Here is a 1,153,433-nt window from a genome sequence, read left to right on the forward strand (position 1 = left end):
CAAAATCAGTCATCCCAAGCGTTGGACACGGCAGGGGGTGAAGGGAGTTAGGCAAGCATGTCAGGTCATCTTCTTTAGTATTCAAAGGGCACAAGAGGAGTCAAGGATGCTTGCCGCAGACCATCACTCTCGGACATTTGGGAGCTACCCTTTTGGAAGTTGGCAACTTTCGTGTCTTGGTTATTTATCATTTTTATTGAGGTGTGATTCACCTACCATAAAACTCACCCACTGTGCAAGTACGATTCAGTGAGTTTAAGTAAACACATAGGTTGGTACCACCGTCACTGCTGGCCGTGTTAGGACACTGGTTGTGTTTATTACCCTGTTTCTCTGAGAGGTTAGCTTGGATGGTTATTGGAGTGGCGTGGGGTGCAGCCAGTCTTAGGAGGAGAGGAATGGAGATGGTGGAATGGCCTGGACAGGAAGCTTCCTTTGGGAAGAAATGATGACAAGAACCAACAGTTCTTACTGTGTGTGTCCAATGAGCCAGGGGCTGTGCTGACCTTATCTCCTAAAAGACCGCATTTGCTTTCAACAGTAAACCCAATGACATTGCCAGTCTTTTTATTCCCATTTTACAGATGGACAAACTGATGCTTGCAGGGGTGAGCCGGGTTGTTTATAAAAGGTTTCACTGCCAGGAAGTGGCCGAGCTGGGATGTGAACCCCTACCTCTCTGCCTGCAGCGTTTGGAGGCTCACACCATTCTCTTAGGGGGCATTTGAAGACTTTGTTTAGATTATAGACTTATTGTAAGATGACTTAAAATGCAGCAGATCCTAAGGGCACACTCAGTGCTTTTAATTTTGTGATGCTTAACCAATTTGAGTTTATTAAAATGGAAACCTAGTCTCTACTCCTGATGGACTCTTAATTCTCACTCCCCCCTGGGCGACTGTCACGTTGGCTTTGGCACCACCTGGAAAAATCAACAAGCCGCTGGGCTGGTTTGCTTCCAGAGGACCCTGCTCTGACCCCACACACAGGAGAAGGCACCCAACGGGCCCGGTGCCTCCTTCTGTACATAGAAATAAAAGAACCCGAAAATCCACTGCCATTTCACAAACAGGCTGCCTGCCACAAGAGCAGTAGTGTTTAATGATGCCACTGTCTTTCTTTTTTCCTTTCAAATCCAATCTTTAGATTTGCGGGCCTGAAATCTAGGTTGCCACTGTCTTCTGATGGGATACCAGGGGTTGCAAACGGATTGCTCCCCACAGCCTAACACGTGCAATATGATTTATCTGCCCGGGCACATATGAAAAGAAAGAAAGAAAAACCCAACAACAGCCCTTCTGTTGAGTTTTGAAATGTAAATGTTTTGCCAAGACGGCTTCACTTGGGCTGAGAGCTATGTGTAAAGAAACATTAAAATGCATCATTTGCTCAGGGCGAAGAGTCATCAGCTTGTGATATTAATGCCCTTTAAAAAATAATTTGCTGGCGTGAAATCAGAGCATGTCTTGTGCAAAGGATTGGCTCTTGTCAATTTCCTCATGGCTCTGCTGAGTTATAATTGCATGTAGATCTTGCCAAAAATGAAAGAGTTCTTTTTATCTCTCACTTTTTTTTTTCTTGGTGGAAAAGAAGTAAGGGGGTTAGCTTTGATTTCATCAAGTGTGAAGGGCCCCTGCCCTGCAGCCTGGGATGCTGGAGTCTGCTGTTCAGCTAGAAGGTCACAGGTTGCTATTTCTGGCTGCTCTCCATCCTCTGGAGGAGATGGGGCATCAATCATAAGACGGTAGGAGGATCTTGAGACCAAAAGTCTGACACCTGCTGTTGTGCACACATAGTGTGCATCCACAGAGGCAATGGAGGTTATTTTAATACAGACAGGGTGAGGAGAGTCTGGGTCCGGCTCTTTTCCTAGGTCTGTGGAGGGGAAGGAACTTAAGAGAATAGTGCAGCCATTAAAAGCTGTTTCTGGCCCAGCCAGTGTGGTTCAGTAGTTGAGCATCAATCTATGAACCTGGAGGTCATGGTTGGATTTCCGATCCCCATTATTAATGTGTTTTGTTTTTTTCTCCCTCCCGTTTCCTCTCTAAAATCTAAGATCAATAAATATATATGTTTCTGGAAGCAGTCGGCTAGGGTCCCAATCTGGATTTGCGCTCTGCTTCCCCAGAGACAGCTGTTTCTGGAAGGAGCCAGGTGGCCACGTCAGGAGGCATGAGAGAAGCAGAAGGGAGCCGGACAGGGAAAGCAGTGCTGGCTGGACCAGGGCTCGCCCACTTCACAAAGCGGATGTGTCCCATGCACCATCTCTGCAATGCTCTCTAGGGCTGGTCTTTCCTGACTCAGAGCCAAGGGCAGGCCCAGTAAGGGGTGGGAAGAAGTTAAACATGGCTTGAGGTGAAATGAGGACTCTCTCCCTTTGCTGCTACCTGCCAGCATTCCCAGGGGCACTGCCGAATTCTTTCTGGTGATGGGTGAGTCTAGGTTAACCTCCTGGTTAGAACTGATAACCTCTCTCGCTGGAGGTAGGGGGGATGTGCTGGGCCCAAGCATCAGAGACCCATCCCCATTATCCTGGGAGGAAAAGATAAGTAGAAGCCGGAGACGGAAGTCATGGAGATGGAAGTCATGTGACCCTGGGGCAGACAGCTCTTTTAAAAAATATATTTCTTATTGATTTCAGAGAGGAAGGGAGGAGGAGAGAGAGGTAGAAACATCAATGATGAGAGAGAGTCATTGATAGGCTGCCTCCTGCATGCCCCGTACTAGGGATCAAGCCCACCACCTGACATGTGCCCTGACCGGGCATCAAACAGTGACCTCCTGATTCACAGGTCAATGCTCAACCACTGAGCAACACCGGCCAGGCAGGACAAACTGCTCTTGACAAGAGTGGGTTAGGCTGTGAGCTCCTAGAGTGCCATATATGACTTTCTCTGGGTGTTGGCTGAGTGCCTTGCAGGATGGGTGGATGGATGGACAGACAAATGATTAGTTACAGTTTACAGGGAGCCCAGTCAGTTGTCCAGTTCCTGTTTCTACTTTCAGCACCCTCTTCCCCACCCTGTGTACTCATGCTAACACCTGGCCCTCCAATCTGCAGAAAATTGCCTATAAATTAAATTAAATCCCATGGAGATGTCATGCTGAAGGCATTTCCTCTCTCAAGGGTGTTTGAGTTAAAAAAAAAAAAAAAAAAAAAAAGATGTAAAAAGGGCAATGCTTTCTCCAGATTGGTAATTCCCTAATGCAATTTTCTCTGTTTCTTCAAGATTTTAACTGGTGTTCTATAAAACTTTCAGTGAAATCTCTGTCAAGTGAATTTGAGAAACCTTGGAATTATAGTCCTTTTTGAAGATTTAAAATGCACACCAGCACATGAAAGTCTCTGAAAAGTCTTGTGATTTAAAGTCAAAGTGTCTGATTTAAAAACAAACAAACATGTCGGGACCGGTTTGGCTCAATGGATAGAGAGTCGGCTTGGGGACTGAAGAGTCCCGGGTTCGATTCCGGTCAAGGACATGTACCTTGGTTGCGGGCATATCCCCAGTAGGAGGTGTGCAAGAGGCAGCTGATCGATGACTCTCTCTCATCGATGTTTCTAACTCTCTATCTCTCTCCCTTCCTCTCTGTACAAAATCAATAAAAATATATTTAAAAATAAATAAATAAAAAAATAAAAACAAACAAACAAACACTTTTTGGTCTTATTGAAGTATGGTTCACATATACTATACCTCCCTCATTTTAAGAGGGCAGGTCAACAAATTTTGTTAAACGTAGATGCTTAGGCAACTGATAGCACAACCAAGATGCAGGATATTTCCATCAGCCCCCAAATTTGCTCTTGACCCTTTGTGGTTGGTGTTCTCCAATTCTGAACCCTTGGCAACCACTGACTACCTTCTAAAACAAGAGCGTTGCCTTTTCTAGAATTTCGCATAAATGGAATCCTACAGTAACTAGCCCTGGTTTCTTTCCTGAGCAAAATGTTATTTTTAGATTCACTCACGTGTGTGTTGACAGTTTGTTCCTTTTAATTGCCAAGGGATGGTCCACTGTATCGATGGGCCACTGTTGGTTAGTCGACCCACCAGTTGATGGACATTTGGGTTATTTCCAGTTTTCGGTGATTAAGAATTACACTGCTGTGGATATTCATGTACAGGTGCTTGTGTAGACATATATCTTCATTTCTCTTGAAGTGGATCGTCCACCTGGGAGTGGATCGTCTCACTGTATTTGATCCAGGGACACTTACATTGAACATGTATTCGTGAATGTTCTGAAGCACAATTTGGGAAACACAGCTCCAATGCTGGGCCCGTCAACACCATCTAGGAGACCATCCTGTGTCTATGGGCAAAGTGAGATGACTCGGGCCAGGGCTGTTGCTAGGCAGACATTCAAAAGGGTGAATGGGGTAACCTTAGGTTTGCCAAGGAGAGCTCAGCATGACTCCTGAGCTGGGGATGGTGAATCAGGCTCAGAGATATGGCATCTCTTCTCATCTAACAGGAAACTCAGACCCTCACTGACCCTCTGGTCACCACATAGGGGAAGCAGTTCTTGCTGGTTCTGAATGAAGTAGTTGCTATCACAAATACCATCGTTCTCATCAGCAGATGGTGGAGGAGAGAGGCTAATTGAAAACTTGTGCAGCATATTAAAGAAAAACCAGCCAAAGGAACCCGCAAGGTAAATGATGTCATTATCAGACAAGTAAAGGAAACAGCAGCTGTCCCTGGTGTGGCAGGAACCAGAGCTGGGCTGGCTCTTGGGGCCTGTGGGGAGCGGTCCCCCCAGGAGCGGGGGAACTGACAGCTCAGCTCATGCTCCTATTGACCTCATGGAGGAGAGGAACCGTTGGGGAGGGCTGGGCTCCATCTAGATGATACATCTTCAATGAGCACCCTGACTTCCTTTTATTTGTTGTTGGACTATCTTTTTTTATTTTTTATTTAAAAATATATTTTATTGATATTTCACAGAGAGGAAGAGAGAGGGATAGAGAGTTAGAAACATGGATAAGAGAGAATCATCGATTAGCTGCCTCCTGCACACCCCCTACTGGGAATGTGCTCGCAACCAATGTTCCTTGACCAGAATCGGTCCGCAGGCCAACGCTCTGTATCCACTGAGCCAAACGGGTTTTGGCTGTTGTTGGACTATCTTAACAGACACTCATGATTTTCCAAGTTTATTGATCAATTAAATTGGAAAAGGCATGTTGTTTAACCCGTCTCATGTCTGTGTGTCTGTGGGTGGGGGGCACAATGTGGAAATCGTCTGGGATTTGCTACCTGGGCCACCAGCTTCATAGATGTGGGGGCTGAGCCTGTGGGAGGCACATGGCATTTGCAGTCAGACCAAGGATTTTGTAAAAATTCCTTACCCCCTTTAGCTCCATAGGCCTCTCAGGCCACACTGACATCTGGAGGACAGGAAAGAGAAAGATGTTGCCTGCAGCCACGTTCCATGGGTATTCTGTGATTTTGTGGAAAGAACACGAGCTTCTGGAATCAGACCTGGGTTCCAACACTGATTCTCTCACTGACCAGCTAAGGCCAGGCCCTTCTCCTGTGACTAAGTCTCCTCATCTGTAAAATGGGGGAACATGCCTATTTTAGTGGTGTGGAGAGGAGTGTGTAAGACACGATGTCTTCTGTGGATAAACAAGTTCTTGGTGCATATCCGGTGTATAATAAATAGGGGTTCACAAACCCAACTCCTGGACCCATCCCTATGTGAGCTGAGCAAGAGCAGGGAACAGAGAGAACTGCCAGTGCAAAGGATTCTAGGAGGGAATTAACAGGAACAAAAGAAAGGCAGTGTGGGAGGAGCAAGGTGAGAGATGGGAGAGATGGGAAGGTGCCACCGGATATTTCTGGTGAAGTAATCTAACAGGAAACTCAAACCCTCACTGACCCTCTGGTCACCACAGGGTTTTGGAAACGAGGATAAGGATTTTGTGCTTTATTCTTAATGAAATAGGGAATCATTGATTGGCTGCCTCCTGAATGCCCTCCAATGGGGATCAAGTCCACAACCTGAGTATATGCTCTGGCCAGGAATTGGACCGTGACCTCCTGGTTCATAATTTGATACTCAACCACTGAGCTACGCCAGTCAGGCTGTGCTTTATTCTTAGTGGAATAGGGAGCCATCAAATGGCTTTAGCAGAGGAACATCATCTGACTTATGTTTCTGAGAGAGCTCTCTGGCTAGAGAATGAAGAATGACTGTGAGGAGGCCAGTAGGGAGACAGGCTGGCTGGTGGTTGAGGTGATGCAGAGGTTCAGATGATTGATGCTAATGGCGTGTGCAGATGGAGGGGTGACTGGCCAGCACACACAGTTCTTTTAACACCCAGGATGAAGAGGTGGGATAGAGAGACCCAGGGGGCAGGGGAAGGTCTCAGTATTGAAGGCAATGTTTCTCAAACATCTTTTTCCCAACCTCCTCGTAATACTGAGATTAAGGTTGGGGATGAGCTGAAGGTGCTGGAGCTACAGCTATTGCCTTTGCGGATTGGTGGGTGGTTAAATGCTTTGAATATTACCCTGAGGAACAGCTAAAGAATCTTTCTCAGTACAATGCTCCAGGCAGTCATTACCAATTGAGCAAAATTAGTATATAGTTTAGATAAAGTCTATTTACCATTCATGGATTAAGGCCTTGCCTCCCCCAAAGGTCTATACTTGGTTTTGAACCGTGTGCTCTGTAAGTGGAAGTGAAACGGGACAACCATTGGGTCCAGGCTGCCTATCACTAGAGCCAATTCAGCAGAGACAGGGTTGAATGATATATGAATGTTCATTCCAAAAATGGGTGCAGTATGGGAGAGCAGCAGGTCACCCACAAAAATCTGCTCTGCACCCCACCATGAGCCAGTTGCTTATATTGGATTGAAAGAGAAAGATTATGTGGGGAAGTAGGCAAAAAGGATAAGAATGGGTATGCAGCCAAAACCGGTTTGGCTCAGTGAATAAAGTGTCAGTCTGCAGACTGAAGGGTCCCAGGTTCGATTCCAGTCAAGGGCTTGTACCTTGGTTGCAGGCACATCCCCACTGGGGGGTGTGCAGGAGGCAGTTGGTCGATGCTTCTCTCTCATTGATGTTTCTAACTCTCTATCCCTCTCCCTTCCTCTCTGTGAAAAATCAATAAAATATATTAAAAAAAAAGAATGGGTAGTTTACAAGCAATGTGGGCTGGGGGTTTGCGTAGGTTTGGGGATATGCATAAGACAGGTGCCTCTGGTTTCTGTGGTAATTGGCTCTGGGGTGTGGAAGATGGCTGCATTTCCAGGTGAGCTCCCAGGTCCTTCATGCAGCTCACAGCCAGGTTAGATTGTGCTTTCTTTTTTTTCTTTCCTTTTTATTTTTTATTATTTTTTTAAGAGTGTGCTTTATTTAATCAGAACAAAACAATCATAGTTAACAGCATGATTAATATTTCCTATAATTATAGCTGGTCCCCAGTATTCTAGTCCTGCCCCTAACAGGAGAACCAGACAGGATTGGGCCTCCAATGCTGTAAATTCCAGAACAACATGGAATTGGGCACTGGAGGCTTCAGATCTTGCTCAGATCTGGGCTGGCTCTGACCCTTGAACCTGAGTTAGGGCAATAAAATGTACCCAAACCCTTAGCACGGCCAGGGCTTCCAGCGAGCAGAGGCAGCTCCTTCAGGCCTGCATGTGGCCTTGCAACCTCCAACACAGAAGCAGGAATCACCAGTGGTTTCTCTGCCACACACTTTCAAGTTTTTTTTTTTTTTTTTTTTTGTTGGTTTTTTTTTGGTATAAATTAAGATACCTATGTTGTCCATAGATGGTAAAGTGGCTTAGCATCTAAAAAAGCATGACTTGTGTCCTTAAAAATACCAAGTAAAACTAATTCTGCCATATTAATATTCCCCCCACACTTTTTTTTGTGAGTAATAAAGTACTCCCTAATCTAAAACAAATATGGTCATGCTACCACCAGTGACATCCTGGGCAGGGGTGCAGCTTCTGTGAAGAAGGGCTTTTAGAGGACGGAGGAGAGAGGAAGCCGCAGGAGAGCATCTTTGCAATGAACATCTACTTGTGACCCAGATGGTCCAGAAGGAAGAATTTGGTTGCCTCCACTAGTGTTCCTGGGAGTAACGTTTCTCTCCAGAATCCCTTTGCTCCCAATGAAGGGCTTTTTGAGTTGCCACATCCCTCATTTCACCAGTGAGAGCACAGAGGTCCTGCGTAGAGCAAGAGCACAGTGTACATTTTGGACAATAAGTACAGTATGGAGTCACCGTCAGCCATGAAAAGTATTTCAAGTGCCATGTCAAGACTGAGGTAATGAGGGGCCCAGAATGCCCAAAAGCACAAGTCTGGATACTTGGATCTGGACTCCATGTGGACACTGATATGAGTGAGGCCTGACCACCCAGCACTTGAGCTTGGCCTTCTGCTCCACCAGACACGTGCTGCTGCTATAGCCACCTGGCTTGAGATGGACCCCTACCTCTCCACCTGCGGACACTGCCAGTGACCAGGACTTCACTAGCTCTCTTCTGTCCTGGGAGCTCCCTCTCTGTGTGTAACCTGCATGTGACTCGGCTTATTGGAAAGGTCTCCCCTAGTAAACCTGGCATCATGGAAAAACAGAAGGTGTGTGAGTGATCCTTCCCGGGATGCTCTTACTCAAGACAGGCCCAGAGGAGTTAGGTGACTTTCCCAAGATCACACAGCTAGTTCAAGTCAGATTTCATCTGTAGACCTGAGCACACATTTTATTCACCTTAAACAAGATGCCAGTGTAATTTATCCACTTATGGATAACCCAGGTTTCCATATAACCTTGTAATGCAGGTCTGGCTGAGGTTGGCTCCTACACTCAAATTTAATACCTTATTTAATACTATTTTGGGGTTTGCTCTTGATACTTCTTGGATCTGTCTTCATCATTATCAATCTTTTATTATATCTATTCTAATAAATCTTCTAAAACCTATTTCCCTACACCCAGTAGGCTGTGAAAGTACATTAGTAATTTAATTTTACATAACAATGCTCTCCACGTGGCTGGTGGTACTCTCACCAGCTGCCTTATCCACTCGCTCTTTTTCCACGTCCTTCTCCCCACCCTCTGCACCTCTCTCAGCCAATGCTCCATTCTAGGAGGAAACTGTGTAGCATCACAGAAACCACAGGGTCCAAATCCTGCAACGACCAGTGTGTCTGTGGACAAGTTCTGGAGCATCTCTGAGCCAGGGTTACCCCCACTTCTTTCATGGGGAATTCTTCCCTTGGATTGGAGGCATCTTCTACCTCTTGACCTAAGTTATGGTTGATTACAAGACATGTCTGTGGTCTTTGGTAGGACTCAGAGTCCTTGAGGTGACAGTTTCCTAATCCTGGGCTCTTCCGTGCCAAGTACAAACTCGAAGGCTCTCCACTGATGCTTGTGGAGAATATTGTAAATCCCTAAGATCCCATGTAAGGGAGCTGCTAAATATCTGTGTTCTCTCCTGCAGTGCCTGGGGCATAGGACTCTGAGGCCTTTCCCCCTTCTCTGTATCGCAGGACCTCTGAGCTCCACAAAGGTGGGGCATCTCTACAAGTTATGATCTCTCTTTGGAGAGTGGCCCCAGGGCAGAGAGAGCTTCTCCAAAGAGAGTGTCAGATTCCGGAGAGAGAGCAGCTTCAAAGCTGATGCAGAATGAGAGCCCACTGCTCCTTCCCTTTGTCAAGGCTGATGGACAGGGAGTTCCCATGGAGACACCTTCCTCTCTCTGAAGCTGTCACGATTTTGAGCAGCTGTGAGAGTTTCTTTGCCTTTGGGCACTGTCTTTATGCCTCTGCAGCAGGTTAAATTGCCAAACCCTTGCCCACTCTATACCTTGTGTGGATACAGAGAAGGGGTAGTAGAGAGAGAAGGATGACATGAGAGAAGCCTCAGGAATTGCGATGCGTGATGGGGACCAGGGATGGGCCCCGAAAGGAGACATGCCCATGGCTATACGCCCTGCACCTGCTTCCTCAAGGTGCTGATCACCCCGCCAACAAACCTCTCTCTTTCTAGAGGCAGCTCCAGTGAGCCTGCTGCCTCTCACCAAATGGATCGCAACTCAATTCTTCCTTAAATAATCCAGAGGGGCCACATGGTAAGCTCCTTGGGGGCAGGGGCCACATTTTCCTTCTTATCTTCCCCTTGATGCACAAGTGAGAGATGCTGGAGGCATCACAGTTGCTGGTTTAATGAGCGATGAGCCTGGGCAGCACCCAGCTGGGCCCAGGGAGTGGGTTTGTCCTACCAAGGTCAACAATTGCTAGAACATTTCAGGCAGGAAGGTACCACCTTGTGTGCACGTGTGTGCGGGGAGGTGCATGTGCATGTATGTGTGTGTGTTCAGGAGTCTGGGCTTCTAAACATGTCCTACCTAAATCCCATTTATAGCATGTTCTGCAGTGGTTTTGTAAGCCCAGGGAAATCCATTTGAGTCCAATATATTCAGATTTCCCTGTACAGTTAGTAATTAGAATATATTACCGTTGCAGATTGCTCGAGCCTCATACTTTCTTGGTTTTTAGCCCTCTCTGAATCTTCTCTGGTCTCTGCCATGGAGGTATTTGGGTCAGATTGTAAATGCTTTTGCTGTACCTCTCTCCCTAAGCATTTGCAGCAGGTTTTATGGGGCTTGTGAATATGAACTGATTTTCTTTGACACATGTGAGTCGGCCTTATTTTGGTCTAAAGTGGACTTTATGAACCATGGATTAGAATAAACACTGAATCCAGTAATCACTTATCATGTCTATATTTAGTTCATACATTGCTAGGTTTTGCATGTGTGTGTGTGGCTAGACTATTAAGAAAAAATTAAGTGTGAGCGCTGCTGTTATGAGTAAAATTGCTTGATCTGAGAGGGCACCTAGGAGAATTCTTAGACAGATGGGGCCTGAGCCATCAGCTGAGAGACCTTGTTCTGGTCTGAAAGTAACTGTTTTTTTTTTACCTGTAAAATGGGAGAACAATACCTATTCCCCCAAGGGTTGTGCAGATCAAAGGATGAGGGAAAGCAAAAGGTCCTAGCACTTCTGAAATCTCAGCCAAGACACTGTCTCCTGCTGTGTACCTGATGGTGCATAGGAAACCCTGGGCCAACTAAATAATAGCATAATACAGATGTATAACCCTGGGTGCAAGTGTCTGCCTGGGTCCTTATCTTATCCGAGTCCTGCCAGAGAAAAGTTCTACCCAAAAAACGCTGTCTTGGGTCATCATAAGACTAGAACAGTGAGGTGGAGGACAGGGCTCTCAAGCTCCACTGCTTGGGTTGTGCCTCAGCTCAGGCATTTTTAAGATCTCTGTGACCTCGTACATATCACTTAGCTTCTCTGAGCCTCAGTCTCTTCAGATGTAAGATGGGCATAATAAGACGAATGCTCTGGCAATAATAAATGTATGTTATTAATACTAGAGGCTTGGTGCATGAGATTTGTGCACTGGAGGAGAGGGGTGTCCCTCAGCATGGGATCAGGCCTAAGCTGGCAGTTAGACATCCCTCTCTCAGTCCTGGGCTCCCTTCCTCCTTATCACTGCAGACGGGAGAAGCTCCTGCCATTGTCGCTGCACATGCCAGCTGTGAGCTCGGCATTGAGCCCTGGTGGTCAGTGCTCATCATAGCGACCGATAGTTTCACCGTTCGGTCAATTTGCATATTATGCTTTTATTATATAGGATATGTAAAGTACTTAGTGTGCCTAGCACACAGGGTTCGTTATTATCATCTCTATTATTGCTATTAGTGGTGAAGTGTGGACTTTAGTGGCAGAGTGATTTTTATTTGAGTCTTGGCTCCATCACTCACCTGCTCTTTGACCTTGGATAATCACTTAACCTTTCTAAGCCATTAGTTTCTCATCTGTTACGTGGAGATGTCTTCTGTTTCCTGGGGTTTTGAGAGCACCCAATGAGACAAAGGGTGTAAAGCACTTAGCCTTGTGCCTGTCATAGCGGAAACACTTAATCAATGTCATTTTATTATCTTGAGAACTACTCTAAGTGCACACTGTTCATGCAACTATTAGTTAAGCCTGTGCTAAGTGTGGACTGGGGCCTGGAATGAAGTTCCTCCCTTCCCTCTGAGGAAGCATGCATATCTCTTCTGTTTCGGAGGGCTATTACTTCCTCTGCCTCAGCCAGGACACTAATATTGTACCCAGAATTCTGGAGAAGAGCCTAAGGTAGGTCAGCTTGAATCTCCCAAAGGGATTTGGCTCTAGGAATTAGAGCTCTGGTGAGGAAACCCCAGCTACAGAGCAGTCACACACCTGGGTCTAATGGGGTATGCAGACATGGGTACATGTCTGGTGGCCACCCATCTTGCTCTTTGCATGTATGTCTTCCTGACATTATTGTTCACTGTGCCCTCTGTCACCTTAAAACTGTCTGGGCTATGATCTCACTCATATCTATAATAATAATAAAAGCGTAATAGGCTAATTAGACTGGATAGCCTAACAACCTTCTGGATGTCATTCCGGACAAAGCTGCGGCAGCAGGGGCTGAGGCAGAGGCAGTTAGGGGCAATCAGGCAGGCAGGAGAGCAGTTAAGGGTGATCAGGCAGGCAGGCAGAGTGGATAGGGGTGATGAGGCTGGCAGGCAGAGTGGTTAGGGGTGATCAGGCAGGCAGGCAGGTGAGTGGTTAGGAGCCAGCGGTCCCAGATTGCAATAGGGATGTCTGACTGTGGGTTTAGGACATCCCCTGAAGGGTCCAGATTGTAAGAAGGTGCAGGCTGGGCTAAGGAACACTCCTCCCCCCCCCCCCCCCCCCCCCGCCCATGCACGAAATTTGTGCACCTGGTCTCTAGTATGGGATATAATGATCAACATAATTTGATGAACAAGAATAGATCCAGAGACAAGTGGCAGGGGAAGGGGCAGTTAGAGAGCAACCAAAGAACTTGTATGCATGCATATTAGCATAACCAATGAACACAAACACTAGAGCAGTGGGGGCTTGCCCAGGGTAGGAATAGCTGGGGGTGGTGGTGTGTCAAGCAGGGAAAAAGAGACATATATAAAACTATAGACAATAAATAAACAAAAACTGTCTGGGCTAGATGTTGCATTCTATGTTTCCCACCCTGGCTGATGTTGCTCAGTGGTTAGAGCACCATCCCACACACCAAAGGGTCACAGGTTCAATTCCCAGTCACAGGCACATACTTGGGTTGTAGGTTCGATCCCCAGCCTGGTTGGAGCACCTGGGAGGCAACCAACTGATTTGTCTCTCATATTGTTTTTCTCTCTTTCACCCTCATCCCTCCACCCCCTCCTCCCTTCCGCTTTCTCTCTCTCTCTCTCTCTCTCTCTCTCTCTCTCTCTCTCTCTCTCTCAAAAGAAAAAAAATCAATGGAAAAATATTCTCAGGTGAAGATTAATAAAATTTATATAGTTCCACATACTTGATCTACTCAAGAAAAACATTCCTTAGCTCAAAAGAGTATGGTTGGAGGTACTATTTGGCCACATCTGGCATTTGGGAAGGGTGCCTGGCACCAGAGAGAGGGGCCTTCTCTGGTGGTGTCAGGGAGTCCCCAGGAAGGAAGAATCATCTTCAGGAAAATCACCCCCTTTTTCAAGTCAGCACGCATTATGGGAATTTTGTCATTTTCTGACAGTGAGTGGCTGCTTGCCAGAGGGGGGGGCAATGCAGAGTTCCCATGACGTGTGCCGGGATCTTGAAACCGGACAGAGAGAAAGAGGGCAGCCTTTCTCTGGAACCGGGGCTCAGAGAAGCCTGTGCTAATACAACAGCATCATCAACCACCACAGCAGCGAGTGTTAGCCAAAGACATCCTCTCCTTCCTCTCACAGAACTTTCCCTTCTTTGAGCTGCTTCCAAACACTTCCCTAGGTTATTGAATCTTTTCAGATACCTCTGCCAGGGGGTCCTCATTTGCATCACCATATGGAAATCTCTGTCTTGGGCCAGAGGCTCCTCAGAGCTGAAAGTGCTTACAGAAATGCACTTACCTGGATCTGAAAGTGGTACAAAGACTGACAGCTTCTCCCCTCCCAATTTTAAACCCCTCCCCCCTTTTTTCCACAAATCCTGGCATCTGCTAAAGGCCTAGTTGTTTTCCAGGGAGGCAAATATGCCCGTCTTTCTCTCTTCAAGCTGAGTTAGTGTACATTCCTTTCATCTGCTCAGAGTCTGATTTAAATATGAATCCATAGAACACAAACACTCAGCGCTCAGAAGAATTAGAACTTTGTTATATTTTGCCCAATCACAGCAGTTGTCTTATCATTCTTCTCTGCTTGGCGATGACCTGTCAAAAGACTAAATGACAATGTTTGAAAAGATAGCAACATCAATCACGTGAAAACGACGTCCTTTTAATCTGCTACACTGAGTTATTTGGGAATATGTATCAAGCCCAAACTTTGAAAATTTGATAATTGGTTCCTTGCAATTCCATTATTTCCCCCTTTCCTCTGAGTCAGATGTGTGTGAAAAGTGTCCCAAATATGTATTCAGCAAACAAATCCTTGACTCAAAGATAGGTACGGTAAAAAGAAAACAAAGCCTCTGTTATTCATTCATTTAATGAGTATTTATTGAATGTCTTCACTGTGTCAGGTACTGTATGAGGTGCTGGGGACACAGTGATGAACAAGGGCAGAGTCTCTCTGCCCTCACAAGCTTATTGGCTAGTGGAGCAGAAGTCAATGAGAGAGCAACTGAAGAACATGTAAATACATTCTGATAAATGCTGGGAGTGAAACAAGTGGGGTTATTGTGAAAGAAAATCATGGAAGGGAAAGCTCAGGGAGCTTGACTACCCAACCCAAACATCTCAATTTGCAGATGAGAAAAGTCAGGGATGGGCAATTTCCCCCACATCCTGCACGAGTAGTTCCCGGCAGACACACAGCTAAGGCCAGTGCTGCCCATGGGTGATAAGCTGTTAGATGTAGTGGGGATACTGCATCCTCCTGTGGTGAGTTTTCTGGGAGGATTTGTCTCAAGGATATGTGAACCTATCTATTAATGCATTTCTGAGAAAATGCTGAAAAGCATTCTGGTGCTCCCTTTTGGATTGCCAAGGCCACCTGCTGGGGAAGTATAGATTCTTCTCTCTCCTCCCAGATACGTGCTCAGGATTTTTATGGTGAAACTCACTCCTATGCATTGAGTAGAGGAAGGCCCTAAGCTCTAGACCCACAGTCTATTAGACCCATTATCCAGTGTCTCATGCCAAGAGTGAACTGGAGAGAAAACGGGGCCTAAGAGAAAAGGGGGACAAAAGGTGGAGAATAGAGAAACAAGGGTGGGACCAAGAGAAGAAGGAGGAAAACCAGGGTAGCAAGGGGGACATAAAAAGTGTTCCAGTTTTCTATTGCTTTGTGACAAACTGTCCCCAAACTCAGTGAGTTAAAAGAACAACTTCTTCTTATTCCTCACAGGTCTGAGATTGATGGGTTCAGCCAGGTGGTTCTTGCTTGGCCTCCGTCTTCTGGTGGCAGTCAGAGGGGTCTTCTGAAAGCTTCTTCACTCACATGCCTGGTGCCTGAGCTGGCCAGGCTGGTCTCTCCACAGAGTTAGCTTGGGCTTCCTCACAGCATGGTGGTCCTCATGGAGGCATGCTTCTTAGAAGGCCACTGGCTTCCCCAGAAGACAGGTGGGTAGGTCTCTTAAGGCCTGGGTCTGGAAACTGACATAGTATCACTTCCTCCATAGTCTGTCAATCAAAGTAGTCATGAGACCATCCATATTCAAAGGGAGGGGATATAGACTCCCCTCTCTCCATGGAATGAGTGTCAAAGGATTTGTGCCCATCATTAATCTGTCATAAACCCACTGCCCCTTCCATATGAGACCCCTTAATTTACGTTATATAAAGAAAGTAAATAAGTCTCCATTCAGTTTTTTTCTTTACAGTTTCTTTAACCTTCAGATCACTCACATCCCTCCCAAACCCCATATGCGTCCAAATGATCAGACTGCCCCTTAAGACATGGCACCCAGGACTTGATTCATTGTCCCAGATATTGCAGCTGATCATTGTCTCTTTTCTGAAAAATATAACAATGTATGCAGCCTAAACTTCATTCTTGTTGTTTTTATCAATCATGTTACACTTTTGATCCATACTAAGCTAAGATGATCTTTTTTTGTTTGTTTTTGTGTTAATCCTCACCTGAGGATATTTCTCCATTGATTTCTAGAGAGAGTAGAAGGGAGAAGGAGAGACACACACAGAGAGAGAAACATCGATGTGGGAGAGACACATTGATTGGTTGCCTTCCTCATGTGTCTTGACTGGGCCCAGGGATTGACCCTGCAACTGAGGTATATGCCCTTGACCAGAATTGAACCTGCGACCCTTTAGTCTATAGGTCAACACTCTATCCACTGAGCCAAACCTGCTAGGGCTAAAATGATAATTTCTAATATAAAAAGTAATTGCAGCAAATATGTAAAATATGAAACAACACAAAGAGGAAAATAAGATCACCTATATTCTCACCACTGAGAGTTAACCACTGCTACCTTTTGAGTCTTTTTCCCCCCTATTAACATCTGTGTATGTGTGATAATTCTGTAAATTGTTTTTTATCCCTTAAGAAAATGTTGTAGGCATTTTCTCCATGTCAGGAAATATCCTTCTACATGATCATACATAGTGATGGCCTCATATTATCATTTGTGAAACACTTCATCTTTTCTGGATGAAATGCATTTAATCAGGTCTTCTCCATCCTGTGCTTGTGTAACTGGTTTTGCCTTTTCATTAAAAATCATCTTGTTGCTTTTTAGATAAATTATGGTAGTCTCTTATAATCTTTTAAGTCCCAATTTTATCAACAAATCTCTTCTGGGTTTATATGATTTTAAAATCAATAAATATCTAAATCACTGATAAATCATTTTAAATAGGATAGAGCTGGTAGCATTCCCTTGGAGGCCATCCTCCAGGTTTCAGCACTCCATTTGTCAAACAGTCTTTGGCTCTGATCAATTAATCATCTTAGTAGCACTATCATGTGGCTTGTTTCTCCATTTGAAAATAAAATTTTTGAAACCGGGCATGGGGGGTGGGGTGGTGGTGGAATACTGCCGATCACATTATCATTTGGATACATTATGTTTGTCACATTCCCTTTTACGCTTCTCTTATCATGTAATCGACAGAAGGAGATTGGAGTGGTTTGGTAGAACTTGTGCTTTTTCAACCCATACTGTTGTTCTGGAGAAAAAGATTGGTCGAATACTAAAATCCAATTTAAGTCCCTTACTATTCATGAATGTACAGGTTGGAACCCTAATCCTATATATTAAAAGGCTAATATGCAAATCCCCGGAAAGGTAGAATCAACAGTTGCTGTGACATGCACTGGTCACTAGGGGGCAGATGCTCAATGCAGGAGCTGCCCCTGGTGGTCAGTATGCTCCCACAGGAGGAGTGCTGCTCAGCCAGAAGCCGGCTCACTGCTGGCAAACTCAGGGGTGGTGGCAGGAGCCTCTCCCACTTCTGTGGTAGCGCTAAGGATGTCCAACTACTGGCTTAGGCCTGCCCCCCCCAGGGCCTAAGCTGGCAGTCAGATGTCCCATGAGGGGTCCTGGACTGCAAGAGGGCACAGGTCAGGCTGAGGGTCCCCCCCAACAGTGCACGAATGTCATGCAGCAGGCCTCTAGCCTAAGATATCCCTCAAATTTGAAATGAAAAATAATTCTCTTTTTCAGACTACATTTTTTGTTATTGTTGTTCCCCTCCTCCCTATATATAATTGGTGGTGAATAAATGGTATTAATTAATTCCTTCAAAAGATATTAAATTGAAAGATGCACATTTTTCTAATGTCTTTAAAACTGTTTATTTTTCCAAGGATTGAATACAACTCATTGGACAGTAAATTGTAAAATCAATTTTTTAAAAACCACATTATTTTCTGATTCCCTCACAGTCCTTCAAAGAGTATCCCCAGTGGCTTGGCATTCGTAAGTGTTAAGACCTGTAAGTGCACTTGAACGTGGCTCAGTCAGGAGAAGTGATTTGGACTCATTCAAGGCAAGGATCAGTTTTCTTCTACTCCTCATTTATCTCAGCCTTCTGAACCCTGAAAAGACATTTGTTCTCTCTGTGTGAAGATAAATTTTCCTGAGATGATGGAGACAAAATAGACGTTGAGTAGTTGTGCTTTCTATCTCCTCTTCCCATTATATCACCTGCTTCACGTCATGGATCCAGTTCTTTCTCTAAACTACCTGAGAGCATGGTCATCTTGAGACCCTCCACACTGCCTATAGAACAAACACATTTGTTGTAGGTATAGCAATCTGAGTTTTAGATCTGATTGTTGTTACATTTTTAAAAAAAATAGAGATTGTACATGCAAACCCAGATTTCATGCTCTCCCCAGAAAATCTGGTGCTTGGGCACCATTGGCTCCACATTTGCAGTGCTGTTCCCTGTGGAAGGCAGGGGTTTCTGGTTAGCCACAATCCCTACCCCTCCTTCTTGTATTCCTGACCCAGACTTGAGAGTCAATTGTCATGTTAGCATCTTTCAACTAGCAGGTACCACTCATTTGCACCACCTGCTGGGCCTCTTAGGTATTTAAGTTTCTGAATCTCGGGCTCCCTTTTCTCTGAGGTCTTAGTGAGCCAGAGCAGCCCAGCCTAGGCTCATTTCCCCACTTAGCTCTTCGCTTGTTATCCTAGTCCCTTCCTTGTTTCACTGTCGCCAGCTTTAATAAACATCCTCTAAAAAAAATCAGGGCTTTTGAAGGGGGAGGCAGAGGCAGCTGGATAGGAAATAGAGCTGAGATTCTTCAAGCTTCAGGGAGGACTGGTTCTATGGGTCTTGGGAGGGGAAGAGAAAAACCACCCACTTGAGACTGCTGTGAGGTAGCTTGTGGGTGCCTGGGAGACCAGATACTGTGCTATTTATTGTTCATGGTGTTAAAGATCTCCGATCTTCCCCCTCAAATGACCAGACTGGTTTAGATCAGGATTACCTTGTAATCGTGCATACTGAATACCAGGACATCTTTCCTCTGAAAATCAAGGACGTACAAGAACCCTGGGTCTTTTAAGGAATACTAAAAGGAAGTGCCACAGGATTACAGAGCTGAATACTCCTCAGAGATGTTGGAGAGAGTTCAGAGCAGAGTATTGATTAAGAGACAAGACATCAGCCATTGTATCTTAGCTCTGCGGGAGTCTGGCTGTACCCTCACGTCTCCCTGTATTGACAGCTGAGCTGAATCCCATTCTCTTATCTGCACGGTTAGGTTTATGGGTTCACTTATGTGCTATCACCGAGGAGCGCTTTCTCTTTGTTTTGTCATTGTGTGAAGTTGCATGCCTGAAATGATCTCCTGACGGTTTTTCAAAGAGCCTCTAGCGCAGAGCTCAGTATTTTTTTTTTTTTTTTGTAACAGCAGATGTTCCAATAGTCTGACTCCTGTTGCACAAAGTATAAAGGAGATGATGGAACCACCTCGTACTCTGAGTAACTGCTGCCATTCCTGTGTGACGTGTAGCAGCTTCCTAAGTGGCCTCCCATATTGCACTTTTCCAGTGCTTTCCATCTACTAGCCTGCAGAGTTCTTCTCCAGCTCTGCAGACTGCTCTGGCCACCCCACTCTTTTACAGTTCGTCTCTGTGCCCCTACACCTTCATTTAATGCCTGGTCTCTTGGATGTGGCTTTCTAGATGCTTCCAACATTGTTAGTTTCATCCCCTCACTCACGTGCTCTGTCCAATGTCCTGAGGGCTCCCTTCCTTGCTTCTCTATACGCCTCTGCTCAGCATGCTCCTTGGGCCTCAGATGCTCTCCTCCATCCTGTCTTAAAGGCCATTTTGGATGCTATCTCTCTCTTAAGTCATTTCTGGTATTTCCAGAGGCATTACAACATTTTGAATCTCTATCCTAGCACTCTGCCCCACCCCCTTGCAAAACTCCTTGAGGGAGAGAGACCGGTACTCTGTAATACTCTGTAATACTCTGTAAGAGAATGGGGGGGGGGGCGGGGAGGGTGAGTCTTCTGAGAGTTCAAGTACAATCCAACTTAATGGGCCAGAAAAGTCATATATAAAGACAGTTTAAGTAGTCAAAATGACTCCTGGTTCAGATTGAGGCTACCTTTAAAACCACATTTAATAAACTGCCATCTGGGGGGGGGGGGGGGCGGGGTGTGAGAGCTCTGTGCATATGGGGGAATTCATTGTCTTATATCTGCCTCTGGTTGGTTTGCATTATACATTCACATCTGCAAGTTTTTGAGGAGTTCTGTAGTAACGAAAGCTTTTTCACCCTGCCAAGTCTAGTATTTCTTGGATTTACATGACTCTCTTATTTTTCACAGAACACTATTAATATCCACTGAACCAAACTACTGTAACCACCAGAAATTACCTACATTGAAGCTGGAAAAAAGAAACTCAGATGAACAAATGCTATCAGGGTCTATCAAAGGGTCCCTGGAAGGAGTAAGTGACCTGGCCTGAGGTCTGGGCTGTCGGGTCCTGGCAGCTGGTGGATCCTTTCCAGGGAGATGAACACAAAGGCCCTCTTGACCCGGTGCCATTGAATTATTTGAGTCAGGCAACTAATTTCCCTTTTCGCTCTATGCTTGCTAGACAACCCATTATAGTTTATTTTCCAAAGTAAATTTATTACACGAAGGGAATAATCCGGTCTGAGGATGGGATGTTTAACCCCCTTGCAAGTCTATTACGATAATAAATTGGCATTCTGGGCTGTACATCAGTCCTCTTTGACCTTGATTAGTGAGAGTCAATCCCTGCGATACTGATTCATTCTCAGTGGGATAAAACAAAATCACATTTCAGAACCTGCAAGGCTCTGAATGATAGCCTAGTTCTGTGGTGAATAACAATGTCAATCCTGGCTTTTATGAAGCACCGTTTCAATTATCTGTTGCTGTGTAACAAATCACCACTTAGTGGCTTACATCAAAAACAATCATTTTATTATTTCCCAGTATTTCTGTGGATCAGGAATTTGGGAAGACTTAGTGGAACAGCTCTGGCTTGGATTGTGCTTGGACAATGACCAGAGCAGCTGGGGGTTGCCTGGCAACTCTGTCTCCATGCAGACTCAGGACCTCTCCTCCAGTTGTTATCTCCATGGGAGGTGCTTAGAGCTTCCTCTCAATATGGCATCCCAGGCTCCAAAAGCAAGACTCTCCATGCATCAGGTGGAAGCTCTATCAGCTTTTCTGATCTTGCCTCAACTATCCCATCCCTTCCAATTCCCTTTATTTGTTACGAGTGAGTCACAAGGCTCACCCAGATTCAAGGAGAGGGGGGATAGAGGAAATTTTGTTGAGAAAATGCCCAGGTTCTAAAGAGGGTTGTGGCTTTCTTTGGAAAATGCAACCCATGGCAAACCCTTACAATAGTCGATGACTTTGATAAATTGCACACACCTTCTTTATTCCTCCCAACAAATCCATGAGATAGTGCTTATCATGCTTCATTTTTACAGATGATTAAACTGAGGCTCATAAAGGTTAAATAATTTTTCCAGGGTCTTAGAGTTGGTTAATTGTACGGTTGGGTTTTAAAACCCGCTCGCCCCCCTCCTGATACACTAAAGAAAACGCCAGGGGGAGTGTCTGGCAGTCTGTTGGCCAGCCTTCCCAGTGACTCCCACCTCAATGTGAACACTGAGTGTGGTGGAGATTGTTTCCAAGTGTAGATTAGAATGCAGTCCTCCTTAACCCACCACATTGCTTTACTTGTGGCCTGAGGGTTTTTCTCTCATGGAAACCCTGCCTGCTTCCCTTCACCTCTGGTACAAATAACTAGATAGGAGTCACCCCTTTATGAAACCTGAAAACGAAGGCTACAGATATTTGTTTGTTCAGTTCCCAAGCTGCTTGCTGACTAGATAAAAATGTCTGAGTATGACAATGTTGGTGCTTTGCTCTGAGTGCTCAGGTCCCTTTTTATCATGTATGCTCTCCTTTAGTGTCCTGGAGCTTCTAACAATCAGCCTCCTTTTCAAAGACCTGCCTTTGGGCACCTGGAGCTCACTCTCCCCAATCATATGAGAAGACAGAAGGGCTTGGGAACTGATGTCCCCAATTGGTCCTTAGCTAATGCTTGAAGGTTGGGAGTATGAGGGCTGAACTCCCTATCCTCTGTTTGGGACAATTCCTGAGGGTATCTGAAGTAAGAGTAACAAGAGCATTCATGCATCCAGGATCAGGGTGAAGCTACCCTCCATGCAACTATTCATAAAATTGCACCTTTTCTTGGCTTCTTCCCCTTCCTTCTCCTATTCCTCACCCCCTCCTTTAACAACCACTCAAGGTCTGCTTCTGGGGAACATGAGCGAAGATACTGAGGATGGAAAAGGAGAAAGGGGAGAAGCGGGAGGAGCTTCTATAATAAAAGCCCTTTCCCTTGCCAAATCAGAGAGCTCTAGGGAAGCTGGGCCTTTCTCATTGTCTTTCAGAGAGTAGAGCCTCCCCATAGCCCAGTGACAGCAGCTGGCTGGTTCTCTGTCACTGTTCTGCACCCCTGTCCTCTGGCCCTCCACCTAACCTGCATTGTCCCACCCCACTCAATGAGATACTCCCTGTGGTAGGCTTAAAGTAGGGGGGTGATCTAGGGGAAATTTCCCTTAGCACCCTCTCTCTCATACCAAACCAAGGCGGTATTCAATGGAAGTCATTCTAAACCTGCCGCTGAGCTGGGGCAGGGTTGGAACCCACGCTAAACTAAAAATTATTAGAATTATTGAGCTCTAGTCCTGGCTCAGCCGCAGCTAGCTCTGTGACCTGTTTTCTCATCTGCAGTATGGTCTCTGAGATCCCTCCAGCTTTAAATACCTGTGTTTTCGATATGTCACGTTCAGTGCTTCCTAGGAGCTTATCCTTTGGTTAGGGAGAGATGACACAATTAGAGGGCTATCTATGACAGACTCTTGTACAAAGCTGAAATCAGTCCAATTAAGAGGGAAAATGCCTAGAGCAGGAAACAAGCCCTGTAGCTGATTAGAGTGGGAGGATTTCTGTGGGACAGAGTCTTCAGGAACTGGCGGAAGGAAGACTATGAGAAGGGCCTTGGGGGCTGACTACTGGTAGGAAGGGGAAGGGGGAAAGGCACCATAGTCTTAGGCATGCAATTGCTACCTGGGTGTGAAATAAGGGCAGAGGCAGGGAGGGCAGAAAATGGAATCCTGGTTAGCATTTAATTGCCATTCTCACTCTATTATAACACACTCACAACTCCAGTGATAATATGCTAGTTATTTACAGGGCTGTATTTTTATTCTCGCAGGCTTAACACACATCATTAGAAATGTGGCATTCGGAATTGGCTTTTCCGACCCCCTAAATTTTAATTAAAGTAATTATGTTGCTGGCAGAAACTGTAATTTATCTTCTCCTCGAGTTTACAGAGAGGAAAAAGCGACTTTAAGCACATTTTCCCTGCATCCTCTTACTCGTTTGTTTCTTTTGGTGACGGAGGTAGGGGATGTCTTTGGTCTTGGAGGTGGTCTAGGGAACTGTACCTTGCTGACTCCTCTCTGTAGTTCAGGGGCCCTGTTCTGGGTGTTTGGAATAACTGTGCTAGGAAGAGTCTCAAAATGATTTGAGCTGTCATTCAGAAGCAGCATCTCAGCTAAAGGGCAAGTTCATCTTCTGTCAAAAACCTTTGGCACAAGACTCTGTGTGCGTGTGTGTGTGTGTGTGTGTGTGTGTGTGTGTGTGTGTATTTCAGTCATTGGTGGGAATAGATAAAATCTTTCCATGCAATTAACTTCCTCCAGACTAAAGCAGGTGCTGCAGGGAACCACTGGGCCAGTCTGCTTAGTAAATACCCATCCTCGGATATAGAGCGATTCAATGGGAATAATTATACTGGGTCAATTAAGCAGAACTCAGACCTCCTCCTGCTAGCCTGCTTGAATGGCAGCCTCAGAAGGGTGGAAGAGTAGTGTAAGAAAAGGCTGTGGTAAGAAACCAAGATTTTTTGTCTGTTCTAGGTGGTAATGAGGCTCCCCCGTCCTTACTTATGAAAGCAGATAATGGTTAAAAACTTCTCAAATTTGGCAAACCACATACGTACATATTCACAAATCTGAGCAAACCACAAACAGAATCTCAAAAAAAAAATCTGCAGCAAGACACATCAGAATCAAACTTCTGAAGATCGAAAACAAAGAAAAATCTTGAAAGTATCAAGGAGGAAATGACTACTTAGAGCAGTGTTTCCCTAAGTGTGGTACGCGTACCCCCAGGGGTACGGGAAGAGTTTGGTGGGGGTACTCGTTGCACCGGAGTTTGGTGGGGATATGCACTGCACCGTGCTTAGCTGTGCCTAATTCTACATCCTTTTTTTTTTTTTTTTGACGGGGGGTACTCAGCATTACAAAAATTATAGACAGGGTACACATATGTCAAAAATTTGGGAAACACTGACCTAGAGGGACAAAACAATTGAAATGACAATGGACTTCTTATCAGAAACTATGGAAGTCAAATAGAAATGACAACATAATTTCCAAGTGCTGAAAGTAAGGAAAGGTTAACTGAGAATCCCTTTGCCAGTGAAAATATCCTTTATGAATGAAGGGAAAATAAAGACATTCTTAGATGGAGAAAAATTAACAGGATTTGTTATCAGCAGACCAATCCTAAGACTATAGTAAGTACTCTAAAATGAAAGGAAATGATAAAAGAAGAAACTTTGGAATATCTGGAAGGAAGAACATGGGAAACCATGGGAAACTAAAATGGACTTTTCTTCTATTGAGTTTTCTAATTTTTCACTGATTGTTGAAGCACAAATTATAACACTGTCAGATATAGTTCTAAATGTACCTATAGGAAATATGGAAGATAATTGTAAGTAGGGAAGGGTAAAAGGACATAAAGGCAAATAAGATTTCTATATTTTACTCTAACTGATAAAATAAAAAACAAGTGAGATATGATGAGTTATATCAATACCTAAAAGAACCATTAAAAACTATACAGAGATACACTAAAAGTGTTATAGATAAATAATAATGGAATTTTTAAGATGTTCAAGTAACCCACAGGAAAATAAGTAAAATCAAACAGAGAAATGAAATACACCAAAAACAAAAAGAAAACAAAAAATAAAATGACAGACTTAACATTTAATATAGCACTATTATATTAACTGTAAACTGTCTCAATATATAAAATAAAATTCAAAGGTTGGCAGAGTAGATTAATAAACATGACCCAACTATTTGCTTTACATATAGCTATAAAAGGAATGAAAGAATATACCATGAAAATATTAATCAAAAGAAAGCAGGACTAGCTATATTAATAGCAGGGAAACTAGACTTCAGAGCATAGAAAATTACCAGAGACAGACATATCATATAATGACAAAGAGGTCTGTCTATCAAGAAGACATGACAGTCTTAAAGTGCAAGCATCAAACAATAGAGTGTGAAATATGTGAAGCAAATCCTGATAGATCTAAAAGAAGAAATAGACAAATCCACATTTATAGTCAGAGACTTCAGCACCCCTTTCTGTACAATCGACAGGACAACTAGATAGAATATCACCAACAACATAGAATAATTCAACACCACCATCAACCAACAGTATATTTATAAAACACTCCACAGCTGAATATAATTAAAAATATATATATTTTATTGATTTCTTACAGAGAGGAAGGGAGAGAGATAGAGAGCTAGAAACATCGATGAGGAATCGAACCTGGGACCTTTCAGTCCTCAGACCGACGCTCTACCACTGAGCCAAACCGGTTTTGGCTGAATATAATTGTTTTTAAGAACCCACAGAACATAGGTAAGAGATCATATCCTGGGCTATAAAACAAATCTCAACATATTAAAAAATAAAGTGAAATCATAGAGAATTTCTCTTACCACAATTGAATCACATTGGAAGTCAATAACAGGTAATAGAAAAATCTCCAAATATTTGAAAACAAAAGAACAAACTCCTAAGTAATCTATGGGTCAAAGAGAAAGTCTCAAGAAAAAGAAAAATTGAACTGAATGAAAATAAAACACAACATATAAAAATTTATGGTATACAGTTAAGGTAATGCTGAGAGGACAATTTTTAGCACTAAATGCAAATATTAGAGAAGAGGAAAAACTTCAAGACAATAATTTAAGCTTCCAATTTAAGAATCTAAAAAAAAAAAAGGATAGAATAAAGGAAACAGAACTATAAATCAATGAAGCTGAAAACAGAAATAGAGAAACATCACTGAATCAGAGCTGTTTCTTTGAAAAGAACAATAAAATTGACAAACTTCCAAAAAACCAGCAAAATAAAATAGAAGATGTTAGCAATATCAGGACTTAGGATATCACTACCAATTCTGCAGACATAAAAAGACAATAAAGGAGAACTACTAACAATTCTACATGCACAATTTTGACAACTTAGACAAAATGGGTTAATGTTTTTGAAAAATACCAACTACCACAACTTGCCCAATATAAAATGGATAATTTGAATAGTTCTTAATAAGTATTAAGTAAATTGAATTCATAATTTTAAAAATACTCCCCCAGATAAATTTCTTGGCTAAATAGCTTCACTGAAGAATTCTATAAAGTTTAAAGAAGAATTAAGACCAATTCTACATAATTTATTTTTCTCAGAATACCTTTCAATTCATTTTATAAGGTTAATGTTATCCGGGCACCATAAACCAGACTGGCTGTACAAAAAAAGAAAAAACACCCAGATAAATATCATTCATTAATATGGATAAAAAATCTTTAACAAAATATTAGCAAATGAAATTCAGTGATATACTAAATGAATTATATGCCATGAGCAAGTGGAGCTTATTGCAGGGATGCAAGACTAGTCTAATATAAGAAAATCATATTGATAGGCTAAAAAGGAAAAAATCAATTGATCATATCAATTGATGCAGAAAAAACACTTGATAAATTTAACATTTATGATAAAAATAAAAATAATAGGAATAGATAGGAACTTTCTCTATTTGATAAAGGGCACCTACAAAACATCCTATAGGTAACATTATACTTAACGGTGAAAAACTAAATGCTTTTTCTTTAAGATCAGTAATAAGGCAAGGATATCCAATCTTACCACTTTTATTCAACACAGTGATGAACTGTTAGCCAGAGCAAAAGGCAAGAAGAGAAAATAAAAGGCATACAGATTGGAAAAAAATGAAACTGTCCCTATTTGGGTATGACATGACTATTTACATAAAAAATCCCAAGGCATCTATGAAAAGAATCCTAGAATAAGTGAGTTCAGCAAGGTCACAAGATACAAGATAAAAATACAAAAATAATTGTATTTCTACATGCTATCAGTGAACTCATGGGTACCAAAGCTTAAAAATATGATACCATTTATAATCACCTCCCAAAGAAGTACTTAGGTATAAGTCTCACAAAATGGGGATGGGGATTATATGTTAACAACTACAAAATTCTGATAAAAGAATCAAAGGACATAGAAACAATTGAAAAGACATACTGTGTTTATGGATTGGAAGACTCAACATTGTAAAGAAGTCAGTTCTCTTCAAATGGATGTACAGATTCAATAGAATTCTTACTACAACCCCAGCAAGTTTTAAAAAAATATAGACAAGATTATTTTAAAAGTTATAGCAAAAGGCACACATTTATATCAAAGTATTAAAATAGCCAAAACAATTTGAAAAAGAGGAGGAAATCAGTCTACCCAATTTCAAGATTTAGAATAACAAAGTCTATGTGGTATCTGCAGGACAGGCATATTGATCAATGAAACAGAATAGAGAATCCAGACACAGATCCACACAAATATGCCCAACTTATTTTTGATGAAGTTACAAAAACAATTCAGTGGAGGAAAGATAGCTTTTCAGCTGAAACCGGTTTGGCTCAGTGGATAGAGTATTGGCTGTGGACTGAAAGGTCCCAGGTTCAATTCCGGTCAAGGGCATGTACCTTGGTTTGTGGGCACATCCCCAGTGGGGAGTGTAGTGTGCAGGAGGCAGCTGATTGATTTCTCTCTATCATCGATGTTTCTTTTTCTTTTCTTTTCTTTCTTTCTTTCTTTTTTTTTTTTCCAGAAACAGTTTATAGTTTTTAATGAACTTGTAAACAAAAAAGCTCCCATTTCAAAATAAAAACAAAATCCCAGATCATATATCGATAGATGTTTACAGTGATTATATTAATCTAAGCAACATACATACATATTCAGTTTCAAGATGTTAACTAAATTTCTGTGACAAATATGCTTTTTTTAAATACCTCTCATCGATGTTTCTAACTCTCTACCCCTCTATCTTCCTCTCTGTAAAAAATAAATAAAAAATATATATTTAAAAAATAGCTTTTCAACCAATGGTGCTAGAGCAATTGGACATTTATAGCCATGAAAGTGGACTTCAACTTGTCTCACACCTTATACAAAAATTAAGTCAAAATGGGTCATGCACTTAAATGTAAATTTTAAATTACAAAACTTTTAAACAATCATAGGAGAAAATCTTCATGGCCCAGGGCTAAGCAAAATGTATGAATGCCATCAAAAGCATGATCCATAAACAACAAATTTATAAATTGGACTTCATCAGAATAAAAGTTCTGCTCTGTGAAAGATCCGGTTAAGAGGATAGAAAGACAAGTGATAGACTGGAAGAAAATATTTTCAAACCACATATCCTGCAAAGACTACTACCTAGAACATATAAAGGACTCTCCAAAACTTAACAGAAAGCCAAACATATATAATTCGAAAATGGTTCAAAGACATGTAGAGAGATTTCACCTAAGAGGATATATGGACGGCAAATAGGACATAAAAGATTTGTAACAACGTTAGCCAGGAGGGAAATGCAAATCAAAGCTACACTGAGATTTCATTACACCCCTGCTATCATAGTTAAAATAAAAAATATTGATAGCACTAAATGCTGGAGAGAATTCTTGCTTGTGGGAATGTAAAACTGTACAGCCATTCTGGAAAAGTTGGGCAGTTTGTTAAAAAACTATATATGCAACTACCGTTGGATCGAGCCATTGTACTCCTGGGCATTTATCCCAGAGAAATGAAAATTTATATCCACAGAAAATCCTGTACATGAATGTTTATGGCAGCTTTATTCATTATAGCCCCAAAGTGGAAACAACTCAGATGTCCTTCAACAGGTTAAATAAACTCTAACACATCAATTCCATGGACTACAACCCAGCAATAAGAAAGAATAAATTTTTGATACACAGAACAACCTGAATGAGCCCCAGAGAATAATGCTGGTTGAGAAAAGACATTCCCCATAGGTTGTGTTCCCCGTGATTCCATTTCTATAACATTCTTGAAATGACGCAGTGATAGGATGGATAACAGATTAGTGGTTGCGAGGGGTTAAGGAGAGGTCAGAGATAGGGTGAAGTGGGCGTGGCTATAAAATGGCAACATGGAAATCCTCACTGCAAAGGAAAGGTTCTGTAGCTTGATTGTTTCAATGTCAGCATCATGGTGATGTAGTATTGTAATTCTGTAAGATGTTATCATTGGGGGTGGGGAACTGGGTAAAGTTGTTATTTATTTATTTTTAAACATATTTTATTGATTTTTCACAGAGAGGAAGGAAGAGGGATAGAGAGCTAGAAACAACGATGAGAGAGAAACATCCACAAGCTGCCTCTTGCACACCACCTACTGGGGATGTGCCCGCAACCAATGTACGTACATGCCCTTGACCAGAATCAAACCTGGGACCTTTCAGTCTGCAGACCAACGCTCTATCCACTGAGCCAAACCGGTTTCAGCTAAAGTTGTTATTTCTTACAACTACATGTGAATCTCCAATTATTCCAAAATTAAAAGTTTAATTAAAAATAGGTATGATCCCTTTTCTTATGAGGTTTATAGTATTTTGGAGGAGAGAGGCATTATTTAAATCTCTATTCAAACTTATGAAAATTAAACATAGTAATGCTTTAAAGAAGAGGTGGAGCACTGCTGGCATGACTCAGTGGTTGAGGGTTGACCTATAAACCAGGAGGTCAAGGTTTGATTCCCGGTTAGGCCACATTCCTGGGTTGTGGGCTTGATCCCCAGTGTGGGGAGTGCAGGAGGCAGCGGATCAATGATTCTCTCATCATTGATGTTTCTAGCTCTCTCTCCCTTTCCCTTCCTCTCTGAAATCAATAAAAATATTTAAAGTATATTTTAAAAAAAGAATAGATGGATAATTGTAGAACATATAATAGGGTGCATGAGCCCATAATTTACTGCTCAAACTGAAACAAATTTGAGTGAAAAGGGGTGTTATTAGTAATTAGGCTGGAAAGTAGAACTAAACTAGGACACGTGGTCACCCTAACAATAGGGGAGGGGTGTGCTGAAGTCAGGTGAGGTTCTCTGAAGAAGATGATGCTAGACCCAAGTTGTGAAGGAAGATTGAGAGTGAATTAGGCAAACAGGGAGGGAGGAGCAACATGGGCAAAGACCTCACCATCATAGGAGGGAGCCTGGACCTGTGGGAGCAAGGACAGGAGCAGGGGCAGGAGCAGGGGCAGGGAAGCAGCTCCTGGGAGCACCCAGGAACCCTTGCTTGGTTTTCTGCAAAAGAAGCCTCATTCGGGCTCCCAGTGACCTTCTGTGACCCCTCTCCCTTCCTCCTTTCTACATGTTGGTTTTGAGGCTCTATTTAGTTGCCTGCTTTGCTCTCTGCCACACTTGAACAGTTGCCCAAGAACTGCCAGCTCTCCAGATTCTGACTGTGGATGGGAGGAAGGGTCACAGGCCCTGAGTGTGGGAAGGCCGGGCCACACTCACATCCACAAAACTCCCCACCTCTGGGAGTGGCTGACATGGCCTGGGGCTGTTCGTAAGGGCTTTCCAGTCTGACCTTTTTCCTCTTTCTTGCTTCTTTTGTATGCAAATTGCTCTTAGGAAATCCGGAACCCTCCCTATTATTAGCATTGAAGGGTGGGTTTAACTTCTCTGAGCAAGGGGTCTTGATTTGTAAATAGAGATTCTTGGAAGATATGATACAGTACAATATGATATGATATGATATATGATATGATATATGATATGATATGATATTATATGTTTGTGTACAATTGTTCACAGTCGTAGTGCTCTATGGATTCCCTTCTGCCTCTCAAGCTGCCCCTTCTCAGGCTCCTCTGCTTGTCCTTCTGGCCCATGGTCTTACATCAAGGGTCTCAGTTGGATGCTTCCACTTCTCACGCTGTTTTGCAGAGACCACCTTTCCTCTAAGAATGTAGCATTGCTTTTAGAGATAGTAGGGATAAGAGTAAAACAAAAGCCACTGGCTTCTGAGCCAGGTAGACGTGAATGTAAAGTTTTCTAGGGCTTGTTGTGCATGATCTAGGACAGGAAGATGGAATAAACTACTGTGTAAAAGCTTAGGTCTAGTATCAAATCTGAATTCAAGGCCCCTAGTTCTGTCACAGCTGTACAATTCAACCTCCTTGAATCAGTTTCTTCATCTGTAAAATGGAGCAAGGTGCTGGTCTCCACCAAATATTAAGGGTAACAACCTTCTTTCTTTCTTTTTTTTTAAAATTATTTTTTTTAATTCAATCCCAATTTTATTTTATTTTTTATTAAGGTATTATATGTGTACATATCTTTCCATTGCCCGCCCCCCACACCCATAGATGCTGCGCCCCCCCCCCCCCCCGAGTTTTTCGTCCATTGGTTTTGTTTATATGCATACATACAAGTCCTTCGGTTGATCTCTAAGGGTAACAACCTTTATAACCAAATTTATCTAGCTTTTATCTGTGGTATACTTTGTTCAACTGCCTTATATCTATTAATTCATTTAATCTTCACTGTGATCCTATTTGGTAAGTATTTTCATTATTCCTGCTTCCAGATGAGGAATGGAAACAAAGAGAGGTTAAGTAATTTGTCCAAGGTCACACAGCTGGTGGTTGGTCTTAATCATTCTTCTAGAGTGCTGATGGGTCCTTACCACATAGCTGGTCCAGAGTTAGTACTCAGTACATGTTAATGCTTCTTAGTATCACCAACATGATCACACCTGTCATCACTGTTTAACCTGTATATGTTTCGGTTTCTCAATCTATTGATTGGACCAAGAAAACCTATTTTGTCATAATTAAATGAAGCCATGAGCATAGAAGACATAGAGCCTAGAGTAGTGGTTGGCAAACTGCAACTCACGATCCACATGCAGCTCTTTGGCCCATTGAGTGTGGGTCTTCCACAAAATACCATGTGCAGGTGTGCATGTACAGTGTGATTAAAACTTTATGGCCCATGCACAGAAGTCAGTATTTTGCTCTCAAAAGAAATTTCAATCATTGTACTATTGATATTTGGCTCTGTTGACTAATGAGTTTGCCGACCACTGGCCTAGCGTAAACAAAGCCCCTATTAATTGTCAGCTTTTAGGGTTATTATTATTATTTTTTTTTTTGCTCATCCTTTTTCTTTCTCTTTCTCTTCTATTTTTCCTCTTAAAGTCTTCAATACCTTTGTGAGCAAGATTATTTCTTTATTTTTTATTAATTTCAGAGAGAAAGGGAGAGATAAAAATATCAGTGATGAGAGAGAATGCCTCCCTGCAAGCCCCACACTGGGGATCAAGCCTGCAACCTGGGCATGTGCTCTGACCGGGAATGGAACCTTGACCTCCTGGTTCATAGGTTGATGCTCAGCCACTGAGCCATGCCAGGCAGGCACGAGCAACATTCTTTTTTTTTTTTTTTTTTTTTAAATATATTTTATTGATTTTTCACAGAGAGGAAGAGGGATAGAGAGCTAGAAACATTGATGAGAGAGAACCATCGATCAGCTGCCTCCTGCACACCCCCTACTGGGGATGTGCCCGCAACCAAGGTACATGCCCTTGCCCGGAATCGAACTCGGGACCTTTCAGTCCGAAGGCCGACGCTCTATCCACTGAGCCAAACTGGTCCCGGCTATGAGCAACATTCTAAATGTTACTCCTTGTACCCATGACAACGTGGCAGATGGTTACCTGTGGCAATAGCATCAATTGAAGTGTACATATGCTAAAAAGACGAGTTGCCTCAGGAGATTACTTATATTTTTTTGTTTCATCTTTTGTTGCACATTGATTGGCAGTCAGTGCTGTGCCAGGGGTTGGGCCAGGTGCTGAGGATATAAATAGTTTTGAGCAAATAGACACTGCTTGCCTTCATGGCACACAGTGGTAGAAAGACCTCATTTCAGTGGTCTTGTGACGGCTTTTATCTGCATTTCAGGTCTTATTTTCTAATCAGTTGCCTGTGTAGAAATTCAGAGTCGCAATGTGCACTGTTGTTTTGATGTTAATCAATTAATTAATTTCCTATTCAGTTCTGAAAAGCATGTGAAGTGGTTTATCAACAAGGCACAGATATAGCAAGACGAAAGAGTATAGAACAATACAACACAACATTTAGTAAAAGGGGAGCAGAGGATAAAGATCTTGTTCTGGAGACGGTTTAGAGCAAGTGAACCTAGTGCTCAGCTTGGCGTTCAAGAGAACAGGAAGACAAAATGAAAAATTAAGGTACTTTCAGAAAGCCTTTAAGAAAGGGTAAGCCCAGTTTTTCCTGGATCTAGGTTTTATGTGGAATTTGTCTTTAGGTTCCCATCATAAGGAGTGCTGAACATGTTCTAAAATATGAGAAACAGGCATGATGGAAATTTTTATATGTGCCAGCTCTGGATGTTGATGGCAAGATATCTACTAGGTTATTAAGGGGTTGGAAGAGTGAGGGCGTGCGTGTATTTAATGTTAGAAGAACAGTTTCCCAAGGTGTCATTTCCTTGTAATGGTTAAAAAAAAAAGCCACCCATGTATGGTGTCCTATTGGTGTAATCTCATGGGTAACTTGTAGCCTACGTCTTGCTTTCTCCAGTTGTTTGCGACAGGGAGGAAACCTGGAGGGAAAATACATTCTCAGCGAGGCCTTCTTTGCTCTTCCGGTTGGGACTGGTGAGGGCTAAGGCTAGCTATCAACCTGCCTTTCCCCGATGAAGAAGACATTATGCCAACTAGGCAAAGGGAAGCCCACTCCTTCCCTCTCCCTCCCTTTTAAATTCCAAATAGTAACTGTAGAGCTCCCATCTTATAGCAGGAAGGATGACAAAGAAACTGATGATGATGGTGGTGGTGGTGGTGATAATGCATATGGTTGTCAGGTACTGTGGGATAGTGGGGACAGGTTACATGGAAGAGCTGGCATTTAAAACACACCGTGTTGGAAATTGTGGCAGCAGGTCGACTGCATGCTTAAGGAATACGGTAAGGAAGTCCATGGAGGGGAAGCAGTGCATGGAGGCTCGGCGACTGTTCTAAGAAATATGGGCGTTGTTGGTCATGAAGAATTTGGAGGAGGGCAATTCATGACATAACCTTCTTTACATTTGAAGAGGCCATTCCTGCCAATAGTATGCAGCTGTGTTGCCTGAAACAATAGCCAATAGTCATGGTACCATGTAGACCAAGGGAGATCTTTCCAGATGGGACATGCTTACAAGTGCAGGAAGCGGAGGCTGGTGGGGGCTGTCTCTGGAAGCCTTTGGGTGTATTTGTTGGGGGCAGAGCTTTGATGAGTCACCCGAAGGCAAATGTCAGATTGTAGAAAGTCCAGGAGAGAGAGGCTGACGAGGAAGGGGAGACTGCGGGTATAGGGGAGAACTCTCAGAGGGGAGAAGAGGTTTGGGACTGGAGGCTGGGGAGCGAGGGCCCAGCACAGGGCTGAGGGAAGGCAGTGTTAGGCAATGGGTGAAGGAGGGAGAGAGGAGATGATAATTGATGGAGCACAGCCTAGAGGATAAATTGGTGCAGGGGACATGTGAAAATGTACCCCCAAGAGTCTTTTACCCATTTTTTCCATGCCAATACTTAATAGCCACATCTCAGCAAGCCCAGGATCTGACCTTAGGCTCTGTCCCGGTTGGGGTTCCTTTTGATGGGAGAGAGTGAGGGGAAGAGACCTCAGCCTCGCTCTTGAGAACCACTGCCTCCTTGGGGGGACTTCAGAGAGCTTTGGGGTTTGGTCCTTCTCTGAGGGCCTGGGGTTTGGAATGATGCACCCTCCTGGGTGTATGAACCTCAGGTACTGGAGGTCTGCTGGGCAGCCCAGACTCCTTATACTGTGCCACCCACCGCCTCTGCCCAGAGAAGCCTCGCACAGCTCCGCAGTCCTCAAGCCCTTGCTGGCTGCAGTGCATAGCCTGCCCGGCAGGGGCGCTGGGGATCCGCGGATGGCCGCTTCCCTCCGGAGTCGGATCCTACTCCCACCGCAGCCTGCGGAGCAGAACTTTTCTTGGTGCGGCCCATCGCCCCAGGTCTTTGGAAACCCACCGACGCCAGGACCCCGCCTCATTCTAGGCTGGACTTTGCCACCAGCTCGGTTTTCCCGCCCCGCCTCCTCAGCTCCCATTTTCCATTTTAGCTCCAGGTGGAAAGCGAATTCCATAGAGTGGGGACTCCCCGCACCATGGGCTGCCCCCTCCTGGGTTCCTCCCGGCCTCCCCTGGCACACGTTAGGGGCTCTCCTTCTCTCTCACCTGCCCCTTTGTAGCCGTTATCTGGCCCTCCGGCCTCCACTTCATCAACTTCCCTCCCCTTCTTTTACCTTCACTCCATCTTTCTCCTCCCCGCGTTCCCTTCCCTCTAGCTCCGTTTCAACCGCCACCCAAAAAGGAACGCTACATGGAATCCCCAAGAGGGAGGGGAAGAGCCTGCAGGCCATGAAGTTCTCCAAGCCCCCTCCCTAATTCCTGCTCCTTTCTCAGAATACCCCCCCCCCCCCTCCAGCTCCGTGCATCCCGGCCCTTTTAACCCCTAAAAATCGGGGAGCTTCTTGGAGGCATCAGCTGAACTGCAAGTCCCGGGTCTTCTTCCTACAGAGCTTAAAGGGTCCGCCGCGCTTCTGCAGGGGGCACAGGAGGGCTGAACCCCGTAACTGGCAGCGGACACTGAGAACACGGAGCTCGCTCAGAAACGAATCTGAGGGTGGGGTTGGTGGGTGGGGGCAGTGGTGGAAAGCCTGGATCTTCTCTGAGCTTCAAAGGGTCTGGACGAGGGTTTCTTTCCAGCTACCACTGGGGGTGGAGGTAGGGGGTCCCCCAGAAGGAGAGCTTAGGAATAGGCTGGCAGCCCCTGATACCACCGCTGGAGCTCCCAGTTCTCTCCCCTCGCCTCTATAGGCTTAAGGAACCACTGGTTTACATTCCCGGGTGGCGGGGGACCAAGTGGAGGAGGGCTCTCCTGACCGGCCAGCCTTGCTCTCTCTCAGTCTCGCCTTTCTGACGGCTCACGGGCTCCTAAAAACGCAAACGCAGCCCGTGCGTGATCCGTGATCCCAGCCTGCCCACAGCCCCAGCACACTCCCCCGGCCCCGCACCCCATCGCGCACACTCCCACGCACACACACGCGTGCAAATGCACACACACGCGTGCAAATGCACACGCACGGAGCCGAGGACCTGCGGCATACCCAGACAGCAGCTCAGCTAAGTGCCCCCACCCCGGGGCGCCCGCCCCCAGCGCACCCCTCGCCCCACCGCCACCGCGCACGCAGGCGCACAGGCGCGCTCTCCGCCCCGCGCCCGGGCGGGAGGTGCGGGCTGCGAGCGGCGGGGGCCGGGGAGCCGGAGTGGAGTCCCCGGTCCATCCCTCCTCAGCTTCCTAGTGCAGTCTCCCCACGCGCCAGCGCTGGCTGGGCTCCCCCTTGGCTCCCTATCGGAACAGTTGGCGCTGCAAACACTTTCCTCCTCCTCCCCTGAGACCCGTTCTGTCCCCCGGGCGTGCCATCCTCCGCCCCCCCCCCCCCCCCCCGCCCAACCCACCCCAACGGGCCGGAAGAGTAATCCCCTAAAAGCGGCAAGAAGCATCTTCTTCCAACTCTTCGCCGGGAGCAGGTTGGAGGCTGCATTTCGGAGAGACTGGATTGGGGTTCCCTGTCACCAGCCCGCTCTGGATCTGGCTTGATTTTCCTATTTTTCAAAAGAGGATTTTTCTCGTGATCGTTGAACACTCCTTTTTACAACATTTCTGGCGGAGCTCGGTGGGGAAGATGTTGGGGATCTTATCTTAGAAAAAAAAAGAAAGCACCGAAAGGGCATTTGTTCATTTCCCCGGGTTTGGAATCACCCTCCGGACAAGAGAGCCAGCGATCAGAGAAGAGCGAGGAGAGAAGCGTGGAGAGGACCCCGGAGGCGCGCCCGCCCGAGCAGCCTCCCTCCGGGCCGCCCCCTCCCCTCTCCCAGGCACACACACACCCTCGCCGGCTGGCTCGCCGGCAGACGCGCACCCCGCGCCCGGACCCGGACCCGCACCTCGGCAGGCGCCACTCACTCCGCGGCCCGAGCCCCGGCTGCTGCCGCAGCGGGGATGGAGTTGGCGCGCACGGAGCGCCCCGCAGGTTGGCCCGGGGCGCCCCTGGCTCGGACCGGGCTCCTGCTCCTGTCGACGTGGGTCCTGGCCGGCGCCGAGATCACTTGGGGAGCCACAGGCGGTCCCGGGCGCCCCGCGGCCCCGGCTCTGCCGCCTCTCCTGCCGCGGGCGGTGGCGAGCCGGTGGCCGGAGCAGCTGGCGACATCACCGAGGGGCGCCGCGCTCGGGCCCCGGCCCGGACCACAGCCGATGCCCCAGGCGGCCGGCGGCAGCGGAGGAAATGAGCAGGAAGATGAAGATGCCCGGGGGCTGTCGCCAGCAGGTGCACGGCGGGGACAGGGCATCCCGGCTCCTAGCAAACCCGGCGGCGGCTCCAGGAGGAGTCGCCGAGCGCAGCCCCCCAGCGCCCTGGAGCGCGGGGACTCCAGGGCCACCGCGCTGTCCGATGGCTCCCAGGGAAGCCGGCCCCTGGCCACGGGGCTCCGGGAGGAGGCGAAGGCTTCGCCAGAGCTCAGGCTGCCCAGCACCTCCTTCGCTCTGACCGGGGATTCGGCCCACAACCAAGCCATGGTGCACTGGTCAGGGCACAACAGCAGCGTGAGTACCCGCCGCGGGCCGGGGTCCCATGCCTCCCCGCAGCAAGGGAGCATGGGGGGTGGGGGCAGGAGCGAGGAACAGATAGTTTACTCCAGGGTCGAGGTGGGTAGCACCTTGACTTTTGGAGAGAACAGCTCCCCCCACGCCCCCAACAGGTTAGTGGAGTTTGTTGGCAGATGGTGTGTGTGTGTTGTTTATGGGTGACCCTAGGATTGGGGCAGCCGGGAGGGGAGGATGAAGGAACTTAAAGATGAGCAGAGGAGGGATCTGTAGTCCATGATCTGTAGTTCTGGTGTCCTCGGCTTGGAGTTTTCCTATTGGGCGATTGAATTCGTAGTGAGGAAGCTGATGATTTGGGGTTGGGGCCTCTGGACAGACGGATAGATTCCAGCGACAGCCAGGGCTTCCTTCCCCTTTCCCATCTCCAGTCACTCGGGAGGGAACCCGGGAAATGGAGGCCACTCAGACCCCTTACTCCTGCCCTAGGGTCTCCGCTCTCTGCTCCCGGCCACTTTCTCCCAGCTCTGGCGGAAGGCAGGGCCAAGCCAACCCCAGCCTGGCCTCCAGGTGACACTGATTCTTCCCGCCCCCCCCCCCCCCCAATCTCCCCCCTCTTCAAACCGGGGCAGCTGCCCTGGAATGCTCCAGGAGAGGCAGCAAAAAAGTTTAAAGCGTGAAGTGAAATTCAGCACCCATCCCCTCACACAGGCACAAGCACACCCAAGTCGCTGAGCAAAAAACAAAAACACAAAAACTCGCCTGGGCAGAGTGGTCCTGCACTACATACAGTCTCTCCTCACAGTGGAGATGGTCCTCTGTGGGGCCAGCACGCCTTTCCACCCCTGTCTGCGGCCAGGGTCCCCGGGAAGCGGCGGTATCCAGGGGTGGCGCCCTCGAGTCCACTCCTGTGGCTCCAAGCTCCGCATCCAGCGCCTGCTCGGCCCTTCTGCCCAGCAGCCTGCAGCCCGCAGCAGCGCGGCCCAGAGGGGTCCCTCCGCACCCAACTCGCCTGCACCCAGCGCGGGGCAGCCAAGCCCAGGAGCAGCTGGGAACGGGCTTTCCCGGCGGAGAGGAACGGCCTTCCATGATTTACCCCACGCCCCTCACTGCCGTTGGCCCCCACTTCAGCCAGTCTCACACAAACCCTTTTCTCTGACTCTCCCGGTGGGATGGGACCCTGGCGTTGGGCAGGATGATGATGGATGTCTGCTCAGGCAGCTTGGGGGAACTCACTGTATGGGAAAGCGCCCCCTCCTCCCTTTGTATGTCTCTTCATGACTGGCATTAAAGATTTCCCTGCGAAATTTTCATCTTATTTTAATGGGCCTGGCTGGGGTGGCATGGGGGTGGGGGGGAAAGGGGAGGAAGAGAAGCGAATAACAGGAAAGCTAGGAGTCTGCAGAGCGCAGCATGTCTGCAATCCTGAGTGCAGATTCCCTGGTTCTTAAGGACACACAGTGCTGGGTGGGAAGGACTTGGGCAGTCAGATCCTTTGCAGCCAGCACAGCGCGGCTGCTTCATCTGCCCCTAGCCAATCCCCCATAGCTTTGGGGTGGGCAGCTGTGGACGTGGGGAGTGGGCAACATGTGCCTTTGCAGGGACGGGTGATTGAAGACGTACAAGCTCCCGGAGGAGTGAGCGTGTGTGTGTGTGTGTGTGTGTGTGTGTGTGTGTGTGTTCCTTCCTAGGATGGACAGGAATAAATGTCCATAATAAATGTGTTCTCAGAGGAAGAGGCTATGTTCTCATGTACCTGTGACTTTATCATGAATTACAGAAACATTAAACTCTTCCTGAAGAGTTTTCTTATACCTCTGCTTTTATTTTAAGGGTGTGTGTGTGTGTGTGTGGACACAGCCCTTGAAGATGGGACTTAAGAGTAGTACTTGCTTTCTATAAATAGTAGTTAAATGGGCATAGCCTTCTCTGCCCAACTTATGTGCCTGTGCACAGCAGAGGAAGTGAGGGGGCATGTTTTGCCCAATGTTCCCCAGGGAAATGGCTCTTCAGTTAAAAGAGGGCCAGTGGAGCCTGGGGAGTGGACACGTTGGCCTTGGAGTCTTTAGTGACAGTGATGAAGTTTGAACAATCCACACACAGTCCCCAGGGGTTATTGGTTGTGCTGGTGGCAAGTCTTACCGTTCAAGCAAAAGACAAGGTAGCATAGCTGGTGCAGGGACCTCATGGTGCTCTCTTTCTCTGGTCCAGAGAAGGTCGGTCGGTCTCTCTCTCTCTCTCTCTCTCTCTCTCTCTCTCTCTCTCTCTTTTTTTTTTTTTTTTTTTTTTTTTTTTTTTACATATTTTATTGATTTTTTACAGAGAGGAAGAGAGAGGGATAGAGAGCTAGAAACATCGATGAGAGAGAATCATCGATAAGCTGCCTCCTGCACACCCCCTACTGGGGATGTGCCTGCAACCAAGGTACATGCCCTTGACCGGAATCGAACCTGGGACCTTTCAGTCTGCAGGCTGATGCTCTATTCACTGAGCCAAACCGGTTTCAGCAAGAAGGACTGTCTCTTGAGCTCCTTGGCTGCACCTGCCTCTTTTGACCATGCTTTGCAGGCAATGCCAGTGAGAAAGGCTTTGCTGACTATTGGGCCCTGATGCTCTGAGGGAATATGGGCAAATATTAACATGACTATCTTTTAGAGACTTAAAGAAAATAACCCCTTGGGAGAGTAATTGGGAATCCAGTTTCTACTACCTTACCCAGGTGGTTTCTCTCTCCCCTCTCCCTGTCCCGAGGGAGTGAAAGAAGGTGCTTAGATAAAATCCAGGTGAAGAATGATGTGTTTGATGGACCTTCTGAAACGTCAAAGTGGAGAGAGATGGCCCCAACACAGACAACTTGGTCCTACCTAAGGCTCTTTTGACATGAAAAGAAAATTCCATCTTCTCTTCTGGCTTCCAAAGTGTTAAACACGTAAAACTAACATGTTCTCCTTCCAGGTGCCTTTGGTGGACCTTGTTACTTGACATGAGGGTTTTTTTAAGGGACTTTTCAGTCACCTCAGATAACTGGAAATTGAACTCTACACTGTCAGTTTGCAGTCAGGCATGCAGAGTGGACATACAAGACAAGTATATCCTTTTCCCGGGCTTGGAACACGTATTCACTTTGGTTCCAAGAGTGGTGAGGAATGACATGGAGGCCAAGGAGGAGGTGCCCAGCAGGCTTGAGCCATATGCATTAGAAAGGAATGGAGTCTCGTTATCTCTCCTGCCCCGCCTGGTTCTCTACTGAATGCTTTTGCCCTGCCAGGTGTTCTGGGGGAGAGATAAGTGGACTTGAACTTGGAACCTGAGTGATTTGCCATTCATTCTCTCTGGTTATCTCCAGCTGGGGTCCTAGTGATTAATGGGTTAGAGACTATTCCACAAACACTCAGGGAGAGCCCAGTCCCCATGGTTTCCAGGGGAACAGAAAACCATCATTCTGCCCTTCTCTCACAAAGGAAGGAAGACACCCCCCTGCTTGGTCAGTGAGTTGGCAAAAGGCCATGGAGAGTTGTGAAGGCAACAGCCCACGTTCCATGCCCCCTCCTCCCGGGAGTAGTCCTTGGTGGGGATTTCCATTCCTGATATGGAGGTGGCAGTGCTGCCCCTCTTTAGGTGGATCCCCATTCCTTTCCAGCAGCTCGCTCCCAGAGCGTGGATTTGCAGGCTGCTGCCCCTGCAGTATATCTGGCCGGAACGACTTGCCAGAGAGTTTTCAGTCAATGTGCCCAACACTGCAGCTTGGTGAAGAGAAATGAGAGGTGCTGGCAATTCCAGGGTCCTGTCAGACCACCCTTCCCTGAGCCATGCTAGCAGGTGGAGACACACGGATTCTCCCAGTTAGGATTTCATACCCTTAACTAATTCAGCTGAACTGTGCTCTAAAATATTTACTCCTAATGTGCAAAAGAGTGACAGATTTGATCTGATTAACTGCATTCCACTCCCTGGAGCATCTAATTGTGGCCCCCAAACAGATTTTTTTTTTTTTTAGATAGCTTTTGGCTGGATTGCCTAGCCTTCATTGTCTGTGCTCATAGTCCCCATGTCATCATTTCTTAATGCATTTTGCCTTCTCAGAGGCTTAATAAAGAAACCTGCCACAGAAGCCGTTCTTCGAGGGTCTGCCAAAAAGAATCTGTTTTTTAATTAATATTACAGGGGAGCCATCTCCGTGGAGATGTAGCTGGGAAGGTAGAAAGCACTAATTGCTCCTGGTCACTGTTGGCCTGGGGGAGGGGTTGAGAGGAGAAGGTTGACACAGGCTATTTGTCTGCTCTGTGCTTCCTCTGATGTCCGCGTTATAGAGTGTTATTTGCTTCTCCGATCCTGCAGTGATTTCCAAGGTGAGCAGAAGTTGCAAACTCCTTAATTGGATCGAATGAGTGCAGAAATGTAGTGGTTGGAGCGTGCTTTGGAGTTGACAAGAAAGGAATGCCGGGAAATGGCTTCTTCAATGGGATTGAAAGGAAGTGGGGTTGTGGCTCCAGTGGCAAGAAGGCTTAGGGAGCAGAAGGGAGAACTGTTTTTCCTGCAGGCTGGGTAAATCTACATTGCAACGGAAGGAATTTAGGGACCGGAAGGAGCTGAGAGGTATGGCACAGGCAGACAGGTTGCTATAGGAAGATGTGTCCGAAGGCCAGGGCTTTCTCCAAGGCTAGGTGTACCTTTGACTCACCTGTTGATCTTGGCTTCCTTTGGCTCTTGGTTGGCTTGAGACACTTCCTGCATAGGGAAAAATGCCAAAGGATGATTTTTTGAGCAAGTTTGAGAGAAAAGAGACCTTGTGGAGGAGGAAGAGGTGGAAAATAGAATGTAGTGCCTGGTGGGTCACTTTGAGTCATCAGATCTGGCACTATGGGGTGGATGGAATTTGGCTGACCATCTTTATCCCCCTTTGAACTGGTGGGGGACTGACTTGGTTGGCAGTGAGGAGAGATAAGAGAGCTCTGCCTTACATGGGGTAGGTACTCAGTCATGTTGGACCATGTGGGTAAAGGAAGATAGTCCCACATCTCATTTAACAGAGGCTTCAAAGGAATTGGAAATTCTTATCCTTGGGGATATCAATGATTTCTTTCTCAGTCGCTTCTAACTTGACAGCTGTTATCACCAGGAGTATTTCAAACAGTATGTCCACATTCGAGCTTGAGTACCTTTAGCCCTGAGATTCCAATCCAAAGTCCCTTAGCTTGGCATCCAGGGCCCCTCACTGTGTATATTCTTGATCTCTTTCTCCAACTTTTATATTTGACTCCTTCACTCTAGCCAACCCTTCATTGTGCCAAGCCTCCTCTGGACTCCAAGCCTTAGCTCTTGAGTTTCTCTCTATTGTTATAGCATTGTTAGAGATTCAAATACAGCACCTCTATGGAACCTTTCTTAGAGGCATTTATTTCCCCTTTTCCTAAGTTGTATAGAATTTATAGACTGCCTTAGCCGTGGGGGTGGGGAGAGGTGGGTGGGCAGCCTAACACCATCTCTTTTTAAAAAAAATTAATTATTGTTTAAAGTATTATATATGTCTTCTTCCTCCCCACCCCCCTTTGACCTCTCCCTGGCCACTCCCACCCCCCAGCGCATGCTCTTACGCCCCTTGTGTCTGTGTCCATTGGCTATGCTTATATGCATGCATTCAAGTCCTTTGGTTGATCTCTTAACCACCCCCACTCCCACCTTCCCTCTGAAGTTTAATGGTCTGTTCAAGGTTTCTCTGTCTCTGGATCTATTTTTGTTCATCAGCGTATGTTGTTTATTATATTCCACAAATGAGTGAGATCATGTGATATTTATCTTTCTCTGACTGGCTTATTTTGCTTAGCATAATGCTCTCCATGTCCATTCAAGCTGTTATGAATTGTAAGAGTTCTTTCTTTTTTATTGCAGCATAGTATTCCATTGTGTAGATGTACCATAGTTTTTTAATGCACTCATCTACTGATGGGCACTAACACTGTCTCTTAATAGCATTGAGTTTATACTTATCATTCAAGTATGAATTTTAACACAAGATTTAGAGGCATCTCTATCTCATTTAGTAAGATAGAAATAGGGACTGGCCAGAAGCCTTGGCTCTTTCTTATCCTGAAGATTAGCTAGACTCATATAAGATATTCAACCCTTTGCTAAGTATTTCCTCTGTATGTGCCAGTGGTCTGGGCACAGGGGCTGGTAGAAGTGTGATGGAGGGAGAAGACAAAGACAAGGCAATGTTTGCCTCAAGGTACTTTCAATATGCTTTGGATATGAGGCTGCTTTTGTATAAAGTAATACATGACAAGAAGACAGATGCCACGGGGTTTTATATGGTCAATTGTCAAGTGACCATTTTAAGCTATGAGTTCAGAGGAGAGAGGATCACTATGCGAGATACGACAGGGCATCCATTAGACTCACAGAATATCAAGGCTGGACATGCACTTAGAAATTGTTATCATCAAGTCACTCTGCACAGAGATGAGGGATATGAGGCTTAGATAGGAACATGGCATGGACTCCCTACTGGTCTTCCTCTTTGTGTTGCTGTCTTCTACTCACTCCCAGTTTTCTCCTTTCTACTTGGGTTTATAGACCATTTTCCTGACAAGAGTAGTTATGCAATTATTTTTCACTCAGGTGAGATATGATGCCCATTTTATAGGTAGGATAGACTGAGGCCTAAGATGAGTATACATGAAGTTAGCCAGAGAGGCTTAGGAATAGATCCTCCCTCCTGTTCCCGGGCTGTGTGCTAGGACCCCCCTAGTCACCCCCTGGACCCCCCCTACCACTGTGGCTGCAGACAATACATACCAAGCTTATTAATGTTGGACAATCTGTATCTTCATAATGGTTGTTAATGGGGGACTCTTGTGAGTCACCTCATTATTTGCGTTAGTGAGTAAATCAAACCTGGTTGCATCATCAGGAACATTTTGCTCATTTATTTTGATCAGTGTAGTTTGGGTTTAATTATTTATAGAAATGCTGTCTTTTTATAGTACATTAATGTGCAATAGTAAATTCGAAAAAAAAAAAACTAATGATGTCTAAGAGCTTAAGGATTGCATGAATAGCTCTCTACTATTAACTCATTGATGGTGAGCAGAGGAAACCATCCCTTCTGGGCTGAGATGAGAGGGACCCAGTGCATGGCAGGACCAGCCATGCAGGGCTGTTGGTCAGTATAACTATGCCCAGTTACTTGGCACACACTGGTAGAGAACCTAGTTTAGGGGAAAAGCTGGAAATAGAGTTAAATAGAATAATCAAGGATCCTATTAAGTTGTGGATTTGGGATTCTTAAGCCTCGGTATGATGGATGACTTCTGGTAAATTCATACTTGTGGAGGGTTCTCAGCATGCATGCGGTCCTCTTCAGGATTGATTAGGAACAGACATTTACTAGGAATGTGAAACAAGACCATCTGGTAAACAGGAACATGGGTCCTGGAGCCAGAGGCCTGAGTTCAAATGCTGCCTCTGTCTTTTTTTTTTTTTTTTTAATGTTTTTATTGACTTTAGAGAGAGGAAGGGAGAGGGATAGAGAGACAGAAACATTGATGAGAGAGAAACATCATTGATCAGCTGCCTTCTGCCTGCCTCCTACTTGGGATTGAGCCTACAACCCAGGTATGTCCCCTGACAGGGAATTGAACTGTGACTTACTGATTCATGGGTCAATATTCAATCACTGAGCAACAACAGTTGGGCTGCCTCTATTTCTTAATAGCTGTGTGACATCAGGCAAGTTGTCACCCTTTTTAGCTATTTTTTATATACAAAAACAGGGTGAAGATTATAGTATCTCTCACATTGGGCTTGTGTAAGGATCAAATAAGGTACCCATAGCGAAGTGCTTAAAAGAAGTGATTGACCTGAAGTAAGCCCTTCAGATACTTTCAGTTGGTTTAGTTTTTATTTTTATATTGGAAGGTGCTTTCCCTTCATTTTCAGATGGAAACACTGAAGCACAGGAAGGAGGGACTTGCCTAAAGTTTCTCTGTGAGATGCTCATTTCAACCCCCTCCCATAGTCCATGGCCTCAGTCAGATGTGTCGTTGAGATATCTGTCTTCTGTGTGGTCCTGAGATACACAGTGAATTGAGGAGTGAATGGCTGGGGGCCTGGCTTCTTGAAACTCATACTCAGAATTTGTAATAGAAATGGTTATAATCAAATGGTTATAATCAGATGATTATACTAATTCACAACTAATAAGTTTAGGATGTTCCAGGATTTCATTGAGTGAAGGCTTGAGAAAGGTATCCAGAAAGATGAATTTTAACATAACATAGCTTACCTTGGCTTGGGCATCTATGATTGTCCTTTATAGTGAATCATAGAAGACTTCTTGAAGATGTGAAATGTGTAGCTTTAAGAAAATAGGAGAACCTGGCTGCTGGGTTGGTTGATAAGCAGAGCCTATAGCGCCCAAGACTCATCAACGTCAAGGTCATGGGATGGACCTGATGGTCCAGGTTTGCTTCTCCTCTTAATCTCCTAACTTTACTTTGTGCCTGATGCAAAATGGGGATATCCATTGCTGGAACTATCTGCAGACTACTTGCTGTCTCTTTTCCAGAATTACCATATTGGCCCAAACCATCAATATCTTATAGTGATTGATACCCATCAAGCTACAGACATGAATTTCCTTTTTGTCTGTATCCTATGCACCAAAAATGGGGCCTGAGGTTTGTACGCAGACACTGGAGGGACTGTTGTCCTGGGAAATAAAGGAAAATAAATAAGACAAAATAATAGAAGAATGCTGCATAATAAATTGTCTCAAAGGAGAGAAGAGCAGCAGCAGCCTACAGTTACATCATGTGAGGGGTCCTTTGGTGACCCACAGATGAATAATTGATTGAAAAAAAAGCAGTTGAGTCTTGAGTGTTGATCATTCAGCCTCTTCCTGCAAAAACAAGAAGATGGATGCCTTGTACAAATATCCTGCAGTCCATTCAACTCATGGATGACTCAACTAAGACTCTAGAAATAAATTCAGCCAGAAGTGATGCTCAGGCTTGCTTCTCCCATCTCTTCTGCATTTTATGCCTTAGTGCTTCTCACTTTTTTTGTGCTTGGTGGTCAGTCAATAGAAGCTTATTGATTTGAATGACATAAACACTTTCTTAAATACTTCAGTCTGCCTAAGTGAAGAATGAATGTTTTGGGGTTGAGGAAGTTTTCGGCCTCCTCTGGCTGCCTTCAGGCCTAGGGTCTGCACCTCTGGGACATCACAGTTGTCTGTCACCGGATCTCAGGTCCCACATGCCTGACTCAGTACTCTCAAGGTCTTTTTGGCATCTATAGTGAGGTACGCACTTTCTTTTCACTGCCAGATGGCTGGAATCAGGTTAAAGATTATGCTGATGTATAAGAAACGGGCTTTTTCTTTTTAAAATCTGTTCTCAGTGGGAGATTGAGAACAGTTACTGAGGTGAACATTTTTTTTTCATGGCTTGATAAGTGGCTCAAGCTGCTATAACCAAACGTGGTTAAACATAATGGGAGAGCTTATCTACAAGAGTTTTGAGCCCATAAAAGACTTGTTTTCCAGGGTGTGAAGGAAGGGTATCTTTAGAGGTGAGAGACTTGATCATATCACTGGGTTTCTTTCAATGTCATTCATGCTTGAAAGCAAACTTTTGAGTGAAAGGTTTCTGAAACTCTGAAATATCTTTTCTGTTATGAGATGGCTCCCAGGCAACAGTGACTTTGAGCAGGTCTCTGAGCCTTAGTTTCATTGTCTGTAAAATGGGGAAAATTACTGAGCTTGTAGGGTTGTTTAGAATCTTAGAAATTATCAATACACATAAAAGGTCTAGCGTAGTAGGCTATTCTATTGGTTAAGAATGTTAGTTCTCATTATCTGCCTATATAGGAAATGGGGCAGGTTGAATGTCTAGACATCTGTAGCGGATAAAATGGTAGCCTGCCATATTCCCTTAGCCCTTGCCATTTCTCTGCATGTTGGTCTGACTTCTAACCACTAGCACCAGGGCCTGTTTGCCCACTGAAGCTTGATTTGATCACCCATGGCACAGACTGGAAGTGTCAGAAATTAATTCCCATAAAGGAGTAGGGAGAAGCCACCTATCAATGACTAGTGGAAGTTGGATAAATACCCAAGTTCCCTTATTTCTGAAGCTGATTTTCTACACTGTCTTCCAGAGTCTCCAGTGGGATTACACCCCAGTTGCCTATTGTGGTAATTTGCTTGCTTTATTGGCAGCCCTTCCCATTTACCCCCTTATCAGTATTTCTTGGGGTTGCCTCCCAAATAAACTACTTGACTTGAAATCTTTCTTTTCAGGCTATATTCTAGTATATATCATATCCCCCATAGTAGATGTCTTTATACATGTGTGTCTTTATACATATGTATCTGTATATGTAAAGAGATTCCTTACTGTAAGGAATTGGCTGACATTGTTATGGAGGCTGAGAAGTCCATAATCTGTAGTTGGCAAGCTGGAAACTCAATATTGCTGATGGTGTAGTTCTAATTTGAATCTGAGTCTGAGGCAGGAAAAAACCAATGCCCCAGCTTGAAGACAGTGATGCAGAAAGGAAGAATTATTTCTTACTCAGCCTTGGTGTTCTAGTTGTGCTTCAATTGATTGGATGAGGTCCATCCACATTGGGTAATATTCTCTACTCAATCTACTGATTCAAATACAAACCTCATCCAGAAATAACCTCATAGACAGACACACCTGGAATAATGCTGGACCAAATATCTGAGCACCTATGGCCAGAGACAGACTTTCCCTCATATTTAAAAAAAAAAAAAAAAAAAAAAAAATCCTACTTCGGGCCATACCATGGCCTGTATTAGGAATGGAGAAGGAGATGACATCACTGACCCGGGTTCCGAGAGGGTCCTCCTGTTTATCTTAGACTTCGTTTTATCAGGGAGCAGCTGAGCTTACAGTTCATCAGTGAAGGTCGTCATGACAGGCTGGGAAGAATATGAGCCTGAGAGTTGGGATCTCTAGACTTGGGTACATTACAATCTTCATCAAGTCACCCTTTCTTAGGTGTAGGTGAATAAGACCCTCCCAGGTGTAGCAGCTTCTATATATATGAATTAGAGACTTTTTAAAAAAATGGGTGCATTGATAAGGAGAGGGTCTTGAATGATGATAAAAAATGTAAAATGGCAGAAACCAGTTTGGCTCAGTGGTAGAGCATCGGTCTGCGGACTGAAATGTCCCAGGTTCAATTCCGGTCAAGGGCATGTACGTTGGTTGCGGGCACATCCCTGGTAGAGGGTATGCAAGAGGCAGCTGGTGGATGTTTCTCTCTCATCGACGTTTCTAGCTCTCTATCCTTCTCCATTCCTCTCTGTAAAAATCAATAAAATATTTTTAAAAAATGTAAGATGCTTCTTTCAAGAATTCATACATTTGTCCTATCCCAAGTATATGTGCATGCATGCATTCATTCTTCTTCCTTTTTTGCTTAGTATGAGGCTAACTTATTTGAATTTGCTGGGATTCAGTTTCTTTATCTACAAAATGAAAGATTTGCATAATTTGATTGCAGGCCCACCTCACCATAAATTAGATGCGATATGAGGTCAATCATTTCTTTATGTGTGAAATGGGGACATTCCTATTTGCTTCCTTTATGTCGCAGTTAAATAATGAGATGCTGCACTTGGAAACAATTTGAAAAGGATGCTTTTCAAAGTGGTATAAACTGGGGGTGCTATGAACTCATGGTGTTAATTCATCTTACCTCTCCTTTGTTCCTTCAGCAGCTGGAGGTCCTTCCACAACAGATTTGAGACCACGTTATGGCACCCACTTCCTTTTGCCTGCACCCACTTTCCTTAGCACACATCCAAGAATGATGTACAATTTATTTCAAGTCACATCTGATATAATAAAAGTCTCAGATGGCAGTGTAGGATGGATGTTTAAGAAAAACATTTGTTCCAGGACTTGACCTATATCGATTGCTCTGCTTTCTTCCTTTGAGATAATATGAAGTATTGGGGTGCATCTACTATATGGCTAGTGATGCAGGATGGAAACAAAGCATATGATAGACACTGGATACCCATAAAGCTTAAAGTCTTGTGTGTGGGAAAGATATATTAGATAAACATTGCTGAGAACAATGTGAGATAATATAAAATTTGAGCATACTTAGGAAATTCATTAAATGCAATCAAGATCACTGTGAATGAAGACTAATAGAATATTTAACTGTTATTTTGTGTTTATTATTTACAAACCCAGCAGCATGGTAGGAAATAGGTCTAATCCTCATGACTAAGCCTGTGTTGCTTGGTGAGGAGTGTTCTGAGCTTGGAGATCAAATCCATTATCTCATGTCCTGATAGTTGGTACGAATTCTGCCATCTATTTTGGGCTCATTTTCTTGTACAGTTCCCCTCCCCCCCCACAGTATTGAGATATTCCAACTTCTTAATTGTATTATTATTGAATATTCGAATTCATACAGATTCCTTTGTAGGCCGGCTTCCCTGTTGTCATCTCGATATATCTACTCATTCTACTCCTGGGGTAATACCTCTGTTTTTTGGATTCTTTTTCTCTTATTGGGGGCTGATTTTCATTTTTCTGTGGCACATCCTCAAGTATTCTTTTTCAGAAAGTGCATGGGAATGCTTATTTTAATGTCCTGTTATATGCATTGATAGATTCCTTTTAACTCTCAAAAAACCCTAGCTTGGATGATAGATAATATAGTCACCCATCGCTTCCGCAATCATTTATTTTTTCATTCTGGGTATGTGTAAAATTTATTTTTGCTCTCACATGGGCTAGAAGGTTCATATGTACATAGTATTCTAGGGTCAAAAAATGTTCCCTTAGACCTTCAAAGTACTTAGATTATTTGCTGAATTGCATCCTCTCTGTTTTGGGGTCATATGTGCCTCCCCTCCCACTCAGGGGCTGATGGAGGTGAGGAAAAGGAGCTGCCCGCTGTGGCTTTGTTCGTATTAGTGATGTAGACTCCCTTTAAGGAGTCCTGATGTGAGGGGCACTAACCCCTCTACAGAGCAATTTGCTGAAAACACTTATTATCCAAATACCTTTAATATAAGACTCTAAAAAAAAAGAGGCAGTTTTAGCTACCTTTTACTTTAAAAATTAAAAATATCTTTTAAAAACGTCACAAGTATTCAACAGGTATTTGTGGTGTGCCCTCTGTGTGTCATAAGTACATAATGGTGAGCAGTTCTCTGAAGGAGAAGTTGGAGATACTGTCCAATACTACCCCCGGAACGTTTAAAGGGGAGAGGGCAGAGAGGCAGAAGCAGATGAGCTGAGCTCTCAGAAGGGCTCGGGTCAATGAGGTGAAGAGGAGAGGGCAGAGTGTTCTGGGCACACAGCTTCTGGGGCATGAGGGAGCGAGATATCTAAAAGGGACAGAAAGGACAGGGTGGCTGGAGCAGATGACTCGAGGGCTTAGGGGCTGGTGAGAGATGAAGCTAGACAAGCAGGGATGGGTAAGGCCAAGCAGGACCTTATGAGCCAGGGGAAGTAGTTTCTTCTTTATCCTAAGAGCCAAGGGGTAAGCCACTGAAGGGTTTAACATAGGAAAGGGATACCATCCAATTTACATTAAAAAACAAGTCTGACCGCGCTGTGGTTTGGAGGAGGAATAGGATGGATGCTTGGAGACCACCCTGTTGCTATAGCTAAAAATGATGGTGGCTTAGGAGGTGGTGGTAGGATTGGGTGGGAAGGAGCCAGGTGAAGAAATGCTTAGCAGATGTAGTTGATTGTGTTGGCTCCTTTGTATAATTCTTCACACCTCCCCATAACTCCCTTGGCTTTCCTAGTGCCTTTGGGTTTGGCCTGGTGACTTGCTTTGGCCAACAGGAGAAGTGCCAGTTCTAAGCTTACTTAGCAAGAGGCACTGTGTATCTGTGTTGAGCCTTTGCAGTGGCCATGAGAAAAACACCCAGACTAGCAGACTGCTCCTGTGAGGGAAATGAGTGACAAGTCCCATGTAGCGACTCTGAGCCTAGATCAGCCGAGCCGAGCTAGCCACGAGCAGCAGAACTGCCCACCTGAGCCTATCTGTATCACCCAACCTTCAGCTGCGCTGCACATTTATGAGAATAAATGATTGTTGTGAAAATAAGGGGTTGAGATTTGAGTGGTTTGTTCTGCAGCAAAAGCTAACTGATAGAGTAGGTAAAGCCAACGGAACTTGATAGATTGGATGTAGAAGGTTAGTGGGGTCATAACTATGATGTAAAGCGAGGCTCACCTATATTTCAAGGTCATTTGCTTCATCCGTGCTCAGGGCTATCCTTAGGTGTGTCTTTTTGGTGGTTTCTTGCCACTTATCTCGCTTTACAATCCATGGCTTCCTTTTCTGGAGCTGAACGAGGTAGGTTGGCTACATGGTCCAAAATAATTTATCTTCAGCTTTTTATTTCTCACCCTCTTTTCAGCAGCCTAATGGGATTCTAGCAGAGTGTTTGAGCAGAGTGGTCCCCAGGTCCCTCTGTGGGGGGTCTTCAAGCCTAAGCTCAGTGTATTCCAGTCAGACTCAGTTTCTGTTCTAGCTGTGAAGAGGGGATTTCACTTATTGGGGCGAGGGGAGCAATGTGGGGGCCAGGGATTTTCTTGGTCTTGCCTGATTACTTAAAATACATTAATGCTGATAAAATATTTAGCTCTTAAATAACAAGTTTAATGTAGGGAACCGTGGTTTATTTATTAATGCCAATGGCAGGGAGATTGGTAGGAGTCGTGCTACAGTGCACTGTTGTGATTTTGCAAAGTATAGTAATTACTGTAATATTTTGTTGAATTATTAATATCTACTATGTCTGCAGGAACATAAGCTTCTGCAGTTGAATTCATTTCAAGATTGCCTCCCCCCTTTCTGGTTTTGTTTTGTGTTTTCTTTCTTTCTTTCTTGTGCACGCATACATTTTTAAAGACCTGGAGCAGGGGGCCAGAGCTGATTATCTTGTGGGAAACACCATTGTTACACCCTGCAACCGAATATAGGCAGACACAATGAAAAACTGTTGTTTCCAAGGATCTCCTGCCTCAGCCAACCCTGCTCTTAGCACCAGACTGAGGGATGCTAAAGGAATCATGCCTAGGAGAAAAGGTCTTTTTGGGATCTGGGATGAGGAGAGAGAATAGCATATTTATACATGTGAGGATAATAGGCCTTTAAGCAGAGCCGATCTTACCTGCAGATGGAGTTGGCAGGTGTTGGGATATATGAACTGAAACAGTACCAGCCTCTTTATTAATATTTTTAACAACTGTGACTTAGTGTCTATTATGTACTCAAATGAGTTCAATGTGGATGATGATGATGATGATGATGGCTTAGATGTTATATGAATGGGCTCATTCTACAATAGGACTCTAGATCCAAGCACAAGTACATGTGGGATCATTCCTTTTGGTTGTGGTTAAATGGAAATGGGATAAAGCCTTCATATATCCATGTACCGACTTTATGAAATGGCCCTAAGTTGGTCAACATCGGAGACTCAAGTTTCCTCATCTGTGCAATAGTCGTAAGAATCGAAATGAAGTTATGTGTTTGAAAGGGCATTATAAACTTTAAAGTTACAGACATGTGTCAGGGAATGTTATTGTTATTAAATTATAGTAGGACTTGCTCAGGCTTGTGGTGTGATTCTGTGGGGCATCTGAGAGGATTCTCTGCTCAATTACTTTTTGGCCAGAAACCTCACAATTTGGGAGTTGAGATTCTCTTAAACTAGAAGTAATTTTAGAGCTGGAAGGAACATGTAATGATCTAACTACCTCCTCTTCCAGATGTGGATGTGTGGCCAGGAGAACTGTGGAGTGCCCAAATTCACTGAGATAGTGAAGGCACCCATCCTGTTGTCCATCTCCCTGACTCCTAGTCCAGTGCTCTTCCTGCCACACCCTGATGCTCTTCAGTTTTCCATTAAGTTCTACGCAGCTAGGGCATTTCTCCAAGTAGGGGTCCTTGAGCAGAATGAAGACATTAGATGACTTATGGGATGTCATAGGGGATGGGATGACTAAAAGTTTGGAGGTGAGAAGCAACAGGGTGTTTTGGGGAACCCAGAGAGACAGGGATGAAGTGAGACTGGCTTAGGGAGGCATTGTAGGACCTGCCCCCAGACTTACTTATTTATTTCTGTTCACAATGGGCAACCCTTAGTAATTCTGAGTGAGGGAGAGACGAAATTAGCAATGGCATCAATTGTTCTCAAAACATCATACAACCCACTTTCCCTTCTTGGAGGGAGGGACAACCCAGGCTCAGAGAGGTGCAGAGGCTTGCCCGGAGGCTCCCAGCCAGTTGTTACTGGCAGCAAACCCAGATGCCCACACCATGGCTGTCTCCCCTTCCAGGAGAGCAGGCTCTGCTCCCTGCTGGCTGCCCTCCTGCCTGCTCCCGCCTCTCACTGTGCACTCTGTGAGGCAGCGCCCTCTCCATCATTAGCGCAACCAGTGGGGTTCTGCTGTAATTAAAGAAAACGAAGGGGAGGCAGCAAAGCAGAGAAAGGGGAAAAGGCAGCCACCAACAAAACATCAGATTTCCCACACAAACGCCCTAACAACGGCCATCTATCGGCTTTCCTGGGAACCTGCTTGTTTTACATACAGCAAAGGGAAACCCCGTGTGCTGGTGTGGGAAAGCAGGCTATTAAGTTCCCTTCGGGCTACCAGAGTGAGGACTCACTCCTTTTCTTGTCCTTTCTACCCTGCAGGGCAAAATTGGTCAAACCTAGGAGTTGAAAGACCTTGAATATCTTTAGCTTAATGTCTCTGCCAAGGCAAGGCCCACTCTGTCACCCACGCCTCTCAAGGTAGCATCTCTGACACATTGTTACCTGGCCCCCCTCCCCCCTCCCCCCAGCTCCCTAAACTTGCTGGATCAAAGCTCAAGTAGGAGAGGAAGGCACTTTAGCCAGTGTCAAGTAACCGGCCACCCAGGCCTGTTGTCATGTATGGCGCCTACTCCGGAGATGTCTAATTCATTCACTTATTCAGTTAGCCCCTTGCTCTCCGAAATGCCTCCTTTTTGGTTGCTGAGCAACTTGGATAGACTTTTGACACCTGTGTGCAGCGGGTGAATGAGCCAGTAGTATTTTCTTTTACCCTGGCACCCCCCCTGCTCCCCATTCCTCTTACTCCGATGCACCGGTAATGAAGATCATCTCCACCAATCTCCCGCCTTCTCACCTTCCCCAGGCCTCTGGATGTGCTCGCCACCGCCTTCACACATTTCTGCAGGTAATTTTTATACCGGGCATTTGTCATGGACAAGGAGAGTGACAGAACGTACAGGCACACCGAGACGTGCTTGCAAAGTAATGGGATTAGCCCCGCTCAGGCAAGACATGAGAGAAGTGCTCTGGAGCTTTGCCGGCCGGGGGCCTGGCCAAGGAAGGTTCGGCTCCCAGGTGTTTGGGAAGGGGGGGGGGGCAGGCTCTCTCCGGGTGACACGGGATTAACAAGGGCAGCTCCACCAGACAGTTCCATTTGTCTTTACAGTCTGCCCTTCGCTGGGAGTTGTCATCCATCCCCAGCATGGAGTGCCCTGAAATAAACAGGAAGGGGGGTTTTACAGAGACTGGGAGGGACAATATCGACCCAGGAGGGCAGCCAAGTGCCTTGAGGCATCATCCTTGAAGTATAGCACGCTCCTGTTTCAGGAGGTGAAGATGCCGTGCACTGCTCCTGTGGGTTAGAAGCTAGGACTGGACTGGAGCCCAAACCTCCACCCTCCTTAGGTTTCATAGATGAGACTGTTGGAGCTCCAGGGGGGGGGGGGGGGGGGAGAGGAGAGATACAGCTTGCTCAGTGTCTCACAGCCAGAGTCTGTCAGGCCGCCTTATTTGACTCCACTGCTCCTCCTCCTTGATCTTATTTAAGAACCCTGGTCCATGAAATTAGTGCCTCAAGCCACCAAAATGTACTTGTGGAAATCACCTTTTATTTTGGAAGAGTTGAGGCTGGCAGTGGGGATCTGCAGACAAAGAGGATTTTGGCTTGTCTCCCACCATTCACCTTGGCACACATGTACTGCAGATGCTAGGGACATGTGCTCCAGCCGAGTAGCTATTTAAAAAAAATATTTTTATTGAATTCAGAAAGGAAGGGAGAGGAGGAGAGAGATAGAAACATCAATGGTGAGAAAGAATCATTGATAGGCTGCCTCCTGCACACCCCTCACTGGGAATTGAGCTTGCAATCCTGGCCTGTACCCTGACCAAGAATCAAACTTTGACTTCCTGGTTCATAGGTTGATCAGCTCAACCACGGAGCCACACCAGCTGGTTGAATATTCAGTATGAACAAGGAATGGTCTCTGTCCTAAGAGAGCCACACTGTAGTGGAGGAGCTGGATAGTAAAGGAAGAGGGCCTCTTTCTAGACACATTCACAGGGGGAGGATCTGGGCCATCTGACGTGGGGGTTGTGAGGATAGGATGGGGGGTGGTGGCGGCACATTCTTGACCAAAGGGCAGCATGGGCCGAGGCCAGGAGGCATGAGAGACTGACCTGTTTGGGGTCTGGTGAGTGACCCAGAAATGGAGCCTGCAGGCCATTTTGCTTTCTTCTGACACATGGTGGATGGCTCGGTGCCGCCCATACTGACATCCAGAAAACATTGCCTCCTGCTCTCTGGAATAGTAAGTGCCCTTTATCTTATCCCCATGCACGTGTGGGTATGGAAAAGCGTATTTCAGGTCTCCTGGATGGAAATGACTTCCCTTTGAAGTTAGTTCGTGAATAATGATGAAGGTCATGGAAGTATATGCACACCGCACACATACTCAGCTATTACTGTGGACCAAAGTTGCCAGGCACAGAGCATTCAGGAAAACCAGCTGCCCAGAGAAAGAAAGAGGGAAGCACTGGTTCTCAGAGTCTCCTGTGGGACGAAGGGAAATGCTTTATTGAGAAGGACCCATTCCGTGGCACTCACAATGGTGGCAAACCCCCAATCTGCAACTACAAGGGATAGTCAGACAGTGGTTACCCTGACCAGGTCTTTCCCATCCACCCGTGCGTCTCTGCTTCCAAGCATTGCCCACAGGCCTTCCTTCCTCTAGCTTGCAGCCAAACTTCTCTGGTGTCAGGCACTCCTCTTCCAAGGCCAGGGTTTTTGAGAGAACTCAGAGATGGCAGACAGCATTATGGGATTTCTTTAGTATAGCGTCTCTTCTGGGAATGTTCTTAACAAGGTGGTTTGCGTTCCCCTAGGATTCCAGCTGGGGGGGGGGCCGCTATGTCTCTGGTAGGACTTGTTACTGTCAAATGCATGCTGGGCTGAAAATCACAATGGTCTTTGGAGCAATCAGGTGCACATGGCAGTCTAAGGCTCTGGTAAGGGAGAGCCAGTGGCTTTTTATTCTAGAACTATGGGCTGTGGGGGGGTGAAGCCACTGTTGGCTTGGGTCTTCCTAAACCAGAAGGTAGAGTCTCCTGTGGTCCCTGCCTCTTGTTGGTCTTTTAGATTTCCTTTGCCGATAAATGATCTTTGTCTTGGGGAGGTCTGTGAAATCCGGTCTTTTCCAAATGGGGCTGCTAGTGCATGGAAGAGATTGTAACTTTCTCTCCCTCCAGTCGTCCCTTGCCATCCCTTTGGTGATTCGGTTTCCCATTTTCTGGGATGTGCCCACAGGATTTGTCTTCCACCCCCGCCCCCTTTTATAAGGGGGCAGGGTGCATCTGGTGCCAGATATCATTCAACCCTATAACAATCCACCCTTTGTGACATCACTGCTCATCACCATGGAAACATTTCCAGAGTCACAGAGACTGGATTGTGGCATCATAGCATCAGGCAGGAGGAGGGGGAGAGGAGAGGAGAGGATTGAAACTGCCCGGAGGCATGAAATTCCAATAAACCAGCATGAAGTGGCAAGGATGTAGGATTTTTCTGTTTGGATCCCTGAATGGAGAGTCTTAATTGTGGGCATCCAGAATAAACCTCATTTGGGAAAAGGAGGAAGAGCTGTTAATGGAATGTGGACCCTGGACTTTAGTTCTTGCTCAGTATTAGTGGAAATGGAAGAATTCTACTGAGAGCTATTCTGTATTTTATATGCATTTCTCATTTGATGTTCACAAAATCTCCATGAACTACTAGATCAGAGAGGTTCAATAACCTGCCTAAGGTTACACAGCTCATAAGGCAGAGCTGAGAACTGGGATCAGAAGATGTGTATGCTCTCATGTGGCTTGCAGCTGTGGATGTGTCTGTAACAATTATCTAGGAAATAAAATATAAGAAGTTAAAATTGTGGTAGATATGAAGAGAATAAACATGGTGGCATTGGAAAGTGAGTGGGAACTTACATGTTCATATATTGTTATATTTGGGACGTGGCTCGGCAGTTAGTAGCTGTGCACTTAAATATGAAAAGCACTGTACCTGCTGGAACTAGACTGCTGAACCCAATGACTGTTACCTTCTTCCCCAGTTACTTTTCTCTGCCCCTGTCCCCACCTTCCTACACCCCACTTCTCCATTTGTCTGCTCCCTTTTCCTGTAACCTCTCTTTCAGCCTTCCTCCCTTGACCCCATTTATTCCTACCAATCCCCCACCTTCTCTTTCTCTAGACCATAAACTCCTTAAGAGAGAGAAGACACTCTTCTCTGTTATAAAACATCCTTGGTTTGCCTAAAGATTAGGCTAGAGAATCTGCTGCAAAAATAAATGAGCAGTGGCCCTTTTAATAGGAAAAAAAAAAGGTTAGATTTACATGATTAAAAAATATTCTCTTACATACTAAGCAAACTGTGGCTGATAAATGAACACGTAACAAATGAACATTCAAAGGGATGCCCCCCGCCAATGAAATGGCCAATCATGTTTAGTTCAACAGCTTGTTTGCTTTGCTGTTTGCATGTTCATGTTCATTGTGACTTCATGTGATCTAGCCACATTTTCTCTTAGGAAAATCAGTCCTGGCCTATAAGATGGCATCAGTTAGATTAGCACTTTGCAGGGTTCCAAGAACTGTGGGTGCTTTGCCATGGGTCACCTCTGGGTGCTACTGTCCTGGTGTCCCATCTGGGCAATAGATGGTTCTAAGGGAACCCATTTGTGACACCTCGCTGAGCTTTCAGGAGTATTTGCTGCTTGAGTTCAGGCCTTCATTGCACCCCTAGTACTTAGATTGGACAGGTCTCTGGCTTCCAAAGTCCAGGCTGCTCATCTCACCCAGGCACCTTGCTGGTTGAGCTACTATACTTCCCTGTGAGAAATGTGTGTGTGTGTGTGTGTGTGTGTGTGTGTGTGTAATTATTATTAAACCATATTAGATACATTTATAACCCAAGCTTGTTCTTTTTAGAGTATCTCAATCTTGACTTGTTATAAGTGGGCCCTTCTGGACCTGCTTTATTGATTCTATCAGAACCATTATGACTGGCACATACAGAACTGCTACGTGGCATTTAAAAAAGTGATCCATGAGGAGTCATATGATGAATTAATATCACAGGCTTCGGAGTGAGATAGACATGGTTGGGACTCTTAGCTAAGTGATCTTGGGCAAGTGTGTTTTCTATGTGTAAATGTTTTCATTTAAAAATGGGGCACGAATCTTAGGACCTACTTCATGGTGCTGATGCTCAAATTCAGTGCGATGTGCCTGTAGAGTCTTATCACGATGTCTTCCTGAACAGAGTTTATTGTTTTAACATTCACCTTCAGGCCTATAATCCATCTGGAATTTCTTTTTTTTATGTGCTAAGTGTCTAATATGAGGAAGGGAGTCAAGTTCATTTTCTTTTTTCATGTAAAACTCCAAATGACCCAGTATCATTTTTAAAAAAAGAGTATCAATATTACATTTTAGATGTCTTTACTTGTGTATGTCAGCTTCTGAATTCTCTATTTTGTTCCATTGTCCCTTTTTCTATATATCCTAACATCAATGCTGCATTGTCTTAATACTATAGTTTATAATCCATATTATTATTTGATAATTTGTCAACTTGTGCTTGATTCATGATTGTTTTGGCTAATGGCTCTTTGCATTCCCATGTACATTTTTAGAATCAACTTGCCAATTTACACACACACACACACACACACACACACACACACAAGCCTGCTAGGATTTTTGGCTGAGACTAAATTTATCAATTGATCAATTTGAGGAAAATTGACATTATTTAGTTTCCCTTAATTTCAGCAACATTCCATGGTTTTGAGTAGAAAGGTCTTGGAAATTTTTCAGTAGATTTATTTCCAGAAATGTGATATTTTTAATGCTATTTTAAGTGGGAATTAGAAAAGTGTATTTTCTAATTGTTTGTCTGATATTATATTTGGTATTATATTTATATTCTTTTGGATTTTCTTTACATATAAAATCATATCATCTATGATTAATGAAAGGGTGCTTTGTGTCTTTTCTTTATACCTTTTATTTCATTTTATTGCTTTTTTGTACAGGTTATGACTTCCTCACAGTATTGAATAGAAATGGTGATAGTAGACATCTTTCTCTTATTCTTGAGTTCAGAGGGAGTGCATTCAATATTTCACAGTGAATCATCATGTTTGTTGTAGGTGGCTATAGATAACTTTTATCAGATTAGGGATAAAAGTCTCTTTCAAGTCTAACATTTGATGATTATCTCTGAGTAGAAAAAAGTAAAAGCTAATATATAAAAGGTAATAATGATGCTAACACGAGTAAGAATAAGAGAGGCAAGAAAGAAGATAAAGAAGTCTGCTAAAATGGAGAGTTAAAAAAAATTTATTGGATGCCCCTTATGATTCAGGCCCTGGGAGAACCCCGTGATAGTGGGAGATCTGGGGAGAACCCAGGTCAGCCTGGAACCTGGGTCTTATTTCTTTCAATTGCACACCTAGGGAGAATTGAAGGAAGCGAGCAACTGTTGCAACCCCCCCCCCCCCCCCTCCCTCAGGCCTAGGGCAACCTGTCTTATGTGTGTGTCTTCATATCTTTCTTTCTTTCTTTCTTTCTTTCTTTCTTTCTTTCTTTCTTTCTTTCTTTCTTTCTTTCTTAACTTTCTTTCTTAACTTTCTTTCTCATTCTCTCTGTCAGCCTTGATTGTTGTCTTGAACTCCATGCATTCTCATTCTCTTTCTAGTGGGGAATGGTGGTGTGTGCCTTCTCTCCTTTTCCATCTAGATCTCACAAGGCTCCTCTGCTCTGTTTCCTGCTATTTTATTCAGTGTTTGAGATGCCCATTATATAATGCCCATTGTCCTGGAGACACTCATCAGATCGCAGTGGCTGGGACATGAGTTCAAAGACATGGCTATCACCTCCTTGGTATCTCAGTGTCAGTTCTCTGCGAACAATAGCCACCCAGCAGTCCACTGTGCACGCGGAGTAACAGGGCTGAGCACAGGAAGGCATCAACCTCTCTCCTGACCCCAGACAACACAGCCTTTCCTGGAGACAAGCTGAGCTGATTGTGGCTGAGACCCGGGTCTTAGCAGCGCCAGCCTTAAGAGTGTCTGCAAGCCGTGCTGCTGCTGTGCAGCCTGAGCTCCCTGCAGAGGGCCCAGCTCTCCTGTAGGTTTTGCTTTTCCTCTTGCAAAGACTAGCCTCGGGCTATTGTTTGGTTTTCTAGTCCTGACTGAATGAGGATGGTTCCATTCAAAGTGAAAACAATATGAAACAACCACCAAAAAGCACTGAAGAAGAACCGGAATAAGGAGTTTATAAAAACTCTGAAAGATGAATGCAAATGGGCTTTGCAGTGTTTTAATATATTCGCGATTTCCCCCGCTAACACTAGCCAGTCTTTCAGCATTTGTTCCATGGCAGAAAAGTTTGTTGAGGAAGAGGCTGAGGTTTGGGCTGAGATGCTGCTGACTGACGGCTCCTGAGCCATCATCTTCATGATTAAAACAAGATCTGCTAGTCCCCAGGGGTGGCCATCTGAGGGGTTGATGTTGGGGGTGAGGTGTGCTGGGAATGAGGCCATTGTCTGCCATTGTCCCACCCCAGGACTGTAGCCAGTGACCTCACAGTGGCCATTTGTCTCTGAGTAGAACCTTCTGGAGAAAATGTGGATGACTCAGACCCATCCATTCCCCATACACAAAGTATGTGTATGTATGTGCTTAGCAAGGAGGATCACTAGAAGAGTTTCCATATCTGAGGTTTTCTAATTATTTCTCTCTTATTCAATATTGTAAAGCAAGATGGATAGTGGATCACCAGACATTTGTTTAAAGCAGTAGGCGCTCTAAGAACATTCTAGTAGAGATAGAATTGATATCAGTGGCAGATACACATGTGCATGGTCTTAAAACAGAAAAGTGTGAGGCTGGGAAAATTAAATTTCTTCACTGGCATAGACCCCTTGATAGCACTTGAATACCAACAAGGAAGCACCTGGGCATTTCACTCTGCCCTCAGGTAGTTCAGTTTAGGACAGTGCTGTGTGACAATGGCCTGAGACTTTAAGAATAGCAAACTCTGACAGTGAAGTGAATCCCATTGCTTGTGGTTGGCTGGTTGGGTGGACCAGACCTAGTCCACGCAAGTGACATCCAGAGGCGCAGAGTTCGGCGCTGCAAAGGCAGCTTTTAAATGAGTCATCCGTGTAAAGCACTTGGCTGTTCCTGGTGCGAGGGAAGTACTCCATCAGTACACACAGATCATTATTGCTGCAAAAGAGGTGAAGGTAAACACCATCAAGCCTGGTAACCAAGGCCCTAGCATCAGGTATTGGGATAGGAACATCATTTAGGATGAAAGAGAGTGTTCAGTGCTGGAGAGTGAAGGGGACTCATGTGACATCTTGTTTTGAAGTGTTTTAGCTCTGCTTTGATATCTCTGCTGAGGTTAACCTAGTGGGGATGGGCTTAGGAATTGCTGCTTTCAGGGTTAGCTTCCTGCAGGCAGGGATCACATCTATCCCAGCAGTCCCTGGCTGGTAGCATGGGCTCAAATATGTTATTGAAAGAATGAATGATGTGCTAAAAAATGACCAGCAGTGAGCTGTGCTGCCCCAAAGTTAATAGTGTCCTGTCCACCAGCAAGGCCCTGCTCTGCCTTTCCCCATTTCCTCCCCCCCACCCACCGGGGGCCACATCTGCTTTCAAGTCGGAGGCCCCAGACAGACCAGAGCATCATTCCACAAGAGCAATGGGGCAGGGAGGATCTTGGAACCCTTTTGTAAAATAAACTGTTAAAAATATTAGGCTCATTCAGCTTGCAGAAGAGAAGAGGTGGAGGACAGAAGCTCTAAATCTTTGAAGGGAGTCTGTGGGGAAGGTTACGAATTGTTCTCATAGCCCCAGGGCTGACAGGCTGGAGATGAGATTGCCAGGAGGCTGATCTTCTGGCTCCCTGAGGAGGAATGCTGCCTGGGGGAGAGGCGGTTCACTCAGTCTTAGGGATCTTTGCAGTGGTTGTCAAGTCCTGTGTGGAGGATTCTGGGATCTAATGACATGAGAACTGAGTTTTCTTGCTTGTGCAGAGGGAAGTAAATGTTGTTGGGTTGGTCCTTTTGGACCAATTAGGTTTGTGAGAACCTTGTCAATCTTGAAGGAGAAATGACATATAATAAATGTCCATTTATTGAACACTTATTATATGTCAGGGGCAGATGCTTTCTTTACATGAGTTATTGGGACACCTTTGGGTGAGTAAGTTGAGAAGGAGACAGAGGCAGACAGGGAGAGTAATATGCCCAGGGTCACATTTTCCCTTTCCAATCATCTTCTGGAACCCTGTCAACTGAGTTCTTTTTTTTTTTTTTTTTTTTTTTTTAATATATTTCATTAATTTTTTTACAGAGAGGAAGGGAGAGGGATAGAGAGCTAGAAGCATCGATGAGAGAGAAACATTGACCAGCTGCCTCCTACACACCCACTACCGGGGATGTGCCTGCAACCAAGATACATGCCCTTGACCTGGGACCTTTCAGTCCGCAGGCCGATGCTCTATCCACTGAGCCAAACCGGTTTTGGCGAGATCCTTTTTTTTTTTTTTTTTTTTTTTTTTTAATACTCAAACCCACTATTCATCTGAATAAAGGCTTCCCCCCCGCCCCCTCCAACCAGGTAGAAGAGGCCTGCTTGCTTCAAACACTTTTAGAAGTTTCTTCATATCTTGGCTGGCCTTCCAAGCATGTTGTTTTGTTTGTTTGTTTTGTTTTTGTTTTTGTTTTGTTTTTTGGCCTTGTCAGCCAAACCTTCCCTTTCCAGCAAAGGCTTTGCCCAGGGCTCTTGATCACAGTGTCCCATTTCTCTCCCTTCCCTTTGGTGGAAGTCTTCTGTTGACCTTCTTTTAATTGCTAATATTCCATTTTATATAGCCCAGGGTGATAAATATTAATGAACAGCACAATGCATCAGGGTCCAACACTTGAAGCTATTGTGCTTTTTAAAATTACACTGAAACATGGAATTAAATGCAATAAAAGGAAAAAGAGGGAACATATGTATCTATTTCAGTTCAGCTGTGAGACTGCTTGGGAGGCAAATAGGAAATGTTGACCTGATGTTGTGATGTTCCATCTCAAAGTTTCTAAAGGAGACACCTAAAACATCTGGACCTACTCATTCATTCACTCATACCTTCATTCATTCATTGATTCACTTAGAACACATTTACCAATTGCTACCCTGAGCCCTCACAGTGCCTCTCAGTGGGATACAAATACACTGGAACAGGGACGTCCAGGAGCTCACAGTCTGGTTCTGGAAGATCCAGGTGCATGAGTTAACCATGCTAAGACTTGTGTGGTATGTGTAGGTGACACATGAAATACAGCATTCCCAGAGGAGCAGAGAGTAATTGTCCGGGGTGGTAGATGACATGTCATGGAGGTGGTGGCTTGACATCTTCAGAGTTTACTGGTCTTGCCTTCAGTGCTTCCTTTCTCAGCCCAGCGAGTCTCATCTCTGGGCATGTCCCAGAAGGGGATGGGCACCAGCCTTCCCCCAGAGGGGCTGTCTGGGGCTCGAGTCAGTCTGCTTGGGTTCAGATCCCAGCTCTGGCACTTATCATGGGTGACTATGACCTTGGTGAGTCATTTAACCTCCTTCAGCCTCAGCTTCCTTCTCTGTACAATGGGGCTCCTCACAGAGCCAGCTAGGGTAAGGGCTACATTAGTCAATCTGACGCACGGGAAGCTCCCAGAACAGTGGCTGGCACACATGATGTGCTGAACTGGGGGCATGCCAGCTGCTATTGCTGTTTGCTGTGAGGCATCGGCCGTGCACCCCATTAATTCCCAGGGCTGCTTTACTGCTGCCCACTCCTGGGTTCTCTGAAGGGCTCCCGTGACGATTTTCTCCCTGAGGAGGCAGGCAAACCTCAGGGGAGCATTGTCAGGTTCCTACCAATGAGAGGCAAAGGCAGGGCCTCACAAAACACTTTCCAGAACACCTGGGAGCTCAGCTAGAGCACGAGTCCCAGGTGGGGGGAACCTTGGGGAACAGAGAGTGGGAGGGGCAGCACGAGGGGAACATCACAAACTTCACTGTGAAATCTTCACCCGGGCAGACCCTGTCTCGAGGGAGGAACATGGGCTTGGTGTAACACGGGCTGCACATCGTGGGTCGTATTTCCCTACTTTTGGACGGGAAAGGGGAGTTATTTGTGCCCACAAGGGGACTTTCTCCAGGCAAACAAACCCCCTTTCTGGAGAGGTGGTTTCTTTTTACAGACGAGAGAGGCAGGAGCCCCAGGAAGCTCACCCTCACCAGAGGGTTCACAGCACTTTGGCGCCCCCCCCCCCCCCCCGCCCCTCCAGTTCCAGAGGCCCATCTCCACCTTCCTTTCCAGCCCTGATTGCAGTGTGGGACTGGGATAGAGTCCTGGATCCCAGCCCTACCACTGCAGACCTCCGAGTGGGCCTTTTCGCATCATTCCGTTCAGTAGCCATTTTAAGTCAGAAGTAAAGGGGATGTGAGGTTGAAGAGGCTGTGGGCAGGAATAAAGGGGCTGGGGTCTCCACTGAGGGGGGTAGTGCATCAGGTTGGTTTTGTTTCCTGAGCCTTGGATTAAACTCGAGCTCTGTATGGCTTTTAATGAATCACCAGCTCTCCCCCAGCCTGGTTTCTTCATCCATCACAAGGGGATTGATCACAAAGTCAGAGCCAGAGTCCTCACTGTGACCCTTGAGGCCTCTGGATTGGTCTTTGTCACTCCTGCTTGCTCCCCTGGCTCACTGGATCCTGCTATACTGGCCTCCCTGTTCCCCAACAAATGGGCAAACCTCCTGCCTCAGGACCTTTGCACGGACTCTGCCCTCTCTCTGGAATGCTCTGCCCCCAGCTCACTGCATAGTTCATCCTCTTGCCCTCTTCTGGTTTGCACTGAAAATTACTTTCTCAGGGAGGCCTGCCCTTACCACCCACTCTAAAATTGTTCACCTCCCCTCAAATTCACCTTCTTTCCCCACTCAGGTTTTCCTCTTGGTAAACTGTGCCACCTGGTATACATTTCACTAATTCATCTTGGTTATGATCTGTCCCCCCACGAGAAGGCAAGCTTCGTGAACACAGAGATTCGTCTGTTTTGTTTCCAGCCCCCACACAGTACGGCCAGGGGAGTATAAGGCAGGGGGAGAAACGGGAGGTAGAAACACTGTGATTGCCAGTGGCCAGGCTCTCCTTTATCTCCCGCGCTGTGAAAGAAATGGCCTTTCCAGAAAGCAGTTTGTTTACTTGGAAAAAAAAAAAAAAAAATCCCGGTGCTGTTTCTGTTTGCCGGCTAATAGGTGTTTGCTGAATGAAGGAATACCAGGCCAGGCCTGGGGCTGCGCGCGGCTTGGACTCCTCCACTTACCAGCGCTGGGAGGTCAGGCAGTTCCTCAGCCACACTGACCTCATTTCCTTTCCCATGAAGAGGAGAGAGTGCCGCGTGGAACTACCTTGTAGTGTTGCTGTTAGCGGGGAGGGAGAATGGGGTACGTTCAAGTCTGAAGAATGCTGGCAACTTATAAGTGCTCAGCAGGTTAGCTATTATTTCAAAAAGCACTTCCAGCACTAACATTCTAGTTCCAGGCAGGGGATGCTCCCTTCATGGAACTTGGGTCAAGTCCTCAAGAAATGAGTCCTGTAGGCACTGATTTGGTTAATGTATCCTGCCTCCCTTGGTGCCTCAAGGAGGGCAGGGCTGCCAGACAGACTGCACAGGTGAAATGTCACTCAATGTTCCTTAAGGTTGCTAACCTCTTTGGAGAATGGACATCCAGTAATGCCGGTGTATGTTTCTCGGAATCTAGAAGGGCTCAGGGGTCTGGAGAAGGTGCGTAAATTAATCAGGTGTGTAAATTAATCAAGAGTACAGAGAGGAAACATAACTTTGGAAGGCATTTTTGGGGAGCCAGAGAAAAATTAGCTAAAGGAACCAAGTTCCCTGCCTCTCTGGACCCTTTGCTTTTTATTAACACAAATTGTCCTAAAGCAAGGTAAATATACACATCAAAGGCCAGGGTTTGGTAAACCGAATCCATTGTCAGATTGGGGGAAACTGCCTTTGGCTGTACAGGTATTTTGCCAATAGGAGGCAATAACATGTAGATTGAAATGCCCTCAGCTGTCTGGCAGCAAGCAATCATTTATGCATCCTTTTCAGGTTTGGGGTAATGCCCTTAGCTATTTCCAGATGACATGTTGGAATTAGCTTCCAGCAATCCAGGCAGAAGGGAAGTATTCCAAAATGGTGCTTGGGTTAGAAAACTTGGATGCCCTGGTTTAGGTACCTGGGTTAGGTACTCTGGGGGAGGCTGGGTGGAAGGATCTGGCTCTGGGCTCTGTAGCAAAGCCTGGAGCTAGACTTGGGACAGGTGCATAGTAATTCAGACTCTCCCGGACATCAGCCAAAATGGGGGTCACTAGCTTTCAGCTTGGCTGGGGACTCTGCCTGCCTAGGGCATCTAAGCAGGTTTTGATCAGGTCTTTACAGAGCTCAGAGGAAAGCCCAGAATATCCAAATACTAGCAACAGAGAGACTCTCATCCCGCTGCATCCCCTGCAATGGGCCATTCACATCAAGGTGACATTGGTGCCAGATTGTGATGAGTCCAGAAAGTCTGAGAAGACTTGGCAAAGAAAGGCTTTTTCTTCAGACGCAGTGCTCAGTAGGAAGTTTGTGAGCCTGTGTTTGCCCCTTGGTCATAGAGACAGGATGTGCTTCGCAGGGCCAGAATGTCCGGGACTCTCAGTGCCTCTGATTCGGAAAAAGCAGATGCTTGGAAATGAGTCCCAGCTGCCGGAGCACTGCTGGTCTGCACGCGTGCTCATTTATGGAGAGATGGGAAAGACACGACCGGCCAAGACTGATGTGGTGAGTCAGTGAAGCTTCCAGCATGGTGTGAGTGTGTGTGTGTGTGTGTGTGTGTGTGTGTGTGTGTGTGTGTTTGCCCTTAGCATGAAATCCTGAATGTGGGAGGAATAGAAATGGGAGAGAAAGGGGATTTTACTCTTTTGCTTTGATGCTGCTGTAGGGATGGCTCATTGTACATATGTTGGGGGTAATTTTTAGTGCTGGCTGGTGTTTATCACCTGGACCTCATGTCAGCCAGAGTTCAAGTTGGAGAGGAATGGGAAAGTCAGTTGGGTAGGAGTGGTGATGCTGGGGAGACTGGTAATAGGGTGTAGAAGTGAGAGCTGAGTGACACCGATGGCTGGCAAGACTGGGATTGTGCCCAGGCTGCCATCACAAATACCACACACCAGTGGCTTAAACAGCAGGAAATTATTTCACACAGTTATGGAGATCAGAAGTCCAAGTTCAAGGTGCCAGCAGGGTTGGAGTCTGGTGAGAGCTCTCTCCTGGGGTTGCCTCTGTTTTGCTGTGGCCTTTCCTCTGAGCATGTGAGTGGAGAGACAAGAGAGGAAGCAAGCTTTTTGGTGTCTCTTCTTATAAGGACACCAATCTCATCATGAGCCCCCACCCCTGCATCTCCATCTCCATCCCAATACCTTCCAAAGGCCTCATGTCCAAATATAGACGCCCTCCTGCTCCCATCATGCTCACTGGGAGGTTAGGACTTCAACATTTGAATTGGGGGCCACCATTCAGTTCCACAGCAAGGCAGAGAGAGAGGGCACTGCACTGTGTCCAAGGATGAGCTCCCTGGTCACCCCGACACCTGGGGTGAGGTCATGGGTGTGGGCCTCCAGCCTGCTCTTCCTCTCCAGCCAAGAGGGAGAGGCAGCAGCTGCCAGGGTCACTGGCAGGGAGCACCCTGGCTCTTCCAGATCCCAGTCACATCCAGCAGTGCTCCCCCAGTTTACTGAATTTCCTCTGCCTTCTGAGTTCAGCTCTGCTCACTTTCCCCACCTTTGAGTCCTTACAGACCCCTGTAGGAAATAATTTATTTTATTTTATTATATTTTATTTTATTTTATTTTATTTTATTTTATTTTATTACTCACGACTCTACATAATATTTTCCAGCAGGGGGCACATTAGCTTTTGGGGCAGGGAAGGCATTCTTTCTGGTGCCCAATGGTCATGTGCTTTGCAGGACTTTGCATCCCAGTCAATGTCACTAGTTTTCTCCCTCCCCCTTTCACATGTTTTTAGGGGTTGGCACTGCCCCAGTGAGACCCATTGGAGTGGAGGTGGTTTCTGCTTTCCCCATGGTGGGTTTCTTTGATGACTTTCCTTCCTCCTTGGGCCTGGCTGACCCCCTCCTGCCTGACCCTCCTGTCTGCCCTTTATGGCTGGGGGCAGTGAGGTCCCACAGCCCTGGGTGGGAGGGAGGAAGTGACTGCACAGGATGTCTCTTGAGGGGCATGGTCTCTGGTTTGTCTTGCAGACCCCGCTTGTTAGCCACCCTGTGGTGAGAGGAGGTCGGGGAGTGGGGAGCCACCTTCCCTCCAGAAGTGAGGCTCGGAGCAGGGGTCTGGCTTTCCCAGAGGCAAATAGAAGCTCTTTAGGAGGGCTTTCCAAGGCTCAGTGCTTTTTGGGGGTGGCATTTGGGGGGGGGAGGGTGCAGCAGGAGCAGTGGTGACTAGCGTGGGGCTGCGGGTGGGAGCGCAGCACATGGTGAAAGGAGCTGCCAACTGCTGCGGACTCAGACGTCATTCTTACTCACCCCTGCACCAGCCCCCTGGATAAATAAAGTGACAAGTGGCTGATTGTCGTGAGCTCTGGAACACCCACACTCAGTAACTGCAGAGATGAATAGCTGGGGTCCCACAGGCCATGTCTATTCTGGTCTAACAAGCCCAGGAAGTCCAGGGACCTCAGAAGGAGCCAAATGAATTCAAAATGCCACACAGCTCTCTTCCTTCTTCATTATGTTTTCCTGCCTTGCTTCCCCTCTCCTCACCCTTTCCCGGGGATCCTGTTCCCACATCTTCCTCCCTTCTCCTTGTCTCTAAAGTCTGTTTCTGGAAATGATGGAAAAGACTCAGACTCCTGGGAAGAGCCCTACGTAGGTCTCTCTCATAACTACAAAACCACCCCTCTCAGGCTCTCTACCTACCCACCTACCTACCTACCTACCTACCCATCCACCTGTTCATTCATTCATCCATCCATCTACCCACCCCATCTATTCATCCATCAATTCATCCACCCACCTGCCTGTTCACCCACCCATCCTTCCCTCCCTCCCTACCTCCTTTCCCTACCTCTCTTCCCTCCTCCCCTCTCTCCCTCCTCCATCCATCAGCCCAATGCTAATCGTTACTTCCCAGCTGGATAGTAACCTCCCTCAGTCAGAGCACATGACTCAGACTTTTCCAAAATCACCCAACCAGTCTGGCCTGGGGAACAAGATACAACATGAGACGCTTGGGAGCTCTATGGGTCCCTTAGCTGTGTCAGCTGCCTCAAGGTAGGGAGTGGCTGGATGAATGGGAAACCCCTTTCCTGATACCAGATGCTCACCAGTATCTGAGTTTTCTTTAATGGTAACAACATCTTTATTCTCTGAGATACTCCCCCCCCCTCCCCCCCAAGTTCAAATGTCTGGGAGAAGTCACTCCAACCATAAATGCACACAAAAGTGTAAATGGCTGATGTAAATGTCTCCCCTGAAGGTGGCTATCAGTGGAGCAGAGGCCAGGGGAGAGCCCTGGCGGGTGGGTACCACACGGGAGTAAGGCATGGCAGGGAAGCCCTTCATCATTCTGGGCCAGTGGTTTTCAACTGAAAGGCAGTTGTTTGAACATAAGGACTCATTGGCTCACACTAGCATCTATGGATCTACAAGGTATCTCAAGAGGGTGGTGGGGGGCTCAGGGCTAGAGGGTTCCAACCTCAGCTCCCACTTCCTTGGTGTGGGCCGTCCAACAGGCTCTACGGCTCAGCTTCTTCAACTGAACGTGGGGGTGGAGATCACATAGGGTTGTTGTGAGGTTGGATGAAGTAAGGCATGCGCTGCTCTCTGCAAGCCACTGCCACTTACCAGTTCAATACGTTACTTATCATATATCCTTGTCAGTATCATCCCATCACCTGTAGCTTCCCTGGAGCTACAGGTGATGGGATGCAAAGGGAGAGAGATTTGTGTCTGAATCATCAATCATGGCATTGCCGGAGTTAGCAATGAAAATACAGCACAAAGGCATTTGTTATTTCTCTGAAATTCAAGTTTAACAGTTATTTTATCTGGGAACTCTAATCAATGGAGCCTCTCAGAAACTGAGTCCACATCTCCTCCCCCATCGTGGTCCCAACGAGGACAGTCACTGAAGTGGTCAGGGAGGATGTGGGGCCCAGCAGCCTGTGGAGGCTGGGGCAGGAGGGTGATGGGGTGAGGGGAGCTGTCAGTGCAGAGGCTGTGCGTGTGGGGACAGGGGGTGGAGGGAAGGAAGACTCAGCCCATGCACACAGATGCTGCGTGCTTGGTGGATGCAGAGGGCGTGTGAATCAGAACGCGTAGACTCCTGTGCCTGCCAGCAGGCAGTGGGCAGAGAGAGTAGCAGCGTGTGTGGAGACACACACCCCTCAGTTCTCAGCGGCAGAGCACAGCAGTGGGGACCACTTCTGTTTTCTTCTTGAAAGAAACAGCCAGTGGAGCTCAGGGCTTCCCCACCCCATTGGAAAATTTTCTCCTGTTCTGTGCTTTGGGTTTGGGCACAGGCAGGGGCTGCAGTGCCCTCTTTCTTCCCCTCCCCTCCCATCTCCTTTTCTCTCTTCTCTTTTTCTTTCTCTCTCTTGAATCCCCTCCTCCCCAGCCTTTATGAGAGAGTCAGTGTGGGTGGGATTCTGACGCATCCTTGGTTACCTGCTGTTGCACACCCTCAGGCTCTGCCTCCCCCCCTGCTGACTCCGGGAACCTCCCCAGTTCTTGACAGCATGGCCCACATCCCTGCAACGGGGTACTGCCCATAGCAGGCTCTGTGTGACCTGGGGAAGATGAGCCCCATCCCTCCAGGGGGGCACCCATGTCTGGGAAGTCAGGAGGTGTCATGCAGAGGTGAGGGAAGTGGTGAGCACAGCTGGGAGCGGCCTGCTATTCAGTTAACATTCTGTGGTTCCACCTCTTAAGAGGACTTGCTGATTCTTGTTTCCCCTTCCATCACTCCTCTCCCCTCACCTGAAGCGCCAGGTGAATGAGGTGCTTGTAGTCCTAAGGAAGTCTTTGCTAACCATGCCTCCAGGCCTGTGTGCATTCGGTGTGTCTTCTGCCTGGGCAGGATCCACTTATTCTCTGAGATTCAGCTCAGGTACCTCCTCCTCCAGGAAGTCCTCCTGACCAGCCCCTGGCCACTTGCCCTTCAGGTCTCTTTCTCCCATGGTCTGCGCACTTTGTCCATGTTACTAACGTGAAGCTTCTGTTATCTTCTGAAATTGTGTTTGTTTCCAAAACAGCCTCTCCATCCAGATTGGAAGCTTCCCAGCTTATGTCTTTTAACCATTCCCGCCTCAGGGCCTTTGCACATGCTGTTGGCTCTTTATAAACTCACTCATTCTCTCACAGTTTGTGAGACTGACCCCACATCATGCTTTACATCTCAGGTTAAATGTCACTTCATCTCCTCATCCCAAGATAATTATTTTATTTATTACAACACCCCGTTTTCTCTTACAGTGATTTATTACAACTTGAAATTTATTTATCTTTTGTCTGTTTTCACTACTGGATAATAACCACCTATCCCCTGGGGCAATGCCCCCATTGGCTGGGTCATCGTTCTATCCTCACCACATAGACCAAGTGTCCTTTGCTGAGGGCTGCAGAGCAAGGTAAGGGGAGCAGAAACCATGAAGGCCTGGAGAAAAGAAATTTCAGAGCAGGACTCCTTAGATGTGGTTACTGACAAGAAGGAATCTGGGGACTGATTTCTTGGTAAACTGTAGTGCCCCATCTCATCTGTGTCTACATTAGTTAGATCTGGAGCAGATCCCTCCATTGTGTGGCATCATCCATTTCTCCCCTTTTACATGTCTCAGTGTTCATGCATGTTCCTTTGGAATTCCTCACTTTGGTTGCTATCTAGCCAAGAGGAGGTTTTTTTTTTTTTTTTCTTCCTGAACACGTGGAGGACTTCGATGAAGAACCCCTGAAGTGCCTGGGTCAGCTCTGGGTTTGGGCACACGCAGGGGCTGCAGTGCCTTCATCCTTGAGAGAGTCCCTTACAAACATATGTGGCTTGGAATGGCAGCACCCACCAAGGCCTGTCCTTGCTGGAGGAGCCCTTCCCTGGATCCCAAGTCTCTTTGGGGCAGGGGAACGGGGTGTGGGTTTGAGAATTCAGTCCTCGGTACCCTGCTGTCTGCCACTAAGAGGGACTCAGTCATGAAGCATTCCAGGGAAAAGCCTGGATTGGGATTCTATCATCAGGGAGATGATAGGTTCAAATCACAGGGTTGGGGTAAGATAGGAGCCCAGGATTCATGTCACCTCATTTGGGGGCTTTACCCTCATCAAGCTGATCCCTCACGTAATGCAGGGCGTTGATTCAGAGTTGTGGGCTTCTGTGTAGCATGACTTTTATATTTATTTTCACTGTATGAAGATAAGCCTTTCTTCTTTAACGTTCTCTCCCTCCTCCTGTTCATCATCCTGAGAACACCGATTTGAGGACGGCAAGGGATTGGGGTCCAGGGTCTTGGGTGACCGTGACCCAAATAGGTCCTGCTGACCCCGGCTGCACCTCTGAGGACCAGGCAAGACTGTGCTGAGGGCTCCCTCTGTTAGCAATGCCCCGATCGGTGGTTTCTTCGTGAAACAGAGCGCCCATGTGTGCCCAGGGCACTTGGTTTTTGAGATACAGATTTAAAAAGGCTGTTTCTATGTCTTTAACCTCTTGACGGGTCGGCTAGAAAAGTCCTCCTCAAACTGCTTTGGTTCAGGAGTGTAACTGCGGCTGGCCCTGACCACTGTGTCCTTTAGGACAGTGTCCAGGGTGCCGGGCTTGGCCAGCATCCCTAGGGCAGCTTGACCCTCAGCGCTGCTGCCCTCCTGGCATGCTGTCAGGGAGAGAGAAGGAAGGGAGGCAAGGCTTCCATGGTAACAAGGCTGGAGAGAACTCGTGCCATGGTGCCATAGAAACCAAAGGGAAGAATTCCATCCACATAATGACAGGGGACCCTGGGAATTATCAGCAACCAGCCTGTGGCCTCCTGGGATGGAGGTGGTGGCGAGAGGAGAGTGAAAACCACTAGTGGGAGGCTTAGACGAAGTTGTTTTATGTGGGTTGGGAAACTAAAAAAAAAAAAAAATCTTAAAAGATGGAGGAACAGAGAAGGCTCTGCCAGATAAGTACCAATAAAAGAGATTAAAACCAGGCCTGGTTTTCCATCCCATCTTCTAGGAAGCGCTCCCTGCATTGCGCCCCTCCCCACTTGTGCCATTTCCTTTTCCTATTCTTTGTCTGGTCTGAAGCATTGGGCCCTGGCTTTGGGGACAGTCTCTTCCTGTTTTTCCTCCTCTAGCTTGTAACACCGTTTTCCTCTGGTCCTTTTGCATGCTTGAGGCTTAACGTAGATGCCCCAATAGCAATCATGGCTTCTCCATCCTCCATCGTGTATGTCCTCATTGGAGGCTTATGAAGTTGCCTTTTGGCCGATGGTGCCCATTTGGCTGATTCAGCGGACTGTGCTGTGGGTTGGATTGCTCTTTTATACCCGAACCTACCCACCCACTCCAGGGAAGGGCCTGGTTTCTTACCCTGTGGTGTGAGTTGATCAGGACTTGATTTGGAGTCGGGTGACTGGGAACAATCTTTTAGCAACCTGGCGGTCTCTGACTTGGGACTGTCTCAACATGGATCTGAGAAAGGATTTGGGCCTTTATTCTTGTTCCTCATCAGCTGGGGAAGGGCAGGGCCCATGGGGGATATGGAGGCCTTGGGGACAAAGAGCAGAGGGAAGAGTTGATGGCAGCAGGCGGCTTTGTGGCTACAGCAACCGAGAGAAAAAGGCTGGACATTGGCCTTCTAGCCATAGGTCTGGATTATAGGAGCCTCAGTGGTCAAGGGCAGCTTTAGGTGCAAAGGCTCTTTGAAAGCTTTGGGCACAAGAAGAGTTGAGCTTTCTGTGTGTACACAGTGAATTCCTGTGAAGTTGGACCATAGCTTTTCTCTGCCCCATGGTGCCTGCCCAAGCATGGGCATCTCTATTTGTTGAATAACCCATCATCCTTGCCCTTGTCAAGCTTGAAAAATGCCTGAGAAAATGCAACAAACCCCAGGGCCATTGATAGACTACACATTCTCAAGTGTCCAATAGGGGTTTGCTGACCACTGTGTGAGTATTTGGGACATAGGAAGATGGGAGTTGAAGACAGGGGAAGTTCTATAAAAGATTATGATAAGGAAGGTTGGTGATCTAGGCTGTGACAAAAAGCATGTCTGCGTCTCAGGGGACCTCACACTTCGGTTGAATCATAATCATCTGGAAATCATCTTTAAGTATGTAGCTTCTGAGGCTCCACCCCACAGTTCTGATTCAGTGGTCCTAGAAATCTGCTGCTCTTTTCTATGTTTAAGAAGCCATAGGGAAGCATTAGGGAAGGAGTTTTGGAAGTTGGTGTTCAATTCCTGCTTCTCCTCTTGCCTGGGGCTAGTTACTTAATGTCTCTCAGTTGCTGATTTTGATGGAGGTCAGCTAGGGACCACAGACTTAGAAACATGGGCCTACCCCACGGGCCTTCCTCATCCAGTGAAACCTCTTTGAGCTACATATGCCTCAAGGCTTACTATTCTTAGGGTATCACACCAGGAAGACAGCCTCCCAGGGCAGGCAGACCTAGGGACCTTGCATTCCTTCTTTAGCCTTAACTTGGGAAGCCAGGAGGCAAAGGCAAGTTGGCTGAGCTCCAGAGCCTAGAGTGGGAAGCAATGATGCCCTCACTGGATGTGCGAGGTTCGCACACGGGAGGGGTGGGGGAGCTGCTGTCATTCCAGCCGTCCACCACCAGAGCTGTGAAATGCAAGAGAGGATAGAGAATTTCGGGGGAGGACTTGTCACTCTGGGGAGGTGTCTCTAAAGATAGGAAAGCAAAGCCACACTTTGCAGAAAGTTCAGAAAAACTCCCCCCGTATGTCGCACTTTCTTTCATTCTGACGTCTCCTGCTGCAGTTGGTAATTGGGAGGCTGTTGAGGATTATAATAGCCCTGACAGTAATAACCGAGAACTCATATTTATTAAGCGCTCACTCTGTACATGCACAGTGCTAAGCACTTAATGTTCATTATCTCATTTAATCTCCACAATAGGCCCATGAGGTCTAATGCATCATCGCTCTCCATTGAACAATGGAGGAAACTGAGGTTTCAAGAAGTACTTGCCCAGTGATTTACAGCTAGGAATGGATGGGTATGAGAATTGGTGCCGGTCCCCATATTTTCAAGGAGGAGATTCTTTTAGTCCCCTTCCTTCTTTCCTTACTCTCCTAGGTGCCAAAATGTGCTTCCCACCCTCATCCAGTTTACTTTCTGTAACTTCTATTTTGATAGTTTAGTACAGGACATGGCAAGTGGGAATGGAATTGAAGAAATGGATTTTTTAAAGCACCCTTTCGAGACCAAACCTCCTTCAGTATAAGTAGGGTGAGCAATAGGGTTGTGATTATCCTTGTGGTTGTTAGCAAAGCCCCTCCCCTGTGTTTGTGATAGATGTCTTCTGCTTGATAGATCCCTTTTAACATCTGATTGAAAAGGTCTTTTCTCCCCTTCCTCTTGGTGGACACATGGATGTTCTTATCAGCATAAAAGTCCACATTTTAGGAGGGAAGATGCAGAACCGGAGTCTACCCTTCTCTAAAACAGGCATCTCCAGTGGGTACTGGTTTGGGGAGGCAGCATGGCATTAGGGAAGGAGTTTTGGAAGTTGGTGGATCAATTCCTGCCTCTCCTCTTGCCTGGGGCTAGTTACTTAATGTCTCTCAGTTGCTGCTCCTCATTTCTGGAGCATGTGTGGTAGCATAGTGAAGGCGGTGGGTGCTGTCTTCCATCCCCAGACCCCCTTCCTCTCCCGGATGAGTCTTCATCCCCTCAGCTGCTGGGAGTGAAATTGCCGTCAGCATAAGAGAGCTGCCTGGCCCAATGTCATGCCCACTTCTTGGGGGCAAGCCGTGTCAATGTCAAAAGTGATAGCCTGGCCATGTTGAATTAAGGCAGGATAACTCCAGAGCTTCTCTGGATGGACTGAGGCTTCTGTTGTGTCTGCATCACCTGTCTGCCTTCATCTGTCTCTGCCCAGTCCTGTAGCCTGTACTTCCCCACAGGCGTTTATATTGAACATCTTCTCCCCACAAAAGAAATCCTTGCATGTAAATCTCTGTGTCAGAGTCCCAGACAACCACCCAAGACACTTCATTTCAGTATTTTCTGGTATTTAAATGAGATCATTGATGTGAGTGTTAGCGTAGAGTTTGAAAAACAGGCTCTTCATCAATGTAGCTTTTGTTTTATTAGTTTTAAAAGTTCATTAGATTCATAGTTATAAAATTTCAAGCCTCTTTTCTACATCTTGGGAAAATATTGAATGTGCAGTCGTGATCAGGGCCCAAGAAATTTCAGCAAAAGTATGAATTCTTTGGAGCTTGGAAGGAAGCCCTCCTATTGATTCCTGTCAAACTTCATTATAAGAAGCGGTTTTGGGACACTCAGATTAGCTTAGTGTGATGAAATTTTTGTCATGGTGATTAAAAAAATATTTTTAACGAGAAATCACATGCTCTCTGAAGCATATCCCCAAAGACATTCTCACTTTTAGGAAGTGCTTGAACAAACTCAATCTTTTAGTGAGGATTTAATGAGAAAAAGAAGCATACATTCAGTAGGGGGAAGAGGGAAGGTGTTATCATTCATACCTGCTCTTTTAATTTTCCAAATGTGTGTCCCTAAGAGAGTATTTGTGGTTTCTTATTACCGGAGCATTAGGATCTTAGTTGATGGTTACCTTCATGGTTAGAATACTCGAGGCACCAATTAGGGAAGAGGAACTAGTATAGCATTTAAAAAAATTGAGATATAATTGACTTACAACATCATATTAGTCTCAGATGTGCAACATAACGATTCAACCTTTGTATATAAGGTGAAAGGACTACCACACCAAGTCTAGCTAATATCTATCACTGTACATAGTTAGAAAGTTTTGATGCCATTTAAAAGTAATGTTGTTTGTAGGTGGTTATAACGGAAATAGAAAAGGAATGGAAGAAATTCCCACATTACTGAGACGTATGACATAGAATAGATCTTCTCTGCCTCAACACAAATTCCATCCGTCAGAGGTCACCACTATCACGACTTCAATACATGTCTTCCTCAGCTTTTCTTCACATGTATGATCATATGCATACTGGTTAATAATGATGTATATGTGTATATATGTGTGTTTATATATATGCGTATGTGTATATATTTAAAATAAATGAGATCCTATCATATATGCTCCTGTATAACTTGTTTCCCCCAAACCCCTGCCACTTACTCTAATTGGACATCTTTCCAGATTTGTATATATAAATGTACTTCATTCTTTTCAAAGAAGTTTTTTTGTTCTTTTAGAGAGAGGAATTGGGAAAGGGGGAGAGAGAGAAAGAGAGAGAGAGGAATTGAACCTGCCACCTTTGGTGCATGGAGTGATGCTCTAACCAACTGAGCCACACTGGCCAGTGCCTTACTTCATTCTTTTAGATATTTGCACATAAACTCCATCGAATGGCTGCATGAAAATCTATTTGAGACGACTATCATTAGTGGCTATCCAGGTTATTACCAGATTTTCAATGTAGTAAACAAAGCTTCAGTGAATATCCTTGCTCATATATTCATTATGCCACTTAAACATATCTAACAGGTAGGTTATGGTTCGATTCCTGGTTGAAAGGGGGCGGGGTTATGCCTGTTTTGCAGACTCGATCCCTGGTGGGGGTGCATGTAAGGGGCAGCCAATCAATGATTCCATCTCATCATTAATGCTTCTATATCTTTCTCCCTTTCCCTTCCTCTCTGAAATCAATAAAAATGTTTTTTAAAAATAGGTGCTGAATCAATAATGATTGCCTTGAAGGCTAGGTGCAGCTTGGTGAAAAATTAAAGGGCATAGCTCTCTTTAGCACACAGCCAGGCACTAATTTTTTCAGGAGAGGCTGGCTAATCTCTATATATCTCTCTATATCTCTATCTATCTATCTATCTATCTATCTATCTATCTATCTATCTTTCTATCTATCTATCTATCTATTATCTATCTATCTATCTATCTATCTATCTATCTATCATCTATGGCTAAGTTACCTATCATATGTCCATCTGATCATCCGACCGACCAACTGGCTAGTACATATATCACACACTGGCAATTTAAAAATAAACATTGACTCATGCATATATGCACAATACATATAAAGCTCTCGCTGGTGTCAGTCACACATGTGTTTTGATCTGTCATTGTCGATTGTGAATTTGATTGTTTTTGTTGACTTTCTGAAGCTGAAAGAAAGTGGCATTGTCAACAGAATATGTCTGAAGACCAACTATTGGCACAACATACCACTGAAGCTGGAAGAAGCTGCCATCCCCGTCTGACACTGGCCTCCCATTTAAATTAATTTGAAGATAGTTTCCTGTGATGACAGCATTTGCGATGACTATTAATAAATCACAAGGACAAACTCTAGACAGACTAGGAATATTCCTACCTGAACCTGTTTTCACACATGGTCAGTTATATGTTGCTTTCTCTCAAGTTGGAAGAGCATGTGATGTTAAAGTTGTAAATATTTCATCACAAGGGAAATTAGTCAAGCACTCTAAAGGTGTTTTTACTCTTAATGTGGTATACAGGGAGATATTAGAATAAGCTTAATCAATTTATTAGTCATTATTTTTATCAATGTTTTTATATCATGTCTTTGTTGTTATTATATCATGTTGTCATTACTAGAGGCCTGATGCACAAAATTTGTGCAAGAGTAGGCCTTCCTTCCCCAGCTGGCAGCACTGGCTTCCCTCTGGCACCCCAGACCCGGGCTTCCCTCACAGAAGGATGCCCTGCCCACCTGCCACAGCCCGCTGGTTGGTGGCCTGGGCCTCCCTCTGTGGAGTGATCATGGGGCAATGGCTGGGCCCCCAAACAATTGCATCGTACCCACCTTGGCTGGCCTGCCACCAGTGGGTTTCATAGCATGGTCCCAGATGGTTGTCTGGATGGTCATTCCACTGTTTGGCCATTCTGTCGATTTGCGTATTACTCTTTTATTGTATAGGATTTTTATATACATTTTACTAATTTTCTTTCATCTCTGATAACTATATTATAGAGAAAGGCTGAATAGCAATATTGAAATATTCCTTCTAATTGATTTACTTTCAATGTGCACAATTTCATGCACTGCCATATGTCCATCCAACTATCTGACTGACCAACCATCCAGTACATATGATGTGCACTGGCAATTTAAAAATAAATGTTGAGTTGCACATGCATGGTGCATATAAAGTTCTTGCTGGTGCCAATACACTTGTGTGTTTCGATCTGTCATTGTTGATCGTGAATTTTTTTTTTTTTTTTTTACATTTCTATTATAGAGAAAGGGCAAATAGTGATATTAAAATATTTCTTCTAATTGATTTCCTTTCAATGTGCATGAATCTGTGTACCAAGCTACTAGTTAATGTATATATTTGGATAAGAAAAGAGTCTGGTGCACTGGAGTCCTTGATGAAAGTTTATTTTGGCCCAATGATCTAGGTCTTGGTCCTGCTGGCCACTCTTTTTGTATGTCATGAGAACATTTCCTGAGAGTGGGCTTTGCCTGTATGCTGATGCTAGAATAAGTCATATCTTCTTCCTTTGTATGTTTAGGGTATGAGCTTTGATCTGTGAATTTGAGGGTGATCATAGGGTGGTCACCAAAGCCAATTAAAATGTTCACAGGTGTCTCAGGTCTTACACGACAGGGGAGGGGCTATTAAAAGAGAACAGATGTCACCCAATGTCGAGCCTCTAACATGTAAATAAGCATCTGAAATGATCCCCTATGAACCTTTAAGTTTAAAATGTATCCAGAACACACTCTGTGACACAGTAGTTGATCTATAGCCTCAATAATGCATCTAAGTGAAGGGTGTAGTGTGATGGTACACATTAATGGTCCTGCCTGTGGTTTAATTCCATCACACAGGAAGGAGTCCAAGCAGGTCCAGTCCACCAGATGTTGCCTGATCCCATCATGCATTATTGAAGGGTGACATTTATGTTTTTTTGAACTGCATTACCTCAAGTTTACAGGATGAGTTTCTTCATGAGGAACATTAATTTGAGCAGTTCTTTCCAGGAAACCACAGACCAAACATATAATTGCAGCACTCGCATTTGCCTTCAGTTCCTTTACATAATACTGTCATGGAGTGGGGCAGACATGAGTAGACTCATTTTATAGATGTAGACTCTGAAGGTCAGAGTTTAGGGATTGATGCATGTTTTCACTGAACCAATGACAGAACCAGGACCTAAGCCCCAGGTTTCCTGTTTTATAGCCATTGGCCTCTCCTTCTGCAAGTAACAACCCATTTCACACAAGTTGAGGGCACACAGACTATGTGCACCTACATACACCACATTGAGCACAAGACAAATTCAATGTGTGCAAATTCCTAGGTGAGGGATTTAAGAGTTTTGTTTTGCTTTTGCTATTTAGCATCTCTTTTGCTACCACATTCATACTTCAGTCTATTACTGACCATTCTCTTTAGCACAGGCACACATGCAGACATGTGGATCAGGTCCCACAAATTAAACATAAAACCATTTAGGAAGGAAACAGCAGTGATTTCATTATAAGGATACCTAATTAGATCTTCATAGAAAAAAAATGACTATTGAATGCTCACCCTGTGTAACGCTAGGCTGGACATGAGGGCAGAGAACAAGCTGTACAAAGAATTGTACTTACCCCAACGAGCTTGCAATATAGTCAAGGAGATGAGAAGACAGCACAGGGAAGCATGTAATCAGTTGCCCATCATGAGCCATGGAAACCTTCCCTTCCCCAAGCTTTTGAAGAAAGTAGGTCACTATGGGCTGAAGGCATCAGGAAAGCCCAAAGGTTCCTGTATTTTTACAACAGAGGGTCTTAGAGGCTAAGTACCACTTCTATAAGGGAATGGGAATAGAAAGAATATTCTAGAACCCTGTAAGCTCCAGGAGTTGGAGTTTCAATAAGGGAATTCCAGATAGTCACAAGCAGAGTGATCCATCATGTTGCTTCTGATCACATCTTTTAGCTTCCAGGGGAATTTATAGAGTGCCTGAATCATTGATTCCTAGGACATCTTTGCACAGAAAAGGAACCAGTATGTAGGCATAAAAGGGTAAAAGCCTAGACCACCAAAAGGTCTTGCAAACTGAATTGTTTAGCTTTAACCTTAGTGTCCTTGATTCATCACCCTTATGTTATCACCATCATCATGATAATCATTGGACATGTATGCAGAGCCCTTGAGGGACAACATTTTCTTAGGGAGCCTTTTCAAAATTATAGAACCAATCCTGAATTAAGATCTCTATTCTACCAAGTGCAGTATATGCCAAATAATACACAGGTACACACTCGGAGAGGAGAGAGTTAACTTTGTGCTAGGATGTCTAGTATCATTTCAAAGATGAAATGGGACCTGATTGGCCCTGTAAGATGAGCTAAGACTGGGTTTTCTGGAAGAGTGAGTGAAATGAATGAGAAGACAATCCTGGGTCAAGAGAACTACCTGAGCAATTGTGAGGGAAATTGTGGACCAATTTTTAGGAGGGCAGGGTACCTGTGGAACATTAGGTGTGAGGAGGAGAAAGGGCTCTGATATGAGAGTCTTCAATATCAGTTTAAAGATTTTTAAGGGTTTGGGGACAGAGTATTAAAATTTTATACAGTACTAGTAATTAGAATAATTAAAAATATCAGGAAATCCTTGATTGTCAGAGAATAATAGGAGTTAATAGATTTTTAAAATATACATGATTTTAAAAGATGGATGATTTACTGTTACTCATTAGGTTAATTGCATCTGGATGCTATGTAAGCTTTATTCTAGATGAAATATATTTCAAGGTACTTACAAATTATTTTCTCACTCAGCTCTAAACAAAAATGCAATAAATACCTATCGGGGAGGCAGTGGATAAATGGCAAGCTTAACACACCCTGGCACAGAATGGAGTCTCGTCGCACTGCCCCAGGCTGCACTTCAGATGCATGAGCATTTGGGCAGATGTCGAGCTGCGATTTTCAGGGTGAGATGCTTTGCCCTGGGCCACCCACCTTCTGTCTCTTGATCGCTTCGTGAGGGTAGATGAACTGGCTTGAGATGTGTGTGCACGGCATTGGTTAGGAAGCTTTGGGTGACAGGGAAGTGACAGAAATTGAACTCAAATGGGTTTAAGTTGAAACATTTAACCAAAGTGAAAAAGTTAACCAAAACTTTACTAAGAAGTCCGAAATGGATGTGGCTTCAGTGGTGGCTGGATCTAGGGGCTCAGTGCAGCCAAGAGTCCTTCTTTTCCTTTCTCCGGGTCCAACTCTGCTTTCCTGCTTGTCAGCTTCATTTTCCAGCCGGCGCTCTCCATGTGTGGGAATGATGGAAACTTAGACCTTGCATTGACCAAAAAGAGTCTGTCTCTCTTCTCACCCTCTTCCTCTTTTATATATTTTTAAAATTTATCTTTATTGTTGAAAGTATTATAGATATCCTCTTTGCCCCCCCCCCCCCCACTCCAACCCCCTCCTTTCTGTCCCTGCCCCTCCTAGGCCTTCACCACAATATTTTTGTCTATGTCCATGGGCTATGCATATAGGCATGCAAATTCCTCCATTAATCTCCCCTCTCCCCACCTGCCCCTGCCTTCCCTCTGAAGTTCTGTCCCTGAAAAAGTTATACCTAATTGGCTTATGTGGCCACCACACCTTTGGACCACACCTCCCCCGAGAGGGCCAGCTCCCCAACATTCTGTATCCATCATACCCTGTTATGCTCTTCTTCATAGGATTTTGATGAGACATTCATTCATTCATTCATTCATTCATTCATTCATCTGCCTCCTCCCCAAAGGAATAGCCTGTTTAGTTCACTACTGAGCCTAGAACAGTGTCTGACATATACATAGCAGGCACTCTAGAAAGATTGGATAAATGAATGGATGAAGCAAAGTTCTTCCTCCAGGAGAGCTGACTGCCAGAGTGGACTTTTCTCAGGCCAAAAACTCTGGTGATAAACATTTAAAATAAAGTGGATAGCCAAAATGACTTTTCTTAAGCCCAGGAGGGTGGGCTGGGCTGCACTGAGCTGCAGGGCAAAGGGAAACTGCAAATCCAGATCTCAGCTCCATGCTTCCTGAGGGAAGGTAAGACTTTGCCTTTTATTTGGAAAATGAACTCAGTGATAGTCTATCATTCAATTAGAAGGTTAGAGTTGCAACAAAATTAATTTGCTTATCACCAGGGAAATTAAAATGTTTGCAAATAAATTCTACCCCTGCAGCCCCGTTTCAGGTGGTTGAAACATCTGATGTGTTGGCAGCAGTGAGAACCAAGAGAGGAGGATTGGGAAAACCAGTTTCTAGCTGAAGGGAAAATTCAGCAAGGTAAAAAAGAAGTAAATAAGAAAGAAACCCTGCTTGTGTCTGTGGTTTTGTTATGTATTTCCCAAAGTAGACAAATGATTTAAGAACCTAAAATGCAGGCTATACAGTTAACATTTCTCTTTCCAGCAGAGAATAACTTAGATGTTAATTATATCCCCAAACGACTTGAGTCCTACCATGGAGCACAGTGTTTGAGAGTATGGCTTTGTTTGCAATTAGACAAGCCTGGGGTTTGATTCCATCTCTACCACTAATTGTGTGACCTTGGGCTATTTACTGACTTCTCTGAACCTTGAGTTCCTCCTTGTAAAATAAGGATAATAAAATTAATCTGGAAATAACATACAATTGTACATAAAGCAGAGTAGGTGAGCAACATGTGAGGTTTGCTTTTATCATTAACTAGAGGCCCAATGCACGAAATTCATGCAAGAGTATAGGCCTTCCTTCCCCCGGCTGCCAGCATTGGCTTCCCTCTGGCACCCGGGACCTGGGCTTCCCTCGCAGCCTCGGCTTCATCCAGAAGGTCATCCAGAAGTACATCTGGTCTAATTAGCATATTATGCTTTTATTATTATAGATGTCAAGTATGATAAACTTAAAAAATAACAATGCCAATAATAAACATAAAAGATAATCTATCCCACGTTTGTAAAGGGAGGCGGCGGTGGTACATGTCAACGCACAGAGTGGGACTAGCTAGGAAGCTCTCCAGGCTGCTACTTAGGGAGCTTTCCACACCAGCCTTCTGTTCAACATCCATGTGGCATTTCTGTTCTAAGCAAGGATGCAGTGAGGTGGCCTGGAGTGCTTCCCAGGAGATGAATGAGTTCCATGTGACTCATTCACAGATCCAGAAAGCCAGCTACCAAAGCTCCCAGCTACCCTGCTGGTTCCAACACCCACTCCATCCACCTCCCTCCAAACACACAGAAGATGTACGCAATTTTTTGAAAGTAAAGAAAATGAGTGAGGAAAGCATCCAGGAGCCCTCCCCTGGGGAAGGAGAGGGAGAAACTGGAGGCCCAGACAGCACTGCTCTCAAACCCAAAGAAAGGAGACAGGCAAAGCCAGAGGAGGCGGGGGAGGACCTGCATTGCATGCTAATGAGCCTCCATCATGATATGATGGGATGGGCAAAGCAACTTTCCCTTTTGTAATATTACTGTTTCCCTGCAGTCACTAGCAATTAAAAAAAACAAAACACACTTTGATGCCTCAAAAAGATTATGTGATTGCCTAAGCCAGTGGTCTGCGAACTCATTAGTCAACAGAGCTAATAATCAACAGTACAATGATTGAAATTTCTTTTGAGAGCCAAATTTTTTAAACTTAAACTTCTTCTAACGCCACTTCTTCAAAATAGACTCACCCAGGCCATGGTATTTTGTGGAAGAGCCACACTCAAGGGGCCAAAGAGCTGCGTGTGGCTCACGAGCCACAGTTTGCTGACCACAGGAAGGGACAGGAATAAAGAATGAGCCGAAAAAGGCATCCTTTTCAGCCTGGGAGAAATATAACCCCAAGGACAGAGACAGTCAAATGTGGGTGCTACAAGGAAACCCAAGTCAATGTCAGAGGCCAAAAACACTGATGATAAAGGTTAGAAAAAAAAGTGTACAGCCCAAAGCCAGCAAGTATGGGGGGGAGGGGGGTTTATAGAAAAACAGAATGTAAGACCAACTCCCGTTCTCCCCAGTCCAGAATCCAAGCATGAAATTTTGCTGTAGCACCAGACAAGTTATCAAAAGCGCTTTAGCAGTCAGTTAAGCATTGATGAATGGACTTTCTCTCCCTTTCTCACCAAAGTCTCTGGCCTAACAGCGTTCATTGGACTCGCAGGGATGACAGGGAACCTCTCTTCCTTTGCTACTGTGGGTCTGTTGGGAGGAAGGTGAGCCAGGACATGAGCTGGCAAATGCCTGTGTTTCATTACCAGGCTGTGGTGGCTTGCAGTGTCATTAGGAAGGCTGTGCCAGGTGACAGTGGCACGGTCCATATTCATTCACAGCTGTGGATGGGTTTATCCAGGGCACCAATTATCTAATTGCTGCTAATGTTCTGTCTAGTTACTCAGCTGCAAATTTGCAAGATGGGGCCTGACTCACAAGAAGGGGATAATAATGGGAGATATATTTCCATTTGAAAATTCATGAATAAGCGGCAAGAGCCCAGTTTATTAAAATTCAGATGCAGATAAACAATGAGTATAGTTCCAGGAATAATTGCAGGGCTTTCACAGTTACAGAAAACCGGCCCCTTTGTCAACTCTCCATTGTTCTATTTATACCTTTGGAGATATTGCATTGAGTGTCTATAAATGCGGTGAAAACCCATTCATCTCAACTCCTCTCACCTGTAAAGTCCCCACCTTCTCAATAATAAAAGAACTGCATCCCAGCCCATCAGACATTAGGTCTCAGGACTGTCCTAGGCAAATCCTTCCCAATATAAGGGATAAATCAAAGCAGGCTTGGGTTGGCTCGGGGAGGGGAAAGGAAAGCCACAGGCAGTCTATTCTGGTTTCTGAAATAGATGAAGCAGCTACATCTTTGCCAAGTCTCAGCCCCTGAATGTTAAGAATCTCAGTGCTTAAAAGCCGAGGAAATAAACTGCCCAAGATATCTTGACACCTACATGGGATAAGAGCTCCTCAGTGACACTCATTTATACATTTCCTCTGAATGTGACTCTGACCTCCTCTGTGGATATTAGGCCCCTCTCCTATTATAGTGCAAACGTGTATCATGCCCCCCAGCTGTGTGGCTCTGAGGTTGAGTGTTGGCCTATGAACCAGGAGATCACGGTTTGATTCCCAGTCAGGACACATGCCCGGGGGATGGGCTTGATCCCCAGTGGACGGTGTACAGGAGGCAACTGATCAATGATTCTCTCTTATCATTGATGTTTCTCTCTCTCTCTTCCTCTCCCTTATTCTCTGAATTCAATAAAATTGTGTATTTTTTAAATGTATAATTTGCCAATCTTGAAATCTACTTCTTGAATCCCCCAGCTCCAAGGACCTAGCACGGCACTTGAACCACACTGTGCTAACCAGAATCTGATTCAATGACAGTCTCCTGACCTCAAGCAGCCCAATAGAGTATCTGCATAGCAGGACATCATTGTGCTGTCCCAGACACAAGTGATCAGAATACCATATTTTTAAGTGTTTGACAATGTAGCAGGCACTGGATGAGTTCCATTCCATATAAAAAAATCTAACCAGCTCTGTGAAAGATGGTCCTATTACTTTCCTATTTTATAGACTAAAAATACAAAGTGATGAGTAAGTTACCTAGACACATAGCTGATAAGCAGCTGAGTCTGGACCTGAACCAAGAACTCTCTGAAACTAGAATATATGCTCTTAGCCAATGCATTATCACGTTGTTTTTTTCCTTCCTGGATCCAAACTCACATGTTTCATTTCATTGAAAAGCCCAAGAGCCCTGATTCTAAGCCATGGCTCACAGAGATCTTGCTTCTATCAACTCATTGCAACTCATTCATTTTAACCACTCCTCTTCACACACATGAAAAGCTTTAGCATCACCCTGCCAGTATGGCTCAGTGGTTGATCATGACCCATGAACCAGGAAGTCACAGTTCCATTCCCACACAGAGTACATGCCCAGGTTGTGGGCTCAATCCCCAGTAGGGGACATTCAGCGGGCAGCCAATAGATGATTCTCTCTCATCATTGATGTTTCTATTTCTCTCTCCCTCTGAAATCTCTGGAGTAGCTCAATCAAGTCTATTATCCCTAAAATGAACTTTGCTTACTAATGTGCTAGATTAACTGATGTTCTGCATTGTTTCTGATTCCCATTTCATGCAACTAAAAAAAAAAAAGCTTTAATCTCTAGTTTGCAATGTCTGAGCCTACATCCATAGCAATCTTCATGTGCACACAGAGATCTATTCCATGTTTGGGGGGGAATTCATTTTATAGAAATGCTCTAAAGCATATACACATAAATATATATGTGTATAAAGGCACATGGTACATTTGTGGATCCCTGAGAGACTTGGCATGGCTGAAATACTAAACTCCAGCAAATTTGATTCTTTCCACAATGACTTGCACACTTGTGCTTGCCAGGCACCTTACTACCATGTTTCCCCGAAAATAAGACATCCTCCGAAAATAAGACCTACTTACAGGTTTCCTTCTGAGTGAAATATAAGGCATCCCCCCAAAATAAGGCCCCCTTAGGCTAAACATGAGAGATTTGGTCTACCGATTCTGAAAGAAATGGAGTCACAAGAAATTCACCAGGAAATTCAGGAATTGGATTGTTATGATGATGTTCCAGAAGATGGTGACATGATTGTCATTGAATAAATGAGTAAATTCTTGATACTGTAGGATTCGCAGTTTGTCTGGTTTGTGTTGACAACTACCGTACTACCATACCGTATACAAGTAATAAATTTCCTTTATTTTCATTTGACAATAAATCTGTACCGTATTCTTCTTCATGGAAAAATAAGACATCCCCTGAAAATAAGACCTAGCGCATCTTTGGGAGCAAAAATTAATATAAGACACTGTCTTATTTTCAGGGAAACAGGGTAGAAGCTGCATTCTTGGGACACACATTCCTGTTGCTCTAGAGTCTAGAGAGAAGCTGATCCATCACACTTTACAATTCATTTTCCCACACACTCTCCAGAAAGCCAGTCCACCAAAGGCTAGAGCCAGGTCTTTCTCTGCTTGGGCATATGCCCCTTTCCTATCCACCTACCGTTTCCAACCCAATGCAAAGCACAGAGTTATTTCTCAGTAAATATCACAGTAGTGAAATAGAGTTAGGCTATCATATCTGATAGTCAACAAACTCACCCTAGACCCGTGGTTGGCAAACTGCGGCTTTCAAGCCACATGTGGCTCTTTGGTTCCTTAAGTATGGCTCTTCCATAAAATACCACATCCTGGGAGAGTCTATTTTGAAGAAGTGGCATTAGAAGAAATTTAGGTTTAAAAAATCTGGCTCTCAAAAAGAAATTTCAATCGTTGTGCTGTTTATATTTGGCTCTGTTGACTAATGAGTTTGCCGATCACTTACCTAGACCAAAGGAACCAAAGTTAAAAAAATAACCGTTATTTCCCACCTTCTTCTTGCTGTTTTCTTCTAAGCTGAAGTGATTATCCAACCACTCAAATGCCAATAGATGAGAGATTAGATTGCATGATATACCTCTACACCATCCAAGAAATTTCCTAGTAATCACAGTAGCTGCTATTTTTTCCAGCTGGTTGCTGACAACATTTCAAAATGAATCCTCCTACACTCTTATTTTTACCCTTGACTAGTTAATGGTAATCTCCTAAGGTTTGGAGCCCAGATGGAGTTGAAAAAATCTCTGATTTCTTTCAAAAAACAGTTGGTAGAAAACAGCTTCATCTGCCACTCTAAAACATTTTGTTTTTATTATTTTCCTGCCCTAATCCCTAACCCTTATCATTTTATCTAAACCACCATCCCATTGGCTTTCTTGAGAGTGAAGCTTCTAAATAAAGAGACCAAAAGATCCCTTGGCCTTTGATATAATCTTTGTTTTAAAGGGTCAGGAAAATCTAAATCCTTATAAAATCAATTTGAAGTTCTCTTTTCCTTAATATCAATTATTTTGAAGGTTAGCTTGGTAATCATTTTGTTCACCAGTATGTCCCCAATGCCTAGCAAAAGCTATGGAAGGGGATAAGTAAAGAGAAACTGAATGAATGGATACTCCTTACAACAGTGCTGTTGGGTAAGCAAAGGGGATATTCTTACAGTAGAGCAAGCATGTCAAACTCACAGCTAGCGGGCCACATGCCTCATTTATTTGGCCTATGTTCACCTTTGAGTTTGACATGCTTGCAGTAGAGGATAGACTCTGAAAGGTTAAGGCGTTTGCTCAGGATCCCTAAGTCCAGGACTCTACCAACATTAGTCTAGAGCCATTTTACTAGATCATATACCTGAACTCCAGCACTGGAAGAGGAAAACCTTTCTGGTCCTTGCTTCTGCAGAGCTAAAATCAGGCCCCCAAACCCCATCCAAGGTCCACAGATCTTAAGATGGAATTGAAGATATTGGAAATGGGGCTTTTAGAAACACCACGGAATCCTGTAACAGAGTTCTGCATGGAAAAGGGAAAAGAGCAGAATGGAGGCTGCAGACACATGGTGATGACACAGTGCATTTCAGCTGTACACAAGCAGAGGAGCCCATGGAAACTCCAGGAGACTGCACTCCAAGGGTCCATAGGCCAATCCTGGCCCACCATCTGGTTTTTGTAAATAAAGATTTATGGGCACATGGGCTCATCCATTCATGTACCTATGGTGTATGGCAGCTTTCTCACTACAACAGAAGAGTCAAGTAGTATACCCTATGGTTCAAAAAATGAAAAGTATTTGCTATCTGGCCCTTTTCAGAAAAAAATTACCAATTCCTGGTGTAGACTCTCTAAATAGCAGCATGAGCATCATCAATAGTAGCAGCAGAAATAAAACAAAGTACTACTAGTGTTCAAAGTTTTGGAAGGATAGGTTTCTATACAATACCAAAAATATCAAAAAACCAACTACCTCCATTCTTGAGACCCGCTTAGAAGCCTTTTGTCAATAATATCTACTGTTACCTGAACCCTTGAAACAGATATCTACTCCCTCCATTACCACTGCATTTGGGATTAGCAATCAGTGGAAGGGCTATAAAAAAAAAAACAAACTTAAAAAAAAACACCTCTATTTAAAAAGGAAAAATCAGAGAAGTGCACATTGAATGCAGTGCAACAATAAATGGAAACTCAGCATGCCTTGTAAAATGGTCCAGATCTCATTAAATGATTTCTGGGCTATTATCCTGTGAGCTCACCAGTGGATTTGAATGGATGTTCCAAAGTGAATGTTTAAAGTGCTACTCTTTAGAAAAGAAATAGTACATTCGAATCAAGAAAGACGAAGACCAATTGTTAGGAAAGCTGATTTCAAATTAAGAGTGTCATTTCTGTTTTTAAGCTTTGCCACTGATATTTCCCTGCAAATATCTTAACCTTCTCCCCATGTCTTACTTTCCTATATCTACCAAAGAGAGAAGATTATATCCACTGCCTACCTCCTATCCCTCTCCTCCAAACCAGTGATTTGGAAAGGATGTACAAGATAGCGTGTGTTTTTTTGTGAGCTTTTCAAGAAACCCTGACATGTCAATGATAAACGTCATTTTATATATATATATATATATATATATATATATATATATATATATATATATACATGTTCTCCAAGCCCAGACTACTCTCCATGGAGGTGGAACTCAGTATATGTGAACGTGGCACAGTAGAACAAAAGTCAGGGATCCAAAGGCAAATGCCTTATTAAATCATCTCCTACAAGAACCTTATTTATGGCAATGCAAGATGGAAAACAGTGAATTAAATTCTGGTAATTATAAAAGAAGAGCTTCAACATTTTCATCTTCTGAAGGCTAAGCAATTATTATTGCTTTCTGTCAGTAGAAACAACTTCTCTAGGTCAAGTCACTTGTTCCAGCCTTAGACAGCTTTGGTTTGTTGCCTTCAATATCCAATAGATCCCTATCTCTGATATCCACATCTATTGTTGCTGTTCAGGCTGAGGTGAAGTCTCTGCTTTTATTCTAGGTATGGGGCTGGCTATACCGAGCAGAGAGCACCTAAGGCCCCATAGAACCATAGAGCCCTAGAGGACAGACAACATCAATTGGTATCACCTTGATCTGAGCCTCTCTTCTCTCTCTTGTCTTCCTTCTCCCCCCCTCTCTCTCTGTCTTTCTCTCTCTCTCAGCCACATCATGACATTTGGAGGAAAGCCTGAGTGACCTGAGGAAGGCATTGCAACCAGAGGGAATAGTAGATCCTAAGGTTTATGCTCATCTTCAGACCCAATAACCAGCCCCCACCCTTTTCAGAGCAATAAATTGACCTCAACTGAGGTCAAACTGACTAGGGCTCTGTGGGATATTTCTCTACTTTTCCTTAGCTCATATGAGCTGTAGGGTTTTGGGGTTGATATTCTTTATCAAATTGAGGAAATTCTCCTCTATTTCTAGTTGGTTGAGAGTTTTTGTCATGAATGGAGTTTGTCAAATCCTTTTCCACATTGATTGACATGATCATGTAATTTTTCCTTTCCAATGTGGTGGTTTACATTGATTGGTTTTTGAATAGTGAACCAGTCTTGTACAACTGGAATAAATACCATGATTTCTTTATAAAATCTGGACTTCTCTTTGTTGTTATGCGTGGCTAAAGTTTACTGTGTTAGACAGTGTAGGTCTGGAGGATTCACTATCCATCTCCAAAATCCCTAATCTCTTATTTCTTTATAGGTCAACATTCCTGTTTTTTCTTGCCCTTTGTACTTGAGTGTCTAGTGCACATGTGCTCAGGTGTGGATTGGGCTAATTCAGATTTTTGGCTTTTGTCCATGTAATTGAACGTAATCTGAGGGTGGGACTATATCCCTTTACATCTGTATTCCTTGATTCAGACCCTGGGAGAACTTAACTTAGGGGGAGGCTGTGGAGAATAGATGGTGGATGCAACACAGAGAAAGACATTATTAGGTATCACTGTCCGATCTGAGGCTAAATTGCTTCACTTCTCCATTTCTTTGTTTCCTTCCCCTTTAAATAGGGACAGTTGGGTCATTTATACCCGCCTCCAGGATTTCTGTGAGGATAAAGAACACTGGATAGTAGGATGTTTAAAAAGGTATAATATTACACACATGTAAGGCAGGGTTTTTATTATTTAAAAATGATTGAAATTAGCTGGGACCTCTCCTGTCTTGTAGGCAGCAAGAAACCATGGGATTTATACTCATATTTTAACTGGAGTTTGTGTTCATCTATGTATTGGGGTGAAAGAACAAATGGAATTGGGTTTTAAGTTTTTAGAGCTGGAGGAACCATGGCTGAAAAAAGATCTCTCCCTCCATGTGCATATGAGCATGTCAGAGAGCTAATCCACCAACTGAGCTTTCTGCTCAGAGGTCTATAAACAAGCCTGGCATTTAAAGCCATCAGAGGCACATGTACCTTACTCAGTGTTCAGTGGCTCTGAATTCCAGGAACTCCCTACATTGTGTCACCATCCTGTACTTAGGAGAGCGCCTCCCCCTGGAAAGACTGAGAAACATCTGGTCTTGCCCTCTCTGGAGTGCTCACACTGGGTGTTTCATTACTAAAAAGCAGAGGTCCACCCAGCCTGCAGGCTTTCTAAGGCCTGTGGGCCATATAAAGGCCGTGAAATCATTTGGTCTGGCCCTGCCAAAGCATTAGGGGTGAGTTAATTAAGTGAAAAAACATAGAGGGCATAATGGACACATCAACGTGGAAGGAACATTGGGAACCCAGTCCTAGAATAGTGGTCGGCAAACTCATTAGTCATCAGAGCCAAATATCAGCAGTACGATGATTGAAATTTCCTTTGAGAGCCAAATTTTTTAAATTTAAACTTCTAATGCCACTTCTTCAAAATAGACTAAAAAAAAAAAAAAAAAAAATGAAGGGATGAACAATAGTTGTCGTGTGGGGCCCTTCAGTATTCCCTAGTTTTCTCATTTGGCGATTTAGAGGTGCTGAGTCTAAGGTATGGGCATAGAACTCAGAGATCTGGATTAAAATATCAGCCCTTCCACTAGCTAGGGCACATTAAATACTCTAAACTTAAGTTTCTTCAACACTGGGGGTATCTCATAGGGCTATTGGGAGGAGTCTTCAATGAGATTATGGACATAATACTCTTACTAGTCACATGTGTTCAAGGAATCCTGGCTAGCTCTAGTATCTGTGTCAGGAGGGCAGGACACCACTTCTATTCCCACTGCTGATTTGCTGTTTAACTGGCTGTCAGTAAATCCATCCTGAGTGCTTATTGGGTAAGAACCCCAGCATACCTATACAAAGAAGGCAAGAAGGAACCGAGCAAGGGGCCTGACACATTTATAATAAAACATGATACTGTTTTTTTTTTTTTTTAAATATGTTTTTATTGATTTCAGAAAGATAAGGGAGAGGGAGAGATAGAAACATCAATGATGAGAGAGAATCATTGATTGGTTGCCTTCTGCATGCCTCCTTCTGGGGACCTGGCCGCCATTTTGGGCCTGCGCCCTGACCAGGAACTGACCAGTTACCTCTTGGTTCCTGGGTTGTTGCTGAATGGCTGAGCCACACCGACCAGGCTGATATTGTTTTGCTTTACAGAATTGCGTTAGCTCAGAGGCATAATAGCAGAACTTGTGAGTACAAAGAGAGAAAGAGAGAAACATGAGGTCAGGGCCATTGTTACATCAGTGTTCTCGGATGTCTCCGGACACGATGTTCCTAAACTGTGGCACTTGTATTTGAAAGGCGAGTCTCTCCAGGACTGCACTGCATTTAACAATCATGATAGATGCTAGCTAGAGAGGAACACGCAGAACGAGGCTCTGCTGGGGGAAGTTAAAAATGCCAAATGCCAAGTGCCTTTGCTGTCTCCCAGAGCAGGGGGAGGGTATCACATTGCTAGAAAGGTGAACTCCAATCTTAACTTGGACCAGCCTCTGCTTTTGCACACCTGCTGCTGCCGCTGGTGTTGAGCAGCCTTTATCTTGGGCTAAAATGTGCAACCTGTGGAGCAGAGGCATCTCAACCACTTCCCTGGAAGGAAACAGCCATGCTAACAAGCAGAACTGGCCAGGGGGCAGGGCCTCCGAGGTGCTTGGCCATCCAGAGGGGCTGTTGAGCTGGGGAGATTTGTTAGGTATGGAGTACTTAGGCAGGTATAGAGGTAGGGGTGATCAGATGCCCTACAGGCTGAGGCTGCAGGAGAGAAGAGCCTCCTACAGGCTCCATTTCTGGTTCTGGTTTCTGATGGTTGACGATTGATGGGCTGAGCAGCAAACAGTGGAGGAGGGAGCCCCATCACTGGAGTGGGCAAGTCAGGCCAGAACTAGCCTGCAGCAAACAGGTTTTATGTATAATTTCATACACACGCACATAAAATCATAGCAGTGGGAGCACTGCCTCCTCTCCCTCCTCTTTCTAATATACATAATCAGGAATGGATTCAATTTCCCCACAAGAACTGCCGTGGATTGTCATGGACATCTGCACAAGAATAATAACAACCCTTGAACTTGCAGAATGCTTTGTGCTCTGAAAATGCTCAGGAGGCCGTGAGCTCCTCTAATGCTCCCAGGAGTGCTGAGAGGTGGGAAGAAGGGCAGGCACCGCTCTCCCCTCAGCTGAGAAGCAGAGGGCTGAGGGACTTGTACAAGGCCACCAAACAGACACAAAAGAATTGGGCTTGATGCCCATCCTGAGTTCTATAATTTTCTCATTCATTCATTCACCAAATATTTGGGCACACACTTTTGTGTCTGGAAATGAGTTGGCTTTAGGAAATATAATTCTAATAGCTCATGTGTTGAAATAAAGCAGCTCTGTGATTGTTTCCCCCTCCATTTCCCCTGGGATGGACCAGGATTGGTGCTTTGCTGTAATGTTCAAAAATTTTATTTTGTATTTCCTCAATCCCTGTTTTGTGGTAGGGGAGGAAGAGGGGAGCTCCCTATTGAACAAGGTTATTAAGTGAACCCCATTTACACTGGACTGGGCTTATGGTGTTCCCCTAATGAAGTCTTTAGATGCATGCCTAACCTCAGACAGATTATCAGGTTCTTAAGGCTCCTTATCTTAGCAACCTGAATTCATGGTCCCCAATGCAAGAGTAGGCACTCAGCACAAGAGTAGGCACTCAGCATATGATAACTCCAACTCCAATTGAGTTGGAGTGGAGATACTACTATTTGTTAGTTGTTTATGTCTCTGCACATGCATGTGCATATATGCAGCTGTATGTGAGTATGTCTGTATTGGTTTAATCTCACATATGAAAAAACGTCTACTTTTGTGGTTTGTTTTCAGGGATGCTAGAAAGATCTCTTCCTGAAAATATATTCCATTTCCTAGTCAGATGTGCAATGACTATTCTTATCCTTAGAAATGTACTTCTTTTTTATTGTAAGGACGAATGTCTGTAATCCTGTAAACTGTAGTATGAATTAGTCAGTGGTCTTTCCTTTTAGCTCTAGGAGAAATGACCATAGTGAGAGGTAGCCTGGATCCCCTCAAGGTGAAAAGGGGACAGAGGAGGGGAAAGGACAGAGAATGTGGAAAAAGCTCCCTCATCAAAGACAAACTTCTTTTGTAACTCAGCTGGCAGCTGAGGGTTTTCTCATCTTCCCCAGTAGATTGAAAAAGCTCCACAGCAGACTGTGTGCACAGGAGCCATGTGGATAGGACCTCAGGAAGGGCGGTTGCCCAGTTTTTGGGTCTCAACTGTGGGCTCTAGGGTAGGGGGACATTAGTCATTGCGTCTGGCCCTGCTGTCAGCCATGGCCGGGCTTCTTCTTCTGAGTTAAAAGAACTGAGGCCTAGATGTCATCTCTAGTTTGACCCCAGGAGACGTCTATTCCTAAGCTTATTTGATGCTGATCAGAAATTCCTTGTCCTGAGGGCTTAGTGATTAAGGAGGTGGTCCTGCAAGCGAGATAGAGGCAGGTGAGTCAGGATGCTGGATGAGGCCAGTTTGACTAGAAAGAAAAGAAAGGAGAAAAGGTTATACTAAAATAATATTTCCAGGCAATTACGCTAACCACACGTAGGTTTGATCTCAACCTGGCACTTTCTAGCTTCATGACCTTGACCAAGTGATTTAATCTCTCTGACCATCAGAGATTAAAGACAAAACAAAACAAAACCCAACAAACACTGACCTCCAATATGTGACAGGAGTATTAAATGAGATGACATGTACACAAGGCCTCTTACTAACATGTTATTACTATGTCTGGCAAGTTAGGTTTGTCTTCCTTTCAAATTATTCTTTTTGTAGTTAACAAAAGGATCTACCCCTCAAGGTCCTGGGTTTAGAAATTCTTTCCCTATGACGAGAGGAGTTCAAGAGTCTGGGAAGCATTTCAGGAAAGAGAAGGGCTCCCAGAGGGGGCTGTTCTGGGCAGTGGGCTCTCACATGTCTCTCCTGTCTGGTGAAGGCCAGTAAGTCAGCAGACAGGGGCGGGGCTGCTCCATGAAGGCTATGCCCCTGCGTTGTTCTTGGCACTTACACCAAGCCATTGAGGGTGCTCAAGATACCAGCTTAGGAAATAGTTTCATAGTTATTATCTGGGACTCAGGAACCTCCAGGTGGTTTTTGAGAGCTGCCCCCAAGTGCAGCCAGAGGTGTGTCCCCATCTGCTCACTTTCTGGACTCTCATGGTTATTTCTGGCTGGAGCCAAAGCTGAGGTGTTCACAGCGCTCCTGGTCTGGTTTCTCACCAACCCCTTTGTTTCTCTGGGAGAGAAAGAAGCTTGCTCCTCAGTCTCCTCTGCCCCACCCTCTGGGTTCAAGGAAGCTGGCCCTTGTGATTGTAAATTACCCACAGAAGAGACCAAGCCCCTGGTTCCTGTCCTGTCTGAAGCGTCCAGATGAACAGTGATAGCGGAAATGAATGGAAGCCGCTGCTGAGCTGCTGGCCTGTTGGTGGCCGCTGAGATGAAAAGGCAGCTTTGGGGATGAGCATTCCGATAAGGATTTCTGTTTGGGGTAAAGTTATTACACACATCAGGGGCTCCGGCTGGACCTCAGGTTTCTTGGAACTCGTTCTGATTGCCTCATTAATAATTGATTCTTTTTTTCTCAAAATGTAACTCTTTCCCCTAATATGACCATGCCTCCCCTCCAGAAAAAAAAAAAAAAATACAGCCCTCCAGACGCAATACAATAAGTAGCTCAAAGTGAAGCCAAATGCAGCTCTCTCTTTTCTTCTTCCTAATAGCAGAATGAGGCTTGGTTGAACTCATTTACCCTTTCATCTCGGCTCAATACCCTTAGGCTGGCATTGAACAGCTGTCATACTTGGGCTGCCCAGGAATCCACTTACGGAACAAACCAGCCAGCATTCTGAATAGCCCTTACAATTCTCAGATGCTTGAATTCCAGAGCCTGAGGCCTGTGCGTGTGATAGCTGAGTATGGCCAGTCACGTGGCCCCAGCCAGACCCTCTTGTCAATGGATTGGATGGAGCTCACAAGGTGTGATGGCTGGTCTCTGACTTCAAACATGCAAGGAGGGGAAGGAGTGAGGCCACAGGAGTGGTGGTGAGCTTGTTACCAAAAAAGCCATCTCTTGTTCCTGTGCAAGGGACATTTTCTTCTTAATGTTCCAATGTCTTCTCGAGAGAAATAAACACTAAGTGGAAAGGACACACTCTGGGGAGGTGGGAGAAGGATTTGGACATGTGTGTATCCAATCAGGGTATGTCATGGCTTGTCACACGTGTGTTTTGTTGCACGTGAAGGCTATGTTTTCATAGGTCTGAGAATTTTAGAGAGCTCAGTGATACTTTGCGATTCCATCAAGATTTGGGAATGTATTTTAAATTGACACTGATGAATTTAACATTTATGGTTTGGGATGTTATTGTCGGCATCCCCAAGCTATAGCATTTTTGTAATTTCTATGACTTTGTTAATTTTGCAGTTTATTCCATTAAATAGTTATTCTCTGTTTAAGGAATGTGTCCTGAAGATGGTTTCCCTGTACTCTTTACAAATGAACTTTTTCATTTCCTTTCAATGTGTTTTTATATCTGATTCCTCCACTGACTTTTTCAATTAGAAACCTAATTCAGTTATCTGTCATCTTCCTTGCTTGGTGTTTGGACTTTTAATGTGATGACTTGTGTTTTGTTCTACACATCATGACATTGTACACTGTCCCAAGCCAGGCACTTCAGAAACAGGCACTGGATTAATCCCCAAGCAGTAGTTCAGGGACGCAGCCTCTGATAAACATCTGGTAATCTCAGAACCTGGGAATATATTGGCCAGTAGTTTTCTCCCACTTGTTCTTGCTCTATGGATAGACTTTGCATGTCTTCTTGAGGGGACTGTGGCCAAACTGGAATATTTGTAGCTTCCTTGTGGTAGCTCTTCATGGGTTCCATGCTCTTACTGTCTATTGGGCTCCAGTTAGAAGGTTGAGCAAAGGCTTGGAGGCAGACACATTTGTGTGTACTTAGATGAAAACCATCAAAGTCATTGATAAAAGAAGTGGCTTTTAGGTCACAGTCCAGGAAAATCTTCACTTTTTGAAAATTTGCATTCACATGGAGAAAAGTCCACAGTTCAGAAATTGACAACAACCTCACATCTTCCCCTGAGACTCAAGTCCCAGAACCTAAGGGCTGGAGACACAGAGGGAGGTCCTTGACAGTATACAGATTCCCTGCAAACACCTCCAGCTTATTCAGCAGACTGTCCCACATCTCCCTTCTGAGAGCGGCAGCTAGAGTGAAGTGAAGAGAACCCAAGACACACGCTGTAGAGATGAATGTCTCGGCTGTCTGTGGACCCTGCTGACCATTCACACATCTGACATTTTACAAGTTATTAGAAAATATAAACTAAGAGCAAGCCATTGGCCATGGCTGGATGCAGACTCTCACATGCTTAGAACTTCAGCAGCCAGCCTCGCTTGCACATTCCGAGCATAATGTCAGCTTTCATCTCAGCCACCAGCCACCGCAGGGCCATGTTGATCTGGGCCCTCTGTGTCTCAGAGCTGTGAAAATACTGGGGACAAATAAAAAGACCCTCTTGCTTCCCTCTCCCCAAAGCCCTGAGATGAGTGAAGCAGAAGGTGTGTTTGCAGAATAGTCAACAGGGGTCTTCAACAGAGTTCAGGCAATTGGGTTTAATATTTTCTGAGGTTTTTCTGCCACGATCACATAGAAGTTCACTATCCCAGGGTGAATTCTCAGGTCTCTGTTTATGTCTGGCTTCAATTCTCTAATAGGTTGGCCAAATTGCCCAGTGCCAGGTTTCCCTGAATTTGCTTCTTCTGGGAGAACTGAGAGCACTCTGGGAAGATGGAAAACCTTTTATCTGTTTCCGTCATCAAAAGGGCAGAGCGTCTTGTCCTACCACAGGGCAGGTCAGTGCTTTCTGGAGTTCAGCCATAGATGCTCTTCAACTGAGGCATTCTCCTCAGGCATCTGGCCCTGAAGGCTCCCAGTGCACCTGGAAGGATCTCTAATTACTGCTGCCCTTTTGTTGGGACAGGTAAGATCACCACTTCCTCCCAATCCTGCCATACCCATTTCTCCTGTGGATGTATTTCCATTAAAATGCCCATCAAAAGAAATCAGGGCATTGGTCTACCTATGTAGTGTAGGGATGTGGGAAGCCTCAAGCCAGGGAGATGGAGTTGCCTGTCACCAATCAGGACTTTCCTGGGTTGGCCACCTTTTCTTCTGCCTTCTGTCCCTGATGGGGAACAAGTGGATCCCTAGTCATATTACAGGAAGTCTCTTTATGCAGACAAGGTCAGCCTCTGAGATACCAGAGTAAGGGTAGAGTAAAAGAAGAAGGGATGCTCCGCATGAAGAAAGAGATGAGGGCAGCCTATGACTCTGGGTGATCAACACACAGGGCCAGGATCTTCTTGGATATAAGGACAGAAAACAAAAGTGGCTGAACATGCTCATCATTTAACATCATTCCTGAAGTCCAAGTGGGTGGGGCAAGAGCATTGTCGGAGGACTTCTTTAAAGGTGAGTCTGTTTGATATGAGAAAAAATGGCACATTTTGTAAGAATAGAGGGAACAGAAGGGACACCTGCATTGAGAGTCATCCCAGTATCCACCCATTTCATCATGCATTTCTGTTTTGCAGGCTATGCAACATCAATACAGTCTCCTTTCTCTTGTACCTTATTCTGGTGGTTAATTTTCCAAGGCTCCTTGTTTGATCACTTCCTTTCTATTTCAAGAGCTACTTTTGGCCATTCTTTTAGAATAGATCTGCTCACTAGAAACTTTCTTAGCATTCTTTCATTAGAGAATGTTTTGATTTGCTCTGTCATCCATGAAGGATATTTTTTTCTGGATATAGAATTCTGAGTTAACTGTTCTATTTTTCCAGCACTTGAAGCATGTTGTGCCACTTCCTTTGTGTATTCCTCATGTCTGATGAGAAATTTGCTGTTATTCAAATTGTTTTTTTCTCTATAGGTAATGTGTTGTTTCTCTTTTGCAACTTTTTAGATTTATTTTTCTTTGTCTTTAGTTTTCAGAAGTTTGATTGTGATGTGTCTTGGCATGGGTTTCTTCTGTTTGGGATTTGCTAAACTTTCTGAATCTCTGAATCTTTAAGTTTGTGCCTTTTAGAAAAATTGTTATTTTTTTGTGATTAAAATTATTTTTAATAAAAATGTCAATGATTATAAAGAACATATTAATCCTCCCTGCCCCACATGCATACACACTGCTATACAATAGTAGTACTTGGGTATATTTTTTCTCACCCTGCAATTTTTTGAGGTGCAATGGTATGCAAAACTGCACATAATTAATGCATACTATTTGGTGAGTTTGGACATACACTCATGGTACACCACTACAATTCAGGTAAATATAGCTATCACCTCCAATAGTTCCCTGTGCCCCATTTTTTTTTTTGTGTGTGTGTGTGATAAGAACACTTAACATGATATTTATCCTCTCTACAAACTTTTTTAAGTCCACAACATCTTATTATTAATAGGCTCTGTGTTGTACAGCATACCTCTGAAATTTAGTCCTCTTATATAACTATAACTTTATACACATTGAACAACTCTCCATATGCCTTTTCCCCATTCCCTGGTAACCACCATTTTATTGCCTTCTTTTATATGTCTGACTATTTTAGATGCCTCATGTAAGAGGAATCGTGCAGTGTCAGTCCTATAATTGACTGACTTTACTTAGCACAATGTCTTCCAAGCCCATTCATGTTGCTACAAATGGTGAGATCTCCTTCTTTTAAAAAAAAAAAATATATATTTTATTGATTTCAGAGAGGAAAGGAGAGGGCAAGAGAGATAGAAACATCAATGATGAGAGAGAATCATTGATTGGGCTGCCACCTGCATGCCCCATACTGGGGATCAAGCCTGCAATCCAGGCATGTGCCCTTGACCGGAATCCAACCCGGGACCCTTTAGTCCACAGGCCTACACTCTATCCACTGAGCCAAACCAGCTAGGGTGATTTCCTTCTTTTTCCTTTCTGGCTGTTGTGAATGATGCTGTGATATGGGAGAACAGATTTCTCTTTGAGATTCTGATTTCAATTCTCTTGGATATATACCCAGAAATAGAATTATTAGATTATATGATAGTTCTACTTGATTTTTTAAGGAACCTCCACACTGTTTTTCTATTTAGTGGCTGTACCATTTTACATTCCCACCAGTAGTGTACAAGGGTTCCGATATCTTCACAATCTTACCAACACTTATCTTCGATTTTTATTTAGTTATTTGTATTAAAAATCCACCATATGCTAATAACTCTTGGGAACGGAAAAGTCTTCTTGATTCACATGATCTCTCCACTCAAGGGGTCTCTCCTGGTCTGATGTGGGGAGGTTAAGCTTAATGCTTCAATGGTACAGTTGAAGGCAAGATGGGAGAAGTGCTGTGAGCTGCACTCACTTTGTGTTAGGGTAGGGGGTTCAGGGGCTGAGTGCCCTATAACAGTGCCAAAGAAGTTCTCTATAAGTTGGCATTATTGAGAGTGGGCTCTCAGGACAGCTTGTATACTGAGTTCTGTTTCCCGGGCAGGGGATGAGTTTGTTTTGAGCCATCCACACACTCTCCTAAGCTCCTTTGTGTACAGGAGCTTGCTTCCTGAGGGGCTGGGGCTGGAGCATGGGAAATCTTCCCAGTCTGCTCAGTCTGGGACACAGAGGCTTGGGAGAGAGGCTAGGGACAGGAAAATGAAAAGCACCCTTTTATTCAGGCATAATTTTAAAGGCTAGGATTCAATAAAAAGAGTTTAGAATGGGCTTCCCTAAACTTTCATTCATTAGCAATGATCCTGATTGTGATAATTATGCTAATGATAACAGTAGAATGAACTCTAATTGTGATGCCGACTCTTAGAAGCTGGATGGGCCTGCACATGGTGTCTGGCAGGGGGCTGATGGAGCCGCTGTCTCATTCCAGGGCTCTCCCCTTGCCTCGTCATCACTTTGTGCTGTAAACCCCGTCCTCTAAGGCAGCGTTTTTCAACCGCTATTCCGCGGCACACTAGTGTGCAGCGAGATGTTGCCTGGTGTGCCGTAGGTGCAGACAAGACAAGAATTTTAAAATTTTTCACTATTTTGTTTACTTAATATTTCATAATAAAGTAATTATAAAATACTTTCTTTGTGTTTATTTGATTCCTATTCAAGAGAATTACTTTATATATAGTCAATATAGGCACAGAGTTAAATTTTTTAACATTTTCTAATGGTGGTGTGCCTCGTGATTTTTTTCATGAAACAAGTGTGCCTTTGCCCAAAAAAGGTTGAAAAACACTGCTCTAAGGCAATCTCTTAAAAAACAAACAAAGCCCAAGCCACAAAGCCAAACACAAATAGATTGTCAGAGATAGCTTTGCTCTGCCTTCCCTCCCCTCCCTACTCTCGGACCCCTTAACAAGCTGGGCCTGCTTGGGTGATATTTACACCAGTACTCCTATTGAATGAAAGTCCTAGTTTTTAATAGTAAGCTCTCTATTAATAATGGATTCTTATTAATGATCATCATGCTGTATTTTATTAAAATGTAAACCACCTGCTGAGAATAATGAGGAGTTTGCTTTTGCTTATATGACTCTCCCAACAGTCTTATGAGAAACGTATTATTATCTCCACTCTTACAAATGAAGGACCTGAAGGGAGAGACATTGTGGGACTTGCCTAATAAGGGGCAAAGCCGGATTCGAAGCCAGGTCTGTCTGATTCCAAAGCCCAGGATTTAACCCCTAAATCTCATTTTCTCCCACGTGAATGGGTTTGCAGAAGAATCTAGGCTCTGCCATCACCCACAACATGCACCATGAACTGAGAAGTGGAGGACAAACAGAATCTTCCTGCAATTTCCCTTTGCCTCTTGCCTCTCTTCAGGCTGTTGGTTGGGCATTCCATGCCTGGGACCAATTTTAAGCCTGTGCTGCCCAATATGTGAGTGGTGTATTCAAACTGAAGACTTGTTGTTCACTTCACAGGCGCTAATCAATGGCAAATTAGAACAGAATTGATATATGCCTATGACATGCACATTAATTCCAAATGTGTTTATCGTAATTAGTGCCATTACAATGAATACCCAAGGAATCAGGGAGTGATTAGATACACTTAGTATTTGTTATGGTTTGTTTAAAAAAGTTAAACATGAAATTAGTTGAGGTCTGAGGAGTGATGTTTCATTTATATGGTGAACATGGCTGTGAGCCTTGGTTTTTGAGAGTTGGGAGGTTTCAAGGGGATTTCCCAGGCAAGATGTGACAGAGAGCTTAGTTAATGAGACTATCCTCGATTAACAATGTGCTTTTTCCTTTTTAATCATTTGTATCTCACAGCTGCTCCCTATTTCAGACTTATATTAAAAAGCCTTCCAACTCAGGAAGGTGAAAATGAAGGCAATAGAAAAGTAGATTCTAATATAACTAAAAGGATTGGATATACTTTTAAAAGATACATGCTGCATTAGCCAAGGGGTGGGCTATTCCTGTTTATTGACATCTACTATATTCCGACTCTTTGATTGTGTGATCCTCATTGAATCCTCAGAATGACTGTGAGGCAAGTTTTAGGATGAAAATACTGAGGCTCAGAGAAGTTTACTTGCTCGGAGTTACACATGTGCTGGGTGGAGATGCACGAATTTGACCTTGGGTCTATGTGAGTTCAAATCCATGCTTGCTCCATTGAGTGGTGTAGTTTCTCCTCAAATGGCAGACTTCCCTGGTCTGCACTCCTTATCCATCTGGCCACCTCCAAGTTGGGTAGAGTTGGTCATAAAAAAAACAGGAGGAAAGAGAATGGTTGGTTCAGGACAGACCCAACTGTGCCATTGGAACAGGTATTCAGAGTGTTTGTATTACCATGACTTTTTTCCTTCCAAAGGTTGGGTTTTTGAAGAAGAAATAAGTCATACTGGGGAGCCTATTCAACAAATACTTATTGAGCACCTACAATCTTCCCAGCCCTAGTAAGACAGATGGACAGCCCAATCACAAGCACAAATAGGTTATATTCTAGGGGTGTAAACAGACACCCAGATATTTCCAAAGTGCTTTGAAAAGCCTATGATGGATATTTGAGGTTCCTGGATAATCAAGTGCGGGGGGTGGGGGTGGGGTATATGTGTGCAACCCTTATCTGTGGTTTGTTAGGGAGGCAAGGCATGCTTCCCATACGTGGTGTGTAGGTTAACTCTTGACGATTATCGATTGCCTGTTCATTACAAGATGCTGTGTTCCACTCTGTGCACACATCCTGCAACTCCAGGAATTCATGTTCTACAAGAGGGGCACCACTGGGACTGTTCTCAGTGCCCAGCACTGGGACTGGTGTGTTAGAGGCTCCAGTAAATGTCTGTTAAATGAATGAACAAGTACACATGGAAAATACAAGACAACTCTCACAAGAGATTTTCTTTTTTCTGCCTTTCCACTTCTGCTCTGAATATGCCAGCATCTGCAGGAACGCAATGAGCTTTACAGGATGCCAAACTCTATGTAGTCTGAAGCCTGGCTCTGCTGCTTGCTAAGCCATGGGACCTTGGGGATATACTTCACCTCTCAGTCCCTGGGACTATTAGTAGCTTTGTGTCACATGGTTGTAATGAGGCTTGAGTTAATGCATGTAAAAGTACTAAGAGCTATAGCTAGCATATACTAAGCACTCAGTCTGTGCTGGCTCTGAAGTTTTCCATGAAGCCTTGATTAACCTCAGAAAAATATTTCTGTTGGCAAATCCTGACTTTTCTCTGAATCCGCAGGGTCTGATTCAAATTATAATCTATTATGGATCTTGATATTTTTGATGACATGATTTCATAACCTCATTCCTAAAGGACTTTACTGAGTTCCATTCAGTCTTTTCTAACAAATAATAAACTATTCAATTTTGTTTTGGTTTTTGTATTGGTCAGAGCATGTGAACCCATGGGTAGGGTTAGGGTGATGAAACCAATATTCTTTCTGTTAATTTTTCTCAGTGTTCAGTTTTTTTTTTTTAATTAAAGACAACAGAAACCAGTTGGATTTTACTTAAGCAAGAAAAGATACTTTACTAGAATAGGCATTTCAGGTAACATACTTGCCTCAAGCAAGGGTGGGGACCAGGGAAAATCCACGGCCTCAGGGGCAGGAATTTATGGACCATTCTTCCAGATCTTCACCAACAGTGTAACTAGATTATTCCCAGATTCCCTGAAGAGGCAATCCAGTTTTCCCAGCTGTGCCAAGATGTGCACCATTAAACCAATCTGCTGTGGCCAAGGCTCAGGAGAGGCTCATAAAGCAAAAAAAAAAAAAACACATGACTGAGGAGGCCACCACTTTGTGTGAAACAAGCAATTCCCAGGGACAGGAGACCTGGGTATGCAACATATCTACTGTACTTAATTTTTGTGTAGCCTGGGGAATTATGAATTTACTTCTTGTTTACCAATTCTGAGAATATCACTGTTCAGTCAAGCATGGTTATTGAGAACTTACCAAGTATCTCACTCTGAACAGGTATAGTGTATGTGTGTGTGTGTGTGTGTGTGTGTGTGTGTGTGTGTGTGTGTGAAGCATATTTCAGGGACTGTGTCCTTTAGGAAGCCATAGTGCAAGGCCAGAGCCAGAATAGGGATGGTTTTATAAATTTGAAATGATTATGAATTCTGCATTAGCTGTTTTTCTAGTGATTTTTTCCCTAAGCTATGTATAGCTATCTCATATTTCATGCTACTTAAGAATTGGGGCATCTTTGGCCCAAGTGTTCAATATTAAAGGTGGGTTTTAAATTGGAACATAGAAAATACTGTAGAGGTCAGTGAGTGCTTATTATATGTCAATAACTGTACAAATTCATTATTTCTTCTTTCTCATGGAATTCTTTCAGGCTGTAAGCAGTAGGCACTAGGGTTACCCATGTCTTACAAATGAGGGAGATGAGGTCTTAGAAGGAGGAGGAAAGTATCTCAGGATTACACATTTAGCGTGTGTGAACAAAAACATTTGAATTCAACTTTGCTAAACACAAAGCCAACACTCTTCACTACTGTAATATCCTAGCTTTTACTTTTTAAAGGATTTAGTAAATTATTTTGCTTATTTTTCACATTTTTAATATTTTCTATTTTTTTCTTTGATTTGCACATGGAAAGATTTTCATTCCTAAAATCATAATATTATTGGTAATTCCTGAACCCTCCTTGTTTCATTATATATCCCTTGCAAAACAATGGAATTGAATGTTGCTTTTTGAAAATCAACAAATGATAAAAGTTAAATTATTAAATTCCTCTATAGCTTGATTAACATCAGACACAATTTTTAAGCAATATGTTTGAAAATACGTTCAAAAGCAAAGGTGTGTGTAATATAAATTAGTGGGTAGCATTGACCTAAAAATAGTTTGGAAAAAAGTTTTTAGAATGTTTTATAGTTTTTAAAAGAATCCCAAGGTCAAGAATGAGGTATTTGTAAATATTGGAACAAGGATACCAAGGAAGGTCCTTTAAAGTGACAGATAACAGAGAGAAAGCAGAACACTCAGTTTCCACTTTGATTTTAATTTTGTCTTCTATGTCAAGAAAAATTATTATTGGACCCAACAGTGTAGAATGAACATGCGTAAATGGACATAGATAAATGAGGAAAACCAGAAGGTATATAAAGAGACTTCTAGAAAATCATATCGATTTATATAATTTCAAGTCTTCTATCATGGAAGACTTTACACCAGGGCTCTGAAAGACATTTCCTTGTAGATCACTGTTCAAGACTCTGAGGAACCTCAAGAATGAGATAGAGAGATGATGGCTGTCACAACCCAGATTGGTAAGCTTAACAATGACCCAGGGAATGATTTTAGAAGGGGATATTGGATTAATCAGAAGGAGGTAGTGATCACTTGGATGTTGAGGGTTTGATGCAAGCAATTCATGATAACATAATTCTTCCTTCTTATGCAAGACTCACTAATCCGGTAGGTGAGAAAACACACACACACACACACACACACACACACGCACACAAGCAGAAAAGATCTCAGCAACATATCTGAGCAACTTGCTTGTGATATATTTGTGATCAGAATGGATATGTATTTGTATGAAAGGGAAGCTGAATAGATTAATAACTGATCAAACAAACATTCTCAAAGGATACTGACCCATGGTTGAAAGTTAATGTGGTGGTAGCTTCCCCATAGCTAGCTATAAGGTGCTGTCCTTGGTCCTCCTCTCCAGTTTGCCTGAGATGCAGGCATCATTGTTCTCAGGTTGAGCAAGATATTAATGCAAATTCATCCAATGTGCACATAACACAAAGACAAGAGGAAAAGTGAATACTAAGACAAAAACAGGATATAAAATGATATTTATAGACTAGAGATCTGGGCCAAGTCTAACAGAACAAAATGTAGTAAGGATAAATGTAAAGTTCTACAAATCCCAAAATTAAATGACACAAAATTGGATGAAGGAGATGTTTCAGTGAATAAGTAGAATGAGTAAAATATTATATTGCTTGGGAAAACAGTAAGCTTAAGTTTTGCTGTAAGTCAACACTGAAATAATAAGCCCAAAACACCAAGGGAACCTTAATCTATGTTAATAGATGTATAGTCTGGTTTAAGAATGGGGATGATTTCTTTATACTCTGCACTTTCTTTAGTTTGAAAATTATTTTTTTCTGTTTTAGTAGATGCATAGCTTGGTTTGGACAAATGTGAAGACATGGAGGAGAGGGAGAACCTGATGATAAACCATGTCATATTGCAATGTTTGAAGAAACAGGGGTTAGTCATATGAAAAGGTAAAGAGAAGGTAAAAAAAAAAAAAAAGACATGATAGCAGTAATTAGATACAGAGGATTATCTATGCAAGAGAAATGAAGTACAAGAGATATTAGGTTTCAAATTATAAAACTGGTACTGATCTGTAACAGCCACAGGGAGACAGATTTGGGTTCAAAATAATGAATACATTCCTAAAGGAACTCTTAGTTATGAAATGAATTTTCTTGGGAGTTATTGAAATTTCTATTATGGGAAGTTAGTTGTAGGCTGGAAGATGATGTAGGGTGACTCTCAGGGGATGTTCCTATAGATTACTGGTGTATCTTGCAAAGAAGAGACTCTAAACATTTGAGTGGGCTGCAGAAAGTTATTGTGCACATCAAAATAAGTTTATATATAGGGTGTCCCCCAAAATGTATACAAACTTGAACAGCTGATAGCTCAATTTTGAAAATGAACTGTATTTTCATAAACACCGCCTTTATAATTATTCAAAGTGTTTGTATACATTTTTTGGGAACATCCTATATTTTTCATATATCTTGAATGCCTATTAGCCAGCTGTTTGCCTTTGGCTATTTAACTGCCTTAGAAAGAGTTTGCTGGCGAAATTCAGTGATGGCTTTAAGGAAGAAAAAAACTTCATGAAAACAGGGACTTTGGTTCCAAAAAATAATTTATTAAATGATTCCTAGTTATTAACCACTCAAGTAGGAGTGTGTCTACTCTGTTGACTGACATTATTTTAATTAAATATTGTTCCAGGCTAGGTATCTTTTAAGAATCTAGCATTGACTTTAGATAACCATGAAGAATCTATCCAAATAAGATTTGCTTGGGTCTCCCTCACAGAAAAAAGTTTAGCGCATCTTCTAATATTTTAAATTAAGAGTGAGGAATCTATTTGATGGATGGAACCAGGGCTACCTTCTCTGCTTGAGAAAGGTTAAATGATATTTCCCAGCAAATTGTATTGCCAAGAAACAGAACAAGAACAGTGATCCAAAGTACATTCATTTAGAGTGATTGGGCCAGATTATATCAAGAGGAGAACATATACTGAGATCCCGCATGAGTTTCCATTATGGTTGGCTTCTAAAAGAGGCAGTGAATACTAAAATGTGTGTAAAAAGCAAGAACAAAGCTGCCTACCTGGCTTGGATAGTGTATAGAGCATGGGCCAAAGGACTGAAGGGTTTCGGATTTGATTCTGGTCAAGGGCATCTACCTTAAATGTAGGCTTGATCCCCAGGGCCACGTGCAAGAGGCAACCAATGTGTCTCTCTCACATAGATGTTTCTCTCTCTGTGTCTCTCTCCCTCCCTTTCACTATCTCTAAAAATCAATGGAAAAATATCCTTGTGTGAGGATTAACTATAACTACAACAGAAAGCAAGAACAGAAAGAATGCAAGTATTTGTTAATAGCAACACTTAGCTTTAATCAAGAGTCCCTTTCCTAATATTATATGAGTAATTAACTAATAATGGGAGTGTAAGAAGGACCCTAATATGTGACTTTGTTGATGGTTTTTCCTTCTGTTTTCTCTAAATGTGGTTTTAAAATACACTTTCATTACTCTATAGAAGACTTTTCAAAGGCCTTCCTTATCCATGACCTTATTTTTTTGGTATGACATTGTCCTTGGGGTTTATGTTGAGGCACCATGTCACGAGTGAGGCAACATTATCATGACATTCTTCAGAAATCTATGACCAAAAAGTCCAAGGCTGGCATGTAGCTATGGAATTTTGTACTATCATTCTGGTGATTATATTTTCAGAAACCCCAAATACACTTTTGTTAATTGAGAATTTATGTATACAAAATAAATAAATCATACTTACATCATGAAATAGAGCCTAATGTGATTTGGTGAAATTTGGACTGTGCCAGAGAGTTTGGGAGGTGAGCGCTCAGGGGCTCTAGAGGGGACAGTTTCTATTTCCTAAAATCCTATCATGTGACAGGCCCTGTGCTACTAGTTTTGCAAGTGTTATGTGCCTAATTCAGATCCCTACAACAGCTTTCTGAGGAAGCTATTCTTATCAGAGATTAACTGACTTGCCCCAGTTTACAGTCAATAGAGCTGAGATTTCCACCTACACTTGTCTGATCAATAAAACATGCTGTTTATATGACACGGTGTTTCCATTTGTTTACCAATCTCCCATATGGGCTGGCTATATATGAATCATCTGGGTCCTGGTTAAAAATCAAATCCTCAGACTCCATTCAAGACCACTTTAGTAAGACTCTCTAGCTATTGTTAGCCAGCTCTCCAGATGATTTGCATGTGTGTCCAGGTTTGGGTCATGAGCATTATTGTCTGTGCATTGTTGACTGCCTCAGACAATAGCCCTGCAATGGCTATATAAGCAAATGTTAGTGATAAAGTCCAAAAGAGTGGGGTTCAAAGATGGAGGGCTCAGAGACTTCATCTCCTGATGCTTCTAGTTTTTAAAAAAAAATATATATTTTATTGATTTTTTTACAGAGAGGAAGGGAAAGGGATAGAGAGCTAGAAACATTGATGAGAGAGAAACATTGATCAGCTGCCTCCTGCACACCCCCACAGAGGATATGCCCGCAACCAAGGTACATGCCCTTGACTGGAATCAAACTGGGACCCATGAGTCTGCAGGCTGATGCTCTATCCACTGAGTCAAACCGGTTAGGGCTGCTTCTGGTTTTAAGTACTGTCAAGGGAGAAGTCAAGAAAGACATTGAAAAATAGCTAGTCTTCCCTGGGCATGGTGGCCGAGAGCGATGCTTGGGCTTATAGCCTTTCTTTTTAAGCTAGGAAATAGAAATGTACCTAGACAAGGATTTCCACTTGGCCTGCTTGTGGTTCGGAATAGTTATAGAGGAATGAAAACTGGTCACAGAGATCAGTCCCTGCTGGGGCCCTACCAGCGTGAGCCCTGACCTCGTGCCCATGTATCAGCATCTTGTTTATTGGCATTGAGAAAGATTTGCTCCACTCAGTAGAGGATGGCAATTTGAACTACAAAATTTTACCTTATTCCTGCCAGCTTATTTACTCCTTTTCTCATTTCCCTAAAGCACTAAAAAATCCAGGAGGAGTCAGGCTGGGTTAGAGGGGGGTGCCAAAGAAAAAAAATTAAATTATGAAAGATGCTTTGAAATCATCTGGCTAATCTTAGCAGAAATATGTGGCTAATACATTTCTAGTAAACTCATTCTGGTTGACTAAAAAATAGTATCATGTATCTGTGTGTGTAATAGGGAAGAGAAAATCCAGCTAGAGGACAGATTTATCTGGAATTATTGACCAACAATTGATTGAAACTTGACTGATCATATGGCCCATTCATTCATGCATTCATACATTTATGCTACAAGGAGATATATTGACCACTTGCTATCTATATGAGAATTGTCCATATGTAAATTTTCTAGAGAAGAGAACTTGGGACCCTCCATTTAAGGAATTTAAAATTTAGATCAATGATATGATTGCATGAGAGTTAAGTAAGGACCTAAAAATTGAACAAGAAATATCATAGGAGACAAACTAAGTGGCTATTTCCACTAACTATGTAGCCACTTCCACTACAGGAAAGCCTGGATGAAAAGAAACCTCCTAAAGAAATTGAGATTCAACTTGTAACTTGAGTTTCAAAGTTGAATTATATTTACATGGAAGTGAGGTCATTTTGGTTGGGGATAATGGTGTGAGCAAAAATCTAGAAGAAGAGGTATGATGGGGGCTTTTGCCAGTTGTCAAGCCAGCCACACTATGTTCATGGAGAACATGTGAGTGAGTAGAGAGATATGAGGAGAAATGCCCTTGGCCACATTACTTTAAAGTGACAGCCAGGACGTTATGGGTCTTTTAAGTTGATAAGATGATTTAGCTGTGACTCTGGGGTATTGTGGCTCTGTTATAAGAGAGATTGGAGCTCCCATCCCTTTTCTAGTCCTTCTGCCAGGCTGCTTCTTAAACACAGGGAGACTTAGTTTCTGTTCTCCTCATTTAATGGCCTGAATCTGCCTCCACAGTGCTCCCGATTGACCCCAGAATGGTACTGCTTTGCCTTTTCTCTGTCATCACTCCTGTCACATAGAGTCATAATGATCTGTGTTCTTGCCTGTCTTTACTTACACAAAGCTGGCAAATAATATGCACCCAGTTAGTGTATGAGGCCTGAATGGTGATATGTCATTGTTGCCTGTTACATGTAGGATACCAGCTAAAATGGTTATCTGTGCTATAAAATTGTTAGGTTATTATACGGTTCCTCATCAGTGTGGTTAGAGGAAGTCAATTTCATTCTGAGACTCACAGTACTATTATTGGAGTTAGGTAATCAAATGGACAACAGAGAAAAGGTTCAATGCTGAACAGATATTTATTAAGGATCAACTTCTGTGCAAAATCTTACGGGGATATATAAAAGACTAACATATTGACAAATATAGGAGCTCTGTCTTTCAGAAACACAGAGCGTATTGGACAGATGAGATTCCCATACATGAAACAGAAATTAACAAAACAATGTCTGGATAAGCCATGTAACCAGCCTGGGACTTGTTTATCATTATCTATAAATTTGGTTGGATTATGTCTAAGTACTCTTTGAGCCTGAAATTGATGGAGGGTTCAAAGACTTCAGCAGGAGTAAATAAGCGTGAAGGTGATTCAGTGACAGGGTTTCTTGGCAGGGTAAGGTGGAGCTTGGAAGTATGAAGCAGGGTCTGAATGGGAGAGGAGAAAGCACTCTGAGCATGCAGAATGGAGCTTGCCCATGGAGTTGGATTGGAACTCACATGGCATTATCCTCTGAGAGTGATCAGGCTGATGCTTCCAGGACAAATCCCTTATGGGCTTAAACACCTCCTTGCACAAACTTCTGGCAGTGCACTGGCTGGGATCCTGGATGGTCATGCTCCATTCTGGTGCACAGGGAAGTCTTCTTGACTTTCAGATGAGTGATTTGTGGGACTGAATGCTAAGAACTTGACCTCCTAACAGTTCCACCTGCTTTCAGGACCCCCCGAGACAGTCCCTTGGCTTTTCCTGAAGCTGCAAGGTCTGTATCCATGTTTAAGTTCAACTATTATCCTCAGACCTGTAACCCACTCTGACACTGAAGAGCTGCCGCTGTCCAAGTTAAGGTATTTTAGCCCAATTACAGCTCATGAAAGTTTGTGCCTGCTCTGCCCAGGAGGTTCTGCCAGAGGCCCACCCCTGACTCAAAGGCACCACAGCCCAATTACAAGCGACCAGGGCAGTAGCCCACTTAATTTTATGCAGTGAACACCTAACCCTTGTTTTTTTTTCAAAGCGAAGGCATTGGCCTTTTGGCCTCTGCTGATCTGGTCGGCACTTACCCAGTTACTAAATGAAATAATTGCCATTGGCTCCTGTCCTCAGTGCATCCCGATTCTCACTGTAGGCTGATCTCCGTCTCATTTGCAAAGCTCTCCTGTGCAGGCCTGGGGATGCTTGGTGTTCAGACAGCAGGCAGGTGCAATGGCAGAGCTGGCCCTGTGGACCACTTCCTCAGGCTGCTTCGCTCTCAGAGTCGGTGACATGAGTTTGGCCCTCTTGCTTGCACATCAGCCCCAGATCTTGTGCCCGTGTTATCTGTGTTCCAGTTTGTTGGGAGGGCTGGGGCTTTATTGTAAAAGGAATAGCTTTTCCTCTTGCTTTTTCTGAGCTGGACAATGCTTTGTAGTGGAGGTTTGAAAAGCAATTTTGGGGTGTAAACTTTCTCTCCCCGTTTCTTTCTCTTTCCCTTTCTCTCTTTTGAGTTCTCATTTCTGAAGCCATTCTTCTCCTTAAACTCTGACTTACACACTTAAAGGAGGAGGCATTTTTATTTTCTCTGCAGATCTCACTGCACAGATGCTTGATTCCTCCACCTGCAGTATCTTCCCACACCCCTCCTGTGCTCCCATGCCCCACTGCCTTGGTGCTGATAGCGGTTGTCTGAAGCACAAAGGGAAAGTTAAGATTGCAGGTTGTCCTTTTTTATTGTATTCTTGGCTGAAGCTTCTCAACCCTTTGCAGGAATGATCTCACATGGAAACAGGAGAATTCTCAAACCCAGAAATAATTGCTTCTCAGAGTAGATTCTTTGGCACCTCAGTGCTGATGAATGGATTTAAACTAAGCCCCCGAGACTGATACAGGTCCTGGTTGGGGAGAAAAGGTCTGCGATCTATGTTTTGAGGCAAAGAACATTCTGGCAGGAACAGTGCACATATGTATTTAGAAGTCTAATTAGGCCCTTGGTGTATTTACACTGCTTGGTTGCAGTGGCTATGGTATCATTGAATTTTAACTTCTTCCAGAGAACAATGGTCTTTAACCCAAATTCATGCCTAGTCTATTTTGTTGTTATTGTGTGTGTGTGTGTGTGTGTGTTTGTGTGTGTGTTTTTTAGGGGGTTTTTAACTACAGTGAGGGTTACCAAATCTTATCCTTATGGATATGGATTCATCCATTTATTCTCTTCTTCATTCATCTATTTAATGAATGTTATCAAGTGCCTATCACATGTGAAGTGTACTCCTCTGTAAAGAATCAGAGACCACGAAAGCAAAAAGGGTCCATAGCTGTCATTGTCCGGCCTCTCATTTTGCTGATAAAGACACTCTGTCTTCATCTCCTCATCTGTCCTAGTCTCTCTCAGGGTCCCAGCTCTGGGACCTCTCATTGCCTATATGCTCTGGGCCACGCCACTTTAAAGTTACAGCCAGGACCTTATGGTCCTTTGAGCTGATAAGATGATTTAGCTGGGACTCTGGAGTTTTGTGGCTCCGCTGTAAGTGGGAATGGAGCTCTCATTCTCTTCTAGACCTTCTCCCAGGCTGCTTCCCAAACCCAGGGGGCCCGTTGTTCCTGTTCTCCCCACATAGTGGCCTGTCAAAGCTAATCCGCCTCCACAGTGCTCCAGGCCGAGCCCAGACATGCCTTTGCCCTGCAGAAGCAGAGCAAGCTAGGCAAACTGCTTCCATTCTGATGCTCTCTTATGGGTTGAATCGTGTTCCCACAAGATTCCCATGTTCAAAACCTGGCCCCAGGACCTCAGAATGTGACCTTACTTGCAAATAGGGTCATTGCAGATATGTGAATAGTTAACATGAGATCATACTGGAATATGGAATAAGGTGGGCCCCTAATCCAATATGACTGGTGTTCTTATGAAAGAAAAATTTGGACACAGACTGATACAGAGAGAGGATGCCATGTGGAGGTAAATACACAGATCAGAGTGATGCATCTACAACACATGTGTCAAACACAAGGCCCGCGGGCCAAATCCAGCCCGCCAGGCCTTGCAATGTGGCCCGCACCACGCTGTCATCACTGCACTCCGCTGTCAGTTTATGACATTGTCAGTTTATGACTGTTCAGTAAACCATTCGGCCCGCGATTTAGGCTGGATTTTAGATTTTGGCCCCTTCTCTGATTGAGTTCGACACCCCTAATCTACAAGGCAAGGTGCACCAAAGATTGCCAGCAAACCACCGGAACTAGGGGAAGGGCATGGGGTGGAGTCTCTCCCACAGACTGCAGAAGGAACCAACCTTGTCCACACCTTGGTCTTGGACTTGTAGCTCCCAGAACTATGATATAAAAAAATGTCTGTTGTTTAGCCCACCCACTGAGTTGTACTTCATTACAGCAGCCCTAGCAAACTAACACAGGCTCCAGACACAAAGTGTTTGAGAGTGCTCTCTGGGAACTGCAAGGGGGAGGGGGCGGAAACAGTCTTCCAGGGCAGGGAGGGAGATGATGGTGGGCAGCTCTGCCTCTCTCACTGCCATTCCAACCCTGCAGGGGATTGTTGGAAAATATTTAAGTCATTAGGCTGAGATTTTTCTGTAGGAGTTATATTTTCCTTTCTCTTTAGTTTATGTAGGGGATATTTTAATACATTTTTGGGTATATTTATTATATGTGTTCTTTTATCTGGAATACCTGATTTTTTTCTTGCCAACACGCTAACATCATTGTTTGAGCACCAGCTCAGATGGCACCTCCTTGAGATTTCTGTTGCTATGCGCAGTCTTGGGTAGGTGATTTTTGCTATTCTTTCCAATAACGTGGTGATACTTTGTCAATTCAGCAGGTGTAGCCTGGAAAGCCTGGCACTGCCTGACACTGTCCTGGATGGTGCTGGGCTGCCAGCTGACTCAGAGGAGATCCTTGTGCTCTGGGGACATATTCAGAAGTGGGGCATGAGGATGATAAGCATGTGAGTGGACAGAATAATGTTAGATCCTGAGGGTTCTATGAAGAAAACAAAAGAAGAGGCAAGGGGCAGCTGGAGATAGGCAGGCAGGCCAGGAAGGCTTCTCCAAAAGGGTTTAGTTAGCTGATACCTGAAGGAATGGAAACAGTCATGCAAAAATCTCCAGGAAGAGAGTCCCAGGAGAGGGGAGAGCAAAGTGCAAAGGCCAGAGTGGTTGAGGAATGGTGACTGAGCAGGAGAGTGGGGGTAGGGCTGGCAAGGTGAGCAGGACTGGGGCTATGTAAGCTTTGTCTCCTGGCCAGGCTGAGCTCACCCAAAATGGGATTCCATAGCCTGTCAGCACAGCACCTAACACAGTCAGTGCTTTATGCACATACATATGCTGAACAGATAACCATAAACGCCGTGTGCGCCCATGTTAATGAAAAGTCAGTAAGCAATAACACATTTATCTAAGGACCACTTTTTGGGCAAACGCTGCTAACTGGGATGCAGCAAGAGGCAATAAATAAACACAGTTCAGAGATGCCAAGGAAAGGTGGCTCAAGGTTATTGAATTTACTAAGCAAAAACTGCCCATGGCCCTTGTGTAAAGCCTATTCACTCTCTTTTTACATATTATTATCATGAGGTTGGTTGTTAAATTTCCCACTATCTATTGAACTTAGAGCAACGCATTATAATTGGGGAGATAGTGGGGATGGAGAACCAACACTAGAGGCAGACACCTGATGTGAGTGTGTTGTGATGGTAGACACATCAGCAACAAGAAGGAAGATAGGTGAGAAGCAAAAGCAGAACTAAGAATCCAGACAGCTCATCAATGTGAGGGTATTAACTCAAGGACAAACAGCCTAAGCGTCACTAGAAGCCGAGGCATTGTGTATTAGAGTGTGGTAAAAATAAGGCTATTGACAATGAGGATTCTGAAATAATACAGAAAAAGGTTACATTTTGCTCCATGTATTTTGTCTAAGGAAACAGAAAAGTAGGTACCAATCTAGAATAATTTCCATTTGAAATTGTTAAAATTCAAAAACAAATCCGGTGCTTAAGGCTAAGCTTCATTTATCTTGAGGATGTACGTCTGTGAAATTCTACTTCCTTGAATAATGCCAAATAAATGAGAATGTGATTGTTTAGCCCTTTGATCATCCAAAGCCTCAGTACAAGTGGTAGATGATTTCCTGTGACCTCCCAATCAGAGCAAGGAATCATTATTTCCGTGCTGTTCCCCCCCCCCCCCCCCCCTCTAAGAGCCAGGTACAGAGTGATGAACAAACAATGACATTATTACAGTGGCACTTTAATGGGTGTGCAGGGAACTCAAAAGTCAGCAGAGGCTCTGCATGAAATATTCATGGGTAATTTTATTTTTCTCTCCTCTTTTCTCTCTAGGCACAGGAGCAAAAAAGCATCCAAGCCACACATTGAGTCTAGGATGCATGTAGAAATGGCGGCTGTTGGCCAATCTTTAACCTTCTGGGGGAGGGATGGATAGAACCCAGAATAGATATTGACAATTCCATCTCCCCTAAGGAATTAAAGGTTATTGAAGATGCGGATTTTCCCCAAAGGTTTCTGAGAAAAGGTGGATGGGATCAAACCGATTGGTGTCATTGGAAGGAGAAAATGGGGCCTAATGGGTTAGTCCAGAGTGAAGCTCAGAGATTGCCTGTGAGCTGCCGACTTGGTGTAATGCCAGGAGGTCTCTGGGAAGTACTGGTAGGGTTGAGGTGGTTTTGCTATGGCCTGCTTTTGTCTTACTGATCCGTACAGAAAGTTTGGCTGATATATAGGCCTACACTACATATATGTACTTTTCTCTGGAAATCCATGGTATGAAATTGTAAACTTCTAAACCAAAATTTCATAGAAACGCTCTTCTACACCAAGAATCCTTCTCTGGAGCATGTTTAGTCCTCTCACTGTGCCCAGAGTTCTCTTTCCCTGTCCAACCTCCAGACATGTTCTTCCATTTTCTCCCAGACAGATGACCTTCTTTCTGTACAGATCCTATGCCCATCTCTGTCTCCACCACCTCCATGAAGTCCTCCCTGTCCACTCCAGCCCCGTGGGTTTCTGCTGCTTCTCACCGTCCCCGGTTCTTGCTGCTTGACTGTTCATTTGGTGCTTGTCACATCTGCCCTCTACTCAGTGGTGTGCTGGTAAATATTTAATAATGGGTTCTCTAGGGAGGGGAGGAGCCCTGACTTGTAGCGCTTGACAGTTTCTGTAGCTTAAACACTCATACAATGGCTTATTTCAAGCTGATGAAGTGATGTCACTGAATGCAGAAGTGATGTGCATATTGGTATTCTCCAGCTGATACCATTGGGTACCCACACACCACTGCTTGTGCCACCCAGGACTCTTGGATATTTATCTCACCTCCTCAATGAAATTGGAAGATTCAGAGTTGCTCAACTCTGACTTTATATTAGAAACATCTGGGAAACCTATGGAAAATACCAGGGCCCAGGCTCTGCCCCCAGAAATTCTGATTCAGTTGGTGATGGGAAGGAACCAGGCCTTAGTATTTTTTAAAAGCTTCCCAGTTATTCAAATATAGAAATGTGCAGCCTGAGTGAGAACAACTGCCCCGGATGCAGGGAGGGTATTTAATGTCAGTTCTTCTCAAAGTATGAGCCCTGGACCAGCAGTGTTAATATCACTAAGACTTGTTAGAAATGCTAAGTTTTGAACCCCAGAACTACTGGATGAGAAACTCAGTTGTGGGGATTAGACCAGCAGCCTGTGGTTTAGTAATCCTTCCAGGTGATTCTGAGGCATGCTCAGTTTGAGAACCACTGTCTTAAGTCTTCTGCATCCTTATCAGAACTAAAGACAGTCATAGGCTCACAGCTGTGCCCAATCAACACTTGTTGATTAAAATCTATCAAGGAGTATGTTTTCATGAGCTAAGCTATTTTTCCTCTTTGTGACAGGACTTAGTTCAGAATACCTTAAAATAGAGATTTCTTCTTGTACTCTGAATCATGTGTTTCACAAGTATTCAAAGATCTAGCATCTAGTATGCACCCAGCTCTGCAGAAACATGCATAGAAAACAAAGGGCAGTGGAATGCATTCATTTGTTCATTTGACAAATACGTATTGATGGCGGGGAACCTCTTGCAAAGTATAATGAGATTTATTTTTATTCATTTGTTAATCAAATATGTATTGATTGGCCAGGAACCTCAGACTAGGCATGAATAATTTTTTATTATTATAAATTGTTGTCATAATTTGTTATTATTATGTTTACTAGGTTTATTATTGTTATGATGATGGCCAATCAGCATCAGCGTGGTGCCAGCATGAGCTTCTGTGCTTGTTACATTACTTAGAAGCTGGGTGATCTTTTGGCAGAAACTTAACTCCTTTATTCTTTTTTTTAAAAAATATATTTTATTGATTTTATACAGAGAGGAAGGGAGAGAGATAGAGAGTTAGAAACATCGATGAGAGAGAGTCATCGATCAGCTGCCTCTTGCACACCCCCTACTGGGGATGTGCCCGCAACAAGGTACATGCCCTTGACCGGAATCGAACCCGGGACCCTTCAGTCCCCAAGCCGAAGCTCTATCCATTGAGCCAAACCGGTCCCGGCTATTCTTTACATTTTAAAATACTTATTAATATTTACAGAGTTTTTGGCTTTAACCAACACAAGATATCTATCAAAAACATATAAGCATCATTAATGATGAAAATAGAGATACAGTCTCATTATAATCAGAGCAAATGTAAGAATACCTTTTACTATTTCTATTTTCTATTTACTATTTCTATCAACAGGTAGTTAGAGTTTCTCATTTTTTAATGTGCCTCTGAGTCACCTTGGGAATCCTATTACCGTGCAAATTCTGAGAGGTCTGAGGTGGGCCTGCCACCGCATTTTTGCCAGTTTCTTAGGGGATGGTGCTGATTTAAAGATCACATGCTGAGGAGCATGGCTCTGAGGTGCTGGCTGATGCAATAAAGTAGGAAAAGGAAAGGAAGGACATGAGAATGGCAAAGAAAATTACTTGCAAAGATTATTGCCTTCTTAGAAAATGTACATGCTAGTAAACCTAACAAGAATCTTATGTATGATGTATTACAAGGTGCCTAGCTGCCTGGTGAGAGAGTTGTGAGGGTCAAGTGATAGTAATTTGTAAATCGTAAGGTATTCTAGGAGTTTAAGCCAAAAAACAATGAATTACTAGTTTCTCAAAGCACAGTTAATTGCACTGCATTCCCAGCCTATTGTAATTCCATGATTCTCCATTGCCCCGTTCTTCTTCCCCCCCAAACCTTAACCAACATTCACCAAGCAGAACCTAGGAATATATTTTTCACTCATTTCCTATGTCCTAATCTGTTCTCTAAGTAAATGACTCAATACTTAAAGAAGCAGGGGACTTCTTACCTACACTTGTCAGCATCATGAGAGAAGGGTTGGCAAATAGATTTTATCTAGTATTAAGTTCTGATTAATTGGCAGGACTTCCTGGAATCTAAATGCTGAACATGATACCGGGCCTGAAGGCAGGAGTTCAGTGATCGATTATTGATGTCTGCCTTGGACAGAGGATAGTAAAAATGGTGAGCTAATTTCTAGAGCCAGACTGACTTAGGTTTGAATTTCCACCAAGCATCAGAGACTCAGCCAGAAATTCTTTTCATGAAGCTCTGGGACCTCTTTGTAGGACTGTGGCAGTTGCTCAACCTCACCTTTTTTTTTCTTCTGGTACTATGGAGCCTAGTCTTTTCTCCCTCTCTCAGCCACACATCCTTTGTCCTCTGTGATTTCTCTCTCCATAGATCTGAACAAAAAGGAGAGCAGTCTTTCCAGCTCCACTCTTCCTCATCAAACCCATTGCCTGAAGGGCTCAACTCCTAATTATTCTGTGGAAAGAGATGAATACCAAATTGAAGAAGTTAAGAGGACTACATGTACCCTTACAAAGTTATATAGAGATAAAATTGGTCTCTAGTTACTAGAGGTCAGAGAATTTTAAAACCTCTATCTTCTTATCTATAAAATTGGGGATACTGATTTTCATATCTCAGGTTGCCAAGAGATTAAATGATATATAATTTACATGAGAATATCCAACCTAGTGACTGGTGCACAACAGACATTCAGTAATTGTTGGTGTTTTTTCTTTCAGCTGACCCCCTGCACACCATGCACACATTTCCAATGACATTGGCGCAGTGTGGGGTGGTGACCTGACTTGGCATAGAGTCTAGCTGACCTTCATGTGTGCTGTTAGATGGGAAGCAAGACAGATATTATTTTATTTAACAAAACATTCCAAGGCTCTTCTTTGTGCATTAGAGGCATTAACGCATTCCATTTTCATAATAACATTGGGAATTAGATATCTTTTCACAGATGAGGAAACAGTGACTGAGAAATTAAATACATTGCCCAAGATCACCCAGAGAGCCTGGCTGCAGTCTCTGCTTTCAGCCATTGCACCATACTGCCTCAGCTAGACTTGGGGTGGGGGACATCCTGATATCCACAGCCACTAAGCTGACTTTTTAGGCCAGAGATGTTAGAGATTGATTTATTTCCTGGAGAATTTCTGATCTGGAATTTTCAGAAACAGTGCTCCTCTTTGACTCTGGTGTTATTCTGCTGGTTTCAGGAGAAACAACCCAGGGGACAGTCAGGATGGGAGTGAGACTAAGTCTGGGCAGACTCAATGAATCTGTAAAATCAGAGCACAGGGTAAGGCTGTGGTCTAACCACTGTGGTGTCCATGAGAGGACAGAGTGAGCCAGCAGAGTGCTGGAAGACTGGATGCATTTATCAGATCTCCTCCTGGGCCAGTGCTGGAGCGTCTCCCGGAACTCATGTGTTGAGAGGTGAGAAGAGGATTGTGGGAGGTGAATTACATGGTATCTCTCCATACCTCTGTCCAAGTACATGACACTCACAGTGCTTGTTTATTTATCTGTGGGAGGAGTAGGGGCTGTGTCTTCTTGTCCATTCTTGTATTTCAAGCACTGGCACAGTACTGGGCATACAATTGGTTAAGTGAGCTGTGAATGAATGACTTATTATAGGAAGGGTCCTTTGTACCACTGTCTGTTGGGGGAGGCTCTCTTCCTTCATAGTGGCATGTTGGGCATTCACCTTGGTTTTCTCTTGCTACTGCCTTGTCTTTTGGGGACCAGAGATGCTAGATTATAAAGGAGACAGGATTTGGGGAAATAGTAGGTGAAAGGAAGAGCAGATGCCATTTACTGGATGCAAAAATGTGTGGGGTTTTAGTACACAAAGAATATAACTCTCCATTGCAATTTCAGTTGTTTGCCTGAAAATGGCTACTTATTTTCTGTACCCTCCCCAAAAAGTGCATATTGACTTTCTGTGACATGTTCTCCCATTATTTTCTTGACCATAAGTGCCTACTGGGAACGATTTAACATAAATATTACTCTTACTCCAGTATTATGGGTAAGACCCATTATTTCCTAGGTAATGATTGTTAGGTTTATAGTTTTCCTTGAGTTAGAGGAAGGATGCAAAAGGTGCCTATCTCTGAGATTCAGATTCCTTCAATATTTTTGGTGATTAATGTCCCCAAGTCATCCTTGTCCCTGATTAAATGTGGTTGTTATTCTCAATATCTTATTTTCCCAGCTTAATTGTAAGCTTTTTGAGAGCTGGTTCTGGGACTTGTTCAGCTGATGATTTACATAAGTGAAAATGCTTGCTGAGCTGGTGGGCAGTGTTTGTATACTTAATCGGTGCTGGAGAAGCTGAGAAAATGACCTTTCCAAGAGGGTAGCAAGGTCTGCTTTCTGAACCACTGAGTTAATGAAAACCTCTAGGGAACCCTGGGATCTCTAGCCTGCATGCTTGATGAAACTCCACCTGAAGGAACAGATAAAATCCTCCCTTTCAGGCCTGTAGAAATGACACCTTTTTAAAAAATCTCATCTCCAGGGGAGTTGATGGGAGCAAGCTTTTAAGTTCTGCTCTGAAAGCTGTGTCTCTGCTTCTTTTAAGAATTGTGCCCCTCTCCTCCTCTTTTTTTTATTTTTTATTTCATGTTATTTACAAGTTTATTAGAGCTTGGCTGTAGTCTGAGATATGGACAATAGGTGTCACTATTGGAATCATTTTACTACAGGTTAATGTCGGACGTTGGGCCCATTTAATGCCTGGGATCTTGATCCGGCATCTAGAAGGGTTCAGCAATGTGGAGAAGTGGCTGCGAATAAATTAAGAATCCAGAGATGAAACATAATTTTGAAAGACATTTGAGGGGGTGGGGATCAGAGGAGCTTGACTAAAGAAACCAAGTTCTCCTTGTCTCAGGACCCCTTGCTTTTTATTAACACAATTTGTCCTAAGGCAAGGTGGAGATATACACATCAAAGGGTAGGGTTTCATTTACAGAGTTCCTTGTCAGATTGGAAGAATTACCTTCAACTGTTTATGTGTTGGGCCAGGAGGAGGCAATAACATGTAGATTAAGATGCCCTAAGCTGTCTGGCAGCAAGCAATCTATCCTTTTCAGGTTTGGGGAAATGCCTTTAGCCATATCCAGCAGGCGATAACATATGTGACTCAGCCCTTGTTGAGTCCCCAAGTTCCATCAACCTTTTGATGAAACTCTTGCAATTATGACATGCTGGAACTGGCTACTGGTAAAGGTGAAGCTCTACATTCCGGGACAGGACAAATTCAGGGATCAAAATCAAGGGTTTTCCTAGACCAGTGGTTCTCAACTTTTTAAATGCTATGACCCTTTAATACAGCTCCTCATATTGTGGTGACCCCCAACCATAAAATTATTTTCATTGCTACTTCATAACTGTAATTTTGCTACTGTTAATGAATTGTAATGCAAATATCTGCGATCCACAGGTTGAAAACTGCTGCTGTAGAGCCTAAGACCATTGGAAAAAAAGATATTTACATTACAATTAATTAACAGTAGCACAAGTACAGTTATGAAGTAGCAACAAAAATAATTTTATGGTTGGGGGTCACCACAACATGAGGAATTGTATTAAAGGGTCGCAGCATTAAAAAGGTTGAGAACCACTGAAAAGCAGAATTAACTCGTGGGCCAAATGTTTCCTGAAAAACACACACAAAAAAACCCTCTACATAAATTCTCCTTGACCTGGGTTAGAACTATTTGAGTATAGTTTCTCAAGGTGTGGTTCAGAAGGGACTGCCTCAGCACTACCTGCCTTCCTTGTCATAATTTGGTTTCCTGAGCTCCAAAGTAGATGGACAGAATCAGAGTGTATAGGATAGAGGTGCCATGAATCTGCTGTTTTACATGTTTCCTGGGTGATTCTATGTGCACTAAAGTGGGAGGGTTATTTAGCATTGACACCCTCTTTAGGGGGGAGATAAGTAGGCACATTGGATTGGAGTTCAGTATCCAGGAAGAGGAGAATAGGGAGTTTTGGGGAAATCCAAGAGTTTGTTATATTAAAAAAATAAAATGAGTGCTCTACTTTTTCTAACTGTATATTGTATTTTATAACACAAATATTTATTTTATTTTAAAAGTTATTTATTAATGAGAGAAAAAGAAAGAAAACCACCAAATCGATTTGTTATTCCACTTATTTGTGCATTCATCAGTTGATTCTTCTATGTGTCCCGATCAAGATAGAACCACAGCCTTGGCTTATTGGGATAATGCTCTTACAAACTGTGCTCCCTGGTTAGGGCTTCCACCAATATTGAAAAAGAAGTTCTGCTTGAGATGGGACCAGGGAAAGAAGGAAGAGCAAAAACTCTTGATACATAGAAAAGAAAGTAAAAACTACATTATGCTAGTCTAATTTTTTGTTCTCCTTGACCGCAAGGCATCCATGACCACCAGACAGAGTACCTGTAATGAGCCACCAAGATGCTTGCAGGCGATGGTGAGGTTGTGTTATCTGTGGTGCTTTTTAGTCATTCAGTGCTTGTGTAGTTCCTGCTGATGGAGAATTTACTATTCAGAAGCTTCACAAGTCAGGGGTCACCCCTTGCTCCCTCCAACTCAATTTTCTATGCAGGAAGCATCTGCTCCTCTGCCTAATTAGAGGTGCTCCTCCTCCCCAATGACACTGGGGTGACCTGATGTGGAGGCACAATGCAAGCAACTGCACAGAGCATGTGGACAAGTGTGTAAAGACCTGGGCATGGGGGGAGGTCAGGGGTGAGGGCAGCTTGTGGAGTCTACTGACTAAGCAGATAAAATCCCAATGGCTTGGGAGGTTGGTTCAGCCAGGAGCATCCTCTGCAGAGGAGTGACATGGGGCTTCACCTTGTTATTCCTTGCTGCTGCATCTCCTTCCCATCCCACTGTCTTCCCAACCTCCCACCGCTCCCGTTTTTATGAGTGAATGAAGAGAGGCTCAAAGAACTGCCAGTTCTCTTGCCCTTAAGGAAGTAGATCCATCCTGTGGTGTTAGGACAGTGGTTCTCAACCTTTCTAATGCTGCAACCCCTTAATACAGTTCCTCATGTTGTGGTGACCCCCAACCATAAAATTATTTTTATTGCTACTTCATAACTGTAATTTTGCTACTGCTATGAACCATAGTGTAAATATCTGTGTTTTCTGATGGTCTTGGGCGACCCTGTGTATTTACATTACGATTCATAACAGTACCAAAATTACAGTTATGAAGTAGCAATGAAAATATTTTTTATGGTTGGAGGTCACCACAACATGAGGAACTGTATTAAAGGGTCAAGGCATTAGAAAGGTTGAGAACCACTGTATTAGAAGAATGCAGCTTCACCAGAAATGAGGGCTGTGGGCTTTTTACCATGCCACAGGGAAGAACACAGATGTGGGAGGAATAACACATCCCAGGGGCTGTAGTAGGAGGCAGATTGGGGGGGGCGGGGGGAGTCCTTGTCAGCTGATACCAGAGGGAGAGCCAAGATGAGGTCACTTCACAGACTGGCTCAGGAGGCTGCTCTGGGCACTGTGCCCACAAGGGTGCTGCCAGCCGTTTCTATTTCTGGAAGCAGTTTTAGAACGTAAGTATCTGGTGAGAGATTTGGAGTGCCGCAGTGGGCATTCCTACCCATTGGAGCAAGGCCAGCCCCCCTCCTTGCTCTGGGGAGTGTGTCCAGGTGTGCTGAGATGCCTGCTAAGGAGCTGGGGCCTCAGAGCAAAACTCAGTGGCAGACGGAGGAGGTTGGCAGGCTTTGTTGGGGCTCCGTGCTGGTAGATGTCTTCAATATAACTTGTTACAGTCAAGGAAAGTCTGCCAAGTATTGGGGGGCAGCCTCCAGGAGGTCAGAGTCAGAGGGGCATTTAGCTGCCCAGGTCTCATTTGGGGGTGAGCACAAACTTAGAGGCAGACGTCCACCCCCCTCCTCGTGCATGACCTAGGTGTCTCAGCTCCTTATCTGTAAAATAGAGTTTGGGCTTGGTGAGCCTTAAGTTTTGGCCTGCACTTATGAGTTACAGTTGCAAGCCTTAATCAGGCGACTCTCCTTTTGGGGGGCCATTTGGGATAATGATTATGATAATAATAATGTCGCCAATCAGGATAATGTTGTTACGACAGAATTAGCTGCCCAACGGTGAAGCAGGCTACCTTACGAGGTGATGAGCTCCTTGTCACTGGAGGTTTTCATGCAGCAAAGAATATTTTTCAGTGACTTCACTATAATCTCAGCAGAATCACCTGATTATTTAAAAAGTATGTTCTCAGACCCTCTCCTCCAGAAACTCTAATTTGATGGTTTTAGGATGAGGAGATTTGCCTGAGCAATGGGTCTAGACACTTGGTGCTATAGAGGGGACAGATGCTCTGGGGAAACCCTGTACCTTGTACCCTGGGTTAGAAGATCACCAAGTGCAGGAGCCAGATAGAGGTTCTGAGAAATCCGATAGAGAAGGAATCCATTTGATTTTGATTAGCTCAGTGTTTTCAGAGATGAGTGTGGCATTTGGCACTTTATTGGATAAGAGGAGAGGGCATGGGGACTTTTACTATGAAGTAAAAGCTGTTCCGTGGAACTGTGTGGGATGCTGCTTCTGTGGATATACTGTATTTCACAGGGGTTGGGGGTAGGGGTGGGGCCTGTGATAACACTGTCCAGTGGGATGGGAGCCTCGTGTGGAATTTAAAATGTCCTCATAACCACATTTAAAAACAATAAGAGAAAATAGGTGAACTTATTTTTAATAATTTATTTTAGCCCTAGCTATTTTGGCTCAGTGGATAGTCAGCCTAGAGAATTATGGGTCTTGGGTTTGATTCCAGTCCAGGGCACATACCTGGAGCCCCATGGTTAGTATGTTTCTCTTTCATCGATGTTCCTCTCTCTGTCTCTCCTCCTTTCCTTCCACTCTCTCTAAAAATTAATGGAAAAATATCGGGTGAGGATTAACAAAAAAAGTCTATTTTAGTTAACCTAGTATATCCAAAATATTGTTATTTCAACATGTAAACCAATATCAAATTATGAATGTGATATTTTACATTCTTGTTTTCTCATCTGCACCTTGGAAACCTGGTGCGGATTTTATGCTTGTATCTTCCCTCAGTAGGGACTGGCCACAATCAAGTGCTCAGTAGCCACAGGCTGCTGGTGGGCATCATATTGGACAGTGTAGATCTATGAGATCCCTTTTACTCACCCCATGGTCCAAAGATCAGCAGCATCAGCATCACCTGGGAGCTCCAGAGAAATGCAGAATCCCAGGCCCCACACCTGATCTACTGATTGGAGTTCAATTTAGCACTCTCTCAGGGAATCCGTGCACCTTAAACTTGAGAAGCTATGTTAGACGACCTCTCTTCCAATTTCAAGATTTCCTGTTTCTCAAATTCTCTGTGGGTGCAGTTCGCTAATAAGTACTGTTGACGTGAGAAATAGGGGGAGAGTGGATGCACTTGGCTTAATGCAATAGTCACCTGACCTCTGACCCTATAAAGGGGCCTTGGGATCCCTGAGTGGAGGACAGACACACCACACTTCAATGAACTGTTGTGGTTGGAATCTTGGTGCTGTGGGAGTGTCTTATAGGGAGGCCTAACCTCAGGCAAAGCTTCCCTAAAGAAGCAAGGTTTAGGATGAAAATTGATGGGGTAGATGTCTAAACACTGGAACAGCATAAGTGTGAGACCTGAGGCTTCCATGAGACTGGAGAGGTGGTGGAGTCAACTCCTGCAGGGCGCAGAGGCATGGCCCCATTCAACATGTCATTCTCTCTTTGTGTTCTTTTGTTAATCCTTACCTTAGGGTATTTTTTCTATTGATTTTTCTTTTTAGAAAGAGTAGAAGGGAGGGGGAGAGACACAGAGAGAAACATCGATGTGAGGGAGTCACATTTATTGGTTGCCTTCCGCATGTACCCTGATCAGGGGCTGGGTATCGAGCCTGCAACTGAGGTGCATACCCTTGACCAGAATTGAACCCATGACCCTTCAGTCTGAGGTCTGACACTCTAACCACTGAGCAAAACTGGCTGGGGCCCAACATATCATTCTCTTGCATTGCATCATGGGCATCACTCTGTCCTGGTCTTCCTAATTAGGCTGTGGTCTCCTTGAAGGCTGAGGCTGCACCCAGAGACCTTTGATTCCTCCCCAGCTGCAGTGGTGTACTGGGGCCTAGTGCCTTTGAGATCTGACTGATGCATTTTCAGGAATTTTGTGAGCTGGTTAATGCACTCGGATTGCTTAAAATTGGCCATGATAATATTTACGCTATGGAAATTGGTGAATGCTGTAAATCTGCGGTTCTGTATTTTTCTCCTCAGTGAGCAGGTATTTACTCACTTACCAGCACACCCCTGCCGACTGACACAGTGCTGGGCAAGCGGCAGGATGCAGCAATGGGGAGAAGGGACTTAGAGTTGGGAACAGATATGAGCTGTGTGTGGCTGGTCAAATTATTTAGCTTCACTGAACTCCAGTTTGCTGGTTTATCAAATGGGGATATTGAGTCAGATTTGGGAGGATGGATATGAGAAATAAGTGATAAGAACTGTTGAAGCTGGAGCTGCCAGCTCAGATCTGACAAACCAGACCAGCCTGGTTTTCTCTACCTCTCAGTTTGGTGAATGTACTCAAGAACTGGAAAGGTCTACCATCTGTTCCCTTTGAACTGTTTGTGTTTATAGCTTTATATTTTATCTTATGCAGTATAGCATTCTATTGTATTTAATTTCCCAAGCCATATCCCATCTTAGAAGAAGGTGGACTATATGCCCGTATGTAAAGCACAAAGGCCACATATGATGGTTGCTCATTTACAATCACCCAGCCCCTCCACTAGCCCCTTTCCCACCCCTTATCTCACAGCTCTCAGTGGGAGAGAAGCCTTTACTTTTTTCAAATTGTTGACATCATTACAGATGTCCCCTTTCCCCCTCTTTCCCACCTCCACCCAGCCCCTCACCCCGCCTTCACCACACTGTTGTCTGTGTCCATGGGCTACGCATATATCTTCTTTGGCTAAATCTTCACCTTCTTACCTTCTTTCCTTCGTCCTCCCACTTGCCTCCCCCCTGACATGTCAGCCTATTCCATGTAACAGAGGGTCCCAGCCCTTCTCCGTGACAGTGGGAGCAGAGCTGTTAACCCTGGGGCCTCAGAGGGTGAGGTGGGGGCGGGGCCTTGCTGGTATCCCCGGAAAATGGAAGAAGGTGCTGCCCCTCCCAGGGTGTGTGCTGATTATTTGAAGGTAATATTCCTGACAGTGGAGAAAACGGGGCGGGAAATTGCTTTTGCTGGTGATTCAATGCTGAGATGAAGTGGCAGCTTCTGACTGTGGCCATGAGTCCCAATTACCTGGCAAGGAAGAGAGATTGGCCCAGGAGTCAGGTCCGTGAGCCTTGTTCCCGAGGGCAGAGGGCAGCAAGGAATGACACCCAGGACATGTAGGACTGGAAGCCAAGAACACGGAGGAGACAAGGAGGGTCCATCATGGATTCTGGTCCTGACATTGCTGCAACTTGATGTGCGACCTTGAGCAAGTCATTTCCCATATGTGCCTTCGGGTACCTCTCTGCAGAAGAACGGGCTAGAACTAAATGCTCTCCAGGGTCCCTCTCAGCACTGAGATTCTATGATTTTATGAACTTCACCAACAAGTGGGGATCTTCTTATTTAGGCTTGTTTTATGTTCTAATTCCCAAGGACATATTTCTAATGGATCGTACTCCAGAGACTCTAATTATTTCTTGTTAGTCGAGAATAATTTTAACAAGCAGCAGTAAGCTATGAGGAGTCTGCTATGTGTGTGTGTTCAATTTAAGAGTGTTCTGGGAATTCAGTTTAACTCAACAGGCGTTTACCGAGTGTCTGCTCTTGAGAGGAAGTATGGCGCACTGGAAGCAACATAGGATTTTGAGTTGAGAACCTGGGTTTCAGTCTGTGATTTGCTATTTGTTAGCTGTGGCTTTGGGATTTTAAGTAACTTCAGAGTTACTTAAACTCTCAGAGTATCAATTTTTCCATCTATAAAATAGTGTCCCTTCCCTGGCCGGTTTGGCTCAGTGGACAAAGCATCAGCCTGCGGACTGAAGGGTCCTGTGTTCAATTCCCTGTCTGGGGCACATGCTCCGGTTGCGGGCTCAGTCCCTAGTGGGGGGTGTGCAGGAGACAGCAGATTGGTGATTCTCTCTCATCATTGATGTTTCCAGCTCTCTCCCCATCCCTTCCTCTCTGAAATCAATAAAAATATATTTAAAAATAATAGAGTTCCTCTTCACTGAGGAATACAGAAGAGAATGTGTCTTGAGCACCTAGCACACAGCTTGAGGCATGGACATGCTTGATAAATGTCCTTCCTTTCCCTGTTGGGCTGCAAGCCTTGATTAGGTGTCAGGAATATAAGGACACATGTAAGTCAGGGGGTTCCTGCCTGTAAGACAGCCATGAGTGTCAGGCAGGCAGACACCCACTCTGTCTGTGATGAGGTATCCACCAGCTCTTGAGACAAGGATGCAATGTCTGGGCATGGAGATGTTCAGCTCCTAAAGTCATGAACCAGCAAACCAGTGGCCATTGTGTGCCCTGTGACCATTGGGAAATGAAAACGGTGCAGCTGGGCCAGTTCTGTAAAGACAGAATGAGGGACATCATTGCTGCTCTGGGCTTGAGCATGGCATGGCACTTAGACTTTCTCCCTTTTGGCAGCAGCAAGCTTGGAGTCTTCCAGACAGAATGGCATTGCCACTTACACATCCATGTGGAGGGTATGGTGCGGATTCTCCAGATTAGGAGAAACAGGCCCCTGAGGGCAATAACGCTGATTTAGCTGGGAGACAAGATCTGTTCATTGACCAGCAAGAAGCTAGAGCAGTGGTTCTCAACCTTTCTAATGCCGCGACCCTTTAATACAGTTCCTCATGTTGTGGTGACACCCAACCATAAAATTACTTTCATTGCTACTTCATAACTGCTTTTGCTACCGTTACAAATCATAATGTAAATAACTGTGTTTTTTGATGGTCTTAGGTGACCCCTGTGAAAGGGTCATTCGACCCAAAGGGGTCGGGACCCACAGTTGAGAACTGCTGAGCTAGAGGCTGATAAGTAGTTGCTTCTGACGGGATAAGTGCATAATAATGTCCCATTTTCCCTCCCACCCTTCTCCCCTTCCCTTCCTTTCATTAAACAAGCAGCTACTGAAGACTGGTGGCTGTCCAAGTGCTAAGGATCTTGAAGTGAATGAACTTGATACTCGCTTCTGGAAGATCCCAGTCTGATTGGGGAGACAGACACAGCAACAAGTGTGCTTAGCAAAGTGGGATGGGCATGGGGACAGAATGCGGGGGCCAGGCAGGGTACAAGGTAAGAATCTAGCTGGATGGGAGGGGCATGTGATTGCATCAAGACATAGAAAGAAGGGGTTCATGTTCCTAGTGGGCGGGGCAGTTTCTGGAGGAAGGGATCTCAGCACTATTTACCAAACCATCCTTCCGGCCATGGCACTCTGACATGCCTTGGAGTTGTCTAGCACTCCCCAGGGATGGGGCATTCTTAGGTCTATTTTGAGTTCTTCCTGCCAGGCCAGCTCCATGTTGCCAGACATTGCAAGGGTAGCTGGAGTTTGGCATGGAGCCCTCGTCTGAAAGTCAATTGCATTTGCCTTTTGAAAATGGGACAATACATTTATGCTTAATAGTTGGGTATTTTTGTTGTTGACTTTTTTGAAACATTTTTTTTTCCAGGTCACACTCTCCTAGAGAAATAAGATTAATTTGAAATGGAATTAACTGTCTGCTCTGTGCAGAACAAGCTTGCCAAATAATTACACTGCATATAGTTTGCAAGGAAGGTTGTCTTTTTTATCTTTTTTTTAAAGGGCAGGCCGGAATACAAACATGCCCCATGCCTGCCTCTGAGACCCAGCCTGTCCTCGAGTCTTCACCCGGGATTGCTGCGTCAGCTCAGCCTTCTCTGAGAGCCCGGGTCAGGCAAAATTATAATAATCTTCCACCGCGGAGCTCAGAGAGAACCTTTCTGTACCATCTTTGCTGAAGGTATCAGCTTTAATAAAAATAAAAGTACCTGGGCTTATTCAGCAGCAGGAAATAAAAAATTGAAAAGCCTCCCAAAGCCTTGCATAGTTCCTTCTTGTTATATGGCAACAGAGAGAGAGAAGTACAAGGGGGAGAGATGCCGGTAGAGTGAGTGGTGCCAATTGGAGAGTAGCGACTTTTTGGCATGTTGCCCATGCCCAGTCACAGTGGAGCTGTGGTTTTGCAGATGTCTGTGTCTATGCCCTCTTCTGGAAGCCCAGGGACAGGCTGATCCTCTGGCCCTGCTTCTTAGGGCGGGCAAGGGTGACTCACCTCTGAGGAACTTAAAACTCAAGACAACCCTAGTGACATTCTTGCTCAACATGTCCATTTCATGAATGAGGAAGCTGAGACCCAGACAAGGGGAATCCAGCAGCTGCTCTCTGCATTCTGACCAGTGTGTGGGAGGCATGGGAGTTTCTGGCTGAGTTTAAGGAGCAGCTCCCCAGTTACACGCTGAGCCAATGGGCGAGCAAGTGGGGTGCTACAGTGAGCAAAGACTGGACCCTTCTGCAGGCAGCAACTTTGCTTTCATAACCTGTTCTTTCTGATTTCCCCATATCAGTGGTTTTCAACCAGGGGCAGTTGCCTTCCAGGAGGCATTCAGAAATGTCTGGAGACATCTGTCACAACCTGGGACAGAGTGCTACTGGCATCTAGTGGGTAGAGGCCAAGGATGTTGCTATCTGTCCTATCATGTACAGCCAAAGATTGCTCAGCCCCATCCCTCAATAGTGCTGCTGTTGAGAAACTCTACCTGATTTTGTGTGAGTGAGTGTGTGGGTGGGTGGGGGTGGGGTGCTGTATTGAAAAGAGAGGAGAGTTTAATGTGACTGTAGGAAGGTATGTTGGGGTGAATCAGGCTCCTATTTTATAACCTTGCCCAAAGCATCCAAATTATACATCTAGCTTGTGAAGGAAGATATATTCCCATATCCCACGTTATATGCTGCATCAGAATCTCCGGGGGTGAGTCCAGGAATGTGCATTGTGACTGTGCTCCCAAACAGAGGTTGCCAACAGTTGGTCCACGGATCACTGGTTGTCCATGAGGTCTGAAAGGTTGGCGACCGCTGCTCCAAAGGGAAGTCTGCCATGGAGCCCGTTTTGGTAAATAATGGATTAACTAACGGTGCTGGTGGAACATTTGTCATTTGTTCATTCAGATAAATCTGGACATTGGCCTCAGCTCTGCCATTTGTCAACTAGGTGACCTTGGACAAGTCGCATATTCCCAGAGCCTGTGTTATCTCATCTTCAAAAGAAGGGCAGCCACATCCATCTCCTGGTTTGCAGGGTGCATACAATGCGGCCGCCTGCATCAAAGCTCCCATCAGATGTTCCTGCTGTGTCTGATAATGCCTGAAACACTCACATTCCAGGAACAATGTGAAATGTTCTGATAGTATTCTTTCTACTTAGCTTTGCAACAGCCTTGTGCTATAGCTGGAGCAAATTCTGGTCAGTATGGCTGTGGTAAGCTGAATAATGCCCCCCCCCCCCCACACACACACATACACATGGTTCATATCCTAATCTCATGTCATCCTACATGGCACAAGCAACTTGGGAGATATGATTAAGTTAAGGCTCTTGCGATGGGGAGAGGATCCTGGGTTATCTCTGCGTGATGATATGATCCCAGGGGTCCTTATGATGATGGGAAGGCAAGGGATGAGAGGAAGTAGGAGATGTGACAGTGGAAGCCAGAGGTTGGAGTGATTCGAGGAAGAGGCCGTGGGCCAAGGAATGCTGCCGGCTTCCGGAAGCTACAATAGGCAGGAAAGTGCATTCTCCCCGAGAGCCTCCAGTCGGAGCCAACCCTGATGATACCTGTGAGACCCACTTGGACTCCTGACTTTCAGAACTGTAAGTGCATACATTCATGTTGCTTTTAAGTCACCAAGTCGTGGTCACTTGGTAGAGCAGCCGCAGGGAACAAACACACTTACCATATGCAGCCTCATATCCAGAAAGTCTGAGTGGTAAAAGGGAGGTTAGACCTCCATTGTCTGAGTAGTTAGTGGACACACACACACACACACACACACACACACACACACACCCCTTCAGAGGCTGGGAGAATTCATGGCACGGAACAAATGGGAACTGTGTGAGGAAAAGTTGAGCGTGAGGATTCTTCCAATTGCTCCTGTTAATCCCCGGAACTACTCGGAGGGAGGGGAAGGCTGCTGTTCTCCAGCCAGTATCTTCAGTTGGTTATTCAGGATGGTTGTCCCAGAATTTCGGTGTAATTGCAGTCTGGTCCTGGAATGAGGAGAGTGTAGCATTCATCTACTCAGCCAACATCTCAGATCTCTTCCAGCCAATGCCTGGTATCTAGAAAATGCTTTGCTCTTGCCCAGTGACCCCTTGGATTTTAGCCTTCGGTCTGGTCTCCTGCCCTCTGTCTCCATTCCCAGCTGGCACCATGGCTCCTGCTGTGGCTTACACGTTCTGGACACCATCTCATGCCTGATTACAGAGGATGGTAGGCGAGGCCCCTCTTCATTTCCTGTCTTTGCCACTTTGCAAGTCTCCATTCTCCCAGCTGCACCCTGCACTACCTCGCATCAGTTGATGAGGGCGGTGGAAGTGCTGACGATCATGGTTATTAGAAGTGTGAATTATTTAAGGAGGCGTGCACATCTTTCACCTGTCAGTCATCAGAGGGAGGCTTGATGGGCATCTAAACCTTAAGCACATTGCTGTATTGTTGGTGGGAAGAAGGAAGAGGGAGGGGGTGGGGCATGGGAGTGGAGGTGGGAGTGGGGGTGGTACAGAGAATTGAATTGTCTGTATGGCAATGGGGGATTGGGAAGAGGTGCCCTGAGGAAAGAGACAGATTAAAAAAAAAAAAAAAAGCTGAGTGTAATTTGATAGAGTATTTTTGGCTCCAAGACACTGAATTGGAAATGAAGAAGAGCTCACATGTCACACATTCAGAGGCATCTGTGAGCATATGGACCAATATGATCACAATAATTATAATAATAAATGTTCTCTAGTGGTGACTTGTGGAGGTCACCCTGAGATGAGAACGTGAGGGGAAGATAAGAGGAAAGGGAAGTTATTAATAACCCTCAGAGTTTGTGCCCCCTTTCCCACATGGAACCCTCTGTACTCAGCTCCCTTGCTCAGACTCTGATGACAGAGGAGCCCGCTTGGCCTAGCGTCATGAGCCTTGGGTGGCTCTCTTGTTTCCAGGGGGACTGTTTTCTTGAAGGCGAGGGCCAGTTCTGGTTCTGGTCCTTCTTGAACCCGGAGTGGCTTCTATTCTGAAAGCAAATTTTTTTTCCATGGGGGTAAGATGTTTGAAACTGCATCTCTGAGTGAGATGGGAGATACCTTTTCTAGGATATGCTGAACCAATCCTTACAGGGAGGCTAGGTAATTACAGTGGCCAGCTGAGATGGGCACCAATCAAGAGTCACCTGCATCCGTTGTGAACCATCAAACATTTGAGGAGTGTCTGCTGAAGGATCCTCATGTTATAAGGACACCGAACTGTCAGATAGGATCTCTCCTCCAGAGCTCACTGTTTTCTTAGGGAGAGAATGAAACACACAGGTACTACCTATAGAATATTATCATTACTATTACCAAAACTGCTAGAAAAATATATTTTCTAATATCAGAGAGCAATATAATGATGAGATCCATCATAGATGTATCAGTGGTACATACTACTCTCAGTAGCAATGAATGAAGCACTGTTGTACCAATATAGGTGTTTTTGGATAGAAAATGAGTATCACTGGAGATTAGAGATGGTAGAAAACTGTAAGCAGTTATATATCTAATCTACAGAATGTTTTATAGCTAATTTCCACCTTTATATCTCATTGGATCTTCACAATAGTCAACTGTAATGGAGGCGATTTTGCTCTCCAGAGAAGTTAAGTAGCTTGCTTATAGCACACAGCTGTAGTGTAAGAGCTGTGTTCTTGTGACACCTTAGTCAGGACTTGTTCATCAATCAGCTGCCTCCTGCATGCCCCCTACTGGCTTGCAACCCCTTGACTGGAAATCTAACCAGTGACCTCTCGTTCATGCGTTGACATTCAAACACTGAGGCACACTGGCAGGGCTCAGTACTTTTGTTTCAAAGTCCTTTCCCATCAGTCATCTGCTTGGGTCCTCACAGAGAGGGAGTATTTGAGGTAGGGCTGGATTTGTTCTGGGCATTTTAGAGGTCGTGGCTTGTTGGAGAATATGGCTATGAGCCACACATTAGCTTATGTGTTAAGAGTGCAGGATGACTCCTGGAGAGAAAACACAAAGTCCATACATATATATACACACACATACACACCAAGAAGAAAAGCACACAGAGCAAACAGAAAACAATAATAGAAAGTTGCAGCCGATAAGAACACTTGTTTGTGTCACTATTTCTCCCTAAGCGCAGTATACATTCCAAAGAGACCAAGGCAGGTGATAGGTGGGGTTCATCTGGTGCCCCGTTTTCTCCTGCTGATCACCGGGCCCAGATGGGCATATATACTTGGGCTGGTTTTTGGTGTCAGGGTGGATCTTCTTGTTCCTTTCCCTGGATCCTTAAGGTCCACCCCATGCCTCTTCCTTCAACCACATTCTGGAGTCTCCTTCAGATTAAGGAACTGAAGTGGAACTAAAATGGATCTAAGGAGCTTCACTGACAGGGCTGCTTTTGTTTTGACGTGTAGCGTGGGGTGCATGTGTCCCCACAGACACGCTCACCAGCACACCTGGGCTGAGCTTTCCCTCCACATCAATAATCTGGTGCACAGATCTGCCACCCTGTGCCTGGATCATTTGGATTACCAGTTCCGAGGCAGTTTTATTATTTTAAACCCTGCTTAAGATATTTCCTGTGACTGGCAGGCACTGTCATATTTATGCTTGATACACAGGGAGCCTGGAGCTGTTCACTTGGCTTAGGCATGTGGCACCTGGTTGCTGTTTCCCTTCACTCACTCACTCACACTGAGCCCATTGTTCATTCCAGCTGGCCGGCTTCTGCCAAGGGAAGGTAGGAGCTGGGAGCCAGACAGCCCCCTTTGTCTGGGGCTGTGTTGCTTCTCTGGAGCCCACTGCCCTGAGCATCCTGCCACTGAAAAGAGGGAGGGGCCCTGTGGTGCTAGTGAGACTTTCAGAAGACACTGGGAAGGTGTCCAGTTCATCTTTCTCTTCAGTGTAGTACCCACAACTACAAATGATCAGTGGCAGAAGTGAGGCGCTAACTCCATTCCAAGGCGACTCATTCTATGTAGGGTTACCACACGCCTCCTTATGTTTATGGAGAGATGGGAAGAGCACTGGGCAGAGAATTAGACACAAGGCAGGGTTCTTCTGACTCTATTGCCAGGCTAGTCAGAGAATCTGTCTAGGTTTCAGTTTTCTCTGCTCATGAAATATGGGGGGAGGGGGAGAATGGGATTTCAAATGGTGGTCTGAGAAGCTTGGGCTTTCTGGAAAGTTCCTTCCAGGGGCTGCAAAAGAGGCTGGGGTAGAGGCTAAAGGTTGGGTGGGACTCCATCCATAAAATGATAATAGTTAGGATTTTGTGTTTTAGATATTGGGCTTTGAATATGTGACTTTTATAAATAAACAAGTTTCAAAAACAATAGGATTCGTCAAGGTCCTTTTCATTCTAATTTCTTATGATCTTTGAAATCTGTAGAAGTTACAGTGCAGTAAGTATAATTGAATGATACTATCTTAAATTCATTTTACACAGAATAACTCTAACCTTTCTCACAAGACAGACTTTCTGCCCTGCCAGCAAGGCTTGGTGGTTGAGTGTTGACCTATCAACCAGGAGGTCACAGGGCACATGCCTGGGTTAGGGACTCAATCCCCAGTAGGCAGCTAATCAATGATGTTTCTCTCTCTCTTCCTCTCCCTTCCTCTCTGAATTCAATAAAAGTATATATATATATATATATATATATATATATATATATATATATATATATCTCCAGTCTTCCTGCTAAATCTGACTTATCTAAAGTCTGTAGACACGGGTTGTGAATGTCATATTGCAGCCAGTCCTGGCCAGAGACTGGTTTTGGTGTTCTTTCCTTACTTTCTGCCTGAGTTACTCTTTCCTGCTCCAAGTGTCCCTGTGCTTTCCCGCTCCCCAGAGACCCCCTGATGTGCCAGCCCTCACCCCGAGGAAGTTCTCTGATAACTTTACCCTGGATGAAGTGATAGCTGATGGTGATCTGGATTTTATTATCTTCCAGAATAATTAGGTCTTTTGAAGCCTGAAAGTCTAAACCTGGTTGCAGAACAATCTCCGGTGATGCAGTTGGAGGTCCTCTGATAACCTCTGTGGCAGGAAGTTGTGTGTCCATGGCTGCATCCCTCGGCTTCTCTATCTCTTCCTCCCAGTGTTTGCTTTAGAGATATATTTCCAATTTGCTTTATAGAAGTGTTTCCAAAAGTAAATCCCTTGGAATACTGTTCCTAAATGCTCGGAGATAAAGGGATTGTGCAGCCAAATGCCTGTGGGAGAATGCTTGGTATTATGTTTCTCCTCTTAGAGATTCACTGTGCACCCTGATCCATTTCAGACTCGGAGAAATCCATCAGGGGAGAGACCTGTTTATCACTGTTTAATCTAGTGTCTCCCAAATGATTTGACCATAGCATTCTATCTCCCTCTAAGAAACAACATTTCACATCCCTCAGCGTGGGTGTTTCCTGGGACACGAGTGGGAGATGCTAGAGCAGTGGTCCTTATCAGAGGTGATTTTGCTCTCCAGGGGACATTGGACAAAGTCTGGAGACAGTTTTGGTTCTCACCACTTGAGGGCAGGGGGAGTGATTCTGGCATCAGGGGATGCTGCTACACATCCCAAGTGCACGGTGCAGTTTACACAACATAATTATCTGGACCCAGATGTCAGCAGTGCTGAGGTTGAGAAACCCTGTTCAAGAGATGGGCAAGGATGGAGGTCTGTTTAAATGCAGTGCAAGGCCCTGCAAAGTCAGCTCGTCAAGCCAGGCCTTTTATGAGGAATGCTTTCCGGACAGTGCTGAGAGGCACCCAGGTGATGTTTCCCTGAACGCCACCATAGCAGATCCAAAGCTGAGCACTCCTTGGTGGTCAGAGGCGGTGCCCAGTTCCCCTGGATCAACCCCCATGAGGGCAGGAAAGACAGACCCCTTCTCGCTGCATGGTGTCTGGGATCAGGGCTGACATGGCGTCTCAATTCCTTCTTGTCCTCCTTCCCCAAATCAAGCCGTTTAGCCCCACTACAGGAAGAGACTGTTTCCCAGCTTGTACATGGTGCTTTATTCTTTTAATCTTGTTCCAAGCCCCATTTTTTCTTTTTCTTGGGCTGACAGGGCTTGGCTGCTCCTTCCGGAAATGTGGACGTGGTGGGGTACAAGAGGCTTGCTGTCAAGCACAGGAGCGTTCCTGGGACTGGGACTCTTGAACTCCTGGTGATTTATCTGTTTCCATAAAGCAGAGAAATGGTGCTTGTTGGTCAGCAGAGCTCACAACTGCAATCTCCCCCTGTCATCCCCTGCTCAGCCTGCTCCATTTCTTGGAGTCAGAGGAGATGGTTCCAGTCCAGGTTTCCTGATTCTCCAAGTCACTGAACACAAAGCTGTTGGGGACCCTGGCTCTCTTTGAGAATATAATGGAAATAATGGAACTTCCTGCAGATAAAACCATACATACAGCTTTGCATGTGATTCGAGGTGGTGCATGGACCTGTGTGTTCATGAACTCAGAATTTCTCTTACCTCAATGATGGGACCCTCCATGGAGACTGTGGATGGTTTTGTGGCTGTGTATTGAGCAGCATCCTTGGGGCATACAAGGAAAGGAGCTACCTCAGTTCCTGGCCTCAGAGAACTGCTATTCTTGGAGAATGATAATTTTACACAGGAGTTAGTGACTGCTTGTGGTTTAGCTCATTCATGCATGCATGCATCCATTCAGCACACACTTATTGAGTTTCTTTATGTCAAATGCAGTATTAACCACTCAGGAGACAGTCTTCCTTCTCAATAATAAAGGATATAGGAATTAAAGCCAAAAAGAAAAAAGAAATTTGAGACCTGAAATAAGGCTGAAGGAAGTAGCTTCAAGTTCAGGTGCAGAGCATGGACTGAGTGAGAGGAATTATAGACATTTGGGATTGGGGTATCTCTTCTATGGCCAATGGTTTCCCAGGTATAGAATCTGCCTGTGGGGATTGAGGAATTGTGAAGCATCAGGCAGGGTCTGCCTTGGTGCCTGCCATCTTGCCCTGGACTCAAGCTTGGTCTGAGAAGCACTTTAAGAAAAGTTCCAGAACCTTCGAGTGTCCCAAGGCAGCACTGCCAATTTCCCCTTTTCACTGTCCTCTGCAGAGCTGGGGCCACTTGGTGGGTTGTTATAGGAAAGGAACAGAGGACACAGAGAGATCCACCTGGGAGTTTTGGGACTTGGAATCCACAGCTCCCTCACATTTTGCTGAAGGAGGAGGAATGAGGCAGGGTGGGGTGGGGAGCAGAGTGAAATCACGTCCTTGGTTCATTGCTGAGCCTGGTAGGGGATAAGGCTGACTTTTCTGATCACATATCCTGATTGAGGGGCTCGCTGATGAAGTCTCTGTAGAGGGAGAACTTGGCAGAACAACGAACACCTTTGCAATGCATCATGTCGATGCCACGCTTAGCTCTGTTTGGCCTGCCTCGTTTGGGCTCCATAATGAATCATAACGAATCCAATAAAACAACCAGACTGCTTCTGGCTAGGCTACAAGCTTTTGTCAGCCTGGGAGGAGGTCAAGCTGGGCTGTGTGAGCTGGTGAGTGCTTTGAGCCCAGCTACAATCCAGCCTCACCACTGGATGCTCTTGCATGGGATGGGTCCGTAGCATTTGTGTCTGTATGAGGTTGTGAAGTTTTCACCTGAAGAGGGATGAGGGAGTTCATAGTAGCTGGATTCAAAAGAGAAAATCACTTTTCCACAATTGGTACCTCTTCATTCATTCTTCTTCTTCTTTTATTTTTTTAATGCCCACCGCTACTACTCCAGCTCTGAATCCCTAGCGAACTGCATTGTAGGAAAAAAAACCCACACAGACGTTGCAATTGTAAGCAGGTACTGAGAACCAGATACAAGCAGGCAGCTCTCTGCCTTGAGAACAGGGGTTACAATTACAGATTTATGTGGCTCCATTTTCTGCTTTCAATATAGCCTGTCGACATCTCAAGCTGAGAGCCCATCGCTGTGGTCTGGGCAACCTCCTTCCCGCTCCGGTGTCAGGAGAGATTTATTATTCTTATAGACTCTGTTCATATCAAGTCCCTCAAGATGGGCCTACGGAGGGCGGATTTGATTTTATTTCATTTTGCTCAGAACCTCGGCTAGCGGAGACGTTTATTCTGTCTCTCAGGGTAGGCTCCTGAATCTAGGTGAAGAAGGTGGAGAAATTGAATCAGGCAGAGGCTGCGTTGAAAGAAAACGAAAATGGAGCCAAAAGTCCATTTATTGCCACATGGTGGAAACAGCAGATTGGAACAATAACCGAAATGCCTGTCAGTTGGGAACTGGTTGACTCAATTATGGTCCATCCATAAAACAGAATATTACGCAGCTGTTAAAAGGAGTGAGGGAGATTTATTTCCACTGATAAAGATTGAGCTCCAGCCTGAAGTGAAATGAGAAAAAATAAGGGCGATGCAAGATGTATAGCATGCTTCCGTTTGTATAAATGTCCTACTGATCTATATATAACTGCAGACCTTGCATCTACAAGGGTGATCTTGATGCTAGTATTTGTAATAATATTTGCCACTAGGGGCAGACTTGATTGAGGGATGGAGAGGTGGGAAAGCTTTATGTAAAAAACCCTCTGTGCTCCTGGATTATTATTTTATTTTTTACTCTGCTTGCATTCCTTTCTCAAAAATCACTTACACCTGAAAAACGAATTTCCAAATCTCATAATGCCTAGCAGAAGGATGAGCAAATTGTGGTTTGAATGTGACTACCCAGAAATGAAAAGTTGTCTCCCGGAACTCCCATTCCAGTGCGGGATTTATCATTGCTAATGAGAAGTCAGAACTAGAACCTGTCAGGTGAGGTACGATTTTACCTTCATTTATGGGGATGAATTGAGGGCATTATGGTCCACATAAATTGCATTTATACCACACTGATTTATCATGCGCCATCTGTTAAAGATTGGACATCCCTCCTTATGACATCATTGTTTCTACCACCTGGGCTCCCTGCCTCGCCTATGATGTCTTGTTATTCTTCAGCATGATTGGAGTGGTCAGTTTGTTTCTCTGGCGGGTTCTTAGAATTACTTTTCTGTGAATCAGGGGCCGAGGGGGAGCAGAAGTGTTTAGAGTGGCCATGTGGAAAGCAGTGAAAGTGGTGAGGCTTTTGGCAACCAGAGTGGCATGCCCCTCTTGGAACCAATCAAATTCTGCATGAAAAAAACCCCTGCAGGTTATATGTTGTTCAAGATCCAGAATCCCACAACCCCTTTCCTGAACCTTTCTCTGATGTCCTATTTCACTCCTCCAGTAATGCTCGGCCCTGCACGTTTAGTAGAAGCTTTGATAGTCAGAGAGCATCCTCCTGGGTTATGGGGGAAAGTTGACCAGATACCAGGAGGTAGCCCGACTCTGTATCTCTGCACATTCGGCCCCAGGTTATTGAAAAGGCATCTCATCTGTTCTTCTGGACATCAGATTCCTGGAGGGTGAGAACTTGTTCACTTCCTTACTCAGGGCAGAGATTAGCATATCTTTCCCTGGGCTGAACTTCAAAAATCCAGGTCATGCAGGATGTTACTAGATTATAGCATTGTATCTGGGAAGCTCTTTCCAGAGTGTATTTCTGCGGCAGGAAAGCTAAAAGCTGGAACAGAATTCCTAAGGAAGTTAAACAAATAAGTGGAATCATTCTTACTACAATGTGTATGCAGAATAAGGACTTGAGAAGCATCAGAGAAACTTGGTTGCCCTTTAAAGTTTAGCTGTAAGTAGAGGCAAGTACTTTAGTTTATTCTGAGCCCCCTGCCACCACCATATAAATAGGATCTGTATCTATGACTTTAGGGGTGATGTTTCCTATGTCTGGCTTGCTCTGGCTAGTAGGGATCTTGGCTGTCCCAATGCCCAACTTCATCAGATAATTCAGGACTTTCTCCCTCCTCCTGACCCTTCTTAATGGTTTGGCATGATTTAGGGGATCCAGTGCCAGGGCTGCCATATCTCTCCTCGGTAACTCAGCCATACAGGAATATCTTTCCCAGAACAGAGAGCGTGAGCCCATCCAGGCTCCATATAACAATGCTTCTCTCCCCTGCGCAGGCACCAGTGTGCAGGCTGCACCCGGGTGCTCACCACAGTGCTAAATAACACAATGCAGCAGACAGCAGTCCCCATAAATTACTGAAAACTGGCCTGAAAAGACAATGTAGGGTGCATAAATCCAACTGTTTAGCCAGAAGCCCATTAACTTAAGGCAGACACAAACCACTTCCTGGTAGGAGTTTGCAGTGGATGGGGAAGTAGGAAAAGGGGGAACAAAAATAGCTATAATGGAAAGAAGGTCAGAGAAAAAGAAAAGAAATGAGATATTTTTCAAGATGGCAGGAGAGAAATCTTATGGTCCTGAGTTGAAATCCCCAGGTAGACTGATTGTCATTGGAAGGTTCCTTAGTCCCATTGTTGGATTAGCCCTTTCCTATCTCAGCAGTTCAATAATTTACTCATCTAAGTGGCTCATATGCCACCTCCTCCCTGAAGCCTTTCCTGATGTTTTAGATGAAAACAACTCTTAGGATTTAATTTCATTATTTTTGTTCATGCTCTCTTAGTGCTGTGCTGACTTTCTATCTTTTACGATGGTTATTTGTATCCTTGATTTCCCATGCGCACTCCTCCTTCCGCGCCCCCCCCCCCACCATCCCACCCAATGTATAAAGTCTACAAAGACAGAGATTATGACTTGGTAATTGGCAATTTAGGAACTATTTTAGTAAATGCTTATTATAAAACATTCCCAGTGTTAGTGGGAATACTTAGATGAGCAAAATATGGCCTTTGGACTAATGATATTTACCTTTGGCAAAATCATATATGGTTCTTTGCATAATATATGTGCTATCTCTATTGAATGAACCAAATTCAACCTTCTCTTTTCTGCTCAAGAATGAGGAAATTGAGGTCCATGGGGCTACTACTTGACCTTCATAAGGTGACACTCCTAGTTTGCATAAAGGCAGAAATCCAGGCAATTTCTTTCTTGCTCTATTCATAATCTGCAAACAGTGCCATTCATTCTCTTGGCCAGTTGTCTCATGGATGAATAAGTAGGGGTGGGAGATCCTGGAAACAACTCTGGCCAACAGCTGGGACTACAACTTCCAGAGTGCACTGAGAGCTAAAGAAAGAACACACAGGAGCTCTCCAAAGCAAGGCCAGTGGAGTGGTGGGTATATCTGAGAAAGGCTTTCATGGACTCAAGAGAAGGCCTATGATGAAGAGAGAGGGCTGGGCCTGGGGCAGGCAGATCCCAGGCTCTGATGACTTGTGAAGTCAATAATACTTATCACTTCTTCTTTAACTGGTCAACTTGCAGGTGTTTGTAGACTCGTAGAAGCAATATAGACTCAGAGCCCTGCAGAAAAAATACATCTTTCCCAACTTAGCTTAAATCAGTCCCTTGTCAAACTTGAAAAATAGCCTTTCCTTTTTTTGGTTGCTATGCAGGCTAAGTTAGGGCAGGAAGATAACACACGAAGCCATCTGATCCAGCCCTCTGCCTTTATGCCAGTAAAATATTGTCACTATTTAATAGAAGACCTAAACATTTAGGGCAGTGAAAGGGTCTAAAATCACACAGGAGGGATCTCTAGCTGATGGATGCCCAGTTGTGATCACTGGTGTGTAGAGTGATTGTTTTGTGAACTTTTTTTTTTCTGACTAGGATTTTGGTAGAAGGAAGCATTTAGTTCAGCTGTAAGCCAGACTCTTCAGGGACTGACTCTAAGGCCATCTCTTCCACTCTTAGTTTGGAACACAGGAGTGCTGGTGGCTTTGCACTCTGGTGGCTGTGCTTGGATGACACAGAAGGACTTAAGCAAGGGGGTTCCCATGCTGCCTTGAGATGGTCTGAAGCTGGAGCAACCAAAGGCACCCAAGGCCAGACTATCTCCTTAGTCCTTCTCTCTCTGTTCATAGCAGATGTGTTTTTCTGCTGATACCTAATGGATCATCCCAGAGTTCTCTGCAACTCTGGGAAAATTGGAGCTCTTTCCAAATTGGGATTCTGTAGGGGGCTATGGTCAGAGCAGATATTTATATTTTCCATACCTCTTTTTGTAACCAAATCAGTGATTAAAATCTATTTCGTAGACCAGAATTGTTATATTTCTGTTTTGAAATCAAATCAGAAAGAAGGGAGGGGAATAGATTGGTAGCATCGCTATAGAGGGAAGCTTGGACCAGTGTCTACATTCTCTGAAAAGAGAAGCCCATGTTTTGGGGGTGATTCTGGTTTGAATTAAAAACTTAGGCTAGTGAAGACCAGGGGCTGGGAGGATGTGAGTAAATAAGGGGGAATAGGATATATCTATAATACTATCAACAATAAAAATATTTTAAATATATATTTTTATTATTTCAGAGAGGAACGGAGAGAGAAATACAAATATCAATGATGAGAGAGAATAATTGATTGCCTGCCTCCTGCACAGTCCATACTAGGGATCAAGCCTACAACCCACCCATGTACCCTGACTGGGAATCAAATTATGACCTCCTGGACCTGGTTCATAGGTCAGTCAACCATTGAGCCACGCTGGCCAGGCAAAAAACATATTAAAAACCCCCAACAAACCAAAAGACTCAGAGGCCAAGGAAAGTCAGAGTTATCCTAAAACATGACCTATCCTGTTAGAGGTACCGTATTAGGCAACAGGGCTTGGTGGGAAGAAAAGGGAGAGAGTGAGACTGGACTTCCACACAAAGGCAGCTTTGCTGCTATTAGGCCCCTCCTCCCATGCCATGTGCTTGGCTCCTCTTTTTGAATGCTTCCCACTCTGCTTTGCTTCACTAGGTAAGCATGTTAACGACTTTAGAAGACCATTTGGTCCTTGAAGGCAATGAGTATTTTATTCCCCTTGGATTACAGTGTTTGTGCTGTTCTGGTTGTTAGAAGAAATGCAATAAACGTTTATCCTTGTGGTCTTTGCAACATTTCCTGCTTGGAAAGTGAACTTTTAGGTATTCTTAGTATCACGGTGGCTACAGTTCTTCTTCATAATGATTATTTCCTTCCAAAGATTATTCAAAAAATAGCCTTCTTCATGGAACTTGAATGATTCTGATTCATGTTGCCCTACCATCTAAATCCCTACATTTTTATAGATTTTGCATTATCCTTTCTCATCCCTTCCTCCAGCCTCGGGTGGACTGTGAGTTCCTTGGGTTTTCCACAATGGTTATGTCTCTACTTGGGGACTGAGCAGTTTTTGGGTTATTGATTTTCCAATTTTATCCTTTTAAGGGATAAGTTTCAATGCATCAATATCATGGTTGTTGGAACTTTTGTGTGTGTGTAAAAGATACATTCTGACACACACATATATATATATATATATATATATATACACACACACACACACACACACATACATATGTATATATATATATATTCCAGCTCATTACTTGTGTATATTATATATATAATAATTACTTATGTAAAATTATATATGAATTATATATGAATATTACACACATATTTTATCATGCTAATCCTCACAACAAACCTGGGATATGCATTATTATTTTTAATTTTGAGAGAAAAAAGAGAGATTCTTATCACTTTAAAAGTGAGTTATTTTGAATGTCAGATAACATAATCTCATCTCATGGATTATTTATTTTTAACCCGGAGTGGCTGAGTCGGAAGTTGAACTATGTACAGCAAACACAGACTCTACAATTAGGGTAATTACAATAACGAGTCTGCACTCTTGCTCTCGCCCAACGTCACACAGCCTGTAATCTGGGAACCTGTAATTCAGTATCAGGCCTGCTTGATTCACATGCTTCCCATTCTTCCTGGTGAAAAGGACACAGTGATGGGAGGCTGTGTTTAGGAATTTGGATTCTGCACCAACAGTGACCATTGAAAACTTGATTGGGAGCTCAGTGCGAGATGACATTATGGGTTAACAGGGTAATGTTGCTAGGAGGTTGGGACAAGGGTGGGAAGCTATGAGAAGGAAGAGGGATCAGTTAAAGCACATGGTATTATAGTATTCCAGGTAAAATGTGGTACAAATCTGGACTGGAATTGTGGCAACACAGAGGATGTGATAACCAGTTATTACTGCAAAGGTAGAGTTGTTAGGACTTGGTAGTGACTAAGTGAGTTTGGAGAACAATCAGGTCAGTAACATAGCTGTCAGGTGTCTCTTATGAGTATCAGGAAAGGCAGTGATGCCATTAACCAAGACAAATACACACAGGAATGAGGGTTTTATGTAGCAGATGAGAGGAAGGAAAATGGGTATGATATATGATTGAAGTACCAGTCATTTGAAAGGTTTGAGTTTTCTAGGAGCTAGTTGGGTTTATAGGACCCAAAGATCAGGGAGGAGCCCTGGATGGGAGAGAGAACCTTTTGGTCCATTGGCACTTAGGTGGTAAGAAAGCTGTTAGAGTGGGTTCAATCTCCCAGGAGTTTAATGTGGATAAAGACGGAGGGCTGAAGGTGGAACCTGGCAACAGCCACAATTGAAGGGGCAGAGCGAGGTATATCAGCAATGACAAAGCCAAGGGAGATGCCGGCAGAGTGCAAGGTCTGCTCCCTTTTCTCGCCTCAGTTTCCAGGCCAGAGAAAAGTCATACACAGCTGCTTTATGCTTGGAAGCACCCACTGAAGAGTTCCAAGATCCCCTTATCTGGATCATTCATCCTTGAATTTCTAGAACAGTCATGTCTCAAAATACTTTGTTCTGTTGTCAGGCTTCATGCCCATATTTTTGTCAGATTTCGCATCCAGGTTTTTGGTTTGGAAAATGTCATACACTTAGTGTTCATCAGCTCTCCAGAGTGAAGCATGAGGTATTTCCCAGTACGCCTGTTTTCCTTCAAGGGTCGATGGCTGAGGCATTTTTTATCATGAAGCCAAAGTGATAAAGAGCCAAGTGGCTGCTGTAGATGGGAAAGACAAATAAATAGTGGCAAAGGGAATTCTGGGGCTCAGAACAGATGCCTGGGGTATAGGGTGGAGAGTCCTTCAGGAACCCAGAGGAGAAGTAGCTGCAGGAATCCAAGGAAAATGGATCAAAAGAGCCTTTATTAAAAGGATTTAAACAAAAGATCAAGATAACAAGTTAGATTGTGTGTGTGTGTGTGTGTGTGTGTGTGTGTTTGCGCGCAATTGATTAGTTATTATCCAGCATAGTTGAAGAGGAAGAGATTTAGAAAGTAACTTCAGTAGATAATGCATACCTCTCTACCTTCTTCCAGGACAAGAAGACTGGTGGTGTAACAAGTAGATTCAGGAGGGACCACTTTGGATTTGCACTCTTGGCTAAACACATTGTCCCTCTGAATGTCATAGTCTAACACTCACATAGGGCTTGCTGAGGATGAGGAGCCTCCTTCTCTCTACCCTAAAGAGGACCCTACTTGTCTTGGTGAGGGGGGTGAAGGTGATTAAGACAAACCACATGGGATAATCTCTGAGGACATTATTCTCAGGCATATCAGACTCTGTCCCCCTTTTTGTAACAAATGTTTTGAAACACTCACTTTATAGTACTGAAATGAAATTCAGAGAAAATGTAGCTTGCCTACACACATAATTAAAATCACCAGAATGCCATAACTGATACAAAGGATATATAAATAAAGATTAACATAAAAATGTTTGTATTTTAATAAATGGTCAGGTATGACTACACTAGAAGGTATAATGACGCTGTCAGATGCTTGCTGCTATACATAGCATCATCATGAGTAGAACACCTACAGAAGTAGCCTGAGGCAGGTGTGTGGCATTGGCAATGCCAACACTATAAATGGTGTTGCCATTTAGTATGTGATTTAAAAAAATGGTAAATACTTTTTGTGTGTGAAAAAGTTCCTTAAAAAAAAACAAATGGAACTCTTTCCTTATCCTACATGGTTCTTGTATATCTAGAAAGTTTTGTCTATTAATATGAGACAAAAGTATTTTTTTTAATATATTTTATTGATTTTGTACAGAGAGGAAGGGAGAGAGATACCGAGCCAGAAACATCGATGAGAGAGAGTCATCGATCAGCTGCCTCTCGCACACCCCCCACTGGGGTTATGCCCGCAACCAAGGTACATGCCCTTGACCGGAATCAAACCCGGGACCCTTCAGTCCCCAAACCGACACTCTATCCATTGAGCCAAACCGGTCTCGGCAAGACAAAAGTATTTTCTGCTTATATGTAAAACAAATTTAGGTTCTAGGCTTGGTCGACAAATGGGCTCTTCCTTACAAGAATGTCTGGTGCCTCTTTCAAGCTGTATGTGATGGGAGGTGATTTTTCTCTGTCCACTAAATCTAGTATTGTCTCATCTCACTAAATTTTCAAAATGCCCTCTAAAGGCCAATAGCCTTCCTGTTCATAACCCATACAAAGTGTCCAATAAAATCTGCATATTAAAAAAAAAGACTTGGTGGAGGCCAGAAAAGACTAGTTTTACTGGCAACCTAAGAGCTCCGGTTATCCACTGGAACACTTCATGGTACCTTCAAGGAGCTGTCCCTGGTGCTGATTAGACTTCTGTATTAGCTAATTTGATTCCCATAGATTATACACATTTCAAGTCCTACCTGCCACCATGACCTCTCTTTGATCCTAGCTCCTTGAGCCAAGCAAAGCTCTAGTCACCAACTTTAGCTTTCTCCATGATGTGAGTTATGTGCCCAAGAGCCAGACCAGCAGCCAGGCCTCCTTGCTCTGCTTTGGATTGAGAACCACCCCGAGCAGTGGTGTGGCTTTGGCTGAACCTTCTTGGTTGGATCCAAAGGAGGAAAGGACCACAATTGCCTAGATGTTTTATAGAAAAGTCCTCGAGGAGGGGTTCCAGGAGCTCTCTCTCTTTTAACTGGGGGAACCATAGTTGTTGGCTGTATTTCGTAGGTTCTGAGGTTTCCATAGTTTTTGTGTTTGTGAAAAGCTGGTCAATACTATACCTTTTGTAGCCAAAGCTCTAAACAGTATTTTCCAATGTGTGAGACCTATAGGAATGCCTCTAGTACATGGATGTGATGGTAAGTAACACTGGTTTATTTGGTGAGAGAATGGATCCTTTTTCAGTTTGCTTTCAATCCCTTTAGGGCATCAAGGGGGAAATCTGGGTTTGGGGCTAGTGTGTGTTTAACACCTTCCTAACACTTGTTAATCCTCTGGTTTAATAAAGTAAAAAACAGCTTCAGGCTCAGAGCCCACAGCATGGGATGGTACTGGACTTTAATGACCTTATTATTTTTTTTCTGCTTTAAAATTATTATCACAATCACTCTGCATTCAAGGCAGGTAATACTACTGATTTTGATTTTTACCAATTTTTCTTTCTAAATAAATTAATTTTAGTAAAAGGAAGAACCAATTTAAAGAAACACATCAAATTTAGTGTAGGTGTTACACAGATATAGTTGCTAGAAGGTAGTGCAGAAAATGAAAGATTAGGGAACACTGCCATTTTGCATCAGTCAAGGGGTAGGTGCGGGGGTATACTGGTAAAACAAGCTCTGGGGCAGAGGCAGGCCACATTTGCAGGGCATTGGATCGTTGTCAGTTCATTAAATTATTGGTTTCTTGCACAGACTCACTCCAGATTATTTACTATTCCTGTTGCCGTCTTTGTCCCTGGATGGAAAGCAGCATGTTAATGCCTCATATAATCGGTGATGGATGGCCCCAGCCTGTCAGGCTCTGACACTCGGAGTGTTTAGTAATTTCATTATCTGCCCATTTCTCCACTCTTTGCAGCCTAGCACTTATGACAAGGTGGCACTCATCCCTAATGACATGGGATGGGATGGGATTCCCAAGAATCATTCTGCATTTATGAGGAGTGAAATTCTTTGAAAGAAGGCACTTTTTTTTATTCCCCTCCCTCCCCAGTTTAGAACAAAGCAAGAAGCCAGATCAAGAATATTTGCTGCTGTAAACATAGAAAGAAAACAATAAATAGCCTAAGTAAGATGTCTGTAAAATGAAACCTTTGGTGACTAGGGATAGTTGCTTTTAGGTCGATGCTTTCTAACTCAAAAGGAAGTTAATAGAAGTTTTTTTTTCCCCTCCAAGTATGATTTTTAAGAAAACGTTGATGTATGTAGATTGGATGCCCACCAATTAACTAAGATAATAGGAGTGACATTTGCATAGGGTTGCTAAGGCAACCTAGGCCAATCTTGCTGCTTGAAAAGGAGAGCACAATCTTTAGTAAGAATCAAGATAATCTTTCAAAAGTTGAGAGACAACCCATAAGTGTGCTGAGTACTTATTTATTTGCTGTAATTATTTGACCAACTTACATGTGTTACACACTTTTGTTTCACCTACTCTTTAATTTTTTTTTTTTTAATTTCAGAGAGAGGAAGGGAGAGGGAGAGAAGGATAGAAACATCAGTGATGAGAAAGAATCATCAATTGGATGTCTCTGGCAAAGCTTCCCACGCCCTACTGGGGATCAAGCCTGCAATCTGGGCAAATGGCCTGATAGGGACTTGCACCCTGACCTTCTGGTTCATGGGTTGATGCCCAACCACTGAGCCACACCAGCCAGGCTGTTTCACCTACTCTTAACAGAAAATTGTAGTTCAAAGAAGTTAAGTCATTTTCCCAAAGCCATACAGCAGGCAAGGTAGGGCTGGAATTTGAATTTTATATCTCTAGCTAATGTCATTCACATCAAATCCATGCTTTTGGGACTTAGCTACCTTTTTCTTCAGAAAGTCTTTCTACCTGGGTGGAAATATCCCCCCCCCCCCCTTTTTAATTGCAAAACTCTCTCAGAGATTGAAAAAAAAATCATCTTGGATATTTGACAAAAAGAAAAAGAAAAAAAAAATACACATATGTAGGTTCCTGGGCTCCAACCCAGATGTCCTGACTCTACTTTTCTGAGGGTGAGGCCTGATCAGCTGTCTAGCAAGCCCAGCATTTCCCAATGACTGGTGTGTTCAGTCAGTGGGAAATATTGGGAAACATGGCATAAATCTCAGGGGCGATATTCAAAATATGTAATGAAGTCAGTCCCTGGGTTCTGTCCAATCAGAAAGGACCTGGCTGTCACTGGAGCAGGATTCCAGAGGTTCTCCCAGTGCCAAGCCTTAGCTCTTTGGCACAGGCCACGAGAAAGGCAGGGAGGCCTAGACAGCAGGTCTGGCAGTACTTGAAAGGTGTTTGGACACATGGGGAGCTTGCATAATAATGTTATACTAAAAGGCCTACAAGTATGTCAATATTTTAGCTGCTGTGGCTATATCAGTGAATATCAGGTGAGTATCAGCCATTGTAACCCTCATGTGAGAAATTGCAAGCTAGTGGTAAAGACCTCTTTTTTTTTTTTTTTTTTTTTTTTTTTTTTTATAAGTGCCATATTTTCCCCAACCTTGAATTATCTGCATGAGAACCACAGGGAAGCTCTTTAGAAAAATGCAACTTTGATACCATTACACGCCTCTTAGAATGGCAATAATCTAAAACGCGGACAACAACACATGCTGGCGAGGGTGTGGAAAAACAGAAACTCTATTGCTGCTGGGAATGCAAAATGGTACACTTGGAAGTTAACTTGGCAGTTTCCTTAAAAACCAAAATAAACATAATCTCAGCATATCTCCATCAATCACCCTCCTTGGTGTTTTACCAAATGTGTTAAAAACATATGCCACACAAAATTCCTGTGCCCGGATGTTTATAGCAGCTTTATTTGTAATTAGTAAAACTCGGAAGGAAGCAACCAAGATGTCCTGTAGTAGGTGAATGAATAAACAACCCATGGCATAGCCAGACAATGGAATAGTATTTCACTTTCAAAGGAAGTGAGCTACCAACCTGTGAAAAGACATGGAAGAACCTCACATGCATATTTCTAAGTGAAATAAACCAATCTGAAAAGGCTACATTGCATGTATGACATTTTGGGAAAGGCAAAAGCATGGAGACAGTGAAAAGCTCAGTGGTTGCCATGGGTTGAGGGAATGTAATAGGTAAAGTACAGAGGATGTTTAGGGCAATGAGAGGATTCTGTAAGATACTATCATGGTGGATACGTGTCATTATACTTTGTCGAAGCCTACTGAATGTATGACACCAAAACAAAATCAAATATGCACTTTTGGGTTAGACTAAGTCAGGCCTAGGATGCAGCTGAGCTTATATCTCCTGGTTCCCCTGGTGGTTGGGAGAGTCCTCCCCTTATGCCACTAGTTTCAAAAAGCACTTCAGTTGCCCAGCCAATGTGGCTCAGTGGTTTAGTGCCAACCTATGAACCAGGAGGTCACAGTTTGATTCCTGGTCAAGGCACATGTCCTTGCCGTGCAGTGCAAATGGAATCTTTGAGGGTAAGATACAAATCTGTTGCAAACATAATTTTTACATCTTAGGACTTTCATCTGGGCATGTACGTTCTGAAGCAGAGCCTGAAAGGAGGAACTCAAACATCTAGGAATGAATTTATTTCTAACACCAACATTATTCGTGAATGTACAGATATGTAAAGGTGTACAGTGTCATTGTAGTGTGCAGCAAGGGCAAGCTTCAGATCTCGTTAAAAAATTCCAAAGTTTTACCACTTCTGAAAGTCTTAAGTTTAAACACTGACAAGAATAGAACTTACAATGATTTTGAAAGATCCTGGCTTCTTTGATGCTAAAATGGGAATTGTATTCTCTGAGATCTATTTCCCATTGCCAGCTCACTAAGCAATTGCTCACATTATCTCTTTTCTTTTTATTATATTTTAAGACATTTAAAATATTTTGGTGAGTCATTCTTCATGGTAATTAGCTGTAGTGATTAGAATAGCTTTTATATTCTGAGGCATTAAATTTCTCTTAAACACCTCAACATCATCATTCTTAGTAATGACCTAGTATTTAACAAAGGTTTCACAGAGAATCCGGAGCCCTAAAGCCAAGAACTAGTGAGCCTGTCAGATGATGGGCATGGAGGACCTAAAATCTCCTTATTCTGGATATTCTGGACAATGGAATGATCCAACATGAGAAAATAGAAGAGCCCACACACTGAAAAATTAGCCACAATAGAGATCTACTGTGTAGAGTTTATACACAGTTGTTTTGAAACTTCTTGAAATAGTTCTTGGAATTGAGATAGCACTTTTCAGGCTGAGCTGATCAATCTGTCTGGGATTTAAAGAACAAGGTACTAGGTTGTGGGTTCCCCCAGGAAACAATAGGCTTATTCTGGGAATAGCCTGGAAGTAGCAGTGCTGGGAGTATGGAGAATATGTAGGACCCTGAAATCCTCCTTCTAGCTCTGAGGCCCAAATGGAGCAAAAGCAAAGAGGGGAAGGAACTCCATGTTGTCATGGTCTGGTTCCTGGATCTACTTGGGACCTACTGAGCACCTACAGAATCCCTTTTCTTCAAAAACAGATTCTGTTACCTTCCAAAGCTAAGAAAAATGTTGAAGGTCAAAGTGGTTACTATTCTGGTGTTGTAGCCAAAAGGTATGTACTTAGAAAAGATCTTGGGAGGGAGACACCAAATTGAGTTTTTCCACTCTTTCTCTTTCCCTCCTCTACACCTGATTGGTTAGGATGCAGAGTGTCTGTTACCATGACAGCCAGAGCACCAAGGCTCCAACAAGATGGAAATTTCTTCCCCTCCCAAGTCCAGGTGCAGGTGTGTGGCCCAGGGAGGGGAAGTGGCTTTGCTCCACAATGTCATCCAGAGACCCAGGCTTCTTCCATCTTGTTGCTCCACTAGCCTCTAATTTTGTCCTTTCCACGTGGATGAAGCTAGCCATTGTCACCTCCATGCTGCTTTTTATGGCAGTGACCCCACATTTGCATATATCACGTCCACTTATGTTCCAATGGCAAAAATCTTAGTCTTTTGATCACTTATACTTGCAAAGGAAATGAATATGTTTAGCTGGATAGAGACTGAAATGAGGTGAGAGTGTTTCCAGTTCTAAAGGGAAGAAGGGGTGTGTGTATAATAGCGTTGGTAGTCTTTGTCACAGAACCCACCCCTTATTAAGTCAGTGCCCCCCTCATTCTGCTGTCAGTTCCCTTAGGGTTCCTCAGATTCTGTCTGTAGGGAATGGAGATTCTATTCTGAATATTTAGGCTCCAAACCTTAACTCATGAAGCTCACCTAAATTTTACTTGTCATTTTATTTGTCTTATGCATTGGGTTTCCTTTAAAGAAAGACTTCCTGGGCTAAAATATTTTTGAAAACTACCAAAGTAAGCACTTTCTATAATCCCCTGTATTTCTATTACTGGCACTTTTTTTTCTTCTACCTTATCACCTCCATTTCTGGGGGTCTGTGGGTTGCTGTTTATAAGGAAAGCACTTAATGTTCCAGTGTGAGTCCCAGGCTCATTCACTCACTCCAGCTCTGACTGCAGGTGAGTGATCCCACATTTGCTTCTGGATTCTCATGAAAGATGGTGCTATTTTCCTGATTCTTTTCTCCTCCGGCTCTTCCTTGGAGGGCCCTTTGCCTCCTCCAGGGTTCAAGATCTTTCTCCTTGACTAAATTTACTGCTGCCTCAAAGATCTTCCCCATGGAGCCCTGTTTCACAATCCAGGGAAAGAACAGTTGAGTCATTGGGATGCCATTCAACCCTGAGGAATTCATTTGAAATGTCAGTCTCTGTGTACCTCCATCCAGTTCTTTGTCTTATTGGAATGAAGGGTGATGTTAGTATAGAGATGGTAGATTGAAACTGCTTAATGCTTTTCAGTTCCCACAGCCTTTTCCATGGAGCATCTCCTTTGATTCTAACAAGTGCACTGATTACTCTCACTCTCTAACCTCCTCATGGTTTTCCTCTTCGGTTTGTGGTCCAGGGCTCCTGTCTTCACACCCCCACTCTTTACCCTCCCACTAAGCTTTCCCTTCCTTCTGTTCCTTCTGCCATTTATCATCCCCCACTCTTGTTCATGAGTAAATCTCAGTTCTTTATTTTTAAATCATGATATCAGTTCCCCTGCTATCTTTGCACAAATTACCCCAGTCTGCATTTTAAGGCTCATAGAAAGAAGTGGGAAAAAGTTATGAACTTTTTCAGATTAATATTTGGTCACTTTGTAACTTTCTGTAAGTTAAGTTAGCTATGCTTAGCTTCCAGATGAAGAAACTGAGGCTCAGAGAAGCCAAGTGTCTTTCCTAAGATCACACAGCTAGTAATTATTAGAGAGGCAGGATTCGAAACAGGATATTCATGAATAGCTGTCCATACAAGATCATTCTGCCAGCTGAACTTTTTGTCTCCTCTGAGTTAATTTCTTGTGTGTCCAGAGGGTAAGTCTAGGCATGGAGAGGTTGGGAGTCTAGTTACAGGTGATATTCTAGGATTATGGAGAGTGGCATCAAGAATAACAGCATCCAATCTGAATGTGACTAGTGATGCTTTAAGCTCTAAAACCCTCTGCCGTTGGGGCAGAACTGGAATTATCAGGCTGGTATTGCAGTAAATCACAGCATCTGCTGTGAAAAGCCATCTGAAGATTGTACCCAAAGCTGCTTTACTGGACTAAGTATTACTACACCTTGGACTTTTAAAATATATATTTATATATATTTAAACATTATTAGAGGCCAAGTGCATGAAATTCGTGCACTTGGGAAGGTTCTTCAGCCTGGCTTGTGCCCTCTCACAGTCCAAGAGCCCTCAGGGGATGTCCAGGAGTGAGCCTAAGCCATCAGTCGAACATCCTTAGCACTGCTGCACAGTCGGGAGAGGCTCTGGCCACCACCACTGCTGCACTCACCAGCCTTGAGCCCGGCTTCTGGCTGAGCAGCACTCCCCCTGTGGGAATGCACTGAACGTCTGCCCCCTGGGGGTCAGTGCATGTCATAGCAAGAGGCTGAGCAGCCTTAACATATCATTAGCATATCACATTTGATGGGTTGAACTGACAACTGGATGACTGGACACTTAGCATATTAGACTTTTATTATATAGGATATATATTGATTTCATAGAGGAAGGGAGAGGGAGAGAGAAAGAAGAGGAAGAGAGAGAGAAACATCAATGATGATAGAGAATCATTGATTGACTGCCTCCTGCATGTCCCTCACTGAGGATTGAGCCCACAACTCGGGCATGTGCCCTTGAATGAAATCAAACTGGGGACCTTTTAGTCTGCAGACCAATGCTCTATCCATTGAGCCAAACCAGCTAGGGCACCACACCTTGGAATTTATCCTAAGCACTTGTGCAAAATAAAAGATGGTACCTGCATGAAAAAAAACAAAAACAAAAACAAACAAACAAAAAAACAACAACACACAAACCAGCACATTTAAAAAAAAGAAAACATAATAAGATATGTTTTCTGATCACAATAATAATCATTATGAAGACCTTATGGAAAAATAGAAATACACTCATGATAAATTGGGTGTAAATAACTAAGATATATGTATGTACTTGATCACATCTATGCAAAGGTCTACATTTTATCCAACAAGAAAGGAATCGTAAAGATAGAAACAGTGTAAGTGGTGAGGTGATTATAGATGACCTATTTTTTGTCTTCCCCAAATTGTCTTTGGTGTTCTATGGTTTTCAGAATGAAAAAATTTGGAAGAGAACTGAAGGGTGTTCACTAAAGCAGGATTTGCTCTAAGCTATTGAGACTAGTTTAGGTTTCTCCACTTTGGGTAATGAAAAATGCTGGAAAACTCCCAGGAGCTTTGGGGCAAGAGCTACCTTCCATAGAGCTCACAGCTCCAAACAACTTTGTCATCTTGCATTCTGAAGGCCTCTGGCAAAATCTCTTAGGATATTTACCCCATGTGGCACTTTTAACATGTCTGGACTGGTGCTCTTAAGAAACTCTCTCTTCCTAATAATCTGTTCATTAAATTCCCTGTACAGTGTGTGTGTGTGTGTGTGTATTTCAGTCTCAGCTGAGAGATAATGCAGGAAAAATTATTTTCTTGGTGCCTTGGTTCATGAAGAGGATTTAGGGAATTTATGAGCATCCTGATGTTGAGTGGGAAAGTTTATGTTAAATGTATGTTTCTGCGTGGAGAGCATCTCACCCAATCATTTTCTCTAAGAGTTCTCAGAGCCTCTAAATTTAAAAGACCTGAGCTAAAGCCTTCAGGGCCAGAAAAAAAAGAGATAACAAAACTAGAGAAGAGGCACATGTTTGGAAAATCTCAGGTTGTTGGCTGTGGGGAAGCAGTGAAGCAGTGTCTGCCTTCCAAGTGTTTCTTCATCCTTTTCTTTTTCTTTTTTCCTTGAACTTGAGGTTGATTTTTATAGTTGAACTTTCTGAGTATGAGGGTGACAGCTCCGAAGTTAAAATCGTTCCCTGGCTTCCAACACTCGCTGCTCTCCCAGCTGGTAACAGATGGATTTATAGCTATTATTCAATAGAATATGATGCATGAGGAGGTCGTCCTCACACCAGAGAAACAGGCCTCATCATTTACCTTCACATCTGGGTTTGAGTGAGTGCCGGGAGGCTGTCTCTGGCATGGTGTGAAATGGATTCTCAGGAAGGGGTATAGCTCAGTTGTCTGACCTTTACAGCATATTTAAATACATATTATGGTGTTCATGGTGGTAAATACTAGTAATATAGCTAAGGTTATGCACCGAAGAGAGCCGAGTGAAACATTTGCAGTAAAGCTGTGGGCTGCCTCGGCGGGGGACAGACACTTGGCTTTGAACTAGAATTAGGAATCTGGGTAGGGGAGTGACAGCAAATATTTTCCACATGGGTGCCAGTTACTTTAGTGCTGAAAGAGCTAAGGCTCCCGAAGAAGATGTTGGTTCTGTTGATTCAGGGCACGTTCTGCTTTTGTGAGGAGGGGGAGAATGCAATAGTACATCTTCATTTATTTATCCATTCACAGAGCATTTACTTAGCACATACTTGTACTGAGCACTATTTTATGTGCTGGGGTGTATAGACATGGCCTGTGTCTTCAACTAGCTTAACAGTAAAGTAGGATGGATATAAATGAATGTTATAATAAGGTGCAATTCAGTAGGAGTATGTATAGAGCACAGAGATAGCATAAAAGAGGGACCTATGAGAGAGAGTGTGTGTGTAAACTCTTTATAGAAGGCTCAAGAAAAGGTGAAAATATGGAGGTAAAAATATGACTTGGGCTTTGAAGGATGGATAGGAGTTCACCTATAATGGGTAGGTGAAATAAAATAGCATATTTCAGATAAAATAAAAAGCATGTGCCAGGGCCTAGAGGCAAGAGAGAGAATGAAGCATTGGGTGAAGGCAGTTTACTATTGCCTCCATGTCAATGAGATGCTGGAACTGTTAGTAGATAATATTGGGGCCAACCATAAATGGGTACTATGTGCCATTTTATTACAGAAAATAAACAAACAAGGACTGAGTGCTTAATCTGTTCCAGGTCTTCTATTGAGCACTTTAGGTGTGTTATCTTATTTAATGCACTCAATGACTCTGTAAAGTAGGTACCAGAATTATCTCCATTTTACAGTCCAGGTACCAGATTCTCAGCAAGTAAAGTAACTTGTCAAAGGTCACACAGCAAAAGTGGATTGCTGGTAACCTAGAAAAGTATTAGTGATAAATCAGAGGAATAAATGGATATGAGAACTACTTAGGTGGTAATTCGACAGAACTTGATGCATTAAATAGAGGAAAATGTAGGGAAGGACAAGGGAGAATTTGAGGAACATTCCTAGATTTCTGTCATATGCAATGAGAAGGATAATCATGCCATTCACAAAACACTAGAGGTCTTGAGAGGGAGAACATGAGTTTACTTTTAAGTCTGCTGAGTTTTAGATACCTTTGCGATATACAGATTTAAAAGCTGAAATAAAAGCTCATTTGCCATTTACTTCTCCAAATGTAGTGGCTTAAAAAAACACATATTTGGTTTTTAGGGTTCTGAGAGTCAGAAATTTGGTCTGAGCTCTCAGCTGGTTGGCTGTTGTGGTCTTAGCTGGGCTTCCTCCTGCATCTGCTGTCACACACAAATCAGCAGGGTGCCTGCCACATGTCCCATTTCACAGCATAGCCTAGGATTGCTTTGCCGGTGGTTAGGTGGGGTTCTAAAACAAGAGGTAGGAAATGTTGGGTAGGTGGTGTCTGGAATTTCAGGTGGGTAGATGGTGTCTGGAGGCCTGGATCCAGTCTCACATTACATGGGGCAAAGCAAGACAAGAGCCAATACAGACTCCAAGGCTGGGGTATGTGACTCTTGTGGGAAGAAGCTGCAAGTCACACCTGGAAAGATATGTAGGCATAGAGGTGTGTGGCATTTGGGGGCCATTGCTTCAGGCAATTGACCCCATGTGTTCTCCAAGAAAGCAGGATGACATGGTTTCAGAGCACATCTTTACTCCTTCATCTCCCAGCTTCTACTCATGTCTCGCCCATCTTCCTTGAACAAGCATTACTTGGTGGTTGGGTGGGCTAGCCACTCTGCCAGTTGCTGCGGCTACAGACACGAGTAGAGTGTGGTCCCAGCACTGAGGTTAAGAAAAATCATGTAGCTGTTAGTGGTGAAGGTGAACCTAGCCTGCATGTCCCAGACTGTACCCAGTGTCCTTTGCCTGACCTTCTGATGTAACTGTCACTGAGCTTCAGCCCCTGGGACACAGCTGCTTCCTGTAGGTGTGCAGGAAATGTGTCACCCACAGTGGGTTGGGCTATTTCTGAACATGCTTCAGACAGAAAGCACGTTCTCTCTAAGCAGAGACATATGCCAGCTTGAATGTTAAAATTTAACCACCACTGAATCATCTGGAGATGAAATGAAGGTTATGAGATTTTTAAAGCAGAAATAAAGGCCTTTCAACTGTATTTTTATAACTTTTTTTTTCTGATTATAAGATATATAGGAATATCTATTGTCAGAAATTAGAAAATCTGAAAATATATAAGGAGGGAAATATAAACCACCTATCATTCACTGATAAATCATGTCAACACACTTGGACATTTATTTTATTGAAAGGTTATTATTTTGTATAAACTTTTTTGTTTAACATTGTCATTATACAGAATATACACACATATATTTTTTCAAATACTTGTTAGTATTTTTTACTGTTTTATAGATTGCATTTGACACAACATAATTTTACCTTTAATTCATTAAATGGAAGTACCACAATTTAATTTACCATTTCTCTGTTGTTGGGTATTTATGCTGTCTTGGTAGTTTGCTATTATAAGTAACTAGAGGTCCAGTGCACAAATTCATGCACCAGTAGGGTCCCTCAGCCTGGCCTGCGAGATCAGGCTGAAACTGGCTCTCCGACATCCCCCACAGGGTCCCAGATTGTGAGAGGGCACAGGCCAGGCTGAGGGGCCCTGGGAGGGCTCCAAGGCATGCCAGATCAGGTCATCTCACATTTATCAGCTGCCCTGCCCTCCAGCTTCGCTGACTTACTTTTAGCTTCTTAAATGAGCCAAGATCTTTTCAGCTGTAGGGCCTTTACCACTACTGTTCCCTGTGAGCGCAATGCTTTTCCTTCTGCTCTTCTCACCATCTGCTCACCACTTAGAAAGGGCATTTCTGACCTCCAGATGTGAATGATATCCCCTTTACCATTCTCTAATTCAGAGACCTCCATTGCAATCTATCTATATCTATATCTATATCTATATCTATATCTATATCTATATCTATATCTATATCTATATCTATATCTATCTATATCTCTCTATTAATTTCTTGGTCTAGGTTACAAGTCTCATCCCTACTCTTAGATTTCATGCTCTATAAGGACAGGGACCACATATTTTGTGTATTAATATTTATTTATTTATTTATTTATTTTTAAATATATATTTTATTGATTTTTTACAGAGAGGAAGGGAGAGAGTTAGAGAGCTAGAAACGTCGATGAGAGAGAAACATCGACCAGCTGCCTCTTGCACACCCGCTACAGGAATACACCCGCTACCGGGGATGTGCCCGTAACCAACGTACATGCCCCTGACCGGAATCTAATCCGGGACCTTTCAGTCCTCAGACCAATGCTCTACCAACTGAGCCAAACCGGTTTGGGCAATATTTATTAATATACACACTCTGCTCAGTGGCTGGAACATAGAAGGGGCTTCATATGAGCACATTTCACATCCCTGGAGCAGGGAGGCTTTCCTCTCTTTGAGGTTGGTGACATTGGTCTTTCCTGTACCCCTGGGGCTGTCTTCCTGGCCGGAACTGATGGTCCCAGTGAGAAGATGCCACTGAAGATGCTCTGGGCTGACAAGAATGACATGAAAGAAAAAGAATCCATTTCTGCCATGAAACACAGCTAGTAACCAGGACAACAATGTTTTCACGGGTTTGTTAAGAAAAATATATGATCATTTTCATTTTGCATTGTGAATATTCTGGAAATTCTAAACGCTGTTTTGTTAGGCAGGAAAAAAAATTCTCTCCCTGACAAATTCTGTTTGGGAGAGTCTTTTCTTCTTTCTTTGGTTTCTATGAGTAATTTAGGAAAAGTCAAGCCCTCCCCCCAATTCTATTTTAGAATAACTTTGCAACTTAGCAAGTAGAAATTGGTATGTGATCTTTCTCTTAATCACCTAACACTCCACAAGAATATCTCATCTGAATAGCTTCCAAGTCACTAGTCACTCACTGCTGTGGGAGTGCTGGGGCTTTGAGTCTCCAGGCATGTGGGGCGGGGGGGGGGGGGGGGGGAGTGAAATCCACTCTCCTGTGACGTTGGAGATAGTGTTCAGATAGCTGCCTCGCTGCCTCCCTCTCTCCCTGCCAGCGGTGACGTGCCTTGGTCTTTTCTGTGCTCCTTCTCTCCTATCTTCCTGCCCCCCTTCCATTCCAAGGACACACTCCACCCTGAGTAACTGAGCACCTCTCCTTAAGCCAGGCTTTCAGCAACTCCCTGCCCCTTACTCAAGCCCTGTGTTTGAGATCTACTTGCTTCTGATGTGAGAGAGCAACATTGATGTGAGAGAGCAACATTGATGGGTTGCCTCTTGTATGTACTCTGACCAGGGATTGGACCTATAATCTGGGTATGTGCCTTGACCAGGAATCAATCCCACAACCCTTTGGTGCATGGGACAATGCTCCATCCAAATGAACCACCCTGGCCAGTGCTGGAAAGCTCTTATTCATACTTTAGGATTCAACTAAGGTATCACTCTTCTTCCTAGAAGCCCACCCTGGTAACCTTTGTTCCCTGATAGTGCCTCAGGTTAACCTCCATCAAGGACTTTGTACCTTATTATTGAGTGTTCATGTATCTAACTCACTAAAGGTGAGATATACTGGGGAAGGGGCAGGGCCAGGTTTAATTTATCTTTCTCACTAGGACTTACTGCACACTACTTAATAATGGATATGGAGGGCCTTTAATTTGCTTTAAGGCATTTGCCAAAGTAAAACACAAGTTAATTATTTGCCACAGCTCCCATTTTTAAGCCTCCCAGCATTATTATATCTTGTAAATATAGTTGATAATGATTCTTTTCTAATTCTCTTCATCATTAAATCCTAATTGAACCCCACACTGTATGAATAAGAACTTCATAGATACTCTCTGCAGATGGACTTGGATGTAGAAGGAAAACACAATTCTTACTCTCCAAAAGCTTGCATTCTGCAGGGGGAGGCAGGAAAGACAAAGGTCTTACCAGAAGAGGGATATGTCAGCTCAACCCCAAGAGCTGACACATAACAGCAAAGCCTGGTAGAGAGGAGCAGCTCAGAAGTCAGTCACTGGGGATGTGGGAACACAACATTCTTAGACACATTGAAATATACATAAACAAAAATTTGAAGTTGAGATACAAAGTAGATTCATCATATCCTAAATATTTGTTTGCAAATATGTTCTTGGTGGTCATTTATGGCCACAGATAAAAGGGAATATATTTGTAATCCCACAGTTCCATATTAAATACTATAGACACCAATTTTTTTTAAGGTAGGGCTCAATACATAAAACAGAAGCAAATTTTCATTATGCATATAACTTTATAGGATATGACCTCATTAATATGAAACACTGGTTTATCAATGAGTATACATATTTACAAGTAGCTATGTTAAGCATGAGCGTACATTTTGCTCTAATTTGTAACTTCAGTATGTGTCTATATTTCCCCCTGAATTCCTACAGACTCTGCCCTTTCAGTTTTCAGTTTGTAGCAACAATACGGAATCCGTCATAGAATAAGCTATTAATTGCTTGAATATGTTCATACTATTGGGTATTTAGATGGTTTGTTTGCTTTTTTCTCCCTCTGAGGGATGGCAGTGTTATGAACATTTCCATACGAATAGCCTTTTTCTTTTTTACTTTTGAATGATTTCCTTGGAATCTAAGTATATTACCCAAAGTGGAATTAGCAGGTTAATGGGCATAAATAGCTTTGTCATTCTGCCAGCACGCTCCAGCAAACAGTGTTCCCAGGAGGGAAAGAGGATACCCGTGTCTTTAGAATATCTGTACACTTCATCAAGCCCGAATTAATTTCCGCTAATTCAAATGGCACCCTAGCATTTCAGAAATGAAGGCATTTGCTTTGCGTTTCTTCATGTATAAACTACCTGTTCTTTCAGGCATCTCTGCCTGTAAAGCCTGGAGAAAGAAACAAGGTGGAGTGTGACTCCAAATGTGGGGGTGGAAGCATAGTGTCAGGAGAATGGAGAGGCATGGGGGACTACATATAGAAGTGTCCTGGTCCTCAGTCCCAAAGAGCTGAAGTTGTACACACAACCTCAAGTTCACACTACAAGTCTGAAACTAGACTTGTAGTTTTGTGTATCTTCCTTAACCTCTTCCTTAGAATGAAGAGTTGGCTTGAGGTTGAGTCTTGATTCTGTCTTGAGGATTTGTTGAGTTTACTTTGCACTTAGCCTGAGGAAGTTCCAGGGGAGGTTCTAGTGTGTACCAGGATGCCATGGGAACTTCAGAGATGCTGGAATTGCTGAGTTAATTGACACCTTAATTAGGAAGGAGGCAGACTATAAAGCATTGGGAGGGAACAGCCAGAGTTTTTTTAGAGGAAGAATATCTAGATGCTGCCATTTATATATTATGTATTGTGGGACTTTACTCAATTACTTAATCTCTCCAAGACTCCAACTCATCGCTGAAAGAAATGGGAATAATGATAGTCACATTTCATGGGATTATTGTGAAATTAAAATGAGATAATGGGTTTAAATGTGAACTTTTATTCCTAATACCATTATTATTTATTGAAATTTACCAACCGGCTACTATTTATTATATACATGTTTAATTATATAAGGTTATGTATGTTTATTTGTAACATAAATGAAGAGGCTCAAAACTTGCTCTCACATCTCATAGTATAGTAAGAAGGTAAAATATGAATATCACAATGCAATGAGAATTGTTATATATACTTTTAGGATGAGTCAAGAGTCATGTAGAAAAAGTGATAGAAACTGTCTGGAGGATTAGGGTAGGCTTTGTGGAGGAGGTAACTTTGATCTGAGCCTTAAAGAACAAGAGGAGTACTTCAAGTGTAACAGTTAAGAGCATGAATAAGCTGGAACAAAAAGGAGGATTTATTGGCTAATTTTACATGAAACACTAGAGGTTAATAGCTTCAGGTCAGGTTGATCCAACAACTCAAGTGATATCACCAAAGACTTAGTTTCCTTTAGTCTTTCTACTCTGCCTTGTGCCGTGTTGGCTTCATTTTCAAGTTCCACATTGTGATCCTTTCGCCACATTAGGCTCTCCCTTTAGGATAGGCATTATGGGACTCACATCTTTGTTTCATTTTGAGGAGAAGTGGGTCTTCTGTGTTCCTTGAGGAACAAAGAGGATGCTTTTCTTTCCCAGAGGCCCCAGCAAGTCTCATCTAGGGTCTCATTGGGTCTAGTTGAGCAACATGTTTTTTTCCTGAACCAGTCACAGTGTCATGGGGGTGGATGATTGACTTAGGCCAATAGAGGCTGCCCTCAAGCTGAAGGTAGATGTCATTGTCAATGCCACATGGCTCATCACGGGGAGAAGTGGTTCCTCAAAGGGTCACTGTGCACAGAATAAGAAGGCATTGGTCCTGGGCAGCACAAAGAACCTAGCTCTCCACTACAGCAGCAATGGAGATGTAGGATCTGCATTTTAGGTGAGAAAATAGCTGGGGGCTGATGTGATGGTTGAGTACGTGCAATGTGGCTGAGAAACTGAATTATTAATTTTTCTTATTTAAATAACCATGCGTAGCTATTGACAATGGCATTGGAGAATACAGCTCTAGACTCTAGAAAGGGCTTTATAAGAATATTGAGTGAGTGGGCAAGAGGAGAGAGAAATAGAGATTGATTAAGAATATCTTGGTTTTGGTGAGAATTGAAAGAATTCATTTAAATTGTTTCCCTGTTCTGTGATTTGGATGAGTAGGCCAGAAAGTAGAACCCCAGATTGAAAAGCTTCTGACAGGACATGAGAATGGAGACCAAGGTAAGGGCCAGGCTGAAAAGGACTTTATACCTTGCCTTTCACTTTTGATTTTACTCTATAGGCCATAGGGGGTCATTGAGGATTTTGAGGAATGATGTGAGCATATTTGGATATGAGGAAGACAACCTGGCACCTTGCAGAACAGAGCTTGTGTGACTAGATGCAGGAAGACCAATTAGGTGACAGATGCAATACGGCCCATGGAAGAGGATGAGAATTTAAACTTGAGAAGGAGGGGTGAGGATGCACAGAAGGGTGAGGTAAAATCAGGGGCAGAATAACAGGATGGGTTTGCATATGGTATGAGGAGGATTCCTGGATATTTAGCTTGGCCACTGCATGGATAGTTGGGTCCTCTTTGAGATGCAGCATTCCAAAAAGGGAGGTTGGAGGTGTGAGGGGTGATGAACACTCTTTTGGGAATGTAGGATATAGCATACCTGTGGGAAGATGTCTACTAGGTTCTTAAATTGTATCCTCCATTTTATATTCTATCTATGGAGATCAGGTCTACATAATTTATTAGAAAAAAATTCCACATGCATAATGACTGTAAACATTAAATGTTGCATGTGTTTGATGTGTATTTTTAGCATAAAAAACCACCCCAAAACTAGTGGTACAAAAGAAAAGCACTCTATTATGTTCATGGATTCTGTAGGCCAAGGATTTTGACTGGGTGCCATTATACAATGTGTGGGTGGAGTCAGGGATGTTAGACCTGATATTGAGTGTGTTTAGTGGACACCTACAAGGAAGCCATTTGTCTTGACATTGCTGTGTCCCATGATGTTCCCCTGAGATGTGGCAGCAGCAGGAATTGATCGGGCTTGTCAAAATGCAAAGCCATTTCTCTCTATTTTCCCCCTGGCTTTCTGTTCTATTCTGGAGTGAAAGGAGCCACCACACTATGGAATCATAAGGGTCAAACATCCTTCAGTGAGTGCCGTAAGTACCCTTGTTAGCACAGAAATCACATTAAGTAAGACATTTGCCTACTTACCTGTTTTCCTCCTGTTAGATTGAAAGTCTCTGGAGAGAAGATCTATGTTTAACTCACTCTGGCTTCTGGAGCAGAGTCAAGTACACAGTAGATGCTCAGTACAAGATTATTTGACTACAGTAACCTTAAAGTAAGGTTAAATGGAAGCAGTGCTATTAACCTAGGCATTTTTATGCCACCTTAGTCTAGAGTGAGGTACAAACTTGTTTCTGCTCATTTAAAAAAATTTCTTCTCTTTGTCTCAGAACTTGAACAGCTCCTCTGTACCTCTCATTCCTCCAGGACAGGAATCTGACCCCTACCCAGTTTCTGTTTCTGCCTGATAGTCCCTGTCTCAGAATGGAGGCTTTAATTACGATGCACACCTTGGCGACTTCACGTTGTGGAGGGAGATGGTTTAGTCCACGGTCGACACATAGGCAGGACTGCCAGATCCCTGTCCCCCTTTCCTTGGCAAGTCTCCCTAGCATGGTCTCCTTGGCTTATAGCCAAGATATCTGAGAGACTGATTTTTTTTTTTTTTTTTTTTTTTTTTTTTTTTTTTTTTTACAGAGGCATTTTGCAAAAGATCCATTTTTCAGGACTCTGGCCATGGATTCTTAGCAAAAGGAAGGACAAGGAGATATGATCAAATGTGTGCTGGCGAATCAATACAAATAAATTATGTGTTCTTTGTTATTATGTCTTAGGTTACACAGGAGAGGGCTCTTAAATCATCCACCATCAGCCCCGGGAGTTTCTGTTCCTTTCCAAGGAGTTATATGGAGACAAAAGCCAGGCTTGTGTTATTTTAGGCAATCCAGATAACTTGCTGCTGGAAATATTGGTGTGGCTGCGAGAGGAATGCTGCCCATTGCAAAAGACAGGAGGGGAGCAATTCTTCTCCGGGTCTGGCACAGCCCTGATTACACCCTAAATATTTTCCATCTCTAATGTCTGGGATTTACGAGCACGCTTTGGCTTGAATGGATGGCCCTTTGCCTGTGATAGATGGTACAGGCCTCTGGAGTTCTGATCAAGAGCTTGAACAGATTAAAATCTATAGTCCCTCCCCACTTCCCACCACAGAAATGGGGCAGCACTTCATCTGTCATGTCTTGGGATGTGGCTGTCATGGCCTGATTCTCTGCCATTCTGGCCAAGACCTAGAACAAAGCCAGTTCATGAAAAAAAAAAAAAAAAAAATGGAAATCTGGGTAATTCACAAGTGAGCTCCAGGCAAGCAGCTTGTGAAAGGAGCCCAAGAGGTGGCCAGACCTGTGAGTGAGGACAAGAAATGTTCATCTAAGGAAGGAGACTGCCAGTTCATCTGAGGCAGTTGGGCTGGTAGTGAAAAACATGTCCATTAGTCCTCTAGGCAGATGGGCAAGAGAAAGGTGGGGCAGAGGGACAGTTTTCCCAGGAGCACATTTCCATGAAAGGGAGGATGCACAGATTCAGGGAAATAAGTTGGAAATTCATCCAACCAACCAGGGACATGCAATGAGGGTGAGGACATGGGAACATAAGATGGTTTTCCCTTAAGTGTTAGAGCTAATTTCAAGCCCAGGCCTGGGAAATACAATGAAGCACACTAACTTCCTGAAAATCTTGGAGATACTTTTGACCCCGTTCTTTTCTATGATGCCCAATTGTGGCTTTTAATACCAACTTTCATAATTTTTCCCTTCTTTCCTTTTCCACTGCCATAGCCTCAATTCAGACCTTTTATTTCTTATGTTTGCAATATCCTTCTCCCAAGTCTCCCTGCTCTTTATCTTCACTGATTCACCTTTCATGTTCCAGATCAGCAGCCATCAACTGTTGGTCCCACAGACCATTGGTGGCCCGTGAGGTCCGAAAGGTTGGTGACCACTGCTCCACATAGTTTTGTTTCCAAAATGCTGGTGCCAATGGATCATTCAGCTGCTGAAGCACTCTAGACACCTCCCTGCTATTTACTGAGTATAGTTGGAACTCTAACCTGCTGTGGTAGGCAGAGTAGTGGCTCCCAAAGATGCCGATGCCCTAATTCCTAGAACCTGTGAATAGGTTACATGGCAAAGGGAAATTAAGATAGCAGATGGCTGAGTTTAAGATAAAGTGATTATCAGGGTGGACCCAATATAATCAGAAGGATTCTTAAATGGGGAAGAAGGATGCAGAAGTCTGAGTCAGAGTAATGTGATGTGAAGTAGATTCAACTAGCCACTGGCTTTGAAGATGGAAGGTGGCCCCAGGCCACAGAATGTGTACAGGCTCCAGAAGCTGAAAGAGGCAAGGAGACAGATTCTCCCCAAGAGCTTCCATAAGGGAAGTAGGGATATAGCCCTGTGACACCTTGATTTTAGCCAACGACAGTCATTTGAGCTTGTAGTCTCCAAGACTGTGAGATAATACATTTGTGTCACTTTAAGCCACTACATGTGTAGTAATCTATTACAGCAACAATAGAAAGTTTGCACAGCTCTTATTTAAAACCATCATCATCTGACCTCAGTCTATGTCTCCATCTCCTTCTCCATGCACCTGAAGCTCTAGACTCAACAAACCGGGCCCTGGTCCTGGCACATGATAGACAATTTCAGCCTAGTTGTGTTTTCTCATATTGCTTCCTTAGCCTGAAAAGCCCTTTGCCTTCTTCACCTACTAAAATTAGCCAGATCAAATATTGTCTCTTGCAAAAAATTTTATGGAGGATAATCTAGTTCTTTACCCCAGTTTAGAAATCACTCATTTGCATTAGCTGTCAAACTTGTAGGGTTACTGTGCAACTCATATGAGACAATAGTTGGAATGTCTCCAGCCAATCTGGTGTCAGAACAATCCTTACTTCCACTGAATGTAGTTGTACAGACATATAACTTTCTTCTTGCACTGCAAATGCCTTAGGTCAGGAACTTTGTGTCTCTCATTCCTCCATCTTCCACAGTATTTAGCATGGAGTGTTGCCCATGAGAGACTTATGTACTAATTTGTAGGGTTGAATAGGAGAAGGATTGAGATAAATGCCATGGATTGGCTGATAGGTTATTTGTTTCATACTTGTGTACAAGAATCTGGGATATGCTGGGCACTGTCCCAGGTATGAAGATATCATAACAAATAAGACAGATGTGGTTTATCATGAGACATCTTACAATGTAGTCATGTCTCTGCTCTTGATTTCACTTGAAACACTCCCGCTGGTAGCTATTATACTTCCAATCTGGGGAATTGCTGATGCCCAGAAAATCCACTGGGGTCAGAGGCTAAAATGGCTTAGCTGGGAGCACTTAAAGCTCTTGAGACAGAAGTGGGAATGATGCCCCTGACAGGAGTGGCAGAAGGAAGGGGAGTGTGAATGCCTGCAGGCAGGACCAACAGAGACAGATCCTGAAATGGAAAAAGACAAGTGGGTTGGCTCATACCAGGAAAAATGGATTTGATGGACCTGTGATTTTTCCATTGCCAAGGCTGTCAATGCATGTCCACAGAAAGCAAACGCCAGGGATTGCTTGGGGCTTTTATCTCCCTATCAGTGAGAGGTTGCTCTTTATTTTATGAACTTCAAGTTGTCAACACTAAAGAAGTGACATGGTTCCTCTTGGAGACATGGCATTTTACTACTTGGGGGCAAATAACCTGGTTTGTTCAGAGACTGGGGATAGAAAGGACCTAATATATATTGAGGGCTTACTACTGGCCTGACAGAAGATAATCTCACAACAGTTCAATGAGGGAAGGATATTGGCTTAATTTTCCAGATGAGGATACTGCGGCTCCATAGGGTAAGTCCCTTGCTCAAGGTCACAACGAGAATAAGTTGGAGAGCCTGGATTCCACACAAAGTTGGTCTGGCTTAGAGCTTCTGCTCTTTTCCCAAGGAGACAGACTGCTTATGTTTCCTCTGGGCTGATGATTACTTCTGGAAGCTTATACCTTTGGAGCCACCATTTCATCTTTCATCTGCTCACATCTGTTTCTGCCCTTCCTTGGATTCCTCCTCAGGGTGGTGGTTGGATGGAAGGAGATATGGACATGTAGGATGGTACAAGCTCAGACTCCTTTTGGAGCTAATTAACCTTAGTTCTGTTTAGCTGTCATCAAGGGCTACCGATGTCATCATGTCAACATGGCAGGGAATTCTGTGGTCATTTGGCCCCACCCCTGTTACTGGGCTGCATGTTACCTAAGTCATTTCCATGAGAAGGCTGTCTCTCTAATTTTCAAAGTCCTGTAGGGAATGAGAGTGAATGGATTTTTAATTCATTTTTAATGGCTTGTTACACAAAACTTAGAACAAACCCCCCACTAGTCAACAGACATTTTTCACAAGCTCCTTGTTTCAACCACACTATATTTTCATTGCCTTGATCTGTCACTTGTCTTATTCAGCTCCCAAATTCTGCAAAGTACTTCCTTAACATTGGCCCCATTTTAAATAATGATGACTATACTTATTAATTTCTCTATCTCTTATTCCTTCCTTGGATCATGCCAGGGTGGATGAACCTGTGGTTGGTGATGATTCCTACATCTCTCTAGCTACATGACCTGGAAAGTTTTCTCATCTTGACAATATGGAAAATACTATCTTTCTTTCACCATGGTCATACCCTTTATGTATGTAACTAGGGGCCCAGTGCATGAATTCGTGCACCTTGAAAAAATCTGTGGGGTGTGAGACTGTGGTGGGCACAGGGGTGGGTTTTGGCCCATCCTCTGTGCCCCCTCCAGGCCCCTCCTGTCACGGCCCCCTGCTCCCCTGTCTGCTGGCAGCCCTGTTCTAGCTGCTGCTCCCTTGCACTGATGGCACCAACCCAGCTCACACCTGCTGATGGCGTGGAGTGATTAGGATCTGCACCAGCAGTAGGTGTGAGCAGTGGCTGCTGACCCCATTACCTCTCAGGAGCAGGGGGAGGTGGAGAAGCCCTGAGGGGCAATCAGGTCTGGTAGCTGCCCATCACACCTGTTGATGGCACTGAGTGATCGGGGCTGGAGCTGGGCATTGGCAGCAGATGCAAGCAGTGGCTCCAGCAGTGGGGCCTGTGTGGGCAGCAGGTGTGAGTGCCAGGCAGAACTGCAGCACACAGGAGCAAAGAATTTTCAGTAACCACCAGAGGCTAACCCCTTGGTCTGGCACTTCCGCTCACCTGCTCTACCATCCCGCTGTGGCTGAGCCTTGCCATGTTCCATGTGCACCCCCTGGTGACTGGTTGTTTGGTTGTTCCGTTGTTTCGTTGTTCATCTATTTGCATATTAAAGTTTTATATATAGATGACTACAGAGCATGGTGCTAGGCACTGATAGGTGCTCAACATATGTTAATATCCCCACCTCTGTTCTTTATGTATTTGTTCTGTTGTTGTCTAAGCTACTCTGCTCTATTGAGTCATGTTTTTTAAAAGGATGTTTTTATTGATTTCAGAGAGAAAGGGAGAGGGAGAGAGAGATAGAAACTTCAATGATGAGAGAGAACATTGATTGGCTGCCTCCTATTCTTCTACTGGGTATTTAGCCCAGGCATGACCCCTTGACCTAGAACCCTTCAGTCCACAGGCCAATGCTTTATTCACTAAGCCAAACTAGCTAGGGTTGGAGTCATGCTTTTGTATCTATGTTTAATGTTTTATTTATCTACATTCCATCAGGTATAAGTATATACATCTGTCTTCTCTAAAAGTCCTTAGATAATTAAAAAAAAAAACCAGTTTAAAACTTAATACAGTCACATTTTAGAAGGTTGCTTTCACCAGCTTCCCTCCTTACCCTCTCGTGTTTTCCATTGTGTGTCCTTTCACCCTCTTGTGAACATTCTTGAGGTTCTTTTATAAGCCACTTTGAATTCTCCCTTCTGGAGAGAATTGGCAGTCTAGCTTAGCTAAGAAAAAGACAACCTTGAAGAAGTTTGCAAAATACTCCAGAAAGAAGAGGGTTGGGAATTTCCACTTTCTCCTTATCTCTTATTGTCATCCTCTATGAAGATGTCTTGGTCAACCCAGCTCAGACTCATCTTCTCTTTTGAATGCCTATGATGATACTTTCAATTCAATGAATGTGTTGTATATCTTTTGGTTAATAGGCACTATGCCAGGGAAGCGCATAATAATACTCTCATAGTATAATAATGAGAAAAACAAGGGCCCTGTCCTGAAGGAGCTCATAGCCTAATAGTGGAGATATATATACAAATAGAAAATTATAATTTGACCTGTTTGGTAGCCTACTTGGAAGAATGTGCAACAAATTACGATAATATGGTTTAAAGGGGAATAAATTCTGTCTTGGAGGACAGGTGAGACAACAGTGTTGATGATTTTATGATGGGCCTTGAAGAATGGGGAGGAGGTGCTCAGGTAGAGGGAGAGTAGGAGACGAGCTTCCAGAAGATAGCGCTTGTGCAAAAGTGTGGGAATATAGAACAGGGAGAAAAATGGGTATTGCAGTGTGGCTGCAATTTAGATGTCATTTTGGGAAAAACAGCTGTAGAAGAGGATTAAAATGCCATTTGGGGCCAGGTTGAAGAAGACCTTTTATAGTGTAATGAAGTTGATCTTAAAAGCAGCATGAAGCCACTAGAGATTATTTGTCAGTAGGTCACAGGATTTAGCTTCTGTTTTAGAAAGGTCATTGTGGTGTAAAGATGGAAGAGAGGTGAAGAGAAGAATTTCAGTAAAACAGGTTATTCTGAAAGCCCTTACAGTCATTAGCAGCTGAATTCAGTAGTCCATTCTTAATCTTTCTTGTACATGAATTGACAGCATTTCATTCAGCTGAGTACCTCTTCCTCCTCGAAACACTTTCTTTACGTGGCTTTCAGACACACACTCTCCTGGGTCTCTTCTAATTTCGTAGGCCATTTTGTATCACTGAAGTTCTCTGATTTAAGTTATCTCAAAGAGAAGACACTAAAAGAAGGAATTGATGACAAGAGTGCTGGAAAGGCTGGAGGAGTAATAAAGACTAAGGCAAAGTAGAAACTGTTACATCTTGCACTGGTCGAGAAGAAAAACAGTTCAAGAGTCCAAGGGTCACCAAGATGGTGTTGCTCAGTGGTTGAGCCTCAGGTCATGATTGGATCCTGGTCAGGGCACATGCCAGGGTTGTAGGCTCAATCCCAGTAGGGGGTTTGCAGGAGGCAGCGGATCAATGATTGCCTCTCATCATTGATGTTTCTCTCTCCCTTCCTCTCTCTGAAATCAATAAAAAAGGTCAAGGATCTCTGCCACCCGGATTCCCACTGTGTGTTATGAGCTCAGTAAGCAGACATTCAAGAGCCTGCACTTCCTGTCATTGAGACCTCGAACAACTGCTGCTGCTGCCACTAACTCTGTTGCTGCCATTCAGTTGTCATCAGAAAATAGAAGTTGTAGACAGTAGCCTTTCCTCTTTCCACTATTCCCCACAACTATTGTCTCCCCCCCCCGCCCCCCCAGCCCTCATTGGCAGAATCAAATTAAAAACCTTATGACAGGAGAGTCTTAGAAATAGGATCCTGGCTACCTACAATACATAGATAGGAAAGTGGGCCAGGAGTAAATGCACATAACAATCACCCCTTTAGCTCTTTGAGCATCCATTTCTATCCCCTATTCATAAGTAGCCCCCTCTTTTGCTGTTGGTTCAGTGGTAGCATGAAAAGCTCAAAATAGCTGGGTATTAGTTTCAGCTTCCAGTTCAATGGAAAGGTGTTTTGTCTCCTGGTGACAATTTTCTCCTTAGGAACCAAGATTTCTCTTTCAACAGAGCCAAAGGATGCTTCATGTCCATGAAGAAAATATCCTGTAATGGCTTATTGGGTGTAATAAGGAGAGGACCACTCCTACTTTTGCTCCTTTCCTCTCAGACCTTTATATTTTGACCAAATATAGGATGGGCAAGAGTGAGTAGGTTTACAGTCATATGTGAAACACAATTTATTCTGATATTATTATTTATTTATTATCGTATTATTTTTCATGTGAACAACTGTAAACCTACTTTTGCACCACCCTGTATTGGTTGCATCCACACCCTAGAGGACAACACCACAACCTCAGAGTGTTGGCTTTTAGGCAGCCCTGCCATTGAGTCTTGGAAAGTCCATTCAACCATTGGCTCAGGCTAGATGATTTTGGGTGATGAGGTCTGTGCTTAGGCCAGTGAATTCCATGGACATGTCTGTGACTGCACTTCATCTGCTGTGAAATGAGTTCCTTTATTAGAAGTAATGCTGTGTGGGATACCATGACAGTGAGTAAAGCCTTCTGAAATGGGAAGGTTTTGAGCCTAGCATAATCACCGCAGGCAGCAAAGCAATCCCAATGGGAAGAAATTGCTCCCCCTATGTGATGGGAGAGGCGCAATGTAATCAACCTGCAACCCGATGCCCTAATGGGGTCTCAGTGCTGGTTTCTGATGTTGGCAGATTGGGAACTCAGCAATGATAATACCCGCACTAGCCTTGTGAGAGGAAGTCCATGCCAAGTCAAGGCAAAGCCTTCATCTCTGCCACAGTGGCTACTTCAGATCAATTACAGCGGCATCCGGGGAAAGAGGCTTATCGGCCTCCACATAAGGCCATCTTGTTCTTTCTGATCATTGAAAGTCTCTTCTGTAGTAAATACCCTTCAGTGAGCACCCCCTGCACCAATGTTGAGAGGTCTAAACACACATTGGTTTCCCTTCCTGGATTCTCTGATCTCTGAATGCTGGCATGCCCCAGCTTTCTGTCCTTACATCCCTATCCACACTCCTCCTCCTGGTGATCTGTCCTCGTCTCATGTCTTTAAATACCACCTAATCACTGACAACTCCCCAGTTGATATTTCTAGCCTAGACTTTCTTCCCTGAATTCTAGACTCATTTATCAAGCTGACTATTCAACTTCTCCCTTTGACTTCTCATAGAGTTCTCAAACTTAAAGTCCAAAGCATTTACTGCTTCCTCTGCTTATCACATATATTACCCAGACACACATGATTTAATCTCTCACCTCACTCAGGATTTTGTGAGGACTTCCTTCAGTTCCTTATTTACTGCTGTAGCTTGCATATCCCTGACCGCCCCTGTACATTAGTGCTTATTCTTCTCCTTCTGTTTATACTCCCACAATAGCACTTACCATCATCTGAATACTGAGCTATTTACCTACTTATCTCCCCTCCAGAATGTATGTTTTATGAGGGCCAAGAGGCTGGAAGCTTTCCATACATTTCTGATTAGTGAGTAAATGAAAAAAATCACAAGGACCTGAAATTGAATGATACAGTGGACAGCTCCACATTTCACAAGACTCAGGGCTGATCTTGTTGTGGGTGAAATAAGGGAGGGATCCAGGGATATGCTGAGGTTTTATCTTGACCCAGAGTTCATGATATGCCATTTAAAAAACCTGGGAAGGGACAACAGATTTGCAAAAATCTGTGCATGATATATGACAAAGCAGGTATCTCTTACACTATTTCCTTGTCCTCTCAACTAGATTGTAAGCTCATGGTGAGCAGGGAGCACCGTTGATGCTATTCTGAATTTGGCACACACCCAGCAAAGTTCTGGATACTGGGGATCATTTGGGTTGTGCGCTATAAGCAATGGATTTCTGTCCCTGAGGGAATGCTCTGGAGCTGGGAGAAGGGCCCCGTCATTCAGATTCTACTGAGACTGAAAAATGCACTCTTGTAGGCAATCCCTGAGGAGTATGTCTTAGCATCTTAACATCCTTATGTTAGCATTGACAACTATTTCTGGTAAAGAAAGCCACTGTCCTTACTCCAATTGGCTGGACACAAAGAACTGTCAGGTAGGGGTAGGAATAAGGTGGTAGGAGGTGAGGAGGAACTGAAGGGGGGTATGCAAAGAATGCCATGGGTTCAAAGGCACCAAGATTTCATGGAGGTTTCATGAACTAAAGTAGTTTTTCTTCAGAGTAAAATTTTATTGGCATTAAAGGCCCTCACTTCACTAAATGGACTCTTGTGTGAGGTGTCCTAGTGATTTATGGGTTTGCAGGTTATGCATTATCCTGTCAGAGGATGAAATCCTCCAGGCCTCCTGCTTTCCCTCTGAAGCTGTGTGCAGGAGCTAGTGAACACCCCTCTCTGATCTGCAGCCTCCTGTGTTGCTATGGGGGTCTACTTTTTATTCATTTGTTTGTTTGTTTGTGTATTTATTTATTTAAACAGTAGGGGCCCAGTGCACAAATTCGTGTACCTTGAAAGGAAATGTGGGCCATGAGATTGTGGTGGGCACAGGGGTGGGTATCGGCTCATCCTCTGTGCCCTGGACAGGCCCCTTCTGCCATGGCACCTGACCTCCTCTCTGCTGGCAGCCCAGCTCCCACCACCTCTGCTCCCACGCACTGATAGTGCTGGCCCTGCTCGCCCCTGCTGAGGGTACAGAGCAATTGGGGCCAGCACCAGCAGTGAGTGTGAGCAGGGCTGGCACTGTCAGTGGGTGCTAGCAGCAACTGCTGCCCTGATGGCCCCTCAGGAGCATAGGGAGGTGGAGAAGCCCTCAAGGGTGATCAGGGCCAGCAGCTGCAGCTCATACTGCTGAGCAATCAGAGCTGGCACCAGGCACTGGCAGCAGGTGCAAGCAGTGGCCTGGGTGTCTGCAGTGGGTGTAAGTGGGGCCAGCACTGACAGTAGATACAAGCACCTGGCAGGACCGCTGGTGAAAGAATTTTCAGTAACTATAAGAGGCTTGCCCCATGACAGTGACTGGCACCCTGCCTTGGTCTGGCATTCTGCTCAATTGCTCTACCATCCCACTGTGGCTGAAGCCTGCCATGTTCTGTGCACATCCCCTGGTGGTCAGTGCACATCATAACAACTGGTTGTTCAGTTGTTCTACTGTTCAGTCTATTTGCATATTAGAGTTTTATATATGTAGATTTTTAAATTTTTTATTTATTTTTTATTTTTTTTGCTCTCAGAGAAAAAGGGAGATGGGGAGAGAGATAGAAACATCATTGATGAGAATAATTGATGGGCTTACTCCTCCACACCCCCTTTTGGGGATTGAGCCTGCAACCCAGGCTTATGCTCTCACTGGGAATTGAATTGTGACCTCCTGGTTCATAGGTCAATGCTCAATCCCTGAACCACACTGGATGGGCATGATGGGTACTCTTTAGACAGAGTTTCACTAGAAGCCTCTTTCCCTCTTACCAAAAGAGGATTACAGGGAACCCTTGTCTCCTGAAGAATAATTATCATACTAATAACTCATATTTGCACAGTACAGCTCACAAAGCAGGTCAGCTTTCTTTATTTGATTTGAATCAACAGCTCTGTGAGCTTGGCAGGGGGAGGTGTATCATTATCCAGAATAGGAAATTGGAGCAGATTCTGACAATGTAAGCTTCTCAGGCTCGCACAGTAGATGTGGTAAGACTGAGTTTAGAGTGCAGCCCTCTCACAGCAAGTGCTCTCTTTTCCCCCAGGCTGCCACATGGGTCCCATCCAGAAGGCTCACAGATGGACCTGATGGGATAAATAATTAGAGACCCAGGGAGAATTAGGAGCATTCTCAGGTGGAATAGGGACTGAACCGTCTTTGCAGTTCTGAGTGTGGTACCTCCTCTCACTTAGGAAAGAATGTAACAAACTCCTTTACCCCCAAGTATCACTCACCCTAACCTTGCTGGGCATTTGGACCCCTTAGTTCAAATGCCGGGGATTCTAGAAGGTAGCAGGTTCAGGAACACTACACATGCCATGAGGACAGAGCCATTTCTCTTTTGCTCCTTTATCACCAGAATCTTATGCTGTGTGGGAATAAGGCAGAAATAGATAAATGAAAGAGAGGGGCAGAAATGAGATATAAAGACATTAGCTTCTGGCATCATGTGGTAGTAAGAAGACTGGTCACACACAATGGTGTGATGAGAGAGCACGACAGAGAGAAAGAAGAGTAGTAAGAATGAATTTAGCATATTTGCAGCCCCTTGAAAACTTGGATTGCTAAGATAGGGGACAGTGTCTTGAGAATTGTGGAAAAGTGGTTGGAGGAATGTCTGTGGGCCAGTACGTGAGTTTCATCATTTTTTTTTTTTTTGTGGGGGGGGGAAGGGGACCCAGTAAAGATTCCTAATCAAGAGACATAATTGAAACTACAATATCTCCCATGAAAGCAGAAATAATCTTCATAGAGGTTGGGAAGGGTGTGTTTGGATCCTCTAAGAACAGACACCAGGATGAGGTTAGATACATAGAAGCATATTAGGGCCAGAGGAGATGGAGGGAAAGAAGGAAAGGGAGAGTCTCTTGCTCCCAATATTCCCTGGATTTACTTTATCATTGTACTTACCACGTGGTGCCATAAAGATCTGTTTATGCATTGGGCCCAAGCCTTGGGTAAGGAGGCTGAGAGAATGAGAACTGCTCTGGGTCTGAACAAGGGTTTTGCTGACCCAGTCATGGAGCTTTAGTAATAAAGTGGAACTCTTACTACCAACATCTCTTTCTTGTCTCTGCTGTGACTTGGCACTTTTTGGAGATTATTCCATGTCCCTGCAGGCCTGATGTTGGGAAAAAAATGTTCTGATTTTCACCTGCAGGGCGCTAGAGCAGTGTTCCAACCTATTCCTAGCAGAGCACAGTTTTGAGTTTGTTTGTCCAGAATTTCAGATAGCTTGCATATAGCCACCCATGCTTAAAAAACAAAACATATATTAATTTCAGATAGGAGAGGGAGAGATGAAAATACCAATGATGAGAGAGAATAATAGATTGGTTACCGCTTGGTCATCCCACACTGGTGATTGAGCTCACCACCTGGGCATGTGCCCTGATTAGGAATTGAACAATGATCTTCTGGTTCATAGGTCAATGTTCAACCACTGAGCCATGCAGGCTGGGCCTACCTGTGCTTTTACATACTAACTGAGTATGACTTTGTAGAAAAAATAAAAGAGATAAATCTATTTGTGTTTGTGTATGTGTGTGTGTGTATGTGTATTCTATAAAACAGGACTTATCTGGCACATTGTTAATCATTTGTTTGGAGGGTGTGGATAAGTCCCTTCTTTCAGTAGCCACTGATTTTAACAAATGAGGAAACTCTGCCCTAGCCGACTTGGCTCAGTGAATAGAGCGTCAGCCTGCAGACTGAAGGATCCCAGGTTCGATTCTGGCCAAGGGCACATGCCTGGGTTGTGGGCTCGATCCCCGTAGGAGGTGTGCAGGAGGCAGCTGATCAATGATTCCGATTCTCTCTCAGCGTTGATGTTTCTATCTCCTTCTCCTCCCTTCCTCTCTGAAATTAAAAAAGAAATATATTTTAAAAAAATGAGGAAACTCATTGTGAGTGGGAGTGCCCAGGACCACAGAGAGACTGTGGAGAGCAACTCTGTGCATGGGATTCATACTCCTTGCTATTGCACTCTGCTAATAGGACAAGTGGATTAGCAGAATCTATTGTTCTATAAAGAGCCATGCCAATGATATCTTTCTTGGCTTGGCTGTTTCTTGCCAATCCACCACTTCCCAGCACAGGAATCGGTCAGAGAGGAGACTTATGAGCCCTCTAGTAATGGCCCCACAGAAAAGTTGAATGTCCTAAAACAACTTTACCATGGACTCTCTGTGACCTGTAATGGGCCACATCCTTGCCTCTAATTTTTTTCTTAGTTTACATAAAAGAAATGGAAATGAAGCTGACCGGCCCCATGGGGTGCTGGATGAGAGTAAATATCGAAGTGAGTGTTTTGTCATCAGTTCAATGCCATAAACATGTTCAATATAATGGCTGATTATTTTTCTTTAATCGTAAATGGCTACCTAGAATGGGAAGGCCCCATCTTGGTAGCAGAAATTCATTATCTTAGAAAGTGCTTAATGGCTGCTGTGCAAATGAACTGGAGGAAGTTAAATTGTGGAATGGGATGGAGCTGAGAAAAGTGAAATGAGTTGTGCATTAAATTTAGATAAACACAATTATGTGTAACTGGATTATGACGCGTGCAGGCAGACGCCGTATATTAGGCACCTGCGTTTTGATTAAAATCGATTCAGGTGCAAGCGCTTAGCATTTTTGTAGGTATGGAGTTGTGCCTAAGCCACTGTCCAGGTTCATGAGGGGAAGGCAGGGAGATGAGATGTCTTATATCCAAGTCTCCAGCTGGAGAAGTGTAAAGGGCATAGGACCAGACCCACCAGACAAGACCATTTCAACACGGGATTTGTGATTTCAACTGGAATCAGGAAAGTGTCCTTGGAGTCCAGTGGAGTCCAATGACCTGCATAGTCCATGGTGGGGACAGATGCTGCTTGGTAGCTGGCAGGTGGCATCAGGGAATATTGGGGACCGGACCTGTCTGCCATAGAAATATTTATGGTGCTAGTGATGGAAACAAAAATCTCTTTGAACTCTTGTGGGCAGGATGGGGCACAGCTCCTTCTACCTTTTTAGCCTATGTCTGCAAGTCAGTGTCATGTCCAGATCAAAAACAGCCATCCTCTGATCCCCGGAGTGGCAAAGCCAGTGAGCAGAGCCAGCCAGCTATACCTGACCTTGAAGGAGGTCAGCTGTGGAGAATCAACTGTCAATTCCCAGGGAATTCCTGTTGGCATGTTTTTATTTCAAGTGCAAAACATCTTCAGGATTAAAATAAATGCTACCCGTTCTGGGGATGCATTAAATGAACATGTTTCCCCCCTTATTTGATCCTATAATAACCCGTCAACTAAACGGATAGCTACTAAGCCGTCCCCTGGGTGATTTGAGATGCAGTGCATATTGTTATACACACTAACATAAGCTTCCTTTTTCTCTCCCTTTTGTTCCTCTCCTTACCCGCCTTGCAGGTCATACTTATCCTGACGAAGCTTTATGACTTCAACCTGGGGAGCGTGACTGAGAGTTCACTTTGGAGGTAAGAGGCTTAGAGATTCTTAAGGAGCCACTTGGCTGGGAAAAATGCCAGCTGAGGGGCTGGGAAGCCTGTTTGGAAGGAGAAGGGAGGGGGTCCGAAGCCCTTTAATGTCCCAATGGCCTGCACCTGTGGATTGCCTCAGCACTCTGCTTATTTATTTTGGGGCCGGTCACATGTTCCCTTGGCAGGGTTGTTGCTTCTCATGTTCTGCAGTGTCTCATGTATGTTCTGCAGTGTCTCATGCTTTCAGGTGAAAGAGGTGCTGTCGGAGGGGTGGGGAGCGTGCCTGACAAGGAGTGACCATAAGGAAGGGATCTGTTGTAGGAGGGATACTTGTCCTGGTGCGACTGGTTTCAGTCCTTTGCGTCTGGGAGGTGCTGTTGTTTTTGAGAAGCCTGCACTTAGAATAGACCCACGTGGGAATCAGGTCTGTGCAGGGACTTTCATGGTCCCGAGCTTTTGTGGGCTCCTTCCTCTAAACAATAATATTAAAAGATTAGAGGCCTGGTGCACAGATTCGTGCACTGGGGGTGGGGGTTGTCCCTCAGCTTGGCCTGTGCCTTCTCACAGTCTGGGACTTCTCACAGTCAGGGACCCTTTGCTCCTTACTCCCAGCCTGCAGCACAAGTGGGAGAAATCTCACCACCACCACTGCACTCGCCAGCTGTGAGCCTTGAGCCTGGCTTCTGGCTGAGCAGTGCTCCCCCTGTGGGAGTGCACTGACCACCAGGGGGAAACTTCTGCATTTAGTGTCTGCCCCCAGTGGTCAGTGCTCATCATAGTGACTGGTTGTTCGGCCATTCGGTCAATTTGAATATTAGGGTTTTATTATATAGGATATATCTTATGAGTGCATTGGTATGACAAATGTGTTAAAAAAATTTTTTTTTAGCCTAAAATTGCATTTTTTTTTTTGACTTGAAAAGGACAAAAGCATTTGTGCCCTAGGCTCAGTGCCCATAGTGGATGATGGATAATCCAGTCCTGATGGGATGCTGGGGCACCAGGACAGGAAGAAGATGGCTGTGGGTGGGGTAGCACAGACAGGGCTTACATGCAGCATGAACCCAGGAGTTTCTCTGGACCGGGGATGCCTGCACACTTAGCCTTCCACAGACCTCCTTCCATGCACACTCTGCTCACAGCCACACTGCCTGCCACACAGGACGACAGTGAGTCCACATTTCACGCTCCATACTTATTCTATCTATGGGGCTCAAGGCCGTGTATGTGTCCTGGGTACTTTGTCCTTTGTAGATACTGGGGAGGATGCTGTCCCAAACGGCCCTTCACCTGCCTGTGTCTTCATCCCAGAGCCCTGTCCTGAGGGATTCCTGGGGTCCGCAGCAGAGGCGTCTGGGCTGTGAGTGTCTGCACACCTTGCTGCTGATTCAGGTGACTTGTTTGTCTGCAGAGGACTAGCCGGGTCTCTCTCCCAGGGAAGGGGAGCAGCCACAGCATCTATTAAATGTTTAGGGGTTAATTGCTCCTATTGATCGAGGCCTGCCTCCATTTGCACAGAATGTCCAAAACCTAATTTTGCTGCTCATTGAAAATTGGCAGAGGTATAAGTAACCAGGGGCTTTTAATATATGAAAGCGTGCCTATTTCCACTCAGGCGGGACTCCCAGAGGGTTAGAGCCTCAGACACCTTCCTAGCAGGTCCAGTCGCATTGATACTGTACTGACCCCTGAAGCCTGGCTCCTGTTCTGTCTGCTTGGTGCAAATAACAAAGCAAGTCACACTTGGTGGGGCCTGTTAGGGATTCGAAAAGCTGGTGGATATTGTGGGTTTTCCCTTTGGATAAATGCTATATAAGAATATACTTAAAATGTTTTTTTAATTGATTTTTTAGAGAGAGAGGAAGGGAAATGAAACATTGATGAAAAAGAAACATCATGGATCAGCTGCCTCCCACAACCCTCCCCGCACTGCCTGGGGATCAAGCCCTGGCATGTGCCCTGACCAGGAATTGAAACAGTGGCCTGGTTCACAGGTTGATGCTCAACCACTGAGCAACACTGACTGGGCTAAGAATATACTCTTAAAAAATTGATTTTGGAGAGAGAGAGAAAGGGAGAGAGAGAAACATCTACTTGTTGTTCCACTTATTTGTGCATTCATTGGTTGATTCTTGTATGTTCCCTGACCAGGATTGAACCTGCAACCTTGGTGTATCAGGACAATGCTCTAAACAACTGTGCACCTGGCCCAGGCTAGGAACGTATTTTTGTATTGTGTTTCAGAAGGTTCACGGGTCTGACAAAGCCCAGCTTAGGAAACTGGACAGAGTATGACTGAGGGAAGAAACTGCTCTCAACTTTGTGGGATTTTTACAAATTGCTGGGGCCTCTAACTACATATTGTTAGTTAGAAATTTATATATATTTCAGAGAGGAAGGGAGAGGGAGAGATAGATAGAAACATCAGCTATGAGAGAAAATCATCCAGCGGCTGTTCCCTGCATGCCCTATACTAGGAATTGAGCCTACAACCTGGCCATGTGCCTCGACTTGGAATCAAACCGTCTGGTTCATAGGTCTATGCTCACCACTGAGCAACACTGACTAGGCCTCTTTTACTTTTTACTGTCTTTCCTGCTCAGCTCCTAAAGAGAGTGTCTCCCACTCCCTTTTTTATACTGAAGAAGATGCATTTTAGTTAGAGCCCAGAGCAGTATGATCTTAGTAACACAGTGTGCAGAGAAAAGAAACGAAATAAAACATGCACCCATTCGGATGCATGATTTGGCCCAGCGTGCTTAACCAAGTTGGAATTGAATTTGGTGATTCTTCAATCTTCTGTGTAACAGAGAAGCCTGGAGCAGTAGCTGTCATGACAAGATGACACTCCTTGGCAGGTTACAGTGTGATACAATTATTTGCCTCATTGGATTAATAATTCAGAGATCATCTACCTCTAAACAGACAAGACTGTTTAAAAGCATTCAGCAATGTGGCAGTATCGTGTGCCCTGTGACCCTCTTTTTGGAATTCCTTGGTGCTATTATATTATATGAGAGGTGATTCAAATTTTTTCTCCACTAACAGAAGAATGGCTGCCTAGATTGGCCATTAGCACAACTGTCTGTTGGCATCTCTTAGTCAAATAACATTTTACATATAGGATTTCAAGCTTAGAGAATTTGTGAGGTTAGGGACTGCCTTTTTTAAAAAGAACAAGTGTTTCGTTTTCAGCCCATAGTGTTTCAAGCTTGGGGGCTGCCCAGCAGTCAAGGGTGATATTGGGCCCCAACTCTATTGGCTTTGAAGTAAGCCTGACTTGAGAAGCAGTGGTGAGTCATGATCAGGAGACTCAGCGTCCATCTGTTTCCTTCTCAGCAAAGTATTTAAGTGAAGGCTCTGGGACTGATGGCCTGGGTTCAAGTTCACGCTTTTCCACTTAGCCACAGAGTGATCTTGAGTAAGTTTCTTCCCCTCTCTATGCCTCCATTTTCTTATCTGTAACAATGAGGATCATACAAGCATCGGCCTCATAAGGTGGTTATAATATTTCAGTGACACGGACTGTGTGAATTTCCTAGGAAAGTGCTTGGCATACAGTGCTATGCATGGGGCGTACTCCGGAGAATTAGTCATCATCATGTAATCCACCTGTAATTGATCAGTGTCTCCATGCTAGTTCCTTCTATTTTGTTTCTATATAACAAAGTTGACGCTATCTTGTTCTGTCCTGTACAATAAAACATAGGAGTTGGTTTATCACTGGCCCCATTTTACAGATGAAAATATTGTGCACTTCAGAGATTAAATGACCTGCCTCATGTCACACAGCTAATAAGTGGGTCAGGGGAATGGGGAGGACAAGGCTAAGGTCATAAGAGTAGGGGCTCCCTGATCTTGGACTCTTTACATAGTATCACATGTCCTCTTAAATAGAAATTCTGGAGCTGGATCTAGATAAACCTTTACTTCTCGTCTTCCCCATTCCCACTGAATTACCTGATGTGCAGGCATCATGGACTCAAAGGCCTGGCACATTCGCCCTCATTTCTGTGAAAACAGCATGTGGCATATGCTTTGGTGCCATTTTCATGCTCCTCTGCATACACAGGTGTATACCTCTGCCTCATTTGTTGACATTCACGGTCCTCAATTAGGGAGCAAGAATGACATTTATCTCTGGAAGTAGGAACTATGATAAGGCCAATTATTCTGCTGCCTGAGGTTGTTGTGTCTTTAGTTTTGAACATAAATCACAGTCGGGATTTATGTTTCTGACTGGCAAATCGCTTCTGGGACTCTGTCCTATATGTCTTAACCACTGACACTTGGACTGATAAGCACATTACTCTTCCTCCAAATAATTTGTTTAAAGAACTAATTCCTGGAGAGAGATGAGCTAGCAAGCAATTGTCCAGATCCCATCTGTCCATCCCAAGTGCTACTCTCTAGCAAAGGTCCCAGGGTAGTCAGTGTATGATCGGGAATTTTCCTGTAGATTTCCTGTTGGATTAGGGATCCTCCTGGGGCTGGATGCATTTGCAGTTGTGGAGGCATAAGAACAGGAATCTTTTTGCAATGAATGGTCTCCCTCTATTCCTATTTCACCTCCATTATTATCTGTCTTCCTCCTTTCCATTTCTTTCACTCCCAGCCTAGCAACATGGAAGACATTATTCTCTTGATGAGCAACCAGGATTTTGTATGCCTGGCCTCAGGGCCATTTTTCTGTATGCCGGGCCTCAGGGCCTGCAGAGCAAGGGGCTCCTGGTCAAAGTATATATGGAGTCTACCACTTCCCAGGCACATCCTCCTAGACTCTTTCCCTGACCCTCCTCTGCTCACCGCTAATGTCACATCCCTACAGTGTGCAGTGATTTGTTCCTAGCCTGGGAACTTCTCAAGAGCAGGGGACACGTGTCTTTCTGATTTTCAGATCTACAAAACCTATCCCTTGGGAGACACTAAATAAAGGCTTGGACAACTGAGCTGACATTCCAATAGCCCCAAACCAATCCCGGCCCAGGCCCGCCTTGCCCTGTCGCTTTCTCTGTATTGAGTTGTCTCATCCTCCTGCCACTGGGGAGTCCCATGACTTTTCATCTGCTTTGCAAGCTGTTGTCTGGATCATTTATTTCCTCCCCTAATTGTTCTGTCAGTGACCTTTCTGAGGATGCTGGTTTGTTTTTTTCTAAATAGGAATCGGAGACCTTTTGGATTTATTAATTTTTTGTTTGCCAAGAAAACCCTGATAATAATTGCGAAGACTTCCCAGAAGTTATTAGTTTACAAATTTTAATGACACTCATGATTTATTTATGTGCTTCCCTCCCTCTCCAGCTGCTCTCTCCAATTCCTTGGTGGAATTCCTGCTGAATCTGAGTGAATTAATGGAAACAAAACAGCAGATTGGAATGACATTTTTTTTTTTTTTTTGGCTAGGCTGTTAATTAAAAGCTTTCCATCCTATTCGTTAGTCTCTTCATATGTGAGGTTCTGAAGGCTGGGCAGGTACAGGCTGTGAAATCCTCCCTCTGGAATGGGGGCTTCTATTTGCTTTCAGTGCTAATAAATCTGGCGTAGATTCCTGAATGGGTCAGTGAGCATCCAATTGAACAGATATTAATCGAGCATCCATATGTAAGCAGCCCTGCGCTCTCTGCTGGGGATGCAGAATAAGCATGTCCTGATTACTATCCTCAAGGTAGGTTTCGTTTGGCTGACAGATAAGATTAATGTACATAGGAAACCACATCAGACATATGCAAGAATACATATGCAGTGCATTCTGTGAGGAGTGGTCCTTCTGTGGAAATGCTAATATATATAATCACCACACCGCATTCCACAAAGGATGCAAAGTAATTTTAGTAATGAACAGAGGACTGATCAATGTGCACACATTATTTTGCTGTTTAATATAAAACATCTTCTTTTTCCATTAGGATGGAAACTCCTAAAAGGAAACATGGTCTCACATATTAGTAGTTTCCGTAGGTCTCACAAACACCTGGCAACAGATGGGACAGAGTATGTGGAGTGGTTAAAGCAGTGGGTTTTGGATTAAATAGTCTGGGTTGGAATCTCAGGTTTATTGCTTGCTAGCTGTCCCACCTTGAACAAGGTTTTCGTTTGTCCAAGCCCCATGTACTTATCCATATAATGAGATGACAATGAGACCTATCTCACGGAAGCTTCTGGAGGATTCAGTGAGATTATGCATGGAATGCAAAATGCCTGCAATCTAGTCATCACTTAATAATTAGTACGGTATTTATCGTAGGCCCATACCCTCCTAGCCCAGCAGCTTCCACCAGACTCTGGGTCATAACAGTGCCGATACCTTTAGAGGGTGGGTGCAGAACACATCTAGAATCTGAAGCACATAATGCCTGGGAATGTACATTTCTATGGAGGGCACACTAGAGGCTTCTTCTTGAGACACTGTCTGTGCTTGGCAAAAGGGAAACATTAATATATCTCTTGGTTTTCCCACACCAAATGAAGATAATGATGATTTTGGCTACAGATGCAAAACATATCCGATTTAAGTTCTCCTAACGTAGTGCTGAGTTAACTCCTTCATTACTGGTGATTTTATTTTTAATGCAACTATTAGGGGATCTAAGACCATTGAAGAGTTTTGTTACCTCTCAAGTAATTAACATGGAAGGCAGGGTGGGGTCATGCATGGTTCTGCAACTTGGCATATCCTATGAATTGCTTGTGGAATGCATTAAAAAACCTAGATTTTTACGGTTGGGGGTTAGGTTGTATAATCTTAAAAGCTCCTGGGTGGATTCTTATCTTCAGGTAGGATTGGGAACCACAGAGTTCAGAGGAAGCTTGGATTCTAAGCCCATCTCAATTACTAATGAATAGGCTTACTCCTGCCATTCTTCTGTTTCCTCATAAAAAAAAATAAAATAAAAGAAATGTTCTCTCAAGTCTCTTTCGACTCCAAATTCACAGACTCTACCAACTTGGGAAGTCCAACAGGAAGCATGTGAATTAGAATTTAGGGTACCCAATGGATAAGAGCCCCAATCCTGACCACAGTCAACCTTCCTAAAAATCAGTGTCAACAACATGGACACATCTGGCAAGGTGCTGTTCACTGATAGATGGTGGTTGGTAGCAGGTGTTAGCCAGAATACCTGTCCAAACTGCTTAATTTAAAGTTATTAAAGATAGGGAACATCACTCAATCTATGAAAGTCTTTGTTCTCAAAAGTAGAACAAGAAAGGAATTTGCCCCAGACATCTTCCTTTGCTGGAGAAGAGAGAAACGAGGATGTCGGAGAAGCACATCTGGATGACAGATCTGATGCTTTCCTATTTATTATGGGAGAGGGAGTTCTCTTTATGACTTAGTCCTTTTCTTCCACTAGGGAGGCCCCAGACATGTATCAATTTTGATTTTTGCCCAGTGGATGAGAGAATATAACACTCTTGTGGGGATCATTTCTGTTGATTACTTTATGTTGTCTTTCCTCCAAATGCAGCGCCATTTTATCACAATCATAAATTATCCCATCATGTGGAGAAGGGGTTTGAAATCCTGCCTATCCCTTTCCACAGCCTGAGCTCCCTCTCATTTGCACAGCAGTAGATTCATTAGCCTCCTAATGAAGTTAATATGTCAATAGGGTCAGACAGTCCTTCTAAAATAACACTTATAAATGGATGCGGTTTCCCACCCTCTAAGGTAAGCCTTAATTTATTTTCCTGCCAGATGTCCATGTGTGTAAAACTATGCTAGGTGAGCTGTTGAAGTGTGATTTGAAGCCAAGGGAAAAAAAAGGAAAATTTTTATTTCACCCAGAGCCTATCTATTTTCAAGTTTATAGGAGAGTAGAGTTTTACACACTCCATCCCTGCTTATATATATAATGACTATAAAGATTAGGTAGTTGAGCTTTCATAGTTACTTTCTCATCATTTGGTGGCCAATTACCTTATTGGACATCCTAGTAGACTGTAAATGCCTTTAGGAGAATTCTGGCAGCTTCCCTGCAAAGACCACTGCCCTAGACATTATTGGAGGAGCAATAAACTGGTAAAAGGCCTCTTCTCTCTGTCATATGTCTGGGAGGCCCTTTGTAGGAGTCACTGAACTAAAAAAAGGACGCATTTTACATCTTGCTGTTGCTTCTAACTGTTTTCTACCCAAGTAAAAGCTAAAATCAAGTCTTGCCCTAGCTGGTTTGGCTCAGTGGGTAGAGTGTCGGCCTGTGGACTGAAGGGTCCCTGGTTTGATTCTGGTCAAGGATATATGCTTTAGTTGCGGGCTCCAGCCCTGTTTGGGATGTGTGTGGGAGGCAACCAATTGATGTATCTCTATCAAATAGATGTGTCTCTGCCCTCCCTTCCACTCTCTCTAAAATATAATGGAAAAATAGTCTCAGATGAGGATTAACAACAACAAAAAGCTAAAGTCAACTCTTAAAAAGCAATCCATAGTTTATCTTTTACAAGCTTCCCCTTGCATTGATACTAATGTCTTAAATGGGTATCATACTTATTGTCCTCATGAACACATACCCATCTCATATTTCTGGGAGGAGTGTAAGTCTTGTATAATCGAATATTCCATTTTACAGGTGGATAAACTAAGGTTTTGAGTGGGTTGATAGTCAGTGATTTCAGATCTGGACGTAGATCTAGGTTTCCTGATTCTCAGCAACCCTATGCTCGTGCTGTTACATTACTAATCCCTCTTTCCTGGCCTTTCTAGCTTGGCAACTATTTATAGTTCATGACATCTCTCTCTAAGAGGCTCCTTTGGAGACTAGGAAACAGTGTCCTTGGTATCTGTCCATGTGATTTAAAAAATATGTATTTTTATTAATTTCAGGGAGAAGGAGAGAGAGATAGAACCATCAATGATGAGAGAGAATTATTGATTGGCTGCCTCCTGAACACCCCACTCTGGGGATCAATCCTACAACCTGAGCAATGTGCCCTTGACCGAAATTGAACGTGGCATCCTTCAGTCCAAAGGCTGACGCTCTATCCTCTGAGCCAAACCAGCTAGGGCAGCCGGTGTGATTTTTAATTCTGGTAGACCATGAGAATCTGCTAGGAAATATAAGAAAAGCCAGTTTCCTGGACCTTTTCCAAATCTACTGAATCAATTTCTGGGGTCAAGATCTAAGAACTTAGAGATTTAAAGAACTCCTCACTTGATTCCGATGTAAGCACTAATCTAAGAGATTTCATGGCTATCTCTGTTTCTGAAAGGTCCATGAAAACTTCTTTTGGGGAATCCTGCCCTCAGCAAAGCACCCTTTCCTTTTACCTCATTTGCTACTTTCTGGCTGGCTCAGAATGACACAAATTCATTCATGCAAAAATCCATAGTTGCGCCCTTATCTTTATGAATGACAACCATAAAGGCTAATAATTGGAATGAACTCTGCAACTTACTAATTAGTTCACATTCTGTCAGCATCACCCTTCCTTAATTGGGCAATTAACATTGATTTTAGAGACTGGTGACACAAGAGAGTGGTTATAGGTGCTATTCTCCATGGAGCTGTGCTTGAGACAAACCCTATGAAGGTGCATGGCTGCTGGGAATCTAGGCTCCTGGGCAATCAGAAAACATAACCAATGCAGAATGGTTTCCAGGTGACATTGGGAGGCTTTAGAGTCATAATTTTTGGTTACAACCAGCAAAAATCACACTAACATAGGCAAGATATATGATTTGTTGGAAGGATTCTGCAATGGCTTAACATTTGGAGAAAAAGATCATGATTAAACTCTAGGACTGACAAAATCTTAGGCCTCTCCAGAAACCATGGAGTGGGATGTCATGGCTTGAATGCCATTATATGTGACTACCTTCTCTATGATTTAAGTTCCTGAGAGAGAACTGAAGGGACTATTTGAGTTAAGTAGTCACAGTTTTAATTGTGTTCAGGGATGAGAATTTCCTGGTCTAGGCTGGCTGGCTTGTTTGTTCATTCCTCTGCAGAGGGAGACTGGGTCTACCAGAGACACCTAGGAATGGGCTCTGGGAATTCCAGACCAGTAGCCTTCACAGATATCACAAGTCTTCTGAAGTATTCTTATGTAAAGGTGACTTACACTTAAAATATGCAAATTTTTAATGAACATCCATTTACTTGCACTGTTGATTTAAAAGATTGTCATTTATTACCTGTCGGGATGTGCTAGAAGGTTTACTCATAAACATATCACTTACAACAACCTTGAAAGGATTTTATCCTCCCTGTGGTGCTGACAGCCAGCAGATAATGGGGATTAAGTTTGATCTTCGGTCTGTAAACTTCCAAGTCCATGCTTGTTGCACTTGGCCATGCTCCCTCCCCAGATAGTTTAAATCCAGGGTTGGGTAGTGAGCACTTTCTCAATCCATAGAAGGTTCTGATGACTATTTGATTATTTTCTCTTTATCTTTTCATACCTATTATAGGTATTCCATTGTGGTTACCATGAGGTTTGCATAGAAAATATTTATAAAGCCTATTTTAAGCTGATAACAACTTAACTTCAATTTAAAATCTCTATACTTTTACTCTTTGCCCCTATACTTTATGTCATTGATGTAAGAACTACTTCCAAATATATATTATTTATGTATTAACAACTTCTATGCTTATAATTATTTAAATACTTTTGTCTTTTAACTATAATATTATACTCGGCTTAAAAATGATGTATATATCACCATTACAGCATTGCATTATTCTGTATTTGTCTATAGATTTACCCTTACCAGTGACATTTATACTTTCATACTTATGACATATTTATATTGAGGCTTTCAGTACATGAACATTGTACACATCTTCATTTGTTTAAGTCTTTGATTTTTTTTTTTTCATCAGCATTTTGTAATTTTTACCATATAAAAGCAGTATATGTTTTGCTAACTGTGTACTTAGGTATTTCATTTCCTTTGGAATGATTATATAAGGTATTGTGTTCTAAATTACAGTTTCCACAAGATCATTGTTAATGAATAGAAACAGAAATGTGCTTGACCTTGGTCAACTCATTTGGTGTTTGCTTTTGAATACTTACTCTGGACTCAGTGCTGTGTTATGTGCCTTCTATGTATCATGGAACAGAGTGAAGTTTCCCAATGAGGCCAATTTATTTAATGAAACTGGCTACATGTGATATCAGTGGTAAGCACTGTGGACCATGCAAGGATATAGATGAGATTTTCCATTTTTAGGAACTTGGGGAAGAAGGGAGGCTTTACATAAAGACACTGGAGGGAAAGAAAGAGGGGAAAAGGGAAGGGAAAGAGAAAGATACATAGAATACAAACCTTGCACATTATGTTATGGCATAAAATAAATATCATAGAAAGGCTTTGACTGGTAATGTAAGGGAATGGCATGCTAGATAAATTGTTAGATTACAGTCCAGGAGGAGAGAATGACCAGGAGAAGTTTGGAGAATTATTGAGAGTTGAAATGTGAATGCAGTAGAGGGAAGGTGGCCATGGAGGAGGCTGGACAGGAAGTGAAAATCACTTTGGGGCAGACATTGATGCCCAATTGAGAAGTTAAAAACTTTTCTGTGGGGTAGAGTGGAAAGAGAAAAGGTTTGTGAACAGCAATTCTAAGATAATAACTATGTTTTAGAAATATATGTTTAGAAAGACTGATTTAGTGTGGGGTACAATTGTATGGGGGAGGGAGGTCAGTTATGAGACTACTATGACATTCTTATTGTTTTTCCTATCTATATCTATCTATCTATCTATCTATCTATCTATCTATCTATCTATCTATTATCTATCATCTATCTATCTATCTATCTATCTATCTATCTATCTATCATCTACCTATTATCTATCTATCTATCTATCTACCCTGTTTCCCTGAAAATAAGACAGTGTCTTATATTAATTTTTTCTCCCAAAGTTGCGCTAGGTCTTATTTTCAGGGGCTGTCTTATCTTTCCATGTGCTAGGTCTTATTTTCGGGGAAACACGGTATCCATGTGTTTGTGTGCTTATCTATCTTCCTGCCCTTTTAGAATGTACAAGATGTACAAGTATCTGAAGTTTAATGGGCCAGGAGTGAGGAGGACAGGAAGCCTAAGGTCAAGGCCCCCTTGTTTGAGGGAAACCATAAACTTCCTTCTAAATCTCTAGGCTTTCAGGTGTTTAAACATGAATTTTATATGATTGGAGTTAAGGTGATGACTGGGTCATGGAGTCAGATGGTGATGGGTTATTAGGGACCATGCTTCACTGGCTTACTATATTCAGACTGTAGCATTCTGAAAGCTTGGGTGAGAGGATAAAGGAAGTGGCTTGCCTTATTAGCTTATTTTCTCTTCATTCTTTAACATGTGCTCAGTGTCAATATATGGGAGACAGGGCAGTAATAATGGAGGCTGAGGAATTTGGAATTGGATCTAATTCAGATTTGCTTTGAAACTTTGGTATCTTATATTGGCATTCTTTAAATGCATTTGGCTGGATTCCTTCAGACTTGAAAATTGAGATAGTGTACAAGATTTTGTTTGCCCAAAAGGAAGAAACAATGAGTTTTTAAGCTTTTTAAGTTTTTAAAAATCTTTTTTTATATTTAAATTTTTATGGAGTAATTTTACTAATAAAAGTAATTTTTCCAAGCTTGAAAATGAAGAGTACTATAAAAATAATAGCCACCATCTTTAATTGGATTTAAATTATTTTTAAATTTCAGCATGTGTGCACCTATACATTTTAACTTATATATTTTACATAATTGAAATCCTCTTCTATAACTCATATTGTTTATTTTCATATAGCCTTTGACTAAGAATTTTTTAATGTTATTCAAAATGTTTCGCAAACATAATTTTAAGGTTCACATAATAGCCTTGTATTGCTGGTCTGTAATTTACTTAACTATCTTTGTTCCTTTATTTTTGAAGATTTAGATTGTTTTACAGTTTTTCACCATTTAAAAATGTATTGAATATCTAGACATATAAGTTTTATTTGGTCTGCATTTTAGATTATTTCCTTAGGACAGACTCTAGAAAAGAAATTTGAAGACGTTTACTATACATTTTCAAGTTGGTAATGAGAAAGGTGCGTTTCTGAAACTCCTTACTGGGATAAAAACTTCTGATTTTAAAAGATTTAGAAAGTTGACGCAGTTTGTGGTATATGTATATGTGTGTGTAGTTTATGCATATTACAGATATCTATTTACATGCTTTAGGGTCATTAGTATGCCTACAATTGTATTGAATTATTGGTTAAGACTTGGGCAATGAGGCCCTTGAAAATGATGTGTCCCCAGACTCCATGGAGAACATGCATGTCTCCAGCTAACTGAGACTATCCAGGCCCATCTGAATGGATAATATAAAAATAATAGCAGTCCCATCAGTGATAACAGTTGATCAGATTGTGTTCCAGGTACTGATGAAAGTGTTTTACATCTGCTTAATCCAGCCTGATAGTAAGCCAGTTAGGGAATACTGCTGTCACCTGCATTTTGTAGCTGAGGAATCTGAGGACAGTTGTTTTAAATAGTTTGTGCTTTACTTTGGGCACACGGGAGACAATTTAAAGGCTTTAAGCAGGGGCATGGAATTTTGAAAGACTTACTAGTATTTCCCTTTAATTTTTTATCACTCATTTTGTATTTTTGTGAATAGGACATTTCCCTGCCCCGTTTGTCTGCTTGCAATTCCTAATGTGCGTTTTCTTTTAATGCATTTTGTATGTTTATCTATGGGTGACCTGCTTTCCTGATCATTTTGTTCATGTTTTTAAAATAGAACATGCAAACTGAAAGCATTGTTGAATCTGATGCCAGTATCTCCCTCATTCTGTTTTATCCTGTTATCATAGTTCATTTTCATAAAGGAGTTTTACATTTTGTAACTAATCAAATCTGTTCATCTTTATTTAGAAAAACCACATTCCTTCTTAGTTTTATTTGTTAAGATTGAAAAACTCTCACCTTTTTAATTCGTTTTTATGCAGCAGTAAATCCATCTCTTAGATGGGAAATGCGTGATAAAAATTGTTGAATAAGCAGTGGCATTCATTTGTGAGAACATCTGCTTGTTTTTGCAATCAATTATCAAACCCTCCTGCAAATCATACAAAGTAGGTACTGTTATACTTTTCTTTTTGCAAATGGGGAAACTGAGATTTTAATGAAATGAATAATTTGATGAAGTGTACACAGGTGGACTTTGCCTCTTCACCCGACTAGGAAGACTGATGACTAATTCATAACAAAGGAATTACTCAACTGGAAGCTCTGTGTGGTGTCTTGGGTGGCCTCCATCCACCACTCCAGAGCTGGAAAGTTTGCAGATGGAAAATAGGAAGTTCCCAGCAGAGAGATAGCTTCCACAGGGCTGCTAGCCAGGCTTCTGCCTCACTTCCCAACAGCCCTGTCTGTATTTATGTTCCTTCTCATCCTGGACTTCCCTCTTATCTCCTTCTTCTTACTTTTAGAACCTATGTTCTACTTGCTTCCAGAGTCTTCCTTGAGCGTCCTAGTCCAACACCCCCTCTCTTTTCTCTTTTGAGTCCCCGAGAATCTGTTTTTCTACCCCCTCATCTTTTCCTTGGTCTTGACATGGGTGGCTTCTTGAAATCACACACAACATTTCACGTCATGTGTCAGGCGATGTATGTGCTCAATAAATGGCTTTTTGGTAGACAGAGGAGCAGGACCTATCTGAGTTTCCTTCACCTTGACATTGGGAGTCCGTGGAAGTCTGGCTGGGTCCAGCAGCCTCAGGTCCTGCGGAAACTCCAAGTGCCAGGCAGCTACCTACGGACACTTGGTGGATGTTTTGATGTCTTTGGTGCCCCTTGTGCCCCTGTGACCAGCTTTACAGTGGCCACTTTTTCTGCTCTATAGAGTGTCCTATGTCACAGTTAGGTGGTATAGGGTGGGATGAATGGGTATTTTGTAAGGATGGCATATGTTGGAAGCCAGCCAGTCAATAACTGAGAATTGGCACACAGAGGATGCCAGTTGTCAAAATTCAGTGTCTGTTTTGAGGCAGTTGCCAGCTTGTTTATCAGGGTGGACAAAAGGAACATTTCCAAGAGATTGGGGATAAGTTGGGGCAATGTGTACTTGGGGGCAGTTACCATAACATTAGCATATATATTGAATGGCACTGTGCACTAGGAATAGGTACTTTTCAGTATTATCTGTAATCTAAATACCCTGATAGCAAGATGTTTAGAGAGGTCCTGGGTATAGTAGGATCTGAGCAGGATGCTACATGGGTGGGGGAATGGTGCATGGCTTTCAGGCTTTTCTCTCTTGTCCAGAGATGTCATCAATTGTTACATATTTATGAAAACCTTAAGATTGAAAATAAAAGCCACTTTAAGTATTTTCTTTTGCTAGGAATCCATAGGTGTGTGTGTGTATGTCTATTCCTTTAGTCAATTCTCCTACATTGTTGATATTTCTTGCTAGGAGAAATGTATAATGACAAGCCTTCCCTCCAGGTTGCAGAGAGGAGGAAAGTGAGGCTCAGAGAAGGTAATGATGTGACCAGGGCAAGAGTTTGAACCCAAACTGAATCAGCACACTTTCAGCTACCCTGTTTTCCCAAAAATAAGACAGATTCTTATATTAATTTTTGCTCCCAAAGATGCGCTAGGTCTTATTTTCAGGGGATGTCTTATTTTTCCATGAAGAAGAATACAGTACACATTTATTGTTAAATGAAAATAAAGGAAATTTATTACCTGTATACAGTATGGTATTACGGTAGTTGTCAACACAAACCAGACAAACTGCAAACCCTACAGTATCAAGAATTTACTCATTTATTCAATGACAATCATGCTATCATCTTCTGGAACATCATCATAACAATCCAATTCCTGAATTTCCTGATGAATTTCTTGTGACTCCATTTCTTTCAGAATCAGTGGACCAAATCTCTCATGTTTAGCCTAGGGGGGCCTTATTTTCGGGGAGATGCCTTATATTTCACTCAGAAGGAAACCTGTAAGTAGGTCTTATTTTCGGAGGATGTCTTATTTTCGGGGAAACTCGGTAGAGATGCAAGCATCCCTAGAAGGCCCTGGGAGTTCAGTCTTTAGGGCTTTGTGACTGAACCCTTTGCTTTTTAGAGGAACAATGGGAGAAGTGGGCCACTTAAGACATGAAGGCCAGCAAATGTTGTGCTTTCACCCAGAGAAAGCTGCGAGCCTGTAAAAACCTTTCTCCCAGAGGGACCTCAGAGGAACATAGTGCTTTTCTTTCCCCTGAAGTGGAGCTACAAGCCGAGCACAACGCTCCTGACAATGACAGTCAGGCTCTGCCTCTGAACAGACTCAGGGTGGAAAAGGTTCATCGTTCGCCTTCTTTGTGGGGCAGTGCACCCACAGAGGCTGACTGACTGCTGTGCTTCTGTCCCTGGTCACAGGTCTGTGTGGGAGGGCCACGTGTGGGGATCAGACAGTAATTCTCTGTTCACTTCCCACATTCATCAGCTTGTGGTTGGTGCCTCATATGTATTATCCTTGAAGTTTGAAAAGAAAATACACCGAAAACACAGCTAACACAGTGCACAGTGTGTTAGGAAAAAGGTCTAATAAGGAAAAGGGACACGATTGTTCTGGTGCTCTTTGAAAAAATGAGCTGAAGTCTGACTTAATGCTTAGAGTCGCGTACTTGAGGCGCAGCAGTCTGCACAAGAAGAAATAGGCACAGAGTCAGGCGAGGGAGGTAGGAGTTTATGTAGCAGAAGTTCATGACTAGCATGGTGGAAAATTAGCATGATGCATATGTAAAATATGGAAAAATGCATGTATTTCTGAAAAACAAATTGTCTAATTATGTTGACTTCTTTAAGGATAGACTTATTGGACTTATTGATCTAGGAATTATTCAAGCTAGCCAGAGTTGGGAACATTTAGTCAGGGCCATCAGTAATTATTATGTTTATACCTTGAGTCCTTGAAGTTAAATCGATCTGGGTGCTTTGGTAGGCCCTGGGAAAGAGTCATTTTGGTGCTTACAGAAACCTGAGTTTGAACATTGATGCCTCCGTTACTCACTGTGAAATCATGGAGAGATTATGTAACCTCTTTAATCCTTGCATTCGTATTCATATCTGGAAAATGGGAACACAATTTACTTCAGAAGGTTAATGTGGGCATTAATAAACATAATCTTGAAGTGCATGTTGTATGTTGGTGTTCACTTCTGCTTTATCTCTCAGTGATCTGGGAAAGGTGGCCCCAAACACTTGAGGAGCTCATATTTTCTGGGTCAACATTTCCCAACTTCTTTGCCCCCCTAAATCTCTTTTGGAGTTTTTCAATTTTGAACATGTGTCCATAACACTGTTTTACGTTTGTTCTGTGTAGTTTAATATGAGTAGGAAGAATTAGGGTGTAAGAGGGTTTGTTGGGTTGTCTAGAGTCACTGGACAGCATTATCATAAGATCTTTTGCATCCTTGTTTTATGCCCATTCAACACCTGATTTCCTGGAAACCTACTATGTGCCAGACACCTAGTGAGGCAATAGGAAAATAGGGATGAAGGGGGAGGGTTAGGGGAGGGCAAGGAAGATCCAACACATTCCTCTGCCCATGAAGTAGACAGAATAATTAAGACAATAGGTAATAGAAAGGCACACAATGAAATAGGTGATAATTCAATATGGTGAGTGCCACAGAGAGGTGTGATAGGCACCAGGTGTGCATGAGAAAGGCGAAGTGAGGGGTCAAGGGATGATCTTACCTAGGGGATAGGGCTAGGACTAGGGTGAGGCAAGTAAGGCAGGTGAGGTGCCGAGGGTATAATACTTAAGGAGGCACTTAGTATTAGGGTCCTACAAGGGCCTCCTTAAATTTTGGGTCCTAAAAACCATGCTTGCATATTTGTGCTTGTCCCAGCCCAGCCTTGGAGGTGACATTTGAGATGGGACCTAAAAGATGATGAGGAGCTAGAATTTAAAAGAGCTGCCTGTTCATCAATTGTGTTTGCTGTGGTTCATTTCAGTGTGGTGCCAAGATGTCCATGTAAATCTTCTAATTGCCAAAATTTACCCATCAGTGTTAAATACTTTTTTTTTTTACTGGGTCATTTTCCTCCTTTTACACAGCTATCAAAGACAGCCCTAATGAGGGGTGGAATTCATCTAGTTTTACAACCCTGAGCTTCTCTGTACTCATTAGAATGCCAGGATCTGGCTCTGGATGGTTCTTAGCAACAGGTGTCCCATCCTTGCTTTGTATGTCCATAAACAGTTTTTGTTTTTGTTTTTAATTGCTGATGATCCTTGTGGTTCAGCCCTGATGGTTCCATCCTTTTTCTTCTTTGCTCTGACTTCACAATGCGATAGGGGTTTGTTTTCTGGCTGAGGGGGACTATCTTGGCTGTCTTCTTGGGCAAACATTCATAAATAACACCTGAAACTGTGACCATTAATTAAAAGCACACCAGTGGCATTAGTACATCATTGAGAAATGCTACATCATGGAGTTCCAAAATTACAAGCAAAGGTCTAACTCCTGAGTGATGTATTATGTATTGCTTTTTCTAATGTGGTCCAGAGGGACACTTTCTCAAATCTCTCATAATTGCGAAACTGTATTCTTGTGGGACTGACCACCTCTCACACTCATGCAGTTTGCAAGGGATGCTCATGTGAGTCTTTCACTTTAGATAAAGGCCTCCATGGTCTAGCTGGTCCACAGCCATGCCATCCAGGCCAGGCTTTGCCCAACTATCCAGGGATATTTCTCCCTGCTCTGCTTTCCTATTGACATCTCTCAGATGGACACCTCTAGGTACTGCCACCACCCACCTCTTCTCAAACCCAAAGCAGAACACACCATGCACCATGTTTACATTTTCTGGATTAAATGTTGGGACAGTGTTGGATTAACAGAAAGTATGATCGCTGCCCATATTGTGTAGTGCTGACGGTCTGGGTTCTCTTGTTGGCCCCATCATTATTGGCTGTGAATAATTTACTGTTACTATATCTCGATATCCTTGTCTACAGAATGGGCATATGAGGCTGTTATGTGGAACAAATGCGTTGATACATAGAAAGGTCTTAGAACATTGCCTGACATATAAGAGCCCTAGTAATATCCTTGATTGTTGTCATTATTGTTACTATTATTATAATTTCTATTATTATACAATATTACAAAGTTGATGCATATTCTTTTATTTTATTTTATTTTATTTCTAACGCCATTTATCCCCTCTATATCCTCTTCCACCTCCACTTATACCCTTTTCCCTTCCAGCACCATACTATCGTCTATGTCTATGTCCATATCAATGATGATGAATATTCCACTGTCAATAGTTATTAAAGAATGATTCAATTTAACTCTATTTCTACCTTGCTGATGAAACATAAACAAAAGCACACAATTAGTTTTTCCCCATCATTGTGCCTATGCACTGGAACTGTTCTTCTTGGCCAATCTAAATCCTTGAGAGAGAGAAACAGTGAGTCACCTTAGTCAGTGGCAATGAATGGAAGTCATTCATTCATTCATTCATTCATTCATTCATCCACAAGCACTTCCCTGTGCCAGGCCCCATGCCAAACTCTTGATGAAACTGATAATTGCTAGATTCCATTGAATTTTTGTTCTTGTTAAAAACTATTAAGCTACTTCAAAAAAAGGTAACACCTAAAAGTGCCACTAGCTGCTGATACCTCAGTGTGCAGGGATGTTTTGAGAAAGACATTTGACAGGGATTCTGGGAAAAGGGTCAGGCCTGAAGATAGCACAGCAGTAAGAGCAGAAATCACAGTGAGTGAACCAGCCCTACGTGTTCATGCGTGACCTGTGGGATTGAGGATATGAATAGTCATAGAAGAAATGAGCCAGTGGTGGCCAGAGGAGTGAGAGGATAAAGGGATAGTCCTGTCTGTTGAGCAACTACTCAGTGCCATGCTCTGAAAATTCACAAAGATTAGCTTTTCAAATTCTCACAACAATCCAAGCAGGGGAGTACTCCAGTGATCCCCATTTTGCAGATGGAAAAATGGAAGCACAGAGAAGGTTACCCAGTGAGCTCCATTATGAATTAGATTTTGAAGGATGGCTAGGATTTTATTACGCAAGGGGATAGGAGGGAACCTTCCAATAAGGGAGGTGGAATGGCACGAAGGAGTCCTGCTCCTCACTGCTGAGTGTCCTCATTAGAGTTCTGCTACTTTAGAAACGGGATGCTCTGCTCTCAGCCCTACTATGCGCAGCAGCTCTGGGCCTTTGACACTGCAGGTAGACCCTCAAATGCAAATTGCCAGAAAGATAAATGAGAATTGGCAGCTGTATTTAATTATGCAGCCTTCTGCAATGTGTCTACAACAGACACTTTTCTTACGGAGAGTAATTATTCTTGGCGCGCCTCTCTGAGTGAGATTATGCTTCGGTAATTGGTTTTGAATCCTCGATTCATTTTTATTTGAGCCGCCTTGCTGGAATCCTTTCTATCAATGTTTGTGAGCTGAGGCCGAGGTGCTTTTCCCCCACAGACTCGGCTTACAGGACTTCTTGCTTCTGCTCTTCCTGGGCAGCGAGTTCCTGGGGCCGTGGGCAGACGCTGGGTTGTGCGACATGCTTGCTTAGCATTCACAGCCCTACTGAGAGGTCTTTATTTTACCCCTCTGCCTCACATCCCTGATTCTAGTCTGAACTGCTTGGACCACAGTTGTACTTGAAGCAAGAATGGGACTGCTGTTCTGTCCCCCACTCTCAGATGGCTCTGTTCACTCTGATGGCTTGATTCAAAAATTCAGCTGTCAAAACCAGTTTGGGCTCAGTGGATAGTGCGTCAGTCTGCGGACTGAAAGGTCCCAGGTTCGCTTCTGGTCAAGGGCACGTACCTTGGTTGCGGGCACATCCCCAGGGGGTGTGTGCAGGAGGCAGCTGATCAAAGTTTTTCTCTCATTGATGTTTCTAGCTCTCTACCTCTCTCCCTTCTTCTCTGTAAAAAAATCAATAAAAATATTTTTTAAAAATGCAGCCAAACACTTGCTTTCGTGGATGAATAAAACACACAAAATTTACACTTCCCCCCTAGTCACGCCAATCCTACTGCAAGTCTCTCATCAGTAATACCAATATAGTAATAACTGCCACCAGAAACTGGCAAGGTGCTGGGAGGAAAGCATGCAATAATAGGCAAAGTGCTTTGGAATTACACCTTAAATTATAAAAGACAGGCATTATCACCAGCCTGGCCTGGACTTCAGCAGTGATTCCCACTGACCTGTGGCACGCTGGTTTCCTTTCTGAACTTCAGCTTTATTGTCAGGAAAACGAGAGATTGTGTCTGATGATATTCCCAATTAAGTATTTTTGATACTCTATCTGCATGCTGGGGTCTTTGGCCTGGACACAAAATTAGAGGACTCATTCATAAATGGAACATGCATCTTCTTTACCTGGTCATGTCAGGCTATGGTTCTGCTAAAATGAGGCTTCTGGTTACAGCCTCCAGGGAGCCTGGTCCAGTAAGTGAGGGACTGAGCCTAGGGACCCTCATATTTTTGCAAATATCCCAAGGAATTCTGATGCAGTTAGACCACAAGCCCTGCACTGGGTGGGTGGGGGGAATAAATAACAAAGGAGAGTGAAGGAGACAGCTAATGGCATTGACACCTTTTTTGGGAGTGTCTCCTTTGTGACGAGTGTCCTTTCTTCAGCTCCACCTCCTCCTGTGTGCCTCGTGCACTTGTCTAAATGTGCACCCGCACCTCCTTCCTCCCATGCACCATTACAAACAATATGGCTTGAAAAGTTTGTTTTCTGGAAAGCACAATATGCTGCAGTCTTGGCAAAGGAAAATTGTGTTATGCGCTGAGAGCATCGCCATTTGCCATGAGTGAAAGCTTATGGTTAGAAGGACTGATACTCCATTTGCAGAATATGATTTATTATCACGTGGGCTCACACAGACACGCAGATGCCCAGACACTTGCCTCTTGCCTGTGCTCCCACTCAGCAGATGTGTTCAGAAAAGAGCAAAGGAAGATCTGACAAATGCTTGCCCTCTCGGTGGCAGAGAGCAGGGGTGCCAATGTGTCAGTTATTTTCAGGAGCAGAGCTTTTGCATCCTGCTTTCGAAATTAGCAGAAGATAGAAACACAGCAAGGGCTCTGAGGCAGAACTTCAGTAAGGGATATGGAATGTGGATCTCCTTGTCCCGGACCCACTCTCCTCGGTCAGGTAGGACCTCTGACTTTTGTTTTTTGCTCTTCCTTAGTTGCTGGTCAGACTTTTCTCTTCGGGGAACCCATTCATTCTTAAGTGGGGTTGACAACTCACTTCAGAGTGCTTGCTCCCTGCAATGTGTAGGTTCTTGAGCACCAGGGCCCAGTTCTGAGCACAGGCAGAGGCTGCCCGTGACTTTATCGGAAGAAAGTACTGTTCTAGCTCTTTCTTCCGGAGGAAAGCATGCATGACAGACAATTCCCTCCTCCTCTTTTACGGTGGAAACAATTGCCTTTCAGGGGGTGGAGCCCCAGCACTTTCTTTTGGATGCAGTCATATGATCACCGTTTGCAGATGTGCAATCTCTCATCTTTATTATAACTGTGGCATAGCTTTAATTTGCATGGCATAATGCACTTAATCCATAATTATAAAATATGCAACTAGCCTTTGGCCCCATTCCGCTCTGCCACCACAGAGGCAGCTTGGTGTTTTCATTAATTTAACTTTGTACAAGCTAACAGATTGCCATAAAGGAAAACAGAATTTCTCAACCCGTTCAGCTAATAGCTGTGATTCGGCCCTGTGGTATGTGCTGAGCAATAACTACCTCTCTCCAGCTCTACTTACGGTTTTTAATTGAATCTATCCCGTGGATATCATGTTGGAACTATTCATCTGCTCCACTAAATCTTCCAATATGAAACAAGTTCTTCCAGGTTATTACTGTAATACAAATACTGTTAGACAGTTGATTTGCATTAAAAATTTACTGCCATGGAGAGGCTTCCAGAGTGAAGGGAGCTTATCCTAAACAAGGCCAAGCCAGGAGATCATAGTAATAGGTGTGAGGATGTAGAGTGCTTATCTTGTCTGCTCCCTTTACATCCCCCTTTTTTGTTTGAGTGAGAGGATTTGCTCATGCTGGCAGATTTTGAGAAATGACAAAATGCCAGGCATCGTCAGATAGTTCTTGGTTTGGATTTCCATATCTGTCATTCAGATCTGCCACCAAGAGGCACATATATTCAGCTGGGTTTCTCTTTTACCTCCATTTCCCCTTACACTGCTGTTCTGGTTGACATTAAGAATATGTGCCACTGGGAGCTCTGCTAACAGTCATAAGAAACATTTCATATGCTGGTCTCTCTCTAATGTTTGTCACCAATCCTTCCTGGCTTTTGCAGACTTACTAGTTCACCGAAGGTTCGGGACATCAAAACTACGGGGTTTCTGAAAACTCCTAAGAGGTAGTGTTCTTAACAAATGGAAGCCAACTTTATGTGGAATTGGGATAAGTGAGATTAAAAATGACTACTGTGTTTTGCAACTTCGTGAAGGTGTCATATGGATGGCAACTATTATCCAATCCTGTTGTTCCTTTAGGTTATAATACCCAGCCTCAAGTATGCCTCACCATATTCCTTAACCAGGTCCCTGGTTTATAACTCTCTTCATTATTGTATCCTTTAGTATTCTCCAGGATGACTTTGCTATCCATACTAGAAGATGCTTTTAATACCCTGATCTCATAGACTTCAGCTCTCTTCTTCAACCAACTATCAGCAGCACCAAATCTTGGTCCTTACCATTATTTGGCACTTTCTTACTTGACTATAATAACCTGGATTCTAAAATTCCCCTTTCTGGTCACATTCTCTTATTTTTCCAAATTCCTCACTCTTTCATGCCTGCTGAATTTCTGTCTTTGAGTGTGCAATGTCTTCCATTTTTTCAACTTCTCCCTAGCTTCAAGTCCCCAAGTCACATGTCTTATCTTCCTGAGAAAAACTGTATCTTCTTCAAAGACAGGAATTGAGCTTTCTTTATACACAGTGCTTTGCTTGGAATAAATGCTCAATAAATGTTTGCCAATTGATAGATCTTTTTCAAGTCAAGAGTATGTGATCAATCTAGAAGAAAATTATACCTTGACTTCTATTTTGGGACATGCATTGAATGAAGGATGCCACCTTGGTCCATATACTTATTTGTATTTTGGTTTCACAATAGTGGTTTATGTGAATAGTTGGTCTTGAGTTCAAGTCCTGTCTCTGCCATTAAGTGTGTGACTTTGGGCAAGTTACGTACTTCACTTCAATTTTCTCATCTGAAAAATGGGGCATAATAATAGGGTCTACCTTATCAAGTAACTGCTGATTGCATTAATTAATGTTTATAAAGTGGTTAACGTAGTTCCTGGAACTCAGTAAACTCTTAAAAATGATAATTATTATTACTACAACTTATTGACCTGCTTGAATTTTCAAAATGTTTGCTTAAGATGAACCTCTGAAATTTCAGCTTCATTTCTGAAGCATCAAAGACGTTTGAGTCTATAAATTATGGCCGAGACCCACCTGTGCTCATGAAATTCCTATTAGTTATTGCTGCTGGTCTTCCCACATGCATGAAATATTTGATGGCCTCATGGGCTCAATGGTGAATGTTAGAAATGTTTCTAAATTGTAAAACCTGCATGCCTGTCTGAGTGAATAAGTGCTGGGCTGATGGTCAATACAAAGCTTCACAATAGACACAATTATGAGTGTTTTGGAATCTCTAGGCACCATGACACTGGCAGAAAAGCCTTAGAATGGCTAAATCAGCTCACACGGTCAAAGAAAGTGGCTGTTTTTCACATAACACTGCCAAACATAAGCTCATAGGCAGCTAGCGTTTATTGGGAGTTTTGAACCGTGTCTTTTCTGTTTAGTTAATATTAACTCTATATATGTCAAGGGCAAATGCCAATAAGAAGCTAATCATATTTCTCACCTTAGAATGATGATTAGACCTGACATTTCTTGAGAAAAACAGCAAAGCCTGCTGACAAAGGAGGGCTGTGACTTCAACTGTTGTAAATCACTGAGTGTAGTAAACATTCCTGAAATGGACTCTGTTCTAAGGATGGTAATCATCCCCTATTGTAGCCAGTTTGTCTTGGGTAACCATAACATCAGATGTTAATGACTTGCTTTGATTTTTTTGGCTGTTGGAGGATGGTGCTTATGTTCATTCTGTTATCCTTTATTTTTGGGTCTCTGCCTTTTCTTTTAGTTATTAACAAAACAAGTCATATTCCAAAATGTTTCATAGTTATGCATACTTCAAGGTGATCTGTAGAAGCATATGTTTTCAGGGACACCATATCAAAGACCCTGACAGAATTTCTGGTCATTTGAGAAAACAGCAATTCCTCAATTTAATATGAAAGAAAGAGCCTGAGTTGGAGGTCAGGGATCTTGCATAGAGTTTCTCATGGCTCTGACCCTTGTGGACTATAGAATGGAAGAGTTACCTCATCTACATGCCACACAACTCTGCTCAGTGGTCCAATGCTGGCATGTGCTCACCTTGGCCTGGTCCAGGTCTACCTGTTTTAATCATAACATCTACTGGATCCCAGCAACTATAACCCCTGCTTCAGCTATTCCACCCATCGCTACCCAGCATGCTCTGCCATTTCCCCTACTGTTTTTCCTTATATGTCTCTCTCCTGTTTCTTTCTTTGCCTATCATACTTTCTTCATATTTCAATGCCTGAGTTCTTTCTAACCCACAGTGACCTATGTGACCTTGGGCAATTTTATTTACCCTTTAGGATCTGTTGCTTCATAAAATGGAGGAAATTATATCCTCCTCTTAATGAAGATTCAGTAAGTCAGTAATCAGTGTGAAGGTATTTGACCCAGAAAGATGTTTGATAAATATAATTTCCCACTATTCAATTTAGCCTATCATCACTTATTCCTTCAGGCCTTATAGTATGTGTAGGGACCTGAACTGGGCACGGGATAAACCAGTTAGTCACTGGCTGCACTCACAAGGGTCTCAGAATTAAAGAAAGATGCACACACATAATTTCAAGGCCAGGTCTTATACAGAGATACCATGTGAAGGACAGACAATAGGCTACGAGAATAGAGGAAGGCTAATTATGCAGGGTGATAAGAAGAATGTTTCTTGAGAAAGAATCAGATACCACATAGGGTGCCTTTGCTGTATTGTCTACAATTTCCCCAAAGTTTCAAAACGTATAGAGATTGTGTCTTTAGCATTTTGACTTTGAAAGTCTCTATAGTCTCTATATTATAAATTTTGTTTTCTTAAGTGATCATTTTGGTAATACATATAATATAATTTATAACTTATTTGTACATCCATACATTACCAATTTCCAGAAAGGGTTTCGGGTGGCCTGATGGTATATTGACTGTCATTTCAGTGCATATGTTGAATCCAGCTTTTGGAAACATACACAGATTCTTCAATTGCATATTCATGAAATTCTTTTGTCTTTTTTTATTGAGCTCAGGAACAAGGGTAAATCTGGGTGATGCCTAGAGGCAGGAGAAATTCAACAGGTCAAATCCTCCTCTCCAGGGCATGAGCCGTGCTGTAGTCACATCCTTGTCGGCTCATCTATACTTTTAATTAATTATATATTGCCTCCCCAGCGGGCTGTGTGTTTCTGAAAGGGCAGTATTTCCTTCTCCTTCCATTCCTTATAGCTCAAGCTCATTATTGGATACTTAATGACATGTACAGGCTAAATGAACTTATGACGGAAATAAAATGTGACGGGGGTTGCAAAAGACCTTTGAGACCGACCGACACAAGCCTTCCTCTTATTCCTATTACAGCACAGAGAGAAGGTATCAGACAGCCACGCTTCTATCTTCCTTCCCTGAACCCTCCTTTCCTCCACGGGCCCTCCCGCTCTCCCTGCTGCTGCCTCCTCTGCCTTTCCTGTCCTCTGTCACAATCTGCCAGCCACTGGGGACTCTCAAGTGTGATTGAATTTTTCATGTGGTTCGCTTTTAACTGATACATGCCTTTGATGCCTAATTACAGGATAAATGATTTTACTTGGAGTGAAAATAATTGTCAGAACAGATGGGAGAAGCATTTTTGAGTCAGGGTGTTTTGTGTTTTTTTTAGTACCTGAACACCCTGTCACCTGGGCTGCTATCTCCTCCACCAATGCCTCTGGCAACACCTCCCCTTCCTCCACGGTGGTAGGGGGCATTCTTGCAAACCATTTTAGCACATTCTCCAACCTTCTGGTAGAAATCCTGCTTTCCCCCAGCCTGGCTCCCTGCTTTGCTCTCTAATACTATAATTCAGATTAGCAGGGAAGTGACTCATATTGATGGGGTCGTTTCTGAGCAGATCCCCCATCCTGGGCTCTTAATTTTCAGTGAGCCACATTTGGATCTCACAACCACATGTTTGTCACTCTGCAGACAGGAGAGAAAGAGCTTCATATTTCACAGTTCCTGAGATCATTCTATGACTCTGACTTGCTAAAATATACAATCCCTGTTGTCTGAGAGATAATGCCTTGAAGTTGGAACCGTGATTATTTATTTGCTCCAACGTCAGCATCATTTATACAGCCAAGTATGAAAAGAGAGTTACACTCCTCGATAACATCACTGAGCCTATATTTAATACAGATTTAAAAGGACAGATGCTAGTTTATTGGTCCCGCTGATCATTACAAACACACAGAGTTTTAGCAGCTGTATGATAGTTATGTGCAGAGCACAAAAGAGATATGAACATGGGTGAGTGCATGCAGATGGTAGTTTAATTTCCTGAAATATTTCTACGAATCAATTACTGTAACGCTGCGGTGTGCCATTGTCCCCTTTAAACCCAAAATGACCAGCCTATTTGTGAACTCCAGCTTCAGGCTTTCCATTCGGGAAGAAGTGGGGCAGAAACATGTTAGCAATGCATAGAGCAATGCTTTGTAATCAGAATATTAACATTTTGATTGAATTGATGGAGCATTTAAATGGAAATATTCAATTGCAAAGGGCAAGCTTGGGAGGGAACCTACAGCATGCAGAGCATCAGAGCCTTCTTTTCCTGATTAAAGAGAATTCTTTTAATAGTAAGAAAAAAGTAACAGAGTGAAGAGCTTCGTATTAAGAATGGAAGGGCGGGCAGTGTTCCTTCTGCAATTGTTTCTATTTAAATGTAGATAAGTACACACATTGGCACTTACAAAGGCAGCAACTGCGATCTGCTGATTGAAGAAATGTGTAATAGTTTCATTAAAAATCAAGCAGAGTGGCAGAGCAGAGACACCATGGAATGTCATCAGACTTGGGTGTTAGTGCCACCTCCCTTCCTAACTAGCCATGGAGCCGTGGTCAAGCCACCTGCTTCTCTGGGCTGTTTCTCTTACTTATGAAATGGGAGCAACTTTTTACCTTAAGGAATTCCTTACCTTAAAGAATTCCCATGATTCACGTGGACCACCTGGGATAAAAGCTCTTTGCACCTTTCGCAGCAGGCAGGCATCTTATTTCCCCTGGGAAAAACGTGAATCCCCAAACGGGATCTAAAGTCAGAAGTAAGGAGCTGCTTAGCGGATGCAGGAAGTAATTCAACAGGTCCACTCTGCTTTGCAAATTGTGGATAATGCTGTGGAGGGTTTTAATAGAGCATGGGCATTGATCGATAGCCCTGTTTTGAGAGTAGAAGATCTGAATTTCTTTCGCAAGAAATTGTGGGTGAGATCCGCCTGGTTTACACTGTACCTCTGCTTTGTTCTCAGTCTTACTGCTTAGGCAGTGCCTTCCTGGGGCAGGGGAACGAGGGGGTGACAGAAGCAGGTTTATAATTGAGGACACAATACACGGAGTTTATTCTTGTGTTATTGTTTACTTATTGTGTTATTTTCCATACAAACAGTTATAGAAGTATGGTTGCCCCACCCTGTATTTATTTTAAAAGTGGTTTCCACCTCCCCTTTGTTGTTTTGGTCTGGCTTTGATGTATATTCAGAAGTGTGACTATCTCCAGGGTCAAAAGAAACCTCCCAGCTCAGACACTGACAGCAGAACTTAGGGTTTGCAATAAGACAGGAAAAATGACAATCCAAGCATCAGCTGTGAAGCAAGGATCCTGACAATGCTTAAGGTTGAGAAGGGAAATTTTGATAAATATGGTCTCATTGTTTGTGATGGGAAAGGAGCATGCCCCCGAGAACAGTGGAATTCTACAGAATCAGTTTACAAACGAAGAAACCAAGGCCCCCTGAGGATTAGTCCAATGGGAAACATGTTCACAGACGTGACCCAACAATCCTATTTAGGGAAGAAGCATCCAGGTGGCCACTCTGCTCCCTGGTTCTTCTGTTTCCTTGGACAACCTTCCCATTTAGTGCTGCCCAGCCCTGTCTCCTCACTGCCTGTAACAGCTGCCTATTTCAACCTTCCCATCCACTGCTCCCTTCCAGCCCCAGCGTGGGATGAGAGAACCTTTGTAGATATCACAAAGGCTAGTGAACATTTGGTCTAGAAAAAAAAAGAATGCTAATTCACCATTTCGTTGTCATACAACGCTTCCCCTCTCGACCCCTCTCTTCCACTTCCAAGAGGATGCTGCCGCCTGCTTTCCAGTGAAGTAGAGAAGAAAGCATCCTGGTCCTCAGACGACCAACATCACAGAATCCCAGGGAGGAAGGGCACACGTTTCCAGGTTACAGGTGGCTGTTCCATGTGTTTGGTTAGTTCTCAGCAGGCAGGGTAGGAGCTTCATTTTTCCCCATCAGAGCAGAGCAGTCGGGGTGTGGAAGCATCCTGGATCTCATCCAAGCTGGTTGCCACAAGGTCTGGGGAGCCCAGGGGCTCTACCTTGGGGTGACTGGGTTTGACAGCAGAGGCAGGGAGGGAGTCTACGGGAAAGAGCTACCTAATTAATCACATGCTATCAAGAGCCCGTCGTCAGGAAGAGTCTTAACAACACCCTCAGTAATGTTAAAAACCAGCTCGCTATGACTTCATTTTCTTAGAGACACATGATTGATCTGGCTATTGGTGGATGGAGACACTGCGGCTTCTTCCCATAGACAGTGTCATTAGATGAGAAGATTAAGTGCCTTGTGCAAAGACTCCGCGAAGACTGTGAGTGATTCACCAGCAATGAAGGGAAACTAAGAAAATTCTGAAATATGTATTTTTAAAGGCAAAATCTCAGACTTACCTCATTTATTAGCATCATAAAAAGCTTGTTGGAGAGTCTGAGCTAAGAAAAATGGCTCCTTTGGGTCAAGTCTTCCACGGGGTGCCACACAAGAGCAGTCAGTGTGGCTGGTAGCTATGGGAACATCTACTTTCTTATTGGTGATCATATTCTGTGCTTCTTTAAGCATTTCTAGATTCGGAAAGGAGCTGGGGGGTTACTTGGAGCCTCTTACATGTTAGGAAGCCAGATGAGGGCAACTCAAGTTCTTTTCCTCCAAGCAGGCTGGAGGTGATTCGTTAGGGTGGTCTCTGAGGCTGATACTCCCCTCCAAGCTTTCTGGGACTTCTTAAAGAAGGCATGGCACCTGTCTTGAAGGAACCTGTAACGCCTTCAATTATTTCTGTGTGAAAGAGGCAGGGGGACCAGCCTCTCTACTTTTAAGTTCCTGCTGTCCAGTTGTGCATAATGCCTAACACCACGACCAAACGACCTGAACGACTGGTCAATCAGTCACTATGATGTGCATTGATTGGCACTAGGGGGCAGATGCTCAATGTAGGAGCTGCCCCCTGCTGGTCAGTGCACTCCCACAGACAATCTCTCGTGGCCCCTCACCCAATTGGCCAGACAACGTTCGCAGTCCTTCCACCCTGCTGGCCAGTTTCCCCTATAGGCCCTGACTGGGGGGTCGGTTGGCCAATTTCCCAAGATCCCTCCCTGCATTGGCTAGCCCCCTGATAGGCCTCAATAGCTGGCCAGGCTGAGGGACCCAACCCATGCATGAATTTGTGCACCAGGCCTCTAGTTGAATTATGAAAGGCATACGTACTGTAGAAGTAGGCCCTTACTATTTGGTATTGGATTGTGAAAAATGAGATAGCACATATAAAGTACCTAAAACAAGTTTTGGCTCAAGTAAACACTCAATGAAGTGTAGTTATTATTATGATTCAAATATGTATAAACTTAAAGTCAAGGATTACAGTATTTGGTATACAGAGGAGAACAAGTGAGTGAAGCAAGGATGATAATAAGGAGTGGGAATACTATGGTTAATAGGAGCATTTATATCTCCTCTCAAGTCATTCAAGTTCGAATTTTTACATTTTTCTTTGCAGGCCAAATCAAACATATCCAGGAGGAATTAGCCCATAGTTTCCAGTTTACAACCGTATATCTGATGGAGACATTAGAGAAGAGAAGCATGCTTTGATCCATGCATTTATTCCTCAAACATGGAGGGGCTACCACCTGCTGGGTTACCATGGAAGACAAGATCTAACCAGTTACATTAAAAAATACAGCATATAGGATCTATGATATAAAAATCAATATGCTCTAGAGCAGGGGTCTTCAAACTTTTTAGAGTGGAGGCCAGATCATGATCCCTCAGAGAGCTGGAGGGCCGGACTATATGAACTACTAATTCCTACTGTAACACCTTGGCTGCGCTCACTGCCCCAAAAACCTGGCGGGCAGGATCAGACTCCCCTGGGGGCTGCATGTGGCCCATGGGCCGTAGTTTGAAGACCCCTGCTCTAGAGAGACCATTATATATGATATGTAAAGTTCAAAGAGAAGATAGGATAGTGTTCTTTGGATGCTAGGTTCAAGAAGTAGTCAGGAGGCTTTGGGGAGCTGTTGAAAGTTTTGAGGGGGTGTTTGAGGATTAAAAATAGAAGTTTGGAATAATAATCAGATTATACTGTAGGAAGTGGACCAGGATATAAACAAAGGCAACCATTTTGGGAGGTAATATGGAAATATTGGGTGTAAGGAAAAGAAGACTTTTCAAAATGAAACATTGATCCAATAGGCAGCAATTTGGGTGAAAAAGAAAGCTCCCATCTCCATAATCTGGTTTTAGGTACCTTTCTAGATTTCCCTCGTTCCACTTGCCTCCTTGACATGCTTTGCTACCAATCACAGTAGATCTAGACTAGTTACTCTGTCCAGAGCATCCCTTGCATTTATTGCTACTAGATTGTTTTTCTCATATTACTTCTTCTGCTTCATTGACTGTAGGTAGTCAGCAAATTGTGGGTGGACTAATAGTAAATTTCCAAGTAATTATTTTAATAGAGTTCCCAAAAATCCACCACGTGGCAGGCCTCATGCCAGGGGCTAGGGGTATAGGGAAGAGGCTGATCTTGGTCCTAAAGCCAGGCTGATCAAAGGGAGACTGCACTGCTACTCTTATGGATGCTCATTGACACAGTTAAGTGGACCACTGACTACTATGTCTATCTATAGTGTCTCTTTACTGAACATCCCTGAGTCACAAGTCTTGCCTTTATCAGGGTCATGTCAACAAGGCCTTCAAGGACAGCAGATTTCCTCTTTTGCTGTCAGGGAGACTTAGGTTTCTGAAGGCATACACACTTATGTTTCGAGTGCATTGAAAGCAATTTAAAGATGTTTAAAACATTCCCTTTTTTTCCAGAGACCTTGCTGTGCAGGTGGTCCTTGTGGTAATATGGTCTTAAGCACTCAGCAGGACTTTTAAAGAATATCTTTATGTACTTTAATTTTGTTAGGATTAGAAAAATGTTTGTGGTTATCATCTTTTAAAATGCCTATGGGGTATTAAGGATTAGGAGAAAAAAAAGGCTCTCTCTCAAATACAAAATGCATAACCCAAAATTTACATATTTTTTGTTCTGTTCTACTTTTCTCCCATTCTCAGTGGCATCTTACTTATATGAGGTGTATGACATGAAGCAGATGGCTACATCAAACTAGCCAGAATATGTCCGGGATGAATAACCCATTATCCTGGGAGAGGTTTGGATGTATCTTGGTATTAATCAAACTTTTTAGGAATTCTACTTTTTTTTCTCTTGTTAGTTCCAAGAGTTTCTCTTAGCTCACGTGATCTGAAGCTGAGTGGAAAATGCAAAAATGTCAAGCAGAATCAAAAGAGAAAGAAGAGAGAACATTGTTATATTTATTCTCTGTGACAGGTGATTAGGTGATGCTCCAAGTAAAGCAAGAACCTTGGAGGCAGAGAGACATTTTAGCCATTCCTCCCATTTAACAGTTTGGGATACTGAGGGGCCAGAACCATCAGGCAGTGGTCTCAAAGATATCTGGCTAGACAGTAGCTGTGCAATGACTACAATTTATATCTCTTGACTCCATGTTCAAAATCTTTAAACATGTCTAACCTTCCTTTTCTAGTAAGAGTAGCTTAATTCCTAGTTTCCTACAATGGAATGGGAATGGAAGCTTTTATTTGGGGGATTTTGTTGCATAATGATTGATCCTCCCTTAATGGAAGCAGCAGAATCTATTTGGATCTTGTTATTTTTATCATTGGTTTCAAAATCCTTATTCAAGTGCTGCTTCTTTCTTTTTGGTGTTCCTGGAAATTGAATCTGAATAGCACTGTCACAAGGATAATTGGTGAATTCATTCCATTTAGTTTATGGACTTAATTTTTTTTATAGATTTACAATTGTTCAGAATTTACAATTTACATATATAGATACACAAAACATGTCCTAATACCACATATGTAATAAATTGCACATATTTATATATAATTTGCATACAATACACAAATATTACATTCAGAGTGGGTTAAAAGTAGGTTTATAGTTGTGAGTACATGGATCACAGAGTTTAGTCTTATTTGTGAGTTATTGTATTATTTTCTATATGAACAGCTGTAAACTTTGCCCAACCCTGTACGTGGAGGCCTGTGTGCATATATTTTTTCCATAAACACAGGTTTGAAATTAGGATCTTTCTTCAGGTGAGAGTCCAAGACAGTCACTAGATATCAATAGGAAATGGCATATAGATAGAACCTATTTGTCATTATGCATTTTATTTAAATTAATAGTACAATTTGTGGGATAGTGGAAAAAATATTTATCCCTAGACTTTCTGAATAAAATGTTTATGCTTTTACCCTAGCTGGTTTGCCTCAGTAGATAGAGTATCAGCCTGCAGACTGAAGGGCCTTGTGTCTGATTCTGGTCAAGGGCACATGCCCGGATTGTTGTCCCAATTCCCAGTAGGGTGCATGCAGGAGGCAGTTAATGATTCTCTCTCATCATTGATGTTTCTATATTTCTCTCTCCCTCTCCCTTCCTCTCTGAAATCAATAAAATATCTTAAAAAATAACAAAACGCTTATGCTTTTATCTATGGTGACAGCTTCAGGCTGGCTTAGAGGTTTATTTTTTTTCTTTCACAGTTTACTCATCATCTTCTTGGTCCAACCTGTTAAGTCATGTGATTAGAACACATGCAGATTATTCACTTTTCTGCCTAAGGGCTCAGCTGCAGGACAGGTTGACGAGAACATTTTCCAAAAGGAATATTTCAGTGGGAGTTTCTGAGTAATTCCAGTGATACAATTTTTTTTTTTCATTCAAATCATTTAGTGAATACCTCAGAGAACATATATCTAATTAGCATGTACACTTTTTTTCTCCTGCTTCTTGAACATATGGAATAAACTTATAATGTTTCGCTTTACTAATTCTATCACTTGTGTCATTGCTGAGATGATTTTGAATATGATTTCTCAACAGTGGTAATATTGACATCTCAGATTGGCCAATGTTTTGTTGTGGAGGGATTTCCTGTGCATTGCAAGATATGTAGCAGATTCCCATCTTCCACCAATCAGATTCCATAGCATCTTTAGTCACAACAAGTATAAATTTCTCCATACATTGGTTATTGCTTCTAGGTGGAAGGAGGTGAAAAAAATCACACTAGTTGAAAACTAGTAGTTTAGATTGATTTATTTCACTTTCCATTATGGGTGTTCTTTTAAAAAAATGTTTTTATTGGCTTTAGAGAGAGAGGAAGGGAGAGGGAGAGAGAGATAGAAACACCAATGATGAGAGAGAAACATTGATTGGCTGTCCCTCACCAGGGATTGAGCCCACAACCTGGGCTTGTGCTGTGACCTGGAATCAAACCAGGGACTTCTTGGTTCATAGGTCAATGCTCAACCACTGAGCTTTATTGGTTTGGCTGGATTTGTTTTTTATTACTTTTGTCTTGCCAAATAATTTTTTTTTTCCTGCCAGATATTATGATTTTTATCTTCGTGGGTACTTTTTAATTCTTACAAATATTGTTGAGCTGTGTTCTGGGACACAATTAAGTAACTCAGAAATGGTTGAATTATTTTAGGTTTTGATTTTAAGCTTTATAAATGGGGATCACAACATCATTTTGTTTAGGACTAGTCTTGACCCACTCCTGAAGCAGAATCTTTCTGAAGTATTCCACCTTATATTTTAAGACGTATGAGAGTTGGCACTCTGGGTGATGGGAATTCTATTATTGACCCCATGGGAGCTTCTGGAATTATTTCCTGTAATATTTTCAGGTGGTTCTTTCTCCAACCTTGGGTAGTTACTTTACGTGCACGAACTGGTACATACTTAGCTGAAAATCTGAGGGAATCCTCTGCATATATCTAGACTTCTCTCTATTTATGTAGCTGTCTTTACTCCAGTATTATTTATGCAATCTCTAGCCAACTTTGGCTGCCCAGACTACCCCTCCTCTCTAACCCCCTCTAAGTGTTCAATTCAGGGAGATCACTGGCTTCACTAAATTTCTTTTCTCTGTATGTGATCTGGAAACTGTGCATGGTCTGGGGCAATTGTAAGGCCTACCTCATTTGCTTTCTATCTCTCAGAGATCACTGTTCATCATGGTCTGATGTTCCATTATATAAAAATCACTATTCTATATATTTTATTTATTTACTAGAGGCCCAGTGCATGAAATCATGCACGGGTAGGGTCCCTAGGCCTAGCCTGTGATCAGGGCCATCTTCCCCCCGCTTGCCAGTCCCCAGTCCCATCCCACCACCGATACCCAGCCCAGTTCGCAGTGGTTCCCTATTCACCATCCTGTGATCAAAGCCTGTGGACAGGGGTATGGGGGAGGAGGGACCAAGGAGTCTGTCTTTCATCTGCTCACCATTCCCCAGTCCCACCCTGCTGCTACCCATCCTGGTTCCCCGTGGTTCCTCATTGGCCATCCAGCTATCAGAGTCTGCAGGCTTGGGGGAGGGACTGAGAGGTGGTCAATGCACCTCAGAGCAACTGCTTGATTGGTCATTCTGGTCATTATGCCATTATGGTCACTGGCCTTTTATTATATATAATTTTATTTGTTTCATAGAAGGGAAGGTAGATTCAGTCCCTGTTAGTCTTTCACATCCTAAATCAGAAATATTTACATCTTATTTTATACCTGTTAAAACTGAGATCAAAGAGGTGAATACTTGCCTAATATTTACTTAATTAGTTTAGTAGTCAAAGAGTTAAATGCTTGCCTAAGGTTAACTTAACTAGTTTAGTGGCAGAGCTGGTTTTGGACCCCAGATATTTTCCTCTCATATCTGTGCTCTCTCAGTCGCACCATACCCTGAAACTGCCACCTCCAAAGATAATGATTTGCATCTTCAAAGAAAATAGTTAAATCACAGAGTGAAACTCATGGAATTCCTGCACTTCTCTGATGCTTAGTTGTTAAACACACTTTTCTAAATAATAACGTACAAATAAACTCTGTTTCGTGTACTCACAACTGTAAGCCTGCTTTTGCCCCAACTTTTAATTGATTAGCTCAGTGCTGTGTTTAGGGAGATGCATCGGACCTAGCTGGCATTAGGTGTTATTTTGACTGAGGTTGTAAAATGAAATTCTTACCCAACCAAGACCAATAAAAATGTCTCCAGCATGACTGACTATTCTGTTTCATGCATATTAGTTCTGACTATAAGTTTCTGCAGGCAAAGACAGTGGCCATGGTTGGAAAATATCTCTGTCATTGCTTGAGACATAGAAGGGAATCAAGTTCCTTCCTCCCACTCTGTGTCCTCTCAGTGTGAAACATGATGCAGTCTGCATAGTGTCTTCTGATTGCATGCCTCTGTCTCCTTGCTCCAGCCTGACTGTTTTTCTGGACAACTTCTCCCCTGCCTCGGAACATATTCACTGAAGTGCTCTTTAGTTCATGCTCTGTATGCCTCTTTCCTCCCTGTCCAGCCTAAACGGCATCCCCTCTTTGAAGACCATTGCCCTCTACCAGACTCTGTCATAGTCCCTCTTTATTTCACTTGCTATGCCTCATAATTTTAGTTTTTAATTTACTTAGATCCCAGGGACAATAGGAAGGTACACTTGTTAGAATTTATTTATAAAATAATATCATAAATGAAAGGCTAATAGGGATACTCAGTAGGCATTTGTGGGGCCGAGTCTCTAAGGGCAATGAGCCAGTCTCCTGGGTATCAGCATAACCTCATTCTGGGTAAAGAGCGACTAATAACAATGGTCTCTTCCCCAAACCCCACAATATCTGCCTGATGCTTTGAAGATCAGAACAAGGTAGGACACAGTTCACTCGAGTTTGACTCCATTTGAGGTGTGATTTCCTGGTTTGGGAACTCTATCAATGATAGTGCTGGTATTTTGAATGCCTCTGGCATGTGACAAACATTTTATCCTCTTGTCCCCTTTTCTGCCTTGTCTGACTTTGGTCCCCTAATCCTCTGGTGTGATACCTTTGGCTGGTGATTCTGTAGACTCTGTTTCTATGAATTAGAGCTCATTTCCTCTTAGGTTCCTGAGACTCCTTGCCATACCTGCTGTGCATGTTGAAAGGAAGCCAATGGTGTCACTGACAGGATGAGCAGCTTCTTGCTTTTCCAATTATTTTCTTCTTAGGCAAGTCCTGTCCCACTTGCCCAGCCTTCTGCTTTATTCATTCTGAGAGGGCCCCAGTTTTCTCCTGTGGCAGATTTAGGCTTGTCTGTCCCCCCCACCCCCCGACCCCTTTCTGCAACACTCCTAACTGACAAATACATTTTATTGTTTAGCTACGTTTACCCTTGTGGGTAAATTACTTCTCAGCGCTCAACCAGGTCCTTCTGTTTTACTCAGACCTTTTTGCAGGACCTTGTTCTTCATGATCCCAGATGCTCAGTGACTGGACTTCCTCCCTGTTATTTGTCACAAACTTTGGTGTAATCTCTTTTTCTCTCTCCACCCTTAGCTTTCTTATCGTTGCTTTACACACTTGTAACTGTCAAATCAGTTCAGTTTTATAAGCCCATGGGGCCTCTCAGCTTCAGCATTTCTGCCAAATAGCCATAGAGGGGGAAAAAATCCCCATTTTTTAAGTGTTCTTAAGCCACTAACCATTTCACCATCAAGCAATTACTGAGATTCAAGTGTGTGCAGCCCCCTGGGTTGGGGTGAGCATGGTAATGGTGAGCACAGACTGGGTATTGAATACCAGCATTATATTTTAAAGTAAACATGGAACCATGAAAGTTCTGGAACTGGAAAATGACTTTATGCTCATAGCTCTGTTTTAGCAAGGCAGATTTGATAGCACTGTGCACCCTAGCCCAAGGAAGAAGATGGCCAGAGGCAGGGAGGCAGGGCCACAGTGAGGGAGTATTACAGCTGCCCAGGCAGCCAGTCAGATAGGCCTTTACCCTAAACTTGGAGGGAGGGAGGGCAGAAGGGAGAAAGGAAGAGAGAGAGAGAGAGAGAGAGAGAGAGAGAGAGAGAGAGAGAGAGAGAAAGAGAGAGAGAAAGAGAGAGAAAGAGAGAGGCCAGCGTGAGCAATTTTTCTGCGGTACAGCTTACAGTACTTGGCAGCGATTCAAGGTGAGGGAGAGGAGAATAGTCATGAGGATTGTAATGTTTCAGAGCTGGGAGAGTTGGAGGGTGTGTGGATGGAAGAGGAGAAAGAGGGTGGAAGGAGGGGAGGAGAACTAGGTACAGAAGTGCTATGGTTGGGGAAGTGGTGAGCTCAGTTTTAGCATCCAGGGTTGCAATTGTAATGGTTCATTGCACAGCATTTGGAAATGTGGGACTAGAACTCATGGGAGAAGATGGAGTGAGATAGGTTTTGGGGGTCATCTAAATTACAGTGGGAGATGGCCCAGCAGAGTGGTTGCATGCCTAGGAAAAGGCTGCTAACACTGCAGGCAGCTGGTATGGGACCCAGTGTGCTATGGACAGGCCCTGTGGGCTGTGAATGCTTAGGTAGATGGAGCACCATGGACAGCAGTTCTCAGGAAGGACTTGCTCAGAGGTCCTCTGCCCCTACTCCACCCCTCCTGTCATTTTCATTTATTTATTTTTCATTGCTTTCTATCTCTTTCCATAACTGGGCACTATTTTCACTGTTATTAATATTCTTCAACTTCAGTAGTTTCCTTTCTTTTCATTTGTCATTAGGCTGAAGGGGAGGGTACTGTGCAGAGGAATAAAAACACTCGGTGAAACCTGAGTCTTGCTCCTTAAAGGAATGAGTGCCAGCCTCTCTGGACAGCAGAGATAAAATCAGAAATCACTACTCATTTTCCACTAACACCAAGAAGGAGATAATTAAATCAAAGTGTTGTAGAGACCTGTGTGCACCTTGCCTTCTTAAAAACCCTCTTGTACTGCGTGTTCTCTTGTCCAGAAAACCAGTTGCTCCAGCACGTCTCTGCCCTCATGCTCCTTTCTTGCCTCTTTCTCTGGGTCTGTATCTCACTTGGGTGCTTAACTAGAGAATTGGGTTGGACTTCCTCAGCTGGTCTCAACAGCTCTTCTCAATTCTCAGGACCCTGATTTGCAGCTTCACTGACAAGGCAAGGGCTCCCTCTGCTCTCTGCATGCATGTCTCCATGCCTGTACATGCTGACACACATGTTGGAGGAAGAGTTTGGGATGCTCGCTCCACCTGCTAGCTTTGCCAGGGCCATTGAATTAAGCAGGCAATTTCCTCTCACTTTGTCTCTCTGTAAATTTACCAAGCATATGGTATGAGGAGAGTTCTTGGATTATAAATAAACAACACTGCTCATAAATCTCAGTGTTTTTGTTTTTCCCTCCAATGGGAATAAATAGAAGCCATAGATTTGTAACTTCAGAAAATGTGTTGGAGAAGAAGATACTGTCTCTCTATGTATATAAATATTTTTTTCCCGTTTCTCATCAGACAGAGTCTTTTGGTACTGATAGCCATCTATCTGGCTGCGTTCCATTCATTTTTTATTGCTGCCATTTTCCAACTTGGAAGGAAACTGTTGCTTTAGGCAACATGAGGCTAGCTACACAGGCCTAGCCATATTGCGCTCGCCAGATGGGTTTGATGCATCTTTCCCTGCTGGAGATGTCAGCTCCTCTCTTTACAGGACACATGCCTCCTCACTGGTCTTGTGGCTAAGGCAGTGAAAGGGTGGATGCTTCCCGCTCTTTTCTGGAACAAGCCCAGCTTGGGTATTATGCATGTCGGTCCATAGGGTAAGCTGCAGCTTGTTTACTCTTAAACTGCGGGTCTTTCCTCTTAAGGCATGAAGATTCATGACATTTGGCTGTCCTCTTGTTTGCTTTCTTACAACTAAAGCTGCAGTGAATCAGATGGGCATGCCAACTGCCAAGGACAAGTGCCAGGATAGTGTTCTGGGACTGGGGTAGTTCAGGCAGGGGTCAGCTCAAAGAAGGCAAGCTTGAAGCATGAGCTGGATGTTTGTGCTGCTAGATCAGCAAGAGGTAATGGACATTTATAGTGGGGAGGGATCAAGTAGATAGTGTCAGAGGGCAAAGGTCAGCAGAGGATGACCCATAGGCCAAATCCAGACTCCCGATGTTTTTATTTAGCCTGTGAGCTAAGAACAGCTTTTAGATTTTTAAAAGATGGCACCTTAAAAATAAGAATATTCAAATTTTAGTGTCTAAAAATTAATATTATTGGTACTTGACCAGGGTCATTTGTTCATGTATGGTCTATGACTGCTTTTGCTCTGCAATGGCAGATAACTCTTCAAGCCTATGTTTTCACAGGGACTGTTGGATCATAGGGGAGTTATATTTTCAGTTTTAAAGGAAACTTAATACTACTTTTTATAGTGATGCATCAGTTTATTTTCCCACTAACAGTGTATAAGGGTTCCCTTTTTATCCCCACATCCTCACCAGAATTTATGTCTTTGATAATAGACTTCTTAAGAGATATGAAGTGATAATTGTAGTTTTGCTTTGTGTTTCCCTGATAAGTAGTGATTTTAAAGAGCTTTTTAATATACCTGTTGGCCATTTGTATGTCTTCTTGGGCAAAATATCTACTTAGGCCCTTTGCCAATCTTTTTACTTGGGTTGTTTTTTTGCTATTGATTTATATGTGTCCTTTATATACTTTGGCTATAAACCCCATAACAGATATGTGATTTACAAACATTTTCTCCCAATACATAGGTTGCTTTTTGTATTTTGTTGGTGGTTTTCTTTGATGTATAGATGCTTTATAGTTTGATGTAGTCCTACTTATTTATTTATTTATTTTGTCTTTGCTTTTGGTGTAAAATCTAAACTATCATTGTTTAAAACATTGTCAAAGAATTTGCTTCTCTATTTTCCACTAGGAATTTATGTTTTCAAGTTTTAATCCATTTGTGTTGATTTTTATGTTTGCAGGGATCCAGTTTTACTCTTTTGCGTGTGGTTATCCAATTTTTCTAGTGCCACTAATTAAGGAGACTATTTTTTCCTCTATTATGTATTATTGACTTCTTTGAAAAGAATTAATTGACCATCTATACATAGGCTTATTTCTGTACTCTCTATTTTGTCCTATTAATACATGTATATGTTTTCATGCCAATACCAGACTGTTTTGATTACTATAGTTTTTTTGGTATAATTTAAGATAATAAAGTGTAATGAGTTTAGCTTTATTTTTCTTTCTCAAGATTTCCTTGACTATTTGGGGTCTTTTGTAGTTCTGTAAGAATTTTAGGATTTTTAAAATATTTTTTTATGTAAAATGCTATTGGAATTTTGGTAGTGATTGCATTGAATCTATGGATCATATTGGGAAGTATGGACATTTCAACAATATTAATTCTTCTAATCCAGGAAACCATAATATTTATTTGTGTCTTCTTCAATGTCTTTTATTACTGTCTTATATTTTTTAGTTTACAGGACTTTCACCTCTTAGGTTATATTTATTCCTAAGTATTTTATTCTTTTTGATACGCTATTAAATGGGATTATTTCTTTATTTCTGTTTCTGATAGTTATTGTTGGTGTATAGAAGCACAACTGATTTTTTATATAACTTTTCATCCTACATTTTACTTAATTTATTAGTTCTAATAGTTTTGTTTTTGGTGGAATCTTTCTATATATAATATCATATAATCTGAAAACAAATAATTTTACTTTTCCCTCCAATTTAGATGCCTTTTATTTCTCTATCTTGTCTCATACTCTGGCTGGTACTTGCAGTATTATATTGAATGAGTAGTGAGAGTAGGAAACCCTTGTCTTGTTCCTGGTTTTAGAGGCAAATTTTTCAATTTTTCAACATTGAGAAATCATCAGCAAGATTATTAGCTGTGAGCTTGACATCTATGAACTTCATTATGTTGAATTATATTCCTTCTACAATTTGTTGAGAGTTTTTAAAAATTAAATTTATTGGAGTGACATTGGTTAATAAAATTTTATAGGTTCCAAGTGTACAATTTTATGATACATCATCTGTATATTGCATTGTGTGCCCACCATCCAAAGTCAAATCTCCTGGACAGGATATTATTGAAAGAACCTATATTTTTCTGGTTTGAAATCTTGGGGCTGAGGGAAGAAGGAAAAAATAATATGTATCTTAATATAAAGTTCTCAACACATGGTTTTTTTGTTTTCCTTTATTGTAGTATTTTGACCATCTAAAATAGTGTTAGGCAAGTCATAGGCTTGGCAAATGAAGAGGTAATCAACAAGTTTTATTTTTGTTCTTTTTGTTAGGTAGGATGTGTTTCTGCATATCTCAAGTGAGCTCAGAATTTCCTTGGGAGCAAGAAATCATTAGCTGGTCAGTCTTTTATGTATGAGACAAAAATACTAATTTCAATATTCTGAAGCCTCAGAAGTAAGTTGCTATGGCAAAGACTGACTTGATAGTCACTAAATCTGTTTTGTCTTGATCCAGGACAAACAACTGAACTGCATTCTGTCATGGAGATAAAGCTATCTGACTGAATTCTGTTCCCTGTGTCAGGATGGAAGTGGTGGATGCCACATCTATACCTGGTCAAAACACTTTTTGGATCATTGGCCATACTCACTCATTTACCCATCATCAATTGTATTGAGAATTCCTAAGATCTAGAGAAGGAATGGGGAATGTCCAGCTCATGAGCCATATTAGGCCGATAAAATCATTTGATCTGTCCCTGCCCAAGGCATCAGGGGTGTGTTAATTAAATATTTAACCAAATATAGCAGGCTAATTTTTAATTTTGTATAGTCTGCAAATGATGTTATAAATATCCAACTGGCCCTTGGCAGAGAAAAGATTCTCATTCCCTGATCTAGAGGCTAGCAGAGCTCTCTAAAAGATCTGGGCCCTGATTGGTTTGGCTCAGTGGATAGAGCATTGGCCTGTGGACTGAAAGGTCCCAGGTTCAACTCCAGTCAAGGGCATGTACATTGGTTCCGGGCACATCCCAGTAGGAGGTGTGCAGGAGGCAGCTGATCGATGTTTCTCTTTCATCAATGTTTCTCACTTACTATTTCTCTCCCTTCCTCTCTGTAAAAAATCAATAAAATATATTTAAAATAAAATAAAATAATATAAGACCTGGGCCTTCAAATCACTACATAGATCAGAGCCCTTTGCTGGCCCTCACCTTTTTGCTGGTTCACATTGGACTATGATGTGAGTGACAGTGTTATGTCACTGAAAGGTTGGTGGCATTTGTTATTTCTCTTAGCTACCTCAATGCACACAATCTCTAAATGCATATACAGTTGTTCTACTCCTACATATACTTTTTTCTCTGACCAGAATGTGTATTTACTATTTCCAAGATCTGCTGTGGTTTTCCCAGCATCTAGCCCAGTGCCCTTCACATAATAGCACTCAACAAACATCTGTTGATTGATTTCTGTGTCCAAGAAAGAAACAGCAACTTCCTATAAAATGAAAGTGTGTTTTATATTAGAGTGATATTTCAGAGCAAATGTGCATTTGGGTGTGACCTTCTACCATAGGATTCAGTATACAGCTTTTAAACAGTGTTCAGATTACCTGGAACATTAAAACTAACATTAAATTTATATAAACCCTTTCTGGGATATTCCTGTCATGTAAAAGGAAAATACAGCTCTATAGAGTTCTAAACATGTTAGAATAGCAGGTAGGCTCCATCCAGGAGAGAGGGTTCCAGGACAGGATATATGCACTGGCAGTGAATGTCACAGGCCTAAAGAATTAAATGGAGCCTGCATGCCAGGATCTTCCCATCCATATTTAAGTGCTTAAAATAGAAAGGGCTTATCTTCACCACAATTTCAGGAAGCCTCACCTAACTTTTCTTTCAGGCTCTTGCACCTCTGATGAATTGTATGGCCGATTCTGAAAACCCAGGAAATGACAACTACTTAGCTTTCTGCTGTTTACACAAAGAGGGTCAGGAAATAGAGGGAAGGTGAATTACCCTCCTGGACTGAGGTTGTGCAGGGATAGAGAACTGTGCTTGCCCATGTTTTTTTTTTTTTTTTTTTTTTTTTTTTTTTTTTTTTTTCTTTCAACCTGGACATCCTGCCATCTTCTTAATGCTAACATTCTATATAATAAAAGCCCAATATACAAATTGACCAATTGGTGGAATGACTGGTCACTGTGACACGCACTGACCACCAGGGGGCAGATGCTCAATGCAGGAGTTATCCCCCTCCCCCGCTCCAGCCTGCAGGCCCCAGACCAGCCAAGGTAGGTGACAGCAGGGACCCTCTGATCACTCTGCTGGTCGCCCCACAGATCGGCCCTGACCACCAGCCAGGACTAGGATCCTATCCATGCATAAATTTTGTGCACTGGTCCTCTAGTTAATAATAAGAATAAAAGAAAGTGTTTGTTGAGTGTTATGTGCCAAGCCTGAGACCAACATTCCCTAACCCATTGCTGCTACCAGAGAAGTGGTGACCTTTTGTCGAGGTCATCACTTTCCCACATCTGACCAATAACTGGCTGGTATGGGGCACAAAACATGTAGAATGTGTCAAGTCAATGGTAAGAGTTATGCACACAACTCCTCTGTGGATCAGGTTTTACCTGGAACCACCTCCTTGCTTTTCTGCTGGTCCTTTTCTATTTTGCTTCCTTCTCTTCTGTAAGACTTTGCCTAAGAACATTTCCCTCAATAATTTTTGAGCTATCAAATAACAGACTCAGGCTCTGATTGTAGAAAACACAGCCTGGGATGTTTTTCTTTGATCACAAACTCAATTTATAGTCTGCTCCAGATATGTTGGTTCCACTTTTGTTTCTGTCAATGGTAACACTATTCTCTTAGTCACTCAGGCTTGGAATCCTTAAATATCTTTTCCTGATTCTTCTTCTCTGTCTCTGCCTGATGTACAATAAACAGATTATGCTGCCTCTCTGTGTCCCTCTTTCATTTTTTAATAACCCACTGTCTCATCAGGTTAGTGAGATGGATTCCTAAGAAATCTTTCTACCTTCAGGAGAATATGCTTCACAAATCTATCATACAACATAGCCAACAGATTAATCTTTCCAAATAGGCTTCTATCATGTCTCTAACCTGTTCAAGAACCTTTGGGGTTTCATGGCTTGTAAGATAAAGTCCAAGCTCTTTAGCAAGAGTCAACATATCTAAACTTATCCCCTCTAATGACTGTGTAAGAACATTTCTTTCAGGCCTGGCCCATCTAAAAATCTTCTGAAAATATTTTTATGTTTGAGGTTCCATACTCTTCATCTTCCTTTTGCCTCCTAATACTCTATCGTTTCTTTAAAGCTCACCTCTTCTATGGAGTCTTATTTCCTTTTTATCTGGCATTGTCATCATCATTATCATCATCATCATCATCATATTAATTATGGTTGTCATTTATTAAGGTATGTAATATGCCTGACATTGTGATAAATGCTATATGTACATTTCCTCATTGAGTTGTCATTGAATTTTTCATTGGGTTTTCAAACCTGTGAGATACGTACATAGTTTATATAACTTAAATTATATTATAGATGAGAAAATGAAAGTTCAAAGTGATTAATTGACCTACCTAAGATCATATAGTTAGTGAAGGGTGTGGAGCCAAGCTTTGAAATTAACATGTCTCCAACTCCAAAACTTAGGCACCTAACCCCTCTGCTATCCTATTGTATTTGGTCCAGTTGCTTCTTACTCATTTACCGTATTTTCCGGCGTATAAGACGACCCACTAATTTTACAGTTAAAGCATAGGTTTAGGCCTATATTCACTGTACAAGACTACCCCCCACTTCCTAGGCAACACCAGTTCTTTTTTTAATAGACCGCCTCTCTAACTCAGCCAATCCAAGCAAGCTTTTTATGCATGCAAATTATACATGCTCTGTACCAGAAACTACACTGTGTTCTAGTAAAAAGCCTGCTCAGATTGGCCAAGTCAGAGAGCCGGTCTATTAAAAAAAGAACTGGTGTTGCCTCGGAAGTGGGGGGTAGTCTTATACAGCGAATATAGGCCTAAACCTATGTTTTAACTGTAAAATTAGGGGGTCGTCTTATACGCTGGAAAAATACGGTATTCTTTATTCATTTATTTATTAAAAATCATGATTGAGTGCCAGGAAAAGGACACTAGGGACTCAGTAGGGCCTTGTCTTCACATATTTTTTATCTAATCGTGTTCTTGAGCCATTTACTAATCCCCACTCCCCTCCTCAAGCTTCTCCCTCTTCTCTACTCTCTCTCTAGGAAAGGACTATATCACTTGTGTGCTATGTCATTTTGCCCATCATTTCCTGGTGGTCCAGTTGTTAGGTTTAAAATGACATGTTTCATCCTTTGGCCTTCAGGCTCAGTCATGCCCTTCTTTCTAGTTATTTAATGAAAGAGAGTATTGTTCCCAATGATTCTTTCTGACAGTATACCCATAGGTGTCTAGATTAAGTGATCTGTAGGCTGGTAGACTTTTGATAAGCTGAACATTTATTCCTGGGACATGCCAATTTGCAGAACCTCAGTGGCCCTTAGTAATGGCATATTTGCTTCCTTAGATCTACAGTTTGGAAGCGACTGGAAGACATTTGGAGCTTGCTCAGATGCACAGAAGGTTGGCAATGGCAGGGATTTTGGAGATCATTAATTTTAACCTTATTTTACAGAGGAAGAGAGTAATCAAACCAGGAAACATTGTTTTGGTTGTAAACAAGGAATGTCTATAACAAGGTTTTGGAAACCCAATAGACCAGAATTTACAGGCTTGCTGAATGCTTAACTTTGAGCCACTGGAGACAATCAATAGCACCACGTTGCTGCCAGTGTTTGGTAATGGGCTGAGACACTCTGTTCCCAACCAGGCAACTGACTCTTCTCAGCACTCAACTTGCTTAATTGAGCACTACCTTTCCTCCAGGGGACATGGGTCTGAGGAATGTCTGTCTATGTTGTGGGAGGACTTGTTTTTAGAGCTACAGCCCTGAGAGGCTCTCAACATAGATGGAAAATGAATGTCTTTTGATTAAAAACAACTATTCTCTTTTTCCAGTGTTATTTTTGGTCTGGGCTTCTAGGTAGCCTTTGTGTTCCCCAAACCCTAGACCTAGGTGTGTGGGATAAAACAACTTTCTGTTCAAGGGATTGTTCAGACTATAGGAAGTATCTCTCTTCATTTCATAAAGTCATTTTTATTTTCCAGAGGAGAAGTAGAGAATGGTGGTAAGATGGGCTTAGGAAGGAATGTGAATATATCAAAGAACAAAGCTGCTTCTTCCAATGCTTTATACAGATTTTCTCATTGGGTTCTCCCAACAACCTTGCCTGGTGGCAATTACTAGATCTACATCAGAAATGAGGAAACATGTTGCTGGTTAGTGGGAAAGGAAGGGTTCTAGCTTGATTTTGAATCTAAACACATTCCTTTTTAATATCTACCACACCTCCTAGTGGGAAGTGACTTTGGAGATCCCCTGAAAGGATGAGCCAATGAAACCCTTTCCTTGTAATATGCTGTGAAGCAGATGCACAGTTACCACTGCTTAAGGAAACAGCCAATCATTGATGTTGAGCCGATGGGATTTGGGATCAGCTGACCTGGGCTCCAGCTCCAGCAGTGTTACTTAATGTCTCTGAGTCTCTCTTTCCTCATTTTTATGACAAAGAGAAGATACCTATATCAAAGGGTCATTGTGAGAATTAAATGAAATATGATATTTCAAGAGGAAGTAATTTGTAGAGAGTGATAAGCCCCTGTCATTTACCTAAATGCCACACTGATACAGGATGACACTCTTCTGAAAAAATCAAGTACTGAGTCCAAATATATATATATATATTTTATAAGAAAGCTCCTACCAAGAGTAGCTTTTTTTTTAAAAAAAAAAATATATATTTTATTGATTTTTCACAGAGAGGAGGAGAGAGGGATAGAGAGCAGAAACGTCGATGAGAGAGAAACATCTACCAGCTGCCTCCTGCACACCCCCTACTGGGGATGTGCCTGCAACCAATATACATGCCCTTGACCGGAATCGAACCCGGGACCCTTCAGTCCGCAGACCGACGCTCTACCACTAAGCCAAACTGGTTTTGGCCTGTGCCAAATATTTGCCAAAGGTTTGATCCCTGACCTCAAGAAGCTTATAGCTCCTGTGGGGACAAGAGACTATGAAAATCAGAAGTATAGGCAAATTGTGCTGCATTGTAAAGGGAATAGAGAATCAGAGAAAGGAAGGGTTACCCAGAGGGCAGGGCAGATGAAAAAGCTTCACACAGGAGGCTAGAGTTGAACTTTTCAGGGTTCGAAGAAGAAGAATAAGGGGATATCTGTGAGACACCCATACATTTTAATTAACACACACACACAAAATTCTTTTTGTAAGTTTGTGATTCTGTAGTTGGCTTATAACAGCAGTTCTCAATGTGAGGTCCTGGGACCCTTAGGGCATGTTCATGGCCCTTTCAGGGGGTTAGTGAAGTAAAAACTATTTTCTAATAATAAAATGTTATTTTCCCTTTCTAATTATCATTTTCTCAAGAGTGCACGGTAGAGTTTTCTAGAAGCTAAATGACTCATGGTGTCATAACAGATTAAATGTAGAAATAGGTGAGAATCCAACAGTCTTTATTAAAGAATTAATTTTAAAAAGTAAAACAATGCCACTCTTCCTCACTAAACTTTTTGTTTTGGAAACGATAGCTTTTTTTTTTTTTTTTTTTTTTTTTTTGCATAGAGTTATGTTATTTATGTGTTATTGTTTGAAAATGAATTAATAGGTGTTATAAAATTTTATTCAGTGTAATTTCTAATACATTATATATTGACAGATACAGCATAGGGATTAAGTCTCTTAGGGTTCTCAATGATTTTTAAAAATAGGAAGGAGTCCTCCATTACATAGTTTGGGAACTTCAGTTAAAGATGTGGTATTCTGCTGTGAAGATATAGTTAAGGTCTCACATATTTTTATAACATTTTCGTGCAAGGTCTATGGCCTCTGAGCATCTTAGAACATCCGTGTGTGTCTGCAAACTTCAGAATGATAAAGCCCAATGTTGGCAAGTCTTCATGGGACCTGGGACTTTCCTATAATGTTAGCAGAAGTAACCAGAAGGTTTATGTAAGACAGTTTATAACAAGAGCCTTCATGACAATTCTTTTACCCTGTGAACTAATAATTGCACTTCCATGAATTTATTATAAGGAAACAAATAAATACACATATAAAAACTTATGTATAAGAATGCACATCAATGATATTTAATGTAAAAATTTAGCCAGGAAAAGAGTTAAATTAAATTATGATATATTGGAACATCGGAATGCTGTAAGGCTTCTTAAATGATTTTTAAAAGAATATTTACCAACATGGGGAAGTGCTTAAAATGTGATGTTAAGTGAAAAAGCAAAACACCAACCTTCACACAAAGAATGACTCCAAATTTTGTAAATACACGCATGCACCCAGATTAGAGAAACATCGAAATATTATCTGAGTTTCTAGTTGATGTCTATGTTACACATTATCTTTTTCCACATTTTATAATATTTCTACCATAAATAAACATTCAACACGTTTATCTTTTCAAAGACCCTAGAGTGTGGCGTTCAGGTTACCTAAGATTCTGGGGTTCAAGTGGGGTGTTGCTTCATATCTCAGTGGGGTGTTTCTCCTATGGCCACAGTGATGGTTTCAAGAATTCACTGTGACTTAAGAATAAACCCATTGAATATCTGATTTTTTCCCCCCTCCTTAGCCTTTCAAAAGAAAGCTTTAGAGAAGTGGGGTTGGTTTTTATGCCCTGCAGCTCTAGGCTCTTGTCAAGAGCTTTGGAGTGGATAACATGGGGTCCAACAGGGCAGTTTTCTAAATGGTGTGCAACTGGCCCTGTGCAGGGAGCATGGCAGTCAGCAGGTTTCTTTTAAAGAGAGATAAATGGGAATTTGGGCTTCTGGGCTCATCAGGAGATGGGGTGACTATGGTATAAGAGCCTCAAGTAGGAGAACTGCAGTTCACTCCTTTGTATCTGGGGGTTTCTTCTTTTTCTCTGGGTTGAGAGATGTCAGGTATTGGAAGAGTTTTGTCTTCTTCTGCCCAGAATGACCAGTAGGGTCCCCGATAGAACCAGCACCGTGGGAAAGAACATCGACTTTGTTGTTAGTCTCTCACAGACAAACATTTTCACCATCAGAAGAGAATCTGTCTGAATGTGTCTATTTCAGTCTCTGGGACACATTTGCTCGGTTTGAGTACATCCCCTCCCTGGCATTATCTAGCATGCTGTAAGCGTTAAAAGAGGCATCCACGGGAGTCCCATGACCTCAGAGGACTTAATCTGTCTGGACAAAGAAGCCTCGTGCACATATAGCTAAATAATGACATAAAGCAACAGCAGAAGAGAATTGATGTATATCCACAGAGAGCAGGCACAAAGCTCCTGAGAGTGACACAGATGCTGAGTGCTAGGACAGAGGAGACAGGGAGATGAGAGCCTCATGGAGGGGGAGAGCTACAAAAGAAGATGCCCTCTTTTCTCCAGGGGGGATGCCCTCCCACTAATTGACAAAATAATTAAGGAATGCATTGAGTGCCTATCTCTTGCAAGGTATTGGGCTTATCCCCCAGAAGAAGATTGACAAATGAATGGGTGCATCTGATTTAGCTTCTCTATGTTAGAGAGGTGGTCCAAAGGTGCTCCAACAGTTCACATTTCTTTATTAGGCAACTAACCACTTTATCCTTGGGTTTCCGGATGTGCACAGACAGACATAATTGCATGCATGTCAGAGGGACCCAACCGGCTGCATGCAATTTTAAAGGGAAATGGTGAACACCCACTCCCCAGGCAAAGATGCCTTGCTAAAACTGTCCAGAACCTTCTAATTTGTGCCTCATTATTATTTTTTTCCTGGGGAAAACTCAGGGGGAAAAAAGTTGAGTTTGTTTTCCCCAGACTTTAATTTGCAAGTGTTGGCCACCTGCTGGAGGCTCTCTCTGATTATGTGGAGCAACCCCTCCATCTTTCTGTGTGTTTTTTGGTGGTTTACTGCTGATATGGTGGAAATGAGATGGCATTCCCTCGTTAACGATAGCTCAGCTGCTATTTGCCCAGTAACGTATAGGGGCCATTCCTCCTCCAGTGATTACTTTATTGTTCTACTATGGGGTCTCCCAACAACTGACAGTGAACTCCATGATATTGGGGCTCTGTAAGCTTCACAGTAATCCCATGAAGGCAATATTTATATCCCCCTGAGCAGATATGAAACTCGAGACTTAATGTAATTAGCCTGAGGTTCCACAGACTGGATTTGAAGCAAAATCTGCTGAACTCTGAAATGAATCCTCTTATGATTATGTTGGGCTGCTTTTTGAATGCAAGTACTTATCTATAATAGAGTTCCTCTACTGACGTGTTAATTTACTGATCTGCATTGTAACTGCTCAGTGACAATTCACTTTATTGCTATTAGCTTTAACTACAGGAGTGATACATGGATACATTTTTCTTTCAAAACAGTGCAAGACTACAAATAAACTCAGGTCCCTAGAGCCACCCCCCCCTCCCCCCCCCACACACATCTGTCTCCTACCCAGAGGTGACTTCTATTACCAGTTATTTATGTATTTACTCTAGAAAATTTTTAAAAATGCATTTGTATACTCACATATAAACATAAAGGGAAGATATTGTTTTGTTTTGTCTGGGTTTGTATATTTAATATATTATTCTCCAGTAGCCCTTTTTTATTTAGTAATATATTTTAAAGATGTTTCCAAGTCAATAACCTTGACATCTGTATTTTTTAAGGCTGCTATAGTGTGTGTGTGTGTGTGTGTGTGTGTAGAATACACTATATTTTATTCAGCCTTTTCCCTGATGATTGCCATCCCATTGTTCATATGAGCAAAGGTGCCATGAATGGTGGGCTGTCATATCTTCTTGGGGGGTCTGCTCTTGCTTTCTTTCTCTCTGGAGAGCTTCTTTCCCCCCCCTCACCCATATGACAAAGACAGGTCTCTTGGCTGATAAGATTGAGATCTTTCTTTAAAAAAATATATTTTATTGTTATTTTTATAGAGAGGAAGGGAGAGGGATAGAAAGTTAGAAACATCGATGAGAGAGAAACATTGATCAGCTGCCTCCTGCACACCCCCTACTGGGGATGTGTCTGCAAACAAAGTACATGCCCTTGACTGGAATTGAACCTGGAACCCTTCAGTCCACGGGCTGATGCACTACCCACTGAGCCAAACTTGGCATCTTAAATCCTCAGAATAACAACCCTGCAACCCTATTGTTTGAACTGTGATTCTTCAGGTAGAACAGAAGTGCTGTAACAGCGAGAAAGACCCAGGAGTTGAACTTTTGGCCAACCCTACCCATCTCAACCTTCCCTCCTAGATCTGTTTTGGGAATTCTGCTGCTGTTGGGTCTATATTGCATCTGCTATGAACCACACATTTTGCATGAGCTGGTTTTCAGAGTCAGCTAACCTCTAATTCTCTGCATTGGGAACCCAGTGAAGGCTTTTATTCAAAGAGCTGGGGCAGAAGGGCACAGAGATGAACCAATCATCCTATATATTGTGCTTCTCATCATGAGACTACCACTGGTAGGCAAACTGCGGCTCGAGAGCCACATGCCGCTCTTTGGCCCCTTGAGTGTGGCTCTTCCACAAAATACCATGGCCTGGGCGAGTCTATTTTGAAGAAGTGGCATTACAAGAAGTTTAAGTAATCTAAATATTTGATGTAATCTAAAATATTTAATATTCCCTTTTCCTTTTCTTTATGTCTCAAAAGAAATTTCAATAGTACTGTTGAAATTTGGCTCTGTTGTAATTGATGTAATCTAAAATATTCAATATTCCCTTTTTCTTTTCTTTATGTCTCAAAAGAAATTTCAATAGTTGTACTTTGAAATTTGGCTCTGTTGACTAATGAGTTTGTTGACCACTGGATTAGGCCATGCAGCTTAGGAGTCCAATAACATGAAGAGGTCACTGAGATCTTCATGAGCCTCTGCCTTGGAATCAGCCTGCCTATTTTTTTTTTTTTTAAGCAGAAAGTGGGACCATAACCCACTGGAGAATGGAGCTATTTAAATTGCTTGCTTTTGGCTTGAGGTCTGAAATTAGTTATCTGGCTTGTTATTTGTGGTCAGGCTGGGCTTCTGCCATTGCAAAAATACACATTAATGTTGCTTTGGGCATTGGCCCGAAGATGAGGAGTAGAACAGGCCAGAGGGGAGCATGCATGAATGGTTTTCCCAGTTCAATCATAAAGACTCTCTGGGCAGCCATGAGTCTGGAGCTGTGCTCATGACCTTGACCTTGGAATCGATTGTGGTTCACCACACACTGGAGCCCCTAATTGCCTATGGGCTTTGATTGTTGACTATCAGTGGAACGCACTCAGGGGGAATGGCTAATGGATGTTTCCCAAGTCTGGCACTGGGAAGCATCGTTCTGTCTTTTGATTGCCAGGCAGTTGGGCCATATTGTACTTCCATGGGGGCAATTGGAAGCAGTAGCCAAAGATTCTTTAATGATTTATTTGCTATCAATGTGCATCACTCCCTGTTAAGGTTAAGAAGTCTAATTCAAGGAACAAAAAACAAGGTGATTGCCCTACAGTCTGTGCTGTTCATAAATATGATAGCCATGAGCATTTTGTCAGATACTTGGCCAGGCATCTTACTACTCTTCACTTAATACTTCACTATTGTCTGGGCTGAGGGTCGGAGAAGTGGCGCTCACCTCTACTTCTCATTGTCTTTGCACTGCTCCAGTCTTCCCTGTTTTCTCTACTGAGAGCTGTGCTCTGCAACTTCAGAGATTCAAAATATTTCATTTGTTATTTTACTAAAAAAATATATTTTATTGATTTTAGAGAGGAAGGAAGAGGAAGAGAGATAGAAACATCAATGATGAGAGAGAATCATTGATCAGCTGCCTTCTGCACATCCCCTGCTAGAGATCGAGTCCTCATTCTGGGCACGTGCCTTGACCAGGAATTAAACTGTGACCTCTTGCTTCATAGGTCAATGCTCAACTACTAAGCCACCCTGGTTGAGCTGTTACTTTATTTTTAAGAAACTTTTAGCAATTGCTGAAAAGAGGAAAAAGCACATATGCATATTCAGAGCATAAACGGGGAACTCCAAGGTGCTGTTGGTGTAAAGTAGCAGAGGTTGTGGGCTGAAGTTTTAGGAAACATCTCCACAATGGAGTTAGTACTCAAACTGGGAGATAAGCAGGAGGAAGTCCTGACAGTTATGTTGGAGACTTTAAATGTCAGGCCTCCAGCAGGCATTTTGACCTGATACTGCAGCCAGTCAGGGAGGTATGAGTTAGGGCATCAGTGATCCTGGCGGGAATTATCAGTAAATTGTCATAGAGAGGGAAGCTGAGTGGGATGCCTGGGAGGTGGTGGAGATAGTAGTGACTGATGTTGCAGTCACATAGGGCAGTGGCCATAAAGTTATGCACCTGCTGTTTGAGTAAGTACTGTTTGTATCAGAGCCACACCCATCATTTACATATTGCTTTTGGCTTTTTATATTTTTATATTTTTGAGTTATAGGAGCAGAGTAGTTGTGTCATAGATTGATATAATCTAAAATATTTAATATTCCTTTTTTCTTTTCTTTAATCATTATCTGAGGATACTTTCCCATGGGATTTTTAGAGAGAGTGGAGAGAGTGGAAGAGAAGTGGAGAGGCAGGGAGAGAGAAACATTGATGTTCGAAAGACACATTGATTATTTGCCTTCCACAGAGCTGGTGACTGAGCCTGCAATTGAGGTTCGTGCCCTTGACGGGAATGGAACTTGGGACCCTTAAGCCTATGAGCTGATGCATATCCACTGATAAAAGCAGCTAGGGCATATCTGTTCCTGTTAAAGAAAAAAGTTTGCTAATCTGAGAGTTACTCATAATTATCCAGAAAGGTACAGCAAAGCTTGATGCCTGACACAGGGAAGATGTCTTAATAGATAACAGGTAAATATTAAGAAATGAGCAAAACAAAAATTGCTAATAGGAAAAGAACTGCCATGACTGTGGTTATTAGCCAGCTTTAGATCATATCACCTGGAAGGGTGTCCATTGAGATGAGAGACTGATGAGAATGAATAAAATACTTGTAATTTCTTAGTTTTTTTCCTCAGGGCAAGAGCTGGAGGAGGGGCTGAGGCGCCAGGTGGTAAAGGAGGACAAGGCGCTGAATGGATGAGGAGAGTGGTGTGCCCTCCCCAACTCTGAACATCTGGTGGCCCACTGAGAGCTGGCAGAGGGTTCTGGAGTCCTCTCACCTCTGGCAGAAATGGGCATTGGGAACGGGGCGTGGAGCCTCAGCTCAGCTCTACTGGGAAGCTGACTTGGCTGTGTTGGCTGGAAGGTTTTCTGTTTTGTTCTTTTACTTTAAAAATAGCAGCACATATGCTTGTTGCCACAACCTCTTCCCCAGAAGCTCACGGGAGGAGTGGGAGCTTGCTGGGTGGATAAAAGTATAATGTATTCATAACTCAACTCTGGAAGTTGCATTGAGACAGTGGCTGTGGGGACCAACCAGGGTTATGACTGATTAGGCTGGAGTGGTTCTCCCAGAATGCACTGCCTACACGCTGAAGCTCATCTAAATCCTGTCAGGATGGGACAGAAGCTCCTGAATGGTTGAAGGGCTCAGACCAGCAGTCAAGGTCCTGGCATAGACACTCTGGGAGGTTGCCAGTCATCATCAGGTAGCTGGAGAGTAGTGTGATCTGGGAGGGCCAACTAGCAGGTTGTTGGGCAGGCAGAGGAGCCACAGGGCAGATGACTTGCAGAGATGCAAATAGGAAAACCAGGGACACTGCTAAAGAGGCCAATATTTAGGGCCAAGGCTGCTGTCTAGGTTCAGATACTCTGGGTAGAATTCAGGACTCTGGAAAGAGGGATCCTAGGTCAAGATCACCTAAGAGTGATGGATTTAGGCCCTGGGAATAAAAGCCCCCAGTTTGGAAACTAAGGGAATATCCCTCTGAAGGTTCAGCCTCCTTGGAGAGAATGTAGTCAATAACCAGCAAAGTAGAAGTTATACAGAGAGTATGAAGCAGTAATATCTCCTCAAAAAAACATTTCTTCACAAATGCACAGGAAACCATGTACAAGATGAATAGATAGTGGTTTATTCATAAGCTGTGCTGCTCTACAGCAGTTTAAATGAATGAATTATGGCTGTGTCAACGTGGATATATTCCCAAACTGAAATTTGGGCAAAACAAGCTAGCCTCAGAACATATACTGTGTAAGATAAGATTTATATAAATGTAGAAATTCACAAAGGTTGTTTATGAAGACAAATAGTTGTTAAATCTAATAGTGGGTATATGATAGACATCTCATTATGCTTTTTGGTGTGCTGGAAATACATTATAAAAACAAACAAACAGAAAGACCTGGCTGGCATGGCTCAGTGGTTGGGCATTGACCTATGAACAAGGAGGTCATAGTTCAATTCTTGGTTAGGGCTTGAGCCCTAACTAAGCCCTAACCAAGTCCTGGTTTCTGACTTGATCCTGAGTGTGGAGCATGCAGAAGGCACCCAATCAGTGATTCTCTCTCATCATTGATGTTTCTATCTCTCTCTCCCTTTCTCTTTGAAATCAATAAAAATATATTTAAAAATAAAAAATAAATTAAAAAAGACAGAAAGAGCTAGGGGCGCGCGCACACACACACACACACACACACACACACACACATACCTGCGCGCGCGTGCGCACACAAACACACCAATGGCGTGAACTGCTGGAATCAGAGTAACCTGAGCCAGGACTCAGAGGCTGGAAGCCCAGTGGCCATGCACATCTTATCTGCTGTCCCCCAGGTTAGCTGTGTGCCCTGAGCAATTCACAATGGTAACTGGCACAGTCCCAGGCCCATGGTGAGTGCTCAATGCATGCGTGTGAAGGTTCCAGTTTTCTGAAAATTTCTGAACATTTTAGCCAGATGTACAAATTTCAGAGGCTAGCTTTAAATTTGGGAAGGTGAGGCTGTTTCCTGTACCAGTAAAGTGACCCCACTGGCAGATATTTGGAGTCACAAGGTGGAGGATGGTCTGCTTTCTTATAAAAGTAAGTTCTGCAGGCACAGCTCTCTGGCAACGGGGCTGAGGCCTCTCTGCCCCTTCCCCAAGGCAAAAGGGCTTACAGAGCTCTATGGTCAGTGCGGTGTGCAAGAGTTCATGCCTGAAAGGACAGAGTGCAGGTCACCTTTGCTTCCATGGATTCACTGGCTCCTTGAGATGTCTTCAGTGAGTGTGACTTGTTTCTGTCAGCCTGAAAGAGCAGAAACTGCTCGGGGTTATGGAAAAAACTGAAATGAGGAGTATCCTTTGTTAGGAAGTCTCTACGCAGCCATTTTTGGAAAACAGTGAAGTCAGATTGAATCTGTTGTGCATCTTGTTGAAAGAGAAACTATGCAAGGTATTTTCTGGCATATAAGACGACCCCGTAATTTTACAGTTAAAACATAGGTTTAGGCCTATATTCGCTGTATAAGACTACACACCCCCCCCCCCCCCCCACTTCAAAGAAAAGACTTACTTTGCCATCAAGATCTGCAGGTAATTTTTGTGCAATTTTGGTTTTTTGCCCCTGATTTTCGGTTGACTTTTTTTAGTTTCAAAAGTCGTCTTATACGCTGGAAAATACAGTACTTCCTTTGATGAGGGTTTTTTTTTTTTTTTATTCTGGAAGGAAATGTGTTGTGACATAGTCATGCGGGGAACCCTGAGAATTTGGCTCTTATAAATAAGATGCTATATACAGTATGAGGAAAAGTCAGTTGCTGGAAAACAGCTTAGTACTGTGTTCATGGGATAATAAGATCTAAGGTCCCAGAAGGAACTTTCTGGTTATCTGAGTTAAACCTCTGTGTTGATGATGGAATTGGGGCTTGACAAAGATCCTCTTCTTGACCAAACTCTAGTCAAGATCCTCTGAGCTCTTTTCAAACAGACCCTGTCCTTGAGTATATCCCCAAGAGCCAAATTTTAGCAAGATTCTTGCTAAGTCAATTTAGCCAGAATCCCCTGAGATATGGGAACCCTCCATATTTCATCATGTTCAATATCAGACCGAATTTCTCAATCTCCACTATGCCTCAGGTGATGTCCAATCACCCCTGGCTTTTCTCCAGCAAAGATCCTGTCAGATCAGTTTAGCAAACTATTACCCCACCCTCTTAGACCCTAAGAGGTTGTAAGTTTCTGATTTTCTTGTTGTATTTGGAATTGGACCCAATATCTCTTTCCTACTGCAATCCCCATTGCAGTAGTCCTGATACCTACTGCGATAGTCCTGAATGAAGTGTGTCTTATCATTTTAACAAGTGTCAAAATAATTATTTTCTTTCATAGGCTAAGAGAATTGCTTTGTCCAGGATACCACCTTGAGTACATTTCAGAATCACTTCTAGATTCTAGATTTCCAGACTTGGGTTCAATGTTTTTCCCCCCATGATGATGTCTTTAAGTCTTCAGAAGTATAAAATTGAGAAGCAATTCATGTTTTATTTGGATTAATAAAGTATGCTTCTTTACTGAAAGCCTTTGTAGATTGTAGGTCTGTCTCCTCCACTACCTGGGTAGGATGGGAGCTCAGGGTGATTGGTTATTTAACCTTAAAGTTGGTCTGAGTGAACTATATAGACCCTTCCCTGGCACCAGGATCCACTAGACATCATAGTCTATGCCAGTTGTGCAGCACCCAAAGGGCCAGGTGTGTTTTCTAGGTGTGGCTATGTGTTGAGTGGTTCCTAGACATTAGCATTTGGTCAGTGAGATTTGGACAAGCTTCATTCATTCATTCATTCATTCATTTATATTTGCAAATAAAGACAGAGAAAAACAACACAAAATTAGTATACTCATCATTTTCTTTATACTGGGCATGGTGTAAGACATTTGGGCTCTTAGAAGAAACTGCTATTGTCCTTAGGGAGTTTGAGTCAAAAAAGAGATCCCGGAATAAAATTGGTAACCCAAATAGTAGGATAAAGGCTAAAATTGAAATATGTACAAATTGATCTGTAAACACAAAAGAAATTGTGATTAACTTGTTGGAAAGAGGATAATATTGGAGTTGAGTGTTGAAGGTTGGAGAGAAATTTACCACGTAGAAGAAGAATGGCATGGGTAGTTTTGCAAAGGGAATGATGTATGCAAAAATGGAGAAAAATAAAACTGCAAGACATCCAGGAAAGTTTAATAAGGATGGAGAGAAAGGGGCAGAGAAGGAAGTGGCTGGAAATAAGTCTAGTGAGGGGAGTTGCAGCCAGATTTTACAAGACTAAGCTTGGAAGATACAACCTCATAGTAGGCAGGCAGTAAGTAATTACTGGCGGGGAGTGAGGTGAACAGATCTGGGTGGTTGCCAATAGTTCATCATCCCATGACACCATGGAGGATGGTGGGAGGGGGAGAAGTTTGTAAGAAGAGCATCCACGTGGCGGGCTGGCAAGCCATGGCATACTCAGCCCCGTGGCATCTTAGGTGCCGCACCAGCTCAGCCAGGTTCAGTGACCCTGAGTAGGGTGGCTGAAAATCTTAGAAAATAAAAGGCAAGAGAATAAAAGCTGGATCTCAGTGGGATGCTGCTCCTCTGATGAAGAGACAGCACAACAAACTACAAGCTGTGTCTATTTTATAGCCAGATGCCATGAGGCAAAGTAAGGGTGTGGTCAAGATGTTTACAGCATTCTTGTGGGTTTCAATCCTACTCAATTACATGCACCTGATCAAGCTTTGTTTACTTGCAGCCTAAATCACTCAGGCACATGGAGCCATGTGTTTGGACCATAGCTTCAAGCTTACAACTACAGCTGTTGGCTATAATTGTGCTGGTAGGGCTCTGCCCTCCAAGCTGGGACTTGCATGTGGCCATGAGGGGACTGTGCCCTCTCATCAGTCCAAGGCTTGAATCTGTCCAAACACTGTAGCTGCACCCCACACATCCAGTTGGAAGACTGTGGCAAAATGACGATGCCTGAGCCACAGCATTGGCATGAGGATGAAAAGACCAGGGGTCCAGGTTATTTAGGAGATAGAATCATTAAGACTTGGAGACTGAGCTGGGTTCAAGAGATAAAGGCAAAGAGAAAGATTGAGAGTTCTTCCCAGTGCCTAAGGCAGCCCAGAGACAGAAGATAAGAAGTGAGTTTGTGGGTTTTTGTTTTGTTTGTTTATTTTTTGCAGGGGGTGGGGGTGGGGACTGATTATTTAAGTTAGAAGAACCAATGACCACATGGAGCCAGTATCCCAGGGAAAGATTTGAGATATTGGTGTTTATATATTCAGTAAACAAAGTGAGTGTGCCTGATGTATAAGGCCTGGTCTTGGAAAGGAGAAGTGAATGTCCTTTAAAAAACTTTTTCATTTTTTAACATTTTATTATGCTTATATCCTTTATGAAGTTTCCCAGAGAGAGCACTGCAGATCTGGGAATGAAACAGTTTGCTATGCCCAAAGTTCACCTTCTTTCTCTTGCCATAGTGTTCTCTGAAGTTCCTTGTCCCTGAGGAGCTTACATTGTGCTCAGGGAAGCAGAACATAAAGAAACTACTAGTGACAATATTGAAGAGTGGAAAAGAGGCATGCAGGGTGCCATGGGGGCCTACTGGATGGGGCATTAGCTCTGGAGCAAAGGAGAGATGAGTGGCCATTGGGAAGAGGGCTAATGAAGCCTTCATTGAGGCAAGGGTGGGTATGTAAGCTGGGTCTGAGACAAGGAATTGGGCAGGTTGGAGAAGGGTGGGGGTAATTCTTAAAGATCATCACCATTTGGCTACTAAGTTTATAAAGCTAATCTGTGGTCCAGCACAGGTAGTAACTAGGGGGATCAGAACCCAGCCAGAGTCAGAAACAGATTGGAGGCAGAATGAAAGCTCCATGAGGTTCGTTGACCAGAGAGACAACAAATTGGCCTCCATGACTCAAGTGGAGGAAGTTTTGTGGGTCTGGTCCAGGAAGATGATGGCAGAAGAGGGAGTGAGAACCTGATAATACTGGTGCTTTGAAAAGGAGGAGGCATATGTGGAGTGGGGGTGGGAAGAAGGTGAAAGGTGGCAAGTAGGTTGGCTACTTGAATCTGTTCGGCATCTGCTGTCTGTCCTCCACCTTGGAAAGGTGAGATGGATGGGAGGGAGCCTAGGAGTTGGCCTGCCTTTGTTCTGTGCTTTGATATAAAGTCAGAGTAGCCAGCAGGATAACTGCGATGATGAGCTATTGGCAAGCAGATCAGCGCTGCTGGCATTTCACCCTGCCGCACCATTGCTCCTACATGAAGCATCAAAGTCTCTGCCTGGTGTGGCCTAGTCTGGCTATGGGCCCACTAGCTCTTGGGTAAGACACATCCTGCCTCTTCGGGGTCCCCTTGCTTCAAGCTCAGTGGGGGTGTGTGTGTGTGTGTGTGTGTGAAGTTGGTTGCACCCATGACCTCAGGTGATAGTCTAGCCTCCCTCCTGGTACAGTCCCTGCTATTGAGAACCAAGCTCCAGCTCCGTGCAGAGAAACGGAGGCACCTGAGGGCTGAGCTCTGGGGACAGGCCCTCTCCCGCAGTGACTCTCACCACACATCTGCTCAGAGGGCAGAAAAGGAGGTCCTGAGGAGGGCCAGGAGCAAAGGCGAGCCAGCTTAGGGAGTAAGCAGACACATTAGACTAATTGCTCTTCTAAAATTAATGGGGACTTTTATCTCAGAAAAGCACTCTGATGCACTCATGTGATTTGTGTTGTCCCAGGAGAGTCTGGCTCCCGTTAAACACAACCTCCCATCTTTCTCTTACCTGCAGGTCCACGAATTATGGCACCACCTATGAAAAACTGAATGACAAAGTGGGCTTGAAGACGGTCCTCAGTTACCTCTATGTCAATCCCACAAACAAAAGGAAGGTAAGAGGAGGGGTTGGTGGGTCCTGGGCACTCCCTGGGGGGCAGCAAGGCTGCCTAGGGCTGTGAGTAATGAAAAAACACTAGGCATGGAATTGCTTAGACAGGGACTGTTTTATATGCTAACAACATTGAAGACTTTGTAATTCTAACAATAGTCTTGCTTGTAGCAGCAATAATAACAACAACAACAACAGTAAAACCATATGACCAGGGTACGGGGTTCCTCTATGCCGAGTATGGTGCTCAGTGTCTTACACCCCTTATCTCATGTATCTTCACAATGAATCCATAGGGTAGGAAGTAACTTTTTAGCTTGAAGTCAGACAATGTTAAGTAACAGATCTAGGATTTCAGAATGGGTCTGCCCGTCTCCAGAGCTGAGTCCTTGTTTAGCTAAGGTGACCAGACATCCTGCTTTTGGCAGGACAGTTTAATTTTTAACAATTTGTCCCATGTCCCGTGGCATTTTTTCCAAAAATCGGGATTGTCCTGCCAAAAGCGTGATGTCTGGTCACCTTATCTTTAGCCCCACTCTTGCAGGAATATTTTCAGAAAATGTTTTTGCTGAGGGAAGGGTAGGCAACTCCTGGATGTGTCATCTTGATCTGGAGCTGCTTCTGAGGCCTGGAGTGAACTCACAGAAGGTCGAACTTGAGTCATTCAGACTTATTGGGAAGAGGGGGCCTGGATTCTATGGAACTAGGGGCAGTTTTAGAACTTGAATGCGGTACAGTAATTAGCTTTGGGGAGAAGTGATCTATCGTCAGCTAGGAAGGCACTGCTGTTTAGAAGCTTAGGCAGGCCTGGCCACCATAAACACACCAGGGATATACTATAAAAGGCTATGTCAGTGTTTCTTAAAGGCCAGAAATGACACTCCCAAGCTCTCCTCCTGCACACTGGTTTGCAGTCCCCAGTGGTTTGCAAACCCTCTCTTTAGAGAGGAAAACTCAGGGGTGAATGCCAGCCTATTATGCAGATGTCCCTGATCTGTGATTCGAACTCCTGGAATCCAGGCGATGACTTAGAACGATGCTTGTTTATGCTGCTTACGTAGCACACAGCAGTTTTGACTGAAATCCTTAGCGTCACACCTCTCAGCCTCACCCCTTCTCCTCACCACCACCTGGACATCTGCAGATCCCCAAAGGGAGGAAGCAGAATTGATGGCTCCTGGGCCAGTGTTGGGGATGGATGCCCAAAGGTCCAGCTTGCTCCAGGGGTCCCCAGATCTGAGACTGTGCCCACCATCCAGTTCCCAAATCCTGATAATTGGGATGGTTGTTTAGGCACTTGCTACCGATTATAGCTGAGTGGTTTCTCTTTTCTCTGTACCAAAGCATTGTCATTTCTATTTTTTTCAGTATTGTTTGAATTATTACATGCCAGAATTGTATGGGATCATAAATTTCACCTCTACCAACAGATCTCAATCAGTTTTGAATTTCAACTCTTGTGAAATTGTTTAATACTCTAGACTTCCTTTCTAGAAATAGGCCTCTGCACACAAAATTTGAAACCCCCTTTTAGGGGTTTGTGGACAGCTATGATCCCACCATGAACCAAAAATGTTCATGAAATCTTAGTTGAGACTCTATCTACACCAACAGCCTCATCTAAGAGATGAAAAATATGGAAGCCAAAATAGCCCAGAGAGCCAGCTAAGAAAAGGAGCCAGGTTAGTCTCGGTCCCCAGTCCAGATTTCAGGCCACACTCTGTATCTTTTCTTCCTCTACAATCACAGCTTAGGGTTTCAAAATTGATGATGCAGTTCTGACATGGAAGCTTGAGGCAATTGCTTCATGACCTTGATTTAAAACTTGGTGCCCTGTCCATGGTGAACACAAGATAAGACTAGACTGAATGGAGTCAGTGATGATCTATTTTAATTCTTTCTCTTCCCTCTCCCTCCATGGAGAAGGAAGCAGGCCCACAGAGGACAAATGTCCCACCCAGGGCACTCAGCCAGTTATGGGTTGAGTTGGCCGTTGGTCTCATGACTCCCTGTGACTTGGGGTTGGATGGAATCACAGAGAGTGTATGTACTTTGGGAGAAGCAAGAAGTGGGTGTTTGACACATGGCAGATTCCTTTCAGTGCTTATCTCTGATCTGTTTCTGGATCACAGCAGATTTTCTCATATTTCCATGTAGATGACAGATCATCTGTCTTCATGTGGATTTCCTCATGTGGTATATGAAAGGGTAACATCTGCTTTCATCCTTTTGATAGTCATCTGTCTATCTGCTACCAGGTGTTTCCTCGTAAACTCCTTCAATGTCTCTTGATCTTTGCTGTTTTCCTCTACTCCTGACTGCTTTAGCTCCCCTTAGCACAGCCCAGAGATGCTTAGAAGTGCCAGGGGCAGGTTAAGGCAGATGTTGAGGGTAGGGAGGAAGGTAGCTGAGGTTTAGAGACCACGGGTGCAGAAATGCCACCTCCATTCTTCTTCGCAGAGCTGACATCCAGACCACGCACACTCTGGACAGTTTCTTCCAGGAACTATTGCCCAGTTAAAAGTCGGGCCTATTTTGTCGGTCTTCTCTGAGAAGCACCAGTTAACTGCAACCTAAGAGGCATTACCACCGAGAAAGTTATAGCAGAGACATTTTCTTCACTCAGCTCGAAGAAAGACAAATGACAGGCTAATGCATTATTATTTTAAAATGACAATAGAAATTAATTTCCTAAGCAGACTGTGATCCTGAAGTGCTTTCTGAAGTACCCAAGGAAAGAGGCAATTAGATGCTATTTCATTTTATTGTTCACTGTTTTTTATTGTATTCTGAGCCTGTAGTTACTGACGATGCACAAATATCCTACATGGAGACTTTCTCTTAACCAGAATATTCAGTGTGCTAGAACTTCCCTTCTCTAGCTACTTGGGCAGAATGCCAGTTAGGCATAAATGAAAATACTCTTATTTGTTTCTTTATTGGTCTAGTGCTGTGATTCACTATGGCCTTGTAATGCAACTTTAAAAAAGCGTCTTCTTAGTTATGTCTTGATGTTTAAACCTGTGGTTATTTGGGCTCTCAGCTCAGCTTGAGTTATGCAGCAGTCTTTTGATTTTCTCAGCGCCGAGATTATCTGTGACCTTCCATGTTCGTCAGCCAGCTAACAGTGGTTACTCTCCAGCAGATTTTTTCAGTAAATCTTGTGGAAACACTTGCTTTTCACCTAATGAGTTATTTATTTAACAGATGGCTATTCCTTCCCTTGGAGGCTATGAGTATTGCAGAGATCTGTTGCTCCTGGCAAAACAGTAAATTGTGCTTGTATCTATATATTTGTTTCTGGAGCTCATTGTTGATTTCCCAACAACACAAAATCTCTGACTGCAGATAGCTGATAAGCCCTTAGGTTAAAAGGAGAGATGCTAACATGTGTAAGTCTCTTTCTATCAGTAATAATCTTAACATTAATTGAGCACCTCCTATAGGGAACTATCTTTTAGGAGCTTACTTTATACAGTCTCCAATCCTCCCAGCCACTTTAGAAAGCCCACAAAATGAAGAAATAGACTCTAATCACGCTGTGTAACTGGTGGGTCTTCAGCAGCCCCCCCCCATTGGTTTTATTTAGGGGGTAAATTTGTCAAGATACATCCAATGATGCTGGATTCCCTTAAAGACATTGAGATGTGGATTAGTAATATCTACTAGGCTTTCCCTAAGTGACAGTAAATTGCTATAAAGTGCTCGGATCTGCTCTCGCTGACGTTGTTCTAAACCATCCTACGATAGTTTTAGTAATTTTGACCTGCCCAGGCTGTGTTTGATGTGAATTTCTCTATCCCTCACTGTTTGCTTTTCTCCAACCACTGGCCAGTTAGCTGACCACCTGGATGATGTCTGAACTTGGCAGGTTGTAGACAAGGAGCAGTTGTGCTCCTTCTAGTATTAGGTGTGTGTGAGGCTGGCCTCTGGGAGAAGGGGCTCTGTTATGGTGGGGTCTGAGCTCCTTCCCCTTGCAGGAGAGAAATGTCTAGACCTGGGCCTCTAGACCTCATTTAGTGTTAATGGACTCTTGTCCTCAGGCCCATGCAGAATGGCACATGCACGGTCAAGCCTGCACTTAACAGAGCTGAACTTTGTGTCAACAGGCTGAAGGCTTTGTCCCCAAAGAGAGGGCTGTGGCTCCCATGGGTGTCTATTTGAAAACAAACCTTTGCATGGATAGGAAAATACAGGTCTGTTATGGCTTAATTGCTCTGGCTCAGAAGCAGCTGCCACCTGCAGATATGGAGACAGCGTTTGGGAAATGGTAGAGAGCATAGAAAGTTCGGACTTGCAGGGCATGTGACCACATGACTGCAGGGTAGAGGTGTGTGTACCTCTCTGCATGTGGGTGGGAAGAGGACTTCGAGGTCTGACATTAGAATAGGATAATGACTTCTTTTTCTTGAGCTCCTAATAAGTTCCAGACACTGGGCTAAGGTCATTTCTCTAGTTTATTCTGGTTTCACTACTAATCCTCTGAGCTTGGTAGTTTTATCCCCATTTGATGGACAAGAAAACCGAGGTTAAGGCAGGTGAGCCTCTTGCTTTTTGTGAAGTAGCTGGAAAGAGAGGATCCAGGATGCCCATTCACCTTTGTCAGATCACAAGGGTCATGCCCTCTACTCTGATCCCAGACAGGTGGGCTGTCCCTGCCTCTGGTTTAAAGACCAGGTTGAATGCTGTCATCACTTTGTTTTTAGTCGTAACTTTGTTGCCTGAGGTTTTCTGCCCATTAGTGTGAGAGGATTACAATTTCTTGGAGAGGGAGGGGAGTGTTAGATCCTCCTTTCCTAATTGATTTACCAGCGAGAAGGATAATTACTTCCAGGCTACCCTGCAGAAATACAGTGGGGATTACTAGGCAGATTGCTCTGATGCGCAAACCGCCTCTGCCAAGCTGTTAAAGAGGCATCGTATGTGTGTGGTTGGATGTTGGTTGTTCCTGTCATTCTCCTAATACAGCAGCATAACCCTGAGGTCCCTTTGACATCTACATAAAACACAATGCAGAATTTTAAACTGTTGGCCTCCTGCTTTCCTTGGCCATGTCTTTGGAGATTATTTAGGGGGTCAGGGGGAGTAAGGTCTAGGGTAGTACACGTCAGTTCACAGGTATTAAAATATTTTATACTAAAGCAAAGCAAAGTCAAAAAATGCAGAAAGATAATTTTAGGCTGTTAAGGAATCTATTCAATGTCTAATGTCTAACTGAGAAAAGCGTCTTAGAAGCACGTTCCTGCTTTCAGAAATGTGTAATATACCTGGGTGATAATATCAGTTTCTGTTTTCAAGTGTAATAAGTGTGTATAATATTAATGATGACGATGATAAGGAAGTATTTTTGAGCACTTATAATACACCAAATTATGCTAAGTGTTTTATATGAAATAACTCATTTAAGATGTCATCAGTAATCATTGGTACTGTTATTATTCTATTTACAAATGATGAGCTTGGCACCTGCAGGTCAGTGATCTGCTTACATTTGGCTGCTGATGGCCACTAACCTTGGTCTCATGTGCTCATCCAACTCACTGTTGCTTCTATTTAATTCTTAAATTCACTGCACATTGGAGATAAAAGGGCCTTAGAGACTGCACAGGCTCTCATTGAATAGAAGAGGCCACTTGGGGATTGGTCCCAGGTCACAGAGCAGTTTGCAGCTGGAGCTAGAAGTAGTCTGTGGGACTCCTCATCTAATATTCTTTGCCAAGCCCCTGGGCTGCTGACAGCTGGAACATTCAGATCTGATGGGAACCCTGACTGGGCATACTGTAGTGGTGAATGCGAGTAGGGAGCAGTTGGGAATATGTACTCCCCACCCTTCTCACTGAATGTGTGTTGTAGAGTTTATGTCAACATCCATAGCTTCTTGGTTCTCTGATCTCAAAGCCCCAAGGACACTGTATTTGGAATTCCAATTCAAGTGAATCTGGATGAGAAACAGAGCACTTGGAATCCTAACTGTGCGTGTCGGAAGCAGAGAGGGGCAGAGTAGCATGCCCATGGCCAAATAGCCCCCAGAGAAGCCAAAGGCTGGGTTCCCTGGAGAAGAGATGCCCAGGAAGGATTTGGGATTTTTAGTTTAGAGCTTTCTTTTGATTAGTTGCAGGACACTGGGGAAGTTATTTCCATTCCCTGGGCCTCTGTTTCTCGATCTGTAAAATGGAGATACAAGATCATTTACCTATCTGGGTCTTTTGGAAGCAATGTTAGAATAGAGTGAAAAATATAATTGCTTTGGAGGAAACAAACTACAGAAAGCGGCGGTGTGTGTGTGTGTGTGTGTGTGTGTGTGTGTGTGTGTGTGTTGGGGGAAGGGGGAGATTGTGATTAATTTGATGGAGCTAGCATCATGGTGACAGACCGGAAGCCAGGCTCCCTGGCTGTGCCCTCATGCTCACCGCACAGGCTGTCTGCTTCTTAGCTTCCTTGAGGAGGATGCGGCTCCCAGAGCCCAGGGTTTTTAAGAGCCTCACATTCTGTCCTCTCCAGGAGGCACTGTCACATTTTTTTTTCCAGCCTCTTAAAACCAAATCTGCTGTTTTTCTGGGAGAGATTGATTATTTTGCTGATGGAGAAAAATGGTCTCATCCCTCTTAATTCACCACCACCTTGTTTTCCTGCCTCATAAATTTAACAGTTACCAGGAGGCTAGAGCAGTGTCTTGGGGGATGCACGGAGAAGGAGATGTGTGAGAGGAAGGGATCGGAAAAGGAAAAGAACAGAATTCGGGTCAAAACCTTCTCATTTATTGATTCCGCGTCCAAACTTTTCTCTTCTTGGTATGTCCAGAAAGAGAACCTGAAATCAGAGTGATGGAGCACTAAGAAGGCAGGGGAGAGGTGGATCAATGAGGGGAAAGACAGTGGTTTGCAAATCTCCACCTGCCTTTGCCAGTGGGACCCGGCAATGGAGTGGACATGAAGTGTGGCTCAATTCAAACTAATCACTTAAAGGAAAAGGCTTCTAGAGTGGTTCTTGGAAATTCAGTCTTTAGTCACAAAGTCCCTTCCTCAGCAAATATATGTATGTGGTTCCCCATATAAATTACTGCAGTGTGCCCTAGCCAAGAATTTATTTAAAGGCTCATTAAAATGATTACTAGTTTTTTCTTTTTTCTTTTTGTCTTTTGCATTTTAGTTGGAAACAGGAAGAATATAAACCTATCGCTTGGCTTCTGTCCAAAGTGCCCTTTGGGGTTTGCATTGAGTATATCATATTTAAAAAAAAATAAAAGCATGATTTGCAGTAAAGATTATTCAGGCTTTTAAAAGGAACAATAAAAATTAGCCACTTACTGCACTTCTTAGTGGCTTATGGCCTAACTTATTTTTTTAATTTGATTTTTATTGGTTTCTTGGTTTTATGTGCATGTGTGTGTCCATGTGCATCTGTGTATATAGAAGATGTTCAACAAAAAGCATTATGAAACCCCGGAGTTAGGAAATAATAAGAAAAACCCTGTTCTTCTTCTAGGATGACTCTGGTGTGCAATGTCCAAGGAAACCTGTATTTCTGGCTGGTCCCATGAGATACCGGCTCTGCTTTGCTGCCTGGCTTACCCCAGGAACCCTGGTTGAACACCATAGCTGCTCAGTAAGCCTCTGAGGAGGACTCTCACTCAGGGGATTGGCAGCCAAAGATACAGGCTGAGGCAGAGCCAGTAACAGGAGCAGAGAGACAAGAACACAACCCAAAGGAGAGGGTTTTGAACGGCAACCTGAGAGAGCCAGGCTGGGCAAGGGAAAATGACATCCTGATGAACACTGATGGGGCTTTTAAACTGGCCCTCAATGATCAGGGAGATGGTGGGAGATTGATACTTTGACGACCTTCACAAAGGAGGACAGTGCGCCCCAGTCTGAAGGAGTTCATACAGCACCACGCCTGAAGAAAGATGGCATCCTGTGGCATAATCAGAGCCGGGGAGAGGTAGAGGCAGGGTAACGCTGACTTTGGAAGAAAGCTTGGGATTTGGAGGAGGGAAGTAGGCCGATCCGATGTGGGAGTGTGGGTGGGGTTTTTTTAATTTATGCCTCACTAAGTGAGGTAGGCGCACATGAGGGTTAGCAGGTGTAAATCGGGAGGGAGATGGGACACTAGTTAGTGTAGACTCCCAGAAGCTCAGCGATGGAGTTAGCACTCAGCATGGAAGGCCTCTGAGCAAGGTCGGTGGCATGCGAGTTGCATATAAGACAGGCTGACAGGAGCCTCTTGTAGCGGTGAGGTGCCTGTGTTAAGCATCCCTTCCCTGCCCGGCCCTCACTAGGCCCTCTGGGAGTCTTTCCTGAGCATCACAGGCAGAGTGATTTTAGCAACTCTGTTGGGGGGGAGGCAGGGCAATGTATTCTTGCTAATGTTCCTCGGCATAGTTATATAGAAATGGACCTCACTGCCTCAGAGGTGACAAAACCCACCATCAGTGAAATAAAGACTTCATTCATTCATTCATTCATTCATTCATTCATTCATTCATCCTGGGTGAGCTCAACCAAGCAGAGATTGCTATTGGCATGAATGCCTTAGTCCTGCCCATCCCCCCACGTCCTGCCCAAGGTCAGAATGACAGGCACCAGTGCTCCCCACACACACTGCTGGTGAACTTGTTGGGTAATGAGGGGTGAGCATCCTGGCATTCCCGGCCCTGCCAAATGGCTTGGGGCGGATTTAGAGCATGTAAGTCCCAGAATCTGCTCATCGGGGTCTGAGCCAGTGGTGCAGAGGGAGACGCTGGCTTTTGACAAATGGAGGCCTGGGCTGGTGCTGGCAGCCCCGGGCACAGGGCCTCCGGGAGCCCGTGGGGACAGCCAGCCCAGTCTTTCCTCAGCAGGAGTCTGAGTCAGAGAGGCAGCTCCCACTGTTTCATGATGACTCAACAGGGGAAGGAGGTGAGGGGGAAAGGAGGGCGATAGAGGTGTGAGAAAACACAGGGGGATCTCTCTCCAGGAGAGTAAAGCTCTTCCTAGAGCCTTCCTTGGGGCCCCAGCCCAGTGACCTCCTGTGGAGGGAGGAGCCTCACAGCACAGCCTGTGCCTCACTATTGGTGTGATCTGGACTGTGCTATTGAACTTCTCTAAGTCTTAGTGTCCTCATTGGTAGATGGGGCTCCAGTAGTATTTTAATAATTAATTTAAGGATTCAACAACAATGTATATGGACTGCACAGAGTAGATGCTCAACAATGTGACTGTTTCCTCTCCCCCATTTAAATGAGCCTCTCCTGGCTTCCCCTCTGCTCAGGGATGCCACCCAGAACTCCGAATGCCACGTAGCTGACTTTCTATCCCGGGAAATGAGATCTGTCTCTCTCAAACTAGTATTAGGCAAAGAACTTCCAACTTCCAAAACAAAGAAATGCACCCTCAGCATGACTGGTGGGAAACCTGGGAAGGGCATGTGGCCATGGATAATGTCCCCAAGGCCAAGTTGGACTCAGAGCAGCCAAAGGCAGCACTGTCTTCTAATTGTAGAGGAGAGTCTGAGTTTTAAGACTGAACAAGGAGAGGAAAGGTCTACATTGAGCTGGCATCCAAAGAGAAAGGGCTCCAAACAGAAAGACTAGCCAGCAGGGAAGGCAGCAGACAGTCAGGCCATGGACTAAAAGGCAGAGCTGGGCGTGGGTTTTCAGACCGAGTCTGAGGTTATTGGCAGCACGTTTTGGTTGGGTACCTTTCGCTTGCTGGGGGGATGGTAACAGGAGAGGCACTTGAGTGATTAAAGCAGTCAGCAGGCCAGGCGAGGACAGTCACTTAAGAAGAGCAGCAGAGATGGGATGCAATTATCCAAAGTGGTCTTTGGCCTGAACCTCCAATCTTCAGTCATCCTGAGGAAGGCAGTGACAGCATATATATGCGGCGGAGATTTCCTGACTCCACTCTGGACCTCCCAGAGGAGTGAGCTGAGGTCAGAGCAGAAGCTTAGCATGCAGGCTAGCTTCGGAAAGGGGGCTTGGGATGCTAAACTGCTGGCTTCCTGGTCTCAATCACCCCAACTTGACCCCAAGTCACAGAGCACCAGCGTTGGATAGCTCAGAGGGGCCCAGCCTGGCATTTCTCAGAGAAGATTCCTTCAGCCTTAGTAGCTCCTTGACGTGGCTATCTGGAGACCATGTTTTGCCTCAGCTGGCCTTTAAGCCACTTGTAAATAGTTTTAAGTATTCTGGGCCCATCTCTTTCTTCACCAGCTATGAAGATTATTTCTCTTGGTCATCTAGATGCTTGCATATGAACTCATGCTGGCTGAGTTTACCCTGAAGTCTTAGGACCTGTTTTCCTTGGAAGTGAGGGAGAAGGAAATGGTAAGGAAATAGATCAATGCCCCAGCCATCCTCTCAAAAATGATACAGCAGCTCCCCTTATCTGCAGCAGATACATACCAAGACCCCCACTGGATGCCTGAAACCGCAGATAGTACCAAACTCTATGTATGCGGTGTTTTTGCTTATTTTACATTCTTATGATAGATTTTAATTTACAAAATAGGCACAATAAGAGATTAATAACAATAACTAATAATCAAGTAGCATTATAACAATATACTGTAATGAAAAGTATGTGAATGTACTGTCCTCTTTCTCCCTAACATTGTTCTGTGCTCACCTTTCTTGTGATGATATGAGATGATACAGTGCCTGCATGATGAGATGAAGTGATGTGAATGAGACATTATTAAGTAAAATAAAGGTGATTGGACACAAGCTCTGAGATACCACAGTAGTTGATTTGATAACCAGGACAGCTACATAGTGGCTAACAGGCAGGTAGCATATGGATACACTGGATTTATGTCCCAGGTGGGACCGAGCAAGTGGGACAGTGTGAGATTTCATCACATTACCTAGAAGAGTTTGTGATTTAAAACTTATGAGTTATTTATTTCTGGAATTTTCCATTTAATATTTTTGGATCTCGGTAGACCATGGGTAACTACGACCTCAAAAAGCAAAATCATAGATAAGGTGGGGAATTACAGTATAGTCAGAATTTTTCATTTGTTTTCAGGAATCACAACTTGGATCATGCCAATCCTACTCAGGAACTTTCAAAAGCTCCCCAGTCTAGGGGAGAGTATATATGTTTGGTACAGCAAGTGGTTCTGAGCTTAACTGTCCAGACTTCTTTATGTCCTGCTCAATAGCATCAATGCTATGGTCTTGGGCACGTTTTACATATTCCGAATCTCAGGCAATTCTATAAATGGAAATTATAATATCTGCCTATATCTTCTGGGATGCTTTGGCTCTATAATGTGCAGGTGCAGAAAACTCTGCCTTAACCGGCTGAAGTCTAAAGGTAGAGTATTCTGCCCTAACCGGTTTTGCTCAGTGGGTAGAGCATTGGCCTGTGGACCAAAGAGATCTGGGTTCAATTTTGGTCAAGGGCTCCTTCCTGGCCCAGGCACTGGTTGGGGCTCATGCAGGGGCAAGCAATTGATGTGTTTCTCTGACATCGATATTTCTGTCTGTCTTTCCTTCTTTCTTTCACTCTCATTAAGAATCAATGGGAAAATATCCTCAGGTGAGGATAAGAAAAGGAAGAGAGAGAGAGAGAGAGAGAGAGAGAGAGAGAGAGAGAGAGAGAGAGAGAGAGAGAGAGAGAGAGAGAGGAAGGAAGGAAGGAAGGAAGGAAGGAAGGAAGGAAGGAAGGAAGGAAGGAAGGAAGGAAAGAAAGAAGGCAAGGTAGTTTCCCATTGTTAAAAATTGATTGGTTCCATGACATCATCATATTATTGAGGAGCAGTTTCTTTCTGTGTTTTTTTTGTGTGTTTTTTTTGCCATATAGAGTTGTTCTTTGTCCTTAGGGTGTTTTCTCATGATGGATAACAACAGGTTGCAGAGTTTCTAATATCACATCCAGTCATGAAAACGTTGAAAGAAGATTAGGACACAACAGGCTTTCAGAATGAGGGTACTGTTTCTAGAATTGCACAGCTCCCAGCATTGTATTCCAAGTGCTCATCCTTTCTGGGGCTGGGCAGACCAGGGGAGCTGAGTGGGGCTCTGCCTCCTCCAAGTTCATGCCCGAACAGAGGAAGGTACCTCAACAAAATATGGGTTCTGTTCAAAAGGAAGATGGAAAGTCATGAAGAGATGTTGTCTAGGCAACCAACAATATCTGCCACATTGCCTCAGGGAGCTCTTTCTGAAGATGGTGATGTATAGGCTGAATTGGCAAAGGTTGGTAATAAGCTATGTAAATCACATAAATATAAACATTTTTCCTGTTGACCATCATTCCTGTCTTTATGTTTTGGCTCTCACTGATATGTGTCCACTTCACCTACCAAAGTCTAATTTCTCTCTTGAAGGTCAGCTTAAATCTTCCTTCCTCCATGAAGTTTTCCCTTCCACCCCAGTATTTCACCCCTTTTTTACCCTCCTCATAGCACTTCTTCCTCCAATCCCTGAAACACTATAGCTGGACTATGGGCTTAACTGCACCAGGTAACCTGAGGAAACTTGGAGAATATTGATTTGCAGATTCCACTTATACCTGGAGATTCTGATTCAATAGGTCTGTAGAAGATTTGGGATGATATTAGACAAAAAAATAAAAATAACAATAAAAATAAATGCTCACAGGCATTCCTGATGGATAGCCAGGTTTACAAGTGATTTCTAGAACTTAACATCTGGGCTTCATCACCCACTGCAAAGATAGTGGATAACTTTTCAAGTTCTTTTCCTGGTTGGATAGCAAGGACCATATGTCACATATTTTGTGTCCCTGAGTGTTGCTTAACACACAGTCCAGGCACATGTATGCTATCAAGTCTTAAAGTGGTTGTATTTTCATTGAGTCTTTGGAGTGTAAGGATTTAGAAACTTTCCCCCAGACATTTTCTAGAGGTGTGGATAAATGTGCTCATTTGCCCTAATATTCTAAGGCTTACAACCAAAAGAGGTTTGCTGGTTTGTTCCCCGGCTGGTTTCTGCCAAAGAGATAGACGATCTGCCTCCTCGTGCTCTGCTCCAGGCTTGCTGCCCAGTGTTTCTATCCTCCCTTTAAAATTATAACCAATTTAGAAGATCCGACTGTGGTTTCCTTTAAGATTGCAGAGGCGGAAGGAGTCAAAATTGACTTAACATTATCTCTGAAAACAGCCAAGGGGTGCTTTTTGCACAGCTTCCTTTTACCAGTAATGATCGGAGTGGCAAGCTACTGCAGTTTTTGTTGGAGGCACAGGGAGCTGATGGGAACACTGAGCAGCAGAGTAGTCATCTGGTCCATGGACATGCCCCAAATGACGGTGGTGCCTGTTGGCTTGTTTTGGGCTCTGAGTGGGATTGTGGAGGAATAGTAAGTAATAGCCCTTAACTTGCTTAATGTGCGCTGGGCTCAGGGCTGAGTCTTAAATCCTCAAAATAGCCCTGTGGCCCTGTGAGTTACATCCTCACTACCCCCATTTTGCAGCTGTGAAGACTCAGGCCAAGAGAGGTGAGAAATTTGTATCACTAAGAAGCTTATGACTTAAGTTTTAAACTCGAGTTTGATTGACTCCATACTCTCACCCATTCCCTCTAGTGGAGTTCTAGAATACATGCACCAGTGCCTTCAAAGTCAATTTTATTGATTCTCAATTCTGGTTGCCTTTCAGGATTCCTCAAGGAGCTATAAAACCTACCCATGCCCAGGCCTCACCTAAGGGAGTGTTTTAATGATCTAGGGTGGGGCTCTGGATTATTAACTTGTGAAGCTTTCTAGATGACCCCAACGTGCTTCTGGCATCAAGAACCACTGGTCTAGTTGGTGTGAAGAAAAACTCATTCATCCATTGACTATTTTAGAGTGTGTCTCTGCTTTCATGGAGGCATACCCAGGAGGGTGGTATGTGCTATGGGTCACAGAGGAAGGAAGTGCTTATTCTACCTGTGAAGGCCAGGAGGCTAGGAATGAATTAATATTTAAGCTGAGTCAACACATTGTTGGTAGATTTTACTGGGGACTAATAGTGGTGGTGGGTGAGGGAGTGTTTTCCGGGCAGAGGAAATAACATGTGTGATGACAAAGACATATAAAAGAGTAAGGTGCGTATGTTTAGGAAACCCCAAGGGACAGTGGGGTGAAAGCACAAGTGAGGAGGTGGCAGAGGAGCAAAGAAGTGATAAAGGGACATGTGAGGAAAAGTCTCCTGTTCTGGACTAGGAAGGTGTTTTTTTGTTTTGTTGTTGTTTTCTTAAGAGAATAAGGAGTCATTGGATCAGACTGTGTCTTAGAAAGATCACTTGGGGAACAGGGTAGAAGATAGTGAGGTTGACTTGAGAGTCCAGCATGACATTGCCACATGAAAGCAGAAAAGGTCAGAAGTCATCTGAATGCCCAACCATGAGAAATGCATTAGTAAATTAAAATACATTAGTTCTATGGAGTATTATGTAGTTATTTAGTCTTATATTTGTTGATATGAAAAGCAATTCATTATATGTAAGTAAAAAACAAAACAAAAAAACAACAAAAAACAGTGGCTGGCATAATGCTCTAGGCAGGTGATTTGAGGGCGTGGTGGAAGGATGGTGAAGAGGGGCTAGTTTTGAGAAGTGCTCTAGAGAGTAGAGAGTGGAACTTAACTTAGTGCTTAACTATGAAGGAATACTATAGAAGATTTTAGGATAGTTCTCAGGATTTCAGTTGTATGGCTGGGTAAATGAGTGGGGGTTAGGGATATTAATAAGATATTAATGATGATTCATTTAGCATGTAAAGTTTGACAATATGGAATATCAAAGGTTTTTAGGCAGTTGGATTTATGGGTCTCTATCCTTAGGAGACAGGCTTATGCTTAAGAGCACACCTAAGTCTTAGCAAACAGATAAATTCAACAATAAATCTGTTTTCAATTCTTGTTATTGAACATAGGATCAAGTGTAAATCAACCCAGCCCACCATTAGTTCAGCAAACATCTATTGGAAACATTTATTACTCTGTGTTCAGAAGGATGCCAGGCACTGGGATCACCAAGCCTAATAAGACTTGATGTCTGTTCAAGGAAACATAAAGTAATAGAGATATGTATGGAGTGCTTTGGTGACTCAGAAGAGGAGAGAGATTAATTCTACCAGGAGTGGTTCACATTTGACTAGGCCTTAAAAGATGAGTTAGAGTTTGCCAAGTGGATCAATGTGTTTTATGTATTGCAGTTGCAGCTGAATTTTGCTTTAGGAATTAAGCGTATTCCAAAAAAGTGGGTATTAATTTGAATGTCAGGGAACTGAATATTAAATCCATTTGAAGAGTCTACTCTAAAATTCAAGAATTTCCTTGCTGAGACAATAACTAACGCCGAATATGTTTCATAAGCCAGCTTAAAGTCTCAAGTTGGCTGAAAGCTCTTATCACTTTGATTTGCCACGAGGCAAAGCAACGTGGATTATCAAAGTCAAGGTGGATGGTGCCTGCAATAGCTTTTCCTTCAGGCTGTACTAGCCGAGCCAAGCTAGGGTCTTGGAAGGATAACCCTTCCCCAAGTCCAGTCAGATGCCCCATTACCAAAGCTGCTTAAAGGGGATGGACTATATCAGTGCTCACTCACCTCCAGGCGGCTATTGAAGGTCACTCAGCAAAGCGGTGGCTGGATCCCACTGCTGTCTGCACCTCACCATGTAATTGGGCACTTCCAAATGCTGTGTCCCCTGTGTTTGGCTGTTCTTCTTTGGCAGTGCTTGTGTGTACTTTTACCTTTAATTACAAGGCACAGCAGCGCGTATTGGTTGGCATTCGAGCGCCAGTGGGATGGAAGCCGGCCAAGTGGTAGACACTTGACCTGTGGGAAGATGACTGATGGGCAGAGTTTGGACTCCAGCCTTCCCCTTTGATTTTGAGGCAGTTTTATGTGCTTTCTGCACTTCTGGGGCTCACTGTGCATGGGAGCCCATTCAACCTCAGCTTCCCTCTTTCTCTGTTGTGGTCAGCTCCTTACATTTTGGACTGGGAAATAAATATAGTGTGGAGACTCAACCTTCTCAAATGGATAGGGCTCTCAGCAGTTGGCAGGTGCAGTTATAACCTGAGACTGGGTTGTGCGTTGATATCTTCCAACTGAATGGCCTTTATTGGTCAGGAAGGAGTGTTTTTTTTGGGAGAAGTGTTATGTGAGATCATTTGCTTTTAGGCAGTTGCCTACCCTGCTCAGAATCTGCCAGTGACTGCCCGTTGCCTTCTGGATTCAGGCCAAACTCCAAAGCAGGCGTTTAAATCTACTCCATAAGCTGCAGCAGGCATTTGTCTCACTTGTATTCTCCTACCTTAGAGGGCTCAAACACTGTGCTTCCCTTTGGCTCCCATTGCCGCTCTTCTGCTTATGAGCTCATCAGGGTTCCTTCCCATTCTTCACTTGTTTAAATTCTAACCATCTTAGGGTCCTCAGCAGAAGTCATCATCTACAAAATACCTTTCCTGATTAGCTTGTCTATGGTTTGCTCCCACAATGACTGGCATTCCACTCTGTGTGTTATCTTTTAATGTTCCTCTCTCTAGAAATATGAGCAGCTCTTTTTGGGCAGGCACTGAGTTTTCCCCATTATTGTGCCCATTGTACAACCTTCTTGTTTCTGCCTTCGACTGAGCCAGGATGCAGGTGTTGAAGGTGGTTCCAGGGAAGCTGGATCCCAGCCACCTGTTGATGGTTCTCAGCGTTTCCCTGGGTAAAGCCTGTGGATGGTTAACTACTGAAGAGGGCTTTTGCTTCAGCTTCTATCCCAGCTTCCCAGGTCTGCTTTTCTGGCCCAGATAGTACCTGAACTTGGCTGTTCCTCCTGGACTCACCTTCTGTATTCAGCATTCTGCTGGCCTCTGCTGTCATTGCAACAGGACTAATGGCTTCCAGCTGTCATAGCTTATAGTCTTCCTCCAGTATCGTCTGCCAGAGCCTCATACCTTCTTTGGAAGGAGAGAGTAAGGGGGACATTTGTGGTGGAATTGATTGCTTCCTCCTTGGTATTTTCACAGCATTCTGTTTATCTCCTGTCCTGGCATGCATCTCCCTGCAGCTCAGCTATTTATGTCTTTGTCTCCCCTCTAACCATTGAATGCCCTGTGGCTAGAACCAAGCATTCTCTGGCTGGGCTTATGGGTACCTAACACAGTGCTTGTCACTGGGTTGTCATTCATTTCAACTAAGCTGAAATCAATAAGCAATTGCGAAGTGAGACTGTCCGAGAAGGTGTCCAATCAAAGTAGGTGAGCCGTATGTACTACATATTATGTTTCTGCAGCTACTTTGCCCCACATTCTTTTTATTTTTATTTTTATTTTATTGATTTTTTTACAGAGAGGAAGAGAGAGGGATAGTTAGAAATATCGATGAGAGAGAATCATCGATCAGCTGCCTCTTGCACAACCCCTACTGGGGATGTGCCCACAACCAAGGTACATGCCCTTAACCGGAATCGAACCTGGGACCCTTCAGTCCGCAAGCCAATGCTCTATCCACTGAGCCAAACCGGTTTCAGCTGCCCCACATTCTTAAGAGTGTCCCCATGGGGCTTGGCACTCAGGAACACTGGAAGTTTAGGGGACATTTTGGGTCTTCTGGGTGGAAGTACTTCCATTGGGGAAGAAGGAGGCCAAGGCAGGCCCAACTGGGTGGGTTCTGAGGCTCTGTAAAGTGACTGTTCTCACCCAAAACCTACTCAACAAGACGATTTCCTGGTATATTTTCTCACTGAATCTATTCCAAAAAGACAAAAGAGATTTGGGTATGGATGTCTCTTGTTCCACAACACTCATTGGGTAAAGAATAAGCCAAACTTTAAAATATTATTATTTTTTTATGATTGAAACATGAAAAAATAAATTGAGAGATTGAGTCCTTAATCACTAGACTTCTATTTCATATCAGTTATTCTTTCTGGTTCTCTCCACCTTGTGTCACGTAAAAATGTTGGATTTTACACAATCTGGGGAGAATGGGAACACCTGTGACCTCGTTTGGTGATTGTCTTCACTACACTTGGCCCTGGACAAGTATCTGTCTGGCTCATTTGGAGATGGCTGACTCTGAAGTGGTCTTGACTTCCTCTGTGATGAACTGGGCTATGCACACCTTCTGTAGGTTCTCAAGGTCACTGATTCTACTCACAGTCACACCCATTTAAATTTCGGCCTTCCAATGTACAACCCTTCCTCTGCTATGAAATACAATTTTAAGGATTGGGTCTGTTCTTTTCAACCAGAGCACCAAACATTGATGATCTGGCTAACTTCCCTGAGCTCGTCTAGACCTGGGAGAAGAAAGCAAAGATGATTTTAACAGTGGCTTCCAAATACAAGCATCTCTCTCTTCTTGCTCTGGCTCTGAAACAAAGCAACAAAAAATCTGTGAAGTCCCCATTGGGCCAAAAGAGAGTCCAGTCCTTGGAAGCATAGACCTGGCTGTCTGCTTGGAAGGTTTTATATGGGGAATTGGGACTTAGCTTTTGTTTCAGCCTGATGAGTCTGGAGCATTGAAAAAGAAGACACAATTTTATGTCTTAATAGGTTATCTTGCTCAGTTAAATTCTCAATAAATCACCCTGCTACAAGGGCAGGGACTGTCCTGTTTTTTTTCCTAATGATAAAAACATCTTGTATTCATCAAGGAGATAATGCAGAGATAGGGTGAGGGTCAAGGAGATCTGACTAAATGATCAGGACTGTAGAAGGAGAATTATGGATGGAATTTGACCAATGGAATTTGTTGCTGCATTTTCCAAAAACTTCCAGAAGTCAAATACTATAGTTAACTAGCAAAACTGTTAAGATATTTTGGAATACAGGTGATTGTCTATTTTTAACTAATTGATTGATTGATTGATTGACTGATTTTAGAGAGGAAAGGAGAGGGAGGGAAATGGACACATAAATGAAAGAGAATCATTGATTGGCTGCCTCTTACACTGCTCCTACTGGGGATTGACACTGCAACCAGGGCATGTGCCTTGACAGAGAATTGAACTTGTGACTTCCTGGTTCATAGGTCAGTGATCAACCACTGAGACACTCTGGCTGGGCTGGAATACAGGAAATTTTAAAAGCGCAACAATATCTATTGGAGAAAATGGATCTGTGATTCAAACGTTTCCTACCAAGAAGTCACCAAACCCAGATGGCCTCGTCAGTAAATTCTTCCAATGGTAGGGAATATATAACATGTATATTAGAGAAGTTCTTCAGAGAATAGAAATAGGGGGAAGTATTTCCAACTTATTATGATGGTAGCATAACTGTGGTACCAAAATCTGAGAATGACATTAAAAGAAATAAAAAATTATAGATTGATTCCATTCCTTAACATACATGCAAAAATTCTTCACAAAACGCCCTGGCTGGTGTTGCTCAGTTGAGTGTTGTCCCATGCACTGAGAGGTTGCAGGTTTGATTCTGGGTTGTGGCACATGCCCAGGTTTTGGGCTTGATACCCAATAGGGAGCACGCAGGAGGCAACTGATCCATGTTATGCTCTCACACAGATGTTTCTCTCTCACTCCCTCTTTTTTCCTCTCTCTCTAAAAGTAAAAATAAAAAATCTTTTAAAAAAGAACCTTAATAAAACAACAGCTAATTCCAGCCTTCAAAATGTAAAAAGGGTAACATATCACAACCAAGTTGGGTTTATTTTAGGAGTGCAAGATCACCACAAATTACAAATGTATTCATCACAATTACATAATAAAGGAGAATATTATATGATAATCTCAACTGATGCAAAACAAAATATTTGCTAGCATTCAATACCCATTCCTGATAATAACTCATAGTCATCTAGATAAAAATTAAACTTCCTTAATCTGTATAATATATACAGTATTTAAAAACTACAGCAAACATCACACTTAATGTTAAATTTTTTTTAATATATTTTATTGATTTTGTACAGAGAGGAAGGGAGAGAGATAGAGAGTTAGAGACATCGATGAGAGAGAGTCATCAATCAGCTGCCTCTTGCACACCCCCTACTGGGGATGTGCCCGCAACCAAGGTACATGCCCTTGACCGGAATCGAACCGGACCCTTCAGTCCCCAAGCTGACGCTCTATCCATTGAGCCAAACCGGTCTCGGCTAATGTTAAATTTTTGAATGTCCTCTCCTAAGATTGAAAATTGGATAAGGATGCTCACTCTTCACCTCTTTTATTTAGCATTATAAAGAAAGTTCTGGCCAGTGTAAAAGGCAGGAAAGAAAGAAAATGTATAAAGATTGGAGACAAATAAATGATAAGATTATTATCAATGTGGAAAATTCAAGAGCCTCTATACACAAACCACTGGAGTTTTTTAGTGAAAATGGCAAGGTTACTGGTTATAATGTCAATATATACAAAAATATTTCTGTATGATGGCAACAGGCAAAGAGAAAATAAAACACAAAAATGTTCTATTTATAACAGCATCAAGTAATATGTGTTAAATATGTAGATACAATAATGTGATCAATATAGTAATAAACTATGAGCAAGGCCTCAGTACAAAAGACACAAAACATTGCTGAGAGAAGTTAAAGAAGCCTAACTAAATGGAGAGAAAACCTTATGAAGGCTAAAATAACGTAATGATGTAAATGTGTTAATTCTCTCTCAAACTTATCTAGTAATTCCTAACAGTTCCAATAAAAATCCCAGTGGAGATTTCTGTGGAATTTGACAAGCTAATTCTAAAATTTATAGAAAAAATGTTAAGTACCAAAAATATATAAGACAATCTTGAGAAAGTAAATTGGATAAATTATACTATTGCATTAACACTTTGTTAAAGCTACAGTAATTAAAACAAAATAGTATTAGCACAAAGATGAAAAAGTAAATGAGAATAGAACCCAGAATAAAACATTTATGTGACATTGAAATGCAGTAATAAAAATGTAGCTTGGTTTATTGATTATCTAATTTAAAAAAGATTCTTGGCTCCTGTCTCATTCTTTACACAAAAACCATGCCTGATAGATTACAGATATAAATGTAGAAGTTAAAACCATAAACCTTCCCAATAAAAACATGAGAAATTACCTTTATGGTTTCTGGGTAGGCAAATATTTCTTACACAGGCAACAGAAACTTTCGACCAGACAGGAAATACGGATAAATTGAAATTAATGAAATGAATAGTTCTTATATGCTTTTATACTAAATAAAGCTTCTGTTAAACAAAAGCATTATAAGAGGGTGAAAAGGAAAGCCACTTAATAAGTGAGGTGTTTGTAAAACATACATCTGAAAAAGGACTCATATTCAGAATATATAAAGAACTCCTACAAATCATTAAGAGAAAACAATGACTCAATGGAAAAATGTACAAAATACTGAACTGACATTTCACCAAAGCAGACATCTAAATGTCCCATAAAACTTGCTCATCGGTCATCAGGAAATGTAAAATAAAGTCATCCTGAAATCCTTTTATAGAAACAACTTATAGCTAAAATACAAAAGATCCACAACAAAGTATTGGCAGGTTGCAAATCACCTGGAACTTTCATACTCTGTTGAAAGGGATGTAAATAGTTACAGTCACTTTGATAAATGCAGCATCTACTAAGGGTGACCGTACACATAACCTATGACCCATCAATTCTACCTTGAGGTGTATATTGGACAGAAATGCATGCAGACATGCACCACACGACATGTAGAAGAATGTTCATAGCAATAAAAGCCACAATGTGAAACTAATCTAAATGTCCACTAACAGTCAAATGGACCGATAAATTATGGATTATTTATACAATGGGATACCACATGATAAAGAAGAGAAAGAACGAGTCACTGCTACAAGCAAGCAACAAGATGGATCCATCTTCTAGAATGTGGTGCCACACATGTGAGATAAGGAAGAATGCACAGTGTATAATTCTGTTGATATAACATCTACAAAGTGTGAAAACTAATGAATGTTAATAAAAGAAAGGATAGGGGTTCCTTTTTGGAGAGAAAGGACACAGGTGGGTTTCTGAGGTGCTGCTAATGTTCTTCATGTCAGAAGTGAATATACGGGTACACTCATGAAAATTCATCAAGCAGTTCTATCCTTGTGCATGTTGACTCCAATACATGAAATTACTTTGTCATTACGGAGGCACCTTGATTTGAAAGGGGAGTCATGGCTATTCTGTTCAGCAGCACACTCGTTTTTCACAAAATTAATCACGCACACACACACACACCAGTGTTTGTGTATGTGTTTGCCTCATGTTGTGCATTGTCTTTAGACAGGTAAGTGTATCCTCAGTCACACTGGGGAGCTTGGGGTGGCATAATCAACCCTCCAGGGTGCTGCGAGAATGGGCTTTGACTCAAGTGGTTGTTGTTTTGAGACCATTTGGAGGGGTTTTTCAGAGCCCCCTCGTTGGCTTCAGGCAGACTTGAATTCTAGGCTCTTCAACCTGTAAATGGTGTTATTTTGAGTGAATGATCGAGTTTGGAAAACTTCAGTGTCTTTACTTGTAAAATGAGAATAAGATTAATACTTACCCAGGGTGGGGGTGAGGGGATGGGTTAGAAGAGGTCAAGGGGGAATAAAGGGGACATATGTAATACTTTCAACAATAAAAATTAAAAAAATAGTTCTAAAAAAGATTACTTATCCTCTGAGGCTGAGTTGGGGAACCTTTTTTCTGCCAAGGGCCATTTGGATATTTATAACATCATTCACAGGCCATACAAAATTATCAACTTAAAAATTAACCTGCTGTACTTGGTCAAACATGTAATTAACTCACCCCTCATGCCTTGGCAGAGCCAAACCAAATGATTTTGTGGGCATTATACGGCCTGAGGGCTGGACCTTCTCCACCTCTGCTCTAGGGTGTTGTTGAGTATCAAATGAGATAATCCACTGTAACTGCTCCTTTAATGACAGGTTTGGTTGTGGTGACAGCCAGAGGGCTAAGGAGGAAGCATGGGGTTATTTAAAGATGCCTGTAGGGGGCCCAGAATACAGTCTGGAATATAGGACTTCTAGTCTTGCTCCTTCTTCTCTCTGCTCTATTTGGGCCCCCTCCTCCTCTCCTGTCCTCACTGTGCCTCAGGGGGTTCCAGCCCCATTACTCCCATCCTGGCTCACGTGATCTCTATCCACATGGTGTGTGTGCTAATAAAGAAGCTAACCTGTTTTCTCTTTAGCAGCAGAGACCAAAATTGTCCGACAAGTGCTTTGTGTGCTCAGACCATCGCAGGGGCTTTGATGTGGAGACAGGGCACTCATCACGCTTTGTAAAGGCTGGAACCCAGCTCCAGCTTTGCCATGGAGTCGCCTGCAATTGGTGGCCTTGCAGTTGGAATACAAGACTAGCAGTCCTGTATTCCATGGTTTCAAAAGAAGCCAGAAGTTCCGTTTCCACTGGCAGAGAAAGTTCGCATATCCTAGGGTCACAGCTCTGCACTTCTGCTCACCTCCCACTCTCCACCCCGTGGGTACAGCCTTAAATGAGACATTCTCCTCTCTCCTCTTCTTCTGCAGGAGAACCAATTGCATGTGGCTCGAGGGAGCAAAGGCATCAGAGCATGCTTCTCTTTATGTGGAGCTAATGGTGCTGTTTCCTTGGTAGGATTTCCGAGTCTTGGGAAATCAGAGCTCTCGCTCCTTTTGAGCTCAGACTGTTCCTTTGGTGGGAGGCTCTGGGAAGGCACATGTGGCAGGGATGGGGACAGCAGAGAACAGCAAGAAGCCCAACCTACCTCTGGGAGTGACATGTCTTTTGCTCACATATGAGGAGCCGCTCTGATTCCCCTTCTAGGAGGGAAAAATGTGGATGAGCCAGGAAGGACTCTGCTGGAGAGGTGCCCTTTGACAAAAGTACGTTCTGTGGCAGGGGTTGGTGAGGAGACCCATGCCTGCTGTATTTTATGCAGATTAGAGAAGCATTTCGCCTTCTCTGTGGGTACCATTAAACATCATGCACTCCAGTTGGGACAGAGGGAGGCTCAGGAAGTGCCAGGATTTAGAAGAGCCTCATTCTATTTTCTCTCAGGACCCCTGAGAAGTGGGTCAGTGAATCCAGAGCACCAGGCTTTCCCACCACAGGGATGCTGTCTTCGTGGACAGAGAGGTCCACCCGTGCTGCAGAAATACCTCAGCCTCACCAGCTCAGAGACAGGCAGTGCTTACCAGGGCCCACTTCCTGCCCAACACCAGATTTGATGGTTTTTAAAGACTTTGGAAATAAGCATTCTGAAAACAACACTATTTGTCTGGATGCTCCTTTTTTTTTATCATTATAAACATGAGTGAGAGTATTGGAAAGACTTTATACAGAAGAGGATCCCATTAGGAATACGAATAGGCTTGACAATGAGGAATGAATAACACCCTTCATGCTCTTCCCAACTGTATGTTGCCACCACCTCTCTGATGGATGCATCATATGGATTCCTCCCTGGCCCTGCCTTGAATCCCCAGGGGTCCTGCTTACCTTAGAGGAGGTGGTAGCTGTGCTCCATGTCAGCTGTTTAAGTCCATCTACAGGGTTTTGTGTCTGATAGAGGTTGCAAAAATAATATGCAAGGCACAGAAATGAGGGATTTACCAAGTTAGTAATTACCCATACATTCTGATGGGGGTGCATCATGCAAGATGAAAAAATCAGTAACAAGGAGCTGGAAAGACAGCTTCAGGTATGAAAACTGTCAAGGTGGGTAGTATACTAGTAGAGGTGATTATAAGAAACTAGAGGCCTGGTACACAAAATTCGTGCAAGAGAAGGCCTTCCTTCCTTTGGCTGCTGGCACTGCCTTCTCTCTGGCAACCTGGACCCAGGCTTCCCTCCGGCCGCCAGCAGGCCCAACAGGCATTCAGACCCAGGCTTCTCTTACAGCCCCAGCTTTGTCAGAAAGGATGTTCGGTCTAATTAGCATATTAACGCTTTTATTATTATAGATGGGCAAGACTGGCAATATGGAGGTGAGTGGAATGGGATAAAGAACCTATGAGCATGAGAGAAGTGTTCCCCTGGGAAATAAGTTGGCATGTGAATTAATTTATCTGGCATCTTCATGGGACCAGATCTGGGGACACAGGAGCTGTACAAGCCCACCTGCTTCATGTCGTTGACTTTCCAGGTTGATGTACTAGTATAAGTGCCTTTCTCTTTTTTTGTTGACCTTGCTATGTATCCAGAGGAAGAGTCCTAAATGAAAGGAACCAGAAAGTGAATCAGTGATCAGATTTCCCGCTTCTTAGGGGTTATCCAATGGGGCCTTCAACTCCAAACCCTGGCTCTGGTTAGTCACAGCGAAATCTCTACAGGAAGTATTTAATTATGTGCCAAGGTTCTCCTCGCTGCATTTGCTACCACCCTCATTCCTCCCAGCCATCCACTAAATATTACTTACTTTGCCAACGAATGTGAATTCATGCTAATAATACCACCAGCTAATTTAAGCTCATTTGTTGCTAAAAAGACCAATACCCAGGATATAAAGGGGGAAAAGTGCTTTGATTAGTGACCGCTTGGGGTTACACACCCCTCCAGGTCTCTGTGGTGTAAATAACCCAGGTATTGACGAAGAAAGCCCAGTTTATTTTTGCATTCCATGTTTCAAAAACATCAATAGGTCCCTTCAGTGCATCATCCCCGCCCCCTTCCAGAGGCAGAGAATTGAGAGCTGGCTGTATTTAAAATTGCTATGTTCCCTCCATCTTTCAATCGCTGTGTTTTCCACAGATTCTATGTTTGTGTTTGGGCATCAGTGGGGGAGAGACACGGTGGTGGAAAGAGCCTTTTCTGCTTGTTTGCCATCGGGGAAGCTGAATGGTTTTGGAAGTAGCTCAAGTCAGGTTTTAGTTTGAATTGGCAGTTCAAGAGAATGATAGATGAGCTGAATTATTTTTCTCAGAGAGTGAAGCACTAACACAGAGGACATTCTCCGAGGGGTTCAAAGCATGCCGTGTTAAGAGAAGAAGTTAAATATGACTTCTATTCTTTGGGAAATGTGACGCTGCCTCTTGGAACCCCTTGCGGCATTTCATATAATATATTCTGTTTTCCTTACACAGAGACATATAATAAAGAGAATCTTAGAGCAACAATCCAGCTTAGTCTAGGTGTTGGAAGTTTTTTTTTTCAGTGTGGCTTTTTGAATAAAAGCAAGTGCACGTTCAAATTCACATTCCCTGTAAGAAAACCCACTATAGATACATTTTGAATGATAAAATATGCAGGCTTTGAGTTTCTTTGTATGAGGAGGAGGAAAAGGGGTAGGGAAAATAGTGGATTTATTGGTCAGTTCCTTGGCGTATTTCACTGTTCATTTGCAGATCATTAGCTACTTGGCGGAGAACTGAGGGGAGAGAAACTTTAAATTGCACATTGAATATCAATTGGAAGTGAAACGGTAATGAGTCGGTGGAGGGATGTGATTCGATTTACCCAAGTTCAATTTGTGTGCAGGATTTGTTTGAGCTGCACCAGCCCACCTGTACAGGTGTCAGTGAGTGTCAGAAAGTGCCCATCTAAGATGCAGAGGTAGGAGACACGACAATAAGAGGTAGGTGGAGGCTGAGCCACAATAATGCGTAGCAGCAGAGAAAGCAAGACTCCTCTGAGTTTTTCTACCTTCACACCTCTGTCCCCCTCATGGCAACAGCCTTCTGCCTTATTCCTATTAATCTTCAAAACATTACTCTCCAAAATAAAGCCATGTATGATTACTGCCCAAACCAATGAGATACTGTATTTCTTTTATTGTCTAAAGTTTTATATATGTCTCCTTTTTCCCAATTGAACCCCTACCCATCACCCCCAGCCATTCCCACCCCAGGCAAGTCTCCACTGCCCCAGTGTCTATGTCCATTGATTATACTAATATGCATGCATACAAGTCCTTTGGTTGCTCTCTAACCCTCCACCCCTACCATCTTGCCTTTTTTGACCAAGTAAAAGCTAATTTTAGGACAGTAGGCAATAGCATGTTTTGGGGCTTAGAAACACTGGATTTTAGTTCCTGCAACATTACCTACTAGTGGTATGATTTTGGGTTATGTTTGAAAACTGGTTAATAGCATCTCCTGACTCCTACTGTCTTTGTGAGGGTTAAATGAAGAACTGTGTATAAAAAAAAATCTTAGCGTACAGCTTGGCACATAGCAAGAGCAAGGAATATTAGCTATTATAATTGCAATTATGATTTTAAGGCTATTTTTATAGATCTGGTTTAGTTACAAAAATGTTTTATAAATTGATTTTGGAGAAAACTTGATGGAAATTTCCATTTGAATAGCAGGGCCAGTCCAAGGGGCTTGGGGGAAGGCACCGCTTTCATCTGCTTTAGATGGGGAAAATTCTGTCTTGGGTAAAAAAATGGGGGGGAGGGTCATGTGTTCACCCCAGAAAACAGAATCAGCATTTATAGATCCTGTAGCATGGGTTTTGAATGTTCTACCAAGACTTCCAGGATTCTTTATTTCTTTAAACTGGAAACTCACAAACATATATGTGAATGCTGCTCTCCCAGTGATCTCATAACTTAAAGGCTGGGTGATTAACAGCAACGATTTCAACAAAGCAGGGTTATAACTGCATCTGTGTTGAATGCTTTTTTGGAGAAAGTCAACTTTTTTATTTTTAATTTTTTTAAATTTTTTATTTTTACCACACCACACCTACTGAGTCAGGATCTGAATTTTAATAAGATCTTTGGTGATTCATGAGCATCTTCAAGTTTAAAATGTACTAAACTATACCTTTTCTCCTCTTAGTCTTATTTTTTTAAAGCTATTTTTATGGATTTCAGAGAGGAAGGGAGATAGAAACATCAATGATGAGAGAGAAGCATTGATTGGCTGCCTCCTGCATGTCCCACACTGGGGATGGAGCCCACAACCTGGGTATGTGCTCTGACTGGTAATCGAACTATGATGTCTTGTTTCATGGGTTGATGCTCCACCACTGAGCCACCCCAACTGGGCTCCCCTTAGCCTTAAATTGGGCCTGCCTAGTCTACATGGCCAAGGCCCTTTGAGTCTGCATTCCCCCATGGTGCAGGAACAAATGCTGAGGGTCCTTCTGTTGTCCATCTTGTGATTAAGTTGAGAGCTGTGCTCACTCTTTTCCAATCAGATTCAGGTTTCTCTCCCAGGTTCTAGCCTCTGCAGCCTAATTACATGCACACACTGACACCACACGCTTGCATTTGCTTCCCCTTGAGGTCATTGTGAGCTGGACACCACCGCCGAAGAGTACGTAGTTAGAGTTGTGTGAACATGTGAATTAGTAGGGATGGCGACTCTTGCCTATTAGTGTGGAAAGAGAATGGCTAATTCCAGCTCATTTCTATTCTAGAAACTAAATGCAGACTCTGAAAGCAGCAGCTCATTGCTGCACAGATGATGCCAATTGCTTTCCAACCACGTTATGCATAAATAGGTGGTTTTTAGAAATCCTAAAATGTAGGTTTCTTAGGAGGTAAGCCACCCACCTCTTGGGGCTTGGTATGGAGTTAGTGTAGGTGCCCAGGGGTATTTGGGGACCCCACTTTTGATGGAGTAGTGGGGAATTGAGGTTATTCAGAGAAGGATACTTAGTAACACATGGTGTCCTGATTCTCTTGTAATTAGTTTTGTCCCCAGAGTCCCTTCATTCTCTCCCACAGTCCCTCATTTCCCATTGAGTCCAAGAAGGCTGAACCCCGTGAAGAAGGCTGAGTCTGCTTTTCACACTCCATTTTCCTTAGCATGTGTCCTCCAGATCCTTTGTGGCCATCCCTGATGAGGGGTTGACAGACCATAGCAGTTCAATTCCGTTCTGCAGGGGACTGGAGAATGGTTCTCTTGTGGCAACACTCTAATGAGGTGGAGGTCACACTGTGTACAGTAGAATCATCTTGGTGATGGGTGATAGGCACATCCAGGACTCTGTTCCCTGAGTCAGAAATTCCAATCTAGTCTGTCTAAGGTAGGACTCAGGGAGATGGCACATGTAAGAAGCATTTCAGATGAATCTGATGGGTTTTTTTTCAAGGTGCCACGATTGGCTAATTATTATATCATCAATAACTGTGGAATTTTAAGAAGATGGCTGAGTCTCTGACATGCCCTCAACTGTATATGAAGATAATTGCGATGGATAGTCTTGCTCTATAATCATTTTCTCAGAGTTAGTTAATTATTACTTCACTCAGACATGTCTATCAACACCTTCAATGTCCCAGATATTAATAAAGATAAGAAAGATAAATCAGACATAGTCACTGTTCTCAGAGATGTCGCAGTCTGCCAAGGACACAAACATACAGAGCAATGAATGGTGCTAGGCATACTAATGGGTACAATAGCAACAGGACACTGGACCCCCAAGGATCCAGAATTGGGAAGAAGACAGGGATGAAGTTCCCATTGTGTTCTGATAGCTCTCTCTATAGCACATGTGTCAAACACAAGGCCCGCGGGCCAAATCCAGCCCGCCAGGCCTTGCAATGTGGCCTGCACCGCGCTGTCATCACTGCACTCCGCTGTCAGTTTATGACATTGTCAGTTTATGACTGTTCAGTAAACCATTCGGCCCGCGATTTAGGCTGGATTTTAGATTTTGGCCCCTTCTCTGATTGAGTTCGACACCCCTACTCTATAGGTTCTGTAGGGATGGCTACAGCAAGGGGAGACCGAGAAACTTGGGCAACTCTTGGTCTTATGGGAAGGCAAAGACTGTCCTAAAATGGCCAGTCTGATGGAGAAGACAGATCCAAATATTTAAGTAACTGGTTTTCCTCTGACTTTGATGGGATTTGGTCTCGATAAAGAAAAAAAAATCCTGTTAAGAAAACTCATGCTGCCAAGGGGAATCTCAAAAGGGATACTGGGTATTTGTGTGATTTCTAGGAAATGTAGTAGTCCTATTCTTTTTTTTTTAATGCTTTTATTGATTTTAGAGAGAAAGGGAGAAGGATAGAGAGAGAGCAACATCGACATCAATCAGCTGCCTCCTGCACACCCTCTGCTGGGGATCCAGCCTGCAACCTGGGCACGTGCCGTGACAGGGATTGAACTGGGGGGACCTCTTGGTTCATGGGTTGATGCTCAACCACTGAGCCACACAGGCTGGGCATGGTAATCCTGTTCTTAAAGGTTTAGAAGAGATATGATTCACTCCATTGCTTGGAGTTTTGAAGGCTATCTGTCCACTGTTCATTATCCGATAATAAATATCATCATGAAAGTCACCTTTAACACTTAAATATTGCTGGGACTTTATGCGATCGAACTGAATGGACTGCCATAGTATTAAAAAGTCATATAGGTGAGCTTTTATAACCCATGCTCCATAAAGCTGCATAAAGCCAGCACCTGCACACTACCCTTTAAAGTGAGAGCATTCAAGCATGACATTTAGACATGAAGGGGCCTTTGCTTGTTAATTAAACCTGTTGGCAATGTTAATTTTTAAGAAATAGAAGAGGAGGCTTGAGGCAATTAGAAGAGGATTTGTTCCTGGGGAGATGGGACACATAGAACTGTCACTTACATAAACAGGACACGTGGATTCTTCAGAGGCTGTTGCCCAAGCAGGCCCTGGGATCCCAGGAGGAAAGCAGACCTGTAACAAGGTTCACTCACCAGTAGTTGGCTGTGAGGTGAGTGTAGCTTTCTGACTATCCTTACAGTGGGGTTTGTGGTAAGTGTTTAGATCCACTGTATTCTTTTTAAAAAAATATATTTTATTGATTTTTTTTACAGAGAGGAAGGGAGAGGGATAGAAAGTTAGAAATATCGATGAGAGAGAAACATCGATCAGCTGCCTCCTGCACACCCCCTACTGGGGATGTGCCCACAACCAAGGTACATGTCCTTGACTGGAATCGAACCTGGGCCCCTTCAGTCTGTAGGATGATGCTCTATCCATTGAGCCAAACTGGCTTTGGTATCCACTGTATTCTTATTATTTTCCATTTAGCAGAGGGTTTGTTTGGAGACTAGTCACTTTACAAGCTAGGTGGGAATTAGTTTTGTGCTTACTAGTATTTTTAGCTTAATATCTTCATCTTCATTTTGCTTGGCAAATAAGAGAGAGGCTGGAGCCAATGAGTGTTGGCCACAACTCTCTTATTTTTTTTTAAAATTGAGATATAATCCACATAACATAAAATTAACCACTTTAAAGTGAACAATTCAGTGGCATTAAATATATTCACAGTATCATACAACCACCACCTCTACCCAGTTCAAAACATTTTCATCACTCCTCCAAAACGTATAATCATTAAGAAGTCACTTTCCATCCCCCCCAACCCCTACTCTCTGGAAACCACCAATTTGCATTCTGTCTCTATGGATTTACCCATTCTGGATATTTCATATAAATGGAGTTGTAGAACACGTGACCTCTTGCGACCAGCTTCTTTCATTGAGCTTGTTTTTGAAGTTCACCCATTTTGTAGCATATATACATGCTCCATTACTTTCTATGGCTGAATACTATTCCATTTGCACAAAATATGTGTTGCTTCCCCCCTTGTCACTGGGGTTCTCCCCAAGTCCTGGGAGCATTTCAGATAATTCTGATAATTCTTGACCACATGACTTGCTTTGTCCCATGAATGCAGTGAGAACAGGTGACTGCCCCCGTGAACAGAACCCCAATGAGCCATCTCGAGGCTCTGCCATGACTCTTTTCCCTCATCCAGGAGTTCTGCAGGGATGGCAGGGGCCACTCCTTCAGGATGGGCTCATGAATGCAGGCTGCATGGGCAGGGCAGAGGGTCTTAGGAGCTTCCTCTGGAAGATACTAAATTGAATTCTAGGAGAGAGGGTGATGAAGAAAGTGGAGAAAAATCTCCCTGGCACTAGGGACTTATAGTTGTGCTGTAATTTAACCAGTAAATTAAAGTAGCTGTGAGCTCTACAAAGCACTGCAGAGTGGAGAGGGTGGAATCCATGGAGCTTTCTCAAAGGACTCTGGGTCTGGCTTAAAGGACAGCTAGGGTTCAGGTGTGCTGAGTATGAAGAAGAGCATCTAGGAAGAGGAGAAGCCTCAGCAGAAGATTGGAGGTGGGGAAGTAGGATGTTTGGGAACAGTGAGTGGAGTGATTATTTTCAAGAGCGAAGGCACTTGGGGAGCACCGGGTTGGAAAGCTCAACAGGAACCAGTGAGCTCAGCTGGGGAGTTGGTCTCTGTAATCTGACATTATATCCCAGGCAGGGCACAGCAATGGATGGCTGCCCACCGCTCTTTCTTATGCTTTGAGGATGGGACCCATACTGTTTTTTTGTTTTTTGTTTCTTTTGAAACAGTGGTTACCAATCTTGCCATTTTTATCTGTACTTTCTGCATCTCAGTCTGGGTGACCCCTTTCCTTCCACAAACTGACTCTCTGCATTTGCCCTCATCTCAGTTGAGAATAGCTGTTCTCAGGTGCCATGGGGAGCAGAAGGGGGAGAAAGTCCCTGATATTTGCTGAAAACCAAGAGGTTTCCAAACATTTACTTGTCTTTCTCCTCTAAACCCTCTGTGGTGGTGTGGGAGTGCAGTTCCTCTCCTGATTTTACAGTTGAGAAAAATGGAAGCTTTGAAGGCAAGGAGCTAAGAGATGAGCTAATAAATGCAGGTGGGGTTTGAAGCTTGTCTTGCTATCTTTATACCCTCGCACCATCCTAGAATCCGGCACACGAAGCCTCGGTGAATGAAGGTGAGCGATTGACCACATGGCTGCGTACAAAAGCAAGGCCTGCTGCTGCCCAATCGAAAGGTGATGAGATTTTGGAAGATGAGGGTTTACTCCAGGCCTCTCGTTACCACCACAGACACTAAAACACCCTGGAGCTGTGGCGAGTGTGGACAGGGACTAAGGTGCCACCGCTCTGTTGAAGTGAGGGATGTGGACTCTGTGAGGGAGTTGGCTCAGCTAAGGGATTCTTGCCATTTGCCTCTCGCCCTGCTTCTCTGCTCAGACTGCCTGGTGCAGGGAAGTCTGTAGGTTGATCCTCCTCAAGTACATTGTCAAGGACGTGTTCTGGCCCTTGGCTGTGGGATTAGAGTTTTTTGAAAACCCTAACTTTTCTAAGGGGGAAAGTGAAGAAAGCAAGGTGAAATGTAATTTCCTTTTTAATATAGATGGTCATTTAATCTAATATTATAGGAAATGATTAGATCTTAAAAACCTATACATTACATTTGACAACTCCAGTGCACTCTGCTTTCCCTGCGGGCAGTTTCACAGGGCATGCTCTGCCTGGGAGAGGCGCGCTGGGAATGCACTTTGTTTATTGGCTCTTAATGAGAAGCCATTCATCTAGATCACCGCGGGGGTGGAGCCTTTGCAGAGCTGGGGGATCGGAAGTGACAGTTGTACCTTTTGACAAATGTGCTGCTCCATCCTACCAACAACAAAAAGTTTGCGAGGGTGTGTGGGGTGTCGTTTTCTTCCTTACACACTCAGAGCAGACCCCGGGGCAACATGGAAAACTGCCACCTTTGAGTACCTCCATCCCTCACCCCTGTGTCTTTCCTCTCCTGCCTCTTCCCACTCCCCACCCCCAGAACTGAGGCAGCTGGGGCTCCCCATTATGCTGTTACTAGAAAGCCTCTTCTCCGTTTATTACTGTTATTGTGACGCTCTCATTCCTGCCTGAGTGGGGACCGCCTGGCACAAGATGATGGGTCATTACAGAGGGAACCTGCTTGGCAGAATTGCCACCTCTCCTCCTCCTCCCCTCCCCGCTGCTCCACATTGAGAAAGCAACACCATGCAACCACATTACCATAAAAATCCAACAGGAAAAAAATCACACACATATGTCCTTTTTTGGGGGGGATAATGGGGTTACTTTAATATATATATATATAATTGATTTTTTACAGAGAAGAAGGGAGAGGAATAGAGAGTTAGAAACATCGATGAGAGAGAAACATCGATCAGCTGCCTTATGTACACCCCCTACTGGAGATGTGCCTGCAACCAAGGTATGTGCCCTTGACCAATCGAACCTGGGACCCTTCAGTTTGCAGGCCAACACTCTATCCACTGAGGCAAACGGTTAGGGCAGGGGTTACTTTTACAGCTGAAGGAATGAAGCCAAATGGGGAGATTGGTAACTGGGACAGGACAAGAGACACCTGCACAAAGGCCTGCCTTGGTTCGTACTCACCCGTCATTCTCTTGCTGTGTCCTCTCTCTCCTTTGCTATGTCACCAGCACAGAGCATAGCAGGAAGAATAAAGCACTCAATTGTTTCTGACACTGAGCCCAGTTTTAACAGTTGGTAATCAGCTGTGACCTCCCCTAAGTCACTCAGTTCTGGCTCTGGCTTTGTCTGTGGAAGGGGACCTGGTAGGCAGAATAACGGCCTCCCAGAGGTGTTCTAATCCCAAGAAGCTGTAAATATGTTAATTTACATGGAAAGGGGCTATTAGAGTTCTAGATGGGATGAAGGTTGTTCATCGGCTAACATAATCCAGGGAACCATTTTCATTCCCAGAGTCCTTGGACTGATAGGAAAGGGGGGAAGCAGAGTCAGAAGGATGTGATCTGAGAAAGACTGGACAGGCCATTGTTGATTTTGAAGAGGCAAAGGGGCCAGGAGCCAAGGAATGGGGCAGCCTCTAAAAGTAGAAAAAGAACCAGAAACAAGATTCTTCCTTAGAGCCTTCAGGAAAATAATGCAGCCCTGTGGACACCTTGATTTCAGCCCATTGAGATGCATTTGGGGCTTCTGACATCCAGAGCTGTAAGATAATAAAATTATGTCTATGTTGTTTCAAGCCATTGAACTTGTGTTAATTTGTTTTCACCGACATGAAACAAAGACTGTAATCATACCTGCTCTACTTTCCCTAAGGAGCAGAGTGAGGATATAGGACTTGGCAAACTATGCAATACAGTTCAATTCACCTGGAGGTGAAGGTATGAAGAGCAGGTGTAGAAAGCTAGGGGTAGAAAGCACAGACCAAGGGCCTTCACAGAATGCCAGGAGCTGCCCCACTCTTTGCATCCTTCCTTTTCATTGTTACTCTCTCTAGGAGCTAAGTGTCAATCCCCTGGGGGAAAGGAATCAGTGCATCAGTGCTCTCATTTCCTCTCCCTGGAGTAGTAGTTCCTGTGCTGGTGAAATGATGTTGGTACAACCAGTTATTACAGCTTGGCTTTTCTGTGGTCCACTGGACCAAAGGGCTGTCCCTCAGGAAATTGCCATGCTCCTTGTTTGTTGTTGTGTTTTTGTTAATCTTTACCCAAGGTTATTTTTTCCCCATTGCTTTTTAGAGAGAGTGGAAGGAAGGGAGGGAGGGAGAGAGAAACATCAATATGAGAGAGGTACATCGATTGGTTGCCTCCCACACACACCCTGACCAGGGCTGGGGATGGTACCTGCAACTCAGTACATGCCTTTGACTAGGAGTGGAACCCCCAATCTACTGGTGCATGGGCTGGAATATAGGCTGGCACTCTAACCACTGAGCCACAACGACCAGGGCGCCATGCTCCTTGTTGATCATGTCTAGCATTTAGCAATATGGGAGCCCATCCCTGACCCTCAGAAGTGGGAGCTGTAACTGGGGTCAAGGAGTTAAGTTTAACACATATTCACATGACCATCATTCTTACGGGACAAGTGGATGTTCCCAGAACATAGTGACCTTGCTACTAATGCCCGTGAAGCTCCGGCATAGCCTCTTCCTGTGAGACCAGGACAAGCATATTTCCAAGCTTGTTTACTCCCTTGTTTGTTTCCCTCATGATGACCTCAAGCTTGTTTTGCCTCTCCTAACTCAGAAATCCTTCCCAAATGTTGAAGTTTAGGTCCCTGAAAATCAGCTAGGTTGACACATAAAATCAGATGGTGTAACACAGAACAGTATTCTTGAAACCTATATAATCTTATTAACCATGGCCACCCCGTTACATTTAATTAACAAATAAAATAAAATAAAGGAAATTGCCTAGGTTGAAGGCTTCTCATATGAAGAATTTAAGGTTCAAAGGGAAAAAATGATTAGCAGATACACTTCTGAAAGCCTTGTCCTCTTTTCTTAATGTTCACTAAATTAAATACTAATGCTGGCACACCAAATAAATACCGTATCAGTGACCATCTACAATTCCTAAATTAGTCACAATGGGGACAGTGCAATTAATTTCCGTTGACCATCTCTTGAGCACCAGGATCTTTTCAGGACCTTCCTTCCTCGCAGCATCAGCAAGATGTTTATCAATCAGGTTTGTTGTGCAATAGATAATCTGTGTGCTGGCAAGCAGTTTTCCTTTATCTCCTCATGTGGTCACTGCCTTTCTGGTTTTAGGATTTGAAGGCTGTGCCTCTTAACGCTGAGGTTTCACTGGGGTCCCCGATGTGCACAGTAGCAACTTGGGTGCCTGAAAGAGCAAACATCTTGGATGCTCTTGAGTCAGCTGATTTGATATTTCTCAAAACCTTTCCCAACACACCTGGTTAGTAGCAGAGCCCATGACAACATTGTACCAAAGCCCACGCCTTCCACTTACCTGACCTGTGTCTCAGCACCGCACCCCCCCCCCACCACCACCATCTGTGTCCTGAGTACATGTCTGGGTTCACGTTGTTCTTTAGTGCTCCTGTGGAGAAAGACAAAGCAAACAGACTGAAGTCCTGAGCTCCAAACCACCACAATATGTTAGCAATAATTCAACAAAAGAAATGAAAATTACTTCCAACCCAATTCTGTAGACTTCATTTATTTTCTTTTAAATACAGCAGTTTTCCCCCCTTCTCTCCTAGGGTTAGACTTGCTTTGTAAAAATATTGGAAATAAACATCTTGCTAAAAATAATATGGCCCTCAATTTATTAAGTTTGCCTGGATTAGACTTTCACAAAAGAGAACTGGAGGAGGCAGAGGGGCCACTGCCCTGGGTGACAATGACCACCCATGGGCAGGTGACGTCTGAGCTACCAATGGGCTGTGCTTCACATAAGGGTTCTGCTAACTGCTCTTCCTGAGATGAAATGAGTTTCTCTGGCCAGGGCAGGGGTAAGCCACAAATCCATCTCACTGATCATTTGGACAAGCAAACCTGCACACCCTTGCGTGACCTTCACTCAGCCAAGCAGCCGATGTTTATAAAGCAGGTGCTTCAAAGAAGATCAGAGAATGTGATGTCACTGAAATGCTCTTCCTTTAAGGAACTTGATATCCCGGTGGCCAAGTGAGATGAAGACAAGTGAAACAGAATATAACTAATATTGACCCATTTTCAAAGATGTTAATCATTTCAGAATCATATTCTATTTGTGATAACAAATGTGCTGATGAGAGGCCGAGATTGTTCTGCTGGAGCATCGAGGAGACTTCCTGGAAGGGAGAGCATGTCCATGGCCTTGAAGGAGGGTGTAGCTGGGGAGATGCTGGATCTTTCTCGGTGGGCCAGGAGCTTTGTCACAGATCACAATGTTAGGCATAGTGATTTGAAAAAACTGTTAGGGGGTGCTTGGCAAGAGCATATGGTTGTATTTTAGAGGTCAAGCTTGAGAGCAACATGGGTCCCCCAACTGAAGGGCCAGGCTTGGTTTCTGTGCCAGGGAGAGGGCACTAGAGTTTCTTGTGGAGGGGAAATACCATGATCAGAGCTGGGATGGGGGAGATCCAGCCCACGTAGTGTATGAGGACAGGGATCACACAAAGTTTAGAGCATGGGGGGCAGGATGCCAGATATTTCTACTCCACTTTCTGAGTTTGGAGATGCTCTTACTGTTGTCTACACTAAGGTCCCCTCACCACTCTTTCTTTATGCGACACCTGTCCTACTTTCAGAGTAGCGCTCACAATGCAGTTTTTATTCAACTTCTCAGTTTTTTTTTCAAAGCAGGCAACAGATTAGCATAACATTTCTGGGTTCTCAAAAGAGTTAATGGATAAGTGTGTCTGGAGAGAGAGAGAAAATAGATATTGTTATAAAGGTAATATCTGCTCATTGCACATTTGTAGAATATGTGGGAAATAATAAGAAAATGTAAAGATGATGACAAAATTTCTCATGATCTTGCCATACAGTAACCGCTTCTGTTAGCATGAAGCAAGTTTATTTATGTAAATACAGACAAAAATATAAACAATTTTAACAAAATTGATACCCTGCTGCTTGTGTTTTAGCCTGCTTTTTATGCACAGTTTAAACATATGATTATTTCTCATGTGTCATACCACTATTTGAATTCAGACTTAATGGATGCATAATATTCCATTGAATGGAGGCAGCCTGCTTTTATTTAATCATCTTATCAGATGTTTGTTTGTTTTCCCAATTTTTTATTATTATAAATAACACTGAGATGAGCATATTGGTGGATAAACCTTTTATCGGGTCCCTGATGGTTTCGTTGGACAAATTCCTAGAAGAGAAACTGCAGGGTCAAAAGCATAAATATTTATCAGATTCTTGTTCCACATTGCCATCTTGCTTTCCAGAACAGTCATGCCAATGCCTCCTTGCAGCAGGACTGTCTGCACACGTCTTTGCATTGCTCACCACCATACTCCGCGTTGCTAAACTCAACAGCCAACTCTCAGTATTTACCCGACTTGTCAGTTGCATTTGACATAATAGACACTCTCATCTTGATATGCTTTTTTCCCTTGATTTTAAGGTTTCGAGGGCACTGCAGTGTCTGGGTTGTCCTCCTCACACACTTTCCAGGGTCCCTCCTCATCTCTTTGAAACTTACACATTGCGCTCAGTTCTTCAGACTCTTTTCTGGCTATGGCTGCTGTCTTGGTGATCTGAAGATTCACATCTTTAAATGCTCTTTTGCACTGATGTGTTCTGGGTTCCTGTCTGCAGGCGAGCCAGCTCTCCTGAAAATAGGCTTAGTACGTCTATAGTCTGTCTACTTAACATTCCCCTGTGGATGTCTAATAGGCATCTGGCCTTTTAAAAAACCAAATTCCATATTTTTAAAGCACCAGCCTTCTCCTGCCAAGGGCTTTCCTATCTCCTAAATGTGAATTCTGTTTTCCCAATTGTTCAGGCAAAAAACAAAAACACAAAACTGATAGACAATTTGAGGTATTTCCAATTTTTAATTATGGTAAGTGACACTGAGATGAATGTATGGGTAAAACATTGTTAATGGATCTCCTCAGTTTCTTCGACCCCCACATCTCATCTGTAAGTGGACCCTTTTGACTGTTGCTTTAAATACAACCAGAAATAGACCCATTTCAGTATCTGGGCACTTCACCTTAACTCAGGCCATCAGTCACTCCCATCTGGATCCTAGCAGTAATCTCCAGCTAATCTCTCTGATTGTGTCCCTCTATTCCCCACCTCCCACATGCTCTGTTCAACAAGAGTGGCAGCCAGAGTGAAAGGATCAACATGTAAGCCATAGCCTATCAGTACTTCACTCAAAGCCCAAAGCTTTTCACATCACCTGGGATAAAGGGTGGGTGCTTACCTCACCTGTCATCCCCTGACCCCATTCACAACCTCTACCTCCTTTACTCTGTTCTAGCTCACCTGACTCCCACATCTCTTCCAAAGGCTGACTTCTCACCAGGCCTTTCCTGAACTCTGGGACTCTTTTCTTGCAAAACTAAAAGTCTATACTCATTAATGGACAGCTTCTCATCCCCTTCCCCCTAGTCCCTGGCAACCATCATTCTACTTTCGATCCCTACGAATTTTACTCTAGCTAGCACATACTAGTGTAAGTGGAAATTATATAGTATTTTGTTTTGCGACTGGCTTATTTCATTTAACCAGATGTCCTTATTTCACCCACGTTGTAGCATGTGACAGAATCTCCTAACTTTTAAAAACGGGATAATTTCCCTTGTATACATAGACCACCTTTGTTTATCTAGTCCTTCATCAATGGGCAATTGGGTTGCTTCCATCTTTTGGTTATTCACTATTATGAATGTGTGTGGGTGTACTGATATCTCGTTAAGGCCCTGTTTTCAATTTTTTTTGGTATATATCCAGAAAAAATACTGGAGCATATGCCATTTTTAATTTTTTTGAGGAACCACGTATTGTTTTCCTTACTGGCTGCACTATTTTACATTCCTACCAGCAGTGCACTAGGGTTCCAATTTCTCAAAATCCTTGCCAGCACTTACTGTATTCTTTGCTTTTACATCTCAGTTGGTATGAGGTGGTATCTCATTTGTGGTTTTGATTTGTATTTCCCTTATGATTAATGATATTAAACATATTTTATGTGCTTTTTAGTCATTTACATATTTTTTAGAAAAATATACATTCAAGTCATTTGCCCATTCAAAAAATATTTTTGTTGTTTAGTTGTTGTTTTTGTGTCACTTAATGTTTTTTGATTGGCCTCAATGATTGTTCCTTTATTGGTGTTGCTTATGTTAAATTATGAAAGACAAGTAGATACGATGGGTTGGGGTGGAAAGGTGAGTAGTCTAAACCTGGCAAAGAGAGTAGCATGTATTAATGGCCGTAGGTGAAAGAAGCAGGCATATGAGCATAAATATGTATCAATGTCCTATTTGTACATATAATGCATATGTAATTTACATATTTTCCCCATAGTAGTATGTCTATGTATATATATGGTGACAAGGCTCTCAACAGCAGCACTATTGACATTTTGTGTTGGGTAATTCTTTGTCCTATGCACTGTAATGTGTTTAGCAGCATCTCTGGCATCTACCCAGCAGATGCCAATAACTCCTCCTCTTCCCCAATTAAAATGGAACAATTTAAATGTCTCCATACATTGCTAAATGTCCTCTGGAGGCAATTCCTCTCCTCACCCCAATGGAGAATCATTGCTAGAGAACATGTTAGATAAATAGATAGATGGCGTGTGTGTGGGGAGGGGGTACTAGTATATTCTGATATTGTGATTTTAAAGTTTTTTTATATAACAAGCTCAACTTGTGTTAGAGTTGAATAAGTCAATATTCAACAATGTGTCAATTATGCCAATAGGCTTAAGGGTCAGCATAAAGAATATCTCCCTTATATTCTTTGTGAGCTTGTATTGATATTATTGCTATTTCTTGTTGAGTACAACAGTGCTAAGAGTCTCTCATTAAGGCTCAATTACACAGTAAACTATAGTATTTCTCTTTCTTTGTTCAGAAGAAGTCTACTAACTACTATTCTGAGACTGTTTTCAAAGCATTGGTCTAGAGTTTGTTTCCTTGGTATTGCTAGGATCTCTGGCAGAGTGAGGGATTGAGAAACCTTTAGTCACCCTCGTTTTTATAAATCACATACAGGAAAAAGAAATAGGGTGAGTATTGAATAAAATAACACATTCATCAATGATATTGTATGACTCGCCAGCAGCAAGAGAGGGTGTATTCTAGAAAGATTTCTGGGAAGGATTTTGACATTTCCAATAGTAATTTTCAGTGGTTTAGATACAAATAAGCTTACAGGCTTTTGAAGTTGTAAGCTGACTGAGCACATCCCCTGCCTGATTCCTGACCTCCATATGTGTCCTTTGTAATTTGCAACACACCATTAAAATTAGGGCCACTATTGCCCAATCTCAGTGTGTCTCACTGCTTGAGTGTCAACTATGAACCAGGAGGTCTCAGTTCAATTTCTGGTCAGGACACATACCCGGGTTGTGGGCACCATCCCCTGTGGGGGGGGAGAGGGATGCAAGAGACAGCCAATCAATGATTCTTTTTCATAATTAATGTTTCTACCTCTCTCTCCCTCTCCCTTCCTCTCTGAAATCAACAAAAATACTTAAAATAAAGAAAGTGGGGAGAAATCCTTAAAACTTTCTAAGATTGCTTTTAAAAAAAATTAGGGCCACTGTTATGCAACTTTTTCAAGAATTTCCTGCAAAAGCATTGCAAGTGAATAAAAACATGGTATTGTACCATCCTTACATTGGCAAACTCTAAAACTTGTCCATCTCCAATGTGCATTATGGCAGTTAATGTATAATGAATGGCCAAATACAGAGAATGCTTGTATGAGGTCCTCACTCCTAAGACGTGATGTGTTTAGTTGCTTCCTAGGTTGGACCTTCTCTTTGAAGAGATGAGAGTGGTCATTTCAAAGTGGCAATTGTATTTAGCAAGTTGAAACAATTACTTACGGACTGGTGTTCATTTTGGCTGCGTTGATATTTGCTAGTAAAGTGCCTTTTCCTTAAATTATTATCAGGAATGTAAAATATATGCAAAATAAATATAGTCTTTTTCTCCCTCATTCTTCCATTTATTTTTAATTGTGGTTAAAAAAGTCACATAATATGCAATCTGCCCCCTTGTCAAGCTCTTCCAATTGTACAGTCCAGTGTTGTTAACAATAAGGACAATACTGCACAGCCAATCTCTCGAACTTCAGCATTTTGCATGATTGAAGCTTCTTATTGCTACATAACACAAATTCAACTGAGTAAATTGTGAAGGTGCAATTGGCTTTATTAAATGACTCATGAATTGGGCAGCATCCTATCTGGCAAGTTGAAAGTTTTTCAAAGACAGAGAGGGAATAGACAAAGGAAATTATGAGCAATGAATGTAGTTGTAATGTTATCTTTGGTGGTTAAAACAAAGTTTACTGTTTGTTTAGGAGTTGTGGGCCTGGGCTTAGCTCTTTTAATCAGTATTTCATTTAATTATCTCAACAGCATTGTGAGTTAGATACAATTATTAACTGGCTTTTTAAATAGATGAAATAACAGATTGGGAACATTGAGTAATATCCTTATGTTTACATATTATATAAAATAGCTGACTGAGATTTCACCTCAAGGCACCTGCCCCCAGAGTCTGTACAACTGATAATTCTGCTAACCTATATTAGAAATACTCCTCTCCCAATACATGCACACACTGACTGCAGTTCTTATGTCAGGAATAGCTGGATAAAGGACCAAAGCAAAATGAAGCAAAAGAGAAAAAAATGAAAAACTTCTCGGACTTGTGTCCTTTGGGAAAGATGTGGTTTTGAGGTCCAGTGAAGTGTTAGTGTGCATGCAAGGAGGTGGTAGTGTGTGCGTTGATCAGAGGAGGTCGAAGTCAAGTTGCTTTTCTCCCCTGAGCCTCACTTTCCAATAGGCGAGTGATGGTATTTCACATGATTCACACTCAGTTTTGATAAAAGATCCAGTAAAGTGCCCAACATTTTGGAAAGCCAGCATATGTAGATTGTCATTCCCCTTCCTTTGAATCTTCTCAGAAATGAGGGTTTTATACAGACACTGCCAGTGATATCAAAGAATATAAAAAGATTTCTGATGAGAATGTCAGGGAAAGGTTGCAATAAAAAGGTACTCTTGCCAATAACAGCTCCCTAGCCCCCTCCCCCCAATGTCTATATGCCTTGTATATAAACTCACTTCTGTGTGCACACTTGCATATCTATGCTGCATCTGTGTCTGTGTAAGGCTCTGTGCAGACATGGATGCACTATTTGTGTGCAGATTGCTGTGTTTTGTATGCAAGTGTGCATGCAGGAAGAAACGGGGCTGGAGGAAGAGGATACATTGCAGTAGCAACTTGCTGGTAACTCTTATTCAGTGTGTTGTAACTCATGGCAAATAAAATAAAGTTTGTTTATGACGTTGGTCTTATCTCCTAATTAAAATCATAAGCTCGCAGCTTTTTTATACCTGCATAAAAGAAGCAGTGCAATTTCTCTGCACCAGGGGGAAAATTATTTTATTGCCTGTTAGGGAACTCGTCAGTACACAGTGTGAGGCAAGCAAGGGCCCTTACGCAAGCCTCATTCTCAACGAGTAGATTTGTCCTCTCACACTCTGCAAGGAGCATGAATCCATCCTCTGAGGTTTTCTCAAGGGCAGCAGGAGTGAAGTTCCCAGTTGTCCTACCCCATCACAGTGCCAAAGGAGGAGAAAGTTAGTCTGTCTCTGAAAAACTGATCTGGGAACTTTCCCCCTCCATCAGCGGTTTTCAATCAGTGTGCCGCAGCACACTGGTGTGTCGCAGAATTTTTAAAAATGCAAGACTTGACTATTTAGTCAGGGCCACTGGCCTCTTTTCCCTGAGATTGTCAAATGAAAAATAAAAATGACAGCCGCCAACATAACAATAGCTGTTCAGTATGAATAAATCAAAATTATACCTATTTTTTTAGATCAGCAAAAAAATAATATTTTAGTAATTACTTTTTGTGTGCCACAAGATGAAAAAGGTTAGAAATCCCTGCCCTAGATTATTCACACACAACTGGAAACAAGTTACATAATGCATCCATTTCTTTAAAATTTGCTGATAGCTAGTAATAACTTATTTCAATAAAGCCAAAGCAAATATTTGAGAGAAAGAAAGTAAGCTGGTCTTGGAAACTGTAAAGAAATAAAAGAAAAACAAAAATGAATCTTAGCAGTTAAAGGGACTGAGTTTGTTCTAAAGCTTACTTTATTATATGAATATATGCTCTGCTAACATTTGAACAATCATGCTATTCAATAGTTTTATTTCATAAGGTGCAGAATTGTTTTTGGCTTTATCTTGTAATTTGGGCCCCATGATTCAGACCATTTATAGAAATATTTCCAACAACTGGTGATAGGTTAGCCAAAGACAGGAAAAATAGCATTTTTTCTATATACTTTTAATGAATTGCAATGTAAATATCTGTATTGTATGTAATCATAATGTAAATATCTACAGCAGCAGTTCTCAACCTGTGGGTCACGAAGACCATGGGAAAACACATAGTCGCCTAAGACCATCGGAAAACATGATTCATAACAGTAGCAAAATTACAGTTATGAAGTAGTAGCAAAAATAATTTTATGTTTGGGGGTCACCACAACATGAGGAAGTGTGTATTAAAGGGGTGTGGCATTAGAAAGATTGAGAACCACTGCTCTAGAGTTTCACTTTCCAAGGTGACACGATATGAAGAGAGGATGTTGAGATTTGAGTATGTCTTCTCTGATGTCAAAGCCTATACATCTGTTCATTTGTCATGGGGACGACAGACCTCTTGAGCAGCAGGTTTCGCCTCAAGGTCCTTTGGGGATATGTGCTTTGGAAAATATTGAGAACAAAGGGATCATGAAATTACTTAAATCATTTGAATCACTAAAATAATTCAGACAGAAGAAAACAAGCAGTGAGATTATAGAGAATCCTCTCCATGAGTAAAAAGCCATAAAAGCAATAGTTTGATGAGGAGTGACATGGAAAAGTGAGCAGGGAAGAGGTGGGAAGGAGGTGGGTGGCCCCAATGTCAGGGACAAAGGACCACAAGAATATGTTCCCAGTATTTAAAAAATAGAGACATCAAAAAATAAAGCCTCATTTGCATGTAAGCCTAACCTTGCACAATATTTCAGCTCAAATCAGCAATGAAGGACTAAGTCAGGGAGAAAAACACCAATATTTCATATTTTATATAGATCCCAGATGGCCCTTTCTGTGAGGTGTTATACAAGAACAGATGACTTTATATTTATGCTTTAATTTCTTGTATTTATTCTTCCCCCCTAACTCTATATTTTCTCCTCTCCTCTTTGTTTAGATCATGCTTCTCAGTGATCCTGAAATGGAGAGCAGCATATTGATCAGCTCAGATGAAGGGGCAACCTATCAGAAATACCGGCTCACCTTCTACATCCAGAGTCTGCTCTTCCATCCCAAGCAGGAGGACTGGGTGCTGGCCTACAGTCTGGACCAAAAGGTGAACAAATACTGTTTTCATTCACGTCTTGTCACCCAAGCACCACTTGTTGAAAAGCACTTGTTTCTTCCATTCAAATTTTGAAAGGCACTCTGGCATTTCATTATTCCAAGCAAGTTGATTTTGTCTTCAGCAACTAACTTTCCTATCTACTCTTAGGTATCAAAATATGTGGAAGTTATCTTTTATTTATTGGCAATGCTCTTTATTATTTCACAGGTCCAAGATAGTTTTCTATATTAGTTTGACCTTTAAAACAACCGTGTGAAATAACTAGGAAATGTGTATTCATAATAATTGTATATTGACTGTGGTATACACAGGTCTTCAGAAGCACCCAGCTAGTAACTAGAGAAGCCAGGATTTGAAAGCATATTTACTCACCTTTATACACCAGACTTTAGCACAGGGCCTGGTACTTAATAAGTGCTCAGTGAGTATTTGATAATAATATCAAGTGGCTGAATTAGTGGATGGATGTATAAATGCTATGGGAACAAACCCCCTATAGTTGATCAATCTATACTTAAGAAAATGGACTTTAGATGATTCCTCTTCATATATCCTGCCATCTCTAGAACCTTAGTACAGTAATTGATGTCAATATATTGGGTAATGATGTAGAATCAATTAATGAAAGGCAATAGAAAATTTCAAGCACTGTCTTGCATAGAGAGATCCACAGAATAATCTTGGTTGAAATAGCTTCTTCTCTTTGTTCTATCTTAAATCCTGAAATAGTTGCTGATCAGTATATATTAGAATATGTGGTTGTAAATGTGAATGTGTGGTGAGTGTGTGTGTGTGTGTGTGTATACATGTGTGATGTCAGAACCTTTAAACAATAATTTCAACATAACCTTTATCTCTCTCATTCATGGAGCTTCAAGGTGGGTGTCAGGTGCTTCATGCAATCCCTTAAGGACACCCACATGACATTTGCAGAGCAAAAGCCATTGCAAATACATTTCTTTCATGGCATCAAGTGGATATTGTATGAAAGACTTAGCCAAATGTCAGATACTCTGTGAGTTTAGATGTTTAATATATTCAGAAATTTTGAAGCTATGTTGAAATAAAAAGAAATTACTTAGATGTTGTTAAATGGCTAGATGGTAATTTAGAAGAAGCTCAGAACTCCTAAACTATGTTTTTTATTTATATGCAGACAAGCTAGATTAGAGGCAACAGACATCTCATGCCCAGAGGCCGATGAACCAAGTGCAATGTGTCTTGTGTGTATCTAGATGGAGTATCCTTTTTCTCCATCACTGCAGCATGGAGAACATTCTGGACATTGCTCAGGAAGTATCTACCCTTGTGGATAATGCATTCAAAACACTTTCAGCCTTGGTGGCTGCTTCTTCACTTGGTAAAAATGCTTGGAAATGTGGCTATGTTGTTGATGGATGTTTCTAGCCACACTGCACGTTTCTGGATGGGTTGTCCCTTAGGTACTCTTTCTTGTTGGCATCTTTTGTGTGAAGTGGCTGACTATTCTTCAGGCCCATAAAGTTTCTAAGCGGTGCCCTGCCATTCTTTTAAATAAATGGAGTGAAGAGGCAGATGATGCCTCTGGAAATATTTGCAGAGATGACATAAAACACCCAGATCCAGTCATCCAAGTTTCAGGAGAGTTTTTCTTTATTTTGGGGTAATTTATTGGTTTAGAGTCAAGGAGAGTGATGCTGTACAGAAGCAAATGAAGATGTAAGCGTGGTTAAGATTGATGTACAATTGTCATGTTTCAGACGGGAGCCTTCTCTGATGTGCATGCACTGAGGCAGCTGGTTGCTTCTAGAGAAAATGAAAAGCGCTAGAGGGAAGGAAAGAGCAGCATCAGAGGGAGGTGTTTGTGTTTCCATTATTGTGCCTTTGATGCAATGCATCAGCAATTTCTTTAGAATCCTTAAGGCTGTCTCATTGTGTTGTATGTATTACAAAAGACCTAATTGAATGATATTTTAAACAGGCCATATCCAATTGCTTCATCTTCCAAATTGCTATCCCGAACCTGCAGGAGACTTGGCAGGAGTTCTCACTTGGTAAAAACACTGCTAGAGAACTAAGGAAATACCTTCTGGATAGAACAGAATTGTATCTAGAAGTTGGGAGATGCACATAGTGTTGTGTTAGGTAAGACGCCTGATAGCAACTTTGGAGTCAACTGATAAAGATGGCTACCTTACCCTGGTCAAGGACAAGGTGTGGGTTAAGGTCCCAGTCTTTCAGATTTCACAGCTGCAAAGGGGTGGACAGGTAGGGTGCAAATGCATCTTGCACTTGACTCTGTAGGAAGGCCTCGCCTCTTCGGTTCAGATGTGTCCCAATATAGCAAATTCCTTTCTGTTTCCTGCTCAGATTGATTTGGGCTTTTGACCAAGTCCTTCCATTCTGGCCATCCTACCAGAGTCCCAATTGCTGCTATTTTCTGTGCCAAATCTTGCATTTTCATAAAAGGACCCAGTACTTAGTAAAGACAAAAGATTGTTTCTTGGGTATTAGGTTCTTTGGAGCCAGGCTGGCATGGCTTAGTGGTTGAGCATTGATATATGAACCAGGAAGTCACAGTTTAATTCCAGGTCAGGGCACATGCCCTGATTATAGACTTGGTCCTCAGTGTTGGGGGAGGAGGGTGGAGGGGTAATGCAAGAGGCAGCCAATTAGTGAGTCTCTCTCATCATTAATGTTTTTCTCTCCCTCCTCCCCTCTCTCTTTCTCTCTCTTTCTCTTCCTCTCTGAAATTATATATATATATATATATATATACTGATCTCTGAATGCATAATAATCTGGCCACTCAGTGTATACTCTATATAATAAAAGGCTAATATGCAAATTGTCTCCTCGACCAGGAGTTCGACCAGCAGGCAGGTCAGCCAACTATCCATGTCACCTTCCCATGGCCAGGCTGGCCAGACCCCACCCATGCATGAATTCATGCATCAGGCCTCTAATATACAGTATACACACTGAGTGGCCAGATTATTATGATCTCTGAACTCATAATAATCTGGCCACTCAGTGTGTATATACTATTTTAAAGGAATCTTTGGAGATGCTTTATAAGAATTTCTGTGATTAAAAATAAACAGCAAAAGTAATAGGTTATGGTTGAACAAATTGGAAATAAAAGAAATAAAAATGCTCCTGCCTTCCCCACTTCTCCCCTTCCCTCTCTTCTCTCTTCCCTCCTGTCCTCTCACCACAGTTCTAGAATATCTTTTGAGGGATGACAGTTTACCAGTTATTAAAAAAAGTGTATATATATATGATTGATTTTTTACAGGGAGGAAGAGAGAGGGATAGAAAGCTAGATCAGCTGCCACTAGGAATGTGCCCGCAACCAAGGTACATGCTCTTGACCAGAATTGAACCCGGGACCTTTCAGTCCGCAAGCTGATGCCCTATCCACTGAGCCAAACAGGTTTTGGCAAGAGGCAGGATTCTTTTTTTTTTTTTTTTTTAATCAGGCTATTTCCTCTCTGATGACTGATACCACTCACCTTGTACTGTTTTATATTAGCTGGAGGGCTCAATAATCTTACTAAAACTGAGAATTTTTGAAAGAATTTTATATAGATTTTGAGAATATTGAAATCCTCTAAATAGATAGGTGCTGCATAGACAGCCAATGTTTAAACACTCCTCATTTTGACAAAAGACAATGTATTTTTTAATACACACATGCTGATGTATTCACAGATGCATACACCCTGGCACAGGGGACTTCTACCACAGATGGGGGACTGAACATAACTATATTTCTGCATAAGAAGTGGGATTGCAAAGCTCTTTATTATTATTTATCTTTTTGGCAAAATGCAACTTTAACCAATACAGCTGGCTTTGGAGATCAGAGATGGGATTTCAGATTCTATTTTTCAGATTCTTCTGGGAAAGACTGAAGTGGCATTGCCAATAATTTCAATGTAAAATACACTTTCTAAAAACACTAGTGCATTAATAATAGGTTACTGCTACAGTAATTGGAGAGGTGGGTGTGCAGCAATGGTCTTTTTTTGTGTTTGTTGTTTGTTTTTTATCACCAGCCACCAGCCAAGTTCCAAACCAGCTGAGGGATTGACTACCTGGTTAAGCTGATGCAGTGTTAGACATGGTCACTGGAAAGACAGGGTCAACTGTGGAGGAGATGACAGTGGCTCCATTCGGGCTTTGCTGCTTGGGTCCCACCTGGGGCTACCACATCACACAAGTGCAGAGCGTGGGGGAATTAGAGTGTCTGGAGTGCGGAGGGCTTGAAAATTCTAAAGGAAGTTTAAACCTGTACTTCTAGAATGCTGAATGAAAATGAAGCTGTTCCTTTAATTTAAATTCTCACATAAGCCCTCCGATTAGAAATGTAATTGTATTCAGAGCCTCCAGGATTAGCAGGTGATGATAACTTCCCTAGGTAGCCATTGGCAGGAGCAGGCGTCATGCCTCCCTACCTGGTGGGGATAAAAGCTGTTGGGGATTAACTAGGGATGACAGTGGTTTTTAAGCTTATCCTGCATGGAATACGTGTAGGACTGAAGGGCACTTTTTATTTAAAGAAAAAACATTGCATTTTCATTAGATCCTCTCCCATGCCTGTAAAAACCATTTGCGTATCATTTAAGAGAAAAACAATCCACAGCTTCCCTCACCTGTGACAAGCTGACATTGCTCTTACACATTTCATCAGTACAGGTGGATGTGCTATCTCCATCACCATAAAAACACCAGTTTCCATGAGGCCACTTCCCTGTAGGTGAAAACAAAATCAATGGTCCAAGAATGGCTCTGTTCTTTATTAAGAAGGTAGAAACCTCTGTGTTATTCAAATACTCCTATTAATATATTTGAGTTGAGTTCTGAATAAAATAACTGGTTTAATGTATGCTATTTTAAAAAATATATTTTATTGATATTTTACAGAGAGGAAGAGAGAGGGATAGAGAGTTAGGAACATTGATGAAAGAGAATCAATGATCAGCTGCCTCTTGCATACCTCCTACTGGGGATGTGCCCGCAACCAAGGTACATGCCCTTGACCGGAATTGAACCCGGGACCTTTCAGTCCACAAGCTGACGCTCAATCCACTGAGCCAAACCAGTTTTGGCAATGTATGCTATTTTTAAATATTATTTTATTGATTTTAGAGAGGAAAGGAGAGGGAGAGAGATAATCATTGATTGGCTGCCTTCTGCATGACCCCCACTGGGGATTGAGCTCACAACCCAGGCATGTTCCCTGACAAGGAATTGAACCATGACTTCCTGGTTCATAGGTCAAACCTTAGCCATGGAGCCATGCTGGCTGGGCTAATGTATACTATTTACTTGCATATGATGAGGATGATGCGGAAAGGATCTCCACCCATGTCAACACTGCTCATGAGAACATTTGTTCAAGGCAATAACCTTCAGGAAAATTGTGCATCTGGTGGCCTTTGTCTTTGTAAGCCTGCTCTTTCTATGTAGCATCTCAGACTTTCTGTTCTCTTCTATCTTCTAGGTGTCCATTTTGGTAACATGGCACATTTCTTTTAGGGGACAGAACAATTGCTAAAAGAATGGAAGATCTAGCATATATGTATACACGTATATATGTATGCGTGTATTAAGAAGGGTATTCAGGTACTTTGATCCAACAACATCTTTCTTAAAGCAGCTAAGTTCTAATACATTCAGCCATGGCAGTGATTTGGTGACAGAGTTGACTGCAACTACTGCTTCCTGTCTTCTCCCACCTGCTTCCTGTACAGAGTGACCTTGTTTTCATGCATGCCCCATCCTTTGTGCTCACACTGCTGACCCTCTGACTGATCCCGAGAGAGAGAGAGAGAGAGAGAGAGAGAGAGAGAGAGAGAGAGAGAGAGAGAGAGAGAGAGGTGAGAGAAACACATTGATTGGTTGCTCCCATCAAGTGCCCCGACCAAATTAACACTGGCCTGTTAAAGCTAGGGTTGGTTTTTAAATCTTTTCCATTAGAGTGTAATATACATGTAGGAAAGTGCACGTTTCATGAACTCAATGAATTTTTGTAAACTGAGAGTATCTATGAAACCAGCACCTATCCAGAAGTACACATGACAGGCATCCCAGAACACTCTTTATGCATATCACTAGTAATTATCTTCCACACCCAGTGGGGCCACATTTGTCAGGTAATTACTAATGCCAGTGATTGATGACTAGCTAAACTGGTGAAGGAATTGAGACAAGATGAATCCCTTGGAAGATAGCAAGTGAGGTAAGTGACAGGGAAGAATTTTTAAAAATCTAAACATTAGAAGGTTAGACTAAAGAAAAAGTACACAGTGAATGTTGAATAAGCAAAATGAACTCAGAATTCATAAGGAAACTTTCAAAATATGCTCATGTCAAACGAATTACACAGGTTTCAATTTTAAAAATTGTTCTACTTTCTGTGAAATAAGGAAAATACCCAATGCTGGGAAAGCTGTGGTGAAATTCATATTCTGAAATAGCACTGATGGTTGTGCAAATAGGTTTTCCTTCCTGGAAAACATCTAGGCAATGTGTATCAGAAGACATACTTGTCTTCATAACTTTGATTCATTGGTTCAGTTATTCCACTTCTGGGACAGAACCAATGGGAGAATACCACAATGCTTTTGGCACAATGATGTTTATCCAAGTCTTTCATCATAGGAAAAACTGGGGAGAAACTCCGTGAATTCCCAACAGAAGGGCCTTTAAATCATTGTACATACATTTGTGAAAATATTCTGCAGCCATTGAAATGGAAGTCATGGTGTAGCAACATGGATGCATATTAATACCTGTTTAATACATAAGCATGGGCAAAATCGGCATATAGTTGTGAGGTCATGAAACCCAGAGTTTATTCTTTTATTATTTACTAATTATTGAACTATTTTCTGTATACAAACAACTGTAAACCTACTTTTGCTCCAACCTATATATATCTCATATTACATACCTAATATATATAAATTCATATGTAATACATCCTAATAAATAAAGAGCCAGGGTCTTTCATGACTTAAATGTCTGGATGGATGACCAAACACCAGGCTAGAATCTCGGCCAGTGCAGCAAAAGTCAGTCCTGGGTCCTGGCAACAAGGTTGAAGTCAGTCCTGGGTCCCGGCCACCCGGGAGGGAGGGAGCTGTGGGAACAGAGCCATGCTGACATCAGACTGGCCTCTGGATCCCTCCCGCTGCCCACAGGCTCTGGGGAACCAGAGCCATGCTATGATGGAGCTGGACCATACATGAGGGATTCCTGATTGTGAGAGTGTACAGGCTGGGCTGAGAGACTCCCTCCCCCCACAATTGAATGAATTTTCATGCACCAGGCACAATGATGTATTAAATAAAGCAGTACTCTTTGAATATAGATATATAAAATATAAGATAAAGGTAGAAAGGAAGCAAGGAGGAAAGAGAACATTTTAAAAAAGAAACAAAAAAAATTCCCAAATATTATCTGGGTTCTCTGATAAAATGATGGTATTCAGTTTATGGATTTTTTCCCATACCATTTGTTTTTTAAAATTTTGATTCTTTCATTAGGTTACTTTATAATTAAAACAATTCTGAAAAGTAATCTACCTTGAATGGCTTATGTTCTGTCCTAATTATAAGGCAATTCTCTTAAAAAGGTTTTAGGTGTTTGTAGCATCAGTTTAAGTAAAATCATTTCAAATTATTATTTAAATACCTTTTCAAGAGGCAATGTGGCATAGAGGAAAATTTCTCTGAAATGAGGATATGTTGAGCCTGAGGTTTCTCTTTTCTTCAACTTTGCTTTCCACTACAATCCCCGCTGAACTGTGAAACTCTAGGATTTATTTTTTTCTCCCAACAAAAAGCATACTCTGGTTGGATTTAACTTCAATCTATATTATTTACAACTCAGCTATCAATATGGATTTTATTATTTAGAATAACCCACTATAGATACATGTTAAGGAAGTGATTTATTATGGTAGATTTAAGATGAATTTTGCAGCTATATCCCAAAATTGAATTAGTATTCAGTTATTTGATTTGACAATGATATTGAAGATGGATACTCTGGAGCCAAGGGGTATAGACATATGCAGGGAATCAAGGTTTGTGCCAAGTAACTCTTCCATCGTGTAGTTACACATTGTTGGACATACAAGTGATTTTTAGAAATGAAGGTATATGTCCTTAAGTATACCTGGGAATGGGCACTCACAGGTGCTTTTATGTACATTATTACATTGGGTTTCACAGGAATCTGCAAGGTGGATATTATCTTTCCAAGTTATAGATGAGCATAGGATACTTGAAGATGATGCTAACTTGCTCAAGGTCACATAGCCAGTGAGGGGTCCAGTCTGCTATCTCTACTAAGCCTGGCTGAGGTCCCCCCTTTCCCTGAGGACCACTGTACCTCACTCTCCCTAGGTGATCAGCAGACTTTCCAGCACCTCCTGGCAGAATACCTCATATTGAACCTCAATCCCAGAGAGCACTCTAATATTCCCAAATATTATCTGGGTTCTATGGTAAAATGATGGTATTTTTAGCATAGTCAGCCATGAAAAGACCAGACTTTCAGATGAAAGCCCAGGACATTCTTCTGTCACATCCCTCAACTGTTGGCACTTTCCAGGTGGACTTTGAGGAGGGAAGTCATCAAACATCTTGGATGATAGGCCATAGGACATTTTAAAAAAGAAACAACAACAAAAAAATTCTTGCTTCAGACAGAAAATAAACAATAAGGCAGTTGTATTATTATTTTTTTTAACAGGTCTTGTCTTCTTTTGCTCATCTTTCCCATTGCTTTGTTCCAATATTCGGTTGATATACAGAGTAAACCAAAGTGTTTGCCATTTAAATAGGTAATACTGTGATCTGAAGTTTTTTTTTAAGGGAGCTTAAGGAGACAACATCTTTAATATGGTAATGAAGACAGAAGTTGAAATCACTTAACTTCATTTACAAATCATGAATATGTATTATGCTTTAAATGTAAAGAAGGGCTAAAACAGATATAGTGTTTGATCAATTTGCTAAAGAGAAGACAATTTGTCAAGATTCCCTCCCCCCCCCAAAAAAAACTCAAGCAATATGCAAATGTAGGAAAATCAGACCCCCATGTAAATTCCATGGCATGATGAATATTTTTATAATTCTAATTAGTACCAGTCATTTAGTCTAGCAATTTTCCCCAATCTAGCCAATTTGAAATTAAAATAGATGCCTTGATTACAAAACTCATTAGCAAAGAAGCACCCTTTTCACTAACCAGTTCACTTAAAATGCACAAACTGAATGAAGTGTGGAACACTCATATCGTCAATTGGCATAAGTGAAGTGAGTCTTAATTGGAAGCATTGTGAAGTATTTGTTTTGCTGCATGTTTCATTGCAGTATAATATATGATTCATTAAATGGAACAAAAGCAACTTTTAAATGGTTTAATTGAGCAGAGTTGGTGCACTTGGTAATTTTTATGAAGTCAAATGTCACAATTGTTTGCATTTGAAGTACTGATGGGTATTAATGTCAAAAAGATGAAGTCTGACTCTGCATTTATCACTCTGGTTATGAGGAGAGTGGCAGGTTTAATGTGAGAGGAGGAAATTAAATTATAGAATATTGACTTCTTTCTTAAAAGTACCCAGATGCGTATTGTCCTCCTGCATTTGGACATGGAAATTCCAAAACTGCCTGATTTATGACTGGGAAGACAGGGAAAAGCCTAAGGATTAAGCCTGAAATATAAGGAGAAAAACAGTTGGGATTTTTCTCTTTGTAATTTATTTTTAATTTTTCCTTTTAATCAAGGGAGGAAGAAGTGGGTGGAAAGAAGCTCTATCCAATATATTTTCATCTACTCAAAAGAGCAATAGAGATGGTAGCAGCACAGAGCGAAGTTCTGTCTAAGCCAAATGTGGTGGGAGTGGGAGAGGAAGGAAAAATTGGCTCTAGACCTGGGAATGCTGGAAATGAGATTCCCAGGAAGTCCTGAATCAGAGCCAGATAGCAAGGAGTTCAAGGCTGGGTTTGCTGTAGAAGAGTCTGCAGAAATGAGTTGCCATAATGGCTGTTCTATAGGCATCAGGCACTGTTTCATCCATGTTTATTTTCAGTGTAACCCAGATGTCTGCTCTTACCTCAGAGTCATGGACTATTTCAACCCTACATCAATGACAATGCAAAACTCAGCCATGTTGCTGATTTCCCGAGGAATCTAATTATAACATACACTGTTGATGTCCTGCCCATATCCATTCAGTGTTTCACTGTAGTATGCTCCCACTCATTTCTGGTTGCTAGGATTTGCATTTCTTTGCCGAAGGCTTTCTCTAAACTCTATAGAGGTTACTTCACTCCTCTGCACAGCACACTGAAGAAGGGCCATGAAATTAACATGTGGGATCAGCCCTTAGCCAATGACCAACAGGATTTGGTGGATAGATAACCTGGTTCCCTTGCTTCTTTCTCATGTGGGACAAGTCTGCGAATTTCCCAGTGGGATTAAGCTCTAGTTACCCACCTAGTTAGCTGGCTTTGTAATATTCCATATACTGACTGCCTTCCATTGCCTGGGTCCTTTCTCTTCTATTATACCATCTCTCAACTAAACTACTTAATTTGTGTCTCAGTGTCTGCTCCTGGAGGAACTCTAACCAACTATGCCAAGCATTTTGTGATTTAGGTGGTGGTAGCTGAAAATGTATGGGGTCAAGGACAGGGATCACAACACGAGTTTCCACCCAGAAAGTGCCCATTGATGTTACTGTGTTCCTATCTGTCCTGGGCCATGCTACCCTCTGATTTTCCTCACCCTTGTAAGTTGACTAAAACTCTGCCTGAAAAATGTGCACTTCCAAATCCCTAGAGCCTGTGAAGATGTTTCCTCACAGGGAAGAGGGACATGGCAGATGTGATTCAGTTAAGGGTCTTGAGGTGGGAAGAGTATCCTTGATGTGGGATACCCAGGCATACATAATGTAATCACAAGGTTACAGAAAGAGAGGGAGGCAGAACAGGAAAAGTCAAAACAAGGAGAAGTGCCAGTGGAAACAGAGGTTGGATTGATGGTCTTTGGATATGGGGGCAGGAGGTTTGGAAGCAGCTCTGTTGATACCTTGATTTTTAACCCCATGCAAATGATTTTGAACCTCTGACATATATAACTGTAAAGCAATAAGTTTGTGTAAGCCACTAATTTGTGGTAAATTGTTATAACAGTAATGGGAAACTAAGACACTCACTGACCCTCTCCCCAGCTTCAATGGATCTACTGCTCCACAACAGCCAAAATCCTTCACTTGTCTGCACCTGCTTCTTACATGCCCAGGCATCCACAGACCTGGACCCAGGCCATCAGGGTTGGACTTTTAACTTCTCTTTGTGCTGATCTATGCAGTTCTGACATAAGACGAGTCCCTCCTGAGAGGAATTCTGGTGGGGAAAAATGTTCATCATATTGCATTAGTTTGATAAGTCTGCTGTAACAAAGTACTATAGGATGGTTGGCTTAAACTACACAAATGTAAGGTTTCAGAGTTCTGAAAGATAGGAGTCTGAGATTAAGGTGTCGGCAGGGTTGATTTCTACTGAGGCCTCTCTCTTTGGCTTCTAGATGGCTATCTTTTCCCTGAATCTTTACATGGTTTTCCCTCTGTGCATCTGTGTCCTAATTTCCTCCACTTGTAAGGGTACCAGTCCTTAAGAATACTGCATTAGGGCCAGCCCTGATAACTTCATCTTAACTTAATGATCTCTTCAAATACTGTTTCTCCAAACTCAGTCACATTCTGAGGTACTGGGGATTAGAACTTCAACATAAAGATTTGGAGGGGACATAATTCAGCCCTTAATATATATGCATGTCAAAGGTGCTGAGCGATGAAAATCCTGTTTTTTGTGTCTCTTCTGCCCTGTGTGAGGAGGGAGTAGGAGTCTCTTCCTCCTGTATAGCCTGAGGTGCTCCTGAGGCACATGGTGCAGAACCAACTACTAGACAGGACTTACAATGGGGGTGGGAGGTAAGAAAGTGAGGGTGGAAACCATATCCCTAAGATGGAATCCATATCCCATGAGAGGCCCTGAGACTGGTCAGTAAGGTTTAGAACTGGTCTTTGGCCTTGACCCTGAGTAAGGTTAGGAAATCATGGCAGACGCAAGAGAAAAAAGAGTGCCAAAGCCATGGAGATGACTGGGAAGAACTCTCAGGGAAGAGTCTGAAAGAAATCTCAGGTGGAAACTTATTTTGAAGAATTAAAGCTATTTGCTTGTGGAAGCGAGATTGGTTTGGTTTGGTGCTATATATTTGTTCTGTCTTTGCATTTAAAAGTGTCAGTAGATCTCAGATGTGCCAGAAGGAACAGAAAGAGGTTTAGATGAGCTGAATATGTGAAAACTCTTAAAATTTGTCATTGGTCTCCCCATAGCTTGGAGGATAAATTTTGCTCAGCACATAGCTTGTCTAACTTTCTACCCCTGTTCTCAAGCACTCGCTTCAGTCATGTAACAGGGAATGCACCCTCCTCCTTACTACCAAATGCCTCCTTAGCGCATACTCTTCCCTTTGGGAGTCCTTTTCTCCTTCTCCATCTAGTTAGCCCTGTTTATCTTTCAAACTTCAATGCAAATATAACTTTCTAGAAAAAGCTTTCCCTACACAATCTTATCTATGGAAACAGAACTAAACTTAACCAATATTTTGAAGAAAAATCTAGAAAGAAGCGATTTTGCATGTTCTTTTACTGAAAAGCTTTTTATTTTGTTGTGTTATATTTTATATATACACTAGTGGCCCAGTGCACGAAATTTGTGCATGGGAGGAGGTTTCCCTCAGCTGAGCTGCACCCTTTCCAATCTGGGACCCCTCAGGGGACATCCCTCTCACAATATGAGACCACTGGCTCCTAACCACTCAACTGCCTGCCTGCCTGATTGCCCCTAACCACTCTGCATGCTGTTCTACTCACTCCCAATTGCCCCCTGCCAGCCTTTTCGCACCTAACTGCTTGCCCCCCCACAACCCCTCCATCCTGCTTGATCCCAACTGCCCTAACCTCCTGGCCTGATCACCCCTATCCACCTCTGCCTTGGCCCTGCCACCAAGATTTTGTCCAGAAGGATGTTTGGAAGGTCTCCCAGCCTAATTAGCATATTACCCTTTTATTAATATAGATTAGGGTGGAGGGATCAAAAATTTTCTCATTGTCTAGGACATCCAAAGATATTAAATTGCCCATGGACAAGAGATAAAGAGGACCTAAATTAAGGTAATAGTTGCAGGGTTGAAAAGAAAGGGGAGACATTATAGAGTGTAGAAGCTGACTTGGTGATTACGTAGAAGTCACAGGAAGGAAGGCTGCCTGATAGCTGCAACCATGACAAGAGCCCAGAGCACACCACCCATCTATCTACTAACCTGACTGCTTGCAAAGATATATAAGCCAAGGACTGGCCCACAGTGTGTTTCTCTGCTGACAAAGGAGATGCTTGTTTCTTAAGAGTACTGAGTGGGATAGGGGATCTCTGGTAGGCGCTGCCACCAAGCTGTCCATAGAAGGTATAGTGACTTTCCTTTGTGGTTGCTTTTTCTTTTAGTTGCTTTTCTGACATTTTGGCCCTGCTTCCTTTGGCTGCTCTGAGCACTGCTCTAATTACTGATTGTTATTGAAATTGATTTTAAAAATGGAGACTTTTTAATTTGAAGCACTTGGTAAAGATACCAGAAGTGATCATCTAGAGGAGACACTTTATAATAAGCAGCTAGGGAATGAGTGAGAGAAAAAAAAAGATGTATAATTCTCCTTTTTTCAAATACTACTGTCGTACTAATATTGGGTTTGCATTTATTATAATTAAGATGTTGAAAGTTGGCTGAGGAATCAATCTGCTCTCTCCTGCATCCGTCAGTCATGGATGGATTCTGGAATGTTCTAACAGAAGCTCCAGCCCCCGAAGGGAGATTTCAGGTTTCACTAGTAGATCGTGACTCATGATATAATCTGTCTCCCTTAGGCTTATATAATTTCTTTTCCTTTTTTGATGCTCAAAATGCCAGTTTAATAACAAGGTACAAAGCTGATATTATTCATTTAATCTTTATTACAGGTATCACAGCTTAATCATTAAAAATAACTGAAAACTTTGCCATAACATAATTTTTTCCCTCCCATGTAACTTACTAACAGATATTAGAGTCTAACATATTCTAATAAAGATTCATATTATAAAATATTGAATTATTTTCTCAAATGAATATTGATACAGTGAATGGGGAAAAATGAAGAAAAGAATTGCAGAGAGCAAAGCCCACTTCTTACCTTTTAGTATATGTCATGAGAAGTATCAACGTTCTACTTTTTATTACCCAGATACCATGTCAAAAATATTATATTCCACAAATATTACCAATCATTTATAATGTACCAGCTCTTAGAGGTGCAATAATTGAGGGTATTGATGCTATCTCTGCTGTCTGAGGAAGAGAAACATTGGTCAAATACACGATTGATGCCTTTTGTGAGAAGTGCTACAACATACAATTATAGATGTTTATGACAGTATATATTAGGGAGAAGGTCTGGTCTAGCTTAAAAACTGGTTGATTTAATTACTATGTTAGAGAGTTGAGATATTCTCATGGGGTTAAACATTATTAAGTGCTCACAAATATTATTTAAAATAAAATTAAGGTCAGTCTAATGAGTTGTCTTTAGATTTTTATAAACAATGTTATTGAAGTATAATTTATATTCAATAACCATATGAATTAAGGTACAAACTTGGTAAGTTTTGCCATGTATCTACCAATCCAGTCATAACTATAGTAAAGGGAATGGACATATCTGTCAACACCTCCCCACAAGTTTCCTTGTGCTCCTTTGTAATTCATTCCTCTCACCCTTCTTCATCTACCCCCTCCCATCTGCCCCCTGGTGGTCAGTGCACATCAAAGCAACCACTTGACTGGTCACTTAGACTTTTGTATATATAGATAGCCAAGATCTGGAAACAGCCCAAGTGACCATCAGTAGATGAGTGGATAAAAAAGATGTGATTCATTTTCACAATGCAATACTACATGGCTATAAAAAATAAGGAACTCTTACCCTTGGTGACAGAATGGATAGACCTAGAGAGTATCATGCAAAGCCAAATAAACCAGTCAGAGAAAGACAAATACCATATGATCTCACTTGTATGTGGACTCTAATGAATAAAATAAACTGATTAACAAAATAGGACCAGAGGCATGGATGCATGGAACAGACAGACAGATCTCAGAGGGGAGGGGCATGGGGGTATTGGAAGAGAGATATGCGCATATGCATAGCTCATGGACACAGACAATAGTGTGGTGAAGGCCCGGGAGGGCAGAGGAGGGCAGGGGCTGGGTGGAGTGTGGCAAAGAGAAATAAAATAAAGGGACATTTGTGATAGTGTCAACAAGGAAAAAAAATCCATTCTAAGTGAGGCAATTACTTGACTCTAACACCTATCTGTTATAATCTTAGGGAATAGCCCTTTATGGATGCTTCCTATTCTTGGGAGAAGGAGACAGTATATCAGGGACTGGCATGAGGGAGATGTATATGTGTGCTTTGTTTTCTGGAGACTGTTTCTTGAGGATTATCTCTATAGCAGTTAAAATCTGGGCACACAGTTTAACATTTAATGATCTCTTCCAATGTCTGTTTCATGTGTACATCTTGGCTGTGTAAGCAAGACCTCAATTTCCTCATGCTAGAGCCTACTTTTCCATTCTTCAAACCTTTACTGAGAATGTGAAAGATTTAAATAATTATATACAGCACTTGTGTGGCTATATGATCAATCAGATTGAGACCTTCCCTGAAGTAGTTCAATCATGTGGAGGAAAAAGTAAGACACCCTTACTCACATATGGTGTCTTTGGCACCTTAGGAACCAGCTACTTTCTGAGACCACCAGCAGGGAAGGGTCTTTGATGAATATTGGGGGAGAAGTGAGCTGAACCTTAGAGGATGAGGGGTATTCACCAAAGAAAGGAAACTACTTACTAGGTGCCTAATACATACTTAGCAACAGGTCAGTTACTAAAAAAATGCTCAATTAAGGAGAATATACAGTATATTTTAGAGAGGATCTCTCATATTTAATACCAGCTGAAAATGGACCTTCTTGAGGAACATAGTAGTAAGTTCTAGAAAGAGAATTGGACTTGGACTCAAAAGGCATAGATTTAACCCCATGCTTCTCTTGTTCCCAGATATGTTACCTGAAGTAGATGGCTCCATTTTCTGTAGAATGAGGATATTGCGTTTTCTGAAGAATCGGAATCATGGCATTTTGTGATAATCCTATGGGAGAAGATATAGAAATATGCTAAATTTCTTTTCATTGTTAAATCTCTGCTTGGAATAAACCTGTTAGCCAGCTCCACTGCCAAGTAGATAACACCAATTTTCATGAGATTTGGTTTTTGAACTGGGTGAGCCAATGAAATTCCCTTCGCTTTCAGGGCAGTTATTTATTTATTTTAAAACCTCTTATTCTTTTGCTACTTTGAATTGTAACTCTTCTAAGACTTCAGGGGGTATTTCCTCTTGGGTGAAGTTATCTGCCAAGATGCTTTGAACCTTCAGTCTCCTCAATACCCAGATGTCCAGACCCAGAACTAGAAAGGCCAGAGGTCTGAGGCAAAGGAGGCTGGCAAGGTAACAGTGGGCTGACAGGACCATATGCCATTGAGGACAATTTCCCAGCAGTAACTCATGAGCAGTTGATTAAAATGGAGCATGAAGTCCTGAGACTGGGCTGTCTTTACTCATTAAATCACAACTTGGGGTTCTGATTGTATTTGCAATTCATCGGGCCCATGTTCTCTAATTACTGAGTTGAAAACAGCAATGCTCAGATTATTCAGAATTTTCTCTTTATCATGGAAATATACACAGAGGAGAGAGGTTATGACAGTGTGTGAACTATGACATTGTTAGCATTTCAATTATGCCAGCATCAGTTGGTGGTGTTCTTTGGATTGTTTGTGTGTATGCATGCATGCATACTCTGTTATAAAACTGGAAAAGGGGAGAGAGAGAGAAAAAAAAATATGCTATTATTTATTTAATCAAACTTATCTTTGTTTTTATTAATAAGTCTATGTGTGGAATCCTTATTATATAATTTTATTGGTAAATATTTTTATAGTTGCCTTTGCTGATGCTTTTAACTTTATCTCTACTTTTTATTTCCTTAATTCTTCAGAATCTTGGACCTGGACACATCTTTAGTTCCACTTCGAAACCCTTTGTATATTAGCTCTTACCAGCCACCACACAGCTTCTGTGTATACATGTCCAGTTTTAGGGAGCTCAATCCTTCAAAGCAACCAATTCTGATTTTGTAGGATTATGATTACTGGCTAAGGCCTTACACATAAAAATAAAATCTTTCTGTTTTAGTTTGTCCACTGTGCCCCATTCAAAACAGTATGTTCTCTGAAATCCACAAGTGTCCCCATCTCCTTATGAACACCCTTCAAGTAAGTGGCATGGCTTTAGTATTTGTATCACTCATGACCATTCCAAGATGAACATCTCTTGCTCCACAAATTCTGAAAACTTGAACTATAGCCCTGCTGTGTAGAGGGGAAACTGGAGGGTTCATGCCCCCGTGCTCTGACCATTGATTTTGTAAGCACACAGAAAGTTTGGGAGAATGTTTTATGCTCCTAAACTTTGAGGTGAAGTCATGAACTTAGCCTATTCTGTCCATAAGTGGAACTGGAGATGACTTAGTGGCTCCTTGCTTTTCCCCATTAGCTCCTTCTCTCATACTTCATTTTATCACGTGGCCACCTCTTGTGGTACCGGATGAATTACCTTTTCTTGGACTGTCTGCCTCTTGCTTGGTCTCAGTTTGTCAATTATTGCCTCTGATTTTTTGAAATCTTTTCATCCCTATTGGTGAATGATTCAGTATGGTGGTCACATAAAGTACAGCTTTCTTAAAGCTCAGCTCTTGAAATGCACTCTCCTGCTGGCTGGCTGACTGACTGGCTGGTTGAATGAAATACAACAAAACCAAAAGTAAAAGTCCTAAATCAATAGAGACAAAGGACAGACTCTTGAAATGAATAACTAGGGTATAGAAGACAAGAGATTAGGAACTACCAAATATTTTATATATACTACATATTGTGCTAAGATTTTTTCTTATGTAAACATTACTATTTTAGTCTCTTTCTGTCTTATTCATTAATTTCATGCCTCATACTGTGTGTGTGTGTGTGTGTAGTTATGTGTGTGTTTAAAGAGTTAACTCATCTTTACCTGGACTTGTTTTGTTTGCTTTATTACAGAGTGCCCTGGATTGGGATTCTTTTGTTTCCACATGAGCCCTAGGAATATCAATAAAAATGGACAGATTTATATATTTTTACCTATTGTGGATTTCTGCATCATGCAGGTTGTATGAATTCAAACTCCATATCCATAGCCGGAGTACTATTATCTCTTCGGTGATTATTCCATCTCACCCCCATCTCAGGCTCTGATCTGAAGACAGTTTGTCGCTATTTGCCCAGATAGTGGCTAACGTATTTTAAGGCTCCCTGTATCTGATAACACTTCAAACATTATAGATGGGCTATTTCCCGCTATTTACCTTGTAGGACACAGGACAAACATGTTTTCCTTGTGTAGATGTTAGAACCTACCCCTTGCTTTCCAGAGCCTATATTTGCTTCACAAACATCATGGAACCCAATTGAATCAGCTCCTGCTTATCACTTTGGTTGTAAGTTCTTAGTTTCATTTTAACATGCAGGGATTTACTGTTGAGCTCTGAAATTATTTAAGATTTTAATTTGTATTTATTTATCATGTCAAAGTGTTTGTTGGGAGATATGTCCTTTCTATCTCTCCTATATAATCTTCAAACTAACCCTATGAGGTAGGTTTTATTACCTTGATCTTCTGGATGATATCAAGCTTCAGGAAAGTAATATATGTTTTTAGAGGTCACACAGACAGTAAGTGGCAGAACAGAGATGAACAGCAGCTGGCAAAGGAGCCAAAAGAAAATATTGCTAAAAGCCAGGGGGAAAAAAAAAACAAACTAGGAATGAGAAATGCCATGGAATTTAGGAAAGGAAAGTGATTCAAAGTTCAGACAAGAATCAAATGCTAGTAGAGGGGTAAGGACTGAGACTGTCATTGGGTTTAGCACTTTACTAAAGAGAATCATCTTGTTTACCTTGTGAGTGGAAAATAGCAAAATAAAGGAGTGTGTGGGGAGAAGGAGCCCTTAGCTCTTGTTCTCCCTACCTTGGACATTGTCCTTCTCTGCTTTAGTTTCCTCATCTGTAACAGGTGGGAGTTGAAAGAGAATGTCCCAGGACTCTGTTTTCTTTTTCAAATTCTCTGATTCCATGATAAATGGGGACTCATTTGCATTGCACGATTTGAAGTCATGTATAAATATTAGCTTATGCAACCAGTTAATCACTCAATGTCAGCTAAATGTGCAGAGCAAGGTGTTTAATATGTTTACATAAACTGTACAAACCACTTTGTCATTAATTGTGCTTACCCAGCGTCCTAGCATGAGTGTGTCCAGGCAGGGCAAGTGGTGAGAATGCCTGGCTCCCAACTTTCCATTCTGACCAGGCTCTGATTTCTGCTGCAGGCTCCCTCTGTGCACTTGGGAACTGGGGTTTGGAAAGTGTTTATGCAAACAGCGCAGCCCTCAGAAGTGGAGGCGCATGAGGCATTATCACCATCTTCTGACAGGTTGAGCGCCTCATGGGCACCTCATTTTTCATCCAGTCATGGGAAAGATGGGAATTACCACTAGTTCACATCTGGATGTCAAACCATTTCTTAAATTTTTCATTGTCTCTTTAAAGTCTTACCCCAGGAGATCGTGGACAATTTCAGGTAGTTATGGGAAATTTCTCAGGTGTGATAGATTCTCTGGGTTTTTGTTCCATTGATTTTTATGGAATTGGATGGCTATAAAATCCAAGCAGGAATAGCACAGCATTCTGCCTGAGACCCTGGACTGCACAGGAAGCCAAGAGAGGTTGGGGCCAGAGCAGGACAGTGCCCAGAAGGGTTGCACTGTGACCTTGAAATCAGAGGCCAGACTCGGAGGAAAGGGTTGACTCAAGCTAGAATTCCAATGAGAACTGAGTGAAAGGACTCTTTTTAGAGGGATGTGCAGGGTTATGGGAACCAACACTTCATGGCCATATATCCAGAAATTAGCAGCAGTAAAAAACTGTTAGAACTTGGGGAGACCTGAAGAGCAGTCAACAGCCCCTATTAGATAAATGGGCCCAGGTGGACAGGAAGGAAATGGGGGAAATGGAAAGAGGAAACCTAACCTCTCTTTTCACCTTCCTCACTCTTGCAAGTGCCTTTTTACCTTATCTGAATCTGCCCAGAAGGGAAAGGCAAGCAAGCAAGGCGGGCCAATGCAGTCCACATGCGTAAGCCCTATAGGGGCAGAGAACAGGCCAGAGAGGGAAAAAATATAGTTTTTGAGTGAGGACAGATGGAGACTATTCAGAATGGACAGATGTGGACAGCTGCATGGCATGAGTGATGTAAGGGGTGGGGAGGGGATAGAGGTAGGGAGTACATTGGCAATGTGAGGTTTGAAGCATTCAAGTCTCCTCTCTTCTACTATTTTTAATCAGTCACTTTCTAAGCAGGCCAGTACCAGATGCTTTCTAGACTATTACTATATAGAGGCAAAACTGAGTATGAAAATTATATCTGCTTTAAATCAGATAGACTTGGGTTTTCTTTTCTATCCTGGTATAGCTGCTTGTTAGCAAGGTGGCTAACTTTCTCATTCTCAATTTTTTTAAAATCTATACAGTGGGGTTCATTCAACAAGCATCAGTGTTGCTATTAAGTAGAAATTAGACAATGATATGGTCAACCCAGCCCAGGGTGGTTATTCTTGTATTGATTCAACAAATGCACCTGGGATGAAAGGAATTAGAGTTCTTGTGTTCAGGTAGCCAATAGTCTAGTTAAAGGTGGGTATTTATTGTGCATACATGTAAAAACATGGAATGATCCAAATTGCCATGCATAATTATCTTCATACAGAGATAGACCTAGATTCATGATCAAAGTATCGAGAAGGTAAAGACCAATATGATATGACAAGCGAGGTTCTGCTGTTTCTTTAAAGAACAATGTGATATGACAGTTTATTTGGGGAGCATGGAGGTCCTCTCTGAGCAAAGCCAGAGAACAGTGTTCAGCAGGGGGAGGGAAGGTCCTATTTGGAGTAGTATTATGTGGAAGACGGAACACTGTGCTCCTTTTTCTCTGCTCCCTCGGTAGGTGCTCCTTCTTAGAAACCATGCACAGTTCTGTCTCATCTTTGTGATCTCTCCAAATATTCAAGAGCCCTTGGACCTCTTCCAATCTCTGCCCCCACTCCTTCCTTTTATAATCTCATCAGGCCACTTTTTAAAATACCATTTATATGTCCTATTTATTAGCCCTGATCTCTCTTCTATACCCCAGACTTCTTCATCTCCAACTGCCTACTTGACATCTCAACTGCCTACTTGACATCTCATAAATATGCCAGCTATTTCATTCTAAAATTAAACATCTGGTTTCTATTCATCCCCCTTCGTACATTTGCTCTTCTCATAGTTTCATTCTTCCAATTTTTCAGGACATATACTTTGGAGTTTTGACTCTTCTCTTTGTTTCACACTCTACCATCATCCCTTAAGCAAATGTCCTGGTTCTATTTTAAATACATCCAGAATCCCAGATATTCATATTCCATCTCCCCTGCTCCCATCTGGTCAATGCGGCCATCATACCTACCTCACATGGATTATTGTAACAACTTCTTTCTCCCTTGTCCACTTAACCATTGATTCAAATGATCTACTAAAATGTAAGTACTAAGTTATCTTTGTGCAAAGATCTCCAATAGATCCTGTATTTTGGGGCCATTTTGTAGACCATGTTTTCCAAACCAAAACCAATCAGAGCACAAGATAAGCTCATGAAATGCCAGGTGTTGGATACTTGATCAGTGCTTGTGTATTTACAGGAGTGCTTACAGGGTACCAGGCATGGTGCTTTGTGTTGGACATAAAGGGATGGACAACCCCAGGCATGGATCTTGTCCTCAAAGAGCTCAGAAGGTAGAAGGACATAGATTGAAATTAGGATAGCAGCTGGACATTCACAGTATGGTGATCTCCTTTCAGGGAGAAAGTCCCTCTGGGCTGAGTTGATTGGCTATGTCACAGACAAGGAGGGATTTAAGATTAGCCTCCAAGATAGCAGCTGGACAGGATAGAGGAAGAAAAAACAAGAATCACTGGCAAAACATGCTTCTGGTTACACAGTTTAGCAAATTTTCACTCAGCTTCAGTATCTCTGGGAAGCTTTTTTGATCTCTACCAAACTGTCTTAGACCCTTCCAATGGTTGCACAGACACATGTCCGTCTTAGTATCTGCCACTTTATATTATAACCACTCCTTTCTGTCTAGACTGTAAGGAATAGTAGAGAAGTCACTTGCTTTCTTCTGTGAATCCCTAGTGCCCAGAGTATAATAAATACCGAGCAATCAGTTCATGGACCAAGGTCTGCATTCCACTGATGTCTAGGAAAAATTCCTCATGAAGGGATTTCCTTCTTCTGGTCAACAGTCCCTGATAACGGAAATGTATTAAGACCTGGCTGGACTTGAAGGCTGTAAGATCATTTTGGAAGCACCTAGCCCTCTGATATGGCTGAAAGCTCTTACTTGGTGTCTTAGCAATGATTCTTGTTGCATTTGGGTGATCAGAAGAGGCTGGAGGTGAGATACTTCAGGGCCAGGGTGTATGGAGCATGCTGTCCATCCCATTGAATGTTGCTGGTGGAACAATGGAGAGTAGTTTTGAGAAAATAGGATTAAGTCAAGTTTTGAATATGAAGTGTTTTCTTCTCTTTTTTCCTTTAACTCTAGGGGGGAGCTATGAACATAGTCACATGCTTTATATTCTCCAATCTAACACATATCCATTGAGGACGACTGTATACCAGATATGTACTAAGTGCTTCTGTGTGCTTTTTACCCCATAATAACCTATTGAGTTGGTTCTGCAGTTTCTTTAAGCTTGGAAACTGAAGAGTTAAAAACAGGGCATAGAGAAGTATGTGATTAACTCTGTACTGAGAAGTAATACATGCCAAATTAATTTTATTAGGAAAGTCTGAAAAAGGAAGCAGAGCTTTACTTGTGTACGGAGAAATTCAAGAAGCAGAGGAACATAGGATACATGTGAACTGGGGCTTTCTATGCTCCTAGCAGTGAACAATCAATGCTGAGGCACATCCCAGAGATGTATCTGCCCTTGAGAAGCTCACAGTCCAGGTGGGGAAAAACATTTCCAGGAGGTATCATTTCAGCCCAAGAGAAGAACAAAAGGATGGGTCTTCCTTATGAAAAGGCAGTGAGATGAAACATCAGCGCAGAATGTAGAGATGTATGCTGTTGGCAAGGCCAGGCAGAGATCAGGGGGGAATTAAAACAGTTGATGTATTGGAGTTATTGATTAATGATTAATTTTTTTAAGTCTGGTGTTTTTATGATGGCATTTATTTTGCTCAGTTAGTTTGAGGAAAAGTGACAGGAAAGAGGCTAGCTGTGCTTCATGATCTAACAGGGCACTGGCTGGGAAGGAAACTAACTAGCTTTTCAGGTGGTTCTTAAATGAAACCCCTTCTCCTCTGCTGTTGTGGTGAGAGCCTGGGACTTGGAGACAGGGCTGTGGGCTCAGTGCCTCTCCTCTGTTTTTTGTTAAACGTGGGTCCATCATTCATCTTCTGAGTCTTAGTTCCTAAGCCAGTATGGAGGTAATAATATTTCATAAGCCTCTTAAAAGGAATCTACATAGACACATAAACACGCTTTGTAAACCGTAATCACATATCAATGGCAGAGACTTAATAATTATTTCCTAGGCCACCTTTTAAAAAATATAGATTTCTTATTGATTTCAGAGAGGAAGGGAGATGGAGAGAGAGATAGAAACATCAATGATGAGAGAGAATAATTAATTGGCTGCCTCCTGCATATCCCACTGGTGAAGGAACCCCAGCATGTGCCCTGAACAGACATTAAACCATGACGTTCTGTTTTATAGGTCAACAATCACTGAGCCACCGCAGCCAGGCTCCTATGCCATCTTTTGAAGATGGTGGGAACTTTCTAGCATTTACCATCCCCCTGCCTGATTCTGTGTTTCTTCTAGAGGTGAAAGATGCAATCTGTGCTAGATAACAAGACAAAGCCAAACAAGGTATTATAAATAAAAATGTTTCCTTTTTTCACCTTAGTCCTATTCAAATTAATAGAGGACATCTCATAACACTCAGCCACTAATCAGATTCACCCTGAAGATTATCTACCTCTTAGAAACTCAAAAGATCAGGGAATTGCAGCTTTAAGTTGCACTCTAGCTAATATGTGAGTTTCCACTGCATTGCCCCAGCTACTCTTGCATTCAATAAACATGAGGAATTGCACTGTAATAGCAACCAATGCACCCAGACACACACTTTAATTAAAGGAATACATCACGCAATAAAATGCATTTAAATGAAAAATCTTTCTATTGGAAACATGCTTTCTATTTTTTTCTTTCTTTCTATGGTACTTTTCTAATGTTTAAACACTTTTAAGAGTACAGGAAGAGTAGGCTATAGTCAAGGTGAGATTCTCCAGGGAGATGTTGGGAGTTATGGCTGACAGCCCAGAGAGTGTTTTAAGTAAACCTCATATAGTGACAGCTGGTACAAAGAGCATGTAGTGTGACCACACAGTCTGTGGAATAGGTGCATGGAACTGGTGCATGCATGAGATGCTCTTAGAGGACTTCTCAGGCTCAGATAAGGGGTATTAAGTAAAATTGAGGGTTAGAAAATGGGTAATGGCAGGAGAAAGGGGAAGGTCAAGCTAGAGAAAATGAACACATTTCAGAGTTGACATTGTATTTTGTGAGTCTAGTTTAACTTTTGTACACAAGGTTGACTAATGTGGTCCTCTGTATAGGAAACTGAGCTAAAGAGACATTTGCCTCTCCCTGTCCATATTATGTGTTTTTTTCCCCCTTATTAGCCTTATTGAAAAACTATTTATGTATAATAAATTGCATTCACACATAGTATATAGTTCAATGAGTTTTGGCATTTGTAAGCTTCTGTAAAACCTTCACCAAGATATAGAACATTTCTGTTCTGCCATAGATTTGCCATGCCCCTTGGCAGCCCATCCCTCCCTCCACCTCTGGCCCAGGCCAACACTGCTCTGATTTTTACCACTATAGGTTGGAATCATCCTATACTAATGGAATCCTCCAATACATACTTGTTTTGTATGCCTGGATTCTTTCCTCTAGGTTGTTGAGCATATCAATAGATTTTTCCTTTCTATTGATTATGGTGTTTTAATATGAACACAATTCTTATCTTTATTACATAGCTATTACTACTGGTTCTGATTTATGGAGAACTCTCTATGTGTATCTGAACCAAGGTCATTTGTCAACACATTTTAGGGGTTTGGGGTCTGCTCTAGTGATCAGCAATGATGATCAGCATTTCAAAGTCCAGGTTGCACAGTGAGAGATTGAGGAAGGCTTATCCCTCTCCCCCCCTTTTCTTCAAATTTTCCTTCCTCTTTCCATCAGTATGTATTGTACATTGACTGTGCTTTAGGTGCTGTCCCAGGTGTCTGGGTACAATAAGAATTAAAAAAAGTAATTAAAAATCTGGACACAAATTCCTCCCATTCTGAAACTTGTCATGTCTAACAACTTAAAAAAATCATAATATTATTGTTAGAACACTTATTGTTGGTCTTACATAATTGGACAGCTATTGTTATACTTGATTTAACAGCAATACATATTGTTAGTTGTCCATACGTGCTGTAAGGAAAATAACACAAGGAAGGGAACAGGGACAGTCAGGATGGGAGAGCCGGACTCAGCATGGCCAGGGAAGGGGTCATCCAGGCAGTGGTATGTGAGAGAACCAGGTCAAGCAGAGGCTCTAAGCAGTACTGTGGGTCTCCAGTGTCACATTCATATCTGGAACATGATCTCTTGAAGGTGGGCAGGCTTTTAATGGCACAGAAGGAAGAAGCACCATGACACCCATTCTCCACTTTCCCAAGACTGTTGCCTCCCTAGAGCTCAGTATTCTTAAACACTTGATTTGGATTCTCTATGGTGTCTGACTGTGGTCTGAACTTAGAAAAGGATGTGGAGAAACTGGAGGAGCTTAAAAGATACATGTATGTTCAAAGTGAAGGAAAATTGTGCTAAGGAAGAAATCCAAATTGACTTTTGAACATTGGAGGGTTTGGTGAGAGCTTGCCATTTTTTTCCCCCTAATGAATTCTTTTAATGTATAGTATTGAATGACTTAATGGTGATGGTTCTAAAGGGGTATGAAATTAAGTGGAGGTGGGGATGGGTGAATAGATTTGATAGATTGGAAAGGAGATAAACAGGTGCATTCCCATTAAATAGTAACCCGATAAAGTTCTAGTCCTTCCCCTTAATAGGCCTAGAAAGACATTTTGGTTTTTCTTTATATCTTTTTCCTCTTGTCTTCAAGCATTTTAATGTCAGTAATTCTCTCCCTCTTTTCCTCTCTCAATATACACACACGCATCTATAAGGTTGACTTTCAAGGTTCACCAGTCAAGTATACAATTAAACTAACCTATTGGGATCCTACTGTCCCCCCAAAAAACAACAATAAAACAAAAACTGGATTAGAGGCCAGGTGAATATTATGAGGATGTTGCATGTTGAGGCATTCTCATGAGTTGTTCATTTCAAAGTATCCAGAGAGCTGTGACAGTTGATTGCAATCTTGAAATTTGGAGTCAGACAGGCCCAGGGTAAAGTTCTGACTTTATCCATAGTCATATTCCTATTAAGTGATATTCTGTAAAAATATTAGAATGCACCCACTTCATAATGTGAAGATTTAATGAGATAAACTGAACTCAGCAGTGCTTGCAAAAGGGAATATATTATGATTGAGTTTGGTTTATTTCTAGAATGCAACATCATTTACTATTAGAAAAATCTAAAATTGAACTTCATTATGTTAAAGGTTTTAGGAGAAAAACTATATTAACATCTCAGTTGACTCATACAAATTCTTGAATGGAATTTAACACTCATAAGTGATTTACATAAACAACAACAACAACAACAACAACAACAAAAAACACACACACAAGAAAACAAAAATTTTCAGCACACTAGGGGGAGATGAGTGCTTCTTTAACCTGATAAAGATTTTCAACCAAAATATATAGCAAGTGTTATTTTAATTGTAAAATATTAGAAACATTTGTTTTAAAATTAGGAGTAAGACAAGGATACCCACAAATATAGCTTTGCATCAGCATTGCACTGGGAGTCTTAACCATCATAATAAGGTAAGAAAAGGAAAGGAAAAAGTCATTCTCTCTAGATAATATGGCTTTAAAGAAACTATAGACAAATTATTAAACTTAATAAAGCTTAGCAAAATCAAATGGATTTTTATCCCCCAGTAATAATGAGTTAGAAACATAATTAAAAATATAATTTGCATGGGGTAACTTGTTCTTCTAGCCTACAAGAATAAAATTGTGCAAGAAACTTTATGGAGAAAACTTTATTAAAAGTAATTAAAGGAAACCAAACTAAATGCATACATATACCAGGCATACTTACTAAAAGCCTCAATAGCCTAAAAGCATCAGTTCTCTTCCAGTTGCAGTTTTAATACTATTCAATCAAAATAGACATACAAGTCCCTGAAAGAGCTTATCCAGCTGATTTTCTAATGTATAAAAGACATTAAAAGGCCCATAAACAAACCAAACTCACCTAAAGAGGAATGATGTGTGTGCTGTTGGACTGGGGGAGAAAACATATCAGATATCAAAAGTTATAGGTTTGCTAGAGGCCCAGTGCATGAATTCGTGGACCCTGGCCTGGCCTCTGGGATCAGGTCAAAACCGGTTCTCCAACATTCCCCAAGGGGTCCAGGATTTCGAGAGGATGCAAGCCAGGCCAAGGGATGCCACTGGTGCATGATCGGGGCTGGGGATGGATGTGGGAGGTTGGCTAGCCAGAGAGGGACCACAGGAGGGCTTTAGGGCAAGTCAGGTTCATCTCACTCAGTCCCAATCAGCCAGAACCCAGCAGCAAGCTAACCTACTGGTTGGAGTATCTGCCCTAGCGTCTGCCCCTGGTAGTCAGAGCACATTATAGCAACTGGTCCACTGATCAACTGTCTGCCCCATGGTGTTCAGTGCACATCATAGCAGGCAGTTGAGCAGCCTTACCATGTCATTAGCATATTATGCTTTGATTGGTTGAATGGCTGACCAGTCAACTAGACACAGCATATTAGGCTTTTATTATATAGGATTCTGCACCCCTGTTCAGTTTATATACACACACATGGCATGGGAAAACTGAAAAGTGGTACAGAATGGAGTGCCCAGAACAGATCCATGTGAAGCATGTATGGCAGATTGATATAGCAGAGTTGGCATAGTGGAGAAGTGGGCAGAGGATGGACTACTTAATTAATATGCTGGGACAATTGTTTACATGCATAGGGAAGAGATGCACTTGGGGCTAAACTTCTTAACATACACATCTATCCCAAATGGATTTAGGACTTAAATGTGAAATAAAAATATTAACCTTTATGAAGAAAACTTTGGAGGCTATTTTACACCTTTTGATAGGAAGGCATTTCTTTATTGAGAAACAAAAATTGCTAATCATAAAATAAATAAATTCAAGTTATAGTCAGAGTTCATAATGATGAAGCATAGTTGTTCATTAAAAGGAACCAAAAATGATATGTGAAAATGTAAGCCACAAATTTGAGAAGAAATTTGCAAATGCACATCTCTCTCTCACAGAAGAAGGATCTTTTTTCTATAAGGAAATATTACAAATATATAAGCAAAACGTGGACAAGTTAAAATATTTGTTAAGATAAATGAAAAGGCATTAATACTTAAAGAGGAAGTACTAATTGGAAATAAACAGAAAAAATGCCTCATTAGTAATCAGCATGATGCAAATTAAAACAATAATGATATACTGTTTAATACCCACCACACTGGCAAAATTAAAATATGTTGTAGTTTTAAGCATGAGCAAGTTGATGTTCAGTAGAAATGGAATCCTAGTACATCCTGGGTGACAGTTTAAATTTGAACAATCAGATTGGAAAACAAGCTCTTGGTATCTTCAACATCAATTAAATTCAAAATTTTCCATGGAATAATATATTCTTAGGTTCAAGGAGGCTTCCCCCCCCCCCCCCAGGAGACCAATGGGGACATGTTTATACATAATTTCATGTTATAGAAAAAAGCTGTAAGTCACCCAGTATCCATTGACTGGATGAATAAATTGTGTTACATCAACATAGTCGAATATTATTCAGCCATGAAAATCACCCAACTAAAATTGAATTGAACAATGTGGATGGATTTTGGAAAAACAATCCTGGATGGATAAAATCCTATCCAAGTCAGCTTTATACAGTGTGGTGTCATTTTTATAAATTTCATAAATAAGCAGTGCCTAGCAATATTGTGTCTAGAATTATTTTTAAAAGTAAGATGACAATAAAACTTCAGTTCTAGCAAGTACTCGCCTTATGGGTTCAAAGGGAACACACAATTCACTTTAATGGTAATAGTGAGGTTCCACTTCCTATCTTTTGTTGGTAAGATCAGAGGGGCTTCTTGTTACCTTGTGCTTTCTCTCTTTACCTTTGGGTTGCACATGGCATATTACAAATATCACATGCACATTAAAAAAAATATTACAGGATTTTGAAAATTGTACAGCTAAATGGACAGCATCATGTCCGTGGTCTAATTCCTGAATAACATATAAATGGCTGTCAATTGCAACTGTAACTCTTGTTTCTAGGGGTGGTCACATTTTTGTGTTCCCTTTTATGATAAACTAGAGCCCAGTGCACACATTCATGCATGGGTGGGGTCTGGGCTGATCTGGTCATCTGGCTGGAGGGGAGGGGATGTGGGAGGTTGGCTGGCCAGCCCTGCCCCTGATCAGGGATAGGGGGGCAATTGGAAAGTGGGGCCGGCTGGGGTGAGGGGCCCGGAGTGGTTGGTGGGCCACCCACCCCCTGGTTGAACTCCAGTCAAACTCCCGGTCAAGGACAATTTTCACATTACCATTTTATTATATAGGATTGTTATCATAAAAGACGAAGGCTGCCAAGGGCTCTGAAGGTGGACCCTGGCTGCAGTCAGAGCTGCTCCTCTCTGCCTTTGCAATTTCTTGGCTTCCCTGAAAAAGTTGCTTATCTCCCCATTCAGTGTGTCTGTGGGGAATGGATGGCTGGCCCGCTCACAAAATAAATGTTATTTTGAGTTGCAGGGGAAAATAGAAGTTTCCTAAAACAACACATACAATATTATTAATCTTAAAAACTGCCTCAGGGGGAAGGATGTGTTTAAACTGATTTGGCTCTTGGAATCAGGAGAGCAGGGTTCTTATTTGGAGGACAGGGCTTTTAACTACTTTGATGCAGTGCAAGGAACTCCATATGTCTCATTTAAAGATTAAGCTTCCCTTGTTCTCTCTTGCTAGTAATATTTTTCCCTGCTACTCTGGGTAATTATCAAGGCAATTTGTGGCTGTAACGAAGGGGGGTTTTTTGAGGCAGCCATTTGCTGCTTCTGCAGGTCTCTGCAGGAAATGGTTGCACTATTAGGGTGTGTGTATCCTAATTAGGGCAGGTGCTGGTAGTGGAGTCGCCCAGGAAGGTAGTTGTCATGGCCATGATAGAAAGTCCCTACTGCCCTCACCAGTTTGGCTCAGTGGATAGAGCTTCAGCCCGGGGGCTAAAGGGTCCCTGGTTTGATTTTGGTAAAGGGCACGTGCCTCGGGTGCAGCCTCTCAGGTGGGAGGCAACCAATTGATGTGAGAGATGTGTCTCTTCACATTGATGTTTCTCTCTGTCTCTTCCCCTCCCTTCCACTCTTTAAAAAATCAATGGGGAAAGTATCCTCATGTGAGGATTAACAACAACCAAAGAAAGGCCCGAACTTTGCTGAGGAGTCCTGTTTAACTGATTCACAGGACTTCGAAAACCAGTTAAGAACTAGGAAGGCCATTTCCCACTTCCATCCGGAATCAGGAAAGTGCAGGGTCCTCTTTGTAGATTCAGGGATAAAAAAGAGGATCAATTCACCAGAAAGTCTGGTAGCATCAGCCAGACAACAGGCGGTTGCAAGGTGTTTTGATACAGAGGTTAAAGCATGGACTTTTAGCTTACACAGTCCAGTCTCAAAACAGAAAAGGGAAAGCCATGAGGGGCTTTATGGATTTTATTATTACGATTGCTTTGGAGAGCAGAACAAAGGGATAGAAAACGTGGGCAGTTCTAGCACATAGAATGTTTCTCAGTAAATACAATACTGGAACAACCACAGTCCTGGATTTCATTTGCTGGACTAGGAAGGATCCTTCTCCATTAGGCCCCACTCTAAGCCTCCTTAAATGTGTTCACTCTTTTATTGAGCCTCATCATACAACTGTTTCCTACATGAAATCATGAGGTTCCTGATTAGCAGGAGCTGCACTGAGACCATTTTGTAATAGTCCTTGAAATGCCCAATAAAAACTTCATTAGCCAAAGCATGATGAACCAATCCCCAAGAACTGGCCTCTTGCATGAAGTGTTCATAGTCTGATGCAGTCCACAGAACCCAGGCCTCCCACTGGACTTGGTTTCTATGTGATGCAGTGTTACATGTGCTTAAGTACTGTGCAGAATAAAGAATATTTTGGTTGAAAGTGACAAAAATCTTATCTCAAATTGGCATACACAAAGGGGATTTATGGATTAAGGTAGTTGTGAATTCCAAGGAAGATATAGCTTTGGGCATGGTTGACTGAACAAGTTGACACCCTGCCAAGCAGTGCTCTCCTTTCCTGCATCTTCCAGCTCCTTTTCTCCTGACATTGTCCTTGACCTCAGAAAACTTTCCCTCAGAGTGGCAAGGTGACTACTAGACAACTCCAGGCTCCTTTACCAGGAAATCTTGAAATTGGCCCCATGACGTCTGATTGTGCCACTTTCTGAGCCCTAAACCAAGCACCGAGGCCTCTACACTTGGCTGAGGCCTGGACAACATGCTGACCTGCATATCAGGATGAGAGCAGGGGACAGTGAATCTCCTGAACTACTGAATGGGGAGTAGTGGTCTCAGCAAAGTTCAGTGTTCCTAGAAGATTTAGAAATGAACACAGAACAGGAAAGCAACCAACATCAGAAAAAGATGTTTTATGTTGTGTTAAATTAAGACATGTTTTCACATTTTTCTCAGCTAAATTTTAGGATTACTGCAAGGGTGGCTGTGTTTTCATTTTTATTTTTCCTCCTAACTTTTGAAACAGAATGTACACTAATGATTCAATAGATTCAACACGATTGCATTAAATTGCTCCCCCAGTGGAGTCGAAGAAGCCATAATCGCTCATTCATAGTTGTCTTTCCTAGTTCTATCAGTGACCCAACCATACTTCTTGTCACTTAACCTGGGACGCCCCTCTCTTACTTGTCACTCAGGCTGAATCATGTCTTAATGTCTCATCACTCTCTCCACCTCTTTTCCTGTCCCATTGTTGCCTCCTCCGTGTTTGTCTTTATTTTACACTTGGGCCTTCTAAGCCTCCTAAGCACTGATACCGAGTTAAAAAGTTTATATAGAATGGCATAGGTGATCATTTTTCAGAGTCATCTCTATTCTTTTATCATTTGCAAAGATGATAAAAATGAAGAGAGGTAGAGATAACTGCTTAACATCATGAGGTTCGTTAGTGGAATTCTATGCGATGTAGAATGCATTCCCACCCAGAGAAACCACCTGTTCTCCTTTACTCATACTTCAAGTTAGCATTTGAAGCTTCCAGTCTAGACCCCACCTACCATTTCCACTTCTCATCTTTGTGTGCTTCATGTTCGAGAGGCATTTGGGTTGTTTTCTGTCCTGGAAACATTTGTTGTTTTGCCCCTTTCCTTCCCTTATTTTCCCTCTTCCATCCACATGCTAATGGACTTCCATGACCAGATGCCACTTATCTATGAAGCTTCCTTCAGTTGTCCAACGAATAATGATCACACTTTCTCTGAGGCTTGGAATTACTTTATTTCATCTTATTTTAAGAGTGCTGTTTATCATAGATATGCTATGCATCATATTTTATGTTAAACACTTACTCTACCTTGCTTGATAATGCTTCCTCTCTGTACATAAAAACAATATTGGGAAAGATCTGTCTTATCATTTTGCTACTCTTCTAGCACCCAAAATAATACACAGAAGACTATTAATGGGCATTTGCTGATTATGTTAATCGATGAAGAAAAAAGGAATGCAGTTATTGCTGAATTAAAGATGTACTTGATTAAGGGACCTATTTTTTTTTTATCAGACTGACATGGCAGATGATGTTTCTGTTCCATTATAAGAAGAGTACTGGTTATCATACAGACGTATCCCCTTTCTTCCCTCTCTTCTCTGAATTTTGCAGGAGCACTAACTACTTACATTTGATTTTTTAAGGCTTCAGACAGCGTTTGTTTTATGACTTCACTTATTCAAGTGACTTGCCAGAGCCCAGATTTGCCCTCTCTGGGAAATCCAGTGTCTTTTCTCCAAGCCCTTGTTGCCATGGTTTCCTTGCTGCATCAGGAAGCTTCCACTTGGTTATTGGCATCCAAGGTGCTGCCCATACTTACTTATCACTGGATATCCAGGACATGGGATTTGTTCTTTATGAAGAGAGAGTCATTTAAAGCAAGGAATTCATAAATATTGGCCATTTAAGATAGTTTCTTTCAAATAACGTTGTGAAATTTTCAATGGCTTCCCCTTGCTGTCAAGATAAACTTCAAGCTTGTGAGCATAGAATTGAGCCTTTCCACTGTTTGTGTCATAGATACATTGCTGTCTGATTCTCTGGGAAAACCCTAAGCCACAAGTTTATCTCAGATACACATTAGAAACTGGGAAAATGAATAAGAAATGTTTTGGACTGCAACAAATTGCCATGCACATGCCCTGTCTAAAGATGTTCAAACTCAAATTTAAAAATACATAAACTTAAAAAAAATGGATAAACCAAAGCAACTCCCCTTTAAAAACACAGAGACAAATAACAAAAGCTAGATTAAGATCACAAGGTTGAGACCCCTGTATATTCATGAATAAAGGCATCTGATTGACTTGACCTTCACCATGGCCCTCATCCTCCTAGGCAGTCTTGTCACTGTATCATTATTTATAGATGTCAGTTTTCCCTTCCTAAATGGCTACCAGCTCACAAATTCCCCAGTTAGAAAGGATATTTTTTCCTTGGTTGAGTTTTCATGACACTAATCATCTGTACCTCCCCTGCCCTGTCACAGTGTATAACAATGTAGTAATTATTGCACCATCACCACCCACCCCTGAGAGGTCATACATTGCTAATATGCAGAGACATCCACCTGCCCAGATTGCACTGGACAAAGCCTTGTTGTTGCTAGATTCTCAGATACCATTCTTTGGTGCTTGATCTATGAGCATTTATGTGTACTAAAGTGGAATTAACCAATCAATTGAATAAACCTCTATTCTGTGCTGTTTTACAGAGTTCAAGCACTGTTTTTCCCTCCTGAACTTTGACATATTCCCATTTTAACAATGAATAATTCTAATAACTAGCAATTATAATAATGTACCCTGACACAGGATAATTTTGGTTGATTCACTTGACATATCTATAAACACTGGATAATATAAAATGCATCTTTGTGTTTTTGCCCTTACAAGTATTCGTAAGTATTCGGAAGCATCAAGCTTTTGTTTGACTATTTTTTGTGTGTGTGTGTGTGTGTGTGTGTGTGTGTGTGGCCCCCCCTCCCCCATCCCCGGTGTTCCTGGTCTGCTTTAGAGATTATAGAGGAGAAAGTTAGGAAAGTTAGGACAGGCATTTTATAGTTTTGTAAGATATTCATTTTAGCCTTATTATTCCAAGCTACTAGATTCAGCAAGCAAGCTAACACACACACACACACACACACACACACACACACACACACACAATTTGTTCACAAAAAGACCTATGAAAAACTTAAAATGTATATTGTTAAGTGAATAAAATGAATCTGAAAAGACTACATATAATGTACCAGAGACCCAGTGCATGAAATTTGTGCACTTGTAGGGTCCCTAGCAGCTGCCAGCTGCTGGCTGCAGGCTGCAGGCTGGGCCAGGGCCTTCCTCCCTTCCTTTGATTGGCTCCACCTTTAGTGGAACTCCCACTCCCAGACAACTCCCAGTTGAGGGGAAAATTTGTATACTACACTTTTATTGTATAGGATGATCCAACTATCTAACTATATGCCATTCTGGAAAAGGTAAAGCTCCAGACAATAAAGTCAGTGGTTGCCAGGGGATGGGAGGAGCAAAGAGGATTTTTAGGACAGTGAAAATGTTCTGTATCATATCACAATAGTGGATGCATGTCATTATACATTTGTTAAAATCCATAGAGTATACACAAAGAGTAAACCCTAATGTAAACTATGGACTTTAGTTAAGAATGTATCAATATTGGCTCATCGAGTAGAACAGATGTACCACAGTAATGCAAGATGCTAATGATGGTGGGGAGGTGAGAGATACGTGGGAACTCTCCACCTGTACTTCCCACTTATTTTTCTGTAAACCTAAAACTGCTAAAAAAATTAAAAAGTCTATTAATTTTTAAAATCTTAATTTAAATAGTTAAGATAGTAAAATATAGCTCAATGTCAAGAGATGACCTCTAAGAATTTTTTTAAAATACATTTTTATTGATTTTGGAGAGAAAGGGAGAGGGAGCTAGAAACATCACTGATGAGAATCACTGAGAGGCTGTCTCCTGCATGCTCCACACAAGGGATAGAGCCTGTAACCTGGTATATGCCCTTCCCAGGAATCCAACCATGATCTCCTGGTTCATAGTTTGACATTTAACCATTTGGACATAGTGGGATGTTGGAGAAAGAGCATTACAAGTTTTCCTATGGTGAAGTGGGTTGAAGTATACTTGGGATGCCAGAAATGACAGTTACTTCCTCTGAACACCTTTTTCAAACATTGTGCTCTTAAAACAATGCTATCCGAGGTGCCACATGATAATTAAGTCTGCTATAAAAAGACTTTAAAGAGACAGGATAAAAAAAGTTTGGAATGTCTGTTGGGAGGTAGTCCAAGACTGACCTGGTTTTTCATATGCTTCCTCTTCTACCAGCCAGTGGCACAGATCAAGGTGCCCTCTGCCTTCACCTCCAGGCTATTCCCACACACTCTCCTGTCTGATGAAGCACTATTTTGGATTTCTCACCAGTCTCAACTCAATCAAAGTGAAATCAAAGCTGATAGATAAATGGGTGTATTTGTTTTTATTTCAGTTACTGATTTCATGTGTTTTATTACTACAAGGATACCAGGGCTAGAAATAGAAATGCACATGCAGATTTATTGTTGAATCTCTCCATTCCCTGTCTGCTGGCTGCTGTGTGGGAGATTGCTTGGCCCATGACCGTGGCTGCCTCTAAGCTCCCAGCCAGAAGAAAGCAAGCAGAGTTCCCCATGTTGGTTGGAGAGAAGGGAGTGCTGGTGGTGGGGCCACCTTTCTGAGTTAAGCAAACAGCTTCTGGTTTTCTGCTTTTTGGCACTGATGGATTGAGTAATTGTTTTTGGCACTGTAGCCTTTTTGTGTGTGTGTGTGCCTGGGGCTGTGGGCAGAAGGCTATTTGAGTCAGAGGCTGTGTACCGTGCCATCTTGGCAATTCTGTATTTTCAGCATTTTGTCAATGCAAGGAGCAAGAGAAACTGTAATTGAGGCTGCCTTCCTATAAATCATGCCACAGAGAGAGAGCACATCCAAATGATATGCCCAATAGGAGCTTTTGTCCTTTGCCTGGGGATAGTGTGTGTGGGGGTGGAGGGAGAGGGTTGGAAAATCAGTCTGAGGCATCTCTAGTTGTAGCACACTGCAGTGAAGAAGCAATGAAAAATACATTTTAAGTTTCTGCAAAATTATGGACTCTGGACAAGAACAGAATCAGGGAAGACAAATAGCAGGAGTTTATTAAACTAAAATGTCCAGTTGGAATTGGGAGGCCAACTCACAGGCAGAGTAGTTCCAACATGCTTTCCCCCAGCAGGCACTGAGCTGGTGAGGCCCGATTGCAAGGAGGATCAGCCTGCCTTTTCCAGTCTAGTTATTTCATCTTTGTAGTCAGACTCTGTCGTGGAAAAACTTTTGGAGTCTAGCGTTCTTTGTGCAGGAACGGGCAAGTCAAAATGGAAAACAAAATGGCAGAGGGGGATATCTGTATATAAGTATGGTTCACACTAGGTAGGTGATAGGCAGTAACACGACACTAAACTCTGGTGTGAGGACATTGGATAGCCCTATGTAATTTTATGGGTGATATATCTGGGTTTTCTTCAAAGGGTTGTGCATTCTTTTCTTGTGTCCAGTGATGGAACTGAGAGGGCATTTAACTGCTGCTTTCATTGTGCTTTGCATGTGAAATGCCAACATGGGAGGGTTATGGGCCCACTTTACAGTCAAACAAAGATGGAAGCCCATCGCATGGTTATTGGCTTCAGAGGGGACCCCAGCAGTGATTGCATGGGACCCTCCCAGCCCTGACATGCAAAGTTTGCATGAACAAGGATGGAATAGGGGCAGGAGCAGTGGAGGAGAGGAGATTAGGTCTTTGCCTGACCGTCTCCTTTGCTGTTCTTTGCCTGAAGGAATACAACTTCTGCATTGTCTGTGCAGGGGAGCTTCAGTGCCCCCAGTTCCCACTCATTTTTCTTCAAAACAGCCACCGGAATGGAGTTTCTACTCCAGGCATTTATCTAGAGGTCATCAAGGCGTGTGCAGGAGCTGCCTACTTAAGAATTAAAGGGCGGCTTTTTCTGAACGTGAATTTTCAGACAGAATGTGTAAGGAAACTAGGCATTTGTGCCTGGTAAGGACCATTCTTTGCTATTGTAGGGTCGAGGACCTCTGCTTTGGGAGTGCAATGATTTTATAGTTTTTATATTGTCTCTGTTTATGTCCCTCTTGGTCTTCTGAAGTAAATTCTTTGAAAATGCTGACCTATAACTGCTGTACTGAGGGGGCTAAGGGAAGGAATTGTGTTTTATGTTTCAGTTTCATCTCTGCCAGCGCTGGGGCCAGAGAGGAAGGTAAAAATAAACTCAGAGGGAAAGTATCCTGCCCTCAACAGGGATTTTGCTCAAGAGAGCTATCTGCCCTCCCTTCTCCCCGCCTTGGCCTTGCTCAAACCTTGGAGGACTGTGTGTTTTGTTTGTTTGAGGAGGCGATTCCCTTGGCTGAGGGCTTTTCGTTTTGTTGGCATTGCTCCTTAAGAGATGCTCTTGGTTACACTTGAAAAGCAACAAGCACATGTACCGACAGATTCAGCAGGGAATGAATGAGTGTGGGATGCCATCTGATCTGATCCCTGTGCGCTGTCCTCCGAGCAAGAAGACATTTATGTGGCACTTAGCGTTATGGTGGCTATTGGCCTGCCCAGGTAGATTTCTCATAAGCCTTTTCCCAAGGAGATTCTAGCAGCAATTGAATCATCAGCTGAGCTGCCGGAGTTGAAACTCCTGAAAGCCTGCTTCAGAGACCAGGAAAATCATCCTTCCTCGGGTAATTCTTTGAAGAAATTGGAGTTTCTACAGATTAGGATTTTTGGATCTCACACCAGTGTTCTTTCTGTGCAGACGTGGGCCCTGCTCGACACTCTTTGACTGCAGAACCTGTTTGAAAATTTAAAAATAATCACTTGTTTACTTGTTAGTTTCCCCTGTTAGATTTCAAGCTCCTCTGGAGAGTTATGTTTTTGCCTTAGCTTTACACTTAGCAGAAGACACAATGGGTAATATATAAATATGAGTTTTTATGACTTCATTATAATTTTCTTTCTTCTGTCTTCCTGTCTGTCTGTGAGACACTCTCTCACACATATAAACACACATATAAAGCATATAAAGAAGAGTAAGCTAATTCATGCCACCAACTCATGAAATCTTCACACACTCATTCCTTCCCAGATTTGAATTGCAGATTATACCTCCAAATCTTAGGGGGGTCTTTATCTCAAAACCAGTTCCAATTCCAACACAATAGTAAATCTTGTCACTTATACCTTCAAAATATATCCTGAATATAATCAATTCTCTCATCTTCTTCCTCTACTCAGTGGACTGAGTCCAAATCTGAGTTCTGTGTAAGCCCTCATGCACTCTCAGACTTGACAGCCATTCCAGTATCAAATCTTACTGGTATTGCCTACAAAATGTTTTGCAAATCCCTCCACCATCCCAACTCCACTACTTGTCTGCCAGGTCAAGCCACTACCCCTTCCCTGGACCACCTCAGTGATCTCTTCTCTATTCTCTCAGGTTCTCCCTTTGGGTGACCCATGTCCTGCTCTCTATAGAGCAGATTTAAGACTTAAATTGGCCTGTGACCAGCTTCTCAAACCCCTCTGTATATGTCCATGTGTAGAGAAGGAAGCCCAAGGTCCTATCATGCCTATTACATGATGTCATCATTGATGTCTCATCTCCAGATGCTCCTCCCTCCTGCTCACTACTCCAGCAACTTTGGTCTGGAGTGGCATGCTCCTCTAATGCACCACTCACTTCTGCTCTCCCATCACAGGTCACTTTCCTTTGGGTGTTCCTCTCACCTTTGATTTCATTCATGTTTCTGCTCAAATGTTAACTATTCAAAGAGGTCTTCTTTGGCTGCCTTCATAAAACAGTACCACTAGTCATGTTCTATCCTCTTATCCTGCTTTGATCTCTTTTAAATTATCTCTGTATGATATCATACAGTCATCCTCATCATCGGCAGGTTTCATATTTGAGAATTTACCTACTTGCTAAGATATACTTGCCAGCAACTCAAAATATGTGTGTAGTCATCCATGGACAAGAAAGAGTGGCAAAACATTTGAGTTGGCCAAATTTCTCAACATGTTCTCAGCTGAGGCTTAACAAAGTGACTGCCTGCTTTATTGTTTTAGTTCTCATACTGTGAGAAATTGTCCTTTTCATGATCTATTTTATGTCGTATTTTTTATAGTTTTGGCTATTTTTTTGGGGGGGGGGTGTATTCACTGTTAAAAATGGCCCCCAAGTACAGTGTCAGGGGGCTGTCCAGAGTCCTAAGGGCCAGAGGCCGTGACATGCCTGAGGTTGTAAATGCAAGCATTAGCTAAGCTGTCTTCAGATATGAGTTATAGTGCTACTAGCCAGGAGGCCAATGTCAATGAATTAACAACACATATTAAATAATGTGTTTTTTAAAAGAACCACACCTAAAACAAGGTTGTGTATTGATTTTTTGATGAAAATCCAGGTGTTCGCAAAAATAGATTTACACTTGTGAGTACTCAAAACAGTTTATTCTTGTATTGTTCACTTATTAATTATTGTATTATCTCCCACTAGAGGCCCAGTGCACGATATTCATGCATGGGGGTAGGGGGCTATTTCAGCCTGACCAGTGCCCTGTCACAGTCATGTCCTCCTAGGGGTTCTTAATGCTGCTGTGGAGATGGGAGAGGCTCCTGCCACCGCTGCTGTGCTGGCCAGCTGTGAGCCAGGCTTCTGGCTGAGCAGCACTCCCCCTGTCGGAGCATAGTGACCACCAGGCGGCAGCTCCTGCATCAAGCATCTCCTCCCTGATGGTCAGTGTGTGTCATAGTGACCAGTCGTTCTGCTGTTCAGTTGATTTGCATATTGGCCTTTTAATACTATATAGAATATGAGTAACTGTAAACTATTTTGCCTACCCTGTATTATGACCCCAGACCCACAGGAACCTAACCTTGCATTTCCACTAGGAGCAAGGTTTTGTATTTGCTACATCATGTTTGCTCTGACTCTGAAGACCATTACTACTATGAATAATGAGGATCCACTGTAAATAAAAGCACACACACATTTGTTTTTTATGTATGAATATATAAATACCTAATTGTTTATTGCTCAATTTCCCCACTACCATGAAAACTCCATGAAGCCAGGAATCTGAAAATGGGGTTTTCTGGCATCTTGTTCTCAGCTGTATCCTTAGCACCTAGAACCATGCCTGGGTAATGGAAGGTGCTCACTAAATTACCGATTGAGCACAAGGATGAAACAATTAATAAAATATAGTTAAGAATGACTCAAGAGTCGAAACTGGTTTGGCTCAGTGGATAGAGCATCAGCCTGTGGAGTGAAAGGTCTCAGGTTTGATTTCGGTCAAGGGCATGTACCTTGGTTGCGTGCACATCCCCAGTAGGGGGTGTGCAGGAGGCAGCTGATCAATGTTTCTCTCTCATTGATGTTTCTGACTCTCTGTCCCTCTCCCTTCCTCTCTGTAAAATGTCAATAAAATATATTTTTAAAAATACTATTTAAAAAAGAGAGTGACTCAAGAAAAGAAATCTTACAAAATAATTATTTCACTCTGCTAAATATTTTAATTTTATTAGACATTATGCTATTCCTAATCTCACCATAGCTCTTAAGGGAGGTTCATAGAAACCCACCCCCCATCCCCAACCCTTGCAGTGGCCTGCCCAAGTTCACACTACAGCCTGGCTCAGAAGTTCCATGTTTCCATGTTGTGAATCTTGGCTGTGTGGTTATTGAGTACATGGGCATGGAATCAGACAGCCTCATTGGCATCTGACCTATATAATGACTTGGTGTTTTTGGTCAAGTGACTTAGTCCTTTCCAGATCTTGTTTTCTACTCCATAGAGGGCAGATAATGGAATGGTAATGGATTTCTCTACAGGGTAGTTGTAGGGACTAAATGAGAGAATGCAAACTATTTAACTTAGTTCCTGACACTTAGTACTTGTTAGACATCTTTTTCTCCTTACGTATTTTGAGCTTCTGTTGTTGGATAAAGGGTTGCAAAATGAAGCCAGAAGGCACTCAGGATAAAACTCCTGTCAGGCCCTCTTAACTGGTATTAGAGATCAGTGCATAAGTGTGGGGTGGACACTTTTTGTGAAGGACTGGGCAGTAAATATGTGAGGTTTTGCCAGCCATATGTTCTCTGTTGCAACAACTCAGCTCTGAATGAGTATGGCTATATTCCAGTCAACGTTTCCTTGCAAAAATCAGTGGATAAAAAAAAATCATAAATTTCAACTTCCACTTTAGACCAATTAGTATTCAATCCTATCTATGCATTAGAATCACCTGGGGAGCTTTAAAAATACCTATGCCCAAGTAGTCTGTTCTGAAAGTTTCTGATTTAATATTTCTGAGATGGGGCCCAGGCATCAGTATCATTGAAAACTCCCAGTTTTTTTTTAAATTTCTTTATTGATTGAGGTATCACATAATTGTCCTTGTTCCCCCATTCCCATCCAAAACCCTCCCCACATATGCCCCAACCCACATGTTGTCCGTGGCCACTGGTTAGATTATATGCATGCATACAAATCCTTTGGTTGATCTCTCTACCTTTCCCCCACCCTCCCCTACCTTCCTTCTGAGGTTTGACAGTCTGATCGATTCTTTCCTGTCTCTGGGTCTGTTTTTGTTCATCAGTTTATGTTGTTCATTATTTCCCCTAGATGAGTGAGATCATGTGATACTAGAAATACACTTATAAGAACCGAAAATGAGACAAGCCATAATGGTGATGCTGAGAGTGAAGAGATTAGAGCCACTGATTTATATTGGTAGAAGCCATGAACAGAAGACCCTCAAAGCAGTTGCTGCCTTCTAACCTCCACCCCATTTTAGAACCCAAGGATCAGCCCCATTTGAGAGCTGTAGGCAGGGATATCCAGACTTCAGTGAGTCTCTTTTGCTTAATGCACAGACCATAACACTTTGTATCTAGAGGGAAGTCTAATTATCTGTGTAATAAATGCATTGTACTTTCAGGGAACACAGTCCAGCTGTTACTGTGCTTTTTAGCTGAAGCTATGCTTTTTGCTATTTAATTGAGCTCCAGCCCTGGCAGTTGGTCAGAATGTTTTGAATGGAAACAGTCTGTCCATCCCCTTTGTCAAGGCCATGGCTGGATGAAGCTAGGAGTGGGTTCACATGAGTCAAAAGGTGTTAGACATAGGTCAAATCACTTTTCCCTAATGGGCCCTAGAACAAGCTTGTGGTTCTCCTGTCTCTAATGAACTCCAAACATGCAGCTGGACATTGTCTATCTGTGATGGAAGAGAGGTTTACTTGTAAAGACAGGGGAGTGAGCTTAGTCATAAATGTCTAGCTTCCCTAAAAATTATCTAGAACAGAGTTTCTTAATATGTGGCCCTTAGCATTTATATCTACATTAGAATAATCTAACTTGTTAAAATGCAGATTTCTGGGGTCAGCTGATGACCCCTGAATCAGAGTTTTGGAGGAGTCCTTGGAATGTACATTTTAAACAGGTATCATGATAACTTTGAAATTTGAGAGCCATTCTTTAGGAGAAAGCCATTCATCATATTTATATAAAAATACTCAGATTAAACTCTTACTCAAAACAGCCCAGTTAGGTCACTGATAGAGCTAAGACTCTAGTCCTTGTATCAGCTAGCTAATGCTGTGTAACAAACTCTTCCTAAACTTAGAGGCTTAAAATAGTAAATTTCATTATTGATTATCTCTGTGGGTTAGTTGGGTGGTATTTCTGGTCTCACCTAGATTTATTTATGGATCTGTGGTCAGTTGTAGTTGATTGGGCAGCTGTGCTGATCTTAGCTGGGCTTTCTCTTATGTTTAGAACTCAGCTGGCTGTATCCTAGTCAGAGATGGCCTCCATTGGGATACCTGGATTCTTTTCTATGTGCTTTCTCACCCTCCATCAGGTTGTTTACCTGGGGGTGACAGCATTTCAAAGGATTGGAAATGCCTGTTTCTTAGGAGCTACGCTCAGAGCTGAAACATTTATTTCCACTGTGTTCTGATGCCAAAACAAGGAAGGCAGACAACCTCAATTCAAGATGTGAGCAAATAAATTCTTGCTTTTGAAGGGAGGAGCTGGAAATCCCTTTACAAAGGCAGTAGATATAGGGAAGCTAAATGAATCCACCAACCAAAACCGGTTTGTCTCAGTGGATAGATCTTCAGCCTGCGGACTGAAGGGTCCTGGGTTCGATTCCTGTCAAGTGAATGTACCTTGGTTGCAGGCAGGTCCCCAGTAGGGGGTGTGCAAGAGGTAGCTGATCGATGACTCTCTCTCATTGATGTTTCTAACTCTCTATCTCTCTCCCTTCCTCTCTGTAAAAAATCAATAAAATATATTTTTTAAAAAAATAAATGAATCCACCAAAGTCTACCACACAGTCATGGGCCTTTCTCAGAACATTTCAGAGCCTTTAAAAAAAGGTTTATTTGCCAGCTTTTTCCATGTTAGGGAACATCGATGGTGACTATTCCCTTGATTCTATTCCTAGAATTATTTAATTTATTTATTTTTTACATATTTTCTTGATTTTTTTTTTATTGCCCCCCTCCCTCCCTCCCACACATCCCCTCCCTCCCCATAGTTTTATGTCCATTGGTTGTACTTATATGCATTTATACAAGTCCTTCGGTTGATCTATTATCTCCCCCTGATATCCCTACCCTCCCCACTGTAATTTGACAGTCTGCCTGTTGCTTTACTTTCTCTATATCTGTCTCTTGGTTCATCAGTTTATAAAGATCTTTATCATCCACCGATGTGTGAGGTCATGTGGTGTTTCTCTTTCGTTGATTGGCTTATTTCACTCAGCATGATGTTCTCCAATTCCATCCAGGTTGCTGCAAATGATGAGAATTCCTTCTTCTTTATGGCAGCATAGTATTCCATTGTGTAGATGTACCAAAGTTTTTGGATCCAATCATCTGCTGACGGGCACCTAGGCTGTTTCCAAATTCTGGCTATTGTAGATTGTGCTGCTATGAACATAGGGGTGCATATATCCTTTCTGATTGGTGTTTCTAGTTTCTTGGGATATATTCCTAGAAGTGGGATTACTGGGTCAAATGGGAGTTCCATTTTCAGTTTTTTGAGGAAACTCCACACTGTTCTCCACAGTGGTTGCACCAGTCTGCATTCCCACCAGCAGTGCACGAGGGTTCCTTTTTCTCCGCAACCTCGCCAACACTTGTCGTTTGTTGATTTGCTGATGTTGGCCATTCTGACAGGTGTGAGATGGTACCGCATTGTTGTTTTGATTTGCACCTCTCGGATAATTAGTGACTTTGAGCATGTTTTCATGTGCCTTTTGGCCTTCCTTCTGTCTTCTTTTGAAAATATTCTGTTTAGGTCCATTGCCCATTTTTTAATTGGATCATTCATCTTCCTTTTATTTAGTTGTATAAGCTGTCTGTAAATGTTGGAGATTAAACCTTTATCAGTGGTAATATTTGCAAATATGATCTCCCACACCGTGGGCTTTCTTGTTGTTTTATTGATGGTTTCTTTTGCTGTAAAAAAGCTTTTTATTTTGAAGTAGTCCCATTTGTTTATTTTCTCTTTAGCTTCCATTGCCCTAGGGGCAGTATCAGTGAAGAAGTTATTTTGGCATACGTCTGAGATTTTGCTACCTGTGGATGCTTCTAGTATTTTTATGGTTTCCCGTCTGATGTTTAAGTCCTGTATCCATTTTGAGTTTATCCTTGTGAATGGTGTAAGTTGGTGATCTAGTTTCATTCTTTTGCATGTGTCTGTCCAATTTTCCCAACACCATTTATTGAAGAGACTGTCTTGACTCCATTGTATATTCGTGCCTCCTTTGTCAAATATTAATTGAGCATAGTGATTTGGGTTGATATCTGGGTTCTCAATTCTATTCCATTGATCTATTTGTCTGTTCTTGTGCCAGTACCAGGCTGTTTTGAGAACAGTGGCTTTGTAGTATAGTTTGAAGTCTGGTATTGAGATCCCTCCTACTTTACTCTTCTTTCTCAGAATTGCTGTGGCTATTCGGGGTCTTTTATTGTTCCAAATGAACTTTTGGAGAGTTCTTTCTAGGTCAGTGAAATATGTCGTTGGTATTTTAATGGGGAGTGCATTGAACCTATAGATTGCTTTAGGAAGTATGGACATTTTGATGATGTTGATTCTACCAATCCATGAACATGGTATGTTCTTCCATCTCCTTACATCTTCCTCTATCTCTTTTTTCAGTGTCGTGTAGTTTTCCGCAAATAGGTCCTTTATTTCTTTAGTTAAATTTATTCCTAGGTATCTTAATTTTTTTGGTGCGATGGTGAATGGAATTGCTTTTTTAGCCTCTGTTTCTGTAGTTTCACTGTTGGTGTATAGAAATGCCATGGATTTCTTGGCATTAATTTTATATCCTGCTACGTTGCCAAATTCATTTATTAAGTCAATTAGTTTTTTAATGGAGTCTTTTGGGTTTTTTATGTACAATATCATGTCATCTGCAAATAAGGATAACTTTACTTCTTCTTTTCCAATTTGGATGCCTTTTATTTCCTCCTCTTGTCTAATTGCAATGGCTAGTACTTCCAGAACTATGTCAAACAGGAGTGGCGAGAGTGGGCATCCCTGTCTTGTTCCTGTTCTTAGAGGGAATGGTTTTAGTTTTTGCCCATTGAGTATAATGTTGGCTGTGGGTTTATCATATATAGCTTTTATTATGTTGAGGTATGATCCTTGTACTCCCACCTTTTTAAGAGTTTTTAACAGGAAAGGGTGTTGGATTTTGTCAAATGCTTTTTCTGCGTCAATTGATATGACTATATGATTTTTATCTTTCAATTTGTTTATGTGATGTATCACGTTTATTGATTTGCGGATATTGTACCATCCTTGCATTCCTGGAATAAATCCTACTTGGTCATGGTGTATGATCTTTGTGATGTTCTTCTGGAGTCGATTTGCTAGAATTTTGTTGAGGATTTTGGCATCTATGTTCATGAGGGATATTGGCCTGTAATTCTCTTTCATTGAGTTGTCTTTATCTGGTTTTGGTATTAGGGTGATGTTGGCTTCATAGAAGGAGTTCGGAAGTGTTCCTTCCTCTTGGATTTTTTGGAATAGTCTGAGGAGGATAGGTTTTAGTTCTTCCTTGAATGTTTGGTAAAACTCTCCTGTGAAGCCATCTGGCCCTGGGCTTTTGTTTGCTGGAAGCTTTTTGATGACGGTTTCAATTTCTTCCCACGTCACTGGTCTATTGAGATTTTTAGATTCTTCCTGATTGAGTTTTGGCAGTTTGTATTTTTCTAGGAATATGTCCATTTCCTCCAGGTTGTTTAGTTTGTTGGAATAGAGTTGTTCGTAGTATTTTGTAACAATCTGTTGTATTTCGGTGGGGTCTGTTGTTATTTCACCTCTTTCATTTCTGATTTTGTTTATTTGGGTCCTCTCTCTTTGTTTCTTGGTTAGCCTGGCTAGAGGTCCATCAATCTTGTTTATCCTTTCGAAGAACCAGCTCTTGGTTTTGTTGATCTTATGTATTGTTTCTTTGGTCTCTATGTCATTTATCTGTGCTCTGATTTTTGTTATTTCCTTCCTTCTGCTTACACTGGGCTTTTCTTGTTGCTCTTTTTCTAACTCTTTGAGTTGTAGAGTTAGTTCATCTGTTACCATTTTTTCTAGTTTTTTGCAATAGGCTTGTAAGGATATGAACTTCCCTCTCAAAACTGCTTTTGCTGTGTCCCATAGATTTTGGATTGTTGTGTTTTCATTGTCATTTGTTGCCAGGATGTTTTTAATTTCTTCCTTGATTTCTCTGGTAACCCAGTCCTTGTTTAATAGCATGTTGTTTAGTCTCCATGTATTTGATTTCTTTGGATTATTTTTATTGTAATTAATTTCCAGTTTTATGCCACTATGGTCTGAGAAGATGCTTGATATGATTTCTATCTTCTTGAATTTGAAGAGACTTTGCCTATGTCCCAAAATGTGGTCTATCTTTGAGAATGTCCCATGTGCACTTGAGAAGAATGTATATTCTGTGGCTTTGGGGTGGAATGTTCTAAAGATGTCAATTAATTCCATCTGGTCTAGTGAGTCGTTTAGGATTGATATTTCTTTGCTGATTTTTTGTTTAGATGATTTGTCGAAGGGTGACAGTGGGGTATTAAAATCTCCTACTATGATTGTATTGCTATTAATCTCTCCCTTAATGTCCTCCAGCAGTTTTTTTATGTATTTGGGTGCTCCTGTATTGGGTGCATAAATATTTACCAGGGTTATTTCTTCTTGTTGGATTGTACCCTTTAGTATTATGAAGTGGCCTTCATTATCTCTTGTTATGTCCTTCACTCTGAGATCTAATTTGTCAGATATAAGTATTGCTACCCCAGCTTTTCTTTCCTTTCCATTTGCCTGGAAAACTTTTTTCCATCCCTTCACCCTCAGTCTGTGTGCATCTTTTTTTCTGAGGTGGGTTTCTTGTAGGCAACAGATGTAAGGGTCTTGTTTTCTTATCCAATCTGACACCCTATGTCTTTTGATTGGAGCATTTAATCCATTTACATTTAAGGTTATTATTGATAGGTACTCATTTGATGGCATTTTTATTCTATACCCATGTTCCTTCTTCAATTCCTATTTCTTTATTTTTACAGTAGACCCTTTAGCATTTCTTGCATTGCTGGTTTGGTGGAGATAAATTCCTTCAGTCTTTTTTTGTCTGTGAAGCTCCTGATTTCCCCTTCAATTTTGATTGATAGTCTTGCTGGGTACAGTATTCTTGGATTCAAACCCTTCCTTTGCATGACTTTGTATATTTCATCCCATTCCCTTCTGGCCTGATATGTTTCTGTTGAGAAATCAGTTGCTAGTCTGATGGGGGTTCCTTTGTAAGTAACTTTCTGTCTCTCTCTGGCTGCTTTTAAGATTCTTACTTTGTCGTTGTTGTTTGCCACTTTAATTATAATGTGCCTTGGCGTCTGTCTTCTGGGATTCATTTTGCTTGGGACTCTGCGAGCATCTTGGATTTGTGTGGGTTTTTTCTTCTCTATCTCAGGAAAGTTTTCTGTCATTATTTCTTGAAATACTTTTTCCACGTCTACCTCAGTTTCCTTTCCTTCTGGAACCCCTATTATTCGAATATTATTTTGTTTTGTAATGTCCCAAAGCTCCCGTAGGCTCTCCTCCTGCTTTTTAATCTTTTTTTCTAGAAGCTGCTCTAATTGGGTATTTTTTTCCATCTTGTCTTCTAGCTCACTGATGCGGTCTTCCGCTTCATCTAGTCTACTCTTGATGCTTTCTATTGAGTTCTTCATGGTAGCGATGTCATTTTTCATTTCTTCTTGGTTCTTCCTCAATTCCTGATGGTTCTTCCTCATTTCTTCTTGGTTATTGTCAAATTTCTCTTCCATTCTTTTTAGCCAACCAATAATCATTATTCTGAACTCTTGCTCTGGTAGGCTGCTTGCCTCTGGCTCGTTTACTTCCTTTTCTGGTGATGCCTGCTTTTCTTTCATTTGTGGGGTGTTTCTTTGTCTTCCCATGGTATCTCTTTTCAGGATGTCTGGTTATGTGGTGTTCTTTCTCTTGCGTTAATTTATAGGTGCAAAATACAACACTTTCTGTGGGTGGTTGAAGAGCTTCCTTGAATCCACGCGCTTGCTCCGATCGGGGCGCCACAGGTGCTCGATGGACTCCTCGGCTGTGGGTTTTCCAGGCCTCAGAGAAGCTGCTCCCTTCCTGGTAGGGTGGCGCCGCCTTTGCGCCGAGCCCGGAGCTCCGGGAGAAGTCGGGAGTGCTGGCCGCTTGGTCAGGAAAAATTGTCCAGCGGACACTTCCTTACCTTCCTAGAGTGATCTGCTAATCAACATTCCCTGAGCGACTCAGATGTTGCTTCTATCTGTTTTGGGACCGGGGTCAGAACAAGTCCATCTGTTCGGTCGCCATCTTCAAGCTCCCAACCAGCCTTTCTTATGCTAAGAGCGCTTTCGCAGCTTTTAGACTACTGGCTAGAGTCCTCTCCTTCTATTCCTAGAATTATTGCTCTTGGATGAAGAATCCAAAATCGGAAGGGGCCTAGGAACTCATTGGTTTAAATCCTGTCTGACAATTCAGTTTCCTGACAGGATCACCTTGATCAAATGCTCTCCCATGTAACTCCCTGGAGAACTTGCTGCCATGTAAGGCAGCTTCTTCCCGCCTCAGGGGGTTCTTTTCATTAGAATGGTATTTCATCTATCAAGCCGACATTTACTCCATCTATATTTGATCTTTTGGACCTGTGTCTGCCTTTTGATGTATTCCAGAGGAAAGCCTCATTGTCCTTCCACAATGTTTTTCCATATTTTAAAACAGTTATAAACCTCTTTGTTCATTGGTCAGTTTCTTATGAGCCAAAACCCCCAAGTTTCTACAGCTTTTCATATAGCTTAGGCTCTTTAATAATTCAGGCCATTGTCTTGAAAACCTTTATTTTCAATGGCAGCTAGGTGTGTTAGAATGAGCACTGATTTTGGAATCAGATGTTCTGGAATTAGCCTTGGGATCTTGAGCAAGCTCATAAAGCCAATGGGACCTCTGCGTTTTCCTCCAGGAAGTGTGGACAGAAATAACCATCAAACAGTGTTAATTGAACCAGACAGCATATACACAAATTAATGTCCAGGAAAATCCTTCATAATTAGTTTTCCCCATTTTTTTTCTTATTTCACTGAAAGAATAGCCTTTAAAGTACACACTATTTTTTCTTTAATATCTTGAGTTTGAATGATCTCTTATATTTCCTGGCCATATGTTAGTACTACAAAGATAAGTACATTTCAAATTTCACCTGGAGATACATTTCAAATGGTGTTTCATATGCTGGGGAGAGTAAAGTCTTCATTTCTTTGAAATTTAAACCAGGTGTAATTATTTTTTTGATATTTAGAAATAGTAACTTAAATAAATGACTTAAAAGTGAGAGATTTAAGGTCTCTCCTGTTTTACTAGTAGATCCAGGCCTTTGGAAAAGAAAAACAGATCTGAACTTGAAAAAGAGTTAAAAACAAATTAGACATAGTGAAAAGTCCAGGATAGTACTATGCAATAAAGTGGATGTTAATAAAATGTTGTGATGTTAAACCAAAACATTAAGGTGAGAGAAAATGCAGGTGAAGGGGGGGGGGGTGGTGGTGGATCAGAATAAATAAAGTCAGCTCACAAAGGAATACCAACATTTATGTTGAAAGGGTATTGCTTAATATGAGATGTTTCTGAATAGTAATGTATAAAACTGAATAGAATCTGATTGCTATGGAAAATGGTCAAGAGAATAGGACTATGAAGACAGAAGAATGGATTTTGGTAAATACTATGTAAATTGTAAGATTATTTTATGTGACTGTTAGCTCAGAAAAATGCTCTTCAATATAAAAGAGGATAAAATGAATTGTGAAAATGATTTCTTAATACAAGTGCTAGTTACATTCAGGGTGCAGTGTTATTCATGTATATCATACCCAAATGAGCCATTATTCCTGTGAGGATATATTAACTTGTTTTTCTTTTAAAATCAAGCAGTTAACAAAAAAAGCTCCATGCAGCAAAAACAAAAGAGCATTGAGGTGGAAATCTGGACCCTGGGTTTGAATTCCTGCTCCACTACTAACTGGCTGTGTGACATTAGGCAAGTCATTTGGGTTCTCTGAGCCTTAGATTCCCCATGTATGGAAGAATGGTTCTGATGATCTCTAAGGCCACTGCCAGTTATAAAAGTGCATTATTCTATTTCTATTTTGTCAGCCCAATGGCAGTGTCTGTGAGGGGTCACCAATATTTCAGATGGGATTCCTCTTATCTAGGGGCCTCTAATCTATTTAAAGAGATTACCTGAAATTTTTTGTTTGTTTGTTTCTTTGATGATATATATATATATATATATATATATATATATATATATATATATATATATATATTGATTTCAGTGAGGAAAGGAGAGGGAAAAAGATATAGAAACACAAATGATGAGAGACAATTATCGTTTGGCTGCCTCCTGCACACCTCCAACTGGGGATTGAGCCTAAAACCAGAGCATGTGCCCTGATCATAATTGAACTGTGACCTCTTGGTTCATAGGTAGATATTCACCTGCTGAACCATGCTGGCTGGGCACCTTTTCTTCCTCTTGAATCATTTGGATCCTTCTCCATCTCTGCTCATTCTCCTTTCAGATGTGGTAATTAGACCAATGTTCACTGAGCCAGGGCCAAGTAAACTGTACTTTTGTAGGAGAATGAGATAATGTTTCTGTTTTATTTCCAACATCTTCCCTAATGACCAGAATTTTTCACTTTTGTTAGCTGCAGTGTGTTGGGGGAACTTATCCGTCAGGCCAGTTTCTACTCATTCATTATGACTCAGCTCATGGCTCAGCACCCAACCCAGCAGAACTGACCACTCCTTCAGTATATTTAAATTTTTTAACCAAAATTTTAAAATATGTAGACTTCCCATACAAAATTGGAAATTTCAGAGTCCTTTGGAAAAGTATAGATCCTGATCATACTGGCTCTCATGTTCATAAGAGCTCTTTGGGTTGCCTGTTTCTCCCCAGCATTGTGGTGAAACATCTTCTGCAGAGAATTAACTGACTTACATGTGTTTTTCTTAGATCTGAAAGAAAAGTGAAACATTTTTTGAACTCTAAGAAAAGCAGGAAAACAAAGATAGCCAAGTGTTTCAATATAGACGGGGAAAATCTTCCTGGGTAATCAAATACATTTCCTTAATGTTTTAAGTGCCAGCAAAATGGACTGGTTACAAATATGGTAGTATTTTTCTTACAAGTTTTTTATATATACACACTATGGATTTGAGGTCAATCATTTAAGTTTTTGATCTCCATTCGAATGTAAGGCTCCAGAGACTTTTTGTCTGTTTGGTTCCCTGATGTACCCTAAACCCATAGAACAATTCTTCTTAATAGACATTTGATCAATATTTGTTGAGTGAAGACATGAATGATATAAGCCATCTGGGAGAGATCAAACCTCTATGGCGAGAAATCTTCCAAAAGGGAAAAACAATGGTCACAAAAGAATGGCGTAACTAGGTGAATGTATATATTTTTAAATAATGTTTTTATGATTTAGATGTCTTATCTTCTTGGGGCAAAGGAAAATGGTTGCTGGGGACAGAAGTTCTTATGTACCCAGAGCTTAGAGGGACATTGGGTGTGGTTATCCCCACCAGCTATCCAGAGATGGATTTCTTGGAGAATGTCTGAGGAAGGAACTAGAGGCACATGTTTAATGAAGTCTTTGTTACTGTGTGACCTTCGTTTCTCTCCAACTACCCCAGCCCAAGGAATTCTCCCTGAAGCCCTACAGCACCCAGCTAAGCTCTCCCACTTGCTCTGTGGCCCTATAGAGTCCAGGCAAGCCCTCCCACCTGCCCTGTGGCTACCAAGGAAAGATGTGTAGAGTTCTTTATATTTTGAGCAGAAATTAGCCTAATTTTATTTGAGAGACAAAATTCTCAGGACCACAATTCAGCATAATGCTACCTAAACTCCGTGGGTTTTGAGGGGGAAAAATTAGGACAGTTATGCATTAAGTTTGAATTTGCCTAGAGGGGAAAGCTTTTATGTAAAAGAGTTTCTAACCATCCTTCCCTCCACATGGGAGATCTGCTGGCTCTAGGGAATCTGGCTGGAGCACCAAAAACTGCCATAAAAATGTATATTTTGTGGCCTTTCCTGAATATGTCTGGTTGCCACCATATGGTTATTTATTCTTTAATATATATATATATATATATATATATATATATATATATATCCTTAGGGATTGCAGTGAAAATGCATAAGATAGGGAAATACTGGCAAACGAGAGTGGACTTTAACCACAGATTCAACAACCTGCCCTAAACCAGACTTCTGGGCTGACCACTAAATGATAAGTGCGGAGATTACACACACACACACACACACACACACACACACACACAAAACACACAAAAAAAACCCAACAGAAATGTGGCAAGATTTGCCACAATTACTCCCAGTGGTTGGTGTGAGATGCCAGTACCAGTTTCCTATGGCTGCTGTAACAATATGCCACCAACTGGTGACTTTGCACAATAGAAGTTTATTGTCCCACAGTTCAGGAGGCTGGAAGTCCAAAATCAATGTGTTGGGTAAGATCATCCTCCCTCTAAAGCCTATAGGGAAGTTCTTTTCTTGTTCCTTTTGGTGACTTTTCATCAGTGTTTGACATCCCGTGGCTTTTAAACACATCACTGCAATCCTCTATCTTTGCATGGCCTTCTCTCCGCATGCATTCACACTGCCTTCCCTCTGTGCCTGTCTGTCTCCATGACTAAAAATTTTTTTCCTTATGAGGGTATCAGTTGTTTTGGATTAGGGCTCACTGTGACCTTATTGTAATCTGATTTTCAAATAAGGTTGAATTCTGAGATACTGGCGTCAGGGATTCAACATATATTTTTCAAGGAGACACAATTCAACCTACAACCTCCCAATGCAATCATATTATTTTTCTCACTTAAGCTTTTCAGATACAATTTGTTCTTCCTGTGGAATATTATTACATTGATTAAATTGCCTCTTTAGTTCTTCAGCTATCAGATGCTTTTCCCTGGCAGGCTGATGTAATTAGGGAACTAATAACTGAATCAATAAGGAAAAGAGCATGTTCTTTCATATTTTCCAGCTGTTCTGATGATTCATTTAGAGCTCTGTGCATGTTGCTACTGAAGATGTGCTTGTTAAAGGATATGAGACCGTGGCATATAGGGGAAGGAGAGGATCTGGATAGCTCTGTGGTAAAGGTCAAGACTGATGTCCGTGCAGGAGGGCCTTCATGATGTGGGATATGAAGGACAACTTGGTCTTGTATATGTAACTTTACATAAGCAAGAACTGCTTTTAAAAATATTTATTGTTGGGAAATACTCTTTGATTTAAAGTTACATGCAGCACATTGGTTTGAGGCCATGCAGGATTATATAAACATGTGAGCCAATACTCTGCCTGTCCAAGGACAGATTCACCACTATTCCTGATAATACCTGCGAAATACCATTTTATTAAAAATCCCATTTTGCCTTGTTTAATTCTAATCCTTTTAAGAAAATTAGAATTTTACTTCTTGGGTCTTTAAAAGGTGGTTTTAGAGATAAATATAATTTTTATATTAAGAAATTATTATTATAAATGTATAAGTTTAAAAACTTGGGTTTTGTAATATATATATATATATATATATATATATATATATATATATATAAATTATTTAAATATATTTTATTGATTTTTTTACAGAGAGGAAGAGAGAGGGATAGAGAATTAGAAACATCTATGAGAGAGAAACATTGATCAATTGCCTCCTGCACACCTCCTACTAAGGATGTGCCCGCAACCAAGGTACATGCCCTTGACCGGAATCAAACCTGGGACCCTTCAGTCTGCAGGCCGATGCTCTATCCACTGAGCCAAACTGGTTTCAGCTATATTTTATTTTTTTATAAAATTTAACAATAAATTATAAAATTACACAATTATAGAATTTATCCTAAAAAAATTACATATTATGAACATTTTCATATCATTAAATATTCTTCTATTACTTATTATTGAATGGCTGCCTATGTGCTTTATCTCTATTTGAGTGGTAGAGCTTTAATTTTTCAATTATTAAAGTAATACATATTCACAATAATTTAAAAAAATTAGTTAACCAAAATCAGAAAGTACCAATTTCCTACAAGCTCACCATTACAGAGATAACTGGTATTAATATTATGGTGTATATTGCATGGCAGTGTAGTTGTCTGAATTCATGTCTTTCACTCTTCTTGGCATTTTAAACCTTTGTAAGCCCAGTTTGGTGTTTTAAGCATAACAGGTAATTGATATACTTTTACTGAATGAATGAATGAATGAATGAATGAAGAAATGGATGAACACATGCACAAATGGAAAGTCTTCAAAGATCCAGCTCCTGATAGAATAAAATTTGTTTCAGACTCAGCAACTTACTAGATTGAGAGACAAAGCAGCTAACCCAAGGCCTTTAATGAATAGGAGCCTGCTCTTTCTGCTCATCTGAATCCGCCTCTAGGCAGAGAATTCAATTTAATTTTTCTCCCATCAGTCAAACTGAAGAGCTGAAAAAGCAAAACCAGAGACAGGGAAGGCAGGAGGTGGAACAGGCTTGGATGAGAAGATCAGCAGCTGATCTCTTGTTCTTTCTCTGTCAGAAAGAGCCCAAGATGAGAGGAGCACTAGCAGGATCTGGGATAGGGGGCATCCTGCCACTACCAGAATCCTCTCAATGAAAGGACTGACCATTTCCCTGGAAAATTGAGACTCCCACATGGTCAGTGTGATTCTCCTGGTTTACCCATGACCTGTATATATACTTCTCAGTGGGATGCTCTGGTCCAAACCAACCTGTCCTTCCTCCTAAACCATCCCAATGTAAATATACATACAGATAGATACAGAAACACCCACAAATATAGATACAGAAACACCCACAAATAGATGAATAGACAATTGGATAGAAAGAGACAGATTAATGGACTGGCAGACAGACAACCTCTACCTCCTTTTTGCCAGTAACACTCATATTTAACTTCCTTCCTCTGAAAACCTTCCCCACAAGCCAAGCTCAATACCTTACTAGGGGTGTCGAACTCAATCAGAGAAGGGGCCAAAATCTAAAATCCAGCCTAAATCGCGGGCCGAATGGTTTACTGAACAGTCATAAACTGACAATGTCATAAACTGACAGCGGAGTGCAGTGATGACAGCGTGGTGCGGGCCACATTGCAAGGCCTGGCGGGCTGGATTTGGCCCGCGGGCCTTGTGTTTGACACATGTGCAAACCCTTGGTAGGCAAACTGCAGTTCACAAACCACATGTGGCTCTTTGGCCCCTTGAGTGTGACTCTTCCACAAAATACCACAGCCTGGGTGAGTCTATTTTGAAGAAGTGGCCTTAGAAGAGGTTTAAGTTTAAAAAATTTGGCTCTCAAAAAAAATGTCAATTGTTATACTGTTGATAACTCTTTTGAGTAATGAGTTTGCTGAACACTGCCTTAGGCATAGTGACCTTTCTTCTCATCGTCTCCTTTACCTAGTTCAATCTCTATTCACCTTTTCTCCTTTCTACACTACTTGTCTCCAAGGGCCTAGCACAGGAAGTATTTCTTTTGGAAGCCTCATTGTTGTATTCCTGCCTCTCTTAATCTTGCCCATTTCTCAGCCTCTATATCTTTAGCCTTAGCCCCATTTCCCTCCTTTATGTGATGTATCTGTCTATATGTTTTGATTGTCAGCAGTTACCGTTTTTGCTGCTTAAAGAATTGGATGTGTGCTCTGTAATATAATGGTATAGAGCTAGTATTGTTGTATTCATTGAGCTGGTAAATAAAGAAAGGGACTCAGAGTGATGAGGATGAGAACTACTGACATTTCCCATCTGCTGAGTCAGGTACCTATAGTAGTTAGGACTTACTCATGGAGTGAAGGCCCAGTTTGATAAATATGGTAAGAGTTGAGAGTTGGTGTGGTATAGTATAAACTTTGCATCAGCTAAATCAGTATAGATGTCCTAGTTTTTCATACAGTTGCTGCAGTCACTTTGTAGACCAAGTTTACAAATTAGTCTATAAATGGGAATGCAAATATTCCTTAACTAACTTTTTGGCTAATTTAAGTATCAAAAGATAATATGGCCTGACCAGTGTAGCTCAGTGGTTGAACATCAATCTATGAACTGGGAGGTAACGGTTTGATTCCTGGTCAGGGCACATGCCCAGGTTGCAGGATTGATCTCCAGGGGGGAAGTTCAGGAGCTGCCAGTCATTGATTCTCTCCCATTATAGTTGTTTATATCTCTCTTTCGCTCTTCATTCCTTTCTGAAATCAATAAAAATATATTTTTTAAAATACAGTATGCATAACAATTTCACTCTCTCAGACATACACCTGTCATTTACTGGACAAAAAGAGACTTTGTATGTACCTCATAATGCCATTATTCAATAAATATTTGCTGAATTAAATTGAAATAGGTCCAAAATTTTCCAAGCCCCTAAAAGCATTTTTTAAACTACCAGAAATTCATGCAAAAAATGATTTCGATAGGGGCTGTATGATTATGGCCTCAGAACTTAACAGACAGCCCAGTTACCTGGGTGTGTTGTGCTGGGAAGCACATCCTTGTGGGTGTGCAGCTTCTGGGGATATGGTTAAAAGAATATCATTCACCTAACCCCATTTCTCTAAGCTTGAGGGCCACTTACTTTGGCCTTTTTTCAATTTCCCTACCTATAAAAGTTTGGGGGGGAAGCATAAACATGGTGAAATTTTCATTATAATCTATATACCATGATTCCATGGAAGGAGACATGCTCTAGGCATCAGAAAACTTAAATCCTAGTTCTTTGGCCAAAACTTAACTTCTCCAAGATTGACTTTGCTTAATTTGTGAAAGACATTTGTGAGTTCACCTGTTAAGTGTCAAGCATTGTACAAGGTGAATAAGGCATGGTCCCTGCACCTCTTTGACTCACAGTCTAGTAAAAGAAGAGGCTCGCCAACCATAAATGGCTTAGTGTGAACAGCTTCCTAGAGGCAGATAGCAAAATAGTAGTGACTGTGGAGTGAGTGGTTAACTCTGCCTGGGTTGATAAAAAATTGCTTGAGAATAGGAATTTAAGTTAGTAAACTTAACTTACAGCTCCATGGACTTTGGCAGACTGTCCTTCCTTTCTTTCTGTGTCTTTTTAAGGCTCAATTATGTGTGACAGAACAATGTTGTTGAACTATTATTATTATTACCATTGATTATTATTATTATTATTTTTAGAATTTTATTGATTTTTTACAGAGAGGAAGGGAGAGAGATAGAGAGCTAGAAACATCGATGAGAAATATCAACCAGCTGCCTTCTGTACACCCCCACTGGGGATGTGCCCACAACCAAGGTACATGCCCTTGACCGGAATCAAACCTGGGACCTTTCAGTCCACAGGTCGACGCTCTATCCACTGAGCCAAACTGGTTTTGGCTATTATTATTATTATGAATAATATTATTATCAGATTCAGATATTGTACTGTCAGACATTCAATTGAAAATAAATCCCACTCTATAAGTCTCTTATAAGGATGTTGGTCTTTCCCTTATGTATTACAAAGGGGTCAAATTCTACATCCATAAAATAAATGATGGTGAAATCTGACTGTATTAGCCATATAGAGAGTGCTTGTTTATTCAGAGTTCTGGGCTCTTCTGAAATTTTTTCTTATTCTCCGAGTTGCTTTCCATCCTTACCTGCTTGTTTTAATTATTGATTTATGCAACAGAATATAAATACAACTAAATATAGACAAATCAGAAAGATGAAACCATGTATATTAGCCTGTGATAGCGCTCAGTGGAAACATGAGATGAATATAGTAAACTGAGAAGGAAGAAAGATGAGTGAGCCGCAGTGGTCAGAACAGGAAGTCACACTTGTGCTGGCCCTGCATGGATGGGTAATCTTCCATTAGTCACAAGAAAGGCCGTATCTTTGCCATCTTGCAAAGACATGGGAGTATAAATAAGCCTGGTATCATTAGTGGCATTGGGGAGTCCAGTTCATTTAGATTACCTATAGAAGCAATAAGAGAGGAAACTGAGAGCCCACTATTTTGCATATAATATTAGCTCAGATATCATCTGATGAGCATTTTCACCTTGGTGTCCCATTTTCTCTCTAAGCACAGAGCCTACCTCTTTTTTATCTTGATATCCCCCAGAGAGCCTTACACACAGGAGTTGTCTTATACATACTTTTGAAATAAGTGTGGCTGAATTATTTTAGACAAAGCTGAAGACTTCCACGGACTCTGAGGAAAAGAGAAGATATAATTTTACTAAAGATTTTACTCCCTAAAAGAGAGAATGATGGATGGCATCAGACATGGATTTATACTCAGCTCACAAGCATCAGTCAATTGGATATATATTAAGCACCACTTGTGCTGATAGGCATGATGATAAGCATAGCACAGTCATATATTTTTATCTGGATAAATCAGATGCCTGCTTGGGTGTGTTAGACACTCCGGTGTGCTGGAATGTTCTTCTCCAGGGGGAAGACCTAGATATTCATGTGGAAAGTGTGTCTTGATGCTCATGCTCTCCTCACTTCATTGTTTTGCAGCTCTACAGCTCCATGGACTTCGGGAGACGCTGGCAACTCATGCATGAACGCATCACCCCCAACAGGTTTTACTGGTAAGCCCCATCCCGCAGACTCACCCTCTTGGGTAAGGGATTGTCAGACAGCATAACACTCTGAACAATCCCTGGACACACTCATCACTTGAAAGCACATGTCTTCTAGCCCTTTGCTATTCAAAGTGTGTTTCATGGACCAGCAACTCAGCATCACCTCGGAAGTTGTTAGACTTGCAGAATCTCAGGCAAGACTCACTGATCAGGAGCGAATAACATCTTCCCTGGTGATTTAATGTGCACTTTAAGTTGGAGAAGCACTGGCTAGAGAGTTCCATGAGAAGGTCATGGCCAGATGTACTTAGCTATGTATCAATCTCCCTTCTTTTTGAAAAAAAAAAGAAAAGAAAAGAAATATTTTATGTACCCATTCTAAAAGGTAGTATTTCTTGAAATGTATTCTGAAAAACACTAGTTACACAAAATCCTTTTCTTTTCACCAGTCTTTCTATGTTAGAATAACTTTGATTATTGATAATCCAACTCTACCCTCCTAAAGATTCAGGATTTGGGTGTTGAACTCTGGGGAAGCCCCCAGTGAAAAAGCCTGCCAAACTTGAAGTTGCTTATTTCTATGCTTATTTCACTACAGAACTTTTATCTCATGTCACACAGATAAATTGTTAGAATAACTTCTGGGGAGCACATTTTGCAAAAAGCTTTTGTAGGCATGAATGTATGTTCAATATGGAGCATGAGCCCTGCCCCTAATCAGAAAGTGTTTCTATTTATCAGTGTTGCTTATGCATCCATACTATTTTTGCCTTGGTTGTCACAAGTGAAGTTGGTTTGGTATAATTTTGCATCTTCCCCATCCTTGCTCTAAAGTGAAATGCTTTTTACTTGTATCTTGCTTTTATTTCAGTAGAGGTGAAAGTGAAAGAAACAGAGATTAAGAAACATGTACTAAAACATATGGTATGCTTAATTATATACATAATATAAAAATTCACACGGTTTGAAAGTGGTACCTATTCCATGTCTCTTTTGAATACCTTAGTTTAATTCCCTTAAAAAGTCAGGATATGGCCACTTATGGCCTGCCCAAGAGAGGGGTGGGTGTGGTGTCTGTGTGGCAGGGAGGTGGTGGTGCTGAGTACCTTGTACATATACACACCTATACTGGTGTCTTTGGAAAGAATGGCTTCATGTGATACTGTCTATAACCACAAAACTATGCTCTGAACTAAAAAATAATTTCCGAAGCATCCTGTGAATACCAACTGTGTTTTATACACACAGTTCAGAGTTCTGGGAGAGAAGAGGAAACTGGATTATAGCTCTTGATTCAATGCCATGACTATCCTTAGTTATTTTGTCCTTTCAGAACAACTACTATTTGGTCTGTAACTATTGTTACAATCATTATTTGGTCTGTACCAAAACTATTAAGATTTCTCAATAGACAAAGGCAGAAACAGGGAATGCTTGCTCTTTTGATATTCCAGCTGTAAAGCCAGAGCCTTCTGCTCAATCTGGACAGTGTCTCTGTGTCAGTGTGCTGTCATTCACATCCCCATGAACAAACGTTTTGTTTGTTTGTTTTGTTTTGTTAATCCTCACCCAAGGATATTTTTCCATGGATTTTTGGAAAGAGTAGAAGGGAGAGGGAGAGACCAAGAGAAGCATTGATGTGAGAGACACATCTATTGGTTGCCTCCTGCATGCACCCCAACCAGGGCCTGGATGGAACCTGCAATCGAGGTATGTGCCCTTGACCAGAATGGAACCCCAGACCCTTCAGTCCAAGGGCTGAGACTCTATTCGCTGAGCCAAACCAACTAGGGCATGAATGAACTCTTGACATGTAAAGGCAGTGAGCTAACTAGGAAGTCACGTTGCTGGAGAAGGAAAGTACAATAATCTGGATAAACCTTGTCATTGTTTCTGAAGGAAATTAAAATAAGTAGAGGAGGGGCTATGCTTTCCTATCTTTGCAAAGAGCAAGAAAAGACTCTTCCAGCTGCTGCCACCCTCCTGTTCCTTTGTGCAACAGAAGGAATAAATCCCTAGGTCCTGATAATTGTGTTTCATCTCTCCTCCATTCTGAGCCACTTTCATATATGTCTCATGGGGAAATATAAAAGTTAGTGCCCGTGCTGGCTAGCCAAGTGGTAGCTGAAGATTCAGTTTCTGTAATTATCGCTTCTTTGTTTCTGATGTGTAATTGCTGTGATTATTCTTTCAGATGTCTAGAAGGGACTTGCAAAGAAGCATTCCCTCACACAACACAGCAAGTCTTCCTGAAACTCCTTGCTCTGTATCTGTTTCTCTAAAATCCTGATCATCATGTTAGTTATTTCTCATTTTTTCCTTCTCTTTCCATGGCCTCTTGGTCACAGAGGTTTATTGTCCACTGATCATCCCTTCCAGAGCCCCTCTATACTATAGTCTCTTCCCTCTTTACCTCCCCACCTATGACTTTCAGCAAATCAATGTATTACCCCTTAGGTGAATATCCCTTAAAACATCGAGGAGTGACAATTGGTTATAGGGTTTAATACTTTTGGTGTAATCACCACTATAAGGGGAATAATTACATTAAAATATATACATTTTGAGTGTTTTAGTGCCTATCATTAAATATATTAACAAAGCTGTAAATATCGGTCTAATTATAGTGATATTTACTTCCTCCTTGTGGTAGGTAGTCTCTAACATGGCCCCTAATGATCTCTGGCTTCTGGAAGCCATACCATTGTGTCATTCTCTCTCTTAAGGTTTCGGCTGAATTTAATGACTTGCTTCTAGTGAATAGCATGGGGTATAGGTGATGAGATGTTACTTCAGACAGTGCATCCCTTTTTTGCTTGTTTGGTCAAAGCAAACTGTCATGTTTTGAGTTGCCCTATGGAGAGACCCATGTGGCAAGAAACTGAGGGAGGTCTCCAGCCAATAGTAAGTGGGGCACTGAGGATCTCAGGACTCAACTGAGTCCTGCTGACAATCATATGAGCAAGCTTGGCAGTAGATCCTTCTGCAGTCAAGCCTTCAGAAGAGATAGTAGCCCTGGCAAACACATTGACGCAAGTCTTGTGAGAGACCTTGAGGCAGAGACACCCAATTGGGTCAGGCCCAGATTCCTGACACATACAAAGAGTGAGATAATAAATATTTGTTGTTTTGAGCTGCTAAGTTTGATGGTAATTTATCACACAGGAATAGATAACCAATACACCTCTCCCTGATCATTATTTTTGCTTGCTTATTTTTGAACATAAGGTAACTGCTTCTGTCATGGATCACTTCCTCCATTTTCCCTTTACTGGTATCAAACCCCAGATGTTGACCTTTGCTAATTGTTTGGGTCTACCTTTTCAACAGGGAAATATTATGATGTCCGGAGTTTCTTGACATTTTGATGTTCAGGTTCTATGGGCTTTAATGGTTGAGTAACAGATCTCTGAGCTGTATCTTCTGTCTTAATGAAGCTAATTTAATATACTGACATTGTCTGATCTTATTCTATTCTGTTCTGTTCTGTTCTATTTGTATTCTACATTTTGATGGCAGGATGACATTTTCTGAGAATACTGTTGATTCTGAATGTGTGTGTGTGTGTCAATCTATATATATGTGTGTGTTTTCTGAGAATACTGTTAATTCTAAAGGTGTGTGTGTGTGTGTGTGTGTGTGTTTGTGTATATATATATATATATATATATATATATATATATATATATGTGTGTGTGTGTGTGTGTGTGTGTGTGTGTGTGTGTGTGTGTGTGTACATAACCATATAGAGAAGTACTAATTTCCCTTAAAACACAAACATCCCTTGTGTCTGGGTCCTAGAGTTAGCCATCTCGGCCTGGTAGCAGCTGTGGGTGTAGAGGACATAGGGCAGAGCTGTAGAGCTGCACATGGGGAATGATTATTTTGAGATAAAGTAGTTGGAGTGAACCCTCTTGTACCTTTACCTCAATTTAAACTCTATAGATCTCACCTGCTCTTAAATACATTGTATGTTTTGCTGAAAAAGTGGGCTCCATCTATTCAGCCAGAACTCACTTAGACCTTAGACTAAGGCTTCTGAAGAGCCATGTGCCAAGTCATCCTTAGGCTATTAATGCATTATCCACGACAGAGACAGAGTTAAGGAATAGGCAGAATGGCTGGAGATTGCTTCCTGGAAAATCAAGGCCTTTTCAAACAAAGTTAACATTATGGGCTGAAATTTTGAAGCTGCATCTAAATGTGCATCTACAATTTTGCAAACACAGTCATTTGCAATCTCGAGTAATAGGATTTAGGCATCGACCTGATATAAGGGATCCGATTTAGAGGTCCTTTGCAAACCCGGGTATGCCACAAATAATATTTAATTCAGCTCTCCCTTGCATTTTTAAAATGGGAAGCAATTTAAAAATACATTACATTCAAAATAATACATGCAAGGTCAAGAGGGGAGATGTGAAAGCTCAGCTAGCAAGCAGAAATCAGTTTCTGCTTTGCTGGTGGGGGCTGCTCATGCCATACATCTGGTGGCATTTTGGTCCTGGAAGAGCTGTCTTAGTACTAAGAGTAAAATGAAATGCTCAGAATTTACATACGGTAAGTCTTCTGGTGCACTGAGGAAGGCAGAATGCTCACCTTCTCCTTAGATGCCATCGAGATGTGCTGGACTCATGTGATAATTACGTTTAACACATGTCAGGTCTATGAGAGAGGAGAAATCAGGAGATATGTGTGAGCTATGTACCTAATTACTTCTTTACTATGAAAAGAAGGGGCCATATTTGACTCTGCCTTGGAAATCTGACAAGATTGGTGTGTATTAAACAAGGATTCAAAGATCCACTCACCTAATCCATGCAACAGAAATTCCTAGATGAAAATGGGAACACCATTCTATTCTTCCTTTCCCCTTACTTTTTGTGAGTGTCCCCAGAATTAGAGATACATGCTTTTTAAATGCTTTTTCTATGTGTATGGTTGTGTGAAGAACACGAGATTGATCCATGCAGCTCAGAGACAGTTGACTCATTGATGATAAACTTTCTGAAGAAAGCAAATGTAATTGTTCTCACAGTGGATGAGATTTATAAACTTGTTTTAAACATTTAAGAAAATGCATACAAATAAAAATAGAATAATGATCTATAATTTCGCTGCTCAGAAAACACCACTTAAAAATTTTAGTACCTTTTTCTATACTTATCTCCCATCACAATATAGTATATTTGTAAACAGTAAATTTTTTTTTATCACAGCCCCGATCATGCTGTTAATAAAATTTTGTAGTCTAAAAAATAATATTAAAGATATTTTATTGATTTTAGAGAGGAATGGAGAGGGATAGAGAGATATAAACATCAGTGATGAGAGAATTATTGATCAGCTGCCTCCTGCACACCCCACACAGAGAATTAAGCCTAAAACCCAGGCATAAGGCCTCACTGAGAATTGAATCATGATCTCCTGGTTCATAGTTGATGCTCAACTCCTGAGCCATGCCAGCGGGGCTAAACTTGAACATATTTTATGTCATTCTCTATACTCTCTAAACATAATTTAAAACTTGCAGTTACTTGCATTGTATTCTAATTGGTGGATATACAATAATTGAATAACTGTCATCATTTAGAATTGATATTGCTTGTAAAATTTTACTATTAAAGTATTGGAATGTTGTTATGAAAACCTTAAGTAATTGTTTGGTCAAGGTCTGATTATTATAACTTTTGAGGGTAGACTATCAAAACAATATGTCTATAAGTACTGTATTGTCATGCTAAATTGTTCTCCAGAAAGTTTATACCTTTCTATTCAACTATTAAAATACCATTTCACTATGTCTCATATCAATTCAATTTAAAAAGTAATCTAATTTCATATGCAAAATGGATTTCCCTTGTTTTAATTTGCATTTCTTATCAGATCAGTGAGTTTAGACATGTTTTCATATATTTATTAGCCATTGTAATTCTTTTATGTGACCATCTGTTTTTGCTCCTTTTTTAGTATGCATTCTTCATATGGTCTCTAATTTTTTTTTTCAATATTGTCTCCAGTTTGTTCTTTGGATTTTAATTACCTTATGATTTTAACATACTTATTAGTTTAAAAAATTGATGAAATCTTTTCACTTTTGTCATTACAACTTTTCTGTTACTTGATGTTCAGATAGTAACCTCAACCTATAATCATGCATATATTATTGGAAATTTTCTGGTTTATAATGCTGCTTTATTAACTATACAGCTATACTATGCCATATATATATATATATATATATTCCAATCATATCAGGCATAAAAACACTATGCTTTCTCCTACATTATGCTTCAGAAAATCTCACACCATTATTTCCTTGTGATTATATAATCATTTAATTAGTTTAATAATTTTAATAATACTGATGGATATTTTTAGAATTTATGGGATTTCTATTTACTATTTCTAGTAAAATGAAATCCAGTGAATATGTCCCCACTTAATTCTGTGCCTGTATTTTTTATTGTTTCATTTGATGGTTTCCTGTAGGGGAAACTGGTCATGAGTTGGGTACTCTTGAGGTAGGTGGCCTTTTTCAGCTTCTATTCTAATGGATTGGCAGGTCCTCTGTGCTGGGCTGGACTGCACTGTGTTTAATTATTGTTTATAACACAACATAGTGGCCAGCTGGGCAAAACTCCTTCCTGTAAACCATAACAAAATCAAACAAAAATAAATAACCAGTTTCCGTGTCAAAATATTCTTGGCTTTCCATACTCATCCATTCATCCAAATGAATTTGGAATCATTTTGTCATGTTCCCAAATCTCCCAATTCCCCACCCAATAAAGCAACTATTGATCAGAATTGCAGCAAAGCTATACATTCATTTGAAGAGAATGGAATCTTTTTCATTACCCAGTTTTATTTTTGACTATATGGTTTGTCTTTTCTTTCCTTCCACTCCTGTGTGTTCCTTGGTGAAGTTGTATAGTTTTCTTCATATCATCCCTATACAGTTTCAACTAATATTATCTCTAGAAATGTCCACTTTTCATGCTACTTTAAATAAATAAAAATATTTTGCACACAGCGTTCTTCTTCAGCCTGGTATGACTGAACTGGGTAGCCATTAAGTGTAGCTATCATGTGCCTGTATGAGCATATAGTTAGCACCTAAGATTCTTTACCTTATAAAGAAAACATATTTTATAAACTTCAAGTGATTAAAGAGTGTGATGTGACTAGTGGGGTTTGGAAACCCAAATCGGAGAGTTCTCACCTTTATATCTATGTGACCTTGGGCAATTGTTTTAATCTCTGTCTCTGTTCCCCACACCAATCAGAAAGGACAACAACTGGTATTCCATACCATTGCCTTCTGGCTGAATGTCAGTCTTCTTAGCCTGGCACATAGTAAGCACTTAATAAATATTAGATATAAAATTAATAATGAAACTACTTATAAATGAGGGGATCATTGGGCAAGATGAGCATCCTCCTGAATTTGGTGTCAAATAGCTCTTTGCATCTCACTGAAGCAAGGTTTGGTAGATCTGAATATTTTTCCCCTCCACAATCAAATCCCACCACCAAAAAGTCAGTGTTTATATTTCTGGTGTGTTTTTATAGCTATCAGCACATGTTCTAGTATTATAGTTATTAAAACTATTTTAGAGAGAATTATTTCTGGCTTGATGTTAATAAAATTAAATACAATTCATAAGACAATACACTAAATACTGTGTTGCATCAGATCACGTGTGCTTTAACATATGTGATGCAAATGTTGAGACAGATCCATGAGAATTGCTGAGAGACCACAGCCAGGACTGAAAAACACCAAAAGAGTACTAGGGGATGTTTTATGATTTCTCAGGGGATGGAGGGTTCAAGTTAGCCTGGTAAGCTCATCACAGCCTTCCTAGAGGAGAACTGGAGAATCTTTAAAAGTGGATTGAATTGACAAGGAAGAAAGGAAGACAGATAATCCCAGGAAGGGGGAACAATTGGAAAAAAGCCCAGGTCATGGTATGTTTGGAGAGAAATGAACAGATCTGCTAGAATGGGATTCCATCTTCAGTATTTTTTACATTATTTTGGCTGGATCATTATCCAGTGCATGGTATGAGCTTTAGCTGGATCCCTGGTCTCTGCTCCATACATGCCTACAGCACCCACTACGTTGTGCAAATGTCTCTAGATATTGCCAAATGTTCTGTGAAGGGCCGAATAGCCTGCCATCCCCTGTCATTGAGAACTATTGTGCTAGAAAAATAGGATTTGCATTGAGACAGGGGGAAGAAAAGTAGGGACACACACTAGATTAGGTGGCAAAGGGGGGGGGCTTTTATAAAAGTGGTTTTGTAAAAGTGATTTAGACTTGTCTCTCTGGGTAATGGAGGGCATTCATCTTTTGTGCAAGGAAATGACATGATGGTCACGTTTCATGTTTATTGACATTTGGCACTTTCCTTGAGATGTTCAAATGCATTTATGTGCAACTTTTTGTCAATAGATAAGATACTGACTTTTTTCATCACAGATGCACATCTTTTTTTCCCCATTGAATTTGCTTTAGAGAAAGTAGAGGAAGGGAGAGAGAGGGAGACACATTGGTGTGAAATACACACATCAATTGGTTGCCTCCCACACTTGCCCTGACCAGGCTGGAATGGAATCTGCAGCTTAGGTACATGCCCCTGATTGGGAGTCAAACCTAAGGCCCCTTAGTGAGAGGGCCCATGCTCTAACCATGAAATAACACCGGCCAGGGCACAGATATGAATCTTTGAAAGCATCCTCATCCCAAGTTCCATTATCCAATGAAAAATTTTAGATTTTTAAACAAGTACATACCTAATATATGTTTTTAAAAATGATACATTTTTATTTATACTTTAATTGCACAACATTAAAGGATTTTATTAAACTAAGGACTTAATCATTTTAACACATCCTTTATTCTTTCTTGCTTTTTTTTCTAATTTTTGTAGACATAAAAGTCATTTCTCACTAAGTTATCATTATATTATGTCCCCATTTTATGCCTTTTTTTGTTTTACTTATACCTACCCTACATCATATTCTTTATGTGTCATAAAGTAAAGATAATTTTGAAGGTGGCAGGATATTCCACTCTCATTTATACTAAAGAATTATGAAAAAGTTAGAGTGGGAAGAACCCTGAAAGTTGATGATCTGGTCTAGAGGTTTCTCCAGTAGTGCTCTTGGAAGCTCTTGGGGCAGAGTGGGATTGGGGTTCCAATAAATTGCCCCAGAGACCACGTGATATAAGGAGAAGCCTGTGGGTGCTTAGTGATCAGGTCCTTGGACCTCCCATTTTTGCTTCAGCCAGAACTACTAAGCTTCTTAGTTAGTTTTATATATTAGGCTTCTGTAGAACATCACTTTTGAAGATAGAAGGCCATTTATGAAAGAAAAAAAAATTAACAAAATAATTGATCTACCAGTGTTTCCCAAACTTTTGACATATGTATACCCCTTCTAGTAATATAATTCTCAGAATGCTGAGTACCCCTTGTACTCATGAGAACGTAGAATTAGGCGCAGCTAAGCACGGTGCAGTGCACACCCCCACCAAACTCTTCCCATACCCCTGGGGGTACGCATACCACACTTTGGGAAACACTGAATTAGTTGGCAAACTCATTAGTCAACAGAGCCAAATATCAACAGTGCAATGATTGAAATTTCTCTTGAGAACCAACTTTTTTTAAAAATATATTTTATTGATTTTTCTTACAGAGAGGAAAGGAGAGAGCTAGAGAGCTAGAAACGTCGATGAGAGAGAAACATTGACCAGCTGCCTCTTGCACACCCCCTACCGGGGATGTGCCCGCAACCAATGTACATGCCCTTGACCGGAATTGAACCTGGGACCTTTCAGTCCGCAGACCGAAGCTCTACCGCTGAGCCAAACCGGTTTCAGCGAGAACCAAATTTTTTAAACTTAAACTTCTTCTAATGCCACTTCTTCAAAATAGACTAGCCCAGGCCGTGGTATTTTGTGGAAGAGCCACACTCAAGGGGCCAAAGAGCCGTATGTGGCTCGCAAGCAGCAGTTTGCCGACCACTGATCTAGACTATTGTTTTTTTCCTCAATTTATACTGCTATTACAATTTTCAGTTTATCTTTTCTCAATTATTATTCCTCAGTGATTATACTCTGAAATGTCCAGCACCAGTGGTTCATTCAAGTCTTTACCAAACTTCCTAAGCCTATTGTATTAGAGGTACCTTCTTCTCTATCCACAGGGTTTACCTTGCTTTGCCAAAATCATGTCATATTCACATGGACATGATTTTGGCAATTTAAGTGCTAATTAAAAGAACCGGGTATAAGAGATGATGTAAGGCTATGGTGATTGGATTGAAAGAAATGGACCCTTTTATTTGTTTGGTGGTAAATGGTACCGAGGATCAGTTAGTCACTCTCTGGTGTTTTTATTGTTGTTTGTTTGTTTGTTTTTTTTATCAATGGTTGCCTGCAACAGGAAATTCTTTTAGGAAGCTAGGTTTTTCAGCTGTTACATATTGCTTTTCAAAGATAACAGTTTTCCTCTTGCATAGATGTTTTGTGTATTTTTGAATCTAGCAACTGGCATTTGCTACCATCAATTATGGGACACTATTCTGATTCAAGAATGCATGGTTATTCTCTGTAAAGCCCTCCAAATCAGGACACATTCCTCCCCTTTAGTCACCTTACTCATCTGCTCTTTGGAAAGGCAGCCTGGATGATGGATTAGTAGCATGCCCCGCCTCTTCACATCTCCCTACTGGCCAGCCCTGTCATAGTCAGACACTCTTCAACCTTTTTCTGAACTGTGTGGAGGAGAAGCTATCAAGTAATTTGGGTAGAACTGTGCACAATGCAGGCTGAGAGAGAGTGCCCCTGGGTGATTTCTGCTCTGCCCATTCAGCATTTTGAATGAATTTGTGGAGACTAAAGCTTTGAAAAGGTCAAACCTTGGAACCAGGCTGATTTGTAAAAGGTACCAAAGTAAGCAATAATTGCCAAGGAGCCAGGACAAAAGCACTGGGGGGTTTAAGTTGGGATAGCTCTGCACTTGTCTCGCTGAAGCTGGGAATGAGAGGTCTAAGGTCCTGATTCATACATTTTTTTTTTTTTAGCATCATTGTATTCCTGTTTAACAAGTGTCATTAGAAGAAGTGACAGTGAAGTAGAACAAAAGGGAGTTGGGTTTTATGACTCTACTTCTGTGGGAAATGAATTACCTAATTGGCAAACTATACCTTCTTTCTCTTTTCTTTTTCTTTTCTTTTTTCTTTTCTCCTTTTTTTTCTTTTCTCCTCTTGCCTTGCCTTGCCTTGCCTTGCATTGCTTTTCCCTTCCCTTATCTTTCCTTTCCTTTCCTTTCCATTTTTTCATTCTAATTATTTTTTTTAAAAAATGTGAGATTTGATAGGATTTTCCAAGAGCTGATATAAATTCAGTAAATTAAGTGGAGAAAATCTGTGACCCATCTGGAACTAATATAACATAATATTAAATGTCAACTGAAAAACCAACCAACCAACCATGTACCACTGAATGTAAAAAGAAACAATGCAAAAACAATGACAAAAAAGCATTGGTTATTCATTTTTTCCCAATCCAATGGTGAAATATAGTGGTTCCTTTTGCTTAGAAAAAAAAAATCTGTGATCTTGAGAGATTGGGGAAGAGGCAGGGCTTCTGGCTGCTAGTTCTACTTCTGCCACTGGAATACCGGCCAGGCATTGGTGTGTCTCTGGCTTTCTATGTATTTATTTGCAGAATTGAAGGACTTGCTAGCAGGTCTTGCAAGTTTGATCCAATGCTTTCATCCCAAGAGTCCACAATCCTCTTGTAGCCTGGGTGTTGATCTCCAGCATTGGGTGGTGGCGAGAGAGGAAATCCTATTCTCTTTTGTGATGGGGGAGAATTTTGTTTCTCAGATGATAGTCAAGGGAGAACCTGCAGTGGGTTGAGCTGGGCTTGTTAAAAATGCAAATTCTTTATCTGAATTTTTAGATTGGGCATCAAGACTTTCCATTCTAACATTCTCTCAGCAATTCCTTTGCCCATTAAGTTTCAGAAACCAGAGGAGGTGGTTAGGCAGGTAAGAAAACCACAGAGGGAAATCAGTAGGGTACCAAGTATTGTGCTTTGAGTGCCATAGACTGGAACCCCTTACCAAAACCTTCTCCTTTCTCTGCAGTATCTGAAATCCATAGTTAAAATCAGTGATGACATTGCAATGGAAGAAGATGTTGCCACCTCCAGGAATCTTTTGAAAATGCATACTATCCAGGCAAAATGAGATAATATATATTTAAGTGTGCTTGAAAGCTGTAAGACACTATTAAAATATTTTGAAAAGTTGTATAGATGTTAGTCATTATGGAAACAATACCTCTAGTTTTTATGAACACTAACATGAGCAAGGTTATTGATTTTTATCAATGCTTATTTAGATGTGCTTACTGAGGAATTCCACTCCAGAGATGGCATTGAGTCTCTTCTCTGTGAACAATCTATACATACAAAGACAAGAGGTGTGGGTTGTTGTTCCAATTCTTAACTCTTTCTTAAGTAACTTAGACTTGTTGTCATATAACTCTGGGTGCTTTTTGACTATATACGCAGCTGTTACTTCCTCAACCCCTTGACTGTCAGACCATGCATGTGACTTACTTTCTTTAAGTTTAGCAGATGTGACCCATGCAGAAACTTTTAAGGTGCCTGTCCAATTGGGTGTGCTTCTGTCACCTTTGGCATCCCATGGTAGTTGTGGCACTTCACCCCAGACTCCATAATGAACACATGGCACATGCCTAAGCCCACACCTCAGTGAGGAGCCAAGCTCCACCCAGTCATAGCTTGGAGCAGACTGTCCATAAAACCCAACTTAGACAAGCCAATGCCCAGCTGGTTCTAGATGTTTGAGCAAATTAAATAACTGTTGTTGAGAGCCACTGAATTTTGGGATGGTCCATTGTGCAGCAAAAGCTAACAGATACAGTCAGACAAAGAAGAGTCAAGACAAATGTACGCATGTCTGATACAAAGGATGGTGAAGTACCACGAGAGAGGTACAACCTGAGATAAGAGTGATCAGGGGAGGCAGCTTCCATAAGACCTTCAAGGAGGAGGTAGCATCTGAGAGGAAATTTAAAAGATGAATTTGATTGCAACAGGCAGAGCTTCTGGTGTACTTGTGGGTCTTCTCGTGTGACATCATGGTGAGCATTTCAGGCAGAAGAAGGAGCAGTGGGAGAGCCTCAAAAGTGTGGAACCTGGGCTGTGTTAGAAAATTGTTAATAGTTCAAGCTGTCATGAAGTTCAAGTTCTGTGCTTATGGGAGAAGAGACACTGGTAAGGCTGGAAGTAAGGTAAAAGTGGTAACTTAGAGGTTTCAAATGCCAGGTTGAAGATTTTGCAGATAATACGGTACACCCTTGAAGGGTTCTTCCCAGGGCTGGGCATGCTCAGGACTGGCCCTTAGGAAGGTCATTCTTGCAGTGGGATGAAGGGCAAATGATAGCAGGAAGAGCTGCGACCAGGTGGCATATAAAGAGGCTATTCCTTGGGGCAATGAGTACTGGAAAGAGGAGATGGAGCTCCAGGAAATTCTAGAAAATGTGCTTTGCAATTAAAAATGAAAATGAACATCTTGAAGAACAGGAAACAAATCCAAGTCCTTCTGCCACCCTACAGTGTTGTTTTCTATTTCTTTAATATCGAAAACCTCAAATTCTGCTTGGGAATCAATCAACAGGTTCTAGTGATCACAGATTCATAGATTTTACAAATAAATGCTTAATGAGTGCTTAAATTCAGTGTACAGTGGTGTCTCACATAAAGAACGCCTCGCACAGCGAACGCTGCACACAACAAATTTCATTTCATGATTCATACAACGAACTTCGTTTCACACAACGAAGTCGCCCGAGCTTCCACGACCACTTTGCCCGAGCTTCCACGACTGCTTCGCCCGAGCTTCCACGATCGCTGCCGATGTATTGCATCCTTCCACGCAGGCACTGCAGGCAGTCGTTAGTCACTGCGCTTAACTTAAGCACGTATCGCGGCAATCGTTCTTCATTACGAATTAAATCACACACGTATCATGGCAGTCGTCCTTTTAAGTTAAACTCAATATTTTTTTTATATCATGGCTTCTAAAAAAATTATGTTTTTAGATGTATCTAAATAAAAATAATAACAAAAAATTTATCTTTTTTTTATGTCCTCTTAGCATATTTTATGCTACAGAACGAATTATTTTTTTTAACATGTATTGTTATGGGAAAATGCGTTTCACATAACGAACTTTTCGCATAACAAACTTGCTCCTGGAACGAATTAAGTTCGTTGTGTGAGGCACCACTGTATTACTAACACACTACCTGGAAAGCCATGTTCTGGTCTTAGGTATAATTTCCCCTAGGGTAACAAGGATCTCAGCAAATGTTCTCTGAGTAGCTTTGCAGTTGTTTGTTTGTTTTGGGGGTGGACATTGTAGGCAGTGTCCTCTTGGGAAGTAGACTGAGTGCAGGAGGTTTATTGGGAGCTCCCAGGAATAGCATCTGCTTTGAGAGGCAAATGTAGCACGGGCAGGGCAGAGGATTGGTGCAATGTGGTTGTGACAGCTGATCCTATGGGAGTTGTGTGTCTGGGATGAGCCTTCAAAGATGTCCCACCTTGAACTGAAGGATTAGGCCTTCATCCTGCACATGGACCAGCTATAAGATGTGGGCTACCCTGGGGAAAGGGGGGAAGGGGACTTGGTGAGGTGGTTGCCACCAGCTGTGTTTGAGCATGCTCAGTGAGAGACTTACTGAGAGTCATCAGGTGTCCATACTTTCAAGCCTGGGAGTGAACGTCTGGTGCAGAGTGGGTCAGGCAGCACACCTCTGTAGTAGCCACTGGATTCCCCATTTGTCTCCTTGTGCCTAAGAGGAAGATGGATTTTGGTAATAATAGCAATAAAGAACAGTGCAATGATGAGTAAATAACAGTGATAATATTAAGTTATTGAGGGCTTATGCTATGTCAAGCAATGTACTAGATCCCTGGCATCCATTATTGAAATTACCTTTCAGACCAGTGTGCATTGAGAACAATGTAGTGTCCAGTGTGTAGGGTTGGCTGCAGACTGCCTGGGCTTGAATAATGTTGGTACTCCTCATTAAGCTGTGTAACCGGAGCACCCAGGGCCTCAGTTTCTTCCTGTAATTAACAACAGTAGTTATTTCCATAGGGTTGTGACAAGTGTTATGTGAACTAGGAAATAATGGAGCTGGTTTTCCTGAGTTCAAAGGCCATACTGTCACGTTTAATTTTTGGTGTTTGTGGGAAGGTGGGCCAGAGAAGGCTGCCATGATAGGGACCCTTTTCAGCTAGAGGCTGTTAGGTGTTTGGGGTGAGAGTAGGGCTAACAGCACAGTAAAAGCGAGAATCGTGCTAAGCAGAAGCGTGCAGAGGACTGGGAAGGTCAGAGCCAACCAAGGACTGACCTGGTCATACAAAGAATGAAACCTGAGGAGTCTACACTCATTTTATTGTACTGAACACCACCCTTAGAGGTTTGACTGAGAAAGGTCCTTGCATGTTAACTTTCCTCAGTGCCATAGATGATGTCTGTCAAGGTGCTTCCACTCAGCCCCAGAACAGCGCCAGGCTCCTTCAGACCCTTTTTGGTGGAAAAGGTTTCTTTTAGGCTCAGAAACCTGCCCTGGTTATAAATGGAGGCTCCTCACCCCAGGTGTGATTGCTGGACTGGAAAGGGGATGGGTCTAGGGAGAAGCAGCAGCGGGGGGAGGAGAAACTCATTGTTGTATGTCATTAATCACTAATTGCTGAATGATTTTATTATATGGCAGCTATAAAATATCACTTGAGGTTTTACAGCCAGTTCTGGCTTTAAGAAAACAATTCCTTATGTCAAAGTGACTATTAAATTAAGTGATTCCGTATTAAACATCCGATGGGCTCCAGATGATTTATGGGGCCGTGCGATGAATCAGAACCCTTTCCTTCCGGCTGCTCTGAGGATACCAGCAGCCATTTCTGAAATGGCTGTGGACTTTGGGAACTCAAGAGAGACACGCTGGTTCCTAAGAGACCCCTAGTTGCTTAGAGCTAGACGGGAGTCTTGAGAAAAATAGACCAGGCGCCCTCATTTTACAAATAAGGAAACTGAGGCTCAGAGAGGTAACATCCCCAACTCTAATCACCTTGTAGACAGTTTTGCAGTGACTAGTAACTATGTATGTATCCATTGTTCCAAGCTGTTTTTTTAAATTTTAATTTCTTTATGATTAAGGTATCACATATTTGTCCTCATCCCCCCATTTCCATCCCAAACCCCTCCCCACGCATGCCCCACCTTCCTGTTGTCCCTGACTACTGGTTCCCAGCTGTCTTTATTGTCCCCATTTTGTAAATGACAAGGATAATCTTAGCAAACTCTTTTTTGTAGGTTAGCTCAAACACAACCACTTCTAAGCTAAGGCTCAATGCCTTTTAATGACTCCTATTTGCATGTGTTGTCCTGAATTTACTTTTATGTGTTCTTGGTGGTGCAGACCCAGAAAATGACCTGGAACTAAATTGTTTTGCCCTCACAGGGCATTTCCACTGAAGGACTCATTCAGTTTCACACTTGGAGCCCTGTGAAACCACTCATTATATACCAGCCACAGTCCTTTCCTTCAGAGAGCTTATCATGCAGCCTGGGGACCTGATCATATGGTGTCTGATGCCCGAGTGTTCATCTGTGTGATCAGATAATCTGTGCCATAGAAAACAGGAGGTTAGTGTAGGCATCAGAGGTGGTGAGACCCAGCAAAACTGGATGAGGGAGGGTAGGCTATGTCAGTTGGAGCACAGCAGGAATACACGTGATGCTTGGAGATGCTGAGCAGTAGGGCTTTCTGGAGCACACTGGAGAAGCCTTGGCCAGGCAGGATGTGATCTGATTATAAAAGGCTTAAAACTCAGGCAGAGAAGTTGAAAATCCTGAGCTTGTGTTGTCTTAATGTTTATTGTTGCTGACTTTTCTCATTAACAGATCATGTGTACGCATCTCTCCCTAACTAGATTACGAACTCTTTCTAAAAGAGTAAAAATCCCGCTAGATTATCTCTAAATACATCACCTCACACAGTATTAGATACATGAATAATTACAAGAAGGAAGGAAGGAAGGAAAGAAGGAAGGAAGGAAGGAAGGAAGGAAGGAAAGAAGAAAAAGGAGCTAGGAGAGGAAGGAAGAAGGGGGGACTGTCCAGCCTGCTGTGTTGACAAAGGGCCACATCAAAGAAGTCTGGAGAAGATGCAAGGCTTGAGGAGCTGAGCTTCCCTGGAGAAAATTTAGGAAGTAGCTAGTAGCCCGTGGCTCAGCTCTATGGCCGTCCTAGTGGCCTCACAGTGGCAGCCCTGGATTTGCTGCTGGCTCCCACAGTTCCTGCAGGTGGCCCCAGAGTGCCACCCTAGCATTGTCTATTCACTCAATTAACTCTTCCAACATCATCTGTTGAACATCTATTAGGAGCCTGGCACTGCAGGAGGCACCAGGATAGAATGGAAGGCAAAACAGATAGGGTCTCTTTCTCCTTAGCACTTATACAGTCCAGCAGGGAAAACAGATGATGATCAAACAATTAAAGATGTAATTGCTAACTGTGATAAAAGCAATAAAGGACAATTAAAGGTTGTCATGTAAGTGTAAAACAGAGGGACTCAGCATAAACAGAGGGAGTTTTAAAGGCCTGCCTTAATAGTGTTTGTATAACAAGGAACATAACCCAGTCAGATACAGGCATATACTTAGCAAAACTAAAATATGTAGGGTCCAAGAAATGAGAAGTCTTCCTGTGGGAGTTCATCTGTCTTAACCTATACATGAGTGCGTCTGAGGAGGTTCAGTATGTTGTGGGTGACAGCAGAAGTTCTGGTTCTAACCTAACTCTTCTTCTACAAAATCATGTGTTTGCAGTTAATTGCCTCCTCCCATGCATCTCAGCTTCCTTAACTGAAGAATGAGAGTCTTTGTTAGCATCGTTGCTCAAAGTATAACCCATGGTCCAGTGGTGGTCCATAAACTGCTACTGGTCTGTGAAGAAGTAAGTATAGATAAGTATATCCACTGAGAGTCTTTCAAAAGTTGTAAAGCAATTTATCATTCTTGCATTGACAAAAACATGAGCCTACAATAGTTAGAGAATATATATTCCTCCCAAGTCTGAGAACCCTTCCAGTCCTCAGAGCTTTTGACGCTATTGAAATGGGATAGAAACTTCCATATCAGTGCTTTAAAATGCCCAAGATGAGGGCTATAGTCTGGAGTTGATTAATTGTGAGTGAAAAGCTCTCCTTCAGCATGGGTCTCTGAAATGTTAGGCAGGCCAACTCTAATGTGTGAATAGAACATAAGCATCATGATGTCATTAGAGCCAGAAGATGGTATCTAAGAAGACAGTCTCAGCATGGCCTCAGCTGGCAATGTACCTGACCTGCAGGCCAAAGTTGAACACATCAGATCTATCTCAGAGCATCTTCATAAAAGGTTAGAAGACAAAAAGAAGAAATACCCAATAAACTCGAGTGACCCAATATATATATATTTGATGTTCATTCTTTCTTAGTCCATTTCACTCCCAGAAAATTGCTCGAAAGCTACTTTGATTTATAAATGGAATTTAGGAAGTGAGTAGTGTGAAATATAAGCAATTTGAACTTTGAAAAGCAGCTCCCACGAAGCAGAGTAAAGGCACTTAAAGGATTTCTATTTCCCAAGTTCCTAGAAACAATGACTTATGGTGTCTCTGTTTCACTGCCTGTATGGATGGTCCTCTGGGAAAACACTGTGCTTTACAAGAAGCTAATACTCAGGGATTTTAAAAATTAATATTCATTCACAGCCTCATCTGGTAGGACAATCCACACTGATATTTGATGACCGTGTTGCACAAAAGACCTGCATTCATATTAAGCAGCAACCCCTCTCTCAGTACCATCTCCACTAAAATCTTTCCCTGTGAACTTCAGTTCCTTGGCTATCTCCTATTCAGTGTTCACAGTAGGAGTGTCTATTCTAGACGTGCGGTCTTGCTAGGAAACTGCACTTGAGAAGGTGGAGATGCACAGGAGGAGAAAGATTGAGGTTTAGAGGTTAAAGGAGCTGCAGAGAAATTACTGACAGGCTGGGGCTGGGTCCAGATCTTGCTTTTTCCTTGCCAGGAGTAGTGCTGGTGTGGGGTGGTGAATTTGCCACATCATAATGGATAATTACATCCAGAGATCTAATTGGATTTATCATTGTCTCCAATAATTTGGTAAGCACCCACTGTGAAAGCACTCTGAAGAAAGAAAATCATCATTATTTGATTAGCCACAGAGCCCTTGCTTTTGTGCATCATGTTTCCCCCCCAAATGAACTCCCCTTCTGTTCCTTATGTGGGCTCAATCGGATCTTCCCCACTTCTTAGCTCCCTCCCCGCTTCCCTGCCCCTTACAACCTACAACATGGAAATGGACTAGTTTTCCTGGTTCCTTTCTACCCCAAATTTAGTTCCCCTTTATTTCTCTGCTGTGTTGGAAGACTAGCTGTACCTTCTAGTGAACTTAGATTTCCATTTTAAAATTTTGTCTCTCCCACCTTTCAGGAGCTTCAAACTCTTATTTCATTCCATTAGAAATTAAACAAAGTAAACAACAACCCTGCCCAGTATGGCTTAGTTGGTTGGGACTTTGTTCCATGCACTGGGTGGTCCATGGACTAGATTCTCCATCAGGGCACATATCTAGGTTGCAGGTTTTATCTCCATTTGGGGCCCCTATGGGAGGAAACCTATTGATGTGTCTCATATTTCTCTCTCACATTGATATTTCTCTCTCCTTCAAGGCTATTTCCAGAGACAGCACCTCTCTCTTCTTTCTTTTTATCTCTATAAACAAAACAAAACAAAACAAAACAAAAAAACAACAATTGAAAAAGTCATAAACCCTCTTCCATTCTGAAAAGGATAAAAATAAAACAAACCTGTCTATCTTTCTCCTGAAGTGACTTGCCTACTTGCCTCCTTTTCTTCATTGTGAAATGTTATGAAGTTATTTATAATGAACATACTTCCTCACCTTCAAACCACCTTTAAACCCTCTCAATCTGCTCTCTCCAACACTACTCCCTGGATAGTGGTCACCAGGGATCTCCTTATGCCAAACCTTGTGCTCTCTCTTCATTCTTCATTCTCCCGGACTTCAGCAGATGTTCTCACTGCTGCCTACTTCTTTCTAGAGTCTTGTCTCCCTGGACCAAAGTGATTTTCCTGTTTTCCTTTCTATATTCCTGACCATGCCTGTGTTGCATCCCTCATTAACTATCTTTTATTCGGGACTCCTTATTTATATATCAGTTTTTTCCAGAATGTTCTCATTGTCTTGTTTGCTTTTAAAAATATCTTTTTTTTTTTTTTTTTTTTTTAGAAAAGCATACCCGTTAATATCACTACTGTTACTCCTATAAAGAACACCAAATCATTTTCTTACTCTACTCTCTTTGGAACTATAGATACACACTTCCCATGTCCCAAGAGGCATCTTTCCCCCAATATTGCATAGATACTGCTGGATAGCTCTACTGTGATAATTCTCAGTTACCCCAAAGCCATATTATCCAAAACAGGGCTCATTGCCATTCCCTCGACTCACAAAAACTACATCTCCTATTTCCCCCAACTTGCTTAAATTATCCCTCCTCTCTTGGGTTATCCCATCATCCATTTACTAGTCTGATCTAGAAATATCAAATCACTCTGAACCCCTCCATTCTTTCAGTCATCCCTACCTACTTGATCACCATGTCGAGTTCATGACACCTGCAAGACCTCTTTCCCCACTGCATCTTTTTGTTCCTACTGGCACTTCCTTTATCCAGGTCCGCATCATCTGTTGCCTGGACCAGCTTCCTCTCTGCCTTGTCTGCATTCGGTTTTGCCACAGTTTGAGTCAATCCTTTATATCATCTTAGAGTTTTCCTAAAAAGCAGGTAGTGATGTGATCCTTCAGTTAAAAGCTGGTGTTGAATTCAAGTGAGAGCTATAAGAGAAGTTTAAATAAAAGTTTAATGACACACCGGTGAGTCATGATGACTTATGAAGTGTGTCACACACATTTTGTGACCAATAATAAAGAAATGAGGCTGATGAGTTATCTCTCCTCCACTTTTTTTTGTATCTTTAAGTTAGAGGCAATTCAAGGTTGTCAGTAAAATTATGTCATTCTTTCATACTTGCATTCCTAAATGAACAAAAATCAATGGAATGACAGCCAACGTGTCCCTAGCCTTTTCTGTCTCCCTTACAGACCAAAGTAAGCTGCCTTTTTGGAAAACCATAAGAGATGTAGTGGATGCAAATAATTGCTGTGCAGGATTTTACTGAAGATTATTTGAGATTTTCTCAAAATCCTATTTAATTGTGTCTTATACGAATATATCTACCATACTTTAATCAGGGAAGATTGAAAAAAAACTTGACTACAGGTTAAAATCCAAACCCTTTAGAAAGGAAGGCATAGAGTGCCTTCTCACACCAGCTACTTTAAACATTTTTCTAAATCTCCATCTACTGATTCTCATCTCCTGCCCATACCCGAACAAGCATTCAAATTCACAGCCCGCGGGCTGCATGCCTTGTTTATTGGGCCCGTGTTAGCCTTTGAGTTTGACATGTTTTCCATCACTCTTCTGCACACATGCCATGAGATTGTTACTTGCAAGTTTTCAATCCCTTTGCCAGGACGATGGAGGCGGGGCATGTAATTTCAGGCAATCAATTTACTACTTACTATCTTCTAATCTCTGATGAAAAGTTACCTTCCTATTTTTTCTTTTTAATCCTTACGCAAGGATATTTTTCCATTGGTTTTTTAGAGAGAGTGGGAGAGGGAAAAATAGAGAGAAATATGGATGTGAGAGAAACACATTGAGGGGTTGCCTCCTGCATGCACCCCAACCAGGGCCCAGGCCTGCAACTGATGTACATGCCCTTGCCTGAACCAAACTTGGGACCCTTCAGTCCACGGGCCTATGCTCTATTGATTGAGCCAAACCAGCTAGGGCTAAGTTACATTACTTTTGCAACCACCTGACACCTCTCTCATGCATTTTCAGAGTTAAGAGAATGTCTCCTAAAACAGGCATATTGGTTCCTCCATGAGAAGCTCTAATATTTCCACATTTTTTAGGCTTCCGTGCTGATTATAATGATGTCTACCTCATGGAGTTACTGTGGAGTGTCTGTCAGGTAATTAACCAGGCCTGGGGGTTCTTCAGACCTCCCCAGCATTTAGATCGGTTAATATATGCAACCCTATCAGGCAGTACACGGTAAGGCCACACTCAGCGGGGGTCAACCTCACTTCACATCTCTCCAAAACATCTACACTGCGGAGGAAATTAATTTTCTGTGAGTTAGATGTTGTCCCAAGGTAATTCTCAGTGATACTTTCCAGCAGGGAGGCTTTGAAATGCCATTGCTCTCCTAATTAATACGTTGTTCTGTGCTGCACCCATCGGCAGATGGATTTATCCTCGTGCGGGACTTGACAGAGGTCAGACATCATCCCTCTCCATGTGTCCTTGCGCGCTGCCGGCAAGCTGGCCTCTTTCCTCTGCTTCTTTCCCAGCCTGCCTCCTGGTGCTGCCAGCCCCTTAGCTCACTGGCTGAAAGGAATTATGATATCAGGCTGGAGTTCTGAGGCTTGGAAAGACTCCGCTCTCTGTTTAAATCTCATTTCTGACCGGAATCATTAAGCCTTCCCATCATCAAACATGCCAAGTTTATTTCTTCCAAACAATAGAGGACGGAGGAATTGGACTCCTCCCAGCCTTCCCTCTGGCCCTTTGACTCGCTCATGTTTTCAGTTCCATTTTAAAATTTCCTGAAAGGTTATTAGGATTAGCAGGATGTCCATTTATCACTATCATCAGCATCTTTGTCTTTTCTGTCATCCTTAGGCCTATTGCACAGGTGAGGGAACTGAGGTTGGGGGTGGTATGTAAGCAGTCCAAGCTCACACAATTTAACTCAGAGCCAGGATGCAACATGGGCTTATTTCAAGGCCATTTTATCCACAATTTTATGCCACTTCTATGTGACAGGTGGCTGTCTCCTTCAAGGCTATTTTCAGAGTCAGCACCAAGGAAATTTCTGGATCGCATAGACCTGAATCATAAATACCAGATACCTTCAGAGGCAGATGAAATCCAAAGTCTTTTGTCAAAGAGCCACCTCCTGGGCAGGGTAGTAATGAAGGTTCTTCATATCACCTCTTTCCATGGACTCACGACCCCCAGCCCTTTGAGAACCCTGTACTGGACAGAAACAGCTCCTAGCTTCTTCTTAAACCACAGGACCCTCCTGTGACTGATAAATAGGATGATCTCAGTAAAGCTGACAAGATGTTTCCATGTTTGTTAAACAAGAACCATTTGTTTTCCTCGGGAGCATCTGTTGAATAAACAAGATATCGGATGTGCCATTTGCTCATTGGAAATTAACAAACCCTTTAAAAATGGCAATTTGTCAGGAGTGATATGAGGCAGAATTCATTCCCAGCAACCGAACAAATTGAAACCTCCTCCCCAGATTCCCTAGAATTCCCCCAGAGCGGTTGTGCAGAAAAAGTGGTTAAAACTTGCCATCATTAAGGGAAACGTGCAGAAAATGGTGAGGGAGAGCACCAGGGTCCTGCTAGGGAAACGGAAGGATCCTGTCCAGGACAATGGGTGTGAGCCATTCCCCTTCTGGGTGGTGTTTCCAGGTGAAGGGTGCAGGTCTCCCAGATGGGAGGCAACTTTTTCTTCTTCAGTGCTGTCTCCAGGCAGCATTTGGGAAAGCTGTCTTCAGATATCATTGTTCCTGCACGTGGCTTCCCGTGGGAAGGGTTTAACTTACTATAGGAATACAGGAGAGAAGGAAACTAATAAAAGAAATGAAAAGGCTGTCGCTTCTCTCAGGGGATGCGGCAGTTACGAGGGCACTGGCTAAAGGGAAGTTTGGGGATCATTTCCCCCATGAAACACAAGAGCTTCAGAGTATTGGTCCATTTGGACTCATCCTTGAATGAGTGTGGTGTGCGGGCACCAGGTGGCCTGAGCATAATGGGCAGCGAGTGAAAGCTGGCATTTACTATGTGCAGGCACCTTGCTAAGCAGAGTAGAGCACTAGTGCTGTTTAGGTATACTTTTATTATAATATACATTTCTATTGTTATTCCCATCTACTGAGGAGGAAACCAAGGCTTAGCAAAAGGTAGCAATGGGATTTAAACCCATACAGTTTGAGAGCATGTTGGCTTCTATTACTTCAGATAATCTTTGAAGAGGCGCTGTCCCTGGGACCCTAGGTCTGAAGACTGAGAGGCAGGCTCTGAACCTGTGAGTCCTTCAGTGCTCAGAAGCATAAATATAATATATCAAGCAAGATGTTTCTTTTAAAATATATATATATATATATATATATATATATATATATATATATATATATATATATTTTATTGATATTTTACAGAGAGGAAGAGAGAGGGATAAAGAGTTAGAAACATCGATGAGAGAGAAACATTGATCAGCTGCCTCCTGCACACCCCCTATTGGAGGTGTCTCCACAACCAAGGTACATGGTCTTGACTGGAATCAAACCTGGGACCTTTCAGTCTGCAGGCCGACGCTCTATCCACTGAGCCAAACCGGTTTCGGAAAGATGTTTCTTCAATTCCTGGGGAATACTGGCTGGCTTGAGGTTGATAATGCTCTTCTATCTCGGTCATAATTCAAATTCTTTATTTAGAGGGAGTTTGCAGAAGGGAGGGGTGATGAGCGGGGTGAATCCTCAGGCTTCATACAGTGGGTCCCTGTGGGCCCTAGTTAGAAGCTAAGGAATGAGCTGACTCCGGGCTGAGAGCAACTTGCTGCCTCATCTCCTCTGCATTAGCCCTCACAGCAATTGATCTTGTAAACTTTCTGAATCAGAGAAATTAAAGATGAAAAAGGGCCTATTAAGTGATGTTGCCCCAGCCCTGGACTAGGCGGAATGATTCCCAGGAGGGGATTCCGGAGTGTCTGGTTCAGTTTAACTTTAATTGTCCCAGAGGGTCTGGCTCCTTGCTCTTTTCCTGGGCAGTCCTTCTCTGGGCTGAGGGCTGCAGGTGTGAGTAACACCGCAGAGGAGGCTGCTGCTGTGAATGTGCGTATTTATCTTGGACTCAGTTTTCTAGACCTTGGGATTTTTCTCATGTTGCCTCTGCAATTTGCTGGGGCTAGGATGAATTTTTTTTTTTGGGGGGGGGGCGGTAGATTACACATCTCTTACCTGGAATAGGATCTGGCAATTATTTTATCTGTTTCTCCTTTTAGCCAGAAGATGTGCCTACAGTTGTATCTATGCAGATAAAATGAAGGAATGGGGGCTTATGACAGTAGTAGCGGTCAAATACTGATCCATTGAGGAGACCAGAAACATGAATGGCTAACATGTGTTGAAGATACAGAAACCTATGCTAGGAGTGCATGCCATTTAAAAAAAATTTCTTTATTGATTAAGGTATTACATATGTATCCTTATCCTCCCATTGCCCCTACACCCCCCACTCATGCCCTCACCCTTCTGGTGTCTGTGTCCATTTGTTAGGCTTATATGCATGCATACAAGTCCTTTGGTTGATCTCCCCCCACCCCTTACCTTTGCTTATTAGAAAAGGGGGTCTTTTCACTGACTCGATTACCTCCCTTTGGCTGCTGTTGGCTAAGGGCCTGGGCATACCTATGGGCTGCTGGTGGTTGATCTTACATCCCAGAATATTATCCAGGAGGGGCAGACCTAAGTGGAGGACTATCTTGGGTCCTGGGGCAGGAGGGTGAGAAGCACGAGGCCACTGAATGTAGAAGTCAGAGAGAAAATACTGAAAGGGGTGCTGGCATCAGGGATGGGGGCGGTCAACAGAAAAGAGTTATCTGTATTAAGATTTGTCCCCAAGCTGTCCCTAAGGAATTACTTGAAGGAACAGGAAACCATACACTTTTATTTCTTTCCCTCAATGCCCTGTGTTTTCAGGACATAAATTGATCTATGTGCTTTTACTCTCTGTAGATGTGAAGGGAAGCTCTGTGGATGTTATGGAAACATTTGAATTCTCCCTATTTTTCGTTGCTGCCTTGGGAATCTTGAGCAAGTCACTTACATTCTCAGGACCTCCATCACTGAATTTTCAATTTCTGGGCGATACATGAATTGTAGGTTTCTTCTTAGGATAATATGCTATGAAGAAATAAGGTGACTGGCACTGAGCAGCTGGTTGACACGTGTTGGTCATTTTCTCACCTTCCTCCTTCTTTCTCCATGGTGCCTCACAGGATGTGAGCCAGGCTGAGTCCATCTGACCTGGGTTCGAATACAAAAGCTGTCACTTTTGTGATGATGACTTCCCCAAGCCACTTAGCTCCTTGTTTGTGAAACAGGCAAAAACTGTACCTCCTGTCTAGGAGTTTCGATCATTTGTTCAACAGCATAATTGAGTGCCAGCTTTGTGTTGGGAAGTGGAGTTACTGTTATGGGTGAGGCAAGAAAGGGCCCCTCCCTTCAAGAAAGTTATAATCTACAGGGGAGGCAGGTATGATTCTAATAATACATGAATTATTTGAGTATTGAATAAGGTCACACACATGCCCTCGCTGGTTTGCTCAGTGAATAAACCCGAATGGTCATGGGTTCAGTTCTGGTCAAGAGCACATACCTTGGTTACTAGTTCCCAGCCCTGGCCAGGGCTCATGCAAGAGGCAACGAATTGATGTGTTTCTCTCACATTTATATTTCTCTCTGTCTTTCCCTCTCGTCCACTCTCTTAAAAAATTAATGGAAAAATATCCTTGGGTAAGGATTAAAATAATAATAAAAAATGTCACACACAGAAAGCATTATGTCACAGGGTGCAGCCCACCATAAGAAAGTGCACATATATTAGATATACACTATCCTTGGGGACCATCTTCTCCATGGGGTCTCCATGGGATTATCACCTAGCCCTGTGGTCAGCAAACTGTGGCTCGCGAGCCACATGCAGCTCTTTGACCCCTTGAGTGTGGCTCTTCCACAAAACACTACGGCCGGGGTGAGTCTATTTTGAGGAAGTGGTGTTAGAAGAAGTTTAAGTTTAAAAAATTTTGGCTCTCAAATGAAATTTCAATCGTTGCACTGTTGATATGTGACTCTATTGACTAATGAGTTTGCTGACCACTGACCTAGTGCCTCACACATTTGCCTATTGCCTGCCCTACCCACTTAAGCACATGGACTCATAAAGCAGATGCCCTTTTTCTATCTATTCCCTTAAACCCCAGATAGGGCTGGACAGCTGTGATGAGGCTTTGCTGTGACATGGGCTGTCTGCATAGACCCTGGGCAGTATGTCCACACGATATAAAACACCAGAATGTCTGCTCCTCACAGTTCCAAAGAAAAGACTGGGAAACTCTGATTTTATTCTCTTTAGCGCTAAGATACAATTAAAAATCTTACCACAGTAATTGGCAACATCTTTTAACTTGATGAGAATTGCCGGAGGAGGCACATTTCCTCCCCCCCAACCCCTTCTGCACATTATTAGTCTATAAATACACCTGGTCTCTTGCACTTCCCTTTCTAGAACTTCCACAAAACATCCTCCCAAGCTGTCTTCTTAATGCCCTCTGCCTTTTTTTAATTAACTCTCTGAATTCCTCCAGCACTTCAGTCGGAACCACATGATCTTGCATCTAATTACATGTGGCCTTGTGGCTTATCTGAGAGGCAGCCGTGGAAATCTGAGCCCTGAGAGCTCGGAGCTCAGAGTCAGCGGAGCCCGGCAGAAGCCCCGGCTCTGTTGGATGATCCTTAGTGAACTTCTGTTACCAGAGTCTGATCATCTGTGGAAAGGGAACAATGATACCTGCCTCGCAAAAGTCACACAATAAAGTTAGACCATGATAGGAAAGTCCTCAATAAACTGTCAAGTGCAGGGACCACATAGCCCATAGTTTGAAAGACATTGATCTACTTAGTCAATGGTCCTTTAACTTTGCCTGGAGAACCTGGATGTTGAAGGGACAGGAGCTGACCCAGGAGTCATGAGAAGGCCCTGGGCATGGCTTAGCAACTTTTGGGGGAGGGTATTGGTAATGACTCTCTGGTTGCAAGAAACAGTAAATAACTTGAGCTGCATAATTAGATGGGGGAAGAGAATAATTACGATTCAAGAGAAGAAATGCATTTAGATCTCAGAAAGGACCCTGTCTCTGAATCTCAACGGTATTGACTTTCTGTCTCTTATCGTTGCTTCTCTCTTGTTTCTGGCAGAAGAGTTGAAGGTGCTCCAAGTCTCATGCTACAGTTTCTCAAATCAGTCCTAAAGTCTGGGGAACCAATAGTGTTCATCCAGCTTGACCTGGGATCCTAGCCCTGGTGTAGTGTGCTACAGACAAGGGACGGGACCATGTAGTACTGACATGGACTGGGGGGCTGTACCTATGGGTTTGTGGATCTAGGGGAGCCAAGCAGTTGATAGAGGCAGGGGATTGTGATTTGGGCAGAAAGCTCCCAAAATGCCCGCAAGAGGAGTCATGTGCTCGAACTGGGTGAGATCCCTGCATTTTTGCTGCCTTAGCACTTTCGCAGGACGATCACATTTGTCAAGCAAATCACAGCTGACTGTGTGCTTGACAGATCCAATATTGCTTGGAGGATAAATGGAGAAAACAGAGGCATAATAACGTAAAATGAAGACTTTGTTCACTTAATTGCCTGGAGATTAATTAAATGAATGAAATCTGTTTCACCATAATATAGAGCTGTTTTCAACATTTATCTTAAACATACTGCTGAGGTTATTAGTATTTTCACTTGTGTATTTATTCATCTACTCAACAGATATTTAATAAATGCAGAGCAAGGCACAATGCTAGGCACTAGTGTAAAACATAATTCAATCAGATCCAGAGCCTGTCTTTAAGACTAGTCTATTCAAGAATGAGAAATATTTCAGGTGAATGGGTAAGAAAAACGATATTTGAATACAGGCTCTAGCTCTTCCTTACTCTGGTTATGCAATTTGTTACCTCAAAATTTCCATTTTCTCATTAAAAAAAACACACACACAAAACACAAGATACTGCCTATCTCAAAAGTTGTTTTAAGGATTAAATGAAATAACATTAAATTGATAGCAAAGATTTTGGTACATCAGGTACTCAATAAATATAGTTGTACTTTAGATAATGTGAGCACTTAATATAGTAAGCATGATAAAGTGCCAAGTGTTAATACATGGCTCTCTGTCTTCAAAATGTTTTACATGCATTTATATAGTTCATTTAGTTTTCATAAGAACAATAAGTAGGGTGCTTTTATTATCTCCTTATTGTGCCGATAAGAAGATTGAGGCTTTAGAGAGGTTCAATGAATCCCACAGTTAGTGAGTGATGGGTCGGAGATGTTAACTCAGAGAGTCTGATTCCAGAATTCGTACTCTGAACTACAATGCAAGTATATAAAAAGGAAAGGCTATTTTAGTTTGAGATTATGGAGCTTGTGTTTCAGGCTCTAATGAGCGATTCTCAACTCTGACCACACATTTTTATCACCCAGGAACATCTAAAAGCTATTGATTGCTGGACTAGACTCTGAGCTAGAGGTCCTCAGAATGTGATCCCTGACTATCTTGATTATTATCATCTGTGTATTTGCTAAGATTACAAATTCCTTGGCCCTTTAAACCCCCTCTTCTCCCAATTAGAAACTTTGAGAGTGGAGTTCAGCATCTATGTTTTAACAAGGAGTTTCGGATGCTACTCAAATGTGAGAGGATTATTGCTCCGGATGGATTAAATCAGGATTTCTGAGAGTAGGACCTGTGCATTGATTTTCAGTGGTTTTAGAAAGTTTCCCAAAGGAGTATAATAGTCAGCTGGGGTCAGGAGCTTTCATGGAAAGTAGGTATTGAGCTGAGCCATAACCAGGGAATATGCAGGGTAGATCGGAAGAAATATTGCAGGTGGGGAGACAACCCAAGCAAAGACATTAAGGGCGGGGAGGTATTGTGTGGGAAGTGGATAAATATGTTGAGACTATTTTGTAATGTAAGTGGCTAGCTAATCAGTTCATAAAGTATTTGTACATTGACCTTATCTATGTTTTACCCTCGGTACTGCCTCATGCTTATGCCAAGGTCCAGTTTTCTTATTTCTGGGAAAGGTTTCCTTATGGGATTCACATCCACAAGGAGAGGAAGCATAGTGTAGCCCCGCCTTTTCTTCATGGCAGTAAGTATGTCCTAAAGAGCCTGAGCTGAGGTTCAAATTGGATTCTAGGGCCACGCAGCACAAACTAGGTGTGTGTCTTTGGATGATTGTGTGATGCTCAATTTTCTGATCTATGAAATGAAGAGGTTGGCGAGATCAGGATGTTTCAAAGGTCTCTGCATCCAGCTCCTCAGGCACTGCTGTGTGTGGCTGAGCCGTTGAGGGTTCCTGATAAGTTCCCTGTGACTTAATCTATCATAGGACTTGGAGACTGTGTTTGAACAGAGCACTCCGTTGCTAAAAATAAACTTGAAAGTCACTTGACCTTTTCCAGGTACTTCCATCAGTAACATCTTCACTTTCCACAGCAACATCTGGGAGTGAAGGGTTCTAGGAGCTGGTTTCAGTGTCTCCCTGGAGGTGGCTCTGGCTCCTTCTTTCTTGTTGTTTCCCGTGTCCTTGGACCTGGCTTAGAAGGCAGAAGGCAAAATTATTTTCTAATCTTGGAGAATAATCACCACCCTCCATCTCAGTTTCACATGATTCTTACGCACTGATGTTAGGCTTATTAACTGTTATAAATACCTCCCCTCTGCTCCCCACTCTTTGCAGCACCAGTTGAGCGATTGTACATGATAAACACTGCCTGGTGCACAGGTAGAAAATGAGATTTGAGCATAAGGAAGGTTTGTCTTTGAGACCCACGGGTGAGCTCAAGGCTTATGAAGTTTGTCTGAGTAGATGAGAGTGTTATAATTATTCATTCTACAAATATTTGTTGATAATCTACCATATGCTAAGCACTGTGATGGCAATGTTGACATAAAGGCTTCAGCAAAAGCCTGTGAGGTCAAAGATTATATCTCACAGGTTAAAAAAAAAAAAGGCAATTGTAATCCAGTATACTGATTATGATGCTGGTGAGGAGAGCAGAGAGTTATATGAACCCTTATCAAGAGTTGGTTCTGGCCAAAACCGGTTTGGCTCAGTGGATAGAGCATTGGCCTGTGGACTGAAGAGTCCCGGGTTCTATTCCAGTCAAAGACATGTACCTTGGTTGCAGGCACATCCCCAGTGTGGTGTGTGCAGGAGGCTGCTGATTGATGTTTCTCTCTCATCCATGTTTCTGGCTTTATATCCCTCTCCCTTCCTCTCTGTAAAGAAATCAATAAAATATATTAAAAAAAGGAGTTGGTTCTGGATTTGTGATGTGTAATCAACATGGAGAGGAGGGGATGTGCCTAAATTGAGCTTCACAGTAGCTGGAACTTTCTGTGTCCAGTGCCTAGAAGAATGCTATAATTATTAAGATTCAACAAATGCAGAACTGAGGTCTAAGGGAGGGGAGAAGGTCAGGCGGGAAAGAAGATGAGTCTATCTGTTCTTCTAATGAATAGCCAGGCACTGTTCTAAGAGTATACTACTTAGTTCATTTAATCCTCATAACATTATGAAGTAGGTATTATGATATTCCTATTTACAGATCTAGTGTAAACTAAAAAATTATTAATATTTATGTTCAAAATGTGAAAGGAGTTTGCACAAAGGGGGGTTATCCTGCTTCCCTTCTTGAGAAAGAATGGAAAGATCCACTGGAAAAGACTGTTTTTTCCTAATTACATTGGGTTTTAAAAAAAACTTTATGACAAGAGAATTCACCATTAAGGAATTTTTAAATATTCACGGTAGCTTTCATAGATTCATACCCATTCATAATATATTGTACTTTAATTCTATTTTTGTTCAATTATTCTGATTTATAGTTAATTAAAACCAAGAATGCAACATATCCAAACAAAGGCACTGCTTTTCATTTTGCATTAGAAATAATGCATACAGTTACAATTTTTTAATTTAGTGCTTTCTAGAAACTTTCTTGAAGTTTCCTTTCATCTAACTTCAACGGGATACTTGCAAATTTAGCTTTACTTTGTTGCAGACATTAAGCACAGGGAGCTTGATCCATCTCATGGCTGATTCTGTTGCTGGCCCTGCCATCCAACTTGGCACCACTTAGTTCTTGGAAATGAAAAGGGACTTGGATGCTTCCTATGGAAGGGGTATCAGTGGCAAATATTAACCTACCTGGCCTATCTGAGCAGGCAGGCCTCCCATCTCCTACCTGTACTCCTGGGAGTCTCCTGGTTCCTCTTACACTTCTCAGCTCTCATAGACCTAAAGAAGAGTTCAACCCTTGCCATAACCAGTTTGGCTCAGTGGATAGAGCATTGGCCTGCTGACTTAAGGGTCCCAGGTTTGATTCTGGTCAAGGACGTGTACTTTGGTTGCGGGCACATACCTACGAGGAAGTGAACAGGAGACAGCTGTTAGATGTTTCTAACTCTCTATCCTTCTCCCTTCTTCTCTGTAAAAAAATCAATAAAAATATTACAAAAAAGAGTTAAACCAAAACCCCAAATTTCCTTTTCTCAACTATGTTTATTTTTTTGAGGCTTCTGCAAAAATCTCCATTCTTTATTGCTTTCATATTGGCCCAACCTTATTTTTCTATTCCCAACATTTTTCCTTTCTATCTGATTATCACCAATATGAGTCATTCGTTCTCAGTTTATTTATTTTAGAACCAAAATTTTGAGAGATATTGAACAAGTATACAGAATGGATTTATATTTCCTTAAAGGACTTACATAGTGGGTGGGGGGAGGGAAAGCAGTGGTACATGATGGTTATGATCCTTGACTCTGGGAGGAATGGCTGGGTTCAAACCCCATTACTCTTCTCACCAGCTGGGAGAGGCAGCTTACAGGGAGATTAAACTCTGGCTCAAAGCCACCTGCCTTGTTTGAGCCCTAATTTTGCTGCTTTTTAGCTGTATGACTTTCAACAATTGCTTAAGCTTTCAATGCTTAATTGCACCCTTTTAAAATATGGAAAAAGAATGATTCTTACTTATAATATTGATGTGAGTGTTGAATTAGATTAGCATTTACATTTAAAACTAACTGACATAACACACTTTGTATCTATGAATTATTATTATCACGTAAGTTTAATTTCTCTTATTATCTCCCATTTTATTGAGGATGAAAATTACATGAATGTTACCTTCCTTAAAGTCTCATTTGGAGGGTTAATTAAGAAAGTACTTATAAAACATCAAACACACTGACTGACACGTGAATGGTCTCAACACCCATTAGCATTTATTGTTATTACCATATCCACTTTTCCAAACATTTCTACAAACTTATCTCTTACCACTTATATTTCATTGCTTTCTATATCTGTGTGCACCTTTTCTTACTTTAGATTTTTAGAATGGGAACTTGTGGGGGATTTAACGTTAGGGACATGACTGATTCTACTTGATGCGTATCAGACAGTGTCCTGGTGAGATGTGTGGTCCAGAATAGCAGTAGTCAGCAGTGTTAGGAGTGGGTGAGGAAGGGAGAAATCACTGCATGCTTATCTGCCCTGCCTTGCTAGTATAGAAGGTGCAGAGTCCAGGCATCTAATAAATGTGTCCAGCTAAGACAGTGGTTCTCAGCTGGGGACAATTTTGCCCCTAGAGGATGGTTAGCAATGTCTGGAGACAGTCTGGTTATCAGAACCACAGGGATACTCTTACCCCTATTATCTAATCTGTCAGTGTGCCTAATATTGAGCTGTGTGTGGTAATATTGAAAAAAGATAATGAGTCTCTGATGAGTAGTATATTAATAAGAATGATTCTATTCTATTTAAACAGGTAAATATACAAACACCCTCATAAACAAAGGTAAGCTATAGTCTTAGGTGATAAAGAGTGTGAAAATTGGAACTACAAAAGACCCCAACTAGCTAAACAATATTGAGAAAGAAGAACAACATTGGCAGTACTATGTTCCCTGATTTTAAAGTGTGCTGCAAACTATAGGAATCAAAGCAGTTTGGTACTGGCACAAAAACAGACACATAGATCAATGGAACAGGATAGAGAGCCTAGAAATAAACCCATGCTTATACAGTCAATTAATCTATGACCAAAAGGTCAATAATACACAATGGGTAAAAGACAGTCTCTTTAATAAGTGGTGTTACAAATACTAGAGAGACACATAAAAATAAGGGACATTAGACTACTTTCTTATATCACATACAGAAATAATCTCAAGTGGACTAAAGACTTGAATGTAAGACCTGAAACCATGAAACTCTTATATTTAAACATAGGGCAGTGAATTCTGATGTCAGTGTTGGCAGTATTATTTTGGATATGACTCTCTGGGCAAATGCAACAAAGGCAAAAAACAAAACAAAAGGGACTACATCAAACTAAAAAGCTTTTGAATAGCAAAGAAAACCATCAGCAAGATGAATAGGCAACCTACTGAATGGAAGAAGATATTTGCAAATGATATACTTAATAAAGGATTAATATCCAAACATATAAATAACTCCTACAATTCAACCTCGAAACACAATCTAATAAAAATAAATGGGCAGAGCATCTGAATAGACATTTGAAGAAGACATACAAATGGCGAACAGACAAATAAGAGATGCTCAACATCACTAATTATCAGAGAAATACAAATCAAAACCACAATGTGATATCACCTCACACACATCAGAATGGCTACTGTCAAAAAGGCAACAAACAAGTGCTAGTAAGGATGCGGAGGAAAGGGGACCCTCATGTACTGTTGGTGAAATTGTGAACTAGTGCAACATTATGGAAAATAATGGAAGGTCCTCAAAAAATTTAAAATAGAACTACTGTAGGACCCAACAATTCCACTTCTGAGTATTTATTTAAATATTAAAAACAATCATTTGAAAATACATATGCACCCCTATGACCATTGCAGCACTGTTTACAATAGCCAAGATATATAATAGAAGCAACCTAGGTGTCTAACAATACATAGGTAGCTGGAAGGAAGTGAGCAATCCTGGAGAAGCGAACAGTTTTAGTGCTTAGTTTATTGGTGGTGTTTATCTTGTTTGAAGCAGCTAAGAGGCAAGGACTTTTCTTCTTTTGTTATAGAGCATAGTACTTGATCATCACAGCAAGGCTTTGCCATTATGATTTCAATTGGTACATGCTACCCTGCCATTGACCTTGGGAGAGAATAGAAAAATAACACCCAAGACACCTCTAATCCTGATAATACCAACTTATTTATAAAGAAACAGGGAGGCTGTGGGACAGAAAAGATGCCCATATAGTCTCTTATGGTGCCTACCCTCTGCCCTCTGTGTGTCTGGTCTCAATTGAGTGTCACACTGAAATTTTTGATCGGGCTGTTTATTAATTCATTAGCACCTAAGATATACTACTGGTAGTTACATAGGGGCCAAGGATTTGAAGTTGAAATGACAGAATTCTACTTCTATAAAGTTTACATCCATGTAGGGAAGACAATGAAGTGCAATTATGTGAGTGATGTCATTGAGCCATGCACAACATTGGTTCTCAAACTGGGCCGTGCATGGAAATCACCTGGAAGATTTAAAAAACAGTGATGCTTTCATCTTATCTGCAAGTATTTTGACTTCATGGGTCTGGGGAGAGGCCCAGGCATCCTGTTAATTCAGAGATTCCTCATTGGCTGTCATGAGCAGCCAGGTTTGGGGACCACCAAGGTGAGGAGGATAAAACAGTGAGGTGAGAGATGGAAGGGCTGCTGGAGGGGTGATGCCGCATGATCCTGAAGGAAGGGTGAGAGGTAGCTGGAGGAGAAAGGGGGCAAGGGATGGTTAGAGAGAAAGGACATTGCAAGCAAAAGAGAGAAGAGGTGAGAAGGACAGGAGCAGCTCTTGACTGAGAAGTCAGTAAGTCTCTCTAATTCTGGCCCAGTCCCTGTGTCATCTTAGATAAACATCAATTTCTCTGTGTTTCAGTTCCCATTCCTTCACATATAACTAATGATACCTGCTGTCTTTACCTTATGTGGTTACCCTTGGGATCAAAGGAGGTGAGGTGAAATGAAGTTTATTGATGATCATCGGGAAAAAAATAATGCATTAGAGTAAGACCCCATTTATTTAACTTTTTTTTGAAAAAGAGATATTTTATAGGACTGAATTTGTTAAGTAACTGAAGTTTAACCATTCAAAACCTAATTATTTTATTTTGCAAAAATTATTTCATTTTACCTAACATACATCATTCGTAACCCTACTCTCCTAAACAGAGTACACTGGTACCATTATCCCCTGGCTTTCTGTTTTATATGCTTTCAGTCCTTGAACATAGAATTTAGATACTGATGCTATAGTATAGTAATGACTTTAGGGCCAGTAGGGCCAGTAGGGCCAGTAAGCAGTGTAGAGATTTATGGTGTGGAAGACTGTGTTTTGAAATCTTAAGTCTGTTTTTCATAGGTTTCTATTTCTCTTTCTAGGTATCAGCTATTGATTTTCGCCATTTACTAGTCAAATAATGTTGTATTGATTTTTAGAGAGAGAGGGAGAAGGATAGAGGGATAAGAAACACCTACGAAAGAGAAACATCATCAATTGGCTGCTTCCTGCTTGCCACCTACTGGGGATCAAGCTTGGCAACCCAGGCAAATTCTGACTGGGAGTTGAACTGTGACCTCTTGGTTCCTGTGTGGATGCTCAATCACTGAGCCACACAGGCCTGGCTGATTCTCACCATTTAAATTTCATGTTTTCAATAAGAGTACATAGACTCTGAGTAAGAGCTTGGCAGAGAGAGTGGATTATGTGATTTCCTTAGTCATGAGTACTTTAATGTCTGTGTTGCCTTTTTAAAGCTGGTTTTCTGAGTCTTGCACTCTGGCCAGGATATGTCATGTGAGAGACCCTGACTGGGCTTTACCCGTGGAAGGGAGGCCTGGGAGGAAGAGTCTGTAAGGACTCTCATCCTTCCTTCTCCTGGCTATTGGCAATAGACCAGTAATGTTTCCCTTTCTGATCATCAGGAGAATTTTGTCCCTGACAGGCCAGATTTTGAATGTTTGTCACCAAACACTTACTGTTTGTGCAGCAGGAGGGAGACAGATCGGATCTCTCAGGAGGGCAAGAGTGCCTTGAAGCAAACATCAGGGCTGAGGCTAATCCACCTTCCGCAGGGGACAACGGGAAGGGAATAGCACATCTCCGTGGGAGGGCACAGGAGGAGGATGTGGTGGAAGCCATCAGGTCTGGAAAGATGGGGAACATGGAAGAAAGTGGGGGAGAAACAACCTCTTAGATGGTGCGAGGTGGTGGAAAGGGGCAGAAAAGAGATTTAGACCAGCATTACTTTGGACTCTGTACTTTGATGTTTTTTAGAGTTGCCAAGTCTCTCCAGAACAACACTCTAGGGCTCATGTGTTGTGACCATTACATGTGGCAGCTACCAGAGGCAGTGGCTGGGGCCCACCAGTGGCTGTGTTCTCTGGGTCCTGATGGTGCAAGACAGGGCCTCTTGAGAAAAATGTCATTCCCAGGAATTGCCCTGAGTGCTTCCCATGTGTCCTCTGCCATCCTGTGGTCACTGAGCTTCTGTCTCCTTCCTTCCCCAGGTCGGTGGCTGGATTGGATAAGGAGGCGGACCTGGTGCACATGGAGGTGCGGACCACGGATGGATGTGAGTGCTGCCTCCACCAGGCTAGGACCAGGCAGATCTGCCTGCAGCTCTCTCTCCTGCCCCAATTTGCATTTTAATGGCCTGGGAAGACAAAAAGCCCTGAGCTCCTTTGCTGCCATATCCATCCTTATTTCCCTGAGTGGGAGAGTCCTCTGGTCCCAGGGAAGATGCTCCATTGAAATAAACCCTCAGGAATAATGAATCTTTTGGGGGCCGTGAGTTCACGTGATGAATTCTGAGGCTCCTGTTAGTCATGTTTGGCATCCCCAGTGCAGTGCTAACAGGGATGTCCGTAGCTCATCATGGTGTTTTTTCATTCACTGGGGGAATTGCAGGGGTTGTCAGCTTTAAAAAACAAATCCTTTCTATACTCGGCTTCCCCACAGAAGTCACTGGGCAATTACTCACAAAACTTTTTTTATTGATTCATTCCACAAATATTTAGGGATAGCCTACTAGGTGCCAGGCATTGTTCTTGGCCCCGGGGGATAGAGGGGAGCAAAAGACATACATATTTCCCTGAAAACAGCAGAGTGACCCCAAGGTTTTGAACACGTGACCCCCTTTGCACAGTTTCCATGTATGTAAATCTTACACAGTTGGGACTGATGAAGTATCATTTTGCAGCATTTAAGCATTTTATCCTTCCCAAAATTGATCATATTTATAGGGCTCTTCCCTATTCAAGAAAAATATAAGCTCAACTTAAACAAAAATATGTAACATAAAAAAATAGATAATGTATGAAATATTTAAACTGCATGAAATAGAATTAGTATATCCTATGTCAAAATAGAGCCAAATAATACATGAAAATGGTGGTGACCTAAGGATGCTGCCTGCTGGTGAATTGGGGTCCTGGGTTCTGCCACCCATTAGCACTGAGACCAGGGGACCCCTTTTCCCCTTAAACTCTCTGTTTTCTGACTTCTTCTGTTATTTGAGATTACTCACCCCTGCCCTGCCCGCTGCATAGGGCTAGCGGCTGACCAAATGGAGCAAATGTTAAGAAATTATAAAATGTTGAATGAGTCTGTTTGAACGTGGCTGCAAATGCTGGAATATTCAGAATACATAAAGAAAAAAATGCATGTGTTGTGTGCAAACATCTGTTTTTTGAGACCAAGCACAGATGCATGCCAGAAACATGCATTTTGGGTAATACATTTTATTTGCTTTGTTTTTAAAGAGTTACAATAAGCACTACTCTATGTCTGGCACTGTGTCAAGCACTTTATTTTTCTTTCTCTGAAGCAGGCAGGGATGAGAGATCATCCACACTCTTGTAACATTTTTTAATAAAAGAACTGTTTAAGGTTTAGGGTGATAATGCCATGTAGTCAAATTCACTGATCATGAGGGTGGCTAAACATATTATCTGTTACTGTTGAGAAAAAAAACACTAGCTAAAACAGGTTTGGCTCAGTGGATAGAGCGTCGGCCTGCTGACTGAAAGGTTCCAGGTTCGATTCTGGTCAAGGGAATGTACCTTGGTTGTGGGCACATCCCCAGTGGGGGGTGTGCAGGAGGCAGCTGATGGATGATTCTCTCTCATCGATGTTTCTAACTCTCTATCCCTCTCTCTTCTTCTCTGTAAAAAATCAATAAAATATATTTTTTTTAAAAAGAGAGGAAAAAAAATACTGGAAGAAGAGTGCAAGGGAAGGGTCTGAAGGAACATAGTGGGGCAGCATGAGGAAAGCAGACATTAAATCTCAGAAGATGACCCACAGGTCAGTTTTCCAAACAACAAACAACACTGCCTTGGCCTTGCTTCCCATGTCAATCCCTTTAAGACGCATAGGTGACTATGGTTGTTGTAGGTGTCAGGGCTGGAAGAGACTGTAGGGCTGCCTGAACTCCTACTTGGTGTAGTAATACCTTCTCTCCAAGCCTCTGCTGAGTGTCCCAGGAGCTCAAGCTTAAAACACACCCATGGCTACTGCTGGACAGCTCCTATGGTTTCTTTGTTTTGTGTTGTTTCTTTGTATTTTTTTAATAAGGTATTTTCTTACATTAAGCTTATACTTATTTTTTGAAAGTTTAAGAATTATGGTCCAAATTGGGTAAAACGTATGGTGCAGGAGTGCTGTGAAATTTTATGAGATTAAAATGCAAAGCACTAGAAAAGTTTCTGGCTTATTATCAAGAATTAAAAAAAAAAAAGTAGACAGAAATATACCAGGGATAAATGCCATGCGCCACACCTAGGTTAAAGTATAGTATATATTAATTCTGTGCCATGTTCTGTTTTTTTTTTTTTTTTAAATCAGTTTTTTTAATAGTTAAAATAATATTCTTGAGTCACTTGGTTCTAACCCTCCTTTACTTAGAAAATGCACATTATATCACTACATTAGCCTAATGACGTATATGACACTTTTTGTTTTGCTTTCTTACAATCACGCATCCCCACACATTTTTATCTTTTGATCATCACAAACAGGCACAAAGTGTATTTTATTTCCCCTTTTTTTTGTTTCTTTTCTCAATCCTCACCCAAGGATATGTTTGATTTTAGAGATAGAGGAAGGGAGAAAGAGGGAAACATTGATGTGAGAGAGAAACATTGATCTGTTGCCTCTAATACTCAGCCTGACGGGGGATCAAACCCACCACGTCAATGTGTGCCCTGAGCGGGAATAGAACCTGCAACCTTTTGGTGCACAGGAAGAAGCGCTAACAAACTAAGATGCCCATCCACGTTGCTGTGATTTCTAAATGCCTATAATCCTGCTAGCTGCATCACACCAAGTACCACTTAGAAGACACAGACACTAGAATTCTCCTGCATAATAGGAAGGAATGGAAGCTACCTTCTTGTTTGTTTGTTGATTTTGTTTTTAGTATTAAATGCTCTGGTAGGCATTTGCAGTAATGTCAATGTCCATTTTTTGCACTATGCCTACAAACAGGTTAGTTGCCCTTCCTGGTCAAGGAAAAGCAGGTTTATGGAAGCTAAATAAGTTTTCAGAGCTTCTTGGAGTCTGTTTTTTTCTGATTTGCATTCGAGAGTTTACATTCCTGTTTAAAGCAAATAGCTCCTGGGTATTTTAAAGGAATACCTAAAGAACTGAATTTGCTTTTGTTCACAATTTTATTCCTCTTTTTCAATTTTTGACAATACGTATATTACCCAAAGAGGTTGACATAGAAGGAATCAGGGGAAAATTTGTCTATGAGGTGTCAAGAGATAAGACATTGAGAATACTTTGAATATTTAGTAATCTCCAAAGCAAAACACAATCATTAGTCACAATATAATTCAACATAAACATTTCTAGGCTTTTAATGCAATTCAGTTCTGTTTTACCAACATTCACAGAGGCTTTGTCAAGTCAGCCTGAGGATAGAAACAAAGATTACTAAGACTTTCTGGCCATTTCTAAGGAGATGACGCTTTAGGGAAGGCTTGGCCGAGTGAGAAATGCTGGACTTTATGGTGAAACTTGTTGATGTGGATAGATGAAAAGCTAGCCCTGCTGAATGGAGAAAGTTAGAAGCTGCCTCCCCAGGCTCTGCAAAACTAGCAGAAATGCAAACCCCTAGGAGATTAAGAAGGCTAAGGATGATGGGTTGTCTCCTTCATTCTCTCTCTCCACATCCTTCAGGTCATACTCTAACACAGACCCCAGTACATGTTCACTTGTGAATATCCCATTTCCAGCATTGGTTTGCATTTCTTCTGAGGACAGCGACCTGTCTTATGTTCTCTGCTTTCTAGAACCTTGGTGAGGGGGTGTGTGGGGGTGAAACTTCTGTATTTATCTTGAGCCAATACAAAAAGAATGAATCTTTCAGTCCAAGGCCATCCTAGGAGACCCTTGGTCCATCTGCAAGGTGAGAGGGCATGGAGGCTGGACTCACTAGGGAGATGGTACCACCTTCCCTACAGATCATCTATGGTAGTGGGGCCAGATATTTTTAAAGTCATCGAACAGATCTCTCTGTTCACAGTGCAGGGAGCAAAGCCTTGGCCTTCCAGTTTTTGTAAGTGGAGCAGTGGTCGCACTAGGCCTTAGAAATACATTAGAAAGACATTTGACATTTAGAAATTCATTAATCTTGAAGGTGATGTGACTTTCAGACATTTGGGAAGTCACTCTCTGGTTTTCCCACAGGGGTATGCAAATGAGATCTTCATCCAATCTTGTCTTTCTAGCTTTTCATTTGAAGATTTTTTTTTTCAAAGGAGAGGAGAGAAAATGGAAGTTCAGAAATAACATTAATCAAAGTCCACATGTAATTATATAGCGCCTTCCAGGAGCTTTGCCTGCCTCACACTCAGTGCGCAGTTTCCACTCCCTTTTTCAGGAATTCCTTCTCACATAGCATACTTCTCCATCAGGCTAAACACAGAACTGCCTTCTTTCAGGGGCTCCTTGATTATTCTAGTTCAGACACCCTTTCGTTCTTGTCTGCACACCCATCACCCTTAAAGAAAGTAAACAGTGACATATGTTTGGAATATGATTTCACTGATAAGATCTGTAATATCATATTCTTTTAATTTTCTACAATAAAATAAAACATCACTTATGTCCTGGAATGTGCTTCTCAGTGGTTACAGCAATGGCCCACACATTCAAGGGTCAATTTCTGGTCAATGGCATGTACCTGGGTTGCAGGTTCCAGCCCCGACCCCTATCTCAGACCATGCGGAAGGGAAGCAATCAATCAATGAGTCATCTCACCTCTCTCTCTCTCCCTCTCTTTCTCTCTCTCTCTCTCTCTCTCTCTCTCTCTCTCTCTCTCTCTCTCTCTCTCTCTCTCTCTCTCTCTTTTCTCTCTCTCTCTCTCTCTCTCTCTCTCTCTCTCTCTCTCTCTCTCTCTCTCCCCCCCCCCCCATCTTCCACTCTCTCTAAAATTCAGTGGAAAAAATATCTTTGGGTAAGGATTAACAAAAAAAAAATTGAATATAAGAAAGATTCTGAATGTTAAATCCCCCTCCTTTCTTCATAGTAAAAACAGTTAACATGTGTTGATCTTTTAAAATTTATCCAACGATATACTGAGCATTTTTCATACATAATCATGTAACCTACTGGTAATCCTCCAAGGCAAATACTAATTTGTGTGCTCCTCCCAGATGAAAAGCAGTGCTGCTACTTAGCCAAGGGCAATGAGCAAGTAGCAAGTCCAGGATTCAAACTCAGAGCATCTGGCTCCAGAGGTGTTGCTCTCATATCCTCCAGAGAACAGGGCCAATTCCATCTCATCAGGCATTTGTTGTTATTAAAAAAACCAATAAAAAGGCCATAGTTGTTGGAAGCCTATTTTGGGATTTCAGGTTATATGATAGATATCTTTCATTTTCATCATGGAATCTTATATGACTACATCCATGCTCATTTGGAGGTAATCTCCAAAGCCTAAATTTGACACCTTTTGCAAACTCAGGTTTGAGCTCACCTTTGACACCCAAAGTCCCTTGATTCTCAGTCACTTCCATCTGGGGGCCAGGTCAGCCTGATAATTTATTCTTTCCGAGCTCCTACTTTGGGTTCTCACCATGCAGCGGGTACCATAGCACTTTTTTTTTTTTTTTTTTTTACATGTCTCTGTGTTTTGAAAAATAAAAGTATTGAGATTTCTAATGTGTGAGCCAGCTAAAGACTATAAGGTCCCTGAGTTTTTTGTGGATTTTAGGAACTCATATTAGGGCTACTTCTTTCCTGTTAAATTGGAGTTTTTGCACCCTGCTGGGCAATGGCAAGCAGGGGGAGAGTCCATAATGGGATGAGTTTGGGCCACTTACCATGAGCCAAGGTTTAAGTAGGTGTTGACTTTGCTTGGGGTGGCCTTGAATACACTTGATTCTTTTTTCAAAGTGTCCAAATGTGAGAGTGAATCATAAATAGACAGGGGGAAATGAGCCTGTGGGAAGAGGAGTAAGCTGATGACCTCCTGAGTGCACCTTTGAATACCAGTGGAGGGAGCATTCTGAGATACTGGCTGTTAAGAAAGAAGCAGGTTGTCATGTCAATCCTCATGGGTTTTGTTACATGGATTTACTGCAGCTTTTCACTAAGTTTTTGGTGCTTTATCCTAAGAGCAAATTAGAATTGCTGGTGTAAGATGTACATTTAAAATTCTGATAGATATTTCACATTTGTTCTTCCCAAAAGCTAGACCATTTTACTCTTTTGCCAGAAAAATATAAGACTCTCTACTCCCTTGCCTGAACTATCTTTTACAATTAAAAAAATATTACAAATGTTATAGATAAGGAAATGACATCTCAGTGTTGTTTTAAATGGCATCACTGACTTCCCATGAGGTCCAGCTCCATGGGCTGAGGAGAGCCTTTGCTTGCCATTCCCCCATGTCTAAATGTCATTCTGCCCTCCTATTTCAGATGCTCACTACCTCACCTGCAGGATCCAGGAATGTGCCGAGACCACCCGCAGTGGGCCTTTTGCTCGCTCCATTGACATCAGCTCCCTGGTCGTCCAGGATGAATACATCTTCATTCAGGTGAGTCCAGAAAGCCCTATCAATGGTAGGAGAGGATGTGTAGGTGAAGTCAGCTGCTTCCTATGAAAATAAGGATGGGTTTCTTGAGGGGTGCTGCCCCTCCTTTGCTTTGATGACCTGCCCCTCTTGGGAGATCCAGACTTCTGGTGGATGATGAAGGCATTGTAGGCCAGTATCATCTACAGGGAACTTTAGTGGCCTATTCAATCCCTTAGTTGGGTTGCTGTTTAATGATACAGAAAGGGGTCTTGAAAGATCTCTAATGAGAGTTGACTTTAGTTCATCAAAGCCATATTCGATTTCTGTTCAAAGTGACTTGTCTAACTTGGGAATGAGAATTTCCAAGAAATTAAATATCTCTATGGTTTTTATTCTGGAAAAATCTAGAACACCCTAAGTCATCCCTTCTCTTTTCAGTTCTGACTACCCCTTCTAATGCTGAGTTCAACATCTGTCACTCCAAGAACTCTGACTCAGAGGTAACCTAGCTGGGATTCTAGGCAGGCAAGGGAAGTCTTGATTTAGGTTTTGAGTTTCAGGAAGAAGGTACAAAATAGATAAAAAATGAGAAGAAAAAAAAAGATGATGCTCCACTGAGTGAATATCTCTCTCTCTCTCTCTCTCTCTCTCTCTCTCTCTCTCTCTCTCTCTCTCTCTCTCTCTCTCTCTGTCTTCCTTTTCTTATCCTCACCTGACAAAGACTTGGCACAGACTGTTTCCTTTAGGAACCTTGAACTTCGGAATCTCCCTGAGTTAGGGGTTGCTAATTAAATCTTAGCAGATTTATTTCCTTCTTTCCAAATTGCATTTTATACCCTCTGAGAATAAGGACCATATTTTATACACACAACGAACTCCTCATCTTTGGCCCTAGCAAGATGCCTTTGCAAATTAGGGGTACTGGATGACTATCAGTTGAATTGATGGCTTATGTATGTAGAAGTTACTTATTTTTGCAAATTAGATGCATGGATTTTTAAGGTCTAGTAAAATGCAGGAAATGTAGCCAGCCCTACTCCAAAACGAGGTTGAAAGAGGTAGTAAAAGAGAGGTCTTTGTGGCTTACAAAATCACTGTTTCCCAGCTTAATTAAAAGGCAGATTCTCAGGCAGTATTTCCTAAATTTTGGGAGGTCATTGGCACTATCATTTCTTTATTCACAAGTATTTATTTAACATATATAATGTACAATAGACAGTTCTACACACGGCTCTTGATACCCTCAAGTGTTCTGCCCTTGGCCAGCTTCTCCTTGCATCCAGTACTCATGGTTTTGAATACCATCTCCATGTCCTGATGACTCTCAAGTCAATGAGACTCTACCAGGTATTGCAGATCTATATTTGTAATAGCCATCTCAACATCTCAACCTGGATATTCCACAGATAAGATGAAAGCAAGATGGCCCCCCTAATCTGACACATTTGTGATACTACCTTCAACCAGGCTATTCAAGATAGAAACCTGGAAGTCAGTGTATGTCACCAAATTAAATGAAGTCACAGCCTCTGCTAATATCACCCATTTTATTTCTTAAGTGCTTCCTTTTACTCCATTCCCAATGTTATGGTCTTGGTTTAAGACTGTTATCACCTTCTCTCTCATTTTATTTTTAACATAGAAGCACAGGAATGATTTATTAAGTTACCAACCTGATTGGACTTTTCTTAATGCTAATTCTGCATATAATGATGAACGTGGCAGAATTGTTTCTGGGAAACATCACTTCGAATTTAAAATGTTCAGATTTCTTTGTTTCATTTTTCCTTGGATTGCATAAAATTTTCTGCAATTCTGCAGGCAGATATCGAGATTTCTTTTTCTATTTTGAAACACTTTTTTTATTATACTGGAAACCAATAGCATTTTTTCTTTAATCAGCATCAAATTTTATTTTGTTTGAAAGAGATATAAGTTTTCATTTTCAAAAAAGTTTTATTGCTTGCCTACAATATTCCCAAACCCTTGTTCCAGATTTTTGGATTAAAATAATAAACATAATAAAATCCCTGCATTAGTGGCATAAACATTCTAGTGGAAGACAGGGAAAATATGTATATAATATATACATCCATATATGTACATGTATATATAGGGTGTCTAAACTTTACAGCTTATAGTTTAACATGTTTCTTTCTTTTCAGATTTAACCCACTGGAATTAATAGCCATTCACAGTGGGTGTACATTTTTGGGGACACCCTATATATGCAACTATATGTGGGATAGTGGTTAAGAACTTGTAGCTGGAGACTGACATTTATTCCAACCTTGGCTTGCCACACTTAGCTGCAAGACCTTGAGCTGTGCCTCATTTGACTCACCTACATAAAGAGGATAATTACAGCTCTCACTTCATGGGTCGATGGGAGGATTAGATGTGTTAATTATACCTGTAAAGCACCAAAACAGTGTTATGTAAGTGCTGCTCTTGATCTTTTTATCTAACCTGAATGATCATCTGTTTATTTGTCTATAAAATATATGAGGAGATGAAAATGCTGTGGATAAAAATAAAGGAGGGACTATGAATGTTGAGCATCTATGGGTATTATAATTTTATATGAGACTAGAGGCCCGGTGCAAAAATTCATGCACAGGTGGGGTCCCTTGGTGTGGCCTACAGAGATTGGGCTTTAGTTTGTGCCCACAGCTTTGCAGCCCCGCAACCCTGCCTGGCACACTACCTTGGACTGGTGCCACCACCTCACCTTCTCCATCCTGCCTGCAGGGTGATTAGGGAGCTGGTCAGTGGCCTACCCCCCACCAATACTGCTGGTAACTGTCTGTGGCCCCCAATCACACCTGCCTCGGCCTGGCATCGCCCGTTCACTTGCTCCACCATCCCGCCACTGTCCCGCTCTCATTGTGGTCCATCGGTGCTTGCAGCATCTCCACTCCCATCGCTACCAGCACTGCCTTGCTGATGTCCGTTATGTTCCACACAATCCCCTGGTGGTCAGTGCACATCATAGTGAGTGGTCCAACTCCTGGTCTCCTGGTCGAACTCCTAGTCAAATGACTGCCTGAGGGGACAATTTGCATATTAGGTTTTTATTATATAGGATGACCTGGAAAGGTTTGATGGGGTGGTGAACCAGGGATAAGGTGGCAGCAGTCAGCAGTCAGGGGGGAATATGGAGCCAGGTGTGTTCAGTCCTGAGCTCCTTTATGCCCCCCTTTGAGATGTGGTGTGAGTAGGTAGAGATTTGAGATTGAATTTAGAAGTAGTGGTGGGAAGTCAGGGCTAAGGATATCAGTTGAAAGGGTATCAGCAAATTGATGATGTATTTGAACCACAAAATTGAAATAACCAAAGGAGCAAATATCTAGAGAGAAATAGCAATGTCTCAAATAATGCAAAAGGCCAATAATCCTGAGAAAACATTGAATTATATTGATCATCAAATAAACACAGATTGCATGCTACATTTTACAACTATCAATAGGCTAAGGCTGAACAAAATAATGTTAGTAGATGGCAGATAAAAACTACGCACACATTCATATCAATGTAAGCCAGTTGGTCGTCATTATTTAATTAAAAAGTCTTTTCCTTCTCTTATGTGAGTTTGGCTATTTGCATTGATTGATCTGAGAGAGCTGTCTTAGTTTTGAGTGTATATGAGTAGGTTTTAGTTACAATTTAAAAAAATACTCCCTATGTGGTATGTATTTTTCTTTCTTTCCCACCTATGGGATTCTTTGATAATTTGAATATCTGTTCTATCTACTTAACTGTATGAATATAACATCCTAAATCTTCTATTATTGGATGTCTATTGATTTCCTCTAGTGAGCAATGATAAAATTAATGTATTTCCATGAGTTTTTTTCCTCCCCTCTTGCTTTAATTCTCCCACTCCTAAATTTTGCTTGATTATATTATCTTCTAATATTTGCTTTTCTACTTTGTTATATAATTCTGTTATACTTAAATATTTTATGAGGCACCGAACAAAGGGGAGGAAATAACATGTGTTTCTGACCCACTCTCTATGCTCTATCCAACTCCAGTTCTTTAATTAAATTATTTAGAACATTTATATTCCACTTTGAACCATCATTGCTGTATCTACTTTGATTTTAGTTTTATAGGTAAATGTGTATAATGGTGATTATAAGTGCTTTCATATACTATCACTGTGTATTGTGAGTTAGATATTCTATATCAATTCTCTCCCCTGAATTGTCTCATTCAATTGGTTATATTTCCCCTATTATAGTGTACATTCAATGTTATTTTATATTAGTTTCAGGTGTACAGTATAGTGGTTAGACAATCATACACTTTATGAATTAATCATTCTCCCTCCTCCCCCATATTTCCAGTTCCTACCTACAGCCATATTTACTTATTACAATATTATTGACTATATTCCCTGTACTATACTTTACATCCCTATGACTATTTGGTAATTACCAATTAGTTCAAATTAATCCCTTCACTTTTTCACCCAGCCTGCCAATTCCTCACTCCTTGCCAGCCATCAGTCTTGTAACCATGAGACTCTTACTGCATTGCTTGTTCATTTATTTTGCTCTTTAGAGAAATCATAAGTCAAATATTAAGGTATTTATCTTTCTCTGTCTGATTTATTTCACTTGGCATAATTTTCTCTATCTATGCTGTTGCAAATGGTAAGCTTTCATTCTTTTTTATGGCCAAGTAATAGTCCACTGTATAGATGTACCACACTTCTGTTTTTTTTATCTACTTGTCTATTGATGGTCACTTGGATTGCTTCCATATCTTCCTTACTTTTTAATTTCTCAAAAGTTTCTGTGATTTATATTTTGAAATGTAGACTTTATTTCAATTTCATTGTTTTGACTGCCTCCCTTCAGGACACTAAGAGTGTGTACAGTAGACAGGGAAGATAAAGGAGGGCCATAATTTTTTCCTCCTACTGTGTTTTAATTCCCTGAACAAAATTGGATTTAAAAAAACTACAGTCTTACCCAGGTTATCCTTGAATGAGTTGCAATATCCAGGCTCCTCTTTGCTCATTTTCCTGCTATTGTTTAACTTCTTGCCTGAGTTTCGCCATCTTTTGTTTTATCACTTTTTGTTGTCTAAACATATCTCTCCCAAGCTCTTGCATTTCTGCTTTGAACTCTTCTCTTGTAGAGGTGAGCTCATCAAATGAGATATTGTCAGTCATAGCTCTATGGTCACAATTTTCATTTGTTCCATGGAAACATTTTTTGGCCTATATCTGCTATTTGTTCCTCCTGTCCCCTTTCTTCCATCATTTGTCTACATTATCTTATAATTCTTGTGCTGTTTTCTTTTATTGCCATGTTATTATTAACCATATCATTTTTTAATGTCATGAGCCCTTCCTGGATGGACTGTCTGAGGGGATTCTTTTTGGTGATGGATCAGAGCTCTGTTTCAGCTTAACAAGAATCCTCCTTCGTTCTCAGTGAGGTTCCAAATAACCCCACAGGTTTGTCTCTGAGTAGGTTCTTCCCATAAGATAGAACTGCCTGAAAGGTCCTTCATTCAGCCTTGTCTCTCTAACTTCTCCTTGTTCCCAGTCAGTCCCCGCGATACTTCCACTGCCAATTCCTGGCCACATCATTGCCTTGGTTCCAAATAACACATTGCTAGTATTGCTCCTTTCCTTGGGAAATATCATCTTTGGAGAACTCTGTTTTTCTATCTTTACATAAGATTTGTGGCTGTAGGCATTATTATTATTATTTTTTATTTTTTTTATTTTTTGCCCTGGTGCTTGTTTATATACCCTGTTTGTCCTTCACTGCGTTTGGCTTCCTTTCCATATATATTGTTTCAGGGTTGCATTTTCATTACGTATAGACTTTGCATTTTTCTTTCTTGTTTTTCGAGTTGCTCCAGGGTGATTTATTTAAAAGAAGGGGGAAAGCATCATTATTACTTGGCTATTTAAAACCATTTATAAAACCTCATCATGCATCTTCTGAAATGTTGCAACAGCTTGCTAACTGATTTCCCTGCTCCCAGATAGCACCCCCCCTCCAAATCCATTAACAACACTGGTTCCGAGGTAATTTATTTAAAATGAAAATCAATGTTCCTGACTTTGTTGGCTGCTCATCACCTATAGGTTAAAATCCAATTTCCTTAACATTGCCTACAAGCCCCTCTGTGATCTGAATCCTACGTACTCCATCAGCCTCATGTGGATTCCTTCCCTGCCACTGTTCCCCATATACTTTCTTTTTATATTTTACACTTCAATAAAAAGAAACTTTTAAAATTTCTATGTATGCACTATGGTTTGTTTGTTTGTTTGTTTTTTGCCTAATATTCATTTCCTGCATTTTTTTTCCTCTGCTCAGAATGTCCCTTTATCAGACAAACTCGTTCTTTAAGATTAGCTTAGGCAATGCCTCCTCTAGGAAATCGTGGCTGGGATTGGACCTTTGCTGACCACTTATCCATTAGCATTATGTCTCCCCAGCCAGGTCTGTAGACTTGAAGAGGAATAAGACTAGGTCTTATTCATCATTGTTTCCCTGCACTTAGCATACTGACTGGTACTCAATGAATGTGTGCTGAACTGAACTGAGAAGATAAGATGCCTCTTTATAATCTCGCTGTCCTTTTAAAGCAAGGGAATCTTTTTTTTCTCCAACTAATAATATAAGACAGCATAGGGTAATTGGTAATTGCTCACTGGCTAGGAAAGGGCCATATGTGGAATGTCTCTGCATGTTGATAAAACTGATGTCCAGGAATGATCCATTATGTTATTTAGTGTCTTCTTTATATTCATTCATTTAAATATATTAAAATGCACTCAGCCCCCATGGTGGGAAACACGGACAACTAAAGGGTTCTAATGCGCTGTGAAGGGCACCTCAGCAGGAAGCACAGGTTGCTCTTGCAGCAGGAGGAAGAGCTCTGCACCTGCGCTGGGAGGAGGGTCAGCACAGGCTTCCTGCCGGACCACTGTGAGCACCAGTCTCATAGGTAAAGGAGAAAGGGCATCTTAGGTGGCCGGAAAGGAATGGTGATGCTAAGGAAGCAAGAGAACCTAATGCACTAAGACCTTTCTGTCTAAGGACAATTGCAGTTGTGTGTGTGGGAGGGGGGGAGGGGAAGATGGAGTGACAGGAAAATAAATTAGAAAATTGTCCTGGAGAGGTGAACCTTTTCTACCTGCTTGAATTAAATCTCGGCCACTTTGTGTTTCTCTCTCTACAGTTGCTAGAAAACTCAGGACTAATTTTTTGTCTCAATTGTAGCAGCTTCCTTGCTGTAGCTTTTAAGGCTTATTATTCTTCCTTTCCTCTCCACCACTGGCCATTTTTTTTAATGTTTTGGTTGATTTCTTTTAACATATTTTGTTTGCTAGTTGTTGTTTTTTAAAGTATTGGAGCCATCTCAAGTACATTCTGAAATTAGTATGAGTGTTAATCTTTTTTGGTGGGTATGAGTTTTGAAAATTGATATGAGTTTCAGGAAAGACTTTCTGGAGAAGGTAAGAGTTGCTCTGCCATGATTACTATCTACCCCTGAAGCAAGGCAAGGACTAGAATTCCTCATTCTGTTCATTGAAATAAAGCTGTCTCTAAAGGTTTTTGTCAGAGCAGAAAACCCTCACACCAACAGTAGTTTCTCCTCTGGGGTTTAAGCCACTGATTTGTATCTGAACACAGTATCAGGGCATCAGGGCAGGTCATATTCTACAAACTGTGCAAGAAATGTGCGAAAGAATGACCTTGGGGGAAAAAAATGGTAGTGCTGCCAGGCTTGTGTCCAGCCCAGCCTTCCGGGTGGTGCCTCCAGGGAGTACCCTTAAGACAGAGCTGACGCTGAGGGTTAGGCATTCCACTGAAAGCCGCATGCTGCCCTTCATGGATTGCATTCAAAGGGGAGCCTTGGAGAGGCAGATTATCTTCTGCAGCTACAATCTAAGCAGCTAAAGAACAGTGGGGTGGGCATAAGGGGCTTTGGAGTATTTGGTTTGTCACAATGTTGAGGGACTTACTATGCACTTACATTTTCTAACTTTTTAAAGTCTGGATGTATTTTGTTTGAGTGCCACCAGAGATGTACACTTCTGAGGAGGGGGGGGGACAAACAAAAAAAAAACCTCACAGAAAATGAGACAAGTCAGACTGTCCCCTTACTCTTTACTACCCTGTGTGACAAATGTGTCTTTTGGCCATTTAAAAAAATTAAATTTATGTGGTGACATTGGTTAATAAAATTATATAGGTTTCAAGTGTACAAATCCATGATTCATCATCTGTATACTACATTGTGTGTTTATCACCCAAAGTCAAATCTTCTGTCACCGTGTCATTGATCCCCTTTACCCTTTACTACTTCCCTCCAACTCTGCTTCCCTCTAGTAGTCACCATACTATTGTCTGTGTCTATGAGTTTTTGTTGGTTAATTTATTCAGTTGTTGCTTTCAGTTTTATATTCCACATATGAATGAAGTCATATGGTTCTTGACTTTTTTTTCTGTCTGACTCATTTCACTTAGCCTGATATTCTCAAGATCCATCCATGTTGTTGCAAATGGAAGTATTTCATCTCTTCTTATGGCTGAGTAGTATTTCTTTGAAAATATGAACCACATCTTTATCCAGTCATCTATGGAGGGACACGTTGGTTGTTTATATGTTTTGGCCACCATGAATAATGCTGCAGTGAACATAGGAGTGCATATATCTTTGAAAATAAATGTTTTTGGGTTGATACTGAGAAGCTAAATTGCTGGATTATATAGTAAATCTATTCTTATTCTTTTGAGGAACCACATTGAATCTTAGGGGACTTGTCTCAGGAGCAACCAAAGTATGGAAGAGGGTTTCTCACAGGGTGGGACTCTAAGACTCTTGGCCTCTCCTAAAATAGAGTCTCTCTGCTTTTGTTTGCCCTGTAGATCAGTGTTCTTAATACTTTTTCATATTTTATTACTGCTGCTAAGTAATGATTGCAAACCACTGGTGTTTTGTAACACTGCTGGCTCCATGGGTCAAGGGTTAGTCTTCTTATGTGTGTAAACAACTGAACCACTAGCAATTCAGGTAACATCTAGACCCATATCCTTCCTTGAATATTAATGAATGTGATGTGTGTATTTAAGACATACTTATTTACCCATGAGGGAATCATTATATACAAATTATATGCATTGGAGAGTGCAGATTAAATAGCCAAAAGCCTAGGTAACCTCTTCATAATGAACTTCCCATGATATTAAATTTCTATTAAGAAAAACCACCCTCTCTCATTTGCTCTCTAAAGGAAAGCTCCCATGTCCAGTCATAATTTCTTCTTTCTACACATGATGTGATTATTTCTGAGCCTGTATCTTGTAGTAGTACATGGGAGGTCCATATATTACTCACACAGCTCCTATAATAGGGGTTCTGCCTCACCTTTTATTTTTCTATTGACAAACAGGTAAAGGTAGTCATCCTGATGGATTTGCTTGAGGGCACTCAGTGTTTGATGTCCTACTGTGGGGGAAGTTGAGCTGAAGATGGACAGGAAGCTGTGACATTTGTTCATCTGTCAATGACTTTTCTGTGCAAGGGGCCCAGGGCCTGGGATTTCCTGGTGGAATCAAAAGGAGCTTATCCTTCCCAGAAGAGCCCTTGTTTTAATGGGAAAGTGTCTGCCTGAAATGTCTCCGTTCCACATGGATAAACGAGAAATTGGCTTTCCTCTCTGGGGCAGGGGGAGAGAGAGATAAGTTTGTTTCTGTGTTCTCAGCTAAACTGGTTGGACATCTTGTCTTTTCTCCCATGAAATAGCTTTTCTAGTGATTATTCTGGACAATATAACTCAGCAGTCATAGCGTTAAATCCCCTCAGTGATACCATTCATACCCTGCCCAATAGGGAATGTGATGATGATACAAGAACAGAGCCTTAGTAAGTGGCAGCAAGAGATTAGTGTGTCTGGACTGAAGCCTGGGCCCACCCTCTTTTCATGCCATATGAGGAGATGTGGCCTTCAATAGGATCAGGATTCATTCACTCAGTATAAGTTCCATTGTATGTGCAATTGTATGTATGGCACTGATTTATCTTCAGATATATAAAATACAAAAGGGAAAACTAATTGATAATAAAGAACAAATAAAGTACTCCAGAGGTGTGGAGAGAGCAAAACATTTTAATGGGGGAAGGCCTCCAGCTCTGTCAAATCCTTCTCCACATCCACAACTAGACCAGGAACACTGTGTAGACCCATCGATTACCACTTTCGACTCCAACTTCTAGTCTTGTTGTGTGGCTATACTCAGAAGCAAAGCCCCTTATTAAGAAGGCATTCTGAGTGGGGCATTCTGAGTGGCATGCATGAGAGTGGTTCTAGAATAATTCTAGTATAATAGTAAAGCCAGACTGAACTTTGTATATACATTATTCTTGGTTTTTAAGAGTTTTGGATATAAACATAGAAAAATAACAGTGCTCTAAAGGGTCATTTGATGTTATAGGGGTAATAACAATTAATAAGTACTAGTAACCAATTTACAGATATTTGCCAGGTGCCATGGAGCATAGCAGAGGTGGAAGGCATGTCCCTGCCCTCAAGCAGTTTAGGATTCAAGTAGATAGTGGTCCATTGTGGGCAACACAACCTTGTAATCAGGGATCTGCCATGTGCCAGTAAAGAAACACTGGGCCAGTCACTGGGACTCTCAGAGCACTAATTTCCTCATCTCTGTACAATGGACTCATGCTACTTGCCCTGTCTAAACTGGAAAGTTGTTGTGAAGATCAAGGAAGATAATAAGTGCTTTGGAAACTACACAGCACTATAAAATTCAAGAATCAAAAGACTAATCCACATACAAAAATCAACCACACGATTCTGTATATGTGTGTTCTCTTTTAAAAATATATATATATATATTTTTAATATTTTTACTGATTTCTGAGAGTAAGGGAGAGGGAGAGAGAGATAAAAACATCAATGATGAGAGAGAATCATTGGTTGGCTACCTCCTGAATGCCCCCCACTGGGGATCGAGTCTACAACCCAGGCATGTCCCCTTGACCAGAATCAAACCTGGGACCTTTCAGTCTGGAGACTGACACTCTATCCACTGAGCTAAGTTGGCTAGGGCTGCATTTTCTCTTTTAAGGGTTTTTATAAGCCTAAATATTTTTCCCAATTTAATTTTTAATAATTTATAGATTCCACTATGCATTCACATGTGTGCATGATAAAATCCTCCCACATACGTTTGCTAGTGCTGGTTATCAAAGAACTCAACTGATAATGATTTGTATGTAACTGTAGATACTCCCAGGTTTAATTATCTTTCAAGACTCTTGAGAACCTTCTTGTAGCATGTTGGCCTCTAACTCACCTGGGTTTTGATACTTCATTTAAGATCCTGCTTTATTGCAGCAATGTGGGAGGTAGGGAAGCCTCTATGGCATGGCCATTGTATCCCTAATAAATTGTTATCTTTCTAAACAAAAAAAAAGCCCCGAGGCAGAAATTAATAGAGTGTAATTATTCAAAGAAAACCTATTTGGCAGTATTTTAAATGACGCTAATTTGGTCTTAATGGGAGAGATTTTGAATGTTAAATAAATAGCAATTTCATCATTAGGGACACATTTACAACACAGGAGTTTAAAGGAAAATGAAAGTGTTTCAGAGACAATCTTCAAAAGAAATCCAATAAAGACATCTTCAGGTTTCTTGAGCACTCTCAGAATCTTAAAATTGTTTACAAAAGCCAGCACTAATGGACATTCTGAAATAGCATGTAGCTGGGATGGGTATCCTCTACATGTGGTGATTTTATTAGCTTGTTGTAAAAGTTGCTGTGAGTATATGAAATATTTGCATGAATAAATGCAAATTAGTGGTGTTTAGTTGACCTTTGTGTTCAGCATGGCATATGTCCCATCACATATCCTTCTGGATCAGAAACCAGCTGTGCGCAGAGGTGGCCTGCTATTACCTTGCCTCAGCTGCACTATGTGCCTCTTGCTTTTTTGTTCTGGAGCTGATTTCTCCCCAAGTAGGATGCTCAGGAAAGACCCCTTAGCCATTCTTGTGCAGCTTGACCAAGGTTGTGCAAACCTTCAAGTGGAAAGTGTCAAGGCCTTTTTGGACAACTTGACCAATAGGAGCCAGGAGCCCGTGGTAAGTGTCCCTCTCTTCCTGAATTTGAGCTTCATTATCTATGAATCTTCATAGGGTCCCCAGTGGGACTGAGCCCCAGTGGCTTTTCCTCCCTCTTTGAATTCTGCTTCCTAGTTCTGCCACTCCTGTGCCCTGTGGTCATTTCTCAAAAACAATGAACAAAGACTAGCCCCCCTCCAAAACAAACAAACAAACAAACAAACAAACAAAAAACAACCACCCTATAGTTTTGGGGAACCCAACTCAAGGCAAACTTGAAAGATTCTCAACTTTATTGAGTTCCTACTGCATTCCCATTTTATAGTTAGAGTGAACTATGCAAGGAAAATAGAATCAGCTTCATCCCCATATAAAACTTCTCACTCCAAACACCCAACCCCATCCTCTCTAATCTCTCCGATTTATTGATTACCCTACTTTCCCCTATATCTTTATCTTATTTCCTCCTATTTGAGGCTTTATTTTAGTTTTAAGTGATTTTAAATACCTCCTACCCTTAAATTAAAACTTTCTCAGAACCCCATTGTCTTCTCTATAAACACCCTCTCTTTCTTTCACAGCCTAATTCTTGAAAGCTGTCTCTATTCATTAGTTTTCGCATTTCTTCTCTCTGACCCCCTTGAGACTGACTTCTGCCTCTGCCACTCAACTGAAATTACCTTTACCAGATTCATCAAAAGGAACTTAAAGTTATATCCCAAATACACTTCTCAATAATTAACTTAGTTGACCTGGCTGTAACATTTGAATCTCTTGATTGCAGCTTCTTTCCTGAAGTACTCTCTCCCCCTGGCTTCTTCGATAATGTGCAGTCCGGTCTCCCTCTTGCCACTCAGAATTGTCTTTTCCCACACAGGTGCCTCTTCCTCCACCCACCTTTTAAACATGGGTTGGTCTCAGAGCCTTTCCTAGATTCCTTTTGTCTGCATGTACTACCCTCTCTCTCTGAGTAATCCAATCTCAGCCATTCTCACAGCAGAGCATCAACTACTACCCTGATGGCTATGATTCCCCAGTGTCTCCTGCTGAGACAGAGCCTCTAGGGAAGGGCTTCTTCCTTATAGGATCGCCATCCTTTAGTTGTGGCATTCTCTTAATTCCATTCAGAATTTTGCTGTGCAAGTCTCTCATTCATGATTAAAACTTATTTCTTTCCAAGAGATCTGCTGAGGCTCCGTGGGAGTTACAATACTTGTTTCTTACCAGGCAAAAGAGCCAGGTTGTTATCCCTTAATCTCAGAGACTTGTTCTGTAGTTTGCTCCGCATTATAATGTAAATGTTTGCCTTTCTGGTGGGGCATGGATGACATATGACTGGTTTGGGGGTGTCAAATTGTTTTCATTTTGTGTATGGCCTCTGAGGGATTGGTACTGCATTACCAAAGGCAGTACTATGGTGGTTCAGTAGGAGAGACCTGTGTTGTTAATTAGTCGTGTCTCCATTGGCACGAGATGGCATGGAGGCTGTGCAGTGCCTTTTACAGCGTGGGTGGCACTCATTGTGTTTAATTATTCACAAGCCTCATATGGTTAGAAGGTGGGTTGTTGTCTGAGGGGCCGTAAGCGTTTCTATATTCAGCACAAAGGAGTGAGGTCAGCTACACAACTCTATCTTTTCCACTGTCTGGAAAACTGTAATTTCCTGTTTTCAAGGCGATGATTCTTCAGAATGTTCCTTCCACCTAGCCACACCATCAGTTTTTAACCACCCATCAGCAAACTGGCAGAATAGCTGGGAACAGACCTGACATTTATTCAGTGTCAAATTTATGTCTGGCATATGTGCATTTAATTTAATTTAATTCTACTTTAAGTGTCACAGGATCTTGGTATGATAGATGTTATTATTTTTCCATGGGGGAACCGAATTTCGGAGATGTTTAGAGAGTCACCCTTTGTCATCTAGCTCAGTAAATCAAGATATGACCTCAGGCCTGCCTGGATTCATAAAGGATGACAAAAGAGGCAGTGATAAATTTCTCATTTTATTTTCCCAGTCTGAAGATCTTCACATTAGCACAGCATAGCTGGTGTTCCCAGAAACTTTTCCAGAGGACTGTAGAGAGAAACAGGCAGAGATTGGACCCATCTTTGGAGATATAAGGGTAGGAAAGCTTCATTCCACTTCTTGTTCAGTGGACTGTACGGCTGGGTCTGTTTCAGTTTTGTTCCAGATCAGAAACTTTCTGCACCATCAACCAAAGAAGGGCTTCATGGGATTTGGTACACTGTAACCATAAATGCGCCTCTGAGACTTGTCACTCTGCTACACTCAGAGGATTATTCAGACACTCTTCCCTGGGAAGCCTTGGGGATGGAGTGCCAGTGGTTAGTTATCACTACTATCTCTAGCATCATTCTTCTCCATCCTTTCCCACTTGCTTCATACCTCTTACCATGCATTATCCAATTTCTATGATGCTTTTGGGAGCCCAGCTGTTCTTGAGTTCCTATTCAGGGAGCACAGGAGTTGTTGAATCATGGCCCAGCAAGGTTTACCCATCATCCTTCCCTTCCATGTCCCAGCAAGTCCCCGACACTCACTCTGCTAAGCCCAGCTCCCTGGAGGATCCATTTTCTGGGGCCATCTCCTATTAAAGATAATTATACTGTTATAAAACAACAGTGCTGATAATGAAGGCAGCTGGGCTGCTGACTGAGAAGTTGACTATTAAGTTCAGTTCTCTCCCCATTACTGTTCTAACTAGGATATATATCTATTTATTTCAGAGGTCTAGCTTTTAAAGATTTTAATCATGCTGCCCTAATAGGGTAAGCAAATATTTTGGATTTCTGCAAGCAGCTTTTAAGAATCTTGACTCTGAGAGCCCTCATGGTCAGGTAGAACAAGTTCTTTTTGGAATTTAATAAGGCCAGAGCTGGTGGTGGCTAATCTATTGACTTGATCTGAGTGAGCACTACTAAGTACCCAGCTGTGATAGATTTTGCCTGAGACAGAAATATTGATGGATTAATTCATGCATTCATTTAATAACCATTAATTGAACACCTAATATACTCCTGTTACAGTTCTAGATGAAGGAGATATAACGGCAAACAACACTGACAAAGTGGTTTTTTTTCCATTGTGTTTTCAGTCTAGATGAGAGGTAGGACTTTATGCCTGACACACTCCATGAACCATGCTCAGAAGCACTTATAAAAGTATGAGGCTCCTTCCCAGAGTGAGGGAGGTCTGTGATGTGGTCAGAGTCACTCTCCTGGAGAAAGAAGGGCTCAAGCTGGTTCTCAAAGCAGAGAACTGAGTTGAGGTGTTCAACTTTAGGACCAACCAGGACTCTAAGGAAAAGAGACCTTTTGGTGGCAGGAAACAATATGACAAGATGGGGTGGGGAGGGCAGCCTTCTTGGTCTCCCATTAACTCATTCTGTGACCTTGGGCTAGATCACCTTTCCTCTCTGGAACTCAAGTTTCCTTATCACAAAATGAAAGGTTTGGCTCAAAGAAGAGCTTTTAAACCTTTTGTTGTTGATGTTTTTAGCAGTGGCAGCTCTTTTCAGACAATATTGTACAAGAATTCCAATATATAATATATAAGTGAACTGGATCTAGTTTTAAACCATATCAGAACCACCAGCCACCCAGCCTCCAGTGGACACCCCCAAAGCATCGCTATAGAAGTCTAGAACTCCATAGAACCCACTGGGAAGGCAGTGAGCCATATGACTCCAGAAATTCCCTTCAAATGCAGAAATTCCAAAAGTCTGCTCACTCTACACGACACTCCATGTAGTAAGACTATTATGCAGGAATATTTCCAATGTATTTCTCCAGTGTCAGAATTTAAAAAAAAAAAAAAAGATTTGAGGCATAGTTAATTTGTTAAGAGAGTTGCTGATTCATTCTTTCCTACATTTCATGCACTTCCACTGAGGGCACAGTATGGAGACAATGCAGAAAATAATAAGACAGTTATAATCTCTGGAGATCATGCAGCATATAAGAAATGAATATGCAAATAAGAAAGACAGAGTTCCCTGCCATAGGAGGGTTTATAGTCTAGTGACAGAGAAATAAAATACATAAGTAAAGAATAAACAAAAATAATTGCATACTGTGATAAATTTATCAAGAAATAAAAATGTAATTCTGAGAGACAATAATAGCAGGGAGGGTATCTCATTCATTAATTTATTTCACCAGTCTGTCAATAAATACTTAGGGTGGTACTACTATCCACAGACAATCCTCTGCTCATGGAAACTTATGATTTGAAAGATTCTCATCTCTGATCATTATTAGGAAGCAAACGTTTACTTTTAAACCATAAAAGCATACATTAAGAGAAAATTGTGTGTGTGTGTGTGTGTGTGTGTGTGTGTGTGTGTGTGTGTGTGTGTGTGTAAAATAGCTACAAACTTGACTTTTGAAACTGGGACATTTGGAGTGATTTCTGGACAGGCAGACATACATGTTTACTCTTCCTCTCCCTTCCTAAACTAGGAGCCAGAGGTCTGAACAGAAATCAATGGTGGCAATTTATTTTTAACTTCTTCCTCCTTAGCCAGGATTGATTTTTGTCCTGGTGATCAATGGCACAGAGAATAGCTCTGTGGCCCACGCAGCTGTTCAAGTGCTTGGTCTGGCTGGCCCCACATCTATTGAACAGAGAACATTAGAAGCTGATTATGAAAGTAATAGAATGAAGATGTTTAACGGATGGGATGATTACTCCTGCCTTCCTGGTGAGGCATGACTTCAGGGTGGGACTGCCACTTGGAGACTCAGGAGAACACAGGGCAGGCACAGTGGTGGGACAGGGGTGGTCCCCAGTCGGTGGAACCTAGCTAGGGGGCAGGGGAGAAGACAGGTAAGGGAATTAGCTTCTTGTTTGCCAACTGACTTCCACCCTCCCATCCGCTGTAGCTCTCTCTTTTCTCTCCCTTTTATTTCATCTTTACTACACCAACTACTATTCAATTTGGAACTGCAAGGGAAACATCTGTTGAATAAAAATAAAATAAAGAAGTTGATTGGCTTTTCCTTCTCTATGCTTCTTGGGCTTTAAAATTGCTGTGTTCCTTAATCTCCACTTTCTCCTCCTTGTTCCTTGTTTTTTTTCTAATTCAGTTTGTGTGCAATAGGAACATGAATTTAACCCCTCTCATGCTGTCCTTCTAGCTTTATAGCTTCTCAAGACCAGGCAAGATGGCTTAGACTTTCTTCTCTGAAAAAATATTTCTGGGACTTCACACCTTATAATAAACCACAGTGGTGCCTGGCCAGCATGGCTCAGTGGTTGAGCATCCACCTATGAACCAGGAGACCACAGTTCAATTCCTGGTCAGGGAATATACATGCCCAGGTTGCTGACTCCATCCCCCATAGGGGGTATACAGGAGGCAGCCAATTGATGATTCTCTTTCATTGTTGATGTTTCTATCTCTCTCTCCCTTTCTCTTCCTCTTTCTGAAATTAATTAAAAAGTTAGAAAATGTGCAGTGGGAATAAAATGCAGTTAGAACGGAGGGTCTGCCATCCCCAAGGCCTGCTGTCTGATTTCTCCAGCATAAACGCCTGCAGTTTGCCTGTCTGCCTCAGGTAGCGATGGCTTCCAGATTGCAGTATGGAGAGGTAATCAGTGCTCTTAATATGACTGTGTTTATTATTTCATTGTGCTCAGTAATTGCTTCTTCGGGGCTCTGTGTTCAGTGTGGGAGGGAGGATGTTGTGCTAGTTTCCTTAGTCCCTGTGAAATATCCAAGATGGGTCCTTAGGAAGTGAACTGAACAGAACTTTTCTGTATATCATTCTCAGCATTTTCTGAACCAAGTTTTGTGCTCAGCCTTCTCCTATGATTTTTACCTCTTAGTTAATTTTCTTAGTGAGTAAACTGTAGTTCTTGGGGGAATCAATTACATGTAACAGTAATGGCTCTGACTTATGGAGTGCTTAGTGAGAGCTAAGCTTATTATGAATGCCTTTCATCTTTATGGCATCCTTTGAGCTAAGTCCTAGTCTTAAACTTTGCTTTATAAATAAAAGGCACAGACAGGATAAGTCATTTTCCCAGGGCCACACAGCCATTCTGGAGTGGAGCAGAGGTTTGACCAAGGGCCTCCTTTCTTAGCCACTACACTTGTTCCACTTTTAAGTGAGAGTGGCACTGACACTTTTTATTTGCTGGAAACAGATTAGGTCAAGGAGTGCGTAAGGGACAGTAAGTAGAAATGTGAAGATTTAACACAAAGTAAACCATGTTTATGTAGTTGTTTGACCACAAAAGAAACAGTCAGCATAGGATCTTTTGATAGAGGAGTTGAAGAAGGCCTTCCCACTGAGGAAGCTGGGCCCCAGGGAGGGAAGAGATGAGGAACATAGCAGATGTGACATTTTTTGAGTCCGGGCCATGTACCAGGCATGTATTGGACCTCGTGTTGTGAGTGTGCCCATGGAACTGTTGTAAGATGAAACTGAGGTCTGGAAGCAGTGAAATGCTTTTCCCAAATACCCATAATAGCCAGTAGGGGAGGGAGTTTTGGATTCCATGTCTAGGCTTATATTCCAGAGGTTTTTTTGTGAATTTTTACAACAAATAGCTCACTGAATAATCCCAAAGGTAGCAATAGACAAAAATTTTAGTAACATAGCTCTAACTCTTGGCCATTTTCTTGAAGCAGAACTGCATTCCTGATAGACTTTTATCAAAAGTATCAAGAAAAATGAAGCACAGTGTTTATGTCAGAAGCTGCATAGCAATAACAGTAAAACCTATACATGCCCACTTTTTTTTTAATAATTCCCCAAAATAACTCTTCTGGAGCCAACAACCAGGGACCCTCCTCTTAGATCTCCTCTTCTTACAACCTCTCCAGCATAGTGACCATCTTTTTCTTCTTTTAAGATCCATATCTATCTTATCCCACCTTTTTCACTCCTCTCTCCCTTTGTTATTTGAGCAGTTCAGCCCTTCCTTGGTTTCTCTAGTCTTCCAACCTCAAATTCATTATCCCAGTTATCAAAAAATATCCTTTAATATGAGAACCTAATCTTTTCTTAAGGCAGTGGCAGGTGCAAATAACACCTGTTTATATACTACATGTTATGGTGTGTGTGTGTGTGTGTGTGTGTGTGTGTACCCATATTTATATGTGTTTGTTATGCGTGTCACACTGTAGGGGATGATATAGAAAAGTGGTTATGCCTGCATATCTGGAGTTAGACAAACATGTGTTGAAATTCCAGCTAGGCCTCTGCCATCTCCATATCTTAGTTGTTTCATCTGTAAAATGGAGATAGGATGATTGCGGAGTCTACCATGCCTAGCCTGATTTTATTTTGATTCTGGAAGGAGCATGAAAATAAGTTGAAATAAACTATTCTGGTTCTGAAGAGAGGATTTTTCTGTTCGATAGCACCTAGGCTTTACTCTGTGCAGGTACCATAGTATTAGCACTGATTATATGTGGTCATGTGAGCATCTTATGTTAGGCTTGTGTTTACAAAGAAATGAACTCCATGAGGTCATTGCCTCCTGATCCCCTTACTTCCATGCTACCTGACACCAGTGGGCACAAAATGCTGAGCAGGGACTTGCTGATGGATTCCTAAATGTAACACATCCTAGAATTGGGGCCAGTACCCATAGTGACATGTCTAAACATGATCAATGTCCCAGGAATTATGTGGATTTGGCCAGACGTTTATTTATTTATTTTTCAGACCTTTAATTAACATGTGAAGTCAGCAGTGGGTGGGAAAGAACATCTTGTAATCTGCTTCCCTGTTTCCCACAGGAAAGAACATGCTCTAATCGCCCTTATTTTTCCATGTTGTGTTGTTGCCAACTACTCAAAGGCATAATTGATGTAAAATCATGACCCATTTGTAAAAATCCATGCAATTATCTCCACTTTGTGCTTTTCTGATCTCGACTTAGCCAACACAGACTGAAGCTGGCTGGCAATGTGAATGGAGACTGGGGTTTTGAGTCAGAAGTTCTGAGATTGGATATGAACCTCACTTTTTAGTAAAAGTGGTTTGTCTGGGCCTCTGCCCCTTAATTCTAAAATTGAGATGTAATTAGACCTCTCTTGCAGGGTTATGTTCTGACCAAATGAGATTAAATCCAGTAATGAAAACTAATGGCATAGAGTAGATACTCTATAAATATTAGTTGTTATGATATGGATGCGGGGTCCTAAGAGAGGAAACCCAACTGGGAAATTGATGCTGGAGACTTCTAGTGACCTGGGCCAGGATGAATCCAAGTAAATGTTTCTAAATTAGTCACTCTTTGAAAAGGCTCTGCAGTAGACACTTTTGGCTTGTTCAGGGTTGCACAGTGTAGTGGGTGTTGGCAGGATTTAAAAACCCAAGTTCAAAACCAGGCTCCGCCTCTTGGGATCTGAGTGACCTTATGCATGTGAGTGAATGTAGTGTAAACAGGGCTGCTTTAAGGATGGTATCTTCCCTACGTATCACTGTGCATGAGAGATGATAATGCATACTGAGTGGTGAGCATGGAGCTTGGCTCTCTCACAACAATGCTTCTGCTGGTGCAGGACAGGAGAGGCGGGAACCAGGATGTGCAATGGGGAAGCTCTGACAAGTAGCAGTTGGCTTTTCACAAATATCCCTGGCTCTCTAGGGGAGGTGGCAGTGTTTTCTCAGAAACAGCTTGAAAGATAGTTTAAATCCATCCACGGCCATCCCCAAATTCACTCATGAGGCAGGCAAATCCCATGTTTGCAAAGTTGTGCTGTAATACCTAGGAGCCTACCCATATTTCCGAAGCCTCCTGAAAATCCCATGTCCCACAGAAGCATTCCTGCTTCCCAAGAAAATTAGTGAATTTGTTTGCCTTGCCCTTTTAAGATATTTAAGATATCTTGAACATATCAATGAAATGAATCATTTTCCAAGCAGCCCTGTGCACCTGCCATTCATCCTGTGTGACTGAAGACACTTCTATTCTATTGCTCTACCCATCCCGGTCCTGCTGGTTCAGTGATATTCATTATTCTGCATTGCTTCTACCCTTCCAGTCTGTGGTAGCTGTAGCCTTTCTGGAAAATGTCAGTGCCCCACACAATCAATGGGCATAGGTGGCTCACCAGCTTGATTTCTGTTTTATGGCTGCTATAAACGATTACCAAAAACTGGGTGGCATATAAACAACAGACTCATTTCTCATAGTTCTGGAGGCTGGCAAGTTTAAGATTAAGGCACTGGCAGACTTGGTGTCTTGTAAGGACCCACATCTTGATCCTTAGTTAGTTGTGTGATGGAGGAGCAAATGAGGGTCTCATGGGCTCTGATATCATGTGTGATGGCTCCATCTCCATGACCTGATCACCTCCCCAGGGCCTCACCTCCAAATACCATCACATTGGAGGTTAAATGTTAACATATGAATTGGTGGGGTCAGGAAAGCAAAATTCAATCTATTGCAATTTGTCAATGAAAATACTTCCAAAATCTTTAGGTCCCTAGACCCATATCACAGATTATTTTTAACATCCTAATCATTATAGACCACTATAGTTAAATGAAAGCATTTTATTACATCATCTCATTTATTTCTCAGTAAGAGAAGGGTAGTTATTACACATTCCATTTTTATAGAAAAATGACCCTGGAACTCCAAGAGGTTCATTACAATGCCTATAATCACATGTCTGATAATTGATTGAGCCAAAATGAAATCACAGATGTTGCAGATACCGGGACATTACAGCTTCTTTCTTCCTCTCCTTTATCCTTTTCTATAATATCCCTCTTCTTTCATAAAATCTCCTTTCCTTTTATGAAATTCTGGGATATTATAGAAAAGGAAGAGGCAGGTCTCTGGCTTGGGAATATTTCAGTCAATTAATTGACCTCATAATGTCCACTTGTATAAATGAAATAGGCTATGTGACATCTCGAGTCAAAGATAAAAGCTTATATACTTGTGGGAAGACTTTATAAGCTAGACTCCTAATAATATCTTGTCTAGCTTCTTCTCAGTTTCATCTTTTACTAAGTTATATTAAACTCAGTTCGAAAGCAAAGAAATGAATCATTTTGACAGAGGAAGAGGGAAGGAAGTGTTTTGATAGTTAATTTTAAAAATTTGTTTAGGATTTCCATGGATAGTGAAGCTCTGGCATCCTGAATCTGGAACACTCAAAGTGGGTTGTCTAGATTTTAACATTTTATCTGTTACTAGAGGCCTGGTACACAAAATTAGTGCACTCAAGGAGGGGTCCCTCAGCCCAGCCTATGCCCTTTTGCAGTCCGGAACCCTTAGGGGATGTCCGCCTGCTGGCTTAGATTGGGCCTAAGCCAGCAGTCAGACATCCTTTTCACAGTCTGGAACTCTCACAGTCTGGGACCCCTCGCTCCTTACTGCCCACCTGCAGCAGAGGCAAGAGAGGCTCCCGCCACTGCTGCTGCAGTCCCCAGCAGTTAGCCTGGCTTCTGAGCACTGACCACCAGGGGGTCAGTGCTGAGTGTCTACCCCCTGGTGGTCAGTGCATGTCATGGCGGCCAGTGGTTCCTCCCTTTGTATATAGGATTATATTAACTGGGAGTATCCAGAAGCTCCAAAATTTTGTACTTCAGGATGAAAAATTAAATCCATATTTGTTCTTTTTTATTTCTGCACTCTACCTTTATACTATCAACACCTCAAAAAACAATTACAACAAACAAAATAAATAAAAAATACCTAGAAGAGAAGAACACAGAAAACTTCCAAGGATTGGGTGGGCATCTCAAGAAATCTTCCCTTTCCCCAATTGTAAAAGCCAAAGCACCAAGATGAGGCTTGCAGCCATTAGTGGTTAAATATCTGGCAAAGTCACTTTGGCTTGGTGGTTCCACGGGTGATCTTCTTCATGAAGTCATCCTTGTTGAGGGCAATAAGAATTTCAGTCCTCTGTCCCTGCTCAATTCTGACGAGGTGACCCATATACTATAATAGCTACCCTATTACTTCCGTGAGCATCCAGGTTGCATATATAAGCTGTCATCATGGTCAGTCGCCATAGGACCTCCAAGTACTGGATTGATAAAGGCATTCGCACCTTTAGTTCAGCAGGAGCACTTACTATGTTCCATGTTCAGGGCTAAAGCTATTTACATGCTATATTGTGTTTGACCCTCATGCTAACATGTCCATAGGTAGTATTATTAATATTTCCACTTTCCAGAAGAAATTAGGAAGATTGAATTACCTGTTCAAAGTCCCCAAACCAAGTGGCAGAAGCAGGATTCAAATACAGGTCTGAAATCCCAACCAATGGTGCTTACGAACAAGAGGAAAATATCAGACTCTTTGAGGGTATATAACTAGAAACTTATTAAGTCCAAGCCCCTTACTGTATTTGAAGAAATAGACTCAATGAATGAAGCATACTGATTCTTCATCTAGTGCTTCTCTGGTCAAATGCACAGTCTTTGTTCCATGCTTTTCTAACTCACCACCTTTTCTCGGCCTTCCTACCATTTCCAATAGGCAGCAAAGCTTCAAGAAGTTTCCTGGTAGGGCTGGTGAAGGTGGCAGTAGAGTTATAAGTGAATTTTGACCATTGAATGTGTTGGCAAGCTCAGTACATGTCTTCCCTATAACACTTCTTCTCTCCCCTCTCCTCCCCCCCCCCCCCACACACATACACAAGGAGAAAGCAATGAGAGGGACAGAAAGAGACTGAGGCCAAGAGAGAGACAAAGAGACACACAGAGAGAGAGACAGAGAAAGAGACAGGGAGAGAGTGAGTCCAGGTCTACAAAATCAACTATTTTATCTCAAATCTATTATTGTGATGTTCTTTTGGGATTATTATGTTAGGTCCCTTATAACAAATTTTTATGTGCAAATCTGTTTCAAAGGAGGTTTGGCCTCAGTGTGAGTGTTGTGTTAGGTACCAGAATCACTCTTTCTAGATAAAACTATCATATTAATACCATAGAATCTCTCCTACATAAAATGAGCAAACACCAGTGTGACAAACACTAAAACTTAAGACCAGTCTAGCACAGGAGATAGCTGATAGGGTGTCTTACTGGTCCCAATGCTAATGCCACAGTTTTGATTCAGACACTTAATGTGGCACCTTAGCAAAGCATTATGGGAAAATGAGCTTGAGCCTGCAGAGGTTACATAACCCATCATGCAGAAGTTTCCTTGGTCATCCTGACGCAGCAACATCCTGGTGAGACCTATGGCTATGCATTGAGTCTTGTGGCCCCACAGTCAGAAGCCTGTTTCTTTGTTTTTGAGAAAAGAAGTATTACCTTTGAGGGAATTATGGAGGTGGAAAGGAAGAGAAAGACCTAACCATGTCAAGATTTATTTTAAATAATCTGAATAGAATTAATGAGCAAAGAAATTGGAAAAGTTAATTGTGCATCATAACAACTTGGCTGTTCCCTTTTGTTTCTTTCCTGAGGAGGAATCAGTGCAGAGGCTGTGAGCAGTAACTATAGCATGATCCTGCACAGGTAGCCATTTCTGTGGGCTGAGACCGATTATTCACATTATAGTGGACCCAGCGAGGTGCTCTAACTGGAAAAGCTTCTAAATGTCATTTTCTATGAAGGCAGCAGCCAGATTTATTTCCATTATAGTCCCTCTTAGTCTCCGATTCCAAAGCAGTACCATTCGCTCCTGTGCAACAATAGAACATTGATTTCTCAAGGCTAAGAAATTGATATGAACTCCACATAGAAATATCTGCCCCGCTGATAGGCATCTTATCTGGGAAATTGGAAGTTGAGTGACATGGGATCCATACCCCTCCACAGAGAGGGACCAGCATAAGAAGCTTGGTAGTCAGATAAGCTTGGGTTCAAATTCCAGCTTCACCATTTATTTGTGGTGACTTTTCAGACTTAGAAGGCTAGTATGCATACAGAAATAGCACTTGGCATATAATAAATACTCAGAAATGTTATGTTGTGAATATTTTTGCCTTGTAGGGCACTAATAATGTTATACAATAATACCAATAGTGTTAATTATTATCATAGGTATAAATAACTGTCATGAATATAAAGCACTAGTCACATAATTGATACTAAAAATTGCTAGTTTCTGCTTTTCTTTGCAGATTACTTTTGCCCATTTATGAATCTTAGTTTTTGTGTATTTGTGACAGAAATGGGCCCAATATGACTCAAAGCCCTCTGGTTACAATATTTTTGGGGGGCAGACTTCTCTTTCTCCTCCAAGGCAAGCCATCATCCAGAGGCAAGATAGAAATGAAAAAATAAAGATTATGCCAGGTTACACTTGGTTATGGCAAGAATGGGAAGAAGTGAGAAGAGACAGATGTGTTTAATGGCCAATGCACTTGTCCAAAGGAATCATTTTCACTGGCCAGGAGCCCAATTAAACCTGTAAAATGGAAATGCAGAAAATCAGATTAACGAGCCAGTCATTAGCGAGGAAAAGACCCAGATAATTCTGTGTTTAGCATGATGGATTGGCCCAGAGCAAATAATTGGATGACATTCATCAAATGTAAAATAAAAGGTGTCACTGAAAGGGAAAGTGGTAATAATCTCTGGGATTTACAATGCCAGCAAATTTGCTTGTAAGGAAGAGGAAAGTTCATCAAAATAGATTAATAGTCACTAAACTTTATTCCTTCCTTGTGCGGTTGCCAGAGAGCCATGCAAAGAACAGAGAGGGAGTAGATGCCTTATCCTGGTATCCTCCCAACCTTTTGAAGACTCTGCTCCAAAGGGAAGGTGCTAGGGCTTCAATCTGAAGATCAATAAGTTCCTGTGACCATCTCGGGACTGGGCAGGCAGAGAGAGGTCTTCTCTCCATCATGGTTTAGCTACTAAACACTGGAGGAAGTCAAACTCCAAGTCTTTCTAGACAAGCAGGTTAATCACAATTCATTTTTCAGTTAGTCTATAAGTATTGACCCCTGCCCTGTGCCTGACATTTGGGGGATAAGCTCATTTACAGGTAAGGGTGCAGGTAAGGCCAAGGTCATATACTAGCCATGGCAATGAGAGTCTATGTGATGTTGAGCAAGTTAATGGACCTCTCAACCTCAATTTTCTGAGCTGTAAAGGAAAAGTACAGTCCATACCTCTAACTTTGTATATTTTACATATAGTATGTATGTCTATCATATTAAATACATAACATATGTTTATGAGATATGGTTTATAAACTGCTTATCATAGCATCTTTCAAGTAATAAGCTTTTACTGCATGGCAGTTATTATTACTATTATTCTTTTATTACCTAGGTTTAGGGTTGGCAGATATGTTCTCATGTGTTGGTTTTATAATTTAGAGTAAAACAAATTAAACCACTAATAAGTAAATATAATAAGTAAATAAGACCATACAAGGACGAATGGGGACTGTTCAGAACCAAGGATTATATTTTAATCTGTGTTTGTATGATTAAGATTTATTTTAAAAATAAAAAATAAAAAAGACTTTCTAGCAACTCATCAACCTTAATATATTAATACCCCTTCTCTAAGCCAATGATCAAAAATACAGTTTCAGAACAGATGTCTTATTAAAAAAAAAAAAAAGTCCCGAAGTACAAGACATGAATGATTCTAATTAGAAAATAGAGATGTAAAGATAGCAGGGAACATCAGGGAGAAAACCAGTCTCTGCTCTTGGTTCACAGCCGAGTCTTTGCACCAAGTTTTCACGAGGTTCTGCCTTCACACTGACTCCACCATCTGCTCTACCTGGCAGCGTATGGCACCTGCTTTGCGGGTTTCCAATCTGTGCAGAGCCAGGCGGAGCCATGGGAGGTGCCACCTCTCAGAGTGAGAAGCGATGGGTGGATTTCAATAGAGATGTTCCACCTTTCCTGCTCTTAGCAGCTGCTGTGGAAGGGCGCCAGGTTGGGGCCAGAGTAGGAGGACTGGCCAGTCGCCAGCAAGTGCTTGGGCCTTAATGAGAGCAGAGCATGTGGCTCCAGTAATTACCTCCTCAGTGCAGCAGCCTGGTGGCTATTGTCATCCTCCTATTTTCTCTGAACAGGCCATGTTATCGTCTCTTGGGAATATTAATTTCCCCTGAGCTAGGGTGACTGGGCCGAGAGCAGCCATCTGCAGAGCTGTGCCATGTTGGCAGGACTTTTCACGAGGCCAGAGGTTCATTTCTTGGCATGGTTTCCAGCTTTCTCTATATTTTCCCAAGTGAGGTCATGACACCCAAACAGGACCCCACCCCCCAACCCCCAGCCATGCCAGCAGAATTGGGACTCAAACCCTAGATTTCTGACATTTAAATTCAGTGTTTTCTCTAACTTTTGATGCCTTTAAATAACTTGCTCAAGGAGAATCCATAAATATCTGCTTAATGCCTTGATTTGTAACCATAAAGGAAAAGCAATGTGCTCAGCTCAGAAGTGAGATTAATTTCAAAGTTATAAGTACTTTAAGCAGTGCTTATTTAGATCAAGAAACAAATTCCTTTGGCCATCACATCTTGGTCACAATGGATTAAACATTTTTTAAAGAATAAATAAATCATGGGTACAGCCCACATCAATAGCCTCTCTGTTCTCAGCTGAAAACATTTATTAGGTGTGTGCATGCGCAGAGCAGTGACCAAATGCACAGTCCCTGCTCTCACAGAAAGTGCCATCCATGAGGAAGACTATTGTCATCGCCCACTTATTCTCTAAGGGCCATGACATGGGAGCAGCTCAGGGTGGCAGGGGATTGGAGGTTAAAAACCAGCAAGGGCCCAACTGGCATGACTCAATGGTTGAGCATCAACCTATGAACCAGGAGGTCATGGTTTGATTCCCAGTCAGGCAGTCAGGGCACATGCCCCGATTGCAGACTTCATCCCCAGTGTGTGTGTGTGTGAGGGGGTGGGGGGGGGGGGTGGTGTAAGAGGGAGCCAATCAATGATTTTCTCTCATCATTGATGTTTCTATTTCTCTCTCCCTCTTTCTGCTTCTCTGAAATAATAATAATAAAAAGAACCAGCAAGGGATAGTCTCTAAAAGGTTGTCACAAACCACTGTGGCTATGGATGGAGAGGCTAATAGCTGCCAATTTGTGCCATGATTCGTGCCCCATCTGACCTCTCTGTGTTTCCCCATGACCCAGGTAACAACTGGAGGAAGAGCCAGCTACTACGTGTCCTATCGAAGAGAGGCCTTCGCTCAGATAAAGCTGCCCAAGTACTCGCTGCCAAAGGTACATACCTCCTGATGTCCTGGGTCCTGCCAGACACAGCCGCAGGGAGAGGCTGCCTTGTTGGGCTCTGGGAGATTAGATCCCTGTGTGGGAACCATTTGTCATTTAGCCTGTCTTAGCCCCGTGGGGTTAGGCTTCTGCAGAGGTCATTGAACCTGAGTTCTGCATTCTCCTCTCAGCAGGGTACATAGGCAGAAGTTTTGATTTGCTATGACTCAAATATCCCACATAACTTTGGGTCATTCCCCAAGAGGACTGGTGAAAGGAGCACTAGATTTGGGATCCCTTCTGAGGAGCCCTTTCTTTTGTAAGGGCCTTACTCCCAAATAGAGGGATGGACTCAGAATGGTTTAGGCAGGAACACAGATGTTATAAGTGTGAGCGCATATAGTTTGCATAGATGAGTCACCCTACATTTTAATGCAAAATATAAATGTACTGCCTATGATTCCACTCCCTTCTGCCACTATGAGTAACGAGAAAATAATAGTTTACTATAATTTTAATAACAACTGATGGCATGGCAATTCCTCTGTTGTAAATTATAAAACTTAACTCCATGAACCCCATTTCCTGTGAACACTGGCTTTTGGGAAAAGATGGATTTTAGAACCGCTGTGTGAACATGGACAGGACATAATTGCATCATCTAATGAGGCTACAAAGAAGCAAAGTCCCATGTCAAATACAATATTACAAAGAACTGTGTTTCTAAGCTGGTGCTAGGAAACATATTATTCCATAATCCCTCCTACCTCTGTACTCAGGTACTACCTGAGTACAGAGGTAGGAGGGATTATGGAATAAGAAGGTAGGTAATTGTCTACCCTCTTACTGTTTCTAGGCATTCATTTATTCATGTATACATATATCAATCCAGTCATCCATTTGTTCCTTCTTTTATTCAGCCATTGAACTATTCCTTCTAACATTTAAGTTTTTCCTCTGTGCCTGGCACTGAACTGAGATCTATGGATAGAGCAGTGAATAAGACAAAGCAGACCCTGTCTTCATGGAGCTTATATTCTGGTAGAGAAGAGAGACACTGAACAAATAATTGTAAGTGTAGAGAGTGTTATAAGTATAGAAGCTCAAGGGTCATTGTGGCATAAGAGTTGGAGCTAAATACATATGAGTAGTGAGGGCAAGTTCCCTAAAGAAACTGATGTTTAAACTGATTAAAAAATAAAGAGTTAACTGTGCAAACAAGTGATGAGGAATATAATGAATTCATATACAGGCCCTATTTTAAGAAAGAGAGAGAGTATAGGCCCAGCTGGTGTGCTCAGTGGTTTAGCATCAACTCATGAACCAGGAGGTCATAGTTTGATTCCTGGCCATCAGGGTTTTTGGCTGGGTTTTTGGCTCAGGCCCCAGTAGGAGCCATGCAGGAGGCATGGGAATCAATTTCTCATTTTCTCTACCCTCTTTGTGGTTGGCTTTTACAGGACCACTGTCTAGTTTTGTGGCTGCATGATGTACCATACCCATCAGCTATTCTAACCCCAAGCAGGAAAGAGGCGTGCCTGTCTGGAGAATTATGGACAGGGACACTCATAATTATACTCTTTCCAAAGGAGAAGGATTCCTCACAGGAACCAGATGATTTCCCTATATGGGCCTAAAAAAAGTGTTTCAGGAACTTTCCAAACCATCATCCAATGCAGGGTGTATTTTGTCTGTGTATGCTTTCCTATTTTATGTATTTTTAACCTTCTCAGGATAAACAAACAGATCTCTGCCCTGGGCAGTGTGGTTGCAGGTGGGGACAAATTAACTCTGGAATTGATCACAATCCTAGAACACTCCATTAATTATTAGCAAACACATGGCCATTTATTGTGGTGGAGACCCATCTATGAGGCCCCTTGTGTAGAACTTCATACAGAGCAGCTTCTCATTAATATGAGGGTGGCTTTGAAAATAGCTGGATGGTTATCGATCCTCTTTATTAGCTGACACTGCCCCAGATTTTTCCTAAGAGGTGAAGACAGAGGGGGTGGAGGGAGATTGGTTCTTCCCATTGTTTACAAATGGAAATGGCTTTTAGGCAAATTGCTGCTTTTCATGAGTCCTGAGGCTGTGGCCGGGCCTCCTTGAAAACAAGAACAGAACAGCTCTCTTCAACACTGCCCTATCCTCTCCTTCCAGCCTGCCTGTTCACACTTGCTTAACTGGGGCAGTTCTGGCTTTGGAGTGCTTTGCAGAGAATAAAATGAATGCCTTTAATGATAAGCAGCACTCTCAGTAGTAGCAACCTCATACCCAGTCCTCCAAACCCAGTCCCTGGCATCCAGTTGGCATCTCAGCCCAATAGGCATGAGAAGCACAACAGAGGGCAGGGAAGAAGATGAAGGGGAGTCATGGTGGTTTCGGGAAAATATGACAGAGCTTATGAGCAGAAGCCCTGAGCTCTCATTTCAATTCTGTAGTACACTCATCCACTGGGCATCATCACACTATCTGACAAAGTTGTGCGGATTCAACAAATGGCTCATTGTTGGTAAAGTGGAAAGTGCTGGCAACTCTAAGCAATGATTGTGACCCAAGGGGAAATACAGTAGATGCTCCTGACCTGTGTGGAGATATATGTTCCTTGTTGGGTCATATCCCAGCCTATCCTTGGACTTAGAGTTACCTGAGGCCCTCACTTTACCACTCTGACTCTAATACACCCTCTTTTATCTCTTAGATGCTGAGTTTATTATTAACTTATTATACTTATAGTCATTTATACAAGAGAAAATTTTGATTTTATGTCTGTTTGTATGAGGGACTCAGTTTGTTGTTAGTGGCAATGTTGACCTTTACCTGAGTCCTGTGGCTTTAGAAAACAGCAATATTTAAGAAAGTCCCCACCCTTTTGTGTTCTTGGACATGACTTACTACAAAGATCTCCCCTTTTCCAATGCCTTAATAAGATGCTGGTGTCCCAGAGTTTACTTTTGACCATACCCAATTCCTACTCTTTGTCTCATAAATGATTAGCGGAACTGTTTGTCCCTGCTGACCAATCTGTACCAAATGCTTGCTAATTTCACTTTACCAACTTACATTCATCTTTTTTTCTTCCCTCAAGCTCCTAAACTTTGACCCACTCTTGAGCATATGTGAGCATTGGGACTCAGAACAACCCCTCTTAACAGCCACCCCTGAAAATTACAGATTCTAAGGAGAACAATTTTCTGTCTCACTTCCCACCCCAGTTTTGGTAGCCTTGATGTACAATACTGTTCCTTGTAAAAGTAATTCTTTTAAAAATATACATTTTTATTGATTTCAGTGAGGAAGGAAGAGGAAGAAAGAAATAGAAACATCAATAATGAGAGAGAATCATTGATCAGCTACTTCCTGCATACCCTATACTGGGGATCTACTTTCTGCATACCCTATACTGGTGATCAAGCCCACAATCCAGGCATGTGCCCTGACCAGGGATTGAACTGTGACCTCCTGGTACTTAGGTTGATGCTCAATCACTGAACCATGCTGACTGAGCTAAAAGTAATTTATTTCTGCCGTCACTCTGAGATGCTTACATACGTTATGGTCATAGTATTGCAATAGTCCTTTGCAATAAAGTATCCTTTTACCTTAGTCTGAGTATATTTCCATTTGACAGTAGAGTACAGTTAATTGTGTTTTGAATAATAAGAGAGAAGAGAGGGAAAAATGGTTGAGAAAATTTATTATAATTATAATGGCAATGATATTAACCTTTTCCTTAATTTCCTCAGGAAAATTTTTCTTAATTTCTACATTTCCCCAAATGCTGATTTATTCTTCTTTGCTTTATCACAGCCACATTTCTTAAAGAATTATCTGTAGTTCTAACCTCTTTTCTCACTTGCTCTTCACTCTTCAACTCACGGCCGGTTGTCCTCTGCTCCCCCACCTCCTTCCCATTATTTCATAAAAAACCTTCTAGCCATTGCTACCAGTGACTGCCTATGGGCTATATCCCCCCAAATGTAGCTCTTTGTCTTTTGATAGCTCTCTTTATAATTTGACAATGTTTAGGGGCGATTCATACTTGATACTCCTCCCTTTGTTCTTATTTACTTCTGATTTCCTTTCCTAGATGCCCTTCCCCTTGTCACCCTTTAAATGCTGATGCTTCTAAATTATTTTTTTTACATTCTGCATGGTTTCCATTTGACCTCATTGCTTTTCTTCTTGTTGGTTATTCCTATGTCCACAGCCTCAGTCCATATCTCTCCACTGACCTCTGAACTGTAACTCCAACTGCCTATTCAGAGTACATGTCCTTAATAGTTTCATTTAACAACTCCTCAACTGAGCTCAGAGTTTCTACCCTGTATCCCTTATATCTCATTCTTTTTCCATGTTTACTTACTCCATTTATTCATCCAGTAGACTTTTGTTAGATGTGTGCCTTTTCTAGATACTCTGATAAGCACTAGAAATAAAGTGATAAATAAGAGAGTCATAGTTTCTGACCTCTGGGAGTTTATAATCTAACTAGAGGGCCGATGCACAAAAGTTGTGTAAGAGTAGGTCTTCCTTCTCTCAGCTGCTGGCATAGGCTTTCTCTGGCACCCAGGACCCAGGCTTCCCTTGCAACCCCAGCTTCATCTGGAAGGTAGTCTGGAAGAATGGAGGGATGTCCGGTTTAATTAGCATATTCTGGTTTTATTATAATAGATGAAATAGATATCAAACAAATAATTATACAAATATTATTTAATGATAATGATATTTAATTATCATTTTAATGACTAAAATTCAGGGGATTTTTGTAAGTCAGATATCTGAGATATTAAAGATATGTCCTTCTCCTTATCCCCTGTAGATTCTACCTCTTTAATATCTCACTGATCTATTTCTTAGAGTGACAGAAAACCTACCCCTGAGATCAGACCCTCATGTATTACTACCTAGATTATAGCTATGACATTCAAGCCTTTTTCCCTGCCCCACTTTAATCCATTCTTTAATCCACTGGGTCCTCAATGTATATGATCATGCAATGAAGCTCTTCTTCTCCAACTCAATTTCTGCATTGATCAACTCTAATCTTTTCTTTCTCCTGCAAAAATGTTGTGATAGCTTTGTCTTTTCTTATGGGTAAACGTAGGGGCATTATACAGAACCTCTTATGATGTGGCCACTCTGTCCTCACTGTCCCCAAAAGAAAACTGCTTTCAAGGTATTCCATTTCCTTGAATGCACCACCCTTCCTCCCACCTATATAAGCCTTTCTACTCCTGTCACCATTTTCAGTACCTCTGTGAAGCACTTTAAAGTTCATGGAAGGCCAAAGGAGCATGCGCTGGTTCCCCTGGGTGGGCATCTTCCTGAGGTTAGGGTCTACATTTTGTTCCTCTCTGTTTTTATATTATGGTATTTGGCATATGGCATATGCTTATTAACATATGTCTTCCTATAATGAAATTACATTAGGCCCAGGTTATTAAAAAAAAATCTTTCAGTAAGAGGAAAGTATTTTTACTATTTTCTTCAAGGTTTTCAAAAAGGAACTCTGATTCTCCCTAATTATTCTTTTCGGAGGGCATATGGGGACTGTTATTTATAACTGTTTTACTATGAAGGTGATACAAACTTTGGAGTTCGATTAGAGTAGCAGAATTCAAGAAATAAACGTTATTATTCTTCAAATTTTTATTTGACCAAATTTAACTAATAGGAATTTTTTTTTGTTCCTGAAGACTTACTCTCCAGGTTATTATTGGTTAATTTTTATTCAACCATAAGACCTATTAAAAGAGACAACACAGCATTCAGAGCTTTTTAGAGAGTAGTTCTCCAGATTGTATGCACCAGAACCATTCTGTCATTAAATGACAGAATCTAAGGCTTTTCACCAGACATACTGAATCAGAACCCCAGGGAATGGAACTTATGTGCCCATCTGCTATTAAGATCTCCAGGTCATGCAGAAACTGATTTGGCTCAGTGAATAGAGTGTCGGCCTGCGGACTGAAAGGTCCCGGGTTTGATTCCGGTCAGGGGATTCCGGTAGGGGGTGTGCAAGAGGCAGCTGATCAATGATTCTCTCTCATTGATGTTTCTAACTCTCTATCCCTCTCTCTTCCTCTCTGTAAAAAATCAATTATATATATATATATATATATATATATATATATATATATATATATTAAGAAAGATCTCCAGGTCATGTTGATGCACACTGAAGTTATATCTCCACTGATAATGGGTTTAGCGTCTTGATTAGGATAGTCTCGAGTTTAAATCTTAGTAATGTCATTTATTAGCTAAGTGGCTTTAGCCAATTAGTAATTTCTCAAGCAGGCATCTCAGAATCTTAGATACTAAAAAGCAGTCTTTCACCCCCGAGCTTGCAGTACCTGTTCACCATATAACACAGTCCCAGCACAGGTCTAAGGTAAAATGCACTCACAGCAAATCTGGCTGCCTCTAATTCCGACTGTCCCAGTGTTTTGATTTTTTTCCACCTCTTTTTTATTAGTTTAGTCTAAATTAATTTAGCTCATTCATTTTTATAACCAAAACATCTGGGAAAAGCCAGGAACTGCTATTGCATTTTTAACAGGGTAAGTGAATTTAATCTGTATTTCCTGCAGCTGCTGTTTCCCCTACTCCTGGGTTCTTGGGCTTTCATTCCACACCAACATGACGTGATGTCATCACATGGTTTTTAAGAATAAGCCTCATTACCATTTTCAAGCAGTTCAGCAGGAACCACTAAGGTGTGTAAGTACAAATGAGCAAGTGAGGTCTTAGTCAAGGTAACCTAGGGCATTCAAGGCCAGAGACCGGTATGCAGCACTCTCCAATGCACAGATGTGGAACTTGCTTTCTCACTTTCCCCGCCTCCCACATGTCCAAATCAAATAAGCTTGCTCCTTCTGAAATCATCCAAATCAAATGAGCCTGCTCCTTTTGAAATCATCTCCATGGAGCTCTCCATGGTTCTGACATTCTAGATAGTGCTGCCTCTCTTTATTGTTGAAATCATTTCTGGGAAAGGTTGGCCAAATAAGGTAAGAGGTAGATTCAGCCTGATTATCTGCTTCCTGTCAACTGCAATTGCTTGTGCTCCTATTACCAGTGCTTTCCACCATAGTGTCAAGGGAGCCTCTCCTGCTTTCTCTGGATGTTATTACTCATTGCCATACACATCTGTATAGTTAGGCATTCTTTAATTTATCCCATTTTTCAAATGTTTATTCTTGTCATCATTGCCTTTTGACGGTGTTAGTTCCTTAAGTAAGGGCTTGAGTTTAGGATACTCTTTGTACAGTGCCTGGACACATATGCAAACTGGCTTTTATAAACTGATTTGGATTCTAAACTCATAGATTTGATTTTAGAAATGACCCACTCCAATAATGCAAACTAAAGTAACTTCAGAGACCAAAATGTAGCAGATCATAAGAAAATTTAGATATATGGGATTGAGACTACTATGACTCCACCTCAAAGACTGCATTTTCAAGTATTGCATATAGACTGTGGCCAAACCAAACCCTCGTGATTTATATTTATTTTGTGGGTCCTTGGTTTGCAACTTCTAATCTAGAGGCTAGATATATCCAAATGGTCAGAAGCTAACAATTAGGTTGAGTCATACCACTCAAAACATGGTTCTGTCACTAGTTATTCAATATGAAGTACATTTGCAAACTTTGATTTCCTTAGTTTAGTCCTCAATAAAATGGGAATAATTACACTACCTCCATTATAGACTTATTTGGATTAAAACAATACATTAAGATAACATAGAACAGTGGTCAGCAAACCATTACTCAACAGAGCCAAATATCAACAGTATAACAATTGAAATTTCTTTTGAGAGCCAAATTTTTTAAACTTCTTCTAATGCCTAAGTGTCCGTCAGCAGATGATTGGATCCAAAAACTATGGTACATCTACACAATGGAATACTATGCTGCCATAAAAAAGAAGGAATTCTCATCATTTGCAGCAACCTGGATGGAATTGGAGAACATCATGCTGAGTGAAATAAGCCAATCAATGAAAGAGAAACACCACATGACCTCACTCATTTGTGGATAATAAAGAGCATTATAAACTGATGAACCAAAAGATAAATATAGAGATAGTATATCAACAAGTAGACTGTCAAATTACAGTGGGGAGGGGAGGAAGATCTGGGGGAGATAATAGATCAACCAAAGGTCTTTTATACATGCATATAAGTACAACCAATGGACACAAAACTCTGGGGAGGGAGGGGATGTGTGGGAGGGAGGGAGGGGGGAAAAATAAAAAAAATAAAAGTAAAAAAAATAAAATAAAAAAAATAAACTTCTTCTAATGCCACTTCTTCAAAATAGACTGGCCCAGGCCATGGTATTTTGTGAAAGAGCCACACTCAAGGGGCCAAAGAGCCACATGTGGCTCATGAGCTGCGGTTTGCCGACCATTGACTTAGAACAATGCTAAGTGTTAGCTCTTTTATTGGTAGCCCAGCCTCTTCATTTTTTGGTAAGAATGTTGAAGCTCTTGGAGACTGACATAGTCATCAGTTCTACAGCAGAACTTATGACTGAGTACATTAAATTTCACATTGAGTACCTATTCCTCCATATCAATGATTTTCAAACATTATTTTATTAACAGTAGAACCCCCTTCACCTTTTATTTCTAGAATATTACACATAAATTTAGTATAAAACAGATTTGAGTGGTTCTGCTCTGGCTGAAACAGGGCTGGAAGTGCAGAGTCCCACCCATTGGCCATGTCTCCCTGCCACTCTTCTTGCAATCCCCATGTCTCTGAAGATTCCAGAGAAAGATGTGAAAACCATTACCCAGAAATGTTTGAAAACATAAATGGAGATCTAAAGAAGGGAAAGGCCTATCTCCTGGCATGTGTGAGTTTTTTCTTGCAAGGCTTTTTGTCTCTGTTAGCAGTACTGAGGCCACTCCAATACGCTCCTGTTTGCACAAGTGAGGTTATAAAGATAAGAGAATTATCCATGCTCCTGTGGCCAGAACCAAGAGGATGGTAGACATCACTGCAGATATAAAACACTACATTTCAGATATAAAAACAAAAAATGAATGTGGATGAATCCCTTGAAGCCATGGAAAATGATACCCACCAAAGCCCCTTATGCCCATCTTGCTGTCAATTAACAAAGAACAGAAATCATGAAGCTCATAATTTATAGCCGTGGTCTGACACAGAATTGTTTAACATTGCCTATAAATCAAGCTTTCTCTCAACCATTTCGTACGTCATGGTAATTATTCTGGGTCTCCGTGGGCAGGGAGATATGAGATCTGCTGCCGTACAGGCCTTCCATCTTCTTACAGGACATGCACATCATCAGTACTGACGAGAACCAAGTGTTTGCCGCTGTCCAAGAATGGAACCAGAATGACACATACAACCTCTATATCTCAGACACGCGTGGGATTTACTTCACCCTGGCCATGGAGAACATTAAGAGCAGCCGAGGTCTAATGGGAAACGTCATTATTGAATTGTATGAGGTATGTAGCCAAGATTATCCCACACCTGGATCTGCCTCTGTTTTTCATGAGTTTTAATGGTATAAACACAGGCAAGTGGGTCAGATAGCCCTGGGTGAGATATTAGCTGTACCACTTAGCAATTGTGTGACTTGGGAAGGTTCTTAACTACTCTGTGCCTCAATTCCCTCACCTGCAAAATGGAGATAAAATATTTATCTCATAAGATTATTGTGAGAATGACAGGTAATGTTTGTGAAGCATATAGTGTAGGGATTGGTTCAGTAAACCTTCAATAAATGTATCTAAAGTCAATGTTCTTGTAGGTATGAGCATAATTACAAGTCAGAAATAAGGGTGCTTGGCTTATGTGATCTTTAAGTAACATTTTCAACTCTCTGCTTCTTATGAATTCTGGGTAGAGGAAACAATGTTATTTGTATGCTTTAAATTATTTATAAAATAAAAATATTTTAATTTTGTGGAGATCAAACACCAGCTGTATTGCTTTTTAAAGTTTTATGGACACATTTTATAGCAAACTAAAAGCAAATATTGGTGATGGATGTGAAGATTCGCCTACAATCACACCAAATGCCAACATCTGTACATAAAGAATTGGCCTTGACTTACTTTGAGTTTTTTCTTGTTTTAATATATGATTACTTTTATTGAGTGTGTGCTTATATTGTTTTTTTTAATGTCATTACTAGTTAAAGAATAATTTATTTAGGAAACCATGTGATTCCATATAGGAATTAGATTAAACAACGAATTGTTCCAATGACCCTAATGATGCATTGCTTTTCTAAACCTCTAGTGACAAGTGTGTCATTTGACAGTCCTGGCCACAGTGAAGGTACTTGATTGACCTCGGTATGATACGTTGACATGAGCAAAGAAAGTGTGTCTGATTATCCAACATTCACCAGTGACTGGTGATCAAACCCACATGGCTGTGCTGGTTGAGGTCATCTATTCATGAAAGGTCAAGTTGTGTGTTGTGGGTGGGAGGCTCAGATGAACTGGATGAGCTGCTCCCTTGTGAGGTGTTTGCTTTGAGGACTGGTAAAGGCTTTCAGAACAGAGAGGTTAGTGCATGGGCTTATGCTTTATAATAGGTTCTTCTGCTAAAGATTCAGCATCTCTGCACTGGTATGTAAGTTGGCTACTCAGTCACTGGAAGTAATGGTAACATAGAAGGTTCCAATCAATTCTTTTATTAGGATAGAAGGAAGATTACACAAACAAATGGGATGAATGGAAGTACATTTTAGAAAAGAGGTAAGTGAATGGCATTGATTATAAGACAAAATCAGTAGAAATATCCTGATTTCTAAAAGAGGTAGTTGAAATGCTAAAATAATGTTCTTAACAATAAGGTTTATTTGGAAAAATGGCCCAAATAACTTCCTAGAGTTACAAAAACTGGTAAATATGACTAAAGAGTATATATGGTTTGGGAAACTTCCATTTCTATGCCTATAATCAGACCAGGAAGAAGAAACATACTTTTGTTATTGGGTAATAAGTCATGGCTTGTGGGGATGTTTAGATTGATGTTAGTAGTACTGAGGCTGCTCCAACAGTTCCTGTTTGCACAAGTGGGGCTATAAAGATAAGAGAATTATCCATGCTCCTGTGGCCAGAACCAAGAGGAGGGTAGACATTGCTGCAGATGGCATTTCAGCCTCTGACCATATTGATAATGGTGAGTGAAATTGTGACTGTGCAGCTTCTTTCCTATGGGAGCCTGAGAGCTCCTTGGTCATTTAGAACAGCAAGAAACTCTCACCTGAAGTGAAACATGAATCAAAATGAAGAATGTACCTAGATCCATGTAATTTGTTTTCTTCTCGCTGAAGTCAGTCATGCATTTTTGGTCTTGTTGTGGGGAGGGAATGCATAGAGTCATTGCATCTTCAGAGAAACATGATGTATCAAGCAAGGCAGCTTCTTTAATACCAGAACTGTTGAGCTGTTCTCCATTCAATTTTACCAGGTTTTATTGTGCCCCCATTTTGTGTGCAAGTCCACTAGTGAGATAGGAAAGATGATGGCTGTTACCATCATGGAGGTTGAAATCTAGTTGTTGGGCTTTGAGGATGTCAACAAACAAGTTCCCTTTTTACCTGCCCAAGATTGGAACCAATTGATACAGTGACAAAGGAGGAGACAAATGGAGATCAAACATCACCAACTTTGAAAAGTTAGAGAAGAGGAAGTGGGCTTGCTAACACTGTACTCTGGAACTGCACCTATCCATCCAGTAACAGGCAGAAATAGTAAATTAAAAGATCTCCTGTGTGGAAACCTGTTTCTATAACACCATCACCCTGAAGTACAGAAGATATGATTTTTGCAGGTAGATCCCCAAAATAGTGGATGTGGGGATGAGCTGTACATGCCCAGTTCTTTTTTTCTCAGCATTAACAATCATGATCAGATGTCTTTCCTGGGGAGAAAGAAGTGAAGAAGTGAAAGGCATGAGCCAAGAATTAGATGGAGGGTACAGATGTGTAAGATTATGAGCTAACTAATCTCACTGAATAGAAATGATGCTTGCCTGGTACAAGAATGAGTGTTGGATAAATAATTGGAGTTAAGGTTCTAGAAGGAATTTAGTACCAAGGAATAAAATGGATCCTGACACCATCTAGACAATGAACAGCATACTGAAGGTTTTTAAAGGGCGATGCTGTTTTGCACCTGGAGATACATTCTGTGATTTGGAGATAAAGCTCAATTTAATTGGTCTCTAGGGGTTATTAGACTTTAACCTTATTCACTGGAGATTCTCCTAGAAACTGAGATTGTTATTTTCTGGACTCTGAATGCCCTTGAGTAATGCACCTGGGAAGACTAGTAAACTTTTCACATTCAATTCAGCTAAACTAACCCAGTTTCACAGTGTGTACTCCGATGAGATGAGGTTGGTACATGAAACTGACAATCTATTGGAAAGATATGTATTAGGATAATGATCACAGTCTAACATTTTTTGTTGCTCCTTTTATTTTATCTTTTTTTTCTTTTTATTGAAATTATTGTGGTGACACTAGTTAACAAAAGTATATAGATATAAGGCTCACAATTCCACAATACATCATTTGTACACTGTCTTGTGTGTTCACCATTTCAAGTCAAGTATCCTTCCATCACCATTTATCCCCCTACACCCTCCCTCATTTCCCTCTTCTATCCCCCTGCAATCACCACACTATTGTCTGTGTCTATGAGGTTTTTCTCTCTATCTTTGTTTTTCTTTTTTTACTTAATCCCTCCACCCCACCACTATCCAGTCCCCCACCTCCAACAGCTGCCAGCCTCCCCTCTATCTTTGTCTGTCTCTATTTTGCATGTTAATTCATTTTGTTAATTAGATTCCACATGTGAATGAAATCATATGGCACTTGTCTTTCTCTGACTTATTATTTCACCAATTTAATGCTCTCTAGGTCAATTCATGATTTTGCAAAGGGTAAGACTTTTATTAAAGTTATAATTTCCCATTTGTGGGGTCACCATAAAGGAAGATTAATGCTAACAAGGAATTTGTAAATGAGTTGGCTTGAAGGAGGAATTTTGGAGCTTGAGAGAAAGACATACCTGGTGAATTCCAAGCATGAGAAGAGAACCAGATCTATTTTTACAGAATGTTGAGTGGCCTTGGGGAATAGTAGAGATAATGATTGCAAATATGCCACTAAAAAACTTGACGGAAGACCTGAGCATTTATTCTGTGGCTAGTATTTCTCTGTTCTTCCCCTACATCTACATAGTGGATGATGTTTGCACGCATGATATAGTCCCCTATTTCAAGTTAGTGTGTAACTTTATATGATAATGTAACAGGATACTGCACCTGTATTCCCTTGTCTGAAATGTCAGAGAAGCCTTTAGGTACCACAGATGTGAGGTGGCTTGGGCTGACCATGGCCACTTCAAACTACTGACCTTTCAAGCCTCTTCCTGGTCCTGGAAAGAAGATGAAGAAAGCCAGAACTTATATGAGATTTCACTTTGCAGGTCTTAGTGCTGAGAGATCTTGGTGACCAATGTAGATCAAGCCCACTAAACTCATTAAAACCTAATAAGGCAGATGCATTATTGTTTTCTGGTCTGTTGTAGCAGCCTACTGCTCTACAGAGTCTCTTGTTCTCTCTTTAATCTTTGCCTCAAAGTATAATATTACCATAGATGTAATTACATAATCAGGGGAGAAAATAATTATTGAAGGCCAAATAATAATCAATCTCTTCTTTAAGCCCATTCTACCAAAGCAAGGCTAGTGTTGACCATGAATGTAGTCCATTTTGTGTGCTCACCATTATTCTTATGACACTCTTTTGTTCACATCCCTAACTATAAACTATATTTATTCTTAGTTGTTCTCCACTGATAAATCAAGAGACAAATATTCTCTTCTACACCCTTAGTTATATTATGGAAACATTCTCTGAGCTGCCCGTCTGATGGATTTTCTTCAATACTTTCCTGAATATTAAGCATCCAACTTGTAACTCCTTATAATAACAAGAGCATACTAGGCAATGCCTTAGACTGGTGTTGTTGAATAAATATATAATGTGAGCTACACATGCACTTCTAAATTTTCTACTACTCACATAAAAATGTAAAGTGAAACAGGTTAAATTAATTATAATGATATATTCTATTTAATCAAAATGTTATCATCTCAGTATATGTTTGATATGAAAAATTGCTGAAATACTTCATATTTTTCCATAGTAAATCTAAACATTTCAATTTGCATACTACATTTTTACCAGAAATCCTTGATCAGTATTTATATTTCCTAAAATTTAAAGTAGAAAAAGTAAATTCACACACCAAAGTTATTCCAAACATACTTAAAAGTTTACCAACCTAAATCTGGCATCAGTGTTCAAATTGGTTAAGAATAAATAAAATTATAAATCAGTTTCTTGGTCCCACTGGCCACATTTCAAGTGCTCAACAGCCAGTGGCTATGGTATTGTACTGTATAACCCTAATCAGCTTTTAACTTTTTTCTTATATATCTATTGCAGCATCCCTTTGTGGACAGTGTCATTCCCCATTGTGCTTTATTAAAGTACAGAGATACAGACAATGTAGTAACATGGCTCAGGCCACACAGCTAGTAAATTTTGGCACACTGTGTTTAAACAAACTCATGCTTATGTGAGTAGAAAGCCCAGGCTCTTCCCACTATGTATTTTTTCTACATAATTTTTTTTAACTGAGGTATAGTTTACGTACTGTAAAATTTATTCTTTGTGGTATACAGTTCTGTCATATATATATATATATATATATATATATATATATATATATATATATATATATATACACATACACACACACACCCCTAAGCAACCATTACTACCAGATGACCATATGACTGGACAGTAGCTATGAGGTACATTGCCCACCAGGGAGTAGACGATCAATGCAGGAGCTGCCCCCTGGTGGTCAGTGTGCTCCCAGAGCCAACCTCCCATGACTGGCCAGATTGGGACAGGGCGAGACAGCCCCAATCAGCCAGGAGGAATCCCACCCATGCATGAATTCCTGCACCGGGCCTCTAGTGTGTGTGTGTGTGTGTGTGTGTGTGTGTGTGTGTGTGTGTGTATTCTTTTACCTCCAAATATTCTCTCTTGACTTTTTTTGGTAATCAACTCTCCTCCCACACAAATCTACTGGAAAACACTGGTCTGATTTCTCTCTTTCTCTTTCCAGTTTTCCCTTTTCTGTAGTGTCTTATGAATGGAATTAGGCAGTAGGTATCCTTTTGAATCTGGCTTTTCTCAGTTAGAATGAGATTTACCCATGTTGAGAAGGAATAGATGTCTCTTTTTGCTGACTAGTATTCCATTGTTTGGGTGTATCATAGTTTGTTTATTCATTCACCAGTCTGAGGGCATTTAAGTTGTTTCCAGTTGTGCTTGATTATGAATAAAACTTCTATGAATAGTCTCATGGGTCACATTTTTATTTCTCATGGGTAAATACCTAGGAGTAGGATTGATAGGTTGAATGATTTATGTTTATAAAAGGCCACCAAATTATTTGTAAGGTGGCAGAATCATTTTGCATCTTCACCAACACTTGGTATTATCAACTCTGCTTGAGTGTGTGTGTGTGTGTGTGTGTGTATGTGTGTGTGTGTGTGTGTGTACATGCCTGTGTTTAGCTATTCTCAGAGGAGCATAGTGCTACCTCATTGTGGTTTTAACTTGAAATTCTTCATGACAAATTGTTGGATGGATACAGTGCAACTTTCTGAGGCTTCCTTAGTGTTCTGGTCTCTTTGCCCATCTTATTGATGTGTCCCTGTCCATAATGGTTGCCTTCCACCCTCTGTTTTATCATGATCTTAGGTGACCCCATTTGGGCCAGATGGACTGTTTCTTAGAGCCTCCACAGGGACATTTTTTCCAAACTGACCTTCATAGGATTCTCACCACAGGATTGACTCTAGGGACAGCCCAAAGCAGACCATGGTAATTGCTTTTCTCAGCAGAGCCTGGCTTTCTTGTCCTGAGGGCACAAGGCAGTGAGTGACAGATGACCATGCCACCTGGACTCAATGCTCTGCCAAGGGGCCACTGTTAGTTTCCCTTTCCAATTCGAGTTGATTCCCAGAGGCAAAGTGGGCCATGCAGTCCTGACACCTTGTACTACCCTCTCCAGTGGGGTCCAGCACCAGCTTGTACCCTTCCTTGAATTGCTGGGGTCAACAGCAGTAGCCAGGCTTCTGATTTCAAACAACAGGAGGAAGAAGCATGTTTAAGGCAAATGCCAAGTACCTTCTTGGATGGAGATGAGTTAAAATGTGAATCTCATTATCTAATTCATTTACAGTGTGTATAGGGTGGGGATGTTGTGTTTTATGATTTATATGTACTATACATGTACACATACATGCAAATTTGAGTCTATTAGGCTGCAACATAAATATATTTTATTCTTGGATGGCATTAAATTTTTTTTAAAACTGTTGGACTTAGGTACACAAAAAAAGTGACCTTCAAATATATATTCCATTTATATGTGATGTGGAGCAAGAAGTAGTCAGTAATAATGTAAGGACTTTAACTAATCCAAATACAAAGAGGAAGTGTCCTGATTCCCTCAGACAAGAGGGAGAGTTGTGTGGCATTAGGTGCATCTGCAAGATGAAGGCATTTAGAGCTACAGGGGGGTTCCATGGAGCTCTTAAAGCCCCCTTCCTATACTTTCTCAGGATGTGTGGAAAACACAGCACACACTCATCCAAGTGGTATAGCTCTCAGTAGAAAATTATGTTAGTGGCCATTCCATTGCCAAGCATGCTCATTCAGAAGAACACAAGAGGTGGATGAATTGTCTCATAATTTCTGCTAGAAAGCATCCCACTGGAGGCAAGGGAGGAGGTGACAGGAGCCCCACAGGAGTAGACTTGGGAGTCTGACTCTGCCTCTGTATTCTTTTGGGAAGTGGGGAGCAAGGTGCTAAGTACATGGTACAGGGGCTCCAGCTGGCTTAGGGGAGACAGTCTTCAGAATCATTATCTGGTGGTTCATAGAAAATCCCAAAAGGCAGAAGGTCCTGAAGAAACTCAGATCGAGTTCTGAGTGAGGAATAATTGGCCATCGGAGTTAAGAAAAACACCTTTGCAGCTGGTGTTAAAGAGTGAGGTGTTCTGAGGGCCTCAGGCTCCAGGATGAGAGATGCCAGCCTTCCTGAAATGGCACTGACTTTAAGCAGAGAGGGTACCTCTGGGGAAGGGCAGAACCCCGCTACCACTTCCTCTCCCCCCAGTTGGCTTCTCTCCTTACTCACCCTCTGGGAATCTAATTAATTTCCCTGGTGGTGTTCTCTTCTCCTTCTGACATTCTTTGTTCATTTTTTTGGTTTGTTTTTATTGGGGTTGGCATCCTCTTCAAGGCCAGTCAGGTTAATAAATAAAAGATTAAAAACAAATAAAAAGACTTCTTATTTCATCAAATAAATTATGTCATTAAAAAAAATAAAAGAATTCCACTTTTGTGCAATTCTTTCACACTGGCGTTCTCTCAGAACTGCAATAAATCTGTTAACCATGATTCTGAAAGAATGGGGAATACATACACTTAATATTTTGAGACTCTACTACCCAGAAAACCTACCATTAAACCTTTTGTTTATATATACTTAATGCTCTTTGAATTATCTTTTAGCTTTGGAACATGCTGGGATAATCTCTTTTTATTTTTTTATTTTTTATATAGGATGTTGTCTATATAAATAGCTGTCCTCATTGCCCAGCACATAAAAGACATAATAGGAATAAAAGTTTGAGTGAACCTGTCCTTACTCTAGGACCCTTCTAGATAATAAATCTTTTAATCCTCTAGCTCCTTGTTTTCTGGTGATTCTTTTCTCCTTTCAGAATATTATAGGTGCACAAGTCCAATAATTGGCAATTCTGGCAAGAGGGCTCTGCATTACCTCATGTATCGATTGCCAGCCAACTGGGGGGGAAATAGGAAGAGGAGGGCAGATTCTGCCTGTTTCAAAGTGACCACTGGCTCAGACCCAAACAGGATATGGGGGTTATCCATAGTCACACACTGAGCTAGTGGCACAGCCAGGGATAGGTTCCAGGTGGCCACACTGGGTCACCTCTCCAAGGCATATCTACGTCACTACTAACTGGGGCACCTCAACTTCCATCATTAAGGAGTATGCCTGATGCCTTTAAAACCTGTTACCAGCAGGAGGTGGGAGGGGTAACTCCTGCAGTTGTTATCAAGAGCTTCCACCCCAGTGGGGATGCAAAAAGTTAGGGATTGAGCCCTAGGGAACAAAGTGCAGAGACATGTAAAGTGGGAAAAAGCAGGTGGGTAAGAGGGGAATAGGACATGTGGGTTGGTGGGTGGAGGGTGTGAAGATGAATTTAAACTTCTTTCAAGGCCACATAGCATCTCATCATGTTCTTCCTGTCATCTTTTGTACCTCCCACATCCCATGGAAAATGCTGGGGTTTCTCTCTGGGCTCCTCTAAGACCGTAGGCATTTTGGCCCAACATGGTTCTCCATCTCTCACCCTTTTTCCTAGGTAGCAGGTATCAAAGGGATATTCCTGGCAAACAAGAAGGTGGATGAGCAGGTGAAGACATACATCACTTACAACAAGGGCAGGGATTGGCGCCTACTGCAAGCTCCAGACGTGGACCTGAGAGGAAGCCCGGTACACTGCCTGCTGGTCAGTCACCCAGTCTCATGTGAGGTCCACGGGGAAGGCTGGTTACCTGGGGAAGCTGCCCCAGGAGCTGTTTCCATCTGGGTGCCCTGGGAACTTGGCCAGTGATGGGCAGGGATTTCCTATGACACCAGGTGTTGATCTGTGCATTCAGACTGCCATGCCGCTTGGGTGGAAAGTTCAGTTGAACATCAGAGACTTTTACTGAGAAAATACTATATGATCTAACTCTTAGTAAGATGAAGAAATGTATAAGAGAAAGTGCCTGTGTCCCAGGGTCCCAGAAGGCTCAGTAAAGGCAACACACCTTTAACTGAAGCTGATATGATACAGTTTGACAAGGGTTTGGTGGAGGTCAAAGTAAGCAAAGTCCAGGAAAGGTCAGGCTGCTATGTCCACCTAGAGAAAGGAATCTACCAGCATTCCTAGGGTTGCAGCTGTATAGGATGATGGGGTAGGAGTTACTGAGAGCAGGATGTGTAGGATGCTACTTTCTGACCTCAGATGCTGCAACTCTAGGTGGGAAGGGAAGACAGATAATTAACAGTGATATTCACAGCCTTCAGTGCCATCTTAAAGAGGACCTTGTGAGAATTCACCTAAGGCCTCCTTATCAAAAAAAAAGTTACCTTTTGCCACTTATTTAAAAGGTTTATTAACCACTTAATCATATTGTAGACAGTATTTTAAAAACTGGGGATATAGTAGTAACCAGGGCAAACATAGCCTTCCCCCTTTTGTAATATCAGTCCAACTCCATCTTTTATTTTTATTTTTTTTGCTTGGGGGTACTAGGAAGTTCAAAGACAATGCCTACCTATCTCTAAACACTGGTCACAGCAAGACCTTCCCCAAACAAACAAAAACCTTACTCATAGTATTTCCTTAACCTAATTTTCTACTTTTCCCAATTTTGTCATTTTCCTATTTTTTTATATTTTGTAAATGTAATATATCTCTATAAATTCTCTTAAAATATACCCAAATAGGGGCAAGTAAGTAAATGAATAGTGAACACAACTGTGTTTTAGATAATGGCTTCAACACTTTGAAATAAAATTCAGTGAAATTATAAGCAATATCAAATATAATACATAAAAACAGAAACAGGGATTGTCTGGCTGAAGAAGAGGGACAGGACCTGAGACTATCTCATCCAGCTCCCCTTTTCCACCCCTCCCTGTGGGATCCCTCAAAGGAGCAAAGTCTGATGGTCAGCATCAGACATGGGGGAAAGCCATTCTCATCCTAGGCAAGACATGGTCAGGAAGGCTTCAGCGGGCCAACCATGAACTGGATCTTGATGGATGGGATGGGGTGGGGAAAAAAGGGGGCAGCATACAAGGTGATGGGAGCAGGGCCAGGTTCTCAGGGCAGCTTCTGGTGTGAATGTATTGGCGATCTCTGGAAGAGATGACTCCTGCCCAAACTTAAATGTGTGACTCAATCTAATCCTTGCTTTTATTGGAAACCTAAGATCTGGTGAGGCAGGGGTGTCTGTCAAGAGCCTCCTGAAATAAAGATATTTCATTCTTCTCCCTCCTAGCCTTTCTGCTCCTTACACCTGCACTTGCAGACCTCTGAGAATCCATATTCCTCTGGAAGGATCTCCAGCAAGGCAACAGCCCCAGGACTTGTGGTGGCTACAGGTAAGGAAGACATTCCCTGAGCATCTTCCTCACTGGGAGCTGCTGGATATCTTTATAACTTCTGGATTCCTTTGAGCATTGGATGGAAACTACTAAAATGGGCACTCTACCCTGGAACTAGGCAGGATAGCCCATTCTCATAACCCAGGAGAAAAACTCCCTACACTTGTAATTTCTAGGCTACTGTGCCATCCACAGTCACAGAGCAGTCCCCTGTGCTTAGCAAGTAGCCAGAGTTACTGTTAAAGTAAGCTGACTGACCAGAGAGATTATTTGTAACTAGAGGCCTGTTGCATGAAAATTCGTGCAATAGACCTTCTGTCCCCTGGCTGCTGGCACCAGTATTCCTCTGGCAACCAGGAGCCTGGCCTTCACTTCCTCCTCTTCAGTCTTCAGTCTTTGCTCAGGCCAGAGCCTTCAGTCTTCCCTCTGCACCTGTGTATGCAAATTAACCCTCCAACTTTGTTGGGTTAATTTGCATACTCACTCCTGATTGGCTGGTGGGCATCACAGAGGTACAGTCATGTTGCATCTTTCTTTCTTATTAGTGTATACAGGGAATTCTCACTTGAAGAAAATGGGACCTTTGAACTTCCTAGATCACCAAATGCAAGTTGGGCTAGTTCTCCCTTTACAGGGAGGATTCTTCAGGAAAGGCTTTACCCCAGAGCTCTTTTTAATCCTAAAGTCTCTGGTGCATGTAAAAGTTTGTTTACACATGATTAACCACTTGGCTGAGAGCCTGGGGAGAGGGAGGGAAACTTAAGGTTGCATTGTTAGAACCACTGTCCTCTGAACATCAATCAGAAATGAGGATAAAGAAACTCCGAAATGAAAATGAAAGTCTCTGGGGGAAGGTGCTCTGATTAGCATGCCTTTGATTTACATATGCCTTTTCAGGAATACATTGATGGCATAAAGCAAGGCAGGCTTCTAATCTTAGGAGCTAGAGCTCTGGAGGTGGGCAGCTCTTTATTAATGAAAGCAAATAAACTCACAGGGACTTTCTGAGATGCACATTCTGTTCTTTCCCATCAACCCGAAGCTCTCGAAGCTCTGTCTCTGCACTGACTGCCCTCCTAGACAAGGCTTCAATGCCCAAACCTCCAACTGTGTGAACTTTAAATACCACCAATGCCCAAACTCTCTAATCAGACCTACAACTAGCGTCGCCTTCTGGCATTTCAGTCAACTTCTCTCAACCCCAAAAGGGGGGAACCCACCACATTTAACACCACTGGCCTCAGAGAGGTCTGGGCAGTGAGAGATGGGGGAAGGCTCTGTTGCCATTCTCCTGGCTTAGGAAGTGATGGCCACACTCTGTAATGCATGAAGGTATCCCTCCCAACTCTGGGACTGCTATACCCTTTGTCTCACTCAAGATCTGCAAGAGGCCTTGGACAGTAGAAGCAACACTGGGAAACTGTAATCCCTAATAAAAGTTAATGTTATTTAAATGTGCAGCCAGACTCTGTTCTGTGTAGCTTCCCTACCCTGAGCCTGAATGTTTTCATTGGGAAAGTGGGAATAATAGCAGTGCCATAATAAAATTGAATAGAAGTAAATGAAGCCCTGGACTTAAAGTGCTCAGAACAGTGCCTAGGACATATTGAATCTTACATATATGTTACCTATTATCATCATCAATATTCCAGAAGTTAAAACCACTGTTTTTGCAACAAAAGAGGATGGTTCCCTCATCTCCTTCCATAGAATCCATAAAGTAATCGTACACTTTGTATACACGGAATGAATGAATAATACCTGTTAGCCCTGTTGTCCTGCTTTTATGGTCAGGCTGAGCTCTGACCATTGTTAGCCTCTGAATTTGGCTTAGTCTTTAACCCCTAGGCTTTGCTTTTCTCATCTATAAAACAGGGATGTTTTCCATACTGTGACGGCATTTAAGAATTAGAGAGAGAAATGTGTCTACAAGACCCAGCAAAGTGCTCAGAGCATAGTGGTAGTTGTTATTACTCGTGACCAACATGGGCCTCTAAATTAGTCTAATGCTAAGGTTTTATAAATGAGTAAGCCTGCAGACATTAAAGATTTGGTTGTTATTTTTATCCATAGATATATATCAGAATTGACTAACATTTTTCTCTTTCCTTTATAACTCTTGTAACCTTGCATGGAGTTTTGCTTGTCTGTGGGATATTGGAGGGATATAACCTAGCTGACAAGATCTTGATGAAGGCAACCTGGATCACTGACATGACTCCTCATACCCAGCTTCTCCTTACCCTGCTTGCTAACTCTCCCTGCCAAGTCATTTGCTATAAAAATAATTACAAAGTTATCCAAGGATTTCTTTGGTGTCTGCATGGAGCCTGTCTCTCCAGGGCCCTTTCCTCCCTCCGAGCATTTCTCCTGCCTTCAAGTGTCAGTGACCCGGTGCTCTCTCCCCACCACTCCTACTACTCACTGCCTCTTCCCATCACTCACTGAGATAGGAAGCTGCATACCCCAAAGAAAGTTTACCCCTGGATTCAGCTCTAATTTCTGTTGTGATCATCAGAAGACAGGTGGAATTCCAGTCTAGAGAATTTGTCAATTGCTTTTAGCAAGCAGAAACACTAAAGTTCTTACTATTGTGGTTTCAAGCCAGTACTTGAGACCTCACATCCTCACCTTGGCTTGCAGAGTGCAAAGTACTTTCCTGGCCTTTGTTACACAAGAACCCTATGGTGTAGAAAAGGCTATTACTCTTCTTAATTACTGTTGAAGAGAGGGAGGACAGGGGGAAGAAGTGTTGTGCCCACGGCCACATTCCCTCTGGCTCCAAGACTAGTCTGTCAAGTAACCATTCAGCCAGACCTAGCCTGAGCCTCTTTACCAGCTTAACAATAACGGGGCTCCCTGCCATGCCTCCTATAAACTCTGAAGGTTCAAACCTGAGTTCTGTCCCTCCAAGGAGGCACTTTCCCTCCCTGCATTGGATTGTAAACTCCGCTTCCTCCTCCTCTGAGCTCTAAATTGCTCTGGGGAGGCATCCATGATGGTGAGAGAAGCATCTCTAACTCAAGAGACTCCAAAATCTCATCTATATCTATATATCTATATCTATATCTATATCTATATCTATATCTATATCTATATCTATATCTATATCTATATCTATATCTATTTAATCTACCTATGTCTATATCTATAGTTATCTCTCTTTTTCTCTATCTCTATCTTTCACCATTCTTTCCCAAGTTTTTAAGGAATAGGAAAAGGTAACCCTGGAGGAACTGGGGAGTAAACAAGTATGGGGGCAAACCTCCATGACTTGGCAGCTATGATATTGGTGAGAAAAGCTCCCTGTTTTCCATCTCACACTTCCTTCCTCCCACCTGTCACACCACTTAAATGGGGGACAGTGACACCTCCCAACCTGGCCAATGGCTGGCCACTGTGGTAACCTTTTCATTCCATTCTAACCAGTGAGGCCCATTATTCAAATCTTCCTTCCATTATTCAAATACCCTAGACTCTTCCTGTCAGAGATTTCCCATGGGGCCACTTAGTGACTGAACCTGCTCAAATATAAGATCATCCTGGAAACACTCTGTGTCCCTCCATCTGGGAATTGACTTTTTGGTCCCTGGGATCAGCAGCATTTCTTTCAGGGTTCCTTTCAATTGGCAGAAGATATTTCCAAAAACAGACTTTATTTTTAGCCTTGGATTCTCACCACTGCAAAGACTCCACAATTAATTTTATTTGAGCTTTGAAAGAGAGGCTGAGGATATTGGCAGAACAAGTTTAGGTAGAGGGTAAGAGGTGATGAGACATATCCTAAAAACCCCATGACAGAAATAGCAGATTCATATTCTCTCTCTCTCTCTCTCTCTCTCTCTCTCTCTCTCTCTCTCTCTCTCTCTCTCTCTCTCTCTCTCATCCCTCCCTCCCTTCCCCCTTTCTCTCCACCACTCTACTCTTTCCCCCTCTTTTTCCCTCTATCCAATTGGAAGACATTGTTAACCAATTACCACACTCTATTCTGTTTATATCAAATATGACTTCAGAATCCTATTAATTCTATGATCTAGGCAACCATTGCCAAGCAAACCATTCTCTCCCCAATCCTTCTTATCTTTATCTGTATCTTCCAAAACCTGTATCTGGAGAAAGGGATTCCAAATTCAGGATAGATATTCCCAGAGCTGCCTGCCTTGCCCCCACCTCGCCCCTTCGCCCCCCAATTATACTTGCACCTCCTGCCTGAGCCCTGAGCCCTAGGGTTATTTTTGGAAGCCTGAGAATCAAAACAACTAGTCTAGCTGTGTACTCCTGATGCTGACGGAGCTGACAAGCTGGAGTCTGACTTTAATTTCTTATTTTGAAACATTAAATGTCAGAAACTCAATTAACATTTTCATTATTGCATTTTTATTGTGTTCTTATTTAGGCTACAGATGTGTGGGAGCCAACATTCCCTTCCTGCTTTTTTAAAAGAAAAAACATCAGTCAAAATGATACATTCTTACATGTTTAGGGTACTTTCCTGGTTCTCAGTACCTTCCCAAATGCACATCAGCCTTGGAACATGATTCAATCATTTATCTACTCATTCATTTGTTTGTTCATTCATTCATTCCACAATTAATATTGAGCAACTAACTACTACATTTGGGACACTGTTTTAAGCTCTGTGGAGGATGGGGTGTCCATTGGGAACACTTAGAAAATATAAATATACTAGAACATAAGGATCACTTTCTTTTATAATAAATATAATCACAAGGTGATGAAGTACAAGAGGAAGATAAAGAAGGCCAGAGAAAAAGAAAGAAGGGATAGAGGCAGTAAGTGTGGCCAGTCTAGGCATGGTGACTGCTTTACCTGCCATGCTTGATGATCATAGTATGCTAAGTATAGTTGTCTTATTCTGAGTACTCTATAATTTAGGTTATATCATCTATACTATTGGATTACTCAGCTGCCTGGCACTCTAAGAGACATGTTGACAAGTTAAAGTAGAAAACACATATACAGACATACATATGGATACACACATATAAACACACACACACACACACACACACACACACACATCTTTCTGATATACATATGAAGGAAGGTGTTCTCGGTCCAGCTTCTTCATACATGTCTACTCTTCCATTCTTTGCCATCTTTAGGGAATACCTGTTGAGATCAATTTTAAAGAAATTATGAGTGTACAGCATGCATATCAAACTTATGGTCAAGGGCATGCAGCCTGCCAGATGCAGTTTGACATGCTTGGAGTGCAGGATGAATAGTTCAAGAGATCCAAACTAATTAGTATTCAGCCTTTGAGATTTTACCATTTGAAGACTCCTTCCTGTCACATTGGTTGCTTTTTTTCTCATATTGGGTTTATCTTCCTGCTGGTTTTTTTTTTCATATGAAACCAAGAAAGAAAGTGTACTAACAAACCTAAACATCACTTGGAGAACCTTTACTCACTGTTCCCCTCTTTCCTCTCCCCTAACGCCAAGCCCTTGTATTCTGTCAACTGCCTGACTCTTTCAAATACTCTGCTTATGTTTCAGGCAACATTGGTCCAGAGCTCTCATATACTGATATCAGTGTGTTCATCTCTTCTGATGGGGGCAACACGTGGAGACAGGTAACTGGAAGATCTGGGGACAGGGAAGGGGCATTTGGGGCAATCTCTGTCAAACTATCACCTTCCTATAGATTCTCAGGTTCATTAGGACTTTGTGGTTGCAAAGAAATGGAAACAGCTGTTCAGTTTGGTCAATGGAGCCAGCAGATTAGATGGTCAATGGGGTCAAATGGGAAGACCATTGGGCAGGGAATAGGAGGAACTGGAATTTTCTCAATTCTTTCATTCTTTTATTCAGCAATATGTATGGAACAGTCACTAGATGTGACATACTATGCTGGTTGCTGGGGATGCAACCAATAAAGTGTTTCTATCATTAATGTGCCATGGAATCTTCCAGGGGTCTTCAAACTACGGCCCGCGGGCCACATGCGGCCTGCAGAGGAGTCTGATCCTGCCCGCCAGGTTTTTTGGGCAGTGAGCGCAGCCGAGGTGTTATAGTAGGGATTAGTAGTTCATATAGTCCGGCCCTCCAGCTCTCTGAGGGACCGTGATCTGGCCCCCACTTTAAAAAGTTTGAGGACCCCTGTAGGCAAAGAGGTCTCTTCACTTTTTTGTTTGTTTCTTTACCTGCAAGTCTATCCTATTAAATCAGCAAAGCTATGGAAGTCTGTGGTTAAGTAGTGTGTAGGTCCAGCCATAAGTGAGTATAAAAGAGATTCATAGATACACAAATACATGGAAAAATGATTCAGTTGTACAAACAGTTGGAATAGTGCTGTCCAATATAACTTCAGCAGTGATAGAAATGTTCTGTATCTGTGCTGTCCCATGTGGTTACTGAGCACTTGAAATGTGGTGAGTGTGATAGAGAGACTGAATTTTGAATTTTGTTTTAATAAATATAAATTTGAATAGTCTCATGCGGCTACTCTATTGGACAACACAGATTTATGCAATGTCAACTAGGTGTCAAGTACAAAACCAAGAAAGAAGTTGAATATTTCATATTTATTTTCTCAAGGAGCTCAGAATTACATAGAGGAAATGAGCTTATAACTAACTAAAGCATAGGGTGATTCAGTGGCATTGTTAGCACATAGAGAAAGAAAAAGAAACTAGAGAAACTGGGAAGGGCTTTATAAGATGATTTTACTAAGTCTTAAACATAAGAAGAATTCTACCTGGGAAGGAAATAGGAAGAGCATAGGATATCTTTTGTTTAAAATATTTTTTTAATTTCTTTATTGATTATGGTGTTACATATGTGTTCTTATTCCCCCATTACCCCCCCATCCCTCCCTCCTCATGCCCTCATCCTCCCTGTTGTCTGTGTCCATTGGTTAGGCTTATATGCATGCATACACGTCCTATGGTTGATCTCTCACCCTTACCCTTACCCTCCCCCTACCTTCTCTCTGAGGTTTAATGGTCTGATCGATATTTCTTGTCTCTGGATCTATTTTTGTTCATCAGTTTATGTTGTTCATTATAGTCCATAAATGAGAGATATCATGTGATATTTATCTTTCACTTAGCATAATACTCTCTCATGCTATTTAAAAAAAATAATTTTAGAGAGGAAGTGAGAGGGAGAGAGAAAAACATCACTGATGAGAGAGGATCATTGATAAGCTGCCTCCTGCACACCCCACACTGGGGATTGAGCCTGCAACTCAGGCATATGCCCTGACTAGGAATTGAATCATGACCTCCTGGTTCATAGGTGACACTGAGCCATGCTAGCCGGGAGGATTATCTTAATGATAGTGAAGTCACCATATGAAATCTCGTTGGATAAGTTCCTGTTTTGAACACTTAGTAAAGATTATCATCACTGTGACCAACATCACCATCACTCCCGTTGCCACCACTGTCACCATTACTATTGTCCAAAAATTTTTACCAAGGTTCTACTAGACACAACCAAGTAGTTTAAAGCATACAACAAGGCCATAATCAGGTGGATAACGAACAGACACATAAATGAAATCATACCTTCAAAATACAAGATAACCTATTATTAGTGCCCAATGCGGATAAAAGCTGTGATGCAAACTCTTCTAGTATAGAAACTCCAAAAACAAACCATTGACCCTCCAACTCAAGGAATAGCTCAGTCACACAAGTGACTGCAACAGTCTGTCCTTGTGTTGTCGCTACTTTGACATTCTTTCCTCTTTTCCAGGTTCAGAGTTTTTGTTTATATCTGAAATATAAATGAATCTTCCTATGTTATTTGTGCATTAAGACTCACTATTAGTATGTACATTTTTCTTTCCTTAAATCTCAAATATGGGAATGAAAACCAATCGAGGTTTGTCCTGAGAATCCACTTTTTCTTTTCCCCTATAGTGTTTCCTGGGCCATACGTATAAGATGCTCCATTCCTTCTAGTACCCCCTTCTGAATCTGCCTATTCCTCCTTATATCTTCTGGTAGTTCTCACTTACCTCACATCTCAACCTCTCCATCCAGGCTACAAGAAGCATCATTAGTGCTTAAAAGTTAAAGGATTTCCCCAATTCCACTTTTCTCTGGAAGATTTCAAGTAGGAGGTTTATTCTCTGCTGGAGAGATGTGTGTGTTGTTTTTTTTTCCATTTCAGGTTGGGAATTTGGAAGTCATATATAACAGAAGCATTGTGATATATGGGATTAGGTTAAAAACTCTCTTAACTAAGAGCCTTACATTATAGCAGATGCATAGTAAATGCCTATGTAGGTGGGTGGATCATGGAATGAGTGAATGAGTGGATGGATAAATAGATTATAGAAAATGGATAAATCAAATAATGAATTACTTTAGGTCCCCAGGAGTAAGATGTTTCCATGAGCATTTATTGTAAAGATTCCTAAGCTCCAAACTTAGGTCATTATCGATCTTGCAGGGAAACCTAGGAGGTGGTGGCTCAGTGTAAGAACTCAGTCATCATAATTTCTAAAGAAAATTATTTTATCTTCCTAGATAATTATAAACAGTACTATAAGACACAGAGCATTTATAAATTAGCCAACATCTGCATAGTTGAGGAGGAAGAGAGAACTGAGTAGTAACCTACTAAAACAAAGATGGGGAAGGTTTTTGAGTCATATTTTCCTTTGGAATATCCAGTGGAGCATGCGCGGTGCTGCCTCCTTTTCTTGTAGCACACTGGCTCACAGTGCTAGTGGAAAGAGCCATAGAAAAGCTATTTCCTTAGTCTAGGGAGAGCTATTTGTTCTTTACAAGCCCATTTCCTTACCAGGAGTGATAGTATGTGCTAAATTGCCTGAGAGGGTTGTTGGAAGAAGAAACAATGTATGTGAAAAACTTATAAACTGTGAAGCACTGTGCAAATGTAAGGTATTGCTATGATTGTTGTTGTTGTTGTTGCAGATCTTTGATGAAGAGTACAATGTCTGGTTCCTAGACTGGGGTGGCGCCCTCGTGGCCTTGAAACACACACCTCTGCCAGTCAGGCATTTGTGGTAAGGACAGCTCCCTACCCTGTTCATGAGCAGGAAGGATTGGGACAAATTATTCTGCATGGTTTTGTGCCCATTCACCTATTTCCTCAATCATGTATTCATCCACCCATCCACTTAATATACATTATATCCTCTAACTCTTAGGTGGTAGTAGTAGTAAGCCAGATAATTTAGGTGGGGAAATATGATGTATAGAGTGGGATGGTAGGAATAGGCACTTGGATAAGGCAAAAAAGAGCAGGAATAACTTCTGAGTTCACAGACAAGATTAAGAATCCAAAATATGTGAGATGGAAATTGCTTCACGAAGAATGTTAGTGCATGTAGCAAATACTAAGTTCAGATCTAGATAATTTGGGTTTGAGATGTCTATCAATATTCAAGCAGAGATGATCATTTGCTGTTAGATTTTTGCATCTGAAAACCAGGCCAGAGGTCTGGGCTGACATTCTAGATTTGGAGTTGTTTAGCCATTAGTTGGTAGGTAAAGCCATGGAGGTGGGGTCAATTTCTCAGGAGATTGGGTACAACAAGGAGAGACCAAGGACTCCTATGGAATACTATTGAACACTAACATGCAGAGCAGAAGAAGAAATTATAGAACAGACTAAGAAGAAATAGCCAAAAATATAAAAACTCAGAAGAAATATTTTCCTACATGCTGAAAGAAGAGGTGATCAATAGCTCTAAGTTTTATAATCAGATATATCAGTTATGGAGGAAAAAATATCTAGGATTAAGGAATATAAGGTATCATTGGTGATTTTTGTCAGAGTACATTCAAGAGAGGTGGAGATAAAAGGTAGATCACAATAGATTTATGAATGAATGAATGAATGAATGAATGAATAAGTGAGTGAGTGAATAAATGAATGAATTATAAGCAATGGGGTAACAGAGTGTAGATAATTCTTTTTAAGAAAATATATTATGGAAGTTGAGAAACATACATACACACACAGTGAGGACAAATAGCTGAGTAAGGATATATTATGATGATGATGCTGTTAATGATGATGATGTTGTTGTTTGCTTTTGTTTGGGGAAGGGGTTGGATATGTCTCAAGTGTTTATATCCTGAAGGAAAAGAATTTCAAGTGCAGCTAGGTGAACATATGAGTGTGAATATTTGATAGTGAAGAGTATGTTGTCTAGAGTGCAGTTGGGATCAGATTGCCGATGAGCTGGAAGATAGACTCTGGCTAAATACCAGGCCCATGATTTGTGGAGTAAGAGTTTTTAGAGACTTTTACTGAGAAGTATTAGATTGTAATTAGGAAACAGCATAGGATCCCCAGATGCCAAATCTAAGTGTTAGCCACCTTGGCAAGGGCTTAAGAAGGTTTCTCTCCATCTAGCCATTTATTAAGTTAAACCATATGAAATTGCCATTTTTGTAAGTCAAAATGGAGAAATATTATCAATTTCTTAGAGCTCAGTCCAGCATGAAGTAAAATGATTACAACTACCACTATATCTTCTTAGGGAGAGATTATGATAATACATTTTAAACTGATACATGGAGCCATTTGCAAAAAAGTACTCTAACCAACTCAAGAATGAGCTTGTAAAAGTTCCCAGTGTAATTGTTTATCATCCTTTTACTGCTGATCATATACTTTTTGGGTAGTATCAGAGGAGTGGAAATAGGTGGTTTTAATGATAGTCAGCAATTACTGAAGGATTATTACATTCCCGACTCTGTCCTAAACCTTTACATGAATTATCTGAGCTACTTCTGGAAACAACCCTATGTATTGAATACTCTTTTTATCACATATTTATAGTGGCATTGAAATGCAGACATATTAAATACCTTGCTCAAGGCTACACAGTTAATACTGGCAGCCCTAAGTTGGGTCTCTGTAAAGATGCTCTTTTGTTTTAAGTACTAATTTCCCAGATACTTTAATGAGTACATAGAGGTTTGTCACATGGCACTGCCTTCTGAAAAATTATAGTCAAAGAGTTTTGATAGTGCACATATCACCACAAATTAAAGCAATGCCTGCTAAAAGGTGTTGGATGTATATATTGCTGGAATCCTGAAGGAGTCTCATATGAAAGGGATTTCATGAAGCAGGTGGCATGAAGGCCGATCCTTGAAAAAAGGATGCTAGGAGTAGGAAGAATGATAGGAGGCAAGTTAAAGGAAAAGAAAACTTGACCAAATCCAGGAATTCAGAAAATGTTGGGAGTGTTCAGAAGACTATTTGGTAGGAACCAAGAATGGAAGCAAGTAAGTAAGGTTGGATAGGACTATGAAGAGCTTAAATACCAGTTTAAGGGGTTCCATGTTGAACCTGTAGGTAATTCCTTCCACTAGGAAGACCTGTCTCTCCTGTGGAGGAAAGAGCTGTCTCTATTTTGGGTGAGTAAGACGTGTACTCTCAGAGACAACGGCTTGACTATTAAAACAGGTTTATTTGTTAATCAAGAAAAGCAATGTTTCTCAGCCACTATCATGATGTTTTAAGAACTTGCATCTAAATCTCAATTAGAGAATTGCTAAGTGCTCCCTAGACAGATATAGCTGGACAGATTTCATCCATTTAAGTTCTAGGAGAAGAGGGTAGCAGCTCCCTCTTACACTTGAGCATCCCCCTCCTGTTCTTCTCCATCATTAGAGTAGGAACCTAGGATTTATGTAATGGTGAGTTTGTAGAGCCTTTTGCACAAATGTTTTCTTGTTTTAAGGGAATAAGAAGGTTGTAGTGGTGTTGTCCTGTTGTTTCCTTTTGGTGATAGAAGAGGAGAGAATATTTGGCCTGAAAGAAGAGTACGGAGCAGATGAAGTAGAGAGTTTTGGCTTTGTCGAATCTTAACATCCTCACATCTGACCCTGCAGTCTGTTCTGCAAGTGTTTTTCCAGGGACCTGGTCACTTTCAGATGGAGCACTTTTCTGGAAATTTCTGGAAGGAAACCATCTTAAGTTGGAGGAAAAATTATTTAATATTCTCTCAGGGATATGTAAGTAGGATCAAACCATGCCTTTCAAAGTCATCAACACTAAGTTTGAGTTTCCTTTTGTTCTGTGATGTATCTCTTCTGTTAGGTGAAAAATATTTATAAAGCTCAATAAAAATAAGCCACATTCCCATTGGATTACCTCTTATAATAATAATGATAGTACACACTCTCCAATTGTTCGCCTACTCCAACTTACTCAGGATAAAAAATGATTTTTTAAACTAAGCTTTTGAGATAGGATTTTCTTCATATAAAGGACATTGACACTGTCATTTGTCAAAATACTACAAATGTTTCCCTGAACTTGGTCACCACCCATGATTTCTGCTTGCTTGCTTATCTGTGAATGTCTTTCTGAAAGCATGCCTGCTTTTGTTAAATGCCAGCTACTGTTTCAGAAAACAACCATAAATAACTAATTCAGGAATTCTCCTCTGAACTTCTATTTCAAATGCTAAGTGAATGTTTTATAAGGGCTTGACCATAGCATTATCATCAATGTTTCCTTAAAAAATTCTTGACTGATTTTTGTCTCCTGCTTATGAATCACAAGCTTGAGAAACTCCAACTCATTTTCTTCATTACCAGTAGTTCCTAATTAAGTCACAACCTTCAAGATAAACACATAGCTCCCTTTTAGTGGAAGAAAGGTTAAGTAATTAGTTCATTGTTATTTTCTATTGAATGTCTCAGATTGATGTCATTTTATATACAGCTGTATATATATTTGCATAGGAAAAAAGACACCAGCCTATCCACACTCACACAAAGGTATTATGGCTCTCAAATTTAATAATAGCTACATTGCCTTTTAGAGAAAATTGGTGTCATAATTGAAAAATGGGAGAAACTTTAGCTAAGTTAACAAGGCATGCTGTTTCTCATAAATTGAAATGATAGGGAGCTAGATATGCATGAAGACAAAACAGCATACAAATGAACCCATCTATTTGTGACCAGGTACATTTGGATGTACATTCAAAACCTAAGTGGTTTTTCAAGTTAGCCTTCCATCCAGCATTGCCTTTGTATGTTAGAAGCATTAGAGCGAAGTGAACAATGGAGTGCCATGGCTTCAGTGCTCTAATGAAAACTCACAATAGACAGAACTACTAATCGGCAGGTGGACAGGGATCCTATCGTTCCTTCAGCTCTGACAAGCTGTCAGTGTCTCCTTTCAATGGGTTGTTCTTGGAACCTGAAAGTGAAACATCACCTGACCCTTTTTGTTCCTTTGTTCTTCTATAAATGGTTGTGAGCACCAGCTTTTTGTTCAGAGAAACATTCACAGGAAAACAATAGTTTCACCGAATATGTGTCTTTGTGAAGGGAAAGGCATCTGCTATTCTGAAGACCTTCCCAGTGGCTAAAATGCCAGCACCTCATGCATTGCAATAAAATAAAATAAAATAATAAAATAAAATAATAAAATAATAAAATAAAATAGAACAATACACCTCATGGAAGGAGGACATTGCTTTGCAATGACCATTATAACTCTATTTCTGTGCTAGACACTTCTGGGGAGGGCTCTGGTTGTTCCTGGAAGATTCTGTTCTGTTTCAGTGGAAGTTATCTCTTTATCATAAGGTCATAGAATGGTCTTAGAAGACATGTAGTCTACTTTCACAAACCCAGCCTTGCAAATATCTCTGTGACATCTAAGAGGGGCTGTCTGCTTCACCAGGATGTCCCGGTGCTGACCAACATGAAATGCCCAAGACAAAGAGTTCCCATCTCATGAAAGATTGTTTTTGTGCTGAGCGATAATGAGCCTACTTGTAACTTCTCTCCACCAGTCCTTGTTCTGCTGGACAGATCTATGCAGAATGTTTGCTCCAGAATTGCATGTGATTATTAGACTTGAGGAAAGGACCACAGTTGGAAAGGACCTCAAGAGATTTTTTTTTTGTCCAGTCTTTACAAGTTCTGGAGAATAATCAGATATGCAGTTCAAGACATATACATTTTTCATTTATTCCTCACATATTCATTGAACATATAACATTTATCCACCATCAATGTAAGGATTGGGATATACCAATGAACAAAACAAAATTTTGGAGAGCTTATATTCTTGTATACAAATATTTGACTCTGATATTTAGAAGAATTATGAGAATGGAAATCTTTTCTTCCTTATCCCATCTGTATTTTTACTTAATATTTTTATGCATCTAACTACATTTTTTCAGGTTTTATTCAGAAACATTATGCATTTTCAGTAATCAATAGATATGATTATTTTTGTTTAACTATTTGGAAGATTTCTACTAAAATATTATAAGGCAATTGTAATTTATTTAGTTCTATTATTCTCTTCCCTAAGCTATCTTCAAGTCATACAACCTGTTTCTAGAACAACCTGCTTTTTACCTTTAATCACATTGATTTTCAGTCAGTTTTCTACAGTGATTGAAACTGAACATAGTATTTAGGATCTGGTAGGAGAATCATTTATTTTATTATACATGCTGTCTGTCTATGAACACTTGCTAGACTCAGTGGCTTGATTACCTCTCACTATAGTGACATTTACGGGAAATATTTACTTTGAAAATGACAATGACCCTAGTTTGTTTAGCTTGAGTTTATTCATTAGTTACTATTTTCCTTTCTCCAACTATGGGCTTTTAAAAAAAATAAAAGTAAGAATCATGCTTTAATTTGGTCTTACTTATAAGCAACTTCTAAATCTACATTCCCAACTTTGATCACTCCCCAGAAATGTGGATCCATCCATCCAAAAGCCTCCTTGACAGGGTCACAACTTGGTAGCCCCCCAAAAAATTTAAATCCTGATGTTGACCAAACAGAAACAAACAAACAAAAAAAAAGTTTTGCTTCTCTTTTTCTTTCCATTTCCCCATCTCAGTTGCTTCACCCTCCAAATTCACCTTGTCCAGTATTTCTTTCTTCTGCACAGGCAATCATATACATTCTATCACCAAATCCTATTTCACCTCTAAAATATCCTACGTCTTTCCATCTTATTCTATCTCTACTGTTATAACCTTTGTCCAAACCTCCCCTCTGACTTGGTCTCTGGCTATTGCCAAACCTCCCCCCAATTTATCTTCTTACATCCACTTTGGCCTGACAGACCACACACATACACACACGCACACACACACACACACACACAGAATGTTATATTTTAAAGTTTAAATCAAATCATATTTTTCACATTTCAACTGGCAAAAAGGACCTTCCAGTCTGGCCCAGCCCTATTTTTTTTTTTTACTCCATTGCCTTCTGCTAGTTTCCTTTACCATTCATCTACAATCACTGATAATTTTTCAGTTCCTCCCACACAGCAACTTCATTTCACATTAGATATTCCCTCAGGAATGACTCTCACCTTGATCTTTGCACAGCTAGTTCCTTATTATCATTCAGATCTCTGTTTAAATGTCACCCCCTCAGAGAGGACTTTCTTAAATTTCCAATACAAAGTAGCTATTCCATCAAGCTCCATCACATCACTCTATTTTAATTCTCTTCATGACACTTTTCTCTAACTCATATTTTTGTATCCATTTATCTGCATATTTGTTTGTTTTCTCAAACTAGAATTTTAAGTTCTACTAAAGCTAGGGCCCCCCTTTCTTGTTCACTGCTCTATCCCCAGAACAGAGGGCACTGCCAGAGCTGCCACATTAGGTATCAAGAAATATTTGATAAATGAATTTCATTTTATTTGGATTTGATAGTCCTGTCTTGCCACTATTTAGAGGCCAATTATAACTTTCCTCCTGCCTCTCTGAGTATTGGCAATCCTACCAATTTCACCTGGGGACCTAATAAGAAATTCCTAATTCCTTTGTCCTGGCCATTAATGAGCTATTGAACTGAGGAGGAAAAGGTGCATCTCATGGGGATACTATTCAATATAGTTACTTCAGACCATTTAAAAACTCCAAATCACAAAAACGAATCTCTGTCACAAGTGGAAAGTCAGCCAAATTTCTGATACTCAAGAGATTAAAGTTTTTGATGTTGTATTTTTGAAAGTTTCTTTAGGAGTTTTGCTTTGTTTTTAATAATTAGTCAAGCATTAGAAATTATTCATATTAGAAAGTTTTTTTTTAACATCAAGGCATACACTGATAAATTAGGAATCCATAAAACTTTTATGAACAACTGTCTAGTTTTTGTTTCTGGATATAGACGTAGGTACACCATAATTACACAATTGTCTGAAAGGGTAATTATTCTAATGGGTCAAGAGATTGACCTTCTAATTCTTTTTAATCAATATATTGGGGAAGAGATGATAAGACAGTGGGGCAGAGAAAGAGATGGAAAGCCTGAGAGAATCAAAGAAGTAAATAAATAGAGATCAGACTGCGTAGGTTGACCAGCAATGGGAAGACTCACACATGCAATTCACTGATGCCAGTATAATTAAATGCTTGAAAAAATGCTTGGGTGGATTAGAAAAGTGCTCGAGTGCTCTCAATCATTACTTTTTTTAAGTTCATGTACTCATTTAACATTTATATAGTACCACGTGGGTTTTTTTTTTTTTTTTTTTTTTTTTTTTTTTTTTTTTTTTTTGGCTAAGTACTAGAAATGCAAAAATGAGTGGCATGGTTTTTAACCTCAAAAATGTCTTGGTTCATTGTGGAAGTCAGACATAATTTTTTTGATAATATATATGTAATATTAGGAAAGAAGCACTATAATAAAGATACGTAGCTGGAGTTAAGGGGTCATTTGTGAAAATGGCATGTATGTACTCTCTGAACTTCCAAGATTATAATGTTGAATGAGAGATTCAATATAAGTGAAGAAGCCATCAATCAGGGCTACAATAGAAGAAGGCATGGATCTCATAGGAAAATAGTCTCTATAATTGAACTCAGAGAATCCTGTGTTGTGAAGTCAGAGAACAATTAAAAACTAACCTAGCCAAGCCCTGGATGGTGTGGCTCAGCTGGTTGGGTGTCATCCTGTGCACCAGAAGTTTGCTGGTTGAATTCCCATTCAAGAAACATGCCAGTGTTAAGGACTGGATCCATAATAGGGGGCATGCAGGGGGAAGCCAGTTGATGTTACCCTCTCACATCAGTGTTTCTCTCTCTTTCTCCCTCTCCCTTCCTCTCTATCTAAACATCAATAAATTATTATGTTTTTAAAGGATCACAGAGAATGAAGGGTGTCAGGAAAAGCTTTCCAGAGGAGATGGTCTTTGGACTATGTCCTCTGGTTAAGTCAGGATAGGCAGGTACTTGATAATTCTAATAAAGGGAAGGAAACAAGTACTCAGAATTGCTTAAGTCCTTAGCTGCATTCCTTAAAGAGTTTCTGATGAGGTATCCACAAAGGCCAGATCTTCCTCTTACCTTTGGAGGAAAGATGGCACAATGCTGCCCAGAACATCTCAGACACTCAATACTCATCCATCCTTAAATGGCATCAGGGAGGGAAAATGATCCTAGCATCCATTCTGAACAAATAGGAAATTGCTTTTTTTAAGGTATGACCTGAAAGACACAACCCTCCCCCACCTATTTGGCTACATTCGGCACTACTCAATTTATCTGTATCAAAAACTCCAAGGGCTGAATTGATTGTGCAGTAAATTGAGCCTCGGGTTCCATTCTGAGTGTTTGAAAGGTGACACTCCATGCACTAAGCTCCCTTGATTAGGTTGTGTTTTTTATTCTAATATGTTGAAATATCTCTGCAGCCCTGGGGTTGTCTCTGCCGGGGCCAGGAAATGCAGTTTTGATCAAATCTCATAATAATATGGAGAGATGTTGAAGATTATTCCCTATTGATAATCCAAACCGCCAGACAGCGAGATGCTGGGGAGAATTTAATAACCTGAAAAATTGTTGCAGAAGAGTGTGATTTTATTTTCAGCTGTCTCTTTCATGTTCTTGTTTCTGACCCAGGGTGAGTTTTGACGAGGGCCACTCCTGGGACAAGTATGGCTTCACTCCGGTTCCTCTCTTTGTCGACGGGGCTCTGGTGGAGGCTGGAGTGGAAACCCAGATCATGACGTGAGTACTTCTTTTGCTTTTGGTCTAAAAGAAACCCAGAGGCCTGGGTTTTATTCTAACCCACCAAGGCCATGGTTTTCCCCAGGGAACCCTATACCAAAGCATTTCTATCTCTGAGCTGATGTTTTCTCATCTGGAAAATGGAAATATTTATGCTTGTACATAAATATTTCTGATCAACAGTCCAGAGGAGAGAAGCTAGGTTACTCATTGAAATGTTAAGATTTCTAACAGAATTTAAAATAGGATTGTGACAGTTTTCTATTCATCCAAAACCCAAACAAACAGAAATCTTATGTCTTTACATCGGTTTCTATTTCCAAAACATTCCAGTAAGATACTAGAGACAGGGACAAGAAGAAGCAAAACAACCAACACACTGAAAACATGGACTATTTTAAGAGAAACCCCTACAGTCTGTCACGTTCACAGTCACACACTCACTTATATACACTCATGCTTATAGTTGTTTTTGTTCCACTTTAGATTAATTTGTCATCAAAATTTGTCTATATTCCTTTATAATGTAATGTGAATAGATGGTAGGATACAGATCTTAAAGTTGTAAAAAGCCATGAATTACTTTCTGAATATTAAAGAAAATAATAACGGTATTTTTTTCTAAAAGTATATCAAATTTAAATCCCTAAAAAGTTGACTGCCTGTGTGTGTTTGTGTGCATATATGTATGTAGGGGATATGGAAGAATAGTTATGATGAAGCTACACTAGCTGTTACAACCTTCTGAACTCCTATAATAACAATCAGACTCTATGACTAAGCTGTCAAGTCACTTTACTAAGAGTTAACAATATTGGATGCAAATTTATCTGTACAAACCATAAGGAATACTTAATGCTTAGAGTCTAAAGCTACATTATTTGATGAATAAAAAACAATATATAACCTAAGTATGAGTTGAGTTCTAGATATTTGAGGGCAGTAACATAATGTAATTTTTTTCTAAAATACAAAGTACATATACAGATATATGTACTAGTATAGTGGTTATATTATATATATATATATATATATATATATATATATATATATATATATATATATATATATATATTCTAGAGGACTGGTGCATGAAAATTCATGCACTGAAGGGGATGTCCCTTAGCCCAGCATGCCCCCTCTCACAATCTGGGAACCTCAGGGGCAGGAGGTGAAATGGTGATCAGGAGAAGGCAATGCCCCCATCATACCTCTGCTGCTGTCACTGCCAGCAGCACAAGCCTCAGCTGGTCCAGTTACCTGAGCCTCGCGCATCTCTGGGAGGCTGGGCAACTACCATCAGAGGCTTGCCTGTGCCTCGGGCCAGCCCTGGGGGGTGGGGGCTGATGGAACTGGGGGACTCCAGAGGCAGGCGCAGAGAGGCCCAGCCCACCTGGGGACGGGCCTAGTTGTGCCACACACCTGCCACCTCAGTGGGGCTGAGGGCACTGGGCACCACCATCTTGTGGCTGTTGGTGCCACCATCTTTGAGTGTATGACAGTCAATTAGCATACCCCCCCTTATTGGCTGTAGGCACCACCATCTTTGTGAGGGTGTGATGATCAATTAGCATATTGCATGTTTATACATTAAATAAATGTGATATAAAAATATCATGTTACCCAGAATACTCTGCCAAGGGATTAGAAATTGTTCATGTGAATTCCAGGAAGTGGATGGAATATTAGGAAAACCACCATGTTTTTTCAGAAGGATCTCTGACCATGAGCTGACACTTCCAAATTATTTCCATCCTTCACTTAATCACTAGATATAAAAAGGAAACCTTCAAAATTAAAAAAAAAAGAAACTATCTTTTCTAGGACTTTATTTGATATGGATATCAAAAAGTTTAAGTATTGAGCTCTAAATTCTGTAAGGCAAGGTACATAACATCCAGGAAGGTTGTGCAGCCCACTTAAATTTATTAAGGCAGATGTAACTGCTCATCATATCCAAATCTTAATTGTCCCAGCATTTTGGATAGCAAAGATGTACAAGGTCCTACAAACATGCATTCCCTGTTTCATGCTCGTCTTCCTTTCTTCTCGGCTTCTCCTTACCTCATAATGTGCTTTTTCCTACATTCTCTTCAGGTCTATTGAACTCATTGCATGCTCTTCTTGGACATCACTTTGAACAATATCACATAGATTCTAATTTCCACATGAGCTGGCATTCCCTAACAAATTTAAGGCCACAGTTTAAACTCTCTGTTCATCCAGTCTTTAATGTTAATAATTTTTCCCTCAGATTCAGATAGAGTTTAACTGGTCACATGGGTGTGAGAGAAATTGACCTCAGGGCCAAACCATTTACTGAAAAGACTAGATAGCACTTCTATTTCCCTTTCCTCCCACTAAAACTCCATAAGAGTGTGGCTGAGTTTCTGCCCCCACTTCTATCTTGCTTATTGCAATATTTTAAATGCTAGTAAGTAGGAAAGGAGCTAGAATAGTGCATAATTTTCTTATAAGACAGAAAAGAATTTGTCTTTTCATGAAATGAAGATAAGTTTGGCAGCAGTCATCTACCCATGTATAAATAATTCAGGCTCCCTGTTTTTGGCTTTTTATTAAATTCAACATTTTTCTAGTGTGAAAATGACACAAGTTTTTCCAGGGCCCTTCACATAGCCAGAGGGTGAGCTCTTAAAGGGTTGTCAAGAGGCAATTTCTGCTTCTGTCCTAGATTTGAAAAGGATTTTAAAATCAAGTGCCCCACTAGGTAGGGTTGACCAGTGCTGTTTCTTCGTGTAATGACAATCATAAGAATGGAAGCAGGAGTTCAAAAAACTTTTATATATTTCTTAGGAACTATGAGGACAGGGAGACCATTTGGGGATAAAATGCTTAACCTTGCAATTTCACCAAAACCTATTACTGATGTAGGCTATGCTTCTATATTCTTTCCCTTCTGTGCTAACTCCGACTCTATAGCTTAGCTGTAGTCAAGGAGAAGAAAAAAAAAGGTTTTACTAATATATCTTGTTAACTTCATTTGGAGCATTTAAATGTTAAACAGTTTGTGATGGTTTTTATGTGTAAACTTAAATGGGCCATGGTATGCCTAAACATTTGGTAAAACATTATTCTGGGTGTTTCTGTGAAGGTGGTTTTGGATAAGATTGCCATGTAAATGAATAAACTAAGTAAAGCAGATTGCTCTCCCTAATGTGGGTGGGCCTCATCCAATCAGGTGAAGGCTTGACTAGAACAAAATCCTGTTCTTTCTTGAGCAAAAGAGACTTCCTCCTGCCTGGTGCTTTCACACTGGAGCATGGTTTATTCTTGCCTTTGGACTCCAACTGAAACAGTTGCTCTTCCTGGGTCTCAAGAGTGTCAGCTTACAGACTGGAACTCCACCACTGCTCTCCTGGGTGTTTAGCTTGCCCACCCACCCTAAAGATCTTAAAACTACACACACACACACACACACACAAAAAAAAAAAATCCTACTTATTCTATTTCTCTGGAAAATGCTAATACACACTTTATTTATTCAAAAACACTTAATAAGATCCTAATATGTTTTAGTTTCTCGAGGGATATAAAAAGGGGAGATACAATTCTCTCTACTTTTAAAAAATATATATATTTTATTTATTTATTTATTATTTATTTATTTATTTTACAGAGAGGAAGAAAGAGGGATAGAGAGTTAGAAACATCGATGAGAGAGAGTTATTGATCAGCTGCCTCTTGCCCGCCCCTTACTGGGGATGTGCCTGCAACCAAGGTACGTGCCCTTGATCAGAATCGAACCTCTGACCTTTTAGTCCACAGGCCGACGCTCTATCTACTAAGTGTTTTTCCTAACACTCCTTCCTTTAACCCTACAGATGAGTTCTGGTCCCCATGCTATATGCTTTCTAAGCCCTATAAATGTCTACCTTGATAACATTTTAGACAATATTATGGAAAATTTCATTGTTTATTTAGTATAGTCCCCCTCCACCTTCATCCACCCTTACTATAGTCCCACAAACACACATGTGTTTGCATGGACACACACACACACACACACACACACGACTTTAAGTCTCCATGAGAAAGAATCTTTGTGTATCTTGTTCATTGAGTGCCATGTATTTATCAGTTTCGTGCTAGCACTGAGGATTTAACAGTATATATGTATTGAATGGTATTGAAAGAATAAATGAGTGAATGAATTAACTGGTGCAACATATGGTCCTTAGTAATTTTACCAGTGTTTTGAGTGTTGTGGCTTCTCTGGCCCATGGCTTTCGCATTCTAGGACATCACCAATGGATTTCTAGATATTCTGAAGGGCTGTGATCAGAATCCAGTAGTTGCAAATTATGAGGGCTGGAGGCTGGGTAGCCATTTGAGTGGGCTGTGTCTGTGTGCAGAGGTGTGTGCAGGGGTGAGAAAGCAGCAGGGTGAAATGGCATGTGACACAAAGGGCGTCTAGAGAATGAGGACCCTCCTGGGAATGATTTCTGATTTCCTCCAGCTTCCAGTCCTCCCGAAGGCCCCTGCTCAGGGGTATGAAATCGAACACTGCAGCTCAGCAGGGGAATCTGTGTGGGAGAAACAGTTCCCAGCTTGCAGGCTTGGGGTTTGCTTACTTTTATTGCTCCTTTCCTTGCTGTCTTTTCAAATGTTATTATTTCAACATTTCCCTGGTAACCTTGACAGAAACCATCTAGTCTGGCCTAATTCACAGTGAAATGTGACCATTCTTATTACTTACTATGGAGGACAAGGCTGGTTGATCGACAAGCCAGAGGGCCTATTGCCATTGTAAGCGGGGGACCCTCCAGCTGATGAGATGCCTGTGACTATTAGAGGCAGAGCTTCTTTGGTCCACTCTTTCTTGAAAAGTTTGCCCCCAGATTAGCACTTGAAGGAAAGCTCTGTGTCGCTGGACTCAGATGTGGAGTCAGATGGGGAAATGGATTTCTGGCATGCTCACAGCTACATTTGAAATTCCTTCTTGATATGAAATGTTGGAAGCAGCTGGCTGTGATTTAGCTGATCTTTTACAGAGGCCAGGGGGGAACTTAGCCACCTCCCAGAAAACAAGAAATCCCCCAAAGGAGCTGCCCAGCTTTCCTGGAAGAGAGGGCAGACACACTGCTTCCCAGGAGCAAGCAGCAGCTCACTTGTGTCTGTTCAGCACCTGCCTTTGGTCAAAGCTGATGTCACCGAAATCTCCCCACAAGCTGCCATGTAGGTCCAATGATCAGCATCGGGCTAATGAGAACACCAAGGCCCGGAGAAGTGAAGTGCTCAGCTGGCATGCTCTGTATGAGGCAAATTGAGAACAAGGGATATGCATTTCAAACTTCCGGCTGGGAGCTGAAATTTAAGGAAAGGTGCTAGAATTCTCCAAGGTGTCATCAGTCCCTTAAGGGCCACGTGTGGGGAGAGGGGCAAGCTGTTAGTACTCACTAAGTACCGATGCGTGTTCATGGTGCTGCTGGACACAATGTCACAGCAACCCATACAAACCAACGTTTGGATAGAGATGACAAATGTGAACGAATTAGAGATGACAATTAAATGGTAAGGGATGGCCCAAATTGTAGTTGTCATTGGATATCTAAGAAGTGATTGAAGACAGAGCAGTACAGAGACTTCTTGGTTATGTGGGGAGGAAGGAGAGAGGGGCATTCCAGGGGTTAGGGGGAGCAAAATCAGCAAATGTGAGCAGTGGGTGCTGCCTGGTCTGCACAGGGGAGAGTGTGATGTGGGAAGCACCAGGGATGTTTTTGGCAGACTGGCTAGGGCTGATTGCCTTGCTAACTCCCTGCATAAATCCAGTCTCACTGGCTTATATCGCTGATCCATTGTTCCACCAGCAGAACTGTAACCCAAGTGAAGGGGGAGAGAGAGCCTTTTGCCTAGGAAATAATGCAAACCCCAAAGCTGCAGAGGTTTGAAGGGAAAAAAGAAACAGCAAAAACCTTCTTCCCGCCTAAGAACCCGTGGCCACATGCTTAGCAGGGAACATGCTTTTGAAGGCAGGCTTAGCACAACGTAGAGCCCCAGGCCTGAGCTTAAATGCATTGTTTAGCCTCCAGTAACTGCTTTCAATGAAGTCATTGGAAATGAACCAGGGCTGCTTCCATTGATCTGATTTCCCATACTCTGTTGTTTGCTGGAAGAGCCTGACCTGCCTTTGCCCAAAGTAAGTGAGTCCAGAAATTGGCAAATCCAGTGGAACTCCCAAGTCCTTACCTCTCGGTTTGGCTGCTGGAATCACACCCCTCAGGGTGTCATCAGACGTGCCATCCACTCAGAGGCCCACTGTCATTGGTGCCAAGGAACACTGAAGCCAGCTGTGTGCCTTCATAGGAGCTTTTGGATGGCACTGGGAGGTACTGGGGGCTGGCAGTGACCTGGGGAAAAAAAGCTTATTTTGAACAATGGGTTGCTGAGTGGGAATAGAGCGGTGGCTTAGGACATGAGTTTTGGAGGTTGATGCTCCAGGAAAGGCATTCAGGTTGCCACTTAGCTATGCATGTCACTTAGGTGCTTTACTTATATACCTTCTGTCTGAGCTTATGTTTCTTCAGCTGGGTGTGAGGATTAAGTCCCATAGTCTTCATCCAGGGATATTAGACATGTTTGTAGTCTCCCTCGTCTGATGACTAAGAAATGGGCTACGGCTCCTTTAACTTTTCTGGCCACAGGGTCTTTATTCTGCAATGTCCTGTGAGAGCTGCAATAGGCTATGCATAATGAGTGGGCATTAACTCCTAGACTCTGAAATTTAAATTACTCACCACTTTCACATGTTGAGAAATATTGTTCTTCATGCGCTTCCTCCCATCCTCCATACACCCCACATTTAAAATGCAAAAGCCATTGTTCGCTTTGAGGCCACTCAACACAGGTAGCAGACAGATTTGTCCCACAGGCTGTAATTTGCAGACGCTGAACAACAGCGCACCTGGAGCTTCATCCATTGTGAATATGTTGCAAATATCATTGACATTTTTGACAGTTTCTACAAACTTCCCTACCCATAAACCACTTCCCCCCCTTGCACCTTCGTATGAAGTATTGGAAAGGCAGATCATTTGGAATGGCTTAAAGGTGTTCTCATATCTGATGCAAAACCCATGGTCAAGTGTCACCTCTTTCAGGAAGCACTCTACTATTTGTCCAGCTCCTCCTCATTTACTTTTATTGAATTCTTATCTTATGCCTCAGGGTTTGGCTCACAGCTATATTTAATTTGCTTTTTTTATATTGAGGCAAACTTTGCAAAGTCAGAAATATCTGGCAATGTTGAACACAAATGCCCATCATCCACCAGCCTGCTGGAGCTAGATGGGAGCTGCCCACTTGGGATCAGACATGCTCTTTCTTGCCCCATCTCTTACCCAATGTGCATGCATCGGCCCCGGTTGCTTCAGCTCACTCACTGTCCATTTCAGTTGTCCTCCTGGCTCCTGTGAGATTTTGAATGTGTGATGCTTAATATAAATTCTACATCCACACTTTTATATTTGTATTGCGTTTCTTACAGTTCCTCTTGAAGGTTTTAAAAATTCAGTTAAGTACAAAGAATAATGTCACAAGCACCTTTGTACCAACTACCTAGAATGAATAAATATTAGCACGCTGTCACTTGGGCTTCAGATTTTTATAGGAGAAATGAGCAAGGCATCCCAGGTAGAGGTGGTCTTCTAGGTACTGCCCATTTTCAGACCTTTTATCCTTATATCCTACATAAATCAATGGGTGCCATGGATTTGATATATATTCTTCTAATACATATGTGGATACATTTCATGCATATTTGTTTATTCATAGAAATATATGCGACATTGCTGTGAGTGTTTTATAAATGTATAATGTAGCTAAATGCTATCATTCTCCTACATGCTTCTGTCACTCAATATTATTGATCTTGGGGTCTATCCATTTAGTCCAGATATTTTCAATGCCACATGGAATTCTTTCATGAAACAAATATGCACAATTCATTCCCCATTCTCCTATCAATGGTTTGGCATTACTACAAATGGTATTGTCCTATCTTTGTACAAGAACCTCCAGGGATATAAGTTCTCTGAGCTACATACATACCTACATGTGGAATCGCTGGGCCATGGGGAATGGGACTGCCACCTTTCTTTTGGGGTTTCCTAATTGTTTTGCATATTGGTCATCTTTGCAATTAGAGTGTGAGGTCTGTTTTAGTCTGTAAGGATTCACCAAGTACAACTGTCTTAATCCCTCATCCCCCACAGCACTGAATGTGAGGCTGTGCATAACGGATGCTCAGCAGACACATGTTGAGTGAGTGATGCTATTGGACTGGACTGAAACTCTTTAAAGGAAAGGGATGCATTTTACACTTTTCTGATGTGTTTAGCTCTGTTAAGGATTTAACACAAAGTAGGAGACTGAGCAATATAATGACGTAGGAAGCCAGCTGTCCCTCCTGTGGCTACTCTCTCACAGCTTTTTTCATTGATTTCCTCCCCTCCTAAATATCATCCTGAATATCCATTTTGCCCTCTTGTTTCTATCTCTTAGGGTCTCCTTCATCACCCAACTCATCTCTCACAGGTTCACAGACCACAGTTGCTAACTCTCTGTTATGGACTTGAAGCTTTCAAACCCTTTCGCAGAGCTTATTAAGTTTGGAGAAAAGAATACAAGTTGTTTGGGCGTAGGATGATTTATTTAATTTTCTAAAGTCAACTTTCTCTCGTCTGTTCAGTTCCAATGCCCTTCAGTCCCCTCTCCTCCTCTTCTCCGATGCCTTTTCCTCCCAGCCTCATTCCACCATCTCACCGATCATAGAATCATGTAACTAGCACAGGCTCTGCTTGCAGGATTCTTGGCTATTGATCCTCTGCCTCTTTCCATTAAGGTCTAGCTCACATCTCACTTTTGCTCAATGCAGTTCCCCTCTAGCTGCTGACCTCCTTTACCACTAAGCCCCTCTGCAACCTAATGGGAAAACAGTCAGACAGCATGGATGCACACCAGTAGCTGTGGCCTGGATTTCTGGAGACCCACAACTGCTGGCCGCTGATGGCTAACTTTTGAATAACATCTGTCCTCAGCAGCTTCTTCCATGGGAGCAGAAAGAAGGGCTTATGGAAGGAAGAGGCAAGACAAAGCGTGGGAAGCCTTTCTGAGAAAACTGGGCTTTCAAAGAAATATTTTTAAAAAGGACTCAGGGGTCCACCTGTTTCAAGTTCTTTCTCTCAAAAACATTATTCTATCTTTATTCAAAAGTATGTATTGAGTGTGTGCTACGAGGTAGGCAGGATCCTAAGTGTGCTGAGAGCAGGACTCCGGCATGGACAAGATCTCTGTTGATGGGATATTTATGTTGTAAAGGCTCTTCCTCACCTTATAGGAGGAATATCAGTTTCGTATGAGGCTCATTTCAGTTCTAGTGCGCATGGCATCTGCTCTACAACCCAATTCTGAGGCTTTTTTTAAAAAAAGTATTTTTATTGACTTCAGAGAGGAAGGGAGAGGGAGAGAGAGATAGAAACAGCAAAGATAAGAGAGAATCATTAACCAGCTTCTTTCTGCACGCCCCTACTGGGGATAAAGCCCACAACCCAGGCATATGTCCTTGACCGAAATCGAACCCGGGACCCGTCAGTCCACAGGCTGACTCTCCGTCCACTGAGCCAAACAGGGAAGATATTACCATAAACCTCAGAGTTTCTCTAAGTTCCAAAGATTCAAATGCCAGCTGTAGCTTCAGATTGTTGCTTGCCTTGTCTGAGAAAGAATAGAAGGGAATATCACAGAATATTATAAGTGGTTACCTCCAAGGGGTTTTCAATTTTCTCATGTATAGATTTTTTGTTTTCAAAATTTTTATGAGAATGCAGTTTTTATCATGAGAAAAGAGAAACCATTTATCAAAATGTACAAATAAAAAAAAAAGCATCGCCCAGTTAATGAAATAGAGGGGCTGTGTCCTCAGGGGCAATTGTGTGGGTCACACTTACATACTTTTGAGGTTGTCACCTAAAGGAATGGAGAGTATTGCCTACCCACCACCCCTCCCTGAGCTCTGAGTGAATTAATACTAAATCACCACAAATAAACGGGCTACCGGAACCCAATCCAAGAACGTGTCCATTTTCTATTCTTGGACACAGGTCACACTCAAAGAATAAAAATTAAGAAAATTGCTAGGTAGCGGCTTCTGATGAAGCAGTGCTCTAACTAATTTCTTCAAGGTCATCTGGTTAATTTATGCTGCATTTAGAAGTTATTGTGTATTTTAAAAATTAATGAAATATTTAATTATAGCAAGGTTGCCCGTGACCTTTTGCGGAATGACTTCATCATAAATCTGAAGGCATTTCAGAACTGTTTTCTGGGTTTCTAATAATTTGCTCTCAAATTAATGACATGCAGCCCGTGAAAGGAATTGAGGCTGAGGGGAAGGATTGAGTTGAGACATGCCGTTTCCTAGCAATGGCTAAATCTGAGTCCTGGATGGAGGTGGCGTAGAAGATGGTGTGTGACTCACCGGAATCCACAGCAGATTTAACTGTTTACTTAGAGGAATGAGAAATAAATCCAGTGTGTCAATGGAGGAGATTGCACGTGGCCAGACCAAGTGATTGCAGAGCATTTGAATTAGGGCACATTTATCTACATGCCAATATGGAGGTAACATCTGGACCAATGGGAGAATTCATTTTCTGCCCTGACACTCACAGGGGTTCTCCCTCATTCATAAATTGAAGGTCTGTGCTTGCCCTCCTGCTTGCTGGCCACCAGGAAAGCCCAGTTTAGACTCCATCATCCTAGTATATATATGGGCTCAATGAGAACAGCTAAGCTGTCCCTGAGGGTGGGGAGTGGGGAGCAGGATCATTTCTCCAGGGACCAGGATACATCAGCATCTATGTTATTCTGATAATTCATCTGACCCAGTAGAGTCAGGGAGGAAGGAAAAGAACCAAGGAGGAAGAATGATCATGGAGGGCATAACAGAGATGTTAGCATTTAAAAATTAAAATTAAAAAGAATAAATCAAGAAGATAGAATTACCTCAAAACCTGTAGTGTTGTGGTTACATGATACAAAAAACTATAAGCAAAACACAAGGAGAAAATGGAAGATTTGCATTATCTCAGGGAATTACTCTGATAACCTTTAAAGTCTATAGAACTAGACTTTTCATAAGAATTTTTTTAAAGGACTCAGAGCAAAAGTAATAGAACAAGCAATTAAAAAGTAGTATAATTTTGGATTTGAGCACTGTTAAAAAGCTTTATTTAGAAGGCTTTTATATAAACTTCATCATCATGGAGGACAATAGGGGAAGAGATAGGTCCTGAGGCAGGTCCATCACAATACAACATTATCCTAGTTGAACTCATTCAGATGTCCCCACACAAGTCACTCTGCAGGGAAACCCTCCTGTCGTACTGTGTAGGCACTGTTTTATCTTCTTTTTCACATTTCTCCTAGTAATGAATTCTCTCCGTTTTCTCTCTGAGAGATGTGGTCAACCACTGTCTCCTTGAAACTTCTCTCAGCTTTGATACCTATTTGATAAAAGTTGGTATAATTAGAGATGGAAAAAAGAACCAGATTACTATGCAGAAGAGAATCAGCTGGCCCAGAATTGCTCTCTGGTAAAGAGAAAAAAACATCTTTACAGAGCCTACTCCTATAATTACATTTAGTGTGGCATTGTTTCCACCTAAATTATAGCAATTATATACTAAGATCCCTTTTGAAATCATTTAATTAATGAGTAGGTAACCTTCTGTGTGTGTGGAATTCTAATGAAATCTTGTATTTTTACAAACCAGCTTCCTCCCTTAAATTAATTACTCCCCTCCCCACAAGGCTAACTGAGGTCTGGATGGTGGACTAAGGAAGCTGTATTATTTAGAGTCCCAGCAAATCACAGTTGTTTGTGGAAAACCTAGCACAGTCCAAGATAACCAGGAAAAGTGAAGATGCTGCTCTTTTCTCCCTGACATTGTTTTTGTCCTTCTCAACCCCAAAGGACACGTAGCTAGGCTGTGTTCTTTGGCCCAGAAATAGGGTCAGATAAAGCTATTACCCCAATTTTGGAAGAAGTAAATGATTTAATAAATTAATCCCATCCATTAATCAACCCAGAACTATTTATTGAGCATCTGTTATATGAAAGAAGATCCAGTGGGGACAAAGATGAATGATTCTAGATAAATCCTTTCTGTATGGGGTCACCAGGAGATAGATAGCTTGTACACCTGGAGGTAGACATAGCGATTGAAAGAAAATAAACTCTTGAAAATTGTCTTGAAAGGGCTGTGTTTTGTCTAGACTATTTCTGCATCCCATCTGTTGAGTATATATGTCAAGGATTAAAAATTATTTTCTCTAAGGAAGTTTGAAAGATCAAATGATTTGCTCAAGGTCAGCTAGCTAATTTAGTGGCAGATGAAGAGTAGGAAAATATGTCTATATCCTTACCTAGCACTCTTGCTATCATGCCCAGACAATATGTATGTTAAAAGTTAAATAATAGCACATGGGTCTAGGATGATACTCTGTGGCCAAGTTCACACTATCACCAGATGAGTTAAAAGAGAGAGAGAGAGAGAGAGAGAGAGAGAGAGAGAGAGAGAGAGAGAGAGAGAGACTGTTAGGTAGTACAAGAAGATGAATGTTAAGTAGAGCCAAAATATCTCATGAAAAAATCTAGGCTGCAAGGTAAAAAGAAAAAGAAAACCAGAAGTAATAAATTTTAATTGATTTTTTTCTAAAAATCAATATAGTGAGAAATAGCTTAGAGAATTCATTTATTTTGTCCTGTGATTGGAAGAAACTTCTTCAGGGACACTAAAGGGCAGGCTACCAATTTACAGACTGTCGTCTCTATTTATGTATGAGATATGTACTTTCCACTTTTCTAGATGTCTCACACACACATGCACATGCGCAACAAAGAAATCCCTGAGTTTGAAGTTAGTATGTTTCAAAAAGGATTTGCAACCAATCTTATTGAAAGCCCTTGATGAGCAGGGCCTTGGGTTGAGTCCATGGAGTTTCCAATAATAAGAATGATGGTGATGGTAATGAACATTTGTTGTCCATTGAAATTCTCAAGATTTCCACATACATTATTTCACATTATACAGTTTTGATTATATTGGTAAAATTACAGGGGTGGGCTCTGGCCGGGTGGCTCAGTTGGTTGGATTGTCAACCTGGAGACCAAATGTTTGCAGATTTGATCTCCAATTGGCGCATATACAGGAGGCAACTAATTGATGCTTCTCTCTCACATCAGTGTTTCTCTCACATTGATGTTTCTCTCCCCCATCCCTCTCTCAACAATTTTAAAAACATATACTTGCGTAAGGATAAAAAAAAATTACAGTGGTGGGCAAAAGTAGGTTTACATAATACAATAATTAATGATTAATAATGTAAAAATAAATTGTGTGTTCCTTGTACTCACAACTGTAAATCCACTTTTGCCTACCTGCACACTTAACACGTTGAGATAAGAAGAGGGACTAGGAATGCATTTCTGAAGGAAGAGTTCAAAATTGTATGTGTGATTTTTTTTTGCTTGTTTGTTTGTTTTTGTGTGTGTGTGTGTGTGTGTTTTTGTTTTGTAACTGCAAGAAAATGGGACTATGGATAAAAGTGGATTTGACCATGCTAGGAATTGCCTTGTTCCATAGCTGATCAATAATAATCAGTTAGCCACTTTTGGTCAAGGAACTACTATTGAAAGGTTCTAGGAAGCACAAAGAAATACAAGAATCTTTCTCAGCCTTAGGAGCTTTCTAATTGGTTGACAAAAATTTGACTAACAAAACAACAACATTAAGAAATCACTGCCCAGCAGGTTTGATTCAGTGGATTAAGCATCATCTCATGTTTCAATAGGTCACCCATTTGATTCCTGGTCAGGGCACATGCCTGAATTGTGTGCAGGAGCAGGCAGCCAATCTGTTTCTCTCTCATAGATTCTTTCTCTCTCTCTCTCTCTGTCTTTTCTCTCTCAATTCCTTTCTTATTGAAAAAATCAATGAAAATATTGAAAACAATAAATAAATTATCAATAGTTGTCTGGAGCAGTATTTCCCAAATGTTGCAGAGACCACATGGCAAGGAGATTAGCATACTCCTAAGTGAAAATATTAGTGTGTCAATTTATAGTTTGGGGAAGGACCTGGGATGCACAATGTAAGGAAATCTGGGATAGAAGCCAAAGAAATACAGATGAAAATAATGCACCTGCCAAGATAACAGAAGAGAAGAACCTGTATTAGTCCACAAGTCCTGACTGGGGACCAATTTCTGTGTTCAGTCCTGAAATGAGCACTCTGAGATCATAAACAGATCGTGAACATCCTTAGAGGCTCAGGGTCAATTAGGCTGTGCACCTGAATGATGCTTATTTCTCTGCAACAAGAGCTCTGGGAAACGGTTAAGCCTGAACTTGAAGTTCTAAGCTTACTAATGCTTGGGCATTCCTTTCCTCTGTGGACTAACTTTACCTATTAGAAAAATATGTCATATTTTTTTTAAACTTTTACTCTTTCATGTTTTGTTATTTTTTAATATTCAAGAGATCTTCCTAGAATGGCTACTTATTGGACTTCTCTCTCCTTCTCCTTCCTAAGTTATCTCCAGGTAAACCAGCCATAGTTTTTATATTACTTCTAGATAAATATATGATAAATGATAGATAGATAGATGATAGATAGATAGATAGATAGATAGATGATAGATGAAAAGTGGTCTCAAATTATATAGCATTCAGTATTAATTCCTTGAGGTTGCTATAACAAATTTCCATAAATTGTGTAGATAAAATAATGGCAATATATTCTCTCACAATTCTGGAGCCAGTGTCCAAGGTTAAATTGGCAGCATGGCTTCACTCACTCTAGTGTACTAGGGATCATTTGTTCTATGCTATTACATTTTCTGTTGGCTCCAGCTGTTTCTTGACTTATGGCCACAGAAATCTAACATTTGCCTTTGTCTAATCATGGCCTTCTACTCTCTCCATGTATCTCTTCTTTGTATTTTTTAAAATAAAATTTATTGGATGAAATTGGCTAGTAAGATTATAAGGTTTAAAGTATACAATCTATAACATATCATCTGCATATCACACTTTATATTCACTTCCTTCACCATATATTTGATCCCCTTTGCCCTTTACTAATTCTTTCCCACCTCCCTTTCCCTCTGGTAATCACAATACCATTGTCCATGTCTATGAGTTTTGTTTGTTTGTTCATTTATTGCTTTCAGTTTTTTATGTGAGTGGAATCATATGGCTCTTGACTTTTTCCAATCTGACTTATTTTGTTTAGCATGATATTCTCAAGATCCATCTAAATTGTTGCAAATGACAGTATTTCATCTTTTCTTTTATGGCTGAGTAGTATTGGATATTATGTATGTGCCCTGTCTTCTTTTTCCAATTAACTATTGAGGGACACTTTGTTTTCATGTCTCAGCCACAGTGCATAATACTGCAATATCTTTACAAATAAAATTTTTCAAGTTTTTTAGGTAGATACCCAGAAGAGGGGTTGCTGGATGATATTGGACTTCAGGCTAATCCTGATAATCCAGGATAAATTCAACTGGAGATCTTTAACTTGTAAATCAAAGACCTTTTTCCAATAAGGTCTCATTCAGGGTTACGGCTTGGATCTCTTAGGGAGCACTATTCATTTCAGTACACAATCTTTTTTTTTAAACTATATTTTATTGATTTTTACAGAGAGGAAGAGAGAGGGATAGAGAGTTAGAAACATCGATGAGAGAGAATCATCGAACAGCTGCCTCTTACACACCCCCTACTGGGGATGTGCCCACAACCAAGATACATGCCCTTGACCGGAATCTAGCCCAGGACCTTTCAGTCCGCAGGCCGCCGCTCTATCCACTGAGCCAAACCGGTTTTGGCTCAGTACACAATCTTGATCACTCTCCTTTTCAGTGGCTCTTAAATATTGGAAACCATGAACCCATTTGAAAATCTGATAAAATATATGTACTTTCTCTATATATAAACACATATGCAAATGAACACATATTTTTACTTAATATTTCAAGAGATTCAAACTCTACTATTACCACCAAGGTTTATAAGTTTACTGCACATTGAGGTTTGTAGTTTAGATCATTCTTGAATGATGACATCTAAAACTACCTACATGTTTTCTCTGTGATCTAGTATAATGTAGCATAGACCAGGATATTTCTACTTTTACTCTAGATAATATACATAATTTTGTATAAATTAATGCATTCTCAGGTCACCTTAAATATTTTGGTCTCTTTGAAGTGTGTACTTACATTAATCTCATTATATATGAAAACTCTTAAGCTTTCATTATTATTATTATTGTTATTGTTATTATTATTATTTTTTAAGCTGAGTTTCACTGAGCCCCATTTCATCTATATAATACTTATGTAGTTGACAAAGGGAAGACTTGACATTTCATCCTGTTTTGTCACATGCTATTAAATTCAGTCTGTTGCTCATTCTGTCAAGATCTTTTTTGGGTCCTGATTCTGCCATCAAGTATATTGACTGTTTCTTCCAGCTTTGTGTCATCAGAAAATGTGATTTTCAATGAAGACCATTATTTTCATGTCTTCAAGTCATTAATAAAAATGATGAACAAGAAAGAACAGAAAGCAGAACCTTGCAGCTGACTACTCACACCCTTCCTCATGGTTGATTTTAATGCCTTAATTAGGTACTGTTCAGCCACATAATTTTACTACCACCTGGCTCATAGTTTTTCATCTTTTTTTCCAACTGTGCTGTGGTAGACCATATCAGGAGCCTTGCTGATAGGTAAATCATACGCCTCATATTTCCCTCTTCTGTCTGTCTAGAAACCCTTTCATAGAAAAGGATGGAATTAATCTGACATGATGTAGTTTATGATGCATGAAATAACTGTAAACTATTTGGAGTAGGCAGAATGTTTGATTTAGCATCACTGATAACCTGCTACTCAGAGTACTCCAATCAGGGATTACTTACAGGAGAGGTGGCATTTAAATATGGCAGGAGTGGATAGGCTGGATAGAGAGGGAAGAGACATCCATCAAGGTCTCCTCTCCTCTCGTTGTTGTCTTTCTTCCAATGAGCTTTCAACTAACTCTCCTCTCTTCAAAGAAGTATACACTTTTGATGAGTTATAACTCTTTTTTAAAAATATATTTTTATTGATTTTTCACAGAGAGGAAGAGAGAGGGATAGAGAGTTAGAAACATCGATGAGAGAGAATCATTGATCAGCTGCCTCTTGCACAGCCCCCACTGGGGACGTGCCCGCAACCAAGGTACATGCCCTTGCCCGGAATCGAACCCGGGACCTTTCAGTCCGCAGGCCGATGCTCTATCCACTGAGCCAAACCGGTTCCGGCTGAGTTATAACTCTTGTTAAAATTTAAAATGGACTGACTCATGTTCTCTTCATGAAATGAATGAGAGGTAATAAGGTGAAAATACCTTAGTTGAAACTTGACATGGATGTATTAGATTCAAAGACCACTAAATACAGCAAGAATCTAAGAGAACCGAGAGAACCAGGGAACATACTTAAATTAAGTTTGCTCTGCTCCACACAATATGGGTCACACAATCCAGGATATTTAGCCCCATGGCTTCTACTGCCCAGGGATGAGCTAAGACTCATATTAAAAAACATACACTTTTACTGAAGGGGAGACCCTCTGTTCCCACCTCAAAGTCTGTTTAATTTTCTTTTAGACAAAGCTCTAAAACTTTTATTTAATATTGAGCCATTAGCACATTAAAATTCATTTCTTTAAGTGTATTTTAAATTGTATGATCAAAACGGAAATTATATTTCTTTCCATATTTTACAATATTAATCAGCTGCTACCCTTCCCAAAGCATCTTTGTGTTTCAGTTGACAGAGGAAATGTCCCTTGAGGAGAGTTAGTCTCTCAGTGTCATTATCAGAATACCTGAACTTGGGGAGATAAAAATCCAGGTCTGGGAGCATGAGTAAGTCTTAATGAAATGGAAGCCATCCAATTCCTTGAAATATTTCAGTTGATTTAAGTTCCTGGCATATTGGTCTCCCCTTTACATCACTGTGATGGATGTCTTGCATTGTAATTACAAGACATGCCACCTGAGTGGAGTATGGGTGATCAATCCATTTTTCTAGAAATGATTGATTATTCATATTTATAGGGCTATCAACTGCTGAGTTTTGAAAAGGTCAGTATGGATCATCTACCCATATTGTGTACTATTTTACTATACATAAATATGAGTTTCTTTTATGAGACTCCTGTGATTTTTCAAGGAAGGGAGGAGAAGGGTGATATTCACATAAATTAAGCAATGGGAATATTCTTACACTCAGTTGAAATTTTGGAATTGGCAGGTTCATACTTTTGATTAACTAACCCACCTCCCACCCCAGCATACACAGACATAATCTACTTTACAGATGAGAAAACAGTCCTTGACAGTGGACATCGGTAAAGAAAATACCATGGCTTGGAATTAAAGACATATAAGGCTGAATGTCAAAATGTGACCAACAGTTCTATCTTGGTGGATAATTTTGGACTTTGAATTTTTCCTTCTCTGTCGTTTACTATATTTTAATTCTTTACTATAAAGCATAGATATTACTTTTGCAATTAAAAATGATTGGTTTTTAAGCCCATTGTGAATGCATTTTGCTGATTTTTGTGGATACAGTAGACTTCTACTCCATGGCCTTCAAAGAACATACTTTGAAAGAACCAGTGAAATCCAGGCTGCAATTCAGTCTTCTATCCCCCCAGTCTTTGTGCATTAGTGACTGACTTCAAGGATTTCTCTGTTTGTCTTTGCCATCCCTCCCCTAAACACAGAGTTTTTGGCCACTTCAGCCTTCGCTCTGAGTGGCAGTTGGTGAAAGTGGACTACAAATCTATCTTCAGCCGGCGCTGCACCAAGGAAGACTACCAGACCTGGCACTTGCTCAATCAGGTACACCACCAGGAAGAAGAATTACTAAAAGCTCTGTTATTTATATCTGACATTTTTTTATGTGGAGTGGGGCTTCTGAGGATAATGGTGGGCTTAGGGAAAAGGGTGAAGCTCATATATCTAAATAGGTTCAGTAGAGTTAGATGGTATTGGGGACAATTTTGCATTCTGAGATCCTGATCTACTCATTGAAGTCACTGTGTTGGGGGGGCAGTGATAACCTAGGATTTAGTCTATCCATAGAGCAATAAGCTCAGACAGAAGGAGACTGACCCTCCATAGGTTCAATCATTATACCACCCCATTGGGGGGAGGAGCATTTCTCAGGCTAGCTTGGAGCAAGGGCCCAAGAGCATTGGGAACAGAACCACTAAGAAAGGGTGAAAGGTGGGAATGATGGTATCTACCAATAGCAGATGTTTATTGGTACACAGCACAGTCAGGCATCTGTATTCTCCAGAAATTCTTGTAATTTGCACTAACTTCTCCCGTTCTTTTTGCCCTTAACTAGGAATAACTTGGGCATGGTTGTTTATCATAGAGAGGGATTCTCAGGTCAACTTCAGTTTTACTCTGAAGATGATGTGAAAAATATGCTAGAAGTATAATGATTTCCACTAGAGTTTCTGCTGAAATCTATTGGGCAATTGTGGTGTCAGTGAGGATGGTGGGAGTCTTTGAATTCCTCCTGGAGATGGAGAAGAAACAGGATGGAATAAACATCACTGGCCAAGTTGGGAGGAGGAGTAGTTATAGGCCAGCCTTGCATAGTTTTCCTTTTGTATTATAGTAAAAGAGCAGCCCCTTTGTCCTGAAACTCCCAAACTGTTACTGGGAATGAGATTGCTACCGAGTGACAAAAAGAGAGTGAAAAACCTAATGCTTCTTGTTGAGAAGCTGTTTTACTTTATCTTCTTTGTGTATTTCTGTCTCTCTCACTATGGACTTTCTTTCTAAGGGGGAACCTTGTGTCATGGGAGAAAGGAAAATATTCAAGAAACGCAAGCCAGGAGCTCAGTGTGCCCTGGGCCGAGACTCCTCGGGGACGGTGGTCTCAGAACCCTGTGTCTGTGCTGACTGGGACTTTGAGTGGTGAGTCCCTTGGCCTCTCAATGCCGTTTTCAACAAGATGTTTATTTGTTTTGGGGGAGAAAAGGAAAATGCATTAGGGGAGGAACTACTGGCCTGTACGCCCATCTACCCCAGTTCCTGGGCCAGATGGGAAGTTTGCATCCCTGGAAGAGGGACAGAAGGAGGCATTTTCACAGAGAAGCATGTCCAAGGGGACTTCTCATCTTCAGGGAGCAGCTGTTTGGGAAGTACTAGAGAGGTTGGGCTGGGCACTGACAGAGTGCAGAGAGCTACCACCTTACCTTGTTCAGTAACCTTCAGACAAGTTTTCTCAAATTGCTCTCTGTCACTTGAACTCTCATCATCATTTCTGACTTTCCTCCCTCCACTGACAACCCCAAAGGACAATGTGAACCCTAACCTATTAGACTCATACATTTCCAAATATTTACCTTCATCTCTGGCCTCCTTCTCCTCTAGCATGCAGACATGTATGTTCATCCATCTGCTCAACATCCATCTCTCCTTATATTTATATGTGGCCAAAGCAGAACTCTTCCTGAACTTTCACTGTTGGGAGCAGTGTTTCAATTCATCTTGAATTCCCACACCAGTCCAGTATTTCCAGCCTCAAGAAAACACGCAGACATCCATTCAGTTACTTAAGTCAAAATCCCAGGAGAGCTTGATTTTTCCCTTTGTCTCACCCAAACATCTGCAAGACTTACAAGCCTCTACTTCCAAAATACCTCCCAATTACCCATGTCTTCTGCTGAGTGAATTCTTCAATCTATTTATTCCTTCTCTGTTTTCACCCGTGCACCCTAAACTCTATCCTCCTTGCAGCAAGCATATTATACTCTAAAAACCAATACCAGATCTTACTACTCCTGTGCTGAAAACAGCTTTTCTTCACCCTGAACTTATGTCTTAGAAAGCTTAAAGGGGGATAAATGGTGATGGCAGGAGACTTGACTTAGAGCGGTGAACACATGATACAATATATGGATGATGTATTATACATTTGTACACCTGAAACCAACATAATTTTATTAACCAATGTCACCTCGATACATTTAATAAATAGGAAAAAAAGAAAGCTTGATTTAGTAGAATCGTTCAAATGGGTTGTGCTAAATGGAATTTAAATTTGAATGGCAATGTTTTATCTGTGACAATTTTGGTCCTTCGGAAACAGAATGTATTTTCACACTTGGGAAGAATGATTTTTAATTATTAATTACAATTCACCAAAAATAGTCATAGCAATGTATACAGTAGGTCACTCCGAATTATTGCACATGACATGTTGATGTCAACCTAAATATTCAGAAGATGAGTATCAGGCTTCTTTGTGTCCTTCCGCAGGCTGACTCCATGCAGCCTCACTGTCTTTGCATACGTCCTACTCCATTTTTGCCTGTGTCTCTCTGAGCTGTATTAGTCCATCACCCATCGTTGGTAAAACTCACAATTGAGAAAGAGTAAGGATTGTAACATAAATATTTTTGCCCTTAAGCAATTACATTAACATTTACTATTCTGGAAAAAAAATCACAACTCTCATATTTATAGTTTTTGACCTTAGGAAAAAAATATCTTAATCTCTTTGATTTCACCTCCCCAGCTGTAAAGTACAAATACAGAACATAGATCTCATTGGATCCTAGGGAGAAATAAATGAATTAATGTACATCATTAATGTGGAAAAGGCATTTATCCTAATGGTGAAGGCATCCATATGGTATCTGTTGCTGCTGCTGCTGCTATTAATATTGTACCCCAGGGTTAAGTGGTCTCCATGGTATTTTTAACAAGTAAACCAGAGCTTACACATTCAAATAAGCACTGTCTTCAAAGTTGTACCTTTGGGTGTTATCCATTTATTCCAATATTGGTGACATTGTTTAAAATAGTCTTGAACCCTTTTTTGAAACTGTTCTCAGAATGCATCTATAAGTAAAGTAGCAGGTGGCCAGGGGTAGGGAGTTTTCTTACAAGGTTTCTGTGATTCTCGTGTTTCCATTGGTAGAGGAACCACTTGGGTCCAACACCCTGTAATGTCAGCATCATTAGTATGACATTTTATGAAGAAATGAACTATCTGGAATGTAAGTTACTTGACCAGGGTCTTGTAACTAGGAGATAAAGAGCTGGGTTCAAATGCAAGTCTAGCTATATCCATGCTGTCTCTTCTACATCATGTTATTTCTCAAGAAAGCTAGCAAGCCTGCATTATTTTAGATTGAGTTCATGCTTCAGATAAATAGGATCTGTTTAGTTATTCTAAAATTAAAACTCATCTTCAATTGACCTAGGTTAACTGCTGTTGATGAGGTTCAACATAGAATGTTCCATTAACTCTAAAACAGTTATGAATGGAGTGTATTTGATCACTGTTACTGGAATTGTAATAGGCTTATGGTATTCAAGAAGACTTTATAGAATTTGGAGATGGGGATAGGTAAGGTATTCTATGTTTGTCTTTCTATAGCCAATCATACATCACATTAAAAAGAAGCTAGAAGAACCAGTGTGAGTTAGGATTAGCAGACACACAAGCCTGGATGCCAAGTGACTGGTCAGATTCTGAGAAAAATAGCAAAAGAATTGCATAGCCTAAAAAATATTTTTGTACTATTTTTAAGTATGGAATAGACAGTTTGATTTCTGAAATTGCTGTTTTTTATAGAGATTTTTTTGGATGATGGGACTAGGTGTTTTAAATTGTCTTTTTGTTTTTAAGTCAACTTCAATAAGCACAGTTATCTGTTAAAAATATAGCTTCTCCATCAAATATATTTTTTAAAATATTTATGTTGGAAAATAGTTTATAACAACAATTTCATAGCCTTGTCACCTTCTCAATGGTCTTTCTGACCAGGAAGTTTTATTAACTAAGGAATCTGAAACTCCTAGCTCACTTAGGATAAGCAACAATCAAGCATATTTCACGTAGTTGTTTCCCTGAGCCAAATCAGGTTTTAGCTATTCAATTGGTCTAAGCAACTTTCAGGTCTCAGAGAAAGCAGGAAGAGGGTGTAACCTACTTTGGTCAGAGAGGATCTGGGGTGGAGACTGGGCAGGGTGATCAAATATCTATCTTGGTTTTGTTAGAAAAGTTTAGGGGTTCCGCTGAAATGCACAGAGACAGGGCATTATCCACCTTTATCCCTCCTCTGCTCAAAGAAAGAAGGTTTTAAAGAGTCTCAAAGTGTTTATTTGTGTTATTGACTTTTAACCTCTATCCAAAGCAGGGTTTATGAATTTTGCATGAATAATAATGTTTCTACTTAATAGCCTTGTAAATTGCCAGCCTCATGTTTACCACAGAGGCCACCTCCACTCTGTCACTGGTAAGGGGCCAGGAACAAATCCTAAGACTTAAATTTGTCAGAGACCAGCATATAGCCAGAAGAATAACATAAAGGGCCAGCTCTTAGGGATGAATTGTACTCTGAGAAACCCAAATACTCTTGTTCAATGAGAAACCAGTTGGACTGGTTTCACCCAGAAGGTTCTACCTAGAAGGTTATTTTTCCTACTCACTCAGCCAACCATTTATTTATTCAGCAATTACTCTTGCTAAGCACCTACTGTGTACCAAGTTCTTTAGATGGATTATGCTGATTTCAACCAACTGCTGGAAGTTGGCTATTACAAGTATTTTATTGATGAAAAAATGGAGACACAGAGAGGTTAAGTAACTTACTAAAAATATTAATGTTATGATTCCAGAGTTCTAAGTCTTAGTATGTTTTAGTGTCTATCCTTTTCAGTAGGTTCCAGATCCACAGAGCTAGTTTATCAAAGAAGATAAAGCAGAAGATATTTGAGGTGTCACAGCATATACATCAGATGTGTTTGAAATCCATTCAACCTTTAGTGTTCTGCATATAGAGTATAATTAAGCATATTTTTTCTATAGATAAGACATTATTTCAAAGTAAAAAAAAATGTATAAACCAGAGTTGTTGAACTCAAAGAAGGCATAGCAGCAAATAATAAACAGCATAGTTAGGTGCTGAATTTTATGATACAGATCAGTGGTACCCAAAAGAATAGCCACTAATCACATGTGGTTATTCATATTAAAGTAAACATTCAATTCTTCACTTGCACTAGCCATATTTCAAGTGCTCCATTGTGACATGCGACCATGGCTACCATAGATATAAAGCAGTATCATTACTGCAGAAAGTACTAAAAAAAAATTCAGAATAGAGAGTTCACTGAGGACTGGAATAATGATGAAAGGCTTCCTGCAGGAGATGGTGATGAAGCTGTGTAGACTTCCTGCTGAGAAAATACAAGGAAAATGGGTAGCGCTTTAGGGAAACCAGGTATATGAAAGTGTTCTTGATTACTAGAGCAGCAGTTGGCAAACTCATTAGTCAACAGAGCCAAATATCAACAGTACAACAATTGAAATTTCTTTTGAGAGCCAAATTTTTTAAACTAAAACTTCTAAAGCCACTTCTTCAAAATAGACTCGCTCAAGCCGTGGTATTTTGTGGAAGAGCCACACTCAAGGGGCCAAAGAGCAGCATGTGGCTCATGAGCCACAGTTTGCTGACCACGGGACTAGAGGAATAAGGGCAGATGAGAGCATGGGGTTGAATTAGCAGAAATATGTGAAGCATGATTGTTGGTTTTTTCAAGCAGTTTCTGTAATTATCTTTATGGTTGTATTTAGGCTTATATCTTAGCTAAATGATAACAATGTTCTTATCCCATTATTTTTGTCAAGGTTGTTTCTGTTTGTTGACTGTTCACTCTGCACCTACCAGAAAACCTCTCTCTATTTAATCCCAAACCCACCTGCTACCTCCTAAAATAGGAAAGAAGTAACTGTGGGACATTGATCCTGGAATCTCAATTGCCAAATGAGAGAACTGAGAACCTGGGGGGTCCATGAGGCTAGGAGGGGCTGTGTATGGTGAGGTTAGCACTGCCTTTGAACTGGGCCAGCAGATAACTTCTTGGCTGGCTCCAAGAGACTGAGAATGTCATTCCTGAGAACCAAGCAGCCCTCTATTGATGAAATGGGTGTCCCTTGGGATTGTACGAATGCTGAACCAGGAGTCAAGAGTCTTGATTATTACGTCTGTCTGCCATTGTCAGTTATGTACAATCTCCAACAAGCCATTTCTCCTCTCTTTACTCCTCCTTCCTAATCTGCCACCTGAGGGGATTTGACCCAGGAAATACAAGTGTCCCTTTTGGTTCTGACATGCAGAGGCTTTTTGGTTTCTGAAGCTGTCCTTTTTTCTTTGGATCTCTGGATGAGATTTGGACATACAGGTTCCTAGAAATGGACACACTTCCACCTAAACTTTTAAAGGAGTTCTAAACCTCTAAAGAAAGACACAGAGGTGACCGTTTCTTGAAGGAAACTGCTTGTGTGTTTGCAGAAGCAATGGCAGCATACTTTCCTGAGGCAAATCAAACTTTGAGGCACATTCATTCCAAGCTTCACAATTCAACAGATAAACACCTTTTCCCTAGGAAGGTGGAGCAGCCACTGAAACTGCTTGTTTGTCTAAATTATGTGAACATCAGAGCAGGGATGGAGGTTGGGTAATATGAGAGATTTAATATACATTTAGCAGAAGTTAATGAAGAAGTCCACAGCTTGGGGGCAACCAGGGATATTTCCATTAATGTTATTAAGTATTAATGAGATTCTTTTTCTATTTGGGGCAAAGAAGCATGCCTGATGCCCTCTTTTTAATTACTATATGGCTAACAAGTCACAGAGCTGAACAGAACTGCTAAAGATGGTTGCATTCAGCAAAGAGCATTAAGGCATTTCTCTCCCTTCCAAAGCTGCATAGGAGAGTACCCTTTCTTCCAAAATTACTAAACTTCTTAAAGTTAGAAGGGCATTTAACAGATTCATGTCATAGAGCAATGGGGGAATTTTCTAGAAGGGATGCAGACACATGACAATCTGAATGTTTCTAAAGATAAACAATGCTTAGAAATCAGATGTCCAGTGTACCCTGGTAAATATTCAACCTCCAGCTCTTTGGGAAAAATAAATAAAAAATCTATAATTAGTAGCCTTTGCTGATTGTTATAAATATTCCCACCATGAACAATTTCAAGCCACCAACATGATGTCAGTGACTGCAGACTTTGGGAGAGATGTGTAACATTACATAGTATTTCTAGTATATAAGTACTTAGTTGTAAATAACCTCAAGAGCATAAGTAAAATAATAACCTATATATCTAAAAGTCTAAGCCACCAGCCAACTGGCCCATCGGCCATTAGGCATGATCCATCCACCTTCTAATTAATTTTCTTTTAATGTACATGGATCTGTACACAAGACCTCTAGTATATATAACATTTTATATGCTATATATTATCTATATATACAAAAGCCTAAGCGACTGATCCTTCAACCATTAACTGGTAGCTACCAGGGGGCAGATGCTCAGTGCACAGGCATGGAAACATGGAACAGACTGATGAATCTTAGAGGGAAGAGGCGAGGGGAGAGGGTGGCAAGAGATTAACTAAAGATCTTATATGCATACTAGAGGCTCAGTGCATGGATCCATGCACTGGTGGTGTCCCTCAGTTGATCTGTGGGGATTGGGCCAAAACTGACAGTCCGATATCCCCCAAGGGATCCAGAATTGCAAGAAGGTGCAGACCAGGCCTCTAGTATAATAATAATACAATGCAGTAAAGTAACCAGGAATTTCTGTTTTTGAATATTTGTTGCCTTTTAAATATAACATTTAAATAAAATTTTATATTATTTAATTTTTAATAATGACTGATTACTAGCCTTTAAACAGCTTGAAAAAGTCCTGAAATTTTAAGCTGGCCCCCAGGGACTGCTATAAGCTGATGCAACAATGAGTCCCTTTGAGTCAACTCAGACTGGGAGATCCCCAGGAGGCATGGCAGAAGATACGCTTGACAGATGTGCTAGTTTCTCCTTTTCTTTCTTAGTGTGCTCATATTAAAGCTGGTCTTGAGTTCTGTCTTTCCACATAACAGTTTTTAAGGACTCTAGCTAACACTCACTCCACAGGCATCTGTTAAGCACTTGGGATGCTCTCTGTGGTACACATTGGAAAATTAACTGTGGACTCACAATCTCTCTGCAGAGACCAAATACAATGGCATAATTTAGTGCAATCCTTTTTCAATGTAATTGAAGTATCCATTCACCCAGTATGTCCAATGTCATAGGTTCCCTTCTAAACTCACACTGACAAACAAAACCAACTGAGGCCCCTGCTCTTTTATGGCCTCAATGTTTCCAATATGCTGTGGCTACAGAAATTTTGAATTGGAATCATGGATAGTCTCATTTTCCCTAAATATTAAGGAAAGCTCTATAGGTAAGTGACAAATACAGAAAAGGATAGAGTACTTCAGGACCAGGGCATAATGCAAAAAAAGGCAAAGAGGGTTGAAAAGATGGCTTGAGGGTCAGATGGAGTTTGTTGTGGAGGAAGATGGTAAGAAGGTACAGTGGTGTCAAAGTGGGGAGATAATTCATATAATCTCACAATCAGTTGTTACTTCTAAACTATACTTCTTTGTCCTGTATTATATATTATGTTCTACTTCATAGATGGTATTCTGTTCTATCATTGGATTGAGCCATGTTATATGCCTATCTTCAAAAGACTGAAAATCCCTTAAGGAGAGGGATGGATTGTTGTACTTCTTCCAGAGGACAGGGCACATATTGAGTGATAAAGATGTGGAATTAAAGTTTTATTACTATCTCCCTTTTATTCCTATCCCAGTTACACATATAGATAATTGGCCTCTAACTTCATTGGATTTTAATTAAACCTTGGATCAAAGAATATGGGAACAGAAGAAGAAAAGAGGGGTGGGTCCAGAGAGAATGATTTCTTTTGCTGTTTTATGTTTTGTTAACACTCAGATCAATAGTCAAATGTCCAGGTTGTTCTGATCAAAGTGTGGCTTTCAGGAAATCCTCCAATGCTTAACTCAGAAGTATGAATTTTCCTGCCAAATAAAGTCACCCTCACAGACCTCTGGTTGGTTAGTAGCAATAATACTTGATTTTTATTTTTCTACCCTGACAATTACTTATCTGGGAGCCTATGAAACTCTAAGAAGTAAGAAAATATCATTTAAATTTTAGATAGGGCCTTCCTCTCCATTTACTTTCTCACTTTTCAAATGGGAAGGAAAGGAGAAAGGAATTATACTTGAATTTGTGTGTATATGTATGTATTTATTGAGAAAGGAAGGGAGAGAGAGAGAGAGACAGAGAAACATGGATGTGAGAGCAATACATTATCGATGAGCTGTTTCCCTCAAGTCCTGCACCAGGGATGGGGCCCACAACTCAGGCATGTGCCTTGACCTGGAATCAAACCTGCAATGTTTAGGTGTGTGGGAGGACACCCAACCCACTTAGCCACACTGGTCAGAGCTCTTTCTTGGTTATGTATGGCTAGGCTTTTATGAAAAGCTGCCCAACAACTACATAGTTTTTGTTGTTGTTATTGTTTAGGATAAAAGGGAACCTATGTTACATGTAGTTGGGAAAATTTTGAATGGATAAATCTGAATGCAAATTATATATGTGCTTGAGAGAGAATTGGCAGGGAAAAAGAAAATAAAATCTGGAATTTTGGAAGAATACCTTGACCTTTAAAGCCATTTTCTTTGTTGTCATCTAATTATTTCAGTAATCCCACTGTGACCCAAAACACGCTTTTAAGCATATAGCATCTTTCACACTCACCCCAAACCAGTACACTTGCCACATATGTAGTTTCATACTTTTTGAACCTAGATTCCACATTTGATAATCCATTATTTTTTTTTCTCTACATTGGACTCCATAAGACTTGGGATCATTTCTAAATCTAAAAATATATTCTCCAAGTATGAATATTTGCCCTCACTGGGAGTATTTGGAAGAATGTGTTGCAGAGTTTTGGGGGAACATAGGGATGTATTTCTGTTGTGTGTGTATTTTAAACACTTTTGCTTCTACACCACTATGCAATTTTCATTTGTGGACAGTGACTATGGCTATGAGAGGCATGGAGAGAGCCAGTGTGTCCCAGCTTTCTGGTACAATCCAGCATCTCCATCCAAGGACTGCAGCCTTGGTCAAAGCTACCTTAACAGCACGGGGTAAGTAAAACAACCAAAGGAATTCCACTCACTGTTTTGTGTTTCTCTAAGTTGGGATGAAAGGTAGCATCCCTGTTGAAGCAGGACGGAATGGAGATAAAGTTTGTTTATATGGTTTCTGGGGAAGTCTGAGGAGTGCTTTAGCTGAGAGTAGCTTTTTGAGAACATCAGAAAAGATTTCTGATTACCCAGTTTCAATACCTTTTGCCATTTGACAGACCATGGTTATTGTTTTGATCAGGCTTTCTCTTCTAGAAATATTGTGATTCCATCTGAGACAATAACTACATACACCATTTGCCCAATATCTTCAGGAGATCTCTGGATGGAAAGTATGGCTAAGAGTTCAGCAATTGTGGGTGGGAGGGAGAAATATCAGATTTAATGGAGGACCGATATCATACAGAAGAGTTTGGTTTCATCTGCTTTCAAAGCCACCAGAAGAAGGCAATATGGGTGGTTTGATTAGTTACTCCTGATATCCAGGGTGAAAGAGCACATAATGTGATGGCGATGGTGGTGGTGATGATGATGATGATGATGATGATGATGATGATAGTGGTGGTCCATTTATTTTATGTGATTTTCCCAGAATGTTGCTTTAATGCAATTTAAAAATGACAATGTGCCTAGAAACAAGTCTGTCATGTAGGTCAGGGCTCTGTGCATGCTCTCAGCTTGACTTCAGGTGCAGGGGTTTGTGGTCAAGAGAGATGATATGGCATCACGGTGCATAAACTTGACCTTGTTCTAGAAGGTCACAGTCCTTGTGAAAGGTCTTCCCATGCTCACTTCTTCTCTGGAATAATTTTACTTCGGTTGGGCTGAATAGGAGTTTCAAACTTGTGCTTGTCATCTGATATTTGTGGTAAGAAATGAAATATTACCAAAGAGAAAATATTCCATTAAATATCCCATTGTTTCCAGAGTAAGGACTGTTAGGTGTTAAGCTATGGAATGATGCCCTGGTGGTGGAGGGGAGACAGGACAAGGCTTTTTTATTAATCAGAGGTATAAAGCTCATCTTCTAGCTGCTTTCTGGTACAGGGGATACTGGGGGTGGCCTCGGAGAACTAGAAATAAGTCTTTCCCTCACAAAGATCAGCATGTGCTCTTTCTGCTTCCATAGTCCAATGGGTCTGGCTCCTCCTGTCTTGTGCATGAGTCAGACATTGATTTTTCTTGGCTGCTTTAGACACTGATCTTATCTGTGGCTCACCAGGTAGAATCGATAATAATGTTTAAAGAGCTACTCTTCCTGAGATGGAGGGATAGCGGCTCCTCAGCATTTATTTAGCTTCCTAAATGGCTGTCTTCTCTAGACTCTGTTTTGAGGAGTAGCTGTGCGCAATGTTTGTCTTGCTCTCTTGCACTCCTTCTAACACGCATGCACACAACACAACCCACACCACTGACGATTGCCAATGCTCCTTAGGTACCGGCGGATTGTGTCCAACAACTGCACAGATGGGCTAAGGGAGAAGTATACTGCCAAAGCCCAGGTGTGCCCTGGAAAAGCCCCTCGGGGCCTCCATGTGGTGACGACAGATGGACGCCTGGTGGCAGAGCAGGGGCACAATGCGACCTTCATCATCCTCATGGAGGAGGTAGGTGCTGGCCAGGGTCTCTGAGGTCAGAACTCACAGGCAGACCATTTTCTGTTCTCTTAAAGGAAAGAGGGAAAAAAATTTCAGGACCCTGTATGAAACTCAATGCAGCCCTGGACAGTTTGCTCAGTGGTTAGAGTATCAGTTCTTGAACCAAATGGTCTTGGGTTCAATTCGGATCAAGGGCACATACCTGGGTTGCAAGTTCAATCCCTACTCAAGTTGGGGACACCTTCAGGAGGCAACCAATCAATGTGTCTCTTTCACATGATGGAAAAAAAAAAGAAAAAAGAAAAAGAAAGGAAGTCAATGCCTAGAAGCTGAGATTTCTGGGAGAAGATAGAAGGACCTCCTTCCCTTCATCCAGCCACAGGGACTCACACTGCAGTCTTGCTGCTTGTCTCTGGCAGAGCAGATCTGGTATGCTCTCTGGGGTTCCTCTTTAGGCTCTGGTTTGGTGAAGGAATGCATATCACCATAAGACCATATACTATAATCTTCGCCAGAAGAAGGGAATTCAAATTTTATTTGTTGCCTTCAGAAGCATCTTCTGCTTCATTGTAACTCTTTACCTCCCCCCCCCCACCCTAATTAAATAGCCCATGGGGCTTTCAAATGGACTCCACAGCATGAGTGTGAAGGTAGTGGCGGATTATTGAAATTTTTTTCAATTTATCTTTATGAAAAATGTCATATTGGTTGTTTTCCATCAACTAGCTGCTTCATTAGTTCACTTTCAGTGTCTCTGTCATCTGGGCAGTAAAATAAGACTAAGTTCATTCATTCCAAGGTGTGAATAGCTCTGCTCCCTGCTCCCTATATGAGCTATTTCATCTCTTCTCAAACCTGGTTGGTTTTCAGGCACTTCTGACTGAGATAGTGGGGCAAAAAAGGCTTGCCTGATTTACAAAGCCCTCTGAATTTATATGCAAATTGCTCTGCGCTCTTGAGATCTTGGAAAGAGACCAAAGAGGGTCAGGACTTTTGTGTGTGTTTTTCCGGAAGTGTGACTACTTGAGAAACCTTTAAAATCAGGCCCACACTGGATAGGATGCTGAAGGTTCCCTATCCTGGCTGATAGACTCTTCAGCCATCACCCACACTGGGTGCTTGAATTAAAAAACTTACAGATTCAGAGGAGGTCATTGTCACATTCTCATTAGGAAGTTTCCAGGACCAGAGCTATAAAACCTTCTCTTGAATGGATGTGAAGAGCCACGATCTTATCCATTTGAATTGCATCCAGTTCATTTCCACTTTAATTTATATTCATAAACTCAAAGGTAGTTGACATTGTATGTTGGGTATGGGAGCACCTATCAATATTTTACTCACATCTGAGTAGCTATGGGGGAAGAGACAGAAAGTGAAAGTATGATGGATGCACGCTCGCTGGATGGAAGGATTGGCTCATAATTCTGAAATGATGCATTTCTCTTTCCATCCCATCAACCATCTTTATAAATGAAAAGAGATCCACTTCTTTTTCATCTATTATTCTTGTTTTGTGGTCAGGTTCAATTGCATTTATCCAGAATGTTGGTCTAATATGGAAAGGGAGGGAAATGGAAGGATGGCGTTTAGCATTGGCCCTTAAGAAGCTGAGCATTGGTTTTGGGGCTTGGGGTGGTAAAGATCCATTCACCTGATTCATTGGCATCACATTACCAGACAGCACCCAGAAGACTCTTGGCTTTTTCAGAGGCAGAGGCATCGGTGAACTGGGAGGGTCAGAAAATGCTTCAGGGAAGAGGGCGTTTAGTTAGGTTTAGGGACATCCAAGGTCAACAGAGCCCAGATGTAATCTTGGCTAGTGTGCAGTGCTAATCTACAGAATGGAAATAAATCATCTTACCTCATAGAGTTATTTTGAAGGTGGTATTATATAATATGTGCTAAATGATTAGCATAATGCTCAGACCATAATAATAAATACTAAAAATGTGAACAATTATAATTATAGCATGGTGGTGGAGAACATTTAGCGTTGATACTAGACTGCCTGGGTTTAAAACCTGGCTCTACCATTACCAGCTGCAACACATTTGTAAAATGTAGTGCGTTCTACAATATAGAGTTGTGAGGAAATTAAATGTCTGAAATGGGAAATAAACTGTTAGCTGTTATGATTATTGCTATTATGCCACAGGAAAAGAATAATTAAACCATGTGTGAGGTAGCCAGAGTTGCATAGAGTCTCTGTCTTCTCTGTTATTGCCACTGTCACACTAATCCAGCCTGTCTGAGCTCAGGCAGACAGGAACAACAGGACCATTGTGCTTGCCCACAGTGGCCAGTGGATCTCAGATAGGAGTCTGTTGATTGTATTGAGAGTGTTTCAGCAACACTGGGGGAGATTTTAGGTTTTCAGAGGGTGATGATGAGACACAGGCAAAACATCCGAGATTAAGTCAAGCTGGACCATGTGATTGAGCTCAAGCCAATTGCTGTTCCTTCTTGCAGGGCGATCTCCAAAGGACAAACATCCAGCTTGACTTTGGGGATGGGATTGCGGTGTCCTATGCTAACTTCAGCCCCATTGAGGATGGCATCAAGCACGTGTACAAGAGTGCAGGGATCTTCCAGGTTACAGCCTATGCAGAGAACAACCTGGGCTCAGATTCAGCTGTCCTCTTCCTCCACGTGGTTTGTAAGTAGCCTGGGCCCTCCTCTTTCTTGCTTTCCTCCGTTGACAACTCCCTCTGTTCCAAACTTCTGGGATTCAGAGCTGAGACAGGATCTGGTGTGACTACTACCCTAAATGATGGCCCAAGTCAAAAGATTGAGATGTGTGAAACCCTTTCAGAGTTTCCTAATACTGAAGTAGATTGATTATTTTGAAAGTTTGGATAATGTATTACCAACTGGCTCCTCCTTTTTAGCTCCACTTTGTTCTTATATAATGTGTACACACCAACACACATTGAGGAGAAAGTCCCTTCCCTTTGTTATCTGTGTTGGAAGAACCAAAAAATGGTTTAGAAAACACATGTTTAGATTTTTTGAATGTAGAACTGAACACACAGAAGACCTTAATTCTTACATCTAAGGCACATGTGTCAAACACAAGGCCCACGGGCCAAATCCAGCCCGCCAGGCCTTGCAATGTGGCCCGCACCGCGCTGTCATCACTGCACTCCGCTGTCAGTTTATGACATTGTCAGTTTATGACTGTTCAGTAAACCATTCGGCCCGCGATTTAGGCTGGATTTTAGATTTTGGCCCCTTCTCTGATTGAGTTCGACACCCCTAATAAGGGCACTGGAAGTTCATTCCTGTTGCAAAGCATTCTAAGAACTCTCCAACATGTTTCTGCTGTCCAAGAATGTATTTTACTGCTGTGGGCTGTTGCTTGGCCCAAACCAATGCATTAGCTGAGTTCCAAATATTTTGTTGGTACTGGATGCATTTTGAGTATTTGCTATTCTGAGACTTGACTCATGAAAACTGAAACAAATATTATGATTTTAGAATGTTGGGTCAAGGAAATGTTATGGGGCTGGTATTGGTTTCATAAGTCTCTATCAGTGCTTCTCATGGGTCTAAGGACACCTATGGTTCTTACTTACACTCCTCGGTGCTTTTGCAATAATATGCTGCATGTGGTGAAAATGACACGTTTTATAAGAGTCTAAGTGAATACAGGAGTACCTTTCCTAGCAACAACTAGTGATGATATAAATGCCACTATATAAACAAACTGCACTTAAGAGGCCCCTGGCAAACAGCAAGCTAGCAGGTCTTCGAACATTCTAATCACAATAGCAGAACAGGGACCAGCAGTAAAGGGGAAAGTGTGTGGGAGGAGGAGGAGACCTGGATTGTAGCTCAGTTATATTCCTAAAGATGCATGCTATGTAGCCATGAGATAAATTATTACATCTCTTAGTCTTCTGAACTCCCAATTTTTAAAGTTTTTATTTATTGATTTGAAAGAGAGAGAGAGAGAGAGAGAGAGAGAGAGAGAGAGAGATCAATTTGTTGTTCTGCTTATTTATGCTTTCATTGGTTGCTTGCGATATGTGTGCTGGCCGGAAATCAAACCTGCAGCTTTGGTGTATTGGGACGATGTTCTGACCAACTGAGCTACCTAACTCCAGTTTTAAAACAGCTTAATTCTAACTGGCACATTGTTTCATAGGGCTCTTTTCATAGTAAATAGAAAACACAAAGTAAACATGCATTCACTAATTTATTCAATAAATATTTATTGAGTTCTTAATTTTTGCAAGGCACTCTGGTAGGAACTGGGGAGGCAACAATACAGATATGGCCCTGCTCTTACAGAATTTACATTTGGCAGGGATGGGGAGGGCCTCTGCTAGGAATGGGCCATCAATGGCCCAAGGGGTGATAACCACACCACACCAACTATAATCAGAAGCAAAACACAAGGTCAGAAATGCAGGCGGGTGCTGTGCAGTGTGTTCATGAGCCCAGGGTTCAGAGCAAGAGAAACCTACATTTGAATTCTTATTATATCCCTTTGTTAAATGTCTAATATCAGTCAACTTTCTTGGTCTTTACAAACCTCTGGTTCCTCACATTTAATACTTAAGTTATAGGGAGGCTATAAAATCAAATTGGATTATGTGTGTGTCAGGAATCCCCAAGACTACCCCCAGGTTTGCCAATTCCATAAAAGGATTCACAGCCTCAGTTTATAGTCCCACTCCTGACTATAATTTATTACAGTGAAAGGAGACAAAACGAGATCATCAAAGAGAAAAGACTCATAGAACAGAGTCTGGAGGAAACAAGACCCAGGTTTCTAAGAGTCTTCTCCCCACGAAGTCACACAGGACATGCTTAATTCCTCTAGCAATGAGTTGTAGCAATGTGTGTGAAGGGCTGTCTACCAGAGAAGCTCATTGGAAACTCAGTGTCCATGAGTTTTATTGGGTTCTGATCAAATAGGCATCCTTTGCCTAACATATACCGAAAGTCTAGACTCCCAGGGGAAAGCAGGTGTTCTGAATAAACTATATTGTTGGCAAAACAATCTAGACACTCTTTTCAGTTAACTGTTGACTGGAAACACACCCAGGTCCAAGTTCCCAGATGCTAGTCAAGGAACAGTCTTGCACACATATCTTTGGAAAGATGGTGATTTTAAGTCTGTTAACACATTTCTGCACAGTGTGCAAAATGCTGCTTGGCAAGTGATACATGTAACGTGTGATAATAATTAGATTTGACCTTTGAAAAACACAGGGATTAAGATGGAAACCAACTATGTAGTCAAAAATTCCTATATAACTTTTGACTCACCAAAATCTTAACTACTAATAGCCTAATGTTGACCCAAAGCCTTAAAATAACATAAAAAATTGATTAACGTGTATTTTGTATGTTATAGGCACTATATAGTGCATTCTTACAATAAAAAGAGAAAACAAAATGTTATTAAGAAAATCATAAGGAAAATACATTTTTCAGTACTGTACATATTTGTTGAAAAATTATGTATGAATGGGTCTGTACACTTAAGTCTTTAATCCATTTTGAGTTTATTTTTGTGTATCATATAAAAAGGTGGTCTGATTTCCTTTTTTTTTCGGCATGTATCTGTTCAATTTTCTCAACACCAATTTTGAATAGACTATCTTTACCCCATTGTATGCTATTGCCTCCCTGTCAAATATTAATTGACCATAAAGGTATTGATTTAATTCTGGGCCCTCTGTTCTATTTCATTGCTCTATATGTCAATTTTATGCCAGTACCATGCTATTTTTAATACTATGGCCTTTAGTATAGTTTGGTATCAGGTAGCATGATTGTTCCAGTTTTGCTCTTCTTTCTGAAGATTTTTGTAGCTGCTCATGGTCTAGGTGGTTTCATATACATTTTTTTGGAATATTTGTTCTAGGACTGTGAAATACACAATTGGCATCATTATAGGAACTGTGTTGAATCTATAGATTGCTTTGGGTAGTTGGGCAATTTAATGGTCTAAATTCTTCCCATCTCTGAATAGAGTATATGCTTCCACTTATTTGTATCTTCTTCAACTTCTTTTTTCTAGACTAACAAATATAGAGAATAGACTAATAACTGTCATAGGGAAGACATGTCATGGGGGACTGAGGGAAAAAGGTTAAGAAATTAAGCAAAGAAAAAAAAAAACACCTCATAGACACAGACAATAGTATGGTGATTACCAGAGGGAAAATAGAAGTGGGTAAAGGGGGAATAAATGGTGATGGAAGGAGACTTGACTTGGAGTGGTGAACATACAATACAATATACAGATGATGTATTATAGAATTATACACTTAAAGCCTATATAATTTTATTATCAATTTCACCCCAATAAAGTCAATAAAATTTCTAAAGGGACCCATATAGTTCAAAACCATGTTGTTCAAGTGCCAACTGCACTAAGTTCTTCTTATTAACTTTCTGCCCAACACTTATCTGAATTTAAAAATGAAGACAAAGAAAAAAATTACTTTAATCCAAGGACCTGCCCCACCCATATTGCTAATTATGGCAAGAATGGGCCTTGACTGCAGGGGTCAAGTCTGATGGGTCTTAGTGGCAAAAACACACAACGTCAAGGAACAAGTTTATACTGTGGGTTATGTGCATGAAGGAGGAAATGTTCCTTGAAACTTTTATCGTGCTCATAATTCCCTCCAAATCAATCATGGCTGCATTTACCAGACAGTTATTATAGTGGAAACTGCTGTTGGCCTCACCTTGGGCCATTAGCTAACAAAAGAAGTTGTTAGCTGCCCATAATAACCAATCTCGCACAGATTATTAGATTTTTATCAAAAAGAGCCCTATTTGACAGTGACAGTTTTAGGTGTGTGCCATGCTCTCTCCTGAATTTCTTCAGCTCTCTTCTCCCTGTCTCTAGGTTGAAGCTTGAAGCTTCTGGTCTAGGCTCTTTGCACTAAATAGCTACTCTCTGTTGTTGTTCCTCGATATTATATTTACTCTAATGTGAAGCTGGAATAAATGGGACCATATTTGATGGTGTAATTCATGGGAGCCTCATCCCTGTTGTGTTTGTGTGAGATTAGGGAGCAGATCTCCTTTTGTTTCCTTGGGCATCAAAGTCTCCTGGCAATGTAAGCCTTGACTTCTGAGTGAGAGCAGGCTGAAAAGAATATTTAGGGCTAGTGTAAGAAACAGATCTCTCATTTCTCTCCTTGGACATGAGCTGGTCAGAGACTCTTCCCACTGTCTCATTCTCTTCTCCATTTATCAGTAAAATACAAACATTGGAAAGAGACAAATCAGGTAAACTCCTAAAAAATGAGTCCAGAAAGCAGTGAAAGTAGCCAGTGTTTTCTCACACCGGGTGTTTTTTATTCTCACTGACAATGAAACCATAAAACATAATTGAACAGACTTCCTTATTGAAAATGATTAAACCTTTAGCCAAAGGTGTATCTGAAGTGACAAAGTTGAAATTATTTGCTGGAAAAATCTTGATGTGTCATACATCTGGGGTCAGGTCAGAGAGCCGTAGTCAGAGAGTATGTTCAGGCAATAAATACAGAGACTCTTGAAAAAACTTGTTGTCTGTTCAGGAGGGTATAGTTTGGACCACTGGTGGTCTGTGGAGGTCCGATAACTTGGTGGTCCATGAGGTCCGATAACTTGGCGACCACTGAACTCTGGACAATTGCAAACAGACCTGGTTGTTCTTATCATCCAAACATCAGTTCATTTCCAAACACCTTCTCCGCCAATGTCAATTTATCTACAACACAAAATGTGCCCAATGAGACACAGAAAACTTCCCAGTGTCTTCAGAAATAAATCTATCCAAAGATCATGGTGACAGGAGTGCCAAGGTGGTCATGGTGGTGGGCATAGGAATAGTGCCAACTTATAATCTACTACATGGTACTTTAACAGCCATACATTGCCTTCATATATTCTTATTTCTATAAGGAAGGCAGGGCAAATATTGTCTTATTTTTAGGACAGAGTAATGGTCTATATAGGTCAAAACTACTCAGAGGCACTAATCACATAGCTACCTTTGAACCAGAGCAGAAATGGAAAGTATCCATCTGTTTTTATGTCATTTTCCCCCCATTTAAACTGGACTGTCACCAATAGTGAAGGCTAGGTGGCCGGAAAAGTGTCCCACATATGGCAAACACTAAGGTCCTCAGGTTACAGATGTCCTTGCTGCAGCTGTGACCTTTAGTCATTTTCACTAATCAAGCTATGGCAGTGGAAACTGAGAAAAGGTGCCCTTACTGTGAACAGATAATTGGAAGATGTTAATTGGATTTGATTAAGTAGGAAAGCTATAAGGAAGGGAAAAGAGGAAGGAAGGAAGAAAAGAAAGAAAAGAGAAAAAATAAAAGGAAGAAAGGAAGGTAAGAAGGGATGGGGAGAGAGAAGGAGTGAAGGTGGAGGAGAAAATCCCAAAGACAGTTAAATAGCATATCTACCCATCAGATGCAACACTAGCATATTAACATTTTACATGAACATTTTTGCTCATTTTTGGGGGGGAATGAATTTAATTAAAATCCTCATTTATTATGCACAGAGTGTGTTCCTGTATGTTCTCTTATTTTAGAACTTGATTCTCCTTATCTCAGTTTTCTGAGGGGAAAAAAAATTTTTGGTCAACTTTTTGAAAACAGCTTTTTCTTATTATTTGGGAGCCTGCCCTTTTTTTCTCCTTCAGTCTAGGGAGATGGGCTTTTTCCATTTTGTTAAACAGTTTGGTGGGCTGCTGAGTGACACCCGCTGGGTATTTCATATAACAGGCTCAATGGCTCCTGGTTGAAGAGATGGAACCAATTAACAACTGAGGATAATGGGAGAGCCCTCTATACAATGCATTGACCCTGAATCACTACACAGGCTACAGGTCAGAGGTGAAACTGACTGCCGTTTTTCTTCCTATCTACTGGCTCAGTGTCTAGTAAACTAGCTTTGTCCTTGGATTGGAGTTTCATAAGCATTTGTGGTTTGACTCATCCGATGTAAATTTAGTTCAAATGTCACTCAAGCAATCTAAGCCTGATTTGATTTTCCTATTAGAGGCAGTTCTTTATTTCAAGCGAGAGCGCACATACACATACACACACACACACACACACACACACACACACCTCAACATGTGTGAGTTTGAGATCGTTGTTTTCTTATAGATGAAGGTGATAACGGTTAAGAATAAAAATCCGTGAGTGTAATAACATTTGTCTTTATTTCAGGAATTTAAACACTGACATGGTTTTCCTTGTTCCTGTAGGTCCCGTGGAGCATGTTCACCTCCGAGTCCCATTTGTCGCCATAAGAAATAAGGAGGTCAACATCAGTGCAGTCGTGTGGCCCAGTCAGCTGGGGACTCTTACCTACTTCTGGTGGTTTGGCAATAGCACAAAGGTTCGGCCCTTTCTGCCTTGTGTCTGATGCAGTCTATGCTGAGTGCTCCTGGCTCCAGCTTCTGGGTTGATGTCAGGGACACTGGGGATGTGGGCACATGGATGTACTTTCTGAAGCTGTGAGTTTGCATAATTGAATATGACATAACTCTCTAGTTCATTATAGCAAGGAAAGTTCAAATAACCCTAAGGACGAGAGAGTACTTTGAGAAACTATACAAATCTGGTTGTTCTTGCTCCTGTGATCAATATTTCTAAAGCTTCCTTTGCTCCATGTATTTTAATCCTGGCTTTCCACTAGCTATACAATATCTCTGAGATCAAGTGATCCCATTTGAAAAATGTGAATTAGATGTTTAAATGTAAGACTGTGAAGAGAAAATGGGGCAGTTCATGCAAGAATTCTTATCAAGACCATCTAGGTGTTCTCTGAAGGCCAGGGTTCTTCTTAGGCACTGATGTCGCCAAGTCACAAAGAAAGGCACTAAAGGGAACTTTGCAGCTACTTCCTGCTCCCAATCCCTAGTAGTGGTGACAGTTATATAAAAAAGAACCACACATGTATAACAGAATCTGAGAGCAATTAGGCTGGGGGTCCTTCAGTTTAGGGACTTAAGGCTCTTCTTTGTTCATGTTCTGTCTGCATTTTCCTTTTTTGATATGATTGGCATTGCTCATTTTAGGTCTCTACCTTTAGTTTTTAAATAATTAAAAAAAAAAAACCACATTCTATCAGACTTGGAAATGCTGAATATCTAGGAAAATGGCTAATACATATTCCTTTGCTAGTGTATTATAGTAATTCCTCTAAAACATGTATGGGGCAACGCTGTTTTTGTTTGCTTGTTTCAAGATGACCAAGGAGAACTTCAGCACCTACCTTACAGGAGTCCTAGGACCCGGATTAGGATCCAGCACTGCTACATGCTGGCTACTGGAGTTTGGTCAGATATTTGACCTACAAACTAATTCACTTACCTGCACATTGGAAATAATAAGACCTGTGTTATTTTGAATGTTGTGCAAGCCAAGTAAGAGAATGTGTGTCTCCCTGACACACACGAAGTATTCACAAAATGGGTGCTTTTTAGTTTGTCGTTAAAACTGAGAGAATGGCTTGATAAAAGATAGAACCAGATTCATGGTCCTTTTTCTCTTTTCATTATTTGTGCTGTATTTTTTTCGATCCATTTCTTAGCCGAGGCTATGGATGTTGTACATTTCTGGGATTATTACTCACAGGCAGTGGGTAGAGAGGTTAGTTTATAAGACTCCCACTTAGTACAATAGAGCAATGCAGCTCCCTGTGTGAGATGAGCACTCCGTGGCCAAGCAGCTGATTGATTATAGAGCCAGACTTAAAACACTGGTCTCCTACTCCTGCATCCCTCTCCCGAAGCCACAGGATGCTTTTGCTGCATCACTCCATTCCATAAAAATTACAGACCCTACAATCCTACGTCAAAAGCCAGCAGTCATGCAGGGTGAAGAAAAAATAAAACATCATTTGGGCAAAGAAAGTGAGAGTGAGAAGAATTTTAAGTTCATAACTACTGTGATGGTGTGAGGTTTTGGCTGTCAAGCCAGGAAATTTTTTTTCCTGTTACTGCTCATTTACTGATGATTTTTACTGAGAAACTTCTGTGTCCAAGGGGTGCAGTTCTTGGTCATTATCAACACAGTGATTTACTCAGCAGGCTACAAGGAATCAGACACATGGTGTTTCTCTACAGCCCCATTTTTTTTTCTTCAAGTGCTGATTCTAAGACCTGAGATACCAGACAGTGTCTAATGCATATTTGATAAATAAACAGAAAAGCGGACAAAGGGATTGGAGAGCCTAGTTTCAATTTCTCTAATGATTATCTATGTTAGCTTGAACAAAACACCAGTCTCATTGTTTGCTTGTTTTCTCTAAAGCGAGGATACTGATAAGTAATCCATGAACATCGAGTTATTATTTAAAGTATCTATCTAATCTATATAACACCATATAATGAGAGGGGCATTGTTAAATTATAGAAAGACATTATAGTGTTTTTTTAATTTATGATTATGTGAGGCATTTCTTTGGTTAGGAATTATTCATCTATAAATGTGAGCATGAAGTGCCACCTACTTACCAAGCTCTCCAAGGTCTTATTAGTTTATTTTTGTTCCCAAAGAATCAAGAGAATACTAATACATAAGAGGCACTAGAATAGTATATTTTTGAAATAAAACAAAAGTGGGTTGGAGTCCAGACTCAGATTCTTGGCTGTCCACCTTCAGTTATATCTTATAATTTCTTGGGACCTCCGCTTATTGATGGCAGTGTCAGCAACTTTCCCCTAATATTGCTCTTAGGGTCAAGAAAGGCATATAGAGCTTTTGGAACACACCTAATCATGTGAAAATGCCAAAATATCATTTGCATCCATATCCTCTCCATCTCAGGAACAAATCTGACTTGGTTCCACAAATTTCCCTCTCACTTCCAAGAACGGCTCTGCAGTCTATATGAAAGAGGTACATTTTCACTGCTTTTCCTAGCACCTTGCCATAAACACATCAAGGTGGCCACAGTATCCAACAATTAATCCAATAGCACCGTCTTTGGCTGACAAATAATGAATGTCTTTGGTGTCATGGTGAGTGCTCTGATTTTAGAGCCATTCCATCCTCTTTGACTAGCAAACGGATCTTTCAAAGAAGCTAATCCTGATTTTAAGTCTGTATTCCTAGTACTGCTTTGTATTAGTCCTTTCATACATAATATTTTATTTATTGGAAGATCTCTGATGAAAGAATAATCCAATTTTACAGAGAAAATAGGCTAGTACTCGTGGAAGGCAGTTTCATGTGTGTGTGTTTTGACTAGGTAAATTAAACAGGTTGAATTAAATCATCACTCAATAACAATCAGATAATACCCACTCCTTTATATCTAGCCTTGTGCTTGGTGCCCTTAGGAATAAAAGAACCCACACAGCATTGCCTCTGCCTTCCAGGAAATTACATTCCACAGAGAAGGCAGGATGAACATACATGCAATGATTGGTGGGCAAACGTGGAATGTAAGTAAATAGAAGAAAACAAGCATTCCAGAAATCCTAATATAGGCTCATATTCAAACCTATCAGCGAAAGATGTAGAATTAAATAAGTAGTTCTATGGCTCTTTTTCAAGAGCCTATATTTTGTGTTACATGTTTTGAGGAATGTAAGGTGTAGATTCCAATTGTTGCCTCTACGAAATATAATGTGTAGTTGAGGATATGAGGTTCACATCTCAGAACAGGTACTCTAAGGTAATAGATATTATAAATACTGTAAGGTAACTAGATACTACAGATAAGGCATTACACTAAATAGGGTAATATTCCTGGCCCAGTACAGCAGCCTAGGGGGTCATGGACATAGAGTTTTCTGGTTGTGGAATGAGTGCTGTGTGAAGTTGGTCCTAAGCAGGCTTCCAGGAGCAGCAGAACTGAGGCAGCAAGGAGAGAAAGGGATTTGCATGTAAAAGCTTTGGGCCTGGCTATATTTTGTGTGGACAGATTCAGACAACTCACAGGATACATGTATGCAAAACCAGAGAATGAAAGGAAAGGTGGGAAGGCTAGATTACTCGTGGCTTTAAATAACATAAATGAATGCTTTTTATTTTGTTATAGAAACTCAGATTTAGAATAGAATAATGAAAGCTATAATCAGTTTCATGGACAATGATACTTTAGACACTCAGATACTTTTAAAGAGTTTTGAGCCTGTGTGTTTTGTGTGTGTGTGTGTGTGTGTGTGTGTGTGTGTGTGTGTGTACTTGAGGATTATTTTTTTCCAAAATAAATTTTCACATTAACACCATAGTCACAGAGAATATTCTACACATACTATTTTGCCTTATTCCTTCCTGTTTTTGTATGTATTTTAGATATTTTACATAATCCTCATCATAGGATACCCAAATTACATATTCTGCCTTTTACACTTTATATAATAAGCACTTTTCACTCATTACTGTGTAATCAGCTGAAGGCTTTAAGTATATTTATTGCATAGCCTGTTCAATTTTGGAAGGCCATTTTCATCAAGGTATACATTTAAACTGTGCCAGTCACATAATATTTAATATTAACCTGACAGTGTGTCTGGCAAACCGGTATAGGCTGCATCCAAAGATTTCCCTGAAGTTCCCTGTTTCATTGGTCCAGTGGGAATCTTGTAACTAAGTAGTCATTCAGAGCTTTGTTGGTTTCTTGCTGAGCCCAGTGGGTAATAGGAGACCTGTCTCTCATGAGGGATTCTCTGTGGGAAGGGATGCAGCCCACAGCCTATTCAGGACATGAGGTATTATTCTAAGCAGCCTCGCAGTGGGCTGGCCCTGCGGCTTGGACAAAGCACAGAGATAGAGAAGTCAATTGCCTTCTGACCACCTGTTGGATGTGTGAGGCTCTGAAAGGCCAATTTGCTGGGATTAACAGAGGTCTGGCTTAATAAATACATCTGCTTGCCTAATAGATTTCGTAAATGAACCTTAAATACTTGATTTAATTTAACATTGGCCACTAGCTAACAGTGGCCCACAAGGAACTCAAGGATCCTGTTGTGTGTCCAGACTTTCAAGGAAGGGGATAGCAGCCCTGATACCATAACAGCTGATGGAAAACAAAAGCCATTTGGAAAACAAAACAAAATTAGCTCCTGCCATTTCCCCAGCACAGGAGCCTGTGGCCTGCCACACTGCGTGCTGCCTTGAGCACAGTCTGTTTGCTGTGGTGAAGGCCCCTGTGGGATGAGGGGATGGATGCCATTCTCCTTCCCTCTTCAGATGACATTTCCTTGTCCTGCTGCCCTGTATCCTTGCTTGGCTCCCTGGATCTCCTAGGGAAGCAGCTAGATGGGGGAAAGATCAAATCTGCTGGGGTAAGAGGAATTTCAGTCCCTCAGAAAGGAATGGCATGCCAACCACCTGAGTCTAAGATAAGAAGAGCATGCAGAGAAAGGAGAGAGGGTCATGCAGACCACCGAGAGCTGAAGGAGATGGCATGGAGGTAGCAATGGCTCCCTGAAGTCCCAACTTTTACTGGAGAAAAATATCCTGGTGGGAGAGATGGGAAGAGATGAGAGATTGCCAAGGACAGTCACCAAAACAGGTCAGAGAGAGTAATTCATGGAATCAAGAAAAATGAAAACACATTGGTTATTCTTTTTTTGTTTCTTTCCCAATGTTTTATTATTAAAATCGTCAAATATACACTGAAGTTTAAATAATTTTATAATGAACATCCATATACCCACCACCTATAATCTACCATTAGCATTTACTATGCTTGTTTTATCCTATGTCTATTGATATGTCCATCTCTCTATCCATCTATTAAATAATACTAATTTTTCATCCATCTCAAAGTTAACTGCAGACAGTTATATACTTTGTCCTAAATGCTTTAGTTTGCAAGTCATTAACAATAATTCGATGTTCATTTACCCCATTCCCATAGAGGTATAAAATGTACCAATAATTAAATGCATACATTTGAAGAATATACTTTCTGAGGTCTGACAAAGGCATTACCGATAATCAAAACTTCTATCAAGATATGAAATATTTTGATCACTCCCAAAAGGTCTCTCATGCTTCTTCTCAGTCAACTCCCACTCCCAGTGCCCAGAGCCACCCCTATTTTTTAAAAATATATTTTAATAATTTTTTACAGAGAGGAGGGGAAAGGGATAGAGGGTTAGAAACATCTATGAGAGAGAAACATTGATCAGCTGCCTCCTGCACATCCCCTACTGGGGATGTGCCCACAATCAAGGTACATGCCCTTGACCAGAATTGAACCTGGGACCTTTCAGTCCACAAGCTGACACTCTATCCACTGAGCCAAACCAGTTTCGGCACCACTACTATTTTTTTTTTTATCACAGATTAGCTTTGCTGGTTCTAGAACTTCATATAAATGATTCTATGAATATGAATTATTTTATAATAGGGGTGGGCATAAATAGGTTAATTTTTGAAAGTATGCAAAACACAGCATTATTATTTTATTATTTATTCTTGTGTTTATTTTTCATATATGAACCACTGCAAACTTACCTTTGCTCACCCCTGTGTATAGGTTTTGAGATTCATGTATATTATTATGTACATCAAAACTTGTTCTTTTAGGTTCAAGCTAATATGCTTTGGTTTCTTTATTTTTCTGTTGATAAATTTTCCTAGGCTGTTTTTAGTTTTGGGGCTGTTATGAATATACTGCGATGTACATTTTGTTTGTTTCTTTTTTTTTTAATATATTTTATTGATTTTGTACAGAGAGGAAGGGAGAGAGATAGAGAGTTAGAAACATCGATGAGAGAGAGTCATCGATCAGTTGCCTCTTGCACACCCCCTACTGGGGATATGCCCGCAACCAAGGTACATGCCCTTGACCGGAATCGAACCCGGGTCCCTTCAGTCCCCAAGCCGACGCTCTATCCATTGAGCTAAACCGGTCCCGGCTTGTTTGTTTCTTGACATATTTTCTTTTATCTGTCTTTATTTTTATTGTTGAGAGTATTACATATACTTTCCCTCTCTTTTCCCCCATTGCGCCCTTCCACCTAATTCTCACCCCACCCCAGACTTTTACCACCCTATTGTGTTTTATTTTCTCATGATTAAATTTCCAAGACTGAGATTTCTAAGTCATAAAATGTAAAATAGTACCTTAGAAGCAATTATTCCAATTTCGTGTAAAACTGAACTTTTTCTAATTTGATGAAGCAATTGAAGGTCCTCTAATAAATGAAACCCAATGGGTTGACCAGTAGGAAGTAGAAAGTGTATCTAAAGCCATTTTGATGCTAAATGAGTCCTCACAATTTTTCTAAACCAAGCCCTTCATTTAAGAGATAAAAACTAAAGACCAGAATGGGAACAAACTTCACCCAAGGTCATTCATTAAAACAGCCAGAGATTAATATCTGTTCTTGTCATGGGACAGGTGGTGACCTGTTTTTCCCTTATTCTGCCACCATGGTTAACATTGCTATGCTGAGCCCAGCTTGACTTCAGCTTCCTTTTCAACACAGGACACAAAACAGCTACTATTGGCCTATTGAAGAAGGACTTCACACAATTTACTTGTGCCTAAGTTGTTGTTTAATTCATAAGGCCACATCCTGGTGTGTATCATCATAAAGTCATAAGCGTGGGAAAGAATGCTTGAATTCTGGGCTTTCCTCTTAGTTAAAGGAAATAATATATCCCTTTCCATATTCAACTTCTCTCTCTCTCATTGAGCAAATAAAGAAGAAAGAGTGTCAAAAATTTAGCAACATCTTTAATCCTTCCAATCTCCAGCTATCATCCTGGTTATAATATGGATGTATGGAATTTTAAAGCAGAAGAAATCAAGTTATTATTTCAGAGGCCTGGCTGAAAATTCTGAGGTAGGAAGAAATCCCAGCCTTGCAGCAGGGATGCCCTCTGACAGCTGCATCTCTGAGCCTCTGCAGGTCCTGGCCCACAGATCCAAGCCATGTTCAGTTAAGATGCATGGGTTTGCCATGTGAGCACTGGCAGACAACCACTCCCTTCAAGGGCAGCTCTCTGCACGCCCAATATTATTATTCTCTTTCCCAATGTTGTCCTGGCACAGAGAGGAGAGGGAGTCTGCTCACTGCAGCTTGTCATATCTCTTCTGAGCTGCCTTCGAGAAGCCTCCTGCTTCTTATCTTGCACATACCGGGGGACTTGACAGGCCATGGACCTCAGCATGCCCACTGAATAGTGACTCTTTAATCTTAAGGTCTTCATTCTCTTCTTGCCAATAAGCATCTGATTTTATCAAGATCTGAATTTGTAAAGGGAAGATGCTCCTCTGTTTCTTTTTTTATCCTAGGCAAATCCCCATCTGTTGTGAGAAGAAAGATAAAGCAGAAAAAGAACAAAAGGATTTAAAAAGTGGTCCCATATATATATATATATATGTGTGTGTGTGTGTGTGTGTGTGTGTGTGTATGTTTTCTGCCTATTAAAATATTGAAATGGCTTGCAGTGAAAAGCACAGATATAATAAAATAAAAAGCCAGTAGTATGACTTGGCATCCAACTTACAGATATGGAAGATGGTGTGCTAAAGGCGGTGATACAGAAGTTATTAAAATGCAGTCACTTCTCTGAATGCTTTCCAGTCTAGAGTTCATGGAAAACAGAATGAAGATAGAAGTGACATGGAATATTGAAGAAGAGGAATATTTCCCATTTCCAGAGCCAATAGGAATAGGTTACAGAAATCACTTGTCCTTTGCCCCAGGGGAAGGGATAGAATGACAAGCAAAACCCAAGGTGTCCAGTTGTATCTCCATCTCTCAGGAGTTCAGTGCATTTAGACTTTATAAATACTCTTCTTGGATACTGGACATAAGATATAATCACAGCTTGAGAAAGCTGTGTGTTTTTCTTTTTTCCATTCTTAAGTTAGGATCCCCTGGGATATGTGAATGCTATGCAGATTTGTGACAGTCCGAGATTTACAGGGATAATGAAATTCACATCCCACAGAAGATTAAATTGGTCTTTCTGTTCCTTTTAGCCCCTCATCACCTTGGACAGCAGCATTTCCTTCACGTTCCTTGCAGAGGGAACCAACACCATCACTGTTCAGGTGGCCGCTGGGAACGCCCTCATTCAGGACACAAAAGACATTGCAGTTCATGGTAAGCCCTGAAAATAGTCATTGCAATGCCTCCTCCTACCCAGCCAATCCACCCTAGTGACAACTGCTGGATGCTTTGGAAATTCACCAGGCCATGGGAAAGTGATGAATGTCATTAAGGAGCACCCAAACCTTCTTCCTACTTTGTTCCTGAATAAATGCAGGGCACAGATAGGAATATGTTGTCTTCTGGGATGTGTGTGCAGTGCAGCCTAATGGTCTCATTAGAGAGAAACTTACCAGAAATTGAAATGAAACATAGCTGGGAAAACTGTCAGGAAACCACCCTGACTGGTTTGGCTCAGTGGATAGAGCATCAGCTTGCAGACTCTGGGGTCCCAGGTTTGATTCTGGTCAATGGCATGTACCTCGTTTGCGGATACATCCCCAGTGGGGGTGCAGTTGACTGATGTTTCCCTCTCATCAATGTTACTAGCTCTCTTTCCCTCTCCCTTTCTCTCTGTAAAAAATCAATAAAATATATATTTTTAAAAACCTGTCAGGAAACCATCTAGATTTCGGGTCCTGTTGAGGTATCTATAATACACATGCAGCACCCACTCTTTGTGAGGATTGGGATCAGTGATTTCAAAATGAGAAGTGTCATCTTATGGTCCCTGCCCTTGAAGAGCTCAGAGTTAGGTACTGAGATGAGCTACATACAACCTATGTGTTATTGTTGCTTTATTGGTAGAGATTCTAACATCATTGGCTGCAAAGACTGAATGTTAGGCCAAGAATATAAGGTTGAAGGAAGGCAGAAGAGTGGTAAATTATCCAGTTCTCGATCCTGGAGAACAATTCTTAACTTTTATAAATTTATTTTAAGTAAAATTGTGCTTTTACCACAATCGCACATAACCTCCCTCAAACCCATAAGAACAGTCACTATCCCAAGGTTTTTCCGGAAAGTTGTACTAGCTCCTCTGACCTTTCTTATATCTCTTCAAACTCAATGCTCAGGCTCTCTCACTAGGCACCAAGAAGATTTTTTAAATTAAAAAAATGTATTTAAGTGTAAATATAATATAGAAAAGTATACATCATAGTTGTTTTAGCTCCATGAATTACCACATAGTGAACTAAGTCTTGTACTCACTAACCAGGTAAAGAAGTTGAACATTACCTACACCCTAGATCCAGGTTATCAACTTACTTTCTAGCCCCTGAAGGCAGTGCTAGCAGGGTGGACAAAGGAAATGAAGGAAGAGCACGATATTCTATCCTTATTAAGCCCAACTTAATGCTTTATTGCTGGCTCTGCATGATACCACCTACAGTTGCGCAAGTCTTCTCCTGGGTTTTTATACTTAAGTTTCATTTCAGGTAATATTGTTTTACAAGAAGGGCTTATGATCTTAGGAACTAAGAAAAAAATAGTGGAAACACAAATCTACCTCCAGTCATCAAATCCCACACTCTTTCAGAGACTAAGAAACAGGCTAGAATGAAGGAGTTATAGTTGAGGCTACATGAAAGAGCAGATGGTTTCTCTATAGTGTGGTGATTTGGAGTCTCCCCACTTATCACACCCTCTCTTGGCCTCACTCACTCACACACTCTCTCTCCTTGCAGAATACTTCCAGTCCCAGCTGTTATCATTCTCTCCTAACCTGGATTACCACAACCCTGACATTCCAGAGTGGAGACAAGATATCGGCAATGTCATCAAGAGAGCTCTGGTTAAAGTAAGTTGGCTTTATATTTGCTGGAGCCTTTATAAATAAAGAGCCAAATGGTTTGCTCCACAATATATTTTTGTGGGTTAAAACCTCCCATTTTATAGTTTGATTAGAATTTTCTGTAAAAAGAAAAAGGGGAAAATGGAAGGGGATAAGGAGTGATAGTGGGGTAGAGAGAGAGAGAGAGAGAGAGAGAGAGAGAGAGAGAGAGAGAGAGAGAGATTGCCTCCATATTTATCCCCAATTTTTTCTAATATAGGAGCTCAATCCCTTTTATGAAATAATGAGGACCACTTATTGAGTCTACACTACTATTATTCTCTTGGCTGGCTTCTTGCCTCCCCCAAGGGATTTTCTTAATCAAGCACCTGGACTTCAGGACCACTGTTAGCAATTAGAAGGCTATAGGCCACGAAATAGAGCATGCTAGTAGATTTTATAGAGTTAACCGAAGTCAGATTTGCCTTAGATAATGTTGAAAGGGTTTTATGAACCCTTTGCTCAGAATGCAGTACTAGCATAAAATGAATAAAATATGGTCACTTCTAACATGCAACTAGTTCTATGGTAGAGGCATGCCAGCATATCAAAGAGCATGTAAAGAAGTGAGATTCACTTTATTCAAATAGTGCAGGCTTAGCACATGTTGGTGATTCAGTAAATACTTATTAACTATCAGAATGGTCTTTGGAGAACATTTTAAAGGATAAGTAGTAGTTAACAGTTGATGCTATATTTCAGGAAAAATGAACAGCATGTGCGAAGCTGTGGACTACTGAAAGAGCACAGTGCATTTGAAAATGGCAGAGTTAGTGTAGCCAGTCTTTAAGTTTTAAGGGCAAGTGTGGCTAATGTTGAGCTAGGATGGTTAAGTCAGTTTGTGAAGAGTCTGAGAAGCTAGAAGTGGTTTGAAGTGCCTCATACCAGTAGGCACTGGCAATTGTGAAATGTGTTGTTCTTTATTTTAGTGAAAAATCCCGACTATAGAATTACATTTCAAATATCCATTCTGGTTGCAGTACAGAGGATGGGCTGCTAAGATGGGAAGTAAATAGAGTGGGGGAGAGATTTCACAAAAGCTGAGCAGTTATAAGACTACCACAGTTATCCTAGTCAGAGATAATAAAATCCTGAAGAGGAAAGATTCAGCGTTTATTTGGGATGTTGATCAATAGAATTGGTGGCCAATTCTAACATGTAGTGTGCATGAGAAGGAGGAGGGAAAATCTTTTTATTAGATGGGTAGGTAAGGATGGCCTTGCCATTAATCAAGGTGTGGACTATGTAGGAGAAGCATACTGGGGGAATGGTAATGATTTGATCTTCCATACAAGTCTGGAGGACATGAGAAACAATTGGGTTAAGATAACCAGGAGAGCTGAAAATATGGATTTTAAGATTAAGTAGAAGTATAGCTTGAGATAGAGATGTGGGAGAGGCTCTGGAGGTCCTTAACTACCCCCCATAGGAGGAGTGGGAGCAGGGCAGGCATGACTGTTGTTGCCTCCTAAGACAGAGGAGAAAGCTCCAGGGACAGATAAGGAGAAAAAGCTCACAGACAGGAAGGTGAGTAAGTAAAAGAGAACAATATACGAGCATTCCTGCAGGGAGTTGTTCAGAGGATGAACTTCACCTCAAATCTTTTTACAAAGAGATTGTTCATAGAAAGGGATGAAAACGAGGCTGTTCCTGGATGCCTTTGTCTGTGCAACTTCCAGAATTTTGTTGTATTTTGTATGACCGTATTTATTAAAAATATATAAGCTTATAACCCATAACTTGGTAATTATAATAATAATCTTAACCCTATATACTAGTAGGCTAATATGCAAATTAACCAAATGGCAGAACAACTGGTTGCTATGACGTGCACTGATCACAAGGGGCAGATGTTCAATGCAGGAGCTTCCCCCTGGTGGTCAGTGCACTCCCACAGGGGGAAGGCAGCTCAGTCAGAAGCCCTGAGCTGAGCTCACAGCTGGCAAATACAGCAGTTGTGGCAGGAGCCTCTCCCACCTTCATGGCAGTGCTAAGGATGTCCAACTAATACCGCCCGTGGGGAGTAGGCCTAAGCCATGTTAGTTGGGCATCCCTGAGGGCTCCCAGACTGTGAGAGGGCGCAGGCCAGGCTGAGGGACCCTCTCCCCTAGTGCTCAAATTTCGTGCACCAGGCCTCTAGTAAATAATAAACAGCCATGCCAGCTGATCCCTCTGTCTTAAATGTCACAAAACAAATCACTCCTATTTCTCTTTGGATGAGGTTAACTGACCTTAGACACATAGCCCCAAGGTCCCTCCAGGGTCACTAACTGAATGATATTCCCCAAGACCATAGTTTCCTAGGAAAAAGGGTCCCAGCAGCCATGGCACGCACAGGCTCAGCCACTTCACTCCACTGGGTGAATCTCTGCATTTTGTCCTCAGTCCAATGCCTGGAGAGTTATTTCCTCTGACTGGTTAGGATAAGACCTTCTTGCTCCATGTCCTTTGGTACCTAGGCTTCCAGCTACTTGGGGTCACACCTTCCAGCAGGACCTGAGGCCTCTGGCAAAGCCCACTCAGGTCCCAAGGGGATGCCTCTCTTCTTGGTGGATATTTTAGGCCTCTGACTGCTGCTTATTACTTCTCAACAAGTTAACCCTCTCACTCTTTTTTGTCACATTTCTGAGAGTTAACTCCACACTCTACCCCTAGTTCTGGTGCTCATCAAATGGGCAACAACTAACACCTCCAATTCTGTTCAACCCAGCAACTATTGGTTGAGTCTCTACTCTGTCAGGCATTTTTTCAAATAATTGGGGTGTCTACAAAGCACCCTAGGAACATCTCAACAAACATACAATATGAAACGACCAGGGAAAAGATGGTACAGGTGGATGCACTCATCTGTCACAGTGGACATGATCTGAGTTCCAGCGACGTGGTGGGGTGGTGTTCTGGAAAGGGTTGAGACCAGACATGAAGGAGATCACTTCCTGCAGAGCTAGTCAGTGGAGGAGGTGGGTATTTCCCCCAAAACAAAAACCATATTATCATATTTAGATTGGCACTAGAAGAAGTGTTGTTCTGGATAAAAGACATTTAGGAGAGAATAGTCAATCCTCTTTACAAGGGGGAAAACTCAAAGTTTTGCTTTCTTCAAACAATTGCCTTCAGATGGAAGCTTACTTTTAAGTTTGTATCATAAAGCAACATAATCTTTTTCCCAAACACTCAAGAAATAGAAAAATTAACTCATCATCTCAGCATCTTACCATAACATTTAGTGTCTTGTTTTGATTTTTAATTCCTCTACATTTATATTTTTATAGAGTTGTAACCAAAGAAATAGAAGGAAATAGATTAGAATGCAGCTAACATAAGTGTTTCTCCGTGTCGGCTCTATACTAACTATCATCTTAATGGTAGAGTAACACTCTAACAGGTTGACGATATCATTTATTTCCTTAATTTTTTTTCAAATGTTTGTGCTTTTTTTCTACTTATTTGCTATTATAAAGTTATGAGTGTTTCTTTCTTCACATGCCCCTTTTTTCCTATATTTGAGATAATTTCTTTAGGACAAATACCACAAATTATAGTTATTGAATGAAGGGTATGAAAATTTTTATGGCCTCCAAGTAAGTCTTTGGAAAACCAAATTGGCGCAATATGTATCAATTTTTAGTGCTGCCAGCCACAAATGAGGGGACCTCTTAATTGAAGTCTCACCAATATTAGCTAGTATAAGTTAATAAAAAAAATCCTGCTTTCGTAAGTGAAAACCAGGGCTGCTTTGCTTTTTTCTTTCATGTACATTCCCCATGTTTGTTTATAACTTCTTATTTCTCATTTGCAGCCAGTCTGCTCATGTTTTAGCCAGAGCTCTCTTCATGCAGAAAAACAGAAACTGTGGGGGGAGCTTTTGCAAATGTTCTTAGCAAACAATACTTTGAAAATCACTTACGATAGTATTTTAGCTTCCATAAAAAGATAAGAGCAGAGAAGGTAGTGACACTAAGCACTTCTAGGGGACCATGGAAAGAAAGCTTGGAGTCTATTGTGTTTGAGGTGCTGCATTAAAAAAAACCAAAACATATAGAAGACTGATAGCTCTGGCCAGGCTTCTCAGTGGTTAGAGCTTCGTTCCATACACCAAAAGATTGGGGGTTCAATTCCAGATCAGGGTACATACATAGGTTTTGGGTTCAATTTCCATTTGGGGCATGTATGGAAGGCAGCCAATCAATGTTTCTTTCATGCATCACTATCTCTCTCTCTCTCTCTCTCTCTGTTTCTCTCTCTCTCCCATCTTCTCTCTCTAAATATCAATAAAAACATATCCTCAGGTGAAGATTAAATATTTTTCAAAAAATGCACACATATAAGTCATATATCTGTACATATTGGGCTTCTTGTTGTTGACTTGGGGAAGGCTAGGAACTCACTCTTTGGTCTATGCATCCTTGCAGGTAACCAGTGTCCCAGAAGACCAGATCCTGGTTGCTGTGTTCCCTGGCCTCCCAACTTCAGCAGAGCTCTTTATCCTTCCCCCAAAGAATTTGACAGAAAGGCGGAAAGGCAATGAAGAGGACCTGGAACAAGTAAGCAGAAGCAGACTTGGCTACAACACTTGCCTGTACCTCACATTCTAAAGGGACCCAAAGTTAATTTCAGCCATAAATGGAGACAGGGTCTCTCCCATTGGCCCATCAGCCTGTCACTATTTCACCACTACTCAGAGCTTTGAAAAATAATCAGCCTAACCCCAAATCAACACAGATGCACATAGGCTGGAACAATCAGTATCATTCCTTCCAACAGTTGCCAGTCCTTCAACTTGCTAATATCTCCCACCCAATGACTGTCCCAGAGGAGAGGGATGTGGGTAAGAAAGAGATGAATTTGAATTTCTCTATTTCTTGTCTTTCAAAATCCTGGGCATCTAAGTTCTGCTTCTAGGGGTGCAGGGACTGCTTTGAACATGTTTCTTTGGGGAGAGATGGATTACCTCAGCTGGATTTGACTAAGGAAGCAGCATTTCCCAATGAAACTGTGATTTCCTGTCCTTACCAGCAGGGCATATAGTTCCTGTGATCTGCTCATGGACCAGGAAATAAAGGAGTTGGCCAGTTCTATGCTTCTCTCTCTCATTCCTGTTCCATGGGGGTCTTGGTGTCTGTGCTCTGCTCCACCTTCCTTGCCTCCCCAGATGCTAAGTCAGAGGTGAAAATAACTGAGAATGAGGCTGCTAAAATTTGGCATGAATCAAACACATGTGCTCCCATAGGAGGTAATCATTGTATAGACATCTTCCAGGTCCTTCTGGCCATCACCCTGTCCCCACACCTATCTTCAATCCTTCTCAAGCAGCATAGATGTCATCACAGTCATTTCTCTGGGAAATAAAATTGATCCTTGTATTTCAGGGTTGGATAGTTAAGTTGGCCAAAAATAAATTCAGCTTATGCATACATCACTTTTACAAGACCTCTTTATTCTGAAATAGCAAGTGGCATGTGTGAATTATATTTGGAAGCTACACTATCCATCCATTTAGATAAATAGGTAATTACAGTGACGAATAGCAGCTGTGGTATTAAGGCGCGTACAGAGAGATAAGTGTTAGGGACAGCAGCCTAAGTCTGCTTCTGCTTCGATGTGGGAATTACGGAGTGATTAAATCGATGTTATGTGTTCTGAGACTTGCTGGGGAGAAGTAAAGAGGAAAAATTATCCCATAAAAAGGAGGCAGCTTCTGCTTTGATGTTTGCCTCCCATTGTCTATAAGGGAGAAAACAGCACAGAGGAGTGGGCTGGTGTATACGTGTCTCTTTAATCCTGGCAGGGACCTCTCTTCCCTGGGGGTATTGCTTGATCGGATTAAAGAACTAATGATGGGTTGGCTTTCTTTCATTGGACCCCACCACTGGTGTTTCTATGGTAAGTGAAAAGGCATGAATAAAATGCACTGAACTAGGTATTGAATAAAACACCAATGTCTACTATCAACTTGAATCTGCTAGGAGACTTTGGACATAGATTTCTGTCTCACCATCCTCTCCAGTGCTGGTTAAACATTGTGAATGATACCAACTACTGTTTTGGCTGCACAGGGCTCCGAGAAACCCAAATGGATAAAGATGTCCCAAGAGCCTGTCCACTGGTTGAACATGGTCATTTTCCTGCCTATGGACCCTGGTGTCTTCCTCAATGGGGGAGCATTGTCGCATGTCACACCTTCCCATGAAGTCTCTTTCTTTTTTCCCCCCTCCTAGATCGTGGAGATGCTGTTTAATGCTCTAAACCAAAACTTGGTCCAGTTTGAACTGAAGCCAGGGGTTCAAGTCATTGTGTATGTCACACAGCTGACGTTAGGTGAGTGCGTGTTGGGATTCATGGGGAGAAATAAGAAAGATTAGTTACGTCTTTCTCAAAGCTTCCTGTTGAGGTGGCAAGAAGACTTTCTTAGAAGTGTCCTTGCTATTGAATCCCTGGATGATCCTTGAGAAAACCTACAATTTCTTTGGGCCTTGAATTTTTAAAAAATTTGAAACAGTCGGGATTATATTAGGTAGTCCTCAGACTCTCTAAATTTCTAGGATTTTCGGATTCTATGAATGTTCATTGGGAGGCCAGATGAAATTACTTTAAAACTCCCTTCTATTTATAATGTAGAAGTTTAAGTTGAAACGGGGATTCACTCTAGTTGGCTGATTTGCAAGAGTAATAAAAGGAGGCATGTTCCTTTGAGCATCCACTGCTGGATTTCTGGGAGAGCCTCGTTGCTAAATGTCCCTTATCTCTATAAGAGTTTTCAGATGTGGAGATTCCAGATGTGCTCATCCAGCATTGTTTCACCAGCACAATGTAAAAGAAGAGACTGAAACATTGCAGCTGTCTTTAATCCCAAGTTTCCAATGAGCCTATTGTAATCTTGTTAACAGACACTCAGGCTAAGAGAAAGGAATTTCACATCCTCCTTCTGCTCCCCTTAATCCAACACACATTGCTCAATGTATACCAACAGCGGCAAACCTCTCCCAGAGAGCAGAGGTGTTTACTTCCCTGAAGAAGCTGTGATGGGGGATACAATTTGTCATTGAGACCAGGGATCCTGTGCCCAGATAGTGTGCAGGGAAACTGGATATACAGATGGAACCCACCTGGCCTCCTTTCTCCAAGAGGCACTTGCTTTTCAGCTAATAGCTTCCAAGTGAGCATGTTCTTCCCTCCTAGCTCCATTGGTGGACTCCAGTGCTGGGCGCAGCAGCTCAGCCATGCTCATGCTCTTGTCGGTGGTGTTTGTTGGTCTGGCTGTGTTTTTGATCTACAAGTTTAAAAGGTATGTGCTACCATCCCTCAATTTTACTCTTGGGGCTAGATTCATGGCAGTTGATTCTTCCTATAACTAATATTCCTAAACTCATCCCAACTATGTGACATTAATTCTCCTTGAAGCTCTATTTGGGAATGGGGGAAAGTAGGAATGGTTGAGGGTCAGAGAATAAATAAGTTTAAAAATATGAACTCTATCTAGTTTATAACTATATTGGTGGAGGTCTTGTTGGATCTTGTTTTATTCCTTTGGTTTCCTTTCCTCCTTATCTCCTGGAACTCCAGTGATGGTTCTATGGAGGGTCAGGTTCTTATCCCTGAGTTCCAGCGTCTCCTTTGCTTCTTGCATTATTGTCCCACAGAACTTTCTACAATGATGAAAATGCTCCATAATCTGTACTGTCTAACACAGTCATCACTAATATCATTGAGGAACTGAATTTTAAATTTTATTTAACTTTATTTAAGTTAAATTTAAATTGTTACACTGCTTAGTCAACACTTGGATAACAATGTCGAGAAAGGGCAATTTTGTTTTTGTTTCTAGATCCCTGGCCATGATGAGTTTTCAGACCCAAAACTTTCTCCCTCTAACCACCAGCATGAACTCATTTAACCATGCATTCATTCAACAAACATTCATTGAGTGACCTCTGTGTGCCAGGTGCTGAATCACCATCTCAAGATCCTAAGTTCTCCCCAACAGGGGAAGGAGAATAGAGTTACCTTGAGCCCCATTCTACCTTTGAGTAAATATCACCTTGTCTCTCACATTTGATCTTATTCTGATATAGAACTGATATTATCTGATGTCTTAAGCAATATAATTAAAAATCACTATGAGATGACTTTTATTTCCTGAAAACTGCCTACAAAGATATCCTTGCCATAGAATGGATTTTTATTTTTTCTGATTATACAATAAAACTTTTGCGCTTTTATATTTATTTCAGTACTTTTTTTTTTTTTTAAGTAAAGCTTTCATCATAGTCTGAAGCCTACTTCACTTTTTCTAAATGTTCTCCCAGGTGCTCATAACACTTATCATAGCTGGAACAAACAAATAAAAACTGAAGTGTTTTACAGATCACTTGGGGTGATCCATCTTACTGCTCCTATTAAAATGTATATGAATGGGTAGCCCAAGAGATGCTTCTAAACCTACTTTCCATGTTTCTTCTCTGTTGAGTTCCGTTTTGTCTTAGGTTCTCAACATTCCTACAAGTGGCTGTGTTAAGAAATGAAAACTAATGTAGCAATGTTTTGAATGCTGAAAATAATAACAAAATTTATTTCCTTCCAACCATCAATTAAAAATGTTGAAAAATCTGTTTTTAGAGACTGAAATAAAGTGGGAAAACTTTCTAAGGGCAAATTTATTCAAATTCTCAGAGATATTATTAAGTGAGCAGGAAAGGGTGAGGGTGAAGTTATATAGGCTTGTATGATTTGAAATGGTTTTTCTGCCCCCCAGCACTTAAATAAATATTACAGTTGATCCCAATGTTCCTGAGTAATATGTACTTTTATGATTAAAGGGAATCTAAGTTACTAGGCTGCATTTCTATTTAGACGAGAAAGTAGGGGCCAGCATGAGTTTTTAATTGGACACATTTAGAGAGCCTGAGGTTAGCTGCCTCACATAATGTGTTCAGTCACAGTTCTTGTAAATTATGTTCAACTGGTTCAGACCAGTATGAGTCAGGAGGACATTTCCTTTCATTATGGAAAGCAACCATTAAGGACATGAAAATTGAATGTAAAGGAAAGGTAGAAACTACCCATGTTTTAAACTTGTCTTTTGGATCTTTCCTTCTTAACTAGCTATAAAAATGCCTTATTGAATATCCTGACACTCTATATCCACTAGGGATTGAAGTAGGGACGAGAAGGTAGAAGTTTGAAAATATTACTGGTTGGTGCCAGGACAACAGAGTGACTCTCCTTTAGGAAGGCACAGAATGTTCTGGATTGGTGTGGATGCCAGATGTCTCAAGTTGTGATAACATCTGTACCAATAATCAGCTTCATGAAATGTCTGTACAACAGTCCAATTTCCTCCTCATTTAATGAGGTAGAGAGATTTCTTCTAGATGTAATATTCTACATTTTTTTTAAATGTCATCATTTTGTCTGAGGACATAATATGAAGATAGAAAATAGAAAGAGCCCAGAATTTGAGGTCATTTATTTATTTATTCAACTAATTCATATTGAATGTAAACCACGTGCCTAGTACTGTGCTAAGTTAAGTATATAGTAGTAAAAATAAAAACACAGACTGTATGGACATTGGGCTTTTAGTCTAGTTAGTAGGACAGAAAACAAGTCAACAAACATTGCCTGTTACATCACCCTAAACCAACACCCTATTCATTTATTTCATCAACACTGTCTCATTACATATTTATAGGAGGAAAGGTTAAGTGATCAGGAGAGACCTCTTGGTAATGACATGGAGGCCCAGTTCTGAAAGACAGTATCATGAGAAGAGTAGAAGGAGGTGTGTTGCAGACAGAGGGAAGAGTTGCTTCCAAGTCCCCAAGATGGGGATGAGTTTGATGTATTGAGTTTTGCAACTTGAAGTTTAGATCTCAGGCCAGTGGTATCAGCCTCCTTGTGAGCATGGCAGAAATGGAGAATTTCAGCCCATCCTGACCAGACCTACAGAGTCACAATGGTTTGAGAAGCACTGGATTATAGGAATTCAAAGGAAGCCACAGAAGCTGGAGCACAGTGGGTCAGGAGATAATAGATGGGATCAGAAGATGATTCCTTTGGGATTTTCATTGAAATCTGCCAGCTCCTCTAACCTCAAGCCTGCCTGCCTTGTAAACCCAGTATTTCTGTGTCTTTTGAAGGAAGTTATTTAGCTTCTTTTCATCTTTCCTTTAATCCTCTTTACAATCCTAAATGGGAGCTATTGTTATTCCTATTGAACAGATGAGGAAACTGACTATGGAAGTACTAAGATACTTAGCTTATGAATAGTGTTCTTAATAGAATAGCAATGGCTCTATGTCCTTTATTTTGTAGCCTTTCATAAAGGAGACCAATGTGAATTGATTAAACTGATACAACCTTAGGAAAACATGTCTTTTTATTCTGATACAACCTTATGAGTCCCAAAGTCCAGCTCTTTTAAACTCATAATAATGGCTAAATGTTTTAAGGCTGTTAGTGTATAGTTGATGGAGGGCATTGCCCTCCTGTTTACACCTGCTTGGTTTTTATGCAGAAGAAGGTGCATTCCTCAGGGAGTCCTGAGGCTTACACATCCCCTGGGCATCTGGGTCTCTGGTCTAATGTCTCTTAGCCTCACGACCCCAGTGTCTAGGTGAGCAGCCCCTTTCCATGGCATTGGCCTGTCTTATTAAATAGCTTCTTCCCCCTGCTTATTGCCAAGGGGTTCCAAATAACTACTTTCACATGCCCTGTGATCATAATGTTATTTTGCTCCTGTCCATGTAGGAAAATCCCCTGGATTAATATCTATGCTCAAGTTCAACATGACAAGGAGCAGGAGATGATTGGGTCAGTGAGCCAAAGTGAAAACGCCCCCAAAATCACACTCAGTGACTTCACCGAGCCTGAGGAACTGCTGGACAAAGAGCTGGACACCCGGGTCATAGGTATGTGTGCTGTGTCCTCTGATCTCTAAACACTAGGTCAGCCAACCCACTTGGCCTGCTCTTCAGATAGTACTAGAACTGGCTACAATGACATACACATATTTGAAATTTTTCCCACCACCTCTGGCCCATATGAAATTGGCAGAATTTTTCCCCTTAAAAGTAGATCAAGAGTAAGGAAGAGATGTGATTAACTATCCATCACTGTTGAACTTTTTCTTCTATGGAGCAAAAGTATTGAATGTCCTAATTAATCATCACATATGTAATCTCTGGCATTAGATGGTGCTGGGCCCATTTTTTCTCAGCCAATATTCTTGGTCTACCATTCTACTTGCCCTGTGACTTCCCTGTGCTTCATGTTCCTCATCTGTGACATGGGAATAATAGTGCCTACCTTCTGAGATTGTTGTGATAATGGAATGATATTACATTATTAGCACAATGCCTGCCACATAGTAAGTGTTCAGTACATGTTGGCCATCACTATAGTTATTAGTAGAGTATAAGATGGCAAGGTATTGCTTCTACCTTGTGTGTTGGTGTGGGAGATGGCAAACATTAAATGTAGAGGAAATAAGCCAGTGAGCTGATAGGATAGAATATCTAGGTGCCCTATGAAATAATACATATTAAGCACCTGTTCAAGGTGGCTTGGTATTTAGCAGGAAATAAAACAAAGACTCTTGCCCTGATGAAATTTACATCCTTCTCTCTCTCTGTCTTCTCTTCCCTGCAGGAAGCATTGCCACCATTGCAAACAGCGAAAGCACAAAGGAGATTCCCAACTGCACTAGTGTTTAACACCAACAAGCCACGTGGTCAACCATCTTTCTGACTTTTTTTTTTTTATTACTATTATTATGGGGGGGGGGGGGATGAAAAAGTCTTTTTTACCCTTTGTTTACCAAGGGCCCCTTCATAAATACCAGGCAGATGCTTAGGTTTGGGAGGCAAAGACATTCTTAACTGATTGAAATGAGATTAAAAAAAAAAGAATAAATGGCTGTATCTGTGCTATGGGCAAAGTATGTATCTTCCCATGGCCTTCTTGCTTTATTCTGCAAGGTCTCTCTTTTCCCTTGTGGGTCTCTCTATCTTGTCATTGTTAAAGTTGGGTTGGCTTTTCATTCACCTCCCACCCACCCCAAAATCATCATCAAACCCCCCACCAGCACACTTCCCTAAAAGGTAAACCATTTCCCAGTCAGATGTGCAGGAGGTTAGTTGGTGGGGTGTGGACATGACTGCAAGAAGCGTGCACACTTTTGTGAAAGAGGCCCTGCCTCGTGCATGTCAATAGTGAGGCTACCGGTGGCGAATTGTATATAATGACAATGTAAATAGCTTTTTATTTCCTGAGAAATAATTTAATGTTTAGTAAAAAAGAAAACAGAAAAAAGAAAGAAGCGTGTGTTGGCTTATGCACTCACCCTCAGAGCTGACCAACCCCCAGGCCTAGTTGATGTGTTGGGTTCTGGATGCTCTCCAGTTGTCTGTCACAATTAACTCTTGCATCTCTGTGTCCATGCCATAGCCGGTTTCTACTTATGTACATAAGGGGGGTGGGGGGGCTTCTTTGGGACAATTGGTAAAGGAAGGACTAGAGTAACATCGTAGAACATGGAGTCTTATTGTCCCATCAGTGACATGGAAGAAGTAGCAAGATGAAGCCCACTAGAGACTTCAGATTGAGATCCAGATGGGCGTACAAGGGTTCCCTCCAAAAGGACAACATTGAGGATATCAGCCTGAGAAAATGATCTTCTCTAAGGATGCCAGGCAATGGATCTGAACATGAAAATGATACTGCTTTCTGGTTGGATTCCAAAGAAACGTATAGTGTTTATGGGGAATGATGGGGCTGTTCTTAGCTAAAGATAGTCCTCTGGGCAGTAGGTGAAGCCCAGTGAGTGCCTCTTGGCATGGGAGGAGTTAGAGAGGTTGGGAGGGAGGTGGTATTTGTGGAATCATGAGTCCATGCAAACCCGGTGAGTCAAATAGGAGTCTAGTCTTTAATGATATTAGTCAAAGATGATGTTTAGCAAAGCTGTGCTATTTGCTTGTCAGATATACACACCTTCCTTAAAGTCAAATGTCTGCCTTCAGTTCCCTTAAGATAGTTCTTGCCTCTGGAGTGAGTGGCTTCTAAGGCCAGCATTCTCTTTTCCAGAAACCCAGCCCTTTTACACATGTATTCATGTCAGTTGTTTTCAGTAAGGTCACTTTAAGCCATGCTGTAAGCATTTTTATTTTCTTTTTTTCTTTTTAGGCTCAGCCTGTACATATTGTTTTAGGAAATGATATACTGTATATATATATGGGTCTACGGCCATACCACCCTGAGCGCGCCCGATCTCGTCTGTATATATATATGGGAGGAAAGGCTGAATTTCTACCTGTTGATATTTGTAGGATGCTGTTCACATTTCTCTCTATGAGACCCTGAGAGAAAATGATTCACAGAAATCTGACTGATTGCAGCTTAGATCAAGATTAGGTGTATTTCTCAAGATCGTGTTTTTTTGTTTCAAGGGTTAAATGGGTCAGACAATTGCAAAACTTGTACTACACACTGGAATACAAATGCATGAGTCATATCTATATATACAGTATATGTACATATACTGTTCTTGGTTTTATTGTTCCATTTGAATATTTCTACTGTATAAAAAAAGACAGTGGTTTTGAAATTGTTGAAAATAAATGTATTTTTGTACATCAAAGCTACCTATCCGTCTGAGATTTCTTTGGACAGTTTTTTCTATCTATTGTATCAGCCAACTATTGCTGCAATAATGCTACAAGGCAAAAAAAAAAATCTAGTAGCTTATAAGAACAGATATTTATGCTCTCTCAAGTCTTCAGGTTGGCTGTGGTTTGGCTAGCTTGGATGCAGGCTTCAGTCACTTCAGGTCTGCTCGATGAATTGTCGTCATTCTGAGACCAGCAGCTCCCCAGGGTATGTTTTATTTCATGGTGAATTATAGAATTCCAAGTGAGACCAGTAGAATGATCTATGTTTTTAACACATTGGCTCAAAATGGTCATTTTATTTACCTGTCGCCTACTTTCCATTGACTAAAAAAAACTCCATGGCCATGGCCAACATCAGTGGTCCAGGGAAATAGACTCTGCCTACTATGGTGTAAGCCACTCATAAATTACATGACAAATGGTGTGGATTTATAATTCCAGCTGACAGAGGGCATGGAAAATTGGTAATAATAGTTTAATGTACTGATTCACTTTTTAGGATCTCTCATTTTCTATGAACTCTTACTAGATGAACTATTTGAATCATTATCCAAGTTTTCCATCCCAATGTTTGTGGCCAGGATTTCTGAACAGATGTCTGGGTATCTATATGGACTTTGAATCTGACCCCAGGTCTCAGTGAATGATAAAGGTGTAGTACCAACTCATGTCTTGAAGATTTCAGCAGAAAAAATAAAAACAGGAGAAGAAATCAATAAGACATATCTTCTTTGCCCTGACCCTGCTTTTGTATTCTGGTTTCTGTTTATTTGTTTTGTTTTATGTGGTTTGCTTGTTTTTGTCTTGTTTTGTTTTTATTTAGAAGCATGCTGTTTGATGCATCACAACAGTAAAGAATCTCTTGCCCAGCACTAAGTAGGAATTTGGGAGGGTGAGTGACTTGTCTCTACATTAGGTAATAAAGAAACATGAACTAAGTATCTAGAATAAGGGCTATAAGTTGGAGGTTTTAGCATTTATAGTGCTGAAAATATGTGATAAATTTTCATGTATCAAAGATAGCCAAGAAACCAGAATGCTTTGGTCAATCATTTGCTTCTATATTTTAGATACTAACTAGCTATTCTGGAGTCATATGATCTGAACTCAAATTGAAGATGTAGGATTGAACAAAGGTAGGCTCTTTTTTATTTGCAATGTATTTAAAGTTATTCTTAGTATAACTTTTCTTTAGTTATATTTACTTTTTAATAGCTATGCTTCCTCAAATATTGAGAAGTTACTTTATGATACATCTGAAAGAAGTAACCGTGGTTTTTGTTGTTGTTGTTGTTGTTGTTTTTGTGTTTGTGTGTGTGTGTGTGTGTGTGTGTGTTTTCCCCCCACTCTTACTAGTGGTTCATACTTAAAGTGCCTGCAAATCTTTAAGGGATTTTTTAATGGTCTTGAGCATCCCAAATAGAGTAAAATGTCTAATATTCTTGTCCCAAGTCAAATGTGCATTCTCTAAATGTATTGTTCTTTTGCTTTCCAATGGAATCTGAGTTCTTACCATGTTAAATTTATGTCAGATTGATAAAATCGCTCCACCAGGTTAAAAGGGACAAAAAAGACATAAAGTGGTAAAACAATAGGAGATCATTGATTTATTCGGCTGAGTCACACTAAGAATATAGCCTCTGGATCCACCAGCACCACAGTTATCTCAGATTTCTCAGTACTAGACTGGCAAAGACTGATGGCAGAGGGTGCACTTGACTTGCAGCTGCTTCTATGTTGGGTTTCTCACAAGCAGTGAGGACATGCTTTGCTTCAGAATTGTCTTCTCTAAGGCAATCCTAGAGCTTAGGAGTAAGCCCTCAGAAGCACTCCACGGTTGGAGCCCAGCTATCAGCACCACAGGCAGGTTCTCTGAGTATTCTCATGTGCACTGATGTTTGAGAAGAATTGCTCTTTCTGTCACAAAATAGTTCAGGAAGCATTACTGGAGAAAGTCACCTGCCATGGCTTCTGTTACCATGATACACGGCATCTTAATTTACAGAAGTGAGAACCGCTTCCAAATTTATTCATTTCCTTCTGGGCAACAGCTGCAACTCTGAGCAAGTGGCTTAATTGAGTTTTTGGAAACAAAAACACACTACGAATAAGGTGGTGATGGATTGGGCCTAGGAAAGAATATTGCTAAGCCAGGAATTAGGAAATCTCTGACTTTCAGCAAGTCATCTGGACCGCAATGTCTTGGTTTGTAAAAGGAATACACTTTATGGCCGGCCTCACTGGCTAGCTTTGCTTTTCGGAGTTTACTGAGAGATGACTAGAATGGGCAGTATGTAGGAGAACCGTCGAGGAATATACTGAGACTCAGAGAAGGAAGTGACTTCCCGGAAGTTGCACAGAAAATCAGTGCAGAGCTGAAGCTGGAATCCAAGTCTTCTTTCCACCACAGGGCACCCTAACAAGTACAAAGCTGATTAAACTGCAGATCATTGAGCATCAGTAGGGAGCCCAATAGATATGCCAATATGGCTCCCATTTATAATGTCCAGAAAGGTTGACATTCTAACTTGCCAAGTGTGCTTATCATTCTGTGGCTTACAGCCCTCTGTATGCTGTTGCCCTCAGACACACTTGTTTAGCAGCCTGTGGCTTGAACTGCTTGAAGTGAGGCTGCTCAACAGATAGCCACCAGGCCCCAGCTTCACATGCTGGCATGCTCACCTTTTAGAGTGGTTGGCCGTATTCAGAAGGAAGAAGGCCAGAGAGCAAACATAGGCAACGGGAAGCCACATCCTGACACATGCACTGGATCCTGCCAAATTCTCTTGTCTGCTCCAATGGTCCTGCCAAAGGAGACCAGATGTAGCCCAAGGACTGCCTTTCAAAGCACCATGTCATCATGATGTCCCTGAAACTTACAGTAGTTACCATGCACAGTCATGAGTGCCCTTTAAAATAGGAGAGCCTGGCCAGAGTTAAATTCAATTGGAGACTGAGAGTCTCAATAAAACTTGGATCCATTACTTTTAATTATCTCAGACCCAGAGGGGTATAATACTATAATCAGGGCCCAGTTTCCCTAGCTGTAAATTGACAATAAGGGCATCTATCTCGCAGGGTTGGACCTCAGATCAAATGAGATAATTTCAATAAACACACAGTGACTAGGGCTTGACTAATACTGAATAGAATCTGGGAGGTTCTAGTTTTGACATGGTGGATCCTTTTCCTCTGCCCCCCTGTTCCTCCAGCCCCTAGCCTCAAGTTCTAAAAATGATCTGTACAGTCTCCCATCTAGGGCTGTACTCCCAGGGAAAGAATTCAGAATTACCTGGGGAGACATACCATCTTCCCCAGCTCCCCTTCAGATGGAAGATAATTTTGCTTAAAACTCACTATTAATACTTTGATTCCAAAATTCACTGCTGCTTTTAGTGTGTGTGTATGTAGTACTTTTTTTTTAATACAACTGACTTAATTTTTCTTGAACCATTTGGAAGGGATAAGGAACGATGCTTCTAATCAGGGTTGCCAAAAATGCCTCTTAAAATTAGACTGGAGGCTCTCAGGTTCTAAAACAGGTTCATTTTTTTCCAAATTCAGTGCAGCCTGGAGGTAGCCATGCTATAGGAACAAAAACAGCATTTGGGCTCCAGTATTTAGAAATTGTTTCTTGGTGACTCTTCCTTCTCATACAATGGTCTTGTGATGATGTGCGCAGTTTCAGGTCCTGGGGTCCCTCAGAGCCTTTCTGAGGGTCATTGACCTGAGCTTCTCATCTTCACCCACTGAAATGTTCAGATGAAACAGTTATTTGTAAGTCTAGAACGTTTATAGATCCGGAGGTACCAAGGACATGGTTTCTTGCCTTCAATTCTGGTCACAGCTTCAGGAGAGCCCCTCCAGAGCGTGAGCACAGGATGTAGATTCTTTTCTAATGTCAGGAAAGACAGGAAAATAGATCATGACAGGCACGTGTGCCATCTGTCACTGCAGCTGAGTCTCTGGGGAAGGGCGCTGTTTGCAGCTATTACAAATGAACCAGATAAAGCGGGGCCTTCAGTAATTTGCTCTTGAGAAAGTATGTGGTCTGATCCCCGAGGGACAGAGATTTCCTCAAAGTGTCCCCGTGTGCTGAAGGCTGTTGGGCTCCAGGGAACTCTCTCTCCCAAGAAAGCCTTCCCTGGAGCCTCTCCCACAGCTCTTCTTAGGATGCAGGGTCTTTTGTTGCTTATTCTCCCTTGCAAAGGGTTATTGCTGTCACTCTTCCAAGAACTGGCTGCTGTTAACGTTGTGTACCAGCCTAGTGGACAGCGAGAGACAGAAGGCTATGCAGACACAACAGAGAAAGAACAGAATTGTTTCTCTTATCATTAATCTGCCTTTCTCAGTTTCTAGATAAAATCACCTGGGAAGCATAACTGTCCCCATAAATAACACACCCGGTCCTTGGACCCCTGAATGGTTTTCTTGCATTGACCTTCCAAAATCTTATGGTTCAATTAGAGAATTTCTGGGCTGCTTCCCTTGGCAGCTGGGACATTCTGAGGGAGGAGTGCCAAGGGAAGGATAGGAGAGATGAGCCTAGAGAACTAAAGGTGATTTTTGTTCAGTACAAAGCTTTACCTGATACATTCTCATTTCAACCTGTCAGTTTCAGATTCTCTTCTATGAGAGGAAAATGCAGATGCTCCCAGATTTCTAATCTATTTATAATGGTAACAAGACAACTCCAGGCAGCATGTACCCATCATGAGCTAATCATGCTATTATATGCCTCGTGCCTCCTAATTAGTGGCATAGTGGTTGCCCACTGATCAACTTGAAGCCTCAACCAGCATTGGGGATGGGGGGAAAAGGGGAGAAAGAGCTCTGAGCCCAGTGGAGCTCAGATCTTGGCAGACTTTCCAACAGTAGGTGGACTTCACACCTTGCCTTGATATGCATCTGTTTTTAAAGAGGCAGCCGCCACTCCCATGGGTGCCAATAGGAACATGGCTGGTCTCCAAACCCATCTCATTTCTGTCTAGGAGCTCTCCATAGCAATGTGCTGATCTTCCAAACCCTCTTGGCTTAATGATTTATACCTTGTGAGTGGCAACATGTAGAAGAAAAATAAATGTGCATATGTATCTGATCAGGAGGTAAGATCCCTTTCATTAACTCATTCGTTCAAAAATGTTTATTGAACATTTGCTCTCTACTAGGCTCTGGGAATATATCAATGACCAAAACATAGTTCCTTTGGGTGACCATATTTTTTTTTTTAAATCCAAACTGGGACACAGTTGGAGCACTATTAATAATTACTCTGGGGGGAAAAAGCATGGCACTGGGCTGTCTCACACAAATCAAAATGTCTTCTCACCCTAACCTAAAATTCAGAGGGAGCCTAACGTCAAAGATGTGTCCATCTTCCATTTACCCTTCAATTTTTTTTTCCTTCACCTTTTAGATCCTGACCTATGGGTGGAGATCCAAATCTCTGGGCACAAAAGCTGTTTATGGAGATCCCTGATCAGTCCTGGAGTCTTAGGGTGCCTCTCATTGGAGTGGTGAAGCCCTACATTGTCAAGGTCAGTGTGCATAGCTCTATATGGTTTTTGAAATGATATTTAAAATATACCAATTAATAAAAAAATAAACAGTGATCCGGGCTAATTCAAACAAATAGGAATTTGTGGGAATGCTAGTGGGAGGCCATGGACTCAACTCAGATCTGGAGAGCACAGCTTGGAAAGAGGCAGGAAGGACTATGTATTTAGAGGCACGAGGATCAGGAAGCAGGTGGCATTCTGGAGTGAATGAACTTCAATTGCCCTCTTTATCCCCATTTTACTGAAGATTCAAAAGTCCAGATAAATTTTCTAATTGGGAAAGTTTAGGTTGATCCATACTCATTGCATCAGTTTTATAGGCTAAATGGTATCCTCTCAAACTTTTTATATTGAAGCCCTAACCTCCAGTATCTCAGAATGTGACTGTATTTGGAAATAAGGCCTTTGAAAGGTAATTAAGTTAGAATAAGTCTGTTAGGGTGAATCCTAATCCAATCAGACTGTTGTCCTTGTGAAAAGAAATTAGGACACAGACAGGTACAAAGGCAAGACCATGTGTAGACATGGAAGAAGTTGGCCATCTGTAAGTCAAGAAGAGGCCTCAGAAGAAACCAACCCTGCTGACACCTTAATCTCTCACTTCTAATCTCCAGTATTGTGACATAACACATTTCTATTGTTGATACTTTTCATAACAGCCTTGGAAAACTAAAGCCACCTGATTTGTGACACTTGTCATAACAGCCTTGGAAAACTAAAGAGTGAAGTAAACTTTGTAGGGCAAGCATGTAGGGGAATAAACCTATGAATGTTGCCTTGGCTTTTGAAGTGGGAGTGGAGGCATTTGAATTTACTATTCCTCTTAGACTGAATATACTAGGAGAAAAGCTATTCCTCCATCACCACCCAAGGCAATAAGTGAGTGGTTATGGAGGCCCAATGGGTGCAAGACAGAGAATGAATGTCCACTACAATGATTTAGTAGTAAAACCACACTGTTTTTTCAACATGTATTGAGCATAATCTAAGAAACTAACTACCCTGTGCAAGGTGCTGTGTGAGGTGCTGGAACTTCAGATATACTATGCAACCCCTTTTCTGGCAGAACTTAAAATTTAAGGAACATTCTTGTAAATATTTATTCCATTTTCTATAACACTTTTTAGGGAAACAAAGTGTTTTGATAATTTAGAGAGATTGACAGGGATAATTCTACACCCCCTACCTCCAGAGGAAAGGGTGGTGGTAAAATTTAATAAATAGTTATTAAAGGAAATTAGATTTACACTAGGCACTAAAAATGTTGGAATTAGCTCACAGTTTGGGTTTTTGTTTTTTTTTCACATTTAGAATCTTCCTTTCCCTTCTCTTTCTGGCAAAGTGATAGAGCTCTGAATGTGCAGGAAGTGGTAGAACTGGAGGATGAGTGGGGATAAGGGAATGGCAGAAAATGGGCAAGAAAGACAACTATGAATTAAATAAAATATCAGGGATTTGGATTTATAATATTGTTGATCATCTGATCTGCACATAAGTTTATATTTTCTATAATATTCCAAGTTTTATAGTAAGTATGCATTTACTTCATAATTTAAAACAATAAAGAAGAAAGTAAAAGTCACATCAAATGTCCATAATGGTGTTCCAGATTTAGTGAGTTTCCCAGTATTTCATTAGAGACTTTTTAATAAACTTTTAAAAAGTGTAATGAGATTGTTCTGCAATCCTGATTATTAAGCATCGTTAAAATGGGAACATTCAGAGGTCATAGATGCACAATAATTTCAAAACAGACTTGTGGAAGCATAATACCTGCTAGAGGATGGTTTATAGGTCTTCATAAGTGGAAAAAGAAGCTATTATTACTTAGGTACTTCAAAATGAGTATTAAAGATACAGGAAATCATTACTCAAGATTCTTGGCAAAGCAAATGGCTTTTATGTTGCTCTTTGTGACTCCTTTGTCTTACTCCTTTCACAAAAGTAGACAAACTTTCTCGTGTAGCCATTTTGCTGGCAACATCCATCCATACGTGATTTGCCGTTGTTAACTAAGGTTGGAACAGAACAACACCAATTAAGGTTTTAAGTGGTTATGAAACATGGCAGGCGGTTGTGCATGAAGTGTGAGGTGCAGAACTTAGCTGGAGGCAGGCATTGCCTGGTGTGGGAAGGTATTTTAAGCAGGGGTAAACTTGGGTCAAATTTCTTCCCTGAGCTTTGGCACCCACCCAACTCAGATACAGGGCGATGGGTAGAGGCTTACAATTGGAGCTCTGGAAGCCACGGGCCTGAATGAGAGACATGGGGTGGTAGGGTTCAAACGAACCCCTTCTCCCCGCAATTTTGGAAAATAGTCTGCTCTCTAAACAATTTTATTTTTAAAGAATATGCTATTACAAGTGTTTATCTTTGTATTATGCAACCGTTCTTCTTTCAAATGAAGTCCTTCCCACTCTTAGCTTTCAGATGACTTCTCAGCACAGACTCACCTAGGGCATTGCCTGCACCTTTCGGGAAGGAAGCATGATATTGCCATCAGTATTTAGCCTTTTCAGAGCTATGTCTGCATTCATTTCTGGCTTCTGCCTTTATTAGCTTTGTGGTGCTAAGTCTCTAATCTCCCAATGCCTCAATTTTCTCTTTTGTTGTTTTGAAGAATATAATCATAAATATAAATGATATAACACGTTTGGCAAAAATGAGCAGCCCTTTTGCCCATGCCCTCCTTCCCTCTGCACTTTGCTAGGACACCTGTATGTCAGAACCCAAGAGAGAACTAGCAGACATAGGCACAGGAAGGCTCATACCCCTAAGGGGGTTCCTTCCCCCCCTCGTGTCCCAGCTTCATGGGCCTCAGGGGCCCTCTTCCAACCAATCAACCCAGCACTGCCTCCCTTCCTTTGTGCAGGAAACAATGGAACTAATTTAGAACAGAGAGCCCCTCAACTAACTCCACCAACCCATGAATGTTTACACCTGTTCTTTTGTTGAGTCTCAGTGAAGCGCCAAGATACCAATCATTTTAGAGGCAAAATGAGGTCTGGGACAGTGTAGGAGATAAGTGGCCAGACGCAGACATGGCTAGTGGGCTGTCCTGGGATAAATGACACATTTCTAAATGTCTCCAGCTGAACGTCTCCTTTTCATTATAACAGATCTGAGACCAAGCTAGGTCCTTCCCACAGCCTGTCATTAACGTTGTTATTATGGTTATTATCAGCTATGTGCCAATTTCCCTGCCTCTTTTAGGATATTTAGATGATAACATGCTGAGGTTATTTTCCTCTCCTTCTTTCTCCTGTCCTATCTCCTCCCCTGCCCCTTCCCCCCCCCCCCCACTCCTCCTTTTTTCTGCCCCAAAGGCCAACATTTCTTTTCTTTCCTCCTCCCCTGTCACTGCCATCCAGGGTTGGGATTGCAGCAAGATGTGGGTTCTCTCTGACGGAGGGGAGGGAATAGCAATATTTGTATATCATTCACCATCTTCCCAGTTTTTCATCAGAAGTTTCATTTTTCACTAAAGTCTTTTTCTTATCTGAAAGCCACTGACATGAATATATATTGTGAAGTGAAAAAGATTGAATTACTCTTAGATGGCTACTGCTAAGATTCATGAAGGCTCAAAGCCCCAGCTAGTCCCTGGGTGTCCCCAGCCATGGCATTTTACGTTGTTTTGTTTTCTTTCTTTCTCAGCGAACTCATCCTAACAGGGTTTGTCTGTTCAGTGTGATATCTGAATGATTGAAAATTCACTCTGTGTTGCTTGATAAAGACCTTTCCCAATGGACCGCACCTCTATCATGTGAGCATATTTCCCAGGAGTCTGGAGATCTGGTTGAGTCAGGTTTAAAGGGATTTTTTTTTTTCAGTGATGCTGCCCCATGAGCTGAGGGCAGAGCGTTCTGTGTGGGTCTGTGGCCCAGGGAGACTATGGAACACCCACATTTCAATGCAAATTACAATGCTGGTTGGTGGGCTTGTTCCCTGATAGCTAGGTTTCTGGGCCGGGGCAGCCTGGTGGTTCTATCCACACTGCTGTTATGGAGAGGATCTCCAAGGAGCATCACTAACAGGTGGTTAGTGTCCCATATGTTATGATAAATGGTCACACACAAGTGGCTCTTTTATGGTCTAGAGCCAGAAGTCCCAAATCAAGGCATGGGCAGAGCTGGTTCTTTCCTGGAAGACCCTGAGGAGGAATCTGTTCCCTGCCTCTCTCCTAGGTCCTGGTGGCTGCCAGTATCTTACTTTTCTCATCTGTTACCAGGAGGGTGGCAAGAGACAGCAATGCCAAAAAAGGGACCCAGAACTTGAGGTCAGATGTCCTAGATTCTAGTTCTAACTTTTCTCATGTTATCTGGCTTACTCAGGCTAGCAATTCAGTCTCTCTGAGCACATTCCCTGCTCTGTAAAATATGTGTTGGGTCTTACCTGTGATTTCTGGCTAGTGACTTTGTTAAGTGACTTAACATTACTTAGACTTAGTTTCATTTTATTTTAAAATGCAAATAATAATATAGGTACTCCATGGTACTGAATGAGGATTGTATGAGACAATCACTCCTATTTATCCAATGCTCATCTGGATGCTTTTGATTTGTGTTGTTCGTGTGACTTGATTTGGGGCTCTCAATGAAGAAAAACATGTTTGACTTTTATAAAGTAGAAGTTGGTACTGAAAGGAAATTGTGTCTGCCTTGCATATCTTATCAAGTCATTGTATGAATCAAATGAAATAACCTATTCTGTAATGAATTTAATATACAAGCACGGAGCTGCCACAACAATGAGCTGAGTATGAAGGCAATTTCCTGGCTTCTCCCTACACCTGTATTTGCATATCTTTGGTTGCATTTCTTTGAGTGCACCCAACACCAGCATCTGTATGTGTCAGCTGCTAAGGTCTCCCAGCTGCTCCTGCCCCAGAGAGATCCCTACTCTCCTGGAAGTAACACCCCAACCTTATGAGACAAGTCTGTGTGTAATGTATGCTCTAGACCCCCCTGTGGATCAAGTCCAAATTAAACTTAACCTGAAACTGCTTCCTTGCTTAACTCTTCCTCCCATTTCATACTTTTTTCTTTTGAATCCTCTCTTCATAAATTGCATACCCCAAATCTCTGTCTCAGTGTCTGCTTCTAGGTAACCCAACCTAAGGCACCATCCTATGGGGGTCAGATCACAAAACAAGACACTCCAAACCCTGTGACTCAACGTGTCTTTACAGATATAAGATATGTAGGACAGCTATGCCATCCTCATCCTCAATATAATATCTCAAGAAGCAGGAAAATCAGCTCCCCTAAGCATCTCCAAACACAAATAACTAGTGTCCCAGTTCAAGTCTCCAGCAGTGAGCCCAAGCTGATGACTTCTGGAAGATGAAAATCAGTGTGTGTGTGTGTGTGTGTGTGTGTGGTGTAGATAATGAGATATACAACAGGCTGGACCCTCCCTACCCCCAAGGCTAGAGGACATGGCCTGTCACAGAAACAAGCCTTGGATGGCAGGCAGTTCTCCCTCCACCAGGAATTTTCTTCTGTGGCTGCTAAGAACCTCAAACTCAATAGTTATTATTATTATCCACACACAAGTGGAGCTTTCTTGAAAGTGATTGTTTAGTGGAAACATGTGGTGTGTGAATGGAAGGCTTATGGATTTTCTCTCTCCCTGCCTCTGGTAAGCACTAAATGAATACTTTAAAAGGCTGTCCTGTTTCCCTCTAAATGACTGGAGAACTGCTTCATGACTCTCCTCTGTGTTTTCATCACTACACAGGGCCTTTGCCTGGCAGGTGGGAATATAAGCTACAACTAGTGAGATTTTCTTACTAATTAAAACTTTTCAACATATCCATTTGCTAAAGAAAGCCCTGCCATATTACCTTGTTCAATTACTGCTAATTAAGTAGGACTAGCTCATCATTCCCAACAACCATTCCAATAATTACTGTGAATTTTTATTTTTTTGTTTCCATATGTCACACACACACACACACACACACACACACACACACACATTTTTTGTGTGTGTATGGAAGACATCTGGGATCTTAATGTTATAAAGAAATTGAATACTCAGATTATTTCATTTTTTTGTAAGATGAAATTATTTATTAAGTGATTCCTAGAATAAATGGCCCTTGGGAGTGAGAAAGCTAATGATAACTTGCCTGAGGAATTGGGGGGAGGGGGAGGGTAGAGAAAAGGCAAGGTTGTGTTCCTTGGAGGGAGAGTCCCCATTATCTATTATTTAATTATAAATCTAGCCTATTCTAGATGGTTTTTTGCAACTGTCCTTCCTAATGGCAATGGTTCCTCTGAAGATGATAGGTGAATGCATAACTTAGATTGTTGACTGCCTTGCTGTTACCAAATGAATGTGTTTGCTTGGGTAATACGTCTTCTGTATGATACCTTCTGCAAGGTGTAATAATGAAGACCGGGAAAATAGAACTGGGTCTTACCTGTGATCTCTGGCTGCTAACTTTGGCAAGTGACTTGACATAATTAAGCCTTAGTTTATTTTCATCTCAAAGTGCAAGTAACAATCATAGGCAGTTTATAATCACTCCCATTTATCAAATGCTCATCTGGGTGACTTTGATGTGTATATTCTTATGACTTGATTTCGGGCTCTCATTGAAGAAAAATATGTTTGAGTTTTATAGGAATTAGCCAAGCCAAATTGACATATTCCTTTTTGTAAAACCAAGAGGTAGCATTCAGATTATAGCTTTGTAGTGGAGAGAAATCAACCAGTCTGTCAAGTGGACTAGATATTGTCTGAAGTAATGAACCAATGTTTATAAACACAATAAGCTGCATGTATCCTGTGCTCAGGCTCTTGAGTACAAGCTCCCCTCTGTTTGCTTGTAGAAAATCAGGCTGTCCTTTAAAAAAGGGCAGAAATTTCCTACTCCAAAATTGTGACTTTAGCTGCTATTTTTAATTTTCCTCTTCTGCCTTTTCTAATGAATTCTTAGCACCTAGGTATTTCTTTTCTGTTTCTCACTCTGGGAATTGTTTGAGGGCAGTGAAGATTATGCCTTATTATGTGTGTGTCTGGTTTCGAGTAAGAGCTTACTTAGTAATAGATGTTTGCTGAGGGCATTGAGTTGGAATCATGAAAAGCAAGTGTGTTGGATAACAGCCATGCCTATGTTAATTATGGCTCATTTGTTAGCATGAATTGTGATCTTGAGTAAATTGTCTTTGGATTTGACTTTCTTCTTAGTTTCTGACTTTCCAACTGTTTCAGTTCTTAGGAGGCTCCTTGGTAACCTTTCTATCTGTCTCTCAGGAAACATGAGAGCTCTTATCTCTGATTTCCTCTTCCTCCTTGCCTGTATTTATCTTTATTTTTACTGCTCTCCCAGCCCTTGCACCTGCAAGGGGAAGGATTCAAGCACAGTTTTAGAGGGAAATTTTGGAGGTAGGGTATCTGCTTAATGTAGCTTGGCTTTTTGAGCCAGCATGTCACTGTCTCAGTTTAGATTTTGAAATAAGCATCGTTGAGTAGCTATCCATCCCCAGCTCCATTAGCTGAAACCTGGATAGAGGAATACCATGGTACAGAGGTTGGGCATCCTGCTTAGTTGCATATAAATCAGGCATCTTCTCTGGGATGAGGATGGCATGGTTACTGACTGGCAGGCAATGCAAGTCTCATATTCCTCTCTTCTTCTTCCTCTCCCTCAAGCCTGCTGCATCTTTTATGAGTTAAAAATGAGCAGAGAAAATATTCCCTCTTGGAGCATATGTTCATGATAAGAGTGGGGTACTCCCTAAGCATGAAATTTAGATTACCTTCTGAGCAGAACATTAAGTGAAAAAATCAACATGCAGGGAATAAAATTAGCCATCTGTAGGAAAAACTATCCCAAATGATAAGCAGTTGAATTTCCAGGCTCAATGATTTGGGTGTCAGAAATCTCAGGAGAGTTTGGTTGCTTAACAGAGCAACCGGTTGCTTAACCGGGGTGAAGAAGGCGTGTGCTAACAGAAGGGTATTTCTTGCATGAAAGAAGAAAAAGAAATAGGGATCTAAGAGATGAGGATTAGAATAAGTATGTACAACTCTCCTTTGTCTAGAAATCGGGGTGGGTACTCCCCATCATCAGACATGAGCTCTCAGGTTCTATATCTTTGCTATCTCCACTTCAGTCCCACCTACTTTCCACTTTCGTGTATCTGACTTCATTTCCCATTCCTCTTTGAAAATGCTTTGTCTAAGTTTATCAACAATTCATCTTGACAGAGCCACCAAAATTATGGGACACTTTCTAATCTTCAGACAATGGCCATAGAAAAGTGGAGCACTTCCTTCTGGAAATACCTGATTACACTTTCCCTTTTAAAACTCCTTCCTGGCACCTCAAGCCTAGTGCACCTTCTTTGCTTTGCTCGTTGCCTGATCATTGATTATTATTTTTAAGCTCTTTTCTCAGTCTTTTCCTTTTATCACTCTCCCCTAGCTTAGTGTATCTATCCTAAGGCTTTTGCTATTATCAGAATTCTAATAATCTCTAAAGTTAACTACAGGCTTTAGAATCTCAGGAAGTTCGAGTCTTTGTCCTGGTCTTCACATCCAGGCATCTGCTCCTCTAGCCAACCATGGCCAGTAAGTCTTTAACCATGGGTCTTCATGGGGACAGAGAAGAGGGGCTCTGATTCGAAGATTGACAATTTCCATGACATGAATATATTGACGATGGTTGATGTTGACTACCAATTCAACATCAGCCAACTCACAAAACAAGTGAAAATTTAACAGTTGACTCTCCAGAGTTTGTGTGAGGCAGCCCCAGCACACCATGGCTTCTGCTAGAAATGTCCTTTTGGTTAACGCATAGACTATTGAAACTCGCACAGTCAAAGCTGAGCATCTTATGGCTTTTGTGAGTGTTTTCCTCCCAACTAGCAATCTAATTCATCAGAACTGACAATGTCATCCACATGAGATGTGAGACCTTACTAATCAAATTTACTGTCTTCTCTGCAAGCACCTAGAATTCTGCGGGCACTAATACACAATAAATACTTGTGAAATGGATGAGGCGCTTTGCCCAATATTCCAGTCAGTTTTCTGGTCCTATTTAACCTTATAAATTAGAAGTTAGAATTCTTATTTATATATCAGATTCCTGTGAATTTAGCAAATTAGTTTCTGATAATGGACAAATTGAATTCTGAGCCTGAAAGGTAAAACACAAAACTGGACTGTGGGAATTAGCCAACGGTCCTTGCAGCCAGATGTCACCTACTGTTATAATTCTCTATAAATTTGCCAGAGATAATAGTGTGAACATATTTGCTGAGGTGCTAAGAATAAGGAAACACCAGCATATTAAAATCACTTCAAACATGCTGGGTAATCTACTAGGAGTGGAAAGTGCATGGGTTTGAGATAATCCTAATTCTGTGTTCAAATTCCTGATTGAACAATTGTTAAACTGGTGACCTTGGCTGAATTGTTTAACCTTTATTTTGTTAACTATTCAATACTTATAATATCTAACTTGAATTGTGAGGAAAGGAAATGAAAGGAAATGATGTATGCAATATAGCTAGTACTTAATAATGGTTTCACAAAAGATAGTGTATAATATTATTGATATAAAGAATAGAGCAATGCTCTGGTTTATAGAAGACCTGGATTTTGGTATTGATTCCTACCAGGAATGCACAAGTATACAATAGTTATCCATGAACCATTTGTTGAATAAATGAATGAATGAGTGAATAACTAGAAAATTAGGTACTGCGAGGTTAAAAGAAATGCTTGCTTTTCATACTCCAGTTGTAATGAAATGCTTTTTCTGGAGAATAAGGATTGTTAAGAAGACAGGAATGACGTCCTTTGAGGACCCGTAAGTGAGGTATCTGCTAATCTTGCTGCTAGTGACAGAGACTAAATCCTCTTTTAATTCCCAAACTGGCATGAATGCTGTTAATGGAGGAAAGGTCACAGCCACTTCAGCTAACAGTTCTCTGAACAGGGGCTGTAGCACACACACAGAGGGATGGGGACTGGTATGTATTGCTATACTGTGGGCACTTCTACCTGGAGGAGACAGATTCTCCCTGGTACTGACAATTCCTGGATTCTTGCTCCACCATCAGCTATGTCTTCATGAGAATCCTGAGCTGGGATCTAGCCGTGGGAAGACCTTTAAGTGGGCCTAGGAATAACAAAAATATTCAAACTATATGATTCCTTTTTTAAGGATAAATTCCTTTTTTCATAGATATAATAAAATCATCTTGCTATTCTGGGGCTGCTAAAAAATTCCTCAGGGCATGTTTTTTATCTTAAACAAGGGAGTCTCTGAGATTTTTCTCTAGCTCATCCCATCAGCCAAAATTAAATAACCCCAATCAATGCTTGGTAATAGCAGAACCCAGATATAACATATTTAGATTTCTAAAGATTGAATTCTGAACCTGAGAAATCATTATGGCTTTGCAGGGCCCAGTGTTTGCAAACTCAGTGAGTTGGTGGCTTATGACAGGTGCATGAAGGCAGTTGGCCACCGCCAAGCACTTCTTTAGAAGGTAAATGTCCTCATATAAGCAATAAGATAAGACAGAGATGGAAAATGCACCCTTTTCCCACCTGCCTCAGAGGTAACCCCAATTGGGTCATTCTGTGACAGAATTCTAATTATTGTAGAGTATCCTTCTGACTTTTATGATAAGCATGACACCTGAGAATTTAAACTAGGGGACCATCACCAGGCCTTTCTGGCTAGAAGATGTGCTTTGTAGGCCATGTAATTATTTAAACTACTTTATGGAGACATAGTTGAAGTAACTAACTGCACATATTTCAGGTGTTCAATCTGATATGTTTTGACCTGTATGTACATATGAAACCATCATCACAATTAAGGTAATAAGTATTTCCGTCACCTAAAACTTTTCTCATGCTGGTTTATTTTCTACTTATCTCTCTGCCCCCAGGTGACCACTGACCTGCTTTCTGTCACTGTGGATTTGTTTGCATTTTTTGTCTGACTTTTGGCACTTGTCATCATACTTTTTGGGATCAAACCATTTTGTTGTACATATCAGTAGATTGTTTCTGTGAACTGCTGAGTGTATTCTATTCTAGAGACATGCCATTATCTAGAAAAATATATCCATTTAACTGTCAATAGACATTTGGTTAGTGTTTATGTTGCCTCAGTTTTGGCTATAGTAAGCAAATCTTGCCTTGAATATTTGTGTACAAGCCTGTGTGAACATATGTTTTCAGTTGTTCTGAGTAAATTTTTAAGAATGGAAAAACAGTCACATGGTAGCTTTCTGTTTTCTTTATAAGAAACTGTCAGATCACTTTCAAAGGAGTGTTTTTATTTTTTAATTAATTAAATAATTAATTTACTTATTTATTTATTTTGCTTTCTTACCTGTAATGTATGAAAATTATAATAATTTTACTTGTGCTATGATCTCCAACTCTTAGTATGGCTAATCTTTAAATTATAGCCATTCTAAAGGTTATTCAAAAATTATCTCACTGTGTGTTTAATTTGAATCTTAATGACTAGTGATGTTGAACATGTTTGCATGGTATTATTGGGGCATTTATATATCTTCCTTTGTGAACTATCTGTTCAAACTTTTGTCCAACTTGAAAACTGGGAGTTCTCTATATATTCTTCGTTTATGTGTTTCAACTATTTTCTCCTAGTCTGAGGCTTGCCTTTTCATTTTAACAGTGTCTATATTCATTTTTTTGATTACTGTGTAAGAAATTACCATACACATAGTGGCTTTAAAAGCACCCATTTATTATCTAACAGTTCTGTACATCATAAGCTTGGCACAGTGTGACTGGATTCTCTGCTTAGGGTCTCAAGAGGATAACATCAAGTGTTGGCAGAAGTGTACTTCTTTCTAGAGGCTCTAGGGAAGAATCTGCTTCTAAGCTTATTGAAGTTGTCAGAATTTAGTTCCTTGTGATTGTAGGACTGAAGACCCTGTTTCCTTGACATGAAGTCTCCTCCATCTTCTTCTACCAAGTAATGTTAAATTATTCTTGTGGTTCACATCACTACAGCATTTCCTTCTGTCTTCCTTTTCAACAAAAATATATTTTTATTAATTTTTTACAAAGAGGAAGGGAGAGAGATAGAGAGCTAGAAACATCGATGAGAGAAAAACACCGACCAGCTGCCTCTTGCACACCTCCTACTGGGGATGTGCCCACAACCAACTTACATGACCCTGACTGGAATCGAACCTGGGACCTTTCAGTCTGCAGGCCGATGTTCTACCCTGTTTCCCCGAAAATAAGACAGTGTCTTATATTAATTTTTGCTCCCAAAGATGCACTAGGTCTTATTTTCAGGGGATGTCTTATTTTTCCATGAAGAAGAATATGGTACAGATTTATTGTTTAATGAAAATAAAGGAAATTTTATTACCTGTATACGGTACAGTAGTATGGTAGTTGTCAACACAAACCAGACAAACTGTGAATCCTACAGTATCAAGAATTTACTCATTTATTCAATGACAATCATGTCATCATCTTCCGGAACATCATCATAACAATCCAATTCCTGAATTTCCTGGTGAATTTCTTGTGACTCCATTTCTTTCAGAATCAGTGGACCAAATCTCTCATATTTAGCAATAGCACTGTCTTTAAATGAGTACTTCTTGTCAAGGTAGCCTATTCGCAGTGATTTGCAATGCAACTGTCAGTGATTTGCTCCCATGAATTCTTCACCCAAGTCACAACTTCTTGCAGTTTAGGTTTCATAAATTTTCCACGTTGATTTCTCTCCATTCTATTTTCAATGTAGTCATTAATTTCCAGTCGCAAATTGTCTTTGAATGGCTTGTTTATTGCAATATCAAGAGTCTGGAGATAGATAGGCCTAATTTTCGGAGGGGATGCATTATATTTCACTCAGAAGGAAACCTGTAAGTAGGTCTTATTTTCGAAGGATGTCTTATTTTCGGGGAAACATGGTACCACTGAGCCAAACCGGTTTTGGCCCTTTTCAACTTTTAAAGGCTCCTGTGATTAGAAATCTAGGAAAATCTACCTATTATAAGGTCAATTGATTACTAACCTAATTTAGGAATTACAAAGTGTCTTTTGTCATACAAGGTAATATATTTATAATTTTCATAGGGATTTGGGCATGGGGGGGGTGGGTGTCACAATTCTGTTTCCTTCAGTGTCTTTTGAAAGATAAAGAATGTTATTTTTGATGAATTTCAATCTGTTCTTTTGTGTTCTTAGAAATATTTGCCTACCTCAAGGTTGAAACATTTTGTCCTATGTTTTCTGCTAAAAGTTTTACAGATTTTAGTTTTTATTTAGGCTATAAATCATTTCAAGTTAGCTTTTGCATATGTTGTGAAATAAGTCAATCCCTCCGGTCAGGCCCGCCCCCCCCTCCCCAATATAGCTATGCAGTTGATCTAGGACCCATTGTTGAAAAAACTTCCCTTTTCCCCAAGATTTGATTGTTTATTTGCTTATTATTAATTGTGATAGCTCTTTATATGCATGCTGGTTACAGTTTGTTTTTCAAATTTTTTTCTTTAAGTTTATGGCTTATATTTTTTTTTCACAGTATCTTTCTAGAGATTCAATTTTAATTTTGAAAAAATATATTATATCTATTTTTTCTCTTGCTGTTCATACTCTGTGTTTTTCTTAGAAATTTTTACCTAACACAAGGCAATGCAGATTTTCTTGTGTTAATGTAAAAAGTTTTCTAGCTTTGGGTTTTATAGTTAATCCTATAATTCACCTTGAATTAAATTTTATATTAGTGTGAGCTATCGACTTGATTTCCTTTCTTTTCTTTTTGTATGAATATAAAATTATTTCAGAATCATTTGTTGAAAATATCATTTCTTGGTTGAACTGTCTTAGTCCCTTTGTTAAAAATCAGTTGATTATACGTTTGTGGATCTGTTTCTGGACATTTTCAGTCTTTTAATCTATATCTTTAAAAAATATATATTTTATTGATTTTTTACAGAGAGTAAGAAAGAGGGATAGAGAGTTAGAAACATTGATGAGAGAAAAACATTAATCAGCTACCTTCTGCACACCTCCTACTGGGGATGTGCTGGCAACCAAGGTACATGCCCTTGATCGGAATTGAACCTGGGACCCTTTAGTCACAAGCTGACACTCTATCCATTGAGCCAGACTGGTTAGGACTTATCTATATCTTGATCACTATATATGAAAAAATGATTGATCTCACTCATAATTAAACATTCACAACCTCTAAAGATACCATTTCTCACATATCCGATTAGTAATATCATGTGAAGCTTTCTTTTAAAAAGCAACTCTACATATCTATATATTAGCCTCAGTGACCAAATGACCAGTGGATTAGTCTCTATGATGTGCACTGATTACCAAGGGGGAGACTCTCAATGCAGGAGCTTCCCCCTGGTGGTCAGTCTGCTCCCACAGCCAACCTCCTGTGGCTGGCCAACCTCCCATGATCCCTTCCCCAGCTGGCCTGATTAGCCCTGATTGGGACTAGGTGAGATGGCCCTGATTGACCCCGATTACTGGCCAGGCCAAGGGACCCCACCTGTGCATAATTTGTGCACCAGGTCTCTAGAATAGATAGATAGATAGATAGATAGATAGATAGATAGATAGATAGATAGATAGATATAAATATATATAATTAGGTATTTAGATATATAGATATAGATATAGATATATAGATATATAGATATATAGATGATAGATATAGATGTAGATATAGATATAGATATAGATAGATATAGATATAGAGATAGATATAGAGATAGAGATAGAGATAGATATAGAGATAGAGATAGATATATAGAGATATAGATATAGATATAGATGATATAGATATAGATGATATAGATATAGATAGAATAAGCAAAAAAAAAAAAAAAAAGATGGAAGCTAAGTCTGGGCAGGTTGGGGGGATGGCATTTTCCCCTGCCACTGGCTGCTGTGAGTTATTTTAGAGGAACACTACCTACAGCCAGAGGACCCCTCAAGCCTCTATGCTTGCTGCCAAACTTGGCTACCCACTCGGTATGGTTTCCCTTGCTGCATTCCAAGAACTGACTTGTGTCTCTGGCATTGCCAAGCAAAAAGGACGGATTGCCTGAACTGCCTCCACCAACACAAAATCTGCAGAGTGAAAACAGAGCCAAGTCCTGGGCCAAATTCTCAGCACACTTCTTAATTACCCCATTAAATCTTCTGCAGGGCTGTGGTGAACTCGCTCTGTTCCTGGCAGCCAACTGCGAGGAGGAAGAAATCTTTTGGGGATTTAGAAACTGAGTCTTATTTTGGAAAAAGAAGGTTGGATTCTTTCCACCCACTGGTTTTCAAATTCCCTTTTTGCCATTAGACATGTTAAGCTCAGGAGAACACAGTTAAATTTAAACTGAGATTTTGCAATGTAGGCAGTCTTTAAACTATAACCTAAGTATAGATAATACATTGCCAACTGTCTCTATTTAGAGTGTTCCAAAATATATTTTTACATATTAAAATATAGCTTTTTCTTCCTGAGGCCTTCAGTGAAAGTCTCTTGTCTCATTGAAACTCAGGAACCAAGACTAAACATTCCAGATTCAGGAGATCAGTGATTACGTGCACATAAGCTTGAGTCATATTGTCTGCATTTGAATCCCAGAGTATAAAAGCCTGGGCAATTATTTAACCTTCTCTGCCCAAGTTTGTTGTTGATGAATAAAATAGGAATAATAATATATCTTATATAATTGTGCTTAAATTATTTGATTCATGCTGAATATCAGTAATAACATTTACTGGATAGTATTATCATTACTTTTTGTGATTACTATTTATGCTTTGGTAACCATGAGTGGAGGCACTTTGGAGAATGTATCCAAGAACAGAAGGAGAATGGCTGCTTATAGGTTCATTAGCAAATTAGCCAAACATTTTGAATTGCAACTATATCCTCAGCATTTGGCTAACCTATGACCCTCAGCTTTGTGGGGTCAGCAGTCTATTTAAAATTCAATGAAGGTCCAATGAAAGGAGGAAAGTATGAGAAAAATTGTCAGGTACTGTTGTTATTGTTAATAGTTAACAATTCAAGAACTGCACTCTTCAACCCATCAACAAACAAGCCACTATTCTATATGTGATGAAGTCAGACTTCCATTGCTTTGCTGTCTTTGCACTTTTTCAATGAACTCATAATTGCTTTTCTAAGAATTAAAAGGGCAAGGCTTAACTTGTATCTCTGACATGGTCCTCCTCCAATTTATCCTGCTGCTCAACCTGACAGATTAATCCTCTTAAAGTTCATCTCTGATCTCGTCAACCCACACTGAACACCTTTAAAAATGTAGCAATGGCCATGTGACCAAATTCAAACTTTTTAGCATACATTTGACATTTGTCCTGCTCTATTCTTTCTCATCATGCTCATCCATCCCTCTCCCATATGAAACCAAACTTCTCACTATCCCCCTGATAAGGCTCCTGTCAAGTGCCATGAACCTTATTTTGGATGAAGTTATTTTGTTTCCACCTGAAGTCTCATAGCTCTTTGTGCATTTCTTATATTAGAAGTGGCATTTGAAATATAAATGTCACCATATATTTTCCTGAATGACTATATCTACAGACACATGCACCGTATGAAAATGCATACATGTAATACAATTATCGAAATACATTATAGCCTAATGGCCAAGTGCTTTGTTTCTGGAGTTAGACAGTTCTGGGCTTATGTCCTCTTTCTGCCACCTATTAGTAATGTGACCTTGGACTGCAGTGGCCCTCTGGGATTGTTGGGAGCTGTCAGTAAGAAGATGCACGTGAAGCCCTCATATCATAACATAGTACCTGGTGTGTAGTGATAACTCTGTGACTCTCCTCTGAAATGCTCTTAACCCTTTGCAACAAGATCAACATGGTGATTTTATATCTGCAGAATATACACAGGGAATGTGCTTTAAAATTTTTGAGGAGTAAAAGAATAAGTATAATTGATTTCTGATATATTAGGTCTAGTAATAATTAATGTCGTTTTCTAATACTTTTTTTAAATGGAATTTATTTAAACAACACAACAAAATTTAATCAACAATATAGTTGCCGTTGTTTTCTACTACTTGTGCCCAATACTCAGGAAGCATTTTAATCCCTCTGTTGTAAAATTCTTGTGATTTTGATGCAAAAAATTCGGTCAATGCATTTTTGAGGCATTCTTCATTATTAAATTTTTTTCCAAGAAGAAAGTTTTGCAAAGAACGAAACAAATGGTAATCGGAAGGGGCAATATCAGGAGAATATGCAGGTTGAGGGAGAACTTCCCATTCCAACTGGCGCAGTTTTTCAGCAGTGATTCTTGCAGTATGCGGTCGTGCGTTATCGTGCTGAAGAATTACGCCCTTCCGATTAATCAGCGCGGGTTCTTTTTCTCTTAAAGCTTGGGCTAACCTTTCCAATTGGGCACTATACACTGCACTTGTAATGGTTTGGTTAGATGGTAAAAGTGCATAATGAAGAATTCCTTTAAAATTCCACCAAACACACAACATCACTTTTTTCGCATGCAAGTCAGGTTTTGGCGTGGGCTGCGGAGCCTCATTTTTGTCCAACCATTGAGGCCGTCTTTTCAAATTAACATACAGCACTCACTCTTCATCTCCGGTAACAATTTGCTCTAAAAACGGCAAATGGTTTTGACGAGAGAGGAGCGAACTGCAAATTGTGACTCTGATTACGGTTGTTGGCGGTCAACTCATGAGGAACCCATTTTCCAAACTTTTGGACTTTGCCAAGTGCACGCAATTGATTGAAAATTGTTTTTTGTGAACAATTTAAAGTTGTCGCAAGCTCTTGTTGGGTAACTTGAGGATTTGCACCAAAAGAGCTTGAAGAGCTTCTTGATCAAAATTGGACACACGGCCTCGACCACTCTTGTCATCTAACGAAAAATTTCCCTCGCGAAATTTCTCAAACCAACGCTGGCATTTTCTGGCGCTAACTGCATCTTGACCAAGAGCACTACAGATGTTTTTTGCAGCCTCACTTGCTTTTCTTCCTAATTGGAACTCGTAAAGCATGCAATGCCAAATATGCTCTTCATCCGCCACCTTCTTAGCCCTAGTTTTGCAACAAAAACCAAACCAAACACAAACTTTTTCAAGCAAAACTTGTCAATTGCACTTCACACGTTCTGTAGATACCACGTGTTTGAAGGTTATGTCAATACAAGTCAACGCCAAGCAAGATTTTAAACGAATGTTTAAAAACAACATTAATTATTACTAGACCCGATAGTATGCTCCAGATTGATATGGGATATCATTATAGAGCAGTTGGGAGACTTGAGTTTAATTTTCAAGACTGAGAAGGACATGAAGAGTTAGAGAAAAGGCAAGAGAAACACAGGCAATGTGTTTTTGCTTTTAGAAGACTGGGATAGTCTTGCACCTTAGACTGTGACATGGCCAAACAGAGCGAACTGTACATTGTTCAATCATGAAATACTCTCCTGCTCCATGCTCAGGGGAATAAAGAAACTAGGGACACCCGCAGTAGTTCCAGTTTAGACATTTCTCAATGAAAATGTGAATCTAGTTGGGGGAAAAAATGATTTGACCTTTTGCAAAAATATCTTAATTGTAGTGAAGTCAGAAACCTTGCACTTCACCAAGGATTTCTAGGTTGTGAGTCAAATCTTCATAAAGAAAGATGTGGAGTAAAGAAGATGGAATCCTGGCCTTGATGGCCATCAATGAATGGCCCATCACTCATCACCTGGAGACTTTTTAGCAAATTTATCTCTACTTTAAGTTCAGGAGCAAAATAGAAAGAATAATTTAACCTCCTTCCACAGCAAGTCTTTTGAATATTCTAGGTATAAATGCACTTGGAAAGATTAAAACTATTTGCAGTTTTATTTGAAATGGGAAGCTCACTGGAACTGTATCATTTAGAGGGCAGAGACAGGGATTATTGTGACTAGGACTCTTACACATGCCAATGCAGAGAAAATACCAGCTTCTGCTATTTCCAAATGTACTTTAGGGCAATGTTAAAGCTTTGAGGTTGGTATTGAGGTTGTTTCTGTGTCTATATGTTTAGTGTAAAGGTTGTTTTCTGTTTTTGTTTTATTTTGTTTTAAAACTCAGCTATCTTTGCATGTAATCACAGAGGATAATGCTATTAAAATGGTCAGTGTGGTGTAGAATTGCCCATAATCCTTTGACATACTTCTCATTAAAAATTGGACCTATTTTCCCTCCCCTTGAATCTGGGCTTGTTTGTTACTGCTTTGACCAAGAAAGTAGAATTAAAGTGACATTGTGCCTTTTCTGTGTCCAGCCTTTGAGAGAACTGGCAGCTTCTGTCTCACGTTTTTGAAGTACTGAGTCTCCAGATAGTAGTTTGACTACCCTCCTGGAGAGATCAATAAAGAGATCCAGAGACTAAATGGAGAGGGAGTCAGCTGAGCCCTGGCTTCATTCTGATCTAATAAGGCACTGGGCCTGTAAATAAGCTTTCTTGGACCTCCAGAGTAGTCCATCCTGGATGAATACGACAGTGACCCTAGTCAATATGACAGGGAGAAGAAGAATTTTCTAGTTGAGTTATCGCCAAATTCCTGATCAACAAAATGATGAGATGTAACAGTATGATGGTTTTAAGCCATTCAGTTTTGGGATGTTTATTTATTTTTTTTAATGAATCTATTTCAATGAGCAAGGTACATGCATAGAAAATCATATGGAAAAATTGGAGAAATGATGGACAAAAAGAGTGACACCTTTGCAGTATCTGCAAGTATTAATGTGGAACCATCAATAAAAATTTATTGATGCAGTTTGAAGTGACATGTTTGCTTCATGAGTACTGAAGATCATTTAAAATGATAAAAGAGGCAGTATCTATAATTTTAACTTCAACCAATGCCTGTTTCTGATAATAATTTTCTTATTAAATATAAACAGGATATATTGTAGTGTAAGGACCATATCATTGCCCAGATTTCACTTGGAGGTAAAGGCAGGTGCAAAAGTCTTGAAAAATGCTTAATAATAAATGTCTGCCCTCTTTACCATAACTTGCACCTCGGAAGCTGAGAACATCTTAATTAATTAAGCCTCCGAATGCCTCTGTGATGATAAAAAGAGGAATAACAAGGAATCGTTTTACCCACTGCTGAAATGTAGTCACCTCTTGGGTTGAACACAACAGCTGCTTAGCAGCTGTAAGGGAATCCTAAACTAGCATTCTGGGCAGCCACGCTAAGGAGGATAACATATCTGATGGAAATTGCAAAGGAAATTTGAGCAGACAGGATGCAATTACCTGAGCTGGAGCCCAGCCAGCTCACCGGGGCTAAGTGGCAAGCAACTGGTGCTGGAGAGCATGCCTTCTGCATATTTCACCGATTACTGGGGAAGTGCTGCGCCCTGTGTGGACAATAATCTGAAGCTATGTCAGTCTTTGATCCTGAACCTGCATTGTGTCTCTCTTAAACACGTCTCCTTCTAGGACGGCACAGTCATTCTGTTAAATCTGCTTGGGAACAGAGGCTCCCATGGACCTGAAACTTGAACGTGGACAGCCAAGATGAAGCAATTCCATGTTAACCCTTCAAAGTCGTCCTCTTAACACAATGCAAGGCACAAACGTTTAGCATCTGAAAAATAATAGAGAAAACGTCACAAGTACATGCATGAAACTCATGTGTTCTACATGAATATACTTACAAATGCATTATGACTATTTTAGTAGGCCAGAAGTATATGACATAAGCAGTATTTCAGTTTAATTTCAAGAGGCATTATGGCTTGCATTTTCCTTTAAAGATTTGAAGGAAGATGGAAAATATAGAAACTAAATCATTCTGTGGGATACTGGGTACATGATGTACTCTATCTACCTATCTGAAAAGCAAGAGTTTTAGATAACATATATCACTTACACCTAAAAACCTGCTCATGCTAGAATTCTGTAAGTCTGTGAATTTAAAAGCAATTTCTGGCTTTTCTCTTAAGTGAAGCAATTCATTTTCTGAAAGCATGTTTAACAACATTAGTGAACTGACATAAGTTTGCTTAAAGATAATACACTATTTTTTAAATGTAAAAAACAAGGCCCCTATGCCAGCATCAGAGTACTGAGGTTATGGAAATCTCTACCTGATCTTCCCATGTAGTTTGCCTAATACTCTATAATGAAAGACCCCCCACTAAGGGCTTAGAGGAAGTGTAGATAAGAAAACAGACAGGAGACTAGAATTAAAGGATCATCCTACTTAGTAAAGGGAAAAAATCATCTGTACAAAAATTGGCAATAAAAATAATCTTAAAACCTAACACTTCTCTTTCTTCCCACAAAAGATATATGGTATAAAAAAGGCTACATTCTATCTACCCAATGTTCTCACATAAAGTCTGCAGGCACTTTTGCACTTGTCTACTCACAGTGTGACACAGACCTACGGCAATGGCATCGCATGGAGAATTCTGAACTACAGAGTCGGAATTTGCATTTTAACAGAAAATCTCAAGTGCACATCATTGGAGAAAATAATATCGTATTGTATGTTTAGGTCTGGATCTGTTATAATATGCGAAGAAGACAGTGAGTGGAAAAAAAAAAAAAGGCCAGGTGATACACAATCACATCAAAGTTAGAGACATCCTGTATAGCATATTACATTTTTGAGAAGACCTGCATCTATATAAATTATATAAATGATTTAGCCATTTTTTTTTCACTCACTGTCTTCTTCACATATTATAACAGATCCAGATCTAAACATACAATAAGATATTTTTTTCTCCAATGATGTGCACTTGAGATTTTCAAGAATTTTTATACTTTGCTTTTGCCAAGGAAATATTGAAATAATTTTGTTATATTTGGTTTCTTAAGAGAGAATTCAAACTGTAAGTAGTATTTTGAGAACCAACGATGCAATAAATAAGGAATTGCCTTCAGTTTTTCAACCACAGCAATTATTTCCCTGATGCTAAAGGATTTACAATGTTTGTGATACATCACCAAAGTATGTGGCTTTATTGTGAGCTGCAATTTTACATCAACTTATTCCATTTAACTTAGTAATATCCAATTATAGCTCCGTTTATAATACATTAACTACTTAAGAGTAATAAAATGTCCTTTTGTTAATAAAATGTCTGTAATTTAGTCTTGTTACTGCATCATATTAGGCTCATTATTCAAAGTTAGTGAGGCTTTACCCATATGTTATGGTTGCTGATATTAGCCGAACGGTGTGAACAGTACCAATACTGAATCTGAGATTTGGAACCTGGTTAGAGACCGCACTGTTAAGCGGTGTGCGAAGCATCCTCTTTCAAGCCCCAGAGGACCTGAATAGTTTCAGAATATCAGGTTGAGAGTATGGAGTGAGTCTGATTTAGACTGTTCTTTGGGGTCTTCGCATCAACTTTCACTCAAAACATCGTTTCTATAGCCAAGAAGTTTGAAACTCACTCATTCTTGTCCAGTTTCTCATCCACTGGGAGCACCCCTTGGTGAGGAGAGACAGTGCCTAATGCAACATGTGCTGCCACAACCCTGAAGGCTTCAGAGTTAAGATAATCCTTAATGTAAGCCCTTCGTGCTATCCCTGTACTGTCCATCATATCTCAGTCACTCTGGAGAGCAAGCCCAAAGAGTCCTTGGCTCACTCTTTGCTTGCCATGCATTAAGAAATAATAGATGCCAAAACCAGTTTGGCTCAGTGGATAGAGTGTCAAATTGTGGACTGAAAGGTCCTAGGTTCGATTCCGGTGATGATTCTCTCTCATCAATGTTTCTAACTCTCTATTCCTCTCTCTTCCTCTCTAAAAAAAATCAATAAAATATATTTAAAAAGAAAATAAATAATAGATATCCAGCTTGTCCTGGTTACTATATCCTCTGAAGAGATAGCCTGGTTCAATGCAATCATGTTCCTCATCCCTGTCCCTCACAACAGCCTAAACCCGTTACTGTGGTTTACAAGCCACATACGGCTCTTTGGCCCCTTGAGTGTGGCTCTTCCACAAAATACCATGGCCTGGGCGAGTCTATTTTGAAGAAGTAAGTGGCATTAGAAGAAGTTTAAGTTTAAAATATTTGGCTCTCAAAAGAAATTGCAATCGTTGTACTGTTGATATTTGGCTCTGTTGACTAATGAGTTTGCCGATCACTGGCCCAAACTATTCATGGCCAGATACCACCTCTTCAAACTAGTGTCTGTGTGGTTTTTTTTTAGTTACTAATTAGTGCTGATTTGACACAAAACTTTCCATTGAGCCCTGGCTCTATGATCTATTAGCTGTAAGCTTCCTTTTCCATGTCTCTGTCTCTAAGCTTTCTCTTCCCTGTCTTGCCCTAACAGAAATCTTGGTGTTTCTTTACAAATAATAGTCTCCTCTAGATAATAGACTCCTGAAGGCATTCCTAAAAACCTCGGAGCATGCAGATAGCCACCTATAAACCACTCCTTTATTTCTCCCTCATAACACTGCGTCTACATATTTCATGCCATCAGATCTCGCTACATATCCCACTGCAATTTCCTGACTCCTTCATTCATTGATTCAATGCCTGACTCATCGTCTGCTCTTCCACCTCTTCCCCTGAGACCAATAGTAATGATTTCAATGTAGATTTCCTCTTGGTTATTTGACCTTCAGTAACAACCTCCTTCCACTCTTGCCCTCCAGAGAACCTTCTGAAATAAGTTATATCATGCCACTTCCTGGTTTAAAATTCTCCAATGACATTTCATTGCATTTAGAATAAAAGGAAATTCTTACAACCTCATAATGCAAAGGTTTCTAGACTGATAAATCCCTATACAATCTTGCTTCAGCCTAACTCTCTTTTTACTTTGCATTCTACCCATGAATTTCAGCCACATTGGCCTTCTTTCTGTTGCTCTATGTCAAGCTTATTTCTGCCTTTAACCCCAAAAAGTTATATCCTCAGTTCTTCACAGGCCTGATCCCTGTTGTCAATATCTCAGTTTAAATGTCACCTTCTCTGTGCCCCTCTGTGTCTATGCCTGATTTAAAATACAATAAATCACTTTAGTATATCATCCTCTTTTTAATTTCTGAACAGCTAATATTACTTTTTATTGGGGGTAGGAGGGATTTGTTATTTGTCTTTTCTCATTAGCATATCAGTTTCATGTTGAGTCTTCTTTGTCTTACAATAATTCCTACTAACCAGGACTGGGGTCAGCACATTATGGTTGCTAATAAACATTTTTTGAAAAATCAGTAAATGACATTCTTCTTCAGCAATGTATCCACAAAGCCAAGGTGTGCCAATCCTTGGCCTACTTCCTTTCAGACCTATTCAATCTATTGGACATTTTTTCTTGGCTGTCATGCAGGTAATGTTTGCTATGGATTATTAACTTCAAAAATGAACTTACTCCAGCTGCTGGGATAGAACACATCACATACCTCCTTTTCTCCTTTTTTCTCTGTAGCCTAGGAATGGTAATGATTTTTGCTGTGCTAACATAAAATATGGATGTCCCCCACCGTGCACTCTCTCTCTCTCTCTCTCTTTCTCTCTCTCTCTATCTCTATCTCTCTCTCTTTCTCTCTCCTATTGTTTTGTTTTTAGTTTTTCCATAGCCTTTGTCACCAATTGTCTCTATTAAATTAAAATTAAGCTCTAAATACGTATAGTGGTTTGTTTGTTTTCTTGATAGGACCCCATCAGATGTACCAGGATAATAAGATTTTATAAACTCATTATGTTTCCAGACATGGTTTTCATTTTAGGTTATTGAATCATATTAGGTTATTGAATCACTGTAAGTAAAACTTTACTTTAGTGCACATATAAGCATAATGAAATTTTGAGATTATAAGGAGTGTTACAGATACAGAGATGATTAATTCTGATTTATATTTTTAATAAACCCTATTATGGACAAATTGTAGAAGAAGAGAGAGATGCCAGCATACCAAGAATAATATTTTCAAGAGAGAAGAGAGAGAGAGAGAGAGAGAGAGAGAGAGAGAGAGAGAGAGAGAGAGAGAGAGAAGATCCATAGAGAACAACAATGTTTAAAGTATGGCTAGTAGACCTGTGGGGGTTCACAAGATCTCAAAACTATCTTTATAACATCATTAAGACATTATTAGCTTTTTTTCACTGTGTTGAGATTAGTACTCTTGGTGCAAAAGCAATGGAGGATAAAATTATTAGTACCTTCATACAAGTCAAGATGGTGACATGGACTTGTACTAGTAATCATGATGTTTCCCTGCTAATCATAATATTTCCCCCTGCTGTATAATTATAGTAAAAAAATGAGAGGAGGGAGGCTCAGTTAAAAATTTCCTTGATAAAGCAGAAAAATATTAAATGTATTAAATTGCAAATCTTTAGTGCATTAGTTTTTTATCTTCACCCAAGGATTTTCCCCCCTTGATTTTTAGAGAGAATGTAAGCGAGAGGAAGAGATAGAGAGAAATATCCATGTGAGAGAAACACATTGATTGTTTGCCTCCTGCAGGAGTCCTGATCAGGACCTGGGCCAGGAGAAGCCTGCAACTGAGGTGTGCCCTTGACCAGAACTGAACCCAGAACCCTTTGGTCCCCAATGCTTTATTCACTGAACCTAACCAGTTAGGGCTAGTGCATTAGGTTTAAATACTCACTAAGCATATCCATCAGAAGTGCTTTGGGTGCTCTTAAAAATACACACGTACAACCATTTGAGTTGCAAGCTGAACTAGCCACAATTTTTATAGAATAGTTTTTACTTGAAAGAACTGGCAGACAAAACTGAGTTCATCCAGCTTAAGTATTTGACAGACATCTTTTGAAAATGAAATGTTTGTTATCAATGAAAAATTTTAAGAAAATTGAAATTTGGAAAACGTGTTTAACCCACTCTGATCTTGACTGTTTAACAACATTTAAAAACATTTCTGATGAGAGCAGTGGTGATATTAGGAATGATTGTGATTTGTTTGATATTCTGCAATAAAATGTGTCAATATTTGGAATATCTGCATAACCCAGTGAAACAATACTTTCCATGCAAAGGTATAAAAATAGCTACCCAAATGCAATAGAGACTAGTCAATTTTTATGTAATAGAGTAGTAAAAAAGCTTCCGATTCCATATTGTAATTGACATTTAGGTAGTAAGTTTCTTGTCACTGATGTTGTTCAAGAATAAATGGGAATGCAACAGAACAGTGTCCTAAAGAGGTGGATCAAAGTTTACAATCTTACATAGCAATTTGATAGTCTAGTTGGGATTGCCATACAGACTTCCTGATTTTGATCCCTTGCACTTTCTACTAAACATTATTTTCTTTAAATTAGTGAAACTATTTTATTATCCAGAATACCTCATACCATAGACTTGTTTGAAACTGCAATAACTGTGTATAAAATTTTAGGTGCTAAAATGTCAGCATAATATATTTTAAACATTGCATGCTGTTTTATAGATTTGTATATCTGTCAGGGCAAGTCATGCTCACTGATATAAAGTAGCATCTATGCATTGATTTTAAAAATACCAGAATAGGCAATTTCCCCTGCCATGTTCTATCAGTAGTGAAAAATAGTGTTATACAAAATATTATTTTAAACTTAAAGATTCATGATCCACATGTTTTTATCCCCTAAAGGTGGCATGTTTAAAAGAACAGTTTAACACAACAAAATCATAAGTTTTTTCATTTTCCTAACATAATTTTATGAAAGTGAATCATAGTCCTACTAATGTCTCTGAAAACTCCCTATTTTACATTTTACTTTTCTTTTACTGAATCACTCTCCAAAAAAAAAAACAACTCTCCTGCCTTTTTACCTAATTTTCTACCACAAATTTTCCAAAGATGTATCTGACACAGCAGAGCTCTTTCATGTGATATAATTACAAAAAAAATTACAACTAAGTGGGCCAAATTACCTAATTTGGGAATGGAAAAAGGCGTGAAGCATGGTAAATTATATTTAATTTTTTTTTCTCATCACAGGTATAATCAGTTTCACCAAGCTTATATTGGCCATTCAAGGCTAGTAGCACCTGGCTCTCTATGATACCCCCACCCCAGTAATTGAGCATGTTGAACAGGATCTGGATGGGGACTGGGTGAGAATAGGCTGCCTAAGGAAACCAACTTATATTCAAATTCACAACCATCTAGAAATAATGACATTGGAGACCCTCATCAAAAGTTCGCAGCATTTGAGGCATCTTTCTCTTTCCTCTCTTCTTTACTCATTAAATCACCAGGTATGTACAGTATTGCACACTTGAGAAGTCAAAATTCATTCCATGATACTACCTAGAGTGGATGCCTTGAGTAGCTGTGTCTACTTCCCAGTCAGTGGTGGATCTGAGGTCCTCTGTATTTCCAGCTCAGTCTTCTGGGTGCCACTCCACAAGCCCTTGTTCCCTAGATAGGTGGATGCTAAGAGCAGTCTCTGGCAGGAATTCAGTGCTTCACAAAATACAAGTAGTGTTATCATGTGCTTCCTGTTTTGCTTTAAGTGGCCTCTTAATTTTTGTTTCTATTCTTGTGACCTCTTTTTGACTTATTAGCATATGCTTATCATAATTCCCAGAGGCAAGTACAGATGATTGCTTAGAAATGCAACTGTTTAAATTCCAAAAGGATGCAAGTTAACAACAGTCAAGAGCTTAATTAAGCACTTGGCTCTTTGCTCTGAACTCTGTAAATGATCTAAGGTAACCACCCATCCTGGTTTACTCAGACCTGGGCAGGGCAGGGTGGGGTTGGGGGTGTTGCTGCAGGGTGTGGGGCCTTCTGGATAAAACTGAGATAGGTTCAGGCAGACTGGAATGGCAGGTCACTGTTATGGGGTCGAACCCTGGGTTCAAAATAAGACCACTGGAGGCTGATGATTGATTAAAAAAGCAGGCAAGGATTTATTGAAAAACTGGCCAGGATGGCAGCAAGAGCACCACATGCAGGTGGCCACACTCAAGACTGCACGCACCATTCCAGGTGTAGGCAGTCCTTTTAAAGGTCTAAACCACAAGAATTTTCCTTTGTTCTAAATTCTAAAGGCTGGGAACAGTCTGCAGGGTTGCTCTCAGCCACATCCTGCTGGACATTGGAATGTGGCCCTACCTTGCAATAGTCAATAATACAGAAGCAGAGCTCAGCGGTTAATCTCTAAAGGTTGTCTACAGTTTCTACCCCTGAAGCTACTGAGTCAGTGGGAATCAATCTCCTGTAGTTCTGGTCCCAGGCACGGGAAAATTGCCTTAACCTCCAGATCTCCACCTGGAAGCTGAGGTAACTCTCCTATGTTTAAGCAGGTGCAAAAGTCAGAATAGGGTTAAAATTCAAATAGCAGTTTTTACCCAAGTATGGTTGCTACCATATTTCAGTTACCTGTAATTGGCTGCAATTATCACGAAGGAGCGAGGCTAAAGCTGGCCCTGCGTCACCATTCGTGTTCCAGAAAAGGGGTGGCTGCTTTTTAAATGTCCCTGCTCTGCTTCCTACTCTGACACAGTTCCTGTGGAGCAGCCGAGGTCTATTCTTTTTGTTTCTTTAATGTTTTTTTTTGTGTGTTTTTAAAATATAAAACAATACTGTAGTATTGTTGATAGAAGCAGTCTATTCTTTAAACTGTTGGGCCTGAAATAGGGGGTTCTTGTTCTTTGCTTATTGGTCCTTTAAGATTTACCATGTGGATTCTTATTCACACAGCAAGACCCATGAGAAGAAGAAAAAAATGGACGGTAGCTAGTAGCACCAACTATAGTAAGTTCTCAGTCACTGTCATCCATAGGTTCTGTGACTTGAACCAAAACCACCAATAGCAAAAGCAGTGTCATCATAGGCTAATTGATATCAACAAGAGATGAGTTGCTATGGCATCTCACCATCGTTATAACAAAAGGATGCTGAACAAAACAATGTTACTAGAGGATCTGCTGTAGTCCAGGGAATCACAGTCCACTCTGTAGAATGCAGATTATTATAGAGAACATGCTGGGAATATCAGGGAGGTGTGAGCCCAGCAGACCAAAGAGCTTTAATTCATGCAGTCCTTGCAACAGCTCTCAGAGGTGGGTGCTACTAGCATCTCCATTCCATGGACATGTGTGTGTTTTAGATCCACTTTCTATTATTCCCCATCCTGCTGAAATACTTGGGAGTCCAATCTATGTGAATGGTATCCCTTCTTTCTGGCTTTTGCGACAGTTCTATCGATGGGAGATGGGGGCAGGAGATTGTAGGAAAGAGAGAGAAATTGGGGTCCTTATTCTCTAGCTCCCTTATTTTGAGGTCTCCCCATGGATGAATGCATCTCTGGACCAAAGCCTGTTTCAGCCCGCCAACCCTCTTAACACAGCTCTTTCTCTTCTGTGGGTTTCAACATTCTCCCTCCTTTAGCCTCTTCAGTCTTGGGGAATAATGGTTCCATCACTATTGGAACAGGAATTTTAGGGGAATATAGGAAGGCTTAGGGATTTTTTAGAATTGGGGTCCATGGACCAAAACAGAGCTACAGATTGGGAGAAGGTACATCTCCATAACACAAGGAAGCCAGGTGCAGGGAGCAACAGTTGCATTTACATAAGACAAGGGAGCTGGAAGTAGCCAAAAAAGTCTATATTTACAAAATAAAGAATGAAGAAGGAAGCCAGAAAGAAAAGAACAATGAAGAAGGAGGGTATAACCTGTCCCATTGGTGTGTGACCTTTGAGTTCAGGAGTTGCTATAGTGACCAAATAAAAAATGGGGATAGTGGCCAATCAGGGGATATTCAGACACAGGATTTACAGCCTTTATAAACTGTGGAAGAAGAGCAGGGTGGAACCCTTTCCCCCTCCCCATGTGGGAGTCCTTTTTTGGGGACTCTTTCCTTCCCCCCACATGGGAGTCTGTACTTGTTCTTTAGTAAATCTCCACCTTTGCTATTCTTTCAGGATTCATTCTTTGACTCTGGTGAACAAAGAATCCAGGTTCCAGTCCAAAAATTCCACATCACTGTCACTTGCTGGGGATACCAGATCTCTCTTGTTGTTTTCAGGAACCTGCCCACACCTTTGTAAAAAAAAAAAAAAATCCCTTTACTAAACTCTCCTCAAACTCCCCAGACTTTGTCCTAGCAGTATTCTGAGAAATATACTAGGTATGTTATGTTGCTCTGTAAAATTAGTAATTACTTGATTTTGAACTAGGTTTAACTCATCTCTTATAGACTAAACCCCGACAGACTTTATAAAAAGAAACATTAACATTTCTGGGGATTTTATTAGACCCCCACCTATATGTAAATGTGACAATGAGCAATTCGTGTAGAATAATGGAAAGTGTTGGGCTTGGGAAGCAGATAAGCCTGAATTCCAACCCCAGACACATCTACACTAGGAAAGGGAAAGATATTTCATGTAATTAAACTTTGCTGCAAAAAGAAGGGGCATGCAGAGTTTAAATTACTTTCACAACTGAAAACATTGTAATGTTATAATAACTATGATGCCAAAAGGGTACTATTGATAGAATTATCAGGAGGAGGGATCACTTGGTAAATTATATAATTGTCTAGCAACTATATTAGTCTCTACATGTGAAACTAATATAAAATAACTAGAGGTCTGATACATAAAAATTCATGCACTAAAGGCCGGGGAGGTGGTCCCTCAGCCTGGTCTGTCCCTCTCACAGTCTGGGAGCCCTCAGGGGCAGGAGGTGACCTGGCGATCAGGGGAAGGCAATGCCCCATCACACCTCTGCTGCTGCCATGTGGGTGCAGGAGAGGATGCCTCATGCCATCAACCCAAGAATCTAGTGCTGCTGGGGAGAGAGAAGAGAGGAAGTGCACACTTTTTTTGTATATATGCTTGCTAGTTCCTGGTTGGTCCTTTCAAAGAATTCAGTCTTATTAACATTCTTGTGATTGGTTTATTTGCCTCACTGCCTTGTGATGGGTTATCTGCACGTTTCCTGTCTTAGTAACAGCCATACATTTGAAAGCTAGCTTTTCTTGCTCAGTTGGGTTGTCTGAGTAACTTCTGCCAGCTGGGTTGCCTCCCTGAGGTCCTGCCCCTATGTGCCTAGTTTCCTTCTGTCTCTTTAAGCTGGGGTGGCCCCCTTCTTTCTGTCCATCCTCTTGCCTGAGAAAGGCCTATGAAAGATTCCGATTTCATGGTGAAACTGTCTCATCTGATGGTTGTCAGTGTTGCTGCTGCTAAAACCTTCAAAAGCCTTGGCCTTTCCCCAACTATCATCATAAATGGAGATTGTACATCTTGTCCCTTTTACATAGATTAAATTCATTCAAGAACCAGAGGTTGCTTACCCCTGATTTATTTTGTTCATAAGCCTCTCTCCCCCAACTTTGGATTGTTATAAAGCCAAACTGAATTAAAGAGTATATCATGCTGGAAAAAAAAATTAAAAAGTCACTTGTGGGTGAATTAGTGCATCACTTTTTTTCTGTGTGAATATTGGATTTGTGAGCAATAAAAGTCTAAGAAAAAATATCTCCCAGTTTACTTACAGTTTGTTGTTAGTATGTGAGCTGAATATGCCCTCCCTGAGTATCAGTGTTCCTCTTTATAAAAATACAAAAGTTGCTTTTGATGGTCTAAAGCATTGTCCTTTAGTCCCATTTGGAGAGTGTATGATTCTTGGAGATTCTGCCCTGAATGAATTGTTAGAGGGCCATAAAAGCAGCATAATAATGGCTCCCCTACCAACTGGCGCTGAAGATTAAAAGAACCTCAGCAGTAGTTTTCCTTGAAAATGTTAACCATTTAAAATAACCACTCTTGGGAGGAGAGTTATGTGGCTATGCGATTAGAGGCTGGAGGAAAAAAATGAGACCCCCTGGAAACGGGGAACTGCTCTCTGCAAAAGAAAACCAATGGTGGTTAACATGCTGTGATCCTCTCTCCCAAGGCACTTCGGAGTGTTGGGAAGGAACCAGGATATTTAAAGAGCCCTCTCTTTGTTCTTTCAGACTCCTTCTCTGCCCCCTACCTCTAAGCACCTCACACTGGAGTTTCTACTGAGAGGCTTAACAGTGCTGCAAGCTGGTGGCATCTGACATCCAGAGGTCCCGCTGAAGATGTATTTCCAAATCCTTTACGACCTTAGGGAGTGGTGTGTAATTGTTGCTATAAAGTAAGGCGCAGCAGTAACCTTGGGGATTTGAAATCACCACAGGAAATGGAAGAGTAAATTCCTCTTAATAAAACAGTGCACAGCAAGATGTCGAAGAGCAAGAAATTAACTCATGCGGCAGTTGTGGCTTAGAAGGGTAGAGACACCTTTCCTGCCAGAACTCATCCAAGTAGGCCTGGGGTCTTTTTTCCACCACCAAGACCCTGCTATGTTCCAGAAGTGGCCTATGTCATTGTGGATGAAGCATGTTGAAAATGAATTGACTCCTCTGGCTTAAGGAGCCGGGGCAGCAAGCGGGGGAACTAGTCTTTGAGAAGAGTCTAATCTAGGGTGTTTCTCTGTGACTTGGTCTTTGATGTTGAGGTCTCAGATCATATCCTGCCGGTCTCAATTTCCCCAGAACTAAGTCCAGCATTAGAGTGCAGGATGACTCTTCTTTTTCCCCACACCTGGGGAGAAAGATGATGTGTGCTGTGCTAAACCTATAACATCTCTAGGACAGAAGACATGGAAAGCATTGGCAAGGAGGCACTCCATCAAGACAAATTACAATATGGGTGTAATAGCCCTGCTGTGGGAAGCACTTGGTATATGTCCTGTGAGTCTTGAGTGTAGACAACCTGTGGAGACAAAAGAAGGTGAAAACACCACTCACGCAGATATTGCCCTGAAAGGACTTGGATGTGAGGTTGTGCTGGAGGCACCATAACACTTGATGTGTTATGGCTAAAGACCCAACCCACCTAAGGCCAATATTAACTGGAGTTGGTGAGAGCCAATACCCACACTCTTGATTATTTTAGTTACTCATTTATTTGGCCTGTGTTAGCCTTTGAGTTTGGCATGCTTGCCCTGAGAATAAGCAATCCACAGTTGTTATAAACTTGAGCACTGGAATCAGTTAGACTCATGATCAGCAAACTGCGGCTCTTTGGCCCCTTGAGTGTGGCTCTTCCACAAAACTCCACAGCCTGGGCGAGTCTATTTTGAAGAAATGGCGTTAGAAGAAGTTTAAGTTTAAAAAATTTGGTTCTCAAAAGAAATTCCAGTCTTTGTACTGTTGATATTTGGCTCTGTTGACTAATGAGTTTGCCGACCACTGAGCTAGACTTGTGTCCCATTCAACTTGTGTCCCATTCAACTTGTGTCCCACTGCTCCCTGACTATGTGACTGTGGGCTGGTTGCATAAGTACTCTGTCCAAAATTCATAAATGAAGAGACTAAAGTGGAAGGAAAGGAGCTATCTTAAAAGGCTAATACAATGTCAGTGTGGCTAACATATGATAAAGTATATCAAGTGCTTATGAGAAGCCACTTGTAGATAATAATAACTCAATAAATGTTAGCTCTTTTACATCTATAAACATTAGAACTCCAATAAAGAGGATGAAAGGGAAAATGAGATTAACCTGCTGATTTCTGCTACACTCAATTCTGTGACTGAATTCTAACAGCTGTGTTCCTTTCCATCATAGCTCTGATCTCTCTGTGTTAATCACACGTGAATTACTATAATTATTTCATTTCAATGGTCTCCCTTATTGAACCAGAAGCTCCAGGGGGACCCCAAGCATGTCACCTTGTGCTCAGCACTGAACCTCCAAGTACCCTGTGCAGTGGCAGGCAGGCGCTCCACACACGTCTGTTAAACAAATGATCTCCATGTGATTTGTACTGAAGGTCACTGAGGTACAGAAGAGGATCAGCACGTGGGAGGATTAATTCCCCCACCACACGAGCCCCACCACGTGGCTCTGTGCCCAGCAGCTGGTTCTGATTAAAGAATAGTTAAGGGAATCAATTTTACTGCTGTTTTGAAGAGCCTGTCTGAGGAGCTCATTGCATCACACTGTGGCTTTTCCTACAGACAGAGATGAATATGGATGTTCACAAACACCAGAGAGAGATTGGAAAGAGCAAGTCTGAACTCGATGCTGGTCCAGAATTAGGGTAGATGGTCAGTGCTGGAAGACCGGGAGTGAGCAGATGCAAAAGTAGATGGAGACACTGAGTTAATGAGCAGAAGATATGAACAGTGTGCAGGCACTGTGCCTCTTATGCATGCAGAAGGAGGTAGCACCACAGGGTACCAGGCATCTAGTGTCTGAATAAGCTTTGGACTGACAGGAGAGTCACTTCCAGACCCACAACTTCCTCCATTTGGGTGACCTTGTGCAAGTCACTTGGCCCCTATTGACTTCTGCTCCCTAATCTACACACTTAGGGAAACAATGAAAGCCTCCAGAATAATCAAATCAAAGTATTATCACTGAAGGGCTAATGGTGTGGCCAGGGACCATGTACAGTGCTTATTTGCATTTATTAAAAATAAAAGGGATTATTCTAGTAGGAATGTTAATGTCCCTGGGATGAAACCACACACCAAGCCAACACTGGAAATAGATATGGATTGAAAACTAGTCTATAGCTAGTCCCATCAGATATACAGAGAAGCAGAATTATAGAAAATTAATATTGAAACCATCTGCCTGGCCAGTATCTCAGTGGTTGAACATTGACCTATAGACCAGGAGGTCATGGTTTGATTCCTGGTCAGGGCACATGCCTGGGTTGTGGGCTCAATCCCTAGGAGGCATGTAGGAGGCAGCAGATCAATGATTCTCTCTCATCATTGATGTTTCTATCTCTTGTTCCCTCTCCCTTCCTATCTGAAAGCAATTAAAAAATATATTTTAAAAAAGAAAACTATCTTAAAAGATTATTTAGTTAATTTCCTCCCAAAATTAGCTTATGACAACAATCTTGAGGTTAAAAACACAAATTCCAGACTCCCACTAAAGAATAACAAAGGCATAATCGCCAGGGCCAAGGCCTAGATATTGGCATTGACAAGAGTACTGGGTGATTCCTATGAATACTGCAGTTTGTTCAACCCTTGCTGATTATTCTAATCTCTAAGCCAGTGGTCAGCAAACACATTAGTCAATAGAGCCAAATATCAACAGTACAATGATTGAAATTTCTTTAGAGAGCCAAATTTTTTAAACTTAAACTTCTTCTAATGCCACTTCTTCAAAATAGACTCTCCAAGACCGTGGTATTTTGTGGAAGAGCCACACTCAAGGGGCCAAAGAGCCGCATGTTGCTCACAAGCCACAGTTTGCGGACCACGGCTTTAAGCTCTCACTACTTCAAGAGTGATCTTTAAACTGGCAGCATCAACATCACCTGGGAGTGTTAGACCCTGGAACGTCAGGTCTCACCTGACTCACTGCATGGAAAGGCAGTTGAACGGAGTCCAGGTGATTCTTGTTCAGGTTACATTCTGAGAAGCGCCAGCTTCAGTCCTCCTCATCTATTCTCGGACGCAGTCAGTGGCAGGAAATCTCTATGGGGAAAGCTTTTTCTACCTCTTGGTACTTTTATTTAAAATATAAGAGCCACTACCTTCCCTGCAGAGTCAACATCAGTGAGAGTGTTTAGGACCTGAACCCCAGCGTGCAACACAGACTGGTAAGTGCAGGAGGCATATCGGATGTCAGCCTTCATTCACTTCTATATTATTCTTCAGAAATTAACAACAAAAGGATGTGTTTTGTGCTTCCTGGGTTTTGTATGTTTTACAAATTGTGGTAAAAACCATAATATAAATTCACCATCCTAATCACTGAAGTGCAGATCGGAGTAGTGTTAACTGTATTCACACTGCTGTGGAACAGATCTCCAGAACTTCCCCATCCTGCAAAATGGAAACATTATGCCCAGTGAAAAGCAACCCCCTGTTTCTCTTCCTCACTGCAGCCCTGTTTTTTTTTTGTTTGTTTGTTTGTTTTTTTTGGGGGGGGAGGGGAAGAAGCTGTCTTGTTGTGGGAGAATCTATGGGGAGGCCACCCCTGGCAATGAACTACAAGGGCCTCCAAAGAAATGAAGCCCTGCCCACACATTGATCGTGAGACCCGGTATTGTATGTTGTGTGTCATTTAAAACCACCAAGCGTACGGTAATTTGCTATGCTGACACAGAAATCAAATGCATCTCTGAAGGAATGCTTGGAGATTGTAGGAATAAATAGCCCTTTCCCCATCAACTTCACCTGATGATTTCATTATTTTGTTACCATTATGTGATTATTCAAATAGCTATTCTACATTTTTAGTTGCCAATTTTCAGACTGGGGAATTGGTATACCAGTAACCTCCAGTGGTAGGAAATGATTTTTCTCCCTTTGTTATTATGGACTCGTGGGTTTTTATGAACTAAATATGCTGTGTGTAATACAGTCACTCTTTTTGTTCTGCATGGCTTTTGAAACATCATGTTCTTCACTTAGATAATACTGTACCTGGAAGAAACAGTTTAGTTGTAAATGCAGCCACAAGTCTTGGACTCACTGGCCCTTCCTGGGAAAGATAGTGCATGTTTTCTGTTATTTAAAAACCGCAAGATCCGAGGCTCCATTTGACCATGCAGACCTCCTCCGAATGCAGACAGACTTTGACCAGATCTAGATATGAATCTGGCTATTGTGTGTTTGTTAATACAATTCTTACTTTAGGAGAAACTCGGGAAAACTAGCAGTTAGAGCAATTTTCTTGATCAGGAGTTCTTTGAATAAGTACTTCTTATAGCAAAAACTCCCCCACCTTGTTTCATAAAGCATTATTTTCCTTTAAAACACACCATGAGAAGTTGAGAGCTGATTCCTGAAGCACTAAACTTCCCAGTGTTTTCTTCTCTCCTTCTGGGTCTTAGTCCTTCCCTGTGTGAGTGTGGATGAGTGTTGTCTGGTGTGTCATCCTTGCACTTCCTGAAATACTGTCCTCCTGAAGTGCACTTCCCCTTACTCGTTCATGAAATTGATGAACCAGTAGTTCTTGGGGCTCTGCCTGAGTAACTTTCTTGGCTGGAAAAGGGAGGAACTCTGGATTTCCCTGGGAAGGGTAAAAATTGGCATTTGCAAGTAGAATAGAAAACATCATGAAACATTAATGGTCAAAATGTAATAAGCAGTTTTGCTCCAAACTCAATTATGGTGTGTCTTGGGAAGCAAGCCTATCCTTAAACTAAGAAAATGTTCACTTCTAGTTTCAGTGACAGTAGAATATAAACTCAAATGCTGAGAAGAGAGAAGACTATTCCAAAGGGACCTGAGCTATGCTTCTAGAAGAGGGAAAAATATATACTGTGATTGCAAAATGTAAAGCCGTAGAGAAAATGAAAAAGATTTCTGTGGAGTTCAAGAGATTTGTATTTGTTTTCTTAAATGAAAGAAGGCTTGGGGACTGAAAATAGTTCAGTAATGCTTTCACTACTGATTAATGCATCTAAGAGAGAGTGGAAACAGTAGAGATGGTTTTAGAAATACTCTTGGGCTGTGATCTAGGGCCGTGGTCGGCAAACTGTGGCTCATGAGCCACATGCAGCTCTTTGGGCCCTTGAGTGTGGCTCTTCCCACAAAATACCACGGCCTGGGTGAGTCTATTTTGAAGAAGTGGCCTTAGAAGAAGTTTAAGTTTTAAAAATTTGGCTCTCAAAAGAAATTGCAATCTTTGTACTGTGGATATTTGGCTCTGTGGACTAATGAGTTTGCCTACCACTGATCTAAGGGATCTGAGTTCTAGCTTTGGTTTCCTATCTACAGTTTTGTGTTCTTATCTTTATAAAACCATTACCTTTTCTTTTCACTGTTCATTTTCATTCATAAGCCTACATGAAAATTATTTTGCTACATCTATTGAAACGGCAGAGCAAACACTTAGAATAGAATAGTAGAGTATTAGAACTAAAAGAGGTCTGGTAAACCCAAGAGGGTCTATGATATTTAATAAAAGATGGGTGATGGTCTATGGTATTTAACAAAAAATGGGTGAAGCAGGCCAAATTTATTTTCATAGTGGAGACTCCCATTCTATTACTTCACTGCCTACATTTACACATGGAAAATATTTTTTTTATGTCCACAAAGACTTATGCTCTCTCCAACTTTTCTTGAAACATATAATCACTTAGTACTTCTTCTCAACTAAATGACACTGGCATGTAATCTCAGTGTCTATGAGAAACAAAGGCAGGAGACTATGATGAATATAGAACACAGGAACACTCAATGGGGAAGCCTTTAGCAATTCAGCAAAGTTTGCATAGGAATAGGCATCTCTTCAATTTTTAAGATATAGCTAGAAACTTTGAGATTAATTTAAAATGCCAGATTTTTCAATGTCAATGGATTTCAGTTTTTAAAGACACTGAATAGGCTATCACTGTACAAGCTGGATGTATCCAAGGGCAACTAACCAGCAACTTGATATAGCTTATTGGTCATTTTCCCATCTTGGATATGTAAATGGCCTAAAGCTAGTTAACCATAAAACCTGGAGCAGCACTTCCATCTCTGAAACTCTCTGTGTAGGGCACATGCAAATACAAATGTGCCCTAGAAGGAACAATGGGAGATGTGTTCCCCAGGGACTCTAAATCTCACTCTATGATCTGTTTCCCTGTATCTTTGTTCTGAGAGATAATTTGGTCAATCATGAAGCAAAGCTTTTATTCCGTTTTTAAACTTTAATGTTGGTTAAAAAATTATAATGCATCTTAAAGGCATGTACTTTGGTGGTAAATATTTAAAGTTTCATAAATCCGCCATGACAGAAATTCCCAAGTTATGAAAATGGAGAGCAAACAAAATGTGCACCCCTTCCTCCTAGGAGGATCTAAGAAAGGACAAAGCCTTCTATCCCCTTTACCTTAGTTGAAGACACCTGACTTTTCTAGGAAGAAGCAATCTTGGATGTTCATAAGGAGGCTTTCAGTCACCGTAAATTCTCCAGAATCTCTGGATTTCTCATGATGACACATATTAGGTGAAGGGTCGCAAATATAGTCTTTGGGAAAGATTGATCATTATCAATTGTTTTCCCTTGTCCTTTTCATCTGGCCCCAAAGACAAGACAACCTTTATGCCTCTTCCCAACATACTGAACTGTGTATAATTTATGATTTTCTTTCATTCAGGTCTTGGCTTAAGTTAAAATTTAAAAAACTATGTACATGTAATATAAAATATACAACATATATTCCATATAATTTATACATTTATATAGGCCATATGTAAATATATAACATATATATCTATGTGCCATATGTAAATAGTGATATATATAAAATACTTTATATATATTCATATAGTCAATGTCAGTGGGTCTTTTTAGCATGCTGGGTTTTTATTAAACGATCAAGTAATTTTTCAAGTATCCACATGCATTGTGGTGCTGTGGGGTACACTAAAGGAAGGGATATTCTTTTCTGGCTTATGGATTCATCATACATGGTGCCTTGCAAACCTAGAATCTTCTAGAGGGTGGTATAATTAGAAAACACAAGCGAAGATAATCCAATAGTATAAGGCAACTTTAGAGGTACCTACACTTATGGAAACCATCATTTTTAGAGAACAGTCATACCATATATGCCCACCCTATCTACTGTCAGGGATAATGGACAGCCACATATATGTGTCATGTATGACTATCTGACTCAAGGTAAAAACAAAATTTGTTCCCTTGGATTTTTGATCTGTGCCTTTTTCAAATGGCAGTTGTATATGCTCGAGGGGTTGTGAGACATCATCCCCCACCATGGGCCTAGAGGAGAATGGGGAAAATGAAGCAGGCCTGCAGGGAGAAGCAGAGATCAAGAACAAGTCTCAGAGGCCTCAGTCTTGGTTTCTGAGCTCTCTCCCATTTCTGGGCTTTGTGTCTTAAATATGTGAGCATATAAATTTCATTATTAGCCTGCACTTCTTTGGAATCAGTTCTTTGCTTGCAACCAAAAATACATTAAGCAGGAAGTACACATTAAATTTTATTTTTAGGCCATAAAGACTATAAAAGGTGGTGTGGGGATTCATGACTAAATAAAAAGTCTTCAGGACCTTGGCCTTTAAAATTAAAATGGAGATTCATTTGTTCAAAATGAGTGAAAAGAAGCTGGGAAAGCAAATGCCATCAATCCAACATTTCCACAGCAATTTGTGGCTAACAAGAAGCTCTCCCGAAGTCTTCATTCTAACCCTGAGTTCAGAATAATTATTCCCAGGACATGAAGGAAAATAGCAAGGCTCAAGGATGTTAAAAGACTTCCATTACATCATAGTTGCCTCTATACAGGGTCTTTCTCTCTCTCTCCCTCTCTCTCTCTCTCTCTCTCTCTCTCTCTCTCTCTCTCTCTCTCTCTCTCTCTCTTTCTCACACACACACACACACACACACACACAGATGATCAGTGTGCACTAAGCCAGTATATTGGCACTCTGGATAGTTGTGTCTTTTGTTGCTTTTCTTGGGTGGGGGGGGGGGGGAATAAGATGATTCTCCAGCCTTATCTATTTTTAAGGCAATAACTAAACAAGATTGAAAATGTAGAAGTTTGTGTCTTCAATTATTTGGTACAAAGTTTTATATGCAGAAAGCAGGTCTTATGATCACAAAAAGATAGGAAAACATACAAGTATCATAGGGTAAGTGGTAAATAAGCAATGGATTTGGAGAATGATAAATAAGCAATGGATTTGGAGACATAGATATATCATTCAGTGAACACAGTTATAAGTGTAAAGTCAGGTCTGCCTAGCAAAACTCTTCCAGTGGTACGGCCTGTCAATTGCATGTGCTTAATTTCCCTTTATGTCGAGTTGGCCAGTGAATGTTCTGGGAAATCAAATGTTTACTCACTTACTTACCATGTTTTTCATAAGGAACAAATACACACATGTGTGCAAGACAGAATGAGAATGAATCTTTCTGCCAATGTGACTTTGACTCTGAGAATCCGTGTGGAATTCTTCTGTTTGGATGCATGGACTTCACATGTTTCAATCAGCCATTCAATCAATTATCTGAAAACAAGAGAAGAATGTGGGAAATGTCTGGCTATATGTGACCAGTATAGAACATACTGTAGGTACTTAAGTATTCAGTGAGAGGGGGTTTAATTTAAAAGTATGTCTGTGGAGTGTGACCATGAGTGTGTACGTGTGTGCACATGCTTTGAAACATAGCTAATTCATAGAGTTTAAGAGTCAGGGATTATGGGAGATACAAAGTAATGTTTAGGATAATGCCCAAGGATATAATCAGTAGGCTAGAGATGGCTAAGAAAGTGAATGGGTCAGAGAAGGAGAAAATCTCCACTTCCTGAGCAAACAGAAAATTCTCTGCCATGGTTGAGAGTCTGCATTGGAAACTTGTTTCTTTGAGGACATTTTTTCTGAAACCAAACTCTCTATATATTTAAAACTGAGATTAATGGGCTCTGGAAAATAAAGCTAAGTGAGACTTTTTAAAAAGCATAATATATAAGGGTTCTATTAGACATAATCACACAGCCTGACAATAAAGCATGTCTCAGTCAGAATTATTCTCTTCCCCATAGGCCTGTGGCACTTTGCACTTATGTTATGAAACCCAACACAATGTGCAGTATTTTATAAATAGAGAGGAAACTGGTATTTGTCACAAGACTATGATGTGTCTTATAATTTCTTTTAAATTCTTCATAAAACAGGATATCTAGCATCTTAGACTAATTTTTCTTGTTTTATTGAGAAAACAATTGAGTTGTGGGAGGTTAAATAATTCCTTAATTAGTAAGTTTTCATGTCAAGATCTGAACTCAGATTTTTCTATTCCCTTCTTTATGGTTTTGCCTAGGCATAAAGTGTGGTTTTTCAGAGTGTGGTTTCTCAGCTTAAAAGACCTATTTTGTCACATAACTGCTCAATAAAATCTTATTAGTTAAGTATTGAACACATGGCAACTGGGTGTGTCATTTTTCAAGTTGAATACCCAAATAATAACCTTTAGAAGCTTGATTAAAATTGTAAGGTTAGGATTGGCTCCATTTTTCTGACAGAAAAATTCCTGAAAGTGCACAAGAAAAATAGTGACTGAGAATGTCTCAATCCTTACATCAAGGATGGATTTACCTTATAGATAAATATAACAGGTATTCTGCTTCCTAGATATTTGGATGAGTTCTGAAATGTCTGTGTTAAATTCCATTAGACCCTTTAATATGACTCTAACACCAGTGGCATGCCTACAATTCCCACTATTGAAGCTAATGCCTTGTGTAATATTATCTAAAGACTTCAATTAAGTTGTTTAGCTGTGCTAGATATAAAACATAATGCTCCATTTTTGCAGTAATGCATATATACATACAAATAAAAATAATTAATTTACCCTAAAGAAGATCCAGAGATCAAGGGAATTCTACTTGCAGATTTGTAAGGGAGAGAAAGGAGAGAAAGGGTTAGACACCAAAGAGTTTTGCCAATCTCATCATATTGCCCAAGACTGGTTCTGAATTAGAAGCACATTCTCCAAGTCTGAATAATGTGATTAAGTACAATCTAAATCAATGTGACTTTTAAAAAATGGTGTTCTTTTCTTCCTATGTAATATTATTAGAGTGCTAGACCTGGAAACTCTCCAGGGCCAGGCCTGCTGGGTTCCTGAGTCATCTGTGTGCAACAGAAATAAAACGTTGGTGGTTAATAAAGGACAGAGGCTCTAATACTATATATTAAAAGCCCAGTGACTGAATGGCAGAATGACCAAAACTACCAGAATGACCAGTTGACCAGTCATTAGGATGCATACTGACCACCAGGGGGTAGATGCTCAACACAGGAATTACCCCCTGGTGGTCAGTATGCTCCCACAGTGGAAGCACCACTTGGCTGACTGAGGTGAGCAGTGCTCCCACAGTGGGCCAATCCCCACAGGCCACATGCGCCCCCTTCCTCCCCTGCACCAGTGCATGAATCCTGTGCACTGGGCATCAAGTGTTTCAATATTCAGCAAAGTCTGCTTATCACCTGATGTCATAGCAAAGGTCTTAGCAATGAAAAATTTTGAAACAATTGTGCGGGAGTAAAGAGGAAGAGTTAAGATAATCTCTTATGTTGAGAATTATAAACTATAATTATGATAAGGCACTGTGTGTGTGTGTGTGTGTGTAAAAGAGAGAGAGGGGGAGAGGGAGGGAGAATGATGAGAATGAATGAGGAGAGTAGAAAATATTGGGGCAGTGCTTTAAAGTTACAAAGATTTTTCACATTTCTTCCTGTACTTTCATAAGAACTTCAAGAGAAAAATATTGTCATGGTAGAAAACTAGACCCAGAGAAATTATGTTGCCTCAAGACAAATGACTAAAAAGTGACAGCCTGAAATAAACTTTACCTCACGAGTCCACATCTCATGTTTGTGGGTGGGTTATGCTCTCTTCTGTGTAGGAATATGGAATATAGAACATCCTGGAATTTAGGTGCTGAGTTGGGTCAAATGGGATATAGCAAGGACTGGAGCAATGGATGACTTTCTGGAAAACATGAGATTTGAGGTGACCTGTGCAGGAATTGGGAAGGGAATGGCTGTGAGTATGGTTTTTCAGAGAGACTACCTGACTGTGAACTTGGCAAGTTAACTCTTTGTCCCTCAGATTTCCTGTCTGTACAATAAAGATGGCTAGTGTGAGCATAATATGGGTTAAACTTATAAAGTGTCTGCAATAGTTCTTGACAATGATACACATAGTGTCAATGTTGAAGGTGAGAGTGGGTTCCAGAAGGAAACTGTTTGCTTATCCCCACCCCAGTCATTGGTATTTCTAGGGTGTACCCATGAAAGCTAGACTTGCTTTGCTTCTGGTACTTAGAATAAAGCACCTAGTTGAGGTTCTGCTGGCAAATCACAGAACAATGCAGATATGGCTGTCACTGCCTGATCGATCTCAGCATCACTAAAAGTGAGAGGAATGGGACCTGCCTCAGGGTGTGATGAACTCACTCAAAAACACCCAGCAACACCTGTGATACATTCAGCCAAACTTGCTTCACTGGATCATATTTTGGATGAATTTACAGTCTAAAATCCACACGGGAAACACAGGATAAAGGGAAAGGGTCGAGGACACTATGAGGAAATTATTAGCCAAATTTAAAATATGGAACTTTTCTCATTTTTAATATTTTGACTGTACAGGGTTAATGGAATATTAAAAATTCGAAGGAAAGGAAAGGAAATGAAAGGAGAGACTTTTTTTGGATTAAAAGGGACTGAAAAGAGACTTAAGAGACAAAACAACCAAACACAATAATGGACATCTGCTTTATATACCAATCCAACAAACTGCTGGTAAGAAGACATCTGGTAAGCAATCATGGACAGCCATAGGTGTTATGTGGTATTTTAAAAACACAGCTAATGCCATTAGGCTTGAAAATTGCCTGTAGGTATATAATAAAATCTTTCTTTTTAGAAAAAGGGAGCCTCGAAAACTTTTTTTTTTTTAACTCGTGACTACATTGATAAACGTCAAGTTGAGTGACACTGGTTTTGAGAAGCAAGTGGAAGAGTTTAAAGTAGATCTCCTTTCTTCTTTCCTCAAAACTCCAAAGGAGCTCCACAGAGTATCCTGGGCCTTTATAGAAACAGGCATCATACCTGTGACCTCATTTTATCTGAGCATCTTAAATGTTTTACCTGCAGAGAGAAGCTTATCTCAGTGTGGGAGCCAGGAGAAAGATGAAGAAAATAAGAGAAAGATCAATCAGAAGATGACAGGAGAAATAAGACACACACACACACACACACACACACACACACACACCCCATTAAAAATACCATGAGGAGGAATATATATATATATATATATATATATATATATATATATATATATATATATATATGACAAGGGGATAAGATAGAGGTTAAAATAAAGGTGAGGGCAAAAGACTCTGAGGTCTCCAGAATACAAATTCCTAACACTACTTGCCAGACAAAGAGAAGCAGTGTTTACATCAAGGGAGAAGTATCATGGACAAATCAGGGTCAACAAGAAGACAAAGGGGCAGGGGTGGTCCCTTCTCCAGGTGCTTTATTTACTTAAAACAACAATACTTTGAAGTGTGTGTAATTCTTAAAATATGGACATTGAGGCAAAGGAGAGTTAAACCGCTGGCCTGAGGTCACAAGGCTAATCAGGGGAAGTCTATGATCAAACCAAGGCATTCTGGCTCCAGAAGCTGCTCTCTGAATCACTGAGTTTCCACTCCCATTGGGCTTTCTGGACATAGGGCCAGCCCATAACCAGACAGCGTGTTGTGGTGTGATATAAACATTGCTCACTAAGTTTGCTTTCTACCTGAACTGCTCACCATCCCTGCCCTGGGGTGTAGTCATTGCATGCCCTCCTGATCTCTCTAGGACAGGTAATCCCAGCCTGCCTGGCACCTTTATTAATATTGCTCTTATCTCAGAATATTTATTGATAAGGCCAAAACTGGTTTGGCTCAATGGATGGAGCGTTGGCTTGGGGACTGAAGGGTCCCGGGTTCCATTCGGGTCAAGGGCATGTACCTTGGTTGCGGGCATATCCCCAGTGGGGGGTGTGCAAGAGGCAGCTGATCGATGACTCTCTCTCACTCTCTATCTCTCTCCCTTTCTCTGTAAAAAAAAAATCAATAAAATATATATATATATATTTTAAAAAAGAATATTTATTGATACGTTTGCACCAATCATTACACTGGGATTAGATACTGTCTTTCATCTCTGTAACATTTAGAATATTACACCTCATAGAATTAATCTTAGCAAATTAATTGAGTGAATAATCAAAACAAATAAAATTCTATGATTGGGCATTGCATGTCTCTAGTGTCTAGCACTCACACCCCTTAAAAGGCTCTTGTCCCTTGTATCAACCCGTCAGTGCCAGTTAAAATTGTCAGTGATATCTGATGAACCCAGCATCCTGCCCTGTGCTCACACAGGGCTGCCTTCAAATATGAAAAAAATGTCACGAAAGACAGTTTTCCCTGCTGGGAGAGGATGATTAAGTGCATAATTAAAAATTGATGCCATTTTCTTTGATGCAACAGTATTTTGTTCTTTCTTTTCCAGCAACATGTAAATGGAGATGAACACAAATACCTGGTTCACAGTGGTTGGTACCCTTTCCTCCCTCCCTATTCTGGAGGGAGCAGGGACCTTGGTTTCCTTCACCTCACTTTCAAAAAGAACCATGCATTTATTGGTTTGCAGAATCCCTGCTCAAATACAGCCTTGATGCTGTACACATGTCATGGGATATAAAAATTCCCAGATACACATTTTGGTATTTGCAAGCCACATGGATATGGGAAAGCTGCATAATAAAGATAGAAAAAAAACAAAGGTTTTTTTCTCCTAATAATCCTAATTTTTCTGCAACATATGGGTTTTTATAATTTTAACTTGATAGATGAAATGTTAGAATCTCAGTCATATAAAAATGCAGTAAAGGAGGAAGTATTTAGATGTAAACTTAATTGTTGTTAAGTCACACTCCTACTACTAGCTAAGATTTCTTCTTTGATCCTGTTTGTTACCTACCAGGTTCTTTTCAAGAAGAGAATATATATTTTTCACTCTTAGAAGGCTATACACTGGGTAATAGAGAGGCAGAAGTGTGGAAAACAGGGGTGGAGAAAAGAAAGTATTAAAAAGAAGGGTAATATTGGAAGAAGTTACAGGGATTTGGTGGTCCTTCATTGGATTCTGCCAATGATTTGTCATGGTGGGCTTCCTCCCTCCTCCTCTCCTCTCCTCTCCTCTCCTCTCCTCTCCTCTCCTCTCCTCTCCTCTCCTCTCCTCTCCTCTCCTTTCCTTCCTTGTTTTTGTATTTGAGGTATATCTAAAATATGGGCTACTAACAAGTTCATCTTATGCTGTTCATATAAGAAACAATAAAATGGTAGAAAAATACATTAGAAGTTAGTTCTTGAAACTAACTTCTAACTCCAAATCTAGTGATGTTTTCTGTGGCCCAGGGACATGCACGTCACCCTTTGAGCCTCACTGTCTTCCTCATTCAACAGCTGTTGAAGGATGTCTGCCTTGCACACTTTGTGAGTTCTGGTATGAGTCTTGGTCTGAGAGAGCACAGGCACCAAGGAAGCTGTGTCAGGGAAAGGGGCATCACTTGTAGGCTGTGCTTCAGGAACTGCTTCCTAGGGAGGCCAGCAGGGAAACTAGGTTTTTCTGGATGGATCACGATTAACAGAAGGTAAGAACAGATGAAAGATGGTGGAGTGCATTTCAGGGGCTGGGAGAATAACAGAATACCATTGAAAATAGGCCACCTAGGAGTGTGTTTGGGAAAGAATTAGTTTACAAAAACAGCAAGTATATTTTTGTACTTGATACCAGATCTAGTCCATGACAGTTTTCCTTCTTATCTATTAAAAAGGGAAAGGAAATGTCACCAAAGCTAAAATGAAAGGAGATGAGGCAGCGCTGTTATTAGTTCAACACATCAAGGGGAAAGAATGAATGCAATTAAATTGTCAATAGAGCTCTCCTTACATTTGGCCTTTTAGTAGCTCCCTCCCTGTGCTACTTCTCTCTGCAGCATTGATTGGGTATTGTTAACCTTTATCTATCTCTTGTTTACATTTCCCTATTAGGGCCAAACATCAATAAGAAGCTTTTAGAAAGGACAGAGGCAACCAACAGACATTGGGAAAAGGTCAAAACTCTCTGAGATGAGGGGCGCGGTTCTCAGCCAGGCCCAGGAAATGAGAGCAACATCAGGTACCTGCCTTTTGGGAAGAAGTAATACAGGCAACAATGATCAGTGCAGTCCTGGCCAGGCAGCTGCCAGAAGCAGACACCAGCTTAGAGGAGAGGGGATAGTGAAGAGAATCCATTGCTTATGAAGGAGTGTGAAGGCAGGGAGAGTGTTGGCTGGTGAATCAGGCAGGGGGGAGGGGGGGGGGGCCCGCAAAGCAGTGAACAATGCCTCTCCTTGACAGGCACTTCACCCCTGACACCTTCCCCACCCCTGCTCTGTTCTGCAAGGCTGGACTATGTTTTCATTTCTAACAGAGGAAACTAAAGCCCTGAGAGGTTAAGCGATGGGTACAGGCCCCTCAATGGCAAAGCTACACTTGGGTGTTTCTATTTTGGAAACCCACATCTGCATCTGAGAAACAAAACCCCTTCCCTTTTGTAAAATTTGACATGAGCCCTCTATCCCCAGAAGCTGTAAAATATTGACAGAATTTTCCCTCTTTTGTTCATTACAGAAATAAACTATATTCACAAATACTCAGTTATAACATATCCTAATAATAACTATAATATTGTCTATGCTCTCTTACTTCCCTCTGTCCATTACCTCTGCCTTGGGGTTCCCTGCTCTGTGGTCCTGTTATAGCAAACTGGTTCATGGCTTATGTTGATGCACTCTACTTCCTTCAAAAAGAGAATGGAGTGTATTTTGGGTGAAATCACCCCCTGAAACAATCAACCAACCCAAGAAAATACAAAAACACAAAAAGTCCACCATCCATCTAATTTGTGGTAATTAAATCTACCAGCAGATTCCATGTGACTAAGACCTTCTGATCCTCAGGCTGTCATGGAAGTGGTGACTGTGTCCTGCTTTCCGTATTAATTTGTTATAATCGAATGTAATAAAAAAGCATTTCTTAAAAATGCCATGTACAGTTTTTTTTTTAAATATATATATATATATATATTTTATTGATTTTCCACAGAGAGGAAGGGAAAGGGATAGAGAGCTAGAAACGCCGATGAGAGCAAAACATCTACCAGCTGCCTCCTGCACATTCCCCACTGGAGATGTGCCCACAACCAATGTACATGCCCTTGACCGGAATCTAATCTGGGACCTTTCAGTCTGCAGGCCAATGCTCTATCCACTGAGCCAAACCGGTTTTGATGCCATGTACAATTTTAAAGGCATTAAATATAGCACTGTTCTGTCCTTGATAGGTGGATGACCTTGGGCCAATAACTACTGATTATAAAAATAAAACTGCACTAGAAGGTTTTATAATTCTTTCCCTTATTCAATACTGCTGGGAGCAAGAACACTCCCTTGTTACCTGGCTTTTGCTGAGGTGTTTGCTGACATGGAATGGTTCCTATGTGTCCCAAATATTCCTACAGAGCTGGCTGCACAGAGTTGTCTATTTGGGGAGACCAAGATAGCCTCTTATCCACAGGAGCAGGAGAATCCCAATACAGAAATGTGTCTTGGATGGATGGATGGGTGGATGGCCAGATGATGGTAGAGTTTTTGGCACTTAATATAATCTGAATTAAAAAACAAACATTAATGTCCTTCAGGGCCACTTTAGAAGGACATTAATGTTTATTTGTTTTTAAATTCAGATTATATTAAGTGCCCAAAATTCTACCCTATCATCATCCATCCATCTGTCCATCCATCCATCCATCCATCCATCCATCCATCCATCTATTCATCCATCCAATACACATTTCTGAGTACTTGTTAGTTTGTATATTGATCCTTGACAGTCCAATCCTATATAATAAAAGGATAATATGCAAATCAACCTAACAGTGGAACAACCAGTCACTATGATGCTCACTGACCATCAGGGGTCAGATTCTCAATGCAGAAGCTGTACCCTTATGGTCAGTGTGCTTCCTTTTTTAGCCAAAATCTATACTCATGGCTGGCGAGCACAGCAGAAGTTGCAGGAGCCTATTCTGCCTCCTCAGCAGCACTAGGTTGTCTGACTGCTGGGCCTAAGCTATCAGTCAAACATCCCCCAATAGTTCCCAAACTGCAAGAGAGCACAGGCCAGGCTAAGGGACACCCCCATAGTGCGATTTTTGTACCCTGGGCCTCAAAGAATCAGTTTTCCTGCTGTTAGAGTCTGCATGATTGTGCCCCCTTATTCATATGTTGAATCCCCAAACCCCCAATGTGATGCTATTTGGAGGTGGGCCTTTAGAAAGCTGTTAGGATAGGTTAGTTCATGATGATAGAGCCTCCAGAATAGCATGTGCCCTTTATGTGAAGATAAAGGGACCAGAACTTTTTCTCTCTGCCACATGAGGACACAACAGGAAGATTAACCATCTACAAACCAGAAAGTGGCTTATAGATCTGGACACTGGATCTGCTGATACTTTGATCTTGGGCTTCCCAGACTGTAGTACAGTGAGGAGTAATTTTGTGTCATTTAAGTCACCAAATCAATAGTATTTTTTTTTAATAGCAGCACACACTGACTAATACACCTTCCCTCAAGGTGCTTAGTCTCAGGGTTGTGATTACAGTTGTGCAGGCAACTGTGATAAAACTTGAAAAGAGCTATCATTGGGATAGAGGGATCCATGTGGTTATGGGATGAGTGTATTTCCATGTAGCTGTGGGGAAGTCAGAGAGAGTCATAATGAATTCTTTCGTTTACTCTTCACACTTGTCATGGGTGGTAAACTTTTAACCTAATTTTTATGGATGAGAAAACTGAGGCCCAGAGAACATAGCATCCATAATTGTAATAGTAATAACAGCCTGCCGCCATTCATTAATCACCAAACCCATTACATGCATCAATGAAATAAATGCCTAAAGTAACAAAACCAATAAGTAGAAAGTCTAGATCTGATTTAATGGTGTACCTAAGTCTAAATGAATCATTGATCCCCTCATTCTCTAGTTTGAAGAGGAGCATGGAAGGAAACAAGTGTGTGTGTGTGTGTGTGTGTGTGTGTGTGTGAGAGAGAGAGAGAGAGAGAGAGAGAGAGAGAGAGAGAGAGAGAGAGAGAATGAGAATGAATATGAATGGGGGACTAGTCTATCATTATTCTTCAGCCCTAATGACAGTGATAATAAAAAAATATGTGTAAGGAGGATTTCTCAACAAGCAGCTTTTTGTGCAGTGTCTTTTAAACAAAGAGCTCAGCAAGACCACATTTACAAAATGTCACCTATTCCCTCACTCTGTCCTCCCTCTGGCAAGAATTTGCTATTTTCCTTCATCTGAAAAGCCAATTGCCTGATTGGTCTGGTTCCCCTGCTCCTTCTTCTCAGCTGATGCGGCCATGGGAGCTGCCCTTTTAAAGTCCTTGTGGTAGGGGTTAGAAGGAGATATAATTCCTATACTTGACACAGAAGACACTTATTCAATAAAGGGTTAAGCAATGTGCACCTGCCCCATGCACTGCCCTGGGCTGGGAAGAGGAGGCTTTGTATTAAAGAGGTTTGCTGAGTTTCTCCCAGACTTCTTAGGAATAGAATTCCTCTCCTGGCTGTCAAGAATCAAGTCTCAGAAAGACAAAGAACACAGAATTGCTCTAAGAGGATTTATAAGTCTTAAGGGAAGAAAATCTGACCTCCCTCCTCTTGGGGCCCAGAGGAGGCCCCATCTTTGCGAATAGCCCTGTCCTTTTTGCTATGAAGGAAGGGATCATTGAACCACTGACACAAGCTCTTGATTGCTGTCCTGGTTTCTACCTGACTCACCGGCTGGGGTCAGCTATATGCTTGCTCCCCAAAGCCAGCCATCTTCCAATGGTGCAGTTTTATAAATCACAAACGAACACAGGAGTTTCATCTAGGAGGCAGAATCAGCAAAGTTCAAGCTTTAGTGCAGGGCACAGGAGGTGATACAAGTGGTTGCAGGTTAGCAGAGATCTGGCCCGCCCTCATCATTACAGGTCTCAAGTACTCAGGGCAGGAATATTGGAGATGCTCAGCTCTCATTCCCCACCACAGCACCTCTTAACTTCTGCTCCACTGTCCTGTGTTGCTCAGCATTAAAAAGCCTACAGTAAGTTGTGAAACAAATGGCTGAAAATATATCACTGTCTTTATATATATATATATATATAAAATTCATTTTTTTTCAGAGGAAGGGAGAAGGATAGAGACTCAGAAACATCGATGAGAGAGAAACATTGATCAGCTGCCTCTTGCACACCCCCCACTGGAGATGTGCCCACAATCAAAGTACATACCCTTGACAGGAATCGAACCTGGGACCCTTGAGTCTGCAGGCCAACTGAGCCAAATCAATTTCGGCTATATCACTGTCTTTTACTTTCCCCCCTTTTTAAATTTATTTTTAAATTTTAAGTGTAGTTGGTATACAATATCATATTAGTTATAGTAGTTTTAGGTGTACAATATAGCGATTTCACATCATTTACCTTACAATGTGATCACTCCACAAATTTTAGTAATCATCTGACACCATGCAAAATTATCACAGTATTATTGACTATATTCCCCTTCATCTTTTCCTCCCATTTTCCCACCTCCATCCCTCTGGTAACCAGGTCTTTGGTCTCTGTTTCTTTGAGAATGTTTGTGTTTTGTTTTGTTCATTTTATTTATCTTTCTCTGTCTGACTTATTTCACTTGGCATAACACCTTTAGTTCCATCTATGTTGTCACAAATGGCAAGATTTTAATCTTTTATATTAGTACACATTTCATTGTACACATGCAACACGTCTTCTTTATCCATTCATCTTCTCATAGACTCCTAGGTTGCTTCCATATCTTGTCTGTTGTAAATAATGCTGCAGTGAACATCGGGGTGCATGTATCTCTTTGAATAAGTGTTTTCATTTTCTAGAGCAAAATACACAGAAGTGGATCTTTGATTTCTTAACAGCATCCTTTCTTCTTGATTTCAAAAGTTAGCAAACAATTAACAGAGATACAAAGGTAACTGCTGGGTGGATATCATGGAAGGGCAGAAAGCAGTGACAAAGGGAAGAAAACCTGTGAAGTCCCTCCATGAAGTCATTTTGAGGGAGGGCTCTGTCTGCTTGAGAGGAGAGAAAGAATACAAAGATTGACAATTTGATAAAGGAGAAAGAAATTGGCTGTTAAGAAGATAAAGCATGAATGAAGACTGCCTGCCTCCTGCTTCTCCTGATCTAACAGAAACACCTTGCTAGAGAGCTTTATACTGATTGCCTCTCCCAGTGCAGAATTAGAAAAGAAGGAATTTCCAGGGCTAAGTAGGTATTGGCAAAACTCATGAATTTAACCCCAATCAGATTCCTAATGCAGTGACTATCTAAAGCCTTTTGATTTTGAGGAGCTATATAAAGCCACACGCGGTATCTCCTTAATCCTCTCTCTTGTGAGGTGAGTTGATAGTAGAAATGGGGCAAGGAATGGAAGATTAAGTCAGTGAAAGTGTCTGAGAAGCCCTCACTGTTTCTACCTCATTGCAAAAACAGCCAGGCAGAGTTTCAGAGAAGTAACCTTCCTGCATTTCATTCCTTTGCCAAACAGAGAAAACTTCTGTGTTGATGCCTCAGAAGAAATGCATTTGTAGACGTCTTTCTCCTGTCCTATTATAGTTTCATCAAACTGTAGCAAATGGAATAAAAACATTGCTTTATAAACTATTAAATTCTAGTATTTCCTGACTAGGCTATTAAATATATTCAGTGTTTTTCAGTAACCAAGGCAAACATCCCCCATGTGCCCCATTCTAATAGGGAAATGGCAAACACACACCTTTTTAAATTTGGGGGCTTTTGTTTTACAATCTCGTAAAAAATGCTTTTTTTCTAAAATACAACAGTTTAAAATTTTGAAATGGAATACCTTGAGAATTAAGATAAAAGGAAATATGTCTAGTTGACTCAAGAAGAAAAAAAGAAACTTTAAAATGTAGATTAGATATGGAGAAAGATCTTAGAGAATTAATGGTGATTAGCAATCTTTTATTCTCACTGAATAAGGAAGTAGAGGAAAGAATTTGGAGCAGTTGTATAAGCAGTTCCACTGGCAATATGCTTTGCCACCAGGGTTATTAATATTAAGATTGCCCATTTCTCTCCATCATCACTGCCATCTCTTGAAGTGCAAGCCATCAATGTGTCTCTCCTGGATTTTATTAACCTGCTAACTGAACTCTAGATTTCCATCTTTTTCATTCTCCAATTTATTCTCTCAGCAGCTGGAGTTGAAAATACAAATCTGATCCTTTCATTTCTTTCTTAAAATCCTTTAAGCATCTGATTATTTTCAATCTGTGGGTCAACATGTTGAGTCATAAATGTTGAGTTGGAAGGTCTGACCTATGCCAACATCCTCTCCATCCAATCTGGTTCTATTCCTCCTCTTCTAGGTGCTTTAGCCATATTGAGAGTTTTTTAGTTTCTCAAATGAAAACTTGCCATGTAGCCTCCTTTATTAAGTTCTTTCCATATGTTGTTTCCTCTACATATAATGCTCTTCTATCTAGTTTTCAGGTAATCTACTACTCATTCTTCATATCCCAAATTTGACTTTCTGTCTTTATCTTGACTAACTTTATTAGACTTGTAACTGTTGTCCAATGACAGAAGTTCCCTGAGGAGATATTTGTCTTAGTTGACCCTGTATTGCATTAGAATTCGGTTGGTGCCCTGTCCCATAATAAGATTCCAATAATTACTCATCGAATCAACAGGTAAATCTAATAGGTGCTCAATAAGTATCCGTGGAAGAAGTTAGTGAATGAGAGAGTGGGACTAACAGAGAATCCCCCCCCCCCAAAAAAAAAAAAAAAAAAAACAGGTCAGTTGGATATCCTGCAAATATGTGAACTGAGGTTGTTTCTGTTTGATTGGCAGTCATTTTTTTTTCTATTCCATATCCTGTGGATGGGATTGAAGTTAGATTGGTTAATGTACATGGTTAATAATAATCAAATAAATACTTAGTAAAGCTGGATTAATTTTGAATTTGCCAGTTCAAATTTTATGATGATCACAACATTTTCACCATTTTTAAAAGAAAGATTTCTTAAAAGGTTTTATTGATTTGGCCTTTTAATGTACTGCTGGTGGGAGTGTAGATTGCTATACAGTCTTGGAAAGTAGGTTGGGGATATCAGTAGCCTTAAAGAAGTGTGTGTGTGTGTGTGTGTGTGTGTGTGTGTGGTGGGAAGAGGGGGGAACAGTAAGATATTAACCAAAGAACTTAAATGTATATATGCATTGCCCATGAACACAGACAATAGAGTGCTGAAGGCTTGGGGAGGGTGGTGGGGAGCTAGGGGGAAAATGGGAAGCATCTATAATACTCTCAACTATTAAGATTAAAAAAAAAACAAAAAAAAAGTGGAAGGTCTCCGAGGCAAATATTGTAATGAGAAATGCAGACAAAGACAAAGCTTGCCACATTATCATGTTCAGTGCGACCATTTTTCCAATAACTGAAAACATCTAAAATGTCAAACAATAGTTGACTGTTTGAGTAAATTATGGCACTTCCACACTGTGCCTGTCAATAAAATGATGTGTTTAAATAATCTTAAAAGACGGGGGAAGCTCATGATTCAAATATTAGGTGAAAAAAGAAGAATGCAGCATTATACATCAGAAAGACCTTGACATTGCAAATATCATTCAATCATAGAAAGTATCTGAAAGAAAAGCTACCAATATGCTTATATCTGTGTGGGAAGAGTTTCTATGTGGCTTTGACTTCCTCCTTTTAGATTTTTCTGCCTCATTTGCAAACTCCCACATAGGCCATGCACTAACAACAAAACCCAGAAGGGGGAAAAAGCAAATAAACATTAAACTATGACTCTTGAATAAATAAAAAGTGGTAACACAAATGGTAAGCAAACGAGGAAAAGTGGGACATTTTACTTTTTGCTTTTTAAACTTTTTGCACATGTATTAATGAGCAGCTCCCACTATTGAAAGCCTGTGACCCTCTACAGTGAATGCTTATACAGTGATGTTCCTCTGATATTAGACAAGTAAATGGATGGGGTCTGTGTCTGATTCTTTCAGCAATCCATGCCTCTTGTTGGCTTATTTCAGGTGGTCACATGTAAGAGATGTCCATTATTTACATTATAACCTGAAATAACACTTTAACCCCAATAATCAATTCTACATGGTGATTCTAAAGGCATAAGAGCAGTCTTCCCATAGTAAGGAGGCACGGAGTTACTAGAGAGGGGAGCTCTCAAAGGCAACAATGATTCATGTGCATCATTTAACCACCATCAAGATCAAGATGGGAACTTTCATGTCTGTTGTCTCTGAACAGTAGTGCATGGTGTTTGCTATTAACCCACTTCACAGCTAGGTTAAAAAGGGATATGTGATTTTACTATGGTTCCAGGATGGAAAGGGGCAGGGTGAGATTTTAACTCAGATCTTTTAATTCTGAATCATACTGGCTATCAATATGAGAAGCATCTACTCTGCTCACATTTAAAATTTAAGCTGTTTTAAAGAATTAATATGAAAAGTCAGTTGCTTTGAGCCAATGGGCTATGGTGGTCTTTTGTCCCCAAAGCCTATTGTATTGATGAAAACAAATATTCACTGTGTGTCTGGCACTGTCAGAAAATCATGAGGCATTAATCCACCTTATCCTGACTACCCTCAGCCTGACACATAGCAAGTGTTTAAAACAGGCTATTGAGCAATATCCCTTAGGTATTAGTTATCATTATTATTACCTTCCTTTAAAAATGAAACTGAGACACAGCTTAGATTAAGTAACTTTCTCAATCATGCACAACACATAAGTGGGATTCATAAGCAAGCAGTTCAGTTTGAGAGCCTGCATTTGGAGAAAGTGGTGGCTAACATCACCTCTGGTTACACAGGGGTTACCAGACTGGCCATATGTGAGTATTGTTTGGAGAGCTTGTCACTACTATAGATTTTGGGGTTCTCCCTGAGGTTCTGATTGAATGGATCTACAGTAGAGTATGATAATCTCTATATTAAGAGATGCTTTCAAGTGCTTGGAGAGCAGACGGTCTATAGGACTAATATTGAAAACCAAGAGTGCTGGCTTGGGACTCAGATAGATGGGGGTTTGCACCCAGGCTACTTACCTTGCAATGGTAAGATTTCTAACTTCAGATTTCTCATCTGTAAAATGGTGATACTAACAAATTCTCCTTAACTGTGAGGATTGAATAAAAAATAATAATTGCTTAGTGTGATGCTTTGTAAGTAGTAGTTACTCCATAAACTCCATGAACTACCATAGAAACAGTAGCCATCTTTGTTTATTAAAATTATTTTATTGTTAATTAATATTGATGAAGAATTATTAATGCTGATGAATATTATTAGCAATACAGTCTTGTTCACTGATACTATTAAGTTATTAATCATGAGGATTATTGACTTTTTGCCATTATGGAAGATAGCTATTGTCTCCAAGTCATCAGCAGAACAGGATTCCTTTGACCTGCGACCAGAAAGCTCAGTTGCTGCTGAAGTAGCAGGAGGCTGTCACTTGTTTACTTACAGCTCCTGTAGCAGGCAGCCAGCGCAGCCCAGCCACAGCATTAACAATACGGATTTTGAAACCACCCTCAGCTACTAACCCAAATGAATAGCCTTGGGGTGACTCCAGAGCAACTGAGAAAGAAAATCCATAACTTCACTAAAGACACCAGCGGCTGTTCAGGGAGAGAGGTCTGTATTAATTAATAGGTGTGAACGCTGTGAAAACCTGATGTGTTTGGGAAAGTGAGAGAGACAGTTAGAATTAAGCAAACACAACAATCCTATAAGGCTCTCCAGGATATGAAGCAGAAGGAAGGATCCCTCCTTTCTCCCCTATCCCCCAGAGAGGATGGGCTAGAGGCTGCCCTGTTGGGAGTCTGATCCATTCTCCTACCAGTGGGCATCCCATTGCTCATAGGAGCCTTTAGGGCAAGTCTCTCCTTGTAGCATCCCTATAAACTTAAGGAACATTCTAGTCTGGGATATGCATAAAACTATGTAATCCCCCACTTTTTTTTTTCTTTCTGAGACAAAATCACACAGTTCCAGTGACCTCCTTTCTCGAGTTCCCTCCTGGATACTTTGCAAAGCAGGAGGCTGAATATGAAGAAGGTTCTGCCAGCAAAGAGGGCTGAGGATGTTGAAACAATAGCTCTTACCCTTCAGCAGCCTCTCTCTCGGGGGCTTTGCACATGAATGGCCAGTGCTTAAGAGCATTTGTCATTATGGAGAAGGAGAAAGTACATGCACTTAGGAAAAGCGGTGTCTAGAGCACACAGCAGTCAAGGCAGCCTTACCAAAGTGAATTGAAACCAGGCGCCCTGGATTTGAGACCCACTTTGTCACTTCCTGCTGAATGAATTTAGGTAAGTCACTCATCTTCCTGCATTTCCCACTTGTGGAATGACAAATACCACCTACTTGCAGAGATATTGTGTGGTTTCTTAAATTAACACATATTGCATATATTATATGTTATTCACATTTTAATTGTTTCCTTTTCTTCTAATTACCTTATTTTCTTCCAAGTATGTTTCACCATATGTGATCTCATACACTGGTGAAGTTTTAAATGCCATCCCTATACTAAGGACTATACATTCGTATTTCTTGCCAACACCTGTCTCCTAAACCACAGAATCCATATAGACTTGTTTATTCAACATCTCCTTTAGGATATCTAGTAGGCATCTTGAACTTAACACATCCAAACCTGAGCTCTGATAGGCCATTCCTCATCACCGCAGTTGGGGAATTCAAGCCAAAAATCTCTGAATGAGCTTGTGACTCCTAGTCCTCACAGGTAGTCCTTTAACAAATCCTGTTCGACATGTATCCACCTTCATTGCCACTGGGGCAAGCCGCCATCATTTCCCACCTGGATTATCACCATTACTGCCTACCTGAATGCCCTGCTACTGCCTTTATCCTCTCCCAGCCTCCTTCAGTTCAGTCTCTTCCCAGCACAGCAGCCAGAGCCAGAGCAATCCTGTTAAAGGTCAGATCATCTGACCACTCTGTTTAAATTATTCCAGTGGCTTCTCATCTCAGAGTTAAAGGCTAAATTCTTGCTCTGACCTACAAAGCCCCCCTCTCCCTTACCATCAGCTCTCTGGCCTCATCCCTTCTCTCTCACCTGCACACACACACACACACACACACACACACACACACACACACACACACACCAGCTCCAGTCACACTGGCCTCCAGGTTCTTCCTTGAACAAGATCAGAAAGTTTCTGCCTCAGGGCTCTGGCACTTGCTGGGATGCTTCCTGGAACTTGCTTCCCTTGGGGAAGTCTGTATCTCAGCCCTTGACTGTGTTCAGGTTTCTGTTTAAATGTATCAGAAACTCAGTTCTTCCCTGACCCTGTGTTAAAATAGCACTGACCTTGCTCCCCACATTCCTCTTTACACTTAGCTGCTTGCTTATCTCCATGGTATTTATCACCATTAGAATATTATATAGTATTTTATTATCATATCACCTCCCAATTACAATTTAAGATCCACAGGAGCCTTACCTTTTCTAACAGAACTGGGTATGTTACTTAGTAGAAAGGCGATGAGTGTATATTTTTAAAATCAATTAATGCAGGAATGAATGCTTATTACCAGTTGACTTGTATATCCATGAGGCCTTTTGGGAAGTTACTAATGATGTATATCTTTTCTACTTGTTTTGTGGGTTTCATCCCTTTATGTTTATTCTTGTTTGTTTCCTTTGTCTCATAGAGGGAGAGTTAAAACGAGGGCATAAAAGTGCAAGGCTCCTTGTCAGTGTAATGTTCGTACTACAGGTCAGTGGGCATGACCCTTGGAAGAAATGTTATATCACACTCATTCAGAGTGAAAGGGAAAACCAGCAGTTTCTGGGCCAGGGCAATGCCTGGCTGTATTATTATTCACTAGGCAACCTGCTCTGGATTTGGAGGGCTGTCTGAGCGATACCACACACTGACCTGTTGTCAGAGGCCCTCATTCCTCCCAAGGTGAACTGGTGAAGAAGGGCTCCACTTCACACCTATGAGCTGGGCACACAGACCAACTGGATCCTTTGCCCCCTTGAGCAGAAATGTTATTGGCTAAAGCTGAGGTCCATGGCTAAGCAGAGCTGGGAGAAGGTACCATTTATAAAGCAAAGAGTTTTGCATTAAGAAGCAAACAGGGTTCTAGTATTGATTGTGCAATCACTACCCTGTAAGACCTCTGGAAAAATGTCTGGAGTCTCTTGCTTTGCTTTTGCCAACTGTTTACAAGGATAGGCTGAGCTGATTGGAACTGGTGCCCCAGGCTGGTGAAGAGCAGTGGCCTGGAAGTCACCTAGATTTGTGTTCCAGCTTGTTTCTGCAAATGAAGCTGTGCTATCTCAGGCAAGTCACTTAACTCTCTAGGACTTTATCTTCCATCCATCCAATGGAGGTAACCACTGATCTTAAGACTGTGAGATAAACGGAAACAGTGCAGGAGAAAGGCTTAGATTTAGAATAGGGACATAATAAGTGCTCCATAGGTTTGTCATTGATAGAATCAGCTCCATTAAAAAGATGGTTAAATTCCTTGGCATGGAATTCCGTCCCAGAAATTTCCTGTGAGGTATAATTTAGGTTTAACATTGGATCTAAATTCTAATTGTATTTCACAGTTTGATAACCTCATAGTGAGTGTGGAAATCAGAGCCCAGTGTACATAGCCACTGAGTTTACAGAGCATTTTGAAGTGGTCCCTAATGTACTTTTCACTGTCTGCAGCCTAATAAGACTGAGGCTTCTTTTCACCTCTCATTTGATCATTGTCTTTAATAAAGGGATGCATTAATTTAATGCACAAATACAGATCCTGTGGCAGTGAGTGGTGCTTTAAAAATAAAGGATCAAAATGATAAACCAGTGCAGTAATTTACCATAATTGCAGCAATGAAATATTATTTTGAATTAGTCATGGCATAATACACAGCCCAGGAATGTCTAGCGAAATCCACCAAGTGGAAAAGAATAAAGAGAATGGGGAAACGAGATCTGAGGACGTTTTACAAGGTTTCCAGCCACTAATCCAGACAGTTGGGGAAAATAAATGCAAGCTGGGGAGAGAGCTGCCCTGGGAGGAGATGCCCTTGTTTTTTCTGGAAAGCCCGCCAAGTTTAGGAGACTTGCCACAGTTTAATTAAAGGCTGCAGCTGGTGTGAAAGCAAAGGAGAAAATGAAATTAGGGCAGCACAGAAACTAATGAAAGTCTAGGATCTCATTTTAAACTTTTCTCTCTATTATGAAAGAAATATTACTTGTCAGATGTGCCCCCATTTGCTGTGTCAAAGCCTTCAGGAAAGGAACGTTCTGGACTAGGAAGAGAAAAGGCCTGTGGTCAGGTTGCTTTGGACTTGACTGCCGCTGCCTGTACAATCTTATAAATTTATTTTGTTTGTTTTAAAACCAATTGGTAAAAGAGGACAGCACAAATCAAACAGCCTTGAGTAGCTACCGAAAAGTCCATTGGTACTTTGAGGCATAGAATGGCCTTTGCTACCAGATTGGAATTCACATTGTTTTTATTACCTGCATTAGTTAGGGTCTTCAGAAAAACAGGACCAATAGAATATTCCTGATTGTCAGGGCTGGCAATTCCAAGATCCATAGGCCAAGCCAGCAGATTGGAAATTCAGCAACGAGCTGATGTTGTAGTCTGGAGTCTGAATTCCACAGAACAGTCCAGGCAGGCTGAGAACTCAGACAGTGTTTCTATGTTGAAATATTGAGGCTGAATTCCTTCTTCCTAGGAAACCTCAGTCTTTCCTCTAAATGCCTTCAACTGATCCTGTGAGGCCCACCCACATCAAGGAGAGTAATCTGCTTTACTCAAAATCTACTGACTTAGATGTCAATCATATCTAAAGAAACCTCCATGGCTACATCTAGTGTGATGTTTAATCAGACAAATACACACCATAGCTTAGCTAGTTGGCACATAACATTTACTACCAAATCACCTAATATTAAGAATAATAGCTAATATTTTGCCAGGCAAAATGAACTCATTTAGTTCTCTTATCAATCTTACAAGATAGGTAATATTATTCTCATTTTATGGATGAAACTAAGAGGTAGGAAAATTAGGTAACTTCCAAAGTTCAAGATAGAGACAGAACTAAGATTTGAACCCATGTAATCTAACCCCAGAATTTGGTTTAACCACCATAGTATAATGAGTTGGTCAAGTTAATTAAATTCTCTGAGCCTTTGTTGCTTTATGGAAAAACATATGTAACAGCAAGTAATGCATGGTTTTTAAATTAGAGAATGTTGGAATTAAATTAGAAAATGCATATAAAGATCCTGGCATACTACTATTATGTTCAATAAAGCCTATCTCTCTTCCTCTGGCCTTAAATGTTCTTGCATTTATATCTTGTCTTATGTTTAGAAGTTCCCTTCACTCTAGAAAGCCTCACTAAAACATTGAGACCTCAGTGATTTCAATATAATTATTTTTGTAATTATTTGCTTAATATTAATTTCTTCTGATAATCTCTAAGCTTCTTGTGGGCCAGAATCTGTGTTTTTCCAGGTTTTCCTCAGCATTAATCTTAACTCATAACATATAGTAAGGTCTTCATTTTTTGAAATTAATCAGTAAGTAGATTTATAAATGAATGACTTTTATTTTGAACTGAGGCACAATGACTTGCCCAGTGTATGCATTTTATGGGCAAGTGTAGACTTGTGTATTCAGGTCTCCATAATTTCATTTTTTGTTTGTTTGTTTCCTTTTGGAAAGCAGTATTGGATGTAGACAGAGGCATATGCAATATTAAGTTCACAATCTCCTGTATAAACTTTAAATAAAATTCAGGTGTTGAGTATTACTGACCTCCATGGCTGCATTTCATAGATGGATCCTTATCAATATCTGAGAATTGTTGACCCCCAATAGCCTTTATTTAGAGTGAGCTTCTTCTGATCAGGCAGGTGAATACCTTTATAGCTCAATATTTAAGGGGTCAGTGATTTATGCAAAATGACTTCACATTTAGACACATATAACTTGCAATTCAAAATGCAAAGAGAAAAAAAAATCTCACCTTCATTTCTCCTGCTGTCTCCCATTCCTGGAAACTGATGAGAAGTATCTGTGTAATTTAAACCTAATGACAACTTTTCATAAAAAAACCCTGTGTTCCCCAAATGTGATAGTCCTACTATCCCCTCAAAGCTTTAATATGGTTTATTAAAGTACTTCTCACATTCCTTTCCTTCTCACCCTACAAACCACCACATTTTTTTTTATTCACTTTATGAAAACTCCTTGGTCATCATTCTTCTGCCTCTCTTGAAAATGTCTGTGAGCCCACACTTTCCTTAGACTAACATGTCTGAGACTGATCTTTAAGCTCCTCCACAATGATGTTAGTTTATCCACTCCACCCACACTTCTTCCCCCAACAAACTCTTCTCATCAAACTTGAACACTACCTTGCTTCCTGATCATCCTTTTAGTGTGTGCGGGGTCCAATTTCTCTGCCTGCCCATTCTCTACTTATCTAAATTCCAGCAGTTTTTATTACAATAGCTCATGTAAAGTCTCCCCACAAAGCTTTCGCTGTTGCTGTGTGTTTTTCTTTACTGACCTTTAAGAATACGGAGGAGGTGGCATAGCCTAGGAGAGGCAATGAGGCATCCTGTTTATAGAATTGCATTTGGAGTCATGCTAACCCCAGGGCTGGCAGCCCCGCTTGGTGAATCCTTGGGAAAAAATCACATAACTCCTTGAGCTCCCTTATCTGTGAAGTAGGAATATTAATTATAACCTTACATAGATGGTAGTGATTGAATGAGGCAATTTATATAAAACATCTGCCACATAACGGTCATTCAATAAGTGGTAGCTACTATCATTATGAGCAGCGCTTCTATTGCTCATTTGGCATCTACCATATGCCACCTTGTGTTATTATTGAACTACTTTATGGGTGTGTATCTGCTGCCTCTAAAAGTGGCTTTCATGGGTGTGCTATATATTACACTTATTTTGAATGTCACTGTGCAATGACATTCCCATTTATTAGAAACCAAAGAAGCTCATCCCTTGAAAAATTCATTGCAATAGTATGCCTTGTTACCAGAAGCACATACAGTTAACTGTGTATTATCAACACGCACAAAGTGTCGCGAAGTAGAAATCCTTCTGGATTGGCTTTGGCGTATTCATTGATTACCACTTTATAGCCCTACCCTGTTGCTTGATGACATCATTTAAAACTTAGGAAGGGACTCAGACCATTTCTTGGGGTGATAGAAGATGACCAAGTCCCCTCATTTCAACCACATGGAAACAGACTGTCTCACAATGTATCTATGCAATGAGCACTTTGGGGGATTCCTAATCACCCTGAAGTCTGGGAGCTCTTGCTATAGGGGTACCTGAGCAGCTTTGAGCCGCATTCTTTACCTCATTGAACCCCAGTTTATTTTTTTTTAATATAAATGATCACAGTTCTTCCATTGAAGCTTGTTAAAGCTCTGAACCCATTAGCAGTTACAGAAAAGCTAATGGTCATTATTATCCTTGTTATGTCAGAGGATGTGATGAATATGCTCCAAACAAGATGACATGCTACACCAGCTGGATCCATCATAAAGAGTAGTCTATGGACCAGCAGCACAGTTGTCCTCTGAGAGCTTATTAGAAATGCAGATTCTTGGGCTCTGTGGCTAAACAGCTAGAAGCACATCTGCATTTTGAAAAGAACCCCTAGATTACTGTAAGGTACATTACAGTTTGGGAAGCCCTGGTATAAATTATATTCCGTATCAATGGGTGGAAGAAGGGGGCAAGTTCCCTGGTGATACCTGTATGGTAAACCCACAGACTACACTGTGAGCAGCCAGTGTGGGTTATTGGACCCAAACTTGGCTCTATGTTGAAATCAGCTTGGGAAGGGGTCACATAATCTATGGGAAACTGGATTCCATTTTCAGAGATTTCATTGGAATGGCTGCAGACTCAGCATAGGATTTCTAACATTATTTTATAATAATGTTTGTTATAATACATATAAAAGTTTGAGAACCATGGCCACATATTAATTTGGTTGGAAACTTTTTTTTTAATCCACAAATCAAGAGTACCATTTCAACCATGACATTATATGCATCATAAATTTTTTAAAAATCCATCATTGAGATTTTGCTAGGGATATTTTGACAGAAAAAAAATGTAAACATAAATATGCACAAACACACAGACATATAGAGGAGTTTAAATCCTTTTATCTCCTGACTTGGTCATGCATAACAATAATAAAAGTTGAAAGCCTGTGAAAGATACTGTTTCAAGGGAGAGTTAAGACATAGACAGAATTGAAATAGTTTGAAAGAACTCTTTGCTGAGCCCTTGAAACATTAGGGAATCTGCACATGATGCATTACCAGATTTTTACATAAGATTTAAGGTTGAGCCAGGTAAAGTGGTAACAATGTCAGATATGATTGTTGCAATATGTTCTCAATCATAGCTGCCAGGGATGGAACTTACTGACTTTTGCATCTTCCCCTGAATGACAGATGGACATATTCTTTTTCAAAGTGCTAATCAGGAATTTATTTAGAAAAAAGTGATATTTTATGGGGCAGGCTTGTGGGGAAATACCAGTATTTCACCTATTGTGTATGATTACACAGGTCGAATTCAATAGTAGGTGACTACTGGCTACATTTTCCTTCTGGCATCCCTTTTTCCATACGGAGTTAATAGTGATCTTTACATAAATGTGGGCTTAGTTTTCAATATATATCCATTTGCTTCCCAAACTCTATACAAGGAGTATTGGATCCTTTAGAACACCCTTTTCTACAACAACAGAGATGATATCTATTGATATTTTTCTTTGAAATAGCCCTCCATCCTTGGCCGTCATTTCTCCACTTTGGCTCTAGACTGGTTGCATTCTGATCTGAACCATGAACCTCCTGGAGCTTCACTCCTGTGGTTGATCCAATATTTCCTGAATGAAGTGCCTGTGTCTTGCTTGATCTATTCCCTCATTTGGGGGAGACACAACTTCAAGCGATTTTCTGAGAATGATACATGTGAGGAAATATACAGACCTTGAATTTCTGGAAAAGGTAATTTGTTACCCTTCCAGCTGATTGGTAATTTGCCAGGTATGGTATCACATGTCAGAACTAAATTTCCCCTTAGAGTTTCCAAAGCATCGCTTCATTTTCACTCAACCTGTAGTGTTGCTACTAAAAATCCTAAATCATCTACTACCTGTTCTCCTTGATCTGTGTGACTTTGTTTGTTTTCTAGGATATTTTAGGGACTTATTTTTATCTTTGGCTTCTAATCTTTCTGTTATAGGTCTGGCATTATATATAGGATTGGAAAGTTTGGTGCTTGGATGAAAATCATTTAGTGATTGGTTAGAGTCTTGGAGTTATGCTGTGGAAATCCCAAATGGCTATATCTTTGATTCTTTTTCTCTTATGTATTCATTTTTGAAAAGAAGGGACAATACCCTTTATGTGGGTTTGTGTGGATAGTGACTGTTAGATAGAGAAGTCAGTGCCAACATTCTTAGGGGGAAAAGTTGTGGTTGGTGACTGGGGTAACAACAACTTAATCTCTTTATTTTTTTTATCCTTACCTGAGGATATGTTTATTAATTTTAGAAAGAAAGAATAAAGGGGGAGAGAGAGAGAGAGAGAGAGAGAGAGAGAGAGAGAGAGAGAGAGAGAGAGAGAGAAGAAGAAGAAGAAGAAGAAGAAGAAGAAGAAGAAGAAGAAGAAGAAGAAGAGGAAGAAGAAGAAGAAAGAAGAAGAAGAAGAAGAAGAAGAAGAAGAAGAAGAAGAAGAAGGAGGAGGAGGAGGAGGAGGAGGAGGAGGAGGAGGAGGAGGAGGAGGAGGAGGAGGAGGAGGAGAAGAAGGAGGAGAAGGAGGAGGAGGAGGAGAAGGAGGAGGAGAAGGAGGAGGAGAAGGAGGAGGAGAAGGAGGAGGAGAAGGAAAAAGAAGAGAAGAGAAGAGAAGAGAAGAGAAGAGAAGAGAAGAGAAGAGAAGAGAAGAGAAGAGAAGAGAAGAGAAGAGAAGAGAAACAGCAGTTGCCTTCCATACATGCTATGACTGGGGATGGAAACTATAACCTTATTCCGTTTGGGACGATGCTCCAACCAGCTAGCCACTCAGCCAGGGATTAACCCTTTGCTTTTATCACAGCATCTTTCCATCACTAAGTACCATGACTAATGTCCCCTAGAATGGATTCTCTTTGGCTTGCATTTCTTTGAGAATAAACCTCATGTTGGGGTGATGAAAGCATACTTGCTGGACTGGGTGGAATAGAGTCCATGACCATGGTTGACTTTTCTATCAGTTTCTTCCCTTTTGATTTCTTCCAGTGTTTTACTGTTTTCTTCTGTGTTATTGATACCTGAGTTCTGGAGTTCTAATTGACTTGCATACGTAAGCATTTGGGATTCAGGTTTCTTAGAAAACTAATTCCTTCATGGGCTTCCCACATTCTAAAAACTTCCTGTGGTCCCCTTTTCTGTTCTGCTCCCTTTATATGTTTACAATTTATTTTTATTTCCTTCCTTGCATATTAATTGGTTTTGATGAGGTCCCAAAGGTTAATTTATAACTCTAACTGGCAATGTGCAGTTGAAAGTTTTTAAAGTTATTACTAAGTTGTCATTTGTTACATAATTAGCCTGATGCATCCACTTTGTCTTTATAGAAGATGTTATTTATATATCATATAACAGGATATATTTTATATATTTTTACTTTTTATTAAATTTATTGAGGGTGACACTGGTTAATAAAACCATCCAGTTTTCAAGTGTACAACTCAACAAAACATCACCTACATGTTGCATCATGTACTCACACTCAAGGTAAGTCTCTTTCCAATCCCATTTACCCCCCTTTGGCCACTTCCACCTCCTCCCACCCCCTTTCCATTTGGCTATCACCATACATAACAGGGTATATTTTAAACCAGTAGAGTGTATATTCTGACCATTACCGATAAAAGTCATCTGATCACAATGCATGCAATCCACTACTGGTAAGCTGGCTTTTTTTTTTTTTTCTTTTTACCTTGTAAGCTTTTCTAATATGAGTCTCATAACTGCCTCAAATTCTTTGTAGAATTTACTGTAGGGTATATATATATATATATATATATATATATATATATATATATTTGAATAAATGAATGTCTGTTGTTTATTAACATAATGGAGTAACAAGAAACAATTTTTTTTTCAATCAAATACAATATGCTCTTTGGACATCTGTTTGAGCAATAAAATATGTTGATTTCAAGGGCTCTGTCCAGCCTGTACCACCAGAATGTCAAGTTAGCTTCAAAGACTGACCAGAGTGAATGAACCACTGGTGTTTTCCACATTTAGTACAAAGCAATTATCATGCAGCTATCACAAGCATGAGGTTGGATTTGAGACTTCTGGGCATTGCTGAGTTTTGACAGTGGCGTACAGGAAAAAGGACCAGCATGAAAAATCCCCATGCCCTTAGCAGCCATTCATCCTGCTCTAATCCACCATAGTACCTCTGGACTTCTCCAATATTGATAGCCCTCTTTATCCCAGTGAGTTCTGAAAGCTGTCTCATTAATGCCCTGAATGGATAGTGGTGTTTAACCAATGCCATTTTCCAGATCTCCCTTATCAATGTGTAATCATCCATCATGGAAGTCAATTTCATTCCTAGGCATTGCTCACTGCAGAATATTTCTTCTATTGTAGAAACTAAAGTTGCCCTTATACTTTCCTTTATCATCATTCTTTCCCTCTCTCACAATGAAGGTGTGACTGTTCGTTCTCTCTCTCTCTCTCTCTCTCTCTCTCTCTCTCTGAACTAACATCCTCAGGGCTAATCTTTTCACTGCTTATAATGCGTTTGACAATCATGGATGCCTTGCTAGACTTCAGCTCATGGGTTAAGCATGTAAGGCTTGAGCTTTCCTGTTAGATTAGAAGGTACTTTGTAACAAGGGGAAAATCAAATCAAATGCCTGTCATAGGTAATTCCAAGCTGTGTTGGAAAGCATAAAGGGAATGAGAGACAAGCAATCTCTGGGAGAAAGGTAAAAATGCAGTGTAATGAATAAGATGCAAACAGCATCAGTTGGTGAAAAAATACAGACAGTCCAAAAGCTCGGGAAGGATGTTCTCTGCTATTGATAACTCACTGAATTTTAACAAGAATACAAATCTAGAAAATATCAGATCGGAAATGGTAAACAAACTACAATGTCTCTGATCAAAGGATGTTTAGGGGGCCACTAAGAATGTTGACTCTGAAAAAATAGACATATTATGGAAAATGACACACATTCATTCTAGTCTAGGTAAGTGGTAGAAATTCATAGGTAATTTCCAATATTTTCCACATTCTCTTTTAAAGTACAAGCCACCCTAATTTTATTGAGAGAGAAAAAAAGTGAGGTATATTTTCCACAAAGAAAATGTCTAAGCAAGTTTTAGGCCCCAGAGAAAGATTCAAACTATAAAAGCATGAGAAATACAACTGAGTTTATTAGGTATCCTGAGCCTTCAGTCTAATGGAAATGGAACCAAAGAAAGAACCAAGATTAATGAGAAAAGCAAAGTCACAGTGGAGGTTTATTAGAATAAGATTAAAACAGCTAATTGAGTAAGTTAAAAGCAGTTTGTAAAAACATTTAAAAATTGAGGAGAAAAACCTCTTTGAATGTCAGGGATATATGATCATTTTATAAAAGATAATTTTCATTTTAATTTTAAAAGGTCAGAGGTGCTCCCAAAACATGAAATATATATATTGAGAGGGGTCTAGGAACCAATTTGGAAAATGTATGGATAATGTATATTTTAAGTAAGAATTAATTAAACTATGATACATGAACCTGTTAGTACTATATGAACATAAAAATGATAAATATCAAAATTACGGAAGCATAAAAAATGCCTACAAAATATTGTAGGTAAGTAAAAAAATGCCACATGATGATATGTAAACACTGATTATAACAATGTGAAATTTAATGTGTATATAGAGAGATATAAGTAGTTATGCGAAGAAGGAAGACTATAAATATTCTTCTTTACAGCTATTTAATACTTAATAGAGTTTTATTTTATAATGAATATTACTGATAAAGGCCAGATGCATGAAAACACTGTGGATCAAATTATTTGCAAACTAGAATAGCAAAGGAAACCCAAGATGGCATCCTGGGGCATTGGGGTTATTTTGAAGACCTCTCTAGTCGAAAGACAATAGAGGGCTGAGGTGGGGAACAATGGCCCCTAATGGGAGCATCCAGCAACTGACTTAAATATATTTGCTTATTTAGAAGAGGGTAGGGGGAAAAGGGGAAAGAACTTGTTTATACCAAGCCCCTTCAAAATACTAAGCTATGTTCTAGACACTTGGTGTATATTATCTAATTTAATTCATTTAGTGTTTCTCACTTGAGAAACACTAAAAAACATTCACATAAAGCAACAATGTCTCCCCATGGCCCTTAGAATGGCCATCCACCAGCCTAGGAGTTCCCACACATGATATGGTCCTGGTGGCCTTTTAGACTCACCCACCCTGGTTCATTCTCATTTAAAATGTCCTTCTGTTTCAGGGCCTTCTTGTGTTCTCTGCAGGTTTATTTCACCTCTTTATGGCTAGCTCTTTAGTCTTCAAGTCTATTCAAATATTATCTCTTCAGAGAGGGTTTTTCCATTACCCTCCCTAAAGTATGCCTCCACCACCATTCACTACCCCATGAGCTCACTCCCTTTACAACACTTATCCCAAATGGTCCATTCACTATCTAATAAAAGACTAATATGCAAATTGTCCCCTGGGGAGTTGGACCAACCAGGAGTTCGACCACCCACTATAATGTGCTCTGAGCACCAGGGGTGGTATGGAATCAAGGAAGGCCCCAGCCAACAGCCAGCTGAGGGAAGGAAGGCCCTGACTGGCCCTGATCGCTGGCCAGGCCTAGGGACCCTACCCATGCATGAATTTCATGCACTGGGCCTCTAGTTTATTTATATGTAGCTTCTATTTCATGAGACTTTAAATTCTATAAGGATAGGGGTATTATCTGTTGTTGCTAGCCATTTTATCTATAGTGCCTCACATGGCTTCTAGCATATAGTCGGTGTTCAATAAGTATTTTTAAAATTAATGACTTCCTGACTGACTGATGGATTAAATGAAAGAAACATTCAACCCCTTCCCTTCTAAATCATGAAGTATTTATTAGAAACTATTATGCCTAGAGATACCACAAGATTTCTGGAACCATGGAAATGGCATATCTTTTATTTGTAAGTTATTTTAATTTGTTCTGGATACCTGAGGGTTGGTCTAAAAAGAGGTCTAGGAAAATCAGCTCTATTAGTATGTTCTATGCCTAAGCTAGCTGTGTGGCTTCAAATTAGTTCTTAGAATATCATCCCTCACCAGTATCTAATGGGTTATCAGGAAGTTAAAGTATTAGAATAAATTGCTTTAATGTATTATTGGTATAATTCTCATTATTTAACAGTTTTAATTTTTTAAGGAGTTCAGTTGATGGTTGACATAATTAGTCATTTGGGATTACTTTTATTTATATAATTACTTGGTGTGGAATATAATCAAATTTCATTATAAATCTACTAAATTTATTATGTGCAAACTCAAAGAATCTCTTCAATTTTCCCATATCATAATATCCAGTTAGCATCATTGTAGAATAGCAGAATATGGGAAGTACAGAAAAATGAGTCAAGATAACCCTATCCAGAATGAACTTGAATGTTTGTGTCTCCATAAATAACAAATCCAACAAATATCATAACATAATATCAGATTGAATTGGTAATCAGGTCCTATCTTCTGCCCATTTCATTTCCAGAGTAAAGGTCAATTTTTCTGTTATTATAGAGTAGAGGAGGGAAAATGTGGAAGGTAGACTGAAGCACAATCATTTCAATTATCTTTGTAAGAACACAAATGCCATATTTTATATGGTTAAATAGTTTGGATACCCCTTATAGATATATGACAAGATTTTACTATACTAATGAGAAGAAGAAAATAAACACACCATCATCTCTCTTGAATGTATGTCACTGATGAAGCAAAAATCAAGATTTTATTATAAACACATAGTCTTCTAAGAGAACCTTCCAAAGAAAGTTGTCTGAGCATCATTTTTGGCATTGTTTGTGGCTCTTTTGTCTGATCTTCTTAAGTGATAACTTTTATAGCTTTGTCATGGGCACTTGAAGTTGATTACAGCTGGTTTCTGTTAAGGTGTTGTGGTAGTAAAGACAGGCTAGATTCTGATCTGATAATAATTCCCAAACCTCAGTGGTTTTAAACAATGATGATTTATTCCTCATTCACACTACATGTGCATGTAGGGTCAGCTGGGCCTACTACTGCATCATTGTCACTGCCATCACACTGAAGTGTAGGCTGACAGGGCTGTTTTCATGGAAAAGGGAGAACAGAGACCATGGCGAGTCATGCATTTTTTTTTTTTTAACATTCCCACACAGGATTGTCTCACATCAGTTTCCTTGTAGTTCATTTGCTTGGTAAGTCAAGCCTGAGTTCAGGGTGTCAGGAGAGCAAAAATCTTCCTGTAGGAAAAGGAATTAGATAATGGCAAACAGTAATACAGTCTACCTGGTAATTAAGGGGGAGCTTGGAATCCTGACTCCTTGCCTTGATTTGAGAAACCACAAACATGTATGCATTTCCTATATAATAAAAGCCTAACATGCAAATTGTCCCCTTGGGCTGTCCTTCTACTGGAGTTCGGCTGCTCTCTATGACATGCGCTGACCACCAGGGGACAGTGCATAACATGGCAGGCATTGGTGATGTGTTGTGACCTCTTGTTGGCTACCTGAAGGTATGGGTGACAGGAATGGAGGTGCAGTGAGAATGCAGCGTCCACTGAGCTTGCCCTCACTCTCCCTATTACCCTTCCCTGGGATGCCAGGGCTTGCTTGCTGGGGAAGCCTCCATACTCAGGTGCCAGTAGCTCATGAGGAGCCCACCCTGCACCTGCGCAACATCTGGGTGAACAGAGCCATAGCCACCAGGACTGCAGGGGCCGGTTGTGCTCCCCATGGGTTTGTGCAAGAGCCAGTCTATGAGGCTGGCTGGGAGTGAGCATGCTGCTCTCCTGGCTTCTGTGCAGAGATGCTGGGTGGCCCAGAGGCCCACGCTGCACCCCACTCATGGTGTCTGGCCACACACACTCCATCTCCGCATGGGGACTCTGGAACCGTGACTCAGGCCGAGGGGAGTATATGCTGGTCCAAGGGCCCAGGTGCTACCCAGTGCCCAGAGGTCACCTGGGACCTGCCTTTCCATGCCAGATGCTCATGCTTAGATTGCTATCCAGGCCTAGGAACCACACCCATGCATGGATTTCATGCACCAGGCCTCTAGTGAATATATATAAAGACATTCATGGTGTGTGTGGTGAATTCAAGTCTGGAAATAATTCCACTTACATCCCCGTGGTGCAGAGTATTATTTGGAGGCTAATTATTTATTTTTGTATATTATCTGTTTTTTACATTTTTTTTTACAGTGAAACTTTGTGTTCACGCATAGCTATATCATGTTGTTATTCTAAAGCAACTGGTTGAATATTTGAAGTCTGATCTCTAGTTCAGCTCTCCTGGTGATTGAAAGAGATGGGCCACATGGTCACCTGAGATACTACCACCCGGATGAATCAAACCATACCTCCCATGATCAGCCACCTTTGAAGTGGAGGCCTTTCCCCACTCAGGGCAAGCGATGCTTGTATGAGCATGGCTTGAACCAGATCTCTTAACACAGTTTAAGGAATGTGCTCTGGGGAGCTGCTACTAATGGTTGCTCAGGTTGTGATGCTCTTATACATAACACGCCATTGCAACCACACAAGTGTAACGAGGAGCAGTAAATAGGACAGCTGCAAAGTGCTCTCTGGAGAAAGATGCTCATGTAAGTGGAAAGTGGCCACCACATGACTCACTCTCATTTCAGTCTTTGCATTGCAGTCTTCAGGTCCTCCCTGAGCCCTGCTAAGTGGAGTGAATTTTGGAAATGCGATTTACTTTAACTGCCTTTTACTTATCTGTGGATGACAAATTTTCTCCCCTGCGACGCACTGTATGCTAATTGACTGGCAGGGGTTAAAGCTCTGTAGTAAAGCAAGTGTGTTTATTACTGGAACTCCATTCTGGCTTATTTTCATAATGGTATTTTATGATGATGCAGCTGGAAAGAAAAGCATTGTGGCAGCTATGGGGTGTATAGGAAGTGCAAGACTTGCGATGTGTTTCTACCTTGTCACCTTCTATTTGCATGGCATGGGCACAAGTATGAATAACAAAAAATGAATGAGAACTAATGAGAAGCAGAAGGAAGCAAAGGGAAAAATAAGAGGAAGAATGTCAGATGGTGCCCACATAAGGTTGGTCACCACACATGTGCCTTAAAGGACAGTACCTCTGCCAGCCCACACCTTGGGCTGTGGGTACTTGGGCAGTGAAGGGAAGAGGGAAACACACTCATTTTATAACACATGGTGACCAAAATATTCTAAAGACAACAAATAGCACGTAGGAGTTGAGTTATTCCTGGGAGAGAAAACACTAAGAACAATCCCTCCTGGGCTTGACATGGAGTCAAGAAGCTTGGGTTTGAGTCTACGCTCTGGATTTGGCTGGCTGTGTTATTTTGGGCAAGGCCACTGGAACTCCTTCAGGCGCTCTCTCACAGCTATAGTCATACACAGCTTATAGACAGGGTTATGTTCCGAGAAACACATCATCATGTGATTTCCTCATTGCTGGGCCATCAAAGATCGCACACTCAAACCCACATGGTATAAGCTGCCGCTGTAATCATACAGGCTGTACTTGAATATGACTAGAAGCTCAGGAGGTTTGTTTGCACCAGCATCACCACAAACACGTGAGCAATTTAGCTAAAGTCTTGATGGGTGGCTTTTCTTTTATGTCATGCAAGTACCTGGCTTAAGCTTTGAGGGCCACTTTAAAGAGGCATCCGACTCAAAGAAGACTTTCTCTAGTAAATGCCTGGCCTGGCACAATTAGAGAAAGAACCAGGCTGCCTCCCTCCAAGGCCCCTTTGTCTTAGAGATCTTGGTTGACTTTATAACTGGCCTTTTGGGCTATTTGGTTCTCTCCCTGTGTTTTCCAGTCCCTGCTCCTCTGTGTTAAATTCACCAGGAATGCGTGAGCTTGAGAAACCCTCAGTCCCAACAAAAGCAGAACCCCTGGCCCCACTGGACCAGCTCTCTTCCTCTCCCTAATCACCTCCCTGTGTGTCCAGAGTGCCCTGTGTGCTCCAGGGCCTGTACACAATAGACTCTTTTTCTTCAAAGTGGCCCACATGTTATTGCTGCAGGGGATCTTGCAATCTTAATAAGAACCACTGGGTGGGTCTGGTAACATTGGTTTACAGGAGGGGTATTTCTGTGGAAAGCTGACACTTGAGAGCACAGGTGAGTGCCCCAGGCATTTCTAGCCAAACAGCATGATTATCTATAGAAGGAGACAAGCACAAAGCAGCAATGCTTTGGGCCAGGACTCACACACCATTACAGTTACTAGCGTTAGGAGCTTTCTGTCCATTGGAAATGTGGCTATGGAGCGCTCATCTCAGGATCGATTTGAGGATTAGCTTGGACAGTTTAAAGGGAAGTCATTGTGCCTATTAATAACGGTTTACTGACTCTTCCTTTTTAATTGTTTCGCAATAATGTCCTCATGAATAAAAAGAACACATTTCAGAATACACAGATAGATATAAGGTGTTAGAAGCATAACGATAAATTTGGTCTGTAACTGCTATTCTACTGAATAGCAGAAGGTTGGACAACACCATCTGGATTGGGGGGAGAAGGATTTGGGGGAGTACATTTGAAGTAGTTGGTGCAGTGGTGTTCCTCTGCATATGTTACACAAGAATTTGCAAAAAATAAAAATAAATAAAGGGGAGGGGGTGTCTTTACCAAATAGGTTTGGACAATTCTAGGTTTGAAAGCTTTCCATTTACTGTGTGAATTCTCAGAGGTTTTTGTACATGGTGTGTATTCTGAATTTCCAGCCAGGGTATGAGATGCTTCATTTCCCAAACATGGTTGCTTAAAGAATTCACAGGAAACCTTGTGGAATTATTTCCCAAAAGACACACTTAAGAAATGCTGACAGAGGGAGGTGGCAGAATTGCTCTTTCTCCAGGCAACAGATCATAAATATTGTTTTTATCTGACTCCAGTTAAACATGTTGTTTATTTCTCAGCAGAGTTGGAAGAAGGGATAGACATTCTACCATGAATATTGAAGAGACCCAGGAAGATGTATCATTGACTAATCTATATTTTAAAACAAACTGGTTTGGGTTAAATATGTAAATGCTTCCCCCCCTCCCCCCCGAGTCTTGGTATCCTGGGGTTTTGGAAGAGTGTTATGGAATTTTAAGATATAATTCCTGCTGAGTCCTCCATGTTACTGATATACACCTATACAGTTTGATTTTATCCATCAATACGTGCATATCCATGCTATTTTTTTTAAGTCCCAAATTCCTAAGTATACAAATGAAAAAGGTACAAAGAGAAAATTTCCTTATCATTAGGCCTTACATTTCTCTGTCCTTTCACTGATTACTATATGTCATTTTAAAAATAGGATCAGCTAGTATATATCTATATATATCTATATCTATATCTATATCTATATCTATCTATATTTATATCATCTATATCTATATCTATATTTGTATCTATATATTATACCTGGTTTTTGAACCTTAAAATATCTCCTGTGGAACTTGTTTTGTCTCTTTGTTTCATTGGATTGTCAATAAAAAGGGGACCTGTGTAAGTAAACACAGTTACTTTTTGTTTGTGAGAATGCTATCCATTTTGTAAGCCATCAGAAAGCTACAAACACCCATGTTCTCTGGGAGAGAAGTAATAGTCTACACCAGAGAGCGTTCAGCCCAGGCAGTAAGCATCTTAGCTCTTGCTGAGCTAATGAGTCCCGTGAGATGTACAGGCACGGGATGTTTACAGACACCTTCTGAGTTCATGCTCCGGGCAGTAATAAACTTAGATTTGCCTGCTTATCTCCCCTGGTCTTCACATCAGGAGGGTTTGTCCTGCCTGGTGCCGCTGTGACCAATCACATTTTCTGCTTCTCAGGCATCTCCCCATAACTCACTGCCTGTCAACTCTAATGAGTATCAACGAAGGCAATGACTTGTGTGCCACTTGTCTTGTTTGAAGAGGTGCATGATATCTATGGTGACCGCTCACTGGGGGAAGGGATGACTTCTGTGCACGCCTGCTAATTGGTGTCGAAACACATCACCTTGCATTGCAGAGAGGAGTACAAATCAGGATGCCAAAGGCTAGCACCAGTCTCTGGCCCACCGGGGCCCAGCTGGTCTTCCAAAGTTGCCAATATTTAGCATTTAGGAACCAACCCCTCCCTCCGGAACCAAAACAATTTTTTCTTTAAATTGCCTTCATCCTCAGGCCACACAAATTCCAGGGACTCAGATAATGGAGCTCATATAATTGTGGCAGATGTCAAGGCTGCCTTCCTCTTTCCTGTAGCCAAGGGCAAGAGGAATGCTGCTGAATGCAGAACTGAGAAGGAAAGTTAATTATGAGGAACAGCTTGTCCCACCTAGTCCTTTCCCTCTGGCTTTTTGTGGTAGTTGTCAGCTGCCTTGATTCTCAGGCCCTTAAACTATGCGTTTCTTAAACTTACAAGGAAAGAAGATGAGCAATTCACTTGGAAAGCAACCTCTTAATTTTAGATGATCCCTTACAAGGCTTTGTGAGGCATTCCCTTAAATTTTTAGAAATTATTTCTTACTGAACAGGACTGAACAGGAATAGAAAGCATGGTCTCTAAGAGACCAGTGAGTTCCACCCAGATTCTTACTACTGCTCATTTCTGCCAGAAACACACTTCTTCCAGCTTTCTAGGCTCCTTCTCATGCTGTATGTCTCAGTTAAAAAGCACCCCTCACCATCTCCACCTTTATCTAATGCCCCCTCTCTTAGCCTCTGCCACAGCGTTCTGTTTTGTTATCTTATAGTAGAGGTGTCGAACTCAATCAGAGAAGGGGCCAAAATCTAAAATCCAGCCTAAATCGCGGGCCGAATGGTTTACTGAACAGTCATAAACTGACAATGTCATAAACTGACAGCGGAGTGCAGTGATGACAGCGCGGTGCGGGCCACATTGCAAGGTCTGGCGGGCTGGATTTGGCCCGCGGGCCTTGTGTTTGACACATGTGCCTTATAGCATGTGTCCCAATCATTAAATATTTTGGTTCATTAATTGTTTTAATCACATAGGATCTGTGTCCTCCACTAGAATACAAGCCCCAAAGAGGACAGGGATTTTGCCTAAATTGTGCACCACCGAGTTATCAGTGCAAGCACGTGTGTATTAGTCAAGGTTCTCTAGAGAAATGGATCTAATAGAATAAAAAGGAAAACAGAAAATATTTCTTATAGGAATTGGCTCATGTGATTCCAGGGCCCCAGAAGTCATTCTTTTGATGTGTGCAAACTGGAGACTCGGGGAAACCAGCTGTGTAGTTCAGTCCAAGTTCAAAGGCCTGAGAACCAGGGGGCTGTGGGTATAAGTCCCAGAGTCCAAATGATGAGGAGCACCGTTGTCCAAGGGTGGGAGGAGAGGGATGCTCCAACTCAACCACAAGCAGCAGATTTGCCCTTCCTTTGATGTTTGCTAGTATTTCACTCAGGCTCTCACAGCAGTGGAGGATGCCCACTGGCATTGGAGATGGTGAACTTCACTCAGTCTACTGATGCAAATGCTCATCTCTTCCTGAAATACTCTCACAGACATACTCAGAAACAATGTTTTACCGCCTGACTTGTCATCCCTTAGCCCAGGCAAGTAGTCCATCATCACACCACCTCTGCTTCCCCTATGGGCAGGGTTCTGTGGCCCTTGGCCTGAATGCTCTGCCCTTATCTGGGTTAGGGTTATGGGATCAGCTGAAATATTTATGCTTTCTTCTTCTGCTTCTGCTTCTGCTGCTGCTGCTGCTGCTGCTGCTTCTTCTTCTTCTTCTTCTTCTTCTTCTTCTTCTTCTTCTTCTTCTTCTTTTTTTCTTCTTCTTCTTCTTCTTCTCCTCCTCCTCCTCCTCCTTCTCCTCCTCCTCCTTCTATTTTCTTTCTGTTTTGTTGTTGTTGTTTGTTTTTAAGAAAGTTCTTGGCTTTTTAAAGAAAATAATATATTTTTATTCGTTTCATAGAGGAAGGGAGAGAGCTAATGATGAGAGATAATCTCAATGACTAGCTGCCTCCTGCATATCCCCCTCTTGGGGGGTTGGGGGAAATCAAGCCCACAACCCAGGCATGTGCCCTTGGCTATAATTGAACCTGGGACCCTTTAGTCTGCAGGCGAACACTCTATCCACTGAGCCATATCGGCTAGGGCAGTCATGCTTTCTTCTTATTGTTCATGCATGTGTCATATTTTATATATAACAGGGGTGGGGGGAGTCAGCTGGGGACCCAGGGGTGGAGTGTCTGAAGGTGGTCTTGGCAGCCAGTCCTGTGGTTGCTGACATGGGGAGAAGGCGCCAGAGGAAGAAGCAGCCCTGCTCTTCCCAAGCAGCAGGTTCCGACTTTTGTTCTAATTTCACTGTGGACACCCAGCGTGCTGCCTGGCCTCCTGTGTCACGTTGGCTGCTGGTTTTAAGCACAGCTTAATTAATTTAGTCAGAGATGTACCCGGAGAACTACGAGAGAAAACTAAGCCAAGTGTTTAACTTTAATTTAAAATGAATTACTCGACTTCTTTTAAGGAAAAGCTCCTTAAGCTTCACTGAGCATTGCAGCTTTTCTCTCTCTCTCTTTTTTTTTTTTTCTCAGAGAGACATTTTAATACATGGTGATTTCCACGTGACTTTTAGAAGCTGCTATTCCTTCAATGTGAGCCTACAAAGTTTGCATGACGACTTTTTCTTTTCTTTTGTTCTTTACCTGCTATGCAGATAGGAATGGTGCTTCTTGGGAATATTAAGCTCCCCTTTTTCTGACGAAGTGTTACTTTAGGGATGATGCAACATATTGTGACTTCTCTGTTAGAAAGTATTCAGGTTAGAACCCAGCATCGCCACCTAAGGGTTGGCCTGTAAACTGTCAACCCAGTTTACTTTGAGATGCTCTGGACATACGTGGCTATTTGTGGCACATGAGACTCCTGTGAGGAACTTGTTAAAATGTAGATCACTGGCTCCCATCCCAGGCACTCTGATCTAGTATATAAGGAATAAAGTCCAGGAATTTTTATTTTTCAATACAATGGTAGGTGATCAATCAATATGTGAATAAAGAGGAAGAAAGGGGAAAAGGAAAAAAGGACAAGGAAAAAGGAGGAATTGAGGAGAAAACAATATGAACAAGTCTGTCATGTATTGATATAAGTGGACCACTAAAATTGCCTTTTCAATAGTCCCTAGTCAGTCAACCTTTTCTCTACAACTGGATCTTATCCTTTTCCTACTTAAGACCCTATAATGAATCCCTGAATTTTTCAAGATCCTTTTCCAAGGCTTTTGTTCAGCAGTGAAGACTCTTTATGAGCCAGAATAATGCTTTGTTAAGAGCTTATTAAAAAGATAGATTACTGAGCCCCATTGATAAGTTTCCTAGACCCAGCCAGGAATCTACCCCTAGGTGTGTTTGATGTCTACCAAAATTTGAGATCTTATGGTGGAGATTTTATCTGGCCTATTTCCCACCACTTATTGCACACGTTCTCTGTGGCAACCACCCCAACGTCCTTAAAATTTCCTCAACATCTCAGGCTATTGCAAGTGTTCTGCAGCACCCCACAGTGTCTGCCAACCAGGTGCCTCACAGAGTTTGCTTAGGCCTCATATCTTTAGGAATCCTATCCTGTCTCCCTAGTCCTGTGTTCTCATAGCATCCTGTACATATTTTCAACTAGAACTTAGATTGCTAGAAAGACATTGTCAATTTACTCAGAATTTCTTGGAATATGGAAACATACACTGAGTGGCCAGATTATTATGATCTCTCAGTGCATAATAATCTGGCCACCCAGTGTATATCCTATATAATAAAAGACTAATATGCAAATTGTCCCCTCGACCAAGAGTTCAACCAGCAGGCAGGCCAGCCAATGCCCATGACCCCTCCCTCTGTCCAGGCTGGACGGACTCCACCCATGCATGAATTCAACTGGGCCTCAGTCAGATTATTATGCATTCAGAGATCATAATAATCTGGCCACTCAGTTTATCTCATTTAACAGACTCTGTATCACCAGTGATCAATTACAGAACTTGCTTGTAGTTATATTCATGTACTTGATTTAATAACTGTTGAATAACTGAGCTAGAATATTGCCAAAACAGTAGTAGGCAAATAACTGTACTTAGAAAGCTGTGGGTTTATGCATAAAATCTCAAAGTATTTTTGGTTGAAAAGTCTTCATAAAATAGAGTTAACCTGGGATTATTGCCTAGAGGAGATGGCCTTGACTGAAGAACATGGTGAGAAAAGGGAGATATAATCAATGGGAAGGAGGCTGAGGAACATGCAGGTATCCCAGGAAGAGCTGAGTTTGAATGAAATAGAGAGGGCAAAAGTGGATCAGAGAGTCAAAGGTCCAGAGAGAGATTTTATTTAGACTACAGAGGCTGAGGATGCTGGTTTGCCTCAGGGATCTTAGTTTTAGCTCTGAAAATGTCATGGAAAGATTAGCCTTATCCATGCAGCCTTTGCTCACTAGGTATTTCATGTGAACTGTATGATTCTTTGCTTCCCTGAACAGAAATCAGTGACAGTGATCTATCATCCTATAAATCTTTCCTATTCCTCTTGCTCACCTTGAGGTAACTCAACACCATGATTTACAGCCTGCTTTTGCTAAAGAATGTCAAGGAAAGATGTCAGACTGTGAGAACTGCAGTTTGTTTATTCTGTAAAGAAAGCACATATTTTTATCTAGAAGAATGAGAGAAAGATTGAAAGAAAGGATGATAGAAAGGCAGGGATAAAATCAATGAGAGAAAGAAACATTTAACAGACTCTTTGCATTATTTATTTCGAACATGTTTGTTTCTTAAAGAAAATCGAATTAGAGGTGGATGCCTCTTATTCATATTTCCTTCAGAAACCTGAAAGTTTGAGATGAGAAGTCCTATGATGGAATGATGAGTTTTTGAAGAAAGAGAAGAGAAATGTATATTACAGAGGGGTAAGTAAATTGACAAGTAAATCCAAAATTTAAAGGTGGATTGTGCCCCATTTTTTTTCTAATTGCTTTTGTAACCCACTAGTTCCATTCTGCATCTTTGGCTCTGAGCTGATTGAAGGGGCTTAATCTCTTCTGCCAGCCCCTCAGGTGCCTTCACATCATTGTGCCTGTGTTGTCTGCAGAAAACCATTCTCAGGAGCTCTCAGTCAGAGCTCTCCATCAGATCCAGGATAAAACCAAATACACATCCCACCACTTCAAATGGCACTGATGTTTAGTCTTAGCCACTACCTTAGCTTTAGTTTAGATTTGAGATTTTTGTGGATCAAAAATATTAAATTTCATAATTTCAGAAAATGAAGAAAAACAAAATACCAACAACCTTAAGCAGATGATTTTTGAGATTCTTCAGTGTTTGAAGATCACTTGGCTTGTAGAGTAGATTTGCAGTAAAAAAATGGTTAATATAATTCTTTCTTATTCCTTTCATAACTTAATTGTATTCTATTATTCCTCTATTAATGTAGATCAGAAATCTAGAAATCAATTTAGGCATTCTCCCAACTTATCTAATTTATTGCTCAGATCTGTCCCTTTCAGCATCATAAGATGCATTTTGTTAATTTATCTTTAATTCCATTCAAAGCATGTAACTAATTTAGAGTTATATTTTTAGCATATCTGTAGAAGTTTATTCTGACAGATACATGTATATGTTCAGAGTTGCACTTTTGGTCAAAAAATGAAATCATGACACCCACCAGGAGTGGATTCAGAATACAGTGAGCCTGACCAGGTCCCATTTGTCATGGTGAGTGGAAATGCTATAAACAGGGCACAGACATTACACTCAAAGGCTAACTTCAGCTACTGAACCTCTGTCACTGCCAACAGCCAAAGGAAGGTCATAGCCACAATAAGGGGGGATGGCAGGAGATGTGGGAACAGTGTACCCTATCTGCCCTTCACATGGCAATTCTGGGAACTCATATCCATCTCCTGACTCTGTCAGTTTATACTTTGCACACAGAGAGGATAGAAACACCCTTTTCCCTTTAATAAGGGTAATTATAGAGAATAAAAATGAGTTGGTTCTAGACAGACACCTATTCTTTGTATGGGAATGATGTGAGCCGAGCTTATAGGTCACATGGGGATGCTGAGTCTACCCATGATACATGAACTTTAGTTATAATAATAGCAGAAATAAGTATCTTATCTATGAAGAACTAAGTATGCAAGGAGTGGGCATGTGTGAGGGCCATAGACAGTTAATGTACCTTTTGAGATCATAAGATATTAACTTGTCAATTAATTCATGTTGGTCTCTTCACAATCGAATTTAAAAAACCTAATAAGGGATATAAATATTATTAATTAAAAGTCTTTCTTGGCAATGGCAGGCCTTTACTAGAGCTCCACCTCTAGGAAGTTGCTGTGCATCTGGATAAGACATTAGACAAAGTCTTTTTATTTTATTTTATTTTATTATTTATTTATTTATTTATTATGGCTAAGGTTTTATTTATTTGTTTACTGTGCTGTTTATTCTTTTTTTAAATTAAGGTATTATATGTGTACATATCTTTCCATTGCCCCCTTAAAATATCACAGTGTGCATGTCATTTGTCACATATCGGTCCCTTCTACCTGCCACCAAAGTAACCCTAAGCCTGAACTCCAACCCATCTAATTTTTTTTTACATATTTTTTTTTATTGTTTTAAGCATTATAAATAGTAGTACATACGTCTCCTATTTCTCCCTATTGACCTTCCCCCGGCCTCCCTTACCCCCCGGCATAGGCCCTCACCCCTGCCCCAGTGTCTTGTATCCTTTGGTTATGTTTATATGCATGCATACAAGTCCTTCTCCACCCATCTGATTTTATGATCTGCTATTCCCCCTTATGAACATGTGCTTTTATTCATTGTTATTCACATTTTGATGTATCTTCCCACCCTCTTCATCTCTCTGCTGATCCAACATCTGTGCCTATAATTCTCCAATGACAACTTCCCAAACTTCCCAAGTCAATGGTGACAGTCATTTCACATCATGGAAATGTTGAACACAGAATGTATTTGCTTGTAATAGTGAGTTTAAGTGTCCCTAAATTTATCATTGAAAACCCTAGAGTAGGGACCAAATCAAGGAATCTCCCATATTTCTGAGAGTCAGGCATGTATCAGGCCGATACTAAAACAACCAGGAAATAATTAAAGAGTTTGTATTATAGTATCTGTATATGCTGGGGAACATCACCTCTTTCTGCCATTTAAGTCACTGCCACCTTTGAGTGACAGAAGTCTCACAGAAAACACTTGCCAGGAGGAAGAACTGAATTACATGACTCTATTGGGCATAGTTGTGAGCCATAGCATAATTATTAGAAAGCACTGCCATGTGTAATGTTTTATGTGCACATGGAAGTATACATTGTTTAGCACTGTAGGTGGTTTGCATTGTGGCTTTGTTCTACTATGTGCTTTGCTCTCTAGAAACCCTGGGGGACAAAATGTTACCAGTAATTAGCTAATATTATTGTGATTTATGTTGCCATACAGAGCGTGAGAACAACCTTCAGAGCGTTAAAAAAAACACCATCACTTACACAACAGGTGTTTTAATAACAGGTGCTCAGGTTTAAATGGCCAGAGCCATAATCTGAGGGCAATGCCTTCCTGAGGGCATCTCTTCTCCCTTGCCATATAAATGCCCACTTATTCTGCCCAAGGCTTCTCAATACATGATTATTTCCATTCCATGAGGAGTTAAGTGGGCTGGGTTGCCCTTCAAAAGTCCCTATTTGTCATTTTAAGATGTTGTTGCCTGTATGAATAATCACAACAAATATCCTTAATAATTAATTTGCATCCATTTAACATAAAATTATGCCACTGAAACTGAAGGAAATGTCTAGCCCAGATCTTAATGGAGCTTATTACCCCCCAAATGCAAAATCCCTTTTCAATTAGAACTCTTTGCAGCAATAATTGTAACAATAATTGCACCAACCCACTTACATTTCTCTCTTATCATCCCGAACAAGTCTCTCATCTTGGCACTGTAGGATATCTTTGTGTTGGCAGGATATTAGTGAAGCGTGTTGGAGTTAACACTAATTAATTCATGTTGGTCTCTTCACAATCTAATGAAACAAAATTAAACCTGTGCTTTGTTCATTTGGTTCATATTTTCCAAATGAGACAACTAATGGAGACTTCTAAAAGGGCATGTCAACTCTACATAGTCTCCTTGTGATTTCTTTAAGGTTTCCGAAGGGAAAACTCTGAATATCATGCTAATAATAATGATAATGAGTATGCAACAAAAAAGGAAATGCACTGTCATATAGTGGCCGAAGATCTTTCAAAACCAATTTCTAGCTATTAATTTATAACCAGGCACCAGTTTCATGCTAGAACTAATATTTAAGAAAGAAAATAAGAGCTAAACTTTTTAAAGCCTTCCTTGTTCATATAAGAAAGCAGGGCTTAGATTTGCATTAACAAAATAGTTTTGAAAAGGCAATAATTATCAAAGAGATTTTAAAAGAGTGTAGCTTTTAGCCCTGGCCAGTGATGCTCAGGAGCAGAGCATCGGCCCATGCACTTAAAGATTATGGGTTCAAATCTTGATCAAGGGCATGAATCTGGATTGCAGGTTTGTTCTCTCACTTCGGTCAGGGTGTGTGCAGAAGGCAACCAATTGATGGGTCTCTCACATTGATGTTTCTCTCTCTCTACCTCTTCTCCTCCCTCCCTTCCACTCTCTCTCTTAAAAATAGTCTTTATAATGATAAACTAAAAAATGAATTACCCATTTGGAAATAATGAAGGTGAATTTTTTTATTATTATTGGATTCGTTTTTGTTTTATTTGCTCATTTATTTGATCAGAGAAGCACTTCCTTGACAATAGTGATAATTATGTTGCTTATAATTTCAGAGACTTGCATATTAAGTCCTGCAACATACAGGCAAAATAAAATTCTAACATTTTTTTTTCTTTTCTTGTTTATTTTGACCAAGCATAATTGCATGTATATTATAAGAATTACTCTGTGATATTTGTCAAGTCACTTTTGCTATGTTTTTCCTCTTAAATGTATTGTGTTAATCCATATGACCTCTTAAGACTACAAATTTTAAATCATTTGATTTAAAATACAGTTAAATAATAAGCAGCCAAACACTAAAGCATCCAAAAGCATATTTAGAGGAAAATTTATAGTCCTATAATTGTAACATTTATTACTAAAAAAAAGAATATTAGCTAACGTATATATCATTTGTTATATATTATTGATGTAAATATTTATAGGCATAACCTCTGTTAGGAAAAGAGGTTATAGTTGCCTTCTTGCCTAAACCAGAAGCCAACAGTCATGCTAAGAGGGTAAGTTAAAAGAAAAAAATATATGAACTGTAATTTAAGATAATGGGAAAATACCCCAAACTAATCAAATATTGCATATTTCAGTGCCTTGACCATAGAAAAGTACAAAAAAGCATATAAAACAGTCTCTGCTATCAAAAGGCTTTCTGGTATAGCAGGAGTGTATAAGCATTTACTAATTTCAATGTATCAAACTCACATTTTGTAAAGAACTAAGAATATTATTTGGGTACTAATTATCACACCCAGCCCATAAAAATTTTCTGGCCTCTCTATGAGGAGTCCCCTATCTTATTTAGAGTAATGACATTACTTTCCTCTCATGACTAAAGTGGGAAATCACTAAGTTATTTCACTTTCTCTCTTAATCTCTCACATTTCATCAATCATCAAGAGCTATTGTTTGTACAGAAACTTTAACTTTGCAAATAATTTTCCTAACAACTTCTACCCTGTTTTGGTCTCAAAACTCCCTGGCCATAGAAAACATTAATATTGTCACTAAATTGCTGATTAAAATAAACAATCAAAAAAGAAGACTCTAAAAGGTGAAGTGGTGTATGTCATATCACAAGTGATAGTAGTATTAGATCAGAAATCTAGGTCCTGGTAGCATACTCCTCATACATTGCTTGAATAGAACTTTATACCCCTCATTTCTCCCATCTGTTAATCTATGATACCTAGTTTTTCTCAGGACTCTGTGGAAAACTTTAGTGATACTAATTAAGCACAGGAAAGTGTATGGGGCTATATATAATTCAAAACAAAAATAAAACTAAACTTGTGTAATATAAACTGAAAAGAAGACATTGTGCTTCTAAACTTCCTCAGGACAATTTTGATGTTTAAAATTATTAAATATATTGTGTTCTTTTTCATTCCTTTATTTAGTGTTAATGTTTTACTAGTGCTCTAAGTTCTGGCTTAAAAATTTACCATCAATTAACTTATTAATCATATACTTATGTGCTCTTTCTTTGGAGTTTGAGAGTGATATTATGCATATATATATATATATATATATATATATATATACACACACACACACACACACACACACACACACACATATATATATATACACACACACACACACACACATACTCACACATATATATGTTAAATATTTACACTAATAAAAGAGAAACATACAAATTGACTATCACTCTGCTACACCCACCAGCCAATCAGGAGCAAGTATGCAAATTAACCAAACAAAGATGGCAGCAGCCATGAAGCTGGAGTGAGCAGGAGGCTTGGGTTGCCCCCAGTGATAGAGGAAGCCATTTTTCCCACCTGCCCTGGCCAGCCCTAGCCTCTGCTCAAGGAGGGTCTGGAAGCCTGGGTTTCCAGAAGCAACCCAGGCTTCCAGCCAGCTTTGGCCTCTGCTCAAGGGTACAAAGTTTCATTTATAGAAGTAAATAAATCCCAGATACCTGCTTCCATCCAGCCCTGGCCTCCACTCAAGGAGGTGCTGAAAAAAATAAAAAGGAGGGGCTGGGAGCTTGGGTTGCCAGGGGTCATGGTCAGCCTGCAAACAGCCATCAGCCCCTCACCAAGGCTAGCCAGGCACCCCAGTGAGCACCCCAACCCTGGAGGGGCTCTGGCCAGCCTACAAACAGCCATTAACCCCTCACCCAGGTTGGCCACACCCCCATGGCCCAATCCCTGTAAACAGGCAGTCAAATATCCATCTAGGGGTCCCAGATTGGAGAGGGTGTAGGCTGAACGGAAAGATACCCCCCTATGGATGAATTTCATGCACTGGGCCTCTAGTATATCATGTAAAATATATAGGGTATCTCAAAGTTTTATACACACATTTTGATTAATTATAAAGGCAGTGTTTATTAAAATACATTTCCCTTTCAAAATTGAGCTATTAGGCCTTACAGTGTATACCTATTTTTTCAGGATACCCTGTAAAATTGTGTGTAAGAATAGCTCCCACACGTGCACAGTTTCTGTCTCTGTCTCTTTGAATCTCTCTCTCTCTTTCTCTCTCTTTCTCCCCTTCTCCCCCTCCCTCCCTCCCCACACTCTTTTTCCCTCTCTCCCTCTCTCCCTCTTCTCACTGTCTACTGTTAGAACAGTTTTTAAACTATGCTCTCAGAATCCTGGGTTTCCCAATATCTTTTGGAGGATCCATAAAATCTTCTAAGTCTCACCTATTTACCTGTGTGAGGCTTTATTTTTATCATAGACTTCAACCAAAACAACATCATTGCAGATTGAGTGCAGAAGCAGATGAGAATCCAGCTCTTCCATCAGGCCTATCATAAAAGTCATCTACAGAAATGTAACATCATTCCACTTTTCTTACCATTCTTTTGTTTTTAAAAATCATTATTTTCTCATTAAAACTAAGTTAACCATAAGAAAATGTAAAAATGATTAAGACCAGGTGTGTACTTCAGAATCAGCTATACATTTATAAATAATTTTACAGACACTCTCTCTTCCACAGTAGACACTTCTAGGTGAGAATAATTTCAGCCTGAAAATACTGAAACTCAAATTGGCAATAAATACCATGACAAGAGAGATGACTTAATGTGTATTTTAGGAAAAAGCTTTTCTGAAATTCTTCAACAATACTAGCAATGCAGATTGCCCAGGTGGTTTATAGGCTTAATCTGAACCACAATACCTTGTGTCTACAAGAAAGGTCTTCAGAAATAATACAGCAGCTCTGAGGCAGACAGATCACTGGATTATTTTATCAAAGAGAACTAAGAATAGCTGTAAGCCACTGAGAATAAAATGTGTGATTCAATAGAGTTCTGATGTTGTCACCTGACATCAATGGGATTGGGAGGTGTCTTGGAGTGAGGCTTTTTTCTTGATCTGTGTTGGAGGAAGACAACTCATGGCACCAAGGTGTGGGTTGTGGCCATTGCATTTATGCTTGGCTTCATTAGCTCCATTTCTAGCATGTCCATGGCTCAAACACACAAAGAATCTGGAAGCTCAACTACATAGAGTATGTAAAATATATGTCTCCTCTCCCTGAGTTTGAATTTTATGTATCTTCACTCTTTTGTCCCATAGTCCTCCTCTGCATAGAAGAACCTGTACCTGTTTAAAATTTGTTTGGACTTTTCTTGACTTCTCAGTTGACAAGTGATATTCAGTCATGTCACAGGTTTCACTTGTTTTCCTTGTTAGAGTGCTGCTGTCAGTGAACTTCTCTGACTTCCCAATACTCATAAAAACAGGAAGGTAACAGCCTTCTACCTGCCACACCTGTATTTCCATTGGGTGAAGACCCCCTTTAGCTACTAAATAAGACAAAAGCTTCAATTTCTGGCCGATGACCATCACTGGGGTACTGTAAACTGCTGTGGTACCTCTTCCTAAAACATTTTCTCTTCAGCTGAAAAATTCCCACGTATCTTTTAGATCTCAGCTCAGACATTGTTTTGTCCAGGTACACATTTCACCCTCTCTAGAATAAGTGATATTCTCTTGCTCCTTCTGCCACAGGAAGAAGCCCCTCTCATAGCACCACATTTTACTACCACTGGCAATTTAATTTATATATTTCTCTTGTAGCCCATAAGTTCCAGAAGCAGCTACTTATCTACATTACCAATATCTTCAATTGGAAGACAGGTTACAACTAATTTACTACTTAGGACAAATTCTAAAGTTTTTTAATCATTTTTTTTTTTTTACTAAAATGGATTTAATAGTATTAGTTTAATAACACTTGCATTCTGATAAGCTTTCCTAAATGACCTTTAGAAGTGGAGTTCCAGCAAACACTTTGGGAACATGTAATATATGGGAACATCAGGGGTCCTGGATATCTCATTAGAAATATAATTAAGTTCTAATGCACATAGCTACTGAGAGTTCAAGGAAATTATTTGATTCAAAGTGAAATCTTGTACAGCTATACATTGGAAGGACTATGGCCATTCTGTAATAAGATTGAGCTTGAAAACTGCATAAAAAGCAATTATATGATAACTAGAGACCTAGTGCACAAAACTTGTTCACTGGAGGGGAGGGAGTTCCTCAGCCCAGCCTGTACACTCTCACAGTCTGGGAGCTCTTGGGATATGTCCAACTCTTGGACATCCTTAGTGCTGTGACACTTGCTAGCCATGAGCCCAGCTTCTGGCTGAGCAGTGCTCCCCCTGTAGGAGTGCACTGACCACCAGAGGGCAGCTCTGGCATTGAGCTTCTGCCCCCTGGCAGTCAGTGCACATCATAGCGAGTGGTTGACTAGTCGACTGCCCCCTGGTGGTCAGTCTATGTCACAGAAGTGGTTGAGTGGCCTTAGCATATTATGCTTTGATTGGTTGAATGGGGCGATGAGACACTTAGCATATTAGGCTTTTATTATATAGGATTATGCATTTGTGTGTGTATATATATGTATACACACACACACACACACACACACACACACACACACAAGTATCAGCCATTTCTCTTTTATCTACATCTTTTTTTTTTTTTTTACTTGTGTTTTGCCATATGAGCTTCAGCTAAGAAGTGCACTGAAGATAATCAGTCACATGACAGTGGAAAATAGAAATGCCCATTATATATCTACCTTTAGCACTGGATGGGCTTTAGAAAGTGAAAGCCAAAGCTTCTCTTTACCTGTGTGATCATGAAAGTCCTGAGAGGCCACGTGCTTTGCTACAAATCTCACTGTTAGTGTCCTGTGCTTATCTTCCTGCAATATTAATAATAACAGGCGATATATTTTGAGTATATATTAGATTGCAGACACTGTGAGAAGCACTTTACATACGGTATCTCCAGTTTTTCTGACTATCACTCTGTACTTCCAGGGTCCTCAAAACTGTCAGCTTTCTTCCCTGACTCTCTGACAGGTCTGCATATTTAAATTTTGTTCTTTTCAGCACTTGCTACTCAGTTCAAATGTATATTGAATACTTTCTTGGGCCAAAACTTGGGCATTAGGAATATAAAAGAGCATGTTGACAAAGATGAATAATGTTGTTTACTTGTTCAGCATTTCTCTTGTTATACTAGGAGGTATTAGACATTATGAAAATGCCTGGCAGTCTAACCAAAGCCCACACAATGGATACCAAGTTTCAGTTATCCCAGATGATAAGTGCTAGAGACCTGTTATACAATGTAGTGCCCATAGATAACACTTGTATTGTGAAATTAAAACTTCATTAAAAATGTAGATATAATAGTATGTTCTTGTAATGACAACAAAAACAAAACAAAAGCAAACACACAACACACAATCGCATCCTAATAGGCACATGAAAATTTTTGGAAGTGATGGATATGTCCCTTACCTTGATGTGGAGATGTTTTTACATGTATTTGCATGGTCTAAACGCATCACATTGTACGTAATAATTATGTGCTGTTTTAAGATATTTTTTGTATTATCAGTTATACTTGAAAAATAAAGCTATTTTTTCTCTCTCATTTTATCAGAGTTGTCAAACTTATTGGCAGGCACTGTTCCTTATATTACCTTATTTTCCTTTAACTGGGTATAAATGGGTAGGGATTTTGTCTGTTTTTATTCCTGATTTCGACTATATCAAGTTTTTAAGTTTCTATTGATCAATTTAGCTAGAAGGTAACAATTTTATTTATCTTCTTCAAAACTAACTTGGCTTTTTAATTTTATCTGGACTTTGTCTCTATTTCATGTTATTGATTTCTGCTCTAAATGTATTTGCTTTCTTTTATTTATTTTAGATTTAAATTGTTTTTCTTTGTTCTTCCTTCTTAAGGTAGAAGTTTAGATCATTAAGTGTAACTCTTTCCTATTTTCTGACATAATTATTAAAGCTGTAATTTTTCCTCTCAGAACTATTTCAAATGCATCTCACAAATTGTGATATGTTGTGTTTTCATTACACAGTTCAAATTTTTACTAATTTTTAAAAATTTCTTTTTTCATTCATGGACCCTTTATAAGTGTGTTACTTTGCTCCAGTATTGAGGATAATCTAAAGATTTTTAAATTTTTTATCTAACTTAATTTCACTATCATCAAAGACTGTCCAGTATAATGGTTCAAGACTTGTTTTATGGCTCTTTATTTTTTTTTAGATTGTCTTTATTGGTGAATATTGTTTGAGCATGTGGAATGAATGTTTTCTCTTCAACAATTAGGTGCAGTGATCTATGAATGCTGATTAGTTCATTTTAGTTGACAGTGGTGTTCAAAACTTTAATATTCTCAGTAAGTTATTATTCTATCAACTCAAGAAAAATATATTATAGTTTTATTTATAACTAGAGCCCCTGTGAACAAAATTTGTGCAGGCGGTGTCCCTCAGCCCAGCCTGAACCCTCTCCAATCTGGAACCCATAGAGGAATGTCCATCTGCCCTTTTAGGCCCGAACCAGGTAGGATCGGGCCTAAATGGGCAGTTGGACGTCCCTCTCATAATCCAGGACTGCTGGATTCTATCTGCTCACCTGCCTACCTTCTAATTAGCCCTAACTGCTTATGCCTGCCAGCCTGATCACCCGCTCACCACTCCCCTGCCAGCCTGATTGCTCCTAACTACCCTCCCCTGCAGCCCTAGTCCCCCTCACTGCCCTTCTCTGCTGGCATGGTCACCCCTAAATATCCTCCCTTGCAGGCCTTATCTCCCACAACTGCCTTCCCTTGCAGGCCTGGTCCCTCCCAACTGTCCTCCCCTGCTGGCCATCTTGTGGCAGCCATCTTTGACCACATAGGGGAAGCTATCTTGTGTGTTGGAGTAATGGTCAATTTGCATATTATACTTTTATTAGATCAAATAGGATAGAGGCCTGGTGCACGGGTGGGGGCTGGCTGGTTTGCCCTGAAGGGTGTCCTGGATCAGGGTCAGGGTTCCCTTAGGGTGTGGGGTGGACTGAGTGAGGGCTGTAGTGGTTTGCAGGTCAGCCACGCCTCCTGGCAACCCAAGCAGAGGCCCTGGTATCTGAGATTTATTTATCTTCTGCATACAAAACTTTGTAGCCTTGAGCAGAGGCCAGGGCAGGCCAGGGCAGGCAGAAAGCTTGGCTATCTCCATTGCCAGGGAAACCCAAGCCTCCTGCTTGCTTTGTAGCCACAACCATCTTGGTTGGATTAATTTGTATACTTGCTCCTGATTGGCTTGTGAGTGTGGCTTGTGGGCAGGCATAGCAGAGGTATGGTCAATTTGCATGTTTCTCTTTTATTAGTGTAGATTATAGAACTGTCAACTTTGCCAAGACCGGTTTGGCTCAATGGATAGAGCGTCGACTTGGGGACTGAAGGGTCCCGGGTTCGATTCCGGTTAAGGGCATGTACCTTGGTTGCAGGCATATCCCCAGTGGGGGGTGTGCAAGAGGCAGCTGATCGATGACTCTCTCTCATCGATGTTTCAAACTCTCTATCTCTCTCTCTCCCTCTCTGTACAAAATCAATAAAATATATTAAAAAATAAAAAATAAAATAAAATAGAACTGTCAACTTTTATTTTTTTGTATTTTAAGATCTGTTATTAGTTGAATATACATTTAGATTGGTTATGCCTTCTTGATCTTCTATCTTTATTAATTGTCTTCTTTTATCTCTATTAAGACTCCTTGTCTTCAAGTACTGTATACCCAATTTCTCATGCTGAGCACTTTCATGGTTTATCTTTTTCTTTTCTTCACTTTCAGATACTGTCCTATTTTATGTGTATCTGCTTTTGTAATTCAGTCTAAGAAGTTTTGCCTTTAGAGTCCACCTTGTTTTTTCCTTCCAGTCTATTTCTGACTTTGGCATAAAAATGTTTAGTTCATTTGCATTTAACATAATTACTGGTATGATTGTGTTTAAGTTTACCATTTTGCCCTTAGTTTCTTATTTGTCCTCTCTATTTTTGTTCTATATAACATCCCTACTAATTTTTAGCTAATATTGTGTGCTTTTTTCCCTTTTTATTGAATTTATTGAGGTGACATTGTTTAACGGAATTATACAGGTTAGTGGTGCACAATTTTACAACACATCATCTGTATACTATATTGTATGCTCACAACCCCAAGTCAAGTCTCTTGTCCGTCACCATTTATGCTCTCTATACCCTCCTCCACCTTCCCTCACCGCCCCCCACCCCATCAGTAATTGTTCAGGTCCATGCATTTTCTTTTGTTCAATTCCCCACCCCACCCCCAATAGCTGTCAGCCTGCTCTCTATTAATGAGTCTGTCTCTATTATGCGCTCTAAAATTTCAGTTTATTTCATCTAGTAACATTTTACTTATATACTTTGCATTAATTTAAATGTTTACTCTAGAGTTTACTCATGTTCCATTTATCATATATAGAAACAACATTATGATAGTACAACAGTGTTCCTATGCTTCATGCTCTTGTTTTCATATATTTAAATTCCATGTTATCAACTCCATAATCTTACAGTTTTTACATTAAACTTCCATTTTAGCAACATCTTAGAAGATGAGCAGTATGAGTTTAAGGATATCTCTTTTTGCTGATCAGTCAATCCCTCAACTTTTTATATTGTTATAGACTGACTAGAAGCCCAGTGCATGAGTTCGAACATGGATTGGGTCTGGCCAGCCGGCACTCAACCAGGGTGTGTGTGTGGGGGGGCGGGGGGTGGGGAGTAGATTGCCTTTCCCTTCTTCAATTGTCACTGAAACATTCTTTATATGAAATTATTTATACTGAAACACATTGTGTGGTTTCTGCTTCCTGACTGAACCTTTGCTAACACTTTTCTTTTGTGCCAGATGTTAGACAAATAACAAAGTTTAGAGATAAAAGTCCAACTAGGACTTTTGCTAGGAGAGTCAGTTAAATCTAATCATCATTAGAGCTTATTCAAAACTGAACTTCAGTCCTTGTAAGAGCCAGTCTACATCTGGTCCACACTTATGTTTACAGTACAGATCTTTATGTCCCCAATTAAAGTCTCATTTGTGAGAACAGCCCCTCCTTTTTGATGGCTACTGAACTTCAAATTTATTCCCAGACCTGTGAGACTACCAATCATTTTAGCTCCTGGTATATGCTCAGATGTTTAGCATTGCAGCCCCTATTTTTACATCAGTAAGTGCTTCAAAGAGAAAAGCAGTACCAAATATTAGTTCCCCATTTGGAGTTTCCCTACTTTCTGAAATGTTGGCCCCCACATTTTTCACTTCTTTAGTAGCTGCCCTATGACTTCAGAATATTAAAATATATTTCATCCAAGGCATTTGCTTGTTGTTGGTGGAAAAAAAGATGATATTCTTTTTCTAATGCCAAAGGAAAATTTTACCAATTCTTCTATTTCCTTCCAATTTGTCCCTTGTCCCTCCCAAAACGACATTAATTCCTAACAGTGCAATGAGGTGAAATTTAAGATTCATTCCTATGACCCATTAGATCTCCTGATCTTTGATTTTTATATATTTTTAAAAAATATATTTTTATTAATTTCAGAGAATAAGAGAGGGAAATAGAGATAAAAATATCAATGATGAGCCCTAACCAGTTTGGCTCAGTGGATAGAGCATAGGCCTGCGAAATGAAGGGTCCCAAGTTCAGTTCCGGTCAAGGGCATATACCTTGGTTGCAGGCACATCCCCAGTGGGGAGTGTGCAGGAGGCATCTGATCAATGTTTCTCTTTCATCAATGTTTCTAACTCTCCGTCCCTCTCCCTTCCTCTCTGTAAAAAAATAAATAAATAAATAAATAAATAAATAAAATCAATAAAATATATTTTTAAAAATCAATGATGAGAGAGAATGATTGATCAGATGCCTCCTGCATGCCATACCCTGGGGATCAAGCCCTCAACCTACACATGTGACCTGATCGGGAATTGAGCTATGACCTCCTGGTTATAGATCAGTGCTAAACTACTGAGCCATGTGGGCTGGTCCTCATCTTCTATTTCTAATTATATTGTCCCTCAAGAAAGCAAGCCAAAAATTCCACTTAAATATCAAATGTCATTTGATCTGAACTTTTAGGATGTAGGTTAAAACTCATATTGTCTCTGTTTTTGTACCACAACAGGCATTGATATGAGAGACAAAGTCTCCTTTACTTATTTATATTAAATTTTCTATAGTAAATATTCTATTTTCAGGGGACTATACTCATAGCCATAATTTCAAGTTATAAATTCAAAACTGACATTGATATTAAGATATCTGCATTGTCCATACATGTAACAAACTAAGTAGCCTTTTAAAACAGTTTTTGAGGAAAATGTGTAAATTATACAGGGTTAAATTGGAGATAAAGTTTGGGTAAAATTATACAAAATGTAATACATTATAATATCTTAAATATGTTTTAAAATTATAGAACAGAATAATTGCCGCTGAATAAGAATGATTTAAAAAAATATATTTTTCTATTTCACTGTACTTGTGTGTAATTTCTTATTATCTATAATCATGCATAATTGTGATAATCAGAAATTGTTTTAAGAGAGAATAAGAGAGAAGCAAGAATAATGATTCCTGGGGACTGGGGGAGGGGAGATAGGAACTGCTGTCCAATGAGTGTAAAGTTTCAGCTATGATAGGTAAAAAAATTCTAAAGATCTTCTGTACATCACTGTACTCATAGTGAAGAATATTGTGCATTTAAAATTGGTTAAGAGGGTAGGTCTCCTGTTATGTGTTTTCTTACCACGATGATAAAAAACAACAACAATGTTGTAAAGACACATGTATATGTTTAAAACAAACAGAAAACAAATGAAATAATTTTTCAAATATTTATTCTTTTCTATTTATAGTCTAAAGTTTTACATTTATTTTTTAATGTTTATTTTTTAATATTATTATAATGTTTTTTCATAATCATTCAAGATATTTTCTTCTCTAAATATTTAGCAATGAGTTCATTTTTAATGTGACTCAAAATAAGGAAAGACAATAAGGACTTCATTTAAGTGTTACATTACCAACTCTTTAAAGCCTACTTAATTTGCATCAGCCTCATTAATAATTACAATATCCTCTCTGTCTCCATCCCAGTTCCTTCTCACTGATCCCTGAGAAATATACATGACCATGTGCATTACGTAGATACAGTGATCTACTTAGACAGTCAGGGCAAGTCAGTTGTAAGGGTGATATTTGTTGGCAAAAAGTAAAGGGCCCATAATTCAATGGGTTGAGAGTGTAGAACAGTTTTGCCATTCTGGAGAATATCATAGCAGTACTTAGTCAAATTAAGTGACACAACTCTCTAAGTTTTACAGTTTCCTAAGGAGCCATGGATCAGTATACTTACAGTTGGAGGCAAGTCATTGTTTAAATAAAGGACTATCATAATGGGGAATGCAAACTGTAAAATATTCTGTTGCAACTAAAAGCAAAAACCATACACACTCATGCATATGCAATAAAAAATGAATTATCTTAAAATGGAATTATCTTAAAAACCTAGAACAAAAAATTGATAAGTGGAAAAAATGCTATAATAACATGCATACAGATTTGAAAATACATATGAAATAAAATATAGAAATTATTGTATATAAAGATAAAAATGAGATGTTTAAAAATAATTAAGATTAATACTAGTTTAAAAATATCCCCCAAATACATGCCTTTGATACATGAATATTATGTACAAATTCACAGGTATATTTGAGACCCATTAAAATAGTGGCCTGCAGCTGGGAAAAGAATGCTATTTTGAATGGGGAAAATAAATAAAAAAACAAGCAAGTAACAGAGGAACCAATGATGGTAGTGTTCTGGACTGTGGATTATGGGTAACTTTTAATTTGTACTGTTTAGAAAGAAAAAGAAAACACTAAAACTCTTTTAAGTGAACAACCCTCCACACACACACACACACATACACACACACACAGCCCAAATATTAAGGAAATGTTGGCCATATAGCAATTCTCCTTAAGATAAGGGCAAGCTCCCCGCAGTACCCGCCCCCCCCCCCGCTTTTTTAAATGATTGTCTCAACTCATTTTGTATTTTGTTCCAGAGTTTTATTCTATTAATTGAAATATGCTTCCGCTATTTTTAGTATTTTAGATAAAGATAATGCGACTTAACCTTAATGTATTCTTTAGTTTCGCCGTGTGTGTTTGTGTGTGTGTGTTAAGTGCCTAGTTCCTCTCAATCATTATAAGCAATAGCTTCTCTTTCAAGTTGGCCTAGAATATAATCTTAAAACAAAATGTCCAAGCAGCAACACAAGTTACTGAACACAATGTCTAATCGTTTTTATTCTTCTTTTTTTTTTTTTAATCTTCACCTGAGGACATTTTCCATTGATTTTTAGAGAGAGTGGGAGACAGAAAGAAAGAAACACTGATGTGAAATAAACACATCGAATGGTTGCTTTCTGCAGGAGCCCCAGCGAGGGCCCAGACAGGGGAGGAGCCTGTAATGGAGGTACTTGCTCTTGACTGGAATTGAACCCAAGAACCTTCGGACGGCAGGCAGATGCTCTATCCACTGAGCAAAAACCAGCTAGGGTATTTTTAATGATCTTGATTCAGAAGGAAGTTATTGGTTTTCCTTGGCATCTCATGATCACAACACAGCTGGCACAGAGCCAATACCACCTGGGGCCAGACCCCCTTCACCAGTATTTATTAAGCAGTAGCCACAGCCAGCCGTGTCCTCCCTGATTATCACTGCGGTGTCAGGACCACAGCCATGGCTGTTCCCTGTAGGTTGTTTATTGCTCAAATGTGCACACCCAAGGGGTCCAGGAGGACCGAAGTCCAGACTGTTTCCTGCTGACCTGGCTGGGTCACATGGGCTGGGTCCCAGAGTGGAAATGCCCTTCTCTAACTTATTTAAGGGGACCTTCTGGGCTAGCAGCATCTCTATTAGCACCTCATTCACCCCATGCATTTGTGTCCCCAGTTCCTTTCTATCTCTCTTTAGTCCATACCAGTCCTCAGCCCCCAGACTCAAGGGAGGAGGGAAAATCTATAATATATTTTTCCCTCCTTCAAATCCAAGTGAGAGAGGGCTTCAAACTCTACAAATGAGTTCCACTAGGAATGCCTATGTTAAAGGCACACTAGCATCTCACTCCCATCCCAGTTCAGATGTGAAATCCGAAGTCACTAGAAAATAGAGGAAATGAGTTTAAGTTCTTGGTACAGCTTGAAACTTATTCCCTGGAGTTGGGGAGAGGTCCCAAAGAAAACTGGAGATGTTAGAGGACTGAAATGCCCAGATAAACATTGGAATCACTAGATGGTGTACTTAGGAGAAAGGGATGGGGGCGCACATCTGAGAAAGCCACACCCCAAGTCCTCCACAGTGAGGCCTGCTGAAGCGAGAGAGCGGCTGTTATTTGAATTGTGTTGGAGACTGGAATCTAAAATCAATTAGGCTGGGGGGCTTTTCTAATAACAAATTGATTGTACAGCCATCTACCTAACATATTGTTAAGAAATCAGAAAGAGTGGTTAGACTAAAGATGGTTATACACAGGGATTGAAAAATAAGAATAACTAAGCCTGTGCTTCTACTTTAAGTTCAAAATGTTTAGTAAAAATAGGAAATATCCAGTTACCAGGTAAATCTATAAATTATTCCCCTTGAGCCTTAAGAAAGCACAGAGAAAAACAAAGGTGCTATAAATTCGAAGGCCATGTATTACATCGGAAGGTTTTTTTGTTTTGTTTTTTTTTTAGCCTTTAAAAGCTTTCCCATCAGCTGTGTCCCTTGGGAAGGCCCTGTATAGAACTGAAGTGAGAGAAGCATGAGCCACTTCAGCCATATGTTTGTCCAACAAGGATTGTGTTGGGGTCACTCTTTATGTGGGTCTTGAGGTGAGGAGGAAGAGATTCATTATAGCAGATAAAGATTTCACATAGAGAAATTGAAGTACAAAGATTCAAAATGGAACCAAAAACCAGCATTTAATCCATGACAAAGAAACAAGTCCCAAATTGCATGAATGGATCATGTCAGTCTTCTAGGAAAGCCTGATAATAACACCCAAATACTTTTAGTATATATGCAAATTACCCCCACTCTACCTGTGGCATAATGATCTGGCCCTTCCATCTAATCATATGATTGGGCTACTGTCCTCGCTCTCTGCTGGGCTCCTTCTACAGTGGTCTTATGGCACTGTCTGGTCCTTTTCTGCCTCAGAGGGTTGTCCTCGATTTTCATTCTACCCCAAACACCCTTTCTGTCCTCCCCATATGACTTATCCATCGCAACTTTCAGATAGAAGAACCAACTCATCTTGGTTTGCCTGGACTATCCCCGTTTTAATACTCAGAATCCCACTCCCAAGACACCCCTTAGTCTTGGATCAACCTGGACAGTTGGTCATCCTATCCTCAGTTTCTTCATATTAAATGTGACATCCCCAGAGTGACATTTCCTCAACCTCTTACTTAAAGTAGCCTCTGAATCTTAAAAAACAAAGTAAATCCAATTACATCATAAAAAAAAAATCTCCAGAAAAACAATAAATAAACACAATAAATATACTATAATCAAAGCAAAAAGACAAATGACATACTGGTAAAAATATTTGTACCTTTTGTCACAGAAAAGAGTTAATATTAAAAGAACTTCTAAGAGGACAGAAGAAAATGTTTATCCCATGGGATTATAGGCTAAAGAAATTAGTAAAATTCATAGAAAAATTGCAAATTATTCTTAATCTTAGCAGGTTAGTGTATGGTAAAATGGAAACAAAGGTCTCTAGCACAAGTCTTCCTGCATTTCTCCCTCATACATGCAGAGTAAAATATAATGTTTAAGCAAAGTGAACCCACCTCTAGAGGAGTTGGCTTATTAAAATATTAAAACAGGAAACTTAGAGATTATGAGGCATTTTATAAAGCAAATTTTATAAAGCCATTAATGATGTAGCAGAGGAATGTGAAGCCCAGAGAGGTCAAATAATTTTTATAAGCTCACACAGCTGGGGTTGCAGCCAGGTGAACTTGGATAGGATCAATTTGCAATGAGCACTGGAACTGCGAATACTCCTGATATTAGGAGAAAGCTACCAGACACAAAAATTGAACAAAATAAGGAGGAGGTGTGTGTTGATAGAACATGAAATGTCACCAAAGATGTATCACTGGCCTCATAATTTTTTTTCAAACTACTTCTTGCCTGTGTTCCCATTCTCCATCCCACTTCAAACATGAAGTTTATAGAAGAACTAGCGTACATTTACAACCCTTTTAATCCCTAGCTGTAGACTCTGTGTTGCATATTCTAGATCTATCTATAGTAACTGCTCTTTTTGTTCATTGAGTGGCACTTATTGGGAGGTGGAGTAGATACTCATTACGGACTTTTCCAGCTCACATTTCTATCCACCTCCATTTCCCAGTGTCTCCCATTTGTTCATTTGGGGAATGATCTGCCCACATCCTTGTGTAGTGTCTTTATGGTTTGAATTAGCATTGACACCAAAACTGGGTTCTGATCGCTCTAATGCAATCAACATTATTTTAACACTCTGCCAGGGTGATTGGTAAAGAAATGGACATTCCTATTGATGGAAGCCAATCAGTATATGATACCGCCTTAGTCATAGAACTTGGAAATGAAAAGAGCATTTAAATTAAATTTAACACATCAGAACCAAGTCTAGGACTTGTATTTCATAGGGTCTCTTTTCCTCTCTAATGTTTTTTCTTGCTTCTCTCCCTGCCACTAAGTTTCTTTACTAGAAGTATTTGAGAGTTATGTTGTAAGAGTGTGAGCTGTTCTTAAGATGAGGGGGGTGTCGGGGGGGGGGGGAAGGGAGAGGAAATGGCACTGCAGAAAGAGGGAAGAGATAGGTAAAAAATTAGGTGATATTTCTGACCTACCAGATCAAACCAACTATCACACCTCCCTACCTACGTGTGCACTTACTATTTACATAAATCAATGCATTCTGTTATTGTTCAAGTCAATTTGAGTTATGTGAAACTGAAAACATCAAAACAGATGATTGAGGCAATGTGATTTAGGGGAAAGAATTTCCCAGTATTGGAAATAAGCAAACCTCAATTTTCCTCCAGCAACTGACTATATGACCTTGGGAGAATCATGATGCCTTTATCAATACTACATTTACCTTAGCTATAACTTTTTAGTGGAGTATTTTCCTTACCTGGTAATACATAGTGTTTTGAACATCATAAGAAATAATAATTTTGAGTTAGAAAACCTGAAAATGTACACAACTAAATTGTAGGTGATAGTGCCATCAGGAGATTCTGCAGCCATCAACATAATTATTATGGTACATCCCTTTTATTTCCCACATTGCAAGTGACAGGAATAATTTATCAAGATTTGTACTTCTACAGATGAAAACAGGAGTGGAAGTTTCTAAAGCAAGGCGGATTTCATTAGGCTGCTTAATATGAGTATTTATAGCCAAATTGTTTCCCAATTGACTTTGCAATCTTCATTTATGATTCATAATTCTTGGTGAATAATTGCAATTATCATCTGCTTAATGAGACAATGATTCCCTCTCTCCCCCATCTTTATTTTTCTTTTGGTATTCATGCTATGTATGGTGCACTAGAAAGCTAAATCCTTGTTAAATACCCAGAATGCCAGCCCAGAGGCAGGAAAAATAAAATTCTAAGTGTGAAGCAGGCCAATGCACATAAAGTCACTATAAGTGATGTTCCTCCTTTCAGATATAAGCACAAGCACAATATTTATGCATGTCTGAAATGAGGGGTTATTGTTTGTGTTTTGCTTTTTATTCAGTGAACCATTTCAATTATAAGATTTTTTGTCGGCAAATAAAAACCCCATATTTCTTTTGTAAGCAAGTGTAAAAAGAATGATTGTAGATTTTGAGTATGAGAAATCATTTAAAAAACAGCTAGAAGTTTTAAAGAGTTCATTACATGGGAAGTAATTTTAAACAATTCTAAACATGTTGTTATCTCTATCATTGCTATCTCCTTTACAATGGGTCACAAAAAATTAAAGATGTTGTCTTAAGTCATAGGGCTGAACCCTGAAAGTGGAGATTTTAACCTGAGCTGCCCAACTCTTAATGCCTTCATTAATGAATCACAATACTGCCCTCTTTTAAAACACTGTTTTAATATGTTAAAACATGTCCAAACTCAGAGGGAAGGCAGGGGTGGGTGGATGGGAAGAGATAAACCAAAGAACTTGTATGCATATATGCATAACCCATGGACACAGACAATAGGGTGGTGAAGGGTGGGGGGTGGGCTAAAATGGGTTACTGGGGGGAAAAGCGAGACAAAGATAATACTTTCAATAATAAAATATTTTTTTTTGAAAAAAAATATATATAATAAATTTTTTTTTCTGGAAAAGTCACACCATTGGTTTTTATTTCTATTTTTTGTTATTCCCTCTATATTTTCTGTAACTTAATCACCCAGAATGAGAGAGCAGCAGTTTTCCATTTGGGCATAAGAAGACAAATATATTGCTTTCCATATTCACTATGACATGAGAATGAAGGGGCTTTGATTAATCAGCACACATCTGTGTTTCTACTGATAGTAATGATCCAGCAACTCTGGAATGTGAGGTCACTAAAAACATGCATGGGACATAGACAGACTCAACTGGTAAAGAGAGAGGAAGAGCAAGCAGTCAGAGATCATTCCAACTGTGAGCAACTCTGCTTCTGGTTTACTCGTGACTCCTAATTCCATTATGCCCTGACTGGGCATGAGTGAGTAGGTGTGAATCTTCTGTCACTGATCACTCCCAGTGGCAGTGTAGAGTGAAGATTCCTCTACCCTATATATGGTCCCACTATTTAATGATAAATGTTCTAGTTATGAAGACTCACTTAAATCAGCTGTACTTGTTCTCAAACAGTTTCTTTTCCAATGTTGGAGGAAAATATTCTAGCACTGTTTGATTTTTTAAAAATATATCTATATATCTATATCTATATCTCTATATCTATATCTATATCTATATCTATATCTATATCTATATCTATATCTATATATCTATATATCTATATATCTATATATCTATATATCTATATATCTATATATCTATATATCTATATATCTATATATCTATATATCTATATATCTATATATCTATGTATCTATGTATCTATGAATCTATGAATCTATATATCTATATCCATATTTATATATGCCTAAGTGACCAAACAACTAAACAACCGGATGACTGGTCGCTATGACATCACTGACCGCTGGGGGACAGATGCTCAACATACAGGATCAGGCTCCCTCTGGTCTAGCTCAGGCCTGTGAGGATCCAGCCAAAACCTGGTATCCAACATCCCCCCCAGGGGTTCCAGATTGCGAGGGAGTGCAGGCAGGCTGAGGAACCCTGATAGTGCATGAATCCGTGCACCAGACCTCTAGTTTGAAATAATTATAGATCTACAGAAAGTTGCAAGACTAGTGCCAAGAGGCCCGGTGTATCCTTCACCATTTCTCCCCATGGTTACATCTTACATAATTATAGTGCAATAATAAAACCATGAGCTCAGCATCGGTATAATGTTGCTATTTTCTGAAACCTCTATGTTTGTGTAACCACCACTGAAATCAAGACACAGAACATTCCATGGCCACAACAGGCTCCCTCATGCTGCCCTTTACAGTTTGCTTGCCCGAATCTCTGGCAACCACTAATCTCTTTCCCACATCTATAATTTTATCATTTTGAGAATGTTAAGTAAATGGAATCATACAGCATGTGACCTTTGAGCGTGGCTCTTTTCATTCAGTTGTGCCTTTAAAAATCCATATAAGTTGTTGTGTGTATGAAGTATTCATTTCTCTTTATTACTGGGTAGCGTTACCTGCTAATTTAATCATGTAGTGTTGCATGCTACAGAGACCATAGTTTGTTTAATTATTCACCTAAGGGAATTATAATCACAATTCACACTTATTGGAAAATGGACATATCATCTAGCAAATGAGCCCGGAGGGTATTTCCAAGCCTGAAATATGCTACCTTCAGAGCATATACAGAAGAGACAAAACAAATATTGTGGGTTTTTCTTATGAATGGGAGGTATAAAATATATCAACCTGTCCTCACATATTCTAGACTGTGAGATCCCATACACATCACAGATGTATCCCTATAGAGCATAAATGTTTGGCCACACCATCATATTTGCCACTTCTTGCTCATCCCGTCTTATTGGAATAAAGTCCCAAAGCAGAAGGTACAGAGATCTAAGTATTTCTGGACAATGTTGAAAAAGGGTAGAAGTGTCTGCAGGTGATCTTGTTAATACCATAAATAGATAAGAGTGTTCTTCACACATGAAGTTGAACATTTGTGATTCTTCTTTTGCAAAGGGATGGTGAGTAGTTATTCCCCAGGTGAGTGGCCACATTCCACTGCGGGAGGCTGGGAACAATCTATTTGGCTAATTCTACAGACAGTCTTTGCCATACTTTGATCTTTATTGTAATTTAGAGGTGGAGTGATAAACTAAATGAAGTCTTGAACAGTTTGACTAACTCCATTCTTTATGTCTCTGAGGCTGTCGCCATATGTGTCATCTCACGTAGGAGGCATCTTTGTGGGTATTTTTTTTCTTTTTAATTTCTTGTCTATTTTGGGGGTTGGGCATTTTAAATGTAGTTATTAAATCTACCCCTATAAACTAGCTGTTATTCTAGGTCTAAGAATCAATATTATTATAGGATTCTGACAACTACAAGTATCTTTATTACAAATATATATTTAGAGACCAAGAAAGTGATGAAATTTTGTTTATGGACTTAGTTGATTCATTATGAATTAGCCCTAAGCCAGAACTTTATAAATGCAGTCCATATGCCCCACTCTAACAGGGGATCATGGGTATCAAAGTCAATTCTGACCTTGTGTGGAACAATCCATGTGTCTAATTCTCAAACATAACATATGACCAAATGCTATTTCATCTATATTTTGGTGATAATGGTGAATTTCTCTGAATAATTTTTGAGTATTAAACCAACTTACTTTCCCAGGAGAGCCTGTCAGTTATAATGTATTATCATTTTCATATACGTATTGTTGGAATTGATTGGCTAGACTTCCTATTTTTTTAAAATTGCTTTCAGAAAGGAAGGGAGAGGGGAGAGAGAAGATGGAAACATCAATGATGAGAGAGAAACATTGACCAGCTGCCTCCTGCACACCCGCTACTGGGGATGAAGCCTGCAAACCCTGGCATGTGCTCTAGACCAGAATTGAACCCGAGACTCTTTAGTCCAACGCTCTATCCGCTGAGCCAAACCAGCCAGGATGATAGGCTAGATTTAAAACAAGAATTATTGTGCCTAATTTATGAGGGATATTTGTATGTGGTCTTCTGGTAATATCTTTATGAGGATAATGCTAGCCTCATTAAATAATCTGGGAAGTGTTTTAATGTGTTTAATTTAGGTAGATATCATTTAGATATATATTATTTTATTTAGGTATTATTTCTCTTTAAATATTTGGTAGAACTCATAACTGACATTATTTGTGCCCACTGTTTTTACTGTGGAAAGGATTTAACTACTAATTTAACTTATTTAACAGATATAGAGCTATTAGCTTACTTTGTCTTGAGTGAATTTTGGTAATTTTTTTAATTGAATTTATCCATTTTATCTAAGTTGTTGAATTTATTGACACAAAGCTGTTTATAATATTATTTACTATCCTCTTAATATCTTAAAAATCTTTTGTGATATCCTCACCTCCCATCTTGATTTTAATATTGGTAATTTGCATTTTCTCTCTCTTTCTTTTTTACTCATTAGTCTGGCTAGAAGTTTATCAATTGGATTGATTTTCTCAAAGACCTAGCTTTTAGTTTTCCATTTGCCTGTGTTGTTTTTCTGTTTATAGTTCATTTACTGTCACTCTTACTAATTTATCCTTGTGTTCCTTATTTTGGTATTAATTTTCTCTCATTTTTCTAACTTCTTAAGATGGAAGATTAGCTCATTGCTCTGCCATCTTATTTATATTCTAGATACTTAATGTTATAAATTTTTCCCTAAGTACTGCATTAGTTACAGTCCATAAATTTTTATATGCTGTGTTCTCAATTTCCTTCAGTTCAAAATATTATCTGTTTTTCTTTTAATTTTTTTTATTCAATGGATATATAGAGATATAGTATTTAGTTTCCATATTTAAGGGATTTTTCAGATAGGTTTTTCATATTGACTTCTCATTTATTTCTATTGCCATTATTTATGTTTTGGTTGTAATGAGTGATTTTTTTTTATTGCCTTTTGGGCATTTTGAATTTCATGTTAGGAGCTTCTGGATCCCATTTAAACCAATGTTAGCAAGCAGACACCCGGTTTAGGTTTAGCAGGTAGGTTCTGGCCCATACTGGTGATTTATAGTGTCAGTAACAATTTGTTTTTGAACCCTTGCAATGCTATTGCGCTCTTTGCTGTTCACCTGGTACCCCTGGGACTTCCACTTCATCCATGCTGATGCTGACCACAGAGGAAAGTTGTACTTCTTTTTTCTTTTAATATATTTTATTGATTTTTTTACAGAGAGGAAGAGAGAGGGATAGAGAGTTAGAAACATCGATGAGAGAGAAACATTATCGATCAGCTGCCTCCTGCACACCCCACACCGGGGATGTGGCCATAACCACAGTACATTGCCCTTGACCGGAATCGAACCCGGGACCCTTCAGTCCACAGGCCGATGCTCTATCCACTGAGCCAAACCGGTTTCCATGAAAATTGTACTTCTTGTGCCCAGTGCTCCCAGGTGAGGGATAGAACGGTCTCTCCTGAGTATACCTTGTATTGACACTGGGGGTGTGGGTGGGGTCAAAAGATGTTGGTTCTGAGTTACCCGCTGCTCTTGGGTGGAGGACTAGGAGACAAAAGACTGTGTCACCTTCTGCCAGGAGTGCAGGTAGAACAGGCTTACCTACTTCTTGGTGGGAGTTGGGGAATGGAGTTCTCTTACTGGCATGTTCTTGCCCTGCTAGTGCAGGCAGCGTGACCCACTTGAGGATATTGGGTGGAGGATAGGGTATGGACCAGGGGAAGAGTTTGTTATCAGGGAAATTGGGGAGTCCTCTTCTCCACTGGGTGCGTATGATATATTGAGAAAAAGAATTTTCTGAGACTCATACAGGAGGATGAGTGATATTTATTTGCCTGGAATTAAATCCCTGGCTTTCCAAAGTCCCATTCCCCTTTATCCAGCTCTGGAATAAGTGTAGCTGGGGTTTCAGTAAAGCTAAGAACAAAGCCAGTGTCCAGGGTTTCCTTGCCAGGTTGCAGTCAAGTCCAGTTCAGTATCAGCCTAGTTACTGTCCATTAGTCCTTTGTGGGAGGGGTCCACATGGTGATGGACTATGTGGGTGGATGCCACTAAGCAGGAGTGAGAGAGCTCCACAAACCAGGAGTCAAGCAAAAAACACCAAGAGTGCAACCCATGGACATGTGTATTAACTAGACATGTGTCTATTTTTCTCCCTATCCAGTCCCTTCTCCCAGAGATCTGAGGGCAGTAGACGGGTGGCTCCCTGAGGAACATAAAGCTTCCAGGTGAAGCTGCCCAAGTGGCATGCCTATAATGTTTGGCTTTCCTTTTCTCCTTTTCTTTTATTAATAACTAGAGGTCTGGTGCACAAATTCATGCATAGGTGGGGTCTGGCCAGCACACCCTGATCTGCAGGGCCAACCAGAGAGAGGAGCTATAGGCTGTTGGCTGTCCGGCTCCACCCCCAGGATGAACTCCCAGTTGAGGTGACAATTTGCATATAGTATTTTATTATATAGGACTAGTTTACAATGGTATCACATCTATGCCTCTCTGTCCCACCTGGACTTGAATCATCCCTTTGCCTAGCATACCCATACTGAATATGTTACCCCCATCAGTCACTTAGCAGCTGTCTCAGATATTAGATCAATTATCAGAAATAGAGGCCACATTCACATCACTTTTATTACAGTATATTATTATAATTATTCTATCTTATTAGTTATTGTTGTTAATTCATTACTGTGACAGTTTATACGTTAAACTTTATTATAGGTATGTATATATAGGAAAAACATAGTATATATACGGCTCAGAGCTATCCTTGGTTTCAGGCATCCACTGGGGATCTTGGAACATATCCTGGTAGCATAAGAGGGGCCTAGTGTATTCAAGTTTATTAATCAACTTTTCAGTTATTCCATTGTCATTTCTGTTATTGTATTGTCATCTCTAAAAGTTCAATAACTTATGTTTGTATCTGCACTGTCCCTTTAGCATCGCCATACATCCCTTTAACTTTTTTTGATATATAGAGGACAATTATGTAACTGTACTTGTCCACTTATTTTATGATCTGTGCTATATCTGGGTCCATTTTGATTAATTTTTTCCTTCTTCATAGCTTGTATTTTCCTGCTCCTTTTCATGCCTTTTGTAAAAAATAGGTGACATTGTGAATTTTACTTTTTGGGTGCTGGATATTTTTTGTATTTATTCAAATAGTTTTGCAGTTTGTTCTGAAATAGGTTGAGCTATTTGGAGAATGTTTGATCCTTTCGTGCATTGCTTTAAGCTTTCTAAAGTGGTATCAGAACCCACTATATTCTTAGGCTAATTTTACCTTCATGCAGAAGCAGTACTCTTCGGAGTATTGCACCTAAAGCGACATTGTTGTAAGAATTTTCCACTATGGCTGCTTGGAACACCAATTATCTAATGCATATTGGGAACTCCGTAGAGTTCTTTGCCTGCTCTTCATTGGTTGTCCTTTCTCCAGCATTGAGTAGTTCTCTCACATGCACACTTTAATCAATAGTCAACTGAAGACTTGGAAATAGAACGCTGAGCCTCTGCATATCTCCAGAGTTCATTCTCTCTCTCTCTCTCTCTCTCTCTCTCTCTCTCTCTCTCTCTCTCTCTCTCTCTCACACACACACACACACACACACACACACACACACACTCTTTCCCTTTCCCTCCCTCTCCCTTTCTCTTTCTCTCTCCCGAACTCATTCCTCTCTCTCTTTTCTGGTACTTTACATTATAAATCTAACTGTATAGGTTTCCTTGGAAAATCAATTCCATACTGAAAAAGAGACTGATAGTCTGTACCTGCTTCTTCTTCCCTTCATTTCAGCTTAGAAACTCTCTCTAGGTATAAAGTGAGGTATAGGTCTTCCCCTCTTAGAGATCTATTTCTAGCAGTGACTATATTTCAACACTTTAAAACCATTGTTTTATATATATTTTTTCCTGTTTTTATTATCTGAATAAGGCATTTGGGTAAATCCAGTCCCAGTGACTTTATCTTGGCCAGAAACTAGAACCCATATATTGTTTTCTTTCAAATACCTTGACTGTTTCTTTGGCTATGTCTGGTTATTTGATAGCTCTTGTTTTACTGTTGAATAAGAGCTCCCTTTTTCCATGATGCTCCTTGATTTGTTATTACTGCATATAGGGAGAATTTTTCAAGTGATACTATTCAGTTTTCTAGGGTGATAGTTAATGTGACTTGCAGAACACAAATATTGTTATTTATTTTTCAAAACTTTTATCTCACGTATCCTTTTGTTTTGATTTCATTGACAAGATTGTTATGGTTAAATAATAGTAGTTTGGGGTAATTAAAATATTGTCTTTCATTTAAATCCTAATTATTCTAATGTTTCATCACTAAACATGTTTACTCTAAATTTAAAGAAGAACTGCTTATTAAGTTGATGGAATTTTTCTATTCCTATTACACTAAGAATGGATGAATTTATCAAAATATTTTGTCATTATTTAGATAATTTTATGTTTCTTCTCCTTTAATTATTAATACTGTGAATTGTATTAATAGATTTTTCCAATGGTAAGTTATACTTACCACCCTGGTAAAAAGTAAAAATTCTTATAAATCATAACATGTCATTCAATCTTTTAAAATATAGTTGAATTTAATTTTACATTAGTTACTTAGAATATTCACTTAAAATATGTATATTAATAAGTTATATTTGTCCACCTGAGACCCATGGACTCAAGTATTTTTATACATCTATTTTTATTGTAAAATACTTCCATATTGTGTTCTAGTTTGATGGTATTCTAAAATGATACACATCTAAGCATGATCTTGGAGATGTGGGTCACCATCCTACAACTGAGAACTTGTCTCTGAGTCCAATGAGCCCTATTCTGCTTTTGTGCTTAACATAGAGGACTCCCCAAGGATAGATAAAATAAAATAAAATTAAATTAAATTAAATTAAATTAAATTAAATAAATGACAAAGTGCCCAGATAATAAGGTCTAGAAAAAAAAATGAGAGAATTCAGTCATTCTTAAAGAACACTTTCATGTAGGCAGGCCAACCACAGAAGAATTTAGTCATGGCAGTTAATTATTTGTTAGTCATATCTGCCTGCACTGTAGTTCCTAACCTCCTGTGCCTCACCTCAGATTAAATGAATCAGAATACACAAAGTTAGGGCTTTAATACCAGTCTTTTTTTTTAGTCATAACTTTTAAAAATATATATATTTTATTGATTTTTTTACAGAGAGGAAGAAAGAGGGATAGATAGTTAGAAACATCGATGAGAGAGAATCATCAATCAGCTGCCTCTTGCACACCCCCTACTTGGGATGTGCCCACAACCAAGGTACATGCCCTTAACTGGACTTGAACCTGGGACCTTTTAATCCGCAGGCTGACGCTCTATCCACTGAGCCAAACCAGTTTCGGTGATACCAGTCTTTTTAAAAATTCTAATGTGCAGCCAGAAATGAAAAACACAGATGTGGATTTTACCTCAAAATACATTAATTTTTACAAATAAATAGTTATAAACAAGTATTGAATATTTCATCTACTCCTACTCCAGCAATAAAAGGAAAAATAGCCATTTATGCATGCTTTAATATTGCCACAATGCTAATTTATTTTCCAGTGAACTAGGCATATCCACCGATTCTTTATATGGCACCTGATTAAAATTGGTGTTTGAAGAGTGCAAGATTGCTCATCAGTGCAGTTTCTGGAAAATTATTTAGTCTGATGATTACTAAGGAGTAAATCAAACCTTGAAATTATTAATAATTCTTCTTGAAATACACTTATGTGGACAGGCATACTTATTATTTGTTTTATTAAACTTAAAAACAGGAGAAAATAGACCTTTCTTCTATAAAATACTGTGCCACTTAACATAATGGTGGAAATTGGGTGGTTAGATATATATTACTTTATACTAAACATTTGTATGAGTATGCTTTTAATTTGTGTGCCTTTGTTTTGGTATTTAAGGTATTAGCTATAAATAACATAAAGTTTTAAATACACACACACACACTAGAGGCCTGGTGCACAAAACCCATGCATAGGAGTGGTGGTGGGAGCAGGGCTGTTGGCACACAAGGGACCAGACCGGGGTCACTGTGGGAGGGGCCGGGTGGGGCTGGGTGTACCCACCACAGCCTTGTGGCCCACAGTTCCTTTCAAGGTGCAGGAATTCCAGCACTTGGACCCTAGTCCTATCTAATAAATAGATAATATGCAAATTGACCATCATGCCATGACAAAGATGATGCACAAGGAGGCAGAGCCCAGTCCCCTCAGCCCTGCTGGAGTTCCCCAGTCCTTTCATCCCTGCTTGGGCGGGGTGTGTGTATGGCAGGCACACAGTGCAGCTGGCCTCTCCTTGTGCCTGCAGTCCTTTTAGCCCAGCCTGGGGAGGAGGTGAGGGGGCAGCAGGCTCATGGTGTGGCCAGACCTGCCCTCAGCCTTCCAGGTGCCCAGGGCCAGCTAGAGGCACAGGCAAGCCTCAGATGGTGGCTGCCCAGCTGCTCAAGGCTGCCTGAGGCTCAGGTAAACAGGGCAGGCCAAGGTTTGCACTGCTGGCAGTGGCAACAGCAGAGGTGTGAGGGGGACATTGCCTCTCCTTGATCGTCAGGTCACCTCCTGCTCTGAAAGCTATCAGACTGTGAGAAGGGGCAGGTTGGGCTGAGGGACACACAACCCCACTCCAGATGAATTTTCATGCACTGGGCCTCTAGTATATATATAACATTAAATATGGAAATTGAAATGGAGTCCTGGAAGATTTGTTTTTCTTAAAACAGATACATATGTTACTAAAATCTCAGAAACTTTCACTACAAATATTTTTTTGGCATATGTTATCTGTTTTTTAACTTTGTTTTCAGGCTTATCTTATTTTTTATTGAGTTGGTTTCTGAATTTTACTCTGTTTTCAATTTAAATAATATAAAAATCAGCTCATCTTTGTTGCAAGTCTCTAGTAAAGCAAACTGAGTGTAATTCCTCTTCAGGGAGAGTGTGAAATGTCTAACTATTTCTATTATCTCTACTTAATCCACCCAGGTTTAATCTTCTATGCAAATACATCCTCTAGATTTTCTTGCTTAGTGCTATAAAATATTATGCAGAATTTACATATGAATTTTCAAGTAGTTGATGTATCTGTAGTCATTATTGGGAGGGGGATTTGATCAGATTTACTGGTTTTATTTAAAACGTACACTCCATATTACTAATTTTTGCTTAAAGTGCTTAACTTTTTTTTTGGCTTTTAACCAATATTTTTGTATGCAAATTTTCTCCTATTATGTGTATCTCATCAGTTAACATAAAATAGTACTTATTTTCTTCTGTTCTAAACTAAGCTCTTTTTAGCCTAAGATATGTAGCATCATTGACTCCAAGCTGATGGAGTTTACAATAATTACCTTAGTGTCTGTGTTTAAAGGAGAGAGAAAGGATGAAGGGGACAAAAACAGATGGAGACAGAACATCATTACTAATCAGGACGGCCTGGTTCAGAGATGCTTGAAGAGACATTACTGGAACAGAAAGCAATTTGAAATTAAGATCAAGCATTAGAAAAATAATGTGCTTATTTGTTATTTCTTGAAGAGAGTCTTCTCAAATGCCTGTTAAGTCTAAACCTTTTGGTGGAGGGTTGTATCAAAATGCTTTCAGACCATTGTGTGTGGCGCCAAGAAATGTATGCAATAGGAATTGTTGACATTTATTTGATGAATGCATTACAAGAGTAGAATGATAGAATTTTGGAAGACAGAAATAGTAGTTTGAAAACATACTTTACTGTAATTTTCACACTTATGAAAACATTTTGGGAATATGTATATTTATACCCGTGAAAAGGAAATATCAGGATGCAATATAATTTGAATACAAAAATATCCATCTGTGTGTTTCTTCGACAAATTAATTATTATAAGTTGATTTATAAATTCTATGTGCCATATGAATACTAAATGACTCGACTCAGAAATAGAAGCATGAAGACAAACATTTATGGAGTCACATAACTTATAGTACTGATATATGCTTGGAGAAGCAAGACCCTAAAGAGCCTAATGGTAATCAGTGGCACGTTTCTAAATATTCCTTTGATCTGAAGACAGTAGGAAGTTTTGGTGTTGTAGTTTTTGTTTATTGATTTCAAATATCCTGGGACCTTCAGTTACAATTGCTGTGCTTCGGATGGTTCCATAAGAGGAACTTAAAAATACAAATAGCCCTGGACAGTGTGGCTTAGTTGGTTGGAGCATAGTCCCATACATTGGAAGGTTGCAGTACAATTCCCAGTAATGGAGTATAGAAGAGGCAACTGATTGATGTTTCTCTGTCTCTCTCTCTCTCTCTCTCTTTTCCTCTTCCTCTTCCTCTTTCTCTTCCTCTTTTCTCTTTCTCATTGTCTCTCTCTTTCTTGTTCTCTCTCTCTCTTTCTCTATCTCGTTCTCTCTTACTTTCTCTTTCTCTATTTCTCTCATTCTCTCATTCTCTCCTCTCTCTCAAAATTCAATAGGCATGTCTTTGGTGAGGATTTAAAAAAGAAAAAGAACAAAATACATACATATGATTGTTCCCAACTAGGCAAAAAATAGGCCAGCTTATAAATATCTTCACAAATACTTAACACCTGCAAGAGGAATTCTACTATAACTGCTAACCTAGCCTTGTTCATTGGACTGCTATCAGAGAGGGAGCAGAGTTCAGACTACGAGAGGATCATTTCTATCAATTCCCAGTAGTCACTAATCTTTGTTTCAATAAATTGATCAGATTGTGACCCTCTATGTTAGGAAAGCCAACTCCTAAAAATGTGCCTTGTGTGAAATAGGCACTTGATGTATATTTACTATGGATTCATTTTGACAAGGACAACAGGAAAGCCTAAATCCTATTAGTACGGTAGAGACAGTAGAGAATATAATGGTAAAAGTTTCACTCTCATCCCACATGCTACAGTTGAAGTTTGCTTAAACTATTGCTTGTAATTTGACTTCAGAATAGTTTTCCACAAGAGTAAGCCAACAGTTCTAAGATTTTCTCTAACTTTTCATTGACCACTGCAGGCTTGCACTTACGTTATTAAAGATCATAGTAGCCTAGAGCTTCCTGGACCCTTCTCACAGCAGAGGAAACTGTGCCTTGGAATTGGCAAATGGGCCAGGGGCACCCAGATGCCAGGCCTGGCTGTGCTGTTCTTTCCACTGCACTGTGAACACACTCTAGGTCAGGCTTTCCAATCGGTCAAAACACAATGGCTTTATCCCAGACTAAAATGTTAATGGGTTTAACGCAATCAAGGCACAGACACTCAAAGAATAAAATTACCTTAAAATTATGCAGTTATCCCTTTTCCTCCTTATTCCACAAATAAGAAAATGGAGGCCCACAGCAGAGTAGCAGTTTCCCCATGAATATACAATAATTTCTGTACAAAATGATGCTATCATCAGTGAAAAGGGAATTATGGTCCATTTACACTCTTAACCCAAGGCAGAGGCATATTATTATATTTTAATTTAATTTTCCCATTGGACAGTTATATGTTTAAAGGTTCCTATTGTGTGAAGATTTAATTGTCCAGATCGTTCTACTCGAAGAGACATCCCCTAAATGACAGAATGCTGTCGTATTCATCCTGGAAATAGCTGAACACATAAAATTATATATCTTAAGGGGTCTGCAGCTCAGTATTGCCAGTTAGATAACCTTAACAAGTCGAACTTCCCATTTTTATCAAAAGTGTTAAACACTGTGAACTTCAGATACATTTCTCCCTCTCTAGATATCACTTTTCAAATTACAATAGCAAAGTTCTCTCATTGTGCAACCGTGTCCATTTTTTCCAGCTTTCTCTCATTCTCTAGGAATCATTATAAGACTCATTGTCACCAACATCTACATATTTTCTATGTATTATTTTTCTCTCTGCCATCAAGTGTGTTCACTGACAGTGCTCTACTGTTACATACCAGAATGTCCCTTTGCTCTTAGTACCCTATCGATAAGTTCTGGTGCTGGTGCATAATTAGTGATAATGGAAGGCTTTTAGACAATATCTGACTGTGTAAGGACAAGAACAATATTTTTTTTTCTAAATTATGATGCCCAAGTGGTTTTTTGACCAAAATGTCAAGGGGTCTAGCCATGCCCTCAGAAATTACAACTGTTTGTGCGTGTCCAGGCAATGACAACCACCACTTGGTTACCTTCGTAGTTTATAAAAATGGTAAGATTTTATCCCGATTTTTGAGATGTTCATATTTGAAATAGAAACAGATATCCACCTCTGAAAACACACTGTGTTATACCTCAGACAACAAACCACCCACTTCTATTCTTTTTTAAATATATATTTTTATTAAATTCAGAGAGGAAGGAAGAGGGAGGGAAACATTAATGAGAGAGAATCATTGATTGGCAGCCTCCTGCATGCTCCACACTGGAAATTGAACCCACAACCTGGGCATGTGCCCTGACTGGGAATCTAACCTTATCCTCCTGGTTCATAGTTGAACACTCAACACTGAGACATGCTGGCCAGGCAAACCTTCTAGTCTTTAATAAGGAGAAAAGCAAACATAAAAGCACCTCTACCCATAACCTTGGCTTTTGCTGAGTCGAACATGTTTCCTATGTGTTTGCTTTTTCCTGAACTCAGGGATGAGATTTTTGTGTTATGTTCAAACAGCCCCACATTAGACTTTTATTTGAATCCAATTTTATGAACTACATCAAGGCATTTACTCCACATTTCCAGACCTCTCTGGGTCAATGCAGCTTCTAAGAAAGCTCACTATAATGTTAGGAGTGTAGTTTATTCTCAATTGCAGTTCACCAGAGTTGAGGTTCTAAGCAATTTTAGTGAAATTGGCATGTGTTGTTGAGTTGTGTTTGTTTGTTTTTTTAACTTGTATCTTCTCCTACTCTTTCAAAGAAATCACAAAAAGCTTTTTCAAATCTGAGGTTTGCTCTTTGGATAAGACACATGAATTCTTCCTTTGCCCTTGAGATGTATTTCTAGGACTCCCTGACTTCTTAGGATAAGCTGTTGATGGGCCCACAGCAGGTCCCCTGGCTGTGCTTGGAATAAGCTGAGTAATTAGAGGGGCAGGAGATACTGGTCAATGGTGTGTACATTGTCTATTGCACTTAATCATAGTCAGACAAAAGATGTGTGACCTATTCACTTTTTTAGCAAAGTATTTGATCACAACAAAAATAAAAAGTCAAACTGTCCATCATTTAAGATTTTAGGAAACACAAATGTACTATTATCCCTCTCAACAGCATTGTTTTTATGGCAAAGTTAGTACATGTTAGCAGGAGATGGGTCCCAGACACTACTAGTGACCATTATAAAAATATGGTGTGCTTTGAAGAACTATTCCTCCATCTGCCCATATCAGTCCTTTTAATCCCAGATAATGACGATTGGTATATTCTCCTTTCTTCTCTATCTAGGATGTGGATCATGACACAGGACTAGCCAATCAGATCATTCAATCACAGTGATGATCCAGGGATGATTATGTGACTAAGTTGGGTCTATAAGAACATATTCAAAACTTTACCAAGACTATTGGGAGGAACAGTCTCATGCTTTAGGATTTGTATACTTATAAGGTTGATATTCTTCATCTAGTCCAGATAAAATAGGTTAAGTTAGTCTCAAAAGCCCCCAAATCACTAAATAAACAGGTAAACGATTTATTTTGGTATTTATCTGTCACACAAAGTCGACTGTAATTCCAAGCAAGTCTCCACGTGGTAACTAATGTGTCCAGTCTGATTAGACCTCCCATCTGAGCTGCACTGTCCCAAACAAATGGCCTCCATTGTCAATGCTGCTGGAGAGTCTGAGCATGAGCGTCACACAATTTAGCCTGATAGTGACACATGCCATTTCCTCTTGCAGCACACTGTTCCCAACTAGTGACAAGCCCCCCTGACTGGAGGAAACACTGAGTTGAGTATTACTGCTTCTGCCACAGCCTCTGACTTGGTGTCACCAGCCCATATCCATGTGGAAACAGTATGATGAGGAGGCCAGGCATCAGATAGCAAAATCCAGAATTATAGATGGAAATTTTGATGACAACAGGTAAAGCCAGGGCTCAGGCAGGCTGTAGCCTTGACACAATGGGGCTCCCACAGGCATCCGAAAAGGCAGAAGCCAGGCATGTGTATTTGTGTGTGCACGTATGACTTATGAATACTATGCATAAGAAATAAACAAGCACCCTATGGCAGATGAAGAATAATTAATGTAAAAAAGGGGGGAAAATGACTGAGAAACCCAATTTTAAAAATTGTCACGGAATCCATGCTGTTGCTACAGAAACTTAGATACATGTAGCCTTCTGTTCTCTGTTTCATGGGTGAAAAAGCAAGGTTGGCAGCAAGAAAAATAGACCTTTATTATGAATTGGAAACCAGGAAAGCAAAGCCAGGTTTACCCTTTATTTAAACTTACAAATTTTCTAGGGAAACATTTTGGCTCTGGCTAGTTGAGATATATGATAAGCTGTCAGAATGAATTGTATCAACAAGCTACTCTCTGGCTTTGAAACCACTTTATAGAATGTTCCAGTAGATTTAGGGTAACGTGCTTCTAAATAAGGAGTTTCTAGTCTGAGTGCCTACTAGTTCCAGGCATTGGGCTAACTGATTTACTTAAATTCTATCTGACATTTATAACCCAACTAGAGGCCCAGTGCATGAAATTTGTGAAGGGTGCCTGGTCTGCACCCTCTCATAATCCGGGACCCCTCGGGAGATGTCTAACTGCCAGTTTAGGCCTAATCCCTGCAGTCAGACATCTGGCAGTCGGACATCCCTCTCGCTTTCTGGGACCCCTCACTCTTAACTGCTCACCTGCCCACTTCTAACTGCCCTCCTACTCACTCCTTACCATGTGGCTCACCGCTCCTTAATGCTGCTGTGGAGGCGGGAAAGGCTCCACCACTGCAGCTGCATTTACCAGCTGTGAGCCCAGCTTCTGGCTAAGCAGCACTCCCACTTGGGAGTGCACAGACCACCAGGGGGCAGCTCCTGCATTGAGCGTCTGCCCCTTGGTGGTCTGTGTGCATCATAGCGACTGGTTGTTCTGGTGGTAACATTTGCTTAGGTTTTTATATAAAGAGATGAGTTTGGTAATAGTATTATGCGAATCAGAATATAAGAATTTATGTAATCTGTATAAGACTGATGCAAATAGTCTTATAGACCCAGCTGAGTCACATAATCAGTATTATGATTGCATGAATAAAAACACCAAGAAGTTGCATACAACACTAAATTATCCCAAAGTATTTATGTTTGAAAACTCTTGGTATTTACAACATATTATAAATGACATCTGAAAAAATAACTTTTGAAAAAATTATGTTTTGATTTTTAAATGAAGAGTTGTAATTTTTTAAATAAGAAAGGCAATGAGTAGAAACTGCTAATCCTTTTCTCCTAAAACTGAAGTGAGAAAGTTACCAAAATAGGACCTGAATAGTACTGCCTACTAAACTGGGCACACCTACATCAAGGGCTATAAGGCCTCACGAGTATTAATCTCACTCTGTTGGAATTTCCTTGGCATGAGGTTAAGCGTAGTCTTTTGTGTTGAATTTGAATTCTAGCCTTCCCATTCAACTAGCTGTAGGATCTTTGACAATTTAGTTAACATTTTAAATCTCTGTTTCCTTGTCTGTAAAATATAAATGATAATACTAATAATATCTATCCTTCAGGCTTATTATAATTAGTAAATAAGATGATTTCACATTAAAAGGCTATCAACCTCTCAGACATACTACAAGAGCTAATAAAATATTGACTGTCCTCATCATCACTGTCATCACCAGCATTATCTTTGCTGTCATCATTACCATCATTAGAATTGAAACTTTTTCCAGTTAAAGACACCGAAGCAACTGACTTGGGTCCTTAACCATCTCTTAGATGATGTTTTAATTCCTGGAGGATAGCTGAATTCTAACTCATTTCATTGTTTTGGTAGGTTTTCTTTCCAGTTTTGCAAACAGAACCTGAAAACTATAACACTGACTCGAAGCTAAGACACTTATGCTAACAGGATATGATTGCAATTTAACAGGTAGGAGTTAGGGCTTTGTGAGACATAGACACAGAATAATTAGAGCATTTGGTTCAGAGTTTGGACAGTGCTGCTGTGTTGAGTGAAGCATCAAAGAATACCAACAATGTGAGGGCAAAAGGCTCCTGCTATTTCCTATACATAAAAAGGCATCTTTGTTTACAGGTAGGCTGGGAATTTCAGCTTTATTCAACTGCAAATCTACTTATTTGTTTGGAATAAAGAAGTCAGAAGGCAATTAAACATAAGAAGGAAAATAAATCAAAACATGGCAGTGTAAAGTAAACCAAGCAACAATGAATGTCCAGGCATAAAACTCACTTAGATACCAATAAAGTATTTCTTTGGTGGGAAATTGTTACAGCATCCTTCTCTTCATCTTATTTGTGAGATTAGATTAGTTTCTCTACCATTTCCCTTTCTCCCTTCCCTTTTCTCCTTTACTGAACAGGAACCAATCACAGTACTGGAGACCTAGATAAAAATATGAATGACACCCTAGCTCATTTGGTTCATTGGATAGAGTGTTGGCCTGGGGACTGAAGGGTCCTAGGTTCGATTCCCATCAAGGGCATGTACCTTGGTTGCAGGCACATCCCCAGTGAGGGGTTTGCCGGAGACAGATGACCAATGCTTCTCTCTCATCAATGTTTCTAACTCTCTTTCCCTCTCCCTTCCTCTCTGTAAAAAATCAATAAAATATATTTTTAAAATATGAATGGCACAGTTGCTGCAAAAGAGTGTTTGGCTCAGGATTTGATCCTAGCAAGTGAGTGTCTGTCTGGATTGGTAATTGGAACCCAAAGAATACCTGAGATGTCCTTTCAAGGAGATTTCACTTCACTGAGCTTTGAAGAAAAGCAACAATCTCTTGATCCTGGATCAGGAAGTATTTCAATCATGAGAAACCTATGTGGTTAGTCCTGACTCTGGAGAAAGAGATAGGAAAGCTAAAATTCCTCTAAAATCCCTACCACTTGCTGAGAGCCATTACAGCCATGGAAGAAATGTTGTTGTTTAATCTGAAAGCTAAAGCCAGGGGGAAGAAAGCGTACATAAAGTATTGCTATACAATTTACACTAAATAATAAATGAGGAGGGGATTCTGTTAGGGATGCAGTTTTGATATATTGTTGGCTTTGTTCTCTGGGAGGTCTATGGATATAGCCTGCAGATATCTCAGGATTCTTTTTTTGTTTCCTTTTTTCCTCTGTAAATAATAGGAGCAGCTTCCAATACCCAATTCTGCTATATTTTCCACATCTACACCATTCACAAGAGGCAAAATAATAGGCTTTCAACATGAACTTAGGCTGATAAGTATACCTTGAACTTCAGATACACGCAAACACACAAAGACAAGGTAAAGTAAAATATAACTTAATAACTCTAAGGACATTTTTGCTACACTTTCTCCTGATTTATTTTCTATAATTCAACTGAAATTTATTAAGCACATTATTCTCATCACGTATTCACTAGGTGCTATGGGTGATAAAACAGTGAATTAAATACGATCCTTAAACTCAAGGAGTTTATAATTTATTGAGGCAGACTGTAAACACTTTATCAGAGTACAAAGCAGATTGTGCTAGTCTACTTGTTATTATAACAGAGATATGCAAACATAATGCTTAAGGGGGCACAGATGAGCAATAAAATAAAATAAAATGTTAATGGATGAGTGGATTGTTAAGAGTGTTGACCCCTTGTCTCTAACCACTTATAAGTTCTGTAACTTTGAGCAATTTTTAACTGCTTTAAACCTTGGTTTCATCATTTGTAAATTAAAGATAATAAAATAAATAGTTGGATTGAAGATGGTCTGAAGAAAAAGTTGCCAATTAAATTTTGGTTATTTCCTTTAAAGAGTTGGAGAAGGCTTTTCATTTCACTTGGCTTTTGAAAGGTAGTAGGGGAGACAGGTATGGGGGAGATTTCCAAGTGGAGGGTACAGTGTGAGCAGAGCACCAGCTTCTTCAGATTGAGGTGAAGCTAGAAGACAGCACACTCCCTTAGCCCCTCTTCCCCTGCATGGCATTTTCACTATTTGGATGACTCCTTTGGATGTGTGCAAAGGGACTGCCTCTGATGACCAGAATCAACCTGACATCTTGTGCCTAAAAATGGTGAGAGGTCTAGCTCTCACTTTGAATGCATTGCTAGCCATCAGCTCAATGGTTTGATCAAGTTAGTCAGCTAGAGTCATAGATAGCAGAGTGGGAAGCTGAGTGAAAGCTTTAAGACAGATAAGTTTAGTTGGAGCTAAACTAGTCAACAGGTGATCAAGGACAGGGATATGGGACAGTGCCCCAAAAATGACCCAGAGAGTTTAAGGCCATTACCAATCCCGTGGATCTCTTAGAAAGGCCAGTGGCAAATAGCCTCCTTTCAAATTCTTCTAAAGGCAAGCTCTGCCATGTTTATCACCTTGTCTAGATGGAAGTGAAGAGCAAAGAAGGGGGGAGGAGTCAATGCTGAAGTCTATGACCTTGGCTGCTTGCACCTAGGGCTGATCCACCTTAGCCAGAACTATAAATAGCTTTTATTGACTCCAAGTTGACTTTATATTAATCTGATGTTGACAATACTCCCCAGTGTGACTAATAACCAAATTTTTCTCATTGTCTACTATTTCCTAAAAACTTTTCAATCTAGCCACAGTTATCAAATTGTGCCTCTTGGCTCATGTTACTCCTCACTTTTGAAGGAAGGCTGCCTTTATGTATTGACAAGTTGAGTCAGAATGACTTTTCCTCCATGTACTTTCTAGCTTTACTCAGACCCTTTCCCTTGTCACCCTGTAACTCTTACATCTGAACTCAATGTCCAGGTCACTTCTCAGGCTTGAGAATTTGCTGCCTAATGGAGGAAACGATTTGTTTTATTTACCTTGTCAGTTCTGTTCATTTCTTAAGCTAGAATCAGAATCCTTCAAGGTGAGAAAGGGACCCAGATCTGTTTTCCTTCTTACAACATTTAGCCCAGAGCCCTTCTTATGTCCCTTGAATATTTACCAATTAATTACAGATAGAATAAAAACACCCCTCCACCCCATGCATGAATTTCATGCACTGGGCCTCTAATACGTAATAAGAGAAAAAGAAAGTATGGTGGGAAATGTCATGGGCAGAGGCTCACTTTTGATTAGGTGGCTAATTAACATGTCAATGAGAAGTTGATATTTGAGGGAAATGAAGGAAATGAGCTTTAAGTAATGAGAAAGGGTATTTTAGGAAGAGGGAATAGGAAGTACAACTGCAAATGCCTGTCAGTGAGGTTGCAATGAGGAGGGAGGTGAATTGGTAATGAGATCAGGAGAGATGGTGAGCCATATTGTATAGTTTGCAGCCACAATAAACTCTCTAGTCTGTTTTACTTTGAATGTATTAGGAACCATTGGATCATTTTGAGCACAGGGCCAATCTTAGAAGCCATAATATTTCATTTCTTTGATTAGGCTAACAGGAGTTTATCTTTTCTACTTACAGTATGTGAAGAATTCTTAACTAAGATATTCTTTATGTCTATAGTTTTTAATTCAAAAAGCAGATTATTGGTAAAAAAACAAACAAACAAAAAAACAAACAAACAAACAAACAAACAAAAAAAAACATGTGCCTCTACGTCTTTAACAATCTTTTTCCTATTTTCAATTGATGTGTCATAGGGTAGTTTGCCTGTGTCTCTGACTATACTCAGCTGCACAGCCCTTTTGGTCTCAGGATTTAAAAAAGGCTAAGAAGCCAATGACAGTGAAAATACCACATTTACAATAGGCTCCCAAATCTAGTTTACTCATGAAAAAAAGAGTATGTAGGAAGGGAATACATTTAAACATCTGAAAATTTTTTAACAGATCAAATCTCCAAATATCCTTTCTAATAAAAGAATAATATGCAAATTGACTATCACTCCAACATGCAAGAAGGCTTCCCCATGTGGTCAAAGATAGCTGCCCCCATGTGGACACAAGATAGCTGCCACAAAATGGTCAGCAGGGGAGGGCAGTTGGGGGCAATCAAACTGCAAGGGGGGGGGCAGTTAGAGGTGACCAGGCCTGTAAGGGAGGGCAGTTGTGTTTGACTAGGCCAGTAGGGGAGGGAAGTTGGGAGGGACCAGGCCTGCAAGGGAGGGCAGTTGGGGGCAATCAAGCCTGCAGGGGAGGGCAGTTATGGGTGACCAGGTTGGCAGTGGAGGAAAGTTCAGGGCGACTGGGACTGCAGGGAAGGGCAGTTGTGGGGGGAGGGATGTGAGAGGACCCAAGCCTGCAGAGGAGTGCAGTTGGGGAGGACCAGGCCTGCAGGGGAGGACAATTAGGAGCAACCAGGCTGTCATGGGAGCAGTTAGGTATCAATCAGGCTGGCAGGGGAGTGGTTAAGCGGTGATCAAGCTGGCAGGAAGTAGCAGTTAGGGGCAATCAGAAAGGTAAGCAGATGAGCAGTTGGGAGCCAGATTGGAAAGGGTGCAGGCTGTGCTGAGGGACACACACCCCAGGGCATGAATTTTGTGCACCAGGCCTCTAATGTAGTCATAAAGTTATATAATAAAAGACTAAGTCACAAGAGAAAGCTACATCTTGATAGAGAAAGATCACAACTCATTTATGAAAACCCACACCTTCAATTACCTATTAAGAACAAAATTTCAAAGTCAAGTTGAAATTTGAATATCTCTGAAAACAAAAACTCATTTTTAATTTGATTACATTTTAAAATTGAGTAAATCTTAAATATTATGAATTTAGGCTATAAGAGAGGGATTTGCTAAACACACACACACACACACACACACACACACACACACACCCAAAAAAATTCTGTTTTTCAACAGCATTTTTGAAGCACCACTGCCTAAACACAAATAATTTACCCACATAACTATAGTGCTAACTCATTGACTTTGTAATTAGAAGACTGAAATAATCTCCCTATAAAAAGATATGATAGCTTCTTTGTAATTAAGATCAATAATTACTAAAGTGTGACATGCATGTTAAGTTGGAATAGTTCAAGGACCATGATATGATTTTGCTTTATAGATAGACATCTAAGTGAATATTGTGGGAAGGCAGCTGGGGAAGAGACTCCAGTTCTTTATCATTTAATCCAATTTGATGTCTGCTTCCTTTCTTCTCACCTGGGGCCTCCCATTGTAACATGTGCAATTTTAAAGAAAACTGGAGGGTAAAATGAATCAAATGAGGCTTTTGCTCCCAATACCTCAATTCTCACCAACTGAGAGTCACAAAGGGAGCTTAGTCTTATTAAAGGGCAGTGGGTCAGACCACAAAATCCACAAAGCTGCTCTCCAGGTTCAGTGTTCTTGCTGAGCATCATTACCTTTGAAACCAACAGTCAAATGACTGTGCAGCATGTCTGTTTTCAGAGAAGGGTAGTAAATTGGATTGCTGGCATGCAGAAAACTTAAAACATCCAGATGAAGTAAATGCTATTGTCAGAAGCAGGTCTCTTTGCCCTTCTCTATCATCCTCAACTTCCACTTTAACTTTTTCCTCCCAGGAATTTTACTGCCCCAAATGGAGTCAGCAAGAGGATGTTTAATGTAAAACAGCCCATTCTTTAAAGCTCAGCTCTTCTGCTATCTCCTTTACAGGAGGTCTTTAGAATATGCTTATTCTTATTCCAGATCCTGATTTTAGCAATTATTTCCTTTTGCTTTGCATTAGTTAGTTGAGTTTCCATCATTCTCTCAGACTGAACTCTAAGCTCCTTGAAAAAAAGGAATCAGTTGTGTTCACTGCTATACATAACTTATGCTAGATTGTGCCAGTTGCACATTGAATTAAGTGATGAGGAGCATAAAACATATTTACACATAACACAATGTAAATGTCATAGCAAACAATTCATTTACCATATTCTATTGTTACCAGTCCAATGTCCAATCTACCTAACACTTCGAAAAGCCAAAAATCAAAACATCAAAGTTTGAAATAAGGAAAAGTTTATTTAATGAGAAGACACCAACCAAGAAAATGGGAGCTCTGGTGGTCCCTCAAATCCATCTTAAGAAAGTACAGAGTTTAGCCCTAACTGGTTTGGCTCAGTGGATAGAGCGTTTGCCTGCGGACTAAAAAGTTCCACGTTCTATTATGGTCAAGGGCATGTACCTTGGTTGTGGGCACATCCCCAGTAAGAGGTGTGCAGGAGGCAGCTGATCAATGTTTTTAACACTCTATCCTTCTTCCTTCCTCTCTGTAAAAAAAAAATCAATTATATTGATATATATAATTATATATACAGAGTTTAGGCTTCTTTTATGTCAAGAGAATGAAAAATGGGAGGGGCCATTTTTGGGAAACGCAACTCAATCAGCAATAAGAATTCCTCTAATGATTAGAATGTTTATATAAAAGACAAAACAAAAGCTATTATCGTGAAGACCATGGTAATGAGGCAGACTTCCAGATGGAGTCCGAGAGACTGGTCATGTCACTCTGTCACACTTTTTTAGAAAGCTATTTTCTAAGATAAGTAAAAAATGCATTCTGAGGATACATTTTGATTTCTGAGACCAATGATCCACTTCAATATAACTGAAGAAAGAAAGAAAAAGAAAAAAAACCTAACACAAATCAGTGTCCAATCCAGTTATATCTGGGATCTTTCTTGGGCAATGAGTAGTTCTCAAACTTGAACATGCTTTATTTAGTATACCTCAATTATTAAATGTCAAGTTCCAGATTCCTACAAATTCTAATGCAGAACTTGAGGATGGGGTACATGGATAAACATTGTCATCCTAAAGGATTCTTCGGAGAAAGTTTTTAAAAATTGGTTGAATTATAAAAGCAGGCAAAGGTTTGGACTTAGGATGGAAAAGAACTAGCTTATGACAAGCTGTGAATTTAAGGGCACTGACTCTGTTGGCTAGCAAAATAAAAATAACCAACTAACTAATTCATCTTGTTACAGATTCCTAACTTTCCAACAAGAGCCAATTCTTAGGTGTAAGTTCCACCCTACCTATTAAATTAGACATTCTGTTAAGGGGCCCAGATATTAACAGTCTTTCAGCTCCTGAGGTGAGGATAAGAGCAGTTTAGGCTGAGAGTTACTGTGTGAGGGCCCTAAAAGTGACAAAATGTAAATATCTCAATGTGTAAATATGAACACCTTAGCAAGCCAATTTTCAGTCACTGTTAACACCTGAAGGTAAATTAATTAATTTGTTCTTTATTAGGTGACAACCAAATAAAGCTAGTTCCCTGTGGGGATGAAATACATGGAAAGGACATTACAGTGGGAAAATTCAACCTGCACAATTTGGTAATGCCTAGGAAAGGAAATGCACAGGTTAGGGGGTTCCAAAGAGAAAGAAGGAAGGAGGGCAGAGATCTAAGAGGCTAACAGTGATGCCAGACACTGTCTGACCTCAGATCCTCAGGTTTCTTCTTAGGGGAATGGAAATCAGTGAGAAACATGTTGAAGGCTACAAATGTAAATCAGGAAATGAGACCACCTGGGAAACAGTTATCAGTGCTCCCAGCTTTTCTAGCTTTGGGCCATAAACTGAACTTCTTCCTGGGTGATTTCCAGGTCTCAGGAATGGAGCAGGGCCCCTCATTTTACTTTGGAGGAGAGAGATTGCTAATATCTGAGAGTGGGTGGTGTTTAAGGAAGGGTGTGAGCTATTTTCAAGTGAGGAAGGTGTGTTTGAAGGAAGAGGCACTGGGGAGGTAATTACAGCTGTGGCTGAAACGACAAAACTAGCTTGTTCTTAACTGCTATTTGTGGCTAATCACTTCAAAATAACAAATGAATAGCACAGTAAATGTTAGCAGGATAATTTTCTATTAATCAAGAATAATGAGTGAGTAAACTAATTCCCTCTTCAAACATCCCGAATTTTAATGCTGTTGCGCATTGCTGCTTCAGATTGATTACACGGTGATTTAGAGGGAGTTAGACGTAGGGAGACTCAAAATAAAAGGAAGGATATCATTATTTCCTGCTACATTCATGTAGAATACCAATCTGTCCCACCTGAATTCTTATAGAACATGAACATTGCCTTTTCAAAAATGATCTTAATTCAAAAGATAATGCCCATATTTAAGTGTGTGTGTGTGTGTGTGTGTGTGTGTGTGTGTGTGTGTGTGTGTGAGAGAGAGAGAGAGAGAGAGAGAGAGAGAGAGAGAGAGAGGGAGAGAATATGGTGGGAAGAAGGGAGATGGACACAGATATTAAAGCTATTGTGGAAGTTCAACCTCCACCCATGGAGGCTTCTCATTAATACTTGGCTCCTGCCAGCCCTGGCACCTCTCTCTGGTGATAGCTTTTTACCCATTCAGTCACTGATTGCAATTTACAGTAGCTCCAGGCCTAAAAGTATTCTCTGAGGGTACAAAGATAGAATGGTAGAATGAAAGGAGTGTAAGTTTTAGAGTCAATCATAAACCAAGATGAATGTCATTTATGCTATTCAGTGGCTGAGTGGCCACAGCAAGCTCCATAAATATCTCTAGCTTACTTTTATTTTCAAGTGTAAAATGGCAATTTTTAAGGAAAAATGAATGAGGTGAAGTATGAACATTTTAAGTACTGCTGTTCACACATGGGTACTTAATAATTTCAGTTTGTTCCCTTCTGTTGAGGCAAAATCTGTCTTCTTGTATCTCAACCCTCTATCTTCTATCTACTCTGAATCAATATGGATTTAAGTTGAGTTCCTCTTTCATGACCAGATAGTCATTTTTTGGTTTGTTTGTTTCTGTTCATGATAAATAACTTCTGAGTTCTGACCCATTCCTGCAGGACATAAATGTGAGAGCACTAAGTGAGATGCAGTGTTGTGCATGACCAAGGAATCTGAACTGGCTTTACCTAATATTCCAATATCAAAATTTGGGAAGAAAGGGTCTCTCAAAGAGTACTTGACCAATATATCTCTGCAGCCTGCATTCTTAGACTAGCAGATATCACATTAAGATGAAAGATAATACAATTCTTAATCTTATAATAAATTTTTGTTATGTAACTAAAGCGCCTTGAAAAACAGGCTCTAAGAGACAATGCACTGTATATTATTATCTGCCTCACAAACCGTGGATCTAATTTTAGTGACCCATTTTGTATGTTTTCATCCTTCATTTGTGTACTTGGCCTAGCAAATAGAGTAGTTTGAATAAACATTAGAGTCATATTTATGGGTGTTCTTGCTAAGTGCTTCTCTTGGAGATGCATTACCCAGCATTCAACATAAACCACGGCTATACAGTTATTTATCCTCATTAGCAGGCAAACAGAGGGAAGTTGTGTTTTATCCACTATCCTGGGCCTACAAGAGCCTTTATCTAAATTTAAGATAATACAGAGAACGGAATCCCCAGCTGATTAACTAGGAAGTTATTTTAAAATAAAAAACCTGCATGCTGACTCTTAATAGCAAAGTTGAGATGAAAGACTTGAACTGCCAAGAAATTAATATATCCTGGGTGCCTTTATATGTCATAATCTGTCGTTAGATAATTCCAAGCCTCATATTCTGTAGTGTCTGTAATGTATAGATCTGTAATGTGATGTTCAGTTGAGAGATAGGTGCTATTACGCTCATTCGTAGATGAGTAAGTGAGGTTCAGAGACAAAGTCATTTGTCTAAAGAAAGGACAGGGAACTGTGGCAGGGTTGTACTTCACTCCACATTTGCATGAAGCATAGCCCATCTCACTAGACTAGCTACTTCTGCAGTTCCAGGTGGGCAGATGGAGCAACACTAGGTGTAAGAGAAGACTTTCTCTGTGTGTCTATGAAAATACAACTGACATGTTCTAGAGTCAGAAAAGTCCTCATTGGCGGGCTTTCAGAAACTTGATCTAAAAAAACAGAGTTAAGCCAAATGAAAAAAAATTTCCTACTAACTCACCAGGAGTTAATAAAAATAAGTAGAAATTGCCTACATGTCCCACTGGACCCACAGCAAGAACAGAGAATGGGAGTAAAGCAAAACATTAGGAGGGAGTAGAGGAAAGAAAGTGAGGAAGGAGAATGAAGTGAGAAAAGGAAGAAGATATTGAGGGGACTGAGCAGAAGAGGCCTTATGTTTGTCCCAATTTGTTTTTTATTCTTGTTCTAGAATTATATGAATGATAATTTTTATCTTTGAAAAAAAAGTGTTCATATGCCTCTTTATTTAAAAGTATTTTGAAGATCAACTTCAATATAGTCTGCATCTATTGAGAAGAAGGGAAGAAAATAAGGAGGGAGGGAAGAGAGAAGGGGGAGAGGGAGAAGAGAAAGATACAATAAAAGTCTAAAAGATTATTCATAATATCAGAATAATGGCTGAATTATCTTATAAAGGCAAGCATAGGCCAAACATATCCCACTAGTCCTTCTGCAATGACTACATCAAGCTTTGTTGAATATCTATGGGAAGCTGAATCATAGATCTCTATTTCTTTTCGTCTGTGACATCGGGTGGAGCCATTTGTTGCCAGTCACCTGTTGTGTATGTCTATAGTCAACATCTAATCATGTCTGAATAGAAAGGGAAAATCCAATTCTCTCTGGTCATGATGCATTGTCAGTAAAATTGAATAGAACTCCAACATTCAAAGAAAAGTAGTCGATAAATCTATGCCAACTCCTGGTTTAAAAAAAAATACCTTCAATTTGTTACTCTTCTCCCTCTCCTTAAACAAGTACAGTTTGATTTCTATAATGATACTAATTCTAATGTATTTCATTTCTTAATTCCCGCTATGATTAGTCATCTTGTGAAATAATCACTAGGCAAGTCGTTCGGGATTAGATTTCTCATTAGGACATTAATGCATGTTGTGAACTGTGATAGTCTAATGCTTGCATCTCCAGGTATCCCACTTAGCTCGATCAGCTTTATAACTCCGCAAGTCTGTTCACAGGTGCTTGTGTTGTAGCTAACTCCAAGATCTGCGGCACTATTTCAGTTATACTTGGCATTTGGATAGCTGATTTGAGACCTAGACTGCCTCACTAGTAATTTTTCTATTCAGACTTATTCCATTTAACAGTGCAGCGATTCTCCCCACCCCATATTTCCATGTTCATAATCCATTATATGTACTATAAATTGGCAGGGATAAGGGTCAACTAATGTTTTCCTAACATTGGTGATAGTCACTCATTCTTAACTCATTTTAACCACTGTGATTTATTAAATGGCTGCAGGAAAAAAGTATACATGCATGTGCCTGGTCCAGGGCCTGGACCAGAGGAGCCTGCAACTGAGGTACAAATCTGCCTTTGCCCAGAATCAAACCCGAGGACCCTTCCGTCTGCAGGCCAATGCTCTATCCACTGAGCCAAACTGGCAAGAGCCTTGCAGAAAATATTTAATACAAACTTTGGATGTGTGAGTGTGTCCATGTGCATGCATGAATACACAATACTATAGACCAAATCTTCCCTATCCAGCCCACTAATGAGAAAAGAAAAAGAGAGCCTACATGCAGAGAGCATATGAGAGCGATAAAGGGCAAGCTCTGAAAATGGCGTGCTTTGCTCCTGTGCACATTTTACTGATCATAACTTAGTCCCAAGGTCCCAGCTCAATTCAAGGGGGCTGGAAAATACATTTCTCTTGAAAGGAATGATTTGGTGAACACATAATTTCAAGACACAGGGGAATTAAATAAGATAACATGCGTAGGACCTTTGGCATAGTGTCTGACTCACATAGGAGGCATTCAATAAATATTGGTTACCAGTAGAGAAAGCACTTTATGTACTGACCAATCTCAATAAACTCCTGAACAACATTACATACCCGCATGGCTTAATCAAATATATCATTAGAAACAGGATGACGTTTTCAGTTATTGAAATTCTGACAGCTCATAAATCCTAAAATTTAGGATCCACTGTGAAGAGCAAAAAGAGTGAGATGCATTCATTTTTGTATGCAGACAGACCTGCATGCAATTGTACGTACATGTGTATTCTCTAAGAATGCTGCTAAGAAATTGCTAGCACTTCCTTTGGTTGGCTCTAACAAACCTTTTTAGGTACAGATTTAGTTCACTGTAATGCTCTTTTCCATAGAGATGAGGGAATGAGTCCATGTGATATCCAGGAGATGGCTCTCTATTGTTCTCACAATGAGGAGCTCTTACTGTACAGAGGGAAAGCACCTCCTCTCTCTCCACTCTTTGGGACATTAGTGAGATGTCCCTTTGCCTGGCGTTGGGAGAACACACTCTTTTGGTGTCTGCTCCATCTGCACTAGGCTGTGTTCTTATGTTCCTGTGGGCTTCCAGTATGGTGAGTGTGTGTAGGAGAGGCAGAATTTTGACTTTGGGACAAAATGCCATCTGATTTTCACAGGATTAGGGAGAGGGAAGACTGCCTACCAAAAGCAATAATAATATTAATCAAACCAATGGCTGGGGAGAAAATTCTCACAAATGTCAATCATGAAGAAAAATGTCAGAAAACGACATTAATGTCCCCTTCTAGAAGAAGTCTCAGATGTAATTTGCATTTGAAACAGCTGGCAAAGGGCAGATTTTTATATAATAATGTTCTATTCAGATCAGATCCACTGTTGGGTATACAAAGTCACTCCAAAGGTTCAATTGAGTTCTCTACTGATTTCCAGACAGAAAATTCTAGATTAAACATCAAGTGTGCAGCAATTTGTTCTAAATCCCCCCCAAAAAAAGATGCCACAGTCCATTGTTTGCTACTATCTTTCTCCTCCTGTAATTAAAAGTTCATCTCTCTTCTACTTTCTTAAAATAATTTTAGTTTGTTTTATCATGTTTCAGGATTACAACATTATAATTCAATATTTGTATATACTACAAAGTTATTGCACCCCAAGTCTAATTACTATATATCACCATACAATTGTCTCCTTTTACTCCATTCATGCACCCTCCCCCCAACTCTATTCTCTTCTGGTAACCAACAATCTGTCCTTTGTGTCTATGATTTTGCTTTATTTTACTTGATTTGTTTATTTATTTATTATTAATATTTTTATTGATTTTATTGATTTATTATTAATATTTTTATAGAGAGGAAGGGAAAGGAATAGAGAGCAAGGAACATCAATGAGAGAGAAGCATTGATCAGCTGCCTCCTGCACACCCCCTACTGGGGATGTGCCCACAACCAAGGTATATGCCCTTGACCAGAATCGAGCCTGGGACCTTTCAGTTCACAGGCTGATGCTCTATCCAGTGAGCCAAACCAGCTAGGGCGACTTGATTTGTATATTTTTTTAAGATTTCACAAATAAGTGGAATTATATGGTATTTGCCTTTCTCTTTCTAACTTATTTCACTTACTATTATATCCTGAAGGTCTCTGCCTATGCTATTGAAATTGTGACATTGTCATTTTTTGTCGCTGAGTAGTATTCCATTGCATATATGTACCACATCCTCTATATTTGCTCATCCACCAGTGGGCACTTAGGTTGTTTCCATCTCTTGGTTATTACTGCGTTGAACATAGTGGGTACATGTATCTTTTTAAATTAGTGGTTTTGTATTCTTTGGATAAATACCCAGAATTGGAATAGCTACATTTTTTTTATAGTTCTATTCTTATTTTTCTTGAGGAACATACATACTGTTTTCTATAGTATCAATCTCTAGTCTTACCAACAGTTTGTGGGGGTTCCCTTTTACCCACATCCCCTAAATGCTTCTCATTTCTTATCTTTTTGACAATAGCCATTCTAACCTGTGTGAGGTGATATGTCATTGTGGTTTTAGTTTAGATTTTCCTAAAAATTAGTGAGGTTGAACATCTTTTCATGTGCCTGTTGGTCATCTGTATGTCTTCTTTGGGAAAATGTCTTTTCAGATCCTCTGCCCATTTTTAATAGGTTTTTGTTGTTGTCATGTTGGTTGTGTTTTTTATATATAATGAATATTAACCCCTTATTGGATATATAATTTGAAAATATCTTCTCTCACTTAGTAGAATGCCTTTTCATTTTGAAGATGATCTTTACTTTAAAGAAGCTTTTTAGTTGGATGTATCCCATTTGCTTTTGTTTTCCTTGCATTTAGATTCAGATCCGCAGAACATTGTTAAAACATTGTCAAGGAGCTTATCGCCTCTATTTTTCTCTAGGAGTTATGGTTGTAGGTCCTAGTAGGTTCAAGTCTTTAATCCTTAGCCTCTACATATGTGGGAAGCCTGAAGCCTGTCCCTCAGGCTAAAGCTTCTAGCTAAATAAATGGTCCATTTTCACAAGTAGATTGAGGTTGTGTTTCAATGCTGCTTGTCCAGTGCCCTAGGTGCAGTGGCCTGCCAAGATCTGTCTTTTGGATTGTTACAGTCCTGTGGGGCCACCAAATAAAAAGAGATAAAAAGTTTCCCTTCTGTGGATTGCACATAGACACACTCTATAAGCCTGCTATAGAGTGTAAGAAGTGGGGCAGGAAGGTCAGGGAACATGATTTGGATGTCTTAAGCATGCATGCCTGCAGGCTTAGTAGTGTAGTGGGAGAGTGCCATGATGGCACACACATGTTCACTTTAGGCTGGGAGGGTGGAGAATGTGGCAACATTCATGGTTTCCTGCCACCCAGGCAGTGTATGTGTGTGTGTGTTTGGGGTTGGGGGGCGGAGGGGAGGTTTGCAACCACTGGCTCTCTCTGATTTAGCAAGGCGTGGGATAGTACCATGGATGCTCACTCACTCCCACCTGTCTTATCAGGGTGGTAGGAGGGTACCATGTCCAAGCAACTGAGTTAGCAGTTTAGGCAGAGAGTGCAAATATGGCTTCTGCCAAGGCCTATGTCACCAGTAAGCAACCTTTAATACCTCCCCCTCTGCCCCTGTTCTGAGTCTAGCTGATGGTTTTAGGTTAATAAATTAATCTCCTTCTCTTATAGTCTGGGTACTTCCAAAACTTTTGGGTTATTTTGCCATGTCTTAATGTGAGTGAAACCACATGTAAGCCCTATAAGAGAGGAACCTCTGTTTCCTATAGCACTTTGGATCCCTTAGATGTCAGTGCCACTGGTTTTCTAAACCAGGTATTTTGGGGGCTCACTCTTTGGTGCGGCTCCCAGGGTTTGGGGTACCAGATGTGGGGCACCAACCCCCGAGGCTCTGGGAGAAGCACCTCTCTATTGTGTGTTGTTCCCCTGAGGATGGACTTTTTCAAGACTGGCTCTGCCTCTTCTGCCTGTCTTGATGTGGTCCTTTGATCATCACCTTTGTTGTAGGTAGTTTATTTAGATTTTAGGCCAGTTTCCGAAGAAAATTATCCATTGGTAGCTGTAGATTCCATGTGTCCATGGAAGGAGGTAAGTTCAGGACCTTCCTATGCTCCAGTATTAGAGTCCTAGACTTCACCCCTCCAGGAACAGTGCTATTGATTCTATTGCTTTTGTTTTTATCCGCTTCACTTTATGTCCTTCAATCTAAGTGTTATTAATCCCAGGACTAGTTTCATAATTTTAACAGTTAACACCCTGTTTGTCATGATAGTAGTACCTTGAAAAACACAAAGGAGCCATTGAACATTTAGAAACTTGGTTGTACACAAAAAAGTTTGACTTTTGTTTTGTCTCATTTAATTGACTAATAAATAGCATTTGAGAATAATAAAATGCAGGACATCAGAAGGAGAGCCAAGCTGAAGAAAGAGAAAGGGTCATAACCAGGGCCTGAAGGTCATTTCCTCGTAAGTCAAAACACCAACCCATTAGAGGTAAAACACACACACACACACACACACACACACACACACACACACACAAACTAAATCTGAGAAGAGAATTTAAATGGGACTATTTTGAAAGGCATCAAACCTGGAATAGGGTTGAGCCAAGCTTCATCCTAAGCATCCTAAGCATCAGGTTGGTAGGAACAGATGGGTGTCAAGGTCATCACATATGGAATTGGGAAAAAATCTGTAGGATTTCCATTAGGTCGTGGGAAGCAGAATGGGTCATGGCAAACTGCCTCAAGGAAAGAAAAACTCATTAATTAAGTTTAAAGCTGTGATCTAGACTGAAAAATTAGCCTTATCTTTATTTGAAGTAGGGATTCTTAATTATGGAACTATTGACATTTGGGGCCAGATAATTCTTTGTTGTAGCAGCCAGTTCTTGCATTGCATAACTGGTTTCCATGCATTATATTCCAGTAGCACTACCTTCATTGCAAAAACCAAAATGTCTCCTGACATTACCAAGTACCCCTTGAGGAGCAAAACTTCCCATGGTTAAATCACACTGCTTTTAAGAAACTTTATCCCAAAGCATGTTCCTCAATGCTTCTATAAATTCTCTTTTGGCTTAACAAGTTTTCTTTACTGAATTTAGTACAACAGTCACTGTGAACTTATTCAGAATTTTCTAGTGCTATTTTATGTGCTTCCACTCTCCCCATTACCCTATATCCCTTCCAACCATCATTTTAGATTATAACCTCCTCATGGCCATATTCCTCATATACCTTTTGTTTTGTTACAACTTGTTAGCCTTCTAGTCCTTCTCTTCCTAATATTGGCCAAATCAATATTATATATAACTATTTTCCATGTGTATTGGGTCCAATATAAGAAACCCTAAGACTTCTTCATGGAAACACAGGTTATCTTAGACTGATCAATTCTCAGTCACAGATTCTTCTGTGAGTGAACTCAAAATATATGAGATGTCTCCTAAGGAATGAAGTGGCATACCCTGGGTTTCTTTACCCATGTACTTTGTCTTGGATCAGTTTGGCCTCCTGCTGTCTTGAAGTTATAATGGTATATTGTGCCTGGTCAGTGTTCATTTTGTCCTTGAACCCATCAGACTCTATATTTCTTTTTCTTTTTTTAAAAATATTTTTATTGATTTTTTACAGAGAGGAAGGGAGAGAGATAGAGAGCTAGAAACGTCGATGAGAGAGAAACATCGACCAGCTGCCTCCTGCACACCCCCCATGGGGGATGTGCCCGCAACCAATGTACACGCCCTTGACCGGAATCGAACCTGGGACCTTTCAGTCTGCAGACTGATGCTCTACCACTGAGCCAAGCCAGCTTCGGCCAGACTCTATATTTCCTTACCTAGGTTTACACTGACCTATATTCAGTACCTTCGTAATAAAGTCTAAGTACTATAGTATTTCTTATTTAGATTTTTGCATTTCTTTTAACAATGCCAGTATTTTTCTTAGCATTGTAATTTATTCTTATAGTTCTTTGATTAAAACGTTATATATGTTTTGAGTGATTTTGCATATGTAACTCCAACTTTCCCCATAAGCCCTGCTGATGCTTGAGTGTGCAGACCGTGAGGAATTCTTTTCACTTTGTAACAGAAACACTCGAACCTGACAAAAGACTGAAAAGTGATTTCATCCAACTTCCCACCATCTGAAGATAAGGAAACTGAGGCCCATAGATTATGATGGAGATAGAATTTGTTTTCTGTTTTATTGTGTAGCACAAAGTTAACAATATCTCCATTACAGTGTCCTGCCTTAGCTTAGATTTGCTGCTAAACTTTGTTTCTTTGAGATCTCAGGTTATTACCTTGTAAAAGAGTGCTGATACATTAGTGGTTTTTATTGAAAGCCACCTCCAATCTGTTTTGGAAATAGGCAAGGTATAAATAGTAAATAAGTAATGAGCCCAGGAGCAGAGAGGTTTTTATGGCTGTTGACAGCAGAGTTGGGACTGGAACCTAATTTCCAATTCCCAACCCAATCCGCTCTTCCTAGCATCCTGTCTCCCCATGCTTTGTGGGTCTTCCACTTTATAGCATTGTGGCCTTGAAGACTCAATAAATAATAACCACAAAATTACCAGGTTTACTCCCAGATGCTTTACTTACATGCTGAGCTAGGCCACAGTTTAAAATCAGACATATTTGTGTTGCCATTTTATGTGATAGAGCATTATTAGCTAGCTAATGGTAGAGTCATCTCAGGTTATTTTTGTCCTGAAGTATAAGAACTACACAGTGATTCACAATCTTTTCAGCTCCAGTTAGAATACCAGTAAGGTATTATTTTTTTTCTTTGAAAGCCCATATAAAAAATAAAATAAAAAAGTGAAACTTTAACCCAAGTTTCAATACCAAGTTCTAATTGCCCAAGAAAAGAAAACTGTTTGAGGTGAGTCCACAGTTTCCCCCACCAACTCTCTCTCCATTCATTTTCATTTTTTTTATAGTCTCAGGAAAAAATATTCAATAAACATTGTTTTAAGTCTGCAACACCAACCAAGATCCATGATGGAAATTTATAGCTTGTCTTGAAACAAGATGAGTTTGGAAAAAAATTAGGTGGAAAGGGATTGAAAGAAAAGAATGAACATAATACAGAGTTTGCAAACATGCTATATTCCGGTAAAAGGTGGCCTGTAGTTGAACTCCAGTTAATAGGCAAGGAGTTGGCCCACAAAGACTTTATGAATTTTAGTATATTGCTGACATTATGGAACCAGCAAATTTCACATAATCATCTACATTTCTGGCAGCTCCTAAAAAATCTGAAAAACTGTGCCCAAAAGACCCGTGTTTCAGCCTGCCAACCGCTGGCTGGAGCTGAACCACAGGGGGCTCCTTCCTGGAAAAGCACATAATCCATTTTCCCCCCAATCCCCAGTGCTGACTGCCAATTCAGGAAAGGTGCCTGTCTGGTTCCCATTGGTATTTTACATGCATGTGTCATGTTATGGAGCCTTCTTAGCTTCATTAGACACCTGCTTTCCCAGAATCTTCCTTTTATTTGCACCTGTATAATATGGCAGATGTTAGCCTGTAATTCTACATGGAAGTACAACTTTCAGAGATTAAACTCAAAGTTTCAAGATTTACTGTAGTTCATGAAGGTTTTCAGAACTCTTACCTGCAACTTCCATTCATCTTGTTACCTTCCTTTGATAAATCTCTTTTTGGCCCTCAGCTGAAATGCACAGCCCAGTCAAGGCTATAAATTTTGACTTAAGTGACGGGCTTCATTTGAACCTGTCCTGACATCGTCGCTGCTGGCTCCGATTCCACATCATCATTTTCATTTCTCGGTGCAGTTGGCAAAATGTGAGACTTGTCTAACAAAGTTTTCCACTAAAAGTGTGTGTTGGGGGGGTGGCTATATAGAATGATTTTAATAAGGAATGAAAAAACAAATTACTTTTGAAAAAAAGACTTAAACCTTTTAACAGTTATGGCTAAATCCCAAACTGACTTTGTTAATTTTAGGACTAAAGGCAATATTTGCAACTTGAGTTTTTCAAAACACTTTCTCTGTTTACCTTTGATTCTCAAAACTTTCTACTTCACTGCTATTACCATCTTTGTTTTAGTTCTGGAAGGTACTTTAGTACTGCCACTTCTTTTTATTTTTTTTTTTAATTATCTTTCTGGTTTCACTCCTGATTCTTCTTAGAATGTGCAACTTCAGTACTAACTTCATTGATTCATCCACATAGCAATTCTTTAAGAGTGCGCTATATGGCAGGCATAAGTACAGAGGGGGAAAAACACTGACATAGTCTTGATATGTTACAGCTTAGAGTCTATTAGTAGTGGCCAATGATAATTAAACAGGTAAGTAAATGTGAAAATAATGGAAACAGATGTCATAAAGACAAGACTTATGGTGCAGAACAGAGAGAATCACTCTACCCTGTGGCATCAAGACAGGGTCCCTGAGGATGTGACATCTGAACTGAAATCTCAAGGATGAGAAAGGTTAACTAGACAAAAAAGAGGTGGCATCTAGTGATAAGCAATTTTATGTGCAAAGGACCTGTGGCAGGAAGGACATGGCCCATTAAGGGAATTAAAATACTGGATGAGGCAATTGTGGAGTGAATTAAGGATACCCTGATATAATGGTGGTTAGCACGCAGGGTCTTGCTAAAAAAGTAAAATAAAAAATTTCTACTTGCAAAAAGAAGCTAGGAAGGGTTTTATTAAGCATCACCTGGTATAGTGAACACAACTACCATTGAATCATAAAGAATATTTGGGGGGGAAAAGAGGTAACTGAGATCAACCAAAACAAAGAGATTAATTTGATATGAGTCAAAAAAACAAAAACAAAGAGGAATTCTTTGGAAATATCTCTTTGTTGAGGAGATCTGCTTTGGACAAATGTGAGCATTTATACAAGCAATAATGAATGAAGGTAGAAAAGATGGCATTGTTCAGGAGGGAGGGGGCTGGTCACAGGGACTTTCTGTGGTGTTCATTTGAATCTAGTGAGTAAAAATCATGTTAGGTCCTGAGCCCTCCTGAGCCTTCGGTGGTGGTTCCTGACATACAAACCTATCTTTGTATAGCACACTGGGGGACAGAGGAGGCAGTTGTCAGGTAGAGGAGATTCCCCCCAGACAACTCAAACTTCCTGGGCATTCCTGGTGGCTGAGGGGAATCAAGATTCCAGCACATCTTCAACACATTCTTGTCACCCCACGTGGGAAGCTATGCCCGCAGGAGTGGCCCAGAGAGACAGGCGGAGTTGGTAACCTGGTACAGGTTCTGAGCTTCTCAAACAGTGACAGGCCTTTTGCCATGATGCTCAAGGGTTGCCATGGTGGGCCTGGTCTTAGTCCTCCCATATCCATATAAATAGCATTCCTCTTACCTATTTTATATATTGGGCAACACTGTACAATGTCAGACATATACATTTTTAATAATTTTAAAATAGGTATATGAAAGCTACTTGTCTTACAGAAGACCTAGATATGAGATTGGGAAGATTTGACTGTATCTCCTAACTTCCATTAATAATTAGAGAGGTTCAACCCTAGCTGGTTTGACTCAGTGGATAGAGTCTGTTCTGCACACTGAAGGGTCCCGGTTCCATTCCAGTCAAGGGCACATGCCCAAGTTTCGGGCTTGATCCCCAGTAGGGGACTTGCAGGAGGTGGCCAATCAATGATTCTCTGTCATTATTGATGCTTCTATTCTCTCTCCCTCTCCCTTCCTCTCTGAAATCAATAAAAACATAATTTTAAAATAAAATATTAAATAATTAGGTTCAGTAAGACACTGACCCTGGGGGTTTTTGTTTCTCCATCTGTTCCATTGAGATGTGCAGATCTACCTTACACATCTGAGAGGGTTTTTGTGAGAACCCACAAGGGAGTGAGTTGAAAAGTGTTTCGCACGCCCCCACCCTGTTTTCCTTTTTAAGTCATAACCATTACTTGCAACACAGAGGCTTTTAGAGGATCAAAAATCACTTAGATGTCCCTGGAGAGAGATAGTGCTATTAAAGTGAAGCTGACATTAGACATTTTATAAAATAACAATGAAAAACAACTTGCTTTGCAAGTTTGGTGCACTGTGCTGGCTAAATGCATGTTTCTGAGGAAATCTGTGTGTTAGGTTGAAAACACACCTCCACAGTCCTAAGGACAAGATAAGACATTGTCATCGAGGTGCTGTGGCAGCTCCTGCTTCTAGCTAGGATGGGGACATCATTGAAGAGCTCTGGATTCCCCACCCTGGTGGTATTTGAGAGATCTTGACTACAGGACTAGTACATGCAAAGCCCAGGGAGGAGAGGTAACAGGAGCTTCCCTTCTCATAGGGAATATGATCATTTCAATACTATCTCATGTAACAGAAATTGCATGGGCTCCCTGAACTTTTCCACTCAGTGTACTTCTTGTTAGAATGAACACAACACCCTACCCCAAGAGAGTCATGCCATGCATCAGACATTTTCAAAGGTATTCCAGAACTCACTAGAATGGCCTTATAAACTTTCCTTCAACAGTTTGCCCCATGAGTGGTCTGTTTTAAATATAGTAGAAAAAAGCAAGTTTTTTAGGTATCCCATTAACTGGATAAAAATCCCTGTCTTTGACAATGAATGGCTCTAAGACTTTCGATAGCTATTTTACCTCCCTCTCTCTGTATTCTCACCTATAAAATAGGTAGAAAAATAATGATATGCTATACAATAGGCATAAGTTAGTGTGGCGAAGGCCTATGGTGGGGCTGAGGATGGGCTAGAAGTGGTCAGTGGAGGAAAAAAGGTGGCATGTGTAAGACTTTCAATAATAAATTTTAAAATAAAAAATAGATACAAATTATCATAATTTACCTAGTAGAGTTATTGAAATGATTAAATGAGACAAGGTAATGACTTTAGATTGTGAAGGGTCATGCACTATTGTATATACTGAGGCTGTTCCCAGACAGTATTTCCCTGCTTTTGGAAAAGGCTAGGATATAATCTGAGAGTGTATATTGTTCTTTTGCTTAGCTGTTCCTCATAAAATGCTGTTTTATATGAGCATGTGTGGTTATATCTTGACTACCTCGTTTGAAGGAAAGAAGTTTACATGCCAGGATGGATAGATAAGGAAGCTGGAATGTACATCATAAAGAAGCACCTGGAGATGCATTTTTACAGTTTATAGAAGAATGAGCGCCAAGAGTGTCTTTTTCCCCCTTTTTTTAAAAAAATATATTTTTATTGATTTCAGAGTGGAAGGATTGGGAGAGAGATATAGAAACATCAATGATGAGAGAGAATCATTGATTGGCTGTCCCCTGCATGCCCCCTACTGGAGATCCAGCCCACAACCCAAGCATGTGCCTTTGACAGGAATCAAACTTGGGACCCTTCAGGCCAAACTCCATTGCTCTCTCCACTGAGCCAAACCAGCTAGGGCTTTCTTTTTTTAATCAAAGGAGACCTTTGTATTTCCTCTGTCCAGCATCCTAAATTTCTTTAGGGAATGTCTTCTCCCCCATTTCAAACTCGTGGCTGCTTGGGCTCCTATTTACAATCCTTAAACTTGCTGATGCTTATGGAAACCAGCCATGGCCTAGCATAGTCTATACCCAGGCCAAAGTGATTGAAGCAAAGTGAATGTGTGCTTCTAGTATCAGTCAGAATTGTTTTGAACTTAAAGAAAGGCACTCTGCCTTTAGGATTATGTGGCTGAGGATATTTGTGAAATATGTGTAGCAACCATACTTGGGTAAAAACTGCTGTTTGAATTTTAATCCTTCTAGTCTTGCTCCTGCACTTGATTAAACACATGATAGTTACCTCAGCTTCCAGGTGGAGACCTGGAGGCTAAGGCAATTTTCCCTTGCCTGGGACCAGAACTACAGGAGATTGATTCCCAATGACTCAGTAGCTTCAGGGGTAGAAACTGTAGATAACCTTTAGAGACTAACCACTGAGCTCTGCTTCTATATTATCGGCTATTGCAAGAAAAGGCCACATTCCAATGTCCAGCAGGATGTGACTGAGAATGACCCTGTGGGCTGTTCCCAGCCTTTAGAGTTTAGAATTTAGAACAAAGGAAAATTCTTGTGGTTCGGACCTTTAAAAGGACTGCCTGCACCTGAAACAGTGCGATCTTGTGGATTCCACCTGTGTGTGGTGCTCTCATGGCCGTCCTGAACAGTTTTTTCAATAAATCCTTGCCTGCTTTTTTAAATCAATCACCAGCCTCTGGTGGTCTTATTTTGAACCCAGGGTTTGACCCCACAACAATGTGAATAGGGGACTGGTAGAAATAACCTTCCCCACATCTAAGAATTCAGACAAACACATGAAAAGAAGAGGGATGAAGGTAAGCCCTGAGTTCCTACTCCCATTGTGACAAATGCCACGCCTTCCCATATGTTTTCCAGTTATAAAAACCAATCAAATATCTCTTCTTTTGAGTTGAGTCTCTCTCTTACAGTTAATAGAGTCTATAGTAAATGTCTTATTATAGATGATATCTGTATGGAAGACCAATTTATAAGCTTTTCTTATGCATTGATACTGTTTAACATCTTGTATAGACATAATAATTTTAACTATTAATAGATATTAATTGAGGATGGTGTGACTCATGAGGGCACTTGACAAGAAAGCATACAACTGGGGGGGAAAAGAATCATCATGAATTATGAATTTATCTTCAGGTATGTCTGCCCAGAATTATATTTTAGCATCTACCCAGAAAATAAAGACCTTATGCTTAAAATACCTGTGTTGATAATATAATAACAGTTCAACAGTTTGATGCTGAGACTGTGTTTTCTAAGAAGATCTTACTATATTTTGCAATAAATAAATAAATATTTGGTATCATTCTTCCTTTCAAAGATAGGTAGTGTTTGATTATTTTCAAAATACTTCTTCAGATATGGTTAATTAATCATGAGGGTTGCAAATTAGAGATCTGATGCAGCCCTCACAATTAATTCCCATACATGTGAACAGGAGGGGATTTGTTAATGGCATTAAGTAGCTTATAATATTTCTAGAGGATTAGCGAATTATGCTTGGATGTACACAGATGGGGGGGAAAGAACTAGGAGAAATGGAGTTGTAGGGAAACCCTACAGAGAACCCATGTAAGCCAGTTTGTTGCTGAGCCAATATCAAGTATTTTTGGTAATTTGGTTCAACTCCCATGTTCTGGGGAGGTGCAATGGCTATATGTCTCATATGAGATTGCATATTACAATAAAAGCAAAATGTAGAGCAAATCTCTGGTGTAGAGCAAATCTCAAGTATGCAATCGTACATTAGTGAACTAACACTAAAATACAACTTGTACTATAAGTCAGGCAATTCCTACTCTCTGCCCTGAGGCAAGCACCTTGCATAGAAAGCTCTTTTCAAGGTGCACAACTAGCATTGTATTACATAGTGGCAGGGTCATAAAGGAAGCAGAAGAACAGGAGGCTCTGAAGGCCTCAGAACTCAAGTGCTGCCCTCAAATTATTGGAAGGCAAAGTTTGCTGGCTTCCTCAACTTCTTTTTTTTTTAATACCAACTTTTATTGATTTTTTGATACAGAGAAGAAGGGAGAGAGGAGAGAAACATACACACACACTCACACACACACACACACACACACACACACACACACACAGATTTATTTGTTGTTCCATCTATTCATGCATTCATTGATAGCTTCTTATATGTGCCTGACTGAGGGTTGAACCTGCAACTTTGGTATATTGGGACAATGCTCTAGCCAATTGAGCTACCAGGTCAGGGCTAGCTTTAAGATTGGTAGAGCCCATGCAATTTTTCTACCCACATTCTAACTACTAATGTCTGTAGGCTAATTTAATAACTCTCTGGTGTGAATTTTGTCAGATGTATAAAGTGCCCAGCCTGTAGTATTTCATTTTCTATTCAAATACCCTTGAATAACCCTGGCCTATACATTTTTTATGTGATTTCTTCAGGTTTTACCTAACCATAAGGTGTAGATTAAGGGTTGACTAATGTGACAACACGTTTCACAATTTATACTCATTTATTTTTAAATTAACTTACCATGCAGACAATATAACATACCTACATCTTCCTCTGTGCTGTTTTTGGAGTTTTTTCTTCATCTCCAGATACTTTGTTTCTAAGGAAACTGCAGGAAATTGACCTTCATTATTAAGGCATCATTTCCTTTGTCCTAGAACTCACAGCGAACATTCCCTTAGATGCCTACCACTGGCTACCTTATTTGATTATTCAACTCTTTCATAAGTTTAGATCTTATTCTAAAGGACAATGCCAGGTTTCATTTCTCTGTAGCTCTTTATTCATCTATTAAAAGGCTTCATACCTTGGATACCTTGGAGATGTGTTCAAAAGATATCTGTTGATGAAATGGTGACAGGAAGGGACAATTAAGGAGAACTCCAATATGCCTTACAATTGCTTCTATTTGGAGGAGATTTTGTGTTTCTTTTAACTTTGTGATCCAGACTCCTGGGGCAGAGACTTACAGGGTATTTGATTCTGGAAACAATATACATTGAGGCATCCATGTTGACAGCTAAGGCAGGTGTCTTAGTATTCCCTGCTATAGCCTCTAGGTATCTGTCAACCCCCACCCCAACAAATACATGCACACACACACACACACACACACACACACACACACACACACACACCCGTACAAACACAATAGCCCTATCATTTATTTTGTTCCTTGGCATTTACATAGCAGCAGCTGTGCTGTGAATAGACACATCGCTACAGGGCTGGGGTACCAACAGACCCAGAGGTGAGACATCTGGTAAAACAGATGCCACATGGCAGGGGGACACAGACGATCTAGAAAGTACTCATCTCCTACTCACAGCACCAAGGTTCTGACCAATGCCTGCTTGGGCATCATGCCTTCCAAACAGATGGGAACATATTTGAGCCAAGTATATATGGAGAAAGTCCTCAGATTGCCTGTGAGGCAGAGGGTCTGTGCCAGAGAAATTGAAGCAGCCCTCTTCTGAAATTCAACTCTTCATTGTCACCTGGGCACCACCCATTCATCAACCCCTGTCAGGCAGTTTTTGCCCAACCTCACCCTGGCACACTGAGACACGAGATAAATGCCTCACCTTGTTCTTAGAGATGACAAGAGGATTAATTAGTTAATGTTAGCAATGCTCTTGCAAGATGAATGGATGAAAGAAAGCTCACAAAGTGTATTATTCATAATGGAATGGGGTCACACTTCATAAAAGCCCTGTAGGAAGTCCCATTTTCAGTATAGAGCAGTCATTTTGTATTAGAGTCCCACTTTTTACTGAAATATTTAATAAGCATAATGTAATGTAATTTGTGTTTCTATCTAAAAAAAAAAAAGTGCATACGGGAGAAATGTTTGGGAAAAAGCATTAAATTCACTCATTTTTTTTTTTTTTACTTCTTTTGTGTGATCTAGAGGTAATTTTTCCCCAGGAAGGAGAAGCTTACTTAGGCATGGCTTTAATACATTTATTGTGTTTTTTTGCATCCATTAAATTAACTACTATAATTCAAAGAAGAAAAACTATAATCTTCAGATATGTAAAATGAAGGTGTTAAATATGTTGGTATAAAATAATATCCTTGAATAAATCTTATTCTCAGGTATATTTGGCATCAGAATAAAGCTAACAAGTATTTCCAAAGTCCCCAGGGGCCAATATTCCACAGAAGCATCCACAGGATAAGCAGCAATGAACCTAGACAGTAAGAACTTAATATTAGCAAAATTTCTTTCACCGAAGAATCATTGGACTCCCTTGTCTACCTTTCTAAATGTCAGCTTTCTATCAATACTTCCTGAGTTTCATCCCCATTGTGAAACTAACTAGATCATCTTCCATAAGAATCTTCTCTTGCACCTTACATTTGTTACTATAAGCTTTACCATATTTGCAGTTTTTATCATTAGCATTTCATTGAGAATGTGTGTACTGTTTCAGCAAAGTGATCTTAAGCTTATATTAGGCAGAGTCATTATTTTTCCCCTCCACCATCTCAATTACATGATCTCAATGTAATTTGTCCTTCAGTAAGTACCTGTTGATTGATGCTTTAAAAAAAATGGTAACCTAGCCAGTTTGGCTCATTGAATGGAGTGTTGGCCTGGGGACTGAAGGGTCCCATGTTTGGTTCCCATCAAGGGCTTCTGTGGGAGGCAGGCCTTGCTGACTCCTCTTCAGATCTGCACTTAGCCATGGAGGAGGCTGCAGGCCAGCCCCTCTGTTTCCCAGAGGCCCTGTGAGGCTGGGGCATTGCCACAGCTACGAAGCAAGCATCCTGCCTCAGCTGCTCTGCACCCACTGCCCAGAGGCCCTCCATCCCCATGGCAATGAAGCAAGCATTCAACCAGGCTGCTCACACTGCCTGTTCTTAGCAGCAGCACACCCAGGACTCTGGGACTCCAGCGAGGCTGAGAGGATTTGGAGCTGTCATCTTGTGGCTATGGATGCCGCCATATTTGTGACAGAGTGACAGTTAATTTGCATATTACCTTTTTATTAGATAGGATTTATTAGATAGGATTGGATTCCATTCCTTTGAGAAATCTCCACCCTCACACAATGCATCATTTAAGGTTTCTTTAGAAAACTTTTTCTATTACATAATATTGTACAGAAAAACTCCAACTCCCTGAATTTATAACAAATGCACATAGAATACACTCTAGTATTTGGTAGTAAATATAATAAGCTGGACAGAGCAGGTCTAAAAGAGATAAGAAAACTTGCTCTTTGAATCCACAGAGTTCCATTCATACAGTAAAGACACCCATGATGTTGTCTGTCTTCAGGCCTTTTCTGTTTCCTCTGTTCCCAGCCAGGAATGCTGTGGGGACTAATTAGGTATTGTTCACAGAGCATAAAGTAATAATATAATTGATGATAGGCCATCCAGGAGCTCTGCTGCTATTATGAGATCATTTGAATACAGCCATCTCTACGGTCCAAAAGCAGTAAATAACTTGCACCCAAATGGCTTTGACATTCAGGTTTCAGGCATTCTAGTGCATGGTACAATTCAATGCACTATAATAGCTTGTATTGGAGACTTGCTTTCTTGATTGACTCTCTAATAATAGTGAATTGCTTAGTTAGTTAACAGGATAACTGCTGGGGAATGGGAACTAAGATCATAAGGGCATATGTTTTCAGAAAATGACTTCTTTGTAGTAAAGATTTATAACCTTATATATTCATTCATTTGATAAATACTTATTCAGCAACATTCCTGTACTGCTGCTATAGATATTGAGATAGGTGATATAAATTCCTTGACCTCTGGAGTTTACAGTCAAATAAGAAAGACACAAAATATATGTATTCACTATATTATCATCAAACTTCAGATAGTGATCATTGCTATAAAGCAAGAGCACATGAGAGGATAGAGAGGAGGAAGGAGGTGATAGATGGTCAGGGGACTATATGGAAGTGATATGAGAAGATCCGTGCATGTTGCAAAGACACAAATGCTGAAAATCTGGTAGAGGAACATTGTAGGCAGAGGAAACATAGAGCATAAAGATTCTGAAGTGGGAACAAGATTGGTCTGTTTGAGGAATACTGAACAGCCATACTGGCTACTATAAAATGAGTGAGGAGAAAGTTTTAGACAAAGAGGTTAGAAAGGTAGACAGGGGCCAGACCATAAAGAGCCTTGGGGGCATCTTTGAATTTTAATCTGAAGCCCTTGGGAGATTTTGAGCAAAGGAATGTCATGATTGCATTTACATTTAGAAAGGTCACAGGTACTGCGATGTAGGTAATACTCTGTCAAATTCAAGAGAGAAGGGAGGGAGACCAATTAAGAACTGTTTAAGGAGATGACAACTTTTTGGACTGTGATTTAGGAATGGAGAAGGTGAAAATGCTCAGATTCAGGGTATATCCTTGAAGCTACAGGTGTCATGATTGGGTTCTTTGAGAATAAGAAAGAACATCTATAGTCAAGGGTTAAAAAGAGACTTTAAAATGCTAAAATAAAATAAAATAGTTTTTACAAACTGTTTTTTTCTCAGCCACAGTTACATATTTCAATGGACTATTCCCAGTGGGAATTTCTCAGAACAGAACAAAAAGCTCTTACTGTTTTAAGGCTGAAAATGAGTGTTGTGAAAAGTCCTTGGGTTTAACAACCTAGTCCAAGCTCTGTACTTATTTTTTCCTTTCGACTCATAATAGTCTACTGCACTTCTCTGGACCTGTTTTCTTATTGGAAAAGGGTCCATAGGAACAAAAACTGAAAAACATCTAAGGTTTCTTCTAGCAACATCCTTTAAGCAAGAGGTTAGATTTAGTAAATTGTAAACTACATTCTTTAAGCAAGTGGTTAGATTTAATAAGTTGTAAGCTTTAATTTAAACATAAGTGAGCAGTGTATAGTCAGATATCTTTTATGAAACTGAAAAAATAATCATTGGTGATAGAGCTTTATCACTAAAATTAGAAGTTGATGTGGTTTAAGAAGTAAAATCTGAAGAAGGATGGCAAGTAACACTTATTCTCAAAGAGTCAGTGGGTCTTTCTGTCCTGCTGGATGTACCTACTTTAATTTGGAATATTTGTAGTGAAATTATTTTCCTTGTACCTTCATCCAGTACAAGTACTAAATCTATAGAACTATCTCTTTACTCCCCTTTGATACTAAAAATACTCATCAAACTATATAGGCTTCTAATTATGATCAAGACCTTATCAGATATTTGAAAATTCTTTACTCTCCAAATCAAGAATATGAAGATGAAAGCAAGAACAAATATTCTAGATGAAGAAATTAGAATCTCTTAAAAACATGAATGCTTTCAATTTAAAATAGAATAAATGTAAGAAAGATGTTAACATTCTGTAATTGGTCTTTGCCTGGATTTCCCCAGAAAGCAGAGCTCGAGCCTAAGGCTTATCCACCGCTATCTTATTAAGAAATAAAATCAGAGAGAAGCAGAAGTGAGTAAAAAGGAGAGGGACAGCCAGTGCAAGGGTGCTTACTGAGCCGGCACTGTTGGGAATGGCTGTTTGATGTTGTGGAACTACTTTCTGAGAGGCTTCAGAAACTCCATCTCAAGTAGTCTGTCTAGGATGGGGATTTATACACCAGCTCCTGCATCCTAATGATCAAAATTAATTCCATCAGGTGTTAACTCCCTCTTAATGCACAGAAACAGAGTGACCAAGTTGGGAGGCAAGAAACAGATGGCATAGGAAGGAGGTGAGGTGCTGTTGGGTTGCCCTGGCCTGCAGATGGACAGAACCATGCAAAGCTAGTCTCCACAATAGTGGCTGGAGGCATGAGTGTCTGAAATGGTGCATAAAAGGTGTCTGATACAAGGTACTCCCCTGCTAACCGTACAAATGCAAAGTAGAGGGAGGAAGGCCCTCAATAGCCAGATATATAAGGATGACTTAGAAGACTTAACCCACAGTATCAGTGACATGAGTTAAGTATGTCATGCATCTGACAAAACAAAACTAAAACGATTCCATGTTGGGTAGGCTCACCAAGAGTAGAGTGTCTAGGAATAAGAAGATGCTAGTGTTGTTTTATTCTGTACTAGTCAGATTACACATAAAGCAGAATATGATCAAAGAAGAGTGGCCATGATAGCTAGGTGAATGATAATGTATGCTAGGCAATGAGTTACAGATAAAGGAATTTAATTGTTTTATTTATAGAATAAAATGAAAAGAAATAATGCTACTCTATAAACTTGAAAGATTTCAAATGGAATTTAGCTTAGGTTTATTCTGTGAGGTACAACCCATAGAAATAAAATCAATGGGCTCAAGTCATTAGAGATACAGTTATTGTAATAACGAAATCTGTTCACATACAGAATGTATGCCTTGGGGTACAGTAGAATAATCCTACTTATATTAGTGTACCTTGGAGAGATTTAGAAACAAAACATGGGATTTCTTAGCCAGAGAATATGTGTTTGAGTGTAGAGCTAGCTGGATGATAATTGACAAGTTGCCTGATATCTCTGAGCTTGAATTTCCTTAATAGAATAATAGTAATAGGATCAGGGTTAATGCAATAATTGCAAGATATGGGATGGGTAAATGAGGAGAGGTTGTTCAAAGGGTATAAACTTTTAGTTATAAGAGGAATACATTCTGATGATCTAATAATGTTCAGCATGATGACTATAGTTTATTATACAATATTTCATACTTGAACTTTGCTGAGGAGTAGATATTAAACATAGTTATAAAATGTAACTATGTGAAATGATATATGCATTAATTGACTCAATTGTGGGAATCATGTCACAATATATACACAGATTGCATCAGCACATTGTACATGTTAAATATATTGCTGTTTAGTCAAGTTTACCTCAACAAAACTGGGAAAAAGCACGGAAGTTTCTCAGTCAAGTAAAGAAAATTTACAAGATATACTAGGAATACAAAGTAGGATATACCAGTATCAACATTCACTTTAACCACTGACAGAGAAGAAGAATATTAAAATGAATAAAAGAAGAGGTTCTGAGGTTGGATGGGGGAGCTTTAGCATTTCACACCTAGCTGGTGTCCCAGGTCCAGCAACTTGGGCTCTGCAGAGAGAAGCCTGGGTTCTCCAGAGCCAACACTCATTCAATGGCAAGAAATGCTGCATTTCAAAATGGGGTTCATTTGAATGGAAGGAAAGAGGCTTAAATTATAATGAGCCTCCAAGGTATTTTATAAAATTCTCATTAGAAAATAACAAGGCAACAGGCTGTATGGGTACTGAATCTGGGAACAAATAACATGAATGAGATGCTAAACATTCAAAGCCTGCGCCGGTTGCTTAAAAGCATAAACTCAATTGGTCAGATGCCAAATTAAATCTGAGAGAGACTAACAAAATATTACCATAGCAGAAAACATTATTAGGAATTAAGCAAATGAATAAACATTTTCCCCTCTGGTGAATATTTGCAGCAATTATTGAAAAAAAAATTGCAAGTCCTGTGGTATTTTAACAAACCTTAGCATTACATGATGTGCAATTGTATGTGGGGAAGCTTTGGGGTGTTTTGCTCTGAGAATTGGATGGCGCTCTGGCCTTCTTCCTAATGAGAAGCAAGTAAATAATGTAAACCATAAATTTGGCACTCTGATAGTGCTAATGAAAGAGCAGCATAGACTGCCAGCTCTTATCTGGGCAGGTGACTCCTTGTGCAGCAAGATCCTAGATGCAAATGAGACATTAGGCCACCCAGCAGTTTCCATGACATGCAGATGTTTTTTAGGTGACATTGTCGCAAGTGGCCCTTTTAAGAAAAATCATTAATTTTTAAAAAAAATTTCATTAAAACTAAATGGGAATTTTAAAAAAGTTTTCAAATGCATGTAAGTCTCCTATTGTTATTTGGCACCATCTCAGAACTAGCTCATATAGTTATCCATTCATCCAATCACCAATCACCATTCGTCCATCCTTCTATCCATCCATCCACTGGTCATTTAGAGTAAGGTCCTCAGAATTGTGTTGCTGGATTTCTAAATCTTGAACCTCAACTTAGTAACAATGTAGCTTTGGGCAAGTTTATTTAACCTTCCTAAGCATTAGCTTACTCATGTATAACAGGGGTGTAATAATGCTACTTATCCGTAGATTGCTCATCATAAGTTGGGGAGTAAAAAGTGGGTTAGGAACATAGCTGTCTGGCATTTAGAAGTAATAGAAACAGTTGCTTTTTTTAATAATTTGAAGTGCATTCGGACTGATAGCTGACATTCAAAAACTATGCTCAATCATCCTTCTGCTCTTATGACCCCTTCCTTAATTACTTTCCACATTATAGATACGAAAGGAATTAACTCACTTATTGGATGTGTTCATCTCCAGAAAGTAGGACAAATCTATTAGGATTCTATATGAATGCCCAACTTACCAATTCCTTCATTTACCTGGTCTGCTGCTTATGAGTAATACATGAGGCTGGTTTTCTGACCTTTTCCAGAATTCGTGATATCCTACCTTGGACAGAGCAATGAAGACCAACCAGGACCTGGGGTAGGATGTACATAAATTGCTTTGGCACTTTTCATTCCTAATGAGCATCCATTTGAAGGCAATACATAGCCCTTTGCACACAGACTTTCCTGGAAATAACCCTGCTCTTTCCTAAGGGACTTGAATAACGGAATAATGTGCCTGGATGACCAGCTTTTATTCATGAGACATGTTTACCCAATGAAGCCCACAATTTAAATAAGCTTTTATTTTCTTCACTCGATAAAGCCCTTACCCTCCCCCCTACCTCCATAGTAAACACACACACACACACACACACACACACACACTGCAGCTGTCCCTCTTTTCTGAAATACACTATTCCAAGTGAACTGGATGTAGTGTTGCATTAATTTAATTAATAAAAACAAAACATTAGGGATAAATTAAGGGTATGGAAACCTAAACTATAAAATGTATTTTAGGGGATATCAAATTATTTTTACCCAATACCATAGACAACTGCAACATTATGTTGCCAGGGAAGGATTCTTAAGTGTGGCTTTTAGAAAGAAATTAAGACTGATTTGTTACAAGCATATCAAGTCTATGCAAATGAATGCTGATAAAACACTTGAAAAGTGAATTTGCATGAAAAGCTTCCATTTGTCCCTGAGATCTGATATAAATTTTATTTTATTTTTAAAACATTTTTTAAGGCTAGGGCACAGATAAAACCTCTGTTAGAGTTTTTGAATAAACACAGTAAATGACTCAATATAGCTGAGACATTTCTTGCCATTCTGCTACCAAAATATAAAATAAAGGTACCTAAGAAGATAAAATGTGGAAACAGGACCATAAATAAAGTACAGAAAAGTCATTTACCAAATCCCAGTCAAAAGTTTTATGTTGAGAAATATGTTTTTGAATATACAACTCCTTAGCAACACAAAACTTCCCAAATAATGGAGGGAGGGAAGTTTGGAAAGAGGGAAGGAGAAAGGAGAGAAAGAGACATAGGAGAGAGGGAGAGGAAAGTTGGGGGTGGGGGGTGTGAGGGGTGAGAATGAGGGAGGGAGGGAGAGAACAACACCAGCCTTTGAATAATTCAACATCATAATGGTTTGGAATTAGTAGACGTGGGTGAGAAAGTGAGATAAGTTGTATTCATTCACTCAACATATATGTGTTGAGTGTTGACTATATTCTCAGCACTCCAATGAGCATGAGGAATAAGCCAGTAAATGAAAAAAAGCAGAAGTCCCTTTTTCACAGAATTACATTTTATTTGGGGGAGGCGGGCAGGTAATCCACAAATAAGTGAGCAATTTAATTCCAGATAATGCTAAATTGTAAGAAAAGAATGGAATGACATGGTGTGTTAATGTGTGACTGGGTTGGCCTAGGAAATGCTGATCCAGGGGTGACATTTGCATAAGAACCAAACACCAGACTGGGTCTAGATCTGGAGACAGCAGGAAGGGCAGGTTCAGAGAACAAAGATAGGGATGAAAAGGAGGCTGGAGCATCACAGGTAAGTGAAAGGAAAGTGACTGAGACAAATGTGGAGGTGCAGGCAGGGAATCAGATCATTGAGAGCTTTATGCGAGGGTGAATTTCATTTCAGTGAGGTGCGAAGCAATTGGAGGTTTTAAAGTCTCCCATTTTCTCATTTACCTTATTTTCAATTGTTCATGTAATGCTTACTTTTTAATATATTAGGCTAAATGTAGGCCTCATTAAGTTCCAAATAACAAAAAATTGCATACGACACTTTTTCTCTCACTGTAACATAGAATTAACAATTAATAAAAGAGAAAGGAAAAAAAATCTTTTACCTGAAGATTTAAAAAAAAGATACATAAAAGCCCGCTTATGAAACCATTAGATCATGAGGGAGTCAAAACTGTAATTTCAGGCTATTTAGAAAATAATGAGAATTATATTAAAATTAAGTTATACTTTCATTTCTAGCCATGAAACCAGACTTGGTACCCTGAACTACTGTATGACCATTAACAACTAAAACTCCTGCACAGAATTTGTGGCAGAAACTGGTTAGATGCTCACTATCCTATTCTCTTTCTCAGAGAACACGAAAAAGCTTTATTTCCCAAACCTTTTCAATACAAAGCGGGATTATCTGTGTAGTTCTTGCCTATGGAATAGAAACTGAAAGAAGCAAGGAGATGAGAAAGCAAAGACAACTTACTTGGGACTTGAAGGAATAATTATGGATTGTGTTGTTGGCATAAGAAATTGACTGGGCAAAATAGATTACAAGCCAACTAAGTGCCAGAGGGATTTAATTTTTATAAAGATTAAAACACCTAAAACATATAAAGCAAAACAAGAAAAATCTATGAGCACAGACCAAAATGAAATCATTTGATCAAAATTTAAAACAACCTTAGGCCACCTTGTGATGAGTAAGAAGCAGACTCGATAAAGCTATACAGCCTGAAAGGTTGATCTGGTCTCCCAACCCCATCAGTATGGCCTGGGAAAAGAAAGAATCAATCATTTGAGGATGGAGCCAGGGAGAAAAAAAAATGACAAAGACATCCCTCCAAGAGCCAAGAAATAGAACCGAATGAAGTAAATTCTCCCATATGTAAGTTTTCCAATATCTCCCCAGCAAAATTGTGAAGTTACTAACAAGAGATTGTTTAGCATCTCTTATTCTTACCTTTCCTAAGAGAAGAATTTCCTGGTACCTCGACTATGTAGCTTGCTGTATATTGAGTGTAGAAGGCCATTAAAAAATGAAAGAAAAGCCATGCTTGGATTTGATAGAATTGACTGTTCATCTCTAGGTGATCTTAAACCTTGAGTTGAATGCAGTGGAGAAAAAAATGGGGCATGGCTAGGTGTGATAAAATGAACATGGCCTTAAGCTTTTGCTACTCCTGGTATTGAGAGGTAGAATTTAATCCCTCTTTCCTGAATTTGGGCTAATCTTAGTGGTGTTTTTGACCATTAGAATCTGGCAAAAGTGATGTTCTTAAACCTTTGAGGCCAGGCCAAAAGAAGCCTTGTAGATTCTGACAGGAGTCTATTCAATCCTCTTGTAACACACATTTAGTGCCCTGGGCTTCCTTAAACATCCAGTCACCCTGAGACCACCGTGTTAGAAGGCCAAGCCTTTTCCAGAGACCACTGAAGTGGTTGTGAGATCACATGGGAAAAGAGAAAGACCATCCATTATGCCAAGGCATCAGGCACATGAATTAAGTTTCCTAACTCAGCCACTAGATAACCATAGCGACTCTAGATAGAAGCCATACGAAACATAAAGTTGCTTGTGAGCCTTTTCTGAATTTCTGTCTCATAATTAGTAGATAGAAAAATAATTGTTATGGAAAACATAACTCATCACTACTGATTAAAAATCAGTAATTATAAAATAAAAAAAGCTAGTAAAACCCCCGAGGTTTAAAAATGGAAAGAACATATTTCTAAGCAATTGAGTCAATAAGGAAATGATAATTCAAATTAGATAATTTAGAACTGAACAATCACAGAAGTTCTCTACCTACCAAATATCATGAAATGAAACTAAAGCAGTTCTTAAACACTGCAGTCTGTATTTTGAAAAAGAAGATAGATTAAAATTAATAAGCCAATCAGCCTGCAAGTTTGACATGCTTGTCCTACAGCCTACCAACTCCACTCTTCAGTATTTACCCTAGAGCTAATCCTACACTGTCTCCCAAAAAGTACGCAGGGATATTATTCGATAATAGTAACATTATACAGATTAAAAGAAAGAAACAAAAACTGGGTCCAAATGAACTATTCCTCTGAAATATGCTTTATGAATTATAAAGGAATACCATACAGCAGGAAAAAAATGATCTACCACTCTATAAATCAATACTAATGGATTTGAGAATAACATTGTGCAGGAGAGGAAAGAAACTGGTTATAGAATATATAAATATGATTTTATCCCCATAATGCTGCTCAGAGGTTAAGAAAGACTAAGAATGTAATAAGGATATAAACACAAAATTCAGAACAACAGTTATCTGTAGGGTTCTAGGAAAGAGAGAACTAGAATCAGGGAGAGGCATAAATATTCAAATGTTCAATTTCTTTTTATGTATTTTTATCCTTTATAGCTTCCCATTGATATATATATATATATTCAAGTAAAATATAGTAATAACAGTTACTAATGTTTATGAAGTACTTATTATGAGCCAGAAATTATTCGATAATACTAAGAGCTACAATTCTATGAAGAATCCATTGATATTTTCTATTTTCAAAAATAAAAAAAACAAGAATAGAGGTTATTTAAAATACAGGGCTAAACCACTTATGGATCGCAGAATTGGGATATTTTAAGAACTATGCTTCACTGCATCTATGGCCTGGCTCTAATATTACAGATTTTCTATAATAACTATATATAAAATTTATATTCAAACAAAACAAATATTATAAAGCAATCTTCAGCCCTGCTTCTGCTGGAATTCTCACAAAACTTGAATTAATTTAGGCTAAATTAAGGAGGCTGTAATGTATGACTGAAAGAACTGTGGAGCACATTCGCAATGTACAGTGTGATGCCAGTTAAATTGAGTTTTCAACGTTAGAAGCATGCTGTCATAAGCCTTCAGAAATACATTGAAAAGTAGGTTTATGGCATCATTTGCATATTATGGATGAGGAAACAGGAAGTGTGACTTCTCTTCTTCACACAGAAAGGACTCATCATCATGGATAGGGGCTTGATACCTATTCAATGATACTTAATCATCCTTATTCACATATATGTCATACGGGTCCAGAATTTTTTTTATTTCCACAATGGTTCCAACATATGGTCTATGGAAAATGCTCACCTTAAATAATTCACTCTATTTCAAGGCACTGGTTATAAACCAAAAATGCTCAGAGAAGATTTGAATGAAAATTAAAATATTAGACCATATCTGATGGCTAGAATGGATAGGGTCTCAAGGGGAATGTGTTTTTATTAAAAATATGATTTTATGTACACTTCTTTCCCATAAGCTGGATGTAATTTAGGTGAAATCTCAGTGAGGCTACCTCTTGGCAAAAAAAAAAAAAAAAAAAAAAAAAGTAAAATTGGGCAATGATTATTTTCGGTGACGTGTTTCTTTCCTTTTAATTTATTTGATTGCTCTTGATACCACATCCGTTAAGCACCTAGATCCTGTTCCTGCCTCATTCATTCCTTAATTGGCTAATGGACTTCTAGGATGGTAACTGGCAAATCTGGTTTTCTGGAAAGCAGGCTAGTTTGGAAATCATTAGACTAGTTTTGGTCCCCATTCTCCATAAACTCACCTAAAAATATGAATATTCTTTCAGTCCTCTCTGAATCTCTTGTTTCCCCCTCTGTTTTTGGAGATAATTAAACTAACTGGTAAAATAGAAGCAATGACTTCTAAACCTAACATTTATGTCTCTATAGCAATAATATGTGATTAGAAAATTGCCTAAGCTATTACTTCTCCCAGGAGTACCTACCATTATAAAGAAAAGCCTTTAAAATCTCATTGGTTTATTTCATCCCTTATTATCTCTTATAAGTGATAGTGACACTCTCCAAAATTTCCTTCCTTCAGCCATTCTCTCTTCCAATCTATTAACATACTTTTGCCAAAACGAGCTTTCTATTGATTTTCCTTCCCTGTTTCCATCTTGGATTTCTCTCCCTTATAACTTGTCCAACTTGTGATGAAATTAGACAGGAAGGCAAATGAGGAAACGTGGATCTACAAAAGTGTAGTTTATATAAACTGAGCATGAACAAGTCAGCAATGGATGCAACTTGTTGGCAATCCCAAGAATTTCCTTATTATTTTCAATATATCCATGTTTATTTTTAAACCAAATCCAAAGAATGTTTCATATTACTTTCTTACATTTTTAAAAACATTTCTGTTATAGTTGACATACAATATTATATTAGTTTTAGGTGTACAGCATAGTGATAAGACTTATGAAATGATCACTCTGGTAAGAATTATACCCATCTTACACCATAGAGGATATGCCAACATTACTGTCTATATTCCCTATGCAGTACATCCCTGTGACTATTTTGTAACTGCCAATTTGTACTTTTAAATCCCTTCATCTTTTTTCACCCCTCCCCCCCAACCCACCTCCCATTTGGCAAATAACAATTTGTTCTCTGTATCTATGAGTTTGTTTCTTTTTTGTTTGCTCATTTATTTGTTTTATAGATTCTTCATATAAGTGAAATCATATGGTATTAATTAACCATACAAAAGAGGTTGAAAACCCCTAGCAGGGTTGCCTAAGATCATCAGAAAACACAGATATTTACATTATGATTCATAACAGTAGCAACAGTACAGTTATGAAGTAGCAACAAAAATAATTTTATGGTTGGGGGTCACCACAACATGAGGAACTGTATTAAAGGGTCCTGGCATTAGAAAGGTTGAGAACCACTGCTCTAAATGTATTGATAGTATCTAAATGTGATACATTTCTCTCCACCAACACCATAGGTTTTTCATCTTTACTATACAGCCCAGTTTGAACATACAACATCACTCAATTTTTTTAAACTAATGGATCATATTGTTTCATTAAGTATTTATTGTACCATGAAAGTTCATTACATATGGACAGACAAGGTGAAGGCCCAGGTAGGGGTAGAAGTGGATTGGAGAGGTTCAATGATGGGGTGGGGAAGGGAGAAAGGAGGGACATCTGTAATATTTTCAACATTAAAGATAATTTTTTTTCAGCAGACATTGTGAAGGGAACAGGAATGACAACAGAGAGTGTTCAGTCCTGAAGTGCAATTAAACTATGGGGTTAAATGAGGAATGGGTAACAGTAGGGCCCACATATTGAAAACAATCATTTTTTTAAAATATGTATTTTATTGAATTTTTACAGAGAGGAAGGGAGAGGAATAGACAGCAGAAACATCGAGGAGAGAGAGACATCGATCAGCTGCCTCCTACACACACCCTACTGGGGATGTGCCCACAACCAAGGTACATGCCCTTGACCGGAATTGACTCTGGGGCCCCTCGGTCTGCAGGCCAATGCTCCATCCACTGAACCAAACGGGTCAGGGCAAAACATTCATTTTGTAATGATACTCTATAACTACTAAAACCAAAACCCAGACCCCCATATGCTGATATTCAAAACCCTTTACAATCTGGTTCCACTTTAGCTTTCAGCTTCAATCCACCTTCCATCTCTCCTTTCTTATCTACTGCCATCTCATGTCCTTTGTTCTGTTGAATAGTCAGAACTAGTCAACTCTAATCACTCCCATAATGGGTGTTTTTTTGTAATGATTAAATAACCATGTAAGGGCCTAGAAAGTTTAAAAACACTTACAAATGACTTACCAATAAATATGAGCTATTATTTGTTATTATCATTATCCTCATTCATGTCTGCTCATGCAGTTTCTATAGCATGGAATGTATTTCATTACTCTCTATTGAAATTTTACTTATTCTTCAAGGGTCAGCACAAATACTATAAATCTATGGTCTTCTGAGATAATCATGATCAGAATTAATTATTCCCTTTTGTGCCTTGCCAAAACTTTAGCTAGAATTCTGTTTTAGGTCACATTAGAGTTATTTATTTCTGTTTCTGTAATTAGATTATAAGGTTAATGAAGGTAGGGACCAAGAACTATTTGTTACTCAGCTTCATTATCCCCAGAGTGCCTATGACTGATTATTCAGCCAAAAAATGCTTATTAAAGTGAACTTGGAAACTGAAGATGAAAATTCTTCAGACCACTTAGGAGATAAATTATAACAATGAAACAATGGGAATGTAAAAACCTTCTGGATAGTTTGAATGGCTATCTATTAATTTCTAGTTCTGCCTCTCTTTGAATGGTCACCTATCCAAGGTCAGCTATACAATTTACTCTTCTCAGAAAAACTATATAAAGCTAAAGAGAATGCAGGCAAGAAAGGGATTTATTAAGTAATTGTATAAAACTTTTTATGCTCATCAAGGACATGTTTATGGAGAGAGAGATGAGAGAGAGAGAGAGAGAGAGAGAGAGAGAGAGAGAGAGAGAGAGAGAGAGAGAGAATGCTGCAAGAAACATCAATTTATTGTTTCCTATAGAAAAATCACAACCTAGGTATGTGATTAGGAATTGAATTATTCGACCTCTTTGGCGTGTGAGTATATGGGACCATGCTCTGACCAACTGAGCCACCCCACCATGGCTACATGAGTAGCTTTTTAAACTGAACATTAATTTTGTTCACAATAGAGTGCCATTAGGATGTTAAGATTATATGCATTTACAAGCAAGTAAGTTACTAACCAAAGAGAGGTTTTTGGAGGTGATAATAAAAATGTTCTAAAATTGATTGTGGCAGTGGTTGTACAATTATCTCAATGTATTAAAAGCCATTGAATTGAACATTCAAAATGCATTGATGCCCTAGTTGGTTTGGCTCAGTGGATAGAGTGTTTGCCTGCGGACTGGAGTGTTCTGGATTTGATTCCAGTCAAAGGCACATGCTTGGGTTGCGGTCTTGATCCCCTGTAGGGGGCCATGCAGGAGGCAGCTGATCAATGATTCCCATCATTGATGTTCCTATCTCTATCTCTCCCTCTCCTTTCCTCTCTGAAATCAATAAAAATAAAAATATTTTTAAAAGCAGTTGACTTCTTATAAGTGAATTACACTTAGTAAAGTTGTTATTTTTAAAAAGTGCATCACATTGCTCTAGCTGGTTTGGCTCAGTGGATAGAGCTTTGGCCAGTAGACCAAAGGGTCCCAGGCTTGATTCTGGTAAAGGACACATGCCTGGGTTGAGGGAGGCAGCCAAGCAATGATTCCCTTTCATCATTAACGTTTTTATCTCTCTCTCTTCCTCTCCGAAATAAATAAAAATATATATATTTTTTTTTTTAAAAAGTGCATCACAGAAAGAATATTGAACTTGTCCAAAGTCACATGGCTAATATGTGGCAGTCAGGATTGGAATCAAAGTGATCTACACTTTTAGCCAACCCATATACTGCATCTCTTATAAAGGTTTCAACAATATTACATAAAAGCACCAGGGGAGAAGCAGGCCTAACAGAGGAAGAGGAAAACCATTAGAATGGCGACTTTGGTAGCATTTTCCGGGCTCCAAGTTGCTCTTGGAAATAGACAAGGGCAGACGCTGAGGGGAAAATGTCATTAAAGTCCTGATTACACTCACAACCTCCTGTAGAGGAAGGAGGCTTTCTTTTCCCCATTGCAATTCAGAGGAGGGTTACAGTGAGGGAAGCAAAAGAAAAGGCCTCCAGGCAACACGATAAATAACTCATTGTGTGTTTATAACCACTGAAGTTATTTAGATGCATGACAAAGCATCATCTAAAACCAACTTAAAATTAAGTTTAATGAAGCAATATTGCCTTCATTTCACAGCCTGTTACACATTGGCTTTCCTTTCATGATAGGTGCTGCATGACTATCAAGCACAGCTTAGATTCCCCCCATCCCACCCCAGTAACTGAAAAAGGTTTATGCAGCAGATGAAGAATTTACAGGGCGTGTCCTGTTTAAGCACTTTTTTCAAATAGCAGGGGTTGAGCCCCATTGAGTAAGCTGCACTCTCAAAATCATGTCCCTCAGACTGAATAGAAATGGGGTGTCAGGGTTCTGCACTCTGATCTACAGTGACAAACTAACAGTCCAGCCACTGAGCCTGGGGCAAGCCCAGAAGACAGGTGAATTTCAGAGGAAGTTACAATCTTCCGGGTGTAGTTAGTGGAATGAATGATTGTGGAGAAAGTGTCCCAAAGTTGTCATACAGGCAAGATCCAAGCCGGGAAGAGCCATGTATGTCGCAGGAAGGAGTTAGTGCATTATCCAGCAGGCCATGGAGAATATCTAAAGTGTTTTCAGCATGAGAAAAACATTGGATACTCAGATATTATTTCTGGTTGTGTTGTGGAATGCTGATTTGAGGGGGCAAGAAAAGAGATGGCAGAACCTAAATGGATAATTACACATAGACATGTACTTAATATCAACTTTATAGTTGAATGGTTGTACAGACTGGATTATAAAGACCTGAATTCAAATCTTGCTTTACTTTTGACAAGCTATACAAGTTTTGGACTTTTTTTTTTTTTTTTTTTTTTTTTTTTATCATTAAGGCTCTTATAAAGGATTTTCAGGAAAACTCTTGCCTGTAAAGTAAGGATAAAATAGCACCTTTTTCCCAGGGCTTGACTAAGATAAGTTAATATATAAAAGTGTTTATTGCTTATTATGTGTTTTAATATAGCAGAGAATTAGGCAAGTTGAGTATTGCTGTTAGTTCCTGATGTTAGGTGCTTAAGAATGAGGGATTCAATTACTTATGTATAAGCCCAAGAAATAATAGAATTGAATTCATGATATCACTGAAGAATTTGTCAGGTACTAATGATATTGTAGAAATGTAGTTCTTAATGGGGTCGTACTAATGAACAGGAAAGCCCAGAGATACCCAGAAATTTCAGAAATTCCTAGAATACCAGAAATTACACTGAGAAGCGAATTAATTCACCCATCAATCAAACATGCCTTGGCATTTTATTAAATCTCCAATTTGACAAGTTTTCCTGAGCTCCTACTTGGTACTGGGCACCAATGACAGGTGATGAGTAAGCAGAATGTGACCAAGCATAACTCATTGCTATGAAGAAAGGATGGGAGCCTGTTCAGGGAGAGACTCTGATGCAAGAAATTATGAGAGATAATCAGACATAGTGGATAGAAATACCTAGTTAGTAAAGACACCCAAGTTTAGGAAAATAAGCTGTGACCCAAAATGCCAACCTTGAAGTTTATGTATAACACAGGCCATTGAGAAATATTAGAAAAATTGAATTTCTAGTGGAAGTGCTATCTTATTTTGGATTCATCTGTCAACAATATCCAAGATTGGAAGGGCAATGAGTAGATCCAGAAAGCAAGATGGCTATTAACAATTTTTCAGAACACTACAGAAACCTGAACTCTTGCAACAGGAATGAAAGGCAAGAACAGGCAAAACTGAATATAAAGGAAATACTGATTTATTCTGAGGATAATGGGAGATGGAAGGATGACAGGAACTTCACCCAGGTATTATTACTGATAAAACTGATTTGCATATAAAAACTAGGCAAATGTATGAAATGCTACACACTCCTACATCATGTTATAAAAGAAAAGGACACACACATATGCAACAATGAAATAAAATGACTTAGGCACAATTTATCTTTCTTCGGAGCAAGGAAAGATCACAGAGGCCAATTGATTTGTCCAAGGTTAACCACAAAGTGGCAGAATTGGAACTTGAATTGGCTTCAGTTCCTCTTTATTCCATAGCACAGGTCTCTATGGCCAAGTGCACTTATATCAGGTCTGGGTGTAAAATGACTCCCCAGTTGATGTCCTTGGGCACTACTGAACCTGCCTTTGCTGTCAGGAGGTCCATCTGAGCATACCACATTTATGCCTTTGTCTTCTTTTGCTGGGCACATGCCAATGGTTAAAAATACCTCTTTGGGTTTTTAAAAGAGCCCATTAGGGAAGCTCTCAAAGATGCTGCCTTACTGGATCATGGACACCCAGACATTAGGAAACAAAGAGCATTTGCTATCATGCATTGAAAATTGCAACTCTATTAAGAGTTCTTGCTGTCACAATGTTTTCTACAAGATGCCTTGATGTATGAGCATCTTCCAAAATAAGCTTCTTAAAGGTGGACACTTGTATCTGTTTTACTCAGTGATAGAGGTCAAGTGCTAGAATAACTGGCAGATAGTAGATGCTCAATAAATGTTTGTTTAACGTATAAATCCCTTTCTTCTGGGTGCAAGATATGAAAGGTTTAACTTAAAATACCCAAAGAAGGAAGGGTTTAAAATCCATTAAGCTTCTCCCACCTCCCCCCACCCCCAGCCAATGAGACAATATTTTCATTCCTGGGTCACCCTGAATCTTTATAATCAGAGGAGCACTGCAAGGGTCTCCCAAACATGGTCCTTGGGCAATGTCTTTATTTGCTATTTGATCCACAAGGAACCTGTAGACAGAAACAGCGAACATTGAGTCAACATGAGTAGAGAAACTCTTGGCTACTTGCAAACGAGGGAAAGTACATCCTCTAGCTTTGTCATCATCATCAGTCTGAATGAGTTCTTGGGAAGGGCACCCTGGTCCAATGAAAAGAACATGAGCCTGAGTCCAGGCCAAAAAAAGTCCTTTGACTCCCAGCCAACTGTTTGTCCTTGGTCATTAGCTGAGTGACCTAAGACAAATCATTACACATTTCTGTGTCTATTTATAGCATCCTCATCTGTATAATTGGGAAGAAACTATCAATATTAGGCTGTTGTGAAAATTAAATATACAGCTTAAAGGTCTTGACACAAAGCAGATACTTAGTAAATATTTATTGTTTTCATTTTTACATATGTTAATTCTTTCTCACTGTCCCTTTTTATCTCTGTAGATAATGGGAAAAGGTAATGAGGGAAGAATCATATCTTCTTTCAATCTCATGGCTATAGGTAGCTGGGGCTTGCAAATATCGGAAGGCAAAAAGGAACAAATTTCTGTTTACTGAGACCAGGGACCTAGAAGCTGGCTTCCTTTGTTCATTAAAGCCCCATGGTGTGTAGAACCCAGGTGTGAACAGGCAGAAGTTCACCTTTAAAAATAAGATGTGCTGTGATATCTTTCAGGGACTGTGGCCTGGGGAATAAGTTGCCAGTTCCCAGGGCTGTCTGCTGTGCGGGATAGTGACTGTCACTGTCGCTGGCTTTCAGCTTGTCAAATACATTTCTCAGCCATTAGAACTTACTCCTGAGGGAGCCACCACTGGGAGTGTCAAAACAGAATGGAGTTTAATAGACCATAGGATTTTGTGGCTCCAGGGCTCATACTAGCCCAGCAGGAAACCCCACTCCCCTTGCTGGCATTTACAAGTGGTGTCCTAAGTTGCTGCATCTTCAACTTGCTCCGCCTTGATATCCATCGGATTTATCTGATGCTTAATCAATGCCAGCTTGTGGGCAGGATTGGTGCATATCCTGTTATTTGCCTTTACAGTGGGAAGGAATGAGTGGTTTGTATTTACAGCTAAAACTGAGGTTCAGACAAGTCAACTCTTTCATATCCACCCGGATAGTTTTACAAAACAAGATCCAAACCTATACCGATCATTAGTGCACTAGGGAATAATCATCTGCAAGGCGGTCAGCTCTGAGTTGGGTGGTCTGAGACCTGTTCCCCTGGACATACCACATTCACCCTTCATGCTACCATTGGTCTCTATCAGAAGCCTCCCTGATCGACTCTTTTCTAATTCGATGTGTATCATTTTTAATTGATTTTGAAAGATACAGACAGGCTCAAGAAATGGGAAGTGGAAAAGTGTAACTTGGTTCCCATTTGCACACATACATCCATGATCGGGATATCCAGAAATTATGGAATACCTACTGCACACCTGGCATGGTGCAGATTTTTAGACATACTAATTTATTGAATCTTCCCAGCAGCCTCAGAAACTAAGTACTGCAATATCAGATGTAGAAAGGAACTTAAAGAAACAATAACCTTTTTTTCTTTTTAAAAGAGAAGACAGCGTAAGCAAAGACTGAGGAGGCAGATACCTTAGAAACCCATTTAGATAATTGAGTGCCCCCCACCTCCCGCCTCAATGGAGGCAGCTGATCGATGTTTCTCTCTCAGTGATGTTTCTAACTCTCTATCCTTCTCCCTTCCTCTCTATAGAACGTCAACAATATATATATATATAATTTTTATAATTTTTATAATTTTTATAATTTTTATAATTTTTATTTTAATAAATATGTATATAAAATTATATATTATAAAAATAATTTAAACAGCATGGTGATCCTGCACACCTTCTTTCTCTAAGACTCATATCAGCCATGTCGCCTTCTTGCCTATTAATTAAAGGAGCATATGTAAAACGACTGGGATGAAATGATGGGCTAGCAAGCTGGTAACAGATTTCACAAAGGCCCTCATCAGTGAGTTTAGAAGGCTAAGCCTTTCCTCCTATTCCCCAGGAATTCAGATTCCCCAATAAGGTCCCTGAGCTATAGCGTTTATCTGTGATGCATATTAGCAAGCCCAGCCTCACAGAGAAGCCAAGTGAATTCCCAGCCCAGCAACCCTGGCTTGATTAGGTTGCAGTCTGTGCTCTAACTCCAATCACTTGCATGAGCAGCCCTGAAGCAGAACCACCAGTGATCGGCCACAATAACAGGTCACTGAAGGTTCCAAGGAGAGGGAGCACACAATGAATTTCGCAAGTTCCTTCTCCATCCAGACAACTGCCTGGGAACTCCAGTTGTTGGAAAGCCTGGCGCCATTACAGGCTCCTGACAGTTTGTTTTAGATTTGTCCTGCAGGAGAGAGTATCCGCATTTCCTCCTGATAGCTCGTAGAGGTGAGCAACGCTGTTACTTGTTCCAGCACAAAAGATGAGCTCATAAATATAACAGAAAATTTGGCTTCCCCTAAGTGTCTCTAAAGCCTGAAGTTTTCTAGAGTTTTCTATTATGCAAGTCCCCAGTGCTTGAGGGCACTCATCCTGCACCCCCACTCCCCACCCCAACCTGGCTTTGTCTTTCAGGATTGCTTCACTCCAGGATAGCATTGTAGTACATATTTAGAACAATCTACTCACATTCCAGGAACACACCATGCACGTTCCTGTCTCCCCCTTGCTCTGTTAACCTCACCTAAAGTCCCACAACCATTTACTTTTATGTTTCTTTATAATCCCTTCTATCTTTTTTCTCCTTGTGGAGATGAGGGGAGAAATATAGTGGGAATCTGAACTCTGATGAGACTTGCATAGAAGCAAAGTTGTTTACCTTAGAAGGGGTACCAGGCATGTGCATGTACAGGGAGAAGGCAGTCATCTGCAAGCCAAGGAGAGAGGCCTCGCCTGTAAAACTGACTCTGCTGGCACCTTGATCTTGGACTTCCAGCCTCCAGAACTTTGAGAAAATGAATGTTTGTTGTTGAAGCCACCCAGTCTACTGTATTCTATGACAGCCCCAGCAGACCAAGATAATAAAAGCGCAGCCACAGAAAGCGGGAGTGGCTATATTGCTGGACTTAAAAGGTGTTACTAGAGATACAAAAGAGACATTTCAGAATGAAGATAAATTCATCAGGAAACTATAACAATTGCAAATATAAATATATCTAATAAAATAATACCAAGTTACATGCAGCAAAGGTAGACATGTATGAAGGCAGCAATAGACAATACGATAATAATAGCTGGAGATTTCAATACTCCACCTTCACTAACAAATAGTGCACCTAGACAGATGGTCAATAAGAAAACAGACTTGAACAACACCATAAATCAACTAGACATATCAGGAATCTATAAAACTGTTAACCCCATGGCAACAGAATGTACATTATTCTCAAATATACATGGAACATAGACTATACACTAGGCCATGCAACATACCTCAATAAATTTAAAAGGCTAGGAAAGATGCAGCATGTTTTCAGACTACAGAGGAATGGAATTAGAAACAAATAGCAAGGAAAAAATACAAAATTCACAAGTAAGTGGAAATTAAACAACACAGTCCTAATTAACTAATGGGTCAAAACAGGAATTATAAAATGTTTTTGAGATGGAAAAGAAGTGAAGATTCAACATACCAAAACTTATGGGGTAGTGTTAAGAACTAAGCAGTTCTTAGAGGGAGATTTAAAGTTAGAACTGCCCATATTAAGAAAGATCTCTAATAAGTAGGTGAGAAAAAAAAAAAAGATTAGAATAGAAAAAAAAAATGTAATGGAGAAGAGGAAATATTAATAATACCAAAATCTCATGATTTAAAATAGCAACAAATTGACAAACTTTTAGTTAGAATGACCAAGAAAAAAATATTCAAATTACTAGAATCAGAAATGAAATAGGGAAGATTAATACCAGCCTTATAGAAAAAAAAAAAGGATTATAAAGGCATACATAAACAACCATAAGCCAACAAATTATATAACTCAAATGAAATGCACAATTCCTACAAAGTACCTAAAAAACCATATAAACTTTGATTTTAATTAGAAAATAATTTTAATGAATTCAGTCATTTTGAAATTCAGGTCACATTTGCCACTTTTCCAGGGGTTTGTTTCTGGACCATCACCATATCCACAACATACTAGACTCAGAAAAGGCATGCAAGCAGAGAATTGCTCTCACACCAAACCATCTGTCTGTTTACCTCAGATATGTGCCACTTTGCTTATTTGGCAATGGTTCAAAATGACAAGACTTTCTTTATGGCATTAACTTATTTATTTTTTCTGCTTGTATCAGAACTGAGTTTTCCCAGGTAGCTCTACTCTCTCAACTCTCTTAGCAAGTCCCAGCCACACATATTCAGTTGAGAATTTTAAACATCTTTTATTTTCCAGTGTCCCTCCCTCTGCTTTCTTTCTCTGAGACTCTGGGCCTGCCTGCCTAGACATGTGGTATTTCTTGATCCTTCCTATCTTAGCTAGCCAACTGAAATGGATTAATCAACTGCCCTTTTTTTTTGTTTGTTTCTTGATTAATCTTCATTATTGTCTACATCATTGAAGTCAACCTTTTCTGACCCTTGATAATGTGCCAAATTCCTCCAATCATGCTAGAACCACCCAGCCCTGGCTTTCTGTGTCCAGTGAGGCAGAACATCTTTCATCTTTGTTTAGGCTTGGCTCTAAACGGCTGACAAAGAGATCTGACGGAGACTCTAGACTTGGTATATAGAAATCAGCATGAAAGATAATAAATTTTATTTTATGCAATTTCTGTGATTAAAGTACAGTGCATCAGGGTGGTTTTTTTTTTTCATTTATAAAAGGAAGTTAAACTCAAGCATGAATAAATGAAAATGATGGCAATCGCTGTAAATTCCTACAGGACAGATAAAATAGATGGAATGTTAAATAAGGCATGATATATGGCAACTGTAATCAAATGTATTTACTGTTGATAATTTTAATTAAGGAAGCTGTTAATGGAGTTGTGTATATTCAGGAAGGATTTCATGGCTTTATTTTTAGAAGCACAGACTCTCAAATTTACAAGTCATATGAATTAAATGAATCCAAAGATCTACATGTAATTGAAAGCTGTCCTTCTAGTGCAGGAGAATCATTTTAATTGCAAATGCTATTAAGCTGTCTTTGGGAACTTATTGATGTGAATAAAGTTCTCATAGCAGGGCTACTATTTCGTTATTTCAGTGTGTATGATACAGTCATTGAAGGCCTCCAGAATTTAAAGTAAGCACTTCCCTTTTCATTTATTCCTTGAAATATTCCCCCCAAATTAGTTTCCTGAAAGTTTACAAGGTGGGTTTGTTATGTTTTTTTGTCCCAACACCACCAACGTTTACTTATGTAAGGGCCTTCGTTCTTCCATCCTTGGGAACCCAAGATCCAAGAAAAAATGAATCACCCAAGTTTAACATAGCATCTACCTAGACCACAATGGGGAGACTCTGATTGGGAGAGGCAAACGTGCCCAACTACTCCAGATTTGCTTTCAGACAGGATACACAATCTGACGTGAATATTCAGGTAACATCTGGAGTGGTGACGTTTGATATGAATTTGTACTTAACTCTTTTTTTATATCGTTTGCCCATTTTCAGAGGGGTCAGAGACTCCATGAACAGAGGATAACCCTCAGTTAAAGTGGTCTACCATTTATTTATGTGTTCTTTCATTCATTTAATATATATGTAGTATGGTATGGTTTTGTTGATCTTGGGGGAGGGTCTGTATTTTATGATGCTTTGACATCTTAGGGCTTTAATAACTTGGGTCTTCTACATTAGAATTCAAAGTTTTCTTCTTCCTACATTAGAGAGGTATTTAAAAATACACTTTCATACGTACACTCTGGTTTTCCTTGGAAAAATTTGTGCTACCAGTTGCATTATAAAAATGTCCCTTGTCTCAAAGAAAGTAAAAGACCTTTCTGTCCTTATCAGTTTAAGTAATACAAACTTCTCCCCACTACCAAAACTTTTTTTTTAAATATATTTTATTGATTTTTTACAGAGAGGAAGAGAGGGATAGAGAGTTAGAAACATCAATGAGAGAGAATCATCGATCAGCTGCCTCTTGCACACCCCCTACTGGGGATGTGCCCACAACCAAGGTACATCCCTTTGACCGGAATTGAACTTGGGACCTTTCAGTCCGCAGGCCGCCTCTCTAGCCACTGTGCCAAACCGGTTTCGGCCTACCAGAACTTTTTATAAGAAAACTTATGCCCCAGGTGAATCACTGAAAATAAGGGATCCAGAGTGACAATAGCATCTTTTTTCAAAGTTTGTTTATCTTTCTTCATTAAAAATACCTTCCCAAAAAGCAATAATCCTAATGGTGCAAATTAATAACTGTATTTTTTGAGCTTCATTGCTGCTCTCAATTTGGTCAAGTTTTCCTGGATCCTTGCTTCCTGTCCAGGGCTATTTATATAGTCTCTACATTGTTATCTGCCTTCAAAAGTGACAGGCAAGACTTTGGGGCCTTTTGGGATCAGTGGGAGGATTTCTTGCATAGAGGAAATATATTTTTAGGAGAACATATCCAAACAGTACAAAAATCAAGGCTATAAAGTAACAAAGACAAAAGGATAGAAATGCAGAAGACAAAAGGAATGAGAGGCATTATTTTAGCAGAACTGTGAGAAACAAGCAAGTATCAGATTGCTTCATTCACGTCATTTATTCAGTTCTCAAGGGAGAAGTAATATATTCAATAACACATACTCAGAAAGTCTATATAATGCTAGGGAAAGAACCGGAAATTGGGACCCAGATGGACAAGCACTGAGGTCCCTATGCTACAAATCTGGAAGCAAGTCATTTCCATTAATTGGCTCATGCATGAAATGGAGCCAGGAATACCTATTGCAGTGAGTAGTTATTGGAATTAATTGAGAATAAGTGGAATGTGAAAGAACGTGGGCCATATTAGGGACTCAAAAAAAAAAATGCCCCTTGTTCTAAGTGAGACATCTGGTCCAATAGGTTTGGGACCAGTTACTACTCTTCAAAGGATTGTGGTTTTTATAAAGCTACAGTAATGTTCTTAGGTCAACCTAACCGATACCTTTTCAGGAGAGTCTTCATTTTATAAAGATCTTCCTAGTCAGTTGTACAGTTGAGTTTAAAATAAATAATGCATTAGAAGGAAGCTGCTAGACAGATCTTTCTGGAAGGCAAAAGTAGTGTATTTAAGTTGGTGGTGCTTTGAATATTGAGGAGTTTTGGGTTAAGTGCTGGAAAGGCCATCCTAATATAAAAATAAGGAGAGTGGCTGAAACATTCTCAAGTTTCAACATTTGATTTTTTTTTTTTTTTTGAGTTCTTAACATGAAGAATGCCTTTCCTTCCTTTTGTCCTACTGCAATCACCTGTGTAATGGTCTTGTCATCAATTCAGACGCTGCCAGGCTGAGAAGATCTTTCTCTCAGAGAGAACAACCCTCTGGTACATGCATCAAAGCTTTGGGAGGATACTTTTGTAAGCCCATTTAATTTTGTCTAAGATGGTCACTTGGAATTTTATCTAGCGTAAGATTTCTCCTAGCTGTTGTAAATCGTGGCGCTTCATTGCAGTTCTGAATTACAACTTATTTGAAGGCAGTAAGACTAAAATTTCCAATTTGGGATCCCCCAAATAAGGCCCTTAGATAAGAAATCAAACTCAATTCTTATTTAAATTACTTGAAAAATATATATATGCTGAAAACCTCACCAGTCTGCTGTTGTCACTATGTGTAATTTTTGGCAACACTAATTTCAAGCCAGAGATTTCTTTACTGAAATTTGTAATGATGAGGAGAGCCATGTGTTGAATGGAGAAAGGAAACTGACAATTCACAATTGTGGAAATCAGTCAAGGCTTAGAAATAAAACATATCCAGTCCCTTACGTCCACATTCAAAATGTCAGAGAGTAAAATCCTTAGTGCTTTCTGAGTCTTTCCTGTTTTTTGTTTGTTTGTTTGTTTGTTTTGTTTTGTTTTTAGATCACCTTTATTCCAGTTGGGGAATTATGTCAAACAGCAAATGGGTTGTTAGTTAAAATGTTATGTAACTGGTTTCTAGGTTGTAATTCAATGTGATGCTCCTGACCTGGTTAGTATAAAATCCTAATTCTTGCCTTAATGGCTACAAAACAAGCATTCTGCCAACTTGCAAAATTCTGGCTCTAATGCAAAGGGTCTCTCTCTCTCTCTCTCTCTCTCTCTCTCTCTCTCTCTCTTTCAAGAAGAGAAGGTTGAAGAATTATCACTGAGTACCAACTAAGCTCCCAGCTTCCCTGATGTTTAAAAGATGAATCTAACATCTTGATGCATTTTCAAGGATGTGTCTGATTTATGTAGCTTAATGTGCACTTAAGACATATCTGACTTACAAAGCTCTGTTGATTGTAGTGGTTTCTTGGTCCATTATGATAGGTTTGTAATACTCGGATTACCCTATAAATGTAGCCGTTCTAAGGAAAAGGCACATATCTCGTGGTGCTTAAGAGTGCAGTGCACACAGAACTCGTCTCCTAACTCTGTTCCTCACTAGCCTTGTGGCCTTGAACAGGTCTTTAAACACTCAACTGTGACCTTCTGGTTCTTAGGTCAGTGTTCAACCACTGAGCCTTGCTGCTGGGCCCCAAATTCCTTAATTTCTCTCCCTTATCCTTCTCATTTTTTTTCCTTTTTTCTTTCACTTATTCTCCTATCTCTTTCTTTCTTATTCTATTTTATTTCTTATCCCTATTTTTTTAACTTACAATAGCTACTATCTACTTGAAGTCAAATGTTTTACATGTGTAGTTTCTGTCCCTTAGAAGCAATACAAATGTAGCTATTATTGTTATCATTACTAATTTTCCAATGAGATTAGGTTAAACCTTTAGGAAGCTAACCATTTGCAAGCTACAGACAGGATTTGAACAGCAGTGAATTGAACTCAAAAAATAGTTCAATTCTTATTATAGCATAGTTTGGTTAACTATCCTGTCTAATAAAGAGGGAATATGAAAATTGGCTGTCACTCTGCCCCAAAGCTGGTGGTGCCCGTAGCTACAAGATGGCAGCTTCCAGTGCTCTCAGCCTTGCCAGAGCCCCCCAGTCCTAGGGGGGGCAGCTGCTGAGAGTGGGTGGCATGAATGGCCTGGTGGAATGCTTGCTTCATTGCTGTGGTGACTAGGCAAGCATTCAGTGCCCAGCTGCAGAGAGCCTCTGGCCAGGCTGGGTGTGGAATGCTTGCATCATTGCAGGCCAGGCTGAGGGGTTCCCCTGCCCCGTGCACAAATTTCATGCACCAGACCTCTAGTCTATAATAATAAAGGTGTAATATGCTAATTATACCAAACATCTTTTTGGATGTCCTTCCAGACAACTTTCCAGAGGAAGCCTGCTGCCAGAGTGAAGCCCGGGTCCCAGGTGTCAGAGGGAAGCTGGTTCTGGCAGCTGAGGGAAGGAAGGCCTACTCTTGTACAAATTTCATGCACCAGACCTCTAGTCTATAATAATAATAAAGGTGTAATATGCTAATTAGACCAAACATCTTTTTGGATGTCCTTCCAGACAACTTTCCAGAGGAAGCCTGCAGCCAGAGGGAAGCCCGGGTCCCAGGTGTCAGAGGGAAGCTGGTGCTGGCAGCTGAGGGAAGGAAGGCCTTCTCTTGTACAAATTTCTTGCATCAGGCCTCTAGTTTCTATGTAACAAAATATCCCAAAACTCTGTAGCTTAAAACAAGCCCCTCTTCCCTCAATTAATTAGCTCATGATTCTATAATTTAGCATTTGAGGTGTGGTTCTGTTGGCTTCTTCTGGTATAGGCTGGGACTACTCAGGCGTCTGCTGTCTGCTGTCTGGGTCTCATATGTTTTCTGGTTGGCTTTGTGCAGGCTACTCTGAGATGGCCTGAGGTGGAACAATTGGCCTCTCACCTCCCATGTCTTCTCTCATACTCCAACAAAGGAGCCATTTGTTCCTATGGTGGTGGCAGGGTGCTGGTAGAGCAAAGAGTTCAACCCAAAAGGTCTGTTTAGGTATGGTTCATAAAGGACTCTCTATCTTATCTGCTGCATTCTCTTGACCAAAGTAAGCCACAAGATCCTGATTCAATGATTGAATGGAGTGTGAAAGGAGTTGCACTGTTCACATTGCCAAGGAAATGAGTATGGGCAAGGATGAAAAATTGAGAAGGTTTTTGCAATCAATTTCCACACCAGATATTTTGGCATGTTGGAGTTTTCCCCCTGTATGTTAGTGCCTCACTTAATTTTATTTCTCTCAAATTCAGAAAAGTGTGGAAGTGCTTCTCTCCCTCTCATAAAAAATCTTGCCCTTTTTAGGGCAATGACAGTAACTGGCTCTAAGGAGAGCAGAAGACTAATGGTGAAGTCTCTAGTTAAGTCTGAGTATAGTTAAGTGTCTATACTAGTTGCATTGCAATTAAAAAAAAATACTTTTCGGAATTATTTCTCTGCCATCTGTCTTTATTTTGCTAACCCACTTCATTGACATCCCCAGGAAAGCCATGCATGAGGTAGGAACAGGAAAAAAAAAATCACACAGTAATTTGCAAATACACATTTCTAATTTTTTTTTTATAGCCTCAATAGGAATACATTGGGCTGCATAGGCCTATGGCAACAGAGTACAAAGCCATAGCAAGTATTTACCACTTTCAAATTTATCTTTGCCTAGAGCCCCATCTGATTTATTTTTAAGTATATTTCACCAGAATGCCGAGAGTTAAAATGTTATTCACAGAGTGGGGCTAGCAGCAGAACACACTGCATCAATTTTTCCAGAAGAAGCAGCCCAGAAATCCATTGTAATGGAAGCAGGAAAATTCAGCCCCCTTATTTGTTTATTTGCAGGTCTCTTCCTTCTAGAAAGGGACTTAAGGTCGCACAATTGGCTGCAAGTTAATCCACGTGCCCTTGGAAATGGGAAATCAATGCTTTTGTAACAGCCCTGCCTTTGATCGAGCAGCATTTGTATGTTTAAGGAGAAAGATTCAGCAGGTATTGATTCCATAGTCATTATCACACATGTTCAGTGATAACAAACCAGTGTTCTGTTTCTACTCAACATTTGTTTGAATTAACTGGAGGGTACAAGGATACAAACACAGTAGTTGCCTCTATAGGGAATCTTAGCCTGGACCTTGAAACTAGGACTTCCAAGAATCCATTTTTCTCTCTGAATTTCCTTGGGACACCCTTACAGACACACCTAACAAAAGAAATTCTTCTCATCGTGGCTAAGTGGTTTGGGTTACATGCCAAAGAAATGTTATTCTGTCAGAGGCAAGTCTCTGAATCTACAAAAAAAAAAGCCTACTTCAAATACCAGTCTCTTTAAATTCTTCATTTTCAAGTGGTAGTCAATAAATGCTTGTTGAATTCCAGCAGACACCTGCTGGATGTTTCATCCCACACAAAGAGGTGCCTATGATGATATTCTGACATTTTCTTGCTAGGAAATTTGAGTATATGGAAGAAGGGAGGATACTTTTTATAGGCTTCATACTGAGCTACAAATGCTTGTTGAACATCAGAATGTACCAGACACCATCAGACACCATTCCAGCTGCTATTGATCACATCAAGATGTAAAATATATACTGTTCTTAAACTCAAAGAGCTTGCACAGTAGCTTGGGTGATCTGGCAATACAAGACACACTAGGAAAGAAATATCAATAGAGAAGCAAAATCCAAAAACAACTGAGCTCAGAAAAGGGAAATTTAATTCTGGGTAGAAAAGAACCAAGAAAGACTTCATGGAAGAGGAGGCATTTGAGCCAGTCTCTTCTGGGCACATTTATTGTCAGCATTGCCTAAAAGTCTGAGTTGATATAGCTGTTCTCATTTCTGAATGTGGTGTACCCCTCCCCCCCCCCCCACCACCACCAGCCAAATCTGACTTACCAGGTAAAATTTAAGTTACTAACACTATCTTTTTTTCCTTTGGAATTCCCTTCACTATCCATTCTTGTTCTATACCTTCTCTTTATAAAGAAAGTCTCAGCGGAAACACGCTCAAGTTTGACCAATCTTAAAACCAAGGCAGCTAATAGGATAAACTAAAATTTCTCTGCCTGTGATCTTTGTTCATCAATTACAGACTTGCATTTCTCATTTCTTCTTTGCAAGTATCTAGACAGAACTCTCCAGACTTGTTCTCTCTACTGTGAGATGTGTAAGTACATTTCCTTTCTATTGTATACAGTGGTGTGTGCGGTGTGTTTTTGTTTGTTTTATTTCAGAACTATACAAGTTGGACATAGTCGTGTACCCATAGTAACTTGGTCCCCAGGAAGGCAATATAAGTAGTTCAAATATATTCCTCCATATCTCTCATTACTCTTCAACACCCAAACACTTTGTAGAACCTGATTATTCAACAGAAACCTACACTGCAGACCAGAAACAAACCCCCTCTGTATCAACCACAACTACCAAGCAAGCCACATCATTTCAAACTAACAAAAAATTCATTCTTGGCATTATACACAGAGAACTAAAAGCTGGGTGAGTTGTCTACAGATGGCTTGAGTGTAATCCAGCAAGGGAAATCCTTCCAAATTTTGCATGCACTAAAAGAGAGTTTTAGTAAACTCTAGTTGTATTTCTCAATTTGTAACTCACCTTTACTGGATGCTTGCGATGGGGCAGATGTTGTGCTGAAAAGCGGGATACACAAAAATGAGTAAGCTGTGAAACCTGCCTTTGAAGAAGTCACATCCTGGCGGTAGCATAAATACATAAAAGTAATTGTGGTACAAGTTAATAATAGAGAGGTGTGGACATTCCAGTTGGATCATAAAGGAGAAAATACTCAGTTCTGCCAAGGAAATAATTCAGAGAAGCAGCAGTCATTGACTTCCTTGAGCTAAAATATTAGTTTGGTAATAACAGGCATAGAAACCCATATGTGAAGAGAGAGGCATGAGTAGTGCAGCATATCCATGGAACAGTCAATAGTACACTAGGGTGAAGGCAGAGCATGCTATCAAAACATGAATTTGGAGAGAATCTGGGGCTATATTTTGAAAAGGATTATTAAACTTTAGTTTAAAAATGTATTTGTTAGATTGATGGCCCTCCATTACAAAAGTAACTCTGTCTCTTTCTTTCATAATCTGATAGGAGTTTATGAGGAGTACGCTGACTAAATTTATGAACGTAGGTCTTCTGGGTTCCACAAAGTCTAATATGGCCCAAAACTGCCCACATTTCAAACTTTAGAAACATATTTGGTGTTTCCTTATGTCAAGAAATATTAGATATATGATACTACTCTAGAGGAGACTGTCTTCCATTCATTTGTACATTCCTTCATGCAACTGATAGTGTTAAGTGATTGCTTTGTGCCAGATGCCTTTCTAACCAACGGAGGTGCAGTCATGCAGAGACAAGAATTGTGTTCTCACAGCATTTCCATGTCAGGTTGAAAGTTATTGAAAATCAACAAGTAAACATTGAGCAAGGTAATTTGAGAGAGTGGTAAAGCTTGGAAGAAAACAAAATAGGTAAATGTGTTAGAATGACTGTAAGGAAGAGAAGCAAGTATTCAAATAATTATAATATTAGCAATATAAAATGATAGAGTTTAATATGCAAAGATGCTCTTCAAAGATAATTATATTTATTAAATCATTTAACACCTCCTCCCATTAGAGGAGTAGCATTTTTGCCTTTCTCTTAGAGAGGAGGAAACAGCTCAGAGAAGCTTTCTAAGGTTCCATGGCTTATCAGAGGCAGAAATGGGATAGTAGAAACTGCCTTGAGCTGAGACCAGAAGGAAGAGAAGAAGCCACCCATGAAAATCAAATAAAACATTGACTGCAGATTTCTGGTAGTGAATGTGCTTGATCTATTTGTGGAATAGAAAGGCCAGTGTGGAAAGGCTCCTTCATAATATAGTAGAGGACCAATGCACGAAATTTGTGCATGGGCCTTGGTCCCAGCCCCCTGCCAGCTGGCACCTCAGCTGTGACCCTCTGTCATCTCTGCCTCGGGCCCTACCCACTGTGGTTTTGTCCAGAAGGAAGGATGTACAGTCTAATTAGCATATTACACTTCTATTATTATAGATTTCATCCAAGCAATTTAGAGACTTCGTATTTCTTTTTGCATAATTTCTGCTGGAAAATATTTTAGTCCTTTTCATGGTGGCTGAGTACTCTGCAGGACCACAGGTCGGGGAGTAGGATAGTTCTTGGGAGCAGTCCCATTTTCTATTGCAGATGCAGATATTGAATTAGAGCACCAGGGAACTTACACCTATTCAGATTTCAGTAAAACATGATATTCTCAAAGAAGAGCTAGAAGATTTAGGCCAACTTAAGTGGTTGCATTATCATACCTTGAAAGTGATGAATAGCTCTATAACAAGTAAGTTAGTCATTAATATCATGCCTCCAGGCTCTCTGCTTGCACTTGGCACAGTCAACGTTTAATAATTCTTTTAATAAAGATATAAAAATGTGCTTACTAAATTTATGGATGGCACAGAGCTATTGTTAAGTACAAACAGAGGATGATAGAATAAAAGTTAACATGAATTAAATAGACTAGAAGTCAAGGTCAAATTTATAGGATACAATCTAATAATGGGATAGTAGAAACTGTCTTGAAAATTATGAAGTTGTATGTTAAGTTTAAATGCATGTATACTTATATGCATGCATGCATTTTACATACGTGTATGTATGTGGGGTTGTGTGTGCATCTATGTGTATATTTATAAATGCACACCCAGAGTACAGAGAAGTGCCGACACCATAGATGTTCTTTTAAGAGGGTGTCAAGTCTGATGCCTTGTGTTCATAATGTTATGATGTCGGTTTTCTCCCAAGAACTGAACCTATCTAGCTCATTTTAAGAAATTGGTCAACTGAAGAGGAACTAGGGAAAAAAAAAAAAAAAAAACAGGGAAAAGAGGGTTCTAGAAAATAGATCATATATGAATAATCTGAAGAGACAAAGAAAAAGCCTGGAAAAAAAAGTTAGAGTCTAAGAGCTGTCTCTATAAATATTTGAAAGCTGCTAGGTGGAATCAAGGTATAAAGTTTAAGGCAAAAGACAGTGGTTAAATCCAATCACCCATTTATTTTATTTGGCCCATAGTGTTAGCTTACATAATGTTCAGATTTACCCATGCATCTAATTTCTTGGTTTTTCCCAAGGAATTAGAAAGTCTGATAACACCGAGCCATGCTTTTTCCCACAATAACTTCTGGGGCTGATAGCTTTGTTAGAAGGTAAATGTGCATTTCAGTTCACCCAAGTCACCACCCTTATTTTAACTCCAATTGACTATCTCATACCTAAGCCACATCATTTACTTAATGAAATCTCATCCTAAATCTCTATTATCTGTAGGACACTATCAGGGCCAAGGATCGGCAGTTTTAATGAGACGTATACGAGCTCAGCACACAGAAAAGTAAAATCATAGATTTGTCCACTAGTGGAACTAGGTGCCCTGAGAAGTAGTAAGTTCCCTGATATTGTCAATACCAAGAGAGACCTGAAAGACAACTTTTAGAGATAATAAGGTTCTGAGTGCCCAATTCCAACATGTGGAGGTGGGACGGGGCCTGGGATTCCTCACACCAATAAGCACTGCAAGTCCAGGAAGTCATCTGTGCTTTTGACTGACCAGCTATGGCCTGGAGCAGGGGTCTTCAAACTATGGCCCGTGGGCCACATGCGGCCCGCAGAGGAGTCTGATCCGGCCCACCAGGTTTTTTGGGCAGTGAGCGCAGCCGAGGTGTTACAGTAGGAATTAGTAGTTCATATAGTCTGGCCCTCCAGCACTCTGAGGGACCGTGATCTGGCCCCCACTTTAAAAAGTTTGAGGACCCCTGGCCTGGAGTTTCCAACAATTCCCTTCTTGGGCTCATTTAATTTGCTAGAGCATCTCACAGAAATCATAAAAACATTTTACATACTGTATCATCAATTTATTTTAAAAGAATATAACTCAGGAAGAGAAGAGCCAGGTGTTAGATATGCATGGGGCAAAGTATATGGAAAGGTGCACAAAGCTTCCATGGTCTCTAAGGGTGCCATTCTCCCTGGTTCCCATGTGTTCATCACATGAAAACCCTCTGAACTCATGCTTGTGGATTCTTAAGGAGGTTGCATTAGATAGGCATGATGGATCAATTCGTTGGCTTTGGTGATAGAATTCAACTTCCATACCCCTAACTGAGGTGCTGGAAGTTGAATTCTATCACCAAAGCCAAGGAATGAGTCCCATACCCCTAACTGAGGACTCAATGTTCCCACCCTCTTGTTTGGTTCTCCTGGCAACCAGCCCCCACCCTTAACTGCTTTCCAAAAGTAATCTCATTAAAGTAACAAAAGACACCTTTATCACTTACTAAGTTCCCAGGGTTTTAAGAAGCTCTGTTCCAGGAACTGTGGACTGAGAGCTACATTGTGTTTTTGCTTTTTTTAAAATCACAATATTACAGAGAGTGCGCAATGAATATCTGGGCTGGGTCTGGCATAAAGGCCAAATGATCAAGTCAGGCCTTTCCCTTATTCTATCACAGGCATACCTCATTTTAAGGCACTTCCCTTTGTTGTTGCATTTTTTACAAATTGAAGGCAAAACCCTCCAGCAGCAAAAGAATTGTGATTCATTTTATTGCTATACTTGCTTTATTATGGTGGTCTGTAAAGGAACCCACACTATCTCTAAGGTTTGTCTGTAATGCATGCTCAGTCAGAAGGATGGGTGAAGGGGAAAGATAAAAAAAGATGAGGAAGAGGGAATACCATTAGGTGATGAGAAGAAAAATAACTCAAGTAAAAGTTACTAATATCATCCAAGAGAAAGTAGGAGTATATAAGACTACTTCACATTTCAGAGAGAATTGTAAACTTACCTGAAATTGCAATTAAATGGGGTATATCCAAGCAGCTCTTGTAATGCATGAGGCAGCCAATGAAAAAAAAAAAATAGATTTCCTCATTTAAAGAACCACCACCAGCTCTAAAGGGTTGGTGTCTTAAGGATCTCAAATCAATTTAGCTGAGATATTTCATAAAGAACCCTCATCAAATCTTGTGTGGCCCCAAATGGATTAGCCTGATCTGTTTTTATGCATGATAATTACCTAGTGGCTTTGTGTATTACTACATGTTCTCCTTAATTGTAACTGCCACCAACAAGCACGCAAATAGATTTAATTTTTCTGTGCATCTTTTATATCCGAGGTCTAGTCCTTAGAGGACTCTGCTGTCCCAGCTCCTTACCATTAAGCCTCACCAAATTGAGTTTGCTCATCTATGATGCTTAGAAGAAAAAAAACAACCCTCAGATCTACTTCGAGACTAGGAGGTTATAAAAATCTATGCAAATTCACAGAAGAGTGGGAGGAGAAAGGAAAGAAAAGACAGTTCCCAAGAAAGGTCAGTGCATCTCTCTCCTCTTCCTGATGCATATATATTGCTGAACACTCTTGGGGTTTAAAAGACATGGCTAGTCCGCTTGCTAACTGCCTCTTCTTTCATTTCTTTGAGATAATCATGTACTAGATACACTGAAATGTTGATCTTTCTGACATTTTTTCAAAACCAGAGCTAAGTTTTTAACATTCTGGTCACATCCCTCTCTATAAAGCATTATCAAGGGAACTTGTTAAAAGTACATAAATTCCTGATTCCTTCCTTAGGCTTACAAACGCAGAATCTCAGGAGACTGTGGCCTGAGAATGTATAATTTTAAATTTCATAGGAGATGGGGATTGCACATAGATATGTCACCACTGCAGATATAGAGCCACACTTGGTTTACCTACATGTCCCACGCTTTTGCTACTAGGATTGGGTTGATCAAAAGTGGCAATTTGGAGTGGAGATGAAGGAGTTGCATATTTGTTGGCTTTATTACTGTAAGGGCTCGGGAGAGAGTTCTCAGTTTTTTGTATCCTTGGTAAATAAATTGATTGCAATTCCATGAGAGAGGGAAGAAGAAGTCATTTCAATCGTAGTAGCATACCTTTGTACATTCATGTTTTGACTGATTGCCAATCGTACTTCTACTTGTTCTAAAGCTAGCACTAAAGCCACCCAAAGGGTGACCTGGGAAAAGCTCACAGCAGCTCTTGTCATGCTGTTCAGGGGAGAAGAGAAATGTTGTTGTTTTCGAGGCGAGGAATTGAGTACCATTCAGCAGTACTGAAAATAAGAAATAATTATGACACAGGTGGTAAAGCATGATGGATGGTTTGGAGAAGGCCAGTTGGCATTATTTATTTACCCTTTTCTGTAACAAAACAACACCAAGTCACTCATTCAATTGGGGAAATCAAAAAGCAGCACGTTCCAAACAAATGAGAGGGAACTACACAACCTGTACTTGTAATGAATGCCATACACTGGGGCTGCAGATTGCCGAGGAAGATTACCGAAGCAATTAAACATTTGTGTGCAAATAATTACAGCATTGCGCAGCCTAAATAGGTAGAAGAATAAATCATGTACTTTGGGCTAATATTATTTTTTTTCTTTAAGTGATATCTATATTCCCACTATGAAAACACAGCCACCCTGATCTTCAACTGGATACAAAAAAATGCTATGTCTCACTTAAACAGATGATGTAATGCCAGATTTATTAAATCTATGAGAAGACTGGGACTGTCTTGGGGGTCTCCAAGACCAGACAGACCACTCTCAAGTTTGGTGATTGGTTGAGAAGGATTCTTGGGACTCAGCACATTGTTGTATTCACAGCTAAGCCTCATTGCAGTAGAGCAGCAGCAAGGATACACAGCCACATCAGAAGGGGAAAGACACAAGCTGAGTATGGAGGGACCAATGCGCAGGCTTCCCTATTCCTCCTTCCTCCAGTGAAAGGTTTTCAGTGAACATTCTCCAGCACCGAAAATGCTATATGTGTTTGATGTTTCTACCCAGGGAAGCCCATTAAGGATAAACACCCAAGGTTTTTATGGGGAGTTGGTCATATAAGCACCATCTGTTTACCATGTACCCAAATCCCAGATACCCGGATATAAGCAAGTGTTCATCATAAACCATGTTGTTTCCACAAACAGCCTGGTGCAGTGACATGATTATTAGTAGCTTTTGATGGGGGAAATTCCAAGAGCCAGGTTCTTAGATCTAGCTGAGGGCCAACATTACAAGCAAGCCTTTCTAAGGACAGTGTTCCCAGATCTCTTACATTAACTCTAAGGCAGCAAAGAAAGCTGTGGTGACCTTGGGGTTAAAAGGGCTTTCAGATCTAAACTCAACCAGTGCCAATTGCTATAGACTTCATGCCATGGCAAAATAAATTACTGGACAACCCAAGAGAACAAATGACTTCATTGTTTTAAGACATAGATAAACCATTTCCATGAAGCTTTTTTTTTTTTTTTTTTAATCTTGTTCTCTACCAATTGGCCTAGTCACTCCCAGATCCCTTCCATAAAGCATTTGTAGTGAATCCAACTTAAAAAAGATGGAGCAATTTAGAAACTCCAGAAACCTGGGGCTAATATTTGTCCACCTATTTATTGCTTCCTTACCTTAAAATGAATATGCCTTCTCAGAAAAGTGACCTTTAAAATTGCTTGCTATACTACCATGAGCACAGACACAAATGCTTCATGAATTTCCACTTTCTAAATATATCTCCAGTCTCATCGTTAGTATCAAAGTAGAGCACTCTACCTAAAGGCTAGAGAATGAAAACAGTGGTGTTGAATTTGGAGGTGAAAATGCATTCAGCTCTAAATATAATTTAAAAAGTAGCTTTGCATATTGAGAGATAAAGGCTCACTAAATACATTAAAAATAATTACCTCTCAATATAAACAATTACCTATAGACATAAATATATTTATCTGAGTAAAATCTGGAGCACAATTTGTAGTGCCTTAGTAACTTCCATTACATCCTAAATATAGCAATAGCTCAGTGGGAACTGATTTATTTGAAATCAATTCGTGATTTAATTTTTCCCCCCTTTCCTATGCTGATTCAGGATCTGGATGTCTAAAGCCTGGACTATTTAAAAAGCTACTTTTGTAATCTTACTACCTGCAAGATCTACACATTTGATATATATCATTACCAAATGAACCTTCCCAAACATTCTGCTAATGTTATTCCTTGCTCCCAAATCTTTGATAGAACAAAAAGGCAAGTAAGGGCAAATTATCATCTTTCTTCTTGATCTGGCACCTATTCTTATTATTTTACATCAGGCCTTCTAATTCCAGGGAAATTGAACTCTGGGACTTAGACCAGCAGTCCCCTGGCTCTCAGGCCCTTGGACTTGGACTGAACTATACCAACAGCTTTCCTGGCTCTCCAGTTTTCAAATAATTGAAAGATTGTGGAGTTATGGCCTTTATATACACATTAACTAATTCCTATAGTAAATCCACACACACACACACACACACACACACACATATTTTTTTTAAGTTATATAAGTATTTATTACATATTAGATATGTGTATATAGCTCATTGGTTCTGTTTTTCTGAAGAGTTCTAATATACCATCAAGGTCTTCCTTATTGTCTTGATGAAGGGGTATATTTGTAGGGCCTTCTAGGGAATTTTGTCAAGTGTTTGTTTTTCTATTTTCAGGTAATCCATTCTAATATTCCTGCCTCCCTATGTTTTCTGACCCCTTCTGCAGACTTTGGCAATGCTGTTGCAGTGCCTCTACCTTATCTATTGTTTGAGCCACCAACCACCCCAGTAGAATGCTAGGATGTCTTTGCTGTGACACTAACTCCTGAGTCAGGGAAGAATGCTCCCAGGGAATATCATCCCTCTTCACCCTCACGATCCACCCCCATACCTCTCCCTCTGCTTTCTTCTTGGATACATCACCCAGGCCCTTCAGTTATTTTGAGGAACAAGCTATTTCTGCTCCAATAGGGAGCATAATTTCCTGTTCAGGTTTTACAGAAACCTGTCTATAATTATCTGAAGGCCTTAAATAACTGTGGAGTAGAATAAGCATCATCTTGAAAGTAGGTGCTTCAGGTGCGGTCTTTGCAAGCCCTTCAGGCGAAGCAAAGCTATTTTGTTTTGTTTTTCTCTGCCAGGGGATAATGGCTGCTTCTGCCAGCCTCTTGTATTCAGAGCAATCTGGGATTCAACATTCTCCTCCTTGTCAGTCAAATGTCCTCAATTCAGATCTCAGGTACTATGCCTTGCTATAAGAGCCCTACATTTGACATAAGAGGCTTGTCATATTATATGTTTAGTCTCCTTTGCAGCTCTGTTACCTTTCCAGTGAAATCTGGGGCATGAATTTCAGCTTAATCTGCCCCCTTGCTGTAGGAGATAAGGATCTCTTTAAACTCCACTGGGGTGCCTTCTGGCTTATGCAGCTGGTCATTTTCTTTATTTAAGGTTTCCAAAGCAACTGCTTTGGAATAAGGTCAGTGCTCTCCACGGTCCTTATACTGATTGGTGTCCTCTCATTGCTTACATACCTGAATTACTACATAAACTAGTACTTCACCTCCCCCTCGTGTGGGAACCCAATGTGTTACAGATAAGAATCTTACTAATTTGTTGCTACAGGAAGCCAGGAATTATTGTACTCAAATAATAGCACTATTGGTATCTTTGTTCCATTTGAATAGTGGGGCATCCCTTTCCAGAATCCCAGAATTAAAAGGAATTTGCAAGATTTTGAAAAATACAGGACGTGTGTTGCATAATCTCGAATCATTGAGTATACTAGTTGCTGCAAATGTCAGTATTCACCTTTGTGTGTGTGTGTGTGTGTATGTTTGTAGGTGTGTCTATAGTAGTGGTGGTAGTAGTAGTAGTGGTAGTAGTAGAAATAGTAGATGCTCCATATAAATTTTATATTAAATCAGCATGGTCTTAGGCTTTCTTGTTTGCTGTCCACTTTGAATTTTCTGGAGAAAAGCTAACTCAATGAATTGAAATTAAATGAAAATTAATTTTTAAAGTAAATATGAATAAAAGATATGTTATTCTTCATTTTAAGACTATAAATCTCTTTGTTTAATCTTAAGTCTAAAAGGGGATGGTATGATTCCAGGTGCCTTTTTCTAATCAAACAAGCCAAGATCTTTCTTTAGTCAATCATCAGAAAAATGTGACTTATGGTTATGGGATATAAAATAAATATAAATTTATCTTAAATGTTATGGAAATCTATACCAACTTTTTCTTTATTGAGCTAACACAATACAAAGGTTGCCCTAGGTTGTTTCTCTAAATATCTCTGTTAACAATCTCCCTTTCTTTCATGGTTTCTAAACCAAAGACTGAGTCATTCATTTCAATTCTATTTTTCAAGTCAGGGCAGAATTTTGAAAGATGGAACTCATAAATTCCTGTTTTTATCAGGGCAGCCCGATTTTACTTGCAATTTAAAATGGCATTTTCCAATGTAGGATTTCTAGCAATAAAAATATTATTTAAATAGTCTTAAGAAATAGAGATATGGTTGGCAACATAGAGAAACCTCCATTAGTATATTCCTCAAAATAATGACCAAGACCTCTGCCATTAGAGAATTCCCTGATCTTAAATAATTCTGACTACTGTGGTAGCATAATTGTGTAAGTCTCTGAGAGTATTTTAGTCTTTTGTGACATTTTTTTAAAGATGTAAATTTAACTTTGCCATTTTCTCTTTTTTATTCTTCCCCAATATCCCTTTCAGAGAGAGAACAAGGTCCTGATTCATGCTATGTTCTGTTGGTTATATTTCCCCCCTGAGGATTAAGTGCTAGTAGAACAGAACTGAAGTATTGCTGACAGGTGCCACTCTAGACATTCTAGTTAGAGGGCACATGTTGCAGTGATAAATTTAAGCTAGTAAAATAAAAATTAGGCTTCTGTTCATCATTCTGCACCTTCTGGAAAATTGTAAGCTGAAGTTTTTTCTCTTACAAGCAGGCTGCTATCTCAAAGGCATCCATGCATTTGTTGGTGAGTGCAAGGAGACTAGGAACTGTTTAGGCTGGCCAAGGCAAATGCATTTTCTTCTTTATTGAAGCCTAACATTGTATATAATAAAAAGCGCAGACCTTAAATGTACAATGTGATCAGGGCTGAAAATGTATGCATCCTTGTTATCAGCACCTAAATCAAAATATAATAAATTTCCATCAAACCAGAAAGTTCCCTCATGCCATTTTTCAGTCATCTTCTAAACAGACCACTTCCATGACAACCACTGTTCTGTTTTGCCTGTTCTTCAATTTTGTTTGTTTATGGAATCTTTGAGTATGCACTCTTTTGTGTCTGGTCTTTTTTGCTCAGCACTGGCTTCCTAGATATGTGCATGTTGTTGCAAGAACCATTGGCTTATTTCTTTTTATTGCAAAAATTGTAACCAATTGTATGAGTGCATCACAGTTCATTTATTCATTGACCCATTGATGGACACTTGGGTTGTTTGCAAATTTTAGTTATTTCCTAAAATGGTTTTATAGAACATTCTCATACATGTCTTTCTGTGAATGTGTTTAGGAATGGAATGGCTGGGTCATAGGTTAGTCATGTTTATTTTTATAAGAAACTATCAGATTTAAACATACACACACATGTAAAAATATGTATTTGATCTATACTCTCACTAACAATATATGAGAGTTTTAGTTGTTCCATATCATTACCAATGTTTGGCATTGACTTTCATTTTAATTTCAGCCATTTTAGGAAGCATGTAAGAGCATCTCATTGTTTGTAGGCGGGTTTTGTTTGTTTGTTTGTTTGTTTTGCTGCAAAAAGCTTTATTGTTTTATTTGGTCCAATGCATGGGAGAGAGCTTCAGGGTGGTTAAAAGAATGGCTAGTGATTTCAGGAAGAGGCTCAGGGAAAAGCCAGACACCAGGGGAGGCAGAGAGGCCTCTCAAATGCTTCTGGACTCCGAAGGCTCCTAGTCATGCTTGAGGATGAGCCTTGCGAAGAGACACTCGCCCAGCCTGGGGCCCAGCCCAGCCTGTGGATGTTAATCAGATGTTGCTCATCTTCTTGATGAGTTTCAACTGCTCACCCAGGAAGTGGTTCTCCAGTAAGTTAAGGAGCTGAGGGGCTGTGCTGGTGGAACCCAGGGCAGGCAGCTCCAAAAAGACCTGGGTCAGGTCCCCTGGAGTCTTGCATGGTGTCCTGAGTTTTACCCACTCATTTTGGGAAGCTTCAGCACGTCCTGGAGAGAATGTGGCCACTGCACTGGTTTGGCAACTTTGCCCTCACGCTTCTTCTCCACAACAGGCGGAAAAGTGGCCCACATCCTCCAGAGCCACATCGTCAAGGTCAAAATAGAAGTCCAGAGAGAGGTAGGTGTGGGAGGCCCACAAAGGCAGGCTGGCCAAGCTGGTGATCGCAGCCTCCAGTTCAATGGCATGATTTTGAGAAATTTGAGAGTTCACGGTTGTTTGGCAATGAGGAGTTAAGGTAAAAAAAACCCAGTATGTTGGCTGGTCCCAGAGATGGTTCTGAGGTAGCAACTGGATAAGACTAAAAACAGTGGCCTGAGGCTGAAAAAAGGGGTGTTCCTGGGTGTGTTCCATCCAATCACTGTTAAAGCAAGAGATAGATCTCGGACCGCCCAGGGCACTGCCTCATTGGTTTTAATTAGCATTTCCCTGGTGGCTAGTGATATAGGCCCTACAGGGATTTTTTTATGTGCTTATTGCCATTAGTATATCTTGCTTTTAAGTGTTTGTTAAAATATATTTTTTTCAATTTTTAGGAGTTGAGTTTGTATTCTTGTTATGGACAGCCATGCTCTTTATCTATTGGATACAGGTGTTTTGTTAGATAAATGTACTGGGAATATTTAGTTTCAGACTGTGGCTTTCTTTTCATTTTATCAGTGTTTTGTTTTGATGAACATAAGTCTATAAGAAAAGAAATACCTAAATGCAGTTTATGATTTGCCATACTTTTCAATTGCTGAAATTTCGAATAAAATATTTTTTTTCAAAATATGCCAATTTTAAATGTGCTAAAGCTGTGTTCAATACGTTAATCTCCTTTTGATGATTTTTAATGTGCTATAAAACAGTCCTTAGTAGCTATAGTACTTATAGACTTTGAGAATGAGTGTGGAAGAAACTAAGAAAACACACATGCAGCTTTTGTGGGTTTCTGGAATTCTCCATAATGAAAACAAGGGATGGTTGTTTTTCTCATGTATTTCTACTGGTGCAGTGAAACTTGGGAGGTCAGTTTGGATTAAAAGGGGTGGTCTTGATTCTAGAGCCTGCAGCCAGAGTGTGATAATGAGTTGACCTTTTCTCGGGAAGCAACCAGGAAGCACAACTCTGTGCCTGATAACACTGGGAGCTTGCTTTCAGTATGGTGGCTGAGAAATAAGGCAGAGTTAAATTTCTCATGAAGCCATGAAGCCTAAGTATCAGAATCCTTGATTGACATGCATCTCTCCCAAGACCCTGAGAAGGTCTGGTCAGGTGTTTTCATGATTTTATAGTTCTTTTATAAACTTCACAGAAATAAGGCATTTGAACCACAAGGTTAAGACCACTGTCTTGCCAAAACTGGTTTGGCTCAGTGGATAGAGCATCGGCCTGCGGACTGAAAGGTCCCGGGTTCGATTCCGGTCAAGGGCATGTACATTGGTTGAGGGCACATCCCCGGTGGGGGGTGTGCAAGAGGCAGCTGACCAATGATTCTCTCTCATCGATGTTTCTAACTCTCTGTCCCTCTCCCTTCCTCTCTGTAAAAAATCAATAAAATATATTTTTTTAAAAAGACCACTGTCTTTCTCCACTCTGATTTTGCTCTCTCACTCACCCTTTCTTCTCATCAATTGATCTTGGAATACCCATGAGCCTTTGGGGGCCGTAGTGAAGCTAGGGACATTGAAATGAAGGTGCATTATGTTTTAGATTGGTGGGATACATCGATGAGGCTTGCAGTCACCTGTGTTTAGTTTTGTCTTTCCTGGTCGTCCTACTGCAGGGATGGCTTCTAGGAATAGCCCTACCATCCCTTATACCCATGGTTGGCAAACTGTGGCTCGTAAGCCACATGTAGCTCTTTGGCCCCTTGAGTGTGGTTTTTCCACAAAATACCACACCCTGAGCTAGTCTATTTTGAAGAAGTGATGTTAGAAGAAGTTTAAGTTTAAGAATTTGGCTCTCAAAAGAAATTTCAATCATTGTACTGTTGATATTTGGTTCTGTTGACTAATGATTTTGCTGACCACTGTTTTATACCAATGCCACTGGTGCTGGGACACAACAGTGCATGGATAGAGCTTATATGGAAATATGATGGTGTTGTTCAATGTTGGGTCCTAACAGCACATATATCATGAAGAAAAAAATGATTTTAATATACAGACCAGAAATCAGCCTGTGAAACATTCTTCTAATCTTTAGGCATGTTGAAGTGTATGTGATTGGTTCATATTTTTATTACCAATCAAAAGTTTATACTTATGAAATATATACTCAACAATACTGATAATATACAAAATAGCACACCATACTTACTTTTAATAAAATGATTGTATTTTAAGGCACAAAACTTCATAAGCACTATAAAAGCCACAAGTATTTATGTATATTCATAAGCTTTGTGCATCCCAATATATGAGATGCATAAAGTATATCTGAAACATCTTGTCCTAAGAGAGTCATAGTGATTTGGGTAGCAAGGGAATACCACTTCAAAATGAAAAGGTGTGAAAAGACAAATGTGCCACTATAGAACATCCAACTACATTCATTAGTAAATACATGTAGCATCAGGAATATTTGGTAATATAATTATATGACTTAATACCATGTAATGATCATTTGAAATCCATTTGCCTTGCTTTTGTGTGCACCTTATATTCAGATTATTTTTTTCTGAATAATGTAATGAGTGAATAAGCTCTTAACTATTGGTAATCCAGTTAATGAACAGAAGTAAATCACTTAAATGCATTGGAAAAGGTTTCTATTTTTTGCCATTTGAAACAAATTGCTGACCTAGATGAAGATGATAAAATTTATAATACATCATGACAACAAAAATGTCATTGCCAAACTGGTTAGAGTATAATTGCTTCAATGATTATGTAATTTTAGTCACGCTTAAGAACATTTGAAATAACCTAAAATCTTATAGGTCATGTATAAAAGAAGCTTGATAATAATTCTAACACTGGGCATGAGGCTTGAAACCTTTATCATCTATTAGTAATAGTCTTGATACACCATGATAGAAGGAAGACTAAATTGTCTTTCTATTCTTCCTAGAGAAATTATATTATAAAGCATGACATATGAGAGGTGGTAATAAAAGAAAATGTAGCCAAAGTAGAGAAGAATTACCATTCATGCAGCAGACAGTTAATTAATGAAAATATTAATGGCTTCTAGGAATACCCCTAAATGTCAATTTTTAAAAACTTGGCTGATGTTTTTCTGGTATATTTTTCTGAATAATCATATTTGTATCACATGGCATTGAAAATGTGTAATCTTTACTTTAAGGAGAAACCCCCAGGTTGCTTATTTTCACTCCTCGGAATTTGATATAGGATGTGACACTATATTAACCTTCAACAGACATAGTGGGAAAATCTTCACAACAAAGAGAGGCAGAGTGCCAGTCATGTGGGCTGGATGCCTGGCAGCTTCTTATGCAGCTGATCATGGACACACTCAATCCTGGATCAAATTCAAGCTCCTATCAAACACTCCATGTGTGTGCCTTATGTGTCATCTAATTTTTTAAAATTACTATAGGTTCATTTTCATCATTAATTTAGGCTTTTCCTATAAGATCTTTTAATATTCTCACTACTTTTACACTTATCAGACACCAGAGGCCTGGTGCATGATATTCGTGCACTCAAGGGGTTCCTTAGCCTGGCCTGGATCTTCTCGCAGTCCAGGAGCCATCAGGTGATGTCCAACTGATGGCTTCAGCTCCATAAGCCATCAGTCGGACATCTTTAGTGCTGTTGCAGAGGCAGGAGAGGCTCTTGCCACTGCCACTGCACTTGCCAGCCATGAGCCAGGTTTCTGGCTGAGTGACACTTGCCTTGTGAGAAGCTCCTGCATTGAACATCTGGCCCCTGGTGGTCAGTGAGCATCATAGTGACTGGTTGTTCTGCTGGTCATTCTGCTATTCAATCTATTTGCATATTAGGGTATTATATATATATATATACTAGAGGGCTGGTGCATAAAATTCGTGCACAGGGTGTGATGTGTGCCTTAGCACAGCCTGCACCCTCTCCAATCTGGGACCCCGTGAGGGATGTCTGACTGCCCATTTAGACCTGATCCTACCATCCCTCTCAAAATCCAGGACTGCTGGCTCCCAACTGCTCACCTGCCTGCCTTCCTGATCACCCCTAACCACTCCCCTGCTAGCCTGATTGCCCCTAATTGCACTCCCCTGCAGGCCTAGTCACCCCTAACTGCCCTCTCCTGCAGTCCTGGTCCCCCCAACTGCTCTCCCCTATAGACCTGGTCACCCCTAACTGCCCTCTTCTGCTGGCCCGATCCCTCTCAACTTCCCTACCTTGCAGGCTATCTTGTATCAGCCATCTTGTGTCCACATGGGGGCAGCCATCTTGTGTGTTGGAGTGATGGTCAATTTGCATATAACTCTTTTATTAGATAGGATAGAGGCCTGGTGGATGGGTGGGGTCTGGCTGGTTTGCCCCGAAGGGTGTCCTGGATCAGGTTGGGGTTCCCTTGGGGTGTGGGATGTCCTGCACAAGAGACCTGTTGTGGTTTGCAGGCTGGCCACACCCCCTGGTGACCCAAGCAGACACCTTGGTATCTGGGATTTATTAATAATTGAAACTTTATAGCCTTGAGCAGAGGCCAGAGCCAGCCAAGGCAGGAAGCTTGACTTCTTCCATTGGCGGGGAAACCCAAGCCTCCTGCCCGCTCCATGGCTGCAGCCATCTTGGTTGGTTTAATTTGCATACTCGCTCCTGATTGGCTTGTGAGTGTGGCTTGTTGGCGTAGCAGTGGTATGGTCAATTTGCATGTTTCTCTTTTATTAGTGTATATAGATATATGTTATTAAGATAAGATGCTCCTTTAGAGTATGTAAAAAATTAAGTTTCTATGCATAAAATACACTCAAGTATATATAAATAACCAGTGCAGTATCTGTTTTACGTTATCTCAGCCTCTGTTTACCTCCAATATTTACTACATGAATTTTCCTGTTATCTAGCAAAGATATCCTTAATCATGTGAGTCAAGATTTTTCCATTAGATGAATCCAACACTCATCATTGAAAAGGTATCATTTGAATTACCTCTCAACATTAAAGTTTAGATGGTCTCTGTTTCCTAGAAGGGGTGAAACAGTAAAGTTCTGATTATAGTAAGTACCGACTACTAGCCAGCAGGCTTTAATTTTGTGGGACAGTAATTTTTCTCACACTTATCATCTGCAGCATTCAGTGAAAATCTCTCCAGTGATATTCTTCAGTGACTCACATAGCCCTTCTACCCACAATTTGCTTTGAGGTGGTGATTTAAAGAAAACAAGAACAGAATGTGTTAGCAAGACTAGGACACCTCAGGACTTTATTTATTTTTCATTGAAGAATGAGCCCCTTCTACACAAGGAAAAGGGCAAGAATTAGATACAGATTACAAAACAAGGACAAGGTGACCTGGCCGAGAGTTATGCACTGTGATTCTAATAGAATTAACAATTCTCCAGATAGGAGGCTAGAATACGTTTTAAGACCCTGGGGAGAACATGTCTCTAAAGATTTTAATTTTTTTAAACTAACTCCCACTTGAGTTTCTGCACTTGATTACAGTTGCCTGGGACTATTTTGACAAAGACTGAAAGGAAGGTTTCGGCATTGTGCATCTTTTGGCTTAAGATAAAAGAATGCACACTTCATTGTGTACCAGTGTTCTAATTCTATTGATTCAGGGAAAGGAACAATTGTGATACAAAAGGGCTATTTTAAAGGGGCCATGATGTCTTACTAAAAGAACAGCAAAATCTAGCCTACTAATACAAAGAGCCCACTCTAAGCAAAAGCAAGAAGTACCATCTCCTCCCTTTCTGACAGTTTGAAAAACAAATGACAATTTATGCTCATGGCCAAATGATTTCAGAAACGGTCCTTTGCTAGAGACAGATACTTCAGTTCTCTTAGAACAAAGTCCATCAAAGATAATTTCAGTAAGCTTCCATGCTGTAAGCACCTTTCCTCTGGTAACAACTAAATATAGAGCCTTTCCATGAGCTGTAAAGGTTTATTGAGTAAATAATGCCCCTTTCCCATTGTTTTAACTACATATTCACTTGACAAATAGTGGAGGCATGAGGAGGTTGAATAACAATGTTTTGTTAAGAAACTTCAAAGACATCATCCTTCCAAAGAAAAATGCATTGACACAAATAATCCTGTAATATGTTAAGTGCTCGCCATAAATATTTAAAGGTACAAGGATATTTCTGAAACAAAAATTTTTAAGTTAAAGTAAAAATAATTTAGGTGTTTATAGACTGAGTGAGGATGGATGGCTTACACATGTCACATTATTTTTATTTTCATATAAACTATTGATACGATTTTTAAAACATATGTTCCCTATGCAGTTAAAGCTAGACTAGACAAAAAAACCATTTTTATCTCAATTAAAATTAAGAATGGGGTGCCTAACAAATTCAGATGGTACTAAAACTTTGATGTAACTGTGTCATCCCTGAAAACTTACATTTGGATTTGTGGTGTTTGCTGATATCATCAACGTCATATTTATGGCTTCCACTAATTTTCTGGGACTATATGGGTGGAAAGTTCAGCTCTCGGCATCTGCTATACAATGCACAGTTCTTAGAATGACACAATTTTATCGGTTCCTCAAATCCCAGCTTATGTCTAAGTGACTTTGCTGTGCACAGTCTAAAAAAAATAATAGCATATGAATTCACAGGCACAGTTGGCAAACATTGGAATAGAACAAGGAGCATATGCACAGACACAGGAAACAATTAGAGCCACCCTGCTCTGCGCGAGGGTCCCATGCATGAGGAAGACCTGAATGCATTTATTAACGGCACCCTGTCTCCAGGGATACTTTGCAAGTCAGATTTCTCTCCACTGGGTTCTAAACCAATGATTATGTTCCTAGTAATTTTGGGCAACTAGTGAACTATAGCAATTTCATCATCAGTGTTTTGTATGTGCAATATTGCTAACTCCAGAACTGATAACAAGAAGTATGCCTGACCACGGAATGTTGGTTTAAGAATTCTAATAATGATCATGATTTATGAATGCGCTGTGTGCATCTGTTAGAGGGAGCTTTCTGCATGCCTCAGTGGGAATCTCCTTGATTTGTTAATGTGAGCTGAGGAGAAAACAGGCATGTGAGTTACTGCTATTTTATATGCTATCCTTATAAGGTGTTGGGGGAAGGGGGAAGAGTTGCTTTGCTGCCCTGAGCAGAATTTAAGCTTTCCATATAACTTAATTAGTGACCAAAGCAAACACTGCTGATGGGATTTAGTTGGGGGTAAAAACAGGGCTCACAGTTTATACATACAACAGTCTTGACAAATGTATGTGAAGGCTTATTCTTCCAGGGCTATCCCTGCAGTAGACATGTCAGCTTTGTTTATACATCTCCCAACTGCAGGCCCAGCAATCAGGGGCTGTGTCCCAGGGCTCTGGCAAGAGGAATTACATTCCCACATTTACTTAAGTTTCTTCTCTCTCTCTCTCTCCTCTCTCTCTCTCTCTCTCTCTCTCTCCTATAGTAAAAAATAAATACACCACATCAATTACTTATAAATAACTTCATTAGGTGATGAGGAGATGAGGTTGTGGCTTTTTCTGTCCATCTAATGATAATGGGAAAGTGACAGTTATAAAGTACTTAAAAATGACATTTTTGTATGTATAAAAATTAAGAGAAATGCACTATTAGAATTTAGATTTCAAGAGTTATTAAAAAGCTATAGTTCAAACCTTGACAATGGCATTAAGATAACAGACCAATGGAATCCCAATACAGAGTACAGAAACAGCTCACATCACCACAATTTTGTTTTAGGACAAAAGGGATGATAATAAGCAATTGGGAAAGAAAGGCCTTTTAAATAAATTGAGATGGGTCAACGAGATACCAGTATAGGAAAAGAAATATTTATTGACATTACCTTGCACAATGCACAAAAAAATCAATTCCAACTGAATTATAAAACAATAAAGCTTATAGAAGGTAATATATGTTAATATTTCCAATACTTGTGTTAGGCAAATATTTTTGAATATATAACAAAAAGCAGTAATTATAGAAACATTAATAATAAATTGAATATAAGAAAAAGAAAAAATTTCTATTCATTCAAAGTTACCATTAAGAGAGTAAAAAATAAAAATAAGCTATAAAGTAATTTGTAGTACAAATATCCCAAAAGAGCTTATAAACAAACAAAAAAAGAAATCTCACTGGTTAATCAGAAACCCAATAGAAAAATAAAAATTACTTGAACAAGCATTTCACAAAAATGTGTATAATTCTCTCTGTCTCTCTCTCTCCCCCCACCCCCTTTCTCTTTCTCCTTTCTCATATCTCTCTCTCTCTCTGCTTTCTCTCTCTGTTTCTCATACTTACACACATCTAAGTGACATTCATCAACAAGAAATGCAGGTACAATTATAAAGACTATGCACCACAAACAAATTAGCTAAAATTATAAAAGACTGTTAACATTCCAGGGCAAGTTTTTGTGAAGATAGGGAACTCCCATCTAGAACTCACACACACTGCTATGTTGGTGAAGATATTCATCAGTATTGTCTCTTTGAAATGCCATCTGAGCATATTTACACAAACTAAATGTATTCATATCCTTTGTCTGGATTAGACTCCCCTAAAGGTTTACTTTCAGACAATAATTTTGCAAGAAGCTTGTTTGGTAGGAAATAATTGTGGAAACATGGAGAAGGCAAACAGTGGAGGGAAGGAAACTAAGAAGATTGTATGCATTATCAAGCAAATAGTGTGGGCACCTGGAACTTACTCTCACTAGGGAACTCTGGGAGCAGTGAACAAGATGGATCTGGCTTGAGAGTCAGTTATTGTTCAAGAGTTACTACCAGAGGTGTTAATCCCCTGACCTCCAGCCACTGTGTGTGCATTCCCCCATTTAGGGATGGGATATTGAACCAGCTGTACTGGCCAGAGAAAGCTCTCCTGCAAATAATAGAATAGTAAAAACAAGGGGTTATGGGTATAAGAGCTTCTGCTTTACCCTATAACCTAGATAATTTCTTTGTAAGTATATATCTAACAAAAATGCAAGCGTATGTGGACTAAAAGACATATACAAAAATATTGATAGCAGCAATATTTTAACAGCCTCAAATTGAGAAAAACCTAAGTGGTCCTATAGTTGTATATGTAAATGCATTATATTAATTTGAATAGAATGAAGGCATTGAAAATTAACTACTGTCTTATGCAACACATGGATGAAACTCACAAATATCATATTAGGGGAGAAGATCAGATGGAGAAAAATACATGGTGTCTGGCACCTTTTACATAAAGTCAAAATCAGACAAAACTCATTTGTGATCTTAGACATCAGGATAGATAAAAAGGTGACCTGTGTAATGAATGGTCAGGGATATTAGGCACCATACCACGGTGTGTGGAGTGTTTTATTTCTTGAAGAGGTTGGTGGTTATATAAATGTCAACTCTGTGAAAATTTATTGCCATACACTTACTATTTGTGGCTTTTTATTTGCATGTTATGCTCCAATAAAAAAGTTTATTTTTAACAAATATAAATCATAAAGCATTTTAGAACAAATGGCAACATTGATCTCACATTCCTTTAGAAGAAGAATTTGGACTTATATCAGAAAGTTACCACTGCACACTTTAATTACATCTTTGGGCAGTTCTGTTTGAGAGTAATAAAGGATTCCATACCCCTGTCTGTGATTAGATGAGAATACTCTGGGGAAATGACTAGGACATGCCAAATGTAAAATCTTCATTTTCATATGTCCTCTTTTACAAGTTCCCAGCTTCAACCTTTTTAAAAACATTTCCTGTAACAGTTCCATAGTTCTAAGCAATTGGCTGGACTTTGTGAAATCCATCTTATTAAGCAACGAAAATAAAATGCCATTGCTTCTTCTGATCAGTTCAGTTCTTAGAAATCCTTTGTGTAACTAACCTCCTCCCCAATAACCTTTCTACATGCTACTGATCTCTAAGCAGCTGAGGTTGCACTTTTACACGTTCTTACAGAAGCGTATGCTTTGTCCACTATCTAGTAAAGGAGTGCCCTCTGTATTATCTTCCCAAGAGAAATCCTAGACAGGATAAGCAGAGTTATCTGGGTTAAAATATAAATGGCAAGACAGAGTTCAAGTATTTTTAGAAATGCATTCAAAGCCAATAGGAGCTGCTTTAGAAATGCAAATGAAAATCACATTGCCTGAAGGCTGATGTTGTAAGAAAAAAGTATGGGTATGTAACATATTATGCTGCCAGAGGTTACATCTGTGATTTTTTTTTTTTTTTCTTTTCTGGGAGAGGGGTAATAGATAAATCTCTTTAGGACTAGCAATAGTATATCCTTTCATCCCACTCTCCAACTCCTCAAGTTTATAGAGAGGTTTAAAATAGTTACACAGATAACTGTCAGTCATCCGAAGGTCAAATATAGATTTCCATATATTTTTCAGAACAGAATACAGTGAGGACAAATTAGAGGTATAAAAAGTTCATGTAGGGAAGAAGAAATGAATTTGTTCTCTATTCTTTTAGGTTATTGGCCTCCTGTTATAAAAAGTCAGATTAATAGGAGAAAGCAAATAGAAGTTTACTATACCTTTATATAGATGAGAGACCCAGGAAAACTAATCCCCCAAAATGGTCCAAGCCATCAGCTTAAATACCATCTGCATTTAAGCCAGTTTAGCTCAATGGATAGAGCATTGACTGACCCAGGATCTGAAGGGTCCCAGGTTTGATTCTGGTCATGGTCACATATCTTGGTTACAGGCTTGACCCCTGGCCCTGGCCAGGGCACTTGTAGGAAGCAACCAATCAATGTATCTCTCTCTCATCAGTATTTCTCTCTCCTGTCTCTCCCCTTCCCTTCCACTCTGTAAAATAAAAAAATAAATAAAAAAGAAAAATAAATAAATGAATAAAAAATATCCTTGGGTGAAGATTAACAGAAAAATGGAATAACTAAATAAATACCATCTGTATCTAAAGACAAAAATGGGAGGCAATCAGGAACACTGCAGTAAACAAGATTAAGATCCTCATGTAGGTTTAGGTCAATGCTTTCCCCATTGAGAAGAGTCTTCCTGGTAGAGAGGCAACACTCTTACAAATGGATATTTCCCTTCTAAATGCAATTGTCTCTTACAAAAGGACAACTTTGTTTTCTGAGCTTTCCCTGTATTTTTTTGTGTCTTTAAAATAATCAATCTAAAGTAATCCCTAAGCCTACAAGGCATATTCTGGGTTGGCAGATATCTGTTTTCCTTCAGAAGCAAGCAGATGAGAGGAGATAAGTTCTAGCCAACTAGTTGAGTGTGTGTTTATAGAAAAATGATCCATAAGAATTCTTTGTTTTCAGCCAAGAAGAAAATTAAGCATGGGAAGGAATGGATAGTCAGCAAGGGAATCTATAGGGAACTGCTCACTACTCAGTCATTCACAATGCTACCTGTAAAATTACTGGCTTCATGCTTCGAATTCCAATGTAAACTAATGACTAACATTATTAAATACTAGAGGCCCTATGCACGAACATTCGTGCAAGAATGGGCCTTTCTTCCCTTGGCTATGGGCATCACCTTCCCTCTGGGTGGAGCCGCCTTTCCCCCTTCTTTTGCTGCCCAGCGGCCTGGAGCAGCTGGGATGGCTGAACGCCTGCATCATTGCCATGGTGATGTAGCAAGTGTCCCATCCAGCGCCCCCACTTCCCCAATTCCACTCATTGCCTGCATATGCAAATTAACCTGCCATCTTTGTTGGATTAAATTGCATACTCCTGATTGGCTGGGGGGCATTGCAATTTTAGTGTAGAGAAAATCATTTTTTTTTTTTTGTTCTAAATGCTGGAAATTGACATAAAAGAGAGAAAATTGCTTCTATTGGAGAATCCTAGAGAGAATGGGATAGAGTTGAGAAGTTTGGTTTCACCTCTAACTTTTAATGGAAGTTGTTGGATTTTCCCACCTATCTTTCCATCTATTTTGGCACATTTAAATATGCAATGGCATATCTTCTTCTATTTTAACCTAGACTCACTTTAAGCTTCTGTTTTAAAGGAAAACAAAACAATGAAATGGGAGCTTTACAAACAAAAAAGGTGAGATATGAACCTCTTTAAAAAATGCAAAAGGTTAAAAATCATTTGAAGCAATGACCCGATGAAAAAGATATTTTAGATCTTCTACTGTGCAATGCTGGGCTCTATCATCTCAGGTGGTGATGATAAGAAAAGCAATAAAACAGCCTTAGTGGTTGGTCCCCTAAGTGTGACTAAACTTTAGACATGTGTCTTCCTGACTATATCCCTTTTCTTAGAGCATTTACTTTGGAAAAGATGGATTTTTGTGTTGTTGTTTTTTTGTCAGTTTGAGATGGATAATCTTCTACTAACTAAGACTGTCTTTCTCATGGGTCTGGGAGCCATCCCTTTGGAATATAAATATCAAGAAGATGGCATCCCTATCTTCCAGACTATGAGGGGGTGGAAACCTAACTTTGGTAAGTGTTTAGCAAACACAGATGACTAAATCACACAGACCTGTGGCATCCCTAAGGCCCTCCAGTACTTTCCCACTATCTCACCTCAATGCTCAAACATCGGAGATGAATTCAGTCTTCCTTCCCTCTTGCAAGTCATGAATAAAGTCTCTCTTCCCATTTTAACTGGCTGGCTACTATCTTCCTTCCTTCCTTCCTTCCTTCCTTCCTTCCTTCCTTCCTTCCTTCCTTCCTCCCTCCATCCCTCCCTCCCTCCCTCTTTCCCTCCCTCCCTCCCTCCCTCCCTCCCTCCCTCCCTCCCTCCCTCCCTCCCTCCCTCCTTTCTTTCTTTCTTTCTTTCTTTCTTTCTTTCTTTCTTTCTTTCTTTCTTTCTTTCTTTCTTTCTTCTTTCACAAAAACTTATAAAGCTTTTTTAGAATGAGTGCATTTGAAGAAAGCAAATATTCTACAAATTATAGTTTCAGTTTATGCTGATATTGGAAAGATTATCTCCTCACCCCCAATTTAGGGCAGTGGCACCATGCAATATAAAATTTCTAAAGGATTGTCCAGGGACCTGGCTAGGATTTATATCTCTGACTTTAAAAAAGTAAACTAAATGAAGAAGGAAATGTACTTAACTGGGGCAAATAGAGAGAAAACTATGAAGGTCTTTTGATTCTATAAATGGAACCAGTTACAGAAATTTCTTCCTTCCAGAAATGCAAACATTTCTTCTACTAATTGGTATATATATATATATATATATATATATATATATATATATATTGCACTGTTGTATTTACTAAGAGTATCAGAAAACTCCTCTCCATTGATTAAACAATAGCAGATATTTTTTCACTCACAATAAGAATTCTAGAAGTAGATAACCTAGCAGTATTGCTGCAGTAGCTCAGTGATGTCATCGTACATTAAGACTCTTCCTATATTTGCCTTTCTTGACATCTTTACTCTGTCCTCTTTCTTACCTCTCCCTGGTGACCATATAGCTGCTTCCCTTGGTGATACAAGCAGGGAAAGAGAGAAAGATCCAAGATAGTCATAGCTATCCTTTTTAATATGTACAAAAAACCTGTCCTGGTTGCCGCACCCAAAGTCTCCCACTTGCCTTCATTGGCCACTTCTACACCAGTCACAGACCAACTGTTAGAAGAGTAACATGTGTGGAACTAAGCATTATGGTTTATTCCCTGATGCTGTGATGAAATCCTACTACCCTAGATCAAAGGATCTCTGTAGCTACCTGAATAAGGGATCTCTGTAGCCATCTGGATTTTATTAGAAGAGGAAAATGAAAAGTGGGAGTTTTGGGCCTTATTTAAGCAGTAGACACTATCTATTACATCTTTATTTTAACATTCCAACAATGACTGAGAACTTACTAAGTGTAAGATACTATAAATTTTACCTGAGTTAACCTATTTAATGTTCACGTGAATTCTATGAAGTAGGTGGCCCAGTCTCTATTTTACAGATGAGGATTCTGAGTGACATTTTAGCAATTTTTCCAAGTTCGTGTAGCTAAAAGGAGCAAAATCTGTATTAGAACTCTAGAACTTGAGCTTAGTTCCCCTTCATTTTTCCAAGTGGACTAGTTTTATTTTAAATATTCTTTGTGGTTTAATAAAACAGGTTCAACACCTAGGCTGATTTTGTGTTACATGATTTCAGGAAGAGCACTATTTATAACAGATAACCCAACTTCTTACCCAAATGATTTTGACTTCTAAAGCATCTAATGGAGAATGTTTAATATGTTACATTAATAGTTACATATGATGCATTCTTCCTTGTGAGTTTCAAGTGTTGAAAACTCCCAGGTTCAGAGGACAGAAGTAATATATATACTACAAATCTTTATGCACTCCCTACTATGAAATAGAAACCACAAAATTGGAACTTGATAATATAAAACTTTCTGATTCTGAAATGAGGCTTACAAACAAATAATTATATTATAACATGATAAATGTAAACAAATACTTATATTAGGACATGATAAATGTTATAAAAAAGAAATGTATAATTGCACTATGGTTGACACATTTGCCTCAGGCTAAATGAAGAGCCTAGGAACATTGTTGGGGGGGGAAAGGGGCATGTAGTAATTGTACTGAGCTTTAAAAGAACAAATATATGAAACCTACTGGAATCAGTAAAGGTAATCAAGTTTCATAGAAGCAAAATCTTAAGAAACTGAAATCTGTGATAGGTTTAGATATCCTTTAAAGCATGAGTGTATTGAGTTCACAATCAAAGAAAATTGATGTAAATGGAAAGATCAACAATGAATTTTTTTACTTGTAGGGAAATTATTCAAATATGAATCGCTATCAGCATCAGAACTTAAGCACTAAAAACTACTCTTTTGGAGGTTTAAAATTTTAAGCTTTGAATGCAAAATGTATAGCTTGGTAATGAAATTTACTTAGCTTGTGAAAGGACTTTGAGGACAAATGCATTATTAGCTCATGCAAATGTAATTGGCTTTAAAATACATTGGGTTTTATAAGCATCAATACCTTTAAATGACCATCAAAACCTAATTCAATGGATAGATGGCTAGATATGGGATTAAGCAAATATAACTCCAAAAAAATATCAATTTTTCAAGTTGTCTTTATGTTTAAAATTTTTTATAAAAATTTGGGAAATAAAAGCAATGTAATATGTCTGAGTTGCCAGGACACATAATAAACATATGTAGCTTTGCTTTTGGAAAAAACTTGAATGTTTTTCTGTATTTAACCAATAGGTTGAGACACTTGGCTTAGGCATAAACTAATTAGATAATCTAATCCAACCCCTTAGTATACAAAGATGAACTATTATGATTTGAGTGAAGTTGAAACTCCATCTGTGGGATGAAGTTTCCTTACTCTTTGGAGACCATCCATATCTTTTTCCTTGGTTGTGGAAGAAGAAGCCCAAGCTTACAAGAATTGTTGAATGTCATTTTTTATGACAAGAAAAAGGATGGCAGAAATACAACAGGTCCTTATTGCCACTATTATAGAGATATTGAATCAAATCTCCTCTATACTTTGTCTTTTTATTAGTTAAACATAAACCCTTCTTTAATTTATTTCAGAGTACCTTCTATTGAATGAACATTTTTGCAAATTTCATATGCAAACAAAACATTCATTGTCACCTGTGCAAGACATATGTGTGTACCACAGTGGCGGTTGATGTGTTTGCATTGTTGATTTTCAATAAAGTTTGTATATAATTGAAGTGTATCCCCCAAAAAAACAAGATGTATTGAGGTCACAATCCCTGGTACCTCATAATGTGGCCTGGTTTGGAAATAGCATCTTTGCAGATGTCATTAGCTGAGATGAGGTCATATTAGACTAGAATGGGTCCCTACTCCAGTGTGTCTGGTGTTATGGAAAGATGTCTGGTTGAAGACAGATGCACACTGGGAGAATGCCATGTGACAAGCCAAGCAAAGACTGGAGTTAGTAGGATAAAGCCAAGGAACAGCAAAGATGGGTGAGAAACCATCGGAAGCTTGAAATAGATGAGGAAGGGTTTTTTTGCGTCTTGGAGGAAACACGGCCATACTGAAGCTGGAGTGTGGACTTCTAGTCTCCAACTGTAAGACCATAGGTTTCTGTTGTTTTATAGCACTCCTTTTATGAGTCTCTGGTACTTTATTACAGAAGCCATAGAAAAATAATACAGACAGTTTTAATCCTTTATTGTTATTATCAGAAGAAGAATATCAATAGAATACAAGGTTTAAGGTATACCTTGGGACATACTTACAAGTGTTAGGAGAGAATCACCACTTGGGAGCGAAAATCTAATTCTCTAGAAAAGAGGTCACCTTAACTCCTTGTGTCTTTTTTTTTTTTTTTTTTTTTTTTTTTAAGGATTAGAGAAGAAAAAAATTCATTTACTTGATAGTATTCCTTATTTTATTTTACTGCAACAATTCCAATGAGAAGTACAAAAGGCTTTTTATTGTCATATCAGATTTACATGGTAAAACTTAATGTACTCTTTTCCAGCTTTAAACACTGGAAATATCAATAAAATGTCAAATTATATTTGACTTCCAACGCAAGTGGTTATAAAAACGCAATACAAATTTACAATCATTTAGTCTTCCCCCTTTCCCATAATAAAACCCTGTTTGGTTCTTTATGGGAAGCTAAACTTACTTTGCTCAAAGCTGGTGATTTATTAGGGCTTACATCAGATCCGAAGTGTGTTTCTCTTAAAAATCAACGGTAGGCCTGGAACTAGGATCAAACTTTTTAATTATGGCTTTGAAATAATGTAATTGTGTTTTTTAATGCCTATACATCTGCTTGAAGGATTATATGAGTTTGTTCAAAGTTCTGGAGGCAATAAAATTAACTTTTGGACAGGGAGTCAGCAGAGGGATACTAGTGGCTCTAATTGAAGTGTACAGCATAATATCTCTTAATGCGTTTTGTGATCTCTCTTACACAAGGAACATCTTGCCCAGGGAGTCAGCAGGAACTGTTTCAAAAGAACTTGGTTGGCCTTCTGCTCAAATCTCTCCTTTGCTCCCTTGCCTTTCCCAGACTCCTGGTACTGAAACAATTTATCCTCGCTTGGATGAAAGATGCAGTGGCATGCAGCTGATGTTGTTCAGTGCTCTTCCTGAGGATCTGAGGCCAAGTCTGTTTTACAGATTTGGGATTTGAGGCAAAGCCCATGTCTGCGGTGAAAACCTGCAGTGATTGCTATCAAACCAATGAGATGGTTTGTGGGCTGGAGCCATCCCTGAAAGTGAAGGATGGCATAGGACAATTCCCCAGGGGAGAGGAGGGATGCTGGGAGAGCAAATAAGGAGAGACCCAGGGAAGCTTCTCTTCTGGCTCCATTTCTCGGATTCCCAGAGAAGGCATCTGTATTCTTTCAGGATGCTCAAATCTCTGGATTATAAACTGCTCAGAAGTAAATTGTTTTCCATGTTTTCCCTTTCTACACATTTGATTTTTTTTCATTTACATTTTACAGTTATGTGGTATTCTTTGCGTTGCTCTAATGCCATTTACCTTGAAAGGTAAATGTCTAGGCTATCTAGAGATACTTATTTTCTACTGAATAACTCACTTTTTTTTTAAATTATCCCTCTTGTACAACTAATCCTTATAGAACTAATAATTCACAAAGTTACAATTAACTGTATATGTAACACAGGTTGGTCTATATAAAAAGTAAGTGTTGAGCCCTTAAAGAATAATTCAGTGGTTGAGCATTGAATATGAACCAGGTCACCTTTCAATCCCTGGTTTCAGGCTTAATCTCCACTAGGGGGCGTGCAGGAGGCAGCCAATCAATGATTCTCTCTCATCATTGATGTTTCTATCTCTCCAACTCCCTTCTTCTCTGAAATCAATTTTTTACACACACCCACCCACCCACCCACACACACACACACATATGTATATGTATATGTATATGTATATGTATATGTATATGTATATGTATATGTATATGTATATGTATATGTATATGTATATGTATATGTATATGTATATGTATATTTTTAAAAAGTGTTGAACTTAAAAGGGAGTTCATAACATTATCATTGTGGTTGCAATGTTTAATTGGAATTAGCTTTTCCACGTGAAGAAAATGTCTGTTTCTGTGGCTGCCTCTCTGTCTCATACTTTTCCTCAAGAACAGTCTCCTCTTAGGTCTAAGCCCTCCCCTGCATGTTCTCCCCTTTAGTCAATGGAACCATCAGCCACCATGTGCTTAGACTAAAATCCTAGGCATCATCCTTAGTATTTTTTTTTACTTCACTGCACTACACATATTCAATGAATGAGTCTTTCTAGTTCCACCGCCACACACAAAAAAATGTTTAAATGGGACCAATTTTCTTGATCTTCACAATGATCACTTTGATTCAAACCTCTCTCATTTCTAATTGGACAACGGCAAAAGGTCAAACTTTTATATTCTTTTGCCCAAGACCTACCTTTTCCATGCAAATCTAATAGCTGTACAGCCTGTTCCCAAGTTTACATTTAGGACACAAGAAACTTTCTTAACGGGACCTCAAAGCATTCTGTGGTCTGGGCTCAGTCCTCCTTTGCCTCTCAAACTACCTTTTATCCTTCAGAGCAAAATAGGATACAACTTTCTCCAGTGCATTTTTTTTCTTCCCTGCCCTCTCCTCATTTTTCATTTCCTAGAATGGAGTTCTTATCTTATCTGTTGCCTCACTCATCTTGACCTAGGAGAGAAGCTTGTACTTCTTATCTGCTTGGAGCGCTGGAGAGCAGAACTGGGCATGTGTGGCTCAATTATTGCTTTCCCTTGTCTTTTTGGGGATTTACTTCTCTGCAGCAGCCGTGCATCTGCTCAGCTCTCGCCACCGAAACACCAAGCTGTCAGCATATGCTTTAGGCCTGCAGTTTTAGGATGTTTTATTATTATACATGGTTTTTAAAATTCTTCACCTTTGCGACTCTTATGTCTTTCAATTAATTTTAATCTCAGGAACAGAAGAGAAAGAGTTTTATGTAGTTTGCTCCCTGGTCTACTCACACCCCCTCTCTCAAAGCTCTCTGGAACCCCCTCCTGGCATTTGTCACAATGATGCTTACATCCTTATTTATGCATCATTGATGGACTATCTTTTTCTCCCCAGAAAAAGCTGCCTTCGGTGGAGGGGACACTGTTTTTCATCGTTGTATTTTGAGTGCCCAGGGTGATGCCTGGCACAGAAAGGGCAGCATGAAAATTATTGTGGATAGAATCCATTGAAAAAGTTACACCTTTTTACCAGAATGGCCAGGGAGGTGTCAGAAGACAGACGCTTCAGGCAGGCAGTGTCCCAGGAGGAAACTTGATGGTTTGAAGCATGAATTCAAATAGGTTTCCTGGCTTTTACAGAAAAAAAAAAAATAGAGAGACATTGCTTTATAAAAATTAAAAGTGGATTTGATTTAAAATGTGACAGCCAATGTCCCAGTGTATGAGAAATGGAGAAAACAGCCAATAGCATCTAAGTATGAGGTATCTCAGACAGAGAATGAGATCTCTGGACTCCAGGCTGGCTTTTTGCTTACTGGATACTGTATTCCAGTATGTGATTTACCAATCAGGGCACTTGGGATGGATGTATTCAATCAGTGAACATTTTAAGTACTGTGATATGTAAAAAGTGTTGTGTGTACTATCAGGGTTATAAGTCTCAGTCCAAATTTCAGGGTCTACACAGTTCATGGTTTTAGCAGAGAGCTAATAGCAGGTCGTATGCTTTAAATACTCTGAGCTTTGTAGTTGTAAATGTTTATTTCTTTTATAAATTACACAGGATGAGCTTTCCTAGAGTTTCCCAGCACCTGTACCTAAGGCTCAGTGTATGTCTTTTCTACCTAAAGCACTAGGGGCGGCATACAAGAGGAATAAGGGGAATGAGTTTATCCAAGGGGACTACAGCAATTCTATTAGAACTTTCCAACTCTCAAGGGGCATTCTTGGGCTGGGATGGGATGCCGGGGTGGGAATAGCTCACAAGCAGCAATAACATACCATGAGATTGGAATCAAGTCATAGTTCTGCTTCTTGATGGCTGTTTGATCTTCATAAGCCTCTCAAACTCATCAGAGTCTTTGTTTTCACAACTGCAAAGTGGAAAAACTAAAAGTGACAGTGTATGTTACTGACCTTAAAAAATACATATTTTTAAATTTCAGAGTTTTAGATTATAAAAAATATTACAAAATGGTAAAGAGTTTCCTTACACCTCCACAACTTTTCTATTATTAACATCTGATATTAGCATGGTATATTTATCACAATTAATAGACTGATAATGATATACTATCTTATTACACATTATAAATACATATATACATCATTATTAATTGAAGTCTATATTTCAGTCATATTTTGTTAATTTCTACCTAATGCCATTTATTCAGTTTCAGGATCTCAAACAGGTTATATCACATTCAGTCATTATGTCCCCATATCTCCTTTTGACTGGGAAATTTTTGGATTAGTCTTGTATTTTGTGTCATCCCTTGAAAATTACCAATATGGGGTGTATAGAGTGGCTTCTGGCTGCAATGTTAAGAATTTCCCCGGGGGAGGGCTCAAGTGAAGTGAGAAAAAAATAAATAATGAAAGCAGGAGCAAAAATTGGAAGGATAATGACATAGTGAAAGATGGCTGAAAAAGGTGGTAGGAGTGGGGGGGAAAAAAAACCCCAGATGGTTTGGGATATATTTTGGAGAAAAAAAATATTCAGGTCTTAGTGATGGAGGGGATGTATAAGGAAAGTGAGAGAAATGAAGAGCAATGATTCTATATTGTTTTCTATTATTGAGTAACAAACTTCCCCCAATTTTATCAGTTTAAAACAATAAACATATATTGTCTTGAAGTTTCTATGGATTAGGAATTTGGGGACACCTCAGCTAGATTGCAATCAAGATGTCAGCTGGGCCCTAGCTGGATTGGCTCAGTGGATAGAGTGCCAGCCTGCAGACTGAAGGCCTGGTTTCATTCAGGTCAAGGGCACATGCCTGTGTGCAGGCTCAACCACCAGTAGGGGGCATTCAGGAGGCAGTCTATCAATGATTTTCTCTCATCATTGACGTTTCTATCTCTCCTTCTCCCTTCCTCTCTGAAATCAATACAAAATATATATATATTTAAAAAGATGTCAGCTGGGTCTTCAGAAATCTGAAGGCTTGACTGGGGCTGAAGGAGTCTGTGTGCAGGATGGCTCACTCACATTGCTATTGGACCAAGCTTCATATTTCTCAATACATGCATCAGTCCATAGGTTGCTTGAGTGTCCTTACAACATGGCAGCTTCCTTCCCCCAGAATGAGTTATCTAAAGGAGATGGCATGTTAGAGGTCGTAATGCCTTTTCTGAACCAATCACAGAAGTCACATTCTGTCACTTTTGCCATATTCTACTCATTTGAAACGAGCCATTAAGTTCAGCTCACATCCAGGGAAATGGGAATTAGTTTCACCCTTCAAAGAGATCGTGGAAAAGTACTTTGGGTGACTTTCAGGATTTAAGCTTGTGTGGTGATACTGCTGTCATTGACAGACCTGCTTTTAACGCTCCAACAAGAATCAATGATTTTGTGTTTTAAAATGTTGGTCAAAATAAGTGAATATTGATACATTTTCATAGAGTTTATAGAAGACACAGGTGGATATGAGCTGATGTGGTCAAGGGAGATTTTTATTTGAGCCAGGCCTTGAGTGATAAGTAGGATTTTCATAGGAATATACATAATGGTGATTCAAGTAGGAGACTTGGGGAAAACAATAGCATGCATATGAAGCAGAGAAGGATACCACTGAAGCCAAACATTTGATTTGAGGACAACTGGAGAGGAGACAGTATAATCTGGGAGCACTTTATGAAGGGCCTTAAGTAATTTCAAGCTAAAGCGTTTGCATTGGGTTCAGCACTTGAGAATTTGGCATGGTTTTCAGAAAAGAGAGTTGTTGACAGCAGTTTGGTATGGTCCTAGCGTGGCACTGCCAAGTGTTGTTTCTGCTGTTGGCTTGTGTTGGCAGAGGCAAGACTTGATGCACAAACTTAGTGATATCCAGGCACCTAACATTTTGTGTAACAAAGGGAAGGATTCTGCATCAAATTATTCATCATATTAGTAAGGATTTATTGAGGAATCCCGAAGGAAAAATATCCTGTCATCAAAGAAAGATTCGAACGCACATAAGTCAAGCAGAAATTATGGTAATTGGACTTAAACCTGCTTTTCTCTCTGCATACTGTAAATAAAAAAGACAGTTAAAACAAAGGAGCAAGATGTAAATACAAAAGTGATATCAAAGCCAATCTGGAATTTAATTCTACCTAGAGAAAACAAACTCCAAGATATATGGCTGGCACTTTGTAATGCATTTTACAGTACTAAAACCTGGCAGCCTAAAATATGGTTTGTTCAACATGTCTATAAAGAGTTTGAAAACAATTTAGAAATCACCTTTTTTGTGTGTGTTTCTCAATTACTTTTATTTAATGAAGTAATTTACTAATTATTCACTGAAATATGAACAGTGACTATCATCTTTGTATACAAATGAACTACCCCCATTCCTGAACTTTTCTTTTATCACTTAAACCACCCTAAGTCATGATATTTTTTTTGTTATTTTTTAAAAATATTTTTTTTATTTCAGAGAAAAGGAAGAGGTAGAAACTTTAATATGAGATAAAATCATTGATTGGATGCCTCCTACACACCCCCAACTGGGGATGGAGACTGCATTTTGGGCATGTACTCTGACAGGGAATTGAACTGTAACCTCTGCGTTCATAGGTCAATGCTCAGCCACTGAGCTATATCGGCCAGGCTATATGTTATTTTCTTTAGTGATAATGTAATTTTTTGAAAACCAATTGAATAAACAAAACAGATGGCCATTTTTAGGCATAGAGTTAGACTGTTGATATAAGATTGCTTGTAGAATCACTGAAACATAAATTTAATAAAGGATGCTTTGAAATTAGGTGTTCAAGTAAATATAGCTAAGAGCAAAGATTCATTTATTTGTTAATAAGTAAGTTAGAATGGTGAGGAAGTTTAAGATGATAGTGGTACTAATAGACATAGGCAGAATACAGAAATAGGTCAGGAAAACAAATTGGTAATGGCAGTGAGCTAACACAAACATTACTAATTTATCATTTTAATCAAGACAGTGACAGATGTGCAGAATTAGTATTTGCCAAGTCACCTCATAGCTAAGATCTGGCTGGCTATTCCTAAATAGATATTTATTTTTAGATCATATAATCCACACATGAATAGCATGCATTTTCAATGTAAGTGAGCTTGCCCCCCATGCGGTGAAATTGATTGTTAGGGGAAAATGTCTTTCTGATCCTAAGCATAAAAATACAGATAATACATTCAGTACCTAAACAGATATACAGCATATCTGTAGCATTAAAATTTCATTCAAAACATTTCCTGGAGAAAAAATAAAATCTAAGGTTGCAATACTAAATTTAAAGAAAAGAAAAGTCATGGGACAATTAGGTTAAAAAATGTCTCAAGGGCTCCTTTGTGCATGATTTTGGAAGAACTAATGTATAAAAAAATGGACAAATATTCTATATTATAGCTTCCTACATCTTATGTAGGGCTCCACTAGAATTTTAGCCCTTTGAGGATAAGGATTTTTTTTTTCTTTCATTGCTATATTCTCAGTGCCTAGAATCACTTGACATGTATTAGGTGTTTATCAAATATTTATTAACTAAATGAGTCATTTTACTTCAGGTCAGAGTCACTCTGAGCGACATGTTACAGGACTCTGATATCCATTGTTCTTATCAAAAAAGAACAATCTACCATTTGGTCAAGTCCCTGTTTGGTCCAGTCCCTAACTATGTACCCAGTTCCATCTAAGACTAACACATCCCTTAAGTAGCTTAATTTTCCCCAGCCTCGTACCTTTCATATCCCCTGTCCTCCCTCCTGCCACAGAGCCTCTGTGTGCAATGCTCTTTCTACTGTAAATCTCCCCTCTTGTATCTTAATTTACTCCAAACCATCCTTCATTCATATTCTTGACCGACCCAAAGGTTTTTATAAATCCTTATAATTCTTTTTCATAGCTTTTCACACAGGGATGAGACAACGTGTCCATTTGTAACATATGAATAATGCCTCTTTTACAAAAATTTATAATTATGGGATATGATAACGGTGTTAGCTACTGTAATAATTTTATATATACATTCCAACCCAACACACAAAATACCTCAAATTTACATAATGATATGTCAATTATATCTCAATAAAAAATAATAATTGCTTAGAAAAAAATTAAATCCTGCCTGTTTTCCCTAGACTGTAAGGCCCATCGTGTCTGTTTTGGCTCATTATTTTATCCCCTGCACATATCACTCTGCTAGTATTATGTACAATAAACATCTCCAAATAAAAAACATTATTAATTCTGCAATATTCAATTGATGCAAGTGTCTTGGGTGTGTGATGAGGATAAAACAAGAACCATACTAACTTCAATTAATTTAAAAAGCAGTTATTTTCTACCAATTAGTCCCTGCTGAGCTGTTTGGGAATGAGAATTAATTCATCAATGGGTAATAATTGAGAAAGTGCTTTGTGCTCAGCACTGTACTAGAACCAATATTTAACCTGCTTTTTAATGTCTGTAAACATTGGGCATACACTCAGAAACCTGACCATTCAGCATTTGCTACAGTGAGAAGCTTAGCTTAAGAGAAGAATGTCTAAGCTTTGAAGTGTCTGGGAAAGGGTTTCCATTATCTAATAAAGTCAGATGGGAAAGCTTAGAGCCAAACACACACATACTGTTGAGCACTTTGTGATTGAAATATTGATACTCACTTCACATGAATCCTCACTTAATCCTCATTAATTCTATCAGTTGTGTATTAGTTATTATTATCTGTATTTACATGGGACAACTGTAGGTGTTTTTGTAGCAAATGCCCATAGCTAAACAAAGAAACAGACAAGCACACTAAACAAGGTGACTGTAAACAACGCTTCTAGAGTGAGGCTTGGCAAACTTTTTCTGTAAAGAGCCAGGTAGTAAATATTTCAAGCTTTGGGGGCCATATGGTATCTGCTGTAACTATTCACCTTGCCTTAGAATCTCAAAAGCAGCCACAGACAATTCCTAACCAAGGAGTGTTGGCTATGTTGAACTAGAACTATTTGTAGACTCTGAATTTGAATTTCATAAAGCTTTCACATGTCAAAAAATAGTCTTCTTGTTTTTATTTTTTCAACTATTTAAAAATGTACAAAGCATTCTCAACACATGGATTATACCCAAAGGAGTAGTGGGACAATTTTGACATGTGGGTCAAACTTCATGGGCTCCTACTCTGTGTGGTAGTGCCAATATTAATAATTATAGTTGATATTAATTGTCCCAGCACTCTGAGAAGTAACTTTATGTAAAAGAGTTTATTTAATATTCATACCTCTTATTAGTAAGATAGTGGTAACTGTTATAGCCATTTGCTCAAGATCACACAGCTATGAAAAATGGAAGAATTGGGATGCAAACTCAGTTTATATTAGGATACAAACTCTAAGTTTATCATATATTTATGAATGAAAACTTATTTAAAGAATTCAGAAATATGACTAGTTATGAATTTATGTAACACCCAGCATAATAGTAAGAGTTTGGGGATAAATAAATCCATGGCAGTGGGAGCAGAGCATGGAAGAACTGAATCTTAAATTGGAGTAAGGATGGCATAAACAAAGTGAAAAATAAACTCAGCTCTGCTTTCTCACAAAGCTTGGTTATTTTATGTATAATTTCATGTACATTCACATAAAATCTGGAGCTTAATTGTACACATTTAAAAGCCTTTTTCAGAATACTTACTATATTAAGAGCCTTTGAATATATCCATGTTGGTTTCTTAGTTTTGACAAACATACCATAAGATGTTAATGTGAGAGGGGCTAACAGCAACTATGCATTATCTTTGCAGATTTTATCTGAATCTAAAATTATTTAAAAATACAAACTTGCCCTAACTGGTTTGGCTCAATGGATAAAGCATTGGCCAGTGGACTGAAAGATCCCAAGTTCGATTCTGGTCAAGGGCAGGTACATTGGTTGCAGGCCCATCCCCAGTATGAGGTGTGCTATCATCAATGTTTCTAATTCTCTATCCCTCTCCCTTCCTCTTTGTAAAAAATCAATAAAATATATATTTAAAAAAATACAAACTTCATGACAAAAAGCACTTTGATATTTTTCAAATGCAAGGTTGAAAGCCTACCAGTTCAAACTATTTCCCAACTCAAACAATGTATTCAGTTTTCTCTGTGTATATCCTGGGGTTTATCTGAGGATCGGAGTTTCCCACAGCTAGCCCCAATTCATGTCCAGAGGAGGGAAACTCAGAATGGTTTAGAGATCAACATCCAAGATGCTGTAACTCCATGTATGCCTGCTGTCACTCAGAAACTTCTCAACATCGGATCCATGGCATGGTGGCTCTTTGATGTTGGATCGATGATATAAACAACAATTTTGAGTGACAGCTTAATCAAGTTAAAACTCCAACAACAGTACTTCAGAGGCCCAGCAGCATCTGCTGGAGATCTACTGAGAATCAAAGAATGAACCTGAAAGAACTTAATATTATAAAGAAGGTTTCCCAGAGTCCTGCTCTCTAAAGGGTTTCTCTCCACTAGAGAAGACCGATGACAAGTCAACAAAAGGAAAGCCTTATGCTCACCCAAAGAGAGATCTTTGAGGCAGGGGAGTTCAAGGCCAGTGAGATATTAGAATACAGCTTTGAAATTATCTCCTTGCACAGTTCCTTTAGCACCATAGATATAGTCAATAATTCTCTCTCTCTCTCTCTCTCTCTCTCTCTCTCTCTCTCTCTCTCTCTCTCTCTCTCTCTCACACACACACACACACACACACACACACACACACACACACAAACACACACACACACATGTTGATTTCAGAGAGGAAAGAAGGGGAAGAAGGAGAGAGAGATAGAAACATCAATGATGAGATAGAATCATTGATCTGCTATTTCCTGCACATCCCATGCTGGGGATCAAGCCCACAACTTGGGCATGTGCCCTGATTGGGAATCCAACCATGACCTCCTCATAAATCAATGCTCAACTACTAAGCCACCCTGGCCAGTCCAATAATTCTTTTTTTTTTACCACACCCAGAATATACTACACTGTTCTACAGCATTGCAATGTCCTTTGTAAATGAAAGCCATTGTCCAGAGGCTCTTTAATACAAGTGAGTAAACAAAGTAATAAATTATCCACATTTTCATTGGCTATAATATGCACATATTTTTTTTTACATGTTAATGTCTCTGAAATTGGTCTGTGCCTTAAAATCAACAGAGTCTTGCAAGTGGGGTTTTCTAAAGAGAATTTACACTGGCTTCTGTCAGTCATCAGGGGACACTACCCACCTGAAAATTACTTTAAAGTTTGGGACTGCGCTGTCCTCTTCCTTCATAATTGCATGACTCTGTGTGGTGAAAAAATACACAGGGGGCTGGTGTCTGATTATGACATGCATGTTTCCTTGTGATCTCTTTCTGCATCATGGGTTTATTCCTGGCTAACCCTTTCAGGGAGCATAGAGCCCTTTTGTATCATGGCTTTAAACACCACTGTTCTACTAACCTCCCTCCCTATCTCAGGAGTTTGGATTTTCATATTCTTGCTCTAGGATAATATGAGAAGTATCCTTTGCTTTGTCTGTATTTTGTATTTCCTGCATGTGACAGTGTGATATTATGTATTTAGGCATATTTAAAAAATATATATTTGATATTTTGCAGACAGAAGGGCGAGAGAGAGAGTTAGAAACATCGATGAGAGAGAAACATTGATCAGCTGCCTCCTGCACACCCCCTACCAGGGATGTGCCCACAACCAACATACATGCTCTTGACCGGAATCGAACCTGGGACCTTTCAGTCTGCAGGCCGACGCTCTATCCACTGAGCCAAACCGGTTTTGGCATAGGCATATTTTTTTTATATTATGTGTGCATAGTTGTTTCTTAAGTGGCTACTTGGATTTAGTTAAACTCAACAGGAATTCATACACTGGGAGTTCTGAGCCAGCTACCTAATCAGGAAGCTCTTATATCAGAGACAACTGGGATATGAGTAACAAATCATTTTTGTAACTCATATCCCAATAGAAAACAAATGCTTTACTAATTAGCAATAAAGTCCAATTAGAAATGGACTTCATTGGTTATGTTATAAGCTTGTTAAGTAACATGACAAATGTTAGACATGGGATCTCATCTGTGACAATAAAGATTTCAATATAAGCAACAGCTAAAATGTAAAGATTCTCCCCTGTCTTGCAAAACTGGATATAGGAACCTGGTGGACCCTGCTCTGTTGCAGGGACTGGTGCCTGAGACTCTATCCTTGAACTTATATCAGTGGTTTGGAGAATTTTTAACTGCCTATTGCCAGTTATTAGGAAAACACTACCTTCCCTCTGAAATGTTTTATCTGTCTTGCATGAACATTTCATGCAAGGTGTGGTTTGAACATCTAAAAGGAGAGAGAGGTGGACTGAGTTTACAGAATAGTTGTTTGTGCCTACTTGCTATGGAATACTTAGTATGTGTCACTGTAAATAGGAAAATTTCCATTGGATTTGCTTCATTATAGCCCAGTAATGAAATTTTAACCCTGTAGAAGGCCACCATATTGGTTTCTGTAGTTAGAATATTGCTTATAGGCTTCAGGCCAAGAGAGCACATGGAAGCTGAATCTAGACTTGCCTCTGATCTCCCATGAGCCCTGAGCCAGACAGGGCTGCAGAAGTTCCAAGAGTGTCCTTTTTGATGTTGTCCACTTCATTTTTAATTTACATAAAGATGTTCATTTAGGTTGGCTGAATCTCTAATGCACAGCTATCCCAAATTTCTTAAAGGATTACTTTTATCTAACAAAAACAACCGAATTTTATGGATAAAACAACTATAAGGTACCAATATTTGTTTACAGAAAAAGATGAGGAAACAGAGAAAAACTATACCCAAGGTCAGATACCCAGGGACTCCAAACCATGCCTGTCTACCTCCAGAATCTGAGTCTCTGGATGGCTTCTATTAAGTCTGACATGAAATCATTCTGAAGATTTTCAAGAGCACAAGCTTTCACCATCACCTTATTGGCACAGGCATAGTTGACTTTTTGCAGTAGCTGTACTCCTAAAGGAACATATATAAATCAAATTTCTATAATTAAATGTGATTTTGCTCACTGACTTACAATACAAGTTCAATAGGGACATCTATATCTTCTATGTCCTCAAAAGATAGCCTAAATTGAACGATATTTTTGTGGTCTTAATTTCAATTTTTTTTATAAATCTAAAAGTTAATGGTTTTTAAGACTATATTTAATTGATACAGAAGTCTTTAAACCACCCAAAATTAATTCATAAAATATACAAACTATGCACAAATATCAAGGTTTCTGTTTTTACAAACAATCAGGTGTTCCTAATAGATTATCTGGTGACAATATAAATGAGAAGGCATGATGCACATACATGCATGCAGGAGAATGAACACACAGAGGCATCTGATTATAAGACACGGCAGAAAGGCTTAAGAGATACAAGTGACTACATCAAGTTTATATTAAGGAGTCCAGAGTTATATCAACCTGTTGGTAAAAAAGGTAAACTTCCATTGGTACTGACTGTAGAGAAGTAAATTGATGGAACTAAAATATTCTAGAAATGAAAAAGATCTTATAGAACATACTAGAGGACCAATGCATGAAATTTATGCAAGGGGATAGGCCTTCTTGGCCCTGGCTGCCTCATAGCCCTGAGGCCCTGACCACCACCCACTGGTCATTCTGGAAGGTATTCTGGATGGTTGTTCTGCTGTCTGGTCTATTAGCATATTAGGTCTTTATTATATGGAGTAGTCTCTCTCTTCCCAAATCAGGACTGTCTTCTATCACTTTTCTGAGAGGATGATTAATTTGCCATGGAATGACAATGGAAAGAGGTAGAGCTATACATTGCAACATGTTGCTGTTATGGGCTGAATTGTATCTTCCCAAATTCATATGTTGAACTCTTAAATTGATTTTTTAACAGAGAGGAAGGGACAGGGATAGAGATTTAGAAACACTGATGAGAGAGAAACATTGATCATCTGCCTCCTGTACACTACCTACTGGGTATGTGCCCTTAACCAAGGTACATGCCCTTGACCAGAATCAAACCTAGAACCCTTGAGTCTGCAGGCCAACGCTCTTTCCACTGAGTCAGATTGATTAAGGCTGAACTCTTAACTTTTAATGTGATGGTATAGTAGAAGGAACCTCATCTTTTCCTGTCTCTGCTCCTGGTTCTCAGGCCCTTGAGACCAGGACTAGACTCTTCACTATTGGTGCTCAGGCTCTCAGGCCTTTGAACTATGCCACCAGCTTCTCTAGGTCTCTAGCTTAAAGATAGCAGATGCTGAGACTTACCACACTTCAAAATTGTGTAAGTCAAACCTTATCATAAATATATAAAAAATTAATAGGTAATATCTATGAGTCTATATCTATACATCAATTGGTTGACCTGTCTATCTATCTATCTATCATCTATCTATCTATCTATCTATCTATCTATCTATCTATCTATCCATCCATCCATCCTATTTTTGTTTCTCTGGAGAACCCTGATTAATGGATTAGTACATTAGATTTAGCTGAAGGTGGTGCCATCATGATGGTATTAGTCCCTTTGTTAGAAGAGACACCAGAGAGCTTGCTTACTTTCTCTCTCCAAATGCCTGCACTGAAGTAAACCACATAAGCACACAGTGAAAATATTACTGTCTATAAACTGGGAAGAGAGATCCTATCATGATTTGAATGTGTCAGCACCTTGATCTTGGACTTTCCAGCCTCCAGAAAAATGAGAAACAAATAACTGTGGTTTAAGCCAACTAGTCAATGTTTCTGAATTGAATAAGAAAATTACCATAACACCATAGCACTACAAATGTATAATTAAGGAGATATAATAAGATGTCATGTGAAATAGAGATTAGGAATATCTATAATATACAATACATAATATACTTTTATAAATATGTATAAAGATAGTATAAAATATGCTAGAGAAAATACTTATTTCTATGGCCATTACAAGTTCTAGAAAAACTCCTAAGGTGGGTTAGCTCATGATTACAGAAAAAAAAATATCTGACTGTTTTTGTGGCATTGACCCAAGTAACACTAAAACAAAGATTTGTATTATTAAAAAGCTAGGCTTCACTTATTAATTTTAATAATTTGTTAGCATTTATATGTAGTATTGCATGCTAAAGACAAAGATTCTGATTTTTTGTATAGATCTCACTTTGAATTTTTCAATAGTATTTAATTTATTGACTAATGTTCCAATTTCAAACATACAGCTCTAATATAATTACTATGACCATAGACACCCATTCCAAAAGGTTCCTAAGGGAGTTTTCTAATGCTCGTTACAAACTATAGATTCATGACTTTAAGTTCAAGATAGCAAGCATGGTATTTGTAACATATACATTGTTTAATGCAGTCAAAGTAAATCCAGCATTAGTTTGAAGGGTGTAGGGCAGACAGATAAAACATAGAAAGCTTGGGAAATACTGTTTCCATGTAGCAGAATCATGGAACTTTATAGCTCAGTGGTTCCCTAACAACCTAAATCCCACTTCTCAAAGACACAGAAAATTATTTTACAGAATCCTGGCCCAGAGACCATATCCTGTTTTCCAAAGCTGTCCCATTCCATAACTGAAAAGTTCATCTTAGGGTTTTCATGTTTCTCATATAGATGTTCATATTATTCTAAATCAACATTTTGTTGTAAAGGAAAACAAAAATCTTTTGCTCAAGAGGCATTGGTATTTTTTTAAGTCTTTTACTTAAAAATCCCCATTTTCTCTGACACTTTTCATAGTTTAAAAAACAAAAAACAAAAACTAAACATTGAAGGTTTATTGGCCATATTAATAATGCTCACAAAGGTTTTAAGTTATCTAAAAGTTCTCAGAATGTCAACGAAAGAAGAAATCTGACTAAGCAGAGGCTGAGTGAGGGCTTGGTGTCCTTTTTCCCCCAGGAGGACTAGGCAAGGTGGTCAGCATCCTTGCTGGTTTTAACCTGGATCAGTATAATCACAGGGTTGGTGGCAGGGGGGGGGGGGGGGGTGTGGCGCGCGCACACAGACTATCAGCACTTCCAGGTCCGGTACATAGCATATTGGGTAGAATCAGGACATTCAGCAATATGTTGCCTAAGTTGGTGTCTGCCTGCACTAACAGTTGTGTCTTCTAATTCACTGTCGGTTTTAAATGCAGAATACCTATACTCTTCTCTTCAAATTCATTGTTTACACTTAAAGCATCTTCTTCTTTTACATCAATAACTACTACTTTGAGCAGTTCATCATTTTCTTCTTCATCTCCACCTTTGCGGCCAACACTGCCCCCACCTGCTTAGCTCTCCAGTATTGTATTGGAGAATGGTGAGGAAACTGGCTTACTCTGGGTAATGTTTTGCCAAATAAACTGGAGTTTCCAGAAGGAAATGAAAACCCAGCCGGGGGGGGGAGGGGTGTCAGAAGTTAAGGAGCCCAAAACAGAATCATAGCTTTGTAAAGGTGGTTTCCAGACAGTCGTGGAATAGTACAGTGGGGAAAATGAGCAAAAGAACCAGGCTGGGCCAACTTTGCATAACTGTGGCCTGTTTTATATGGTTCATGTGAGAAGTAGATACAAGTACCTTATACACATAGTAGAGGTTAAAGAAGTGCAAACTAGAATTCTTTCTAATTTACTCCCCCTGCCCTCTTTTGGGGTCAATTTACTTGTCTCATGTCCTGCATTTTGTATTTTATGGAGAGGACAAAAAGCATATAATGTACTTCCTCACCTCATTTTGCAAATCAATTAAAAACGGTTGCTAAAGAATCATCCCGCTTTCTTGGGGCAGGAGAAGGCTGTTAATTATAATGCTCTTGCTTAAGGCTTGCTGGAAACTCTCTAGGTAAAGTTCTCCCATGTTTAGCATCCATGCAACATCTCCAAGGGTCTAATTTGACAATTGGGTAGAAGCTTTGCCTGCTGTCAGCACACATATTAAGCTCTCCCCATGGATGCTTTCCTGTTTAAAAAAGATGAGAAATAAAAAATGACAGGCTGCCTTACCCCACCAGTGGGGCTAGGTGCAGCAAACTTCAGCTATAGTACGAAAGAGCAAGATTGGCCTTGTAAATCTTCATTGTAGCTAAATAACTTTTATCTTCATGTTCCCCAAAACTTAATGAACAAATAATTCCTAGGATTGGTGACAGAATGATTGTTAGTGCACAATCTTACACAGTCTTCACAATATTTTATTGTACTCATCAATAAACATGAAAGAACTCTATTTTATTAGCTAATCTATATATATAAAAGCCTAAGCAACCTTTGACCATTCGACCATTTGACCAGTAACTGTGATGTGCACTGACTACCATGGGGCAGATGCTGAATGTACAGGCATGGAAACATGGAACAGACTGATGAATCTCAAAGGGAAGGGAGGGAGGTGGGAGGAGAGTGCAAAGAGATTAACCAAAGATCTTTAATGCATACTAGAGGCCCAAGGCATGAATTTGTTCACTGGTGGAGTCCTTTAGCTTAGCCTGTGAGGGATAGTGCCAAATCCCTGCACTGGGCCTCAGACATATCCTGAGGAGTCCCGTATTGTGAGAGGGTACAGGCCAGGCTGAGGGACCCCACTGGTGCATGAATCCTTGCACCAGGCCTCTAGTCATTACTATATTACCCAGATAAAAGGATAATTTCAAAGAGATGGAAGAATTTTGGCTTTGAGGAATGTAAAATGAATGTCACTAAGGAAGTATCTGTGGCTCTTTTGACAGGTGAATGATGTGGGTACCTGTGCACATACCCATGTTATGCATAGTGGGTAGCATAAATCGCCAGTGAGCATATCTTTATGTGGGAGGTAGAGTGGGATGAGGGTATTTATGAAAAAGAGGGAGGAAGGGAGGAATACAAAGATGCTTTCATGACTTGGCTTCTTCACCTAGGTCAGTAGTCAGCAAACTCATTAGTCAACTGAGCCAAATATCAACAGTCCAAGGACTGAAATTTTTCTGAGAGATGAAAACCAATTTCTGTGCATAGTCCACAAAGTTTCAATCGCACTGTATGTGCACACCTGCACGTGGTATTTTGTGGAAGAGCCACACTCAAGGGGCCAAAGAGTCACATGTGGCTCATGAGCCACAGTTAGCCGACCACTGACTTATTAATCAATAGCTGCAGTTTGCCCAAAACTTCTCAACAGGCCACTAGCCTCTACCCTAATAATATACTTCCTCCCACCTACCACCATTGCTCCTCCTTAGAGAATAGTCTTTGTGCATCTTCCTGTGACTGTAGACTATAAGCAGACAACTTGTGTGTTGCTTCTGTATTTTATATAAATCTTAAGGACAGAAGTAGTACTTTGCACATGTAGAATGACTTCACCCCAACATAATGAGATACTGAAGAAGATGCCATTGAAGCCGTTTGCCTTTGCTTCTAGTTGGCATCCAAATAATAATTATGTATCCTGCTTGTAGGGTAACACTTTCAATAAGTCAAACTGAAATACTTGGGGATATACCAAGGCTCTAATTAAAAGAGGCAGAAAGGAAGATCTAGATACAGAGATTGTGACACATTGAAAATATTCTTTGTAGAGAGCTTATTACCAATTAAGACTTTGGCCATTATCCTCCCACTTGTCCAGAGCTTAACAAAAGATGCCAAGGAATCCACTCACTATGAAACATAAATATGGAGTTTGAACAGGTGAGTGAAGATATACAAATACCACTCAGAATTTTTATTGGTGTTGTCTCACAACCCTCACCCCAGGATTGGAGGAGCTCCTTCCTGGAAGAGAGAGTGGCCTGACACTTTCTGTTTTTATATGGGAGATCAGAAAGAATAGCAATGGGAGAATAGCAATGGGTTACTGAAAAAATCTATTCTAGCCTAACTATCTGGAAGTCCACACACAGGGAATGGTGGATAAACATACTTGCATTCAAAGCAGAAAGTTCTAGACTATGATAACCTGGGATTTAGATTGATGCCATGGACCAATGCATTTGATAATGATCTTGCCCTTTGTCTGACATAGATAAATGGCAGTTCATTATCTCAAACCTCTGGGGATATTATGGACATAATGAATTCGTGAAATGTCTAGTTATTTGAAACATCAAAACCTTGTTATTATGGCCTTAATGTCTTTATATAAATCCTTTTTTTCATAAACACAATGCACTAAGAATCCATATCATTCCTATAAGTCATGATCATTCTTACACATATGAAATAAGACTTTGAGCAAATTTGTCCTCTCTTAGTCCCATCCTCCTCTCTATTTCATTCTCTATAGTTGAGGTTTCTCTCTTCTTTAGACAAAATTAGGATAGAAGGTGTAAATAATTACCAAAGTCCCATTTTGTTCCAAAATTTGATCATTCTCTGCAATTTCAATTTGCCAAGCCCCTCTCCCCATTCCTCAATGCATGTACTCTCTCCCCTCGTCTTTCATCAGAAATGCAATGAGCAGCTTATTAAATATAATCCCTCAAGAGCCCAAAGGCAGTACTGCCACTTTGGAAGGTTTTCTCCCCAGAAAGCTGCTTAATGTGGTGATGATTTGTTTATCAAAACCCACTGTTTATTCAGATTAATTAAAACCAGTTGTTCCAGCTGCAGCATAGTAGCACTCCTTGTAATAAAAAATTTCTGCAATCTCAGACTCATCAGCCTACATCTGATCCCATTCAAAAGTCTTTAACTTCACTTTGCAAGGCAATAGAGCTCACCCTGCCTCAGAGCTGTGCCTGTATATGTGAAAACTGTATAGTTAAATGTAGGGCTTCGTTGTTGCAATACCACAGCATAAACCTGTTAGGGATGACCCTCCAAATTGAGAGATAAATTAAAAACCCCAGATAAGACTTAAATTAGATAACTAGAAGTAAAACTGAGCTGCTAATCTTAAATGCATTGAAAATATCATCTTCTAGTAAATGATGGTTTTAAGTGTTTTGCTGTTTTGATTATCAAGAGCCCTTATGTGTTATGGATTAGCCCTTGCTGTAATTTCCCAATAAATAAAAATATTTAATAAAAATGACTATTTGATTAAACAAACTTAATTCATTTTAGTCTGTACAATCTGCTGAGACCAAGTACTGTTACCTGTAGTCATTTTGCTTATCCAAAATAGTTTTCATATAATAGAAAGTCCCCAAATTTAAAAGGTTAACTGATCCACAGCTAGAATATTAGAAGTTAGTTTCCAGCATACACAGACCTGCCGAAAAGAGAGGAGGAAAAAAAAGAAGTTAACTTTCCACCTATATATTAAATTAAAAATGCATCTTAAATTCTCTAAAGCAGGTTCATTGCTGCACAAATTAACTCAAAACATGCAAACAAAACCATTTGCCTGGACACTTCCAGATTCTCACAAAAATTCTACCTTAGAATGAAAGAGAAGTGTGAGATATTTTGCAAATGATAAGACAAATGACCATAAGCCTTCATTGTGATTGCTGTTGGCAACAGTCAGCCCTGTCCTGAACTGAACCCATTAATGGTATTTGGACGACTTCGCCTAAATATTTGGGTTCAGTGCTATTTTATTTATGGAATCTATTAGGAAACCAGTCTGCAAAAGCACTGACTTTGGTAGGAAATATACATTATGCAAACTCAAACCAGGCCCCAGCATGCTCTCATTGTTGTCTTTTCTTCTAAAGAAGTCCATCGTTATCCTTCCATAAAAGTGAATTCATTCTGGGGCTTTATCCTTCTCGCCAATAATTCTTCCGGTCCTTGTTGCCGCAGCATCTTTTATGCCTCTCGGTAATAAAAAATAAACAAGCAGCACTTGTCTCTCTGCTCTCCCCAAATAGGGGCAGGCCTCCTTACCCTACATACATCCATTCTCAGTTCATGTGGGGAGTTCATTACAGGGAATGTTGCTTACGGGCAAAGGATGAGGAGCCAAGGGCCCTTTGCAGAGCAGCATTTTCAAATAAAAAAGGTGAAATGAATCATTTTTATTTTAAGAAGCTCCCATTTAACTGAAGCTCTTGCCCATCTGTCACAGATCACGCCCCCCACCACCACCTCACACAACAGGAGGAGACCAGTAACAAGTATTTGACCAATTCAGGAGGCAACTATTGCATGAGAGCTGCTTCTAAGAAAACCATGAAAGCACATCAGTGCTGACAGCTTCACAGACTCCCTGAGGGTTGTGCTGCAGCAACCAAACTTCAATACCTCTGCTGGCTTTCCGGAGGCCTGCTTGGCTGCTGGTTAACTGAGATGAGATTGGAGTTCCAGATAATATGAAGGGAGGTGATAGGGGTGAGGCGAAGGGAAATGGCTTGGGGAGGGGGGAGGAGTTATGCAACCTAAAATGATTTGATGATGGCCTCAAATTATCATCTGAGAAAATGCATAATCTCAATCCAAAATGACCCAGTCACAGTTTGTAATCCCCAGTCAATACTTAAAGAACTAACTGATGTGTTTGCAGAAAGCTAGAATGGATCTACTTACCAGAACCTTTCTCCACCTATGTTGTCCTGTGAAGTTTGCTTTTTTTGATGTACTGCTCTCATTGCTCTGGGGATCTGAGTGGGAAAATCAATGCTCACATGATAAAGGAAGGAAGAAACCTACTAACATTAATCACAGATTTGTAGGATGCACCACATTTTTTTCTCCCTCTATAAGCCTTAATGTTCAGACTTTCTGAGATTTCCTGAACTCTGGGACAAGAGCAGCCAGCTAGGTGCTCTACAGGCTTTCTGGTGTCAGAGTGAGAGTTCAGGTTTTGAATTGCTGATACAAACTAGAAAAGTGTACAGTGTTCAGCCTTCCTCTAGCAGTGATTGTTGAAACTCCCAGGAGACAATGGGACACAGTGAGCCTCCGAGTCCTCTGAGAAACATGATGATCTAGGCTGGTATACACCTAATTTAGAACTTTCTAGCCAGCTAATGGGTGAGAATGGGACTTATGTGATAAGTTCTGGAATTGCCAAACACATTTAATAATACATAGTATATTCAAAATTATAATAAAAATAATATCCCTTACATGTACATGGATCTGATTGTCATGCATGTATTATCTTATTTAATGCTTTCACAACCTTGTGAAATAGCACTCTTATTTGTTCCACTGCACAGATTATGACCTGCTGCCAAAAGAAGTGGAATGGTTTCTCTCAGTCATCTAAAGTAGGATGACATAGTGTTGTTAATCGTGTCTCCTCATTGACTTAACTGTGAATTCTGATTCTCATGTTTATGAACTGTGTGATCTTTTTCAAGTAACTTGACCTCTCTGAGCCTTATATTAATATCACATCTAACAGTAGAATTATTGTGGGGACTAAAATAAGATTATAGTTCTAATTTCAGGTTATTAGGTAAAGTGTGTAGTAGATGGCCTGACACAGAAGAAACTGAGTGAGACCTTCCTTTAAAAAAAAAAAAAAAAAGAGTAGGTGGCATTATTCTCAATTTCAACAGTAATGAACTGAGGTCCAAAGAATTTGAGGAGTTTACACAAGGCCACATGGACAGGTAGTAGGTCACATATTTGAACTAGAGACTAGGATTTCCAGCTATATTGATATTCTTTCTACATGATTACAAGTTCACTCTACTTTTGGGGACAGCCGGTCACATATCAATGGAAACTTACTCAGTAGAGGAGCCAGAAAAAGAGAATCACCTACTTAATTTTTCCAACTTAAATTTGTCCAAAGTTTTTAGGATTATTTTCCATTGTTGGATAAATAAAAATAATACTTTAACTTTACAGAGTAAAAGGCAGAAACCTTAAATTTCATGGAGAATAATCTTTAGATGGTTCCTTGGCAGGGAGATGTGAAGAAATACCTCTTAAAAGTCTTCAGTTGTGTATGATCAAAGATAATAAGAACTTTAGCCCCAGACTCTCATTTCTCTCTCTCTCTCTCTCTCTCTCTCTCTCTCTCTCTCTCTCTCTCTCTCTCTCTCTCTCTTTCTCTTTCTTCCTCCCTCCCTCCCTCTCTCCCTTCCTCCCTCCCTCCCTCTTTCCCTCTCTACAAGGGTATAAGGTCATACTATAAATATAACATTTTAATTGCCTTCCTTCAAAATAGTTATCTGACAAAATGACTTACATTTAGCTATAGATGCTTACTTATTTTCCAAACTCTAAGAAGTATAGTGAAGATACTTCTATAGTTCTTGAGAGAAATAAAGCAGGACAGAAAAATGTTTACACAATGAAAAATGTTCACAAGAAAAAAATATATAGTCTTTTCCCACTCTCCTTTCCATAATTTGGTCAAGTAGCATCTGGGTTGAATAGGTTGTAGTTGTGAATATTTCATCAGATTTTTGACATGACATCCATCTCACTGCAGAATGAGGCTAAATATTAAATCACCTCAGACAGTTTTGCTTCTTAATTAGACAGTCAATACACTACCAGCTGGGAGATCTGGGTTATATTTGGCTTCTATGATTATAAGGTAGTTGAGATCATTGAGAAGTTGAATCAGATACAATTAATTCTCTGGATAGTTTATTGTCTTTTTAGCTATATGAGACAATTGAGTACTGATACAGCACACTGATAATAACTTTAAGTGAATCTCTAGAAAGGTGTGTGTGTACAACACTCATGTGTGTGTACACACAAACTGTGTCTTTGTGTGTGTGTGTGTGTGTGTGTGTGTGTGTGTGAAGGTCAGCATAATCCTTTCCTTCATTAATACTCATTATTTTTCACTGCCATCCACCTTCAAGTTTTAGTTATGTCCAAATGATTATCAGTCACCAATTTCTTGGCTGTGCCTCAGAGTTCTAATTAAATTTGAGCATTTTGTCTTGAAACCAATGGAGAATAGTTAGCTACTGATTGTATGCTAGTTGTTTTGTATCAAAACAACTAGTTTTGGAATGGCTTGCAATTAAAAATTCAATATCTTATCTTCTTCGACCAACAATTTGGCTGGAACAGAACATACACTGTACTAAAATATTTGAATCAATAAGCACACAATATAGTTCACTCTACTTTCTAAAAAGTATGCCCTTTTTAATAAGGGAAGTGGAGATGGAAATAATATTTGAGCTCAAACATGTTAAAACTTAAAAACTCAGAAAAGTAAAATTTATATTTTTATTAGTAAAAGGTGAAGGCATATTAATTGGAGGGTAAAAGGAATCTTATTTTATATATAAAAAACTAATATGCTAAGTGTCCCTCTGACCATCTGACTGGTCGTTATGATGCACACTGACAACCAGAGGGCAGACACTCAATGCAGGAGCTGCCATGACATGTACTGACAATTTTCAAAGAAATGGCACCATGGACCTGGAGCAGACAAAGCAACACGCGGCTTCCTCCAAGAAAGACACAGGCCCTGCCACCACCCTGTAGCAATAACCCACCAACACTGCCAAGACCACATGGCAAAAAATGTGGCCCACAGCCCAGCCCAGCCCAGAAATGGTCACTGTGAGCACCAGGTAATGATGCCACCTAGCAATACTCAGCTTCCTCTCTCTAGCAACTAGCCTCCTTGGAATTTCTTCAGCCCAGGAACACTACCTGATTTTGAGCCAGGTACAAACATTTTACACTGTAACCAAATGTCTGTGAAGCATTTTCCTGTTCCTCATCTCATTTGATCCTCACAGAACTCCTGGAGTAGGTAGATAGGAGACTCGGTAGAATTATATTTTCTTTTCATTAGCTGGAAAACAGATTTAGAAAGTTTAGAAATTTGACTCCACTGAAAAGAAGAAATGGTGGACCTTGAAAATGACTTCAGTTTTTTTTCACATAGTCAAACACGGTTGCAGTTAAATATTTTACCCTTTGTTCTCCCTGTGTGATCTACAATAATAATCTGCTTCATGCTGATATTTACTGCTGTGTTGCTAACAATTACCCAATAGAGAAGTTGGGGTGCTTCAGTGGACTGGAAAAAGTTTAACTAAATCAAAACACAGGTCTAATTAAGCGCATATCTATATACATAAAAGGCTAAGTTGCCCTGACTGGTTTGGCTCAGTAGACAGATCATTGGCCTGTGGACTGAAGGGTCCCAGGTTCAATTCTGGTCAAAGGCATATACCTTAGTTGTAGGCACATCCCCAATGGGAGGTGTGCAGGAGGCAACTGATTAATGATTCTCTCTCATTGATGTTTCTAAATCTCTATCCCTCTCCCCTCCTCTCTGTAAAAAATCAATAAAATATACTTTTTTTAAAAAGAAAGGTAAATCCCTTTTTGATTAATACTTTCTTTAAAAAAAAAAGGCTAAGTTGACTTGCACATGCACAATACATATAAAGATCTTGTTGGTCCCAATTACATGCATGTGTTTTGATCTGTCATTGTCTATCGTGAATTTGGTTGACACTTCTATTATAGGGAAAGAGTGAATCACAATATTAACATATTTCTTCTAATTAATTTCCTTTCAATGTGCATTTTTCCATGCACTGGGCCACTACATACTATATAATAAAGAGCTAATATGCTAATTAGACCTGATGGCAGAAGGACCTTGCGGAACAAACAGTGGGTGAGGGAGTGGGGCCATGGGGCCATGAGACAGCTGGGGCCTTGAGGCAGCTGGGGCTGTGAGGGCCAACACAGCCAGGGCTGCAAGGGCCTACCCTTGCACGAATTTCATGAATCAGGCCTCTAGTAAATATAATAAAAGAAGAAAATTGTTACATATTAGAATTCTGGTTAAATATGGTGTTTTGGAAAATAAAAATGCATATATATAAATATAAATATAAATATAAATATAAATATAAATATAAATATAAATATAAATATAAATATAAATATAAATATAAATATAAATATAATATATATATATATATATATATATATATATATATATATATATATACCATTTAATATGTCCCCAAATGATAGTTAAGAAAATAAAGATATAAACCAAAAAGCTGAAACAGTGTGAGAGAGGAGATAATACAGATAAGAGATGTCATCAAAGTTTTGAAAAATGAAGTAATTCACTATTAAGAGTAGATCATGGCTACAGAAGGAAATAATTATGAAATTGTGAGAAGTGGTGACTTCTCCCATAGAATCCTGAACAGCCTGGATTCTTGGAGTTTTCAAGAATCACAGCTAATAGGAGTGAGGCATTACATGGAAAACATGTGGATTGGCTATAGTTCATTCCTTCAATCTTCATCTTTGTCCCATTTGGCCTGATGATTATTCCCTTTCCATCTTCTCAAAAGGCAGGAGATTCATTCTCTTCTGGAGATTCTGAACCAGGTAGAGTGGGGGTCAGAGTGTGTGCTTGTCTAGACTACCTTTGTGTTGTACAATTTGTATGATCACACATAGTCCCATACTTAGAGGGTCCCATACCTGTTTAAAACTTGGCTGCTGTAATATTGACATCTTAAAATAATTTTTAACAAGGAGCCTCACTTTTTTGTCCCATTGGGCCCCATAAATTATGTAGCTGCTCCTGGTATTTGCAGTAGTGAATTGTGTGGAGGCACCAGACATAAAATATGGGCACTTAGAAAAGTATGCCAAGTGAATCATAAGTCATTTGACTTTTTAATCCTTAACTGTTCCTAGAGTAAATTAGTGAGATATATTACCCAGTTATTCCACTCCCAGACTTCCAGACAACAGACTAGAGACCCGTTCTTAGGACAAGTAAAAAACTTGAAAGAATATAGAATATCAGTATTTGAAGAATTTATACCAAGAAACTGACTTGCCATCCAATCACTCTACAATGACAGCCTAAGTCAGAAAAAAAATTTCCCTGCATCTAGAGATGCTATCAGCTATTTAATGTTTCATTCTACAATATAAATTGATAACTAAGTATTACTAAATAATTGAGGAGCACCTTCAAAATTTAAGAAAAACCTAAAAAAATTTAAGAAATTTTGATTCAACACAGAGAACAGGGGTAAAACTTCAAAAGTAAAATCTATTTTTTTTTCTAGAGAATTAAGAAAAGAAGCTATAGCCATGAAACAAAAACAGGATGCTATAAATAGGAGTAGGAATAAGAAAATAAAAAAAAAAAACATTTAAATAAACTTAGAAATTATGTGTGATATCCAAAAATATAATTAATAAAGGAATTGGAAGATAGAGCCAAGAAAATCTCATAGAGAAAATATCAAATGAAGCATAGAGAATTATCAAATGAATTATAAAGACAATTTCTCTGGATATAAGGACATGGTCCTTATGATTGAAAGAGTTAGTTGGTGGAAAAAGTCCTCATCAAGACTCCTTATCACAATCCCATTGCAACACCAGAAAGTTAACAAATGGCATCAGAATTCCCCTATTGCATGCCAGGATATCGTAGAGCACTTTCAAAATGCTGGCAGATGTTGATTTATGAACTTGAGTTCTTCACCCCACCAACCATCAATACTCAGGGTATAGATTCTAATAAAAGGATAATATGCTAATTAGACCAGACATCCTTCTGTACAAAGCCAAGGTGGCAGAGGTTGAGGCAGAGGAATATAGGAGCAATCAGGCCAGCAGGGGAGGGCAGCTAGGGTTGGTCTGGCTGGGAGGGGGAGCAGTTAGGGGCCTCAGGCCAGCAGGCAGAGGTGGTTAGGGGTGATCAGGCAGGCAGGCAGGCAAGTGGTTAGGAGTCAGCATTCCAGGATTACGAAAGGAATGCCCTGAGGGATCAGGCCTAAACAAGCAGTCAGACATCTCCTAAGGCAGGGGTCCTCAAACTTTTTAAAGTGGGGGCCAGATCACGGTCCCTCAGAGAGCTGGAGGGCCGAACTATATGAACTACTAATCCCTACTGTAACACCTTGGCTGTGCTCACTGCCCAAAAAACCTGGCGGGCAGGATCAGACTCCCCTGGGGGCTGCATGTGGCCCGCGGGCCGTAGTTTGAAGACCCCTGTCCTAAGGGGTCCCAGATTGGAGAGGGTGCAGACCTGGCTGAGGGACACTATCCCCCATGCACAAATTTTGTGCACAGGGCCTCTACTAATTAATACATGCTTATGTATAAAAAAAGCTTTCTCTTTCTTAGGAAGCTACTGTTATATTCTCAGCAAAGGAAAAAAGAAAAAGAAAAAAGAATGGGACTAGGATCCAGAACAGAGGAAATTTCATCAGATGAGAATTGAAATATAAGGCTAACACCCACTGAGAGAGAGCAAATAGTTTAGATTGAAGCAGGAAGTTAAAAAACTACAAGAGAGATTATTTCAAGGAAAACATATGTGGGAACTAAGGGTGTGTTTGAAAATATTCAGCAGTTGGACAAAAACATGTATAGGCATATGAAAACTCTCTCAGAACATTTAAAGAAAAACAAAAAACAAAAAAAAAATCTCAGTAATAGAACACAGAAAGTTAAGGTGGAAAATGGCTATATTAACCAAAGGGAAACTAGAAAAAAGAGAAATGTAATCACATGCACTTTGGCTCTTATGGGATGATGATTATTCCATTTCCATTAAAATAAGTGTAATAATGCAAAACACAACATTTGAGTAAGTTTCTCCCCAAAGTTATATAATTATGTTGTAAGAATTTTAGTAGTGGTGGTAGAAAAATTACACAAAACATAGGGCTTTAGAGGAATAGAGCTTTTAAAAATCTTTTGCTACTTTAACCAGAAGACAATAGTAAGTATAAAACTGAAAAGAAAAAAACACACCAACCTCCCCCCAAAAAAAAACAAAACAAAAAACAGCACATAAAATATTATTTAAAGTGATGGAGGATTAAAATAGAATAAACAGTTAAGTATAATATTTATCTAAATAGGTAAATCACACTGGTAATAAAATAAAAATTTACATAGAATGAATTAAATGACAAAAACCATTTTGTTTAATTCACTGAAGGATTTCCTTTAAAGTTAATAAAGAAATTGCCTTACTGCTCATTTTTGTCTGTTGGATGGCATTCAGATGGCCCTAAAAGAAGACGTGGCATCTACACTTAAGATAATATTCAATTATATAGCTCCAGTGTTCTTTTGCTCTCTCAGCTGACCCCTGAGAATGAAACACAGAGAGAAAGCTCTTGTCTGAACTTTTTACTCTTTCATTGTCCTTTTGGTTGATATCTGCTTTGCTCTTATGAGAATGAAATTAAATCATCCAAAACTCGAATAGTCAAAGACTTTCTCAGGAAGGGTCAGCTCCAGACACGAGTGTTTCTGCAATGTGAAAATTGAACACATTTTCTGTGAGGTAACTTCAAAATAAAAGATATCCATGTTTCCAAAGGCCCTAATGCTCTATGTTTATAACATTATCTGTAATAGGAAAAGACTGGGGAAAAGACTGATTAAAATACTATATATCCATACATCACTGAAAACAGTGAGAAATAGGTAAGCTGTTAAAAAATGATACTCAGGACATATTGCTAATCTAAAAACAAATAAACAAACAAACAAATTCTGACAAACAGCCAAACCAAACCAAAACAAAACAAGTTGCAGAACAGTGTGTATAGTTCACTCACCTCTGCAGAACTTTTCCTAAAAGTGTAATTTTGGTTACTTTTGGACAGACGCTCTGAGAAAGAAAAACCAAATTTACTTTTTTGTCATTTTTACTTGAATGTTATTTTCAATTTTTATAATTGAAAGATAATTTTTAGGATGTCAGTAATATATAAGTAGTACATCATATCATATCGGGGCCTCATTTGTTAGTTTTGGGACTTTCACTTTAACTTCAATCCAGGAATCAGGATGAAATCGGGACATTTGCTATTAAGTAATTAAATTTAGTAAGAGTAAAGAGCATGGGATTTAAGTCAGGAGTTCTAATCTCACTTTCCCATGCAAAATCTTCACATATTTCCTTTTATTTTTTTAGTCTCAGTTATGTGATGTTTCAAATGGGGATAATGATGGTCTTTCTTCTTCTCTCACAGTTTGATGTGATGAGCAGAAAAAGTCAAGTAGAGAAAAGGGCTTGGTGCACTGGGAAGTGCTATCGCTGGAATAGCATTCCCAGAAGCCTACGGAAATGAGATATGGCCGAAAGCTTTATTTCTGTAGAATTACATCCCTTTGGTAAAGCTAAAATCAGAGCCAGTGTCCAAAGCTTCCTTTCCATGTTGGAGCCTGTCCGAGTTCAGCATTAGGATGCAATCCATGAATCCATTGTATGTGTGGTCCACATCGCCCTGGGTGAATGCAGGAAAGCCCCTAAGCACAGTGTCACACAAGTCCCAAGAGTCCCAAGAAGAGCAAGAGGAACCAAGAGAGTGAATTCCTTTGTTCATGGGATTAAATATTCCAAACCTCCCATCCCATACAGTGGCCAAGCCCATTCTGACCAATGACCTTTTGTTTTCAGGTATGAGTGATAGCAATCACCTCCCCAATTTTACTGAGCATGTGTCTATCTCCCCTTTGTTGGGTTCTTGAGTAATGTTAAAGCTTCCTGGTGAAGCTTCCCAAATAGTATATCCTATAATGTCTGGCCTTAGGCCCGGAGCAGCTGGGTCTGGTGCGGCCAGGCCTGGAGCAGTGGCTGCCAGGCTGGGAGCGGCCAGGCTCGGAGCAGCGGCTGCCAGGCTGGGAGCGGCCAGGCCCAGAGCAGCCGGGTCTGGTGCGGCCAGGCCCGGAGCAGTGGCTGCCAGGCTGGGAGTGGCCAGGCCTGGAGAAGCGGCTGCCAGGCTGGGCGCGGCCAGGCCCGGAGCAGCAGCTGCCAGGCTGGGAGCGGACAGGCCCGGAGCAGCAGCTGCCGGGCTGGGAGCGGCCAGGCCCGGAGCAGCCGGGTCTTGTGCGGCCAAGCCCGGAGCAGCGGCTGACAGGCTGGGAGCGGCCAGGCCCGGAGCGGCCGGGACCGGAGCAACCGGGCCCAGAGCAGCCGGGTCGGGTGCGGCCAGGCCTGTAACAGCAACAGCCAAGTCCAGAGCAACTAGGTAGGGAGCGGCAGTGACCAGACCCGGAGCAGCTGGTTGTGGAACGAACCAAAGCAACAGAGGCCAGGCCCGGAGCAGCCAGGCCCGAAACAGCTCGCTCCTCGCCTGTCCCTGCCCACGGCTGCCTCTCAGACATGGCTGGAAACTTTTGCGGGAACTTGAGGGTCTGCTGAATCAAGTGATGAAGGCTTAGATCTGGATGTGTTGAGTTAGTATAGCGCTGGGGTGTTGATCTGTGAGTGCCTTGGGTGGGGCCTGGATGAGGCTGGTTGACCTATTTGGAAATGTCTTTTGTGTGAAGTGTATCATTGGGCATGTGGAGGTATTATTGATATGAGAAAATGCTAAGTAACAGATTTACTATCTGAAAAGGGATTTACTATCGGGGAAAGGGACGGAGGAAGAGACTGAACATAAACTGTGCACCTATGGATGGGGAGGGGGCAGAGGGTAGGGTGGGAACCTGGTGGAGGGGGGAAGAAATGAGGAACCTTTGTAATAATATGAACAATAAAGATTGATTTAAAAAAATATATAATGTCTGGCCTTGCCTTTGCTATTTTTCTATTATTAATAACTAGCTAATTACAATGGTAACATTCCAACCTAATGCACATAATAATAAAAATTAGTAAAAATAAAATCACTAACGTCTTTGAGCATTAAACCCACATGCTATTTGAAAGGCTTTATGTATATGAACGCATTACTCACCAGTGTGTATATGTGTGCTATTGTCTCTTTCATAGATCAAGATACTCAGGTGGAGAAGTTAACTTGCCTAAAGTGATTACCAAGCAGTGGTTCTGGGATCCATAGCCACACAGTCAGCCACACTTTCTGCCATTTTATAAGAGAGCATCTCTAAATTCATGTAGCGAAAAGCAATGGGGACTTGCTGTGCTTTGCAGTAGAAGAAAGTTTTTGTTTGTTTCTTGAATTAACTCTGGTTTTGTCTTTTTTCCCCCCAAAAGTTTCTACTCTAATTCGTCTTTATGCTCAGTTGGTTGAGTGCTATCCCATGTACCTAGAGGTTGCTGGTTTGATTTCTTGTCAGAAACCATGATGGGATGGGGTTATGGGCTCAATTTCCAGTAGGACATGTATAGGAGGCAGCCGACTGATGTTTCTCTCTCTCTTCTCCCTTCCCCTCTCTCTAAAATCAATACAAACATTTTTTTAAAAAAATATTTCCTGCTACAGCCATCCATGCACCATACAGCCTTTAAGAAGTAAATCACAAAATTAAAAATGTAGACGAGAGTAACTGACTCTGAAACTGCCAACATCCATTTTTGTTCCGCTTGAGCTCATGCAGATGGCTGCAGAACTGGCTCCCATAAATTAACCTGATCGCAGGATCTCAGCATGGCAGGCTGAAAAGGACCAGTGTTCTTTCACAAGTACTCCATCAAAGTATCAAATTAAAAATGAAGTTAACAAAATTAAACAGGAGGTGGGATCCCGTAAAATACAAGTTCTGAGCCTGAAGGCAACGCCTTAACGAGGTTGAGGTGCTGGAGTGCTTCGGGTCCAAAGCCCGAGTGCCTGACTCTGCAAAAGGCCAAAACTCAAAACAAAATGTCAAAGTTTGGAGTAAAGAAAAGTATATTGGTCAAGAAGGTGTCAACTGAGAAGATGGGAGCCCTCCTAGGCTCTCCAATTCATCTTAAGAAGGTATAGATTTCAGGCTTCCTTTATGTCAAGGAAAGGAGAAAGCAGGGGTTGTTTTTGTAAAAACTCAGCCCTAAGCAGAATCCCACTCATGATTAGCATGTTTAAGCTGAAACTGTTAGCCTGAAGGCCACAGGAATAAGACTTCAGGCTGGAGTTAGAGACTTCAGACTGGAGTTAGAGATACTGATGTCAAGGTGAGAGTGGATAGCTTTTCTTCAACTCTGCTTTTCAATTTGGTTTGTGGTCTTGGAAAAGTCATTTAAATTCTCTGGGACACATTTGTCAAATCTCTTCAGGAAAATGAATGGAGTAGAGGATCTGTAAAACAATATTTTAGTTAATTTTTTGTTAATGTTTCTAAGTAGTGTTATTTCTATCAGTGGGTTTTTTTTTTTTGTTTGTTTGATTATTTGTTTGGGGGTAGATGTGGGTAGGAATGGAAACGGGAGTTTCTGTTACATTGCTGGGGGAAAATGCTTTCAGACTGAAGAAGACTTTAAAAAAAGATTCAGAACCAGATAACTCCCTTGCATGCTGTTGAGGTCAAGGACAACAAGCAGAGAGAAGCAAGCTCACAGCTCATTCTTGAAATGAATTATATTTCTGTTCCCCTTGCCTGCATTGTATAACATTTCATGTTTTCTTTTTTTTTTTGCCACTTGCAGGCACATGCACTTTAAAATGAGGTGCTGATGCTTCAGTGACTTCTAGCACAAAAATGCAGATAAATGTAGATTTCTGTAATTATCAGCTTCATCAAGGAAAACAGGCAAAAGCAGGAACATTATTAGAGTTTGATAAGAGTGTATATTTGAATTATTTCCCCAGAGGATGGGAAACACTCTCATCTTCCATTTCCTATTGTAGAGAAGCACCGATTGTTTAGTGTGGAATTACCTACACGCACCACTTGTCAGCCCCACCCTCCATTATTTTTCTTCCATTTTTCATTCAAGAGCTGCTCTTTTGATTTCTAAAACCTAATTTCAACACATGGCCAGCCTGAATCAAGACCTTTAGGCTTAAGCAGGTGAGAAAAGGCATAATAAAATACCATTGGGAGAACAATTATTTCAAAGACAACATTTATATCACAGAAAAAAGAAAAAAAAAAACAAAACTCAAGAGATCTAGTTCTCCAGTTAAATGAAATTAAAGAGATAAATCTTGGGACTTTTTGTTGGATTTCCAGTCTGTATAATATCTGATATCCATGAATATATACAGTATAGCACATCTTCGAACATTTTCCCTTAAATAAACCCAATTTTTTTTTGAGGGTCTAGATAATGTGTTTAGTTCAGAATACTCCCAAACTTAGCCCATTCCTGGGCAGACAGAATGCTCTTAGTACACTTAGTACACAAATGCTGATTGAGTGACTCCTAGTCCACAACAGGGTCTTAATGGAAATAGTTATTTGATGGCAGGCCTGAATTTGTGACCAGGCTTTTAAAAAGATCTTAATATTATTCTAGGGAAAAATATATCCTTTATTTTGCTGAGATGCAAAACCATCAATTAGATGATTGTCTCCAAAATTGTATAAAAGACCACATCATTCTTTAGTGCAAATTACTGAGCAAAATGCCTTAAGTGAAATGAAATCTCTAATTGTATTTTAAAGCACAATGGAATTTCAGGAGCACTTCCATTACAGATACAAAGTTTTAGAATAATTTCTCCAATTTTTCCTCTCAACAATCTTGAGAAGTTTTGAAATACCGATTTTTATTAGCACTGGATTAGACTCATGAAGTCATTGTCCAAATCATAGATCATAGAGCTAACATCAGAGTTCAAGGAGCCACAGTTCAATGGCTAGACTGACTGGGTTAAGTCACAGGTTCCTGGCCTAGAAGGAAAAGCTCTCTGGGGCTGAGATTATTTCCTGGGGCAGTGGTTCTCCAGCCTCTCTATGCTTCAGAGTCACCTGCAGGGCTTGTTAGACTAGGTTCTGTCCTGTGGTTCTGATTTGGGATGGGGATAAACATTTACATGTCTAATGAGTTCCCCTGGGAAGCTGATGTTGCTGACCTGGTGGTCTCAAGTTGAGAACCACTGCCTGCTGGGAAAAAAGACCAAGTAGGAGCATGCTAACCTGAAAGTTCTTTGGCTAACTCATCTCATCCTTTACAGTCTGGTATGTCATAGGGCCTTGATCAGCTCTCCCAGCTGAGCTCTCTCTCAGAGTCACTTTATTGTAGGAGTCCTCAGTGATGACACCATAACCAAAAGTCTCCCTTCTTTCTCCCATTCCTCCTAATGAAGCCTGGAGTCTTAGGAGCTACTTTCAGCTGCTCCCCCCTCTCCAGGAAATCAGTGCTCACAGCAAACTGCCAGACCTTGGCAAACAAAGAATGAGGGTGTGAAGAGTCCCACAGTTAACCTTTGCCTCTGGGCTTCACATCATTTATCTGGCCCTCTCCTCAGCCTCTTGTGGAAGGTTCTTCACTCAAACCTTCTTGCCAGGGAGGTGGGGAATAAACTCAAGGCCTGTTCACTGTGTAACATTCTCCCCTGTTCATTGTGTAACATTCTCCCCAGGCAGTGCCACCAATTTGTTCTCATGGGCTTTTGAGAAGCATATTTTCTTAAGCTTTATGGGAACAGAACACATTTAACGACCTTGGGCAAAGGAAGGAGTTCTTTCTGTGGGGAGAAATAGGAAAGAAAAGAAAAATGTTTCTCATTAGTAATGCAAGCTGAGACCCAGCTTGCCTCTTTAATATTTTATGGTAATTGTCTAACCCATAGAGTACTATAGAGAATGGTTTGCCAATGGCTGTGCTGTGGATGTTCCCTTTTGGATGTGAAATGGAAGAATTAAAGGATAGATTCACAGACTTGGCTCTCCACCCCTTCCTCACAGTTCCCTGACTTCTCGCCCTCCCCACAGCATCTTCTTTTCTCTAGCCACCATCTTAGGTGGGTTTTTATACTAGATTCTAAGCACATTTAAATAACTGATAAACATGATTTATGGTAATTCCAGACTCTACTTTCTATTTTTTAAAATCTTTACTGTTAAAAGTATTACATATGTCCCTCCCCCCATTGACCTCTTCTAGCCAGCCCCCTCCCCTCCAAACCTTCCCTATTGTCTATGTGAATGGGTTATGCATATAATGTCTTGGGTGGATCTCTTCTCACTCTCCTTGCCCCTTACTTCTGAGATTCCACAGTCTGAACAAAATAGATCCAGGGGCATAGAAGCATGGAATAGACTCTACTTTCTTAATTACTCTTTGTTTTAGGGACTTATTGTTGCTCCAGAATTTATGTCACTTCAGCTCAGCCACAGCTGCCTAGCTTTCTTACTACTAATGCCTAGAAAAAGCCACTGCTTTAGCCATGCTGATTTCTGTCCTGAACCCCAAATGTGCATCTGTGTATTTCTTCACTCATTGTCTTCGTTCATGACCTTCATGCTATCCAAAAAGCACCTTTCTGAAACTTCTTGGTTCATTTCTGCCTTTCCCTTTCTCAACTGCCCTCTTTTGCTGCTGCAAGTTAGTGATCCCACTTGGTCTTTACTGGATACTAAATGTGTGATGCCAACAATATTTATTTGTCTCTAATTTTATTGAGTGGTTTAGTCTTGTCTCCTCCTTTTAAAAAGAAACCTCAGGGCGAGGATTTTAATTCCCTACATCTCTTGTAACTTAACAAACTTTTCTTGTATTTTGATCTTTTGGTAGGTACCCACTATATAATTATAATTAGTTGACTCCTTTGAATTCATGTTTCTATAGTCCTTCTGCCAGTGTTTTTGCATGGACATAATGCACATTAAGTGCTAAAATAATAATAGTTATTCCATCTGTTGCAATGTATGTTACCTCATTAGTAGTCATTAGATACCTTATTTTCTCTTCTCTCCCCCATCTCACCAATCAGTTATCTAAAACTTAAAGGAAAAGGTCTAGAGAGGTAAACTGCATAAAAAACCCACAGGGGAAAAAAAAAGACACAGAGGTATTAAATGGTGGAAGTGGGTTTACAAATTGGGTCCAACTGACATTTCTTCCTACAAATTCCACCCCAGTCCTAGTGAAGTAGAATTTTTGGACTGGAACACCCAGTGTTCCCCTGGGCAGGATTGTTCCCGGGCTCTTGTCCAGTGGATTCAAAGAATGAATCCACGGACGGAAGGTGGCATAGCAAAGGTGGACATTTATTGAAGAGTGAGTACAGACTCCCACGTGAGGGAGGGAAAATAATATTATAGCACAGACTCCCACGTAGGAAGGGGGAGAGTCCCTTTTCCCTACAGTTTATAAAGGCTGCAGATCTTTGTGCCTTAATATCCCCTCTGATTGGTCACTATTCCCTTGGCCTGGTTACTATGGTAACTTTTGAGCTCAAAGGTCGAACCTCACATGGGATGGGTGAGGGTTTTTCCCCCCTCCTTTCTTATTATTTTCATATCCCATTTGGACTTCCTTCTTCTCCCTCTGAATGAGGGACTTCCTTTCCTTTATTTTGTAAATATAGACCTTTGGCTGCTTTCAGCTTTCCTATTCTATGGAAATATACCTTCTGCTGCTCTGTAAACCTGTTTTGTCTATGGTCCCCTTTATTTCTAAAATTTCCTAAACCTTCTTTTCACCCCTAAAAATTCCTGTTTCACTAGATTATTGGGGCAAAAATTACCTTAGTAAGGATAAGTCCTTTGCCCAAGGTCACATCACAGATTATTTCTTAAAGTGATGAATAAATTAATCATTATTCTTTTATGTGTTTATGTTATACATACATGATTAAATTCATCCTTATTTTTTATATGATTATGTTACACATAAATGATAAAAACTAAAAAATCATTCTTTCCAGCATTTGTGTTGCTGTATGCCATTCCAAAATTTAGGGTCCAATTTCTCTGTTGGATATTGTGTTTTCTATCATATAAGATGTATGAGGTGAGGATAGTTTATATCTTTTCAGCAGCTGATATGAATTCATTTTAAATGAGTAGGGGGTTTTATAGTGTCCGCCGCCTCCTAGGTCTCCCTGGGAGAAATTGCCTGAAACATCCTGCCTGATGTTCTCCTGGGAGCCAGGGCTTTATGATTATGCATAAGAAGTTCCTACAACTGCTATAACTAATAACATTTTAATTGAATGCATTCCATATTTCCATATTTATTGTGCTCCAATCGTGTTTTATGAGAAGAGAGAACGTGGCAACCAATGTAATGATATTTAGTGTGTATGCACAGGGTACTTTCCTCACGAGGGTCCCCTGCTGAGCATGGATGTAAAATAAATATAAATAAATTAAACTCCTTGGTAGGCCTCCAGAGTGTCCCAGCCTAGCCAATCCAATTGTCTCCTTCCCTCCACTTAAAGAATTATCTGCAGAAACCAATAAAGTGATTGGAACCCAATCTTCTTACAAAATTAGGTTTCCTCTTTTAAGCTGATTGATCAGACTTCACTCAAAGCCATTTTACTCACCCAACAGAACCCGAAAGTTGATTGCAATTGTGTTGCTTTCCAGATGAGAAAGAATCTTTGCTTGAAAGGAGGGAAAGTGAGAAGGATAGACTGAGGTAGTGTCCAGTCTGATCATCTTACAGCTGGCATCTTACAGCTTTGCACAGTAGAAAGGGAAGCTTCTGGATCTGGTATGACATTTAGGCAGGGACCATTGGGGAGAGTAGAAGATGTTCAGGTTCTGGAGCCTGGAGAATTCACAAAGGCAGAGTTGCAAATTCCCTGAGCAGATTTCATTTTGTGATCACCTCAAGTAATGGTGAGAAATGGATACTTCAGGCCAATGACACTACAGTAATGTGGTTTCTAGTCACTTCTCATGCAATTCATTTGTATCCTCTCTACCCTATGATTGTCATCTTCAGAATTAAATTCCATGCTTATTTTCACTTTCAAAATGTGAATACTTCTAAATATTAAAAAAATAATATATTATTTCCCTTCACAGAGAATCCTTCCTTGCTATGATCCAAAGTGAAAAGGATACCTATACAGATTTTTTTTTTAGTTAAAGTATATTAAAAATAATTTTTAGCCTTGGCAGTGTGGCTCAGTTAGTTGGGCATTGTTTCATGCACCAAAAGGTCACCAGTTCAATTCCCAGTAGGGGCACGTGCCAAGGTTACAGGTTCAATCTCTAGTAGGGGGTATGCAGAAGGCAGCTGGTTTCCCTCTCCTGTCCTTTTCCTCTCCTGTCCTTTCTCTCTAAAAAATGCAATAAAAAGAATAATAATTTTTAGACATTGATCACAAAACATTTTGAGAGTTGAAGCCAGTCATTCTATGTTAAAGAGAATACAATTTGGAAGCAAGTGTGAATATCAAATTATATCAATAGCATTATATTAAAAATATCAGGGTTAAAAGGTAAACATTTGTAGCAAAGTATTTAAACTTTTGAAAAAAATCTTAAACATTTGAAACATATTTAGATGGCCTGTATGCAGCCAGTAGATTTTTAGGAAGTAAGGGAGAGGGGATATCTAGCTTCCAAAGGTCTCTATGATGATAGGAGAATAAATCATAGTTTATAATTCCTTCTGGAGCCTCTTGGAGCTGAGTTTATAACATCATCTTTCTTTAAGGCATTAATAGAAAGGATAGCTGCTCTTCTACAGTTGTCTGGAATGAACTAAGGATGCTCTATTCAGGGTCTTTATGACTTGCAAGATTTCTGCAGTTCCTGGACTCTATTAATTTATTTCCCATCACCTTGTTCTTATCAGTCTACATTCATTTGTCACATCCTATGGCAGCATATTCTCCATATTCTCAGCATCAAACAAGGGAAAGAGAAAGGAAAATGGAAACTAATGTAAATTGTGTGCTGTGTGGCAGGAACTATGCTATTATATCTTGTTTTATTCCCTCTCGAACTGTAAGCATAATACTATAATTCATTTTTTATAGTTGAAGAATCTAAAGCTCTGATAAGTTTCCTAACTAAGCTTGTCAATTATAGAGATGGCACTGAACCCAGGAATGTCTGTCTGTATGCTCTCTCTGCACCACAACATGGTGACTACAGCCATGCTGGCTTGTGGGAGGTAGACATTAGGGAAAGCAGGAAGGGTGCCCCAATTTCATAGAGAAAGGAGAACTTCAATTGGTCTTATAGCAAAATGCTACCCTGACCATTGAAAATTCAGGAACGGCAATATAAGAAGGTAACAATAACTTGCAAATTCACATACATGGAATGAGCTGGTGAAGTCAGTAAATTCATTTGGCTGGAATGGAAAATTTAAGGTAAGAAAAATCAAAGATCAGATTGTTCATTTATCATTTTTGTGGGACTCAAAAATATGTCATTCAAAGGCACTCCTATCTCTTCTAAGATTGGTGTCATTAGAGGAGGTCAAATCTGTGCAGGGGAAGTCAACTTTGGAGGTGCAGAGGGTAAAGCCTAAAAGAAAGCCAAAAGATGCACTGAGGAGGGAGGAAAGTTGAGCACATTCAGGAAACTAAGACCACAGTAGCTGACACTCAGAGAGCTGAGGGAAATAGCCAGTGGGCAGGGTGGAGAGGCACACATTCACCCTGTGGGCCCTGTAAGGAGTTTGCTTTTGGATGAAGTTTAAGAGGAGGCAGTAATTCACTCTGGCTATGAGAGAAGAAAGGGTTGGAGAGGGCCCTGGGGTGTGAATCCACTCTAGCCTATGGAATTAATCCAGGCCAGAGATCATGGTGTCCTGAAGAAGATGAGCTCAGAAAAATGCATGGGGTCTGAGATGTATCTTGAAGGTAAGTGTTAGCACTTAATGGATTAAATTTTAGCAGAAAGGTAGAAGGAACCCATCAGGGGAGGGTATCTGGTTTGAGTAATGTAGGTCTTTATTTTTTGATATATTATGCTGAGGAGTCTGCAGGTCATTTAACCTTAGGACTTGAAAAGTCATTGCTGGCTTTGCTTTTATGTCAGTACTAAGATCAAAGGATAACTAGGATCACCCTATAAAATTCAGGATGCAGTTACATTTAAATTTAGATAAACAATAAATACATTTTTAAAAAATATATTTTTATTGATTTTTTACAGAGAGGAAGGGAGAGAGATAGAGAGCTAGAAACATCCATGATAGAGAAACACTGACCAGCTGCCTCCTGCACACCCCCTACCGGGAATGTGCCCGCAACCAACGTACATGCCCCTGACGGGAATAGAACCTGGGACCTTCCAGTCCGCAGGCCGACGCTCTACCACTGAGCCAAACCAGTTTCAGCAATACATTTTTTTATATGTCTATTCTATCATTCCCCTATCCCCCTACCTGTATCTCTTTCCAAGTGAGCTCTCTTGTCTTTCCTTCTTTTCAGAGGGAGAGGAGAATGGGGCCTTTATCTGTACTACCTGTTCCTGGTCACAATCATCTGTTTTTGCCTTTTGAGATTATTTGGAGACATTTTACAATTGTGTATTTCCCTTTTCTGCCTTACTTTGTGTGTAGCTTTAATTACTTCTGACTTTTTCTCTTACTGTCACTGCCAATATGATTTTGAAATGCCATACTTTAGTTTATGTTTTCTGCCTCAAGGCTCCAGGTAGCGAATTAGACCCATTAATAAACACTTGCCTCCCTTCTCTCCCTGTTTACTGAGTATCAAGAAAGCTGGCTGCCTAACAACTAACAATGCCTTCAATTTTTATAGTCTTTTTTATTTTCAGAGTTCTCTTACTTTATGAGCCTTTTCAATCCAACGTTTCAAAATTGAAACATAAAATTATGGTGTAACAAAACAGGAGGGAAATTTAGGACCGAGCTCTACGTTATTCATCTCCAGATGAAGAAATGGATGTCTGGAGAGTAAATGACTTGCCTGGAGTACACAACTAATTAACATCTGGGCTGGAATTAGAATCCAGAGCTGTCTACACAGACAATCCAAAGCCAGAGGAGTGGAAGGCTTGGGGGAAATGGCCAAATGTCAAGTGACAACAGGGACCACAGTAGTAAACTAACCCTGAACTGCCAAAGGTTAGGCCTATGTGGACAGCAATTTGTCATAATTTATCAATATTTTAAATGAGCATATGCTTCACTCTAACAGTCTCACTTCCAGGTCTCAGAGTGCCCAACAGAAATACAGAAATACACCCCCTGCCCCCTAATAAATGGCTTACAGAAAGGTATTCACAGCAACCTGCAGTTTAGAAGCAGCTTCAGTGTTTATCAACAGAGAAATAAACAGCAGTGTATTATTAGGTCAAGAGCAGTTAAATACAACTAGGTAGACTTATATCCTGATGTGGAAAGATTTTCAAGCAAGAGATCTTTCACTCCAAGTTTGAAAGATATAGGTAGGTTAGTTAATACGTTACAATCATGCCACTTACATAAAATTAGCCAAACCCAGACAATAAATCAAATAAAACAACACTGTGTTTTTATAGGCTTATGTATTAGATAAATGCAATTGAAAAGACAAGATTTAAAAGGATAATATCAAACTCATAGAATGGGTGACTCTAGGGAATAATGGGATTGACATTGGCGATGACTGGGATATTTAGCATTATTTCTAACATTAGATTTTTTTCACAATAATCTGCAAATGTTAAATCATTTAGAAAGTAAAAGTAGCTCTCCTCACCTTAGAATGTCATTTTCTTTCCAGAAGTAAATAAAACCTTTAGAGTATAATTTTGGATGTTTATTTCTTGTTACATTTCCATCAGTGTTTGTTTTATGTATTTTAAATCCATACTATTAGGTGTATAAAACTGCAGTTTTGCATCTTCTCCACAAATTTAATTTTCTTCATATGAAATATCTCTCATAGAGCCATTTCATATTTTTATCTAAAATTCTGTTTTGTTTTAGGTTGATGCTACTATTCCTCCTTTTCTTATTCAAATTTGCATGGTTGATCTTTTTATGTTGTTTGATTTTAACCTTGTTTTTGTTATTTTCATGTGTGTCATTTGTAAACAGTGTGTCTGATTTTATTTTGAAATCTAAATGTCTTTATCTGGTTTTAGTATTAGAGTAATGCCATACAAAATGTGTAGGAAGTATTCTTTCTGATTCTTTTTTATTTTCCTCGAAGATATTATGAAGAATCAGAATTATATCTAACTTCAATGTTTCATACAAGTCAATAATATGTGCATAGTATTCCTTTCTTTTTATTATGGGGAATCAGTATTGATGAACAAACACTGCCTCGGTCAGTGTTCGAGGCCATTATCAATAATGATAAGTCACTATGATAATAATAGAGAATCATTGATTGACTGCCTCCTGCATCTCCCCACTGGGCATCAAGCCTGCACCCGGGCATTTGCCCTGACCAAGAATCAAACCATGACCTCTTGTGGTGGGCTATATACTCGACCACTGACCCATGCAGGTGGGCTATGTATTCAATATATTTGTATGAGAACCCTCTTTGCCTCCGGGTCTTTCTTTCCCAAAACATATAATTCCCGTCTAATTGTGAGACTGATATCCAACAAATTAAAAATAAAATTGTGGAAAGCTGGACATGATGTAACATGTAATAAAAACTGAGATAATTAGGTCTCTGGTGTGACGTCTTATGTTAATCTTGCTAAGGGCTGGGTTCTGCTTTATGTTAATTGTTCCTGTGGGTGTCAGAACCTTCTAATTTCCCTGGTGTTCTTGTCTCCTTTGAGCTTCCCTAAGGATTCTTTCATAGACAATCTGAAGCTTTCCCCTGCAGTGCACTGCCATTATCCCAAATCCCCGTTAGTGTGGTGGTAAAAGCTGGGGGAAAAGAAGCATTTCTAATCTTATAATCAATTTTCCATCTTCTAGTGCAGTGTTTTCCAAACTTTTGACATATGTGTACCCCTTCTATAATTTTTGTAAAGCTGAGTACCCCTCATACTCATGAGAATGTAGAATTAGCCACAGCTAGGCATGGTGCAATGCATATCCCCACCAAACTCTTCCCGTACCCCTGGGGGTATGCGTACCACACTTTGGGAAACACTGTTAGTGTATGTATTTATGTGTTATTAAACCCCAATGTTAATTCCCTTCACCTATGCACATGGGCTGAAACACATGTACAAGCCAGAATTTACAGACAAGAAAGTTATTATCATAGGATTGGCCCATCTGTAATGTGGGAGCTCATGCCCCTAAAAACCCAACTCCCCAGTGGCATGAGGGTGACAGATTATACAGGGCAAAATCTGAAGGTACCCTGGCTTAAGGTTTGGGGTCCTGCTGGGAGCTGATTGGTTGGAGATGAAATAGTAAATCATTTCTTCAGGTCTTGAGGACAGCTCTGAGGTCTGCTTTGGCTTCCCTCTGTCTGATTTTATGGAAAAACAAAAAGTAAGAGGTCATTACAACTTAGGACCCAAGAGCTGAGACAACTTAGGTCAAGATGTTATCTTTAGCCTGCTGGAGGTCCAGACCTGTGACCATCAGTCAGGTCCTGGCTCTTGTCTTCTGCCCCCTCCAAGGTTGCTGGTTATCCAGGGAAAGGCAAGGCCTCCTGCAAGTGCATAGCTCACACTCAGACTGCAGAGCAATTACTCAAAATTACCCTTTAATTGTCCCAACCAGTTTACAGCTCTGGTGGCTTCTACTTCAGATAAGCAGATATTGGCTTTGAGCTATGACTCCATGGATTCCCCTGTCTCTCCAGATTTGGGGGTGGTGGTCTGTTCATTTCTCAGACCTCTAACATGTCCAAGAAAAAATGATTGCTTTTCAGCTTGTTCATTTTTCTCTTTATGACAAGGATACGAGTGATGAATTTCAAACTTCACATGTTCAGCTGGAAAACAAGTTTTAAGTATAAATTTTGAGGATTCCATTTTTAGTTTTTATGAGCCCTGGTTACTTTGTTAATGTAATATCCACAAGAACATTTAGAATTCAGAGCAAATATAAACAGATTGTAAAATAAGTAAAAGTTATCTTGATCTGTTGGGTGTTAGTTCTTCCATGGGTACATTGAGTCATCTTCTTTTGAGTATGGTTTCTCTTCAAATGTTTGGTTATATTTGCCTTTTACAATTCCAGTTCTCCTTTATGTGGATTCAGACTGACTGCAGAAGCCTGTTTCTGGAGTCCTTGGGAGTGTGGCTGGTTATTCTACTGAAGTGGTTGTGCCTAATGCTCTGTATCGGTGGCAAAGAACCTCTGCTCCTTCTGGGAATGCCAGCCACCTAAGCCATTGCCCCACTTTTCATTCCCAATGGTACAATCCCAGGTCAGAAATAGCATAAGAGAAGGTTCTTAACCAGCCTGCTGCTTTAAAAAAAAAATGTTCTCAGTTTAGCACCCTGATGATTTCCCCAGAGCCCTCTCATTTTCTTTAGCTTAATCAAATCTAGTGTGAACAACCCCTGAAATTACACCTCCAGTTCTAACCATCTTTTCCTACATGTTTTGGTCTGGCCTGTGATCTCCTCCTCTCCGTCCAACTTACCCAGGTGCTTCCTTTTAGAAAGCCTCCAACATTTTTCAGTCTGCTGGTTACTTGCTCTTATTTTCCAGTTATAATTAGTCAAAAATTATACTTATGGCAATGTGGGAATCACTCAGGTCATCTTTCTTGAACTAGTCTCTCACACCACAAACACATATTTATTAGAATTACAGCCAGTTAAACTTCCAATTTCAAGAGAGAAAAAACAGTCTTCAATGCCTGTCTCCCTATCTAGGAGCACAGTCTTACACTTAGCAGATCTTCATTATACTGTGTGCCAATTAATAAACAAATGAGTAATTAAATAAATAAAATGTAGATAACAGCTTTGTTCTATCCTGTTTGGGGGTCACAATTATTCAGAAATTATATTTTTAATTAATGGGGATCTCTTTTTTTTTTAATTTGACATGCAGCGAATTGGGGGGGGGGGTGGTGGGAGAAAAAGACAAGTCTAGAGAGGCAAAGGGGTTTTTTATTCCTGACCACATTGCCCAGAAAAGAATCTCTCCATATGTTCTCTGACATCTCCATTCCTCTCCCTCACCACACTGCTCTTAAGGCACTATGCTCATCACATTTCTTTTTGTTTTTTTGCTGCCTTGCCTTATACAATACTTCATTTTTCTTCCTCTGGGTCAAAGGCACTATTTTCAGTCTGAATAGGCTGGCTGCTCATCTAGCCCCACTCAATCATGGGCCTAGGAAGCAAAGTGTGTGCATCGCACCAGCTGCTGTGTTTTGTTTAATTTATTTCCATACTTGATTATCTTCAATGATCTGGGAGTGACCCTCATTACCATACTCTTTAGTCTGTGGGAAAATAACAATAGACCTTGGAAGAGTCCAAAGGTATTTTCCCCCAATCTAAGTATCTATTAATAATATGAGAAATTACACATATATTCTTCCTTTCAAGTGAAGCCTTTCTGAAGTGATTCATGAAAGTTCATTTGATTAATCCAAATTCATAAATTACTTTCTTTGCTGTGTTAAACTTCATAAATTCTAGCAATCTTTACCCAACCCATCAAATACATTGTCAGAGGATCAGTGATATTCTAAATAAATTTTGACTTAGGACCAGTAGCTTAGTCTATGGTTGAATATATGAAAGCATTAAAAAAAATGCAGTAACTCAAATATTGGAGTCATTACTAATAAGATCATTATTGTTATGATTTTTAAAAATTAAGATAAAATTTACATTAATCTTAAAATAGAAAACTTGGAATCAAGAAATTGATGTGTACTTCTGGCTCTGATGAATGACTTTAGAAAAGTTGAGTAATATTCTTTATCCTCTTTTCACTCTATGTTAGCTTAAATGGTTTTATCTATTGCATAAATTTATTATGATTATGCCCACATACTTAAGGGATTGAAGGTTTAAGTTAAAAATACATTTATATTGCACGATACTAGCCATTTATTGGTGAAATGCAATCTATTACAATGGGGAAGGTTTCATACTCAGTGAAAGCAGTCATTGGATGATATAGCAAGTTTCTACTATTTTGTTAGTTCATTCAAGAAACTTCTTAAAGGTCAATGAAAAGGTCATTGTAAATATCATATTTTTGCTATTCTATTATGATCAACGAACTGAAAATACAAGTTTTATTGATTTCAGAAAGGAAGGGAGCATTGGAAACAGCAACGACAAGAGATAATCGTTGATTGGCTGCCTTCTGCACACTCCACTTTGGGGATTGAGCACCCAACCCAGGCATGTGCCCTTGACTGGAACCAAACCCAGGATCTTTCAGTCTGCAGGCTAACACTCTATCCACTGAGCTAAACCAGCTCGAGTCTGAAAATACTTTGAAATATTCACTGCCCCTGTAAAAAGTTTATGGAAAATGCTCATAATATATCTTCACTAACAAAAGCAACCCAGAACCTGCAACAAACAAATTTATCATTTGGGGCCATTTAAGTTAGATGCAATCTATAGAGGATTTAAAAAAAAATAACATGAATAAAATCACTGAGGTTGAATGGAATTGTTTGGCTCTGAGCTACCACCACTAGACTTAACAGAAATTAAATTTTTCTCCTGCAGTGGAGTATGGCTGGGCACATGGGAGTTGTTAAAATGGTCCAGTTGGACTTGTTCCATTGGTTCCCATCTTGACACCTACTGGCCTTATTGATTAATGCAACTCAAGGACCTTAAATAGGAGCTGAGTCTCTTCAGTCTTCAAATCTTAATCATGCTAGACTCTGGGACTTTGCTGGCTACCTCTAGGAGAAAAAAAAGGGGAAATTTCCTTATTATTACTAAAATTATTAATGATTTTCATATGAGCAACCCTTAATGTTTTATTTTTCTATATCTTTAGTGAACTGTCAGAAGGCAGATAGATGATCGTTAGAACCAAAAGTATCTGTCCCATTAAAGATAAGCTTTCAGAACACACTTCAAGTATCCTGCCCATCACTTTTCTGGATAAGTCTATTTGTTTGCTAGAAGTTTTCATCTATGTCCTGGGTACTTCATCATCAGCCTTAACATTTTCCACAGGGTCCTTTGGGTTATCTTCAGAAAACCTGAGCGACACTTTCTAGGCCCAGAATTTCAATAATGGTTGTACAGATTAGGCCTCACCCCATACCACCCCAACCCCTACATTGCACTGCTAAGTAAGGCAGAACTTTTCAAGTACTGTGTGAACTTGTTAACAATCCTATGGACCAAAAAAATGAGCTCATTCTAATGATTTGTAAACTTGCTGTAAAACTTCAGGATATTTCAAGCTTCTGGGAAAATACTTGAGATATTTCTTCCCAGTTGCTTTTCCTCCATATCAATTCGTGGAGTTAAATACAACCTTCTCTTTTTACTTTTCACACTCAAGTCCCAATTTAGAAGTCTGATTTTTATATTATGATTACAACACTCTAGCTAGGTAAATGTCTAGGTAAATAGATGTAGATATATTGCAAATATAGACATATTTAATACATCTCTTGCCACAGTAAGCAACTCCTTAAGGGATATCCAGATAAATGGAATCTTAAGATTTGCCTCATTTGCATATCATGGCAGGTAGAACTCTTAGGCCTACAGCCCCCTCTACTGGGTGGATTTTTCCAATTTGTTATTTATACCTGAAGCAGGAAGAGTTTGTCATCCTTGTCTGAGTGCTCTTAATTACACTCTAAATTAATTCAAAATCCTATTTCTCTTCTAACTTAACCCTGTGTGAATTCGAGCTTTTAATGGACATGGATTCTGTTTCAAACTAAACTTTGCCTTCACCACGCTGAAGATTTGATGAGGAGTCTGAAGTCCATGCGTTTAAATTAATTAAAAAAGGAAGCCATTAGACTATAATGGCTCTGATGAAAGAAAATTCTGTTACAGTCCTCATAGGTAACTGGGAGGCCTTTGTTTTGCAGAGAGGAGGCCTGGCTGAGTACAAGAGTTGGGGAATACTGCATTTTCTTTTTTCTTGAGGGTTGAAGGGTAGATATGACAAAAATGGTAATGAAAAGAAATTATTGCCAAAACTGGTTTGGCTCAGTGGATAGAGCTTCGCCCTGTGGACTGAAAGGTCCCAGGTTCGATTCCAGTCAAGGGCATGTACCTTGGTTGCGGGCACATCCCCAGTAAGGGGTGTGCAAGAGGCAGCTGATTGATGATTCTCTCTCATTGATGTTTCTAACTCTCTATATCCCAATCTCTTCCTATCTTAAAAAAAATCAATAAAATATATTTTTTAAAAGAAATTATTAATTTTAGGCTCTTGGGTAAATATTAAGTTTCAGAAGTGTAGTCTCTATGTGTGTGGTACACACACATAATTGTACACTGATTTTAAAAATAAATAGGCAAAAGGTATACACATGCATATAGGAATTGTGTCAAGCAATATCAGTTATGTCTTATAGATAGTTGTTACCAACAATGGTCTCATTTATCATGATTTGTCATCATCATGATCATAGTTGACATTTATTAGTCATAATGAATGCTAACTCCTTCACTATTGTTCTCTGCAGGCAATAGCTATGTTGGTAATCAATTTTAAGTGTTAGTTAGAGGTCTTACAGAGAAAGACCTTGACTGCTTGAGGAAGTATATTTTGGTTATGTCATTGAGTTGATATCAGAACACAAGAAAATAGATACTCCCAATATGAATATAGAGCTTGAAGTAGCTTTCAGCTCAGTTCCATGCTACATAGAAGTTTATTTGAAGTCTCTAAAAAAAGTCAGGAAAAAGCCAAGCTGTAGGATAAGAGTTTTAAGGACAAACTTTTCCTTCCCCTTCTGCCTTCATCACTCATATTCTGCTCCCCACACAATTCTTCCTTCCTTTCTATATCCAAGACAAGACACTATTTAAACCTGTGATCCATGTCGACATAAGGACTTCCACAGATGTAAAGAATTTTCATAAAAAAACCTTTTTTTAGCTAAAAAGAGGATACATCTTAGTGACAGTAAGGATCTAGAAAGATAAACTAAGTTTTGAAATTGCCTTTTTTCCTAAGGGGTTTTAAAGAACCTGAATATTCCTTTTTACAAAGAGAAAGAACACACAGAAGCTCTAAAATGCAAAAAGAAATGAAAAATGTAGAAAATAGAAAATATGTGGGAAAATATAAAAAACATTGGTGAATAAAACAATTCCAACATATTATGTGGTAATGAAAAAAACACAAGATACTGAGAGGCATGGGGCCCAAACCCTAGGACAGTAAACCCTCAATTATGTAGACCTTGATTTAACAGATTTTAGATTTAATGGACACAATTTCTGGTCCATATGTCATATGTGAAAACGAATAGCCTGTTAATTTAAAGATGCTTTTAACCAAGATTTGCTTATAATTAAATCAAAAGGTTATTGTTTCATTATTAATTCACTGTTATTTTTAACAAACTTTAGCAAATTGGCCAGCCGGCCACATGTTTGGAAAGACACTATATTTCCCACCAGCAGTGAAGGATGGTTCCTTTTGCTCTGAATCCTCTCCAGCACTTGTCGTTTGTTGATTTGTTGATGATAGCCATTCTGACAGGTGTGAGGATGATACCTCATTGTTGTTTTGATTCACATCTCTCAGATGATTGGTTATTTTGAGCATGTTTTCATATATCTCTTGGTTTTCTGAATGTCCTCTTTTGAAGAGTGTCTATTTAGGTCATTTGCCCATTTTTTAATTGGGTTATCTTTTTTTTTTTTTCTTCTTCAGAGAATAACTATTTTCAGTTTCTTTTTATGCATTTGAGATTAAGAAGGGAAAGTTAGGAGATTTATATGAAAGTAGGGGGAAACAGTCAGGAACTGGAATACAGGATAGTTAAGAGTAGGTGCTCTCTTGGGGGTGGATATGGCATATTTCAAAAGTGAGTTACCCTAGATGCACAAAAACAATAAACAGGGTTTGCTTAAAGCAAAGATAAACCAAATAATAATAATAATAATAATAAAGCTTAACCTGCCCAGTTAGAAATTTATTGTCAGATCACCCTGTGAGGTTACTCTCCACAGAAACCCTTCTTCCATCCCAACCTGCTCTATGATCTTTGGCTGGTACCCTGCTTGGTGTTAAGTGGCTGTTTCTCTAATTTGTTCTTGAATTGTCTGCTATAAACGAGGAGCCATATCTGAAGGCAAAAGGCCTCCCTGCTCATACAGTATACACAAAGGGACCAAGAATATGAAGCTAGTTGTGTAGGCGGCATTAAGCAGACAACATGGCTTCAACGTCTCTTTAGGAGTTAGGGATGTGTTAAAATCTCTACTGAGTGAGGGCAGAGGTGTTCCAATCTTTATCTTTTTCTGATTCTCATTAGAATTAGATTTCCTAGAGTTAATGATACTATCCTGGGAGCTTCTAGGAAAGCATATATTGTAGTGGTCCAGGATTAATATACCAAAGTATCTCCCCACATCCCTCTCAGCCTGAGGTTCTTTGTAGAGAAGACCAGCTTCCTCTGGCACACTGGTTCCTTTGCTTATCAAAATCTACTTTCAGGAGAGAGACAAAGGTAATTGTCTTGGATGTGACAATCACTGAGAGCTGATAATTAATCTTATATGTGCATTTTAATAGAACGCTGTTTTAACAAAGAGATAAGAATTTTTATCTGGGGAGTATTGGAGAGTTTGTGAGGGGCTTGTGTAGATGGGGCTTGGGCTCTTTCTGCCCCCCTCTCCTTCTCCTATTCCCTCTCTACTGAATTCCTATTAAATAGACATTTATCAGTAATGCAGACAACTGCATTTAAATTCTGGTTCAGACATTTGCTAGAAATATGGCTTAGGGCAATTTATTTACTTTATCTCTGAATTTGACTTTGCTTACCTGTAAAATTAGTAAGGACTATTTAAGTACTATATAAGATGTTATATCTAATCCCATATGTCTTCATTATGTGGTAAAAGTATCTGTTTTCCAGAAATGAGTTGAGTGATTCTCATTTTCACTCTGCGGCCAAAATGAAACTGTGACTACAACCATTCACTCCCTACTCACATGTGCTGAACATTTTCAACATATGTTTCCATTAACTATTGTGAGAAATGCAAAGCCAGTAACATTTGGGATAATAGGCATGACTGACAGAGAAGGTCCTTATACTTAGAAGATTATCATTAAATTATGATATTACTAAACTATATACAATCATTTTAAAGGGCCATGATAAGACAGTGTGATAGGAGAATAATCATTTGGAGAAGTCAATGAGAGAGGGCGGGATAAAGGGGTAAAATAAGAAGACTACAAAGGCAGTAGAAGAAAGCCAAAGATCCTGAGAGATGGTGAGCAGTGAGGACAGGGCAGATCTCCATAGGACATCATGCCAAAATCAGGTTTGAGTGTCTAGGTGGCAGGAAGCAAGACCTAGGCGGCTATGCCCGGTGTGGAAGATAAGGACTTAAATTAGGAACAGAGAAAGGATAAACATTGCTTTTCTACTTTCTCAGAATGCTCTGAAGAATGGTGTCCCAGAATGCAACTCAGTTAGTGCAAAGGCAGACTGGAGTGACAGTGCTGGTTACACATTTCAGCCAGCGAGGGCATTTCTGTCACAGAGCACCTGATCAGTTTGACCCAATGTGTTTCCTTTCCTCCACCCCCATTCCCTTGCCCCTGCCAGCCTGCGCTGAGGAAGCCTTGCCTTTTGAGAAAGCCAGGAGGGCAGGCAGTTGTGCATTGTTGCTCTTTAGTTCGACCTTTATTAGAGATGATTTGACATTTTCTCTGTTTCCAAGCCCCAAATGAAGTCTAGGCCTCTCATGAGTCTGTTTTCAAAATGATGTTGTCTTATTTTTTTCCCCCTGAAACATGTAAATGGTGGGTCATTGTGATAAGGCACTCATCTCTAGCTTCCTGTTATCCTGGCATTGGAAGGGGGATAGAGATGGGCGCATCACAAAATCACCAGCAATATATATTGCAGATACTTCAGTCATTTGAATTTGTATTTTTTAAATATATTTTATTAAATTTTTACAGAGAGAAAGGGAGAGGGACAGAGAGCTAGAAACATCAATGAGAGAGAAACATCAACCAGCTGCCTCCTGCACACCCCCCACCTGGGATGTGCCCGCAACCAATGTACATGCCCTTGACTGGAACCGAACCCAGGGCCCTTCAGTCCGAAGGCCAACACTCTATCCACTGAGCCAAACTGGTTTCTGCTGAATTTGTATTTTTAAATCTTTGACATGCAAAGGGAATGATCTCATGAAACCATTCTTTCATCAGGGCAAAACTTTCTCAGCTTGCAATGTACAGTTCGGCTAATTGCTCGTTCCATACAGAGTTACTGGGCTATGTTGCTACTTGAAGGTTGGGGCAGAGGGTGGACACTGCGTGCTTTGCTCTAAGCAAAAGTCAGAGCAGGGGATGATTAATGTGCTGAGAGTTGTGCTAGCAGTGACTGTGTTCTCTCTTCCTTTGCAGTGAACAGCCAGTGTTTGTGCTGAGGGACTATGTGATATGCATAACCAATAGCATCAGGAATGAAGTGGGTTTGGCATGGACACCAGGACAGCAATGTTCCTTGCAGGAGACTTGCTTTCCAAATTGAGGAAGTTTGCACAAGAAGAATGAATCCATCCAATGTCTGCTGGGTGGAAGCAGTGCTGTGTATTCTGGAAGACATGCTCTAGGTAAATATACAAACAAAGGCATGAATTTCACAATCTGGTTCTAATTACTGGCTGGGTCTGTGGCCTCTGTAGGACAATTGAGTTTTCATTGGGCTAGGTTCACCTCTCTCTAGGAGTTGATGTTGGTACCAGGTTTTGGGATTAGAAATTGAGAAAGATCAATAGCAGCATATTTTGTATTCTGAGACTTATGACTGCAAGGTTATGTCAGCCAACCATTTCCTGGGCTCCATGGGTAGGTAGTTCTAGGGAGCTAGAAGCAAAAATATGCTATCTTGATCATACCATTACTTTGCATTTCATCTGAATTTTCTAGCTACAGTTTGTAGAACATTCTTTTACATTTTCTTGACATTAGATCTTCCCAGCTTTACCCCCAGGATTCTATGGAGTTTGAGGGCAGGAGCATCTTCCCAATGTCCTGGTCACTGTTAATGATATAGTAAATGCTCAGAAAATTAATGAGGGAATACCCGAATGACTTCTAGACCCAAAAGCCCTATTTATTGAATCTCCACATTGAAAATATTGGGGGGAAATGAGGTGACTTTCTTAGAGTCAACCAGGGTCTTCTGCTTTGTTGATTATTGTTCATGAAACAAACATGTATGTAGTAGGTGACAGGAAGAATGAAAAAGGCAGGTTAAAATATGATTTTATCTTTGCAGTATTCAAGGCACATTTGAACAATGCTTAGGGCTACATGCAATGAAGAATAAAGCATGCTCTCTGCTTTTAAGCAATCTAGTCAGTGAACTATACGAAAAGGCAAATGCAGAGTTAATTTAAAATATGTTAATTATTGTAACAGAAGTGTGCCTGCAGAGTACAGATCACTGGAGATATGTTTGGGAGGATGGGGAAGGTGCTGAGAGGAGGTAAAAGAGAAGTTTTATCTTTGATCTCTAAAGACAGGCTAACTTGTCAGGAATGGAAGTCTGGGACAGGGGAATACAATGAGCAAAAAGAGGCACAGGTGTCCCCTGATCAGCCGGACACCTTACACCACACCGAATGAATGAATGAAGGAAGAGCTGCTTTGCATGGCCCATTAACTTTCCAATGATCCTCTGCTGCATAGGCACAGTCATTAGAGAATTCTTTCCAGGGTGTTTCCCTATTATAGCCATTTGGAGATGTGAGAAATTACATTCAACAGCCCGGAAAACTACCCCCAGAGCATCCATTAGCATCTGTATATCATCTCCGTGCGCTGGTAAATATCTAGATTCCTTTTTTCCCCAGTCACTCTACCCTAGTTTTAATGCTGGCAAATAAAACCCTAAATAAAGCTCATCAGAAGATAAAATATTTACCCTGCACACTCCTATAAACAAAGCTGTTGGAAGGGTTGCACCATTTTAATAAGCACTGTGTACAGGAATGTGATGAGATAAATGAGGTATTTTATCCAGAACATAAAGATATACTTATTGGTGGAAATCAGAGAAAAAGTTGGGAGCAATTTCTCCAGTGAGGGTCTCCCCAGTAGGAAGGCTTCCTTCCCAGTCCTTCCCAGTAAGGTGGGTGTGACCTGCTGAAGCATCCCTTTCCTGCTGTACAAGGGCAGTGCTTGTTTTGGGGTAACCTGGCAACAGCTTTACCCCTGTATGCAGGACGCAAAAGCAAGTCTGGCGGGAGGGATATTCCGAGAAAGAAGGTGTTATAGTACCCCCCTACTCTTTTAATGTATAGTATCTACTATCTTCAGTTTCTGAAGCCAGAGTGGATATTGAAGAAGAATAAGAGTTAAAGAAAAAACTATATAGTAGATCTGTATTTATGCCTTTATTCTGATGATACAGTGCTCTGGTTTGGTGGAATTTAAGGACCCCCATGAAAGGAATCCTGGTCACCGCAGCTCAGCTCTTGTTTTTGAGCCTCAAATTGCATTCCCCTAAGTTAGTCACAGGGTTTCCAAATTTCATGTTTTGTGCATGCTGTTCTCTTGGCCAACTACTATGCATCCTGGAAAACCTAAATCCGAGAGGCACAGGAGAGCTGGAGACCCTCTCTCACACGCAGGGTATATTCTTCCACAAGTATGTACAGTAAATGAGGACAGAAACCATGTTCGCCCTGTGAACTGCTCCGATTCCTGCGCCTAGAACAGCTCTGGCATAGAATTAAGGGATAATCTGTTCTGGACTTTTTCCAACACGTTGATGTTTTAGGCTTGCTTTTGAGAATAAGCTGCCTGCCTTGCTGTTTAGACTTAGACCATTTTCCGAAGAATGAGCGTTTGGGGGATTTCTCCAAAAACTGATTTATTTTTAGGTCCCTGATTTATTGTTTTGCATTGACTCAGGCTGCTGAGCTCTCCCCGCCCTGAAATGTTGCTGAGGTCCAGGAGGACTGCATTATGCATCCCACCGACCTTCCACTCCCCTCCCTATTCCTGGTTTGAAGTAATATCAATGAGATGAAATGTTTCTGCTTCAAAAGGGCAAGAGTGAGAGAGCAAAGCATCTATCTGATTTCCAGAAGCAGAAAAAAAGCAATACCCCACACAGAGCATAGTGGTACTCCCTGGAGAGCAGACACTTACTGGCAAGGTGTGTTCTGCAAAGGGACCGAGGTAGCTGGCTGTGTGGGACCTGCCCCATGGCATGCTGGGTGGTCTAGGTCACAGTGCTGAGACTAGGGCAGGGGAAGGTGTAAGGCCTGGGACTGCAGAAAAATACTTAGGAGATGGAACAGAGCTAGGCTTATAAAAAGAGAGGAAAGCCTGGCATACACAGAGAAAGAATGACGAAATTGTTCTTCAGGAAGGCACCAATCTGTGAGCAAGCCTCAAAGGTAGCCAGACAGCCAGGCAGGCTCAGACTGTGCCTAGCCAGAGGGGAGGTACATGGATCTGCTGCAGAGCAGTGGGAGATAGTCAGAGGCAGAGACCTAGGCCTTGAATGCCAAGGTGAGATTTACCCAACATAAATCAGAACCAGTTCTGGTTTGTTCTCATAAGTCCCCATGCCCTTTGAGAGGCACTCTCTCAGCCTCATTGGGGAACACTTAGTGTATCTATCCTTAGTTGCTTTTTTCTTCAAGACTATGTCTTGCCGAAACTGGTTTGGCTCAGCGGTAGAGCATAGGTCTGCGGACTGAAAGGTCCCAGGTTCGATTCCGGCCAAGGGCATGTATGTTGGTTGCGGGCACATCCCCAATAGTGGGTGTGCAACAGGCAGCTGGTCGATGTTTCTCTCTCATCGGACGTTTCTAGCTCTCTATCTCTCTCCCTTCTTCTCTGTAAAAAATCAATAAAATACATTAAAAAAAAAAAAAAAGACTAAGTCTTTTGCCAAAACCAGTTTGGCTCAATGGATAGAGTGTTGGCTTGGGGACTGAAGGGTCCTAGGTTCGATTCCAGTCAAGGGCATGTACCTTGGTTGCGGGCATATCCCCAGTAGGGGATGTGCAAGAGGTAGCTGATCGATGACTCTCTCTCATCGATGTTTCTAACTCTCTATCTCTCTCCCTTCCTCTCTGTAAAAAATCAATAAGATATATTAAAAAAAAAAAAAAAAAGACTAAGTCTTTTGATGCTAGCTGGTTTGGCTCAGTGGATAGAGCGTTCTTCCGCCTGTGGTCTATAGGTTCCATTCTGGTCAAGGGCACAGACCTTGGTTGCAGACTCCTCCCTGGCCTGGGCCCTGGTCGGAGCTCATGCAGGAGACAACCAATCAATGTGCTTCTCTCACGTGGATGTTTCTCTCTGTCTTTCCCTCTCTCTTCTACTCTCTCTAAAAATCAGTGGGAAAATAATCTCCTCAGGTGAGGATTACAAAAAACAACAGACTAAGTCTTTTGTGCATACCTTCCTAATGGTTCCAGGAGGTTAGTATCCTCACTTATTTAGGGACAAACACCAGTAGCTGCTCTAGGCAAGAACTTCTCTGTTGTAGCCAAAGCCAGTTTCCGGTGCTGAGTATCCCAAGACAATGCATGGATTTTATTTGTTTGCTTTGCTTTGCTGTCAAGCTTAGAGAGGACTATGGCAGCTCTGGCCTGGGTCCTGAGAAGGGTGACTGCATTCTTAAGTCCAATTTTGATGAAAGGAGATCAACACACAGCTCTGTTCCTTCTGAAGTTATTGATAGGAACATTCCCCTGGCCTCATGCTGACATCCTGAGCTGAGAGCAGCGTCTGCCCACAGAACCCCTGCATGCTAATTCCCGGAGTAGCGGAAAAGCACGCATCTCGAAATGCATTCCCAAATCTGTGCTGTTGTGTGAAACATTATTAAGCGTGTATTATTACATCAATAGTTCTCCGTGGCAGTTTAACTATTAGAGAATTTCACAGCACATATAATATTATCCAAATGAATCAATACCTTCACCTCCAGGCTGATTCCTCAATTACTGGAACTACCAGTTGTTAATTGGAAGGCTTTTTACACTCCGAAGTCCCTTCAGACTGTCCACATGCACGCAGGCGAGGAGCACAGATAAACTGGGCGTGAACTATTAGACCATTCAGCTGTGGGGGATCTGAAGGGAGATGCAAAATGGCATTGCGTGGCACCGTGATTCTGAATCTCTGGACTGAGGCTTGATTCCAGTTTACTGAATCTCTCAGTCCTGGCAGGAGTGGGAGATGGGTTTTTTAAAAAGACCTGGAGCAATTCTAAAGCATCTGATGTTTTCAAATGGTAATGAAGAGTTTCACAGAGATGCTTTACACAGCCTCTAACAGAGCCATTATCAGCATATGATGTTCCTCGGTGGGGCTGCCATTTAAAGCTTGTCTCTTTAGGCAGCAAGTATCTATCTGGCTTTGAGTGGTGATCTAAGGATGCTAAGGGAAAGGTCTCACATGACGCTAATGTAGGCAAGTGGCTGTAGCCAGAGGACCTCCTGTGATCAAATGGGACTTTTTTTTTTTTTGGGGGGGGGGGATACCATTTTCCTTGGCTGTAACTTGAGCTGCAGCCTGCGACAGGTTTTGCTGCCCTTTGCAGAGGAGATAAAAATCACAGGAGCAAAATTACTGAGCTCTAGGGAACATAGCAATCCAGCAGTTGTTAGTGATCCTCTGAGGAAAACAAATCAGGGATACCTCGCTGACTCATAACCAAATGTGTCAGTGGCGTTACTCACCCACCGTTATCAAGCCATACTTGTTCTGGAGGGTCACAAAGCAACATAAGCCAGGCTGTTAGAAGACAGGATTTCAGCAATTATAATGAACATACTAATACGATGGATAAGGGTCTATGTTTTTGTTTTTGCTTTTCTTTTTCCCCCATCAGATTCTTAAGATAGTTCAAAGCCAAGGAAATAACACAGTGTTGGGCCTGGGTTCCTGATACAAACCTGAATACTTACACAGTCTGGGCAGGTAACTGAATTAGTGTAGTGCAAGGTTTTGAAAACTCTAATATGAATACTAATTAGCTCAGGGGTCTTTCCACAGGTTCTGATTGGCCATTCTGGGGCGAGGCCAGTGAATTTGCATTTCGAACAAACTTCCAGGTGAGGCTGGCCTGCAGGTGTCCAGACCGCCCTGTGAGGATCCTGCAGTATCATGGGCAGGGCTGAGAGGATGTTACTGAATTAACTCCAGCCAGTATCTGTGCTGGGATGGAGGGCGCTGGTTGCCAAACCAGCTGAATCAGTGAAATCTCCTGCCACAGGCAGCCAATGTGCTACTTTTCTCTTAAAATTCTACTCAGGGAAACCAAGACCTGTCTGTCAGGTAGGTGTGGTTAGTAGGTCACCAGTTTGAGGCAGCTGGCCTTGTTATGCATACTGCAACCCCAGGGGGACAAAATGTACAGGATTCTTTTCTGGAAAGAACATGGGCATTCATACAACGTGTGAAAAAGAAGCTGTGCCTTTGGCATTTCCTGTGTGGATCTGAGTTAATTACTCTGAACTGAAACCTGGGCTCATTATGAACGGGCATGCATGCCTTCTTCGGGGATGTTGGCCAATAATATTGCTGGTGTTTCTTGTGGTGTGTGTGTGTATGTATATGTGTGTGTGTGTGTGTGTGTGTGTGTGTGTGTGTGTGTGTGTGTTGTCATCAATAGCAAGGCCAATTAGAGCATCTGGGGCTGCGCCAGGAAAATGTGAGCTGAAATCAGAGTGACATTCAGAAAAGATTTCTTTTCAAGCTCTATGTCTTTAGGAAGCCTGCGCGCCATGACCTTAGCCTTGGAATTCAGCTTTCAGCTGGTATCTCCTGCATTAAAGGTGACAAGGAAAATAAAAGCCTTCCTTCCAAAGATTGCGTGTGCCTTTGGCAAAGGTTATAGATGTGATGTCTTTGAACATCCTTCTTCATGATGGCTCTGTCTCTGGAAATGGGCAGAGAAGAGTGGGAATCCGCGGCGAGCTAAATCTGTTTTCAGGGTAATCATTGTCAAACCCCGCTCCTTTGAATGCAGAGTGACTGCGGGTTTCATATTTACATGGAAATATCTGGTTTACTTTCCATTTTGTTTTCTTCCTCTTCACCTCTGTCATATTTTTGTCAATCTAGGGTACAAGGGAGAAACCATTGCATTAAAAAAAAAAGTAATATACCACAGCCTTATGTAACCTAAAGATTTTTGAGACTGGAAATGACTGGTTAACTCTTGCTGGCCCCAGACTTTCCTGCCCCCAGCTCACCTTGTGTTTTCCCCAAGAATAGCAGAAAGCAGGAATATAACACGTGCCCTTTCCAGTGCCCTGTTCCTGCCTGAAGGGATCCAGATGTCTCTAAACACGGCTGGTTACAGGTCATTAACATCATCTCAGTAATTATTCATTCATTATCCTGGGTGGGCTGGGAACTGCAGACAGGAGGAAGAAATGCAAAAATCACCCATTTAGATGAATAGCCTCTCAGATCACGTACCATACCCCTGCACCCTCCTGTCTGATTGCTCAACCCATTTCTGGAATATTCGCAGCACTTCTCGCTGCCCATCAGAACCCTAGGGACCAGCTCAAACTGGTACTCTTCCTTGAAGCTTTCTGTGGCTACCTAGGCTCCTGGTCTTAGGCAGCAAGGTAATTCTGTAGAATGCATGTACGAATGAGACCATCATAGGTTCAATTCCTGACAATCCTGCTAATCATGAGTTCTATGCCCTTGAGCCAAATGTTCACATTTATAGGGGTATTGCTGATGTTCGGTTGTGAGGTTAGTGCTATCAGCAGCCCTTTCTCATTGCCCTCATATAGCAGGGAAAAGTCTGGGTCAGCATTACCTAGGAGCCTTTTATCTAGATGGATCGAAGTTAGATTTCATGGAATTTGGAGCATTGACTGCTGAATGAGAAGGGCAATGATTATTCTCTGGTGCTAATTATGAGCAGCACCAAGGACAGAAGCCACGTTTCTCATAGCAGCATTCGGGTGCTTGGAGGAGCACCATGAGGTGATGGTGATGCAGACAGTGGCATCTTCAGCAGCCTCCCCCCTGTGATTGCTGATTTCCTCGCTCCTTCTAGGTGAGCATCTTCAGTTCCTTGCTTTGGTACTGTAGGTGGCGAGATCCTATGCCTAGCTTTCTGGTTTTGGAATTCTGTTAGTGGAGTCTCCCCAGAAAGGCATCCACATTGTTGTGTGAGCCTGTAACTCCTGTTTACAAATATTTTTACCGGAACTATCTGGAGGGTCTTTAGTTTTCTTAACCCTAATAGATTCAAAGCCTCAAACTATTATTAGCAAAACAGTAAAAACATGCCTACCCTATAATTTGAGTGTGAAAACTGAATAAAAGGATGCATGTGAAATGCCTGGCATGACACTTAGAACCCCATGAATACTGAATTCTGTACTTCAGAGCACAAAGTGCCTGGGCCGGCCCTTGGTCTCCAAACACTTAGTTTGTTAATAACAGTGCTCAGTCCAGTTATAGCCACACCACAGGCACTAAATGCATATTTGTCCATAGAGTCATTCCTAGTTTGGGCAAGCTGATTTGTAGCACATCTGCTACCATCTTTCAGGTCACAGCCAAGGAGTCTTGGGGGAGTCTTCCAACCATTCATTTTAAAGTGCCTTGATATTTCTAAGATTTGGGATCAAATCACCCCAAATTAAGACGAATAATATCATTTTTCCTAAAGCCAAAAGCACAGTTATATATCACTGTCTTCTCACCTTCCTTCTAACCTAAGAACATGTGTTAGAAGTTGTGTGCAGGATGAAGGCATTGGTCCCAGGACCACTTTGGAGATGAAGATTTGATCACCTCAACCCCACCTGGATATGGGCCTTATCCAAGGAACTACTGAGCATCAAATGTAGGAAGGTAGGAGGGTATCATGTGAATAGTGACTTGTTACATTTCCACCTATTTTTAATTGCTTTATTTTTTTATAATGTCTCAAACCTACCATCAAATAGTCTAGTCTTTGACAGTGTTCTCTCTCTCTCTCTCTCTCTCTCTCTCTCTCTCTCTCTCTCTCTCTCTCTCTCTCTCTTCCCCTCCCTCCTGCATCTGGATTAAGTACAGCAGGCTAAAAACAGTGACTTGATGGTTGATGTTTAGAAACTGCATTATATTCATCTTGGAAAATTTTCCCAATCTTAGGGGGTTCCCTAAATTCTTATAGGAAATAATACAAAAAAGCCTCAGCGAGGATTTTTCTGATGAAGGGCAAAGTCAAGGCCCAGACTTGCTTGCTCACTGAGGACATCATAAAGACCCCATTGTCCTCTGCAACACATATTGATGTTCTTTTAATTGAGCCCCATGTTCACTATCAAGGAGAGTGAGTGAAAGATGAGAAATAAAATGCTTCTCCTCTATTCCACTGGCTATTACCTCAGTAATGACACTAATATAGGTGGCAGTAGAAAGAACTGAGAGAAAAATCCTCATTACTCTTGGACCCATAAGAAATGATAATTCAAAAGGTTATTACAGGTAATAGATTCACATTCTAGCATGAGAATTGATTGTGGGCTTAGATTGGATGCATTTGGCTTGGCGATGGCTTTCCAATAGGAGTCACATGCTAGGCAAATAGAAGGGGAGTTTGTGGGCCAAGAAGCGAAACTGAAGGGTTTGGTCCAACCTGGGATCCTGAGTAGTGTCTTGCTATAAACAACATTTCCTCCCCAAATCTGCTATGAAAAGCCAAGCTCAGGTCCGTTGCTGTGCTTGGCAGAATCTCAGAGGACAGAGAAGAAAGAGAGAGCTACATGAAGACACAGCGCACAAATGCTATCTGTCTAGCTCGAATGAACACGCTGTCCAAAAGCTATTTCAGGCATCTGTTGTCCGGAATACTCCGTTCACGCCCAGAGTACAACTGATGCATTGTTTCCCCTAAACCCTCAGTTTACTAGGCCACGAGGAAATAAGCAAAACGTTGCTGTTCTTACCCCAGAAACAAAGGGATTTAGAATGCCTTCTGCTGCTTAGCCAAAAACACATTTCAAAGGCTCAATTTATATATGAGATTGTTATTGCCTCTCGAAAGCATTTTAGATGATAATTGCCTTAACCGTGGATTTTAAGACTGGAGAGACGTAGGAAAATGTGAAATCCCACTAATTTCTTTCTTGTTTTTTTATTTAAAACAAAAGAGCAATTTTTTTATTGTACATTTTTTGCCTCACAGTTTTCCCTGGAGATTAAATAAGAATGCCCATACCATGGGATAGGAGTGAAAGTACAGGAGAGAAGAGCCATAGGTTAGTTTGTTCTCTCTCTAATATCCAGTCATTCGGGGTCTAAACCTCAATGTTTTTCTTCATTTCTATTTTTCTAAAATTTATCCTCTATTCATTCAGCAGAACTAATCATTTCTCACCTTTTACCTTTATTTCACCAAAGCCCACATTACTCTCAGTTTTTCACAAAGCTGTCCAAATGCTCTTTTTTAAAAATAACAAATCCGATTTCTCTTGTTTCAAGCTCTCTCATGGCTTTCCAACCTACACATGATATTCACCATACTTTATAAGACATGGCTCTTAGATCACTCCCCCACAGCCTCATTGGACATTATCTCCCTTCCCCACAGGGCTCCAGCCATACTGGCCACCTTGCTCACTCACAGGCATGTCTCAGTCTGAAGGTTCTCTGGATGGTAACTCCACCTGGGATGCCTTTACCTGGACTCCTTAAAGGGCTTGCCTTGGAATATCACCTCCAAGAGAGGCTTCTCTCACCATTCTATAAAGAGGCGCCAGTCATCTCCACTTGGCACTATGTTTTATTTTTAATTTATTTTTAAAATATATTTTATTGATTTTTTTACAGAGAGGAAGAGAGAGAGATAGAGAGCTAGAAACATCGATGAGAGAGAAACATTGATCAGCTGCCTCCTGCAAACCCCGCACTGGGGATGTGCTCACAACCAAGATACATGCCCTTGACCAGAATCGAACCTGGGACCTTTCAGTTCACAGGCCGACGCTCTATCCACTGAGCCAAACCAGTTTCGGCGGCACTATGTTTTATTTTGTTTATATTGTCATTATCTCCCATCAGGACAAAAGCCTCAGGAGAAGAGAGGGGCAATTTGGAAGAATAGTGAGGGCAGCTATTTCTAATAGCCAGAAGAGCATTGGTTAAAAGACAGCCTCAGTGTTTGGGATTGACATAGGGGTCTTCATTCTTCAGTTTGTTATCTAAGTGGATCTCCTTGCCAGTGCCTCCCACAGCTGGCTGAAGAACATCCCAACCATTCTGGAAGAGTGTCCTCTTCCCAAATGTGGACCAGTTAGGTCCTCTAAGGGTGAGTATCATGTCATGCTTATGTGGATGGACAGATAACCTATCTTTTCCCATTATGGCCGGGCTATCCCTTTTCTGTTCCTTTTTTCGTCTCAGACATATATATTTTTTTTATGATGGAGAGAAGTGAGGTAAGCTCACTGCACCCCATTTGACCTGCTTCTTTCCTATATGCTGTAGTGTCCATGGTCTGGGGTCTGTTCTCTTCTTCCTTAAGGTGCCTTTCAATAGAGATCCTAATGTGACCCAACTGTGGGGACTTCTATCACCTCCAGCATACAGTTTTCTCATTCCACTATATTCCCTGGAGAATGCTTCTCTTGGTCAGGATAAGTATCTGAGGACAAATCTAGATTGGCCACATCCCTACGTGGCTTTCATCTCTGATTATGGATGAATCCCAAAGACTGTCTCTTCTATCCCAATTTGTCTCACATTATAGCTAATCTTCTCACAACCCCCTGCCATGAACTTTAATAGTGTTATGCATTGAAATAGAGATTTTTTAACTCATTCCTGGGAAATGAATCCCATAATAAATAGAAAACCTATTTTCCATTTCTTCTCTATCCCCCAAATCATCAAGGACAATGACAGATCCATAGAGATCACTCAAGCTCCGTGTGTGTGTGTGTGTGTGTGTGTGTGTGTGTGTGTGTGTGTGTAAGTGTAAGCCCCTGGGTAGGAAATATAGACAGATAATAAATATAAATAAAATTCAAGAGCATGCACTCCACAGTTCAATGTTCTTTGATGTCCAAGGAATTTATAATAAAAGGAGCAACTTTGCCAACAAGTAAGAATTCTCCTGTTTCTGAAAATGCTGAAAGAGAAAAAAAATGCTTTCTTCTTTCACATTTTCGTAGCCAGGCCTCAATTTTTACTGACAGACACATCTCTGACAAGGGGTTATTCAGTCCTTCAGGCCAGTGCTTCTTTCCCATGTGCCAATTACTGCCAACCATGTGTGGGCATATGTGAAAGTTATGCTTGATGCTGATACACACAGACACCTCCCAGAGGTTGCCAGTCCTTCACCTGGAAAGTGATTACCAGGCTGAATTTGACCCAAGAGACAAAGTTGATTCTGTTTAATTTGAAGAATTTTTAAATGGTGCTCAGGGAACAATACACTGCTAATGAAGAAAGTGAGTTTGTTAATATTTAATTTTCTTAAGCTATAGCTCCTTATTAAGAATTTCCTTATGTCATGGATTCTGGCATTGTTTGGAAGATAGTGAAGCATCCTTGAACTGAAGACCTTTGCAGATTCAGTGGCCCTGGTGCTGGGACTTTATTACAAATACACGATACCCCACTTCAACTGCTGAAGTTTCCCATATCATGCATGGCACTTATTATTGAGGCCTTTGTCCTGCTGCTTCAACTCTGACCTCACAAAGACCTTACACTCTAAGAATATACTTAGTAAGAATTTATTATAAGTGAAGGTATCATACCTAATAGATGGGTGGACTCACATGTACACGACACAATCCCAAGATAGGTGTCAAATAATCTGCATATCTACAGCTTTACTTCAATCTCCCTAAAAATGTATCCTGTCAGCCTTCCCTCCAGTTTAAGAGAAAAAAAAAATGCTTTCTTTCTATTTTTAAGTTGAATGTAGCAATGAGGACAATGTGTCCTTGGTATAAATATGTCACTATTTTAAGTCCTTTAGATGCAACAAGAAATAAGAGAAGCAAAGCCCTTCTTTTTGAGAAGTCAAGTTACAATTGTAGAAATATACTGTGTATTAGAAAAATAAATAGCTGAACAAGATACTGATAGCTAGATAATAAGTATTAAGAAAATAAGTTAAATATATAGTAAGTTAATCAGGAAAGATCTCTTCAAGGAGTCAACAGTTGAGCTAAGATCCAAGATCAGAAAGGACCAGTGGTGCAATGATCTCAGGCCTGAATATTCCAAACAGTTGAATCAGTGAGTGCATAATTCTTGTGCTTAGCATATTCTGGTGAATATGATTAAAACCATGAACATAAAAGAGAGAGGTTAGGGGGAGAGTTGGGAGAAAATTGGTTGAAGAAGATGGCAGGGGCATGAAGATTTGATAAGACTGTGCTAAGGGGTTCATATTTAATTTCAAAGAGTGGGAGGTCAGTGGAGGATGTTTGCCAATATAATGCAATTATTGAATTTAAATGTCAATATTATTCTAATGAATTGTTGTCAGACAGAAGTAGGGAAACAGAAAAGCAGTCAGCAGATTATGGAAATAGTTCATGAGACAAATGATTCTGGTATGGTTTTGTGCATTTAGTAATGAGGAAATAAAGGCTACAGGTGTTTGTTGGATATAGTACTGATAGGATTTGCTGATGCATTAGAATGGAGAGATGAGAGAAACAAAGGATGGTTGCCAGAATTTTAGTTCATATATCTCAATATTGATGCCTTTTACTGAGATGTGAAAGTTCTCAGGAAGAATACAGGTGATAGAGATGAAATATAGAGTTTTGCTTTGGACATTATAATCCTGAGATGCCTATGAAATATCTAAGTGGAAGTATCAAGTAATCAGTAAATTTGTGTTTGAAACTTAGTGATGTGGTCAGAAAAAATATATTAATTTGAATTTTATTCATATACAAGCCATATATGGCTGAATAATATCCATGAAAGAGGAATGGAGGGTGTTTTGCCAAGCAAATAGAAAGGACAAAAACCTTTAGAGACTTAGCAGAGGGTAATGATCCTCAGTTTGGAGGAAAGGGTGGGGGTGGTGGGGAGACAAACAGGTACACAGGGATTCAATGATACATATGGGACTTTTAACTCCAACCTGTGGTTCAGAAAACTTCTCAAAGGAAGAATATCTTTGAAGAAGCTAAGAAGGCAAGATAGGGGCAGATCATGTAAAATCATACAAGTTATGTTGAATTTTAACTTTACCTGAAGAACAGGGGGTGGGGTGGCATCAAATGGTTGTGTGGGTGTGTGATTCTAGTTTTAATAAGACTAAGAGTTGGTAGTTGCCGAAACCGGTTTGGCTCAGTGGTAGAGTGCCAGTCTGCGGACTGAAAGGTCCCAGGTTTGATTCCAGTCAGGGGCATGTACGTTGGTTGCAGGCAATCCCCGGTAGGGGATGTGCAAGAGGCAGCTGGTCGGTGTTTCTCTCTCATTAACGTTTCTAGCTATCTATCTCTCTCCCTTCCTCTCAGTAAAAAATCAATAAAAATATATTTAAAAAAAATAAGACTAAGAGTTGGAAGGCCTGAGATATCCAGACAGTTATCCAGGGGAGAGATGGTAGCCAGAACAGTAGCCAGACCTAATATACTGCTATATAAGAAATACATAGTGAACACATTTTGTGTCACTAGTTTTATCCTCAGTCTTATAGGAAGATTAATTATGCAACAGTGCCCAACCACAAGGGAAATTTGTTTCTACCTTGATTGTTACAATTTCCAAAAAATCCAGCTCAATGACAGAAGAGAGAACATTTATGTCCTAGAATATTTTTGGAGCACAAGCAAAACTTGTACTGGACAGTGTTAAACAGGAAGACTTATTCAAGACCATTGCAATAAGAGAGAGAGACCAGACTGCAGTCTGAAAGCAACCTTGCTGAAACAAGAGGCTGGGAGTTTTTAAGATTTAAGATTTTTAAATGGGGAACATTTTAGGCCATCTGTGCTTGCTAACTGGCCTTACCCAAATGAAAAGTAAACTCTACCCTGTCTTCATGACTGCAGATAGTTTTACAACAAAGTACCCACAGCATTTAGGCCCCTACCCTCCCAGAGACTTGGAGGTGGGGATGCTATGAAAATTATATTTCAAAGAGATGGCTCCCAGTTCCCTGAGAAAGACCTTCCTGGCTTTTAGACTGGCAAGAGGTGGTAAGAAGATTTACATCTCAAAGGAGCATGTATAGGATGTTATTTCACCTTTTCTAAAATGAATGCTCTAGGAAAGGGGCCTAGAGGCAGGAAGCACCCTTTCTAAAGTTTGGTCCATGCATTCTAATGTTAACATCTTCTAATGTTAAGACCAACTTGATCAGAGTACAGTCAGGAGCAACTTGGCATGAGCACAATGTATTTTCTGAACAATTTTATTTTGAAATCATATAATGTGTATGTTGTATTTCAAACTATGGGTGTTTATCAAACACCAAAGATGGTGTTTGCCTTGGTTTGGATTCTGCCAAGAGCAGAGCCTGAAATAAAGACTTGATTTGACATGATTTCTTTAGGAAATAATTACAAGATGCATCAGTGAGAGTGAGGGTAGTGAGACAGGGAAGGTAGGAAATTTAATCAGTGCATGTTATGAAGGTGTACTATTTAGTTGCTGGTGTTGGCAATGAGAGCTGAACTTGGCAAGGAACTTGGAGAGGAATTAAAAAAAAAAGAAAAGAAATGCAAGGAATTGAATGGAATGTGCTATAAGATTTCCTGCTGCAGTTGGTTCTGAGAGTAAAATTGACATTCATTAGGCACCTCCTTCACCACTCATTGTAGATTTCCCTCACCTTCAGGGAGAACAGCAGCCCCTAGGTTGCATGCTATGATGACTCAATTCTTCATCCCTGAGGCATAATCCCTTTATTTTCCTTGCACTTGTCAGATTGTGTTTAATTTCCACTCACTGTTAAAACCAGACATAAAGCCCCAAAATGTATTGTAGTAAATTTCCTTAGTTCCATATTTAATTCTCATCTCCATGATATAACATCAACCCTAACGTCCTATGATATGTGAGGTTGATAATCCCAATCTTTCTTTGCCTGTTGGACTATCTACATGTATAAATGGAGCCCAAAATGACCGGCTGCATTTGTAACTTCAGGCACAATGAGATTTTCACTGTGTCTTTCTGTGGAAATGTTCTTTGAAGGAAAACAAGAATTTTAATTCAGCAAAGCTTAACACTGTGGTGCCAGAAAGCACAAATTCTGTACTTGGTTTCTGGGAATAACAAAATGAAGGGCCAATCATACATTCGTCTCTAGGTTTCCAGCCTGATGTAATGTAGCTATTAGTTCTGCTATTAGTATAGTGCATATACGGCATCCTTGAGAATAACTTTTACCCCATTGAGTGTCATCCACAAGCTGGCACCTTAGATGAGGCTTTAACGATTTATTAGAACAATATTAGGACATCTACTTTGAGGTGATAAAGTAGATTATAGTAAGAATTAATACTCTGGTCACGAGTCCATTGTCACATCTCACTTACTCTAAAATGTGTCTCTTGGCCCAAAATAATATTTTTATAGGACCCGTGTCACTAAACCAGGCTAATCTTAATAATTCTATAAGCCCTTGGATAATGGAGTTGGCAGAATACGGTTGGATGGAATGCCAAACCCATATATGAAGTAGCTGTCAGTTTTTTTTTTTTGTTTTTTTTTTTTTAATATATTTTATTGATTTTTTTTTTTTTGCCCCCCACCCTCCCTCCCACACATCCCCTCCCTCCCCAGAGTTTTGTGTCCATTGGTTATACTTATATGCATGTATAAAAGTCCTTCGGTTGATCTATTATCTCCCCCAGATCTTCCTCCCCTCCCCGCTGTAATTTGACAGTCTACTTGTTGATTTACTGTCTCTATATCTATCTTTTGGTTCATCAGTTTATAATGCTCTTTGTTATCCACAAATGAGTGAGGTCATGTGGTGTTTCTCTTTCATTGATTGGCTTATTTCACTCAGCATGATGTTCTCCAGTTCCATCCAGTTTGCTGCAAATGATGAGAATTCCTTATTTTTTATGGCCGCATAGTATTCCATTGTGTAGATGTACCAAAGTTTTTGGATCCAATCATCTGCTGACGGACACTTAGGCTGTTTCCAAATTCTGGCTATTGTAGATTGTGCTGCTATGAACATAGGGGTGCATATATCCTTTCTGATTGGTGTTTCTAGTTTCTTGGGATATATTCCTAGAAGTGGGATTACTGGGTCAAATGGGAGTTCCATTTTCAGTTTTTTGAGGAAACTCCACACTGTTCTCCACAGTGGTTGCACCAGTCTACATTCCCACCAGCAGTGCACGAGGGTTCCTTTTTCTCCGCAACCTCGCCAACACTTGTCGTTTGTTGATTTGTTGATGTTGGCCATTCTGACAGGTGTGAGATGGTACCGCATTGTTGTTTTGATTTGCATCTCTCGGACAATTAGTGACTTTGAGCATGTTTTCATGTGCCTTTTGGCCTTCCTTCTGTCTTCTTTTGAAAATGTTCTATTTAGGTCCATTGCCCATTTTTTAATTGGATTATTTATCTTCCTTTTATTTAGTTGTATAAGCTGTTTGTAGATGTTGGAGATTAAACCTTTATCAGTGGTATCATTTGCAAATATGTTCTCCCACACTGTGGGCTTTCTTGTTGTTTTGTTGATGGTTTCTTTTGCTGTAAAAAAGCTTTTTATTTTGATGTAGTCCCATTTGTTTATTTTCTCTTTAGCTTCCATTGCCCTAGGGGTAGTATCAGTGAAGAAGTTCTTTTGGCATACGTCTGAGATTTTGCTGCCTGTGGATGCTTCTAGTATTTTTATGGTTTCCCGTCTGATGTTTAAGTCCTGTATCCATTTTGAGTTTATTTTTGTGAATGGTGTAAGTTGGTGATCTAGTTTCATTCTTTTGCATGTGTCTGTCCAATTTTCCCAACACCATTTATTGAAGAAACTGTCTTGACTCCATTGTATATTCGTGCCTCCTTTGTCAAATATTAGTTGAGCATAGTGATTTGGGTTGATATCTGGGTTCTCAATTCGATTCCATTGATCTATATGTCTGTTCTTGTGCCAGTACCAGGCTGTTTTGAGAACAGTGGCTTTGTAATATAGTTTGAAGTCTGGTATTGAGATCCCTCCTACTTTACTCTTCTTTCTCAGGATTGCTGTGGCTATTCGGGGTCTTTTATTGTTCCAAATGAACTTTTGGAGAGTTCTTTCTAGGTCGGTGAAATATGTCGTTGGTATTTTAATGGGGAGTGCATTGAACCTATAGATTGCTTTAGGAAGTATGGACATTTTGATGATGTTGATCCTACCAATCCATGAACATGGTATGTTCTTCCATCTCCTTACATCTTCCTCTATCTCTTTTTTCAGTGTCGTGTAGTTTTCCCCATATAGGTCCTTTACTTCCTTAGTTAAAGTTATTCCTAGGTATCTTAATTTTTTTGGTGCGATGGTAAATGGAATTGCTTTTTTAGTCTCTGTTTCTGCAGTTTCTCTGTTGGTGTATAGAAAAGCCATGGATTTCTTGGCATTAATTTTGTATCCTGCTACATTACCAAATTCATTTATTAAGTCAATTAGTTTTTTAATGGAGTCTTTTGGGTTTTTTATGTACAATATCATGTCATCGGCAAATAAGGATAACTTTACTTCTTCTTTTCCAATTTGGATGCCTTTTATTTCCTCCTCTTGTCTAATTGCAATGGCTAGTACTTCCAGTACTATGTCAAACAGGAGTGGCGAGAGTGGGCATCCCTGTCTTGTTCCTGTTCTTAGAGGGAATGGTTTTAGTTTTTGCCCATTGAGTATAATGTTGGCTGTGGGTTTATCATATATAGCTTTTATTATGTTGAGGTATGATCCTTGTACTCCCACCTTGTTAAGAGTTTTTATCAGAAAAGGGTGTTGGATTTTATCGAATGCTTTTTCTGCATCAATTGATATGACTATATGATTTTTATCTTTCAATTTGTTTATGTGATGTATCACGTTTATTGATTTGCGGATATTGTACCATCCTTGCATTCCTGGAATAAATCCTACTTGGTCGTGGTGTATGATCTTTGTGATGCTCTTCTGGAGTCGATTTGCTAGAATTTTGTTGAGGATTTTAGCATCTATGTTCATGAGGGATATTGGTCTGTAATTCTCTTTCATTGAGTTGTCTTTATCTGGTTTTGGTATTAGGGTGATGCTGGCTTCATAGAAGGAATTTGGAAGTGTTCCTTCCTCTTGGATTTTTTGGAATAGTCTGAGGAGGATAGTTTTTAGTTCTTCCTTGAATGTTTGGTAAAACTCTCCTGTGAAGCCATCTGGCCCTGGGCTTTTGTTTGCTGGAAGCTTTTTGATGACTGTTTCAATTTCTTCCCAAGTCACTGGTTTATTGAGATTTTTAGATTCTTCCTGATTGAGTTTTGGAAGATTATATTTTTCTAGGAATATGTCCATTTCCTCCAGGTTGTTCAGTTTGTTGGAGTAGAGTTGTTCATAGTATTTTGTAACAATCCGTTGTATTTCGGTGGGGTCTGTTGTTATTTCACCTCTTTCATTTCTGATTTTGTTTATTTGGGTCCTCTCTCTTTGTTTCTTGGTTAGTCTGGCTAGAGGTCCATCTATCTTGTTTATCCTTTCAAAGAACCAGCTCTTGGTTTTGTTGATCTTATGTATTGTTTCTTTGGTCTCTATGTCGTTTATCTGTGCTCTGATTTTTGTTATTTCCTTCCTTCTACTTACACTGGGCTTTTCTTGTTGCTCTTTTTCTAACTCTTTGAGTTGTAGAGTTAGATCATTTGTTACACTTTTTTCTAGTTTTTTTGCAATAGGCTTGTAAGGATATGAACTTCCCTCTCAAAACTGCTTTTGCTGTGTCCCATAGATTTTGGATTGTTGTGTTTTCATTGTCATTTGTTTCCAGGATGTTTTTAATTTCTTCCTTGATTTCTCTGGTAACCCAGTCCTTGTTTAATAGCATGCTGTTTAGTCTCCATGTGTTTGATTTCTTTGGATTATTTTTATTGTAGTTAATTTCCAGTTTTATGCCATTATGGTCTGAGAAGATGCTTGATATGATTTCTATCTTCTTGAATTTGAAGAGACTTTGCCTATGTCCCAAAATGTGGTCTATCTTTGAGAATGTCCCATGTGCATTTGAGAAGAATGTATATTCTGTGGCTTTGGGGTGGAATGTTCTGAAGATGTCAATTAATTCCATCTGGTCTAGTGAGTCATTTAGGATTGATATTTCTTTGCTGATTTTTTGTTTGGATGATTTGTCGAAGGGTGACAATGGGGTATTAAAATCTCCTACTATGATTGTATTGCTGTTAATCTCTCCCTTAATGTCCTCCAGCAGTTTTTTTTATGTATTTGGGTGCTCCCGTATTGGGTGCATATATATTTACCAGGGTTATTTCTTCTTGTTTGATTGCTCCCTTTAGTATTATGAAGTGGCCTTCATTGTCTCTTGTTATGTCCTTCACTCTGAGATCTAATTTGTCAGATATAAGTATTGCTACCCCAGCTTTCTTTTCATTTCCATTTGCCTGGAAAACCTTTTTCCATCCCTTCACCCTCAGTCTGTGTGCATCTCTTTTTCTGAGGTGGGTTTCTTGTAGACAGCAGATGTATGGGTCTTGTTTTCTTATCCAATCTGTTACCCTATGTCTTTTGATTGGAGCATTTAAACCATTTACATTTAATGTTATTAATGATAGGTACTCATTTGATGCCATTTTTATTCTATACCCCTGTGTTCCTTCTTCGCTTCCTATTTATTTATTTTTACAGTAGACCTTTGAGCATTTCTTGCATTGCTGGTTTGGTGGAGATAAATTCCTTTAGTCTTTTTTTGTCTGTGAAGCTCCTGATTTCCCCTTCAATTTTGATTGATAGTCTTGCTGGGTACAGTATTCTTGGATTCAGACCCTTTCTTTGCATGACTTTGTATATTTCATCCCATTCCCTTCTGGCCTGATAAGTTTCTGTTGAGAAATCAGTTGTTAGTCTGATGGGGGTTCCTTTATATGTAACTTTCTGTCTCTCTCTGGCTGCTTTTAAGATTCTAACTTTGTCATTGGTGTTTGCCAATTTAATTATAATATGTCTTGGCGTCGGTCTTCTGGGATCCATTTTGCTTGGGACTCTGCGAGCATCTTGGATTTGTGTGGGTTTTTTCTTCTCTATCTCAGGAAAATTTTCTGTCATTATTTCTTGAAATACATTTTCCATGTCTACCTCGGTTTTCTTTCCTTCCGGAACCCCTATTATTCGAATATTGTTTTGTTTTGCATTGTCCCAAAGCTCCCGTAGGCTCTCCTCCTGCTTTTTAATTTTTTTTTCTAGAAGCTGCTCTAATTGGGTATTTTTTTCCATCTTGTCTTCTAGCTCACTGATGCGATCCTCTGCTTCTTCTAGTCTGCTCTTGATGCTATCTATTGAGTTCTTCATAGTAGCGATGTCATTTTTCATTTCATCTTGAGTCATCTTCATTTCCTCTTGGGTTTTTTTCATTTCCTCTTGGGTCTTACTCAAATTGTCAAATTTGTCTTCCATTCTTTTTAGCCATCTTAAGATTGTTACTCTGAATTCTTGCTCTGGTAGGTTGCTTGCCTCTATATCGTTTACTTCCTTTTCTGGTGAAGCCTGCTTTTCTTTCATATGCGGGCTGTTTTTTGGTCTCCCCATGATCTATGATGTCTGGTTGTGTAGTTCTCTCTCTCCTGCTTTGATTTAAAGGCACAAAATACAACACAACCAGGTACAACACACAAGGCACTGAATCGAAATGTGTTTGCGATATTAATAACCACCAATAAGGGTGACTAGAACCCAGCTAACAAAAACATGCAATCAAACAAAAAGCATAGGCAAATCAATCTTATAAAAGAAAAGCATACAACTTCAGTAAAGTTAACATTCAACATACAACTTCAGAGTTAGAGAGTAAGACTGTTTTGTTTTTTTTGTTTTTTTTTTTTGTTTTTAGGACAACTGCGAGGGAGGTGTGAATGGGTTTGGAGCAGGTAGTTGGAAATTAGATATATACAAGTAGGGTGAAATTTTAGGGGGGGGTAGACAGATGGAATGGGGGAAATCTAGAGCAGGAAAGGGTTAAGATAAACAGGGTAAAGATTGGAAAGAGGGTGAGGAAAAGGAAAAGATTGGAAAGAGGGTGAGGGCATAAAGGTAGGGTTGAGATAGAATAAAGCGTTGGAGAAAGAAGGATAGATAAAGACTGTAGAACAGTAATCCTGAAATTAAAAAAATATATATATATATATATATATATATATATATATATATATAATCAAATGGAATAAAAATAATAAAAATAAACAAAAGAAAATAAGATGAAAAAGGTAAATTAGTAGTAGTAATAATGTTGATTACATATACAATGTAATAATTATCAAGATAAAATCAAGTGAGGAAAAAGAAAAAAAATAGTTTCTTGAGTAAACGTTGCAAATAATGAAAACAAAAGTAAAAAACAAAAATTTAAAAATTAAAAAAATAATAATAATAAAATTTTAAAAATTTAATTAAAATTAGCAGTAATGAAGGTCATTCGCTTCCTCTATTGTTATGATCCAGTCCTGATTTTTAGGCAGGTTTTGCTTTGTTTTTATTACACTAGAGTCAATTTGTGACTTAGCCTCTGGGGGCAGTGTTTCTAGGTTGACTTCCCAGACTCTAAAGCCTCTCCAGCTTTTTTTTTTTTTCCGTCCTCTCTGAAGCTGGAACTATGGAGGGGGGGAGGGGGCAGGTCCGAGCAACTGCAATCTCCCGCAACTCTCCGATATCCCTCCGAGCCGGATCCAAATGTGTTGCTCTTTAGATATCTCCCCTGTTAGGAGCCCCGACCACTTTCAAGGGTGACAACCGCCCAACAGCGGGGGCTTCTACTTGTAATCACCACCCCTGTCCTCCAGCTTCCGGGAGCGCGCTCTGTGCGCACAGGCTTTTTGTTTTCGCCGCGAGCGCTCTCCACCCTCTCCCCGCGAAATCTGACCTTTTCGCTGAGCAGTGGGGCAATCCTGTGAGGGCAAGTGTTCGCGCCGCTTGGGATCCGCGTTCTGGGGGTCACAGATGCTTGGTGGTCGCTGCGGCTGTGGATATTCAGGCCTCTGACACGATCCTATCTTCCTCTCAAGATGGCGAGATTTCCCCGTCCAAGCTGGTAGGTAGCTCCGGGCAGGGACACAGCCCGCGTGGGTGCTTCCCTGTGAGGGGCACCTCTGTCAGCAGCCCCCCAGCAGTTTCTTCTGGTGTTCGCTGTCTCCCAGCTTGCCAATAAACACTCACAGCACAAGACCCTCAGTTGCTCTCTCTTTCTGCTTCGGGAGAGGGCTCAGAATCCGCCCATCTATTCTTCCGCCATCTTACCTCCTCCCAGCTGTCAGTTTTAATAAAGGAGAATCCTTGCTTGTTTAGAGTTGAACAATCACCTTGCCACCAAAGGGATAACTCGTCTTCTTGAGGGATAGTTCCACTAGGTGAGCCATTCTATCCACCTGACTCTTTAATGCCCCATTCATAATTAAAGTTCTCTGTTGGGCCTTGAAGTAAGACACAAAAATCTCCACACTATGCACCATATCTTTAGGTCCATCTACATACCTCTTCTCTGGACTTCCTTTTTTCTATCTTCTATGGTTGCCTATTCCAGATCCCTAACATAGTGGGGAGGTGGAGTCAATGCACTTCTTTCCTAAGTCCACCTCTTCCTAGATAGCAAGTTCATGACCAGTACAATGAACCAGGAAAATGTCTGCTCAGTGAGGCTACATGTCCATTGGACACACTATGGGAGGATCTAGGTCAGGACTATATTTATCCCCAGCATAATTTTTTAAATAGGCTGCCCTCCAGCTACAGAATATGGTTTTCTTTTTCAATGTTTCCAAAAAGCTTTCCTGTGCTCAGGGTATATCCTCAGGCTATACTTGTCTGATGGAATCCTGCCATTCTCTTTAAGGTGTCTAAAGAAGTTAACAAAAGCCAACCAATACCACAGTTATTAAAATACTTATTGCACCCAAATGTCCAAGTGCTAGAGCTACTACTTGCCCTTGTATTTGTTCTATATTGCAATCTAAAAAAAAATAGACTTGTAGTGATTGTGATAGTTCAATACATCAGATGTTATCATTACTCCATTATCAATCAGGGGGTCTGTATTGGCACAAAATGATTCACTATCAGTATTTCATTCTAAGGGCCTGTTTCCTAGGGCCATTCCTCCAATTCTAGTTTGGTTTTCACTTATTATAGGAATTGGATATAGACCTTTTATTTGAGTAGTGGTCTTTTGAAGCAGGAATGAGAAAGTATAGAAAAAGAAGAAAAAGAAGAAAAAACTAGTAAGATTTACATTATCAAGTTTGCTTCTGTAGGAAATGAAGGCTCAATTCCAATAGAACTTTGGAGAAGTATACTGACACCTCCCAGAATTATCTCACAAAGACCTAGAGGCTCAGGCCTTTATCCATTGGTTTTTGTATCCCATCATTTGAGAATTGCACTCAGGGTTTTCATAGTCCTGCAGTGTGGGCTCTACCTTCACATGGGCTGATCTAGATCTCCGAGCCCAGGAGGCAGATACTTAGAGATTCATGAAAGGCTGTACTATCATAAATGGTCCAAGGGGTTCTGATGCTGGGCACACACACACAAAAAAAACACACATAACAATATGTTATTCTTGATCATCCTAAAAGGAAACAAACAACAAAACTAGCAAACCAACCAATCAACCAACATAAAAACTACTACTCTAGAATTATTAAATAACTCATGAAACTTTCAACCAACATAAAAACTACTACTCTAGAATTATTAAATAACTCATGAAACTTGGTGACTCCTGATATTCAGCTGGTGTCCACTGAAATTTTGCATATTCAACCTTGAGAACTATGATGATAGGAAGACAACTTCCCCACATAATACATATTTTAATAAATGAATGCAACAATATTTACTGGTTACCACATCCCAATATTATTAGTACAGAAGGTGCTGTCACTGAGAGATTCCTAGCCAAACAGGGAACTTGTCCAAGTAGGCAATGTGAATAGGATTCAGTGTAAAGGAAAGAGAGAGAGAGAGAGAGAGAGAGAGAGAGAGAGAGAGAGAATACTATAAGAGGAGGGACAGATCCCTTTATTTTGGAAAATCAATATTGCCTGATGGGTTAAGAATCATTTGATCTGGATTTTGGATGATAAAACAATAAAACTATTGAAAAAGAATCAGGGTGTTTCAGACATGTAATCTAAATGGAGAGAATCGTAGAAGCTGAGAGGGAAGTGCCAGGGTGTGTGATGAATACCAAGTAGTTCTACCTGGGCTGGTTCCAATATTCAAAATGAGTAGTTCAAGAAATTAATATTCTCAAAATCAGAAGGGAACTTGATTTTGTAAGTTGTCTTGAATCCTCACAAAATCCCAATGTAATGCTCATTGGGAATATCATCCAATGGGAATGAGCAGTCACACCATAAGTGTCTGAAGCCACATGGCACAGGCACCAAACTCAGAGAATTGAGTGCAGCAGCCACTAGGGAGAGTCCACAGATTGAGCTACATGCTCTTAGAAGGAAAGAATAGACCATGGTTTCCAATTGACTGTGGTCAATGAGAGCACAGAAAAGAGAAAATCAGCCAGGCAGAACTGGGATTCCCTCTAGTTTGTTCAGGCTTAAAACTCGAGATTTTTCTCAGAGCAGAACAGAACTGCTCCTTTTAATTAATTAATTATTCCCAAGGCTGGGCTGAGGTTTCCACTTTCAAGTGCAGGTGGGCTTTCAAGTTAGAGCTCAGCGGGGCTCCCTTTTTACCAACAACACAATTTCTTTCATCAGCTCTCCACGTTCAAAGGGAAGAAAAGCTTCAAATGCAGATGTTTCAAAGGGACTAAAGGGACCCATCATCAATAGAGGCAGTCACACCCATGAGCTCCTGCCAGCTCCAGGCAATCTTTAAACATGCTTAGGAAAAAAGTCATCTCAGAAAGGGCAAGCACCCCAGCTTTTATGGCTCCTGATGCTTTGCAGGCACTCTGTTCCAAGGTGTTGATGAGAACCAGGGTCATAAAACCTTTATTTTCCTTTTCAAATCGATTATTAATGTCATCATCAGTTGAGGCGACTGGAAGAAATGAAGGAGACAACACAGAGAAGGAACAAACTGAGTTTTCTTTTCTAATTAGAGCTGGTGCTGCTATTGTGGGCTCATTTCTGGATCTGAGCCAGAGAACTTTTCTCACAGTATACCTAGTATAGCACGTGGCATCTCCATCCAAGAACCAAGCACAGGTTGCATATGAAGCCAATTGGGATCTGACCCAATGGGTAACAAAGCTTCCTTATTAAGATTTTCTATTAGGTTTGTTTCCATCTTATAGAGAAAAGAGAGGATAGAGCCCACTCATAAGGACAATCTGGTGCACTGCTTTGTCTGGGTTGGTACTGGCAATTCTGCTACTCTGCCCACCTCTTCCTTGTCATCTGGAATAATGCTATCCTTTGGGACAGCATGAAAGGCTCCTTGGGGAACTGCCTTTTAGTATTTTCAGGAGTAAATTATGAAAATGTCAGTAGAATAGAATGATTAGATTAGCTCAGTAATTGATCTAACAGCACCATCTCATTTTCATCTTGGAGCATCTTTACTTACTGGATTAATGAGAAATCATGGCATAAACAGAGGCTTTTGCAAAGGCTTATAAGATTCAGTACAGGTTAGCCTGACACACAAAATATGCAAATCAAGGCATCTATATTCACTAAATTTAAAATAGGGTTTCTTTAAATAATTTTGTAAAGATTTTGTAGTATAACAAAAATTATATTTATAGCCAATTATCCCCTGATATTAATAGTTGGGTACATCAAATAAAAAATTTATCTTAGTCACAGAATAAAAAAGGAAACTATCCTATCTAATAAAAGAATAATATGCAAATTGGCTATACCTCCGCCACACTCACAAGCCAAGCCCACCAGCCAATCAGGAGTGAGTATGCAAATTAACCCAATCAAGATGGCTGCTGCCACAGAGCTAGAAGGAAGCTTGGGTTTCCATGGCAATGGAGAAATCCAAGCTTTCCACCTGCCTACCCTAGCCTTTGCTCAAGGCTACAAAGTTTCAATTATAGAAGATAAATAATTCCCAGATCCCAGGGCCCCTGCTTCTGTTGCCAGGGGCCTGGCTAGCCTGCTAACCACCACAGGCCTCTCACCCAGGTCCCCCCATGTCCCAAGGGAACTCCCACTCTGATCCAGGACACCCTTTTGGACAAACCAGTTGGCCTCCAACCATGCACCAGGCTTCTATCCTATCTAATAGAAGACTAACAGACAAATTGACCATCACTCCCACACAAGATGACTGCCCTCATGTGGACACAAGATGGTCACCATAAGATGACCAGCAGGGGAGAGACCAGGTCTGTAAGGGAGGGCAGTTGGGGGTGATCAAGCAAGCCTTCAGGGGAGGGCAGTTAGGATGACCAGGCTGGCAGAGGAGGAAAATTGGGGGGACCAGGCCTGCAGGGAAGGACAGTTGGTGGGGTGGGGGCAGACCTGCAGGGGAGAACAGACCTGCAGGGGACTCAGACCTGCAGGGGAGGGCAGTTAGGGGTGACCAGGTCTGCAGGGGAGGGCAGTTAAGGGCAATCGGGCTGGCAAAGGAGCAGTTAGGCATCAATCAGGCTGGCAGGGGAGTGGTTATTGGGTGATCAGGCTGGCAGGTATAAGCAGTTGGGTGCAATCAGGAAGACAGGCGGATGAGCAGTTGGGAGTCAGCAGTCCTGGATTGTGAAAGGGATGTTCAACTGCCTGTTTAGGCCCAGAATTATTGGGATCAGGCCTAAATGGGCAGTTGGACATCCCTTGAGGGGTCCCAGATTGGAGACGGTACAGGATGGGCTTAAAGACCCTCCACCCTGTGCACGAATTTCATGCACTGGGCCTCTAATACTTTATATACAACTATATTTTATAATTAATTTTATTTTGTTTGAATATCTCCCTTTCCTTTAAATTATAACTTGAGTATGGAGACCAATAATTTTATCTTATTTAACTTATCAAATTGTTTATTGAATCTTAGCACTTAGCCCAATGTTTAGCCATAATAATAGTAGTAAAAGTAGCTTTTCTTCATGTATTTGCTATGTGCCAGGTGCTATTCTAAGCATGTTTACATGCATTAGTCCATGTGATAACCACAACAAATGAGTAAACTGAAGCAAAACAATTTAAAAAAATATATTTTTCAAAAATCATACAGCTATTCTGATAGAGACATTTTGAACCCAGATATGTTGACTCCAGAATTCATATTCTTATTCACTTAAGGTATGGGCTTCTGTCTTTGATTTGAGTTTCCTGAGCAGGAGGCCTGAGACAGGTATTTGATTGTAAATGATTTATTTGGGATGCCATCCAAGAAGTATTGGTAGGAGAAGTGGGGGATGAGGCCGGAAAAGGCAGGCAGCCAATGGCAGGACATAGTAACAAGCAGGCAGGCTCCTGGTCAGATGCTGGGGCTCTTTGGCAGATGCTCTAATTCCCAAGACATACCCCCAAGTCATCACCTAATTAGCCAGGAAGCTGATCCACCAGCTCCTCTTTGTTGAGGGCTGCTCCTACTGTACCAGCTCTCCAGCTTGTCTGGCCATCCCTGTGTGGGGATGGAGCACAGTACCATGGCCAGAAGAATCTCTTGGCAGCGTCACAAGTGATTACTGCCACCAGCTGTTGGCAGAAGTGTCCTTGTCAAGAAGTCACGTGGCTTCAACAGGAACAAACATGTTTGGACAAAAATAATGGTTGGAGATATGATGTTGTCTTCAGTTCTGTTCCTCTTGCTGGCCAGTTAAAAATAATTAGTTCAGGTTCCTAATGGGACTCCCCAGTTGTCTTGCTAATTTTGTGGATCCCAGTCCTATACCAGATGGAGTTTTCTTAGTGAGACCGCAAAGCTTTTCAGATGATTACTACACGGCTATTTTCCCTCACCAGAGACACTGCGCCCAGCCTTCCCTAGCACCAATTAAGTAAAAGAAGAAAAAAACAAGAAAGAAAAATTTAGAGTTTCTTGTGTTGCTTCATTGCTTTACTTAATTGACCTGTTTTAGTGTGTGCGAGGACTGGATACATCTCGTTAGAGTGGCAAAGATTAAAAATCAACTTAAATTTGAATTTTATGCAGCTTTCAACACAGGGAAGTGTTCGGTTGGTTGCTGGTGGGGGTGGTGACAATATTCCGGGAGGGAGGATGCGTGTTTAGGAAAAGGACACAAATGAGTAGCTCTGTGTGCTGAAGCTTTTAATAATACAGTAATCTAAGGCTGAGTTATTATGAATTCTGCATAAGCATTGTCTGCTATTTAAATTTCCCAGGGCTTACTGTCAAATCTAGTAAAATGGATTTGGAAAGCCTGTAAGCCTTCTAATCATGGGTAAAATATATTCTTTTACAGGACTCTAAATTTGTAGTAATTATGTGCCATTTAGTTAATCTCCCTACATTATTTACCAAGCATATTTTGTAGTCAAATCCTTGACGAGTTGACAGTGTAATGTTCAATAGCAACTATGCGCAGAAATGAAAGAGAGAGGCGAGGGGAAAAAAGCATCTGAATGTATAAGTGATTTGTTTTCCTGTAAGGCATTTAGGGATTATTCCATTCAATGAGTACGCTAGTTACACAGAGTCACCTACGAGCCATTAAACACTCAGGTCTGGGTGTGTGTGAACATGTTAGAAAATGTGGTCTTAACAAAATACAATGGCCACCCTCCTGTCCCCCTCAAACAAAAAGAGGATTTAATGAGACTAAATAGTAAACCCTCCATTGTGGTACCCATGTCACAAATACTGGCAAAGAGTGGAGGCATGTGAGGACCATGTGGCTGCCTAGGTATTCTGGTGCCTCCAAACAATTGCTCACAGTGAATAGCTTTCCCGAAGCTTCTCAGAGTTGGAAGGGATTCATTTTCCCAACTCATACTTGATAGAGATCAAGGATGGCCACCTACATAATTTCAGATTCTCCTTGCTCCTGCATGGCAGCTGAAAGTGCATGGATCTTTATAAATTGTCCCACTGATGAACACCATTGTGGACACTCAGAACGATACTGGTGATCCCGAGAGAGAGGAGATAAGACTCTGCCATTTTTAAATTAAAACAGTAGAACATACAAAGATGATGCAACTTGAAAGGCAGATGTCTGGGCCATTGACTTACAGAGATCCACATTTTTGTTTTGGTTGTGACAAGGGGTTTGAGTGTAAATCCTGAACAAAGACAACTCCAGGCACACACACTCTGCAGAAAAAAAATGTTATATGAAAATGAATATCTCATGCATAGCTGGTTTGGCTCAGTAGATAGAGCGTTGGCCTGTGAAATGAAAGGTCCCAGGTTCGATTCCCATCAAGGGCATATGCCCGGGGAGTGGGCTCAATCCCCATTGGGGGTCTTGCAGGAAGCAGCTGATCCATAATTCTCTCTCATTGTGGATGTTTCAATCTCTCTCTCCCTCTTCCTTCCTCTCTGAAATCAATAGGAATATATTTTAAAAAAATAATAAAATGAATATTTCAGGACAATACAATACGAAGATGATCACTTTAAAGTAGAACCCAGGCCACTGGATACGTTTCTCTGTTTCTCTTGCATTTGGCAACTTACACAGCAAATAAACACAAAGGAAAGGAAATGAAGTGCTTTTCTTTCCCCATATGCATTTTTAAGTTAATAAGTCGGAGTGATTAATGAGCCTTAGCAGGTGTGTCAGTCCTAGTGGGACTTCCCACCTAGCCTTCTGCCACTTCATTTGCTTACATGCTTCCTATATCCCTTTCATTGCCTTGGAAAAGGCTTGTCAGAAGCTGCTATCTTCCCATTTCTTTAAAGCAGTTAATTCTGAGCACTGGGGCTTCTCCTATCACTTGGGGACACCAAGTTTCAGTGGGTCTTATTTACTTTAAAAAAAAGCCTAATGATAATGGGTGCTATGGATGTTATTCTGGAAACTTCCACTTTCTTCTTGGTGCTCAGGTGAGGTCTCTGCATGACTGTGCTTCTTGTTTTCAGGTATTTCTGTGAAGAGAAACAAATATTAAGATTGACTGCATTCGACTGGAAGTTATTGAGGGACATAGTCTTACCCAACCTTGTATTTTCCCAGTACCCAACTGCAAGGCTTTTTTCAAAAACACTCCTCACGTGAGCAGTGAAGGCCTGCTGAAATGAATGGGAATACCAGATAAGCAGCCTGTCTTGATTTTTTTCACTCTTAAATGCCTTAAGCTTTCAACCAACAGTGGGAGGTCAAGTTCTATGCCTGAGTAAGCTGACTTGAGCTATCTGAGGATGCATTTGTAGCTCTCTGAAGATACACTCAGAATGTCAACTCCCTGATTTTGAGCTGGTAACTGAAATGCTAAAGGAAACTCTAAAGAAGTGAAAGAGATAAGCACAAGGTTGTTTTTGCTTGAAACTCCTGTTAAAAGCATTTGGGGCAGGGTTGAGAGGAGGACAAATTCATCTATTCTAGGGAAGGGGGTTAGGAAGAAATATCAGTGCCAGCATTTTGAATTAGAGCGTTTTTTGGCTTGGGTTGTCAAAATTTATCTCATTGGGTTTGTGATTCAATTCATTAAAGTATATAGAGAAATGGCAACCACACCCATTATTCAGATGGAAAAATCAAGAGATATAGAGCATTAGTTTTAGCAAAGCCATTCATTCAGTTAGTGATGGTGATGAAACAGAGACCCAGTCTCTACTTCCTCTTGAGTTCAAGGCTTTCTTCCCTGAACATGAATTAAGCTGAATTTCTTATTCTTCCCACTCCCACTCTCTGATCTGTAGCCAGTACATGTTGGTGCTCCCGGCAAACTTGAAATATGTAGCCCCATCTGAACTGAGATCAAATGAACAGACCTTGAAAAGGAAATAGGTAGTAACTCTAAAAACTGTACGTTTCATTTCATTTTGTATACATGATACAAAAACAGACAGGAACTTCCCAAAGCTTGCTCATTTTGACTTGTAACACCATATAAACCACTCTTGTAAATAATGACAGTGTTTAACTAGTTTATTGAGAGTGCTTTATACAGATGGGGACAAACCTAGGAGCTTTGATAATTGTATAGAAATGTGTATAACTGTGTATGCTGTTTATTGCCCTTTTTTTTTATTTTAACAAGTTTGTTTACTCTCACCAGATTAAATACTAGGAATGACTGGATCTACTGGTCCTTTATATTTTGCTTAGCTATAATATAATTATCTATAGGTGACAAACAAGTGGTAATTTTATCAACTAATCTCAGGTGCTCTAAAAAGAAAAACACATCATTTTTTCTCCTCCAAATATTTATTATGTTGTTCTTAAAACTATGCAGTACATTCTACCTAGAGGGCATAGTCAACCCCGTATGGCCATGTCAAAACACAGCTATATACATTAGAGATCTCAGAGATTAAGAAAGTAAAAATTAATCTGGCCTATAACCATCTAACTAATTTGGTCTGATATATTTCATGAAAGGGGAATCCATTACAAGTATCCAGAAATATAAAGAAAATTGATCTTATGATAAGTGATAAAAATGTCTCAATTCATCCCCAAAAGCCAAAATGGCACATATGATTATCTTTAGTCAAAATTAACAAATTAATAAACTAGGAAACAAAGAGAACAAGGAGAGAATGAAAACTAAATTTATAGAATTTATGGAAAGTAAAATTTTAAAAGGTTGATACACAAAGTATGAGAGGTAAAGTGATACAAAAATGTAAATATTTTACACAAATAATAAAAAGTAAACACAAATAACTTAAGTATCCATAACTTAGAAAGTGAGGAGTCCTGAACTGAAGTGAAGAGACCTATGTCTCCTGGGAAATGCCCCCTTTATTATGGCCTCCATGCTAAGCCACTGGCTTAAAACAGTCCTTCAAAGCGTGGCCTCAGTGCCAATGCAGTCTTAGGTTCCAGAGCACTGGCCCCTGCAGTTGAAGCTCCTTGGGGAGTAATCTTATGGCCACTACAGTGTCCTATCTTAATGTTCGGTAACTTATGGTATATTGCATGGTGCAGGGTTTGAGAAGTACCGATGGACAGTTCCACTGTGCTGTGCATCTGTCTATCCATCCTTCACCCCTGAGGCACTCCCCTCAAGGTTCTCCACCTCTCCCAGCAGCCCATGGTGCCAGCAGTTCCTGGGACTCTGCAGTAACTGAGGCAGTGATGCTGCATATGAGATGTTGTGGTTGACACCCTCACATTGCACCTGCGTCCAGGTTAGTTTGGTTTTCTGTGTTGGTTTTCTTTTCCCTATTCCTCATTAAGATAGACTACTTTTTTAAAGTAGAATTTCTAGAATTCCCAAATGTAAACCTTCAGATAGATTCTTAGGTGGAGTTAAAACACATATGTGCCCTTACATAAATATACCTCACCCAAAAATAAAGTTTTATAGCTCCAGCCCAACCAGCATGGCTCAGTGATCGAGCATTGACCTATGAACCTGGATGTTTTACTAGTGTAGCTCCTTGCAAATGGTTGGGTAATGATAGAAAGGATTAAGTGGTTAGAGTCATAATTGTAATAATGGACATAGTAGTTGTGCTCGTAGTAGCAGCAGCAATAGAAGTGACAATAAACTATAACCACCCTGGCCACCAGGATGCCAGTTACCCTGTCTCAGTGCCTATGTAGGTGCCAGGTACTATTCCAGGTGCTTCACATATATTCTTTCTGATCCGATTCCATAAACAACATTAAGCTCATTTTACTTATGGGAAGATGACATTTTTAGAGTATAAGTCAATTTTCAAAGTTCACATGGTTGCTGGATGATGAAGCCATGTTCTGAACCCCAGGATATGCAAATAAAGTGATAAACATTCTGCCATTTTATTTTATTCTTGCTCTTCTTATGTAACCTCGACCTGCTGTATGACTCTGTAAGTTATTTTCCCAAGCTTCTCTGTCCTCGGGCCCCTCAGCATTTCACCACCTCTTTGTCCAAGGAGCCCCTGAACACAGGGTTCTGAACACAGCAGTTGTTAAATAAATATTTGCCAACTATCTTTCCCTTTTCTGTTCATGTAAAATATTCCCTACCATGTTCACTCCTCTGTCAATTGCCTTGTTTCAGATCTCCAAGTAATTCTATAAATTAAAGCTTAACATGAGGCTGACACAGCATACAAAAGTTTTGTTCATTTTCAAAATGGTAAAAAGCACCGTGAAGTCCTTAAAGAGAAAAAAGCTGGAAATAAAGAAACAAAGGAAGAGATTTGAGGCTAAGTAGGTAAATATAAAACAGAAAGCTTGCTAAAGAAAGGAAACAAAAAACAAGCAAATACATAAAGTGGTTGTAAACCACAATATACAGTAAGGGATTAGAATAGTTTGACATTTCTCAAAGTGAAAACCCTGTTGGTCAATTATACCAAAGGAAGAAAATAAATGTGCATTTATTTATATTTAATTTTTAGTCTATGCTGTGGAATGATATTATATTCACTGAAGAAATCAGAAACTGGGGTTGATACTTTTAGTCTGTTCTAAAACACATCACACACACACACACACACACACACACACACCCTAAAATTCTCTTTGAAAAGAAAGAATTTTACCCCTGATAGGGCTTTTTTTTTTTTTTTTTTTTTTTTTTTTTTTTTTTTTTTTTTTTTAGAGAACTGTAGGTTTTGAAATTAATGTCCAATAGATTCTTTTAAAGATTAAAATTAATTTTTATTTTTTATTTACCCTTTTAGAGAGAAATGAAGTGGGGAAAGGAATGGCAATTTGTTTTTCTATTTATTTACTCATTCATTGGTTGATTCTTGTATGTGACCTGACTGGGGATCAAACCCATAATCTTGGCTTATTGGGAAAACACTCTAACCAACTGAGCTACCTAACCAGGCCTAAATTAATTTTAAGAATGATATAATTTTTAGTAGTTTGTTGACTGATATTTCCTAATAAGGATGAGAAATTAGGGAAAGGCTTCATGGGACAAATAATAATTGATACTCTAGACAACTTTGACCGAAAGATAGAGAAGAATCTGATTTTGGCCTGCCTATACGGCTTGATCAACACAATGATCCCAGGTAGCTGGGACATGTAATTTAGACTTTAGAATGAGTGCTAGAAGTTAGCTGATTAATCTTAATCTCTTCATTAATTAAGGCCACTTCTTTAACAAGTCCTACTTCTGTCCTGTCATTATTCAACTCTCATACAATCAATATAAGGCACAGGAACCCCCCCACCCTCCATAATAAATAATCATACAGTTTAGCCCTAGCCAGCTGTCCAGTGGTTAGTGTGTTGGCCCCCATACCGAAGGATATTGGGTTCCATTCTGGTCAAGAGCACATACTTATTTTGCAAGCCTGATCTGAGCATGTGCAGAAAGCAACCAATGGATGTGTCCCTCTCACAAGGATGTTTCTCTCTCCTTCCCTCCTCTTCTCTTTCCCCCCCTCGCTCCTTTCCTCCCTCTTTTCATCCCTCCCTCCTTCCTTTCCACTCCCTGTCTAAAAATCAATGGGAAAATATCCTTGGGGAGGATTAAAAACAACAAAATAATTATTCAGTTTAAAATATCAACAGTTATGAAGTTGCAAAACCTTGGTTTAGACAAAGTTCTAAATAGGCTAGAAAAAAAAAAAAAAAGGAAACCTTGTAATGAGGCTTGCCTTATCCTCTTCTACTCTCAAATCTCTCCTAAGGTAAACTAAAGAACTGCATCAAGATGCTAAAACATTCAAAGTCAGAAAAATTCTAATCTTTTAGATGCCCCAAATAATTTCTGTGCACTTGAACTTCACCCTAGATAAATGTTTCCTCATCAGTCAGGGAGTTAGAAAGTCTCTAAAACCATCCTTCCCCAGAAGCTCAACAGTTCTCTGATTCTAGGCTTCTGTATTAAACAGAGTATCTTTGACGTCCTTTGGACTGCATGTTTTATCTTGTTTATTTGGTTGACAGTCCACATGCCTACACTCAGGGCATCTCTCATCTTATTTGAAAATATCTAAGGAGCATTGCTCCAGCTCTCACAAGTTTGACTGTCTACTGTCATCCCAGACCCACTGAGGGGGGAGATGAGAAGCACCACATGAATGCTGGGGCACGGCTAATTACTCGGTTGCAGTGTGCTTTCTCCTGCTGAGTCCCAGCACCACAACAAGTCATTATTTTCAGCAAACATAATGGAGATGCCAATTAATTCAACTGAATTCCTGACTTGAGCTGCCTCTTCAGCATAAAGCAATTAGCTGCTGCCCTTTGCTGCTGAGAGAGTGTGAATGCACTCCCTGTGTGTGTGTGTGTGTGTGTGTGTGTGTGTGTGTGTGTGAGGGGTGGGGGTGTCATCCTCTGTGTATCACTCATCAGTAACCTCAATGTCCTTACCTGGTGATCTCTGTCAGATTCAGCACTGAGGGCTCCCATGAAAAGGGTAGAGGAAATGCAGAGAAAGATGTGGGAACAGATGGAGAGGACTTCTCCAAAGAGGGATTTCATCTTCATAAGATAGATTTTCACCTTTTTACACTACCCACTGCACAGACTCAGGGAATTTGAGCTATTAATTAGAGCATGTCTTGGACAAGCTAAGATCTAAGGTTGAGGAAAGTGCCATGGCGTCGGCAGGGAAATGCAAGGAACAAGGTGAGAACAAGTCCATCAGTATGTTGGACTTATGATTTTGTGATAGTCATTTTCAAACCTTCCTACACTTTATATTACCCACATTAAAACAGTAAATGTCTGGCCCCAGCCATAGGGATTGTGATTTAATTGGACTAATATTAATTGGCCTTAATAAAATATCAATCATCTGTCTTTTTAATACCTCCTAGGTGATTCCAATATGCAAGTAGACTTGAGGGTCATTGGAACAGTGTTAGCCTTGACAAGGAATATAGGCATCACCTTGGAACTTGTTAGGAAAAAAAAAATTATTGGATTGTACCCTAGGCCTGCTAAACTAGAACCTATAGAGTTTGAACACAGCAGTGTGTGTTTTATCAAACCCATCAGGTTGTCCTGATGCCCACTAATGTTTGAGAGCTACAGCATTACAATGAAGAGTTGTTTCATTTCTTTATCTTTTTCTACTCCTCCCCCCTATTTAATAGTATTGGTGTGGTTGATTCCTGGACTTGACACTTTTTTTTAAAAGTGTTGAAACCTATTTCTCTATCTTTTATAATTGGAAAAATGCAAACTCTACCTATATGTTAAACCTGGCCTCATAGTTGAACAAGTCCCATCCCTACATCCTACTTAAAACGAATAATGATGGTAATGAATAGTTACTGAATATGAATTGACATGGCTCAGTGCTTGCAGTGACAACTTCACCCCAACCACACATGAAAGTCTCATTACCACGCATGCTCCACCTTTCCTGATGGCACTTACTTGGAGGGAGACACAATTATGTCAGATGCAAAGATGAGTATTTAGCTGTTCACTAAGGACCACAGCTTTCTTTATCAGAGGCATCTAAGAGCGTAGCCTCATTTTCTTTCTTTTTTAAATATATTTTTATGTTGTTGTTGTTGTTGTTTTTTACAGAAAGGAAAAGAGAGGGATAGAGAGCTAGAAACATCAATGAGAGAGAAACATCGATCAGCTGCCTCCTGCACACCTCCTACTGGGGATGTGCCCGCAACCAAGGTGCATGTCTTTGACTGGAATCAAACCTGGAACCTTTCAGTCTACAGGTCAACACTCTATCCACTGAGCCAAACCAATCAGGGTTTCTTGATTTATAATAAAAACAAAGGAGACAATTCTCTCACAACCTAATGTGTTGTGGCTGACTGGAAAGAAAACAGCATCCGATCTGCATGCTAAGGAAACTTGCCTGGAAAGCAGAAGAGCATAAAGTAAAAACTAAGTAAAAATGTCTCTTTCTATCTAATGAGAACCATCCCTAAAATAATACCAGTGCCTGTTATGGCACTAGACTTAAACTTGAGACTCGCCAGAGGAGCTTTCACCACTAGACTAGAGCAAAGGGGTTCCCTGTCATTGGCTCGGGATCAGTAAGGTGATGACATGAGGGCATCTCCTCCCAGTCTCTAGATTTTGAAAGGCAAGGGGAAGCAAAACCCTAGTTCCAGGCTGAGTTGAGTGATGAGTATTATCCTGCTTGGAAAGGGGATACTCCACCTCCGGGGTCCTTGCAGAGTGGATAGGAAGACTCAGGACTCAATGGCTGCATCCTAGCAAGGGTCTGCCATGCAGAAGCTATGCATTCATGAATGGTTCCTTGGGGAATCGTGAGCAGGCCACGTGGGGTGTTTACTACCCACCTGTGGCCAGATAGCACAAGTCTGATTTCTGCAACAGATTAAACAAAAATTACATTGAAACAATGTATGAGTTTGCTTTCTGATATTAAACTTTTATGAAAACAGATGGGTGAGCACACTCTCTCAGAGGGACCTCTTTGGGCTGAGGCTCTTTCACCAGGCTGCAGGTGTAGACATTTCAAGGGCCCTTGGGCATCCCTGTGTAAGAACAGAAGCAAAAGCAAACATCAGAGAGAATTGCACCCTACATTGTTCCCTGAGCTAGATGTTTGAAACTGTTCTAAAGATGAGTGAAGAGAAAGAAAACACACACATATTTTCACATTATATAGATGGAACATGCAGATCTGTGTCTACTGGATACTTTCATTCTTGAGACTTGTCAATAGATATTTTCACTGTGCTTTTAAACATGCTTGTACAGTTACAGGCTTGCATGCCACCTGGATTGTCCTTAAATTACAAGAATATATCCCAGAACAAAGAAGGAAGGAAAATCCACTGGATTAGGCATAGCTTTATAGATTATGGGCCACACACACACACACACACACACACACACACACACACACACCTCTTTGAATCCTGGCTCCATAATGTATAAGCTCTGGCACTTGGGAAAAACTAAGAATTCTCTTAGTCTTAGTTTCCTCATCTATAAAGTTGGACCGTTTTAAGATTTAAGTTAACTGTCTCTAAAGCAATCAGTCCATGCCTGTCAAAAAATGTGTAAATGCTGTTGAAGGTGATGAAATTTTGGGGGTAATTTTGGGGCAATTAAATTAGCTGCCTCAAATCTCTAAGCCTCAACCAGGAATTAAGATACTCCACTTCATTTATTTTAAAATAAATGACATCTATCTACTGAGAATACAATATTACCAAGCAGCACAACTATATTTTAATAAATGCCATACTCCCAGGGGTTTAGATACATTGGTCTGTTAAATAACCTGGAACTTAACCTATAAATTCAAATGCTGATCAAACATAATTAACCTAGAATATGTACAAAAAATCGTTTCCAGAGGAAAAATACACAAGATCATTTTTGGAATAACAGGTCACTCTCTTCCATACATATGCTAAGTTATGTATGGGAATCTATTTTTAATTTGCCATTTGAATTTTCTGGCTGCTGTTGGTATTACATAATGTAACTCAGACAAGTTTGTGACCTGTGAAAAGCAAGCACAGTTTAATTACTATTTGAAACTGTGTACTTTCAGGCGCTTTAAATGACACTGTTGACAAATTCAGTTCAAATTTTTTGAACTCCTACAAATGTGCAATGTACTGGGGTGTAAAAAACATTGTAAGTCATGGTTCCTTCCCTAAAGAGATGAATTTTCTAAGAGACGTGCACTTAAAATGAAAGGCAATATAGGATCAGAACTACAGAAGAAGTACGGAGATCTCTGGAAATTAAAAGAAAGAACAAAATGTCTTCAACATGGAAGATTAAAAATGACAAGAAAAGATAGGAGTTTTCAGGGCTTTGAAAGAAGATATGGGTTGCTCTTGGCAGGTAGGGGAGAAGTTTATAGGAAATTCTCGCATAGAGGATACCAGGGGGTGGAAGTGGGGAAAATCTATCATATATTTTAATTAAAAATTCCAGCTTGCTGAATATAGAGCCCACATTTCCAACCTTCCAAGTTGAGATTAGATTATGAAGCATGTGGTGAACTAAAGTGTTTACCTAGAGCAATAAAGTGATGAGAAAACTTAAAGATGTAAGTCGGAGAATAATCAGAACTTCACAGTAGGAAAATAAATGTAGAAGGTAGAGATATGACTTCGTAGTCAAGTGCATAGTTTTCAGGCAAAGGGTCCATGCTAAGGGGAATAATATGGTAAACAGAGATATCTTGAAAGAAAAAAACAAACAAACAACACTATGTCTTGGTGATAGAGGAAGGATTCAGACAGAAAAGAATGAGTGAGCCTGATGAGTGTGGCTCTGTGGTTAAGCATCAACCTATGAACCAGGAGGTCACTGTTCAGGGCACATGACCAGGCTACAGGCTTGATCCCCAATGGGGGACATGAAGGAGGCACCAGATCAATAATTCTCTCTTATTGATGTCTCTGTATCTCTCTGGGGGACATGCAGGAGGCAACAGATCAATAATTCTCTCATTGATATCTCTATATCTCTCTCCCTCTCATTTCCTCTTTGAAATCAATAAAAATATATTATTTAAAAAAAGAGTGAGTGAGAAATAAAATATCACTTCCAGGTTTTATTTATATTTTCTTCCTCACTCATCCTTGTGGTCAGGAAGTGGAAGTTATGTGAATATTGAGCGACATATGCCAAAGTCCTTTGGGGTACATGCAGGAGTCCTAGCAGATACCCGATGAATCCATGTGAAGTTCAGGAAAGAGTTGGCAACTCTATAGATTTACATTTAGGGTTTCTTCACCGAACATAGTGGAAATCAGAGGTAATTCATCACCAAAATATATCAGAGTGGGCTACCACTCTTATGGGCTATGGAGGATGAGGCTCTCTACATTCAATATTGAAGAATAAGGAAGACATTAAAGTAACAGAAAATATACTAGGTAAAACTAATGATACTTTAATGGTGCTGCAAATTAAGAAAGACAGCCAACAGAGGATCATTTATTTTGAGTAAATATTGGACGAAAGAGAACAGAGGGAATCTGATAGAAAGGTAATATGCCTAGCAGGTGTGGTTCTGAGGCTTAGTGTTCACCTATAAACCAGAAGGTCACAGTTATGATTCCTGTCAAGCCTGACATGCCTGGGTCTTCAGCTTGATCCCCAGTAGGAGGCATGCAGGAGGCAACTAATCAATGATTGTCTTTGTAAAACAGTATAAGATCCCTAATTTCAAATAAATAAATAAATAAATAAATAAATAAATAAATAAATAAATAAATAAAATCCCTAATTGCTTATCAGATGTAAAAAGCAGGCATCTACTACACTTTCCTACATGAGAAATATATTTTACCACAATAATATAAAGGCACAGAAAATCTAATAGGAGAAATTAGTATTTAAGAAATAGCTGACGCCGAAACCGGTTTGGCTCAGTGGTAGAGCATCGTTCTGCGGACTAATAGGTCCGGGCTTCGATTCTGGCCAAGGGTATGTACATTGGTTGCGGGCACATCCCCGGTAGGGGGTGTGCAAGAGGCAGCTGGTCAATGTTTCTCTCTCATCGACGTTTCTAGCTCTCTATCTCTCTCCCTTCCTCTGTGTAAGAAAAATCAATAAAATATAAATAAAATAAAAAAGAAGTAGCTGTCCAAGACTATCAGAGCACACCATAATTTCTTAATTATTTTATTATCTTTAAGTTATGGTAATATTTTAATGCTTCAAAGAAACTTTTTAAGACTGGTCTTAATAGAATCAAGAAGGAAAGAAAAGAATAGGATATTATTTTCTCTACTTTCCAGACAAAATTGGATGCCTGATGAAGTTATGAATCCAAAACAAAATAAAAACTTCTAGAGTATAGCAATGCACCCCTAAAATTAGAAACAGGGATTATCAATGTGAACAGAGTGAAAATTGATTTGAATGATGAATTTGATAAATTTCTTGCTTTTAATTCATTTGTAGGTAAATACAACTTTCTTATTGAGGCTAATGACAAGTTTCCCCTATACCCGTGGTCAGCAAACTGTGGCTCTCGAGCCACATGTGGCTCTTTGGCCCCTTGAGTGTGGCTCTTTCACAAAATACCTTGGCCTGGGCGAGTCTATTTTGAAGAAGTGGTGTTAGAAGAAGTTTAAGTTTAAAAAATTTGGCTCTCAAAAGAAATTTCAATCGTTGTATTGTTGATATTTGGCTCTGTTGACTAATGAATTTGCAGACCCCGACCCCTGTCCTATACCATTCCAGTTTAAGTTCAAGTGACCTACAAAAAGATTTAACTGGACTTTTATTTTCTATTTTATTAACTAGACTTATTTTATGTTTGAGTCCAGTTCTTGATCTCTAAGGAATTCCCCAGTGGCTTGACATCTTAAAGTAGCATACTCATTCCTGACTTTATTTTCTGAAATTGAACTACTCTGGAATCAAAAGAAAACTGAAGTTGAACATTTACCAATGAAATAACACCAGGCATCCAAGCAACATTTAGGGGAGAAAACCTCACATTATAATTCCGCACAAATCAATAAACTTGACAGACAGGCACAGGGGTTTTATAATGTGAGGTTTTTCTCCCCCAAATATCTTAACATCCTTATGTTAGTCAATATAGGTAAAACATAAAGATAAAAGATAAGTATTTTTTACTTTGTAGGAGCTGCAGCCAACAGATTGGCAAAAGGAGGCTTTGTCAACAAGGAGGGTCAAGATGTATATAAGCTAGACAAAGAATGCAGGTTAAGAGTTGGGAATCAAAATTAAATTGTGTTAGATTAGTGGCTGGTAGGAGAGAGTGCAGTCTAGGCAGACAACAATATGAACAAAATATTGTGGTTGGAATAAAGCCAAAATATGTTGGGGTCAGTAAATAGTCCAAATAGATTGGGGAATCAAGTAGAAATCAAAACTGTCTAGGTGGGAGGTCAGGAAAAATCAGGAGCCTTTCAAGGTCATGGAGTGATGCTTGCACTTAATGTTACAGGGCATCGGGTGGTGTCTATAACTGTTTGAGCAATAACGTGATAGCCAGTCCACACAGGTGACAACTGACCTAAGAGCATAAGTGTGGTTCTCTTGGAAGCTCTCACCTATCAAGTAGTCTTTTTTCTGGAGGAGAAGTGGCCAATTTGAGGTTTTAAATCAGATAAATATAGATTGTGAGTGTTTATTGTCATAGCTGACTGGATGTTTGGATCATAATAGCTGCTTCCAACATTGCTTCTCAGTGTCCCACTGGTATTTTCCCCATATGTGGCTGGCTGGTGAGTGCTTTACGGCAGGTGGGCAGTAGATTCTGAGGCAGTGATTTCTGATCAAGTGATTTATTCAGGTAGTGCTATTCCTCCCCCCTCTCCCAAACAAACAAACAAACAAACACAAAACAAACAAACATAAACACTCCACACATACACAGTAAAAGAGGGAAGAAACAAAGACAAGGGAAGGGAAGAAGCCAAGCTAGGAAGCAATTTCAGGCAAAGAACCAGTTGGGTCTTGCAGTTGGATCTTGCAGAAGAGCTCTGGGGTGTGAATTGCACCTGCCTTTATTCGGAATCCATCCAGGTACAAAAAAATGGTTTTAATTTCCTTGTACTAATTAGTCATTGGCTAAGAACTGTCATGGGGAGGGAGTGAGAAAGTAAACTTCCAGGTAGTCCTAGCTCTCTGTGCTGCAGGCAGAGCAGCCCTCCTCTTTAAGGAACTGGAGATGGGCCTTAAGAACACAGAAGCCAGGGGATGGATGCCCAGAAAAGCTCTGGTTGTCTGGGAGGAGCACCAACAGGAGGTGCTTCCGCAGGACACTGGTTACATAATGATGTCCTGTTTGGCCCTCCATTCATATTGGCCTGGTCTTGTACTTTTACCCCATGACTTCTTCCCGCCTGCGAATCTGAAACAATTTGGAGACCCTCAGATTTCCAAGATCTCTACCTCTCTCTTTCACCCCTCCGGTGAGAAGCGTTTGGATTTAATCCCGCATCGCAGAAAATAATTAGGTCTTTAAAGCCGATAAATTACATTTGTCAGCAGCAGAGAAAACAAATGGAGTTTCTGGTTCTCTGGCAGCAGTGATGAATGGCAACCTCGAGCTTTTGCTATTAGAAACTCAAGTGGATCGGGGAGCTTGTTTATTGACTCCTAAAGAAAAACAAAACAAAACAAAAAATAACAACAACAAAAATCAACAACTATTAACCCAAACCATTTTAGATGTTGGCGGCCAAGATCTGTGTATTCCTGGGAGGAGGTTGGCCAACTGCATCGGGAAGCTCTCTATGGCTGACATCCCGCCCATGACAAGAGCAAATGCTGCCAGGGCCCTAGTTTGGAGTAGGATATGTGGCAAAAGGGCACAGATTAGACAACCCATTAACTAAGATTTATACGACGCCCGTAGGTTTAATAGGGTTGATAGTATCTGTACAGAACATCGATTTCTGCCTAACAGTCATGATGGAAACCCCTAAGCTTCTGACTCCGCATTTTGGTTCAGCAGCAACATTTCCAAGTTTAATGTAAAATGTAATTGACTAAAAAGGATCCTAAAGTACCTGGTGTGTAGGCTGAGAAGAAAAGCTGGCTTTGGCCTACCAGCTGCTAATTGGGTCCTCACACCAACCTAAGCTCTGCAGTCCTTGAGGGAGGCAGTGCGTGGAAGGAAGGCCCTGCCTGCTCAGGGCGGTGGGCAGGTACAAGCCTAGGGACATGGGCAGGCAGATCATTATTCCATGCATTTGAAAGGGGCTGAAAATAGACACACACCACCATCCGGCTCCCACAGCAGTCATTAACTGCTGTTAAAGCAGAAAGATACAGAGGTTGGGCTTAACTAAACACACATCCCCCCTCCATCTACCTCCCCCCTCCTCCCACCCTTTCTTGACCTTCCTGAGGAAGGAACTTAGAGCAAATGACTGTAGTTAGGCAAGTGTATGTCTGCAAGTTTCCAATCAAAGCTGATTTGCAACCTCTAATATGGTTAATAGGAACCACATTAGACCAATTCAATAAACAGAAAGGAAAAGAGAATAAAAGATACAAAGCAGAAAGCAAAGGAAACATGGGGCCAGGGTCTCAGTTGATTCTTAAGGATACACACAGCAGCCACAGAATAAACTAACTCTTACAGTAGATGCTCTCCTGGCTTGAATGCTCACAGAAACGGGGAAATCCATTCAAGGTCACTGTTAGATATGGTTCAGGGAAAAAGCGTTGCTGAATCCAAGTTTCTACAGAATTCAGTTACCGTGTCACTATCCAGAAACCCACATTTGTATCCATAAATCAGGAGTATTACTGTAAAAGGCAGGAAAAGTCTCTAGACTCTATAGACTCAATAAAAACAAACAAACATATCCCTTCGAATCAATAAAAGGACATGCTAAAGGTATCTAAAAATCACATTAAGCTTCTACATAATTTCTCATAACTCTGTTCACTCCCTGGAGGGAAAACTATTTGCATATCAAGCATCTAACCCTACAATGTAGAAGGAACAGAGCCATATTCTTTAGAAGTTGCAGAAATGCATGAAGCTTGTCTCCATGTCCCTAATGGACATACCTTGAGTTCAGAAATCCAGACAGATACAGAAATAATCGCTGTAGCAGTCATCCTGGTAAACACTGACCTTGAAGTCGGAAGAGCTACCATGTATATAGGAATTGGGGGCTGGGAAATACAGCATCCACTAAAATGGGCACAAAACTGATGTCATAGCAATTTCCTATAAACATAGCTGGCTAACATGCATGGCAGGCCTCAGAGAGTCACTAAATGAGCCCCTCTACACATCACTGTTTCTAAATAGTTTTTTTTATAACATTGAAAAGATGATTTTCTCTCTTAAAATTATATATAAAAATATATATAATGAGAAACAGAGTCCCTCTCAACAGGGCACAATCATTGGCCAAAGAAGGTACTAAAATCTGAGGAAAAGAATGCCTGTTTTTACCCAAGTTTTGTTTTAGTTTCCTTTTCATTTTATGGTTTTATGAAATAAACTTCTTGGGAGACATAATAATGACAACCTCTAAGATCTATTGGCTGCCTATTATGCTCCAAGTTTATGCTTAGTGAATTAAATTATTTATTTAAATTTAAAAGAAGTTAGAGCCTTGTAAATCGAGGCTCTAACTAGCCTTTTAAAAAAAATTTTATTGATATTGAAGAGAAAGGGAGGGAGAGAAAGAAACATCAATGATAAGAGAGAATCATTAATCAGCTGCCTTCTGCATACCCCCTACTGGGGATTAAGCTAGCAACTGGGACATGTGCCTTGACTGAAAATTGAATGGTGACCTCCTGGTTCATTGATCAATGCTCAATCACTGAACCACACTGGAAGCAGAACTCTAACTAATCTTCTTTAATTAAAGAGTCTAGTATACAGAAGTTAAAGTAAATTATTATTTCCCCACAAATAATTTTAAGCCATGTATAAATTGTTTTTAGAACCTCAGCTGACTATGGGTACATATACATGAAAGTCGGCAAAAAATACTTAATATATAGACATCTGTGCAAATATAAGGGAGTTTCATTTTTTTATGCTTTTTTGGGAAGATGCTGTCTACTGTGCTGCAAGCTTGATGGATTTAGTTTTGTCCTTAGATGTAGTTTACCTGACTTTTAATCTAATTTGGGGATCTATATAAATCCCCCAAACCAAGATTTTTATCATTCAGAAATATTTAGTGTAATTGATACGTCAGGGTTAGTAGTGGTTTTTTCTTTTCTTTTTTTCAGTGTTGCTTCAGCTGTAAGCTTATAATAATATTAAATTCTTAAAGGTAGAAATATTTTTATGTTATCATTTTATCCCAATGTTGTTAAAAAGAACATTTAAGCATTTTTAACAAATAAAATCATCTAATGTCCCAACATATGAGGAGCTGACATTGGGTTAGCACCTGATACGTTTCTTAGGGAAATTTCCTTGTCTCCAAGATCAAGGCTAATAGAAAATATACTTTTCAAGTTACAGTGTTCTGCTTTCTACTCTATAAGATGTTCCTTGCTCATTTGCCCTGCAAACTTGGGCTAGGAAGTATTTAAAAGCAAATATTACATTGTTCTTCAATCCCCTTTAACAATCTATCATCTGTATGTTATTATAAACAGATGATATTAAAAGGGGATTAATTAGAGGGAGTATTTTAATATTGTTATTTGCCTTTTCTCTATAATAGAAGTGTCAGAGATGAAAGAAAATGAGTAAAATGTATATGAAAATCTTCCTGCTGTCAGAGTCTGTGACATGCTGTGGGACCCAGGGTCAAGTCCCCGCCCACTTGCATGTGCCTTGAAATCACACAAGACCCAGTCCCAACTGGCCCAGTAAGTGGAGAACCCAACATTTAAACTGGGCTCATTTAACTTTAGGATCTTGGTAAATTGCAGCCCTGAGTGTCACTGTTAAAATCTTGCTGACTCCATAGGCTATGGATCTCTGTGTATGCACATGTCTGGTAATATCTATGTGTGAAAAATAGGACAATTCTAAAGCAAAGCATGGCACAGAGAACAGAGGTTTGAAATAGGACCCAGTCCCTGATTCAGATATTCCTGGCCATTCCATCTTACCTAAACCAGGAGGTTTTGTGAACCTTGTACTAACAGGCATCCATCCCCATAACTCACTATAGCTGTTTCTCAGGCTTGTGGTGGAGGATGAACTCTTACTGGCCTGTTCAGTTTCATCACAGCACTTGTCACTCTGATGTTTTCTGGTGTGTTCATTGATGGATGTCTCCACCTCTTGACCACTTCTATCTGGAATCAAAACTTCCAGAAAGTATGTTTCTTGTTCACAGTGTTTACCAATGGGCCCAAGAATCTAGAATAGTGTCTGGAACAAATGTGGTTGATTGAATGAAAGAGAGAAAGAATTGATTTCAAAATCTCTGCATAATATAAGGGCTATTTGATTATTAGGGATTATTTTTATTATCTTTATCATTACCCTGATGGTTTATCATTGGGCCATTTCTCCATGATAGATTTGGGCTTTGGCTTGACTTGGTATCTAATTCTTCATTTCAGCTCATGGCATTTGGTACTTTTAGATTACAAACTTTTTTTTTTTTTTTTAACCCATGAAACACAGATTCACACAGACACACAGAGATATTGGACTAAAGACTAAATATTGAAACTCACCATTATCAAGAATCAGACAAGCTATTTAGGGCACACTTGTTATCTAGGAGATACTAAGACATGCATAGAGAGAAGTTTAGGTAGGTTTTGCTGTTTATTGATTTTGTTTGGGTGATTGACTATTTTTCCTGAGATGGAAGTGTAATTTTGTGTGGACACTGAAAGTCCTCCAGGCAGCCTGTGAGCAGAGAGCTTAACCTGTGAGAAAGGGAGGGATGGAGAAAGTCTGCTTTCCCCTTGTTGGCTCATTTGTTTCCATTGCCTCCCGAAATTGTGTTAGGGCACTTAGGAAGGAATTAGTGTGCTGGGCTGCTAGAGCCATCCTGGTGCATCCTTTTCATCACACATCTCCTGCCAGAGACCAAACAGTCTGGAACTGGTTGTTTAATAGGACGCTATTAAGAATAATCGCTGTTGAGTTCTCCATTTCCTGGAAACCTCAAAGCATAAATGTACAGGTTTTATTTAAATAAAGATTCTGACAATTTCAGAGTCTTGTAATTGCACAGTCCCTGATTGATAAATGGAAGCATGGAAGATTTTTGTCTCTGCTGTCACATACTCAGGAAATGCTAAATCTGGAAAAGTCCCCCAATTTTTTTCTTTGCTTCCGTGAAAATTTACTACAAGGTGTTTTATTTGTTTTTTTTTTACAAAAAAAATGACTGAATTAGCTGGAACATACCCTGCTGGATTGTTCTATGTGTGTGGTCAGGGATAGAAGGGGTTCTAGCTAAGTGACCTTAATTCCTGTCAAGATGTGACTCCACCATGTCAACATCAAGTTCAACTCAAATTCATAATTAGAGGAGAGATAATTAACATTGCTTTCATATGTATCAATAGCATAATAATATTTACTTAAAAACATCTTTCCTTTCATTAACCCATTCCATTGCACCAAAATTCAATACAGCAAATTGTTCTGGTGACATTTTCCCATGTTTAGGTCTTAAACTCTTGCTCCAACTTTACTACAGAGAAACCATTTGATGTACAGAGAAGGCTGAAATCATTAGGCTAAATCATATGAAGTCAAAATCTAAACTTTTTAAACCGATAAAACAGTGATTAAATTTAATAGGAAATGGTTGCATTCTAAAACAACCCATAGATACTAGTACATATTAAATATCTTCAAGAAATTGTAGTCAGTTGAGGGCAGAGATAGTTGACTATATAATTTTATATTTGTGACACTAAACTGTACAGTGCCTTCCAAATTAGAAATGATAAACAAAGATATACAATATATTTGATAGATATATTTTCTTATTAATCATCTGATGAGGATGTAATTATATTGGTAGAAAAACTTGTTAATCATAGTCTAACTTAGAAAATGCACAATTAGCAATATATGTGTATTAGCAAGGTTGCCCGAGAGTATACTTCTAAGAAATATTTATTCTTTAAAGAAATCCATGTTTAAAATTATTTATAGTTACTGCATTTCAATACTAATATCTCATACTTAGCATATATTGAGTGCTTATCATGTATTATGTAACTGTTGTAAATATTTTATGTTTATTAATTTATGTAATCCTCACATGAAACAACTTTTAGAGAAGCAAAATAGTGAAGGGATTAAAAGGATGTGCTCGCCAAAACTGGTTTGTCTCAGTGGATAGGACTGAAAGGTCCCGGGTTCAATTCCAGTCAAGGGCATGTACCTTGGTTGCAGGCACATCCCCAGTAGGGGGTGTGCAAGAGGCAGCTGATCGATGATTCTCTCTCATCTATGTTTCTAACTCTCTATCCCTCTCTCTTCCTCTCTGTAAAAATAAAATAAAATAAAATATATTTAAAAAAATAAAAATAAAAGGATGTGCTCTGTCAGATAGCCCTAGTACATTACTCTATCTGCTTCTAGACCAAGAGGTCCCTGAACATAGGAATTTTGTTTTGCTAACCTGTTCCTAGCACATACTGAATGCTTAAAGATATTTAATAAATTGAGGAACTAATAATAAATACCAATATTCACTGAAACCCATTTTTGAACTCCATGTTGGATATTGTCATGCAAGAAAGTAAGTCTCTTCCTATATAATAAAAGGCTAATATGCAAATTGTCCCCTCAGGAGTTCAACTGACCAGGAGTTAGACAGCTCGTTATGAAGTATGCTGACCACTATAGGGCAGTGCGGGACAAAGGAAGGCCCAGGCAGGCAGCTGGAAGGGACTGGAGGGGGAGGGGGGGGGGAGTGGGGGGGAGGAAGGCCTCAAATTTCATGCACTGTGGCTCTAGTTAGTACTTATAATCACCACTCACTTATCTTAGTACAAGAATGGTATTTTTCCAACTTGAATCAACTCAATCACTAGATTTAGTTCTAATCAACCTTTGGATAGCTCCACAAAATCAACCAAATTTCTTCTGAAGGAGGGTTTTGAACCTTGATACTGCAGACATTTTGGATTGGATAATTAATCCTTATTATCAGGTTAGGGTTTGTCTTATGAATTGCAGGGTGTTTAATAGAATCCTGGTCTCTATGCCATTAGATGTCACTAGAATATTCCCTCTCCTCCCCTATAGTTATCACAACCAGAAATGTCCTTAAAAAGGTCCCAGGGTGGCTAGGGCTGAGACAAAAGTGCCCCCAGTTAAGAGCTACTGTTGTAAATCATTAAGAGGATTTTATTATTTATTGTTTTTAATAAGCAGCAAGTGTTGGTTTTTCTAACAATTCTCCAAAAAGATGTCCAGATGTGACTTGAGAAATGACAGTATCTTTGGAATAAGTAGCATACCTTCATACAAGGACTATTTTGGAAGGAACAACTTGCATTTTGATTCTTGTGAGTTTGTGTAAATCAGAAACATTTTTGGAACTCCTCATTTCATTGTGACATAGCACAAGCACTCCATAATAAATTCTCTCATTTATGCAAGAATGCACACTGCTTCTCCAGAGACACATTCCCTTCACAGCTCAGCCCCGATGCCTTGCTGCCTGTCAGAAAGGATGAGGACATCTTCCCAAGAGTGGCAGCCTCTCGCCTCTCCAGAGCCACAGCCTCATCACCAGCCCCGCAGTTACCAGAAGACATGCTGATTCTGCACTGTCCCAGGGATGATGGGTGGGTTGTGACAAATTGACCGTCATGTCAGGGTTTCCTTGGCCCCCAAGCCCCAAATCAGAAGAGCAGCAGGCTGAACAGTTCATGGCCTTTAGCTATCAATTTGGTTTAGCAACTGCGAATCTGGTGCGACAGCCGGGCAGCCAATTAGTGGCCCACAATCATTAGCATTACTAATTTGTTCCCATTTCCCCCTGCAAATTACTAAGTGGTTGCACTGAGCAGGGGATGGGCTGGGCTGCTTGGGAGGAAGAAGGAAGTCCTAGCTTTGCCACTTTCTTGCTGCGTATTTTTAGATAAAAGGGGAGGCCAAAGGACAAACTGCTTCTGAAACTCTGTTAGCAGCTTAGAATGACAGTCCTTTATGGCAAGATACTATCAATTCTGTTCCCGATGCTGTGCCAAGTCTTTCAGCCTACTGGACATCTCATTTGTTGGAGTTGCTTAAAGAGTGAACAGGCTAAAGCATTCTATCACTTCACTTTCATCAAGTTTTTCCATGTATTTATATATTTTTCTCATAAATAAGTATTAAGATATCTAAGATACCTTCCTTAACATCAGCATGTAGATTATTCTTCATCGCCGACCTCCCTCACCCAGTTCCCAAATATTTGTTCTTCTCTGCCTGCTTCCAAACCCTGGGAGACTGACTCCTATGAACTGGTTACTAGTTCTCTACTTCTGCTTTACTATTGGGCTTAGCTAAGAGAAGTCACAAGGAGGAGATTGTAATTTGGGAGAAGGAAGAAGGGTTTTCCTTGCCCACTTCTTTCCTGCTTTGGTGACATTTCTGGTACTGGCTGCTGCCCTCCACAAGTGCGTACCTTTGCAGGTGGCAGTCTTCCACTGCCCCATGTCCCCTTGGGCTTTGGTGACATTGATCCTCCCTCATGATTTCGCAGGTCTAGATGTAGTAATGGCTTCCCACTGCCATTAGATGGGTGTTCAGCTGTGAGCAAGACAGGATTGCTATCCTCATGGAACTTGTAGTCTAGTTAGAGATTTAATAATTAATTGGGAATGAGATCTTCTAGCATAGTGGACGTTCCACAGTAGGAATTCTAGAACCAACTATCACCCAAGTCCATAGTTTACATTCAAGCCCACTTGGTGTTGTGCAGTCTGTACTATGAGTTACTTTGGTGTGTTGCATTCTGTGGATTTGGACAATGTATAATGACATGTATCTACCATGTACTATTGTACAGAATAGTTTCACTGCCCTAAAAGTGCTCTGTGCTCTCTCTTTTCAGACCTCCCTCCTTCATAACTCCTGGCAACCTCTAATCTTTTCATTGTGTCCATAGTTTTGCCTTTTTCCAGATTGTGTTGGATCATATATTATGTAACTGTTTTAGATTGGCTTCTTGAACATGTTTGGGGTGATGCTGCAGTAACAATCCTACTGTATTAAAAGTATAGCATATGCAGTTATGTATAGTATATAATCTATAATAATAAAAGGGTAATATGCTAATTAGACTGAACGTCCTTCTTGACAAAGCCGGGGCCAGAGGGAAGCCAGCCTGGGTCTCGGGTGCCTGTGGGAGGCTGGAGGAGAGAAGCCCAGGTTCCTGGAGCCAGAGGAAAGCTGGTGCCGGCAGCTGGGAGAAAGAAGGCCTATTCTTGCACACATTTTTGTGCATCAGGCCTCTAGTATCTAATAATGATAATAGACAACTATGTTACTGATATTTACCATACTCTACTGGTTTATGTTTAGTGTACTCTTTATGTTTATTTAAAAAAGCCTATTATAAAACAGCAGATCCTGTTAACAACAGCAACAGCCTCATACATCACATGTTTACCATGTCTCTTGATTACATCGTTTTCTCTTGTGCTTGATTTAATCTCATATTGTTTTGTACAGGAACATGCTGTACAGGGTTTTAGCCTTGGAGCAATAGGCTGTACCATAAAGCTGGGGTGTGTGGTAGACTACACCATGTAGCCCTGTGTAGGTGCATTCTGTGATGTTCACCCAAGGACAGAATCACCTAGTGACACATTTCTCAGAACACATCTCTATTCTTAAGTGACGCACGATTGATGTTTTTCCTGGGGCAGGCCTTATTGTGGTGTAATTCAAAGTTACATCTCTTCTCCTCCCGCTTCTGGAAACAGGAGGCCATTTTTCTTTGCTAGTCACTGTGAGGACCTGGCCACACTCCTGCAGGTAGAACTCCCCAAAGTGTGAGAGTGCCCTGTGACTGGATCCCCTGTAACTTTTCTCCCTCAGGTGTGGTCACACTGAGCTGCCAGCAGTTTGTTAAATGCAGTCCAGGTTGTCTTCCTCTGATCCTGGCTTCTCAGGAGGAATCTCTATGTCCACCTGCCTGGCTCTCCAATATTCAGGTCTGTGTTTTGCCCTGTGACTTCCCTTCTTTGAGGGATCTGAGAGAAGTGTTTGATTTTTTTCAAATTGTTCTGATTTTTACTTGTTGTTAGGACAGAAGCTGCTTACAGGCCAGACCCAAATCAAAGAGCCCAATATTATATCTTTATTTTGCAGATGATGAAGCTTCACTGTGAGGAGCAAACTGCATTGCCCTGAGTCACAGCAGGAGTAAATGGTGACACCAGAGACTCAACCCCAAGGCTACTTACACTGAGTCCAATGCTTTTAGCCACTGGAGTACACAGGAATTCACTTTCTTGCATTCCCAGTTTGAGTCCAGTGTCTTGAGGTAGGTGCTTTTAAAACATATTTTGATTAACTTCAAAAATAAACCTAGCCAGATTGAATAGGAAGACCCATAATGCCTTTCTTTTGAGACACCAATGAGATCATGTCTGGTTTTCATTCAGTCTCATGACTAAATTATGTATTCACAATGGATACAAAAGCCCAAACATTAACCATTTTTAGAATATCGCTTATTACTACTATGGTAAACAATTGTCATTACTATTAATTACCATTTCTATTACTATTGCTATTACTATTACAGAGGGTCCAGCACATTTGCAATCTGGAGGACCTTGAAAGACCATGCATTGGGAACAACTATAGAATTTAATTGCTGAGATTTTATGTGCCAAGATAAAGGCTTCCTCTTGTGAGAGTCAGAAATGTGTTATCTTAATCCACCCTTCAAGCCCAAGTCTGAGAAGGAGAAAGCTAAGCAGTCTGATTATGTTAAGGTTTGAGGAGAATGTCTTTAGCTTCTGGTAGATCTCTGCCAGCATAGAAAAAGAACTGGGCTGAGAATAAGGGATATAGGCTCAACTTCTCTTTACTACCAGTAACAACTAACAATATCTCTGAAATCTTTGGACCTATTTCCGGAGGGAATTTTAAAAGATTTTCTTTATTTTTTATGATTATAAGTTTAATAAAATAATACGCCATTGCTATTCCTTTCTAAAATAAAGGGGGCTCTCACCCGAAGTTCCCTTCCTCTTAAATATATAAATCTTAGAGATAGGAGAGGGTTGATCACTCATGTTGTCCTTTCCTTATATTGATTGTCCTTTTACTAGATGGATCGTCTCCTTAATTATGGAGTAGTCACTTTGTAGCATTCTCCAAGGGAATAGACTCTAGTAAGCTTTTCAATCAGCCACAATGGTTATAGTCAGAAAATAAAAACTTGCTGGAAACATAAATGATGAAATTAAATAAATCATTTACAGTGTGAAGTCTTGTAAATTCTCAGGTGGCTGAAAAAGTCCATTTCATTCTTAATGGACTTAGAGTGAATACCAAAGTTCTTACAATGGCCAACAGGCTCTTTGTGTTTCAATCTCTCATATTTTTTGAGCTTATCACAACAGTTGCTTGGTGGTCATCTTTATGCTAAAAAGCATTCTACCTCAGGGCCTTTGAAATCCTCCTTTTTCTTCCTGAACTTCTCTAGATACCTGGGTAGCTCACTCTATCACCCCTTTCAAGTCTGTTAAAATGTCACCTTATTGAAGAGAACCTCCATTATCACCATTTTAAATAGTATATCCTTGTTTTTCTTGCTCTTAATGATCTATCACTCTATATATTGATAGGTTTACTGTCTGTATTCCCCCTAAAATGCGAGTTCCTTGAGGACACAGACTTTGTTTTACTTGTGGTTGTGGTCTCAGTGTCTAAAAAAGTACCTGAGAGATAGTACCGTAGAAACTTAAAAATGTGTGTTGGACGAATAAAATAATGAATGAATATAATTGAGAAAGTGCTTTGAACGCTGGTATCCATATACCTTTGTAGTGTTTCATGTGGGTCAGAGAGAAGAAATTAGAACACAAGAACTATAAATTCAAGTTTTCGTTTAGCTTCTAGAGTCTCCTATCTTTACCGCCATTTCCTTCATTTAATGATATATTTCTACACCTTTTATTTCACTAACTCAACAGGCCTCTCTTCTATTTGCAGAGTAAGAAAGCATAAAGAGAATTAAGACCCATCTTTTTCCAAATATACCAGCAGCCCACATACCACCAAGTTCTAACAAGGTGGTAGAGCCAAAGGATGCTATCTTAATCAGGGGAAATAGCACAGAGCACTTTTGTGGAGAAGAATTAACACAGGACTATCAGTCCACCTGAAGGAGGTTCTGATGCCTTGCAGACATGGCTGTTACAGATGCTCCCACCACCACCACCACAGTCTCCAGAAAATACTAATCTGCTGCTGTTATTCAATGTAAAGAGCATCGCTAGGTTCTTGAATGTAGGCAAAAATCAGCATTAGATTTTGCAGTGTGAGAATGAATGGGCAGTAGGAGGGGGGTCACTAAGGAAACTGATGACAATGGAGATTGTTGCTGAGTAATAGGAAAGTGTATCTGCCAAGCCAGGACAGCAAGGCCTTTGATGGAGGGCTTCACATGTCAGCTGAAGGTATTTTGGCTTGATTCAGTAGGCAGTAAAGGAGGACTCATTGTATTTCCTTTAATGTGATATGATGAAAGCATTGTGTAGAATGATTGAGAAACCTAGCTGTAAACTGTATTAGAATATAGTCCTTGAATAACCTGCATCAGATCCACACTAGGATGTATGTTTAGTGGGCCTGTAGTAGGTCCCAGTAATCTATTGAATCAGCATCTCTGTGGAAGAGGCCTGAGAACTTGCCTTTTGTTTTTCATACAGAGCTAATCGGATGATTTGATGGTATACATTTCAGCAAAATTTTCTCCAAGTGGAGGTTGCAACCCATTACTGAGTTCCAAAATAAATTTAGTGGAATGTGTCAGGTAAGAAAAATGAGTACATACTCCATTCTTCCATTTATATATAGTTCACGAGTAGGCACAAGTAATCTATGGTGAAAGAAATCAGGACAGTAGTTGCCTGGGTGGAAGAGAAGACTGCCTGCCTGAAAGGGGCACCGGCACAGTTTTAAAGAGTTGAACATCTTCTCTATATTTGGGTGATCAGTTCTCAGAGGCAGGCATTTGTTTAAACTGATCCAGCTCTATTCTGAAAATCTACACATTGTGCTGTGTTAGTTATTCCTTAATAATAACAAAAGGGAGAAATTCTGTACAAATTATTAAGCATTCCCAGAAGTAGGGTTACTGTGTGTGTGTGTGTGTGTGTGTGTGTGTGTGTGTGTGTGTGTGCTGAGTCATGATTACTCAGCATGAGAGTAGGGTGTGTCTGATGCACTGCAGTAGAGGGTACATACATGCTGGCAATGACAGGACCATTTATATTCGCTGTACTTCTCTTTTGCTTTCTGTAGATTGTTACTTTGATTTCTTGCAAAGCTCTTGCTATAGATATTTCCAGATTTTTAATTCTGATAAAGACACTTGAGTTTGTTAATAGAAACAGAACAGTCTGATTCTATTTGCTACAAAATTTTACTATGGCATGAAACTGTTTGTGATGCATGCATAAGGCATGGCTACAAAAAGGTTGGTTAGATTTATTCAATAGGACCATTAACTGCTTTTTAAAGCTTTGAATAAGTGTGTTATTTGTGTATAGCAAACTCATAATTATCTCCAATAATGATTTCATTCCATTTTTTTCTGCTTCCATCACCATTTATCCCTTCTATATCCTTTTCTGCCTCCCCTTATACCCCTTTGCTCTGGTAATCACCATACTGGTTTCTGTGTCTATGAGGTTTTTTTTTTTTAACTTTTTTTTTGCTTTTGTTTTATTCCTTAACCTTTTTCACCCAGTCCCTCAAGTCTCCTCCTCTCTGACTGCTGTCTGTTTGTTATCTGTGTCTAAGAGTCTGTTTCTATTTTGTTTGTGAGTTTATTTTGATAACTAGTGAAATCATATGGTTCTTGTCTTTCTCTAACTGACTTATTTTGCTTAATATAATATTCTCCAGGCTCATCCATGCTGTTAAAAAAGGTAAGGGTGCCGGGACTGGTTTGGCTCAATGGATAGAGCATCGGCTTGGGGACTGGAGGGTTCCGGGTTCGATTCCGGTCAAGGGCATGTACCTTGGTTGCGGGCATATCCCCAGTAGGGGGTGTGCAAGAGGCAGCTGATCGATGACTCTCTCTCATCGATGTTTCTGGCTCTCTATCTCTCTCCCTTCCTCTCTGTACAAAATCAATAAAATATATTTAAAAAAAAAAAAGGTAAGGGTTCCTTCTTTTTAAACATTGCATTTTAAAAACAATTAATACACTACCTGTTTAAGGGGAGATGATTGGGACTGTTCATGTGCTGTTTATAGAACTGGAGATGGCAGCATATGAAAGCACTGGCAAACTGCAGATTCATGCAAACAACTCATGCATACAACTTGTTTTTCATTAACCTGCCCTTGCTGTCAAACATCTTAAGACATGTGATGTTCAGGTTAATTTTTTGGTGGGGTAGCACATAACAGACTTATTTCTCTGACAACTCCAGATATTGTTGATTTTTCAGAATGAAATTTTTCTTAGCATAGTGAGAATTAAAGACATAAGACTCTGGGTAGAAATATGGACTATTTTAATGAGCTTTTAAAAGAGAAAAATCCCAGTTTAATTGGAACAAGCCATACTGAGTATTCAGCTTTTAGAACTAAAGATTGTTAGCTGCTTTTGTTCTGCCTCGAAATACTCTTACTCCGTGCATTTCCAGGATGATTTTGGGGTCTTTTTCTTTTTTTAAACTTGAAATCTAATAAATCCATGTTTCATTTGTATTCTATTTGCTATGGAAGAGTTATGAAACAGGACCCACTCTTATTTTCATGTGAAAATACTCAGAGAGCACTATTATTGATTTAGGTAGGGCACCTTTCTTCAAGATAGAACCTGTGTCCAGATGAATTGGGAAAATTTAAAGGTCCTAGTGAATACAAGAAAACCAGGTATATTGGAGATATATGTTGAGATTGAAGTAGATAAAGTTTTCCTATCTTTACTATTAATGCTCTTAGATGCGAGGTATGAGATGTGATGGTGCTAAGGATAGGTAGGAGGTGGATGAAGGTGGCTAGTTATATAACTGAAATATTAGAGAAGGTCCCTTCAAGGAAGAAATAATAAGACATGTTATACTCTTAAGCTTGACTATCACATCACCTACTCCCATGATTCTAAGAGGCACCATAATCTTGACAAATTTTATGAGGTACTATTGATAGACTAACTTCTTTTTTTCTTTCCATTACCCTAAAATCCCCAGAGCTCATAGTAAAAGTGAGAAGTTTATATGGGAAATATGCTCCACTCACAGAAGTCTCAGATTATTATCCTTAACACAATCCTCAATAGAACCTATTTTATTATCTTTGCCTCAACAATAAGCACCTTCAAATTGATTAGAATATCTAAGTAATTGTTGTCTAGTTACTTAACTTTCTGTGGAAGATTTTCTATCCTGATAGAAGTGTTTAACACAGAGATACTAAGGGTTTGAAGAAATAATCAGGGCACCTTAAGAATTTCTGCTCATATAAAAAAGTATATATAGCACTGCAGAAAGAAGGTAGCACCAGGTTTGATGGGAATCTATAATAAGAAAGTGTATTCCAATGATGAGGTTAACAGAAGTCCATGAGGATTCTTGTTGCAGGTAAGACTAACCAACTTTGAGCCTCTAAGCCATTGATTCTCAGCCTTTCTAATGCTGCCATCCTTTAATATTGTTCCTCATGTGGTGACCCCCAACCGTAAAATTATTTTCATTGCTATTTCATGACTGTAATTTTGCTACTATTATGAATCTTAATGTAAATATCACGACCCACAGGTTGAGAACCACTGCTATAGAGCCTAAAACCATAAGAAAATACAGATATTTACACTAGGATTCATTAACATTAGCAAAATTACAGTTATGAAGTAGCAATGAAAATAATTTTATGGTTGGGGTTTACAACATGAGGAGCTGTATTAAAGGATAGTGGCATGAGAAAGGTTGAGAACCACTGCTCTAAGCAAAAGGATTACTGGAATGTTATAGGATGTTGAGAGGTTGGAGGAGCCAACTTGAAAGGGGTAGAATTGAGACATCTGAAAGGATAGAATGAAATAACTTGGTGAGGAGATGGCACATAACATGCTAGATCATCTCTGCTTCTAGACATCACCTTTGCACATGCTATGTGCACATGCACCTCATTCCAGATTCACATTCCTGAGCAGGAACTACTCCTACATATTCTATTTGGTGAATCTGGGGTTCCAGTGGCTAGGTACAGAATTGGTTGCTATGGGGCTTGCACTGCTATTCAAAAAACAAATACAGGGTTTTGGTGAAGGAAACTGACAATTTTTCTTACATTCCATGCAATCTAATTTTCAGCTTAGGATTCTTTTCACTTTATCTACCATCAACACATGCACAGGACATCTCAAAAGTCAAGTGAGGTTTGGGATAGTTACAATAATAAGATTATATTAAAAAGAAGGAAATCAATACACAAGTAAGCATTTACAAGTATTAAGCATTTAATTACTTCTACTGACATGAAAACAAAAGGATTTTGCATGAATCCCTTTTGAACTTAATGGTACCTGTCTACATGTAAGTCCCTTTTTCAATATAGAATGAGGCCCTTGTGAGCCTGCACTCCTCCATGCCCCCCCCCCCCCCACAGGACAGACCACATGATCCGGCACACCAGTCTCCACACACACACACATACACACACACACACACACACACACGACCACAAGCATTCGCTCTAGCATCCCAGACTTCACCTCAGCCTTGAAGGACTTGTCTTTGGCTGATTCCTTTGTGAGAATGACAAAAAAGTTAACAACTGGACTTCATTTTATAATGAAAGTTACCTTTCTGTCCTTAGTGAGCATTGTCAAGAATCAGGACGGTTAGCTAACAAGTGGAATCTGTGCAATGCATGATGGGGTGGAAGACCTTCATGTTGTACTACAAACTCCCTGAAGTCTGCCCTTGCTTCCCAATAGGCTAACTTATTTTGTTTTCCTATTTAGATGCAGTCTTAAAATTTGACCACAGAATGTCTCACTTGGTTAGATCACAAAGGGAGGAACCATCCCGATGTTGCTGCTCCAGGCTCCAGGCCCTCAGAGTCCTGTGTCTGAGGAATAAGGCCTGGATCTGGCCACTTGTATTCATTAGGGATGCTATGTTCCGCTGTAGTCTTGCCCTGTGTCTTCTTCCTAATACTCAGTACTTAATATGTCTTCTACTATTTTATTCCCTCCCCTTGGATATTCTTCCTCTTCCCCACCATTAGTCTTTCTGCTGAGGGAGAAGAGTGTCACACTTCTTCTCCTATCTTCTTATCGTGGTGTTGGTGGGAGAGAGGCACTGAGCAGAGAGGCACAGTGACACTTGATTTGGTGCTTAAGAACACAACACAAAGAGATTCCTCTGAGCATTTTAATAGGTTCTGTTTTCCCAGAACTGGAGAAAAAAGAAATAAAAGCTAGCACACAGAGTTCCTGCTTTTTTTCTTATTGCTGCCATGGGGATAAAGATCAAAGTCTTTATCTGTGATTATCCATCAGACAAATGCAATCAAATGCCCAATTTGCAGTCAAGGCTAACTGTGGGCTGTCTTTCAGAACACATTCATCTCCTAATCTTGAAAAGCTTCCCTCCCTGAGGCTCATGGGACCTGCTCTGGATGCATCCCTGCCACCAGCAGCTCAACAATCTATAGATTCTTATTAAATAATAGGTTTCCTTAGGGTAGGAAACTGCCCTAGGCATGTAGGGGAAACGTAATGAATGTTCAAGCACCATAGGTCTTTATGGAATCCCTAGGGTGTGGTAGCATGCATTGTCTTATGAAAAAAGGAGTCAGCAGTACTCCTTAGAGTGTGTGTCCTCTTAGAGCTTGCGCTAGAATTCGAGCTCACAGGTAGAGTAAGTCATAGACATAGGAATCAGTTAATCAACACAATAATAATAGGGTAAAATAAGGGAACATTGATTATAGGATTGAAACTGTGTCTGAACTGCTCAACTTGGATCCAGGGTTATAACTTATCCCCTCCCTTTTATAATTTGTACTCCAAAGAGTTCTCCTTTATGGGGGTAGCCTTGGGAGTCAATAGGGAGCAACCTGGCACACACTGATGATGGGCCACAGGTAAAGGAGAAGCCAGTTTTCCCCACTCTCAGATGTTAACAGGAAGAAAAATGTTTTTCGTGAATCCAGGAGGACATAGGAAAAGCAGCGCTTAGAAGTGGTTATTGTGGAAGTGACATCTTTATTGCCAGTTCTTTCTTTCATCCCATTTATTGTTTCCTCCTATCTGTGTATGAAGCCTGGGGCCTCTGGTATGATTGTTGAGCCTGGGAGAAACTGCCATCTGTGAGGCATTAATAGGAGGGCAGACAGTGCCCCTATCTGAAACCCCAGACAGTGTGGCTCATTGCCCTCTTAATGTCCTTGATTTTTTTTTTTTTTTTTTTTTTTTTTTTTTTTTTTTTTTACCTCTTGGCCTCTTGGGTTTCCTACTCTCAGGACCAGAGGGTTTGCCTTGCTGCCTGTGAGAAGTAAATCAAACAAGAGTTTGCTTTCTGGGAACCGGCGGGTAGCCGCTCTCCCAGTTCCAGATGCTCTGCTTGCCACTGCTCTCTGTACCCAAGGCTGTGCTCAAGACCAGGTTGAGGAGGGAGGAGGGAAGGTTTACTGAGTTCTCTGACCAGTTTCCCCAGGGATAAATCTACATTGGACTCTTTATATATTTTCTCAAGTGGTTATAACACAGAGGGCAGCAGGGGGTAATTCAACTACATCTCAATGACTCTTCATTGGGATCATAATGTGTTATCTCTGAGAGAGAGGTCCCTGGGGATACTCTGGTCTGCTTGATAATATTCCAGATTTTAAAAGAGAAATCAATAATTGTACTTATATTTTTAATGGTGAAATGTCATAACCTAAAATGTACTATTTTGACCATTTTTTTAGTGAACAGTTCAGTGTCATTAAATGCATTTACCTGTTGCACAACCATCTCCAGAACTTTTTCATTTTTGCAAGCTGAATACTCATTAAATTTACATACCCACCAAAACTGGTTTGGCTCAGTGAATAGAGTGTCAGCCTGCAGACTGAAGGGTCCCGGGTTCAATCTGGTCAAGGGCATGTATCTTGTTTGTGAGCATATCCCCAGTAAGGGATATATATGCAGGAGGCAGCTGGTCGATGTTTCCTTCTCATTGGTGTTTCTAGCTCTCTATCCCACTCCCTTCCTCTCTATAATAAATCAATAAAATATATATTTTTAAAAATTCACATTCCCTCTTCCCCTTAGTCCCTGGCAATCCCCATTCTATTTTCTGTTTCCATGATTTTGACTATTTAGATATGCCAAATAGGTGGAATCTTATAGTCTTTTCTGTGAGACAGCTTTACTCTCTTAGCAAATGTCCTCAAGGTCCATTCTTTTGTAGCATGTCAGAATTTCCTTCCTTTTATGACAATACTATTCCATTGGTGTATATACCACCTTTTCTCCATTTCCCCACTGATGGGTAAGGAAGGTGAAGTCGTCTTCAAGGCTCACATATCCTTTTTGTTCAGAGTGCCACTTACCCTGTTGTCTCAACATCATGGCTGTTTACAGCATCACCTCTCATTCCCAACATGTCCCAGTTTGGACAATTAATTGCATGGTTATCCCTTGAGAACAACTCTCCAGAACCTCCATATTTCTTGTAACACTTGTCATGTTCACTACAAATTTAAAGCTCTTCTACAAACATTCTCATTCATTAAACCTAGCGCCAGCAAAGCATCCATCATTTAAGCGCAAGTGGGGCATGTAGGAGGCAGAGATGATTGCTGATTTTCAGGCAACTGGGTGACTATCTTATTGTACATCACAATTCAAGAGATCAGACAGCCCGAGTCTGTTGGAAAGAGGAGCATGCCTAACAAGTGTTGGAGGCAGCTAGGAAAGGTGCTGTCACAGTGCCTCTAATAGCTGAGATAAAACAGGGGAGACCCAGAAAAGGAGTTTTCATGTCTTTTCCACACTGGTATGAAGCATCTGTCAAGAGCTGTTATGGGGGAAGGGGGAAGGGGGAAGGGAAGGGTGTGATTTTGACTCACAGAGATTTTTCCCAAAAGAATTTCATCTTCTGTTGACTCCATAAATAGGAAAAGCCCTCAGAATGAATAGCTGTGGAGAGTTTATTTCAGTGCAACTAATGAGAGGTGATATGTGAAAAGTATAATAGCTAGAGAGGCCTGGCAGGAGCAGCCGGGATCTTCTGAGCCCCCGGGCTGCAGGCCTGAGCTAGAGTCTTCCCTCTGCCACTGGGCAGCCTCCCTAGGATTAAAGCTCTTTGTGAGTGGAGGGTGTGACTGGATTGTTTGTTTCTCTGTCTGATGTACAGAGATGATGAGTGGCCCTTGGTAGTGGTAGAAGCTTTAATAAATATTGAGTGAGAAGTAAACTTGTTTTGTGTTTGAAGCCACTGTAAATCCTGGGGTTTGTGTGTTATAGCAGTTAGTGTCATCCTAATAGTATGATTTGACCTCACAGTGATAGCATGCTCTTGCCACTCCATTGTCTGCTCCCAAAGCAAACATTTTCAACTCTCTAAATTGCTAATTTTAGAATTTACATTAAAATCTCTAAATGACAACCTCATATTGCTAATTTTAAATTGTATATTGACCTTTCATTATGGAAGATAGGAATATATCTTTTACAACCATCTCACCTGTCCTACTCCCATATCTTTCATCATAGTTGTAACATTAAATAGGTCACTATGTATTATTGAAATTTTTTACCACATTAATACTGTTCACAGCTGAGACATGTAGTATAGAACATGGCTAGTTATCCTTTGTTGTGTAAGAGTTTTGTGTGTGTGTGTGTGTGTGTGTGTGTGTGTGTGTGTGTTTTGTGTGTGTGTTTATGTCTGCTCTTAGTCATTTACTATCTCTTCCTTATCATCTTCTTCATCCTTCTCTCTTTTCACTTGCTTGGATTTCTAAGTAGTAATCATTAATCCAATTCCAAATTCTTCAGCAACTGGGTAAATCTTCTCTTTAATACTTTAATATCATCAAAGAAATTAAATTTTTATAAATTTCATTTTCTTAAAGTAATAGTTCTCTTTCAACCACTCCCAGTCTTGAAAGTAGCTCTTTAAAATGGTTGAATAACTGCCATTATGCAAACTTCTTTTAACACTACCACAAGAAATTTCTTACCTGCCACTTTTGCTCACTCCCCTAGTTCCATCTCACATTTTGTCTTGTTTCTTGGTTTTCTCCCTCATTGATACAGCATGTTTTCTGAGAGCTTTTCTTTTTTAAATTATTTATTTATTTATTTAATTTTTTTTTTAATTTTTATAAAGTGCATTGCAGGTAATTTTTTTTAAACCTTTTTTGGGGGGGCGGGGGAGGGGAGTGTTACACTGAAAATTTCTTGACAATCTTTCTGAATGTGTAGTTCTATTTTAAAAAAAATAATTCTTCAGAGCTTTAAGGATATCGTTTTTATGTAGATATGCAGTATCTTAGGCCATTTTTCCTATTTTTTCATATGAATATTCCACTTATCTGGAAGCTTCTAGAACTTTCTTTTTATCACTTGTGTCTTCAAATTTACAGTAATAATTTTTTGTCTTTATTTTCTGTATAATTATGCATCTTTATTCTGGAAAAAATACACATGGAATTATATCATTGATAATATCCTCCCCTCATTTATTCTTGTCTCTTATTATTCAGACATTGCACTTCCTGAACTGGTTCTCTAATTTTCCAGTCATTTACCTTCTTTTCTTCATCACTTTTATTCTGCCTTGCTCTCTATATGATTTCCATAACTTTATATTCTAAATATCCTATTATTTTAATTTTTTCAATTATCAAGAGCTTAAATATGTTTACACATGTTTATGCAACCTTTTGTTCTTAAATCACAAATGTAATATATCTACTTCTTCTTTATGAAGATATCAATGATAGAAACTATCCAGGGTACATAAAACTAAAGAAATTGGAGTTTAGAACAGTTGTTTGTTCATTAGGTTTTGGTCTCTGTTTTCATATCCAATGCTTGCTTCAAATGTCGAGTAATCACCACCACCACTACCCCCCCCCCTTTTTCCCCCCATACATTCCATAGAGAAGAGTAAAGAGTTGATCAGAAATCCTATGCATGTGATTGGAACTGTTCAATGGTCCTAACTCTAACATTATCTGAATAGGCTATGTCTTTTAGGAATCCTTAATGTCTGCATCTTTAGGTCTTTTGGCTGCAGTTGCTGAGACATCCTAAGAAATATAGCATACTTTCTGTTTGTTAGGATATAAGCTGGATGCTAGCTTTCTGGGAACATGTAGGAGAAGACTGCAATGGGCAGTTCAACTTTCACTCTGAAGCTTCCACTTAATTCTTTTTATTTTTATATTTAAAAAATGGATTCAATCCTCAATTCTGTCTACAATTCCAAATCTAGACACTCTGATTCACTCTTTCTAAAGGACACACTTCTACTAGTTATCAACTCAGATTGAGGAAAGTCAGCTGTGTACAGAGCAGAGTAGAATACCTGTGGACCTCACTCCTTCCTAAAGAGATCTTCAAACAATCCTTTAATCCCACATTAATTTCCACTGCCAAGGTTCCTATTTTCTCCAAGTTTTCTAGGGATTGAGCTATGTACATAAGGCTTCATCTTGGCTTTCCCTCTTCAAGCACAGCATTCAGGTTTCTTGGTTCTGCTAAGTCAGTTTTCACTTGTTCATTTGCTTCCTGCTTCTAAAAGCTTGTTGTTATTTCTCATTCCCCAGTCTTTTATCCTTCTTTTTCTCATCCATTAGTAAACTATTTCGATCATTGTGAGGTTTGGGAAGTAGATTTTACTTCTGCCATTTCTAAATAGAAGGTATATATAAAGTAATGTTTCATTAATAATGCATTGAATCATGGACTTCTATGCAAGAATATTCCTTGAATGATATGAGCTCTCACCTATTACCTAGTTTAGGAAACTCCTTCTGCCAGTCAAGCTATTCATCAGCAGGTGAGTCCCTAAACATTTAGAAGGCTGTATAAAGTATTTCTACATTAATTCAATAAACAATTATCTTTTGACTGTGATGTATCTGGTACTGGAGATAAAACAGTGATCAACATATAATCCTATCTTCATAAACTATCCATGTTGATAATGAATAAAAAAAAGTAATTATGATTATTATAATGGATTTGCTATAGTTGGCAACAGGGAAATCTAGAATTAGGGTATCTACTATGATCTCAATGGATACAAATTGAAAGCATATTAGAAGTTAATAGTTCCAAGAGAAAATTTCAGCCAGATAAAGTAGAAATAATGAAAGCTTGGAGATATAAGAAATTCAGTAAATGTAGGGATGTAAACATAACGCTAGAAGTAGATGGTAAAAATATATAGAAAGTGTGACATCAGCCAGATCATAAGAGTATGTATATGGCATGTCAAGTTGCTTTGATATAAACCTATGGACCATGATCAGCCAAAGACAAGTTTTGCCTGGGACATGACAGGTAACTATAGTCATGTAAGAAAAGGAAATCACAAAATATCCACTAACGATGATCCACAATATATTTTCCCACTCCATATTTCACTATCCAACTCCTTTTCTATTTCCATGAATATTTAGCTAATTGTGTTGTAATTATTACAGCTCCCTGACACTCTTTGCAACCAGCATAGCTCATCTACAGATACTTAGTGCACTAGCAACTCTCAGAAATTGTGATTCAAATTGTCTTTTATCTCTACTTCGAAAAAATATGGGGCACCTTCCTGAAGCAAAGGATCTGTTCTGGACCTTTTCCAGGCAGTAGACTATGCTAGTTTTTATTTAGTGTTAAGTCATTAAAATGTGGAGCTAATGGATTAAATCTTGATTTAAGCCATTTTCTCTTTCAATTTGTGGCTACAGATCATATGTTAAATGATGTCTAGCCATCAGACAAATGAACAACTTAGTTCTATCAAAGCATCAGTCTCACTCCTAGTGTCATTCAAGTTTTGGGCCTATATTATCTAAAATTTTCCTCTACAAAATGTGGTTACAATATTCAAGGTGGTTGGGGATGGTGAATTTTAACTTCTAATTCTCCCATGAGCTTAGTACAATATAAGAAACAAGGTTGTAGTGATAAGAATCCAGCAGACTGGGATTGAAACCCTAGCTTCACAATTTTCTTTTTAGAAGACTACAGGGCCCTACCTGGTTTGGCTTAATGGATAGAGCATTGGACCAGTGGAATGAAGGGTCCTGGGTTTGATTCCAGTCAAAGGCATGTACGTAGGTTGGGTGTATGTTGCAGGCAACCAAGTCGATGTCTCTTTCACATCAATGTTTTGCTCTCTGTCTCTTCCCATTCCTTCCACTATCTCTAAAAAAATATTTAAAAAAATACCTTGGGTGAGGATAAACAACAAAAATAAAAAAGACAACAGGGAAAAAAAGTCTGCAATGCCTTTTATAAAGTGGGGAAATATATGCATGTCCACAGGGTCATTATAAGGATGAAATTATGTAATGTAAGTACAAGAAACTATTTAAATTTTAAATATTATTATGGATATTTTAATATTGAACATTTCTAAATAGCTAAGTAGGAATTTTAACTTGCATTTCTAGTAACAGTATATGGCAGGTATAATTTTTTTTCTAATGGTTTTATTGTGATAAAATACACATAACATCACATTTACTCTCTTAACAATTTTAAACATACAGCTCAATGGTATTAAATACATTTATTATGTACTATCTATCCCCAGAACTCTTTTCATCTTGTAAAACTGTAACTATACCCATTAAACAATAGCTCCCATTTCTCTATTTTCCCTCAGCCTCTGGCAACCACCATTATACTTTCTGTCCCTATGATTTTGACTACTCTAAGCATATGGCAGGGGTTTAAAAAAGAAAATTATTGAATAAAAAAGGCAGCCTTCTGGTCTAAAGTTAGCTGGGTTTAAAACAGCTCCTAGGGAAATTGTGAATTCAGTAGGGTTTTCTTTGAGCTCTGCTGGTCTCCAGTTTCTGTGATCTTTCAATTCTCCCTTTCCTGTCCTCCCTTTTGTCATCCTGAGTCCTTGTATGCTCTTTCACTTTCTTCTCCCCATACTAAAATGTAATTGTATAAAATAAGGAGTGATTTCTTAGTATTCAAATGTAATTTCTTTTCCAATTTAGGGATATTTTGGATATAAGTATCAGAAATGCCTCATTTAACTTCCTTTAATATTATGGAAGTGAAAATTTAAATATAATAAGTCCCATATTAGAGCAAGAGTCATGTATGTCAGCTCCTCAGCTCAGTAGCATTCTTAGGGATCAGTTTCTCCACTCTGCCAATTATAGAATTGGCTTAATCCACAGGCTGGTAGCTTCTGTGACTGACTGTAATAACTTGGACTCCCTGCTTTCTTATTTCCTTATTCATATTAGGCATCCAAAAATGAAAAATGAAAACAATATTTTTTGTAATTGTGGAGTAATGATCTTCCCTTCAGCCTTTCTGGGTGAGGTTAAGTGCCAAATTCTAGATTGAGCACAGTTTTAAGAGCATTACTTTCCTCCTGCCAGCCAACCCTACCCGCTGGACTTTGAATGAGTTCATCTTCCTCCAGGGATGAGGGCAACTTTTGTAGCTTTCTTAGGAAGTAGGAATGGGAAATTATTCTACCTAACCAGCTATTCATGTCTAACACACTCTTCCTCCAAAAATGACTTTTCAAAAAATATGAAAGAGCCTTCATGATCCAGTGAGTAGCTAATAGAGTTCATTGGGAGAATGACAGAGCCACCTTCTCCACAAAATGTATGAACATGTGCCTGAAGGCTGATCCAACAGAGAACCAGAACTTTTGTTCCTCTCATCAAAAATGCCCATTCCCCCAGGGTTTGAAGGGCTGTGAACACAGACCACATGTATGCATCTTCTGGTAGGTCTCAGAAGTAACTCTCAATTTTGTCCCTACCAATCAACCCAAAGTCTTCCACTTCCCCTTCCCTGCTCCTCACCTCAACCTCTCAGAGTCAGTTAGAAAAGACAAGTGAAGCAAGAATGTTGATACATTTTTAGGAAAACCATTTCTTTTTTTCAAAAACCCTTCCAGAAACAGATGGCATCTGAATCTTCCAAAAATATACAATGAAATCTCCTCCCGTGTGTGTGTGTGTGTGTGTGTGTGTGTGTGTGTGTGTGTGTGTTTAAAGGCTGGAGTAGGATAGAAATTGGGATTTGCTAATAATATAGGTTTGTTCATACTCACACTCACTCCAGTTCATTTTCTCATAAATTTGAGGACTATTTGGATGCAGCAGCTGACCTTGATCACTACTATTGGTTTTTCTTTGAGCTACATTCTCTTTTGTTCCTCTTTGTCTCTGTCTCTATCTGTCTTTGTCTCTTTTTTCATTATTTTGGTATTGAGGAATGTAAGAGGTAGATTCATTGACCTGCTTGCTAAGGTATAGTTGAGCTCCTCACAAATTATAAACTAATTTTAAATTCATAAAAAAATATAAACACATACACAGAATTTGTGCCTTTGAAAGTGTTGGAGGCAAAGAGTTTGTTTTTATGTTTGGTTTTATTATAAAGCTACAGGTTTGTGGCACTAAATAATAAAATTAGGGATTTAAAAAGAGAAGCCAAAGATGTAAAAGAAAATTATTTATCTCTGTGTGACTTATGTGATGCATCATCCACACAGAATTACAATATCAAGGATCTTAAACATTGTATTAGCATGAACCCACTTGAAGATAAGTGCCAAGACCCTAACTCAAAATATATTTCAGAGAAATTAGGAGATTTATTACAAGAATGGCTCATTGAGTAAGAAGTGAGACAATCTTGGGAAATGCTTTGGTTGGTACAACATGGTTAATGAGCCTATACTTGGATCAATAATTTCATTTGACTTAGACTAGGTTCTGGGCAATCCCCATAACCAAGGAGATAGGGTGTGTTTCTAAAAAGAGGGAAGAAGATCTACAAGGCAGATAAGCACCATGGAGACCCAATGGATAATGGATATTGAACCAGCACTTTAGCCTGCTGCTTGAATCAATCCTCACTCTCCAGGATGCCAGTTAAATGCTTAAAACAACTCAGTTTCCCAGAGAACTCATCACTTCAAAGTAACGGCTGCCCATTACTTTGTAAAAAGTTTCAAACTTCAGAGAGGAGATGTGGGAAGTGTTTGGAGTGCTAAGGCCATTTCCAGACTTCACATTAAAATTGTGCCACCAACAAACTCAAGAGAGGATCTGGTCTACTTCAAACTCTATATATTTCACCATGGCATCCCCAGAGTCCAGCACAGTTGGATGGATGGGTGAACAAACCTGGTTCAATGCAATTTAACAAGCACTTATTGAACCATTAGGTTGACTGATTATCTCCCCAGAAAGACTGATAATTTGGGCATTGAGGGTAATACAGATTCAATAGTTGTGGAAGAGTCTTCAGGGATTTGTGACTTCCAAAGTAAACAATGGCTGTGTAAACCCTCCAAAGAAAGGGAAGCTCTGTACAGGAGGATCAGCCATAGCCCTGCCCAAGCCTCTTTATCAGATGGAAGCTGTCAACTCAAAGCTACAATGAGGTCAAAGGAGTCTGACTGTTAGTTACCACACCTCTTTAAGCACTTCTCCTCAGAGTTGAAAAGGTTAGAACTTAAGCTGTCTGATCAATAAACTCTCTCCCAACCCTGTCTGTGATTTATAATTTTAGTGCTGAAAAGAACCATTTCCTGGAATTTCTGTATGATTTTGTTGAGAAATTAAGTTATATTGTAAATGTACTTGGCTAATGCAATTTAAAGACACTTCATGAAATTCACAAAATGAAGACTTATCTTCTAAAACCTGTCCATTATTCAGCATTTGTGTAAACTTGCGTTTTCACAGATTAAATTTGCCTAAGCTGCCTCTGCAGTGCTTCACTTTCCATAAACCAGGACTTTTCTGGATTCTTTGTGGCCCCACCAAGAGCCACAGGAAGCCCATAGTTGCTGGTAGACCAGCACTACCTTCATCAAGTGATGTTTAGATAACCTAAGGAAGGCCATTACACTGGAACACTAGATGGATTCAGAACCAACCCAGGAGGGAATCAACCCTTTCACACTGCCCTTGCAGATGGGATGAGCTGAGTGGTGTATTTTAAACACAGTGAGACTAAGCCTACTCATGGAAGGGTGACAGCAATCATATCAAACCATTGCCTTTTGGGCATGTGGTCAGTATGCCCTGGCTTATGAAGAGCATAGACAAAAGTTGTGTTAAGCCTAGAGACTTAAATTTTAAACTTAAATTTTCTTGCCAAAAATGAGGATTGAAATTCCTTGAGAACATTAATATGAATAACTCTAAATATTATATAAAATGACATATATTAGTGGGTATATTCATTTATTTATATACTAGAGGCGCAGTACACAACATTCGTGCACTGGGTGTGTGTGTGGGGGTGGGGGGGGGCGTCCCTCAGCCTGGCCTACACCCTCTCACAGTCCAGGGTCATTCAGGAGATGTCCAACTGCTGGCTTATGAATTACTCCTTTTTACACAAGAATGTTTTTAGGGATGAGAGGTGTGGAGCAAGATGCAATGAGCAATTGCCTCAATGAAGAAAATTAAATGCCTGTTCAAAAGGAAAAGTTTTATTTGGTTTATTAAATCTCTTTTTGTTTTGTTTTATGTATCCAAATCTGGATAGATTTCTTTTTTCTTTTACTTCCAAATTATAGGGCTTTAATAAAAATCCATTGTGTCAGAGAAACAAGAGTTCCAATGTAGTGTGACTTCAAGAATTAGCAAGTATGTTGGATCTATAGCAGGTATTCACTAGCACTAGGGACAATTTAGGCCCAATATTCTTTGCTTTGGTGGGATGTCTTATGCATTGTGGAATATTTAGCAGCATTTCTCACTCCTGTTCACTGAATGTCAGCTGCCTTCTGCCCCTTTTCTCACAATCACTTCTCACAACCAAAGTGTCTCCAGACATTACATATTGCTTGTTGAGCAAATTTGCTTCTGATTAACATTGGTCTAATGCAACAACCTCAATTTTTCATTTGGACCATCCCAAGTCTTCTTACCTACTATATATATTATCAAAGATTTCTTGTCAAGGTACATGATTTAGTTCTGTTCATCTAATTTTAAGGTTATTTGTCTTATGTTTTAGGTATTAGATGAAGTGCCTGAAACAGGAATTTGTGTGCAAGCAGATTATCAAAAGAGTGCCGTGTGAAGAACCAGGGAGGGAAACAGATTAGGAAAAGAGGAAGAAGCAGTAAATACAGGTTCAGATGTGATCTAGCCTAAGGCTGATTTCTTAGGAAGTTCTGAAGTGTAAATTGCACCACAGAATTAATCCAGCTTTGAGGCAAGAGTTCTGGGTTTATGTACTCCACACTGGTCAATTGTTACCTTGTTTTTTTTTTTTTTATTGTTGGTTTTACATATATCTCCTTTCCGCCCCCATTAACACTGTCTCCTCCTCCCCCCTACCCCCTGCAGCCATTCCCACCTATGAGGGCAAACCCCCACCACTCCAGTGTCTGTGTGCATTGGTTATGCTAATATGCATGCATACCACTATTTCGGTTGATCTCTAAGCCCTCCCTCTCCCCTGTGATTTGTCTCTGGATCTATTTTTGTTCATCAGTTTCAATTGTTATCTTAAGTACCACTGCAGTGAAAGCTGCAATTGACCATACTGAACTATGCCAATAGCATTTGCTATATTTCTTCAGGAAAACAATTGGATGACTTTGATTGGTTTAAAATATTCTGTCTGGAGACAGATTATTATGAAAATGGAAACACACCAAGTGATAATCAATATTGGCATTAACCCTAATCTAACACAAACCCCTTCATTTTACATAATTTCATTATAAAACAGTATAGTAGAAACTAAATTAGTGACATTTCTAACTGCCTGTTGACCATAATTGTGCCCCCAAACATAAATTTACAGGACATCTTTTAAATTTGTATTTGCTCTAGAGTGGAAATATAAATACACATTCAGAGCTGCAACCACCTTGATCTCCAATATGCACTTGAATATGTCTTTTGTCCTCTTTTCCTGCTAGTGAGTTTGTGCTCAGAAAAGGAGGAAATGACAAGTGCAGAAATAACATGCCCTTAACTAAAAATGAGAAGCTCAGATCAAGAAAAGTAAGAAAAAAATTAGAAAGAAATAATACTTCATTCAAAAAGCCAATAACATTCTAATTATTATGTTGGGTTTTGGTCCTTTTTTAAAAATTCCGGATATTGGGGGAAAACACAAACATGCGTACATAAACACACATTTGCCATTCATGATTTACCATCAAATGTACCTTGTTTGGAAAACAAACATGTAAATATATTTACATAAGACTTCATGCAAATGCCTTTAATTATCTGTTGTTTAGCCATTGTTTATAATTGAACAAGATATATAATATCATAAAGATGTACAAATCTAATCTTCCAGAGAGATAGGATTATCTTTGTTTGGAAATTGTCAATGCACACACCAGAGGCACTTAAATTTCATACCTACAAGTACTTTAAGTGCTGTGCTAATTGCTGCCATGGGGCACTTACTTTTTCAAAGTTCTGTCTAGTTAAGTAGAAGAATAAGCACACAAGAGATGGTGACAATTAATCCAGGTCATATGGAATAAAACAGGTGGTAGCCATAGGACCTGCTGTAAAGAAGTTCTGGAGGGAGAAAGTGTTTTGTTTTGTTTTTTTTATAATTAGGACACACTGTGCAAAGAAAGTGGTATTTAAATTAGGTTTTGCAACCTTTAACTACTCTAAAGTTTATCTAACTTCAAGCAGTAGTGCTAGCAAGCTTCCTTAGGCAATCCAAAGGGAAAGAGAGAGTATCATTTTAAAATAAACTTTTTTTTTCTTTTTAAGAAATTATGTGATTATTTAAAAACTTAACCACAACACCTTTTGTAAACCATTAAAATTTTTAAAAATAAATGTGAGATATGAGTGGATTTCTTGTCAGGATGTAAGAGGCATAAAATTGTCTTACACAACTAAGAATGGTCTAGATGTGCGAAGATATAGTCCCACTAGTATTCGATGCTTTAGTGCCCACTCACCCACAAACAGCCATGCAATGTCTTCTCCTACCTCTCTGCCACAGGGAGCTCACTAACTGCTGAGGAAACCCAGAGTATCTTCAGAGACTTATGTGCTTGGAAGTGCGTCAATATATTATATCTAAATCTTCTACCTCTCAATTCCTATGTATTTCCCTGGCCCTAAGTGCCGGAAGAATAAATCAGTTCTTCCAATTGCATGGTATTTGTAGCTTTTTTGTTTCCCTTCCTGCCTCTTAGTCCAGTTCCCTGTCTACTGAATGCTCTTGGAGGTATTCACAAATCAAATTTGCAGAAATAATATAATAGAAGGAATTCTCGGTACTCTCCAAATTGTGCACAGATAGATTATTAAATGTAACTGTATTATTAAATGTAACTAATAACTAATAATTGTCATGCAGTCTGAACAAAAATATTGCTATTACACAAGAAAGCTTTCATTACTCAGCAGTCTCATGCCCTCTACCATTCCCACACCTTGAACAGCCTGAACAATATCTCCTGCGCCTTTTTATTAAATATCTAACAAGAAATAATTATGTGTGTCAGCTTCCAGCCATCAAAAACATAAAAGAGAGAAGATGATTTATAATAGAAAATTGAAATTCCAGCAGTTGGCATTATTATAAATTCCTGTATTTTTAAGGGAGCATTTGTTGTTAAGTGGTAGCTTAAAGCCTTTTGAAATCTTCTGTCTTTTTGAAATCTTTCTGTACCTCCCTGTTATCTCAGCGGCCACCAAGGATGTGTGAATGCTCAGTATGAGAAAGACAAAGACAATGAATTCTTTTAGTACTAGTGTCCTGTGAATAATGTTAGGGGGGGGGGGGGGGAAAGCAGTGAAAAAAAAAAAAACTTATGGTGGGGAAATTTATATTGCATATTACCCCTCATTGAATAGGTAATCATCTTACACCATTATCAAACTAGTCTGTCTAGAGGTCTTAAACTCACCATATTACCGTACCCGAGTAATTACCATACCTGGGTAATTATGGCAATGGAAGGATGATGGTAACTGAAGAGCTCATAGACCATAGGGGCAGAAGGAGCGCCTCAGCGTCAAATGACTATCGGTCTGTGGAAGTTTGGTCCCACCTCTTTCCCCAGGTCTTCTGATGTTTTTCAAGAGATGCTTCCAAATCTTTACTTTTGTGCAAACTCTCTTATTTTATAACTGTTGGTAACTAATATTTTAAAAAGCGTAATGTGGATGCAACAAAAAGTCCTGTGGGATGAATTTGAATACATGTTTCAGACCCCAGACATAGAGATGCTTTTGAGTCTAATAAGCTGCTCCATTAAGATGATCTAAAAAGGGTGCACAGTGCTTTCTGAAGGGTGAATAGGGTTGGGATTGGTGAAAGAGAATGGGGACATTTCAGGTGGAACAAATAAACATTTCTAAATATAGAGAAGTGGGAATAACCACTAAATGTGGATGAGACAGCATTCGGTTGTGATGTTTGAAGTATATGGTACTAACTTAAGAGGAAAAGAGAATTGTTGAATGGGTTGTATGAGTTGTGATTATAGAGAACATTTTATGCCAGCCAGAGAAAAAAATAAAAACAGTTGGAAACAGAAAAACAATATGATTATCGAAGTGGCACAATACATGTAGCATTTAATAGAAGAGTTTAGGAAGTGGTGCCCAGATGGTGATCTGGGCCATTCTGGAGGTGGTGACCTTGTCCTTGTTGACCACCCACTATTGACCCAGTGCAGGAAATTCACCTAGAGAAGGCTATGGAACTCCTTGGCTAGAAGGGCTATGGAAAGAGATATCTTCGGGAGGGTTAAGACTTACAAGCATCCTTCTACTTGCATTCATTCCTTCATGTATTCATGTCAGGGATACTTACCAAACCCCTGTCCTACATCCTCTACTGTAGTAAAAAGTAAAGGCTATCTTGATTAATTAAATGGAAATAAATAAGTAAATTCAGGTGACACCTGAATTTTAAGGCTAAAACTGGTGAGAAAAGAGCACAGAGAGCTGTGAGATCATGAAAGACAAGCACCTGGATCTGTCTCTGGGGCGCAAAGCATTCAGGAAATGCATTCCAGAAGCAACATCCCAGTGGAAATGGAGAGGATCCATACAGCCAGGCCAAAACGGGGGACAAGAGCGTTCTTGGGACAGGGGTAATGCAGGTGACAAAGCTGAAGTGGGAACAAGAACATTTAAATATGGAATGTGGAAAGAAAGGGGAAACTGATGAGAGGTGAGTCAGGAAAGGTCCTCAGAATTTATGTCCGGTGGGTCTTAAAGGCCTTATTAAAGAATGTGGACTTTTTCCAACAGTACACCTAGAGGCAAGAGAATCAGGATTTGAATTTTTCTTTCCCGAAGAATAATACTATCTGGCAACTCAAAAAGCCTTACTGATGTGTGGATATTGAGAGACATAAATCCAAGCCCTTGAGATTATGCCCAGCACTGTGCCAAAGACACAACACAAGGAAGTATATTGTGACTGAGTCTCACAACTCTCTATGGTCCAAGGTGGAAGGGACCATAGAGACAATGTCTTTTACTCTTTATACCAAAAAGAAAACTAAGGCGTAGAAGAGGAGGGATAATACAGTGTGTCAATGGTGGCACAGGCAGGATCCAGACCCCGAGAATACTTTATTTCTTAGTAAAAGGACTGAGCAATCTATTCATTAAAGTGAGGGGGAATCAAAGTGCATATAATTTTTAGTGGTTAGATTCTATACCCATGGAAATGAAAGAACTCTCCTACTCAGTCCACAACATGGAACAGAGACATACAAAACAAAACAAATAATGAGCAGTGTGTATATTAATACTTTTTAACACTTAATTCATGACATTTTCAACTGCACATTTTCCCAAATAAACTAGTCTCAGGAAAAAAAAAAAAAAAGACCATTCCATTATTTTTGACATTTCTGTTTTGTTTTGTTTGTCTTGGCTACAATAGGAATTGGACTATCTTAGGAGAAAATATAATAATACTTTCAAATGTCAGAGGAACTTCCATTTGAGAATATAGAATTTCCCTGGGTTTCAGCATTCAGTTTTTTCCAGTCCCTGTATTTAGAATGAAGGGATAAAATTGAAGTCTTTAACGTCCTCTTACTTTAAATATTCATTGAATAATCACAAAAAGCAGATTTTCTCACCTGTTCTAATAAGCCTGATCTTTCAAGCAAACAAAATATTTGCAGAAAATAATTTTTTATGCATATATGACTGGGTGGGGTGGCTATTAATCACTTTGGTAAATAGATTTTTAGTTCACCCTCCAAACACAGAACTGAAGCAGCATGCAAATTATTTATAAACTACAGGCCCAGCATTCGAAACCGTGTGAGACCCAGACTTGCTGGTGCTGTGGGACCCATCAAGGTACCTCCTAGTGACTGGTCTTTGGTCGTTAGGATGTTATGATCACTAGGTTTTTATTATATAGATGAGACAAGGGGAGTGAGGAGGTAAGCTCTTGGGATTGCTGGTTGTTAAATCCAGTTCATGAATTGGATTTAAATAAGGTTTGATCTGATTTAATTAGTCTGCTTCCACCAGAGTAAGTTTCTGCACATAATCTTTGTATATGGATCCTGCTTCTGCAGAAGTAAAATGAGCAGGATATTCCAGGAAAAAGCATGCTCCTTCCAACTAAGATTGCCATCTTTCTATCCATTCCATGCTTGGCACATAATAAACACTCAATAAATGTTAGTGAGTAAACCAATAGACCCACCAGTGTTTGGTCCCTTGGGCAATAGGTGCCTTTGAAGGGAGACAGCAGCGCTTAACCAAATGAGCCCATCTTAATGGTAGAATTTTGTGCTCATATTTAGAGAGGAATTGGAGGACTATGGAGCATTTCAGAGCTATTTGCAAACACACAAATTAAAAACAAAAAACTGTGGTTCTTATATCATAACTGAATTATCAATAAAATTTATCTGCCAGATTATATCCAGTTAAGACGAGTTTGCCAGGCATTTGAAAGATATTGGAATGCTTAGCATTCCAATTGAAGAGCTACCACTTCCTGGCTCAGCTTTCTCCTGCTCCCAATCCAGTACCCCTCCAATTTTTTTTTCATTTTCTGTGAATTTTACAGAATGACTGAGTTCATCAAGTGTAAAAGCTAGGCACATTAGAATACAGACATATCACTTTTCTGTAACCTGAGCAGTAAGAATAAATTCCTCTGCTAAAATATTTTTGGCATTCACTGCATATATTTTGAGAGTGGGGCTTCTACACCTGCCTCTATATTAAGAAATCCTAAAGGCATTCATGTTCAACTACACAAAAGTAATATTACAAGTTGTAAAGTTGGGTGCACAAGATTAAATTATGTTAACGTGAAAAAGATAATTATCTACATAAGACTGAAATGTAATTGTCTCCCTCAATTGAGACAGAACAGTATGTTACACCAAGAGTCATCATGGCAAATTTTAAAATACTTTACATTACATTGAATCTGGCAAACACCCAGCACACCTGACAGTCTTCCAATTTTAATACTTTCAACTATATACCTAGAACAACTCCACTGACAGACGATATGCAAGCCTTCGTAATGTGGAAAGACAGGAATTTTCTATTTTTAGTCATTTCCCCTCCATCACCTGGAAAATGCCAAAGTAGGCTATCTGTTTTATTTAAGACATATAGAATAATGGTAGCTGGTGAGTTGTGAGAATGCTAAGATTATTTATAGCCTACTGTAGTGCAGTAGTAATACAGTTCTACAGAGTGAGATAAAATTGACCTCAAGCCTCTTTCTTGCCACAAGATAAATTCAATGCTTAAATACACGTGTCTAAAACCTTAGGCCCTTGTGTTCCTAAGTTGTGGGAACCAACATCATAACCCAGAGCAAGAGAAGGCCATCAGATTTCACGTTCTCTGGAAGAATAGCCACTCAGCTGGTTGAAGCAAAGCTTCAGCTTGCACTGAGACCAATGGCTTGGAAGGAGAAAGGTCAGTTAAGGGTCCAGATATGAGAATTGGAAGGGATCTTAGAGATCAACAAGCCCAACCATTACTTGCTCTTCTGGTACTTCCTCTGGATCTGGGAGAGGAGACTAGAGTTTATAGATGGAGACAAAGTTAGAAAATGACCCTTGTCAAATATAGGAGTACTGGTATCCTATATAATAAAAGAAAAACATGCAAATTGACAGTACCTCCGCTATGCCCACAAGCCATACCCATCAACCAATCAAGAGTGAGTATGCAAATTAACCCAACAAATATGGCAGTGGCCAAAGAGCTGGAGAAAGCATGAGGCTTGGGTTGTCCCCAGTGATGTTCTAGGAAGCCAAGCTTTCCACCTACCCTGGCCTGCCCTAGCCTCCTCTCAAGGCTATAAAGTTTCAATTATAGAAGATAAATAAATCCCAACAGAAATGGCAGCAGCCATAGGAGCCAGCCAGAGGCTTGGGTTGCCCTTGGTGATGGATGAAGCCAACCTCCCCGCCCTGGCCACCCCTGGCCTCTGCTCAAGGCTACAAAACTTCAATTATAGTATTTTAACAACACTGCATGGCAACACATCCTCTGTCTACACACACTATCCTTGTTTCAGCTGAAATTTGAGAGAACAAATGAAAAAGGCTTCTAGTGTGAATTTCAAAGAGGCTCAAAGTTATTGCTGCATTACATCATCTGCCCCAAATGGGAGTGTTGTTGATTTGTACCCAAGGTCTATAAAACTGGTAAATCAAATACTAGTGCCTGGGTTTTTTTGTTTGTTTGTTTTAAAATCCTTACCAGATGATATATATTTTTTTTCATTGATTTTTAGGGAGATGGGAAGATAGAAACATCAAATTGAGAAAAACCCATCAGTTGGTTGCCTACTGCATGTGCCCCGACCAGAACCTGAGCCAGGGAGGAGCCTGCAACCAAGGTATGTGCCCTTGACTGGAATTGAACCTAGGACCCTTCATTCCAGAGTATGATGTGCTATTCACTGATCCAAACAAGCTAGGGAAGTGTCTGGTATTTTAGGCCACTGGTATAATACATTTAGTAATTGTATTTTTTTAAAAAAGTATACACACTATGTGGTCATTTAATTTAAAGTTTGAATTTAATTCTCTTAACAACCCTACAAGGTTGTTATCTATGCCCCCATTTTACAGATATGACAACTAGAGCATAGAAAAGCTCATGTACCTTGGCAAAGATCACACATCCAAAAACCAAAATTCATATCCAGGCAAAATATCATTGCCTGATCACAAATATTCCCCTAACTTACTTCAGGGTCTGTTTCATATCCACTCTCTGACCTGCCCTTTTTTTTCAGAAGGTTTAATACTGGGTTTGTGTGATGTTGCTGAATGATGCCAGTAATGGTGAACAAAGAGAGAGAGAGAGGGAGAGAGAGAGAGAGAGAGAGAGAGAGAGAGAGAGAGAGAGAGAGAGAGAGAGAGGAGAAAAGAAAAGGAAACTAATAAAAAGAAAAAACAATTACCCCTTTTCTTTTTTTTTCATCTCATCAGTGAAATATTGAAGTAGGTTATAATGAGGGAATGTAGGTCTTTTGGATTTTTATACTGAAAGTTTTAGAGGATTCAGTAGAAAGTTTTGCCTATGAGAGTTCTCAGGCTAATAATGGTCAAGACCAGCAGCACATAGATGCTTCAAATGGAAAGCTGTAGCAGGGGGCTGCTGGAATTTAGGGAGTGGTGCTCAATGACTCAGCCCTGTACAGAGACTTTAATGTGATAATAAGATATCTGTGGACCTCAGTCTTCCAAGCATATAAGCCAAATGGCATCATCACAAAAGGAGCTCCATATCTGATGAAAATGATGTAGCACTGGATGAAAAATCACTAATTTGCATTGAGAACTATAATCACCCTGTGATTATAGAAAACTTGCATCACTAGATGACTTGATCACTAGAAAACTTGCATCAGCATGGCCAGCACATTCTCGCCCTGTAGGCAGACCAATGTGGGAAACCAAATTATAATCATAAGGTTGCTTGATTAGTATGGAATTAGAGAAAGGAGCATGAGTTAGATGATTTTTAAACTTAATAGTGGGAGACAGAAATGGCCCGATATGTCCATCTCCACAGTAGGGAAAGCCTTTCAGATAGCAATCACACTGACCTAAATTCTCGCAGTCCTGGTAGGGCCTGAAGAGGCACAGCCAACTTTTTTCTTATGATCATGATAATTTAGTAATTATTTTATGGGCCATTTCCCTTTTTTATAGTTATCCTTTGTTAATATATTGAATATTTTTACTTTAATTTGCTCAAGTCAAAAATTCCCTTTCCCCCAAAATTACTTCTACTACTGTTCTAATTAATCTTCAGTGTCCTGCTTAGAAAAGAGTTCAAGTTCCAAGTATTTCCATATATTATTAGCTCAGCAGAATAAAAAACTCAAAGGAATGGAATAGGAGAAGTATTACTTCCTGTTTTTCTTTTCCTTTGTACATTTTGCTTATTAAAAAAGTTAAAAGTCAATAAAGATTTTTAAGGAGATCTTAAAAACTGAGAGTATGTAATAGATCAATTTGCATGCAACTCAGATTCCCATATGTTTTTTCTATCTTTAGTCCATGGATCAAGAGAATTGACTCTAAAAAGATTAGTCTAATGCTTAACAAAGTCCTAAACATCAAACAACTATTTATTCACATTTACAGGACTGCTTTTATTAAAGCAAGCAAAGCAACTCTGACTGTGGAAAAGTATTTTCATCAAGCATTAAAACCAGAATTTTAATTTATTTTTTGTTTAACTTAAAAATTCAATTAATCAGAATCCTCTATTCCCAAGTCGTTGGCTCAATTGATATGTTTACATTTAATTAACTCTATCCTGTAAGAACTCTTATACTTTAGACCATGGTTCAATGCTCAGTGCTTGCTTCAGGCTTGGCAGACTCCTAGAGGAAGGAGCTAGCTAGGTCCTTAGATCTAGTCCTCCTTTGAATCACACACTGTTAGCAGGAGGCCTTTATTCATAGCTGTAGAAGCTGCTGTTGATGACCTGTTCTAAATCTACTCATCTCCCTAAGCTCGCATATAGCGTTGGTGGATACATCTTGAGCACCCTGATAGTCTCTCTGCCTGACAGATTTCATCAGTTCTAAGAAAGCACAACCACCTAAAAATGCTGAAGCTTGACACACCTAGGGCAACCTAATTGTAGCTGGTAGACGAATACTCAGTTCCGTGACACAACTGGGCAGAGTCTTTTCCAAGACATCTGAGGGTCCCCAGAGGGGTTTGAGTTCTAATTTCCAAAGCATCATTCCCTGCCTCACTTTCACCACTCCCTCAATTCTATTTCCTGGGATTGTCTTACTCATCAATTGTACCTGAGTCTTTGTCTTTGTCTCAGGTTCTGCTTTTGTGAGAAGCGAAGTAAAACAAAGCTCCCACTTTTGATTTTCTGTCACGATTATTAACTCACGGTTTTAAATCAATTAACCACATTCTGCTATTAAACATAGAGAATAAGTCTCTATTAAAAACCACTAATTGATGTATACAGACCTCCTAGCACTTGAAAGGAAAATGTGTGCCTGTTTCTGCAGGTTTCTCAAGAACTATAGGTTACTTTTATTTTTATTATTTTTATAGGTGATTTTTAATTTTGTTAATGGTCAAACATAATGATTTTTTTGCAATAGTCTGAACTTTTGAATTATTATATGGCTTTTAGAATGTAAGGTAGTAATCTATTTTAAAAGTAACAATGGTCATAGCCTTTGGCCCATTAATTCCACTTCTGGGAATTTACTCAAAGGAAATTCACATCACAAAAGGCATATATGCTATAAATATGAGACATGCATTTTAGAATTGCTTAAAATAACAGCTGAGGAAAGCTTGAAAATAATGTTAATGTCCAACACTGAGAAATTGCCAATTAGATTATAGAGCATTGACTAGTAAAAGTGTGTAGCTGAAAGAGATGGCACTAACAGCCATAGCTGTGAGGTGATGGTAAATGAAAAGGTGCTAAAGAAGGATGCATTTGCATTACAATTACCTTGTAAATATGTTTGCTTGTGGAAAAGATGAAACAAAACTGGGCAAGGCTACCACAATCTATCAAAACAGCTATTTTCTTTTCATCTAGCACAAAAACCAAATATGATTAGCAAAGAATGTTGTTAGGGGCATACAGTTTTTTTTTAATGCCTATAGACTCGCCCACAAGTATAATATGTCCCTAGGATGAAGTGTAGCTCAGAAGCAAATGCTGAGTGTCTTCACCTGCCTTTCTTCATAGGCAAGGAATGGAATGCTTACCTCTTTTTAATATGTTGTCTTTGCACAAGAACTAAAAATTTAAAATAATGTCAAATAACTATAAACATTGTTAGACATTAGCCTTTATTTTCCTTGGGCCCTCAAATAAGAACCGAAGTAAATAGGAACTATTATGACAACTAGACCCATCAACTTGGAAATCCTTGATTCAGTGTTAGGATAAAAAGTCCTACAAAGAAAAAGGAAAAACGATCCCCCCAAAATGAAATTATTTGCTCCATTTAATTAGTGGTGGAGCCAGCATCAGCTCTAGGCCTCAGACCATTGGTTAAGGGCTCAATTTTCTGATGTGTACATGAAGTATAGCTCCTGATCCACTTCAGGTCTTTGGCTCTTGTAGGATTTAAATGAAAGGAAATTCATAAATGCATTGCAAACTCAGTTCACAGTGAAGCAATGTCAAGTTTATAAGAAAAGTCAAGTGATAATGGTGGTTGCCTGATTTACAACCTGCAGAGGCCAAGGGCATAAAATCCTGGAGAGAGGTTCATTAACTAGTATGGGAGCCACACAATGTTGGCTGCTCCCATGATAGGCCCTGACGAATGGATGTCTTCGCCAGAAGTGAGGTGGAACCTCTAGAAGCTACTGATGCATAATTCTCTGTCCACCAATGTGACAGTGCCCATTCTTTGCACCTGCACTCCCTGAGAGTGCTTCAGACAGGGCAGTGCTCAAGTTGCCAAATTTGAGCTCTATTTGTTTTCATCCTCATTTTTGGGCCACATTGCATATACTATCTCCCTTGATACTTCAGTCTGTTGTCTGCAACTATATCCCATTTCCTGGACCCAGATATGGGAAGTTCAGCCCAGGCTTTTAGAAGGATGCTACCCAGTCCTCTGAAGGCTCTTCACAAGTGAGAGGCCTCCTAAGAACTGTATGGGGATATGGAAAAACAAGTCTCTGAACTTGGGAGATGCTCAGAAAGTGCTGAGAAAGGATAGAACTCTGTGCAAAGTGGCAAAATATTCAAATTGTGAATCAGTATTTAAAAACTGATTATTATTCTCAAGTTATACCTATGTAATGAAAGAAAAAAAACAACAACAATATATAATATAATGTAGTAGAATAAATATGGGACTGGATGCTTTAAGATCTAGGTTCTTTTCTTGGTTTGGTCTCTAACTTGGTCTGTGACTATGGATAATTACCTGAATTCGCTAGGCCTCTTTATAAAAGAATTTTCCTAAATGAATATCTCTTTTAGCTTTAAAGTACTATGACCCTTCATGAACAACATTAAAAAGAATGAGGAAAACTAAAATATACACGTATGTATGCACATACACATACAAAAATTCACTTGCTAGAGAGACAAATTTAATGTGTGTGTATGTATACATATTTTTTTCCTCAAATTGCCCTTCCTGTCAAGAGAATGGCAAGCAGTAAAACAAAAAAAAGTAGTTTATAACACATATTGCTCAATACTAAATCACTCATAGTGTATATATCAATGCAGATTTTAATAAATAAAGTTTCAATTTGGCTGCATAAAAGCATAATGCAATAAATAATATATTTCTCTCAACCCTTAATGAGGGTTCTTTTTTCTCCCTCTTTCTGCCCTCCTCACCTTTGTGCAGAATAGTGTAGATATTAAGAACATACATTCAGCCAATTTGAGTTCAAAGTCAAGGTCTCCTGGTATCTAGCTGGATGACCTAAGAAAATTATTTAACTTTCCTCTGTCACATTAAAAATGATCATAGTAATAGTACTATAGCACTTATGTTGGAGTGTAGCTGCAAATGTAAATGACATTATACATATAAAGCTCTTAGAACACTGGAAGAATTTAGAATGTATTCACCCTTTATATAATGAATATAAACTATTTGAAGAAAAAGATAAATAATTTGATATGTGCCCTAGCTGTTTTGGCTCTGTGATTATAGTGTTGGCCTTCAGACTGAAGTGTGCTGGGTTCAATTACAGTGAAGTGCATGACATACCTTGGTTGCGAGCTTAATCCCCACAGCCATTCCGGGCATGTGTGGGAGCCAACCAATCTGTGTGTCTCTATCACATTGAAATTTATCTCTCTCAGTCTCACCCTGGTCCTCCATCTCTTCCACTCTCTCTAAAAATTAATTGAAAAAATATCCTCGGATGAGGATAACAACAACAAAAAAGAATTTTCTATGGGAGCATGTTGAGTATCAATAGGCTATTTAGGTAGCCAGGCATGAACAAAAATTATTGTGTGAGGAGAGAAGAAGGTAAAAGAACAGGATATTCTTTGACACCTTCTTTTAAGGAACAGATTAGGCTAAAAAAGCCAAGGAAACATACTGAGAAAGATTGGTCAAGGAACTCAAAAAAAGTGATTCTATAAAAGCTAAAGTAAAAGTTTCAACAGGAGGTACTCTACACAATCAAGTTATATAGACTTGAAACCAGATGCAGAGAAAAAGTTGTTGCACCTGACAATTTGAAGATTATGACTAACCGTTGAGGAAACAGTCTTAGGGGATGATGAAGATAACAACTAGATTTCAATTGTTTAAAAATAAATGGTAGGTGAAAAATATGAGGCAGGAAATGTAGATTACTATTTAAATATGTTGTCAGGTAAATGGAGCTCTGCTGATGATGCAGAGAATAGGAACACAACAATTCTCAGAGGTAGATAAAAGAAAGTCAGGTATTGTTAAGACATAGCTTAGTATGTTGTGTTTTTCATCACGAGGAGGTCTTTAAAACAATGATTATAGTAAGGGTTTAACAGGAAAATAGCTTTAAACTACTGTAGGAATTTGGAGAATTTGGGGGGATTAATACTAAAATAGCTGCTTCATAAATATCAGAAAGGCTAGGTACTTTTGGCTGGTTTATTGGAATCAAATCTTTATGGGTGAAGCAACCACAGATAAGTGGGAAAACTTAATTAGCCCATGTTTTGTTTATATTGTGCCAAATAGCTGCTATGACAGATTTTCTCACTAAATTGATTTAATCAATTATTTGTGGTGATATCATTTAGAGAAGGTCCAAGGTGTTTAATGAAGTACTGCTTATTTAAATTGTACTATTTACTAGGCTATATTCATCCACAAAGGTGGAACAAGTTTAAATATACTCATAGGTATATGCAAACATACACATATTTGTATGTGTATAAATATATGTATATATAAACATATTTGTATGCATGTATGTACATACATGTATATAATACACAATACATGATGTTCCTACATAATTTAGTGTTAGACTGTCTGATTTTTTTAAAGGTAGAAATTTTTGCTTGATATTTAGCATTTTTAGGGTGACAATTTTGTGTATTCTGTATTACTTTCTGGCTTTATTTGAATCAGAGAAGACTGAGTCAAGTTTTTATTTATAAAGTTCATTCTATTTGAGATGGTGAAAAGTGAGATGAAAGAAGAATGCGGGGAAATTGCCAAGGACTAGCTTTGTGAATAGGATAAGGAAAATAAGGAGAGACGAGAAAGCTGAAGTGAAAACAAAACCAAGCAACAAATCAAAACAAAACATTGCTTCTGAGGATGCCCTTGCTGATATATTCTGTTCTTATCCTGGAAATCTTTTCCAAACATCAAGTTGAGACATTTTGAGGAAGATTTCTGGGGTCTTAGCTGAAATCTTCATATCAGGATTAGCTTAGATCTCTAGATCTCTGATTCATGACCTTCTAAATAGAATATAAGTTTGCTCCTGGAAGAAGGATGGTGAGTTAATCTAGTGGAATGGTTTAAACAGCTCCCTAGTGGAAACATTTTTTATATATATATTCTACTTAAATAAGAGAAAAAGTTAGATTTAGCTATAACAGATTTCAGTTTCATTCCATAAATGTCATTATGATGCTTTCAATAAAAGAATCATATGCCAAATAGGAAAGACAAGGAACATAATATGAATACTATTATTATAAATAACTCAATTTCTGTCACCATTTTAGATTAGTTCAGTAAGGAAGAACCATAATAATTATTGAGCATTTTTTATTACAAACATTTCTATTAAAAAATTACTCTCAAATAGATTTTTAAAAAAATACGTATATTAGTATTTGGAAGGATTATTTCCCCCCCCCCCCCAACCCTCAAACACACAGGAAAATGCAGTTAGTAAAGAGAATCCAGGAAGGGAGGCAGATTCCTAGTTTACACATGTGTAGGACAACAGTAATGCACAAATGTGAATTGTCTGCAGCGTTGTCTACCAATCTAGACACTCTGCCTCCAAATGGGTTTGTCTTAAAAAAGAGAAGTGGCCCCACATGTGTTTCCTCAAAGAGCAAAAACAGAGGCAGAAGCACCAAAAGCAAAATCATAAAGGAGCCCAAGTTGGACATAGATACTCTCTCTTCCTTTCCATATCCATATATTTCTTCTTATTGTACATTTTGGTTTTTAGGATTCTATTGCCAACCAGGAGTCAATAAAGATATGGGATTACTAAGTAGCTGTTAATATTTGTTTAGTCCCTCCAGAGAATCTGAAGTTTTAGCAATCAACCAACAAGACTCACTGTGTCTATCTTATGTGTATTACTCTGTGAGGTTGCAGAAGACCTAGAGATTGCTCAAATCATATTATCTTAGTTGTATTGATAAGTGATGGTACAGGGGATAATAGATATACCTGATTAAGTGCTATTGGTAGAATTACAATGTTATAGCATTGTCAATTCCAAACAAATTAGTAATGCGAAGGAGAATATCACTTTCTAGTGATAGTTACAGGATGTGGGCCAGCCTGTTACAGATATAAGGCTCATGTGTCGGATGTTTCAAGAGAAAGGCCAATATTCAATCTATCACAGTTTTGGAGTAATAAAAGGGTTATTGATCAAAAAGGCCTTTCTCAAGCAGATGGGAGAACTAATTCTCAAATCCATCTTCATAGAGCTCAAAATTCAGGCATCTTATGTGTAAGAGGAAGGAAGGATTGGTGAGACAAGGTGTGGATGAGACCATAGACAGCTAGTGGTTGAGAAGAGATCCAAGGAAAAGTGCAAACTTTCTAAATCTCTTTGTCCTTTGACCATTGGCCCCACTAATCTGAGTCTGGTCCTGGAAACTCTTGTAGATCTTTGATGAATAGCCGTTGTTTTATTCATATTTCTCATCTTTTGGGGAAAAGTGTGCACTGGCAAGGGACTGCTCTTGCAAAAATCCAAGTCTCCAGCAGAATTTTTCTAGTTAATTATCTTATACATAGCAGGAGCTATTAGCCCAAAGGCCAAGGGAGAGGGGAAATATTTCACTCTGTTACAAGCTTATTAGGGATTGCATCTTGGTTCTGCTGTGTACTAGCTGCATGGGGGTGAGCAAACTACACGTGCTTCAGTTTTTATATATTTCACATGGATTTAAAATAAATAGGTTATAACACCTTTAGAAAAATGAAACAAGTGTAAATGATTAGGGAACCATGGAAATCAGTAATGTACAGTTTGGGGTGATTTCTCAGCCTAGCAACAGAGTTTAAGATTTTCATAGATCCTCCATCACTCACATTTATTTCATTTTCTATAAATAATACTAGTATGTCGAATATGGATTGCCTTTTATGTAGAGGAAATTGATAAGACATTTATACTTCTTAGTTTCAAACCCTTGTACAAACCTACTGTCACAATCTCCATTTTACAGATTGTAAATCTGAACTGTGGAGAAGAAAAGTCACTCAGCCCAACTGCAAATCCAGGGGTAGGAGGCAACTGGGTGGGAATGCAGGTCTGTCTAATTAAACCACAGGAGTGGTTTTGTCACAACATAACCTGTTATAACATTGTGTATCCTGGATTCCATCACAAGAAAGTGAGCTGATGGTTTTCTGGGGAACACATTGGAAGATGACATATTTTTACTGCTTTCTTATTTTTTTAAGACTTTATTTTTATTTTATTTAAAATATATAAATCAATGCCGAAGCCGGTTTGGCTCAGTGGTAGAGCGTCGGTCTGCGGACTGAAAGGTCCCGGGTTTGATTCTGGTCAAGGGCATGTACATTGGTTGCGGGCACATCCCCGGTAGGGGGCGTGCAGGAGGCAGCTGGTCGATGATTCTCTCTCATCGACGTTTCTAGCTCTCTATCTCTCTCCCTTCCTCTCTGTAAAAAAATCAAAAAAATATATATTTAAAAAAATAAAATATATAAATCAATATGTTTTCCTTCCTTTCTTCTTTCCTTCCTTCCTTCCTCCCTTCCTTCTTTCCTTCTTTCCTCCCTCCCCTCCTTCCGTTCCTTCCTTCCTTCCTCCCTCTCTCCTTCCTTCTTCCCTTCCCTCCCTTCTTTCCTTCCTTCCTTTCTTCCTTCCTTCCTTCCTTCCTTCCTTCCTTCCTTCCTTCCTTCCTTCCTTCCTTCCTTCCTTCCTTTCCCCTTTCCTTCCCTCCCTTCCCCTTCCTTTTTTTCCTTTTTTGTTGTCATCTTTGAAGAATAAGTTATAGAGTGATGTGATAGCTCTGAAGTCCCTGTTTGGCTTCTTGAAGTGGGCAGATTTAGGCTCAGTCACTGTTTCCATTACTGAAAATGCTGTTATCCTGCATAAGATAGTAAACCTTTGATTCTTTTTTCTTAAATGGGATAATAAAAATAGTACTTGCTTTATAGGGTTGTTATGAAAATTTAATGGAATGCTTTATGAATGCAATTAGCTTTGTGCCTGGCACATAGTAAACACACAATAAAATTTTTGCTCTCTTGGCTACTATTTATTTTATGAATTAAATTTAATCTTCTATATTTCATAATTTTTTATTTGCTTTAAAAATTTGAACATCTCTATTCAAACTAGAAAATAGAACTTTTGGATAAAATCAAGAGATATCAATTCAACAAAGGTGACAGAATTATTTATGTATATGTAGCATTACACATATAAACAGTAACAACAGAATCTGATGGCAGAGATTCTCAAGGGCATCAGGATCCCATAGAAATGGCCCAAAGTTATTATCCCCAAAACTTAGAAACTCAGAGAATCAGTTTGTAATAAAGTCAAGCATCTCATTAATAACAATAACAAAAAAGGTCCAAAATTGAACTGCAAAGTGAATGTTAGCCAATGAAACTGTTGAAAATACTTTGCTTTTCAGTAAGTTCCGTGGTCAGCAAACTGCAGCTCATGAGCCACATGCAGCTCTTTGGCCCCTTGAGTGTGGCCCTTCACAAAATACCATGGCCTGGAGATTCTGTTTTGAAGAAGTGGCATTAGAAGAAGTTTAAGTTGAAAAAATTTGATTCTCAAAAGAAATTTCAATCGTTGTACTATTGATATTTGGCTCTGTTGACTAACGAATTTGCAGACCACTGAGTTAGTTCATTTAGAAAGATAAAAGAAATAACATCCAAATAGGGCATTCTTATTTTTAACATATCACTCCCTCAGCTCTGTGAAAGATCTCCTCTCTTTAGTTCAATCAAATCTTTGGTTTGAAGGGAAAGGATGGAGTAGTTAACCTCAAGTTCTGTAAAATGACCAAAAGTAACATGAAGGAAAGGAAGATAAGGGTTGGATCCTATTTAACATCCTCAGAGTTAATGTTAGTTTCTTCTTTGTGCAACCTGCTCTAACATCTCCCTCTCTCCAATGTCCTATGGTTGCTAAGCAACCTCTCATAGAAGTAGTGGAGTGAGCAAGAACTGTCAAATTCATTATTTTTGCCTTAAAGAGGCAGTGGCTATGATGAAAGCAAAAGAACTATCCTTTATCTCTGTTTATAGTAGTGTAGATTGAAAAAAGGAAACTTTTTTTTTTCTTTCAACCTCACCCCTTTCTCACTTTATGCTTTTAGATATGAAACTCCTTGAGATCAAGAAATAATTAGGAGTAAAACTATGTCTAATACAGAGCAGGAAGTAAAGACAAAAAAGACCAAGTTAAAAATTTATGATTTTCCCCCCTTAATTTCAATTCTCTAGTTACTCTGGAAGCAAGTTACAAAATATCACACAATCTTGGAATCCAGCAAAAGAAGAGCAGGCGGGAAATTAATGGTAGCCTTGTCCAAATGATCATAAACTTCAGGGAAGAAGAATAGCTTCTCCGATCCACTTATTACTAGTTCCTGAAAATATCTGGTACATTTGGTATGCACATATAGGAATCTAAGACAAAATTAGAATCAGGCACTAGAGGCAGGATAGTTAAGACCAAGGTGGCTATTACAGACAAAACCCATTTCTTCATGCAAATTTCTGTGACTATTAAATTGGGATTGGAGTTTCTTATGCTTGGTTTGTTACACTGGAATTAATTTCTTGGGAGACTAGATTGGTCTATGTTTCTTTCTTCATGGGAATCTGATGGGTCTCTTTACCATAAAGGCTTACTTCCTTCTCATGGGAAAAAATAGCTATACAGAATAAAATAGTGGTTGATAGCATTCATTTTGGAAGTACAAAAACATGAAGTTAGAGCTTAATTGCAATTTACTAGTCGCTTCATCTTGGATGAATCATGTAAGCCTTCCTAACTCTTGATTTTCTAATTTATAAAATAAGGATACTCAAAATACTATCTACTGGGGTGGGTGTGGAAATTAAATGAGGTAATTCATGTATAGTGCTCAAAAGAAAAAAATATATAAGGTGTCAAATAAGTGTGTTTTAATATTATTTTCTATTTTTATTATTTATTATTTTAGTTATTCCAGTGCTTTTGCCTTGTTTGAAAGTATTACTATGAGTATGCACTAGCTCTGTGTTGATGCTAAATATAAAGTTAAAATAATAAAATCAAAATTCACATCCTGCCTTGAGCAGTGTGGATCAGTTGGTTGGGCATCTTTCTGTTCTTAAAGGTTGCCAGTTATATTTCTGGTCAAGTATACATGCCTGGGTTGCTGATTTCATTCATGGTAGGGGGTATGCAGGAGGCAGCATCAATGTTTATATCTCTCTCTCTCAAATGTAATAAACTATTCTTTTAAAAATTAAACATCCTTATGCAACCTTATGTAAGTTAATAATTTTAAATACCATTTTTAGTTCCATTAAGTGTCAGGGGTGTTTTTGTTTGTTTGTTCAATTTCTTGGAGTGCCATCTATATAATAAAAACTCAGTGGTCGTGATGCTGCAACGAACAAAGACCCGTCACCAGGAGGTGCATTGATTGGCCCTACAGTGCTGGCAGGATTTGAGGCTGAGTCCCATGGGGCCGGTGGGATTTGACATTGGGTCTTGTGGCACCGGTGGGGCTTGATACTGTGTCCTGTTGCATGCCAGGTCTGGGTCTCATGCATTTTATGCATTGGGTCCCTAGATGATTAATAAAATAGGTTTCAAGAATATAACTGTGTAATTCATCATCTATATATTGCACTGTGTTTTCACCACCCAAAATCAATTTTCTTCCATCACCATATATTTGACCCCTTTTACTCTTTACTACTTCCCCTCATCTCCCTCTGCCTTTAGTAACCACCACACTGTTGTCTGTGTCTATGAGTTTTAGTTCATTTGTCTTATTTTTTTATTGTTGTAAGATCAGGATATCCTATGTCTATAGGTAGCCCTATACTTCTAGTTTTCAAGAGAGGCATAGAATGTTAACAAGAAGATGGAATTCTACAGATATAAACCTTTGTGGCTTGAGTTAGGTAGAACAGTGAATAGAAGTTAGGCATCAATGAGCAGAGATGCTGATAAATATGCCAGTGACCAGGAATCATGAGAATTTTGCCTTTAGGCCTTTGGGATAATATTAACTCTGTAATGTTTCAGTTCAGAAATTAACATGGCAAATAAGCTATGAAAGATGATCCAGAAGAGGTTGGATTTAGGTCTAGACTCGATTATTTTATGAATATCAATTTCCTCACTTCCAAAGTTAGGCATTATTTGAGGCCTTATCTGGTATAGATATAATATAGGTGTTTCATAATAAATAAATCCCAATATCTCTTTGGTCCTAACAATATATACCTTGGGGTTAGAATATCTTACCTTTTCTTTCTCTTTCAAGTTGAACTAATTATTAGAAATCAGCAAATATGCCAAAGTATTGAGTTATCATCCAACTTCTATCAAGACAATTGTCTCTTAATCCATGAAGTACCATGGTGATGCTGAGGTCATTATTACAGAAATGATCTGAGATTGTGCTTTTAAAGTCTCCTTAAATTAAAGAGCAAACAGAATTCATGTAAGAGTGCATAATTAAAATGCCTAGCATCTCATCAGGGTCTTCTTTCAGCTGCAATATATGAGTTTTACACAAGGCACTGATTTCCTGTTCATTTGTAAGGAAGGTGATCTTAGACATTAAACTTCTGCTCTAGTGGGATTTCACTCACTTACTGATCTATTTTCCCTTTTCAGGAAGTTATACCTGCCAAGTCCAGTTTCCAGTTTATTGGAAGTGATCACTTTTCTAAGATTTAATGAATTTCCAAGAACTTTCCCAAAAGATATTGTTTAACTTAAGCCAATGCAACTATGTACTAATGTAATATAATTATTCCACATATAAAACTTATTAAATTCAGCACTTACTTTGCACCTAGTGGATGCCTAAATGGGTACCATTCCTGGAAAAAAAATTCTAAACTATGTATGTTGGGTCAGTCTTTGTTTTCTATAAGTAGACCCAAGTTTATGAGTTAAAGTATCACAGGAGTTGTCATAAATTGTCATTAGGGGGATGGCAGTTAGATGTCTGGAAGCAAAATTTTCTTCCTGTTCTAGATGGTAACACATGGTCATTGTCAGATTCAGAGCCACAAACATATTTTTTGCAAGAATCTCTATCTATCTATCTATCTATCTATCTATCTATCTATTCTATCTATTATCTCTATCACCTATTATCTATCTATCTATCTATCTATCTTTCTATCTATTATCCATCTATCTATAATCTATCTATATCTATTATCTATTTTCTATCTATTTATCTATCATCTATCAACTTGTTCCATATATAATATTTATAAATTGCCCCTTACTCTTTCCAATATTATGTGCTGAACTCATCAGGCTATGTAGCCTTTATGTGTTCTTCTCTAATTATGCAGCTTTGACCTTTACACATGAATAAGTCGCTGTATGAGAGGCAGGGTGAGCAGTTAAAGAGCACTGGTGTTGCTGAAGAAAAATGTGGGAAACAGAACAGCACAATGACTTAAAAACTGTGCGCTCTCTTTAATAGCTCTCTGTTGTGGGTGCATTGCAGCAGTCTCAAAAAGAATTAGCAGCATGCTTGTTTATTCACAGCTGAGTTTCTTCTATCTTTAAAGAAGTTGCAGTTATTTTTCATCTCATCCCCACAGGTTCACATATTAGAAGGATCTCTTCTTTTCAGAATCACTTGTTTGCATCAAAGCTTGCATTCACTTTTCTAACAAGTGGGTGCTTTTATCCTGTCCAAATTAAGAGAAATAAAGAAGTTACCCCTTAGTGTTTATGTCATCTCTCTAAATATATTGGTTAGAGCCATGTTGGGTCATAATTTCTAAATGTTCATGAAACATAAATGGTAATAATTTCAACAGTGCTAATAATGAAAGTGACAAAAATTTTATCATTCTAAGATGTTTATTATGTGTGTATCAGGATATGTATGTGTGTTGAGGTGTGTATGCAGTGGGGTAGGGTGAGATGGAGTTAGAAGGACACTAGTGATCAACAAGTTAATACATCTTATTTCTTTGTATGTCTTTTCTATTAAATGTCACTTAGATTCTGAACAGAGAGATGACTGAAAGTTTGATCTGAAAATGCAACATTTGGATTCCTTCCTTCACATGACTGTGCTATTCTAAGCACTCACATAGAGTCCACAGATCTAATAGCACACAAGAGATCTGACTAGAATTTATGGACTCAATATATCCCTTTTATTTCAGAACTTTTATTTGAAGGCCATGGTGTTTCACAGAAGGCAGCAGGAACGGTCAAAAGGAAGGGAAGGAATGAAGAGCATAGGCTGCGTGCTGACTGGCTGGCATGGCTCAGTGGTTGAATATCAACATATGAACCAGGAATTCATGGTTCAGTTCCCAGTGGGGGCACATGCCTGGCTCGATCCCCAATGTAAGGCATCCAGGAGGAGGCCAATCAATGGTGTTCTCTCATTATTGATATTTCAATCACTCTCTCCCTTTCTCTTCCTCTCTGAAATCAACAATATATATATATATATATATATATATATATATATATATATACACACATACACACACACATACACACACACACACACACACACACACACACACACACACACATATATATATATATATATATATATATATATATATATATATATGGGAAAAGGAGCATAGACTATAGAAGATGAGGACAACAGTTGATGAATGAGACCAAGCTAATCCAAAAATCAAGTTAACTACACTGTCTTTTAACTGAACTATTTTTTAAAAATATATTTTATTGATTTTTTTTTTTTTTTTTTTTACAGAAAGGAAGGGAGAGGGATAGGGAATTAGAAACATCAATGAGAGAGAAACATCAATTAACTGCGTCCTGCACACCCCAACTGGGGATGTGCCAACAACCAAGATATATGCCCTTAACCAGAATCAAACCTGGGACCCTTCAGTCTGCAGGCCAATGCTCTATCCACTGAGTCAAACTGGTTAGGGCTGAACTGTTCTTTTAAATCAGATGTAAATGAGTTTTACTATGGACAGAATTTAGGTGCTATAAGTAATTACTTATGAATTTCAAACACGAGTTCCTTTACTAATGATAACAAATGGCTGCTAATGTGTATAACCTAGGTAGAAGCTTTCACAAGCAAATCCCATTACCTCTCTCAGTGGATAGGAAAACAAAACCTCCATTTATTCCACATTATAAGCATACATTAGGAATCAGTCTTTCACCTTGATGTTTACTGGCTACACTCAAAGATAAATTGGGCTTACTAATTTCAATACAAATTTTATACAGTGGGAATGTACTTAGCCATGCCAAAATTATAAGGTTCTACTATGTGTTTTGACACAATAAGGGTATATGCAATGCTATTAAGTTACTCTTTAAGTGTGGCTGCTAAATTAGAAATATGGGAGAAAGAATAAAATACATAACCTGATTTTTTACTTCCTGGTATATTATAATTACCACTTTAGGTGCTTTGCAATGTTTGTGTTTCCCAGTTTGGACAGTAGTCAGTCATTTCTGGTCAGATAAGGAGAAGGCCCACTCCCATTGGTAGCAGCCCATGTTTGTGTGTTCCTGAGACTATCTCTATCAGATGCAGCTGCCTCTCAGAGCTCCTGGAGACTGGAGGTTAATTGGAATGTTAGTTTTCTATGCAGTCACAACAGATCAGTCTCATGTTCTTACAGTCAGAACAAAGTCTTTGAAGCCCCTTATTAAATCCTGCAGCACCAGAGCCATTGTTTCAGAAACAAAGACAAGCAAGTTCACAGTCAATGCCTCTGGAGGCAGGGGCATGCTAGCAAAACAAGGCATCCTCAGTCTGGAGCCCACAGGCATTGGGACAGAGACACACAGCTGTTTTTTGGTCAGACTAAGAATTTGAATGTTAAAACATCTTTTACATAAAGAAGGAACCAACTATGATCCTAATCAATAAATACCAGTGGGATTTGTGCTGATGAAATAAGGAGTTCTAAAGCTACAGTACCACTTTAAGGTGGTCCAGCGTTCTGCTTTGATCCCTGTGCTACGAAGAAATAGTAATGTATAAAACAACATTAATTAATGAAGCATTGGGAAAAGAAAGGGAAAAATATAAGCAAGAGATGGGATTCAAAGTCCTGGTTCTGCGTGTTAGATAACCTGTGAGTTGCCTGTAAGATGAGAACACAAGGTCTAAACTCTGGCTGACTGCTGTGAATCCCTAGGTACTATGAGTGACCTTGTTTTCACTGAATCACAAGGGCACTTAGAGCAAGGTGTCCAGACGTCCCACTTTTGGTGGGACAGTCCGGATTTTTAACAATATGTCCCGCGCTGCGGGAAGTGGAACAAATTGTTAAAAATGGGGACTGTCCCGCCAAAAGCGGGATGTCTGGTCACCTTAACTTAGAGACCACCAGTTGATAGCACCAGGCACCTGTGGATGGGTCAGAAAGGGAAGGTTAGGACCAGGGGCAAACTGTTCAGCTCATTTACCAAGGACCCATCTCTGCCTCTAACTGCAGTGAGCCACAGTCCATATGGATTCCCAGCCCATCCCTTGCTGGTCCTACTCTCTCAGTTCCCCTTCTTCCCCCATTTTAGGATTCTGTGGGAGAGAATTTGTTTTGTTTTATAAAAATGCTTGCTTGGCAAGCCTCCTCTCCCTCCCCTCCCTTCTGACAAGCATTATAATAATCAGTACCACCAAAAGAGGCTAATTTTGCCAGACTTGGATACCCATCAGCCAGCGCTCTCCAAAGATTGCCATGTTATTGCAAAATTAGACTTTTTATTACTGGAATAAATACTGTGCAGTCTTTGTAGCCAGCTCTTAATGGATTCCTTTGCTAATTCCCCTGAATAACAAGGATTCCTTGTGAAAATAAAAGGCAGACAAGGTAGAGTAAACCGGCAATTATGTATAATGTGCTGCTGTTAGGCTGCCAAAGCGGTTCATAAACCCAGCAGGGAGAGACTGGGGCATTTTTCAGGGCTTTCACCCCAGTTGCCTTGCTGAACGCCTCCCTCTTGGGGAGCCGTTTACATGGAGGGACATTGATTCTGCAGCTGTCTCTCTCTGCGGCCAGGGAGGACGGCTTTATTATCTCCTTTCTCTTTTCCCTTCCCTGGAAGAATTCAGTTTCCATCCTAATACCTTATTTGCTTATGAGCCAAATCTCCATGAAAGCCAAAAATATGAAAGAGCACTGAATCAGAGAAGGGTCATAGATGGCATTGGTTGTGTTCTTTGCAGAAGGTTAAGAACATGGCTTTTAGGGTTAGAAAGAGTTGAGTCCTAATGTCCTATCCACCACATGCAAACTGGGTGACCTGGGGCAAGCTCTGTATTTTTGTTCATTCTTAGTTTTCCTGTCCTTAGGATGGACACAGGGCAGCGATGCTCCAACCTTAGCATGCATGAGAATCACCTAGGAGAGCTTAGGTCTGTGCACCAGGAATTGCTGGGTTTCTGATTCAAAAATACTAGGGTGAGGACCCGGTTTCCTTCCATGCTGCCATGTGATGCTGATTGTACTGGTCAAGGGATCACGCTGTCATCCACAGTGAGTGATACTGTGAGAATTAAGTAGGTAATATATTAAAATTTCTTTTCTTTCTTTGTTCTTTGCTCAGTGCTGCCATTTAGTCATCAATGAGTACACTGAAGATCTGTGTAAATACTTAACATCTGTTTCCATTAAGACACATTCTACATCCTCAAACTCTTAATTTATTTCAACTTCTCTTCCTGGAAACTCTTTGTAGACCCACTTTTTTTTATTTATATCTTAAGAATCATGCATTTGAGTATCCTCTCTCCCTCCCCCATTTTTTTTAAAACTCTTTTTTACACATATTGACATTTATTTGGATAGGACTCAGAATTCAATTTCTAGGTATAGTAGTGCTCTTTTTATTTTATTTTATTATCTTTATTGTTGAAAGCATTACATATGTTCCCCCTTGATAGTTTTTTTTTCTACTTTTTGAGGCTGCACCAATTTATAATCCCACCAACAGTCCATGAGGGTTCCCTTTTTGCCACATCCTTGCCAGTACCTATGGTTTATTAACCATAGCCATTCTGACAGGTGTGAGGTGATAGGCTATTGTAATTTTGATTTGCATTTTTCTGGTGATTGGTGATGTTGAGCATTTTTCATGTCTGTTGGTCATCTGCTTGTTATTTTGGGAGAAATGCCTACTTAAGGCCTCTACCCATTTTTTAAAAATGGAATTGTTTATTTATTTATATTGACCTGAATGAGTATATATATATATATATATATATATATATATACACATACATATAGGATATTAACCCCTAATTTAATTGGTATATCATTATCAGTATATTATATGTTCTATATTCAGTGGTTGTCTTCTTGTTTTGTTGATTGTTTCCTTTGTAGTAAAACCATTTGTCAAGTGTTCCTGTCTTAAATTGCAATAATAGCAAGGAACATAGCAATTTCTGCAGTGTGTGCACTCCGGTCTCCTTTTGCAGTGGAGGAGAGCATTGGGAACTCTGCTTGGCATCACAATGCTTGGAGAAGTTGAGTAAAGTACCAACAACAGGATTGCTCTGTGAATAACAGGAGATAATGTATATACTTATGTATATCTTATATCATCTACAGAAACATGAAAGCACATCATTATATGAATATCATTAGAAGTGATTTATCTCTTTATACTAATCATCATCTCCTGCAGATTCCTATTTTAAAATGTACATTTTCCAAGAATATTAATGATTAAACTTAAAGCATAAGTACAATGAGTCCATTTGGGAAGAAATATATTAAATTTGAAAGAAATGAGAAAAGGAGACATATCATGGTGTCAGAATTACAATTAGAATCCCACCTATTATTTTTCATGGCTTTGCCAAGGGACAATCTGAGGACATCTCTGTGGCTAGGGAGGGATAGTTGTCTTGTGTTTCAAAGAAAATCTCATAATGTGCTTGTTAAAATTCTTTGACCACAAGTAACAGAAAAGCATAAAGCTGCCCTGGGCCATGTGGCTCAGTTGGTTGAGTTTTGCCTCGTGCACCAAATGGTTACTAGTTTGATTCCCTGACACAGCACATGCCCAGATTGCCGACTTGATCCCAGTAGGGGGTATGCAAGAAGCAGCCCATCCATATTACCCTATCACATAGATGTTTCTCTCCCTCTCCCTTCCTTTGTCTCTAAATTCAATAACATAAATATTTAAAGAGACATTTAAAAAAAAAAGAAAATCATGAAACTGACATATGAAAAAAGGCAGGAAGCAGGAGGAAGGAAACATATTTGAATAATCAGGGAAATAGCTCTCATTATCCAGGGGCAAATCAGTACATATTAAATCATGAGGAACTGAACCAACAACAGAATGTTAGGAACAAGGGTTACTATTTGACTTTGTTTAGAGCCTCATGGGCTCTCATTTGATTTGTTTCAGTGTGACGCTTCATATTCCCTCTTTGTTGTCAAGCTATTGCTGGTTGACTTGGCTGTGTCAAATGTGGCTGTTCTCATTCTGATTTCATAACTCCTCCCAACTATGGGACCTGCCCAAACTGACCAGTCACTCATAATCCTTCTAAACGCCCAGGGTAAACTGCATTGGCCCACATTGGGTGAATGCATATTCCTGATCCATTTGTCTATGACCAGGATGTAGGCCATGCAGAGAGAGCAGACACAGGCCAGGCAGAAATCCTGAATGACGTGTATCACATTTTGTGAAAAATACAGTCACTGGGAAGATATATAGACTAATGCATGTGGGTGTAGAGTCTTGTGACAATGAAAATTATAAAGATTTGAGTTTATAATCTAAGAGGCAAAACAACAAAAGCAACAAAGAAGATTGACAGGGTTAACTTGTGCATGTCATATACACTTGCTCCCAGACATACACATACTAATATTTTACCAATTTGCTAATTTGTTAACAATATGATGGTAAAAGACTGGGGGGAGGGTGGGGACATGGTGGCAGGGAGGAACGTTTGTAATACACTCAGCAATAAAGATTTTTTAAAAATACCTTTCTTTAAAAGGGACTTTTCCTTCTCATTTCCTCTGCTCCCCTTGACACACCAATGAAAAAGAGGGAAAAAAGAATTTCAGTACAACTCTCTTTCTTTAAGCTACATCCTGAAAATGATGCTTGTTTTCATTAAATACCACCCTTGCTTTTGTGCCTCTCCTTCATTGTATGTGAAATGAGGATAGTAGTGTCTGTCTTGTGAAGCTTATGGTGAGGACTGAATGGGATATTCCTATAAAGTATTTAAGAGAGTGCTTGTCATCTGAAAAAGAATATTTTTGTGTTATGTTATTATTATTGCATGAGCATAGAGCATGAACATATATAGACAAAATAATAAGCATTAAGTTTCAGGAGGGGAAAGAAAACATTGGCTTAGGAAGAACTTTAGAGATGAGGCAGGCCTTATGATTCACTTGTTTGTTTGTTTGTTTGTTTGTTTTGTTTTAATGAACAATAAGTACATAGGGTAGGGATAACCCAGTTTGGCAGGAACAGGCAGCAGAGGCAAAAGCAAAAACTTTATTATGAATTGTATTGTGTATAAAAATTTGGTTGAAACATAAGAAATATTTAAGAGGATGTTTAGGAATGCAAGTAGAGTTGAACTTTGTTTTTTTAAAAAAACAAACATAAGTTGCCAATATATAAAAGATCAGGCATCCAGAATATGCCTAGTGCAAACAGAAAGAAATAACACAAAAGACAAATATAGAAAACAATATAGAAATATATCTTTATTTATCCTTTCCAAATAATTCTGATGCACTTCAACTTTCCAAGGTGATTTCAGAGCTATCTTTCTAATGTGAATCAATCCTGTTACTTTTTAGAGTAACTACATAAGACTATCCTTCCTACATTATGTTATTTGGTTGAAATGCATTAATACAGTGACATAATTAACATGGCTGTCAAGGAGGGGTTTGGAGAATTGCCAACCTCCTAAATGTACTTTGCCAGAGAAAAGTATTTCTGGAACTACAGATAATTTAAATATATCAGGTGAAGGTAACACCCAGGCCTTTGAGCTTGTGTGAAGAGTTCTGAACAAGACCAGTGATAAGGGGAAAAACAATTCTCTCAAAAGTCACAGATACATGATCATAATTATCAACACAAGAGACCCAGAGGGTGAATTTTGGGCACAGGTAGGGTCATAGGCCTGGCCTGTGATCAGAGCCAATCTTCCCCAGGTGCCAGCAGCGGGGCCTACCCCCCACCACTGCCGGTCGCCCTCTGTGTGTAGGGTGACCAGTGGGGTGATCTGGGCACTGGCACCATCTGCGTCCACCACCACCCACTCCTGGTTCCTGATTCCCCATCAGTCGATTGGAGCCTTCTGACTGGGGGAAGAGACTGAGAGGTTGACCATCAGACCCTGATCAGGTGATCAGGGCCTGCAGGCTGGGGGCAGCTCCTGCATTGATCAGTGTGCATCATAGCCAATCAGTGTGCATCATAGCCAATCAGTCATTCTGCAGTCCAGTCAATTTGCATATTATATTTTTATATACAGATAGGTCATTGTTGTTATCACTACCACTATCATCATTGTTTCATCATCACCAACATCATCATCTATACAGCACATATTATGTGCCAGGATCTGTGTTTGGTGCGTTCCTTGCACTATTTATAAGCTTCTCAAGACACAGTGAAGAATATGTTATTATTACCCCTTCTTTGTAGATGAGGAAAGAGATGTGAAGACATATTTATAAAATAGCAAGTTTTACACATCCATTAATGGTGGAGTTATGATTCAGATTACAGCAGTCTAATTTCAGAATCTTAATACTACTGCCACATTCAACTTTCCACATTAGATATTTAGAATGACATGTTAGTAAGAGGTGGATCTCTCACTGTTTGCCTATTTGCCAAAATCTCTTTCAGAAGACATCACTTCCTACATTAAAACTGAACTCATCACTATAACTTCAAAACCACAAAATACCTATAGATAAACATAACAAAAGATATTCAAGCCCTCTTCACCAAAAGTTAAAAATATTACTGTTATAAATTAGATAAGATTTTAAAAAATTCACGTATATAGCATGGTATAAAGTGAAAATTTATTATAAAACATCAATTCTTACTAAATTGATCTGTAGGTTTAAGAAAGCTCCAATCATATAGAACTTTATTGAAAATTGACAAGTGGATTATAATATTTAAGTGGAAACACAACATCCAAGAATAGCCAAGAGAATCTTGAGGAAGAAAAATTAAGCTGGAGTATTATAACACCAATTATCAAGGATATTATAAAGCCATAATAATTAGACTGGATCTTCATCCAAGGATAAAGAAATAAACCAATACAACAAAAATGGAGATTTCTCAAAGACTCAAGTTTATGACAAAGCAATACTATTGTTTTGTGAGGAAAAGGATGATCTTTTCAATAAATAGTGCTGGATTAATTAAATATCCATACTGTATATGATAAAAAAAATGAATCTTGACTCCCTACCTCCCTGCCTTTATAAGAAATCAATTTTCGATAGATTGCAGTTCTAAATACAAAATGTAAGACAATAAAAGTTTTATAAAAAACAGAATATTTCTATGACATTGGGGATAAACAGCAATTTCCTAATCAAGGCACCAAATGTGTTAACCATTCAGTAATAAAATGAAAAATTGCATATTACTTTAAATAAATATATTTGTTAACCAAAATATAGTATGGTAAGTCACCTAATGGAAATGCAATACAAATATAAACAAGAAGTGCACACATCAATAAGATCTGGGAAAAGAGACCAATTAAAAATGGGCCAACAACTCAAATAGACACTTCACAAAATAGGATATTTAAATCACAAAATGCATTGATAACTTTCTCAACATCACTAGTCATCAGGGAAATGCGTAAGAAAACCACAATGCACTAAAACTGCATATCTGTCAGAATGGGAAAAACGCAAGTAAGCAATACCAAGCATTAGTGAACAAATGAAACCACTGGGAGTCTCATATTCTTCTGTGGAGAATAAATCTATACAACCACTTTGAAAATTATTTGTCAATATCGAGCAAAACTGATCATAGGCATAAACTTTTACCAAGAAATGCCACTCCTGAGTATGTACCCAGCTAATTGAAATCCATATATTTGAAAAAAAAAAAAAGGCAGTTCTGTTTATATAAACACTATTCTTTTTAAAAGTATATATTTTATTGATTTTCTAAAGAGAGGAAGGAAGAAGAATAGAGAGTTAGAAGCATTGATGAGAGAGAAACATTGATCAGCTGCCTCCTGAGCGCTCACACACATACACACACACACACACCCACTTGGTGCCTGCAACCAAGGTACATGCCCTCGACTGGAATTGAACCTGGGACTTTTCAGTCTATAGGCTGAGGCTCTATCCACTGAACCAAACCAGCTTTGGCATAAACACTATTCTTAATTATCCCAAATTAAAGACAATTCAAATGTCCAATAAAAGGGTGGATAAATTGTGGTATGTTCATGTAATAAAAGTCAGACCTAATTGAGAATAAATAAGCTACTATTTAAGCTAAAATATTCTTGAACCTCACAATGTTGAGTAAAATGTTAGACACAAAAGGGCACATACTACATGGTTGTCTATATATGGAAGTTCAAAAAACAGGCAAAATTAATCTATAGTGTTGAAAGTTCATTCTGGTTGTCCATGGGGAGTAGGTATCAACTCACTGGAAGGGGAAGAGAAGGGGACCTTCTGCCATGATGGTAATTTTTGTTTCTTGATCGGTGTGTATGTTGGAGCAATGTGTCTCCTTTTTGAAAATTTACCTGGCTGTAATCTTGATTTGTGTACTTTTTTGTAGCAGTATGGATTTTATTTCAAGGGAATGCATACTTAGGGGGAAAATAACAACCATAGAGAAACCCTGAACTTATTTTCATTTCAGCAATTTCTGCTAAAAAGTTCCACACAAATAATCCTGTGCTGTGGTGAGAGCCCATGTCTGCTTTGTAGAGCACTGCTTATGTTTACACACTCTGATCTGTAGGCTCTGGGCACAAGGATTGATTCTGAGAGGACAGATGCTTTATTTGCAAATGCTTACCCTCTCATGCTGCAATTAACAAGCTCGCTAAACAGGCTGCATACAGAATGCTCTGATATTTACAGCTGTCCTGGACATGCTTAAGAAAAATATGAAAAAAATATGGGTCTAAACAACGATTACATGCTGCTGAAATGCCAAGACTTCTTAACGTCATTCACTATCCGAGAAAAGCAGAGGATAATACTTCAGGAGTCATTGGGAATTGGGTCTGCAGGGAAGATGGGCTCAGAACCTCCACTTCCATGACCTCTGTGACTCCACAAGAAGGAGTAAAGGATGAGGCATCTTTTCAAGTCCTCCTGCTGTGGAACAGAAGAACGAAGGTACAATGATGGGGTCCAAACACCCTCTCACCTCAGGAGAGCCACAGAGGATCCTACTAGCTTTCAAAGACCAAGAAGCATCTTGCCTTCTACAAAGCTGAATGTTAAATTTTGAGCTTCAGATGAGCAATATGTCACCCAGAATTTTATCTCATTTCAGGCTGGCAGGAGAAGATGAAGATGCTCTTGCCAGCATTCTCCTGCGGACAGTCCTGGTTTACAGCCTAACACCTCCCGGCAGCGGACTGTAGCCCTCTTGCTCCTCTGACAAACGCTGAGGAACAACCCCCACACCTGACAAAAGCAGGCAATGGCCCCGTCTTCATGGGGTGGTTGAGTTTGGGGGACAAGTGAGTGCCGTTTTAATTTTGTTAAAATGTAGGCATATAGTAAGACATTGAGAGTTAGTAGCTCAGGGAGCGTTAGCAGGAGGTTACACGATCAATAGGGACTCCAAATGTCACTGTTTGCTCAGTCTGTACACACACTGGCAATCTGGTCACAGGAGCTATGGTGATGCGACATCACAGGCATGGAAGCAGATTTGGGAAAGTCCTTTTCTTGCCCAGAGTAGCAGAATGATTGCCTTCACTGCGGGCAACACTATACTATTTCTGCTGCAGAGCATTTCTTCTGTAAATTGCAAATGATCTTTTCTTGTTTAATAACCAGAAAACGAGCCATGCCACACCCCTACTGGGAGCCACAACACCCTGTGGAGCAGATGCACTAAATCAAGTCCCTGGGCCAACTGAGTCCCCTAAGAGGCAAACAAGAGTTAAGAGAGATACCAAATAAAAATCAAGACAAGTATAAACTCCTATAGACTTAGACGCTGATAAACTCTCTTTCTCCAGCATCCCACCTAATTATTTTAAAGTTGTCTATCTATAGAATATCTCTCAGAAAATTATCTATGAAATTTGATTATAAGTATATATACTGGTTAATATATGTGCATACATATGTATGAATATATAAAAGAATAAAGTGATATTTATCTAATGTCCATAAAGAAACTGATGTTGGATGAAGCTAAAGATGCTACAAATAGGACCTGGATTATCAATGCATGGAATTGTCTGTATAGGAAGATATAACTAAGGAGTCTGGAAGAAATGGCATGTACGCAGCCAAGTAGGCTATCTTGAAGTACATAACAGGAAGGACTACAATAATATTATAGAAAGTCAGAACAGAGGGACTTGAGGAGTGTGAATCCATTAAACAAACTCCTTATGGAGACATTTGTCTCCAGGCCTCAGAATGATCCTTCAGGCCTGACCATAGGCAATTCCAAGGATACACCCAGCAAGAGTCACGGGAGAAGCTGTTATCTGCATGCAAGACTTGGTGCCCAGCCAGTGCATGACAGTTTTCTGGGGGGAATTATATTCAAGGACCCAGCCCTTTATTCAGAGGCCTTGGGTGAGGCTTCTACACCTAGACAATCTTATCAGGGTCTCTAGCTGGGCCATGTTTCTCCATGTGACTCAGTACATTTCCATTTCTAGCCTTTCCCCACCTACCTCCAAAAAGAGATAGGATCCTTTTGTCTCCGGCTCCCCCACAGTGACACCATTAGCTTCCGTCTGTCTCTGCTGCATCTACCTGTCCTGTACCTGGCACTGGTCAGTGGGTGGAGATGAATGGAACACTGGGGGACCAATCCTTCATTTTGCCTCTGGCTTTCACTGTTACAGAAAACGAATAAAGGTTTCATTGTTGCATTTAGTTTGGCCCATTGTCCTTACTGACACCTGATTGCTTGACAAAATTGAAAACCACCAAGTGACTACTGCTTTCAGCTAAGGCAGAGTAGCTTTTATCAAACCATTCTAGAGAACAACTGTTACATTGGAAGAAATACAAAACAACTTTTCAGGGGCATCAGAGAGCAACTGAGAGGGTCAGGATTTTATGGATCACGAACCCAAAAGATTGGCAACACCAGGCTATAGGCTAGAAGTGCTCCATCACTTTTCCACATGAGCATCTGACATTCTTAGGTGTCACCAGACTGGGAAGATAATCACAATTGGGGGATATGAACTTCCAGAAGTTTCTCAGAGTGAATATATAAAATCTAGCAAGAGGTAATTCCAAGAATGGGGTGAGGGAGCCAAGGACAAGTGGAGAAGGAAGCCTGATATTCAGCAATACTTTTATCCTCGGGCCATTTTCTGATTCCTAATCTTAGAAAGCCAGCAGAAAGTGGATTGTAGGAAAGTCAAAATTAAGCTCAGCTTTTGATATTCTCAGTACTGTGAGGACAAAATTGGAACCAAGAAAAATAAGGGCTTGGATCCCTGGTAAAACTCTGGTTCTCAGTTGAGAGTATGAAAAGGACACCCTCAAAGAGTAGTAGCATTCTGTATAGACCAGCCTTAACCAAGACTGAGATCGAAGCATGACTCACTTGGAAAGATAACTATATTAAGGCAATCTTCTCTTATATTAACTGTCCACAGGAGAACATCAAATCCTCTTTGGGTAAAGATAATATCCCAGGGCCTCTGAAAGTTCTTGTCCGTATGGACTGAATTCAATTTAAAACAAGAACAATCAGATATGCCTAGAGACAAGACCAAGATCAAAATCCAATAAAGAGAGGGGAACAAAGCAATGAAACAAAAACCAAATCAAGCCTACCATAGTAAAAGACCCAGATCTTGAGTTTTTAAATATAGATTATAAAACAATTCAGGTGTCATTGTTTAACAAAACAGATAATAAGATAAATAATTCACCCAAAGTAAGATTTATAAAATGAATCAAGTGGACATTCTGAAGCTAAAAATTTTTAAACATTTTTATTAAGTTAAATTTAAAAAATCTGTTGGCTTAATGACAAACACAGCAAAAGACAAGATTCATGATTGAAAAAGAAGTTAGGACAAAATATCTAGACTTAAGTATGGAGATTCAAAATGGATGGAAAATGTAGAAAACAGAGTGAAGACCTGGGAACCATGATGAAAAGATTGAACAAATATATTTAGAGTCTTGATGGAGAAAAGATAAAGAATGGATTAGAAGCAATAGGTGAAAAGATGTTGGCCAAGAAATTTCATAACAGATGACAGACTATGCAAGTAGAGTCATCAAAGAAAAATATACATCAACATGTGACAAAAACAAATTTTAATATGACTGTTAATAACCAAATGTAGGTATAAACTATTTAAATAAGTCGAAGGGAACACTAGTGTTTTTAAAAGAGTAATAAAAGATAGAAAACTGACTTGTATCTGAGACAATGAGTATAAGAAGGAATAAATTATCTTGAATGACCTCAAAGAAAATGGGTGCCAGCCTAAAATGCTGTATTCAGCAGAAATGTCCTTAAAAAATGAAAGCAAACATTTTGACCCAAATAAAAACAGAGACATTTCATGCCAATAGTTCCTTCCCCATTCAAAATAATAAACTGAATTCTTCATGCAGAAATGCTGTGAGTTGGAAGCAGGATAATGCATGTGGTAATGAAAAGCAATACATGCATAAATATGGAGTAAATTCAAATCATATCTGTTGTATACATAATAATTAAAATGTCTTGTGTGATTTAAATTTAAAATGAAAATACAGGACAACAGTAGCACATAAAGTATGAAAATAATGAAAAGGATATGCAGTTAAAATTTTATGAGGTTTTATTGTCCGGGAGGTTCAAAATTTATATTAGAATCAAAATGTTAATTTTTGTATGATGCACATTGTATTGTCTAGGATAACTCTAAGTTAACATTAGGAAAGCATATTCCTGTAGTTGATAGAGGGGGGGATAAGATGATAATTATATTTGATTAATGCAAATAAAAGGAGACAAAAGACAATAAGAGAGAACAAAGAAAACGTGGGAAAAGAAGACATGAATATTACCATGGTATATTTAAACCTAAACATACTAGCAATTACATTATGTATAGAAAAACAGTAATTTTGTTACATAACATAGCCTTTCTGGCAGGTTAAAATAATGATGCTTACAAGAGGAACATCTTAAAAGACATGGAGTAGAGGATTAAAAATAAGTTGATATAAACACTAACCAAAAGAAAACTTGGGCAGTTGTACTAATATGAGACATATTAATTAATTAATCATTAATGCATCAATCCATTTTATTGATATATGATCATTAACATGCTAAGTATTATAGATATCTGGAAATATATTTCATAGCAACTAAGGAGTCAATCTGCCAGGAAGATATAATAATTATAAATTTGTTAATATTCAAAAGACTGACAATGTTGATGAGGCTGGGAAGCAGTCAAAATATCATCTCATATATTGATGCTCAGAAAGTAAATTTGTATAACTCTTTTGGAAAACTGTTTGATAATTTATACTCTAGATATATTCCTAGAATAAATAAAAGTATATGTCCACTTAAGAAAAATTATAAAAGTACTAGAGACCTGGTACACATAATTTGTGCACAGGGGGAAGGGGGTCCCCTCTGCCCAGCCTGCACCTTCTCCAATATGGGACCCCTTGGGAGATGTCCGACTGCTGGTTTTGGCCTGATCCCAGGGATCAGGCAGTTGGATATCCCTCTCACAATCCAGGACCACTGGCTCCTAACTGCTCACCTGCCTGCCTGCCTGATCGTCCCTAATTACCCCCCCCCCACACACACAAGCCTGATCATCTCTAACCGCCTCTGCCTGCCAGCCTGATCACTCCTGACTCTCCCCCTGTCCCCCCACCCCGTCCTGGTCAACCTTAACTATCCCCCCTGCAGGCCTGGTTGCCCTTCACTGCCACCCCACTGGCCTGGTCACCCCCAACTTCCCTTCCCCTGGCCTGGTCATTCCCAACTGCAACCTTCTGCTGGCCTGGTCACTTCTCACTGCCCACGTAGCCTGCTGGTCAGTCGTTTGGTTGTTCCTCACTAACCCCCTGCCACAGTTTTTGGTGGGTGCCTGAAAGGAGTACAAAAGAGGAAAACGGAGTGCTGGAGATGTCTATATCCTCCATGCATTTGGCAATTACACAGGTGTTTTAAGTATGTGTGTATATTTTTATGTGTATGTTGTGTGCATGTATGTATTTTTATACACCAAGCTATACATTCAAGATTTGTATATTTTATGATATGCTACAATGAATATGTTCGCAGAAAAAATTAGCAGCAAAAAATAAACACAAAAAAATAAGTAAGCACAACACTAGATATATGAACCATTTAACCTGAATCATGTTCTGCCCTCACTTCCAATATGATACACATGCTGAATGGAAATTCCAGCAAATGGAAACCATATCCAACTCTCAAGGTCCAATTCCAGCTCCCACTTTTCCATGCAATCTTCCTTGAATCCTTAGACTTTGCATTCCCATTCTGTGCCTTAAATCTCTTCAGTGCTTTAGTGACATTCATCTGCCTCAACTTAATTGCACACTATTTTATGAGTTGCAAAACCACTTTGAATATTTGGATTTTCAAAAGCCTCAATGATAGAAAATATGTACATACATATTTCACAATTAAACAGGATACACATTTCTAGCTCTCAAGAAATAAAGATATCAGTGTTCCTTTGAGAAAGTTGTTTCTTGTATTTGGAAAACAACACTAATTACAAGAATGTGTGAGGAAATTTTTCAGTCTAACAGATAAAGAGCTAAAAATCCTGGGTCACAGACTGGTCTTTTTATCACCTTGCATCTATAGCTCCATGCCAAAAAGATAATTTATTATGCAAATTAAGGCCTCACGGTATTTGCATGCTAGGTTACTCTTACAAAAATGTGTCTTCTCTAACAGAGAAGATTTAAAAAAACAAAAACAAAAACAAAAAAACAGGAGAGAAGTGCAAATCCTCTTTTCTACTTGGTCTCTTAGACGGAGTTTATATTTAAAGGACAGGAGTTACTTGGATGCTTTCATGAGAGGCTTCGTAGGCTCTGGGCCTCAGCTCACCTGCTCGGGAGAGAGAGCCAAGGACCATCCTTCCCCCCTGCACTTGGATCCTAGCTCTGCTCCGACACTCAGGATTAGTACTTATGGTGAATAATACATTATCCTCTTTTATATTTATGGGATTTTTATGGTATATAGCAATGCTACTATGATTTTTACATTTATTTGTATCTGGCTGGCATAGTGTATTTATTTCTTCTGAGAACATCTAGTAGGTAGGGACCCAAAATGATCATTTCACTGTTTGTCATCTTTTCAATAGTTAACCCATGCAACTCTCCTTGCCTCATCATGTTGGTTACAAGATGCATTTTAGCTAATTGTAAAGGAAGCAGTGTTGGGATTACTGAATATTGAGGGGAATGATGGCTTTGGGTTCAGAAATACTAGCGACAGAATAACAGCTCTGACAGTTCAGGTGTTATAAATTATGCTAGGGTAGGATGCAGGGGACAGAGAAAAAATATTATAGGACAGGGATATTTTACACAGATAATTAATTATATTTGATTAAATAAATATAAAACAAATAAAATACATAGACATCAGACCAGAAGCTTGTGATGGAACTCTGAGGTTCCAAAATCTGACAAGTCATTGAAATCAATTCTGAAACTTTTTCAGAACAGATTCCTGGGACTTACTAATTCATATTTCATAACTTCTTAAAATAGATTCTAGGACTCTGTATATAAAAGTCCTTGGGTAATTTGAATGCTAATCCAAATATAGGAAACACTGTGCAAGAGAACAATGACTAAAAATTTTGCCTTGGTTTAATAGTTACTAAAATGTAATTATAAGTGAACAATTTAGTGGAAGAAAATTCATTTAAGATCCAAGCTGAAACATGGCTTCCAAGAGTTTATTTTGAGAGAAATTAGCAGATATTTTAATATTCTTCTGTGCTACACTATCTGGCATTGTAGGTGCAGCTAGAACATCTTACAGGAATTTGTATCTCTGTGTTTTATTAATTGTTAATTCAGCTTTACAAATGCTGCTTAATTTGAAGTTCAGAGCCTGAAAATTACTAGCCAACGTGTGCTAGCATTTATATATAAGCACGTACTATGCTGAGCACTTTGCATGCACAGCCACATTCAATTCTTACAGCTCAATAAACAGGTGTAATCAAGGTCCCTGTTTCAGACTGGTAGATTCTATCCCTGAGGCTTACAGAGACCAACAAATTGCCCAAGTTGACAAAATTAACAAGTGGTAGAGACTAGATGCACACTCATAGAATCTTTAACAAACCCAGGCTGTGACCATTACAATATATATCTACACACACACACACACACACACACACACACACACACTTAGTGTAATGGATATATATCCATGTATCCTAGTGGAGATATATATCCATGCTTTTCGACTGGAGACACACCCAATGTGTCCCTTATGCTGCAATGTGAGGCCATTGGGAGCAGTGAGTGAAGCAATGCAAGTGCAATTCCTATTCTTTTATTTCCTTACTATCCACTTGCTAGCTAATCCCTTCAATGTAAAGTTACAGAAAACCAATGTGCTTCTCATACTTCCACACTGTCAAATATTTACTTCTCCCTCTACCCAAAATCTGCTCTTGCCATGTGAATCTGATAAAACTCGAATCCTCCTTCAGACTTTCTCAAAGCAGGGCATAGCGTTCATTGCTTTGCAGAGAGGATGATGACAATCTGTGCGTATAATAAGCAGCTCTCTCCATAAGAGCGAAAGTCTTGGTAGGATAAGCTTTTTGGCATTATGGAGAGAAATACAGGCCTCCTAGCCCCAGCCCTTCTTCTGAAATATTTGGATTTGTCTCATCCAAGCCTATTCCAGATCACAGGAGAAACAGAGGAGCCTTTGGATTATTATCTATCTGTTACTAAGATCTATCTGAGCTCTAGTGCCACCTCTAGTTAGTGGGTGGTCCTTGTGATTTTTTCTTCTTCCTGATTTTCACATATCCTTTAGAGCAGGGGTCCTCAAACTTTTTAAAGTGGGGGCCAGATCACGGTCCCTCAGAGAGCTGGAGGGCCGGACTATATGAACTACTAATCCCTACTGTAACACCTTGGCTGCGCTCACTGCCCAAAAAACCTGGCGGGCAGGATCAGACTCCCCTGGGGGCTGCATGTGGCCCGCGGGCAGTAGTTTGAAGACCCCTGCTTTAGAGAGAGAGTTCTGCCTTCCCATAAATGACTTTAAAAGCAGGAAAAACAAAGTATCACTTTCACCAAAAATATATTAGTGAGGTTCCTGAGCTATAGTAATAACATCTATAGGGTACTCTCTCTCTTTGCCAGGCACTCTGTCTTATAAGCCTTCTGCTTGTACTATGTCATTTAAGTCTCAGTGCAACCCGATGAGGTTAACACTCCTTGCATTCTCATTGCACAAATAGAGGGAAAGGTCCAGAGTTAGTAGACAGCACTGGATCCAATATCCTTAACCATTCCTCTATGCTTGTCATCCACCACAAACTGTGGGCTGTGTTTCAGTGCACTTTCCCAGGCAGCTAGCTTCGGATGTGTAAATGTATTGAGCCTTTGAAGGGGATTGTACTCTGCCAAGTGCTGTCTAGAGCAGTTTCCAGGCTTCTCTAAGGCAAAATGCATTAATACAGGTAAGGACATGAGGAGTATATAATCAATCTCTATCAACTTTACATATGAATCCTAAATGAGGTTTCTCCCTAGAACATCCCTGCTCTTTGTACACCCTCAAAATGCCCATTTATTATTAATGGTCTGATCTGCCTCCATTTGCTTCCCCTATCTCATCAAATCCTAATCACCACTGTTAAAAGGACACAGAGGCAGATCAATAAAAGCACTAGAGCAAAATCACCATTCCCAAATGCTATAGAAGAGGACTTCGTATTTGATTTTATTGGAAGCAATTATCAAATAACAAGTCTTCTTTAATGTACTAAAAGTCAACCTGTGTATGTATGTGCAATTCCCAACTGTGTCTGGCTTTGCTTCTTAACACAAGTAGGTGAAGAGAAATCAAGGCCAGTCTGACATATACCTAATAACTGCTTTTGCTTTATCATCTCCACCTTTATGAAGACAGGAAGTTCCATGTGGGACAGGACACAGACAAATGAACATTCTTTTTTAAAATAAAATATGGTTTTAGCTATTTCTAAATATTTTTGAAAGATAAAATATATGGTGTTCTACCATAAGCATAGAATTATATTTTAATTTTCTTCCCTAGATTGATAATCTTCATGGGTTATGACCTAAATTTATTTGTTTGTATATTATAAGTGCAAAAACTCATAGTAGGCAGTCAACACATTTTTTAAAAGGAACTTAATATGCTTAGTGTCCAGGTATCCCCCTCCCCCACAGTACCATCTGTTAGATACATTGAATACTTACTATTTGTCAGGCATTGATGTCAGACATGTTTATTGTTGAAGCTCTCTATGTGTCCACATAAGAGCTAATGGTATAACTTCCAAAAGCTCAGTGAGATGTGGATCTAAAACCGGGCAATTTTCATAAAGCCTATTGTAGCAGCACAAAGAAGCAAGAAGGACAGCATGTCTTTGAGCTCAGGAAATATACAGAGAGACTGTGGTTCAAGAAAAACATCTCAAAATCAGAGATTCATGGTATTCAGTCTCCAAAAAAGCAGTAACCTAGGTGAAAAGCACAGACTGCAAGATCAGGAGATGGCAGAGTTAGCACTGAGCCAGCTTCTGCCTACACCCTAGCTGAGGTGACCTCTGCCTGCATCCTACCTGTGGTACCCTGCATAACATCCAGGCTCCTTCAGCCTCATTCTTCTTACCTGAAAGTGGAAATGATAACACCTTGTCACAGAGTTGCTGGGAAAACTAAGTGAGCAAAGGAATGGAAATGACAATACTTTTCGAGCTTTTTCTAGTAGCTCCTAGTAGTAGAAAACTGTTTATTTCCAAATTAGGTTCAACATACCTCTTCTGTCTAGAATCTGGCATTTCTTTCTAATATAAAAGTGATGATTATGATATTGATGAGGGTTATACAGAAGCATCATTCAGAGCTATTCTTTATGTTACTACCAAACACTTTTGTTTGTGTTTTGGTTCTAAAGCTATGATGCCATGTTCAGAATGTGTTTGCCACCCCCCCCCCCCCCCGTGATACCACCCAGAAAAGGAAGACTCCAGGACCAAATTGTTTGCAAGTCTAGGAGTAGATATGGGGTGCAATGTGTTATAAGATATGAATTCAGATATTGGCTCTATAACCTACTAGATGCATGTACTTGGGTTAATCTTCCAGCTGTCATGAGCTTCAGCTTCCTCATCAATAAGATATGTAAAAGCACATGTCATACTGCTTCTCATGTTGACCTTGACCATTCAGTCAGTATGATGATGGTTCCTTAGGGCTGCCATAGATACTCTTATCCTTTCTCAGTCTGGGCACACAAAGCACTACAGTTGACTCCTTTTAGTACATGAAATATAAATAGAAGTGCCCCATCACTTTTGAGTGGAAGCTTCAAGTGCTAGGGTGACCTGCACTCTGTTCTCTTTCTTCCTTTGCCATAATAATCAGCACATTATTGGAAGATGGAGACACCTAGAATTCAACATGAGAATGACTTGGAGTAGTACTCCCAGCTGACTCTCAAAACATGTGGCTTCTCTGTTTCATCCCATAAATATTTTCTTTCTTATTTTTATTGACTTCAGAGATGAAGGGAGAGGGAGAGAGAGAAACATCATTGATGATTTAGAATCATTGAATCATTTATCAGCTGCCTTCTGTATGTCCTCCTACTGGGGATTGAGATCACAACCAGGGCATGGACCCATGACCTCATGGTTGATAGGCTGACACAACCACTGAACCACTCTGGCCAGGAATACCACAGAGTTTTAAGCATTGTTTGTTACTGCTACCTAACTAACTAACACTTTCTAATATTAATAACTAGAGGCCCAGGGCACAAATTCATGCATGGATGGGGTTCCTCGGCCTGGCCAATGATCGAGGCCTATTGGGGGTGCCGGCTGGCAGAGGGGAGGTACCATGGAAGGTTGGCCAGCCATGGGAGGTTGGGTGTAAGAGCGCACTGATCACCAGGGGGAAGCTCCTGTATTGTGGATCTGCCACCTGGTGGTCAGTGCATGCCATAGCAACCAGTTGTTCTGGTCATTCTGCTATAAAGGTCACTGGGCTTTTGTATATTAGATAGTAAGTTCTATTCAATATTACACTATATCATAAAAGCCTAATATGTAAGTGTCCAACTGTTCAACCATTCAACCAGTCGCTATGACACACTCTTACCACCAGGGGATAGATGCTCTAAAGCACATGTGTCAAACACAAGGCCCGCGGGCCAAATCCAGCCTGCCAGGCCTTGCAATGTGGCCCGCACTGCGCTGTCATCACTGCACTCCGCTGTCAGTTTATGACATTGTCAGTTTATGACTGTTCAGTAAACCATTCGGCCCGCGATTTAGGCTGGATTTTAGATTTTGGCCCCTTCTCTGATTGAGTTCGACACCCCTACTCTAAAGGATAGGTTAGCTTGCTGCTGAGGTCTGGCCAATTGGGACTGGGTGAGATGGGCTGGACACACCTTGAAGGCCTCCTGGAGTCCCTCCCTGGCCCCAATTATGCATGGGAGGGGGGAGGTTGGGTGTTCCTCAGCCTGGCCTCCACCCTCTCGCAATCCAGGACCCCTCAGGAGATGTCAGGGAGCCCGTTTCAGCCCAATCCCTGAAGGTCAGGCCAAGGGACTCTAGTTTTCTTATAAGATTTGATTGTCACAATGGTTGTATAAAATGAGTACTACTGTACCATTTTGCATTTGAAGAAACTGAGATTGAGAATTTGGATTTGGGTCTCGACATCCTAACTAATGATTTACCTATGTGATCTAGTCCAAGTTACTTAAAATTTATGGCCTGATACAAAGAATTTCTTCTTTGGGCTTATAAAGGATGACAGGATCCAGCATTATAGGGTGGCTTTAATATGAGGTTAAAGAAAACAAGGAAACACAACTATTTACAAATTTATATTTAGGTTTTTCTCCATAAAGTTTAAACTGACTCATTTGCTTTTAACTACTGTTTTGCTCTTATTTCCTTTTGTGCTTTTATTTTGTTTGATTTGATTTGGTTTAAAGAGTTCCTTCTTTGTTGGAGACAGCAAATAAATCTTGCTTTTGGCCTGTAGTGGCTAAAGTGGAGCAAGGTGCTTACAAGTGGAAGATGGTTCATATTGATTTTTCTATTATCTGCCTCTTCCTATCTATGCTTCTTTGATTTTGGACCGTTTTCTACCCAAAAGGTGGTAATTTAGAAGAAATAATGGCAGAACTTCCTTCTATCTTACCTACTTCACCAGGAATGTTAAAAACATAAAAGTGTCATTGTCATTTTCTATACAGACGCTGCTATCCTCAACTTTCTACTTATAAAGATGTACATTCCTACAAGCCTAGAACATGCTCTGCCTTTGATCTGGGCTGAGTGAGGCTCAGTGCTACTCAAAGGGATGAGAGAACATCTATGTCCCTAATGGGTGTGGGGAGGTTACAGAAAGGAAATCCTGTTGTGATGAACTCGAGACTTCTCCAATTCCAAAACTGAAACCAGACCATGCAAGGTGAGGCACATTAGATGAATAGTTAAATTTGCTAAAATTTAATATGTTCATGCAGAGCATTTCTAGGAAACAGCAGTGTATCATCCTTGTCATTATAGATAGCCTTCAGCCTGTCTTTAGTCACCCTCACCAAGACAATATGTCCTCTCCCTTCTATATCTTCAATTTCCCCCCTGAAACATCCTTCCTTCCCAAGTCTTTAAAACACACTAGACTCTCCCACCTTAAAATAATATGACATATTTAGTTGATGGTGAAGGAAAGTGCAAAGGAATGAGATGGGCCTGAATAACACATATAGGGCTTGAATGAAGAATCTAATAATTTCTGTTTAAAAATAACAATAAAATAAAAAAGAAAGAAAGAAACCTTTAGCCCGATTGTGTATGGACTTGTAGGGGTGTCCAACTCAATCAGAGAAGGGGCCAAAATCTAAAATCCAGCCTAAATCGCAGGCCGAATGGTTTACTGAACAGTCATAAACTGACAATGTCATAAACTGACAGCGGAGTGCAGTGATGACAGCGCGGTGCGGGCCACATTGCAAGGCCTGGCGGGCTGGATTTGGCCCGCGGGCCTTGTGTTTGACACATGTGGACTAGAGGCTTAGTGCATGAAATTTGTGAACAGGTGAGGTTCCTATGCCTGGTTGGCAATTGAAGTGTGAGCGTCTGGTGTGGAAGGGCAGGTCCCAACTGACTTCTGGACCCTGGGTAGCACCTAGACTCCTGGGCCCCCACATGCTCCCCCCACTCCATCTGAGTCATTGGACCCCCACCCAGTTTCCTCAGCACCTGGAAGCTGGTCAATGGCCCTGCCCCCCATCGCCATTGCTGGTCACCATCTGTAGAGTGATTGGGCCCCGACTTCCACCAGCCTTGACCTGGAACTGCCCACTCACCTGCTCCAACATTCCACCATGGTACTGTTCTCATTGGGGTCCATCGGGGCTGGTAGAGCCTCCACTGCTGCCCTCTGCCAGCACCCTGTTGCCAATGCCTGCCATGTTCTGAACCACACCCTGGTGTTCAGTGCACATCATAGCCAGTGGTCAAACTCCCAGTAGAGAGGACAATTTGCATATTAGGCTTTTATTATATAGGATGTCCTAAACCACTGCTCTTCTAAAAATATAAAAATATGCCCTAGTTGATTTGGCTCAGTGGGTAGAAACTAGAAACACCAATCAGAAAGGATACATGCACCCCTATGTTCATGGCAGCACAATTTACCATAGCTACGATTTGGAAAAAGCCTAAGTGCCCATCAGCAGATGATTGGATTAGAAAATAATGGTACATCTGCACAATGGAATAGTATGCTGCTGTAAAGAAAAGGAACTCTTACCATTTGCAGCAGCATGAATGGACCTGGAGAGCATTATGTTAAGTGAAATAAGCCAGGCAATAAAAGAAAAATATATAATCTCACTCATTTATGGAAAATAAAGAACATTATAACCTGATGAATAAAAAGATAGATATAGAGGCAGTAAAGCCCTGGACAGACTGTCAAGTTACAGTGGGAAAGCTGGGGAGTATTGGGGAGGGAGGGAAACAGATCAACCAAAGGACTTGTATGCATGCATATAAGCACAACCAATGGACACAAGACATTGGGGTGGGGGGATGACGGCATGCAACATGGGGTAGGGGAGGTTGGGGGAAGATCAATGGGGGGGGGGAAATGATATACTAATACTAATATATGTAATACTTTAACAATTAAAAACATAAAAGGGCATAAAGCCATGGAAACCCAAGAGGGGGATGTCAGGAGCTGGTCAATAAGTGACTCATAGGAACTCTGTAATGATCACTTTGTCCTTCTCTGTTTTTCCCTTATAATAAAATTAACAGATCTATCATAGAACGTTCACCAGAGAGAGAATATTCTCTGGATGCAAACTCTGTGCATGATGCTATTACAGTAATTTCAGTGAGTGAAGTTGTACAGAAAATTAAATGCCTTTCCATCCTCAAATTTCTGAATAAGCAAAATAGCAGAGGTTTTTGAAATAATTTGAGCTTTAAAAACTCTCTAGGCATTTTTACCGCATGACTGCATTTAGGAACAAGTGATTTAATCCCAGCTTCTAGCATAACCTTGGACTCCCTCCATCATTTCCTTAAAAGTGGTCACCTCAGTGCTGTTTAAATTTCCTATGACAGAGAATGCAATAAAATCTGACCTGGTGTATTTTATTTTTGGATGGATGCACTTGACAAAAGGTTCTCCTATACATGACTGGGCAATACTGCTGAAGTGGCAGCTCTTGAAGGAAGCATTAGAGTTAACTGAACATGTTGTCAGAAGCAAGAAAGGCAACCCAGAAGGTCCACAGCTTTGGGATAGGTTCAGAGACATCTAGATGTTTTGGGGCCTCTAAGGAAGGGTTCAAAGATGAGCTGAGAGCAGCAGTTAAATCCAAAATGGATAGCCCATAGATGAAAAGCTACCTGGCTTATAAAACTGGATATTTGGACATTCTGTTGGACATACCCATTCAGAGACCAAAGACTAGTTCAGATAAGTTACATCTCAGCAGATACCTGCTCAAAACAGAGGAAAGGCCACAGAACATCTTCCCCTAAAACCAGGACTTTACACAAGCCAGGTAAAACCTAGATGTGGGTCTAAAAAAAAAGAGGAGAGTGAGGAAAAATTCTGACTTCACTAAACTTTAAACCTGAAATAACTGAGAAAACATTGAAGCACCAGAGTTTACTCAGAAATGACTAAGATTATAGGTTCTGACATCAGGTAAAATGGAAGTTCAATAGAGAGGTTAGGCTCAGTTTCAGAAAGATAAGATAAAGGTAGTTACTTTTTCCCCCTTTTGCACATCAGAGAGTACGTCTTGAAAAATGTTATTCCCACTATATATTGAATTGAAATTGACCTGTCTTAAGTTTCTCTTTATTGTACCTTCTGGAGTCATTAGAAATATCCCTTTTCATATGATAGATCTACAAAAATGGAGAGATAACTGATGTTTTTCCTAAGTCACATCTTTTTCAGGATGGGCATGGTCAGAATAATCCAGGTGATAATTCAATTTCTTGATTCTCAAAATGTTCAGCCTCTTCTCTTTTGCGTATATACTGATTTTATACATCCCTCTTAGAGCAGTGGATGGCAAACATTTCTAAAATTTTAATAACTGAACCAAAGCTTCGCCCCCCATCTCCAAGATTTTTTTAATTCAGTTGGCCTGAGACAAAGCTAAGACTTCAGTGCTTTCTAAAACTTTATGACAGTAATTAACAAATGCCCTGGGAGATTATAACCCATGCTTGAACACAATAAACACGATGTGAATAGTGTAGGCCTACCCTAGATATGAATTCTTCATTATGGATGCCCAATATAGTATTTTTTCCCCTGGCAATCAACTAGCTAATTGTACCAACCAGTCAGTCACTTATTCTCTCTCCCTTCCACTGCCACCCCCTGCCCATATTTTTTTTTTCTGATAAAGTTTTACTGGTTTACTTAAAGCAATACCTATTAAGAAAACTCTTTGTAGTTTCCAAACCCAAGCACATATTGTCACTGTTAGTATCCTACATGAAAATGATATAGGTATAAGCCATATCATAGAGTAATTTGTAATCTGGTAGGAGTGATTGGTAAACAGGTAACTTCAGTGCAGTGAGCTAAGTGCTATGACAGATAAAACTTTCCCAGGGATTCTGAAGGAACACAAGAAAGGGGCATTTACCATATCAGGGCCAGAAGACAATGTAGGGATATTAAAAAAAAAACAGCATGAATTAAAGCAAAAGAGTAGGCTATATATCTGAAGCTGAGGAAATTCTTGCCTGGAGTCTGAAAAACATAAGCTAGGAGCTGACCATCCTAGAAAAAGTGAACACCAAAGTAGCATTCTTTCAGAACGAGAGAAGAAAACATGGTTTTAGAGTAATTCAACTGAGTGTAGCAATCTAAAACTTCTGCCTATTTCACTCACACTCTCACTTATGACTAACAACTAGTGTAGTAATCATCTGGAGATCTTGGTGAAGCATAGATCCTGATTCCATAGGTCTTGGACAGAGTCTGTGACTCTCTGTATATAAGTCTCCTTCATGATACTAATATTGCTGAATAGAATTGAATAGCGAAGTAGTATGGAAACACCATATGAGAAGGCAAGGCTCTGTGTTCTGAATCTGGGGAACAGAAAAGGCACCTCATTCTAGGAAGATAAGTCAACAGAGCACAGAGTTAGACGCCTCATCAGCACAGTAAGAATGGAAATTTTCACTAATTGATTCTAATTTGCCACCAAATCATCATCAACACAAATTATTAGAGGGACTCATTGCATAAAAGGCTGCTCATCGGTGTGGTAATGGAGCCTGTGTATGTTTCTGTATTACCCATCCATTAACCCCCTTCTCTCATCATCCTTTCTAAGGTGCCATTTACTGATAGGCCCCCATTTATCCCATTTCACACTCAGGCAACAAATAGGAAGTGTAAATATGGATCTGGTATGTGATTCTAAAACACTGTCTGCCAGTCCTGCTCACTCAGCTCCTATTCTCTCCAGCTAATTTATCCTATGTGGGGATTTGTGAGCATGTCAGGGAATATTGGAGCAGATTGAAACAAAGCCTTTCATCCAATTTTACTGCAGATTTCACGTTGTAGCTTAAGATGGCTTGAGAAAAACACTCCCAGAAGCCTGCATCCATTCACATTGAGAAAATAACTACATTTCAGATATAGCCCATGTTTCACAACATGTCACTGTGTGAAACAGAAAGACTGATTCTGGGGTTTCACAGGCTCCTTCTGGTACTCTACTCCCTTTTGGAAGTTGAATGTTTTCCTATTGTCTTGATTTTCAGCCAGACTTGTCAGGTGTAGGATTTCACTCAAATGTCTTTAGGTGCCCTAGGTTCTAAGTATCATAAGGTTGGTTTAATGAACAATATCTTGTGGGTAGTGACCCCCAGAAGCACTGATGGGATGATTGGAATCATAAAACTTTGGTCCTCATACTGAAAATGCTGCATCAGAATCTCTTGGCAATTAAATAATAATAATAAAAAATTAAAAAACTTCAGAGACCCTACCCTGTTTGGCTCAGTGGATAGAGCGTTGGCCTGCGGACTGAAGGGTCTTGGGTTTGATTCTGATAAAGGGTGTGTACCTTTGTAGCAGGTTCCCTGGCCCTGGTCAGGGTGCATGCAGGAGGCAACCACTCAATGTATCTCTCTCACATGGATGTTTCTCTCTGTCTCTCCCTCTCCCTTCCACTCTCTAAAAATCAATGGAAAAATATCCTCGGGTGAGGGTAAAAGACAACAACAATGAACCAATAGAGATTCCTGGGTGAGAATCCCTGGATGAGATAAAATACAATTTTTTTGAAGTTGGGTTGTTGGATACTGAAATAGAGAGCAAAATTTTCTTTTCTCAAGAACTATAAGCTCTTATCAGATTGGGGCAGGGATTTATATGCAAGTCTAGGGCTGAGAGTATAGGATCAGGATTTTTGATTGGCAATTTACAGATATTTTACCCTGATTTCTAGAAAACATTCAAACCAAAAGTGATGCAATTAGAAAACACATTAATAAAGAGACATTACCCAGTCTTTTACCTGCAGGAAAGTGCAAAGGGCAATAAGCAAATAAAGACCATTACTGGTTGACTAAATTAAACCTCCTTTACAATGGCCTTCTAGGGGTTTTGTGCCGATTAAATGAGTGATGTGGAAAAAATTCCTTGCACAGTGCAAAGCACGTAACAATAGCATAAATGCTATTTTCCTTCGGGGCATGTAAAGCTAAAACATAAAAGGTAAGTGAAACTGAAACTAGGTTCAGAATTTTCAGCTGCATCCACCTGACCAACCAGGAGTGAAGTACACAGCATGTTGTTTTATGTTAAGATCAAAGTGAGCACAGAGACTAAGAAGGCTCTGACCCCAATCAAGTTTTGCTTCATCTCTGTTGCCTTCTGTAGAAATGGATGATCAAATTAGGTTGCAGTATTTTGACAGAAAAATAATGACTTCTTTACAAAGATTACTAAGATGTGCAGGCAAATGGAAATCCCGCGGTGGAAGTCTGGTGGAACTCAGAGCGAGTTTCATCTCCTTGGCTGTGGTTCATCACACATGATAGGTGCTCTAAAAGGGTAAAAAGCTTGGGTAAAAGGGAGTTGATTCTGAAGTAACCCCATTAAAGGTTTCCTCCTCCTTCTTTCTCTTTATGAACTTTATTCTCATTTCTAATATTAGACTGTTTTGCTTCTGTTTAATGCCTAAACAATACTTAGACATCATGATTATTCTTAAGTTATTGAGAATTTCAGTTACTCAAGAAATAATATATATAATTATATCCATATATACATATACATGCGCGCACACACACACACACACACACACACACACACACACACTTTGAATAATTATTAATTCCAGTGGGTTAAATATGAAAAGAAAAAAACATCAATGAAACTACCAGCTATTAAAGTGTGTATTTTGAGGATACCTTACATTTCTAATTAGTGTTCTCTCTTTAGAATATAAGGGCAGCATTTTCTAAAGTGCTAGGATTTGGTCTCAAGATATTCCATGAAACCCTGGCTCCTTTGTATTATATATAAAAGATTGTTTTCCCTTTGGGGCTTCACAAAGCAGGAATAGTTAAAGCTTGCCTTCATTTCACCCATCATATTCCACATCACCTTTTCTTGCAAAGAATCTACTGATGTATTATGATGTGCTTTGCAGTGCATGCTTTTGGAAATGCTTGTTTAGGTATCAGATGAAGATGGATTAGACAAACATTTCTTCTGTAGGTTATGAGATCTGTATGAACAAGGATATTCACCATAATATTTTTACAAACTCCAAATAGAGAAGAGCATAACAAAAGTTAAAATATATTATCCTATTTTCATTAAACTTTCAGTATTGATCCGGAATGCCCAATGGAATTCCCCTGTATTATAAACTTTGCGCACTGCACTTTTACTCTGGGTATTTTTAAATTTACTTTGTTGAGTATTCACTTGGTGGAAATGTTTTTAAAATAAATTTTAAATTTCTTACAAGTTTTAGACTTATAGAATTTTAAATTTCTTATGAGTTTTAGAATTATAAACCGTACAGAAAGTTCTCTTACATTCTACAGCTAGTTTTCTCTACTATTGACATCATATATTAGTATGCTACTTTTGTCACAATTAAAGAACCAATATGAAACAGTAATTAAACATTGATACTTTATTCAGATGACCCGAGTTTTCCACAAACATCCTTTTGCTGATCCAGGATCCCATCTAGAATTCCACATTAAATTTAGGCATTATAACTCCCTAGAATTCTCTCTGGTATGACAGTTTCTTACTCTTTTCTTTTGTGTGTGTGTGACCTTGAAAATGATGAGGAACACTGAAAAAAATCTTTCACAGGATGAATTTTTTTTTGGAGCTTGCTTGTTGTTTTTCTTATGGTTAGACTTATGTCTTATTTTTTAAAGATTACAGAGGTAAATTACTATTTTCATAATGTCATATCATCATGTTATATCATATGTCATATTATATCATATAGATTCATACTATGAGCCTGGCTCATGATTGTTGATGTTGATTTTGATCATCTAGCTTGATTTTAGTGTCTAACAGGTTTCTCCACTGTAAAATTATCTATTTTTTCTCCTTTTCCATACTCTTTGGAATAAAGGCACTATGCTCAGCCCACATTTAAGGACTAGGAAGTTACGCTCCACCTCCTTAAGGGTGAGTCCCTACATACATTAATATTATTAATTATTCTGCATGGAAGATTTGTCCATTCTCCCACATTTATTTATTCAATATTTATAGATAGGTATGAATTCATGGATGTTTATTTTATATTTTGGATTATAACACAACATTCCTTTTTGTTCTTCAAGATGTTTAGCCATTGGGAGCTCTCTCAAGTAGTTCTTGCATCCCTTTTACACATCCTCATCATTGTGTGTGCGTGTGTGTGTGTGTGTGTGTGTGTGTGCATGCGAATATGTGATATGGCCTGATTTTCTGGCACTGCATGAGGTTCATCTATAATAATAAATGTGTCATATGCTAATTAGACCTGATAGCTGAAGAACCTTCTGGACATTCCCCAAGGGGTCCCGAATTGCGAGAGGGTGCAGGCCAGGCTGAGAGATCCCCTCCACCTCCCTTGCACAAATTTTGTACACTGGGCCTCTAGTCTTATATATTTCTGGCCCAAGTCCTAAGATCATCTTTGTCTAAGGATTCTTGGTTCTTTTTATTCATACTGAATTCCCTAACTTAGCAATATGCATTTAAGATTCATCCACATCTTTTCATGGCTGACAGCTTATCTGTCTTTTTTTTTTAATTACTGAAAAAAGGCGCTTCATTGTATGAACGTGTGACATTTTGTGTATCAATTTGCCTCTTAAGGACATCATGGTTGCTTCTGTTTGGGTCATTATGAATAAAGCTGCAATAAACATTCACAAGAATGTTTTTATGTGGACATACATCTTCAAATCATCTGGGTAAACCTAGGCACAGAATTGTGGATCATATGGTAAGACTGTTTAATTTTGTAAGAAAGTGACAAACTGTCTAAATGACTATACCATCTGCATTTTTACCAAAAATGAACAAGAGTTTCTGTTGTTGCAAGTCTCGCCAGCATTTGGTGGTGTTAGTGTTTTGGATTTTTTATATTCTAATAGATGTTTGGTGGCATCTAATTATTGTTTTAATTTGCCATTTACTAATGGCAAATGATGCTGAGCAATTGTTCATGTTTATTTGGCATATGTAGTAAATCTATGAGGCAAATTTTCAGCTCTTGTGCTTATTTTTCCGTTGGCTTATGTATTTCATTATTGTTCAATTATAACATTTCTATATATTTTGGATATAAATTCTTCATTACATATATATTTTTTCAGATATTTCTAGAATTCAGTGACTTGCCTTTTAATTCTATTAATTGTGTCTTTCACAGAACAGAAGTTTTTAATTTTAGTAAAATTCCATTTGCAAGAATTTCTTTCATGGATTGTGCTGTTAGTATTGATATTATGCTTAAAATCTCATTACCAAACCCAAGGTCATAGGGATTCTCTACTATTTTACATTAGTTCTATTTTTAGTTAATTTTTGTAAGATGTAAGTTCTATGTTTAGGTTTTGGTTTTGTTTTGTTTTTCAAAACCTAGCACTTTTGTTGAAAAGGCTATCTTTTCTCCATTGAATTGACGTTGTTTTGATGTGAGAGAACAGTTGACTGTATTTCTGTGAGTCTATTTCTAGACTCTTTAATACTGTTCCATATTTATAGATATGTAGATTGAGATGATCGACGGTAGATAGATAGATAGATTGATAGATAGATAGATAGATAGATAGATAGATAATAGATTCACCAGAACCACACAGTCTTGATTATTGCATTGTAATAAATATTGAAATTTGGTAGTGTGAGTCCTTCAACTTTATTCTTCTTCTGTATTATGTTAGCTTTAATATAGATCTCTCCCTTCTCCATATGAACTTTAGAATCAGTTTGTTTAAATCTGTGAAATAGTTTGCTGGGAGGATTGTATTTAATATTTAGATCAAGTTAGGAAAAATTAACATAATAAAATACTGAGTCTTACTATTTATTAACAAAGAACAGTTCTTCATTTACTTAGATCTTCTTTTTTTACATATAGATTTTGTTATATTATGCCTATATTTTACCCATTTAATACACCTAAATATATCATAGTTTTGGTGCCATTATAAATGTAATTGTTTTTAAATTTAAAATTCCAACAATACATTACTAGTGATTTTAAAAAGCAACCTGCTTTTATATATTAATCTCATATTCTGTGATCTTGTTAAATTTACTTTTTAATTCCTTGGATAGTTTTTGTCAGTTCTTTGGAGTATTTTACATGTGAAAAGAGAGATTGTTTTGTCTTTTTCTTTCCAATATTGGTACACTTTATTTAATTTTCTTGTCTTATCACACTACCTAGAACTTCCAGTATAATAGTGACTAAAAGAGATGAGAGAGGATATAATTTCCTTGCTCTAAATCTTATGCAGATAGTGTCCAGTTTCTTACCATTAAGTAAGAAGTAAGATGTAGATTTTATGTAGATATTCATAGTCAAGTAGAAATCTATCTTCCTATTTTGCTAATAGTTTTTATTATAAATGTGTATTTTTCTGCATCCATGGATATAAAATGTAATTTTTATTATTTAATCTGTTGATTTCTAGGATTGCACTGATTAATTATCTAATATTGAACCATCCTGTGTACATAGGAAAAAATTACTTGTTATTTGTTGGATTAAATTTGGTAATATTTTGTTCAGGATATTTTTGTTTATGTTCATCAGATAGGTTACTTTCTGTGTGGTTTTTTTCTGTCTGGTTTTGGTTTTAGAGGAAAGTTAACCTCATAGAATAAGTTAGAAAAGTGTATCTTTTGCTTCTATTTTCTCAGAAGAGATTGTGGATCATTGGTATAATTTCTTCCTTAAATGTCTGTAGATTTCAACAAACATTCCTTAAATATTTGATCTTGTGTTTTCTCTTTCGGAAGGTTTGTCATTATTGATTCAATTTCTTTAATATATAAAGGGTTATCTAGACTCTTTGTTTCTCCTTGTGTGATTTTTAGTAGTTTGTATTTCAAGGAATTAGCCCAATTTATGTAAATTATCAGATTTGCTGTTGTTTGCAGTAGTTATTATCATTTTAATATTTAAAGAATTAGTAGTGATGACTCCTTTTATCTTTCTAAAATTGAAAATTTGTCCTTTTTATTATATTTTTCATCAGTCTGTTAACAAGTTTATTAATTTTATTGACAGTAAAAAGACCTCACTTTTGTTTTGGTTTATTTCTTAACAGTTTTATTCTTTTTTGATATCACTAATCTTTGCTCTGATTTTCATTAGTTCTCTTGTGCTTGCCATAGGTAACCTAGCCAATGAAAGGTGGTCTTAAGATTTAAATGCAGGCAGTTATACATTAAAGCATATAGGAAAACTGAAAGGAAAAAATTAGGAGAATAGATGCCAATCATGAAAACCTTCTGAACATTAAGCCCCAGATTATAGATTTTTGAGGTAAAAGTGAAATGTCTTATTGAGTCCACTTTTGTGTAGATCTCTGAAGAGACATCATAAAACCATCAACAGTGATATCAGAGTTTTCACTTAGAAATGAATGAGTTGTAAAACTAAAAATCTATATAGCAGGACATTCATGATTCAAGAAAACTATATATGACTTCAAAACAATATTACAATAATTTGAGAGGCGTTATCTAGCTAAAGAAGTTAGTCTCCCCTTCATAGAAACTTTTATTTTAACTAAAAATTTAAGAGTCACAAGAATTCTAAAATTATAGAATCTGTTCTTCTTTGTCTGGCCATTCCTGGAAAAGTGTGATTCTGTAGCACAGATGTTTTCTTCACTGATAGAATGGCATGAAAACAAAATACAAGTTTCTTGGCTTTGTTTTTCTGTGTTAGATTTTTATTTATTTATTTTAGGTAGAGTTGAGCAATGGGAGTATTGCTGCCAGATTTCATCCCGATGAGCATTTTATCTGGTAATAAAAGAAATCCTGGTTCCTGATGTGCTTTGTGACATTAAACTTGGCATTTCCATTTCTGGAGGCTTTTATTACAGAGATTCAAACTTAAACATTTTGTTAAGATTTCAAGCATGCTAGGAAGAAAAAAACCAAATCAACCTGCTCTGAAACAAATTTGTATGAATAACAAATTTGTAATGCAGTATAAATTAGATGACAAAAGATATCCCCAGTATCCCAACACAAAATGTCTAAACCAGGCGAAAGAAGATTATAAAACCCATAGGCTGTGTAGGATGATGTTGGAGAACAAAACTACACCCATGTTTAAGCCCTCAGGATATTTCACTCTTCATCCAAATTCTTGGTATACAACATGGGTACAGTGGCACATGCCCAAATCCATACATTTTTTGATACCCCCTTTTCACATATCCACATTAATTTATTGGCATATCCTGTTGGCTCTAATTAAAAATATATTCAGACTTGGAGCACTTCTTACCAGCTCCATTCCCCTCTTGCATCAAATCCCATCACTGCTCTACTCACAACCCTGCAATGTGTGTGCATCAGCCTAAGAGCAGAAGTTCTCATGACCTGCAAGGTTCTATGTGATTTACCATTTGGCTCTTTCTCTGACCTTGTCTCTTAATTTCTCCCTATCTCATCACCCTCCAGTTATTTTGATTCAAATCTTTGCTTTTCCTAAATACTCTAACTCTGGTCCTTCTCCCCTGGCCTTTGTTCTTGCTGTTTCCTCTGCTCACTCATTTAATCTCTGCTCAAATTTTCTGATTTGATGAAGCTCTTCCAGATAAACCACTAAAACTATCACAAACACAGCCTTGGCTCCTCTTTTTCTCCCTATATGTGATTTTACATTTCTCCATGGTGCTCATTGCTATCCAACATATAGTCATGTCATTATTTTATACCCTACCTACTGGAATACAGATATCCCCAAATGGGGCTTATTTGTCCACTGTTCTAGTTCAGGACTTTGGGAGTGCACATAAAACAGCTGTTGAAGAAAGGAAAGATAGGAAAATGAAGGGGAGGGGAAAATGACCAGGACTTTAAAATTTCTATTGATATTTTGACAGAAGAAAGAACATTCATGAGTTCCCAGTGCTAAATTTATTAACTGCTTTTCTTCAGTGTTAAGACTGATATTTATGTCATTTGCATAGGAATATTTGGCTTCACGTCTTGCTTTCTATCTATTATAATAGTTACACAGTCACAATTAATGATTTGATTTTACCAAGGCATATTTGCCACCTTGTAAAAAGATTAATAACATTTTATAAGACACCCTTTAGTTTTTAGAGATTAGAATATGTGAGGGTGCTTAGAAAAGTGCAGGCATTCTAAAGACTATTAATATCCTCTTTTTTAAATCTGACACCTGTCTTCCCATTTTAAATAATATGAGAAGTGGTCACTGGTTTCTTAAACTTTCAGGTTTACTTGGCAAGACTAAAAACACATATTTACAAAGGCAGGAACTAGCATAAAGAAAACAAAAGGTAAAAAAAAGTAATCTCTATTTTTCATTTCCTCTTTTAATAAAGCCAGTCTTTTCCAAATAAATGTATCAAATTTCTTGAGTACCTTTCTGATTTCTATCTCCAATTGCATGATCTGCTACCGCCATCATAGGACAATTGCTTGGATATTATTATTCTATGCAATACTTACCTTCCAACAGAAGACTCTTGAACTTAGCAATAAATATGTTTCCAAACTCCAAAAGGAAGGGCCTAAATGTTTCAGCATTGTGTTGTCTTATGCTATTTGGGTCACCATCAGGCATTTTCTGGGAGCAGAACGTCTAACCTTCAAATTCTATCATGGAGATGCTTACCCAGGAAAAAAATCAATTTTCTCTATAAGACAAGTATTTCATTTTTGTTTGTGCCCTTGATTGAATGAGCATCTGTTTTCATTATAATAAGCAGTTCACCTTGGAATGATGAGGGGGCAGGAAGATGTGTAGCATTGGTGTCATATGATCAGATGGGAGACACTGCCAGAAGGTTTTTTTTGTTTTTGTTTGTTTTGTTTTGTTTTTGTCTTTGCTTTGTTTTTCCCGTATCCGGTCACCAATTGGTTGGCTCTCCTTGCCTTCCCTATGGCTATCGTTGCTCTGGGGCATCTGATGCCACGCCAGCTATACACATGGGCCCCTAAATGTAAATCTCACTCATACTAAACTAAGTCTTTCAGAGATTCTCTCCTCTTCTTTGTTTCACGTTTGAATATTTCCTAGAGAATGAGGCTTGGAACATCTGAGGCATGTGTCATAAATAATTAAAGTTCCCCAAACCTCCTTTCCCCTCCTTGGTGTTTGTGTGTGTTTCTTCTTCCTAAAAAGTGTAGGATCTAACTTGCCACCGAATGCCTTCAAACTTAATGGTGTTTTTTCCTGCCATTGGATGGTTTCCTTATAATTATTACTTTGGAAAGCATGTAATCTTCCTTTGTAAGAAAAGGAAGAAAGGAAGCCAAATCAAATCAAACATAAACCTCGGGGCTCTATTATGGCATTAGGCTTTATGTCCCAGAGCAGGTCAGAGCATACCTTTGATATATAAAAATTTGTCAATCCCGAGTACATTTCATTTACTGAAATGCTGTTTGAGAGCAACTTTATTAAAAATGCAAGACCCTGGTACAATGCCACTTTATTTTGTGTCACTGCTTTCATATAGAATCCCTTCTCCAAACACTTTGGAGAATTAAATAATACAAGACAGGAGAAAGTGTTCCGTCTAAATTATACAACACTATGCCATAAGGAATAATTTAAAGAATCAGAAAGCCAATAGCTAAGGCTCAGAGAAATTGAAAAGAAAGAGGATATATTTTTCAGAGTTGTTTTTTTTTTTCCTAAAGGAGAGTTTTTGTTATGGAGCGTGGTTGAAGTAGTGAGGCAAAAGGAAATTTATGATGGAATATGGAATCAGTGTTTTATGATTCAAAAAGGCAACCTTCTTACTGCTTCTCTTTTATATCACTTTCTAAGTTGCCCCCTGTCATTTTATTCTGTGAAGAATCTATGACTAATACTAATAGGTATTACTTACCTATTTTAATTTAATATTTTTGAAAATGTTAAAGTTCAAGGTTATGATCACATGTAAGGTGAGACTCACAGGTAAAAATGACCTGTACACATGGCCATACAGCTTCCAAATAGTAAATCTTTGAGTCAATCCCAGGTCTAAGGGATTCAAGCCCTGGTGCTTGCTACCACCCCAGTGAATTTAGCAAGAACTGGAATTAACGAGCCAGATCTCTCACTGAGCATATTCCTAGTTTTCTCATAATGCTTTGCAGCCAACCACACTCAATCCTTATTCTAATATGAATAAAGAGCCGTAATTCATAGAAAACAAAAGTAGCAAAAATGGCATGAACCTCTAGGAAAGGGTCCTATAAACAATTCTCATCCTAAAGAGTTTCCTGTTTCCATGCTCTTATATCAACAATTGTGGAGATTTTGGCAATATACCATGCTCCACACTTCTGGTGTACTGAAGTGACATCATTTATCTTATGACCTAAAGTAAATGTAAAGAGATAGTGTGACAAATATTATACTTATTCTATTCTTCCTTGCTAGCAAAAACTCTGATTTTTTTTGGGGGGGTGGGGTGGGGTGGGGTAGAGAATATGCTTAATTTCAAGTGATGAATTGGCCTAAACCATTCATGAGAATCTTGATCACAGTTTCTCAGCATCCTTTGCCCTGAGGAATGAACATAAGTCACAATCGTGACTAGTGAGACTGAAGGGAACTGGGCTGTTCTCTCTCCCTACCTTCTTCATCCTCTAAATGGGGCTGTGGTGACTGGAGCTGTAGATTCCATTTTACAACCATGGTGCACCAAGGATAAAATGAAGGAGAACATGATTAGAACTGAGGAGAGAAATGACCTAGATTTCAAAAACATCATCAAGTAGCTGCCAACCTCCAAATAGTTGATCTGTTGGGTAAAAAGTCCTCTTACTGGATTAAGCTAATTTTATTTTATTGGTGGTTGTTATTTCCAATTGGACTTAATCCTAACAGGAAAATTTAGGCAGTCTCAGAATATGCATAGATTAATTGGGGAGGGAGATTACGGTTGAGTCATAGAGAAATAAATGCAAGGCAAAGAGCAACAGGATAATTTCATTTAGGATCATAATTTTGGACAAGGTTACACTTCTCCATCGCATTTATTTTTTATTTTTATTTTTTAAATATATATTTTATTGACTTTTTACAGAGAGGAAGAGAGAGGGATAGACAGTTAGAAACATTGATGAGAGAGAAACATCGATCAGCTGCCTCCTGCATACCCCCCCCACCAGGGATGTGCCCACAACCACAGTACATGCCCTTGACTAGAATCAAACCCGGGACCTTTCAGTCTGCAGCCAATGCTCTATCCACTCAGCCAAACAGGTTTTGGCTCTCCACGGCATTTAAATCGTACATATGACTACCAAGGTTACACAAGATTTCAAAGGCCAACTAACTAATCAGCCATATACATATTATTCATCTAGCTTCTAGTACATGTAATTACTGCCATATTTCCTTGACCACATGGGATGGGACACTTGTGCTGATAAGCACGTTTACATGCAACTTTATATTGTTGGCTAACAACTAGGCTACGAATAAGTGTTTGGATTCTGCCTTCGGAATTCCAGTTAGATGAACATATCAATCAGTAAAGGCTAGCGTGTACTTGTACTTCAATTAAAAACCAATAAACAATACAATGAATAATCCTTGAGTTTTAGTGGCTTAAAAACATAAAAGGCTTATTATTTTCTGACACCCCCTTGTCCATCATAGGTCAGCTACAAGGCTTTGCTCTATGTTGTTCTCACTCCAGGTCTTAACCAGAGGGAAGCCCATCTCCTTGCTTTCATATTTTCCCTGATGGGAAAGTTGAGAAATCAATTTACACATGACTCTTAAAACTTCTAACAGAAAGTGGCATGGGTTACTTTGCTCAATTTTCACTATACAAAACAAGTTACACAACCATACCCATTATCCTGAAAGCAGTGAAACAGAATCCCAACATGAAGCCTTGAGAAGAACAGAAAACATATTGCAAAGGTGCTAAACACTTCCTCACACAGTGCTGATGTCTTTTTCCATCTTCAGACTTATTTCCTTCATTCTTAGAAAAAAAATATGTATTTAAAATATTTCCTTGATTGCTCTAAGCATTCAAAACCCTGAAAATGGATTTGTTTGAATTTGTCATTCCTTATTCACTAAGCTTGTGTTAAATTAAGCAGCTGTCTGCCACCAGGGAGGCAAAACCTGAGTTATCCTCTTCATTTTCAGGTCTCAATAATGTAAAAGAGCTCGGGCAGTTTGGGAACCAACCAGAGTGCATAAGGGATGAACACATGTGCCCTCTTGGCCTCAACAAAGTGGTGAAATGCAATATTTCTGCTTTAACTCGGTGTCTCTGGTTTCCAATTATATGAAGGGGGGGGGGAAACACAATGATTTCTTTGGGTTCACAGTGCACCCCATGCACAACAGTAGTTGGCAAATTGGGCTCTTTAACCATGCTGGGTAAACAGCATGGTGGGATTGACACGAGCAAGGAAGAGTGTCAGTGCTCTAAATTCAGTGAGAGGGCCAGGTTTGTCCTGGAGGTACAGACTTCATGGATAACTTTCCTATGATGCTCAGTATGAATTGTTCCCTAATGACCACCTGTAACTGCCATCATCTTTGCTAAACGCCTTCATTGAGTAAGGAGATAAAGACCATATCCCATGTGGAACTAGCTTATCACCATCACAGAATCAAAGAATAATGTCTATGCTTTTCAATACGTGTGGCTGGTTTTTCAAAAGCTTCTATGGACTTCTCACTGCTCTTTCAGCTCAAATGCTACTTGCCTAAAATGAGTACAAGTCACTTTATTGCTAAAGCTTGCATTGTGGAGACATGTCACATATTTTAGACCAACTTTTTATTTGTTTAGTATGCATTAGTTAATCTGATTTAATAAATAACTGATTTACAAATGTTTACAAAATACGTTTAAGAATATGTACTAAATAGAAATAGGCACACACTATTTTGCCTTAAGGAATTTTTCTTCTTTTTAAAAAATATTTATTATTTAAAGTATTACATATGTTTCCTTTTCCCACCATTGACCTCTCCCCAGCCACTCTCACCCAAAAAAACCCTGTGGTACATCTACACACTGGAATATTATGCTACTCTAAAAAGGAAATAACTTTTGCCATTCTCAACAACATGGATATACATGGAGAGCATTATGCTAAGTGAAATAAGCCAGTTGGAGAAAGACAAATATCACATGCTCTCACTCATTTGTGGGATATAATAAACAGCATAAATTGATGTACAAAAATAGATCCAGAAACAGAGAAGCATTGGAAAGACCATTAAACCTCAGAGGGAAGACAGGAGGATGGGGATCAACCAAAGGACTTTTATGTGTGCATATAAGCAAAACCAATGGACACAGAAACTAGGGGAGTAAGGGCATGTGCTAGACCAACTTTTTAATTGCCAATATAAGAGTTCTGAAGCTTCAACTTCAATGAGACCAAACTTTATTACCAGCATGACCAGCTATTTTCTATTTTTTGCCTCAAGGAAAATAAAATCATTATCCTCACAGGGCATGAGATAACAACTTGGCCTTGACAATTTTTAAGTCACAATTATTCAATTGTTCTGTTTTATTTTATTTGAGAGGTTAAGCAAATCCAAGAATGATTCTACCTTTACACCTTTAGTTTTTTAAGAGTTCATCCTTGTCTTTTCTCCTCAGTTAACCATAAGGGATGATTCTAAATTTGAGTGACAAAGCTGCCAAAATAGTGATGAGTTTTCCTTTCAAAGCTGATAAAACAATCTCTCCATATCATCATCCAACGAATCACTGAACACTTTGAATGTAATTTGTATTATGTAGAATTTTATTTGTTTCAATTTACAATGAATTGAATCTTTCAGGTGGAAAAATAAAAGCAAGAATTGATTTATTCTGAGAGCACCATGTCAGGAATGAGAAGAAAAACAGTTTCTCCTAATCCATGGCCTTTGTTGTGTGCTCCCTGGAGAATGACAGTTCTTTCTTCACTTGTTAATAAGCAGATCAGTGTTATAGATTAAGAATGGAAGGGATGAACTTTGATGAGTAAGATCCCAGGAGAGCGATGGAGATAAAGGAGGACATAAATTATAATCTAATGTAAGCTAATAATGTCTATTACTGTGCTTTTTGTGTTATTTCCAATTGAATAGTTCTCCTTTACTTTATTTTCCCTTGTTCATCACATAGCATTCTTGTTCATAGGGTTCTGTTTTAAGCCTCCTTATTTGCCATGTAATATGCTCTTCCTGGATGAAATTATGTTCCCTTCTATTTTGAGATTCCTAAGGAGTATATACATAAAAGAATTCAACTTTAATAGGTTCAAAAATGAATGGACCTTATTTTGCCTGTCCCTACTCTAGTTCCTGTTTCAGAGAATATTACAATCATCTTTTCAAAAGTTCAAGCCATAAACCTAAGGAAATATATTTGATTAAATATAGAGTGAGGAAAAATGTAGACTCAGACTATCAATCTCTATATGCTTTATCCTTAAACTCTTTTTTTTTATATTTCTCTTCCCATCTTCTTATTAGCACTTCACAGACCTTAGTTCAATCCATTCATTTACCCTTCTATTAAGAAAAGTAACTACAAGATGGTGTTCATTCTATTTCCCATTTTACTGGAATAATCTCCCAACTGTTCTTACCTCCATTCATCACCATTAAAAATCCATGGTCCACTGGTTCACATCACAGCATGCATGAACACTTGGAAACACAAATCTGTACAAATCACTTCCCTACATTTCCCTACAAGTGGTTTTTTGTTGTTGTTGTTGTTTTAATCTACCCAATGCATTTAGGATTAAGTTTCAATTTCCTAGCTTATTGTTTAAGAGGAATTTATAATATATAAAAACATAGCCCATTCCTTCATGGGTAGTAAGAGGAAAAATCGTCTACTAAATCAACTGATACATCCCAGTGTGATAAATATGCTGATAAAGACATGTATTTGTGCTATGGGAGCATAGCAAAAGAACTGCTAAATCAGACTGGAGGTTAGGAAGGGACACTGGAGGAGAGAATGCTTGAGTTTAGTTTCATAAAATAATTAGGAACTACCTAGAATAGGCAAAAGGCATTCAGTAATTGGCATATGGTAAATATTTGCCAAAAAACAATAATAAAATTAAAAAAAAAACTATTTAGACTAAAATGTGTTTGTATTATGTATGAATGAATTTTTTCACACTGTATTATGGGCATTTATTTTATCTGGGTAGTTTAGATCATTTTCCAAACACAAGACATCTTCTTTAAAAGGCAAGAGTTAGGTTGAATTATCATTTTATCATTGAAATGTTGAAATACAAAAAGAGTAAATATTAATAAGGACAAGGCTTTTATATGCAGATAGAGATGGGCAAAGTACACATGAATAATGGAAACAATTAGTAGTAAGGATTCTAACAATGTAATTGTTCCCTCATAAGCAATGGAAGTCTGGAACCATAATTGTTCCAAACCATATATCAACTCCCTGTCATTTTGTAGGAAGTAAGTTCAGAGTTCTCCAGCCTGTGTCTCATTATTTATCAAACATAGTCCAATGTGACAACCTCCTTTTTTGCTGTCTTAGAATACTGTGCTTCTTTTGCATGCGTGTTACCCATGGCATTCTAAATATTTGATTTCTCAACCAGAATATTCAGTGTTTATAAGCAGATTGTGAAGAATATGAGGTCAAGAATTTATATGGATTTCACATAAGTAAAAGTGGATTTTGTATAAAATATTAAGTACATAGACCTGATAATGTTTTATTAATCTCTCCACATCTGCCACCTTGGGCCTTTCTATGAGGTATATGTTGTTGGTTTACTCTTTGTTTCTGAGGTTTTTTTTGGTTTTGTTTTTTTGTTTGTTTTTTGTAAGACATTGAAATGAGAGGAAACAGAATGTTGAACAGGGAGAAGAGATTTCTTGTGAGTACTATAAATATTGGACAAAAGCAAGCCCCTGTGAGAATATTTTATGTTTTCCATGTAGCTGATTAGACTGTACAAATTACCCTAAGACTCTTATAGGCCAGGCTACTCAAATGGGAGCCTATATATAAGATTTCACTTGTTCTGTTATAAGGATATTTTGCTTTTTCATTAATATACCTGCCTCCTTTTAGGGGTCCTATAGAACTAACTGGCAGGCAATAGTTTACTCAGCCTAGTCTTCCCTGTGTAGGTGAACTCTCCCACATTTACCAAAATTGATAAATGCATTTGGAATGATCACATGACTTGTGAAGTATGCTCCATACTGAAGCAAACCCTAGTAAACAGATTTAAATTGCCTACATCTCCTCTTATCTTTTGCCTGGTGACTGGTAGCATTGTCTTGGTTTCTCAATTTACTTGTCAATTCCCGAAACCACTCTCTCTAGAAGACAATAAGGTTTACTAGCTAACATTTATAAAAGCATTAAAGAAAAAATGAAGAAAACTTTTTATTCTAAATGTTGGTGAAGAAGAATAGGCACAAAGAGAAAATTCATTCTATATCTATTCGCTATTAAGGATGTTGATTGCCATAAATAAATAAATGTTGAGTAATATTTCCCAGTCATATACCTCTTTCCTTCCAAAAGAAACCAAAGGACTTCAAAAGTATACAAAAATGGAATATTGCATATATGGGAGAGAAGTTGGAAAAAAAAAAGAAAAAGAAAAAGAACCCTAGTGATATTGACTGGCTTTATCTTTTTTGTTTTTCTTTTATAATCCAGGAAAATGTCATTTTTCATTAAAATGCTGTTTTTCATTTTGTTAGACATAATGTGAACTAAATGCTTCTAGTATAAATTTTTATAAAAAAAATAAGAGTTTAAGATTTAATGCCAACTTGCTTTGATTTTTCAATCATTCAAGATATATCCTTAATGTTATTTTCTTTACCACAGTTAGAAATACAGCTCTATGCTTTCCTTAGATAGATGGAAATAGCTAAGAAAACACATCACCCTTTCTATTGAAGTCTTGAAGTGGATTTCAAATCAATTCCACATGCTTCTTTTCTTTTCTATTTAATATTCCTTGTCTTTGATAGAACTAGCAGATTCATAAAGCAAAAGGTCATGCAATGTATATCATTATTTTCTGTAAGTCAACTAATGTTGTTTATTGATAAAAGAGAGTCTGTGTCCTATACAGGCACAGGCCCTCTCAGGGCATTATGATCTGACATAAGTGAGATGAGTAGCCATCTGCCACATGCTACCTTCTCACTCAATGAAAAGCCCAAATTCTGTTACCTTCAAAGGTGTGTGCCCCCCTTTTATTTGCCTTATCTTTTCTTCCACTTCTCTCCCTTTTCTGTGGCACGAAAAGTAAAAGGGTGATGATGTTTAGTCTATTGTTAAAGTTCAAATAATGGGAATAGTACATGAAAAACATAGTTAGGAAAATGTGAGAGTTTCTGAATCCCTGAAAATAAGGAGCACAAATAAATGCTAGAACCAAAATGCTACTTTCTCTGGCACCAACCCCACTTTTCCCTACATCTCTGGTTTCTGTTCTTTTAATACTGTTTGTCAACAAGTCACTTTTGATCTTGCTTACCATGTGAATGTTGCAATGGGTCTGTGGAGTGAATTTTCCATGGACATATTAGAGTGAACTTAATTGAAGTGTCTCTATAAAGATAAGTGATCTAAGCACCATACTCAGTAATACTTCACATATTTCTCTCATATCACTTATCAAGAGTTATCTGAAAACTACATGTGACAATGGGCCATTTATACTGCCAACCTCAAAGGGTTTCTATGAGGATTGCATGATATATTAAATGTAAAATACACAAAATAATGCTAGGTATGTTATACAATAGATGTTATCAATATTCTTACTAATATTAATGTGATCACTGATATAATTGGCCTAACTCCATTAGATTCTGAACTCCTAGAGAGCAGAATGCATGTTCATTGCTTGGCACACCAAAAGCACTTTATGATTCTACTGAACAAATGGTTGCTTTTTAAATTCAGTGAGATACAAATTCATTCAACAGGGTTTTGTTTTACTTTTTACATTTGTACAAAAGAAAGAATAGTGCTCTTTGATTCTTAAGAGGTGGCATGCTGTACAGACAAGATTTAGAATTTCCCATTTGACAACTGATTAATTACAAAGCCCTCTTCAAAGACAGCTTAGAGAACATTCATGGTACCTGTGAGTGGGAGCCCATTTGTTCTTTGAAGAGGGTATATAGCACACAAGTCATCCTCAGGATTACCAATGCATCCATGGCTGGATCTGAGCATATGATAGCAAAAACAACAACAATAATATATATATATATTCTCTTTGTATTTATATAATCATATGTAATAAAAGGCTAATATGCAAATTATCTCCTCTGGAGGGTTTGACCTACTGGGGTTTGACCACTTGCTGTGATGTGTGCTGACCACCAGGGGGTGGTTCAGAATGAAGGAAGGCTCTGGCCTACAGCTGGCAACCAGGGGAAGGCAGGCTCTGGCTGGCAACCTAAAGGCCCCGATCAGCCCTGATTGCTGGCCAGGCCTAGGGACCCTACCTGTGCATGAATTCCATGCTCCTGGCCTCTAGAACTTTATAACATCAAATATTATTTACATTATTGACTGCCAATCATATAAGTTTGAGGGGGGAAATTTTTAAAAATATATATATTTTTTTATTTCAGAGAGGAAGAGAGTAGGAGAGAGATAGAAACATCAATGGTGAGAGAGTATTATTGATTGGCTGTCTCTTACACGCCTTACACTGGGGATTGGGCCTTCAATCTGGGCATGTGCCCTGACTAGAACTGAACCTTTCCTCCTGGTTCATAGGTCAATGCTCAACCAGTGAGCTGTGCCAGCCAGCAGGAAGATTTAATTTAACAAATATTATATTTCTTAGGAAGCCTATTCTATGATAACACAACATATCACTTTTGTTTTTCTTATTTGAACCTCATGAAAACTATAGCAAGGATAAAGTGTCAAATATAAGTACTGTTTTCTCCCTCACCTTCACTGCTACCACCCTAGTCCCAGCCAGCATCACAGTTCACCTGGGCCATACAGTCCCTTCCTATTTTATCTTTCTGCTTCCTTTATGGCCACCCTAAAAGGCAGTAGTCTATTAAACACAGATAAAGATGAGATGTTTTTTCCTGGAACCCGTTAATGCCTACCCATTGAACTTAGAAAAGAGGCTAAGTCGTTTGCTATGCCTTTCAAGGCCCGGCAAGATGCTCTTGACTTCTCAGGTCTCCTCTCATAATCCTTCTCCCTACAGCTTAGTCTGCTCTAGTTTCTCTTGGCTCCTTTCTGACCCTTGACACAGTAAATCCAATCCAACTTTATGGTCTTTCCAGTTGCTTAAGCCCTCAGCCTAGAAGGCTCTTCACCCAGATTGCTACTCTTCCTACATCTTTTGCAACATACCAGTTGTAGCTGAAATGTCACATCCTCAGGGAACCATAACCACATCATTTAAAAATAGCCCACTGCACTCCATTGCTATCAAAGCACCATGTTTACATGGTGGATTCTCAGTAAATATTTGATTTTTTCTTTTGTACACATAAGGAAAAAAAATTGTCCAGAGAGATTGAATTGCTTAGCCAAGCTTCTCGGGGTGTGTTGTATAGAAGGCAGGTCTCAAGAGCCCTGGTAAAGAGTTCTTTTCTAAACTCATGTCATAATACATTATCTTTCCTGCTAATACACTTTCAAGTGACTAATATATCTGAAAAAAATTTCAGTGCAACTGTCCAATGATGCACATTTTTATTTTATTGTTCAGGGACTGCCTTTAAAGTTGATATAAGAATAACAGTGGCCACAACTCTGGCCAGTGAGGAATCCCCATCAAAACTGGTACAAGCACAACCAAAAGATAACCTGAATTATTGTGTACTAGGAATGTTTCTTGCAGTTTGGAAAAAGTTAAGAGAAAATATATGGGATCAAACAGTGTTCATTGTGGCACAATCTGAATAGACTACAAAGCACTAACATATCCTTTAAAGATTTTTTTTTTTTTTTGGTGTGTGTGTTAGATCTCAAAAAGCCGTTATTAAAAATAATCAGGAAAGGTGTTATCCTTCTAATTCTACCCTTTCAATTAAATTAGATAATATATTTAATTTATTGAGGATACTGAAAAATCATTAAGGTGCATCTCCTTTATACATTTGACTGTATTAATTAGATCTCATGGCTGGGAAAATTTCCCCTCATGGCTGTGTTTGTTTGCTGGATAGTTTTTGCTGGATTTTCTCATTATAATCCACTATAGCACACATTCTACCCTTTGGGGGAAACTTTACATAGTTTGTATATGTATTGTCTATTGCTACATTGCTTTGTTAGGCAGCTGCAAAAATAGAATTGAATTTTCAGATCCCCGAAGGAAGAAGAAGATACTTATTTACCAGGCAACAGTGATAAGCTTGGGGCTATTTGAGGACAAGGACTCATTAATAGTCTTAAACAAGCACTTATTCTCACCTGGGGGTGCCGTCCTGGGTGGCATTCAGAATGCCAGATTCTAGGTTGCAGTGGTGACTCTGTGGTCAAGTCCAGATCCTTATCCCTTCTTGATTCTGAGGTCCATGCATCTCCCCTGTTTTGTGTGTCAGTCTTTGTCTGCCAAGGAAGAAACTGAGACCTTCCTGAGTACTGAGTTTGGTCTGAGAAATCCATAATGACCTGGATGTTTTTAAATAGCCATGACTCAAATGAGAGCTCTACAGAGCCACTGGACCTTCACTTCTTGCAAGACCATTGCTCTGGCTCCTCAGCATCTGTTTAGCTATAAACACTCTTATCCTGTCGTATCAGCTAAGAGATGAAATCATCACATCATTGGCCAAGAGACTGAAATTTATGCTTTCTAAAAAGATGAGATTGACTCTGGTTTATTAATCACTTTAAAAAACAAAAGCTACAGTAACTAGAAATCAAATGCTAATTTTAAAGGAGGCTTTGGTGGACATAGAGAAAGCTAAATGATAATGGTATAGCTGTCTCCCTATACTTAATGACATTCTCCATACTAAGCAAACCCTCCACCATCAACCACAGACACAGAACAGGGCATACTTTACCACAGGATATACCTTTGTAGCTTACGTCTGGATTGTGATTCCATACCTGGGCCAACCAGAATCCCTATTGTCTTAGATGAAGGTTTCAGAATGTAAAACATACCACACCATCATTTTTTATGTGTGAGAGTGATGGCAAGAATCTGGAAACTGCCTTTGACCATGCCCTTGCTTAGCATCATGTTCCTTGGAAAGTCACTCACTGTCTTTAGCTCCATTGTTTACATTAGTTTCTTAGGTGAAGGCTCTTCCTCCCAAGAACTGGATGGTTCAGTTATACCAGTTACCACTGAGTCTCCAATGATGACCCCAGTTCTGTAACACCAGTGCCATCTTATATTCCATTCAGAGCCCCATAAAACTGATTCCCTAAGTTTTGTATTTTAGATGGAAACCTTCAGAAATAGGAGGTTACTTGAATATTCAAGTGACATCAAATAGGAAAAGAAATCCATTCATGTTGTAAAGTTTTGCAGTAAATATCAATTTACTCAAAATGAAATTATTTTATTAAGCATTTAGTTAAGATGAAATGTCTGTTGGGAAGGGAATGAATCAACTGCTGACCTTTCTGAAACAGAAAGCAGTGACTCATCTGCTTGGGCCATAGGCAGTCCTGGAGCTGGGTTTCTTCTCAATAAGACTGGACTGGTACCTTTGCTTTTCCCATGCTATCCTTTGCAATCTCTCAGTTCACCTACCAATACATTTCTCTCATCACATTCACCGATGTGATTGCTTGCAAAATCAACATTTTTCTATTTAAGCATCTCCTTCCTGCTCTTTTACCCTGTTCTTAGCTGTAGCCCACCTGGGTATCAAAAATAACATGCACCGTGTTAACCCTTCTCTGCTGAGATTTTGATAACAGACACCTGTGCAGTCTAAGTAGCTCTTGACGTATTCTTTCAGACTGCATTAATTATTGTGGCCACATTTTTTCCCCTCCAGAAGTGAATTTAAAGTGCCTCCTGGATGAATTTCAGTGAAAACTGGGAAGCAGATTAAGATGCTCCCTGTCCTTCACTCTCCAACTCTATTTGCCATCTTTCAAGTGCAAAGCAGAGCAGGTCCATCAATTGAAGAGCTGCTGGGTGTCCAGGGAGCAAACCGCAAGGGGCAAGCTGTACCACACACCCCTTAAAGTGCAACCTCACCCACTGCTCCTGTCCATAAACATTCTGCTACTTAATCAGCAACCACTGCCACATGCAAATCTAACTGTTAATTTGACTCAAGTATTCAAATTGGTCCCCAAAGAAGGTGTCAAAAAATTACAAGGCAGAATCATAATCCATGCTGCCATTTTCATCCATTAGAGACAAATTTTAATCAACATTTGTGGCCTTACCATTGTTTATCTTTCTTTGTATTAATACTGAAAATAGCTAGTCAATCTGGGAGGCCTTGAAGCTGTCATTAAAATAAATTACTCTCTGTGTTTTTGAAATTTCTGTGATGCAACCCACCCCTACCCACTAGGTTTGGATCTCCATTAAACATTTCTTTTAAGGGTATTTTTTGTTGTTTGGAAGTAGCTTTGCATTGTTCTATCCACTTGAGAACAGAGCTCCTTTTGTGGGGTAGCTCACAGCCAGACCTTCTGTCAGGTCTAAAAGCTCATAAGGGAAGAAATAAAGAAACAGCTGGGTACTTAAATCAAGACTATTCTTTTTTTGGTTGTGCTGTTCAACCAGCTTCAAGAACTGCTTTCCTCCTCCTTTTATCCATTTACTAATATGTATCTCTTCTCACCTCCTCATCAAACACACACATGCGCCACAAACACACACACACACACACACACACACACACACACACATGCAAGGTCCCCTACATATTAAATCACTGTACACAGCCATATGAACTGAAAACTAAGCCAAATAATATGGTTAGTCACTCGAGGGGCCAGTTACTAGTAAAAGCAGCAATAATAATAGATTAAAAAAGAATGGGTTGCTTATTTTTTTAAGGTCTTTAACCCTTTTAGTGCAGCAGGATTCCATTTAGCAAATTGCCTCTTTTTAGAAACAAAGGAAAAACAATGTCCAGGGCCCAGAAGGATAAAATATGTCTTTCACTCCAGAAATGCTAGGAATTCAGTTTGCCTTGGGCTGTACATACAAGAGAAGTGGATGCTTGGCCTTAAATCTTGACTGCCATCTTTATGGCCATGACAACATAGTGGTTTTTATAAGTTGCTCTTCCATTGTCACCCTGGGCAAGAATGGTTCTGAGCTACAGAAGGCAGCCCTCTGCTCTCACTTATAGATGCTCAGTTCAGAAAAGGATCTTCATTAATGTAACTATTGCATGTTACATTGCCCAGGTTTTCTGCAGAGCTTACCATTGGAAGAATGCCCACCTAGCTGGTTTGGTATTTACTGGATAGAATGTTGGCCTGTGGACTGAAGGTCCCACCTTTGATTCCGGTCAAAGGCACATGCCTGGTTGTGGGGTCGATCCGTAATAGTGGGTGTGCAGGAGGCAGCCGATCAATGATTCATTCTCATCGTTGATGTTTCTATCTCTTTCCTTCTCCCTTTCTCTCTGAAATCAACAAAAATATATTTTTAAAAAAGAAAGAAAATAGTTTCCCCGTGAATAAGAAGCACCCTCTGATAAAGACTATCACCTGCATTTATGAAAAATGGTTGAAAAAAATCTTAAGGTGATTAGGGTCAAATTGATTTCATGACAAGGTGTTTCATGGTACTAAGGGAAGAATTAAGTATAGGATTAGTGTTAGTTGAGTTTGTAAAATACCTTTTCCTGTTAAAACATTTGTACTCTGGTTCAACACTTTTGGAAACTTGGGCCATGCCTCCTGGGCCATAGTCATTTCTTAGGAATGACTAGAAAGAACAGCCTCCTCACTAGGCCCCTTTAATGCAGCCTTAACCCTCTCTAATCCAATATGCATACTGCAGGCAGGGAAATACTGTCAAGACACTCAGTTGATCAAATCAATCTTGGGATAAATTCCACCAAAGATTCACAAAGAGCTGAGGTTACCATTCAGAGTCTTACACCAGTGGCTTCCCAACCTATTTTCTATTTCACCTTTTACTAGGGCCCACCTTATTCCTAACACCCCAACCAGAGTGAACTTTGAGAAAGAAAGAGAAGAAAAAAGATCAGATGTTGAAGTATTCAATGGACTGACACATCATTCCCTATATGTTTGATCTGGTGGTTACCCATTCATCCTTTAACAATCAGAACTTACAGGAGGGTTGTCCTGATGCTCTTACATCTGACTGGATTTGTCTCAAATGTGCCTCCAGCCCATTATGATTGTTTCTTTGGCATTTTAGCTTTATTGTTTATTTTTATTTGTTTGCCTTCTTCACTGATTATAAGTTCCCTTGGGACAAGGATTATATCTGTTTTGCTCAATGATTATATTGTATCAGCATTGTTTTGTATATTCTCAATGCTTGTCACAAATGATAACTGAACAAATGAATGAATGAATAAATGAACCTAGTGGTGGGAAAAATGAAAAAAAGTAGATGGAGATACACCAGATAGTTGCAACCTGGAAGGATTGAGTTAGCAAACATATTAATATCTCCCTAGATAGAGGCAATGCAGGCATCACAGATGGCATCTTGTCTAAAAATGTCATTATTTTCCTCCTTTGAATGACTTTTCTATAAGATTTCTGACATCTGAAGTCTTACAATTAAAGATTCATTGTAGGATGAAAAATTCTGTGTTCTGTTAAATGTCCTTAGGAATGAACAATCAGTGTAGTCTAAATACAATATAATCAGGCATTCCTTGGAGCAGTTTCCAGAAATTGGGGAGAATTATTTTAATTCATATGTGAGGATAGCAGGAAGACTGAGAGGGTCCAGTTTTAGTTGAAGACAAGAGAAAATTAGTCCAAACTCTTGAAAATTTTTTTATTTCTCTGCATACCTTGGGCATCATAAAGCTCTACAAAGGGCCAAAGTTTCCTAACCTTTTTCTGACTTCCTCTTTCATTACATCTTTACTCCAAGATTCATATCCCATTCAAAGAGACTTCAGGAAATAACTATCAATCACTCAATACTACCAATGATGTGAAAAGTCTAGCACCCTTGCTTAGATGCTCAATTCATCCCTTCAACAAATACTTAGTGAAGAACTGCTATGTGTCTGAAACTCTTCTAGTCTGGGAATTGAAGGGTAAGATTTTTTTTCTCTCCTAGCTCATGGTGCTTACATTCTACCAAAATACTTCCTGGATATAAAGTAGAAACTAATTGAAGTCTTATTGAACAAATGCTTTAAAACATGATTGAACAAATAAGCTGCTATTATTAAGGATTATAACATGGGATCGACCTCTTTTTTGCTTTTGGATTTTTTTAAAAAAATAATGTGTAGTATCATGGTTAAGCGTTTGGTCCTGGATTCAGAGACAAACCTGGATTTCAATTCTAGTTCTATTATTAACTATTGGGCTGAAACCGGTTTGACTCAGTGGTAGAGCGTCTATCTGCGGACTGAAAGGTCCCAGGTTCGATTCCTGTCAGGGGCATGTACGTTGGTTGTGGGCACATCCCTGGTAGGGGGTGTGCAAGAGGCAGCTGGTCGATGTTTCTCTCTCATGGACATTTCTGGCTCTCTCTCTCTCTCCCTTCCTCTCTGTAATAAATCAATAAAATATATTTTAAAAGAAACTATTGGGTGAACTTGGGCAAGTTACTTTTTTCTCTAGACCTCGGTTTTGTCACTGTAACATGGGGTAATTTTATAAAAACTTTGACCTTATACAATTGTGGTGGGAATTAAAGGAGAAGGAATAAGAAATGAGCTAGTAAATATCTGGCAATCAGAAGATAATTCAACAATGTAACCAGCATTTCTTTTCTAAGTATCTAACCTATGAAGGGGAACATTTATTATTATTGATGCCTTTTGAGTTTTAGAAAAATAAATTTACATAATACTAAGGAATGCAATTTTCATGTTCCCAATTGTTAAATCTGATTCTCAAGGCAAAGCATACTAACTCCTTCTGCCCTCCTGTCGATAGCCATTCTGTTAAACAACAACAACAACAAAAGTTTGACAGGGAATTTGGAACAAATCATCCCAATTTCTGAAGGATGCCATTTTCCTAGCATGCCTGGCTGGGAGGCACAATGCTCTAGAAATAGCAATCAATGCATAAATGCCCATGGAAAATGACTGCACACATAGCGGTACCATGCATTAAGTGAGAATTACCCCTGTACCAGGAAAGCAGAAAGGCATGTCTGAAACAAACATCTAATTAAGTATAAATTCATATTAAACCATATTTACTCCTTTAAAATGCTATTTGTTTTTCTTTATTAATTTTATACCTGGGAAACTCACCCATGCCCACACATGAATATAAGCATTTTTCCCTTTAAAAAATGGTATCCAAAGAGAGAAAAATCTTATTCCTCAGAACAAGTGATGCATGAAATTTGAATTTAGAATAGCTCTATGATCTTGACCAAGACTTTTCATAAACTTTCTTCTTACTAGAATCACTTGTTTTCCTCAAAAAATGGAAAGACCAGTGGAAGAAAACTCCTTTTATGTGTGATTTACTTGTGGTTCCTATTGGACTTTTATATTCATTTTATTGATTCTAATTAAAGTATATTGCTAAGAGAGAGAGAGAGAGAGAGAGAGAGAGAGAGAGAGAGAGAGAGAGAGAGAGAAAGAGAGAGAGAATGTTACTGAATCCACCAACCCAAAGTTCTGTACTGCTTTCAGCCAAGAATTTTCCTGAAAAAGTTTTATAAAACTCCGCAGTTGTAATTTAATTTTCTAAGGAAGATGCACAAAGACCACTTTTCTTTAGCTGATGAGATGAAGGATGAGATGGGAGATATAAGTAAATTTCTTTAATGCATTTATTTTAATAAAATAAATGAGCAGTGCGTCCATGATTGTTCTTTCTCTAATCCTGCCTCATGGAAAGTTGGGTATTTTATGGAATTTAACTTGGTACAACAAGTTAAATACTATTTCAGTTCTAATTCTCCAACATTTTAGCAGAATGCTTCTTGCCAAAACTTATTTTCCAACGGGTTTACATAGGGATCTCTCTTCATGAGGACATCCTAGGATTTCTCTATTTTGTCCTACCAGGCAAGCTAACTCATTCCCAATTTGTCCAACATGAGCAGAAAGTGATGGATGGTCAACTTTTAAATTTGTTTTCAGTTATTAAAATCCAACAGCTTAAAAGTTTTCTCCTGAGGCTTCCTGGATATTATTCTATAGTTTTTCATTTGTTCACAGAGAAACATTAACATTAATCATATTCATTTTTTCCTCTCCACAGAATAAGCATAAATGAAAGAAATAATACTTGGCAAAGAGGGTACTATTGAGAGATTTATAATTAACTCTGTTGTATTCTTAAGATCATTCCAAAATACTCAAGGATAATAAAATAAACCCAAGAGTCTGAGTAGGTTAGAAATACTAACAGAAGTGATTAAAAGGCAAAAATAAAACTAAACGTTACACTTAGAATTTTGTTTTGCATATAAAGATCCTTACATATTTGATATGTACCTATTGATAAATTCTAAGACAGGTAACAAAGCTTTTGAACTAGAATTGGGATGAAGCAGAATTGATTTACTAGAATACTAATAAGCATGATCACTTTATAGCTCAATTTATTGGGTTGAATCCCAGGAAGATAAAGATTTATATCTTTACTAGTACATTATCTCTAGTATTTGCAGAACTTTGCTTTTTTCTATCTTCCAAACTAGTATTGTACAGAATACTCTTTTGAATGATGTTAATAAAGTCACCCAGAGAAAAATATTTTTAAATGCTCTAGGTCAAATATATTTTAGAAACATGGCATACTCTACTTCCCTGGAGACATAATTCCTATTAACATAGTAAATGCCCTGAGTATGGAAACTTGCTCAGAATGTTGAATCTTATGTTTTATAAATTATTTGATCTTGCTTTCCCCTGCCATACTTATTAATTTACTGGAATGATTTAAAAAACAGTTAAGAGTATACCAGAGGAAAATATGGCTAAGAATGTTCATAATTTTTACATGGAAATAGTCTTTCTTAACATGGCTCATAAAATGACAAACTATATGTAATTTGTATTTCATGTAAAGAAATCATGTTGGGAGACACATGATTAATTTGAAAAGACATCTGCAATGCTGTAGCAGATAAAAAGTTAATATCACTAAACCACAAAGAAGTCTAAAGAGTCAATTAAAAATTAAACATTGAACACATTCATAGAACTCATAGCCAAACATCTCAAAGAAAATTTTTAAAAAAAAGTATAACAATCAGTGACCATTTGAAAAAGGTGCTTACTTTCACAAATAAGGTTATACAATATCTAATATTAACATGACAGAGCTTGCTGTTGCTAAGGATGATATGAATGGGCACATTTATTCACTTTGGTGACTATATAAATTGATAAAACATTTCTGTTGAATGATAGAATATTTATTTTACAATGTCCATATACACTGATCCAACAACTTAAGCTAAGAAAAGTGCAAAAAAATGTGTACAAAAATATGTCATGGCCCTAATATCTATAATAATTAAAAAAATTGGAAACAAATGAAGTATCCATCAAAAGGAGACCCCAACAAATTAATTATAACACATACGTAATAGAACATTGTGTGCTGCTTAATGCTACAGATATTTTTCTATTCAAGTGGATGCAAAAGACATCCATTTTGAGTGAACTAATACAAATATATCCTAGAAAAACATGACCTAATGCATTTATTAATACAAGATTGGAAATTTACTAGGATTTTGACTGTGGTATTCTGTGAATGGTGGTATAAGGATCTTTGCAGATTCTGCCAATGATACTACCACACTCCTTAGCTTTCACATTTCCCCTGTAAGTTTGACAGTGTCCTGCACATTTCTGGAACTCTGCCTTTGGCTATTCACCAACCATATCTATGGAGCCATTTGGAAGTAAGGAAAACTGAAGCCTTGCAGGGGAGCCCTCAGACAATGATAAATGTTATTTAGAAAATGAGTGCTTTGCCCTCTTCCCCCTGGGGTAGAGTGGTTACAACTCTGAGGCATGTTCTCACTCTCTCGCAGAGGTGTCCAGCAAGTGGACATCTAATTGTTCTCAGTAGTAACTTCCTCACCAAGGCTCCCTCACTGGATTATCTTTCTTGTGTCAGTTCTAAACTCCACTAATTGTCCTCCCTGGGATCACTTTCCACATAACACCATTTGCACTCAAATCCTTGCCATAGCTGCTGTGTGGAGAAGCCTGTGAGATGAGCTATTTTATCCTTTATTATTCATATTTCTACTTTTAATGTACTTTACTGTAGGTGTATTTACTTATACACATATATATTTTATGGTCCTCAAAATGAGTTGCTTTTATAGGCCTCCAATAGACATGCTTGACTGCTATTTAAGAATGGATTGTTGATACCACACTGCCCTGAAATTCTTCTAGGCTCTTAACTACTGCTTCCTAGGAACCGCCTCTTTTCTCCACTGACCTGCTAAAAACATATCTAGCAGCTGTGAGCACATCCTTCCCCAAGACTATAATCAGCATTAGCACAGTGCATGGTACATAGACAATCCTAAACAGTATTTGGTAACTATATGAAGGAAGGAAGGAAGGAAGGAAGGAAGGAAGGAAGGAAGGAAGGAAGGAAGGAAGGAAGGAAGGAAGGAAGGAAGCCAAAACTAGTTATTGCCACCTCTAATCATCTGCTGGAATCTCCTGCATCCTGAGAGTAATGGAATTATACTATGGGTAAGATATATTTCTTCAAGATATCATTCATCACATATCTACCTGAGCAGATGGTTGTTACATGTAGATTGGTGTGTGACCTGGGAAAACTATTAAACTCTACAGGACAGTTTCTTCTCCTTTACAATGGCGTAGCATTGACATGAGGATTAAAGGAGATCATTTATAAAGCACTTACAGTGCATAGTAATAGTTTGAACAGTGGTAGCTCTTGGAGGAGAGAAATTTATGAATATGTGCAATTCTCCAGAAGCATTTCAGGACATAGTCATCCTTTGAAAATTGTCCAGCTCTTCATTGTACTGTGGTGTAGTCCTTCATTAGGGAAGTCTGCTGGCAAGACAGTAGGTTGGAATTTATGATCATTGGTAAGCTGAGGGCTGGCTCTTTATTCTTGGTCCTAACCTACAAATATAAAGGCTCTTGTTCTCTGTTAATGCTACAAGTGAATTCCCATATTTACAGGTTACAAACTGTCTATTTTATTTCTGTGGGATTCTAATTGTCCTGACCCTTGGTTTTAAAAAGGTAAATTTTAAGGGATGTTGCTGCCTTTCTCGCTATCATGTGTGTAAACTGCCAGATATGTTCTTCATGAAAAATATGTGATGAACAACTAGCTTCTCTGGAGACTTACATTATGTAAGAAACCCCACTGTTAGAAAGAGGTTCAGGTTCATAAGGAGAAGTCCCAGCTTCTAAACCCGCATACTGGATGGCAATAGGCTTTGCCTCATTTTCTTCTGTGAGTCTGTCTGTCTGTCTCTCTCATTTCCCTCCCCCCTATTTGTTTGTCCTCTATGCCAGACTTTCTGTTCTCTCTTATTTTCACCTTTCTCTTTGGAAATGAAAACATCACCTTTGTCACTAACAGATGTGTGACCTTTAGAGTTAGTGCACTTGTTTTTGTTTGCCTGCCACTCTCACTGCATATCCAAGATCCTTCTTCGTTGTCTCAATTTCTTTTGAGTACACACATATATATGCATGCCTGAAAATGTCATATTCATTTCAAGGGATATTGATTAAACATAGACTTGACGATTCTTCAAAGCAGAGCAAAAAAGTAAAATCATGTGGAAGAGAAAAAGCTAGCATAAACCTTATTATAAAGCACAATAACACAGGTCTATGTGCTGATGAAAGACTTTATTTTAGGCTTGCAAAAATATTTTCCTACTTCATAATTTATTCTGTATCAGTGTCCCAGCAATATGGAGGGACACAACAGGTTTGGAAAGCGTTCAGAGGAGATTATTAAGATGAGCTGAATATGCAGAAAAGAAACCAGATGGCTAATCTAATATTGGCAGTGGGTATATAGAGCGTGGCGAGTGAGGGGGAACAGGGTCACCTCACATCCACTCTCCCTTTTCACACAATGAAGACATTTTTAGGAAATGAGGGGAAAAGACCAAAGTTATTATATTGGTAATTCAAAATCCTCAAATCCCTTCGTTTTAGAATTGTAAAGTTTATTTTATTAGCAGGGTGGTATGTTTAGGCTTGCTGAAAGGCAGGAGATGGTTAGTTCATACCTTAGCAAATATACCAGGTTTTTAATTTGCAGCTGCTTTATTAAAGCCTGGAGACAGTAGAAATATAAGTAAACTGGTGGGAAATACACAGGAAAGCCACAAGGCCTGAGATATGTTATCTTTTGCACTTTTGGTGAGTAAATAAATGTTTTCTCTTTATCTTTTCTGTTTAATCCAACTTACAAAAAGATACAATTAGTGAACATAATGCTATTTTATGAACCTTAAAATGCAAAAGAAATGCCTGTGTACATGTCACCAAGCTAAAGACAGGCTCATGTGGTCTGAAAGTTATATTCAAAACTCAGCTGGGATGAGTTTGTCTCTATCTGTAATGGAGACAAATTAAACAGCAGTTGTATGAGACAGTCTTTTGTCTTCAGGAAGAACTCAGACATCCTTTATACATAAACTGGTATATGTATTATATACATTATCTTGTGTTCTTGCACTTTAATTTATTGGCCTAGTTGATTATGGTTCAGTTCAAGTCAAACATTCTATATAATTGCTAGTGAGTGGTATCATATTTATACCAAAGAGTTCATCAGGATTTATGTTCTTAGAGTAAATACCAAGAAAATTATCTATGATTGGACCATTATCTTAAAGTATCTAATTCAACATTTTCCTCTTCTGTACAGTTGTTTTTTAAGAATTAGGTAATTTGGCCATCTTAGATAGGATCTTGCAATCATGAATTAATAAAGAAAGGACGTGAAGATTTCCAGGTTGGAATATAACCCAAGATACGTATTTTAAGAATAGTTGAGATATGAAGAACATTAGGTCACTTTAGTTGAAATGCTCATGGATTAAAAACATTCTTGAATGGAATTCTGTCTCACCCTATTGGTATTAGTTTTGGTTGGGGCAAAGACAATGGGCATGTGGAAGAGAATTTAAAACACACGGTGGGGGTAGAGGGTAAGAAATCAATCAAAGAACTTTTATGCATGATCAGTGGACATAGACACTAGTGGGGGAGGGTTGAGGCTTGTGCTGAGGGGTGGCGGTGGCCAGTGGGGGAAAAAGGGGACATATGTAATACTATATGTAATACTTTAATCAGTAAAGAATTAAAAAATAAATAAAACACAGTATGATTGTTACAGGTCCCCCAGGACTACCTGGAATCAGGTCGCTAATCTTGGCCTCTTCTCCACAAAACACATGGAGGTACCACCCTTTACTATAGTTTGAGAAGAAGTTAAGTATTGATGCCTTCAATGATATTTTTAGGGAGGCTGCTTGGGAGCACCCATTGGTCAGGTGGGCATTCAGAGTTCAGTTTCTATGCATAAGCAACACTAGGAATATGTGAATTCAGCTTTCAGACATGAGGGTCATTTCTCAATGACCTTCACCACTACACACTTTCCTTATACACTTCCCCCTGTGGGAAACACACTACAAGGCATGGCCACACTGCGAGAGGAGGTGAGAAGCAGCCGAGGTCCTAAGGCTCTGGGCCTCATTCCCCACTGTAAACAGTACTGTGCAGAGCATAGAACAATACTTACCTATTTGATGGTCCACCATTCTGTGTAAAATTGCATTTAGAAAAAAAAATTCCACTGTCAAATATAATGTTGTTTCATGTATAATGTATATTATCATTATGTTAGCAATAATATTAATATAATATATTCTAAATATAAGACATACTGATATATTTCAAATTAAATATAGTATTATATCCTATCATAAAAAATATATGACAAATAACTATATATTATTTGATCGTTTCAAGTTAAATATATTTTTATTGAGATGCATGTTGTCAGACTTAGCACATATGGTTTCATTTCCCCAATTCACTTTACTTAATGTAGCAGAAATAATTGTTTTTTGTTTGTTTGCTTTTTGCTAATCCTCACCCAAGGATATTTTCCATTTTTAGGGACAGTGGGAGAGAGAGGGAAAGATAGAGAGATATATTAATGTGAGAGGAAAACATCAATTGTTCGCCTCCTGCTCAGACTAGGCCCAAGCCGGGGAGGAACTTGCAAGCAAAGTATGGGTCCTTGACTGGAATAGAACCCGGAATCCTTTGGTCCACAGGCTACTGAGCCAAACCGGCTGGATCCAGAAAGAAATTATTTAGAAATAATTCAGACATAATACCATGGTTTAGGAGTGGTATTAGCATAGCATCAGTAGAACTGAAAGTATGAGCAATTTTTATAAGACAGAAGGCAAATTAGTAAATTTATCCTACCAATATTTTATTTAATTCTTACTACTCTAATTCATTTTTGTCTCTTGTTTTGTTTGTGGGTTTTTTTGCTCAACTAATTAAAAATACATATATATATTTTTTTACTACTAGTTAATGTGAACATTTTTCTAATAGTTTCTCATTTGAATGTCATCATGATAAATGTCTATTAATTCCTGTGTTCCTCTTAAAAATCAGAATCTTTGGGTTTCTTTTATGAATGCAGCATGAGTCTGAATTATTTGTCCACCAGTGATATTTGACTTTTGATCTTTGTGTTTCTTGTTTGTTTATTTGTATGGCTTTTGGTATTTTTTTGCAGCAATTTCTGAGTTTTCAGAATTTGTTTTCAATCTGTAAAATGGGAGAAACAGTATTGGATATATAATCTACCTATTGCCTGTGATTTTAAATACACCTAAAAAGATAGAGGTAGTGAAAAGCATTCAGAGAACTTCATGATGGGAAGGTCCATTCTAAATTCATAGTGTACACAGATATTATATTAATAACTTAAGTGAATTCCAAGAATACTTATTATAATTGATTTCTAAATTGTAAAGAAAGATTAGATTGATCGTCCTCTCAACAGTTTTAATAACATGTTATTATTCAAATTTTGAATATCTCATATGTTATGAAAAAAGTAGAGTTATCACTTTAGATTTTCCAACACTTCAATTTGACAGTATCTTTTATTTTTTTAATGAATATAATTATCTTTGGCTATGAAGTGTAATAATTCACTCATACTGTACTTTAAAATTAAAGGCATTTCAAGATAGTTGTGGGCAGCTCATTGGTTAAAAGAGGGATGTTGATCTGAGAGGTAACTTAATTTAATCACTATTGTTTAAATTACTGCACATAGATTGTATCATTTTTCTGTGATTGAGCTGTAAAATGCTTTCAGTTTTTAAGGAAGTTCTGAGTCAACTGTGAAAAGCACAATTTCTTGTTAAGAGACACTTTCTACATTTTTAGAAATTGTATATAATCTTACTGAGCTTTTTAGTTATGGCCAAAATTAATGACCAATAATTTGGGTGGCATCTATTCTAGAATCCACCCTACATCTATCATTATTATCATCATCATCATTTGTAGATTTTGAAGAACTGCAAATAAGTGAGTGCTATTCTTTACCATAATATTAGTTATTATGAGCCTTTGGATAAATCAAATAAGCACATTTTATTTCACATATTTATTTATAAGTGAGATTGGGTAATGCTATGCATGTTTTATATTTTATAAGATTCTAATTTAATTGGAAATTATCTTGTCTTTACATTTATCTTTAACTATATTAGTTGAATTAGATATCTTCTACTTGAAGCTAAAATAACCTGGGCTACCTTACAATAAAAATGGATTAATTGGTTTACAAGTTACATTCAGCTTCTCATTCAATATCACAGGGTGGTCTTTTTCTGTTGCTTCACTGTGTTCTTCTGTGTGTTCTAGCTCTCTTCTCAGACAAGCAAGGTGGCCAAAATAGCTCCAAACTTCTAGCTCACCTTCTAATCAACCCAGTGGAAAGAGAGCACCTGTCTGTCCTTTTGAGAAAACATCAGAGTTGCGCCTTTAAGACACATGCTCTCCATAGAACAGTCACTGTGGCTAAGAAGATGTGGTGCCTTGGACAAACCTATGTCTTTGCCAATTTCTGAAACTAAGGAGTGACTCTACATTAAGAGATAGTGAGTTAACTAAAGGAAAATTGAAGTGCTGATATCAGAAGGATAATACATACTGAGCGGGCAAAAGCATCAAATATTTTCAGTAATTCATCAGGAGACTCCTGCCAGATTCCACAGGATTGGCCTTGACTACATAAAATAAATAAAAACTCTAAATAAATTTACTCTATATTCATTCATATATAGATGATCGATGACAGATATAGCAAAGACATACTTTATACCACAGATTTTTAATATAGATATTGTATAGATGATATTCTTTTCATTGGATAATCTTGAAGTTGTATTAATGTACAGTTTTAAAGGCTTCAAGAAAATATTTTAAATCTCAGTGTTTCCACTTAGCAATATCATACCTATTAAAGCTGTCCACTGTAATAAAATTCAATGAGAAAGGCAGCTAAGTCAGAAGGAAACATTCTACTGTGATGGTTTATAACATTCATTATACGCTCATGAAGAAAATAAAAAACAACTAGCCCACCTCCTTCTGAATTCTATGCCTGAGAACCACTGCAGCAAGCCTCACTCCTGAAGTCCTCTCTCCATCAGGGTCTGGCTTGCAAATGAATGACTAAAATTTTCTGGAACTAGACAGTGCTGATAGTGATATAACATTAAGAATGTACTTAATGGCACTGAGTTGTACACTTTAAAATGGTTTAAATTGATAAATTTTATGTTATGCATATTTTATCACAACTTTAAAAATGGTTCCTCGCTGGTTTGGCTAAGTGAATAGAGCATTGGCATGTGGACTGAAAGATCCCGGGTTTGATTCCAGTCAAGGGCATATGCCTGGGTTGTGGGCTCCATCCCCAGTAATGGGCATGTAGGAGGCAGCCAATCAATGATTCTCTTTCACCATTGATGTTTCTATCACTCTTTCCCTCTCCCTTCCTCTTTGAAATCAATAAACATATATAGAAAAAGTAAAAAATAAAAATGGTATCAATAGGAGGTCATTTGCTTTCTGGGTTCCACAAAAGCCACCTAAGAAAAGGAGAGGTGCAGGTAGCCTGGAAGTCACTGTAAAGAGGTTTCCTACTCTGACAAAGAGGGGGTTTAGATGGTTTCTCAGGGGCCCTTTCAATGCTTACATTCTATGTTTCTATGACAGTCCAACTCATGTAACTTAGAGTCAGTTTTTAATAAATATATCTTATTATTATTTTACAGAGAGGAAGAGAGAGGGATAGACAGTTAGAAACATCAATGAGAGAGAAACATCCATCAGCTGCCTCCTGCACACCCCCTACTGGGGATGTGCCCACAACCAAGATATATGCCCTTGACCAGAATGGAACCTGGGATCCTTAAATCTGTAGGCCGACACTCTATTCACTGAGCCAAAAAGCAACATTTTTGTTTTTAATGAGAGAAAATTTCTTTTAATTCTAGTCAACTAATTTTTGCAAAAGAACTGTTAAAACACAGATTTAGTTCTCAAAAAGGTCATGGTCTTTTAGGACTGAGAATGTATTTTCTTATTATGAGTAAAGTTTAAGTAAAAAAAAGAAGAAAAAAAAAGAGCCCTGGAGGAGAGAGGCATTTGCTCAGTCAAGACTTGAGGGAGCTATCTTTAAACTGGCTTCTGACTGGGGAGAAAGGGCTTTCCATACTGGGTCTCAAACTTCTGACAGCCGAATCAGAAGTCACCACACATTTTTGAAAGAATCCTTATTCAGATGTGCAAAACCCTTGGAATATTTCTCTACAGCTAGTTAAGGAGGACACTTTTTTTTTCTCCTCCCACTTTAATCATCTGCTTTCTTCTGCTCTCTCTTGCCAGGATGTATTACAGGCCACCTAATTCTCCACCTATAATAAGCTTTCTCTGGAATAAGAGAAAAAAATCTTGCCATAAGGTAAGGAATTCAACACGTGCTCTTATATTTAATTTCCCTCATTGATGGGATTTCTTCCTTTAATGATGTAAACCCCTTGGGGCAATTCCTCTGTGGCATGTTGGAAATGTTTAATTTTTTAGCTGTGTAGCCATCTGTGCCCTGCTCCTGTGGCACAGTCTGTTCATTGCACAGCAGGACTCACTCCTGAGTGCTCTCTCCATCAAGGTCCGGAGAATGGCTCCTGGTTCTTAGTCTCACCTGTGACTTTCATGGTGGGAAATGGGCCAGGATGAATTAGACAGAAACTGATTGGTTTAACTGTATTTATTTAGCAATCTGTCTAACCCACAGGCTTTCCTTTAGCACTTCTCATAGAAAAGTCTTGCTATTTTGCATATTGTATGTTTAGAGTACAACATAAACCTAATGTTGCATAATATTAGAAATCGTTGCAATCCCCAATGAGGAAAGCCAATTTGTTAGTTTATTAGAAAAGAGCCCAAGTGCCTACCTGTAAGGGAAAATATTCAAATCCGTCCTTGGCATCTCAACCATGTGTGCCAATAAATGTTTATTTCCTAGAATGCATGGGTGTTGAGGTACTCAGCAACAGATGGAGTCTCCCCATGAACTCCAGGTTGCTGGCTAGGTTTCCCATAGCACTCCCAGTTCAACTGACACTCTCAGCCTGGCTAAGGCAAACATTGGTATCTCCTTATGCAATGATGCACTCGGAATTCAGCCCTAGGCCTAGAGACTCATTAGCCATGTGCCTTTCTTCTTCCCACACAACATTTAGTTCCAGCCTTTCCATTTGATTACATCACAGGAGAGAAGATGAGTGAGTGGCTAATACATCCTGCTAAACTTACTGATGAACTAACCAACCTGAGCAAAATAGGAATAGAAAAAATTAAAGTGGAAAGATGATAGACACACCTAATGTAAGGCTGATGATTGTGTCCTGAGCCACCTCACAGTATTATGTACTGGCCAGTATTTATTCTGATTAGATAGTATCGTTGCCATAAGATTGGCTAAATCTTTTTTTCTAATTATTTAATTCAACATTCCTTTTCCTGTTATGTGTTATTGACATCCTTGTGAAAGATTAACTTATGTTTATTTCTATTTTTTAAATTAATTTTCATGTCTGTTTTTTATCCATTCTGTTTTGATTACTATAGTTTTGTGATATTAATAGAAGTGACATTAGTGAAGATCAATTACAGAAGTTCCATCTTGACAAATTAGCTGGTAGTCATTAACCAAAGAGTATAAAATTCTCTGATAGTCTAGGACTACCATTTTATAGGGGAATTCCAAGCCACAAGTTATATAAGGATGCTTGTTCTGGGTTCTAAGAGGAGTAGAAAAATTGAGGGAAATGAACAAACTCAGCAACCAGCGTGGGCATTGGAAATCAAAAGGAAAGTATTGAGTATTATATAATAAATGGAAGCAAAACATATATATTTCTGGGGTCAGCTAGGCATGTTTGTGAATCCTGAGTCAAATTTTTAGATGTTATCTTAATTGACATAATCTTATAAAGCAACTCTTTCTTATGAAGTGTTAAAGGAGCATAATTGTCCTACCTAAATTGTAGTTTTATTGTGAATATAACAAAATAAGAGACAGTATTTATTTAAAGTTTAGCACAGTGCATGGTACAAAGTGAAAATAAATGTTTATTGGCTATTGGAAGTATTACTAAGCAAAGTAATTGACTTGGGCAAGTCATGTCAGTGATGATGATAATAAATAATAGAGCACCTCATCAAGAACTATTAGCCTAACTTTGGTCCTCAAGGAATTACCTTCCATATCAACTAGTGCTTAAAATGGTCTGTCTAGACTTACTGATAAAAGTTCAGTGAAATTCTGTACTTGAAACACAGGAGAAAGGTAACGGTACATTGTTTTAGTTGTAAAAAGATGTCTTAATAATTCGCCTTTTAGACAATCCTTTTTATCACCTATGTTACCCCTCTTGTTTCTTTCTCCTTTAGAAAAGTGTTAAAACTTTTTTTTTAAAAGTATTTTTTTACTGACTTCAGAAAAGAAGGAAGAAGGAAGAAAGATAAAAACATAATTGATCCGCTGCCTCATGCACACCCCCTACTGGGGATCAGGCTGAGGGCATGTGCACTGATTGGGAATCCATCCTTGACCTGCTGGTTCATAGGTCAACTCTCAACCACTTCACCACAGCGGGTGGGCTCAAACATTTTTCTGTTAATGCCAGGCAGTAAAAAGGGCATTCTTTGTGCAGAGCCAGACTGAAGTTTGTTGACATTGAGCTGAATTTAGATAACCATTTATTATTTATAGGCCTGCTCATACAATGGAAGATGTCTCTTTTTATTTTATTTTTATTTTTTTCAAACAAGCCACACAATAAAATGTTTAATTAATGGCATGTGCAAGTCTTAAGCAAAGATTTACTTGTTTTATGGGTTTAGCAAATTCTTTCAGCCATTTCCTCCCAGATGCTGACAAGTCTGGTTGTTTATATTTATTCTCTTTTCTAAAAACCAGTCAAATATGAGGAGTGTGTATTAAGTAGCTCTGGTAATCTCTGAAGGTAGGGGACGGACATCTTCACCTTACCCACCACACATAGAGCACCGCCAGCTCCTGGAAGGAGGGATGAGCTGAACCAACCCAGTTTGCTGGAATAGAGAGAGCAATTCTCCATTAGATCAAAACAACTTATCATCACTACTGACTTACAGACATATCAAAAATGTGTTGTAAAAGATATTCCATAGTGTCTTCTTATTTTAATAAACTCCTCCAGTCTTAATCAAAAGCAAGATCTCTCTATCTCCCTCTTTCTCCCTTTCTTTCCATATATATTCAATTAAGCCATATTCTCAGCTAAAGATTAAGAAAAAAAATGGAAAAAGTTGAACATAGTAATAAATAACGTGACACTGTTCTCACATCTTCTGCAAATTAGTAAATGGCCTCATTGAAAGTTGATCTTTTTCACATATTCTTATTTAGCAGAGAGTGCAGCCAGATATGTTCATCTAAATCTGTCTTCTCTGATAATTAACAAACACATTTTATTAATTTTAATTCAAAAGGCTCTGTCACATAAAGCAACAGACATTCAAATTATTAAGAAAAGTCTTAAACTCCAGGATAAGCTTGCAGGACTCATAAAAACATTTATTTTGATAATACATTTCAGCAATAGCCATAATGTATGTCTTTCTCTTTTAAATCAATTCTGTCAGTTTTTAAATGCTTCTTCAGCAGAAAAAAAATTAAATACAAATAAAAATTCCAAGAATGACAAAAGTAAAGTAACTCAAGTTCTCTATCTTGGTCTTTATAATCACTGTTACCATTATTTTGAATTTACTTTTTAAATGTAGAAATTTTTAGTGACAGAAGGCTTAAAAATAAACTGTGCCTGAAGCAAGTTTAAACAATTCTGAACATTAAAAACAGGAAACTAATATATTTAGGTTAGATTATCTTCCATGTAGAACACATTGTTTAGTAAAAATACTATTTATTTTTAAATGCTAGCATAATGGGAACAACTGTTTAGAACTTAGATCAATAAAATATTTTTATGGGAAGGAATATTTTGTCACAGATATTATTTAGAATTATTGACTCAGAGTGATAGTAAAAAAGTAGCTTGAGAGATACCACTATATGTTATTAGAATGGCCAGTGTCTGGAACATTAATATTACAAAAAGTTGGTGAGGATGTGAAGTAAAAGGAACTCTCTTTCATTACTGTGCAAATGCAAAATGCTACACTTTGGAAGAAAATTTGAAAGGAACTCTCTTTCATTACTGTGCAAATGCAAAATGCTACACTTTGGAAGAAAATACAAAACAACGTGCTCTTATCATAGAATCCAGCAATCATGCTTCTTGGTATTTAGCCAAAGGAGGTAAAAACTTATGTTCACATAAAAACTTGCACATGAATATTTATAACAGCTTTAGTTATAATTGCTCAGACTTGGAAGCAACCAAGATGCCCTTCAGTAGGTGAATGGATAAACTGTGGCTGACAGTGGAATATGATTCAGTGAAAAACTGGATGAGTTATCAAGTCATGAAAAGACATGGTGAAACATGAAAATGGTATTGTTAAATGAAAGAAGACATTCTAAAAAGGCTATATACTACATTATTCCAATTATATAATATGTTGGAAAACACTAAACTATGGACACAGTAAAAAGATCAACAATTGCCAGGACAGGAACATGAGGAGTATTAAATAGGCACAACACAGAGAATGTTGAAGGCAGTAAAAGTATCCATCTCATAAGGATGGATACATGTCATTAAACTAAAAACACAAGTACAAAACTATACAACGCATAACCCTTAAAGTGAATTCTAATATAACTAAGGACTATTTTATTATTATTATTATTATTATTATTATTATTATTATTATTTTGTTAATCCTCGCACAAGGATATTTTTCCATTGATTTTTAGAGAGAGTAGAAGGGAGGAAGGGGAGAGACAGAGAAAAACACCAATGTGAGAGAGACATATCAATTGGTTGTTTCCCATACACACCAAGAAAGGGGCTAGGGATGGAGCCTGTAACCAAGGTACATGCCCTTGACTGAAATCCAACCTGAGACTCTTCAGCCCAAGACCAATGTTCTACCTAGTGAGCCAAAATGGCTAGGGCTAAACCATTGACTCTTGGTGATCATTATGTGTCAGGGTAGTTTCACTTGCTGTAACAAATGTACCACTCTGGTGGGGGATCCTAAGAATGGGGGATGTCTTGAGTGTGGGAGGACCACCCCCTCAATTTAGCTCTCAACCTAAAACTGCTCTAAAAAATTAATTTTTAATTTAAAAACCAGTAGGCTGATATTACTTGGTTTTATTATTGTTTTTAAAACCCAAAGACAATATCCTCCACCCCCATTTTTACCTACACTTGGACAGACCAGCCCCACTCCCTGTTCTGGTGTGAGTGACCCTTGCATCCTCCATCACTGTCTTTCCAGGATTCCAGATCATCCCAAATGTAAGGGGACACAAGTTATCTCCTAACATCTACATTTTCATCCTAATGAGCAAACGATTGAATAAAAGTTTTGTTTCTGAGAGAAAAAAGTCTGTAGTTTGTCTTTCAAGAAAAAGGATAAAGAAGATGTCCAGTAAAGGAGGATAAAAGCACTAAAGAGATTTGGCATCATCAGGAAGGAATCATAGTATGACAAAACTGTTCAGTGGAGAAATGCAGCTCTGGTACCTGGGCTAAGGGACTAGAATTGAGACTAATAGGCTGCAGTCAGAAGAGGTAGACTAAGATTAGGGTGCCTTTGTGAACCAAAGTTCGGGATCATGGAGACTAATTTTAAGGCAAAAGCTATACAGTCTCCTATCTTGATATATTCGGCCTACCTGGCTCTCTCGGTAATCATAGAATGAACTCCATTCTATTTCTGAGAGTTTGATAAGCTATTCTTACATATGCCTAACACCAGTTCCTCTCAGACATGTGTGATCCATTCCAATCCTAACTACTCGTGCCGATGTTTCTAAACTAGTGTTTCCCAACCTTCTCTCATGATGAGAATCACCTGGTGGAGTTGTTAAAACAGATTCCTGAATCCCAACTAAGAAGTGCTAAACTAGAATTTTTGGGAACATATAGGTAAAATTGTATACTTAACTAGTGCTCTAAGACAGATTTTATATACAGAGCACTAAGTTAGGTATGCAATTTTACCTATATGTTCCCCAAAATTCTAGTTTAGCACTCCTTAGTTGGGATTCAGGAATCTGTGTTTTAACAACTCCACCAGGTGATTCTCATCATGAGAGAAGGTTGGGAAACACTGTTCTAAACTATCCCATTTTTCTCAATTACATAGTCTCCAAGGGTTACACTGGTAAAGGGAAGCCATCCACAAATCTATAGCAGTTAAAGAGAACTACCTATTCCAGGGATCTTCTCCCCAAATGTTAGGAAATGCAACTTATTCCTTGAACAGGCAGGATTTCTTCTCCCCTCAAGTCATGACCTGGTTATAACAGATAAATTCAAATCTCCTGGGAAAGCACCTTGAGGCCTTATCTGTTTTATTCTCGGGAGTTTTCAGTGGCTCACCTTCAAACTGCAAGCTGGCAGCCTTCATCCTTTAAAAGCTTAATAACCCGAAAACCCACAGGGCACCTAGAACACCTGTAATGTTCAGCCCTAGAGCTTGAGGATGGATGGGACAGAAATTGAATGCACTTGGCCTTCTTACCTCCTGCTCGTAGCTCTTGCCTCCCATTACACCCACTGAAATCCTCACTGAGGCCAGAAGCGCAGAGGATCTCTAGAATATGCAGTGTTGATCTCACAGGCAGCTGGCCCTCTAGGCTGGAGGTGTTCAAAGTGTAATCCCTATACCTACACTAGGAACGTCAGCATCACCCTCATTTGGGAATTGGTTAGAAATGGAATTCTCCAGCCCTAGCTAAACCTTTTAATCGAAACTTCTGGGGTTGACCTCTAGCAATCTGTGCTTTAACTGGCCCTCCAGGTGATTCTGATAGATGCTAAAGTGTGAGGGCCACTGCTCAGGGTAATTGAACCAATAGCATTAGCTGAAAGCCATGGAGATGTTTATAATGCCTTAAGGAGCAGCCACTAACCTTGGTCCCGGGAATTGTGGGAGTTGGTGAGATCATGCCGGGGCGGGGGACCGCTAGCCCATGGACTGTATTGGCCCTGCGAAGGCATTCAGGGTGAGTTAATTACCTATTTGACCAAATGTAGCAGGCTAACTTTTAAGTTGATAATTTTGTATGGAACTGTGAATGATTTGTAAGTATCCGAATGGCTCTTCACAGGAAAAAAGGTTCCCCACCCGTTTCAAAGGAACAGTACGCAACTTTGAAGGTGCTCGGACAGCTGGCTGTGTGCATTGAGACAAACACAAGGTTCTCCTCCCATGTGGTCCAAGGACGCCGAAAAATATCAGAGGATTCTAAACGTGAGTTGAGAAAACCTGGGGCTGGCAAAGGAGGGCCTGGGTATTACAGAAATATCTTTATCCTCTTTATCCTGACAGTCTGCATTCAACGCTCACTTTCTTTACTTTCACTTTATCTCATAGATTTTGCTTTTTCACTGTTTCTTTCATTAGGGTGATTCAGAGAAAGAATTTGTGAGGTCCTGTTGTGTGTGAGGTGCACAATAAAAACTGGTATCTCAAAAAAGGGGGGAAACAAGAGCCTAATTTTAAGAAACTCAAACAAATAGTTCCCTGCCAGATAGCAGTATATTTCAGGGAAAGCTTCTTTGGAATTCACACGCCTGAACAAGGATGAACCTTCCCCTCGGTGCCCTGTGTCTACTGCCCAGGGCACAGGACCAGCACAGTACCAGCAGAGTTACCTTTCCAGAATGCGGGATGTTTACTTGCAACACTGTTCATCCATTTTAGTAGTTTTCTTTTAAACTAAGCTTTTAAGCTCAGCAGAGACAATCATTCTCTAACGAAAATGTCCAGAGTGTCTGTTTGAAATGCATTTAATGGTGTATGTTTTATTTCATTTTTAGCAAATCTAATCTTTTCATATAACCAAGTTTGCATAAAGTAGGATTCAATTGAGTTAACATTTAATAGGAAAGTCAGAGCAGGTGGACACATGGTTAGGGTTTACAGAAGCCTTTTCTGGGAGGCTATAGTTTGAGAAGGCAGACCAGAATCCAATAACCTTTCTCTCTCTCTCTCTCTCTCTCTCTCTCTCTCTCTCTCTCTCTCTCTCTCTCTCTCTCTCTCTCTCCTTCCCTCCCTCCCTCCTTCTTTCCCTTCTTCCATTCCTCCATTCCTCCCTTTCCCCCTCTCCATCTCTCTCTTTCTCTCCTCTTTTTTTTCTCCCTTTCTCATCCCTTCTTCTCTCCTTCCCCTCTGTGCCTCTGTCTCATATAGTATATGTATATGTAATTATAACTAAAAATATAGGATTTCCCCAAACATGTATACATACTCATTTCTGTAGATTATTTTGAATTTTGAAAATGAACTATATTTTAATAATTACTGACTTGATCATCTCAAAGTGTGTATACATTTTGGAGGGACACCCTGTAGATAGTTTTGCTCTGAGATTTTCTTCACTGACATGATTAATGCCAACTTAATGGGTCACTAGGATGACCTGACAACACAAGCTATTTGATCACTAAAGCATTATGCTGATGTGCAGAATTACTAGAACTGGAAGAAACCTTCAGGTGTCTGTAAATCACTGACACTTGGCATTCCTTTGTTACCCATTACCGGCTATTTCCCTCACCCCCATCATTTATCTGCCTGCTGGTTTCCAACCTCAGCCCTCTCCTTCAGGTTGAGCTAGTTTTAAGGGAGGAGGCACAGTTGCTAGCAGTTGAAAGGGCAGCTATGGGATTCGGGACCCAGCAATGTTTTTTTTTTTTTATTTTTTACCTTCATTTTTTTTTTCATTGAGGTATAATTGACATATAACATTATATTATCTTCAGGTGTACAACAAAATGATTACATACTTGTAGAGATGGTGAAATGATCCCCACAATGATATCTGTGGCCATATATAGTTACAATGTCTCTTTTCTGATATATTTTTGAGATCTACTCTCTTAGCAACTTTTAAATATGCAGGACAGTAATATTAAATATAGTCATGTTATATAGTACATCACCATATCATATATTTTATAACTAGAAGTTTGTACCTTTTGACCCCTTTATACATTTTTTCTAGACTCTCTTCCCCTCACCAATCTTTTCTCACTATTTGTGAGTTCAGGCTTTCCTTTTTTTCCTACTTTCTTTCTTTCTTTCTTTTTTTTTTTAAGATTCTGTATATATTATAAGTGAGATCATGTGGTATTAGTATTTCTCTGTCTTATTTATTTACTTTACTTAGCTTAATGATCTCAAGGTCTATCTATGTTATTAACAAATGTTCTTATGTTTTGTGGCTAGTTTTCCATTTTATATATATAATAAATGTATATGTATATAATGTCTAAATAATATTTTATCGTTTCTATATATTAAAACATATACATATATATTTATATATAATGTTTGAATAGTATTCCTTGTTTATATTTGGGATATTGTTTGTGTGTGTGGGTGTACACGCGCACACGTGTATATAGTATCCAAAAAATGAATACACACTTTAACAGCTGATAGCTCAATTTTGAAAATTAAATGCATTTTAATAAACAATGCATTTATAATTATTCAAAGAGTATGTATACATCTTTGGGACACTCTATATAAAATACATCTTTATTCATTTATTGATGAACAGGTTGTTTCCAAAGTTTGGATATTGTAAATAATGCTTCAATGAACATAGGGCTATTTTCATTTACTTTGCATAAATGCCCAGAAGTGGAATTGCTTGATTCTATGGTACTCTATTTTTAATTTTTTTGAGAACCCTCATACCGTTTTTCATGGTGGCTGCAGCAATTTACATTCCCGCCAGTATTGTACAAGGGTTCCCTTTTCTCCACATCTTTGCCAAAACTTGTTGATCACTTGTGTTTTTATTACAGCCAGTCTAATATCTCATTGTGGTTTGGATTTGCATTTCCTTGATTAGTGATATTGAATACCTTTTCCTGTGTGTTGGCTCTCAGTGAGTCATCTTTGGAAAAATGTCTGTTCAGATTCTCTGTCCATAGATTACCGTTTTATTTTGTTGATGGTTTCCTTTGTTGTGCAGAAACTTTATAGTTTGATGTAGTCCCACTTATTTATTTTTGCTTTTTCTTTTGCTTATGATATCACATTTTAACAATTCATCACTAAGACTGATGTCAGGGAGCTTACTAACTATGGTTTCTTCTAGAAGAAGTGTTATGGTTTCAGGTCTTATGTTCATTAATTCACATATAATCTTTGCACAGAAACAAGGCTAATCTTCTGATTGTTTAGTGTTTGTGTGTGTGTGTGTGTGTGTGTGTGTGTGTGTGTTAAATATGTTTTTATTGATTGAGGGAGGGAGGGAGAGAGAGAGAGAGAGAGAGAGAGAGAAACATTAATGGTGAGAGAGAATCATTGATTGGCTGTCTCTTGCATGCTCCCCACTGGGGATCCAGCTCACAGCCTGGGCAAGTGCCCTGACCAGGAATTGAACCATGACATCCTGGTTCATAGGTCGATGCTCAACTGCTGAGCCATGCCAGCCAAGTATTCTTCTATGTGTCATTTCAATTTCAACATATGTGTTGCTGAAGATAGGACTACAGAGTTTCTTTTAGTATCTCCATGTCTGTGTGTATTTGTTTATATCTGTATATGGGGGGCACTAGGAATTAGTTAAACTGAGATGCAAACTAACCCCCAGGATGTACTGCTAAATAAGACATAGTATACCCTGTTGGAATAAACAGCTGTTAACTAGGAAAATGTCAGAATCCATGAAGTACTGAGTTATGTTCACAACACAATCAATGGGCTTCCTGTACTTCTCCCTCAAGGATACTTCCCCAAAGGAGCATTTAAATTGCCTTATTTAACCTCTTCTGGTCAAACTTGAAGAACATTGAAAGTTGGAATCTTAGTTTCCCCTCTCTAACCTCAGGGCTGAAGCTTGAAATCTTTTTTCATAGAGACTGTTCTCTCAAGCACACTTGGTAGCATTCTCTGCAGAAGAATGTGTGGGACATTGTGTGAGACATTGTTCTTGAGAATATTGGGGATCAGCTGGCAGTCAAAGCACTACCTATGGGGTTGGCCTCTGCACCTGGCATTTCAGGGTTCCCACTCCCTCCCTCATGGTCCAAGATCAAAGGAGAAACTGCTTCACAAACTTACTGGAGAGACCACAGTGACATTGAGAATCTGGCCCCACTGTCACAGGATGCGACCCCAGCTGTTTTCTGCTCCCAATGGGGTTCTGAGCAGAGCAAGGGAAACATAGGCCGAGGCTCAATTACACATTTAAATTGCCTGTGTTTAAGACACCCTAAAAACTGTAATGGCTTAATTAAGCTGGTAACTTTATGGGATCCTTCTCCTCACAGCCTGATTCGCAGGCTTTTCTCTTTAACTGAGAAGTCGGTGACAATTTCGCCTTTGTGGGCTGGCTGGCTGCTAGAAGGAGGGGGGCTCTGGGACGGGAAAATAGAGCAAGTGGTTCTCGGTGGAAGCTAAATTCCCCTCGTGGCAGATGGCCCACAAATCTTCCCGCCTTTGGAGTACATAAAGTGGAGCTCTGGGGGAGGAGGAGCATTCGTTTAGGTTTTAGAAGGAGCAGGGCAAGTACCCACATGGTGAAGTCGCCTCTGGAATCCATCAACTCAAACTGTTCCAAAGAAGAGAAAAATGCAGGTTATGGCTTTCCTGTTACCTGAAGGGAAAGACCTTCTGAATAGAAAGCATTGTAACCCTACCTTCTCCGGGGCCTTACTTTCTCATGGCCTCACCCCCTCATGGCCTCACCCCCTCATGGCCTCACCCCCTCATGGCCTCACCCCCTCATGGCCTCACCCCCTCATGGCCTCACCCCCTCATAGCTCCACCCCCTATAGCTCCACCCCCATAGCTCCACCCCCTCATAGCTCCATCCCTTTATAACCCTACCCCCTTTATAACTCCACCCCTTATGGCCTACCCCCTGTCCCTATCTAAATGGCATCATTCTTTCTTTCCATCCCCCCATGATTTATGACCTTGGAGGAGCATTTTAATGCCATTGAGTGAACTCTCAACCTTTATCTAGGCGTGGTAGACTCCTGAGAGACAGAGAGCTCAGAGTCACCTCCAATCAATTTATAGGAAAAGCTGCCAAAGTTTCACTATCAAAACATTGAGGTCTCTTGTTGTTTGAAAAATCTTTTATTTAGGAAAGGTTGAGACATTCTTCCCATGCAAGAATTCACTTAAGGAAATTAATTGCTGATCACCTTTATTTTTTAAACTGCAGTTAAAGATGTGGCTAAAGAATCAGACTATTTTTTCTCTAATACCACCTCTCTCAGGCACTAGTCATGGAGACTTAAGTTGGCAAGTTTATTTTCTTTCATCTTTAAAATGGGCTCCTTCCTCACCAGTTTGTTAGGACTTAAATAATATATATGAGGTACTTAGCACAGTGCCTGGTTCTCAATCACTCAATGTTAGCTGAACATATTATTATTCTTATTGTTTTTAATTTGCTGCCATTCTGAAGGATTTTTACTTAGGGCAACACCCAACAATTACATATTTATCATGGCTCAGGTAATAAGTGAAGGAGACATATTTGTCACGATGGCCCCTCAGGGTGACAGAGAGGCCATTGGCAGATCAGTTTCACTAAGTTCTACTGATTTGCTCTTCCGGCGTCTATCTTTTTATTTCTCCTTTAACAGCTGCTTGCATTAGCCTTTTGGGAACTGAGCAAAAGTTTTTGTTCATTTTTAGGAAGCCATGTGATCTCTATCTTTAAATCAAAGGTGAAATATAGCATGCCATGGCAGTCATCCAAAGCACTGAGGCCACATGTTCCTTCTGCTTTAAACTCATTTTCTATGAAGTCAAAACTCCTCTTGCCCTTGGAAAGCGCTGCAAGTGATGAGAGCACAGCAGTGAACAAACATGAGTAGAGGGCCCCTGGTGGCCAAAATGGGGCTTCTGGCTCTCAGCTTTGTAATGGAATGCGAAGGGCATTAATCCACACCTTGACTTCCTATTAGCCAAATAGAAATGTCTTGCGATAATGTGAAAACCTTCCAGCCTTAGTGACTTTCTGATGTGTCTTCTTAGAACTCCTCATATGTGTAAATTAGGCAACTTGGGGCTTGACAGCTAGGAATGGCACTTCTTAAAAACGGGTTCTTGGGAGCAGCTCACAGAAAGGTAGCCAAAGACCACTGGGGACACTCCCAGGGGACATGACAGCTCTAGGCTGTTCTCAGGCACAGGGCCTTTCTGTCATGTCGCATGCAGGTGACATCTTTGTCTGGCAGCTTTACCCAAGGATGAAGTCAGATTTCCCAAATGCCTGTCAGGAACCATTAGGAAAAATCATGCCGTCACAAATGGAGGCTGCACACAGAAGAGAGGAACTTCATCTCTGCAGGGTGTTCCTTATGCTTTAGAGAACGATGCCCCGGGTTTCACAAGCACCTTTTTGAACAGAAGTTTGTAGACAATCGAGGCTGCTTTGCTGAATTTAATGTCAAAAAGGCCATAGTGTTGGAGAAATTCCAAAACAAAATGCCCCCTCCAAAAAAATGCACTTAAAACACATCCCTCTGAAATGTCTTTGTTCAGAAGAGATTGTTTTGTTTGAAGAAATTGGCTCTCCCAAGGAAGTGCCAGGAAGAACTGGGATTTTATATTGCCCAACCCCAATCTTTGTCTCTTCTTTCTCCTCTTGCCCTGCTCAAAACCCAAGGGCTATATCATAGTTTTCCTTTCACTAAGCCTCTTACTATTGTGCTCAGATTTACTTGAAATGAAAAGTCATTTTCTTCATTTCCCAGGGGACTCTGCTGGAGGCCCACAGGGTCTCTCAGGAACATTGTTTCCCTCTTCTTAAGTTTCTCCTTATGGGACTGCCTCCCAGTGAGCCTGTATTTGCTAATCTCAGCAGACACAATTTCCCTTTAAAATGGGTTCATTCATTCCATCAAGACTCACTGGCCTCTGTTGTAAAGATCTGCAAATTTCCATCATAAAGACAATCTTCCTACATTCAGATTTTTCTTGTATGGTTTTTTTTGTTTTGTTTGTTTGTTTGTTTTTTTGGGTGAGCATCTGAGTTTTATGATTCAAGCTTGTCTTCCTAAAATGGAGGTGCATTTGATTTTTTAAATGCTGGCCATTTATCTTGCTACATACCAGTAAATCAATTTTTCCCCCACTCTTCTCTTCATCAATACCATTGCTTTTCAATTCCTCTAAAGTATTTCAGGTAAATGGTGAAATCAGTGTGGCTACAGTTAGAGACATATTAGATTTCTCCTGCCGAGGTAGAGAAGATGAACACAGTTAATGGGTAAATGATAGGCTAATGTTGAATCAATATTTATCCTACACCACAGTCAGTCTTTCACTGGATATCAAAACAAGTTGTCAATAATCAGAGTGGTGTGCTAATTCCTTCCAGAAGAGTTTCATTAGAAAGGTATGGGAATTCTGGGAATAACAATTACAATAATTTTGTGCTTATGCTTTTGCAACAAAAAGGAAATCATCCTTTAAATCAAAGTAAAGATTTAGAATCACATTGATTCTTAAACTTGTATGTGCACTAGAGTAAACTAGGGTGCTTTTAGATAAATAGAGATTTTTAGTTTTCACCCATATCCTGATTAAGTAGAGATGGTCTTGTGCCCAGCTAATGTTCAGGAAAAAACAAAATCAAAACTAGGTAAATCTGATACAGACAAGTGAGAGAACATACTTTGAGAAACACTGACTTAAACTCCCCTGATATTCATTGTGCTTGGGAGATAAGTAATGACTTAAGTAATCAATCCATCAAGTAAGCAACATTTATTTAGAGAAAAATGTGTTCAAAAGAAAATGTGCATAGTAGCTTCTAGTTTTTCTCTGTCCTGCTCTATCAAATAAAATGGTAATTTTTATTTCTAACATAAGATACTAGATACAGTAAGAACAAGGCTTATTGGCATACTTTATCAATGAAGATTGCTAAAAGAATCTCTTAAAAAAGCAATTGTTCATACATGGAGACACAGCCTCCTCTGAAATATATGTAAATGCAAAACGAATCTATTATATCATTAGTCCATAAACTTAATCAAGTAGTTAAATATTTGCAGACTTTTTGAGGAAAACAGAAAAAAAAAAAGTTAATAAATTGGTAAATATATAATTATGTTATAAATGTATCCTTATCAGCAAAGGATCTTTGAATATGAACCTCTCAATATGTAGATTTATTAAAGACTATGCATTAAATTTTACTAATATTATTTAGACTATCCATTAAGAACAATAATATAAATTTAAAACATGACAAAATAAGTAACTAGAGTTTCAATGTTCAATGTTTTCTTTCTGTATACCAATACATTGTAAATGCTACAGTCTCAACTGTTCTAGTAGATTGATTTTTTATTTTTTATTTGTTTTTTTGGCCTGGCTTTGTATATTTTGACTGACTCCCTCTTCGATGTAACTTATAGTACTTAGTTGGCATAAAATTAAAAAATAATTTCCAAAACATAGGACAAGAACTTTCATTTTCAACCCTGACATAAGCGAGTATATCTCAAATGATTATTTTGGTTGTTAATTTCCAAGTACTATGAAATAGTTTTTAGATTACTTTCCTTCTAAATGATAGGGGACAATGCATTAATGGATAGACCATCCTCAATTTCAACTTTGTCATCTAGAATTTCTACTTAAACCATTGGTCCCTTGCTCATCTTTCTGATTGTCTCCAAGGTGCCAGTTCACCTCAGGATCCTTCTTGGATTTTGCTTTATCTTCAGGTTATTGCTTGATTCTTTACAAGACATGTTGAAATTCTGTAGTGCATCTAGGATCTTCTAAGCTTCTAGAACCTCCCTGGTTTCATTCAGCATTCCCTCCAATGAATAATCTTGTCCAGAATTTGAAAGTACTTTCAAACTGTGTATGCAAAGGGATCACTTAGGGATCTTGATAAAAGCAGATTCTTACTAAGGAATCTGAAGCAGGGCCTGAGTTTCTGTATTTCTAATAAGCTCCCAGGCATAGGCCTCAGGCTGCCAATCTGGGAACCAAAAGGTTGACACTGTACCTTAAGCTCTTGGCAAGCTGCTGCAGTCTTATTGATCACATTTCCAGACATATATCTCATGCGCTCAAACTGTGTATATGAATGGGCAGTCTCCTCAGTAACATGTTATTGATGATGATATCCTTCTTGATATCAACCCTGTAGTCACCAAAATACTTTTTATCTCTGAAATCTACTCCCAAAGAAGCATCTTATAATCATGAATTGATCTTGGAAGAGTGTCAGAATAGTAAGTATGCCAAAGTTCTGTCATTCTTCAAAGACTTTTATAGACTAAGACTTTATTGTCATTGTCATTGACTTCTGAAAGCATTCAATAGCATGGCTGGGCAAGAGCATGAGGCACAAGATAATGAGATGAAATCCACCAAGAGTTGAAACTGAATATTTCTGGGAGGTGCTAGAACAGCAACTTTTAAATCTCTGTTCCTCGCCGAAACTGGTTTGGCTCCGTGGTTGAGCGTTGGTCTGTGGACTGAAAGGTCCCGGGTTTGATTCCGGTCAGGGGCATGTACATTGGTTGGAGGTACATCCCTGGTGGGGTGTGTGCAAGAGGCAGCTGATCGATGTTTCTCTCTCATTGACTTTTCTAGCTCGCTATCTCTCTCCCTTCCTCTCTGTAAAAAATCAATAAAATATATTTTAATAAATAAATAAATCTCTGTTCCTCTAAATGTTTATAATTCATACGTATTTTAATACTAGTATAGTCAATATTAACTTTAAAAATCCAGAACAACTTACAGCTGGCTGTCTTTTTTTAACCTCATAGAAAATACCCACAATTTCATTGTTTGCCATGATTCCTTATTCTGTTTCCTTCTGACTTGTCACATTTTGCATGTTTCTCTGCAGTACTCACTGGAGAGACATTTTTATCACTCCACATTCATTAGCACTCTGTTGGGGACATGAAGGTACTCAGGATCTACCTGTTGATTGATTGTCAATTTTCTGGCTTCGTTGAATTTTCAGACAGATTGCAACAAAGTTTAGCACACCACGGATTTATTTGCAAAAAATCATCAACATGTGGATGTTCTCACACAGATTTCTAGCAATACTTACATTTCCATCCCAAGTAAAAGCATGGTTCTATGGCTTAGCGCATGCCAAGAAAAAGTGCTTAGAAAGATATCAATGGAAGCACAAAGAGAAAAATTTAGTGGCGATTGCTCACAACTTCTCATCTCTTAACTCACTTGTCTGGGGACATGGAAACAACCATAACTCTGACTGGCCCAAGGTATCTTGGGGCTGGCACTGAGCAGGTTCTGGGATGACAAGTTAAATGGTTCTCCCACCATGGAGAAGACACTTGAGAAAGATGGAAATTACTTACAGTAGCTGCAAATCACACTAAATATCACTTCTTTTGTTTCTGCCAAATTTTTGCCAATATGTTCAGCCTGATTTAAAGGGCATAGGATAAAAATGAGGAATAGTTTCTAATCACAGCTATTAATTACAAAAGACTAAATTCCAAGAGATTTCCTAATTAAAATTTCAACGTGAAATCTGAATGATGAGGCAACACAGGAAATGTCTCTATAACAGTCTAGAAGGCCACAAGAAGAGAGGAAGATGCCCACATTTACAGAAAATTGGCTCCTTTTAAAAATGTTCTCACAGAATCTCTATCCGCTGGAAAAAGCCATTCTTATCCAAGTTGTACATCCAATCAAGTCAAACTTGTACTTGCTATGAATGATCCAAGAGACCATTGTGCTGTACAGAAATACAGACAGAAAGATAAAACACGATGAGGCCCAGTGGGACCCAAGAATAACCAATAAGGTTGCATAGCCAATAAGCTGCAAAGGCTTATTAATTCAGCAATCATTTCCTAGCTTCCTATGGCATTTCTGGTGCATGCCAATAAATAAATAAAATGGACAAAGATCTCTGCCTTTGTGGAGTTTATATGGGGGTAGGCAGAAAAGGACAGTAAATGATACCAAATAAGTGCATTCTATTGTTTGTATGTGAAAAGATGAGAGGAGCTATAGATAATAGTAGAAAGGCAGGATGGAGACTGCTGGTTATAAGGTGGGATGGGAGTGAGGTGCATTGCAATTTGGTGTAAAGCTATTAGAGCAAGCCTCATTAAAAGGCATTTGAACAAAGGCTCAGAAAAGATGAGGGGATGAGCCATGTAGCTGTTTGGGGGAGGCTCTTCCTCTTCTCCAGTGCAAAGTCCAGCTGCTCCTGTATGATTGTCACATTGGAAGGACTGCATGGAAGTCTGTGTACCTAGCATGGAGTGGGCAGGTGGGTAAAGTCATAGGTTATGGGGATTTTTCAGTGTAAAAGAGACTCAGATCAGGTGAGTCACTGGAGGGTCATTTCAATAGCCATTGTAGCCTCCAACTCCTCAATTCTTTCTTTGAACATGACTTAAAATCTTCTAGTCCTGTTCCTGCTCTGTTCTTTCTTAACTACCTGTAGACCTGCAATAAGCTACCTGATTTATATCCTTGCTTATTCCAAGTCATACTGAAGCTGTGGACACATTTGTTTTCCTAGGTACAGGGAGTTTTTCCTTATAAAAATATCATTTTGGCTTGCCTTTGCTTTTAGAATTAAGTCAAAACTTGTCTTGACCTTGCAAGATCTGACTCCTTCTACTCTTCAATTTAATAGCTTCCTGCATACCACCAAATTGCTCTCTCTAGTGTTTCCATCCCTTTGCTTGTGCTATTCTCTAAACATGAATTGTTTCCCATTTTCTCTTGTCAACATCTTTTTCTTTCTCCATATCTCTCCAAGTTCCATAGCCATCTTTGTCATCTCCCCTAAGCTCAGCAACGAGTGGTTTCTCACTTTTATAAAAATCCCCAGCACTTTATTTTTACTTCTCCACCTGCAGGTCCCATGTTCTCAAATGATAATTTGTAAGTGGACTCAAAACACATTGGGAGTCAAATCTGGGTCTCACCCATGTTTGCATTCCCACGGAACTTAGAAATACCAGTGCACTGATAAAGTAAATTTCAGCACTCAATCTGTAAGCATAGGGAAGGAGCATTAACATTATTGACACAGACTCATTCTGGACATAATGGTCAGTCTTTCACCATGACCCATGGGCATTTAACTTTCTGATTACAGATACCTCTGTACTCCTTGTGACTGCTCATGTTTCAAGTCCAAGACAAGGAATATGGGATTAATTTAGGAATCCATCATATTTTTAAAGCCATGACAACTAGCTGTATAATAAATATAGCTGATCACCCAGCAGCATAAATAATGGAAACGCCGCCTAGGGGGCAATAAAAGTGATTGATGCTCTGAATTGCTATTAACCCTGGTTATCCATGTTCCAAGGGGATCTTTGTAGCCTTCCTTTGTGCCTGAGATTGGCACTTCTAAGAAGAATCTGTGACAAAAATAGATGTCAGCCTCCCTTGTACTTTGCTAGTCTGAATTTGCAAATGAGAGGCAAGATATCTGATCCAGAATAAACTAGGTCCACACATACAGAAGTGTCCTTATCTTATCCAAAACTTAAGGTATTGGATAAGGAAAATTAGGCTGCCTTGTGGTTACATTTATTTACTCTTTATTAAGTCATTTAAATTTATTTTTATTAAAGTACTAGAGGCCTGGTGCATGAATTCATGCACTGGTAGGGGCCAGCCAGCCTACCCCAATGGGGGCCATCAGGGGCAGGCCAGCTGGGGTGGGGCCGTTTGAGGGCAGGGCTGGCTGGGGCAAGGGGCCACGAGAAGTTTGCCAGCCAACCCAGCCCCCAATTAGATGGGGTGGTACTGTGGGGCAGGGGAGAGCAGGGTGAGAGGTCATAGGCATTCTGGTCATTCTGCCATTTGGTCTATTTGCATATTACCTTTTTATCATATAGAATAGTTGACATACACTGTTATATTAGTTTCCAGTGTAAAACATAGTGATTTGGCATTTATATACTTTACTAGAAGCCCAATGCACAAAATTCATGCAAAGGGCTCAGCCCCTGCTGCCAAGGCAGCTGCCTCTGCCTTGGCCCCCGCCCGCCGCAGCTTCATCCAAAAGGTCATTCAGAAGGATGCCTGGTCTAATTAGCATATTGCACTTTTTTATTATAGGTAATGTGATCACCATGATGCATGATAAGTCTAGTAACCATTTGTTGCCATACAAAGTAATTACGCTACTATTAATTATATGCTCTGGGCTATATATTACATTGTCGTAACTTAACTTCTTGTTTCCCTTTACCTTTTTTACCCTTCCCCTGTCCCTACTCCAGGTAACCATCAGTTTGTTCTCTTTATCTATGAGTGTTTCTGTCTTGTTTGTTCACTAGTTTTGTTTTTAGATTGCATATGTAACAAAAATTATACAGTATTTGTCTTTCTCTGTCTGACATTATAAATAGCTTAATATCCCCTAGGTCCATCCACATAGTTGGAAATGGCAAGATTTTACTCATTTTTTAAAAATTGCTAAGTAAATATGTCATTATTTACTCGTGTGTATATATATTTATGTGTATATATTTGTATATATATGTGTGTGTGTGTGCGTGTGTGTGTGTGTGTATATATATATATATATATATATATATATATATATATATATGATATCACATCTTCTTCATTCATATGCTAATGGATACCTAGATTGCTTCCATATTTTAGCTATCCCATTTAATAAAAAGGGAATATGCTAATTTACCATCATAACCTTACAAATATGGCAGCACCCACAACCAATAAGAAGGCAATATTCTAATTGACTGTCATGCCATCAAAAATGGTGGCACCCACAGCCACAAGATCATGGTTCCCTGTCCTTTCAGCCCCGCTGGGGTGGCAGACATGTGGCACGGCTGAACCCACCCTGTGTGCCTGCCTTCAAAGTCCCCAGTCCCATTAGACCCCAGCTACCCAGGGCCAGTCCTAGAATGGCAGCTGCCCAGCAGCCTAGAGCTGGCCCAAGGTGCAGGCAAGCCTCAGATGGTGGCTGCCTAGGCACCCAGGGCTACCTGAGGCTCAGGTAACCAGGTCCAGGCTAAAGCTTGCACTGCCGGCAGTGGCAGCAGCAGAGGTGTGATGAGAGCATCAACTTCCCCTGATCACTGGGTTGTCTCCTGCCCTTAAGGGTTCCTGGACTGTGAGATGGGGCAGGCTGGGTTGAGAGACCTTCCCTCCAGTGCATGAATTTCATGCACCAGGCCTCTAGTTATAAATAATGCTGCAATGAATATAGGGGTACATAGGTCTTTCTGAATTACTTTTTTTCACTTTCTTCAGATAAATACCCAGAAGTGAAATTGCTGAGTCATATGGCAGTTTATTTATTTATTTATTTAAATTTTTTAGGAACCCACATACTGTTTTCCTTATTTTCTGCACCAAATTAAAAACCCAACTACAGCCTTAACCAGTTTGGCTCAGTGGATAGAGCGTTGGCCTGTGGACTCAGGGGTCCCGGGTTTGATTCCGGTCAAGGGCATGTACATTGGTTGCGAGCACATCCCTGGTGTGGGGGGTGCAGGAGGCAGCTGGTCGATGTCTCTCTCTCATCGACGTTTCTAGCTCTCTATCTCTCTCCTCTCCCTTCCTCCCTGTAAAAAATTAATAAAATATATATTTTAAAAAAATAAAAAAATAAAATAAAAACCCAACAACAGTGCAAAAGCGTTCTTTTTTTTTTTTTTCCCACATTCTCACCATAATGCATTATTTATTGACATTATGATAATAGCCTTTCTGAGGGTTGTAGCTCCAAAAAACTATGCTGGACCAGTCAGGGCAGGAGCAGGATTCTAAAGCATCTTTACTTACTCTCTCTCTCTCTCTTTCTCTCTCTCTTTTAAATGTTCTCATTCTGGAGGTTAACACAGAACGAGGCCATGATCCCCAAGGTTAAATTTGTCTGCTAGTCCAGATTTTCTGTCTCTCCCAATTTGTAAGGTCTAATTAGAAGCAATAACCTTCTTCTCCAGAGGGATTTTCTCTACATGCCAGAGACTAAGTTGGAACAACTTGCTTGACTAGCTTTGTAACTTTACAAGAGTCTGGGGAGTTAAATCTGCGCAAAACATGTGGTGCTATTGTGTGATTAAAGTGTTTCCAGACTTGCTTCCACTCAGAGCCAGTAACACAAACCGGCTTCCACTGCCCTCTCTGGATTTAAGCAGGGATCCACTTACACTGTTAAACCATGGAGGAAAATTCAACATTTCTTGATAAGAGGGATTTAAAAGATATCCCTGCAACACAAATACATTGAATTGCACAGAAGCATTGTCTTATTTAAGATTACATATGATCAGCTCAAATTCATCATCAAAAGGATGTATTCTGTAAGACAAAAGAAAAATATTAATTAATGAGAAACAGAGCTATACATCCAAAGGTTAGGAGCAAAGTTGTTGAATAATCTATTGTTGGAGATGGACAAGTGAATTGGATGCATTCCTTTCCTTGTTTAGATGGCAGGGAGAGTTCTCTGTTGGGCAGGAAACCTTTTGGAGATGAAGTACATCAAATAGATTCTCTGGAGAACAGGCTGTTGCAAAGATCTTTTGTCTTTATTTGCTCTTATAGGGTATGGCTCTTGGTGTATTTGGAGAATCTGGCTGCTTCCTTAACATTCCATAACCCAGCCCTTGCTCTGTGACCTTGAGTATTTATTGAATATCTTAGAGCATCTATTTCTCATCCTATCTAATAGAGTAATATCCAAATTAACCATCACTCCACAACAAAATGGCGGCCCTGATAGCCACAAGATGGCGGTGCCCAGTCCTCTCAGCCCCCTGCTGGAATGTTCGGCCTGTCCACTGGAGCAGTGAGGCTGGATCCACCTCTGGAGGGGGCAGACCCAGCCTCCCCCTCCACCACTGCTACAGTGTTTGGCTGGGGTTTGAGGGGACCAAGCAGCGAGACTGGATCCGCCCCTAGACACAGCAGACAGTGCCATGACAACAGGTCTTGGGGGATTTGTTTGCAGGTTGATGGCAGGGAAGCCCCAGGCCTGGCAGACAGAACCTGGACAGCAGGTCTTGGGGGCTTCCTTAGCACAGAGGTAGCAGGTAAGACCCAGGCCTGGCAGACAGAGCCCAAACAGCAGAGCTTGGGAGCTTCTTTAGGGCGGAGGCAGCAAGGAAGACCCAGGCCCGGCAGACAGAGCCTGGACAGCAGGGCTTGGAGGCTTTGTTCACAGGGTGATGGTGAGGAAGCCCCAGGCCCAGCAGACAGAGCCCGAACAGCAGAGCTTGGGAGCTTCTATAGCGTGGAGGCAGCAGGGAAGTCCCCAGACATGGCAGACAGAGCCCAGACAGTAGGACTTGGGGGTTTCCTTAGCAAGGTGGCAGTGGGAACACCCTCAGGCCCCGCAGATAGAGCCCAGACAACAGGGCATGGGGTCTTCTTTAATGTGTCAGTTTCAGTGAAGACCCTAGGCCTGGCAGAGCACACTGCAGAGCACTGGGGCTTCCTTTGCATGGGGCATGGTGGCAGCAGGCAGAGAGCACACAGCAGGGCATGGGGTCTTTATATCCATACCTGCAGTGAAACCCGCAGGCCCCACAGAGAGCAGAGAACCATGGGAAGTGGGCCTAAGCCATCAGTAGGACATCCCCTGAGAGCTCTTGGATTGTAGAGGGTGCAGGTTTGGCTGAGGGACCCCTGTGCATGAATTTTGTGCACCAGGCCTCTAGTTATGAAATAATATGATAGACTAAAGTGACCATTAAATTTCCTTACACCAGTGTTACTTAAAATGATGTCACTGTTCAACAATCTGATAGCTATGTATGACATGTACTATATTTGCTAATATTTATTACTATTTAAACATCACCTTAAATAATACCTATGCAAATATGGTTTTAATTAGCTAGTTTAACTTTAAGGAAAAATACACAACTAAAATAAATACTTTAAAAATATATTTATCCCTCAAATTATCTCATGTGTCATATAATTCTGCCTCACAGCAATTGAAAATGGAAACAACTAAATCTTATCAGAATTTTAATTCTGCAGAAAACGACTTGATATTTCTCCTGGTTTTAAAGTAAAAATGGAAACAACTAAATCTTATCAGAATTTTAATTCTGCAGAAAAGGACTTGATATTTCTCCTGTTTTTAAAGCAAAAATGCAAACATTCTTATTATAACATAGAGAGTGAAAAGAAATGATTTAGCACTACTAGTAAGTTGCTTTATTCCAGTGGACCAATAAACCAATGTAACTATAAGTCTTGGTTTTCCACGTATAGGTAGCATCTCTGCACTTGAAAAAATAACATTTGACAATAGTGAATCATGGGAACTTAACCATCCTTTCCACTGTTCTTCCTCAGGAGCTCTTTAAAGGAGAATCCTCAACTGTGAGCTCCAGCTTTAAAACAAAACAAAAGATGACGTTTCAGATTAAAAATAAAACAATTAAGAAAGAATGAAAAATAACACATACTCTGATAACTAGGGGCATATAATGAAATTGCTCCCTCGACCATAGCTTTAGCTGAGCTGTGGAGATACTATAATAAATCCTTTATCTGGAAGGGTCCACCCATAATTATCTGAAGTAACAAGAACATTGACTGTAATAATTAAAGCCAATTACCTTTACTTCAGGATCAAAAACAAACATCATCTACTGTGCTTACATACTCTAATACCCATCAATCTAGCATTCTGCCATTGCCATCCTAATCACTGGGCTCCTGGCTGCACCACACACAAGTGTAGGGAATTAAATTATGCTGTAGCTGAATGGTAGGTGGCTGCCTCCCTTAAAATCACTAGAACTTATTTCATAGTGGGCTGGAAAGTCTACCTCCATGAGGTGGATAAGAATAATTGGGTCTTCCCTCTTTGTTAATTAATTTACACTTGTTCAGAGAGAAAATACATAGAACTCTGAGGAAGGAGAGAAATAGAGCTATTGGTGACAATCTTTTTTTAACCCAGAAACTATAAACTTTGGATTGAGTTTAGTAACCTGGCATATTGAGTTTAATCTGCCTATTTGAGCAATAAACAATGTTGAGAAATCCATACCTGGTTTTAGCATGGTTGGTGAATGTCTAAAATCCATGTCCAAAAGGTAGTTTATGTTGAATGCATGGCTTCATTTGCTATATCAAAGCAAAATATTACTTATTTGAGCTTTGAAATGTGTAATTTTTATAAGAGGATGGACAGAACAGCATGCATAGAACTGTATACCAGGAAAAGAAAAAGACAGAAGGTTGCTATAGAAATCTAAGTTATACCTCACACTTGTTTTAAAGGTGATGTGTGAGGATGTTTTTTTCAGGAAAGGAGCTCCAACTCTTTAAAAATGGAAGTGATATTTTGCTGATAATGAATTTGTAATTATTTAATAAATAGATAAGAAGGGATGTTATAGACAGTGGGGCGATTCCCAATGGTCAGAACGAGGACCTTTCATTAGCTAAGAACACAGTTATCTTATATAATAAAAGGCTAATATGCAAATCGACCAAACTGCAGAATGAATGGTCGCTATTACACACACTGGCCACCAGGGGGTAGACGCTCAACACAGGAGCTTCCCCCTGAGGATCAGTGTGCTCCCATATGTGGAGCACTGCTCAGCCAAAGCCTGGCTCATGGCTGGTAAGTGCAGAGGTGGTGCCAAACCTGCCTCTAGGGCAGTGCTAAGGACCCCTTGAGGGACCTCCTACCCACAGAGAACAAATGTTGTTAAACCGGGCCTCTAGTGATGATCATACATGTTTATTGTGGAAGGCACTTCAGGCCTCATTTAATCCTCACAATTTCTTGTGAAGATGAGAAAACAGAAGCCTAAAGAAGTGTGGTGTATTGCCTGAGTTTCGTGGCTGAAAGAATAGTCAGAGCTTGAGCCCAGACCTCTGAAATGTTAGAATTCAGTGCTCCTCCTAACTCTGATTTCACTGTGGTGTACAGAACTAGAAAACACAAGATAACCATCAGACTCATGACCATAGTTGGCAGGGGGGTGGTGGGGAGGGAGGGAGTTTGGAGCTTTTTTTTACTGGGAGGTTGAATCCTAAGACCTAAGAGAAAAACAACTGTTGATTTTCCTAGAATGTGCTTAGGAAAGGGTAGTCACTTCCACTGATTAAAAGAAATGTCTTGGCTGTGATCTGTTTATTACCAACAACATAGATATGGCGAGGCAGGCTTGTGTGCTTATGGGTCACCTGGAGAGAAAGAACATTCCTGATAGGTGAGCACCTTTGTTTTTAGGGTAAAGAATTCGCTTCATTTCTCCTTTCAGACAAATTTCAAGTCCAGTGGCCAATTCAATGAAAACAGTTAACCTACAGCATCAAATTAGAAATTCATAATGTGACTCTCTGGTTTTAAAAATATGTGTGTGCATGTTTGTTAATGTGCTTTCATGTGGTGTTACATATTCCAGAACTAGCTTATTTACAAAATAGTAAATATTTAAAATAAGCAAGTTTGAGCTAGCAAAGAAAGGTGCATGCCTGTGTTGCAAACCCTTTTTCTTGATAAATAAAGTTCTGGGGGGGTGGGGGGAAATTTTGGAAACATGTTTCCTTTGGTGTCTCATTCAACTTGTGTTCATCTGTAAGCATGTCTCACATACGTTGTTTGAAGCTTTTTCCTCCCTATCTTAGCAATGAAAACTGCCCCATTGTTTTCGTTTCCACATGAATGTTTATTTATGGTGATGACTCCATCAGAATAAAAAGAGGACTCCAGATAAATCTCACATTATCTGTGGTTTGGAACTTGCACTCCATCATCAAGACCTGAAGTGACAAGTACACACTGGAAGAATGAAGCTATCCGCAGGATGCCCTCGAGGATAATAAAACTCCGGGCGAGAGGATAGTGTGTGTATGAGATGATGGATCTGTGATCTGCAAAGCAGACTCCATAAATTTGGGCCATCAATGCCACAGGAGGAACAGTTCACCTTCCCTAATGAGCTCGGTGCCCTCTTAGGAAACAGCTGGCCCAGCTGCTATTAAGGAGCATTGAGGTCCAGGAACATGTAGTTCACAAGAGGGAAGGAACTCAGCCGTGGGCCTGGTAGATCTGCAGGGAAATGACAGAAGCACACATTTTTGAACTACAGTCTCAAAGACCATAAAGGGAAGAGGTAGCTATGGTGATGGGGCACAGAGGAGGGACTTGGACTCCTTAAATTAAAGAATTGCTCTGTATCACTCGAAACATAATGAACTGAGTTGAAATATGATTATTTTTTTAAATAGGAGTGGCAATTCTAAATCTGATTATTAATATACTAAATGTACCTTTATCTTTCAACCAGCTTTTATTTGATCTTACATGGAATGATCTATAATTATATAAATGAACCCCAAAGAATGCTTTAAAAATAACCTTTAGAGTTCCTTGAAAGGGATAAATGAGTTAGACATCCTCAATTGCTACTTCATATGACCTATGTATTTTAAATACTAATTAGAAATTAAGATTTACAACATATAATTGCATTAATAATAAAAACCGCCCTAACTGGTTTGGCTCAGTGATAGTGTCGGCCTGCAGACTCAAGGGTCTCAAGTTCAATTCCAGTCAAGGACATGTACCTTGGTTGAGGGCACATACCTAGTAGAAGGTGTGCAGGAGGCAGCTGATCAATGCTTCTCTTTCATCGATGTTTCTAGCTCTCTATCTCTCTCTTTTCCTCCTTGTAAAAAAAAAATCAATAAAATATATATTTAAGATAATAATAATAAAACCCTATTCCCACACATAATTAATGAAAATGAACATCACCAAATTGTCTACCATGTGCTTTTTCCTGATTTTGTTTCAGTTCCCACATGATTTTTGTGTTTATTCCCTATATCAATAATTATATGTATTCAATATCAAATATACATTTTATATTTTATTCATATATATATATATATATATATATATATATATATATATATATATACTTATTACTGGTTCAATCTTCTTACTAGTAGTTTGTTTAGATTATCTCTTTTATCCTGACTTAGTCTTGCTATGTTGTGCTTCTAAAAGTTTTCTCACTTCTATATTGTCAAGTTTTTTGGCTTATAGTTGTTTATTGTGGCCTCTTATGATTCTTTGTGTTTCCAAGTTATCAGTTGTAATGTCTCCAATTCATTTATAATTTTGTGAATTTGGGTTCTCTCTCTCTTTTTTCCTTGGTTATTTAGCAAAATGTTAGTCAATTTTGTTTAATTTTTAAAGGACTATATCTTGATTTTTTTTAATCTTTATTAATATTTTACTGTTTTTTATTTTATTTATTTTTAATCTTTATTATTTCATTCATTAGGCTATATTTGTCTCAGTTTGTACTTATTTTTCTATTGCTTTAGAATAGAGTTAGGTTGTTTGAAATCTTCCCTGTTCCTTAATGTAGGCATTTGCTGGTATAAATTTTTCTCTTGAAACTGTTTTTGCTACATTCTTAGGTTTTGATATATTGTGTTTTCAGTTTTGTTTGTCTAAAGACTTTTATTTCCATTTTCTACTTTAATTCATTGGTAATTCAGTAGAGTCTCTAATTTTCTTGTGTTCATGAATTTTTCAGTTTTCCTTCTCTTATAAATCATTATAGTTGGAGAAGATACTGGGTAAAATCAGAAGATACTGAGTAAAATTTCAATCTTTTTGAATTTGCTAGAACTTGTTATGTAGCTTACTATATTGACTATCCTAGGAAGTACTTCATCTGTGCTTGGGAAATGTGTATTCTACTGTTGTCAGAATATTGTCTATGTCTCCTTTAGGTACATTTTATCTCTGATGTTGTTCAAATCCAGTGTTTTCTTATTGACAATGAATGATCTATGCATTGTGAGAATGGGGCAATAAAGTCCTTAATTAGTACTGTAATGTCTTTTTATTTTTATTAGTTTTTGCATTATGTATTTGAGTACTTTGATGTTAGGTGTATAAATATTTATAATTATTATATTTTCTTGATAGGTTGGCCCCTTATATAATTTTTAAAGTCATTTTTGTGTAATGTAAGCAAATTATGCACCATGATTACCCTATTAGAGGAATCTAACTTTTCCTATATACTGACCATTATCAGTAAGTTTTATATTTTCTCATGTTTTTATGATGTTAGTGCTCTTTCACTTTCACTTAAAGAATTCCATTTAGTATTTCTTGTGAGATAGGTCTAACGGTGATAAACTCCCTCAGTTATTGTGTATTCAGGAAAGTGTTTATCTCACCTTCATTTTTGAAGGATAGCATTACAGGTATAGAATTCCTGGCTGATAGTATTTCCCCCCATAATTAAATAAGCTATTCTCTTCTCCCCTTGCCTGAAATGCTTCTGTTGAAAAGTTCACCAACTGCATTATGGAGTTCTTTGTATATGATATTTCCCCTTTCTCTTGCTGCTTTAAAAATTATCTATGTTTCAATTTTGATGATTTAATTATAATGTGCTTTGGTATTGCCTTATTTGAATTCAAGCAAATAGGGATTATTTTGGCCTCATGCATCTTGGTGTCTATTTCAATAACTAGGTTTGGGATATTTTTAGCCATTATTATTATTTAGCCAATACTTTCTGTGCCTTTCTATCTCTTTCTGATATTCCCATAACATAAATACTGTTTCTTATTATTGTGTCTTGAATCCTATAGGCTTTCTTTATTTTATTTTACTCTTTTTTTTGTTATTATTCTACTCCTGTGACTGAATCACTTCAAAGATCTTAATTTCTAGGTCACTGGTGCTTTCTCCTGCATTGTGGAGTCTCCTTTTGAAGCTTTCTAATGAGTTCTTAAGTTCATTAATTGTATTTCTTTTCTATGCTAGGATTACTTTTTTTTTAATGGCTTTTATTTATCAAACTTTTTTATATTTTCATTTGTTTTCCTAATTTCACTTAGATGTATGTATGTTCCTGTAATTCATTACCATTCTTTAAGAGGAGCATTATTCTGAATTCTTTATCTGTCAGTTCACAAATCTCCATTTCTTTATGGTCAGTTAATAGAGCTTTATTAGTTTCCTTAGCTTATGTTTACCCTAATGTAGTGTACTGATTTCTTACATTGTGATCTGCACATTTGATTAAGCAGTCTCTCTTCCATACTTTCCAGGTTTCTTCCGACAGAGACAGTTCTTCATCAGTCAGGTAAGCTTGGCTTTCTGAACGTGTCTGCTGGAAACATCTTGGGAAGGTAGGTCTTGCTATCAGGGTATATTTTGTCAGAGGCCATGCATGACCTGAGCTCTAAGCTTGATGTGAGGAGAGCAAATGGCTGAGAACAGCTGAACAGGATTTCTGGCTTTGTTTCCTGCATAAGTGAGAATGTAGGATGGACTCTGGTTGCCTGGACTCTCTCAGAAATTAATATGTTAGAATGTATTGATCTTTCCTTTTTTTGGTTTTCACATATATGTGTGTGCTTATGTATACCTTAAATAAGGAATCATTCCCTACTCCAGGTATGTGGATACATTATCTCTCCTTTTGTTCAAAAAGTTTTATGGTTCCCCTTTTATATGTAACTTTTCCGTGTATTTACTAAAAATTTAATGCATGCTATAAGGTAGGGACCCATTTTTTTCATATTTGGATAAACCATTGTTTTAATATCATTTATCAAATAGATAATTTCTTCCTCACTTATCTGTTTTTACATTCTAAAATAGGTCTAGTTTTTATGTATGTGTGCTCTATCTGGTTATTTCTATAATGACACAGAATCTTGAAACTATAAATTTGTACATCTTGTTAGTTATAGAACAAACTGTTCTACCTTATTTTTTTCATTATTTTTGGTCATTTTATTTTCTAATATAAATTTTGATTATAATTTACCCATATTCCTCTATTGTTCTACTTGGATGGAAATACTATTTTAATATACAGTCTGCTAGACTACAAATATGCTACAAGTGATGTAACAAAACAAATCAGGATAGTTCTCACTCAACGTGGCTACCTAATATAACTTAAAGGCTGACATAGGATATAGCCTTACCAATAGAAGTGTTAAAGAATTATGGTCTCTGTCAGTTACATAATTACATTCTTTAAAATGATTCATTTACATTTTACCTCTTATTTTTTTTTTCCTTCAGCCATTTTTTTCTTTCAGATATCATGCTAGGTCTAAAGATTGCTAACAAAGAAATCATTTTGTATTGTCTACAGAAGCTCACAATGTTGATGAGCCAATAATGATGTCATAGTCAGAGCCCCTGAAAGATATGGAGCTTGATGTTGTTTCATTTTTATTTATTACTGTAGCAAGACTGTTACTGCAAATTTGCCTGGATTATTTGAGAAACACAATATAACCTCAAGCTTTGTCAGTGGTTTTTAATTCAAGAAACAAACATTATCACTGAATGGTGGTTTTGATGGTATAAGGATGTTGGAAAGAAATGAGACTATTTGTTCATAGGCATGTAGGCAGACAACTATTGTTGAAAAAATAAAGTCTAATCATCTCTTTCACTTTGATATTTAAGAAAGAGAAACATTGAGATTGAAGAAGCAGCAGCCCTTACTGAAAACTTGATTTTAGGCCAGTGAACTTGAGAGCCTTGATGAACTTTTAGTATAAACAAACAACTGCCCTTTGTATATAAAAGTCCAAAGAGAAAAGATTCCAGGACCCCAGGAAAAGTGAAGCAAAGGGCAGGTGGTTTGGGTTCTAATGCCACATAGACATATTAAGACCTCAATTCTGAATTTTATTCCCAGTGCTGTGATAGTTGTTTTGTGAAGGGAAGATGAACTGCTTTAATTAGGTACCGAACCAGTATATCAGCATAGGAATAGGACTAGATGGCCCAAGATGACCTTCCTATATGTGGCTTGGATCAGCTGCTATGTGTGTCAATAAGAATCCCTCTTCTAGTCACAGCTAGTCATTAGGCATTCATGAAATTATGTCTTCTGTATAAGTCTTTGGAGATATCTTGCCTTAGCCAGCTGTGACTCAGTCAACAGAATACCCTAAAACTTGTCTATCAAGACAAACCACTCATTCATCGGTGCTCCTAGATTCCGTGTGTACTGAGCACGCATGGTGACTCCTAGAGAGATAGCAGCTAACACTCCCTGGGAAGAATCAGAGAAAGATTTATGGAAAAAGGAAACACTGGGCTAAAAATTTAAATAAGAGGAGACATTTTTGAGGTGGTCAGAGAGGAGGGAATTCTTGGTAAAGAAAGCAGCCTATGAGAAGTTTAGTGGTAGAAGAAAATAAAAATGGAAGCCAAAGTGGTTTAGTAAGAATATGAAAATGACCAGGTAGACTAAAGCCAAATTTTGAAGTTCCTTATATGTCATGCATGTAAGAGTGAGCTACGGAAGATTTTTACACATGGACATCAATGTTTTTATATGCATTTGAGATAGTCTATTTCCATCACAGTTTGTATAATTAATGAGAATGAGTGATAGTGTGATAGGCAGAATCATTGTCCTCTCCCCGCCCCCAAATGACTACATCCTAATATCCTGAACTTGTGAATGTGTTACCACACAAGGCAAAAGGGACTTTGCAGATGTTAAGGAGCTTGAAATGGGGAAATTATCTTGGATTATCTAGGTGGGCAGAAGAGGATATAAAAGTGAGGCAGTGAGAAGAATTCATCCCACTGCTGATCGATTTTAAGATGGAGCCAGAAAGTCATGAGCCACAGAATGCATGTGGTGCTAAAGCAAGGAAATGAGTTTTCCTCTAAAGAGTCTTCCAGAAAAGCAACAGCCCTTACTGAAAACTTGATTTTAGGCCAGTGAACTTGAGAGCCTTGATGAACTTTTAGTATAAACAAACAAAAAAACAAACTAATAAAATAAATGTGTTGTATGAAGCACTTAGTTTGAGATAATTCGTTATAGCAGCTATCAACATCTAATACAGATGGTGATACTTGCCATTATAATTTATATAAAAGAAAATGCTTTATGAAGAGTGGTAATTCATTTTGACAAATGTAAAGTTTCCCTAGAAAGGGTGAATACAGGAAGAATTTGGCCTAATGATTAATTTTTCCAAAAGGGCAGGAAATATGATTTATCTTGAGCAAAGATGAATTATTTTTTGGTGGTCAATATCCTTCAATGAAAAGCAATATGTCTTTTCTGGAATGAATAGGACAGCAGGGGAAAAAATGACAACTTGTCTAGACCTTTGATAATAGAAGGAAATGCATTTCAATGAAATTAGTGGTCAATTTACCTGATCTATTTATAATATATACCTTAATTAGCAATTAAGTAACAACATGTTATTATTACTTAATAGTCCCTAAAGAATATTGCTTTCCCCTGGCTTGACTTCAATGGAGTTTCCATACATTGTCTTGTGTCATGGACCTTCGGTCAGATTAACACCAATTTTATGTACTTGTTCTGGGGATTAAATGAGATGTTGGTTTTAAGCATTCAGCAACATTTATGTATTAACACCATTATGTTTAGTACATGCAAAGTACATGGTAGGGGGACTACAAAGTGGATAGGAGATGTAACACATATGACATTCAGAGTGTTGTTTTATAGTTATTATGTGGTATGGCTGTCCTCCCCTTGTAACCTTAATGTTTCTTAATAACATAGTCTCTGTGGCATCACACAGCTTGCTAGATAGCCCAGAGAGTTAGAGGTTCTTGGTATATTGGTACAAATGTGAAGTAGCAGAAGGGAAACTTCTAAAAGGGTTTGAAGTGTAGTTTAAAAGACAGTAAAGATTCCAGAGACTGAAGAGTCTTTTCAGATAAAGACAATAATTTAGGGGCAAAATTATAGTATCATTAAATGTAAGAATAGAGTTTAGTATAATTAAAATGTAGAAAGTTTTTATGAGAGGAAGTGATGGTATATCAAATTGCTACATTTTAGATGGCTCTAAATGCTTTTCAAAATTTTAGGACTTATCTTTCAACTGGAAGTATATAACTTTTTATTACCTTCACCCACTTTGCTAGACCTTTAGCCCCCAGCTCTGGAAATCACAATTTTTTCTTTGTATCTATGAGTATGTTTTAATATTAATTCTATCGTGAGATTATAAATTATGTCTTTCTCTGCCTGACTGAGGAACTTTGTCAAAGTTCCTCCATGTTGTAGAAAGGCATGGTATTCTTCTTTTTTTATTATGGCTGAAAGTTACTCCATTGTGTATATATATATCACCTTTATCCATTCATCCATCAATGGACACTTATATTGTTTGCATGTCATGGCTATTGTAAATAATGATGAAATTAAAATGGGAGTGCTGATATATTTTGAGCTAGTGTTTTTTGTTTTGTTTTGTTTTGCTTTCTTCAGATATAGATCTAGAAATTGGATTGTTAGATCACACAGAGTTTTATTTTAAAATTTGAGGAAACTTCATATTGTTTTCCATAGTGGGTATATCAGTTTATATTCCCACCAGTTTATATTTCCACATTGTCACAAATTTGTTATCTTTTTACATAAATTATTCTAATGATTTAAGGCATTCTCACTATAGTTTTTTGAATTGCAATTTATTGATGGCAATTGATGTTGAACACCTTTTCATGTACCAGCTTGCCATTTGTATGTCTTCTCTGGAAAAATAATTTAGGTAGTTCCTCTTCCAAATTTTTAATCAGCTTTCCCCCCCCTATGAATTGTGTGAGTTCAAACTAAAAGTAAGTTTATACTAAAGGTGTGTACTTCACTTAGCGGCAAAGGAGAAGTTTTGATTGGCCTGGCACTGTAATATGATCATCGTCATAGCCATGTGCAGGTAGGATGAAAGATAAGATGTCAGAGGTCAGTATATATATTATTTATATATATATATATATATATATATATATATATATATATATATATCATAGAAAGAAACACTAATCAGAATTCCATCTATATTTACTGATATGTAAATAAATTAACCATTTATTATTAAGAAAAGAGCAAGATATAAAATATTACATATCATATGCTACCCTGTTTTTTTGCTCCCAAAGATGCGCTAGGTCTTATTTTCAGGGGATGTCTTATTTTTCCATGAAGAAGAATACGGTACACATTTATTGTTAAATTAAAGAAAATTTATTACCTGTATATGGTAAGGTAAATTAATTTTCATTCTGAGACAGAGCCTAGGGGGGCCTTATTTTCGGGGGGATGCCTTATATTTCACTCAGAAGGAAACCTGTAAGCAGGTCTTATTTTCGGAGGATGTCTTATTTTCGGGGAAACATGGTATCATTAGATAAAAACATGCCGAAACCGGTTTGGCTCAGTGGTAGAGCGTCAGTCTGCAGACTAAAGGGTCCCAGGTTCGATTCCGGTCAAAGGCATGTACATTGGTTGCAGGCACATCCCCGGTAGGGGGTGTACAAGAGGCAGCTGATTGATGTTTTTCTCTCATCGACGTTTCTAACTCTCTCTCCCTCTCCTTCCTCTCTGTAAAAAAAAATCACTAAAATATATTAAAAAAGCAGAAAAACAATTATGTGAACATTATTACAAAGATGATTTATAGGAATTAGAGATAAAGTGAGAGTTGTTATTCAGGCAAGGACTTATTAAACCAATGTAAATCCTCGTCCCTCACAGGTAATAATGCAGACATTCTGCAGCCCAGGTGCTTTTTTGGTTTTCACACATCCATGTTATAACAGCATTAGTAATAACAACAATTGTAATTCTTCCAGTACATTTCACTTTATTGAATACCAATATCTCTGAAGCGACAGCCATGCTAATAAATTACGCAATCCTTATAGATGCAGTTTTGTGGTTTCTGTTTTCTTACAGAGCTGTGCATGTGAGGTCAGACATTCTCTACCTCCACATAAATTAAGTTCTAAAATCATCCTCCTGACACCAAAGCCCAGGTAACATACATCATGTCTATTGTGAAGATTAATCCTCTGACCACTAGCCACCACATTTCCTAAAAGTCAGTTTTTGTCAAGGTACAGCAGGATAGCTATTCCCAGACCTTATCAGACAACCTCCTTAAAATGTCTGGAGGGCAATTCTACTGTAGCAAAACCCACATTTACAAAAATTTAAAAAGAGCACCAGAATAAATCCATCAAAGAAATGTAAAAGAAAACCATTTTCCACTCAAGAATTAAAAAAAAAAAAAATCCAAGGAAAAGAAATCAGAAACAGCCAGTTAAATTAAATGCAGGAAAACATGAAATGGCCTAAAGCAGTGGTGAGTTACTGTAGTCCATTCATTTGTCAGTAAGCACAGCATGAGTCTCTAAGAAGAGAGGACTCTGTACTCAAAGTTCACAGTCAGGTGGGACAGAAAAGCCATTGACACACACAAAATACAGCATTATCTCTGGGAAGCTTGAAACATTTAAGAGAGAAGGCTCTTTATCCTCTTCATTATCATCATCATTGTTACTCATTCTCATCTTACTCATTCCTGTTATTGTTATCTTTATTGTCAATGTCATTGTTGTTGTTTTGTTTATTTGTTTGTTTTTATTCCTCCTCCTCTTATTATCAAAACCACCAACCCAGGCATGACACCCAGTTGGGTTCAGGTCCTAAAGACATGATCTTTGAAATCTGAGCAAGGTAGTTCTGATTAGTACCATTTTAAACTTTAAATAATGAAACTGCCCCAGAAACAGTTTCAGTAACTTGCTGAAGTCCGCACAGAACATTAAACAATAGAGCCCAGCTGGCATCGCTCAGTGGTTGAGTATTGACCCAGGAATCAAGAGGTCAATAGTTCAATTCCCGGTCAGCAGGAGGCAGACCAATCCTTGTTTCCCTGTCATTAATGTTTCCATCTCTCCCTCTTCCTTCCTCACTCTCTAAAATCAATATAAATATCATTAAAAAATTAAATTACAGAGCCAGGCCTTCTAACAACAAATCCTTTGAAGAGCTCCTGATTGGAGTGAGCTTTGCAGAACCAGAAAGACTACAGAAGCCCCTGTATCTCTCAGAAGGAGCCACCTTGACAAAAAGCTTCTTCTGTGTGTCTTGTTCTTCCATCTGATCTGCTGCCCACCTCCACAACTTTTAAGTGGAAATCAAGTCCTCATTCATACCTTGTGGTACATCTTGTAGTTGTATTGGTCCTGTCTACCCAGCAACCAGCTGCAGTACAGGAATCATTACTTGGGAGTTTCTAACCAGAACTGCTTAGATTGTGCAAGAAAAATCCAGAATTCTTGGGATCACAGCCCAGCTCTGCCATCAAATCTGCAACTCAGGGAATATGTCCTTTTTGGGGGCTTTCTATTACCTGTCTGTAATTGATATATATGGGACCATTGGGCCACTGTGATCATTTTAAATGTCTTCCTGGATAAGATTCTACATATTAAAAATAAACTTGCTTCACAAGTGAATTAATTATTTAAATAAATATTAAGTTCTAGCCCCCCACATACAGACCTACATAGTAATTATAATAGCATTGAAATGGAAACACATCACTGATAATATTATCTCCCAAAAGAAATTGCTAAGGTTTTAAAAATCCTCTTTCTAGTTTTTGTTTTCTTTTATGCACATATTTTTGATAGTGATGAATATGCTGCATATACAAATTTGTACCTTTTTTTTCTACTCAGAACAGTAAACAATTACTGTGATTTTACAATCTCTGTGGCAATACAAGTTCCTGGCAGCATAATAATAATTTCATGTAAATTAATGTACTGTTTTTTATATAAGTGATCCCTAGCTAGTTACTTAGGCCCTTTCCAATTTTTCATTGAAATGCTATAGTAAACATCTTAATATATAGGTGCTGCTGTAAATATATCGTAATCAAAAGTACAGAAACTGCCCTAAGGATTTCCAAAGTATATTTGCATTTCATTGGATGTTTTAAGTAACTGAGTTGTCAAGAGGTGACTATTGTCGACTCTGTGAAAAATATGAGGCAAATATTCTATAATATATAATAAAACCCTAATATGTAAAGTGACCAAATGGCAGAACAACCAGTCTCTATGATGTGCACTGACCACCAGAGTGCAGATGCTCAACACAGGAGCTGCCCCCTGGTGGTCAGTGTGCTCCCACAGGAGGAGTGCTGCTCAGCCAGAAGTTGGGCTCTCCACTGGCAAGCAAGATGGCGAAGCAGTGATAAGAGTCTCTCCTGCCTCTGCAGCAGCACTAAGGACCCCTCAGGGGTCTTTCTAATGCCAGCTTTGGCCTGCTCCCCATGGTTCCAGGCTATGAGAAAGTGTAGGTCAAGCAGGGGAAACCCCCACCCACTTCCAGTGCATAAATGTTGTGCTCTGGGTCTCTAGTATATATATTAACATGAGGCCAAGTCCACAGAACTAGTTAATAGCAGAGCCTATGCTTCCTGATCTGGGACATCCTGATATGGATAAATGTCATCCCTTTATCCCTGGGAACCCTATTCTCTATGCCCCTATAAACCAATAACACTGAATTTGGTGACTCTTGATCCCAGACTTCTCCAAGTTCCAACCTCCTAATTTCTATTTGCCTGGCATATATTTATTTCTGTATATAGTGCACTTGCAGAAATATTTGAAATTCTATTGGACTATCTTTCATCTGTTTCTCCTCTGGTTTATCTGTGTCTTTATTACTAGCCTTAAGTAGGTCTCTCTCTTTCCACATTTCTCACAAGAAGTCAGAGGTTAAGCCAAGCAGGTTAATTTCCTGAATATTCTTTTTAAAAGAGTCCTCTCTTCTTCATCTTCTTCATCATCATCATCATCATCTTCTTTCTTCTTCTTTCTTCTTCTTCCTTCTTCCTCCTTCTTCCTTCTTCTACCTTCACCTTCACCTTCACACCTTCACCTTCACACTTTGACCTTCACACCTTCACCTTCACACCTTCACCTTCACACCTTGACCTTCACACCTTCCTTCACCTTCACACCTTCACCTTCACACCTTGACCTTCACACCTTCACCTTCACACCTTGGCCTTCACACCTTCGCCTTCACACCTTCACCTTCACACCTTCGCCTTCACACCTTGACCTTCACACCTTCCCCTTCACACCTTGACCTTCACACCTTCACCTTCACACCTTCACCTTGACCTTCACACCTTGACCTTCACACCTTGACCTTCACACCTTCACCTTCACACCATGACCTTCACACCTTCCTTCACCTTCACACCTTCACCTTCACACCTTCACCTTGACCTTCACACCTTCACCTTCACACCATGACCTTCACACCTTCCTTAACCTTCACACCTTGGCCTTCACACCTTCACCTTCACACCTTCGCCTTCACACCATGACCTTCACACCTTCCTTAACCTTCACACCTTGACCTTCACCTTCACACCTTCACCTTCACACCTTGACCTTCACCTTCACACCTTCACCTTCACACCTTGACCTTCACCTTCACACCTTCACCTTCACACCTTGACCTTCACACCTTCACCTTCACACCTTCACCTTCACCTTCACATCTTCACCTTCACATCTTCACCTTCACATCTTCACATCTTCACATCTTTTCATCTTCATCTTCACATCTTTTCATCTTCATCTTCATCATCTTTACCTTCACCTTCACCTTCACATCTTCACCTTCACATCTTCATCTTCACCTTCACATCTTCACCTTCACCTTCACCTTCACCTTCACATGTTAACCTTCCCCTTCACACCTTCACACCTTCCCCTTCACCTTCACCTTCACACCTTCACCTTCACACCTTCACCTTCACACCTTGACCTTCACACCTTCCCCTTCACACCTTCACACCTTCCCCTTCACACCTTCACCTTCACACCTTCACCTTGACCTTCACACCTTGACCTTCACACCTTGACCTTCACCTTCACACCTTGACCTTCACACCTTCCCCTTCACACCTTCACACTTTCACACCTTCACCTTCACACCTTCACCTTCACACCATGACCTTCACACCTACCTTGGCCTTCACACCTTCACCTTCACACCTTCGCCTTCACACCTTCCCCTTCACACCTTCACACTTTCACACCTTCACCTTCACACCTTCACCTTCACACCATGACCTTCACACCTACCTTGGCCTTCACACCTTCACCTTCACACCTTCGCCTTCACACCTTGACCTTCAGACCTTCCCCTTCACACCTTCACCTTCACACCTTCACCTTCACACCATGACCTTCACACCTTCCTTAACCTTCACACCTTGACCTTCACACCATGACCTTCACACCTTCCTTCACCTTCACACCTTCACCTTCACACCTTCACCTTGACCTTCACACCTTCACCTTCACACCATGACCTTCACACCTTCCCTTTCACACCTTCACCTTCACACCTTCACCTTCACACCTTCACCTTGACCTTCACACCTTGACCTTCACCTTCACACCTTGACCTTCACACCTTCCCCTTCACACCTTCACACTTTCACACCTTCACCTTCACACCTTCACCTTCACACCATGACCTTCACACCTACCTTGGCCTTCACACCTTCACCTTCACACCTTCGCCTTCACACCTTGACCTTCAGACCTTCCCCTTCACACCTTCACCTTCACACCTTCACCTTCACACCATGACCTTCACACCTTCCTTAACCTTCACACCTTGACCTTCACACCATGACCTTCACACCTTCCTTCACCTTCACACCTTCACCTTCACACCTTCACCTTGACCTTCACACCTTGACCTTCACCTTCACACCTTGACCACACCTTCCCCTTCACACCTTCACACTTTCACACCTTCACCTTCACACCTTCACCTTCACACCATGACCTTCACACCTACCTTGACCTTCACACCTAGACCTTCACCTTCACACCTTCACCTTCACACCTTCACCTTCACACCTTCACCTTCACACCATGACCTTCACACCTTCCTTAACCTTCACACCTTGACCTTCACACCATGACCTTCACACCTTCCTTAACCTTCACACCTTGGCCTTCACACCTTCCCCTTCACACCTTCACCTTCACACCTTCACCTTCACACCATGACCTTCACACCTTCCTTAACCTTCACACCTTGACCTTCACACCATGACCTTCACACCTTCCTTCACCTTCACACCTTCACCTTCACACCATGACCTTCACACCTTCCCCTTCACACCTTCACACCTTCCCCTTCACACCTTCACCTTCACACCTTCACCTTCACACCTTCACCTTGACCTTCACACCTTCCCCTTCACACCTTCACACTTTCACACCTTCACCTTCACACCTTCACCTTCACACCATGACCTTCACACCTTCCTTAACCTTCACACCTTGACCTTCACACCTTCACCTTCACACCATGACCTTCACACCTTCCTTAACCTTCACACCTTGGCCTTCACACCTTCCCCTTCACACCTTCACCTTCACACCTTCACCTTCACACCTTCACCTTGACCTTCACACCTTGACCTTCACACCTTGACCTTCACACCTTCACCTTCACACCTTGACCTTCACACCTTCACCTTCACCTTCACATCTTCACCTTCACATCTTCACATCTTCATCTTCACATCTTTTCATCTTCATTTTCACATCTTTTCATCATCTTCATCTTCATCTTCACCTTCACCTTCACATCTTCACCTTCACCTTCACATCTTCATCTTCATCTTCACCTTCACATCTTCACCTTCACCTTCACATCTTCATCTTTACCTTCACCTTCACATCTTCACCTTCACCTTCACCTTCACCTTCACATCTTCACCTTCACCTTCACATCTTCACCTTCACCTTCACATCTTCACCTTCACATCTTCACCTTCACCTTCACATCACCTTCACACCTTGACCTTCACACCTTGACCTTCACACCATGACCTTCACACCTTCCTTCACCTTCACACCTTCACCTTCACACCATGACCTTCACACCTTCCCCTTCACACCTTCACACCTTCCCCTTCACACCTTCACCTTCACACCTTCACCTTCACACCTTCACCTTGACCTTCACACCTTCCCCTTCACACCTTCACACTTTCACACCTTCACCTTCACACCTTCACCTTCACACCATGACCTTCACACCTTCCTTAACCTTCACACCTTGACCTTCACACCTTCACCTTCACACCATGACCTTCACACCTTCCTTAACCTTCACACCTTGGCCTTCACACCTTCCCCTTCACACCTTCACCTTCACACCTTCACCTTCACACCTTCACCTTGACCTTCACACCTTGACCTTCACACCTTGACCTTCACACCTTCACCTTCACACCTTGACCTTCACACCTTCACCTTCACCTTCACATCTTCACCTTCACATCTTCACATCTTCACATCTTCACATCTTCATCTTCACATCTTTTCATCTTCATTTTCACATCTTTTCATCATCTTCATCTTCATCTTCACCTTCACCTTCACATCTTCACCTTCACCTTCACATCTTCATCTTCATCTTCACCTTCACATCTTCACCTTCACCTTCACATCTTCATCTTTACCTTCACCTTCACATCTTCACCTTCACCTTCACCTTCACCTTCACATCTTCACCTTCACCTTCACATCTTCACCTTCACCTTCACATCTTCACCTTCACATCTTCACCTTCACCTTCACACCACCTTCACACCTTGACCTTCACACCTTGACCTTCACACCTTCACCTCTTCACCTTCACACCTTGACCTTCACGCCTTGACCTTCACGCCTTGACCTTCACGCCTTGACCTTCACACCTTGACCTTCACCTTCACACCTTCACCTTCACACCTTCACCTTCACACCTTCACCTTCACACCTTCACCTTCACACCTTCACCTTCACACCTTTACCTTCACATCTTCACCTTCACCTTCACATCTTCACCTTCACCTTCACATCTTCACCTTCACCTTCACCTTCACATCTTCATCTTCACCTTCACCTTCACATCTTCACCTTCACCTTCACCTTCACATCTTCACCTTCACATCTTCACCTTCACATCTTCACATCTTCACATCTTTTCATCTTCATCTTCACATCTTTTCATCTTCATTTTCACATCTTTTCATCTTCATCTTCATCTTCACATCTTCATCTTCACATCTTCATCTTCACATCTTCATCTTCATCTTCACATCTTCATCTTCACATCTTCATCTTCATCTTCACATCTTCATCTTCACATCTTCATCTTCACACAGTCAGGATGCAGGCCACCATCTTTGCTAGCCTGGATGACTGAAACAATCTCCCCTTTTTACCCTGGCATTTTTTCTACTCTGCACATTGCATTCAACATTATGTCTTTAAAACCATTTTTAAAGTCTTCTTTCTAGACAGAAACTTCCCATAACTTACTAATCATTACTTACATACACAGCTCTTCCTAACACATTCCTAAAATGACATCCCAGCTTCATCAATCATATTGAATTGCTGATGGAGACACTCAAGTTCTGTGAAATGTCCAAACCTCCAGGCTTTTTAAAAGTTGGTTTACAAGCTCTATTGTCCTTTTTTTCTCAGTGAAACTTCCACTTCTCTTTTAACATCGGCGATCCTTTCCTGATGAGATATTGCATTTTTCCATGAGGAGTTGTTATGACTCCATATATGCTCATATTAGTTTGTACGTCCATATATTCAACCACAAACCACATTTCCTTCTGCTATTTCTTTACTGTCTCTTTCTCTGGACTCTACTTTTTTAATAACAGGGAATATTTCATTCATCCATATGACCACAGCAGGTGGCATTTCCCCCAGAACATGGGAATTAATAACTATATCTATGGCTTTTATATGCTACCACATTATCTATAATACAAAAACCAATCTATCATAAAGTAGATTTTCTGGAATAAGGCAGAAATTGTGATTCCCACAATGATATATTATGCAAACATTTTGTCAGAGAGAGCTAAGCATAGTTCCGAAGCAGGGAGTTAAAGGTGAAGTAGTTTGAGCAAGTTACCCAAACCTTATTCTTAAGTCTTCCTTGCATTCAGAGGATTCAAGCCATAGATTGAGCTATTTCTTATATGAGCAGTAGGCATGATTTGAGCTATAAAAAATATGAGAATATGTCCTAATGCCTATTAAATCATTTACCTAGTAGCTTTATGTATGTTTTTATAACATTGTTGATCATTTCTGAGATGGTGTCAAATATATTGTGTGGGATTGTTCTTTTTATGTTCTTTTCCTCATACTCAATATATATATAAAATAAGTTTTGTAATCAGCACCTAATTTAAAGTTAGGAGACACTAGAGAATTTGTAGATAGTGTACATTTTTAAAAATATATTCTCTAATTTTTAGATTTTGATATCTCTCTTCATTTAAAGACTGGAAGGAGGAATATAAAATTTACACCAGAGGCCCAGTGCACAAAATTCATGCACTGCACAAAATTCAAGCACTCCCTAGTGGCTGTAAGGTGGGGTTCAGGTTTATAGTTGCATAATTACAATCATCAGTTGGCTTTTAGGAGAAAAAAAAGCCATGAAGTTAAGTGCTATTCTAATCTCATCATACCAGAGTGCATGCTCTTAATATGATACCTCCCTGATGATCCTTGGCTAGATGGTATTTGGCAAGAGGTTTTTTCACTGTATTATTTTCCACCTTTTCCTCCTTTCATACTATACTATTTGGAAGCAAGTTACTAAACGTAGTCCAAACCTAAAAAGATGAATACTTGTGCTCCTTGTGGGGAGAATATCCACATAATTATTTGAAATTCTTCTGTATTATTTGTCTCTTGTCTCCCATTTTCAAATGTATTCAATTCAGTTATTTTACATCAGCATAGAGATAGATATGTAAGTTATAGTGAGCATGCTTATAACACATTACAACTTTTTCTATTTAGTTGATCAGATTGTTCCAACTTCAGCAATTGAGAGATTTTTCAATTGATGCTTTTGTCCCTTTGCTCTATCCCCCTCAGTTTGGTGGTTGTTTTTTTGTTTGTTTGTTTGTTTGTTTTTGTTTTTTGTGTTCTGAACACTTTCTTACTCTCTGATACTACAAGAGCCTTCAAGTTCATCTTATATAGTTCCTCCCCCAAGAAGCAGCCTCAACTCTCTTGTATTGTGTCAATACGGCCACCTTCTGTTCATCCACGTGGTCAGAGAAACTGGTTTATAGATACATGGATTTATACCATCTGGAGAACTTTCAAATCAATCTATTCTACCACTTCTAAAGTATGCCTTAAATCAAATGCCTTTATGTGTTAAAATCATATGTAATGACTAAAATGATTTTTGGTCATTATGTCTGCCTTTTCTCAGGTTTATAGTTGCACAGTTACCCTATCACTAACTCTTAAAGAGCAAATACTTCTTTCTCCTTTAAATTTTCTTGGCCTTCAAATTACACTGTTCCCCTTCTTGTACATGAATAATCCATGAATGAACTTCACATGAGGCCTGGCTCCTGACCCTCTCTATATTCAGTGCTCATTCTGAAAGAAATGCTTGGCCAATGTTCTCCACTATTAATTTTATGGTCTCATATTTTTGCATAGAAAATATTCTGGCCAATTTTAACATTTCAAGTAGAAGTTGGCTCTGATTTTATCCTTGATTAAAGACTGGAAAGGGTAATTTGATAATAGGAGTGGTAAAAACTTGTGGGTTTTCTTTTTTTACTAAAACAAGATATTCCAGTTTGCTTTAAGAAAATTTTGAACCCCACCTTGGGGAATAAACAGCATAAACAAAAAACATTGTGGGGTTTTTTTCCCTTTCAATTAATTTTTAGAAATCAGAATAAATAAAACTATAGTGAAAATGAGGTAAAATGCTCTCAGCAGTTCTATTGTAATACTGAATTGTCTCTTCCTATTGCTGGTCTTAGACCGGCTCACTTCCTATCAAAGGTTGAGAAGTAATTTTTTGGTCACTAAAAAAAGTGATAAGGAACACAAGTATGAGAGAAAGAAACAAGATTGTAAAGTCTAAATCTTATGTTATTTCTAAAGGTTAGGAACGAATGCATATTTTCCGGCTAAATGTCAATTTAACCTGAATGGCAGTGAACCTCGAATAACATTTGAATTTAATGCAGAACTTTTGAAAATGAAGCAATTGCCTAGCTAACTGCGTGTTTTGCTTTTGGGTGAACTTCATGTTTGACTTTCAAGTGATGGATAGCTGAAGTATCATTTTCATTTGGAAGTATAAACATAATAGTTGACTGTTATTAGAAGTGGGGAAGCTTTATTTGTTGGCCAGTGATCAATCTGAGATTTCTGAGGCTCAAAAGACTGGATAATGAGTGGAGCTATACAGTTCCTCCACCTGCATGCCTAATTAGGATTTGAAGGGATCAGCATTGAACATTATTCTGGATACTGAAATGCCAGTTCTGCGGTCTCCAAACAGAAATGCTTTTTTCAAGTTTCACATAGGAACTAAGTATATTGCAGTTCTTCATAGGTCATATGTAAATATGAAGGTTTTGGGAAGGCTGGGAAGACAATTGTCTAATAAACTTGAACTTACTATTAATCCTAGAGATGAGTTCAATAATTTTGTTTCAACTCTTTGAATTTGACCAACTTAAGGGATCTGGACGAGTATTACTGGAATATGGCTCTGGAAAGAGTCAGTGGTCAGAAGCTTTGGAGGTGTTTAGAGCCATAGCTAAGAGATGAAACCAAATAGGCATTATCCCAGATACTAGACAAAGGGTGATAGCCGGCAGGCTTTGATATTCCCTTAATTCTATATTTCCATATTTTCCCCTATCACCCACCAAAAGGAGAAAAATATCCTGGAGCTCAGTCTGGTTTTCTCTTTGGGACACTTAGGGTTTCCTAATACGCTTGGCCAGAGAAAGATCTGTGGATTCAGATCAGAATAACAGCCAAGCATATGCTAGCTTCTCACATTGAATATCTATTTCTTGTCTAGTTTGCAAACCTCTGCTTGTCATGGTTACTTTTTTATGATGTCAAGAAGCTTTTGTTGGCCATTGTCTCTGAGTAAAGCAACTTAGACTCAGAATAAAGATTGGGATCAGAATGGGTCTCCATTCTCTGAATCTTCTTGTCCCATGGTATTCAAATCTACTAAGTACTCAAGAGTTTTACTTGAACTACTGCTGGCAGAAAGCCATCTAAGATTTGTTTCTCTTCTCTAGACTCGGCCAGTCTATGTAGGACACTCCCAAAATTGTTGGTTAGCTTCCGGCCAGTAGAATTCTTAAAAATAATTTGTAATACATCATCCCATCCAAGTCTTGTTTGTTCTAGAATGCAACTCTGCTTTAATTGCTTGTCCAGCTATCAAAGTTTTTATGGTCTTTAGCAGTCTGATGAACTAGAATGTCACAGTTTTGTTTTTGTTTTTTTTCTTGGTGAGTATAATCCCAATGACACAGGTATTTTTCTTGGGGATGTAGCTCTGACTGAATTGATACACCAGTCTCTTAAAATTAATGATCCATTTTAAATCCATCAACCTCTAAATGTAATTGACATTTTTTTCTTAACTTTGTGCCAATCTACTGTCCATATTAAAAGGTACTGTATGAGCAAGAAACTGATGCAATGAGGAAAGTGGTTTCAATTAAAATATAAAACATTAGTCCCCTTCAGACCATCGAGGTAGATAGATACAGGAGATCTGAATTATAAGCCAGTTCTACTTCATAAAAGTTCTTCACAAAAGGAACTAAAGAGCCAGAGAATTAGCCCTTTCCCTAAAATCAGGTAGTAAGTATTTTGGTAATAGTAAGGATTAACATGGAAAGAGCACAGTTAATAGTAATGACAAGTGTCAGCCCATGCTTTGTTGGGTCTGTGTGCCTTCAGAACAGAAGCAAATTCTCCCCACTCTTGCTGCCTTTCATCTTGAGCAGTGGCTTTGGCATCTGACAAGCCTTCTGTGGTTCAGTCTTCCAGTAAGTAACTTGGGTGTAACATGCCTCCTTCATCTGTTCCTTCAGCCTGGCAGCCACATAGCTTCCTGATAAAACTGCTCATCTCTCGGCTGCCTCACTGAGCCCTTGCTGTCCTTTTCCCACCCACATGCTCCATTCTATGAGTTAAATTATTTCAGTGTCTGTTTTCCTAGTGGAACCATGCCTGATACACAAACTGTTGTGGGTCAGTATTTATTTCCTCATTTTATAGAAGGAAGTATTAATAGTTGCCTATGGAGATACTCTGAAGATGACAGATAACTTTTTCCAGCATATAACTGGAACTTAATAATTCATACCTGTTAGATGGCTGGTTTATTGGTGTGCTTTTTGTTCATTAAGTATTCTGTTGTTATTACTACAATGAAAACTAAGTCTCTAAGTGATGTCTCCACCAACCCTCTGACATGTCATGGTTGGGTTCAAAGAAGAAAACTATTTTCCCAATCATTTTATCATTTAAAAGCTCAGTTAAAATAATTCAAGCAGACGTGTTAGGTTTGTTGTTGTTGTTGTTCTTTTTGTTTGTTTGTTTGTCTTACCAATCAGGTCATCTATGAACCTTAAATCTTTGAGAATATTGTTTGTAGATAATTTAGAACACCAGAAACAATTGAATTCATGCCTATGCTATGCATAGAAAAGCCTAATATAAATCTATTACCTTGGGAGGAATATGGAATTTTGTAAGGAGGCATAAAATTTATTTTCACTCTATTTCAATTCTGGTTATATTTCTACAAAATTGTATTATATATTATAACATTTTTTGAAATGAATTTTTCCCAGTCTGCTCTGTTTACTGCCTTAGAGCACCAACTCATCATTTTACACTGAAGGATTTTAAGTTTTTAAATGTCTGTGTCTCAGGTGAATGAGAAAGCCAGGTCACACAGTGCCAAATACTTATTTCTTATTTCTAAGAGTCTCAGATAGTGAAACCCCATACAACTCAGCCGTGGGAAGGAAACTCCTCTGAAACTGAGAACTAAAAACACTTCCATTTTCTCAGTTAATGTGAGTAGGCAGGCACACTTTATACCAGCATCACTGAGTGAAAAGATGAAAAATGCTGAAGCCAGGATAGCTTAGTTTCCAACATGTGTTAAGCCACTTCCTTGCTGTGTGACTTTGAGCAGTTCATCTATCTCTGTAGGGACCACTCTCCTCATTTCTAAAAAGGCACTCATATCAGCTATTTGTAGGAAGCACATGGTGGCAGTGATGGTAATGTCCTCAAGAATATAGAAATTAAGCCAAAACCGGTTTGGCTCAGTGGATAGAGCATTGGCCTGTGAACTGAAAGGTCCCAGGTTCGATTCTGGTCAAGGGCATGTACCAGTAGGGGGTGTGCAAGAGGCAGCTGATTGATGATTCTCTCTCATCAATGTTTCTAATTCTCTCTCTCTCTTCCTCTCTGTAAAAAAAAATCAATAAAATATATAGAAAAAAAGAATACAGAAATTAAAATAAACTTTCCCTCTGAGAGATAAGTAACAAAATCAACTCATGAGCATCTAAATGTTAAGTACCCAAGCTCTGAAGACAGAGCTCTTTCTTTCTTTCTTTCTTTCTTTCTTTCTTTCTTTCTTCTTCTTCTTTTTTTTTTTGTGTGTGTGTGTGTGTGTGTGTGTGTTTGTGTGTGTGTTTTCCATCTCAGCATCATGCTTTGTGTGCTTGATGAGGTTATTTAAATTCTTTAGGATTCAGTTTCCGAAATTTGTACAAGGCTAAAAAAATCTATTTAAATGTTGTTGTGAAAATTACATTTAAAAATACTTGATAACAGTTTATAACTAAAGTAAAGATCAACCCATTTTACTGTAATTATTTACAATAGAGATAGTCAAAATTGTCTTAAGGAGATTTCATGCCAGCAAACTGTGAGGGTGATCTGACTAAAGATACGAACATATCAAGACAAAAATTGTCAATCAGAAGGAGAATTGATCATCAATGAATGAATATATATATATTCATTCATTGAATATATATAATATATACAGTGATGAGGTATTCGAATGCTAAATGCATGGTCTGAAGTTAATATCTGGGCTGCCTGGCAAGATCATCAGAACCCAATATTATTAATTATACAGCCCACATTGTAACTTCTATTTTCCTTTTATCTGATTCTGATCACCAAGTGCACTTATGAGACTTTGACTTCTATGTAATTATACTTCAGTGAAACAATCCTGATTGGTCTCAAAGTACTGTTGATTGATCCGACATTTTACATGTCTCACGGAAAATTAGCAGCCTGTCATTCTGGTTTTACACATTGATTTATTTCTGTCTTGTTAGCATGAGCCAGCAACTCCAGGACTCTGATGAGGCTATCAATGGAGACAGCTGGGTTTAAGGACTAGAGGCATGGGCCACCTGGGCTCTGACACCTGTTAACTATTGAATCTTTGTCAGATTAATAGAATTCTGATCACAGGTGTTGTAAAAATTAAGTGCTTTAAAGCACATAGTAAAATTCTTGGCACTAAATGCATGCTGTGATAAAAACTTGACCTTTACAAAATAGAAGCACTCTGCAATATATAAGGAAGATGAAGGTAGACAGTTTTTGATATCTATCTTTCCGTTTTCTTAAATTAAAAAGAAAAATTTCTTTACAGATAAGCAATATTTAGGATCTCTGCCAAAAGATAATATAGTTTAAGCTTTTCTTTTGCAAGTGGAAATCGATGACCCTGTCATACTTCCTCTTAGAATCCACTAATCACTCATAACCCAAATTCATTCTTTTATTTATGAGTTCAGTCAATCCAGAATGCAATATGTAAATTGATCATTTATCACACAATGAATCCATATTGGATTAGAATTACTATCTTAGGACACTGAGACCATAAAAATAATTTAATTTCATTCCCCTCCAATAGTCAACATAGTAGGATAGAAATATAGAATAATATTTTCATTAAATATAAATATGAACAGAAAATTACAGTATAGCAGGGTAGATTCTGTAATAGAGGAATACATTTCCTGTTATGAAAAAATGAAAGGCAGGAACACAATGTAGCATTTGAACTGAATATTCAGGCTGACTGGTGGGCAGGGGTAGAATGGATGTGCTAGAGAAAGGAAGGGGCAGAGAAAGTGGCATACGCTGGGTACAGAGTTCTGTAAGGGCACCAGATGTTTGGGGTGAATCATAAATTCAGCATTTTCAGCCAAAAACATTAGTTGAGGGTAATGAGATAGGTCAGTGTACGATTTACATGGGCTTTTTCTATGCTGTGCATGTTTAGTAGTTGAACCTTTATCCACAGAAAATTGGCAATTACACCAGAAAAAAAATTGTTTAGTACTTTCTATAATACTTTATTTCCTATTATGCTTACACAGGATAACAAGAAATAAAGTGTTACAGGTAGTATACAGGATAGTATAAAGTATAACCCATAATATATACACACTTGGAGTAATTATTAAGGCTGGTTTATTAAAATACATTTCATTTTTTGTTTTCCAAATGTGATAGAAATCAGCTATCAACGTGTGTATACATTTTTGAGGGGACATCCTATATATTATAGCAAGCTATGCAAAGGCATATACCAGACAGGAAACATATTTTGTTTTGGTTATATTTCTTTTTATAGTACCTAAAAGGAAATAATATTAACCAGTTTAATCTCACTATCACAATTCTTTGAACAAACCATGCGCTAGCCAAAATTGGAGCAACAAGTATGTTAACATGCTCATTATTTCTGACTATCTTACCATTTAATGTCAGCTAAATTTTTATTCCAACCAAGATGGAGCAAATTGCAGTGAAATATTATGAAAGTAGCCAGGAAAAGTCAATTGCATTTGTTATAGTCAATGCAATGCTGTCAGAATAAAACCATATTAAATATAAATTAATGAACCGTTGAACTGATAGGAAAATAACACTTGACATGATCTGTCTAGATAATTTATGTAATATTAACATTTATGCCCTAATTAGAAAGTTGAGTAGTCAAAATATTTCTGATTTTATACTCATCTGTTTGAAAACTTTGGATAACACAAGGAAGATTTTCCAAGGATATCTTGTCACCATCTTCTGCAGAAGCTACACTCCTCTTTGCCATCATTAATCTTGGCTTTCAACCCTTCCACACAAGAGATAAATAGACTGTATGAATTGAGAAGCCGTGATTGATTAGATCAGAACCCTTGACAGGAAGACCTTGAATTGTGGTTGTGTATAGATCCTTTTTTCTCACATGTAATTTCTAAATTTCCCGCATGCATTGTTCTGCCTGATAACTTCTTTTGCCAAACAAAGAACAAGGCATTCACCTGTGGGGCTTGAAAAACCTCAGACCTCTCCAGGGAATTGCCTGGGGCAGTGGCTGCTCTTGTAATTAACCCCTCTCAGGCAGACCTGGGTGCAGAAAAACAAAGCAGTCCTCCAACTAAAATTTAGGAATGATGCCCAGACTCCTGAGCAGTTGTTTCAGGGAAATTATAAAGGTAGAAATAGGAGAAAATTGCAAAGACAGTGTTTACTCTCAACGATTAATATAAAAAGAGAAATATCTGGTCAGAATGGTTTGGATTTTAATATTTCTAAAGTTGCACTCAAGGTACTTTCCAAAGGACTGAAAAATAAAAAAGAACTGAATAAAGAGTTTTCTGAATTAAAAAAAAATGCTATGACACTGTCATTAGTAAATTCACTTCTTACTTCATATATATATATATATATATATATATATATATATATATATATATATATATATACACATACAAACACACACACACACATATATTCTGGAAAATGTTCCATGTGCAGTAGTGAAGAATGTCTTGTTAGCATGAGAGAGAGAGAGAGAGAGAGAGAGAGAGAGAGAGAGAGAGAGAGAGACATAACATTGACCAGCTGCTGCCTCCTGCATACCTTCTACCAAGGATTAAGCCAGCAACCTAGGCATATGCCTTGACAGGGAATCGAACCAGCAACCTTTCCTTGAAGGGACAATGCCCAACTACCTGAGCCACCAGCTAGGGCAGTAAATTCTTCTTTAAGTTGCATGAGTCCCTCATATATTTTGGTTATTAATCTTTTGCCAGCTATATGGCTTACAAATATTTTGTAGCATTTCATAGGTTGCCTTTTAATTTTGTTCCTTTTGTTGTACAGAAACTTTTTAGTTTGACACAATCCCACTTTTCTTTTTTTACTTTTTTGTTTTGTTTTGTTTTTGGTGTCATAGCCAATAAATTGTTGCCAAGAAACTTGTATTTAGGTTACTTTGAAGAATTTTATAAGTCATAGCCTTATATATAAGTGTTTAATTTACTTTTTCTCAATATTACTTTGTTTGCATCTGGATATCCAGTTTTACAATATATTTTTATTGAAGAGACAATCCTTTCCCCATGTATAGTGTCGATGCCCTTTTTGAAGACTAGTTGACCATACATATGTTGGTTTATTTCTGGGCTCTCTATTCTGTTCCATTGGTCTATGTATCTAGTTTTATGCCAGTATCACATTATTTGGTAACTATAATTTTTCAAGGTAATTTTAAATCAGAAAGTGTGATACCTACCACTTTCTTTATCTTGCTCAAGATTATTTTGACTGTTTGTGAACTCAAATTAATTTTAGGATTGTTCTTTTCTATTTCTGTAAAAATGCCATTGAAATTTTTATTGGGATTGCTTAAATATGTATATTGCTTTCAGTAGTTTGAACATTTCAACCATATTAATTTTTCCAGTCTGTGGGCAAGGGATCCTGTACATTTATTTGTCATCAATTTATTTCATCAGTGTGTTAAAGTCATAATTGTATTGATCTTTCACATTCTTAGTTATATTTATTTCTAAGTATTTTATTTTTTTCTAAGTATTTTATTTTTGGTACTATTTTCAACAGGATTGTTTTTCTTTATATCTGTGTGTGTGTTTTTGATAGTTCATTGTTTGTGTATAGAAACACAACTGATTTTTTTGTATTAATTTTATACCCTGCAACTTAACTGAACTTGGTTATCAGTTTTAAGTGGAGTCTTTGAGGTTTTCTGTAGGTAAGATTGTCATCAGCAAATTTACTTTTTTCCTTTCTGATTATAATGTTTTATTTCCTAATTGCTCTGGCTAGCATTTCCATACTTCATTGGAGAGAGGTGTTAAGAATCGTTGACTTGTTCTTATCTTAGAGGCAAAACTTTCAGCTGTGAGTGTGTGTGTGTGTGTGTGTGTGTGTGTGTGTGTGTGTGTGATCTTAGCTGCCAGCTTTTCATATATGGCCTTTATTATGTTGAGGTACGTTGTTCCTTTTATACCTAATTTGTTGAGAGATTTTATTATGAAAAGATGTTGCATTTTCATAATGTTTCTGCATCTTTGAGATAATCATATTCTTATCCTTCATATTCTTATCCTTCATTTTGTTACTTTGGCATGTGACACTTATTAATTTGTATATATTAAAACATCCTTCCATCCCAGGATAAATCCCACTTGATCATGGTGTATGATCCTTTTAATGTGCTGTTGAATTCAATTGACTAGTATATTGTTGAGGATTTTGCATCTGTGTTTATTAGAGTGATTAACCTGTAATTTTATTTTCTTGTACTATTCTTTTCTGTCTTTGCATCAGGGTAATGCTGACCTCAAAAAATGAGTTTGTAAGTGTTTTCCCCTCTTCAACTAAAGGGAAAATAGGTAGCAATACAATAACAGTAGAAGACTTCAATATTCCACTTTCATTATTGGATAGATCATCCTGACAGAAAACCAATAAGAAAACACCAATCCTGAACAACACTATAGGCAAAATGGACCTAACATATATATACAGGATATTCCATCCTGCAGCAGCAGAATATACATTCTTCACTACTGCACATGGAACATTTTCCAGAATAGATCATATATCAGGCCACGAAAAAATCATAACAAATTTAAGACTGAAAGCATTTCAAATTTCTTTTCTGACCATAATGGTATGAAACTAGAATTCAATAGCAGGTTAATAGGAAAACTTATAAATATGTCATAATTAAACAATGCACATGGACTAATGCAGTAGGCTAACTGAAAGAAGATGGATTTAAAGGTATATATATTATATGGTTTCATGTATCTGGCATTTGGAAAAGTAAAACTATAGGTACAGATTAATCATTGCTAATGTTAGAGCTGGAGGTGGCAGACTAAGTAAATAGGTAAAAGTATAAACTTTCAGGGGTAACGGGAATACTGTATGTTTTAATGATGGTCATGGTTGTAAGGCTATGAATTTGTTGAAATTAATAGAATTATACACTTAAAAACACTTTATTCTTTCATTTTTATCTCAATAAATCTTATTTAAAAAAACACATGATTACACAATAATTGGACACGGTACCTGGGATTTCTGATTTAGTAAATATTAGATGGAGCCCAAAATTTTTATTTATAGTAAGTTCCTTGATGATACTGATGCTCTTGGTTTGGGGCTACACTTTGAGAACTATGGACTTAGACTAGTGCTTCTTAGATTTAAATGTGCATTGAATCACCAAAGCTGGTGTTAAACTATGTTGTTTGTTTTCGGGTTGGATGGGAACCTGAAATTCTGTGTGTCCAACCATCTCTACTGCTGTTGGTCTAAGGATCACATGTTGTACATGAGTTCTTACACATTGTGTATCACCCATAGATAGAAACTGGAGTTCATAGAATATTAAGTAACAACCACTGAGTGAGAAAGCAAGGAATGAAGTTTTAAGTTTCTGACTCCTAGTGTGTGATGTATTTGGCTGATAAGAAAATAAATACAAATTAAAAATAAAAGGTTCTGTTCTCTCTGTTGAGGTAAGGGAAGAGACTTCACCCCTTCTTAGAGCATTTACTTTAGAAAAACATGTAATTGCTAATGTTTCCTCTCTTTGAAATATATGTAAATCTTTTAAAAGCTAAATAAGTCTCTCACCAGTTTTAGGTCCCAGGAATGTCTTTCTCAAGAACCTGGGAACCATACACTTTAATTGTAATCATCAAGGAAGAGAGCACCCCTACCTCCTGGTTTCTGGGGGAGGGCAGTAGTCAGCCTATAGTGGGCTGGCAATTGCTGCAAAACTACTTCCTGTCATAAACACATACGAAGTAAGCCAGTTAACTAGCACAGATGGCTACCCCAAATTACCAAGTGAATGATCTACATAAAACTATGTGTGACAAATGATACTGTCAAGTTCTCCTTCCTGGGATTAGTTCTTATTTATCTTGAGGACATGTATAAAATGGGTTGTATCTGCTCAGCTATATAAAAGAGTGAGATTTTTCCTATCTTTGCAATCCCCTTGGTAGATTGCATATAACGAGCATCTGGCCTAATGCTTATTCAATAATAAAGTTGTTTTCTTTCTTTTGAAAACCTCTTTGCGGAGAGGCTTTTGGATTGGAAGGAGATGTTATTTTTAAACTATATTTTATAGAACTGGTTATACTTCTCCTATTTGTCTATGAAATCATGCTGATGGATACCCCCCTTGGAAGGGCAGACTGAATGCCAAAGTAGAAAAGAGGAGAGAGGAAAAGGAGAGGAGATCAGAAACTACACCTGTTATCTTTACTAAATAAATAAATAAATACATAAAAACACAAATAACCAAACAAGTGGACAGATAAATACATATGTACATATAAGAGGAAAGAAAATAGCCCTCATAGAGCACAGTCAACAAAATAGGTCTCTTTGAAGTATTCTTTCTTTAAGAACTTTCTTATGTTTTTACTCCCTACAAGGGATTAAGGATGGGAAAAATGATTCACAGAGTTGTTGTAAATGTCATCTAATGCTTCCGAAAATGGCAGCAAAAATATAGGAAAATACACACTTACTCCAAACACTCTCCATTTGGAAAAACAGGTATTTTTAAAGATTTTAAAGATAATTAATTTTCATTTTTTTCTTCATTGTCCTACCTCAGGAACTGTGTAAAGAGAACCTCAGTAATGCACTTTATTCATCATTGAAAAGTATAGACTTTGACTAGTGTATACTAAAATATGAATTGAACTGCACGGTTCTGGAGAAAAATACAGGATCAGTCAATCCAGACCTCAAAGGAATGCAGCTCATAGAGAAATGTGGGCAAGTAAGATTGTACCTCAATGCAAATTCTCTTTTGTGATTTTAAGGACAGAAATGAAAAATGACTTCTCTAAAATACTCACTAAGATGAATATTATTATCAGTAGTATTGCAGATTTTTATCAACTTCAAGTTAAAAGAGCCAAAAGCTGCAATAATACAGAAACTTAATAAAGTTGATCCAAAAAGGAATAGTTCATTAGAGAAATAATTACCAAATTATGGAAATATTCAAACATAAAAAAGTTAATTAGAAGATTCACTTAAGTCTACACTGTACCAGTTTGCCCAACATCAGATAATTACATTCAGATCACTGCCCTACACAATCACCGACAGTGAAGTCCAGCTTTCTTGGGCTGTCCACAAGTCCCTGAATAACAAGACTTAGATCTCTCCATTTGTCCCAATCTCCCCCTTTGGCCTGATCTCCTAAACCTTTGTGCTCTAGACCAGCAGTCCCAAACTTTAGCAGGCATCCAAATCACCTCAATGAGTTGGTTAAAACACAGATTCCAAGGACCCACTGACAGAATTTCTGATTCAGCAGAAATTATGGGTGGAGCCAATACTTTACATTTCTAACAAGTGATGATGATGCTGATTGATGGACCATGCTTCTATAACTATCTCACAGTATAATTGGTCCGCTAATCACCAGGTATGGCTTTTTGTCTTAGTGCTTTGGCACTAGCTGTGCCTCTTTTATACTTATTCTAGAGAAAATATATACCTTACCTCCAATCCAGCTTTCTCTTAATTCTTTCTAGCTATTCAGCAGATACTCTTAAGATCTCACTCTGTGCAAATTAATGTTCTCCTGTTCAAGTGGCTTCTGTCCCAATATGAAGCACATGCTGAATACCCTACTTAAGTATTTAAGGTGTCCTGGAGTAAAACCAGCAGATTGTTTTTTTTTTTCTTACCTGGATTATCTGTGTGATAATCTCAGCTCCTTTTATTTGAGATTTTCTCTTTCTATTTACTTGATGTGAAATATCTTCCTATTTTAATATTTTTCGTTTTATTCTCTTTTTGGAAGAGGACACTAGTAATACCCTTGTAGCTAAGATATTGACTAAAGCTGAGATCCTTAAGTTTTAGGAAAATGTTGAATGTCAAGTATTTCAAGAATTTTCAACAAATTCAAGAGACACCTGAATAGTGAACCAAGTTCTCAATAGCTGGGTGTCTATATATTCTAATCTGCTAACACCTTTTATTATCCCAGAGGTGGGGTGGTAAATTTTGGTTTGAAGCTTTCAGTGACTTATTGGAAATATTTTAAATCCTTCAACAAATTCAACTGGTATTATTAAGCTCCAGGTTTTGTTCCAGGTTCTGGAGATACACCGGTAAACAAACAAGCAAACAAAAAATAGTTCTGTGCTATCATGAAACTTTTATAGTTTTTAAACTTTGGTCAAATATATATAAAATCTTTTTGGACTGGAGAGAAACCCTTCTCATTTTTGGTTGCTTATGGTTCTGCATGTATCATGCTTACGCTACCTCTCTACTAGTCACAATTTATGAGAAGTGGGTCCTGATAACAGGTTGAATTTGGCATAGTTGATAGATTTATAAATGTACAACACCTATATTGCCATTCTTTCATTCCACCCTATTTCCTTTAGAGAGGCCTTATCACTCTTAAGTGGAGCACAATGCAGAATAATAGATCAAGGGAACAGGGAGAAGATGATAAGCATATCCTTGTCCTGGAGTTTCCTCCCTTGATTTGTTGGCAATCAATTGAACAGTGTATTCATAATCTCCTGATGTAATTACGTTGACTTCATCTAGTCAGTGGGTGATATTATAGGTCTTTAGTCCCCCTAATCTCCTGAGCTCACAAGCTCAATAAAATCACTTTGACTTATGATATAAAATCTTGTAACTGCAGTCCCATCCCATTTTACAATGACCTCCCCCAGCTCACCAAGAAGGTATAACTACTCCAGTATTTCTAAAAACTTTATGCATGTGAATCTTATGACAATTTCTTAAAATACAAATTATGGCTCAATAATTCCTAGGTTAGAACCCAAGATTCTGAATTTCTAACTTCTAAGTGATGCCTATGTTACTTGTTTGCATAGTGTTTTGGGTAGCAAGTTCTATAATGTGTTATTTCTCCCCAATTTTAGTTTTATTTTATGTACTTGTTGTGTATCTCCTTATAACATAATTAACATGAGGAGGGCATTCCCATAACCAAGACCTGGGAAATTATATCTGGGTCTCAGCTGAACCGTCTACTCCACTTGTTATAATTCGATTTATGCTCAACTCTTTTCTTTTGCAGTCACGTAGTGTGAATCCTTCACATTTTACCTATTCTTATCTGATCAGTGGCTATATACAGTCATGCATCACATAAACATGTTTCTGTCAATGACAAACACATGTAAAATTGTGGTCCCTTAAGATTACAATGGAGCTGAAGGATTCCTATGACCTAGCAACAGTGCAGCCATCATAATGCCATAGCACAGGCATTACTCGTGTGTTTGCAGTGATGCTAGTAGTCAACAATCCTTTGCTCCAGCCACATAAAACTACAGCACATACAATGATTTACACCATTAATGATAACAACTGTCTCTGGTTTATATATTCACTATACTTTTTATCATTATTTTAGAGCGCATTCTACTTATAAAATGTTTGTTGTAGAGCAGTATGCCATGTTACCCCTGTATGGCCACATACATCTCCTGGTTATCTCCTCCCTTGATTTCATTATTTTCTCTTGAGCTTGACTTAATCTCTTGTTGTTTTGTACTGCAATATACTGTATAGGAGCAATAGGCTATACCATATAGCCCAGGTGTGTAGTAGGCTACACTAGATTTGTGTAAGTGCACCCTATGATGTTTCTACAAGGACACAATCACCTAATGACATATTTCTTAGAAAGTATCCCTGTCGTTCAGGAGTGCAAAGCTATAAATCTATTCTGAAGTCAGTGGCCAAAATTGCCCTATTTTACATAACTCTACCTTATACCTTACCTTTTTCAGCATAAAAAGATTTATTGTCTAATCAGTTCTACTTAATATTCCAATAAAAAGAAAAGTATTTGCCTGAATTTTCCTTTATCTGTTTTTTCCCCCTGAGAAGTTCCCTCAATCGATGTGAAGGGTGTCTTTCATTTGTCCCTCCAGATTCATTCTCCCATCTTCTTCATATTGGTCTGCGCCCCAGGAGTTTGGTATATGGACTTGTTCAATGCACTTCTTTGACCTCAAACTTTAATTAAAGGTGGAATAAAATGGGGGGGGGGGTTTAAAGAGTAGGGCTAGAGGAAATTAAATTTAGGGTATCAATTCCCCAGCTCTTTCTCTGCCCAGTTGTTGTTAAACAACCTTTTACATACAGCTAACCAGACAGAGATAGTCTTTCTCCTTTTACCCGCCCAGTCAGGTGTAGAGGTATTAATCTTTCACAGTTGATACCAGCACTAGGACACTGCACTATCCCTTATTAGCATCCTCAAACTCCCTTCGTGACTTTATAATCAGTCTATTAAACTCTTTCCAAATTACCCCCATTTGAAATTGTCATTAGTGTTGTGATGGAATCCTGACCATTATAATCAATTAGAGGCCTGATGGATGAAATTCATGCAAGAGTAGGCCTTCCTTTCCCCAGCTGCCAGCACCAGCTTCCCTCCAGCATCCAGGACCAAGGATGGCCTCCCTCTGGTATAATTAGCATATTACCCTTTTATTATTATAGATAACAGGTTTTCCTTGCATTTTTAAATAATATAGTATAGGCAAAACTTACCAAGTACTATGGAGTAGGCAGGCAGTCTTCACTGGGAAAGCTCTGATCTCTAACATGGTTAAAAAAGAACCTTACCTATCACATGCTGCCAGATAAGATTCCAGCATACAGGTAATAATTAGCATGATTATCATGGAATCAATAGAGTCCCTGAACTCTCTGCATTTTACATAATAGAGTTGACAGTGGAAATACTGGTCTTTGGAATGAACATATCCTATAAACACAATAAAACCTGCTGAAGACATAAGATATAAGGACTTAAGTTTCCAGTTAGCACTTATTTAGGGTATAAAAAGTTCCTATTAGTTGTAGGTTCAGACAAACCTAAAATCTCACCTCTTTGGGGAGAAGTGGTGGAGGTTTTCCAGTGCTAACTTCCTCCATTTCTGCAGATCAAGCTTTCAAACAAGCTTGTAATTTATTACTCAGTTATGAAGGTAACTAATTCATATCATATTTTACACTTCTTAAGACTCAAATCCTACTCCACAAAATGGAAAAAATAAGGAATCCTGTAAATATGATCTTGAGAATAGACAACAGTTAAGTTCAGCATTAAGTATGAATGGAATAGAGAATAAAAAGATGAGGAAAACTTTTGCAGATAGAACATTTTATGATGATAATATGCTTTTAAAGCAGAGCTGAGATTCAATCCCAGTCCAATCATTTAAGTCTGAGATTTGCTGTGAGAGTTGAGCCATTTTATGTACGCACCTAGCACTTGGTTTCATACTTTGCTGGATCTCAACACATGACATTCCTCTCTCCTTAAGTGAATACAATCTTAGAAGAATTGTAGAAAGACAAAAATGATTAGGTTATATATTACATAGAAGCTGACAGGATTACATATTAGTTAGTCTGATTTCTAATTAAGAAATGCCAAGATCAAAATAAATAAAGCATCTATTGCATCACATATTTTTTGTGGTTTATTTTTGGAGTGAGCAGAGAGAGAAGAAACTTTCAAGTGTTTTACACATTATCATTAGGTATAATTACTATGTTGTACATTAGACTCTCAGAGCTTGTTCTTGCAATTGCATGTTTGTACCCTTTGACCTGCATGTCCCTATCCTCCCCTCCCCGCAGGCCCTGAGAACCACCATTCTATTATCTATTTCTATGAATTTGACTTTTTTTTCAGGTTTTACATATGACATCATACAGCATTTGCCTTTGTCTGAGATAACTCACTTAGCATGAAATTCTCTAGGTTAATACATGCTGTCACAAATGGCAGGATTTCCTTCTTGTTATGGCTAATTAACATTCCATTGTATATAAACCACCACATTTTCTTTATCCATAAATCTGTCAAAGGACAAATAGGTTGTTTTCAGATCTTGGCCACTGTGAATACTACTGCAGTGAATATAGGAACACAAATATGATTTAACTTTCATTGGCTATGTATCCAGTAGTAGAGGAATTGCTGGATCTATTTTTAATTTTTTTTAACAACCTCTATGTTCATAGTGGCTCTACCAATTTACATTCCTACCAACAGTGTGTAATAGTTTCCTTTTCTCATGAACATCTGTCATTAGCTATTTAATGATACATGAAAAACAACCACTATATATTAGTAACAAACTGATAGGCATTTATGTCTTAATATAGTATATGTGACTTGGCTGAGTTTCAACTGATCTAGGTTAGGCTCAGTTTAGCTTGGCCTCAGATTCTGCGTTGGGTCTAGGTCTCATCCATATGTCTTTATCTTTGAATGGGCAAATATTCAAGGCATATTCTTGTTATTGGGGGAAGGCAAGGGTAAAAAAAAAGTGATATATTTTAAGGCCCCAGCTAAAATCCTTAAGCTATCATTTTAATCTACACTTGATTGCTCCAAACCAGTCATATGGTCTAGTTTAAGTTTGAGATGAGGAAGCACACTCCTCCTTTCATGGTTGAAGGGAAGAGTGAATTTTTGTTCATTAATAACCTATTCTTTCACAGTCTCTAAATGACTAGTTTCAGAACTGCTCTGTCAGCTTGCCACCACTCTCAAATTTTGATAAAACAAAATTCTCTTGCTTTGCTGCTCTTGTCAAATAAATGGGTAAATGCATTCAATAGTTTTAATTCATTAGTAATATAAATGATTACCTTTTTCTTTCCATTTGCTAAGTATCAGTATATATGTGACCATCAAAGTGTCAGTTATAAGCTAGCTGGTTCTGCTAACTCAATAGAGCATGGCCTGAAGACTGAAGGGTCCCAAGTTCGATTCCGGTCAAGAGCATGTACCTTAGTTGCAGGCACATCCCCAATAGAGGGTTTACAGGGGGCAGCTGATCCATACTTCTCTCTCATCAATGTTTCTAATTCTCTATCCCTCTCCCTTCCTCTCTGTAAATAATCAATAAAATATATTAAAAACAACAACAACAAAACAACAAAGCGTCAGTTATTAGTGACCCCAGAAAGCAAACAGAGTGATTTACATAGTAAATAAGAGAATATTTTAGAATTACAAAATACTAAATATTTTAAAATTGAGATTATACACAATGAATACTAGAGAGGAGGAAACAAGAACAGAGTTTAAGTTATTCAATTTCCCCAGCTAACTAATACCATATCCAATTTATTATCATTTCCCTTTTATTATATTTCCATGGTTTATATGAAATTAGACTTTTTAGTTTTATAACAAGTGCATACACACATATATGCACACAATACTAGGAAGTACAGACTATTTTTTTTTTGATTAAGGTATTGCATATGTGTCCTTACCCCTCCTTGCCCCGCACCCCATCTCCCTTCGCCCACTCATGCCCTCACCCCCTTGGTGTCTGTGACCATTGGTTATGCTTATATGCATGCATACAAGTTCTTTGGTTGATCTCTTTCCCCTTATTCCCACCTTCCCCTACCTTCCCTCTGAGATTTGACAGCCTGATCAATGTTTATCTGTCTCGGGATCTGTTTTTGTTCATCAGTTTATGTGGTTCATTATATTCCATAAATGAGATCATGTGATATTTATCTTTCTCTGTTTGGCTTATTTTGCTTAGCATAATGCTCTCTAGGTATATCTATGCTGTTGCAAATGGTAGGAGTCCCTTCCTTTTTACAGCAGCTTACTATTCCATTGTGTAGATGTACCATAGTTTTTTAATCTACTCAGCTGCTGATGGATACTTAGGCTGTTTCCAAATCTTAGCTATTGTAAATTGTGCAGCTATGAACATAGGGGTGCATATATCCTTTCTGATTGGTGCTTTTAGTTTCTTGAGACATATTCCTAGAAGTGGGATTACTGGGCCAAATGGGAGCTCCTTTTGAGTTTTTTTGAGGGAGCTCCATACTGTTCTCCACAGTGGCTGCACCAGTCTGCCTTCCCACCAGCAGTGCATGAGGGTTCCTTTTTCTCTGCATTCTCATCAGCACTTGTCATTTGTTGATTTGTTAATAATATCCATTCTGACAGGTGCGAGATGGTACCTCATTGTCATTTTAATTTGTATCTCTCAGATGATTAGTGACTGAGCATGTTTTCATATGTCTCTTGACCTTCTGTATGTTGTCTTTCAAAAAGTATCTATTTATGTCCATTGCCCATTTTCTTAAGTAGATTGTTTATCTTCCTTTTTTTTTAAAGTGATATGAGTTCCCTATAAATGTTGGAGATTAAACCCTTATTGGAGATAGCATTGGCAAATAATGTACTTCCATGCAGTAGGCTTTCTTGTTGTTTTGTTGATGGTTTCTTTTGCTGTGCAGAAACTTTTTATTTTGATGTAGACAATTACTTTTCAATGATAATGATATTTAATAGGATTCTATGTTTTCCATGACTAACCACTGGATTTTGCATTAGTTTAGATTAAATGGGAACTTATATGGAAGAGTCTGGAAAATGAAAGTTGAAATATCATCTCTATGACAGATAATGGTGCTTGGGAAATGTGGATTACATCTGAGAGACAAACCCATTTTATGAAGCTTTCCTATTCCCTAACTCAGATCATTAACCTCAGTCATTCCCGAGTCTAGCTCTGGGACAGCCACCTGAGGAAAGATGTCAGTTCTGTAGAGCAGGTTCTAAATCAAATCATTCTCCTTTAGTGGTTTAGGGAAGAGGGAAGAAAAAAGACTAATCTTCAGTGTTCGCTGCTTTGTAAGAAATTAGCTCTTCCCAGTTGAGAAAAGTATCCCCACATTCACTCACAATGGGTAGTTAGTTATATGTGGGGGAATGAGATAGAAGTGTAGTGCTAGGCCATTTGGGTTGCCCTCAGGAAGTTCCTGCACGTGAAAACACAAGAATAAGAACACCCACCCAACATCAGTAGCGAATTACTCATGACACCAGCCCCTACCTTTGAAACATTTCAATAGAACATATGTGGCTGTCAATGTGGAGACTACAATAAAACTACTTGCTATCACTTTGATCATTGTAGCGCTATGATTCTCTTGCCATTTTGATTAGTAACGCATATTGATCTCCGGGACTAGGCTGAAGCGGGATCTCATGACATATGCACAATAGCACATGATGTACTCATTTAGCAACAAATAGCCTTTGCAAACTCCCTTTATGTTTATTCTCATCATTCTGGTTCCATTTGATGTTCCCTTTCTTTGCCTGTCTTTTCATCATTGTAGGCAACAAAGCCCCAAGGGAGAGTTCCAAAGAGCTTTGTAAGGAAAGCAAAGTTTTCTCAGAGTAAAGAAATTGGAGCTATACATCAGAAACCGGGGGATCGCTGAATAACCTGCCACTGAATGGAGGTTTTTCATTTTTCACCAATGTGCAGTTAATGCAGATACAACATGCAAGGGGAAACAGAATCACTTGGCAGAGCTCATGTATTTGCTTACTAAGTCCATCTTCATTTTTTTCCTCTCTTGCCTGCTCCTTCTGGGGCAAATGTGCTTACATGAACTACAGTTAGGTCCAGAGCACAAACATGGAAGTGCTGGAATATTTTTACTTCCATTTATTTTTATTTACAGAAGTATATAAAATGATTGATGGCAGTGTTTGCTGCTGTAAGGCAACTATTTTCCTCCACAGGACAGGGCCAATTAGTTGTTTCCCTAATGCCAAAGATGTATTGGCCAATGGGGAAGTTTAGTACTTACGAGTCTATTTCTGCCCCAGTGACAATTTTCTCTTGGAACCAAAATGAAATCCAGAGATTGTGTGGTTTATTCCTGAGTTTTGGGGAGTCTGAGGGCTGTGCTAAAAAGAAAAAAAGGCTCTTTTGGTTGTATGAGGAAAGAATCTAATTTTAGCAGCACAGTTAGCAGGTGAAGTTTATTTTTAACATTTTCTAGCATCTCATAAATGCCAAATTTCTTGATATGGAATTCAGTTCTTGTTATAATTAGGTTTGTTCATTCCTTTTCATCCTCACTCATTTCATCCCATTCATCCTTAGTGAATACTCTAGCCAGTCTCCAAACACAGTTCATTTGACCACCCAGTGTACTTATGCCTGTGCTATTTTATCTCAGAAAAATCTCAATCTCCTCTTTGGTCTGTCAGGTCCATCTGCCAATTCTTACATAATCTTCATGCCCAGTTCATGTTTATCTTCTATTTTTTTATTTTTGAATGAAATATCCCATTCTTTCTCATCTTTGTGCAAACTTGATTTTTATGTTAGTTAGATTTCCTGGAATTTATTTATCTCTATCAGAAATTTGCTTCTATGACATGAATTTGAGCACCTCTAAATCTTTTATTAGATTGTGAGCATTTCATAGGCCTAGAGAGTTTCAGGTACTGTGTTTTCTTAATCTCTTATCCTTAGTGCAAAGTGTAGTTTCTGATGCACAGAATGCATTTGACATAGGTTTGTTGAATTATACACAAAAGCAAAATGTCATATAAAAGGATGCATGGACAGATGAACAATCACTGTTGAGGTGCATGGATTTTTAAGTCACAAGAGGGTCAGTCACTTCATGGAGGCTACTTGGCAAAGTACTATATGAACCAAAGGCCTATTTTCATTTAGATAGTGACAAGTTTACTCTGGCTGTAAGGATATGAAATATGTTATATGAATAATTTATTGTGTTTCATAAACCTGAAGCCCAAATTTCCTGACAACAAAAGATGCATTCACAAAGCATCAAATGGAATAATATGAAGGATGCTTACTGTGAAATATTATTAATGCAGATGTTATTGGGAAGTTTTGTTGATTGAAAAATTCCAAAACTAACATAAATATACTTTTAAAGTTGTTCAAACTTTTAGAAGAGTGAAGATGTGTAGAAATTTAGGTTGGACAGAAAGTAAAAATTGTGCTGTCCACCAAAGAAATAAAACTCCCAATTTTCCTATGGGACACTCAATATATCAAAATTCCCACATTTTCTGTGAGGTAAAATTACTATGTGATTTTTTTTTTTATCTCAAAAAGATATATGAGGGAAATTTATTTATAAAGAATGTTCATGATTTCCCATCTTCCCAATGTTAACATTTTCTGTCCCTTTCTCCTGGTTCATGGTATCAACCCTTCTCCTGTCCCCCTTAGACCACCAAGTAGGAAAAGAAAATACTTGTATATATAACTGCCTCAGGCTTCACTTTAGACCCAAGTCAAGACACATCTACGTAACAGCTGATATTAAAAATACATCCATTTCTTCTTTTTTAAACTTCTATTTTACATTTTGTCAGATGCTTCACTTGAATCTATTCAAATAGGTTTTCTTTCTTTCTCTTCCATTCTTTCTCCCCGCCCTCCACCACACACCTCTTTCTTTCTCCCTTTAAGTCAGAAATGTAATAAAGGTCTTACATAGTCATACACTTCTTCGTGACTATGGTGGTCACTGAGATAAGATGACTGTCCTTTCTTTCACCAAATTGGATCCTATTCAGGATGCCATAGGGTGCTGAGCTACTCTTGTACTGAGATTAGGTTCTGTTGCAGGATGAGTTATAGGAAATTGAGATTTAAATTGGAAATTGTTATCCTCAGCAAGGTCTTCCTAGTTAGGCATCAGAGTGTTTTCTATTGATGACCCTTAAAACAGTTTAATACAGTCATGGGCTGCTAAATGATGGGGATTCCTTCTGAAAAGTGTGCCATTTGGCAATTTTGTCATTGTCCAAACATCACAAAATGTACTTAAACCTAGATTGTATAGTCTACTACTATAATTGCACTATAATTTGATATAAGTGGAAGTACAGTGGACTTATTTACACAGCATCACCACAAAGAGTAATGTGTTTCACTATGACATTATGACAGTGATGGCCACCCTCATGTCATCACAAGATGGCTGCCACAGATGGCCATCAGGGGAGGGCAGTTGGGAGTGAACAGACCAGCAGGGGAGGGCAGTTGGGAGTGAACAGGCCAGCAGGGGAGGGCAGTTGGGGGTTATCAGGCCAGCAGGGAGCAGTTAGGCACCAATCAGGCCAACAGGGAAGCTGTTAAGGGGCTATCAGGCTGGCAGGCAGAAGCAGTTAGGGTCAATTAGGCAGGCAGGCAAGCAAGTGGTTAGTAGCCAGTGGTCCCAGATTGTGTCAGGGATTTTCCAGATTGGAGAGGTTTCAGGCTAGGCTGAGGGACACACACTCCTCCTGCACAAATTTTGTGCAACAGATCTCTAGCACTAAATAAAGATGGATTAAATTTTTTAATCAAAAGGCAAAGAGTAGCAGGCCAGATTAAAAAACAAAACTGCTTTGAGAACTATTACAATAGACTCAAAGTAAAGGGATGAGTACAGATCTTCTGTATAAGTGAAAACTAAAAGATAGCTAGGGTGGCTGTGCTCATATCAGATAAATAGACTTTAAGCCAAAAATTGTAACAAGAGACAAAAAGATCATTCTATAACCATAACAGCATGAACTCATTAAGACATAGCAATAAAGATCAAAGCAGAAATATATAAATTAAATGTAACCTAATCCAATGCATTGGGATTTCTGTCAATTTGGAAAAGAAAGGCTAGACATCTCCTTCACATTTTAGACTGTATTTAGTCCTCTCTTCTAAGCTGCACGGATTTCGTAAGATTCAAAAATGTGATATTTAAGAGGAATGCCAACTACTTGATCCAGTTAGCCAGTTAGTGCTGTTAGTTGCAGCCAATAGATATACAGACCTTAATGCTCCTCCCATCTCCTGATCAGCAGTATCTTTCATTCTAATCACAAATTTCTCGAACTAGGTTTAATATGAAAAACAAAGGAAATGAGGATCAATGGTAAATTTCTGTGGCATAATATTACACACTAGAGGCCCGATGCATAAAATTCATGCAAGGAGGTTGTCATTTGCAGCCCCACCCACTGGTTGTTCTGGAAGATTGTTCTGGAAAGTCATTCTGCCATCTGGTCTAATTAGCATATTATCTCTTTATTATATAGGATTAGCTCATGCATGCCAACAGTTTCAGTGGGTTCCTTTCTCATCTTACAGAGAAGTTGTCTTGTAAAATGCTGGGTTCCATCTATATTGGATTCAATTTTCACAATGCTTTTGAATCCATAAAAGAAAATATAATCAAGCTCTCAGATTTCTGTGCTAGTCTGTGTTCATAGGTACATTGAAACTTCCATGAATACTCAATTTATTCCTGACAGGAGATTTATTAAGTGTCATCAACTAAAACCGAACATATTTTGCCAGCCATACCCAATTACATCAGTACTACTCCACTTCACGCACTGAACAAATTTATTTTCCGATTTTGCAGAAAAGCATATGTCACTTAGAGACAAAAATTCATAAAACATTCAACTTTCTGATTCCAATTCGGTGTCTGTCTAAATTGCATTTGGGGCAATCTATGGGAAATGCACATGTAGAAAAACCAAATTTGAAAGTAGGCAGACATTTTTATGGGCCCTTTCTATTGTAATGTTCTCGCTGTAATTATTTTCTTGGTACCTTTTTCCATTTTCTAAGCCCCACATAAAGTGTCACGTTTTGGAATTTCACGTGAATATATGTTTCTAGTTGGCTACTCTCAGAAGTGTAGTCTGTAAAAGTAGACAAGTCATAGATTGTTAGAGCTAGATGAGGCCTTGGAGACTACTTGGCCAATCCCTGCCACTTCTGAGATGAGAAACAGAGATCTGGAGATTTAGGGGGACTCATCTAACCGGTACTGCAAAGAGAAAAGTAGAGCTGAAATAAAAATTAGAGCAGCATCCAACTAAAAATAATGATGTTACCCATCAAAATATTTGCCAGAGATGGGTAAATGCATAATTATTATGTACTGTAGTATACTTTTACTATTGTTAAATTACTATTGTTATTTCATTTTAAACCTCACAATAATCATGAAAAAAGATACTATAAATATGCCAAGTATATAGATGGAAAATAAAATCCTGAAATTTAAAAGGGTTATGGGATGTGCCCAAATGAAAAGAATAGAAGCAATAAAGCTCAGGATTCATTCCTCCAAAACTAAGCTCTTAATCACTCCACCAGTTTTCTTCTTCTCAGCTCTAATTTTCTTCCATGTTTCCCCACCCAAACCCTAGAAATTCATTCCTGAGCACTACCAAAGCCAAGACTGGTTTCCCTTCCTACCTCAGTTCCCTCTCTCACTTAGCTTTCTACTTGGGTTAAGTGAATTTTCAAAACACAGTGCATTTGCTGAATGAAATGCTTATTTAACACACTCTGTGGGGTGCAGGAATCTACTGCTTTTCTCTGGCGGCTCCCACAGTATTCCTTATGAGCTAATACAGACTTGGTTTCAGGATCCTCAGAAATCCCTGAGAGCTCAGATCAGGATGCCAAATAAGCATTTGGGGATGAACTAAGAAATGAAGCTTCATGGCATTATGTCAAACTTTCCCTCATGCCTGGAGCATAATCAATATCCTGGATGGAGTTACTGTGGAGAATAAATTTTCCTGATGGGAACAGAGCTCAACTTCATATTTCATAGCTTATTCACTTCCCCATTCCAGCTAACTCATAGTCCCTGGGGATATATGGGGCACTGAGATGCTGAGATGAATGCATGTTCCAGGAATTTGCCTGAGTGAGACTTCTTCTGGTTTACATATTGAGGTAGTTGGCAGTGTGGAAGGTATAGTATTAAAGAGAAACTATTGAATGGACACATTTTATGAATAAAATCTGAATTGTTTGAATTTTCTATATCTTAGAAAGGCTCTTCTCTGTATCTATCCATATCTATCTATCTATCTATCTATCTATCTATCTATCTATCTATCTATCTACATCTATAGATTATTCACACTGATAGGGAGGATATTATCCCCTGTAATTTGAAAGGGGGGAGGGAGAAAAGGATATTTGTATATAGTCAGGAGAAAAATCCTTTAAAATGTGTATAACAAATGCGATAACTTTGTTTTAGGATTTTTCTCCTGACTATATACAAATATCCTTTTTCCCCTCACTCCCCCCTTTTAAATTACAGGGGATAATCTCCTCCCTGTCAGTGTGAATCATGCAAAAGCTCTTTGCTGTTCTCTTCGAGGTAATTAATCTTTGACGTTCAATTTTCAAAATTCACAATATTTCAGATTTATGGTTCCTCGTGGGTCTCTACAGTAGGTTACAGGGGGAAAAAACTATTTTTATGTTTGACACCAAAAATTCATCTGCCCAACAAATGTTAACTTCTATATTATTACACTGTTGCTGAATGTGCTAATTTCTGTCCCTGTGAGACTTTCCACGCCATCACGCTGAATCAAATAGATCACATTAGCTTCTGATAAAATATTCAGACTTGTTCCAACCTCCCCAAATTCCCAACTTCTGCCTATCAGTAGCTGTAAAGTACCCATCACTTCTGATGAGTTGAGTTCATTTAAAGGCTAAATGCATTTGTCATCTTGCACACTTCACCCAATAAAGTCAGAGGGGAGTTTTACTTCAATGTGTGTGAAGGCACTATGTTTTCAATAATCATTATGTGAACTATGAAAGGAATAAAATATGCAGGACCCACAGACATGGTGTATTAATATTCTCTGGTTTTCTATTCATGTTAAGTGTTTCCTTGGGGGATTTTAGTTTTCTCTGCCTAATGTAGGAGATCAATCAGCTTCATCATAAGTCGTTTAAAAGTACTGTGAAAAACTTTATTTTTATGTCTCTTTTAATGGAGCTTGATTTGAATGCTAATACTCAAAGCCATTTTGATACTTACAAATGTCTTACCAGCTAAAAGCAACCTCAACTTTCAAGTAGGCAATCTGGACTGTAAAAGAAATGTGATTCTGCCACTATTGTCCTAATTGGGACTGAATTAAGTCTTTCAGTTCCTATAATGGTTCTTTCATCCTTTTAAAAGTAAACAGCAAAAGGCCTGAAACATAAGTTATGAATGTGTAATAACCATTGTTTGATATAAAATAGCTCTTCTTTTCCTCTCCCTACCAAAAGAGAACTTAAAAATGAAAAAAAAAAAACACCTCATAATTTAAATATGAATCTATAAGAGAAAGAATGGAGATAAACTACTTGAGTGTTTTGATTTTGTTTTTTATTAAGGTATTACACATGAGTTCTTATCCCCCCATTGCCCCTCCACCCTCCCTTATGCCCTCACCCCCCTGGTGTGTGTCCATTAGGTAGGCTTATATGCATGCGTACAAGTCATTTAGTTGATCTTTCTCCCTTACCCCCAGCCTCCCTTACCTTCTCTTCTGAGGTTTGACTGTCTGATTGATGCTTCTCTGTCTCTGAATCTGTTTTTAATATCGTTTCTTTTCAAAGCCAGTCAGAAGCAATGAGCTTTTGCTCTAGAGGTGCTCAATGTCTCTACTGCCTTTCTCAGGGCCTATGTATACCTCTGTCTCAGCCATCGACAGGGCACATTGTACCAGACCAAGAACTTGGCTGTCATCCTTGGAGATGAGTTTATTCAACTCTAGAACTTCAGAGCCCCTGGTAGTATTTGGTGTAGAATTGGTAGTTATTAGATGAAAGGGAAAAAAGGTCATTAATAATAGGGGAAAATGGAAAGAGAGAGAGGAATAGAAAAAAATTGATAATTTCTATAGAAAATAGAATTCTAATTTTACCACTTTGTTGTTGCTGCTGTTGTTGTTAATCCCCATTGGGTATACTTTTCCATTGATTTTTTTAGGGAGAGTGGAAGAGGGAGAGAAAGATTGAGAGAAACACATTTATTGGTTGCCTCCTGCAGAAGCCCTGACCAGGGTCCCAGGGAAGAGCCTGCAGGGAACTTGCCCTTGACTGGAATTGAACCCAGGACTCTTTGGTCTGAAGGCTGATATTCTATCCACTCAGCGAAACCTGTAAGGGCTACCACATTTTTAGTAGTGCCAAGGATGTAGGAATTATTTTAAGAAGAAAAAAAAATACTAAAACACTGCTCTAATAAACTGGTTTGAAAAGGACAATTATTTAATATGTAAACACATTTTCATGATTATAAAATAAATATTTCAGGCCAATTTTAACACTTTCTTAAATCCAATGTATACTGTCAGATTTGCAGACTTTAGATTCAATTATTAACTTTTAATGGTGAATGATCACTGGATGAACATAAATTAGCAATAAAAACAAAATTCTTAATTTTTTTTTAGTTACTCTTAAGGAGAAAATATTACAAATGTGAACTAACATGACAGCATTGTTTTCATTAACACTTCTTTATTTTCCCAGCTCATTCTATATTTACTTTTCAAATGACACAATATTGCATGAACAATATAAGAAAACAAAATGTGATAAACAAATAGGAAAAAAAAACAAAAACACTAACAAGCTCACCAGCATAACACAACTACTCAGTATTTAGAGATTTTTATTTTTTATGTATATACAAATATGTTTTTCAGGAATTTTAAATCATTATATACTGAACTATAATGATTGAAACATGATATGTTAAATTAATAATATGCTATTAAGAAATATGTCTCTGATTTCTGATAAGAGAGAAATAGCATCATCAAAGGACAGAAAAATGCACAGTCTTATAAAAAAAAATGCACAGCACTCTACTTGAATGCAGAAACTGTAGTGGAGACCACGTGTCTTAGTCTGCTCAGGCTGTCATAGTCTAGCATAGATGAGCTGGGATAGCTTAAACAGAAATATAAACTGAGATGGGCATAGGATGGACATTTCCACTCCAACAATAAATAAGAAAGTAGGGGTGACAGATCCCAAGTATCAAACTTGGCAAAGCAAATTCTGTTAGATCTTAAGGCTTACGAATAATCCTCTTTGATTCAATGCTGTGCCCTATTGGCCTCCTTGGTGGGAATGTCAACCCTAAGGCCTGGCAGGGCAGACCTGCCCTTCGGCTTCATAGGTTGCCACTCTCATGGCACTCTGAACCAGTGACTCTGCCTCCTTCAGTGCCAGCTGACAGTGTTTCTGTATGGAAATGGTTAGACCAGGGCCACCTTTTATGTAGGTGTTTACAAAAACTTGAGTTTAATTTTCTGATAGACAAATTTAATTGTAGATACATAAACTGTTAAAATTCTTGACAACCCAATACATTTGCTTTTAATAAGTAATAGACAGGTTCTGTCACCTTACCTGACGTTTATTACTGCTGACATCTGCAAGAACCCAAGATAGAGTCATTCTGTATTCCATCTCATTCATCTCAGTAGAATCAGGGCTTGAGGGGTGTGTGTGTGTGTGTGTGTGTGTGTGTGTGTGTGAGAGAGAGAGAGAGAGAGAGAGAGAGAGAGAGAGAGAGAGAGAGAGAGAGAGAGATTAAACATGCATCACATCAGTCAATTCCTCTTACAGGTTTTTGATGTTGACAGGATTGATCTATATTATTTGGGTATAAGGCTCCTAGTATTGCTCTTTTCCTCCCCACAGACAGTTATGTCAAATACTGTAATTCATAAAATAATAGTGGTAAAACTTAGTGAAGATACACTCCCTTTTACTATGTTTTGATCAAGCCACTAATGTCCTTAAAATTTGAAGATATATAAATTTGGGGTTCACAGCCTGTCCTGAAACCTGAAAATATGACCTCTCTCCCTCTCTTTTGCCCTCCTTAACTTGCTATCAGATTTATCAAAGTAAGTTATTTATTGCAATTTATTGTAGGTTTATTGCACAGACATGAAATGCAGGACAACTTACCTTTCCACAAATCCAGACACTAATCATCTCCCATTCCTTTACTCTTTAAGTTTAAGGTAAGATTGAGTTTACTTCACCAGTGACTTTAAATATTCTTTCTCCAAAGACTAGATTTACTATGATACAACTATTACTGGAAACCATTGCTTTGATTTCAGCAAATCCTACAAAAGAGTAGTTAATCCTACCATGCAAGTACCCTTTTGACACAACCTTAAGCACACCGTCATGAGAGACATGATAATAACCCTCCCAAGGAGGATTCTTTCAGGGAGAAGATTAAGAATGGGTAGAGGAACAGAGAGGCCTGAAATAAAAGAGCAAAGCTTTGAATCAAAGAGAATGGAGTAAACAATTTGGGGCAATGTATACTAAAAGCAATTTAAAACAGGAACTTTAACTAAATTTCACAGAAGCAAATTGAATAAAGCAGTTAGAAAAATGGATATGGCATTCAGGGAAAAATGTACATTGGCTCAGATAAATTAGGCTTGTCACATGTGGTTTTAATTTTTGATCTCTTACTTAAATAGATGAGCTGCAACTTTTTCTTTCATCCCCTAGCTTACTGCTGGAGTACAAGGCCAGTGCCTTGATTTTATTTGCCTAAGAGTGTGGGCATTAAAGGAAGTGGGTTTCTTTGAAATCCATCTGCATTATGACATTAGAAGGGATTTAAATGTTGGAAAAGAATCTTCAGCATAGTATATGACCTCAAAACTTTAGTCCCAGTAGAGATTCTCTTGGGCTCTTCCCAATAAACAGTGACCAGAGCTTGCATTTTAATGGTGAGTTAAGTCAACGAGAGGGTGATTTTTGATTTTGGGATTGGAATGTGCGATTCCTAAATGTCTTCTCACATGACCAAGAAATTGCACACATCAAACATGTTCATTTTATGGATATTGTATTCCTTTAAATTTTCCAAATGCTTGAGTTTAGGAGTTAGGTATAATTAGATCTTATAAAGCTATTTAACACGCATGTGATTTTCTTTATCTGGGAGAGAGATTTTTAATAGTGTGTGAGATATTTTCTACTCTTTCACCCAGTGAGTTGAAGTATTGAGTGCTAACTGTGGTGTACTAACCTGCATCCGCATTCACATAGGATGTGTTAGAAATGCGATTCTCAGGGATTCCCCATTCCTCCCCCACAACCTTGCACCCACTGAATTAGAAACTCTGGAGGTGGGGCTTGAGATACAGGTTATAAAACACTCTCCAGAATTTGAAAAACCTCTACTTGGAGTACATATGGCTTTGAGGTTGTAAAGTCACCATTGCCTCAATCTCGGTAGCTTTGATCTCTATATTCTGCATTTAAAGGTCATGTTTATATTTTTTATGCAGCATGGCTCTTCTACACAAGCCAACTCTTGTGAATAGTATTTAAACAAAGTCAGAACAATGTGTTAAATGTTGGAGAAGAAAACAACTGTAAATACTTCCTAAGAAAATATATAAATATGGCATTCAGTATTCCATGCAAACTTAAAATGATTTCCAAGGGAACTCTTGATTATCTGCAATGTTTTGCCTTTGAAACACATGATGGAGATTTACCACCATCATGCACACAAAAGGTAATTAATTTCATGTACCTAGTCCCTATGCTGATCATTAAAAACTCTTAAGAGGTTAGGAAGATGGAGAAAATGGAAACCAATGCAATGATTTTTGGTATTTTTATTCATGAGATATTCAGTAGAGTCATGATTTCACTTAGTAGAACTCACTTATTTCTCCCAACAAGTGTAAACACTGAATTTTCAGAGAACTTAAATACAGAATGTAAATAATTATTTATTGTGCTGAAAATCACATAATATAAAATTTGCCATCTCAACCATTTTAAATGTACAGTTCAATATATTCACAATGTTGTGAAACAATCTTTCATTTTATAAACCTGAAACACTACACCCACTAAAAAACAACTCCTTTATCCTACCTCCACTCTTCCCCTGGTAACCATTCAACTTTTATGAATTTGACAACTTGCTAAATAGAGATGGTTTAACCAGGATATGAATCTGAATCTTTTTGGTTCCAAAATTTGTATATGTTTTCCTTCACAGTATATTTGTCTAAATCAGTGGTTCTCTCAACATGGGGCACATGCCCCACATGAGAGCAATTTGATTTTTAAAGGGGGAGGATTCAAGAATAAGTTGTTAACACTGAATTTTTGCATTTTATGGTTCTAGGGGCCTCAAATACAGTGTATATATATACACCAAGAGGCCAGATTAATGATTTATAGTATCTTTGATATCACATAAATGAGATATTTAAGAGAAGTACACTGAGTAGCCAGATTATTATGCATTCAGAGATCATAATAATCTGGCCACTCAGTGTATATTATGACACATTTATGACATTTATGCATTTGGAAACTGTATTTGCTATTTTTTTCATATCACTTTATATTTTTTTTTTTTTTTTTTTTTACAATCTTAGTGATTTCTCCCTTAGCACTTCACCTGTCCTTTTGTTCTTTTCCTTATCTTTTTCATGGATGCCATGTTCCTTGGAAACTTGTTTAGACCAATTTAATGACATTTTATGCTTCCTCCATGTGAATAGGAGTTCACTTTTTGAATAATAAGAATTATATGCCATCAGGGGAGCATTAGTGTTTTAGAGATGCTTAAGTGGGGCATGGCCATAAAAAGGTTGGGAAATCACTGTTTAAGTTAAAACAATATTCTTGGCATTTAAGTCTTATTGCTTTCTTACCAATCTGACTATGCGCCTATTTAACTTTCTCAGGGCTGTTTTTTTTTGATAATTTCTTATAGGCACAGGCTATATTTTTCTATATTTCTCTTGGTGGTCCTTGGGATGCCTGCCCTGTTTCTTTTTGTCTATGAAAAAATCTAACTTCCATTTAAATTTCAATCCTCCCAATCTCAGCAGTGGTTTCTCAATTTCTTTGTCCTAAATTCCCTGTAGAAATTACTGCTTCACTACACATCTTATAAGAATAATGGACTCCCTGTGTTTGTAAGGACCTTAAATTCCAACTAAGTCAACAATTAATCTGGTGCTTAAATCCCCTCAACAATGGATCATAGGCTTTTCCACCCTTAGAAATCTCTGGAGCCATTCTATTTTTTCTTCTTCACATCTCTATTCCAAATATCTTCCTTATTTTGAGTTAAATGTTGTGTCATCATAGCTTCTACCCACTCTTTTGGTTCTCTCCCTTGGTACCACATGGGTTGAACCTAATGCCTTTTCCATATAATATCCCATAAAATATTAACATTATCATGAATATTTTCTTCTCCGAGTTCAATATTTTTCATTTTTAATAATATTTAAAGGTCTTCTGTACTCTGGCTACTAGCTTAAAATATGACCAATTGATTTCTCTTTTAAAAAAAATGCAAACTAAAATAGTTCTGTATGTTTTACCTAGTAGAGTTAAAAAAAGACAAAATATTATTTTTCTCATACTTGCATTTAATAAAGGTTAAGGTATTATTATTGTTGGCATTTACTCTTCTCTGATGAGACCTGTCATTTCACCATTCCTATAAACTCATTGTTAGTAAAATCTCTTAACCCTTTGCACTCCGAACCATTCTGGACATTGGCTACCAGCTACTCCGAACCATTCTGGACATTGGCTACCAGCTCCTCGACGCTACTTTGTGAAACGTGCGTTAACTCAATTCCCCGTAATTACTAATAAACTGCAATGTCCCCTGAGAGGGGACATTCGAGTGATATGCTACAATTTCGATGTCCCCTGAGAGGGGACAGCAGAGTGCAAAGGGTTGCATATATGGGTCAAATATGCCATTAAGACAGATGAGTCCAATCATGATTCTAGACCCCTTTGTTCAGTTTTCAATTCATTTTACCTATATCTTCTATGTGTGCTGGTTCTCAATGAAATAAATGTGGTCCTGCCCAGTATAGATCTGTTAACAATGTGTGGAGGAAACTATGCAGATATGTTATTGTTTCAAGTTGCCCTAACTCTACCATCAAGTTCTCAACTTTTTATCAAAGCATGCCTAATTTGGGAAGTTTCTACCTAGCTAAGAAACCAGGTGGGTTTTAAAAATTATACTCATTAGCAGTTCCAGGAGCTATGTCATTAAATGTATTTAGAAACAGAAAGCTCTTTCTCATGATGTGAATCAAGGTGGGACGAGACGAAATCTTGGTGTCTATTTCTGGCTCTGTCACCTACTCACCCTTTATTTCAGTGAAAAGCCAATTAACCTCCCCCAGTTTCCTCATTTATGAAATAAAAAAATAAATCACTAGAAGGCTGAAAAAATGGAGGTTATGGAAATTTTCAGTTTTGTAGAGAAGTGGTGCTGTATGAATATAAAATCTAATTTTTAAATGGCAGTAGACTAAATTTGAGCAGAAACTATTGATAAACATCTAGGCCATTTTTAGCACTTAATATTTGTTTGTACTTCTGTTGAACATTTATACTGAAAATCTACAAATATTTTGTATTTTATGTAGCCATTCTTTCTAACTCTTTCATGAAATTGGGTAAAATGTATTACTTTAAAGACCTAGTAGATGCTTTGATACTATAATACCTGAAACCTGGAGAAATTCAGATTGAGGAATGACTAGTAAAGCAGTCTCATCTCCTGAATACAGGACCTTGAAAGTTCTGACAATGAACTTGCAATTAAACTCAATTGACTAAATGAGATTATGATGATCAAAATATCATTAGGAAATAATGGACAGAGCTGTTTGTACTACAGAATTGAACAAATGTCTTTTATTTTGTCTTTACTAAATAGTTATTTTCAAGTTGCCTGAGCAGTCTTGGGCCAATTCATGTGGGTTCTTAAATAACACTCCATTTCATTATTTTAGGTATTTTAAAGATCAATATGATTTAATATATAGATTTAACATATTAACTGATCATGGTCCTTATCAAGATTATCCTCCGTATGAATATTTATTATATTTTCCAAAATAAGCTAAAGTCTTTAATTCCTATATCCCAGGTTAGAGTAATTCTTCCTATATCCCAGGTTAGAGTAATTCTTCCTATCAATATGTCATTTAAAACTATAGCTTTAAAACACCAAATAAAGGTTAAAAAAAAAAGCCAAAACTTTTTAACCGGCTAAGTTGTAAAAATAGAAAATAACATTAATATATAAAATGAAAAGTGATAAAAGCAAGAAGACTTGTTTAAGAACATTAGTATTTTGATGATTGAAAAGATTGAGTCATTTAAGTTCTAGGGTATTTGTACAGCATCACATAAAACTCTAGTAAGTTGAATCACATTAGATTATCCAATGCCTAGAGGAAAACTACTGGAAAATTAGAAGAGCTCTATTATTGAAAGAAAATAAACAAACACAAACAAATAGCATATGATTAAATAAATTCCTCTTGGCTCAGCATCTCTCTCTCACAGCACCAAATGGAAAGGTCTGAGTAAACACTTTAAATCCAAGAAATAACTAATTATAAATACACAATACTTTGTCTTGAGTAACCTGAATCAGAATAGTTTAAGAATATAGATCCAAATGTTCTAGAAAAATTTCCAGTTCAGGAAATCCTACTTCAGCTATATTTCTTTGAAAGTTATCATAATATTATAACAAATTCAGGAGCATTTTCTTCATTTATAGTTTAAATTGAGTTCACATCATATTGACTTATCAGTACCATTATAGCTAGACACTATACGACAACTGATTTGAACACCAAGGAGTCATTATTACTAAATACTTATGGTTTTATTTATGAATGGTGCTTTACACATTATAGAAACATACATTTTTGTCATAATTGGTGTAAACATTGTATTTAACTGTTGTAAGAGTCCTTGAAATTCTACTCTTACCCTAGATGAGCAATGCATGGGTAACTGCAATTAGGGATTCACCAAACACATAACAGTATGTGCCCTTTTGTTGGAGGGGGTGAGCAGGAATGCTTGGAGGATAAAGTGGAAAGGGAATTAAAAGGGGGAAAAAGGTGAAGTGATGAATTACTCAAGGTCTATGTTGAGTATGGAATTATGTGAAGCTAGAAATGAGAGATTAGAATGATACATGGAAGAACAAGAATACTTATGAGAAGGATGGTCTAGGTTAAAGTAAAATAAAAATGAGGGAATAAGGAGTTCAAGGCTAGGAGAGAGTTATAGACTCAACCTCCTTCTCCAGGCAGCCTCTGCCAGTTGATACAGTGGTAGAGATAAAAAATGATTTGGCTTTTATTTTTGGATCTAGAAACTTATGTAACTTTGTCTTCTGCCTTTGATGGCAATAACTTGAATGAATCATTTCTAAGCAACAGATGTCAAGTAATGGCATATAAGAACTTGACTGATTATATTTGTATCAACTGCCTTGCATTAGAGAAAACAATACCTCTTTGAGATGAGTGAAAATCAAGACTGTGGCATGTAGGGAACAGCAGGAACGTACTACTTTGTGACAACATTTCATTTCACTGACAAGAACATGTTTTCGGTTGTGTCTTAGGCACGGAAACACCAGACTCTCTGGAAATCTGAAAAAGAGGTATCATTGAGGCTGATGATTTAAGGTGACACCTACACATTATTGTACTCTATATCTCAGTTGTATCCTCTAAAATGACATTTGCTAGAACACAGCATGGGTCCCCATCCACCCCACCGACTACAAGAATGTGTCAAGATTAATTAGAAACATGTGCTGTTGCCATAGTAGGCTGAACCTTTCATTTGTACGGGCTGCCAGGCATCCTCTCAGTCCCGGCCACCCCTCATAGTGCTCAAACAAATTGATAGACTTTAGAGTGACAGGATATATGTTGGGGCAAGATCTAGTGGCCTTTGTTCAATAAATACTTCTTTTTAAAGTGTTACTTTTTCAAATTTTTTTTTCAGTTCTAGCTTGCACGCCATATTATTTTGAATTGGTTTCAGGTTTGTCGCATAGTGGTTAAACAGCCATGTACTTTCAGCCATGTACTGATATTCCAAATACCCACCTGGCAACATACATAATTATTGGGTCGGCAACTAAGTAATTGCGTATTTTTAAAAGAAAATCAAAGAATTTTTTCATGGAACTAAATAACTTTATTCTGTAATGTATTGCCCATTTTGATCAATGACCTTTTGCCATCTTTCAGGCAGCATCATAATCCCACGTTCAAAAAACTTCTGGTTTTTATTAGCAAAAAACTGAATCAGGTACGATTTGACATCATCATCATTATTGAAATTTTTACCATTCAAGGAGTTTTGTAAAGATCGAAACAAAAAGTAATCAGATGGTGCAAGGTCAGGACTATATGGTGGATGTGGCAAAACATCCCAACCAAGCTCCATTAATTTTTGCTGAGTGACCAAAGATGTGTGTGGCCTTGCATTGTCATGATGGAATACAACACCTTTTCGATTTGTCAATTTGGGCCGCTTTTCTTCAACTGCATTATTTAATTTCGTTAGTTGTTCAATGTAGACATCAGAATTGATCGTTCGGTTGGATGGTAAGAGTTCAAAGTAGACAATTCCTTTGTAATCCCACCAAACTGATAACAAAACCTTCTTTTGATGAATATCAGCTTTTGATGTTGTTTGAGTTGGTTCACCTGGCCTGCTCCTCGATCTTTTCCACTTGATATTGTTGTAAACAACCCATTTTTCATCGCCAGTTATCAGTCGTTTTAAAAATGGATCATTTTCATTACGTTTCTTTAGCAAATCGCAGCTGCTAATGCGTTGCGTTAACTGTGATTCTTTCAGTTCGTGAGGAACTCATGTATCGAGTTTTTGAACATAGCCAAGTTGTTTTAAGTGATTTTCAATGCATATATGTGATACATGAAGCTTCTCTGCAATCTCACGTGTTGTACTGTGACAGTCCGAATTGATTATTGCTTTGATTAGGGCGTCATCAACTTCAACTGGACGACCAGAGTGTTTTTCATCTTTGAGTGAAAAATCACCAGAACGAAATTTGGCAAACCAATTTTGACACTGCCGTTCTTTTAAGGCTTCGTCACCATAAACAGCACATAACTTTTTATGAGCTTGCGATGCGTTTTACCCTTTGAGGAAATAAAAAAGCAAAATATGACGAAAATGTTCCTTTTGATTTTCCATTTTTCAATGAACGCCAAACGAAAACTACAAAACAGATCAAAAAACTTTTTTTATTGATTAACAGCTGAATAGCCAACTATCAAATAACAAAATGTGTTTTACATTTGTACTACGTCTGCAAACCTAAAAATTCAACTGAAGCCATATGTGTGAAACCCGCAATTACTTAGCTGCCGACCCAATATTATAAGTTTATTGACGATATTCTCTATGCTGTACTTTACATCCCCATTGACTCTTTTGTAACTACCAACTTGTAGTTCTTTATCCCTTCTCCTTTTCAACCCAGTCCCCACAACATCCCTTCCCTCTGCCAACCATTAGTCTGTTCCTATTTTGTTTAACAATACTTTTTATTGATCATATAAAAAAAAGAATTGTTAAAAAGTATTGTTAACTATAGGAAATGAAAGGAAAGCATATAAATTCTTTGCCTGCACAAATTCAAAATCCAACAGAAATACTTCTATTTATTCATCCTTCATGTCTCAACACAAATTTCTTTAGTTTTCTCACTAGTTCTTGCATGTAATTATTCATCACAGAATTTCTGACATTTGCAATCTCTCACTGGCTTGTGAACTTTATGTGGCCATATTCTTAGTCAAATATAACCATAGTATTGTCTGACACAGAGCAGGTGCTCACTAAATTATCTTAAATAAAACAGATAAAATTATTGAAATAATAAGCAATAACATGTGTTGGGTTGTCATAAATCTGATGAGCCATTGAACTATAGAGGAGAAAGGAGCTTCTGACTCAATAGATCAGGGAATGTTCATCAAGCATTTTAATTGGACTTTAAAAAGTAGAGATAATTTGGATTTATGATGAAATGTCAGAAAGTGGTGAAAATTGGATAGCAAGCCAATAGGAAAAAATGAAATAATTCCTTCTATATATCTTAGATTGTATAATAAAAGTAGAAACCTGGAAATGGGTGTTGCGTCTATGGCATGGTGATCAAAGAAAAACTTTGAGCCTAGAGCAAAACGTGGCCAGAAGTGTGTTTCAGTTATATTAAGCTACGAGTGGCATATAAAAATAGAGACTGAAGACCATGAAATCAGATAGAACGCTATTACAGTAAAGACAGTGAGCATATGGCGATGAAAATAGAAAGAAGACTCAAAAGCTGTAAAGGGTCTTGGAAACAATTGGAAATCAATTGAATGAGAAACAGTGGTACAAGAAGAGAGAATTAAAAATTCATTGGTTTATTCAATAGTTTTGTTTTAAATGAGTATTTGCTGTGTGTCAGACAAATATATAAGTTAACCTAAAGGGAGAATGAGTATGGTGGGGCATTTAATTTTCTTTTAGTTTTATTGATAAATAATTGAAATATATCACTAATGTAGAAGTTTAAAAATATATAGAATGATTTGACATACATATATTATGAAATTATTAATACAATAAACAATTATTTCCCTTATTAAATGTATATACTGTTAAATAATGTTCATATCTGCCATTATGTTAACCATCACGTTGTACATTACATTCCTAGCATTTATCCTATAACTGAAAGCTTGTACCTTTTGACCACCTTCATCCTTTCTCCTCCCCACAACTGGTATCACAAATTCAATCTTTTACAATGAGCTTTTGTATATTATTTACTGTTGACACTATTACAAGTGCACACACACACACACCCAGCAACCCTTCCTTTGGCCTGGGGAAGGGCAATGTGGTCCTCATATAATGGCCTCTCTCACCTTTCCGATGTAGTCTGTCTTGGTCTCTCTCTATGGTTCACCATCATGGCCATTTTCTAAGATTCTGTGATGTATTGACCATGAAGTGCTGGTTATTCTTCTTATGATGTGGAATGAGGTTGATCATGTCTCTACTAGTTTATGGAGCATGTATAAAAATATAATACAATAGGAGTAATTAGTAATGGAAAGTTTGAGATGATCAAGGAGTATTTATGTAGAGATATCTCCTGAAAAGTTGGAACAAGAAGCAAGGAGAAGTCAATGGGAAAAAAAGTTGACTTTTTTCCCCCCTCTTACAACCTACTCTTACCTGAATCTGCAGTACTAATTTCTAGAATACATGTCTTTATTTCTAGAAATACTGCAAATTCAGGCAAAGAGTAGGTTGTAAGAGGGGGAAAAAAGTATCAGGAATGTTTAAGGATAAAAGAGGATTTGGGTTCAAAAGAACTATCAGAATGAAGAAACTGGAGTTTATATCTTTGGTCTCCACACCTCTCTCTTAAAGTCATAATTATAGAAGCTGTGGTATTAAAGAAAAAAAGTATGCATGAAATAACAGAAGACAGGGAAGGATATATTCCAGGAGAGCAGTGACATTTGAGAACATGACAAAGAAGAATGTGAAGAGATGAATGCAATGTGTTACTCCAGAAAGTAAGATAAGAAAGAAAGCATTAGTTATTATCAACAGGTTGGTAATATCTAGGTGAGAACTCTAGATTTTTTGTTTGTTTAATTGGCAGTTCAATGGCATCGGGATCCTTAGAAGACCGTTTTTAATGGATTGTTGGATCAGACTCATGATCTGAGGTTTAGGAGATAAAAAAAAAAAAAAAAAAAAAAAAAAAGATAAGTGCTTTTTTAGTGAATGTGATTATTGAGGGAAAATGGTGGCCAGAATGGAAAAGAAGAATGTTGTTTCCTTCAAGTAGAGTGATTTTGGTGTGTTATATTTACTTAGGGAGATTAGAGCAAGTGTTCGCATTTTAACGTTGATGTAAATTAGTCATAAAAGAGGATGAGGTGAAGGCATAAGGAAGAGAAAGATCTCCAGAATGTCAAAATCACTGCCCCCAATGATAGGGCCAATAGAATTATCTGGTGTGACTTACTTTCATCTGTACTTATGCCCTTGCTCCTTATCCACAGAAAGAAAAAATAATAATTCAGATAACAGTTTTAATCTAAACTCTCAATTTCTTTTTTAGAAACAAGGTTGTCTGCTCAGTGGTGGGATGAGGCTTTAGGAAACAAAGTTTTAGAATAATTTTGTCATCTACCATGTTTGTAGTGAAATATGTTCAGAGCACAAATACCTCAATAAGGGGGAAAAGGTAATATCCTTACCCTGATGCTGTTTGTTGTATAATATTGAGCAAGTGACTCCAAAAACCCAAGCAATCTCTTCTGTGAAATGGATAACACTAATACTGTTATAGGGTAGACATGAGAATCAAATAAGAGCTAACATTTATTGAGTGGTGCCAATATCTTAAAATGTATTTCCATTTCAGTTTTTATATTTTAATCCCCTTACCTGATTTTAAACATCCGTGAAAGTAAATACTGTACCTTATATTTCTTTGTGTGCTTTGCTGTACTTGGCTTGGAGAATTGCACAGAATGAGAGTTTTAAAAATATTTTAATTCATAAGAATTTTTAAATATCCTTGGGTCAAACTTGTGGCTTCTGAACCACTGGGTTTTCTTGGTGGATAGTAATACCAAGGACTTTGAATTAATGTATTTTTAGAGTAATGTCAAAAATACCAGTTTCCTTTTGTTGTTCTATTATAGATGTATCATACGATTATGAACAGTTCAGACTTATATCACCTCTAATATTTTTCAAGGTTAAAGGAATTATTTCTACATTCTTTCTATTAGCTCTTTTCCTAATTTTATAAATTCTAATCTTATACACTTTTGGAGATATATATATCCTTTGGTATCTTAACCATTTTAATCTGTCCTTTGTGGGATCTACTCAATTTCTTTGTATATCTATCAACTCTCCCCTGCCTATGCAAATTAAACTTATATTGAAGCAGCAAGGGGCTTAGTTGTCTAATCTCAGAATCCATTTATAACAGCAAGTTTCTAAAATCAAGTGGGTACTCATATCCAAATGGTGTACGATACTGTTATTGTTTTCTAGGGTGTTTTCATATCAAATAAAATGAGAATAGGATAGGCTTTATATTTGATAAGAGCAATTTAGTTTCAACTCTCTTCTAATTTATATTTACACACAGCTTATTAAGCATATTATAAATTGCAAAGATCTAAGAGCATTTTTTCCCAAGAGTTTTGAAAAACACTTTTTTGTAGCAAATGAAACATTCACAGAAGCTAAACAAATAAGCCAAAGCAATTACATTCTCATCTGTTATTAGGGTGGATTACTCTTTTCCAGTTTTTCCCTTAATTATATTCCCATGGAGAATACTAGATATTTCCGCAGAACCCCACAATTGAAGAACATATTTTGAAATCTACTAATCTTTCTCATTTCAGATAGATTAATAGGCTGAGTGAGGGCTAATTTACTGTATTACTTACTGAAATAGTTGGAACCAGAATCCAGGAATCTTGGCTTTATCATACCACACTGAGTCCTTGCCTGCATCATGCCTGGAAACTTCTTATGGCCTTTTGAACCAATCCAGGGTTCTGTTACAAAGAAAAAAGTAGAAGATAGTGATGGCTTTTGGGTACACACTTAATAGTCTCCATATTGAATCCTCAGAAGAGAGATGGATCACACCTACCATATATATATATAGCTAATATGCAAAGTGTCCCCTGGGGAGTTCAATCACTTGCTATGATGTGCGCTGACCACCAGGGAGTGTCACAGAATGAAGGAAGGCCCTGATCACCACCCAGGGACCCTACCCATGCACAAGTTTCATGCAACTGGCCTCTAGTCTATATTTTCAATTTAAAACATGAATAATTGTCCAATCACAGTCAATCTTAACTAAGCAAAGTTTGACAGATTTCTGAGAAAACTTCTGTTTAAGTTTCCTGATTAAAGAGTATAGGTGCAGGAAGCACTGCTTTTTTCCCCTATGCTCCTATGAGAGCTAGCACAGAGTGGACATGAGGCATCATGCCACCTCTTCAAGCATAGCAGAGTGGAAAAAAAGATTGTCTTGATCTTTGAGGCTATTGACTGATAAGTAATCCTCCTATTTGTTTAAAATTTGGTAATTAAGCTTTGGTTGTTATTGGTAAACCTAATATATTTCAGAGAAGTCAAAAATTCTACTACATTTTCATTAGTTCCAAAAAAAACAAAACTATGCTCTGAGAGGTTGTTTTTGAGTTATGGAAACCTCCAATACTAGTGAGTTCTCCACAAGAAAAAGTTATAGATGGTGTATAGCATCTTTTTTATGTATCATAACTTAGTGTATCATGTTCATGAACTTGTTCAATTTTAATGATAACCTTTGGTATTTGCAATTATATATATATATATATATATATATATATATATATATATATATATATATATTTGAATCTAATATTTTATAGTTCTGTTTATGATGGGTCATATATTCTGGGTATTACTGTAGTCAAGGCTGTACAGTCCATTGAGGAACAATAAGATATAAATATATTTGGAGAAAATAACTTCACTGACAGTTTTTTTTAAAAATATAATTTTAAACCTAGATGCTAAATATAGTATACAAAATTATTAGTATATTTTTGTGTTTTAACCATTAGATTAGTACTACCAAATATTTTCCACTTCATTGTCTTTGCCCATACCTGGATATTCTACTTGCATCTACATTAAGTATATAATTTAAAAAGTATATAATTTAAAATTTCATATATTTTATTTCACTGGTTAAATAGACTTTTTAAAATCTGTCTTGCCAATATCACAATGAGGGTCAGAAAATGTACCTTCTTTAGGCCAAGTCTTTATATTATAAAACCATAGAATTCTAAATTTTTAAACATATCCTGCTTTCATTGCATTTAGGAAATCTATCCTCTCAAAATGTGTTCCTCAAGCACGTTTCTGATTAAAAATTCTCAAGCACTTACTGAGCTGACTGTACTTTTATCCTTCATTAATCCATGATTAATATATAACAAGTAAATCACTTTATTTGTTCAAGTACTAATTTCGGTGTGGACAGCTTCTCATGTCTATGCACTGTAGAGTCTCCAAAGCAAAAATAATTTAGGAATTATGAAGATTAACGGTTGCCTCAAAACTAACTAAAGAAGGCTAAAAGAAGAAAAATGATTCACTTGTAACTTTTATCCGGTAGTAACTTCATGTTCTAACTACTCATGCGTGGGCATATTGTTATGAATATTCAAAAGGATTTTTAATGGCTTAATAATTTTTCTTCCTTTGTTTTTAGGAACAGAAATCATAACACACATTGGAATAGAGGATCACACTTGTCAAAGTAATATATCATTTGATGCTTTCACTATCTTTCCTAGCGCCAACAAAGGCAGCCCAGCCATCAAAGGCAAGCACCACGCCCATCCAGATTTTCGTGCAGAAATAACAAAGCTGGCTTAGTCTGGACTCCCTTGATTAAAGTTAGAATATCCGAAAGTTTCACTTACCAAGAGTCATCACTATAAAAAGCATGTCACACATCTATTTGAAGTAGGTGTTATGTTAGCTCCAGGTTTCCTCAGCATGATGTTTCTGCTCACGTCTCTCTACTGAGGATATAGAAACTGGTAGTTGGCAAAGTCACCTGGAAGAATCAGATTTTGCTTATTTTTAGTTTTGCTTCACATATAAGAAAAGTAATGTGTTTCTTGCTTATTTTCCCTATTCTTCTCAGACCTTTGCCTGCTATGTGCCTCTGTATACTGGGTCACTCGGGCTTTTCAGCTAAGTTTGGCCACTGGGAAGCACTGTCAAGAAGTGGAAGATAGGAGGAAATTGAGATTGGATTATTTATTTCCTCTACTCCTTCCCTAATTGTAGTTTTGTTTGTTTGCACTCAATATTTATTGTTCCTATGTGGATGACCTCTTTTTCATGGATCAACATTTTCTAAAGACTCCAGGTATGTATGTGGCTCCCTTCTCTCCCTCCCACAGGCCAACGGATGGTATTGGCTTACATCTATTACTACTCCCTTGGTGGGAAACCATTTGTTGTGGTCTAATTAATCATACCCATAATTCTGTAAAAATTATTTTAATAGTTTCCTTCTAATCAGTTAAGGTCCCAAAAGGAAATAGTAATATCAAAAACTACTTGATTTTGATATATTTCTAAGGGACAGTACAGAATTTTTCAGGAAAAGAACATAACACCAGGTTTTGTCACTAAACTACTACTCTTCCGCCTTTCCAGAAGACAAAAAATGTAATTTACAGGTTAGTGATTTGCAGCTATTTTTGTTATGCCACAAAATATTCACATGCTTATTGCAGAACTATACACAAGAGAAGTCTAATGTTTGCCTGACTTAAGAATACCCTTCATACATAAGGCATATCATAAAATGTGTGAGAATGAGGTTGTCATAGATAACGTTTAAACTGTGCAACCTTATTTTTAAAGAAATGCAATTTTAAACTGCATTAGTACTGACCCATTTCGCAACATACCACAGAGTCTCTTGTGACCACCCAGGTCGCAGCCAAGGTCTGCTCTTCCTGAGACACAGGTGAAAAGATGCCTCCCTTTTAGGAACTTCTGTCAAGAGGTGAGTAATAACTTATCCTCTTCTATTGCTCATAGTAGTCCGGCCCTTTAACAGCAAGTCAAAGACATGCGCATTAACATTGATGCAAATACAGATTTTTTCAAAACTCTTTGAACTATGTTGACATTAGAAACCACTAATATTGTTAGACATTAAAGAAGGTATGTTTTCTTAACCAGTCATTCCTACATTTTTCTTTACACATTGAGAACTATTATAGTATCATTGAAGTGCACAGTGTGCATTGAGGATCTACTATGCCAGTTTCACTGTTAAAAGTCTGGTTCTCAGTTAAAATAAGAAAAATCAAATTATATTTGTTAGTAAATAAAATTCAGAAATATTTCATTATATATATATATATATATATATATATATATATATATATTTTTTTTTTTTTTTTACTTGTCATTACAACATACAGGATGGGACAAAAGTAGATTTATAGTTCATTCTTGAACTGTTTTTCATATGAACAATTGTGAACCTATTCTTGTCCCACCCTCTATTTACAATATAAATGAAACTGTGCTTATATTGTTAGATCATTACAAGGTTCATATGTAGCTCAAAGTAGCCCTGCAGATTTGCATACATATTTTCCCCAGAAATTTAAATTGTATCATCCTTTAACTATGACAATTAGCATAATTATTGCATACTATATCTTCAGCAACAGGAGGCACAATAGAGACATTCTGGGCTATTTTATAGAATTGGCTGTGTGAGTCTTCATTCAACAGTTTTGCACAGTATTCAGTTTATTTTTTAACATTTTTTGTGCCTTGCCTTTCACTTTACTGTGCCTTGCCTTTCACTTTAGAGAAAAACTACAGATTTTAAAGAAAAATAAGTTGCATTAAACATTTGTTTTTACCTACATGTGTCCTTTACTATAGCACAGTGTTTCCCAACCTTCTCTCATGATGAGAATCACCTGGTGGAGTTGTTAAAACACAGATTCCTGAATCCCAACTAAGAAGTGCTAAACTAGAATTTTTGAGAACATATAGGTAAAATTGCATACCTAACTTAGTGCTCTGTATATAAAATCTGTCTTAGAGCACTAGTTAAGTATACAATTTTACCTATATGTTCCTATATGTTACCTATATTGCATACCTAACTTAGTGCTCTGTATATAAAATCTGTCTTAGAGCACTAGTTAAGTATACAATTTTACCTATATGTTCCTAAAAATTCTAGTTTAGCACTTCTTAGTTGGGATTCAGGAATCTGTGTTTTAACAACTCCACCAGGTGATTCTCATCATGAGAGAAGGTTGAGAAACACTGCATAAGAGGCTTCAGGGATGAACCAACTATTAACCCCATTTTCAGATTATGCAGCTGAGACTGGGGTAGTTTTAATATCTGGCTTGCTCACTTACTAAGCTAATAAGGGATAGAGTGAGGCCTCGAAGGACCAAGGTTCAATTGCCAAGATCCTCTTAGGTTCCTGGTCAACATTATACAAGCAAATCAATGGCAGAATTGAGAGCACTGCCAAATCCTAAAGATGATTTCATAGTGTCATCTGACATTCAGAATAAAACAAGTACAACTTTTTATTTCCTCTGGATAACTGCTCTACCAATGTCAGTCTATAAAATAATCATGAGTGAAGAACACAGATTGAATGCAGATTCTGATTTAATACGGGTTTTTAGCAATTACACTAGATGATACAATACCATGGTTCAATAGCTATACTTTAAGAACTGTTACTCCATGTTGGCCTGTGGACTGAAAGGTCCCGGGTTCCGTTCCAGTCAAGGGCATGTACCTTGGTTGCGGGCACATCCCCAGTAGGTGGTATGCAAGAGGCAACTGATTGATGTTTCTAATTCTATATCCCTCTTTGTAAAAAACCAATAAAATATCTATTTTTTAAATGTTACTCCAGAGAATTGAAAGGATAAAAATTGAGATTTTTTTCTACTGGTCAGCTAAAAGGAAGTATACCAGTCTCAAAAAAAATCAGATGGGGACAATTGTTACTATACTTCTTGTTAAATTTACAACTGTTTAATTAAAAAGTCATATTTAAGAGAGACTTGAGGATTTAATGACCTGTTGTAGAACTCAATCTTAACTATGCTGCTGATACTCATTACAGCCAATGTGACAGGTAGCATCAGTGTCATTTAGAACATTTTTCCTTATGTACTAGAGTTACAGATTTTAATAAGTTTACTAAGAAATGTGGCACCTCCACAGAAAACAGTTTCTGACCCTAGTGACACCTCCAAAGAGAAAACAATAGTGACATTTCAAATATCTTTACCACTCTATACACATGTCTCCCCAGGAGCCATACCCTTATGTTTCCTTACTAAGGGCAGGGGTCCTCCAGGCAAGAGGATAAAGAATAGAACTAAATTATGACTAATTAAAAGGAAAACTGCTTTAATAGAGACATAATCTGTGTATGTACATATGTATGATAATGGTGGGAAGCAGCAGCTGGTGTGTGCAACTGATTTTAGTATTAAACAATAAAACCCAAGGCATTTGAAGACATCAGTGGTTAGGTTTAGTATGAACACTGTATAGGCTTCATAGGGCATGAATAGCAAGATCAATAAACCAAAACTAGACATAGCAGAAATAAGTTTGAAAACCTTTGCAGTCACTCAGAGACCTTTGTCTTTGGATTTAAACTACGTTTTAATAACTTGTTGAAAAGTTTCTATCCTACTTAAAATTTGTGTTCAGCCTTTATTATAGGCTCACCTAGAAGCTTTTAATCTATGCAGTTTATATTATTCTTTTTTTGCCTGAGGCTCCATTTTAATAAACAATAAAAGAAAATTGAGCGAGGAACAGATACATTTGAAAGAGACCTTGGGATGTTGGTACTGTCTATTCACAGCTAAACAAAGACTGAGCAGCCCCATATTGTGTATTATTTTATCAAAACTACATTAATAAAATGTAACTTTTTTTTCTTCAAAGGGAGATCAAACCTAGGTTGTTCATCTCCCATCAATAAAGAAGTTAAAGTATACAGAGAGATTTCACATGAAGTTGGCCTAAGAAAGTTAAAAGCCCAGCATCCACTTTCTGACAATGATATTCAGATACAAGTAAAGGAAGTTGGAAAAAAAAAAGATTTTCCTTAGTGATCAGTCTTTTTTGCTGCACGTTTTATCCGATCTTTAACTTACTGTTCAAAAATAAAACCACACCTAGTGGGCTGGTCCCAGAGTAAGGTAAAGATGCTAAGCCTTATTTTGAACGTATATAAAGAAGGTAAAGACTTTACCTCCAACTGGTCCCAGTGCCATGAAATTCTACCAGTACTTCCAGGTGAGATTGTCTCCAAAGTTACAGGGTACAAATACAGATAGGAAAGGTAACATCATGGCAGGACCACCCAGTTCTCCCACTATCAGTATCAATTAAGTGAGTCTAACACAGGTAAATACTAATTGACAGAATACCAGGAGATGTAATAATGGAAGCACTGAGATTCACAGGGTGGAGGGCAGGCACAGGCAATACTCCATGTTGAAGAACAAACAATACAAGAGCCCAGATGATTAGGCAAAGGGTGTATGGAGAAAGATGCCAGGAAAGAATGTGAAGTAAGAGGTGGGATTAAAATTCAATAGAAATATAATATAGAATTTTGTAGGCAGTGAAGTCATGTTGTAACAGGATACCTGATAGTCTGGGCTTCAGTATTAAGAGCTATAAGCTAGTTTACAAAGGAGGCTGTTAGGAGAAGACCTTTGACCAATTAAAATTAAAACGAATCAGATAGCTATGTCACTAGTGGTTGAACTAGATATATATAAAACTTAAATATTGGTCTGAATCATACTATGTAGAACAGACCAGGGCCCAGTTCTGAATGATCATCCAGATCCCAAGAGATTTTTCCTGCTCTTGGAGGCTTATAATCTGTTTTCTCTAACACTGAAAAATATTATGCTTTGTTCCAGTTTTTTACTTTGCATAAACCCTCAAATAACTCCTCTCCTCCCAATTTTTTTCTATTTCATACACCAAGATATGTAATGTAGGTGTTGAGTCATTACTAGTAACCTTTCAATAGAGACATGGTACAGATATAGATGTCTGATAAATACTATGGGGAAAATATAAATTCTTACAATGTATTTTATAAAGTTGAGAATATATTTATTTTACCAATCATTGTCTCTGCTCCTAGGGATTTACTCTGGAGAAACTGTTGCATCATTGCACCAGAAGAGATGAAAAATGTCTGCAGTCACATTGTTTAAAAGAGTAATATCTAAACAAAACAGCAATATCTAAATACCTAACAAATGTCCACCACACGGATAATGTGTATTAAATTGAGGTATACCCTGATACATGTTCTCACAGTTTATTCTATCCCAGCACTGTAACAGTGTGTTGCTTAATAAAATGAAGTGACAATAGGACATAGTGTCTACCCCCATTTATATAAAGTTTAAAAACAATAAAAACTAAAAGTTATTTCATATGGGGGTACTGTTGTCTACTTTTGTCTTGATTCTATAACTATGCTTCTAAGTAAGGGAAGGACACATGCTCAAAATAGTGGTTATCCCTGTGGGGAAGGACTTAATGCTGTAAATACTGTGTAGCTTTTCAAACTGGGGGTGAGTACACATGTAGCATTTATATTTTTATACCTTCTGTGACTAAACAGATTCCTCACTACAGCAAAAACAATTTTGCAATTGTACCACAAGTATCTCTGCCTTGAAATTAAAACTAATACTATAAAATAAATATTGTAATACACATGACATTTGACTAGCAGAATAATGTTACTATCAACAGAGAAAATACTGAATATTGCTTGCATCCATGAGCTAATAATTACTGCCCTCCTGGTTATTATAACATCGGCATGTGACTTTGGAGTAATACTTATGAGGTAATAGAGCACAGTAGTGAAGACAGTATGTGCATATGCATGTATGTGTAATTTAGATAAACTATGTTTGTGTCTCAGCTCCAAGTCATCAGATACGTGACTTGTCAAGCTTCCACACTTTATGCCTCAGTTTCTTTATGCCTCAGTTTCTTTATATTAAAAATTAAGATCATGATGATACTTATTAGTGTTATGGTGAGGAGTAAATAATTTAAAACATCAAGCAAATAAGTAATGTTTAATTTCCATGTGCCAGTCACTGTGTGGAATTCTGTATAAAAATTAGTAACAATGTCAACATGACAGCAATGCTAATTTCTTGGATGATTCTGCTCATCTAGTCATTCTTCAATCCATTTATTGTTAATGAACTCAGAGGTTAATAGGAAAACTTGAGATCAGTATCATTATCTATAATCACCTGGTTTAAATGTCTCTTCTCATTTCTAACCTCAAGTTGTTTTCATTGTGAAGAAAATATTTAATTTCTGTTGTAATGATTTTTTTAAAAAGCATGGGACATGGTGAAGAAAGAAACAGATCACATACATATTCCTGAAATTAATTAAACAATCTGATTAAATGCCAGGATGAATTTGCCTTATAAATGTTCGAATAAGGAAAGATTATTATATAAGGCAAGCTTATGGTCTAAATATGCATCGTAAAATAGAAGTTTGCATCGTAAAATAGAAGTTTTCATCTCAGGCAAAACTCAGGCGGGTCTCTTTGGAACAAACAGACTTAATGCCCAGTCCCAACAAGATTGGACACATAAAAATTTCCAATAAGTGTGGTTTTGTTTCACCAAGTAAGTACACTGCCAGGTACTACCTTTATTTAGCATGGCTCTAGGCAAATATTTAAAGATAGTTCTCTAAGGCTTCAGGTTGAGTAAACTAAACTTGAAGAAACACATAATTCTTTTTATCATCAAAATATAGTTTTCTTAAGTTCCTAGCCCAGATGTAATATATCTTACCACCTATTAATTAAAAGGAAAACAACAAAGTTGGAGGGCTGACTCTACCTGAATTTGACTTATTATAGAGCTGTAATATTTAGCATAGTGTGATATTGGTTAAAGGAATAGACAAAGAATAGAAGAAAAGATAGTATCTTTAGCCAATGATACTGAAACATCTAGACATCCAGACACAAAAGTAAAAATGAAGCTAGATACTTAACATGAAACAAAGAGGACTCAGACAATATTATCAATGAAAGAGGAAACCATTACAATTGATACCACACAAATATAAGGATCATAGGAGACTTCAAAGAACCATTTTATGCCAAGAAAATGAATAATCCAGAAGAAACCATTTTATGCCAAGAAAATGAATAATCCAGAAGAAATAATATCTACAAACTTGTCAACATGGAATAATCAAATAATAGAAAAACTGAATGGACCAGTTACTAGTAAGGTGTTTGAAATGGTAATCAAAAGACTTCCAACAGAAAGTCCAGGGCCAAATAGCTTCACTGGTAAATTCTACCACATATTGAAAGTACCAATAATTTTGTTTAAACTCTTAAAAAAAATTTGAAGAGGATGGAAACTTCAAAACATTTTATATGACCAGCATTACCATGATACTAAAACCAAACCAAATGACACTACATGAAAAGAAAATTGCATGCCAATTACTGAATAATGTGTATATGTGTGTGTATATATATATATATATATATATATATATATATATATATATATATATATAGTAAATTGAATTCAATAGTACATTATGATGATAAAACGTGATACGGTCATCTCAGTACTTACATTTTGTAAAATGCTTTTTCTCTAACTTCCTTTTATGGTAAGAAATGCCAACGAGCAGAGAATAACAGAGGTGACACACTTCCCCATACAAAGGCCATCTCTGGCAAGCTCCGAGCTAACATCATATACACTTTAATGGAAAGGTGAAATTTTTTCTTCTAAGATCAGGAACAAAAGGATATACACTCTTCCCCTTTTTTTGAAAAAGAAATAGAGACCATTTTATTTCTTTTCCAATTTTATGTCTATTTTGATATGAATATTATATATAAAAAACACTAGAGACTCCATTATACAAGTGTAGGACAACACAAAGTTGCAAAATGCATGATAATATGCAAACATCACTTGTACTTCTATACATCAATAACTACACGAAGAAAGTTGAGAAAATTTTATTTACATTATAAAAAATATAGTTAGATCTTATTGGTTAAATATATTCCTAAGATTTATATACTAAAACTATAATGCATTAATGAGAAAAATTGAAGAGGGTGCAAATAAATGGAAAAATATGTGTTAATTAGATAAATTAATATTAAAATATACATACTAGAGATCTGTAGATTCAATACAATCCCTATCAAAGTTTCAATAGCATTTTCCACATAACTCAGGAGAAAAATACTAAAATTTGCATGAATTCACAACATACCCTCAATAGCCAAAGCAATATATTTTTTAAAATATATTTTATTAATTTTTTACAGAGAGGGATAGAGAGTTAGAAACATTGATGAGAGAAGAATCATTGATCAGCTGCCCCTTGCACACCCCCTACTGAGCATGAGCCCACAACCAAGGTACATGCCCTTGACTGAAATTGAATCCGGGACCCTTCAAACCGCAGGCAACACTCTATCCACTGAGCCAAACCGGTTTCAGCAAAAAGCAATATTGATAATGAACAAATCTAGAAGCATCTACACTTCTTGATCAAACTATATTACAGTGAGATAGCAATCAAAACAGTATATCAACCTTTTGCATTCCGCTGTCCCCCTCTCAGGGGACATTGCAGTTTATTAGTTATTACGGGGAATTGAGTTATTTCAACGCAACTTTTTGAGACAGGCGTCAAACCACTTATTACTGTCAAACATGCACTAATCAGCCTGCAATGCATATTGGGGAGTGTTTCAAAACTTATACTGTACAAAATTATAAACAATAAAATATTGGGTTTTTTTGCAAATATACATTCCTCGATGTCACCCAATTCATATAAGTCCAATATCATTATAATACATTACTTGGTTCCAAAATTATTCTAAATAATACGAGGGTCTGTAAATGCACGTTTCCGCCGCAAAGTAGCGTCGAGAGTAGCTGGTAGCCAATGTCCAGAATGGTTCGGAGTGCAAAGGGTCAAAACAGTATGGCATTGGTATAACAATAGTCACGTAGATAATAGGTCAATGAAACAGAGCAGAGAGCCCAGAAATAAGCCTATGCAAGGGTATTCAATTAATTTATGAAAAACAGCCAAGCATAAACAATGGGGAAAGGATAGTCTCTTCAATAAACAATGTTGGGGAAACTTGACAGCCACATACAGAAAAATAAAATGACCCATAGTACATACCATCCACAAAAATCAACTCAAACTGGATTCACTACTTGAGTATAAAATCTGAAACTAGATAACTCCAAGAAAATGTAGAGAGTAAGATCCTTGATACTGATTGACATTGACTTTTTGGATTTGACACCAAAATCATAACCAACAAAAGCAAAATTAAACAAGCAAAATTAAACAAACTGCATCAAACTTAGAAGCTTCTGCACATCAAAGAAAAACATCTAAGAAACGAAAAGAGAGCCTACAGGAGGGAAAAACCATTTGCAAACCACATACATAATATGGCTAATATAGAAAGTGTCCGGGAGTTGGATTGGGAGACCAGTTCTATTGCTCACTAGATGTGCATTGACCACCAGGTGGCAGCATATAAAGGAAAGTCCCAGACAGCAGACAGAAGGCCCCAAATGGCCCTGGTTGCTGGTTGGGTCTAGGGACCCTATCCATGCACAAATTTCATGCACTGGGCCTCTAGTATCTTAATAAAACTGTTAGAAAATATTTTTTCCATTTTTAAAGTAAAAGAAGAAATATATGTGAACAAATGTTGATCAGAAAAGACTCAAGAGAAAGCCAGAAAAAAAAAAAAAGGTAAAAATGTAAGCCCTGCTAATGAAATAGTAATATGCAAATAAACCATCACTCTGCTACACTCACAAACCATACCCACCAACCACACCTACTAACCAATCAGAGTGAATATGCAAATTAACCCCAACCAAGATGTCTGTGGCCACAGAGAGCAGGAGGGAGGCTTGGGTTTCCCTGGCAATGGAGGAAACCCAAGCTTTCCAGATACTCTAGCAGGTCCAGGAACCACTCAAAGACACAAAGTTTCAATTATAGAAGGTAAATAAATTCCAACAGAAATGGTGGCAGCCACTGAGCTAGAAGAGCAGGAGGCTACGGTTGCCCGGCAATGGAGAAAGCCAAGCTTCTACAGCCCTGGTCAGCTCAGGCCTTCACTCTAGGCTACAAAGTTTCAATTATAGAAAATGCATAAATTCCAACAGAAATGGCTGCCACCATGGAGCAAGCAGGAGGCTTGGCTTGGCTCCAGGCTACAAAGTTTTAATTGCAGAAGATAAATAAATTCCAAATACCAGGGCCTCTACTTGGGTTGCCAGGGGGTGTGGCTAGCCTACAAACCACCACAGGCTTCTTGACCAGGCCGCTCCATGCCCCAAGGGAACCTTTACCCTGATCCAAGACACCCTTCAGGGCAAACCAGCAGGCCCCCACCCATGCACTAGGCCTCTATCCTATCTAATAGAAGAATAATATGCAGATTGACCATCATTTCAATACACAAGATGGCTGCCACAATGTAGTTAAAGATCCTGCCCCCATGTGGACACAAGGGAAGGACAGTTGGAAGGCACCAGGCCTGTAAGGGAGGGCAGTTGAGAGGGACCAGGCCTACAAGGGAGGGAGGGCAGTTGGTGATGATTAACTCTTCAGGGGAGGTCAGTTAGGGGTGACCAGGCATGCAGAGGAGGAAGTTGGGGGCAAACAGGCTTCTGGGGGAGCAGTTAGATATCAATCAGGCTGGCATGGGAGTGGTTAGGGGGTGATCAGGCTGGCAGGGAAAAGTAGTTAGGGGCAATCAGGAAGGCAGGCAGGCCAGCAGTTAGAAGCTAGCAGTCTGGATTGTGAGAGGGATGTCCGACTGCCCTAAAAGGGGTCCCAGATTGGATAGGGTACAGGCTGAGCTGAGGGACACCCTCCCCCACCCCCATGTACAAATTTCATGCACCAGGCCTCTAGTATTAAAAAAACAACTGGCAATCAAATAGAAAATGCTTCTGCTATGATGTTAAAAAAAAATGTTAAAAACTTGCATATGTCCATTCTTTTTAGTTATGAGTAAAGCTATTTCTAAAAGTCATATTTCATTCATATGCAAAATGCAAGTGTTATGGCTCTTCCGTTGGATTGTTATAAGAAAAAAAAGTAATCGGTGAGGCTTGTGGCTTGTTATGTTTTAGCTCAAGTGCCTAAATTTACAAGATGATCAAGTAATAGTAGCAATTTTTAAACCTGATTTTCATCTGTAACACTCATGTAACATTATATGTTTATTTTTTTAAATTGTTTATCTTTTCTCCTCAGTAGAGCAGGATATTGTTCAAGGTTGTATTAAAAGAATCCAGAAAAGATTAGAATAGCATTTCTGTTAGATTTTTAGTGCAACTTTGGATTGTTCTCTAGCAGACCTGATGGGCATGCTTGTCTTATCTCCTCTCCTTGAATTGAGCCTGTTTACCACGTCTGGAATAATGCCAGAAACATTTAATGTTTAACTCCATTTAACCCCTCCTGTGTTTTGCCATCACGTAATTTCCTTTACATGTCATGCAGGATAGGGGTATTGTTTGTGCAGTGAGTATCTTTCATATTTACCCCATTTTATTCTTCCTTTAATCCTTCATTCTTTCATGCATTTCAAAGCTTCTACCTGAAATTATTTTTAGTCAGCCTAAAAGACTTCCTTTAGGGTTTGCCTGTAGTGTAATTTTCTGGTAATAAATTCTCTCAGCTTTTGTTTGTCTGAAAAAGTCTTTATTTTGCTTTCACTTTTTAATAGTATTTCCAGCCGCCAGTGTGGCTCAGTGGATAGAGCATCGGCCTGCAGACTGAGAGGTTCCAAGTTTGATTCCAGTCGGGGGGCATGTACCTTGGTTGTGGGCACATCCCTGGTGGGGGATGTGAAGGAGGCAGCTGGTCAATATTTCTCTCTCATTGATGTTTCTAGTTCTCTAGCTCTCTCCCTTCCTCTCTGTAAAAAATTAATGATATATATATTTTTAAAAAAAGAAAAAGAAAAATATTTTCACTAGGTTTAGACTTCAAGACAGGAATGTTTCTCTCCCCCACACTCACCCCACCTCTTTCAGTGCTTTAAAAATTGTCATTTTATTGTTTTCTGGGTTCTGTAGTTTCTGGTGAAGAGTCAGACATCAGTTTTACTAGTATTATATCTATTTTTTTCAAGCTGATTTAAAGTATTTTTTTTTTAACTTTGACTTTCAGCAATTTGATTATAAAGGCGTCTAAGTGTGGTTTTTGCATTTCTCCTATTTAGTTTTCACTGTTCTTCTGTAATGTGTGGGTTAAATTCTTTTATCAACTTGGGACAATTCTCAGTCATTATTTCTTCAGATGTTTCTTTTTCTCATTCTCTCTTCTCTTTTTATGGGTCTCCAATTATATATATTTGATTTGACTATGTCACACATATCTATACACTAATCTATTCTTCTATTTATTCCTCTCTCTGCTTCAATTTAAATGTTTGCCTATTGATGGGTCATTAATTCACTAATCCTATTTTCTACTATGCCCAGGCTCTATAGACTTTCAATGGGGTTTTAATAATGTATGAAAAAGACTGATGAATCTCAGAGGGCAGGCAGGGGAGGGTGGGTGGGTGGGAAGAGATTAACCAGAACTAATATGCATAGATGCATAACCCATGGATACAGATAATAGTGTGATGAAGGGTTGGGGCAGGGGGAGGGGAGTGAAGGACAGGGAGTAGGGGTTGGGGCAGGCTAGGAGTCAATGGGGAAAAAGGAGACATCTATATTACTTTTAATAATAAAGATTAAAGATAATAATGTATATTGTATTTTTTTTATAAAATAGCTTTTTTTTTTTTTTACATTTCATAATTACTAATTGGAGTGTTACATGTTTCCATTCACTTCAGCAATCAGACTTCCCATAGAGTAGTGGTCGGTAAACTCATTAGTCAACAGAGCCAGATATCAACAGTACAATGATTGAAATTTCTTTTGAGAGTTGAAAACCGACTTCTGAGCATAGGCCATGAAGTTTCAATCGCACTGAACATGCATGCCTGCACGTGGTCTTTTGTGGAAGAGCCACACTCAAAGGGCCAAAGAGCCACATGTGGCTCGCCAGCTGCAGTTTGCCAACCATTGCCATAGAGTAACTTATTCTTAAATAGGGTGGTTTTTTATAAGTTGTAAGAACTGGTCTGTTTAGTTTTGCTCTTATTTGTAGAGAGTATCCCTTTGGGAGCTTTGACTAAAAATCTGCAACGTTTACACACACTCTGACTTGGCAGGCCTGGAACTGAACACCCCCCACACACACACACACACACCCCTTCCTTTTTGATTTCCTCTCCTTGAAGACACCCCGACCTCCGTTTCAACTTTCTAAGATAGCTCCATATCTCTGTCCACTGAGACAGTGACTTTCTCCCTGAACTGTATTCTCCATGCTATGGTGAACTGAAGAGTGACCTCAGAGGAAAAGCCAAGTGAATGTGGGATTTACCTAGTGCACTTGCTTCTGTGAGAATCCTATTCCTCAAAATTCTTCCTGCTTTGTCTCTAGTGCCTTCAATCAATTTCTAATACATTGTCGATATCGGTGGGGGTATCATTAGAACTGATTTTCTTAGTATCTGCTAGGGTCCTTGCATGGGTTCCATGATCTATAGACTAATAATTATTATGGTACATAGGCCTCAGTGCAAAGTATAAGCCTTTAAAACTATCCCCATCTTGACAGAAAGAGAAATATGAAGAATTATCACAGCGCGAAATCTTTTGCAGAGATTAATGCCACCCTTCCAATTTGTTTAAATACACACAACTCCTACAAAAAATCAGAGTACTGTTTTTAAATAACTAATGATTAATAGAAACTTTACTGATATTTACGATAATAACTTTTCTGTTAGATAAAGACTATTGCTGGGATTGTGTCAACATAGCCTCTCTAACTTGGTACGCACCTTTTTACCTAACAAAGATGTTCTCTTCCAACCCCACTGATAAGAAAGATGCAATTCAGTTTATTTTCATATGGAAAATATAGCGATATACATTCACTGTCAGAAACAAGGGCTAAATTAACTCTCCTGATTGCTGTCATAATATAGCCCCCAAGATGTTAAATCATCTTCCTTTCCCACAGATCACTGTGTTAAATGCTTAACACATGACATCATGCTAATTAGCAGCAATCCACAATAATGATGGAAAGGAGACATTGAGGATAACTCCCAAGCAGGTAGGTGCACAGAGGACCCCTCATTTTCATGAACACATAGACCATATACCGTGCTCCTCACATATGCTGCACCAATGGTCATGGCTGTTGTCTTGTATGGCTTCCCCACTACCAGGTGAATGAGAAGTGAGAACTCTGGTCTGCTGTACTGATGCCTTGTCCAGCTATATTGGTGCAAGCTCCAAGCTTTATTCTGCCATTCTACAGAACAGTGTTATCTCTAGTGCTTCTGTGTCCCATGACCTTGGAATCATGGGTAGGCTTGCTGTGGTGCCATCTACTTTATATCACTGATCAACATTGTAAGGCCTTTATGTGAGAAAGGAAAAGAGCACCTATTTCTGCAATACTCCAAGGTATCTTCTTTCTTTATTTCCCTCCATCTGCCAGCAAGGCTAAGGAAACCTATTTATTTTCTATTTGACAAGATTAATTTACTCCCTGTTTCTCCCCATCCTTTTATTGAGGTTCTGCAAGCTCTGTGCTTTCCACAAGGGTCTGGTTTACAGAAACAAAGCCAGGAGAGCTCTACAGATTTTCTAACTTCTGAGGCAATAAATGGAAAATAGTAGAAAGGAGGGTGGGGCGGGGAGGAGAGAAATGGGAAATTCTAGGAGAGAAAAAAAAATACATACATAGATTAAATCTAAAATAATCCATATGAGGCACCACTCATTAGTGATTTATTTATTTTTGTCCTTCTTGGAGCCTAATCCTAGAGAAAATAAAAATGTAACTATTTGTTATTTTCTCACACTCTTTAAGTCACTCTTCTGAATGCAAATGATATTCTAGTTACAAAAGAGTGTCTGCCTGTACATGTGTGTGCAACCCCTGTGTGTCTACGTTGGGGAGGAAGCGAGGATGCCTTTCCCTTAAAAAGTACTCAGGCTAGATCCCCATAATTCCCAATCAACCTGTTAATTTAGAATAGTAATCAGCCCATCTGTTGTGGCTCAGTGGTTGGGCATTGACCCATGAACCACAAGGTTGAGGTTTGATTACTGGTCAGGGCACATGCTCAGGTTGCAGGCTATATCCCCAGTAGAAAGTGTGCAGGAGTGAGCCTACTGATGTGTCCCTCTCATCATTTGTGTTCCTATTTCTCCCTCTCACTTCCTCCCTCTCACTTCCTCTCTCTGAAATCAATACAAAAGTATACTTAAAAAGAAAAGTAATCAAGTAATTTTGTGTTCAGTCCAATATATGTTTTATAACACTGGATTATCTTTATTTTTACCTTTCCAATTTATTTTACAAGGATATAGACAAAATATTATCTCCTCTTTTTCAATATTCTACATAGCACTTATTTTCCTTCCTTACAAAGTTTTTTTTGCACCTGACAAGTCTATTTTTTTAAATATATTTTATTGATTTTTTTACAGAGAGGAAGACAGAGAGAGATAGATTTAGAAACATTGATGAGAGAGAATCATCAATCAGCTGCCTCTTGCACACCCCCAACTGGGGATGTACCTGCAACCAAGGTACATGCCCTTGACTGGAATAGAACCTGGGACCTTTCAGTCTGCAGGCCGATGCTCTATCCACTGAGCAAAACCAGTTTCAGACTGACAAATCTATTTTCATCACAGGATGAATCCGGGAAGTTGCCTGGGAAATAATCCCACCTCACATGCTGATTTCTCTGTGGTCCTCTTTTGGGGGATTGCAAAATTATCCTCAATCTTTTTTTTCCATCTTTACATTCATCTCTGTGTGAATTTCAGGTGGCTGAACTCACCACCATTCAGCTGACTTAGCGCACTGCAGCAATATCTGCATATGACATTTTCAATATGTCTTGGTAAGAAAATACACAATGCAAATCTTAAAACTTATCTGAAGAAAACAAGTCCCCAGGAGGGGACTTGCTATACTCCTGTACTCAATTTACTGAAGGCCCAAGAAAGAAGGAAGAAAAGACAAAAACAAGTAATACCCAACAAATGCCCATCTGTAAACATTTCATTACTCTTAGGCATGTAACAGCCAGAATTGCAAAAGCATATGGAGAAAGGTCCAGGTAATTATGATTAAATGCAAAATGTTTGAAAACATTAACTGCACCCTGAGAAGCACTGATAAAATTACAGGGAGAACAGTAGTGAGTTAATATGACAATTAAAGTATATTTCAATCTTAGGCAATAGGTGTTCCCAGCATGAGGTTGCTTTTTTCTTGGTTGGGGGTTCTTTTATTCTGAATGGAAGCGAACAGTGTGCAGCACAGAAGAGAAAACAGAGCTATTTGAATTGCAAATTCCTGCTGCAGCCATTTGTTTCCCCTAATATTTTCTGGGGTGACTTGAAATTTGGACTATTTAAGCGTTTCCTATTGAAAAGCATTGCCCTTTGTCATAAGCACCTTCAAACACAGTTAACAAGATAGCTGTCCCTGCCTCATAGTTAAAAGTAACCCAATGTGAACAGAACAGTAGAAAAGAACAGCTGGATTCCTATACTGAAAGCCCTTTTGTCATGATCTACCATTTCTTTCAGTAACATTTGCTTATTTAAACACAGAACAAAGCTGACAATTTGCCATTCTGCATTTCCCAGCGAGTTGGACTCTCAGAAGCATATCCCCTAAACCTGGCATTTTCACAAACGAGTTCATCAAAATGAACAAATGGAGGTGGGGCTGTATCCATCATACCCATATGCTAAGCTCTTCACTGTGCTGTCCAATTCTAAGTGCTTGGCTACCAGAAAGAGAAAAGTTTTATTTGCCTGAAATAGTGAAGATGAAATAAAATGGAAATTAATTGAGCCCTGATGAATGGTTAAAAGAACCCTGTGCCCCCTTACTTTGAGGTTACCCATTAGTGGTTATCCATGAACTACTCTAGGAAATATTGGAATTCCTTTCACTGTTAAAATAATTTACCACAGATGCCGAGAATAGGAGCTGCTTGAGCAAAGAACGAATTGCCTTTTAATTACGTAGTAATTTAATGGAGCTCCCAGGTACACCCTCGGTAAATACATTGTAATTATAGATTCCTGTCCACAGAAATCACCTGCTCTCTGATTTCATTCCACACTGCATGCTAGCTGGACAGCATAGGGCATATTGAACCGCCTGTCAAAGGAAATGTTCATTTATATACAGTCACTTGGGGAAATCTATTGACTTCTGCAATCATATGATATCCAAAGCACAAACATTTAAGTTTTCCCTACACTGACTTCTCTAGTACAGAGGAGACTTTTCTCTTTGGTTGTGGGTGATGGGCGGGAAAGGGAACGGCCGTGTTTGGAAAATGATCTGAATTCTAGAATACCTCCCCCAGCACCTTGGATATTTTCAATTATAATAATAAGATGGTTTTCACTTACAGACTTCTTTTGAGTTGGAAATCTCAACATACGCTTCACGGGCATTGACTCCTTGCTGTCTTGCTGTCATGTGTAAGGAACCAGGCAGAGCATGCCACCTGTACTCAGTCTCTGTAAGACAAGTCACCTGGGGGAGGACACAATAGGCCAGGCCCTGGCAGAGATGACCTTTTCACCACAATTGAATCAACCAGGAGGGGTGGAGCTTTTTGAATGCTTATTTTTGGATCAACATTTCAGGAACTCATTTCCACTCACTGAAAACAGAACAATAAAGCATCCATCTAAATTGATGTGGGATTTTATTTGTATGAGAGTCACACAAAAAGAACCCTGGTACTTCCAGCACATCTTTTGGGAAAAACACTTGCTTATCAAGGTATTTGAAAATAAAATATTAATAAACAATGAAATGTATACCATTGTGATAAAGGAAAGGGCTTGCTGTTAGGCTCTCTGAGTAGTTTGGAACAGAAGAGTGACAGAAAAAGTATTTCGGTGAGAGAGAATGAGAAGTTTATGGAGTAGTGGTGGTATTTATTTGATACACTTTTCCACATGCCCACATGCGCTATATTAACTTGATAAAGCCAAGACTACCCAGTTCCTACCAGAGAATATAATCACATTCAGCACTTGAAAGGATTAGATGCAAAAATATTATGTCCATTCTAAAGAAATTACATTCCCCACCCAGCATGATCCTAGGACCTCCTGCAAAAGGGCCACATCACAGAATAGCTATTGTTTCCCTAGCATTTTGCTGCAAGGATTGAGCCCTCGGTGTGCAAATTAAGCAATGCCGACACACTCATTATGAAAACTGTGAAAAACTATCAAGAGCTTGGATATAAAGAGCCATGAAAATAATAAGAAAGACACTGGGGTCATTTAAAAGGCATGCAGTTAATTAATTAATTTGAAAATGTGGTTTCCACTGTCATGGTTCATTGGTCACTGGCCCCATTTTATTGGATCGAGTCAAGCACTGGTTTGCTTTTCTATTTTATTCCACAATACTGATAGACTTTCTATTGTTTCCGCAGAGAACACATGATTTGTGGGCACCGAGTTGATCAATGAGATAGTATGGCAAACTTATTAAACTCAGCCTGCTGGTGGAACTAAACCTTCCTTTCTTATCTCCTTATTTGTCCCACCATCTCTTTACTTCTAATTGCCTCATTTCTAACTCAAACTTCCTTTTCTTAGATTAACACTTTTTATTTATCTATGCAGGTCAGTCCTGGACAATTATTTTTAAAGCTTCTTAATCCCTTTGTATTAAAATCCATGCATAATCATGGAAGATGAGAAAATGCAGAATCTTGTAACAGGCACACAGAGACTTTTGTTTGGTCGTAGAGATGTTCAGCTGTGCACACATCTAACTGGAATTTATGGGACTTCCCAATTACAGAAATATCTGAGTCATTTTAAACTCCCTGGAAAGGCATCTGGATGAAGATTGAAATAATAGCTGCCTGGCTTCTTTGGAGAGATGAATTGTATGTGCCCATCTCATTGGCATTTTATTTATCCTCTTTGGACACTAGTGGATCAATTTGGATAAATTCTGTCTAATGTTTAGAAATAGACGACAACGAGCAGAAGTACCTTAGCAATTTTTCAAGAAGTTAGAACCTACTGTACATTTGACTGAGCTATGAGAGAACAGTCCACTTCTCATGCCCCAGCTCTTTCCAAGGCTGTGACTTATTAGTAAGAGGTCAGTTAATAATAATTAGTGACTTTAAAGGTGAGATACCACCTGGGGTCTATCTGTCCAAAGGCAGAGATGTGAACATTTAGGGAAGTGAGAAAGGCCATATTTGTCACATTAAGTATCCAAATTCTTCAAGAATCAGAAACATGAGAAGTCATAGAAAATCATTTGAAGAGTGCAAGAGATCCAATACAATGCTCATAGACTTCTCAGAGTTTTGTGAGGGTTGAAGGGCACAAAAATTATATAATGTTCTTCATATAAAGAAGTAAAAGCAATTATATAAATAAATACAACCCTGGACTACACAAGAACATGATTTTTACATACATAAGGTTAACTTCAAGATGGAATCACCCTTCTTTTTTGTAATCCCATATTTCAGAGGGTTTATTGGTCAGCCCTGCTCAGCCTGGGATCCCCAAATCGGGACATATCACAGAGAGAACGCTACAACCATCACCTAAAGCCTGTGGTTCATGTCAAAGACGACACGTGTTTCTACCCAGCCATCTACAAAAGCATCGTGTGCTTGGCCATTAGCCCAGTGACTGCTGCTATGGTTTCCACTGCTGATGTGTTTACAGGCCCATCCTAACTTCTCCCACCTTGTGATGGAGACAGAGCTGCCTGGGGCTTCCAATCTGAGAGGCAAAGACTCCTGCATTGATACTCAACCCCAATCAGTGATGGCAACACGCTCTCTGGCATTCTTGATTGTCAGCAGCCAAAACAAGGTGCACTCGTGGATTAAAAATGGCATCATCTCACCTTGCAAAAAGGCATCATCATTACTGATAGCATTTTGTCACTTCCAGTCAAGTCCAAAAGGCCAGTCTTATCTTCTCTGTCCAATGCAGCCCTTTGGGTGGCTAGGAAGTCAGCTGTGTTGTAAATGGCTTTATGCACTACTTAGTACTTATGCATCTCTTATGTCAGATCATTGATATTTCTTTAAAATTTTAGAATTTGCAAAGCAATTGTAAATATGTTCTTTATATTCACAAAATTTTTTAAAAAGTTAGATTAGGTACAATTGTTGTGCTTCAAAAATCTAAGTTCTTGTCATTATAACAAACTGTATTTAACAAATCTGATGCTGCTGCAAAATAGATGCTCTATTCTCCAGCTGGACTGTAAGCATTATAAAAATAATAATTATGCTTTTTACCTTGTAATTTTAGCTCTATGGCATTCTTTCAAACAGGTATCAAAACGATAATTGTGATTCCTAGCTTTTCATAAACTAATTTTTGCCAGTTTTATTCTTTAGAATATATATAAAACAATGTTATTTTACCTGGAAAGCCCTTTTATAGCAGACCTAAGTCTTACCTTTGCTCATACCCCAGGTTATCTCAGTTGTCTTCCCATCAGCTGTACTCAGAATGTTTACCTCTTTCCTCCTACTTCAGTAATATATTGTTTGGAGATCAGATAACGTACCCCTGTCTGTCATCTAGCAGGGCTATTTATGTAGTTTTCTCTGTCCTTTACTAAATCATGAGCATCTAGAGACCAGAACATTAATTCTTGAGTCCATAGTCTAACTACTTGCCGACACATAGTAGATACTCAATAAGTGTTGGGTCAAATTTATACCATTTTGTCATTTTAGGAAATAGTGTCATATAGCAAAGAAAGAATCATATACTAGATCATGATTCCCTTCATGCCAAGGGCCATTTTTTATGGTTTTAATAGGACAACAGCATAGCCCATAGGCAGGTGTCAATACATGTATTAATTATAACACTACAAATGCAATACAATTTTTCATGACCCTTAAATTACTATACAACTAGGTGTGCATGTCTGTTTGGATTTTATTTATGATATTGTATGTACTAAGGAAAAGTGACAGGGTTAAGGAGTTCTCGCCCAACAAGAACAGCTTCAGGGAAGAAAAATGCCACCATTTTTTAAATGCCCTCTCTTACATTCTGCTGGGCAGTGCACAGAAAGAGCATCATTGATCACAAACACCTTTTATGGCTTTGCCTTAATAATAAATCACAAGGCTTGCTTGTATCTGTTGTTAGTCAACAATGCACACCTCCACATTCATTGGGGTAACTTGTAATTATCTGAGATGTAGCCAGCGTAGTTAATGCCAGGGGAGCCCTAAATAGGAATTAGAGGTTTCTATAAAAGCTTTTTAATTTGTGACTCCACCGCTCATTTACATGGTATGCTATATGTCACTGAAAATGCACCCCCTGTGACTCAGGAGCTGGAGAGAAAACATTATGCACATCATGATATGTGTTTATAAAAATGTTCTTTTTTTAAGTCCTCACTAAGGTTGCTGTAGAAAGCAAGAAAGTAATAACTAAGACTGTAAAGCTACAGTGAATAATTCAGAAGTTGTATGTATACATTTTACGCAGTTGGCAAGAGGACTGGGGCTAGGCCTTGCTGACTAATTGAAGTAATTCTATAGACTCCAGCTACACACAAAAAGCTGCCCTACCCTAACTTATAAAAAAAGAAGAGATCAACCAGAGAGCTTGTATGCATATATGCATAACCCATGGACACAATAGGGTGGTGAAGGCCTGGGGAGATGGGGGAGGGAGGGTACAAGAGGTTAATGGTGGGGAAAAGGGACATATGTAATACTTTTAACAATAAATATATTTTTTAAAAATTTGCTTTCTCTTACTTTCTCTAACTCCTAATGAGAATTCGTTTTAGCAAACACAGGATTATGTTTTTCTTAGAGAACCACCCATATCCCAGCTTCCACAGTGGAAAAACAGAACTTTGAAATAAAACCAAACACAGAATATCTTGAAAGCATCTTTGTAAATCATTGGCGCTTTTTCTTAATAGTGGATTTATGGCTTTCTGGATACTTTTATTTACAGCCCTGCAGAGATGAAAAATGACTGCGCATTCTTAAGCCAAAGAGCCTTTTTTGTCTATTTGTAAGGAAAATACTTTAAGTCCTCCAAGGTTCAGATTCCAAAAAATACCATGCTCTTTCCTTAAATCCTTCACCCAACATATAAACAGCCTTACAAAGTTTTGATCTTCACTCCCTTGCTTACAATCTATATTTGCACCTTCTTCCCTACTAACAATTATGCCAGTTCTTCCTCGGTTGTCTCAGAAATCACTATTTTTTTTTTAAGGAAATCAATTTCTACAAAGCTCCTGAAGCAGGACTCAAGGGCATGGCATGTATAAAGTTCTTATTTCAATCTCATGGAAACAGAGTCTTGGTGATTATTCTCTAAAATATCATGCTTGTTACTATTTCCTGAACACTTGTATCCTAACTTCGTATATTTCTTTACAAGCCTATCCCTTCCCAATCTACAGTAGCTATAATGCTATTTTTATAGTGAAAGATATTTTTGACTATGTGACAATGATATGCACAATGTGGTTAGGGGAGTAATGCTTAAACTATTAAAAATTGCAATTGTATGACACATTACACCTCGCTTATTCTTTAAGCACTTACCTAAACAAATTAATTTGTCAAGCTTTTAAGAGGAATGATCTAAGAGCTCTCATCAAGTTTGGAGACAAGCTTATACAATTCTTACAGAAGATGGACTGGAAAAATGCCAGTTTTATGACTTGATTTGTTCCTAAAAAATAATAGGAAACAGCCAACGAAGAGCACATTTAATATCCTTTCAAATACAGCTCTAAACATTAGGTTTCGCATCTTAAAGTTTACTATTCCCCCCAATTAGTGTAATAACATAGTATTATGTTTTAATAAGAATTCTTATATTTTAAAACTGAACACTATAATTATATTTAAAATATTATTTTCCATGTGCTATTTTTGTTTTAATGAACTGACTGCCCTAAGTGAAGCACCATAATCCACAACCCTAGGAAACACTGTGCTGAATATTTTTTTTTTCCTTTTTTCTAGCAAGTATTCCCTTAATAAGAATTCTTCAATAGGGGAAGGCAGAGAGCAGTACCAGGCCAAATTTGGCCCTCTACCTATTTTTGTTGATCAAATTGTATTGAAGCATGGTCATGCCCATTTGCTCACGAGAAGGCTATGGATGCTTTTGCCCTGTAATAGTAGAGTCGCATAGTTGGAACAGAAACCATATGGCCACACAGCCTAACATAGTTACTATCTGGCTCTTTAAAAAATAAATAAATAAATAAATAAATAAAAAGCTGAAACCGGTTTGGCTCAGTGGTAGAGCTGCGGACTGAAAGGTCCCGGGTTTGATTCTGGTCAAGGGCATGTACCTTGGTTGTGGGCACATCCCCGGTAGCGGGTGTGCAAGAGGGCAGCTGGTCGATGTTTCTAACTCTCTATCTCTCCCCCTTCCTCTCTGTAAAAAAATCAATAAAATATATTATATTAAAAAAAGTTGTCAATTCCTGGCTTAACTGATTTCATTCAAAATAGGTTCATCTGCTTCCAAGAGTGCCATTTTCTTTCAAATACCTATAAATGCATCTGAAGTCTTCAGAGTACTTCTAGAGAATGGAGTCCTTTCTCCTCCTATCAGGTTCCCTACTTCTCAGTACAGAGAACAAAGAAAGAGCAAGGGATCTCTGATTTGAGTTAGAGGAGGATGAGGAGAGGAAGCACATTTTTTTCCCTTGACTTTCTTAAAATCAGATATTTTTCTCTTTTTTGCTATTAGAACACTGTAAATATGTAATTTCCAGAGGCTCCTACACTTACTGCAGAAAGTATAATTTTCCTCTATAATTATTTCAATGAACTTTTATGGGAATTGTTTTACACTGGCACTTATAATTTACCCCTGTCCTCAAAAGTTTTAAGATTAGGTTCTCTTCCTCAGTCATGTGATATTTATCAAAAAGCCCTCCCCTTTGTCCAAATGAACAACATAGGATGCATAAGGTAAGGTGGCAAATTTCAAAATTCTCTTTTCAATATTTTCCTACATCATTTTGTTGGAGCAACAAAGTAGAGCTTGACTTGAGAATGCCTCTATAGTGAGACTTTCAAATGTGTGAAGACAAGACTGTTTATCTTTATGAAGTAAAATTTCTTTTCCTGGTCCATAATGATGCTCTTTTACCAGAGCCAAAGACCTTTGAAGTGTGAGAATCACAGGAAGGCAATTCAAAAAAGAGGACGCAATGCGGGGATAAGGACACATATGTAATACGTTAATCAATAAAGAAAAAAAAAGGGATACAAGCTGACAGATTCAGGTACTGTACAAAAGTACTGCAGGGTAAAGGGATTGTGGGTAATGAACTCAATGTACAGTAATGTGTTTTACTCTACTGGATTCCACCAAAGGAGATTTACATGTGAAACCAACAAATGATGTGCAGAAGGCAAAAATTTGGGTTAAACTTTTAATTAGATTACCACTACATCTGAATATTAAGGAGAAGAATCAGTTCATCTACTTAAAAAGTTACCTGGATTGCCAAAAATTATGTGGGAAATGAATTGGTTTACAGTGGAAGGTCATTTTTCATATAATAAATACACTGTAACAATTTTAAAATTCAGGAATATTCATTAGGAATATTATGGTGGGGGTGCTGTTTCTGCTGATTGGAGCACACATTTTTTAATGCTATTTTATGTCTTTATTGATCCTGAATATGATAGTCGGTGTTGAGAAAGTTTATAGTGATGGTACTGAATTGCTATCCTTTTGAAAAAGGAAAGATTAATTCAAGAGTGATTTAAAATAATGTGTTCTTCCAGGAAATTGTATTTGTGGCTTTAGACACACTAAATTTTAACCATATTGCTGCTTTCCCTTCCCTCCCCCAGATAAGCCTTTGATAGAACTTTCCATAGAAAAACCAATAAGTTTATTTGAAAAGAAAAAAAAAAAAACTTTCCTGACATAATAAAATAATCATGGTAGTGTCAGCGTGACAAGTAATGATGACTAATTGTTTACTTTGCTCCACTGTGCACATTCATAGACATCTTTAATCTTTGCAAATATCCTATAAAATGTGTACCGTTTTTGCCCTAACCGGTTTGGCTCAGTGGATAGAGAGTCAGTTCCAGGGTCCCAGGTTCGATTCTGGTCAAGGTCATGTACCTTGGTTGCAGACACATACCCAGTAGGGGGTGTGTAGGAGGCAGCTGATTAATGTTTCTCTCTCATCAATGTTTCTAACTCCCTCTACCTCTTCCTTCCTCTCTGTAAAAATATCAATAAAATATATTTTTAAAAAATAGGTACCTCTTTGGATGATGAAGGTGCTGCTTTGTACATAAATGGTACTCATTGGAGATGAAGGCACTGAGATTTAAAAGGATTGAGCGATTTACTCAAGGTCAAACACTAGTGTAGAATAGAGCCTGTAATTGGGATACTTTCTACTGAGTGCCTGTCCTTTTAAATTCACCCTGTCACTGCATAGCCAGGACATCCAACTTCTGAACAAAAACCACTGTGTAGGTTTGAATTTCAGGTTTGCCCCTTATTACTTCTGTTTTCTTGGATAAAGTAACTTATTTTCTTGTCATGAAAGACTTTTGATTGGTAGAAGGTAATAAGGGAGTTATTTTTATTAACTTTATAGAACTGCAATGATGATTCATTGAAATAATATATATATAATATTTAGAATTATTCCTGGTATTCAGTAAATGCTTAGTACATGTCATGTTTTAACTACAAAAAGAACACAATAATATTGGTGTGTAATTTGAAAACTTTCCTCAATCTTTGAAAAATAGAAGTCATTGGCAGAGAGAAAAACAAAACAAAACAAAAAAGGCATTTTAAAATTGGGGAATTAATCAATGATGTGAATGATGAAGCTCGAATTAGACCTCTTTAGGACCTGCCCCTATCCTGCTGAAATAATAATTTTAAAGGGATGTAGGAGTTTTCTAAATCCAGTGTTGTCACTATGCCATTGGCTTTCCTAGCTCATAAATGATTTCAGCCAAAACCCTTCTAAAAAGGATTACACTTGTCAAAAGCAAAACACATGGAGTGACAATGGTACATTCTCTGCATACATTTTGAAGTGGACAGGACATTGGAATTCTATGAGAGAAAACAAAGCCTGCATTCAGAATGCAACCTTAATCCAAATTAGTCAATTTGTTTGATCATGAAACCAAATAGAATTCCAACCCAGTCCTGCTCTAAAACCACCATCTTTGGCTTTGTAAATCTTAAAAAGTCATTTTCAACGATCATTGAAAGAGTGGAGGAAAAATCCAGGTTGCCTTCTCTTCTTAAATTCTCATCAGTAGCTTGAAGGCAACTTTCCCCTGTCAAATAGATTTTGAGTCATGCACAGAACAAGTTCACACAGTGAGCTATTCAGCAGTAACAAGAGATGACAAATTCTTCACAGATGCCTTATCAACTCACTGCTCACTTGGAAGAGTAGAGGAGAATTGGGGTGGATGTCAATTCAACAGGCTAGATTTCCTTGTCAGGAGGTTTTTAAAAAATGAAAGGCGATTATCCTTAAAGGGCCACACTTAGAAAAAACTGGACTCTCTAGAAGTTTCTAATAGAGAGAAATTGCATATGCATTTATCTAGTGATCGTATATTATCTATTATATGAATCAATTGCAGTGAGGGGATTTTAAAGGTGAAACTAGATTATTTGCCCAAACAATATGTGAAATACAACAAGATATAATAGCCCACATTGTGAATACTCTCTTGAAGAAATGCTTAGAGGGAAACAATTGAAATTTTAAAATGAGCTCTATGGGCAAGTGAGTTGAATCTCTGTATATTATAGATCTCACTTAGAGATTCATAATGCATATTAGCAAATAAAATACTTTCAATAGATCGGCAATTAGATGAATCTATGTAACTTTTTCTAAACACAGTCATCCAAAAATGTAGTTACCAACAAATCTTACCATGGGTTGCCTTTCCAGATGCAAAGAATAGCAACAACATTGAAACTAGAGGAGTAAGCATAGAGAGAAACTACCAATTTTCTATTGTTGTGAACACAGAATATTCATTCATAAATAAGTGGTTGGGCTTAAAAAAGCAGGTTGTCAGAGGAGTGGATATAACTTTATAGGCTTTGACTGCTAAGCAGTTAGTTGTTGCTAAGCTTTAAAATACAATATCAATGGTTAAGCTATTATTCTATTATAAAAATAAAATGTGTTCCAACAAGTTTTGAAAAATAAAACATATCAAGGAAAAAAAAACACACATAATTTAACTGAAGTCATGTATAAATATATAAAAAGTAGAGAATAGACAATTATAAAATACTAGAGGCCCGGTGCACGAAATTCATGCACTGGTTGGGGGAGTGTCCTTCAGCCCAGCCTGCACTCTCTCCAATATGGGACCCCTCAAAGGGTGTCTGACTCCCCATTTAGGCTTGATCCCAGTCTCTACTTTAGAGACATAAGAGAAGTAAGAAAGGAAATTATGCATTTCCCTGTTGATGGAAATCTGGGTTAATTTAAATTTTTTCTAATGTAAAATAATTTAAAATTCAACTGTGTCTCCTTTTATGCACACTAAAGAGTGTCTCTAGGTTATATAATAATAATTAAAAAAAATATTACAGAGTTGTTCTTCAAGTTTGCTCAATATTGTCTTGCACATCACCCTCCAAAATGAATGTACAAATGTACACCCACCCAGGAACACACAAACATAGAGGTGGGATTAGGAGTATCTGTGGTCTCAAGGGAGTCAAGATTATTCTAGCTGTGTGTTTTTCTCTGACCTCCCACTGCTCAGAAAGCTGGGGCTTTAGTTATTCTGTTCTGCCATGCTACTGATATGGACACTAGCATGGCAGATGGAGTTCCTAAATCTCACACTATTCTGGCCAAAGGATAGAAATGGAGAATACCAAGGAGCTAGAAAGTACCAGGAAATTTTTAGAGAGTGGGGAACTCAGAAATGTAAGACCAGTATTTTCTGTGAACTAATGGTCTCTAAGTAATCTAAATACACTAACACACACAGAGAGAATGATTGACAAAATAGGTTTTAAAACACTGAATCAAAGGCATGCTATCTATAAGAAACTCACCTCAAGTGCAATAATATATTTAGGCTAAAATTAAATGGAAGAAAAAATATTTACCAGACCAATGCTAACCAGAAGAAAGCTGGAGTGGTTATATTGAAGTGGACTTTAGAGCAAAGAAAAAACAGAAATATATATTAGGGGCATTTCATGACAAAAGTGTAAATCTACCAAGAGGCCATAATAACCCTAAATGCATATGAACATAAAGAGAGAACTTCAGAACATGAAGCAAAATCTGAAAGAACTGAAAATAAAATTATAAAAGGGAGGAGAAGGAATCCCCAATTATAGCTGTGGATTTTTTTATCAGTTATATATAGAAATAGTAGATAGAAAATCAGCAAAGATAGAAATGAAATAAACAATATCATCTACCAATGGGTCCTAATTGATATTTACAGAATACTCACTCCCAAACAGCAAAATACATATTTTTTTCAAGTTAATTTAGATGACAATATCCTGGTTAATAAAAATAAACTTTAAAAACCTTGACAATGTGAAGTGATTTAAATACCTTTGCTCCCCTTCCACATGACTCTCAACTCAAGACCCAATTCTACTATCCCTACATCCGTATGTCTTTAATAGTTCTCACTGCAGAAATGCAGTGTTTCCAAAGCCCATTGGTTCATGAACATTTCATTTTTATGTTGTCACTTCTCAGGCTTAGTGTTTTACAGAATAGCGATTTATAAATCACTGACACAAATAAAGTTAATTAAAACCCAAAGTATATGTGTATCCTATACTCAACTAACAATCACTCTTTTCATCTTTACCCACATATTTTTCAATGACTTTTAACAGTTTGAAAAATATACAAGAAAAAGACCCAAGAAAATTACAGTTAATGTTACAACTAAAATGTATCTCTTTAAAGCATGATTTCAAAGAACAGCTACAGTTTCAAGTAAGTGCAACCTGTACCTAAATCTGAAGATACTGCTTGCCACATATTGATATAGTGGTTGTATAAAATGCTTCACTCTTTGAATGGTAGACTCACTGAGAAGCTCCTAAAACTACATATTGATTTCTTAATGCTTTAATTTCCTTTAAATCTAGTTACTTGTCTTGATCTGGCTTTTTACAGTAAAAACTTAATCATACTTGTTCATTGGCTCACCACTTTGTGGTCTTTTGTAAATTTTAAGAAGTTCTGATTAATATTGAAATTAAATATGGTGACCATTGACCTTGGGAGAAATGTGAAAGAATACCTTCCATATTAGCTTTTGTAAGCAATCTTTTTATTGGGAGATCTTTTTTTGTTCTGTAGTTCTGTGTTCTCCCAAGGATGCTAATTAACATTCATCTATGAAAAGACTTGCCTTGTATTATATCTAAGGAGTATTTCTATTATAATATAAAACTAGAGAATATCTTTTGCAACCTTCAAACCTCTGCCTTAGTATTTACATGTTTCATTCTTTCTATCTCTAGTTTTAGGTGTGTATCAAGCCATGTAGAATGAAGACGGTGATTTTTATCCTTTTCTATTCACGTGGTGATAAACACAAGAATGAGGTATAGAGTCAATTGTCACAAGATTATAATAAAAGACAGAAGATGAGTCTTTGAAATTCCACATTCAAAAACAAATTAACAAAATTAATTTATCCACATGAGCTAGTTATTCAATTCCTGCCTCCTTTCTGAGTATTACTTCCAGAGAATCTTTATTGCAAGGACTCTCATACACCACATTAAAGACCCTGGCCTTTAAACTCAATGCATATTTCAACCTTTAAAAATTCCAGATAAAATTGATTCCCATCCTTTCTTCAGCACTCACTGCAGTGAACTAGTTGGGTATTGTTTTTCCAGTAGTGAGTGAGTGTTAAACCATTTACTATTTCTCATATTATCCTATATATTGCTTCTAGTATTTCTTTTGGGGATTAGAGCCCCATGACTGTAAAATAATGGAAAATTAACTACAGTTCTTGCTAATTTAGTTTGAAATATTAATATTCTCCATTACCAGTAATTCATTCTTGATCATCATCCCTAAGCAATTTCTATGTTCTCAGTTCTGTCCTGGGAACTAAACTTAAATCTGGGAGGACTAGGACATGATTGACAGATTTGTTCTTTTCTTGGATTAGCATAGTTTATGTGATAATCAACCACTCATTAATACCCGCTGAATAAATAATTAATTTTAGGTTACAATAGTAAAGAGCATAATTTATGTGCCTACATTTCTGTAACTTGTAGTCAATGAAGAGGGATTTTTAAACACATGATTATATTATGTAGACATAGTGTGATGAAAAGATTGTTTCACAGTGATGGTAAGTAACATTTATAGAAATGTATAACATGATTGCTACTACCCAATAAAATAACAATAACAGAAATACTGATCAGTGTTCTTAGAGAAAATTGGAAGGAATGAACTGAAAGAACAATTTTCAGATATTACTTGCTTGGAACCAGAGTAGTGCTGAAATGCACCTAACAGAAGTCAACTTTATAAATGGTGCCAAGGTTTTTATTTTTTTTTTTTTGTTTAGAGGTTTCTCAAAAAATAATCTGAGACTTTGCCAATTTACAAAATTAATTCTATGACTGGAATCCAAGATGGCTGCTCGGGTAGGCAACTAGCCGCAGCCGCACACAACAATTTTAATAAAATACAACTAAAATATAAAATGGACATTACCCAGAACTACAGGAAAGTCGACTGACTGGAAATCCTACAACAAGAAGCAAGGAGAAAACCAGAAGGAAGCACGGAGGAGCTGTAAAAGCCCAAGGTACGGAGACACGCGGCGCGCGAGAAGAGGACGGAGCCGGAGAGGAGGGAGGCCGAGTGCCTGGCGGGCGTTCCCTAGCGGAAAGGAGATAAAACTCCGACTGTGCTGGGCCCCTCACTGCTCTGAACCCCCGTTCTGGGCCAGACCCCGGGGACTCAGGCTCAGCCAGAGGGAGCTGGGCTGTAAGTCGGAACCCCGGGGTAGCGGAGAAAGGAGGTCCCGGAGGCGCGCACACTGCCCCCACAGAAGGGACGGTCGGCTGTGCCGCGGGATTGCCCTGACGGGAAGGAGACTGGGGCTCCAGACTGCTGTGAACGCCACCTCCAACTCCACTTCCAACTGAACTGAACCCCAATACCGGGCTCATTGTGGGAGAGCATAGACTGTTTGGCAGCAGGCGAAAATCGAGGGCACCTTTCTCTCAGAGGCCCGGCAGCGAGCACTGAAGGACCCGCAGAGGGCGGGGCTGACGGAAGCCAAAGCTGCAGGCTCCACCCTGAAACCCCGCCCCATCTGTAACTGCGAAATGCGACAACAAAATAGATCACAAACGAAAGAAATGGAGGACAAAAAGCATCTGGATATAGAGTTCAAATCTACGCTTATAAGGTTTTTCAAGAATTTCCTAGAAAAGATGGATAAGGCCTATGAGGATATGAAAAGAGACCATCAAGAAATGATAAGGGAACAACAAGAAATAAAGAATACATTGTCTGAAATAAAAAATATTCTACAGAGTCCTAAAAACAGAAGGGAAGATCGCAAGAATCAAGTCAAAGATTTGGAACATAAAGAGCCAGAAGACACTCCTCCACAGAAGCTAGAAGGCAAGAGAATCCAGAAAATTGAAGATAATGTAAGAAACCTCTGGGACAACGTCAAGCGAACCAACATCAGAATTATGGGGGTTCCAGAAGATGAGAGAGAGCAAGATATCGAAAACATACTGAAAGAAATAGTGACAGAAAACTTCCCCCACCTGGTGAAAGAATTTGACTTACAAGTCCAGGAAGTGCACAGAACTCCAAACAAAAGGAATCCAAAGAGGACCACACCGAGACACATCATTATTAAAATTCCAAGAGCAAAAGATAAAGAGAGAATATTAAAAGAAGCAAGAGCAAAGAAGGTAGTAACTTATAAAGGAGCACCTATACGATTGTCAGCTGACTTCTCAACAGAAACCATGCAGGCCAGAAGGGAATGGCAAGAAATATACAAGGTGATGAATAGCAAGAACCTACAGCCAAAAATAAGCTACCCGGCGAAGCTATCACTCAGAATCGAAGGCCAGATAAAGAGCTTCACTAATAAAAAAAAGCTAAAGGAGTTCATCACCACCAAACTAGAATTATATGAATTGCTGAAGGGGGTTCTTTCAGAAGAGAAAGTAAACAAAGATAAAAATTATGAACAACAAATACGTAATTATCAACAAGTGAATCTAAAAACCAAGGAAATTAAAAAAATCTGATGAACAATATTAACTGTTGAATATAATAGAATCAGAGGTATGGAAGGGGAGTGAACTGACGATTCTTGGGGAAAAGGGGAGAGGGGGGCGTGGGAAGAGACTGAACATAAACTGTGCACCTATGGATGAGGACAATGGGGAGAGGGGAAAGGGCAGAGGGTGGGGTGGGAACCTGGTGGAGGAGAGCAATGGTGGGGGGGGGGGAAGGAACATTTGTAATAATATGAAAAATAAAAACTTATTTAAAAAAAAAAATAATAATAATAAAAAAAAAAAAAAAAAAAAAAAAAAAAATTAATTCTATGACTATTCTGGCCTTAGCATATTCACTAAGAAAAAGAATAGACACAAAAAAAAACAGAGTAAATTCTAAGCAGATGTTGATTTCTCCCACATTCTTCTCATAGATAAGTTATTAAAGGCTCAAAAGTGTCAATTCACAAATCAAAGACACATTTGTCTTACATTTAAAAGGAGAAACACATTCATGTGTAAGTAGAAAATGTCATTTCGATTTATAATTACCTGTTAGCTTTCAGGAAAAAATGAATATTCAAGGGCATAGGAAGAATCAGCCATACAACAAAAACAACATTGATTGCCCTGGAAGGCCTTGAGTAAGCTGTCCTTTTAAAAATCTTAGTGTGAATCTAAAATTACATAAAGCTTTCCCCATAGACTACTACAAAATAGAATTTAACAACAGAATATTGATTATAAGAGTGATGTTTTATAGTTCCCTTTATGTATAGGTTCCAACTAAGTATTTTAGGCTGTGCACCAGAAAATTCTCTGCCAGAACTATTCAACTCTGCCTTTATAGTGTGAAAGCAGCCTACGCAAACAAACAAGTGTGCTTGATAAAACTTTATTTAAAGCAGGCAGTAGACCAGATTTGTCTGTCGACCTTCAATCTTCAGAGTCTGTTCTAGGGGGTACTCAGATTACAAAAGCTCAGGGGGTTACTCATATTTGAATGATCATAGCCAAGTCCATTCTAAATCTTGAAATTCATAGTATTTCAGGCAATATCTAGCCTGGTGAAGAAGTCCAATTTATGTAAAACTATCAAATACCCAAAGTAAACTTTACCCAAACTTTCCTGCAATTGATAGATTTAGAAAAACATGGGAAGGGATATTTTAAGGACATAAATTAACCCATAAAATGATGTTTAAGTAAAAGAGATGCAGGAATTATGTGCTTTCCATTTTTACTGGGGCAACCACCCAGAAAGGCTTTGCTTCTGAGAGTTCATATAACCTCTACACTCTAATTTTCCTAACTCTAACAAAAAGAAGAAAAATGTGTGAAGTCATTGAACTCTGAAATTATTTTGAGTTAGAAAAGGTGCTAGCATTATAAATGAAGTGGATTATTCAATGATGTCACCAATAGCAGGGAATCACTTCAGGGAGAGCCAGTGACAACTAAGGACAAGTGCTCCATCAGGCAGCTCTGCTGTCAGCATTGAAGACTGAGTTGCCAGGGACATTTTAATGACAATGACAGCAAGATGATGTAATGCTTTATACACAAATGCCATACATTACAGACAGTCTGTTCAGCACCCTCCAAAAAAATGTGCTGCCAATAAGCTAAAATATATAATTGCTTACAAAGTCGAAGCAAATGGGGGTCACTTCGGAGAACACAGAGTACAACGTTTTACATGATTGTGTTAGTATACTTACATTTCTTTTTTTGAAAAGTCAATTGATACTTTATGATATTTAACTATTAAAAAGTAAGATGCTGCATTTAACTGTGAATACATAATAACCTCAATCCAAGTAGTTTTCAAGAAATATAATCTCATACTTTTGGAACCTCAATAGAGAGAACATATGGATGGAGGACTGCCAGAAAGTTTTTATTGCCACTTTTCCTTAATTAAGTCAGGCCAACAGAAAAATAAACTTCTCAGGCCCAACCCGCCTCCTCACCATGAGACTTTTTGTGGCGCTATACTCACAAACTGGTGACTCTTACACACAGTATGTCTGTGTGCCCTGGTTTGCCTGGGGCAATTCTGGCCCTGGCACAATGAGTAGGCTAATGCCCTCCAGGCACCATTTTGCAGAAGGCTCAAATAAAGAAGATTCAAACAACTGGGTTTTTTGTTTTTGTTTTTTTAAAAAATCACAGGGGCTGGGGGGTGGGGGGGACTTTAATGCTCTCTCCTACTTTTTTCTAAACCAAGTAGTAATAAAGAGAAGGATCCTGAATCAACAGAATTTCACTATTCTAGAACAGGTTTGACAAACACTGACATTGAAGAGAAAATACTACTGGCCTTTCTGCTTCTTGGTCAACAAAGAAGCTGACATCTTGACTTGCGCATCACAGGAGGAAGAGTAGGACTCAGCAGGTGAATGGCCATTGTACAGACCAGGTAGGTGACCACCCTGTTACCTTAGGTTGCACGTTTTGAAAATCAGCCCCCTTTGCAGCAGCCAGTCATTAAGGGCCTACGCTCAAAATTCAGAAGAAGACTGTAACTATTATTCTAGATGAAGACACTTATTCAGTACATAAAGGCAAGGCAGCCAGAGAAGTGGTGGTCCTGCCTCAAGTCTGGATTCACTGAAATGCTTGGGTTCTGTCTCTTCCTTGTGTTCCTATTTCTGCTCCCACCCCCATCTCCCTAGAATCTTTTACTCATGCCAACCAGAAGGCAGCAGAGAAGAGAGTCACTAGCCCTAGGTCTCACTTGGGGGGGAAAGGGTGATTCTGCATCATTAACTGACTTAATAAGACAAATCCCAATGTAGCATTTATTTTTCTCTCTGCCACCTGAAGGAGGAAAATTCAAAGAAAAAAAGTAATCTAGTCAACTAAATGTTTACATTCCAATAATCTACCTTTAACAGATTATTTCAGTATTTTAAGAAAAATAGCATGAGTGTTTTAAGATGAGAACCTGGTTTTTCATTGTTACTTTACATCTTAATTAACTATGCTAAAACACCATTCTAGCTATATTATTTTGAATCCATCCAGGGCATATACAGAGACCCTGAAAAGTAAGGGGAAGGGATGATCTCGGGAGGAAAGGGGTTGTCACGCCTTAGGATTCTCAGAGGCATTTGCTGATAATCTTCAGGTGACGTCAGGGTGGGGTATCATGTGTTCATTTAACAATGTGTTTTGAGTAGGACATGTGCCAGGGACATATCAGCTGCCAGGAATAGGAAAATAAGACTTGGAGTTTGTTCTCAAGAATCATATAGTTTAGTAGGAGACCCTGACATCCTAACATGTTAATTACTAGAATAAGTGATTCTAGTAATAAGTGACAGTAAATATAATGCTACAGGTATGTATTGTGTAGTGAATTAGTCTTAGAACCCACCCCTAAATCACACTGGAACTAAAAATAAATAAGTAAATAACCCTGAAGGCTGACTCTTTATTTTTATATCATTCTCACACAAGGATATGCTTACTGATTTTAGAGGGAGAGGGAGAAGGGAGACACACACACAGAGGGGGAGGAAGAGAGGAAGGAAGGGAGGGAGGAGAGAGAGAGAGAAAGAGAGAAAGAGAGAGATAGAGAAAGTATGAGAAAGAAATATCTATTGGCTGCTTCCCACATGTTCCCTGACCAGGGATCAAACCCACAACCTTTTAGGTGGACAGGACAATGTTCTGATGAACTGAACCACCCAGCCAGGACAGGGCTAACTCTTGATAAACAAATAGATTAGAAAGGAGAAGGTCTTCGAATTCAAAAATAACGGGGGCCTAGAAACTTTGATTTTAACTTAACAGCTGAAAAATATGATCCAGCCTCACCTCACTTCCCATTGAACAGCTTATTGAAATCACACAAATAAATATATACCAAACTAGAGATATTTATTAAAAGCTTACAATTCTTTGGAAAATTATTAATCAAAGCCCAGATATGGCTGTAGGCCAAATAAGGAGAGAACATTAGAAGAAGGCTAATTGTTTCTTCCGTCAATGGCCTGCTCCTACCCAGTTCAAAGATCTCTAAAGGCAAAAACATTGGGTGTGTCTGTGACCCGCAGTGGATGTTAGTGGTTCTAGTCTTCTTATCTTCTGCTCAGATCAGCAAAGCAACCAACCTCTGTATGTGAGCTCACCTTTCCTCTTTATGGGTTTGTAAATATAATAATCTAACGACTTAAAAATTAACTACAGGGATATGTGTTATTTTTTATGTTAAAGGCACTTGTTTCATTATAAACATCATAAATCTCAGCAAAGATAGAGTTTGTGTTATGGGGGGTTTCACAAATAGTCATAGTCTAACACAGCACCACTATCCTTGCCATCACCTCACATTCAGAGAAGATGTAATTTTAATCTCCAGTGTCCCTTAGGAAAGTGAACTCAGAGGCTAGGACTCTGATTGAGAATCAATACATTGAATTTTAGGCTTTCATTAGAGAGACCACAAACAATTCCTTGGTTTAGGTCAGATTAACAGCTTCCAATCAGCCAATCAACAATTTTTTATTGACATTCACTCTACTCTAGGTATGATGTGTTAGAAGACACGGGCAAATGAGACAACCAGAACTGTTTGCACACTGAAATCATTTCTGTCAGGCTGGGAAACTGTCCTTCAAATGGTATGAGAGCACTCACTTGTCAGTCCAATTGCTTGTCAGCTCTATTGCTCCTCAAAAATAATAGCGAATTTACCTCCTATTTGGCCTTCAGAAAATACGAAAAAGTTTGAAATTGGTCATTTCCCATTTCAACCATGACTGCTATAGCAAATGTATGGGGAAGGGAGAAAGCTGTCGAAGTGGGTCCAGGCTTATCAAGCTTTTCAAGTTCCTGACAAAAATAAAACTCCATATTCCACCAGTTACTCAGAAACCACTATAACCCAGCATTAACAAATGTCTCATGAGCAAACGATTCTTGCCAAGGATAATATCACACCAAAAATTACCAAATACATGAGGAGATGATCCTACCTAATGTATAGTATGTGAGCATAAAACAAAAGAATGAATATCAGAGAACTTAATCATTGAGCAATCTGAAAAGAGCTCTAAGATAAATACATCATTAGAAAACTATTTTAAAATGGTAAAATCATTCATCAAGCCTGAATATATAACAATTATAAATGAATATGAACAAAAAAAACCCCAAAGCTCAAAAAAGTCATAAAGCAAAATATGACAAAATTGAAGAAACAGGCAATTCAACAATATAGTTAGACACTTCAATGCATCCATTTCAATAATTAATACAACTAAATAGAATAATAAAGATATAGAAGATTTGAACTACACAAATCAACTAGACCTGACAGATAGCTACACAACACTTCACCCATCAGAAAAAGAATACAAATTATTTTCCAAGATAAACCATATGCTGGATCACACAATAGGTCTCACAAAATCAAAACACATTAAATCAGATCAAGTATATTCTTTGGTATCAATTGTATTAAATTAAAAATCTGTAACAGAAAAGATTTGTGTAATTCACAAATGTGTGAAAATAAATGACATCATTAAATAACCAGAGTAAAAAATAACACACACACACACACACACACACACGCACACACACACACACACAAGGAATAGAAAAGTATTTGAGATCAATGAAAATAAAAATGCATATCAAAACTTATGAAATGCAGCTAAAATAGATCTCTCACTGAAATTTAGAGTTGGAGACATCTATATTTAAATAAAATGACAATAAACCCTGGCCAGTAAACTAACTGGTTAGAGCACTGGCCCACGCACCATCTGGTCACAGGCTTGATTCCTGGTCTAGGGCTTGCACCTGGGTTGCAAGTTCAATCCCAGGTCTCTGTTGGGGCATGTGCAGGAGGCAACCAATCCACGCCTCTCTTACAGTAATGTTCTTTTCACTCTCTAAAATCAATGGAAAAAATATCCTCTGGTGAGGATTAATGATAATAAAACAACCAACAAAAAAGGATGAATGATAAAAATAATAACCTACTACATTAAGAAACTGAAAAAAAAGAAAACTAAATTCAAAGGAAACATAAGGAAATAAATATTTAAAGTGTGTACAAATAAGTGAAATATTAAAGAGAATCAAGAAAACAAACATTGGTATTTTTTAAATCACACATTTTTCACTCTTTTAATTGTCCAAGAAAAAAAAAAGATAAAACATTCAAATTTCTAGAAATCAGAAATAAATAAGGGAACATTGTTACCAACTTCACAGGAATAAAAAGAATTAACAAGAATATAACAACTTTATAACAATAAATTAAATAAATTGGAATAAATGGCCAAATTGCTAAACATATAAACTACTGAGTCAAGAAGACAGAATATATAAGTAGGTTTTTCACAAATATAGATATTTAATTAAAGATTTAAAAACTTTTATGAAGAAAAACCTAAGAACAGATTATCTCATTTGTTATTTTTACCAAACATAACTACAATAAAATAAAATTGAAAAAAAATTTAAAAACATAGTTGCCAACATGCATTATGAGGCCAGTATTATCTTGATCCAAAACCAGACATTAACATCCCAGAAAAAAAAAATTATAAACCAATACCTCTGATGAATATAAACACAAAAATGCTCAAGAAAATGTTAACAAACCAAATCCAGCAATATGTGAATTCGAATTTACAGCATAATCAAGTGTGATTTATCCCAGGATAGCTTGGTTGATTTAATATGCAAAAAAATCAATTAATGCAAAACATCATGTTATTAGAATAAAGGACAAAGAACAAACACATATGATCATCTCAACAGATGCATAAAAGGTATCTGAAAAAATCTAACACCATTTTATGATTGAAAAACACTCAGCAAGATAGAAATAGGGAACATTTTCATTCTCAGAAAACACATCTATGAAAACGTGTAGTGAACATCATATTTAATGATGAAAGCCTGAATGCTTTCCCCTAAGATCAGGAATAGTACAAGAAAATAACTGAAAGTGCAACATATGGAAACAAAGACTTCAAAACAATGTGATTGACTCCAGAAATGCAAGTAAACTCTTTATAACTATTAACTTTTTATAGTTAAACTAGAGGCCTGGTGGACGATTCATGCATGGGTGGGGTCCCTCTGGGTGGCCTGCAGGGATCAGGCCAAAACGCACAGTCCAACACCATCTGCAGCTCCAGCTCATCCTGGCCCCACTGTGCATGCCACGGACTTGCACCCAATCAGTCCTGATGGAAGAGGCTTGCTCTGCCACAGCAGCGCTCACCAGCCATGAGCCCTGCATCTGGTGCCCTCCCAAGGTCGGCTGAACCCGGCTCTCCAACATCCCCTGAGGGGTCCTGAATTGTGAGAGTGCACAGGCTAGGCTGAGGGTCCTCACAGGTGCACAATTGGTCTGGGAAGAGACCACAGGAGGGCTCCAGGGGTGTCTGGCCCATCTTGCTCAGTCCCAATTGGCTGGGCCCCAGCAGCAAGCTAACCTACCAGTCTAAACATCTGCCCACTGATAGTCAGTGCATGTCATAGCAAGCAGTTGAGCATCATTAGCATATCATTAGCATATTATGATCTGATTGGTTGTTCAGTTGTTCTGTCATTCAGTCTATTTACATATTACCCTTTATTATATAGGATAACTATTTAACTTTAAAACTCACACTATGAGGAGATCACAAACAGTGAGAAGATAAAATATATATAAAGTTATTATAACTTTAAGAATTGATAATGGTTTTCTTTTAGTACTTAAAAAGTATAGAAACAAAGTCAATAAACCTCACCAGTAAATAGTAAACAAACTCAAAAAGGAATATACGTATATTTCATAGGAAAAAATAAAAATTTCTATTTTGATTTTTCCCCAAATAATATATGCATTGATCAAAAAATTAACTTATTTTCTGGTTTGCAAAAAAAGAAGAAAGGAGGGAGGGAGAGAGGGACGGAAGGAAGGAAGGAAGAAAGGAAGGAAGGAAGGAAGGAAGGAAGGGAGGAAGAGAAAGAAAGAAGAAAAGAAAGAAAGGGAGAAGAAAAGAAAGGGAGAAGAAAAGAAAGAAAGGGAGAAGAAAAGAAAGAAAGAAAGAAAGAAAGAAAGAAAGAAAGAAAGAAAGAAAGAAAGAAAGAAAGAAAGAAAGAAAGAAAGAGGGGAAAAAGCAAGCCCGGAACATTTGAAGATTTTTTTTGTTTGTTTTATTTTAAAGAAAGATTGAGGGGATATTTGTCTAATCAGATATTTACAATACTAAAGGCTTTTGCAACATTGTACCCTACTAGAAATGTGTTTTCACTGGAGTTTAAGTTGATTCCTTTTCTCTTAAGTGATCAGAGCCAATCAATTTATAGTATAAGTTAAGACTGAAAGACAACCTTGAATTCACAGTTATCTTCCTCAGTGATTGCAAAGTATAGCCCTGATTATCCAGAAAAAAACAAAAATGTAAATGGTGCATGGAAAAATACCTTTGTTTGGGGATTAACAAGTACAGGTTGGATAAGGAGTGCTTCTTGGCTAATTCCATAAGGAGTGCTTCTTGGCTAATGCCGGGCTTGGTGCCAAATCCAACATGGTCACAGCAATACCAAGGCTGGTTTGCATCTAAGTGACTGTGTAATGGCTGAGTCATGTCAGGGTCTCTAACACTTTGAGCCCAGTGATTAAGCAAGATACTGAGGCATGCATGTTTCCCCATAAAGGAGCACTCTGACTCGCACCAGCACCAAAGGTAGTTGGCACAATAAGAACCCAAATCTGCCACTTCATTACAGGCCCAGATCTTGAGAAAGTTTCCCCAAGCAAGGTCCCCTTTGGGTGCAAGTCTTCTAAGGGTAAGACTCCTCTATACCTTGTGTTTGAGAAGTTCTTGTTCTCTCCCAGGGAGTCCCAAATGCACCACATTTTTAAACTGTTTCATGCCTAGTGGTCCTATGCCTTGATGCCCATCAGAACCAGAGAATCATAGCCAGGTGTCTACCATCTTATTCCCATGAGGTAATCAAGACTATAAGATTTTGTCTGAAAAGTCTTTCACCATGGGTTAACAAACTCACTGTACTTCCATTTAAAGGAGCCTAGCCTTCACCTAAAGCTAATATAATATTGAATGTCAAAGGTAATCAACAACAAAATTATAGAAAAGGAAGGGAAGGGGAGGGAGGGGAGGGAAAAAAAGGAAGGATGGAAGAAATCTAGCCTATATTGCTGGGAGCCTTAGCTACTAGTATTTGTCTGGGACATAAGCAGAACCTGGTTCATCTTCTGTACTTTGGACAGAACATGCTGAGGTTCTTTTAAACTCAGCTACAATTTAATAACTAATATAGGGCAGAACCAACCAGATACTCATAGACACTATGAGATCCTGAACATATAGGAGGAGATTATAACATAAAGGTGGATAGTTTTGGTTCTCCAGCTTATTACTATCAAGTTAGAGGACTTGAGAATTTGTATTCTCCCACCACCTATTTTATAAGAGAATGTCTTCTGACCTTTTCATGAAAAGATTAGAACCAGTGTTTTTAGGCCATACCTTTACTATGTGCATTCTCATTTAATCTCACAACATTACTATAATGTCAATTAAGTTGTTACCTTTCTCTTCTTGACATCTTAGACCCTTTGATCCTCCCTCAATCATACTGCTAATAAACACATACACTTCTCACATTAGAGCAAATCTACTTTCAAATTAATCAAAGCCAATAAATCTGTCAGCTCAGAAATTCTGATAATCTTAAGGAAATATTTTTTGCTTTCAAATCTCCCATATCAAATGTTTCCCAGATGCTCCAGAAAATTCCTCCTCACTTCCAAAATGTCAACGAAAATAAAAATATGCACAATAGCTGGGAAATAAAATTACACCCTCTTCCAGGGGTCCTGTGCTTTTAAATCCTTATCTAGTTATTTAGCTCAACTCTGAACTTTGTCCTCAATAACATCCTGGGGGATAGGGTTTTGATTTGACTACATGAATTAACAAGGACCTGACTGCACCTTCCACTCTTGGGTTGTTCTCACTGGTGGGAAGTTTTTCATTGTGTTGAGTTGACATCAACTGCATTATCACTTCTCCATGTTTCTGAAGGTGCCCTCTGGAGCAATCATTATCTAATAAAGGGGCTATATGCTAATTGACCTTCACACTGTCAGAAAGATGGCAGTGCCCATAGCCAATAAAGACGGAATATGCTAATTGAATGCCAAGCCTCAAATATGGCAGTGCCAACAGCCACAAAATGGTGGTGCCCAGTCCCCTCAGGCCTGCCATGGCGGCAGGCGCGAGGCACAAGCAAGCCTTGGATGGTGGCTGTCCAGCCACCCAGGGCCGCCCAAGGTTCAGGTAAGTAGGGCCAGCAGAGGCTTGTTCTGCTAGCAATAGCAGTGATAGCAACAGAGGTGTGAAGAGGTGTCACCTTCCCCTGATTGCCAAGTCGCCTCCCACCCCTGAGGGTTCCCGAACTGTGAGAGGGGGCAAGCTGGGCTGAGAGACCCTCCCTGCTCCAATGCATGAATTTTCATGCACCAGGCCTCTAGTGGAAAATAAACTGATACATCCTTTGTATGTGTTCTTTTTCCCAATCTTTACATTACAGGTGTGTTATTTTGTGGCACTTGGGGGCTCTCCCTGCAATGTTCTCCTTATCAATGACCCAGATGTAGTCATGTTGCAAAGTCACATTTGGGGTATCAGGTGACAACATGCAATGTGTGAAACCCAGTGGTGCTTTGAGAATTTTCATATTTGTACCATCAAGTGAAGACATTGCCAGCAGCCAATTCAAGCTATTACCCATCTGGTGTACATAATCCACTGCCATACCTTGAGATATTCATGACTTGTTATAGGGCCATCACGTGTGATTTCCTGCAGAAGCAGGTGGGATCAGAGAAGTAGTTTTGTGCCCAAAGTTTGCAGAGTAAAGACTGTTTTCTCAGCCATTTTACAAAACCTTAAGCTATTGTGGTGGTTTACTAATCTTTCTTTGTTTGTGTCCATGTTTCAGTATGAATTACTGGGAGTAGGATTTCTGCAAGGTAGTGATATGTTCTCAATTGCTTGTTATTTTCCAAGAATATCGTTTCTTGTTATGTATTCAATTAGTCACTTTAAAGAACACATTTATCGCTATAAAGCAAGGCTAGAATTAATGCTAACCTATTTCTTTTTCCTGGATTTGTGCATTTGTTTCTCCTATTAATGCCTTGGCCTGGAAACCATATGTTCTTTTATTAAGGAAAAAAGAATGTTTCTCTTAGCCAATGTTACTGCTTTTCATTCAGTGACATTTATTCCAAAAATTCTATCTAGGCTGTGACCAACACTGCTTATATCTGAAAGGACCATCATATTATTGAGTAAGATATGTCTTACTCCATTTGGGACCCCCTTGCTCTACACACCATCACTTATTATTTTTAACAACTTACTATTTTATTTAGTGCTAGAACTCAAGTTTCAAAATAGTATAGTCTCAAACAAATTTTGGTTGATGGCCAAAAATTCAAAGGTACTTCCAAAATTACTCTAGGGCTCCAGGTGCTTAGAACAGGGTACAACTTGTATTTATGTTAGACTACAGTATTTCCTGTGGAATCAATTTCTTTCTTTCCTCCGGTGAGGAGCAAAATTAGAGTGCCATAGACGGAAGAATGGTCCATGTGTGGTATGGTTCTATTGCTAATAAAGCTGCATTCTATACTATAGTGATATCACTATAGGTTATTATTCTATACTAACAAGTAGACCTATCACTATAACCTGTGTGCAGCTGCTGAGAGATAACAGCTGTTTCAGTGACCATTGTATCTTGCCCAAAGGAACACATGCATTGCCATATGTATATATGGATTTCTCTTGCTTCTCTACCCATGCATATCTGGCAGGTCTCATGCCTCACAGAGTCAAAAATCTCTAAAACTCTGACTCCAAGGGGAATCAGAATAAGCCTCGGGACATTTTTTAACCCTCACCCTCTGATATTCCCTCTTTTGATCTTCAGAGAGAGTGGAAGGAAGAGGGGGGAGAGAAAGAAACATGGATGAGAGAGAGACTTAGCAATCTGCTGCCTTCTGCATGCATCCTGTATCTGCAACTCAAGTGCGTGCCCTTGACCAGGAATCTACCAAGTTCAAGAACAAATAAGCAGCAGTTGTGAGAGAACAGTACTGAAAATTGATGATTCTTGAATTTTCCCTAGTAGGGAAAGAGCAGACACCAACATAAAGACAGTCTTATTCATGAAATAAATGTTACAGTAAATCCTCTGAATTCCTTGGTAAGTTTCAAATATTAGTAAATCTTAAAATAAGGATATCCTAACTTCTCAAAAGTTTTATTTTATTCTTTGATAAGATGAAAGTGTTGAATCATTATCTCCAAGGGCCTTATAACTCTTGGATTATATAATTGTCTAACATGATATTAAAAAATTTCAATATATGTGAGTTTTAAAGTACTGTCCATAACAGAGTACTTTAAAATATTAATACTTTAATTAATGCTTCTTAAAATAAGGTTTCCATGTGCTTTGGGGCTTTCTGGGATCTGAGGGCAAACTAGTGTTACATGTAAACCATCAGATATAAATACAGAGTCATAGCCTTCCATCTTCTCAAGGATACTGATGAACTGCTTTGGGTAAGACACTATGTAAGTCACTAAGATATTAGTAATCAAAAACAAAGGAGGGAAAATATGTCCAAGAGTTCATAGCAACACAAAACAGGTGTTATTTTTAGTTATTGATATTTTGGCTATTTTTTTAAAAGTAGGATACAGGTTGTAAAGGTTGATGTCAGAAAAGAAAAATGAGACAAATCTAAGAAAAAACATTTCATATAAGCATCCATGTGCATACACACATATATGGAATGTGACAACTTCCTCACATGATTCTCTCCAGAGATGAAATATAACATGGTGGAAAGAATGGCGATTTTGGAATTAGGCACATCTGGGGAGAACTTCACCTAGCCACTTTCTAGCTGGATGACAAGTCACTGTACCTCTCTGAATTTGAGTTTTTCTATATTTTGATCTATTTATTGTCACTGCAAATTTGTCATGTCCAGGTGATGTGACAATAGAGTGCAAGATCTAGGCACTCAAATAGAGGAGTAATGATAATGGGATTGAGAATAATAACAACAAGTATTATTCATTGAGCAATTTAGAAACTCTTTAAAAGATGGGTTTTTAAAAACTTTCCTTGAAAACAAAATTTCTTCAGCCTATATTGCATGAATTATAGTCTTTAAATATTTAAATGTCACAAATGATTGTACATAATTAATGATACTTACAAGATTTAAAAAATAATATAAGGAGAGATTTTCCCTGGGATCAAAAGTTAATTTTAAAATATTGGCACTCAAACTAAATTCAATTAAGTGTAGGGACTGATTTTATATTTTACCAGCCTTCTCCTTTGTTTAAATCAAATACACGTTTGAAAGCAAAGGACTTATAAAGCTTATTCTTCTCAGCTATCAAATATAGCAGTTAATGTTTTTAAAGCCCAGAGATCAAAGACTGAAGCTAAATTTTGAAAAAAATCACTGGTATAGAAACAAAGTCATCCTATGTATATAATATTTTATCTTAGACTGTGTTAAATCAATTCTTATGATCAAAATTCAAATAGTTATATGGGATAAACATTTGGCCAGAAATGGATTTGAACTATCTAATTTTCCCTTTAATGTTGGTGAAGATCTTCAGATATAATTGTGTGATTTACCTCTGTAATTCTTGAATTATGTGTGACATTTTGGTTTTGTTGTCTTTTCTTATTACTATTTGTATTAAAATCTAACATTTTTATAGCTCACATCTTTTCTCCCCAACAGGATAATAAGATTCTCTGTAAAAAGGACCGTGTCTGCTGCTGTTCCTCCTGAGGTTCATAGCACAAACTCTTTCCCCACATCAGGAGCCCAGTGTCCAACATACTTAGTGTCTGGCTGATTATTCCACTCATCTCTACACTCTCGCCAAATCTTTATGCTGATTTGTTTCTGCTCTGTTAACCCCTGTTCTTCAATCTGACCTCTGTTTTATCAAATTCCCTCCTCATTTTAAATCAAATCAAGACCTTCTGTTTACTTTGCTCTTGCTTTACTGCCTGCAAATAGCAGGTGTACTTTTACCTCGATTATTGATGCATTTTGCAATCCCATATGCATCAAAGATGCTTCCCAGAGCAAAACTCTTCCCTGTTTTATTACATCTCCTGTATTTTGCCAGCCCCAACTTCCTCCCGGTTGTCATTTCACAATAATGCCAGGGAGGACAGGGGTTGTATGAAAATTTCACAGGATTCTTTTCTGTCTGGTTCATTTTTTTTTTAGATAATCAGTTTTGTGTAGTGTGTGTGGTGTGTATGTGTATGCATGTGTGTGTTTCCTGCTTGTCCCTAGTAATAATGACCTACTCCAAACTCTTGTGTATTTGAGAATTCCTAGAGACTCCTTCTCCTTCAAGTCTGGTTAATTTAAGACAGGAGCTTCTCCTTCTGGACATTTTAATGTGCCAAGAAAATGTTTTGAAACACAAGCAGGCCACATCACCCACATTAATAAAATGCAGGATTTGTGGCTGATTTATCTGTACCCAAGAAAAGGGTAAAGATTACAGAGGTTGATTATGACTAGCCTGCTACATTACTTTGCCTGTGAGATTCCACTAACCTGTCATAGTGTCAACCAATCACAGTGGTACTTTCAGCAAAGCACTGATCCTCACTGGGTCAGTTTCCTTTTGCACACCTAGGGAGTGGGGGAGGCTGTGGGGAATCTTGAACATCTTTATGGGTAACAAAACAGTGCCCCCCTTGTCTGCTGCTAGGTGCAGAAAATCTATAGTTTTCTCTACTGAAAATCTGCTTATTTTTTAAATAGATTTTATTGATTTTTTACAGAGAAGAAGGGAGAGAGAGAGCTCAAAACATCGATGAGAGAGAAACATCAATCAGCTGCCTCCTGCACACCCCCCACTGGGGATGTGCCTGCAATCAAGGTATGTGCTCTTGACAAGAATTGAACCTGGGGCCCTTCAGTCCACAGGCCTATGCTCTATCCACTGAGCCAAACCGCTTTCGGCTGAAAATCTGCTTATTTCAAAGTAATTTTGTGGTAAGAGAAGAGACTGGAGGAACCAGAAAACAGAGTTAGGGGACTATTTTTGGTGGATGTTCTTTATGCTTTCTGAGAGTTCAATTTCAAAGGAAATATCTTGATCCGAGGGTTAGGGGCAGATAGCTTTCCAGAGACAACTATAAAAGAGGCAGTGAAATCTGATAGCGAGGATTTGCTCTTAATATCCACGTCTTTGAATCACACTCTGGCCCATGAATAGGGCATCTCCCAGGCCAAATACTGAACTTAAAAAGAGAAAGAGACTGAGCATGTGTTTTCATGCTATTGGCAGAGGTCGTGTGTCTTTGGTTGGAAAGCAAATCAAGACTGTCTTTCAAATAAGCTGTTCTCAAATCCAACACTTAGAATGTGAACTCTAAATATATGAATATCTATATGAGGTTATCGGAATAGACAAATTTATTTTTCATCCCACATAATTTGAGATGTGTGGTCACTGTACCCATAGTGTACAAGTCCCTTCTCTTTTCACAAACGCCAGCCTCTGAGCTGTGCCTGTGGACATCCTGAGAGCTGTCCTGAATATATGAACTTCAGGACTAACCAGATTGGGTGGGGACCATCTGCTTTTGTGTTCATACCTGGGAACAAAATCAGACCTAAATGGATTGATCCAGAATTAGGCTTCCCAAGTTTACAATATAAGCAATGCCACCTTTAGTGACTTATGTGACACATTTAACCACACTATTTTTCTAAATTGTATTAGGGGATTTACTGGGCTTTGGGGGAAGGCCTTCATAATGAAATCTGTCGTGTGTGTGTGTGGTGGCGGTGGGTTCTATTTTGATGCATCTTTATTAAGAAGACTTGAATTTAGACATATCTAGAGAGTGCCACCTTGTGGACAAAAGGCAGTAGAGGTAGAGGAAGCAAAGCTCATACATAAAGACGTGAATCTTTACTATTTCTACTTGATTGCTGTCCTTAATCTTGACAATCCAAATATTTCTTTGATCATATACATAGATCACCATCTAAAAGAGAGTAGTTCAGATTGACTTACAGGTTACAGGAAAAACATTTGTTCCCGTTAAAATATCATTAATCAAGACAAGAAATATATAGTGCATTACATAAAAGAGGAAACGTGTGTGTGTGCGCGCGTGTGTGTATGATGTAACTTTGGTAGTTAGTGTCCATAAAATACACTAAGATAAAAAAATCAATACACTTCAATATGTCAATAATAAGTTTATCTTCAACCTCTTCATTTTGATTATCCATCCCCACCCTCAATCCCACATAGTTATTAAGTCTCAGGTACATAGATTTCAGAACTCAGCAGAAGCATTAAATGCTTTTCATTGAAGAAAAATGTGGTCATGGAAAAAAATAAGAGTACTGCAGTCTGTTTTTGTTGGTGGCAACCTCTCATTCAATACATTATATTAATAGCATTTACCTTTAATGCCAAAAAGAAACATAGCTCAATTCTGCAGATACCTCTTTAATTTGGCTTTTTATAATCTATAAACAATGGACTGCCTTTGATTTCAAATGATAAATTGGAAAGAATATAAAACCAAGTATTTCCAAATGAAAGTGTTATTATTTCTATCTATAGCTATTTACATTTGTCTTGTTTGAATACCTCAGTTTCACCTCTTCAGAAGAGATCTTAGATACAAGGACATTTTAGTAATGATTATAAAGAAATTAATATCTTCCCAGTTTACTGTCTATTTTATAGATTCTAATGAAAGGGATAGTAATAAGTCAGCTGAACACTATTATAATTCCAGATAAAAATATCTGTAGATATATTGGGCTAATCTGTCTTATTTAAAAATCTGCTGCACAATTTTATTGTCTTTGAAAAGTCCACCCTTATACCCTACCAAATACCCTAGTCCTGGTCCATTGTACATCCGTGTCTCCACCTGTCCTGGCCAGGTCCCAGAGGTGTACATCACAAGGCCACGAGTCAGAGAAGGGGATTTTGTTAGGAACCCCTTTCCAATGCCCCTGCATTTCTGTTTTTTCTCTCGTCTCTTCCCTCAAGTCACCCTTGACTTCTTCAGCATTCATCAATATCTCTCTCCCCTTAAGTCTCCTATAAATCTCCAACACACAATTAAACCCCTAATTATACAAGGTCCTCTTGCATCCTCTCATTGTTTTACAAATGTTAATCTTGATTCCTCACTATATTGGTTATGTATTTTATTTTTTCTACATACTGCACAGCATCCATCACAGGACTGAGCACGGCCACTGCTCTGTAAATATGTTTAAATAGAATGAATGTGGGCTCTTTAAAATGTGGGGAAATGACTCAGAAAACCTACAAGAAATGCCTTTCAAGTTTGCAGATGTCATCAGGTTGGGAGTGAGAGCTCATTGTCCAGTGGGGAGACATGTGCATTCACTTCAATTATCATGCAGAGTCAAATATTAGAGAATGAATATTGTGTGGAACTTTAGAATGGAGAAACTAACTGTTTGGGGGATTCAGCAAATACTGAGGGAGGGAGGACATTGGAGCTGAAAGAGTAAGGCATTCTGAAGAAAGTTGGCATTTGTAATACAATAGGGAATTATCCAGAATTATTTGAAAGAACATAAAATAGGCTACTGCAGAACATGTGCATTAAAAACAGGTTGTGAAGAACCTTATTTATCTTCCCAAATGCCTAGAATTCAGCCCATGGATTCCATCTCAGTTTTCCTCTCCTTTCTCTCACCAGTGTCACTACTCAAAGTCCCTCCTTCTGTCTTGAATGAAATATCGCAATAGCTACCCAATTGATCTCCCCATCTTCTTCTACATAAACCAAAACTCCATGTGTTGAATAATATCAAGTCACTTGTGGATTCCAAGTTTCTATTAAATCGAGAACAACCTCTTGGCAGTAAGTGCTCTTTGCAACGGAACTATGACCCAAATACCCTGCATCACCCACACTGCTCCTCATGAGACAGTCACAGCCAATTTCCCCTGACTCCCACAGATATTTCTGTTTTGAGAAATTATGTATTCTATCTAATCACTCTTACTTTTTATTTTGCTTGAAGTGCCCTCCTATCCACTTACCAAATCTGGTCTCTTTCAAGTCCCACCTCAAATGGTAAATCCCATATCAATCATCCCCAGAAACCCACTTAACCATGTGATTTCCACATCCTTCCAATCTCCCACGCTTCTGTTTATAAGCATGACAACTTTACATACGTCTGCTGTCCTATATATGTATCATTATCATTTATTTCACACCTTACATCCATTTATTAATAATTTGCATTACATATTAATCTAAGTAATAAACACACACACACACATACACACACACTAATAAAAGAGAAAAATGCTAATTGACCATATCTTTGCTACGCCCACAGCCAATCAGAGTGACTATGCAAATTAACCCAACAAATATGGCAGTTGATTTTTATATGCTGAGGGAGGGAGGAGTGAATACTGAAGACAGCATAGAAGAGGGAGGGAAAGTGGAAAGCAAGGCAGCTGCTGGAGGGAAAGCAGGGGCTGTACGTGCAGCCACAGCTTTTGGGCACAGTGGGTCAGAGAGGTGGGGGCGGGGAGGGGCAGGAGAGATGATGGTGGTGGGAGGGAAGCCCACTGAAGTTTTGCAGGAAGATTCTATAATATATATTTATATATCATTGTGATGTCCCTAAGAATCAAGTCTAGTGGACACCTCTTGCTTGTTGTTTTTTCTTTCCTTTTGGAAATTGCCTCTTCCCTATTCATGAGGTTCTTGTGAGGCTGCTGATCAAAAGAAATTTGCTGCCTTTGATACAGAGACAGGCATGAGACCCAGGCTAGCCAACCAGATTCTCTCTCCCAGAAATCAGAACAACATACCAGGGGGAGGGAATATAGTTGGAGCCCAGATACCTGATCAGAAACACCCAGCTTGCTCCAGATCTTGCTTTTCCCAGTAGTGCACAGTCACTCCTTCTTCCTTTGATTCAGTGAACATTTGCTTTACATCCTTTCAAATAATTCTTTTTCAAACATAAATTGGTCTCTTTGATTCCCATTCCTTGTATTCAAATGATGACCCTCTAATTCCCAGATGAGGCCACTGAGGTTGAGAAAAAAAAAAACACCTTATAGCAAGATGTGAAATAGACAACCACAGAAGCCCACCCACTAATAAGTGGTATTTAAATGCAGCTAGAGCTGAACCCCATGCCTGCACTCTGCTGTGCACCTGTGCCACCTAAGGGTCTCTGGTCCTGTACTAGAGGATTTATAAGGAACTGAAGGCATTCCCAAAGTTATGGGAACCTGAAGGACACTAAAGGATGTACCCTATTCTGATTAGAAGCAGGAACCATATTAATAATCTTTAACATATTTTCCAGCAGAGCCACTGAGCAGTCACAAGTACCATCAAGCATGTCCTGGCACAGGGGTCTGCAGTCCACCTGCAGGGCAGATGCCACTTGGAACCTGGGAGGTCTGCAGGTACCAGGAAGCAGCCAAGGTGGTCAGGGCAGCTGAGAAAACTAAGGATCTCAGAACCTGGCTATTTACCAAAAATTATACAAATATTTCTTAAAAACAAAAAACAAAACAAAAAGCACACAGACACACACACACAAATGCGGCCATTCCAAGACACAAGGGCCAGGAATCAAGCCCCGATGTAAGGTGACCTCTGAAGTTACATCTGTAAAGAAAGTCCCAATGAAATAAGCTGGGAAGGAAAAACAGCAACATCTGCTTCCAGTGTAACTTTTAAGGTCACAGGTGGATAGAGAATTTTTCTCCATTGTGTTCAGGGACCAGATAAGGGGCAACACAGTAACTCTCCCCCGGGTTCTGAATCTCATGATCTTCCTCTCTGCATCTGGATTGGGATAGCATGAAATAATTCAGCATGGAATGCCACATCTGGACTAACACCAAAGAGAAAATATCTGGACAAAAGAAAGAAGAAGCCCTGGACTCTCTCTGGCAATGAGAAGTATCCCTAGAAGCATCACTGCTCTGCCCACTGACATGGCTATGCCCCTCCCTGCCTGTGGCCAAGGGTTCTGCCATGAGAGAGCTGGGGGTTGGGAAGCCTGTTGCCTCCAGCCAGGAAGGACCCAGAGCCTCCCTTAAAAGATCTGCCTCTTGGGCTGAACTTGCAGCAGGAAGAGGCTATTAGGGGAATACTGAAGCTCAAGCTCTCCCTCCCAGAAGCACTTTCTCCCCATGGCTGTGTCTTGTGCAAACAACACTTTGCTTCCTGTTGTGAATTTTATATCCAGAGGGAGACATACCCCTTTTGTGCTACACTGATCCCTGCTGAAATAGACTGTCCCCATGTGTGTGTGTCTTTTGGGAGCATAGATTTCAAAAAATACAAGGGGCTTCCCTTGTGCCCATGGAGGGTGTGGTGCAGGTGGAAGCTTCCCAAGCCTCATTAGGATGTTGGTTGAAAATACATGCACTGGCCGAAACTGGTTTGGCTCAGTGGATAGAGCATTGGCCTGCAGACTGAAAGGTCCCAGGTTCGATTCTGGTCAAGGGCATGTACCTTGATTGCAGGCACATCCCCAGTGGGGGGTGTGCAAGAGGCAGCTGATCCATGTTTCTCTCTCATTGTTGTTTCTAACTCTCTATCCCTCTCCCTTCTCTCTGTAAAAAAAAAAAAAAAAAAAAAAAAAAAAAAAAAAAAAAAATCAATAAATATTTAAAAAAAAAAAAAAGAAAATGCATACACTGTTCGCGCCTAAAACAGAGAAGGCAGCTCATGCCTCCTCGCTCTTCCTCACTCATTTCTCTCTTAGAATTAGCAAGTAGCTTGTTCTTGCACAAGGCTCTGCACGAGTTCCCACTATTTTATGTGATTTATTCCATAAAACTATTAACTGGAATCAGAAGCTAAAGCAGATGAGTTGGGCCTGGGGGAATAGCACACAACGTGTTGTGCTCCCAGACAATTGCATGCCTTTAATTACCTAGGAACTTATAGTTTGTCAGCATGAGAAGCTCCTTCCTCAGCCTACACGGCAACCGTGGCTGTGCTAGATGACGCCAAATCCTGCTACTTAATTGCCCTAAAAATATATTATATATATTTTTCTGGGAACCAACCCATTGAGTTTTATGTGCATATGGTATATTTCCTTGAACGTGGCAGAGAGGCTGGTCTCGGACACTCAGGTGATTGGTAAAGGAGGCGAGAATGAATATCTATTACAGTCCTCCTGTGTGCCATTATTCCATTCAGTGAATAGTTATCATGTAGCTGCTATGGCTCAAGCACTGGTCTAGGCACCAGTAATGTCTAGGCACCAGGAGAGATAAAGTCCTTGCTCTGATGAAGCTGATTTTCTAGGAGGAATAATAATAATAATAATAATAATAATAATAATAATAATAATACATGGACATACTCTTTCTAAATATTAAAAAGCACATGCCAGGGAAGTCAAAGAGAATGTAAAAATGTCCTAAAACAGGAGTCGGCTTGGCAAGTTCAAGGCTGACAAAGTGGGCTGAGCAGATGGAACCAACACCATGCTTGAAAGTGGTGTGAACTCAGCAGCATCACTTTACACCTCTCACTGTCAGCTCCTACTTCATTCCATGTGGTTAATAATGCTCCCCCCTTGCGATGTGTTGTAAAGTTAACTTACAGGCTATATATGGACCCCTCAGTACTTGACAGATAAAAAGATCAAAATAAGTGACACTGTCTCTGACATTGCGATTAATCTGCAACATCCTCCCTTGTCTTCCAGGGTAGCTTATACTCCCAAATCCTCTAGCCTCTAAATGTACTTTTTCTGCAATGCTATTCCTCAACTTGCAAGCCATAAAGCGTTCCTCACTACCACCCTGCCAGTTTTCCTATCAGCTTGCTCCAAAGTTTCATCATTCTTGATATCTCTTGAATTTCTCACATTTGACCATGTCAATTAATGAGCTATATATTACAGACCTCTGCTTATATTCTTCCCCAGTGTTAGACACACCAGGGTAGATCTCAAAGTTTGATAGGTTCAATGACTCCATGATTGAGAGATCTCTTGCAAGGGATTATGTCAAGAAAGTAACTCCCATTCTAAGTAAAGAGTAGAATTTTAACATGGAAAACTAGTTACAAAGATGTGGGAGGAGATGAAATATCTCCTCCAGTAGGCAGCTCAGAAATTAGGAAACAGCAAATCATCCGCATCCTTTGGTTCTGGGGATAAAAGGAGGAAATTGAAATGTTTACAGTCCAAGAGCTTGGCCACCTTGAAGGGACACAAATAGCAGCAAAAGGAGAGTAGATACCCAGCAAGGAAAGGATGCAATTTTTGCTAGAAATGTTGGCAAAATCACAGAAAGAGAGAGAGAGAGAGAGAGTGAAAATTAATTCAAGTTCCCCTTTACTCCCTCCTGCCAAGCTCTTGTTAGTGATTCCCATTGGCCAAACTCAGCTGGAGGCCAGATGGAAAGGGAGCTTGTGAAATACAGTTTGCAGAGGTCAGTACCCTGTGACATGGAGTAGAACAGAGGGTGGGCAGGAAATATACCTGAGCACACACAAGCCGAGTGAACCAGGTGAAAACAGACTCCAGGGCTGCCGTGCTATATACTGCTCTTTGCAAACCGAGTATTCAGCTGACACTTATGCAGCCCTTACAGGCACCTTGGGGCTTAAACAGGTAAATAAGAAATCTAAGAAATAACTCATCCTCAAACCCGAATCAGATATCCATACCTGCCCAAGGAAATGGAAATTTGTGAGGAATGCACATTGCTCATCACTCAGTTCCTCCTCCCAACTTGAGCTTAGCCCTAGGATAGAAGCCTGAGCCTTAGAAAAGGCATTCTGCAAACCAAACCTGAAAAGCTGATTAATTAAAATCTGTAAAGTATAAGGAATCCCAACCAGCGCTGTCATAAATAATGACCAGAGGTATATCCAAAAGATTATTTTCATGTTAGTATAAAATAAAGTGATTTTTGGCATAGTTAAGGACTAATCACTCCTGTAGCAATAGAAACTACTACTCTCTATAGTTATATTCATGTCCCAGAACTTGACTGCTAGACACATTGATACAGATAACAGCAGCAGCAGCAGCAGCACAAGCAGTATAATTAGGATCCAACTGTAATGTCCACATCATTACATAACTAGAATCTGAATATCAGATCACCACATTGAACTGGATCAAGAAGGAAGAAAAGAATAGAGAAATTAAGACAGCTGAAAGGGCTACTCAAGAGTCCATAACTATAGTATGTTAAATGTGCATTTCTTTGTGTTACATAAGTATGCATTTTATGTAATTCTCTTTCATTTAATTTAAGACACTATAGATTTGAAAATACATCCCAATTTTAGAGATGCTAAAATAGGAAAAACATGCATCTAAGAGACATTGAAACTTCCTACCTAATAAAAGAGAAACATGCAAATTAACCATACCTTTGCTATGCCCACAAGCGACACTCACCAGCCAATCAGGGTGAGTATTCAAATTAACCCAACCAAGATGATGGTTAATTTGCATATCCAGACCAGAGGGAAGACTGAAGACAGTGTAGAAAGAAGCCAAGGGATGTAGAAGGGAGCAAAGCTCCCTGAGAAGCAAGCAAGCAGGGCTGGGGCAGGGCAGGGGGGGTGGGGTGGGGGGAGAGGAACAATAGGTGGGGCAGTGACCACAGCAGGAAGCCCTATTGCAGGAATCTTCCTGCAAAGGGCCTCTAGTAATATATATAATTACACATGTAAGAAATAACCATTAAAGCTTTACTTATGTCAGGCACTACCCCAACTACTTTTCTATTAATCCTCCTAACAAATCCAGGGGGAAAGGATAGGTACTCTTTTTATTGCCATTAATTAATTAATAAGATGATGTAAGGTTAAGGAACTTGCCTAAGGCTACCAAACTATGAAGTGGTGGACAGAATTCAAACTCCAAATTCCTGCTCACATCCATTTGCTTACACTGCTTTCCTGTGAGTCACTTCTTCACTGGCAGTTGGGAGAGACTTTTAATAGAGGACATGTGTGAAAATGCTAAGGAGAGAACAGAGCGACTTAGGCTTTTTGTTTTGCTATTGAATCAATAGATACAGCCAGCATGCACCTATACACACACACACACACACACACACACACACACACACCTCACACATATGCACACAATGACATGGTTGAAGGAAAACTGTATTACATGTAGCTATTTAATCATAATAACATTTGTATAAATAATTCTTGACTTACAGTGGTTTGACTTAGAATTTTTTCAATTTTAAGATGGTGTACAAGCAATACCACTAATAAATTACAAGAAATATTCAATACTTTATTATAAAATAGGCTTTTTGTTCGATGATTTTGCCCTACCATAAGCCAAGGTAAAGGTTCTGAGTATGTTTAAGGTAGGCTAAGCCTCAGAACTATGATGTTCAGTAGGTAGGGTGCATTAAATGCATTTTCAACTAACAATATTTTCTACTTATAATGGGTTTATTTTCTACTTACGATCAGTTCATAAGTCAAGGAGTATCTGTATTTTGTTGGTTGGCCTAGACTATATTACTATATACTCCACAATATGTATTCTAGTAAGTCACATTTGAGTAATTAATAAATGTCATCTCAATGAGTGGATTAATAAATTAAGCTGTGGTATATGCAAGGATACAATGATACAGTGCATTGAGGGTCTAAGAGACTGTTTTTAGCTTGGTTGGCACCCAGATAATGAATCAATATAAATAGGTATAAGCAGAAGAAAGGTTACATATTTTTTAATTATACTGGGAAAGTTGCAAAAGGGCGGATATTTCATACATTTTTTACCAGCTAACATGATAAACATTGATTCAGGACTCACAATTAATCCTTATAAGCAGACTAGGCTTTTAATAATTCAGTCATATCTCTCAGTGGTCTTGTTTGTTCCCTCCCCGTGGCTGAGCAGAAACTGCTTTCTGAAAAGATGGTGACCATTTTAACCCGAATACATGAGCTCACATTCCTCTAATTACACACTGTGTAAATATTAACTCACTCTAAGTGCTTAGCCTCATTCCCAAAACACTTTCTAAAGCGGAAACACGGGCCATCCTTTTCCTTCCATGCCCACTTGAAATCTGTTTTATCCTGTATGTTCATTGGATACTTTCTTGTTTTGACTTCTAATTATCTCTGAAGCTCTTTGGGTTATGAAATACAGTGTAGCTTGAGGATGTATATATAAAAATAGCATGAGGATGGGCTCTCAAAGGGCTGCCCACAGTGTAAGTGGGGATCTCAAGCACTGGCTGTGTCATCATCAACCCTCTGAGAATGAATGGCTCTCAAATAGACCTCAGTTTTTATATTTGGAAAATGTGAACCCCCTCAAGGCTTTTGATTTCACTAAATAAGTTGCTTGAACCTAAGTCCTATTATTCTGAGTTCAGACATTTGTGGTTCAAATAAATTCTGTAGACTGCACAAATGTAATTGAGCCAGCACCTTAGTTAACAAAAGGAATTTCTTATTTTGGATTTCTTATGCCAATATGGAGTCCTTCAGTTCCTAAAGACATAAGGGTTTCTATAATCAGGTGTTTGGTCAGCCTCCAAAATAAAGAAACTCCCATGTAAGCTATGGACTTTTTAATGTTCTGATGACATTACAGTCATTTCAAACACATGCATGTTAAACTTTTCTTTTTATATTTCTACATGTATTTGTTGGATGACTCCTTTTGGGTTCATAGGGTAAGAACACAAATCACCATATAATCTTTGATGTTTACAAACCCTATCCAAATGTGTCAACTATATAGATACAGTCTTGGAAGTAAGGGGTTGGGGGGTAAATTGCAAATGAGAACTTCAGATACACAAGTTAAAAATAATTTAGATCAAGCATAGAGGATACTCAGGTTCTTTCCCCAAACCTTCTCAGAACTTTTGCAGTTTCTTCTCTTCTTCCCCCTAATATTACTACCCTGTTTCCCCCAAAATAAGACAGTGTCTTATATTAATTTTTTCTCCCCAAAATGGGCTAGGTCTTATTTTCGGAGGATGTCTTATTTTTGAGGAAACATGGTATTTGCTCCCATTCTTTCCTTCCATTTTTCTACTCAGACAACAAATTTCAATACAACAGGATAAAGCAAGATTGCTGAGCTGGTTATGTTTTAACTTGAGCTTTGTTAGAACCAGGAAGTTAGAACCCAGTTGAGGGTCAATTCTTACAGACTAACAATCCACATTATTACTTTCTCTTTTGCCTAGATTCATGCAGATGCAAATATCTATCTTGCTATAAAAAAAAACAAGTTTAAGATGTGCTGTGAATCACTTCCTTAGGTAAGCTATACCTTCAGGTAATGTTCTTAAAAAGAGTCAACTGGGAAAAGTTACAGAAGACAGTCAAGATGCATACCAATTTCCTGGATAAAATACCAATGTATTTAATTAACCATCTTGTATACATCATATTTAAAACACTAAGAAAATTTTCATCCACTTGTGACCTAAAAGAACATTATGATTGCCCCATTATTTATAAGATTGAGAAAGAATGATATTAGCCTGTCCAATGTAGGGCAGTGGATCTATTTTTTCATCTAAGCAAGACTTCAGGCTAGGTTTTAAGCCTTTGGTCTGTTTTCTTTCCCTAACTGAACTTTTCCCAAGCTGTGTTCCACTAGAGAAAATATTTCATATTATATTGATTATGTTGTCATATTACATTTTCTTCTTGGAGAAATTTTACAAAAAAAGTAAACTTGCTTAAAATTATGTAAACCAAATTTCTTATAAATCCTATCCCACCCTTCCTCTCGCAGAACTACACCTCAATTTCAGAACACCTAGAAACATCTTGGAGAATTATTAGCTTTGTGGGAATACAGTTAGAAAGTCACATCAGAATACCATCAGAGTATTGTAGGATGATAGCTGTGGTTTTGACAGGTTCCAGGGTACTGACCTGCCTGCTAGTTCTGGGTGCAAAAGTCTTACTTCTGTTGTACACAACTCATTTTGGTATACTATAATACTTAAATTCTTAAAGCCTGATTCTTTGTTAAACAGACAAAACCACGAGAATAATAAAAATCTTATGTGCTTGTTTTGAAAATTAAATGAAAAAAATATGCATGCAATGTCTGACTAATAATTAGTAATTGTTGTTATTGCTACTACTTTGATTGTTATTCCCATCTGCTGCTGGACTCTGACATAAGGGCATGCTTATGGAGATGTCTCTGGCCTCTACTTAAATTAGAGCCTGTTTTGTTTCTATGACAAATGGTCATTGATCTTGTCACAAAACCTCTCAAATTCTTGTCAGCCCTAATCCAGCACCATCCTTCTGAGCAGCTGATACACTGACCTTGCAAATGGGTAAGAGCTGGATAATTAGCCATGCTCTTAAATCATCCAGATCCTCATACCAGTCACTTTAATGTGGGGTGATAAAATTTGTGAATTTTATGAGGCTTACCCTCCAGAACCTAACTATAAAATATGCTGTGGAAAGATAGTAGATAGCCAGGGGGAAATGCTACCTGAAGTTTAAAATATGACTCTCACAAACCTAGCTCAATCCCACCAATCACGCTTGAAATAAAAAAGAAATGGTATTTACAATAACCAAAGCATCCACAGAAAAATTTCTCATTTTCCCTTACTCTCTTCTCTACATTATTGATGGTTTCTGAAGCTCCCAAAGCAGTCCTACACAAATACTATTGAGGAATATCACTCAAAAGAAGTTCAGGAAAAAACAGACTGCATATCTGAAGAGTTAATTGTCAAAGTCATTTCCTCCTACAGATAAGTTTATCTGAGGGTGGGCTAAAGCAAAGGCCTGAGACATTCAACCCTTAGTTGAATTTCTCAGATATCTTCACAGAACTTCTTCCCTTTTCCCCAAAGTAGCTTTCTTCACTGGTCTGCTCCCAGTTAGTTTCTCAACAGTCACAATATTAATTTGTCCTATTTCTTTTCATACCATCCAAGGACTTAACTGCCCTATTGATCCTCTATCATAATAAAATCCCAATAAACTAAACATATTCATTCAGGACAAATCAGCAGTTTTTAGTAAGCAGAACACATTGGCAATGTTAAATACCACAGAAAAGTTGAGGGGGAAAAAGTAACAAATGTTCTAACCCAGTGGTCGGCAAACCTGGGCTAGCAAGCCACATGCAGCTCTTTGGCCCCTTGAGTGTGGCTCTTCCACAAAACACCATAGCCTGGGAGAATCTATTTTTTAAAAAGTGGCATTAGAAGAAATTTCAGGTTTAAAAAATTTGGCTCTCAAAAGAAATTTCAATCCTTGCACTGTTGATATTTGGCTCTGTTGACTAATGAGTTTGCCGACCATTGTACTAACCCAAATTCGGCCCTTTCGGGAGGGGGAGTTTTTCTTTCCTTTTCTTCTGATAATCAGCTATGTAGATGTCTATGGTTGTCCTGGAGGATTAAAATGCTGGGGACTTCCTTTACAAACACACCATCGCTTGGAGCCTGGAGCCTGGTAACAGAAGATTTTTTTCAGAATTGACAAACCAGACCAAATATTTCTGAGTTGATTTCTCAACTATAAAGTCTCGGAAACTGAGTTCTCTTTTGGGTGGGTGAACACAAAGAAGCTCAGGAGAATTTCTAAAAACCCAAAGTCACGAGATACCTCCAAGACCAGCCAGTTCAATCACCTACCTTCCGGCAAAGGCTTCCTCCTCAGAAGACACTCCTCTTTCTCTTGTGTGGGCTTTTAATGACTGGCTCTTGCTTAAGACAATGATTCACACCTAAGAACAGATTAGAAACACCTGAGATCAATGCAATCAGGCTTGAGTCTAAATCAGTGTTTCCCAAACTTCTCTCATGATGAGAATCACCTGGTGGAGTTGTTAAAACACAGATTCCTGAATCCCAACTAAGAAGTGCTAAACTAGAATTTTTGGGAACATATAGGTAAAATTGTATACTTAACTAGTGCTCTAAGACAGATTTTATATACAGAGCACTAAGTTAGGTATGCAATTTTACCTATATGTTCTCAAAAATTCTAGTTTAGCACTTCTTAGTTGGGATTCAGGAATCTGTGTTTTAACAACTCCACCAGGTGATTCTCATCATGAGAGAAGTTTGGGAAACACTGGTCTAAATGCTTGTTGTTCAAAGTGAGGTCCCAGCACCAGGGGCCTCAGGTCAGATGAGAGAGAATGAGATCAGCAGAATCTCAAGCTCCCCCAGACCTAACAAATCAGAATCTGCATCTTAACAAGAATCCCAATGATTTGTATGAACATAAAGTATATAGATTCTGGAGTTCCTGTCATCAGAGATTCTTAGTTGTTGTTGTTATTGCAGCCTCAGCAGAGGTTCAAAAACTGTGATCCCTGGATAAGCACTACTACCTTGTTTCCCCAAAAATAAGACATCTCCTGAAAATAAGATCTAGCGCATCTTTGGGAGCAAAAATTAATATAAGACGCTGTTTTATTTTCGAGGAAACAGGGTATCTTCACAAGGGATGGTATTATTATTGGCCCAGATCTTCTGGATCAGAAACTTGGGAATGAGGCCTAGTAATCTGTGTTTTAACAAGTAATGCAACAATTCTAGTGCACACTAAAGAAGAAAAACCTTTGCTGAGCGGGCTGTGCCAAGTTTATGAGTAGACTCATAGTCTGTTTTCCACAGATTATGGATCCAGCAAGGATTTATAACCCAGATCTACACAATTAGAACAATCAAAGACACGTATGGGACCAAACATGTGCACTTAATTGACGTGAAGGTTTCTCTTGTCTAAATACAAATCAAGATGCCTGTTACTCAAGATCCATGTTAACTTGTAACCAACTTGAGTGAAGCCAGATTGAAAAATGCAACCGTGTCCCTGGTAACAGGCTTACATGAATTTCTGGGTCTTGGCCATTCCTTGGCCATTCCCAATATCCTGACTCTCACTTATATAAGCTAATGCATTCCCTTATAAGTTGAACTGATTTGAGTTGGTTTACTTATTCTTTGAAACACAGATAATCCTGATATGAAGGCATTTTGCTCATCAGTGGAAAATTAGAAGAGGACAATACATAACTCTGATGAGAGGCTGTACAACCTATATCTACATAGTTCTAGTGATCAGAAGTTCACCAAATAGGAATGACAATCTATTCCAACTTAAAAGATGATTATTATAAAAAATCATTCTTACATTGATCAGAGCTCTTAAAGGTATATTTTCCATTAATCCTTAAACACCTGACTTCCTCTTTCAGGTAACAACCCCTTAAGCATTTGAAGGTACATCTGATAATCCCCGGAAATATTCTCTTCTTTAAATAGATATCTACATTTATTTTCCATCATAAAATGATTTTGGATGACCTCACTATCCTAATTGTTGACCCTGCATATCAATTTCATGAATTTTGATCATCAAGTACTAGCATTTAATCCACAGACAGTACATCACAGTGCTTAAGAGGGTTATGTTGTAGAATATAAATGCTTGTAAAAAATGACTTTAGTATTATATTTAAGTGTATACTAAGAATTAAAGAGAAAATATGTATATTACTTCACAAATGGGTGCTCTATTACCAGTAAGATCTGACCTGAGCAGAGAACACACCAGATATTCTCTTTTTTTTTTTTATAATAATGAGTTGCCCTATACATAATAGAATTCTACTTTTCATATTGCTGACAACCATATTTGTAAGGCAGTGACACCCAAGGTCCTCTGGAAAAAGATTTCCCCTCCAAATTTTATATAACTCCTTGCCCCTCACAAATACTACTCTTAGATTGAAAACCAGAAAATTTCAGTCTTACAATGGAGATCTGACACCATCATCCTCTGATCTAATCATTTCACTATTTCACTACCTTTGTGGTTGTTTGCAACTTCTTGGCATGTTAAAACTTCCATTCTCTAGTTATTAGCTATTCTATTTTCCTAAGACTTAGTTTGTGCATTTATAGTCCACTAGAGGCCTGGTGCATGAAATGCATGCACAGGAGGTGGGGGTATCCCTCAGCCTAAGCCTCAGTCAGGGCCTACCGGGGCATTTGTAGCTCTGCCGGCCCCCCCTTACCCCCCCCCCCCCCCGACCACCACCACAGGTCACCTGTCTCTTCAGGCGACAGGCATGGGGTGCAATCACTTGGCTGGCCTGGGCCTCCCTTTGCCAGGTAATTGCAAGCTGGCCCCACACAGTGTCTTTAGCCAGTGGCCTGGGCCTCCCTCTGCAGGACAATCCCCTTGATGAACTGCATGGCACCTGACTTGGCTGGTCTGGTGCCAGTGTGTGTCATAGCATGGTCATCTGGAAGATCATCCAGATGGTTGTTCTGCTGTTGGGTTGTTCAGTCGAATTGCATATTGTCCTTTTATCATTATAGAAAATAGCAATTCCCATTTCTTAGAATAGTGCAACTATTAAATGAGACATAGGTATTATATGTAAACAGATTCATTTCAATGCTGGTGTGTATTCAGTGCTCAATAAGTCTTGACTTTAAAAATAATGTCATGAACTTTCAGGAGCTGATTTTTATCTCTTTTATCTTGAATTCAAACCATTCTCAATGATGTATAATTGTCATAACATGCATATTTTCTTTTTATGCCTCAGTGTACTCTCAAATATAATAATCAAGTCATTTTTCAAATATATTTTTATTCTACAGCATAGCCCAATTATCATGATACTTTCTGTGGAATAAAAATGGTAGTACCTTACAATCATCAAAATTCAATTTCACCTCCTCAGATAAGATTCAGGATTCCAGTCTTAATGATTTCATCCAAACTCTGTCATATATTAATTACATCTTTTCTTCCACGTTCTTTAAACCCTATGTAAATACAATCCTGAAAGAATAAAGTTTCTGATATAGAGAAGCTTATATTCTAAGAAAGACACAATCTAAACTGAGAATTATGGCTAAATAATACACTAACAAGTTAGAACATATATAATATAGTAAACGTATGCTAGTAATTAGATGTGTACTAAATGGAAATCTGGAATAAAAAATTATCAGGTTAGAAAATTCTTGAAATTTTGGAGAAGACTAACTTTGAGATAGAACTGAAAGTAACCACTCAGTAAGGACTAATGAACAGGAGAGAAGGGTGGAGGATGGTGGAAGGCATGGATGAGCAAGTTCTATATTATGCAATATAAGTCGATATAAGTCTCTCAAGCTTTATATTCCTTAGGTAAGTAAATGCTTTTATTTACATTCTCTGAGTTTGCCTTAACTTATTAGGAAATTTGAATATATACCACAAATTCATAGGTGAACTTTTAGCATATGTTGACCATTTTAGAGATGTCTAACCTAAAATAATATGTGACTGGTCTGCACTATGAATTTATATTCCAGTGAAAAATAGTGTCATTGTGGGGAAATATTTTATCCAAATATTTGGAGAAAGAGAAGGAAGAGAATTTAAATTATGATTAAAAAAGACATTTACATGTTTTGCTGATTTGATTAATCTTTGTATTATATGGATACCCACAATATGCAATGTACCATCTGGAAAACTAAACACTGGAAAGCTGCTGGGCTAATGTTTTATAAATCTCTTGATTGCAACATTCTCTTGTCTCCAAAGTATTATAAAATAGATGTAGAACCCACAGACTGTCTTCCCTTTTCTAACTTTCTGACCCAGAGTAACTGCTTTCTGTTATGAAACTTGGAGAGTATCTGCAAATCGCCAAAACAAAATGTGGTGTAAACATGATAGCCACTCTTTTAATAGCCAACATTTTTCTTATTAAAATTATATTGGGTAGCTAATTCGTACAAACCTTTATGAATTGCCATGGGACATTTTTTATGCATTAAAGGTAGGTACTAAAACAAGTACACCATTATTGAATATACTTGTCAGAACTGGATGAGAGATAAGAAGTTTAATTTCCAATTACCTGGATTAAGAAACTCATTAAGGAAGAGGTAAAATGCGAACAAGGACTGGGTAGAAAATGTAGTCAGTATGATTTAAGTTGGAGAACACTTGTCAGGTAGTAAAAATGGCAAGAGTGAAATGATATCCTCCTACAAATATTTTTAAAGAATTTCTAGCAAAAATAAATTTAGGTAGACCCTCAAATATCATTCAGTCAAAACTGCTAAGAGACCAGTTGTACTTTGGATTTGCATTTAGAGGGTAAGTTTTGTTTGGTAGAGAATTTTATCATTTAAACACAATTTGTGTTTGAATAACAGGATTATGTAGATTTTTTTTCTTGACTCAGTAAATACCACTTATGCTATAAAATTAGATAAGTGTATAAACATCTACAAAATAAATATTAAAAATATTATTACTTATGATACAATAGTGACATATTAACTAAAGAATAGAAAAACAAGAAAAGGAATTATGAAATATTAAGAATTTTAATAACTTGTGTCAATTTATTTAACTTCCACTGCTGCTACATAACCATTTTAGATTGACATATATGATTGAATACATTTATGTACTCCTAATTTAGAAAACAATTTCTTGAGCTAGAACCCAGAGAAAGCACAATTTACAATTCAGATAATTTAAAAAAAAAATTAAACTGGGACAGATTTATTAAGTAATCTCTTTTCTACCCAATTCAGGTGTCATCCTTTGCATATATATTACATTTTTCTACAAAATAAAATTTGTTCCTGAACTTTCTGTTGTATTATGCTTACCCCTATTATAACATACCATTATGATTAAACTTTCTAGAATAAAGTGAAAGAGACACAAAAGCTGTCTCACTGTTGGCTTTCTTTTGTTCTTTTCCTTAAAATTTTCCATTTAAGTGAAATTGAAAATTGGTCTATTATTCCCTTCTCTTAAAAATGTCAATTGGTTATCTGAATCAAAGTATATATATATTTCTAAAAGTCTGTAACAAAATATATATATGTATATTTGGAAGGAAATGTCATTTTTATGTTGTTAATTCATACCATCTAGTGAAATGGTCCATGATTCCATTAATCAAGATCTTGTTTAATGTGCTTCTATAAGATTTTATAGATTTCTTTATGGTAGCTGTTACACATTTCTTATTAAATTCATTTCTAGGTATTTTATACTTTTTTTGGTCATCATTATAAATTACTATTTTCTACTTCTATTCTTGACATATTGTTTGAAAAAGAAAACTATTGGGGTTTGCAGATTTATTTTGTAATCAAACATCAAATGACTTACTAACTCCTATATATTAGGTTCATTTGAGCATTTAAAAAGCACATGCATGTTTGCATTCTAAGTTAACTTTCACTTACATGATGACATTTTTTAATTATATTAACTAGAAAAAAACATCTACTACAATGTTAATTAGTAGTTACAACAACAGTTACCCTGTTCTAATCCAGATTTTAATGAGAATGGCTTTCCTGTTTCACTTATTAAGATAATGTTTGCCATTACTCTTGTGGGTAAATAAATAGAATCAGGTATAGGTAGTTTCCTACTCTTTCTATTTCACTCACATTGAATTTTTTTACAATGAATTTTCATTCTCCTTTCACTTATAGATATATTCCTTATTTAATGAATTATAGAAGTTATTTTTATATTAATTCAAATATATTATTCATATTTTGGTTGATTACCTAACATTGAACAATGCTGGCATTCCTAGGATAATCCCAACTTTCTCATGGTATCCCATTCTTTTAACATGTAAATCAATGATTTTTTAATTTAGAATTTTCATACATGTATTCATTTTTACATTTTGTCTATAGTTCTGTACTGTGTTTCTCAGGTTTAAGTAAGACAGTTTGTGTTAACCTATAAAATTGCTTGGAGAAATGTTGAGAAATTTTTTTGGCATGGAATTATTAAAATTATAAATTAGTTTTAAGCTCAACTCTTATGTAATCTCAAGGAACCTATAATTCTTAAACTCATCACTGTTTGGCCCTTTTTAATTTGTAATTACTTAAACAACTTTATAATTTCCATATTCTTCTTTGTTTTTTATTATTTCATAACTGTTCCTCAGAGATATTTATCTTTTGTTACAAAATCATCCATTTTTCTATAGTTTAAAAAATATTGTCAAAGAGTTACTCACAAAATTATCCTGTACCTTTCTATTTTCTAATTTCACATAAATTTGGTTAAAACTTTTCATGCTTATTGTATGCATTTGCTTCATTTTTCTATTTCTTAATCAAACCAACCAGCATTTAGAAGAAAAGCTATTCATTGGATGTACTATTAATAATTTTTCACTTTATTAATTTCTATTCATGTCTTTATTAAAATGTTTCTTTCATTTTTTGGTTTATTTTTAGTTTCATATCATTAGCTTCTTACAAGTAACATTATAACACAAATTTACTTCTTTTTTAACTAACAAAATTTTAAGCTATAAATATTCCCCTCAGTTTAGCTTAAGTTTAAGCTCATGTTTTAGTATAATTTGTTACATTCATTGACTTCTAGATAATTTTTAATGCTGGGTTTAACATTAATTTGATTGAGAAATATTTGTTTCTTAGTTTGTAAAGAATAAAATTTTGTACCTTTTACTTATATTTTGAATTTGTGTATTTTTTTTAAATAAATTTTTATTGTTGAAGGTATTTCATATGTCCCTTTTTTCCCCCCATGGCCCTCACTACCCTACTGTCTGGATCCATGAGTTATGCACATATGCACATGAGTTCATTGGTTCCAGTCTTTGTTTTATTTGTTATATAGTCTATTGTACATGATCAAATAATTATCCTAGAAACTATTTAGTATTTGAAAATTTATATTTTTATTTGCTAATTATATTATTGACTTTTTCTATAAATATCCCATCAACTTAAGGAAAGAATATGTACGTATGCAATCTCTTTGGAAATACTTGATTGTACTATGCAAATTTGTATTTAATTTTTACCTACTGGATTTATACAATTCTGTAAAAGACATAAATACCTCCATTTATGTACAGAGCCAGGCAAATGAAGTTTACAGTTGTGCTCACTTTTCAATATACAATAGCTAAGAAATAATAATACAAGAATAAACTGTTTTGTGTAAAACTGAGTTTATTCTTGTATTATTATTTATTAACTAGAGGCCTGGTGCATGAATTTGTGCATGGGTGGGGTCCTGCCAGCCCACCCCAATCTGGGCTGATAAGTCTGGGCCGGCCAGGGGAAGGGGCTTCTGGAAGTTGGACTGCCATCCCTGCCCTCTGGTAGAACTCCTGGTCAAAAGGACAATTTTCATATTAGCCTTTTATTATATAGGATTTTAGCCACCAATGAGATTAAGAAATATAGTATTCTGCCGAAACCGGTTTGGCTCAGTGTATAGAGCATCGGCCTGCAGACTGAGAGGTCCCAGGTTCACTTCCTGTCAAGGGCATGTACCTTGGTTGTGGGCACATCTCCAGTAGAGGGTGTGCAAGAGGCAGCTGATTGATGTTTCTAACTCTTTATCCCTCTCTCTTCCTCTCTGTAAAAAAAAAAAAAAAAAAAAAAATCAATAAAATATATTAAAAAAAAAAAAAAAAGAAATACAGTATTCCAGTATCAAAGACACTTTCTTGTTTCTGGTTCCAGTAATTTCCCTTATAGACCTTTGTATATGCACCTCCAGACAGACTTCAAAGTCCCTCCCCCAACTCCTCAACCTCTGCCTAATAACACTGCCTTCCTGTGTTCAAGTCTTGTATAATCCTATTGAGTGTTAGTGAGACCTTGCTTCTAACAGAAAGAATACAGTAAAGGTCATGGGATGTCACTGTGCTTAAATTATGCTACATATGACTTCATCTTGCCAGTGAAGTGCCTCTAGAGACTCTCATTCTTGGCTTGGTGAAGTACGTGAAGTACGCAGCTGCATTGGGAAATCTATGTGGCCAGAAATCGAGGGCAGCCTCGGGAAACTGCAGGACACTGCTAGGACCTGAGAGCAGCATCACCTTCTTATAGCCACCAAGAAATAATTTTTGCCAAGGATGTAATAGATCGGAAAGCATATTATTCCCAAGCCAGGCCTCCAGGTGACAATGCCACTGAGCAGATAACTAGCTTGTTTCTTTTAATACCTTAAGCAGAGTGCAAGTCCACTCAGTGACAAGTGTATGTCAGAAACACCTATTTCACTGGCCATCTTCCTTCATTCCCATCATTTTATTTCATTGCTAAATTATACCAAATAACAAAACATACCCTTTTTTCCTACATTTTTGTTTATGTTTGAAATTATGTATCTTTAATTCAATTTACAAGTTTAATATTTTTCCAAGTTATTTGGAAGAATGCTGCTTAAAAAATCCTGCTTATAAAAAAAAAAAAGAGAGTTGTATTTTTCCACTAGCTAAAACAGAGGGTGTTCTTCTAGAGCTACAAATTAGCTCAATATTCATTATGCAAATGAGTAGAACCAGACAGAATTAAATGGGTTCAGCTTTGTGACATCATTACAGGGATTTAATTTGGGGGCTTCTGGCCTCTAGGCTAAGAGAGCTATGGAAAGTCACATTAAGTTGCTCTTGATAAATAATAAACCATTTAAATAGGCATTTCACTGAAAAGGGGATAACCTGAGGAGGAAGGGTTATAAGGAGATGACAGTAGGATCTCATAACTCCATCCTATACTGACTGCTCCGTGCCTGAAGCTGATTTTAACATTTCACCCTACTTTACTTGGTTCTGTGATCAACTCTAAGCCTGTTTTTAGGAACCAATCATCTATTTTTACCAGTTTCTTCCTGGTAAACTAGGAGATAAATATTGTCATCTCTAACTTTTTGAGATGGGTCAGAATGAAACAAGGAAAATTTCCTAATACGTTTAGCACAAAACTAAATCTCAATAGTATATCTGGATCTGCCACCAAAAGTTATATATCTTTGAGTAAAGAACTTCATCCATTAGGGTCTTGATTAAAATAATAATAATAATAATAATAATAATAATAATAATGGTGAAATGGATGGACCAGATGATTTGATTGACAAAATCTCAGATATTAAGGTAGAAAGAATATTAAGGAGCATCTAATTTACAGTTATTATGTGCAAAAGGATAAAACTAGGTAAAATAAACATCTCGTGGTTTTTAATTTCTAATTTTTTTACTCTGACACTTTTTAAGTGCATTAGTATATTTATTTAAGTTTCAAAAAATACATACATGATTCCACATTCTTCTTGACACAAGATAAAAATATTCAAAAGGGCCCTGGCCAGGTGGCACAGTTGGTTGAAGGGTTTTCCCGTACCACAAAGGTTGCAGGTTTGATTCCTAGTCAAGGCTCCTACGGGTGGCAATAGATCAATGTTGGTTTTTTGTTTTGTTTTGTTTTGTTTTGTTTTGTTTTGTTTTGTTTTTTCTCTTTCTCTTTCCCTTCTTCTCCCTCTATAAACCAATAAAAATATATGTTCACGTGAGGATTTTTAAAAATATCTAAAAGCATCTGCAAGATCTTTGGTAATTATATATGAAAATGCATCTGAGACTCTTGGTGAGTAAAATAAGTTAATCAAAGGATAAATATTTCTGGTTTATGGATGACATGTGGGGAATCCTATACATTCTATTTTTATTCAACAATCTGGAACCATTAAGAGATATGCCTTCCACCAAATGAAACAGGTAAGGATAAATTATAAAGCTCTAACTCTAAATATGGTTTAACAAAACTTAAGGCTTTTACACAGAGGAGTGACTGGTGGCCAAATTCAGATAAAGAAACAAAATTGTAGCCAAAACCGGTTTGGCTCAGTGGATAGAGCATCAATCTGCGGACTGAAAGGTCCCAGGTTTGATTCCGGACAAGGGCATGTACATTGGTTGCGAGCACATCCCCAGTAAGGGGTGTGCAGGAGGCAGCTGGTCGATGTTTCTCTCTCATCTATGTTTCTAGCTCTCTATCCCTCTCCCTTCCTCTCTGTAAAAAATCAATAAAATGTATTTTTTTAAAAAGAAACAAAATTGTAATTTTTACCAACCATTTTTCTCATTGAAGAAACAAGTGAATAAATACAAATAAAAATAAAATCCAACATTGTTTAATGGTTAAGAAAATGTTTTTTGTATGTAATGTAATTTGAATTTCTACCGTTCATCTAATGAGAGGTAGATTTATTATTATTACTATTATTATTATTGCCAGATATAAAATTGATCTGCATTTCTTATGTGGTAATTTTGCCTCTATTTTTGTAGTATTGCCAAGAAAATAGAGAACCTCCTCTAACTGGCTCAGAATATCTAAGAGAATATCTCATAATATCTTTAAAGAGAGCTGTAATTACTTTGATGAGTTTGTCTAAATACTGAGCCATCCTTTCATTCAGGATTAGATGCAAAAGAAGCAGTTATTTCTCTAATGTTTTTTGCTATCTCAAGGAAGAGTTTTTAAATGGAAATGAATTGTTCATCATTTTTCTTGAAAGCTGTTTTAAAAGTGTTATTATCAAAACAATTGCAATTTGAAACTAATCAAAGAACTAGCAAATGCTCAAGGCTAGCATTTCATCATGGTGCTCAGATAATTTTGTATGCTTTTCACCCTTTCCATCACTCACCTCATGGGCCTAATGCCCCCAAATCCCACAGGAAAAAAATCTCTCCTTTGTTACTGGTATTGAGACCCTGAGATAATACCAAAATAAGTCAACTGCCCACATAAGCCACTGGCAGGTCCCTGGGAAAGTCTGCATCTGTGAAACAAAGCCTCAGCTGACTTCCCCAATCTTACTCATGGACACATTTTCTGGTTGTCTGTTTTGTTGTTGGTGGTGTATGGTGTGTGTGTGTGTGTGTGTGTGTGTGTGTGTGTGTGTGTGTGTGTTTAAGAGATAGATTGGAAGGGAGAGGGAAAGAGAGAGAGAGAGGAACATCATTGATATGAGGGAAAAACATATATTGTTTCATGCATGCCCCCTACTAGGGATCAAGCTTGAAACCAGCCATGTGCCCTGACTGGGAGTAGAATTGGCAACTTTTGGTGCACAAAACAAGGCCCAACCAAATGATCCACACTGGCCAGGGCTTCTTGGACATCTTCATCAATGTTTATGTATGTTTGAACCAGTGTATCACAGCCCTCAGGTAGCAGAATCATTTTAATGAGACATTTGTCTCCAGTCTTAATGACTACCTTTGGTGTCTTTTATAAGAATTATAAGGGCCATTGTTTTGAATATTATATCAGAGAAAATTAAGTTATTTTAAATTAGGGTACATTTTGGTGAGACATTAGGAAGAACTTGCATTATTTACTTGGGATAAAAAATAAATAAAAACCAGTGACAGGTGAAGGCTGAAAGTCATCATGAATAAAAGAGACCAAAGTAATCATTTTAGAGTAAGCCTGAAGGAAAGGCTTCTATCAAATGGTCTCTTCAAATTTTAATCTAAGATACAGTTCACTTCAGATATTAATTCCCAGCCTTCAGGCAGAGAAATAGGCTCAAAGAAGAGTGCAACTGGAGAACTGTTGCTATAGTAAACTGGAAAGTCACATTCACTGCTTCTAAGGTGTTTACAATCTTGTTCTCAAATGCATCCCACAAATGGAGCCTATTCCTGATGTTCAGAATGTGTTCATTGAATAGTTGAATAATGTTATAAAGGAACTAACATTGTCTTTTATTTTATACTTGAAGCTCCATTCCAAAAAGATAAAGTTATTTTCCAAGGCCCCACAACAAACCTTAAAGCTCACTCCTCTTAAAAAACAAACAAACAAAAAACCCCAACATGCTGGAGCAGAACAATGCATGGAGCTGAGGACCTTCCAGCAAAGCTCCAAGTCAGTCCTCCTATAATTCAGGCCTGACACCTGAAGAACAATTCTTCTTCCTCTACTCTTTGCTCAGTGACTGTCTAACATGGCAATGTAGCAAAACCTGATATTGGCAAATTCCTTCCAGAATCCTCCTTTCTTTAAGCCCATCATTTCATTAGTCCATCAAGTTGGTTGCTCACCTTCACTGATTACTGATTACGGTGTGTGTGTGTGTGTGTGTGTGTGTGTGTGTGTGTGTGTTTCTTTCCTTTTAACCTAAAGAAATAATAAACAAATTCTTATTTGAACTTCTTATGAAAAGCTTTTACTTAAACACCAGCTTGTGAAGTGTATGCATTTTTGAACTTGAGAATTAATCATCAAATCATCACCCAATTATCATCTTATGCATCACTTGAGAACTTTGTTTTTCTTGTTTTTTTTATGCACCTGATATATTAAGAAAAACAGACTTCTATAAGGGGTTTAAGTATGTCGTTGTCATACCTTTATGGAGATCATTAATATTATCCAAATGGACTTAAAGGTTGGATGCAAAACAGTCAGATTTTAAACAGATAAAGGAAATAAAATGAATATTTAGACCACCTGAGTCATTGAGTCTTCGAATAAAAGAAAAAAAAAACTCTAAATGTCATCTCACCCACATATAACACCCCATTCACTTGGTCACTCTATTTATGCCTGAAAAATGCCAATTGCCAGTCTCCCCTGTATAATCTAGCTTTTCCTCACTCTAGGTCAGCTCTTCAACTGGTCCTAATGGCTTAAGTGTTGAAATGGCACAAGAACTGATCCCTGATTTTCTGGGCCCTTCCTTCCTTCCTTCCTTCCTTCCTTCCTTCCTTCCTTCCTTCCTTCCTTCCTTCCTTCCTTCCTTCCTTCCTTCCTTCTTCCTCCCTTCTTCCTTCCTTTCTTTCTTATTGTTAAAAGTATTACATATGTCTCCTTTTCCCCTCCCACCACCACTCCTGTCCCCCAGATCAAGCCCTCACTGCCCTAGTGTCCATGACCATTGGTTATGCTAATATGCATGCATATAAGTCCTTTGGTTGAGCTCTTACCCTCCCCCAACCCCCGACCCTCACCTTCTCTCTGAGGTTAGACAATCTGTTCAGTGTGTCTTAGTTTTTGGATCTATTTTTGTTCACCAGTTTATGTTATTCATTATATCCCACATATGAGTGAGATCATGTGATTTTATTGTTTTATTTTTTAAAGTTAAGGTTTTGCAAGTGCTCATCCACTTAACAGTTTCCTCTGGCTTTAGTGTTGCTGGAGTTAGTAGTTGGCTGCCCTAAATTTCTTATAATTATTGCTTCAAGTTTTCCAATCAAGAACCAAATAAATTCTTATTTCTTGTAATTATCATTTCATCTGTATCATTCAATCCTCAGATACTGAACAGCCAATCTCTCATTTTCCACTTGCACTTCATTCTTCTTTTTGAAAAGTGAAAGCATCAATGATAATGACCACACTGTGATCACTAGCAATGAGATTCTTATTGTCATCAGATTAAAGAGTCATCTAGCTCTAAATTCTCTTCACCTTTCTAGAGTCACCCTAATTCCACTGTCCTGCACAATATTCTTGCACAATACAGGGTATAATGTAAAAAGGCATAATATTGTTTTATCAGAGTACTATACTAAGAAATAGAATCAAGAAAAAGAAAGTTGAAAAAAGAGAGACTATGAGGATGTTATAGGGCTGGAACCCCATGGAGTGGATCCCATTCAATTGTCCTCCAAAATCCATATAGACTCTGGATAGACCACCCAGGAGGATATAGAGGGAAGAATTTACCCATGTGGGTTTCATCTCCCATTGATCAAACATTTGCACCTCAGCCCATGAATTCCTGCAATTTCTGAGATTCACAAATGTGACCACAAAATATAGTCCATGGCACCCACACAGAAAATCCAGGGCTGTTTCACAAGCACACACATGAGCCAGAGCACTGTCATGCTGAGCCAAGGTGAAATTGTTGGAGTCTATCCTGATTGTGGATGAATTCTTCATTGCAGCTTCTATGGAACTGAGTCTTAGGTAAGATCAAGAAGTTCAGAAGTTGCATATAAACAGAGCCTGATGCAGTGAATCAGGTAGAGAAGAGGTAAATGCATTTATGACAGTTAATGGCCTCACTTGTTTCCCTGAAACTATTCATCTTGATAGTCACCCGCCCGATTTTATAACACAGTCCTCACTCAAAGGACCAACATTTTCTCAAATTTTCTGATGAATGAGAAAAGCCATACATGAGGTTAGTGGAAAGCTATTAAAGCTTGGGTAGGATTTCTTCTCTAATCTGCTTTGTATATACAGGCATCCTCCTTATCTACTGTCTGAATAGAAGTACAAAGTAGAGGAATATAACAAACATCTTCTTCTGATTGTCTGAGCTGAGAGTAATGAAAAAGTAACCAATAGACACGAGGAAATATAAAGCCAATTTACAAAATTCTGCCAGGGTTAATATAACAAGCTATAACATTAACTGAACAACCCAAAGTCTGCTATTTCATTGGCATTTTACTGCATACAGTTTTGACATTGACAACATTCTTTTTAATGTGCTGCTTATATAAAAATTCTATTTAATGTTTAAACTTAAAAAGCTGTAGAAACAATGCAAAAATCACAACTTCTAACGACTAGCAAACTAAGGTTCACTGAACTAGGTTTTAAGGTATATATTAAAAATGATGTATAAAACAAGGAATTTCAGAGGCCATTGAATTACCTAATACTGCAACTCAAACACCTTCTCTTCTTAGTTACCCAGGCCTTCTACTTCCATCTGACATCCTTTACACACCCAGGAATATACTTGCCATAGACTGCTGAAAGAGAAAGGCCCAAAGGAGTTTTCTGAAAGCCTCACTCCATCCAAATAAAATAATTTGAAAAATGTATGTGGCCCCAAATAATCAATTCTTTTTAAAAAATGTGTGTACACACACCTGCAGATACACACACAAAAATATTGAATGGCTCCTATGTGTCAAACTGTAGTCATTTAAAATATAACATAATAAACAGATAAAAATGCCTGCCCACATGGGGAATACATTTTAAATATTGAAATACATACAAAACATGTGAAAATGTAAAATGACTATATACAGTATGCTAGTTGATGATAAATGCTGTGAATAAAATAAAGTAGGAAATGCCTACAGAAATGAAGGGAGGGGGTCTGTTGCAATTTTAAAAATGGTGGTCAAGTTTCCAATAAGAAAGCAACATTAGCCCTACCCGGTTTGACTCAGTGGATAGAGCATCAACCTGCAGATTGAAGGGTCCCGGGTTTGATTCGGTCAAGGGCACATGCCCAGGTTGTGGGCTCAATCCCAAGTGGGGTCATGCAGGAGGCAGCCAATCAATGACCCTTTCTCATCATTGATGTTTCAATCTCTCTATCCTTCTTCCTTCCTCTCTGAAATCAATGAAAAATATTTTAAAAAAAGAAAGCAACATTATAAAACACACCAAAATCATAGGCAATGAAACAAAAAATTGACAAATGAGGCTACATCAATCTTAGAAACTTCTGTATAGCTAAGAAAGTAATCAACAAAGTGAAAAGCCTATAGAATGGAAGAAAATATTTGCAACCCATATATATAATAAGAGGCTAATATAAAATATATAGGAAACTCCTACAACTCAATAGCAAAATAACCAAGAAACTGATTTTAAAGTGGGCAAAGAATTAAATAGACATTTTCCAAAGAAAAGATAGAAATGGTCAGCAGATAAGAAGAGGTGTTCAGCATCATTAATCATCAGGGAAATGCAAATCAAAACTACAATAAAATATCACTCCACACCTGTTAGGATGGCTGTTATCCAAACAAACAATAGGTACATATTGGCGAGGCTGTGGATAAATTGGAACACTTGTTCATTGTTGATGGGAATGTAAATGTGTACAACCACCATGGTAAACAGTACATATAGCGATTCCCCAAGCAAATAAAAAAGTGTAACTAACATATGATCTATAATCCCACTTTTGGGAATATAGCCAAAGTATTGAAATCAGGATCTCCAAGAGAGATCTGTACTCTCACATGTCCATTGCATTATTCACAATAGCTAAGACATGGAAACAATCGGATTGTCTATTAATGAGTAAATGTATAAAGAAATTGTGATATAAACATGGCATATAATATAACTCAGCTTAAAAAAGAAGGAAATCCTGCCATTTGTGACAACATGGATGAATCTGGAGAATATTATGCTGAGTGTGGAAACGTAGGCACTGAAGGATAACTCCATTTACATGAGATATCCGAAATGGAAAATAATAACAAAATAGGGAGTAGAATGGTATTCCCAGGGGCTAAGTGATGGGAAATGCACAATTGTATTTAATTGGTATAAAGTTTCAGTTAAGTAGAATGAATAAGTTCTAGAGATTTGTACAGCAATGTGACTATAGTTTACAATACTGTATTTAATACTTGAAATTTGCTAAAAGAGTAAATCTTAAGTATACTCACCAATAAATAAATAAACAGAAAGTTAAAAAAGAAAATTTTAATCATGTGAGGTGATCAATATGTTCATTATCTTGATTATATACTTATTTCACAATATATATGTATATCAAAACATCACATTATACATCTTAAATATATAATTTTATTTGTCAATTATACCTCAATAAGGCAAAATACTTATTTATTTATTTATTTATTTATTTATTTATTTATTTATTTATTTGGGGTAGGAGACTAGAACTGGGAAGGGAGAATGGAGAGCTATTCAGCTATCCAAAGGGAGTCCATTCCTAAGAGTGGACAAAGCAAAAGCAAAGGCCCTGAGGTCAAAGTTGGCTTGCTGTGTTCCAAGCCCAGAAGGAATTTTATTTTCCTGAGTTACTTCTTATGGCTAACTTCAAAAATTATCCTTTAAAGTGGAGATTTGGAGCCAAAACAAAGGTTTTAAAGAAGATATTTGTTCACCTTGTCCCTGAAACTTTCCGCCTGCGGACACCCCTGAACAAGTGAGAGATTAAAACAACAAGAACAACAAAACTTGTTCTTCCTAGAGTGTGGATCAATAACTAATTTGAAAATAAGTCACCGGGCCTGGTTAGACAGTTTGTAAATAACAGCAGTGATGAAGGACACAAAAGAAACAAACTGTTCCGTAAGTATCCACTCACTCAATTTTTTCCAGAGGTGTCTGTCTGCTTTGTCAGAAGCGGAAGTGTCCAGGAGCTAAGACTTTAGCCTTATGGCCTCTTAAGCTGGGTACATTGAAAATTACTGCTGATTGTTTCTAGGGACTTCACTGTATCAGAAGATGCAATTATACAACTGCAGCTTTTTGTGTGTTTTTTTATTACAGATGCTGCTGGAGTTCCATTCTGTGCATTGCAGTTCCAGTTTTTTATTTCATTAATTGTGGGAAACTGGCTGAGTCTTATCATTTCCTTAAACATTTAACATGCCTATGTAATGATAACAATTCCTTTAAAAAAATATATTTTATTTATTTTATTTTTTTACAGAGAGGAAGGGAAAGTGATAGAAAGTTAGAAATATTGATGAGAGAGAAACATCAATCAACTGTCTGCTGTACAACCCCTACTGGGGATGTGCCTACAACCAAGGTACATACCCTGGGACCCTTAAGTCCATAGGCCGATGCTCTATCCACTGAGCCAAACCAGTTAGGGCTAACAACAATTCTTAAATCATGATCTGTGACAAAGCCTGGAAGTGCAGATATATACTGATTAGGTCCTGGACTTCTGGCATCAAGAAACCCTGCATTTGATTTAAAGCTGTTACTTCAGTGAGTTTGTGCTCACAAAGGACTCTCTTAGTCACACCAAGCCTCAACTTGTCACATATGATATGGAAATTCTATGAAGATTAAACCACATCCTGCACAAATGCTCTTGGTCTAGGACAGTGGTCGGTGAACTCAGTCAAAAGAGCCAAATATCAACAGTACAATGATTAAAATTACTTTTGAGAGCCAAATTTTTTTTAAATTTAAACTTCTTCTAACACCACTTCTTCATAATAGACTTTCCAAAGCAGTGGTATTTTGTGGAAGAGCCACACTCAAGGGGCCAAAGAGCCGCATGTGGCTCAAGAGCCAAAGTTTGTCGACCAAGGGTCTAGGATCTTATATATAGCAAATGCTCAATAAATGTTATCTAGCATCCCCAGATAATATAACATCTATTGCTCAATACTTAGTTTCTTTTTCCATATAATTTTATCACCCTTTCCCGTGTCTCACTTCTAACTTAACATTGAGATAATTCTTCCAGAAGGTCATGGGATACCATAAAGTTATGAGATTAAATAGAAAAAGAAAAAATGGAGGGGGGGTGAAATGTTCAATCAAATATTCTCTGAAAACATAACCCTAGTAAAATCTAAAAGAAAGGTATATTCAAAATGTCAAGCTCTTTGGAGAAGTGTAGCATTTAAATTTCTTCTTGGACTTTGTACAATATGAATACTTATATTCCAATCCATAATAATAAGTGGCAAGTGATGTGTATGTAACTCTCCTAAGACCCATGGGTAATTAAAAAGGTAGAAGTTGTTTCTTGCCATTATTTTATTTGCAAAATAGTTGAAGAAAATATTAATTACTATCACAAGGAAACTTATGAATACTCAATGAAATTATAGGTGAAGATAATAAATATTCTATTAGAAATTTTGTCCACCTGCTCACCTTAAAAATTTCAGATCTCTGAAAAACAAGCTTGACAACAGGAATGCATGTGGACCTCCTACTTTTTCTTAGAGGCCTGGGGAAAATGGATGATAGGGATGAACTAACATGGTATTAATGTGGAAATTGAAAAATTGCAATCGATTTTTAAAGATTGATTGTGATGATAATGGAAATGGGCTTTATTGAATTGACTGAGAAAGAACAAAATGTCAATATTACAGATAGATAATATAGTGAATTGTGAACACTCGATTAAGAAATATATTACCACCAACCTTCTACTTTATGTTTGAGGAGAAAAATAATGTGAATCCTGTAGCAAAGGCAAGTTTTGAAAGCCTTATAGAGCATCTGTGAATAAGTATTAGAATCTTTTAAGAAAGTCTTCTTGATAAATATCTAAATGTTGGTGCACATCTCACCTTTATACCACTATACTTTGCAGTGTTGTTTTCCCCTACCCTTTCTCTAATCAAGATATTAGAGATGGATATATAATTATAACTAGATGTTTGGAATGATGGTTCAAAAGGCTAAGCGTAAATAAGAAATAACTTCCTTAAAATAGTTACTGATTCAGAAAATGTAGCTGTTCCATTAATGAAAAAAGCCCCTAAACTGGTAATTCACATCATAAGGTAACTGACGTGGATCACTGTAGTTCCACTGCTGCTATTTTAAAAAGTTGGGATAAATGTTATCATATCAACAACTTACTTTAAGGAGAGTTCCTATAAGGAGAAATAAATGCCAGGCAAGACAGCACTGTGGGTGTGTTCCTGTAAATCTGCCAGAAGGATTACATATCTACAATTAGAATATATTTTAATATATTATGTAGATATGAACTTGTGCATGATGGGGTCCCACAGGGCTGCCCCAATGGGGACCCATCAGGCTGGGCCAGTGGGGGAGAGGGACTTCTGGCAATTGGCCGGCCAGCCCTGCTGCTGATCAGGGTGTTGGGTGTTTATCAGGGGCCAGGTCGGCCAGGGGGAGGGGCCACAGGTGGTTGGTGACTGGCCCTGCTCCTGATTGGGGTGTTAGGGGCCAATAGAGAGTGGCAATCGGGTCCCGAATCAGGCTGCTTGGCTGCTACAGTACACCTCATAGCCACAAGTCATTCTGATCTTCTTGGTCATCCCAGCATTCCATAAGGATTATATATATATATATATATATATATATATATATATATATATACTAGAAGTCCGGTGCATGAAATTTGTGCAAGGTTAGGGTCCCTAGGCCTGGTCAGCAATCAGGGCATTGGGACAACCAGCAGGTTGATTGGGGGGCCCTCCGCTGGAACCCACCTTTGTTGGTCTAAGATCAGCTCCTGCATCGAGTGTCTGCCCCCTGCTGGTCACTGTGCATCATAGCTACCAGTCATTAGTTCAGTCAATTTGCACGTTTGGCTATTATTACTGCAAAACTGCAATGATTTTCCATTTAATAGGAAAAAAACCAAACTCATTCTTACAGAATTGTTTCTTCAGGGTAAAAGAAGACAGAGAGGGAGGTGGGGAAAGGGAGGAGGAGACCTTGTTCCTCTCAGCAGAAATCATTGCCAGGGTGAAAAGGTAATATATTTCATCTCCCAGTTACTACAATTTTAAAGGTTTTATTTTTTATTTGTATTCACACTTCTTTCTCCACCTGCCATTATCTCTTCCACACTGATCAGACATCATTGCTATTACTCTTTCCTGCTAAAGGTGAGGAATGTCTCTAGGATATCTGCTTTTTCTCTTTATGGTTAGGTAAAAAAAAACATAAGCAGCTTCTCTTTAATCAAATTTAAGGTAATAGAGGGACAACTTTCTACATGCATAGGCAATGGGGATGAACAAAATGAGATGGACTGAAAGTAGCATATACGCTTAGAGAGAGTGGTTTTTATTAGGCTAGTCAATGAACTGGTAAGCTATTTGTGTGCTAAGCATCCTGTGAACTAAAGTAGTCTTTTCCTATTATGCACAAGTCAGGAAAAATAACTATATATTCAAGGGTAAGTGCATAAAACAACCTAATAGAATCTTCCTCGTGGAGTAGTACTAACATTATGTATTGGGTGCTGGTGGGAAAAAAAATTCTAAAACTATTCCAAGATATCATGCTCTTTTAATAAAACAGGAGGAAGAAGCTGTTGGCAGGATATTGGTTGAGAACCGATGTTTGCTCATGGATGCCTGGCTAATTCTTCTCTGGGACCAATAACTACTCTATTAGATTCAGATCATTCTTTTCTGTGTTTGATATTGAAACTGAGCTTAGGCTCAGGATAATGAAGTTAAAAAAAAAAAAGAGAGATAAGTTTTTCTTCATGAGAGCTGGAGAGTGTTTTCTATGTAAGCACTTGCAATGAAAAACGACCAGTAACATCAAATTGGCATTAGAATAGCAGATCTTACTTAGTTTGCAGCTCCTCAGATAAAGGGAGGGAGAGAAGGGTTTGATACTATATTAGGGGCATCTTAAAGCAGGGAAACTAGTGTTAAGAAATTGCACTTGGAGCATTACTTCCTGCTTTGTCAGCAGGTGAAGTGGTGTTCGTGAATTACACCAATGTCGGTTTAGTGGTTTACACCATTCAAGACTGAATGTCAATGTCCTTGGGCTCTGGAGCCTTTCCTGGATGTGCGACTACCACATCCCCACATTATCTCTCTCTTGGACCTTCTGGGAAGAGAGAATTTTCTGTCATTGAAGCCTCAGTGAGTCAAAGTCCTTTAAAATTAGCCAATGTTTTCTCTCTTATAAGATCACTTTCTTAAAAATTATCATTTTTGTTTTGTAAACACCAATCCTTCCTTGTAAGCTTGAAAATAGTCTGAGGCCTGTAAAGCCCTTAGATTGAGAGTAAAGTTTATTGATGGTGATTTCAATTTGAGGAATATTGGACTGGTCCTGGTATCTCTCAATTTTTGCCTTTTGGACTAAAATTCCAACATCGAAAGTCTAATTCTAAAAGAAATACAATTGTCCCATATGAGGAGAATTATCTTAAAAAAAAAAAATTTTTTTTAAGAACCTTTAACTTCCTAGCTGGGCAGCTCAGTTGGTTAAAGCAATGTCCGGTTCAATCCCTGGTTAGAACAAATATAAAAATCAACCAATGAATCCACAAATAAATGGAATAACAACTCTCCCTCTCTCTCTCTCTCTCTCTCTCTCTCTCTCTCTCTCTCTCTCTCTCTCTCTCTCTCTCTCTCTCTCTCTCTTCTAATAAAAATAACCTTTAATTAATTGGAGAAGATATCTCAAAGCATAAAGCCTATAGCAGGACCTAGGGGACAGGCAATGAGTGGAGAACTGATGGCAAGTGGAATGGAAAATAGCAAACAGAAAGAAAAAAAAAAAACATTCATTCATTCAACATTCAATATACACAACTCCTGAGCAGCTCCTATGCCAGGTGCACTTTTGGACACTGAGATATAGTAGAATGAGGACTCAAAAAAATAGTCCTCTGCCCTCAGGGAGCTGTCAATTAAGTGAGAAGAGATAAATAGTAAATAAATAGATAATATCAGGTAGTGATAAATGCTGAAGTGGAAATAAGATAAAAATCTGGTAAAACATCCTGGGACAAATACACTTAACAATTAAAGGTTAATTATATTTATAGGGAGAGGGACACTGTCACATGTGTCAAACACAAGGCCCGCGGGCCAAATCCAGCCCGCCAGGCCTTGCAATGTGGCCCGCACCGCGCTGTCATCACTGCACTCCGCTGTCAGTTTATGACATTGTCAGTTTATGACTGTTCAGTAAACCATTCGGCCCGCGATTTAGGCTGGATTTTAGATTTTGGCCCCTTCTCTGATTGAGTTCGACACCCCTACGTGTAGATGAAATAATCAGGCATAACTTCCCTGAGAAGGGAGCATTTGAACTGAGACGTGAAGTAAGAGAAAGGCAGTCTTAAACACTACCAGTGAATGAAAGTTCCAGACAGACCAACTTCAAGTGCAGGGCTCTTTTTATTTTTTCCCCTTAAAAATTAGAATGTCCAAAGAATACAAGTCAGTGTGTATGGAGTTGAGGGGGAGAAACATGGGAGGTAAGTGTGCACAGGTGGAGGAGGCCAAATGTAGAACTTTAGAAGGCATGTTAAAAAGATTAAATTTTGTTCTGAAGTAAATGGAGACTGATCAGAGATTTTTAAGCATGTGTATTAGTCCGCCAAGGCTGCCATAACACACTCTTGGCGGCTTAAACAATAGAAATTTATTTTCTCACAACTTTAGAGGCTTAAAGTTCAAGACTGAGGGGCCAGGAGGTTGGTGAAACTTCCCTTCCGGGCTTGCAAATGCCCACTTTCTTACTGTGTCCTCATAGGGCCTTTCTTCTGTGAGCATGCGCTTCTGTCATCTCTCTCTTTTCTTATAAAGATACCAGTTCAATTGGATTAGGGCCCTGCTCTATGACCTCATTTAACTTTAATTAGCTCCTTTAAGGTTTTTTATTTGAATGCCGTCATTTGGGGGGTTAGAATTTCAACATACTAGTATGAATTAAATTCATAACACAGGGTCTGGATGACATCATCCTATACTTATAAAACCCTTCTAGCTGCCATGTAGAGCTTGGATGGGGGAAGGGAACAAAGCATTATAGAGTCAAAAACAATTTTTCTTTTCTGTACTTTATGCTAACGTCCACCCCACCAACCCCCACTCCAAACAATAACATTGTTAGAAGCAAGTAAAGAAGTAGAAAAATACTTATTAACTGTTTATGTTTGACATGAAGATCAGGTTCAATCCAAATAAAATAATCTTGTATGTACTAAGACAAAAAATACAACACTCCCATGCCAGTTTATTTTTCTCCTGCTTTAAGGATTACAAGGTCACATTCCCCCCCCCCCCCCCTATAAATGTCAAGCAAGGCACTGTTGGGTCATTAGCAGCAATATCAGCTTTGTAAAAGCCTCATAGATCAAGGAGGTCCTGCCTCCGGCACAAGGCACAGGCTAAATCTTGGTTAAATGGTAGCTGTTATTACCATACTTATTAGCATTATAATTTATGCATTCAGCAAATATTTATTGAGCACTTCTTCTACACTAGGCACTGGGCAAATTTCTGGGGATATAATAGTAAATAAGACAAATGTGTTTCCTTCTGCTAAGGGAGACAAAGTAAAGTCAAACCAATGAATAAATACAATTACCACAACTTGTAATTAGTGCTATGAAAAATAAGCAACAATGAGGGTCCAAGAGATTAAAATGGTAAGGGTGGTTATCTGCTTTATCTAGAATGGTCATGGAAGACCTTCCAGGGCACCCAGATTGAAACTAACACCTAAAAGATGAGGAATCTTGGCAAGAAAAGTCTGGAGAATCATTACTCTAGAAAAGAAGAACATTTCTCAAGGGAGGAAGGAACATTGTTGGAACTAAAGCAAGACCAGAGTGGAAGGACTATAAAGAGCAAGAGAGACCATGATGTGAAATACCATATGATGAAAGGCAGAAAGACAGCCTTGCATGCTGTGGTCTGAGCTGGATTTCATTCCAAACAGAATTATGATTTTATTTGGTAGTCCATTACAGCATGTCATACTACATAAACCTAGAGAGAGTGGGAGTGACCTTCTAAACATAATTTCATTGCTTTCAAGTCATAACGATTTATGTTTCTTATCCTTTAACTATAATCCCCATGAACAGAGATGGCAAATACCTTATTGAGTATTGTATTCCCAGAACATAGAAAATGATCTGGTACAAATTAAATCTTTAGTAAACATGGTCTGAATGAATGCAGGCATACATGCATAATGTCACTAACATGTAGTAACTAAATACTTGATTTCTGGAATCTGACGGACTTGCCAAATGAATTGGACATGCAGCCTTGGACAAATACACTGGACAAATACACATCACAATTAGAAATAAAGGTTAACTTCAGGAATGATAGATTCTCCGAATGTGGTCTCCCAGAGAGGCCTCGATAGGGAGTTAATCTCCTACAAACCAGAGCCATTGGAGAACTGAAATTTGCTCCATGGAAACTGGCCACCATTGAAAGCTTTAATCAGTCATAATTATAGCTCTGAGGGAGTGGATCTTCTTGCAGCCATTACACCATGTAATACAGGAAAGGGACATAAGCCTAACACCAAGAATAAGGGGCAGGACAATTGTGACCACATGGCTGCAACCAATGCATGGACTCCTGTTCCTAGTTATGCCATGGGGAGGGTCAGTGAGCCATCAAACCTGAATACTGAGGTGTAAGAACAGAGCTCAGAGGCTATGGATTCACCACATTATTACAAACCACCCTCATTCTCATCATGAGGATGCAAAGCTCCGCCAACAGGGCCACAGCTCCTCTCTGAATCTAACATCCAGTCCTACGTAGATCACTATGTACTGCCCAGAGTGCAATGAACAGTGTGAAACTGTTTACATGTGTCTGCCTCTGAATGTGTTTCCCAATGAACACTCTTCCTAACCTGAGGATTCAAGTTGTAGGTGAAATTCCTTACTTTTGCTCTTCATTATGGGTTTCTGTGCTGTCACACAAAGGAGTTCATCAAGAAGACATTAGCACATGTTTGAACCAGAGCAGCTGGATTTAGGCAATTGGAGGTTCTGATCTCCTTGTATTCTCTGCTGTGTTTAGGATGTGCACTCCACTCTGCTTGCCTTTCCCACTTCCAGAAGCTGCTCAAGGACACACCATTGATTTAATAATGTGGTGATGAGACTGTCTGGACTGTATAAAACTAACCCCAGTCAAAGCTCTTGTGTACATGACTGAACCCAGTTAGTTTTTCCTGCGTACCTGACCTAGCCCAGTTAGAGTCTCTAGGTAATCTTTTAAGGCTTTGCATGTGTGTGTAGAAAAACTTCATTTGCAGCCACCCAAGATAAGCCTCTACATTTCCTTCCTCATTAAGACTGTCACCTATTAACCTGGAGTGGCCTACCTTTTTCATTGTTTTCCAATTTCCCCCTGCCCTCCATATTGGGGGGTGAGGGGAGGGCTGGTAGGGCACAGTCTCAGATTTCATCTGGGAAATCCAAAGAGGTCATGACCCAACATCATCTAATTTTCATGAATTTCCACAATTCTAGGATTGTGTCTCAGGAAACAGGCCCAGGGTTAGAGGTCAGCATGATCTCTCAAGAAATCATCCAAGGAAAGGTTTCTCTATCATTGCTGGTATTCTTGAAGTGGGACAGTGACCACGTTAGGGTGTTATGTTTTAGGAAAGGAGCTGGAAACAACCTCCCTATGTATTCAAGAAAATGTGCAGATGGTTAAGGACATGGTCAGTTATTTATTACCATGGACTTTACTTATTTTCCTACATGTACATGTTTTCATCAAATATCAATAATTAATAGCAGTAAATCTTTGGCAACTATGGTCATTGCAAAAACAAGGGTGAGAGAACAGGAGGAAAAAGCAAGATGAAAAGGAGAGGGAAGAGAGGAACTTACAGAAGAGGGTGCTTATAAATAACAGCGCATTTGGAAATGAGTATTGGTTTTACAGAGAACAAAACTAGGCCTGAAATAAACCTGGGAGAATTATGGTCAAGACTGTAACAAAACTGAAATATGAAATCCACACACTAATGCAAGTGATAGTCTCTGGATTTTCATGCTTCCTGCCAACAAAGGGGTTATTTGCTGGTTGATCACAGAATCTGAACGCTGGCTAAGATCTGACTTAAAAAAACAAAAAACTAGTGTGGGAATATTAGGATTAAGGCAAACAAAAGTGCATGGAATCACTTCCAGTTAAATGACCTTCTAAAGAGCAAGAACCGGGAGTTGTGCAAATGCTGGCAAAACACCCTGATCAATTTAAACTAGGTGCTGCCTTGAGAGTGGACAGGATTTATGAAGTCTCTCACTGGATGCTGTGAAAATACATCTTTCTATTAGGTTCTATAGAATTGGAGAGTGCCAGTGGGAAGAAGCACTTTCATGAATGATTAAATAATCAAAGGGAATAAAATGAAGATTAGCTGCCAGCAAACCCAGGAGGGTCATATTATGGGCATCATAAAAGTGACTTGCTATTAAATCCTTGGGAGTAGTTGCCATTTGGGTTTACAGATAAGCAGGGGAAGAATTAATGCAATTCTTAGAGTAAGTGACTTTCACTGGACTTTGCTTATGCTCAGTCTCTCTAAGGACCTTTCTCGCTTTGTGTGTATGTTGTCTAATTAGAATGGAACCCTCTCATTTTCAGTATTCTGAGTTTCTCTAAATGAGGGAGATTTCAAATTTCACTAGTGAAGAAATATTTTAAGTTTCGTTTAAGGGAAATGCTAAACACCAGGTTGAGTTTAAACTAGAAGAGAAGAGTCAAAGGGATTTGGTTGTTAAGGACTATTGTCACTTTATGATGTATACCAATATAATTCACATCTATAGTCCCTGACCCCAAAATGACATGCTATGCACAGTTCATAAACTAATAATGAGCCCATAATAGGCATTACATGTCCTAGTAGGCTTTTGATCAAAAATAATTGTTCATAGCACAGCAGGTTGAGTGTCAACCTATGAACCAGGAGGCTATGGTTTCATTCCTGGTCAGGGCACATGACCTTGTTGCAGGCTGGCTCCCCAGTGAAGGGCATGTGGCTCCCCACAGCAGGAGGCAGACAAGCGATGATTCTCTCTCATCATTGATGTTTCTATTTCTTTCTCCCCCTCACTTTTTCTCTGGTATTAATAAAATATATATATTTTAAAAATACTAGTTGTTCATGATTAGATTCAATCTAGGATATATACTCTAATAAAAATTAATTCAAACAATTTGAATATCAAAACGTCTTTACCTACACAGCATCTTTAGATAGAATGTTCTAGTAAAAGCAAGGCCAATACTAAAATAGATTATTTATTTTAATATTGAGACATAATATTTAACATTAAATTAGCATTTTATATAGCCCATGTTCTTGGGGTATATTTTGTTACAAATGTTTATAAGATTAAGAATATCTCTAGCCCTGACCAGTGTAGCTCCGTTGGTCCCAGGCACCAAAGGATCATGGGTTAAATTTCCAGTTGGGCACATGCCCAGGTTACAGGTTAGGTCTCCAGTCTTGGTGGGTGCAGGAAGCAACTAATTGATGTTGATTGATGTTTCTGTCTCATGTCTCCTTCTCCCTCTCTTTCAGAAATCAATGAAAAGCATATCCTCAAAATTCAAATTTACTAATGAATAGTCCTTAAGGAAATATTCAAGGATACCCTACCTTATGATTATTTTTTAAGGTGTAATAGGAAGATAACCATTATTGGCTCCTATTCCAGCTTCCAATAAAATAAATCTAATTAGATAGTCACCAAATCTATTGCCCAGCCATCACAAGACAATGATGAAGCACCTTCACATTTGCCACATAATTGCGGAAGATTAAACACTATTATGCATTTTAATGTTTTTATATTTGGTTTTAAGTAAACCCACAGAGCTGTATTTAGTAACTGTGTAGAAGATATAATTGATTTTTTACTACTTAAAAAAAAAGCAATGAGGCTTCAGATTCAGGAGGAAGATACCATGGATCTGATATTATAGTTAAGATTACCCAGTTATCTGGGGAGGGACCAATTTTGTGACCTGTTGTGAAGGTTGCTATTCCACTGTTTGCAGAAATGCATGCTCATTGTAGAGCAGTATTGCTTCCTCTGGGTTGACGAACATGCTCTTGGGGATAAAAGACATAGTCCCCCTTTTAAAAGCTACCCAACACCCATTGGGCATGTGTTTATCACTGTGATATAGTAATGTCAGAAAGACACAAATATGAGAAGCTGTTATTATTTTTGCATGTTTTGTTTTTCCTGAGATCTTCAGATAAAAGTGAAAATGGATGGGTAAAACAGCACCCGCATCTTCTCTTGGAGCCATTTGCTCAGAGAATTTTCTGTGTCAAGAGAGAGTCTGTACTTTTCTGCGATGGGCTTGAGGGTAGAGAGGAAGGCAAAATGCAACATATTTAAAGAGTCTTTTCTTACAACTAATAGGCTGCAACTGAGCTACTCTGCTCCAGGGGCACAGATAAAGCAATACACAGAGAGCAATGTAGTAACATGGGAAACAGTGATCATCAGAGCTGACTTATACCCAGAGATGGTGCCCTGGCTTGCCTTCAGGGGATGGAGAAGCTTGAAACTATGTAGGGCATCTTAAGGCACTGGATCTAACACATCTTGATGTAAGGGCAATTGGGAAGAGCCAAAAACAAACCAATAGAATCAGCCTAGAAAAGCCAACCTTGAACACAAGCCAGGAACCACAATTAAAATGTCCTTCCTCCGAATTTCAAGGGCTTCTGCTGATATAAATCCAGGGCTTCAGTCAATCAGAAAATGCTAGGAAATGAATTATTCCAAAATACAATTCTGAGCATCTCGTGGCTTTGTTCAGAAGCCCTCAACGCTGTACTGTCTGCATTTGTCTTAATGCTTAGTCTAAAATGCTTGCCCCAGCCAAAACCGGTTTGGCTCAGTGGATAGAGCTTTGGCCTGGGGACTGAAGAGTCCCAAGTTCGATTCTGGTCAAGTGCATGAACATTGGTTGTGGGCACATTCCCAGTGCAGAAGGCAACTGATAAATGTTCCTTTCTCATAGATGTTTCTAACTCTCTATCCCTCTCCCTTCCTCTCTGTAAAAAAAATCAATAAAAAATATATTAAAAAAAATAAAATAAAATGCTTGTCCTGCAGTCAAAGCCTCAAACAAACTGCTCCAAGCTACATTTCTACTCTTCACTTTCTTTTCTTTATCACACCATAAGCTTTAGCCTTACTATTCCTTCTCTGGTCTTCCATTTTTTTCACTTTTTCTTTATTTATATTGAATGTTTGTCTACCATATTCCACCCGGCCTTTCCTTGCCATTTATTCTAATCTGAATCAATCTAAATGCTACTACTTCTTCCATAAAGTCCCACAGGAGTCCCCTCCTCAGGGGCCACTTTTTCTTTTCTTCTTTGCTGATTCTCTATTCATAGGAGAGGCTACATGAGGAAGAAAGGGAGTTCATAAAGTGCTAAGTGTGTGATCTTCAACATGTTAATCTGATTCATTTTAATAGCCTCATCTCTACAATGGAAACAAGAGGAACCTCCCACCTCAGAGTTTTTGTGAGGACTGAGTGCAGTAACAGCGTCAGCATGCTAGCCTAATGCTCGCCTGCATTTCCACCCTCTTCCCCTTCCCATGCAAACCGTCCTTCTGAAAAGAGCCAATGAAGCTGTACCCCTGAGGATTCCCTCCACCCCACATTAAATCTCTTGTCTGTATCGCTAGTTCTAAGTCAGGATTTGCCAACGCCTGGCAAACCTCACACTCATAATGTCCAAATATCATACATAGCACCTCTGCATTGTTTTTGTCCAAGTCTATATATCATCTTGCAATTCCTATTTCTCAGAGTTGTGACAAAAATAGCCTCACACATCCACAGATTATCAGTTCACTGACAGATAAGGAAATTGAGGCCCAGAGAAGAAAAATAAGCAATGAAGGGCATGCAGTGAGTAGAATCAGAACCTATTGAATATCCAGTCGCTGAAATCAAGGACCTCATTTTTCTTGTTGAGGGCTGTATCTCTCAGAGCTGGCACGGTGCCTACTAAATTCAGGTGCTCAGTCACTGTTTTAAAACACACCAGTGGAGGGAGGGAGGATCCAGATCTCCAGGCTCATTATCTGGTGTTGTTTCTATTACATGATTCCATTAGATGTCTCAGTAGTTCTTCCCTGGTCATATTCTGTTTTCTAGGCTTCTCTGAAGAGTTGAGGGCAGGGGTTGGCACCGCTCTTAAGACACCCTCTCACTCTTGAAGTCTGCTCTCTCGGAGTGCCTTCTTGCAACACCAGCATTCTGACATGCTCACTTTTTTACCGGTCATACATCAGTGGGTTTAATTAACTTTTTAAAAATGGCACTATATTTTGCTTCCCCGGGACAGAGTGTGGACTCTGGTGGTCCACCGCAAAATCAATGTCTGTGTCTGGATCTTTGACAAAATATATAGCCTCTAATTTTGTCTTCCAGTGAGTGATGCAAATGACTTCCTTTAGGTCTTTAATCATTTCAGGATGAGAGTGCCTCTTAATCTAGCCATTGCTAAAGCTCTACTCACTGAAGGAACTGGTTGTGCAAAAAAAAAAAAAAAAAAAAAAAAAAATGTCCCCCACAGGGAAGAGGTAAAATCTTTATATTAGAAAGGCAAAATGCAGTAGCTGTGTATGGATGGCATACCAACTATATGCCATACCGAAGTACATACCGAAGTATTTGTCATCAGTGTTTTAAACTTACAATGCAACTGCTTGTTGTCTTGATAGCAGCTGTTCTCCCAAACAAGGGAGGTTAATCCCACAAAGCATTTGCTATCCATAATTGAGGGTACACAGTGGGATGTTTTTACTGTCCTGTGGGCTATGGTCCTGTGGGAGGAATCTGTCCTGCCCTTTCTCTTAAAAATTATAGTTGGTTTGATTTAGGGTGTTTCCCCTTCCCTACCCTTTTCCCTTCTTCTAGGCTATGCAGATTTTAGTATTTCCCTGTTTCTGGGATTTTATAAATGTATAGCAAACATTTCAATGTGAAATGTTTCCTTTCATTCTTATTAAAAGTTTATACAGGGGACAGAGAACATTCTTGGTGTACTATGGGAGAGGAGAGTGTCTATCTTTGCAGGTTGTGAGAGGAGAAATGGAGAGATTTTCCTTGGACAGATGGGTGAGAGATCTCTGGCTTTCACAGGCACTGGGAACAGCCTGTTCTCCAATTCTGGACAACATGCAGGGGGATGAAGCTTGGCAAACTGAGGGAGACCATTCCCTGGCTCTGGCCCCTAGTTCTTCCCAGGTTGATAAAGAATGACATGCCAGCACAGGACATCAAATCTAAGAACTAATGTCCTTCCACAGCTCGTGTGGACTTGCACAACAAGGCTGGCAGCAAACATGCATGACCAACAGAAGACTAGAACTTGCTGGATTTTCCCCTAGGCTATCAGCCTGCCATCATGGGTGAAAGAGAACCCCCCACCCATGTTTTCTTGCATACTCGAGTCTGGGAACTAAGTCACATCCATCACAAGCATTTCCCCAACAAAAGTAAATATTGATTTGCAGCTCTGTGAGGGGAAAAAAATTGCAGAGAGCTGTGTGGACCTAGAGACAAGGAAAATAAAATCCTGCTGACAGATTTATCTGAAGCTGGTGCAGAGCAGGATAGTACCCTGGACCTGGCCACTTCAGGAGGCAGGAGCCTTCTCTTTTTATCTCTGACGAGTTGTCAGACATCATTTCATTTCCACAAAAACAGGCAGACTTTTATCTGCTGCTATAGAGTTTCCCAGAAGCCATTCTGCTTTAATCAGAACCACAGAAGAGGGAGAAGGAGCGGAGAGGACCAGGATCTATGTAGTCCAGCCAACCACACACACAGAGGTGTGATGTCCAGTAACAATCCCACGTTGGAAATGTATGCACAGTTCTGAATCATGGACATAAAAAGTTTAAGTCTGTTGAAGTTTTGGCGTTTCCCTCTAAAGGAAAAAATGCCACAAACATAGTATATGCCCTCACTGAGCCCTCAGTGAAAAAAAGAAAAGGAATGCTCCTCTATGGTTTCTCATTTTCTACACTAAAGACTGTCTGGGCATACATATTAGATTGAAGAGATCTCAAACAATATTAGTTTTGATAAGTGAAAGTTCCTATGACAGAATCAACTTGAAAGGAGACAAGTGAATTGAAAAGAGTTGATTAATCATTATTTTTAATTATGAGTGTTGAATATTTTTTAATGAGCAGAGCTATTGAGGACACTTTTAAGACAATACAGTAAGTAGATCCATCTTTCAGCTTACCTTTTCTATTTAAATTCAGATGGCTTAGAAAAAAAAATTTTCCTGACTTCTCACGATTTAGTACCATGTCTCAGAATAAAAATTTCAGTGCCAGCCTCAGAGACAGAATCAAAAGCACCAGATCTCAAATAATTCAGAGAGAAATAGAGATGGCATACTCTAAAAAATCATGTTAAATGTCTCAAAAAGGGACTGTAATTATAATAATAGAAAAGGAATGGCAAAGATGATTTTAAAAACTCAAATCATCTGTTTTATGGAATGTATGACAAATATCATTATAACATGTTATTTTAAACATGCATTAACTGAATTAATTAATAAATAGACATCTGTTTCATATATAAGACTTTAAATATTAGAGCTTGAAAACAAAAGAAAGATTTTTAAAGAATATGTTCCATTAGGAAAAACCTTTCATTTGATATTTTACATATACGCACATATGCACATGTGTAATGCATGTATGTATATTATTTTTATTTTATATATATACAAAAATAGCACCAAAAATTTCAACCTTTTTCATCTAATGGAACTCATAAATTATTTCTAAAATTATATGGTGCACTACAAAATATATTTTTTGCTGACCTGACAAAAATATCTATAATTTTGATTTATTCACAGTGGATTACTATTATTGTATTGGCTGATGTCATTTTTTAATTTGACAATCTAAGGGAAAAAAGACTCAGGTATTTCATGTTTCAACCATGGCACATTGGTTGAAAATCACCAGAACATAACAACATCATAGAGTTAAATAACAGGTATCAATATTGAAAATTTTACCCTTTATTAGCTTTTTCTGTTTGAAATAACTTTAGACAAGAAAAAATTTTGTATTGTACATAGTAGTGCAGAATTCCCTTATACTCTTCACACAGGTTCCCCTTATAGTGACATCTAATAATAATAAATAAGTATATATATACACACACACACACACACACACACACACACACACACACACATATATATATATATACAGAAAATTAACATGTTCATAAAAGTATTCATTAATAATCTTCAGACCTTTATGAAGTCTTGGTTTTCCATAATACCTTTTTTTTTTTCTGGTCTAGGATCTCATCAGGATCCCACATAGCATTTAGTCATCAGACCTCTTTGGGCTCCTTCAATCTGTGAAAATCCTCAGTCTTTGTCGTTCATGGTCTTGATATGTTTACCAGTGACCGCTTTCTGAATAATATCCTTCCATTGTGTTTGATGTCTTCTGATGATGAGAATGAGGTTGTATAGTTTAATACAAGAAACCCAGGGGTGACATTTTGCTCTCCTTAGTGCATCTTGATAGTGTAATCATGACACTCATATATTTTATTATCAGCAATGTTAACCTTCATTACTTGGCTAATCTGACAGGTTTCTCGGTCATAAAGTTGCTACTTTTCTCCTTGTAATTAGCAAATATTTGTGGGAGACACTTTGAGACTATCTACAACCATTTCTCATTATCCTGGCCCCCACCAACTTCAGCATCATCAACCATTCTTCCAGTAACACTTATTGCTGTAGTCTTGCCTCACGGTGACTTATGTTAAATTGTCTTGTTTTTTCTTCTTCAGGGATTCTGCTATTATTTTTATTTATTCTTAGCCTGTGTCCAGTTTCAACTACTTTTTCTGTGGCAATGTTTGGTGGTTTCTGTATCTCATTTACTTTCTCTTGGTTGATTCTCTGCCTTTCTTCAAAACCACTTATTAAATTTTCATTTCATCCTCTTCTCCCTTTGATACCTTGTTATTTTTTAGTTCTGAGATGACTTTGTCTTTTCTTCCCTGTCTTTCTTAGGTCCAATCAAGTCTATTTTTATTTTTTTTTATATTTTTGACCATTTTTGTTACCTTTTAGATTCTGTGGCTTGCATATTATATATTTTTATTTTGCTGGCCCTATAGTTTCTCTTTTGGTTCTTTTTTTTCTTCTTGCCCAATTGCCAAAAGCTAATTTTCTCACCACCACCCCCCTCCCACACACACACTTTTCATTTCCACTTTTCCTCCTTCAGAAACTGTGCATGTCAAACTGCCCCTTTACAACCAGGCATATTTTAAAATTTCTCTTTGTAGTTTATGTTTTGATCATCAGGAAAGGTCTTAGTATTTTCATACTAAATGGTGGTGGTTCTATATTAAGCTTGGCCTCAAAGTTAACTGTGTCATCTCCTTCACAGTCACTGTCGTTGCTTGCCACAAGCTCTGTGCAGGGCAGGAGTGATGGCAGCTGGCATCTGATGTTTCTTCTTTTAACTTAACTTACTGTGAAAAGTGAACACTTTCATTTTGAAATTATGCAGAGGGTATTATTTATATGAGATATGTTTCATATGTTGATATATACCATTGATATCATTATATATTACATATAATATATAATACACATATATCTCCCTTCCTTATTCAGTATTGTTTGGGGAGGAAATACTGAGAGATGGGTAGGTAGCCTTTTCTTCAATAATCTAGATGGCTTTAAAAATATTTTTTTTATCTTTCCCTCTCCCCCTTCTTTCTAATCTTTGTCTCTTTCTTCTTTCCAACTTCTTCCACTTGACTGTATGATTAAAGTAGTATTAATATTTATGATAGAACCATTAGTGCATGGATTCTTCATTTTAAAATAGAAAAAGCAAAGAAACTGTGCTATGAAAGATAAACCATTTTTCTAAGCCATGTGGCCTTCACTTTTTACTCTAGAGATAGAAGAGGGTAAGGATAAGCCTGAGTTTTATAAAAAAAATTTTTTTATCAGGCTACAATTAGGGACAATGAAATCACTGTAGTCAGCAGGGTGACAGTGGCCTTAAAGGAGCCAGCCACAAAGAAAAGGGTAAGCAGCAGCCTCAGCAAGCAATTGTTCAGGGGCCCAGAATGGTGAGGCTGGAGTTAAGGCATACACAGCTAAGGAAGGTCAGATAAAGAGCAAGTCAGGACATGCTTACCATCAAAACTTCTATTGTCTGGTCTCTCAAAGACTTTCCTAAATTAACTTCTCAGTACAATAAACATATGCTCAGAAGAATAGAAAATTCAAGATAGGACCAGCTATATAGAAGACACTAAATAAGCAAGCAGCAAATGCACACAAACATAGAGTGGGACAATACATGCACAAATAGAGTATATAAGTGAAGTGGACAGCACTAGAGTGGGAAAATGGTACAGTATCCTCAGCAGAAATGCCAGGATGTTAATCAAGTGCAAGTGATTGTTGATTACACTTCTGATGAGTTCTCTGACTTTAAGATGCCTTCTCAGCGTCAACAATAATATCAACAGCGCCCTGACCTGGTTTGAAGAGTCCATGCCATACTGTGGTTTTAATCAATGCTACTGGGAAAGTTGATTTCCCTGAATTACTCACGTTCCACTCCAGTCCCTAAAAATAAGGTTAACCTTCACCCTTTAATAAATTAGCTGAATGTTAAATAGCACTTTAATTTTTTTCATTAATGTTCATTAAACAACCAAAAAAAAAAAAATACGGAAGGAAGTTGATTATGTCAAGCTCACAATTTTTAATTAAAACGGAAAGAAGTGGGAGAGCCTAATTTGCAAACACAGAGCTTCAGACAGCAAACAGATAAAATGCACTGCGCACATGGAGGGATGAAAAAATTAGTGCTTAATTAAAACTTCAGTCATTTAAACGTTTCCATGTCAAGCACAAATTGCAATTTTGCATCTTCCCATAAGCCTCCAAACATTATGGAATCAGTCATGTGAGGAATTTTAAATAGTGATGCATTTTGTTGCTGTGCTGTGAACCATATGTGCTTGTATACTTTACAGTAGAAGCATTTCTGGCTCAGAATCAGAAAACGGGGTTCCAGTTCTGATTTGAGTTGTATCTGATTGAGAGAATGATTTGGATTAATATATCACTAAAACTTCCCATGCCTGTTTCTTTCACCAGTAAAATGAAAAAATACTCTCTCTTGAAAAAGTTGCTGAGTTTGTTGATTATTTGTTCTATGTTTACTTGCTTGTTTTTACGTTTAGCAATAGGTGTTTGGGTCTGCATGCAAACTCCTTCAAAGCAATCCTACACCAAGAAAGAATATGCACCACATAGCTCACTTTGGCAGCCTGACCCTTGGAGGTTGCTTTTTTTTATTGTTTTAATCCTCTCCTAAGTATATTGTATTTTTCCATTGACTTTTTAGAGAGAGTGGAAGGGAAGAAGGGGGAACAGAGAAAAGAGAGAGAGAGAGAACATCTATATTAAAGAGACAGAGACACATGGATTAGTTGCCTCCTGCATGCTCCCTTGGGCTTTGGATCAAACCTGAAACCCAAGTACATGTGCCCTTGACCAAGGAGTCAAACCCTTAGACACTTTAATCTGCAGGATGGTTCTCTTACCATTGGGAAACACTGGCCAGGGTGATTCTTGGAGAATTTGATTCAAATTCAAGGTGGCAGCCTATCAACTCAAAAGCTGTCTCAAAAACATAGAATTCCACGGAAATCTGTTTGGCTCAGTGGATAGAACTGCGGATTGAAGGGTCCCAGGTTCAATTCCGGTCAAGGGCATGTACCTTGGTTGAGGGCACATCCCTGGTGGGGAGTGTGCAGAAAGCAGCTGGTCCATGTTTCTCTCTTATTGATGTTTCTGGCTCTCTGTCCCTCTCCCTCCTCTCTGTAAAAAAATCAATAAAATATATTTTAAATCAAACAAAACCACAGGATTCCTTTTGTCCTGACTGTCTGAACAAAGGAAATCGGCAACTTTTCAACCCTGTCTTCTATAACCAAGGAAAGACAGAAAAGTTAGGGTTCCCTACCAAGTAACCACTATTTAGAGCAGGGTAGGTGAAAATCACTTACGTTACAGATATATTCACAGGGAACTTGCTGTATAAGAAAACCTTGCAAAGAACCCATAAAATGGCAAACTTTGCAATCATGTATCCTATAGTCACTGTTCTTTTCTCCTTTAATTTTATCTGTACCTTAGATGCACAGAATTAAGATAGATTATTCATGTCTACTCTCCCCACTCGCCCATGAAAAGCCTGTCTTTTATTTCCAGGAATTATTTTTCTATTCTCCTCCTGAATGGTACTCACACTAGTGTTTTTAATATATTTCTTTCCAATTTCCCTTCTGGGTACCTACTTAGATATATGTTTACCTTTGAAAAATATATAGACTTGTTCAATGTGTGTTTTTAATTTGCATAAATGGTGCTGTAAATCTTATTCTTGCTCCCTTTTCCTATTAACATGTTTGTGAGATGTAGTCTAATTGCAATAAATCTGGCCCTTTGCTTCTGACTCTGCATCATATTTTATGAGTGCACATACCATATTTTATTTAATCATTTCTCTGGGAGGGGGCATTTAGGTTATCCAACTATTGACTGCTACCAAAAAAAAAGTTTCTCTAAAAAGTTCTGATTTTAATAAAATGATATAAACATCTATCCTAGGCACTGGGAGTCTCTTCTCCACAATGAATGGACAATTTAATCACCCACTAGTAATGCAGAAGGGCTTATAATAGTCTCAGCAGTACATCCATACTTGTCAACTTTGGTATTTTGCCATTTTAAAAGTTGAGAAAATGATTTTTTATTCACAATCATCTCTTTTTATCATAAACTCATACAGAGCATTATGATATTTCTGCATATTTAAGATATTTATGTGCATCTCTCTTCTATAATTCATTATTAACTAGAGTTGTACTTTTCTAATGTTAAAACATGATTCTATTTCTAAAGTAAACTCATGGCTCATAATGTATTATTTTAATTCACAATTTACTTCTGTTACATTTATTTACTTCAGAATTTTTACATGTACATTTAAATTACATGGCCTGTAATTTATCTTCTTACACTGCCTTTAATTTATTCAGGAATCAAGATGATAATTAACTTCATTAAAATAATTTAGTAACTTTCTTCTTTATTTGATTTTATCCTACTTTTGATAACTTCTCATATAAGGTTGGGATTATTTGTTTCTTAAAAAATTAGCTGAACTCACCTTTAAACCAGATCTGGGCTTTTTGGTGTCAATGGACTAAGAGGTTTCACTACTAATTAAAATTTCTGTTGTTATTATGTCATTGATAATTTAATTTCATAATATGCCAATTTGGGCATTTTATCTTTCTAGAAATATATCAAGTTTATCTAGATATTCATGATTATTGATATGTAAACTGTTAAAAAGGATTCTTTGACTTATATATAATTATACATATATGTATATGTATAATTATTTTAGAACAGAAGAAAATTGGAAATAAATAGAAAAAAGGAGAAATATTCCACATTGGTTCACTATAAAGGTTTGTCTAGTATGTGTTTATCAAATCTCCTACATATTTATTCATGCTTGCTTAAGTTGTTATTTTCAGAAAAGGCCATTTTTAAATTATTGAACTATAATAATTCACTTATTTTTTCTCACACAGTCCTGCCCAGTAGTAATTATAAATTTAAAAGGATATTAGTCAACACGTATATATTAATCATCATTTTTATCTTTCTGATGAATTATTTATTTCGTCTACTCATATTAAATTTGGTTGTATATTACCTGGATTTCCTTTGGCTTATACATTATTTTCAAGCAAATAAAAAACATTTGTTTTAAATGCAATATTTGTGTGTCAATATTTGTGCATCTTGACTTTTGACAATCTTAGTGTGTCTTGATTTCTGAAGGAAGAGCAGGCCCTTGACACAACAAAGACATATTTGATACATGCACTTGTTGCTTTAACCCTAAGCCACTGCTTCAGAAGGGACGGGCTGGAGTGGCCTGTCCTGTGTGTAGAAGGCAAGCTGGGGCTTTGTGTCTGGCCAACCTGAAGATGAGGGTCAGACTTTCTCCACCAGGTGATGCTGCATTCTGAAAGGCATTTATCATCTGGTAATGTCCCTCTCCTGGCCTTTTCCCAGCCATCTCTAAGAAGACGAAACGGCAGTTGAAGCTGGGTGCTGTCTATTCTAGCTAACTCTTTTATTTTGATCTTTACCCTTTATTTCATCATGATGTTTATCACCACAGACACGTGAGTTGCCCATGTACCTGTTCTTGTCATCCTAAGTAAAAACTGTTTGTGACAATGAGAACATTTAACTACTGAACTCCCACCCACTATGAGCCATACACTAGTGCCAGACTGGACAGAGGTTGTCAAAATACTCAAATGAACTGCACAGATACCAATGCTAATCAACATCTTATTTTCCTTTTGATCTATTAAACAATGAGGTTAACCGTTTTCTATCCAAACTGACTAGATTAAGAAAGGTACCAATATCATGTAGCTATGGAACCTGTCAGCACGAGCTCTAAATAAAAGCTCTAAATAAAATTTCTTCATTATTTTCAAAAACATGTATGCCGCCCTAGAAATAGAGACACTCCCTCTTTCCTTTCATATCAGACATCATTCATTCCCCTTTTACATACTTCTACGGCTCTCTTGGTCTGTGTCAATTTGCCTGGCTCTTAGTTCTCCCACTTTGCCTGATTTTGATTTGGGGTCTTTTTTGCTGTAAGTCATCTAACTGCTTGTCATGCTCCATGCTGAGTCTGCCTTACTGACTCATGCTCTACTCTGCCCACAGCAACCTGTGTGAGCTCTGCAGTCTGCTCTAGTGTCCCAGCTCTGTCTTCTGTGCAGATACCGCCCATCATCTGTGAATACACATGACAAAGCAGGAGTCAGCACAAGAATCTGAACAAGACAGGCCAGTTGGACTTGGAGACATATCTAGGAGCACTTCAAATCAGAAGTTTTCTGAACAGTCTGCAGTGTGGAGGCCCCAGGAGGGGCACATTAAGCAGCTGATCAAGCTCCAGAAGAAAACTAGGGCCATATATGTGAGTTTAGGAAGCTAGACATAGGGTACCATCAAGGCCAGGAAGTCAGCAGATTCAGGAGGAAGTAATAGATTTCAATTCAAACAAAAACTACCTGTTACTTGCCATGTGCAAAATTGTCAGGAGAGCCTATGTGAAAACAAAGGGGCACAAATATCGAGATAACTTGTGGATTAAATGTGAAAGCATCTGGAATGCGTGCCTTCCTCATGAACTCTCTTAGCATTAATCATTTATTGACCTATAACTACAGCACCTTCACTCAATCCAACAGAGAAACTCTACAGTTATGCCTTTGTGCTCTCCTAATTTCTCCATTTTCCTTTTTCACAATAAGAAAATCCATGTACCAGAAATCCAGAGAGGCAATACTCCACCCCCACTACGCCAGGCTCTCAGTGTGAGGCACTGCCAACTGCCACCACAGACAATAGTCAGCGCTCAGGGGCACACTGGACAAGCGCTCCAGGCAGGACCCGGGTCACAGAGGAACAGAGCCTTGAAAGCCTTTCTGTTCTATAATTCAGACAAACCAGACGATGAAATATAATTAAGGTTCAGCCTCATTTCTGTTCCCTTACCGAATCAAGCCACAATGAGAGACAGAGAAGCAAGAATAGAAAAGATGATTGCTACCCTGAGGTGGCATGAATATAATGAATTAATTTCCCCACAGCATTCTGACGACTGAGCGTGCTGTGCTGAATGTGGCTAGTCTGCGAACAAATGCCAGTCATGGATGGCAGCCCCAGCTCTTTCATTGTGCTTAAAATAGAGCCCCCCCACCCAATGGGCACAAAGACATATGTGCAAGGATGTTTATTGCTTCATTTGGTTTTTAGTAGTGAAAAATCACAAGCCACCTAAAAGAATATCAACAGGAGACAGGGCAAATAAATCAGAAAAAAGATAATCTGTAATATTAACAATCATTGAATATGCAGTAATATACTATTATTGGGAGAAAAAAGAATGCATAGAACAACTGTCTGCAATATATGTAAGTATTTTTTTTATTTTTAGCAAATATGTACCTGTGTATGTATATTGTGTATATGATATGTATATAGTATATATGAGACATGTATATGTATGCACAGTATATCTCTTGACAGATAAAAAACAAACTGGTAATAGTTGTAAACTCTGAGAAAGAAAAAAATTTTTACTGTATAACCTTTTGGTTAGTCATTTTAATCACCAGCTTGTATTAAGAAAAATAACCCACCCTATTTAGACACCACCATCTCTCTTAAAACAAAGAGGAAGAGGAGAAAGGAGGTAGAAATCAGATGTAATAATTTCATTTTGCAATGTGTAATGCATGGGTGGGAACTTTTTTTCTGCCAAGGACCATTTGGATATTTATTTCAACTTAAAAACTCGCCTGCTATATTTAGTCAAATATTTAATTAACTCACTCCTAATGCCTTGGCAGGGCCAGACCACATGATTTTGTGGGCCTTATTTGGTCCGCAGGCCAGATGTTCTCCACCCCTGGTGTAATGTGGGCCAACATTCATTTTATATCTACATTGTAGGAGTTCTCTACCTGGAGTCCAGGCCTACAGAGTACTCATGAGAAGTGAATGAAAATTTTGAGTGTATCTGCTTATATTCATTTTTTCCTCAGGAGAGGGTTTACAGCTTTTCTCATGCATATTCTCAAAAGAATCTAAGAGCTGACAAATGGTAAGAAACACTGTTCTATTTTGGAAGACTTTATGAAAGGCTTTTGCCAATTTTTATAAAATTTTGTCAATTCTTTTGATTACATGTGGTATTATAATAGATAAAATCGCTATGTGACATGTTGGTCAGTGAAATAAGTATTTTAGTGAGTACTATGGTTTTTAGTGAGTACTATGGTTTTTCACTTACTCCCATAGTGCTGTGATACTAATTGGTAACAATGACACACCTATAAGAATGGCCAAAGTCTAGAACACTGGCAATCTCAAATGCTGATAAGGCTGTAGAGCAAAAGAATACCTCACTTACTGCAGCTGGAAATTCAACATGATAGAGACCTTTGGAAGATAGTTTGGTAGTTTCTTCCAAAACTAAACATGTATAATTTTACAGTATGATCCAGCAATTAGTCCTTGGTATTTACCCAAATGAATTGAAAACTTACGTTTATACAAGAACCTGTGCATGGATGTTTATAACCATTTTAGTCATATTTGCCCAAACTTGGAAACCACCAAATTTTCCTTTAGTAGGTGAATGGATAAATAAACAGTGGTACATCCAGGCAATGAAATATTATTTTGTACTAAAATCAAATGGGTTACCAAACCATATAAAGACATAGTGGACTTTAAATCCATATTATTAAATAGAAGAAGCCAATCTGAAGAGGGTATGATTCCAACTATAATATATTCTGAAAAAGGTAAAATTATGGACATAATAAACAGATCAGGAGTTGTTAGGAATTAGGAAAGTGAGAGAGGAAAGAGGATATTAAGGCAGTGAAAATAATCTGTTTGATATTACCAAGGGGGATGCATGCCATTTTACATTTTACATTTGTGCAAACCTATAGAATACACAGCAAACCCCCAAAGTGAACTCTTATGAAAACTATTGCCTTTGAGTGATGATAATTCATCGATGTAGCTTCCTCATTTATAACAAATGTACCACTCTGGTGCAGGATGTGGATAGCAGAGAGGTTTGTGTGGGAAAACAAGGGAAAGCATGTTGCAATTCCATACTTTCCCTTCAATTTTGCTATGAATCTAAAATTACTTATTAATTTAAAATGGAAAATATGAAAATTGTTCTCAATAAAGTGTCCAATCCATTTTTAAAGGGCATGTCCTACTTTAATTGATAGAAGAATTAGCCCTTTCAATCACTAAGTTTCTAGTGGAACAAAAGCATTTGGTTAATCATATAGAACTTGATGGAAAATACATCCATTGTTATAAAGTTTTTACTGCTTGAGAATCTAGTTAATTATATGCAAATAAGCCTCACTAACAAACACCTAAATAACTCAGCCTTGTCTTCATTAAGCTAGAAGATATAGTACATTTCTCAGGGAATTAGACAAGGAATATTAATCAAAGATGCCTGTAAGTCCTAATGAGTTTATTGATTGTTGCCCTTGATGCTATAACCAGAGACTGAAACAAACAAAAAGAAAAGTGATTTGAGCCAAAACTGGTTTGGCTCAGTGGTAGAGCTTCGGTCTAAGGACTGAAAGGTCCCGGTTTCTATTCCAGTCAAGAGCATATAAGTTGGTTGTGGGCACATCCCTGGTGGGGGTTGTGTAGGAGGTGGCTGGTCGATGTTTCTCCCTCATCGATGTTTCTGGCTCTCTATCTCTCTCCCTTCCTCTCTGTAAAAAATCAATAAAATATATTTAAAAGAAAAATGATTTGAATAAGCAAATGCTGATTTCAAAATTTAGACAAGGAATTAGACAAGGAATTAGTTGTTCATATTTGTGCCATCCCTTACCCAAAGCTTTGTGCACAAACTTTTTTGTGTGTGGAGAGAAAACCTATATTTAGTATTGTCCCTATTGTATGCTGTGCACCAAGAATTATGAGCAATTTCTATTCTGCAAAAATCCGGAGAGCATTTGTGGCTGGGAGAGCTGGAAGTTACTCTGTGAGCTGAGGGCAGAGAAAGGGCAAGCAACAAATAAAAGTCAAGGGATTGAGAAGCAAACCTAATTTCTTCATTACTAGCAGTTGACCTTGAAGCTCATTTCTCCCCTTACTCACGTAGCCAAAGATTTCAATAGCTTTTTTTCACTTTCCCTTGGCCAAAGTGTCTGGAGTATATATCCCATACCCCATCCCTAATTGGGCATAATGCTACCTAAGTGCTTTCAACACCAGTGATTTCTGCAACATGGCTGCCTTTCTGTACAGTGGTTGCTTGGTTATTTTTTCTGTAATAAAACACCTCGTTCTCTACTGGCTGATGACTCCATTGAAAGTTTTAAAGTGTAATTTAGTCCTTGTTATTTTCCATTTTCAACCTCTCCGCATGGGCCTTTATCCCATTCCTTGATCCCATTGATTCATTTCAATTAAGATTCCCCATGTTCAAGCACCACAATTAGCTACTGTCACCATTGATTCCCAACCCCAGGGATCTGTACATAGTTTCAAAGTTCACTACTGACAGCTCAGCACTAGTCCATTGGGGCTGAATGAAAAGTGAAGGCAGCAAGAATCTTCTAGCAAAGAACGTCCTTATATTGGTGATAAAAATAGCAATTATGTATATAGTGCTTATTAGGCAATATATGTTATTCTATAAACTTTATGTATGTTAACTGTTTTTATTATCACAATCATCCAATAAGGAAGTACTGTGATTCTGCTCATTTTTCCAGTGAGTTTATTAAATAACACAATATAAGCTGATATTCTGACATACTTAAGAACAACTGTGAGCCTCTTTCTCACAGGACAAACACAGTCTACCTCTCTGCTTCCCATTAATACTTTAACTTGTGAAGGAGAGAAAAAAAACATTACTCCTTGAAATCACTCCTTGAAAGTCTGTGCTGTGAATACTAATATATAAAATCACTTGGCAGTAGTATTTCAGGATAGATTTTACAAAAGCTATTTTAAAATCTAGGCTCATTTTTTGTACTTTCGGCTGTCTGCATGCAATATTTGTGATAACTCCCCAAATCTTCAGTCATCTGTACATTGTATAATTAGTTGCTCTTGAGAACTGCACACGTACAATGGCATTTGAGACTGTTTTCTACCAAAACTTATCTTAGTGATATGAGCATATTTTGCTTTTATCTGTGTGTGTTTTTTATGTCCTTTACTCATGTCCATAAAAAAGAAATCCTTCAAAGTTGGGCAAAGGCTATTTGGTAAAAGCAGGCCTTGAGAGGGAACAGAGACAGTTAGCTCTATGTTGGATCTTTACAATACTAAATAACAAACTGCCTTAATACTCCTTTACTAGCGCATCATCCATCATACATGATTCATAGAGTTAAGAGACTGCAGGTTCAAATTTGTTATTATGACCTCTTAACTCTCTTTTTTAAACTAAAATGCTTACATGTCTATAAAGAAACCCAAAAGTTTCTACTTCTTTAACTTAGCTATACTTTTTCCTGAACTTTATGAACTGTACACAGTATAGATGTAAGAGGTCTAACCCCTGAGAACAAAAATCAGGATTGTTGCTGATGTTCTGGGGCAGAGAGAATAGACAAATGGTTTGAAGGACAGGATCAGGTTAAACCTGGGTTCAATTTCTAATCAGAGCACTTAATTATAGAAACTTTGAGCAGATTCTCAATTCTATTGAATCTCTATAAAATGAGGATAATCATAGTACCTAACTCAAGGTGGCCAGAAGATTCAATTGATTTAACTTTGCAAAGAGCTTAGTAAGGAACCCAGTGCAAAATAAATGACCAACAGATGCATGCATACATAAAGCCAGATATAATGGTATTCACATTATTCGTAAAAACTTAAGAAAAATAATTTCTATCTTAGGCCATCTTCCATTCCTGTGGGCCAATTTGCCCAACTCCATCTCAAGTTTTCCTCCAGGGAGCCAATACCAAAAATGCCTTTGCTGCAAGTCATGATTGTGGGTATGAGACTTATTCTTCAGCCCTTTGATGGCTCAAGCTCAGATCCATAGTTAGAGTAACCAAGTGTTGTGTGCTTGTTATGTGTTCTGCACGATGTTAACATTTTCATACATATAGTTATATTTAGTCTTAAAAACAACATTTAAAAACATGCATCTCATTTTACAGTTGAGAAAATTGGCGTTTAAAGATATTTAGGTGCTTGCCTCAGCTTACATAGCAAATAAGTGGACACTTCTAATACAGTTTTAGGTTCTAAAGTTATTGAAGTAACTAACCCACTGTCTTTGAATTCTTAGTCTTTAGCTTCATTGGAAACATTGCTCAAGTTTATTAGAACATTTAATTAATCACTGAGTAAAATTAACACGCATTTAGACATTATAAAGGTAACATGTTTAAAGATCTAAATGCAATGAAGATTGCACCTCTATCCTCAAGAAACTCTTATTCTTTTACATTCATGATTCAAGATACATGCGATTTTTAAAAACTAAAGAGAAAAGAAGAAATATTCTGTATATGCATATGCCTGTGCTTATTACATTGGGATTATTAGTAACAATAGCCAAGCTTTGCAACACTTTCTATATATTCAGTTCTTTACAAATATTATGCCATATAATTATCCCACCAAACCTATTTTATGCAGTTGACAATATTATCATCCCTTTTTTATAATTAAAAAAAAAGTCATGGGTGCTTAAATATGTTAAGAAACTTGTTCAGATAACAGGTGACAAAATCAAGATTTCAGAGTGACCCTTAGATTTTTAATTGCATCCTCATATTAGATTCAAATAAAATTATACTGGAACTTAAGCCCTTTAAGACTCAGATCATGCTGTATTTTTATTTGTGTCTTCACATCTCCTAGGATAGTGTGTTGTATGTTATAAATGTCCAACAAGTATTTGTTGGAAGAATGATGACTTTGATCTCTGATGACCTCTATGATGAATTCTGAGAAGGCTATGGGAAAAAGAAACCATCCCTTGTCACTGAAAAATAATTTTCTTGCAAACAAAATGGGGATTCAATGGGCAATAAATAGTAACATAGTAATTCTTAATCCTCAACCATCAACCAACTCATTTCCTTCTTGGAATGAAACCTCTGTCACCTTCACTTACCTAGACACAGCAGTAGCTATAAAATGTCATTTATCCCAAGAAGCATGGCATTGCTGTATTTCACAATTGCCTTGTAAAAGGGGACACTCTTCTCCAGAAAAGGCTGGCACAGCCCATTCCAGCCAGGATTGCATGGCTTACTCTTGCACAGGCCAGCACAACCCAACCCAGTTTAGGTTGACACAGTGCACCCAGCTAGGCTATCACCACTCCCACCACACACACACACACACACACACACACACACACACACACACACACACCAGCATAGAAAGGCACAGCCCAACTCATTCAGAGGATTGCCAGTCCCCTTCTCACCTCATCCAGTAAAAAGGTTGATAGCCAAAACTGGTTTGGCTCAGTGGATAGAGCACTGGCCTGCAGACTGAAAGGTCCCAGGTTCGATCCTGGTCAAGGGCATATATAATACCTTGGTTGGGGACACATCTCCAGTGGGGTAGGGGGATGTGCAAGAGGCAGCTGATATATGATTCACTCTCATAGATGTTTCTAACTCTCTATCTCTCTCTCTTCCTCTCTGTAAAAAAATCAATAAAATATATATTTTTTAAAATGTTGATAATACTCATTTCAAAGCATCCCTGATTCCCATAGGGAGTGTAGCCCTAAAATATAAAAATAAATGAAGAAATAAATTAAATAAAGTCCCCATTCAGTTAAAAGAAATGCCAGGTGGAATTTGGACTTCTAAAATCTACCAATTGTGAATTAATCTAAAATCTAATCAATCATTATAGGATTAGGTCATGCAATTGATTTTACTTCTACCTCATCCACCTGGAAGTTAAATAACAATAGCTAAAACTTGGAACCCTCTTTTTGTGACAATGATGGGGTCAGCCTGAAATTCTGAGCAAACTTGGCTTTTGATTCTGCCTCAAAATTCCCCAACGGGTCATGATGGCAACAGCAGGCTACTCAGGGAAGCACGGATAAGAAAAGATGTGACAACAAGCCCCCAATCCTTCTGCATTCTAACAGAGCTTGTCAGTGACAAGGAGGGAGCTGGTGGCCACTTAGTATTCGCTGTGTCCTTGTTAGAGTTTTCAAAAACAAAGGCTTAAATATTTTTACATGAAACAAGTCCTTTTTTCATGGCTGCTCATGAATTTTGGGTAACTCAGGAGGCAGAAGCTGACACTGGGTTGAAATCACTGCCATTTTTAGGAAAAGAGAGCTATTTTTTTTTAAAAAAATCCTAGTTTGGCATTCTGCTATGTTGATAATTCAGGGTACTAGACACAACTGGAAGAGAATATTTCCGTAGCAGTGTTGAGATGTGGTGCGTTTTCAGGTAGCAAATTAGAAGATGGGCTGTCAGCCCACCTGTCACGTGGAGTGATGCATAGAAAACCTACCTGTTGGTGGGAGCCCTGCAGTACATTGCAGGGGGATACAGCAGGTGGATATCACTGGTGAGGGACAGACGCCCTCTGCTGGCTATGCAGGTAGTTGTTAGGGCTCCCTCCCGAGTGCATGGGGATTTCTTCCTAGAGCTGTGATTGACCTATGTGCATGGAGAGG

At 39.7% G+C, this 1,153,433-nt stretch overlaps 1 protein-coding gene across 3 annotated transcripts; it reads left to right on the forward strand.

Annotated features, from left to right (window-relative positions):
• Positions 1-37,083: 37,083 nt before the first annotated feature.
• On the forward strand, positions 37,084-526,860 carry SORCS3 (sortilin related VPS10 domain containing receptor 3). 3 transcript variants are annotated; one of them, XM_084904018.1, is made up of 27 exons: positions 37,084-37,975; positions 185,042-185,109; positions 247,589-247,688; positions 293,058-293,216; positions 353,484-353,557; positions 391,316-391,380; positions 397,739-397,857; positions 426,044-426,133; positions 435,443-435,622; positions 444,690-444,836; positions 446,380-446,482; positions 452,008-452,084; positions 455,403-455,494; positions 464,369-464,476; positions 483,346-483,463; positions 484,422-484,555; positions 493,578-493,691; positions 495,127-495,298; positions 497,762-497,948; positions 504,537-504,670; positions 513,236-513,359; positions 514,934-515,046; positions 519,492-519,623; positions 521,298-521,397; positions 522,259-522,364; positions 525,829-525,989; positions 526,729-526,860. In XM_084904018.1, exons 1-27 carry the CDS (start codon positions 37,376-37,378, stop codon positions 526,791-526,793), a joined length of 3,642 nt encoding a protein of 1,213 aa, XP_084760144.1. In that variant the 5' UTR covers positions 37,084-37,375; the 3' UTR covers positions 526,794-526,860. The 3 variants fall into 3 exon arrangements, with proteins under 3 accessions (XP_084760144.1, XP_084760146.1, XP_084760145.1); XM_084904020.1 differs by lacking the exon at positions 525,829-525,989; XM_084904019.1 differs by lacking the exon at positions 519,492-519,623.
• The last annotated feature ends 626,573 nt before the right edge of the window (positions 526,861-1,153,433 follow it).

Source organism: Pipistrellus hanaki, assembly GCF_964339955.1.
Source record: "Pipistrellus hanaki genome assembly, chromosome: 14".
In the NCBI taxonomy this organism is placed as follows: Eukaryota; Metazoa; Chordata; class Mammalia; order Chiroptera; family Vespertilionidae; genus Pipistrellus; species Pipistrellus hanaki.

Bases quoted from the DNA above. Each gene is read 5' to 3' on its own strand.
- SORCS3 (XM_084904018.1), top strand. From the start codon at position 37,376: ATGGAGTTGGCGCGCACGGAGCGCCCCGCAGGTTGGCCCGGGGCGCCC. The intron at 391,381-397,738 runs GTGAGTGCTGCC...CTCCTATTTCAG, and splicing joins GGTGCGGACCACGGATGGAT to ATGCTCACTACCTCACCTGC. The intron at 444,837-446,379 runs GTCAGTCACCCA...TCTCCCTCCTAG, and splicing joins GCCCGGTACACTGCCTGCTG to CCTTTCTGCTCCTTACACCT.